This window comes from Ambystoma mexicanum, chromosome 8, assembly GCF_040938575.1.
Source record: "Ambystoma mexicanum isolate Mex_15411 chromosome 8, UKY_AmexF1_1, whole genome shotgun sequence".
Classification (NCBI taxonomy): domain Eukaryota; kingdom Metazoa; phylum Chordata; class Amphibia; order Caudata; family Ambystomatidae; genus Ambystoma; species Ambystoma mexicanum.
In genome coordinates, this window is record NC_090929.1 from 1,130,033,234 (window position 1) to 1,131,186,666 (window position 1,153,433).

Sequence of the window (1,153,433 nt, forward strand, 5' to 3'; positions counted from 1 at the left end):
AATATATTTTTGACAGCTTCAGTCCGGACATGTCTTCCTGTAACAACTCAACATAAAGACCCAGTCAGTTTTTATAAACAACGGTTTTTATTCGCATTTAAAAACAACAATTATATTCAAAATATAGTCACATTAAAACATTCACATTAAAAGAACACCTGCGAATACTGCACAGCCACATTTTATGCCGCCACTTCATTTAGTGCTCGTGTTACACTCCTTTTATATATATTTTATCCCCGCCCAGTTGAGAACTGTTTTTTCAATTATGTTTCTAGCACCCATCAGACACATGGAGCTAAATGGCTTCATTTTGAAAAGCAGGTAATTCGCCGATTCTATAGCCCATACGCATCGCGCAGTCCCACTCCGATCCTTTTCTGTGTCAGCGGTTGTGTCAGTCACAACAAGTCTACAATGCATTTTGGGCTCAACACAAAACATATTTTACACAGCGAATTATCCGCGTAAGCTTTTTCCAAACACTTGTGAGCATCCTCCTGTAGATCATTAATTTTATGTCCGTAGCACCACCTGTAAAAGTGTTGTTTTAAACACGCCCCCATTACCATGACCATAATCCCTTGGGTGGCACGAATATCAGCGCGAAGAGGGGTCTGCTTGTCCATGTCGATCTTCATTAGCACAATACAATCCTTGCACAGATTGATATCTGCCAGGTTTTCAATTTGTTTTGAACAACAAACGCATTGAATAGTGGCTTTGTCTTTAAGGCTTTCGGTCTCCAGCAGCGATAAACAGGCCTTACACAGGCTACTTTCAAAATGCCCTGGGGTTTCAAACCGGCTGGAACAGCAAGCGCAATAAATATAAATAGTCTGTGCCATAGTCCTGGCTTGCCCCAGCCCCGCACACTTGGCCCTGTTTTTCATCAGGGTTCTGGGGACTGGAAGCGGTCTCCGTCGTCATCACCATGTCCTCCGACATCGCCGTAGCTTCACAGTCCTCATCTTCAGGGTTTGCGCGACCGCAAATGATTGCTCCAAAACAGCCTTGTCATTGTCCCAAAACTCTTCGGGTACATAGCCGGCCTTTAGATCCTGAGCATCCTCCATCCCTTCATACACCAGCAATTCCACTGGACTTTGTGGGGGTGTTCGCGCCTCGCCATAGCTATAGCTGTTCATAATAGCTGCCTCCAGAATAGTTCGTGAAAAGCTCAAAAAGCACCTTGTTTTCCAGTCCCTCGCAGAGCGGTATATATCCGGGTTGTCCGACCCTCCGCCGTGTCACCATCACGTTCTTAAGACGGCCCTTTCAATCAGATTTTATATTAACATTATCTAAAGTTTATATAAAAGGCATTATTTTGATTTCCGGCAATTTTGATATAAAAATTAATTACGATATAATAATGACTGATAATAACTTGATATGTTAATGTTAAAGGATATTTGTACCGTGCACTATCACCACCGGAGGGGTCCCCTGGTGCTCTGGCAGCTCTGAAAAAGGGAGAGGTGGGGTGAGTTAGTGGGAATGAGCTGGAAAAGTGCAAGATAGCAGTGATGTGCTGTTGGCAGCCTCAGCCGGTGGGTCCGTTACTGGGCTTGGGGTGTTTTACGGTCGGTAGTCGACGTGTGCTGTTGTGCAAGTCTATGTACGGTTTGTTTTGTTGTTGCAGTGTAGTGAAGTTTGTGCAGTTTGCTACATTTAAGGCTTGTGGTTGTGTTTGGTTTGAGTTTGAGAGGTGTATGCAGAGGAGTGAAATTGTTAGTGGGTTGGTTATTGATTCATGATTGCACGTTTGGTCCAGGCTTGGCAGGAGAGTTGTGTATCAGTCATTGAATTACATTTCTATCTAGATGCGGCGCAGGGTACGTTGAGTACTCAATCCAAGTGCGGCACATGCTAACATTTACAACTCTATCCAGATGTGGCGCATGCTGAGTTTAGGAATTCCGTCTGTGTGTGCACATGCTAACATTTGCAATTTTGTCTAGATGTGACGCAGGCTAGGTTGAGCGTTCCATCTAAGTGTGGCATATGCCAACATTAACAATTCTATCTAGATGCGACGCAGCTGATGTTCACGATTCCATCTAAGTGTGGCACATGATAACATTCTCAATTTCGTCTAAGTGTGGCACATGCTAATATTCACAATTCTATCTAGATGCGACGTAGGCTAAAGTTCACAATATCATCTAATTGTGGCATATGCTAACATTCACAATTCTATCTAGATGCGACATAGGTTAAAGTTTATGATTCCGCCCAAGAGTGGCACATGCTGATATTCACAATTCTATCTGGATGCGACGGAGGCTAAAGTTCACGATTCCATCTAAGTGTGGCACATGCTAACATTCTCAATTCTGTCTAGATGCGATGCTAATATTCACGATTCTATCTAGATGCGACACAGGCTAGAGTTCACTATTCCATCTAAGTGTGGCATATGCTAACATTCTCAATTCTGTCTGGATGCAATGCTAATATTCACGATTCTATCTAGATGCGACATAGGCTAAAGTTCACGATTCCATCTAAGTGTGGCACATGCTAACATTCTCCATTCATCTAAGTGTGGCACATGCTAACATTCTCAATTCTGTCTAGATGCGATGCAGGCTAGTGTTCATGAATCCATCCAAGTGTGGTGCCTGCTAACATTCACAATTTCATCTAAGTATGGGACAGGCTAAAGTTCATAATTCTCTCTAGGTGTGGCATTTGTTAACATTGACAAGTATGTTGGTATGCAATGCAAGGCAACAGTTGGACCCCTGTCATGAATAGATTCAGGTTGGTGGTCACAGATCTTTCTGAGTATGCCTGGTGTAAGTCTATGGTAGGCTACATTATGGAAAGGTAAGGTAGAGTGACGGGGGCTTTCGGGAGTAGGGTGATTGCTCTACACCCCACCCAAATCACACTCACAGTTTTTGTTGGTGTCTGTTGGCTGCTGGCTTCATTGGCTTCCCCTACTGACACCTGCAGAAACTTCCTGGAGCCACATCTGTTGGAGCCGACCTTAGCCACAGGGGCTGCCGGGCAGAGGGCTGCCCTGGGAGGGTCAGTTATGACCGGTGAGCTGGCCATTCAGGGACAGGGAGAGGGATGGGAAGAGGACAAGATCGGGAAGTGGAGGGGACGGGGGGAGGATGGGGAGGGGGTTTACTGGGGGCTAACACAGGCCTGTGAGGACCTCAAAGCAGGTAAATGATGGCAAAATGGAGGGTCAGAGGAGGCCCGGGGGCTCAACACTCACCTGGCTCTGCTGATGGCGAATGCAAGCGGTGTGTGCAGCCCGGCCCGGTAGACCCAGCTGCTCGCTGGGAGTGCACCAACCAGGCACGGGGAACAGGTGGGAGGCGGGAGGAGGACGAGATCGGGAAGTGGAGCGGGCAGGGGGAGACTGGGGAGGGGGGTTACTGGGGGCTCACACGGGCCTGTGAGGACCTCAAAGCAGGTCAATGATGGCAAAATGGAGGGTCAGAGGATGCCGGGGTCTCAACACTCACCTGTCTCTGCTGATGGCGAATGCAGGTGGTGTGTGCAGCCCGGCGCGGTAGGCCCAGCTGCTCGCTGGGAGTGCACCAATCAGGCACGGGGAACGGATGGGAGGCAGGAGGAGGAGATCGGGAAGTGGAGCGGGCAGGGGGGAGGCTGGTGAGGGGGGTTACTGTGGGCTCACACAGGCCTGTGAAGACCTCAAGGCAGGTCAATGATGGCAAAATGGAGGGTCAGAGGAGGCCCGGGGCTCAACACTCACCTGGCTCTGCTGATGGCAAATGCAGGTGGTGTGTGCATGCTCGCTGTGAGTGCACCAATCAGGCACGGGGAACGGATGGGAGGCGGGAGGAGGACGAGATCGGGAAGTGGAGCAGGCAGGGGGGGCTGGGGAGGGGGGTTACTGGGGGCTCACAGAGGTTCGATCAAAAAGAAATCAAACCCATATCAAAAGGGGGCAGGAATAAGGACAACCAGGGGGCGTTCCCACCTGTCAAAAATGTTACATTGGAAAAAAGTGGCCCCCTATACCTAACATTTTAAGTTCTCTAAATATTACTACTATATAAGATGTTCTGCTTTGTTCTGTTATGTACAATGATGTACACGCATTGTTTCTGTTTTATGTCTTCAATAAAATATGTTAACAAAAATAAAATGCACCATTAGCAGGATATTTTAAATAAACCTTTATGGGAATAAAGCGCACTCCACCTTAATTTCACCTTTCATGTAATTGGTTTTTGGGGGTGGGAAGGCTATGCCTCCCGAAACATATACTGCTGGCTATGTGTATGAGAACATGTACCTGTTATGTTCTCTTGTTCATTCTCTCCCCCTCCCCATACTCTCCTTTTTTCTTATCAGCCGAGCACTGATAAAGTCCTCTACTGGTTTCTTTGAGAACTCTATTAAAAAATTCTCTTCAAAATGCTGACCAAACCACAAGCCCAGAGCGTTGACTTGAGGAGTCTATCAGCTGGAAAAGGGCGTGTGTGTGTGTGTGTGCCCGCGTGCGCTTGCTCGATTGGCACAATTAACAAAGCAGTGCTGACGCCTGTGGCCATCAAACACCAGATTCTTGATTCCTCCCTTTTATATATTGTCACTCATTGCCCTGAAGTGCGCACGTCTCTAAGTGTCTGCCTGGCCCTCGTTGCAAAGGATGAAAAGGCATTAATGTCAGAGAATAATTGGATTTCTCCTTTGCTCAATTCCCAGAAAGCTTGTGACCCACGGGCTTACCCTCTGCAGCAGGCTGACCTGCCACAAGGAATAACTTTTAATGCCGGTCAGTCAGTGACATGTCGCAGGCAAGCTGCGTTCGCCTTGCTTAAGGAGGAAAGCATAATGTTTTTTTTTTTAATATAAAGGCAGGTCTCAACTAATTAAAACATATTATGACAGCAGCCCAAGAGCAGTGTTCATCCTCATTGGCTGCCCAGAGCACATGGCTTGTTTCCGCAACGGGTTCGTTTATCAGCCTGTAATCTACACGACCTGGTTTATGTAACTACCATCAAGTATAGGGGTTCTTAGTGCCATAATTCAAGATTCATATACATACTGCATAGTGAAATCCCTTCACTAGATACTACGATGTTACATATGACATACTGAGATACATACATTTCATATTGAGATGCGTGTACGTCACACTGAGATGTATATATTGTATATCAAAATATATAAACCGTGCACTGAGTTACTATTCTAAGATGTACACACAGTATATTGAGGTCCATACATAGTATATCTTAATGAATACAATGTACACTGTTATGCATCCTTTGGATACTGTGATTGATTGCAATGGATAATATAATATATATGGTAGAATGTTGCCCTTAACATACTTTACAATGGTATTGCAAGTCACCAAGGAGCTCCGTGACGAAATACAGGAACGGGGCCAAAGGCTGACCTCTTTTACAAGGTCACCTCCGAGGTGGGGGATATTTTATTTAATACTGGACCTACTGCTTAATGTAATGTAAAGGATCTTCCAGTTGCAGATACATGTATTGAATGTAGTAGAGTCTGTATGGATTTTTGGGGAAAAAAGCTTCTAATATGTAACCGAAAAATGGTTTAAGCTGTTTAATACAACACATCAAAACACGTTTCCCTTTCGTTCCAATCGGCAGGCAGATTTTTGCTCTGCTGGTTTAAACTCTCGCTGTGCACAAAATTAGCATACTACCATAAACAGTTCCTTATCTACCAGGGCCTCCAATCTGAAAAGCTTGTCACGTCTTCAATAAAGTGCTACAGTGACAGCTGCTATTCTCCGCTGTGCTGGCTCAGGTAGCAGGCAAAACAGCGCCTCGATGCCCCTGGGCTGTGTGAGCGCTTTAAAAAAAAATGCAATTACATATCGAATAAATGCAAAATAAATATGCAGAACTGGATTTCCTCACAGGCACTATGGGCCTCATTACGACCCAGGCGGTAAATTACCGCCTGGGTCGTACCTTTACCACCATGGCGTAAACTATGTTTACGCCATGGTGGTTGGCGGACTTACCGCCCCATTCCGAGGTTGGCGGGGCGGTAAGTCCCCAATCCCCATTTACCCTTCCCCATTCCCATTTTTGCCCCATAGGCCATAATGGGAGTGGTGAAGGCGTTAATTACGCCACCGTAAATTACGGTGGCGTAATTAACATCAAGGTCCCTTAGCGCCAAGCAGGTGTTAAAACCTCCATGGCGCTAAGGGACCTCGGAATCAGGCGGTAAGGGTCGGCGCTGTTTACGCCGCCGTAAACCCCTTACCGTCTGAGTCGTAATGAGGCCCAATGAAAGGTGCTGGAGTCTCGGAGGTTGAACTTCCATGTGTCTTAACTGAAAAACATTAAGATAGGCTGATGACTTGGGGTCCTATTCATGGACTTTTGCGCAGATATCCCACAAAGGCTGCATGCCGAAGGACACTGCGCCAGCCTGCCCGCAGAAAGAAAAATCTGCGCAATGCATATTCATGGAATTGTTCATGCAAAGTAACCGTATTCGCAAGTCACGGCTGCAACGCCCCCGACATGCCCACACGTAAAGCAGGAAACTGCCAGATCAGCTACCTTTGCGCGCTTCCCCAGGTGCAAATACACGCACCCTTCAAACAGTGAATGGGGTCCCCCTAAGCAGGCTTGTGAATCGGGGAGCCTGCGGGGGATCCCCCGTAACTGTATCCGGCACCCTAACAACATGCATATGGAAATTCGTAACTTGGAAATAACTCAGGAAATGTGCGTGCAAATCTACGTAACACGTTCCTGCAACCCGCTACACAGCTTAGTTGCAACCCTATGTTACATAGTAACCCCGATTGAGTACATGCACCCCGAAACCCAACATGCGATCCCACCTGTGCGTTGGAAATCCTATGCTCAAGTGTACTTAAGCAAGCCTTCGTGTGGCGGATCGTATGAAGGACTTGCGTGGAGATTTCCAAGTCGAGACGTTGCACGATCCATTCCATGAATATGTCACTTGCCATGCAATAGTGGGATTGCGAGGGACTGCCTGTAGGCCATCCCTCAGGAAACACCCACTTCTTCGCAAGTTAGTCCCCATTTCTGGTGTTCCGCCCCCTTCCCAGCCCTCTGCGCATGCCACACCCACCCTCTGCACGTAGTCTTGTGCAGGGACCTCGACGGCTTGCACAGGCGCGCCAGGCCAGCATGATTTCCACGCAAGTCCAGAAAAATTGCTGTGCATTCGATTCCATGATTCGGCACTTGCATGCGCAGATTGGGTGCAAGTAGCCTATTTTCTGTGCAAAAAATTCCATGAATTGGCTCCTTAGTATCATAGATGCCTCTTCTCACAGATATTGAATATAGAGGAGGTAGCAGTGTAGACGATATCAGAATAAACTGGGGAAGTAGTTTTCGCTGAGTTACAGGAGTAGGCTGCTCAAGCCTGGCAGTTCTGTCCCTGCTCTAGCTACATTTGATCTCTACATCACTTCTCTCACTGAGTGTGTGTGTGCTGTGTCATTTGCTGAAGAGGAGCCGCAATGTGCCATAACAGCTGGGGGCATATGAGCTGTGCTCGTGAATGGCTAAGCTTACCAGTCTCCCTGCATCCAGTCAAGGTACATGGATTGAGCATGCAAATTAAAAACAAATGGAAGAATTAAAATAACCAACATTTCCACAAATGTGCACATGGACCTTTGTCCAGGGAGGAGGAAAGAAAGAAGAAGTGGTTAGTGCCATGTTCACCTCCACACAAAGCACTTGAAAAGATTGTGTACGATAAAACGTTTTCAAGAGACCTGAAGGGACTCACCAAATTCTGTCACACTGGAGATTTGGAGGTGTTCCATAATATGTGCCTGAAGTATAGGCCCAAAAGATTGCATTTCGTCATAGATGATATGGAGGCCAGAAAAAGACTAGCTGTACTTGCCCATAACGAGAACGTAGGGATGGATCAAGTGAAAACTTCAGGAACATTCGGGATGCTTTGTTACGTCACAGCGTTTACAAAATGAGGCAACCAATGGGTGGCCAAGCCAATATATGAGGAAATGGATTTTGAATTTGTCAAATATCTGACATTGACTGTGTTGGCCATGCATACTCATGAACTGGATGCTGTTTTTGTTCCCAGGACACATACAATGCCACAAAACATTGCAGACAAGCCTTGTCCACCAAAATCAGAACTTGTCAAAAGGTTGACTTCTAGATTCAAATGATTTCTAGCTCTCTTTAAAATGCACTCACAGTAACAATTGAACTCAAAATAAACTGCAATTGAATATTACACCTCAAGGTCCAACTCCCCTATAACAAATGTGTTATCCTGCATCAGAGTAATTGGTTTATACTGTGCCTAGTATCTGAGTTTCACTAAATCAGAGAAATATATTGTCAAGTCATCCTCCTCATCGGCACACCCTCAGCCTCCTTTCCGTTCACCCTCTGGCTGGCCTCCTTTTGCCCTCCCCCAGAGCCATCCCTGGTTCCAGAAGCACCTCAAGACCCTCATCTTTACTTCTGCCTTCGCTTCCCTTCCCCCCTGTTGATCTGTTCTGCTTCGGCACCGTGCACCTGGCTACCCTCTGATTTCGGGCCCAGGTAATTGCTCTCCCTGCCACACCCCTGCACTGCCCCCGGTAAACCTTGCACTTGGGACTGTATCTGTAACCCTACAGTCCCCCCTTTTTGTGCACTCATCAGACACCCCCTGTCTGCACCTTAAACGTAGCTCTTACCACTTGCTGGCTGCTCTACAACTTTGTTGTTGTTACTTTCCCCTGCTTAGCACTTTTCACTTGTCCCCCCTTCCCCTTGCACTTTCCCCCTTCCCTCTTCCCTGCACTTGCACATTCTCAATGTCACTGGGCCTAGTAAGATCGTTGTTTGTGTTCTCCCTTGTTCCCCACCCCTGCCTCGTCGCACTCTGAAACACTTGTGTATGAGTGTGATACAAATAAAATATCAATTCAATTCAAGTTAATTCTAGTATGTGATATCTTACTCAGCGTCCCAGTGCAATCGATACAGTCTACTACTACCCTTGTAGTAATTGTAATGTAAGTAGTAGTTTTGACTTCAAAAGAACTACTGTTAGGTGTTCTAAATAAGGTTATATGCTTTGGTCTGTGTACCTTAAAGTACACAGTGTTTTATCTACTGTTGTTATATACAATATGATATTACTTATGTGGCCCAAGAATTATTCAGGGCTAATCTTATTTAAATAAACCTTTTTTTTTCTCAATACCTTGTGTTTCAGTGTTTCCTTGGACCGTTTGTATTACAATTTCACTCATACTATTTCTACAGCCCTCTCTCCCTCCTAACACAATCCTGGCAGCTCTGTCTCAGTGCAGTATCACACAAGAAAGAAGCAAGTGAGAGGAAGATAGAAGGCAAAGGTAAAGATGAAGGTAGCTATTGAGTTGCTTCCGGAACCGGAGATGGTTCTCGCCAAGTTCCAGAGGGAGGCCCCAGCCGAAGAAAGAGATCTACCCCCAAATCGTTGAAGCAAGCAGATTTAGAAAGAGGCTGTTGCAATAGTCCAGCCTAGAGAAAAACAGAGCTCTAGACACAGTGAGCTTCTGCTGGTAGAAGGTCAGTCATTGGCGGCACACTCAGTCCTAGGTAGCAGACAGACAGTGGGAGACATTTGATGTTAGCTGGGTTATCCTGCGCTCCCCAGCTATTCTCACCATATGTAAACTGATCTGATGCCAAGGGCACACCCAACTCGAATAGTGGGAACCAATTCTTCATCGCTTGCTGCTCCTTCCTGACTTGACACAGACTTCCCAAGAAGAACCAATTTTTTGTTTCGGTGGGACAATCCTGCGCTTTCATCCGCTACTGCAATATTGAGATCAAGTTGACACACTACTTTGGGCTGGACTCAAAAGTTATGGGAAGACTCCAAAAAAATGGTCTAATTCGCATAGCGTCTTACATCAGGTAAGAGTTTAGAAATGCATCTTAACACCCTCCTGAATCACTTGTAGACCATTAGGGTACCCCTTGCTTACCCTATGCACTACCACGGACGATTGGCAAAAGGCCTAGTTGGATCATGAATGTAAACTGTTTAGTGCGGTGCACGCAATGTTAACAGTCTTGCATGAAGTTTACAGAGAGGTCTGACTCAGGTGCGCAAGGGAGAATGAACAGACATGCATGAATTATAGTAAGCGCAGCGCAATTGAAAGCTGTCCCCTGTTGCACTCACACCTCAATGAACAACCCTCAAGTGAAAGAAGGCAATAGATAGTTAGCAAGGATAACATTGTTTAAATGTACAGAATACCAAATAAATCGGGAAAGTTATCTGGATACAGAATGAATGTTGATGCCTTTCGAAAGGCTGCAGCACCAGCAATGACATCACACATAGCGCCTGATTCACAGAAGCCTTTTATAATGGCAAACCGCACGTTCACGTCGCGTAACATCTTCAACATGGCTGTATGAGACTGTCCTTGCTTTTCTGAAGTACTCGCATGCCTCATTGTTTTTTCTTTTTTTTTCGCATTCATTTACAAAATGGAAACCTACTCCTCTATCTTCAATCAGTGAAAACAACCTCCTTTAGTTATTTGACCTTGAGCGCTATCAGCAACTGTTAGGACACAAGTTGTCGAATAGCCACAAAAAATTATAACATTTACTATATTGAGAGTGGACATTCCAGAAGTTATTTTACACTTCTGTGATCCGTAGTTCAGAGCAGTGGTTCATCGACAGAGCGTGACAATGGAATTTCCCGAAATTATGTAAGTTCAAGTTTACATATTATTATTATTGGCATTACAAAAGACTATGGTGCTGTATGCATAATAACTCATTTAACAAAGTTTAAACTGGCCTTGTTATGGGTTGTTAGTTGGAGAATATTGTAACGATTTGTCATCGACTTCCCGCAAACACCACCGGTATTCAGGGTAGTGATATATAAACCCCTTTGTCCGATGCAACATACCGTTGTATCAGAGAGCCTCATAAAGTTTGTGTTCCAGGCAGGGGGCAGGGGCTAAGCATTATCCGTGGGCACTGGGTTCGCTTTTCGATCTGTAATCTTGCCAGTTTGCTTATAATGACATCTGTCTGTGGTTCAACCTAAAAGGTTGCTATCTTTGTCCTTGTTTTCTGCATGTATGTTCCCCATCCCATTGGGAGCTGTACCTAAATCACAGCGCTCAACTTTTTTACGCAACTCTTGTGTGAAGTGTGTACACTACATTCAGTCACCCTGATAGTTCTCTTTTTGAATTATTAACCCACCTGGGTAGATCTGGGTTTAGCCAGGAGCCCCAGTGTTCACTATGTGTGTTCAATATGTGTGGTTTGTGTTTATGATTAGGTTTCATCCGGTGATGAGTTATACAGTAACTTGTTATATTCGATTACAGAACGGAGACTGAAATGTATTTTTATTTTGTTATGTACACAGATATATTGTACCATTCTGCACGTGGCATAGTTTCCAGTTACCCTCGGATGGATTCTTTAATCAACATTGGCGGATAAACGATTTTTCGATTACTATTATGTGGGACGACCGACAGCAACCAATCTGCCCTTATTCTTATTTTTTTTTTATTTTACACGCTTATAGAGTGCTGAAAGCCCGCAGGCATCAGGGCGCATGACACAAAACATGTAATAAAGATAGGACTGAAACAATCTAAATGAGTTAGCGGGCTATCCTAAAATCTTAACTAAGTTATTTAAAGCGGTAGGTTTTGAGATGCTTTCTAAAAGTCAGGTAATTTGATTCAAGTCGGAGGGTTTGGGGCAGCTTATTCCAATGCTGGGCTGCCAGCACTGGAAAAGCTCTGCCCGAGCCTGTAGCTCGACTGAAAGAGGGCACTGAGATCCTACCTTGTGCTTCTGACCTCAGTGACCGATTCAGGGTGTATTTTAGGATGTTTTCCTTGAGGTATGCTGGCGCGTATCCATGCAGACACCTATGCACTAGGGTCAAAGGTTTTTAAGTGGATCCTGTCTTCAATCCTGAGCCAATGCAATGCTTTCCTTCCCTCAGAAATATGGTCCCTTTTCTTAATCCCTTTGATGATGCGTACAGCATTATTTTCCATAATCTGGCATCTCTCTAAATATTTCTTCATGACTCGAGCATAAGAGAATTACCATAATCCAGACGGGAAAAAAATGTTGCCCTGGCAATAGTGGCAGTATTTTTCTCGCTCAGGAACGGTTGAATGGCTCTCAATAAGCAGAGGTAGTAGTAGCTGTTCTTATGTAGGAAATTCACCTGGGCCTCTACACCCAGGGATGCCTCCATAGTCATCCCAAGGGTTTTCACCTGAGCGGACACTTGGATACATGTGTCTTTAATAAAGGAAGACTCATATTCTGCCCCTAATTTAGCTCTTGCTTGACGAGTGCCAAATATCAACATCTCCGTCTTTTTGCTGTTTAGGCACATCCAATTGCCCTCCATCCATTTTTCTATAATGCTATAAACTGTTGAAATGTTGGCACTGTCTGTACGATGATCACCATCCAACTCCATCACCGACTGGGTGTCGTCGGCATAGTTTTTGACCATTCTATGATATATTTGCACATTTGTTCTTGATAAGGCGGAAGAGTCTTACACAAGTGCTGAAGGGGCGTGTCTCCCCTGCAATTCCCGATATCCAGAATTTAGTACCTCTACCTGACCGCAAGTTGAGGGTTTTGATAGTCTGCTGTTATTGGAGGAAGGTAGAATGTAATGACAAGACTTTTCAGTTTCTACAAACTTCTCCTGCTCCACAACTTATCAGGTGTCCTCTGCACACTGCCCCTCCTTCACACTCGTTGCCTCCTCAGGCACACCCACCATTTTAAGCATGCGCCTTCCGCGCACTGCCACTGGTTCACCTCGTCTGTCAATCCCAAGTTTCCAATTCTAGCTCCTCACCATCTCGTCCTCTCCTGTCCCATGTGCAAACCTATGGGTAACATCACCAGTTCTAGAAAAGGTAATACACAAAGAAATACTGCTCACACACTGTAGTAGCCTGTTACTCCCAAACCACACACAAACCCCACAGCTGTCTTCCTGCCTCCAGGCAGAGTATACCGATATTCTCTTGTCATCGAACTGCACCAGCTGCGTCGTCTAGCGTGTGAAACATCTCACTCTGGGAGACTTAACCAGTTGACTCACCTTCTGCAATCTAGGCCAGCTCCCTTGCTAACCTTTATGGGGATACAGTCATTTATGACCTGAGCTAAAATGCCCACCCCACAGGAATACCAACATTTACATATCTTCTGTCATCCGTGACCTTGAGTAAATAGTCTAGGTTATTCACCAGAATCTTTTACCTCCAAGACCGAATGTGCCCTAAACATAAAAGAAGTACTTCTGCATCCGCTCTTGTCCCTACTTCTTGACAATGCTAAACAATACTTTGACAATGCTCGGCGATACTAAACAATACTCCACAATATTCAATGCCCTCCCACAGTTGCCGTCACACTGGGTCAATACTTACACTCTGTGGTCTGCTGGCACTGCTCAGCTGCCGACTCCTCCTCAAGGCGCTCACCTCCCCGTTTTGGTCTGCCTGGACAACTCGCTGACTTCAGGTTAGATAATTTCCAAGGGGCTCTGATGGCCTTTACACAGGCAGGTGTTTTCCTGTCTTCTCGAAAATATGCGAGGCTCCTGCAGCCTCTTAGGTTCGGCTGCATAGGAGATGACCTGGTGCCGGGCTGGCGCAGACAACCATCACCTCTGCTACCAACTTGTTGGGGAGGACCCTCAGGTATGCCAGAGGGACACTGGAAGTCTGCAGACTTGGAGGGCCCAACCCCCTCCTTCCCAAGATACACAAAGGACTTAGTCAACGGCAAGTTCAAACTGTGGTTTATTACAGGCAAAACCAACAGGGGTAAACACAGGAACAGGAAAAGTCCATGCACATCTCACCCTTCCACATCTCGCAGGCTGGTTTTAATGCCATCAGCATGACGTCACAACCTGGGCCCTTATCCAGAAAACCTCTTGGGCCACACAATTGGCTATTAAGTATTCTACTACCTATAGTGGATTATATAGATGACTCTAATGCACCTTGCATGTCAGGTGGCTGTCCTGGTCCATCCCCAAGTTACTATCTATAACAATGTTGCAGTGTGGTGGACTTACCATTGGTTCTTACCCGTTGCTACCCACCCCTAGGATACTAAACTGTGATTGGCTACAGCTGATGTTCCCCAGACCTGGGACCTGCAACGCTTCTCTGCTCTCTGTGTACCTCTTCAAAGTAACAAGAATGACTATGTGTCTGCATTGTTACTTGTGTACACCACCTTAGCTCATGAGAGTGCTCTCCTGATAGGCGCAACACTTGTTACATATTGTTGCATATTTGTTGCTGTCTGTGTCTGACGGCCTGGGACCAGTACTCCTTTCCCACTGCTGCTCGCTGCCCATTGTCTGCTTCGGCCACGTCACGTGTTCAGAGACCACAGATTTGAGCTGTGCAGCTCTGAATTATGAGGATTTATTAGTCCTTTCTGCAGCTTGTCCCTTTGTCATATGGGGATTGGGATGTTAACTGCATTTGTGGGACTTGGCTGCGAGTCCTGTTTCACACGTCTTGCTCTCTGTCCAGCCTGAATCAGCTCAGTTCGTCTCTTGCTCAGAGGCCCGAGGTCTGCTGTAATTTTCCTAAACCTTATAATGCGGTTTCTTCAGTGTCCATAGTATACTACATTACCATAGGTTAGTCACACTTGGTTCTGTCAAGTCACATAGGTGCTCCTACAGTTCCGTTGGTTTAATTGCATGTAAGCCTCTGCAAGCCTTTCTTAGGATCTCTTGTCTCTTGCGTTGTCTGCGTTGCTGCATTTGGCTAATGGCAAAAATAATAAAAGCAATGACAGTATGTATATGTATCTGTCCACTAACTACAGAAGTGTACGCTCGTGTTCTTCATGTATTCGAGTGTGTGTTTGTGTCCCGAAGTGCGAATGGTACGCGTGCTTCATGTGAAACGCTGCTATGTCATGGTGCCTCTACCGACATCAGCAACATGGCTTCTTGGTGTCTAGTTTAAGCTGACTATTAAGGGGTCCTTAATCACAACCTGTATCTCTTTGTCCACACATGGATAGGTCTGTATGTTCCTCGGGCGGTATGGCTGGCTGAGGGGATACCTCTCAACATTTTTGTCAATCATGTGTCCATTGGGAATTCGTCTGAAATAGAATGGGTGATTACGGTGCTTTCTGGCTTTCTTCTGTGTCATAATTTTACTAGGAGGGGGAGCGGGTGGTAGGCTTCCCCATCCCTCTTCACTTTAGAACATGTCACTCGAACTCTTAATTAGATCTGATTATCAACAGCATTTAACCATCTAACCAATATAGCAACCATCAGCAACAATGGAGAAAGTCCAACAACTGAACTCTATGCTATTATTTGTCAATTATTCATGTAGATCGTTTTTAACCCAACAGAGCCGAACCTATCTTCTCATTATAAAGGACATCAAATCTGATTATTCAGCAGAATCCAACACAGTGCCATATTCTGTTAAATTACAAAAAACATCACTTTATTCTTTTTGCAGAATCATTCATTTTATTTTAAACACACCGTTATTTAAATCCAGATTTAATTTATCAGCAATAATGAAGTCAAGTGAATATTAGCATGATATCTTCTGTATTTGTTTACTACGTGATTTGCAAATGATACACTACAAAGAAAAAAAGACTCGGATACAAGGACGCAACGGGATCATGGCATCATATATAAACATCCGGTCTTAAATTAAAAACAAAATGGCGATCGTAGGGCGGCCACACGGAACCTCATAGCCCTTCCAGGACTAAATTCCGGAGCATGTGAATTAGAAGACATATTAGTATGAATTTCACCATTGAGAAATATCAGGAATACTTATAATTAAACTACACCCAACTGTTTAGGACAGAGAGTTAACTAATCCAAAAACGTATTGATTATCTCTAGATGCTGATAACAATCACTTAATTGATTGAGAATATATAAGAACATACTTTTTTTATGGTGGTATTTGATATCACATTTTTATTGTTTTTCTCAATACACACTACAGATAAAACATTGACTCTAACGGAGTCGATCAACTTTAACATTCAAACAGTCCTTGGGTCCAGGGTTCCAGTACACACAGTAATAGCAGCATTACATATCCTCAACTTTGCAGCAGTTTGTATATGGTATATAGTATATAGTATACAGTCTACAGCAGTTCAACAGGCATTATCCCATTTCCCCCAGCTCTTACTAGCTTTCTCCGGGCAACCTCTGGCTGTATATACTCGCTTTTCCATTGCTATGCATAAGTCCACATCATTGAGCCATTGTGCATGTTCTGGAGTTATATTGGAACCCCACAGTTTGGCAATGTTGAATTTTATCGAGTTTTATGAGTTTGGTCGAAAAAAGCAATTTATCATAGCGAGACATTGATCCTTCATCTCCCACACCCAAGAGCATTAGTTTAGGATCCCTAGGCACAGTAAAACCCAGGACCCGCAATAGTGTATCACAGCATTGTTGCCAATATTGTGTTATGTGTGAGCAGTCCCACAATATGTGAAAGAAGGTGCCCTCCTCCTGGTGACAGCGTAGGCAATTAGGGTCTACAATTCTGATAGAGTGCCGCTCTTGGATAGTATATTCTATGTAATATTTTCAGCTGTATGAGGCGAAGTCTGGAAGATATGGCCGTCTCCCGTGGGTACATCAGGATTTCTATACAGTCTTCTGGGAGGATCATTCCCACATCTCTTTCCCATTTAGACTTCAAACTTGCTAATTCGGGTGTGGCGAAAGATGTAATGGCATTGTACATTACTGAGGTGATTTTGTCATCTATTCGGTCCAGCACTAGGTTTCTCTCTATGGGGGTGCATTCTGCATGTTATTCAGGTCCGGTAGGTGACACTGTAGTGCATGATTTAGCTGGGCATGTCGATATCGTTCTGTGTCGGGAGGTTAAATCTGACATCTAGGTCATTGAAGGGTGTGCATTTCCCTTCTGTGATCACGTCACCCACTTTTGTTATCCCCGGGTTCTGGGGGTGTTTATGTTTATTTTCTGATACAGGGACTCCAGTGGGGTTGTTCTCCCCTCTCTTCTGGTATCGGGTCTGATGTGAGGTAACGCTGTGTTTCCATGTAGCATATCATTTTTTACTGCCATTTGGCTTGCCCAATAGTATGTTTGCAGGCATGGTAGACCAATGCCCCCCTCCCAAATGGACCTCTGTAAGGTATGAAGTGCTAGTCTTGGGCGTGCATTGCTCCACAGGAGCTTCCTAAAGGTTCTGTCTATCTTACGGAATTCACTTGTGTGGATGTGTACTGGGGCGTTTTGAAGGACATGCAAGAATCGTGGCAAGGTCAGCATCTTGAATAGTGCAGCTCTCCCTAATAGGGTCAACAGCAAGGCAATCCAATGTTTAACATCTTCCGTAAACCTGTCTATGATTGGATGGAGATTTCTGGCCACATATTCATTTAGGTTTGTTGTGATCTGGACTCCCAGGTATCGAAAATGACTTCTTTCTATACGAAAAGGGCTGTTGCGCGGAATAGCGTCTTCCACTCCTTTGATTGGGTATAGTATAGATTTCAACCTATTTACCCTCAGACCACTAAAAAGATTCATATCCTTCCAGTAGGTGTGTTACTACTGGACAGGAGGTTACAGGATCATAGATATATAAGCAGGTCATCAGCGTATAGCGAGATCTTATCCTCCCAATCATCTGTCCATTGGAATCCATTCCATGTCTGTGTGTCCCTTAGTAATATAACCAGAGGCTCCATTGCCAGTGCAAAGAGCATTGCTGACAGGGGGCAGCCCTGTCTTGTCCCCTTGCCTAATTTAAAGGGTTTGGACGGCCACCCATTTACCCTGGTCTCAGCCTCAGGGGAGTTGTAAAGAAGTTGTACCCATCCTATAAGTTGTTCCCCAAAGCCCAATCGACGCAGTACTTCCCACAATGCTTCCCAATAGACTGAGTCGAAGGCTTTTTCAAAGTCTATCGCCAACAGTGCCAGGGGACCTTGTAAAGAAGGGATTTTCTCTAGTGCCGAGTGCAGTCTATGGATGCCCATGCGTGTGGATCTTTTAGGCATGAAGCCACATTGGTCTGGGGGTATCAGTGACATAATTACTTTCTTTTTTTTCTTACTTTCGCCAGTGCCTTTGCTAGGATTTTTGTTTCACTGTTTATTAGCGATATTGGTCTGTATGAACTGCATTTGGCTGGGGGTTTGTCAGCTTTCGGTATCACAATTATGGTGGTTTTCCTTAGGTCTATGGGTAAATGACCTAGTGTCTTCGAATGTGTGTATACACGCAGAAGGTGTGGCACTATCTCACTTGATTCTATTCTTTTCCATATCTCTACCAGGAAGCCATTTGGTCCTGGAGTTTTCCCAGACTGGAGTTGTGATATGGCTAGCACTAGTTCCTCTTCTGTGATGTTTGTGTCAAGCTGGTCTCTTTGTTCAACGGTCAGGTTCAGGAGGTTAATCTCGTGCAGCACGGCGGTGTTAGCGGGGGTGTTGGGAGATTTATAGAGTTCAGCATAGTAAGTTGCGAAACCCTCCGCGATGTCTTCATCGGTTAACAGAGGTTCTGCATTATCAGGTATGATCTTTCTCACTTGCCTATGTCCCTCATCTCTGCTCTCTAACCACGCCAACATTTTACCTGCCTTGTCTCCGGTCTCATAAACTCTGGCAAGCATCACTCTATGTGCCTGCCTAGCATTATCTAAGGCTATATTTTGCAGTTTTTTGGGGCTAGTACTAATGCACGGTTGGTCTCGGGCAGGTCCAGTGCTAGGTGGGATTGTTCTGCCTGTTCTACCTGCTCCTCTGCTTCCTTCACCTTTTCTAAGTGTGTTTTCTATTGTGCTGCTGTCCAGGAGAGTATCTCTCCTCTCAGCACCGGTTTGTACGCCTCCCACAATACCCCTGGGTCGTCAACTGACCCTATGTTTACTTCGAAATAGGTGTTCGTAGTAGTTTGGATGTGTTCTACAAACCCCGGGAAGCCTAGATAGTAATTGTTAAGACGCCAAGTGGGCGGAGGGAGTGGTTTTGTCATTGTCAATTCCATTTGCAGGGGAGAGTGGTCAGAGATTCCGCATGGAAGTAGGATCGCGTTGGTTTCTCTATGGATATCTGTTGTTGGCAGGAAGAAGTAGTCCAGCCTTGAGAGAGAAGCGTGAACTCCCGACGGAAGAACAGACATACTTGATAAGAAGCTTGAATATATGGTAAGGATGGTCAGTTGCAATAATTTCAACTTAAAAATAAGAGAGGATTACACATATCGATCTAATTCTCACATTATATGCATTTAGGACATACAAGATTAATTTTGCTAATCAAATCATATAAGGAAAAAACAGGAACACAAGAGCTGTGTTGAGTTTCCTATAGCCACAACCATTAATTAACTTAATAAGATTTAATGATTACTTATGTGGTGTGATACAAATGGCAACAAGACAACTATGTGATTTCACACTTACAAGAATTAAGTAATAGCACAAATGAAATCTGTTGATGTATATTTTGCATAGCGGACCAGCACTACTTAATTCACTATATTTATATAGAATACAGTGACATTTTGTCACACCTACATTACATAGGTGTGGTTGAGCCATTTATCTCAAAGTTCACTTATTTCCTCTATAAAGCATCTAGCAATAAGTCAATATTCAAATGATATATTAGATATGGTACTTAAGATTTCATGTCACAATCATGCAAATCAAACAATCAGTATATGTAAAGAATACGTATGAAGTTAAAATTGCTAAAGAATTCAGAAATATAGTCAACTAAATATGCTTCATGTACCTTTTCTGTTTATTATTTTATTTCAAAATATCTCTCTGCCTTCAATCCTCAATTTCCTCTGACCAAATGTGAAACAACCCAATTGGAAAATGGTAATGTTGATTAACACCTTAATTATCTATTAATTGTGATAGAATTGGATTCTGTATCATTATTATTTGTAATGAAACATTTGTTTCTGTTTGTTTATTGATATGATATGATTGGTTATTTATAACACATTAATACCCAGAGGTTTCTAAGTGCAGACCCGGGGAGCGAACCTGCTGTGCTCCGTGTCATGTTGTTTCCAAGGGTAGCACATTTCCCCTGAGCTATCCTCCCAAGACACACATAGCTGTGCATTGAAAAGGACCCATGGTCAAAACACGTGTCAGCAAATCTGAACAGTCAAGCAATCATCAAAAATTGTAAAAATTAAATAATACTCATTATTTGTATGCTGAAAAACATGTACTGAAACAAGCGCACAACCTGAAAATTGTGCCTTTTTTACTTTAGCCTGGAAAGATTTCAGGAGTTAATCTCTACTTTCTTATAGGTGTGCAGCTGTTTTATATTTTACCTTTATATTTAATATTTATCCTAGATCATATTGATAACCCAAGCACTTTCTATCTAATTTACCCAGCCACATCTTACGTTCTAAATACAAATAGTGTGGGAAACAATGTTATGCACAAGAAAAGTGTTCAAGAAATGATAGGTCAGGATATTCAAGCCATTGGCTTCCCTTTCCCACGTTTTCAGCACGGGACAAGGTGGGACACTCGAGTTTAGGACGGTCTCAGGCTTCTCTAGCACGAGGATGAAGTTCAGATCTCAGTATCAGGGCCTTCTGTACCAAAGTCTCTTTGCCATTGAAACTCTCTTACGTCAGAGGGCCTGATACGACAAACAAACATTCCAAAGTTATTTTCTCCTCAGGATTCTCATGTACAACTTCTTGGGTGATTTTGGATTCAACCCGGGTCCCCCTCCGCCGGGCGCAGACACCCTTTTATACAAAAAGCTTCTTAGGTGATTCACTGTTCACCCCAGATTCCCCTCTGCTGGGCTCAGACCCATTTTAACACAAAATCTTCAATTGGTCTCCCTCTGCCGGGCTCGGACCAGATTGGTGTATTTTTCCAAACTTTCTCTATTTCATCAAAATCGAAAACTTTCAACTGTGTGCAGAATTTTGCTTGACCCGTCGCAGGACTACTTCAATTCACAAGGATTCTTTCACTTTCAAATTCTCTCTCTCTGCCGTGCTCGGATCAAATGTATCTACATGTGTTGCTTCTCAGCTGGATACCTTACAGAGACCTTCGATTGAGGACCATGCGTTTCCAGACCACTCTGTCAAAGGTATTGCAGCTTGCTTTAAAGTTCAATCACTCTTCAGCAGTTTACCTTCACTCGCATCTCTTATCACACACGTTTTAACAATGTTTGTTCCAGTGCTCGCCATACAATGTTGCTGCTTGCCCCTTGGCTTCAACACAGATCAGTCTTGTATCGGTCTCCCCAACCCACCGGATTTGTTGTTTTCACTGAAGCAGCTTTGTTCTTGGAGCCAAGGACAGTACCACAGTGGCTGGTGATTCCCCGGCCTGGATTATTGACAGGGGTGGGCCCCGGGTATCTCCAACACACAATGCAGGATTCTTTAGCCTGTTTTTCTGGTCTCATGCTTTCCAATCTCGAGGACTCATGAAAGCAACGGTTCCTTGTTGAAAAGGTCATGGGTACTTCCCTACTCGTGATCCCTTTCTGTTTCCTCGTCTTTCTTCTCTCACTAAACTGCCATTTGGGACTGTTGTTTCCTCATGTGTTTTGCCTCGCTCAGTGTGCTCTCATGCTCTGCCTTTTAGCTGTGTGGAGAAGTGTAATGGAAGTCAGGTGTGAGTGATGGTCGATAATTGTCTGACCTCGCCTGACCATAGTATTGGTACATGTCAGGTTCATGGCTCGGGTGTTAGTTTGTTTTCCCTTAGAACGGGCTGTTAGTGTGAAAGTGTTCATGTTGTAGAAGGGGCGGGGAGTTAGAGTCCTTAAATATCCTACTGGGTTGGATGGGGTTAAAGGTGTTACAAGGAAGGGGACACTGCGTCTCACCATGCAGTGTCCCACTCCCACTCCCTGCAGACCCCTCACCCAGGTGATCCTCCCGCACTGGTCTATACCCAGGAACTGGATTCAAAAGCGATGGGTGTGTCCTGGCCACCTGGATGACAGATCCCCAGGGACTAGTGGGTGAGACACTTTCTGGTTTCTCACATCAGTGAGTGCATCTTTGATCAACTGGAAAGCTGTGAAAGGTCTGTCATTCGAGTCCCATGTGGATGATCATTTTGTGTGATCTCTCAGGGATTCCATCAGCATTGCAAGAGGGGATATGAAGTAACTTCAGTAACTGTTTTCAGGGCAAGTGCTGCCTCAAAGACTGAAACCTAATTCAGGGTCAGCAATGATGCTGCCTTTGCTGAAGACAAAAGCAAAATCGTTTAGCCTGTCTTTTAGGAATTCGGATTCCTCTGCGTGTAATAGCAGCTTGCAAACTTATATGTGCTGGAGTACTGCTCAAAGTTGTGGGATGTAGCTAGTCTTCAGTGCACAAGTACAGTAGAACGTAGAATGCCATTGCTCATGTTCATGACAACCTGCAGGGCAAGGTGGACATTTTGGATGATGTCTTGGGAAATGTATGCTGTGGTGGGCACATTGAAACTATGTTGGTTGGTTTGCTTTCTTTGTTGTTACTCTCAGGATATCATGAGAGGACATTGGCCCTGACACTTCCTCAATTATGCCTTCTTTCTCAAGGTTTACTAGTTGTTGTTCTACCTTACGCCACAGGTGGAATGGCATGTGCCACTGGCCGTTGGATATTGGTTAGAATAGATTGTCTAGGTAATGTGTAGTTTGACTGGTTTTCCTCTAGGGCATCCAGTGCTACTAAAAGTCAAGTGCCACAGTAGACACTTGATTTACCCAGGCTGTAATGATATGTGTCACATCCCATTGTCGTGAGAATGGTTGGAGGCAAAGGGAAAGTAATACTTTATATGTATTAAGCTAGTAATGGGAGTAGGGGAGAGAGGTGGCCGGCATCTAACTCCAGCTGTTAATCTCTGCTGTTCTCCCAACCATCCTCCCTGAACCTTCAACGCTCAAATGGGTCTCACGCGCTGGAGGACCTGTTTGAACGATGAATGCTACACCCATGTACGGTTCACAGTTTTTGTGTTAGAAGCAAGGTGCTCAATGGAAGTGTGGATGTTCCATAATCTCAACTCATAACAGTAGAGTGGTTCTTACGATTGCAGTCTCTAGACCACGCCCCCTAAGAACCGACATACAGAAGACCACATACAGAAGGTCGTGTGCCATACATCTGTCTTTAGGGTGGGGATGCATCTTGAAGGAGGACAGAAGAGTTTGAGGTAAGTTGGGGTTGCGAGGGAGACGTGTGGGGGAGACCCCCGAAAATTGACAGGGGGAAGATCCCGCACCGATTCATCAGTCTGTGAGCCAAGGTGTGTTTTGGAGTTAACATCAATCCTGGTAAATGGCAGCAGTAAGACCTCTTCATCAGCATCAACACAAAATGCAGGCTCGTTCCGAAGGACTTGGTCGAAGACCTGGGTAAAGTGGTTTGGCTAGGCAATTTCCCACTGCTGCATATTATATGATTTGCAGCATGCAGTGCCATTGCATCTATGCATATACAAGGGTGCACAAAACCTACATTTCGGGGGGGCTAAGTGGTGATGGGAGCGGCCACTTCAGAAAACAGGCAGGGCAAACTTGGAGGCTCCACCCCCACTGTTTAACCCCTCCACCCCCCATTGTCTGGTGTGGGGACCAACTATCCAATAGTACATTTTAAAGCACAATATGCAGAGTGGCGATGGAAGTCTTTCTTGAAAGTAGCAGCTTTAAGGTTTTACTGTGTTTGATCAAGTACGTTCTTCTGCACAACCACAGCAAAACTTTAACACCGCCAGTTTCCGGAAAGGCTTCCCTCACCTCTCTGCCTAACAAAATGCAAGTGCGCACATCCAGTCTAAAATTTAGGCAAGGGCTAACCTTCAAATGTTGGAAGAGGCGCTAACTTCAGAGACGGTGGGGGAGTGGCAAACTCCCTTGTTTGGGAGTATCTAACATCTTTACACATTATAGTGAGACTATTCTAGTCCAGCTTCAATGTTACAAGCAGTTAACTTTCTCCTTTAAGTCTGAAAACACTCAATTAAGCACTGCTGTGAGAATGAGCTGTCTCCTGTCCCCTCTACCATTCCAATCACTCTCCTGGCATGTAAGTACTAACCCCACATCACAATTTCAATTGCCTAAAAATGTATGCAAATGAATGCAGGTTCTAACAATTAAATGCTTTACGTAACTAAGGTTTCTACAAAGCACTTCAAGTGATCAGACCTCTGGCTCTCCACATTTCATAACATATCCCCAAACCAATTGAAGAAGATCATCAGTCAAGACTTGCGTGCTTCTGACCAGCACCTGCCTGTCAGCGCTGTCACTCCTGATGCACGTCACAATGCCCTTAAATTCCATACAAAGTTTACATTAGATTGCAAAACCACACCTTCTACGAATAAAAACAGTTTGCAAGTTAGGAGTGTAATGTTTATTGAGAGACCACCCTAAAAACGGGGAGTTCCTTCTCTCCCCACTCAAGGTGCCATGCAGCAGATTCTTTTTTTCAGCCCTACTTCAGATGCATATCATGCCCCTTGGATCCCTCCCCCTGAGCTACAAATGATCCAAGAACCCGGCCGGTGTACAGGAAATATATTTGTATTTATTTAAATTAAAAGTAACAGAAATCACACTGAACTACGCGTGCTACCTTCTTTGTGGCTCACCAGTAACTTCTTGTTATGCAAATCAATTAGACAAATTAGTTAAAAAACACAAATCACAATTCTTTACTGTCTACAAATTTCACTTCCAGAAATAACTAAACTGACCAATAACCAAAACATTTATAGCTGTAGTGTTGTGCAATTTTTATTTTTCTGCGGGCTTAAAAGGCTAGCAGTAGGGTTCCAGGTGTGGGGTGCATTCAAAGGCCCCAAACAGAAGTCCCTTTCACATGAACAGCAGAATTTGCACTGAAACAAAAACAGCCTGGCCTTTGTTTTTGTTTTTCAAGTAAAATTAAAGATCTATGTGGAAAGGGTCCTACCTGTCATTACCAAAGGAAATGCAGCATTTTAATTTACAAATATAAGCACAAATCAAAAATCGATTTCACATGGAAAACATGATTTTTAAACAGTGATGCCAAAAATGGCTGGCACATGTGTGTGAAAATAAAAGCAGTTTAAAGGTGAAAATGTATCACTGCTAACAGAAAAATGTCAGGGGGAAAAAACATGAGGTGCGGGTTGACAAAAAGCAATGTATATTAGGTTTCAGATTCAAAACTCCAGTGACATTTGAAAAGCCACTTTGGGTTCATGAACAAATGTCTGCTCAAGACAAACCCTTTTCCTATGGTGGGGAACTTCACAAGGAAATCTCCCACTCCCAGCCTGGATGTCACATATTCCATCTAATTACGAACTGCAATAAAGTGTCCTGCTAAAGGTGTCGAAATTCAGTGTTCTGCAGACCTGCTGGCTCAGAAAGGATTCCCCTTGGCTGGAGCATGACTAATATGTGTGAAAATTAGGGAAACAACTTCAAAGAGCAAGCTTCCAACATGAATGAGACTGATAAAAAAAACTCTGGGTACAGGTTGGCCCAGTGAAAACAAATGGCTGGAAGGCAGGAGGTAGGCCATTTGTCCCACACGAAGATTCACAATTAATTTAAAAGGACTATTCTCATTCAGACCTTTTTTCTCAGCAATCCTAAGGCGGGTGAATTTCATCTATGTATCATTTTTTTAAATGTAATTTTTAGCTGATTTTGGAGATATAAATATATCCACCCGCGGATCATGGAACTATAATGGCTATCTAAGATGAGTTTCTGGCTGATCTGAACATGTTCCAAATGTGAGAGTTGGTGAATGTTGGAGAATAAGATCAGGGATATGGGTATAACTTAAATATTCGTAACTGTTATGCTTTTTATGGAAACGGCAGAAATGTGCCACATGGCCGTGTTACATGTTACGGACTTGGTGGTTGGCTTATTTAATTCCCCATGATTAGCAAAATCAGAAAATATGTATATTATGGCAGTCGATAGTAAAATTATGAAGTTGTGATACATAACTAGAATTTGCAAAAGTTGAAAGGAGAACAAATGGAGATTACAAATAGTAATTGACCTATTTTATATAGCAGCGATGACCCCACCAATTTTACAATCTTGGGAGTGTACCTTGCAAGAGGTCACGCAACTAGGATTGGATAGTTACCCTTCTCTCTCCTCCCAAACACAGCCTCCCAGTCAGGATTGGTTTAGGGGTCTGGAGCAGAAATATGGCAGCTTAATTTACAAGACCCATTTGTTCTCATGTCACATTGTTGTGAAAATCAAGTTATGTGGCAAACCTTTATAATTTTACTCATAACTGCCATACAATTCATATTTTATGATTCCTCTAATCATGGGGAATTATATAAGACGACAGCCAGTTCTGCACCATTTTGCACGGCTGCGTGGCACTTTTCTGCCCTTTGCGCAAAAAGTATAACAGTTATGAATATGTATCTTATTACCCATATTCCCAATTTCACCCTCTACCCGTTCACCAACTCTCATATTTGGAACATTTTCAGATGAGCCAGAACCACATCTTAGATGGCCATTACAGTTCCCTCAGTCGCAGGTGGATGAATTTGATATAACCAAAATTACCTGGAAATGACCTAAAAAAATTTACATAAATGAAGAAAATCCACCTTATGGTTGCTTGGGGGAAAAATACTTACGTTATATTAGTCCTCTTAAATTAATTGTAAATCTTCATGTGGGACAAACGGCAATTCTCCTGCCTTCAGGACATATGGTCTCACTGGGTCAGCCTGTAAACAGAGTTTGTATTATTCTCTTTGTGTTTGCAGCTTGCTCTTTGAAGTTGGTTGCCTGTTTGAAGTTGTAGCCCCCAATCATCATACCTTTTAGTCATGCTCCAGCCAAGGGGAACTTCTCCTGCAGTAACTGCCCCCAGAGCCAGAAAGTTTGGGGAACACTGAGCTTTGTACACCTTAAGCAGGACACACTTTATTGCAGTTGTAATTAGATGGGAATATCACTTTCCAGTGGGGGAGTTTGTGGTGACATGTGTCCAACAGCCAGCAAAAGTGTTTGCCTAGAGACACTTTTTCATGAAAACAAAGAGGCTTTTCAAATGTCACTGGTATTTTGTATGTGAAACATAATCTACATTACTTTTTGTCAACAAACACCATGTCTTTTTCCCTGATATTTTTCCTGTTGGCAGTGGTATATTTTCACATTTAAACTGCAGATACACATATCAAGCCGTGTTTGGGGCCAGTGTTGAAAATTCCTGCTTTTTATGTTTGGGGCCTTTGAATGCACCCCACAGGAGGCACATTCAATTAGAGTCAGTGCTGCATCCTGTGCTAAGAAAGTTGTTTATTCATGTTAAAAGTGCTGTATTCAGAAGAGTGGTGGAAGTGGAAAAAATGAACTAGTGGTACACTGCATGCAAAAAGGGGGTAGTGTGATGGTGGGAGCTGGGGATGGGTAGGACTGTGCCGGATGGGGTTTTACCTTTGGCTTGCCATCTACAATGTCTCTTGTTGCTTTGTGGCTAGACTAGACATTGCCTGGAATAACAAACAAGCACTGGCAAAGCCAACAGTTTGGGCTTTTGTGCAAGTATGAGGTAGGCACTGATATATGGTTATGAACTTGTGATAATATGGCAATGGCTGAATAAATGAGTGATTACCTACGCATATGATGGCATTAACTGGCAAATGCCTTTCTAATACCTCAACCCAAAACTGTTGGCTTTGTGATTGCTTCTTTTTAAAAGGAGATCAGTGCATGGAACAGATCTGAATCAAGTGGCTGAAGGCACACTTGGTTGAGGCTTTTTTTTATTACACTAGAAGCAATTTACAACTGTAATTAAGTCATTAACTCTCAGCAGACTGCTTAGAAATAACCTTGGAAGGCCAATGGTTGATGTTAATGCTTGATAAAGCTAGCTCAAAGAGATCCCAAGAGGATGTGTTTTGGGAGGCGCAGAAAGTGGGTGGGATTGCCCATAGGAATTAACATGGCCATGGCCAGTCAGTGGGCTGGTAAATAACAAAACACCCTCAAGGTCTGCGTCCCTCCTCACAAGTCATCTCCCTCCTAATTGTACTCCAGTTCAATAGTTTCGGCTTACAGCCAAAATTAAAAATAGAATGAAGTAAAACTAAGGTATAAGTGATCATCTCTGGTCAGTTGCCCCTCTGGTCCTTGGCTGCTCTGGTGAACTCTCCTCTGGTCCTTGGCTCCCTTGCGAGTTGGACCTTTGATCCATCCCTCCTTTGGTCTTTGGCTCTCTGGTGAGTCAGTGGCAAAAACAAGAAGCAAACCATTTCAATTTTCTGTCAATCACACAAACAAGTAACGTAGCTACCTGAAACACACATAACCACCGCTCCACGCAGCTGACACAATATCTAAAAATGTCACCGTATAGAGTCATATCTTTTAAGATCTGCACACATCAATGTTGTAACTGTCACGATACGTAGACCTGTGCACTTCACTCCTGGCCAAACGTTCACTAAACGTCCTCTTTGGCCCCGTCCCTGGTAGTTGCCATGGTGCCTTTTGCAACACCAGGCACGCACATGGAAACCTTTCAGTGTCCCGTCACCTAGGACATGACGTAGAATGGCAGAAGCACGTGACCGTGCTTCTGAGCATATTTCTATCCTGCTCTCCTTTCTGCTGCGCTTCTGATTGAAACTGGTACGCCAACCTCCGCTCCCGTTCTTGTTGCCCCTTTCTTTTGTGAACCTTACGTTCTGACTACGGAACGCTTATGGACTGCCTCTGCCTGCTCCTTGTGTGCTTCAGCTATTTTCTACGTCCTGACCTCGGAATGCTCCACAGACTGTCACTGCCTGCTCCTTGTTTGCTTCAGCTATTTCATACGTCCTGACCTCGGAACGCTCCACGGACTGCCTCTGTCTGCTCCTTGTTTGCTTCAGCTATTTCCTCTGTCCTGACCTCGGAACTCTCCATGGACTACCTCTGCCTGCTCCTTGTTTGCTTCAGCTATTTCCTACGTCCTTACCTCGGGATGCTTCTACAGTCTGCCTCCGCCTGAATCTTTACATTTTTTGTCATTATTGAGGAACTTTTGGGAAATCCTCTATTCTCTATCCTCTATGAACCAGTTGATGAATTATATATTCGATCCCTCCTCGATCTTCTTAGCAAACTTGGAGTTCAATATACAAACTATGCAGACGACACTCAGGTTATCATACAACTAAGTGGCTTGTATAAGAATGATGTTGAAACTATCAACAGCATCTACAAAGCCATCCAGGACTGGATGGCCTGCAACTCGCTAACTCTGAACAACAAAAAAACTGAGCTCATGATAGTGTCCTCTAAGAACACCTGGAACAAACTTGATTCTGACTACGCCAACTTCTTTATTGCAGACAATACCATCAATGTCCAAAGGAAAGTTAAGACCTTGGAGTTGTTCTTGATGAGGAGCTATCTATGAAGTCTCATGTCTCCAGCATCAGGTCCAGTTGTGGATTGATTAACAAATGAATCAGCTATATTCGCCCTTTCATTACATCGGAAAACTGTGCTCTCCTGTCTACTGCATTGATAAATTCCCTACTTGACTATTGTAATAGTCTATTGTCTGGCACTATTTTCGCCAATATTCAATCTTTACAGGTGGCTCAGAACAACGCTGTGCGCACCATCTTCAATCAATCTCGACGCACTCATATCTCCACCTTCAGGAAGAAGCTACATTGGCTTTCTGTAAAACATTCCATAACACACAAAGTGCTAACGACAACACACAAGTGCTTGTCCTTCAGCAATCCCACCTATCTGTCTGAATGCATTAGCATCAAGTCCAATGGAAGAAACCTTTGCTCTTCCACTTTCACTCTTCTTGATCCCCCCAGATTTAAGACAGCTAAATTTGGGGGCACTACCCTCGATGTCCAGGGCCCCCTCGTCTGGAATGCCCTACCAGCAGGGATATGACAGATTCAAAACTATTACCTGTTTAAGCAAGCCATAAAGACTTGCCTTTTCAATCTGGAGTAACCCTCCATGGCCTCATCTCCCTTATACTGGTCAAGTTGTGTGTTTTGTCTTTATTTTGTGTGCGCCGGAAGGGCCCACGGGCATGTGGCGCGTAATAAGAATTAAAATAAATAAAAAATAAATAAAATATTCATATTGTTTTTCTACATACCAGATTGGATTGTGAGAGGGATATTCCTGGTTTCTGCCTTCCTGTTGGATCTGGACGCTATGCATTGTTTCACCTCATTTTGCTATGTTGATCAGTAGTGTGTCCTTGTTCTGTTCGGGATAGGTCTCACTAACCTACTAACTCCCATCTCCCACTCAATTCCTCTCTACCTGTACTGGTTCCTACGCTCCACCTTTTAAGGCTCTGGCTAGTTTGGTTTTCTGTACACGTCTGAATAGAAGTCATGCTTATAAAAGGTTAGTGTTACTTTAATTCTGATTACTGTGCCACTCTTCCAACATATTCTTTCTCTAATACTATTGTTTCTTTCTTCCTCAGCCTGGCGTGTACTGGTTGTATGTTGCTCTTTCATTTGAATCATTTTGGTATCTGTTCTATATTACGTGTAGCACAGTGTCTCAAAAGAAAGGTTGCCCTCTGTTGAGGAGACCCTCCTTGGGTTCAAGTAGTGATTTGGCAGTCAGTCCAGTCGGATTTCAGTCTGTTAGACTTAAAGGCGACCTGATCAATTGTACATGACAGTAACAAAGCAATCTTGGCTTAATCCCTCTGCTACCACATTAGCCCCCTACCCCATTTCTTTCAGATCCTGAAGCTCCTAGAAAGTGTGAAAATGGCAGATGGTGTGCGATGAAGACTCAGTATCATAGCATAACAGGACATAGCAGAGTTTGGGGCCATACTCTGGACGACCCAAGCAACTTCAGTGGCTGGGAGCAACAGGGAGAAAATGTAATGTTGGTTCAACCACAGTTAGTCTGCTATACTACAATTCTCCATCTGGGGTTTTCATTGTTTTGATGGTTCCTCTGCTCGACTTAAAATTTAGCTCCTCAATCAGTTGTATAGCTGGTCTGGGATGACAGGTTTTCAACTGATTGATGTGGACCTATTATTCTTCTGTCTATTCTCCTTTTGGGATGCAGATTTTGTAGGCAACAGGTAATATTTTAGCTACAATTTCAAAGGCACCACGCCAAGACAGGAGAAACTTCCACTCCTTGGTCTGATTCCTTTGAAAATTGTACCAGTACACTGTGTCCCCAACTTCATACTCTTTCTTGGTGGTCTTTAGATCATAATAGGTCTTTATTCCTTCAGCCGACCTTTCTAAATTGCACTGAGCATACACAAAAGCGTGCTGAAGGTGCTTCCTTAAATATTCAGTGTACTCATGACTAGTGGACACATTTATCAGGGCCTGCTCCTGACTTCTGCAGAGCAACTGCTGAGGTAACACCATTTTTCATCTGGTCATAAGCTCAAATGGAGAAATCTTTGTTGCAGAAGATGGGGTAGACCTAATAGCTATCAGGACAAGCGGTAATCGGATCTCCTAACTGGGTCCAGAATCTGCCATGAAGTTCTTTAAGATACTCACGATTGTCTTGTTGTATCTTAAGCCCCCCCACCCTTGAGGCCAGGTTGTAGGCAATGTGGAGTTTTCTTTTTAGCCCTAGAATCTCCCACATCTTCACCATCACCTCACATGTAAAATGGCCTCCTCGTTCCCACTCAATCCTTTACGGGAGACCAAAATGTGAGAAGATGTGGTTGATCATTCACACAGCAGCTGTCTCTGCCTTATAATTCAGGGCTGGAAGACATTCTACCCACTTTGTGAACAAACATGGCACAATCAACATGCACTTGTTTCCTCTCGAAGACTGATTACTGGGCCGATGAAGTCGACTTGCAAATCTGAGAGGCAGTGTCAATCCTCTTTTTTGTAGGGGGGCTCTGTGTGTGAGCGAACTGGGTTGAAATTGAGCACACAGAAGACAGCCCTTTAGGTAAGTGTCAAGGTCATGGCCCGTGTGGGGCCTGTAGACAACCTTGCGCAAGATTTCTCATGTTGTGTGAAACCTCCTATGACCGGCAGTGGCCACGTCATGAGGGTGGTTCAACATTAGGCTTCGGAATGAGGTAGGTCACAGCCAGTTAGGGCTCTCCTTACCAACAAACCGCCTTGGATCGGAGCATTTTGGAAAACTTTATTAACACCCAGAGATCCTCTTTACAGGTATAATAGGTATAGTCCAACTCAGTTAGAGGAAAATTCACTGGGTCTTCAATGTGTTGATAGAATTTTCAAATGATCGTGTCCTCTTTCTGTGCAGTGAGCAAATCTTTTTTTTTTATTGATACAGCTGATTACAATCAACTTTTCAATATAACTGTCATGTCTCGGCAGGGATGGGGGGTTTGGAACCGCTGGCATTATGGTCCGCCATAGCGTTTCCCATCACGTTCTTTCCTTTTTGCTGATTTACCGGTCTAGTTGTTGCACGCGCACGTAACCGGAAGTATTTATTGTACCACTTCCTGGTTGCGGACGCATTGCAACGTTTCCAGGTTTCCTCCTATGTTGCTGTCGCTCTCGTTGAGTGCTTTTGTTCCACTCTCGGACCTTCGTCCGTTCTTCTCATTTTTTCGCTCCGTTTTCCCTCTGGTTCCTCTCCTTTCTGCTTCGCCCGCTCGCTCCTCCTTCTTTTGCTCCCTCATATTCCCTCTCCCTCTCTCCCGTTTGCCCCCCTTTCGTTTTCCCTTATCCTTCTTCCCTTTTTTCCTCGCCTGTTACCAGTCCTCTGCCTGCCTTACGGATCCTCTGTTCCGCTCTTGCTCCATTCTGTCAGCCTTGTACCAGGCCTCAGCCTGCCTTACGGATTGCCTTTGCCAAGCCCTTTATACCTTTCTGTCAGCTGTGTACCAGACCTCAGCCTGTCTCACAGATTGCCTTTGCCAAGCCCTTTATACCTTTCTGTCAGCTGTGTACCAGACCTCAGCCTGTCTCACGGATTGCCTTTGCCAAGCTCTTTCTACCTTCTAGTCAGCTGTGTACCGGACCTCTGCCTGTTATATTCGGATTGTCGCCGCCACACGTCTGAAGCTCTACAGCCGCCATTGAATCTAACTTCAGCCTTCCTTTCGGATTTTCTCACTGCCTCGAGTCTTCCATCTGCTCCAAGTTCCAGCCCACTCGAGCCTGTTCTACATTCTCTGGGAGGAAGTCTCTCAAGGGGTTTTTTGTGCCTTTGGCTTTTTCCCCTAGCGTGACGTTCACAGAGGGTTTACCCCATCACACCTATCACGGTAGCACAGTGGCATCCTTCCGTGGACGTCCCTACCTCCATAAAAAAAAGGAGAGACCCACAAGTCACGAGAAAAGGAAAACCAAGAAGAAGGACAAAGGTGAGGAGTGGGGGAGGGTGGAGAAACAGAGTCTTCTTGTGAAGAAGAGGATATTACCGACCCTAGTGACAATAACATATAAACATATAAAAAGAGAGAGGAAGAAAAAAACCAAAATGAAGGTAAAATAGCAATCAACATTTTCGTCAAATCAAGGAGTGAAGTTAATATAATGATTTAGCTATTTCTCAGTCCTTAGTTAAGTCCATGTCATTTAAAAAGTTTATTATGGCATAACCCAGCTTTCTGTTGTCCACTTGTATCAATCTTCGCCATAAGTCTTCCTTATTAAAGATAAGCATGTCTTCAAATAAACATTTGAAACAATGTGCCCTGGTTCCAGATAGCAATTTACACTCAGTCATTAAATGTTTCATTGATTCATTAGGAGATTTACAATATCGACATACATTCTCTTTATGTTGAATAAACTTGCGTCTTGCTTTTATTTCATTGGTGTTACAAAGGTTCAGTCTGAATCTCATGATACTCGTTCTATAAATTAAGCTGGGAGATTTTATCAGATACAATGGAAGTTGGCCATATTTCTTTATATCAAAAAAATTGGAATCAAAATCTTTGTATCCAATACATTGATCACCAGTTTTTATCCAATCAGTTCGCCAAATTTTCAGCTTTAATTTTTCTGGATTTGCTGTTAAGAGTTCTACTGTGACATCAGCTTCTTTTAAAATCAGTTCCATCAATTTTCTCCATGATGTGATGAATTTCTGAGATGAAGTAATTAAATAACTAACTAAGTATGACAGTACGTTATTTGTGTTTTTAGCAGTGATACATTTGCTATATAACGCACATTTTCTCCACTTATACATGAGCAAATCTGCATCGGGTCTTTCTTTACTCCACTAGGCAGTAGAGAGTTCACCATTTGTATGAGTTTGCAACCTGGTGACAGCAGCAACTAAGATTTCCCCTAGCAGGGATTATGTTTCTATGAAATCCACCTGCAGGGCTATGGTTTTAGCCAGCTAGTCAGCCAGGTCCTTCCCAGTCTTATCCGGCCCCTTTATTTTGGAATTAGCTCTTATCTTCTTCCAATAGATGGTCATCTCATTGGAGGTGCCCAGATCATCAATTGACTGGATCCGTTTGGCATACTTTAATGGCTTGTTTTGGCACAAAGCATGCCTCAATTCTTCAAGTTAATCAAGAAGTGCTCCACGAACCCATTCCTGACATATGCAGAGTCAGTGATTATGACCAGTTCATTGAGTTGGTGGTGCACTGCAGTGAGGAGGGCTTGAGGAACGGCCATCAACACTGCAACCTAACTACTTTGGGGTCCAATTTTGTAACCAGCAGTGGATTCCGGGGTATCATTCACCCATGCATTCCCAATGCCAGCTACTAGTTCTTTTTCCCTGTTGTTATCAACATGGTAGGAGCACCCATCCACATAAACTATGGGTATCCCCTGACACGTGTTTTCTTCATAGACCGTTTGTGGGGAAGTTAAGTATGCCTCCATTTTGTTGTTGGTCATTAGACTTTTGTCTTTGAGACAGTTTTATTTAGCACAGTCATGCAAGTCCGCCAACCTTTGCTTTAGGGGACTCTTCTTGTTTTGGCCATATCTGACCTCCACAGGAAAGCCTTGCATGGACAGAATCTAGGAAGTAATTCTGGAATTACTGACTTTCCCCGCCCGGATTCTGTCACTTAGGTGATATTGCAAGGGTTGGTGAGGAGTCTCGACAGTGATGTGTTCCCCGTGGAGGAATGGGTGGTAATTTTCCAACACCCACACCATTGCCAAAAGTGTATTCTCACAGTCATTGAATCTTTCTTCCAAAGACGACAAAGTCTTGCTCACGTACAAGATGACTTTGTTGACCTTGTCATGCTTTTGATACAACACCACTGTTAGGTAAGTATCTGAGTGCCAGATCTCCAAGAAGAACTCCTTTGTTCTTTATAGGGTAAGCCAAACAAAGAGCCTCGGAAAGGCTTATTTTCAGTTGTTTAACTGCCTCAGTTTGTTCCTCCCCACTCCCACTTGACTCCGGCCTTTGAGCCTTTAATAAATGGACCCATGGTCGAGTGACCTCTGCATAGTCTTAAATGAACTTCCAACTATAATTAGTGAGTCCAAGAAGGCTTTTTAATTCTCTTAGAGTAGTAGGATCTTTTAATTTCAATAAAGCTTCCACCTTCTTTGCCTAGGGCTTCAAACCCTCAGGGAGGATCTCCTCCTCTAAGAAGTTCACTCAGTGCTTACGCCACTGTGCCTTCTGAAAGGACAGTTCGGCTTTCTGCAACTTTGTTAGAACATAGCAGATCTCTGCTATATGTTCCTCCATAGTTGATCTCTTGATCAGAACATCATCTACATAGGCCAGGTTTCCCCTTTCACCAAAGCTGGGCATGGCCTTATGTAGAAAGAGTTTGAACTCATTGCCAGAGTTTATGCATCCAAAGGGGTTTCAGTTCCACGTGTACTTCTGCCCCCGTAGGTAAAGGCACGCTTGTACTGGTTTTCCCCACTCAGAGCTACAGTCCACTAACTGTTGGTCAGGTCAATGGCGGGTTAGACCTACGACTCTTGGATCTGTGCCAGCCCCTGATCGATGTAGTGAAGTGGCTATCCTGACACGTGGACCTCTTTGTTCAACTCCCTGAGGTCTGCACATAGTCTCCATTGCCCGTTTGGTTTGAGTATCCCCAGTACCGGATTGTTGAAGGTACTGTGGATCAGACAAATTATCCCATGGGATTCTGAGTTCTTAATAATCTCTGTTAGTGATTCCATGGACATGAGAGGGAACCGGTATTGTTTCACAAATACTGGTGCCATCTCAGGGTTCGTGGGAATAGTGGTTGAATGAATGGATGTGCACCCACAGTCATATGAGTCCACTGAAAAGATTTATTGCAATTGTTGTGTAGTGGGGTGATCTTTCAACACACCTTATAGGGAGACAGGTGTAGGCGGGCACACAATATACAACTTAAACCTTGGCTTATAACTTGACCTGCCTCTTACTTGTCTCCAAACCCCGCCCTCCTGTGTTTGAGATCACCCATGTGGACTTTGATAGGAAGAAGGTATGGGTAAGGAAGATCAAGAGGTTAGGGTAAGTAGGTTCCCCAAATACCACTAAGGAGGAAACACAAGGTTAGAGGAATTGGAGCACAAAAGGAGAGGCGGTCAAAAAGAATGCCGGTGTACAGTTCTTTTTAGTTGTTTTAAGCTTTCTTATATACTTTTCCAGTACACCAGAAGGGTTTTGTGAGTTTTTTTTACAGAAGGGGTAAGATATTATATACAGATTACACTAAACCTAGCAGCTGCGTTACTAAACAACACACAAATATAAAGAGTCCTTTTAAAATATAAAATGTCTTTCAAAATATATACAAAGTCTATACAGTGCATTTCATTAAAACTATTTTTAAAGACCTTACTTGCAAGACAACCTGGCCAGGGTTGTCTCAAGGTCCTTGCTGCTGGTCTCAATGTTCCCCCTGGGCCTCTCTGCACTCTTCTGTGGCAGGTGACAGCAGCAGACAGCAGCAAGTGGCAGCAGACAGCAACCGGCAGGGATAGAGGCCCTAAAGTCTTAATTGGGCTGGGATAATTGGCAAGATGCAGCCCTGCACTCACTTGAAGCGTGGGGGGCCTCAAAGTCTTTATATGGGCTGGGCTGCGTATGTCAGATACAGCCCAGCACTTGGAGGCAGCGTGGGTAGCCCTCTACACCAATTCTCAACTTGGGCCATGTCTGGCAGGTGTGGCTCAGGGAGTCCAGGTGGACCACCTGACAGGGGGTGGCCCCTTTGCTTATATTAAGCACAGAAGGGCTAAACCCACATTGGGCGCACCCCTGCTATGGGGAGCTCCAGTAATTAGATGTGCCTGGGAATGTGGCAGTTTTTGAGGCCACCAGGGGGGCAGCAATTCTTAAAGGCACTCCCCTGCTAATCAAGGGAGTGCCAATATAAAGGCCCGGGCTGTTGCGGTCACCGGCGCTGAATGGAGCGCCTCTCACGCTGTTGAAGGGTTTCTCTAACTGTTACCTGCGCTCCTCTTGTGCCGGAGACTGTTTTTTTTTCTTTAGAGTAAAGGGACCTTTGCATGCCCATGTGCGAGGGTCCCTTACTAGTCTAGCTTTTCCCATACTTCTGGGTCCCCGGCGTGGCTTGCGTCAGGGACGTGAATCTCTTTTTTTTTATTCGGGATCCCCAGCTTGGCTTGCATCAGGGACTCGATTCTCTTTTATTTTTATTTCGGGATCCCTGGTGCGGCTTGCTTCGGGGATCCAATTCTCTTTTATTTTTATTTCAGGATCTCCGGCACGGCTTCACAAGCCGGGGGTTCCTTTCTTTTATCCCCCGACCGGGGGTTACACTAGGAAGACCGTTTCAGCTTTTGACTTTGCTCCTCGATTTCACAGGCATCAGCAAGATTGATCCTTTCCTCGACCTCGGGCTAGGCAATTTCAGCGGTATCCTCCAGTTGGGTAGAGATCTTTTCTGATGGTGTTGAACTGGACAGTAAGTCCCAGGGATTTGAGGATGTGGTCCTTGACTCAGAACACTACCTCCTCCTTCCTGATGTCATAGGTCACCTCTTCCACCCCGTAGTGGCAAGAAGGCTACACCATGAAATTCTCCCCATGCCTAGTAAATATCTTTTCTGGAGGAATACCGTTGCTGAAGTCAAAACTGTCGTTAGGAATTGGTCCCATGATTTCATTACCTAAATCAATTGAATAATGTTGGGCATCAACCGCCTTTCCAATATTGGTGTCTGCGCCCAAAGTGATACTTCGAGGGTCGCTGTTATCCACCAATATTCGAATGGTGTTGTGTTCTAGATCTACTAGAGGTGTCAGATTTAAATGGAAACCTTGTTGTTGGAGATGGGAATTAAAATGTGCATAGGCGTCTTGATGTTTGAGGTTCTGTCCTCGCTTAATTTTGAGGGGAATGGTAAATTCTCGCACCTGTACCGGATGGTAACCTCTTCTTGCACCTGAACTTCAAGGCAATAATTGAGCTAACTGGAATGCTTTTTCATTGTTGTCAAATCTCATGGGATTAACCCCCATTTGGGACCAGGCTTTATTATTAATTTGGCCCAAATTGATTGCCAATCAGTTGAGAATGTCACTTCCCAAATAAAAGGTCGTAGGGACATCTCTCATGACCCAGTAATCATGCTCTGTGCTTTCATTGCCAATGGCCATTTTTAGCATACACTTGCTAGGCAGAAAATGTTTGAAATTTGGGGTATCCAGACCTACTTCCCATTTGTCAATCAATTTAAATGTGGGAATGATCTGATCTTTGGGAGTTTCCTTCGCTGATGAAGCTCCTTCCATTATTCAGGCATACTCTGGTGAGAACCAGCTCCTCCCCCTCATTTAACTGAATGGCGAAAAACAACTGTTTGCCCTTTTTCTGAATGTCCCTCACACTTTGAGTGGGTTCTTCATTGTCTGTTTTCACAGGACTCATGGTTTTTCCAGATTTTGGACTGGTGTAAATTTCAATGTATCGCCTTCCAGTGTGGATTGCCACTTAAAACTGGGAGGAAGATTGATTGTCAAGAATGGAGAAGGGATCCCATCACCAGGTTGTTCTCCTACAGAGATGACAGTGATGTCTGGGACTTGGTTATTCTTGAAATGGACTTCTACTTTCTCAGAAAGTCAAGTCATTACATGACAGGTACCATTCATGCTTACATAATTGATACTCATCTTTTATATAGACCGGCTTGTCTATGTCTAGAGGACCTTGTTTACACAGTCGATCAGAGGTGATAACCTCTTCAGGAGATCGTTCTCCAGTAAACAAGGTGTGCCCTCTGGAGTCACGACTATCACTGGATGTTTCAGTCAATGTCGCCCAATTTTTATTTCCAGATCCACAGTCCCTTCGATGGAAATGTAATTCCTATCAAAATCTTGGAGATGTCCGGGAAGTGGTGTGTGGGGAATTTGGTGGCCCTACCCCCGTCCTTAATTGAGTTGACCAAAGGCCTTTTTGGACAGGAGGGTGGCTTGGGATCCAGTATCCACCAGAGTTTATAGTTCATACTGACTCTGTACCCTGATCATTACATAGTATCACCCTTCTTTCTCCTCCAGGGTGCAAAGAAAGTGCGAATTATTTGCCAGCCCGGTGGTCATTTTCTTATTGCTCCGACACCATGTGATCTTGGGCAATTTTGTGCGTTGGAGTTCGGTAATCTGTAAAGAACATTTTACAACTAACAATTGGCAGATATGGGGAATCCTCTTTTTCCTCTGATTCTTTGCTGTCCCCCTTTTCCCAGGGGCCGTTCTCAGAACCTGTTTGAAGGAAGGACACCTCTGTTTCTTCCTTGTCTGGCTCCCATTTTTTCGGGTTTGAATAGTTCCTGTTCTGGCTCAGTCTCCATAATAACCCCGTCCAATTCAGGGTCTTTTGGGACCCATTTTTCTTTGGGAGGGATCCCCCCATTCCTGAAAGAGAAGATTTCCTTACCTGAATCCTCCAAGGATTCTTCTCTGTCAAAGGGGATGATTCTGAGTTCCTCCGCAAAGTGGGTTCTTCTTTGGTCTCTCCTACTTACCCTTTGCTCTTTGGGTTCTTACATTTCGGGGTAGAAGAGTCACTTTCAGGCTGAGCGGTTTCTAGGGGTTCTGTCTGGGTGAGAACAGAAGCTTCCTCTAGGGTTTGGCAGCCCCCCTCTACCCAAGCCGCCTCCTCAGAAACCTGTGGTTTGTAGGATGGTTTCTCCCGTTATTTCCCCCGTATGGCATCAGCCCTGGATGACGGGGCGTTCTGGGAAGGCATTACGTTCACAGTTGGTCTGAGTCCTCAGCATGTGCCACAGATCGTCAGTCAGCTGCTGGACCTGTTGCTCCAGCTGCAAGACCTTTTCTGGTTTGTAGGGAGGTCTCGAGCCATACCTCTCCTGCTCCTGAAAAGGGAAACTGCCCCTTCTCAGAAGGTACATACTTTAAAACAACTGGTGAAGGAAAAAGACCTTGTGAACCAGGAGAATGGTATCCTTGCACAGGAGATGAATCCGTCAAAAATGGGTGCAGAAAAGAATAGGAGCGTGAGAGGCAAGCAGAAGCTGACCTGTTACAGGCAGTGCAGTGTAGAAACATGCAAGAGAAAGAGATTGGTATTTTGAAAGCAAACCGCTATGAATATGCACACACAATGCTGGACGCCCAAAACAAAAATGAGTCCAGTCGGAATGAAATCAGGGAATTGAAAGATTGATTAATGGCCCACAGAAAAGCGCTCAAGGCCAATGAGGCCCTGGTGTCAGAGTAAAAAAGTCAGCTCTCTGAACACAATCAGGCCATCAGGAAATAAGTCAGAGAGAAGCAGTGTGAGAGTTTGTCAAATGAAATTGAAAATTACAAACAGGCATTGGGAGGATCAGGCGTCTAGGGAGTTTGTGCAGGAGTTAAAGCGGGCCTTTTCTCAGACTTCCCGGCAGGTGAACACAAATAGTAGGGAGTTCATAACTACATATTTCTATGCGCTTATCAACTACATAATGACTCAGTTGGTGCTTGATTTTCACGGGCACAGGAATCTGTATTGGGTGATTGAACACGCCATCAGGATCTAAGAGGTCCAGAAGCCCACTGTGACTAAAAACATACCCCAAACCCCAAACCATCTAACACTAATGCTTCTGTGAAGGTGGCAGAGTTAAAAACTACCCCTCAATTGGTTCTGGCGATGGGGGGCCTAAAAATACTCCCTTTGCAAACAAGCAATATGAAAGGAAGAGGAGACTCTCGGACCCGGCCCAATCTAAGGATAGTCAGGCAGGTTCTCAGAACAATGACCCTGTCACCTATGTAAGCCCTAGGTACAAGGGTACCAAATTAATCCTGGGGTATGTATACACTCCCCCGGCCCAAGGGGGGACCCAATCAGGTAAGTACTGCCCAGGGAACCTCCCTTCAAACTTCCCTCAGGAGGTAAGTATCACACCACCTCCCAACCTGAACTTTTTGTATCCCCGATTCCAGGACAATAGATCCCTGAACCTGGAAGAAGTGAGATCCAGGATGAACATTATGGGGGGAATTTCCAGTATCCAGAATCGGAGCCCCTTCTCCCGGTTTCGTCCAGAGTGCGGCAGGGGGTCGGTGAGTAATTGCAACCCTTATCGGTGGCTCCAAGCGCATCCATCTACTTTTACGCACGAGCGTCCCCTGAGGGCCACTCACCTTTCCACAGGTAGCCTGTGCTACCGCCCGATTCCCAACTCCTGGAACCTTTCCTGCCCTTTTGGGGAGACCCTCCTGGAATAGTGGGTACTCATTCTTCATTGCCTCACCCACCTTTTTGAGCTGCTACAGCCCCTGCAAGAGAACCCATTTTCGCTCCTCTGTACCCTTGTGTGCACCTGCACCTGAAAGTATTTTGAGCGATAGGCTCCACTCTTCGTAGGGACTGGACTGCCTCTTAGTTAGGGATTGATTGATGAAGAACTGCCTAAAGTCTATTTGCACTGCTTGCCCCCTTTCCTTCCAGGTTGTGAATTCATTCTTGTGCATTAACCTTTTAGGCCACTTTGTTTTGTACATATGTGTAATAGCAGTGTTGTATTGGTTTGAGGTACTACTGTTGATAATTGCTTTGTGTTTGATTTCAAATGCCTTGAATAAATATTATGTATTTTTAATATGTACACCTGACTGGGAGTGATTTGTAGTGTCCTTTGCTGTGTGTACTCATTGTGGGCTTTCAGTCACCCTCACCTCTCCTAAGACCTAGTCTTGACTGCCGCCAATTCTAACTTGATTGGTCTGGGTTGTTCAGAAGGTTACCCTGTTCCGATAAACTAAGCTGGCCTTCTGAACCTCTGCCCACCAGGTCAGAGTTCAGAAATCCATCTTAACAAATTGGTGTACAGCAGTGGGATAGGACTGCAGGTACCCTGTGTTGCACACTGGTGAAGGCATTTCAGATTACCCCTACCCAGGACACATAGTGACCTTGGTAGTAAGTAACGGTAAAGGCCATAGACATATCTATAATTATGGAAACAATCACCAATATAACCTTGAATGCTTCAAAATCTGAAATATTGAGAATGATGTGTACTGAGAGGGGCTTGCCTGCTCAAGGTACAAAGATTGAAATGATCCAAAGGATCATGGATTGGCGAGAGTCCCAACTCGAAGCCATTGCATCAGATGACATTGCAAAAGGAGGTGGGGCTGCTCCCACTGACAGAACTGACAGTTCTGTCGCTGCACTTGTCCATGGTGCCCATGATGGCAGAGATGATGTGCTGTCCCAAGTTTCATCTGCCAGCTATGATGCTGATGCCATGTTCGAATTAAAGAAGCAAGAGCTGCTGTTTAAGCAGAAGGAGCTTGAATTCCACATGGCTAAGCTGAAGGTGAAGCAGGCAGAAAAACAAAAGGACAGGGATCACCAGTTGGAACTGGCCAAGCTTCAAGTTTCAAATGGATCCAAGGGATTTGGACATCGGTCTGGGTCCTCCTCTCATCCAAGATTTCCCAAAGATCTGTTCAGTGTGCATGATGAGAAGAATGACATTATGGACTGGTTCAATGCATTTGAGTATGCATGTGAAGTCCAAGAGGTTGTAAATGCTGACAAGATTGCATGGTTGCTCAGCAGACTACCCCATTCTGGCTGCAGTGCTATTATGGAGATGTCAAAAGCTGAAAGAGTATATTTTGCTAAATTGGAGCAGACTCTAATCTTAAAGTTTGGGAAGACTCCTGTCCAATACTTGAAGAGGTTTAGAGAGTACAAAAAGAAAGAAGGTAGCACATGGGTGTCTTATTTTACTGATTCCTTAAAGAACTTGGCTGGCTTGGGTTGAAGACTATAAGGTCTCCACCTTTGAGGGTATGATATGCCTTGTCATGCTTGAACATATTTTTGCATCTTGTTCCCCTGAGCTTAAGCAGCACTTGGCAGATTCAAAGGAGTTACATCCTAAGAAACTGGCCATAGCAGCAGACGTTTGGGTGTCACATAGAGAATCCCATAAGGACAAGACATGTCCCAAGACCCAGTGGATCTTGTGTGGCTTGTGGAGCAAGTGACCATGTGAATGGGGACCCCAGATGTAAGGTCAAAACCTTGGCGGTCCGCTCTGTGAGTCTGGCCTTCCCCTCTAATGAGGAGGAAGGGATCACAGGGGCATCCTTCTCCTCAGACTCCTTCCCCAGTGGGATAGAATCTGAGGTAGTCCTAGTTTCTCTGGGTTCCTGGGAGCATAAAGTCCCGGAGGCTTATGCTAGCATTCCAGATAACACCAAGCACTATTTCAAAGACAGTGTGCTGATCAATGGAGTTGACACTCCTGCCCTTATGGATTGTGGTGACAGCAGAATAGTAGTGGATTCTACCTTGGTAGACCCAGAGGAACTTGCCAGAGTGCCTATACTGCCCACTTGGTTAGCTGATGGTCCCCCTCTCAAGTTCCCAGTGACGCCTGCAAATCTTACTATCAATGGTACAGTGGTCAGGATTCCAATGAGCATTCAGAGGCAAGTCCCAGGAAATGTCCTGCTTGGGAATGATCTTAGAGACTTAGGTCTTGTGGGTGACACAGCAGAGAGACCATGCACAAGGTCACAAACAAGGCTACACTGGCCAAGTCCAATGCAAAGCCCAGCCCAAGGGGGAAACCCAAGGCTAAAGGAGTCAAAAAAGACCAAAGAGGGAAAGAAAAGATCCCCCCTACTCACCTACCACCGAGGTAGAGGTAGTTGGTAAAACACCTGAACCTGATGAGGAAGAGGTGTTGCCTGAAATCCTCAATCCCCATGACCATCCTGAACTCCAGAGTTTGTTGCTGGAAGGTGGTCCTGATAGGGTTGAGTTCAGTAAGGGCCAACGTGAGTAGCCATTGTTAGAAGGCCTAAGGAGACAGGCCTGTTCCCAGCTTGAGGGTGAACCAACTGGGAAGCAGAGGATTTATTGGGAAGGTGGGCTCCTCTACAGTGAGCCCACTTAGTCTACAGAAGGAGACCTTAGGAGGTTGGTGGTTCCCCTTGCTGTAAGACCCTTCCTCTTGCAGTTGGCACATGAAGTCCCCCTTGCTGGTCATCTTTGCTTCATGAGAACCAAGCAAAGGTTACCCATGCACTTCTACTGGCCCAAGATTGGGGTGCAAGTAGAACGGCATTGCAAGAGTTGTGCCACATGCCAGTTATCTAGGAAAAGTGGCACAGCAATCCAAGCTCCTTTGGTACCACTCCCAGTTGTGGGGGTATGATTTGAAAGGGTAGGGATTGACATTGTTGGTCCCCTTCACCCCCAAACATCCTCAGTCGATAGGTGTGTCCTGTTGCTGGTCGACCATGCCACCAGGTACCCTGAGGCCATCCCATTAAAAACTGTGACTGCAAGGTCAGTTGCAAAAGCTTTACTTAGCATATTTACTAGGGTTGGCTTCCCTAAAGACGTTGTGTCTAATAGGGGCAGCAACTTTATGTCAAAGTATATGCAGACCATTTGGAAGGAATGTGGGGGTCACCTATATGTTTTCCTCTGCATACCACCCACAAACCAATGGTATAGTTGAGCTATTTAACAGGACCCTTAAGAGCATGATTGGGGCTCTGGAAGAACCCCAGGGAAGAAAATGGGATTTCTTATTACCATGCTTACTGTTTGCCTACAGAGAGGCACCTCAAGAGGGTGTTGGCTTCAGCCCCTGTGAACTTCTTTTTGGTCACCCTGTAAGGGGACCCTTAGCAGTAGTCAAGGAGAGGTGGGAGATGCCCACTCCCCCTGTCACTACCAACATAGTAGACTATGTGCTAGCACTCAGAAAAAGAATGGTACTCCTGATGGGTCTGGCTACTGAGAAGTTGAAGGCTGGGCAAGCTCTGGTGAAACATTGGTATGACCAGAAGGCTTCCCTCATCAACTTCACCCCAGGTCAGCAAGTCCTGGTCATGAATTCTGTAAGGCCTAGAGCTTTGCAGGACAAATGGTCAGGCCCTTACACAGTGGTGGAGCCATTGGGTGAGGTTAATTATTTAGTGGACCTTGGAAGGGCTGGACAGGCTCCAAAGGTGTTCCACGTAAATAGGCTGAAGTCTTTCATCCCAAGAGTTGAAATAGCTGCACCGTTGTTGGCTTCAGATGTAAAGGAGGAAGAGTCAGAACCTCTTCCTGATCTGTTCCAGGTCAGTCCTTCAGATAGCTCCATTGAGGGTGTTAAAGTGGCCCCTCACCTGACTCCTGTTCAACAAGATGAGGTGAGAAGTTTGCTGAGGCAGTTCTCCCCTTGTTTTCACAAGCTCCTGGTTTGACACCTTGGTGCAAACATGACATTGACACAGGAGATAGTGTACCTACTAAAGGTAGGGGATACAGAATGCCAGACAAAGTAAGGTCTTACATCAAGACAGAGGTCAACAAGATGTTAGATCTTGGGGTGATTGAACCCTCCAGTTGTCCTTAGTCCAGAACTGTGTTTTTGGTTCCAAAAGCAGGTACCTCTGAGCTGAGGTTCTGTGTGGATTACAGGGCTCTGAATGCTGTCACCAAGACAGATACACACCCCTTGCCTAAAATAGATGAGCTGGTGGATACTTTGGGGGCCTCCAAATACCTCAGAACATTTGACCTCTTTGCAGGTTATTGGCAAACAGCTCTTGCAGAACATGCCACGGAGGCGACAGCTTTCTCAACACCAGAGGGTCTTTACCAGTTCAGGGTAATGCCCTTTGGGTTGAAGAATGCACCTACCACTTTTAGAGGCTTGTGAATCATGTCCTTAATGGGTTGGATGAATTCTGTCTAGCATATCTGGATGATATAGCAGTTTTCAGTGCCACCTGGGAGGATCATGTGAAGCACTTTTGAATTGTTTTGCAGGCTCTTCGGAAGGCCCACTTGACCATAAGTGCCGGATTGGTCAAGGTTCAGTGGTCTACCTTGGGCACGAAGTAGGTGGCGGGAGGATACAGCCTCAACCCAGTAAAGTACAAAAAGTACAAGACTGGCCTACCCCCACTACACTGACCAGGTGAGAGCCTTTTTAGGACTCACAGGGTACCACCGAAATTTCATGGCAGACTATGGCACCATAGCAGCCCCTCTGACTGCTCTCACAACTCCAAAGAAACCCAAGAAGGTATCTTGGTCTGAAGAGTGAGGGAAGTCCGACAATGGCTTAAAAGACTCCTTGTGCCAGTCCCCTGTTCTCAGGGCCACTGATTACCAAATACCTTTTATTGTGCACCCAGGTGCCTCTGATACTGGGATAGGGGCTGTACTATCACAAGTAGATGAGAAGGGTAAGTAACACCCTAATGGCTTGATCAGTCGCCAGCTTAAGGACAGAGAGCTCAGATGGTCCACAGTAGAGAAAGAATGTTTCTCTGTTGTGTGGACCCTAAAGAAGCTGAGGCCCTACCTCTATGGGACCCACTTCACTGTGCAAACTGACCATAAGCCCTTAAAGTGGCTGATGAACATGAAGGGAGAGAATCCAAAGTTGCTAAGGTGGTCCATAAGCCTGAACAGGTTTGACTTCACTATTGAGCATAGGCCAGGTGTCCAACATAGCAATGATGATGTGTTGTCCAGAATGTTTAACTGACCTGAATATGAGACCCACCCAGGGGTGGATTAATTCCATCTGTCCTTTGTCTGGGAGGGGCAAGTGTTAGGAAAAATGTCCAATTATGTGTAATTTTCCCTCCAGTTGTGTACCCCCAAACATTTATTTTTATATACACCTGACTGGCAATGATTTTTAGTGTCCTTTGCTGTGTGTGCTCATTGTGGGCTTTCAGTCACCCTCACCCCTCCTGAGTCCTATTCTTGACCGCCGCCAATGCTACCTTGATTGGTCTGGCTTGTCCAGAAGGTTACCCTGTTCCAAGAAACTAGGCTGGCCTTCTGAACCTCTACCCACCAGTCAGAATTCAGAAATCCATCTTAACAGCTATGAATATTTTAGAGGTTCCTAAAGCATAAGGTATTAGGCAACACCTGTAGCAACTCTCCTTAGATGTGCTCTCTCCCACCTTTTTAATGTGCTGATACCACATGTTATTACCCAAGTGACTGAATTGTCTAGATATATGTTTATCGCCATATTATCTTCCTCTGCACGTCTCCTATAGCTCCCATATGCAAGGTTTGTGTACTGACCTCGAAGCAAATTAAAAGTGGTTTTCATAGTAGGAAGAACCAAAGGAACATCTGCTTTATCTGGACCTATATGATAGAGAGTGTGAAACAAGAGAAACAGAAAGATGAAAAGAGTAATTGTACAGGCATATACTATGCATAAGACCATTGACATCCACCTCTCTCTCCATCCTGGTAATGGTCATGCTCCTTCATTCCCTAAAATCGTACTACTTTCAACATTCCTCATTTCTACTGTGATCCTTTAAGGAAAAAATGCATTTACTCCTGTAATTACAATATCTCCTCTATTATCGCTATGACCAATCTTCTAATCACAGGGCCATTTTTAGGATCCTGTAAAATAAAAGTGCAAACATCAACGTATCTTCTGACAAGAGCAGGATAAGCCTAATGGATGAATACAAAAACAGTGAACACAAGTCAGTGCACATCCCCGTCTGTGAGCACCATAAGGTTAACCAAACAGATACTCAGTTCGAAACGAGCCTGGATATTGCTCTCGCTTCCAAACTTCGAACTCAAAATCATGTTCAGGCATATTCGTAATGCCTCAATATTTTTCTAAAGTTTATTTTCAAAAGATTCCTAAGGCTTGCAGCAAGGGTTGCTCCTTCTATAATATCTATAAGGAGTGTCCGACTGAACCTTAGTCCAAATGCAAAATTTGCATCAATAGTTGGTTGCTTTATCATCCTTCTTCTTCGCCATCGATCGAGTCTGCACACGCTGAAATTCTTCTTCTTGTCTTGCTTCTGGATCAGCAATGGTGGGAGGTACGGTCTCGCCTTTGTACGGTTTTATATCATTTAAATGAAGCCAATCTTGCCTGCCTTGGACTTTTACTGCTGATGGGGTTATATTTTCAATGATAAAGGGGCCATGGAAACGTGGATCATGCCACTTTCGGGTGAAATTCCTGATTAGAACGGTGTCGCCAATAAACAGTTTAGGTGCTGATAAAAGTTAATGTGATCCGGTTGCTGGATTGTCTTAGTCTGTGTTCTGAGACCGACCCTCATGACGCTTGAGTTGATCTGAAATGAGAGAGATGCTAGAGGTCATACATGTCAAATAATTATGCAGCTCATCACCTAATAGTTTCACTGTAGTCACGGCATCACTTCTACTCCTCGATGGAGGTGTAAGAGGTATTCTCATTCACCTCCCTGTTACTAATTTATGAGGGGGGAGGTGATGGTCTGAACAAGCTGATTCTGTAGGGCATATAAAACTAAGGGCAGGCAATATAGCCATCCCTTTTTCAAAGTCAGCTTGAATTTTGTAATCCTTTCTTTAAGGGGCCATTGAGTCTCTCACATATTCTGTTCACCTGCAGGTTATAAGCAGAAGAAAACTTGTGGTTTTTAAAAAATACTTTTATTTATTGGCAAGGCTTGCAGCATACATGTTCAGGTATTTCTTACTACAGACAAGTTACACATGTTCAAGTTGTAAATACGAGGCGTGTTACAACTGAGCAGAAACACCACATGCATATATCACTAGGTAAATTAGCAAATAGAATAGATGCAGTTCAGATGACTAAGGTCCGTTATCAGATAGGTTGGACAGGTAGGTGCGGAATTCCGTCCAAATGTTTTTCAGACGAGAATGTGGAGCAAGTGATTTTACATATTCCTCCTCGCATGTTTGAGTCCAGGTATGTACATTCAACCAAATTGTGAAGGTCGGGGGAGAGGGTTGCTTCCAGTGCTGAAGAATACATTTTTTGGCCAAAACACAGCTTACATTCAGGAAGGTTAGCATTTTCTTATTTATTATAGCTTCCCATACCCCAAACATGACCCTGACTGGGTCCAGACTTATAATAGAACCCACAATCTCAGAGAGTGCCTTCAAGATCTCATTCCAGAAGTTTGGTACATGTTCAAATCATGTGCATATGGTTGGCCAGCTCAGCATGGGATCTCAAGCAAGTGTTAGATGAGTGTCGTGAAAACCTTGTGAGCCTACAAGGGGTGTAACCTGTTTAAACGTTTGTATTGCATGCAGCGGAATTGGAAATTAAGAGAGACCCTAGATGTGTGGGAGCACATATCTTTCCATGGGGCATCCGTGATTTCAAGGCTCAATTTTCTTCCCCAAGTATCACGCACTCTAGGTGGCTGGTCTGGGATTTTGTCTAGTAGCATTTTATAGAAGGAGGAAACAACCCCTCGAGCTCCACTGGAGTTGGCAATGTAGTGTATTTCTGGTGTGTCAGGGGGCTCATCTGGGTAGCAAGGCCACATGATACGGATGGAGGCGCGGAGCCAATAATATTGTAGCATTTCTAATGCCGACCCCGTGTGTTCGGCCTGCCAAGTCTGGGTGTGATGAACCGCCCCTCAGGGAATACATCGGTAAGAACTCTGTACCCCAGTTAATGCCAATCTTGCATCACTGCTGCATAGTGTGTGGGCTCGAGTCCAGGAAATCTCCAGATCGGGAGACACTTACAGTAGGGCCGTGACTCAGTCAGTGATTGTAACACCCTACCCCATGCCAATATCGTGGCAGCTGTGGGGTCCATTGGGGAGTTGTTCTTGTAGGTGTGATGTAGAATTAGCGTTCTTATATTTATTTAATTTTCAGCTAGCTGTTCCAATTTAACATGAGGTGGACTCCCAGAGTGAGCATACCAGTATGACGCATATTGGGCTTGTGCTGCTATCCAATATAATTTGAGATTACGGGCAGTGAAGCCACCTCTATCGTAGGGTAGAGTCATATGTGCCCACTTTTTGCATACTGCCCCAGCATGCCAGAGGAATTGTACACAGATGCTGTGTAGTCTATCAAAGTATTGCTTTCCAGGCCAGACAGGGACGTTTGCGAAGACATATAGGAGTTTCGGACCAGGATAATTTTCACTAGGGACAATGTACCCGCCATAGTGATTGGGAGTGTACGCCATCTTGCAATTTTGGCTTCAACCTACTTTTCTGCCGTGATATAGTTATCAGCTAACAGCGTCAGTCTAGATCTGGATAACCGGACCCCAGGATACCTGATTCCAACAGGTGACCAGCTGAGAGGATATTCATATGCAGGACACTTGGTTGCCATGGTGAGTGGGAACATTTCAGACTTACTGTAATTAATCGTAAAGCCAGAGAAGGTGTCTATCCGGACCACATCCCTCAATATTGGATCTAGATTCGTGGACGGATCTCTGATGTATAAAAGCATATCATCTGCATCAAACGATATCTCAGGGTGGTCCTTCATCCGTATTCGCTTTTGGGCATGCCGTGCTCTGATGTAATCAGCCATTGCTTCTATAACCAATGCAAAAAAGATGGGGGAGAAAGGACATCCCTGACGGGTACCACTGCTCAATGTGAAAGGAGCGGACCTCTGGGAGTTGGCCAATACACTTGCTGTGGGACATGTGTATAATAATTAATGTACATTATCGCTTCTGTCCCGATACCCATCTAGGACCTCCCACGTGTATTGCCATGAGACCATGTTGAAAGCCTTCTGAGCATCTCGCATAACTGCCACTGCTTCCGCCGACTGGTCGACTCTGGTTATTACATTAAAGAGTCTTCTAATATTAAGGGATGCTAATATTCCAGGGACAAACCCCCCTTGATCATCATGTACCAAGTGAGGCATGAGTGGCATAAACCTATTTTCCAGGGCGTTTGCAAACATTTTTGTATCTATATGCAAAAGTGACAAGGGTCTATATGATCCACACTCGGTACTCGGTTTGCCCGGTTTTAGGAGGATAGCGATGATTGCTTCGTGCAGGGAAGGAGGGAGAGTGGACTCACGGAGTGATTTGGTCCAGACCTCCAGTAGCCGCGGGGCAAGAAGCGCCATGTGCTCCTGGTAGAACTCTGGAGTGAGGCCGTGCGGTCCTGGGGCCTTACCCTTTGGGAGTTCGGTTATAGCTTCCACTATTTCTTCCAAGGTGATCGGGCTTCCGAAGTCATCCCTAGTTTGCGGGCTAATAGAGGTCATGGGGATCTGGTCAAGTAAGGCACGAAAAGCCTGTGTATCGTGTGGCGGGCTCAATGTATACAGGGTACTGTAAAATTTAGAAAAAATATCAAACATTCGATGATCCGCCCATTTCCGGTCACCATGTTCGTTGGGTCTCAAAGACCTCTAATTCGGCTCGTATCTGTGCTAATTTATCAGGGCTCGTTGCAGTTGTACATTCTTGCTACAGTCCCTTAAGTCTAGCTACCGAGCGCCTAAGGTAATTCCTAATCGCCTTTAATATGCCTGCTTCCCTGGATATAGACATGTCCCGTATGTACACCTTGAAGGCCTCACGTCTTACTCCTGCAGTTGTGTCGTGTTGAGTGTTGCAATCAAACAATGTCTCAATATCAGATCAGATCTCTGCGTTGAACACGGTATCCGACAGTGCCTATGACTCAAAGCGCCAGGCGGTATGGTTGGGCGGTACCGATCCTAGCACCACTGACAGTGTCACTGGGGAGTGGTCTAAAAACGTGTGGGCGAGTATTTCGGTGTTCTCGATCTTGCCCATCAGGGTACCAGAAGCAAGAAACATTTCAATTTGTGATGAGCTGTCATGCACAGATTAGTAAATGAGTAGTGCCTTTCCTGAGCATGCAATACCCTCCAGGCATCTTGAAGACCCAACGATGCCATGTATATGGTTAGTCTGTGGACCGCCAGAGATAGAGATCTAGGGGCTGTCCCCGTCCTCTCCCAGCTAGCATTAAGTATTAGATTCATGTCACCCACCCAGATGATCTGAATCCCAATGTATCCCATTAAAATAAAGACCACATTATCAAAGAATTTGGGGCTATCGACATTGGAGCAGTACGTGTTTACCACTAAGTACTCCCCACCAGCTATTGTACAATGCAGGATCACATATCTACGTTCGGGGCCTTTATAGCTTTTTTTAGGGTGAATCTGATCAATTTATGAATTAGCATCAGTACCCCCCTTGCATGTGATGAGAAGGAGGTGTAGAATCGATTAGATCCCCATGTTGGTGCTATGCCAGCCACCACACGTCCCATAGCGTGTGTCTCCTGCAGGAGGAGTATCTTCACCCCATGTCTCTGTACATATGCAATCATTTTGCATGCTTTGGTGAAATTATCCACTCCTCTGACATTCCATGACATTAACTTAGTTGCCATCTCATACCTCAAGGGACATCCCAGATTTCCCGCCCTCGTTCACCAGATAGTGCGCATGTAATACTCATATATATACGATTACAGACATGTGTTTTGCTGCATAGCTCTTGCCGGTTTTATTATTACCCGCCCCAACTTGAAAACCCCCCTCACTCACTGCCTTCCCCAACCAAGCAGTGTATGCGCCCCACCCCCCAATTCTGCCCTTGGTCAGCCTTCTCCAACATGGCCTCCCCTTCACCCCCACAATTAACATAACAATAGCAACTGCTACGGGGTATACTGTCGATCGTCAGATCCACCATGTAAGCATAATTGACTGTCATACTGCTTTAAGAGTCAATCACACAGCGGGGGATATTGCATTACCTATGTCTACAAAGGTTCAATAGGATTGGATGTGTTGCAAGTGGACATACTATTATCAAAACATGATCATCACTAGTCTGATAGGATAATCATGGCACAGGGTGAAAGGTTCGATGGAAGGCTTGATGTTAAATCCGTGGTGGATCTTCTGCAGCCCGCTCAGGGCCGTCCGGAATCGGGATCTGTGCCTCGATGAACTTAACCGCTTCAGCTGGAACCGTGAGGAAGTAGAGTTTTCCGATAAACTGGAATTTGAGCCTAGCCGGGAACAGCATGGCATACTGGATGTTGCGACTATGGAGCAGTTTTTTTACTCCAGTGAATTGCTGGTGTTCGTTTTGCACCGCCAGGGAAAAGTCTGGGAAGAGTCTGATTACATGGGATCCTGGCCGTAGTTCCTTTTTTTCCCGGGCCAGGCGAAGGAGATGATCCCTGTCCCAATAACTAAGCATTTTTGCTATGATGGACTGTGGGAAGTCACACAGTTTCGGTCAAGGACCCAGAGCGCAATGTGCACACTCAACCGCAAAAAAGGGGGACAGGGATGGCGATCCCAAAAGGTCCCAGAGTAGGGTCTCCACTGCTTGCTCCATGCTTCCCGCGAGGGTATCTTCCGGTACACCCCCACTATTCTTTTTTTTTTACTTTGTTTTTATTGAACATTATGCAGCTTACAAGAACCTCCAGGAGGACCTGGGCACAGCCATAGAAAACACAATATTATAACCCCCGTCCCCCATCAATCCCCCCAGCACGTAGCACTACCAGGCACAACCAACTGTTGGGTCTAGGTAACCATAAAAAACAACCCTGGAACAAGACCATCCGGTAACACTGAGATAAGGGGGCCGGCCAATGCGTCAAGGTTCAAGAGCGGGCCACATGTGTTACATAAAAATTAGGATTTTCAGTACGCCCTTCGGGATCACATAGCTACAGCTTGAAGGCGTTGCATTCTTCATTCATGAGAACCACGGACCAGTTCATTATGAAGAAGTCCATACTGTTGTTGGATAATGCCGTGAGTTTGTCGTAGGTGAAAATTCCCAATAACTTCGAGAGCCACTCGGATTTGGACGGGGTAGAGGGGCTCTTCCAATTTTGGGCGTGGGCCAGTCTCCCAGCTCTCAGCATCGCCTCCACTACTTTTGGAAAGGGACTAGTGTCAGGGTTGGGAGTTGGTGTGCCCAGGAGAATGTCCAGGGAAGTAGAGAAGGCCCATTACCCACAAACCCATTGATCCAGCTGAGAAGTTCGGTCCAGTAGATCTGAACCACTGGGCACTCCCACCACATGTGGTACCGAGTTCCCTGCCGCTTGCACTTCCTGGGGCACAAAGGGGATGAACCCTCGAACATCTTGGACAGAATAGCTGGTGGACGGTGGCAAGAATGAAACATTTTAAAGTTATGTTCTAACGCCGCGGTGTACAAGGGCCCCGAGAGTGTAGATCTAAATATCGCTCCCCATTTTTGCTCCTCGAGGGTCAATCCCAATCTCTCCTCCCAGACACGTTTAAAGTGTTGCCTACTCTCTAGATTTGCCACAATTAGAGTTTTATGAATCCTAGCAAGAGAGCCCCTCCTTGTGAGTGATCCCACCATAATTTTGTCAAAAGGCGTCAATGGACGGGTCAAGTCAGCAACCCATTTAGGATGGGTGATCATCCCCTTAAGGCACAGGTATTCAAATATTGTGGGCGGGTTATCCACTATCACAGCAGCCAGTTGGTCATACTCGATGAAGGCATTCTGGCCGAAGAGCTGGGCTGCCCTCTCCAAGCCCATGTCTGACCAGGATTGAGTGTCTCCGAAGCCTTTATTTCCCAGGTTAAAGGGGGGCCCCCACAGGTAGGTCAGAGGAGATGGCCAGGAGGAAAGCAATTTATTGTCTTTGTCTCTTTTCCAGGTTGCCCATAACACAGCCAGGGTTGGGTGCGATCTGAGTCGGGTGGGTAGATTTTTGGGATAGACCCATAGGAGATCCCTGACTTTTTTTGGGTGGGCGTGAATGTCCTCTTTATAGGTCCAATATGTGCCCATGTCATCCCTCATGTGCTCCAACATCACACGAAGCTGGGCTGCTTTGTAGTATAACCGAAAGTCTGAGAGTCCAAACCCCCCACTTGATTTTGGTAAGGTTAAGGTCAAATGTTTAACCCTTGGCTTTTTACCACCCCAGATGAAGTGTTGGACACAAGCCTGCAATGTTAGAAAGAAGGCATCTGGGATTATGATGGGGAGGGCCGAAAAGAGGTAGAGAAGGCGGGACAAGATATTCATTTTGATTGTAACCATGCGGCCAAACCATGAGAGCGTTAGAGGAGCCCATCGCAAGAGATCTTTAGTTATATTTGACAGGATCGGAGAAAAGTTGGATGCGAACAGTGTTCCTAGGTCCCTAGGGATGGACACTCCCAAGTACGGAATGGCCCCACATTCTATCCTCATACCTTTTAGTTCACTTTTACCTTCGACCCCGTGGTCTCTGGCCCCCATGGGCATGTTGCATAACTTGGATAGATTCATTTTTAGACCTGAGAAGACCCCGAAGCTTCGGATGAGGTCTAGGTGGCGCGGGAGGGAGTCATGGAGATTGTTCAAATAAGCTAGAATGTCGTCGGCAAATAGCGACAGTTTGAAGTCAAGATCACCGCACTGGACTCCGGTGATTCCGGGGTCCAACTTGATCGCAATAGCCAAGGGCTCCATCGCTAAGGCATATAGGAGGGGAGAGATAGGGCACCCCTCGCGGGTACCCCTAGGGAGCATAAGGGATGCTGAAATAGTGCCATTGACAGATATCCTTGCCGAAGGGCCGTTATACAGAGTTGCAATCCACTCACGGAACTTGTCTCCCAGACCCATTTTTTTGAAGGACCTTAGCCATATAGGGCCATTTAACGCGGTCAAGGGCCTTTTCCGAGTCCAATGAGAGGACATAGGCCTCTACGTCGCGATTTGAAACCTCATGCATGAGGTCAATAGTCTTCCTTATATTGTCTGAACCCTGCCTTCCAGGAATAAAACCATCTTGATCTCCATGCACCAAGGACGGGAGGAGCTTAGCTAGCCTGTTGGTGAAAAGCTTGGCCAGGATCTTAACATCTGTGTTCAGGAGAGAAATAGGACGGTATAACTGGCATTGGGAGTTTATTTTCCCTCTTTAGGGATCACCACTATAAGAGCCGACATCATTGATTTAGGGAGGGCTCCTGTATTCAACGTAGGGTTAAACATTTTGGACATGAATGGGGCGAGAGTGGAACGAAAAGCTTTATAAAAGCGGACTGTGAAACCATCATCCCCTGGACTGGTACCTCCCTTCAACTTGGAAATGGTGTCTATTACCTCTTGAGGAGTAATGGGAAGCTCGAGGGGACCCGCCAAATCGGGCGGGAGGCGGGGAATGGGCAGAGAATTTAAGAAGCGATCAATGTCTGAATCGTTTTCGCCGTACTCCGAAGTGTACAGGTGTTCATAATATTGGCAAAACTGTTCCACTATCGATGCATTGCTGATGTGTTTCTCCCCCGCTGAGGAACGAATGGAGTCCACCCTCCTGCTGTTTCTATGTTCTCATAACCTCCAGGCCAGAATCGTATCTGCCTTTTCCCCCTTCTCCATATATTTCTGTTTTAGGAAGACAAGTTTCCTCTCTGTCTGGCCTACCAACAGAGCTGCCAGTTTCGTCCTGAGCTGCTGGAGCTCCTCCCACTTGCCTGGAAACATTTGAGATTTTAACTCCCCCCATGGCTGGATAGCTCTTATTTTCTCTCTTAACTTTTTCTCCTCCCTCTTCCTTTCCCTCTTCTTCCTAGAATCCATTTTCATAAGAATAACCCTAACTGTGGCCTTAAACATGTCCCATACTCCCATTATGCCCACTTCCCTGTTATCGTTAAGTACAAAGTACTCCTTTATGGCAGCTAAGAGGGACTGGGACAGTTCCTTGTCTTGCAGGATGAGGTCATTACATGACCAGCGAGACCTGTTGGGGTGGGGGGGCGACGACAGACCATGGGATGGACTCGACATTGGAAAGGGTGATACCTTCACGAAGCAATGCATCGACCAAGATATAATCCATCCTCGAGAAAGTAGGGTCTAGAACGTGAAAAAAGGGTCATGCCCCTGTTTAGGTGTGTGGGAGTCAAACAAGCCCAGTTCATCGTTAACCCTTTGGAAGGAGGCAGCCAGTTTCTCCTGTAAGCGCAAATCCGTGTGCGGGTTAGCCGACTTTCTATCAGACTCCGGGTTGAGAACCATATTAAAATCCCTGCCCACCAGTAGGGTACCCTCAGTGAAGACTATCAGTTTTTCCATAATCCCCTCCCAGAAGAGATCCTGGGCCTCATTCGAGGCATATATAGAGACAGCCGTTATCATCTACGCTCTAACTTCCCCCTTAACCATAATGGGTCGACACGCTGGGCCTTCGGGGAGAAGTGAGCCTTGGGAGATACCAAGAGCGCAACCCCACGCTTTTTTGCTGTGTAAAATGAGTAGAAGGAATGCTGTATGGCGTGAGCACTAAGCTTCGGCTCTTTCCCCTTGACCCAGTGCATCTCCTGTATAAACAGGAAGTGCAGCTGCAGTCTATTGAATTCCCTTACCACCATTGACCTTTTGGCAGGAGAATTCAACCCACGCACGTTTAAGGACCCCAGAGTCAGTGCATGAAACGAGTCATCCATGAGGGTAGTAAGCAGCTCCTAAAGCTCCACTTAGGGAGCACATAAATCCAGACTCCTCGTCGTGCTTCCATGGGCATTGGTTGTTTTTAGAATGACCTAATCCATTAAGACCCAACTAGCGCTTGGTAGCAGACATCCACACCTAGTAAATACGAACCAGAACAAAACTCCCCACTCCCTCCCGCCCATCCCCGAGCACCTGGACGTCCGGCAACAAAGAAACTGCCGTAAGGCCAGGCCACCAGTGTCCCCCCCCCCCCGACCCGGGCTTCTGAACTCAAAATCATCTTCAATGAGAGCGCTCCGGCCCCCATAGCTCAATACAAGAGACATTATAAGCACCTGATGCCCATACCGGCCAAAGCCGGGAATGCGACAAAACACTGCAAGAAATAGAAATAGAAGCAACATTTCGTTAACCAGTTAAGTTAGAAGAGAAAGAATTCAAAAACTAAAACAATCCCCCCCAAAACAGCACGTTAACCAAGATCGGGCTGGCGTCTTCCAACCCAGCTGCTAAATTCAGGGCACAACACAGGCGTAAGCCAGGGTTAGAAGGTCTCGGGAGACCGGGGCAACTCTTCTGAACTTTCTGTGGCCTGAAACTTTGCGTCGCTCCGTGGAACACTAGACCCCATGGGGCCCGGTTAGCCCTCTCCCCCCGTTTTTTCTCGGTGGAGTCAGGATTAGGGTCACCCAGGAGCTCTCGGGAAACTCTATGTATGTCGTCTTCTGTGACCAAGGAATATTTGTAACCCTCCAGCTCGAAAGACAGCTAAAAGGGATAGCCCCACCAGTATCGAACCCCCTTGGATTGGAGGAATCTTGTCAGGGGGACACAGAGTCGGTGTCTTGCCAGGGTAAGGGCCGACAGGTTTTGGTAGATTGAAATTTGCACATTTTCCCAATTGACCGGGCCTTTTCTCCACGCTAAGTCCAAAATCTTGCTTTTCTCAGAAACGTAGTGAAACCTCACCAGAACAGATCTAGGGCCCCTGTTAGACGCACCCGCTCTGTGCGCTCTGTCAATCGTAGATTCGTTGGTATTGGCCTCATCGAAAATTAACCTGATGACAGCCTTGACAGCAGTAGTGATGTCCGACTGAGTCTCGCCTTCCCGCTCTGGAAAACCCAGGAATCATAGATTACAGCAGCGCTCCCTATTTTCCAAGTCATCGAGCTTCAGGGTACACTTCTCTTCTCTCCTTTCAAGCGCCGCAAGACGCATGTCAAACTGGGTCTCGAGCAGATCAATTGATGTTGTATTTGCCTGCAGAGCCTGAACCCGGTCGTCCAAGGTGTCAACCTTTTTGTCCAACGTGTCTAGCCTCTTACCAATGTCCGCTCTGAAACCACAAATCTCCTCTAGCAAAGCTGTCATGCCCTTGGCGACTGCGTTAGTGTCCAGTAGCACTGTCTGCGCGGGGGCTGCCATGTTAGGGGACAGCTTGGGGCAGGACGGCGTATGGCAAAACTTCTGTAGAGACTCAACCCAGTTCATGAAGCCCCCAGCAGCCCAATGCCAGAATCAGGCCGTAAGAGGAATACAGGCACTATGGAGTACAGGCGCCGGCAGGCGCAGTGCAGGAATCTGCCCTGGGCAGGAGGCTTCCCAGGAGGTGTGGGCAGGACCGTGGTTCAAGCAGCCAGAGATGATCAGCGGGTTTTGGCACCTGTGCCCTCCTCCACCGGTAGCTTACGCCCTTTAGAACACTCTAGATAGGGGGAGGTGTGCTGAAAGTGCCCTGTCCTCAGGCAGCAAAGTTCCTGCGGGAGCGTGCCTGAACTCCTAGTCTGTGCCAGGCGGCTTAAGCGCAAACAGGAAGGCAGAAGTGTTGGGGAGACCGACCCCGAGGGCCGAGATGCAGGAGAAGCAGATGCGGTGGTCAGAAGCAAGGATGGGGGGGAATCCACACGAGGGTAGTCCTCCAGATGTTATGGATCACCAGGGCTGGTCACAGGGTCCGTCCACAGCCCTGGAGGCAATTCCCTGTCCCGATTTTCCACTAGGGGAGGGGCTCCAGCTCCCACTGGGATCGCCCCCCACACCCCTCCAAGGGAACCACGGGACGAAAGGCAAGCCACCTCAAGAAGAACCAAAGCAGCTGCGGGTGTCCAGGACCGCTGGCAGCAGGCTGAGAAGAGGCTCCTCCTGGGCCGATGGAGGGCGAGGGAGGGGGTCCCAAGCCTGCACCGGCCGAGGTCTCCTGGCGCTCCTATGCAGGGGTTCCCCTCCTCCTGAAGACGGCCTCAATTGCAGATCAGGCCCACCGGGGGTGGGTGGCAGAACTCTCCCCTGTCGGCCACCGACTCCAACCAGGCTCCAGCGATGGTGGGCGGGCTATGCAGCAGGGCCGCGGGGTGGCAGCGCACAGGACACTGGGACCGCCTCAGCAAACCCCCCGCCCCCGGCACAGCCCGCCGGTAGAGTCTCTGCAGCTCTCCCCGCAGCCCCCACCTCCAGATGCACAACGCATGCAAGGGAGCAGGACGCGAATCACAACCGCGGCAGCTCCGCCTTGTACGGCCCCCTACACATCAGGGCCATCAGGCAGGAAGGAGAAGAGAATCTCGCCAGGGGTGGAGGCGGGACAGGCACAGGACCGCTCAGACCCCGGCAGTGGGAACGATGGGCCCGGCAGGCACCAGTAGATCGCAGGCAGCAGGCCCCTCCCCCACCTTGGGCTCAGTCTGATTGCCGCGGAGCCACGAGCGGGAGAGGAGGCCAGCACAGTCCCTCTGTGGAAAGCAGGCTCAGATCTCTGGCCTCGCAGCACCCCTGGGTGCCGGATCTCCCCTCACTCAGTGCCAGGGGGGTTTGCACGACTTTTGGGGGGTCGGTGCTTCTCTCCTGGTAGTTAGGGGGGGCTCAGATCCCTATTAGTATGCCCTATGGAGAAGACCGACATAGATGCTTCAGCACATCTCTGCGCCCCCTGGTGGCCAGCCCCACAATTCTAATGTTGTTTCTTCTTGAACGCGACTCTAAATCGTCACACTTGGATTTTACCGCTTTCATATCTTTCACCAGGATTGCAACGGTACTTTGGAGGTCTTCAACATTGTCTTCTGTGGTCCCGATTGGTCTCTCGGCCTCTGTTATACGCCTGGATTCTTTGGCGAGCTGGGTTCTTATGGAGGCAAGTATGAAAGGAACTTTTGGATTGATATCACAAAGTGCCTCACCGACTTGGTTAATTGCAAAAATTGCACTGTTGCATTGGTGTGTCATAGAATGGAGACTTTGAGTTCCTCGACTCCGTTTGTTAGACTCAAGAAGAAAAATGCTATGACCACACCTCATTACTGCGCCAGAAAAGATAGAGCTGGATCCAGAAAGGTTTGGTGATAAGTGAGTTTAATTATTTTGCCCTTTAAAATGACACGTGTTTCGGCAGGGTGCCTTTCTCAAATCAGGGCATATCCAATAATGTTTCTTTTGACCATTAGTTAAGGTGTGATAACTGGGATCAATCCCAACTGAAAATAGCGTTCCCGCGTCCCGCATCAAAGTGAAATGGTGCATCCATTATTGGACAAATAATTAAACTCACTTATCACTAAACCTTTCTGGATCCAGCTCTATCTTTTCTGGCGCAGTAATAAGGTGTGGTCATAGCATTTTTCTTCTTGGGTTCTTATGGAGGTACCATTGGCCGTAATGTCATCTAACTTCTCATGTACAGCTGCAAAGCTTTTGGCCATGGTTTCCATCATTTTTGCGAGATCTGGGTCAGGGGCTGCTACGTTCTGCGAGTCGTCCATGCCTTGAGTGGGTGAAGTCCCAGGCGTTCCCCTGGCATTGGCTGTGCTATATCTATCCATTGCTCCCGTTTTCTTCCCATTGCCCCCTCCTTTTGGCATAGTGTCATCGGTAGGGACCACAGGTAATGTTGCCGTCTCCACAGACGGTTGTTGCCAATGTATGTTGCACCCAGCCGTATCACCACTCCCCCGCAGCCGCCTCCCACATGCGATATTGAGGATTAGATTCTTAACTTATATAGAATTGCCCACTGTTGCAGATCCCCGGCTTCTCAGTTATCACACAGCTCAATATTGTTTTCTGTGTAGGTCAGTCCCGCCAGTATGCTCGGCAATGGTACGTCATGAGAATTTACAAGCAGGTCCTGTTATGTGGCGAGTGTTGTCTAAGTTGCTGTGGTTCAGGGGTTCCGCTCACACTATCACTTTGTTGCAGCAGCTCGAGAGAGCAGCTCGCACATGGCCAGCAGCGTTAGTTTGGCTGGGTGAGGTGCACACGGAGCACACCAGCCGCATTGGGTAGGCTGCCGGACCCACAGACACTGCCGTCCAGAGGAAGCAGGGGTCAGCACAGAAGCGACAGGCACCAGGCTCGTTCGTTGCACAGTTCTCAACTTTCCCAGGGCCTACTCAGGGCACTGACTCATCCCACAGTTTTCAGCCAAGCAGGCACACGTCAGGCATCCTGCACGAGGAGTAATCCCTCTAAGTTTGTTATCAAATGCTCACCACTGCTGGTCTTGTTGGGTAAACAAATTGAGCATTCATCCTAGAGATTGCCGGGTTATCACTGGATAATTGTCCGTTTCCAGCAAGTGTTGCTTTACGGCAGGCCGCTCCCCTCCCCCTATGGGGGCTCAATCACCTCAGCGCTAGTCGATGGTCCCCCTACCACCACGGTCTTGGCGCCGTTAGCTGTTGGTTTCAGGGACCGCAGTGCGTAGCCGCAAGAGCAGCCATGGATTTCTGGGCCCGGCGGATTGCTGCCTCCCACAGGCCAGCAGGCTAGCTGTCCAGCTGCCACTGTGTTCAATATGCAGCCATCAGCGAGTTCTATGGGGCAGGTCCTCCCCACTACGGTCCCACCTCACCTCAGTGTTCGGATCTCCTGGTGTCGTCAGGGAACCTGCTCTGGGCCGTCCTGCAGGTTCCTGGGTACGCCCAGACTGGCGGTCACAGCGCTGGCTCTCACATCAGCATTGCATCAGCCATCCAAGGCCGGATCGGGCACCCCCGGAGCCCAGCGAATCCCAGACAGCCAAGGCCCCCCTGCTATATTCCACTTGTAGACCTCCAACGAGCGAGGCAGGCTCGGTCAGTTCACTCATGCAGCTCCACCATTTCCCAGCTTGGCGCGCTTTCCCTCCAGCTATGGCGCTGTCTCCCAGTCGCGTCTCACTGCTAAACGCTGAAACAAGGCTCCCTGGGCTCCGTTTTCAGCCGGGAAGCTCAGGCTAGGCAGCCCACACCCTTCGGTCACTGGATCCGACACTTGATAGCAAGGAGGATGTATTAGTATGGCAATATATACATGAAATACATGGATCTGAGGGAAGCGTTGTTGGATCAGTCCTTCATCAGCTCGCTGCTCAACAGCGCCCCCAAAATGTGTGTTTAATACTCAATAATAGTCCTATCTGTTTGAACACTTCATTAACAAAATGTGGCCCTCTGTTGGATCTCAGCAAATTACACACACCCCACCTTGGAAAGACTTCATGTACTAAAATCTTCACTGCACAAGTGGCGTCAGAGTGTGTACACGGACCTGCCTCGATCCACCTAGACAAGGGACACACCACCACTATCAGATACCTATATCCATTACACAACTGCAGCATACCAACATAATCAATATGTAAATGCTGAAAAGGACCTTTCGGTAAAGGTATTACCCCTCTGATCATTATCAGTGTATGCCCAGTGGTAACCTTTTGACATACGATGCAGTTTACTACAAAAAATGCAATGTGTTCTAACAAATTTGGAATGAACCAGTCTTCTGCAATTGTTGCAGCAAGACATTCTCTAGTTATATGCGCGGGATAATGCAGCTGTTCGAGCGTTATCTTTAACAATGCTACTGGCATCACCGGCTTTCCAGTGCTATCCTGTAGCCACAGTGCTTCTGTGGGGGATAAAGAACACCCCCTTCCTTTCCATAATTCCTGCTCTTCCTGCGGTGCGCTTCCTTGAATTTCCATTAATTGGGTCATCAGTAATCTATTAAACCCTTTTGCATCACTGTGATTGTGACTACCCACTCTCTTACATTTGGAGTATCGAAACTTAAAATATCTGGGAAATATGCAACCCTTTTGGCTTCTACATCTGCGGCTTCATTACTGCAAGAAATAAAATCTGTTCACTTAGTGTGAGTGGTGCATTTAATGACCGCTATAGCCACTGGGAGCTGTAGCGTCTTAATAAGCTTGTCCAAAAAGGATGCATGCTTCACTGGAGTGCTGTCCGCATGGAGGTAGTCCCTCCTTTTCCAACGTGCTAGTCCTGCGTGTACGGTTGACGTCACATAGGCAGAGTCACTGTACACTGTCACTTCCTGCCCTTTGTGTTTGGCAAGCGCGACAGTGAGCACTACTAATTCTGCTGCTTGCCCTGAAAAGTGAGACGGTAGCCTGGTACTTGGTACAACTTCAAATTCCCTGTTCAGTCTATGCCTCACTACAGCTGTGCCAGAATGCCTTTCCCCACTTGTTTGATCAATTTTCGAAGAACCATCTATAAAAAGAATTAACCCTCCTGACAAAGCATTTTCTTTCACACGAGGTATATCATAGAATTCAACATAATTAGCACAGTCATGCACTTGATCACCCTCTGTTACTGGCTCAGCTGCAAATGTGGCAGGATTCACTATTTTAAATCTGACAATTTTAATTGCTGAGTTCAAAATCATTATTTCATAGGCTTGGGCTCTCTGAGATGTCCGTGTACCCTTGGGTTTCTCTAGAATGACAAACAGAGCATGTTCCACATAGAGAGTCATAGAGCAGCCTAGGAAAATACTCGTAGACTTCTCAATTGCGAACGAGGCAGCTGCCAATGACTGTTCGCAAGGAAAGTATTCTCTCATAACTGGGTCTAAAATCCCACTGTAATACGCTAGAGGCTTGTACCCCAATGTAGTCCTCTGTGTTAGCACTGCTGTCATAACTGTCCCATTCGTGTGCGAGAATAAATAAAACTCCTAACCATAATTGGGGATTCCCAAAATGGGAGATGTACAAATAGCTATTTTGAATTCTGCAAACCCTTCCTCCATTTTCTCAGTCCATTCTATTTTAATTTTGTTCACTTTAAGGCCTGCAAAAGGAATCTCGCATATGTACTGTAGTGCAATACCCAGGCTCTAACATAATTACACAGCCCCAAAATTGGTCGCATCTGTTTAACTGTATTTGGCTTTGCGTTTTTCATAATCGCCTCAGCTCTTTCAGGTGTCACCTTTTTTTCCCTCATGTCAAATCAATAGTCCTAGGTATAACACCTCTCCTTGACAATACTGTAGTTTCTCCTTGTCTACCTTGTATCCTTTGTCTGCTAAGATAGTCATCAACTGAATCAAGTCCTATCTGCACTCATCTTCTGTGGCACTACACATTAAAATGTCATCTATGTACTGTATCACCGCACTCTTGAGATCAATATTACCTAAGTCCATATGTAGGTCTCTGTTAAAGATCTGTTGAGACTTGAATGTCGTGTAGGCAGAAGAGTCCTCTGTCCCCAAATGCCACACAGAGAGAACTCAAAGTCACTCCCTGTGCGACCGTTGAGGCCACAGGTGGAGATGGTCAACTCCGGAACCGCGAACCTCTGGGCCCCCAATCCGCTGCAAGAAAATACTGATTAAGTACCAAGCAAATGACAGTAAATGACAGTGCCAAAATAACGTGAAAAAGGTCTTACCAGAGGGGTCAGGAGAAAGGCAATGAACCTATGAGGTAAGGGTCCGGGACTCATGTGGGCAGGTAGACTGTAGTCCCAATAATGACGTGAGAACCACCTGATGACAAGAACGTGGTTTGGTAGCTGTGGAGCTTGAAAGCAAGAAGTTCCAAAGAAAACCAGATGCAAAAGGGAAATCCGTGTTGCAATCCAAAGAGCAGTCCGAGTTCAAAGCACAGGCAAATCCAATGTAACAAAGCCAGTAAGGTAATCCAAGCGAAGCCCAAGTAAGCAAACCGAGGTCAAAAAAATCCAAAACGAGTCAAGAAATCCAAAGGAACACGTAGCGCCAAAAAGGTTGCAAAGAACAGCTGTGAAGCAGCGAGTACAGGGAGAGCCGTGTTTAAATACTCGCGCTTCTGGCACTACTTCCCATCACATGACATGCTGCCGCATCACGTGAGTGGATCCCCGGGTCACGTGAGCACACAGCACTGGTCACGCGACCCGGAAGCAAAGTAGCGTTCCGCTGATAACCTAGGCGCCAAGGAAGCTGCCAATGCAAAAAAGGACGCAACCTGGAGAGCGTTCTGTTGCGGGTGAAGCGTGCATGTGCACGCGAGTCATCAGGAGGCCCACGTGAGTGCCGGGGTGTGAAGGGGGAATAAGATGGGACAGAGGGAGCGGGGCGAGCTATAGTAATTCCAGAGTTCTGGGCAATGGCAGGAGTGGCAGTATTAACAGGTGTGTGTACAAGGGAGGGTGTGACAAGATCGATGGAGACTCACAGTAAGTACCCTTGAGGCAGCCTAGTGTGTTTCAGTCTACTTTGGCGGAACGTAAATGAAGTCAAGTCTTGTGAATCTTTGTGCAACTGAATTGAGAAAAACACATTTTTCTAATCGATCAAGAAAAATCGAGCTTCCACTGGGATACTACATAGTATGATAGGATACACTGCAGTGTTACACGATGATTCTGATGGCACCAGCCTACCTTGTTTCATCAGTGCTGAAATAGTCTTAAAGATACCTTCATTAGCCTCTCAAGACATTGGGTACTGTCTTGCTCGAGGTAAAATCGACCCTGGCTTCAGCTTTATTTTGACTTCCCCTATTCCCTTTAACAATCCTATATCATAAGGGCCTGTAGTCCATAGGAAACTGGGCACTTTCTCCAAGTATTCCTCAAAAAATGCTGGATGGCGACGCATTATTGCCATTCCCTGTGGGATTTCCCTTTTCTCTATTCTTATCCAGTATTTGATGTTCATAAAGAACACTACTTCATCATCTGGGTCTTCTCTAAACATGTCATAATCAGTAATGTTAGTCAACTTGTACCCTTCTTTGAGAGCTATCACTGTCCTCCATGGTCTACCCTCATCATCTGTTCTTTCGAGCATCGCCATTTCCCTTCCTACTATGGCTGCTTCTAGTTGTATAGGTATTGTCTGTCCCCATCTTAGTTCATAGGTATCTGCAGGCCAAACAAGAACTCATCAGGTATTCTCACAGTTTTCCACACTAAGCCTGGTAGCCATGTCAATAGAATGCTCACCTCATATAAGGAAACCTCTGGCTCTACTCGAATGCCTCACAGAGCCACTTGCCCTGTGTACGTCAGTATACATTCTCCCACATTTAAGTAGTGTACTCTTGGAGTGGAACACACTATCCCATCGTCAGTAAATTAAATCGTCATGTTAAGTTTTGTCATCAAATCTCTTCCTAATATGTTAACTGGTGTCTGTCATGAATACAACAAAGGAACAGACATGTCACACTCTCCTATCGAAACTGATCATTCATCAGTAAAGGGAACTCGACTCATAGCTCCAGAGAACCCTTGAGCATTCATGGCAATTCCCGACAATGGATATTTTCCCTCCCGTATACATGAACGAGTAGCCCCGGTGTCTACTAGAAAAGAAAAAGACTTGCCTCCTATCGTCACATCAACCCTTGGTTCCTCTTGGGGGTCTGGTGTCAATTATAGTACTGAACACATCAAGTCGCCCTGTGAGCTGCCCTATTGTCTGTACATGCATACCCCCGTACCTGTGAAAGTATTCCCTCCTACCACAGTGGCACCTCCTATTCTAGGTATCAGTAATTGTCCCATGTTTGCATAGGGTTGTGTCTTCATGGGGGCTTGTTGCGAATGTCCTTGCAGTGGATTCATTTGCACTTGCTCTGGATGCTGTGCCTGTTGCACTCGCGGCACTTGTGTCTGATACACTGTCTGATCTTGGGCAAATCCTTCCCTCGTTTGTGTGTTATATGGTGGAGGATAAGCTGTCCCCCTCTTGAAAATTGCCCATTCTGTACATTCCCTTGGCTCCCACATATATGTGCAATGTGCCTTATCATCCCACATGTCCAATACACAGGGGGAGGCCGCCTGACTAATCCTCCTTTGTTAAATCCTCCCTGTGCGTTTTGATTCTCATTCGGCACATGTTTAAATCCACCTTGATTATTCTGGAATCCATCTCTTCCTCCTCTATAGCCCATACCTCTGCCTCGTGGCATGAACCCATTCCCTCCTTGGTCCTTCAGGCACCGATTATTCGCCTGCGATGTATCCACTGCTTGGTGCAGTCCCAGTCCTTCTCCGCTTGTCAATACCACCCCTTCAATGGAATATTTTGATATTTTTTTCTGAAATAACTTGACTTCCTCAATTTTCCTGGCCTCATCTTTCTTCTTATTTTTCTCCTGTAATAGCCGACAGTGATACACTATCGTCCGCTGTATTTCAGCCCATGGTTTTGCTTCAATTCCCACTTGCTTCTTCATCTGCCTCTGTACTTCCTCGGGCAACTCCTGACATAAAATGTGGTAAAATAATGCCACCGTTTTTTCCCATGGCTCCTGCATTTCAAGTTGCCAATGCTCTTGAATATGCTGAATTTAAGCAATAGGGTCTTCATCTTCCTTCATTTTACGTGTCATAATAGCACCCATATCTGATGTATCGGGATACTGCAACCTAAGAGCCTTCCACACATCTACTCTACAGTTATTGAAATGCGCTTTGTTGTGCGCTGTGTTTTATGCTGTCACTCTTGAATAGCCTGCTCTTCTCCACATGTCATCAGCTCTCTCTCCAAGAATAGCTGCCAAGAGACCCTTAATGTCCCGTATGGCCAACGTGTACCCTCTTGTCATTTTTTCCAATTTGTATATCCATTTCCCAACGCCCAAAGTCAAACTAGGGAGCATGCACTTTCAATTATCCTTATCCATCTGCAGCCATGGAATGTACTGTGGTCTTGCTCCCCCTTTGTCCAATAAGGGAATCTGCGTGAACCCTAATCTGCAGTCGGCTACCATCGTCTGCCTATCCATGGCAGGGACAATTGTCTCTGACCATCTCCTTGCTGGTAGCGATCTTAACCTGCTAACGTATGGCGGTGATTCTCCCATCTCACTATACGATTGTCCTCGGGTATGTTCTGGATATGCTATGGGGTCTTGCGTCCTATCCTTAGGTTGCTCTATATTGGACCATCTTACATCCTTGTCTGCAGGCTTCCTTTGGGGGCACACACGCTCCCTCGCTCTTCCCCTAGGAAGGATTCCCTTTCCTCGTCTGACAAGTCTAGTCCCCAACTAGTGTGACTCTCATCCCCTTTACCCTTATCTAAGTTCAGTCTACTTAAAGACACGGCTGTGTGCTCGAGACTGAATAGAATTTCCTCTTCGTTTCATGATTGAAATGCTGGGGATTGCTCTCCCTTCCCTCGACTTGCCAATCTATTATCTTCCTTTAATTCTTGATGGGCCTTATCAGTCCTGTCTCCGACATTTCCTATGTCAATGTTTTCTTCTTCTAATACGGCTCTAGATGCCCCTGTCATTGCTCCCCTTAACGGAAGGAACTCTTCTATTGTGTCCCAACGTATTGTTGGGCTTGGCCCTACTGATTCCTTTTGAATGAGGCTAATATCAAGATCCTGCTGTCTCCTTTTTTGTTCTAATTCTTCCTCTAATTTGATTTGTTTTCTTGCCTCCTGTCTAATTCTCTCTTCCTCTTGTCTTCGTTCGTCTCTTCTCTCTTGCACTCCTTTCTTCCTCTTCTCTTCATCTCTGTATTCTTTTATCCCTTAATTTCTGCACTTCCTCCTCCTCTCTCTTCCATTTTTTCTCTTTTCTTCTATTGCTCTCTGCCTATTGTCATACTTTCTTTGCTCCTCTGCCTGTTCCTCTTTTTTCTCTTGCTCTGCCTGATACATCTGTTCTTGCCGCTCCCTGCTCTTTCGTCTTCCGTCAATCTCTTTTCTCGTTCTGTCTTTTCTATCCAGTCCATCCTCATTTTCTCTTTGCCTTACTTCCTCAATGCTTTTCCCATCTAGCTTGAGTAATATCTGTCCTCCCATCCATTAGTTCTGCACGAGCGTTACCTTGTCAACTTTATCCTTCTCCCCTTTCCTTCTCTTAATCTCCCTTTCTGTTTCTGTTGATGTATTTGATCGCTCACTCTTCTCTTCCTTGTCCTGCATGATCTTAAAGATCTCCTCTTTTCTTTCATTCTCTTCTGGACTATCGTTACTGCTATAAATGTGTGGTTCGTATATCGGGCTACTATACCCTGTCGCTGCTTTCATTTCCTTTAAAGAATACAACCCTACTTCTTCCTCACTTCAGGTGAGGTAAGGGGAACACAGGGCTCCACACCTTCCTCCTTATACTGACTAAGCATCCACTCCCCAGGTGGTGGCTCCTCTCTATCTTCTTGGTACATTTTCCAGCGCTCTAGAATCGCTAGCCTTTTCTCTAATTTCTTCCCCGTGTATGCAGCGTGCAAGTATGTGGTCATCTGTTGCAATACCGCTTTTGACAGTGATCCCCTTGTGGCCATGTCATGAACATCTTATCTGCCATTCCTTTCACCCATTACGCACAATACTGTTTGAGATTGGGCATGTGCTTTGGAAACATCTTACATAAATGCATCAGAGGAGTGTTTCCCATTGTGACGAGTCTCAAATGACTGTGAATACTTACCAGATTTTATATAATACTTTCACCACTTTTTCAATATGTTTAAAACAACAAATAGGAGCGCGCTCCAACAATCGCTGCTCAAGCCTCTATTTTTCCAATTATCGCTATCTATCTCTGGATTGGTACCAACCACTTCCCAAGATTGTCCCTTTTAGCTCCTTAACTTCGTTTCAATTCTTTCACAATTTGTGTCACTCTTCAACACCTTTACTCAACACATAACATGGACAGACACATTTCCTTTCCTCGTCGCGCCTTAAAACACTTGTGTATAGGCATGTTACAAATGCCATATCATATCATATCATTTCCTAAAAATACTCTGTGATCACCCTTTTTTCTCCTTGCCCCTATTCAAATATCCTCGGACAGGATTTGAATCGTCTCCTTATGTGAACCTGTTCACGCGTTGCCTATTGACCCCTGCTGGAGTGTGAAATGACTTCTTTTAGACACCCTAGGGTCAGGCTTCTGGCCGCTTCTATTTCTATCTCCACACAATATGTCACATTATTTTTAAATTACCACAACCCTGTCCCCCTTTATTTGCCATTTCCCTCAGTCTACTCACCATTCAGTCGTTCTTTGACTCAAGACCTTTGGTATCGTCTCCTCCTCCAACCAACAACTTTCACCTTCCATCCGCAGAGCGCCTGTGGAAACCAGGCAGGGATTTCATCAAAGAGGGACCCTGCCCACTGTCTTGGTTATTCTTGCAAGATTTCTATTTGGCCGCTCTCCACAGGAAACCCTGCGATCTATTGGCTAGATGGCGGAGGATGTCCACTCGTCCGAAACTCTGGAGCTAACTGATCGATGGGTCTGGAACCATCCGACACTGCTACCACGTGAACATAAGACCCTTGGCAGGTAGTGCATCATGCTGTGGATGGGATGCAGAGTAACTCTTTACACCAAATATTCAAACCAACTCAGGAAGATGGCAAAGTGTGTTTACTGTTTTATTATCATTGTCTAAAAGAGGGAGTTACAATGGACATCAACGGACGTCGCACAGCGTTCTCTCAAAGCATTTCATAAAGAAATTACACTTTTATAGGAAATATTCGTTATACGTGATATCATACTACGTGGCAAATAAGAGAAACCTACAGGGTATTGTGGTTGACTCAAGGGGAACATCTAGGTATACTTTCTCTACAGGGTTGGGTTGTAATTGGACGTCTACTGTCAGGTGGACAACTCATGCCCATCCCTAGAGCAAGTCATCTTCAACAGTTATTAGATACACTGTACATCATTTTCTCTCAAACTATAAGGCCCTTCATTATATGGCCCTCTACAATTGGTTGGCACGCTCGTGCCCTTCTGGACCATTCGTCTCACTAGCAGCACGTAAGCTCATACCCCAGGTGTCGGGAGGTGTAGTCGACTTTACCTCCCCACCCAATTAACCCAACGTCTCTCATCACTTATGCCTTCTGCCATGAAGATTGTCTTTGAACTTGGCTTTGCAATGTGTTCTCGTCTCTGAGAACATAAAGGGGTGCAAGCACACACTTATCATTGTTAAGGAACTGCATGGCCACCTCTTTTTCCATCCTTAGCTCACGTAGCAGAAGACCGCAATTCAGCCCATTTTCAGCATTTAATTGTCTTGAATTAATAGACTTGGAACTCATGGTGTTCTTTCTTTGCACCTTAACAAGCGATGATTCAGTGTCTCACGTTCACTGCCTTCAAGAATAGCTAACCAGTCTTGGCTGCCTTCAGCCTTGACACCAGGCCAGAGAGCCCTTCTCGATTCTTCCACGCTTTCAGCTAATTCTCTGCTGCGACACTGTGCTCGGATCTTCTCTTCATGGTTTTGATGTCCAGCTTCTATATAATGACGGCTCCGCCTGCAGTATATTCACTACGTATAGCTAGCTTCTAAGATCACATAGTCTATTTGTGTTTCAGCATCTGTACAGTTATTGAGTGATTTGCATTTTCTGCAGTGCTCTTCACACATGCAATCTTTATTTCGCATATGAAAGTTTACTCGATTCTTTACTTCATCATCAGTTTCTATAAGGTCCATACATTCTCTTCTTCAGCCAGTCTTCTCAGTGCGTCACGCTTGTTTCTGGTGATGTCACCAATTTCTCTTTCTCTCATTTTCATATTCCTTCGGGGATCTCATCAAAGAGACTGTCATCTCTTCGGGAATACACCTGATAGGGTTTTCTTAGCGGATACCTTTTCTCGATGTTTCTCTACGGAATAGTCACAACTGCCAGTGTCAAATATGTCACAATTTCAGGCTGCCAGCAGACAGGTAGCAGGGGAGCGAAACTTCCTGCAGAGGCATTTGGCTGCTCCTCTACTGCATCTGTTAAGGAAGCTGGATAGAAAGATTGGGATGATTTTTGGGAATTTTGGATTTCAGACCCTGTCCCATTAAAGGCCTGTTTTGGGTAAGATGGACAAATATGATTACCCAATTAAATTACTTTCTATATTTTTCAGCGCACACTGGGAATGAGCTTTGTTAATTTCACATTTTAACAAAAATCACTGTGTTGTTCTGCCAAGAGGAATTAATTAAATTAATGTGTTTAGTTAAATAGGCTAAGGATGTAGACAATTTTGCCCCTCTACCCCTGCCCACTATAAAGGGAAAAGATTTAAGGTAAGCAGATGCCCCCACCTTTTGATTTCAAATGGCTCAGCTCAATTCTACATTTAAAACCTCTGTTTAAAGTTCAGGAAAGCCAGCTGCCTTTCAGGACCCTCATGTAGGATAGGACAGGGGTCTGGTCACACCACTCTCAAAGGTGGTCCCCAGCTCTTCACCATAGGGCCCAGATAGCTTTTAGGCTTGCCAGCAATAGACAGCTCCACCCAGAGGCAATTATGGCAATCTCATATGGTGTTTCCTAGCAGCTGTCAGGTGGTAACTTTTAGCAGCTCTCCACCTTCTCTCATCGTGCACCCACATTATATACCAGTGAAAACACCATCAAGATTTCCATATTGGGTGGTGCCCTGCAAGAATGCTCACAACCAGGATTGGACAGTTACCCTTCTCTCTACCCCCAAGTCCAGCCTCTCTCCAAGGATGGGTTTAGGTGTCTAGAGCAGATATATAGCAATTCCCATTTGAAAACCCCTTTTTTATGTCAACCTTTTGGCAAAAAGTAGTTATGTGGCAAAATGTCATAATTTACTAGTAACTGCCATAATATATATATATCACCATTTTCTGCACCGTGAAACGGCGCAGTCTTGAGCCGCACTCCCGGAGTGTCATACAAAAAAGTCTCAGAGTTAGTCCCAACGTTCTCAAAGAGCCAGCTGTACCATAGTTCAATTTAAAATGTCTTCTTTATTGAATACAAAATTTAAAAATTCTATGTGGAAACCTCCTGCCCTCGCCCAGCAACACAGAGGTAAACCTCGACGATGACACGTTTCGCTACGACTTGTAGCTTGTTCACATGAATTCGATTTTGCAAGACACAGTATTTAAATCCTTCCCCTTTAGATAACAGTCACAATAGAGGTAGGACTATACCTTTTCTTTCAGTACCAGATGCCTGTTCACACCGCCCGCCATTTTGGAGTGGTTCACTTACTGCACATAACATTTAGATAAAGGAGTTACACAAATCATTAGTCAGTCATTTCAAATTGTGCACACATCATTAATGTATAAATACAAGTTTAGAAATGTATCCTCTAAGTGCTAAATTCTTGCACCTATTGGATCGGATTCTGACCACAATTATGTAACCACAGTTATAGTTTGTGTGTGTGTTCACATTGTGCAATGCGAACCTTTACGCATAACATCGGGTCTGTAACATGGGAAGCATAGTGCCTCACTTCAAAGTATATTCTTGCAAAAGTGCTATTAGATGGTGCAAGGTACATTAGATATCAGTTTTAACCGCGGCATTGTATTGCAATAAATAACCACAAACGTAAACCATCAACACATTCTTCTAAAGTGACTAGTGCTGGAAGGATAGATGGCAGCCCATAATCCACCCTGGACTTAATGCAAGTATTTAAAAAACGACTTGAAATGGGCAGGCATGAAAAATGACAAATAACTGTATATAGGGGTTGGATAACCTGTGTCTGTACATGATTAAAAACCAATCCCACCAGTGATCTCCATCTGGCTAGAAATAAAAAAAATAAGAATCTGGAATAAGAGAATACTAAGGGAAAGGTTGACAAATCTTCAGTGAATGATCATTATTCTGATTTAACAATGACAATTGGTAGGGGATGCAACAACCATGTGTATTATTCACCCAAAAAAGTATAAAGTTCCTCATCGATATTGTGTCCCAATGGAAACTTGCTCTCGAAATCGATAATGACTCTTGTTTCTCGTTGTCTCAGTAATTTCTCTCTGTCTCCTCCCCTGGGTCCAAACTTTACCTGCTGTAACCCAATGAACGAGAAGTCACATAATTTCCCATCATGTTTCTCCCAAAAATGTTTTGCAATGGGGTATGTGCAATCTTGATTTTTGATGGCTCTGATATGTTGCTGTATGCGTATCTTTAGTTTGCACTTGGTACTGCCTATATGCCATTTGTTACAGGTGCATTTGAGTGCATACACTATATACTTTGAGTTGCGGGTTATTCTGTCCATGATGGCAATTGTTCTCTTGAGTATGGGATGTAAGTATGTGCGGCACTCTTCCGCAAATTCACATATCTTGCATTTTCTGCATTTGTAGAAACCATCCTTCCTACAACTTAACCAAGTGGACTGATGGGAAATGGTGTCAGGTTGCATGAAGCTGCTCACTAGTTTGTCTTTAATTGATGGACATTTCCGAAAGGCAAAATTAGGATATTCACCCAATGATTGTCTCAGGTCCGGGTCCACTACCAATGTGTTCCAATGTTTGCGTATGATGTCTTTGATGTGTTTGGCAGATTGTCCATACGTCAAAATCAGACGAGTTGTGGTTTCTTTATCCATACTCAGTGTCCTATTAGTGCGGTCCAGTAGTAGTGTAGACCTCTCGCATTGATGTATCTTTAAGTAGGCTCTCTGGATCACTTGTTTTGGGTAACATTGTTTTTTAAAGCCCCAAGCTATAATTTTGCTCTCTTCGTCATAGGCACTGAGTTCCGAACAATTTCTTCGGAGATGGATAAACTCTCCATAAGGAATACTCCAAATTAAGTTTTGGCAGTGGGCACTATTAGCATGTAATGGGACATTTACTCCTGTTGGTTTCCGGAACATTTTGGTCTTTATTTTCCCCTCATCAATTTGGACCGTGACATCCAAAAATGCAACTTCCTTGGGACTGTGGGTTTCAGTGAATTTAAGATTGAATTCATTGATGTTGAGATGTTCCACAAAATCCATCCAGTCCTTTGGTGTGCCTTTCCAGATGATGAATAGATCATCAATGTAGCGTTGCCACATGATGACCTTGTTGGTGAACCTCTCGTTACTTTCCTTCCATACCTCATATTTCTCCCAATACCCCATTGTGAGGTTTGCATATGAAGGGGCAAAGATTGTTCCCATCGCGGTACCTTGCTTCTGTCTATAATACCTTTGGTTGAATAGGAAAACATTGTTGGTCAAGCACAGATGAATCATGGCCAAAATCATTTCCGAATGTTTGGAAAAGTTCAAGCACCTGGTATTCAGATAATGAGTGAAGGCCTTTATCCCTTGCTCATGAGTGATGGATGTTTATAAAGAAACCACATCCATCGTGGCCAGTAAAAAATCTGATTCACAGGGTAATTCATTGATCTTCAACAAGAAATCCTTCATGTCTCTCAAGTATGAGGGTAATGTCAGAACAAAGGGAAACAAAGATTCGTCAATGTACTTGGACATGTTTTCTAATAATGACCCTGTTAGTGTAACGATGGGTCTCCCCGGAGGCTTGGAAATTTTCTTATGTATTTAGGAAGGAAATACATTGTTGGAGTAGTGGAGTGGGATTTATAGAGAAATCTGATGTCATTATCTTCCAGCATTCCTTCTTCAGACCATTAGTTAAGGAAAATCTGTACTTTCAATTCCAAATCCCTCATTGGATTCTCGCTTAATTTTTCGTAGTAGGTTTTGTCATTAAGTTGCCTGTTGGCCTCTTGTATATATTGGTCTCTGGACATGAGTACGATGTTACGCCCCTTATCTGACGCCTTAATGATACAATTGGGCAAGAGGTTCAATTCTTTCAGGGCTTTGGTATATTCCTTCCCAATATTGGGTTTGTGATTTTTTGCCTCCTTATGTCTTATTTTCTTCAGGTCCTCAATTACCAGACTTTGAAATGTTTCTATAGTGCCACCTGGGATCACTGGAGGCATACATTTGGATTTACTTTTCAATTTGGTGCTTTTGTACCAGTCCATATTGATATCCAATTCGCCCAGGTCAAATTCAGCAGATTCAGAAGCTAGATCTCCACCATCTTGTAGGAACATGAGGGTGGATAAGGTGTCCAAATCTGATTTAGACAAGTCAGTCCGCCCGGTTTGGGCGATTAGTTTCTTTTCTTTGATGGGATTCATCATGAAGAATTTCCGTAATTTGATTTTTCGTACATATTGGTCAAAATCTATCCTGGTCTGCGGATAGTCATATTCAGATGCGGGACAGAAATTCAGGCCCAAACTTAACACTGAGCGTATATATATATATATATATATATATATATATATATATATATAAGTCCGCCAACTCTTAAATTCGGGACATGTTCAGATCAGCCAGGAACACATTTTAGCTTGCCATTACAATTTCCTAAGTCGCAGGTGGATTAATTTTATTTCAACTAAATCGCCTGTAATTTATCTAAGAAATGACACATGAATAAATGTAGTACGACTTGTGGTTGCTGAGAAAAATGCATAATTTATGATTGTCTTTTTAAACTAATGGGAAATCTTCATGTTTTGCAAATATGAGCTCCCCTTCCTCCAGGCCATTTGATATTCCTGGCCCGCATGTGACCAGAACTTCCTGGACTGTGTTTTTATTGGCCTGTTTGTTGTTTGAAGTTAGTGGGCTGCCGGTCGTAAACTTGGGAGGCATCAACTACGCAGAGATATCCCACTGCAGATAATGAGCTAGGCTGACCCTGTGATGTCACAACTCCCTGCTGCCATCTGGCATCCTTTCCTCTTATCTGACGAGGACCACCTGTTGATCTGCAAACCCTCATTTGGAGTTCAGCTTTGTTTGATGGTAGCTCGTCCCACATTCCAGTCATGCACTGGCTATGCACTATGCCATTCACAGAAATTAGCCTTCAGAGACAACCAGTCTGGGGAAAGTTTGTTTTCAACACCTCTTAGCAGGCCATACTTTATTGCAGTTGTAAACAGCTGGGGGAGGGAAGAGCAAAAGCCAGGCTTGCAGTGGTGGAAGCCTTTGTGAAGTCTGCCCCACAACAAGCAAATGGGTCAGCCTCTGGACTAAATCAGATTTTCATTTGACCCATGGAAACAAAGTGGTCTTTTCTTTTCAATTGCTGCCGGTATTTTGCATGTGAAGCATAATATACATTCCATCTTGTTAACACACACTAAGTCTATTCCCTGACATCTTTATCTTAGCAGAGGAACATTTTTCTCACGTCTTGCTTTCAAACTGCAAGCACACAAAATCATTTTAGCGTCAGTGTTTGCAAATCCTGCTTCTCATGTGAAAGGGGCCTTTGAATTTCTTCTACCAGTGTGAATTAAAAGGCTGCTTTTTCTTTTGTAATGATAGATAAGCCTTCTCATGTAGAACTTCCTTGTGTTACTTGCAGAAACCCCTCACAGTCTGTGGTCCAGTTCCAGTGTAAAAGTCTTTTTATGAAGGAGGCTGGCAGGTCATTTTTCCAGTGGGCCTTTCAGTAGGTCTGTTTGTTGAGGCCTTTGATTAATCCTCACACCATGATGATAGTCTCTGCCCAAGGCACATGCATGCCCAGTAAAAGCAAAAACATCACTAATGAAGGCATGCTTTACTGCCTGAGAACAGGCACAGGGACCATGTTGGCATTGGATGCCTGATCAAGTCTTGTTATGTGTGATGGAAAGATTTGTTCATGGAAGTGTTCTCGTCATGTGGGTAGGCTCAGTGGAATTGTGCAGGTCTTGCATGGTACTGTAAGACCACACCCCTTAACGCCAAAAGGATGTCTAGTTAGCAATTCATTTTTAATCTAACAAACTAAATTGTCATACTGATTTTTCTGCATGAGGCTCATTACGTAAAATCATATGAAAACCCAGAGGTTTGTAAAGTCAGGGCCCACAATTTTGATAAGGGGTTTCTTTGTCCATTTCTGCACAGTTGTTTGGAAATAAATCCTGTCTTTACCATTGCTGTCTGGATTGCTTATCGGATGACTTTGGGATGGGTTTGCCAATTGCTAAATTAGTTAAAGGCCTGAAAGTTTTATATGTTCAACCTGACATGAAGGTGAACAGAGCTGCTCAAACCACACCCCACACTCATCTCGGCCCCAACCACTCTCTGTCCATTTTCTTCCTGCTCAAACCCCAACGTTTTTCTTCCCAGTTAGGCACCAACAATCCATGTAATGGGGGAAACACTGGAACATATACATGAGTGATGGAATAGTCCATGGAAGTAATATTCCTTTCCAAAAAATATTAGCATACTAGTTCATGCATTTTTAAAATAGTTGTAGGTGCGCACTTCTTACATTTCTGTCATCAAACACTGCAGCAACTGAAAGATATTGACTTTACCCAGGGATTGGTAGGTCCACATATATATATATGCTGGTGAGATCTGCAGTTCACATGTTTTGAATCCCGGCAAAGTCGACTCACCCATTAATCATTCTTTGGTCGACAAAATGAGTACAATTTTTGATTGGGTAATAATAATTATATATAAAATGTTATATGTAAAGCACTTATTATTATGATATAGTAAAACTTCAACCTTGGTATCTGTTGACCATTGCATACTTTCAGTTATCCTCTGGAAGCACAACACATAGATCCAGGGCTGGATTATAGTTTTTATAGTAGTAATGTACAGGGATGTCTCATTTGAGTAAGTTTTCATTTATACCATTACAAGGGCACTGTGCCTAGTCTGGCCCAGTGTTTTCTGTGCTCTGTTATGTGAGTGTCAGAAGAATTGGCCGACCATGGTACAGGGTTTCTTTTTGTTCTGTTCTGTGCAGTTCCAGGGCACTTGACCTGCCCTTGCTCAGTGTTTTCTCTGTTATGTTGATGATGCTTTTGTTATTTTTATATTTTGTTATGTTATTGGATATGTACCACTTTCTGTTGCCCATTTGTGCTCTGGTTGGTCTGAATAAAGAGTGGGGATGGATTGGGTTAGTGTGGAGAGATTAGAGAACATGGAAGATAGCTTTGTTGTTGTGTTGATGTGTGTAGTTCAGAAATGCCATCTCTTTTTCTGGGCGTTTTGTGTCTAGAGCATTGAGGTATTTAGTTCCGAAAGGAGAGAATTGTGTGCCTGTAGTGCTTAAACGCGTTGACTTGGACTGTGCTATGGAAGTTGGTCAGAGAGGTGTGGCATTCTGATGTTTGATACCTGTTTAATAGGGGTATTTAACTGCTGCGCATGAGTGGCTTTGTTGATATACGTATATTGTGTTACACTGTAGGCGATCAGAATGTCAAGGTTAGGGAATGCCCCATAAGCTACATGGGAGCATTCACAGCTGTGACCGTGGCGCCATCTCATATGGGTGCTCCATGTCCCACATAGCAGTAGTGGCCACCCTTGTTTAAGGGTGGTGTGAGGATACGTCCAGAGGCACCCTACTTTGCACTGATATGGTGGTATCTAGTTCAGTGTACTGATTTTCTGTTGGCTGTAGTGTCAAGACATGGGGCCTAGTTTTGAGCACTGAATGTTATGTTACCTGCAGTGTAATGCCAGCGGAACTAGTTTATGTTACATAGTGTGTTCTGTGCTGTGGCATCTGCAGTGTCAGCACACTGGTCTTAGTTTTGCGCAGTGTGTAGTGAGTTGTATTGTGTGCACTGGCGAGGCATAGCCGGTACTGTAGTTCAGGGCTTTCTGTGTTATGTTATCTGCAGTGTCATGGGGACGGAATGACTTATCATATTGTGGTATGTGTCAGAGCATGGGGACGGGATGACTTTAGCATATTGTGTATGTGTCAGACCACTGGACCTATTTAAGCACAGTGTTTTCTGTGTTTGGCATTTGCAGTGCCAGGACACTGGATCTAGTTTGGCACAGTTTGTTGTGAGTTCTGTTATCTGCCGTGTCTTGCCACTGGGCCTCCTGTGCTTGGTGCACTGTTTTTCTACCTTCCCTAGGATTGTCAGTGCCGGAGCACCAAGTCTGGCCAGTTGTCCCATTAGTTGTCTCCACTCAGCTTCGCATTTATTTACATGGAAACCAACTCCCGCTCTATCAGCGTTCACTTTCTGAATCGTCCATAGATTTCGTGTTTTTCAAGTAAAACCGGACGCTGCACGTGTTTTACCGTCTTAATTGAGGGATATTGTAATCTGATCTGTCTGACTCATCAGATGAGAGGAAAAGCAATGGTTCTTTCTCAAAGTCACACGCACGTAGTTTAATTCGCGGATTAACCAAACAAAATTATTTTCCAAAACAGTATATACTGCATAAACTTTGAATGCTCAGACTTCCCCTCGCCTCCACCCATCACTCTCTGTCATTCGGAGCGCTTAGAAGCGATGATGTTCGTGGCTGGCACCTTACAAAACAGCAATGAATGAATAAATAAATAGCCGTGTTATTGCCAGGAGACAGATGTTGCCATGGAAACGGAAGGTATGCTGTAGGGAAGATCAAACGACAACTTTAGAACGCTACGGAATTGTATCTAAAAAGGTCCCGATTAAAGCATTATGCAGAAAAATCAGACTGGTTGGCACACTATGTGTGTTTTACCCTGGAGTGATTCGTGATAACTCTTTTTTTTATATAGTATCACTCATCTCAGAGGCACTCCCCCTTGTATATCCACCTCAGAAGGATAAACACTTTAAACCAATTCCATGTCACTGGTGATGAGTTCCTCCACTCCTCGGATAATAGTTTTGAGCAGTGTTCCTGAGTAAATATTCTTTAAAATGCACAATTTGCATCCCATGTTATATAAAAAAAAACTTCCTCTTGGTTACTATTCAACCAGGGTGATTTATGATCGCCATGATAAGCAACGTTTTCTTTTGCTTGAACCCCACCCAGCACAGCTCCTGCAGATCCCCTCTGAAAGCAGTTGGGTGGCTGCATCATGTGCATCATGTGTGTTATAGTTTCAATGTTAATAGGGATATTTAATCATGCAGTGTTTGTCGGATACCTGTATATTTATTTATGTGCGCAATGTTTGTGAATACAGGTATCCAACAAACAGTGCACAAATAAATAAATAATCCGGATCCATGAGGGGTATTCACGCAATGTTTGTCGGATACCTGTATATTTATTTATGTGCGCAATGTTTGTGAATACAGGTATCAACAAACATTTCATAAATAAACCGGGTCGTGGCTGAGGACTGTAACTTCCTCTGGTGACCCCTTGCACGGGTCACCAGAGGAAGTTACAGTTTGCTCGCAGGGCTTTCTTTCTTATTTTTTTGTCTCCCCCGCCCTCCCCCCCACTCACAGCGCTGACTCTGTCCAAGATCCCGCTACACATCTGGTGCCGGATCTCGGATCCGGAGAGAGTCGGCCCAATCGCCAGCGCTGTCCTTAGGCCTTTCCGTTCCATGGCCGAGGCACTGGTGAGCGTCGGCACCGTGCCCCTTCCCTCCCACCCCCGCTGTTAATCCCGTGTCAGCTTTGGGTCTCAGGGTATGTTCTGTGTCAGGTAATCCACTTGAGCTGCTGTCGCAAGGTGACGGCTGAGACGTGTGAGTTGGACAGCGGGCGCGGGCAGCATGGGGACGGGGCACCCGCGGGCAGTGGCACTCCAGGACCTCTTGCTTCTGCGGTTACCAGAGGAAGCCAAGAAGCTGAGTTTCCGCCGCATTCCTCGGCGCGGGCTGCTTGGTTACCGAGTACAAACAAAGCCAGCCGGCTCAACACTTACACGCTGCTGCGGGTCTGGGACTACGCTCCAGCAGGCTGAACGATTCCCAGGGCCACCGATTTAAGCACTATTCTAGGGGCCCCAAAACCAAGACGTATCCGGGCCTCCGAATCTGAAGGCAGCACTGCAATAGTCCTATGGCCCGCATTTGGAGGCCGCTCTAATCCCAGGACACAGACTCAGAAGACAACACGATTCCCAGAGTTACCCTCTGGTGGCAGCATCGGTCCCATTGCCTCGAATCTAAAGGCACGGCCATTTCCAGGACCGTGAACATGACGCCAGCGTTATCACCAGCACCCCGAATCTAGGCTCAGGACAACGAAATGAAAGGCAGCAGCATTCCATGGACAGCGAATCGTAAAGCATCGCAATCCCCTGAAACACGAATCTGAAGGCAGTGCCATTCCCGGGACCAGGATTCTGAAGGCAGTGCCATTCCCGGGACCAGGATTCTGAAGGCAGTGCCATTCCCGGGACCAGGATTCTGAAGGCAGTGCCATTCCCGGGACCAGGATTCTGAAGGCAGTGCCATTCCCGGGACCAGGATTCTGAAGGCAGGGCCATTCCCGGGACCAGGATTCTGAAGGAGCATCAATCCCAATCTTATGGGTGTGAAGGCAACACTATTCCCAGGCCCATGTTTATGAAGACGGCACCATTGACAGACCCAGGAGCATACAATATAAAGGTATCATTATAACGGCGAATCAGAAGGGACCACATTCTAAATCCCAGGACCCCTTATCTCAAAACAGCATATTCCAAATCTCAATCAAGACCCCGGACCCCAAAGCAGCATTCTCCCTGGGCCACACACTCGAAGGCAAAGAGATTGACATGGCTATCAGTCCGTAAACTACACCACACAGCGGGCCAGGATTAAAGATGCGGCTAGGAGCCTGAAGTTTCGGAGAGGCTCAGGCCGGACCCATCGACCCCAACACTCCGGGATTTGCACAATGAAGCCATAAACACCAGGAACGTCCGCTCTGGGGCAGGCGATCCAGCAGGTACGATTTGTAATATAGCCTTCCGCCAGCCACCAGAGTATGGGGTCGGGAGCTCTACCGGCAGCACCGTTCCGTGAATGTTTAGTTACTGATGTGTAAATGCACTTTTGAACGCCTTGTTTCTGGTAATCATTTCTTGTGAGCGCCCGCGCTTTGCATGCAAGTGGGGTTTCGTGCGCTTTAAGGGCATAATAAGGACAGTCGGTCAGGATTGTGCACCCATGACCCAGCTCTGCGAGCACCCCCCTTAGTTCTAAGGGAGGGAGACCTGGCTGTCCATGGCCGCTTACATTATTTCCCAAGATTCATTCTCACCACATAGAGCTCTGAACAAACCAGTGATGGTTTTAGCTGGCCCTGACAAGTCAAGAAGGCCATGATACTGCACTGGTCACCTGGTTACCCTCTGAACTTTGGGCCCAGACCCCTGCCCACCCAGTTGCACACCTGCACTGCCTCATGGCAACCCTTGCACTTGGGCCTGTACCTGCAACCCTACAGTCACTTTACCTGCATTTATCAGACACTTGTCTGCACTTGCCTTGCACTGCCACCTGCTGGCCGCACTACTTGTTTTTGATCCTGTGTCCTGCACTTGCTCTTCCTTCCCTTCCCCAGGCACTTTCACCCTTCCCTCTCACCTGCACTTGCGTGATCTCAATGTCACTAGGCCCAGTAAGATCATTGTCTTTTCCTCCCTCTGTTTCCCCTCCCTTTCCTCGTCGCGCCTTGAAACACGTGTGTATAGGCGCGTAATAAATGTCATAACATATCATGGTCGAGGGCCGTATGTTTGCATTGATTTTTACCACCACATCTCCGAGAAAGAAAATAAACGTTTTTAAACACAGTTAACATTTGCAATTGTACCCCACGCCCAGATGTATATGCAAAGGCAATTATATGAGGCAGAACCACGTCCCATGTAAATCGACGTTTCTTTATTTTGCTCAGCGGCTGTTATCTTAATTCCAAACATTTTTTTTGCCTAAAGACCCCTTATTTATTTTTTTCAATAAATGCGCGAGCTCTCTCGCAGCACGCCAGCATGAATGCTCTGATGAGAGACAATCCCTCGGGTGTTTGGGGGTGTGTCCCTACTGTGGCTGCTTATTAATTAATTACATACTTAACGCTATTTATAATAGAGCTCAGTGCCACGACCCAAACCATAGTTTCACTTTTCACACAATCGAGAGGTTCATTTAATTGACTATCCAGACAGGGCCGGACTGGGCACCAAAAGTGGCCCTGGAAAATGTTTCCAAAGTGGCCCATATTTCGTTGAACGAGCGAGCACAGCGCATGAGCCCAACCCTTCTATGAGGGAATTGGGAGTATTTCCGAAGAAAATGTTGAATACAATTAGTCTAAATGAGTGGTTTTAAATCATGTTTTAAACATGCAAGGATTAAAAAGTGAGGTTTTAAATAAGTTCATGATCTCTCAAAGTAGATCTTCAATGATAGAGGGGCCTGGGATGTTACACATTTTGCAGATTACAAAAGTGAATTCATCCAGTTTAAAGGTGCCAGACAACATGCATCCCTAATCCATTTCATCCTATTCCTGTGCTGGGAAGGGCACACAGATAAAAGGCATTCTTAAACAAGCATTGGCAATGCTAATAGTTTTGGCTTTTGTGTAGGTATGGGAAAGGCATTTGCCAGGCACTGCCATATTGGTATTAACTGGATTCTAGCAGCTGCAAAGTGGTGAGAGTAGCTGGGCATATAATAGCAATGCCTTTAAATGCTACACAAGTTTAAACAGTTGGCTTTGCCAATGCTTGATTTTAACATGACTTAATTGAAGGACAGGCGTAGGGCTTATAAATCGAGTGGCTGAAAGCAGACCTTGTTGACATTTCTATTACACCAGTAGCACTTTTATAGTTCCAATTAAGTCATTAACTCTCAGAAGATTGATCTGAGAAAACACTGGCAGGCACTTTGAACACAAAGTTTGATGGGAAGGCTTGAAAAAGCTAGCTCAAAGAGATCTCAGGAGGACGGGTTTTGGATGGAGATGGGCAGAAAGTGGATGGAAATGGCCATAGGGATTAGCATGGGCAGTCAATAGGTCAGTAAATAACCTGAGCGGAACACAAACAACCCTCACTCCTACTTACCTGCCCCTCTGAGCAGAATGCAAACAACCCTCACTCCTACTTACCTGCCCCTCTGAGCAGAACACAAACAACCCTCACTCCTAATGACCTACCCTTCCGAGCAGAACACAAACAACCATCACTCCTACTTACCTACCCTTCTGAGCAGAACACAAACTACCCTCACTCCTACTTACCTGCCCTTCTGAGCTGAACACAAACAACCCTCACTCCTACTTACCTACCCTTCTGAGCAGAACACAAACTACCCTCACTTCTACTTACCTGCCCTTCTGAGCTGAACACAAACAACCCTCACTCTTACGTACCTGCCCTTCTGAGCTGAACACAAACAACCCTCCCTCCTACTTACCCACTCTTCTAGGTCCTTTGGCACAGTCAGCAGCAGGGGAGTATCCAGCATTGCAAGAGTTGGAGGGAGGGGGCGAACCACGAAAAAAGTACTGTTATGCCCCCGACCCCAAAATGCAGCGCACACGTTTCCATACGGTATCATTCAACTTTTTTTGTAACATTAGTGGGAGGTGGCATTTTAACACATAATAAATAAAATAAAACTGCAAATCATTACAGATGCAGGAAACTCATCTGTTAGTGGTCTGTCCAGGCGCGCTGGGGAAAAATACATGCAAACCTCCTAATTTGCATCATCCGTCTTTGATACTTGGAGTCACCATGGGAGTGACTTTAGAATAAGCTGCCGAAACTAATTCAAGTGGCAAATAACGTTGTGGTGCAAAATACCTAAATTGCACTATTATATGTGCAGCAACTCTAGTGTCATTCAGCTTTTTTAGTAATACTATAATATATTCACATAAACTATGAAGTGAATCACTTATGGAGCTGCAGATAAGACGCAGTGCGATTAAATGATCTGCCCAGGATCACACACCTTGGGATAAAAGGTGAAACCGGGATGTGGACAGTTTAAGCAACTGAGCACATCTTCCCAGCTTTAGATGATATAGATATTTATTAAGGTTTTGCTTTGCATTACATGTGCTTAAATACTACTTTATTTATAGCATAGCCTTGGAAGCGAAGCACATTACATAAGAAACTAGACTTTCATAGTAAACTAACTCTGCACTATTTACATTGTCATAGAAATATGTGGAGCAATAAGAGTATGACTTTAATTGTATCCTCCCCATTCTGCATGCAAAGTCACAATAGCATCATGTAGATTAATAACCCCCCCCCCCCCTCACCCCTTGGGTTTTAAAGTCACAGTCATTAGTTCATGACGCCTGCAGCATTATTCACCCTCACACTTCTAATCCCTCCCTCCCATGCACATTTCTAAAGTGAGCAAAGTCCCTGCTAATGGCTCTGGTGGTGGTTAGCAGGTGCCCCTCTCCAACTCACCTCCACTTAGGACTATGTCCCCCCAACCCCCCAACCCAACCCCCCAACCCACAGCCGCGTCGTCTCGAGGTCCTTATTAACATGTTTGTTGTTCATTTATGGGGAACAAACCCAGATCATGTTAGTTCTACGTGCACAAATACACACCTGTGTTGCAGTTGCTTTGCCGACCGTGCAATACTTCAAACATATATTGTATCACATGTGCTGGTTTTGTGGTGGTATTTTTAATTCAAGCGACACAAAAGCGCCTCCTCATAGAACACACAAACTCCCTGGTCATTAATGGCGAGCCCACGGAGGGATCAAATGTGCAGGCGTTCTAGGTCCGAACATGCGAAGTAGGCGCAGGTCACTCGGTTATAGCTCCCAGACGCCCGCCTCTGTGCGCCTTCTCGCAGATGAGTAGGGCTGTGCAGGTAGCAGAGCCCTGCACTTCCAGGGCCTCCTCATTCTGGCCAGGGGTGCAGCAGGAAGGATGGCCCCCTGTGCGGGTCCCCCAGCCACACAATCTCGGCTGACAGGGCTGTGGGAACGTTCTAAAAGCACCTTCCCTCAAAAGTAAGGCACTGCCCGAAACACCTGTAAAATGCGGCATACTCACTGGATCCGGGGACCCGCTTCAGCGCTACAGGGCTTCAGGCAGCTGTGCTGGGGGTCGCCGTGACGTCAGAGAGGGACCCTGCACTTCCCCCCTTCACCTCCTTTCCCGTGGGCCCGAGCACTCACTCCAGCCTGTGCTCTCTCACTTTTTTGCCTCTCTCTCACCACCCCACCGACCCTTCACTCTGTGCCCACCCACAACCCACTCTGCATTCCCTCTCGCCCCTTTCTGTACCCACTCACGCAACCTCACTGCCTCTCCCTCTCACCTCTCGAGGGCTCCAGAATCCCTCCTTCCTCCTCCCTGTACCCGGGACAGGGGCTGGGGGAGGACTGCCAGCCATTGCAGGGCTGAGCCCCCCCCCCCCAAACCCCCTCACCCTGGCTGGTGAGTGCAGTGCCTGCATGGATGGATCATGTCATGAATTGATTATGTATCCTTCCCCCCAAGAAAATAGGCCCTATGTCTGCGAGGCCTACCGGGGAAAGTCCCGGTGTCCCGGTGGGCCAGTCCAGGCCTGTATCCAGACCGTTATGCATTTACACCACAACAATAATTTTATCCCAGGAATTAAAAAAAAGATATGTCCCTTTATTTCTCCAGATATTAATATGTGAAAGCCCCCAGATAACGCACTGATAACAGGGTTAGCTCAAAGGAGATTAACTGCTTAGTTCCCCGTCTAGGCTACCCGGTGCTTCTAGTCTACACAAGACGCCGTATCAGTGCCCTCTGGCCAAGCCCCGAGAGAAATCATTCTATTCGCTGCTTTGGCAAACATCTGGGGGGCCCGGGGTAGGCAGAACTAAGCGTCCTTGTCCTCAGTCAGGTGACTTTTTTGTGAGGGCGCACGCCTCTTGTGTGGCCCAGTCGATTTCCCGCGCTAGTCACACAGAGGAAGCGAGGTGCTGGGCCATCAGACTGAAAGCTGTGCTTGTGACTTAGTTAGAAGCTGCCCACCGCCCCAAAACGCAGTTTAAGATGCAAATGTTTATAAACGAGGCAACACATGGCATTTGAGAAATAAGCAGCTGGTAGCACCAGAGGACATGCCACGCTTATTCGTGCTGCGTGTGTAAATGCTGCTTTACTGACAAAACAAGGAATCCTCTACCCATACGCCTAAACAAAACATAATCATTTGTTTTTAAAACAATGCTCCTATCCTATCTCTGACCCTTAAAAACATCACACACCTCCGTCATCAGCAGCCCACCCCTTGTCCCCTGAATTTAAACCAACACTTTCTGAATATGGGGAGCAGGTGCAAGTGGATCTAGGTCACCTGACCTAAGTACCACCCACCTTTTAGCCCTGCCTCTTCCTTCCCGCTCTTAACTCTAAGATCAAGGGCGTCTCTCGCCCAGGCGTCTGAAGCGAAGGGCAGTCAAAGAAAATGGCAATTCCTGTACGGACTGGTTTGGAGCAGGAGGACCCATGGCCCGAACCCCTGCTCAGATAGCAGGTAAGCATGCACCAACATGTGCTTACTCCCTCTGTCCCCTTAGGCCATCCCCAACATCATCAGGCAACGCCAACGTCAACTTCTGGGGTGAGGACAGGTGTTCCGTGGCACAGTAAGTTGTGCAAGCTGTGTAACGCTGCTTGCCTCTTGTATTTCGCTGTTCCCCCTGTTGTATGCATGTTATGCCTGTATGCCTGCATCTTGTATTTCACTGTCCCCCCTGTTGTATGCAGGTGATGCCTTTATGCCTGCCTCTTGTATTTCACTGCCCCCCCTGTTGCATGCATGCAATGCCTGTATGCTTAAATCCTTCATCTTGTTGTCCCCCCCCCCCCCAAGGCAGCCCTCTCCTGGTATCCCCCCTGCATCAACAACTCCTACCTGCCCATTGTGGGAGTTTGTATTGACACATTAAGGTGACACCATCATCGCCTTGTTGCTGATGCTTTGATTTGGCTTTTGGACTCATGTGACTCATGTTGGTTCACCCATTTCGAATATGGTTGTACTCATGCTGATCCTTAAGCATCACATAATCATGATGACCATGAGTCATGTTGTGCCCATCTATGACTTTTTTTTTTTTTTCATTTATTTATAAAGTTTACATAAATAATCAATCAAACAATCAGAACAAAAAAAAAACTCAGCAAGAATACACAGAATAACAGAATATTATATATACATAACTTGCAATGAATCAGTAAATACTCAGAAAGTCATCACACACCTTCCCGTACAACCTCAACTGCCCTTGCCGCTTGTAAACCACCCTTTCCATGGATGCAAGGGCAGACATCCCCTCAACCCAATCATCAAGAGAAGGTGCATTCTGTGACTTCCAGCCCCTGAGGACCAACTTTTTGCCCAGACAAGCTCCACGTAGCAAAAACTTTTTCCGTGACACAGAGAGATCATCCAGCAATTCTCCACCTCCCAAAATCATTGTCATAAAATCCAATTCAACATCCAAATCCAAAACACGCAGACAGGCACCACAAATCTCGTGCCAAAATCCCCGTACACGCACACAATCCCACAACAGATGTTCTAGACTTCCCTGTCCATTCCCACAACACCAGCATTCATCCGAGTCCAACAGCCCCCTCTTAAACATTCGCTCCGGACTCCAAAACACTCTATTGAGGATCTTTATCTGTCTCGACCGTTCCACCAAATCAATTGCACAGAGTTTAACATTCGCACAGATATCCAGCCACATCTCAGACGAAATCTCACACCCCAACCTCCTTCCCCATTCATCTCTCAAATCAGAATTTTCCTTATAAGCAGACACAATACAATGATATATCCTGCTAGCAATGGAACAACCACCTGACTCCCTTTCCATAAGATAGAGATTCACCATCGAACTTCCTACCTCCGCCACATCACCGATACATCTTTTCAATTTCCTGAAGTCTTCAGTTCTGAAATTATCAATGTGAAACTTTGCTCGAAACTCACATTCTCCAATCCACCCTCCATCCACCAGAACATCATCAATCCAGAGCACACCGCCTAGAAACCAATCCGGCCAAAATAAAGACCTGCCCCCGATAGTAATCAATGGATTCAACCAGATGGATGAGTGAATGGTCCTTGAAGCAACCAAGCCTAACAATTCATGCACCTGTCTCCACGTCTCCCTCAGAAAAACCGTCAAAGGTGATTTATTACATGACTTGTTGGTCGCTGTGAGAATTGCCCTTGGAGGGAGTGGACCCAACATACTAGCCTCTGCAATTACCCATTGATCAGGCAAATCCACCAAAAAAGGCACAATAAAATGACTTGAAAAGGCTAAATGATATGCCCTGAAGTTCGGCACTCCCAGACCACCTTTTTCTACTGGCAACTGAAGTTTCCACAATTTAAGCCTAGGCGGCTTATTATCCCATAGGAATGACTGTAACAAACCATCAATTTCTTTCCAGTAGTGTTGACCAATTTTCATCGGAAGCATACCCAGAACATAATTAATCTTTGGGGCTGCATTCATTTTGATAGCGTTCACCTTGCCCCATAGAGACAAATGAAGCAAAGACCACCTCAAGATGTTCATTTTTAAATCAGTACAAACCTCGTTCATGTTTACCACAACCATCTCATCCACCAGTGGGGTTAGCCATATGCCCAGGTACTTTAGTTTCCTTTCACACCATTGAAATCCTATCCCAGTAATCAAATTCTTGTCACAATATCCTGAAATTGGCAACACCTCAGATTTAGACCAGTTAACCTTAAATCCAGACACTGCATGAAATCTATCCAAAACATCTAGCAAGGCCGGAAGGGAGACCGTTAAATTCCGTAACAACAAAAGTAGGTCATCCGCATAAAACCACAACTTTTGGTTAGCACCATGAAAACTCAGACCCTGTATCCCCGCTTCACTCCGTAAGGCAATCGCCAATGGTTCCATGGCCAAAACAAATATCAGGGGGGATAAAGGACATCCCTGTCTCGTACCCCTCCGTAGCACAAAAGTATCTGACAATTGCCCATTAGTTCTGACAGCGGCAGTCGGGCTAGCATAAAGCAAGGCGATCCAAGAAATAAATTCCTCTCCCAAATTCATGGCACGCAATACTGAAAAAAGATAGTCCCAATCAACACGATCAAACGCTTTCTCCGCATCCAAGAAAAGCACTGCAACATCATCATCCATATCCTGTGCATGTGTCATCAACAACAATAAGTTCCTAATATTGCTAGATGTCCTTCGGCCATGAACAAAGCCTGACTGATCAGTGTGCACCAACTTCACAAGAAGATTCTGCAAGCGAAGGGCCAACAGTTTTGCAAGGATCTTATTATCAGTATTAATCAAACTGATCGGACGGTAACTTGAAGTCAAACAACCATCTTTACCCTTCTTTAGAAAAACTGATATAATGGCCTGACTAGTAGAAGCAGGAAGTAAACCTCCCACCCTGGATTCCACAAACATATCCCGCATAAGTTCTACCACTGAATCAGGCAAGATTTTATAAAATTCAGCAGGCAGACCATCCGGGCCCGGAGACTTGCCTGAATTCAACTTCCCAATCGCAGTTTTCAAGTCATCCACAGTCAAAGCCTCACTCAGCATTGCATTCTCCAAATCATTCACTCTAGGTATCTCCAATCCATCAAAAAAGGAACCATTCAATCCATTGACACCCAACTCACGTTGGTAGAGTTTCATATAATATTCCTTAAAAGTCTCATTAATTAATTTCGGATCACAAGTCACCTGACCATTCTCTCTATTGATAGAAGTGATAGATCGTTCTGATTGCTGTTGTCTTAATTTATAGGCAAGCCAGCGATCACACTTTTCACCATAATCAAAATAAGAACATTTCAATCTAAACAAATCCTTTTCAGATCTAGCTTTCCAGGTCTCATTCAGCTTCCTCTGCAGTTCCCTAAGGTTTCTCCTTTTCTCCAGATTCATTGAGTCATTGATCAAATCCATTGAAAGCTGCTTAATATTTTGTTCCAAATCCAAACTTTCCCTCTCTTTACATTTCTTCTTGCTACTGGACAAACCCAGAATCAATCCCCGCATTGTACATTTAAATGCCTCCCAGACTGTCCCAACAGCGATTCCACCTGTCCTATTTTCTACAACAAAATGATCAGCCTCAGACTTGATTTTTTCCACTATCTTTTCATCCTGATGAATTGAGGTGTTCATTCTCCAACAAAAAGATCTGGAAGTATCGAACTGCAAACCCATACTCATAAACACAGGTGCATGGTCAGTGACGGCAATACAGCCAATCTCACAACTTGCCAGATTCAAGGTTGCTGAACCAGCCGTGAGAAACATATCTATACGAGAATGTGAGCCATGAGAGTTAGAATAAAACGTGTATTCTCTCAAATCAGCATGAAGCAATCTCCAACAGTCTTCCAAGGCAAACTCAGAAACAAGTGACTTGAAAGAACAGAATGTCGGATCCCGCCTGCATACAACATTAGATCCACTACGGTCCTTGATATTATCAATAACCAAATTAAAATCACCCCCCAGAATAATATTCCGGCAAGCAAAATCCTGTAAAATTTGAGCCACTTTTCCAAAAAATGAACCATCATCCACCGACGGAGCGTAAACATTGCAAAGAATTGTTTGAACACCCTGAACTTCCACCAAAAGTGCAACCACCCGGCCCTCCTTATCAGAACAAGAGTTTAAAACCTTAATTGGCAAGCCCTTCCGAATCAGAATAGCAACTCCTCTACTCCTGGACGAATAGCATGAGGTAAAAAGTTCCCCAATCCACCCTTTGCGCAATACATTAACTTCCTCCAGCAATAAGTGGGTCTCTTGAAGAAAATAAACATCACTGTGCATATCTTTCAAACAATTTAAAATCGTCTGCCTCTTGAGTGGATTATTTAGACCATTTATATTTCATGAGGAGACAGACAATCGGTCACCCCTCTCAGATGTCATTCTAAGAGCAAGAAAAAGACAACAAAAAACCAAATCAAAAATTCTGTACTTGTAAAACTCAAAATCCCTTCCCCACCCCCACCTACGGAAGTATGAATCCAACGTCAACAAGAACCAACAAACCCCAAGCCACCCCCAGTACCCCTCCCAATCATTTAGAAACATCCCAAACCAGAAAATACCGAAATTAAAAAGAGCCAATGCAGACTTCAAATAACATGTCAGCGTAATACAACCCGAATTACTTCAAAAGCGTCCCTAACTTTGATGTAACTAGTGAGGTAAAACGGAGTGCAACAGCAAATATATCTAGAACAAAATGAGTATACCCAACACCCATCAGACCACTCCAGCAACAATCAATAGATCACTAGAGAGAGGCCTCCCCCAAAATAAAATAAATAAATAATTACATGAAAACAGCAATAGAGTAAAACAAATGGCAGTAAATCTCCACCCCTGTCCATGTCCTGCTGTAACATCATATGCACGTTATGCATAACCATCATGAGAGTAAACATAGATCAAAAGTACAGTGAATATAAATTACCTCCTCCCATTTCGTACTGTCTCCTTCAATTCTACCATCATCTCGTGAGACCAAACCCCTTACAGTGCCTCCGTCACGTGCACATCTCTACTCCCCCACTCATACTTAAAAGCGAGCAGAGGAGTAGTGAAGACGACTACTCCATGGCGACTCCGGGATCAATCCAGTAAGGCAGCTGCACATGAAGCCCCCAGCAGCTGTGCAAAGTCGACTCCAAGATGTCGAAATTACAACACAGTATGCACATCGAGGTTCCGGATGCAGACATTGCTATCAACAAGGTGCACGTGTCTGGGAGCCATAATCCAATCAGCGCATAGTGTCAGACGAACTCCCATCAAAAGCCCGTAAGGCCATCACACAACCAACCGCTCCAGGTCTGCAAAACTTCCAGCCCTGCAGCACGCCTGTCTTTAGAAGCTTCAGAACGTACCTCCAAGCGGCGAAATTAGCTGGTCCCAAATCCCCGATCTATATGCGCTGAGCCGCATCACAACCGCCACGGAAGGAGGGAGCACTGCCGAAATCCGAACTGCATGTTCTTCCTCCTCCCCAATGCAGCGCCCCCTACTACAATCCGCCATCCGTAATAATGACACGTGATGCGGCGCGTGATGTAACGTAACGCCGTACATCACGTATTGAAAATTGAAGGTCCTTTCCTTCAGAAGTGCCGTCTCCAGAGAGGAATCAATCGAAAGAGCCGCGTTCCAGTAACGATCGTAGGCAAATTTTAAACTTGTAACTGAATCTAGGACCCGGCGCCATTTTCACATATGAAATCCAATGTAAAAAAAAAAATAAAAAAAAAAAAGGGGGGGGGGGGAAACATAACTGAACAAAAAAAAAGAAGGATGGGGGAAGGCCAATAATACAATGCTACTTCAATCAGCAATTGTACTAGTCTTATCCCGTAATGACTCCAGCCAAGAAAGAGCTTCCTTTGGATCAGAAGTAATTCTCTCCCCCTCTGGCATCATCAAAGTCATGGAATTATGTCTATTCAATAAGGACTTCACCTTCAGGGACTTTGCTAAGTCTTTAACACCCTTAAAGCTCTTCCTAACAGCAATGACTTCTTTAGGGTAGTCCGGGAACACAAAAATAGGTTTCCCCTTGTAGAAGGTAGATCCCTTAGACCTAGCGGCATGCAGCAAACCTTCCTTCTTTCTTGCCAGAACAAAGACCACCATGATGTGCCTGGGTCTAGGGCCCGGCTGCTTACCAATCCTATAAATATGGTCAATATCCTCCTCCTTAATAGACATCAAACCAAAGCAGTCATTAAAAATCCTAGTAACTGCTGAAATCAAGTTCTCAGTTCCAGGGTCTTCCTCCACTCCAACCAGTCTGATATTTCTCTCCCGCAGTTTGAAGTCCATTTCCAATCTCCGGTCCTTCTCATCATGGAGGTCCTTTTTCAAAATGTTGTAGGCCCTATAACTACCTGCCATCTCTGAGGTCATTGAATGTGATTTCCTTTCTAACTCCTCTACTCTGCCATCCAGATGGCACACCTTAGAATTCAGTTCTGCCAAGGTAGTTTTCACCTCCACCATATCCAGGGACACTTGCTTCAGAAGTTTATAGATGTCCTGACTGCTTGGATTTTCTTCCATCTCCAGCAATTGTTTCTGTTTCTTGGAATTAGGATTTTCTGGTTCTTGAATCTTCTTTTTTGAATTCATTATCAATTTGAAATAGCTTTAGGGAGGGGACCAGGAGCTGCAGGTTCAAGCTGCTGCCACCTTGGCCAACATTCCGGAATCACCCATCTATGACTTGAATCCTGGCTTGCACTTGCTGATCTCTTGCAACATTATTGGCCTCATCACAAGTCTGGCAGTAACCTTTAAAAGTGGCGGTAACGCTATTACCGCCGCATTTAGGGGTCCGCCAAATCATAGGCTTGGCTGCATTTACCCCCAGCACTAAGCTGGGGGTAAATGCGATGGTAATTATCTGATTTTTGGCGCACTTACCGCGCGGTAATACCGCTGATGGTAGTTGCGCTGAAAATTCCCCATTGCGCCCAATGGGGAATGGGAAACTCCCAAATGGGCCCAATGGGGAACGGGGAATTACCGTTCCGCCAAACCTGTGATCTGGCACTAAAAGCGTCAGGGGTTTGGCGATAACGCAAGTAGACCTGGCGATAATACCGCCAGGATACCGCCCAACTCGTGATGAGGCCCTATGTGTTCTGTACTGACCTCTGCACCTTGATGTGCTCTCTCCACTTGCTTATGTGCTCTATAACACTGTATTTTGCTGGCTTGGTTTCTTCCTCTCTTTCACCACACTCTCACTGTTCAGTTCCTCTCCCTGTCTTTTCCCTCTCTCCTCTTGCCCTCCCTATATTCTATGCACTTACCCTATCAGAATTGTCGTCAGACCTAGTATGATAATCGCTTGTTTGTTCCTCTCCCTCCACCTTCCTCACCTTTTGTCAATCTCCAGCACTACCAGAAATGTCGTCAGGCCTAGTATGAAAGTCGCTTGTTATGTTCCTCTCCCCCACTCACCTTTTGTCAATCTCCAGCACTACCAGAAATGTTGCCAGGCCTAGTACGATAGTCGCTTGTTTTGTCCCCCCTCTTCACCTTTTGTCTTTCCCCTGCACTACCAGAAATGTCATCAGGCCTAGTCGTTGTCTGTCTCATCTCCTATCTCCCCCTCCCTCCCTGCCCTTCCTATCATTGTCAAAGCTCTTGCACTATCTGAAATGTCGTCAGGCCTAGTACAATAGTTCATTTCACATTCTTAATGTCTCAAGGCCTTGTAAGAATGTCATTGTATTTTCCCTTGCTCCGTCTCTTGCCTTAAAGCACTTTGGAACACATGTGTGTATAGTCGCTATACAAAAAACTGCCCATATCAATAACATCCCGCTCCTCCTCTCAAGCATTTAACTCCTACTCATTAATCCCCGGCTTCCATGTCCTTCTCATCCCTTTATTTTGTTATGATACTCCCTCTCCAGGCCCCTCTCCTCACTGCACTTGTTTTAGAAACCATGCCATCTAGTCACTAATCCGGCATCCAAACACTGCAAACCCTATATTCCCAAGTGATACCATAATAAAGTAAACCGCTCTTAAATCAGATGCTTGCTGGCCAACAGAAGGAACCCTCCCCCAGGTATAGGCATCCCTAATCCCATTTGCTGCTTTGACCCCCCCAATTAGTGGCCTTCCCCCTAATTGGTGGCCTTCCCCTCGCTCTGGCAAATAACTCTTTCCAGGAGTCTTCAAGGTACTCCTTTGCCCCGCCAACATTCCCTCGTTTGCATGCTCTATCAGCTTATTCTGTGTTCTTTCTTCTGGTCTGAAAGGGACACCACTGGAATTAATGGGACATGAATACAGGGTCGGACTGGGACAAGAAATAGGCCCGGACACCCAAAAAAAAGTGGGCCACCCCTCGCCTTACGACCCTTGACCTCTAATTACATCACCAGAAGTGATGTCATTTGACCACACCCCAAAGTGACCTCCCGGGAAGTGATGGAACAGGACCTTTCACCCCTTGACAAAACAGGAAGTGGCATCAAATAGCATTGTTCCTAAGTACACTGCCAAAAATATGGTTATGATTTCACTAATGTGATTTACATTTCATACAAGAATGGATCACCAGATCCATATAGTCAAATTACTGTGAATGCAAGCAGACGTCCAAGGCCAAATGATGTTATTGTATAGCACTTACGCTTAGGCTCTTTTTCATAGAACAAATATGCATACAATATCACCCAGCCTGTGTTGGTACTCATTTATTGACCTAAGAAGATTGAAACGCTGAGAAGGCCTTGCTGGTGATTCTCACCTTCAGATCACACACACACATCGCAGCAGGGAGCGCTCAACCCACTAAGCTATCATATCGGCTATAGGAAAATGAGCAATTATTCTGTGGTGGATACCATTAAACTGGTAACTGAGATTTAACAGCAGACCAGTTAAGTTCATCTGCAGGTCTGGTGCAAAGTTGGCCGCATGTCAAGCCTGCATGCATCTACTTTCAGGCTTCAGAGGTTGGCAAAATAGGGAAATCAGCTCACTCACAGGACATCCCATACTCTGAGCACTCGTTACCTCATACATGCAAACAAATATCCTGAACAGCATGCCAGTGAGATGGGAAAGATAGACACATTATAACAAAGCATTCATTGTAGCACAATGAAGTCAATGGCCACTCGATGTGCTATTGTCAAATATCTCTACACTGTACAGAAGCTTTTAGGCACAAGGATTGATCGTAACAGAGACAACGGGAGAAAAAAAAACATGCTATTACTGCAACTTGCGAAAGGCAAAATACATAGTCCGAAATCGATGCTTATTCTACTCTACAATTGGTTGTGTATCACTAATACATATTTAGCAGTAATACAACAGCACAGCAACTCCAAAATTTCAAAAATCTTTTGTTTTAATTTTTTTTTGTCCAAACGGCACAGGCATAGCCAGAAACCGTCTCTCACTCGCCAGGGACGATTTCGGCCGAAAGGCTGAGGGGCCAATCCAGCCCTGCATGAATATCACTGGGGTGGGGCCATCACTGCTAAAAGCAGGCTTCCTACATGCTGGGCATACGGCACACTATTTTTTTCCAAATGTTCAGTTTACACTTGCATAGAAAAAACAAAAACGAAATTTCAAAATGAAACATGCTTCTGAAACCTACATTCACTAGTTTTCTTTAAAATGTGTTTATTTTTTTGTCGCATTACTACCCTATAATTTGTGTGCCCCTTCCTTTGTGTTTTATCACAAGATATATTTCTAAAGATGGTGTATGCTTGTCAAACTGCTTAATCATAAATAAATGCTTCTGGTGAGCTGACAGAAGTATTAGGAAATTAAACTGTGGGTTCATGTAGGCCAAATTTTCATTTTCACTATGGCGGAGAAATGTCCCTACCCCCATCCTGAATATAAGCAAGCAACCAGCCCAACACATCCCCTGGCCAAACACATTTTATAGCACTTGTTTTTTTATAATTGCAAAAAGTCATAAGTGTTACAGCTAGTTTTAAATATATAGCATCTCAGCAACAGTCACTCAACCTGCTGAGCTACCCTGGTAGCCTTCTACTGTAAGGCATGTAATATCATCCGCCCCTACATGCTGCAAGGGCGGACGTGACGTTAAGCCTTGAGTGAAAGGGCCCGACTCTTACAGAGGCAGGCAGTTACAACACCATCCTCTGTGTGTCTTGTGTGTGTGGTCCTGCGCCACACCGGATCTACAACAACTTGGCAACGAGGTGGTTGCTTGACACATGCGTCCAGAATGCCACAGCGTATGTCGTGGGTGCGCGTTGTCTGGAGGAAAGAGCCTGGACACCCGGTGAGGTGTTCCCGGGTTCTGGCAACACGCAGCACAGAGCTGCTAGCTACGCTTGCCTAAACAAAAAAAAGTATTTAAATAAATAATGGACTAAGATGCACATGCCCAGGCTGGCCAACCAAATAGGGGAGAGAAGTAGTAGCTCCCCATCTACAGACAAAGTGCTAGTGCAGAAGGTGGCATAATGACCCACCTACCCTGGAAGGACGTGTGCTGTGCTTTATTGACTGGCGCAAACTGAAAGGGTGGCCATAAGAAAATTGTCTGCAATACTCAAGAGTTCCTGTAAGCACCTGTGTTAACATCGCTACACAGTGGAAGTGCTCATGAGTCAACACGTATGAACATGTCCCAGCACAGAGAACTAGGGGCCGATGGAGGTTATGTGAAGATGAGGTGCCATCGTCCATGGATCAGTGGTGGCAAGAACTAAGTAATGGACCTAGATATAATTGAGGCTAGCGACACATTTTCACAATTACAAAACCATTCTTGCAATAGAAAAATATATTTTTTATTATTATTTTTACCTGTAATTTTCAGGTTCTGGAGTCAGAACATATTTACATAACATAAATTCTTTGACATCATATTCTCTTCTTTCATACTTTCATTCATACACAAAATAAACAATGTTTTTCTCTTTCACAGAAAAAGTGAGACCTAAGTCGTCACAAATGAACATAAAGCAATTCTGCCCCTATCAGTATTATTTCTTCTGTATCTTAATACACATTTAGATGTTCACAGAGTAGTTATGATTCCTCTCTCTTGGATTTACATATGTGTCGGTCGATCTTGGACCCCACTGGGTCTGCTATTTATCCGACCTTCTTCAGGATCTAGGAACCGGTCAGGGTTCCCCATATAACAGGAAAATGGATGTCTTCTGTGATATATCTCTATACATTAATGAATAAAACAACCTATTAGACTCTAGCCTCATCATTCTTTTCGACACAATTCACTGGTGTGTGTCTCTCTTTACTGATGATACTTATCCACACTCACCTCTAACCAAAATAGTGTCAGGGGTAGTGTTGATGCCGGAAATCAATCCTCCAGGTCACTGTATTGAATCACATGCACCTAGAAATGTACAACAGCTCCACTGTGGGAGACCATTCATGTGCCTGACACCAATTGAAGACACATGTAAGTGCAAAATGTTTTGGCAGAAAATTTGTTGGCAGACATATATGTAGATTCAAGATACGAGGACGGGATATTTATTTATCCTCGCTGTTGTACATTTCTAGGTGCATGTGATTCAATACAGTGACCTGGAGGATTGATTTCTGGCATCAACACTACCCCTGACACTATTTTGGTTAGAGGTGAGCGTGGATGAGTATCATCAGTAAAGAGTGATACACACCAGTGAATTGTGTCGAAAAGAATGATGAGGCTATAGTCCAATAGGTTGTTTTATTCATACATTTTTAGAGATATATCACAGAAGCCAACCTTTTTCCTGCTATATGGGGAACCTTGATGAGTGGTTCCTAGATCCTGAAGAAGGTCGGATAAATAGCGGACCCATTGGGGTCCAAGATCGACCGAAACATATGTAGATTCAAGAGAGAGGAATCATAACTACTCTGTGAACATCCAAATGTGTATTAAGATACAGAAGAAATAATACTGATACGGGCAGGATTGCTTTATGTTCGTTTGTGACGCCTTCGGTCTCACTTTTTCTGTGAAAGAGAAAAATTTTGTTTATTTTTTGTATGAATGAAAGTATGAAAGAAGAGAATATGATGTCAAAGAATGTATGTTATGCAACTATGTTCTGACTCCAGAACCTGAACATTACAGGTGAAAATAATAAAAAAATATGTATTTTTCTATTGCAAGAATGGTTTTGTAATTGTGAAAGTTTGTCGCTAGCCTTAATTATATCTAGTTCCATTACTTAGTTCTCAGATACCTTACCTCGAGGACCTATGATACTGGAAGGAGCAAAAAATGGACGGAACCCTCTTTTTTAGGGGACCTGACTCTAGAGGGTTAGGAGGATCAATAGAAGAAAAGAGTAGAGTCAAAGGCTACCCTGGCCAAAGGCGTGACAGGGGGCCACAAGAGACCTTGCAGGGAAGCTAGGTTGCTACTAGCTTGAAAAGAGATCACCGTAGGGTACAAAAAACAGGAAGGTTTATTTCAACAAGAAGACATATTTACAAAGTTTATGCGCCGTAGCACATGACATATGCATACTGAAGTACTGTAGTAGTTGGCATATTGGTGGGTTAGTACAGGTAGTGACAATCTATTCCATGTATTGTTTACAATTACAATACATTAGCATTGTCGACACATTAGTTGGTGTTTCTGGTTCGGTAGGTTGTTGGCAAAAGGCAGTGGCTGGATGGAATGGAGCAGCGCTGCAGACTTGTACCAAACTGTCTTCAGGACAAAAGGTCGTGGTCGGACTTGGTTAAATGACAAGGGCGTCATCCTAGAGTTTAAAAAGGTAGACGCATTTAGAATACAGTGATGCAAAGATTTGCCAGAATTTGAAAAAAGGGGAGCTGCAAGGGGATGACCTACCATGTGCAAGTAAGTTGACACCATGGCTGTAGTCTTGTTTTACCAGCTGCTGTTTTGCTGCGGCGGGGGGGGGGGGCGGTCTGCGGAAATCAGATGCCCGGATCTAGGTTGAAAGGAGTCACAAATGACTGTGGTGAAAACCAGATAGTGTGCAGATGTGCTTATAGATAACACAAAGGTTTTGCCGTGCCTATGCAGTTGGTGCAAGATGGGCACGGGGCTTTAAATGGTCGTGGGTCTGGGGATGGCCAAAACAGATTAGCTAGGCTAACTGGGAGTGCCTAGGTTGGTGCCCAGAAAAAAGCGGATGCTGTTCTGGGCGTAGTACATCAAAATCAAGAATGCACTCCGTCGGTGGAATCATTTAAGCCGTGCTTGCGCCCAATTATGCAAAAACGGAAAAATGCTGCGTGAGTATGGTGGCGACCAGAGCAAGTAGCTTGGTTGAGGAAGTACTTGCGGTGCTGTGGTGGATTGAGCAGAGACGAGAGAAGAAGGTTAAAGTGAACTACAAACGAAATTAATTAATTTGAAATGCCGCGTGAGTATGGTGGCGGCCAAAGCAAGTGGCTAGGTTGGGAAAGCCACGGAAGCTCTCATGGTGCTATGGTGAATTAAGCAGAGAGGAGCGGTTGAAGTGCGAATGAAGTACATTGAACAGAGTTGAAGTCAAAGTGGCATGGTTAGCTGGAGCTGATCAGGGCGAGTGAATGCGAAAACGAAAGCAAAAACAAAATGTTTGGACGGCAAGAGTCCTACCTGTGCCGAACCGCGGAGCAGGGAAAAAGGATTAGTCACTGCAGGCTGTTGTGCTCATGAGTGCCTGAGTGATCTTGTTTAAATCAGAACGAGGCTAACACCAGGCGCATAGAGTGCGCATGTGTCAAGGAGGTAGTGTCTGTGTTTGGGATGACGCTGTGAAGCGTTGCAAAAAAAGGGGGGTTTTGATCCGCGCCACAACCGTACCTGACCATGATGAAAACACACTTAATAAAGACATTTTAGCAATGTAAAAAATAGGCGTTGGCAATGTCATGCATTTGTTTGTAGAGCATAAATACGCATGGCAGGAGTGAGTGATCATAATACAAATACTTAGCATGATTTAGTGTTTTGACCGTCCATGTGTTGGATACTGTGGCATTTCAAAATAGATTGAGCAGACCAGTGTTGCTAGACATACAAGGCATCAACATAGGAGGTCTGAGTTCCGTGCTTGTATACATCCAAAAACTATGCAATAAAATACTCATGATTAACGCATGCACAGTCCTCACTGAAAAAGGGTTGACCGGTATGTAGTTAATAGTGTCATGCCTGCGCCATGGGCGCATACATTGGCGATCATTATGGACTAATGGTTATTCATTTTTCTACAGAAAACTCTTGGATCAACCGCTATTCACTTCTTGGACCTTATTTCCCATTTGCGAGACTTTGGTGCTTTTCTATTTTTACCACAATACACTTGGCTATAACTATCTATTCCTGGCTATTCCTATTTGTCATCATCAGAACTACAATCCCCAGAAGCCCTAGGGATCAGCTCTGCTTCCACCAGCTCAGCAATAGAGAGGGAGGAGGCAGATTGTATGCAGGTGTGCTGATCCAGGTGCGACCAATTAGCCTGCCTCTGTGCTGGGCAGGGCGGTATAAAAGCTGCTGCCTGCAGGAGCGATGTCTCTTGCATTAAGAGTCCTTCCAGCACCTTTTTGCTTTGAGCTACGGATCTGTGTATGCGGTTCCTCCTTACTCCTGCTTTGGATCCAGTGCCCTGCCGGGCTCTCTGCATTGCAGCCGATCACGCTCTGCTGCTTTCCAGCCTCCGTCTTTGCCCTTCCGGGCTCCTGCCTTGCAGCCGATCACGCTCAGCTGCTACCTTCCACCTTTGCCCTTCCGGGCTCCTGCCTTGCAGCCGATCATGCTCTGCTGCCACCTTCCACCTTTGTCTTCCAGGCTCCTGCCTTGCAGCCGATCACGCTCCGCTGCTACCTTCCGCCTTTGTCTTTCAGGCTCCTGCCTTGCAGCCGATCACGCTCCGCTGCCTTCAACCTACAGCCTTCGTCCTCTGGGCTTCCTGTCTTGCAGCTTGCTACACCTTGCTGCCTACAGCCCTAGCCTTTTGGGCTCCCTGCCTCACCGCCCTGCTTCTCTGGGCTTACTCCTTGCTGCCCGGCCCTTCTGGCTCCTTGCCGCGCAGCCTGCTTCACTCCGCTGCCCTAAGCCCTTTCCCTCTGGGCTCTCTTCCTTACAGCCCTGCTCCTTTGGGCTTGCTCATTGCTTTCCTGCTCCTCTGAGCTCTCAACCTTGTACCCCACCGTCCTCTGCTATCCACAACAGTTCACCTACATTATTTACTTTCAGTTATTGTAGTGCCCCTGTTTCTTGACTGCTGCTCCCTTTCTTTCTTCCTTGTTTTCTACCCTCTGTTCTTTATCCCTATCCAATCCTGTTATACGGCTTTCCCTTCATTTCCTTCTGCTAGTTTGCTTATCGACTTCCTTTTTCCTGGATTTGTCTGTTAGTGTCTTCTCTTGTACTGTTTATAGACCCCTTTGTACAGAGCTTGTCTGTTGGTTTCCGTCAGGCAACCTCTGCCCCTTCCCTTGTCTCGTTTCTGCATTACAGACACCCATAGCTGTTGTTCCAAGCCATGAGCAAACAGCGTGGGCCTCTGTTATAGCAAACTGTGCAGAAGGCTAGAGTTTTTCCTAAGGTCTGTGGAATACTCTTTTCCTATATCTGCATACACCCCAAGAGGGAATCCATTCTGTTGTAACTTATTTCCTTGCTACTCTTGCCTACTCTTCGTTCTCTTTACTTTCAGCTGTGTGTGTACTTATCTGTCCACCTTACTTCGGCACAACCACCCAAACCCTTCCTGGGTGTCTGTCCTGTGCCACTCTTAACAGAGTGCCATCCGTGACAAATAGTGTGGCCTGGTGGGACAATGAGTATAAGACCAATGGCACAAAGGGCTAGCCTGTCACATGGGTGTGACCAGAGGGGTGGATCCAGCTCTATTTGTTAAAGAAAAGATTCCATTCAATGGAAATGTTCAGGCCATGTCTGACAGAATCGAGGCGATAAATCCATTTTTGCTCGAGTTTGCGAAGGGCAAGGTCTCTGTCTCCTCCGCGGAAGGGATTTCTTGCTGTTTGCAGTATTGCCCAAAAAATGTTGTTATGGGTGTGATTCATCGCTTTGAAATGTGCCACTAGAGGTTTGTCTTCTATTTGATTACGTACACAAGAACGATGTTCGCAGATGCGTTGTCTGATTTCTCTACGTAGATCAGGTCGCAGTGGCATTTGATGATGTAGACGGACCATTTAGTTTTGCATTTGGTAAAGGAATTCATGGTCCACAGGTTTCCTTTCCAATTGATTGTCTTGAGGTTTGTCGTCAGATTACAGACGGAGCAGGTAACACATTTGAAATGGCCTTTTACTGGCGGAAGGTTCCATAGTGTGGTTTGTGTGCTGTTGGGAACATCTGCTTCTGTGTACGTGTGTACAGGGCGGTCTTTTAGGTTGCGGCTGCTTTTGAACGCAAATCTCAGTTTCTCTGGTTTGAAGGTATTGGTGTAGAGCTTGTCCCAGTGTTTTAGGACCAATTTTTTGATAGAATTGCTCAGTGGAGTAAAAGTCGTAACGCAGGTCATTTTAGTGTTTGACTGTTCTCTTGTCGCGGTGAGGCAGGAGTCTCCATTGCTGTGTTTCATCCGTTTCCTGGCTCGACGGACGATGTGGCCGCAGTACCCTCGTTCTTTGAGGCGGGTTGCGAGTTCTTTGCTTTCGGATTCATATTCGATCAGTGTGGAGCAGTTGCGTCTAATCCGTAGAAATTGGCCATAGGGAAGATTCATCTTAAGGCCTGACGGATGGAAGCTGGAGTGTTCAAGTAAGGTGTTTTTAGATGTTGGTTTTCGATATAGAGTGGTACTTAATGAGTTGTTTAGATTTTTGCAGATTTCCAGGTCCAGGAAAGGTATTTTGTTTTTGCTGAGGTCCATGGTGAATTTGATACAGTTCTTCTGTAAGTTCAGCATTGGAGAAACAGGTGAAGATTCTCCTCGGTCCCTTTCCAGACCACGAGCATGTCGTCAATGTATTGTAGCCAACAGCCGACCCAGTTTTTGAAGGTGATGTTTTCATTATAGATCGAATTCTTTTCAAAAGCGTCCATGAACAAGTTAGCTACATCTGGGGCAAAGGCTGCCCCCATGCTTGTCCCGTGACACTGCTGGTAGAAAGTTTGTTTAAAGATGAAGTAATTATCCATAAGAGCTATTCGAGTACATTGAAGTAAGAATGCTGTTGGTGGTTCCATTGATGTTCTGTTATCTAAGTAGGTTTTGAGTACCTGTAGACATTCAACTTGTGGGATGCTCGTATATAGTGCCTCTACATCTAGGGTCACTTATAGGTCTTCTTGTTCCACTTGTATGATGTCCAGTTTTTTTTATCATAGCCGTGGTGTCCTGGATGTTAGAAGGCATTTTGCAGATGAAGAACCTTAGGAAGTCGTCAATGTAGATGGATAGTGGCTCAAGGACTGATCCAATGCCTGCCATGATTGGTCTTCCAGATGGATTAAGTTGATCTTTGTGGATCTTTGGGGGCAGGCACAAAGCTGGGATGATTGGGAGTTGGTTAACCAGGAATGCTTTCTCATCTTCATCTATCCAACCTTCATCGTACGTATGACCCATAAGACTGGTGATTTCAGCCAGGATCCTGGACGTGGGGTTAGAAGGTATTTGCCTGTAAAACTTGGTATTGGACAATTGTTTAGTGACTTCCATGTCGTAAAGGGTGTTGCTCCAGAGAACGATGCCGCCGCCCTTGTCTGCTGGTTTGATGAAAAAGGTTTTGTTGATTTCTAGTGATTTTAGTGCCAGCCTCTGTGGGGCCGAAAGGTTGTTTTTAAAATTGGTTTGTTTGTCAAAAATGCTACGCATATCGAGAAGAATGCGATTTTCAAAAGATAGAATCTCTGGACATATCATCGAAGAGAATGGAGTGAAAGTTGAAGGAGGTTTTAGGCCTGTGGATTTAGGTGTTTCTTTATCTGGGCTGTCTCTGAAAAAATAGCGTAAGCGTATGGTACGGAAACATTTTCGTAATTCGACTTCTGTCTCAAAAAAATTAGCGCTGGTGCTCGGGACAAAGCTAAGACCTTTACTTAGGACATCAATTTCATGGGTGGACAGAATATGATCGCTGAGGTTAAAAATAGGGATCACCATGTTTGTTGCGCTCGTGGGGTCCAATTCCGTGTGCGCATCAGGTGTTGGTCTTGATAACGAGGTCTGCCGCATTGTCCCCTCCCTTGAAAACTTGAAGCCTGTTGTGGATTACCTTGTCCACCAGTTGTCGAATCTGAGTCGCTGCTGTTGCAGCTGTTCGAGAAAGTCACAAATTTCTTTCTCTGTTGTCTCTGTGGGTTTTGTCTATTGTTGGATGCCTGTAGGTTCAGCTGATTGTGAAAGCCCGGAACTAGGTACGGATGTGTTTTTTCCTCCTTGGAGTTCTTTATGTCATTTTGTAGTTTCCACAACTTTTTATCGATTGTGAATTTTTGAAATTTCTTTATTTCCTCTTCGATTTTGTCCAGATGTGTCTTGATTTCCGGTATCACAGAGTCATTTTTGAGTTTGTCTTCGAGGGTTTTGAGTTCTTCGTTTTGTGTCTTGGTTTCCTCCTCGGCTGTCTCGATTACTAAAATGACCCAGTCGCGGGAACACTTGTTGCCAACTCTGCTAAATTTGGTAATGAATCGTGGATTGTCAAGGAAGACCCGAGGTATGTTTTTCACTTGTGGGCCTTCCGGAATCACGCCTGCTTTCAAATATTCTAACATAAGCTGGCCATGCGACCCTGTGCGGGTGAGTTTCTTCTTTTTTTTGTAGTAGGATATCTAGATCATTTAGTGCCAGATCTTTCACCGGTGCTGCTAGTGTTGTGGTTACACCGAGGAGCGATGGGGTGTCTAAGAGTTTTTTGTATAGATCATCGGAGAAGCTAACAATGTTTACATTCTCCCTTGAGTATTTTCCAAATGAATGGTACCCACCAACCAAAGGGTTGTCCAAAGGGAAGAAGCAAAAAATGGGCAGAACCCTCTTTTTTAGGGGGCCTGACTCTAGAGGGTTTGGAGGATCAATAGAAGAAAAGAGTAGAGTCAAAGGCTACCCTGGCCAAAGGCGTGACAAGGGGTCACAAGAGACCTTGCAGGGAAGCTAGGTTTCTACTAGCTTGTAAAGAGATCACTGTAGGGTACAAAAAACAGGAAGGTTTATTTCAACAAGAAGACATATTTACAAAGTTTATGCGCCGTAGCACATGACATATGCATACTGAAGTACTGTAATAGTTGGCATATTGGTGGGTTAGTACAAGTAGTAACAATCTATTCCATGTATTGTTTACAATTACAATACGTTAACATTGTCGACACAATAGTGTTTCTGATTCGGTAGGTTGTTGCCAAAAGGCAGTGGCTGGATGGAATGGAGCAGCGCTGCAGACTTGTACCGAACTGTCTTCAGGACAAAAGGTTGTGGTCGGACTTGGTTAAATGAGAAGGGCATCATCCTAGAGTTTAAAAAGGTAGACACATTTAGAATACGGTGATGCAAAGATTTGCCAGAATTTTAAAAAAGGGGAGCTGCAAGAGGAGGTCCTACCATGTGCAAGTAAGTTGACGCCATGGCTGTAGTCTTGTTTTACCAGCTGCTGTTATGCTGCGGCTGGGGGGGTGGTCTGGGGAAGTCAGATGCCCAGATCTAGGTTGAAAGGAGTCACAAATGACTGTGGTGAAAACCAGATAGTGTGCAGATGTGCTTATAGATAACACAAAGGTTTTGCCGTGCCTATGCAGTTGGTGCAAGATGGGTGCGGTGCTTTAAATGGTTGTGGGTCTGGGGGTGGCCAAAACAGATTAGCTAGGCTCACTGGGAGTGCCTAGGTTGGTGCCCAGAAAAAGCGGATGCTGTGCTGGGCGTAGCACATCAAAATCAAGAATGCACTCCGTCGGTGGAATCATTTAAGCCGTGCTTGCGCCCAAGTATGCAAAAACGGAAAAATGCTGCGTGAGTATGGTGGCAACCAGAGCAAGTAGCTTGGTTGAGAAAGTACTTGCGGTGCTGTGGTGGATTGAGCAGAGAGGAGCGAAGAAGGTTAAAGTGAACTACAAACGGAATTAATTAATTTGAAATGCCGCGTGAGTATGGTGGCGGCCAAAGCAAGTGGCTAGGGTGGGAAAGCCACGGAAGCTCTCATGCTGCTATGGTGAACTAAACAGAGAGGAGCGGTTGAAGTGCGAATGAAGTACATTGAACAGAGTTGAAGTCAAAGTGGCATGGTTAGCTGGTGCTGATCAGGGCGAGTGAATGCGAAAACGAAGGCAAAAACAAAATGTTTGGACGGCAAGAGTCTTACCTGTGCCGAACCGCGGAGCAGGGAAAAAAGGATTAGTCACTGCAGGCTGTTGTGCGCATGAGTGCCTGAGTGATCTTGTTTAAATCAGAACGAGGCTAACACCAGGCGCGTAGAGCGCGCATGTGTCAAGAAGGTAGTGCCTGTGTTTGGGATGACGCTGTGAAGCGTTGCAAAAAAAGGGGGGGTTTTGACCAACCACTCAGACAGCATTTGAGAAGGCCAAAGCAGCCCTTGTGGAGGACACGACAATGACAATCTTTCACCCTCATTGCCAATCAGAAATTGTGGTTGATGCAAGTTCAGCAGGACTGGGGGTATTGCTGACGCAGATGAATGGTGAAAGTTTTTGAAGGCCCATCATGTTTGCCAGTAAGGCCCTCATGGCTATGGAGAGAAGATACTCACAAATTGAGCGTGAGGCTCTGGCTGTTCTGTGGGCTGCCCGGTGGCCCGAGTAACAGAGACGGAGCGAGAGAACAATGACCGAGAATCCAGACACAGGAATCTGGTGCCATCCCCGGTCCAAGTGGGGGATAATGCTTTGCTGTGGATAAGGAAGTTCACCCAGAAGTTGGATCTGCTTCACGAAATGGTCCCCGTGGACAATCACTAGGAAGAAAGGATCTATAGTCACCAACAGGAAGGTAGGTGAAACAGTGACCTGAAACTCCATTTGGGTCAAGAAGGTGATCCTGAGGATACTCACGACAGCAGAGGTGAGGAAATCCACTTCACGGAGGTTGTGGCCGAGGGCAACACAGGACAAGTAGATCAGGAGATGACATGTGAGGAAGAAGATAGTTGCCAGGTGGCAAGATATCCGAGAAGAGAACATAGTAGCAAGGTTGGATTACTTTATGGTAGAAAATGACTAATAATAAGGGTTTGAATGAAAGTAATCTTCTATCATACTGAAGTTCAGTAACTAATGTTTGTATTATGTTGTTTGTTATGAGGTAGGCAAGGGTTGTAATATCGTTTGACCGAACGTGCTGCAACATGGGGCGGATGTGACGTGAAGCCCTGAATAAAAGGGCTCACCTGTTCCGGAGGCAGGCAGTTACAACACCACCATTTGTGTGTTGTGTGTGTTTGGCATGGATTCTAACTCTCAGTTGTCTGATAGTGCTGCCAACATAGATTTTATTTACACAGACATATGATAGCATATACCACACATTTTGTACGGTAATTGATGATGTCTTTAATATGAATTGTCATCCCATTGTTGTGAACAAATATCTTACAGTTCTTTTGAGCATATTTGCACATCGTGCCGCTCCCATGTTTGAAAAATCCGGTGGTTGGTGGTTGAAGCCAAGTCATAGCAGTAATGGTATTAACCTTTGTAGTATACATACATGAGGGGCGCAATTCATTCTTAAGAGTTGTTGCCTTTGTATAGACAATATCAGGCCTTAGGTCAATACAGTTACTCAAGTCATGGTCTAGATGTTATATGTGCCAATGTTTCTTTAACACTGAATATAGCATGTTGGAATTCTTACAATACCTAGTTATCAGTTTGGTAGTATGTGCAACACGTTCTTTTGGTTGTAGAATGTAGAGTGGTCAGAGTTCAAGATAGTTATTGTGGGGCCATCATAAGATGTTGCACTTTCAAGCATTGATCATGAATTACTGCTAAGAGGCAGGGGTCAAGTCCTAAAAATAAAAGTGGGGGGACTCATCAACAAACGCTATGGGATGTGACGTCACCAGAAATTAGAATATCACGGTGAAATATACACATTTCATTAAATTGGCTTTGCATAACCACCCAAATTGCACAGGACGAATGGCATTTGCCTTTCATAAAATCAACACACCCACAACAAAAACCGAAAGAGGATATTTTCTTCTAATAGTGTTTTTGAAAACATTAAAAGGTGTGCATGTTTTAAGGAATACAAATGTTTTCCCTGGAACTTGCAGTAGTGAAATGGGACATTTCACCTTTAGTTGTTTCTTATTTATCATCAGGTGTCCAGCTTGCAAACCTGATGACTGTGATTTCGATTCGAGGTCGGCTTTAATTCATAAATTCAAGGAAGACTTCTCATTTAAGCTGGGGGGCTTAGTTCACCCTCTGAAAAAAGTGGGTGGACTCTGTCCACCCACGTGTACCCTCGACTTTAGCCCTGTTAATAGGTCTTGCCAAAAGACAATAAGGCTTAGGTAGACGCCACTGTAAGAATGAGACAGCTATCTAAGCAGCTTATTATTTCATATTATTTACAGTGTCCAAACCATAACGATTGGATCACTATCCCCAGCGAAATAAGAGGGTTAAAACATTCAGCATAAAAAGGTGAGTGGGTTAATACAGATAAGCATGTATTATCACATAATGTTGGAGTTATTATTGACAAGTTAAGTAAGCGATTATATTGTAGTATAAAGGATAACTTAGCATCTAGTGCAGTGGATATAATTTAAGATGGCTATTTCGGCAAGTTTTGCAACATGCACCAAAATCATTAACCTTGGGATGAGATGCATGGTAATCACAAGGACTAGCAGCATGAAAAGGTGGGACACATCACGTACCAATGGCGATGGATTTATACTGTGAATGGCATGGAAATTAGACATACTTCACCACTATGGGTGGGCACCAGCACTAACAAAATAAGTGTTAATGGAATAATTCCAATTTTTATTGACTTTGTTATCATCGTAGTCCGAATCCATATTTGACATTTCAAATTATATTTTCTTTCCTATCTGCAGGCACATATGCTCTTGACAATTGATACAGATCATACATACACTGTAACTAGGCAATATTGCTATTATGAGTTGTATAAAGAAAAGCCCAGCCTTGAGAAAGACCAAAAGGAAGGTCGAAACACGTGTTGGCACAAGGCTGATATTAGGATGTTAGGGTACAACAACTGTGATTACTAGATACTTTGTGATTAGAACAAGGAGTTACAAAGAATGTATATTATTGATGATGGGCAATATATGTGTTTGTGTACACTATTGACTCTGTGATGATTAACAGGGACTCAATTGAAATTGTGATTTTTATATAACCCTATACTGTCAGCTTTGTGATTAAAACAGAGTGTGATACCATTACCAACCACTTTTCTGGTCTTATTAGACTCATCTAAACGTGTTGATATAACTAAGACTGTGGGAGTAGTACAATATTGAGGATATTGCACATGGTGTTGGTGTAATATTGATGCATGTTCATGATTGCTACAGGCTGTAGTCTAGCCTTGGTACACCGTCCCAAGCAGCACTTACAACTGATTAATCCATGTGCAGTATATGCTGATTTTAGCCTGAAATGTGTTTTAACTGGATGAAAACACGCTTAACTGACACAACTCCCTTAACGTGCAGAAAGCATCAGCACCTCTTAATTCACCTTCCTTTGTGCGTGTATCATCTGAGATGGACACACCCCCCCTTCACTCTTTCCTGGGTGGTAGAAATGTCTGAACCAGCTCTGTCTCCTTATACCTTTCATCCGCTCTATCAAATCACTGTTTCAACTCTTATGGGAGCCAGCCATATATCCTGCACTTGATGGCATCTGAGTGTGGGTGTCGCCGATATAGTTTGGGTACCATCACATCCTCATTTTCCCGAATAACACCGCTCACATGCAGATGTCCTAAAACCCAGCTGCTTGCCATAGGAAGGCTTCACCTCCATGTCCACTTCCACATAACCTTTTATTGTCTCAAATGCCAGCTGCCATACCCATCAGTACACACTTGGAGATTCCCAATCTTGCCCCTGTTCATCCTGCCCCAAAGCAGAAGAAGTGGGTGGCAAGCAACTTCCCATCCATTGCCAGCCCTTTTCCTCTTGTCGAAGTGGCAACAGCAGGCAAGAGCTGTTTCTGTTGAAAGGATTTCCAGCTTCTTTGTTCCTGAAGTCCATGAAACCCTGCAGGTCCTTGTCAACTAACAGAGAAGTCATCACCCGATTAACCTTCAGTGGGATGAACAAGCAAAACTTGCATGTTTCAGACAGCGCAACATCCCACCCAGGCTACTCAGGCTAACCCAAACAGACCCTCCAACTCACCTCACCTTTAATCCCCTAAAAGCTTGACCTGTCACTACTTTGCGTAACTTCTGATTTGTGTCGCCTGCCGCAAAACAACAAACTCTTTCCTATTCAATTATTTTCCTTCAAGTACACATCCCAGGCCCTCTGATTGAGGTACGTCAAAGTCTGGCTTTTTCCCCTTTGATGTATTTTAGTTTTGTTAATGGACATCATCATTCCCTTCCCTATTTCCATAGACCTTGGACTCCTCTTCTTCCCATCCACTATGATGCCCCAAAGGCATAAAAAGACAAGCCACGAACAGGGCCTTCTCATAGCCCAGCCTGCTGGTGGTACGCAGATGTGCGATTAAACCCATAACTATATATATATATAATAATCGGTTTCCTTGTATTCCTTATTAACCCAATGACCTGACTTATTCTTGTAGTATGTGTTTCCCTATTTCCCCTGGATGTGGCAAATCCTAAATGCCATTATCCATGAAAGATGATGACCGCCAGCTTGGGTGATATTGTGGCCAGGTCCAACGAAGAATTCATTAGTGGCAGCATACATTGCTTTAATACCCTTAGCGACCATTTCAGCCAATCTGGATGCAAGAAAAAAAGTTGTTTTCTGGCATACCACCTACGTTCAATGCTTGGGTGGCCGCTTAGTTGCAACCTCCTAACTCCCCCAAATAGCTGCCATGGAAAAAATAAACCTTTTTTCTCGAGTGGAATTTCTTGTTGCCATCTTTCTTTAGACTAGATGTCCTCTCAAATGGATGTTTGAGGGAGATTCATTTCCTTCTTTTTACACTCTAAAGTAGTGTCCAGCAGATATTATAGACACAAACTCCCAGTGCCGGTACCAGACTTCCAACATGCCCGTCCAACTCCTAATACACCCACTCTCTCAAATTCTCTTCATGCCTGCCTGTACACGTCAACTGGGAAAAGGAAACTACTACGAGCTACAAGAGCAAGGGTGGTACACTCTCATTGATTCACAGATACATTATTTTTCAAAAAATGTGGCAATAATATCAAGTACATCATATGAGACAAAGGAGACAAATGAAAAAATACGACATTAGTATCATTCCAGTGTAATTACTTGTGTGACAAATCAACCTCCGGGGCACCAGTGGTCCAGGATGAATATCGGTTTCTAAACCATCACTCTGCCCCACACCTCTAGTACACCAGAAGGGATCCAAACAGATTGGAAACAGAAGCAAATTATAAACCTCCTTGTCCAAATTTGGTAACATGGACGAAAGGCAGGCTTGACTCCGAAAAGGTTGTGGATCGTTGGTTAGTTGCAACAAAGCAAAAATAAAATTATTACTCAATGATAAAAGGGACTTTCCATTCAAGGTTTTATAAAAATATCTACTTTATTATTATCACAACAGACAGTTCTAGCAACACTACGAAATACAACCCACCCTAAAAGGAATGCAGAGGAGAGATATTTTCAAAGAAGGAAAAGGGATGCACTCTGGATACCGACATGAGGGTAGTCAATATGGTAAAAAATCGCAACAGTTCAAGGTTACTTGGCTTCAGAACAAAGGGAGCAATGGGTCTTTAAATGTCTCTAGGGGCCTTCCAGGAAAGACCGGGGCACAGAACCTCAATGTACCTTGTGCTGTAGGTGTTCTTGGTGCTCATCAAGGTCGAGTCAGCTTCGGGGCGCTTTGCAAGCTTCTGTGACAGGGTTAGAGATGGGAGTCAGCTGTGAGTATTAGGCGGCAAGGCGGTCCGACAAGCAAAGCTGGACGAATCGGCTGCAGGCTGGCCTACACAGCAGCTGAGGGTCAGGAATCGTCTCAGTGCTGATCGGCCATTCTGAAGCATTGATCGAAACGTCTCGGATGGCTTTAAGCGGCGGCGGCTTGACAGCGATCAGCATTGCTGTCGGTTGTAGATCTAGGAACTGGCTGCAAAATTCTTTTAAGGCAGATGTCGGTAGATGCTCGTTGAGGCACTTCTCCCAGCTTCTTCAATGGGCTAGTGTTCTCAGCTTGTTCTTCAAAGTCAATTTTCTTGGAACTGTTTTGTCTAATCTGTCCAAATTGTCGTATAGCAAATTCTCTTTTAAAGCACGTGGATGAAAGCTGTCAAAATGTAAAAGACTGTTCTTATCAGTGTGAATTCAGGCAAGGGATGTGTTAATCTGCCTGATTACGAGCAAGAAGAACTGGGGTGAGGAAATCCCCTGCACCCAAAAAACAGAAGAGTCCAGCAATGTGACAAAGGTTTACTGTTAAGGTGGAATTGGATTGGTTAATAAGGAAGACTTTATATTTAAAATGTTGGGTATTAGTACATAGATTGGCTGAACTATATCTGGTGGCTCCTCCTGTGACCACCTCCTAAATGTTGCAACTACAAATATTTCATGTTAGTGTGCTGTGATTGGGTAATGCAACAAAATGTGATATTAACGTGGAAGGTGATAAAGGAATGGTCAAAGAGGGTCTCCTCAGCTTTGGAACTTTGGAAAGTTACCAGCCCAACTGCAAATATTCAAGGTGGTGAGAATGGCCCCAAGGTGCTGAATGTTCTCAACAAGTTACCATCTCCGATTCTGCAGGTCTTGAGACAGAACATTAGGCTTTGAACCTGATATTACATTTCTATCATCCTGCCTTCGGCTGCCTCGAATCCCAGGTTCAGATCATGTGTGCAGGTACCACAAACTTGATATCTTCTGCTTGCATTTATGAGGATTTTCAGCTTTTACACACGCAGGTTTCCTATCCCATCTGCTAATATGAAACTCCCCCCCCGTGTCCTTGGCAAGAATATGCATAGAGGCTGCACTGGAAGCCTGGTCTATGCGTCTCTGCGAAATCAGCATGTCAGCCTCTCTAAGTATTCTCAAGTCATTTTAACAACTTCAATTCACTTCAATGTGATCATGGCTTACATCTTGATTTACATGGCCACCCATTTAAGTTGCATTTAGCATCAGCAAGCAGTTCATATGCATTCTTGTGCAACTTGCGGGGTTAGTGCGTAGTAAGAGTGTGTCCATGCTCTACCTAAGTGGGTCATAAGCATATTCTTCATGTCTGCAAGCAATTTAATCTAAGTGTCTGCGTAGCTTCATGCAGGGATGCATATGTGATTCATGTCTGATGTCATCATCTTCTGCATGGTCTCAGTCAGTCTACCTGCTCCAAGCAAGCTTATATCTTCAGTGACGTCATCAGAATAGGGTCTAATGGCTTTCTGAGTGAATAGCATTTCTCACACATGTGATACATTGACAATGGAGATGAGGGACCCAGGAACAATATACACCTTTCATTTCATTTCTCTGACACCGAGATGAGACTGGGATAGTTGCAAAAAGGGCCACATTTAGGTTTCCCTCTTCAGTTCCCCCTCTGGTCGATAGATTGACCACACTTCCTTGACCGTTCTCCCTGTTCATGTGCGGCTGTGGGATCCATACTTTCACCACTCCTCTCAAGTCACTGTGATACTTCACTTGTTCATCGAAACTCCAGGTCATATAGCAGCAGTCCCCATCGGGCTTGCACTATACCCATCTTCCTATATAGTTGCATGGATCTGGGGGAAATAAGAACCTTGTGCCTGGAGGAAAGAGAAGACACTGCTTCAAGTGTGACTGTAACACGTTGAAAGTCTGTGTTTCTCTGTTTGCTTTTGTCTCTACGTCTAAACGTATTATCATCCCTATTGCCTTCTTGGTCGTGTTCTTGCACTGTGCTATAGCTACTCTAATAACACAGAATGCTAGCAGTACTAACACTAAGGCAGCTATGAGTACCTTCAGTCCATTTGCCATCCATGGTGGTATCCAGGAAAAGATATATGTCAGCCAATCTTCATCTTGTCCTACTGGGCTATTTATCACCTCCAGCTTGGCATGTAGATCTGATAATTGCATGATTGCTTCTGTGAGGGTTCCATTCTCTCCATCGTAGGAGGGCACGTGCATGCAGCAAAATGGTCCTATCTTTGTGCACACATTTCCTTCCATGGCTGTGAGTAGATCCAGAACTTATATGTTCCTTAGGATGATCAGCCGGACAGCTCTCAGTTCTCCTTTGATAGCATTGAACCCCTTGACTGTTGAATTTATTGTCTCCAACAGCTCCCATCTGGTAATCTGGCACCATTTGGCATTCAAGCTGGCCTGAATTCCAGGAATGACTGATGCAAAAAACATTTCAGTTCTGCTGAACAGTCTGTGCTCTGGTGGTATCACATCTAGTGCATCTTCCATCTTTGTTGAAATGTAGTTTCCTTTCTTCACTCTAGTCAGCTTTGTGGACTTTTTCTACCTTTGGTGAGCCTCCATTTTGGGGAACCCATCTACTTGTATGTCCTTTCGAGGCACCACTAATGCTGGTGTGTTCAGCTGTACTAGAGAGGATATCCCTTCCTATTTGGGTGGTAGTTTCATGTATGCCTTGGAACCACAGGCCCAATAGTGGTCCATTATCACTGCTGCGCCGACTTTCATACCCGGTATCTTCGATGTTCGTTTGCATCATTTGTTCACTCCAACTTATACTGGACCGTCATTCTGGAACCACAGGGAGGCATTCTTCAGTGGTATGATTGGCATTGGACATGCTTCATTCTCCATCCATGTGAGCAGCTTGGCGCTTGCCGTCCATTTCTTGAGACAGTAATTTTCCTTTTGTGCCACTTCTACTGGAATCGTCAAGAGTGCCTGTGCTTTGCACTCCACCATCCCTCCTATCCATCATACTCCTGTTAATACTTTCCCATACACTAGCAGTTGAGGTCTCTCCCACCATCCTGGCAGCCCTCCTGTCTCCTTTTTCCCTATCTTTGGACATTGAAACTCCCTTTGTGTCACTATCCTTGCTTCTCCTTTGTTTGGGCCATTCAAAATGTATTCTCTTGTTTTACCTGAACTCCAATAGTCTATCATTGCTTGAGTCTTGATGTAGCTGTCCTCATACGGGAACGTCTTCTGTGACATCCATCACAGTGTGGCCCATCTTCCTTGAAATCGTCCCCTTGTGGTGCAGAACACTATATGCATAAGGCATTGTGCTCTGGCTATTGGAATTTTTGTGGCTACGAATGTTCTGCAAGCGCTAATTGCATAGGGGAAGAGAGAGCACACATAGCAGCTCCTAATTGTGGCTTCTCTCCCCACCTTGATCATATGCTGATACCACACATTGTTAGAAAGGTGGGCTGAATCAGCTAAATAAGGATGTACATGCTCAAAATCAATGTCTGTACTTCGCCTGAGTCTTTTTACTTCTCGGGCAGCACTGGTGACCAGATCAGATATGCCTTCAGTGAAAACAGGAATTGGGGTTGTGTTAACATATACTTCAGTGTGTGTGAAACAATGCAACCTTTTTTAACGCAAAGAGGGTAGAGAGATAGAGATTGCGGAATGCCAAAAACGTCAACATCATGACTCTGGCTGCAGCTTCCATGTCATGTAGAGCTGTGCACTCCTGGCTCTATCCATACATTCGGCATAAACGCTTACCAAAACTTTTAATGTTCCACATTATCCTTTGTTGGGATAATTAGGCTCTTCAGTGAAAATACTATGCTAATGCAACGATAAATAGACGCTCAAAAATAAATGGGACCTTTGGGTTACCAAGCAAAGTAATAATGGGCACGTTACGTCTTGTTAGTATTAGATATGTGTGTGCAACATAGAGAAGAAAAGCATAGACAAAAACCTTTTCTGTTATAATTTGCTCCAAGGCTACTGTGAGTTCATAAAGTGCTTCTCAGTGTTCATGCATGTGTGAGATTACTTGTCGAAAGTCAGTTCGAGTATTTGCAGTAGCCACCTAGTGTGAAGAAAAGGCGGTGTGCCTGAACTAGCTTTCAATATGCTCCTGTCTAGCTCTGGTTCTTAACTGTGTCTGGATCTGTTGCTGTGCTTCTTCTTTTCTTGTTCTTGTGGTGTATTGTCTACGAGTTGGGCCTTGGGAGTCTGAAACATACAGATTGGCAATATCAAGCACAAATTTTGCCCCCAAACTGGTCCCTTTAATTTGTTTAAAACGTTGATTTTAAAACAAAAATACTTTTTCAGTGAGTGCCAATCTGGCACAGTCAACAATAAAACCTGTGGGTATAAAATTCTCCCCCACTGGTCTTTTGTCAAGAAAAGTTTCTCTCACTCTCAGACTCCCAGTCTGAGTGATGTTGGTGTAAAGTGGTCCGACATCTAATGTCATCAAAACATCTTCTTCTCTGATTTCCATACCATCCAGACATTTGATTATATCTGTGATATATTTCACATTAGAGTGCATCTCAACAACAAATGGTTTGAGAAAGAAATCCACATAGGTAGAGAGCAGTTCAAGTATGGACTTTATCGCAGAGACTATGGGTCTCCCAGGTGGGTGGATGAGCAGTGCTTTTATCCACCCTTGGCAAAATGTAGAAGACTGGTATTCTGGGATTTTGTCTGCATAGAAACTCCTTTTCATTAGCTTCTGCTTGATCACATATCTCATGCATTTGTCCTTTAAGCCCCTGTGTTAGGTTTTCATCTAACCTTCTGTAATTGTCAGTGTTATTCAACAGGCACAGGGCCTCTTTTCTATATAAGTTGATATCCCAGAGGACTATCCCTCCCCCTTTGTTTGCAGGCTTTATGACAATCTTGCCATTGCTCTGTAATGAGTGCAAAGCTGCCCTTTCTCTCAGTTTCAAATTGTCTCTATGGGAGTTACAGTTCCGACCATCTCCTGTGTATATCTAATCATCTTATTCTCAAAGGCAAGAATCTCCGGATTTATAGCAATCATGCAGGGATTGAAAGGTAGATGGTACTTTCAACCCAGTTGTATTTTCTCTTGGTTCATGTGCATTTCTCAAAAAAAAATACTTTAGTCTAACCAGACTAAAGAATTTCCGTAATTCAATGTCAGTCTCAAATACATCTGCTTTCTTCACTGGAACAAAGCTAAGAACTTTGGTCAAAACACTTATCTGCCATCAGGATGAGTTCTGACAAATAAAAAATGGGTGTCACCACATTTGCCTGTCCCATGGTCTTGTTCTCACTCCATAATCTGTTTGGCCAGCACTCCTTCTGTTCCTGCCTCTTCCCTCCACCCTACCCCCCTGCACAGATGGGGAGCCATCATTTTATGAGACTCTTGATAGAACTCAGGACGTAAGTACGGGTAGGTCCTATCTTCTTTATAACTCAACATTTTATTTTCAGAGTTTTTTTTTTATCAACAGTGATCTGTTTGAATTTCACTATTTCTTCATTTATTTTGTCCATTTCGGAATTGGCGTCATTTATCAAAGAGTTTGTTCAAATCTGACCTTCTAATACAGCCAGCTCATGTTTTTTAATCTATTCTTCTACCATGTAAGAAGAGTGTTTCAATTGTTGTTTTCTGTTAACTAAAGATGTTGAGAAAAATATCTCTGTAGTTGTTCACATACCCTGTCACTCAAAAAAAGAAAAATTATTTTTGTATCCTAGCTCTTCATGGGGTTTTAGCAAATTATAAATAAATACTCTTTGTAATTAATAAAAATAATTAAGGGAACATTTCAATTTGAGTTTGCAGATCTTGTCTTGCCTGATATGAGTAGCAACAGAATTATGAAATTGCTCTTCCAAGGTGCTTGGTATTACTGTTAATGTAGAAGCCATATTTCTATACAATAATATTAGTAAAACAATTTTACAAATCATCAATAGATGGTGCAGTGTCGGCATGAATGTTACTCTGGGCTTGTAGTATTCAACCTTCTATACAGCTGCTTACAAGGAACTTAATTTCCTGGCAGGTACATGCCTGCACTTAAGCACCCTCATGACTTTACACAAGACAAAATGCACAGCAATTGTAAACGTGAGCCTCTGTACTCAATGATCGTGTGTTCAGGCCCCCATGAAATTTTGAGGCCGATTCATGGAATTAATGTGCGCCGAAAATTCCCGCGCAGAGGTGCCAAAACGTGCGAATCGCAGGAAAAGTGCGAAAATCGCAGTGCAAGTGCGAAAATCGCAGGAAAACCAGCGCACAGCGATTCATGGAAGTCCGTGCGCGAGAAAAACATTGGATGTGCGCTAAAAATGTGCGCCGCGCACGCCGGCGCACAGGTCATCCAACAGCGTGCGCCACGGGGACTGCGAAATCGCACATAGCGCGGCGCACATCACAAAAGTAGGCGGAACACGGGGCGTAACACTCGGAATGGGGAACAACGCGTGAAAATATGGGTGTCACGGGGGAAGTACTGGAGGCAAGTGCGCGGAACGCCCACACGCTCGCCTACAACCCATATTCATGGAATCGAATAGGGCAAACCAGCGCACGGTCAAAGACGCGCACAGGGCCAAACAAGTACGCCACAAGAAAGCAGGCGGTAGCGCCCCTGCGACTGAAAAAAATGTGCGCCAAAATGTGCGCTAACAAAAAGCACCCATATACAGCCATGATGAATGGCCTATACAGTGGCCCTCTAGGACAAATGAGGTGCAAAGGGGCACCGACAAACACGGACACCCGCTGTGTTAAAAATAGTGTGTGCGCGTGTTCCTGGGTGCGCGGGAAGTTCCACACGCGATTAGCCTGGGTACGTGTACTTCGGGGTGCGCGGGAAGTTCCACACGCGATTAGCCTGGGTACGTGTACTAGGGGTGCGCGGGAAGTTCCACACGTGATTGGCCTGGGTAGGTGGGGGTGCGTGGGAAGTTCCACACGCGATTGGCCTGGGTACGTGTACTAGAGGGTGCGCGGGAAGTTCCACACGCGATTGGGCTGGGTAGGTGGGGGTGCGCGGGAAGTACCACACGCGATTGGCCTGGGTACGTGTACTTTGGGGTGCGCGGGAAGTTCCGCACGCGATTGGCCTGGGTACGTGTATTCCGCGGTGCGCGGAAGATTCACACGCGATTTCTGCAGGGTACGTGTATTTCGGTGGTGCCGGGGAATGCTACACGTGATCTGGCCATGTGGGTCCCCCCAGGTGTTCTCTCCACACCCTCCACAGCCCCTGCAGGCAGCCCACACCACATGGTACTACCCTGCACCCCTGCTCATGTCCCACAGGCAACCCATCCAACATGGCCATGCCCACCAGCCAACTCACATGTCACCTTGCACTACTGATCACCAACACATGTCTCCCACCACCCCCACTCACCAGCAGTGCAGGGGCAGCCTCCACCAGGCCCCCGCCCATGTCTACCACCACCTCCACCCCCCAGCCACCAGGGGCAGCCTCCACCAGGCCCCCACTCATGTCTCCCACCACCCCCACCCCCCAGCCACCAGGGGCAGCCTCCACCAGGCCCCCACTCATGTCTACCACCACCGCCACCCCCCAGCAGTGCAGGGGCAGCCTCCACCAGGCCCCCACCCATGTCTACCACCACCCCCACCCCCCAGCCACCAGTGGCAGCCTCCACCAGGCCCCCACTCATGTCCCCATGCACCCCCACCCCCCAGCAGTGCAGGGGCAGCCTCCACCAGGCCCCCACTCATGTCTCCCACCACCCCCTACCCCCCAGCAGTCAGGGGCACCCTCCACCAGGCCCCCACTCATGTCTCCCACCACCCCCTAACCCCCAGCCACCAGGGGCAGCCTCCACCAGGCCCCCACTCATGTCTCCCACCACCCCCACCCCCCAGCAGTCAGGGGCACCCTCCACCAGGCCCCCACTCATGTCTCCCTGCACCCCCTAACCCCCCAGCCGTGCAGGAGCAGCCTCCAGCAGGCCCCCACTCATGTCCAACTCATGTCTCCCACCACCCTCACCCCCCAGCCACCAGGGGCAGCCTCCACCAGGCCCCCACTCATGTCTCCCACCACCCCCTACCCCCCAGCCACCAGGGGCAGCCTCCACCAGGCCCCCACTCATGTCTCCCACCACCCCCACCCCCCAGCAGTGCAGGGGCAGCCTCCACCAGGCCCCCACTCATGTCTCCCTGCACCCCCACCCCCCAGCCACCAGGGGCAGCCTCCACCAGGCCCCCACTCATGTCTCCAACCATGCCCACCCCCCAGCAGTGCAGGGGCACCCTCCACCAGGCTCCCACTCCTGTCTCCCACCACCCTCACCCCCCAGCCACCAGGGGCAGCCTCCACCAGGCCCCCACTCATGTCTCCCACCACCCCCACCCCCCAGCCACCAGGGGCAGCCTCCACCAGGCCCCCACTCATGTCTCCCACCACCCCCACCCCCCAGCAGTGCAGGGGCAGCCTCCACCAGGCCCCCACTCATGTCTCCCTGCACCCCCACCCCCCAGCAACCAGGGACAGCCTCCACCAGGCCCCCACTCATGTCTCCCACCACCCCCACCCCCCAGCAGTGCAGGGGCACCCTCCACCAGGCTCCCTCTCCTGTCTCCCACCACCCTCACCCCCGAGCCACCAGGGGCAGCCTCCACCAGGCCCCCACTCATGTCTCCCACCACCCCCACCCCCCAGCCACCAGGGGCAGCCTCCACCAGGCCCCCACTCATGTCTCCCACCACCCCCACCCCCAGCAGTGCAGGGGCAGCCTCCACCAGGCTCCCACTCCTGTCTCCCAGCACCCCCACCCGCCAGCCACCAGGTGCAGCCTCCACCAGGCCCCCACCCATGTCTACCACCACCCCCACCCCCCATCCACCAGGGGCAGCCTCCACCACGCCCCCACTCATGTCTCCCACCACCCCCACCCCCCAGCCACCAGGGACAGCCTCCACCAGGCCCCCACTCATGTCTCCCACCACCCCCACCCCACAGCAGTGCAGGGGCAGCCTCCACCAGGCCCCACTCATGTCCCCTATTACCCCCACCCCCCAGCAGTGCAGGGGCAGCCTCCAACAGGCCCCCACTCATGTCCCCATGCACCCCCACCCCCCCAGCAGTGCAGGGGCAGCCTCCACCAGGCCCCCACTCATGTCTCCCACCACCCCCACCCCCCAGCAGTGCAGGGGCAGCCTCCACCAGGCCCCTACTCATGTCTCCCACCACCCCCACCCCCCAGCCACCAGGGGCAGCCTCCACCAGGCCCCCACTCATGTCTCCCACCACCCCCACCTCCCAGCAGTGCAGGGGCACTCTCCACCAGGCCCCCACTCATGTCTCCCACCACCCCCACCCCCCAGCAGTGCAGGGGCACCCTCCACCAGGCTCCCACTCCTGTCTCCCAGCACCCCCACCCCCCAGCCACCAGGGGCAGCCTCCACCAGGGCCCCACTCATGTCCCCATGCACCCCCACCCCCCAGCAGTGCAGGGGCAGCCTCCACCAGGCCCCCACTCATGTCTCCCACCACCCCCACCCCCCAGCAGTGCAGGGGCAGCCTCCACCAGGCCCCCACTCATGTCTCCCACCACCCCCACCCCCCAGAAGTCAGGGGCACCCTCCACCAGGCCCCCACTCATGTCTCCCTGCACCCCACCCCCCAGCAGTGCAGGGGCAGCCTCCACCAGGCCCCCACTCATGTCCAACTCATGTCTCCCACCACCCTCACCCCCCAGCCACCAGGGGCAGCCTCCACCAGGCCCCCACTCATGTCTCTCACCACCCCCTACCCCCAGCCACCAGGGGCAGCCTCCACCAGGCCCCCACTCATGTCTCCCACCACCCCCACCCACCAGCAGTGCAGGGGCAGCCTCCACCAGGCCCCCACCCATCTCTACCACCACCTCCACCCCCCAGCCACCAGGGGCAGCCTCCACCAGGCCCCCACTCATGTCTCCCACCACCCCCACCCCCCAGCCACCAGGGGCAGCCTCCACCAGGCCCCCACTCATGTCTACCACCACCCCCACCCCCCAGCAGTGCAGGGGCAGCCTCCACCAGGCCCCCACCCATGTCTACCACCACCCCCACCCCCCAGCCACCAGTGGCAGCCTCCACCAGGCCCCCACTCATATCCCCATGCACCCCCACCCCCCAGCAGTGCAGGGGCAGCCTCCACCAGGCCCCCACTCATGTCTCCCACCACCCCCTACCCCCCAGCAGTCAGGGGCACCCTCCAACAGGCCCCCACTCATGTCTCCCACCACCCCCTAACCCCCAGCCACCAGGGGCAGCCTCCACCAGGCCCCCACTCATGTCTCCCACCACCCCCACCCCCCAGCAGTCAGGGGCACCCTCCACCAGGCCCCCACTCATGTCTCCCTGCACCCCCACCCCCCAGCCGTGCAGGGGCAGCCTCCAGCAGGCCCCCACTCATGTCCAACTCATGTCTCCCACCACCCTCACCCCCCAGCCACCAGGGGCAGCCTCCACCAGGCCCCCACTCATGTCTCCCACCACCCCCTACCCCCCAGCCACCAGGGGCAGCCTCCACCAGGCCCCCACTCATGTCTCCCACCACCCCCACCTCCACCCCCCAGCAGTCAGGGGCACCCTCCACCAGGCCCCCACTCATGTCTCCCTGCACCCCCACCCCCCAGCAGTGCAGGGGCAGCCTCCACAAGCCCCCACCCATGTCTACCACCACCCCCACCCCCCAGCCACCAGGGGCAGCCTCCACCAGGCCCCCACTCATGTCTCCCACCACCCCCACCCCCCAGCCACCAGGGGCAGCCTCCACCAGGCCCCCACTCATGTCTCCCACCACCCCCACCCCCCAGCAGTGCAGGGGCAGCCTCCACCAGGCCCCCACTCATGTCCCCTATTACCCCCACCCCCCAGCAGTGCAGGGGCAGCCTGCACCAGGCCCCCACTCATGTCCCCATGCACCCCCACCCCCCAGCAGTGCAGGGGCAGCCTCCACCAGGCCCCCACTCATGTCTCCCACCACCTCCACCCCCCAGCAGTGCAGGAGCAGCCTCCACCAGGCCCCCACTCATGTCTCCCACCACCCCCACCCCCCAGCCACCAGGGGCAGCCTCCACCAGGCCCCCACTCATGTCTCCCACCACCTCCACCCCCCAGCAGTGCAGGGGCACCCTCCACCAAGCTCCCACTCCTGTCTCCCATCACCCTCACCCCCCAGCCTCTAGGGGCATCCTCCACCAGGCCCCCACTCATTTCTCCCACCACCCCCACTCCCCAGCCACCAGGGGCAGCCTCCACCAGGCCCGCACTTATGTCTCCCACCACCCCCACCCCCCAGCGGTGCAGGGGCACCCTCCACCAGGCTCCCACCCCTGTCTCCCAGCACCCCCACCCCCCAGCCACCAGGGGCAGCCTCCACCAGGCCCCCACTCATGTCCCCATGCACCCCCACCCCCCAGCAGTGCAGGGGCAGCCTCCACCAGGCCCCCACTCATGTCTCCCACCACCCCCACCCCCCAGCAGTGCAGGGGCAGCCTCCACCAGGCCCCCACTCATGTCTCCCTGCACCCCCACCCCCCAGCCACCAGGGGCAGCCTCCACCAGGCCCCCACTCATGTCTCCAACCACCCCCACCCCCCAGCAGTGCAGGGGCACCCTCCACCAGGCTCCCACTCCTGTCTCCCACCACCCTCACCCCCAGCCACCAGGGGCAGCCTCCACCAGGCCCCCACTCATGTCTCCCACCACCCCCACCCCCCAGCCACCAGGGGCAGCCTCCACCAGGCCCCCACTCATGTCTCCCACCACCCCCACCCCCCAGCAGTGCAGGGGCAGCCTCCACCAGGCTCCCACTCCTGTCTCCCAGCACCCCCACCCGCCAGCCACCAGGGGCAGCCTCCACCAGACCCCCACCCATGTCTACCACCACCCCCACCCCCCAGCCACCAGGGGCAGCCTCCACCAGGCCCCCACTCATGTCTCCCACCACCCCCACCCCCCAGCCACCAGGGGCAGCCTCCACCAGGCCCCCACTCATGTCTCCCACCACCCCACCCCCCAGCAGTGCAGGGGCAGCCTCCACCAGGCCCCCACTCATGTCCCCTATTACCCCACCCCCCAGCAGTGCAGGGGCAGCCTCCACCAGGCCCCCACTCATGTCCCCATGCACCCCCACCCCCCAGCAGTGCAGGGGCAGCCTCCACCAGGCCCCCACTCATGTCTCCCACCACCCCACCCCCCAGAAGTGCAGGGGCAGCCTCCACCAGGCCCCCACTCATGTCCCCTATTACCCCACCCCCCAGCAGTGCAGGGGCAGCCTCCACCAGGCCCCCACTCATGTCCCCATGCACCCCCACCCCCCAGCAGTGCAGGGGCAGCCTCCACCAGGCCCCCACTCATGTCTCCCACCACCCCACCCCCCAGCAGTGCAGGGGCAGCATCCACCGGGCCCCCACTCATGTCTCCCACCACCCCCACCCCCCAGCAGTGCAGGGGCACCCTCCACCAGGCTCCCACTCCTGTCTCCCACCACCCTCACCCCCCAGCCACCAGGGGCAGCCTCCACCAGGCCCCCACTCATGTCTCCCACCACTCCCACCCCCCAGCCACCAGGGGCAGCCTCCACCAGGCCCCCACTCATGTCTCCCACCACCCCCACCCCCCAGCAGTGCAGGGGCACCCTCCACCAGGCTCCCACTCCTGTCTCCCAGCACCCCCACCCCCAGCCACCAGGGGCAGCCTCCACCAGGCCCCCACTCATGTCTCCCACCACCCCCACCCCCCAGCAGTCAGGGGCAGCCTCCACCAGGCCCCCACTCATGTCTCCCACCACCCCCACCCCCCAGCCACCAGGGGCAGCCTCCACCAGGCCCCCACTCATGTCCCCCTGCACCCCCACCCCCCAGCCGTGCGATTTGCCTGGGTACGTATACTTCGGGGTGCGCGGGAAGTTCCACACGCGATTGTCCTGGGTACGTGTACCTCGGGGTGCGCGGGAAGTTCCACACGCGATTAGCCTGGGTACATGTACTTAGGGGTGCGCAGGAAGTCCCACACGCGATTGGCCTGGGTACGTGTACTTCGGGGTGCGCGTGAACTTCCACACACGATTTGCCTGGGTACGTGTACTTCGGGGTGCGTGGGAAGACCCACACGCGATTGGCCTGGGTACGTGTACTTCGGGGTGCGCGTGAACTTCCACACACGATTTGCCTGGGTACATGTACTTCGGGGTGCGCGGGAAGTCCCACACGCGATTGGCCTGGGTACGTGTACTTTGGGGTGCGCGGGAAGTCCCACACGCGATTGGCCTGGGTACGTGTACTTCGGGGTGCGCGTGAACATCCACACGCGATTTGCCTGAGTACGTGTACTTCGGGGTGCGCGGGAAGTCCCACACGTCAGGTGCGCATGAACTTCCACACGCGATTGGGCCTGTGAGAGTGGGGTACATGTATTCCAGGGGTGGGCGGGAATATTTACCCGCGACTGTGCCTGTGAGAGCGTGCTACGTGTATTCCTGGGGTGGGCGGGAAGATTCACACGTTCGCCTACGACGTGCCGAAAAATAAATGGTCCAATCCTGAGACACGTACGCCAGCATGAAGCAGGTGTACATCGACCCGCGCAGTATAAAAGTGCACGCAAACAACAAACAAGCTCATACGCCAGGATGAATATACCATTCCTAGCAGCAGTGGCCGTCGGTTACCAAAGGAGGAGGAGGAAGATAGTGAGGGCCCGAATTTTCACTCCCAGAACCAGCCTTTTTGGGATGCCTGATGACCAGGTGTATGGGAGGTACAGGTTTCCCCCACACATAATAATGGACCTGGTCAGTGAGTGGGAGGATGACCTCACATCACCCACCCTGTGCTCCCAAGCACTCAGCCCCCTGGAGAAGGTCCTCAATGTACTGCACTTCTTGGCCACAGGATCATTTCAGCGGACAAGTGCCATAGTGGGTGGGGTGTCACAGGCCACGCAGTCACGCTGCCTACACCAGGTCTTGAACATCATCACTGCACGCCCATCAGTCCGTAGGCACATATACCTGCCCAGGACACCTGCAGAAAGGCAGGCTGCCACCCTTGATTTCTACGGTGTAGCACAATTCCCAAAAGGGTTAGGTGCCATTGACTGCACCCATGTGGCACTACGTCCCCCCAGGGCATCTGAGCACATCTATAGGAACCGCAAGCACTGGCATTCCATCAACATGCAGGTAGTATGTAATGCTAAGGGAATCATCACCTCAGTATATGCCAACTATCCAGGGTCCACCTACGACAGCTTCATTTACCGAATGTCTACCCTAAACCGGGACCTAGAAGCTGGGCGGCATGGTGATACATGGCTGCTTGTTGAGTATGAATGCCACTGCACATGCATGCATGTCAGATGCAGAGTTATGTCACTACCCCACTAATGATACCCATCACCTCCTCACCAGAGGACAGTGCCTACCCTCTGAGCACCCACATGATGACGCCAATTCGGAACCCCATCACGCCTCCAGAGGTAAGATACAACACAGCCCATATTGCAACCCGGGGCATAGTGGAGCGCACATTCAGAGTGCTCAAGTCACGCTTTCGCTCCCTTGACCGTTCTGGCGGGCAGCTGTTATATGCGCCCCCAGTAGTGTGCAGGATCATAGTAGCAGCATGTGTCCTGCACAATGTTGCAACACGCCGGGGCCTGGCCGTGGACATGGTGGTGCCCCCACATCCCCAACCACATGCACGTCCGCTGCGCATGGGAGGGGAGAGGGCACGGGGTGAGGCAGCCCGTACGCAGCTGGTGGCTAATTACTTCACATAGAAATCACACCCCAGTGGAGTGCACACAGGCCTGGCACATACCATCTGATAAGCAATGATGACTCGACCTGACAATTAAGACGAACAAAGGGACTGTCAACTGTCAGAACCATAGCAGCCTGAGATTGTTCATGTGGAAGTGTCACAATGTGTGCATCCCTACCTACACAAACACCACCAATGCAGTGTCATGAAAAGACACTTCCATGCTGCAGAAATGAATACCCACTTGCAAAATACTACATGAAAACAGTGCCATGTCACCCACCCCCTCCCCGGCACGGCCACACAACACACCATGGCATGTCATGCAATGTGAGAGGAAAGAAATTAATCCCCACAACATGCCCCAAGTGTCACCAGCTACAGTGTCCCTAATGGAAACATGTCCACACATGAAATGCTCACAGTAATGCAGGAGCTACAACCCACATTACCAAATACTTACCAAGAATACCAATCACCTACACAACCTCCAACCTACCTTAAACATGACATTACAGACTTAAAAATTAGCTAGCCTCACCACCTGATGATGACAGCCCTCTGAACACTTCCAAGTATACAGTGTTAGCGCCACGCAAGAGTGTAGGTGCACTGCTTACAACATGGACTCCAGTTCCAAGGTGGACCGCATTGTGAAGACATGAGGAATGGACCTGCAAATATGGAGGATGAGATGGATGCAGAGGCACATATCAATACACCACGCAGTGTACAATACAACAACAATATGCACTATGAATGTATACACAGTATTGACTACAGACTGCCCACACAGCTCATGGGAGTCCAATGTCACCATGTACATCAATGTCACTTGCGCACACCCTTTGCAAGCCCATGGAAATGGGAAGCAGGAGGGGTGTGTGTGACAAAAACCCAATCATCTGAACCAAATCCATGACAAGGCTGCATGTGCCCAGCCACAATGCAGCGTATGCCCACGGGAGCCACACAAGGCAACGCACTGGCCCTCATTACGACCCTGGCGGAAATCGAAAAACGATGGCGGAAATGCAATACCGGCATCGAATAGCGCTCGGTGCGATTATGACCCGTCACCGTAAAGTACGATGCCATTAGCGACACCGTAGTGAACGCCAACGCTAACTGCACCAAGTACGCGCACGCGCGCCATGCCAAACCGTAACTACCACCATGGCGCAATGGTACGCGAATTCTGACCCTAGCGGACATGTACCTAACACCATCAAGCATGGCGGAAAGTACCATTCCGCCATGGTGAGAAGTACGGCATCGCGAATCAACCGTAAACGGCCCTACTGAGTGCCTGTACACCACTCCCTGGCCACATTGCACAACTCCCCGTAGGTGCAATGAAGTCACACAATGCAACCAGTGAAATGTACAAGTCACCCATGCATGCCAACGAACAAATTAATCTAGGGGCTCCAAGTGCCTTGTGAGTGGCCATCCATATTTGCCATGGCACCATTGCCGCACTGATGCAGCACAGGCATGTGAAGGTTCAAGTACAGCAACATGAACTGAAATATGAGACAAACAAAAACAGGCCCCCCATCGCTTGACACCAGTGTAAGGCAACATTCAAAGCAGTATCTTGAGTGAGACTGCACCAGCCCTGTACTCCTGCCAGTAAACAAACCAACCATCAGCATAAGCATGTACCACACAAGTTGGCAGAGTGACTGAGCAGCCAGGCTCATCTCAAGAGGGGACAATGGGAGCTGCAGGGCACAGATGGCACGAATACAGAAGCTATTCCAATGGACATGACCTCAGTCTCCCTCCAAGAAACGCACGCAAACACAGGCACCTGTGACCAGCCATATTCTGATAATCACATCATTCCACCAATCCACCTGGCTGACCGGCATCTGTTACACAAAAGCTAATCCCCCGCCCATGAGCATGACATCATTAAAACAGTCATAATGGTAGCCCCGATCCCTGACCACACTGGGCTTCGTAGGCAAATGCGGCCAGTACAGTACCACGCAACTATAACCAGAAGGCGGAACCCAATGCAGATCTCCTCACAAAACATCGCACCACAAATAGGAATATGCTACATTACTTGCAAAGAAGAACGTTACACGGTTAATATCAGAATAGAAATTTAATGCACCACAAAATCACCAAGCCCATACAGCCATTAGGTCATGAACCCCAAAATACATTTCATCATTGTGGGCTGCATCCGCAATAAATGACCAGCTTCTTCTTGTGTGACGCCCTGTTCCTCCATGGTACACAGGGGCTAAATTCACGTCCAAAAAGGCAACATGGAAGCGCCTAGAACCGCAGGGCCGTCCCATTAGGCAGGCACTAATCCAGCTGAAAGGTCGAAATGTTGCTCCTAGCCACTAGAACTGCGTAAGGGCATGTGGCCCATTGTCGATCGTCCCATAAGATCGTAATGGTGCTCCACTGATTAACTCGAAGCAGCAGGTGTCGGGAGTAAAAGCCATCTGCAGGAGTGGCATACAGATGGCAGCGGCAAAAGGGGAGGAGATACCTGTCACCCAAATGAAATGAAAAAGAATAGTATGGGCATCAGAACTTGATTTGTATTACTCACTTCAATCACCACACTAAATCCACAGCCATATGCATGCTAGCCCACTCCAAAGGATTATTCCCACCCAAAAATCACCTGCGAATCATAACTATGAAAATCGAGGTGAAGACACTATTACAAACGAGTGTTTGTGTGCATGCGTCTGTCAAAACCGAATCCATTCGATGGGATTAGTAACGTGCATAGACACAAGTGTCTGAAGGCGCGTCGAGACAGGGAGGCTTCAACAAGGGCAGATAGACGATGGTCCCACTATGGCAGCTCTGCATCACATAGCGCAGGGGAGGTGGATAGATCCCAAAAAGCCCTGTAAATGGCAAACTCTCCATCAGATCATCTGTCCATGCATCCATACATCATTCCCTCATCCCGGTATGATAACGCCTGATTACTTACTCACATAACATGTGAATTTTCCATTGAGTCCGTGCGTAATGCAGTCTGCAAAATCCACTGTGCTCCAGGCCGGAATTCCAGTGTTGTGAAGTAACATGTATTTGGGAACGTCCTGCCTTATCGTCCACTACGCTATTGCGCATCCCATACTATTCATATCAATCATTGCATTCTAGCCATGGCCCCTGTCCCAAGGACATTAAACAATAGAACGTTATATTTGCAGTCAGACCTGTGGGCGTCTCCTCGTCGCTAGCTGAAGACCGAAAGCGCCGTCCTTCGAATTCCTCATTTGCAACATCACGTCAAAAAGGCATCTGTGACCGCTTGAAATCACAAATCCATCCATGTAGTGCGGCAATGTGTGAAAATGCAAACTGGCTTCACTCACAAATGGGACGCCCCGCCCGTCGGTGAACCGCGGTACAGTGCTGCATGAGGGTCCACCGTTAATCGAGTACTACATTCCACTGACCCTTCACAAGTTTGTTCGCGACTGCAAAGATAGTATGTGAAACAATGGGACCATAGCAGAATGAACATATGAACCATTATTTCACTGCCATCGGGATCAAATACATGATTGTAATAGCAAGATGCCATGCGTCGAATTGCAGCGTTGTGTGCGGGACGTGCTCGCCCAAAGGGGATTGCAGCTTGCGCAGGTGGAATGAATCACCACAGGTGGAGGCAATACAGCTTGAAAACACATAAATTGCACACCCAACCCCCTCCCACAACCACACCCACTCCAAAATGCTACCGGCAGGACTAGCGATGTTGGGCCTGGGGGACCTGATAGCACTGCAAGTACTCCAACTTCAAGAAGAAGACGAACACCAACTACTACAACAACCGGCCGCACAGAGGAGACGCAGGAGGAGGAGGAGGAGGGCAAGGCAGGCCCAGCAAGGCCCGCCAGCACAGCCACTACCACCACGCAGGCAGCCCGCAATCCCACGCCTCCGAGCACATCCGTTCGCCCTCACGGATGAGCAGATGCACACCCTCTACCGTTTGGACCGGGACACCATAACCGCCATTGTGGACATGACACAGGCTGACCTTGTCAGCATGATAGATAGCCCAACCGCCATTCCACCCCTACTGAAGGTGGTGTCTGTACTCCACTTCCTGGCCACAGGCACCTACCAGCACACAGTCGGACAGTTGCATGGCATTTCACAGCCAGTGTTCTCACGGACACTATTGGAAGTGCTCGATGCCCTCCTGAAGCACGCAGACGACTATATCTCTCTACCACGCTCGGAGCAGGAAATTACGAACACAAAAGTGGGATTCCATGCACTTGGCGGCATACCGGGTTGCATTGGCGACTGCACCCATGTGGAATTGGTCGTCCCACATGCCATGGAGGCCCAGTACCGCAACCGAAAACAATTTCATTCTCTGAATGTACAAATGGTGTGTGACTCCAACAGGATCATTACACATTGTTGTGCACGATTTCCAGGATCAACCCATGATTATATGGTCTTGAGGAACTCTAAAATACCACGCTACATGGAGCGACACGCAGGGAACAGATCCTGGCTACTCGGTGAGTCTCATTTCATGCATGATAATGTGGGGTATGTGATGCGGCAATGACCTGGCAGGAAGGGGTGGGGGGGGCCTACGTAGCAATGTCATTCCACAAACATCCTTTATTGTCCACATACAGGTGATGCCGGGTATCCACTGAAGAGATGGCTCCTTACACCACTCCGGAACCCACAGAACCAGCCTGAGGAGGACTACAACCATGCCCACTCACGTACCCGTGTAGTCATTGAACAGGCATTCGGCCTACTGAAGACTCGTTTCCGCTGCCTCAGCAGGTCTGGCGGGGCACTCCTGTACCGCCATGTGAAGGTTGCAAAGATGGACATGGCATGTGTCATGCTACACAACATGTGCGTACGTAGAAATGTGCCCATGCCCCCTGACGCAGAACTGCAAGCACCTGAAGATGGTCATGATGAGGGTGGGGATGTGGCAGCACCTCAAGGAGTCTGCGAGGCACAGGAGGGCCGTGACATTCGTCAGATTCTCATTGATTCATGCTTCTAGCACTCACGCCTGGTGGCTGATACATGGACACGGGACTTGTGGCACTGTGTGTGTCTGGAACATGCACAATATGGACTGTACGCCTATAAAGGCCTCGTACACAAAGATCAATGTCCACACATCTCATTGGATGATCGTGCATTGTTTATAGCATATGTGAAATTATGTTACACACCCCATCGACCAGCCACCCAAGTGAGCCCAACACACCCCCTCCACCCTCCTACCTCCCCCCCGAACACCAGTGTCCGAAGATGCTCATAGTCAGTGGGCAGACGCTATTGCAAGCCCCCTCTCCGGGTATCAGAGGCACCCCTGCCTGTGGAGCGCAGGTTCCTCCCAGATCTACGTTGGGGGCTGCCCTGGACGGAACTTGCAACGGATGATGTCTCTGCCTGCTCACGTCCATGCATGTCCCTAAGGGTTTGTGAGAGCTCAGTGAGCACACGGCGCACAGCGGCAATTTCAGCACATACGTCTTTGGACGTCGCATGCAGTTCCCCCCTCAGGCTCTCGGTGCTTCTCTCCATTTGTACTCTCAGGCTCTCGGTGCTTCTCTCCATTTGTACTCTCAGGCTCTCGGTGCTTCTCTCCATTTCTGCCCTAAGTGTCTCAGTTGATGTTTCTATGGCTGCCTTAGTAGCCCCACATTCATCAGCATGGTCCTTGAGGAGCGTGGCCAGTTGCTGCTGTTGCACGATCACCTGGTCGAGGGACTGTTGCCTCTGCTGTGCCATGGCCATTTGCGGTGGTGTCACAGAGGGGCTGGTCACCTCATGTTGCCTTGCCACAGGGCTTGTGGGGGATGGCCAGTCGTCATCTTGTGGGTGCCCCTGCGTGGTATCCTCATTGTGTACGGGATGAAACAAACAGGGGGATTGAGACAGGTCACGGATGGATCTTACTTCGACATCCCCGTTTTCTGTGTCGGAGCATGCTGCCATTAATGCAGTGTCACCTATGGTGCTGCTGCCACCAGAAGCAGTGCCTTCTGTGGCATCCATTGGGGGGACCAGTGGTGGTGCTGTTGTGGGCATGCTGGCTGTTGGGGTGCCTGTTGAAGTTCCCTCCTGTGTGCTGCCACTTGATTTGTGCTGCTGCCGTGTCTTGATGCGTGCAGCTGAGGTGGAGGGTCTTTGGCCGTTGGTCTTGGCCCTCTTTGCAGGTGTGCTGGTAGGGGTGTCCTGGAGCTCGTCGTTTGAATCGGACCCTGTGGTGGAGTAAAGGAGGGCCAGCGTTATTAATGGGTCTGTTGAAATTGGAATGGCAATGTATCACATGCATTGGGGTGGTACCTGAGGGTGATTTGGGTCGGGGCCTTGGAGGTGGTTTCATTTTTGTGTGGATTGAGGATGCAGTTGTTTTGCAGCCTGCAGTTAGGGTGTGCCTGCTGCACGTGTAGAGGGTGTTTTTAGGATTTTTAATTATTTATGTATTTAATGTGGGTTTTAAAGTGCGCTATCAGGCCGATGTATGTGGACGTTCTCCTGGACATGTGTTACTGTTGGACTATGTGGACACATGGTACTTCACATGATTGGACATTGTGGATTTAGCATTGTTTAATACGGCCCACCTACCTGATTCTTCGGATGTCTGCACTCCTTTCTCCATCCCTCCGACTCCCTCTATACTCTCCATTCCAATGGTGGAGGCACAGATTTCTTCCCAGGGGTCAACTTGATGGGTGATTCCGATCCTCCCCCGGTAGCTGTGGCAATGTTTCGGTTGGCAGAAAGTATGCTACGGACGCGGATCCGCAGGTCGTCCCATCGCTTTCTGCATTGCTGTGGGTTGCGGGGTGCGGTCCCCACCGCACTTACCCGCTGTGCCACCAGGGCCCATATGGCCTTCTTGTTCGCAAGTGCCATCCTGGTCATTTGCGTCGAGAAGACGACGGCAGCATTCTCCTGGAGGGTCTCTGTGAGCACGGTGAGTTCCTCACGGGAGAAGTGGACCTGCCGCTTGCGGTCGCATGCTTTTTTCGCTACTTTTCCCATTTTTATTGCTTTCACTAGGGTGGATGACGGGTTGGGATGTGTCTCAGGGTAGTATTTTTAATGGTTGTGTGGGAATTCTGATTTTATAGGTGTACGGCGTGCTGTTTCCCGTTCCGGGACCATGTTTTTACTTCCGTTTCCGTATATTTACGGTCACCGTACTTTCCGATTGCCGCTCATTACGGTGACCGCTAAGATGGGTGGCGGAATTGCACCTAGGGCGCCGTACGACGGCGGTGAGGGGCGTTTTGGGGTCATTTCCGCCATCGCGGACTTTGCACTTCCACCATGGCGTAGTGCTCGTGCCCGATGGGTCGGAATTAGCCGCACTTTGCTCCGTCGTGCAATGGCGGAAACGCTATTTACGCTATGGCAGTCAGGTCAGTCACTTTCCGCCAGGGTCGTAATGAGGGCCACTGTCCCAAAAAAAAATTAAAAAAAATAAAAAATCTAAAATGGCCATTAATGGGCCCGGGGGGGTTGGGGAGGCCACCCAGGAGGTCCGAGGACAGGGTGCACACCAAAACCCACCTGTGTGGATCTTGCGAGAAAAAAAAACACCTCCATGGGCTCATGGCCTACACGGCTACCCTATTGTGGGAGTATCACTGCTGTCGCTATCCTCACCCTCTGCAGCTGCATCAGGAGGTGGTGGCACTATGGGAGGCAGCCCACGCAAAGCCCTAATCTGTTCCTCCATGGCTGCAAGCATGCGGGTGCGGTAGGTCTTGTTCTGGAGGATAAGTGTGCGGAGGTCCCCATGCAACAACTCACGGGATGCCCGGACCTCCGCCCTAGTTGCCTGCATCTCAGCTGAGAGCATACGGGTGAGACACTCCAGCTGCTGTTCTGTCCTTCGGTTTGTTGAAGCCTCAAGCTCAACAAGAGTCGTCCTGAGGTGAAGGAGTTCCAGCCTCAGGGCTTCCCTGTGGCCCTGGGACTCTATGGAGATGGCTTCGGGCAGAGTCGCCAGTGCCGCCCGCCTGTCCCTGTCGGACGCCAACACGTCCTCCCTGTGTGACTGGCAGATGGAGTCGGTTGCCTGCTGTAGTCGCTCCATCAGCCTTTCGGGGGGGGCAATGGAAGTGGCCACCCTATCCATGGCCTGAGCCATCATCTCTGATGATGCTGCCTGTTGGGTTGCCATACCGTGAATGGATTGCTCCCATGCGGTATTGCCAGGTGGCGTACGGCCACCACGTCGGCGGGCACCACACCTGTCTGGGGCAAGGCGAACTGCGCCTTGCTGTGCTGGCACTGCCTGAGGCTGCAGGACTGCATTCCCCCTCTGATCTGCTGGCCCAGGAACAGGATCAGATGTCGCGGAGTGTGACCCTGCATCCGTAACCACCAAAGGCGTACCTGCCAACACTGACATCCCCATTGAGGGTTCTAACCCTGGTGCAGGTGGGTCGGACAGAACAGAATCCCTCCCAGGAACACTCACCTGCGACGGCACGTAGGTCTCATCATCCGAATCAACACCTGAGTACAGCTCGGGGGAGGTGCAGCCAGAGACACCCCTTGAGAGCACGACCTGCAGCAGTTGTGGGTTCTCACCCACCACCACACCACGTCCCTGTAACGCTCACCTGATTCCCACGGAGGCGCAGGTCTGGCTTCGAGTGCTGATGCTTCTTCAATGGTGAAGCGCTGGACTCTGAAGATGGACAGGAAGGGTCCCTCTACTCTGACTTCTCTGGCTCGCAGGTATATTCCCCTGTGCGTGAAAAGGGAGTATTACCTACTGACTGAGTTATGCTCAAGCCTCCCACTCTCTTCCAACCCTCCACGATACCCTTCCACGATTCCCCGTGAAGTCTCACCTTAGGGTTAGGAAGGATGAGCTCTCCATCCTGCTTCTGATGCAGGGGCGCGTTGAAACCCAGTTACTTCACTGGATTGAGGATTGATGGGAGTTCAGGTAAGCTTGACTATTCAGGTAAGGCGCTGTAAAAGTTCTGCTGCAAGTTCAAAAGTCCAAGCTTAATAATAATGTTCATTGTCTTGTTGCAGCAAGCGCTAATGCTTATGTCTTTTCCCCTTAGGGGCCGGGGTTCGGAATGCCGGAGATATGGCGCCGACCCGAAGTGAAACGTGCAGTTCCAGTAAATGACAGGTAAGTTCTGGATGAGCGCTCGGGTAATGTCTTTGCATTCGCTCATTCAATGTCTTTGTCTTTTCCCCATAGGGGCCGGGGTCCGGAAAATGCCTGGACGCGGCAAGACCCGAAATGAAATGGGAATGACCCAACAGGTAAGTCTTAGAAGGAAACTGAGCTTTTCCTATTCCTTTCCTTCTCTCACCTTGTTCTTGTCTTTTTCTCTCTAGGCTCTGGGAAGTGGCTGTGGATCCGGATGATCGCTGCTGAAGATGGAGGCGTCCAGGATAGGTGAGTGAAATGCAGCGCTGCAGTGATCGTAGCGAAATGCTTTTAAAAATGATGTCTTCCTTTTCAGGATCCTGGTTGTGATGTCTCTGTGGTGCTGATTTAGCAGGTGTAAGGTCTTTTGTCTCCCTTTGCAGGTGACCCAGGATACTGACAGGCGTGGCTGAGGTCCAGATGCAGGAGCTGACACGGTGAGCGTCCAGCTGCGAGGAGCAGAACAATGCGAAGCGTGAGTTGCTGATTGGTTGTGGTTTAAATAGCTTTGGAAGAAGTTCCAAGTGTGTATCCTTCCACCGATCAGGTTTGTATCCTTCCCCGACCACACCCGGGTGGAAAGTAGCCCCACAGGTAAAGTTGTCCATTCAGGCCTCAAGAGGGCCTGGATGTAGCAGCATGGTCTGCATCAGGTAAGTGCACATTAAAACACTTGAACAAATGTCTAGCTTTATGAGCCTGGCGCCTAAAGCGCCAGGACAGGGGTCCAACATGGGCCTGGCGCCTAAGGCGCCAGGACTGCGTCCAAAGGGCCCCAGCTTGGGCCCGCTGGCACTCCCCTGGGGGAAATGATGCCTGCCTCTGGGGTTGCTGGGTCGGACCTGGCTCCTTGGAGGTAGGCATCATGACAGTCCCTCACTGGTGGTCGGTCGGCCCTCAGACCCCTCCTGGGTCTGCACCATCTCCACAACCCCAGCAGTTTCAAGTGCGTCTTCCCCTGCAAAGACATAAAAGAAAACAAATGGAAACAGGCATTAGCACAATGGCACACAATTAGGGCTGAGAGGCTACAGAAACAGTACTTGATTGACACATGTCCCACATGACTAAAACACCCCCATGCATGCACCGTCACTGCGTGAGATGGGGTGGCAGATGGCACACATAGATGACACCAAGATGGAAGCTGAACACATTTGCTGCATGCTGCCTAGCAGTGGCATCACACATTGGCCAGTGATTGGCAGGTCAAATACACATGTCATCACACAGATGGCATGTACCCTAGCCATGAAGTGAAGAGGGAGAGGAGGTCACCAAATGTTCATTCAGTCCAGTTTGTTCATATAATTGATTATTTTCATTGTAATGGTTCAAATGTTTAACCTGCAGCTGCCAGTCAAAAATGGTCCTATAGCACAGGGACATGTCCAAACTAATCATGTCCACGAAACTGAGCCAGTCCACTGTACAATAGCCATGTCAGACATGTGACAATAGGACTGAGAAATCCCGAGTAAAAGTGGTGGTATGCAAACAATCTGCCTGAATAAACAGAGGTAAATAAGCAACAGTGTTGTGGCAAGATGACACTCCAAGGGCAACTGGCGTGGTGTTGGGCTGGATGTCTAATGTTGGCCGAAGGGATGCTGCTATACCCAAATGCTGTTGCCAAGAATGTATAGGAAGAGGCACATGGGTGAGCCGAACCACTCAGGCACACACACCCTCCCCTGGCACCCAAACAGAAGCCCTCCCACACACACCATGCACATGGATGACGCACTCATGCATGTGCACTCACCGGACAATGCCTCGTAATCTGCCACCTCTCCCACGCCTTGGATCTGTTCCTCCGTGACGTAGGTCCCAGCAACCTGCTCATGTGGAGTGAGTTCTATGTCGTCTGCTGGAGACCCACCTCCAGTCACTAGAGTTGCGGCATGACTTGAGGCCAGCTTATTCTTTGCCCTGCGCTTCAGGTCATTCCAGCGCTTGTAGCATTCATTAGCTGTGCGCCTCACGATTCCAAGGGCACTTATGATGTCCGCAATGGTCTGCCAGTGTGCCTGACGTTGTGCAGGTGTGGTCTTGGATCCTGCAACAATCACCATTTCGCGGTCATGTGCGGACACATACTCTACAAGTGCATTCAGTTCGGCCTCATTGAAGCTGGGCTTCCTTGACGGGCCGGACTGTGTAGCCGTGTCTGGGGCATCAGCCTCTACTGGACGAGCACTTTTCCTCTTCCGCTTGGAAGGTGGTGGGGATCCGGAGTGTCCTGCGCCGCTCTGGACACTAGGGGCAGGAGCGTGGGATTACACACTCAGCATGGGAGTTGGTGCAGGCATTATCTCAAGTGTGATGGTGTCAGGGGGAATGTCAGCATGATGGACTTGGACCGACACTGTCCTGGATGGGTGTGTGAGAGGTGGGGTGGATGGAGCCGCAGCTGCCCCTGCAGCCTCCCAAGCCTGCCTACGCGGGGCAGCAGATGACCTAGCTGCCCCTGATCCATCGTGGCCTGATGACACCAACGTTCACCGGCGCACGTGGCCTAGACCTGCTGACCTGGAAGTCAGCCATGGAGTCACCCAGTGCCAGGTCTGGTTCCACAGTGGGCTGGTCCAACAAGGGCTGAGCATGGATGGTGTCAGCCACGGTAACCTCAACCAGGGGGGGGGGCATGGGTGTCCCTGACTGCTCCTCCACACATGGGGGGCTAGGGGCACCCTGCAAGTCACAGCCACGTCCCCTACCGGATCCACCACGGCCACCACTTGGGGCTCGGCCACCTTTGCCACCCTTACGGCTTGTTCACCTCCCAGCCATGGCACTGATGTTATTGTGCGTATGGGAGTCGATGTGAACTATTGTCCTGGGCAATTGGGGGTCAGAGGGGTTGGGTACCAGATGGTAATCGTACCCTAGTGCTCTAGCAAGGCTGTATGTCACCCCTGGGGAAAGATGACGGGTCACGCAACACACAGGCACCCCAAAAAAGCGAAGTAAGGTGCACGCAACCCCTCCTAGACCACGTCCGTGGAAAAATAAACCTGCACTACGCTGTGGCACCCAGGAACACAAGAATGAACGTATGCGTGTCACACGCAGCCTAGAATGACCTCTGAAGGGGTACGCGACACACGGGGCAAGCACAGATGTAAAATACGTGCGTGACTCACCGTCCGCCAGGAACAAAAGCGTGAAAAATATGCGCGTGTGCGCGTTGGCAACACCCCCGCCAAAAGAAGTATTGTACGCTGTCTGAGGAGACAGGACAACAGTAGTAGGGAACGCTGTTTGAGGAAACAGGCACAGGAAAAAGAGAAAAAGAGAAAAAGCTGTCAGAGGTAACAGGGAGTACGAACTGGAAACGCCGTGAAGTAAATCGCGTGTGAACCGACAAGAAGTACAGATTTCACCCACTCGCTCTCCACGAAAAGCACGTACAAGGAAATGGCATTCTACACGTACCTTTTATACACACGTCACAGACGCGATGAGGCCATTTCCACCAATTACGCGCTTTGACACTCGGACGTGTATCTCTTCATTTTTACACGCGCCATTCTCTACGGCCATGCGCGTGACGTCACAGCTGCGCATGGTGGCCTTTGGGCCAATGAAATCGCATATGCGAGCACACGTGGTAAAACTGCACGTCCGAGTGTCATCGCGTGTAATCGGAGGGAAGTGAGCGTACACGCGATTGGCCTGGGTACGTGTATTTCTGGGGTGCGCAGGAAGTTCCACACGCGATTGGTGGAAATCCACGTGTGCTCTGTCATCACGTGTAATGAGGGAAACACCCGTGCGCCTCACGTCACAGACGCGCTCACGCGCTAAGGGCCTTTGGTCCAATGAAATCGCATATGCGTGCTGACGTGCATACGCGCTAAGGGCCTTTCCTCGATTTACACGCAGACGTGCAGGATTTTCACGTGCCAAATCACTCTGTATCAAGCTGGCCACACGTAAGCACACGGAAGACCACGCTCCTGCCCAAAAGGCCGAATTACTGCCCCCCAGAGCCCTGAGCAGCCTCCGACAAGCCATCTGCTGCTGCCTGCCTGCCTGCCTGCTGCCACCGTGCCCTGCCATTTGGTGCCTGTACATCAGCCATCTGCAGGGGTCCATTTGCTGTGTCCACCCCTGCTGGAACAGAAGACTCCCGACTGGGATACCATCGCTCCAAAGCCCAGCCCCAGGACCCAGTTGCCCACCCACTCCTGCCTCTGGGGTTGCCATGTCGGGCACAGCAACATCTGGCACCACTGGCAACCCCCAGCCAGAGAGGCAGAGGGGCACCAGCTTCACTGCCACCGAAGTTGGTGTCCTGTTGGAGCAAGTCCTGGGGCAGTATGATGCCCTCTTCGGAAGTAAGCGCGCCAACAAGGAAGGACGGACTCGGATCTGGACGGACATTGTGACTGCCATCAACGCGGAGGGGGTGGCAGTCCGCGACTACCAACATGTCAAGAAGCGCTGGGATGACTGCAGGTCCAGGACCCTCTTGAAGGCCCGGCGCCTCGTGGAGGGGGGCCGGAGCCGCATGAGTACCATCCAGATGAGGGTTCTGGAACGCGTAGGCCCAGCGCTCCACGCCCAGATCCTTGAGAGGCAGACCCGTCTGGAGTTGAGCGGTAAGTGGCCAAGCATTGCTGTGTGAGACAGGGCATGTCGCAGTGTGCTGGTTGTCTGATACTTGCCTGTATGTGTGACATAGGCCATGTATGCATGTGTGTGTGCAGGGACGTCATGCATGTGAGACCAGTAATGTGTGAACCACACGGTTGGTGCATGTGTTCAAATGCAACATGGGTTGCCCTATGCGGAATGGCCACATGAAAGCATGCCAGTCTCTGTTCCTGGACATGGGTGAGGGATGGGTGCTGATGCCATGTACATGTATGCTGTCCATGTCTGTGTGTCTGACCTGCGTGTCTGTGACTTGTGAATGCCAGGGATGCATGACACATGTCTGTCGCAATGTTCAGGTTCACTGATGCAGCCTAGTCATCCTTGTATCCACTGTGTCTGTGGTGTACGAGGCCAGAAGGATGAAACTAGGGTGAAGTGTGCGCATGTGATAGGCATGGCACATGATGCATGTGAGTTCCAAAACAACAGTGTATGTTTCAAGAATCACTTGGACATGTATGCTAATGTCCATAGCATGCGCCATGCCTGTTACCGCATGTGTTTTACCTGCACTGAGCCATGTGTTGTGGAGGGACATGATGGAAGTGATCTTTGACAGTGCCACTCATCTGCTATTGCTTCCTGTCTAGGGGACCATTGTACAGTACCCTGATGCTTGTATTCTATGTCTCCCTCTACACAGCGCCACGTGAAGAAGAGGGCGGAGACGGCTCTGTGGAGCAAAGCGGTGGGGATGCCCCCACGGCTGCAGCGGAAGGGGTGGGTGAGCCCCCACAGGGGCTTGCAACGGCGGAAGACGGGGTGGAGCCATCCAGGTTGGTGGTTTCCACAGAGGAGGAGGAGGCCGCTACTGAGGCGCACATGGGGCCTGATGGGGGCATCCCTGCTGGTGCAAGTGTTGCAGTCCAGGGGCAGGAGGCAGCACAGGTCGCCGTAGAGGGGCCTGTTCATGTCACTGTCCCTGACACTGTGACTGCACCACCATGCACCAGCAGGGATGCCCCATCCCAGGCCCGTCCGCAGGTAGGGGGGATGTCCATGTCATCTGACTCCCCTCCACCTGCGGACGAGGGGACCCCTGGCCGTATGGAGAAGGTCCTGATTGGTGTCGCGTTGCGCACAGGTGCAATTCGTGATGAGGTGCGTGATTCCCGGGAGGAGCATGCACGTCATCACGGAGAGCACCGTGCCGACGTGGCCCAGTTGGGAACGGCCATGGTCGGGGGTTTCCTACATGTGTCGGCCAATCTGGCGACCCTCTCCTCCTCTGTGGAGACTATGCACCAGTCGTTCTCCATGCCGTCTTCCGGCCCAGATGCCACCAGGGCCCCCTGTGGACCTGCCCCGACCAATGCAGCCGGCTCGGTGGGGATCCCATCCCTGCCACAGTCGGAGGTCCAGGAGAGGTGGACACACCAGCAACTGGATCCCAGCAGATGGAGGATGTGACGGCATCATCGGGCAGGGCACGTGCACGACGGCGTCGGTGGATACCATCAGCCTGGATGCCGTTGTGCTGGCACAGGCAGTTGCGTCGGAGGCAGCGGCAGGCTCGACGTGGGAGGCATCATGGCTCGGGGCCATCAACATCAGGGGTGCAGGCATCGGCCAGAGGGCAGGAGAACCCTGGAATGGGAGTGGCTTCCGTGTGGGAGCGGTTGGGCCAGCAGATAGGTGCGGAGCGGCAGCGGGCAATGGTCAGGGTGGAGAACTCCATATGCGGAGGGCGCTGAGGCGGGCTGAGTGCCTCGAGGGTCTTCGCAGGGAGTTGGAGCTGGACACTGCTTTATCCCTGCGAGACCTCGGGGCCAGGGAACATGCCCGCCTCCAAGCCATTGAACAGGAGTTCGATGATGCCCTGGCCCATGACAACATCCGGTGAGCCGTTGGACTTGCCCGCTGCCCATGTAAATAGTTATGTAGTTAGTGTTAGGTTTCCTTTGTTTTTGCATTTTCTTTGGACCTTTTGGACAATGGGCCACATTTTTGTATATAGTTATTTTTTATTAGGTAGTGTTGTTAGATAGGTTTCATTTCTTTTGTTGGTATCATGGACCCTGGCTTGTTCACCTGTACATAGTTCACTGTTGGATTTTCTTTTCTTTTTGCAATTTGCCCATGGAGCAATGGCTTTCAATTATAATTTCCCATTGGATTTTCTTTTCTGGACTGTGACTTTGGACACCATTCCTTTGGATTCGGATTTTTGGTTTTGCATTTTTTCATGGACATGCTTCTTTTAGCTTTTTTTACATTCCCATTTCTGTTAGTTTATTTTTGATTCAATTCATGTTTTCTTTAATACATATTTTTTGATCAAACTTCAATGTGTAGTATCATCTCATTGGTTTCATGCATATCATGATATGGGTTTTGAGATTCACTGACACCCATTGGGTGTATGTGAGGGACACGTGTTCGTTTCCAAACTTGCAATTGCTGTTCTATCATGTTATTGCCATTTCTGAGTGGGTGGATGCAATACTCGGGTGGGTGTTGTGCATTTGGAGGCTGACCATAGGGACCGGGGATCTAGATTGTGATAACATGTTGGCTGGGGAACATGAGTTGGACATGAGTGGGGGCCTGCTGGCAGGTGCCCCACAGTGCTGGGGGGTGGGGGTGCAGGGGAACATGAGTTGGACATGAGTGGGGGCCTGCTGGCAGGTGCCCCACAGTGCTGGGGGGTGGGGGTGGGGGTGCAGCGGAACATGAGTTGGACATGAGTGGGGGCCTGGTGGAGGCTGCCCCTGCACTGCTGGGAGGTAGGGGGTGGTGGGAGACATGAGTGGGGGCCTGGTGGAGGGTGCCCCTGACTGCTGGGGGGTAGGGGGTGGTGGGAGACATGAGTGGGGGCCTGGTGGAGGCTGCCCCTGGTGGCTGGGGGGTGGGGGTGGTGGTAGACATGAGTGGGGGCCTGGTGGGGGCTGCCCCTGCACTGCTGGGGGGGTGGGGGTGATAGGGGACATGAGTGGGGGCCTGGTGGAGGCTGCCCCTGGTGGCTCGGGGGTGGGGGTGCTGGGAGACAGGAGTGGGAGCCTGGTGGAGGGTGCCCCTGACTGCTGGGGGGTAGGGGGTGCAGGGAGACATGAGTGGGGGCCTGGTGGAGGCTGCCCCTGCACTGCTGTGGGGTGGGGGTAATAGGGGACATGAGTGGGGGCCTGGTGGAGGGTGCCCCTGACTGCTGGGGGGTGGGGGCGGTGGGAGACATGAGTGGGGGCCTGGTGGAGGCTGCCCCTGCACTGCTGGGGGTGGGGGTAATAGGGGACATGAGTGGGGGCCTGGTGGAGGCTGCCCCTGGTGGCTGGGGGGTGGGGGTGCAGGGAGACAGGAGTGGGGGCCTGGTGGAGGCTGCCCCTGCACTGCTGGGGGGTGGGGGTGGTGGAAGATATGAGTGGGGGCCTGGTGGAGGCTGCCCCTTCACTGCTGGGGGGTGGGGGTAATAGGGGACATAAGTGGGGGCCTGGTGGAGGCTGCCCCTGGTGGCTGGGGGGTGGGGGTGCAGGGAGACAGGAGTGGGGGCCTGGTGGAGGCTGCCCCTGCACTGCTGGGGGGTGGGGGTGGTGGGAGACATGAGTGGGGGCCTGGTGGAGGCTGCCCCTGGTGGCTGGGGGTGGGGTTGGAGGTAGACATGAGTGGGGGCCTGGTGGAGGCTGACCCTGCACTGCTGGGGGGTGGGGGTAATAGGGGACATGAGTGGGGGCCTGGTGGAGGCTGCCCCTGGTGGCTGGGGGGTGGGGGTGCAGGGAGACAGGAGTGGGGGCCTGGTGGAGGCTGCCCCTGCACTGCTGGGGGGTGGGGGTGGTGGTAGACATGGGTGGGGCCCTGGTGGAGGGTGCCCCTGACTGCTGGGGGGTGGGGGTGGTGGTAGACATGGGTGGGGCCCTGGTGGAGGGTGCCCCTGACTGCTGGGGGTTGGGGGTGCTGGGCGACATGCATTGTTGATCAGTAGTGCAAGGTGACATGTGGGTTGGCTGGGGGGCATGCCCATGGTGGATGGGCTGCCTGCAGGACATGAGCAGGGGTGCAGGGTAGTCCCCCGTGGTGTGGGCTGCCTGCAGGGGCCGTGGAGGTTGTAGAGCGAACACCTGGGAGGACCCACACGGCCAATTCACGTGTAGTACTCCCCAGAACCCCTGAAATACACGTACCCTGCTGAAATCGCGTGTGGAACTTCCCGCGCACCCCTGAAATACACGTACCCTGCTGAAATCGCGTGTGGAACTTCCCGCGCACCCCTGGTATACACGTACCCTGCTCGCACGGGGCCAATCGCTTGTGGAACTTCCCACGCACCCCTGAAATACACGTACCCTGCTCGCACGGGGCCAATCGCGTGTGGAACTTCCCACGTACCCCTGAAATACACGTACCCTGCTGAAATCGCGTGTGGAACTTCCCGCGCACCCCTGAAATACACGTACCCTGCTAAAATCGTGTGTGGAACTTCCTGCGCACCCCTGAAATACATGTACCCTGCTGAAATCGTGTGTGGAACTTCCTGCGCACCCCTGAAATACACGTACCCTGCTGAAATCGCGTGTGGAACTTCCCGCGCACCCCTGGAATACACGTACCTTGCTTGCACGGGGCCAATCGCGTGTGGAACTTCCCGCGCACCCCTGGAATACACGTACCCTGATGGAATCGCGTGTGGAACTTCCCGCGCACCCCTGAAATACACGTACCCTGCTCGCACGTGGCCAATCGTGTGTGGAACTTCCCGCGCACCCCTGCAATACACGCACCATGCTGAAATCGCGTGTGGAACTTCCCGCGCATCCATGGAATACACGTACCCTGCTGGAATCGCGTGTGATACTTCCCGCGCACCCCTGAAATACACGTACCCTGCTGGAATCGCATGTGATACTTCCCGCGCACCCCTGAAATACACGTACCCTGCTGATTTTGCGTGTGATACTTCCCGCGCACCCCTGATGCACGCGTACACAGGACAATCGCGTGTGGAACTTCCCGCGAACCACTGAAATACACGTTCCCTGCTTGGCGTTTGCTCTTTGCCAGCCCTGTGAACTGGTCCAGGGTTAGAACAGCCCTTTGCGATTATTTGGGGATTTTGAAGGCTTTTCCTTGCGCAAGGGCGTTCTTGGGGGCGTAACTGGCGCTGCTGCAGGGTCGCTGCGCCACGCTGCGCCACGGCTGGTTTTGGATGCGAAAATCCATGAATACGCTGTGCGCCGAAATCGATTTTAGCGCACGTGGCTGGCGCAGACATTCGCACGGGCACGCTGTGCGCCAGTCGCGTGCGCCACTTTTGTGCGAATTTCTATGAATTACCCTGTTTGTGAGTTATGAATGGTCAAACAGTGCATGAAACCCATCTAGCTCAAGGGATAGAGCCATGGACTTTGACTTCCACCTCTACATTGTTTTTAAAAGAAATATATTTGTTTATTGGTGAAGTAGTGACAGCTTCATTTCACAATTACATTTTCACAAGCATGTGTAATTCTACAATTCGTCAAACATTACTTTTGGCACTGAACATTTCAAGGAAGAAAAAATGGGCGGAACCCTCTTTTTTTGGGGGCCTGACTCTAGAGGGTTGAGAGGTACAGAGATAAAGGGGATAGAGTCAACGGCTACCCAGGCCAAAGGCGTGACAGGGGGTCACAATACTCCTTGCAGGAGAGCTAGGAGAGTACTAGCTCAAAAAAGAGATCACTGTAAGGTACAAAAAACAGGAAGGTTTATTTTAACAAGAAGACATATTTACAAACTTGAGCAAAAATGGATTTACCGCCTTGATTCTGTCAGACAAGGCCTGAACATTTCCATTGAATGGAACCTCTTCTTCAACAAATAGATCAGGGTTTCTCACATCAATGTGATAGGCTAAGCCGAATGTAAAATGTTGTAATACTATTTTCCTACTATACCACACCACTAAGCACAATGGTCACCCATCCTCCAAGACCGGGCCACGCATGCATCAATGCATGCCAACTCTATGTTTCTAAAGTTCCTTTTGTGTTTTCGTATTTTTCTTGTAACCACAAAGTCTGCACCGATTGTTTCTAAAAATGCAATCGGTACTTTACACATAGACCATCTAACATTGCAACCGCACCAATCATGTGTATTGTTATATTGATGACTCTCTCTTACCCCGAGTATGCATTTCATGCTCGGATGCTTTACAACAAAGACATTGCAGCCGCACCAATCATGTTTTTTCATTATATGATTATATTGATGACTCTCTCTTACCTTGCATGTACATTTCATGTTTTGGATGCTTTACAACAAAGACATCACAGGGTCTATTTTGAAATACTAGAATTGTTTATCCTTGTTACTATGACTAACACGCATACAAAAAGGTCTCCAGGTGAGATTATGCTTTTGTTAATTATTATGACAAAATACTAGCTCGTGTTTTTTCAAACAGTGTACAGCCCTGGCATTACGCCCAGCTCACATACAAAATGTTCCATATATTATTATGCTTTTGTTTTCTACAACCAGTATTTATTGTGAAAAAATACCAGTTCATGCACTATTGACGTTGGTTTGCCTGAAGACTGACGCCCCAGAGCTATGCATGCACACCAGCACTCAGATACTGCCCTTTTGCACATGCGCGATCGCTGCGCCCTGCCTTAGCCTCGTTCTGGTTAAATAACGGTCCTCCAAGGCACTCATGCGCACAACAGCCTGCAGTGACACAGCTCTTTCTCAGTTCGGCACAGGTAAGACTCAGTCCGCTCACTTTCTTGATTTACTGCCGTTTTTATCAGTGCTAATTCATCACGCGTCTGGACTCTCACACTCTTTGATCCCTGTTTGATGAAATCCACTCTAACACATTGTGACCTAGTCACTTTCCTTTGGCCGCCATTAAAATGTACAGGGCATTTATAATAACAGCCCTCCTGAACTCCTGCACCAATCGCACAGTCACGGCTAATTATTCTTGCATTTTGATGCTTCTCCATTTTTAACACTTTGTGACCCAGTCACGTCTCTTTGGCTGCTTTTGACTCATGTTAAAAAACCCTCCTGCATCAATCGCATAGGCACGGTTATCCGCCATATTTATGCATTCAAAACTCACGAAGGTCATTCACTTTGATGGACCTTACTCGAAAACTAATCACCAACCCACGCACGACAAGAGCTTACCTGTACCTCAACCTTTTCTTGCACTAAGCGCTTCCCACCGTCATGTACCAAATTGTCATTTTTGACCCCCTTCCAATTAGATTCGGGCATCTGACTTCCGCAGACTGACCCCCCCAGCCGTAAAATCAACAGCTGGAAAACAAGACCACCGCCATGGTGTCAACTTACTTGCACATGGTAGGCCGACTCCTTGCAGCTCTACTTTCATTATCTGGCAATTCTTGCATCACGGTATCTAAATGCGTTCTCCATTCTTAAACTATAGGATGATGCCCATCTTACTTAACCAAGTCCGACCACGACTTTATGTCCTGAAGACAGTTCGATACAACTTTGCAACGCTGCTCCATTTCATCCAGCCACTGCCCTTTGCCATCAACCTACTGAACCAGAAACACCAATTAATGTGTCGACAATGTTAATGTATTGTGAATGTAAACAATACATGGAATAGTTTGTCACTATTTATTACTAACCCACCGATATGCAGACTATAAATGTACTTCAGTATGCATATATTATGTGCCACAGCACATAAAGAATTCTGTAAATATGTCTTCTTGTTAAAATAAACCTTCCTGTTTTTTGTACCTTACGGTGATCTCTTTTTCGAGCTAGTACTCTCCTAGCTCTCCTGCAAGGAGTATTGTAACCCCCTGTAACGCCTTTGGCCTGGGTAGCCGTTGACTCTACTCCCCTTTATCACTGAACATTTCACACCATAATGCATAAACTTACATTTTTCAATGTATTGCTTAAATTTACTAATCTAAGGTGTGGGGCTACTAGTTTTTTAAAAAAATTGTTTTATTATTAATTTATTTTTCAAATTATTTTTATTGCCATTTCTTATACAGTTCTCAACATCCCCCCTCTCTCCCATACTCTCTCTCCCCCTTCCTCAAAAAGAAACCGCTTCCCGCTTCTTGTTATCCATGGCAATCTTCTTTTCTCCACTGTCCTTCGGTATGTGCGCACTACTAGCAGTGCATGTCCAGTACCTGAATGTTCTGGGGGCATCACTGTTGTGCAAAGTCACTTTTCAGAAATTGTAGGGTCTCTCCCTATTCTTTCTGGAACCTGTCCGCATCCCCCTGGGCCCTATATGTCAGCCAATTCATCGCTACTATGTCCCAGAGCTTCCAAAACTAGCTAATCAGTGTGGGGACTCTGTTTCTAATCTTTAGCTATCACCATCCAGGCTGCAAGCAGGGCTGTTATCAAGGCTCTCTTCTGCGACTTGGATGCAATGTTTAGTTCTGGGTTTTGAGCTCCTGTCATGTTCTCGGCCTGCGTCAAGGGAAGGGCTTCCTGGGTAATTTGCTGAAGACTATTCCTCACCTCCTCCCAGAATTTCTTAATCTTGGGGCAGCCCCACTATATGGGCGTCCAATCTCCCCCTCCCATGCATCCCCTCCAGCATTCCTCAGACGTGAATCTGAACATCTTGCGTAATTTGGTGGGAGTGTAATGCCAATGAAGCATCATTTTGTACCACGTCTCGCGAAAGTTGTAGAGACCTGGTTAATTTTGTGATATTCTTCCACAACTCCTCCCAGTGTCTCATTAGTATTTCTTCCCCTAGAGTCTTTTCCCAGGCGAGTCTTTTCCCAGATGATTTGGTACGGCCAGGGGCACATTTGAGAGCTTTCTTGTAGTTGCTTACATATGTCCACCACAAGGTGTTTTTCCCTACGCATGTGAGGTAATAAATGTCTCAAATTTTGTTAGTGGCCTTGTGGCCGCTAATAAAGTCTCCTTTTGCTTTAGCAAGTGTCTAAATTGGGTATATTCAAAACGGTCTTCTTCTCCCACCCCTATTTGTATCTTTCACTCCACTTCCCCTTGTCTTATCATATCTCCAATCTTCACACCCCCTCTATCCTTCCACTTTTAAATGCACCTTTTGTCCTCCCCGCAGTGAAGTTGGGATTGTTAAAGATTGGGGTGAAAGGGGCGGGTATTGTTGACAAATGCCCTTTCTTAAGTCTCCTGTCCCAGATATCACAGGTTGTGCATAGTACGCTACTCCGGCGAGCATTCACAGGTCTCTCACTCCCCTGCAGCCATAGCAGACCTGACAGGGGCATCACTGCTACTGCCCTGTCCATGCGTGCCCATATTTTATCAGTGTTATCAGAAAACCATTCCTTAATTACTCTTAGTTGGGCCACGTCATAGTACTGGTATATGTTAGAGAGCCACATTCTCCCCCTATGTCTTGGGGGCCTAAGTATGTCCAGTGCCACTCTTGGACATTTGTTTCGCCATATATATCTAGATATTAATGTGTTCAAGCTTTTGAAGAATATGTGCGGGATGGCTATCGGCAGTGTCTGAAATCTATATAGTATCCTCGGGAGGGTCACCTTCTTAACTGTGTTCATTCATCCTATCCAGGAGATACTCATTGGGGACCACTTCGCAAAATCTGCCTGTGTCTGTGTGAGGAGCTCTGGTAAGTTTGTTCTATATAACGCGGCCACCCTGCTCGTCAGTTTAATGCCTAGGTGAGTAATGCTTCCTACTGCTGTTTTAAAAGGGCAGCACTTTTTCATCCTGCCAGCCACGTCTTCCGGGAGCCCCACTTCAAGCATCTTGGATTTCCCCATGTTTATTTTTAGGCCTGGTAGTCCTTCTTGTGCTTTGAGCATTGCCACTAAGGCGGGTATCGATTTTCCGGGCTCTATTAGCGTAAGTTGCATGTCATCGGCATATGCTGTTGTTTTGTGTGTTTCCCCCCAAAAGGGATCCCCTCAATAGTCTGATTCTGCATTATCGCCGCTAGCAGAGGTTGTAGGTAAATATCATATAGGTCCAGCGACAGAGAGCACCCCTGTCTCGTCCCTCTTTCTATTTTCACTGGGTCAGAGATTTGTTCGTTAATTGCTAGTCGTATCAGGGGGGCGCTATAACTAGCCCTGACCATTTGTATGTATTGGGGCCCAAATCCTAGCCATGTCATTTTCTGAAACAGATACGGCCACTCCACTGTATCAAAAGCTTTCTCAGCGTCGAGGGAGATGATCGTGGCCGGTATCCTTTTAATTTCTAATTTTTCCAAGAGATGTATCACCCTTCTGATGTTGTCTCAGGTCTGCCTTCCTTTTATGAATCCAGATTGGTCTTGCCATATCAACCCCGGCAGGACCTCCTTGATCCTTTCAGCAAGTATGCCGGTATACATTTTGGCATCTGTGTTTAATAATGCAATGGGTCTCTATGACCTACAGATTGTGGGGTCTTTATTTGGTTTCCCAAACAGAACAACTTTTGCCTCACTCATGGAGGCCGTTACCCCTTTAGTATCCCTGAAGGAGTTGAACAGTTTTGTGAAGAACCCCTTGACCTCTTCACAGTATACCTTATAAAACATCCCTGTGAAACCATCTGGCCTGGGAGTTTTGTTGCACAGCAAGTTCTTTATCAACCTTTTTGCCTCCCTTTCTTCAATTTCCCGTTCTAAGCTTTCCTGATCTTTCTGTGTCAGCTTAGGCAGTTTGATGTTTGTGAGGAATGCCCGTATCTTCTCGGCGTCGGGTTTCCCCGTAGTGTATAGCTCCCTGTAGTATGCTTCAAATGCCCTTGTTATCCCCTTTGACTCTGTGGCTAGCCCCCATCTTTTCTCTTTATTCCTTCTATATGTCTTTGACCCTTTTGTTGTTTCAGGAGTCTAGCAAGCATCTTGTCTGCTTTGTTTGCCCATACATAATACCTTTGTTTGAGCCGCAGCAGGGCGTTTTTAGCTTTAGTAGTGTTAAGAAGCCTTAGTTGTCTCTGCACCTCTTTAACCTCGTTATAGTTCTCCATGTATTTTTTGCCTGCTGGGGTCTTTTGTGCCTGTGCCAGTGCTTCCTCTAGTTCTTTCTCTAGTCTATTTCTTTCTTTTATTCTTATGGGTTTCAGGGAGATTAGTTCCCCCTTACTTTAAGGGCATCCCATACATTCCTTGTCTGCGCGGCCCCAGCTATGTAATTCAGGGTAAGGTATTCCAATATTTTCCCCCTCACCTTCTCTTGCATGACCGGATCACTCAGAATATCACTTCGGACCCGCCAAGACCATAACAGGCTGCTTGATTTCAGATCCCCTGAGGAGATTATTATCGGGCGTGGTCTGATATTTCTATTGGGCCCAGTTCAATGTTTCTAAGTATGCCTAACATTCCGGGGGTCCGCCAGGCGTAATCTATCCTGGAAAAGGTCTGGTGGACATGTGAGGAGTATGTATATCCTGTCTCCTGTCTTTTTTTCGCCCCCCAAAGTTCCTTTAGTGCCAATCCTTCCATTCTATCCTTTAGGGCCTCCGTGGGTTGTACCCCTTTATGCATCCTTTGCCTGCTCCTGTCCTTCTCTGGATCCCACGACATATTAAAGTTCCCTGTAACTACTAGTTCCTCCACCACAAATTGCTTCAGTTTTCCCACGGCTTGTTTAAGATATGAATTTTGACTCGTATTTGGGGCGTAAATGGTGCCTAATTTGGCGGTTTTCTGACCCATCTGTACCTGTATGAACACATATCTCCCAATCCGGTCCACTAATGTGTTAATTACTTGTGCCCAATGAGTTATTGAGGCCTATCATCACTCCCGCCGTTTTATTGCTAGCATTCGCCTGGTATAATTGTGTGTATTGTTGGAAATGTATTTTGTGACTGTCTTCTTTCTTTATGTGTCTTTCCTGTAGTAAGACTATGTCGGCGTTGTGCTTTTTAATCTGGTTGAGCACCTTCTTCCTTTTCACTGGCGTGTTTAAGCCCCTCACGTTATGTGATAAAATCAATAGTGGTTTCCCCATTGGTCTGTCGTGCCCCTCGTTCCTTTATCTTTGACTGCCTTGTGCAACTTTCCCCTTTGGTCTGTGTGGATATATAGTCGCAGATCCTTATCCCACCCCCATTCCCTTTACCCCCATCCTCACCACTTTCCCACGGGTCAGAATCGGTATCCGTAGATTCATCCCACCTAGTGGAAACCAACCCATGTGTCACTCGAGCTCTTAGGTTACTTAACCTATGCAGTTCCAAATGGTGCCCGTTCCCCTACCTGCCGGGTCCTTCTTTCTCTTGTTCGAATCCATTGTTCTTTAGAGTGTTTACACAGTGCCCTCTCCCTCTGTTCATCCTTTTCGTCTTGCCGTCTTCCTCTGGTGGGGGACGTTCCTGCCCTGGTTCTCCTCTCAGTTATTTCCAGAGTCGAGGGCCTCTCAATTTCTCTCTCCACTTCCCGTGTACAGTTGACCATTCTCAAGGTCTCGGGTCCTGCCTGTGTGTTTCCCCGTTCTTCTCTTCTATGGCTGACTCCTCCGTGTCCAGCCCCAACACTGCCATTCCTTCGTCGCAAGAAATCACCCTTTGTTGCTTCCCTCCCCATGGGAATGTCAGGCCAAAAGGGAATGTCCATTTATAGGGAACTTTCCTTTCCTGTAGCTTTTTGGTTACTGGTCCCATCGTTCTTCTTTTCTGTAGAGTGACTGTCGCCAAGTCTTGGAAGAGTCTGACTTCAGAGCCGTTTATAGTTATAGATTCTTGACCTCGTTCTGCTTTCAGTATTTTCTCCTTCTCTTTGTATGAGGCCAATTCTGCCAGGACGTCTCTAGGCCTGTTCCCTTCTGCGCTTGTCTTTGGTCCCACTCTGTGTACCTGATCTATCCTTATCTCTTCCTGGTTAGTGATGGTTTTCAGGGTGGCAAAGCAGTGTTGGATTGTGTTTTTTAAGTCGCCGTCTGAGGTTGCCTCTACCAAGTCCTTAATCCTGGAGAGCCTGGAGCGATTTTCTAAGTCTTCAGCCTGGATCTCAAGGTTGTGCGTGGCAAAATTCACTGCTGTAGCTATCTGTTCTAACAGCTCTGAGTTTTGCTGCAACTCCTTTTCCATTTCGGATAATCCTTGCTGCGTTAAGTCCACTCTTTGTCCTAAGGAGTTGATATCATCCTTTATTTCTTTAAGCGCATCCTTCAATTCTTCTTTCAGGCCTCCAAAGTGTTGCTGGAAGGAGGCAGTCATTCTTTCCCCCATCCCCTGCAGGCACTTTTGTAGATCCTCTTTGTTTAGAGCCATGCCTTGTGTCTCAAAAGTCTTTCCTTCCTCGTGCGTCTCCAGTCAAGGTTGTTCCCCCTGCGCTAGTTCCGTAGGTTCCTTGTGCCAGTATCTTTCGAGTTGTGTCTTCTTCTGGCTCTTCCTTGGTGGCTGCAGGCCCTGGGACTGTTTCCCCCTGCTGCCTGGCATCTGCAGGAGGGGAGTCAGTCTCCTTCAATTGTGTCGCCTCCTTCCTCCCTTGATATGTCTGTCTTCTGCTGTTGAGGCACTCCATATCTGACGTCTCACTTCTTGCTTCCCTTGAGATGACTCTGGCGTTTGCCTTGTGCTGGTTCCTATTCCTGTTTAGTTGGGATCTCCCCTGGGGAACCCTTCCACCATGTCCCTTGCTGGGTTTCAGTGCACTATTAATGTGGGAAGTGCTCCTGCCCCTTGTCTCTGCTGCTTGAATATCTATTTATTCAGTCTTTGTTATGGCAGAGTCGTACCTGCCTGCTCCCCACTTCAGGGGTTGTTGGGGCTCCGGTATTTGGTCTAGGTAGTCTGCTCGGGTCTGTGTGTGTGTGGGGGGCCATTTCGGATGTGGGGTCCGTTTCACTGTCTCTCTGATTGAACCTCCGGTACCCTTTCTTCAGGGTATCTGGAATTACTAAGTTTGCGGCGTCTCCCTATGGAGTGGAGGGGTCTCAGGTTTCTTCTCCTAGCCTGGGCTTGCACACCTCCTCCGCCACTCTATCCCCTCCTCACCTCCTATCTGCGTGTGACGTCTCCGTCCGTAGGGATCCTCCTCTCTGGATCTCCTCTCAGCTTCTGTGCTGCGCTGCTCTGGCGGGGGTGATCTCCTCCTCTGGGATTGCTTCTCCTTTTCCCGGGGGGGACACGTCGCAGATTCACCTCTTCTTCCTGGGCTGTTCCACATTCTGCTCCAGGTCCGCCTCCCTCCAACCTTGCTTCTGGGCCGCGGCGTCCACTGTCCCCCTGTCGCAAATCTCACCCCAGTGCCGGTGTCCCTTCTGCTGCCTCCACCGTAACGCCTGCGTGTCTATGTTGGGTTCTGTCTACCCACAGCAGAGTGCAGGTTGGCCGCTTCACACTTCGCCTGGTACTCCGGGGGGATGACTGTGCTCCTCTTGGTCCTCTTATACCCCCCGGGGTTCCGCTCAACGACCCCTTTCTTGCTGCTGCTTAATTGCGGGTCTGTGGATCTCATGCTTCCTGGGGCAGCTCTGCTCCTCCGCTGTGTTTTATTATTTTTATCAGATACAACCATCTGCATAATCAAAAGCCATCTCATAATTGCTTGTCATACACACCCCTCCCAACTTACCCACCCATGCCCACCCTTGCCACTCCCACACCCCAGCCTTGCCTGCTTCGCCCTCATATTGTGTGCGTACCACACTCGCAGCAATTAGGAGCCCCCTACCGTATGTTGGGGGTCAATCCACCTCTGCCTCTATTGTAATTGCTTCAGTAAACAAGAAATGTAACAAGGCTTCCCAATCCACAATGCCCACTGCAGTTTCCCCCTGGTCCTGCCCCACTGCCCCTTCCCATACCGCCGTCTCCGCTCTTCCCTACCTACACAGATCCCACCATCATTCCTCTATTCTAGGGCCCATGGGTGATTTTCATGCCATAGCGATTCTCCTTTTGGCCAGGATACACACCAGTCCTTCATTTTGGCAACATGTTTCCGGTTTTTGGAGCTTGGGAAACAGCCCAACAGGCATGCCCCCGGCGATCGCACATCCAGTTCCGCTCTCCCTTTTTGCAATCTAATTGCAACCTCCTCCCAGTTTAATCCCACTACTGGGCATGCCCAGAACATATGTAGCATCCCTGCATCTGTCGCATTGCACCTGGGACATCCCTGCGCTGCTGCCCCCCGAAATCTCTAGATCCACTGAGGGGTAATGTACGCTCTATGTGTCACTAACAGTTGTATGAGCTGTAATCATGCATTACGTGACACTGTCTTGTGGTATCCTAGTATGCTTGTGCCACTGTGATTCCGTGAAGGTTTCTCCTAAATCTACTTCCCATTTACCCTTTATCTCCCGGGGGAAGGCAGGCCCATTAGATAACAGGAGATCATAAACACGCAATATAATATGTCCCCCCTCGGTTATATCATACAGGACATCGACTATCGAATGATTCTCCATTATTTCACCATATGCTGGCCATCTGCGTGTGATATCCTTCGTGATAGCACTGTGCCTGATATATTGGCCTGTGTGCATGCCCGTCTGCCTCGCTAACTCTGAAAGGGCACAAAAACCGTGTCTTGCAAGATGTCTCCCAAAGTGGCCACCCTGCAAACTTCCCAGTACCGCCGTATATTTCTTCTCACTTGAGTCAAGGATGATATTATCAAGACTAAAGGTATCTGTGCCCATACTGGGTCTGATAGCCCTATCATTGCCAGGGCCCTGGCCCATACTTCCACCGCTAGGGACGCCAGGTGTGGCCGCTGGCTCCCACGAGGCTTCCTGAACCACAATAATTCCTTTAGATAATTAGGCAGCTCAGTAGTTTGCAACATTAATGTGTCCGGGGTGGGGGTCTTCCATGAGCCAATCTGCCACAAATTGTAACTGCCATGCTATATAATATAGTTCGAAATGTGGGATCCTGAAGCCACGTTCAGTATACGGCCTATATAGTGCTGATAACGATATTCTATTCCTCCCATTTTGCCACAAAAAGCTCCTGCTTATACCCTTCAGAGGCCTAAAAAAGGGTCTTGATATATAGAACGGCACATTCACAAAGAAATGTAATAGACTTGGCAGTACCACCATCTTTAGCAGGGCCGCCCTTCCCATCATTGAGAGAGGTAGTTTAGTCCAGAACTTCATAGAACCCTTAATCCCCTCCAGGGCATGCAACATGTTAGGCATGTATTCCTCTGCTGTGTCGTGATACATGTAAACCCCTACATACCAGAACATATGCGCTTTCCATTGCAAGGCCAGCACTGGTAGTGCACTGTGGTCTATTTTGCACAATCACGCTATCGGGAATAATGCAGATTTGTCCATACTAATTGTAATCCCAGACCATTCTGCAAAAAGAGCCATGGCTTCTAGTAGCAACTCCAAATTGTCCTCAGGGTTCTGTATGTATAATAATGTGTCATCAGCATATAGAGATAGCAAATGTCTGGTCCCATCTGTTACAATTTCTACCTCCCGGTATTCCGTTCTGAGGTACTGGACAATCGATTCCATAGCCAGAACATAGAGCAGCGGTGACAGCGGGCAGCCATGCCTCGTTCCTTTTCCCAGTTCCCATGCTTCAGAAATACATCTGCCTGTTTAAGACCCTTGACATCGGTCTGCTGCATAGCAGCTGCACCCACTTGATATATTTCTGCCCAAACTCCAATCCATGCAGTGTTGCATAGAGCCAGTCCCATCTCACTGAATCAAATGCTTTCACTGTGTCCAATGCGGCTATAGATTCTGTCCTATCCACCATGTGATGTCATCTCCTCAAGTTCCAGAACATGCTTTGACCCGGAACATAGCCCGTCTGGTCTGGCTGCACTAGCTTGTGTATCACCCTTTTGTATTCTGGTTGCTATTATGGATTTCATTATCTTATTATCCTGATTAAGCATTGAGAGGGGCCCGTAAGAGCTGCATTCCGTCTGGGTTGTTTGTGGTTTGAGGAGATCTATGATAACAGGTTCCCTAAGACTAAGTGGGAGAACCCCATCTTCATAAGTGCTATTGAAGGTCCTGAGCAAATGGGGGGGCCAATTTGTGTACGTATTCTTTATAGAATTCAATAGGTAGCCCATTCAAACCTGGCGTATTACCGGTCGGCAACCCCCTGATAGTGTGTTGTATATCTTCAAGGGTGATGGGCACTTCTAGGCCTGCCGTTCTTCCTGGCTCAGTTCTGGGAGTTCAATCTCATCCAGCACGACCCCCAAATATTTACTCGGTATCAGTGGTTCTTCCTGGTACAATTGTTGATAAAATTCCAAAATGCATTGTTTACCCCATTCTGAGTGTAGTATATCTTCCCTTGCCTTGTGTTTATCGAATGTATGGGTCCCTGTTGTGTCTCTCTCTTACATAACCATGCAAACAACTGGCCAGGTTTATCTCCTTGTATATGCTTCTGTGTATTTAGCAAAACTGTGCTTGGCCAGTCTTTCCCAACAATCCATGCATTTCTGTTTTAGTTCCTCAGCCGTTGTGTGTTTATCTGGGTTTTGCTCTCGAGATTGCTCTAAATTCTTCAGACATTCTTTGGCAGTGGCCAATTCCCTATTGATGTTTGCTTAGACACTGTGGCACCCTGCCATAGCGACCCCTCTGACCACCACCTTCAATGCCTCTGAGAAAGGTTACAGCCCCGGGTACGCTACCCAGATTATGGGAGACATATTCCGTGATACTGTCCCTAATACAATCTCGAAATTGGGGATCCCTTAGCGATTCACTCCTAAGCCTCCACGTGTGTATCAAAGCCCTGGAGTGTACATATTGCCACTGAAGGCTAAGCAGGGTGTGATCTGACAAGACCCTACCTTGATAATGTGCGTGTATAATGTGGTGTGCCAGTTATTTGCCCACAAAGAAATAATCTATTCTCGTATATACAGCATGTGGCGCAGAGAAATGTAAGTAGTGTCTGGCGTTTGGGTGGAGAACTCTCCAGATATCGTCCAACGTGAACGACTCTAGGAGCGTCCGTAGCGTCTTGGTTTAGGGAACTAATTTAATGTATTTTGTAACTGACCTATCCAGGAGTGGATTTAGTCCCCTCCCCATATCAAATTACTATCCCTATACGGGCCCAGACGGTGATATAGAGTCTGAAAAACTTAGCGGGATCATGATTGGGGGCATACGTGTTGACTAGGCATGTATCTACTTGTTCGAAGAGGCCTTGCACCAGCATCATTCTGCCCTCATTGTCTGTTTTGATGTGGGTATCCTTGAAGTATACCGAGGGCGCTATCCATATCAGGACCCCTCGAGTATAGGCAGAGTATGGGGAACCAATTAACTGTCCCTTCCAATTATTTGCTAACACTGCCTGCTTTTCAATTGTAAGGTGTGTTTCTTGGAACATGACAATGTCAACTTTACATCTCTTAAAGTACACCCTCTTCCTTTTTACATAAGTGTTCAAGCCCCTTACTTTCCATGTAAGAACGTTAACAGTTCCCGTCATTGACATCTGTCTCCTTTCGTTCGACCGATTGACTCTGGCGCCGCAGCTGGCTTCAACCTCCACTCTAGCAATGTCTCTGCTTGGAATGGAGTGCTACTATACTCATTCAACAAACATGCTGGCAAGCTTACCCTCCTCGAACTACCTCAACTTCCCCAACAATATTTAGGGTTTCCTGTTTTAGGGGTTTCTTTTTTTTTTTACTTCCGGGGGTGTTTTTCCAGTGTTTTCAAAAAAATTTCAGAATCTGTGTTTATCAGTGCTTTACCATTAGCCCCTTTCAAAAAATCGCGGACAACTGTTTTTCCAGGTGTAAACACAGAAATGTTATTTTCATTGCTTCATGCAAATGTAGGGTAATCTCTCAAATGTGAGATGTTCTAAGGTCCTGCCCCGTTCTGCTCCTCTGCCACGGCCTTGTTTTTTTATTTATTTGGAGAATGTTTTTCGGGTCAACATTGCGGAAATAAATAATTAATCGGGTCCACGGACCCGAAGAACATTGTCCAAATAAATAAAAAAAACAAGGCCGTGGCTGAGGCCTGTAACTGCCGCTGGGCACCAGTGGCAGTAACCGCCCTCCCCACATCCCGCTCCTCTGCTGGTGGGGGAGCTACTCGGGGGGCCAAGGGCATGACTTGCCTCTGGCCACGGCATGGTTTATTTATTAATTTGGACAATGTTTGTCGGGTCCACAGACCCGACAAACATTGTCCAAATAAATAAATAAACCAGGCCGTGGCGAAGGTCTGTAACTTAGGGTGACCAGTTTTCCAAAACGAAAACCGGGACAACCAACAACATAAAAGAGGGACTACCACCTCCCAGCCCACCAATGACCACCCCTCCCCCAACACGTCCCCACAACCACCACCCAATCATATTTCCAGCTTTTCTCCTTTTTATAAACTGTATATGATCTCATTTGTGCAGTTTTGTCTCTGAATCTTGGCATGTTAATTCAAAACAAGCGTTTGCTATAACTGATATTACATGGCCTGCTGGACAATTATTTCCAAGCCAGTCTCTGTAGCACAGTTAGTAACTGTTGTGACTTGCACCTGAAAGGTTGGGGGTTCGAGCCAATCCCCCATCTCCAACATTGTGAAAAATAATTACAATTTTAATTACCATAGTCACCCAACCATGCAAACCCCGGACGGGGTTTCTAAAATGAAAAAAAAACTCCCGGGTCGCGAGACGGAGGGCGATATCCCTGGGAAAACCGGGACGTCTGGTCACCCTCAGCCACGGCCGTGTTTATTTATTTGGACTATGTTTTTCGGGTCGTGGACCCGATTAATTTATTTATTTCTGCAATGTTGGTCCCACCAAAATTGCAGAAATAAATAAATTAATGGGGTCCACGGACCCGAAGAACATTGTCCAACTAAATAAAAAAACACGGCCGTGGCGAAGGCCTGTAATTGCCTCTGGTGCCCCCTTGTAGGGGGCACCAGAGGCAGTAACAGTCCTGCCCCGGTCCTGCTTCTCGGCCATGGCCGTGTTTATTTATTTATTTGGACAACGTTCTTCGGGTCCGTGGACCCGAATAATTTATTTATTTCTGCAATGTTGGTCCCCACCAACATTGCGGAAATAAATAAATTAATCGGGTCCACGGACCTGAAGAACATTGTCCAAATAAATAAAAAAAACACGGCCGTGGCGAAGGCCTGTAGCTGCTTCTGGCAGAGGCAGTAACCGCCGTCCCCACGTCAGGCTCCTCTGCTGGTGGGGGAGCTACTTGGGGGCCGAGGGCATGACTTACCTCAGATACTGAAGGCAGGTTGCAAAATGCATTCATTTCACCATTCAGCCACAAGGTGGCAATGGTGCATATTCTTTTAAGGCACTAAATCCAAGTTTTTCATAGAGCTGCCATGATAGCTCACTGGCAACTTCTGTCTTGAATACAAGACCTCCAAATCCCGCTCCCTGCATATGATTTACCGGGGTTTATCCGAGTCCACCTGAGTAATAAATAATAACGGGGTCTAGATATGGGCATAATCGGTAATCACCGAAAACCGGACTCCCTAACTATATTCAACTGCCCAACTTTGTTGCCGTTGCTCCCGTCTTCGACCTCAGCCATCCTGACAGTGGCCGGTAGACAGGGACAAGCAGCAAAAGTGCCCCAGAAAATAAAACTTGGAGGGTGTGGCAGGAGCAGCCGTGGGCACGGCCGCCTGTTGATTGTTGTATAGCATTACACATTAATGCACCCCGCCTTAAGAGGAATCAATTCCAAGCACCAAGGATTAATGTCACAGAAAAGCCCATACCTTATCAATAAGCTCTTTGGCCTCAGACTGTGTGCTTAGTAGCGATACCAATAGGGCTCCCAGCAGTGCAGTGCATGTAGTCCAAGGAACCTTAATCTTGCTTGGCCTCTGGTTGGGTAGGGCTTCCTTTGTGGCTTCTCTGGCTGTCATCACCTTCCTTTTCATAGGGGCCTATCCTCTCCCTGTCCATCCAGGCCTGGGCCTCCTCCGGAAGGTCAAAGAGCCAAGACTTGTTTTTGGATATAATCTTGAGTCGTGCCGGGTAGGTCAGCATGTATTTCAATCTTGTTACACGGAGCCTAGCCTTAGCCGCTGAAAACTGTGCTCTATTCTTCTGTACTTGGAACGTGTAATCCGGATAAACCGCCAGGTCCACAGAGGCTCCCATTAGTTCTCCCCCTTGCCTGGAATAAGCCAATATTTTCTCCCTGTCCTTGTAGTTCAGGACTTTGGCAATGATCAGCCTGGGGTGCGCGCCCGGGGGTGTGGGGATGGTTGCCTAATTAGAACCCTGTGCGCTCTCTCAATTGTAAAACCCTGTGGAAGTTTCCCTGGTCCAATTTGCTGATGCAGTATGTTCTGTATATACGTTGTCGGTCTGCTCCTTCTGCTCCTTCAGGCAGCCCTACTATGCGAATATTATTTCTCCGAGCCTGCCCTTCTGCCTCCTCCACCCTGTCCTTCAGCAGACTGACCTTCTGCTGTAGCACATGCATATCCGCATGCGTGGCACGCTGCTCGCCAGAGTTCTCCTTCACCTGCATTTCCACCGTAGTCTTATGCTCTGCCAAACTCTGCACATCCTGGTGCAACAGCCCCATGTCGATTTGCACCGCTGCAATCTGCGTCCCCAATGCAGCCTTCATGTCCGCTATGGCCAGCATCACTTGGTTGTGCAACTCCATGGTTCCCCCCACTTTTTCCTGAGGTGGTTCCATGTTCTCCCTGGGTGCCTGCTGTTTGATCTTGGCAAAGCCGTCCAATGTAGGCTGGCTAGATTTAGCTTTAACTGTCTTGGGAGGCATTCAGGCAGTCTATTTCCTTCTCAGGTGGTCCCCGATTACTTCCTGATTGGTTAACACCACCTGCCATAGCTCTTGGCCATATACTGCTGTAGTGGCACAGTTGGAAGCACCAGAAATATTGTAGAAGACCTGGTCTGAGTCATCTCTTTAGGCAAGCTCGCTGTGAGCAGTTCCTCCTCCAGGGAGCACTGCAGGCCGCCGGGCACCTGCCGTTTCCCCGTATTCAGTGCTTTGTACTTTTTCATAGCTTACTCCTCGCATCCATAATGAAGTATGTCACTCGGGTCTTTGCCAGATATGATATTGTGGTGCTGGTATGGTAGGTGATATCCCCTTGGATGGCTGACGTGACTCTTTAGAGGAGTCCTGAACATACTCACTGGGTCTTCTCTTACCCTGTTCCTCACAGTGAAATTGAACCTTTTACTCCTCCTGCCACTACTGCCTTTAGGTAGTTTATAGTTCCTTATCTGGCCCTCTCCAGGCCCAACCCAGCAGGGGCCACGCCCTCAGTGCCACCTCTTGGGCCAGGTATATGTAGGCACTCCCTCTGAAAATGATCTCAGCGGGCCACCGAGTAGCGTTTCTTTTTGCCACTGTTGGGCGCTACTGTTGCAGTACAATGGGATCCTTTGTGTCATCTCACCTCTCAGCCCGGGTTTGTGTCTACGCCCTCTTTGCAGCACTGCCTTGCTGTTGCTAAGTGTTCCTCCCCCAGGGAGCTGCCAACCCAGGCTGCCGGGGCCTTCATTCATGTACCTTCACCCTGGTTCAGCTGTTCTCTTCACTGAGTCCCTTCTCCTTCTGCCTACATCGGAAATTGGGATGTGATGCGGCCGTATACATCGGGGCCCTCGCGATTCTCTTGCTTGTCTCTAAATGTTAGGCAAGACGTCTGCAGAGCGCGCCTCACTGGTCCTGCAAACCGGCTCCCAGCAAGCTGTCCGCTCCCTCTTCCAGCTGGGCACCAGCGGTTTCAGGGAGACTCGCCATGCTCTGGCTATGTGGACCACTCGTATTTAGCAATCCGCTGCTGTCCCTCCACTTCTTCACCGTGCCTTAGAGCAGATGGTGTCCCTCCTTCCTTGTGCTTAGCCTCTTTGTCCGCCTCAGCCGACACTCCTTGCCTCCGCACACTGCTGCTTGTTGCTCTTCCACGGGCTGTCTGGAGCAATACAATCTCACTTCTGCATTACAGCCCTCTGCTCTTTGTGTATGCCATTTTGATTCCTGCTACTGCTGGCAGATCTTTCGTGTTGCGCTGCTGTGCCCTTCAATAATCCTGCCTCTGCACTTATTCTCTGCGCTAGGTGCTCGCTAAGCTTGCTGATTTACAGGATCATGTAGGATCCAGCAGGAGCCAAAATTGAAGCTGACCTACACCATCGGCTGAAAACCACGCCCCCCCTGGGGTTACTAGTTGTTGTTGTTAATTACCAATCAGGTGTGTGCAGTCCAGTCAGCAGCAGTGTTACAGATTAATGTCTTTGTGTCTGCTTCAGTTTCTTATGAAGACTAACGTAGGATTCTCATTAGGTCAGTCCTTTTATTTCTCCCGATCAGGGTGGGCGTAAGTCTGGGGTTTTCATTAGTTAATTCAACATTTTCCCCAATCCATCCCCCTGTCTTCCTCTGCTTCTATTGAGGTCTGGGTCTACAGTATCTCCATCTCTGCCATTCCACAGTGGTGTGCGTCTTTTATCCATAGTTGTATAGATGGGCCTCACTAGTTTTTCCATGAGATTTTTATCCTGTGTTTGGCCAGTATAGATAGAAAGGCCACTATCTTCCTTTTGGTCTTTGCCCTTTTGCCTCCAGGTAATATCCCCCATAAGCATATTTCTGGTGTGCGGGTGTACTCACTATGAGCCCAGGAGTTGACTTTCGTTACTACTTCCTCCCAGAATATTCTGATCTTTGGGCAGTCCCAAACCTTATGCCAAAATCCCGCCGAGGCCTCCACACATCCTGGACAAGTGTTTGAATGTTGTGGGTTAATCATATGGAGTCTAGATGGAGTCATATATACTCTGTGTATAAGGTTGGACGGTATGAGCCTGAATCTGGCGTTTCTCAACACCTTTCGAGTTTGTTTCCATATCCTGGCCCATTGCTCTTCAGGAATCTCTTTCCCTACATCCCTTTCCCATTTAGCCTTGACTCCTAATTCTGGGTTCTTCTTTTGTTCCCCCATCTGTTGATATAGAATTGAGATCAGTCCCTTACTGTTACCGGTATCTAATATCTGTTGCATTATGGAGTTATGTTCCAGTTCCTTTGGGGTCTCGTCTCACGGGGCAGCCAATCTTTTCACTATTCGGGCATAACTTAAGAAAGCCCCTTCGGGCATACCAGACCATTGGTGCCACTCTTGGAATGATAACAATTTTCCTTCTCCGTAAAGATCCCCTAGTCTTGTGCACCCTTTGTGTCGTAATTTAGAGCAATCAAGATTTGTCAGTATTTTCCGTAGTACTGGGTCAAAGCTCAATGGTAAGACCGGGCTGTACAGCTGGGGTCTCTGTAGATTCCCTGGTGTTAGTTTCCAAATCTCTCTTGATACTACATATATCTCACTCTTTCCTGTGTTTGCCATCGGATCCCACAACAATTCTATTCCTTTCCTATGTGGCAGGAAATTTCCCAACAATTATCTCAGATCTCCTTCCGGTTTATGCACCCAGTTGGAAACTGTTTGCAGCTGGGCCGCTGCAAAATAGGCATCGAAATTAAGTAAGGTAAGTCCCCCTTCTGTATATGACCTACATAGAGTGGTTAGTGCCACCCTTGATCGGTTCGATCCCCATAGTAGTTCCCCATTTACTTGTGGATACTAGTGGCGTTTGCATCCTGTGATCCTGCTGGAAGTGGAAGTGCCTTTAAACTCTCTCCACCCCCCGGCATCGACAAAACCACCTCCTAGACGTGCAGCGCTGGCGCAAGAGTTGTGCAGAGTTACCTGGCGGTGTTGGCAGGCCAGTCTTTGCATTTATTTGTGGATACTAGTAGCGTTTGTATCCTGTGATCCTGCTGGAAGTGGAGGTGCCTTTAAACTCTCTTCACCCGCTGCAAGTACAAAACCGCCTCCTAGGTGCAAAGCGCCAGCACGAGAGTTGCGCAGAGTTAACTGGAGTTACGGATTCACAACCAGATGAAAAAGATTGGAGTGCCTTCAATGGTCCTGTCAAATCTACCCGAGGTGACGCTGCAATGTGGTGATGAGCAAGCCCTGGGTCAAGATTCGAACGAAACAGTCAGCCGTCGTCCAATGTCAGACGTGGAGTCAGATGAGCTGTGAAAGAGAAAGTGATGTCGTCCCACAATTCAATGCTGTTCGAAAGAGGGATCAAAGAAGGGAAATGTCCCACTCTCTAACCACGCCCACCGTAACTCGAGCGAACATGAGTGGTTGGGAGTTACATCTAAATGTGTCGCAAGTTCATGGGTCACTACTAGAGAGCTTACCTACCTATCCTCATCGATTCACTCCCAATTCACTCCCGACTCAGAGAATTGATGTGGGTGTTGAATTTAACCAGACTCGTAAGGTCCTGCAATCAGCCCCTGAGTGGTTGCCAAATTCTACACCAGCGTATGCAATTGATTTAAGAAATATGATGCCTGTTGACACAGACAAATCCTTGTATAACAAGAACGATGAAACACTAAAGGATCAGTGGGCGAACAAAAAACTTCTCTCTGTGTCGAAGGTAGTGAAACTTTGACCAATGTGGTCAATGAAGCTCTGATGCATAAGGGAATTTATTCACCCTCAACACATAACCATGAGCTTGTAATGAGTAATGAAAGACTGTGCAAATTGTCAGAGACTACTACTTCGTCTAACCCACCCAGTAATACATCTGGGGAACAATGCTCTACCCCCGCCCGCAGAACAAAGATGGAAAATGATCTTCTGCAGACGGTACCAAGATCCCTGCCTAAAACGCTGAGTGGAAGAGCGACGATGCTATCCCTCGATATAGAGGAAATTGAGATGCTCATGCACAATCATGGAAAAAGAAACTAGGTATTTGGAGTTTGCCAACGCAAAAACCTCAACCAGAAAAACCTCCAAATTCAAAAAAATAATCCTATATGCACCCCAAACTCAAACGTGAGAAGATTTTAATAGGAAAGAAAGTATCAAAAGCACATAAGGAACGATTAGGAGACACTTTTCCCCCGAGCATACAGAACTCACAAACATCGAGAGCCAATGCTTATGAGGGGGACAAGATCCTATCAAGCCCTACTCTCACAGAGATGCCACTAGGCCAACGACCTAGTTCTGCGGTTTTAAACAACATCTCTGAGAAAGAATCTAGAGTTGCATGGAAAGACTCACCTATACAGCAATGAGAATCAGTTGTGATACCGCCATTGACACCATCAGCGATGATTAATCTACAAAATATGATGATGAGTGTGCTAACCATCTCATTGGCTCCATTCCTAAAATTATATGAGAACATTAGTCGATGCCTTGAAAGATCAGGCAACCTTAATGGCCATGGTCCACTCGAAACCGATATATGTAGAAACCTTTACAAATAAAATTCAAGCTCATCTAGATAAAGAGGTGGAACTGACCGCACAATGGCAAGCTAGACTCTTTAACCTGGCAAGGGGAGACCACACAGAAATAGACAAGATTACTGTCTTACGTCGTGAAAACGCAATACATCAATGCTATATCAAACAGTGAACCTGAATGTAGAAGACCCGTACGGGCCTCTACCTGATTCAGTAAGTATGAACAACTCAGAATGAATCATTAAATCGCCGAGTACGGGTATCCCCAGAAAAGCTCCTGCAAATAGTGTCGGTTCACCTGATCAGGCCCTCGCTACAGAGGACTCGCAAACAACAGACAGGGCGAACCAAGTACCGGATTGACATCCACTCTGACGGTACCAATAGTGATTCAACCTTTCACTCAAAAACCATGCTGAACCTAAAAATAAGAGTGCAACAGCGAAGAAGCTGAAAAACCAACTGTGTGCTACTAAGCCACGATCAAATGGCTCAAGGGCATTTCTGCGGAATCTTAGAGTACCAGGGGCTAAACAACAATCCCCCTTTAAACCAATGGAGAGGGATAAAGAAAAGAAAGCGAATAGTCAACTACGAGAAGAGAAACCTTCTTGTAATCAAATGAATGACGAAGAATTAGAGCAGAGAGACATCCTCTTGAATTTATCAACTGTTTCCCTTGAAGATGAGCGAGATAAAGAAGTGACATCAATTCAAAACTCTCAAATGTCTGTAGAGGAAATCTCAAATGACGAATTAGAAGCATCGATTTCATCCACCTATACTCTACCCAAGGAGACTGCAGATATGGATATACTAGCAGCCTCCAGAGAAAAATCATTCTGGATGCTCGACCAGAAGCGGCTGAAATCCTTAGGCAAAAGAGAGCTATTTGAGGTGCAACCCAAAGATTCAGTGCCAATATTACCACAGTTTGATATACGGAGACCTCTGCGCAGCCAAACACTGTAGTAATAGAGCGCATCCTTAGATGTGCAGACGGGTTGATTCTAAATCGCACCAATGTGATTAAACTGTTACAAGCCATACCTCAATTGAAACAGTTATACTCAAATGATATGAAAATTGTTCACTTCGTCAAAGAAAAAAAAGACATGATTTGGTGATCGTACATCTTTTTACCAAAGGAGTTCAAACAGCAATACTCAATCAGAGTGAAGCCTTCTTACCTCTAGATTTCGACATAAGGCACGAGCTGTCAAATAGTAAAATACCAAACTCTCCAACGAACATTAAGAATCAAATGAGGAATAAGAGGATAACAGCTAACCGACGAAATGTGATCTCCTATCAAATTGACGATCGTCTCGATAGAAACCAGAAAGATCTCAAAGAGGTGCCCAACATTCGAGTGAATTTTAACACCAAACAGGACAAGAACTTTAGATCAGTCAAGCTGCTAGATATGAATACCTCAGTTAGAGACATACATCGCACACCTCTTCAGATTGACCAAAGAAAGCCTCAAAGTCAGGATCACTAGCAAACAGGAATAAGAGTGGAACAGCCACTAAAAGTATGTAGTTGGAGTACACGGATGATCCTCCCACTTGTTCCCGGAGAGTAATAATCTATTGCAGAGTTATGGTATCATATGTCTACAAGAAACCTGCATCCAGTTGTTACCAGCATGTGATGGATACTCCTCTTATTTAAATCTAGCTCTTAAAGGGAAATCTGGGCATCCCTCTTCAGGCTTGTTGATTGTGGTAAAAGCAGCTTGGAATCTAGAAGTGCACGAAGAGATGAACCCTAACCCTTTTTGCTAAATTGTAGTGATCCTGAACACGCAGCCGAATCAGAAACTTAACACCTATTTAGAGATTTACACCCTATACTGGAATCCAGATAGAATAAATGGTGTGATATTCATTGAGACTATTCTATCAATGATAGATGACCTGCAATTACGTTATGCAGAGATTTGAACATTCCTCTCTTTGATAAAACAGGAACGATGATACCCGAACAAAAGTTACAGAAGAAAGCCCATTCAGTCATTAGGGAACTATAAGCACAATCAATCTTCCTGTAGAATGTTCAATTACCTGAAGCTATGCCCCCCACTACCACTTGGCATATCGGGAATATTCTAGCTTATCTACACTACATCTTTACCTCATTAAAAGTGATTCCGGAACTCAATACCTTGAAGATAGTGAGCACCTCTAGAAGCGACCAGCGTCTACTTGCATTAGAATGGAAACCGACCCAAAGCGGCCTGTGTTTAAAACAACTGCAGACTCTGCAACTGAACAATGGACAAAATAGACTTTGAATTGCCGCTGATGATGTCCCACAGTTGACAAGCATTCATCTAAATTTCTTGCAAAATGATACAGTGGGGCTAGAATATGAGTGGGTCCTGATACCCTATAAAGCCAAAGATTTGGGGAAACTATTAAATCCTAATGCTGGAGTGCACAGGTATAATGATGAATTGGTAGAACAAAGGAAAATATATCAAAGGGAGATAAAAACATAGAGATCCAGCTCCCAAAAAGATCGACTCAGCATGATTAACAAAAGAAAACTGAGATACAAAAAATGGCTTAATATGTTCAAACAACAACGATTACAATCACATGCAGAGAAGATTCTCAAAACTCTGGGCGATCGAAAAACACGTGAATTGTGGGCATTACTGAATGGTAATCAAAGAATAACTTCTGCCCTGGCCGCAGTAATTCCAGAAATAGAATGGGTGGCCAATTTTTCGGTACTATAAGCAAAGAGCGCTAATGAACCAGAACAGCAAAACCGTAATCATATAACAAGGTGGACAATAAACTGGCATAGAGATGACATCTTGGCAAGAATAAAGCATCTAATACGTCATGGGCACCTGGCCCTGACGGTCTTTCCAACAGTGTATTGAAATCTCACCCAGAAGCCTGGGCTGACTTCTGCGTAGTCCTATTCAAGTCAATAATGGAAACAATGCAGATTCCGCTGTCTTGGAAAAATGCAGTCTTGATTCTAATTTTCAAACAGGGAGATAGATCTTTACCCACACACTATCGCCCTATTGCATTACTAGACCCATTGGGAAAACTATTTGCCTCAATTTTCATGCATCAGCTATTACTATGGTCAAAAACGAATGGTAGAATTGATCCCCAACAGACCAGATTTGTAAAAGGAGTAGGAACTAACATCAACCTATTCCTACTTACCTTATTAAAACTAGAAGCCTTGAAAGCAAGGCAGAGATCTATGCAGTATTCATAGATCTTAAACAGGCCTTCGATAGTGTTGATTGTCAAAGGCTATGGTTCAAACTACGATCATGGAACTGTCCGCCAGACCTATTAGTTGCCATTCAGGCAGTATATACGGAAACATCGATTCAAGTCCGATTATCAAGCCGGGATGCACTATCAAAAATAATTGATACCTGGAATGGTCTTAAGCAAGGATGTCTGCTTGCGGCAATGCTGATGACCTTGTCTTGTTGTATAAAACACTGATCAGCCTTCAAAGGAGCGTGAAGGCTCCACTGATATACTTTAAAGAAAATGGTCTTGCAGTCAACTCAACCAAAACTCAAACTCTCTTTCTTGGCAATCAGCGATTTCAAAACAAAAGGAACCTCTCCCTGTTCCTAGGTGATACTAAGCTGACACAAGTGAAAACCATTTAATATCTAGTAGCTAGGATCAACTCCTCGTTAGCTTACCGTGAATGGGGAGAAACCATTTTTACAAAGGCCAGGTCACTAGCACATCAGACATTGAGCTTACACAGAAAGTTTGGGAAATTTTCAATAAGACTAGTGTTATAATTATACCGGCAGAAAGTAATCCTGATCTATCATGGAATTTATGGGATTTGGAAGGTATGTTCTAGAGGAAAGTTCTCTCTTTGCCCAAAGCATTTCCAATTCTGAGGATAAGATTCGAACTTGCAATCCAATCAATCCACTCGATCATTCTGTGGAAATCAAAAAATCTCTATCAGAAAATACTTACCAACGATGCCATTCTCCCGTGAGATGTCTTGAGAATAACATCTACAAAGCAACCAAATGGAATCCTGAGCCTCTGTAAAAACAGATGCTCCAAGTGGCTAGACGCTCTAGACTCTTCGGAAGAAGTCCTATTAGCAAATCCTTATAAAAAAAGTACATTGGAATGATTGGATAGAGACTCAACAGACTGAAGCTAAATATAAATTATCGATTAATTGTGCGGCTGACTCGTGAGCACTGAATCAACTACCGGCATATTTGTATAGATTTCCTTGCCCAAGATTCAGAGACTTGTTTCTATGAGTAAGATTGAATCTTTTGCCAATGATAGAAGTGTTGGCTCAACTGAAACAATTAAATGGGAAACCAGATTTCTGTTGATTTTGCTTGAATAGTCACCAACAGGAAACCCTACGGCACATACTGATGGAATGCAATACGTTATCACAGATCAAAGACAAATATCGTGATGATAGTCACTCAACCCAGATGACCGATGGACTTCCCTGATACTGGGTGAATAAAAAGCCTTTATTTTTAGAATCTTGCAATTTTGGTTAGAGATAACTACTCTAAAGACATTCTTGCTGTAATTGGGTGATAAATGGGAAATGTATACTTTTTTTGTGTCTACTGATATGTGAATAGAAACTAATGATGTGCGTAAAAGTAAAAGGTTTGCAATAAACCAAAGTACTAATACATTTTTTAAAAAAAATAGTAGTTCCCCTATTTTGGTGTCCAGCATTTTAAAGAACACTTTCTTAATCCTATAGGGTATGTTAATGAAATAGTAAAGTAGTCTGGGTAATATCACCATCTTGCACATGGCAATTGTCACCATCAAGGAGAGCGGTAAGGATTTCCAGAATTCTATTGAGTCTCTATTGAGTCTCCTATGTTGGACAGTGCCCTCCCGGTGTTGAACATAAAGGTCTCCTCTATTTCATGGAAAATTTAAACTCCTAATTAGTGGAAGGATTTAGGTTCCCAGCAAATCCCCCATTGCGGGAGTAGATCTACGGGTTGAGTGCGCATGGATCCTAACGGGAACACCAGGGATTTCTGTCTGTTCATATGGTAGCCCGACAGCTTTCTAAAGTTAGCTAGTATCTCTAGTATTACCAGAACATTCATTCTGGGGTTACTTAACATATATCAATGCATCGTCTGCATATAATGATAAATTAGGAATAATGCCTCGGACCTTAATCCCTGTCTCCTGTATATATTCCCTGAAGTATCTTGCCAGGGGTTCCAGTGCTAGGGCATACAGCATTGGTGATGCTGGGCATCCTTGTTGGGTGTCTCTTTCTAGTGTCCAATTTTTTGATATCCAGTTGACTGTTTTGACTCTTGCTTGGGGGCTTGAGTGTAGTAGCTGAATCCACCACAATATTTGAGGTCCCATCCCAATCTCCTTTAACACTCTAAATAGCCTTGGCCACGCCACTCAATCAAAGGCCTTAGTGGGATCTAATGCCATCAAGGGTAGTTCTTTCTCCGAATGTTAGACGTACACCTGATGTTCATGGCGGTATTCCGTCCCTCTACCAAACCACATTGATCTGGGTGCACTACATTGGGGACCCCTTTCTCCAGTCTGAGTGCTATTATTTTTCCTAATATTTTCATGTCGACGTTTAATAACGATATAGGCCTATATGAACCACAGTAATTGGGGTCTTTCTGGGGTATTAGAAGAACCATGATTAAAGCTTCCCCCATCGACTCAGGGAGGATACCCAAGGCCAGTGGTCTTCAAACGTTTTATGCCAAGGCCCTCCTGAGCAAACAATAAATTGTTCGGGACCCTCCTGCCCCGCCCCTCTGTGCTGATGTTCTTTCTTTTTATAGAGATAGCTGCGAAATGTGTGATGTGCATACACAAGCACACTAGATTGTTTTGTATATGAGACTCTGACAAGCTTGCCAATCAAAGAAGTTGCCTCACATTGTAAATCCACTAGGCCAGTAGTCTTCAAAACTGTTTAGCCTAGGCACCCCTGAGCAAAATTTGGGCACGCCAGGCCCCCCAAAAAATGCCAAATGGACAGTATGTATTGCGCACCATCACTGCACCCTACAGTATAGTCCCTGGGCTCCCCCACCTGCTCCCATCACAGTGGCTGGGCTCCCTCATCCCACTCCTACCCAGTGCCTGGGCTCTCCCCACACCATCACACAACCTGGGCTCTCCCCACCCTGCTCCCACCACTATCCCATGGTTCCCGCCCATCCTGCTCCCACCACAGTCCCTGGGCTCCCCTATCCCGTTCCCAACACAGTCCGAGAGCCAGTGGCGGCTAGTGAATTTTTTTAAGTGGAGGGGCATAACTATTTCCCCCGAAAATGCCATAGCAACCGAGCGCAGTGAGGGAGTCCGAACCAATCAAGGGTGGGTTCGGGGGGGTTTTCCCCGTGAATTTTTTAAATAAAATACTGGATTAAAAAGGTGGCTTGTAGAGCATTCTTTAAAAGAAAATGGGTAAATATCCAAACAGTTTGCAATTGCTGCTGGGGGGGCCTAGTGGGCAGGCATGACATGTTTTACTGGACATCTATGATAGATGTCCAGCAATAAATATGCCATCCCTGTCCCCTGGGCCCACTAGGCCATGATTCAATAAAATAAATGAACATAAACATACCTTCTGCATTGGCTTGCATGTGGGTGCTGAAACGCCCTGCTCCAGGCTGCTCTGTCCGTATGTGGGAGGAGGCGCAGGAGCTCCCTTGCACATACAGACATGCAGTGCCCCAGCCAGCATTTCCAATGAGCTTTGCAATGCTGGCGAAGAAAAACGCCCCAGCCTTGCATGGCTCAGTGAGCATGTGCGGCTGGGGCATTAACTGAACTGTCAAAGGGAAATAGGGTTTCCCCTGTGACAGGTCAGCAAGACCAGGAGCACTCCCTCAGCTGGAAAAAGCAGCTGAGGGAGTGCTCATTGTTTCACTGGGCTGGCTCCTTAGCTCCTCCATAATGGGTGAGGGGGCCACTGGCTGGGCACACCCTCGCCATTATGGATGAGCCGCCGGGCTCGGACTGGCCTACTGGCCTGTTCCCCTTCCCTTGGCCTGGTCGCGCTTTGAAACACCTGTGTACGGGCGCAATACAAATAAAATATCATATCATATCATACCATAGGGCAATGCCTGTACCAAAAATGCTAAATGCTAGTGTGGGCCAGTCAAGTCGAAATGGGCCAACTTTTTGGCCAAGATGGGCCAGTTTGATGAGTTACTTCCCTACGCAGTTAGTAATTTTGATCATTGTTGCTGAATAAATATTCTATAAATATCACAATGCACTTACATTTTAACACAAATCACCCCCTTGGGTACTATTCAAATAGTCTGTTAATGAATATCCATTTACAACTGTGGCCACTTTTTAATTGGTGCTTGAGACAGTGTCATCCTTCAGCCCGGCCCAACATTTTTTTTTCTTTTTTCTTATATTTCATGCTGGGCTCTTGCGGCCCCCCAGGGATGCAGCCGCGACCCCCCCACTGGGCCACACCCCGCTGCCCTAGGCAAAGGCCTCTTCATAAACTTCCTTTAGCACTGGGAGCAGGAGATCTGCATATTCTAAATAATATTCCACCGGGAGGCCATCCGTGCCTGGGGACTTGCCCTTCTGCATTGATCTTAATGTGCGCTCAATCTCCTAAACCTCTATCGGTGCTTCTAATGTTTCTCTTTGGGGTTCAGTCAATCTAGGCATGTGCGCTATTTCTAACAAGTCTGAGGCCTCCTCTTCCGAGTACATGCCTTCACTGGAGTATAATTTCTCATAATATTCTTAGAAGACCTTGTTAATCTGCTGTTGTGTGACTACTCTAGATCCATGTTTGTCATAGATTTGCATGATTGCCACCCTTGGATGTTCTTTTCAGATCAGCCACGCTAGTAGCCGACCTGCTTTATCACCTTAACCTGTATTTTCTTGGTGTATTGATTTCTGCCAAATTTGGATAGCGTTTCTTGGTGTGTGTTTTGAGCTGTGATTGCTCCTGCTAGGTATAGGCCCACCTCTTTTCCTACTCCCAAGTCGGTTTCTAAATCCCTGATCAACCTTTCGGAGTCCTTTAGTTTCTGGGATAGAGTTTTCCTTATTCCGACGATCTTGGATATGCATACCCCCCTTAGAGATATCTTAAGAATTTCCCAATTAGTGCCTACCTTGGCCACTGAGCCCTCATTGTTCCCCAAAAAAGAGATAATCTCATCTCTCAGTGTTGTGTTAAATGCCCTGCCCTGCAGTGACCCCACTCTTAATTTCCAGGTTGGTATTGCCGGGTGTCGGCGTCCCTTAATGTCGTAACCAGGGGGGCATGGTCTGATAGCACCTTCCCTAGATATTCCGTCTGGGAAAATCTGTGTGCATTCTCTGTGCCCGTGAATAGATAGTCTAGGCGAGAATATGTCCTGTGTACTGTTGAGTCAAATGAATATTCCCTGTTGTCCCCATTTGACCCCCTCCATAGTTCCTGCAAATCCATTTCTGACAACATTCTGTTAAGGGAGCGTGTTCAGTGCGGGAGCTGATAGACCCCTTTTCCCGTCTAGTTTAGCAAGTAAAGTCGCCACCCCAGATAGAAATGTACGCTCTGTCTCCGCCTATGAATTCCCCCATCCTTTGGAAGTATTCATCATTGTCTATGTTAGGTGTGTACGAGTTCAGTTTGCAAATATTTTTCCCCTCTAAGCTACCCCATATCATAAATGTGCGCCCTTCTGTGTCCCCTTTGGTAGCTTCCAACTGTAGTGGTATTTTGACATCCACCCAAATCAATACCCCTCTTGAATATGATGAATATGACGATCCTGCCACTATGCCTCCCCATCTTTTACGCAGATCTACAAGGTCAGACTTGATTAAGTGCATCTCCTGTAGCAACGCCACTTGAATGTCTGGTCGGCGTAGGAAATGTAAAATTCTGGAGTGTTTAGATCTAGTGCCCTGACCTTCTGTATTCCAAGTTCCTATTCTTATTGACATTTAGGTTTTCTTGACATATTTCATATTTCGTATTTCTTTATTTGTATAGTGCGCCTGGCCCAAAGGCATCTGGGCGCTTATGTTAGGTTACAGTTACAGGTGTTAACATAGTACATGAGAGGATACAAAGCACAGTAGAATAATAACAGGCAGGTGCATGCATACAAGGAAGCTACAAGGTTTTATGTACAAGATATTTACATAAGAATGCAGTATATACAGTTTTGGGTAAGAGTTACAGTCCCTTGGAAGGGGTGACTGAACACTATGTGGAGAAGTGAGGGCCATAAAAAGGATGGGTGTTTCAGACAGCAAGCCACTGTTTGGCTTTACACTTGAAGACCTGGAAGGATGGTTCCAATTTCAGAGGAACGTGCAAGGTGTTCCATAGTTTGGTGGCTAAAACCGGGAAACTAGTTCCACCCGCTTTCTGCAGCTTGAATCTGGGGATGGACAGACAATGGGATTGAGCAGATCTCAGAGGTCGGTTAGACTTGTGAGGTGTAAAGCGGCTGGCAAAGTAAGAGGGACCCTGATTAGCAAGAAACTTGTGGGTAAGTGCGAGCGTTTTCAATGAGATTCTTTAAGCTACTGAAAGCCAGCGTAAGTTGCTTCTCGTGTCTGAGATGTGCTGGTTCCTTGGTATGTTAAGGGCTGCCCTAATGGCATTGTTCTGTGTGATCTTAAGTTTGTTTAAATTGCATTGACTCGTCCCTAAATATAGTGCATTGCAGTAGTCAATTTCCGACATGATGAGTGTTCCGGCTAGGATGGTGCAATTTGGAGTGGTAAGGAAAGGGCGGCAGGCTGTGATGAGTTTGCATGTGTATGTGGAGGCTGAGATGACAGAGTTAGTTTGTCTAGAAAGTGATAGGGTACAGTCGAGATAGATACCAAGAGTTTTGGTGTCATTGGAGACCTTAGGGATGCCATCGATGGTGAATGACTTGACGTTGAGACGATGAGGTGAACCTAGAATGATGAGTTCCGCTTTGTCATCGTTGAGGCAGAGCTCATGTTGGCCCATCCAGGCCTGAATGACAAGGTAGACCTCGTTCAGGGATTTAGTGTCCGCTGTATGGTCTCCAGTGATAGGTATGATTATCTGGGTGTCATCTGCATAGTTGGAGTAGATGATGCCCAGATAGTCAATGATATCAAATAGAGGTTTAGTAAACACATTATATAGTGTTGGGGAGACACAAGATCCCTGTGGGACACCGCAGAGTACAGGGGAGGGCTCGGCAGAGGCCAAAGGGGAAAAAACCTGCATCTATCTATTATCGAGGAAGGATCTGATCCATGAGGTGGCGGAGTCTGAGAAATTGGCAGCAAATTTAAGATGTTGACATAAGATTTGGTGGTTGACCAAGTCAAAAGCTGCTGAAAGGTCTAATAACAGTAGGAGGGCAAGTTTGCCATTGTCTTTAAGATCCTCAATCTGAGTTTTCAAGTCGATAAGGGCAGTTTCGGTACCGTGTTTAGGTTGGGAACCAGATTGCCTGAGGCCAAGGAGTTTCTTAGATTCCAGATACTCCTGTATCTGTAAGTAAGCAGTGCGGTTCAACATTTTTAGTAAGAATGGTACCATGCTCATAGGCCTATAGTTTGAAGGTCTGTTAGGATCGAGGGTGGGTTTCTTAAGAAGGGGGATGACCCACACGTCTTTAAGATTGTCTGGGACGATACCAGAGCTGAAGGAGGTGTTTATGAATGTGGTGATGAAACAGGCAAGTTCATGTGTTGCCTCCTTAATGGTAGAGGCTGGGCAGGAGTCGCCTTGGCAGTTTGAGGGTTTGAGCTTGTTGATAATGTTTTCCACTTCCGTTATAGTTAAAGGTGAGAAGCTGAAAGGTTTGTGAGTGAAGGGGGGTGTGTAGTGGTGTGTGGAGGGGGATTGAGCTGGCAATCGGATTGAAGGCTGGTTTGTTTGGCGTTGATTTTGGCCTGGAGAGTAGCAGTTTTGCCAAAGAGCCTGTTTTGTATGTTTGTCCACCAAATGCTATCTTTGCTACAGGTGTCAAGTGGGGTTATAGGAGTTTCATGTTCTTTCAAGATTTTGAAGAGCTCTTTGGTGTTGGATTGCGCTTGCAGGATACACTGATTATAAGTGTCTTTTTTCACAAGGAAAATAGCCTCTTGTAGTTTAACCACGCTAGGGTGAGATTGTCTTTGTTGGCCTCAGAGGAATGACCTTTCCATCTGGCTTCTGCGGTTCGCTTCACTTTGCATAGCACTCTTAAGTGTGGAGTGAACCACGAGTTAAGGTGAGCGCGTGGTTCAGGTTTCCTCAGCTTGATAGGAGCAATGGCGTTCAAGGGTTGGAGCATGGTGTGGTTGAAAGTGTCAATTAATGCTGTAGGGTCAGTGCAGGAAGATGACGCATTGTTCAGGATGGGTAGAATGAGAGGGAGTAGCTTCTCGCGTGTTATATCCCTTTTGTTTCTAGTATGAATGGGAGGGGTGATGTCTTGCTTGAGGCATTGGTTGATAGCTTTGATATTGAAGGTAATGGTATGGTGATCTGACCATGCGCATGGGGAGTTATCTTGAAGGTTGATGTTGCTATTAGAGTCGACTAGCCAGTCGAGAGTTCTCCCTTTTGAGTGAGTGGGTTCCTGGATGTGGTGAGTGAAGCCCAAGTCAGTTAGGGTGCTGCCAAATCAATAGCTTTGGGATCGTTTGGGTCTTGGAAGCCAAGGTTGAAATCACCAAGTAATATGATCTGGGATTGGGTCTTGGTTTTGTCAGCTAAAATGGACGTAATGTCGTCAGCGAAGGTGGTGGCTGGTCCTGTAGGCCTATAGATAAGGTGTAGGGTAGCTGTTTGGTTGGGGGTGATAGGAGGTTTTATTGATAGTAGTTATGCTGATGGGATCTGTAGATTAGGGATGATTCTGAGACCAGTAGACATTTTATGATTGGTGCTGCAATCACATCTCATAATGGTGTATCCAGAGGGGATTTCAAGGGCTAGTAATGGTCCAGAGGCTGCGTGGAGCCACGTCTCTGTTATGGCAAGGAAATCAAGGTCATGTGTTGTGATAAAGTCAGCAATACCCAGAGCGTGCGCGGGGAGTGACCTGGTCTGCTTTGATCAAAGCTTCCTTCGGCATAAGGTGGTTGGGGTCAGTGTTGGTCAGAGGCGGGGTGTTTGGGACAGAAGGTGGTTGTGTGGGTGGTGTGGATTTCAGTGCGATGTGTGACCTCTTCTGTGAAAGGCTAGATGAATTCAAGAATCTTGATCTCAGTCTGGTATTTCTGATGTGGAGGGTGCATGGTTGATTAGGTGTCGGTTTGACGGCAAAGTGTTCCAGCCATAAGGCAGGGGAATTCAGGTAGGGGTTAGTGGGCAGGGGTGTGTGTGAAGGTGACGTATCACTGCTGAGGTGTATGCCAGTAGCAGATGTAGGGGCACCTTGGGTAATGTCGGGATGTTATGAGTAGGGGAGCTAGGAGGATGAAACAGATGTGTTTCAAGATCGTACAGGGAGTGTGCAGTGTGTGCGTAATACTGCGGTTGTTGGGGTGTACCCCCGTTAAGGAGGTTATGATGATGAAATGTAGATGGAAGTTATGTGCTAGGGGATAGATGTATATAGTGGGCAGCAGTGTGGCAGTGAATGTGGAGTGGAATGGGCGTGGTATAGTGTGTGGTGGGAGCAGGCAGTGCGTATGATAATGCAGAGGCAATGGAGTTGTACTCCGCTAACTCTGGTGGCGCACTCTGAGTAAGTAGGCCTAACTGGAGTAGTGGTTGTTCATACTAGTGAGATACGAGGCAGTAGGGGTATTACCAATGTATTTGTAGCAACCGCTGTGTGAACGAGGCAGGAATGTGAGCCATAATTCAGGTGTAGGAGGAGTATTAGCATTAAGTCTAAGGTAGTTCGGAGTAGCATAGAGCGGTCAGGTGCATGTAAACAGAATTGGGCGGTGACATTAGTAATGCATTATATGAAGGCTCAGCAGGATGGACTGAAGGATGTTTCAATACAGTGTAAATGATTAACAAGACTAAGCAATTGATGATGGTGTGCAAAGGGGTACAAGCATAAGTCCAGCAGTACATAGGCAGTTATAAATGATGAGGTCATGCAAACACAAGTTGTAATAGGCATGTAGTATAGGGTCTAAGCACTAGATAATGACTCCCCACCTGAATCTTCCCCCTTACAAAAATAAATATACATTGCCCTTTGTGTCCCCATCTATAACCACCTACTATCCATCTGGGTTTTCTTGAAACATAAACCAATGTCCAAACTATAGTTATGCCGATCATTCTTTGCATCGTTGACCTGTTGCCTAACTATTGTTTCCAGTTAATTTGTGCTGTCTTTCCGTTTTATTTTCCCCTTCTCCCTGCTCTCCCTTCCCCTCCCTGCCTCCTGGTTCCCACCCCCCTAATTCTTCAATTACCTTGCATTTGTTTCCCAGGAAGAGTTTCCTGCTTTAATCTGTGGGGGACATCCGTCATTGAACATCTTCAAAAAAGATACTGGTTAGACTGTTCGACCTTTTAACCTCACTTTTTGGTTGTGAGGCCTACGGGACTCCAGTCAGGGGCTTGGCCTTCAGTTTTGACCCCGGATTCTGGCTCTTCTCTGCTCCCATTTCTCGTTTCTGGTTTCTCATACCATGTTCTCGGAAAGTTCAACAGTGTCTATTGTTATCTTTTCTTTGGTTATCTTCCACTCCTTGGCTTCCTCATCGTTTTTGATTCTCACCGTTCTGTTGTGTTACCGGGTTATCAACTTGTCCGTATTTACCCTCTACCCAGGACTGTGCTCCTTTAGCTGACAGGAAGAAGTGTGACTTTGCTGGTAAGAACATTATGCATCTCAGACCATGTTCGCGGAGCTTTCGCTTTACTGAATCGAAGGATCGTCCCTGTCTCTGTACTTCCTGTGTGAAGTCGGGCAATATCAGGATCTGCACATTATCTTTTTGTATGCTCCCCAGTTTCCTTGCCACCTGTAGGTTTGCATCCCGGTCCCTGAAGTTGAGTAGTTTAGCTATTATTGCTCAGGGCGGTACTCCCAGAGCTGGTGGATTACCCGGAACCCTACGTGCTCTTTCAACTGTAAATATCTTGAAAAGATTCTGGGGCCTCAAAATGTCTGATATGAATTTTTCTGTGCTAACTTCCCTCTCAGGTACTCCTATCATCCGGATATTGCATCTTCTGGAGCGTCCTTCTGCGTCTTCCACTTTGTCTTTGAGGGTCTTCGGTGCCCCAACTAGGCCTTGGATTTGATTTCGCATGGATTCCATCACATCTTCCAGGTTGCTTATTCGTTGTCCCACTGACGTCAGTCTATTGTTCATCTTCCCCCAGTCCGCCCCCGTACCAAAGACACATTTGTTCCTACTTCTTGGATCTTGGTTTCAAGTGCCTTCCTTGTGTCTTGTATGGCTGTCATGAGGTTTTCCAGTGTCACTCCCCCCGTCTCTGTTGACGTACCTGGGTCTCCTTCCTGTTGGCCCTGGACCTGTTTGGCTGTTTTTGGTTTTGCACCAATGTATGCTTCCATCCTCTGTTGTCCTTTTACCATTGTGTAAAGAGGTTGTGGGTGTATCTTAGGAAGGTGCACTGTTGCTGTCTTTTGTTAATCTTTTGCTAATTTCCTTTTGGTGGTATATAGACTGTTCGTCGGGTGTGGCCTTTTCCTGTTGTATCTTCTAGTGTGAGATAATCTGGCTCCTGATGTGTGGCTCTTGGTCTGCTCCGTCCTCTATATCTCTAATTTGTCCTGTATGGCAGTAGGCTGTTGGTTGTTGCTTCTGTTGCTACGGCCAATTATTGTTGTCTCTTTCCCCCCGGTCTTTAGTGGTGCACTGTGGGATGCTACCTCGTTATTGCTCTCCCAGTGTAAACTAGTCCTTTGGCCCTCCTTGCCACCTGTGGACGTTCGCATGTTTCACTCTCTTGGTATCCCTTCCGAAACTGCCCCCTGTTCGGGCCATCTATGTTGGTTCCCCAGGTCCATGGCTGTTAGTGTTCCCAGTTGTTCCCTAGGATATTGCTCTTATATTGGGGCTTCCCTGCTGTTTCCACAACTCCTTCTCTCACCGGTCTCCTTCTCTATTGGGCTGAATTCCTAATCGCGTGGCAAATTATTTTTGCCTTCGTTCTGCAGTCTATATGTGCTGGCGGGGTGCTGCACTCGTTCTCCGTCAACTTGTCTTGTTTCAATGTATATTGGTGTTAAGGGGACATATCCTCTATGTATGTTCACACAGTGTAGTGGGAGTCCTTGAGCCTTACTGCCGTCCTTCTCTGTACCCGCATTCGTCTTTGTGATTTCCCTCCAGTGTTGTACCCTGCACGGGCGGTCCATGTGTTGAGCCCCTTAGAGTTCTAACCGTGGCTCTCTCGCGGTCCACTACTAGATGCGTTCTATTTTGTCCCCTGCCTTCTCTGCCGCCTCCCTTCTACCATGGTGCTCTCCCTTGTGGGTCTCCCTCTTCGAGGTCCTACCTTGGCCTCGGCTGATGGGGCGAGATAGCATTAATGAGGAAGAGGTTTCCCAGCCTTTGCTCCACTGCTGGTGTGCACTCCACAGTCTCTGGTGTGTTCACTCGCCTTTCACTGTTCCGGGCAATACCGGGTGGTCTCCGCTAAAGTGGCAAGACTGCGATCAATGAGGCAGAGGGTTCCAGCCTTCACTCCGCTGCATGTGTGCACTCCGAAGTCGCTGGTGTGATTACTTGCTTTTTAGTTGTACTGGGAAGTCCTGGGAAATCTCCTTTCCACGGCTCAACCAAGATGGGGCCCGGCGCCGGATTCACTCCGTTCGTTTGATTAGTAGTTAATATCCTTATTTCTGCGTTCTTCTAAATGGCTCATTATGTGGAGATGGTATTCCGATTGCAGATGCAAGAAGAATTTTGTCTGATTACAGGATATTTTCCTCCAGGATGTACATGGCCACCAGGAGTGTTGCTAGGTCTGGAAAAGACCCGGGGCTATGCTGATGTTGGAACTGTCAGGACTGGGGGCTAGCTAGCCTTTTGGTTGTAGCTCCTGAGATTCTATCTGGGGCTACAACCAAAAGATCAGGGGATACAGCCCCCTTAGCCCCCCCCTAGCGACGCCTTTGATGGCCACAGTGGAGCAACTGAGGTTTAGGTCCTCATTCTCATGTTGCTCAACAGCACCCCACCTCTGCATTGTTAATACAAGTCCCCAGTCGGGATGTTGAAATTAAATTGTGCATCAACATTTCTTTACTCAATCCACATGTTGGTGGTTAAGCATTTATACTGTTTGGAATTGTTGCTTTTCAAATAATTTCAGTTGCAAAACATTATTTGAATGGTTCTGCACTTAATAATAAGTTTGACGTATGCTTTAAATAGGCACCTCCATTTTTTAAAAGAGAGTGGATAGCACAGCCTCTGTTCTTCCTAAATACATGTTGCAATGAACTATTGTGGTATACTGGCTTCAGTAACCTCCATACCATTAGAATTCTAAAGGGTGTGATGAAGTCCCCTGCTTAGCTTTGAGGCTTTACACAATGATGGCCCTGGGGGCTGTGGACCTGCACAAGCTGAGCGATAGTGTTTCCAGATGAGCAATAAGGAGGATCCATTGGGGTACTGCACTACAGCCACTAGCAGAGAAAGGGCCTGTTACATGGACAACAGAGGTCCCATACTACCACTGAGAGAAAGGAAGAAAAAATCACCACTGCCTGCCTTAGCTATACTCACCATCCGGGCCACCAACTGTGAGGACAACTCTGGGCGAATAGGGAACCTGGGCTTACCACTGGCCATTTAAGGCCTAACCACAAGATAGAGTTGGCCCCTAATTAACCATGGAAGTAATTATAACCCCCTCCTGTGTCCCAGTAGAAATAATGGGACAAGTAGGTGGTTTCCTTGAAGGCATTCAAAGAGCTGTGGTCCTGCAGAGACGCAGCACCTGCATGCATTGTTCCCCTTGCTCAGAAGCAGAAGCCACTCTTAAATCTGAGAGGGGGTAATGACCTTGGCGGAAGAATCTGGAAGGCAGACAACAAGACCAAACCCCACCTCAAAACTGAAATCTATCATCATGTGAAGACCTACTAGCCAACAGCTGCACCAGTAAATTAAACTGCAAGAGGTAGATAGGAACTCCAAAATGGCAGATACAATTTCTGAAGTCTAGAGAGATACTAGACACCAGCCCAGGCTCAAACAACTACAACTCCCATGCACCTTGTATCAAGTCTGCACATTTGAGTCCCCTTTCTTCAAAGAGAGTCCGTAAGGCCGGGGCCAAGGCCATATAAGAATCCAAGGCCTCAGCCAGTCATTGTGGGAGATACACCGAAGCAGGGCATTGTTTGGATCAGGAGCTGGAAGAAGGTGTTTGGAGAGAGTTGGAGGAAGGAGTGTGAAAGGAGGGGGAAACAGCCCTTATGGAGACTGGTGAGAGTAAGGTGGTGGATGAAGTTACTATGGATAGTTTGGAAACTATGCAGTACCTTTATATCAAGAGAATTCCCCGTGGCACATAGAAGTGCAGTGTTAAACAATCAAGAAAAAAATGATCCATTCAGAGAGTGTTTCCCTTCTCCTTCAGATATTAGAACTATATTTTCACTAGGTTGCTTCTAGTGGAAGGGCTAGGATGGAAGCTAATTTCCTGGAGCTTAGCAAAGTTCGCTAAAAGGGTCCTGGAAATTATCGTTTGATCCTGCACATGTTTTGCGATCACATCTGTTCACCAGCTTGCAAAGGGGCTAGTTCTGATAAGCAAGGTGTATGTTTGTTGTTGTTTGTTTGTTTGTTTGTTTATTCATTTGTTAAGCGCACCAGACTCGTAAGTAGAAGGGCGCTGCAGTATGAAAATGTGAAGCTTACAAAGTTGCGAAATGTACACCAAATACAATGCTTACATGCTTAAACATATACAAAATATACACAAATATATCCAAGATATGCACAATACACAATATACCAGATAAAAGCCAAAGCTGGGAATGGCCTTGTCTGCGGTGTCTGGAATGTCTAGGCTGCTTCTAAGCTTACAAAATATGCAGAATATACACGAAATATATACAAAATATGCACAATACACAGTATACCAGATAAGAGCCAAGACTACGGATGGCCTATTATAAATAGTAAGCAATATGCAAGAAATATAGGTTGCAAGAGTGAAGCCCACCATGTATCGCTCAGGCTTGCACTATGTTGCACAAGTTCTTCAGATGTTGACACACTATTACACTATTAAAGCAGCGTGGGTAGGTCACTTCAGTAGCAGGCATAGCCAGATGGGGGACTAGGGGTCGGTGGCGATATGTGTTTTATTAAATTTCTTCTAAAGTGTAAGTAGGGTTGGTCGGCTCTCAGATCTGGTGGCAGTGAGTTCCAGGATTTAGCTGCCTTTACAGGGAAGCTATTACCACCGATAGTGGTGAGCTTATACTTCGGTATGGTAAGAGAGTTACCATTCCCGCTTCTGGTGGGTCTAAGGGAATCTCTTCTCTGGAGTTTGTCTGTAAGATAGCTAGGGGCTGCGTTGTTGAGGGCTTTGTGAGTCAAAGGGAGCGTTTTTAATTGTATTTTATTAGACGCGGATAACTAATTATGGTGGCGTCTAAGCGAGGAAATATGTTTTTTTTTATTTATGCCTAAGGATGCTCTTAGGGCATTATTCTGTAGTATTTGGAGCTTTTGAATAGTGGATTTATTAGCTCCAATGTATAAGGCATTGCAATAATCAATTCTAGAGAGTATTAAGGCTCTTACTGGAATCAAGCAACTATCATTGGATAGGAAAGGCTTACCAGCTCTGAGTAGTTTACAGGTGTAAGTCATGGAGGAGGTAAGGGATTTGGCCTGTTTGTCAAAAGACAATGTACAAGTAGAACCCAAGGGTTTTCACCTCCTTGGAAACTTTAATAATGTTTCCATCAATATTAAATGAGGAAAATTCTTGGCCAAGTTTTTTAATGTTGGCCTGTGATCCTAAAATTATCAACTCAGTCTTATCGTCGTTGAAGCAGAGTCCGTGAGTGGCCATCCATGCTTGAATGATAAAATAGACTTTGTTCACCAAGCCAGCCCGTATCCTTACTATGATCCCCAGAAAGCGGGAGGAGAATCTGAGTATCATCTGCATAGTTAGTGTAGGTGATACCCAGATGGTCCAGATCATCGAACAAAGGTTTGGTGAAGATATTGTAAAGGGTTGGTGAGACGCAGGAACCTTGAGGAACACCGCACAGGATAGGTGTCGGGTCTGCAGCTGCTGAGGGAGAGAAGACTCTCATGGTTCTCTCGCTCAAGAACGACTCAATCCATTTGATGTCTCCCGGGGAGAAGTGAATCAAGGTGTCGGCATAAGACCTTATGGTTGACCAGATCAAATGCGGTGGAGAGATCGAGTAGGAGCAGGAGTACTGTCTTACCTTTGTCTCTCTGCTCGTCTATTTGGGACTTGAGGTCGATTAATGCTGTCTCTGTTCCGTGTTGTGGACGGAAACCAGATTGTCTATTACCTAAAAGTTTGTGCAGTTCAAGGTGTTTCTGAATTTTGATATAGTCAGCTTTATCCAATATTTTAAGTAGAAATGGGACTGTGGTGATAGGTCGGTAATTAGTAGGGATAAGAGGATCAAGAGTCTGTTTCTTGAGCCGGGGGAGCACTAATGACTGTTTGAGGTTGGCAGAGATAGTGCCTGTGGCAAAGGAGGCGTTTATCAATTTGGTAATAAAAGGAGATGTTCTCTGGCAGCATCTTTTATTAATTGAGCAGGGTAGATATCGCTCGCCTTTGCAGTTCGATGGCTTTAGTGTCAGGATAATTTTTTCTACTTCCAAGGTAGACATTTTGGAGAAGTAGAAAGTAGTATTATGTGCCAGTGGTGAGGCACTGGGCAAGAGGGTATTGGGCGAATGCTGTAGGTTCAGTACATCTTTTTTTTGCTGAATTTTCTTTTGGAGCGTGTTAATTTTGTTTCCTAGAGCTTGTTGGATGTCTTTGCTCAAAGATTTGTCTTTGGTGCAAACATCGGGTATAGCTATTGGTGACTCTAGTTCTTTGAGTATGGAGAAAAGTTCTTTCATACCAGAGTTGGAATTAGCGATGCGCTCATCGTAGGAGTTTCGATTTGCCCGACAGATTTCCTTCTTGTAGTATGAGGAAAGTGAGGTTAGTTTAGCTTTATTCTCACTAGATGGGCAAGTCTCCAGTTGGTTTCACTTTTTCTTTTTAAGATACAAAGGTCTTTAAGTTGTGGTGTGAACCATTTGTTTAAGTGGGCTGTTGGTTTACTTGGTCTAAGTTTAACAGGGGCGATTTTGTCCAGGGTAGTGAGCATGATATTGTTGAATTCCTGAACTAGGATGCTAGGAACAAGATTTCCTGGCAGAGCATTCAAGGTAGGCAAGATCATGGGGATAACTTTCTCTACTGTGATGCTTTTTTTGCTTCTGGTAGCGCATGGTGGCGCTAATGACTGGGCCAATGGGGTTGGTCTTGTAGTAGCTAGGTGGAAGGACACCAAGGAGTGGTCTGTCCATGAAAGTGGCAGGATGGATAAGATAGTTACTGAACAGTTATAGTCCGCTATCCAATCTAGTATTCTCCCTTTTAGGTGGGTGGGTTTATTAACTTTTTGGGATAGACCTAGTGTGTTTAGTATATTTGCTATATCTGTGGCATTTTTATCCATTTGGTCATTAAAACCTAAGTTAAACTCTCCTAGTAGGAGTAGTTGCGAGGTGGATTTAAGGTTATTCGAGATTATGTTAAGCAGATCCTCCTCAAAGGTACCAAGGGGACCAGGCGGTCTGTATATTAAGTGAAAATATGTTTTCCTTCATTGTCCCATTCCACCTGGAATCCCTTCATTGGTGCTTCTGTTTTAAGGATGTCAGTCCATGTTTGCTCTCAGGACTATTATGTCTTGCTACAGTAGGGAGATGGTTGGCGAGCCATTGCTTCTTCAATAGAACATTGTAAGGATATCATTAAACATCTCATATTGCTGTTCAACATAAAGTAATTTAAGGCGACTGGCACATCATGTGACCTTGGCTAATTTGCTTATATTGCTAGGTTTCAGTCTAATAATTTGTAAATAATAATAATTAAGCACTGGTCATGCTGGTTTAAATATCTACATAGTAAGCACACAATTACTTTACTGATAGCTATGTACATCTGGTAGAAGTGTGGAGGAAGGAGTAGTAGTCTGGAGGAGGGAGTAGAAGCAGGAAGGAGGGAGTGGAATTGTGGAGGAGGGAGGAAGAAAGGAGGAGTAACATGAAAGGATGGAGGCGAGATCTAGGAGAAGTGCAATGTCGTAGGACCAGGTGATTGGTGGGAGGAGTCAGGAGGAGGGGTGCACTGGTGAGATAAGAAGGTGGGAAGTGAGAGTGGGTGTGTAAGAACTGACTTGAATACAACAATGTAATTGCATGGGACTATCCAAAGTCCCATTAGAAGCTTAACCTTTGGATGGAGTAGAGATAACTAGGAAGTTCCAGGGGGAGTTTAGATAGCCAACATTTAGATCACTTAGCACAAGCTAGCATTTCAGTCAGTAGGGGGTTAACATTTGATAGCACTAACACTCCAAAATCTTTTATCAGCATTAACAGCCTATGTCACTAAAAACAACTTGGTAGTGAACATAGAAAAATCACAGATTATGGTTTGTAAGAACTCGAAGAAACCACAGAGGCTTTCCCTGAAAAGATGGACCCTGTGTGACAAACCCTTGGAAATAGTAAAAGAATACAAGTATTTAGTAATAATACTCCCGAATACTACAACAAATACTGTATTTCTTATTAATGTAAATCAAAATTAGTTTCCTTGACTTCCCAAGCAAAAATCTTGATCCATAAATTTGGGAAATTTGCATACAAACATCTACTCCTATTCTATGAGCAGAAGGTAATACCCATACTAACCTATGGTATCGAATCAATGCTATACTTTTCTGATAATGTATGGAATAAACTTGAGACACGTTTTTGACGAAAAGTGTTATGCCTTCCTGATTGCACACCAATGCCGATTATAAGATATGAACTAGGTATAATCTCCCTAGCCACTCGAGTCAAGTGGCGAATGTGCATCTTTTTTAGTAAATGTCTTATGAATCTTGAAACTAATAATATGTTGAGTGTGGTAGCCCGCCAATTAACTATATCCAAGTCTCACTTTCCAAATAGATGGCGCAATTTGGTTTTAAATATGTTAACCGAGGCAGACATTACCATCAAGCTTCTGCTAGAAAATCAAATTCGTGCCAAGAGTAAATTCTATCACTGGGACTGGATAACAAATAGAGAAATCTGTTTAAATTACAAGGATTTTGGGACCCTCACCTTTGGCCATAAAAAATTACGTTGCATCTCTTCCTATTTGTTGAAATGTCCATCTCCAATAATAAGGAAGAAATACTTACGCTTCAGACTCAATCAGTGGCCCACTAGAGATATACTTGTGAGGAGAAAAATCCTACCACTGAATATGAATTTCTGTAGATTTTGTAAAAATCAAACAAAAAAGGAAACTTTACAACACGTTATAATATCTTGTCCGCAACTGAATGTACTTCGCGTAAAACATTTATCTAATAAGTTAAATCTTTTTCATGCAGCTGAGGATAATGAAATCTGGATCTTGCTTTTTCAAAGTCTTAAATTCTCTGTATGGAAATCAATAGTACAATTTTTAGATGAAGTATTTCCTGAAGAAAATGTTCTAACTTCTTAAACAGAAATATGTGTTTTATACTTTGTATTCTAGTCTGTATGTAATACTTAGACTAGTTATTGAGAATGAAAAACCATATAATTTCATGTTTTATATTTGTTTATGTGATTATATGGAAATTTAATAAGTGTATTTGAAAAGTTGATTCATCAGCTAAATCAAATAAAAAATATTTTTTTTTAAAAAAAGATAGCACTAACCAGGGGTTTTGAAACCTGAGCTAGGGAGGGCGGTCATATCACGACAAGAGAGGGGTGGGTCTGTACTCCACAAAGAGAAAAATATAAACCCTTTGACCATCTCTACAACTTTGAGTGATTCTTGTGCCATCTGTGACAAGTTCACTGATGGGCAGCCATTTCCTCCTATGTTCCCTTTCCCCTAAATTCAGAGGAGTCAACTGACTGTATAGTTGATTGAGGCAATAATGCTCAATGGGGTCTGGTGTCAGTGAATAGTCACGTTAATTGGACTAGACCAGACAGGGGATGGAAAGTCCACACACGACAGGGGTACTGCATGCAAGGAGGGTATTCATTGGGCAGTTAAGAGCTATCAAGCTCTTACTACAGGGAAATCCTGCTATTGTATATCACTACTGCCAGCCAACTATGTATGCCCACGGAAATGGTGATTGGTGAGTTTTTTTTTTTTATGAGAACACACAGTGTTATGTTCCTTTCTTGCAACTGTCCACCTGCCTGAGACATGCTAACCCCAGCATCTGCACTTTGTTGGTGGTGGTGGACACGTAGTCAAGCTTCCTGAACTTGTAATAGTAGGTGATGACTCCATATCAATGGGGAAATGTACAGCAGTCATGGTGAGTGGACTTAGTTACTTCCAGTGCATCTCCTTTTGCTGACTCTTTGAGATTCAACACTATAAATACCATAATGTACCAGGGCGAGGCATTCGGGCATAGGAGTGGGATCCGGATTCACCTTTGACATGTTTACAGACTTAGAAACATCATTTGCCCATATACCAAGGGAAAGCTGCACTAGGAGGGGAGAAGATAGTGGTGTCCTCATATTTCCTTTGGGGATGCCACATGTGTGTGTGGGGGTAATTCTTTTTAGTGCATGTGTGCATTTTTACCACAGAGAAATGGTCTTGCCCACTCGCAAAAGTGCAGACTGAAATAATTTTCCATTACCATGCAGGAATTTGTTGTATTCATCTTCCATCTCAGTCTTGTCTCTTCCAACTCCACCCCGGTCATCTCAGGTCAATGACTGCAATGGCCTGCACCTCCCATGTCTGGAGGTCCAGAGATGGAGGTGGTGAGCCACCACCCATACCTACGAATTCCTTGTGATGGTTGAGACCCAGGTTGAACACATGCATCTTCAGGTCCTGTCACAACGTCTGGATTTGGGCCACCCTTTTTGGTGTTCCCATTGGTTGGGATGGCCTACCAGAGTTTGGTGATGTTTGGTGCTGTAATCCTTGGGGCTATTGGCTATTGGCATATTCAGACCCATAAGGACCTTGAGCTTGTCGTAATAAAATGTGGGCCTTTTACTCTTCGATATAATCCTGGTCCTGATCCTGGTCCTGCACTGTTGGGTAGGGCAATAAAAGGGGCAAGCGGGTCAGGAGGAAGAACGCCATAGGTCCTGGCCACAGAAGCACAGGGTTGGTTGACTGGGTTTCTTGAGGCAAGACTGAGTAGTGGTAGGAGGGCACATGAGGGAAGCTGGGGGAGATTGCCATCAGCAGGGGCCAGAGGTTCGTTCCAGGAGCAGGGCGAATAGACGCAGGAGCGAGGAAGGCCCCGGCATCAGGAAGGGTGGCTCAGCAATCTGGGAGGGAGGGGATGCCACAGCAGTCTTGGGGGCAAAGTGGCAGGTACAGGTAAATGTAAAATTGAGATCAGCGTATTTAGAGGAAGAAGAAATTACATATGGGGTGGATTTTTAAGGGATGATACAGGGGCCTGTGTTAGTGTCCTTCCTTTGTTTAGGTGGGTCTAGTGGCTGATTGGAACTACTCTAGGCTTGTCTAGCTCATGGATGCTAAACAGAACATGATAACACTGCCCAGATTTTATTACGAGTGCCCAAAAACACTAACAACATTAAAAAGTAATTATGTGCAGATTCTACAGAGAGCAAGACTGCATGTGTCTGCAGTATTGTGAATGGTTATTTTAATGTCTTTTAGATGATCATCAAAATTAGCCTCTCTGTGTTGGTGAGAGATAACCCCTGTTTCAATATTTGAGTGCCCTGTTTTTGTTTAGATTCGATTGACATTGAAAGATGGCAGATAGACATCTGTTCTAAATAGAATTTCGATTTTTTATGTTTATAAGGTCGTAGGAAGCGAAGCATGTGATTAGAATACAACATTGACAATAAACACAAACTTTGCAATATGGCAGAAGTGGTGTTCAAAATAGATCAGTTCGCTTTTAATGTTAATGACTCTCCCTATGTAAGTTGTTTTCAAAATGGCACAGCGGGAAGATAAACACGCAGACGCTGCATAATACTTAAAGAAAATGCAGGCCTGACAAGACAAGTGAGGTAAGGAAGGCACACATAGAATATAGACATTACATGTACTATAACAGCTAAAATATGATTCCATTGTTTTAAAATAAGTCAAAAGACACATAATTTGTGTCATAATTTAATTGCAGATATCCATAACACAAAATGTCTATCAAGAAAGGGACAAAACTATAATCAAGAAAAGACAATTTTTGGAGAAATAAAGAAGAGAAATTTCAAGAGTCAGGAATGAAACTCGGACACAAGTTCACCATGTTTTTGGTTAAAGACTTTTATAAGGGATTATTGTGAATTACTATCTACACAGGCTGCGCTTGGTAACCAACGTAAAACCACTGATGTGCAAAATTTAAACATGAATGATGGGGAATTAATCACAGAAATATTCTACTGGTTTATTAGTAACAAAGAGCAAAGTTGTTCATTCACAGGTAAAGTGTAACACATTAATTGTGTTGAATGAATCTGAACTTGGATGAATTACACAAAGTATTTTTGTAAAAGGAAATGCCAAGCGAAAGTCATACAATGTGTTGAGTACTTCAACAACCAAAACTTGAATATATCACATTATTTGGAATAGGCTTAATCAATAAAACACCCACAATTTATATGCAATTGCGCAGCGTATTGGTTGAGTACTTCAAAAACCAAAACTTAAATGGATCACATTGTTTAATCTGAACTTGGATGAATTACACAAAGTTGTTGAGTACTTCAAAAACCAAAACTTAAATGGATCACATTGTTTGAAATAGGCTTATTCGCCAAAACACACACAATTTATATGCAATTGCGCAGCGTATTTCACATTAAAGAAAAGCCAAGAATTTGCCAAAACATGCCAACACGTGTGAACTCTATACTGCATGCAACTAGTAGCCATAGACAAAGTGTTATCCAAAATATTCCCAGAGGTGAAATGTTAAGAGCGAAAAGAAATTGCAGCCAGGATGAAATGTTTCAAATAGAATGTAAGTCAATTGGACACAGATTTCGGGAAAGAGGGTATCCAATTCAACTAATCAGGAAAACTACTGATGCGGTCAAGAAAATACCGAGACCACAATTGCTGATAAATAAGACAAAAGTGTCCAGCGAACAATATCCTAAGCATGTCAACTTCATCACAAAATATTCAAGTGACCACAAATTCATACAGTATATACTGAAAAAACATTGGCATATTTTACACCTAGATTCTGATTTGATATCGTATATTACTGATCGACCCAGTATTATCTTTACCAAGGCAAAGACTTTGAGGAAGATCCTCAGTCCCTCTTTCCTTAAACCTGACCCAATTGGACAGGCAAATTGGCTTACTACAAGCACAAAGCCAGCAGGCTTTTACAAGTGCGGGACATGCAATTTTTGCCATCATGCTTTAGCACCTACAAAAATCTTTAGCTGCCATAATGGACTTCAAACCAAAATATTTGACTTTATTAATTGTCGTACAAAATTTGTTATCTATGGTATCTTATGTGTATGTCAGAAAATGTATATTGGCAGCACGATCAGAGAAGTCCGTTTCAGGATTCGAGAACACCTCAACAATCTTAGTAGCCAGGATATTAGACTTCCTTTGGCTTCCCATTGGCAGAAGCATCATCAACTGGATAATATTAAAGACATCAAATTCATTGGACTCAAACACATCCAACAACATCCGAGAGGTGGTAACAGAGAATTGACCCTACGACAACAGGAAGCAAGAATGATTTGTAAATTACGTTGCCTGTCACTTGGTTTGAACCAAGACCATGAATTGAATGTGTTTCTATAATTTGTACGAATTTAATGCTAAAAAACAGACAATCAAACCCATGCAAAACGATACAGCTTACCGACTATGCCCGAGGCATTTATATTCAGCCTAGTGACCCCACTCTGTGAGAAGTCACTGTTTATTTTTGTCCCAACCGCCCAACCGGCAGTTATTTGCATGTCTGCACGCTGATTCGAGCGCACCACATTTATTTCGATTTCTTAATTGAGGTTGATATTTAGCACCAACTATCCAATATCCGCACCTAACATAGGATTAGAATTAGTACGGATTATTTCAGTTTTCTTTTTGTTGATGTCAAAGCTGCACACAGTATTAACATCAAAATATCTATATGTAATTAAGTCGCTGCAAAAATATTGCCGTAAATGAATGAGCTTCCGCATAGGAAGCTTTCCTCAAATGTCTGTTTTATGTATTTCCGGCTTGTAAGGAGTATCCAAGCAACCGGGTCAGATGACTACATCACCTGACCTAACCCGGGAAGGTTACTATAGTAACCCCCGGATTGTGCCGATGCCTTCAGTATTGAGAAACAACCGGCCATTGAGCACATCAACTTTTGGAGCGTATGCCGGTAAGCCAGTTCTACGCCCTAACTGTACCAAACAAAAAGCTTATGCAGCACGTTCCTTATATCAAGTGTTTAAATACGCTGTCATATCCATGTTACAGATTACGGCCGAATTTAAAGGCAAGGCACGCTAAAAACGTGCGTTACATTTCAATTATACTGCAACAGCGGCATATCAGTCGAACGACAACTACCACTTGATTGCAAGACTGGTAATTATAGTTTCCATACTTTTCACAAATTAGATGTTATTATTATACAACTTACTAGCAATGCAGACTTTTGAACTAAAATATGTGCCATATTATACCAAGTCTTTATAACTTACAGACCCTGTCCAGTCAAGCATGTAGAAATCACTAAATCTCTCAACTACTGAAAGTTGAATCAAGTATTAGGAAACCTCAATCATATTTAAGGTATGGATAGATTCATTTATCCCTATTTTAGGAAATAGAACAATCAATTGCATATATTATTTCTAACGGTATGTTTTTATTTCTTTTTATTTCTCTTTTCTCTCCTGTTTTTTCTTGTTTTTTGACCCACTACCTCTGACGTTGGTTGTTTCGATTTCAAGCCAAGGTTCAATAATTATAGATTAATGCAAATGGTAAACTACATTTGTATGCCCTGAGGACGACCTCTTTGGTTGAAACACGTGTTGGCATGTTTTGGCAAATTCTTGGCTTTTCTTTAATGTGAAATACGCTGCGCAATTGCATATAAATTGTGTGTGTTTTGGCGAATAAGCCTATTTCAAACAATGTGATCCATTTAAGTTTTGGTTTTTGAAGTACTCAACAACTTTGTGTAATTCATCCAAGTTCAGATTAAACAATGTGATCCATTTAAGTTTTGGTTTTTGAAGTACTCAACCAATACGCTGCGCAATTGCATATAAATTGTGGGTGTTTTATTGATTAAGCCTATTCCAAATAATGTGATATATTCAAGTTTTGGTTGTTGAAGTACTCAACACATTGTATGACTTTCGCTTGGCATTTCCTTTTACAAAAATACTTTGTGTAATTCATCCAAGTTCAGATTCATTCAACACAATTAATGTGTTACACTTTACCTGTGAATGAACAACTTTGCTCTTTGTTACTAATAAACCAGTAGAATATTTCTGTGATTAATTCCCCATCATTCATGTTTAAATTTTGCACATCAGTGGTTTTACGTTGGTTACCAAGCGCAGCCTGTGTAGATAGTAATTCACAATAATTTGATATACTTCAAGGTGATAGTGGCAGATCATCTCACTACCTACACGACAGCAGCTCAACCACAATTTTACTTTACTTCCTTTCATGAAAATCCAGTTGTGCGCATTCCTGACTAGGGCTTCACTTCCACATACCGTATTTTCAGTTTCACTTGCCCTGTGGACTGCTGCACTGTTTCCAAATCTAGGAAAATAACTTGTATTGTTTTTCATTATGACAGACTACCTTAAAAACAGAGAAGAGGACAGTGCTGCCCTCTTTGCACCTAGGGGCTCAGATACTAATCCCTTTAAGTCTAGACCTAATGTATCAGAAACGCTTATTCAGAAATTTATTAAATTAGAAAGATTATGCAAAAAAGAAATCAACAAGTATTGGGAACAAGTATCACTCAAAAACTATATACAGCAAGACATTATACCGAGAGGATTAAGAATTTTAATTTTCCCCGACTTCGTACATAAAGATGATCAGGATCTGGCAGCTGACTGGGAAAGTAATATCACAGCCAGCTCGGAGAATATGATGAAAATTTTGGTCATACATGCTGAACGCGAGCATACTCGAGTACTTAAAGAAATTGACAAACTAAAAATTGAAATCACAGAAATGAGTAACCCAGAAAGTTCAAAGGTTAAAAACTATGCCAAAATGAATGAGATTTTAGTCGAATATCAAGATGAAATCAAGTTACGTAAATTCAGGAAATTTTATAGAGATGAAAAGGACTATCTAAATGATAGAGTATACACCTATCAACCTAAATATGATGGGGACCAATCACAAATAGTCACGCCTACAGCGTCACCCGTCACATCTGACACAGACTCAGAAATTGAAACCACTACTAACCCTAACATTGAGGGAGAACAGATTAATGCAGAAGGGTCTCGTCATTTCAGACGAGGCTTTCTGGCAGAAATTAAAAGATATAAGAAAGGTAACCAATCTACCTATAACTCTCAAAATAAACAAGTCCGATTCCTTAAAAATGTCCCTTTAGGACGCAAAAATCTACCTACTCCAACAACCTCAGAGGAGGAAGAGGAAGAGGAGCAAGGAGGAGAGGACGAGAAAGATACAAACAAAAGACTCACCAGATCCAGTTTCAAGAAAACCAAACCGAAATCTATACTAAAAGTCTAGTCATCAATTTGTCTGATAAACACCTCTCATCACTACAACAATCTGTACTTAATCATGGGCTTTCATTTGCACCGTATGCTACATCTGATATGACTGAACTCCAAATTGACCTTTACAAATTTTCAAGAAAACTCAAACTTAAAAAATTCTTTCATAATAAAGCCGAAATGTATAGACCTTTAGAGCAACTCCCAGCCACCAGTTCTAAAAGTATTCAAGAAATAGAAAATATACACTTACTTTCCAACCTCATGGAAGAGGGATCTAAAACTGTCAGTGATATTCAAGTAGAACTCGGCATTCATCAACGAAATATGGATATTAAGGAACATAAGAAAAGATCGAAATTCATGCCACCTATTGCTGGAGACAATGTCATTGATATCTTTTACAAGGCAATCACCAAGGAAATTCATAAACACCTAGATGGATTTCAACAAAATTGTTGCAGTAGGAAACAGAATCTCACCAAGTTGGAACGACAGGCACTACAAGATTTATGTGAAGACAGCTCAATCATTATTAAAGAGGCTGACAAAGGAGGCAACATTGTCATTCTGAATAAATCAGATTACATTAAAATGTCAATGGAACATTTAACCACGCCTGGATGTTATGAGAAACTTATTACTAACCCCACATTACTAACTTCACAAGAATTACAAACTTTACTTCAGTTTTGGTATCACCAAGGACTACTTTCAGATGATGAAAAAGCGTTTTTATCGATTTCCAAACCACTTATGCCAACAATTTATTTTTTACCCAAGGTCCACAAGCCGTTTCTCACTCTCCCAACAGTTCGACCAATCATGAGTGGACAGGGAGGAGTTACCGAAGCACTCGCTGACTATATAGACAGTAGTATTAAACACTTGGTACCGGAAATCCCAGCATATATTAAAGACACAACACATACGTTGCAAATATTACAAGGGACTATCTGGAAACCCACATACTATTTAGTGACTTTAGATGTGGAAGCCCTCTATACTTCAATTCAACACCAACTGGCCCTGGAAACGATTGATTTTAGCTTCAGAACCTACTCTGCTTCACACTATACACATGTACAGATGATTAAAAGTTTTTTGGAATTTACACTTACACACAATCAGTTTCTTTTCAATGGTGACTATTACTCGCAAATTAAAGGGATTGCGATGGGGGCGAAATATGCGCCCTCTTTGGCCAACCTATTCATGGCCTACTTTGAGGAAAAATATATTTTTCAGAATAATCCGTTCAAGCACAACATTATCAGGTGGAAAAGGTATATTGATGATGTCCTGGCCATTTGGGAAGGCAGTAAAGAAGATTTTGCAGCATTTATGCTTTACCTTAATGATAACACCTTTGATATTAAGTTTACAGGACATATGGATGCAGCAGAAATTACTTTTCTAGATCTTAAGATTAACATTGTGTCAAACAACATCGAAACCTGCACCTTTAGGAAAGAAACTGCAGTGAACTCTATACTGCATGCAACTAGTAGCCATAGACAAAGTGTTATCCAAAATATTCCCAGAGGTGAAATGTTAAGAGCGAAAAGAAATTGCAGCCAGGATGAAATGTTTCAAATAGAATGTAAGTCAATTGGACACAGATTTCGGGAAAGAGGGTATCCAATTCAACTAATCAGGAAAACTACTGATGCGGTCAAGAAAATACCGAGACCACAATTGCTGATAAATAAGACAAAAGTGTCCAGCGAACAATATCCTAAGCATGTCAACTTCATCACAAAATATTCAAGTGACCACAAATTCATACAGTATATACTGAAAAAACATTGGCATATTTTACACCTAGATTCTGATTTGATATCGTATATTACTGATCGACCCAGTATTATCTTTACCAAGGCAAAGACTTTGAGGAAGATCCTCAGTCCCTCTTTCCTTAAACCTGACCCAATTGGACAGGCAAATTGGCTTACTACAAGCACAAAGCCAGCAGGCTTTTACAAGTGCGGGACATGCAATTTTTGCCATCATGCTTTAGCACCTACAAAAATCTTTAGCTGCCATAATGGACTTCAAACCAAAATATTTGACTTTATTAATTGTCGTACAAAATTTGTTATCTATGGTATCTTATGTGTATGTCAGAAAATGTATATTGGCAGCACGATCAGAGAAGTCCGTTTCAGGATTCGAGAACACCTCAACAATCTTAGTAGCCAGGATATTAGACTTCCTTTGGCTTCCCATTGGCAGAAGCATCATCAACTGGATAATATTAAAGACATCAAATTCATTGGACTCAAACACATCCAACAACATCCGAGAGGTGGTAACAGAGAATTGACCCTACGACAACAGGAAGCAAGAATGATTTGTAAATTACGTTGCCTGTCACTTGGTTTGAACCAAGACCATGAATTGAATGTGTTTCTATAATTTGTACGAATTTAATGCTAAAAAACAGACAATCAAACCCATGCAAAACGATACAGCTTACCGACTATGCCCGAGGCATTTATATTCAGCCTAGTGACCCCACTCTGTGAGAAGTCACTGTTTATTTTTGTCCCAACCGCCCAACCGGCAGTTATTTGCATGTCTGCACGCTGATTCGAGCGCACCACATTTATTTCGATTTCTTAATTGAGGTTGATATTTAGCACCAACTATCCAATATCCGCACCTAACATAGGATTAGAATTAGTACGGATTATTTCAGTTTTCTTTTTGTTGATGTCAAAGCTGCACACAGTATTAACATCAAAATATCTATATGTAATTAAGTCGCTGCAAAAATATTGCCGTAAATGAATGAGCTTCCGCATAGGAAGCTTTCCTCAAATGTCTGTTTTATGTATTTCCGGCTTGTAAGGAGTATCCAAGCAACCGGGTCAGATGACTACATCACCTGACCTAACCCGGGAAGGTTACTATAGTAACCCCCGGATTGTGCCGATGCCTTCAGTATTGAGAAACAACCGGCCATTGAGCACATCAACTTTTGGAGCGTATGCCGGTAAGCCAGTTCTACGCCCTAACTGTACCAAACGAAAAGCTTATGCAGCACGTTCCTTATATCAAGTGTTTAAATACGCTGTCATATCCATGTTACAGATTACGGCCGAATTTAAAGGCAAGGCACGCTAAAAACGTGCGTTACATTTCAATTATACTGCAACAGCGGCATATCAGTCGAACGACAACTACCACTTGATTGCAAGACTGGTAATTATAGTTTCCATACTTTTCACAAATTAGATGTTATTATTATACAACTTACTAGCAATGCAGACTTTTGAACTAAAATATGTGCCATATTATACCAAGTCTTTATAACTTACAGACCCTGTCCAGTCAAGCATGTAGAAATCACTAAATCTCTCAACTACTGAAAGTTGAATCAAGTATTAGGAAACCTCAATCATATTTAAGGTATGGATAGATTCATTTATCCCTATTTTAGGAAATAGAACAATCAATTGCATATATTATTTCTAACGGTATGTTTTTATTTCTTTTTATTTCTCTTTTCTCTCCTGTTTTTTCTTGTTTTTTGACCCACTACCTCTGACGTTGGTTGTTTCGATTTCAAGCCAAGGTTCAATAATTATAGATTAATGCAAATGGTAAACTACATTTGTATGCCCTGAGGACGACCTCTTTGGTTGAAACACGTGTTGGCATGTTTTGGCAAATTCTTGGCTTTTCTTTAATGTGAAATACGCTGCGCAATTGCATATAAATTGTGTGTGTTTTGGCGAATAAGCCTATTTCAAACAATGTGATCCATTTAAGTTTTGGTTTTTGAAGTACTCAACAACTTTGTGTAATTCATCCAAGTTCAGATTAAACAATGTGATCCATTTAAGTTTTGGTTTTTGAAGTACTCAACCAATACGCTGCGCAATTGCATATAAATTGTGGGTGTTTTATTGATTAAGCCTATTCCAAATAATGTGATATATTCAAGTTTTGGTTGTTGAAGTACTCAACACATTGTATGACTTTCGCTTGGCATTTCCTTTTACAAAAATACTTTGTGTAATTCATCCAAGTTCAGATTCATTCAACACAATTAATGTGTTACACTTTACCTGTGAATGAACAACTTTGCTCTTTGTTACTAATAAACCAGTAGAATATTTCTGTGATTAATTCCCCATCATTCATGTTTAAATTTTGCACATCAGTGGTTTTACGTTGGTTACCAAGCGCAGCCTGTGTAGATAGTAATTCACAATAATTTGATATACTTCAAGGTGATAGTGGCAGATCATCTCACTACCTACACGACAGCAGCTCAACCACAATTTTACTTTACTTCCTCTCATGATAATCCAGTTGTGCGCATTCCTGACTAGGGCTTCACTTCCACATACCGTATTTTCAGTTTGACTTTTATAAGGGGTTGGGAAAAAGCCTTGCTGACCTTGCTCTAAGAGGAATTTTCATACCAAAACCAAAACTAAGGATCTGTCTGTGTCAGGATGTCAAAATCAATACCGGACTGTGTACAAAGTCCTAATCTGACACTCACACTAAAACTAAACTCTAAGGTGAAAAGGAAATGTCTTTAACCTTGGAAGGCGCAGAAAAGTTTTCACAAAAAAAAGAATACATGGCTCCAACACAAATGTTCTTCTGGGATAGATGTCCTTGTTCCAGAGGGTAGTTCCCTTCCCCTGGATTCCTCTTTGCTCTCAGAAGTTTCACATATAACAGTTATTTGTGTCTTTCTAAGGTCACAGCAATTGATGTACAAATGGATTGACTTTGCAATTGTATTTTCAGTTGACCTGCTATGGTTTTCTGCCAGGGTTTTACTTCTCCTCTACTGGTTTACATAACCTCTTTTCTAGTCCTGATATTCCCTTTTAGGACCTCTTTGTTTCTTTAATCAACACAATCCTTTCTTCAGTCCTGATGTTTCTTCTTAGGACCACTTTATTGCATACAGGCCTGGTATATACACTCTTGCCAGGGATTCTTGTATTCACACATTGGTGATTGCATGGCATACTCTCCTGCCAGGACTTCTGTTTTCACACACTTGTGATTGCCTGGTATACACTCTGCCAGGGCTTCTGGGGGTCACACACTTGTGACTGCCTAGTACACTCTCCTTCCAGGGCCTGTGGGTTCCACACACTTACTTCCTTCTCATGACTGCTTCTTTTTGGTTCCTTCGTCTCCCATGACTTTCACTTGACACATCTGTTTCTTTCCGGGCTCCGGTAAGTAAAGCACTGCTCTCTGTCAACGGTGAACGATCAGAGGTCTCTCATTGGCTCCTGGCATTCCTACAGTGTGTCTTTATTGGAGAGCCTCTTCCTTCTTCGTTTGTGAGCCCCCTGGCCCCACCACGCCTAGTAATTACCTTTCGGTTCCTTCACTTTCACAGAGAGACACAGTTCTCTCCTACCGCCAGCAGACTTCAATTCCCTGCTTCACTTGCCTTTTAAATTTCCTGAAGTAAAACAAGGAATGATGGCTGGAAGCTTTAGAATGAATCTTAACCTATGACATTGTTCTGGCAACCCTCCATACCATTGTTATTCGCCTGCCAAGTCATTATAGAAGGAGACAGACCATATGCAAATCTGGCTTGGACCCACCCCAAAAGGGGCAGTCCAACTGAACTGCTAGGTCACATCCCTTCTGCACGAGACCACAAGCATCCTCACACATGTTTCGGCCTTGTTGGGCATCATCAGTGAGGAGTAGCTTGGGTCTCTAGGCCCAGCAGGCACGGGACCCACGTTTTGGCATACCCTTCCCAATCGGGGTGACAAAGCAAAAACAAGGAGTGATGGCTGGAAGGTTTAGTATGAATATTAATCCCTGCCATTGTTCTGGGCAACCCTCCAGACCATCATTCTTTGCCTACCAAGCCATTACAGAAGGAGAAAGACCCAAAAGGGGCCAAATCTTCTGGGCACAGGTGTATGTGAGCAACCACTAGAGCACTCACTGGGCTTGTGGTCTTTCTCGCTGTATACTGTTCGATTAATCTTTGGTCATTGTGGGAGATATAGATCAATTTTGAGAATTTATTTGGAACACTTGAATACACATTTCCAGTAGTCTTAAATGCAAGAAAGTGATTTCCATATTATTAATGGGATAAGGACTGGATAAGGACTGGATTTATCACAATAGGCCATTAGAGTGTTAGATATGGGAGGGATGTTTTCAAGAGAAAATGGGGGCTACCATGTCTCATCCGATGAAGTTATGACATCTCCCTGGAGGTTGTCTCCCTCCATGTGATCCTCCCTCTTATAGCCGCCCCCAGAGCCAAGATCAGGTAGCGGCTGCCGTTGCCTGGCCACATGGGAGGAGGTCACCGCTGGGGAATCATTGGTGACTCCATCAGATTCATCACAGAAGCTCCGAACAAACATTAAGGTAAATGAGATGTTGTAGTTAACAGCACAAGAGAGACTTAACATCTATATGTAGAATCATAACACATTTTTTGTATATATTTATAGTAAGTACATCGGGTTCTTCCATAGGTTATGATATTTTCAAATATGTATATATGTATTGATGTAATGGGGAGGCTACAGGAAATATTTCAGACATGGTACAATTAAAAGTAAATTGATGGTAATCTTCGAAAATATTGCTTTTTGGTATAAAGGTATCAGTGTTGCTATACAGCGCCAAAAACTAACTTAAACATATATATGTTTTCTTATTTTCCCAAATAATAATTGTGATCACTGATTTTTGTTATTTGTTAAGTTATGCATATTGAAAGAAAAGAAAACAAATATGGGACGACGGAGTAAAGACCCTTTGGCTATGAAGAAGCACATAATCAGTATACCCCAATCTGTAAATCTATGAAACACGTGTCAGCCAGTCTAATTGAAAGTATCTATTCAAAGTTAATTCCAATTGAATTAATTAATTATTGTCATTTTAATTTGTTGCACAATGAAAATATAGTATTTGAGTCACATGTATTGCAACTAATTTACTTAATATGTATAGTATTGAAGATGCAATTTAAGAAAGAAGCATTGTGATCCAAGGAACAAACTCATTCCCTGCAGTTAGTTCAACAGCAAAAAAAGTTTTGCAAAAATCTGTAATAATTGCTTTCAAATGATTCAGTGTATATACATTATTTCTATAACATTCATTATTAAGATTGAAATACAAGAAATTATTACTACAGTAAATTACGCACTGAACTGTTTTCCCCAAAAAGTATTTTTTCATTGTAAGTTTCCCTCATTAACAGGTGTGATCTTTATGGGGACACAGTAGCAGCTCTCTTAGCATACATGTCTGTGTATAAATTACAGGGCCTGCGGTAGCGGCCCTGTAGTTATGGTTAAGTTGCTCGACCCATAGGAAGAGCCCTTTTTGGGCGGCTTATAACTTCGCCCCTCCCGAATTAAACTTTGCAAAAAAAGTATATGGCCCCGTCAGATTGATCCTGCAATGTTTGATGAGGTTTCGTCAAGGGGGCAAAGTTATAGGGGGGTCCCAAAATGTTTGGTTTTCCCAATTGACACAATGGAAACACAATTTTGCTCGCGTCTGCAGCCCAAACCGCTAGATGGATTTTCACCAAATATGCGGCAGGAGTGGAAGCTTTATTCGGAAAGTGTCCTTTTGTAAATTTAATGTAAATCAGTCCATTCGTTTTTTAAAAAATGACCAAAAAGTAGGTAACAAACAATTAGTGATATCTGGATTCGGTACGCGGACTCACTTCACTCTTCTGTCCACGGACAGGCTGTTGATTGGTCCAGAGGACAATGTGAGGTCCCCGCACAATGGGCGCACGCACTGATAGATGGTGAAAAGCGTGAAGTGCGTGATATTTTTTAAAAACTCCTGCCAATTTGGATTCGCGGACAGTGCCCATTGTCTGCGAACATCGCAGTAAAAATATATTAAAAAACCCAACATTGCATTTGTCAAACTTATCAAACAATCTCTGGGTAGCTGAGGGGTGATGAGGATGGGATGGGATATGGCCTTAAAAAGCCCAGAAACTGGTGTGTTTCTTCTCAGATATTGTCACAATGTGCAAAAGTTCCTGCCCCCTGAGACTCCTCACCTGGTTCTTCAGCAGGGTTTGAAGACTTCGGTCTCCTTCTTCTCTCCGTTTGTAGACTTTCTCTTTCTTCACTTGACTGAATAGTCCTTCTTCCCTTCCTTCGTTCGAAGAGATAGGGGCGGTCTCCCCCCGAGGCCACCTTGCCCGCCTATAGATCTGGCAGTCAGGTGGACCCAGGGGAGTCCGCTCCTCAAACAGGGAAAAAGCCTGATAAGGCAGAAAAAACCCTGTGTTTCAATTGGGGCTCTTGATATGTCCGATGTGAAGACTGGAGAGGCTGGCGTAGTCCGGTATCAGTTGTAAATGCAAGCTCAAGGTTTGATCCTTATAGATGAGGGTTTGGCCACTCTCGGGAAGCGAAGAGAAAATCCAACCGGAGGCTAAGGAGTAGTTAGACGCAAAAGAATCCTGGACCAAGGTAAGAGAGGAAATAGAACGAGAGGCTACGAGCGTGAGAGAGTGAGAGTGTGTGAGCGCGAAAGAGAAAGAGAGGATGCGAGTGCGAGAGAGAAAGGGAAAGTGAGCGTGAGAGCGAAAGAGAGCAGTAGTGAAAGAGTAGGAGTGAAGGAGAGTGGAAAAGAGAGAGAGAGCGATAGCGAAAGAGAACGGAAGAGCGAGAGAAAGAAAGAATGAAAGAGGGATAGACAGAGAGGGAAAGCGAGCGTCAGAGAGAGAAAGAGTAATCGGCGCGGGAGTAGCACGGGTCAGCTGACACCGAACACACCGCGAAAGAAAGATAGAAAATCCAAGCAGGTACAACAGGGAGGAACGAGAGAAGAGGAATCAAGCGAGGGCTGACAGAAGTAGAGAAAAATCGGTCAAGACGCTAAGGATAGCGAAATAACAGATGAAGCAAAAGTAATAAGATTCGCTTGACGGGGCACTGCAAGCAGACGAAAGTCAGGAGACTAACAAAGCGAGTTGCAACGCAAGTTGCAGGGGGGCGTGGTCTCCTATTATACCTGCCGGTCCTAGACGACTAGACCGTCAGGCGGACCGCTGTAGAGACTCAACACCGCCTCCATCTTGCCCAGAGTTTCCACGGCCGCGGTGTGACAGTATGCCCTCTCTTCATCGACTCTCCCCCAGGTTTTCCCGGATGTAGGCGATGGAACTGTCTTAAAAGTTGTGGGGCGTGAATATGCCTTCTGGGCTCCCAAGACCGTTCTGCGATCGAATACCCCTTCCACTGCACCAGGTATTGTAGAGATCCATGTCGGTAACGTGAATCCACCAGCCTCTCCACTTCATATTCTTCCGGTTCTGGTTCTTGGAGTTTAGAAGAGGGTATATGACGGTTCATGGGATCAGGATGATAAGCCTTCAGAAGGGAAGTATGAAAAACGGGGTGAATCCTTTTCAGCCTGGATGGAAGACGTAATCGAAAAGCCACAGGGTTTACTTGAGACAAAATGGGAAAAGGGCCTATAAAGCGGGCTGAGAATTTCCCTGGATGAACCCAACGTGGGAGATATTTGGTTGACAACCAGACCTTGGTTCCCACTTCCCATTCGGGGTTTTGAGATCTCTTTTTATCCGCATATTTCTTGTATCGAGCTCTACTTGCCTCCAACTGCTGAGTAGCATCCTTCTGGATGGATCGGAGCTCAAACAGGCGTTGATCTACCGAAGGGACTGAAGTTGGAGGTATTCCAAAGAGAGGTATATGTCTCGGATGATATCCGTAGGTAAAGTAGAAAGGGCTGCAACCAGTTGCCGAATGTACAGTGTTGTTGTAGGTGAATTCTGCTAGAGTTAGAAAGGATTTCCACCTATCTTGTTCCTGATGGCAAAAACAACGGAGATATTGTTCAAGGGTGGAATTTAGGCGTTCTGTCTGTCCGTTGCTTTGGGGATGATAACCAGAGGATAAAGCTCTCTTTATTCCTAGAGTACTACATAAAGCCGACCAGAATCGGGATGTGAATTGGGAGCCCCTGTCGGACACTATGGTCCGAGGTAGACCATGCAGTCTTACTATTTCTTTGAGGAAAACTTCAGCCGTTTCGGATGCAGATGGCAGGCCAGGCAAGGGAGAAAAATGAGCCATCTTGCTCAAAGTATCCACCGTAACCATGATAGCCGTTGATCCCATTGAAAGAGGGAGATCCACGATGAAATCAGTGGAAATGTGTTCCCAGGGTTGTGATGGTAGAGGTTCTTGTTGGAGTAACCCCATGGGCCGATGAGTAATGGGTTTATTGGCCGCACAAACCGGACAAGCCTTCACGTATGTTCTGACGTCCTGGTCCATAGTCGGCCACCAGAAATATCTGGATATCAGATGGAGGGTTGCTTCTTGGCCCTTATGTCCTGCCGAAGGGAGATCATGGCACCAGAATAAGGCTTGTGTCTGAAGTTTCTCAGACGGTAAATACAGTGATCCTTGATGAAAGAATAGTTTCCCTCTCCTTTCCATACTGGTCCTATGGTCAGAAGAGACACCAGGGAAATTAGTCGAACGCTCAACTTCTTGTATGAAGGAATTGATAATTCCTAAGATTCTCTTACCAGGAAGTATCTCACCCAGGCTCTGTTCTTCCTTGGGCTCCAGACTGGGGGACAGAGCGTCAGCTAAGGTATTCTCCTTTCCTGGAAGGTAGGTTATTTCAAAGTCGAACTGGGAGAAAAAATACGCCCAGCGGGCGTGACGAGAATTACGGCATTCCATCTGTTGCAAAACCTTGAGATTCCGGTGGTCCGTGCGAACCAGAAAGGGATGGGCAGCCCCCTGCAGTAAATGTCTCCACTCTATACATGCCTGACGAATAGCCAGTAATTCTCGTTCCAGAACAGAGTAGTTCCTCTCACTCGGTGTAAGAGTTCTGGAATAGTAGGCCACCGGATGTTCTGCTCCATCCTTGCTTGCTTGTAGGAGAACAGCTCCTATGGCACCTCCGGAAGCATCCGTCTCCACCACAAAAGGAAGAGACTGATTTGGTTGCACTAGGATGGGAGCGGTGGTGAAAGTCTTCTTAAGTAAGAGAAAGGCTTGATCCGCCTCCTTATCCCAATCGAACTTCTGACCCTTCTTAAGCAAACGGGTTATTGGTAGTACAATATCCGAGAAGTTGGGAATAAACCTTCTGTAAAAGTTAGATAGTCCCAGAAATCTCTGAATATCCTTGGGATTCCTGGGAGTAGGCCATAGGAGAACTGCCTTAACCTTCTCCGAATCCATCTGTACTCCTTCCTTAGAAAGGATGAATCCTAAATAGGATACTGAAGAGGTTTCGAAAACACATTTCTCAGGTTTGACCAGTAGTTGATGTTCTCTCAGCCTTTGAAGGACCTGCGTGACGTGTCTTCGATGTTCAGAGAGGGAGGAAGAGAAAATCAAAATATCGTCTAAATAGACAACCACAGAGATGTATAACATGTCTGAGAAGATCTTGTCAACAAACCTTTGGAACACGGCAGGAGCATTCACTAGTCCGAAGGGCATTACCCGATACTCAAAGTGTCCCATGGGAGTCCTAAATGCCGTCTTCCATTCATCTCCTGCCCTTATTCTCAACAAATGATAGGCTCCTCGAAGGTCTAACTTTGTAAAGATAGAGGCTCCTTCCACAGCTTCAAGTACCTCCTTGATGAGAGGCATGGGGTACCTATCCCTGATGGTCATGCTATTCAGCCCACGGTAGTCTATACACGGCCTTAATTCAGTGGTTCCCTTCTTGGGAATGAAGAACATTGAGGCTCCTGCTGGGGAACGGGATTCTTGTATTAAACCGTTTTGCAGATTGGCATCCAAGTACTCCTTCAAGGCTCTTCTTTCCGGAAGGGACATAGGATACATACGACCAAAAGGAACAGATGACTCGGGCTTTAGGTCGATACCGCAGTCCTCTGCTCGATGTGGGGGTAAAGAACGAGGTAGCCTGTCTTCAAAGATTTCAGCATACTCCTGATAATGCGGTGGAATCGTTTGGACCACTGTAGTGCATGTCGATTGTGCTTTCCCCTTCTTCATCAAAGGAGAGGGTTGTGGTAGACATTCCTTTGAACAATACTGTGACAAAAAACAGACGGTATTTGCGGACCAATCAATCCTGGGATTATGTTTCCGTAGCCAGGGTATGCCTAGGATGATTGGGAAATGGGCTGCTCTTATAACATCAAAGACAATCCGTTCTTGGTGTTGAGACAAAGACATGTTAGCCGGAACTGTCTCCTTAATGATGGGACCGGATGAAAGGGGTACACCATCGACTCCTTCTACAGGCAAAGGGCAGGCCTTCTGACGTAGGGGTATGCCTTGTTCTTGAGCCCACTGGATGTCAATAAAGTTACCGGCCGCACCACAATCCAACATAGCTAGTACTTCAACAGATAGGGAGGATTCAAATGTTAGACGCACAGAAAACACCATAAGACTGTTGTTATCCGCAGAGGGATCCTGGTGAGTAGAATTGCAGGGATTCCTTGATCCTGCCCGGTTCCTTTCCCTGCTCAAGACCGGGGAGGCGCGTTTCCCGGACGTCTCGGGGGCACATCTGGACAGGTTCGGAGCAAATGTTTCGAAGATCCGCAGTACATGCAGAGACCCAGGTCTCTGCGTCTCTTGCGTTCCTCAGGGTTCAAAGGACCTCGGGTTGTTCCTATTTGCATAGGCTCTTCCTGTTGTGGTCTGTTAGGAGAACCTATCGAGGGATTCCCTCCTATGGGATGGAGTCTGAATCTCCTTCTTTCCAACCTTCGTTCATGCAATCTGTACTCCAGTTGCAGGGATAAAGTCACCAACTCTTGGAAGGAGGTAGGACGCGCCATTCTGGCCAGCTCATCCTTGAGTTCATCCTGTAAACCTCGGCGAAAAAGGGTCTGTTGAGCCGAATCTGGCCATCCGGAGTCTGTGGCCAGTTTGGTAAAGGTAGAGGCATAAGTCTGTACATCTTGATTGCCTTGACGGAGATCTAGGAGGGTTTCATAAGAAGAATATTGGACTTCTGGTCTCTCAAACCTGGCACACAACAGTTGAGTGAACTGAGCGTAATCCGCTAGCGCAGGGTCTGCGAGTGTTATCAGTGGGGTTGCCCAAGCCAGAGCGTTACCCGTAAGGTTGGAAACAAGAAACCCTACCTTAGTTCTATCCAATTCATATGCCCTGGGCCGAAAAGTGAAGTAAACCATACAGGCATTCAGGAATTCCTTTAGGTGTTTCGGATTACCATCGTACTTCCCAAAAGAAAAGGTCAGAGGAGGTAGATCGCCTCGGGATTCTTCTCGTGTCGCAACCTGTTGGCGTAAGTTAGCGTTCTCGGTCCGGAGATTCTGTACCTCGGCCTGAAGGCCCTGAATAGCTGTAACCATCTCCTGGAATTGTTCTAAGGAGGCCATGCCGGTAGTTGGGCGTTGCAATCTGTCACAATGTGCAAAAGTTCCTGCCCCCTGAGACTCCTCACCTGGTTCTTCAGCAGGGTTTGAAGACTTCGGTCTCCTTCTTCTCTCCGTTTGTAGACTTTCTCTTTCTTCACTTGACTGAATAGTCCTTCTTCCCTTCCTTCGTTCGAAGAGATAGGGGCGGTCTCCCCCCGAGGCCACCTTGCCCGCCTATAGATCTGGCAGTCAGGTGGACCCAGGGGAGTCCGCTCCTCAAACAGGGAAAAAGCCTGATAAGGCAGAAAAAACCCTGTGTTTCAATTGGGGCTCTTGATATGTCCGATGTGAAGACTGGAGAGGCTGGCGTAGTCCGGTATCAGTTGTAAATGCAAGCTCAAGGTTTGATCCTTATAGATGAGGGTTTGGCCACTCTCGGGAAGCGAAGAGAAAATCCAACCGGAGGCTAAGGAGTAGTTAGACGCAAAAGAATCCTGGACCAAGGTAAGAGAGGAAATAGAACGAGAGGCTACGAGCGTGAGAGAGTGAGAGTGTGTGAGCGCGAAAGAGAAAGAGAGGATGCGAGTGCGAGAGAGAAAGGGAAAGTGAGCGTGAGAGCGAAAGAGAGCAGTAGTGAAAGAGTAGGAGTGAAGGAGAGTGGAAAAGAGAGAGAGAGCGATAGCGAAAGAGAACGGAAGAGCGAGAGAAAGAAAGAATGAAAGAGGGATAGACAGAGAGGGAAAGCGAGCGTCAGAGAGAGAAAGAGTAATCGGCGCGGGAGTAGCACGGGTCAGCTGACACCGAACACACCGCGAAAGAAAGATAGAAAATCCAAGCAGGTACAACAGGGAGGAACGAGAGAAGAGGAATCAAGCGAGGGCTGACAGAAGTAGAGAAAAATCGGTCAAGACGCTAAGGATAGCGAAATAACAGATGAAGCAAAAGTAATAAGATTCGCTTGACGGGGCACTGCAAGCAGACGAAAGTCAGGAGACTAACAAAGCGAGTTGCAACGCAAGTTGCAGGGGGGCGTGGTCTCCTATTATACCTGCCGGTCCTAGACGACTAGACCGTCAGGCGGACCGCTGTAGAGACTCAACACCGCCTCCATCTTGCCCAGAGTTTCCACGGCCGCGGTGTGACAGATATCCACGAGTCCGGGACAGTCCTATGATGTCCGAGAACATCTTAGATGTTCGGGGGCACCTATGCTTATTTGTGCATTACAGGGTTGGTGAAAAGCAGTTTTTGGATGGCTTATAGCTTTGGCGCCACTCAATGAATGGTTTACAAAAGAATGGTGCTGTTATGTCAAGAGGGAACAAAATTAAAGGGGATCCCAAAATATTTTAAAGGTTTATTAATGTGGTGCCATTTGACGAATGTGCACACAAGTTTGCAAAAAGATTTATTTTAGATGTAAATGTTTTTACATAGTTTGGTGGGATTTTGTCAGGAGGGGGCAAAAATAGAGGGGGGAGTCAAAACATTTTAATGGCTTATAACTGTTGCCGTTTGATGAATGTAGACAAGACTTTTCAGACAGATTAGAGACCCAACCTTGAACCTTGAATGGGTTGTCAATTGGGGGCTTAGTTATATGACTATTATATGTGCACACATTTTGACACTTTTGAAAAAATAAAACGTGGGCGGATTTCCAGCAAATTCATGCAAGGAGCATTGTTAAGGACCTGAAAGCATGGTTTTGCAAATGTGTCTGTGTTTTCTTTTTTGACAAGTGTCATAATGAAGGTACAAAAAACTGTGATATACCTTTGGTGACTGAGGAATAGCCTGTGGCCCTGGACAGTGGCCAGATTGTCCAGGTCATGGCATAAGGTCATAACCTGGACAATCTTGCTACTGGCCATGAACACAAGGGATGACCAATGGGGATAAAGTGGCTATGTCCACCAGGGACCGGCTATGTGGTAAAAGTTTTTGAAATTGGGATATATTTGAAAGGGAAATAAAATGTGCTTGTGGTAATATGTTCATAGGGTTCTCACTTCACCTTCTGCAGGCCGCCATGGAAAGGGAAGAGGGGCTGTGTAGAGAGCCCCACCTTCCCTTTCCATGATGGCCATCTTGGGATAGCATTTTCCTTCCTGCAGTGGGATGCCGTGCACGTCCCGGTGTAGGAAGAAAAATCATTACCACTTTTGCAATCCGGGGTGGCAATGGCCTTCATCCCCCATTGCTGGGACTGGAACGGAGGATAACTTTGTTTGGGCCGATAACATGGGCTATCACTTCCAATCCAATATGAATTCATTATTGTTCCCTGGGCCACAAATGGTTGTCCTTATTAGTTTGGAAAATGGTTGTCCTTATTAGTTTGGACTATTAAGGTGCCTTTTGCAACACCTAAACACCAAAACTATTGAATTTGAGTACAGCTAGGGAGAAATTGCATATGAAGAGAGACACACAGCTTGTAGGTGTTGTTTGGTTATTTGCCTACCCATTGAATGCCCATGGCCATTCTAATCCCTATGGCCATTCCCACCCAAAACATGCCTGCCAGTGTTTTTTCAAAGCAGTCTTTTGACAGTTAGTGGCTTAATTGCAGTTGTAAACACGCTACTGATGTAATCAAAAATTCCTTAACCAGGTCTGCCTTCAGCCACTCAATTTATAAGCACTATGCAGGTCCTTCACTTCCTTGATACTAGCTACTGTGTGAATAGAATGAGCATTTAACCTGTAGTTAACAGCATAGCAATTGACTGCATTACTGGCAGGATCTTCCGTTTCACACAGGTGAGAGCGGGATCCGTCTGTGAAGACAACCCCATATATTTTTTAGATTGTAATAGGTGGAGGGAATGGACGACGTGATGCAATGCGCAGCTCACATGCAGTACATAGAAACACATTCTGGATGAGTGTTTAGAAGCTGGAGGCATCTGGCACGAAGCACTTCTTCTTCTTCTTCTTCTTCTTCTTCTTCTTCTTCTTCTTCTTCTTCTTCTTCTTCTTGTTCTTCCTCTTCCTCTTCTTCTTCTTTCTAAAATATGTTTGCTAGGACTACTATAAATAAGTCAGGCTGCTTTGCATACCACACTTTTTCTGTGCATTGGTGTGAGTGAGTGTGGGACCATTTATCTAGCACTCAAAATGGTCTGAAATGCATCCTGGCAATGTTGCTTGCAAAGCAAAGGGGTATCAAACCGCGGATGCTGAAAGTAGAGTGTTCAAAATCAGAGGTGATTTCATCCGGAGTGGGTGATCACAGTTTTTTTATATCTTATAATGGGACACAAATGGAAAAGACATATTTCTTTTTTAATTACGGGAAACTCACAAAGGACACGAACACACACAAAACAAACACGTATATTGTCTCGGAGGATATGCTCAGGGGCAACGCGCTCGCCTTGGAAGCAAGAGGACGTGGAACAGTACAGGTTAAATCCCCGGGTCCGTGCTTAGAATCCTCTGGGTAGTATGTGCTTTGTAAAGAGACGGCACAGGAGTATTGGCCATAGTCCACATGAGAGTTAATTAAAAGACCTACAACAATGAGACTTAGAGCTTGAAGAATGAAAGCCAGAAAAAAAGGTTTATGTTTTTAACTGAAAGAAGCAGGTCTTTTTGGTTTGGTTTGGGAATTTGAGGTATAAAGATAAGGCCACATTCACCTAGAAACCTAAGTCACACATTGTGTTGGTCGAATACTGGTGAAGAAATCACACACTGGATTGGTGAAGAAAATCAGGTAAGCGCAAGGAAGTAGGGAGATCCCAAAGTTGTTTGGGTGTGCCAAAAAAGCAACTTTGTGTTTTGTCCTGTTGGCGTTGGAGCCAGTTGTGAAACATCCAGTGTGATATTATGTTGAGGCAGTTGCCAGAAAAGATGGGCAGCATGCAAAGTTGAGAGTCATCTGCCTATGAGAGATAATGGCTACCAAGGATTCCAGAATGGAAACGATGGAACTTAGAGAATGGATATCAGAGGTGTAAGTGGGAGGCCTCCAGGCAAGTCACAAGTATGTTAGACGTGCTCGCAGGTGAAAGGGACCAATTCAATGTGTTGGAAGTGATCGAACAGAAAGGAGTGAAACCAGTTTCAAGCAATGCTTATGAAAGCTGCTGATTTGGCATCCTTCACATGGACTGACACTTTCTACAGGGGGCAACGTTTAATAGTCCACATATGAATACTGAACAGTTTCCTTTTGCAGCCACCTTCGAGGGAGACCATTGCCCTTCGAGGAAGGCCATGGCTGGAGCTAGGGTGAAAGCCTTAACAAGAACTATTTCAGCAAACGGACCCACTATGTAGCGGTGTCGCACTGGTTTATTAACTTGTTTATTTATGTATGTTAACTGCACTTTAGTAGTGGATGAGGCCTGCACTTTAGTAGTGGATGAGGCTGTACTTTGGTAGATTGGATGGGGTAACTGGCGGCTGTAAACGCCCGATTCATTTGGTCCAAATGTCACGTCACTTTAAGGGGCGGCTTTTCTATGTTGTGGTCTGTTAAATTCTGCTTAGTATGGAGGGGGCCGGGGGGTGGTTGTGCATGGGCGAATAAAGATTTTTTCTGCTGTGTTTTTATTGCCGCCTTGGCAGGATTTAAGCGCAGGTACTGTGGTGCATTAGGCGCTGGGTCGGGCATCGCTTTATTTAAGCTCTGATTTGTATTTGGTGTTGCTGCAGTGCTTACTAATGAGGGTTACTGGGTGTTTAGTGCTACTACTCCACATGTACTTGTAGTTGTTCGAGTTTAACGCATACTCAACAAAATGGTAGAAAATGCAGATGTACAAACTAATGAGACAGGCTGAAGTGTTATGTGTGTGCTGTTTTACTTCAGTGTGATGCATCATAATGTAGAGCCTCATATTGGCCTAGTTCTGGAACTTTGGATGTTCCAGAACTATCAATGTTGAAGAGCGGAGGCCAACTAGAGGGTGAACCCACCTGGGGGCTCTCAATAATAAAGGCTCATACGAATATAAAGAAAGCTGCATCGTCTCTTTATACATAACAAATTGGCAACGAGGCGACCAACGAGAGCCCCCAGCAAGAAGTGTGCTTGCTGCGAGAGCCACGTGTGTTCCTGTTGCTGCGGCCCGGTATACGATGGGAAAAGAGTAATGAGTGGCACCAACCAAAATAAAAAAGAAAACAGATAAGAAGTGGAAGTAAGAACCTCAGCTGATCGGTGCGTTGCCAAGAAGTTTATTTTTCTCAAGTTACTGTGCGGACTAAACATATATACTTAAACAGTCATTGCTAACCTTGCATCTTTGAAAAGGCACTAGCGCGCACGAGCAATGAAACCTGCCTAACATAAAGGACCTTCATTAAGGTCCTCTACGTAGCTGCCATATTTGTTTCTGTTGGAGTGTTGTCTAGGCAACCAACGCCACTGCCCACATCACATAGGAAAACACTCGGAGGAAGTCCAAAAGTATTTGGGAATCACAACGCGCGCTGCGTACTAGCACAAACAGAACCAGATTAATAAGAACTGTATATATATGTAATATATAAAATACAAACCAAGCAACAGAAGAGCACATGACACAGTATAGTGAACAAAAAGGAAGATTCCATCACAAATCCATTCCAATAACAAAGGGCAAAGCTGGTGCTCATATAAAAGAAGGAAAATACCAAACATTGTGCCAAGTTAGCCAGCTACACATGACAGATCATACATAAAAACATACAATAGTAATACAAGAGTGGGCAAGAAATTTAAAGACATATTTGAAGAAGTCTTATTGCTGCATTATTAGTTTTTTTTCTTTTTCTTCTCACCATGCAACACACCCAAGCTCCAGTCTAGTTCCTACCAAACCCAGGGAACCCCACTAGTCCGTGGGAACAATGGATTGATGGATTCCAAGTATACTTAAGGGCAATAGGTGACACCAATTTAGCGATGACTTAAAGGAGGCTACCTTGTTGAATTGCATTGGTGCAGAAGCACTCTTGATATTCCGCACACTGCCTGATCATAGTGATATTGAAGGATGTTCATATGACTCTTCTGGTTCAAGTGACAGCAGAAGGTATGAAAGTGCTTTAAACAAGCTATCCAAGCATTTGGGATCAAGACTAATATTGTACTCACTCTTCTTTGGCACCAGGCTCATATTGAGATGTGAGCAGGAACACTTTATTTCAGTGCAGGAGTGCTTTTACTTTACAAGAACTTTCCAGGAGCTGAAAGCCTTTATTCCAGAGAACATCCTCATGTGCTGACTTATCAGGTGTGGCTCCCTAGGCCTGGTCTTCGTGTGCTGACTCATCAGGTGTGGCAGGGTGTGGCAGGCAAACTGAACCTGGTAGGCGTGGCTTCAGAAGCTCTGCTATATAAGCTGCTCCATCCTTAAGGCCGATGCTTCGCGTTACTGTGCACTTGCATTCAACTTGACGCTCACCGCAGCTTGGACCAGTTTACTTACCTTTGAAATCAGGCGTTCTCCTGCATACTCACCTCCAGGAAACCGGTGCTTCCTCGCTTCATCTGCAGACTCATCTCCTGACATCCAGTGATCTTGCTTCCGACGCCACAGCACTGCGCTCTGCATCCATGAACTTGGACCCTGTGAAGAAAAAGAAAGACAAAGTTAGAACATCCGTCCTAGGGCCGCACCGCATTTGAACCCCACGCGCCCCCTAGTTAACAATTTACCAGCTACTGTACTGCGGCAGCTTTGCTCCTCGTTCCCTCCAGCTGCCGCTTCGAGCTCTGCAGCTTCTGCCGGGCCGGCAACATCACCTGCAAGGGAAGAAAGCAGAAGAGCAAACATCAAAAGTGGAACGGACAGCAATACAAGACAACGAACTTTACAATACAACAAAAACAGACGAAGAAAGACAAAGGCAAACAGGAACACTTACCTGAGGTATAGTGGCTTAGTCTCAGCAGGACTGGACAACCATGTGCAAGGGACCAGTGAAGGAATTCGGTCCAGATCATACAAGCACTCCTGCCAGAAGCAGCAGGATGGAGTGCTTGCCAAAACTAATCAACAGGAGGAGCCCCGATCATCATCACATATTACCACCAGTCACCACATAAACGCAGAGGGCGAAGTCGGACCCGAGCAATCTCACCCCCGGGAGGGCTGCAACCGAGCCCCAATGCCTCCGCAGAGACCAGGTGAGCGTAACAGAGAGCTGAGGCCAACTAGTGGGTGCACCCACCTGGGGGCTCTCAATAATAAAGGCTCATACTAATAAAAAGAAAGCTGTATCGTCTATTTATCATATATATAGCGCAATCAGTCACCATTTGTGTTTACAGGTATTATTAGTGGTGTTTAACAAATCATTTGGCACACACCTTATACAAAGATGGGGACTCTTGGGTGAAATATTTCCAATTGCCTGCTGATCGCACACCCTTTGCTTTTGCATAACCCCCACACCCACGTTTTGGTTGAATGACAAGAACATGATTTCTTTGCGCATCCAGTGACGGTTTCATATCACATTTCGTGATTATATTAGGGTGATAAGACTTGAAATGGGTCTTTTCTTTCCCATCCCTAGTGCAGTGGGTATGCCGAATTTAGCCACCCAAGCGTAGCACCGTGAAAATGGGTGGGCTTGTGCTTTGTGTGACCGTGCATTAGAGGGTCAGAAGTACACGATAAACGGAATGCATTGAAATGGGCGGGCTTAAGCTAAGTGGGAGAAAAGTTGCCATTGCAATGGAGGGCATCCTGATTTGGATTTTAGAGCAAGGTTATTTACAAGTTACTCAAAACTACAGGCTTCAGAAGTATGGAGCCTAGCTTTGAATTGCATGTTTGTTTGGCAAGGGATGGTTTACGGGAGCCGACGGGGTGTTGGGTGCAACGTCTTTTTAATGCATCAAGTTCTTTTCTGTATCCAGGAGAGGATGGCCCCTAATTACTATTGGAACACGTTCTTTGGTAATGTGCTTCTGTGCTGCATATGTGAATTGGGTGGGGGTCGCCCTATTGTTACGCCGCTTTCGTCTCCACACGCCCTCGAGTGGGGGCAGCAACCAAATGCTAGAGCAGCTCCTGTTTTCTATGAAAACATTAGCCTGCCTGCCTTGATGCTCACCCCATTTTTCTGGTCTGGCAGGGATCTACAGCCCCACAGTTTGATGAACACTGCAAAATAGCCCTGGGTAGAAGAAACCTAGCATTGTCAGCACACCAAACCCTATATTGCTTCAATTGCCACAGCAATGACCAGGCATGATTCCATTAGACATGTAAGCCTCAACAAGAAGGAGACTAGGTTAAAGACCACCATTACAATAACTTCACACCACAATGTTCCCTTGTGCCCCCCCCTTCTCTGACACATGTGTTGCCTGTTTTGCTTGATTCTTCTACCCTGCTCCCCCTATCCTCCTCCAGCCTACTTCTGCAGGAGTCTGTCCTGATACATTCTGGTTTCACCACCACCGTCTTGTGGCCAATGCTGGATTGGACTTTTACGGTGCATCACCCTTTGTCAACTCTCATGCTGGACTTTCTTTGCATCTTGTACTCATGGTGGCCCTGAATCATGCTGGTCCATCTTCATCTTGTATCTTGGCTTGCAACATTATGTGTTACTACTGACTTCTTCAATTGTATTTGCTCTCCCCTCTTGCTTCTCCACTCATTTTGACTCATTCTCCTCCTTTCCCTTTCTCCCTTTTCCTATCTCCTCCGCTTCTCCCCTTACTTTCTTCTATGCACTTACTCTAACAGAATTGTCCCTGGACCTAGTATGATAGCAACCTCGCCTGTCTCCTTCCTCCTCCCCTTACTTGTTCTCCCCCGCACCCACAACACTATCTGAAATGTCGTCATACCTAGTGCGATAGTCGCTTGTTTTGTTCCTCCCCACCTTTTCTGCACCCCTCTTGCTCACCTTTTGTTTTTCTCCGGCTCTACCAGAAATGTTGTCAGGCCTAGTACGGTAGTCGCCTGTTTGTTTCCATTTCCTCCCCACTCGCCCCCTCCCTTCCTTATCTATGTCTTAGCTCGTCAGGCCGAGTACGATAGTTAATTTCACATTCTTACTGTTCATGGTCTGTAAGAATGTCATTGTATTTTCCCTTGTTCGCTCACTTGCCTTGAAGCGCTTTGAAACACATGTGTGTAGGCGCTATATAAATTAACTATCATATCATATCATAGATGGACAGAGGAGTGTAGACGTTTGAGAAGGATTTCGTGTCCACAGTGTCAAATGCTGTGGATATGTTTAACAGAAACATAAGGGAGAGTTCTCACCAAAGTGTGCTTTCATTTGCGTGATCACAATGCTTATGTATTTTCTCAATCATTTGACCAATTTGCACATTTTCTGCATCTCAGGCCCCTTGTTTCTTGGCTTGATGCATTGATGTTCTGGTTGTGATCTCTGAATGCAGGGTGTGCTCAGTAAGGACTCTATGATTTTCCTATGTCAATGCTTTCATGTTTTTGGGACCCCAGCTTGCTATGTGAATGGAGAGTGGGCTATATAAAAAGATCTGTCTGTGTTTTCCTCTCACAGGTTTGGGAGATGAGCTGTGTGACCTTGGCTGATGTTTTGCAGAAACGCGGAGGACCTCTACATGAGGATGAGATTTGGGCCTTACTACTCCTGGTGTCGGAGCGAATCCTAGAGGACCTTAGCAGGGGTGAGTTAAATTTCTTTTTTTGTTTGTATTTGTATTTATTTGAAGAACACTTATGTCAATTTCGATCAGAAAATACTTAAAATAGCACATCTACAGATGCTGGAGGCATTACCACAAAGGGTGCCTGTTACAGTAGCACAAAGATGAGAACAAGTTGCAAGACAGTTTATGAGGGTGTAAAAAAGTGGTATATATATTACACGGCCTGCGGTAGCGGGCGTACAGTTATGGTTAAGTTGCTAAACTCACAGGAAGACCACTTTTCCGTGGCTTATAACTTCGCTCCCATGGAGGAATCCTCACCAAACTTCGCAAAACAAGTATATGTCCCGCTCTGAATTCTTTCAGCAAGTTTGGTGAGGTTTTGTGCAGGGGGGGGAGTTATAGTGGGGTCCCAAACATAATTTTTTTCCATAGACTGAATGGATTTGCACCAGATTTGCAGCAAGAGCGGGGGCTTGGTTCAAAAAACGTGCTTTTGTGTGTTTGGTGGAAATCCGACCAGTACTTTTGTTGCAAAGAACTGAAATGTATGTCTAAAAAACTGTGTGATATCTGGCTCTGCGGACCCATTTCCCTGTTCACTCTGCGGACAGAAGTCTCAGCTTGGAGTACAGCATGCTGTCGGCGAACTTTGGACGCAGACAGTGGTTGGCTGGAGGGAAGTGTGCTGTGCGTCAACGTTTTTGCGAAACGCTGCCATGGCGTATCGGAGGATAGTCTTGTGGTGTGTTTGCCAAGCCCGTAAGGCATTGTGTGCACGGCTCGGGCCCTTGTACGTAACAGTGTGGCCACTGAAATTACTCATACCTGGCTCCGCTCCGGTGTCCCATTTCCCTGTTCGTTGCACCGTGAAAAATTTTATTGCACTGCAGTGTGCTGTGATGTGATGTGCGTTATAAGTTTTCGAGAACGACGGCATGTTGTATACGAGGAAAATGCAGCGGCGAAAGGTCCTCGAAAACATACTTTACGGCATCTGGTGGTGGGAAGAAGGGATGGAAAGGGAGGGGGAGTGAGAAGTGCTTCCTTTGACATATCTCATCAGAAGAAGACGGTGGTGTGGCAGCTGTATCTGTCTCTAGTACGCCAATTTGTGATTACCTCAACAGACAACCACCTTGTGTGGTGATTGCAAGCAGCCTTCGTTATGGCATGACACCTCCAGCTGTGATTTCTTTCTGTGATGAGTGGTAGCAGGCTGAATTGCAAAAGGGGAGTGCATGCCACATGACCTGAACTTTTACACATAGCGTGTACTATGGTGCGTTGTGTGTGGTTAGTCCGTAGCCCCTTCGATTCATGGCTGCAGCCCTTGCGCAGTAAAGTATGTCCACTGGTTGAAAAGGTATGTGCACTGGTTGCAAGTAGGTGTCACACTGTTGCTTTGTGCGTGTGGTTTGGCAGCATTGAACACATTGTTGGTTGCATGGATGTGGTGATTGTTAGAACATCCTATAGTTGTCGGTGTATGGGTGGAGATGCTGCAGTGAGCAGTCCTGCAGTGTGTCCACTAGGTGCAGTGTTGCAATAGTGTCCGTACAGAAGAGGGTACAGTTAAACTGGGTATTATATGTGCTGGGTAGTCTGCATTGCGCAGATTAATAAGTGTTGTACTGCACTATGTAGTATTGGTTCTATGCACATACTACAGTGTTGGGAGCAGCACCAATGTTGTAAAGAATGTGTTGTCTGGTTGCCATTAATACAATGTTTTGTGAATGAAAATGGGTAGCGATGCCAAACACTGTGGTGTGTTTGTGCATTATGGTAAGTGGAACATGTGTGCTTGCATCCCTGCTTTATGGTGCAGCGATTGGGTAGAAGTGCTGGTCCCTATGTTGCCTTTGTGAATTCTGGCACATGGCTACATGTTCGTCTGCATGGCGCTGTTATGTTGTGGTGGGGGGTGTAGGCAAGGCCTAGACCGTTGGGTGCATGGGTGAAGGCCGTAGGCCGTAGTCCATGCACGCAACTGTCTAGGCCGAGGTCTTCACCACAGCCACCACAACATAATGCAGCAATGCAGTTGTAACTCTGCATGTCTTCAAAGTTGGGGACCTTTACACAATGGTTGTGGAGGACATTGTAGACTTGGTAAAACATCAGAAGTGAGCTGCTATGCGTACATTAGCATATGGTGTAGGTTATTGCATGTGTTGCACATTAGGGAGTCACGTGTGACCATTTCTGTTTGCTGGGGTTTGCCCTTTATAAGACCCTTCAAATGTTGTGTTGCATGCATGGCTGGAGCCCTTGCACCGACAAGTATGTCCACTGGTTGCAAGTAGGTTTGCCATTGTTGCTTTGTGTGTGTGGTTTGGCTGCATTGCATACATTGTTGGTTCCATGGGTGTGGTGATTGGAAGAGCATCTAACAGTTGTCGGTGGATGGCTGGAGATGCTGCGGTGAGCAGTGCTGCAGCGTGTCCAGTGGGTGCAGTGTTGGAATACTGTCCATATAGGAGAGGGTACGGTTGAAGTGAATGCAATATGTGCTTGGGTAGTTTGCATTGAGCAGATTAGTAAGTGTTGTACTGCACTGTGCACTTATGCTTGTATGCAGTTACTTCTTACAGTGTCGCTGCATGGGTGGAGATGCTGCAGTGAGCAGTGCTGCAGCATGTCTACTGGGTGCAGTGTTGGAATAGTGCCCATATAGAAGAGGGTACGGATGTACTGGTTCTTATATGTGCTTGGGTACTCTGCATTGTGCAGATTAGTAAGTGTTATCATGCACTATGCAGTACTGGTTCTATGCACTTACGAGAGTGTTGGGAGCAGGACCAATGTTTTCAAGATTTTGTTGTTTGGTTAGCAGTAATAGAATGCTATGTGAATGGAAGTGGGCAGGGGTGCGAACCAGCTATGTCAGTGGATTATGGTAACTGGAAAATGTTTGCATGCATCGCTGTATTATGGTGCAGCGATTGGGTAGAAGTGCTGGTCCCTATGTTGCCTTTGTGAATTCTGGCACATGGCTACATGTTCGTCTGCATGGCGCTGTTATGTTGTGGTGGGTGTGGGCAAGGCCTAGGCCGTTGGGTGCATGGGCGAAGGCCATAGGCCGTAGTCCATGCACCCAACTGTCTAGGCCTAGGTCTTCACCACAGCCACCACAACATAATGCAGCAATGCAGTTGTAACTCTGCATGTCTTCAAAGTTGGGGACCTTTACACAATGGTTGTGGAGGACATTGTAGACTTGGTAAAACATCAGAAGTGAGCTGCTATGCGTACATTAGCATATGGTGTAGGTTATTGCATGTGTTGCACATTAGGGAGTCACATGTGGCCATTCCTGTTTGCTGGGGTTTGCCCTTTATAAGACCCTTCAAATGTTGTGTTGCATGCATGGCTGGAGCCCTTGCACCGACAAGTATGTCCACTGGTTGCAAGTAGGTTTGCCATTGTTGCTTTGTGTGTGTGGTTTGGCTGCATTGCATACATTGTTGGTTCCATGGGTGTGGTGATTGTAAGATCATCTAACAGTTGTCAGTGGATGGCTGGAGATGCTGCAGTGAGCAGTGCTGCAGCGTGTCTACTGGGTGCAGTGTTGGAATAGTGCCCATATAGAAGAGGGTACAGATGTACTGGTACTTATATGTGCTTGGGTACTCTGCATTGTGCAGATTAGTAAGTGTTGTCATGCACTATGCAGTACTGGTTCTATGCACTTACGAGAGTGTTGGGAGCAGGACCAATGTTTTCAAGATTTTGTTGTTTGGTTAGCAGTAATAGAATGCTATGTGAATGGAAGTGGGCAGGGGTGCCAACCAGCTATGTTAGTGGATTATGGTAACTGGAACATGTTTGCATGCATCGCTGTATTATGGGGCGGCGGTTGGGTAGAAGTGCCGGTGCCCATGTTGCATTTGTGAATTCTGGAACCTGGCTACATGTTCGCCTGCATGGTTCTGTTATGTTGTGGTGGGTGTGGGAAAGGCCTAGATTGTTGGGTGCATGGCCAAAGGCCGTAGGACGTAGTCCATGCACCCAACAGCCTAGCACTTCTCCACAGCTACCACTACACAATGCAGGCATGCAGTTGTAACTCTGCATGTATTTGAAGTTGGTGACTTTTACACAATGGTTGTGGAGGACATTGTAGCCTTGGTAGAACAGCAGAAGTGAGCTGCTATGCGTACATTAGCATATGGTGTAGATCATTGCATCTGTTGCACAATAGGGAGCAACATGTGATCATTTGTGTTTGCTATGGTTAGTCCCTTGTACAACCCTTGCTTTAGGAAGTGCTTTAAGATATTATGGCATGAAAGGAAGTGCTCAGCAGCACACATGTAAAATATGGCCAATGTACACAGGAACCTACATACCGTTCAGCACACCCAATTCAATGTTATGCATCCATGCATGCAAATATGTGCCCAGGGTGAAAGCTGGCAGCCTCAATTGCAGATGGGGAGTGCATTACCCATGACATGAGCATTTAAACATAGGGTATACTATGGTGTGTTGTCTGTGGTGAGGGCCTAGCGCCTTGGATGCATGGCTGGAGTGGAAAGGGATGAAGGTCTGAAGAAGTGTTGTGGATTTTTCCCACTGCCAATGTGGTTTTCTCAAGCATACCACCAAAAGTAGCATGGGAACATGCCGGTGTAATTTGTCCCCACCAGAGGTCGGAAGGTGTTTTATTAACAAAAGCATGTGTAAATATATGTCCACTGCTGGGATGTTCTCCACTGACTATGACATCATTAATGAGCAACATTTGCAATAGTTCCATGCAAATGTCATTTTTTTTATACCAACATTGGAAATGCTGTTTTGTTTTACACTGTGCAAAAAGTGTTGAAGACAACCCTGTAACAATGTAAGGAGGCAAATGAAAGAGAAAGTCAGATAAAGAGCAAAACCAAAAAAAGTTATTTGTAAGCACGTACAAAAAAAAGAAACAAAAAAGACTGTCTTTTCCGAGGGACTAATATAGAACCAATCCCATTACCTGTTTCACACTTCTTCTCCCCAACCCACCCCCCACTTCCTAGTACCTCAGCGAATTCCGCGGTAGTTTCAGGATTAAAAGTGCCACATGCTGCCTTTTTCAGGATGGTAGTCATGGAAATGGGACTGTGCAGGCAAACAGAATGCTCAATAAGGTTTGTGGTTGTGGTGTTTACGGAAAAATTGTGGCAGAAGGTCTCTTTTTACAGAGAAATGCAGAAGACTATGATGGAAGTGTGCAAGCTAAGGGGCAGGCATCCTGTTTATATGCATGCACTGTATGTACTTGTTTGAAGTTGCACTTAGTTTTGCTTTTCTGCGATAATGTTTCATAAGTTAGCAGTAAGTGGGGTGCTGTGGAAAAAAAATTGTGAAGTGTACAAGGTAAGTGGCAGGCATCCTGTTGTCATGAATGCAATGTGTGTATAATATCATATGATGTGATATTGTATGATATGCCATTTATCCTGCACATATACACAGGTGTTTGAAGGTGCGCAGAGGCAGTGGAGACAGAGACAACAAACCTACTAGGCAGGTGTCACTGAGATCACCCAAGTGCATGGGGAGGAGAAAGTGCAGTACTCGGGAAGAAGAAACAATGACAATAAGTTTAAAAAAACGGGCTACTGGTGGCAAGTGCAAGGATGAGTGTTGCCATCAGGTGGTGGTGGAACTGTTAGCGATACAGAAAACAGTCCCCCAAGTGTGGGGTTTGCTAGAAAGGCAGTGCAGGGGTGCGACTGGCGGGAGGAGGTTGCCTGGGCCCGAGATCAGAGGGTGGCCAGGTAACCAGTGCTGAATCAGTTTCAGCCAGGAAGTCAGCAGGGGATAGGAGGAGATAAAGAAGACGCAAAGAGAAAGGGTTTGTGGTGCTTCCGGAACCGGCAATGGTTCTTCTCAAGCTTCAGGGAGGCAGGGAGGCTGTTGCAGAGGGAGCCCCCACCTGAAGAACACCAACTGATTGGTTGCTGAAGCAAGTTACCATGAGAGATTTGGAGGCGGATGAGGGAAGAGCTCGAGCACTGAGCTATTTAGGAAGTGAGAGTTGCCGGTATTGAGGCCTCAGGGCCCAGAAGGCCTTGTGCATAATGCAGAGGGTTTTGACCTTATTCTTTGCAGCTACTGAGAGCCAATGCATACATTTCAGTCCTGCAGACATACGTTCCCTGGACTTGGGCCAAGCACAAGGCACAGAGTCTTCTTCTGGATGAGTTGCAGAGGGCAGAGAGTATAAGCAGGTAGATTTACAACAAGACTGTTGCAATAGTCTAGCCTAGAGAGATCCACAGCTGTGTAGACAGTGAGCTTTTCGGACATTGCTTTAGGTTGGTAACATACATTAATTGCTGGTTTTGGTGCCATATTTTTACAATTTATGTAGGAGATGCATTAGTGGGGAAACAAATTCGTAGTATTGTCAGAAGGAAAGAAGAGACTTCCTGTTTCGATATTACAATTGGTGATATGGGTAAATGGAAACGTTGCAAGCATATACAATTGCAGTGGCACTTGACGGTAGTGGATGGGAGAAAAAAACAGTAACCTTTTTAATAACTTAATGGACGCTCACTGGCAGATACTGTGCGCACAGGCACTTATAATGGAGTTGTAAACATATTGCAGAAAAAGTTTTCATGCCTCCACTTTGTGCTTATGGGTGCTCATGTGGATGAACGTAGATGCACAATTCTTGCATTCTTTTACTGAACTTTCACTGGCTGTGCTTTCCAATGACATGACATGAGGTAGAAATGAAGTGTTGTACAGAAGTGACAGTGTTAGATGCTAACGTCGTGAATGCCATTGGTGTATGCGTGTGTGAGTATTTACCAGTAGCCAATGAGGTATTGATGGACAAAAAATAGTGGAAAGGGAAGAAGGACTGCCTCTGCTTTACTGGGGCGCAGTCCTCGCGGTCCTTGGGAAAGCGCACGTGCCACTTTCTGCGCTTTTCACCATGCTGGCCAATGGAAATTGGACTGTGGTGATTGTCCAATCAGATGCACTGTTTTGGTAGTCGGTGATGCGTTTGTGGAAGATCTGTTCCAGTATGCCGTCCAAAAAGGCTTTTATGGCGATTTCGATTTGGAGGGAGTAGAGGCTTTGTGGTGCTGTGGCGATGTGCGCAGTTTCGGCGGTCTGCTTGCAGAATGTTGACGAGTGGCCACTTTCGCAACATTACATGGTGTGGTTGTGCACTAGGGAGCATTGCATTTGGGTTCCATGGTTTATTGCCATGTGTACCGTCAACTGAAGAAGTTGACGAAAGCAGTGAAGCGCATTTTTCCCACTGCCAAGATGCTTTTTCTCATGTATACCACCACAAATAGTATGGGACTATTTCAATGATTGTTGTCGCCGGCAAGAGGTTGGAAGGGGTCTAATCAACAGAAGCATGTGTGACTTCTTGAGTGCTGCTGGGATGTTCTCCTTTAAGAATGATGACCTTGGTTCTCGATATATACCCTTTTTCAAAGCTAATGGCATTTCTTTGTCGACCAGTCGCAATGATATTTTGTTTTCCAATCTACAGGCTACACTGTAGACCCTATTGTAAGAATGTGAGCTGAACTACAAAACACAAAAATACTTATAAAAACAGCAAAAAAAGGTGTTTCTATGGAAGCATCTTAAAAAAATGTTTGAAAAAAAAAGGCTCTTTTCAGATCCGCCACTACTAACGAGGTCCCCTACCCTGGTTGAAATGTATTCCCCCACTGCCGCACGCGCACAGCACGAAAAGTCTGCGGACATCGCGATAGTTGCATGGTTGACCATGTCACATACGCCCCTTTTGCAAATGGCGGCCATAGAATTGGGCCTGTACAGGCTGCAGGATTGGTCAATAAGGTTTCTGGGTGTGGATTTTACGCACATACTGTGGTACATGGTGTATTTATTGAATGAAATGCAGAGGGTGCGGTTATGGCTCTGTGTTTCACGAGCCACAGCGTACGGTTTTTGGGGAAGTTCTAAATACATTGATTGAAAGTGAATGGAAAACAATGTGCAGTGGCTGAACATTTTGGATTCTATCATGTGGATTTGTACTCCTATGGAGTACCTACAGTGAAGTGACTGATTTTGGTTTGTCTGTGTGAGAGTTTGGTGACGCGCGATCATGACAATATTATTGTTCTTCATTGTGGAGGGAAAATTGCACAACATGTTACACAATTTTCAGGGCCGTTGAGAGGCACTTGCCCAGGTCATGCATCTGTTTCCGATCTCCTGCATAATTATTTTATTGCATTACGCAGACACCAATGTCGCTGCATTATTTTTCATTTGGTGCAGAAATGGAGAAAGCATGGTACATTGTGAACAAGTCTATGTGTGCCTTTTTACGACATGTGCCAGTGTCGTACTTTAAAAATGGGAATATGACGTTTGACAGCACGAACAGCTTTTCTCACAAATAGCGTTCATCTTCCTATTCCTGCCATTCTGATTTCTGCACGCCCTATCCAAATTGCCTTGCTGCCCTTCTTGGAAGGATAGGAAGAATTTTTGTAGTACGTGTTGCACACTTAAACTCTTCAAAATGCACTGCAATACGTAAAAAAACCTCTTTCTAAAGCGAGCCCTTTCTACTCGATTCCACTACAGTGTTTTCCACAGTACCACGCCTCCCTTTATTTAGTGCACAATCTGTGGAGCGTATCAGGTGCGCAGCGTTCTGCATCCGTTCATTGCTAATTCCATTGTTAAACTCTGAAAGGAGCTTTCTTTACTTAACTTTTTTCCTTTTCTACTTGATTTCTATTTATTTTTGTCTTGTAACACACACCACCGAAGGAACGAAAGTCAAGGGCCGGTACGGATGGGGCAAAACCTACAGGGTAACATAGGGGACGTGCACAGAGAGGGAAATGTTGGGTGGCCCTCACTTAAATAGCCGCCAGTCATTGTCATGCTCCCGGACAGACCCTTCCCAAGCACTTCAAAGTAGCTTAACTCTGTAGAGTAGCGCATCACAGTACACGCATAATACATTGCCCTTTGCCATGTAAGGGTGAGTAGCACAGCACATGGTCTGCATGGATGTTTTAAAGCTCTGGTGCCCTACAGGAGTGTCCCTGTTGTTGGCTGCAGCCTATGTGGAGAATGCTGTACATGAAATTACCCTACTGTATTGTTGGAAGGGTATTACAGTACCATGCCCACTGGTTCCTCATGCTTCGATTGCAGTTCTCGTCACATGCAGTACGGGCACTTCATGGTACGGCATCAGCCGTAGGACTAGCATTCACAGAGATTAATACATTCTACAATACAAGAATGCTTACAACAGTGAGAAACAGTGAGAAACGCAGCTTCATTAAGTGGAGCAGGAAGATAATTATTAAGCGAGACCCATGCGGCTACAGTAATTTTCTAACCACCACTGATATTCTTTGCGCTCAAAAGAATCTGCTGTTTGCTTACTTCTCTTTACATGCACTAGTATGTTAGTGACCAAGCCGCACCAGCTTTGCCATTTTGCAGACTCACTACAAACTGTCACACTTTGCAGTTAAATTCTTTATCCAACTCTATGACGTGCAGGTGAACCCTTGACACTTTCCGTCACAGTGTTCAGTGCAGAGACGGTGTGTTTGACGGGTCATGGAAAGGCAAGCAGCACATCAATCAAACTATTGCGACATTTAACATGCCCACGGTACACTGGAGGTTGCTGTTCCCTGTTTTCAGTGGGCCTCATACAGCCAGGCGTGCTGCAGCCATAAATTGGTAGGTTTGCACAGCAACCCACGTAGACGTCAGGACTACTTGAAATGCGGTAGCCTACCAAATCAATTCGTAGGACTGGCGACAGGGGCGCTGTTACCAGCACACAAAGGATGCCCTATGCATGTGCATAGCTGTACAACGGATAGACGTGCACTCCCACAACTAATTAAAAGTGCATTAGAAGATGCGGCCATGCGGCCAGTACTGCAGTCCTATGGATACTTGCATTGTGATTGCACATATGCCAGCCAGGTGCAGTCTCCCCAGGAAACCTCCATATTGCTTACCTGCAGCTATCTGCGGCACAGATTCACCATGCAATGTTAACACAAAAAGAAACACCACTCACACTCTCACCAACACTTAACATGTACACCTTAAATTTTTAAGATACACCGACACTATTAGGAAAGGGAAGGGGAAGCGCAAATGGATACATACACTGGGGAATTTGGGCTTCCCACAAGTCCGTCATGAGGGCAGCCAAGGAATCAGTGATAAAACGTTGTTAACGCAACGTTATGGTTCAGTTGCGGTACCAAAGACCTATCACCTTTACAGAAAACACTATGCTAAAGCAATGTTCCAGTTACAGTGCCCTACTAAAACCTATGAAATTCACTAACAAAAAACATTTTTAAAGGACGTTATGATTAGGTTGTACTATTAAAAAACTATCACCTTTACTGAAAACACTATGCTAAAGCAACGTTCCGGTTAAAGTGCCCTACTAAAAACCTATGAAATTCACTAACAAAAAACAGTGTTAAAGTGACGTTACGGTTAAGTTGTGCTACTAAAAACGTATCCCCTTTACTGAAAAAACGGTGCTAAAGGAAGGTTCTGGTTACAGTGCCCTACTAAAAACGTATCAAATTCACTGGAAAAACGTTGGTAAAGGGATGTTATGCTTCCGTTGCCCTTAGAACAACCTAGCAAATTCAGTGCAAAAACGTTTGTTACAGGAACGTTACAGTTACTTTCCACTAACAACAACCTATCCATACTATGGTTACAAGTAAAACCGAAAAACCCCAGAAATTCACCCGTTTTTTGTTTTTTTAAAAAGATTTTATTGAATTTTACAAACAACCAAACAATATAAACCAAACAAACAGTGCATGTTCCAACAGTTTCATTCCACTTTATAAACTTCTAACCACTACTCACTCTAACCCATCCCCTTTTACGAGTCTATTGCATTAAACCTTCATCTTCCGCATCCTGTGGTTCGGTCCCCTCCTCTACAGGCTCAGCCGGGTCAGCTAATGACCCAAACAGTTCAGCTATCAGTGATTTCCAGGCCATCAGGGACTCATTCTCCTCCTCCCCCCCTGTGAAATTCGCTTCTTGCCATGCCATGGTTTCGGCTTCCGCCCATTTTTCCAAGTCTTTCCACCACACCTCTATCTTTAGCACATGGCATGACTTCCATCCCATGGCAATCCTTCTTTTTGCGAGCACATAAGCCAGATCCCTCAGCTTACTTACATGCCTGAGCTTCTGTGGTCTGGGGAAACCCCCAGCAGACAGGCCCACACTGTATCCACTACTATCTTGACCCCTTTTCTTCCAGTTTCTCTTTCACTCCCCTCCAGAATCGCTCTATGATCGGGCATGACCAGAACATATGCACCATGCCCGCGTTCTCCTCATCACACTTGGGGCATGCTTGCCGCCCTGCATTTTCAAACCTCGATATCCTCCAAGGCGTCATATAGGCCCTGTGTGTTATGTACAGCTGAATCTGTTTCAGCCTCGCGTTTCTAGACACCTTCTTATGATACCCCTGCACCCGTTCCCACATCCCGTCTCCCATTGGGGCCCCGACCTCCATTTCCCAGTCGAGTCTGAACTGCGTGACCTCCTTCCCCACTTTAGACATCAACATTTCATACAGTCTGGAAATCTCGTGACCCCCCTCAGCTATGTCATAAATCACGTCTATGGTGGCGTCTAATTCTTCCTCCAACACAGTTTCAGGCCATGTTCTCTTAATCCTCTGTACCACTCTATGATACGTAATGTACTGGCCCTCGTGCAACCCAGTTTCTTCCCTCAGCCCCTCAAAAGTAATACTTGAGCCCTCCTGCCAAATATCACCCATTGTTGCCACCCCAGCCGGTTCCCAGTGGTTCCTGAGTATCACTCGTAGGTGAGCGTCTGCCCCCAGTCAATACAACCAATGGTATCTGCGGTGAGCATGGGGACGGGTCCTCCATCATTTGACATGCCCTGCGCCGCACCTTCCACCCCAGTAGCATCATTTTAGGGTGCCCCGCCATTTCCGCCCTGGGTACCCACATCATCTCTTTCAAATAAAAAGGTGCACAATCACGCCCAAACAGCCTAAGTTCAGAGGTCTCTTCATCAGAGAGCCATTTGGCAACATACTGCAACTGGCTTGCCACATAGTACGCCTCATAGTTGGGCAGCTTTATTCCTCCTTTGTCATGGAAGTTCTGAAGCTTCCATAACGCCACTCTGTTTTTCGCGTGCCATGCCACAAAAAGTCCCTACACATGCTATTCAATTTGGTGAAGAACTTCTTAGGAATCAGGTACAGTATGTCCCCGAAGTAGTGTATGAGCCTCGGCAGGACCACCATCTTTAGCATTGCTCCCCGCCCCATCATAGCCAAAGGCAGCTTTGCCCAAAACTGCATGCACTTCTCGATTTTCGTGATGGCTACTTCCGTATTGCACCTATGCTCTTCCTCCACGGTGTGATATATGTCTATCCCCAGGTACTGAAATGTGCTAACTGCCCACGGTACCTGCAATACAGGTAACCGCTCCGCTGGAAACCCCATGTACCCCCCTAATGGGAACAAGCTAGACTTCTGGGGGTTCACCACTATGCCGGACAGCACAGCGTATCTCCCAGGCACTTCCAGAATGTACTGGAGGTTTTCTTCTGGGAATCGCACGTACAACAGCATGGCATCTGCATATAGGGAGATCAAATGCCGCTCCCCTTTCACCTCGATGCCTATGGTGTCATATTGCTGCCTCAGATATATTGCTAGAGGTTCCAGGGCCAGTATGCAGAGCATTGGAGATCACGGGCATCCCTGTCTAGTACCCCTGCTGAGCTGCCACCTCTCCGATATCACAGATCCTGTTTTAACTCTAGCCAGCGGTTCGCTATATAAAATGTTCGCCCACCTTACATATCTAGGCCCTAACCCGTAGTGCTTCAGGGCCGCCAGCAGCCATGGCCATTTAACCGAGTCGAAGGCCTTGATCGCATCCAAGGACACAATTGCCATTTCCTCATCACTTTCTCTGCCAAACTCAATAATTCTCTGGAGTCGCCTATGATTATTGGTAATGTTCCTATGGGGGACGTAGCCCATTTGATCCGGATGTATTAATTTGCTAATAACCCTCTTCAGTCTATTTGCTAAGACAGCAGTTAATATCTTGCCGTCTTGATTCAGCATTGACAAGGGTCTAAAGGAACCACAGCTGTGCCCAGGTTTATTAGGTTTGGGGAGAGGTATTATGGCAGCCTCTCTCAGTGACTCCGGTAAGCGTCCCGTCTCGAACGCTTTGTTTATCATCTCTAGCAGTGGGGGGAGGACCTCTTCTATGTATACTTTGTAAAATTCAGTTGGGAGCCCATCTGTCCCTGGGGTTTTACTAGTAGGCAGCTGCCTCACCACCTCCCCCAATTCTTCCAAGGTGATCGGGGGGGCTAGTTCCTCTCTCTCCTCCTCGCTTATCTTGGGCAACCCCATATCCTCAAGCGTTTCTTCCATCATAGCGCGGCTACTTTCCCCATCATCTCTGTATAATACTTTATAATAATCCACAAACGCTTGATTAACTCCCTCCTGGGTGTCCTCTACGCTACCGTCTTCTCTCTCTATAGTTCTGATTGTGACTCTGGGGGTCTCACTCTTATATAACCACGCCAAAAGTCTCCCCAGTTTATCACCTCCTGCATGCTGTCTCTCTATGTATTTTTTATAATTAAGGTTACACAATCCCTCCCAATATTCCGCACATTTTTGCTGCAGCCTAAGTATTAATTCTAGCTTCTCCGCTGTATCGTCTCCGCCCTTTAAGTCCTCTTCTAATTTTTCTTCCGTCTCCTGCAGTTCAGCCAAAACCCCACCCTGTAGTCCCTTGGATTTCGCTATGGCCACACCCATCATGACAACTTTGAAGGCCTCCCATAGTGCTCCCGCAGAGTCCACGCTCCCAGTATTTGTTTCAAAATAATTTACAATCTCCTCCCTCAAGTCCTCTCTAAAAAAGGGGTCCCACAACGCCTCCGCTCGTAGGCGCCATGTCAGGATCCTCGCTCTCGGGGGGCAGTATTGCCATGCGAGAATCAGGGGCGAGTGGTCCGAGAGGACCCTGGCCTTATACTCTATATGTACAATCTCCGCTATCATTTCAGGTGATGCAAAGACATAATCCAGCCTCGTTGATAACTGCTGTGGGGCAGAATAATGTGAAAATTGCCTTTCTCGGGGGTGCCACACTCTCCATGCATCTTCCAACCCAAAGTCATCCAGCAATGTCTGTAACGCCCTAGTTGCAGGGGCCGGTCTATCCAACTTCCCATCCGATCTGTCCACCCTCGGGTTCAATACGCAGTTGAAGACCCCTCCCCAGATCACCGCGCTTCCTACACATGCGCTCAGGTTCGCACTCAATGTCCTAATGTACGCCGCTGTGTTCTTGTTCGGGGCATACGTGTTAACAATGCTTATCTCCCTGTTCTCCACCAGTCCCCTCAGCATAACCATCCTCCCGTCTGTCTCAGCCACCACTTGCAATCGCTTTAAAGGGAAATGTGGCGCCACCCATATAAGCACTCCTCTTGCATAGGCAGAGTACGATGAGCCAACCAGCACCCCTTTCCACTTCCCTGGGATCGTGTTAATCCTCTCTCGTGTAAGGTGGGTTTCCTGCAGCAATGCAATATCTATTTTCTGCCTGCGCAGGTACAACATAAGTTTGTTCCTTTTTAAGTAGCTATTGAGCCCCCGCACATTCCATGTAAGTATCTTAAGGTCCCCCATGGCCTGTTACAGTTCCGTTCCATCTCCCACAGGTGCAGTTTGACTTTGAATTCCAATCCAATCTGTATAGGCTCGCATCCCATTCTAAATACCCTTTAACCAAAAACACACCAAACTTCCCGCTCCCCCTCCCTCCCGCCTCCCGTCCCTTCCCCAACATCACACCCCCCAACTGTTGCCCAGCTCCATCCCTGGATCTCAGGCTCCCCCGCATCTAGCTATTTCTGGCTCTCGCCTGTACTAGAAGCTCCGCAGGGTGAGGCCGCCCTAGTGGCCAACCTACTACTACTACAACTATAATTCGGGGGGTAGGGTGCTTTCGCCCTGCCGCTCCTATGGCACATCGGATTGACTACACATTGCTATACAATTTGAATATATGTACACGCCACTATATTCCAGTCCTTCAAGTCCATCACAATCAGCAGTATTTTATCAAAATATCAGCCTCCTACAGCCGTGCCCATTGTTCTTAGCCATCGTCTAGGCACCCCTGGGATGCTCACACGCCGCCTTAATAGTATGCATACCGTATTCCAGTCACATAAGAAATTCACTGGTTATGGTAAGCTAAGCAACCATAACTCGTGCCACCACTGTGCACTGCTAAGACTAACACCCATGACATCAAAGATGACATCACAAATGTCATTGATGACATCACATGTCTGGCTCCCTCTTTTTTTGTTCACTGACATATGTAGGGCAGGTGGTTTTCTTCACTGAGAATCAGGAACTAAACCTTCAAAAGGTACTATGTTTGCAGATCTTACCCTTGTCCTATGTTCTTACACTACTTTCCTAAGGGTTCTGTCACAACATGTGATACATATACATAAGGGAAGAAGCAGGCCTGCAACACAGCAATCATGTGTCTGCATGAAGATAACAAGTTAGGTTATGAACACTTTCTGGTAATACTGCTGCTTTTTTGCCTACTTTACTTTCCCTGTATATGGGTGTATTTGTGTGCGTTGTGGTCTCTTTATGTTTTGCGTGTAGTAGCACAAATATGTAGTAAGTGAGGCGTTATTAGCTACTAATTACATGTTTCACAGTATGCAAAACTCTGACACTAAAGTATTCATCATTTTACTATACAACATGCCAAAAATGGGAATATTGATCCTCTATGGTGCAAGCTGCAGACAATGCCTACGTGTCTGCATAAATTAGCTCCTACACTGGAAAGAACTCTGTACTGCAATGGTGTTTATAGCAATGCATTGTGTAATGAATTATCTATCTCATGATAGTTTTCCCAATGACCTAATGGGGGAAGCAGAAAGGACTTGAGAACACAGAGAAAGCTGACAGACTGATCCTGCGAAAGCATGCAAACCAGGCCACTGTGCAAAGCCTTGCCAAGGACACTAAGAAGGAAGGTTCCAAATTAGCAGAGGAGATAGGGTACATGCAGGGCATACAAACCGAAATTCCTCATAATTGCAAGCAGGAGGAATACATTTTGTGGTCCTTACACATGCAATCTGAACCTGCAAGACAGAGCCTATTCATTTGAGCCAGATTTAGGTGGCTGTTCCCATCGAAGTGAAGGCAGGAGGATACAAAGGTAATACAGGTTCAAAGCCGAATGTTCTGTCTCAAGGCCTAGGAGATCAGAGATGGAAACTTGTTGGGAACCTGCAGAACCTCATTTTGGGATGTCATATATTATCATAACTGGATGACAGGCTCCAGGAGAGCGAGAAATTGTGGAGAATGTTGCATTGTTCATACCGCAAGCTCTGTCATTGAATTTTTAAGAAAGACAGTAAACTTTGTCCTGTGGCTGGGTCTTCTTTTTTTGCTGCAGGGGATTTCCAGGGCCCTGTTCCTCTTGCATGTAGACGGGGAGACTCATAATAGTTCCCCTGTCACTAATACAGGTGGTAGCAGAGGACGGTCGCAAAGACCCTCATCAATTAAGACTGTATTTGTCCTGCTGCATGCCCGAAGGGATGCGTCACGACCCACGAGGACCGGATTGAAAACCACACATGGACATTGAGATGTCATCAGGAGCCGCCTTGGAGAAATTCCTGTCCGCTGACTGTGGGACACCAAGCAGACCAGACGGCAGAGTGGCAGATTGTGGCAGAGGCAGTGCCCGAGTGCTGGATCCACAGAGTGCAAGTATAGACGCAGCCATACCACAAATATTGGGGAGGGAAAATTGTTGTTTGTCATCTGTTTTATGTCATTGTGAAGGATCCCTGTTTCCAGGTGTTTAGCTAGGTTACAGGTGAATTATTTATGAGTTCCTGTTTTCTAGGCCCTAGCTTTGTTTTACCGGTTAATTATTTATGAGCTCCTGTTTTCTAGCTAGTAGCTTAGTTAAGCGGACGATAAGGTTTCCCTGTTTTCTAGGCGTTTAGCTTAGTTTACGGATGAATTATTTATGAGTTCCTATTTCTGGGCGGTCAGTTTAGCTATGGATGATTTATGTATGGATACTTGTTTCTAGGTGGTCAGCTTAGCTACAGGTGACTTATTTATGGATAACTGTTTTCTACATGCTCAGCTTAGTTTACAGATGACTTATGTATGGATCCCTGTGTCTTAGGGCTAGTTGAGCTTGCTGAGGTCATGGAAGGTGGTTTCCTAGTTTATCTTTAAAGATGTATTCCTGTGCTCTGGTATAGAAGAACCATCACATATTTGTTGGGATCCCCTGTGATTTGAAAGCAAGAAGACGGCCGTATGTCATTTGTGTTGTTGTGTCTTGGGGTATTGTGGAACTTGAGAGTGCAATCAAAGTATTGGGATTTTCCCATTAGGTTTCTGATGTCACATACAAGGTTGTTAAATAGGACATTGCACGTTGATGTGGGAGTGTAGGCCCATAGTGGGGCACATGCAGGGTTTTAAAATAATTGAGAAAGAGAAGCAATGGTTTTTAACTTGAAGAGTTGATGTTCAAATTGTCAAAGAGTGTTATGCCATGTGGGCTTCGCTCGAAGAGCACGTGAAGGAATTATGGCTTGGCCTTTATGGGTGGAGAATACAGTGTGGGTGGTGCATGTAGAACGCTCCTGTTGGCAGTGCTGAGCCAAAGATGCTGGTGGAATATTTCGAGAGTTGTTATGGTTCTGGAGAATTTGGTCGAGAATTGACGATAATTGTGAAATATACAAATTGCTGAAATGTGTAAAAATCACAACTTGAGGTCAAGTAAGTATCAGCAATCAGAAAGTGACATGCCACCATCGGGGATACACCCTTAAGCATTTGTGCAAGTCCCTTCTGCATTATCAAGACGAAATATTCCAGCATAGCACAGAATGGATTTGCGATACAGGAAGCCATGACCCTGGTGGGGGGGTCTTTCCAGATATGTGCTGCAACACATGATCATGTATTTAAATGCTGCATATAAAGGGGAAAAATTGAGCAGCCGATTAGCTATATTGGAGCTATGGAAAATGTTTGAGGACACTCAAGAAGAAGTGGATGCTGAGCCCGCGTGATGTGGGGGTTGAAGAGTCCACAGCTCCTCCTCCCCCTCCTCAACCACAGACCCTATAACAGAAAGCTAAGGATTTTACCCCTTGAAGGAGTTAAAAGCAGCGGCAGGATATACCAATACCATTTATGCACCACCACTGTATAGCATCGAGGACACGCTTTGTGGAGAATAGATGCTATAAGTGATGAACGAAAAGAGCGCAGCGACCTGCAAGCGAAACTGGTGGGGAGTGACAAAGGGACATCAGGACATAGTGGGTATAATGAAGTGACAGTCCTGCCAAACGAGTGGGTAGGAGGACTGATACTGCTCAAATTGGACAGAAGGAATACAGTTAAGCATAGAAGCACGGAGGAGGAAGCTCAGAATCACACGGGGAAAGAGGAAGAGGGCAGAGAATGGACAGAGATAGTTGAGGGGAGGAAGTACAGAGAAGAGAGAGAAAGGAAAAAGAGCATTTGAGAAGGGAGAGAGAAAGCAGAAGAAAAGAAAAGGCCTTAAAGAGAGAGGAAAAGACACAAGGCAGTAGAGAAAAAAGCAATGAGAAAAGCAGAGGAAGGAAAGGAGAGGCAAGTGAAGAGAGAGAAGAGGAAATTGGAAATCAAAAGGCTTGTTAAAAAGCAGTGACATAGAGAAGTAGAAGAGAGGGACAGGAGACAGGAACGGGAAAGAGAGCGAAGTAGAGAGAGACGTCTCAAGAAGGTATAAGACATTATGACAGGACTAAAATGTTTAAATGACGATGAGGAAGAGGGAATACGAAGAAGAATAGGGTTACTCTATAGTAGCAGTATGGATAGTGCATCTGCCCCTAAAGCATGCAGGAGTATAGCAGGGTCCCCATTGATGACGGAGAGTGATTCACTGGACAGCGTAACAGAGAAACATCAGGGGAAATGTATGTTAAGGAGACTTCATTCTGAAGATGAAGAAGACAAGGACAGCGATGACAGAATGGGAACCATGGGGTCAGATGAGGATCTAGGGGAGAGTGATGATGACGAAGGGAGGAGGCCACGCCACCCCACCAGGGAAGTAAGCCCAGAGCGGGAGACACTGTGGGATGGAGAGGAAGATGTCGAGAAGAGCATGCTAGAACCCGAAGGATGCCTTGAGCATCCGAAAGGCATATCGCATAGCTCAGACAAATTTACTCCATATGCACACAGGCTGAGCGCTTTACCAAGACGGAAGAGAAAATATGATGAGAGCATTCACTACCACAAAAGACGCAGGGAAGCACGACAGAGGAGAAGAACTGACACAGTTTCTGTTGCTCGAAAAGGGTAGCAGACGACCGCATTATATACCGTGGCAACAGATGGACAAACATAATTTGAGTTGTAAGTTACCTTTGTTGAACACAGGAGTGGGGAAATTGATATATGAGTTAGAAAGACTGAGGGCAGGGACGACATTGGCAGTGGGCGATATGAAGAGCTTACTCTCAGCCATTCTTGGGGAGGTTATGTGACAATGTTTGGAAACGGGCAAGGCACCCTAGAGTCAGGGATGGACTGGCCCATAGGGAACTCTGGAGATTTCCTGGTAGGCCACTTCACCCTGGGTCTCTTTTGAGTAGTATTTCCACATTTTCCCATAGGAAAAGTGCTGGGTTTGCTGAAAACATATAATATGGGGCCACTTTGAAAATGATCTCCAGGGCCTCTTTTGTCTCCCAGTCCACCCTTGCTTGGAGTGACGGCACAGAACACGGTGCACGATGGTGCACCATTTCATAACGCAGAGCAAACATATGGCTGGCTCTGAGAGTGCAGTACGCAGACACATCTGACATAAGCGGGATTATGGCACTCAAAATGCGTGAGGACGCAGACCCACTTCAACACATTCAGGAGATACAAGAGCATTGCGTTAGCGTCTCTAAATGCGGGAAATGGGATACAATGGTGGGCTTATTTTATCATACATTTAAGTCAAGGGCTACCAGAACAAGTACAGAAACAACTAAAGAAGTTAGTGGTGATGTAGGCAAAACCATGGTCAGAAATTCAGTTGACTCTAGTACATTACTGTCAAAGAATGCATGAGAAAGAAACACAAGGAAAGAAAACAAGAAGAGGCAAAGTTAGTACAGTAGAAGCTATCGAAGTATGAAATGGAAGGGGCGAAGTTGATGAGTGGAGAGGGAGTAGTTACTCAAAACACACAAATTCAAGACAGTTGGCAGGGGGACATTTTGCGGGAAGAGGAGACGTTAACTATTGGCCACGAGAAAAAGGAGGGTGGCCTGTGGAAGAGGAGTTGGATATCCAATGCAGCAGGGTAGAGACGCGTGTAACGGAGGACAGATGAGACCCATAGGGGGGCCACCACAATGTTGGACGTGCGGTAGAATGGGTCACATATCATGACTGTGTAGGAGCAGGGGTGGAATAAAGCAAAATGGGGGATTGACATACCAGCCAACATATCAGTCTGAGTAGCCTGACTATTATGGCCAAGATCACATGCAGGCTCAGACACAAGTTCTGCAAATGGCGCCAAAACAACAGTCACTAGGACAGTCACAACAGCCCATTGTGTACACACAGCAGACACAAGAGTACGCAGAGCCACCACAAACAGCACAGCAAGCACCAGCACAGCAGAGCACTGTAGCTAAGGAACGCTGTAGAGAAAACCCTCAATGCTCACGCCAGAAAAAATACACCCCACTAGGGAAAAAGGCCCAACACACCTCTTGCAAGGAGAACAAAGTTTAATCTTACAAAAATACAAGTATGTGCCAACAAAGAACTCTGCTGCCATGGAGGGCTCTGACAGAAACAGCATAGCAGTAGCTTTTAAGGATACACTGTGTCACAAATAACGTACGTCACATAGGTTATAAATCCAGGTGGCTGGTTGGTTCAACCCTATACACATATAGCCTGCTCCATATGGGATGCCAGGTGATTGGTCCCAGCATCTTTCATCCATCTTCTCCCATGTGGGGATCTTCTTTCGTCAGCGAAATATAAACATTAATTGGAAAATGGGTTATACAAACAACTAATTATTTACAGTGCACCTTGTACCAAGGACATGAGCGAGGCAGCTACTTTAGAGGTTGCAGTAACTCTTCAGAACTACATGAATCCCCACTCCTTTCCCAGACATGCCAGTGCCTTCCCAACTTTCCCAACCGAGGCATACATTTGTTTCCCTCTCCCCTTGAACCTCGCAGCACAAATCACGTGACCTAATAGTGGGGGCAGCCAGTCCCTGTTCTCTGATCTTCCTGATCAATTGGTCACTACAGTGTTATGACCAGGGGTCTTGAGTTGGTCAGTGTACACAAATGCTTATGTCTTGTCTTGGGGGTCTTGGGCTGCTATAACGTAACAATCTGGGCTGGTGGAGGCCTAATGCCCATGTCCCCTTCTCATGGGATAGCTTCTTCAAAGATCCATTCCAAACTTTTCTCAGCCTTGGAGGGCACATTCCTTCTGGGTTACATGCACTACTGATGAATATGCAAAAAGAGAGAACCAAAAATACGTAAAAAACCAAGAAGAGAAGAAAAACACTTTTCTGAAAAACAACAAGAATGATATGTACATCGGGTGAGTTACTCCGCAAATATATGTTGTGAGAAACCTGAGGGTATTCTCCAAGGTAGACCTTGAGAGTCCCTTATTCAGGTGGCCAGGGAAAGGTTGGTGCTGTCAGATCCCAACCCTGGGGGTAGATGAGCAAGGGAGGATCATCTGGGTAGTGGAACCCGGGGGTATATTTGGGAAAATACCCCAAGAGAGGCACAGTATTATACCGGGGATGAGGGTAAGGAGGATGAAGTCTCTATATCGTTTATAGGTTGTTCTACATCTCCATAATCTGTAGGATACTCGAAAACTCTAACCCCCCCTTTCTGACACGAACACTTTTGCACAACACCAAGGAAAACAACCGACTAGTTCCAGAGCTATTCACCTGACATGTCTCAACGTAAGAGTCAGGCAAAGTCAGGCAATAGACCAGAATCACACACACCTGATGGCCCTTTCACTTCCCCACAGAGAGATAAAAGGTGGAGCACAAGAGCACAGGACGAGCAAGGCAGACCGCACGATGTAAGAGCTAACTCAACACGGTAGTTCAAGGATAGGAGAAAGACAGCACAGACTGAGAGGGAGACAAGGAGAGAGTCGACCTTGCCCTTTCCGACCAAGACCCGCAGACCCTCTGCAGAGGGAACAATAAGTCAGTGAACAATTGCAACAGATGTGCCCGGGACACAAGCCCTCCTCCGCTGATCACAAAGCCGGGGAGAGACGCTGGTCTCAGTGATACAAACCTTGACTCCAAGACATCAGAAAGCCAAGCAGTTCATCACAGCCGGTGAGTCGAGGGAAGTGTCGATAAGAAACCAAACTGTGTTGAATAAAAGTAGCCAAAGGATAAATTGAACTTTGAAAAGCAAAAGGATACTACTGAGAAAGTGGGGGAAAACCAGATACAGAGGAGTCCAGCACCACGTGGGTGTTCACGCAGGAAACTCTGGGTGATTACCCAACAGTAAAACAACTACTGTAACCAGAAGGCCTTGAGAAGAGGCAAAGAACGGTCAAAGTGGTCATACAGGCATCTCGTAAAATTCTCTGTACCAGTGAATGTCTTTGACCAACAGAGAACTGTGAAAGCTAAGGGAAAAATCCTGCATTTTGAAAATTAACACATGAACTGTGTTTCGTGGAAATTAGCACATCATATATTGCATTATGGACTGCAATTCCGGTGTATCGGGGTATGCCTGCCGCAGTGCATCTAACACCTGCGCTCTGATATTATTAAAAGGTGCCCCATCATATATATCATCATCTATTTTCACTCCGGGGTATTCAGCCTTTACCCAAACATCTCCTGTCTGATCTCTCATGATTTCTACAAGTAAACATTGTATGGCTCCCACTGCTAAAGGGATTCCGGCTGTTTGTTTTTTAAAAGCATATATCCATTTCCCAGCCCCCGCAGGGAGGGGTGGGAGCACTTTGTTCAAATTGTTTTTGTCCATTGGGGCCCAGGGTACATATTGTGCCCTCCCGGGGCTTTTGTGCAATAATTGCCACTCTGTGTCTCCTCCCTTTCTTGCCCTTTTCCCATCACTTGCCTTTTTCCTCGCCACTGCTGCCTGCCCAAATCTGTTTCTCAACTGCAGACCCCAAAAGTTCTCTACCTGTCAAGTCACTGCCGGTGACTTCTCCTCATCCTCCAATTCATCCATGGTGTCCCACTCACCCTCCCGCAGCTCCCTGTTTGTACCTCGATCCAGCCTCCCTGCCCCATAACCTATGCTCCCTGCCCCTTTTTCATCACTCTTTCCCTTCTCAATATGAACATCCTTGATTGCGCTGCTGTCTAATCTAAACAAGATGTTCTGGCCCTCCATTCTTCCAGGCCATACCCCGATTTGCTCTCTTCTTCTCTGAGGTCCCTCAAACCTGCAAATTCTGATTGCGCTTCCTCTGAAGCCTCCTTTAACTCTCTCTGTGGTTTACTATCTGGTGGTACTGCAGTGTTAGCATTTGTGTGGTATGGGGTTGGTGGCAGAGATGGGGTGGTGCTGTGGCGGGTGAAGGAACCTGTGTTGGATTAGTATATCCTGTAGTGGGAAGGGTTGGATAAAACCCTACTTTGGGCAGGGGTGCCTGTGTTCCTTCAGGAGCTACTGTTTTAACTACGGTTGTGGTCGAGCTACTGTTGCGTTGAGATTTGCCCTCATCGTTGTCCTCTATATCCTGTACCATTTTCCATAATTCTAAGATCTCTTTCCTTATTTGAAGCTTTTTACCTTTGGATGTAGCAGCTAACAAAGTGCACAGCTGTTCCAATATCCCCATATTATTTGTACACTTCTCTGGCGATTGGCGAAATATTCCCCTTGTGTCTGCGCCACCCACTGCTTATGGTATTTCTCAATCTTATCTTTATACAATGGCAGTGCACTACACTTGTACTCCAACCAAGTCATTACCCCCATGTTGACATCCTTTTCATTAAAAAAAGATCAAACCATGTACAAAATGCAATTTGTCATAAATATTCCACCAAGTCCTTCATTCCCATTCCCATGTCTCCCCCTTCCCACACTCCCGCCACACACTCTCACTCCTCACGCCCAAACTACTTCTTCTACAGGCCCTCCCTTGGCCCCCACTTGCTACACAATACAAATTAAAAACACTAAAATAACAAACCAAAACAATAAACTAAAACAACAGCCACTACTTGATTTTATTCCCCCAACCAGAATATATTGGGCACAGGAATCTGAATGCTCTAATTATGCAGAGCTTCTACTCTGTATTCTCCTTTTCACATTTTTAATATATGGCACTATCTTCCCTACCTCGGAAAGGATCCCACTTCTTTATTTCTTTTCTCAAATACTTATAATAATAATGATAATAACAGAAAAAACACCACATGGTATTTACACACTACCCAATTCAATAACCCATCAATTTACCATAAACTGTCTCTCCCTCCTCTTCAAGACACACAGAAACCCATACACTGCTATCCCTGTCTCTCAACTTCTCTCCAAACGTCAACCCACGTTGTTGTCACCCTCAAGAGGTGTACTTACATCTGCGTGTTCACCCGAGCTGCTCCATCACGAGATCCCAATAACGACCTGCACCTTCCTGGGAGTCGCACCCCGCTCCAAAGAGCAGATAGGAATCTGTGGAAATGGCTCTTGTACAGCACTATGGGTTGCACACTTGGGACTGGTCACTGCAGGTAGGCGTGGCCCCTCCACGATGTGCGGTCTGGAAACATTCATCTTTGCAGAAAACGTGGGATCATGTCGGGGTCACCAAAAATGTAGAGAAACCCTGCAATGTCCATGCCAAAAAAAATGCAACCCGCTAGGGAAAAAGGCCCAGCACACCTCTTGCAAGGAGAACAAAGTTTAATCTTACAAAAATACAAGTACGTGCCAACAAAGAACTCTGCTGCTATGGGGCGCTCTGACAAAAACATCATAAGCAGTATCTTTAAAGGATACACATTGTCACGAATGACGTACATCACATAGGTTACAAATCCAGGTGGCTGGTTGGTTCAACCCTATATACACATATCCTGCTCCATATGGGATGCCAGGCGATTGGTCCGAGCATCTTCTGTCTTCTTCTTCCACGTGCACGTTTTCCTCTGCAAAATGTAAAACATTATTGGCAATTGGGTTATACATACAACTCATTATTTCACTGTTCCACAGTGCACCTGGTACCAAGGACATGAGCGAGGTGGCTACTTTAGAGGTTGCGATATCTTTTCAGAACTACATGAACCCCTGCTCCTTTCACAGACACACCAGCGCCTCGCCAACTTTCCCACCCCAGGCACATATTTGTAACATTCTCCCCTGGCACATTGCAGCACAAATCACGTGACCTGATGGTGGGGGCAGCCAGTCTCTGTTCTCTGATCTTCCTGATCGATTAGTCACTTTATAGTTTTATGACCAGGGATCTTGGGTTGGTCAGCAACGGCTTATGTCTTGGCTTGAGGGTCTTGGGCTGCTATAACTTAACAATCTGGACTGGTGGAGGCCTAATGCCCTCGCCCCCCTTCTCATGGGATAGTTTCTTGAAAGATCCATTCCAGCCCTCTCTTAGCCTTGCAGGGCACATTCCTTCTGGGTTAGATGCACTATTGATAAAATACAATAAAGCACTGTATGTGTGTGTAATCTGGAAATTAACCTTATGCAAAGCTGTCAGGGCTGTGAGTGATAAATGTACGCACACCCTTCTAACCCTCTGAACTAACCGTGAGCATACTAGCATAGCCATGGCACTAGGCCTCAATTTCAAAATGGCATCTTGCTTCTAAAATGGGGTTTTGTTACGCACATGATTCTAAGTTTACAATTCGCTGTGTTTCCATTACAATCTAACTTCTATAAGTGAGTCGCATTCCCCCCATTGATCTTCTAACTCTCTCGTGCTCTTTCCTTCTCCAATCACATTGTCCTGAATCACCAAGGGGCCTGGGACTTTTGCCCTGCTTCCTAACAACACACAGATTCTACAATGCAAACTCCCAAATGGAAACGAATTGGAGCAATTGTGGTGGGGGCAACCCCTTCACAGGGATGGGGATGATTTTATACCCAAAACAAGACAGCCCACAGACAGACCTGATGTGTTCAGTCATATCCTTTACACCCCACCCGAACAAGCAACCATCTGTAGGTGTGACCATAGGTGGCAAGACATGCTCTTTTCTCGTGGATACGGGTGAAACAAGCTCCTGTATTAGGGAAGGGAGATACCCAATGTCAGGCATTGCTATGAACCAGGCTCCAGTGTCAGGGCTTATATTCCTCCCCAGCACCCATAATTGTTTAAAGTGTTTTTTTCAACCCTTTCATTACTGTTGGTTAAATAGCTGTGCTCCGATTGATGTTATTTTTTGTGCTTAGGCATTGCTATGAATGCACATGATTTTCTGGGGCTATAGATTTGGTTCCTTTCACTGACAAACTTCCAATCTCTATATGGGAACATGACTTTACCATGACACTGTTATACTCCCAACAGACACTGGTCAGCATAATGGGAAGGGATATGATGAGCCGACTTAACATGACCATTTTAGTATGCTCATCCCCAGGAATTCACTACATAGATGCATAAGAACTCATTCTGGCATTTTTCCATCAGACTGTACAGAGAGGGGTGCCTGTGAACCCTGAGTTATTCCAATATGGAGTGGAAGTCATATTATCATGGCTTCTAGGGATATAAGGCGAACTGATTTGTTTACCCTATATGTTTCTGTTCAGATCAGAGATCCCCTTAGATAAAAAGGAGGGGAAAGTGTTTCCACTAGAACTAGAGTCAGTTATAGTGAGGAATGAGAGGGTAGTATTGCACAGGACTGATGATACAGGATGGGCATGGAGAACAGTGATGCAGTAGGAGAAGGGAACAGACTGACTGCCTTGATGGACGAGGAGTTGTTCAGAGATGACTATTCAGATTTGGAGACAGTGTTCTTTATGAGCATTACCTACTGGGTGAGAATTCACTACAGCTCCCATCCGCCATAGCTGTAGTGAAATGCCAAACACACATGAGGAGGGATGCCACCATTTACTGTGGCAACATAGCCCCAGACACAGAACCAAAGCGAGCAGAAATAAAATGAGTTTGACACCCCACCTAATGCACGCATACGCGCTCTTAACATAATATTGCGAGAGGTGTATGGTTCATTACCCGTTACCCAAATAGTAGATTTTCAGGGAGAGCACCAACAGAAGAGAAGTAGTTGTGGAGGAGGAGAGGGTGTTCAATATCCCCAACAGATGCAGTGTGGTGACAGGAAAGCAAAGGAAAGCTGGTGGTTCCTGCAGCATTGTTGCAGATTGCACTCATGCAGCTGCACTACCCTACTCACATTAGCAAGGATGTTCTTGCGGCACATATTGGGGAAGATGGGTTCTGTCCTAACCTGGCAGAATATATCGGCACTTTTATGGACACTTGCATAGTATGTAAAAAATGGAACGTGGGTCACACGTTGCACGTAGTGGGAGGAGCAATACCGCACCTTAAAGGGCCCTTCTAGCATCTCCACAAAGATTATGTGGACATGATTCAAGTGTCAGGGGTATAGATATATGATCACAGTGGTATGCCATTTTTCTCGCTTGATTGACGCTGGTCCGTGCTCAAACCTGATACCCTTAGTGCAACGAAATTCCTCGTCAGAGAGGTGTTCCCACGATGGATGATATGCGAAGTCCTGCGTTCAGACAATGGCCTTCACTGCGTAAACTGCATTTTTGAACACATAAGAGCTCTGTTGGAGATTAAGCATACGTTTTCCTGTGTGTATCACCTGCAAGCGAATGGGATTTGTGAACACCTCAAGGGAAGTTCGCCAAAATAAAAGAAATGCCAGAATCTGACCAAGATTAACCCCTCAAGAGGCGGTGATAGGACGACGCATGGAACTCCTGCCTCCTCCTCCCACTAGAGCATTGACAGATGCCCAAAATACAGCCACTGTCGTAGGTGATTCAATGCGTGAATATCTCGCTTCAATGATGGCTAGTGTTTCTTTCATCTCTCAACAGCTTCAGTCTCATGGGGGAGGTCGAAGAAGGATGAGGAAGATGACACACCAGTAGAACACTCTGAACTGCTTAAACAACCACTTCTTTATCCGGGAGGCCGAGTGCACCTACAAAATGTTGTCAGGCTCGGGTACAGACCAAGGTTCGAGGGCCCCTATTACATAGAACAAGCAACTAACAAGGCTGTTAAGCTATTAGGGAAGAAAGCTTGGTACAACCTTGGAGATGTCAAGCCCTGCAGAGGTGAGACGCACTCGGCCCAACGCAAAGATGGTTTCAAGCAATAAGATGAACAAGAAGGATAAGAAACACTTTGAAAAATACAGACACAATCAAAGGCTAGAGCTAGGCAAAAACAAAATGAAAAGTTAAATTAGACACACTGGGCCTCATTATAACCTTTGTGGAATGGGTTAACAGGCGCCGCTATTGGTGGCGGACCCGTTAAATCCATTCCACAAGATTACGAGGTTCCCTCGCGGAACCCGATGTGGACGTCTGGTTTTACGTCCACATCGGGTCCCGCATCCATTCCCATTGAGCCCTGTGGGGGCTCAATGGGAATGGGGAAGGTCCAGGCCCAGGTTCCCTGTAGGAGGAATTACCGGGCCCTCCAATCTCAGAATGGCCCGGTAATTCCCCATTCAGGCAACCCGGACCCGGTTTTGGTGGCAGCCATGCCCTTGTTAAGGGCATGGCTACCGCCAAAGTCGCAATGAGGCCGACTGTCCTTTCCTTACACTAAGTAAGTTTCTCCAGTGTCCTCACTGTCTCCAGGTACCCAAATTCAGACTGGAAAGGGCAGGCGGCAGTAGCTTCCCAGTCATGGCTGCACAACATTGGAACGCTCTCCCGCTCAGCATCAGAACAGACCAATCCTACTATAGCTTCAGGCGAAACACTCTCTCCTGGCTACGATCCAATGATTCCCCTGACTGAACCACGCCAACCTGACCGTATTTATCTACATTCCTAACTGCCCCACTGCAATGTAATTAACTGTATATATATATATATTTCTGAGGCTTGTGGAATCTGCTTAGATCACATGCTGTGCATAGGCCGACATCTAGTGGAAGCTGCGGAGTATTACAGTTTGTTTTTCGAAACTTGAAAAGGGGCGTCGACACAGGGTGTGCCAGTAATACTATCCCCAGTGTGACGTCCACTGTACCCATGATCCCTCACACGTGTAGGACCCTCAGATTGTTTTTTTCCGCCATACTGGTCGGAAGCATTTCGTGGAGTTCCCTGGCCTTAGCCATACTTTTGCTAAATATTGTTATATTTACCCATTTCTCCACCCCAACGTCGAGTCACGGAACTTCTTATATATATATATATATATATATATATATATATATATATATATATATATATATATATATATATATATATATATATATATATATGTAACTATGTCCTCAGTGCAATGTAATTAACTGTATATATATATATATATATATATATATATATATATATATATATATATATATATACATATACATATATGTAGATATGACTTCCCTCCAGCCTTGACGTAATGCAATGCTATGCCTTATACTCACATGTGCCTTATCTTGCAACCAAGTTTTTATTTAATCTTATTCTCCTGTTCTTTGTTGCGCCTTGTTACCTCTGGGTTTTGTGCGCCATACTAAATAAATAAACAAACAAACAAACATCATCATGAATGTTTGGACGGATTTTGTCAAATAATTTTATACCTACATAATCATTGAGAAGCACTTTTCAAAACTTGCAGCCACATCCAGACCAATGATTCCACCTAAGGTGTCTCTTTTATGCTTTCCTTCTTTATGTGGCACATACCTATCCAATATTAATAGGAGGTGACACACTTGTCACTGCAATGCTTAGTAGTGCAAAAGTACAATTTGTTTGGGAGCAACTGTTTCTTGCTGCATTGGCTCAGTGCTACTGCAGAAGAGGCTGATTAACAAAACAAAGTAATAACAATGCACCTCAAAGACTTTTGCAAGCAGTCTTGTGAACACTACGGACAATACAGAAGGCATGCAGCATTACAGAAAATGGAAGTTGCAGCGAGATCCATTGTGTTGATATATTTTGCTTTCTGTTGTCGCTACCTCTTTACGCTCTTTGCGTTGCAAAAGGTTGGATTGTCTCCTGCACACGCTATGGTACATGCTAACACAACCCCTATTCCTGCTCTTACCAATGCCATATCTGGACAGGTAACAAGCACTGCCTGAGAAGTAAAAAGACATAGGCAAAGCACATATACATGTTTTGAACACGTAAACTCATACCTAGCTGATTCGGCCCACGTGTCCTATAACGTGTGGTATCAGCACATGACCAAGGTGGATGGAGAGACAACGAAGGAGAGCTGCTACGTGTGCTCTCTCTCATCCCCTATGCCATAAGTGCTTCCAGAGCATTCAGAGCCACAGAAATCCCAACAGCCAGAGCACAATGCCTTGTGCACCCATCGCTCTGCACAACAAGAGGCTGATTTCAAGGAAGACAGGCTACAATAAGATGGATGTCACAGAAGAGGAATCCCGTATGAAGATAGCTACATCAAGACGCAAAAAATGATGGATGACTATTGGAGCACTGGCAAGAAAATAGAGTACGTTCCTGGTGGCCCAAACAAAGGAGAAGACAGAATAGTGACACAAAAGGAGTTACAATGTCCAAAGACAGGACAATAGGAGATATGACGGATGTCACAATGCTAGGAAAGAGCTTAACGTCTAGTATACAAACATATATTCACAGGAGAAGGATGGAAGGAGGGGATGGTAGGTTGCAAAGAAAACACATTCTTGACAGTTGCAGTAGAAGTGGTGCAGAAGGAAAATAATGATTGCCTCAAGGAATGGCGGCAAGTGCAAAGCTGCTCACCTGGGTGGAGAATGAAGCCGGTCCTATACCAATCATACCATTCGAGAATGCTTCCTTGTGCTTTCAGAATCACGGTCGAGTGAGGATTGGAGAAAATAGAGGATGCAAATGAATAATGAAGATACCACGCATGAAGGTCAGTACAGCAGAGCTAATGGATCACTACTGGGCCTGCAGATCCAAGGCATACATGCAACTACCGCCAAACTGGGGAGGAATATGCTCTCTGCTGCAACTGAACACACACGCCTTTAGAAGACATTCAAGTAGACGGATTCCCAAAAATGAGCACACACCTAAGGTAGAAAGATCTATGCAGCTGACAAGAGTAAAGAGAGGAAACTATGGGTCAATCAGGATGGAAGACGCATTAGAAGCGATACCACCAGAACACAGATTGTTCTTTGCATCAGTTGTTCCAGGAGTTCAGGCCAATGTGGACGCTAAATTGATCCAGATCACCAGATGGGAATTGTTGCAGACAATAAACTCGACCGTTAGGGGGTTCAATGCTATCAAAGAAGAGCTGAGAGCTGACAGAATGATGAATTTACAGAACAGATACATTCTGGATCTCCTCACAGCTATGGAAGGAGGCGTATGTACCAAGACTGGGCCGTCTTGTTGCATGCACTTTCCTTCCCATGTTGGAGAGAATGGGACATTCACAGAGATAATCATGCAATTATCAGACCTGCATGCTAAAATGGAGCTTGTGACAAACCCATTAGAAGAAGATGAAGATTGACATCTTTTCCTGGATACCATCATGGATTGCTAGTGGACTGAAAGTGTTGATAGCAGCATTAGTGCTAGTATTATTTGCCTTCTGCGTTATCAGAGTAGCTATAGCACAATGCAAGAAGACTACCAAAAAGACAATAGGAATGCAAATATTGGTGGATGCAGAGACGAAAACAGACGAAGAAACACAGACTCTCGACTTATTAAAATCACACCTGAAGCACTGTCCTCTGTTCCTGCCAGACACAAGGTTTTCCTTTTCCCCAGACCCCTATAACTATTGGGGAAGATGGGTGTGGTGCAACCCTGATGGAGACTGCTGCTACATGACCTGGAGCTTAGAAGAGCAAGTGAAATATCATGGACATCTGGGAGGAGTGGCGAAGACATGGATCCCAAGGTTACATGTGAATAGAGAAGGTTGTCAAGGAAGTGTGGTCGCCTTATCAACCAGAGGGGGAATTGAAGAGGGAGATCTAAACATGGCCCTTGTTGCACCTGTCCTGCTCTCAGCTTGGCAACAGAGAAGCGAGAGGTGTGCATCGCTCCTGGGCCCTTCCTCCCCATCATCAATGTAACGCAGGTGTGAAATGCGCTACTCACTCAGACAACCATTCAGACCATAGCCGAATGACAGCATTGAAGAAATACAGCTGCAGTCAATTGAACAAGTTCACTGACTGCAACCTCGAAGAATACCAATGACATCACAACTGATACCATGACGTAAATGCACTAGACATGAAGCACATAGGCATCCCTGCATGAAGTTATGCAAACATTTAGATTTATTGCTGGTAGACACAAAGAATATGGTTATGACTCAGATAGTTTGAGGACTGTCACACGTATACCTTTTTTCATGCGGAAACATCAAGATGCACAAGATTACATATGAATTGCTTGCAGGCGCTTAAACACAACTAACATGGGTGGGCATACGAATAAAGATGGAAGCCACAGGTACAGTGGAGTGAATTGGAGAAGCAGAAAGGACTTGAGAACACAGAGAAAGCTGACAGGCTGATCCTGCTGAAGCATACAGAAGAGGCTTCCAGCGTGGCCAACATGCAAAGCCTTGCCAAGGACACAGAGAGAAGGAAAGTTCCAAATTAGCAGAAGAGATAGTACACCAGAAGGGAATATAAGCAGACAAATCCTCACAATTGCAAGCATTATAAATCCATTTTGTGGTCGCTACACACGTGATCTGGACCTGTAAGACAGAGCCTATTCATTTGAGCCAGACTGAGGTGGCTGCTCCCATCGAACTGAAGGCAGGAGGATGCAGAGGTAATACAGGTTCAAAGCCAAAGGTTCTGTCTCAAGGCCTAGGAGATCGGAGATGGTAACTTGTTGGGAACTTGCAGCACCTCCAGGGTTGTTCCCACTACAAAACATTCCACTTGGCCCCAGTAACTGTCCAAAGCTCCAAGGCTGAGAAGACCCCTTCTGTCCAACCCCAAACCACCTTCCATGTTAAGCTTATACTTTGTTGCACTAGCCAATCACCTTACACTAACCTGTAACTTTGTATTTGCAACATGTGGAGGTGGTCTCAGGAGGAGAGCCCAGATATGACTTATCCAATAATCGGCTATTAACAGTGAAAGTCAAAAGGGCTTCCACTACTTGTCTACGCCACAATATTTATAGCACAAAGCAGACAGCAGTTACTTCATTAAAAGTTAAGTTATTCCTGGGTCTGAGTCGCTATAGATAGCTCACTGGCCCTGTGTGTAAATATCTCATGTCCCCAAGTGTGAGGCACACCCATCCCTAGGATAGCGATGCTGTGCCGCCTACAAAGGGGTGTAGAGATACTGGCCCTCAGCTCTCTCACTACTTTCCTAAAACAAGCTAATTAGGTGCACATAAGTTGGTGGTCGGTTCTCTAAGATATCTAGGACAATAAGGATATCTGGATTGTCCAACCATAGATGTTCAAGGTATGTGAGGACTGATGTGGTGTCCTTAGTACACAACCGCATTTTGGGCACTTCATTTTGTAAAAAGAAATCGGCAAATTGTGACAGGGGTTCTAAAATAGACCCGATGCCAGACACTATTGGTCTACCTGGAGGTGGGGTAATCCCCTTATGTATTTTTGGAAGTGCATAAAAGGCTGGGCAAAGCGCACGAGAACACACAGAACGCTGCCGGCACTGAAACTACAATTTCCACTATGTTGTGGAACGTCGTTAGTCGGCAGACATCACGTGATTACGCAGGGCCGTGTGAACATATACATACGCAGCCTCAATCGGCAGCTGCGACCGCTGATCTACGGCAGACGGCTCTGCTTAGCACAACAGGAGAATAATTCTGTGACATTCAGGTGAGAGAGCATAGGGATCCCGATTTAAATTAAGCATGCAGATCTATGTGGTTAATAGACATGGTCACTAGTATATCGCACTCTAGCTGTGATGCGCAACACAATATGCGCACAACATTCTCTAACAACACATATTTAATGCTACGATGCACTCGAGCAAGATACATTTTGACCACCCATGGTCTCTTATCCACAGCACCCCCCACACTGAAGTAGGAAGAGTGCCTGACGCTAACTAAGATGCCAGTACACAACACCCAGAAAACCGGAGAGGAGGGGACACGAACCCTGCAGGTACTTGGACTTTATTGTAGCTGTGTTTATAGACTCTGCCTATCTGTGATCAGAATCTATGCACTAAGTACATTATAAGTAGTAAATATGACATATGAGGAGCCTTCTTTTTGTAGGCTATGTGAGCAGGAATTAATGAAGCACACAAGGAATATCTGCTAAGCCTTCACTAGCACTAATGAAAACCTAGTGATACTACAAGTAACACTTCCTGTTAAAGTGTAATTACACGGTAAATTGAGCTCTATATCCCGTAAACTGAATACTTCCCCCCTGTGTCCATTTTTATAACCCTACAGGGACCAGGAAACAAGCTCTACTGCCCGTGAGAAACCCAGAGAAAACTCTCCATTGATCCACGTAGTGGATACCTGTGAAGAAATCAAAGTGCCATTGAGAATGCAAGATTCTCCGTCCTGAAGAAGGCGACGAGTTATCCACTCCGCTGAAACCGGTTGACATTTTTAAGAGTTGAGAGGCCGATGACCACAACTCCGAGATCCCACATACATTTGAAGATAGGACTCGAGCAATTATACATCTTTTTAACTTTATCTAACAGTAATAGGATATTAACTGATAGATTTCACAATCATTTCTAATGTTGAAGTTGGCCAATATGACCATAACATTTTAATTTAGTTGATTTTCTATAAAACACATTGACGGTGGCGGTAAAAATAAAGAAGAGAACCGACCACCAACTTACGTGCACCTAATTAGCTTATCCAATAATCACACTTACCGCTTATAGAATTTGGATATAGTTCTCCTCACTAACCAATCCCAACCCCTGTTAGGTTTTCTGTTATGTAACCTCATTTTGTGAGTTTATATGTTAACAAAACTGGATGACAGGCTCAAGGATAGCAAGTAAGTTTGGAGAATGTTGCATTGTTCATACTGCAATACCTGTTATTGAATGTCCCATGGCTGGGTCTTCCATTTTTGGTGCAGGGGATTTCCAGGGCCCTGTTCCTCTTGCATGTAGACAGGGAGGCTGATAATAGTTCCCCTGACACTAATACAATACTCCACTGCTCATCCATCCAGTAACCCTGCATATATGTATTAGAAGACATATTCCATATGTAACACATCAATGCACAATACATGTAAATAGATGTTCTTGTTCAAATACTTCTGACAAATTTCTTAGTGATGAACACTCAATGAATTCTTCTTAGACTCCCTTAGACTCTCATGTATAAAGTAAATCTTTGAATTATGAGAAATAAGTAATAAAGAAACATTGCTACTGTTCTAGTCACTAAACATAACACACTTAATATGCAAAAAGACATTAATGAGTAGGCAGTGTGAGTAACCAGGAATGAGACACGGACACAAAGAGCTCATAGTGGTTACCATAGACTTTTATTTAAATAATAAAAGGGTTGGGAAAAGCCTCACGGTCCCCACTCTAGGAGGTGCATCAGTTGTCCTGTGTCTGAAATCCTAGCCCTCACATTCTAGAAACTAACACAAAGGATGAAGGATATGTCTTTGATCTTGAAGGTGCACACAAATGTTGAAGCTCATCAAAAAGGTATAACTACAACCATAGTAGATAATTTTCACAGTTCCAGGAAAAGGCTCTCTTACTCAGGTTTATTCACAATAACACAAAAGTCTAAAGAAATAACTTCTTAGTAGCCTGGATAACTTCCTCCTCTTGGCGTCACAATCCACTCTAGGAGAAACGACTCCATTTCACAGGCTTTTTATGGAATTCAGCATCACTCAAATCCTAGGTAGGTAGGGATTCTTCTTTGGGATTCTCTTTTCAAAAACAACACAACTTGAGTGCGGGTCCCAGACTCACAAGATACTTGGTATACTCTCCTGCCATGTTTCTGTCATGATGCCTACCCCCGGGCATCCAGATCAAGCCCATCAGCCCCGGGAGCAGGCATCCAGACATTTACAAAAACCCCAGCAGCCCCAGCTAGGGGCTGTCTGGGTTCAGTCCTGGTGGCGTAGGCACCATGCTCATAATAAAAATCAGTCCTGGTGCCATGGGCGCCAGGCTCATAGACATTACTTACCTCATGCAGACCATGCTGCAAATAAATCCAAGCCAACGTGAGGCCTGGATGGGACTATTTTACTACAGGGACTATTTTTTACTCGGGTGTGGTCCTGGGGAACTTCTTTCCTGGGACTACTTTGGAGGCTATTTAAACCACGCCCGAACAGCAGCACATGCTTCGTGTTATTCTGCATCCAGCAGCGTTACTCTCACCGTGCCTGCAGCCAGCATCCAGTCTTCTGCCACGCCCGCGTGCCTGCAGCCAGCATCCAGTCTTCTGCCACGCCCGCCTCGAATCCGGAGCTCCTAGATTAAAGAGGAAGAAAAGGACAAGGTTAGAAAATGAACTTATTTCAAATTCCTCACCTGATTCCGGATCCATTTCATCTCCCGACCTGGAAAGTACATCAGTCCTGCACGCTTCGCTTCGCCAGCTCCAGCACGGTGCCATACTCACCAGTTCTCACAGCATCTTTCGATCCGGCACTGTCTCCATCATTTCTTCGCGTACTCCGGCACCTAGGGGCACAAGAATAACAAGGTGAGCCAAGGGAATCAACAAATAACTCTTACCATCATAGCATAGACTTACCTGATTTACCACCGGCGGTACTATTCTCCATATCTTCATATGCCGCATCTGTAAATAGGGAGAAAAACAACACGTTAACGCATGCAATAGTTACCGGACAGCGTTGGGTAACACAGACTCTTACCTGATCGCCAGCAGCAGCTACGAGACCTTCTTCTCACGAACTCAGTTGCAACTTAAGGAAGGAAGGGGACAAGAGTGAACATCGGGCACATTGAACTCTTTGAACTTGATACTTACCAATCTCGCCTGGGACTTCAGAGTCAATGCTTACTGGAACTCTCCCAACGCCTTCAAACCAGTGAAGTAACTGGTATCTACGCGCCCCTGCAAGACACGCAGGATGGAGAGCTCATCTTTTACAAACATAAGGTGAGGTTACTAAGGGGATATCGGAGGTGATAAGTGGGGGAGAGCGAGAACAGTTGGGAGGCCATCACTAAAACCCACAGGTGGCTAATCCCTGTCTCCACTTGCAGGAAAATACTTCTTCGGGTCCAGCAGACAAGACTAGGCGGGCCAGTCCAGACAGTCATCTCTGCACTACGCATCACGTTGACGGAGACCGCAGCTGTCCGGGTCCATCGACACCCCTGTGGGGTCCAGGTGAGCGTAACAGTTTCTTTCCTCATTCAATGCTTTTCAAATATCCTAAGGGAATGGGTCTTTCTTTGGATTCCCTTTTTATAATATACAGTTCTTTTCACAAACTTGGCATTGCCTGGCATACTTTCCTGCCAGGACTTTCTTATGCAATTCACTTTACAATACATTTTACTTTAAACACTTGACTTTGCCTGGTATACTTTCATGCCAGGACTTTGTAATGCAGTTCGTGTTGCACACTTGAGTTGACCTGGTATACTCTCCTGCCAGGACTTTGTAATGCAGGTCACTTTATGTGTGGGTCACATACTCATATAACCCCCATGTTGGGTTCACAAGCCTCTGTTTGCAATTTGTGGTTTACTTTCACTCATTCTTACATTCTTAATCAATTCATTTATGGCTTCATATGCTGCGCGGTATGCTCTCTTAAGTTCCCCGGTGTCGCACCTCCTCCTATTCGGCTCACCAGCTTGTTGGGGTCGCTTCAGTGTCCTTTGTTTTACACTGCTGCTGTTGCTTGCTGACAGACTGGTGGAGTGCCTTGCTCCTGCTTTGCCGCTTGTCAGGTTGGTGTCCTCTGACAGACATGTGCTATCCCTGGCCTCATTTTGCCTGACCTCTGGTGTACCAGGTACAACGGTTCCTGCTGTCTTCTTCATTAAGGCAGCACTTCCCTGGCTTCGTGTTTGTCATCTTGTCTCGCCTGCAGCAGAGCCTTTCCCGGGTCTTCTGTCTGCTTGACAGGAGCCACCTGCTTCTGTCAAATTCTCCTTATCTCTCTTCAGCTGTCAGGGTTTTAAATGTCCTGGCAATGCATGCTTCCTTCCAACGACTAGTGTGAAGTGTTGGCTTCCATGCTCTTGTGATCCGTATCACTCCATTCATCTTCCTCTTCCCAGTATTTTCAAGGGCTTCATATACACTGGGTTGGAAATCAGTTCTTGTCAGTCATTTGATTACATGAGTTGGGCGGTAGCCCTTAAATGCAGCGCTAATGCTATTACCGCTGCATTTAAGGGCTGGCCCTATTATGAATTGGGCGTAAAGTTTGGAGTTTTACCTTCAGCTTTTTGCTTGAGGTACAAATCTAGATTTCCACCCATTTTTGGCTTTTTTCGGTGCTATAACCACCAGCGCTAATAGCGTCATGAAACCCCAACGGGAAATAACCATTAGCCCACTAATCATGATAGCGCTGGACCGAGTAGTGGTAACCAGACTTGTGATGAGGCCCAAAGGTGCCATCAGCAAGTCTTATGAGTTGTTGGAGTGGGTTATCACAATATGCCATCAAGACATGAGGAAAGGGGGAACATCCCTAGAAGGGAAAGGGGAGTACCATGTCTCCCCTGATGATGTATGCCCCCCAAGGATCCCCTCCCCTCACATGATCCTCCCTCATATAGCCACCCTCAGGGTCAGGATCAGGTAGGTGGCTGCCGTCCATGTGAGGAGAGGCCACCACTGGGAAAGCCGCAACCACACCTGTATTATATGTAAATTGTAGTATTATGTAAATCTTTCTTTGTAAATTGATGTACCTTGTAAATGTTAATGCATATCTCATGACTGTAACCGTATCCTTAAAGCGCCCTTCTACCCACGGGTCCGGAGCGCTCTACAAATAAATTAAACAAACAAACAAACACAACCAAAGGAGTGATGACACCATCAGATTCATCACAACCAATATTATTGTTCACTGTCTCTATATCTACTCAAGATCAATCAATCCTCTCAGTGGCTTTCTAGCCACTTCAAAAGTAACTGCCTGCCTAATCAGATCTCACCAGGCACTTCATAGAACTATCTGCCGTCTATACCTCTCTTCTTTCACAATTGATATTAAAAATTGATAAAACATTCATACTTACTACTCCTTAGAAGATAGAAAGTAGAGAGAGATGAAAGGAGGCGGAAGCTCAGAGGCCTGTAGTCTTCACAGTCCACAAAATGTAGTTCGTCACAAAAAGTAGTAGGTCAACTTAAAAAGCTAATAGAAGAATCATTCTGGGACTCAAAACACCTGATAATGTGATTTCAAACGCTTCAAATTCCACCCAGTAAAAAGGAGGTAGATTCCTCCCCTCCCCTGCATTGGTTTGCATGAAGGGAGCTTTCAGTATGCTTCAGTCCTCCATCCCTCTTCTGCAAGCTTCAGGTCTGCTCACAGGATCAGCGACCCAGTCCTTAAATAGTACTTGGGCATCTTCTCTACCAGTAAGAGCCAGCTGCAAAAGGCTGATGAGGTAACCTGTCATTGTCTACCAATCAGCATTAAAAGAAATACGCTGCTGAGTCTCCAGTCATTCTCTACCAATCACAGCATTAAAAGTAAAAAGCTGCCACTTCAATCATGCCATGCTGCACCAGAAGTGTTGCAGTTAATTAATTCATTGTAGTTTATTAAATAACTGCTACCTCACTTTTGTTTCGATTATGGGGACACCTGACATTCTTCCCAGAATGTTGTTGTGCGTCCTAGAGACATTGGGCCTCATTACGACCCTGGCGGTAGGGTGTTAATGGCGCCGAGAGCTGCCGACACCGTTAACCCCCTACCACCTCATTACGAGGTCTGCTTGCGGGACCCGCTAAGGACGCCTGATAAAACCAGGCGTCCTTAGCGGGTCCCGCGAGCAGACCAGGATGCTAACAACAGGCCCGTCATTAACTGGCCGTTGTTAGCATCCTCCCCATTCCCATTGAGCCCTATTGGGGCTCGAATGGGAATGGGGATATCCCGGGTGCGGGTTCCTTGAATGGGGAAATACCGGGCCCTTCAAGGTCGGAATGCCCGGTATTTCCCCATTCAGGGAACCCGGACCCGCTACCCAGTATGGGGGTCACCATGCCGCTAAAAGCAGCATGGCTACCTCCATACTCGGAATGAGGCCCATTGTTTACATTTTTGTTCTTGCAGTCACAGGGCTTGTTCATATTTAAGCAGCTACAGTGTTCTGCTGTCAAGGACAGTTTGTGCTCTTCCCAGAAAGTCCTAAAGAGCAGTGGATGGCTTTGTTTATAGAAAAAGACTATAGTGTTCCGGCCTCAAGGTCATTGGCGCTCATCCCAGTTTTTCGCACAGAACACTGCTTTAATATAATTTTACCTCTGCTAATGCAGATCTTGCATTCACTAAATAGGAAAGAATTAGCATCGAGGCTGGATCTATATGCTCAGAAATATGCTGCTTTAAACATGGCTGACCTGTTTAGACACAAAATTACATGTCAAAACAGTAGGGTTGAACAACAGTCCAGTTTGCTGAGGACAAGAGCAGTGATTAGAGGTTTTGTGGAGTGGTTAGTAAAATAATGACATATTTTCTGAATGTTGAGGAGGTTAATAAGAGCAGTAGAGGCAATGGTAGTGATACATTATTGCAGTTGTAGGTTGCTAACAAAGAGGACCCCAAGATCACAAGCCTTTGGTGAGGGGGCAAGACTGTCAGACGGGAAGTAGATAGGACAGGGGAGGGAATGGATGGCATTGGAAGCCGGGACAAAGATGACTTCCATTTTCAAGAGTTCAGCATGTAGCAGCCGAGAGCATTCCAGTGATGAATTGCAGTAAGATAGTTTGTAATCTGTTCCGAGATGGCTGGGGTAAAGGAGGGAAGGAGAAACATATTTGAGTTTCATCAGCAAAAAGGTGATAGTGAAAACCAAAGGATGAGATAAGTCTTCCTAGGACAGATGTATAGAGGGTGAAGAGCAGAGGATCATGAACTGACCCTTGGGGGAAGCCAACAAAGAGATGGGTGGGACTTGACAATGGAAATGTCACTATGAAGTAACTCAAGGAGAATGGTCACATCAGCAAAGGAGCTGAGAGGACCAGGCGGTTGATAGTGAGCCTGAACAATGAGAGGAGTAGGAAGGAGCAGTTTAATAGTGGCATATTCAAAGGAAGAAGATTTGATGTCAAAAGGGGATAGAGGGAGAGTTTTGAAGGCCTTATGGATAAGGAACCCCACATGCCTCCCTTCGCAACAGGTTTGAGAGAGTTGGAGAAGGTAGTAGGGTCAGTGTGGAGAGCTGCTAGTGTTGCAGAGGCATGAGGGGAGATCCAGGTTTCTGTGATAGCGAGAACAGAATGTTGCAGTGATAAGAGTTGAGGTGGTCAGTGATGTAGCAAGACTTGTTGCAAAGGGATTGTGCATCAAGAGGCCAAGTGAAAGAGTGATAGGAGGTGGGGAAGAGGAGCAAGTATTGTGCGATTGGCAAGGGGAATAGGTGACGTTGGATATCCCGGGAGCACAGGAGCAACTTATTTGAGGGGTGCGGGTGCAGCGAAGAAGGAGGTAGATGGGGAGGCCAGAGAGAGATACAGAAGTTACACCAAGAGGAGGCTGAAGGCTATGAGAGAAGGGAAGGAGTAGAATTAAGCCATGATGCTTGGCGAATGGTAGAAGAAATAGGCAAGTGAAGCGAATGAAGAAAGGGTGCCACCCGAGAGAGAAAGAGGGTAGGTGGGTTAATGGAAAAGGAAGGCGTGGATTGTTGGTTGAGAAGAAGGAGGGGTATGTCCTGAGTTGGGCTAGAATGGGGCTATAGTCAGCCAAAAGGCAGGTAAGTGGCCCAAAACAGCAATGTTCCTTATGTATTTATTTATTTATTAGTTTATTTGTATGGCGCCAGAAGCCCGCAGGCATCGGGGCACGACAAAAAGACACAGACTAACATTAGACCTACATGGAGACAAGACACTTGGCTTAGCCAAACAATGACGGCTGCCTAACTAACTGGGGAATAACTATGTTCATTTATACAGTTATGTTTTCATGTTTTTTCTGAACGTGAGGTGTTTGGCCTCTAGTCTCTGGTTCAATAGTAAGTTATTCCATTTGGAAGCCGCACAGGTAGGGAAAGCTTTGCCTAAATCGTTGGCTCTCTTATGTGGATTATCTTCGATTAGTCCCAGTGCTCCTGATCTCAATGCACGTGCAGGCACATATCGAGCAATCTTCGATTTAAGATAGGCTGGTGCTTTCCCAGATAGACATTTATGGATTAGTGTCATGGATTTGAAAAGAACTCTGTCTTCCACCATCAACCAATGTAGCTCCCTGCTGGCACTGCTTATGTGCTCTGTCTTGGATTTCTGTTTAACTATCCTTACCGCATTGTTTTGAATTAGCTGGTATTTGGCGTTGCATTGTTTGCTAGCGCCTAGCAAAAGTGCATTCCCATAATCCAGACGTGATAGGATAGTTGCTCTTGCTATAGTTGCACACTTCACTTAGTTTAGAAAAGGTTTGATCGTTCTAAGGAGACTGAGGTAATATGAGCAATTTTTGCTCACATACAGGGCCTGGGCCTCCAAACTCATAGAGGCTTTCACAGTCATGCCTAGTGTCTTAATCTTACCCACCACTTGGATATGGGTGTCTCTAATTATGAACGATTAATATTGGGACAATAATTTAGCACTGGCTTGATGGGATCCAAAAAAAACATCAGCTCGGTTTTATTACTGTTCAAACACATCCAATTATGATCCATCCATGTTTCTATAATGTTGTATAGAGCCTTTACTGTCTGGCTGTCCTTTGCATAATCACTGCTCAACTCCACCACGAGCTGGGTATCGTCATTATAGTTAGTGAAGTAGGCATTGATATTGTCCAGAACTTCACAGAGAATCCTCAGGTACAGATTAAAAAGTAGCAGTGATAGGCTTGCTCCTTGCGGAACCCCACAAAAGATATCAGATTCATGGGTGAATTTATCTCCTTAATGTATCTTGGACTTTTTATCTGTAAGGAAAGAGGCCAACCAGCTAATTGACTCCTGGGAGCAGTTAGCTACTTTCTCCAGTGCACGCTGGAGTAGTTGCTGGTCCAGGAGGTCAAAGTGGACACTGTCAATTATACCTAAGATGTGTGTCTGCAGGTCGAGAATAGCCGTCTCAGTGCTGTGTGCAGCACGTAAGACAGATTGTTGATGATGAAGGATCTTGTGTGCCTCTACAAATAACTGCAATTGAGCTGTGGCAATCTTATCCATTACTTTGAGAGTAAAGTTAAAGTTGGTAAAGGGCCTGAGATTTCCTGGGTCTCGTTGGTCAATGTTCGGCTTTTTCACTAATGGGGTGATGGTAACCTTTTTAAGGCTATTAGGCACCACTTTATCATAAAAGGAAACATTAACTATTTTCGTGAATAATGGTGCAAAGATGTCAGCGTTTTCCAGGGTTATTTTAGGAGGCAATTTATTCTCTGCACACAGCGAGGACTTCATTGAGGCCAGTGTTGTTACCATATCTTCTGTTGTAATCTCTTTAAAGCTAAAACTTTCCATGTGTTCTGTGGTCGTTCTTATTGATGGTTGATTAAATCTGGCCTTATTTATTTGGGCACTTGTTATCAATTCCCTTGCAATAGTGATCTTATTAGAGAATGCTGCCTGGGTTTTATCACATTCTCCTTGAGATGGTGCAAATATGTGAGCTAATGCTGCAGGTTTTTCAATGGATTTGAGTATGTCAAAAGGTTTGCTAGGCGCATTAGCAGCCGACCTGATTTGGCCATTGAAATAGTTGTTCTTTGCCTCAATGATGCTCTTTTTATAAGCTCTCTCCATCTCCTTCCAACTTTCTTTGTTGGCGGGTGAAGATTTCTTCTGCCATCTGGTTTCTCTTCTCCTTTTTTCCTTTTTTAGTGGTGATAAATCAGAGTTAAACCACTTTTGATGTTTACTGTTAGGTCTGGCCAGTGTGGGCAATGTGAGGTAACAGGAGTGCCACAGTGAATGGATAGTCAATGGGTGGAAGGATCCCTATGCGTGGAAGAAGAAGTCAGATAAAGGGTGAGCTTGGCAAAGTCCTGGCTTGAGCTGGGAGTCTGGCCCAAGGCCCTTTATTTCCCTAATAGGCACCGAGAGCTGCCCCTTCCTGCTTTTGGCACTTGGGTGCAGACACTAGGGCGGAGCATCCTCGGTAGACTGAATAAACTGTGTACACTGATTAAACTGTTTCAAATTGCCTAGTGAAGAACCCGTTATATTTCCTCAGAGTGGCAAACTCAATGAACACGCTCCCAAATTATTAATGTTGTAAGAAAGCTGTTCAGAGCTGAATTTAACACTTTTAAGTGGTTCTGTGTTTAATGTTCGTTCTAAATGTATTGCCATATACTTATCGTCCTTAAATGATTCTCGTATTTCTCTGCACGCACTGCATTATTTTTTATGTACAATTGGTGAATGATCGCCATCTGATGGTCGTCATGATGTTGCTCCCTTTCTCTTTTCTTTCTTGATTTCCTTAAATGTTCCATTGTCTTCCTTTCTTCCTTCTTTTCTAATTTCTTTTCTTTTCTTGCTTTGTTTTATCTATCTTCCCCTTCCTTCTGTTTTTGTTCTTTCATTTTCATTCCTTCCATCCTTCTTTCTTTATTTCCTTCCCCTTCAATTTTTTCTTCCAGTCTTCTTTTCACCCTTTCTTACCCTCTCATGCAAAGGGGGTTTTCCTGCACCCCCCTTTTCAGCTCTCTACCCACCTCTTACATCACTTGTATTGTAACCCCCTTCCCATTCACCCTTTTCCTCTTTCCCAGAATTGAGCGACTGCCTCTCACCTGTTCCACCCTCTATATGGCCCCTGTCCCTGCCCTTTCCTGCCCCTTCCGCTGCACCAAACTGCTCTGCTCCCCATGAACCCAGAATTGCAACACCTCTCTGTCCCACTCCCTCCCCCCTGTTCACCCTGAAATTACCCCCTCCCTCCATCATAACCTGTTCGACCAGGCTAACAGGTCAACCACCTTAATTAGTTGACCAGTCTAGACTGTCGATCAGTTTATGGTGAGCAGATTCACCCAACTTCCAGCACGGAGTCAATCAAGAGACCCAATACCCTTTAAATTACGTATTAATGATGGCGAAAAGGGACATACATTGTGCAGCATGACAGAGTGACTGCATCTAAGCACTGTTACATCATCATCATTGGAACTAATGGTGCAAAATACTTGTTCACTTCAAACCTTTTTAAATGGGATAACGTTGAAGCAAAGGTTTATGTGAAACAGAAAGGTGGACATTTATTGATGTAGAGGAGGTCCCAAATGCAGCCCGCACTCCAACCATCCATTTTAAAATACCAGGAACGTTCACGCCGAAATATGTGACGTATGATGAGCAAATAAACCAGCAGAGAGCTGCAGTGGGGCTCTGTCCAGTACCTATCAGAAGAACAGCACCTATTGAAATAACGATACCAAGGAAACCCTGGACAGTAAGGTACCCATTGAGAAAACCATATCAACAAATTAAACAAAATGAAGATCGTTTAAGTACAGTCCCAGAAGAAACCAAAAAGGTCTTAATGGAAGACGAATGGAGACGACACAAGATCCCAGACTGACTCATATATAGAAGCTATGACGACCAGAGAATGACGTAAAGAGACGAAACGCCATGGGCCAGGGATATCGTGAACCTAAAGTGAAAGGACAATGTTAAATGTAAGAAGCTTAACCCATGAGCATGATGAGTTTACCAGTTTACGCTATGCTTAGTAAAAAGAGAGTGCGGCAAGCACCACCTATACATATCTACCTCAAAGGAAGCACGTTATTACACAGCCACGTTAGTGGCTGTGTAGTTATGGTTAAGTTGCTGTTTCCATAGGGAGAGCACTTTTTAGGCGGCTCATAACTCCGCTGCACTTGGACGAATCCTCACCAACTTGCAAAGTCTGGTGATGTTTGGTCCGGCGGGGGCAAAGTTATAAACGTCTTTTTTTCCCATAGACTGAATGGGGGAAAACTTTGCGCACAACTACAGGCCAAACCGCTGGACGGATTTCAACCAAATTTGCGGCAGTGACAGGGGCTTGGTCGCGAAAGCGTGCTTTTGTAAATTTTGTGACAATCCATCCAGTAGTTCCCTAAAAAACGATCAAAAAGTATGTCTCTACAAATTAGTGATATGTATGTCTGCTCCGCGGTCACACTTCCCTGTTCGTTCCGTGGAAAAGATTGTAATTGGCTATTCCGTGGCATGCTGGCCGCGATCAAGTTGCACTTTCACCGATTGGTTGTGGCACAGCGTCAAGTGTGTCTTAATCTTTCGATACGTCCGCCATGTTTACTTCGTTTTCTGTTGAACGCGGACATCGTCGCTAATATACCCAAACAAAGAAGACACCAATGCACTTGTTACACTTATGGAACACCGTTCAAAAGGTGAGCGTTAATGAGTCTTGGTAGTAGAAAGTGAAACATTGAAGTATTCTTGTTAGCACTGTCGTACGGTACAGTGAAACTTGCTACTCATTGTACGAAATGAAATTACAGCGTCCATTTTACAATACATAAACAACATTACTGCGGTCAGACTGGCGGGAATCAGAGGCAGCCACCTGCTCTATTTCGTACACACAGCAGTTCCGCACGTGTACGGGAGTAGCGGTTCTCATGAATAGCCGCTGATATGTTGTTTCAAAATTAGAATGTATTTGCATTCGCAGTGAAGGCCACTTCATTTTCTGTTTGAAATACAAGCTTAGTACGGCTGCATATTTGTCGACAGCCATAAGGGTCAGTTGTTTTTTAACCTTGAGGTCCAGGGAAAGAGCAGAAAGAATGTAGGGAATAACAGTTCGAAAAATATATTGTTTGATACGGTTATGCTTCAAAAACGTTAGCACCAACCATGAAATATTAGTTGCACTACTGTCTGACTGCAGCCAATGCAATGGAGCCGGCCCACATCATGTAAGTGTATTTTTCCCGCCTATATACCGAATTGATATTACATTTTTACTTTGAGGGGGAAAAAATATTTTTTCCTAATGAATTACAAGGTTTATGTGCCGTTGAATTTTCTTCCCCATTATGGACGTTGCACATTGTCGCTGTTTGTAGGGTGCCAGTACATTTCCCAAAATTAAATTCATATTTAGTAATAAAAGTATGTGTTACAACTTTGTTTTGTGCAGAGGTTGCGTATTGATATACATTTTATTTACGCTTTTCCCCTCAGATACTTCCTTCCCTATTGTGACTGTCACGGATTACAGCTGCCGAGTGACGGCTTTTTTAACCGTCAAATGCAACTGTTGATTACCGGTTGTCTGTGCATCATAATTCAGTGGGATGACCGTGTCGGACCTCTATGTCCTTACGCTGCTGTCGCAATAAGAAGTAACATTCCATCCTTTCTGGTGGTGTAGATCACAGCGGTTGACGTCGTCTTGCACATCAATGTGGGAGGAAAACGACTACTGTGGCGGCAACGCTTACTTTCTGTGTGTGAAAGAAACCAACGTGCCCATTACCATTTTCATTGTCGGCCAAAGACAGAAACGTACTACTTGTATGGAAATGTGAATAGGGCAATCATTTCGCACAGTTCATTGTGAAATACAACTACTTTACTAATTGCTTAGGGTGATGATTTTGCTCAGTTTATTGTGAAATTAAACTACTGTACACATTTTTTAATGTTAGTTTTTTTTTACAAATGTACTCTCTGGGCCTCATTCCGAGTATGGCGGTAAGGGATAGCGGCCACCGCTAACGAGAGCGGTGGCGGTAATCCCTTACCGCCATACTCCGAGTTCCCTTAGCGCCATGGTGCTTTTAACACCTGCTTTTAGCAGGCATTAAATACCATGGCGCTAAGGGACCTTGATGTTAATTACGCCACCGTAATTTACGGTGGCGTAATTGACGCCTTCCCCACTCCCATTATGCCCTATGGGGCAAGAATGGGAATGGGGAAGGGTAAATGGGGATTGGGGAATTACCGCCCCGCCAACCTTGGAATGGGGCGGTAATTCCGCCAACCACCAAGGCGCTGCCGGTCCGGGTACGGCGTCAACCAAGGCGTTAATAGCGCCATTGGTTAGCGCCGTACTCGGAATGAGGCCCTCTGTTTTCACAATGTGGCATGCTACGTTGCAGGTTGTAATGTGTTCTTTTGTAGGTGCTACATCACGGCACGTACGTCAATATGGATGCATTTGTTTAAGCTGCCAAGGAACGTTATGGAGAAAGGTACTGCATACCACTTGCTTTGGCTACGGGAGGGTCAGGCCCATCTCATATGCTTTAGTGCCATCAGGCCAATTTCTGTCACCGTCAGACCAATTTCTGTCACCCAGATGCACCATTAACCAACATTAGTTCAGAGTAATTACTATCTTTTTAAAAGCGGGACAATGAGGTAAGGTTCACTGAAAGTATTTGGTGCACAGAAATGTTTGTAAAATAATACATGGTTACACCCTCCCAATACACATATCTTCACACCTTTTGACCTGTCCCACTTACGAAATTATGTGTCGAAAGGTGAGTGGTAATGGTGTTGCTTCCAGTATTTCTAACGTCATTGCGCTTCCCATCACATAGTTTGTTTGAGATTTTATGTAAACGTAAGTAGACTACTCCTTTGCATTTTTTAAGCACATTTTTACAGAAAAAAATTACTACATGTACAACACATGTATGTAAAGGTCATTGACAACACCCGAAAAGGTTTATGTTGTGCATTTGATAGTGTTTTGATATTTAACAAGTGTACTCATGTACATAACAAATCAACGGTACAGCTTCCGTCTCTGAGGGGTAGCCTCTATGTATGATTAGTGGCCACAATGTCGGGAATGTGGCTACTGGCCAATACTGGAAGGTACAAAACATTGCATTGAGGTCGCCATGTCCACCAGGGACTGCCTTTCTGGTAAAGGTCTTGCTCATAACCATACATTTCTCGAGGAACACAAATGTGGTGCTGCCTTTACGGTCACACAGTTTCATTTTTGCTTTCTGTAGCCTGCAATGGAAAGCAAAGAAGAGTTTCTATCCAACACCCGACTTCCCTTTCTATGGTGGCCATCTTGAAAAAGGATTTGTTTTCTTCAGCTGGGAACACCGGAGGCGTTCCGGTTGAAGACAAAAAATCCTTTTTCTTGGTTGCACGCGTTACTGCTGTAAAATCTCGATTGCTTATGGCATTCATCCCCCACTCTTTGGGGAGGAATAAGGGTTATTGATCCAGATATGTCGTTATGCACTCTTGCTTATATTGTGTTACACGCTTGCCTTGTGGAGTTCTGTGCCGGACATTTTCCAGTTACAAGTTCCTACAAGAATATACAATGTACTTCCCCACTATCACCCAGTTACACATGTCATTGTGAAGTTGGTATGACTTTTCGAACATGCCCCCATGCTGTGCGCCAGCATATGATAATGTGGAATTCTTCGGAAGGTGGGCAGTTACTTCAAATGTTCCTTTACAGTATTATGCTTATGTGTTACTATTAGAACCCTGATAAATGTAGTACAACATTTTTGTTAAAGTACTGTTATGATGTATTTACACTACTAAAAACCTATGGCATTCAGTTAAAAAAACTTTGTTAAAGGGACGTTATGGTTACGTTGCCCTCCCAAAAACCTGTAAAATTCACTACAAAAAAAACTTTGTTGAGGGGACGTTATGGTTAAGTTGCCCTACGAAAAACCTGTGCACTTCACTAAAAAAAAAATGTTCGCCCTCCCCATTATGGTTCAAATTAAAACCAAAAAACCCCTGAAATTCTCCAGTTATGGCAGACTGAGCCCCCATACTTGCCTTCAGCACTGTGCACTGCTAACAGTCACACCCAGAACATGAAAGATGTCATCTCAAATGTAACTGATGACTTCACTGATGACATCACATGTTTAGGCTCTTTGTTTTCGTTCCCTTCTCTATATATATATATGTATATATATATATGTACATTCAGTAAAAAAACTTTGTTAAAGGGATGTTATACTTCACAGTGAAACCAAAAAACACTGCACATTCCCCCATTATGGTAAGCTCAGCAACCATAACTCTCAGAATCTACGTGCATTGCTAAGACTAACACCCAGGACATCAAAGATGACATCACAAATATCGATTATCGATTAGAATAAGACACTCATTGACCGTCAACATGAAGTAACTCTAGGTCCTCGGCACTGTCACAAGAGCTTTGCCATCCAGCTGAGTAGACTGTGAAGCTCCCCGTAGACAGTGCTTAGAGTAAAAGTAGAATCTGCAGACAGAGGTCTGAAGGGACCTTCATTTCTCCACATATCCTCTTCCCACTCCTACGGGCAGCTGAGCGAGCGAACGGCAGGAGAGGCGGTGACGTAGGCAGTGATCCCGAGCACCCAGAGAGGAAACATGCGAACAGTGAGTGAAAAAGACTAAATGTTCTGGCAAAAGCGCTTATATATATATATATTTGGGGAAGGAAATAGTGACTTAAAGGGTGATTAAAAGTAGTAAAGAGGATACCGGGGAGGACACCCGAGAAGAGAGAGGATACGAGCGAGGACACCCGAGAAGAGAGAGGATACCGGGGGGGGCACCCGGGAAGAGAGAGGATTGCCTAATTCCTACGCTTTAATATAGCGGCTAGAAGAAACTTGCATCCATAGTCCTGAATAAAGAGGAACAAATATGTCACTATGGCGGTTAAAGGTGCTCGTGAAAGGATGAGTTTAAACTCCATGTCGGGGTAATATTAGAAGCAGAGGTCTGTGTAACCAGCTGGAGTTTGTCTAGTCTGTGAACGTCTGTCTTACGTGTTATTTGTTGTGACGTCATAGGACGAAACATTTTCCTTCGAGGAACTAGCATAAAAATGACATGATTGGATACTTGAAATATTGTAGAATACAACCTGATGTTTATTGAGTAAAATAGAAGATATAACATTTTGTGGAAAAACAGGATTGGAGCTTGCGACGATTGGTGCTCGCTCATATTGTTCGAATTGTTTAAATAACAAAAGATATAACAAGTGTTGTATAAAGAGAAAGTGAAAAAATTTAAATATGGAAGACGTGACTCCATTAGTACACCTGGGCAAACAGTTGCCAAAACATGCACCTAAGCTGAAAAAGTACAGTGCAGAATGGGTTAAAGGAACCGCAAACAAAATGTTTGTGCCTTGGCCCCAGGGTGGATCGTTATCTAAAACAGTCTTACAGCACATGATGACATATTTTCACACACATACACAGGCAAAAAGTTAGACAAACACCTAGCTAGTCTAGAGTTGTGGAAACTGTACCAACAGGATAAAGAGGAGGAGCCGCCATTAGATTGGATACTTAACATAGCCACAGAGGACGGTGGGACGCCCTCAGCGCCACCCGCCCCGTCTGAAACGAAATTTGAAGACAGTAAGGATGAAGGGTTATACCCGCTCAGAGAACTTAAAGCAGCCACAGGGTATAGAAACCCGGCATATGAGTCACCTACGCAAAGTAGTGATGAAAATCTAGACAAAGATAAAGATAGAGGTATCACCTCCAAAGTCCAGAGGGACAAGGTGAGACGCGAGAACGAGAGAAAAGACCAGACACAAGCAAGTGCATCTCTCGATACAGAGAGAGAAGGCAAAAGATGGAAAGGAAATGAGGATAGAACTGATGAGATAGCATTCGCACAAAATGAATGGCTGGGAGGTCAGATTTTATTGAAACTCGATGGTAAAGGTATAGATGACGTGAAACAAAAAGAGAAGCTAGACGATTAACAGAGAAAAGAGAAGGAAAAGGAAAAAGGATTGAGAGACGAAAGAATAAGGAAAAAAGATAGGCAGAGACAAGAACAGTTATATCGCGAACAGCAAGAAAGGCAACACAATCGTAAACAGAGAGCAGCCAATGATCAAGGCAGACAGGAGCAGCAAAGGATAGAGGAAGAACAAAGGATATGGGAGAAAAGAATAAAGAGATGAAGGGATGAGGAAATCCAAAGGGCAAATGAACGTAGAGACGCAAATAAAGAGAAAGAAGATAGGGTCGGAGAAGAAGCGAGAAAGTGCAGATAGTTCGATGACGATTTAGAACGTAAGCGAAGACAGAGAGCACGCGATCTTGAATATCTGGAAAGGGAGGTTAAAAAACCTGAGCCAGTAGTAGACTGGGAAGATATAGAAGAATTCTTTCCTGAGTATGATTCAGTACCAGGCACGTCTAGAACGAATATCGAGGATGACTTTGACACCAGAAGCATCGGAGAGACGATCGATAAAATATATGATGAAATGGGGCTAGAACAAGTGCCCCAAGGGGGGGGGAGATGAGCGCCTGGAGAGCACTCAGCTTTACGATACTGAGGATGTCTCCCGAAGGAGTGGAAATACAGAATTGTCCATAGATAGGTTGGAAATCAGTAGGAACAAAGAGGATGCATGATGTTGCACGAGTTGGGCACAGACAATGTCTGGAAACGAAAGAGAGGAGCATGAAGAAAAGGAGGAAGGGAGAAGACGTGAAAGACTCAGGAGGGAAGGGGATAAGATAGTTAGGTTCTAGGGGGTCTGAACCGTGGGCATCAGAATCAGCCGCACAGTCAGACCGACATGAAGAAGTATCTCATGGTCAGAGGGGGATGTCGCCACCACCCTTTGTGAGACGGCTAAGGACATTGCCCGGTAGGTGGCGATGCAGGAATATTACTCCTGCAATAGACAGGAGAACAATGAGAGAATAGCGAGAGGGCTATGCCTCCCAATTTCCGTTGCTCAAGAAAGGTGGAATAAGACCACAGTATATTCCATGGCCACACATGGATCGGGAAAATCTGAAAAATAAGCTTCCAATGTTGACATCGGGACCCGGAAAATGGATACACGAGCTCGAAAAAATGACGGGAGGGAACACATTACCTATAGGGGATATAAAAGGCCTCTTAATCACCATACTTGGTGATAGAGTAGATGATGTGTGGACACGGGCAGGGTACCCTGGTGTGACCACAGTTAATACCGCATGACAGAGCTCCATTTAACAATTGCAGAGCCGCGGTATGGAAAGCATTACGATTGCTATATCCAGATACTTCCGACACGGGAGCTATCATGACTCGTAAAATGAAGGAGTCGGACGACCCATTGCTTTACATACAGAATTTCCAACACACATGGGTACTCGAGACTCGGGAATCTTGGGGGAAATCTATACCTGTGTTCTACCATATATTGTGCCAAGGGCTGCCAGATCCGGTACAGAAACAGGTCAAGAAATTGGTAGGAATCGAGGCCAAACCGTTGTCGGAAATACAGCTGACCATCGCACACTATTGCAGGCTACTGCAAGAAAAGAATTGCAAAAAAGAAGCTGCACGAAAGGGTGAAGAGGCAAAATTAGTGCAGAAGAAATTGTCAAAATACACCCTTGAAGATGCAGTGATAACTAGCACAGACGGATCGAGCATGCAACAAGCCAATAATCCACAGCAGAATAATCAGGGCAATACAAGATTTTACCCCAGGGGAAGAGGATTCAGAGGAAGAGGATGGCAGAGTAATCAGGGAGGTTTTCAGAATAATCAAGGAGGCTTTCAAAACATGCAAAATGGCAATTGAGATATGTCAACTGGGCAAATAATCAGACCACCGTCAGTATGTTGGTTGTGTGGAATGACAGGGCATCTAGCACGCACATGCAGAAGTCAAGGCATGATGCAAAACGATCAAGGAACAAGAGCAAGTATGGTGAATCCACCTGTGTTTTTAAAGTAGGGAGGAAATGGAGTTGCACAGAATCACACGCTGCAACAACAAACGCCAGGAGCACAGCCAGGCTTGCAACCTCAGAATTCGATGAGTTTTCCACAAGGACAGTCTCAACAGTCGCTGATGCAACTGTCACAGACCGTAAGTGCAGGACTGGCTGCGAACCCTGAAATGAGGAGTAGCACTGGTGATGGGGGTAGTCCATTCGCACAGGGTGGGACAAAACTATATATGGACTAGGACAGCTTACTGGGAACCCTGATGTGTTCTATCCTATCAGTGACACCAGACCCTCACCAGGAACCAAGGGTGGATGTCGTTATAGGGGATAAAGAATATTCCTTCTTAGTTGACACGGGTGCAACACGTTTGTGTATAGATGAAGGCAAGTTTTCCTTGTCCGGCGATGCTATAAATACTCAGAGTTTCACAGGAACTACAAGTCGTGTTCATTTTACAGACGCACTTCCAGTCTCTACAGGAGAATGTGAGATGAGTGTACCTCTATTGTATTCACAACAAACCCCAGTAAACATCTTGGGTTGAGATCTAATGACGAAGTTAAACATGACAATCTCGTTCACGGAGGAGGGCATAGTATGTTCAACTCCAGGAATGCACTATGTGAACGTATGCAAAATGATTAGAGCATACGCAGGACACACAGCTATGAGGGCTGTACCATTAGAGGCCGAAATATTCACTTACGGAATACATGTGCTAATGGCAGGGCTGCCAGGCCTTGCTGAGAAAACCATGAGGACCCCAGATGAATTTCTATTTAGGCCAAGAATACCTACGCACGAGGAAAAGGTGATACACACAGCTGCAATAGGAGGGAAAATGGCTTTGATTGATTGGTGTGACGATGAAGGCCGACAATGGTGCACAGTGATCGCCATTGAAGAAGGGTACAGATTGGCTGACGTCACTGATGACGATCTGTTTGACGAGCAAGCAGATATGGGAGAAACAGCAGTTGAGGTAAACCTCACTTTTTGGGTGAAAATGATCAAAAGAGAAGTGCTGCAGAGAATGATGTTGGCCCAGAACCGTCCTGAATATTTCGAGGATGACATGGCCCAGGTGCCTATCTCAGTGTGGACCACAGGCCCCTATGACATAGCCTTATTGAAAGGAGTCGGAGAAGTGAAAATTAAACTGTAGTCAGGAGCAATTCTACCAAAAGCATGACAATACCCCATGTCCAGGGAGGCAGATGAAGGAATTTTTAAGACAATTTCTGCTATGATGGAGCAGGGCATCTTGGTGACGTCAGAGTCATCATGCAATACTGCAGTTTACCCTATCAAAAAATCAAAGGGAGGGTCTTCGAGGCTAATTCAAGATCTGAGGCCAATAAATTATATTGTGGAGGCCGAGTTCCCTTTAGTCCCTAACCCGGCTACAATTCTATGTAATATACCTGTTGAGGCAAAATATTTTACGGTGATTGACTTGAAAAATGCCCTTTTCTCAATCCCATTGCACTGAGACTCGCAAGATCTGACATCATTTACGTTCAGACAAATGCGTCTGAAAAGCACGAGTCTACCCCAGGGATACTGTGAGTCTCCTTTTATTTTCACCAGAGTCTTGCAGATGGACCTAAGCAATATTGCATTAGAAAGTGTTGTCTTACAATATGTGGATGACATCTTAATTTGCAGCAAGACAGGAGAGAGATGCAGACACAATTCTGTTCAGCTATTAACTATATTGGCTGAAAAGGATATAAGGTTGACAAAGAGAAGTTACAATATTGTCAACAAGAAGTGCTATACATAGGCCAGCTGATCTCACATGAGGGGAAAAGAGTTACCGCAGAAAGGGCTGAAGCCATACTGAACACGGCTAAGCCACACACGATAAAACAGATGCAGTGTTTTTTAGGTCTTTGCAATTATGTCAGGGCATGGGTCTTCGACTACAGCTCATATACCAAGCCTTTGCTACAGGCCATAAAGAAGGCACAAGTGACGAAAGGACAGATTGAATGGTCTGAGACCATGGAGGAAGGATTTGCTGAACTCAAAAGAGCCATTTGCACTGCACCAGTTTTAGGGATTCCCAATTATGCAGAGGAATCTTACGTGTTTTCACACACAAATGGCAACGTTATGACAGCAGTGCTCACACAGAGAACCACGTTGGGGTACAAGCCCCTAGAATATTATAGTGGAAATTTAGACCCAGTGATGAGAGGTAATTTCCCGTGCGAACAAGGTTTAGCTGCTGCAGCGTTCGCCATCGAGAAGGCTACAACCATTGTAATGGGATGCTCAATGACATTGTACGTCGAGCACTCGCTATTTGCTATTCTAGAAAAACCGAAAGACACATTGACATCTCAGAGAGCTTCTGCTTATGAGTGATCATATCTAATCCATCGATTAAGATAGTCCGATACAAGATTGTGAACCCAGCTATGTTCATAGCAGAACTGTTATGCTCACCTGGTCTCTGCGGGGACGTTGGGGCACGGTTGGAGCCCTCCCGGAAGTTGACTTCATTGGATCGCTTCTCTCCCCCAACAGCAGTGGTATCGAGGACCCGGGCTGCTGGTAATGGTTCTGAGAGCAAATGAGAGGCAGTGAGAATAGCGTGGTGGTGCTGTGATTCCCCTCAACCCTTTCATGCCAGAATGTAGTGCGCAAGAGTTTGCCCATGCAAACTCACCTGTTTTGATGTAATGATGGGCTCTCCGTCCTGCTTTCCTTCAGCAGGGGCGCTGTGGATGGACCTAGCTGCGTCACTGGTCCTGGGTATGGAGGTCCAGACCGGCTGCGACCATTCCATCTCGAAGGTAGGTTTATTACTATGATTATTGTCCGTATCCTTGTGTTAATTTTCCCCAATGATTATTGTCCATAACCATAAATTGTCCTTTCTCTCCCTAGGTATGAAGATGGCCCACGAGCGCGTGGTGATGAAAAAAGTCTAACCCGGAGGACCTACTGGTGGTAAGTAGACTGTTCCAGAAACTGCGCCAAGTTCATGAGTTGTAGTGTTATAGTCTATGCGACTTGCTCACCTTGTGTTTTCTATTCCCTTTGCAGGTGCAGCTGGTCGGTATTAGCTGGTGAGCGGTTTCCGAATTCCTCTAGGCTGCCAGAGAAAAAGATCCATGTGGATGCTGCGCCGGAAGATGGCCCTGTGTTGATTGAAGTTCGGAACAGGTAAGGATGCTAGGCGACACCCGCGGAGCACTCCAGAAGACTGGTAAAATGAGCACGGCTGCTGCAGAGTTGGAAGCAGTAGAAGTGTTTCTTCAAGCGATGGCAAGGCTGTCTCAGGTAAGGTGCGCGCGGCGGCTGCAGATGGGAAGCAGATGACACTGCTTCTTCAAGCAATGGCGAGGCTGACTTAGGTAAGATGCGCGCAGCGGCTGCAGATGGGAAGCAGATGGCAGTGCTTCTAGTGATGGTGTGGCAGATTCCAGGTAAGATGCTGGAGGGTTCCGGAGACTGAAGATGCACGTGCTGAACCAGGTAAGAGTCTTCTGAATGGCGGTAAGCATTACGCTGCTCTAGCAGACTAACGCGAAGCACCAACATGCGGATGGGGCTGGCTTATATAGCCTGGCCCCAGCCACTCCCCTTAGGCCCCGCCTTGTGGCCCCACCTTGTCACCCCTCCTGTTTTCTGCACGTGCCTTCCCTGTATTGGTAGGGCCTCGCCCGGCCTAGAGGCACATGCTTGCTGTATTCTGTGTGCAGAGCACACTTTGTAATGAGCTTGGTGCCATAGGCACCAAGACTGGGTCAATTGGGACCCTGCAGGTGGTGAACACTTGGCCCTTGACCAGTGGCCATTACAAGAACCAGTCACTGAAGGAGAGCCTATACATGACAGAATTCTATGATGAAATTCCCAGAGTAAAAGAAAATGCATTGGCAGAAGGAGAAACTGTCTTAGTTGAAGGTTCCTCGAGGATCGATCAAAGCGATGGACAAAGAAAGACAGGCGCTGCTTTAATGAAACACAGAGCAAATGGAGAATTTCGAGTGCTTCTTAGTGCATGATTACCATCTCATTATTCAGCACAAGCTGCAGAATTATTAGCGTTGATACTCGTGATTGAGAATCACGCAGACCAGGAAGTAACGGTGTACAGTGACTCCACCTATGTGACATCAACAGTACACGCAGGCTTAGCGCGCTGGAAAAGGAGGGGCTACCTCCGAGCGGATGGTACGCCAGTGCAGCACGCAGCCTTATTGGACAGGCTGATTAAGGCACTACAGCTCCCAGTGGGCATAGCGGTCGTGAAATGCGCCACCCACACGAAAGGGACAGGTTTGATCTCAATAGGAAATCAAGCAGCAGACACAGAAGCCAAGCATATTGCATCCAAAAGCGAGACGATCATGGATGTAGAAGTCACAAATGTAAATGAAAAAATTATTGTTGCACGGTGTGAACCTGAGAGCTACAATAATATGGGACAAACACAATTAATGGAACTCCAAGGGGAGGCACCACAGGAGGAGAAAACCCTCTGAAAGCGGCGAGGGTGTTCTTTAAACCCCTCCGAGAGCTTGTGGTGACAAGACAGCACTGGTAAACCAGTAATGCTTATAGCCCTGTTAAAAATAGTGCTGGAGCAGTTACACTATCCAGCACAAATTATAAAAGAGAATCTAGCAGCAACACTCGCTGAAGACTGGTTCATACCGAACTTAGCAGAGCATGTTGCATTTTTTATGGTGAACTATATAATTTGCCAACAGTTCACGGCTGGGCATACGCTAAGAGTAATTAGAGGAGTCATCCCAAGGCCCAATGGACCTTTTCAGCACTTGCATGTCGATTACTTCGATATGATTCAAGTATGTAACGGTACAGGTATTTAATTGTGGTGTGTCCATTCTCTAGATGGATAGAAGCAGGTCCATGTACACACCCAGACTCTACCTGTGCCGCCAAATTTCTAGTGAGAGAGGTATTTCCCAGGTGGGGGTATGTGAAGTCATGAGATCAGATAACGGGACTCATTTTGCAAATGAGGTTTTCAAACAGATTAGCTTTTTGCTTGGTGTAAAGTACAAGTTCTCGTCGGCGTATTACCCACAAGGTAATGGGATATGTGAGAAGCTCAACGGCTTATTAAAGGAGAGGATAGCCCAGTTGAAGCTTTCTCTAAGAAAGGGATGGTTACACTGCCTTCCTTTGGCACTGTATGTACTTAGGAACCAATCCGGTTCTGACCATCATCTTACGACGCACGAAATAGCCACAGGAAGAAGAATGCACACTCCCCTGACACCCCGAGACAGAGCTAGATATGATGCCCAGCCAACAAGAGAAATCTTAGAGTCTGAATGCAAAATGACTTGAATTGCATGACATCTTGTCTTACTGTAATTTCAGGCCAGCTGCAACGATGACGAAAAGGGTGCAGGGCAGCATGCAACACAGAAGGAGATACTACTGTAGACACAGCTCAAGGACTACGTCTTCCATCAATCTTCCCTGGAGACACCATCCTGGTGAAGAACCACATGAGGAAAAGGTGGGACGAGCCAAGGTTTAACAGTCCCTTTACAGTGGAAGACTGCACTCCCTCTGCAGTGAAACTACAAGGAAGAAGAGCTTGGATCTTTTTGGGTGACATCAAGCCATACATCGGAGAAGGCCCCCTGCCTGCACCCCACCACGAAGAGACTACGGATGATGGGGAAGAACCACATGACGTGCAGACACGATCCATGATGAGGAAGAAGGACACATGACCAGCAGCAAAGCAAAGACAAGGAACTTTGGTGCAAAAGTTGTGGCTTCATTTTGGACATTCCTCTGAGCAAAAAAGGGGATAAGGACATAAAAACTGACACTCTGTGCATCCTAGTTGCAAGGTAAAGATGAAAATTGCACTCATAACCCACAACATAGTCAGTTGACTTTGAACTTTGAACTGAGGCACACTGAAGCCTTGATTAGAAAAGAATATGCCACATTTTTATCGAGGACACATACATTGGAAGAAAATACAGTATCCAGATTCTTTCCACACAGAGACCTTGTTCGGAATCACTTATGGTGTGCCACAGTAGCGACATCACTAGAGATGTAGTAACATATTTCGACCTAGTGCTAAGATTGTACCTGTCGTTGGTGGGGAGGCTCACCAGTATCACTGACTTTCTTCAAGATCCTGAAAATGAAAAGACTATAAGGAGGCTGCTTACTGTAATTGCCGAACAGTTCCTCATAGTTCCGGAATACAGCGAGGTAAAACCAAATGTCCCAAGTGGAGGAAGAAGCGAATAGGCTTATTAATTTACTGTTCTTTCCTCTAATTGAAGACTGTCCATATTTTGTCAGAAGAACTACAGACGTATTGACATTTCTTTGAGATCCAGCAAATACAGAACGTCTAAGTATAATCTAAACGGAATTGTTATTGAAGTTGCTCTTCACACACACCGAAACTGCAGAAACTGTTCACAGTAAGTGAGAGCCAACAGTCCCAAACCTCAGTAAGGGTAGGACAAATGTCCCTGTCACCAGAAGACAGCAGATTGGCGAGTAATGTTTTCTTTCGCCTAATTGAGGATTTTCCAGAGCTCGTGGGGAGGCCTGTCGATGTTGACGTCCTCACATTCATCAGAGAGCCAGCTAATTCTACTCAGATGGGCATGCTCTTGCATGGTATCGTGATGCAAGTCAAACTTTCTAACCATCAACAAAACTATTTGAGAAGATTTTAAACTTTCTGCCGAGGGACAGATCGAGAGAGTAGTGCCAGAGCTTTCATTTGTTATTTTTATACTGACAAGGACACAGCATGTCTTCGGGAATGAAGTAGATCAGAGGCGTGGATTGGGAACTAATATATTTTGAACATGCACAGTAAAGAGACTTGCTGAATTATTGCCTGATTTGGACAATTCCCATAGCCCAGCAAGAGAACTGTGTCCAGAAATAATAGACAATCCAGTGTTCAGACAAAGGGGGACAATTGTTTCAGTACCTGCAGCTCACAAACAGAATACACAGAATCCAGAGATAATATTGTTTAGAAGTTGTATTAAAAGTTAGCATCTTTCAACAGATGAACGAGATGGGGATCCAGAGCAGCAATTTCGTCCTCCCATCTGTACTTTTCAGGAAGTAAATGCTGTAGATTTATTTACAGGGGTATTATGTATTTATGCATTATATTCATCATTGTTCTACTGTCACTGACGATCAGAACTGCATTTTCTATTGGTGCACAAAGCGTTCCAATCCCAATGCACCCACATAATATTGCACACATGAATCCCACGAAGGCACCCAGACCTTACATAGTCATTCCAGTTCCTAGGAGATCTGATAATGGAGTGAGTGAACTTGAGATGGATGTGATTATCAATGACACACACACACACTTGTGGTAACAAGCAAATCGAAAAGCCGGAAACAGGGTCGGCAGAGTGTGAATGTAAAAAGGTTACTGACAACCACACGCACGCAAACATTGAATGCACACATGCCAGGCCTAGTGTCAAATCTTGTAGAACTGCAATCCGAGGCATGGGAGAAGAAGAGACTGCCTACCATGAGAAGTTCCACTACAAGTGAGTTGAAAAGACACATGGAAAACACTGAACTCCTGAAGAGACAAGAGGAGTCGGGGAATAAACCCACAGAGACAACATTAACAAGCACACATTATCCAATGAAGGGGACGAGTACAAGTCCTACAACACAGCTATATACTAGACCAATGTGAGAGTGGATAATATGGGTATTTCTAACCAGAAGTAAAAAGATGGAAGTGGACAACGAAAGAACTGCCAGACTTTTGTCTACTCAAATGGTACAGATAAGAAAACCTACACCATGGACAAGGATGCCTGAGAATCCTCCTGCAAGAAGAAGCCATACAGATACATTCAGGGATATAGTTATAGCGAACTACATCAGATCCTTAAGGATCAAGAGAAGCATATAAGGAGACGACAGTGAACTAAACAATTATTTGGACAGCACAGATCATTTGGGAAACAACATCTGGTACCAGCATATGAAAGAAGTTGGAAGACGAAGTTCAGAAGGGGAATGTTTTGTTTATGCACTCCTACCGTACAGCATGGGGAAGTCCAAGATCTTCGTAGCTGTAGAAATTGATGTCCAGACAGCGCACTGTCTTTCACATGTAGCAATGTGCAAAACCAAAGGCCAGTTCATGGGCAGTGATGCCTCACTGAAATGGGCAACTGAAGCAACCGATCCAAATGAAGATGATTATGTCCAGGACATAAAGACAAGAAACAATGGAAAAACGAAACACATTGTGATCAGATATGAGAAGCCTGGAGTTAAAGGAGCGGAAATTAGAAGAGAAGCAAACCAAAAAATGAACGTCCAAGGAAAAACTCCAGAAGGCTTGAAGTTGGAAGAACAGAGGCCAAATGCTGATTTGGAGAACAGTGCTTTCACCAGACGAATGGGAAAAAGGAGTAGCGATTTGCAGGGCATGGATTATCCTTGGAGCCTGCAAAGAAGCAATTGAAAATGCCCAAAGGATATGCAAGCCATTGTGGCCAAAGCTTGCAAAACTGCTGACATGGGTCGAAGACAGAGGAGGACCCTTGCAGATAGTGCCACTGGAGCGCTCAAAATTGTGCTTCAGGAATAATGGCACTAGAAAGATGGGAGAAAATCAGAACTGTGGGCGAGTTTTTGATGCTCCAGGAATGGTGCATGGAACTGCAGTAATTATGGATCATTATTGGGCATGTGGATCCAAAGCATCCATCAGACTGGGGAGGTATATGCACAATTGTGAATGTCCACGTTCCAGCGTTGGTGATCCCGAAAAGTGACCTGAATATTGACAGTTTCCCGAAAGCAGATGCTCACCTAAGGAAGAAAAGATCTGTGGAACTGCTAAATTGAATGAAGAGAGAGAATTACTTTTCTGCCAAATCAGAAGAAGCTTTTCATGCAATCCCATTTGAACACAGGCTGTTCAGCCTCACCTCATCAGTGTTCACGACAATCTTCATGCCAAGATTTCAAGTTGGAGCAAATACTAAATGGTTGCAGATAACCAGATGGGAGTTACTGCAAACCATCAACACAACCATAAAGGGATTCAACGCAATCAAAGAAGAGTTAAGGGCAGTCCAACTGATGACTCTCCAGAACAGATATGTACTTGACATGATCCCAGCTATGGATGGAGGCGTTTGTGCAAACATTGGAGAATCATGTTGCACATTTATACCACCTCATGATGAAGAAAATGGAACTCTAACGGAGGCCATAGGTATGTTGACGAAACTACAGAATCAGTTGATTGATGAAACTGACAAACTAGATGACGACAGTTGGCTTGGATCACTATTCTCATGTGTTCCACAATGGATGGCAGATGCATTCAAGTTCCTAGGAGCCCTGCTAGTGATGATACTGCTAGGATTCTGTGTTATCAAGATAATAATCTCTCAGTGCTAGAAAACTACGAAAAAAGCCATAGGGATGAAGATCATGATTGATGCCGAGCCAGGATGGAAGGCCAACGACCTGACTGATGAAGAAATTAGAGACTTTGTGAAGGCCAGCATTCATGCACCAGAAGCAACAAAGTTTTGAAGCATAGAAATTATGTGGGAGGATGGGTTTACTGCAGCCCAAATGGACAGTGTCAATTGATGTCGTGGAACAAGGACGAACATGTGAGAACAGCAGGAAGCTTAAAGGAGTAGTAAAGATATGGACCCCAAAGAGACATTTCTTCATACCATCATGTATAGACCCAGAAGATGAAGAAAGAATGGACCCAGGCGATGAAGTGAACGTGAATACAGAGGAATCAAAGAATATGGAGCCAAAGAAAGAGGGGAAAGTTGTTGATGAATCGCCCAGAGGCGGGAGTGTAGAAGAGGTCCCAAATGCAGCCCGCACTCCAACCGTCCATTTTGAAGTACCAGGAACGTTCACACCAAAATATGTGACGTATGATGAGCAAATAAACCAGCAGAGAGCCGCAGTGGGGCTCTATCCAGTACCTATCAGAAGAACAGCGCCTATTGAAGTACCGATACCAAGGAAACCATGGACAGTAGGTACCCATTGAGAAAACCATATCAAAAAATGAAACGAAATGAAGATCGTTTAAGTACAGTCCCTGAAGAAACCAAAAAGGTATTAATGGAAGACGAACGGTGATGACAAGAGAACCCGGACTGACTCATATACAGAAGACATGATGACGAGAGAATGACGTAAACAGACGAAACGCCACGGGCCAGGGATATCGTGAACCTAAAGTGAAAGGACAATGTCCAATGTAAGAAGCTTAAGCCATGAGCATGATGAAGATATTCGACCAGTTTACGCATGTACATATGCTTGGAACCACTAGAAAGCTAAGAAAATCGTGCTGCTTGCTATGCTTAGTAGAAAGTAGGCATGCACCACCTATACATATCTACCTCAAAGGAAGCTCGTTATATAAGTATATTTCTACTTTGCACAAGAAGCAGAATTAACCAAAGGTTACTAAAGGCCACACAAGGAAAGCTTCATATTTAGAAAAATCGAGAATAAGTGGCAGAAACGAAACTCAGGAGAGGCAACCCGTGCCAGGAAAACCAAGGTCGTATCAGTAGAATAGACGAACAGTAGCTACAATTAATTGAAGCTAAGAACAGAATATCCTGTTTCAGAAAGGTCAAGATAAGAAACTGAAGGCAGATGGTGGGTGAAACCAAAATCAAATACACGAATTACATAAAATAGAGGTAAATTCACTGTGTCTGAATAACGTGACCAGCCGAGCAAGGAGAAGTTAGACCTTCACACCTACGCATGGCAACAGGCCAGGCTAAGATATCAGAACTTTTCCAGACAGGCGATGCAGTCTCAAGGCCAACCACAGTGAAATAATTGACACATGGCCACTAAAGTGATGATTGATTGTAACAATAATTGCGGGAAGGCCGGGGAAGCTAAGGGACACCCTGCACCTTGCCGACCATTCTGCGTGCTGCTAAGCAAAGTGGAAAAATACGAGTGGGGTGGGTGCCAACCCAATCACAAGGGACCAAGTAATCTAGGGTCCTATAGTTAGTAGAACCAATAGGACGTCATACTTTTAGTGACATCTACTGTAGCCATTTTGAAAGACGAGCTTAGATGCCCTACCTGACAGTGTTTACCCAATCCCCTTACTCCGTTACCATATACAGATATAGTACCTATATTAAAGTTACCTTTCCTGAACCAATAGAAATGCATGCCAACTTTTAAGTGTTACACGTCAATGATAACGAGTTTTCAGTATAAATGTTATGTCTTTTATGAAGTTCATTGGAGTTGTGAAGTGAGAAAGAAGATCACGCATCCGCTGATATTCATGAGACTCCCTCATTAAATGGACTCCCTTTGCCAAACCGTCGAGTTGTCATTATTGATTTGGTGTTGGAGTATTAATTTGCACCCCCATCCATCTCAAGGGTGCTGCTATCTTGTCTTAAAGTGCTTCTGGGCAAACCCCAGCTCTATGGGCCGGTTGGGGGTCCCAGAGCACATTGAGAAGAGCAGAGAAAATAGGGCCTTATACTTAACCCCAATGCACATGCTATGGTGGTGGTTGGGAATGAGGGTGAGAGCAACAACACAGTAGAAGTACACGTGTTTCTTTTACCAGTTGTTCTGCTGTTTGAAGAATTTCTACCAAAAAATCAAGAAATGTCTTGACACTATGGTGACTGTGGCAAAACTGAGGAATGTACTTGTTTGCATGATGGAAGAGGCATCAAACGAAATAAAGCAGTTTGTGTGTGATTTGAGTGGCTTTTGCCTCTGTTTGTGGCAAAGAAAGCTACAGAACAATTTTGACTACCTGTCGGTTTGTTGGGACACAAGTACGTGATTATTGATGCATTATGATATGATATGATATGGCATTTGTAACGCGGCTATACACAAGTGTTTCAAGGCGCGACGAGGCGGGGGGGACAAGGGGAGACAGACAACGATCCTACTAGGCCAGGTGTCATTCAGATCGCACAAGTGCAAGGGTAGAGGGGACTGGGAAAAAGTGCAAGGGGAAAGGAGAGGGGGAAGTGCTGTACATGGTTAGTAGAATACAAGACAAATAATAGGGCCAGCTGGTGGCAAGTGCAAGGAAAAGTGCAGGACATGGTTAGTAGAATACAAGATAAATAATAGGGCCAGCTGGTGGCAAGTGCAAGGTAAGTGCCGGGAGAAAGGGCTGTAGGATACAGAGACAGTCCCGTAGTGTAGGTAGGCAGTTGAGGGAAAAGTGGCTGGGCCAAGGACAGAGATCTGAGAGTGGCCCGGTAGCAGATTCAGTCCAGGTTCAGTGTTTTTAGCAGGGGAGAGAGGGAGAGAAAGCGGAGGCACAGAGGAAGGTTTTGAGGTGCTTCCTGAACCAGAGATGGTTCTCCTCAAGTTTCAGGGAGGCAGGAAGGCTGTTCCAGAGGGAGGCCCCTGCTGCGGAGAGAGATCTACCCCCAGCACGTTGCTTGGAGAAGCGGCTGACCCTGAGGTAGTTGGAGGTGGATGAGCGAAGAGCTCGAGAAGAAAGATATTTCGGAAGAGAGAGTTGAAGGTATTTTGGCCCAAGGCCCCAGAAGGCCTTTTGGACAATGCAGAGGGTTTTGAACTTAATCCTCGCAGCCACTGGGAGCCAGTGTAGTGATTTCAGTCCTGGAGAGATACGGTTCTTGGGCTTGAGGCCAAGGACAAGTCTCGCAGTCCTGTTCTGGATAAGTTGCAAAGGGCGGAGAGTAGAGGCAGGAAGATTTAGATAGAGGCTGTTACAGTAGTCTAGCCTCGAGAGAACCAGGGCTCTGGAGACAGTGAGCGTCTGGGGGAAGGAGAGGAAGGGAAGGATACCTCTGAGGAGGTCTAGCTGGTAGTGTGACTTCTTAGAGACATCAGATATGTGAGGAGAGAAAGAGAGTGTGGAGTCGAAGATGGGTAGGTAGGCGCAGGGAGAGGGCCAAGTGAGGCCGGCCAGAGAGCTGCAAGGAAGGAGGGAGTGGGAGTGCCAATAAGTAGAATCTCAGTCTTACTGGCATTAAGGCAGAGGTCATTTGCGGCACGCCATTCCTGGATAGCAGAGAGACAGTCAGAGATGAGGGAAGGGGAAGAGGAGGCTGAGGGTAGCCTGAAAATGAGCTGGGTATCATCCGCGTAGCACTGAAAGTTGGGACAGAGAGCAGCGATGCGGTGAGCAAGAAGTGCCAGATACTGGTTGAACAGCCAGGGGGAGAGGTTAGATCCCTTGGGGACACCACAGGTAGAGAAAAAGATGTCAGAGAGGAAGGAACCCAGTTGGACCTGGGAGGGTCGATTGGAGAGGAAGGCGGTCAGCCACGCCAGAGCCTGACCAGTGATACCCAAGTTATCACGGAGACGGTTAATCAGGGTGGTGTGGTTGACAGTGTCAAAGGCAGAAGAGAGGTTGAGCAGAATGAGAACACAAGGGGTGTTAGAGTCAAGGTTAGAGAGCAGGTCCTTACGGATGTTCAGGAGAGCAGTTTCCGTACTTCTGGCAGCTCTGAAGCCAGACTGATGGTCATGAAGACTACCAACAGATTCAGCATGGAGATTAAACTGGGAGATTGCCAGTTTCTCCAGGAGCTTGCCCAGGAAGGGGGTGATAGAGATTGGGCGATAGTTAGCTGGGCAGGAGGGGTCGGAAGAGGGTTTCTTAAGAAGGGGGTGCACATTCTGTTTCCACAACTGAGTTGAGTTGGTAAGTCTTACTGGTTAGGCTACCTATTTGATTACTATGGATCTGGCTTTCTCTTGCAACCAGATTAAGCTTCATACAACTTCAACGTCTCTTTTTTTATTAAAATATTTGTTATGAATATATATTTGTATAGCGTGAACATAGATCAAGAGCAGTAGAGTGCTATACAGGTAACAGAGCAAAATCAATGTTGGGCAAGAATTTAACAAGTCACCAAGTAAACAATAAGAATTATCACAGCACAATATACAGATTGGGGTGTGAACAAGGCAGCTAGAATCTAGGTTTCATCCAGGTGTATTTGGAAGGGCCAAGTCTTCACGTCTTTCCTAAACTAAAGGAGTCTTGGCACAGTTCAAATTACCACTTGGGTGGCCAGGGGTGTTGCTAGGTTTGTAAATGATCTGGGGCTACGCTAATGTCAGGACTGTCAGGACTCAGGGCTAGCTTGCCTTTCGGTTGTAGCCTCTGAGCTTCTATCCGGCTTTACAACCAAAAGACCCGGGGGTACAGGCCGCCCCAGGCCTCTCCTGGTGACACCTCTGGGGATGGCATTCCAGAGGACCGGAGCATAGCATGAAAAGTACAGTTCTCTAGTTTTCTTTTTGTAAACCAGTCTATATTCCAATCTGATGATGGGTGTATTGCCAAATTAACATTTGCTGCATGATATTTGTAGCTTGCCGTACAGGAAGGCCAGCGTACTAGAGGTGGTTGACTTATATGTGAGGCACGCGATTTGGAACCAGATCGTAGCCAGGATGGGGAGCCAGAGTAATTCCTGCAAGGTGTGTGTGGGGTGGGGTTTGTGGTACATTTTCAGAGAGCTGGCAAAGAGGTGCAAGTGGGCCTACACCACCATTCGGAAGTCCGGGGTTGGCAGAAATGGCTTGATCTTGCTGAGTAGCGACATCTGAAACCAACGCATTTAAGACTTCTTTTTTGTGACATGTTGTTGAAGGATTGATTGATATCCACAATGAACTCTGGGAATTTTGCTGAGTGGGTGAGGTGAGGGTTGAACTTGTCCAAGCAAATTATTTCCACCAACCTTTGAGTAGGTTCTGCTTAGAACGGTGGCTCAGTAGTATGAATTTATTCTTGATGGGGTCATGCTTTAAGAAGGCATGTTTGAATGGGTGCAAGGCATGTGTAAAGGCATGCGATATCGTGTGGGCCCTTGACCACGAGATACAACTGTGCCTAATTGCATATTTGTGTCTCGCGATATAGAATACTTCTAAGAGTCAGCTCAGCTGTTGCATATAGAGGTTAAAGATGGCTGTGGAATGCAGAGTTGTCTGCTGAGGTATCTGCCTTTTACTGTGCTAATGTCTGGATACTGGTGACCTGTTGCAAGTCTGTTTTTCCTGGCTATTGAAACAGAGGGGTTCTAATACTACAAACACTCCTGCTAGATGCAGAGCTCAGCGGAGCGTCCGCGAAGTTGTCTGCTGAGGTGTCTGCCTTTTACTGCCCTAATTGCTGGATACTGGTGACCTGTTGCAAGTCTGTTTTCTCTGGCTATTGAAACAGAGGAAAAGCTAATACTACAAACACTCCTGCTAGACACGGAGCGTCCGATGAGTTGTCTGATGAGGTGTATGCCTTTTAATGTCTTTTGCTGTGACGGCTTGACCGATCCTTACTCCATACATAAAGTAAACCTACTTAGATATCTATCACCATTGTGCCGGTGACTGCGGGGGGCTCCATACTCCCTTTGACTAGTGCACTGTTTACATGATTCTTGACACTATTAAAACACTGCCTATTCGCCGTCAAGAACAAATAGAACACTGAGTTTTTTGTGCCGGTGACTGCAGGGGGTTACCTTCTTTCTACTCCCTTTGAGTCTGCATTGTATCCTAAGACCTACCTGAAAACTAAGTTCCCTGTGCTGGTGACTGTGGGGGGGTTTCCCTTTTTTTTTACTTCCATTGAGCCCCGCATTGCTTTTTTTTTTTGTTTTTTTTACAGCTGGATATTATTACTGGTGGATATTGGTGGATATTGGGGCGGTACATATTTGTTTCAATCTTTTTGTATAAACTTCTATGGCTCTTCGCCCTGGTCTCCAAAGCCAACCCCATATTCATATTTTAGCCAAGAGCAAAATCGCAGATCTCCAATTATGCTCTATTCAAAATACTGATGGCTCTGACGACAAGCAAACCATACCGGACGGAACCATTCAGTGCTGCAACAAGGCGGATATTGTTTCCGCACTTAGACTCAATCTGGGCGTCCCTAAATCTTGTTCTCATTTGAATGAAACACCTACCTACTGCGCTGAGAAGCCCCAGCATAAGGGTCGTGGCAAGCGAGGCCCAAAAACTAATATTGAGGTGAAGGATGGTACCCCTCCAACGAGGTCTCCTATAGCAGGCCAATGTATAATGGACTATTTCCCTAAATTATCTGGCACGAGTACTGAGATTAAATCTATTTTGCCTGTCAGGAAAATTGCAACAATAGATTGTACCCAAATTAATATATTAAACGATCTAAGCATAATAGAATATGCAGATTCAATAGTACACACAAAAGCCTGCGAAAAACACTAGATAGGGTCACCCAACAAACTTGTGATGCCTCACGTGTCGGCTCTCATACTGAGCTGACCGACTTGTTAGCACAAGAAAAGCAAAGAGAAGAATCTTTTTCATCACCTGATTACTCTGCACAACCAAGTAAAGGAGTGATTCACCATACAATTAGGGAGGCTGATGAATTTGTTACACTGTCATAACCCAGCCTCTAAGCCCTCAACATGGTTTTAAGTTCTTTTGTAAAGTTTTATGATAACATTTGGGATGAAGTGAAGGTACATGCTATAATATTGTCATCAATTAACACAAAGATTGAAGACTTAGAAGCATGTGTGGGCCACCTAGCATCTCGTGGTATGGTCCATGTTATAGGTGAAAATAGTGGTAATAGACATGTACCCACACCCATTGATACTATCAGTATAGAATAATCTCTAATTGAAACAACATCTGGCTCTAATTCCACCCTTACACCTGAGCTCCCTTCTAAGGGGATCGAGATGTGTTCTGATATAGATATAGGCAACAAACCCGAACAGCAAACAATGGCCTTAATCTACACTCAACAAACAGGAACTATTGATCTTACTAATAATCAAGGGGAAAAAAGGATTATTGAAAAGGCGTACCACTTCCTCAATAAAATGGTTTCGCAAACATTCAATAATCGATTCCATGAAAAGGTCTGAGAAGTCGGCCAAAGGTGGAGAATTCTTACTGACCCCTGTATGCAAAGAGAGTGGTTCAGAGATTTACTCTGTCCGCCCAAAGGTTCCGCTGGGCCAGACTAGGCTGGTTGAGCAATCTGGGCTAAACGTTCCAGCTGCAATTTGTGGGACATCACTCTTTATTCTGACTGGTTCTTTATCTACCAATGTCTGCCATAGCTGTTCAGTTATCCCCAAGGCACCTGCCTATGTAGATGATAACACAGCGAAAGTGCTAAAAGTAGATGCTGGAATACAGACAACCTCTGAATCAGAACGCAAAACCGTATCTTTTGAAGATTCTAAGCAACTCAAAACCAAATCCCAAGTCACATCCTTGGTGTGCCTGGCCGAATCAACCATATTGACATCTTTCAACCTGACAACGCAGGCAGTGGATGCGGTCTCGTGTTATTGCAGATGTGAAGCCAGGCAAAAAGAGTGGTGCACCAAACACGGCTCAAAATTCCATGGAAGCTCCATGCTCTTTTGGTGATAAACCATGGGAGGATTCCGCTAGTAGCCGTGATCAGATGTGCTTATCCTCTATCCTCAAAAATAAACACTCAGATTATGGAGGTCATTACAACCTTGGTGCTAAGTGCACCAACTTTACCACCATGGTGTAAACTATGTTTACACCATGGTGGATGGCGGATTTACCGCCCCATTCCAAGGTGAGTGGGGCGGTAAATCCCCATTTCCCATTTTCCCTTCCCCATTCCCATTTTTGCCCCATAGGGCATAATGGGAGTGGGAAAGGCGCTAATTACGCCGCCGTAAATTACGGCGGCGTAATTAGCACCATGGCGGGTTAGCGCCATGGACTTTAACGCCTGCCAAAAGCAGGCGTTAAAGTGGGAATCCGGCGTTAAGGGTTAACGCCGTCGATAACCCTTAACGCCGGGGTTGTAATGACCTCCTATGTCTCCATTGAACAGACTAATAATAGGAATTTGGGTTGCTTGTTTGATAAGTTATATGTCCCGAGTGAATGCCATTCTTACCTCTGTTCTGGTACATCTAACCCTATACACCCTCGAACAACTTCTTCAAGTTTAGATCAGAATTTCACTGAACAAAGACACAATACAAATCTAGGTTGCCTACTCGATAGGCTATACACCCAAGTAAACGGCATTCAGAAGTTAGTTCAGGTTCAGTGAACTCTATACAGGTTTATAGAATGCCCTTAGATAATACAACTAATTGCTACACTTGTGAGGGGGTCACAAGCAATTTAAGGCCTGCAAATAATGTAACCCAGTGGGGAATTAACTTCCAAAACTTAACAAATCAATCATGTAATTCTGTTTTGCAGCACTCAAATTCCAATTTTTGGACACAATCTAAAATAAAACATGTGGCTAGAGTACATGCGTCCAGAGTGCACAGCAGCGGAAATATGTTTCCATATGAAGACAATAATGTTCTATTAATTTCTAGCCTCCTCAGTGACAATGTGCCCATATGCCTAAATTGCACTAATATTCTGTTAATTTTAGCAGAGATTCCGAGGCTATCAGGAATCTCCTCGGCAGACATTGAAAGGGTAGCATTCCCTGAGAAGAACAACATGTCACAAGCTCAACTTCATCTCCACTCCAAATTAGTGATGAACTTGATTCTATCCGAAAGATTGACTCTGAACAAGATTGGCTTTTCACTTGTTAGATGGGAGGAAGAATCCCATGGTGTATATGCCCCAAAGTCAAAAGATAATCCTCAATTCAATTATCTAAAGAGGTGTAATGGAGAAAAGGTGCATGCAGGTTTCACGAAGATAGATCGCAGAGATTGCAGGGGCCTGGTAATTCTGGCTCCTGGTCGAGACGATGATGAAGATGAACAATAGCCTTGCTGCTGGGGAATTAAAATTACTCTCATGGAATTCTCGAGGAAGCTCTAAGAACCTGCAATTGTATAATGATTCAGGAAACCTGGTTGACATCCATCCCTTCTTTAGATGGGCCCAATGTCTTCTTCCAAGCTGCAAAATCAAGTGGAGCGGGTAGACCCTACGGTGGCTTAGTTATAGCACTCCAATCAGATTTATTGGTGGGTAGCCACCAGATTGTGAATCTGCCGTATGGGATCTTAGCTGTTGAGATGTAATTACTTTCCAATCAATACCATGTCCTGTTGATTAACATATATTGGCATAAAGGGGTCGGAGTGCTGGACGGGTTCTTACAGACCATTGTTGATCTAGTATGTAAGTGGAAAACTAGAACTGGCCCACGATACGTCCTGTTAGCTGGCGATTTGAATGGTAAATTTGTACTGATGATGGTTGATGATCTACTATCCATTAACAACATTGACAACCCCCTTTATGATCTAAAATCTAGAGTGGGTCGGCAATGGAGTAGCGCAATGGCCGCTTTGAATTTGCATTCACTTAATGGTCAAATTGGGAAGTTAGATGGTAACAACCACACTTGGTTTCGAGGTAATAGTAAATCAACGATTGACTATATTTTAGCAGATTTGCATATGTTTGAAATTTGCTCACATTTTTACTATTGAATGAAGTGATCATTGCATCTTGAGGGCCTTTTTTAACATACCCTTTAAATTCATAGATAAGCAAATAACAAGCCCAGCAGACTTAAAAGTAACTCCACATGGTAATGCTATTCGTAGTTCTGCACTGGATATGGTCATGTTAATTGATGATTTCAGGCAACCGATGTCCAACACAACACTGGAATGGAAAATATAAGTCTTTAATGTAGTCCATTTTGATTGTACAATTGAGGCACTTACAACCGATGCAACATATAGCCCTAACCTCGTGAGGCATCCCGTACATAGGACACATCTGCACATTTATGATGTCCAGTTGGTCCATAAGAAAGCTGATATGAAATCAGCGTTGAGATCAATAAAGAGTCAAACTATTTCAAGGATGATTTTGCCAAATGCAAAGTTATAAAACAAAAGTACAACAATTATTAAAACATCGGCGTGCAGCTTTGGTACAGCAGGACAATTTATGCTAATAGCACTATCCAAAGAAGATGTGGGTATGTTCTGGTCCTTAATAAATGTCAAAATCTGTTAGCCTGTACTGCCTAGCTAAATGCAGTAGATGAGCCAACATGGGTGATGTTTTTCTTGAACCTTATAACTTTGGGAAGGCAAAATCCTTAACTCTTGTTGATGAATTTAACAATGAGATGAGCCAAGAAGTGTATATTAAGATCGACGCCAAGTTGGTGTATGATTTAATAATCCAGAGTAACTCATCTTGAGCAGCTTGGACCAATGGGCTTACGAATGATATTCTAAAAAAAGATCCAGAAAACTGGCAAATTCCCTGACTATTTTATTTGAAAGTGTTGTGTCAATGAAAACGTTCCCTAAAACGTGGCAAAATGCACACATTGTTCCAATCTTTAAGAAAGGTGTAAGGTCTGAACCAATGAACTACAGACCCATCTTGTTGTTAGATGTTGATAGCAAGATCTTTTCATCCATCTTACTCCAGCACTTGGAAACATGGGTCTCAGAATTGCATCTAAATTTCAAGCATGCTTTTGTAAGGCCCATTCTATGCCCTTAAATGGTCTGGTGCTAAGATCTATGCAAGACACAACTTGGTTTACCTCTGAAGATTGTATCTATATAGCATCTATTGACCTGTCTTCGGCCTTTGACCATGTTGATCAAGCAAGACTATGGGGAAAGTCGAAATGTTGGGGTATTCCAAGCGGCTTATTGGAGCTCATCATAGGACTTCTTGAAAATGCAACCATCCAGTTGAGGTTGAATAGAGAGGGGGCTATATCACGTTGTATTCTGACCCTGTCTTTCCTGCGACAGGGATGTATTCTGGCTGCCTGTTTATTCAACCTCTATGTGTCGGACGTGAAGGACTATTTGAGTTGTGCTGCATTGGTGGCACCCAGGTTGGGTGTATTGAAGGTATCTTGGCCCACATATGCGGATTATTTCTTACTCTTTGACAAATCACGAGTAGGGCTAAAAAGACTACTCACTGCCTTCTCTGCATATGCGAGCAATAATGGTCTCAAGATCAATTGAAAGAAAACAGAAATTCTAGTCATGTCTAGAAGCAAAAGAAGAAGGGCTCAGATGTGGTCTTCGGAGAATACAGTAATTACCTCAGCATCAAGTATGACATATCTCGGCTTCATCATATCAGCGTCACCAGGCGTCTGTAATTTGAGACACATGCTCAACCAAAAGGCACCTATGCTGCTCTTCCAAGTTTTGGTAATAAATCATAAATTTGGTTCCTTCTCTATTATTCCAGCTTTAACATTCTATGTGGGAAAATTGATCCCAAAGCTCATCAATGGACAAGAATTATTCTTTAATGTGTAAATTGTAATTCTCTCTTTAAGGGTAAAACCTAATCCTGATGCTCCTGAAAAGTTGTTAGCAGTTCGAAATCCTGTTTTAATTTCTATTGTATGATTAACATGCTTTTCCAAGAAGGAATAGATAGATATATTTTGTATTTTCCTTTTCTTAGTTCTCTTTTTTCTTTTCATTTTTTGGATGTTGTATTGAAATAATGTAATTATATCTGTCTAGTTCAAATGAATTTGTAAAGGTTATTTAAACCATATACAATAAAAAGGTGACAGGGCAGCATTGAGACACGAGGGAGACCATGTGGATCTCCTAGTGTCTGCCAGATTGGTATAATGTGATCCATTTCAGGACAGAGCCAGAAAAGCCTGTTTTGTATTCAAGTAACACTCGTGTATAGGCGCGTTGTAAATGCCATATCATATCATATCATATCAAATATGTGTGTAGTGTGTGATTGTCGACCATGTCAAACCCTGCTGACAGGTCAAGGAGGACTAGGAAACATGATTCCCCTTTGTCTATAATCTGAAGGGCATTGCCGACCACCTGGGTGCATTATGGGGTGGAACCCAGATTAGTAATACCGGAGCAGACCAAATTTCCTCTGTTTTTGTAAGTAGTTGTTTAGCAACTACCTTCTTGATGACTTTGCCAATGAAGGGGCGGCATTTGATAAGCCAGTAGTTTGTTAGGTCTTCCGCCCTTACTGATTGTATAACTCTCGATTAAAATATGCCATTCAGCTTGTTTGTGCTGCATTCATTTTTTAGAAAGTTGTTATTAAATAAATGACATCTTTTATATTGCGCTTAATGCTAGTGACCAGCATCTAAGTGTGGGGCCGGAACTCACACCTGTCTGCTCTGCGTTGTTTTGATTCCAAGACAAACATGATACCCCTGAGCTATCCTCCTGGTCCTATGCTGTGATACTGGTTTTGGGGGACGGGGGGGCAAAGGGTGTATTTGTATTCTAACATGATGTGCTGATATGTGGTATAGTTCATGAAGAACATGATATGAGATTGCATCAAGTGCTAAGAAGTTTAAAGTGCATTGGTTTCATTGTGAAAAAGAAGAATTGCCAGTTCAGATTTAGATTAATCAAATTCCTAGTTTATCTTCTTACCGGTGAGGGGTGAAACCCAAGGAAAATCTGTGAAGGGTATAGCTGAGTCTCAAAAACTCAGGAGTAAAGCATTTTCTTTTCTTGTATTAGTACAGTATTTTTCCAAGTTTGTTCCAGCTTTTGCTGATTAGGCCAGACACATAAGGTACTTCTGAAAGAAAATGTAGTTTTTTTTGTTGTAGTGACGGTTTCAAGAAAGAGTTTGAAGACATTAAGGAACCCATTAGCTGATCCCCTGTTCTTGAGATAAGTAACACCCGGTGTAAAATTATGGTTTATTCTGATGTCATTGAATATGGGTTGTGAGCGGGTCTCACCAAGGTGTAGGGGGAGTGTGGGGACAGTTGCCTATTGATCCGGGTTACTGAGAGGGGCTGAGCTTATGTATTCTTTTATTGAAAGGAAGAATTGGAACTAGTATAGGTGGGGAATACTTTTACAAAGTTTCTGTGGGCATCCAAGATGGTGAACAACGCCAATCACAAGCCCTTGAAGGATATTTCGATGACAAAGGCATTTATATGGTATCATGAAGGACTGATGTATGGGCCATGAACCTCTCGGGCCCCGATTTTGTAGTAGAGTATTCAGCAGTTGAAAACAGGGTGCAGTTACTTTTTGTTTTGTAAACCATGCCAGGAAGGAGGAATATAGTCATAGTGACAAGGTAACATAGAGTTTTAGCAGGACTGGTTTTCCACAGATTAAAGTAAGCTAGCAAATGTATAACTTCAATATTGGAAAGGTGTTGAACATGTTAGTGATTCTGTAAAGAAGTACAAAAGGGGAAAGCTGAGCTTAGTGTTAAAGGGGAAGGTGTATGATGTAATAAAAAACGATTCCTACTAAACAAGTGAGGCATGGGGTTGGTACATGAAGGACAAATGAGCTTGACTAAAGTGGAAGTCATCAGGAGTTGTGCCTTCCGGTGTCCATGACTAAATGATGACATTGTCGATCGCTAGAGGGCTGCAAAAAATGTTAGATGCTCACTAATTCACAGCATACCATAGGATTACCTAATTTACAGTAGGGGTGTCTTTCTTTGGGCTATACCTATATACTAGCCCAGAATAGTGGAGTACACTATTGTGTGTTATATACTCTAAAATTCAATGCCAGGCATATTAGGTCACCTTCCGAATGCTAATAAGGCAACAATCCACGAGGATGTAATTGTGGCAGCTAGTGAGCTCCATTTAGTTCTTATCAGCTGCTGCAATGAGGTCTACTCTATAAGTCTGTAAACCTAAGAAACGTCTTTAGATTCAAGCTTCTTTCGTGAAGACTGTTCCACTGTGCCAAACTCAGCAAGATCATTACAAAAAAAATGTGAGGCTTCTCACTTGTCTGCTGGAGATGTGAACTTGTATTCAAGCTCTGTATACCACTCGGAACAATCATGCTTCCCAGGGACAGACATTTATAGCAGTAGTATGCCTTAAGCTTCTGACCTTGCTTTAATTCTTTGCTGACAATTTTACCACTTTGAAGATTGTTTATTTGCATATTATCTTTGTGCATTCCAGTTGTTGGGAACACCAGCACGATTTGCGTCTTTTGGAACCATAGCTGAATTTGGCAGCTCAGTTTGGAAGACCTCCACTAGAGAAAGCGGGTGCACATCAACTGTGCCAGCATTTGTAGTTTGGACTATTAGGTGGCACTGACTTCATTTTTTTTTTAAACCTTTATTTTTGGTTTTTTACATAACATCAACTCAGAAAACGTAATGCGCAGGTTGCGTCCCCCTCTCCCCCTCGGCCACCCTCTCACCCCTTGGCAGTTCATTTTCCTCAGACCCAAATTGTGTTGGTTTGGCTTCTTTGAGGAGTATACTCTGGGGATTGGCTTCCCGATGAGTTGGAGTCAGCGGTAGATATCAGATATGCAATGTATGGGGCCCAGATGTCTGGTGGCCTGGCGTGGAGTGGCAGGATCTTTATGAAGTTTGTCTCCACGTCCTGACTGTAGGTCACGTCCCTCAGCCAGTCTTGCAGGTTAGGAGGTGGTCCTCGTCCCCAGTTCATTGCGACTCTTCTTCACGCTAGGACTAGTAGTAGGTCGGTCAGTTTATGACCGAGGGGCGGTAGATGTTTAGTTAGACCTAGCAGTGCCAGGGCCGGGTCTAACTCCAACCTGGATCCAAGGATTGCAGAGATTTTCTCCAGTACTTGTTCCCAGAAGCGCGTTATGCTTGGGCACGTCCATGCTAAGTGGAGGAAGTCTGCCACTGGAGCTCACATGTTGCTGGGGTCGCTGGTAATTGCGAGTGGAGTTTTGCCGGTGTGCAGTATATTTGGTGAATAAAGTTGAAGCGTATTTGTTTATACCTTGTGTTCAGCGAGACTTTTTGTGTTTGATGAGTGATGTACGACCAATCTTCATCTGTTATCGTGGTTTGTAGGGTTCTTTCCCATCTCTGTTTTGGTGTTTGGGGGGGTGGGCACTGTGTCATTTAGTAGTGTTCTGTAAATTTCCGATACCAACCGTCCATTACCTTGTGATTGGATAACTGCATGGAGCAGTTGCCACGTCGGTGGCTGTCGAGGGAAGGTGGGCAGGGTGCCTTGTAGTGTGTGGCGGAGTCTAAAGTATATGAATAAGTCCAGTGCGTTGTTGCCTCCCTTTTCTCTGGCTTGTTGTGGGGTGATGAATGTGCCCTCGCAAAGAGATCTTCGAGTGTTTTTATTTGCAATTTATCTGTCCAATTCAGGTAGGTTCTCTCTGTGGTTAAGGGGAGTCCTGTTATGAATCTCGCTAGAATTAAGGCAGACAACCTCGTCTGGATGTTGGTTTTCAGTGCGATCCTTTTCCAGATAGTGTATGTAACCCGGACAATGTTAAGCGTATTGTGGGGCACGTTGATGTCCCGCAGAATCAGCGTTCTGAGGAGAAAGGGTGTTGCCAGTGCCAGTTCAATTTGAACATGAGATCTGATGAGGTCAGTAGCGTACCAGTGCCCCAGGAATTGGGCTTGCGCGGCCCAATAGTATAGTTCCGGATCGGGTAACGCCAGGCCTCTCTTCCTCACAGGTTGTATAAGTGTAGAGTATGCTACTCTCGCCACTTTGCCTGCCCACACCAAGTCGAGTATTAGGCTCCAGATGCGATTTAAAAATTGCAGTGGTAGTAGGATAGGGATATTTGTGAAGAGGTATAAAAGTTTGGGAAGGTGACTTAATTGTTATTGACTTAATTGGAGCTGTAAACCTGTTGCTGGTGTAATAACAATGCCCTAACACGGTCTGCCTTCAGCCACTCGATTTATAAACACTGTGGGTGTCCTTCATTGAAGTCCTGTTAAAAACAAGCATTGGCAAAGCCAACAGTTTTGGCTTGTGTATAAGTATTAGGCATTTGCCAATCACTGCTATTAGATGGCCAGGTACTCAAACCATTTTGCACCTGCTCAATGGCCAGTAAATACCACTACGGAAGTGGCTGGCAAGTGCCTTTCCGATACCATAGCCAAAACAGTGAAACACTCAAACACCTGGTTCTCCTCTGAAATTAAAGAGCTCCACTCTCAGAAAAGAAAAAACACTGAACACCTGGCAGAAACTACCCTCCCCAGCCACCCTATCCTCCTACAAAAAAAATCACCTCTCAATACAAAAAAGCCATAATCACAGCCAAGTCAGCTTCCTACAATGAAAGAATTGTGAATGCAAGATCTGAATCCAAAGAACTATTCACCATTTTCAAAGAACTCACCACACCAGCTACCAAATCACAAGATATTGTTAAAGACCAAACCTGGTGTAACTCCATACAATCTGCCCTATTGAATAAAATCAAACTCCTACAAGCAAAAATCAAGGAGCACTACAAAACACGTATCACAGCACATCAAATCAACCACCACTACTGACCACCTGCCCACCTCCAGCCCAGTGCCCCCTTCCGCCAAAGCCCCCATATCCCTTTTCAAATTCAGGGAAGTAACAGAACAGGAAGTCATTGAGATAATGAACAAGATTAAACCATCCAACTGCAAAGGAGACCGACGTCCAGCCATTCTGATTAAAGACTGCACTGAAACACTCGCCCCCTTTCGCAAATCCTCCTTCAACCCCTCCTTCAACACCAACACAGTTCCAGACAGTCTAAAAGAAGCTTGGGTACGCCCCCTTCTAAAAAACCTACTCTCGACCCTGAAGTTGCTAATAACTATAGGCCCATCACCACCGTGCCTTTCCTGCTCAAGATGCTGTATAAAGTTGCCTACACGCAAATCCAGGAATATCTTGAAACCAACCATATCCTAGGTAAAAGACAGTCAGGCTTCCGACCAGGTCACGGGACAGAGTCAGCCCTACTCGACTTAAAAATACAACTTGGGGACATCATGGTCAAAGGTAAACCGGCACTCCTTCTCCTGTTGGATCTGTCCGCCGCCTTTGACCTTGTCAACCATGATATCCTAGGCATGCACCTAAAAAATGAAGCGCACTTCTGCCTAGAAGCTATCGCTTGGGTGGCCTTGTTTCTAAATGGTAGACTCATGAAGGTCTTTTCAGACACTGCCTCGGCATCCCCTACTATCATCCACTGCGGCGTCTCTCAGGGCTCCTGCACCGCCTCCACACTCTACAATATATTTACCCTTCCACTCCTCAATGATCTCGACTGTTGCAACATAGCGTACACCAACAACGCGGACGACACACAGGTAATACTCCCACTAACTGGGACCTATGAAGAATATGTGACAGCCCTAACCAAAATTTACACAGCCATCCAAACCTGGATGGCTGCCAACGGCCTTTGCTTAAACGGGGATAAAACTGAGATCCTCATAGTACGGACCAGCGAAACTCTCAACAAACTCCCCCCACAATTTAAATCCTTCAACATCGATAACTCCATCATCACAGTCTCCAAGACTGTCAAAACCCTAGGTGTTCACCTAGATCCCACCAGGCCAACCAGATCTATGTTCCTACGTTCAAAAGATCCAGAGCTGGAGGGTCTAGCTTCCAACACCTCGCACCCAAAAACTGGAATGCCCTGCCTACCTCACTAAGGAACGAAAAATCCCACACCACCTTTCGCAAAACCCTAAAAACCTTTCTATTCCGCTAATGTTTAAACCAACATGCATAGTTATGCTTGCACTGTAACCATAGCAAAGCATAACTTTTTGACCCACTTGGTCTCTTACCACCTGTCATTGTTATCACTGCACTTAAAGCATTTAATCTTGTTTTTACTATTGCAACCGACTGTTATATCATACCATGTTAAGCTCAAGCCCGCTGTAACAGCGCCACGATGCCTCAGGGCAGTTCTGTGCGCTTTATAAATGCAAATAAATAAATAAATAAATAAATAAATAAATAAATAAATAAGTAAAAATACCTAGGCACAAGACCAAACTGTTTGCCATTGCCAATGCTTGTTGGAATAGTATTTGAAGAGAATTTAAGACGTTTTTGCTTGCACATTAGTGAGCTCACTCATTGGCAATGTTATGCTCGCTACAAACCATGGATTAAGAAAATAACCCCAGACTAGCATGTTTTGGTTGCATTCGATTTCTGTTTTTTGTATTTTATTGTGTATTTTTATTTGTGTATGTTTTTCTATTTTATATTTATTTGGGCATTAGATTTTGCTGCTATAATGTTGTTTTGCTGTTTGATTTTCTTCTGACTTTAAATTGCTCGCTTAGTCGCCTGTTGTCAAGGTTTGCACTCTAGAAATTAGTAACATAAAATAACAATAAATACATATAGTGCCCTCCGTCAGAGGTCTCTGCACCTGAAAAATTACTTGCCACTGAGCAGCAAGGCCAGGGAACGTTTTTGGTTCTTCAGTGCAGGATCTGGGCAATGATAAAGATCCACTACAACCTGTTCTGGTCTGTTACTCAAATTGGTATAAGTGAAACCAAGACACCCAAGTTCTTGGAACAGTTTCCCTGTTTAACAAAACTGTGTGGCCCTGGGCAATATGCTCTGTCCCTGTGCCTCGGTCTTAATTTAGAAACAGATATATGTGGTGCTGTAAACATGTAACTTCTCTGAATCCACTACGTTTATTTTACTTGACAAAATTTCGTTCTACATCAAGAATGTTCATTGGCCGCCATGTACTTCTCGGTCAGCCTTCTTATCATATCATGATCTTACTGCTTGTTTTGGTCTGTCTTTTCTTCTGCCATTTGATGCCTCTCTGTTCCTCCTAACTGTATTTTCCCCTACGTGTGCCCCATTTTCCCTTTACTTCTATTGCGGCCTACCTGCCACCATGGCCACCGCCCACCACCTGCTCTATCATTCTCTTCCCTTGCCAACTTTATATCTTTTTAGAAATATTCCCTTTTATCTTTGAACACGGAAGCGAGAAGGGTGGTGTTACCTGGCCTTGGAGACACATTTTCCCCCTATCTCATCTTCCCCTTTTTTTTGCCACAGTCCCCCTACCCACTTCTCCCCTTGCTACCTGTCCATTGTGTTGGGACCAAGTGATTGCCCCCATAGCATACATTTTGTCCACGCCTCTGTCCGTCTTGCATCCTATAGCCCATCCTACACATTACCATTTTACTTAAATGTGTTTCTTCTGTCTTATTCTTTCCCCCCCTTATCTTTTTACTTTCCTTGTTCCACTGCTTTGATTTGTTGTGGCTGACTATGTCTACTATGCTCGTTTTGATCGCCTTGGCAGGCTCATGCAATCCTTTTACACTTCTTCAGTGTTGGTAATTTTGTTTGCAGTGAGCGGTGTTTCAGGGATTGGGATTTTAGACAATGTAGGTGATCCCCCTAGGAAAAGGTGAACTTTTGTAGTGAAGGCTAATTAATCATCTAAACTAAAGTGGACCCTTCCCGCTTGGCCTGCATTTCCCCAAAAGCTGTGTATTACTTTCCTGACCACTGATGCGTTAGCCCATTTTCCTATTTTATAAGAACCAGAACCCTGCTCACTAAAGTACTTGTGGCTTAACATGATGTTGTCGTGGTCATTCGGAGATTTACCTAAATATGTGAACTAGTTAGTTGCATGGCCTTTAAATTAAATAATCTTGCAAGAGGTCATTACGGCACATGATATATAATGTATGTAATGTATGCCTCGTTACTGGCGCCGCATTCTAACTGATCATATTACTATATATGATGTTTTACTTATTTAAACATGTCTACGCTTCCTCCATTTAAGCTATTTTGCACAAGGCCAGACTTGAACAGCGTCAGCTGCAAAACACACCGCATTCCCTAAAGTTGTATGCAACTATAAGCATCTCTTTCTCATGAATGTGAAATTCTCCTGCTTCTTGAATGACTTAGAGCCTGATTATACATTTGGCGGTAGGGGTAACACATCCTGTATTCTAGAATATCAGGGGCCTGATTACAGAAACCTTGCACCGGTGCACATGCAAAGTTGCATGGTATTATCATTAGGCTATTTCTAAAACCACTGGGACATATAAAAAAAAACATTGTGACCATGACAATGGCAGTTTGCCATGCTTAAGCACCATGGCAAAAAGTTGGCATAGTGCAAAAAAGATACATTTTCGATGCATTTTTTTCACCAGGGCAAGGTTTGTCATAGTGCTAATACTATTCCGTATTAGAACTAGGGCAAACCTTGGCCTGTTGCAATAATGCATTGAAAATGTATCTTTTTTGCCCAAGGGCAATATTTGCCCTGGGGCTTATACCATGCTAAACTGCACTTGTCATGGTGCAATAGTTTCCTACTATGTCTCAGTGTTTTTAAAAGTAGGGCACACTTTGCCCTAGTGCTAATACCATGCAAATTTGCACGTGCACCGGTGCAAAGTTTCTGTAATCTGGCCCCAGATATTTTACCACACGACCAAACTATGAGTTTCCTTAAAAAATATTTTTTGCGGCTACATTTTGTGTGGTGGTTATTACCACATTAAGTAAATACTACATGCTGTAATTCCCAATCCCCATAGTGGGGAACAACAAAAGGGTCCCGCATGACTTGGAATCATGAGGAGCCATCAAGTTACCAGAATATGTGTGGGGCAACGGAAACTATATTTCCTGGTATTATAATGAATCCCTTGACTTTGCCAGCATTAGCTCTAACGTTTGTTCTTCCTTGGATGCCCCGTAGATTCCTGCAAGTACGTCATCTGCCCCTGGTCCCTTGTTCTATCTGGTACCGGAAGTCTGTCCGTGCGAGATGTGTCTCACCCAGAGATCGCCCCCTTCAAGGCTCCAGAAATGGTCCAGACGCAGAGTAAAGATAAGCAGACTCTGCTGGCAAAGGTGAGACCCCCACAGGGATAGGGAAGTTATATGCTATAAAGTATGCTTTTGTTTGTAAATAATTGTCTTTTTCAGAGCTGTGTCTTGGCCATTGTTAACAAAACCTAAAATGCCACAGGGCGGAAAATGTGAATGCAATGTACATTTTACATCTCAGATTTTGGGATATAATGCATTTTTTATGTCGCTGTTTTTTATAGTGCTATTATGTGCAGTGGTTCTGGGTATATTGTGCTATTTTATAGGTTACACTCTGAAATGCTATGTTCTGTTATGGTGCATGGGTTAAAATATTGTGCATTATTTTATTGCTGCGCCGCTGAATAACTTAAGTATATGGAAGGAGTTTAACTCTTTGGTGGTTGTATAATGCTTGGACCTAGCTTATCTGTAGGTTGGTAATGTCGCTCATAACTCTGTGAGAAATCATTTTTATTCAGCGTTAGCCAATAACATTCTTAAAACATCAATATTCAACCAATAACATTGGTTAAAAACCATAAAATCCTTATTTTAAAAATAGTCTGCCATAGATTTTAAGTCCCTCCTTGACAAAATTACAAACATCAGATATAAAATTTAGATTGTTAAAATTCATAAATAAATTCATGGCACTCGTGATATCCCTAATTTCCAATTTAACAAAATGGTTTTTAAAACACATTCTTCTCGGGCAAAGCAAAATAGGGCATAGCGGCTAAACATGTAGAATGTTCTCATCATATCCGAATCCACAGAAGCTTTTTTTGTGACCGCCCACCAAAGTCATTTTCGCTAACAGCAGTAAAAAATGTAGGCGGGCCATTAATATCATTTTTCTATGCTCCAGTGATCTCAAGGAATTTACAGCAGCTATCTCGTGGCCGTTTTGAGATGAGGCCACATAAAATGCCATTGATGGTAGAGAAGCTGCACGGTTCATCATAGAAGCAAGTTCAAGTTTCATTGCCTTATCCTTAAGTGTAGTCTTCAGTTCAGACGGTCGATACCCCACTTATTTATCAAATTATTCCTGTAACTATACCATGAATATTTTTCTTTTACTGGCAACGAGAATATTTCCCGCATAGCATTTAATCTGATCGGATTAGGGATATTACATTTCTTAGTTTTGAGATAAAATCCCCAAAAATTGCACTCACCAAGGACTGCAATACTTTTTACACCAAGTTCTGCTCATAAAGCGTCCCCTGGTGCACTAGGGCCAATCCTTGCTATGTTTCATAGGAATTTATTCTGCACCACATAACCCTTAGACATTTGTTCATTCTCTTGCTACCATATTTATAATAAAAACGGCTCAGCCCCAAGTCCTGCTTGAGTTTGTGTTAGTGTCCTATTAATATGCTGAGACCAAGTACAAACTTCCTTTTTGAATTTCCAAATTGAACCATTTTTGTCTTTTCGGGTTCAGTTCTAGGCTGTGCTTGTTAAAAAACGTAAACATGCAATTTAGTGACTCTTGAAGGCCCCTGTGTGTTAAATCAACGAGAGCTGTATCATCAGCATACATTAACGTGCCATATTTTGCCCCATAAATAGCAGCAGGATTTGCCTGAGCTAGTGAATTATGCGAGTTAAAATCCGATAAGAATAGAATAAATAATAATGGGGCAAGTGGGCAACCTTGTCTGGCCCCTTTATTGGTGATAAACTCCCTTGAATATCTGCCTACGCCGAGACATCTTACAAAAGCTGAGGTCTCTGCATATATAAATTGGATTAACTGAAGTAGTCCCGCTGGTATTCACAATCTATTCTGTTTTTTCCACAAAATTGCCCTGTCTGAGGAGTCAAAAGCTTTTGTTCAATCCAGGAAAGAAACAAATATGGATCCCTTCCTAAACTTGGTATATTTTTCTATAATAGTATTCAGCAGAAAGCAATGATCCAACATTGTAAATCCTGTCCTAAACCCAGCTTGTGTTTCGGGAAGAATGTTGTTGATCTCGGCCCATTCCTCCAGCCTTCTCAGGATACAATTTGTGAAGATATTGCTCATGCTACTGAGTAGAGAAATGGGCCAGTAAAAATGTGGATCACTGGTTAATCTTTTGTTGAAAATAGGGAAGATTAGACTCCTTTTCCGTGATGCCGGGAGTCACTGTGAAATCTCTGTCGCACTGAAAACACTTTACAAAATGGGCACCCACCATGTTGGGAACCATTTAATGACCTCAATATTAATGCCATGTGGACCAGGCGCTCTACCCACCAGTACCCCTAGCAGCTGGCAGTGAAGCAATTAACTCTTCGTCTGAGAATTGTATACTGTCGGTTAAGGGGTGTTCAGGAGCTATCCTGGGAACCCCAGCCAGTGAGGCATTAAATAAAATACCTGAAAAATGGGAGCTCCACACTTCCGGCTTGATTACGCTAATTTAGTTATTGTCCCTGGATACTGTCTCTTTAGCTACCAGCCTCTAGAAACCCTGAGTATTATTGTTTTGCACATCTGGTCTAAAGTATCCTATTGTTTTTCTGTATGGGTGACCTTTTTCTTCTTACATAGACTTTTGTATCTCATTTGTCGGGCATATACTTGCCCCGCCTTCAAAGTCCTGGCCCTGGTTTCCATGCACAATCTTCGTTTTGCCTCCCTACACTTCAAGTAAAACCATGTAGCATCAACCCGTCTTTTATTCATGATGCTGGAGGCACTGGCGTGTCTCCTTTTTAGAGCCTCCACTAAAGTTTGCGTTAGGAGCTCAAACATACTGATGACCTTAAATTCCTCCTCGTTAGGATTAAGTATAGCTGCTTTTAAGGGACCAATATTAATACTGTTTAACATACTTTGTATTCAGCCCCTATTTCAAATAATGTTTGTGTTTGGCTGGTTCTCTTCCTTTTCAACCCCTGGGCCGTCAGCTACAATTTCCCACTTAATCACTAAAGGATTGTGGTCACTCTCAGACTGGTCAATGACCGTAAAATCCAAAGAATGTCTATATGCAAAATAGTTTACCAGTCTGTAGTCTATCACAGAGGACTGCACCCCCGATCTAAATGTTGGTTTCAGAGGAATACGACTGGGGCATCTCCCGTATTAAACTCAACCAGCCATAGATCTTTCATAAAGTCATTAATCAAATGCCTTCTAGTATCTTGCGCTGGTAGAGATAGACTGCAGCTTGCAATACCACAAACCTTTGGTACACTGACCTGGTCCTCGTCCAGATCTCCCCCCCCCTAGTTTTACGTAAAAATCTCCCAGTATCAGGCAACTTAGATTTTTATCATGAGACAATAAATTGCTGGATCCTACCAATTTTAAAGATGTTCCTAGATGACAATTGTGGATGAATATAGATGTTAATAATGCAAACTTTCTCCCCTTGGCTTCGCTGAATGTCTAGTGATATTATGATACATTCTTTGCTATCACACTCGTATCTTTCTACTTTATAGCCAAGGCTCTTGTGTATCAGAGTAGCAAGACCTGCAGTTGGTCTGCCTGGGCCTATTAAACGTGCAGTGGCTGAGAACACTTCATACGTATTAAAATATTTTGATAAACAGCTCTCGTTGATCAGCCAATTTTCCTTCTTACAAATAACATTGGGCCTCATTACGAGTTTGGACGTAGCCATTACGTTTTTAGCTGCATGGGGTACCGGATCCGGGTTCCAGAAATAGGGAATTACCGGGCCATGCTGACTTTGGCGGCATAGGGCTCAATGGGAATGAGGAGGATGCTAACAACGGGCCTGTTAATGACGTGCCCATTGTTAGCATCCTGTTCTGCTAGCGGGTCCCTCTAAAGATGTCTGGTCTGACCAGAAGTCCTTAGCGGCACCAGCAAGCAGCACTCGTTGTAATGAGGCCCATCGTGTTCTTTAAACCATGCTATCCAATCTTGATCCCCTAATTTATTTAAAACTCCAGCCATATTCCAACTAATTAAAGTAATGCACTGTAATACCAGGGAGCAGCTATTGTGTCTAGTAATAAAGGAGTTATTAGCGGCAATTCGGAGGTGTATGTGTGATAAACTATACACTGGGCCTCATTATAAGTGTTGCGGTAAGGCAACAATGGCGCTGGTAGTGCTACCGGCGCCATGTTGCCTCGCCGCAACATTAGGAGTTTGCTCACGGGTGCGCTTTGGACGCCTGGTCAGACCAGACGTGCAGAGCAGCACCCGTTAGCAGAACAGGATGGTAGCAACGGTCCCGTTATTAATGGGACCATTGCTACCATCCTCCACATTCCTATTGAGCCCTATGGGGGCTCAAATGGGAATGGGGACGTACCGGGTCCGGGTCCCGTGAATGGGAATTACCAGGCCCGCAAAGGTTGGAATGGCCCGGTAATTCCCATTTTTTGGGACCCCGACCCGAGTTTGAAGGTAGCCATGCCGGTAAAAACCGGCATGGCTACCGCCAAACTCGTAATGAGGCCCACTGGCTCACAAGCCTGGACTCAAATTCTATCTTGATCGATATAAAAGTATAGGCATGAGTTTGTCTCAAGTTAAGTTCTAATTCAGCCTTAGACTGGTCCATAATAAGGCCATTATTACAATAAGAAATAGGAAGATCCTTGGTCTTAGATTGCATAAGGTCAGCTTGGCCTTCAGCCTGACATATCCGCATAGGATCTGACTATGCATCATGCAAATGACATACTTTATGCTTTATGTCCATATAGACCTCGATACCCTTATGTGACAATGCTTCTCTGCAGTTGATTACACAAACCCTAAAAAGAAGATTGGCCACCCCAAATCTAACACTGCAGTCTCCACAAAACATGCAGTCAGACAAGATCCAGGCAACAGTGAAAATATTGGAAGAAAGACCCTTGACTCCTAGGGTTTCAGCTAAGACTTTCATTAATACTCTTATAGGAGTTCTTGTTTTCGTGCGTATTGGCTTTTAAATAACAATAATATTCTCTTCTCTCCAGCCTTCCAAGATATTATTTGTGCCTTTCAGTTTCTTTATATTTGACTTTCGATAGGACGAGTAGAAAATTTGACATCCTGTCCTCTGCTGGAGCCCCCTTTTGTTGTAGAGTCTGTTGATATCAATTGTTTGCACTCTATTAACTGCCCTGTTTCCATCTTTTGGCCCAAGTTTTTTTTCCGCCTACTTTCAGTCTGAGATCTTAATTTTTCCAAATGTCAAGTTCTTTAGCGGCCAGGTCAGGGTGATGTGTGTTTTCTACTATCAGGGAGAGTGGGCTTTTCTTTTTGTGGGCAACTGCAGCCACATTATTCACCCCAGTATTGAACTTAAAAAATGTTTTTGTGGACGACACTGCCCTCTTAGAAACACTGGCCCCTGTCACTCTTTCATAGTCATCCTTGGGTGTTTTCATATCGGCCAGTTTAGCAACAATGGCCAGACATTTGTCTAACCTTGAGATGTCTCCTGCTCGTTGCTCATGTATTAACTGCAGATCACTGCGCATGTCGACAACAGGCGAATTCAACTGCGCTAGCCACTCCACCAACTGACTTTGGGTCAATCCTGGGTGAACTATGTTTAAATTGGTATGGGCGATCCACTCAGCTCAATTAGGTTAAAAGAACATAGAAAAATGCTATCTGGATCTCACATCAGTGCAGCCGTTCCATTCCCATCACCCGCTAGACTGTTCTGCAGTCAAATTGACTAATTGACATATTGTGCCTTCCTCCGTACTTGACTGAATATGGATATAGCTGGTTTATTTTCAAAGGCAGTGCCAATCTCCTTTCTTGTACTCGCTGATTCTGATAGTTCAATTTGTCCAGAGTTTGGGTTGTCCATGCAATCCCTTATGATCCTATTGATATAAGGGATTTGGGCATAGTTTGGCAAATTTTGAATGAAGGCCACAGGGTCTTTTGAAAGAACAGCTGTAGTAGTTTCCAAAAGTTTGATAGAGGTCAGCGAGAAGTGAATATTCCTACAGCCATACTACCAATTCTAGTACGCTATGCATCCATTTTGACACTTAAGCCAGTAATGGTGGTATCAACTGAAGGTGCTACCAATGATCCAAATGAATATTCAAACAAATGGAAAACTTTTAAGATCTGACTTGTGGCAAAGTCCGCCTCTCGCCTGGGAAACCTTCTGCAGGGTGACCAAGTGGATGATGGGCTTTAGGATGGTAGTCCTCTTCCCAGGACAGGAGAAAGTCACAGAGCACCAACCAATGACAGAGTCCCTACAGGGGGCACAGCAGAAGCGTAGACCATATCTGAAAAGGGAAATCAGGGTACCATAGGAACTGGGTATTTTGTATCTACTACTCCTTTGAAGGCATTGAGGAACGGTGGTCCTGCAGACCCAGCAGCTCCTGCCCTGTCAGCTCTCCGTACTCACGTATAGGAATCTGATATGAATCTACTGACAGAAAGAGAGAAAATTGTCTAAGGGCACTACTCTCAATAGTTAGCCAGCCAACCATCACACAAGGCCACCACTCTCATAGTGCTCCAAGAGACTGCACACGTGGCAATAGTGCATGGTACAAAGGCCAGTAACATTAAGATTAACATTAAGAGTTAAGAAAAAATAGAGTAAGGGAGTCTAGCCTGGGTAAGGTCAAGGCATGAGCACCAGAGAGGACTGTTAAGTAGCTCAATCAGGCGATACACCCTGGTCTCAGCCTAGTATGCAGCATACAGCTGAAATGCCTATTTTATTATATATATAGGTTCATATCACACCCCTTCTCAAATACCCCAGGTCATGATGGACCAGGAATCGGGCTGGTTGGTAAAGGTAATATTTATTTATTTAAAATTCAAATCAAACATATACTTGTAATATATGGAGCAGCAATCACCAATGTGGTGACAATAACAGATAGGAAGGTATGTAATGCACTTAAATTCACTCTTTAGCAACACAAATATAAAACACCAGAGAAAAGAACACTTTTGGCTTGTTGGGAAAGATAGCACTTAAGTTAGAATTTCCCCCTGTAATATTGTTCAACCCACAAACAACCAATTCTAATTGGATATAAGGAAGCAGCAGGTAATCAGGAATAAGGAATAGAAAACAGAATTCGGATCCAGACTTCCCTCCCCAAACAAGAGGGAAAAACAGATTTGAAATCTTACACTTTAAAATGACATTGCGAAATGGCTGGGTGAAACAATGAATGTGTGCAAAAATGCTTAAATCAGTACAAATCTCTATGGGAGCAACAATTGAAAGATACTAACAATCATGAGCTATAGTTTGGTTTTTAGGAAAAATGGGTGAAATACACTGATTTGGACTGCGTTTTGGGTTGGGATGTAGCTATATGACTTAGGTATAATCCAGAGTTGAAATGAAGTATCTAGCTATTAAACTGAGGAAGATATGCAATGTTGAATGAGAGGCGTTTTTAGAAAAATCAGGTAGTGAAACACAAAAGAAACTCAGTTTGGACAAGAAAATGTTTACTATAATTTTACTCTAAACTAGAGCAAGCAGGCTAGAATATCAAAGAGGGACACAGTAAGCTCTGGAGTTGATTCATGACTTCAACCCCAGATCCCCAGCGCCCGCTCCGGCGGAACCAGTCGGATCACTCGAAGTAGGATTGATAGTTTAAGATTTACACAAGATGAAAATGACTAAAGAAATGGCGCTTAGCAAGATAAATCAAAGACAGGATTGCAATAAGGATTCTGACAATGTTACAAGTTATTAAGGTAAGGATAGGATGGTTTAGAGATGAGGATGAGACAAGGCAAGGCAAGGTATGCTATGGTTTTCTATGATTCCTATTAATACTTACTGTCCACTTTAATTTAGGATTTTGGACCATCAAGGGTTCTGGTCATCACACGGATCGGGTCTAACCAAGGACACCTGGGCAATTCTGGTGGGACCAGATCATCTAGGCCATTCTGGTCACCGGACTGCACCGGACTGGCCCTTCTGGTTACTGGAGACTGGAGATCAGTGGGATGGCGACTTTGCAGGCATGCATCTAGTAGTAGCAAGCCAGGTTGGATCAGGATGTTTCCCTTGGGTTTTTGGGATTTTTAGAATTTGAGGCCTAGCTGAAAAGGGGTTCAGCAATGCATAGGCCTTGGGTTTGCAATGAAAATCTGGAATCAGGATCAAACCGGATGAAGAAATCAGGAACAGGACGCCACGCAGGAAATCAGGAAGAAAGTCAGGAATCAGTGTGTCTTTTGTGCTGTCAGGTGCCCTTATTTATCATGCCAAATGATATCACTACAGTATATGATAGGGGCAGGCTTACTACCCACACCCAGAATGCTAGGATTGGGCAAGAGCATAGTTTCCGCCTTGCTCTTCACTGATTGGATAACAGAAAAGGATGTCATGTTTATGGGATGATGTTTTCAATGACTAGAAACGTCCCCTATCTACTGGAACCAAAATCTAATTTTCCCACAAATACATATTCATACAGTTATCATCTCTGAGAAAACCAGATGGACAGGTTACCTATTTTGTGGGTCACATTTCAATCCAAACGCCAAGTCTGTGGGACCTGGTTTTGCCTTTCTGCTACATTTTGGCAATTTAAACCATGAAAGATTTGGCCTAAAATTTCCCAACTTTGTACACATATGCGCATTTACCCCTGGAATGTGTGTACAAAATGTTATGTTCACAATATCAATACTTTCCCCACAATCTGTCATTCTTTACAACTTCTGTTCCTTATGAAGTTACGAGTTCTACTAAGTCTTCACAGAAAGAGCATAAAATTAGATTTAAAACCACAAGCTTGTCATATTTTTCCTCATTCTTGCTGCAAAGTTAAATGTCTTTAAAGTTAAGTTACAAAATAGGCTTTTAGAACCAACAGGAAGTCTATTGTCACTTCCTCAGTTTTTTTCTTTTCCCCAACTGCAAGCAAATGTCAATTCCTTTGAAGCAGGATGAGGGCTCTGCCTCTTGATTGAAGTGTACTGACCCTCACACTTGACAGGTGAGAGTCTCTGCCTGCTATTGTACTGTCCTGGATATTCAAAGCCTCCAAGCTAGCAATTAGCCTTTCCTGTTCCAGATGTTTATGAGATGTCACCCTTTCTCTGGGCTAGCAACTGGCAGAGCAAGTTTTTGAAAATGTTTATATAGTTTGCCAACTCAGCCTGGGTTTTAGCTTTCATTTTCTCCTTTCAAATCTTGACTTTAACCTATGGAATTAGAAGAAATTATAGGTGTTTTTCTACCAGCAACAATTACTTTTACATTTCTAAGTAATGAAGTCTTTACACAATAATGTACTTTTAAATAGGCGATTTTCCCCTTTCAGTCAGGAAAAAACACATTTGCTATTTCTTTAAATTCGGTTTTCATCTCCTGCAAATATACACTTTGTGCAGCTAGAGTTCTTTTCTTGAGTGCTGGAGTTGTTTTTCAGCATGGATACAGTCCATGCTACAGGCATCTATTTAGAGAATTCTCTGGACAGCTGATTCTTGATACTGTTGCAAAGAAAATATTCGCGTTTCCCGTGTAAAATGAAAACAAAGCCCATTGTTGATTTTTCAAGGATACCTTTGACAGGAGCTGTCATTCAAATGAGGCCTGGTTCCTTTGAGACACAATGAATGATCCTGGGCATTACAGTGGTTCATAAGAAATTGATGAATTTAGCACCAAACAGCACTTTTAAGGTTGAGAAAGTGTAATTTTGGGTTTTCCAGCAAAGTAATGCTGCCTCTTTCACTTCACTCCATGTTAAATGTTGCAGAGCACACTGGCACATTCATGCAGTGAGTACTCTGTTCCACCCCACCTGAAATGTGTGTGGCAGGGAGGTGCAGCCATTTTCTGGTTGTGACAAAAACGCAGTTTAGAGATCTTGGCCCGCACAGGAGTCAGCATGGCCATTTTGTGCTGTTTCTTACACCAATGCAGCAAAGTGATGTAGCATAGCACAGCTGAGTGGGTCAAAATATCCCAGAGGACCACCAATGAGGAGGGATTAGCCAACCCCAAGTGCTGCATCAGAACTAAAGGCCATCCTGAGGCGTGCGGCCCATCACGCACTCCCTACATGAGTTTCCAAAAGAGACACACCTGAGCGCTCTTAAATAAGAGTATGGGGAAGGAAGGGCCACGTTGGGGGAGGCACAGTGAACAAGCCAATCCAAAGTCCCTTACCAGGACTGTAAGAAATCCTGAAGAGTGGTGCCCAACAGCCAGCCCAGCTGACATTCCTACACCAGAGATCGGCTAGACAGCAGGGCAAAATGCAAAAAAAATGCTATTGCAAATGTTATTGATACTAATGTTATGTTGCCACTTTTTTCCACTGCCAGTTCTGCATGCACTCAACTGAATACCCCTGCCAATGATTCTTGCACCTCAAAAAATGCAGTTACAAATGTTACGGCTACTAATGTCATGCTGCCAGATACCACCACGAGCTCTGCCCCTGCTGAATTAACTGCCTCAGCCAGTGAAATACATACCACTGATGAGGACACTCTCCACGCCACAAAGGAGTATACCACCCTAGACACCTCGATCAACTGCCCCCACTCCAGCCTACCAAACCACCTCCGGCAGCACTGTCACCCTCCAGGGGCCCCACCTCAACTGTGTCCTGGTCAATGCCCGTTCCATCAACGCCCATGCATTAGATATCCATGACCTCATCTCTACCCACAACTTGGACCTCCGTATGGTAACAGAAACTTGGCTTCATGAAGCCTCAGGTCCTGCGCTACCCCTGGCCCTCGCCCCAGGCTACTCCATCACCAGACAAGACCGCCTATCCAAAGGTGGAGGTGTAGCTCTCATTGCTAAAGACTCCCTCGCCATCAGGAGGGTAGACAAAGATATGAATATCAACAGCGACTACCTCCAACTGAAACTCAAGCTACTACATCAGAGCACCATCGCCATACACCTCATCTACCGCCCACCAGGTCCCTTAGGGGATTTGCAAGCAGCTCTCTCCAACCTCCTATCAGACAAATAAAAAAAATCATACCAAAGCCATCTTACTTGGTGACCTCAATCCAGGCCTTAATGACGCCAAAGACCAAGCTGCCAAGTCAGTTAACCTAGCCCTGGAGACCTTAGGGTTCAACAACTCTGTCACTGACCACACCCATAGACATGGCCGCACACTTGATTGGTTAGCTCAACATAACTGTCCCCTCATCCTCTCTGGTAACACTCCCACTCTGTGGTCTGACCACCACATTATTACGTTCAACATCCCTACTACCCGAGCCAATTCATGCCCCTCTCCCCTTTATCCCGGCTCTTACCAGAAGCTCACGCCAGCTCACAAAGGAAAGGATCCTACCGTATCTTCAGGTACCAAGCTTCAGGCTCCCATTCTCCATGGACCTAGAGGCCCTTGAGTTATCCTACAACACTGCCATCACATCGGCGGTCAACTCCATTGCCCCACTTAAGCCCCGCAAAGCCAAACAGACCAGCCACACTAATGCCTGTTTCACCCCAGACCTTTCTCGAACTACGCTCCAAAAAACAGACAGCCTTATCCCGCTGGCAAGCCTCCCACTCTGTAGTTGACAAAGAGGACCTCCATACCCGCACAAAAGAGTACAAAAAAGCCATCATCCGTGCCAAAGCCAACTCCTTCAAGACTAGAATCTCTGAGGCTAAGTCAAACAGGAAAGAGTTATCCTACATCTTTAGGGAACTAGAGACCCCCCACGCCTCAGAATTTCTCTAAACATAAGGCATGGTGCGACAAAATGCAAACTGCCATGTGCAACAGACTGAACACTCTCCAATCTAAAATCCAAACTTCCCAACACTCACTAACCAACATGCCCATCCACATCACTGTTCCATCCTCAGACACCGCCAATCCCCAGCCGGCACAATTCAGGAGCAAGATATGATCAACCTTATGAAAACCATAAAGCCATCTAATTGCAAAGGCGACTTATGCCCAGCTGCTATCATTAAAGACTGTGCCAACACCCTTGCGCCATTCTTGACAGCATTTATCAACGCCTCCTTTGCCTCGGGTAAGGTTCCCGCATGCCTCAAGGAAGCCTGTATACGCCCGCTCCTAAAAACCCCCACTCCTGACCCCACATCTCCAAACAACTACCACCCATTATCACCGTACTGTTTTTACTAAAAATACTTGATGAAGCAGCTTACCTACAGGTGCAACAATACATCGAGGAGAACAAACTCCTAGGACTCGGCCAATCGGGTTTTCGCCCTGGGCATGGGACAGAAACCGCCCTACTGGACCTTAAAAACCAAATGGACGAAGCCAGAGCCTTAGGTAAACCAGTCCTGCTCCTACTCCTCGACCTCTCTGCAGCATTTGACCTCGTAGGCCATAGCGTCCTATGCCATCACCTCACTACCACAGCCAAATTCTCGTCCAATGCTACTGACTGGATCACATCCTTTTTACAAGGAACATCCATGCAAGTATTCTCTGACACAGCATCCGCTTCACCTCCCATCATGCTATGTGGAGTGCCCCAAGGCTCCTGCCCCTCGCCCACTCTATACAACATATTCACACGTCCCCTCTTCCTCATCCTTGACGCCATGGGTATATCCTACACCAACTACACGGATGATACCCAGATCCTACTCACACTCTCAGGTGACTACAACACTGACTCAAGAACCCTCACCTACATTTACAACACCATCCAAACATGGATGGCAGCCAATGGACTGTGCTTACATTCAGACAAGACCGAACATCTCTTGGTAGGACCCCCCGACACACTCAAGAATCTTGACCCTCTATTCATCCACTTTCCCATTGACTTCATCAGAATCCCAGTATCAGAGTCAGTGAAAACACTGGGAGTATACCTGGACTCCAACTTGTCTATGACTAGGCAAGTTAACGCAATCGCCTCCTCAGCATCTTACCATGCCAAGGTCCTGAATGCAGCCAGACCCTTCCTCTCAGCAGAGAACTGCACTAACATAGCAAGAGCCATTACGGGCTCAAGGCTAGTCTACTGCAAAGCACTCTTCCTGGGCACTTCCACTAAAAACCTAGACAAGTTGCAAGTCATCCAGAATAATGCACTACGCGCAGCCATGGGCATCCCCAAAAGGGAGCACATCACTGCTGCCAGGCAACAAGCCCACTGGCTTCCTATGAAAGAACGTGTAATATTCAAAGCACTGGCACTGACCCACAAGTGCATTCACCTCACAGCACCTCCCTACCTGTCACAAAGGATTCACCCATCCACTTCACCCACCAGAACACCCTACTCTAACTTGCTCACCGTGCCCCTGGTCAAAAGAGTTAGAGCAGGTGGCGCCAGCTTCCCATAACTTGATTCTTACAATGGAATGCTCGCCCCCATCCACTACGTGCCGAGGGATCACATATGGCATTCCGAAAGGCACTGAAAACCATGCTCTTCGCCTAAACCACCACTACACTCCTCACTGCCTGGCAACTGACCCAAATGTAAACCGCTATGTGTACTGATTATTTGTATAACGGTATAAATGCAAATCCTTGAAATGTATTATCCACATGTATCTAAGCTCCCCTCAAGTAACAGCGCCACGATGCCCAAGGGCTGTTTGTGCGCTATACAAATGTAATAAATAAATAAATAAAATCCCTATAAAAGTGAGCTTATGGCCCTTTCGAACATGCATACACAATGGATAGGATCACACATGAATAATTATGAGTCCAAATAACCGGACAAACTCAAGAAGATGGCAAGTTACTGTTTTATTAACAATTATCTAAAAAGGGGAGGTTACAACGAGCCTCATTATGGGTCCGGCGATAACCCTGCTGAATAAAATTACCTGGCTATTTCGAGTCTGGTGGCCGGAATGTCAGGCACCAGTAATTTTGTTAGTCCCCATTCCCATTGAGGTCCCATAGGACTCCATGGGAATGGGGGCACAGGAGCACTGACACCGTTAACAATGGTGCTGGTGCTTCCGTGAGAACTCTGAGAGCGGGTGCCATCCCACTCAGCAGGTCTGACCCAGGCGGGTGGGATGGCACCCACCTGCAGAGCTGTAGTGTGCCGGTCTGGAAAAAATGGTGCCAGTGGGATTACCAGCACCATTGTTTCCGGACCGGCACTATGGTGATGAGGCCCATTGTCTTTAGTCAGTCTCTCAGGACGTCGTGCACACTTTCTTATGACATCCTCAGTTCTTTTGCTTAGCTCCTTCTCATATTCCTTCAGGCAGTTCTTCCTGCGGTTGTCATCCCTACGGGGGTACATTCGATAGGGTTGTCTCAATGGGTATCTCCTTCCAAAGACTTGCTGCAGTATTGTACGATAGCTGGTGTCAGGCAAGGCATGTTCTAATGTCTGCAATACAGGGGAGGTAGGGGGGGCTGGATCTCCTGCAGATGTATACAGCTGCTCCTCTACAGAAGCTCACAAAGGCAGTTAGGCATTGAAGGTGTTTGCAGCAGATGCTGGAGACTGGAGACAGATGATCATTTGAAGAATGTAGGTGGAGGGAGCAGAAGATTGGGCAAGGCCCAGCAGACTGGAGGAGAAGTCCAGAATGCTGGGTAATACTAGAACCCAGGAGCTGGAGGGGAGGCCCAGGAGACCAGGAAATGGAGCGGAAAGAGGTACTGGGTAAGAGGCCAGAGCTCGGAAAGGGATGGCCAAAGAGGACGAAGATGGTATAGAGTAGGGTGATGCTCAGAAGAGCCAAAAAGGTGCCCAGAGAAGGCGTAAAGAATATGAGAGCGATATAATTGTAGAGGGGGAGTGCTCAGAGGAGTGACGAAGGGGGCAAAGGGGGTGAGTAGTTGGAGAGCAATAGGTGGTACTCATACAAAAGTGAGGCTAGTGACATCAGCGGTGTCTGAGGAGGACAGTATAGCAGCAAAAGGGAGTGTCCAAAGTAGCAAAGAAGGTGTGGACAGTAAAAGATGTGCCCAAAGAGATGCAAAATTCGAGGGTGATGGTGGTGCAGAGAAAGTAGATGGTCATAGGAGGAAAGGCAGTCAAGACTGTGACAGAAGTGCCAAAGTGATACAGAGTTTTATGGTGAGAGTGGCACAGTTGAGGGTGGAGCTCATAGGAGTGATGAAGGTGAGGATAGTGACAGAATGCCAAAAGAGGTCAGGAATTTGAGGACAGTGATAGAAGAGAAGAAGATGATGGACAAGAGAAGTGAGATGTGGTGTAAACAAATGATAGGTGGTGTCACAAGGAGGAATCCCCTGACAGGAGAGACAGGATGTTTGTAGAGTCCCTTGAGTGTAAGAGAGGAGGAACAAAGAGAAAAGAAATCTGAGAAAGAAAGGAAGAAAGAAAGAGTGGAAATTAGAGTGGTTCGTGGACATAGAAGTGAGAAAGGCAGAGGCCAGGGCAAAGTGGATACAGGCTAGCATCCCAAATAGAGGGAGCGATCATAGAGTAGTTGGCTGCCTGTTATCATGCATCACTCCCTTGTTCCACATCCTGGACACTGGGAATTGCCCCAATCACAAAACAAGTCCCTTCCTTTCTTGACAGAGTGCCCTGACATCTCTACTGAAGGTCTATGAACTGATGGTTGGAAAACCAATGAAGAACAGACCACAAAATAAGAACCAAGAGAGACAGAGAGAGAAAGCAGAGAAACCCATGTAAAACCAGCTCAGCGAATGACAGGCCAAGAACCCAGCTTAAGGCAAGTCCAAGGCCCTTGGGAGTCTCAATAGAATCGCAGCAAAAAGTGATGGTAAAGTGGTGAAAATTCTGTTACTGCCACAATATTGCTGCTTTACTACATTGACGTACTGCAGGTTTTGTAAGGTGGAGGATGTCCATACAGCAAAAAGCTGGAGGTAAATCATCCACTTTACCACCAAAAACCATCAGATTTACCATGTGAAATTCCTGCTCGCAGTAAATCTGTAAAAAATCCCCAAGTAGTCCTATGGAGTCCAAAAATTCAGACTAACGTCAGTGTACCACCACTCCTAATGCCACGTTAAACCCGTGGATCCGAGTGGCGATAACGGCAATTGATTTTGGCAGAAAATTGCTAATTATTTGTTTCAAGAGTCTTTACTGGCAGGAGACTTTGCTTTTCTGACATGAGCAGGGAACCTTGCAACGTCACAAGACTGAAGGAAAGCTACTTTGAATGATTTGTGTCCTGGATTTTCAGTTATGCACAGACCTCAGAACCATTCTGACATTAGAATTGGCTTTATGCCTTTGTCGATTGTCCTGTCCCTGCCTGTATTGAAAATAAATAACTTGAAGTATATTTATGTGAGCGTTTCTGGTCTATTAATGCCCCATCAGCTAAGTGACCCAGTATGTGTCAAGGAGTGTCTGAGTAACGGCCGATGCCTAGAGTGAATATGGGTAATCGTGAAACACAGACATAAATGAGAGGAGAGTAGGTGCATAATCAAGATTTTGGCACATTTGGTATTGCTGTTTATTTCATTGACAGGACATGCATCAGAATAGAGTTGGTGTAATTAATGCCCCTCCCACCCCCCAAAACAAAGCCTGTTAAACAGATTCATAAATTGCCATGAAAATAGGTACTTTCAATAGTCATCGACACTCCATAGTGTGATAAAAGCATCATGTTCTTCGGAAACGCCTGGGTGATGGAGCAGGAGAAGCCGCAACATTGTTATTTGCCACCTCTAAACGAGATTCTATGTTACATAAGAAATACCTCAGAAATCAGGTCACTTCTAAATAGAAGACAACAGTGGATGTATAATTATAAAGTTGCATCATAAAACAGCAGAGTTGTAAGGATTTGCATTGCAATAGAGAAAACCTTAAATACTTTATAACAGAAATAGAAGAGTGGGGGCATGATATGCTCAATTAGATGATAGGTTTAATGTAAGAGAGGAAAAAACACAGAAAAATAAAATAACATTAGTGCAAATAAATACGAACATTCTCTAGAAAACAAAAGAAGAAACATACATTTTATATGTTTGGGTACTCTAGAGGGTAAAGAAGAAGGAAGCTTAAAATACAATTAGACACGTGTTATGGGAAATATATTGCAAATTAAAAAAGATACAGTGCTACCTTAGTTAATCTGGTATTGCCCATAGATCAGTCAAGAGAAAGTCAGATAAATAAATTGAAGGAGATTATTGCTGGATATAAATATTGTGATGGCAAGTAAATTATTTCCATGATGTTTGAGTCAAGTAATGCAGAAAGATGCTGTAATGATAACGGGAAGAAAGAGGGAACAGAACAGCCGAGAAGTGGAAGAATGAGTATAAAATATTTGTATTTAGTTCAGTAATCAGTCTGTTGGACTGCTATTTGGCACCCATCTCTTTGATACATGTAATAAAGCCTTGACTTCCATATATATCCCTTGTTTTTTTCTTCATAGATGCTGGTGTATTCCTTGGGAATGACATTGTACTGGTCATCTGACTATAAGATTCCATCTGAACAGGTAAGTGGTGGCCATGAGCTGGAACAGTGAGTGGTTCTTGTTTCTATCCTTCCTGAAGAGTGCCGTTAGATCTTTGTTGGTATTTCAATGCTCAATTGGCGGTGGACATAAGAGAACTGTGTTGCCATTTCTCATGGAAGTAACATGTCAATTTGGGTGCCATATCTCTTGCGGCCTGACAGAGGCCTTTAAACTAGTGGTAAGATTCACAGTAGTGCCTACGCTCATACAAATTAAGGATATTGCTGAAAACCCTGCCAGACCAGTGTTATCTAGAGATGTTCAGTGAATTGTGTATAGGGAGTGGGATTCTTGGCTCCTTGTAACCAAGGATAGTTAATTTTCTGTCTCTGAAGTTATAATTCTACTCACTCTGCCTGTATGTATCCCAACAAAAATATGAAATATGCACATGATGAACTCATTCACCAGTAGCCTTATATCCCCCTAAAATTGCTGTACAATTATTGCCAGTGATACTGTGTTTAGGGGAAGAAATGTTGCATCTCCTTGCATTTAAGTCATTTCTGTTCTTAGATTGTCACAGTGTATGAGGTTACACATAGCTCCACTTCCTTGAACACATTGTGAATGCCTTCTCAGATATGGAAATTGTGTGTGAAAGTAGAAATATCCCATTTACCTTTTAGAATGCAGAAGTCATTAATTTGATGATGTATGGTGTGTGTATTGTCTGCTTCATTGAGTTTACTGGTTATTATCATTTGCATATTAATTTGAATGTTTGGGTCTAAAAATGTAATACAAGTTAGTAAACTAAAAATTCCTTCCTCCAATATTGGCCTAACGTAACGTCTGATGCTGACACTATACGACTATTTGTCAGTAGCATGTCCTGGAGCAAAAGAGTGATATCTGGAAGGTGTTGAATTAATCAAATACTTAGACATTCATCTGGCCAAATCCAATGGTATCCATTATTCCAAGGCCAGATCCATCACTCTTCAGTGTGGTGCCTGTCGCACAGCCCAAAAAAGAATGAAACTGGAGCAATAGAGGATGGTTCTGTAACACTGATACATAATTATAAAGGAGAGATGCAGGAACAGAGCGAGGCGAACAGCATCACAAAACAGACTCTATGGTGGCTGCAGACTTACACTACACAATGATTTTCTGGTGTAGGTATTTCAGTCTCCACAGCGCACTCAGGAGTGTAACATTAGGCTCTAAAGTTGCTGTCGAGTTGTAAAAACACCTAAAATGCTCCAGATCCAGCAGATGTTACTGCCACTGAACATTTGTAACAGGGCTTGTGGCAGTGCCATAGCAAGCCTTACAGTCCGTGCAGTTATTTGAGCATATGGAGCGGTTTGATCCTGAAAAGTTAAAATAACAAATTGTGAAATCCCAGAGCAGCCCCATGACCTTTGCACATATTACAACAGATAGGAACAGTGGTCTAACACAAAATGTGGGGGCAAGCCATGTTGAGGGTGCCCCCACCCAAGTTCAGCAACAAAGCACAGCCCACGTTTACACTCCCGGCCTGCCTGGACCACTAGGCATACACAATGCAGTTGATGATCATGCTCTGCGTGGGCATACCGTGCACTGAACTAGGTGAAAGATGCAAATATGTGTTTTAATCAAACTTTAAATCTTTCAACTAGCATGGAGACCTGGGGGGCTGTGCCTGGCTCCTGAGTCCTGACAACCAAATGTACCCGCCAACTCTGTGTGTGGCCAGTAATATAACACCAGTAATGATAACACAAGAAAGCATGTTCTTGTGGGTTCTGCCAGTATATGCCAGTATGCCCCTGGGAGACCATTCTATTGTTGGCTTTGCCCCTAATGCCATTAACAAACTCCTGCCACAGGAGGGGAACATGTTATTGGTGCTGTATAAATGCATGCCCAACCCTCCCCACCACCATGTAAAAATACTCTTCATGTTGACTTTGCCCTTAATGCCAGCAAAACATGCAATGCTACAGTAAGGAACCATTCCCTTGTTTAGCTGCACAAATGCCTCCACCCACCATGCAAGAACACTCATCATGTTGACTTTGCCCTTAACACCAGAAACACTTGCAGTGTGAGAGCAAGAAAACCGTTAATGGCTGACTGCACAAGTGCCCTTCCCCATCTCACGTAAGCACCCCCCTCATATTGGCCTTGCCACTGAAGTGAGTAAAATATGCCATGCATTAGAAAGAAAATGTGCATTCTGCCTGCCCCATTGTTGTATAAACCTCCACCCCACAACTTCATCCATGTAATAACATTAATTAAGTTGGCTTTGCCCATAATACAAATAATACATGTAATAAAATGTCCATGCTCCAATGCCTCTTGCCTGAGCCCCAGCCTTTCATGCCCACATGCATAACCATTCACCCACCAGCCACTCACCCAGTGGCGGCTAGTGAATTTTTTCTTTCGAGTGGTGTAAACATTTCCCACAAATATGCCAGATCAACCGAGCGCAGCTAAGGAGCCTGAACCAACCAAAGAATGTTTGTGGGTGTTCCCCCGCTGAGAACATTTTTTGCATAATGGTTTAAAATGGCGCATTATACGGCACACTTTCTGTGAAGAAATAGGGTAAAAAGCCAGGCAGTTTGCAATTGGTTTTTTAGGGTAAATCCAATCCAAAATCCAAAAATCCAATAGATTCAAATCACCAACAGTGCACAGGAGCATTTCTCAACACATTTTCATGATGCCTTTGCTCAACATGTATATGTCAGTATAAAAGCATTTTAAACCTGGCTGTGCCCATACATGCCAGAATTCCCATATAAGAGCATACTCATGTTTTCTTTGCGCATACTGCCAGTAATGATACACTAAGAAAACATGTTGAGGCTGGCCAATATGTAGAATTAGCCACGCGAAAGGACATACTTCTGCTGGCTTTGCCATTCAAAATGCCATGCCACAATAAGAAAACATGTCCAAACTGGCTGCACCAACATGTCAGCAAATGTCGCGATCTGGCAATGTCACCGGAGGTCCTGGTCTCCTACTGTGAGGGTGACTTTCCTCCCGAAACAATTGTTTAGGTGATACCAAGGACAAGATAGACAGACAAAAGGTTCAAGCAAAAAGGCGAGGGAACACTGCTTGGGGTTTCAAGGCTTGGGAAAGAAAGACAAATAATAGGTTATTGTCTGTTCTTGAGCACATCCATAAAATAATCCTGTTCCCACTACACCTTACCCTACCTGTGGTGTGATATGGCCCTGGAGATGAACCTAGGACGGCATCCACTGCTGTGGTTTGAAAGTCCATAGATCAGAGAACCACCCGTCGTCACGTTGACATCAGGACACAATGTTAAGGTTAGTGCAAAGTTTCAGTGGACCTAACCCGAACAGCACAATGACACACTTCTGATAGAAAGACAAAAAAGGAGTAGGCAGTTCTTTTTGTGTAATGCACAGAATCCCAAGAAGGTTCTTTTTAGGGGTTAAGGCAATCCAAAAGGAAGATGGGGTAATAGTCCAGAGGGGAAAGAAGCGGAAGCGTAGATAGGGAGGTGACCATGGGGTTGGTGCGCAAGTCATGGCAGGAGCGGCAATAAAACAGATAGCCAGTAACCTAATCCAATGAGAAGTATGCAGAAAACGTGGTCAAGAGGCAAAACAGCATTCAGTACACAGGTGAGACATATGTTCCACAGAGGATCAGGCAGAAGAGTAGTCAGAAGGTAGACCAGGGGTCGTTACAAGGGAGAGAACAAAACAGAACCATGGAAATCCAGATAGAACAGGGTGGCAAGGCACTTACTCCAGTTGTCAAGTGCCGGTTGGCTCTTTGCCTCCATAGATATGGAGCCTTTTGCAGAGTTTTCAGCGTTCGTTCTGGACATATGTGGTAACATCACATGCAATGTCCTTCAACCGTGTGAGGTTAATCGCGCCCCATTGGTGGATGAAGGGAGGGAGACGCTGTCTCAGTCTCCATGGGAAACTCCAGATGGTTATCCATGATCGGGTGCCTACCCTGCTCACAACAGCTAGCCACGTACTGACACTTGTCATGCTTACTTTATCATAGACCCAGAATAAAATAAAAGTACATTTTGTGCTCAGGGTGCCTTTAGAGTGCCATTCATGTTGGTGAGACCTTAATGTGTGGCAGCCTCTTTGTTGCTACCCCTCTCGCCATGAAGTGTAGCTTTGCAAGTCTGCATACCCGTACCTATTTGACTCATATGCTGTCTGATGTATCCCCCTGTAACATGAGGTGAGGCTTTGTCAGTCTGTGTAATCATACCCATTTAACTCATGTGCTGTCTGATGCAACCCCCTGTAACATGAGGTGATTTTTCGCCAGTCTGTGTAACTGTACCTATTTGACTCATATGCTGTCTGATGTAGCCCCCGTAACATGAGGTGAGGCTTTGCCAGTCTGTGTAATCGTACCTGTTTGTCTGTATCCTTATGCTTTCTCCTGCACTTCACCAATGTACCATGCACTTCTGTAACTAGTGCCTTGATGCCTAAGGCCTTTGTGGGCTCAAATGAATGCAAAAATAAATAAATATATAAAATATATAAAATATCACAATACTGTAATAGCTGGACAGGAGCACTGAAATACCAGTCTAGCTTTGTAGTAACACTTATCATGCTTACTTTACCACAGATACCCAGAAGAAAATGCCATGCCACAGTAAGAAATAACTAGACTGGCTGCATTAAAATGCCATTTTAGCCACGTAATAGCACACATCATGCTTGCATTATCATAGATGCCCAGCAAAAAGTGCCATGCCACAGTAAGAAATGACTAGACTGTGTGATAGGTCAGGCATAGGAGTTAGACAAGAGGACATGGTTGTACATGATATTTTATTGGTAAAATTAAAGACAGAACCTAGTCTAGTCACCTTTATCTAAAAAGTGTTCCCTAAACTAAAAAACAACAAACCTTTGCTTGTCAGGATGTCTTAAAAATTAAACTCTGTCCTCTGTCAAACACTATTCTAACCTATTACCAACCTGCCACTAAAAAGAAAGAAAGAAAACCTAAGACTCAACTTAGTTTAAGCCAAAGGGCTACTCCCCTTGGAAAATTTGTCTGTGGCTTGTTTTCTTACCCCCACTCCCAACAATGTTCTCAAAGTCTCTCTCTACTGGATATGCTTGTCCAAAAAGGAAATCCAGTATAACAAAAATAAATGTCCAGAACTAACCTAGCCTGACCTTACCAGCTATATTAAATAACAGAAAATACCAGGAGAATGATTAGCTTCTCCTGGGTGGTTGCTTTTTCAGAGCAGCTCTTATTGTTCTCTAAGTTCTCCTTAATAGGAAAGCTCCAGGTAGTCCCTTGCCACTTCTTGTAGCAAGTGTTCTAATTCTTGAAAGGGGCTCCTCCAGGCCGTTATATTCAGTTTACTTTTCTTCCTTTCAGTTTTCTATGAATGATTCTCTCTCCTTTCTATATTCTTCTTCTCACTAAACCATACAGGTTGAGTCCTTGTTAAACCTTCACTCCTCTTATCAGTCCTTGTAGGATTCTCACAAGTTTGCCCTTCACTGGGACAAGTATGATTTGTCCTGCTGTAATTCTCACTGTTTTTGCAAGTTTTTCACTGACTGGGACACGTACGATGTGTCCTGCTGTAATTCTCACTCTTCTTACAAGTTTGCCAGTCATTGGGACGTATATGATTAGTCCTGCTTTGTTTATAGGTTTGCCAGTCACTGGGACAAATATAATTAGTCCCACTCTGTTTATAGGTGTGCCACTGCCTGGGACAAGTATGAATACTCTTGCTATGATTCTCACTCTTCTTATAAAGTTTCCACTCACTGGGACGAGTAGGAATACTCTCACTGGGATTCTCACTATTCTTATAAAGGTTCCACTCACTGGGACAAGTAGGAGTACTCTTACTGTGATTCTCACTATGCTTATAAAGTTCCCATACACTGGAATGAGTATGAATACTCTCTCTGCTGTTCTCACTCTTCCTATAAAGAGCCCACTCACTGGGACGAGTATGATTAGTCCACTCTTTATTTTTGGTTTCACAACATCCATAGATATTACTCATGCCCGATTTCCCGGGTCTTCCGCTCTCCCCTTTACCTGGAATGTAATCGGACTGCCTCACTGGTTCGGCATTCTTCCTTGCTTCGGTTTCACTATTCTTCAGGATGACTCTTCCGCTTTGTTCTGATTTCTCTGGAGCCACACTCCGATCTCTGAACATGGTACCAGCTCCATCAGGGTTCTTCTTTCTCACTTCCTGTTCGCCACCACCTCTCGTACTTGTTTCCCTCCTGGGATATGCTTCAGTCTGGTAGACCTGTTGTGGTCTGCAGTCAATGTGATTTATCCATGGCATGTTAAACTTGGGGCTCTATGTCAGCCCTGGTCGAAAGTCCCTCCTGGTACTACCAGCCTCTGGAAATATCTTCTGTTGGTTGCTCACTCCGTAATGCTCCTCAGGCACTGCTAGTCTCATTCGGGTTGCCACTGTGCAAACCAGCATTCTCCCCGAGTCACCAGCTTCCCTCAAGCAGCTGGTTTGAATCTCCCGGGTTTCACTTCCTAGTTCGCTGGATCCTCTCCCACTTTTATCACGCAGCGCTGGGACTTCTCCAACCTCTCACCATAGTCCGTCCTTTGTATTTGGCTTGTGTTCTTTATAACTCTGTATGGTTTCTTCATCTCAGTGGTTGACAGTCATTCTTCATTACTCGTGCACTCTTACTCTTCACAGTACCATACTGATTTCCATCTTCAGTTATTACACTACAGTAGCATATGTATGAGGAGTCTTGGTGTCTGTCACTTGATAGAACTGGGTTTTTGAGGATAATACAAAGGGAGTTCCTTATCGGAATTTGTTATTGGAAAGGGAGTCCTTATCCCCAAGACGGGAGTCTCACTCCGTAAGGTCCTGCTTACCGCCACCCCCAGGGGGAATGTTGCATAGCAAGCTCACCTCCCTAGCCTCACAGGAAGGGGCTCCCCTCCTTGGGAAAGTGGCTGAATCTTCAATTCGTTACAGAAGCCACTGATCAAATCAGGGAAGTGATATTTTAACAATATGGGCATTATTGAGAGGGTCTGGGAAAAAGTGGTCTTGGACATCATTGTGCCATATGAGATGCTAAAGGGCTACAGTTTTATTTTTGCCATGGTCCTCCTGGGATTAAAGTAGCTGGCTCTGAAGGGGGGCTGGGTTTGTCAAGGTGGCTGCGGAATAGCCCTGTCTTGCGGGCCCTCTGGAAGGCCAGGTGGTCCGCAATGTCTCGAATGTTAAGCAGCATATAGTTGCAGATAGTGGGGGTTTGGATGGAGAAAGTGGTGCCTCCAATTCTTGTTGATTTGAAAGGTGGATCACCAGTAGGAGAGCAGTACATGATCACAGGGTTTCTATTGGGGTGGTAGTGGGTGATTTTTTGTTGCAGGTATTTTGGGCCTGTCTTGTGTAGGGCTCTGTGATTGACGCACATGACTTTGAAAGTGATACGCCGCCCACTGGAAGCCAGTGGGGGATATGAAGGGCAGAGGTGATGTGCTCTCTGAGGCCGAGGGTGAGGAGGAGCATGGCTGCGGAGTTCTGGACTCTATGGAGCTTTTTGAGCTGGTAGGCAGGGGCGCCCAGGTAGAGAGAGTCAGCATAGTCTAGTCGGGAGAGGACAATGAACATGATTGCCGTCAATCTGTGGGGCTAGGAGAGGTATGGGAGGATGTGTCTGAGAATGCAGAGTTATAGGTATCAGGATTTTGATGCAGTGTTAATGTGGTGTGATAAAATCAGGTTAGTGTCCCTTGCGCAGCCTAGGTTTTTGACTGTGACAGATGCAGCGGGGGAGCCTAGGGAGGAAGACCAGGGGGCGGGTTGTGGGAAGAGGTCTGTCTTTCCACAGTTCATGATCTCTGTTTTCCCTGGATTGAGCATGAGGTGGTTGACCATCATCCAACGATCAATGTCTGTGAGACAGAGTGCGAGGTCTGGGTGAGGGGTGGAGATGGTCTTAGGTATTCTAAAGATGATTTGTGTGTCAAGGGCGTAGTGGTAGCAGGTGATGTTGTGTGAACAGATAAGTGTGGGGAGAGGGCTCATATATAGGTTGAAGAGAAGAGGGGTAGGCAGGTGCCTTTGGGGACTCTGTCATTGTCGGGTTGAGCGGAGGAACTGAAAGGAGGGAGGAAGGTGATTTGGTGTCTATTCGCAAGGAATGAGGAGATCCATTTTAGTGCTGCGTCCCTAATGCCAAGGGAGTGGAGTCTGTCAATGAGGATGCTGTGGTTGATAGTGTCGAAGGCCGTTGAGAGCTCAAGTAGTATGAGTGCATCACAGCTCTCTATGTCTGCGTTGTTCTTGAGGTCATCCTATATGGAGACTAGGGATGATTCAGTCCCGTAAATGGGCCTGAAACCGGACTCGGAGGTGTGAAGGAGGTGGTTGGATTCTGTGAATGTACTGAGCTGGGAGTAGGCTGTGCGGTCAGTGTGTTTGGCTAGGAAGCAGGTGTTAGAGATTGGCCTGTAGTTTGCAGGCTGGAGGTGGTCAAGTCAAGGTTTTTTCAGGTGTGGTATGACATGGGATGTTTTGAACGCTGCTGGGAAAAGGCCTGATGTGAGGGAGTAATTAAGGATGGATCTAGCGATGCTGCCTGCGCAGGTTGATGTGAAGATTTCTTTGAGGAGGAAGGGTGGGGCATAGGTCACTCGGGGATCCGGATGGACGGCTGTCAGTCAGTAGTTTAAGGAATTCAGGTCGAGAGATGGGAGAGAAAGAGTAAAAGACAGGTGGCGGTGTGGGCTAGTTGGTGGGTTCATTTTGGGGAGTGAGTAGATGGGATGGGAGTACTGCCAGTTTCGTGTTGATGGTGTGAGTTCTTTCTAGTGCTGTATTGTAGAAGTGGTCGGAGAGGGCGTTGCAGAAAGATTGGGAGACGTGTGTGGGGGGAGAAGTGCAAGGGTGAGCCATGAATTCTGTGATGATCTTGTGAAGCTCCTATTGTTATGAGTATTGGAGATGCTGTTCTTGTAAACATATTTTTTGGCCTTATGGATTTCAGCTTTGTAGCTGTGATGTTGATGTGGATAGGCTGTTTTATTTTGGGGCATTGGGTTGGTCTATGTTAGGAAAGATTTCATGATTGTATGTAATTTTCCCTCCATGTGATAACCCCCAAACATTTTGCTGCTGTTTTACACCCTGATCTAGACTTTGCCAGAGAAGCGCAGCCTCCCGCCGCACTCATCTGGACTTTCGCTCAATTCGTATGGGGAAAATTACATGCCCTTAAGACAGTCAGTACTGGGAGACTTAGTTTCCCTTAGTCCTTTCCTCATGTTGCAGCTATTGTGCAACATGAAACAAGTGTGCACTGTAACTTACTTTACCGCGCTCTTGGGTCTCTAGTCATTCCAAAGGCCCTAGAAACTCTCGCTGGACATATTATGAACTGTGCAAATGTGTCACGGACAGGACTGGTGGCAGCTATCGTTTCTCTTGTGTTTTGAACCCTTTTTGCCAGGTTATCCGCGCTTACCGCGTTTGGCACGAATAAGGGGCCTGGCTCCAAAATGGCCATGCCACGAGGTTCTTTGTCCTGTCCTTTGGCCATCTTGCCCCTTCACCTTCCCCAGGTCAGTCCTTATCTGGTCATGCACTTTCCCGCAAAACCCAAAGCTTTCGCGGGCTTCTGCATGCCTTGTGTGTATACTTCCAGGATGTGGGCTGGGATGTCTGTTCCCAATACACATCCTGGGTGCCAGAGAGTCTGGAGTGTCCTGAATGCCTGGGACCACCGTGGTCCGTGATAGGTCCATGTATGGTGTGAGTGTTTGTGAGCAGATCTCCCATTGGGTCCTCTCCGTTTTGGCGCGAAGGGAACTTTGGATAAAAGGAGGCTGAAAACACCACTACCATGTCGATCTCCTGAGTTCACACCAAACGAGGGATAAGGAGCCAAGTATCCTGAACAAGAAGCTGAGTCGATGAACCGCTGGTGACCCGCTGAAGGTTTGGCACCCTGAACCGCTGTCATCCTGCGAGACCCCTCTGCATCTGATCATCCTAGAAGGTCTGCGAAGATGCTTTGACCCATTGGAATAGTGGGATCAACTATTCCCGGCACCTTCATCAAACCCTGCAAGTAAGCCTCTTCGGAAGTGTCCCTGGGCCAACCAGTGGGCTGACCACCTTACACAGGACGTTTGCTCTGTCACCGCCGCCGTTTTGGGGAAGCCCTTGAAACTTGGCCTACTGCTAGCTCTGTGTCCACCCTACTCTCACACTGACTATCGTACACTTGGCATTGCCAGGTCTGAAGTGAGACGAGTGCACCCGGACCAGAGTAAACGCGGTTGCCGTGTTGCCCTGCTGTGGTAACAACCTGCGCACGTTCGCTGCATTTGGGACACCCTCGCCCCTGCATCCTGCTACCGCGGAATCTACAGGGTGTCGAGACGCACTGATCATCGCATCTGAACCTGCCAGCAACGTGAACTGAACTGGTGAAGTCTGGGTCTGCCTGCGTCGGGGACCGGTGAGCAGTCCATACCGCAACTGGTGGCCCCTAGCGCAGGAACCCACTTCTCTAACACCGCTGTTGCGAAATAGCGGATCTGTCCCGCACTCTCACTCTGCCTCCGCCTGCAATTGGAGGTCTTGCTCGAGTAGTGGAGGACTTGTTCTTCATCGCTTCATCCACCTTCCAGAACAGTCAGCAACCCTTGAAGAGACCCTATTTTCGCCCATTGGCACAAGCGCGTGCATGTACTATTGAGCATAAGGCTCCTTTCTTCGTAGGGCTCGGACTTCCTCCTAGTTAGGTAAAATTCTGATGTCGAACTGGGATTAATGATTATTTGCACTGCCTGTTTTCCTCCCCATCTAGGTGGTCTACATATTAAGTGCTCATAACTCCTTAGGCCTTTCGGTTTTGTATATATATTGTATTGATTGTGATGTGTTGGTTTACTTTAGTATTATTGTGATTCTTTGCTATGGTCGATGTTACAAAGGCCTTGTAATAAATGTGTCTATATTTTTAATATAACACCTGTCTGGAGTAATTTGTAAGTGTCCTTGCTTTGTGTGCTCATTGAGGTCTTTCAGTCACCCTCACCCCTCTTGAGACTTAGTTTTGACCGCCGCCATCGCTATCCTGATTGGTCTGGCTTGTCCAGAGGTTACCCTGTTCCAAGAAACTAGGCTGGCCTTCTGAACCTCTGCCCCTCCAGGTCCGAGTTCAGAAATCCATCTTAACAGTCTGCCATCTACGTTCTAGTGAGATTTTCTTTGTTTTGAGAGATTTGAGGTGGCGGTTGAACCACCTGGGCAAGGGACCTTGTCTTGAGGGGTTAGATCTTGAGGGGGTGAGAGGTAGGATAGCATTGGAGAGCCATGAGTCGAAGTGGTTGATGGACGGTGGTCCTCCTTCAGTAGGGAAGGAAGACAGGAAGGAGTGCAGGGAGTCAAACAGGTCTGGGGTTATTATGGCCTTATTCCAAAGTGGGACAAAAGTTGGTGATCCAGTGTTAGCCCTTCGTAGAGGAGAGGTCGGTGCCAGGTAAATTATTCAGATTAAATGACCTGAAGAACATCCAAGTACATGCCAAAAAGACAAATGATGTGAGTGAGCCAATGAACTGTCACCATAGTGGATGGTGAGATGTGAAATAAAAGTATAGTACTTAAGGTGAGGGATTTCTCTGGTCAGGGGATGGTCACTGACAATAAGTGGCAGACTGCTCCTGACATGGGTGGGAAGCAAAATAATCTCTTCCCCTGCAGCAGAGTGAAGAAAATCCCTGTGAGACCCAAGAACTATGTATAGATAGTTCTAGTCACACTTCCTCCTCCCAGTTGCTCTCCCCATTCCCCATTATGTTGTTTGGTTGCTTTTATTTTGTATTAGTATGTGGGGTTTGTCATACCTTCTTATAGGCCATACTGTAGCTGGCATGGATACCACGGTCGGTTGCTAACAAACTAGTGTTTGTTCCACTGTTACATAGTATGTTCCAAAGTTCCAATCCTACCTCTAGGGGTCTGGCGTTCCAGGGGATGCAGTTGTTGATCCTGGAAGGAAAGGCTGTCTACATATGAACAACTTCTCTACTAATTCAATCTTTTGTCGTGATTTGCCACAGGGAGGTTGTCTTCGTTGATTTCAGCCGTGCCTCCCATCAAAGGTCGAGAATGCTGCAGGTTGGGAAGACAGCTATAACACCTTGCAGTTGCTCTTTTTTAATTTTTAGCTCCATTTCGTTTTTGTTAGGGAAATAGTAAGTTCCATTTAAACTCACCTATCTTTTACAACAGCTCTTACTGGACATGTATTTTACTGATTTGGCCTCTTACTCATTTCCACCAGTATGAAATGCTTAGTTCAATAAAGTGTCGCAACAAGGGGGATCCTGGACCGCTTCCAGTTTTAGATGAGCTCTATGGGTAGGTGTGATAAGGAACTTGAAAGGGAATTAAGGATTCTGGCCCAAATGTGGACATATAGTGGCAGCAACCTGTATGATGGTAGTGGGGCAGGAGTCTGATTGCACTGACTTTAGAACATTCTTGAGTTCTTTGACTATGCCGTGACCCAGAAGGCCAAATGTGTGTGGACCTCCAGAGACAATGTAAGGGCCCAATTATATAAAAGAGCAACTTGCTTGCGCCTCAAGTTGATGAAAGGAGTGACCTAAAGAAAGGTACGATAAATACACTGTAATACTGAACAGGGAGCAATGACAGTTTAAATCAGCCAATGAACATCCAACAAACTGGTGGTGGTTAAAGCCCCTTTTCTCTGGATATCTTTGTATTTTTAGGTTTTAGCAAAACTTTGACAAAACATAGTGTCCCCCTTGCCCCAATTGTGTACTCAATTATACCACAACAGGATTGTGAACAATGCACTTGACCTAGGTAAGACACTTTCTGCTAGCATACATACGTTTTAACAACAGTAAATCAGTAAATTCAGAATAATTAACTCTGTACTCAAATAAATAACCTTAAATACAGAATGGAACAATAAATAGTTAAGAGATTAAATAGGACAGGGCATCAAATTAGTAAACCCCATTCATAGTATCTTTCTCTTTACTGTGTCAACAGTCTCTCGAATGTCTCAGCCCCTTGAGTACCAGGCTTTGAAGTAGTTCAAAAAAGTTGAAATGCACAGGCCAATGTTCTTGTCTACAAAAATAAGTTTGCTCTAGGTCCCAAATTATAATACCCTAACACTAAAGTCTTTCCCCGCCTAAAAGACAGCTGCAGTCTGCCTACAAAGAATAAGAACTAAAACCACAATAAAACAATAGGGATCCTGACAAAAGGAAAAAGGAAAATGAAGTCGTTTAATTTGTGCCCTCCACAATATCTTCTTCCTGTTACTGGACTACAAAAGTCAGCATTATGCTTCTTAAGGCTGTTGACAGAAAAGTTTGTTGCGGTTGGAACAGCTTCCTTGCTTCTTCTCTTGACTCTTCCTCAGTGGTGAATGTGGCCTCTGAGGGTTCTGAGGGTGGGAAGAGACGCCAGAAAGGCTTCGTTTCCTGATCTATATGGAGGGCAGTGTAGCCCTACCTTGGGCTGTGGTTTTCCTTTAGGAAAACTCTGAAGCCTCCCAAAGGCCAGCAGGGCTGAGAGAGGGGGAGGTTCTCATCAGCTTGGGTTGCTTCTCTGTGACAAGCCTATTTCATTCTCAAGGGATAGGGCCTGTCTTTAGCTGAGGCTTTGCAGAGCAGAGGTGGGTTTCTTCCTCCGTTGTTTAAGGATGGAATGTATCTCTCCAGCATGTGCCTTCAATCATGGGGCCAAAAGGTACGGGCAGTTTCTGGAGACCATGGTTTGGTGAAGTGGCCAATCAGGTAATTCTGGTTGTTTTCTTTTTTATGATGGCCTTTTTTTTACATGTTTTTTTTTACATTGCCCAAAGGCTTACATTATAAAGTAGGAAGTATTTATTATTCAGAACACTGCAAGGATACATATACACTGTCAAGCATCTCAAAATGAATTACACCTTTACACAAGCTTATTGATTTTCTTATGTGGATCTTATCAGAATCTTATCAATCTTACATGAATCCTACTTTAAAATGAAAAGGTTTTACAAGAAGTATTTCAGGCTCATATAAATTCAGTTCCCAAAACCCCACTAGTTTCTCACAAAAGAATCATAGAAGTAATTTTTTTGGCACATTGCTGATATTGTATTTACCAAACCATGTGCATGAGTAGCCTACCAACCCCTAAATTGGATTTCCCTGAGAGATCATTTATGTTTTGTTTTTCAAGCTGTATGTTTCATCTGTCCTGTGTGTTTGCTGTGGGATTGTGAGTGAAGTGTTACACGGTCTCTTGCTCTTAGCCTTTGCAAGTTGCTATGAGGGTCATTTGACATTAAAATGTTAATCTAATTGAGCATAACTTTGAAATGCACTGGGCAGAATTAATATTCTGTAAAATGACATCATGGCACTGATCATTATTTGACTATAATGAGAATAAAAGCAGGATCAAATCAGAGAGTCATAGCGATGCTATACTCTCAATGGGTAACATGTCACTGGGGGAGTGACATTGATTGAGTGGTGTTGCAGAGTATTAATTTGTAGTCAATGTTATTGTTTTCACGTGTTTTCACCACAGCTATTTTAAATGTGGCCATTTGCCATTTCCAATTAGGTGTTTTCACTGCAGCGGTTTTTGCTGATTATTTATTTATGAGTGGGGTTCCACCCAACCCCCTATCTAACCCACCGCCTACGACCTCACCCTTCCAACCACCACCATCGCCTACTCAAAACACACAACACACACACATCCATATATATATATATATATATATATATATATATATATAAAAAAAAGAAGGAAAACAAACCGCACTCCAGGTGAGAAAAGTAGTCTCAACTTAATGAGGGTCAGAAAGAAAAACATCCAACTCAGCTTGTAATGAATAACGTGCTGCTTATTGTTAAAAACAAAGCATAATGTCAGGTAGTAGGTCTGTGACAGAGAATCAACAGAGGCAGGATGCTATGGGATCCATCCTGTTGGACAAGACACGTTTTGCGCACCACTTGGCGCTTGTTCACATGTGAGGCTTAAAGGACAGACAGCAGTAATAAAAGGACAAACAATAGTCCTACTGCTATGTCTACTAGTAACAGCTAAAGGGAGAGCTTAATGTGGGCTTTTCGGCAGACATCCTGGAACGTATAAACAAAGTGCAGTAAGAAAGCAAATTTGAGCTATAGACATAAAATATGTATATATATATATATCCAAAGCAAAAACCGAACTGTAAAACAGCAGTTCACAGCGGCACTCCTCCATCTCGCTTTTCAAGAAAGGTACTCCACGCAGTCATTCATTTGGAAAAACGTCCTTTATTCTTTTGGTGTGGACATTCAAGCACACCCGTGAAAAAACACAATAACACGTTTCACCCCAAACTGGGCTTCATCGGATTGTAACTGACACCATGTTTGCAATGTATTTTATTTCATTTCCTGTTTAGCTTCAACCTCTTTCCTGTGTTTTTTTAAAACACTAGACTTGTGCTTTAACCAATGTTGTTTGCCTTCTAATGGCGGCCATATTTGGTGAGTGTATACTCACTACCTATTTCCTAAACATGATGGGAGATTATATATTTTTTTTAAAACAAAAATGGATTTTTTTTAAATATATTTGTTTATTTGCAAAAAGTGCATGTGCTTAGGAAAGAGAGTGAAGAAAGGAGGCAACAGGGAAAGACAATTGATTTATTATGTGCAAAAATTGCTTAAATATAAAGTGCTAACATTTATCAATAAAACACACAATGGATGTGTATTCCCTTGCATACACATTGTTTTTAAAATATATATAATCTCCCATCATGTTTAGGAAATAGGTAGTGAGTATACACTCACCAAATATGGCCGCCATTAGAAGGCAAACAACATTGGTTAAAGCACAAGTCTAGTGTTCTAGTGTTTTAAAAAAACACAGGAAAGAGGTTGAAGCTAAACAGGAAATTAAATAAAATACATTGCAAACATGGTGTCAGTTACAATCCGACGAAGCCCAGTTTGGGGGTAAACGCCTTATTGTGTTTTTTCATGGGTGTGCTTGAATGTCCACACCAAAAGAATAAAGGACGTTTTTTCAAATGAATGACTGCGTGGCGTACCTTTCTTGAAAAGCGAGATGGAGGAGTGCCGCTGTAAACTGCTGTTTTACAGTTCACTTTTTGCTTTGGATATTTAACGTGTGCCCAACACGTACACAGCAAGGCACCCGTGCGGACTTAAATCGAAGTTAGTATTAAGGTTGAGCGCGATGCCAATAGTTTTGGGAAACAATCTTTTCGTGCGTCTATATATATATATATATATATATATATATATATATTCAATGAAAAAACTTTGTTAACGGGACGTTATGGTTAAGTTGCACTACTGAAAACCTATCAAATTCAGTGAAAAAAAATTGTTAAAGGGACGTTATGGTTACAAGTAAAACCGAACACCCCTGAAATTCGCCAGTTATGGTAAGCTAAGCAACCATAACTCATGCCACCAGCCACCACCGTGCACTGTTAAGAATAACACCCATGACATCAAAGATCATATCACAAATATGGTTGATGACATCACTGATGACATCACATGTGCATTTCATTTTCATAGGAAGTCCCTACAAGGGGTTGTGAATGTAATGTTGGCAAAAAAGTGTGAGGGGTCACCTGGAGATGTGTGATGAACTACATACTTGATTATGCAATGTATTGCTCCAAAGAACATTCCATTGCAGTGTTGTTTCTAGAACAGGAACCTACTCATACAGAAACATAGGCATTGGCTGAAGCATACACCATAGAGATGTAATATTTCTAATTTTCCCATGTTGGATAGTAAAACGGTGACTGCTTCTGTATCACACTTTTACATACTGTGAAACATATACTAAGTAGGTAATAATGCATCACTTACTACATACTTGTACTATTACACATAAAACATTAAGAGACCACAATGTACACAAATATGGGGTTTATACAGGGAGAGTAAAGTAAGTAAACAAGAGGCAGTATCATGAGCCACTGTGTATAACCAACATGATTATCTTAACGCATAGAAATGATTGCTGTGTTTCAGGCCTGCTTCTTCCCGTATGTATGTGTATCATAAGATGTGATTGAATTCTAAGGAAAGTACTGTAAGAACATTTGAGAATAGCAATATCTACAAATGTAATACCTTTTTGACTGTCAGTGAATAAACTCACCTGGCCTAGATATATCAGTGAACAAAAAAAGAAGGGGCTAGACATGTGATGCCATGAGTGATGTCATCAATCATATTTGTGATGTCATCTTTGATGTCATGGGTGTTATTCTTAGCAGTGCACGGTGGTGGCATGAGTTATGGTTGCTTAACTTACCATAACTGGCGAATTTCAGGGGGTTTTCGGTTTTACTTGTAACCATAATGTCCCTTTAACAAAGTTTTTTCATCGAATTTCATAGGTTTTTATTAGTGCAACTTAACCATAATGTCCCCTCAACAACGTTTTTTCATTGAATTTCATAGGTTTTTATTAGTGCAACTTAACCATAACGTCCCCATAACAAAGTTTTTTCATTGAATTTCATAGGTTTTTATGAGTCCAACTTAACCATAACGTCTACGAACATCTGACTTCATTGCGGACCTTCCGGACAGTGCCACATGACCATATGCTGGCGCGCGGCATGATGACGTGTCCGAGAACCCGTCCGCACTTCATGATAAGATCCGTGCTTCGCGGACAGTTCGGAACTGCATTTTCTACTGATCTAGGAACTTTCAACTTCAAAATTTCCCTTGCACAGCTCCAACACCTATTCCTGCTCATTCATTAACAATCTAGTACACAGTACATACTTTTAGCAAAACTGCTATTTATCTTAAAATGGAATCAGCTAATGCCATCCCTCCTTCCCAAGAGACACCACCACTGCTGTAATCAAGGAGCATGAGAAACATTGCCCCCTACCTTATAAATAACACAGGTGCAACATTTTCCCCTGCCCATCTGTCCCTCGATATTAGTGTTTGGTGCCTCGTCCCTCATTTCCCTCCCCACCTTTCATTCTAAGCTCTCCTGCCTAAAACAAAATGCATCCAAAAACAATAAAAGAAATGTTCTAGGAACCACCTTTCACAGTTAAAAAATAGAACTAAAAAAAAAACTTATAGACTCCATCTACTTTATATTTCTCAGTAAAGTACATAGACTCAATAAGATTTTCCAACATTTCCATTTGCATTTTGTGTTATGTTAATGGCGATATTGTGGCGTTTATTCCCCGTTCCAGGGAGTGAACGGTGGATATCGACCTGGCAGCCCAAGTTATCAGCCCAAGCAAAGCGAGGGTGGATAACGAGGTCTCCGGACCATTATCCCCCCATTCCAGCCCCTGTAATGGGGGATGAAGGCCATCAGCACACTAGGTTCCCAAAGTGGGAACCCGGGGTGCTAAAAAAGTATTTTTCTTCCTACACCAGGACGCCTGTGGCGTCCTGGTGTAGGAAGGAAAATCCTTTTCCAAGGTGGCCTCCATGGAAAGGGAAGGCGGGGTTCCGTACAGGGCCCCTCTTTGCTTTCCATGGCAACCTGCAGAAGGCGAAAAGAGAACCCTATGACCATATTACCATGAACACATTTTTCTTCCCTTTCAAACCTATCCCAATTTCAAATAACTTTACCACAAAGCCAGTCCCAGGTGGACATGGGAACCAAATCATCAAAATACCCCAGTGTTACGTTTGAAATAGCTGCTGTGAAAATACGGTAAGCAAATCATCTAATGTTTTATTCTTGCTTCCACAGCCGCTGGATCTCAGCCATACGCTGCACTCACTCCTGCTCCGAATGTGTGAAGAGCTACCTCAGAGGAGACCTGCCTTGGACAGCCTGCTAGCACAGTGCCAGTCACACCAGCAAGAGATGGCCTCTGCTCCAGCTGTGGTACACATTAAAGGGCTGGCCAGACTGGTGCTTGGTAGCTCCACTGAGGTTTGCCACAAGACTCCTTATGTTTTCAAAAATATGATGTATTGTTATTTTTTGACCATACATGTGTTGTAACCAGAAACATGCACAAAGTAATGATAGTCACTGGGGCAATCATGAGTCCAGTCTGAACAATATAGAGGGCGAGAGATGCTGGCAATGAAGGGAGAGAGTGTTGCCGAACCCGGGGGAACAGATAAACAAATAAAACAGAACTGGTTATGAACAGGTTACAATGTAAAGTTATGATAAGGAGCAGAAAGGCCAGGAAGGAGAAGCAGAGCAGTCGAAGGAAGAGGGGACCCCTTTATTAAGTAGGTACTGCTGAGGTGAAGACTTGAATGAGTGGATAGTATTAACTAATGTACATAATGGGGAAGAGAGTTCCAGTGAAGAAGGTCATTGAAGGAGAAGGAGCACAAGTGAAAAGGGAGTACAGGGGTGATGGGGGATTAGGGAGGGAAGGAGAGTTCTTGGTGCTTGGGGTGTGTAGCGATAGATAATATTTGTTAGTTAAGTGTTCCGCATCCCTGACACTGGAGCAAGAGTTAAGTGATACTTCTTATTTATTAAAGGATTCCAACGACCTTATGCTCCCTCGACATTCACTCAAAACCGACTTCCCACGCACTCAAATTCCATTCCATCCACGCACCATACATTTCAGACCTCACACACCCAACATTCCAACAGACACTTACAGGGGAGCACAAGTAACCAACACAGATACTACTGTTAGGTTAGGGGAGCAAGTCCATTCAGGGATTTAAAGACAAACAGTAGAAATTTAAAGAGAGATTGGTTTCTCATTGAGAGCCAAGCAGAATGAAGAGTGTTCTTGATGGTGGGAAAATGGCGGCATAGATGGTGTAGTTGAAAGTGAAAAGGGGCATATTTTCTTGATTTTCAGTTGATTAATCCCAGCTGCAGTTGTGATACAGGTACTAAAGTGATGGAGCTTAAGGTTGCTGTCAGAAAAGACTATACGGCTGCATGTCTTGTAAAAGGTGATTGAATGACGTGGATAAAAGATGGGTGAAGGAAGGAGCGGGACGGTAGAGACAGGAAGGTAAATTGATTTAATCTCCGAGGTGCTCAGCATAAGACAGCAAAGTGCCATCTAGTGGCAGATAGAATCAGAATAAGGGCAGAAACGACAGGAGTAAAAGTAGGGTAGGAAATTAAGAAGGGATGCTGCAAAAGCTTCCTTCCTTCATGGTCGGTGCTTCCTGTTTAGGATATACTACTTTACATATTGATAGCCTATGCAATAATATACTGTAGCTTCATGTTTTCCTTCATTTTGATACCAATGAACTTTTATATATAAACACATTTTCCCGTCATTCTCTTCATACTTCATTCATTATGCTCATATTTTTATATGGTCTCATAATCTCTGCATTGAGCATGTTAAAATCCCATTTTAGCATGCATGGGCTTTTGACAGACAGCAGACAACTGCTGAGCCACTTCGTTGCTTAAGGAGCTTAAGGTTGTTGTCAGAAAAGTCTATACGGCTGCATGCCTTGTAAGAGGTGATTGAATGACGTGGATAAGTGATGGGTGAAGGAAGGAGCGGGACAGTAGAGACAGGAAGGTAAATTGATTTAATCTCCAAGGTGCTCAGCATAACACAGCAAAGTGCCATCTAGTGGCAGATAGAATCAGATTAAGGGCAGAAAGGACAGGAGTAAAAGTAGGGTAGGAAAATAAGAATATTTGAGTTTAGTCTACAATGATTTGGTAGGGGAACCCAAAGAAGGGTGGAAGGTAGCCCAATTTAAGGGGTACACCTTTAATTATATGGGTACCCATAATCACGCTCACACCAGAATAAATGCACCCCTCTAGGGAAGTAAGGCCAAGAGTCTATCTTGCAAGGATAACAAATGTCATCTTTTCAGAAATGAGGATGGGGCAAAGAACTCTGCTCCCTGAATGGTCTCTTCTGTCCCTCAACGGTTCCAAACCCCTGCAAACTGGAGCCAAACAGGAGCTTATATACTCTTAACTTGCTGCAGTGGCATCTCTGGATGGGCATTGCTCCATCCCACACTGTCCTACTTCCATACAAGGGAGTCTGCAATGGCTTCCTTCCTTCATGGTCATCGCTTCCTGTTTAGGATATACTACTTTACATATTGATAGCCTATGCAATAATATACTGTAGCTTCATTTTTTCCTTCATTTTGCTACCTATGAACTTTTATATATAAACACATTTTCCCGTCATTCTCTATGCTCATATTTTTATATGGTCTGATAATCTCTGCATTGAGCATGTTAAAATCCCATTTTAGCATGCATGGGCTTTTGACAGACAGCAGACAACTGGTGAGTCACTTCGTGTGCTCTGCCAGAGCTGGCCTCAGTGACGGAACACTGCATGAGCTCTGCGATCCATTTTTAGCGCTGGCCACATTCCTTTTGAGATGCTTTGAGATTTTTAAAACTAAATAGGATTTTACAAATGTATTCAGCTAATAGTTATTTGCATCTTATATTTAAATAACTGCCTTCTTTTAGTGCCTGCCCATGTCTGTGTGTGTGATTATATTTGCCTGGAAAAAGCTTTCTTAGTGCTCCTCCTCCCCCCCTGGTCTCTTTGTAGTGCCTAGAAACAGTCAAAAGAAGTCTTGCCTAATTCTTAAGTGCTTGGGAAGGAAGGAAGGCGCTAGCTCCTTCCCAACAAGGGGATGAGTTGTTCGAGGGAGGAGGTTTGTAGGTTGAATAGTAGTGGGCCTGCCTTGTATATCTACACTAATTTCTGAAGACTTTGCTTCTTTCTTTACCTCCATAATTGAGGCTACAAGGAACTCAATTTCTAGGGAGAATGAACCCTCACCTCCACCTTATTCTCATTCATGTAATTATTATTTTTAATCTGTTGCTTTGATCTCTGAATCTGAAGGTGCTTCATTGATTGCTTGAGCTAACACTACTGCTGCTCCTTCCGGCCCTATACCCGCCTCTATGATTAAATCTGTCTTCCTTCTATTTTACCCAAGGTGGCTGTTCTCTATTTAATTCATCCTTACAATCAAGTTGTTTTCCTAGAAATGTAAACAGGCTGTAGTTATTCTTCGCAGGGAAGAGATAAGGCCTGTCCCCTCGGGCAGCCACGACTATCTCCAAGGTGGAGACAGAAACAGTGTGGCTCCACGAAGGGCTCAGGACCCAGAACAAAACCTCCAAAAGGGAGAAGAACATGACAATATGACAGAGCAGCAGCAGAGTATTCAGATCTGTGGTATTCAGAATACAACAAATGTCAATTCCAGTGGAACCAGGACGAAAAATAGGACTTGGTAGGAAAAGGATTCAGTAACACAGAGGTAACATAGAACAAAGGATCAGGGAAATAGAGAACAGAGTAAGGGACGGGTGAGGAGTAGCAAGGAAGGAGGGATCACAGAGATCAAAGAAAAATATAAACACATGATATGATATATGAAATGATAAGTTATTTATAACACACTTAATACCCAGAGGTTTTTAAGCGTGGACCCGGGGATCAAACCTGTGTTGTTCCGTGTCGATTTGCTTCCAAGGCGAACACGTTGCCCCTGAGCTATCCTTCCGACAAAGTTGCGATGCAAGTTCTAACCGGGGAGCAGCTTTTCTTATGGTGCCGCATCTCCTCCAGATGCAGCGGTCTCCTGGATGACATCATGCATCGTGCATGTGCATGCCCACCGATGTTCTTCTTGAAGCTGGAACATTGCATTAGGTTCCTTGTGCAATGCCCCGCTTACATCTCGTATACAAGATGGACGATGACCACCTCCATTGCGGCCAGATAGAAGCACAGTGAGTGCTGACATCTCCAGTCACTTCTAACCCTTCTAGTTTTTGTCAAATTTTTTTAACTTCCATATTTAATGAAAATTCTTAGAATATTCTTTTTTTTACCCAGTTGTCAATTCATCTTAATTTCATAATCTTCAGTCAGGAATCAGGCCGCCTATTCTACTTAATCTGCTCTTTTTCTCTTGTTTTTATTTTATTTTGCACCCAAAAAAATATTCTCTTTCGGTTTGGTTGGTTCTTTCTGCTGCTTGATTGATTTTATGAATACTTTTGGCCTCAAGGGCCTTTCGTTTCCAGCAAATGGAAAATACAAACTTGCTGATCACACAAAAAACAGCCATTTAAGTAAAATCATGTATCAAAGACAATTTGTTTAAAATACACCAATTATTAGGAAAAACAACAATTCAAATTAAATTGTACATCAAAAGACAATTCAATTACAATACACCAATCAATAATCAACGAAAGACGTTCAATAAATGCTTTCAAGCCCCCAGATCAGTTAAGAATTTATAAAACCTGGAAAAATAAGAGGTATGAATACCATTAAGTAAAAAAGAAGTGAATCTATAAAATGGGCCAATGGAACGCACAGCTATATAAAATCATGATCATGTGTCTGCACTTCAAATCTATTTCCTCCTAAACACCAGAGAGAGAAGAAGGTAAGATGGCAAGTGCTACGATGGGGCAGCCAGAGCCAAGTAACTTTGTTGTCTAAGTCTCCTAGGAGAAAGGCCATAACATCCCTGGTTGTCCTTATACCTTCAGCTCTAAGGATTGGACACAACATTTGTAAATATGGAGGGTATTCTCAATCACGCCTGGGTTACTACTACAATGGCTTATGTTAGTCATCTTCCAAGCATTTCTGATGTAATTAAGAGGCAATTTGTAACAGCGGGCCAGAGCTAACAAGTGTCTCTCTGGTAGCCTACTTATCATCTGTACATAGGGTTGCATACCAACTGAGCTTGGTTAAACACCTGCCCTGGGAAGAATATCCAATTTGCGCAAAGCATCCATGCGCATGCTTTCCATCTTTGCCCATTGTTTCTTTTTCAAGTCAGATCATGGCCTTTAAAAAACTGCAATTGGTGTCTAATCTGGGCAGACAAGACACATGTAAAGAGCATAAACTATCCTGCAGTGATTTTATACAAGGAAAGGTACAGCACACAACAATTGCTCTTTGCATGATCTGTCTAGTAGTGTATTTTTCTGATATTCCTCTTATTTACATAGGCCCTCATTACGACCGTGGCGGAAATCGAAAAACGATGGCGGAAATGCAATACCGCCATCGAATAGCGCTCGGTGCGACTATGACCCGTCACCGCAAAGTACGATGCCATTATCGACACCGCAGTGAACGCCAACGCTAATTGCACCAAGTACGCGCGCGCGCGCCATGCCAAACCGTAAATACCACCATGGCGCAAGGGTACGCGAATTCCGACCCTAGCGGACATGTACCTAACGCCATCAAGCACGGCGGAAAGTACCATTCCGCCATGGTGAGAAGTACGGCATCGCGAATCAACCGTAAACGGCCCCACTGAGTGCCTGTACACCGCTCCCTGGCCACATAGTGCAACTCCCCGTAGGTGCAATGAAGTCACAATGCAACCAGTGAAATGTACAAGTCACCCATGCATGCCAACGAACAAAAGAATCTCAAGAGGTGCCAATGGGAGCTGCAGGGCACAGATGGCACGAATACAGAAGCCATTCCAATGGACATGACCTCAGTCCCCCACCAAGAAACGCACGCAAACACAGGCACCTGTGACCAGCAATATTCCGAAAATCACATCATTCCACCAGTCCACCTGGCTGACCGGCATCTGTCACACAAAACCTAATCCCCCGCCCCTGAGCATGACATCATTCAAACAGTCATATTGGCAGCCCTCATCCCTGACCTCACTGGGCTTCGTAGGCAAACGCGCCCAGCACAGTACCACGCAACTATACTCCGAAGCTGGAACCCAATGCAGATCTCCTCACAATACATCGCTCCCCAAATAGGAATATGCCACATCACTTGCAAAGAAGAACGCTACACGGCCCATATCAGAATAGAAATTTAATGCACAACAAATTCACCAAGCCCATACAGCCATTAGGCCATTAACTCCAAAACACATTTCACCATTGTGGGCTGCATCCGCAAGAAATGACCAGCTACTTCTTGTGTGACGCCCTGTTCCTTCATGGTACACAGGGCCACATTCTCGTACGAAAAGGCAACATGGAAGCGCACAGAACCGCAGGGCCGTCCCAATGGGGAGGCACTAGTCCAGCTGAAAGGCCGAAATGTTGCTCCGAGCCACTAGTACTGCGTAAGGGCATGTGGCCCATTGGCGATCGTCCCATAAGATCGTAATGCTGCTCCACTGATTAACACGAAGCAGCAGGTGTCGGGAGTAAAAGCCATCTGCAGGAGTGGCATACAGATGGCAGTGGCAAAAGGGGAGGAGATACCTGTCAACCAAAAGAAAAGAAAAAGAATAGAATGGCCATCAGAACTACATCCGAACAACTCACTTCAATGATCACACTAAATCCACAGCCATATGCATGCTAGCCCACTCCAAAGGATCATCACCACCCCAAAACCACTTGCGACTCATAACTATCTATATCGAGGTGAAAACACCATCACAAACGAGTGTACCTGTGCATGCGTCTGTGAAAACAGAATCCATCAGATGGGATTGGTAACGTGCACGGACACAAGTGTCTGAAGGCGCGTCGAGACAGGGAGGGCTCAACAAGGCCAGATAGACGATGGTCCCACTATGGCAGCCCTGCATCACATAGCGCAGGGGAGGCGGACAGATTCCAAGAAGCCCTGTACATGGCAAACACTGTATCAAATCATCTGTCCATGCATCCATTCATCATTCCCTCATCCCGTAATGATAACGCCTGTTTCCATACTCACATAACATGTGAGAATTCCATTGAGTCTGTGCGTTATGCAGCCTGCAAAATCCACTGTGCCCCAGCCCGTAATTCCAGTGTTGTGAAGTAACATGTATTTGGGAACGTCCGGCCTCATCGTCCACTTCGCTATTGCGCATCCCAAACTATTCATATCAATCATTGTATCCTCGCCATGGCCCCTGTCCCAAGGACATTGAACAATAGAACGTTATATTTGCAGTCAGACCTGTGGGCATCTCCTCGCCGCTAGCTGATAACCGAAAGCGCCGCCCTTCGAATTTCTCATTTGCAACATCACGTCGAAAAGGCATCTGTGGCCGATTGAAATCACAAATTAATCCATCTAGTGCGGCTGTGTGTGAAAATGGCAACTGCCTTCACTCACAAATGGGACGCCCCACCCGTCGTTGCAACTCGGTACAGTGATGCATGAGGGTCCACCGTTACTCGAGTACTACGTTCCACTGACCCTTCACAAGTCTGTTTGCGACTGCAAAGATTGTATGTGAAACAATGGGACCATAGCCGAATGAACATATCAACCAATGTTACACGGCCATCGGGTACAAATACATGATTGTAATAGCAAGATGCCATTCCTCGAATTGCAGCGTTGTGTGCGGGACGTGCTCGGCCAAAGGGGAGAGCAGCTTGCACAGGTGGAATGAATCACCACAGGTGGAGGCCATACAGCCTGAAAACACATAAATTGCACACCCAGTCTCCTCCCACAACCACACCCACTCCGAAATGCTACCGGCAGGACTAGCGATGTTGGCCCTGGGGGACCTGATAGCACTGCAAGTACTCCAACTTCAAGAAGAAGACGAACACCAACTACAACCGGCCGCACGGAGGAGACGCAGGAGGAGGAGGAGGGCAAGGCAGGGCCAGCAAGGGCCGCCAGCACAGCCACTACCACCACGCAGGCAGCCCGCAATCCCACGCCTCCGAGCACATCCGTTCAACCTCACTGATGAGCAGATCCACACCCTCTACCGTTTGGACCGGGACACCATAGCCGCCATTGTGGACATGACACAGGCTGACCTTGTCAGCATGATAGATAGCCCAACCGCCATCCCACCCCTACTGAAGGTGGTGTCTGTACTCCACTTCCTGGCCACAGGCACCTACCAGCACACAGTCGGACAGTTGCATGGCATTTCTCAGCCACTGTTCTCACGGACACTATTGCAAGTGCTCGATGCCCTCCTGCAGCTTCGCAGACGACTACATCTCTCTACCACGCTCGGAGCAGGAAATTACCAACACAAAAGTGGGATTCCATGCACTTGGCGGCATACCGGGTTGCCTTGGTGCCATCGACTGCACCCATGTGGAATTGGTCGTCCCACATGCCATGGAGGCCCAGTACCGCAACCGAAAACAATTTCATTCTCTGAATGTACAAATGGTGTGTGACTCCAACAGGATCATTACACATTGTTGTGCCCGATTCCCTGGATCAACCCATGATTCTATGGTCTTGAGGAACTCAACAATACCACGCTACATGGAGCGACACGCAGGGTACAGATCCTGGCTACTCGGTGAGTCTCATTTCATGCATGATGATGTGGGGTATGTGATGCGGCAATGACCTGGCAGGAAGGGGGGGGGGGTGCGTACGTAGCAATGGCATTCCACATAATTCGTTTATCGTCCACATACAGGTGATGCCGGATATCCACTGAAGAGATGGCTCCTCACACCAGTCCGGAACCCACGGGACCAGCATGAGGAGGACTACAACCATGCCCACTCACGTACCCGTGTAGTCATAGAACAGGCATTCGGCCTACTGAAGACTCGTTTCCGGTGCCTCAGCAGGTCTGGCGGGGCACTCCTGTACCGCCATGAGAAGGTTGCAAAGATGGTGATGGCATGTGTCATGCTACACAACATGTGCGTACGTAGAAATGTGCCCATGCCCCCTGACGCAGAACTGCAAGCACCTGAAGATGGTCGTGATGAGGGTGGGGATGTGGCAGCACCTCAAGGAGTCCGCGAGGCACAGGAGGGCCGTGACATTCGTCAGCATCTCATTGATGCATGCTTCTAGCACTCACGCCTGGTGGCTGATACATGGACACGGGACTCGTGGCACTGTGTGTGTCTGGTACATGCACAATATGGACTGTACGCCTATGATGGCCTAGTACACAAAGATCATTGTCCACACATCTCATTGGTTGATCGTGCATTGTTTATGGCATATGTGATATCATGTTGAACACCCTATCGACCCGCCACCCAAGTGAGCCCAACACACCCCCTCCACCCTCCTACCTCCCCCCCGAACACCAGTGTCCAAAGATGCTCATTGTCAGTGGGCAGTCGCTATTGCAAGCCCCCTCTGCGGGTATCAGGGGCACCCCTGCCTGTGGAGCGCAGGTTCCTCCCAGATCTACGTTGGGGGCTGCCCTGGACGGAACTTGCAACGGATGATGTCTCTGCCTGCTCACGTCCATGCATGTCCCTAAGGGTTTGTGAGAGCTCAGTGAGCACACGGCGCACTGCGGCAAGTTCGGCACATACGTCTTTGGACGTCGCATGCAGTTCCCCCCTCAGGCTCTCGGTGCTTCTCTCCATTTGGACTCTCAGGCTCTCGGTGCTACTCTCCATTTGTACTCTAAGGCACTCGGTGCTACTCTCCATTTGTGCCCTTAGTGTCTCTGTACTTCTCTCCATTTCTGCCCTGAGTGTCTCAGTTGATGTTTCTATGTCTGCCTTAGTGCCCCCACATTCATCGGCATGGTCCTTGAGGAGCGTGGCCAGTTGCTGCTGTTGCACGATTAACTGGTCGAGGGACTGTTGCCTCTGCTGGGCCATGGCCATTTGCGGTGGTGTCACAGAGTGGCTGTTCGCCTCATGTTGCCCTGCCACAGGGCTTGTGGGGGATGGCCAGTCGTCGTCTTGTGGGTGCCCCTGCGTGGTATCCTCATGGTGTACGGGATGGAACAGACAGGGGGATTGGGACAGGTCATGGATGGATCTGACTTCGACATCCCCGTCTTCTGTGTCGGAGCATGCTGCCATTAATGGGGTGTCACCTACGGTGCTGCTGCCACCAGAGGCAGTGCCTTCTGTGGCATCCATTGGGGGGACCTGTGGTGGTGGTGTTGTGGGCATGCTGGCTGCTGGGGTGCCTGTTGATGTTCCCTCCTCTGTGCTGCCACTTGATTTGTGCTGCTGCCGTGTCTTGATGCGTGCAGCTGAGGTGGAGGGTCTTTGGCCGTTGGTCTTGGCCCTCTTTGCAGGTGTGCTGGTAGGGGTGTCCTGAAGCTCGTCGTTTGGATCGGACCCTGTGGTGGAGTAAAGGAGGGCGAGCGTTATTAATGGGTCTGTGGGAATTGGAATGGCAATGTATCACATGCATTGGGGTGGTACCTGAGGGTGATTTGGGTCGGGGCCTTGGAGGTGCTTTCATTTGTGTGTGGAGTGAGGGTGCAGTTGTTTGGCAGCCTGCAGTTAGGGTGTGCCTGCTGCACGTGTAGTGGGTGTGTTTGGGGTTTTTAATTATTTATGTATTTATTGTGAGTTTTAAAGTGCGCTATCAGGCCAATGTGTGTGGACGTTCTCCTGGCCATGTGTTGCTGTTGCGCTATGTGGACACATGTGATTCACATGATTGGACATTGTGGATTTGGCATGGTTTTATTTGGGCCACCTACCGGATTCTCCGGATGTCTGCACTCCTTTCTCCATCCCTCCGACTCCCTCTATGCTCTCCATTCCAATGGTGGAGGCACAGATTTCTTCCCAGGGGGTCAACTTGATGGGTGATTCCGATCCTCCCCCGGTGGCTGTGGCAATGTTGCGGTTGGCAGAAAGTATGCTACGGACGCGTATCCGCAGGTCGTCCCATCGCTTTCTGCATTGCTGTGGGTTGCGGGGTGCGGTCCCCACCGCACTTACCCGCTGTGCCACCAGGGCCCATATGGCCTTCTTGTTCGCAAGTGCCGTCCTGGTCATTTGCGTGGAGAAGACGGCGGCGGCATTCTCCTGGAGGGTCTCTGTAAGCACGGTGAGTTCCTCACGGGAGAAGTGGACCTGCCGCTTGCGGTCGCACGCTTTCTTCGCTACTTTTCCCATTTTTCTTGGTTTCACTAGGGTGGATGACGGGTTGGGATGTGTCTCAGGGTAGTGTTTTTAGTGGTTGTGTGGATTTTGTGGTTTTATAGGTGTACGGCGTGTTGTTTCCCGTTCCGGGCCCATGTTTTTACTTCCGTTTCCGTATATTTACGGTCACCGTACTTTCCGGTTGGCGCTCACTGCGGTGTCCGCTAAGATGGGTGGCGGTATTGCACCTAGGGCGCCGTACGGCGGCGGTGTGGGCCGTTTTGGGGTCATTTCCGCCATCGCGGACTTTGCACTTCCGCCATGCCGTGGTGCTCGTGCCCGATGGGTCGGAATGGGCCGCACTTTGCTCCATCGTGCAATGGCGGAAACGCTATTTACGCTGTGGCGGTCCGGTCAGTCACTTTCCGCCAGGGTCGTAATGAGGGCCATAGTATCTTATTGCAGGGTTTCTAGAAAGGTTATTTTCCCTCTTCTTACGCAACATTCTAATGTTCTTCCCCACGGTGTTGCTCTTAGTCCTCATCTCCTTACTCTATAAACTATATGCTGTACTTTAAACCTCTTTGTTCAATGTTTTGATTTTCGTGTGTAGTTTTATGCGTAAGTGTTTTTTTAGTGTCTTTTCTCTGTTAAGTCTTGGAAGGGGACTCCTTTTTTAACTTCTAAACACGACAAAAAACAAAGTTTTATTTTCCAAGAATCTACGCGTGTTTTTATTTCTTTAACACATTTGTTTTCTTCTGGTTAATTTACTGTTTCTGCTGCTGCTTGTAATTTTTGGTTTATTTTAGATTCTGACCTTTCTTTTCAGGAACACAATCTCTTACTCACTCTTGTCATAGTTAGTTGTTTAATAAAAGGAAAATAGATCACTTATGTTTGCAGCTACTGTATTATGTATTCAATGTTTAGTATTTTCTCATCGTAATTACTATTTTTCTCCTAATGTTGGGCTTCCCAAATATGCTTTATTACCTTTTCAATCTTTTCTACATTCTGCTGTTCTTAATCTGTTTAATCTTAACTACTCAACTTCTGTTTCTCCTTATCTTCCTCGTCTTCACTGGTTGCTTATTTCCTGTATGTTTCAGCTTTCACTGCTATGCATTATTTTTAACTTTATACATGCTTTATCCCCATTATATCTTTCTGATCTTATTTCATTTTACTGCCATCCTCATCAGCTACAGGCTTCTTCTCATCTGTTATTGATAGTAGCTCATACTCCCTGCACTCCAACACATTTTAGGTCTTTTCAGTTAATTGCTCCTAAATTCCAGAATGCTATAACCTTGGAGTTACACCATTGCTCTTCTGCTGTTATTTTTTTTTTATAAATGTGTACATTTATATTTATTTGCAGTTGCGTTTTCATCAGAACTGTGATTATCATTGATTGTTGTCATTTCTTGACATGTTAACAAAATTGTGTTTCATATCTGTAACTTTGTACTGTGCTTCTTTAGGTTTTGTAAAGCGCTTTGGATAAAGGCTGCATATAAATTAAATAAGTTAAACAAAATAGGCCCAGAACCTTGAGGGAGTCTACCAACGAGAGGGATTGTGTCAGAGGTATCAATGTTCCAAAAGATAGAGAAGTACCGAAGAAAAAGGTAAGTGGCAATCCAATGAAGAGCAGCTCCCTGGATGCTAAGGTTATTGAGGGTCTGAAGAAGAGAGGAGAAGTTCACTGTGTCCAAGGTGGCCAAGAGGTTGAGTAGGATTAGGCTGGAGGAAAGTTTGGAGTGATGAGAACAGTGGGTAGTGGCTGATTCAATGTTATTCCAGCTAAGAAAAACAAATTGGAGAGGGTCCATGAGATTATTAGAGTCCAGGTAGGTCGACATCCAGTTGAAATTAGATGTTTAAGGATGTCAGCGTTATGAGGGAGGTACCAGTGCATTTTTGGCAGCTAGTCAGAGTCAGTTGATGGTTTTTTAAGGATAGGGATAAAAGTTGTTATCTTGAAGCAAGCTGGAAAGATACCAATAGAAAGAAAGAAGTAGACTTTGGAGGTGAGATATGAGCTGGTGAGAGGAAAGTACTCCATGAAAATCTTGGTTGAAAACAGATGAACAGTGGTGCAGGAGTGGTACGCAGTTCTGGGGATGGGAGAATTTCAAGAGGAGAACTGAGGAGGCAGTAGAGTTGGGCAAAGGGGGGAGAAGGAAGCAGAGGGGTTGGGATAGGAGAGTGATAAATGTGTTCTGGATTTTTATTCGGTTTCAAAAAAGAAGTGATAGGCAATGTCTTTAGTGAGAGGGAAGAAGGGATAGTTCCGAGGGTGAGGAGGATTGTTGCGTTGGGGAGAGTTTGTTTGATGAGCACGTAGATTACTGATAGCATTGGAGAACTAGAAGGCTTTACCAGAATTTAAGGGCCATGATGAAGTCTAGAAGGGCAATATTGTAGGTGAAGAGACGAGATGGGTTGCAGACTTTGCACCACTTACAAAAGTGATCTTGCATTTCTATTTTGAGGAGGAGGCTTTGAAGAGTAATCCAGTGCTGGGGGTGTGGGATAGAAGGGGCAGAACAGGTCAGATGACAAGCAGTAGAGAGCATGGAGTACGTGACTTGATCTATTTGTATTTATTTAATTTATTGAACTCTTTCGCCAAAGCGCTTTACAAAGAATTTGAAATACAATGGTACAATAAAAATGAAGCATGATATCTAAATCAATGATCAAAGCTTATTAGAGGAAAGTGAAAGAAGAAGATGAGTTTTTATTTGGGAGCAAAAAATATGATAGGTAGAGGATGCACGGCTAGAAAGTGGAAGAGCATTCCAATGCTTAGATAAAAGGAGTGAAAAAGAACGGAATCCAGAAGAAGCACAGGGCGGCTGAAGAATGACAAAAAGAAATAGGGATTGAGAATGAAGGGAGCGAGAAGATGAATGCAAAGAAACAAGAGAACATAGATATGAGGGGGCAAGAGCATAGAGAGCTTTTTAGGCAACACAAAGAAAATGAAAAATAAGATAAATATCAAAGGAATGTAAAGAAGCAGAATGAAGAGATAGAGTATTAGAAGAGTGAAAAGGCAGCTGAAAGAGAAGCTAAATAACAGAATTAAAAACAGAACATAGAGGAGTAAGGTGGGACTTAGGAAGACCTAATAGGATTACTGAGCAATCGTTTAAGTGAAAATAAATAAGTGAAATTAGTAGCCTAAAATGATCTAAAAGGATGTGTGCGCCGTAGGTTATAAAAGTGGAAGCAATCAGAGCGAGCAGTATTAGAAATATATACAGAGAAAGAAAGAGAGTGGTCAAAAATGACACCGAGATTTCGAGCAGAGAGAGAGAAGGGAGAAGAGATGGAAGAAAAAGAAGACCAGAAAGAGGGGACGCAGGGGAGGGTGAAGAAGAAGAAAGAAAATAACCTCTGTTTTGGAGGGGTTAAGATGAAGAAAAAGTGAAGCCATTGAAGAATTAACAGCAAGCGGACAAGAAGAAACCATAGCATGAAAATAAGTAGAAAATGAACAGAAAGAAAAGAACATTTGTGAATTATCCGCATAAAAGTGACAAGAACGATTAAATGAAGAGATAAGATCAGAATAGTAATAGTATATAAAGACAGAGGAATAGTATATAAAGAAAAAATAAGAGGACCTAGAACAGAACCTTTAGGTACACCATGAAGAAGTGGCTAAGATGAGGAAGACTGACCAGCACAAGAGACAGAGTAGAATAAATCCATCTGAGCACAGACCCACATAAACCAAGAGTTGAAACAGAAGAACGTAATATAGTGGAGTGAGCAGGATGGAAACCAGATTGCGAAGGAGGTAGAAAATAATGAAGATGAAGAAAAGAAGAGACTTGAGTATATATGTGAAGGGTTAGAAATGTGAGGCGGACAACTTTGTGAAGATTTCTCAACAAATCCCACTGTATTGAAGCAATATGACCCGAGCAGCAGGGGCATTACTTGAGTCGGTAATGCCCCTGCCGCGAGGATCATATTTCTTTTAGTACCCTGGCCCGCCAGATCTGCGTGACCGGGGCACTAAAATCATTTTTTTCTGTCCCGAAACGTTTCGGGCCATAAAAAAATCCAAAATGAACGAGCAAGAAAATGGGCGCCGGGAAAGGGAAAATTGAGTGCGTTTTCCCTTTGCATGGCGGCCATTGGGAGTGGACGCACTGTGAACACTTCTGTTCCCAGCGCGTCCGCTCCTGAAAAAAAAGACAAGAAGGTAAGTGGGGTTGGGATAGAGGGGGAAGGGAGAAAAAAAAACACACGTACCTGGGTCCCCTGCGGGGGACGATGGAAGCCTCCAGCCGTGTGGAGGCTCGGAGCGGGGAAGGCCCCGCTCCGAGCCTCCACACGGCTGGAGGCTTCCATCGTCCCCCGCCGGGACAAAGCAGGCTGAAGGTAAGTGGGGAGGGAGGGAGTGAGGGGGGAAAAAAAACGTACATGAGTCCCCGGTGGGGGATGATGGCAGCCTCCAGCCGTGTGGAGACTCGGAGCAGGGATGGCCCCGCTCTGAGTCTCCACACGGCTTGATACTTCCATCGTCCCCCGCCAGGTCCAAAGCGGGCTATAGGTAAGTGGGGTGTGAGGGTGATAGGGAGAGAAACAACAATAAAAAAATACCTGAGTCCCTGACGGGAGCGAAGGCAGCTTCTCATCCGTGGAGGCTTGGCGCGGGGATGGCCCCGCTTCGAGCCTCAGCATTGGCTGAGGGCCTGCCACGCCACCCTCCGGGAACAGTGGCTGTGGAATCCCGGCCGAGGGATTCCCGGCCGGGTAATGTCTCGGCGAGGGCCAATCAGAATGGTTCTCTCATTCTGATTGCGCCCTCGCTGGGTACTAATATAAGATAAGGTTGGATGAACACCTCACTATCTCTATTCTGATGATGATTTCCCTGCCTAAATTAAACTAAAGGAAACACTCTAATAAAAGGATATCTGTCCCTCACATTTGTATATACAACACATTAACAAGGACATACATAGCAATTCTAAACAAACAATAATGATTGAATTTGTAATATCACCACAATCTCTATTTGAAACCTGGGTGAATTCTCCTTCCCCAAGTTCAAACGTGATTCAAGGAAATCCTGATTTTCAACAGCATTCAACGACAGTTCATTCCACTTCAACTCATCAATAGAAAGTTCCAACTCAGTTTGGAGTATCTTCAACTTGTAAACAAAAAGTTCCAACTCAATTAGGTATAACTTCAACTTGTCAAGAGAAAGCTCCAACTCAGTAAATAGAAGGCTCTTTCCCTTCCTTGAACAATTCTTCAGTTCAACCCGAGGGTGTTCAACCTACCAGGGCTTTGAGTTCATAACAATGATATGTAGAGCGCTATATAAATGCCAAATAACATAACATAACAATAGCAACAATAATTGTCTTGGTCAGGATGATTTGCCACAAATGTCTTTAGCATCACATTCAACATAATGTACATTTGTCAGTACCCTTTTTAAGCATTTCATTAACTTCCACCTGGTTTGCTCACATACCAGGCCCACTCCTCCAAGAGTTTGCAGTCTGGGTATACTTCACTGCCCGACCAGCATTTCACAACCGCAAGTGCTTTTGGGGTTAATATGACTTGATAAATGTTTCACCACAAACTTCACATTGTTCAACAGATTGCAGATTCAAAACTCCAAACAACTCTTCAGGGAAAACAAGATTTACATTAGTGCTCTTTGCCACTGTTCTAAAAATAATGCTACTCTTCTTTTGGATCTTTTCTCCAAGAAGGGCATTCTTTGTGTCACTCTTGTTTGACCACTACACAAGTAACCAATGACTGAAAGGAAAAGGGTCTTTTACTTCCCTTCCCTTGACGTGGGTAATGAGAGTGTATGTCAACTTTCACGACAGGTTGAGCAAACATATGAGCAACAAGTGTCACTGTTCATTAATCTTCTAATGATACTGTGCCACTGTTGGCAATGTCTACTAGATTGTAACTGCCTTGGTTTGGCTCTCTCTTGGCTTGGGCAATGCTTTTAGTGGTTCACTTTTAACAATGTTGCCTCTTTATATAGTTGGTGTGTCCATAGACTCACACTTGTAATATTACAGTCTTTTGGCTTTCTTATAATTTGATGTTGCTGCTTTTTATGACTTCGGTATTTGCAATTACTTTGAAAATCTCTCTCACTTGCAAGTGCTGTTTTGCTTCGTTTCAGCAGCATGGGATTCAAAAGTGCTTTTCAAGTCACTTTCATTCACATGTGAGTGTATCTCACTCGCCAAACTCCTGCCTTGCATATGCGAACGGGGAAGAAGCACTCTTGGGTGTCATGCTGAGAACCTGATGTCTGCAGAAGCTGCTGAACCCCCGACAATCCACCCAAAATGTGGCACTCTGAGCTGACATATATATAACTGCTCAGTTTACCTCACTTTCAGGGGAAAGGGGGAAGGGACAAAGAAACAAACACCAGGCTGGAAGCTATCAACTCGCTGGTTCTTCACCTGTAGTTAAAACATAAACATGCAATACACCTCATTACTCATGGGTTACTATACTAACCTTAAACTCTATAACCTTTACCAAAATAGTTTAAAAACTATACCTGGTACTTCTCTTCAGAATGCCCAGAGAAGTGATAAGCAGACAAGACTTCCTTACTTGTGGACCAGAATCTTATAGATCATTCAGCCTTCTCAGTAGGTGCATGAATGTAATTTAACTTTGTAGTTAGTCTGCTCAACCCTAAGATTCTTGAACAAGGTCTTCAAATAAGTTTAATTAAGTCCTTTTAAGTTCTTGTATTTGTTTTTAATATTTTCTTTGTAGAGTGTCTTTTACTCAGGAACGAATTTAACTTGCGATGGAATCTTCACGTGGAAAGCCAGCACACGCGCTAAAATCCAAAACCGCGGGAAAAAATCTCACGCGTTTTTCTCCAAGTCGCGGGAAATTCGCACACGTGCTGACAATCCAAATCGCGGGAAAAAACACACGCGCTTTTCTCCAAGTCGCGGGAAATACGCACACGCGCTGACAATCCAATTCGCGGGTAAAACGCACTAGCGCTAAAGTCCAAGACGCGATAAAAATTACATGCGCTAAAGTCCAACTCACAAATAAATATGCACACGCGCAAAAAACCAAATCGCGGGAAAAAGCACACGCGCTTTATTTTATCACGCAGAAAAAAAACCCTCGCGTAAAGTAACAGTAAACGCGAGTCCAAAGTTCACGCTCGCGCTTCACTCTCACGCGCAGAGACACACGCGCGGGCTCAAAGTAACGGGAAAAAACTCACGCGCTAGTTTGAATTGACACGTAGCGATAAAAGCAAACGTACGCGCTTCAATCTTTTTAGATACAGATTTGCGATTTCAATCCCTTAAATAAATATAACCTTTTTACAAAGTTTAACAAAACTGGAAAGTCACTTATCTTGTGATTGAGACTTGAAAACTTTTTTTCTCAGAAAATTGGAAGTTTCTGACTCCTGTCCTGTGTCTCCACCAAACTCCAAACACGACTCCTGTTATACTTTCAGATTTTCCGCTCAACTGCTAGAAACTTGTCACCCTTGACAAAGTTAACCAGGAGCTACAAGGCACTCAGCTGGGCAAGGACGATGAAAGGCAGTTTAGAATGTTCATTGTCCTCCCTATAAACAATCTCCAGCCAATTAGAATTTAGACTGAGAACCTCCATCTTGGCTTGGGGCAATTTCCATAGACTGCAATGAAGGTTAAGGGCAAAATTGGCTGTTTAAAAATATAACCCATAATAACTTCCTAAAACCTTTCTATACTAAATATGTGTCTCCCCTGACCCAATGTAAATGAGTATATGATACTGTATGTAAAGAATATGTCACTCCAACCTGACAGTACCTGACAGTAGTCACACACAGGCTGTGAACTCATTGGGTAAAGTGTGCTCTTCCCTGCCTCTCACCGCTTGCAGGATTTCTCTTGTGGCTTCTCACGATTCCGCAAACCTTTTCTTTAGTTGACTGTCACCCACACCACCTGATAAGGGAGTCCTTGTCACTCCTGAGGTTCTCTGGTGCACACCAGCCACCAGAGACCTCAAGGCCCGCAGGTGCATGCCAGCCACCTGAGACGGCCTCCGGGATGGCAACGCTTCCCTCGCCTTGCCTCCCCGCTGCGCAGCCACTGCAGATTAGGTCCCCAGAGGGCAAGCTTCCCTCTCTCCTTTTCTCTCACTCATCTTTTAAGCCTCTCAGGCTCCCTCGGGTGTGGGTCATTTACATTAATGATCTGACCACTCCTTTAATACTGCTCTTCGTCCTCGTCCCAGCACTTAGAGGATTATGGGACTTGAAGTCTCTAATGACAAAGCTACGTTTGTGAGTCTGAATTTCACTTCTACACTTAGACTTGTTCTTTACAACATTCTTCAAAGGAATATGATAAGGATTAGTAGCTAACCCTGATTGAAGAGGGAAAGGGAATTCTCCAGAGGAAGACAAATGCGTCTCATCCCACTGAGTCCTCTTATTACCCTGATGATCCTCCCACAGAACACCACCCCCGAGGTCAGGATCAGAAAGCATCTGCCGTTCCCTATCCACCTGGAAAGAGACTTTAGGCAGGGAATTAGTGAGGAGTCCCTAGGATTCATCACATATACAGCTCACTCGAGGAGTAGGTAGGTAAGGATCTGGGGAGCCAGGCTTGAATTTACAGTTGTAGACAGTAATGGGAGGGACAGCAAATTACAGGAAAATGTCAATACTAAAGTGGCAGATAGAGTGGTCTGAAAAAGAGGGGTCTATAGGTTGGAAGTAGGGAGAGGGGGGAGAATTGTCCTCCTCTGCTTTCTTCCTACTTCCAGCCCATTGACCCCATGCCCTGGGAGTGAATTGGTAGATTATGAAGGGTAAGTAACAGAGTGTTCAGAGCCGCAAAAAAGTAATTGGGTTGGAGAGATTTGGGAAATGTTGAATTCATGCATGTGTACTAGAGGAATTTCAGTGAGAGTTCAAGGTTCGAAAAAAAGAGGTTAGAAGGCCTGGTAGTCAATAGATAATGAGGATGGTGATGGGCTAGGTAGCAGGAGTGAGTGATGGCAAATTAAACATTATGTGGTAGAAAGTCAGAAATTGAAAAAAGGGCAGAGAGGTGAGCCCTGTTGACCTTAGGCCAAACCACCCCCACCTCGTTTTGAAGAGCGGGAGGAGTGCGAGAAGGTAGGAGTACGTGTGTAGGCCAGCAGGGGTCGCAGATTCAAGGTGAGTGGTCCAAGTCTCGGTGATACCAAAGGCTGCCAGTAGGGGGTGGGCTTAGGAATTAAAGTGAACTGTTACAAAACAATTTTTCTTTCAGATGGAGTGGGCATTCCTGAGCCCATGTGTGAAATTAATAAGAGGAGGAAGGTGCAGGGAGTGCTGAGCGGGATGCAGAGATGTAGGATGCCCAGTGTGCCTTCTGTGGGTTGCCTGAGGGGCAGAAAAGCAATTGGGTGCGGTGGGGAGGCTAGAGGATGAAAGTAATGGGATAGGCAATGCAGCAAGGAGACTGAAGCCCTAATTAAATGCGAGAATGGTAGTGAGAGAGTGTGGTAACAGTAAGGGTAATGGGGAAACGTATTGAGAAGGGTAAAGGGAGCAAGGAAGCGGATGACTATGAAGTAAAAGCAATCAAGATGTGGATTCGGGAGCACAGGGCCTTTGGCAACCAGAATTCACATTTATATTTCAAAAGAACCAGTCTGCAGTTTTAAAGTAGGCAACCAAAATGCAGGTTTAAAGTTCAAAGCAATCAAGATGCAGGTTTAAAGTTGTGGCACAGGTCCTTAGGCGACAAAATCCAGATTTAAAGTTCAACAGAATGAAGATGCAAGTAGACTAGGATTCTACGATGGCCGATAACTATTAGTACTGTTCACATTCTAGAGGGTAATAGTTAATCTAGTGTTCAATGCTGTGGACATTGTAGAATGTTAGTAATAAGGGAGTCCCTAAGATCTTTGAGCACCAAATAGGGTCAACCAGAACTTGCCCTTAAACAGCATGCTCCTAGACTGGTGCACAAAGCAGAAGGGCAGCTTAGGCAAAGGACTAATTGGCCCTCATTCCGAGCCATGCCGGTAAGTATCGGTACTTTCCGGCATGGCGTAAAGTACGACATCGTGCTGGTTGAAGACCGAAAATTTCAGCCCATTCCGAGCCCTCGGACACGCGCTTTCCGCCATGCCGGGAAAAAGCCGCGCGGCCTGCCGCAAAACCTCCCAGAAAACCCCTACCGGCATGCAGCGACATGTAAAGTACAACACTGCCCTGTAAGCATTAGTGTCAGTGCATAACGGTGACCGTAATTTACAGAGACCGTAAATTACGGTCACCGAAAAAAAAAGGAACCGGAAATTACGACATCGCACAGGAACGGGAAGGAGAGCGGCGGCCAACTTTAAAAACACAATCCATTGCCATCCTCAGCTGCCAGCAGCCCTGTGAGGAAACTAAAGTTGGGAACCGGACCACGCACCGCAGGACATGCCGAAAGCACCAAAAAGGGCGGCGGATCGCATCCGCAAGCAGAGATTCTGCCCCGATGAACTCCAGGCCATGGTGGACTACCTGGCAGAGCATGCCGATGTAGTCTTCAGTAGCGACATGCGGAGGGAGTCGACCCTCCGCAGAAGACCATCTGGGCGGAACTGGCACCCCCATGGACTGCCGCAAGCGGTGGGAAGACCTGCAGGTGCAGGTGCGGGGCCTCCTCTCCAGCAACCGCAGCCAGGCCCTGCAGACAGGAGGTGGCCCAAGTACCGCAGTCCAACTTGAGCCATGGGAGGAGACCTGTGCGGAGCTCATTGGCACTAAATCCATTGAGGGCGTGGGGACCATTGAGTGCGGGGGCACGACTTCTGGAGAAGGAGGTGAGTGTCGACAGTGTACACTGGCAATGTCCATTGCATGATGTAAACTGACCCAGGGGCCATCGAAGGCACCCTCTCGTGTTGCCCCCCCCATCCAACGCATCCCCCCATCCAACAAATGCTGAGGCAAATGCCGCCTAATGCTGGCCCAAGTGCGAGTACATAACACACATCAACCATAGTGCATTGACTTGCACAGCCCATCATGCACACTGTCCAGCGTGGTAGGCATAGTACTAGCCAAAATGTACATGACCAGGGCACGAGTCACTCCCAAACATGTGTATATGCCATCACCATGCACATGTACCACTGCCATAGCTACCCCCCAAACAGAACAAACCGCAAATGACCGAAATGTCCATGCAACCATGTATGCAAATAGGACATTGCACATACACTAATGTTGTCCCTCTCTTCTACCCCCACAGGCACAGGCCATGACAGCACATAGCCCCAGGGAAGCCGGCCAAGCACCTCCGCGGATACTGGCAGGGGCAGGCCGAAGCCAGCAGCAAAAAAAAACACCCCTCAGCCTACGGAAAGGTCACTTGAAGCTGGCAGACCAGCAACCCACACAGCATCTGCTGCAGCAACTGTGCAAACCCCTAGCTCGGCACAGTCGAGTGTCTCAGGGGAGGCTGCTGCCACCGCACCGGATGAGTGGGAGCCCAGCCCGCCACCCATCCAGGGGCCCATGTCGGAGGACGACCAAGACAGTATGCACAGGCCAGAGCCATGCCTCATGGCCCTGGTGTCATGCAGTGACTCCGGGGATGCACCGTCACCTGTGCACAGACTGGAACTGGACTTGCAGGGGTATGACACCGTTCCCCCCAGTCCACCCATACCACCCCCTGCAGAGCATGCTGGTGCAAGTGGATCCTCAGATGGTCTCCCTTCACTTGACCAGCACTGAGTGCACCAGTTGTCTCATCTAATTGAGAACTACAATGATGGACAATCGCCAGGCCAGGGCAGAACTGCATGAAGAACTTAACCAAATGCGACAGTCCCTCACCGACTGCACCACCAGATTGTGCGACTCTATGACGGACAGCACGACCCGCTATGCCATGTCCTCAATCGCATAGCAAATGCCCTTGAGGCAGGGCATCAAAATACCGAGCCACAGCAGGAGGACACGTCCGCGACCAGTGAGGCCACGCAATGCAGCCCGGAGAGACGCACTCGGCGTTCCTTGCGTCAACGGGATTTGCCTCCCCCAGACAAGGGGGGCAAGAGACATTAGGCGTTCCTGCCACATGTGGGCCCCACATCCTACATGGGACGACTGCTCTGGAGTTGGGGGGAGGAGGGAGGGGGTGATGGTGTGTTCTGGAGTTGGGGGGAGGGGGGAGGAGGGTGATGTTGTGTTCTGGAGTTGGGGGGAGGGGGAGGGTGGTGATGGTGTGTTCTGGAGTTTGGGGGGAGGGGGTATGGGGGTGATGTTGTGTTCTGGAGTTGGGGGGTGGGGGAGGGGGCATGGGCAGTTGCTGATGTAAGCACTATTTTGTTTTATTTATAACAATACACAATTGGTGTTGCAAACTTCAACCGTTGTGGACATTCATCATTGCACATTTGTTCATTGACTACTGCCAGTGCATGGTGTACAAGTATGCACGAGTCCGTTGCCCTGTGTGCCCATGTCATGACACCCTCTATTGACTTGTGTCCTGGAGACCTTGTCCACTGTAAGTACAGAGCATTACATGTCCCTCAAGTGCACAGCCTCAATGAACCTTTGTTGGCACTACACCCTCCGCCTTCACCGCATCGTCTTTTGGTTGTAGCAGTACCATGTCAGGGGTGATAGCCGCTCACGTAGGGATGCACTTTTTGTCCATCTGCACATATGGCATGGGCCCATTCGACACCAGATATCAGTGGAGGGGTCAGCCACCAGTCCTGGTTCGCCGGCACATATGTGCATCACGCAAGCCTGGTGACTGCTTCATCTACACGCTTGCACGGGTATGGCCATAGTCTGGTTGCCCCATGGGCCTGTTCAGGGGGTTCATGACAGGGGTCATGTGGCTTGCTGTCATGGGACAGCCAACAACAGCTGCATGTGTCGCCAAATGAGGTGGGTGTGTGGACTGTCATGGTGGAGAACAGTACTTGGCTGTCATGGCAGGGTTTCAATGATGGCCATCTGGACATGTCCATGGATGTATTAGGCACGATCTGGGACACAAATATGTGTCCGATGCAATGGAATGCAGTGGGGTGTTGTGTCTACATGATGGTCCGTGAAAAAGGTGTGGACATCTTGGGGTACATGTTTCTTTGTTGCATGCTGCTGTCCTGATGTCGGATCATTGTGGTGCTGTGCACTGTGTACATTCTTATTTGGGTGTGATGGCTGTAGTCTGTGGATCATGGTCATCATCCTGGTCTGATCCATTCTATGGTGATTCCCAACACTCCTATGGGGGTGCCATGCCGGTGACGTGATATCGTACCCCTGCTGCCCTCTGTGAATTCCACTCACAGGGATGGGTCTCCAATGTGGTGCCAGACTGGGGGATGCCACATTGTGCATGTGCAGTGTGTCCTCCGATATGCGCTTACGGTTGTGGTGTCCGCCAATGAGTGGTGCTGGTGTAGTGTGCTTAGCCCTTGTCAGTTGGTGGAGATGTAGTGTGATGTGGGTGCCTTATTCTGGCAAAGTGGGAATCTGTTCATATGTGCCGTTGCGCTGGTTCTGTGGTAGGTTTGTTGTCGGGGGGAACACCGTACAATGGCTTCATCGTTTCAACGCAGTTGGTTCATGCAGGCACCCACCCCGTGGCACCAGTGCACTTGCATGACATAGTCAGACGACTCAACAGCCAGCCAGACAGGTCATCCTGCAGGTTGGGCCATGTGGCGCGGTAGCGTGGTGATCAGCTGGCCCTTTGAGTTATGTGTAGTTGTTTGTTGTCGACCCATGTGTGCGGTTCTTGGTAGCGTTGGATTCCATCTGCACGTAGGGGGAGTGGTATTGTTTTCAGTTGCTGTCCGCAACGTGCATGCCAGGCTGGTCCACATACGACCAGTGGGTGCTGTCAGGGGCACCATTGTCATTTGGCATGCCTCCATTTACATGAGGTCCAGCTTTACTGTTGTGTATCTCATGGGTGGTCCATGTTGGGGATTGGTGGACCCTTGTGTGCTTGGGGAGGTGTAACGGCACCTGTATATGTGGCCGCATAATGGACGGTTGTGACATGCCACTGTGTGCTGGTGGGTGCCTTTGGCATGGGTGTGGGGCACAGGCAACACCATCACTTGTGCCGGGTTGGCACTGTACATTTGTATGGTGCTCGCTTTTCTTGTGTCCGTGGCGCAATGTGGTGGTGACGGTGTCACAGTCTAGGTGGTCAGGGGTGTCTATCTGGTAGGACTTCTCCTAAAGCGGCCGGACATGCTGCGTGTGCATGGGGGCTGCTGCGGTGGTAACGGAGGCTGCACTGGTGCTGCATGCAGGGCCTGTCTCCCCCCTCCTTCTACCCCTGTGTCTCCTCAGTGGGGGGGCGTGGTGTTGTTGCAGGGGTTTGTGTGGTTGTGGCCTTGCTTGTTCGATTGGTGTCATCTTGGTGTGGGAGGGGGGTGGTGTGTGGGTGTGTTCCTTTTCTGCTGTGGCAGACTCCTGGCCTCCGTCTGTGTTGCATGTGTGCACCTGTGGCTCTGGGTCCCACTGCTCAGGGTTCTTTACTCCTTCTCTGAGATGCCTGTATGTACTCCATGCCAGTAAGGTACTTTACGGCCTTGGGGAGGCCGTAATTTACGTGTGCTCCTTACTTGAGATCAGCTCCGGTTTACGCCATGCCGTTAATTTCGGCATGGTGGGGCGCGCGCGCGACCCAAGAACGTAAATTACGGCATTGTAGTTTACGGTGCCGTAATTTACGGTCTGAGGGGTCGGAATGGCATGGAGCGGAAAACCATGCCGGTAAATCATTACCGGCATGGTTTGTACCTTACCTCCATGCTCGGAATGACCCCCATTGAGTTTTTGTGTTGCCAATGGAAATTCTGTCTGTCCCTGAAATGGACGCCAGGGGGTACCAGAACAGCCACATTGAGGTCAAGGACGATGGGGCCTGCTGTTGTGAGTCCATCACTTGGGGTCTTGTTCAGGTCAGGGCCGGTGCTGTAATTAGTGTGTATACCCCGAAGAGCATTCTGTGATCTGGAGGTCATGTGACCACTTGCAGCCAATTCAAATCTACCAAGTCTATGAAGATTCCTCTATTTTCTCGATTACTCTTTGCCGGTTTTCAAAGTGGGGGGATACCCCGTACCTCTCTTATTCTTCTCCCCAAGCCTCTTCCTAATACACTTGATCCAATCCCTCTATCTATACATCTGCTGTAAAAGAAAAAAAATGGTAAAACGTGGCACCATTTTTTGGGTGAAATGCAATTCGGCAACAGTGTGTAATACCAATCTACCTGGCTCTCTAATGTCCATCACCCCAAACAAGGCTAAAATCAAATTATGGCAATCGGATTGGATAAAGACAAGAGCAGCATGTATGAACATACAGAAATTTAATCGAAATCTGTTTGTACATAAAGTTTATGGTCAGGTTGAAAAATACTTACAGCAATCTACCAATCCGAGTCATTGTCAGGATTTCATGAGGTTTAGACTAAACATATGGCCTACTAAGGAAATAATGTATAAATGGGGAAAAATCTCTGAAAATGATAATACATGTCGATTTTGTAATCAAATGTTTGAGACCTTGAAACATCTTATGGTGGAGTGTCAAATTTTGTTGCCTTTGCAAATTTTTTATTTTAAGCCTCTGTTTGAAGCTGATCAATGGTTATGTACTGAAAAGCTATGATCGAAAATGTTTAATGGGAATTTAAAGTCTATGAGATATGCAGTTGTGAATTATTTGAATCATTTAAAAATTAAGGTCCATGGCAATAATGTAGAAGTTGACAGTGATACTACGGTGATTCATATTGCTAGACTCAAATCTTTCTTTTAGATTAATATATGATTGAAATGGAGTTATTCTATAAATAATTCAACTTTTATGAGAATAATCTGTTTTCTATTCTTTTTCTACTTTTAATGCTTTTTTCTATAAATATGTTGAAAGGTCTGATTAATTTACGTGACCAAAACAACAATAAAAAAATAAAAAATAAATAATGTCCATCAGCGGGACTGAGACACTAGCACTGAGGGCAAGAGGGATAGGATCTGCTGCGGGGCTCAAGGTCCTTCATGGAGGGAGCTCACACCCCACTTGTTAGGCCATCACTGAAGGTCTTGCTTTGGTCCAGTGCTGCACTCAGTGTGTATACCCAAAAGAGTGCTCCATGATTTGGCAGCCATGTGACCACTGGTACCCAGTTGAAATCCTGCCTGGGCTACTAATGGCTGCCAAGCAGTATGGGGGTGACACATTGTGGGCCAGAATAACGTGGCCTACTGTGGGGTTCAAGTGCCCTCGTGGAACAAGCTCACACTGATGCTGTGGGGACAGTGCTGCATGTCTTGCTTTGGATAGGGCTGTTGCATATACCCAAAAGAACTATCTGTGACCTGCGGTCCTGTGTCATGTGTCCGCATGTAGCCAATGGAAATATTTCCCGGGATAGACATAATGATGGTGAGGACGATGCTGCTGCTTGGAGCTAATTTTATAATTGATGCTCCAACCCCTTTACTAGACGTCCTATCAAGTCCCTACCATTGCAAAAGCAAATCGGTGCACTGTAGTGCATCTGTGTTACATTTTGGTTTATGCAGTCACCAAAATGCTGGACTTTCCGAACAGTGAACCTCATTCTAACCTTGCTGATATCCTGGCAGATTCTGAGTGCCAGAGTGACAGTGTAAATCCCCATTCATGGAGTCCAATAGTACTCCATGAGGGGATTTGCTGTCATTATTGGTACCGGCAATGCCGGTGCCGTTAATGACGGCTTTTTTGCTGGTAGGGTGCCTTTAGCTGGAGGTAACTCAGGTCCCCCATTGGCAAACACATAGTTGGCCGTTCCAATAAAGTGCCTGTATACATGAATGTCAGCACTTTTTTTTTACCAGACCTGCCTACTTAGAATGAGGCTCAATGACCTCTCATCTGAGTTGGCTCCCTCCAGAGTGACCAAGTGCTCTCAGGGCAGGTGTGTCTGAGAGTTTACACATTTTACGGTTGCATGCCACATGTGGGTACATATCCAGGTCGTGCAGTCTCTCTCTCTCTCTCTCTCTTTCTCTCTCTCTCTCTCTCTCTCTCTCTCTCTCTCTCTCTCTCTCTCTCTCTCTCTCTCTTTCTCTCGCTCTCTCTCACACACACACGCAAGCACACACTCTCTGTCTTTCTCACTATGTACCTTATATTTGTATCCTATTCATGATCCAGTCACTTAATTTGCCATTTTTAAGGCATTTTAATTGTGCCCATTCTGAGGTCTTACTAGTACGTATGCCTCATTGCCAAAATCTGCTTTCTGTTTTTCTCCCTTCACATGCGGACGGGCTGTCCTGGTATGTTTGTGGATTTGGCTGGTACAGACTGTCCTTGCCGAACAACTGACCCACCCACTTCCTAGCTAATGTCACATTTCTACTGGAGGCTAGGACAGTCATGTGCTGCAGTGGGGGAATGATGCAACCAGCAGACTTCTTACCTCCTCCCCCCACTCTTTTTCTTGCCCTAGAAGGTGATGAGCTCCATCTTTTCATGTTTAGACCAAAAATTGATTAGAAAGGTCTGTTTCCACCTGCACGGGTGTTCATGATAGTGATGGAGAAGTGAGCAGGTGCATTGCTCAGTTAGAGTGGTGTGTTTGTAGGCGATTACCGCCATGTTCAGAGGTTGATTGTGTGCAGTAAGTTGGAGAGAGATCAGGATGAGAGTTGGTTGGGGAGATTGTTAAGTGAGAGGGAGCCTTTTGGTTCAAAACCCTATGTCTGGTGTTGTTGGAGTGTTGGGTTATTGTCTCCCTTTTCTTGCTGTTCCAGTTTGGTTTATATGGTGAGGAAGGAGTAACTCAAATGATTCCAGTATCCTGCACTTCATGTTCTGGCACCTAGTGTTCTGTCCCATTGGATGATAATGAGAACGTTGGTACAATTGTATTTAGCAGTTGTTGGAAGACCAAATTGATAACGCCTGAGATCCCCTAGTCCTTGACTGACAAGTTTGGTAATTTTGGCAAGAGAAAGCCAGGTGGTTTTCCTTTGTGTGTAAATATGTAGGCATCAAATTTCAAAGTTTGGCAGGGAGGAAGAAGATCCTATATGGTATTTCCTGTTGAAGCTTAGCATTGTTTCTAGGGCCACATTGCTGGATTGAAGTGTTTGTAGTGAATGAATCTCCTTGTGATGTATTCTAGGCCCCGGTGATGGAAGACTCATAGGGCAAGTATAGCTAAGCATGCTCCTTGTGTGCTGGGCAGGTAACATAAAGCACCTCTTGTTTATAAAATCTGCCTTATTATGATTGATGGTGTCTAATCGTGCTGTATTGAAGGACTATCACTTTAGTTAAGTACTGCATGATTTCGAGTGTGAATTCTGCATATTTTTACTTCCACCCAAAACGTGGTTCTAAAGATATTTTATCCACACAACATGTTAACATGTGTTTTGCTTTAAGTTAAGGGTTTGAGGGTCTCCAAAAAGGAATGACACTGTGGATACATAAGATGTCCCCATTGCTACCCCCTTAATCCATAATTCACAGAAGGCTCAGTGCATTTTCATTTGGGGAGCAGCAGAGTTGTGAATCGCTGCTCTGCCATATGCATGTCCATCCTCCAAACAGGGATATAAATGCATTTTTAAAAGGTTTAATAGACATTACATGCAGAATTTCGGAAACACTGCCTTCAGTATTTCTGAAATACAGTATGTTTTCTGTGTGTTTAGGACTTGCGAGGCTGTAAATCCATAATCCTACAGCAAACCTCAGATTTCTTCATGCACTAACAGTAATTACTGCATGTGGAAATCAATGGCAGTATACATAATCAAAGCCCAAATGAAGTCTGTTCCTAAATGAGTGGGTAAACTTTAAAAGGAACTTTTCTGCCTATGAGAAACCTAGGCGGAGTCAGAATACTTCTTATCCAGGTACAACAGTTTTTCGAGCAATGCACTAAAACGTTTCTATAGGTCGTCCGAGTGGAGGTGTACTCTAGTTCGAAGTTCTCTGCCTTTTAAAAAATACAGGGTCATATCCAACTTGAGAGAGGTTGTGGCAACAGATCTGCTAGCACTGAATGGGCTGCTAGATTTAGTAATTGTCAATGTTCATCTCCCACCTAAAAAAGGTGAAATCATTTATGATACCCTAAAGGTTCTGAATGAAGAAAAATTAAACCGTGACTGGGCTATTAACACCATATTTATTTGAGATTTTATTGCCAAATTGGGCCCCAGCTTAACTAAAAACTAGGATAGACGAACCCTGGAGGAGACGTCTGACATCCCATAGATGAATGGTTTAAATGGGTGCCAAGATGGGCAAAGCTGAGAGTTTTTGGAGGGGTTGGTTTTCTGGAGGGGTTCGCCCTAGTTGAACTGAATGGGAGGTCCAAGACGGATAGCTCTACTTGTACATTCAAAAATGGAATTAGCGTGTCTGTTATTGACTATTGCTTGGTGAACTGCTGTTTGGTTCAATGGGTAGAACATTTTAAAGTGTTGAGAAGACTAGATAGTGATCACTTCCCACTCAACCTGTCCATAAGTCACCCCTAACGGTTTAACAACACATGAGTCACTAGCCTTAAAAATCTATTAATCATATAAATGTGCAAAAGCCCTTTTTTGTCTGTAACTCCATGATCAGAAGTTAAGGCCATTATAAAACACATAGAGGAGAATCAACAAGGGATGATGGTGATTAAAAACAAACTTTGATCGATACACTAAGGACAATTTTCATCTCCTCATACATTGAGCAGAAACATCTATAGACAAACAGGCACAGGGATGCACCCTGGTTTGATTGGGAATGCAGATCAGTTACAAGATCTTTAAATAAAGCTAACAAGGAAGTTATTGTGCCCTCAGAGCAATTGTTTACTCTTAAGAGAGTTTATAAAAAAGAACTGCTGGCGGATAAAACAAAGGACTATCCATCCAAGCAATTGGATTTTATAGAGAAAGATTGTCCTCAGGAAAGATTGGAAATTATTCTGGGCATTAGTGGCTAAGGGCTTTGAAGCCCGAGGGAAGACTAAGGAAGGTACTATTACACCAGATAGCTGGATAAGTCACTTTCAGGAGCTCTTTTTAACCCAGGACGTGCTGAAGTTGATAAATGTAACCTCTTTTGAGGTAATGATATTGTTTTCTCTAAAGAATTTCTTTTGCTAAGCATCAAACATATGCTTTCCCTCTGCCATTTTTAAATGATATCCTAATTGATGGGCCCCCATCCTGTCCCTCCTTTTTTTATCAATCTGTTTATTGTTTTCATAACATGGCAAAACAAGACAGAACAAAGTACGACTTGTTCATGGTACAATATGATCCAAACAGTATATTAACATTAGCATGAGGGCAGAGCCGTCTAGGAACCCTGGCAAGGTAACTGGTAAAAGAAGCGTTCAATGTTTGGGCAGACGATGCGATGCAATCATTTAACCTTCTCCCTCCCACTTCCCCCAAATCTTCGTAAATTTCCCCGGACAGCCTCTATCTCTATACACTCTTTTTTCCAATGCCATGCATTGGTCCAGCTCCGCAGTCCGCTGGCTGAACCTTGGGCGCTCCGCTGAACCCCAGGACACTGCAATCAGTCTTTTAGCAATTTCCATAGCTACAGCCAGGAAAGTTTTCCCATATTTCGTGAAGTCATTATCATCCCATATTCCCAGCAATGCCAGTTTCGGCTCCAAAGGAACCGGAGCCCCCATCACAGTGGACAGTTTCTGTGTGCATTTCACCCAGCAGATTCTGATTTGTGCACACTCCCAGATTGTGTGATAGAAAGTGCCCCCTTGCATACCACATCTGAGGCATGCGTCACAGTCTACCCTTCCCCATCTGGTTAGTATTGTGTGGGAATAGTAGACTCTATGAAGGATTTTAAATTGTATTAACCAAAGCCGTGCCGCCATTCCTACCTCTCTCAGGGACATCAAGGCCTCCACCCATTCTTCCGGTTCCAGATTTCCCAACTGCTGCTCCCATTTCTCTGTCAGGTTGGTAAGCTCTGCGAACCCAAATGCATAAGCACCTGGTACAACGTGGACGTGACCTTAGCGGAGATGCCAGTTGCAAATAAGTTAGCTTCCAGCAGGGAACTACTTGGAACTTCTCCCAGGTAGGGGAACTGAGCTGTGATGGCATGAGACATCTGTATATACCTAAATCCTCCTCGGTTGATAGGCTGAATTGATCCTGCAGCTCCACAAATGGCCGGAGGTACCCACCTTGTATTACATCTGCCAGGATCTCTATACCACTCGCCACCCACTTCTCAAAGTACCCCATCTTTGACAGTTCTTTGAGGTGTGTGTTGTGCCATATGGGCTGGTCCAGAGTCGGTTTCCGGCCCCACCCCATTTCCTGGTGAGCCTCCACCCATACTTGGCATGTGTGTCTCATTGGCCCGGTAAGGGACTTTGCATATCCTTTCCCCCCCATACAGAGCCTGTTTGGGCGTCTGGCCTTTCATCCTTTTCCGTTCTGCAGAGATGTGTGGAAGTGACTGGTCCCTGTGTAACCAGTCATTTACCATCCCCGACTGGGCAGCCCAGTAATATCTGCGCAGGTTGGGCAAACCCATCCCGCCCTCCTGGAGTATTCCTGTCACGACTGGGCACAAGGCCCTTGGGTTGCTCATGCATATTAAGAGGTCGTCAGCGTAAAGCGAGACCCTATCTCCCCCCCAGGGCCATTTTAATCCCTCCCAATCCAGACTTTCCCTGAGCTATATTGCTAGGGGTTCTATTGCCAGAATAAATAGCAGCAGTGAGAAGGGGCATCCCTGTCACGGGCCTCTCCCTAGATCGGAGGCCTGGGAGGTGATCCCGTTTACTCTCACCACCACCTCCGGGGATGTGTATAATAAGCAGAGCCATGCAAGGAAGTTTTCGACAATTCCCATGTGGCCCATAATTCCCCAAAGAGATTCCCACAGCATGGAATCCAACCCCTTCTTGAAGTCTATGGCAAGGAGTGCCAACTTGTCTGGTATTTCGGAGGCAAGGCCAATAGCAAGCTGTGCACAGCATAAGTTCATTCGAGTGGATTTGGAGGGCATGAACTCGCACTCATCCGGGTGTATCAGCGAGCCATTCACTCCCATTAACCGATTGGCCAACACTCGGGCCAAGATCTTAGCCTCCCCATTTATTAGGGATATTGGCCTATAGGAGGCACATTTTTCCAGGGATTTACCAGGTTTCGGGAGGACCACTATGCTAGCTCTTCTGAGGTCAGGTGGCAGACTTCTATCTAATTTACTCCGTAGGAAGAGGCGGTGCAGATGGACGCTCCCCCGCCCCCCCAGCCGCTCCATATCTCAACTGGAAACTCGTTGGGCCCTAGTGCTTTCCCAGTCTGTAGCTATGCAACTGCTGCAGAGATTTCCTCATCCGAGACGTTTGCCTCCAGCTGTGGGAGGGGCACCTGATCCAGTGCATCTCTGTCCCATGTTTCTCGGTCTTCCGTTCCCACGCTATATAGCACCTCATAATATTGCGCAAAGGCTTCTGCTATTTCGATCTCACCAGTGATTACCTCCCCTTGGGCGTCCCACCGTCCCGTGAATCCCACTCTGACTGGCTAAGTGTGCTTCTTTAGCATTGTCCAGCACCACGTTGCGCAGTATTTCTTGCGCCGTGACTAGCGATCGCCTGGCCCGTTGTGCCCCAGAAGAGAGAAATACCTCTTCATCTTGCTGCACTTTTCTCTCTGCCTCCTCCACCTCTTGCACATGTTTCCCACGCTTGGCCGCCACCATTGAGAGAGCCTCCCCCGTACCATGGCCTTGTAACCCTCCCAAAGTGTGACAGGGCTATCGACCGTCCCCGTATTTATTTCAAATTATTCCTCGGTTTTTGCTGCTAGGCTATCCATGAATTCGGGGTCTCCCGGAATTGCAACCTGTTGCTACAGCGACGGTATGAAAGAGAAATCTGAAGACCCTGTAGTTCCGAGAACGAGGAAGAACTCTTTCTTTCCCTTTCGCTGTGAAGAACAAATACATACTGGGTTAAAAGGACCCCTATTCTAAGAAAAGTGTTCCCGCGGGGCACAGCGGACCGTGGCCTAACCAAAATGTATAACAAAAAGCTTTTCGGTTGGTGAAAAGAATGCAATACGGACCGTGAAGGACTTTCGCGAGCGCAAGTGAAGGAAGTTCGAGCGGTGTATGCCCACTTTTCCTCAATCGCGACACAAATGAGAAGAAGAATTCCTCTTCTAAACCACTGACTGTATTGAATGAATTATATAACCATCACCGATATACATGGGTGTCCTCTCTAAAGAAATGTGAATCCCTGGTCACGCAAGGCTGGAAGTAGATGTTCTCACGCCTATATCATATTGCAACTTTTGCCGAGCATCAACTAACGGGGTACACAGGAGTAAACCACTGAGTAGAAGAAATATTTTGTCCTGAAGAAGGCCCCTATATCTATTTTGAAAAGGACACTAGAGATAGTGTCTCATTTAAGCTGAGGCCGAAACATGTCGACAATCTGTAAGACCATAAATAATAGGAGTCTTTCTTTATACAAATTAATTTCTCATGTTATTTGATATTTACCCTATGTAACTTGGTTGCTGTTATCATTTTGTGTGGATGTGCAAATGGCAATTTTTTACCAATTGTTAACCATGACAAAAGTGAAATCATGGTCTCTAGGTTTTCAATTTTTTATCTATTGTGAACAATTAATAAAATAGTGTTTCATAAGTTATATGTGTGGTTCTGTGGTGGGAAATCCTACTTCTCTAAGGTCTTTAATAAAGAATTGATCATATTCTGATTTATGCAAATGTGATTTTCTTGTAAAAACATTACCTATCTATGTGATATTGGCATAGAGACGGGTAATCCATTTATCTTTTCTCTATGTATTCTTTCCCTTTACTAGCCATTATCAGGGAACCTCTGCTTCTGCCCAGGTAATGCCCCTCTTTCCATTTCCATCCTTGCTGCCCTCTAGCCATTCCCCCGTGCATCAGCCCCTATTCGGATGCCCGTGTGCACTGCATACATTGTGAAACAAACCAATGCCAAACCCAGGCTGACAACGGTCGATCAACTATCTCCTGTCACCAGTGATTACCTCCCCTTGGGCGTCCCACCGTCCCGTGAATCCCACTCTGACTGGCTAAGTGTGCTTCTTTAGCATTGTCCAGCACCACGTTGTGCAGTATTTCTTGCGCCGTGACTAGCGATCGCCTGGCCCGTTGTGCCCCAGAAGAGAGAAATACCTCTTCCGCTTGCTGCACTTTTCTCTGCCTCCTCCGCCTCTTGCACATGTTTCCCACGCTTGGCCGCCACCATTGAGAGAGCCTCCCCCGTAGCATGGCCTTGTAACCCTCCCAAAGTGTGACAGGGCTATCGACCGCCCCCGTATTTATTTGAAAGTATTCCTCAGTTTTTGCTGCTAGGCTATCCATGAATTCGGGGTCTCCCGGAATTGCAACTTGTTGCTACAGCGACGGTATGATAGAGAAATCTGAAGACCCTGTAGTTCCGAGAACGAGGAAGAACTCTTTCTTTCCCTTTCGCTGTGAAGAACAAATACATACTGGGTTAAAAGGACCCCTATTCTAAGAAAAGTGATCCCGCGGGGCACAGCGGACCGTGGCCTAACCAAAATGTATAACAAAAAGCTTTTCCGTTGGTGAAAAGAATGCAATACGGACCGTGAAGGACTTTCGCGAGCGCAAGTGAAGGAAGTTCGAGCGGTGTATGCCCACTTTTCCTCAATCGCGACACAAATGAGAAGAAGAATTCCTCTTCTAAACCACTGACTGTATTCAATGAATTATATAACCATCACCGATATACATGGGTGTCCTCTCTAAAGAAATGTGAATCCCCGGTCACGCAAGGCTGGAAGTAGATGTTCTCACGCCTATATCATATTGCAACTTTTGCCGAGCATCAACTAACGGGGTACACAGGAGTAAACCACTGAGTAGAAGAAATATTTTGTCCTGAAGAAGGCCCCTATATCTATTTTGAAAAGGACACTAGAGATAGTGTCTCATTTAAGCTAAGGCCAAAACATGTCGACAATCTGTAAGACCATAAATAATAGGAGTCTTTCTTTATACAAATTAATTTTCTCATGTTATTTGATATTTACCCTATGTAACTTGGTTGCTGTTATCATCATTTTGTGTGGATGTCCAAATGGCACTTTTTTTTACCAATTATTAACCATGACAAAAGTGAAATCATGGTCTCTAGGTTTTCAATTTTTTATCTATTGTGAACAATTAATAAAATAGTGTTTCATAAGATATATGTGTGGTTCTGTGGTGGGAAATCCTACTTCTCTAAGGTCTTTAATAAAGAATTGATCATATTCTGATTTATGCAAATGTGATTTTCTTGTAAAAACATTACCTATCTATGTGATATCGGAGTAGAGAGGGGTAATCCATTTATCTTTTCTCTATGTATGCTTTCCCTTCACTAGCCATCATCAGGGAACCTCTGCTTCTGCCCAGGTAATGCCGCTCTTTCCATTTCCCTCCTTGCTGCCCTCTAGCCATTCCCCCCGTGCATCAGCCCCTATTCGGATGCCCGTGTGCACTGCATACATTGTGAAACAAACCAATGCCAAACCCAGGCTGACAACGGTCGATCAACTATCTCCTGTCACCAGTGATTACCTCCCATTGGGCGTCCCACCGTCCCGTGAATCCCACTCTGACTGGCTAAGTGTGCTTCTTAAGCATTGTCCAGCACCACGTTGTGCAGTATTTCTTGCGCCGTGACTAGCGATCGCCTGGCCCGTTGTGCCCCAGAAGAGAGAAATACCTCTTCCGCTTGCTGCACTTTTCTCTCTGCCTCCTCCACCTCTTGCACATGTTTCCCACGCTTGGCCGCCACCATTGAGAGAGCCTCCCCCATAGCATGGCCTTGTAACCCTCCCAAAGTGTGACAGGGCTATCGACCGCCCCCGTATTTATTTGAAAGTATTCCTCAGTTTTTGCTGCTAGGCTATCCATGAATTCGGGGTCTCCCGGAATTGCAACTTGTTGCTACAGCGACGGTATGAAAGAGAAATCTGAAGACCCTGTAGTTCCGAGAACGAGGAAGAACTCTTTCTTTCCCTTTCGCTGTGAAGAACAAATACATACTGGGTTCAAAGGACCCCTATTCTAAGAAAAGTGATCCCGCGGGGCACAGCGGACATGGCCTAACCAAAATGTATAACAAAAAGCTTTTCCGTTGGTGAAAAGAATGCAATACGGACCTTGAAGGACTTTCGCGTGCGCAAGTGAAGGAAGTTCGAGCGGTGTATGCCCACTTTTCCTCAATCGCGACACAAATGAGAAGAAGAATTCCTCTTCTAAACCACTGACTGTATTGAAGGAATTATATGACCATCACTGATATACATGGGTGTCCTCTCTAAAGAAATGTGAATCCCCGGTCACGCAAGGCTGGAAGTAGATGTTCTCACGCCTATATCATATTGCAACTTTTGCCGAGCATCAACTAACGGGGTACACAGGAGTAAACCACTGAGTAGAAGAAATATTTTGTCCTGAAGAAGGCCCCTATATCTATTTTGAAAAGGACACTAGAGATAGTGTCTCATTTAAGCTGAGGCCAAAACATGTCGACAATCTGTAAAACCATAAATAATAGGAGTCTTTCTTTATGCAAATTAATTTTCTCATGTTATTTGATATTTACCCTATCTAACTTGGTTGCTGTTATCATCATTTTGTGTGGATGTCCAAATGGCACTTTTTTACCAATTGTTAACCATGACAAAAGTGAAATCATGGTCTCTAGGTTTTCAATTTTTTATCTATTGTGAACAATTAATAAAATAGTGTTTCATAAGATATATGTGTGGTTCTGTGGTGGGAAATCCTACTTCTCTAAGGTCTTTAATAAAGAATTGATCATATTCTGATTTATGCAAATGTGATTTTCTTGTAAAAACATTACCTATCTATGTGATATCGGAGTAGAGAGGGGTAATCCATTTATCTTTTCTCTATGTATGCTTTCCCTTCACTAGCCATCATCAGGGAACCTCTGCTTCTGCCCAGGAAATGCCCCTCTTTCCATTTCCATCCTTGCTGCCCTCTAGCCATTCCCCCCGTGCATCAGCCCCTATTCGGATGCCCGTGTGCACTGCATACATTGTGAAACAAACCAATGCCAAACCCAGGCTGACAACGGTCGATCAACTATCTCCTGTCACCAGTGATTACCTCCCATTGGGCGTCCCACCGTCCCGTGAATCCCACTCTGACTGGCTAAGTGTGCTTCTTTAGCATTGTCCAGCACCACGTTGTGCAGTATTTCTTGCGCCCTGACTAGCGATCGCCTGGCCCGTTGTGCCCCAGAAGAGAGAAATACCTCTTCCGCTTGCTGCACTTTTCTCTCTGCCTCCTTCACCTCTTGCACATGTTTCCCACGCTTGGCCGCCACCATTGAGAGAGCCGCCCCCATAGCATGGCCTTGTAACCCTCCCAAAGTGTGACAGGGCTATCGACCGTCTCCGTATTTATTTCAAAGTATTCCTCAGTTTTTGCTGCTAGGCTATCCATGAATTCGGGGTCTCCCGGAATTGCAACTTGTTGCTACAGCGACGGTATGAAAGAGAAATCTGAAGACCCTGTAGTTCCGAGAACGAGGAAGAACTCTTTCTTTCCCTTTCGCTGTGATGAACAAATACATACTGGGTTAAAAGGACCCCTATTCTAAGAAAAGTGATCCCGCGGGGCACAGCGGACATGGCCTAACCAAAATGTATAACAAAAAGCTTTTCCGTTGGTCAAAAGAATGCAATACGGACCGTGAAGGACTTTCGCGTGCGCAAGTGAAGGAAGTTCGAGCGGTGTATGCCCACTTTTCCTCAATCGCGACACAAATGAGAAGAAGAATTCCTCTTCTAAACCACTGACTGTATTGAAGGAATTATATGACCATCACTGATATACATGGGTGTCCTCTCTAAAGAAATGTGAATCCCCGGTCACGCAAGGCTGGAAGTAGATGTTCTCACGCCTATATCATATTGCAACTTTTGCCGAGCATCAACTAACGGGGTACACAGGAGTAAACCACTGAGTAGAAGAAATATTTTGTCCTGAAGAAGGCCCCTATATCTATTTTGAAAAGGACACTAGAGATAGTGTCTCATTTAAGCTGAGGCCGAAACATGTCGACAATCTGTAAGACCATAAATAATAGGAGTCTTTCTTTATATAAATTAATGTTCTCATGTTATTTGATATTTACCCTATGTAACTTGGTTGCTGTTATCATCATTTTGTGTGGATGTTCAAATGGCTATTTTTTACCAATTGTTAACCATGACAAAAGTGAAATCATGGTCTCTAGGTTTTCAATTTTTTATCTATTGTGAACAATTAATAAAATAGTGTTTCATAAGATATATGTGTGGTTCTGTGGTGGGAAATCCTACTTCTCTAAGGTCTTTAATAAAGAATTGATCATATTCTGATTTATGCAAATGTGATTTTCTTGTAAAAACATTACCTATCTATGTGATATCGGCGTAGAGAGGGGTAATCCATTTACCTTTTCTCTATGTATGCTTTCCCTTCACTAGCCATCATCAGGGAACCTCTGCTTCTGCCCAGGTAATGCCCCTCTTTCCATTTCCATCCTTGCTGCCCTCTAGCCATTCCCCCCGTGCATCAGCCCCTATTCGGATGCCCGTGTGCACTGCATACATTGTGAAACAAACCAATGCCAAACCCAGGCTGACAACGGTCGATCAACTATCTCCTGTCACCAGTGATTACCTCCCCTTGGGCGTCCCACCGTCCAGTGAATCCCACTCTGACTGGCTAAGTGTGCTTCTTTAGCATTGTCCAGCACCACGTTGTGCAGTATTTCTTGCGCCGTGACTAGCGATCGCCTGGCCCGTTGTGCCCCAGAAGAGAGAAATACCTCTTCCGCTTGCTGCACTTTTCTCTCTGCCTCCTCCACCTCTTGCACATGTTTCCCACGCTTGGCCGCCACCATTGAGAGAGCCTCCCCCATAGCATGGCCTTGTAACCCTCCCAAAGTGTGACAGGGCTATCGACCGTCTCCGTATTTATTTCAAAGTATTCCTCAGTTTTTGCTGCTAGGCTATCCATGAATTCGGGGTCTCCTGGAATTGCAACTTGTTGCTACAGCGACGGTATGAAAGAGAAATCTGAAGACCCTGTAGTTCCGAGAACGAGGAAGAACTCTTTCTTTCCCTTTCGCTGTGAAGAACAAATACATACTGGGTTCAAAGGACCCCTATTCTAAGAAAAGTGATCCCGCGGGGCACAGCGGACATGGCCTAACCAAAATGTATAACAAAAAGCTTTTCCGTTGGTGAAAAGAATGCAATACGGACCTTGAAGGACTTTCGCGTGCGCAAGTGAAGGAAGTTCGAGCGGTGTATGCCCACTTTTCCTCAATCGCGACACAAATGAGAAGAAGAATTCCTCTTCTAAACCACTGACTGTATTGAAGGAATTATATGACCATCACTGATATACATGGGTGTCCTCTCTAAAGAAATGTGAATCCCCGGTCACGCAAGGCTGGAAGTAGATGTTCTCACGCCTATATCATATTGCAACTTTTGCCGAGCATCAACTAACGGGGTACACAGGAGTAAACCACTGAGTAGAAGAAATATTTTGTCCTGAAGAAGGCCCCTATATCTATTTTGAAAAGGACACTAGAGATAGTGTCTCATTTAAGCTGAGGCCAAAACATGTCGACAATCTGTAAGACCATAAATAATAGGAGTCTTTCTTTATACAAATTAATTTTCTCATGTTATTTGATATTTACCCTATCTAACTTGGTTGCTGTTATCATCATTTTGTGTGGATGTCCAAATGGCACTTTTTTACCAATTGTTAACCATGACAAAAGTGAAATCATGGTCTCTAGGTTTTCAATTTTTTATCTATTGTGAACAATTAATAAAATAGTGTTTCATAAGATATATGTGTGGTTCTGTGGTGGGAAATCCTACTTCTCTAAGGTCTTTAATAAAGAATTGATCATATTCTGATTCATGCAAATGTGATTTTCTTGTAAAAACATTACCTATCTATGTGATATCGGAGTAGAGAGGGGTAATCCATTTATCTTTTCTCTATGTATGCTTTCCCTTCACTAGCCATCATCAGGGAACCTCTGCTTCTGCCCAGGAAATGCCCCTCTTTCCATTTCCATCCTTGCTGCCCTCTAGCCATTCCCCCCGTGCATCAGCCCCTATTCGGATGCCCGTGTGCACTGCATACATTGTGAAACAAACCAATGCCAAACCCAGGCTGACAACGGTCGATCGACTATCTCCTGTCACCAGTGATTACCTCCCATTGGGCGTCCCACCGTCCCGTGAATCCCACTCTGACTGGCTAAGTGTGCTTCTTTAGCATTGTCCAGCACCACGTTGTGCAGTATTTCTTGCGCCCTGACTAGCGATCGCCTGGCCCGTTGTGCCCCAGAAGAGAGAAATACCTCTTCCGCTTGCTGCACTTTTCTCTCTGCCTCCTCCACCTCTTGCACATGTTTCCCACGCTTGGCCGCCACCATTGAGAGAGCCTCCCCCATAGCATGGCCTTGTAACCCTCCCAAAGTGTGACAGGGCTATCGACCGTCTCCGTATTTATTTCAAAGTATTCCTCAGTTTTTGCTGCTAGGCTATCCATGAATTCGGGGTCTCCCGGAATTGCAACTTGTTGCTACAGCGACGGTATGAAAGAGAAATCTGAAGACCCTGTAGTTCCGAGAACGAGGAAGAACTCTTTCTTTCCCTTTCGCTGTGATGAACAAATACATACTGGGTTAAAAGGACCCCTATTCTAAGAAAAGTGATCCCGCGGGGCACAGCGGACATGGCCTAACCAAAATGTATAACAAAAAGCTTTTCCGTTGGTCAAAAGAATGCAATACGGAACGTGAAGGACTTTCGCGTGCGCAAGTGAAGGAAGTTCGAGCGGTGTATGCCCACTTTTCCTCAATCGCGACACAAATGAGAAGAAGAATTCCTCTTCTAAACCACTGACTGTATTGAAGGAATTATATGACCATCACTGATATACATGGGTGTCCTCTCTAAAGAAATGTGAATCCCCGGTCACGCAAGGCTGGAAGTAGATGTTCTCACGCCTATATCATATTGCAACTTTTGCCGAGCATCAACTAACGGGGTACACAGGAGTAAACCACTGAGTAGAAGAAATATTTTGTCCTGAAGAAGGCCCCTATATCTATTTTGAAAAGGACACTAGAGATAGTGTCTCATTTAAGCTGAGGCCGAAACATGTCGACAATCTGTAAGACCATAAATAATAGGAGTCTTTCTTTATATAAATTAATGTTCTCATGTTATTTGATATTTACCCTATGTAACTTGGTTGCTGTTATCATCATTTTGTGTGGATGTTCAAATGGCTATTTTATACCAATTGTTAACCATGACAAAAGTGAAATCATGGTCTCTAGGTTTTCAATTTTTTATCTATTGTGAACAATTAATAAAATAGTGTTTCATAAGATATATGTGTGGTTCTGTGGTGGGAAATCCTACTTCTCTAAGGTCTTTAATAAAGAATTGATCATATTCTGATTTATGCAAATGTGATTTTCTTGTAAAAACATTACCTATCTATGTGATATCGGCGTAGAGAGGGGTAATCCATTTACCTTTTCTCTATGTATGCTTTCCCTTCACTAGCCATCATCAGGGAACCTCTGCTTCTGCCCAGGTAATGCCCCTCTTTCCATTTCCATCCTTGCTGCCCTCTAGCCATTCCCCCCGTGCATCAGCCCCTATTCGGATGCCCGTGTGCACTGCATACATTGTGAAACAAACCAATGCCAAACCCAGGCTGACAACGGTCGATCAACTATCTCCTGTCACCAGTGATTACCTCCCCTTGGGCGTCCCACCGTCCAGTGAATCCCACTCTGACTGGCTAAGTGTGCTTCTTTAGCATTGTCCAGCACCACGTTGTGCAGTATTTCTTGCGCCGTGACTAGCGATCGCCTGGCCCGTTGTGCCCCAGAAGAGAGAAATACCTCTTCCGCTTGCTGCACTTTTCTCTCTGCCTCCTCCACCTCTTGCACATGTTTCCCACGCTTGGCCGCCACCATTGAGAGAGCCTCCCCCGTAGCATGGCCTTGTAACCCTCCCAAAGTGTGACAGGGCTATCGACCGTCCCCGTATTTATTTCAAAGTATTCCTCAGTTTTTGCTGCTAGGCTATCCATGAATTCGGGGTCTCCCGGAATTGCAACTTGTTGCTACAGCGACGGTATGAAAGAGAAATCTGAAGACCCTGTAGTTCCGAGAACGAGGAAGAACTCTTTCTTTCCCTTTCGCTGTGAAGAACAAATACATACTGGGTTAAAAGGACCCCTATTCTAAGAAAAGTGATCCCGCGGGGCCTCACCGGACCGTGGCCTAACCAAAATGTATAACAAAAAGCTTTTCCGTTGGTGAAAAGAATGCAATACGGACCGTGAAGGACTTTCGCGAGCGCAAGTGAAGAAAGTTCGAGCGGTGTATGCCCACTTTTCCTCAATCGCGACACAAATGAGAAGAAGAATTCCTCTTCCAAACCACTGACTGTATTGAATGAATTATATAACCATCACCGATATACATGGGTGTCCTCTCTAAAGAAATGTGAATCCCCGGTCACGCAAGGCTGGAAGTAGATGTTCTCACGCCTATATCATATTGCAACTTTTGCCGAGCATCAACTAACGGGGTACACAGGAGTAAACCACTGAGTAGAAGAAATATTTTGTCCTGAAGAAGGCCCCTATATCTATTTTGAAAAGGACACTAGAGATAGTGTCTCATTTAAACTGAGGCCAAAACATGTCCACAATCTGTAAGACCATAAATAATAGGAGTCTTTCTTTATACAAATTAATTTTCTCATGTTATTTTATATTTACCCTATGTAACTTGGTTCCTGTTATCATCATTTTGTGTGGATGTCCAAATGGCAATTTTTTACCAATTGTTAACCATGACAAAAGTGAAATCATGGTCTCTAGGTTTTCAATTTTTTATCTATTGTGAACAATTAATAAAATAGTGTTTCATAAGATATATGTGTGGTTCTGTGGTGGGAAATCCTACTTCTCTAAGGTCTTTAATAAAGAATTGATCATATTCTGATTTATGCAAATGTGATTTTCTTGTAAAAACATTACCTATCTATGTGATATCGGCGTAGAGAGGGGTAATCCATTTATCTTTTCTCTATGTATGCTTTCCCTTCACTAGCCATCATCAGGGAACCTCTGCTTCTGCCCAGGTAATGCCCCTCTTTCCATTTCCATCCTTGCTGCCCTCTAGCCATTCCCCCATGCATCAGCCCCTATTCGGATGCCCGTGTGCACTGCATACATTGTGAAACAAACCAATGCCAAACCCAGGCTGACAACGGTCGATCAACTATCTCCTGTCACCAGTGATTACCTCCCCTTGGGCGTCCCACCGTCCCGTGAATCCCACTCTGACTGGCTAAGTGTGCTTCTTTAGCATTGTCCAGCACCACGTTGTGCAGTATTTCTTGCGCCGTGACTAGCGATCGCCTGGCCCGTTGTGCCCCAGAAGAGAGAAATACCTCTTCCGCTTGCTGCACTTTTCTATCTGCCTCCTCTACCTCTTGCACATGTTTCCCACGCTTGGCCGCCACCATTGAGAGAGCCTCCCCCGTAGCATGGCCTTGTAACCCTCCCAAAGTGTGACAGGGCTATCGACCGTCCCCGTATTTATTTCAAAGTATTCTTCAGTTTTTGCTGCTAGGCTATCCATGAATTGGGGGTCTCCCGGAATTGCAACTTGTTGCTACAGCGACGGTATGAAAGAGAAATCTGAAGACCCTGTAGTTCCGAGAACGAGGAAGAACTCTTTCTTTCCCTTTCGCTGTGAAGAACAAATACATACTGGGTTAAAAGGACCCCTATTCTAAGAAAAGTGATCCCGCGGGGCACAGCGGACCGTGGCCTAACCAAAATGTATAACAAAAAGCTTTTCCTTGGTGAAAAGAATGCAATACGGACCGTGAAGGACTTTCGCGTGCGCAAGTGAAGGAAGTTCGAGCGGTGTATGCCCACTTTTCCTCAATCGCGACACAAATGAGAAGAAGAATTCCTCTTCTAAACCACTGACTGTATTGAAGGAATTATATAACCATCACTGATATACATGGGTGTCCTCTCTAAAGAAATGTGAATCCCCGGTCACGCAAGGCTGGAAGTAGATGTTCTCACGCCTATATCATATTGCAACTTTTGCCGAGCATCAACTAACGGGGTACACAGGAGTAAACCACTGAGTAGAAGAAATATTTTGTCCTAAAGAAGGCCCCTATATCTATTTTGAAAAGGACACTAGAGATAGTGTCTCATTTAAGCTGAGGCCGAAACATGTCGACAATCTGTAAGACCATAAATTATAGGAGTCTTTCTTTATATAAATTAATTTTCTCATGTTATTTGATATTTACCCTATGTAACTTGGTTGCTGTTATCATCATTTTGTGTGGATGTCCAAATGGCTATTTTTTACCAATTGTTAACCATGACAAAAGTGAAATCATGGTCTCTAGGTTTTCAATTTTTTATCTATTGTGAACAATTAATAAAATAGTGTTTCATAAGATATATGTGTGGTTCTTTGGTGGGAAATCCTACTTCTCTAAGGTCTTTAATAAAGAATTGATCATATTCTGATTTATGCAAATGTGATTTTCTTGTAAAAACATTACCTATCTATGTGATATCGGCGTAGAGAGGGGTAATCCATTTATCTTTTCTCTATGTATGCTTTCCCTTCACTAGCCATCATCAGGGAACCTCTGCTTCTGCCCAGGTAATGCCCCTCTTTCCATTTCCATCCTTGCTGCCCTCTAGCCATTCCCCCTGTGCATCAGCCCCTATTCGGATGCCCGTGTGCACTGCATACATTGTGAAACAAACCAATGCCAAACCCAGGCTGACAACGGTCGATCAACTATCTCCTGACCCTCCCCGTACTCCTCCCCAACCTGAAGCACTTGTCGCCCTAACACCGCACCAAACGGGTGTGAAAAAACAGTGTCATCCATTTGTCGGGTGCCCGCTGGACATGTCCATGCGAGCCTCCGGTTCCGTCCTGTAACCGCTGTAGTCGTTTATCCCTACACATCCTGCAAGAATGTTGTCTGGCGTCAGTGGGACACCCGATCATCCGTTGTCCTCTGCTCTGGGCGTGGATTCCAAGGGTGCTGTTTGTTCCATGGGCTGCGAGTCGAATAGTGTTGGAGAATGCCCCGGGTCTGGATCTTTTCTGGGTCGTCCTTTCGGGAGCTGATGGTCTGGCTGTGAGAGGTTGTTCGTTTCGAGCCATGACCATGCCTCCTTCAGATTATGGAAGAGGTGCACTGTTCCCTTGTGGTAAACTTTAAGTTGCGCCTGCAAGAAGAGCGTGTATTTCATGCCCAGAAAATGCATCTTCCTTTTAACTGATTCATAGGATTGGCGTGCTCTCTGGACCTCCCTGATATAGTTTGGAAAAAACCAATCCAGTAGCCATTATATTTTATGGGACTGGTAGCCCGTGCCATTTGCAGCAGGGCATCCCGGCCTCTGTAGTTCAGAAGGTGGGCAATTATAGTACGGGGACTGGGCGACCTGCGGGCATCCTGTGTGCTCTCCCCACCGAGAAGAATTTGGAGAGTTTCTTCAGGGCGAAGAGCTCTGTTAGCCACCGTTCTAAGAAGAGCTCCATGCTGGGACCCTTTTCCTTTTCTGACACTCCAAGTTGCGTGAGCTTCGGGGTGACTGCCGTCAATTGTCTTTCAATTTTCTTAATGGCGTCCTTCGAGTCCGAGATGCGTTGCTGTGCCTCCCTGACTCTTGAGGCCATGTTTTGCATGTCCTGCCTTGGGAAAGTCACTTCTGTTGAGAGGCCGTCTATTTTCTCCTCCGTAGATGTTCGGGATTCTCCTATGCGCCCATTATGTTGCAAAGCTTGATTTGGTAGTCTTGTGGCTCCCCTCTCATGCCAGCTATCTCGGCGCGCGTCGAGGGGGTCTTGGAGGCGCCCACTGTGTACTGGTCCATCCTTTATTGGAGTCTGGTCCTTTTAGTCGTGTCTTTGGCCATGGTGCTACACAGTCTTTCCCCCTGCTCGCTTCACGGTGTGATTGCTGGCGCCCCTATAGTGCAGGCCCAAGCGTTGTCCTTCTGTTCTGCCTGACCCTTGTGGTGTGTGAGTGGTCTTATCTCCTCCTCTTGCTTCTTCGTGTTGTGCCTTTACCGGGTGGGCAGGCTGAGGTTCGAGTGGGGGAGGATACCCTGTTACTGATTGCGGCACTGGGTCCACCTTCCTGTGCCCTCCTTACAGGGTTTTGCGTGCTTACTGCTTCCCACCCCGAGAGTCTGTGGGCCAGTGTGGCAGTGTGGTCCCTGACTGGTCCTGGGCTGTTTCTTGGCTAGTATTGCCAGGTTGTGCACTCTTCGCTGATCTCCTTAGCCCCTTGCGTTCTTTACCTGTTCTATGGGCCTGATATCTCCTTCCCAGCGCCTCTCCTTCATTTTCCCTCTCCACCGTTGGGCTCTCCGTGCTGGCCGGAGTCACTTCCTCCTTCCCCCCACCTGGAGGTGGGGGTGGGGGGCGCCTGCTATCCTGCTGCACGGTGGGTGAGACTGTGGGTGAGACGGCACTGGTGGCCGGCAGTTAGGATGGCTTTCAGCAGCTCAGCTCGTCCAGGCAATAATCTAGGTGGTAAGGAAGGCACCTGTTGGTCCGCCGTGTAATGGATGAGGCCAATTGCAATTGAATAACGGACAACAAGTGCTTCTGTGATTAAGATCAGCTTACAACAACTTAGCAATGTCTGTTGCTTTACAACACCAAGCTTTAAGAATTTCTTCAGGAAAACAAAATTCACATTGGTGCTCTTTGTTACACTTTTGTGATTTCCAAAACCTTTGCAAGTTATGCTCCACTACTTTTGAACGTCCTTTCTCAGAAGAGCAGTCTTCTTGCCTCTCTTGTTTCTCCACTTCTTTGTCAACCAAATACTGACAATAATATGGTCTCACTGTGACTCTTCTTTGGCTTTGTCAATGTGGGTTTACACCAGCACCTTTTATGCACTTCTAAAAACATGGGCAATAAGCTTTACCAACGTTTGGACTCTTGGCATTGTTTGTTAGTTTTAATTTGTTGTGTTTTAACTTTCTTTTGAATTTGGCAATGGTAGTTTGCATTGGGTCCTAGATGTATTCTCCCATCTGGTTGCTGGCTGTCAAACAAACCTGCATTCTTAAAATCACAGTTTCTCTGCTTTCCGTCATTTCAGTATTCGAAATTGCCTTCTTTTAGTGTTTTTCACTCTACACGTTTGGTTTCTGGTGTTAAAGTACCTTTTCTTAGCAAGCGAGTGATTACGGAGTGCTCCGGTGTCACAATAGCTTAGTGAACTCACCGGGTATGAAGTGCGTGTTCGTTTCCCTGGCTTCTTCCAGGTTCTCTGCCTCAGCTGCTCCATGCAGTGTGGCAATCTGCTACTTCCAGACTGCCGTGGCTCGTGCCACTTTCACACAGAGCTTCTCTGCTCCAAAGGCTCTCCAGTGCTCGACGGCCACCAGAGACAGACTTGTTGTGGGGGAAGCTTTTCAAACTTCACTTCCCACTGCCCAGCCTCTGCAATCCAGGTCCCCAGGGGGCAAGTTTCTCTCTCTGACACTACCCGTGCAACCTCTGCTATTAAGGCTTCTGGAGGTGAAGACCCTTTTAGGACAGGCTACTGCTTGACACTCGGCAGTGGTCCCGGCGTCTACCTTCTCCAGTTTCTGCTGCAATGTGGAGAGTTCACAACTCCTCCACCTATGACTACTACTCTTCTTCTTCTTCTTCTTACTAGGGGCCTGCACTTGAGGGGGCCTTTTGAGCCTCCCAGTCTCCCTCAGTTTGGGTCATTTGCATTAACAAGCTGCACTTTGCAGTTTTGTTCCTCTTCAGCCCTCTTCTGCGTCCCAGTACCTAGGGGATTATGGGACTTGGAGTTCTTAATGCAAACATCTGCTTTCTACATTATAGCTTTAATTACATGCTTATTTCCATTCCTAATTATATTCCCTGCAGGAATATCATAAGGATTAATCACAAGATTTGGTTTTCCAGAGAAATAAAGACTTTCAGAGTCTAAATAAATATTATTTACAGACTCATATTCACTGTTCCTTTGGGAGTTAAGGGAGCTTTCAGTTCTATTAATCTCCATGGTTTTAAAGGGAGTTTAAATCTTCCTAGTGCATAAGTGATGATGAATGTTTTCACCCACATTGAGATATTCAACTTGGGGAGCTAGCTAAAAGGTCTTTCTGACAACAAGCCATTACATACTTTGGCATTGCTGATATTTCTTCCTTAGGGGAAGACAAATACTGTGTCTCACCCAACAGAGTCCTCCTGCTCCCCTGGGGCCCTTCTCCTACCAGGTGATCCTCCCAGCCAATACCAACCCCAGGGTTAGGACCAGGAAGCCTCTGCCTTTCCCTGGCCACCTGGGAGGAGAATTTAGGTAGGGTATTTGCAAGGACTCTGCAGGATTTTTCACAGGCATCTCTAACAATTAAATAAACTCCCATGTTTGCAGGAGATTAGTCTTGATGACCAGCTTTAGCATGCTTCCTGTAAATGCCCATAAACGATGGGCCGGGGGAGCTATGTCTCAGAGGCGCCACTGTGAAATGGGAGTGCATGAAGATTTAACCACTTCCTACTAATTTGCCAGAGTTACATTGATTTAAGGAGGAAGTAGCTAAAGCTCTTTTTATGAAATTTAATATTACATTTGTTTTGCAAGCATTATTTTTTATAAAATATAACAATACAAACTTTATCTTTAGTCTGTTTCAGTATGTAAGAGATGCACTATCTCAGAGGGTCAAACTAACTTGAAAAATGCCCTTTTTTAGGGTATTAGGAAAGGCCGATAGCATGCACTACACATTCCTGCATGCATTTTAATTTTTCTTATTTCTTAATGATTGTTAGTGTATCTTTCTATCGGGAAGGTTTTATGTATTGATGCTATTTGGATAATGATGTTTGTATTTGGTGTTAATGGAGAAATCCAATTCTACTATTACTACCTGTTTGTTGCATGTAACAATAATGTAATAATAATAATGATGATAACAATAATAATACAATATTCACAATGATGATAATGACACAAACTGCTAATTGGCAGTACAAATAGAGCCCTTTAATCAGGAGTCTGACAGAATAGAAATGGGGGGCGTCATATGGGAAGCAAACCCAGTTTTGCATGTTAAGATGTGTTACTGTAGACTGGGGAGTTTACAGATGTGGCCAACTGGGTTTCAGGTGAAGGGGGCATGTTCGCAATCTTCTAAATTCGTGGCCAGAACACTGGTTCATTCTCGTCTAATCCAGATAAATGTAGAGAAATTACAGACAATTCATGGGACGTAATTAGAACATTTTTGCAGTGAATTTTCAGATTGTATTTAATGTGTGCGTGAACTTGTGGGTATATGAATATATCTATACGGTATAAGTCTGTAATACTTTGTGTTTGCTTTGATCAGTGTTTTCATTCTAAAATGTTCTCCCTGTCTGTTATTTGTTTTTGACATTTATTTCATTTTGTGTCGTTGTACTTAACAGAACGCTAGACAATATTTTGTAGAGGATTTTGACCAGGATTAAAAGGATTTTAATATTAAGAGTTGAATAGTGATGCAGATTATTGCAATTAATTAAAACCCTTAAAAGCCTAGGCATGCGTATATAGCAACATGCTACATTCCACTTAGGTGGTGGCCAGGTTTTTCTTTGCATTTTGGGTCTTATAGTCCTGGATCTCCCCATTATAAATTCAGGAAGCGAGCCCAGAATGCAACTAAACTAGATTAACTTCTCCCAATGGAAATCCGGCATGTTGGCAAGCATGCAAATCTTATTAGCGAGTAATGAAAGGCCTACGCTATCGTCTCGATTCTTCAATTCATTCAAGTTTGTCATCGGTGTTGTTACTATCCCTAACCTTGCCTCGCTTTTTCAGATGGATGATGCTGTCGTGAAAGATAGTGCAGTGTCCCAACTCAACAAGAGTCAGCTGATCAGGGACAGACTCCATCAGAGGCCTATGGGCGCAGCAGACTCCTCCTCGCAAGTTACCTTCCAGAAGGGTATGGCACCAAGCATACTTTCATGCTGGAGGAAAAGCGCTATTGTGGTGCTATATATGAAGGTGGTGTCTGCTTGCTATGAGTCTTTTGATATTTTGTTACATTAATTGGGTCATCAAGTTGACATGTTATTGTGATGTGTTACGTCAAGGTTTTTTTTAGATGCAAAATATGCCAGCAAAGAAATTTCAGGGCATTAGGGTCAGTTCAAGAATTAATTCAATGTTTCATGGTTGTCATTGACTGAAAAGCAGTTTTTTGGTCCTGCTTTAATAATGTTCAGTCTTGTGTAAAGAATCATTGAGAGAATTCCAAAGCAACATGTAATGACTAAGCATGCATGACATACTCCAATCATTTTGCAAAGAACTGAGAAAGAAATATAACTTGTTAGTGATGCCTGAGGGAATGAATCTTGAGGCACTGGTGGCCAGGAAATAATACTAAAAGGGCTCTGAAGCATCCCAGATAGTAGACTTGACCCACTAGTATGAACCCACATTTTGAGCAATCTGTTGGATGCTAGTGCCATCTCCCATAGCCCTTGTCTGCTGCCCACCCGTCTAACCCCTAACTTGTTGAAATAACTGCCATAAATGACCTATCTTTTTTGCGTGAATGCTGCTGCATGCCCCCTTTGCTCACATCTTCCGCTCCTCGTCATGCCTCACGGTCCCCATAGAAATGGAAGAGCAGCTGTGCGTGCAGCCCCAGCCACCATTTTCACAGTGGCCACCTTCTTTGGTAGTTTTTTTTATTGAGGACAAAAACAGGTTGGGAGTGCCTCACCCCTAGCTTCTGGCTCAAATACAGTTTCCCTTTGCACCCCAACTATTATCCGGGGCTGGTAGGCTGTTACCGTATGGCCAGCTACTTCGGACATTATCACCATAGTAGAATGCAGTTGGACCTTTAGACCTTTCATGTAAATGTGATATTTTCCGAATGAGACCAGTGAAGTGCAGAAGGCACGGGCATAAAAGAAATAGGGTTGTAGGTCAGTGAGGGATGAAGTCCCGGTATAGTGATGAAGCATGATTGGGATGAAACTGTTTGAATCTCTGCTAAGGAAGCACAGAGTCCAAGAAGCTCTTTGGCTGTTCTAAGTACAGTTCCCACACCAACAAAACAAAATGAAAGACTGTGGGGTTAATTTAATGGCCCCAAGATTCATCCCCATAGTTAAACTTGTGAGACACGTCTAAACTTAAGGAATCTCACGGCCTACGTGTTGTGATTTCCATTGGTGGACAAAATTGCTTCCTCACAGTCCACTAACAAATAAGGGACTGTGATATTACTCCAAAAAGCAACAAATTAAAATATTACAATTTTGTTAATCAAAGCAGACAAAATTATTTTCTTTTTCTAAAAACATTTTACATTTTGAAAGATAAAAAAAGCATCATTTCAGAATTTGTGTTCAGTGCAAGAGTGCCATATAAAGTGCAGAACAAACTTTTTTCACCAATTAAGGAAAGTAAACACACAATAAATCTTGCTAACAGAGTATGACCTTGTACATCATTTACCACTGCTGTCGGGAATGCAAAAGAGAACTTCTATTACTATAGGTTGTTCTCTTAACTTTTATATTGTACTTGCTGGGCAAATCCTATTGGCATTGCTATATAGGTTCTAAACTTTATCAATAACTTGTTACAATGCACAGTTTTACAATAGAGTGCTCAAAGAGACCCAACATGTTTCGTTCTATTTTTATAAATATAGCGTTTACAAGAACTTCATCAGGGGAATTTCGACAAACAGATCACAACGCTTGGATACACTCTTTTCTTTCCGAGCGGTTAAAAACCTGGTGATCTTCTCGACCACTAGAAAAAGATTCAAATCACATTCATATTACATTCACGTTAATCAATGTTTCAAACCTCTTCCAATGAAAGAAATGCCTGCAGGGGAAGTATGTTAATGAGGGGTGCCATAAGCTCCATGAAATAATGAATCTACATGTATACAACATCTCAAACCACAAAATAGACACACCAGTGAGTCACCACTTCACACAGGATTGGCACGCACTGCATATATGTAAGCGATGGAATTGAAGGGTGGCCCTCAAATACCACACACAGGTTTAAACATACATATAGGATTTATGACATACTATGACCAACTTTAAGCCCAGGGGCTATCAATGTAACCACATAATCAGTGTCAGATGGCACCAGTCAGTACCTCTTCTCACCAACAGCTGTGGGAGTCTACCATTCAGAAACCCTAATGGGGGTAGATACAAGACACTGATAATGGCAGTCTTGGGAGTCTAAGCTCAAATGGTTGGCACCCATTCCCGAGCATGTGGCACACTAAGGTAACAGTGGAATTTGCAACATTCAAACATGGGCAACATATTTTGTACTTGGCACAATCTGTGCAAGACAGTAAACCATTTTCAAGCATGAGGTACATTGAGGTAACATGTATTAGTCACATTGTATGTAGCCAGTAAGCTTAAGGAACTGTGTTAAAGTATCAGTGTGGTCTTGAAACTGCATAGTGGCTGCTGCACACATGCTTACCGCTGACTTTGCGCTTTTGCATGTGCTTTGTTGCCACGTGCCATTTTTAAATTTGATAGGGCATTGATGTTTTTGCAAATGACTGTGTGGGTGGGTTTGCCAGGGAAATGCTTTATTTTGAAAAACGGAATGTTGGCTGCAACAATTACATTTTAAGCATACCGGGTAAAATTGTTGGACTCCATGTGGGGTAGATGCAAAGCAACATACCTTGCTATCAAATTTTGTGTTTTTGAATCCTTAATTTTCATGTTTTTCTTGGATAATATGGTTACTTTTTTTACCTATTTTTTTGGTTGCAGGTGTCTAATTTTGTTAATTATGAGCATTGTGCAGCAGTTGTTTTTTCAATAATGCATACCATCTCAAAGTATTTTTATTAAGAAGTTTTCTCTCCCAGGACTGCATCCCATGCTTACGTTTGCTTCACTCAACAAAGTTTAAAGTGAACATTCTTTTTGTCTGTGGGAAAGAAATGTGAAGTGTGAGTTTTTGTTTTGCTTATTTGTAAGAGCCACCATTTTATGAAAGTCTATGGGACGTCCAAAGCTAATGCATTGTACCATCTCAGCATAATATTTTCAGTTACTCTAGTCTATCAATATTCTTTATTTCGGTGATCCTGCACCATAAAAGCAGCACATTATACATCGTTCATAATTTCAACCACATACAAAGTAAAGAAAATTAAAAGCCATCAAAATAAAACCTTTTTATTAAACAAATAATTACCTCAAAAAGGAACATCATATTCAAAACATGCATTATCAAATCAATGGGCCTCATTACAGGTCACCCGGTATGGAAATAACAGTGGCGGTAAACCCGCCGCCACCGTTGTTTCCATACCGGGTGATCTCGAGTCCTGCAGGCGGAGGTGTCATTCCCGCCAGGTCAGACCTGTTTAACACCACCCGCCTGCAGGCGGACGTGGAAACACCGGCACCATCACGAGATGGTGCCGGTGTTTCCACTTCCCCATTCCCATTGAGTCCTATGGGACTATGAGAATGGGGATTTACCGAATTCCACCTCCGGAATTCCCAGGTCACCGGGGTCGTAATGCCCCGGTAATTCTGGGAATCACGGAGGCGGAATGGTAATACGAGTCCAGAGGTAACCTGCCGGAATTTCAGGCACGGTTACTGCCAGACTCGTAATGAGGCCGCATATTTATTTATTAGAATTTATAGACCGCACAGCAGCCCTAAGGCAACGTGGCGCTGTTACAAAGTAGAAACTTGCTGGTTACAAAGAAAGGTGAGGAGCATAGTGGTTAAATGCCATGGCTTAGCTTAGTGGTTACAGGGTAGCTTCGCTGTGGTTACAAGACATAGTAAAAATGGTATTTACAATGGCACAGAGGATATTGGATGCAAGTTTAGTAACAACATAGGAAGCTGGGAGTGCAAGCAGAGTTAGATGAACAGCATAGTTTTGAGTGTTTTGCGAAAGATCATGAGAGAAGTTTCTGCTTTAAGCTCGCTGGAGAGACAGTCCAAAGTTTAGGAGCCATGTGGGGGAAGCCTAGACCTCTGGCGTTGGCTCTTTTGATATGTGGGACTTGTAGTTGGTTGGCATGTTGACTTCTTTTATGGCGGGTAGTGCTGACTCTGTTGATGGTGTCAGTTAGGTAGGCTGGAGCAGTGCTACTCATGCATTTTTGCGTGATGGTTAGGATTTTGAATTGGACTCGCTCTTTAACAGGTAGCCAGTGAGCAGCTCGCCTGACTTGAGTGATGTGTTCTCTTTTGGGAATGCTGATGGCTGCTTGCAGAGCATTGTTTTGCACTATTTAGAGCCTGTTGAGATTGTTGGCTCAGGTGCCTGCAAGGATGGCATTGCAGTAGTCCAGTTTAGCACCAATAGTGGCGCGGGCGATGGAGAGACAGATTTGGGGGGATAGAAAAGGTTTGATGATGGCATTAATGAGTTTGGTGGTGTGGGCTGATGCAGAAGCAATGGCGCTGACCTGTCGTGTCATGGAGAGGGTTGAGTCTAAGTAGACTCCAAGGGTTTCCACAGAGGTGGAGACATGGATGATGGTGTTATCAATAGTGAAGTTGTCATATTTTTTGTTGAGTTTGGGTAGGATTTCTTTGGGACCCAAGAGAATGATCTCTGTTTTATCTCCATTAAGGCAGAGACCATTTATTGCCATCCAAGTTTGTATGGTAGTGTAGATTTGGAGGAGGTCTGCTGCGTCTTGGTCGTAGTCCCCAGAGAGGGGGAGCAGTACTTGTGTGTCGTCGCATTGTTGGTGTAAGCTATGCCTAACGAGTCAAGTAGGTCAAACAGTGGCTTGGTAAACAAGTTGTAGAGGGTGGGGGCCGTGCAGGATCCTTGTGGAACACCGCATTGGATGGTGTTGGTGGCAGCACTGGCCTGGTCGGAGTAAACCTTCATGGCTCTACCTTCCAGGAAGGAGGTTATCCATGAGGTTGCTTCTGTAGAGAAAGGTGGGAGGTCAGAATGTTGTGATCTACAAGATCAAACGTGACTGAGAGATCTAAGAGAAGCAGTAGGGCTGGTTTGTCCTTGTACATGATGTTAGTGATTTGGGTTTTGAGATCTAGTAAGGCGGTTTCTGTGCCGTGACCTTTCCTGAAGCCAGATTGTCTATTACTCAGGATAGCGTTGGTTTCCAAGTAGTGTTGGATTTGGGTATGGTTAGCTTTGTCAAGGATTTTGAGGAGGAAGGGGACTGTGGTGATGGGACGGTAGTTGTTGGGGCATGAGGGATCAAGGGAGGGTTTCTTTATGAGAGGGCGAACCCATGCTTCTTTAAGGCTTTGAGGTACAATGCCTGAGGAAAAGGAAGTGTTAATGCAGCGATGATAGGTGTTAGGAGTGTCAGTGCACTATTTGATGATAGTGGGAGGGCATATGTCACCTTTGCAAGTGGAGTGTTTGATATGTTGGAGGATGTTGAGGACTTCCTTTTCTGAGACGTCCCTGAATGAGAAGAGTGTGGGGTTGGGAAGGGAGAGGGGGAGTTGGAGGGGTATTGGTTGTCCTGGTTGGGTAAGGCTTTGCGTTTTGAAAGGATTTTTTCTTGAAGAAGTTTGATTTTGTTGAGGAGCGCTGATTGGATGCTCGTGCACCAGGCTTCATCTTTTGATATTTCGTCAGATTTGGTGGGTGGGGTGATGAAATCTTTGAAGATAGAGAACATTTCTTTGGTTTTGGAGTTGGCATTGATTATTCTTAAGTTAAAGGATTCAGATTTACCTTTAAAGATTGCTTTTTTGTATGTGGTTGAGCAAGTTTTGAATTCTTCCAATGAGGCGGGGTGGGAGATGATTGCCATTTTGTTAGGGCAAGACGTCTGTTGTTTCAAAGGATTGCTAGTTCTTCTGTGAACCAAGAGTTTGTGTGCATGGATATTTTGGCTTTCTTATCTTCTAGCGGTGCTATGGTTTCAATGGCATTGGTAAGAGTAAGGGAATATATGTTGGCGAGAACCGAAGGGTTTTTGGAAAAAGGAGGTTTGAATACAGGAATGTCAAGGAAGGGGAGAAGATTGTCTTTGGTGAGTTTTTTGGAGCTTCTTACTTTGTCTGGAGGGGCGTATGAGAGTACTTTAGTAGCGGGTTTGGTAGGAATAGTAAATTGTACGCAGTGGTGGTCTGTCCATGGGAGGGCTGAGTTCTCGGTAATGGCTCCTGTGCAGTTATGGTCGGCCATCCAATCAATGGAGCAACCTTTGCAGTGGGTGGGTTCTGAGATTTTATGTGTGAATCCTAGGTCATTGAGGTCTTTAGCGAATGAGGCGGCTGATTTGTCCTTAGGGTCATGAAGGCCTAGATTGAGATCTTCGAGCAGGTGGTTTTTTGTGGATCTTTTTAGGTTTTTTCCAAGAATATATAGAAGGGGATTTTGGAAGTCAGGGGCTGTGCCAGGTGGTCTGTAGGTGCTAATGATATTTATAGTACAGTTGGGGGAGAGCGTGAGCTTAGCGTACATAAGGTCTGCATTGTTTTCCCATTGTTGGTTGGAGAGTCTAATGGAGAGGGCTTCTTTGGCGAGGAGAGCTACCGCACCACCTTTGGCGGTCTTGCGGTCCTGTCTGAGGATGGTGGAGCCGGCCGGTAGTGCGAGAGAGATGGCTGGACCTGAGGCTTCATGTAGCCAAGTTTCTGTGACAGGTAGTAAATCGAGATCTAGGGAGCTAATGAGGTCATTGATCTCTAGGGCATGTGCTGGGAGAGAATGGGCATTGATCAGTGCACATTTCAGGACGGAGGCGTGTGAAGATTTGTTGATGGTGTGGGAGGGTGATTTAGTGTCAGTGGCGAATGTGTGGTTCGGTGAGGTGGGCAGGGGGGTTGGGCTTAATGGGGGTGTGAGCTGGTAGGTGTGATAGTGGGAATCAGTAGAATGTGGGTTGATGTGACAGGGGTGCGGGAGGTGAGTCTGAGATTCCTGAGGTTGGTGGGGAGTAGGATGTGGGTGTGTGTGCTGGGATCCAAGTGAGCCCTGAGCCTGGTCAGTCTGTTAGTTAAGATGGGAGGAACAGATTTGGTTTGGAATCGGCTGTGAAGTGAGTCTAGCGAGTAGGTTGGCCAAGATTGGAGCAGTGGAGTTGGCGGAATAATGAGTGAGTGAGTATAGGGAATGGTGTGGATGAGCCACAGTGAGGCTAGGAGTAGTGTTTGCGTGAGGAGGAAGAACGGAAAGGTGGTGGGAGGTGGAGTTTGCAATGAGTGTGAGAGATCTGTGGTGTGGCTAGGGTGGTGATACATTTGTGAAAGGATGGCGTGCAGTTCATGTAATTGCATTTAGTGAAGTGTCTCTATGCGTTATGCAAGTAGGTACAGTATGTGTCTGATAGGAGCAGTAGGGATCAGTTGTGGGCAATACTGAGCAGCAATGATCAAATGTAGGCACAGGGGGCAGCAGTATTCGGAAATGTAATAGGCTGTAAAAAGAGCAATATTAAAATGAAATCCGTAAAATCCAGTTTAGTGGTTTCTATCGGGGATGGCTAGCCTAATACAAGTTATTACTCTATGCAAATTAGGTTTTTGTTTAAGGTTCATAAGATAAGTAAAGGCTATCTTGAAATTTCTTATGCCCTTATCCATAATGAATGGTAATACCCACCATCTCCTAAATCTTTGTGTAGCTGGCAGAATAGACGAAGGTGCAAAATGTCGTCCCTATGTCCTAATGTGCTCGAGCAAGGACCAGATTGATACTCAGTTGGTCTCCATTTCACCAAATTGGATCTTAAAAGGAGCATTCCCAACAATGCTGTTGTGCATATACATGTATCTGTTTCTCTAATAAGTAAACACAAGTACGTAATAGAGGGAGGATAGCTCTGTGGCAGTGCACAGGTCTTGGAAGCAAGACCAGGCTGAGTAACACAGGTTCGAATCCTGGATCCATGCTTGAAACCGATATCGGAATTAAGCACGTTATAAATATCCTGCACTTGCATGATCCGATGTACAAGGCCTAATACGATCGTGCCCAACTTCCCTTGTTGCGCCTTGAGACACATGTGTATAGGCGCATATTAAATGACCAATAAAAAAATAGAGTTCTCTACCTCTATATTTGACCAAACTTGGATTTTGTGGTTGTAACAATGGAGTAACACCGTGTTAAACCTTTTACTACACGTTCACTCTGAGCAACAGTTGTTGAAGCGGTAGGCAAAACCCAGACCTTGAGACAGAGTGTTTAATTAAATAATTGTACCAGTTAAGCATGTGCACATGGATGATACCTACCTAAGGCTCATGGGTAAATCTCACCTGTTGCTAAAGGCATGATCTTTAAAAGGAAGATGCCCCTTACAATGTTCTTGAGAAGGCTGTAAAAAAAAGTAATCTTCCTTAAACATAATTTCTTAACTGATGAATATTTACTTGGTTCTACACATTTGTATATAGAAGGGGCATGAACTGCAGTGATAGTTTTTAGAAAGTGCATCAGTAGATCAGGAGCAATTCAACAGAAATCAACTGACATTGTTTTCTACAACATGCAGTTGTCACTAGTCGAATAATTTCTTAACTAGCTGAGCTGCAATAAAACTCCCCCTGTTTCATGTGTAAAAAACAATCAGATAGGCTTTGTAAACTCTGGTCCTGCATATGATATTACGATGAGGACACCACAAATGTATGCACTCTGGTCCTGTGCATGGCTTACACATGCAGATATCATGACTTTGTGTTCGCTGGTCCTGTATGTTGCCAACAAATGTGGTTACCACATCTATGTGTATTTCTGCCCAGTCCTTGCAAAAGACATCCAGATCCTATCCATGGCATACTGTGACAAAGACCTGCACTAGACACTGGGTGATGGCGCTTGGATGTCTTTGGGGGCCAGTAGTCAACACTTGCTTCATGATGCAGGCCTTAGAGGCAGCATACGGAGGATCATCCATGCTCCCCAGCCCATCCTCAGACTTAGATCCAAAAACCTTGGCAACATCTGGCCATCCTGGCCTACCTGCCCTGGGAAGCTATTAAAGTAGAAGAACGATTCCCCACAAGATAGTTTGCCTAAAGGAAGATAGTCTTAGGAGGATAGCTCAGGGGCAACGTGCTCGCTTTGGAAGCAAGACGACGCGCAGCCATTCAAGTTCGATCCCTAGGTCCACGCTCAGAAACGTCTGGGTATTAAGCACTTTATAAATAACCAATTATACAAAAAAGATCATCAGACAGGGTCACAAGTCTACCTCAACAGTTAGCAGCAGGAACCTGTGTTGAACTACACCGCTACTCCAGAAGGGTTGAATGTATTTTACAGATCCCTGAATCAATTGTCTGCTTTAGTACGACAGTGAACCACCCCTAACTCAGTAGTTTGTAAGACTCATATATGTTGTGAACTGTTTAATGTTAGTCTTAACCATGAAGCTCACCAGACAAAGAGAACGCTCTGGCAGAAATGTAGAAGGAAATTGCTTTAAATACTGTCAAAAACAGTGCATGTGACAAGCATCAGAGATTTGGTGCCTTGGCCACAGCAGCACACACTCCCACTCGTGCAGTTGTCGGCAAAGTCTGGGATATGGAAATGGAGGACTGCTTTCGAAAGTGACTGTCAGCAGCTGCCATGCATTTTCTATGACTGCACAAACCCAGACTGCTGGTGTTTATGGGAATCTGTGTGAGGAAGGGAATCACCTCAAGACCCACTACCAGTGGCGTAACACAAAATGTGGGGCCCCCCCTGCGAGCCATGCTGAGGGGGCCCCCCCAACTCGGCAACAAATCACGGGTCGCGCCACACTCTGGACCGGCCTAGATTGTCACGCTTGCGCAATATACACAAACGTGCTGCTGAAGGGGTATGCCACACACTGCACTAGGAGAAAGACATAAATATGTATTTTAATGCAATATACAGCACACTTTCTGAGAAAATTCGACTATAAAGCCACAGTGTTTGCAATTGTTTTGTAGGGTAAGACTGTTCCAATACATGTAAGTCACCAACAGTGCACAGGAACATTAATGCTTTGCTATTAAAAATGCCATGCCACAATGAAAACATGTCCAACTGGCTGCACAATGTAGGCCAGTGTAGACAAGTAATATCATTACAGTAAAGCATGCCAGGCCACATTTAGACATACCTAGACTGGTTGCACCAAAATGCCAGTCAAAGCAATAACACTCATCAAGAAGAGAGCACACATTAAAGCCTGCCTCTCCGCGGCCTCTACCAACACGGCCAAACTCTTTAAAATCTGCAAAGAACTGCTCAATCCTGTTGTGGTCTCTTCCTCTCTTGTTCCCTCGAAGGCCCTCTGTACAGCTATCCGTTAAATCTCAGGACATCCTGTCCTCTATCTCCTCTTCCTCTCCCTCTTCCTCTCCCGGCCCCCTTCGGCCATCTCTACCTCTCCCCCTCCATTTTCTTCTTTGTCTCTGGCAACACCTGACAAGGTTTCTAGACAAGCCCGATCTATGAAAGCGTCGTCTAAACAGGTGCTCCCCTGCTCCACCAAAACCATCAAGGATGATATTGACACCCTTGCTGCAGCCTTGGCCGATTTCTGTAATCACTCTTTAGCCACTGGAAGGTTCACCTCTCCCCTTAAGCACTCCCTTGTGCACCCACTCCTCAAGAAGCTTACCTGCCCGGAAAACTATTGCCCAATCTCCATCATCCCTTTCTTGGGCAAACTCTTGGAAAAGCTTGCCATCTCCCAGCTTACTCTCTACACTGAACATGTTGGTTAGCTCCATGACAAGCAGTCTGGCTTCAGAGCTGCCAGAGGCATTGAAACTGCTCTCCTGAACACCGGTGAAGATCTGCTCTCTAACCTTGATTCCAGCATTCCTTCTATCCTCACCCTCCTTCTTTCCTCTGCTTTCAACACTGTCAACCAGTGCTTAAAGTGGGCCGGGGCCTGCCGGGGCCAGGCCCCGGCAGTCTCCAAAAAGTCTCCCCTGCCGGGGCCCCCCGATCCCACCAAGCCAGGGCGGGTGCATCTCCCGCCACAGAGGCGACGGGAGATGAGCCCGCCGGCCTCCCATCAAGAGGTCAGGCATGGCAGAGATGGCAGAGTCAGGCAAGCCTGTGACTGACAGACTTGCCAGCCAGTCACAGCTTGAGCGACGCTGTGACTGGCTGACACTTCTGCCAGTCACAGCTGCCTGCTGCAGTGCTGCCGGAAGAGCACCTTGGAAACTAACTTCCCCTGGCAACCCCTCGCGAGGGTTACCAGAGGAAGTTAGAGTCCCGGGAAGGAAAATAAATGAAAGAAAATGTGATGCGAGCCTCGCACGCATTTTCTTTCATTTATTTTCCTTGTTCCAAACATTCTGCTGTTTAGGGAACAAACAGCAGAAAGTTTGGAAGGGAGAAAATAAATGAAAGAAAATGCGTGCGAGGCTCGCACGCATTTTCTTTCATTTATTTTCCTTGTTCCAAACATTTTGCTGTTTGTTCCCTCGCATGCGAGGAGGATCCGATCACATGAATTTTCTTCCATTTATTTTCCCACTGCACCATTTGTTGCACCGAAGTCAGCAGTATCCTCATGGTGGCTCTGTGAACCAGCCTGGTGCGCCCTGATATTCAGTTGTCTTTGGTCCTCTGGACTATCTTGGTTGTGTGAAGCAACATGGGCATTATGTTGGGTAGTTTTCCTTTGCCTAGCACAAATATGAAGCATTCTCCTGACCCTTGATGATCATTTTCTTTCATTTATGTTCCCCTGATTTTTATTCCTGGTGCTAATTACTACATTTGGCATGCCATACCGGATTTGATACCGGATTTGTTTCACACAATGCTGGCCCTTAACACCCTGATCTTTATTCCTGGTGCTAATTACTGCATGTCCATGAGCCGACATTCCACTTTCACAATATCCATTCCAATGTACAATCTATTCCAATGTACAAAGCACCTTTCGTTTTTGACTCATGGTTGGGACTTTGCTGTATTCTAATTTCATAACAAAATGGGAGAGGGGCTTCAATCGGGTGTTGACAAATCCTACCCTTGTTACTTGAGTGTGGGCCAATACACCAGATAAGGTCTTGGCCCTGGGCTATAACATCCCACTATGGCATTAGAATACTGCCTTTGTCACTGCCTAACTTTTCAATATTCCTGAAAATTCTAATTGTCACAAGTGGTTTGCAGTGTATTTAACTGTTGCAAATGAGCATTTTAAAATGCCACCTGGCAAATAAACTTTTTTTTTCTTTTTCTTTTGCAATGTTTTCTTTTGCAATGTGACTCACTAGCAATGTGCCCTTATTGCCAATTTTTGTTCTATAAAAAATGCATGGGCACAGCATAAGTGGCAGGCATGGGTAGCATAAAATCTGGTTCACAAATAAGATAAGCTATGTTCAGTGCAGTAAACCACATAAATAAATAATCACCTTGAGCTTTGATTTGTTATACTTAAGCCATGTAGCAAGCAGTCTGCTACACAATATGTACTTAGTAATGTAGGCCCGAGCAGTTTTACCATGTCGCATTTAGGCCCCGCCCACCAATTAGGCCATGCCCATCACGTCTTAGGCCACGCCCCCAAATGAGGGCCCCCCCTCAGTTTCTTACCCCACTTAAAGCACTGCCGTCAACAACGCCATCCTGATCAATCGACTCTGTGAGAACCTGGGCATCACAGACCAGGCCCTGGAGTGACTGACTTCCTTCCTCTTGGATTGCCCCCGCCCTCCCAGGTCCAAACTGGTCCCAATCTCTCTGCCACCTCTCTCTACCTGTGACGTTCCCCAGGGCTCTATACTGTCACCCTGGTTTTTCAACCTCCACTTGGCCGCTTTGGCCCACCTGATCTCTACCTTCTCCTCAAACTTTCAGTGTTATGTGGATGACTCAGCTTTCCTTCAGGCTCCCCTCAGCCTCCTCTCTCGCTCATTCCTGACAGTCTATCCGCGATTCAGGATTGGTGCGCCTCCAACGATCTCTGCCTTTATGCCAGTAAAACGGAGATCCTTCTCATTGGGACCCTGGCACCAGCTTTCCCTCTCTCACTCTGGCCGTCCGCCTTGGGCCCTCTTCCTTCACCTTCCTGCGAGGCAAAAAACCTTGGTGTCATCTTCTTTGCCACTCTCTCTTTCTCTCCTCATATCTCGGATGTCACCAAGAAGTTCCACTACAATTTGCACCTCCTCAAAGGGACTCTTACCTTTCTCATTTTCCACCAGAAGCTCACTGTCTCCAGAGCCCTGGTTCTCTTTAGGCTGGACTGCTACAATAGCCTCTTTCTCATTCTGCCTTCCTCTACTCTCCGTCATCTGCAACTAATCCAGAACAAAACTGCAAGACTTATCATTGGCCTCAAGCCCAGGGATCATATCTCTCCAGCCCTGAAATCTCTCCACTGACTCCCGGTGGCTGCAAAGATCAAGTTCAAGACCCTTTGCATTGTCCACAAGTCTTTAGGGGGTAAGGGCCGGCACTACATCCAACGCTCTCTTCCAAAATACCTTCCTTCTCGAGCCCTTCGCTCAGCTACCTCCAACTCTCTAAGGGTTAGATGCTTCTCCAGGCAGATAGTGGGGGGTAGATCTCTCTCCTCTGCTGGTGCCTCCCTCTGGAATGGCCTCCCTGCCCCTTCAAACTTGAGCCAGACCATCTGAAGTTTCGGAAGCAGCTCAAAACTTTCCTTTTCTCCTCTGCTTTCTCTCTCTTCCTCCCCTGCTGACCTACCTGTCTGCTGCTTTTCTGACCAGTTGCTTGCATACCCTCAGAGTCTGTTTGAGTCCAGGCTCTTTCTTGATCGGTCCCCCTTACACTGTCTCCGTGCCTATCATGCAGTTAGGGGCTGTAACTGTAACCCTGCAGCCCCTTGTTCTCCTTGCACTACCCATAGCTGTGCTGCCCTGGCTGCACTTACTCAGAGCATCGCAGCCCTGTTTTCCCCTCCCCTCTCCCTTGCACTTCCCCCCTTCTTTTCTCTTGCACCTCTCTTTCTCACAATTCACAAGGCCTAGTGAGATCGTTTGTCTTGTCCTCCCTCTATCTTCCCTCCCTTGTCTTGTCACGCATAGAAACACTTGTGTACAGGCGCTTTATAAATTACTTTTATCATATAATTTTATCACAAAGGCCCAGAAAAATATACAATGCCGCAGTAAGAAATGGCTAGACTGGCAGGACCCAAATGCCAATCTAGCCAGGTAATTACACTTAGCAGGACTGATTTATCAGAAATTCCCAGTTAAAAGAAAGTCATACCAAACTGAGGAATGACTAGACTGGCTGCACCAAAATGCCTCTCTAGCCACTAATACCACATATCATGCCTGCTTAGCCTGGACATGGACAACCATTATGATTTATTGCACAATCCCGCCCCCCGCCACACATCCCCTCTCTCTCCCACCCCTCACCCCAACCTCCTAAATCAGCTCATTGGCCAAGAATTACCTCCACGTCCCTCTTCCTTGTCCCAGAGCTTACGTATGAGGCTCCTTGCCTCATAGGTAAGTACTGGGATGAGGAGGAGTGGGACTAGGGGTAATGAAGATCACAGGTAGCTAAGTCAGGCATTACCTCCATGTGCCTCTACCTCATCCCAGTACTTGTTTAGGAGGCAGCATATACAAGTACTGCCTTATACATAAGTACTGGGACAAGGAAGAATAGGGCTAGGAGTAATCAAGGCATTAAACACAAGTAGTGGCACAACACCATTGAGTTGACTGGGCTTCAGCACTCCCGACCCCCTGACATTTTGGGCTATGTTGACTCAACCTGGCTGATCTTTAGAGCAGTTGCCAGACAGAACGGGACACAGATGTTAAACAGTACCTGGGTTTTACTGTTAATAAGGGCCAAGCAATTACCAACCTAAAGCATTTCACTGTTTGTACCTGCATTCAAATGCCACATTTTTTAGTCAATTGAAATCGCGATGTGGGTCTAGTACTTGCGTGCAAGGGGAGTGATTGGAAGGGTAGAAAGGGAATAGGAGACTTAAAGGAGAGAGTTAACTGCTTGTAACATTGAAGCTGCACTAGAATAGTCTCATTAAAACGCGTAAAGAAGTTAGATGCCCCCACACAAATAAGTTTGCCCCTCCCCACCACCCGTAAAGTTAGCGTCTCTCCAAACATTTGAAGGGTTAGCCCCCCGAAATGCAGGTTTTGTTGTGCCCCTGTACACAAGCACACACACCATTCACCATATACACACCCAGCCATCCATACATTTAAGTGTGCACTCTTTCACCATACATGCACACCCAGGCAGCCATCCATACATTTAAGTGTGCACCCTTTCACTGTACACGCACACACGCACACCCAGCGACCCATACATTTGTGTGCACCCTTTCACCATACACTCACACAGGCAGCCACCTATACATTTAAGTGTGCACCCTTTCACCATACACTCACACACGCACACGTCATGGGGTTGAGGGGAGCCCTATTACTTCAAAAAGAAATTGGGGCTCATTACGGGTCTGGCAGTAACCGTGCCGGCGGGTTGCCACCAGCCCTGTAAAAAATTACCAGCGCCTGACTTCCCGGTGCCACCGGGCTCTTCCAAGTCCAGCGGCTGGGAATTCAGGCACCGGTAATTTCGGTAATCCCCATTCCCGTGGAGTCCCATGGGGACACGCAAGCACCGGCACCGTTGGTAACGGTGCCGGTGCTTCTGTGACGGGTCTGCCTACCATGGCCGCTGTGGCCGGCAGGGTCAGTCCTGTCGGGCACAGCGGTCCCAGCAGGAAGACCTGTAATATGCAGGTCTGGAAACAACGGTGCCGGTAAGCTTACCAGAACCGTTGTTTCCGGGCCGGTATGGTCACAATGAGCCCCATTGTTTCTTTTTGAAGTCACTGTAACTTCATTAAGAAATTATTCAGTTAAGGAGCTAACCATAACAGAAATAATTTCTTTATGAAGGCAGAGTGACTTCAAAAATAAACTATTTATTTTTGAAGTCATAGGGCTCCCCACCACCCCATGACATGCAGCCCTCCAGCCTAGGGTCTTCCTTGTCATGGGTTCGGGGAAGCCCTCAACCTTCAAAAAGAAAGTTTCTTTTTGTAGTCACTCTGCCTTCATAAAGAAATTATTTCTGTTGCAGAAATTATTTCTTTATTAATTCAGAGTGAATTCAAAACGAAACTTATTTTTTTTTGGAGAAAAAATAAATATTTTAAATTTTTTTTTTCAAGTGTGGCCTCCTCCCAGGACATGTGCTGGCGGGGCCCTGTTACGCTAGTGCCCACTACAAATAAAGAAGAATTTAATTTCAGAACCTGCAAAATGCCAGTAATGCAGATCGAAGATGGTGGTCCAAGTCGAAGTAGACACAGGTTGCTGAGCCACACATGGGCTGCCAAGTTGCTGCAGCTGGGAACTTGATATTTCTCTGGTGAGCAAGCTAATCACAGCAGTCACCCCTTGTGTATGGACAGGTGAAGTCATTCAGACAATCAGGACACCTGCAGGTAGTCACATTATTGTATAAACAGCAGGGTGAAACAGAGAAACATGTGGGAGTCAGGAGATGGAACCATGAAATTATGGACAGAGCGTTGAGAAGGCAAGGTTCAAAGAAGAGGTGGAGGTGGTGCAGAGGCGCAGAAAGGAGCAGGAGAAGGGTGCCTCAGAAAAGAAGAAAGGTAAGGATTTGAAAGATGCAGAGAAGCAGAAAGTAGGAGAGAAAATCAGAGAAGGAGGGGGGAGAGCTGGTTCGGGGGGCAAGAGGACCAGAAAGGAGTAAGAGCAAGGGGAACATCAAAGAAGGAGAAAGTAACAGATGTGAAAGTGCTGAAGAGGAGCAGTAAGGAGGTAGAAAGGATAACTTCAGAAAAAGATTCATGATTTGTAGGGAAGGAGGCGGAGGAGAATAATGAGGAGGAGGCAAAGGAGAATATGGATAAAAAGTGAGAAGGGAGGGAAGAAGAACAGTGGAATTGCAAAAGGGAGAATGAGGAGAAGATAAGAGAAGGAAAAGAGGGGTAGAATAGGAGCAAATTATAGTATGGAAATTCTTTGAGGAGGAGAAAGGAGCAGGAGGGTAGAAAGGTGGTGAAGGCCAGAGAAGAGGAATGTACAAGTGATAAGGAGGAGGGGGCAGCAAATAAGAGAGGCTTCGAGTTGTCTGGTCAAAACCCATGCTACTGGTGAGGCTCTTAGCTTGGTGGAGGAGCAACACCACCCAAAGAGGTGCCTCATAGCCTACCAAGAGTTAAGCCTGACAACCCCAGGGCCCAGTACAGTCCTTCAAATAATCTTAAAGTGTCTAATGCCTGGTCGGCACCTAGAAGACTCAAGGCACTAGGGGTGGTGGGTATAGTTTGACTGAGAATATGTGTGACATATTGACAAAATCTATAAAAGCTGAGCAAGTAACTTGAAATGCCAAGGAAGACATGTGTCGTAATTTAAAACAACAAAGATTGGGAGTGCCATTTGTATTCCACAAGGAAGCGGGCGTATTAGGTAGAAAGGTCAGACTGGAGGCTACTGTCCTCCTAGTGAAGCCTGATTTGTTTATGTTCTGATGATTTCCCACCAAGAGACCTCTGTGAAACCTAATCCTTTATTTTTCTGTTAGTACAAGAAACACCCTTGAAGCATAAAATTAGGCTTAAAGGGTGCCTGTCGATGTCTGGGCATGCCAATAAACATGCAGACACCATAGCTGTTTGTAGTTCTGGTCCTGTGCATAGCATACACATGTATCAACCACAGCTTTATGCATTTCTGCCTAGTCTACAGATGAGGGTACCACACCTGTTTGTACTCTGGTCCTGTAAGTGGGATACACAAATGGATAACATGACTGTGTATACTACCGTTTATGGCATTTCCATGCTGATATCTCTGGTGTGTGTACTTTGGTCCGGTCCTTTGCATACACATGAAGATAACAATGTTGTGTCCCCTCCGGTCCTGTTGATTGGTATGGCATACACATATAGATGCCAGAACTGGGTGGTCCTGTTCATGACATACACATGATACCATGACTATGTATTCTGTATTGTGTAGAATATACACTTGTGGATACCACAACTGTGTGTACTGGGAAGAATCCTACGGATCCCTCACTGAAACCCTACCTAAGGTCTCCTCATAGGTGGACTGGGAAAAGCAGATGCTGCCTGATCCGAACCTTGGGGGTGGTGTACTTTGGGAGGATCACCAGGTAGGAGACAGGGCTCAGGGTGGTTAGGAGATCCCATCGGATGAGACATGTTATTTGTCCTTTGAAAGGAAGCACCTTACTGGATTGCCAAAATTGACTTATTGTCATTATAATGTCCCTGACCCTCATATAAGATCTGTCACCTGGCGTACAAGCTCTGTTAAATCTGAGCAAGCCATAGTCACAGAACAATCTTTCAAGATATCTCAGGATAAACACCCTGCTACTCCCAAAGGTATCATGTAAAAGGGTCTAGAGAAAATGCCTTAAATCTAATGTCTTCCTATGCAACAACCAATCCCAACAGTCCATCTTTTAATGAGTTTAAGGGAAATAAATCTACCCTTAAACGTAACTCAATTGTTAAAAGAGACAACTTTGTTGAAAGGAACTCCAAGTCCCATAATCCCATAAGTACTGGGACGAGGTAAAGAGCTGAAGGGGCATGCAATTAGGCCTAACAGCCCATACCTGAAGGATCCTGGGAGGCATAAAAGGTCCCCTCAGTTGCAGGCAACTGGAAGGAGCTGTAACTGTGACTGGAATGCAAGCTGTAGCAATAGTAGCAGAAGGAAGAAGGCACAAGGCTGGCAAACCAAGCAGAAGTGGGAGAACAAGAGGGACGCCAGAACGTGGAGCAGCAGTTTCCACCTGCTTGTTCTGAGAGGGCCATGTTCCCCCAAACGCTGAAGTGCAGAGGATGCGCAGTGGAAGTTTTGCAGGAGAGTTGTCTTTCCCCATGTGAGCCTGATGGCTGTGGTTGCCGTGCAGTAATCATGCTGGAGACCGATGCGAGGAGCAGTTGTCCAGCTGTGGGTCTCAGGAGTGAGAGGGGCTCCATAAACGTGTGGCGGACTGGAGACACGTTCACAGAGAAAGCGTGTGGGTCCCCAAGAAGCCAGAAGCAGTAGAGGTTGTGGCAGAAGTCGGGGAAGCAGTACGACTCGCAGAACAAGTGTTAAAGAAGTCGGTGAGTGAAGTACGCTATTCTAATACCTTTCTCGAGCATTGCCAGCAACAATATCCATTTCCCTATTCTGTATGGTTTAAAGGGAGTGGAAGTTGCTCATTGAGCCTGAAGTACCTGAAAAATGGAAATGTAGCATTCACACATAATATGAAATTCTTTTCACTCACGTAGAAAGCAGATGCTATCTGCTGCTTAAATCCATTGTTCGACCTTTAAAAGACTGTTATTGTCTGAAGGAGTGGTCGCGTGTCACTAATTAAGAAGAGTGAACATTGTGAAGGCCATTACCGAATACCTAACCTTGATCACATAATTGTTGAAAGCTTTAACTTGTGAAAACTATATCAAGGAATGGTCGCCTGTGCCTTATTGTGATTCCTAAAGGAGGACTGAACTCTATCCTTCACTTTCACACAGGAATACAATTCAGTACCAACCTTTAAACTTTCAAAACTACATTAAGAAGTGGTCGCGTGTGCCAAATTATGATTCCTAAAGACAGACTGAACTCTATTCTGTACTATAACACTGTATAACTTTTGTATATAAGAAGTCAATGTGTAAATACTATTGAAGAACACAAGCATTGCCAAAGCCAAGAGTCTCCCAATATTAACAGTGAAATCAGCTTTTCTCAGAGTTAAAAGCAATTTAGCTGTTACTGTGAAGTTAATAACAGTTCAGTTGGCCTGAGATACAAGTGTGCAAGTTACCTGAAGCCAAGAGAGTGGCACCAAGGCTTCTGGGTAATTAATTGTGCTGATAACTGGCAGACAGGTGCAGGTAAAGTTGGGAAATGGAAACCGGCTGCTTGTGAAGACTATTTTGAAGTTGACACAACCTGTAGTGCCAGAGACTGTGGAAGACAGAGAGAAGTGAGTCTTAAAGGCAAACCTAGGTTGTTATTGTTGCAGACAGATAAGACAGGCAAATAAGCTGCACCTTTTGAAGAGAGTTATTCAGAGAAAGAGTGTCTTGCCTACTTGAAGGTGTTGACGTATTTTAAAGTATATCTTGTCAAAGCCTGTCTAGAGGTACAAATCACTAAAGCTGTGGTAGTAGTCCAAAGTACTGAAGCTATGGTGGTATATCTGTTTGTCAGTAGATGCAACATTGTAGTAGTCTAAACAAAGTGGAGTACTGTGAGACAAAGGTGACTTTTCTCATAGGGAATCAAGTAGAAGTGAAGTTGTTGAAGTGGAAGCAGCAGCACCGAGAAGTCATCCTGACAAATATACCATTGTGAATTCTAAGACTATAACTAAAGAAATACTAACTGTTAACCAAGAACTGTGTATCACTGACAGTTGTGGATATTGCATTTCTTTTGAACTGTGGCAAGTCTTCTTGAAGAGGTGACAATGCATTGTGGCTTGGATTACTATTGGTGCTATTTGGTGGAAGTGGAAAGTGAATATTTCACCCAGGAGAAGAGATTTGCTATCATTGGAACTGATTTGAGACATTTCTTTCGTCATTTCTTTCTTTGGTTGAACATTGGCAGAACTAACCTTGAATCCTCGGGATGGGAAATTATCCACGACATTAGAAGGTTAGTCAGAAACTGTGAATGTTGTTCATGGTGTGTTGTATTGCAATATATTTTCTGTGTGTATTTGTTGCTTAGTGTTAGGGCCAGTTGTTCTGTGTTAGTGTTCCCCTTAGCTTTGGTTAGGCATGGAAATCCTCAGCAGAGTATGGGTAGTGAAACATTTTTTGATCATATTTCTTTTGAGAATAAAATGGCATGTTTTGATAAATCATTAAACAGTGACCACCTCACATTACTGGCCCCTCACAGTACTCGTTTTTACCTATGTTGCATACATGCAGAGACCACAGCTGTTTAACTGTAGTCTTACACACATTCAAACGTTGTTCCACTCTTGGCAATTGACAACATTGTTTCTTTTATTGAAGCTGGGTCTGCACCACTGGAGCCATGGCAACCAGCCACTTTCAGCAGACCAAAGGGAACCCAGCTGCATCCCTGAGAGATAATCGCTGATACTTTCATGCGAGGGCACCAGCAGGGCACTGGGCTGGTTCTTTATTACCATCTCACGGCTGCCAATGCAGGCAAAACAGAACATGCACACATTCTAAAGGGGTTTAGTGGAGCATTGCAGTTTGAACCTGCAGGTGACATATGAAAAATGTAAGGGACCAGCACAAACTGTTCAACTAGAATAGTTTTTGGCTCATCCAAACAGGCCTTCATTCAATAGCATCTTGCTAAAAATGGCTTTGTTGACTCACTTAGAAGGAAAATATTCGATTAATGAAAAGATTAATGCTCCTTAAATTACACAGCGAGAAAGCTGTATCTGGGATTCATAACATACACACTCAGAGCTCATCCTAAATGCAGCTCCTTAGGCTAAGAAGGAGACTGAGAAGAAGTAGTGCACTCTTTAAAATCATCAGAAATGTCCTACCAGGGTCCATAATACATCTGTGCTCCTGGCCGTCTCTCGCACACCCCTCTCAAGCTTAGCAGACTGCATGTACACTGAGCTAACCGATCTTTATAGTACCGTTACAATGCATGCTCTCAGAGCACTCACTGAGAATATATTTCTTAACTCTGCATGGCACAAATAGCTATATTGTTCAAGAACATACTTTAAAACCTTTCAAAACATTGCACTCTGATCAATCCTTCCAAAGGTCCTAATAGCAGGACTAAGGGATCCACAATAAACATATTATATGCGACCCATCAGAATGTGTGCTTTCTGAGGACTCCACAGAAGCACAGCCGATAAGAGGCTCAACAGCTGCATGCACTCAGAACCCTGCTTAGGGAGGTCATAATAATCTTGGCAGAACAATAGAACATGTGCACAAGAACTGTTCCTCTAAAAAGGGCCTCCTAGTCACATTAGCACCCTGCGACGCTGCATCGACCAACCGGGATGTGGGGAACGCAGACATCACCCGACAGGAGGAGCATGCTCTCCCAGTGTTTGATTGCCACAGTGTACCACAGTGCATTGTTCTCTGCACCTCCAATTACCATGTCACTCTCCCCCACTGTGCTCCCAATTACCCCTTCCCTCCAACTACCACAACTCCCCTCTCTATCCCCCTGTGCCCTGGTCTAACATCCACCTCTCCCCATCCTCTTTCCTCACCCTGCCCATTTCACAGCTATTTCCTCTTCCCAGACGAGCGCACTAAGTGCGATGTCATACACCAACACATTCTCTTCAGCTTTTTAGTTTTGGCTATCAGTGCCACTTATTAGCTGAAACTATTGCATAGCTAGGGAGAAATGGCATATGAGGAAGCACACCAAGTTTGTAGGCATTGTTTGGTTATTTACCCACATATTGGGCTTCATCACGAGTTGGCAGGTAGCCCTTAAATGCGGCAGAAACGCCCAACTCGTGGTGAGGCCCATTGACTGCCCGTGGTCATGCTAATCCCTATGGACATTGCCACACACTTCCTGCCCCTCCCCGTCCAAAACACATCCTCTTGGGATCTCTTTGAGCTAGATTTATCATGCCTTACCATCAAACGTTTTGCTCGAAGTGCCTACCATTGTTTTTTTAAAGCAGTCCTCTGGGGGTTAATTATTTAATTGGAGCTGTACATGTGCTACTGGTGTAATAAAAATGTCTTAACTAGGTCTGCCTTCAGCCACCTGTTTTATAAGCAATATGTGTGTCCTTCACTGAAGTCCTGTTAAAAACAAGTATTGGCAAAGCCAACAACTTTGGCTGGTCTGTACATATTAGACATTTGCCAGGCGCTGCTATTATATGCCCAGGTACTCTCACCATTTTGCGGCTGCTACTATCAATGACCAGTTAATCTCACTATAGACCCCACTATAGCAGTGCCTGGTAAATGCCTTTCCTATGCCTAAACAAAAGCCAAAACTGTTGGCATTCTCAATGCTTGTTTTTAATACTATTGAGACAGTTACCCAGCACGGAGGAGCGCTAATGGTGATAATTCTGTTCCACGCAGGCTGTACTGTCATGATAATAGCATGCCGCCCATTGCTAATACCCTTGCTTCACTCAGGCCATTTCCTAGGGACAGTGGGCCATTACCAGATGGTACAGCCCACCTGGAATGCGATTATTGCCACAGTAGATCATGTACTTTCTCAGTATTACCTCAGATTGCGTTGAGAGCATTCCAACATGACTCGGCCAGACCTCTGCATTTTTGAGAGTCCGTAGCTAGAAAATGTCTACATGGTCATTTCCTTAGGTTTATGGCTTTTTAGGGCTTAGCAACCCAGGGGTCTCTGGCCTCAGAGGCATTGACATGCTTTGAGGTGGATTGCCCAAGGATATTTTGCATGTACTCAGAAGAATGTAGCAGTGCAGATATTGTCTCATTGAGTTAGGTGGCGGATGCTGAATGACCCCTTTGAACGAGGGCTCTTTATCCATGTCCCAGACTTAGCGGACACCTGCAAGAGCAGGATCATGTGCTGCTAGGGCCAAGGCCCCAGGTCTCTGCTGTTTGTAACATGCATTGTTTCCCACAGCAGGTTTCTTATGCATTGGATCAGGTGTATTTCTGCCAGAGAGTTCTCTTTGTTTGGTGAGGCTCATGATTAGGACATTAAACCCTTCATGACATACATGTGAGCCTGTATACTTTAAGGTGCACTGTGTTAGGCTGCTCTTTACGCTTGGATGAGAACATGAACACCCCACCCTTTCATTACCTAGTTTCTGCCATGGTTATAACTGCAATATAAACTTCATTCATTTTAGCAGAAGCACCTCTGCCTCGAACATCCTGGAAGTCACACGCCAGTGTTTCAGCACATAGCAGCTACGTCGGCTCAAACTCCACCGTATCAGCATCTTGTGAGTCCAAAGGCCACTCATCACCTGCCAACTCAGTCAGAAGTTTGCCACAGCGAAGAAAAAAGGTATTGATGTACACACATTCACACAGCTCGTAGAACATTATTGTTTTGTCTCCATATTGTCTCTATATCACACACTGTACTACTGCACACTGGCTAAGGCGCCTTTCTTCAATTTTTTCATGGACGATTTGATCACCTGGGGCTTCCCCATTTACTAGGTCTTAGAACTATGAAACACCCTAGGAATTCCCCAAAAAATATTAGGAAACTTTGTTCTGTCACCATTGGTAGCATATATCATCTCACTATCCCTCGCGATGAAAGGAAATGTTATAACACAGTGTGAGTCTTGTAGAGGATCACAGAGGGGTACGGCCAGCTGTGCATAAGAATGCAGATGTGTAGCAACATCCAAATGGAAACATTAAGAGTCTGTTGTGTGTCCAATCAAAAGGTTGCAGCAGCTACCACTAGTCGATCTAAGGAGAGCGCCTGAGGAACATGGCTACAAGTGTTCCCACATGGATAGGATACGTCCCTAATCCACATATAAATGACGTAGGGTCTCATTACGAGTTTGGTGTGTAAGCGATATTCAATCAACACTACAGCTAAGTCAATGCCTAGTCTGGGATGCTGAGGAAAACCCTTATTGATGTATTTTTATGTCCAGTTCAGTACTCTGGATGACAACCCTTGTATAACACCCCCCTCTTAGAATCCCCCTGACCCCACTGAGCCAAGAAGTAGGTTTGTTTTGCAAATTAAAAGGTTTATTTGAAAAATTAAACAATATATATGTATCACACTTTTATAACAAATTAATATCTGATAGTACACTTAGACATATGATGTGGATCCACAATGGGTAATGTTACAGTGGTACACTTGATTACTTAGGAGTAGTATAGAATATGAGGTAGCTGAAATGCTTTATGGTTTCAAGGAAATGCAAGGTGGAATAAATGCAGTACAGAAAATAAACTGATATGGTTTCACAAGAGATAATATGTTCACTTTTCCCCTGGTGGCAATTCATCCCCCCTATATGCAATGCAAGGAGATGGAAGTAACACACACAGTCTTCAGGAATACAATCAAGTACAATACAGAATTCAGTTCCCCCCCAGCAAGCTTAGAGGAAACAGGTAGAAGTTTGAAACACAGGCCCAAAATGCTTTTAAATGTGATGGCAATGGATGGGAAAATGTGCTAACTGATTTTAATTCCCTCTAGAGATTCAGGGTGAGTGAGAGATGCTTGTTGGTATTAGTTCAGGCTCACTTTAGCAATGCTCTATGAGTTATTACCAGGTTGCAAACGGATTTTTAACAAAGGAAAGAATGGAGCTGCTATTTTGGCAAGTGGAGATATTGAGCAAAATCGCAAATCGCGGTAAATTTCACAAGTGCGTAGATCGCGATTGCGGTAAAAGTATAAGGAAGTCGGTTCTAGGCTTGTTGGAAAGCCTAGAATCAAGGCTTTAAAATGAAAGTTAAATTTCGTTCCTAGCCCAAACGGTTCCAGAGATACGGACGATTTAATAAAGATAGATTTTCAGATTTTAAAGTAAAACTCAAAATGACAGGTGACAGCTTGCAGCTGCAGAATTGACAGGTGAGAGTTGTGCAGCTTTAAAAATGACAGATGACACGATTTCCAGGAGGCAGTTCTACCTAGGTTAAAATAGCGTGAATTAGATTATTTTAACTAAGAGATTGGTTCTGCACAGTTCTGCTAGGTACTCACAATATAAATTTGAACTAGGCCTTGTCACGGATCTGGTCAACACGTCCGGCGGCGGTTCTGTCTGCTCGGCGGGTCAATCAGGCACCGGTTCTGCTCACAGCGATCCGGATCTCTGGTTCTGCACACAGCGGTCTGGGTCAGCTCTGCTCTGCTGGTCTAGTCTCTCTGGATACAGCGGCCTCTGGTTCTGGATACTGCTCTGCTTTCCGGTCCGGATCAAGTGGATTCTGGATGTAACACTGCTTTCTGGGTACTGGCAAAAGTTCTTGGCAAAAGAATTCAGACAGCTCGCCCGGCTGTGGAATAGTTTGCAAATGATTTTAAGGATGCTGAGGCCTGCTGAGAAGAGTTCTCAGTTTGTGGGTTTAGGCCCTTGCTTTAAGTTCTGAAGTAAATTTCTGGTCTCTGAAGATTGATGGATGTGAAGTCTGGAGTCTCCCGGCAGAGCGTCCCGCACAAAATGGAATTGAATCTCTCTACCTGCCCCTCTCTACTTGTCATTGGCCCAATTCTCCCCTCTCCCATGATTGGGGGAAGGAAATGGATTGTCATCATGATGAGGTCTGTTTATGGGTCAGAGGATCCTCCCCTGGTCAATTTGCCCACAAATCTATATTTGATTCAAATACATATTTCCCAGATACACAATTTGTTGAAATGACATGTACACATTATATATTCCTTATGGTCCATGCTTGTCCGCCTCTGATCTTCCTGGGGGCTTGCATTCAAAAATTACAGCATTTTGCGCTTTTTGACTGGTTTACCAATATCAGACATTTACCAAAAATTACACACATGTGCGCAAGGAGTATGGACATTAATTGATGAAGTGTCAGATTTTTAACATGCAGACATTTGGAGTAAGACCCTATTTTCCGCTAGCAACCCCCCAGCATACACCACAGGGTCCTAACACCTCTTAAAACGTGCACAGAAAAATCACAAGAATAATGTTATTACTTATATAATTCTGACAAGTCCGTACTATGAATTATCCATCTTTTTTAAAATTATGCTCTGGCCCAGATGGGTGTGGTTTAGGTTCCAAAGCACATGGGGGAAGCTTCTGCCTGCCCCCGCCTCCAGCTTGGGTGGCTCCCCGAAGTACTTCTCCTCCCACTTCTCCCAAGAGGAAGCCACTTTACGGCCCCCCCAATATAACATTTGCCTGAGTCCATTGTTCAGTTTCCTGCAGTCCCCAGGTAATTCAATCAGAGAGGTGTCAACTCCTTTTGGTGGGGAAGCAGGATGCAGCTAGGCCTGGGAAGAGTGGCTGAGCAGGTTTCTCCTGTCGGGGGGAGTTGTCAGGCAGAATTCAGCTAAATGTCACTTTAGTTCCCAGTTTAAATCAAACTTACAATTTTTATATATACATTAAATAATTACTTCCTTCAAGTCATTTCAGAATATAGTTTTACATTGTGTCCACCTCTTAGCAAGTCTTTCCTTGGCCTGGTTTGAGTTCCTCTGTTCTGTTTTACACGAAAGTCTGGTGATTTTAAAACGCCAGCTTTCTGATAGTGGTGAGTACCGGTATTGCAACCATTTTTGGGATTAAGAAAATGAATTCCCCACAGTTCTGAGTTGCTTTTTGGCAATCAGCATTGCCATTCCCAATGGTTTCAGGCTACTTTGTGTGTAGCCCAATGGTGGTTTTAGGCAGTGCCCTCCTGTGCTCACAACATAGGCAAAAATGGGTAGCAGCCTATTCTTCATGTTTTCCCTGTGCACTCTCTGGGGAGTTCTGGCCATCATGTTGTTTTCCATGCCAGTACTGCACAGTTTTATGGTAGGGCTTGGATGCATGGGTAAAAACATCCCACAGGTGATATTGCTGGCATAGGCCGTATTTGCTAAATACCACCTGTTTTAGTAACCACCACATTACAGCTACTGATGTATTTGCATCAGGCAGTATTCAAGGGGAATACCACTGGCGCTAAAAATACCATCTCTTTATAAGGTGGTATTCTGCCTTCAAAGTCCTCCAATTTGTACCCCAACTAAATGGTTGGACTTTTGGGAAGGCTTTTTCCTGTACAGGAGGGAGGCTCAAGTGCTTCCAATCCATACAGGAAAAAACCTTTTGAGTGGGGACATTGCCAGGGGTGAAAAAGTGGACATCTACAATGCCCAAACTCACACCACCCTTCCCCTGAAATTCATCAAAGAGTCAGGTTTGACAGTTTTGCTTGTTAAATAAATGTACAATATTAGTATACACTATAGGTGTACACTATTAATTTCCACCATCAAATTTTCTTTTTTTTTTATAGATAGAAGAAAGATAAAGCAAGTGGAATTTCTGTAATAACATAATTTAGAGGTTTTTCAGGAATACCCCTGAGGAAGGCTCGGTTAGCCTATAGGGGAACAGGGCAATGCCTGAACCAAAAACGCAAAATGCTAGTGTGGATCCATTTTATTGGTCAAAGTGGGCCACTTTTTTTGCCAATGTGGGCCAGTCTGATACATTACTTCACTATGCGCCTAGTAGTTTTGACAATTAATGCTGAATTAATATTCTTTAATTTGCACAATTTGCATCACATTTTATCAAAAAAAACCCCCCTTGGGTACTATTCAAACAATCTGTCACAAAAGGAATGAATTGCCATTTTCAATTGTGGGCAACTTTTTCATTGGTGCCCGACACACTTTCATGCCCCAGTCTGACCCAGCCCTGAGGGTAGTGTTTACCTTCAAATAAAACCACCCAACTCATGGTAGTGCCATAATAAGGTGTATATCACATGTGTGTTGCCTGCATAACCAGTTAAACAATTTCCGTTGCAGTTGAAACTATCCTGCTGGCCACACAATTGAGTAGTGAATTGAAATAACAAATATATACAACATAAACTCTTACTAAGGTAATACTGGAAATATATCACTTTATTGTGGGCTATACACATCTAAGTTTAAAAAAGATCTATGTGGGTGAAAGCTGTGTAGCCCAGTTAAAGACTCCCCATAACCTAGTATTCTGAAACATGGTAGACAACGAACAAATTTGCTCTGAGATATTCAACGTAGTGCTCTGTTGTGTTTTAAGAACGGTACTTCGTTATATGTGATTAGCTCTAATCTCAGTATTCTTTATCACTCTCCAGATTTAATTTAATATTGTTTAAAATTACTTTGTCCTAATCCACAGGATTTTCCTCTTACAAATCCTTGTTGAGGTTTTCTGAATGTTATCCATCTTTTTTCTAGATCCTGTCTCAGTATTCCATGAAGTGAGTCTTATCATTATTCATTTATACGAGGGCTCAAATGTACTATGTTGATGCCTGTTGAGCCCACCTTCTTTTGCCACACACAGGGTCTAACTAATGGAAATCGTATCATTCATAAAACCTTAGCCCAAGAGGTCCTGAACCTATGGTTAGTTTTCTTCTCCATATATTCTTTGTGGACCCATTTTACTGAGAACTCAACATCTAAGACTTTCTTTTCCCAAATTATTTTCCTAAATGACTTCATTAAATGATATCATATCCTACTTGGCGATAAAGCACATATAATTCCCTGTCACATTTGTTAATTCCTTCCTCAGTTTTCACAGCCAGAGTTTGTCTTGATGTCTGGAGAGCCTGCAGTGACCTTGGAATTACCCAGATCTATTGTGGTAAATATTGATACAATGTCGTGATCACTACATGCACAAGTGATGGTTTACTGAATTTGATACAGTAGACGTTTTCTATTTTTCAGACTAAGAGGGGAAAGTCTTATTTATCTCAAAGAAGCCTCTATGTCATTTTACCCAGTGGGCAGTGCCTGGATGTAAATTGTGATGTCAAGTCCAAGGCCAGGGATGTCTTTGATATGGTAATGGCACACGCAAACCTAGAAGAAACTTTCTACTTTGGGCTGGCATCCATGAAAGGTGAGTGTGTCCTTCATGATATGAAACCACATTATGCGGTGTGTGGGTAGTGTGAGTAAACAGCTTACCTTCCATGTGGCTGCCAGCACTGCCTGATATAGAGTTTTGTAAAAAGGAAGCTCTCCCTTCTCCTTTTTAGAGAGTCCAAGGCAGATCCTTCAACTGCACTCATCAGACGCAGAGTATTTTGTCTTTGTGTTTGAGGCCCTTCTTCAGTGACCTCGTCATCCAGTGAGTCTAGCACATAGAGCACCCATTCTCTAAAGAATAGTCATGCTCGTACGGACAGTGGTTAATCTGTGACACACACTGCCTTTAAAGACGGTTTTTATCTACAATTGTGAACTCTATGGCACTGTGATTTACCTGTTGATTTTGGTGGGGTGGATTACACAGATGCATTAAATGAGTTTGTAGTAGTGCATGGGGTGAGTCAACGATGTTGCCCAGGTTTCCAAATGGATTGTGGAAACAGTGAGTGCTAGAATCTATTAGATGCATCCTCTCAGGATCACGTCAGTTCACTAGATGATACCCATAAGTGATCAGAGAAGAGGACAGAGCTACACTGTGTGAATTCCTGGTTGCACCAGGTTAGTGTGAGTATTGAGATACACTATGAGTTCTGAATGGATCCTGAGTACTTAAAGAACTACATTTCATGAGTTCCTGATTGAATGTGTCAGTTAGTGATAAGGCCGGCCAGTAGGACTATGTGTGAGCTCCCAGTTAATCCACAAATGAGTAAGAAGCCACATCTGGAGCATTAAACCTTTCATTACTCCCACGATCATCTGTTCAGCATTTAAGTCATTGTCTTCCCTTAAACTGATGGTGGCAAAAGCCTTGTCACAGGTGCCTAAACTTCACCCGTGCCCCTTATACAGCCATTTTATATGCCACAGTATGCCTGATCTCTAGTCAGCACTAACATGACTACATTACCGCCATACTCATGGTACTGTAATGTCTAGCTCTCCAGACTGTTATCCATTACACATCACTGTGCATCTAGGCTACTCGAATGAGAATTCACACACAATAGCCACAATGTGATTTGACTGGAGACCAAAGAAAGACAAAACGGTGAAGATTAAGAGTCAAACCCCCGTGATCTACATCCCTGATCACTGCATCACATTCCCTTAATAGTTACTGCCACACTACAGAATTTACTGTAAGGCTGTCTTATCACCCAACACTCATTGACTCACCTAATCCTTCTCCTCCTCCTCTCCCCCACTAATGTTACCAGAACTATTGTAAAGCCACTCAATCAGCTTTATGAATGCCCCAGTTTACATCTGTAACCATCCCCCATGTCTCTGTGCATAACCTATGCTTATGTAATGTAAAGTGCATTAATGCGAGGTTCCTCCGATACAAATACCCCCAAAGAAAAACATATGTGAAAGTAAGTAACATTAAACCTGGCAAGACTCGTGGGATCCCATGAAGGTTAAGTCTTATAGCTCTCAATCATGTGCTTTTATCAGCTGAAGCTCTACTCGCAATTTTCCAATTGCCTAGCCCATGCTATGTTTCTGATTTGCATACTTTATCTCCCAGAAGATAAGGCACACTCCACTTCCTATTAATTCATCATCACCACTGGTTTAACCAAGGCAATTACTCTTTTGTAAGTTGGATCCTCAGTTGAACTCCCTGTGGTGGAGACACCAGCTAACTTCTTCAAAATGGGTTTCTAGAAGATGAGTTGAGATGACTGGAGACTGTTAGACCCAATACCTTAAAATATGGTTTATTTTCTTGCATGACAAATGGAGGACTTGAGATAGCCGATTCTCCTGTTGCCTCTGTTGCTTGTTGGATAATGTTCACTCATATCTGTCCTCTCGGTATACTTGTAGCTGCTTGAGATGTGTGGCCTTTTTTGTGCCTTGCAATGCATTGGGATACTCCCCGTATAATGACTGCTTTTTTTTTGTTCAGTGTTTTCCAATAGGCGTACTTCCTACTGTGCACATAAAAGCATTTACTCAATTGCTACAACATCTAATTTCTGTTTATTCTGTATCGAGTGAAGCTTTCCATAACCCATCAGTCTGGAGGTTTCATCCGTGCTCCCCATTCGAGATGTTGTTTCTAGATGTTTATTCATGATAATAAATCATAAACTTTGTGCCATATTCTCCCGTTTTGCTTTGCTTTCCCTTCAGACAAAGAGTTCTTCTTCTTGGGTGAGGAAGATATTCTGTATAAAGTGGCTCCTGATGGCTGGGCTGACCAGGCCAAGAAGAAATCATCCATCATCAACTTCACTCTATTTCTAAGGATCAAGTTTTTTGTGCACAGTTTTAGTATCCTCCAGTAAGTGTTGTTCTGTGGGGGTTGTATGTCAATAATATGTCCAGGCATTTGGTGTCATCGTTGTGCACACAGCATCATTTCTCTCTGCTGAGTCCAGCAGTTCACATGTTCTTGCTGTAATGATCATACTCCATGGGTATTTTTCTATAAAAAAAAAAAATATATTTCATTACTTAGCCCAGGCAACATCCCTGTGTCACACGTCAAAAGAAAGAGACAATGGGCCTCATTATAAATTGTGTGGAATGGGTTTGACGGCGCTGGTAATGGTGCCGGCACGGTTAAACCCATTCCGCACAATTACGAGGTGCCCTTGCGGGACCCGCTCTGGACGTCTGGTTTTTCCAGACGTCCATAGCGCTTTCCGCGAGGGGACCAGGGAGCTAACAACGGGCCCATTCGTAATGGGCCCGTTGTTAGCTCCCTCCGGGAATGGGGAAGGACCAGGCCCGGGTTCCCTGAAGGAGGAAATACCGGGCCCTCCATACTCGGAATGGGCCGGTATTTCCCCATTCAGGGAACCCGGATCCGGACACGATTTTGGAGGCAGCCATGCCCTTACTAAGGGCATGGCTACCTATTAAGGGCATAGCTACCGCCAAAGTCGTAAGTCAATATGTTCAGTGCCCATTTATTTCAGGAACACTGAATATATCCCTACATTGTGTGAGACACCAGAAGGTGTCTCACCCACTAGTCTCCGGGATCTGTCACCCAGATGGCCAGGACACAGTCATCGCTTTTGGATCAGGTTCCTGAGGGTGGACCAGTGCGGGAGGATCACGTGGGTGAGGGATCTTCAGTGAGTGGGAGTGAACCGCTGCATTGTGAGACGCGGTGTCACCTTCGCTGTAACACCTTTACCCCATTCTACCAGGTAGGATACATAGGGACTCTACCCCGCCCTTTCCTACATGAACACTTTCACATGGACAGCCCGCTCTGGGAGAAAACAGACTAACACCTGTCATGAACTTCAGATCACGCCCCTTTTGGACCTCCTGGTCCTTGTCTCAACGGGGCTTACATTCTGTACTACTTCCAACATGACCGTCCTAGAGTTGAAGCCCTTGCTCGCTCCATGCGCTGAACGCGGCGTGATCTATTTATAGACCACACCTTCTGCGGCTCCGCGCGTCTCAATGCTATTGCAGAGTAGCCCCAGACGTGTGTTCGTAGCTCGCAGTATTGTTTCCTTTGTCCCAGTGCTATTACCCGCTCCTGACCCTTTCCCCCTTCCTGGTTGTGAGCATTTCTAGCCTTTCCCAGACTCCCGGATTCCTGGACTCCGCGCTCCCGGAACTAAACGCAACCTGGAACCAGACGAGACTCGAGCGGCGCTGTTCAAGATCAGGAACGTTCGTAAGAAGGCAGCGATCGAAGACATCGGCAAACTCCGGACCCAGGTGAGAAGGGGGGAACTCCTTGACAACACCTGAGCAGTATACCTGACATGTCCCAATCGAATGGTCCGATGAGGTCAGGCAATTACTGGCCATCCCACACACCTGACTTCCGCTAACCTTCCCCACAGGGATAAAAGGCAGGGCACGAAAACACACTCTGAGCGAGGCAAACACACGTGGAAATAGCAGCTTCAAGACGGCAGCTGAATGAGGGTCGAAAGACGGTGAAGTACAGGGGGTTTGCAAGGATGGAAATTCCTTTGACCTTTCCGGCAAGAAAATTTTACTTTCATGAGACCTCGAGATTGGACAGCTTAAGGCTACAAAACCAGTCCGAAGAATCCTGCATTGTGTTTCTTAGGTACACATGCTCCTCCTACATGAGTAATCGAGTCGGGGAGAAGCAGCAGCCGCCATGGTACCTTATTTGGCTCCAAGAACAGAGTAGCAACAAAGAAATCAACACGGCCGGTGAGTTGGAGAGACTGATACCAGACCGCCGGTCTGTGTTGAAGCCAGGGTTGCAAGCAGCAACATTGTATAACGTGTGCTGGAACGAACATTGTTAAAACACGTGTGATGAAAGATGCAAGTAAAGTTAAACTGCTAATGAATGCTTGAACTTTGAAAGGAAAGATGCAATAGCGTTCACAGAGGGTCTGGCACAGAGTGCGTGCTCAATCTAAGGTCTCTGTAAGGTATGCAGCAGAAAAGTGGCAGAAGTGAAAGTTAAAGAGTTGTATGGAGAAAGAATTTGTGAATCAAAGTGGTCCTGCAATGGGTCAAGCAAAACCCATCACACAGTCAAAAGTCTTTGATTTTTGATACAGAAAGGAATGATTGAGGGAGGCCAATTGAGAAGAAAGGAAAGATTGGAAAAGGAGATAAAGTAGTCCGAGCCCGATCGCGGGAGGCCAATTGAGAAGAAAGGAAGTGTTAAAGTGGGTCTGAGCCCGGTGGAGGGGGACCCCGGGTGAACAGTGAATCGCCCGAGAAATTGTTGTACATATGGAAATCCTGAAAAGTAAGGAACGTTACTGTTTGTTTGTCGCATCAGACCCTCTGTAATAGGAAACTTTTAATGGAAAAGAGACTTTGGCAGAGAAGGCCCTGATACTGAGGTTTTGAACTGCATCCTCGTGCTAGAGAAGCCAGAGTGTGTGCTAAGCTTGAGTGTGCCCCCTTGTCCCGTGCAGAAAACGTTGGAAAGGGAAGCCAACGGCTCAACTATCCTGAGATATAATTTCTTGAACACTTTTCTTTTGCATACGATTGTTTCCCACACCATGTGTATTTAGAAGTAAGGACTGGCAATAGGTTTATTAGTATAGGCCTTTTATTTTGATAAGACTCTACTTTGACTGCGTTATTATTATTTGATGGTCGAATCTTACTCCCATCTTTAGATTTAGGATTAGGCAGGTGTTTTTCCAACCCATTTTGAAAGTTCAATAAACACCCTTGAACTGTGATCACTTGTGTCTGTCTTAACTGTTTGATATCATACCTTCCTTACAATTGCCAATGGGTGATTTAACCATACAGTGCTTGCAGAGGATGTGTTCCCAGCACTTCATCTAGATAATGTGATCTGGAACATTGACGATGCATTCCTACAATGTCATTTGTTTATGTGCCACTGGTGATGTGTTCCTACAGTACCCATAGATGAAGTGACTCAATAGTGGCATAGATGATGTGAACCTACAGTGCTTATGTGCAATGTGACCCTCCATTAACTAGGGTTGATGTGTCCTACGGTGGCCTTGCATGATATGTCTCTTTAGTGCACATACATGGTGTGACGTTTTCTGGCCAATGGGCTATGTGACTCTACAGTTTCAATGGATGGGATGACTATACAATAATCATGGCTGGTGTGCCCTTACAATGACCATGGGTGATGATGTTGCTATCGTGTTTATAGGCAATATGACACTGCAGTGCATTTAAACGTTGACTCACAGCTGAGTCTATAGGCCATTTTTCTGGTAATCATTTTAATCAGTTCTGTGTTTTGTGTTAAATGTTCATAAATAATTTGTCATGGAACATCTACCGTTCATTTGCTTCATGGATGTTACTTGTATATGGGTTTTGTGTCTATGGATCACCCTAACACAAAGTCTTGTAGGGTCACCTTGACAAAGTAGCTTGTTCTAGGACCATCTTACCACTGGCCACATTTTGCAACAATCATTTTATCATGGGTTATGTCCCCAACTGACATCCTGTGATATGGGATACATATAAAGCAGTCTTCATATAGTGTGTCACTTTTCTGAGGGTCCACTCCACTCGATATTGGTTGTGTGTCCAATAGTCACCTTCCTGTGGGTCAGGTGACTGAGGACCACATGACCCATAGGCGGGTGGGCCACCTTTGGACATGTGTCCCAATGTCAGCTTACAATGGGCCGTGGGTCTGAGGATCACCTTACCATAAGTTATATGTTTAATGGTCATTGTACCATGGATAATTTTTTCAACAGTCATTTTACAAAACATTGGGCCTCATTTGACTGTGCCGGTCCGGAAACACCGGTGCAGGTAAGCCTACCGGCACCAGTGTTTCCGGACCGGCACAGTACGACTCTGTGGGCTGGTGCCGTCCCGTCCCGCCAGGTCAGACCTGACAAGGGGAACGGCACCCTCCCGCACAGTTTAACGGAAGCACCGGCACTGTTGTTAACGGTGCTGATGCTTCCGTGGTCCCCATTCCCAGAGAGTCGTATAAAACTCCATGGGAATGGGGACTTACAAAATTACCGGCGCCTGATTTCCCGGCCACCGGAGTCGGGATGCCCCGGTGTTACCGGGAAGTCAGGCTCCGGTAATACATTACGGGTCTGGCGGCAACCTTCGGCTTTACTGGCACAGTTACCGCCAGAACCGTAATGAGGCCCATTGCATATTCAGTAATTTCCCAATCATGGATCATGTTTTATAGGGTTACGCTTTAATTAGTTATGTCACCGATTGTTGGATTGCCAACGGGTCATGTGTCTAAAGGTAACTCTACCAATGGTCTTGGGTCTGAGGGTCACCTCACTTTTAATCATGTTTCTCCGGGCCAATTTACTGACGATTGTGTGGTTACTTTACTGTCTATCCTGTGTTTAAGAGATGCCTTTTCATGGGTCATTTTTAAAAGCGTTTAACTATGGCTTCCGATAAAAAATACAATTTGAAAGCTCATGAGTAAATTTGGTAGGCATTATTTTTTATAATATAACAAATACGTTAAATTGCCTGAACCCAAACTTGAAAATTTACAATAGCTATATGGTACCAGATCTTGAACTTTCTTTACAGTATTGATGCTTTGCAATGGACTATAACACTTTGGGAATCCTTTTATAGCAGGTGCTGCAGCATAGCAAGGTGTAAAAAAACAGCTGCATAGCCGTTTATGCCGTGCTATACTGCTACGGCCGGCCGATTTTACACAGATTTTGAAAGCCAAGTGGACGATAAGATATGTTTCTGCCTCGTGCTCCCCAAACCCACCCAACCCCTCCCAGACTGAAGATCCGCTTCATTTTACGTCTTCATGTGATGTTCATGCTGGCATAAACCTAAAGTGATCCTATGACATCCACCCGCAATTAATACCGGCATAGGAATCCATTGTAAATGCAGTCTGCAAAGAGAAATTTGCAGGTAGCATTTACTTTTTTCTTTTTTTTAAAGACAGAGGGCCTGATTTACTAAAATGTTTTAACATGGGAAAGTTTCGATGAAAACTATTTTGTAAATCAGGCCCAGAGAGTGAAAGTGAAGAGTAAAGATGATTTCGCCTGGTTTTACACTTCACCTTTAAACCCTGCCTTGTAAATGTTTAAACTTGAATGCAGCTGCCCAACAACATGTAAGTGCTAATGTTGACGAACCCCTGCAAGCAATTAGCATTTTTCATAAAATGGCCCCCTCCGTGTTTTATTACGTATTTTCATGGCAACTGAACTCTCAAAATCATGAGTAGAGCAATAACTGAGGAGCTTTAAAACATCTTTTCATATTGTGTTGTAGGAACCTCATTACCAATATAGCTTATTTCAAGAATTAGTGATATTTATATTTTTTAAAACATTCGTTTTTATTTGCATTTGGTCAAGAAACAAACTTCAAAATATATATCTTTACACATGACAACTCCCTTGGACCCCCACCCTACTCTCTGTCTCAGTGTGTTCTGCTTCCAACAAACTTCCAAACAGTACTTAGTCTCAGGAAAGCTAGCGAAAGTGACAAAGTAAAGAAACTTGGATTCACTCCCCCTTCTACATTCGGGTACGGCGGTTACAATCCCCTTGCTCCTCTCCCAATGGCTACGCACCACTACCCTCCATCTTATTTATCAGAAGGCCCCATTCCGCCTGAAGGGATGTTAAACGGTCACCCCCTTCAGTTTTGGGCTATCGCCAGTCATCCGGCCCTCAGCGTAGCCTCCCACAACCTAGGCCGTCTGTATTCCTCCCTGTCCTTAGCCGGTACACCCAAGAGCATCTTGAGTGGGTCCATGCTCAACTGGGCCCCTTAATGTCTTTGATCCAGCTTAGAGGTTCCTGCCAAAAAAACGTGAATCCTGGGATAGCGCCACCACATGTGAGATAGGGAGCCCACTTGTCCACAGCCCCTCAGGCAGAGCAGGAAAGCTCCCACAAACATTCTCGACATCTTCAGAGTATCCAGATGCCAGCCCTGTATTAGTGATACATTTTACATCAACATGTTTCTGCAAATATAGTTGAAGGCCTGCATCAGGTTCACAAATGTTTATCAAGTTGCCTTTCCCTGTTTGAAACATGTACCAGCCACCTGCCTTCTGTAGTCCATTTTCTAATAGTCGCTGTTTTTAATTGAAATATTTTGGTATTGAAATCAGGGTTACACAAGGTTTTGCCCTTGTTCAATACACAGGCCGATCGTATCAATAGTATTTTATTTCCCAGCCAGGGTTTGAAAAGAGAGCAGATAGGAAAAAAAGAGTATTTGTGCACTAACATACTAGGCAAGATGTAAAAGAAAACTCTGATGCTCAGCGTGTAGCTAAAGTACAGAAACATACCTTTAAATATGACTTTAGAGATTTGAGTTTATGAGGTTTTCCTAGTGGACTGCCTCATCGTTACATAGCTCCCCTTTGAAAGACTGGAGGAAACCAGTTATATCTCCCAGATTCCATATGTATTCTCAGACATATTTTAAGAGTAAACATCCTGCCCATTAGTAAATTCCAATTCCAGAGTTCATATCTCACTCTCAAGGCACTACTCAAATACCAGTTTTAACAATTTTAAAATCTATTTATATTTTTTGTTCAGCTCAGCAGTGCAGGCCGAGTCAGATTATGCAATTGTTAAATACGCGTTCCATTATTTTGTTGCTGACAAATAGTTGGTCTTATTCCTGGGAAAGAAAGTCCATGTTTACGGCATAGACAACATTTAAGTTACAAAGAAATTTGGAGTCATTGCTCTTCTTTTAACATCTTCCATTCTACTTCATAGAAAGATCTTCTCTGTAAATAATTAGCTCCAAAGATGGTCTCACAGTGCACCAGCTGTTTTCTTTTTATGAAGTGTCTTAGCTTTTTCATTGTTTTCAGTTTGATTCTTTCAGTGCACTCTTTTTTTCTGGTGTTATCCTTTTGTGTTATGTTCTTATTAAAACACCCAAAATATAGTTATATGATGAAAAACAGTTATTGTTTGTCTGTTTAGTGCCTGGTGTTGGTTGTTTCATCCACTCCAGGCATGAATGCAGTGCGACATGCAGTGCTTTGGGAGGAGGATACCTCCAATGCAGTGAGCAAGAGCACACCTCCCAATGGATGTTGTCATTAGTGAGTCAGATCCTAAGCAACCCCTTCACCCTTGACTCTGCACCCTCCACCTAGACAGAGACCGATACGTGTACCCTACTGGGGGCAATACTGGTAGGGCTGTGAGATAACTATATATTAGCAGAACTGGGTCCTCCCCCTTGAGACAAGTGCTTTAATATATGTGTTGTGATGTTTGGGAGGGGAGGCTCTCTACAGAATGATGCACCGCACATTCTGGGTGTGTAGTAGTGTGGAGAAATCTGTGGTGAGAGAGGTAGAGTTCATTATTTGAGCTGTAGTGCAGAATGTGTATTCTGGGATATGTAGTTATGTGGGGATTCTCTGCTGAAGGAGGCACAGTGCGTTCTCCGAAATACACTGAAGAGAGATCACATATGCTTGTGATGGCATATGTATTCAGTGAGATAGAGTGCATTCACAGACCCACTGTCCTATAGGGACTACTATGCTGAGTGAGGAAACAAAGTGACAAAAGATCTTGTTAGACCTCTGTATTAAGGGAGGCTGACAGCCTTCTGGGATGAGTAGTCATCTAGAGATTGTACAGAATCAGGCATAGTGCATTCTAGGACATGCTCCATGTGTGGTTGCACTGTTCTCTGTATAGTGTAATTTGTAGTTGCACATTCTGATGTACTGTAGATTGGCACTATTTTAACAACTGCAAGTGACTTTTGTTTATAATTGGTGTGTAAACTCTCATGTAACTGGGGGCACCACAGGGCCTGGCTTGCGCGGCTACATGCTTGTCCCCTGAGTTAACACCTAGAAATAAAGACGCATACACCAGGGTAATAAAGCCTTTATTTAAAAGTGTAGTGTGTGTTAATTTATGTATATGTCCTGTGTGTGTGTTTTGGAAGAAACCATCCAGCCCATAGATGGATGGAATGATAAAGGAAAAGAAAAAGAAGACAGTGTAAGGAACGCATGATGGCAATAGTAGACAGACACAAGTGACCACAGTTCAAGGGTGTTTATTGAACCTTTTCAGGGGTGTGATAAACACCTATCTAAACCTAAATCTGAAGATGGGAGCAAGCTACAACCATCAAATAATAAAGAAGGCAGTCCTAATGGAGTCATGTCACTATAAAAGGGGCCAATAATAAATAAACCTGTTGCCAATCCTTACTACTACTTACAAATAGTGTGGGGTGCAGTTTATGAAAAAGAAAGAAGTGTTCACAAAATGATAAGTCAAGATACTTGGGCCGTTGGTCTCCCTTTCCCACGTTTTTAGCACGGGGCAAGGCGGTTCACACGAGCGAAAACTCAAGACCTTCTGTGTTCAAGTCTCTTTACTTCTCACCAGTCTCTTGATGCAGAGGGCATGCTGTAACAGAAATGACACGCACATGTTCTCTTTAGCGATCACAGTATTCACTTTGGGTATTCACCCTGGATCCCCCTCAGCCGGGCTCAGATCATTTTCACAAACAAAAGGTTCAGCGCTGGACCCCCCTCTTCCGGGCTCAGATCCATTCAATGTTGGATCCCCCTCTTGTGGGCTCATATCCATTAAATGTTTGATTCCCCTTTTCTGGGCTCAATTCCGTTCACTGTTGGATCCCCCTCTTCTGGGCTCAGATCCCTTTACCAAAACAAGGTTCAATTAGTCTCCCACAGCCGGGCTCAGACCAATTGGATTTACTTTATACTTTCGAAGACTTTCGAATGTGCACAGGGTTTAGCAAGGACCGTTGCATGACCACTTTGATCTTAATATTTCTTTCACACTCAGCATTAGTTGGATACCTAACAAAGATTTTCGAAAGAGCACCTGCGTGGTGCCGGACCACTCTGTGTATGGTATCTTTTCTTCATTTCCACATAGTTCAATTCTGAAGTTCAAGTACTTTTTTCTGGCTTCCAATTACAGTTATGTCGCTCATTCCAAAACGCTTCATACAATGGTCCCTTTATACAATGTTGCTGCTTGCAACCTTGGTTCGAAGCAAGAGCTGGTTTGGTATCAGTCTCTCTGACTCACCAGCTGTGTTTCTTTTTCGGATGCCGCTTTATTGTAGGAGCCAATGATAGTACCCTGGCGGCAATCACTCCTCCCCGCCTTGGTTATCGATGTGGAAGAGCCTCGGATACCTTTTGACACAATGTGTAGGTTTGATCAGCCCTAGTTCCTTGTCTTTGGTTTCTTACTTTCCAAGGCTGGTAGAAGTAACCGTTTTCATAGGTCAAGGTTGCTTCTCTTCTTGCAACCCTCTCCGGTCTCGCCATCTTCCTCCTTGTATTAAACTGCCATCTCAGAACTGCTGTTTCCTTGTGTCTTTTGCCTCGCTCAGAGTGTGCTTTCGTGCTCTGCCTTTTATCTGTGTGGGAAAGTGTGATGAAGTCAGATGTGTGTAATGATCCGTAATTGCCTGACCTTGCCTGACCGTGGTGTTGGGACATGTCAGGTATACGGCTTTGGTGTTAGTCTGTTGTTGCTCACTGTGAAATGTCAGTGAGAAAGTGTTTGTGTCAGAAAAGGGGCAGAGGTTGAATTCCTAGGTACCCTACCTGGTAGGATGTGGAAAAGGTGTTACTGGGAAGGGGATTCTGCTTCTCACCCTCCAGTGTCCTACTTCCAATCCCTGATGACCACTCATCCAGGTGATCCTCCCCCACTGGTCCGCCCCCAGGAACTGGATCCAAAAGCGATGGCCGTGTCCTGGCCACCTGCATGACTGAACCCCGCGGACTAGCGGATGAGACACCTTCTGGTCTCCCACAACAGAAACAATAGAATAGAACTCCCCTGCCCAGGAATGAGCTGGGCAGGGGAGAGAAAAGAATCCAAAGAGGATTTAAAAAGAAAAAACAGTTGAAGAAAGGCATGTGGGGAAGTGAGAAGAGATAAGAAAGGGAGAAAGACTTACCAGCTGGGTCTCCGCCCCGAACAGCGCCCCAGGACCTAATTCCTGCTAATTGCTCCAGGCCGCGCATGGGGAGTCCCCCAGAGAGTGTTCCAAGGGGGCTGAGTGCTTAAGCAAGGGGCAGCTCGATCACCCTAGGGCAGTGCTGCCTTTTGGCCAATCTTTGGGCCAGACCGGTCGGGCCCAGTGGAATCCATGGCCCAGGCAGCTTGTTAGGTGCTCCCTGGGCCAACAAAGAACAGCCCGACCCAGATTGTGTGCAGGGCGTGGTCCAGACCAGACTGCCTGGCCGTGCCCCCTGATGGCCCACGTCATGGCCAGTGAGGTGGGCCCTTCATTGAAGTCCTCCCGCGCTGTGTATTTAAGGCACAGCCTGGGAGGTGAAGGAGGGAGTGATGAAGCCTGCTCAACCCATGAGGGTGGAGCAACGAATACTGAAGTCCCGGGTTAGCCTTGACGGCCAACCTGGGTGAAGTGGAAGGAAGGGGAAGTCCCAGGTTTCTCTGTTGAATGGGCCAGGGGAAGAAAAGCCCCAGGCCACCCAGTGGAGCAGCCAGGGTGAAGATCGCGGCCTGCCCCCTGTGTCTAATGACGCATTGCTGAGGAGGTGTACCAGAAGTAGGCTGTGTCACCCTTCTGTGAGCATAGCGGCATCCCCTGTTGCCATGGGAATGCCACCCAACCCAAGACGACCGCGGGGAGCATGGCGGTGAGCGTGGCAGCGTCCACATGACAACTGGGACACCGCCCAAAGCCAAAATGGCACAGCAGGTGCAGCAGTGATGTCGGTTGGGCCCCCCAGCCAACAGAGGCCACCTAGAATATATAAACAATGCCATTGGTGCGGTGGTGAGCGTTGGTGGGTCCTGAGCTAATGGGTATGATGGTGAGCATCGCGGACACCCACTCACATAGGGGGCTACCCAGGACTGTAAAAGAGCATGGGCATGTGTGGTGAGAGCGGGTGGCTCCATGTGGTGGACGGGCCACCCTGAAGAAAGAAGATGGGCAGGACCCCATCATGTGTCATCGGGGGACAGGTCCCATCATGCAACCAGTACCCAGCCAGTTTCTGCCAGCCCACCATCCAGCATTGACTGCAGCCGGCTAGCATCCAGCCTTGCTACCAGGAGCAGCCTTGTACCAGCTCGCCAAGAGCCAGCGCTACCAGAGACTTATGTCATATATGTTGTGAGTCAATGTATATATGTATGTCTAGTAGTATCTATATATTTCAGTAATGTTATGTAGGGTAATTGGTATGTAGGAGGAGTGTAGAGTTTTAGGGGAAAGCTAAATAGGGTTACGTGTTAAGTAGGGGTAGCACACTATATAAAAATGGGCATTATTTAAAATGTATTTATTTATTTTTGCATTCATATCAGTGCACAAAACCCTCAGGCATCTAGGCGCTAGTTACAGGAAGTGCACAGTACAGTTCGTAAAGTACTAGTGCAAGCATGTTGGTTACAGTCGAAATAGGTGTGTGTATACAGACTGACAAAGCCTCGCCTCATGGGTTAGGATGAAATTACCAAAGTAGAAAAGTCCTCCCACCACAAGTCTGACCCACATTTATTTGCATATTTAATCGTATATGTGGGGGGGGGTAAAGTTAATAAACATGTATAGTTATAAGGTGGGGGGGTCTCCCCCCCACATATATATATATATATGCAAAAAAATGGGGTGGTCAGACTTTTCAACTCTGTAATTTCACGCAAATCCTCGCCTCAGGTTACGGAGGGCTACTTAAGGCATGCAGACGAGCATATGAGACAATGTAGGACATATACACATGCAGCACAGGGCTGAGAGTCAAGATAGGTATGTTGCAGGACAGGAACATATGCAGCACAAGGCTGAGAGTCAAATAGGTATGTTGCTGGAGAAATACATATGCAGCACAAGGCTGAGAGTCAAAATAGGTACGTTGCCGGTCCGATACATATGCAGCACAAGGCTGAGAGTCAAAATAGGTACATTGCAGTTCAGATACATATGCAGCACAAGGCTGAGAGTCAAAATAGGTATGTTGATACATATGCCGCACAAGGCTGAGAGTCAAAATATGTACCTTGATACATAGGCAGCACAAGGCTGAGAGTCAAAATAGGTATGTTGATACATATGCCGCACAAGGCTGAGAGTCAAAATATGTACCTTGATACATAGGCAGCACAAGGCTGAGAGTCAAAATAGGTACGTAGAGTAGAGGTACTCTGGCGTGAGGTAGCAGTATAGTGTGGCGGCCTGCCTTTGGCCGCCTAGCGAGATGGGACCAACCACAGAGGCCATCCTCTGGCCTCACACTCCATGTGAGTGTGTTACCTGAGTTAGGTAAGGGTTCTGTTGCATCAGGCTCACCTTAAGCGTCCCTGCACCCCCTCCAAGAAAGGGTGACATGACTCAACAGGTCCCCATCTAGTTGAAGCTCACGCCAGGGGGAAATCTAGGGGAAAAAAGAGAATATAAGGTATAAAGGTATAAGTGGTTTCATTAAATAAAGAGTGGTCCGTGTTGTTATCCCTATCAAAGTTGCTCTGGTGTCTGTGTCCCTTAGTGATCAGAGAAATCAGGATGTAACCCATCTCCTGTTCTCAGCAATATTATTTAGCAGGTGCAGCGCTCCTCCCTACCCAGCCGGCCGGGGGCTTGGATGGTGGTTTCCATGGGAACTGTATCTGACCTAGGCCAGGATTGGATGCTTCACGGCTTGGGTTCGGGCTGGGAAACAGGGGCTACACCCAGTTGACACTGCTGTTTCACCAGTTTTGCTAGCTACCTCTGCACATGTTTTTTCCTGGTAACTGCTCTGGATTACAATAGGGCATTGCCAAGTACCTATAACATATGTACATAATTATATGTTTTATCATTTACACTAAAGCCCCAAGAGGTCCAGGGAATGGCAAAAGTGGCGCTGTATGATAATATAACAATTAAACCATTTACTCTACACACAGTGCATCGGTAGTGCATCCACAGCACAGATCAGTGCAAAACTAGTCATCGGTTATTGCAACTGCTCCTACTGATGTTTAGAAAGCTTTCTGCACCGTCCCTTTCCAAAGCAACAAGACGATAAACAAGCATTGGAAAAACAATAGTTTTGGTATTTGCTGTTCATTGCAGTTTGCATTTATGCGCACCAGTTTGCAAGGCCGAGAGTGCAAAGGTGTGAGGGAGGATGGCAAGGGGTGCAGGTGTACGAGAGGCCGAGAACAGCAAGTAAGAGAGCGAATGAGAGAAACGGTGCAAACAAAGCAGGATGCCCGCGAGTGGCAGTGATGGTGAGCAAGGGGAGGTGTGTGTGAAGGTAAGAAACAGAGCAAGAGTTCCAGAGAGGAAAGGTGAGAGAGAGAAGGTTAAGTTGCGAGCAAAGGTGAGAGCGAGAGAAGATATGATGAGGGTGCAAGGATCGATACATGCAATAGTTTCAGTGTGAGAGAAGATGAGCGAGGGAGAGACTTGTTACGGAGCAATATGCAGAGCTGTACGCATGCACGAGCCTCGTTCCGGTTCGCGCATGCACCATGAATAAATGGGAAGCCTGTGCGTGCCAGTTGCCGCCGGGACTCCGAAGCATCAAGACGTGTTCGTGAATGTTTGTGTGCAGGTGCGTGCTTGTGTTAAGGGGCAGCCTGGGGCCAGCTGATGTCTAACAAGACTGAGGGTGCAAGTGAGGGAGCTAGTGAAGGTGCATAGAGAGAGAGCGAAAGAGAGAGAGAGAGTGGACACGAGATTCAGTGTGGGCGCCCTCGGCCATATTATATAACATTTGCACTGGTGCTAGAAAATCAGCACATGCTTAAATAATATGGAATGGAGCACACAGGGTTTATCCCAATCCATATTATCTTAAACGTTTTGCAATAGGCCATACACATAATCAGACTGTTTTTTTAATACTTTGTTTGCTTCCTAGCGTAAAAAGAAATGTACTCATTATATTTCTTTTATGTTGCACAGCAAACATATTTTAAAAAAACAGAGACAGCTTCTTTTTTGCTCCAATGGAAACATTTGTTGATAATACGGGTGAAGGCTAAACTGGTTTGCTCCTCTCTATACTTTGTCAGCAACAGAATGATTGCACAGTTAATTTGCTACATTTTCTTGCACAAGGGCAAAAAAGTTATTTTGGTATGGGGTTAACTCAGGAGTGTGTGTAGTGTAAATAAACCAAGTAAACAGTGGCAAACGAAAAGCGGGTTCAAAAAGGTAAATATGGCTTACATTATGACTTTTTATGAGGATGGGGAAAAGAGAGCCAGGGGCCACATTATCTAACGTTTGCACCAGTGTTAAAGCTGAGCAAATGTTTAGATAATACAGAATGCAGCAAACATGCTTGGTCACAATCAGTACTAGCCAAGAACACGTGTGCTCTATAATTAACATTAATTGGGCTTTAGTGCAATGTTTGGAATGCAACATAAAACGAAATATGTTTACAACATTGGATTTTATGTTATGTGGCTAACAGTAAAAAAAAAAAACAGAGTGCTTCATTTTTGCCCTATGTCGATTGGTGCAAAACCTGTCTGCTCCACTCCTTATTATAGAAATTGCACAATTGGTGCTAAATTCATTTGCTCCCTTATTTGCACAAGATTCCATATTTATATAAACCTGTCTCTAGGGACTGGCTAGATTTTCTAAAAGAAGGTGATGTTATCATTTGTCTGTTGGAAACATGAGTTCATTTTACCTAGAGTTTACCAGAATTCATGGTCTTTTTTGTGCATAATATTCTTGGAATAAAAAGGACAGAAAGTCGGGTGGTTTCTTGAAACTAATAAAACATTACCTCTATATTAAAACTATATTAATTGACAATTAAGAACTTTTTTTTAACCCAAGGGTGGTTTATCAACTTGAACATCACAAACAAAGAAATTATCTTTTTATACTTTTATTTGCTCCATTAATTCCATGATGACTCATTCCTGCTCTTAGAATGCTATATCAAGCAAATTCTGGTAATATTTAATAACTCTTCTGTTATTTTGGTATGACTCTTTAAGGCCAAACGTATCCAGAATGTCTTCATAGAATATATAGGGCCCGATTCATGGAATTCTGTGGCACAGTTCGATGTGACTTTGTACTGCTGAAAAGTGACTTTGCACTGCCAACACAAACCCTGATTCATGGAACTGTCCAAAGTGTATTTTTGCAGTTTAAAGTCAGTACAAAGTCAACGGCAGTGCAAAGTCACTTTTGAGCAGCGCAATGTCCCATTGAACTGTGAAAATAATTCCATGAATCGGGCCCATAGTGTCAGGACTGAATGAGTTCCCGGGGGTCCATAAAACAGGTATATGAAATATGTGAAATATGAGGGATAAAGCATGGGGTAAGATCCTAGAAAAATGACTAGCAACAAAGGCTGTACGTACAGCAACTAAATTGGCATTTCAAATCTACCTTACCCAGCAAATATCCTTCAGAACCACATCTAGAAAGAACTACTCGATCATGTAGAAAACAACAGAATACTCAACCAATCCCAAGTCGGCTTCAGACCCATGAGGAACTGAATCATCACTTCCCTCCATATGGAATCACCTAAAAAGAAACACAGACAACAGCACCTTATCAGCCCTCATACTACAGGACATATCGGCCACCTTCAACACAATCAGACACAGAGTGCTAATGAAGAGACTGGAGAAATGCGGCATATAAAATGTACTACAATGGCTAAAATCTTTCGTCAGCCAAATGAACAGAAAGAACACACCTACCACCATTTACATCTAACCCTAAAAACATCACCTGCGGCATTCCACAAGGATCAAGCCTATTACGCTTCTCTTCAACATCTACATGTCCCCCTTAATGTAACTAATTCCAACCCATGGACTGACAGTCTACAACTACTCAGACGACACACACGTCATCTTCAAGATAACCTCCATCCAAGACCCGGACAACGCCCTCAACAAATACCTCACCAGGATACACACCTGGATGACAAACAACAATCTCAAGCGAAAGCCCACCAAAACAGAAATAATGATCTACCCACCAGAAGACAATGCAACACAGACATACTTGAACTGGTTACCATGCATGAGAACCCAACCGGAAACATTGTCATTGATTAAAAAAACCTGGGAATCCTCATGGACAATGGACTCTCCCTAAAACAACAAGTCAGTGCAATAACAAAAAATGTCCCTTACCTCAACTTGCCACACAGAACCCTCGCAATCATCTCCTTGGTACTATCAAGACTAGAGTATGCAACCAGCCCCTGCCTTAGAATGCCAGAACGCCTCCCAAAGGAACTGTCACGCATCCAAAATACTGCAGCAAGACTGCTCCTGGACTAAACAGAAGAGACAACATCACACCAGCACTGAGAGGTCTGCAGTAAAAAAACACATTAACTTTAAAGCTTTCTGCATCACACACAAATCACTACATGGACAAGGAGCTGAATCTTTCCAAGCTAAAATCACCGGTTACCAACCAGGAAGAAACTTACGATCGAGCAACGACGTCCAAATAGAAGCAAAACAGTTTGAGAAAAGGAAATACAGAGGAACTGCATTTTCATATTTGATAGCCAAATAAGAACGATGGAAGACCACCTAACATTCAGAAAAACCTTGCTATTTAATTCACTGAGACAAGCATAAAAACTTGCACCCACACAAACCATACTCTGGGACCAGAGCAAACATGGGGCAATACAGGTTGAAGAACCAACAATAAAACCACCCCACACCCAGAGCCAAACAGAAACCAAGTAACCACCTGCCTCCTCCTTTCCACACCCTCATCCTTACACATCCCATCCCATGTACTACACACGCCCAAAAAGAGCCTGCGAAACCACACCACCCACCCACTGATAATCACGCTACAAAACCAAATAGTTGCAAACAACAAACAACTCTGACACTGGACGCTACCCCTATGGACACAACAAGCCCAGTGCATATAACAAGCGCACCCAGAAAGCTCACAAGCACATATTTCAGTTTCTCCTGGTTCTGCAAGCATCAACAAAAGAGCACAACCTCTTTCCTATCCTTCTTCCCTCACTAACCAACCCCACCCATTTTTCTTACAGAGCAACGTGAGCACCTGGAGACGGCAGTGGTGCACAGTATAAATCATCATAACATCATGAGTGAGGTAATGGTGAAAATGGACCGGAGGGTATTTCCAAAACAGCAAGGGAAAATCTGAGGGTGGGAGCAGCTGAAAGAAAATAGGCTAGAAACAATTGCCTGCTCCCCTTCAAAAGACCTGCAGGAAGTATTACATTTGAAGGAAAATGAACATTGTTGCTGGTCTCAGGCGATCACATCCTAGTCGCTTGACTCAGAATGACATGGTCGAGAGAGGGTTCAAATCACATTATATCTATCATGAAGTATGCATATGAAATACGCCTAAGAATAGTGGGATGAACTGGCAGAAATTGTACAGGAAAACGACAGTAGAGCCTTCTAAGGTATTATGGCAAAGGATATTGTGCACTATAGACTGGCACTAGATAGACCTATTGCTGCCAACTAAATGTGTTAAACATTATGGTCTCTATATCCTAAAAGGGAAGAGATCAATTTTTTCCAGGACTGTGACCATCCAGATGAAATTAAAATGTATTGTTTTAATGTTACATGCCAATGTCGCAACTGCTATACTTCAATGTTGACTTGCCCAGACATGTGGCCTCATTACCAGTATTGCAGTGTGGTAACATGGTAGTAAAGGGCCAGTAATTCAGTTACTGCCACTTTTCGAATGCAGCACTGTTTCACAATATTACGAGTTTCGGCCATACTGCCAAAAATCAGCGTAATTACTACAAGGGAATTACTGTTCTATGTAATTCCGAAAAATTCATCATGGAGTCCAATGGACTCCAAAAGCGGGGACTAACACCAACCTACCACCACTAGTCATCGTGTGGCAGTACCACGTGACCAAGTGGCACTAACAGTAAATGCATTAGGCGGTAATTCTGCTACTTTACAGTCAGAGTACTGCCAAACTCATAATGAAGCCCATAGTCTTTGCTCTTTGTTTGTATTCGTAATATATTCCTTTATTATATGAAAAAATTGTCTGCACAGCTCTAAGTTCATTTTGCACGTAGTCGCTAATATTCTTTTTTACTCAGTTTAAAGTGAAATAGCATGTCCTAATATGTTTGCAATAAATCATAAGTGTATATTTCTGCACCTTGTCAACCTGGACAATAGTCTATAATGTGGTGTTTCTTGCCCTCACCAATTAAATTGTATCACCTGTTTATCCTTTATGTATGCAGGCAACGCCACCTCCCTGCCTCCTTTCTTCTATATCCTACTTCTTCTACTGATAACCCATTACAGTACTTTCTTTTTCATTTGCTAATGCAACCCAATTGCATTTTCCCAGAACCTAAAACCCTTGAAAAGCAATTCAGTAACATATAGGGGCTCATTTAGCTTTATAATGTAGTTTGTTATATGTAGACATACACGTAAGTGGCTCCACGCTGTCTAATTTTGGTCAATTGCACAGCAGAGTGCAAATGTGCTGGGCAAATGAGTAAACGCTGCGCCAGGGGCGGCACGTTCATAATGGGCGAGGGGGCGTCAGCCCCACCAGGTCTTGGCCCCTCTCACCCATTATGGAGGAGCCAGCCCAGTAAAATACGAGCACTCCCTCTGCTGTTTTTTTCAGCTGAGTGAGTGCTCTTAACCGTGAAAGGGAAACCTTGTTTCCCTTTCACAGTTACATTTCCCCAGCGGCACAAGCTCAATGAGCAATGCAAAGCTGCATGCGTTTGCTTCCCCAGCCTTGCATGGCCCATTTGAAATGCTGACTGGGGAACTGCACATCTGTATGTGCAAGCGGGCGCTCCTGCGTCTCCTTGCACATACTGACAGAGCAGGCTGGAGTGGGGCGTCTCGTCACCCACGCTCAGGCACCTCTACGCATGAGCAGAAACCAGGAAGCATAACCCGATTCCTGTTCATGCTAGCAGGGGCCCGAGTGCTGGTGAGGAAAGACCCACGGCAGAAGGTACGTTTGTTTATGTTCATTTTTTACATTTAAATTATGTGTATGGATGCGTGCATGCTTGTGTTGTTACGTGAATGTATGATGGATGCTAGTGTGAAGGAGAGAGTGCTTTCTGTGTGTATGTTGTGAAAATGCATGTGTTTGTACTTATCAACACTAGCAGATCCTTTCTGACTACAGACAAATGCATCACCCTTGCTAGAGCGCTCATATTGTCCAGGATTGACTTCTGTAACTCCCTCTTCACAGGTGTTTGTGCCCTCCCTAACCTATACGTGTAGAAATGAATAAACAGACACTCCCTGGGCAGGGAATAAGTCACAAAAGAGCAGGCTGCGAGAGTTCAAGGAAAAGTTTATCTAGATCTCTGAGAGCGCTCTGAACACATCAAAGTTACACCATATTATATAGCACATTGGCATATTTAACACATCGTGCTACGTTGGACCCGGATTGGTCAGCCAGGGTGGTGTCTTAGGTGTGGGCATCATCTCTTCCTCCGGGTTGGTTGCTCACTTGGCGGGAGGATTGACGTCAGACATCTGTACTCCGGGTGGGTGAAGGTCAGGTCGCTGTGAAACATGGTGGTCACTATCTAAGCTAAGAAAATACATTCTAAAAAATGCATGCACTAAATACTGGTTGATCAAAATACACTCAGTAGTTTATCATGTCACTATACAAATCACACAGGTATCTATAACATCTGTGACGTTTGGGTTATACGGATCACAGGTTTACGAGTCTTGACCACTATAATACTGTCATTGAACTGTAGGGTTAGTCTCACAAGAATCTCAGGTATGTGGCATTTGTTAGTATTTGGCACGATATACTGCAGCAGGGTTCTAATGTTAGTTGAGGGTCTGTTGGGTGGGCTTCATAGCATGGTCAGCAGTCTGGCACATGAAAGGAATGCCTTGCAAGGACGCAGGGTTAGAATGGCAATAAGTTTCAACTGGCGAGGGTAAGAGGGCAAGAACACTTTTGTGGAGATGGACGAGCTATATGCTTGGCTCATGTTGGTTCACATGCAGGACAGTGATCTCAGAGGAAAAGAGATGTGTTTCATTTATTATTTGTTGCAAGCATCTCCGGCTTCAGCGTGAGAAGAGCTGCAGAGTTTTCCAGTCGGAGTGGGAACGAGGGTGGGGGCCATGTGTGCCGAGCTGCTGCGGCGGGGAAAAGGGAGAGTGGCATTTTGTACTATCGCAGTGAGGCCTGGTCACCAAGATGGAGTCGAAAGGGGTACAAAAAATGGATGCCCCGTGTCCTGCTCGGTGGTCCCATCTACGCGAATGTAACCCAAGGTTAACATCGCGTAAGGGCAAGGGGCGTTCCAACCACTAGAGGCACTTGGTTTTTGTACTGAGAAGTGATGGCAGAGAGGGGCCCATTGGCCCCTCGATCCCACACATTCCCCCCTTTCGTTACATCTAAAGTAATGAATACTTCTATTTTTTATTCTTTTCATTCTCCCTTCGGTAGTACTCAGCCTCCCCCACAGCCTCGTCCCACGCAGGGGTGCCTTTTATTGGCATCCACGCTCTGCATACACTTCTTAAGATATTTCCTCTTCTGCCATATTCGTCTGGTGTACACATTAAGTAAATTCCTCCATCCCCATATAGATCCACCCATACTTCTTGGTACCACTGCAACTCCCTTGGTTCTTTTATCGTTGTATGATGTGAATTATCAACTATATCCCCATATTGCCTGTAAATTGCTGTCATCCTGTATTGTGGTGTAGTGTACTCCCCTGTTTGCATTTGTGCATCTATCATGGTAGCTACCGTTGTCGGTCGGCCCATTGTTACCATCATCATAGCTGAGGTTGGCATGCTTTTCTCACAACACCGTAGTCCCAGTTGGCACACACAAAAGAACAGGAGCACAAAGACGATGATGGGGACCAGTATTTTCATTGCCACATTTACCCATGATGCTATCCGACTGAACAAATAGTCGAACCACGTGCTTTCTTCTGCTCCTCCTTCTGTTCTCATCCTTTCCCCTAGATTGTGTACTGCTGTTATCACATGTGAAAGTGTCCCGTTATCAGCATCTTCAGTTGGCACAAATGTGCAACATGCCCACCCAATTTTTTGGCAAACACCACCGTCCATCGCCGTGAGGAGATCTAAGACATATCTGTTTTGCATTGTCATTAGGCGCAGTGCGTGGAGCTCTATTTTTATCACGTTGAACCCCTCTTCAGTGTCGTTAGCCAGTTGGATGAGCTCCCAGCGCACTATCTGCAACCATTTGGCGTTCGTTCGTGCTTGCAGTCCCGGGACAAGAAGTGAGGCGAAAAATGTCTCTGCTGATGAAAAGAGCTTGTATTTCTGCGGGATCTCAGCAAGGAATTTCGATGATTCGGATGAGATGTAATTGGAGGATCTTTTACTTCGTGTCAGTCTTTTCTTTAATTCATATTCTGACAATAGTTCATACGGTGGAGCTTCTGTTATTATTAGTTGGGGCGCTGTCGATGGTTCAGCCGATTGCCCTGCCGATATGCCAGCCGATAGCTCTGCTGCCGATATGCCAGCCGATTGCTCTGCTGCCGATCCTTGGATATGGCTCTCTGGTATTACCATTAGGGCTGTGTGGAGGGTGGCTCGAGCACAAGTTCCTTTCCACGATGCGGCGAGGTGCAGGTAAGCTTGTTTGCCGCAAACCCAATACATATCCATTAGTGCAGCTGTGCCTTTCTTCATGTCAGGTATGATTACCGTTTTGTTACATCTCTTTGTCTCCCCCATGTTCACTTTTCCTTCCCCATGGAAACACAGTTCATGTGGCACTTCTTTTTGTATTTTGATAGGTTTTTCTAACGCTGTGACCCACGTTAGCTTTATCCATTGGAAAGTGTAATTTGATAGGCCTCGAAGTGCTTCTGCTTTGCATTCAATTGTTTCTTCGTGCCACTTATTTTCTGCATATCGCATCCCCTTGATGACAAGAAATGGTTCCTTGAGGCAAATTACTCCTTGGCGTCTGCTTGTGCACGTTTTTTCATTCTCCAGTTTTTCCAGTGTGACGGTGTGCGCTTGGAACGTGCTCTTTATTCTGCACAAAACTAGATGAATTAAACATTGGGCCTCCGACAAGGGCACTTCCTGCGGTACTAACATTTTCAGTGTTCCTGATGCATGCGGGATGAGTGAACAGACGTAGCAGCTTTCATTTGTTGCTTGCTTCGCCGTGGCACTCATGTCGGAATACCATTTATTTGATTGATCAGGGTGGCGGGGATCTTCTATTTCATCTAACCCCAGGTCATGATAAATGTTGTCTCTTTTCCCTCAAGCCCCCCTTTTTCTCCTCCTCCCTTCCTTGTTATTGTTTTTCACCCGTTTGTAATGTATTGGAAACATTCCAGTCCAGGTTGTATCATTGCTATTCAATATGGTATGTGTATCGTCATCAGTAGCAGCAATATTGTGTGAGGTAGAGTATATGGTTGTCTGTGCATGTGTACTAGTGTTAGTTAAATCATTTGGCCAATAATAATCTCCATCGTATTTGTTAAATTTATAAGCATCACTCATATTTATGTTCAGACGTAACAATGATACTTTTGTTGGTCCTACAGTGGCGTGTCCTGAAGGTTGCATCATAGCTGTATTGTTCATGTTAATCTCATGTGATTCTTTCCACATAGTCTTCACCCCAGTCCATATCAAGTGCGACCCTTCTCGTATCATGTTAGCCCCGCTTCCTTCCCTGTGCATGTCATTAACAAAAGATAAAAGGGTATAATACCAAGCCGCGAAAAACAACATAACTGACATCAAAATTGCAGCACATTTCAAAACACATTCAACGATACTGAACCTTTTAGCCCTAATGGCGTCCCTATCACTATCTAGCATTAATTGGTTCTCCGCGATTGTAGTTCGTTGGGCCATTTGTCACCTGGAGGGGCGATATAAATTCGTTAAGTCACCACAATACATACATGTATTTACATTTTTTGTTCAACTTCATGTTTAATCATTGTTTTTAGTCATGTTTGTTCATTTGCTCTATTACACATTTACTTTTTCTATGGAGGGAAGGAGAGTAAAACAGTGATGGAGAAAAGCGTGGAACAAGAATCGAAACGAAGGTAGGAGATAGAGAGAGTTGAGGTGTATGGAGAGGATATCAATCAATCAAAAAGGAAAGAAGGACAAAATAGAAAAGAAGGAAGTAGGAGATAAGTCGTGCTGAACAAAATACATATCATAACTTTTATCTCTGCATGTTCTCTTTACTGACAATTTTGTTATCCTTTTTCAACCTCATTTGTGGTCCCAGTGGCACCATCTTGCTCCTCCTGGGGGATTGTACTATTGTGTGCCCTCCTCACGTCTGATAAGTGCACCCAATATTTCAATCCTTTCACCTTCACCGCAGTGGGTGTACTATAGATGACCTCGTAAGGGCCATGAAACCTGGGTGAATTCCACCTTCTCACAAAGCTGCGGACGTACACGTGTGCTCCTGGCATCAGTGGCCGCTTGAACAGTCTGTGGCCGGTGTGGTAGTATCAGTCGCCACATTTTCAGTAAAAGGCGGTGCTATTTGTCGCGCTATGCTGCGTACTGCGCATGTTAACTGGGTCAGGTATTCCTTGAACTCTTCCCCCAGCACTGTGGCAGCCCTGTGTGCATCTGATGATCTTCTAATCGGGGATACTGGCGTGTGTATTCACCTCCCAGTTACAATTTCGTGGGGGCTCAGATGGTGGTCTTTACATGGTTGCGTCCTGAGTTGGAACAGTGCTAGGGGCAAGCAATACACCCAGTTCTTCTTCAGTGTGTTACACAACTTTGATAACTTACTCTTCAGCAATCTGTTGATCTTTTCCACCACCCCAGTCGCCATTGGATGATAAATTGAGCATTGTTTGTGTTTTACCCCCAAGAGTGATGTCACTTCCTTAAAGAGGTCATTCACGAAGTGCGTACCGTTGTCTGCTCTTATCACATCGCATATTCCCCATCGGGAAAACACTTCCCGAACAAGGAATTTGGCCGCACACTTCGCGTCTGGGTGGGGACATGGGCCCGCTTCCACCCATCTTGAAAAGGGGCACACCGCCACAATCAAATATCTTGCTCCATTACACCGCTCTCCCATATCAGCATAGTCTATATGGAGCTCTCTAAATGGTCCTGTTGGTCGGGGCAGGGCACCGCGCAATGTTCTCAATGTCATTCCTGAATTATATGTTTGGCATGTTATGCATTCTACAATGAATTTTGACAGGTGCTCTTGCAAATTGGGGACGAACCAGTGTTCCTGGATGTCTGCGGCAATGTGTTGTTTTGCTACATGGCCGGGGAAATGCAGCTGTTGGAATGCTATTTCTAGTAACTCTACGGGCATTACAATCTTTCCTGTTGTCTCTTGTCTCCAAATGAGATCTGTGGCTGATTGTTTACATCCCCGTTTGCTCCACAGTTCTTGCTCCTCCTGTGGTGCTCTTCTTTGTAATTCTATTATCTGCACTATTGGGGTATTACTGTAGGCTTCTTCTAGTGGGTCTGTGGTGGTTGCTTTTACAATGCATTCGAATGTTGGTGTTACATTGAAATACGAGGCCTCCTTCGCTGCTGCGTCGGCTGCCGCGTTTCCCAATGAGATTGCATCTGTGTTATTGGTATGGGCTTGGCATTTCACCACTGCCACTACCGATGGTACTGCTAATGCATCTATTAACTCATTCAATAATGTTGCATGCAGTACCAGAGAACCGTCTGCTCTCCTGAATCCCCGTCTACGCCACCGTGACAGCCCTGAGTGCACTGTGGTAGTTGCATATGCTGAGGCTGAGTATATTGTCACCGCACAGCCCTTGGCTGTGTGCAGTGCTTCGATCAGGGCAGTTAGTTCGGCTGCCTGTGCTGTGTAATGGGATGGGAGGCGCTTTTGTACAATTGTCTCGTAGTCATCTTCCTCCATGCGCACTACTGCCATCCCTACGTGTTTTTCTCCTGTTTTGGGGTTTATTGATGCTGACCCATCTATGAAATATATTTCTCCCTCCCGTAGGGCATTTTCACTTGCTTTTGTGATGTCATCACCTTCCCCCTCATATGTGGCACAATCGTGTTCCTGTATGTCCTCTGTCGTGCATGGCTCTGTAATGAATGTTGCAGGGTTTACTGTTTTGCACCTTACAACGTGTACGTTTGAGCTTGAAATTATTATTTCATACGCTGTTGCTTTTTGTGTTGTTAGCGTTGATTTTGATTGCTCAAGGATGGCGAATAGGGAATGCTCCGCATATAGCGTTACTGAACATCCCATGACAATTGTGGCGCTCTTTTTAATCGCGAAGGCCGCAGCTGCGAGAGCCTGGTCGCACGCGAAATGGCCTTGCATTACTGGATCTAGTGTCCCGCTGTAATAAGCCAATGGCTTGTGACCTAGTGATGTTTTCTGTGTCAGTACTGCTGTCATCAGTGTACCATTACAGTGTGAAAACAAGAAAAATTCCCTCTCATAATCTGGGTTCGCGAGGACTGGGGCATCAGCAATGAGGTCTTTTAATTTCAAATCGTGTGTTATCATTTCCTGCGTCCATTTTATTGCGGCTCTATTTTTCTGTGCCTCTTTTAATGCTTGTAGTAAGGGGCGTGTGTATGCCGCGTAATCAAGGATCCATGCTCGGCAATAGTTACAAATGCCAAGAAACTTTTGCATGTCTTTCACAGTTTTTGGGATTATTATGTTGCGTATAGCAGCTGCTCTGTCTGAGAGTATTCGCTTCCCATCCTTTGATATCAGCTGTCCGAGGTATACAACCTCGGCGAGGCAGTATTGCGATTTTCCTTTGTCCACCTTGTACCCTTTGGTAGCTAGCACATTCAGTAGTGCTATCGAGTCTTCTCTGCACTTTTCTTCTGTATGGCTGCAGACGAGTAAATCGTCTACGTATTGGATGATGGTACTCTCTACATCTATGTTTCCAATGTCTTCCCGTAACACCCCGTTAAAAATGCTGGGGCTTTCACAATACCCTTGTGGGAGTCTGCGATGTTCATACCTTTTCTTCCCTAATGTGAACGCTGTCAAGTATTGGGATCCTGGGTCAAGTGGTATGGAGAAGAAAGCATTTTTCAAATCAATTACAGTAAAACATGTTGATTCTTTTGGTACGCTGCACAATATTGATGCTGTGTTAGGCACTAATGGGAACTCTTTTTGAATGATGTCATTGAGCGGGCGGAGAACCTGGATCATCCTCCACGCCCCTCCTTTTGCTTTTTTGATTGGGAAAATCGCCGTATTACATGGAGAGTTTGATGGCACTATGATGCCTTGTTTTAGGAGTGCCTTTATGGTTTCCCTAATTCCCTCCTCTGCTTCTCTCGAATATGGGATATTGCTTTACCCTTGGCGGTATTGCACCTGGCTTGAGTTTTATTTTTATTGGTGCCACCTCATGCAGTAACCCTACATCGTGGGGCCCTGTGGTCCAAATTTCAGGTGCTACCTTTGCCATGTCCTCCTCAAATATAGTCAGTGGGGCATTAACGCTAGCCATGAGTGGGTTGTGTACCTCTCTGTACTGGATCATAATATCACATGGTATACTTATTTCCATTATTATTTCTCTGTCATTTTCACCATCAGTGAACAATTCCTCGTCTGTTATGTCTCATAGCATTATGTTTGGGTCTATGCATAACGCAGTTCTCCACTCGCACCCCTGCACGTCCAGTTTTATGACCACAATACGTCTACTGGATACTTGAACTGCCTCGATGTCTATGGACATTATCGTGCCTGGCACGACGTCTGTGTGTGCAATTGGGCGGAATATGAAATCTGATGGTGTTCTCCATTCTTTTCTCGTTATCTCTGGCACCGCTCGTGCTAATACCTTGATGCCATAAATAAACATACTTATATCAATTGGTATTCCTCGCACCGCAACTTCGTTCATTACTGTGCTGATCATCAACATAGCTCGTACTGGGCACACTCCTGGGGTTGAACACACTATTCCTCGTTCTGTAAACGAGATGGTCATATTTAATTTGCTTAACAAATCTCTCCCCAACAGATTGATTGGCGTCTTCGTGGTACAGTAAGGGTGCGCGCACGGTTTTTCCCCCTCTGTTATATCAAGATCTTTAGTGTAAGGAACTTTTAAAATAGCCCCAGAGAACCCCTGCGTCTCTAAATTCCTGCCTGAGAGAGGAAACCACCCTTCCATAAGACATGATTTCTCCGCTCCTGAGTTTACCATAAAGATAAACTGCTTGTTTCCTATCTCTGCCCCCACTAGTGGTTCCTCTTCTGCACGTAGGGTGGTAGATAGGACTGGACATGCAAGTGTTGCCTGTGGGCTGTCCTAATCTGAATGTCTTTCTTGCCCTGGCACTGAAAAGACATTGTCTCCAACCACTGTTACGCCACGATATTGTGCGGGCGCACCGTTTGCAGCTGTCGCAAAACAATTGCTGTTTGCGTTTCCTACCGTGTTTTGTCTTGCCATAGGTTGTGGCGGTGGTTGCTGTCCTTGCTGCATCTGAGGTTCGTTATAGCATTGGTCCTGCTGTCTCCCTCCTCCCATCGGCACCCCCAACCTTGTTCGTTCTCCATGGGCTGTTGCCCCTGGAAATACCCTGAAGGCCGCATTCTACAATCTCTGGAATAGTGTCCCCATCTCCCACAATTCCAGCATGACCCTTGTGGTCCGCCTCTCATTCCCTGACCAGCAAATCCTCTATTCCCCATACCTCCAAACCCTCCTCTCTGGCCACGGTACCCACCTCTTCCTCTTGCTGGTCTTTCTTGACACTGTTGTCCACCGTACTGCTCTTCTCCGTTCCACGGTCCTTGTCCTCCGGTTGCCCGCAGCGCTGCTATTGTGACTGGTCTATTTCCCGCTCCTTCATCCCCCTCATTTTCTCTGTCTGTGTCTACGCTGGCGTTGATGGCGGCGACCTTCACTAATTTGTTCTGTACCAGCTTCGCCTTGTCTGCTAGCCTTTTTTGAGCTATCTCTTTTTCTCTCTCTTTGATCCTCCTGCAGTTGTGCACAATTATGCTCTGTATTTCAGGCCAGCCCTTGGCTTCTATCCCAGCTATTTTGTCCAAGGCCTTCTGCACCTCCTTCGGGAGCCCCTTTTTGATGATAAAATAGAACAAGGCGGTAGACAGGTTCCACGCCGTGCCAGTTTCGCTTCTCCATAAATCCTGCACCCGCAGTATGAATTGCATAGGATCCTCGTTCTCCTCCATTGTGCACTGCATCACTAAATGTAAATCTGGAATATCTGGAAACGTGCGCCTCAATGCATCCCATACTTGTGCTCGAACGTTGTTGAACACCGACCCATCGTGGCGGTCACAACTCATCGTTACCCCGGGAAATCCAGCCTTTTCCCACACTGCGTCTGCTTGGTCACCAATTGCTGACACTAATAAACTTTTCACAACCCCTATCACTAGCGGCACTCCTGCTGTGTTTTTCTCAAAGGTGTGTATCCATTTCCCAGCCCCTCCCGATAGTGGGGGGAGGACCTTCAGCAAGTTGTTTTTATCCATTTGAGCCCATGGAATGTAGTGTGGCATGCCTGCTCCTTTATGTATCAATGGCATTTGTAACTTGTGTTTCTTTCCTACCTTATTTACCGCGCCTTTCTTTATTTTACTTACCATCATATTTCCCCCTCGCTGTCTTAATTTACCCTGCCATAGTGGTGGCGATGGTGTATCTGGGTAACGGCGGATCGGCAGTGGGGACCCGGCCTCGGCAGCTGCCTCTTCATATTTGCCTAAGTCACTCCACACCTATTCTATTTCTGATTCTTGCTCTTTGTTTCCTTCACATCCTTCCCCTCTCACTTTCTGGGGTGGGTGGCCGTATAATCCTCACGGGTTTGTTATTTAGATGAAACAGGAACTCCCCTGACCGCCACGCTTTCTCTTGCCCTTGTGGTATGCATGTTCCTTGTGATGATACTGATCGCGCTTGCTCTGAGATTGCTTGCGCCACTTCCCCTGCTGTGCTTAATGTTGGCGTTAGATCTGCCATAGATAACGGTGGCACCTCTCGTCCTCCTGGCAGCGTTTGTCCTTTATCGCACAATGCCCTTAGCCGCGTTATTTCCATCTGTGCATGCGCTAGCTGGCGGTCTAATTCTCCAGTTAAGTGTGCCAAATTCACGGGGGGTGCGCTTGTTGGGCCATACAAAACTCCTTTATCATAGGGTGGTGGTGCCGTGGCAACTGCTCCGTTTGAGGGTACGGGGGTGGGACATGCTGGTATGTACAGGGGCTCACTTTATCCTACTGCTGGCCTTGACATTAAAGGATATATTTTTGTTGTATCGCCTTCAGCTGTAGTGGTTGTGCACTCGCCCTTTGGCATTCTGCTTACCTCTTCCTGCGTTTTCTGGGTTTCGTTCGTCCTTTCTTTATTTGCCTCTGCTGTAGGCGTAACTTCTTCAAACATTCGCCACAGGTCTAGTACCTCTCTTCTATTCTGTAGTTGTTTCCCCTTATACCTTGCTAACAAGCGTGTGGATACTAAATCTAACACCCTTTTATCGAATGACCCACCTTCTGGCCAAATTGGCGTCACACTGTCTCCTTTTATCTCCGTCAACCATTGATTGTGGTATTTTTGTATCTTCTCATGTATAACGGATGGTGCTGACAAATATGTGCTAGTGGTGTTATTCCCTCCATGATGATATTTTTTCTTCTTTCCCTTTGTCTGTACTTGCCCTTCAACCCCTCTTTCCCTCTAATCACTTCTCCACTTGCTTTTCTTTCCTTCTAGCTGAACAATATACCCTGAATCTTTTCAATTACTTATAGATTGTCTGCACACATATGTATCAAGATAGATATATGAATCACTTTTCAACGTTAACCTTATAGTTGTTGCATGTTCAAATTCAACAGTTCATTTTTGCATATTTTGCCACTTTAACCACAAATTAATCACAGTACTTGGATATCCTTGACAAAAATGGACAGAACCAAAAAGACATATAACACATATCATGCACATGCACAACCTGTGCGCTTTTTCTCCCCGTCCGTTCTTTTACCACCCCTTCCCCGTTTCGCCTACTCTTCTCATTCACTCCCCACCTCTTACACCCTTTTACTTTTTTCCAAGAATCCTTTCGTACCCAGAAAAAGAATGTTTTAAATAACTACTCCGAGTCTACTTAATATACGAGACTCCTAGTATTTTCTCTGTATCTTCACTTATTTATTCTGCACTGGACGAGACAATGCTACGTGGCGCCGCCTTCTACCCCGTTCGGGCTAGGATACCACTTCTCTTTTCCTCTTCACTTCTTACAAAAACCTAATGGCCATATAAAGGACAGACCAGAAAAGCCTCATCACTCACACAGGCCCTACTCTTCCCTACAACCCGTTACCACCTGTCCCCCCTATTTCCCCCTTACCTTTCCTTCGTAACCTTCGCAACCGGCACTCACATGTTCAGTCAGGTGACTCGAGGGTCACCGCTCACAGTCCGACCGCAGTCAGGCTTGCACCCCAACCAAGCCGTGGCCCGCCTTGGCGAGCAGCTTTTCAGTCGGGTATTCGTCAACCGGGAACCCTTGACCCTTCTTTGTAGTGCGCGCAGGCTGGTCGGCCGCGGAGGTGATGGTTTTGTTGGGGGGGCATCCCGGATCTCGTCGCACGGCGCCAGCCTTGAGGCACCTCTCCGATCACATCGCAGGGGGTCACCAAATGTTTGTGCCCTCCCTGACTTATATGTGTAGAAATTAATAAACAGACACTCCCTGGACAGGGAATAAGGCACAAAAGAGCAGGTTGCGAGAGTTCAAGGAAAAGTTTATCTAGATCTCTGAGAGCGCTCTGAAGACATCAAAGTTACACCATATTATATAGTACATTGGCATGCTACGTTGGACCCGGATTGGTCAGCCAGGGTGGTGTCTTAGGTGTGGGCATCATCTCTTCCTCCGGGTTGGTTGCTCACTTGGCGGGAGGATTGACGTCAGACATCTGTACTCCGGGTGGGTGAAGGTCAGGTCGCTGTGAAACATGGTGGTCACTATCTAAGCTAAGAAAAGGTATTACCCAAATTGGTCGTTTACAATTGTTCAAATGAACAATTGACCGAATTTAAAGGGTCACAATTGACCTTTTCACAATTGACCGAATATATATATATAATGGTTTGGTAATATATATATATATATATATACATGGGTTTTGGGGGGTTTGGCGTTGGATGGGGGTTGTGGGGGGTTTCCCCCCACAAATATGGTACAATTGACCTTCACAATTCGGTCAATTGTGAAAAGGTCAATTGTCATTCGAGTAGTTGTAAAACGATCAATTCGTATACAACCTAAGAAAATACATTATAAATAATGCATGCACTAAATACTGGTTGATCAAAAGACACTCAGTAGTTTATCATGTCACTATACAAATCACACAGGTATCTATAACATCTGTGACGTTTGGGTTATACGGATCACAGGTTTACGAGTCTTGACCACTATAATACTGTCATTGAACTGTAGGGTTAGTCTCACAAGAATCTCAGGTATGTGGCATTTGTTAGTATTGGGCACGATATACTGCAGCAGGGTTCTAATGTTAGTTGAGGGTCTGTTGGGTGGGCTTCATAGCATGGTCAGCAGTCTGGCACATGAAAGGAATGCCTTGCAAGGACGCAGAGTTAGAATGGCAATAAGTTTCAACTGGCGAGGGTAAGAGGGCAAGGACACTTTTGTGGAGATGGACGAGCTATGTGCTTGGCTCATGTTGGTTCACATGCAGGACAGTGATCGCAGAGGAAAAGAGATGTGTTACATTTATTATTTGTTGCAAGCATCTCCAGCTTCAGCGTGAGAATGGAGCTGCAGAGTTTTCCAGTCGGAGTGGGAACGAGGGTGGGGGCCATGTGCGCCGAGCTGCTGCCGCGGGGAAAAGGGAGAGTGGCATTTTGTACTATCGCAGTGAGGCCTGGTCACCAAGATGGAGTCGAAAGGGGGTACCAAAAATGGATGCCCCGTGTCCTGCTTGGTGGTCCCATCTACGCAAATGTAACCCAAGGTTAACGTCGCGTAAGAGCGAGAGGCGTACCCACCACTAGAGGCACTTGGTTTTTGTACTGAGAAGTGATGGCAGAGAGGGGCCCATTGGCCCCTCGCTCCCACACAAAGGCTCCAACTCCAGGAACTTTAACAAACTTCAAATTATTCAGAATAATGCTGTAAGAGCGGCACTTAACATTCATAAAAAAGTTCAAATCTCCACAGCAAGACATAAGATCCACTGGCTCCCGGTCCGGGAACGTATCACTTTTAAGACACTATCCCTTATACACAAATGTCTATCAAACAGTGCCCCAATCTATCTGGGCAATCAAATCTCAAAAGCAGAGTCTAATAGACCTACCCGGTCCGCTTATTCCGTCCGCCTCAATGTCCCCCATTGCAGACGCAAAAAAGCAGGAAGTTGTAGCTTCCCGGTGATCGTGGCCAAGCAATGGAACTAAATGCCATTATCACTGAGATCAGATCCTTCCCTTTGGTCATTCCGCAAAGGCTTCAAAATATGGCTCTTCAGCAAAGCAAATAGCTACCTGAAGGAACCTAATTGCAACTAATGTAACTTCAGTCACTATGTAACAACTGCAACTGTTCTACAAAACAACTTAATTTGCAACTACTGTACCTTAAAACAACTTGTAACTATTGTAACCTTATTTTAACATGCAACTATTGTACTTTTAAGTCAACGTGTAACTACTGTAACTAACCTATGTAACCTACAACCGCATATGTCAAGTGCCCAGATGCCTTCGGGCTTGGTGCGCTCTACAAATGCCAAAATAAAAAAAATATTAATAGTACTAGTAATGTTGCAGTCAGCATGGAAATGTACTGGCACAGCCAGTGTGAATATATTTCATACTGACACATATTGTGGGAAATGGCATCATGAAAATGTGTTGGAGAAATGCTCCTTGGCCCTGTTTTGTACTTGTATCTATTGGAATTTTTTCATGAGTTGCACTAAAAAAAACCAATCGTAAACTGTTTGGCTTTTTACCCAATTTTTCTAAAAAGTGTGCTCTAAAATGCACCATTTTCACCGATTATTGTTAAAATATTCTCGGGAGAGAACGCCCCCGAACCACCCTTGAGTGGTGTCGGCTCCCTCGCAACGCTCTGTCGCTCGGCCATATCAGGGACAAATATTTACATCCCGTCACTTAAAAAATTCACCAGCCACCACTGCGCTGCGCACCATACTCGCAAGGCAGGCAGCGTTTAATTGTAATTGTAAGTGCTGCCTGCATTGCGAGCATGGAGTCTGGCTGCTTTATGCTGGCACATAAAGCTGGCACATAAGGATCCCCAGCATTTGCATCAACATGAAAATGCATGCTGACCCAAATGCTGGAACATTAGTATGGCGGAAAGGAATGGAGGAGAGAAAAACACAAGTTGTGTTCCACCCCTCCTCTCTGCCATACAAATTAGTGAAAATGGGGCATGACGTAACAAACATGCGTAAACATCTCATGCAAGGCTTTTACACATATTTGCTACGTCTGCCCCAATGAACATGAGCCCAATAGTCAACATGTCACAGAATCCTAAATTAAGAGGAAAATTAGATGGGGAGCCGACCATGAGAGAATCCATCGAGGCTGGGCAGAAGGGTAATGTTTCAATTAATTTGAGCCCTATTTAAGCCAGTTTTTCACTTGGCCCATTGGGTTGGTAGCTGGGTCTTGCATTTGGCACATCTGTGTTAGGGAGCAATATCTCACATGGACGGACCACGGGGTACAGGGAACACGATGCACACCAGGATGTATGACAGGGGAAGGGATATGGGCCACAGCTAGTCAGAACAGCAGGGTCAGGAAAGGCTAATGCCACTAACTAACCCTACTAAAAACTCATCCTTCTGCATACACCTTCTCAAACTGTGAACTAAACACAACCATACATCTACATCACAACAAATTGCACATGCTTCGCAACACCATAACAACTAAACATACTACAAATAGCCTCGCCCAACAGCACATGACGGCTACCAACCAAAAAACACACCTAGGCACAGCGAATGGTGTCAACCGAACTGAAGCTGCCAACAGCAAATCACAGCGGTTCTATGTTCTTTCACCAACAGTTATGTTTATGACAGCCTTTTAAACAAGTACAAAATTACAAAATTCTTTGGGGGTTTTGCCCCCAAAAACCCCCTCCCCCACCAATGTTTAACTATTCCCAACCCCCACTACCCCTTATCTGCCCTTTCCCACCCCCACAATTTCGATAACCTTTTTTGTAAGTTTGTACTCGTTTAAAAGGCAGTGGTAAAAATGACTGTCGATGAAACAAGGTTATAGCATCACAGCTCTCTGCTCTTTTCTCCCACGCAGTCCTGGTAATTTACCCGCCTCCCCTCTTGATTTACAGATCCGCTAGAGTGGCCAGAAACCACGCAGGTGGCAACAGTGCGTGACATAAGAACCTTTAACATAACTTAAGTACATGCGTCTCCTCTAAAACATTTATGGCCCATACTGCAAGCCTGCTACCTGAACTCTCTAACAGACTAAACTTCTTCTAATCTTACCCTGTCTGTCTAACTAAATGTATGCTAACAATATATTAGGATACATGTTTATGTACAGTTAATTTTACATGCTTATGTACAGTCAATGTTGTACTTCCGAGGAATCAGTTCACTCCCCTAGACTTCTTTCCTTTGATTTGACAAGTTCTCAATTGCTACTTTTGAACTTCCAGGCTGTGAGATGGCAAACCCTCTAGTGTGTGCTTGATTAGATTATGAAAAGGTATCTTAGATCAGTGAGCCAAACAAAATGACACACCTCTCTGCCTCTTTGGGAGCTCTTACGTGTTTGCGCTATTTGCACAGTGCTTATATGATATGATTCTTGGTTTGTGCATTGGGACCACAGTGCTCAAGCTCACAACTGTTGACCTTTGGAGTTCATTGTCCTCTGAGCATGCCCAATGCTCAGCATATCCCTCTTGAGTATGCAGGGGTGTGCGCATGGGGAAGGTGATTTCCTCTTATTTGAGTTCACCAGGTTGTCACCTCAGCATATGCTCTCGCCCTCAAAGTCTGCCCTGTTTCCAGAACAGTGGAGGTTTGCTGTAGAATATCAATCCACACAGGACAGTGCACAGTTAACCTTATCCTGCACAGCACACATACCTAATGTAACTGAAAGCGCAATTCCTTCAAACACAAGCTCTGTAGATTCGTTTCAGGGATTTCTTGACAAGGCTTATAGCCCAAAAGAAACATGCAGGGCCCATTGCTTTGTCCGGAGCCTGTCCCACAAAACCTGCACACAGCTGATATCTACTCAGACGAGTCATGCAGAAAGAGCTATTTGTTTAGCTCTGTTGGAAAAAGGCATGCTTGGTGGACAACTTTAGATGGAAGGCAGTTATAAAACATTCAACAGTGTTCTGTATTGCCTGGCTGAAAGGACCCTTCATGACTGTAATTTCCATCTTCCCTGAAGTAAACATCCTTATACATAGCATGCTCCTAAGACTCAACGCTGACACTTATATGAATGTTGTGACCCCCCAGCTCTTGTACAACTTGTTTGGGAAACCCCCAACTACCTTATATACTACAACTACTCACTAACCGTATATTCTAGGTCTTGAGGACCTGACTATCCCTTCCATAAGGCTCTGTCCAATGTCCAGGATTGAGAGTGTTTACCTAATGGAATTTCCCCACTAACTGAGGGGTGTGCACATCACTAGTGAACTCCCATTACCTCTCTTTGGGCTACACACCTTCCAATCCAGTAGATATTGCCACTTGCCTACCCCCTGAGTACTGTAGCATCTACAATTGCTTGAACTTCATAATCACCATCATTCCCTTTCATAACCACCGGGAGATGAGCTATCTCCAATCTGGTTCTTTCCCAGTTGTCTTTCAGCAAACTTACATGAAAAGGTGGATGACTCTTTAGACTTGATGACAATCACTACTTCATTTTCACTGGGGTCCCAACTTCTTCAATCAAAAAAGACCTAATGTAGTGAGGTGTTGTTCTGCTCTTTTGATCTAATATGCTTGGTCAAAATCAAACCTCCCACCTCATAGTGTGGGGTTAGACTGTGAAATCAATTTGCAAACCTCTTGTAGTTAGCCTTTCCTTGCTGCAAGGCCAAAACTGCTTTCTGTAAATGTTCCCTCATTACTTGGAGTCTTCCCTAAACATCTGTATCAAAGGATTCCCTAACTATTGAATCTCGTAAGAAGTGTGGATGATATTATGTAAGGAATTTCTCCAGATACTTATTTACTCACTCTGCTTTACCACCAGATTGAGGTTGATAGCTTAAGGACAGATGACTCTCAATCCCCAACATTTTACGGAAGGCCTGACGAAACCTGGTGGCAAATTGTGACCGCCTAGCTAAAATTACTTGAATGAGAAGTGCCTGAATATGAACTACATTCTGCAAGAACTCTGCAGTAGAGAGGTGCCCATGATTGTCCCTTAATCAGAATTAAGTCTCCTTTAGTGAACACATCCACCACAACAGGATCTCCATGAATAAGGTATCCCAATCCCAGGACTCAGCAAAGGAATTAAGATAACCACACACTACCAGCTGCACCTCCTCAGAGGTATTCTTCCTTTCCTCTCCTTCCCCCAGAAGCTCACTGTTTCCTGACCCCTGGTTCTCTCGAAGCTGGACTACTGTAACAGCCTCTATCTAAATCTGCCTGCCTCTACTCTCCGTCCTCTGCAACTTATCCAGAACAGGACTGCGAGACTTGTCCTTGGCCTCAAGCCCAGGAACCGTATCTTTCCAGGTCTGAAATCTCTACACTGGCTCCCAGTAGCTGCGAGGATTAAGTTCAAAACCCTCTGCATTGTCCACAAGGCCTTCTGGGGCCTGTGCCTTAAATACCTTCAACTCTCTCTTCCTAAATATCTTCCTTCTCGAGCTCTTTGCTCAACCGTCTCCAACTCCCTCAGGGTCAGCCGCTTCTCCAAGCAACGAGTTGGGGCCTCCCTCTGGAACTTGAGGAGAACCATCTCCAGTTCCGAAAGCACCTCAAAACCTTCCTCTTTACTTCTGCTTTCTCTCCCCCTCTCCCTTGTTAAATTCTTTACTGAAACTGCACTGAATCTGCAACTGGGCCACTCTCACTGATCTCAGTCCTGGCCCAGCCACTCTCCACTTGCACTGCCTCCCTGGTAACCCCTGCAGTGCGGGACTGTCTCTGTATCCCTACATCCCACCTTCCCAGCATTTGTCTGCACTTACCTTGCACTTGCCACTAGCTGGCCCTATTATTTATTTGTTATACTACTTCCCTGTACTGCACTTTCCCCCCTCCCTGTCCCCTTACACTTTTCCCTTCCCTCCACCCATGCACTTGCGCGATCTGAATGACACTTGGCCTAGTAGGATCGTTGTCTGTCTTCCCTTTGTTCCCCCTCCTTGCCTCGTTGCGCCTTGAAACACTTGTGTATAGGCGCGTTACAAATGCCATATCATATCATATAATTTCTATGCTGACTTTGCACGGGTGTAGACTTCACAAGTCTTCACAAAATTCAAGATATCCACATATTTGGTCTCCCTTTTCATACATCTTTGCAAATATTCTAATATCATATGGTAACCCAGATTTCCTCCAGTACCGATTCATAGCATTCCTTCATAGTGTAAAAGCAAGCGAAAATATCGAGGCTGAGTACCACAAAAGGAAATACACCAAACACGGGCTTATAAAGATTCACAGATCTTTATTCTACTGCGCAGTTTACAAAGAACAATATCAGATAGCTATCTGGCCCTCAGTACATGACAGTGAGTACCAGCCCTTCAGTGTGAGGAGTGAGAGGTACTGGACATCTGGACATTCGTATTATACAATTTCAGTAATAATGTCCAGCCCCTCTGCAAGTTAATAATCTGTGGTCTAGAGTTTGTGCCAAGTTCACTTATGGCTTATACAACAATAGGCACACGGATTACATTTGGTTTACATTCAAACAAGTTACAATGGCAAAGTGTATTCCCAGATTTAAAAGTAAGCCTTAGCACATATCCCTTCACAATGCAGTTCAGCCAGTGTCCACACTCGATATTTACTTTATATATGTATGGGACAAGGTCTCTTTACCCGGTCTAAACATTCAGCCCGTGGACAGTCTAACCATTAACTTAATGTAAAGGTCGGGAAGGCTCGGTTACAAGTTGGAAACACAGTCCACCATTTTAGAACACAGAATTTCATATGAACAGAAATGAAAATGTCAGATGATCCTAAAATGGCAGCGAAGTCGATCCAAAATCGGAACTTTTGAAATGCGTTTTTCTCGCAGAGCGACTGGGCTTAGGCCAATATATATAAAAAAGGAAATTGAAGGAAAAGGGGGGGTTTTGCTCTCCAGCTGCGCACACACATAAAGTAAATAGGCAATTGCAAATGTATATGAATGGTTTTAATCAAAAACTAATGCAGCCTGACACGTGTTTCGAGCTGAACGCTCTTCTACTGAGGCTGTTTGTGCAAAGTTATAATCAATAAATGTATAGAAAAAAAGAAACATTTGTTGACCATGATTCAGTAGGAAAACAAACCAAACCCCAATCCCAGGGCAGAGAGGCAGTTGGGAAATGTCAAACCAACACATAAGATGTGTGATTAGAAGTAACAAGCAAATACACCAATTGCACATAATAACACAATTCAAAAGAAAAGAAAATCACAACGATTACCACGAGCATCCTTTCTCATAGAATAACCTTGTTGTTTTCTTTTCTCTCTCTCTCCTCTTTCTTACCATGGTTATTATGCGATGTGGTTTTCCTTATCTAATTATGCACTCGTTGTGATTTTCTTTTCTTTTGAATCCTTCAATTTCCTAATCCAGTGGGAACTTGGCAGGCTCCCACCCAAGCTCTTAGCCGCAGCCCTTTCACAGCCACATTATTTGCTGACCTATGCGCTGTATCCTGCTGGCTTTCTGCCACTTTTTTCCTTATATAAAAAAGGAGGCAAAATATGATTTCCATTTAATAAACCCTCGTTTTGGCCGAAGCCAAGCGCTAAACTACTTCTAGTCATTTTACGAGTAACTCCACGTCTCAACGACCATACACCCTGAATCACAATCATCAGAAATATCAATCACCATAAGGTCTGAAACAGAAATTTCTTTCAACACAAATTCATTTGTCATTCTCTCCGGGGCGTGTACCTTGTGTCCGATTGTTCCCATCGTCTGTGCACAACATCCTCCTAACACCGAACATATGCCAGGAAGATACTGTATACAGCAACAGAAAAAAAACAGAATACCCAAGATGATCAGCAAGACTGAAAGTAGCTTCCATCCCCAAGATCGTAAGAATCCCAGAACCAATCGCTAAGATCCTAGTTTCCCTCGGGAACATGCACTTCTTAACTAAGGACGTGCAGATTTTGAATAGCCTTAAAGATGGTTGGGGAGGAATCTGGCACGAAAACGCAACAAGCGGACCCCGCTAATTTGCAAACTCCACCACGCTCAGCCAGGATGACGTCTAATGCCATCTGGTTCTGAAGTGCCACTAACCTTATCGCTTTCTGTTCTAAAGTCATGTTATAGAGTATGTCAGTGGTCCGGTTGATGGTCCTCTCCAGTACTCTCGCTAGTCTTCTGATATCTTCAGAGTTTAATATTTGCCCCCAAAATAGTACAAAGATTTTGCTACGTCACCCAGAACTTGTGCTGAAGTATCGCCATTCTCGTCCCGCCTTGGACGAGCCTTAGAGATTTCTATGGTGCTTGCTGTGAATACCCCGGGTAACAGAATCCCTAAATAACAGGTTCCGTGCCAATCCCTAGGTAGCCATGGGAAAGCTTCATTACCGCAAACAAAGTAGACAGGTTCGCCTACATACAAAGGTCTGTTCTCACTGGTCAAGTTCGCAACATTGGTGCAACCCTTGATATCACCCATAGACTGAGTACCATTCGTCTGTATGCAGAAAGAAACTGAATCAGGGCTGTGGGTAACAGTATAGGAAGGTGGCATGGCATCCCTATTGCCTATAGGAGCCATTGTGAAAGAGATCAGAGATTGTAAAGAACGAGACAGTCTATCAGAAGGCCTAATAGAAGCTAAATTAAGCTTACTCTTATTCGCAAAAAGTAAGCCTGCCAGGGGCGTTAGAACTCGTTTCTCAAAATCGTTAAAATTTGATCCATCAAAGTTCCCCGAGATGCTATCGTTCCATCGGCCGAAGAATAGTGCCCTTAAAGAAGCATAACATGCAGTAGTCAAAGGTAAAGGATGAATATACCAGCCCAACCCCTTGTCTCCGTGTTGCGGTAAATGCGAGCAGACCCAACAATTAGACCTATTAAAAATGGCATCTGTTGCATTCATCATGAGTAGTAAAGTGCTATTGTGGTAACTCTGTCTGTGCTGAGAGTCTCTAGGAGATAGAGTGTGCAGATGCATGAAAGGTGTAGAAGTAGTAGATACATTTTCTGTAGGCAAAAGAATTTCAAGCGGATGTACTTCTTCCAAATATCAAAATCCTAAGGCAATTACTATTGTGAAGCCGGTTAACATAATCACAAGACAACAATACGTTTTTAGAGACCAAACATTTGATTGTTCATTGTTTCGATTAGGCACACAGTCACTTATTTGTTCCGTACGAGTGAGAGCGATTGCAGGCATTGTTTCTTCAAACAAAATACTCCAGAGTTTATTGCTGGCGATCTCCTGATCGCGCATTTTCTTAGTCCTTCCCTAACCCTAGCCAACAGAATTCCTTACGTGCAAAAGAACAGGGCCAAAAGACAAGCCCTACAATGATTTTTCCTGGTGGCACAGCCGAACCGTGCAGTAAGTCTAGCTCCGTGGACGCAGATCGTACCTTGTGACTCCTGGTACTGCGTGATCTGCGAACAACGTGTCGTTGCTTCCTGATGGAAGTGGTGAATTTGCGACAGAACCCAACAATGGTGAAAAATGATCTGTGGGAGAGTGTGGAGATAAAGCAACTGTTTCCACAGGCCCCACGGGCTCAGGGAGAGTCTCCGAAGCACTCTCGATGCTGCTCTATGTTGCGTGATCGCTGGGAGCAGTGCAGGTAGGAATTTCTGTATCTTCTGTATCGTGTGGCAAAGGGAAGGGAGTCCTCTTGACATGCAACGCGTGGATCCAGTGCTTACGTCCGGTCACTCGTATGGCTGTCTGTGTGGCCAATAGGACCTGATGAGGGCCCCTCCAACGCGGTGCGAGACAGGATGCTCTTTCAAATGATTTGATCAGCACCCAGCTACCAGGCCGTATGCTGTGACCCGGGCCCTCGTACTTGACTGGGAGGGCTTCTTGCACCTGTTGATAAATTAAATACAGATTTTTAGTTAACCGGTCACAGTAATCGGAAAGAAGTATATGTTCAATGTCCCGCAAGGATGTAAGCTTAGGCACGTTCCAAATGTTAGCTGGCCTACCCATAACCACCTCAAAAGGGGAGAGCCCAGTCCTAGACTGTGGGGTTGTTCTCATTGATAATAACACGATCTGTAAGGCGTCCGGCCATTTCAATTTGGTGCCGGCACACGTCTTAGCGAGTTTGTTTTTTATGATTCCGTTGTGTCTCTCTACCAAACCAGCACTTTGAGCATGTCCAGCCGAATGGAACCGTTTATCGATCTGTAATCCTGCGCATATCTGCAGAATTACAGCAGTGATAAAATGTGGACCATTGTCCAACCAGATGACCCTTGGCAAACCAAACCTAGGTAAATATTCCTTAAGCATGGTTTTCGCCGTTGTCATTGCTGTGGTATCTTTAACAGGAAAGGCTTCAACCCATTTATTAAAGGTGCATATAACAACCAAGACATACTTGTAATTATTGCAATGCTCCATTTCAATGGAATCAAAGTGGATGACCTCAAAGGGGACAGAAGGTGGACCAAAACTACCCCTTGGTGTCGAAGTGCCCTTTCCCTTATTATGCTGTAGACAGATCATACAACTCTGAACAAAACGTTCAGCTATTTTGGAGATTTTATCATTCACCCAGACATTTTGTAACATTCTGGAAACCTTCCTCGCACAAATGTGGGTGGGCCCGTGAGCCATTGCGACCATCATTGTAATGTACGCATCTGGCAACAACCATTTTCCTTCTAACTTGTCCACCCAACACCCGTCATCATCCAATCTTGCCAAACCCTCAGCCCATTGTTTAGATTCTTCTAATGTGGCATCAGCTTGAATACTCTTTACAGATTTGATACCCTCATCCATAGTACAAACATTTGTGGCTTCCCTTCAAGTATATATTTCTGAAAAGAATTCAATGGCAGTTTGTTTGGCTATCTGCGCTGTACATTTTATGATTGCTAACTGAGTGGGGAGTACAAGTGCTGAGAGTAACCGTACTATCAAGGAGCCATATTGGATCTTTGTTCCATGTGAGGTCAAGAAACCTCGTTCTGCCCAAAGTCTACCGAAGTTGTGAACCACCCCAAAAGCATACTGACTGTCAGTATATATATTTACTCTAAGCCCTTCGGAAAGTTCACAAGCTCGAGGCAATGCTATAATCTCTGCGGCCTGCGCAGAGTTATGCATGATTCTTTTGGTTTCCACAATGGTGCTCAATTTGGTGATTGCATAAGCAGCCGTGGATGTACCATCCGGAAGTTTGAAACGGAGCCATCACAAAACAGATCCCCTTGTGGATTATTATTTATTTATTTAGTTGATTCAATCAAATTAATGATTTTTACAAAACATAGTAGAAGAAGAACGATGGGAATGAAGAAAAACTTGTCGAAGAAACATAAAGTTGAAAGAAAAAAGAAAGAAGAAAGCAATTCATGAATTCATAAAGACAGAATAGACTTAAGAGTTTGAGTTTTAGCAATTGTCCAGGTGTCTCTTTCTCCACTCATTAAACGACTCCACCAAAATTCCTCTTCCCTAGTGTGAGATGTCAGGAGATGTTGTTGCAGGTATTTTTCACCGATTTCTTGTGTACCTGGACAGTTTAGGAGCAAATGACGTATGGTTTCAACTTTTGTGCCATCTTTGCAGAAATGACATGTGTCTGAATCACTCAGTCCTCTTCGTTTTAAGATCTCGTTGGTCTGCAATAAGTTTAGTCGTGCTTTCAAGAACATGTTTCTTGCCGCTTTGCTGGGAAACTTGCTCAGATAGTTAGGGACAGTATTCAATTTACTTTGGTAGGGCGGAAGATGGCTGGCTGATTTCGCTTTTTCTGCGTTGTCCAAGGTCTTAATCCAGTCGCATTCGCTCATTTTCCTTTTTATTTTCAAAGGGTTTCGCATGAGATCTTGTTCCGAGGAGTGAATTTCCAGTAGTGTTGCTTTCCGTGCTGTTTCCCAGGATTTTAGCACCGTACAACGCTCTGCTTGGACTTCACTGCAAATCGTGGCTAGGACGTAAGGGCAATCAGGGAGCAACATTTTCCTATAGAGCATCATAGATTTGATCTCCATAGTCCCTTGCAGGGAGAGTAAACCCAATTCTCTTCTGATGAGAGGCGCAGATGTTGACTTTGGCAGGCCTAAAACCATGCGCCAAAAATACCCCTCTAGCTTCAGCCACAAGTGAGCAGGCGTGTGTGGAAGTGCTTCTGCTGCGTAGGTGAGTGATGGAACCACCTTTGTCCGATAAAATTTGATCGCTGGTAGCAGAGAAAAACAACCATACTTTTTGTCCAGTGCGCGAGCCAGTGCCGCTAGCTTTTTTACTTTGTCCATCAAGCAAGTCTGGAAAGTTGCGTTTATGCTCGAGCAGTCCAAAGTTACTCCTAAGTATTTAATACTTGACACTTTTTCAAGTGCTGCACCTTCCAGGTACCAGGACAGTGTTTCTTGTGGCCGTTTGGATTTTTCCATCGTTAAAATTTTGGTCTTCGAAACATTGATGGTTAGATCGTTTTCTCGGACGTAAACCGCTAGATTATCAAGCTGGCGCTGAAGGCCAATTGGGGTCATGTCCATTAGGATTAGATCATCCGTGTAGAATAACCTTGTGGTTTTGCAATTTCCCATCGACGGCGGAAAGGAGCGGATAGATTGTTCAGAGTCCTTGAAATCACTTAGATAGGTGATGAAAAGTGCAGGCGCTAGTGGACATCCCTGCTTTACTCCTCTGCCGACTGAAATTTCTGTCGATAGCAAGCCTGCTTGGTTTAGCCTCACACGTAGCTTAGTATCTTGGTGGAGTGCTTGAATTGGTTGGAGGAGTTCTGCTGGACATTTCCACAGGGACAGTTTTCTCCATAAGTTTACTCTATTAACTTGGTCAAAAGCTTGCGCCAAATCAATAAAGGCCAGGAAAACTCTAGGGTCTCCTTCGAACACCTTGCTTTTTAGCGCACTGAGAAACATGATGTTGATAGTCGTACCGCTGTTCTTAGTGAAACCCGTTTGAAACGGGTCAGCACGTTCCGTGTTTCTAATCCATCGGTGGAATTGTTGGAGTAGCAGGGAACCGAACACCTTTCTGACCGTGTCCAGAAGGGCTATAGGACGGCAGTTCTTGGGATCTTCTTTACGTCCTTTTTTGAAAATAGGCACCACAATTGATGTTGTCCATGAGAGTGGAATTTGCCTGGCCAGTTCACAGCGTTTAAAGATGTCACTAATCAGCGCGGCCCATTCTCTTGGAAATTGCTTTAGGTCAAGATTTGTGATACCGTCCGGGCCAGGGCTCTCGATGGTTTAAGCCTATGAAGGATCTTAATAATCTCTGTTTCGTTGCTCAGGTCGACCCATAGTTCCAGTTTTATGCTCGTGGTCGGAGGCCCCGAAGGTATAGGTGTCTGAAAAAGATTGGAATAAAATTTTATCCAGTCAGCTTCACATATCGGGTTTGTTAGTGATTCGCCGAGAGGAGAGAGAGTAGATCTGATCAATGACCAGAACTCTCTGGGATGATGACCACAAACCAGTTTCAACATGGCTTCCGTGTCGTGTTGGTAAAGGTGGTTTCGATGTTGTCTGATCCATGATTTATAGGATCTCTGCGCCTGGGTAAAAGTCGCCTGATTTTCTGGCAAGGGAAATAGTCTCAGCTTTCTTCTTGCTTGTCTCATTTGACGCCTTTTCAGCACCACTTCTTTGCTGTACTCGTGTGAGACGACTTTATTGTACCGTCCAGAGCCATTGGGCTGGGTTCTAAATGGTAACAAAAGCGGTTGGTAGTCTGGTAAATGCAGGACCTTCTGTTGCTTCGGTTCTTTTCCTGTACTCGCATACTGAAGCTTTATCATGGAAATAGCGGCTGCCAATAATTTTAGGCGAGTTTGTTGATTATTCAACTCGACTTGAGCAGGCATAGTAGAATTATACGTCTGGCTCGTCTTCCATTTCAACACCAACAAATTATGGTCGCTTGCCACAGACTTTAATACTTCGAATGATGTAGTAAGCATGCCCAGGTACCTGCTGATGAAAATGTGGTCAATATCCGCGTGCGAGTTACCTCTTTCCCAGGTGGGTGGCCTCCTTTCTCTAGAGAAAAGATCCTCTGCACACAGCAGATCACAAGTTGACATTAAAGATAACCACTTTTCTCCCCGTTTGCTTCTGAGGGATGGAAAAAGAGGGGGATGCCCAGCTGATTCGAGCGGCATCCAGATGGCATTTAAATCGCCGTAGATAATCAGCAGTGCCTCTGGATTGTTCACCAGCGATTCACTGATGGTCTCTCTAGCCGGGCGATGAAAGAAGCGTCACTCAGGGCTGCCGGGTTCCAGTAGACGTTAATAATAATTAAGGGCTGTAGTTTGAAATTACCCCATTCCTCCTTGAAGGTCCTCCAGCTGACTTCTGTGGCCAGCAGGTAAGTAGTGGATTTCAGGGTTTTCTTTAGGTGTAGTCCTGAGCCACAACGGATAGTAAGTAATGTAGTAAGCATGCCCAGGTACCTGCTGATGAAAATGTGGTCAATATCCGCGTGCGAGTTACCTCTTTCCCAGGTGGGTGGCCTCCTTTCTCTAGAGAAAAGATCCTCTGCACACAGCAGATCACAGGTTGACATTAAAGATAACCACTTTTCTCCCCGTTTGCTTCTGAGGGATGGAAAAAGAGGGGGATGCCCAGCTGATTCGAGCGGCATCCAGGTGGCATTTAAATCGCCGCAGATAATCAGCAGTGCCTCTGGATTGTTCACCAGCGATTCATTGATGGTCTCTCTAGTCAGGGCGATGAAAGAAGCGTCACTCAGGGTAGCCCGGTTCCAGTAGACGTTAATAATAATTAAGGGCTGTAGTTTGAAATTACCCCACTCCTCCTTGAAGGTCCTCCAGCTGACTTCTGTGGCCAGCAGGTAAGTAGTGGATTTCAGGGTTTTCTTTAGGTGTAGTCCTGAGCCACAAAGGATAGCCGTTATAAGGCAAGATGAGGGGCGCCCAAAGATCCCTTTAATAGCTGGAGCACAAGTCGTAGCCATCAATGGTTGGACGTTCCATCGTCCAGGTCTCTTGTAAACAGATTTTGTCCAAGCACCCCAGATTTAAGTCCCCCTTTTTCATCAGGTGTTGGAAACCACGCGTGTTCCATGACCCCAGGGAAAGATCTTCTTTTCCCGGGGTTTGTTTTATGGAGAGGGGTGTGGAAAAATGACTGGCGTGTTACTATTTGTTCTTATTTTGCGTGAGGGCCTTCGGTAGCCATGCCCAAAGTTGTGACAGTGGGGCTTGTTTGAGGTTTTCCTTTGTACCGAGACCCTCTGCACCAGAAAGTTGGGTTATTGTCCATTGGATTTTATTCATTGGACCACAAGGATGTCTTCCTATTTCCAGCAAGTCTTTGTAGACAGCTTCTTTTCTTATGGCTTCCACCAAAGGTTGTTGGCTCGCAGTTTCACGGCCGACGGTCTGCGAAACTTGTAGTGTAGAATCCTCTGAAGTTGGTTCAGTAATGCGAGCCTGTCGTTCACAACCTCTCCCCTCCAAAGCTCTTCTGCTCAATTTCAAATTGCTGCTCAAATTTTCAGAGTGTGGGAGTATATTTGGTCCCAACTGCTCGTCTGATTCACAACATGAAGAGGGTGGTACCCTCTCTTCGAGTTCAAACAAGTCGAATCCCAGCTTTAGAAGATATTCTGCTGCCTCCGCTATTCTGATTTTTGCCCAGTTGGTGTGCACGTGCAGGTAGGCACTCGCCAGTTTTCCTTGATGAAATGGTTCGACTCTGGCTAGATCCTTTGTTTCAACATTCCGGAGCGACGGCACACATTTGAGGAGTTGTAACAAAAATCCTCTATTCAATATCACATATTTGTTATTGTCCGGTAGTTGTTTTATCAGAAAATTGCGTTTTGTTTTAGGGGCCTGTGCCCTAGTCCTTATCACTGTTTTTGGACTGCATCTCAGATTGTGCCGGTTTTACAAGTCCTTGAGTGTTACTTCTGCATAATTTCGTGATTCTGGGGCACGTTTGGCCCGCGTCGCATGCACCCATCTGCTCGTTGGAGGGGAGCTCTTTCTAGGAACAGAATCAGTTTTTTGAGACCTTTGTCTCTTGGAAGCATGGTGTGGACTAGACTCCTTTGGGTCATCGTCTTGGCGCGGTGTATGTTGTAATTCTTGTGGCACACACTTCAGCGAGCTCGGCCCCCAGCTAGATTATTTTTGCAGCTTCTTACAACGACTCTCTAAGGTTTGGAAGGGAGAAGTTTCCTCCATCGTGCAGTTCGAATTTCTAGTCTCCTCTTGGTCATCGGACAACGTGTAGACACTGAGATTTAGCAAGTCCTCGTCTTTTGCTGGATTTTCCTCCTTTGAAGCTGGTAAGCTACCAGATGCGATGTCGTCTTTTTTCTTAGTTAGATGTTTCCCTTCGTCTTCGGGTCTTAGAGATTCTATACCCGAAGGTTTATCAATCCATATCTGTGGCTCCCCATTCTCGTTAGAAGGCACCTCTTTACTGCTGTTCGTTTTTAAGGTAAAGAACTTGTTTGTCGTTTGCTTTTGCTTTGAAGAAGAGCCTTTTGTTGCCGGTGCACTTGCCTTTACGTTAGAGGCATGTGCGAGCTCACTGTCTAGTGAAATTGAGATTTGATCGTTGTAAATTGATCCATTAGCCTTTACGGCTACAGCCTTAACTTTTTTCAGCATCGGGCCCCTGAGAGGGGGTTCTTGAACTCCCTCAGGGGAATGCACCTCAAGATCGGTGTTTGGCAAGCCTTCTGAGGTCTGGGAGCTAGAATCTGAAAGGGGGACTCGCAATGCGGGTATAGTGTCCTGCGACTTCCCAGCACAGTCGTCTGTGTGCCCTTTTTTCATTTTGTTGTTCAAGGCGTTGATGTAACCTTCCAGGAAAATCAGACGACTGTTCATTTTATTTTTAAATTTGTTTATTGGCATTTGTTATTAAGTACAACCACAGGGCAGTTACCTCAACTGCCATTAGAAGATGAATTGCATTACATCTCAGAACAATAACAATAGCAACTTAACATTAGAACTTTAACTATCTCCAATTTTGTTTCCTGAGAAGCCGGTGCCAAATGGGGATGTAAAGGGGGGCTAAGCCCTTCGGGGGAGGGGGGGACTTCTGGACGGGACTACAAGCAGCCATGAGTGGACTGTTTCCGGGGCTCCAATTTAGTCTATGGATCTTCTTATAGTGGGTTCGTGCCGGCTCATGGGGGCTTATCGTCAGAGGGGTAGAACAGGGGGTCTGTGAGTCCTTTCCAAGCATCTAAGGTCATGCTCGAGGCATCTGCGGATCTGGCCACACTTTCCTCCCAGGCTTTTGTTTCTGCTAGCACCCAGCTTTTCAGTTCTTTGTGCCAGATTTTCTGTTGAGGCCCCGATGGTTTCTTCCAGGACATTGCGATTGTCCTCTTAGCCAGGATGCACATGATATCCATTAATTTGGCGAGGTGCTTTAGCTTTGCTGGTCTGGGATATGTGCCCAATAGGCATACCGCCGGAGACCATTCGTATCTGGTCAGCCCTAGTTTCTCACTAGTTTGTTGTATAAAGAACCACAGGGACTGTGTCTTGGCACACTGCCAGAATGCGTGAAGCAGATCTGCATTGTTCATTTCGCACCATGTGCATTTGGAACTCTGAGTTTTGTGAAGTTTGGCCAGCCTGGATGGGGTTAAGTATGTCCGGTGCAAGAGGTTCAGTTGTATTTGTCTAAATCTATGGTTCCTGGACACTGTTTTAGGAAATGTCAGGGCCCTCTCCCATTCGCCATCTGTTAATTCTCGGCCTATATCTGCTTCCCATCTGGATTTCAGACCAGCGCTGCGTGGATTGGGGGTGCCGCTTAGGTGGCTATAGATCTGAGACACCGGTCTCCCTCCCTCACCCAATTCGTATAGTAGTGTGATCAGGGGGTTTGTTTCTGGTTCCTCTGGCCATGTCGGCCAGTTGGTTCTTGCCGTGAATCTTAACTTTTGGTACCACAGAAACTGGCCTGTGTGAACATCGTTTTCTTCTTGGAGGGTTTCGAATTCTTTGAACTCCCCCTCTGTGTACAGGTCCCCCCATGAGTATATCCCTTTTTGTTCCCAGTGTCTGAGGTGCTGTAAGTCCTCGGGGGATTTGCATAGGTCCGAGATCAGCGGTATGTTCGGGGAGTATTGATGTTTGGCATGGGCAAGAGATTCAGTCCTACGCCAGACTCTGCGGCCAAGAGTGACCAACATGGGAGCATTTACTATCAGGTGGGTGGGGGCCCAGGGAAGTTCTTTCATATACAACGGGGAGATCAGTGGCTGCAAGAATGGCGTCTCCGATGTGGCATCGTCAGCTAGCCACTTGGTGATAAAGCCAAGCTGTGCTGCCAGGTAGTATTTTTCAAAGTTTGGAAGTTGGATTCCCCCCTGGGTGTACGGTAATGACAAAGTGGTAAGTGCTATCTTACGTCTTCCCTTCCCCCACAGAAAGTCTCTCAGCATCCTTTCCATTAGGCGAAAAAAGGGGGCTTTGATATAGAAGTGTACGTTTTGAAACCCATACAAGAATCTGGGGAGGACGATCATTTTGATTATGGAGGCCCTGCCCATCATGGATAGGTGGAGTTTCGCCCAGAAGGCCATAGATTTCCTCAAGGCAGGAAGAGCAGCCTTAGTGTTGTGTTCATGCATTTGTTCCGGGGAGTGCATTATGTGTATCCCTAAGTATTTGAACGAGGTGTGCTCCCATTTTATTCCCACCAGGGGAAGTTGCGAAGTTTCCTTTCCCTTAAGGTTTGCCAGGGGGAAAAGACAGGATTTTGCCCGGCTGAATTTTATACCAGAAAACTTCGCAAAGTTGTCTAGGACGACCAACATCGTGGGCACATTGTTGTATGGGTCCTTGACAAATAATAAAACATCGTCCGCATAGAGGGAGATAATGTGGTCCGAGTTGCCCAGCCGGATTCCAGCATCGAAAAATTGTTTTCGGAAGTAGATAGCAATGGGTTCTAGTCCCAGCACATAGAGCATAGGGGAGAGAGGACAACCCTGTCTGGTTCCCCTGCATATGTTCCAGACCTCTGATATATGTTTCCCGGTTTTTACCCTGGCTCTAGGCTTTGTGTATAATATCTTGATCCACCTAATGAACCCTGGGCCGAAGCCAAACCCTTCCAAAACTGCCATTAGCCATTCCCAAAAAATCGAATCGAACGCCTTGATGGCGTCAAGGGACAACAGGGCGTACGGTTCTGTGCAATCTTCAGTTTGGGCAATAACGTGTTGCACTCTGCGCAAATTCATGGTAGTATTTCGGGATGGTATGAAGCCGCACTGATCTTCATGTACCACATCCCCTATGATTCTGGCTAGTCTGTTTGCTAACACTGTCGTCAGGATTTTCACATCGCAGTTAAGGATTGCTATCGGACGGTAAGAGTCGCATCTATCAGGGGGCTTATTAGCCTTAATGATCGGGATCAGGAGGGTCTCCCTCATGCTGTCAGGTAGAATCCCCATTTCATGTGCTTCCCAAAAGACCTCATGTAGGAGGGGCGTTAGGGTGGACTCGTACGCCTTGTAAAACTCAGTGGGCAGGCCGTCGCTCCCAGGAGTCTTGCGGGTGGCTAGTGATCTAATTGCCTCAGAGATATCCTCAGATGTAATGTCTGCATCTAGGGTCTCAGATTGTTCCGGGGGTATCCTGGGGAGTCCTATCTCTTCCAGAGTGTCCATGATTTGCTCTAGGGGAACCTGATCCTTATGAGAATAAAGGTGTTCATAAAAGCCTTTAAAGGTTTCGTTTATAGCTTGCTGTGTCTGTGCTACCCCTCCGTCTTCAGTCTGTACCCCCGTGATTGTGTGCCTGAGGTGCTCTTTCTTGCAGAGCCAAGCTAACATTCTACCAGGTTTATCTGCCTTGGTGTGTATCCTGTCGGTTTTGGTGGCATAGTCGAATTTGGCGAGCCTATCCCATGCTAAAGCAGTGTTATTTCTAAGTTCTTTGAGGTTGACCTCTCTCTGCTCTGTGGCAACCGGGGCACTTTCCAGTTGTTCAATCTGCTGCTCCCAGTGATTTAGCTCGCCCCTAAGTTGTTTCCTAATGCCCCCTGCCCTTGCTATGATTTCCCCCCTTGTCACTACTTTTAGGGCGTCCCACATCATGCTTAATTGGTCCACACTTCCGGTGTTACTTTCAATGAAGCTCTCTATAAATTCGTGTAGGTCTCCCCTGAATACTGGATCATCAAGGGCATCTATCGGCATTCTCCACATTGGAATGGGAGGCTTGGGGCCCGTGTGGTTCCAATCTACCAGGAGTGGCGAGTGGTCGGAAATGGTTCTACCCAGGTATTGGGCCTCTACTATTTGTGGCAAATGTTCATTGCTTATGAAGACATAGTCTAGCCTCGTGTGGAGACCGTGTGGGGAGGAGAAATATGAGTAACCCCGGGCGCTAGGATGGCACTCTCTCCAGGTGTCTGCTAGGTGTAACCTGTGCGTTAATAGGGAGAGGGCTGTTGTAGCAGCTGAGGGCCCCTTTGGGTGCGGGAGGGACCTGTCAAGTTTTGCATCGTGGACACAGTTGAAGTCTCCCCCCCAGAAAAGAATTCCATGTCTGTATGGCGCAATCTTGGCGTACATGGAGTTTAGGTGGGTTGGGATGTTGGTATTAGGGAGGTAAGAGTTCACTATGCAAATCTCTATTTGTTCTAGTCTGCCCCATAGTATTACGAACCTTCCCTCTGGGTCTGCCTCCGACTTAATTAAATGGAAAGGGAGTTGTGGGTGAATCCAGGTATATACTCCTCTTGCATATTTGGAGTACGAGGTTCCAACCCCTTGACCTCCCTAGTGTTCTCTCAACCTCGCCAGGGATTCCGCCGTGCAGTATGTCTCTTGTAGTAGCGCTATCTGCACTTTCTTTCTGGTCAAATAGGATTTGATTCTATTCCGGCGGAGGTAAGAGCCCAGGCCCCTCACATTCCAGGTCAATATCTTTATGTTTGCATTAGACGTCATTTCGGGGCAGTTGAGTTACACTTACGGTTGTCTGGCCCCTGCCGACCTCCTTTTTTCACTTTTTCGCCATGTCCCGGCCTCCTCTCCGCCTGGCCCCTCGTCCCGGCTTCAATCTTTTCGCTGGTTGGAGATTTTTGAACTTGTGGAACTCCCATCATGTTAAATGGGGAAAAACTAGACAAAACTTTTCAAACTGTCCCTAGCAGTTGCTTTTAACTTGCAGCGCTCAGGGGTTCCTGAGCCTTCCAGGCCACTCCTGGCCTTCCGGATCAGGTTGTGTGTGAGCAAAGTGCTTACACCTTTTTTGGTGGGGTGGGTTGCTTGTCTGCCACTCGTGTGTTCTTCCGAGCTCTCGTCCGATGTTGCGTACTTTACAGCAGGACTTTCGTGATGATTCATTTGTCTGCAGTTCGTTTTCCGTTCATTTTATTGCCTGTATTTTTATTTTGGGGGGGACTGCCCTTTGCCTGCTTACGCCGGGGGGTGAACGGTCATCTCCGATCTGGGTTCAGTGGTGCTTCCTTGTCGTCCGCCAGATTATTATGCTCGAGCCACAGGTTGGCTGCGGCCGGGGTCTCCAGGAACGTCGCCTTTCCGTTATATAAAATCTTGAGACGTGACGGATATAGCAGCATGTATTTCAAGTTGAGCTTTCTTAGCCGGGCTTTTATTGGAATGTAGGAGTTTCTGGCCTGCTGCACTGCCGGGGTGTATTCCGGGTATATAACTATTGTTGAGTCTTTTCTTTTTATCTCCCCGCCTTCTCTGGAGAACCGTAGTATGGTTTCGCGGTCTCTGAAATTTAAGATCTTAGCTATGATTGGCTGGGGATGAGATCCGGGCGGGGGATGCTTCTGGAGAGACCTGTGGGCCCTTTTAACAGAGAACCCCTGGGAGAGGTTTCCCGCCCCTATCTCTTGTTGCAGGAGCGTCTCAATGAAGGTCGTCGGGTCTGAGCCTTCTAGATACTCGGGGACCCCGAGTATGCGGATGTTGTTACGGCGCGCACGACCTTCAGCATCCTCAGAGCGGGCCTCCAGTCTTGTCACCTTTTGTTCCAAATCTCTAACCGTCTTCTTTAGATCTCGGGTGTCTTCAACATTTTCATGCAGGGCGGTCTCTGCCACTGTGACTCGTTCCGTTAGGTTGCGGGCATCCTGGCGCATGAGTTGTATATCTGACTTCACCTCTTCCAGTCGTCCCTCGAGTGATGTGCAGAGGGCAGCTATTGCTTGGAGGACTTGCGTGTGTTTAAGGTCCTCTTCCTGTTGAGGCGGGTTTTCGGGGGACTCTCGGTCTTGTTGTGCTGACTGTCTTTGAGATCTGATTGTTGTAAAGGAGTCCATCGTGACTAGTTTCGGTTTGAGCTTGGGGGGAGACATTTCTTGCCTTGGAGGCTATGAATGCAGTCCCCTGCGGAGTGCAGGTCCGGCTCCGGCCCCTGTTTGCTGATTTTCCTAGGGACCCAACCCCACCTCTTCCGCTGTCTCGAGCAGCTCGCGTTTCCGAGACCAGTTTTCAGAAGCTTGTGGGCGCGGGTTTTTGGAAGGCCTCGATCTTGCAGACGTTGTAGTGCAGATCCGTCCAGGACCACAGTCTGTATTCGGGTGAGTTCTGATTCCTGGGTGTGCCCCCAGTGGGCTGTCGGCGGGGAGATGTCGTCCCACCGCCTATGGACAGGGCTTCTTGGGGACTCCAGTCTCTATAGTGTTCGCCCTTCCCCCCTGGGCTTTAGTGCTGTGGGTGGATTCCCACTTTTTGGGGGTCTACTTGCGTGGGCTTATTTTTGCACCATGGGTGGCCTGCAGGGGCGGCAGGGGCCCTACTGGGCCAGACCAGACCCCTTTACAGGAGTTAATGCAGGGCCCCATGGTCGGTCGTTCAGTGCACCCTCGAGGCGCTGGGAAATCGAGGCAAGTTCAGACGCTAGAGCGTGCTGCAAAGGGGGCCCAGTCCCGCTTTCGGCGTTGTTCAAGGGCCCTCCACCTGCGGCTGCGCTCCCCGCGCCGCCGCCCAGCCGGAAGCCCACCCGGTCTCACCTTCCTGCGGGTGGGTCAGCGTCTCAGGAGCGATTCCGAGTCCCACGATCCTGGGTCTTCGGTGGGTGATCTTTCTCCCGGGTCGCGCCCACGCACCAGCTCCTTCGACCTCTGTCCTCCGCGGCTGCGGCAGATCTCAGCGCCGGTTTTCCAGTCTCCAGTGCCCGCTGGCGGCGCAGGCAGCAAGCTCCACCGTCTTGGCGCCCTCAGCCGCAGCGGTCCACCGGATGGTCTGGGCGGACGAGGCCGGATCAGTTACACTCCGCAGTGGGCGCCGCCATCTTGAAGGCGCAAGGGGCTCCGGCTCAGGCTTCCCGTTTTCCGGCGTCTGCTCACCGATTCCGCCTGAACTTGCTGTCGAGTGCGGGCAATCGGTTCCCCTGCGGGAGTTTAGTGTTATAGTACGTTGCGGACGTGGGTTAAGCGAAAGCCATTTGTTTAACTAAGGATCACGGACGGAGCTCCGTGGAAGTCTGTCCTCACGGCATGCGTGCTGGCCACGCCCCATCAGACGACTGTTCATCATAGCTATGATAGACGTATGGTCTTTCAGCGAGTCATTTATCGACTCGTACAGTTTGCAGAAGGGCGCCATCGCCAAGGTTACTGTAGACATAATTAGTCTTAAGTCTGTCTTCTTAGGCGAGGAGTCCTTAGGTGGATTCCCTGTTATTTCACTAGAGCGTCGGTTTCTCGTTGGACTGGGTGCCGTTTGGGAACCAAACTTTTGGGTCCCCGTTCTAGAAGTCAAAGGGGTCTTTGGGACATCGAGAGTGGATCTCTCCCCTTGTCTGAAAAGGTTGCGAGGATCCAAGGCTAGAGTTTTCAGAGGTGTCTGCACAGGCTCAAAGTTGGACTGAGGTACCCCCACCAGTACTCCTAAACCCGGAGTCTTAGGCACAAGGTTGCAGGCTTCCAGATCTTTTGGGCGAACCTCAAGAACGGTCCGGGGCTGTTCACACTGGTGATCCTCAGCGTCAATAACTTCCACGATGGCATTTGTCAGGGGACACTGACGCCCCTCATTCCGCAAAGAGGCCTTGGATGTGTGGCACATGGACCCTGACTTCGGGGGCGAAATCACGGGTTCCCTAAAGTCAATTTCTGTAGTTGAAAGTGGCCTTGAATCAGGCGCCAGTGGCTTTGGGGATGGCAGGTTTTTCACTTCCTCCGAGTAGGTTGATGAAATTCGGGACTGGCTCGGAGGGGATAGCGGAACAGGTCGAGGGGAGCCAAAATGCCACCTAATGTTGGCATCGGGGACCGCGCTAGAAAAGGGAAAGCGCACCGGTTCAAGCGAGCATACTGGTCTTGCATCGGTAGTTTGCGCAGGAGCTGTAGCAGGAGTTTGGTCTGTGACAACTCTCAGGATCTAGGCGTCCGAGATTTCTTCAGAGGTCGGAGGTTTCTTTTTTAAGAAGTTAGCAAAAAACCTATTGTTTGCAGACAATTTAGGTAGGTCGTCCTTCAGAAGTTGATTAGGGGACCTGTCGGGTACCTTTGAAAGTTTTTGACGCTTTGGTATCTGGGCTTTCAGCCCAAACTTTTGCCACTGATGTGCACATCGCTTCCTGCTCGCCGGACCTCCCTTTTTCTTATGGTGCAGGGCGTTTGCAGAAGCATGAAGAAATTTAGTGTGACTGTCCTTGAGCGTCACTTCTCTTGGGTTAACTGGTGACACCGGCTCTGAATGATCTGATGTAGTGTGCCGGTCGCCCTCTGCCAGCTCAGACCGGGATGAGACAACTCCGGTCTGCGCGTCCCAGGGCTCCGAAAAAGAATGATGCAGAGTCGGGACCCGTATGAGGCCATTAGAAACAGAGATGTCGGTCTCCACCGTTGACAAGTTTTTCTGGGGCTCCGTCCCACCTAGCTCGTTACACCCATCCACACCAGAGGGGGCGGGGGCCGGTGGAGGGACTGCCGGTACTAGTCTGAGCCCCAGAAGCCGACAGACAAGGGGTCTGAACGGAGCACTCTTCCCCCCCGCCCACTGATTCCACCTCACCTGGAGCAAGCAGCGTTTCCTCTCCTCCGAGGGGCCGCGCTGCGCTCGCCGCACACGGCAGGGGACAGCAGGCTGAAGGAAGGAGCTCCGCAAGATCGAAGAGCTGCTGGAGGCGGGAGACTCCGGGACGTCCAACATGGGTACTTCGGGATCCAATTCAGGCACCAATCTGTGTTCCACGGTTACTTGCCTCAGCGCGAGGGGGTCCGCCTCTTTGTCCAGCTGAAAGAGGAGAGCCATGCTTGTTTTGGCGCTGCGTAGACGGGGACCGAGAGTCTCAGGCTTTTTGGCAGAAACAAGGGTATGCGCATCACAGTTTTTTCTGCTGGCAGATTGTGCTGCCCTAGCTGCCATAAACTGCAGAGACTGCCACTCTGCAGCCGCTCCGCGGCCGCTCCGCGGAAAAGAGGGGTTTTAATGCACAAGTTCCACCCTCACACAGTAGACACTGGAGAAAGACTTCCAAACACTGGAAGCTCAGGAAGCACATCTCGAATCTGCAGAGACTGCCACTCTGCAGCCACTTCGCAGCCGCTCCGCAGGAAAGAGGGGTTTTAATGCACAAGTTCCACCCTCACACAATAGACACTGGAGAAAGACTTCCAAACACTGGAAGCTCAGGAAGCACGTCTCGAATCTGCCACTCTGCAGCCACTGTGGATTATTCAAAGGAGTATCTTTCAGGTCAATTCTGACTTTAGTCTCTTGCTCTGTGGTGTAGAGGCAGTCATGTGACGCTTCGTCACTGCAAGCGGTATCTTGCGGGAAAGGTAAAAGTTCTGCCGGATTCAGGACGCAACATCTCTTAATTTTAATGTGCAGTGCGAACAAGATCAATTTGTATCTCATTAATCGTGCGGAGGTGAGGTGTTGCGTTTGTGTTCGGTTTAATAGAACATCTACAGAGTGAGGTACCATCAGGGTTAAAGCATGGCCTAGGACCATACCCTTGCTGACGCACCAGCAGCAGCGACAGCTCTCAAACATCTTGGCAAAGCGCATGCAACAGGTTCTAGGGCGGAAGAAAAGTAGCCGCACGGCCTATTCTTCCCTCCATGTTCCTGCGTTAATACAGCCAAAGCACATCCATCACGTTCATGCACATACAACACGAAGGCCTTTTCATAATTTGGTGTTCCCAAAACCGGTGCTGAACACAGTGCAGTCTTGAGCCGATCAAACGCTTGCTGGTGTTCCAAGTTCCACAGCAATGGCAAAGAAATGCCCTTCTTTGTCAAAGCCAACATTGGTTTAATCGTTAACGAGAAGTTCGGGATCCACTGCCTACAGTAAGAAGCCATTCCTATCAAGGCTTTGACTTCCTTCTGTGTATTTGGGACAGACATGCTAGAAATGATTTTTATCCATTCAGGCGTCAACCTTCTTCCCTCCTTTGACAGGAGATAGCCTAAATAGGCAACCTCCTGTCGACAATACTGAAACTTTTTGTGTGAAGCTTTGTGTCCATGTTTTGCTAGGTGAATAAGGAACAACACTGTGCCCTCCTTACAGGCACTTTCTGAGTCAGCAGCTAAAAGTAGATCGTCTACGTACTGAAGTAATGTACAAGTGGTAGGCAACTCGAGTGTATCAAGCTGCTCTTTCAAAGCCCTACTATAGATGCTCGGACATTCCGTGTAACCTTGCAGAGCACAGATGAATGTAAACGAGCGTCCCCCTAAGGTGCTCGCGAACAGGTATCTGATATCCTTGTGTATAGGAATGCTAAAGAAAGTATTCTTAAGATCTACAACACTAAAGTCAGTAGCAGAAGCCGGAATCATGGTTAGTATTGTTGTCACGTCAGGCACAATAGGAAATTGTGGAGCAACAATCTTATTGATGGCACGTAAATCAATGATGAAACGAAAAGGAATTGCATTATCGCCTTTCTTGTACAAAGGCAAAATTGGACTATTGCCCAAACTAACTGCAATTTCCTCAATTACCCCACGATGTACAGAATCAGAGACTACGCATTTCAAAGCTTGCTCACCATCAACCGAAATCTTATACTGGGGAATACGTGGCAACTTTACTCCATGTTTCAAAATGATCTTAACAGGCTCAATTTGTAGAACACCGACATCATTGTCATAAATTGCCCACAAACACTCCGGAACATCACTAAATTCCGGCGGCAAAGGTCTACTCAAGAACTGAGAGACAGAAAGTTGCTGTGGTGAAATCGTCAAACGCAATCCATCCGAAGAACAATGAATTACTGCATTTAATTCCTTCAAATGATTCAACCCCAACAAATTCTCTCCACAGTTCGTAGTCAAAAGAAATGGACAGTGGTAGTGAATGAACCCAATGTAATCGGTACCGGCGAAGAAATCGGACAGACTACTGGCGTACCAGAAAACCCTACAGAAACATTGGTTTGCCCTGACAGTGGAATGTTTGGAACCCGTGAATGGTCGATGGAACACTTCTGTGCCTCTGTATCTATCAAGAATAGACGTTTCCTATTTCCCACTATCATTTCAATGTAGGGACCTTTCTGATTAACGGGAATAGGCATCGGTTCCAAACCCTGCTTCGGGCAATCCTAGAGAAACAGAATGTCATCAAAAGGGGGTCTACAGAGAGATATGCAGCAGAAGGATGATCAAAAATGTTTCTATTATCCACACTCAGTGCCTGATTATCCTGTGAAAAATGTTGTGAATTTTGGGAAAATTGACTTCTACCAGGAAACCATACCCCAGGGCGGCCTCTGGATCGTCTACCCATGTTACCAAATGTGTTATTCGACCTCTGCTGGAGGATCGGGCATTGTGCTCGCCAATGACCCTCTTGTCTGCGATAAGCACATTGGTTCACGTTTACAGGACCCAAAGGCACATTTCCCTGTGGAGCGTAATGTCCCCTAAATTGTGAAGTACCCCCTCTAGGGCCTATAACAATGTTGCAATAGAACTTTAGTTTTCAGGTCTCCCTTTCTCTTTTCAATTCTCTCTTTTTCATTATTGACTCGGTTCTCATAGTACTGAGCCATATGCAACACTTCAGACTGAGACTTAGCTTGCCAAGCGCTCTCAGAAGACATAATTTGCGATTGGATGTCAGGCAACAATCCACGCACAAATGTATCTACAAATAGTCTTTTCCCAGACTCTGTGCTCAAATCTTGTCCACTGAAATCTGAAAACACTTGTTCGAACCGATTAAAGAATTCGGTAGCACCCTCAGACTTCCCTTGGACACAAGCAGTAAGTTTGTCCCAAATAATCCTTCTTTCAGGAATTATAACTTTTAGTTTTGTCACTATTCTATCTGGCAAAGTCAGTATTACCTGTGGCGGTCTCTCGCCAGCTGGCCTGTCTCTATCTTGTCGAACTATATTAACCCATGTGTCCCCTAACCCTGGTACATCGTCCACAGTCCTAAGTTGTTTCCACAAATCAACAGGTAGGGGTACATGAAATAACAAATCTATATCGCTCAGAGTAAATACTGATGACTGCAAGACAGATTTTATCTCTTTATAGAACCCTGTCAGATTCTTTCTGATATCGGGAATGGATTGTTTAATGGTGTTCACTTCCTGTCTTGAAAATGGGATGTGAACAAACTGCAACACATAATGTGCAGGAATGTCATAGGCAGCTGTACCTGCTGCGGCATTTGCTGGAACCTCGACTTTTGGGACAAATGTGGGCTGAACCTCTCTCATAGGCAACTGAGAGATAGCTTACTGAGCAACAGAGCTAAATGCTAAATCGAGTGCTAAAAGCAGCTAAAGGAGTGTCAGACTAAAAAGCTCTCTTGTAGATATTCAATAATTCTGCGGGACAACAAATCTTTCTTTTTATGCATTCTGCAGGTTTTCTACCATTACCTGTATCACTTTCCTCTGCATTTCTGGCGTACACTGACTATACGTGCCATATACTTCTATGGGAGATATACACATGACTGAAATCCATCTAATCGCATCCTTCGTGCAAATACGTGTTTCCTCATTTATCGACTTCCAACAAGGAAGGAACTGTTTCTGTACAAAAATAGTATTGAAACTACCACCATCAATTTCTTCATTCCATTCCAACTCCCTTCTATACTCAAAAACCCTCTCGACGTGCTCATATACTTTCTCCGCAGTATCTCTTGAATATGCTAAAACATTCAGATCCCTCAACCCTTGTGGGAGATCTATATCATCTAATCTGTTCCACATTACACATAAATGAATTCCCAACCCTTCAATAAAAACATTTTTCTCAGGAAAACTTTCTAGATTAGAGAGTGTGGCAAAAACATCAGATTGTTCACCCTTCTCCATGCATTGTCTAGCCCATGCAGTCAAATCGTGCTTTCTCTCTTTAGACACAGTATTACGAGTTAAAATCTTTGATTCCGCTCCCTTGTCAACTAGAAGTGGGACAGAACCACTTGGAAGAGAAAGAGTAGACAAATCTCGTGCATTCGGTAACAAAGGTGCTATCACTGGTGCAGAAGACAAATCTACCAAACCCGTAACAGTAGGCAAAGGTGGAGGAGCAGGTGGAGGAGCAACGATAAGAGGAGGAACAACAGCTGGAGGAAGAGGGACATTAGGAGGAACGATAGGAGGAGCAGGAATTACTACGGGAGGAGGAACGACAGCAGGAAGAGGCAAAACAGTAGGAATAGGTAGATAGAGAGGTGGCGCAGTGGCACCAGGCCTTCGTTCATTTAGAAGTTTATCAATCAACTCATCAGATACATGAAAGTCATTAGACGGATAGATTTTCTGAATACCAAGTGAAAAAGCCCTATCCATATTTCTAACTGACTCAGACTGTTTATTTTGATCGTACAACAACACTTTTTTGGCGTTGGACATGTGACGGCGCGCATGTTTCTCTCTACTTTTGAGTTGCTGCATAGCTTCTTTCTTCCAATTCTGTAACAAATCAAATGCTGCCGGTCTAACCTTTTTCTCTAATAATATAGACTCTAAATATTCTATATGAGGAATTTCAAAACTACCACTGGTTGGCCACTGAAGTTCGGAAGCATGTCTAGTTTGTCTGTGCCAAAAATCATTAAACACTATACTACTGATGCCGTGCTTACAGTACATAGTACACGCCGGAGACCCATCCTGTGGCGTCGGTCGGCTAAATTCCAAACATTGTCTGTCCTTGCGGAATAATGCCCTGAAGCAGGCAACAATTTCTCAGGCATATCAGATTCCTGGTGTTACCTGGTCAATAATTGTGCTCGCGAGTACAATACGCCAAAACAAATTATCAGGATACTTAAGAATCGGGTCACGACTCACCTGATCAAAGGACAAAGGAGGTCCAATCGGATTACAAAGGACTGCAAATGTCTCACGTGGTTGGTGATTTCGGCAAAACTGCCCGCCTCGATATATGGACCCTCTTCAAGATGCCGTCTCGGACCGCGGGCACACTGTCCAGGGATCGGGTTGTGCAGTAATGTTGAGGTATCGCTTCTCATCCAAGAAAGGGGCCCATTTTTCACCGTCCGATCCCAGTCCGATAGCCGCGTCAACCTTCAATGAGATGGCATCAATCTTGAGGTCCCTATTCGGGTGCCATCTGCAAAAGCAAGCGAAAATATCAAGGCTGAGTACCACAAAAGGAAATACACCAAACACGGGCTTATAAAGATTCACAGATCTTTATTCTACTGCGCAGTTTACAAAGAACAATATCAGATAGCTATCTGGCCCTCATTACATCACAGTGAGTACCAGCCCTTCAGTGTGAGGAGTGAGAGGTAATGGACATCTGGACATTCGTACATTTATACAATTTCAGTAATAATGTCCAGCCCCTCTGCAAGTTAATAATCTGTGGTCTAGAGTTCGTGCCGAGTTCACTTATGGCTTATACAACAATAGGCACACGGATTACATTTGGTTTACATTCAAACAAGTTACAATGGCAAAGTGTAACCCAGATTTAGCAGTAAGCCTTAGCACATATCCCTTTACAATGCATTTCAGCCAGTGTCCACGCTCGATATTTACTTTATATTGTCTTCGATGTATGTTCGTGGATGAGGCTTATTGGTGCAGACAATCCTCAAACCACAAGTCATGTTTGGGACAAGGTCTCTTTACCCGGTCTAAACATTCGGCCTGCGGACAGTCTAACCATTAACTTAGTGTAAAGGTCGGGAAGGCTTGGTTACAAGTTGGAAACACAGTCCACCATTTTAGAACATAGAATCTCATATGAACAGAAATCAAAATGGCGGATGATCCTAAAATGGGGGCGAAGTCGATCCAAAATCGGAACTTTTGAAACGCGGTTTTCTTTGCAGAGCGACTGGGCTTAGGCCAATATATATAAGAAAGGAGGCACAATATGATTTCCTGTTTCACAATAGCACATATCCCAAGTCCTGAGTGCACTGATGCAACGTTAAATCCACATAAGGAAGTCCTTCACCTGCTGAAAGGGATATGTACTGGCCACTGACCACATCTATACTAAGGACATGTTTTGTTGGATTTCTGATGAAAATCCTGAACCACTTTTCTTCTTCAAACGACATAGTTCCTCAACAATCAAGGGGCCTGCATTTACCAAACAGGGCTTTTCACTGGTAGGAAGTTGTCAGACTAAAGCATCCAACTTGCCATTCAAGTGTCCTGTTTGAAGGTTATGATGAATACATGCTACCAAAAAACAAACACCAAAAGAGCTATCAAGATGTTATTGTCTTTGGAGATCTTTACTTTACTTTATAGCATTTGTATCGGGCAACCAAGGGACCCGTAGGCTTAATCGCGCACAATCAGGAAACAAACAAATACATATGAACAGAAATTATAGCAAAAGCCTAGACCAACAAAGGGCCTGAGTGTTTAGATGGATTGAAGAGGAGAACTAATAGAATAACAATGTTTTACATGTTTTCCTGAAGACTTCTGTTGATTTAGTTTCTCTTAGGTCAAGCGAAAGGGCATTCCAAGCCCTTGGAGCAACTTTAACAAATGCCCCATCCATTCTTTTACTATAGTTACATGTGGGTATCTTCACTTGATGTGTGTTGTTAGTTCTAAGAGATCTGGCATTAGATTTCTCAGAGAGCAGCTCCTTCAAGTAAGCCCACATAGGTCGAACACAACATTTGTGAGTGAACAGAAGCAAACAATACTGTTCCCTGGATTCCACTGGTAACCAATGCAAACTAGCCTCCAAAACGTGATCTCTCCATTTAAGGCATTTGACCACTCTGACAGGACTGTTCTGGTACACCTGAAGACGGTTACATTCAAATTTCTTAATGCCAATCAGAAAACTACTACAATAATCAATCTTTGACCCTACAATGGCCCTTGCGATTATCTCAGCATTCTTCTGAGAAATAAATGGCCGGAGGTGGGCTAGCAATTTTATGCAGTAGGCTGAAGAGGAGACCAAACTACTAACCCGCGCCTTCATATTTAGATTCTGGTCGTGTACTATGGTGAGGGTTTTCACTTTCTTTTTAATGGCAATCTTGCAATCGGCAATCGAAAAGCATTCATAAGTTGCTCCTAACTTCTTTATCTTATTCTGTGTGCCAACTATCATAAGTTCCGTCTTTTCTTTATTTAATGCCAGGCCATTCTTCAGCATCCAAGTTTGTATAAGGTTGTATACCTTATTTATGGTGAGTTAATCCTCTCCATGTAATCCTGTTAAAGGGATGACACATTGAGTGTCATCCACATAATTTGTGAAAGCAACGCCATTCTGCTCCAAGCGATCAAAGAAGGGCACCTAAAAATATTATAGAGGGAGGGTGACATGCAAGCACCGTGGCGGACGCCTTAAGCCAAAATAGTTGGCATCGCCTCCTCCTCTCCACTATACACTCTGCACTGTCTATCACTCAGAAAGGAGGTGATCCACCGTCCGGCTCTATCTGAAAAATGTGCCACTTCCTTCAACCTAGATCTCAAAAGATACAGGCTCTGATAATTGGTTAACACAGTGACTGTATGTCTGGACTCCAGTAGATAACGACTTCACTCTTGAAAGTTGACTACATAGTCAAAAGGTCTGCTATGAGAAATGGTGTTATTAATCTCTGGTGGAAATGTTTGTGCCTGCTTTGAACCGTCTGCCTCCACAAGAAAAGGTTGGGCTTCATCTGGGTGCAAGAGAATAATGTAAAGAGACCCGGTGTAAAACTGCTCTAATGTTGAAATGTCTCGTCAACCTCAATAATTGAGATAAACTGATTTAGCAGTTTGGTGATGGGACTGACTTGCCTGGAAAAGTCTTGCTTGAACCTGGAGTAGAAATTTAAAAAACCTCTGAAAACTTTGTATATCCTTGACACAGGAAGGAGTTGGTCATTCCTGGACAGTTTGAACCCTTAGGGAGTCCATCTCAATACTCTACATTGAATTGGCACTTTTCCACCTTAGCGAAGGCATGATTTGCCCACAGCTTTTGCAAAACGTGTCTGTCATGGCCATGGTGCTGTGAGGGTTCTCTGGAGAAGATGAGGATGTCACCACTACAAAAACACCTAGATATTTCCTCAGAACCTTGTTGATTGAAAACTGAAAGATGCCCATTGATTTGCAGAATCCAGATGGCATCACCTGATATTCTTTGAGCCCAAATTTGTTTTCAAGCACAGTCTTCCACTCATCCCCCCTCATGCACTAATACAGGATGGTAATCTATGAATAGGTGTAGCTCAGTGAACATTGTAGGTGCCTGGATCTCGTCCAAAATCACAGGAATCAGGGGGAGTGGGTAACAATGTTGCATGGTGAGCTTTGTCATTGTTCTATAATCTATACAAATGCTCAAGGTCCATCATTCTGCGGCACAAGGATAAACGTGAAGCAGCAGTGATTGTGAGCCCAGAATAAATCCTTTAGCCAGGTTTCCTGTAGCTACTCCTTTAACTTCTAATTGTCTTTCCCAATTAAGGTGTAGATCCTGCTACATTCTAAGGATCCCCTGCCTCCAACTCAAACGTTCAGTGATTAAATTGATGAGGGGGAAGTTAACCAGCTTCTACTTTGTCCAAAATGTCACAAATGTCTTGATAACAGACAGGCAGTTTGCCTACTACAGCTCCATTGAAGTGCTGCCACTCCTTCTGTGAAGCAGACACAAGATTCTCCCCCAGAATGTCAAGATTCCTCTACTGGTTTTCCTCTGAATTTAGAGTTGAGTCAAGCCATTCTTTATTTCCAATCCATGTTGGGATAATGTTGAGTAGGTTTGGGCATGCCTAGCAGAATAGGGGCTTCAATTATTATAATTTTTCTTCCCCGCAAACCCCAAACCCCCCTCACCCAAGGGGACATCCAAAGTGTAACAAAATTCAAAGTGTCCTAGTCCGGAACGCCAGTGCCATGCCATATTTACATAATGCCCAGAATTCTCTGCTTGTGAGGATAGCATTGTATCATAACATTACTTAGAAGAAAGAAGAGTGGTGGCTCCAAATCCTTTTTGAATGCCTCATAATTTCCCTGTATGGTATAAATTACCCATTCAATGGCCGAAAAGTGCCATCATTTCTAAAGCCAATGAAATTCCATCAGTGGTTGTTTTTGTTTCCACCTGTGGGCTATGACTAACCAGGTCACTAGTAGTGTCATAAATGCTTTCCTATGTGGTTCGAGGATAAAGTATTTTTGGGATTTACTAGTCCCAACAGTCATTCCTTGATACCCATCTCCTTGGCCTGTGGAAATAATTTCTTCATTTTTGATGTGATGTTCATCCAAAATTCCACCATACATGTATCCAGTTCTCACTTTTCATGCAACCCCTCCAACATAGCGATTATAGCTTCAATTATTTTGAAGGCTATATCCTCTGAATGGACTCCTTGAATCTCTAAGCTCATGGGGTTATAATTCATGAGTAATGGGCAACGTAGATAACTGTGTTTCATTGACTGCCCTGAAATAATCCGCCTGCACCTTATGCAAGAAAGGGATTCCCACCACCTTAGCAAAACCCCCCAATGTTGTTTCATACTCTAACATTACAGGTCCACAACACAACTTTCTTTCTAGAAACAAGGACACATTCAAGGTTATGTATTGAATATTAGATGAAGAATGTTGGCCACCTGCTGAGTCTTAACAAGGGGGCAACTGACACTTCTTTTGATGATGTGGACAATCATTCAGGAAATGGCCCTTCTTGATTCAAGAGACATAGGAGCTCGATTTTCGACTCTCGTCAACGTCAATCCACAATTTGCCAGGGGCTTCACTCAGAGAAACCCTGTCAATGTTCAATCTTGTGTTCGGCAAGCCAAAATTCAAACTGCATGGGTAGTTTAATCAACCAGTTACAGAAGGTGTGTCTATCATCAACCCTCACCAAGGCATCCTAGGAGTTCATCTTTCAAAATTGGCCAGAAAAAGGACAACCTCTGTTCCTCAATTCAGATGCTCGCCAACAGCAATGAGTTGAAATGAATGCTGCAAGTAAGCAAATCTCAAACTCCCTATCATAGTTTAAGCAGTTCAGTATCCACCCCCTTGTGAGACCTGCTACTGGTCAACCAAATACATGTGATAGGTAAGGTCTACAAGAAATGCACTGGTTACATAGCTTACACAGACATTGCCAACTTTCTTGTGGAAGTGTCCAGCACCCAAGCAAAGGGGCCCTATACCGGTTTATCTCAGTAAGGGTCCAGGCTAGGAGTTGTAATTTACCTGGGTTCATGGCTGAATACCTAATTATAAGATGAGTAGCTGGTAAGGGGTCTATGACACTGACCCATCTAAACCAACCTGACCTCCCCCTTCCTGTACACCATTTTCACAACTGCAGGTTCCTTAATTCTTTCGGACCTTTCCTGCATAGCGGGATCCCACCATACTAACTGGTTTGCCCACTCCTTATTCTTTTACCCTGTAACCCCTTTACAACTTTCCCCTAGCAACCCGTATACAGATAGGATTTATCAATAACTATTGTTGGTCTTCTGTGGATCCTCTGGAACCTCCTGGAGTGTAAGGGAGGGGGACACTCAAGAATTACACCCTTCCCCTAGGAGTACACATGTTTAGGAGGAAATTGTAAAGACCACAGGATCCCCTGCAAAGAGTCTGATGAGTGATTCACATGATTGTGTAAGAAAAAAGGAAGATATATGCAAATATATTTCTCATAGGATGTTGATGGGAGATGTAATTGTAAGGGAATTCAAGTGAGAAAGACTGCGCCTTATTTAGTTTAGAGAAAATGCTCCATTATTAATTATATGCTTGCAGCCAAGAAGGAGAAATGAACTTGGCAAGTAATGCTATGTTTAATGAGCTGCTTTGTATTGTGGTGGCTTAGCAAACAATTTTATTTTAGAAATATGTTTAAGCCACCAAAAATATACTCATGTTTCACAAACAGAAGCAGCTTCTAACAAATGATGATAGAGCATGTTAGTCATAATTGTGCTAAGGATGATCCTCTGAACTTGTTATATGTTGAAGACTGTGGAGGAGACCTTGGAAATCTAGACCCTTCCTGTCTCCACTATGAAGACAGTTGTGCTAATTGGGAGGATGTAGTCAATGTACTGACAACCTGTAAACGTTGCTGGAAAAAGGTGGGCTAATACAGTTTTGGAATTGCTTGATGATCTTGTGCTGCCGTTGCCCGTCTTCACCCTATAGTGCTGCTATTAAAGATTTACTGGACTAACCTCACCTGAGATTCAAGTCCCCTGTCTGATTTCCATGAGAACAACAGAAAATATTCATACCGATCCCCTTTTTTAAAGAAGTTGGAATCTCCTTGTTTTGGGTGACGATGGAAACCAGCTCAGAAAATACAACAAAAGTAGTATGCGAGTCAGGACCTCCCTGATGATATGCGGATGCCCTAGTACTGAAAAGATAATCGAATTTTCAGAAAGAGACCAAGTTCAAAAGTTCCAGGTTCAAATGAAAACACTTCCTAGAGTCTTTACCCAGTTCAAAAAATCTTAAACACAATCCACAGTCCTACTCCTGCTTTCAATGCCTCATCTGCAGGCATGGTGTCTCTCCTATGCTCTCGCTGACTCTTGCCACCAACCATCTACAGGCCTCCTGCCCCGGTCTCCTTTTTCCTCTCAGAGTGTAATAAAGGCAAAGGGGCTTGAGAACATGTTATGATGTCACTGGGGGACATCATAACATATATATATATTCTTTTTCTCTCTGAAAAATAACCTCCCCACACTTCTCTTGATTTCTTTCACCCCAAACATTTATTTTATTTATTTATGAAACTACCATGGATTATGCAATGCCATCCATTTCTGAGCTCTAGTGGAGGGCATGCAGATGCTCCTATTTCCCTTTCCTGGATTTATGACTAACATCTACTATCAGAGTGCACAGGGATGAGATTAAAAACTGAATATTGAATCGTGGAATCCTAGAATTATGTTGATGAAAGGTTTGGATGTTAGGACAAGGTTGACTGTGTATCGCTGAAACCCCCAACCATGCCCAAAATGTGTCAGATCCCAGCTTTTGATCCTGCAGAGGCTGAAGATGAACCCCATTAACACCTTCGAGGTTGTAGACTCCATGAGTTTTAGTAACTACTGCTTAGTCCACAACCTTGGGGGGAAAAGTAAGTGGACAAAATAACAAATTACAGGACTTTGCTTATGACCTCCTTCAATTGTCTCAATCATGAGCCGCGGTCTTAAAAATCAAATACACAGCATTAACATTTTTCCTCACCTTCCGTTCTTTCTTCAGCTCTCCCTAACCTATTTTCTCTGGTTAGCTGTCTGCCTCCTCTCTGAGCTAGAAGGCACCTTCTGACTCCTCCTTCAACTTCTTTGACTGTGCTGTTTGTGATATTCCTTGTCTATTTCAGCCAGAAGGAATCTCTGATGTCTTGTGAACTCTTTTCTTTTAAGGACTGACTGTGCATATACTAGATTCCTTTTCTTCTTAGGAAATATAGTTTGGAATGCAGAATTATTCTGAGGTTTCTGCTGTTGGTCTCCTTCTTTAACTACCACTAGTTATTTAATTAATTTTTAGTACCCCTTTACTTTACTGCCACAGGTGCACACCATCAGCACAGGTAGAGGCAATGGAGCCTGGGCCTGACCAAAAAGAGCACACCCACAAACCACACCCCTTTCCACACCAAGATCAAATCAATAGTAGCATCAACACTTCAGCTGGAGGACATGCATGCATTGCAACACCAGCAACAACACCAACACCAACAGCAGGCACCACAGAGGAGACGCAGCAGGAGAAGGAGGGTGAGACAGGCCCAGCATGCCCCACCAGTGCAGCCAGCGTAACCACGCATGCAGTCCCCAATCCCAAACATCAGAGCCAGTCCCTCCAACCCAACCCCGCAGCACAATCACACCCTGTACCGTCTGGACCGGGACAACATCAACACCATCGTGGACATGATACACGATTGTCAGCCTCATTAAAATACGCACCGCCATCCCCCCTCTACTGAAGGTAGTGTTGGTGCTCCACTCCCTTTCCACAGCCACCTACCAGCACACAGTGGGGTACATGCATGGCATATCACCACCCTTATTCACTTGCATCCTGAAGCAAGTGCTGGATGCCCTCCTCAAGCACACAACGGAATACATCAATACATCATTATATCCCTACCACGGACTCCCCAGGAGATACTTGAAACAAAAGGTGGCCTCCATGCCATGGAGGTGGTTTACCGCAATCGCAAGCTATACCACTACAAACAGGTGCAGATGGAAGGCGACGCAAGCAAGATCATCACACATTGTTGTGCCTGATATCCCACATCAACCACAGGAATGCTGCATGTCACCATGGGAAAAATCAGCGCAGAATGCCTAACATTGCAGAGCCTACTGCCAACGCTCCCCATCAGAAAATCCTATAGAACACAACACCACTAAATTTACACAAACACAGCTGTATGCGTACACAATGCATGAGCTACAAGACAGCAGAGCACACCGTGTATCATCTTGAAGATGCAACCCACACCATCCTTCCATGGCACAGGACACATTGAGGGCCTAAAAATGGCGTGCATACTACCAGGGACATGTGCATGTGACCAACGATAATCTGCCAACATGTGTGACTAGCACAGCTGTCCATCATCAGTCGACTGACATATAGCTTTTTATGCCTCCCATGCAGGTGACAGTGGCTATCCCTTGATGCCGTGGCTCATCACCCCTGTCCGAAACACACAGAACAGGCATGAGGAGGACTACAATCGATCTCACACCCTTACCCGTGTGGTCTTTGACCAGACCTTTGGCCTGTTTAAGGCATGGTTTCGCTGCCTTAGCCCGTCAGGTGGGGCACTCCTCTACATGCATGAGAAGGTGACCAAGACCATCATGGCATGTGTTATGCTGAACAACATATCCGACGCAACATGCCCCTGACCCCTGACATTGAACTGCTACCACCTGGTGATGATGAAGGGGATGAAGAAGAAGTGACTGCACATCATTGTGCTGCCGATGCACAGGAGGGATGTGCTGTGCGTCAGTCAGTGATTGCACAATATTACTGACACACATGGCTGCAGAGGGTGACATGATATTCTGACAGAGGCCACTGGGTGTATGGGTACATGCACACTATGCACTGTATATGAATAAATGACACATGCGCAATGATGAATGTCCACTCAGGTCTTGCTTTTAACACAACAGGTGTATTCAATTTAACAAAGAAAATGATAGTGCAATAACCCTCCTGGGGATACCTGTGGACTGGGCGTGTGGGGCAGTTCTGAGGAATCGTCCTCAATGGGCACCCATACCTCATTCTGTGGCTCCTCCACAGCCTGGGGTGCTGTGGCGGCCACCACCCCAGCCAAACTTGACTCCTCCGAGTGTGGTGCCTCGGCTGATTCCTCAGGCTGGGCAATGGGTGTTGGTGCTTCCGCCTCTACGGCCCTTGGCAGCACCGGTGCACTGGCAACCTCGGGGGTCTTGACTGGTGGTGCACAGCGACCCCTGGGTTGTCCCTTCGAGGACGAAGGGTGGTTGGCGTCATCCCGGGACCTCTTCCGGGGTGTGGTCTTCACGCGGGTTGAGTCGTGGCCATCGCTGTCATGGTCAGAGCCTGTAGGGGTTGAAGAGAGGGACGGCAAGAGTGATGTTTTGATAGGCATCATACATACATTTGGACAATTGATCATCCACACAATTGAGGGCAATAGGCATTTGAGTTTGGATAATCATGTTGTTTGATACATGGGTGGGTTATGCAGGCATACGTCGGGGTCACTCATGTTGGTCAAGACCTATGCTATCTGACATGCATATTTGTTGGGGCCTGCATGCTGTGTGACTTATGGCATTTACATCTTTGTGTGGTATGTGTCAGGTATGTGTCAGGTACGGCATTGCCTTGCTGCAGGCATCTGTCTGCATGTGTCTGTGATGCGTCCGCCTAGTTTGCTGGGAGTGTGTGTGTGTTGGGCCATGGCTTGCCTCTTTGGACTGACATATTGGTTGACTTTCATCAGACTCTGCATTACAGTGTTTTCTTAGGACACTCCCTCCATCGGCCGATGTTGTGGCGCCACACTCCATGTCGCCGACACCTTCTATCCCCTCCATTCCAATCATGCTGGCGCAGATGTCCTCCCATGGGGTCAGCTTGATGGGTGAGCTGGCACCTCCTCCTGTTGCGATTGCCTGGCTTCTGTTGACGGAGAGTATGTTCTTTACTCTGAGCCGCAAGTCGTCCCAGCGCTTACGGCAGTCTTTTGTGGTGCGTGGGGTGTTTCCAACTGCACTAACTTTCTGTGCTACAAATGCCCAGATCTCTTTTTTCTTTAAGATGGCCTCCCTCTTCATGCTGTTGGCAAACACAATCCCAGCATGCTCCTGTAGTGTCCCGGCTAGCATCTCCAACTCATCCTTTTTCCCAGTATATATTTCTTGTATAAATGGCCTATTTATGTATATCTCACTCAAAATACCTCATTATACCATGCCTGCAATTACATGTTGTATAATTTGTATATATGTATAATCTACTATAATGCCTCTTTTTACCATGCCTGTAACTATACTATAAACTGTAACTAAATAATGCGCCCGGTTGCCCTTGGGCGTGGTGCGCTATACAAATAAATAAAATACAATATCCTCGTTGAAGCGCTCCTTGCGCTGGCGGGCAGCTCCCTTCTTAAGTCCCTTGGGCATTGTGGTGTGTTTGGAGAAGGTTTTCTAACAAACTGCAGAGTCCCACAGGTCCTGTGTGCTGAGGATGTCAATGGATTGTGTTTTTAAAGATGGCCGCCGTGCTCCTTCCCGTTCCTGTGTGATGACGCTACTTCCGGTTCCGCTTATTTACGGTGACCGCTAATAGCGGTCATAGCTAATGACGGTCACTGCTACTGCCGCATTGGTTCATGCCGGTAGTGCTATCTGCGCTATGCATGATGCCGCTAAGGGCATTTTTCGTGCCTTTAACGGCATGGCGGTAATGCCCTTCCCGGCATGGCGCAAAGCTCGTGCCCGCAAAGTCGTAATAGCCCTCTATTAGCGGGCTAATGACTACACGGACACGCTATTTGCGCCATACCGGTAAGGACCATTACTTACCTCCAACCTCGGAATGACCCCCTGTGTCTCTTAATGCTTTCTGTGCTGCTGCACCTCAGTACTGTTTTCAATTGCCTGAACTATTTATGGACTTTCGCTAGGTTTGCTCGCGCAACTGTGCTTCTGTTCGTTTCCCCGTGACCTAGCTATAGGGAGTTGGAAGCTTTAATCATGCCGCCACGCATCCATGCAGTATTCTTACATTTTTCATTTTACTTGCATTAGTAGAGTTTATCATGCTGCTGCGCCTCCATGCAGTGTTCAGCTGCTTAATTTGTTCGGGTCGATCGAGATCCACTCCTGAGTTACTTGTTTCTATGCAGTTTGGGCCTAAGTTACAGCACATACACATGCATTAAGGTCCTTTACTCTTATCACTCGGCCTTGCGCTGAATCACCGTTTACAGTCTGCAAACAGCTGAAAGCTGATCACGAGCCCATAATCTTCCAAAATCAGCTGATTGCCCTAAATACAACGCATGCTACAGTCAATTACCTTTTGGAAATATCTGCAAATGCCAAACTGAATTTTAACATAACTTTCTCACTGAGGTTTTTAACTTCTTCTGAAAACTTAAAGCAATAGTCCGAAACGAATTACACTTTGTATGGAAAGTAGGATATAACAGTGAAACAGCAGCAAAACTGTAAATGTTCATGTCCTGCAAGGGATTTAGGGAAGCAATAGTTGTGACGTTTTGTCCGCAGCCCAGTTCCCAGCCCAGGAAGGTGGCCTCACTGGGGACAGGGACCAGCGCTCTGCCTGCAGCAGACCAGGACTGCATGTGCGGTGACGGGTGAAGGTGCTCCGCACGGAGCAAAGAAGAACCGAGGAAGTGCTGCCTGCGTGTGATCAGCTGTGCCGGCGGTCCCCTGATGTTCTCTGCTGCTCAGTTGGCACCCGGCTGCAAGGAGGTGAAGAGGAAGGTGAGTGTACAGCCCACCACCTTCCCCCACCACGCAAGCGGCAGCACAATACCTAATCCCCCACACTAGCGTGAGATGGGGTTTTAGATTCTATTAAAGACAAGGAGGCGAATATTATGCATTACAATCTTTACTCTGACATCACAGCAGCAAAGAAGAAAAACTTTTGTAATAAAACATTTTGAACAAAGAACTCATCACAGTTCCAATAGTGCAATATAAAACACCCCAATCCAAAATGGAGGACAGGTCATGCCCTCAGTGTAACCAATGGGCATAGAGCCAGTCCCATAAATGTCCCTTTCTCTAACACCAACTCCTGTTTCTGATGCTGTTCTTCCTTGGACGTCCACTGTAGAAACCATCCGCGTAGCACGAGGAGTGATGATCCCATTGAAAACAGGCGAAACTTGAACTCTCCCGCAAACCGAACTTGAACCAATCTCCGTTCAACCAGGACCTCTCACCCGAAAGCCGAAATAACCAAAACAACAAGTAAGGGCGGGCGGGTGCTATAATATTCGCCTCCTTGTCTTTAATAGAATCTAAACCCCCATCTCACGCTAGTGTGGGGGATTAGGTATTCTATGGCAAGACAGGAGGCTCCTATTATGCAAGTTCAAAGCCCTTGCAGAACATCAACAGCTACGTGAGCAATGCGTTTATGATAAAACGTTTTGAAAGTTGACTCTCTTGACCAATAAGCTGCTTTAAGAATCTGTTCCAGACTGCCGCCCAAGAAAGCGGCTTTAGAGGCCATAGCACCCCTAACCGAATGGGGACCAAAAGAGGAAATGTCAACCCCCGCCTCCCGCATGACCCACTTAATCCATCTGGCTAAAGTGGAAAGGGATACTGGTTTATGGGGCTTTCTATAGGAAATCAGCAGCTGAGTGGTATTCGGAGGCTGTAGACTTTCAGTTTTTAATTCAAAACATTTCAAACATGCGATAACACACAATTTACTGTCTTCAGGGAAAGCTGGATAGGATATTGAAGAAGTCATACACTTAGTCCTCTGTGAAACAAAAAAGGTAACCCCCTGAGGGGTAAACATTCTTTGTCCACGTCTAAAGCTCTGATATCAGACACTCTCGTAATAGATACCAGGCATAACAACATTGCTAGCTTGGAAAATAACTGTTGAAAAGATAGATCCTCATTAGGGGGCCAGGATCGAAAGAGATCTAAAACCATATTAACATCCCAAAGAACCGAACACTTCGGTTTTGGAGGGACCTTAATACGAATAGATTTAAGGGCTCTACACACTAAAAAATGCCTACCTACAGGTTCCCCTTTTACCAAAAGGTGTCCCGCTGAAATAGCAGATCGGAAGCCATTAATGGTTCTATAGGCCTTCCCTTCTTTAAATAAATCCACCAGAAAATTAACCACCTCTACAGGAGGGGCAGAAATGGGATCGAGGTGTCTAACCACACACCAGCTAACCCAGCTGTTCCATGCTGAAGAGTATCCCAATTTGGTAGAAGGTGCCCAAGAGTCCCTGATGACTGACACAGAGTCCTGCGAAAGCCCTCGGAAGCACCAGGAAGAGCTGAAATCTTCCAAGCCATAAGGGAGAGGTGCCCCTGAAGGACTAGCTCCTGAGGGAGCCCTCCCGGGCTCAATAACTAGGGATGAAGGGGAAGAAGATGAGGAATGTCCACTGACAACTTTAGGAGAGCTGGGAACCAAACCTGAGAAGACCAAAAGGGGGTTAGTATCACTAGCGTGGCTCCCTGCCTGCGAACCTGAACCAATACCCTGGCTATCAGTGCGAAACTCTTGGTGTGGAGGGAACACAGGAACTACTAGGTAAGCATCCTTGAGATCCAACTTGACCATCCAGTCTGCGGAAGAAGAATGTCCCTGAGAAGATTGATTCCCTCCATCTTGAAGTGGTGGTATACTACAAAGGAATTGAGGGCTTTTAGGTTTATCACTGGGCGAAACCCCTGATCTGGTTTTGGAACAAGGAAAATGGTACTCAGAAACTGAGAGGCCATGAAAGAGGCCGGGACTACCGCTCCCTTGGAGATGAGGTCCTTGACCTCCACATCTATTAGAGACTGCTTTACCTCGTCCAAAACCAATGGGTGGGGAGCTGAGAATTGGCAAGGAGGGGAATAAAACTCTATGCGATAACCTTAGACTGCAATACCCAGGGGTCTGATGTGAGGGACTCCCACTGCGGGAGGAACCTGGCCAGTCTGCTCCCTAGATCTCTGTGGGAAAAAACTCTTAACACTTGAGAAAGTACCCGATGCTCCTCTTGACCTCCCGGCACCTCTTCCTCCACGTCCTCTCCAACCCGCATTTTGCTGAGGGAAAAACTGGTTATTCGCTCCACGAGCAGAGGAGTAATTATGTGCGCCTCGGGAGGCCAACTGACAGGGACGGGTATGGCCCTGGGAGAACCGGCCGGAAGAGCTGGCTCTACCTCACCCAGCCTTGGGGAAAACCTTATGCGCAAACACTTTTTTAATGTTGGCCTGAGCTTTATCCAAAGCTGTAAAAGTATGCACATACGCCGGAAGGTCTTTCAAAAAATTATCCCCAAACAAGTTTCCTTGAGCAGAAGGCCCTGCTTCTCTTTCTGACATATCCGCTAATTTGGGATTTAGTCTCATAAGCAAAGACTTGCACCTCTCTTTGGAGATTGAGGCATTCGCATTGCCGAGCAGGCAGACAGTCCTCTGGATCCAACCCCTTAAAACACTCACATCAACAGGGGAATTGGAGGATGTAGCCTCCTCAGCCAGTTCAAAGATTTGAGTTACTGGACCCAAAACATCCAACAGCTTATCCTGGCAGTTACGCCAGGCCTTGTCAACCCCCTTTTTGGGGTCTTTACCCTTCTGAGCAAGAAACACCGCCAAAGGGCTGATCAATCTCAGGAGTACAAGCCACCTTGTCCTGAAGGACTGGCCTAGGGCATTCAGACATCAACTTACTCTTGTCCCTCTTAGGTAACGGACGTCTGATCCAAAATTCTAGGAATGAAGAAATCTCCTGAGAGGGGTGCCACTCTGCCGATCTAGGGTGCAATATGAGGGCAGGGTCAAAAAATGGCACCCCATTAACATCTAGCACTGGACCCTTTTGTGTAGGGGATGGAACCACCTTCCTTTTGCGTCTCTTAGGGGGGTAATCTGAATCCTCAGAGGTATCAGAGGTGGAAATAGGAATAGGGGATACTGCCGCAGGCAGCTCCGAGTACGCTGGCCAAGGGGTCGAGGAGAGGGGTTGCTGAGACTCATCCCACTTGCGCTTCTGACCTCTCCTAGGGGAAGACTCAGGGGACGTGACTGCGGAAGGACTGAGTTGTCCTGAAACAAGCTTAGTTTTGCTGGTACATTTCTTAGGGGGCTGAGGTTTGACAGAGGGACCCGCATCCTGAGGGGGGTGAAAATAAGCAGTGCGATTGATCAATCTATCAAACTCTGAAGCTAGTGTATAATTGAGACCAGACAAAGCCGAATCCAGAGAAGACTGGATTGATTGGGCTGCAGATGGCTGTTGACTAGACTGGTCTACTACAGTATCAGTTTTCTTTGCAGGACGCACCTGAGTGCTGGCATCCACCGAAGCTGGGACCATATTTTTATCCATGACAGTCCTATGCATATTATGCCATCACAGAAGTGTCAACTTCCACACCAACCAAAGAAGCCGAGCAGGCTGTCCAACAGGTGCACTTTAACCAAATCATCTGAGCATGCTATTAAATATTTATATACAACCTATCAGGGTGACAGAAACTGGTGGCAGCCGAGCAGGCTATTTATTGAGGACTGGAGGTAGCCGAGCAGGCTATTCAATTTGATAAAGAAATATAATCATTCACCCTAGCAGGGTGAAACAGTTGATATTAGCCTTACAGGCGTATTCACCAAACACCCTAACAGGGTAACCACCTATAACTCAGAAACAGGCCTAGCCTGTGTGCACCAGACCGTATACGTGAACAGTGTATAAATAGAAAACACACGCAACGCGTGTGAATTAAACTGAAAGTAGAAAGGAATGCCACTCTCACTATAGTGACGCGCGTCGGTAAGAAGCTAAGCTTCTTTAACAAACTGCGTGCGTCACTACCTAATGTGAGGTAATGCGCGCTGGCTCCGGCAGCCTCAGAACTGTAAACAAACTTCCCCTGAGGGAAAATGAAATACACGCGTCACCGCCTGCGTTATTTGAGGCAGGCGACGCGACCTTAGGAAAACGAACACGGCGAGAGAGCTGCCCCACACCCGCTGCAAGGATGTGACTCCTGCGTGGTGCAGCCTCTCCAAACGCGGCGTACCATCATGCTGGCACTGACCATGGCACAGCCTCCATGGAGAGGGCGCTCGTGTGGCCGAGAAGAGGGTGTGAGTAAAATGCTGACACCGAATTTGTTGTCAACATTAAGAGGCATTCCCGCTTGGGGAGCCTGAACGTGGCGCAGCCTAGACACCCTGTTAGCAGTGTCTCACTGCCCGCCCCAACATTAAGGGACTAAGCTGATGTGGCCCACGGTGCCCCAGGTGCAGCTTTGCCGGCTGCTGAACTGATTGCCCATCCCAACATCAAGGAAATAAGCCGATATGGCCCCGGTGTTCCGGGTGCGGCTTTGCCGGCCGCTGACCTGTGCTATCAACTGTCCTGAACTGATACTAGTGCAAGTTTGAACTGGTCTCCTGCAGCCCCGCAGATGCTTAAAGAGGACTAAGTAAACATGTGCTGTGACCCTGCATGTTACTTATATGCTTAAAGTGGTCCCAGTTAAAATGGATGCGAAGCTGTGCTCTCGCAGTTTGTCGGCATGACAATGGTATCATTCGGTGGGTGAAGTTCTGTGTCTCCCATGTGTAATAAAGTGTTCAGAATGTGGTAGAGATGCCAAAAAACCATCAGCAGTCCATCAACCCTGACTGTCACGAATAAGTACAGCATGCTTGATATAGTATATGTTTGCAAATATGTGTGTCCCAATGTATGTGGTCATTGTTTGTTATGCAATTCCCGAGTGGTCTAAGTATTGTCATTTGGTAACGGGGGAAACAATTAATATTCAATCATTGCCCTTTTAAGACTATGTCATGACACCATGGTAATAAAAGGAGCTCTTGCACGCACGTGCCTCAGAACGGCTGCAGAACCCAATAATGGAAGACATGTGTCCGTCTCTCATTGATGGGCCTGCACGTCTCATCGTGTGACCACGGTCTTGAGGCCCTGGCCTGCAGGCCCACACCAAGTGATCACGCTGGCCTTTGAGTCCTGCTGACTTGGGACCCTCAATCCAGCATGGTGTCCTGGGTCCTCCCAGGCCACTCCACGATCAGGTTGCTTCTAGCATCCACGGTGCCCCGGCACCCCACGCCTGTGTCAGCACGGGCAATCAGGGTCCCCCTTGCAACACTGTAATACCTGGTAATCCCGGCAACCAATGAAGATTCTGGGCCTCCCGGCACTGGTGATGACGGCCTGTCTGCCCGCCGACTGCCACATAACAGAACAATACAATTGAAAACACAATCCAAGGAGATTTAGTTGAACAGTGCAGTTCAGTAACCACAGTTAATCCATGCAAGAACAACACAATCCGAACGTCGACCAGTTATAAGGTCCAATTCGTTAGCCAGGATTTCCGAAAACACAGAAAAGGGCCTACAATTTTCAAACAAGGTGTGGATCCTTACACAGGAGGAGGGTCCATGAAAGGCACACAGGAAGAGGAAAAAATGCTTCACTCTGCGACACAGCTCACACATGGGTCGCAACTTGATTATGGAGCAGTGAACCGTTGTGTCGCACATCCTGATTTGATGCCAGCAGTTTTCTCGCGCTCTGAACGACGGGGGCTGCTGGGAGTTGTAGTTCGCACCGGTCGTCTAGCCTGTAAAGGAAATTGACCCCAAATAACCTCAATTCTCTGTAGCTTCCAAAGGTGAAATGGATACCATATGAGATTTAACGCCTCAAATACGGGAATACGAGTTTTGATTGCATTTTTCAGGAAAGCACCCTTAAAACGCACTTCAATAACAAAAAGTCAGGAGAATGATAGCGCCCCAAGTTAAGAGGAAAATAATATGTGGAGCTGACAAGGGGGGGATCCAGCAGAACTGGAGGTGGGAGGATCATGCCGATTAACCTTGAGCCCTATTTAAATAACTTTAAGTCACAGTGTCTACAGAAACTGTTAACTAGTATATGGTAAAATTACTACTGGTGAGTTATAGAACCTGGGCGTGGAAATAGATTAAATGTTTTTTTTTATGCAACTGCATGGTTGGTTTAGTTGAAGACAGACCTCATTTTTTTACTGGACTGTGCAATATGTTCACCAACCAAGGAAAATTGCCTGAAGTAACAATCATCACACGCACCACAGACTTAAAAGTGAGACCTGTGCTAACACTGTAAGCCCCAGCCTCTCTTCTTCCCCATGTGTGTGCACACTTCAAGTATCTTCTGGGCCTGGTGGACCTGACAATTCTTGCTCCCTTTGTTTTTTTGGCAGCATTTGCATATTTTTAGGGAGTAAAGGTGGCTGATTCTCCACTTACTGTACAGCTTCTTCCACAGTCTTACCTGTCAATAGAACAGACAGCTTAGGCTTGTGCCATAGGTCCATGACTATGTGTTTCTGGAGTGGTATTATATGACCTTTGTGCGTGCACAAACTGTGCATTAACACTAGCACACGTGTATTTGTACTGGTCCTAATGTTATTGTGCATGCACAACCTGTATTTGCACATATTCCAACTGTGTCTCCACATGCGGAAAAACATACCACAATAGTGTTCCAGGGGTTCTGTGTATCAATTCCCTGTTGCACCCGCTCGACGAATATGTCTGTTGCATTCATGTTCAAATCTTTCTTGTCCTCTTTCTATATCCTTGAAGCAGCAGCATGGTCTGCCTGGCGATGTGTGTGTACTTTACTCACCTCATATATCTTTGCTTAATGCCCTCCATACATTCCCCGCTCTTCTCTCCTAGGCAGAGCCTCACGAGGCATCAGTATTATCTGCAGCTGCGCCGGGAGGTCCTGGAGGAGAGGCTGTACTGCAGTGGGGAGACGGCCCTGCAGTTGGGATCCATAGCCTTACAAGCAGAGTGTGGCCCTTACATCCCAGAGGTAAGCAGTGCGGCCCGGCCACCCCTCATGAGTTAATCATCATTCTGACATGTGAGGGGAAACTCTCAGAAAAGGGGGCCACCTTCTTCTCTCAAAGGACAGGACTGAACAGAAGCATACACTTGCTTCTCATTCCTTGAACCCTGCTCCTAGAATGTCAATGTTCACTTTTGTATTTAATGGCTCATGTGCTCGTATTACCGAGATTTCGCACCAATGCAATGCTATTGTTCATGGTATTTGCACTGGGGCAAAAACTGCATTGGTTCAAGTATGTATTCAAACCGTACTTAGTTGCACTAGGCCCATGTTTGCCCCAGTGCATTTACAGCGCAATATTGAACTTATAACAGTGCACAGTTTAAGTGATATAGCCATGAAGCCATATTAGAACATGCACTAATGCTATTAGCACATGCGAATACAAGACAAGTAATTTCACTGACACAAATGTGATTGCACATGGGTACACATGTTTAGTACTTTTGTGGAAATGTACTGTAATATGGCCCCTGATATCAGACAAGCAGGCAGGTGGAATGTACAGTTAGCTTGTGCAAACTCATGCTTGTTTTGTCCTCCAACGCTCTCAGTACATTATATCATGCGATAACTGATGTAATGTTTGATGTCATCAATCAGCTCCCTTTTAGCATCGTCGTTATAACTTTTGTGTTTTGTGCATTTAACTCAGTCTTGTGAGTTTGCAGACAGGCCTTGACAGTAAATGCTCACAGATTAGAAATGCTGATATGGCAGATGCAGAATATAGACAAAGTCCTCACAAGCAGTGGTCTCCACATTATCAGTGACCAATCAGCACAGGAAGGCACCTATCCCATGAGTTCCCTGTGAGGCAGGCATAGTACCCATAACGAAAATGATAACAAATCGATAATAGTTGATGCAAGAAGCGCTGTGACCACGGCCCCTGATGCAATTTTGCTCACTTCTTTTTGAAAATGTAACTTGTTTGGGAGTAAAAAAAGTTGTTTGCATTCTTAAATGGATGTCTACTTTAACATAATTTGATGTAAATTATACCCTCTTATGATCTCACTCAGTCAGGCCTGCAGGGATACAAGGCTTACAAGGCTGCGGTTTGCTGGATTGAGGTCATCAGAGGATAGGGTAAGTGTATGTGCGTGGATGGGCATTGGTCACCTGATCCACATTACACACACACACCGAAAGGCACCCACACTCTTAACACTCTCATGGTCATGGACGGCCTTTTGAGGTCAAAGTCTTTCTGTCCCGACTATCGCTGTCCCTTATGGGTAGAGTTACTATCGTGAAAATGTTCATCCTCCCTATATTTCTGTACTGTTTCACGCACGTTTCCTACTAGATTGGGGCCCAATTTTTTAACCTTCTAGATACGCGACTCAGGGATTTCCTCTGGGGCCCGAAGTATCACAGACTTTCCCTAAAGGCCCTGTCCCTACCAAATAATGCAGGTGGTGTACAACTACCTTGGTTGGAACTATATTATTTGGCCACCCAACTAAGCTCAGTCACGAAATGGTTGTCTGATAACCCCACCTCTGAGTCAATGCTGCTTCTGCGCTTGGCCTCACCCGATCGCCTCAAAGAAATGCTATGGTTCCCTCCCAGCTGTATGAACGCCCTACCACTCCTTGTGACTCTGGGCAGGAACATTTGGTCCTGAGCGATGTAGCTCCTCCATATCCATCACTCTTACCCATCCAACGCTCCTATTGCGGCAGCTGTATGTAAAACTAAAGCGGACCTGGCATTCATCAGGCACTGGAGAGTATACAGAATTTCTTCGTGGGGTGACATGTATGAGAACGGGACGTTCAGAAACTTAGATAACCTAATCCAACAGAGGGGGCTGCCAAGGGGACAAATCCTGTGATACATGAAAGTTAAAAGAGTTGCGGGTGTCAGTTGGCAGGGGTGGCCGGCCGAGCTGGAGGGGACAGAACTCCTGGCCTTAATGAATATGCTGGAAGATGGCTGGATGCTTGTTTCCAGACTGTACGGCTGCCTACTAGGTGGCTCAAACGTACAAAACCAGAACCTGAAGACACTATGGGAATCTAACATAAGTGCCGTGATTACTGATCATGAATGGGCACTTGTACTACACTTTCCTAAGAAAGTCTCCCGGAATGCCAGATTTAGGCTGCTCCAGATTAATGTGCTCCATTGCACGTACATGACGCCCATTAGAATGGCGAAATTTAGCAAAGATAAGTGCTCGTCCTGTCCGTGGTGTAAACTTGATGATGCAGACCTAATTCACATGTTCTGGAAATGCTCCAAAGTACAAACCTTCTGGTCCCGAGTTCAACACTTTCTTGGAGGGCCACCATCAAAGACAGGTGGACACAGGAGAGCAAGCCACGCCATGTACACAAACATAGCATTGTCTTAAGCTCCAACAGAACAAACCAAAAAGAAATTCCCAGACTTCCACCAGTCTCAGTAATCTGGGCTCCCTCCAGAAAACCCTTGGGAGGTTTTTAGTCACTGACAGCCTGAGGTTGTTAGGCGTCCCTTGCACTTCATTCTTGGTTGCCAAGGTCTCTGGTTCTCCGTCTTCTCTTTAGTGTTCTGTTCATGTTTCAGTGGTGGTCATCAGTGGTGCCACCATCCAGATCTAGGCGACTACTGGTAAGAGGCTGGGGGTCACCATGTTTAGCACCCAAGATCTTCTGCTGGGCTTAGAGGTTGGTTAGGTGGGCTGGTGGGAGGTTCTTATAGCCCCAGCCTAGAGGGTTTCTTTTGATGTACAACTCCTGCTGCTGACTACCCTCCTTGTACCTCCACCATATTTTCCTTCATTTCTCTATGTCCTTGGCAGTTAGGCTGAGACTCTCTCATACCTGGCGTAAAGTCACTTGCTGTTTCAGCCTTTGCAGGCTATTCCTCTTCTCCAAGTGTTCCACCAATCTCTCTATCACCTGCTGGTCTGTCACCACCTCCACCCGCTGAGGTCTCTCCCTTTCCTTCTTCTCTTTGTTTCACAGCAACTCCTCCTATGGGTGTCTCGCCACCATGTCCGGACGACTCTCAACCTCTTTTCCTCCTTACAATTAACTGCCTCCACTTGATGTTTCTCCTGCCGTCTCACCACCTCCTTCTGATACCTCTCCTCCTGGTGTCTTTCTTGTTCCCCATCTTCTTTTGATAACCTGTGTCCTTTTCCTGAAGTCTTCAATGGTGTCTCTCCATCTCCACCTTCACCCACTTTTCCCCACCTCCTCCTTACTCTCGCCAAGCCACTTTCTCATCTCAACTCTGTATCACCTTCTCTCCTCCAAGACACCTCTGCTCCACTCCTGCAGCTTCTTGTAAACCAGCATGCTTCTCTCACTCTCTTGCATCCATGGTGCTACTTTGCCAACTCTGCTCCCTCTGCTCACCATTTGCTCCTTTTTTTAGGGGCCTATCCCATTGTCCCCTCTCTAATCACCCTTATGTGTGTGGGAAAATTGTTCTACAAACGTGATTGATTTGTTTGAACTCCCATCCGGTCCTCTGACCGCTTCATTAGCTCTGCCCCTTTGACTCGCAAATCTGTTGGCTGAACCAATGTTTGGGGCCAGCACATCTTGAATTTGGTGTGTGTGCAAGGTCGGTGTCAGCAGGGCAGAGTGGAGCTCTGCACTTTGAGTTCTTCTGCCTCATGAGTCCCTGCACTAAAGGGTATGTTTTTCCTGACAAGGCACTGTAAAACTCAACATAATTTGCTTTTCCCTGCAGGATATCCTGCCCTGCTGTTTTATGGTTGCTCGTTATTTAGTATACCTTTCATGGAGTCACTTAAAAGAACCTTTTGATGACTAGAAATAAGACTCTGCTATGGGCATAGGGAAGAGTGGTAGACCAGGTGACCCTCTGCATACCTCCCATGGGAACTGCTTCATTTACAATTGGCAGTAAGGGCCACCATGGTCACCCCATCCCTGACCCTCAGAGCGAGGTAGGGATAAGGATGAGGAGAAAGTAAACAATAGTAGGCACAAGAAAATGACCAAAAAGGAAGAAGGGCGTTCTTGGAGGCAAGAGAAGAGACCATGGGGACCTCCTAATCCCCAAACAGATTAACCACGATATACGACTAGAAAGTCTCTAGTTTCCCTCATATCTTCCCGATTGATCCTCCATGATGGGTGATATTTTTTCCAAAGTCGGTAGCTTGTTCAGATCTGAGAGCCATGAGGATGTTTTCTTTTATCCTTCCACAGTCACAGAATCACTCTTTTCACACAGGTAATGGCTTGCAGAAGCCATTTCGTTTTACCAGCTGTGACAAGGCCTGTTGTCTGGCCTTGTCAGGAGGGTGGAGAAGCATGACCCTTACCATATTCTCCTGTGGCAGAGGGCATGTAGGCAGTCACTTGGTAGCCCCAGTCTTTCCCCTTCAGGAGGGAACTCACCGTAGCTCCATTTTGGCAGCTGAATTCCTTGAGAAGTGTTTGAGAACTACCAGAACTGCTGGCGCACAAGAATCTGACTCCCGCCCAGAGAATGAGAAGGGCCAGCAAGGAAAGGCTGGGGTGAGGATGGAAACAGAGGCAGCCACAAAGTGACTCACACTAGAGACCCGACGTTGCATAGGGCCGGCCAAGCCCACACACCAAGGAAAGACCACTGTAACAAGACCAGACCACCGAGATGGATCAGTGGGGGACCATGCATCATGCCCACGACCCGATTAAACCAGCGGGATGTATAATATTAAAACTAAAGCCGGCAAGGAGGCTGTGGAAATAGGGGAGAGCAACCCCCAATGGCTAGTTTGGTGCAGTTTACATGCGGCAGACCCACACAGAGAAAAGGGGGCGTCGCTTAAGCCCCCTTTGAACCTACCCTCTCACACACACCCTGGAAAATAGGTAAGTCGATTGGACAGGGAGAACCAATCATGGGAGGGGAAGGGAATTAAAGGAAGGAACTGACTAGGGGTTAGTGTGAGTTACAAGGGTAAAGTCAGGGGTGGAAGGAGGAGGGCCAAGAGACCAACAGGAGAATGGAATGAAGGAGTGTGATGCTGTTCGGGAGAAGGGTAATGCTGAGTAAATGGGTGCGAGTGGTAGTGAGAGGAGAGGATGGGTTAATGATGGCAGGAGGTAGTAGTAGTGAGTGGTAGTAGTGGAAGAGGGTGGTGGTAGTAGAGTGGGAGGAGTAGAAGGTACTATTAGCAGTGAGAGTAGTGTTAGTAGTAGAAATGGGAGTGGTGGTAGTCGTGAAGTGGTAGTAGTAGAAGTGGCGAGGAGGTAGTAGTAGAGGTGGATGTGAAGAGCCGCTGGTAGAGAGGTGGTGGTAGTAGAAAGGGGAAGTAGTAATAGTGGTAAACAGAGAAGTAGTAGTTATAGTAGCACAGAGGTGGTATAAGCAGAAATGAGAGAAGTGGTAGTTGGGGAGAGGTGGTAGCACTAGGAGAAGAGGTAGTAGAAGTGGTAAAAAGGGAGGTGGTAGTAGCAGGTAGAAGAGAAGATAACATCCAAGGGTGGAGGTAGGAAGGCAGAGTAAGACATCAGAGGGACAGAAGTGTGGTGGGAAGGAGAAGGGAGGAGGAAGAAATAAGAGACTAAGGCAAGGTGGGATGGAGCGTGGTTGTCTGGATTATTCCATTAGAGTGAATGCAATGCACTGTCCTCAACTCCCTGTAGAACAATAAGGGGGTGAGAGTAAGGACAGCTAGAAAGCCCCATGGGAGTCAGTGAGCCGATGCATCAGGGGAACCACTGCAGCATTAGCCCAAGAGAAGAGGCAGTAGGGTTACCAAGTTTTAGCACTAACCAGGTTTACGGTCAACTGGGTTTGAGAGGAGGTAACTGTTAGGGAGGCATGGTATCATAAGTATGACACTGACACAAGAATTACACATTTCAAAAATTGTATTCAATTCTTGGGGTTTGGAAAAACTCCTACTTTGCCCTATAGCTATAGCGGGAGTATTCTCTATCATCAAATAATAAAGAAAACACAGTCATAGTCAGTCTATGTCAAATAAATATGTCCTATAATAACAAAACCTAATGTGTGCCCTATCTCTTATACAATAAGTCTGTAAAGGGGAACGTGTATGCAAAGAAAAGTCAGTGTTATAACTTAAAGGATCAAGGTGGCTGAAAAAGCCCTCCTTCGCATGTTGGACAGCACAGAGTAAGGCGGCCCCTGTAAACAGGATGACACACTCTGGCTCAGGTTATCAAAAAAAGGCAGTTCAAAACGTGGGTCAAGGCCTGCTTAGCCTTCCACGTTAAAGTCACTTATTTTAAGTTTGCTAACAGTTCGTTCCCAGTTCCCCACAAGTTCACGTAGGTCTCCCTCTGTCGGGCTTGGACCTCTCCACACAAAAAGTACAGGATTCAACATCACGTAGGTCTCCCTCAGTCGGGCTTGTACCTCACAATCACAGCACTTGCAGGGATTCCCTTCCCCAAGCTTTATTCACATTCGTTAGGGTTTCCCTTCCCCTAACATATTTCATATTCCAGGTCTCCCTTGGTCAGGCTCAGACCTTTCACTGATGTCGAAAACTTTCAAATGTGCAAGACTTTTTCCATAGACATTCACAGGACCACTTCAAATTTCACTTTATGTCTTCCGTATGGTATTTTCACCATTGTCTCTTGGTCTTGGTAGTTCTGTAACCCAATCAACCAAGTTCAAAGAGATCTTTCTCTTAAAGCAATCACCTTTTAATTTCCCCTTTCACCAGGATTAATCTTGACCATTACACATTTCAGAGTTTGTTCACTTGTTGCTTTTTAACAAGACATCAAACATTTCACAGAGACTTTTGAGTGGGCTACTTCTCTTCTCCGGACCACTCTGCTACTCTGTATCACTGGCTTCACAGTTATCGAAATCTTTAAAGTTCATTACTGATTTGCTTTTATTTGTGTCTCATCAGCACGCACGCAACCTTCAATTGTAAGATACACTGTTGCGGCTTCAATCTGTCCTTGACACAAACCGGCCTTTCATGTCTTTTACTAACTCACCGGTTGTGGGCATTCTTTTCTTTTATCTGCGGCTTTGATTCACGAGTCAAGGTTGATACCACAGGCTTGGCCTCACCTCCCCAACTCTAACGTTCACCCGAGAGGTTCTCTGGCATCCTTGAAACACAGCGCAGGCTCCTTCTCATCTGGGATTTGGCTTTCTCCACGTATCCTTTACATTTTCCCGGAGGCAAAAACCTCCTGCAGGGATCTTCAGAGTCTCTCTATCCCTCGCTATAGTCCCTCGATCGGTCATCCTGTTCCAGTGGGTTCGCCTTCATCCCGGAAGATCTGCTCCTTCTCGTGTATCACCTTTCTCAGAGTGTGTCTCTATGTTCCGCCTTTTATCCATGTGGGGGGAGCTAATGGGTATCAGATGTATGTGATTACGGTCAATTACCTGTCTTTGCCCAACCTGATAAATGCGAAATGTCTCATGAGATATATAAGTGTTAGCCCCTTTACTCTCAGTCATCCTCTTCCTCAGCCCAGTGTTTGTGTAGAAAGGGGGGGGGGGAATTGGGACGTTGGAGAATCCTAAAAAATAGGATGGGGCATGGGCACGGGAAAGGGGGGAGTACCGCGTCTCACTATCGGCTGCCTCACCCGCACTCCCTGAAGATCTCTCACCCAGGTGATCCGCCCTCACTGGTCCACCCCCAGGGTCTGGATCCAAAGCCAATGGGTGTGCCCTAGCCAACTGAGAGAGAGATCCCCAGAGACTAGCAAGTGAGACACCCTTTGGTGTCTCACATAACCCAGTAGAGACAAGCAAGAGAGAGGGATGACCCTAGTGCCAATGAACAAAATGCTGTTATGCCCTGACTGTCGGTGATTCCATCCAAGCCCACCACTTTTATAGGATTAACAATAAGCAGCCTTGAATTATCTTTAGTTGTCAGTGTGATTTCTCTGATGATGCTCCGTCACACAGCATGCCAGGAGTTGTGGGCAAAGGTGCACCCCAGTGTCATAAGATTGGCTTTGACAGAGATTGGGCCCTCCAGGATAAGTCCAATTTTGTTTGAGACTTTGTCTCAGAACAATGACACATTATGGCATGCCCATAGCCTATGCAACATATTTGCGCCTGGCTCTGCACAGAACCAACATTCATCTGAGTCAGCAATACTGGCCCCAAATATCCAGCAGGGGTTGACAAGCTTACTAGGCTCCTTTGCTGTAAGAATCAGAGCCTTAAATCTCTAGAGTATGACTTCATATTTTGTAAGTCACTCACTTGGTCTCTGTCAGTTATCTCCATTCCAAGATCCTCCTGCTCTTTCACAAGGTCTTCCTCTGCTACTTCCATAATAGTCATGTGTGCTTACCACCACAAGATATTTCCATACTGCTGCCACTGTTGACACACACACACACACACACACACACACACACACACACACACACACACACACACACACACACACACACACACACACACACACACACACCAAATTGTGTATCCAATGAGTTACCTGATTCATTGTGCATTGGGCCAGTTATGTATTGGGAAACATGTTATACATTGCATAGCAGAATGCCAACATTCACCATACTATCACCCGCAGGTGAATTGAGGCATCAAAATCAACTGCTAACTTCAAAAATTGCAAGGAAATTGATCACCCTGCATGTGTGTGTAATCATACCCAAGTTCCCACAACGCTAGAAAGACACATACACACACACACATGCATGCAAGCACAGTTCTACTTTGTAAATGTATCCTTACTCCTTGCTCCCTGAGTTCTGCTCTGGTCCACGCTCAAACTAGAGTACTGCCTCTGAAACCAGTTCCTATAGGAGAATATAAGGCATCAGATTTGGTTGTGCATACTGGGTCTCCCAACTTGATGCCCTCATGGCCTCCTAAGTACTAGGTATTCTAAGTATCTAGTGCTTACTAGGATAGAGGAGCTGCTGGACTCCATCTGGGGAAGAAATCCATCACAAATAGGGACCTTCAAGGGCCTATATGCCTATGGGCACAAGGTGCCATGACATACATAGCAATCCCTTGTCAGGTTTAATATGGTCAGGAATATCCGGCATGATCCAGTGCATTTATTTATTTATATAAAGGATGAACAATGCATTTTTGATCACAAAAGAATGTACAATAGACAAGAAATCAGGTTTGATGGGAAGCAGTGAGCTTCTTTCGATGGGTGAGTTTGAGGAACATTCTGACCAGGTTGTGGAGGGGACTATATGGAACTGAAGAGGGAGTCGGGATCCTGGGACGACGCCTCCTCCTGTCAAGTACATCACAAGACGGAAGGCCAGAAAACGCTGCAACCACCCATTCTATGCAAATGCACCAATGATCGACAAATACACTGAGAGGTACTCTCTCAGCTAGCCATACAGACCAGGAGCGGTGCAAATCTATCCATGCGTGAATGAAGAGCCAAATACCATGGTCAGAGACACCTATATGGGCAGTCTGGACTAAGCCTCAAGCAGCCATGTGGCTGACGTCATTAGAGACACCACGGCATAGCAGCATTAGACATGAAGCTCACGTGCAGTCCGCACTGCACAACACTAACACACACCTGAATACACGAAGAAGATGAATGCACAGTTCCATAATTAGAGGACAGATACATATGCATACCATATACATACTGTCATTGCTTTTATTATTTTGCCATTAGCCAAATGCAGTAATGCTGAAACCGCAAGGCACAAGAGATCCTGAGCAAGCTTGCTGATGCTTGAAGCCAATAATCACATGGATCTACAGGAGTTTATACGGAACCTGATCAAACCACGTATAGCTAACCCATAGGGAATGTAACATGGACAATGTTGAAACCGTTTTATAAGCTTTAGGAAAATTACAGCAGGCCTCAAATCATTGAGCAGGAGACGAGCTGAGCCGATTCAGGCTGGACAGAGAGCATGACAAATGCGATGAGGCCTACAGCCAAGGGCAAGAGATATGGAGACATTCCAATCCTCAGATGACAAAGGGACTAGCTGCAGGGAAATGGAATAAATCCTCATAATGCAGAGCTCGATTTTGTGGTCTCTGGACACGTGATGCAGCTGAAGCAGACAATAGACAGCGATCGGTGGTGAGAAAGGGGAGCCGATTCCAGACAGCCAGACTCAGGCTGTAACATGTGTGCAACAAGTGTTGCGACGAGCGGGACATGGTCTCATAGGTGAAGGTGGTGCACACAAGTTACAATACAGAGGCATAATCGTTCCCATCACCTTGAAAAGGAGCACAGTGGTTTGAGAACCATTTCTGGTCCCAGGCCCGGGGACGGCATTTCTAGCCAATCACAGTTTAGCCCTCCAAGGGTGGGGAGCAACGGGAGAGAACCAATGGTAGGCCCACTACTCTGCAACAATGTATTAGTTAGTAAATTGGGGATGGGATAGGTCAACCACCTGACATGTGAGAACCAGTAGAATAACACACATAGGTACCCATATAGGTTATTAGACTCCTGACGGCCAATCCCACACAATGATATGTTTTTGGAGAGTGGCCCAAGTAATGACAGAGTAGTGATGCAATTTTGTACTAAAACTGGCCTGCGAGCCAGAGGAAACTGAAGACGTACTGGAATCCACCTGTGTTCTTGCATCAATCCCTGTTGGTTTTATCTGTAATAAACCGCAGTTTGAACTTGCCCTTGACTTGGTCTGCTGTGTATACTGGGGGGAGGGAGTTGGGCCCTCCAAATCCACGGGTTCAAGCATCGCTCTGGCATACCTGGGAGTCTGTCCCAACAGAACAGTGACCGGGGACAATACATAAGTAGACATACATAGATTAAGGACAATGAACATTTGACATTTTTAAGTGTAGGTAAGCGGTACGGCTAGCTGTGCTTGTGATGTGACCATGATTAGGTGAAGTGCTACAGTGGAGTCAGAGGAAGTGAGGGACAGAGGCAGGTTAGAGGCGAGGGAAAAATGTTAGCTAGCAGACAGATGCGAGGTAGGTGAAGAGGGTAACTTGGAAGCAAGGAGGTAGGCTTTCAGTATGGTTTTGAACAAATCTGTGTGGATTGTTTCTCGGATGTCCGGGCTAAGAGAATAGCGCGAAGAGAGAAAGAGCAGAAGCATAATGGAGGGGGTACACCTATGCAGGGGTCAACGGCCACAATTTGTTTTGTGATGTTTGCTTTATAAGCAAATAAACATAAAGAAACATAAATGTCTTATTGATGCCACTGTTCACAACACATCAATGGAGTAGTGCAGGTGGCATCGAGGCGGGACAACTCCCTATGTGTTTTTCTTGATCCTTTTTTGTTGGGGGTAGTTTCCTGATTTTACAGTGTAATACAGGTGGGCACGCAACATCTCTGTAGCCCTGATTGTGACAGTTGGATTGAAGAGGCAGAGGCTTTGTATATATAGTACAAAAGAGTTCTGGTTACCTTGCAGTAAGTTATGAAGTGTTTTGACCCTTATAAATATATTTATCATGCAGGTTGCTGTGTCTTCACATGTGGTTTTTATTGTCCAAAATGTGGACATATGGTAACAGAAAGGTGGTCAGCCGACACGTGTTTCAACCCAAACGGGTCTTTATCAAGGCTGAGATCTATACATTGTTGGTTATTGTTGTTGTTGGTCTCCAGAAGTCACATTAGTGTTTTCACAAGGTAGTGAGGTGACAGGAGTGGCCAACGTGATGTAGTGGTGAGGAAAGTGATACGGTGAGAGTAAGTTCAAAACACAGTTGCATTATGATTTAGGATTTAGATTCCGTTAGTGACATACTGGCAATAAATTCACATATGCAGCAAGGCATAACAGTTATTGCAGAACATAAATGCAGCAGTCAGAGAGGGAGAAAGAAAGTGGAGGGAGGGAAACAAGAAAAGGAAGCAATTAATTGTATGTCCTTCAAGGCAAGGGGTTTTGTTTTAGCAAAATACATAGTTGAGGAATATATTGCCCCATGGGGGAGCTTACCAATAGTAGTATATCTGGGGGAATTGTAACCCATCTCGTTTAACCTGCCAGTTGACACTGTTCCTTATCAAGCTTGTCGAGTCCCTAAGGCTAGAGGGAAAGAAATAGTGTGACTTATAGCACCTAGGGTGTAATTTATTTGTACTGACCGGGTATGGAGGTTCGAAAATAGGGTTGCGCCAAAAACAAAGGAGAACCGCCAGTGGATACAAACGGGCCTTCTTGGCAAGTGAGGGTGATCATGGCTGAGGCGTGTAGATAAATCCTAGCCTGGTAAGACAAGAAACACATATTCTCCAATAAGCGTGTGTTTGTCAATTAGTGGATCTGTTTGAAGTACATAATGTAATAGCAGGGGTGTAAACGGTGACGAATGGGTGCTTATAAGTAAAATCCAATTGTGGCACGAGGAAGGTGTCTATTGTGGCACTTACTAGATGTGTTTCATCATTATGTGGTTTAGCAGGGGCCGCTAAGTGCTCCAGGTAAGTCCTGCCTGTGAGTTTGCTGCCAAGGTGATTTCACGTGGAGCAATTATACATAGTAGTAGTTCCAAGTGGTCCACTTGCAGGTGGCTGTCCGGTCCTTATTGGCAATAATACCGGAAGTCCATTGCATGTGATAGTTTAAGTAAGCCTAATGCTTGTGAGTAAAATGGCTGTGGCATGCTGGCCGTTCGTTTAAGATTAAGGAATTGGATCTATCATTGTGCAGGAATGGAGAAAGCAGCAGTTGCAAGGGGGACCCATGGTCCGTGCAGTCCAGTCTCTTACCTGTAGCCTGATTTGTGCAGAAAGCTCTTCTGCAGGTCACAGAGCTCTTGGAGAGCTTTGCATTATGTAGCCGTGACTCTGCAGAACCGTTTGCGCATGTGCGTGCCGCGAATGCTGTCGCTGTGCGCATGTGCGCAAATGAGACACTATTGAAAGCATCAATGTGCTCGCCCATTGGATTAGTGTTCCCTTTCATTTTCCTGTGTTGTGGGTGACGGGAATTTGCTTTCTATTAAGTGGCATAGATATGTCCCTTTAACCATTTACTCTAATGTAGTATAAAAATAACGAGCAGCGTTGGTGTCATCTTACATGGAAGTCATGTTGAGGATTGGAAACCAGTATAATGAAGTGATAACAGTGACACGGATGCCATGAAGCAAGAGAATGGGCAGGGGCACCCCAGTTAACAAGGGATGAATGAATTGGTTGAGCCACAGTTGTGGTCTGGATTGTCCAAGGATGACAAACCTGGTTTGTCATGTTGGCAAGGTTACGCATGTGTGGTGAAGAGCAAGGTGGGGAAGGATGCGAAGGGACCTGAGAAATCTGAATCGCAATAGATGATAAGGTGGGGGTTAGGGAAAGGGAGAGGTATAAACAAAGGGGAGGAAAGAGATGTAGGAGGATGCTAAAGAGCATGCATGTTATAAGAAAACATTGAAATCATGGTCAGAGTTTAACCCAATTTTGGTACATCTGAAATGGCAAATGAGTTTTGCTTCCTCCTGGCGCAGTCTCTGTTATCTGTCTCCCCCTCTTGGTCAGGATTTGATAGTGCGTAGTCCAATAAATCGGATCTGTCGTTTGTCGTCCATCTGATGTTGTTTTTGCCATTGGCAGTTTGGGGTCTTGTGAGTTAATACTGTTCATGTGTTCTCTTATTCTCACACGTATCTCTCTGATTGTACTTCCAATGTAACTCTTTTTTCATATGCACAGGATGGCGTATATTGCATACTTGGATCTGCAGTTAATATGGTCTAATATTTTGTATTCCTGGCAGTTGCGAAATTTGGAAATCGTTGTTTTCTCTGCATAGTTGCACATCGAGCATGTGCCACATTTGGTGAAACCGATGGGGGTCCTTCTAGTGAGCCAATTAGTTTCAGATGTCTTATATTCTGGCATGTAGGAAGGGCTCAGTAACGTACGGACCGTAGGTGCTCGACTGAAAGAAATACTTGCATAGTTTTTCAGAATGGGGTTAATATCTTGGTACAATAGTTAGAGTGACCAGTGTTTCTGCAGGATTCTTTGTATCTTGTGGCTGTCTGAGTTGTATCTGGTTATGAATCTGATGGTATCTTCTTTGTTATTCCTGGTTCTCACTTTTGGAGTTAGTAGTGAGGTTCTTGGCATGGTTTGTGTGTTTGCTTTTGCATCAGTGACATTCAGTGCTTGGTAGCCTCGTTTTGCAAAGCGGTTGTATAGTAGTGTGCACTCTTCTTCAAAGGTTTCCATTGTGTCGCAATTCCTCTTGGCCCTTATGTATTCTCCTTTAGGATATATTTTTGATCACTGTTTTTGTGTGGCAACTCATTGCGTTTAGAATTGAGTTTGCCTCTGTTGGTTTGTGAAAGGTTCTAGTTGAAATTTCATTGTCCTTGATCATGATTGTAAGGTCCCAAAAATGTATTGTGTTGTTACTTATGTGGCTGGTTAATTCGATCCCGAATTGGTTGGAGTTCAACAGTCCTACATATTTTTCTAGGTGATCCTGGGTGCCATTCCATATCAGGAGTATATCGTCTATGTATCAGAACCATATGATGATATGTTCTTTGTATTCTGGCATGTTGAGGGCAAATTTGCTCTCATAGCTGTGCATGAAAAAGTTAGCCAATGCAGGTGCATAGCTTTCTCCCATCGCGATTCCACGTGTTTGCTGATAGTAGTCCCCATTAAAGAGAAAGATGTTGTTAGAGAGGGAGAAATATAGAAACTCTTTGATCATTTGGACCTGTTCGTAAAAGGATGCTGATTCATTGCTGAGTAAAAATTCAACACTCTCTATCGCGAGTTTGTGGTCTATCGATATGTACAATGCTTTGACATCTAGTGTGGCTAGCAAGAATTCCGGTTTCCATTCTATCTCTGACAGGATTTTGAGAGTGTTCATGGAGTCCTTGAGGTACATTGGTATAGATATCACCAGTGGCTGGATTAGTTGTTGCTATAATGTCCAAGTATTTCATTGATTCCGCCAATTCCACTGAGAATCGGTCTTCCTTCTGGTATTTTCACAAAGCTCTTGTGTATTTTCGGCAGCAGATAGAGGGTGGGTGTTACTGGGTGGCTGATGTGGAGATATCCCAGTTCGTCGTCCGTGAGTAGCCCTTGGCGATGGTATTTCTTTAGGAGTAATTTGTGCTTGGCTGGAATACTGGCCTGCGGATTGCTGTTCAATTTGTCGTAGCTCCCAGGGAGGTTTAGGTGTGTTTCTGCCATCTGGGTGTAGTCTTTGGTATTCATAATGACGATATTTCCACCTTTATCAGCTTCTTTTATGATGATGTTTGCACGAAGTTGCTGTAGTACTTGGCGTTTGTATGTGCTGAGATTAGGACTGCTTTCTATATATAAACTGGCCTGCTTCAGTCTCTTTTAAAACAAACTCATTTTCTTGTGTGGGTACCTTAAGATGATGGAAGGCCACATGGTAAGAGATGCATTCACTACAGTTTAAATCTCTAGTAGTCAGTCGTGGGGGAGATCCCTCTATTTGCCCTACTTACCACCTTTCCTTACCTATCAGAGCAGTGTGTTTGGACATTGAATTGCTGGGCTTCAGGCAGACACACCGTCAGGATTGAGCTGGGAGTGACCAGGCAACTACAGGGTACCTAGGATGTTGCGCATATTGGAGAAGGAATGCAGGCTCTTGCAAGACTGTTGCGGTGGGTGCATGTGTATGTCTGTCCCCGTCTACTCACCTTAAGGTTTTAGCAGTCCCACTGCCTAGATTTTTTATACAAGTTTTACTGTCTTTCCACCGTGTCTTGAAATTTGCAATTCTATGAATGGACAACTGTGTAATTTGGAAGGGGCTTGGATAGGTTTTCCTTTGCAGAAAACGACATCCTTTGTATGAGTTGGTTCGTTAAAACATAGGGTAGACTGAAGTCATGTTATAAAAAAAAATTGACCATTGGCACTTCTGCTCTATGACCCTCCTTTTTGGCACGGTGCGTGAAGTCTGTTTCCAGAAGGCACCTTAGTTGCCTCCCCAACAGTCCTTCTGTTCCGGTGCGCAATTTACCCCTGAAATGGGCTGTCCCTGACTGAATTAGGAATCCTCTGTTAAGATTATCTGTGAGATTGGCAGCCACACTTCTGGATCAATTGACTTAGTAACTTCAGTAGCAAGGGCCTAGAACAGACAGAAATCACCTGGGGCTAATAGTTAACACTTTTTTGGATTACCTCCAGCCTCTGTCCGATGAAGAGTTCTTTTTTTTTTATAAACTTTATTTTTCACTGAAGGTTCATATCAAGATCATATTATCGCAACTCCAGGCATTTTAACATGTAAAAAAGAGTCCTCAACACAATACAGAATTATGAATCTCAAAACAATACAAGATCAGATCAAATCGTCATCCCGCTCAACATCCTCTCCCTTCTCCAAGTATCTCCACAGAGGTGACCATTTGTCCTTCGGTCTGCAGGTCCGATGAAGAATTCTAATAACACTTTAGCTCTAGCAAATGGGCCAGCTCACCCCACAACACATACATTCCACATTGTTGTAACCCATTGCCAAGCATCCCGCAAATAGTCACCCACTGCAAAAATGTACGAGCCCCTAAGAGCTTAGGTAATGTACCACGTTAGCCTAATTTCCCCAACATTAAATGAACAGAACCCAACTAACTGAATAATGATATCTTATTTACTCCATCAGGCCAACCCTCTGGGATAAATATTCGTAGTCAAAGTTTTATTTATTTATATATCTTGCTGAAACTAATAACCTTTTCAAACTCGCTTTGGCGATCTCACGGTCTGAGCTTCTGCGGGATACCCTTCCAGTGCTCAAAAGCAATGGACACAGCTATCATTGCCTAGGAGCCAGCCTGAGACAAATCCACAACTACTGTTCAACTACTCACCCATAACATACACAACATGACATTATGTGACTTGACAAAATTACAGAGGAGCAGGTGTGTGAGCCTTCAGCGCTCTGGATTGATTGAACAATGTGCTATACACAGGCAAACTCCTGGGCAACTCTTAGGGTGGACAGATCCACTCTGTGAAGTATTGTCTCCTTTTATATCCGGGAGGTTTGGGTCTGCATCCCTGCACTTTTTATTCCAGTGTTGGGCTCTTTCCAATGTTTCCACTCTCCCAAGTATCGCAAAAATGCCAAAATGTGATTGTAACTTGAAAGAACCAGGCTCTATAACTTGCTACTGGGATTCCACTGTCCATGCAGAGATCTTGGCCTCTCTGCTGTTTGAACACACCTACTGCTTCACTTGGATGAATCTAAGTGCAATTCTTTCTCCAAGTGAAGTTTATGTCATGTCTTATATACTTATAAACGCCATATCTTGCACTGTCTTTTGTATTTAGGTTCATGGCAACAGCTATTTCCGCCCCGAGGACTACGTGCCTGCCACAATGCTAGAGAGGTTGAGTGCAGCAGAAGTGTGCGAAGAGCTGAACCGACTTCACCGAACCCACTTCCAGCTGCTGGAGGATGAAGCAGAGCTTGAGTTCTTACGGGTACAGAGGTTTATGGATCAATGTGTGCTTAATGAATGAACAGTCTGCACTATTGGTACCACCATCGCACACCATTCAGGGGTTCACAAACCAGTATGATTGGGTGAGAGAGAGATTACCAATTGACCGACTTATGTAATTAGGTATGGAGTTACGTAAAGGGTTAAGCGAGTGCTGGAGTGTGGAAGTGAGGTGGGAAGCCAGTAAATGTGCAAATGAGTGAGTGTTAGATATGGGTTGAGCAAGTGCAGGAATAAGAAAGTGAGGGGTAATGGATTGAGTGCATATCAGAGGAAGTGATCAAGTGGGTGTTTCATGGAATGAGGGCGTGTTTGAGTGACCGAAGGTTGCAGAGTAAGTGAGGTAATGAGATTGGGAGTAAGAGACACTGTGAGAAGTGTGTGTGAGAGTGAGTATGGCTGTGGACGGTAAGTAAAGTAACATTGAACTCACCTCTCAAAGGAACTCGCAATCGTTGTAGAAATTATGATTTAGGGAATTTAAGAACACAAAGTGTGTATAGAGAGGGTGCCTGAAGGTGGAGATGTCTCCAGAGTTTGGGAAACGGTTGCCAGGATATTCCGGAACTCGTAGGCCAGAACAATAAATGACGACTATGCTTTAGAATAGAGCACTTTAATTGCAATTTATAAATATTGTGCTGGCCTCCGTTTGGAAGAAATGTTGCATCCCCCAACATCTCAGGGTTGCATATTCCATCACGTGCATAGTAGATAAAACCGTATCTACAGCACCCCACATTCCTTATAACAACAAAATCCGTAATCACTGATTTTTGTATGTCTTGCCCTTTACAGTTTGCACATTGCTGAGCACCATTGTACGTGGGTGATTTAGTTACTGGTTCTCATTGATGCTGTTCTGGAAGGGAACCCTTTGAATCTGGGTTTTGCGCTATCAAACACCCTTATTCGATCCTGTTTTTATTGGGCATTTTCAATAATTTGTCCTCAAATGCATCCCCAGTCTGCATTTATGCATTTATTTGTTTGTAGGGTGCCGAAAGCCCACAGGCATCGGGGCCCCAGAACATTTACACAAAAAGAACGACCATCAAGTGACAGGACAGAGGAAGTGAGCGGAGGTAGAGGAGAGTGAAAAAGAGGAAGGTTTTTAGGGATTTTCTGAAAGTTCCCATGAAGGGTTCCATTCTCAGAGTAGTGGAAAGTGAATTCCAGAAGGTGGCTGCTTTAACTGGAAATGATCTTCCAAGTCCCTTTGCTCATTTGTGATCTGGGCAAGTGATCTGCCTTTTGTTAGTGGAGTGAAGAAATCTCGGTTGACGATGTTGTGGAATTGATGTTCTTAAATAAGCAGGGATTTGTCCAAAAATACATCCATGAACCATAGTTCCCGCTTTCAAATTGATTATTTCCTTAAAATATGTGCATCTATGAATTTGGTGGTCAATGTATCAAATACAGAGAAATGTAGTGATGCATTTTCATCAGCGAGAAAGATTTACTTACCAGGGAGGTGTCATTGAGTTCTAGGTAACCTGTGCTGTTGTGGAGTTCTGATACTGAAGTTTTCCAAACGCTGCAGTGTGGTGCTATGCTATAGTAATTTATAGTATGCTATAGTAATTTAGGTAAGAACTGTTTTATAGATTAAATATTTAAGTGACAAAGAATCGGTTTAAAAATATACAAGTACAGAGAGGCCTCAACTGTAATTGACTACACCTGGATGGATGTCACCTCCCTAAAATGACATGAATAGTTTAGATACAGACCAGTGGAGAACTTCTAGTCTGTTCAAGTTATTCTCGAGAAATCCTGTCTGGAGAGAGTCAGATTAAAATTGCCATAATCTGGCGAGAAATGGGAAAGGGGGCATTAGCTAGAGGCGGTATAACATTGAATGGCTATAAATATCGGCGAGGGCATGAGTCTATTCTGGGAAAGTAATGCTCCAGAGCCAATAGTCATCATGGGATTACATTTGCACAAGTGAGGCTGAAGCATAGACCTAAAGTCTGTGCTGAAGACTTGGCAGGACACTAATTTGTGTCCAGGGTGTTACTTCAGACAAGAAAATAGTCGCTTTTGGGTGTAATTTTAAATTTTTTAAAGAAAAATTTATTTAAACTATATAAAAAGGTGTACATTAAAAATAATGTATAATGCAAGAACAGCTGTATACTATTATTTCTAGACTCTTGAGGACAGCTTCATCTTTCTTTCAGGTTTTTTAAGAGTAATCTTTGATGAAATTCATGATCATTTCCATTCCAGTGTTCTTCTCACATGCAAAAGCATGATAAAGCAACATACGAAGAGGCTTGGTTTAAGGTTTCCTTGTGTTTGTAAGTGTATCTATGAAATGAATAATGAAAACACAATAGTAACTTTTGTTTCAGGGATTATGAGTCCACGTACATGCAGCATAATGATGTGCTTATCTATAGGGATGTCAGCAGCTCCCAGAGTATGGAGTTCTCTTCCATAGAGTGTCCCCGGAGAAGACAGCCGGCGCAGGACAAGTGGCCCTGGGGATCTGCTCTATGGGCATCATAGTGTATGAAGTGAAGAACAACTGTCGCATTGCGAGCCAGCGCTTCCAGTGGCGTGAAACCGAGCGGCTCTCATCACATGTGAGTCTGGTCAACATTGTCGATGTGGTAGTAGATGCTCTCCTTGTATTGTTTATCGTAATTCAATATTTACTTTCGAACAGATCAGACCACTTACCATTCCATACGCTCTACCAGTGTGGTCACTAAAGGCACTTCTTATGTAAGCCGAGAGACTGTGAAAGGGATTTATTTCAGATGTACGTGTCCAGTTGATATTTGAGTGAATTAATATAAACAAAGTTTGCAAAATAGAAATTGTATGGACTCAGCAAAGCCCTGTCATCGCCTGCATAGCGTCTGCTCACCACCCCCCTCCTCTATCCCCTTAAAGCAACCAAATCAGTCAGAATGTGGGGTGAAATTCAGGTCCAAAAACAGCCATTGATACAATTTAAAGGTGCACTGCTTTAAAATAAACACCCATTGATTGCACATTTATTTTAATGATAGATCAGTACTCTAGGAAATACTTCACTAGCTACCTCTCAGAACTAAGAGAATATTGAGAAAATAAATCTTTGTTGAGTAACTAGGTATTTTATTATCCCTAAAGGAGCTCATTACAAGTTTGGTGGTATCTCAGTGGTGGCACCACCGAGATACCACCAGATGGTAAAACGGTTACCACCACCTGGTCTGGCGCTATTACCACTGGAGGTATTATATCCTGTGGTAATACCACTGGATTACAAGTGGCGGTTTGGCAGTGTAAATACCAATTTTATGCAGTCCATCGAACTCCATTGGGGATTTTGGCCGATATTACCTGCGGCAGAATTACAGGATAGTAATACCACTGATTTCTGGATGTAAAGTGGAGGAGTTACCTCCAGCTTCAAGCGGGATTACCTCCACTTTTTTCCTGCACTGCCAAACTTGTATTGATGCCCAGTGTCTTAACTGTTCCTGCTGCAACATGGTGTGTCATACCCTTTTGCGATATTTAAAGCTCTCTGTAAATCTAATTCAGTTGCCCTGTCTTGTACTTAGCCATGTCCCTATTGAGTAGCCACTCGCTAATTTGCCTAGCTAGCACATCAAACCCACATGCATTAACTGTTTCATAGATATCATAGCAATATTTCCCAATGCATATGAATTGACTTGAGGTCTATTGATGGTCAATAAGGTCCATGTGACCCCAGGATACTGTGTAGTAACAAATGTACTACATCTCCAGTGATGGTCAATAAGACTCAGATGAGACTTGATTTGTAGGCCCACTCCCCGTTTTATATGCCCAAAATACAAAAAAATATAACACACCCCAGTGGGGAATGAGACCAGGAGGACAGGCTGCAAGAGTTAAGCTTTTTTATATAAGAGTTGGCATCCAGAGAACTGTGCTGCCCGAGAGCGCCCTGGAAAACATTACAAAGGTGGCAGCTTAAGTAAGAATATCGCGTCATACATGACATTATTGCATAGGGGACTACATAGACACAGGATTGGATAAAGCAGTTCGATACATATATAATGTATGATGTTGCTCCCGCTGGATTGGTTGTTCAGTTGGCGGGAGGGTTTGTACCACGAGGTTCAGCTGCCTGTGTCCTGGTGGGGTGAGGGTTAGGTCACGATGAAGCCGGGCGGGCCCTAGCTAATCTAATATAACATATTGTTTCAATCATGCACTAAATAACAGTTACTGAAGCTCCTTTGAGCAAATCATTATACTCTATAAATTCTAAGATTACAACAACATCATTATTTACTGGGGCCTTAGGGGGTTTATCACAACTCGGGAGGGCTCGGTCCAGGTGGGATCATTGATCATAGGGTAGGTCTAAACGCATCAAAGAGACTAGAGGGCATGCTGACACTTGTTAGTATTGAGGTGCGATATACTGTGATAGAGGTTGGCTTTCATTAGTCGTGGCACACTGGGGTGGACATCGCACTGGGGTTACGTGTCTGGCACATCAAGAGAATACCTAGCGGGGCCATGGGGTTGTACTGGCAGTAATTTTCCAGTATCAGGGGGGAAGGAGGCATAGGCATGTTTGTGGAGATGAATGGGCTACAAGGCCTGGTTCGAGCCGGTTCATGCACAGGACAGTGATCTCAGAGGAAGGGTGAGGTGTTACATTTATATTGTTGCAGTTACCTCCGGCTCAGGCATGAGAATGGACCTGCGCGGCTTTCAGACACAGGGCGAAAAAGGTGGGGGCCTTGGAGCGTGCTGTGCGCGGCACTGCAGAGGGGAGAGAAGCCTTTTCGTAGTATCGCGGTGAGGCCTAATCCAAAGATGGAGTCAGAGGTGTCCAAGATGGATGCTGAGTGTCTCTACAACAGCTCCTCCTGCGTCGCCATCAGCACAGGGACTGGTTATGTACACAGCAGCAAAAAGGAGGCGTCCCCCACTGTTGGTTGACCAAGTGGCATATACCTTAGACTGAATGAGTGAGGGGGGGCCCGATTGGCCCTGCCACTCCCACACATTCCCCCCTTTCATTACATCTAAAATAATGAATTACTTCTTGTTTTTATTCTCATTGCGATAATACTCTGCTTCGGCCACCACTTCATCCCATGCAGGGGTACCTTTTCTGGGCGTCCATGCTCTACATACACTTCCCAAGCTATGCCCATTTCTTGCATATACATCAGGTGTACAGGTCATGTAAATTCCTCCATCCCCATCCAGGACCACCCACACTTCCTTATACCATTGCAGCTCTGTTGGCTCTTTGATTGTGGAATGATATAAATTGTCTACCCTGTCCCCATTTTGACGGTAAACAGCAGTCATGCGGTATTTTGGGGGGTTTGGCTCTCCAGTTTGTATTTGTGCGCATCTATCATTGTTGCTACCATTGCCTGTTGGTCCATTGTTACCATCATCATTGCTGTACTAGGTATAGACTTTGCGCAACATCGGATCCCTAGTTGGCACACACAGAAAAATAGTAAAATAAAAACGATGACTGGAACAAAAATTTTCATCATGATGCTGAACCAGGATTGTAACCGATTGAACATGTTGTCGAACCAGCTGCTTGGCTCTACTCCTCCTTCTTTCTGCATTCGTTCCCCCAGGCTGTGTACCACTGAGATAACGTGAGAGAGGGTCCCATTATCTGCATCCTCAGAAGGTACGAATGTACAGCACGCGCTCCCGATTTTTCGGAAAACACCGCCGTCGATTGCTGTGAGAAGGTCTAGGACGTACCGGTTCTGCATTGTCATTAGCCGCAAGGCACGCAGTTCCACCTTGATGACATTGAACCCCTCTTCAGTGTCATTGGCCAGTTGGATCAGCTCCCAGCGGACGATTTGTAACCATTTGGCGTTGGTTTGTGCTTGGAGCCCTGGCACTAGAAGAGATGCAAAGAATGTTTCTGCTGAGTTGAAAAGCTTGTATTTTGCAGGAATCTCAGCTAGAAGGTTGGAGGATTCTGTGGATATGTATTTTGATGACTTCCTTCTGTGGAACAGTCTGTCTTTCAGGTCATTTTCAGATATTAGATCATATGGGTATGATTCTGTAGGTGCTGGTTTGGGTGCTGCGGACGTGCCAGCCGATTGCCCTGCTCCCGATATGCCAGCCGAATTTCCTGCTGCCGATTTGCCAGCCGAATCTGTCCCCCCTTGCAGAATGCAGAGTTGCCAGGGTGCAAGTACCTTTCCATGATGCCGGACAGTGCAGGTAAGCTTGTTTGCCACACACCCAATATGTGTCCATGAGCGCAGCTGAACCTCTTTTCATATCGGGGATGATGATTGTTTTGTTGCATTGTTTGTTGGTACCCATTGGCACTTTTCCTTCTCCGTGGAAGCAAAGTTCATGTGGAATTTCCTTTTGTGTTTTGATGGGTTTTTCAAGAGCAGTAACCCATGTGAGTTTTGCAATATGCTGGGACCAGATGGAGGTGCATGTTTCCTTGACCCATTGGAAGTTTTCTTCAGTGAGACCTCTTAGTCCTTCAGCTTTGCACTCAATCGTCTCATCCTGCCATTTGTTTTCAGCGAATCTTGTTCCCATTATGAGGAAAAATGGCTCTATGATGCATATTACTCCTTGGCATTTGCTTGTGCATGTTTTTTCGTTCTGCAGCATTTCTATTGTAACTGTGTGTGCCTGGAAGGTGCTCCAAATCCTACATAACACGAGATGAATTAAACATTGGGCGTCTTGCAAGGGCACTTCCTGAGGTATAAGTATTTTAGGTGTGCCTGATGTGTGCGGTATTAGAGAGCAAACGTAACAGCTTTCGGTAGTGGCTTGTTTTGCAGTTGCCCTCATGTGTGAGTACCATTTGTTAGACTGGTCAGGGTGGCAGGGGTCTTCTACTTCATCTAAACCTAGCCCATGGTAGGCATCATATGTCTTCCCTCCTGCCCCCCTTTTTCGTCTCCTCCTCCCCCATTTGTGATTTTGGGACATCTTCACTCTTCGATAGTGTATGGGAAATACCCCTGCCCATGCCGTGGTAGTATTGTTGTTAGCAGCTTCCCAGGCTTGTGCGTCTGGCGTTTCTGGTGTACTAGTAGCAGCAATATTAAAGTGCATTACAGTGCTTTGCGAGGTAGGTTCTATGGTTGTCTGTGCATTAGAATACATTACATCATGCTCACTTTCCCAAAGGTAATCCCCATCATATTGGTTGGTCTCATTTATAATACTTGGAAGTGGAAAAACAGGCATTGGTTCCGTTATATTCTTGTGCAATGTGGTGAGATTTACATTCGTATAGCGACTGTGTTTCCACATTGTTTTGACCCCGCCCAAATCAGTGCTGAGCCTTCTCTTATTAGGTTTACCCCACTCCCCCCTTCTTTTATATCTTCTACAATAAAAGAAATCGTGTAGTACCAGGCCATAAAAAACAACATTACAGAAAATAATATAATTGAATATTTGATCCCACATTTGTATTATACCACTTGTTATTTCTAGTAATTACCCTATCACTAACTAAAATTGTGTCGTCCTTGGTGAGTGCAGTCTTTTCTGCCATTGCGATACATGAAGGGGCGATATAAATTGGTTAAGTAACATGCATATAACACATTTTTATTTTTACACATTTCATTTCTACTCTATTTTTCTACCACACCTTTTTCTATTCTATGATGTGCACATCTTACTATTTTCTATTACCTTTTCAACTTTTGGTAATCTTTTTCATATTAAGTCAAGTCAAGTCAAACAACTTTATTCGGCCAAAGAGAAATGACCATCAAAGTACATCCTACAAAAACATTACTAAAAAAATAAAATAAAAAGTAAAAAATGCAGTTCTGGTACAGCGTTGCATAGAATCAGCCACAAAGAAAAAAAACAGGGCAGTACGAGCAATCCACCCCCTCCAATGGAGACCATAAGCAGATCTTTAGGGCCAAAATCGGGTCCCACCATCCCCATGCCTCCTCCAACACCCATGGCGCCTCGGGCCCAAGACAGTCAAATTAGCACCAGAAAGGAAGCTGTTACTAGGGAAGACCCCGGTCTTTACTATGGCAGATCTTACAGGGGTGACAGGGCTGAGGAAAGGGGGCATACTGATTGAAATCCCACTCTTCAATAACTTGCCAGCCCGACCACAACCTCCCCAAACCCTGTATGCTATACGATGGTCCCAAAAAGTCAATTTAATGCTGTCCAGGGAGTTTTTGCCCATGCTGGTAATTCTGCTGCACCCTGCCAAAGCCTCTCTTCGTACAAACGGGCAGCCTCCAGTGGTATTTAGCCAGAACAGGCATTTGTTAAGTAAAGCGTCCCTTGGCTCTGGCTTGTCTGCTGCCAGTTTGGGCACCCCCTGAAGAAAGACTATTGTATGATTGGAACTTCCTGATTCCAGCAACTTTAATTGAGCCCCCGATTTCCTTGGACCCTGGACTTTGGGTTCGATACATTCGGAGACCATGGGGGCAGAGCCCTGTGCCTGTATTCGGTCAATGGCAGTCCCGTTGGGGGTGGACAAAACCAAAGGGACCTCTACAGGAAGACAAACTGGGGGACATCCCAGGAGTGGGGGCGTGTGCCTTTCGTCAGCTGGGGTGTTAATCCTGGGCTCCTCCACTTGAACATTTCCATCTCCCTTCTTTTGAGCCTCTAGCAAAGTGTATAACAGGTCCTTAATGATGGCCAGTTCCACCAGTACTTGGGTACACCCACACCCCCTTTGCAAGGGCGCTTCCTCAGTAGGATGGTCAGAGGTCAATTTGGGCTCATGGTTACTCTCAGCAAATGTGTTGTTTTGGATGGGGACCTCGACCGACCGTGAAGGGGACACACCAAGGGCGGAGCTACCCCCTAAACTAGTAGATGAAAGTATATCGCTCCACGAACTATTATGGGAGCTATTGTGGGAGCTTGAGGAGGAATTGCCCCTTTGAACATTTTGGGCAGTTAGTGTCAGTCTGTCCCCCACAGCCAAAACAGATGAAATAGGAGAGTCCAGCCGGGGCCCAGAGGGTAAAACAACCCGATTCCGTGCAGGTAAGAGGGAGGACTCTACCCTTGGGCTATCCAGAAGATGACGGATCTCATTGAGCAGGAAGTGGGTATCCCCAAGGATTGCGGGTGCTGTGGCCTCATGGGTGGTTCCTGGTGCGCAATGTGTCATCGAGGCAGCTAAGGGACCCGCTATCCGAGACCTCTTTAGCTGTCTGAATTTCCTCTTGGCTCCGGTAGGGGGGCCCGGGCCGAGCTCAGGTCCAAAAAGCACAAGGGGTGCAAGGGTTGGGGTCCCCCCAGTGGGTTGGGCAAGATGATCCGGCATAAGGGCCCAGACAATTAAATCAAAAATGGGGCAAAAAAGGCGCCAGTAAGGAATTGACACCTAGGTTACCTCCTTTACAAACAGCAGACGGCAACAGCTTCCATACGATGAGCGGCGGTGAGCAGCGGCTTCAAACTCCAACCTCCCTCTGTACAGTGTTGGAGCAGTATCTCAGCAAGCAAACATGGAGTGCAACGCTCCCCCTCAGCGGTCCGCGAACACCCCTGCGGGACGCAAACACCCCGCGCCCTTTCCCCGCGGGCTTCACCCGGCGGGCTTGAGTGTCCGTGCCTTTAAGGTGGGGGGGGCGTGGCCAAAGAACGAAGGCCCTCCTTGGCCTGACAAAGTCCCCCTGCGGGACGCAAACACCCCGCGCCCTTTCCCCGCGGGCTTCACCCGGCGGGCTTGAGTGTCCGTGCCTTTAAGGTGGGGGGGGCGTGGCCAAAGAACGAAGGCCCTCCTGGGCCTGACAAAGTCCCCCTGCGGGACGCAAACACCCCGCGCCCTTTCCCCGCGGGCTTCACCCGGCGGGCTTGAGTGTCCGTGCCTTTAAGGTGGGGGGGGCGTGGCCAAAGAACGAAGGCCCTCCTGGGCCTGACAAAGTCCCCCTGCGGGACGCAAACACCCCGCGCCCTTTCCCCGCGGGCTTCACCCGGCGGGCTTGAGTGTCCGTGCCTTTAAGGTGGGGGGGGCGTGGCCAAAGAACGAAGGCCCTCCTGGGCCTGACAAAGTCCCCCTGCGGGACGCAAACACCCCGCGCCCTTTCCCCGCGGGCTTCACCCGGCGGGCTTGAGTGTCCGTGCCTTTAAGGTGGGGGGGGCGTGGCCAAAGAACGAAGGCCCTCCTGGGCCTGACAAAGTCCCCCTGCGGGACGCAAACACCCCGCGCCCTTTCCCCGCGGGCTTCACCCGGCGGGCTTGAGTGTCCGTGCCTTTAAGGTGGGGGGGGCGTGGCCAAAGAACAAAGGCCCTCCTGGGCCTGACAAAGTCCCCCTGCGGGACGCAAACACCCCGCGCCCTTTCCCCGCGGGCTTCACCCGGCGGGCTTGAGTGTCCGTGCCTTTAAGGTGGGGGGGGCGTGGCCAAAGAACGAAGGCCCTCCTGGGCCTGACAAAGTCCCCCTGTGGGACGCAAACACCCCGCGCCCTTTCCCCGCGGGCTTTTTCATATCATTCCACACACTGCATTTATTTTATATTTTACTCTTGTACCATGGCATCATTAAAATGTTTGTTCATATTTCGCAAATGTTTTGTCACACAATAGGTGTAAAGTTACTTTAGTGGTGGTAATGTTGAGCCAAGAGAGTGCAAGAAAGACATCTCCTATGTTTGTAACTATACATAAGAGATAGCTAAAGAACTCTTAGATAGAATTATATGTCAGAGTATTTGTAGTCTGTTAGTGAGAACCAGACAGAGAGGGAGAGGGAGAACGAAGAGAGATAAAGACAGATACAGTCTGAAGTCATATATTGTGAGACAGATAAAAGAGGCAAACACAATTATATGTCAGTCGATATATGCATCTTTTCAATTGAGTTCTGCTGCTCAGCTCATCATTTTCTTATAGTCATAATGTTGTGCCATGTAATTTCCGTTGCTCGTTCATTTTCTGGGATTGTACTATCGTGTGCCTTTCTCACATCAGACAAATGCTCCCAATATTTGAATCCCTTAACTTTAACAGTTATGGGTGTGCAATAAATAACTTCGTATGGGCCATGTAACCTTGGAGAATTCCATCTCCGCACAAAGCTCCGGATGTACACATTTTCCCCAGGCATTAGTTGACCCTTTGGGCTATCATGTGCTGGCATGGCAGTATCAGTCGCAGCATTCTCTGTAAATGGTGGTGCTATTTGTCTGGCTATGCTACGTACTGCACGAGTCAAGTTGGTCAGATATTCCTTAAACTTGTCCCCGAGTACTGTGGCTGTTCTGTGAGCATCCAAAGCTGCTCTTATGGGGGATAGTGGTGTATGAATGCGTCTGCCTGTCACTATTTCATGAGGGCTTAAATGGTGCTCCTTGTTTGGTTGGGTTCTGAGCTGAAACAGTTCTAGGGGCAGGCAGTAAACCCAATTTTACTTCAACGTGTTGCATAGTTTTGATAATTTGCTTTTCAGTAGGCCGTTTATCTTTTCCACTTTTCCGTTGCCCATCGGATGATAAATCGAACACAGTTTGTGCTTGACCCCCAGCAGTGTCGTCATTTTTTTGAAGAGGTCATTCAGGAAGTGTGTGCCATTATCTGATCGTATCACATCGCAGATGCCCCACCTTGAAAAGACCTCTCGCACTAAGAATTTTGCAGCGCATTTGGCATCGGGGTGAGCGCACGGTCCAGCTTCAACCCACCTTGAAAATGGGCACACAATCACAATTAAGTACATCGCTCCGTTGCACCTTTCTCCCATATCTGCATAGTCAATATGCAGTTCCCTGAATGGACCTATTGGTCTAGGCAGTGTTCCTCTTAGTGTTCCTGGTGTCATACCTGAGCTGTATGTTTGGCATGTTGTACATTGTATTGGGAATTTTGACAATTGCTCTTGTAAGTTGGGGATAAACCAGTGTTCCTGTATGTCTGCTGCAATGTGTTGTTTTGTTACATGTGTTGGAAAATGCAGCTGCTGGAATGCAATTTCTAGTAGCTCTAATGGCATCACTACTTTTTCCGGTTAACTCCTGTCTCCATATCAAATCAATAGCTGATTGTTTGCACCCTCTTTTGGTCCACAACTCTTTCTCTTCTGCCCGCCTTGGAGCTCTATTACTTGGGAGGTCGGCGTATCGTTATACCTAGGAAGAACCTTCACTGGCTGTCAGTCTCCCAAAGGATCTCACTGAAATCTCTTGCCCTGACCTATAAATGCATGAATAACCAGGTCCCTATCTATCTTTCCTCACGGTTCTCTCAATACATCCCACCCCGGTCACCTAGGTCCGCCCTTAGCCAGAACCTCCTGATCCCTTGAAACAAGCTTCAATCAGCCGGCGGGGCTAGTTTCCCAGTTCTGGCAGCCAAACTGTGGAACTCTGTGCCTCTCACTATCAGAAATTTGTCTTCCTTGAACTTATACAAACACAAAACTAAACTTTGGCTAGTCACCTCTGACGACCAATTGACACTCTGAAAAACCAGATTACCTATGTATTGCTTGTCTAACTTGTAATGTGTCCTTATGCTACTGTCATTTTATATGTTCCTTGTAATGCCATACAGCTCTGTAACCACTGCTCTAAGATATGCGCCTGGTAGCTTCCGGGCCTGGTTTGTGCTATATAAATAAATAAATACAAATACAATACCCTTCCCCTAGTGTCTCTGTAGTTGGTGTTTTAATGATGCACTCTATTGCTTGTGGTATATTGAAATATGTGGCATCTTTCGCTGCTGCGTCTGCTGCCGTATTTCCCAATGAGATGAAATCTGTATTGGCTGTTTGTGCCTGACATTTTACCAATGCTATTACTGACGGTTCTGCCAATGCATTGATCAATTCATTTAAAAGGGCTACATGTTGTACCGGTGAGCCATCTGCCCCCCGGAATCCTCTGCGTCTCCATCGTGATAGCCCTGAATGTACTGTTGTTGTGGCATATGCTGAATCAGAATATATTGTCACTGCGCACCCCTTAGCAGTGCGCAGTGCTTCAATTAATGCAATTAGTTCTGATGCTTGCGCAGCTTAATGGGACGGTAGTCGCTTTCGCTTCTGTACAATTATCTCATATTCTTCCTCTTCCAATCGTACCACTGCTGCTCTTACATGTTTTTCTCCTGTCAAACTGTCTATTGATGCAGACCCATCAACAAAGTATATCTCCTCCTCCTGTAATGTGTTTTCGCTGGCCTTTGGTATGTCATCCCCTTCCCCTTCATATGTTGCACAGTCGTGTGTTTTAATATCTTCCACTGTGCATGACTCTGTGATGAACGTGGCAGGGTTTACTGATTTGCACCTGACCACATGGACATTGTGACTGGAGATGATAATTTCATACGCTGTTGCTCTTTGAGTTGTCAATGTTGACTTGGATCTTTCTAGTATTGCAAACAGCGAGTGCTCAGCGTATAGTGTTACTGAGCATCCCATTACAATTGTGACGCTTTTTTCTATTGCAAAGGACGCTACAGCGAGACTTTGTTCACATGCAAAGTGACCCTGCATCACAGAATCTAGTGTTCTGCTGTAATATGCCAATGGCTTGTGGCCCAATGATGTTTTTTGTGTGAGCACTGCAGTCATTAGTACACCATTGCTGTGTGAAAAGAGATAACATTCCCAATCATAATCGGGGTTCGCTAATACTGGGGCATTGGCAATGAGCTCTTGTAATTTAAAGAATTGCGTCATCATCTCATGCGACCACTTTATTGGGACATTATTCTTTTGTGCGTCTTTCAGGGCCTGCAACAGTGGGCGTGTGTAGGCTGCCTAATCTAAAATCCATGCACAGCAGTTTGTCTTTTACAGTTTTGGGTATGATCATGTGACGTATTGCTGCCGCCCTATCTGGTAAAATTCTTTTTCCATCTTTTGAAATCAATTGTCCTAAGTGAAGGACCTCTGCTAGGCAATATTGCAATTTTCCTTTGTCTACTTTGTACCCTTTTGTGGCCAACAAATTTAACAGTGCTATCGAGTCGGCTAGGCACTGTTCCTCACTGTTACTGCAGACGAGTAAATCGTCTACGTATTGTATTATCGTGCTCTCAACGGCAATGTTACCAAGATCTTCATGTAGTATCCTATTGAAAATACTGGGACTTTCACAATACCCCTGTGGCAATCTACAGCGCTCATATCTGTTACCTCCCAGTGTAAATGCTGTGAGTTATCAAGCGTTCGTGTCGAGTGGTATTGAGAAAAAGGTATTTTTCAAGTCTACCACGGTGAAACATGTAGCGTCTTTTGGTATGCTGCACAATATTGATGCTGGATTGGGAACGAGTGGGAATTCTTTCTGTATGATGTCATTGAGTGGGCGTAGGTCTTGGATCATCCTCCAAGCCCCGCCCTTTGCTTTTATGATTGGGAAAATCGCAGTGTTGCATGGAGAGTTTGATGGCACTATAATTCCTTGTTCAAGTAATACATTTATAGTTTCTTTTATCCCCTCCTCAGCTTCTCGTGATAGAGGGTACTGTTTCACGCTTGGCGGGAGGGCACCTGGTTTCAATTTTATCCTGATTGGTGTCACCTTTTGTAGCAATCCTACATCTTGTGGGCCTGTTGTCCAAATTTCGGGTGATACCTTCTCCATGTCTTTCTCAAATATAGTGGGTGGTATATTGACACTGGCCATAAGGGGGTTGTGTACCTCTCATGTTGTATCATGATGTCACATGGCACACTAATTTCCATTATTATCTCCCCATCACATTCATTATCAGTAAACAGCTCCTCATCAGTTAAATTGCGCAGCAACATACTTGGAAATATGCTTAGCACTGTTCGCCACTCGCACCCATGTGTGTCCAATCCTATCACCGCAATACGTTTACTTGACACTTGTACTACTTCCAAATCAATGGACAAAATCATTGCAGGGACTATGTCTGTATTTACAATTGGGCGGAAAACAAAATCTGAAGGCACCTTCCATTCTTTTCTTGTTATCTCAGGCACCACCCGTGCCAGCACTCTGATACCATAAATAAACATGTCCATATCTATAGGTACCCCTCTGACCACAACTTCATTTATCATCGTGCTGATCATCAACATTGCCCGCATGGGACACACTCCCGGGGTGGAGTAAACTATTCCCCGCTCAGTGAAGGAAATGGTCATATTCAACTTACTCAGGAGGACCCTTCCCAGCTAATTTATTGGCGAGTCTTCATGATACAATAGGGGTGCTCGCACTGTCCCCCCCCACTGTTATGTCAAGATCTTTTGTGTAAGGAACTTTTGAAATAGCCCCAGAGAACCCCTGCGTTTCCAAATTTCTTCCCGAGAGCGGGAACCAGCCTTCCGTGAGGCACGATTTTTCAGCTCCCGAGTCCACCATAAAGATGAACTGTTTGTTGCCTATCTCCGCCCCCACTCGTGGTTCCTCTTCTGCACGTAGGGTGGTGGATAGGACTGGACACACAAGTGCTTTCTGTGGGCTGTCCTAATCTGCATATGTCTCTGTTCCTGGAACAGAGAATACATTTTCCCCTACGACAGCTACACCTCGAAAAGGTGCTGGTGCACCGTTTGCAGATGTTGCGAAAATATTGTTGTTTGCGTTCGCCATAGTGTTTTGTCTTGCCATCTGCTGTGGCATACCTTTCTGCTGCACATGCTGTTGTGGTGGCTGTCTCTGTTGCATTTGTTGCTCGTTGTACCCCTATTCTTGTTGTCCATTCCCACCCATGGGTAACCCGTACGGACTGCCTGGGTGGGGTGGCCATATTGCTGCTCATTTCCCATGGGGGGCTGCCCTTGGTAGTATCCTATAGGTCTCATCCTGCATTCTCGTGAGTAATGCCCCCACCTTCCACAGTTCCAACACGATCCTTGTGGCCCTCCCCTGGCCCCAGGCCCTCCCAATCCTCTATTTCCCATTGCTCCGAACCCCCCTCTCGGCCCTCTGTACCCACCTCATCCTCTTGGTGTCCTTCCTTGCCACTGTTGCCCTCTGTATTGCTCCTCTCCGTCCCATTGTTCCTGTCCGTTTCCTGTCCATGTTGCTTCCATTTTTATTGGGCCGCTTCCTCCCTCTTCTTCTCCTTCCTCCTGCCTAGCTGTTGATGTTGTAGCGTTCATAGCTGCGATCTTCACTAATTTGTACTGTACCAACTTTGCCTTGTCTGCCAACCTTTGCTGCACTATCTCCTTTTCTCTTTCTTTGATCCTCCTACAGTGGTGTACAATTATGCTTTGAATCTCTGGCCAACCCTTGGCTTCTATCCCAGCTATTTTATCCAAGGCCTTCTGAACCTCCTTCGGGAGCCCCTTCTTTATTATAAAATAAAACAATGCTGTTGATTGGTCCCAGGGCGTACCAGTTTCACTTCTCCACAAGTCTTGCACCCGAAGGATGAATTGAGTAGGCTCCTCCTCCTCTCCCATAGTGCATTGCATCACTAAGTGTAAATCTGGAGTTTCAGGAAACGTCCTTCGTAATACATCCCACACCATCGCCCTGACATTGTTAAATTCTGACCCGTCATGGCTGTCACTGCTCATAGTTACTCCTGGGAATCCCGCCTTTACCCACACTGCATCTGATTGATCACCTACCGCCGATACCAACAAACTCTTTACATCCCCTATTGCTAGCGGGACCCCTGCCGTGTGTTTTTCGAATGCATGTATCCACTTTTCCGCCCCACCTGAGAGTGGGGGGAGGAGCTTCAACAATTTGTTCTTGTCCATTTGCGCCCATGGTATGTAGTTGGGCCTCTCCGCCCCCTTATGTATTAAAGGCACTTGAAGTTTTGTCTTTCCCCCTCTTTTACTTACCGTTCCCTTCTTTGTTTTACTTACCAGCATGCTTCCTACTCTCTGTCTCAACCTTCCTTGCCACCTTGGTGGCGATCTAACCTCTCCTTGATCAAAGTGGAATGGCAGTGTTGTTCCCACTGCTGTTGCTCCTTCCTCGTATTCATCTAAATCACTCCATACTTCCTCTGCCTCTTCTTCTGACTCCCTTTCCCCCTGCCTTTCTCCGTGTTGGCTGTCTGGTGTTGCCGGTCGTATTATCCTCACCTGTTTGCCATTTAAATGAAACAGGAACTCTCCAGACTGCCACTCTTGCTCTCGTCCCTTTGGTATCTGTACAGGTGTTGGTGACGTTGGTGTCCCCCCTACAACACTTTCTCGAGCTTTACTTGAACCTGCAATACTCTACGGTGGTGTGAGTTCACCAGTGGTCAATGGTGGCATTTCTCCTCCCCCTTGCGTCCTTTGGTTCATGTCACACAATGCTCTTAACCTTGTTATCTCCATCTGTGCATGTGCTAGCTGTCTATCTAAGTCTCCCGTCTGTCGTGTTATGCTTACCGTTTGTGCGATAGTTGGTCCATACAGCCCTCCTGTTTCATAGGGGGGTGGGGCGGTGGGAGATACTGCTGCTCTTGGTGATGCGGTGGTGCATGCGGGAACATACAGGGGCTCACTGTACCACACTGCAACCCTTGCCAGCAACGGGTAAATTTTTGTCGACTCGCTCCCTTTTGGTGGTGTTGAACACTCTCCCCCTAAACCCCCATCTCCTCCCTCCTGTATCTCTTCCTTTTGTATTACCGTGTCTTCACTCACATTACTGCTAGGTGTCACCTCCTCGAATATGCGCCACAAATCTAGTACCTCCCTTCGGTTTTGCAACTGCTTTCCTTTATATTTTGCTAGCAGGTGTGTCGATACCAGATCCAATACCCTCTTATCGAAGGACCCTCCTTCTGGCCATATGGGCTGCACGCTATCTCCTTTTATTTCTGTCACCCATTGGTCATGATACTTCTGTATTTTCTCGCTATATAGAGGGAGATGCTGCCAAATATGTGCTAGTGGCGTGCTCCCCCCCATAGTGATGTTCGTGTTTACCTTGGCTCATGTTTAACACCTCTTTTTACTGTTCCCCTCCCTGGGTCAAATAAATGTTTCCAGTTTACTTTTTACCTCTGTTTACCAAAAGAAAATTCCACAAACTCTCTAATATTCAGAACATTTTTGATCATCAATCACAATTTTGTCAGTTTTACTTCTTGTTAAACATTATATTTGTCATACTACAAAATGCACGGTACTTACTGACAGACAAACATATAACAGAAAAGTCAAAGTACATGTAACATAAACTGCCTTTTTGTTATCCGCTGTTTTGGCTTATTTGACGCTATTGCCCATCACTCTTGCTGTCTCACACCCCCCCCCACCTGCAAGCCCGCTTAAGCTACCTGTCCGAGAGTTCTGTTCACACGGAAAAAGAATAATCTAAATTACTACTCCGAGCCTACTCGATATACGAGGCTCCTAGTTTTTCTCTTTATCTTCACTTGTTCCCTGCACTGGACGAGACAATGCTATGCGGCGCCGCCTTCTACCCCGTTCGTGCTAGGCTTCCTTAATTCTCTTTTACTTCTTTTTACCACAAAAACCTAATGGCCATATAAAGGATAGATGAGAAAAAGGCTCAGTAGCACTCACACAGATCCTATACCTTGTCCCCACTCTTCTGTATTTTTACCCACACCTTTATCTTAGCCCCCTTTCTACCCCAATCCTCTTCTTCCCCTTGCAAAGTCTCGCAGCCAGTACTCACGTGTTCAATTGGGTGGTCCGAGTGCCACCGTTCGCGGTCTATCCACAATCTGGTCCGCACCCCAACCAAGGCGTGGCCCGCCCTTGCGAGCAGTTTTTATTTGGGTATTTGGCAAGTGGGAACCCTTGGACCCGCTCTTTTGTACGCACAAACTGGTCGACCCTGGAGGCGATGGTTTTGATAGGGGGCATCCCGGATCTCGCCGCACGGCTCGGGGGCCTCGGGGCACCTTCCAATCACGTCGCAGGGGATCACCAAAATGTAGGCCTACTCCCCGTCTTATATGCCCAAAATACAAAAGAATATAACACACCCCAGTGGGGAATGAGACCAGGAGGACAGGCTGCAAGAGTAAGGGCCTCATTACAATGTAGGCGGTAAGGGTTTACCGGTACCGGTATTTTCTCGGTACCAGCAAATCCTTACCGCCTTACTACGAGGTCCCTTTGCGGGTTGGAGAATTTAACGCCTGCTTTTTGCAGGTGTTAAAAACCAACCCGCAAAGGGACCAGGGAGCTAATTACGGTACCGCAATTTGCGGTGCCGTAATTAGCACCTTCCCCATTCCCATTATGCCCTATGGGGCAAAAATGGGAATGGGGAAGGGCAATGGGGGAAGGGGGAATTACCGCCCCACCAACCTTGGAATAGGGCGGTAATTCCCCTTTCCACCAAGGTGGTGCCGGTATTTTACCGGCATGGACCAAGGTGCTAACAGCACCTTGGTCCACCGCCATCCGTGTAATGAGGCCCTTAGTCTTTTTTATATAAGAGTTGGCATCCAGAGAACTCTGCTGCCCAAGAGCGCTGTGGCAAACATTACAAAGGTGGCAGCTTAAGTAAGAATATCGCGTCATACATGACATCATTGTATAGGGGACTACATAGACACAGGATTGGATAAAGCAGTTCGATACATATACAATGTATGATGTTGCTCCCGCTGGATTGGTTGTTCAGTTGGTGGGAGGGTTTGTATCCTGAGGTTCAGCTGCCTGTGTCCAGGTGGGGTGAGGGTCAGGTCATGATGAAGCCGGGCGGGCTCTAGCTAATCTAACATAACATATTGTTTCATGCATGCACTAAATAACAGTTACTGAGGCTCCTTTGAGCAAATCATTATACTCTATAAATTCTAAGATTACAACAACATCATTATTTACTGGGGTCTTAGGGGGTTTATCACAACTCTGGAGTGCTCAGTGCAGGTGGGATCATTGATCATAGGGTTGGTCTAAACGCATCAAAGAGACTAGGGGGCATGCTGACACTTTTTAGTATTGAGGTGCGATATACTGTGACAGAGGTTGGCTTTTATTAGTTGTGGCACACTGGGGTGGGCATCACACTGCGGTTATGTGTCTGGCACATCAAGAGAATACCTAGCAGGGCCATGGGGTTGTACTGGCAGTAATTTTCCAGTATCAGAGGTGAAGGAGGCATAGGCATGTTTGTGGAGATGAATGGGCTACAAGGCCTGGTTCGAGCCGGTTCATGCACAGGACAGTGATCTCAGAGGAAGGGTGAGGTGTTACATTTATATTGTTACGGTTACCTCCGGCTCAGGCGTGAGAATGGAGCTGCGTGGCTTTCTGACACAGGGAGAAAAAGGTGGGGGCCTTGGAGCACGCTGTGCGCGGCGCTGCAGAGGGGAGAGAAGCCTTTTCGTAGTATCGCGGTGAGGCCTAATCCAAAGATGGAGTCAGAGGTGTCCAAGATGGATGCTGAGTGTCTCTACAACAGCCCCTCCTGCATCGTCATAAGCACAGGGACTGGTTATGTACACAGGGACAAAAAGGAGGCGTCCCCCACTGTTGGTCGAGCAAGTGGCAAATACCTTAGACTGAATGAGTGAGGGGGGCCCGATTGGCCCTGCCACTCCCACACAAGTGATACATAGGCAAGGTACAGTATATGACGCCAAGAAGGCCAGTGATGCTCAGTGTGCTTCGTTTGATACTCAGGTGATACTCAGTCATTGTTTAGTCGGCGGTCTGCAGAGGCCCAGTGATTCTCATTATTAACCATTTGATGCTCATGCCTCACACAGTACCATGCAATGTTGGAAAGAGAGCCCTCAGAGGCTCAATGTTGCTTAATTAAGTTCAGTGATACCCACCCAGGCTATATTCACTGTGGGACTTGCAGTGGTTCAGTTATGCTCAGAATCACTCAGTTGAGGTTCATGTGATACATTAGTAAAGTTCAGCAAAGGGCTTGCAGAGGCCAATCGATGCTCAGTGTGAATCTGTTCAGTTTGAGATGAAAATCAGTTAATGTTCATCAGATAATGTTCATCACAGTGTTCGAGGAGGATCAGCAATGCTTAGTATAGTTTATTGAGGCCAGAATCATATGCACAGTCCCATGGATGCTGAGAGTACTTTGATTTTCAAATTATTAAACTACCCATTCTCCTTGTGGCCAATTTGCGGACAGGCCGCTTTGTTCTTACTGTGGCCTGTCGGGATGGCAGCATACACGTTTCCCGCATTGGTGGAGAAAGCAGGAAGTTGTTGGTCGGGAATGGTGGGGCAGCAAGTGCTAAGGCCTGGACTAGGCTAACAAAAACAACATAAGGAAAAGCAAACTGCAAGAGAATGGAAGTCTTTATTCACTTCCGGGAGATTCGAACAGTTCCTGTGAACTGCTAACAAAGATCCCAGAGTGGTTTAGTTCCAACTCTGCTTTTATACAGTCACAAAAAGTTCAGTAAAGAAAACGTTCATCCCAGCATTGCATGATCCTATTTATACACAGTACAACACCATATATGTATGATTCCTTTAAGCACTTGTGCTTTACTCTGCACAGCACCACGTGCAAAGATTCCTTGTTACGAAAGCAAAACCCTGCCCGTGCTTTGTCCTCCTCCACAGGTCAAGTGACATCCGTTTCCTACATCCCTGCGACCAGCACCCTGGTTCTGACAACTGGTTTTGGCCCTGCCACGTATTGCCTAGAAATATCCCTTTCAGCTTTTCGCTAGCTCGGTGGTGTCTTTTGCAAAGGATTCTTGCAAACCCCAAAATACTATTTTTCGCTAGCAAAACATAATATGTTTCACAAATCCTGTTATTATAAATCCCAATTTGGATTCCCAAACATCAACTTTTCCCCTTGAGGAGTGTAGCGGGGGTGGGTGAAGGTGGGGTTTCCATTTGGGAAAGGGCCCGGTGTACAGGAAGGAGACGGGTAGGCCACTAAGGAGGGAATGAGCAGGGTTTTGAGAGAGATCGGCAACACTTGGCATGTCCCATGCATAAGAGAAGGTGGGCATAAAGGTGGGGAGGTGAGGGGCTGACCGCAGGGGCTGTTGGGATGTCCCCTGCACAAGAGGAGAGTGGGGGCAGTGGAAGAGCAGGACTTAACTCCTCAAAGCACAAAAACTAGACCCAGGAAAACATATGTGGTTACAATTGGCCTGCAGGGAACTTTCATGGAATCCAAATGATAGCCATGTAATGTTCAGCATGGAGCATCCCAGAGATGCTCATGATGGTTCGGTTGATCCAGAAAAGAGAGAACACTGTGCTTTTGCCTTGCTTCACTTGCAATAGTATAGTTAAGAATTTGCTCTGGCCTTTCTTTCATTATTTATTCCATAGGTACATGTTTTAGGGGAAGAGTTGCCATGTTTTTCACACTATCCAAGTGCATCCTTAGTACTATATATATCTAAAATGTTGGCAATCAACAACAGTATAGTGTTACACCGAGTAAATGGTCAGTTTTGAGCACCCATGTAATTGGGCTTTCCAATGGAGGAAATTGCTTGACAAGAGTGGGTTTCAGATGAGGTTTTGGCACAGATGCTGGTGTCATTACAGAAGCATTTAGTGCCAAAATAGGATCTACGATGTTTCCTCACACTTTTTTCAAGCACTGCAACTTTGCCAAATTCTTTTGGGCGATTTCCCCATTTTATTTACACAAAAAAGGTGTGCAGTGACCCACACTCCCCTCCTCTACCTCCCAACCCCCCCATCTATATACGAAACCCAAACTTACCATCTGTAGGTTTGTGGTAAGAAAAGTGTTAAAAAAGTGACCAATAAAGTATGGCAAAGTTGCACTCAGGAAAAATGAGGAATACCCCAAAATATAGCCCCACTACGAGCACATTATGCATCAATTCTTACCCCCTCCACTTCCGATCCCGCCTCGTCGTCTAATTTCCTCCCTCAACACAGCTCATTAACATGTGTTTTTGTAGCGGGGTGATCAATTTACGCACCTTATTGGGACACAGGTGTAGGTGGGCACAAAATACTCATTTTATACATTAACTTATAACTTCGACCTGGTGGATCACACAGTCCTGTGCGAACACCTGGCCTCAGCAGCCCACTTCTCGATAGAGGCCATAAACTGGATACAATCATTCCTAGACAACCGCACTATGAGAGTCTTCTCCTCAATAGCCTCAGCAGACCCCATCAGCATAACTTGCGGTGTGCCTCAGGAAACCTGCGTCTCCCCGACCCTCTACAACATCTTTACCAAGCCCCTATTTGACAAGTTGGACAGACTGGGTGTCTCATACACTAACTATGCAGACGACACCCAGATCCTCATACCCCTTTCGGGCAACTTTGACTCGGACACGGCCTTCGTAAACAAAATATATCTCATCATTCAGGCATGGATGGCCACAAAACTGAAGAAAACTGAAATCCTGCTCCTTGGCTCCAACGCTAACCTAAAAAAACTCTGCCCCAGCTACAAAGCGTTCAACATCGATGGTAATATTATACCAGCCGCCAAAACAGTGAAAACCCTAGGCTTTCACCTAGACTCAGCCTTATCACTAAATAAACAAGTAAACTCACTCGCTTCCTCCACCGCATACACCTGCAAGTTAATCGGAGCATGTAGAGCATTCCTGTCCCAAGCCAGCTGCAACCTCATAGCTAATGCCCTAATACTCTCCAAACTTGATTATTGTAACGCCATGTACCTAGGAGCCAACAAACACATAATTAACAAACTCCAAACACTGCAAAATAATGCACTCAGAACAGCCCTCAACCTACCTTCCAAAGAACACATCTCCAACAAAAGAAGAGGACACAAATGGCTCAACATTTGCGACCGCATCGCACTCAAAACAGCGTCACTTACTTTCAAATGCTTGAACAATGCAGCCCCCTCCTACCTCGCTGCCAGAATCATAAAAAAAGAGCTCCACCCGCCCCACCAGAACGATTAACTCCTTCCAACGCCAGGTTCCCAAATTCAGACAAAAGAAAACGGGCGGCAGTAGCTTCCCTGTCATGGCAGCCCTACACTGGAACGCCCTCCCCCTCAACAACAGAGCTGACCAATCCTACCACAGCATCAGGTGTAACATTCTTACCTGGTTACGATCCAATGATTCCCACGACTGATCATACCCACAGACTAAAGCCTATCTGAATGTTTATATGTATATGCTAATTGTAATTACTGTATGTTAATATGTAAATATGTGCCTACCCTGTAACCAAGTTTTTATGTAACCTTATCTTCCTGCCCTCTGTTGCGCCCTGTTACCTCTGGGTTTTGCGCGTCATACCAAATAAACAAACAAACAAACATAACTTGACCCGCCTCTTGCCTGTTTCAAAACTCCTCTTCCCTGGGTTCGAGATCACCCCAGTGAGCCCCGCTGTGAATGTGTCAAAGGTAGGAAAAATCTGAAGGTTAGGGCAGGATCCCCAAATACCCATAAGGAAAATTATACAAGTTTATAGTGATTGGCACACAATAGGAAATGGGGACAAAGGAATGAATTCTGGTGCACGGTTCCTTTACATGTTATATGCACACTTCGACTTTTTCTCTTCTGGTACACCAGCATGGGCTTGAGAGGTTTTTTTTTTTTACAGGAGGGAAATTCACAATACTAATCCTGCAGCTGCATATCTACACAAAAATATGAAGAGTCCTTTGAAATATACAACATTTATTAAAAAATCTTAACAAATGTAAACAAAGTTCATACAGTGCACTTTATTAAAAAACGATATCTAAAAACACCTTACTTCTGAGACAAACTGGGGAGCGCTGTCTCAAGGTCTTTGCTGCTGTTCTTCCACAATGTTCTTCTGTCTTCACACTCTCACGTGATGGTTCTGACAGGCAGACAGCGGGCAACAGCAGTGTGGGGGACCCAAAGTCTTGTATACAGCAAGGCTACTTATGCTACGAGCAGCCCATCAGGTACCAGCAGCATAGAGGAGCCACACAACTTTGTGACACCTGGCAGACGAGTCTTGGTGGGTCTCCTGTCAAGGGGGGCGGACCGCTGTACTTATAGATTGTCCAGGAGGGCTGGAAACATTGAGTGCTACCTTGCTGTGGGGAGCACTGTTAATTTAATTTGTGCCCGGCAGTGATTAGTGGCAACCTGGGAGGTGGCGGTGAGCGCTTACAGGCCCGAGCAGTGGCGGCAAAGTGGTTGTTGAGCAGAGCACCTGTCAATCCTCTTCTTGATGGAGGTTAGAGACCGTTGTCCCCGGCGCTCCGATCGTCCCGGCTCAAGGTTTTCTTTTTTTAGAGGATAGGGACCATCGCGTGACCATGCACAAGTGTCCCTTATTCTATCCCCGGTGCGTCTCTCACACAAGGGATCTGATTCCTTTTTTTTCTTCTTTACCACTCACAGGGGTTACATTTTCAACACTTATGTATGTATTCTGTGTACACTGGAGATTCAAGAAAGGGCGCCTGGTGGTGTCCTGATATGCCCAGGAGGGTATCTGTATGTAAAATGCTAGAAATCAGGATGTGAGATCTATAGACAGCTGTCTTATTTTGAAGCTATTTTATTTTGCCTGCATTTAAGAAGAATAGGAACCTCAAAGACACCCTGGTACATATGTTTCTGGAACCAGAGAAACAACAACCCACACTACGGGGCTTACCGCCCGTAGTAGGACACTACTCATGTGGAAAATGCGTCGCGTGTCGCTACACCGAGACCAGCAAGACCTCACTCACAAGAATTTCGTGTGGACGATGCGAAATCACACCAATTGCGAAAGCAAAAACATCTTATATGTGATCAGCTGTCCCTGTGACCTCATTTACATTGGGAAGACCATCAGACCCATAAAACAAAGGATAAGCGAACATTGTTCTTGCATCAGGAACTCAATACAAGACAAACCTCTGGTGGAACATTTCAGCAAAAAAGGCCACACCCACGATGAACTCACATGGACTATTCTGCAACAATTTCAACAACAAAAAAGAGGCGGCGATATCAATCTAGCCCTCACCAGGCTTGAGCAAAAATGGGTCCACAGACTGGACACAGTCAGAACTGGCCTTAATATCACCGTAGAGTGGAAACATTTCAGGGATTGATTGACCCCCACCGTGGTGTTTAGATCTCCATTTAGACATCAGATGCCACTGTCATGCCACGCGGTACTTGGCGCCTGTGGAACCGCTGGCGGCGCGGACATTATCCGGCCGTGCACGCTGGTAGCCTGTCACGCCCACTTTCAGTTCCGCCCGTGCGTATGCGCGCTTACGCGGCCCGGAGTATAAATACAGCTCCTTCCGGGTTGTGTACGCGTTGCAACGCTTCCGGTTTCCTCCGTTAGTGCTGTCTGCCTTTTCGCCTGCTCTCACTCACTGCTGGTTACCTGAATTCTATCGGGTCCTTTTTCCTAATCCCCTTGTCTTGCCTTCTGCCCTTCCTGTTTTTTCTCCTCCTGCCAGCCTCTTTGTGTACCAGACCTAGGCCTGTTTTCTTGGATTGCTGATTCTTCTGATTCGGATACCTTCCTCTGTGATCCCCCGTGTACCAGATCCCGGCCTGTTTAAGGACTGCCTACCTTCCTTCGGAGCTTCATCCTAATACCACGGAGTATCTGCTTCAGCCGACTGCATTCCAGCACATTCCAGCTCATTCCGAAGGAGAGTCACGCAGGTCGCTTCGGGGTTTTTTGTGCCTTTCGGCTTTTTCCCCTTACCGGCGTTCCCGGGAGGAAGCACCGGAAACCCTTTTTTGGGTACACGGTGGCTTCCTTCCGTGGGCACCCCTACCTACATAAAAAAAAGGAGCGACCAAGAAGTAAAGGGAAGAAGGGTACTGGAAGAAGAGACGAAGGTGAGGAGTTAGGGGAGGGTGGCGAATCGGATTATACGTTCTCTGACGAGGATATCACCAATCCTGGTGACAGTTTGCAACGCCCAATTGAAGTTGAGATGGCTACACCACAGCAAGTACAGGAACTTGTAGCAGCAGTCCAGAACTTAAATATGGAAATGCAGAATCTCAAGGCCGCCAATGCCACCCTTCAGCAACGAATAACAGAGAGAGAACGACCTTCTACCGATCTTCCACCGCTCCCCCTTGTGTCGGGCAAGTTTGATGGCACTCCAAAAAAAGTAAAAGAGTTTTTGGATGCGTGCCATTTGCACTTCTCATTCCGCCCTCAGACCTTTTCCTCGGACCATGCCAAGGTGGGGTTTATGATAACACACATGTCAGGTAATGCCCTGGCATGGGCTACTCCGTTGGTGAACCTGCCGGATCCAGTTTTACAGGATTATGATGCTTTCAAGGGCTTGATACAACAAACCTTTCTACGTACTGAAAGTACCTACCTGGCTTCGGAGGATCTGCTGGACATCCGTCAAGGAAATTCGGATCTGCTAACCTACATTACAACATTTAAACAGGTGGCAGCTGAAGCCGGGTGGCAGGAACAGGCTCAATATGCAATCTTTCGGCGAGGTCTGAGAGAAGACTTAAAGGATGAGCTAGCCAGGATAGAAAGACCTGTATCCTTTGCGGATCTACTTACGGCAACCCTCCGGATAGATTTCCGCCTGACCGAACGACGGATGGAAAGAAGAAAGACCAAGACAAATGCTCCCCCTCTTCTGGAAACACACCCGTCTCCTTCTGTACCCTTCTCACGCTCCTCCAAGGAGGAGCCCATGCAAATTGGGACAGCGCGTGCTCCGCTTACCCCTGAGGAACGCAAATGGCGCAGGGACGGCTGCCTGTGCATGTATTGCGGAGCTTCTACTCATATGTTACGAGACTGTCCGGAGGTTCCACCCAGAAGGTCGGGAAACGCTCGCCCTCGGTAAGTGTTGGGACTCACTACCGAGGGGCTGGTCCTAGTCCTTACGTTTCTCTATCTGTGTCATCTCCCGAAATCCCTGAAGACTCTCGTCTTATGGTGCTCACAGTTACCCTCAAACTAGAGTCTACAGATGTGACTACATTAGCTCTACTGGATTGTGGTGCTGCCGGCAACTTCATCGACATTCACTGGGCCAAACAAAAAGGTCTTAAAAGAATTGCCAAACAGGAAGACCAGAAGGTTGAAGGTGTGGATGGTGAACCTTTGAGCTCAGGCATGATCACCCACACCACCGAGGAACTCACCTTGTCGATACAACAGCACACGGAAAGAATTATTTTTGACATCATCAGAGCCGCGCACTTCCCCATCATTCTGGGAATCTGCTGGCTACGCAAGCACAACCCCAGCATTGACTGGTCAAAAAATCTATTGAGTTTTCAATCTTCCTTCTGTAGAGCTGAATGTTTACCCGAGCCAAGATTCGAAACTGTCAAGACATCTAATAGTTGTGAAACCAAGTCTGTCCATTGTTTGCCCCATTATCTAAGGGAGTTCACAGAGGTGGTGACAGAAAAGATACCTATTGAACTACCTCCACACCGGCCTGAGGACTGTTGCATCGAACTAACTCCAGGAGCTTTAGTACCATTCGGCAGGATGTTTCCTCTGTCACTGGAGGAAAAGCAATATCTCAGAGGTTATCTGGACGATAACATGGCTAATGGACTGATCCGACCTTCAAAGTCTCCTGCTGGAGCTTCCTTGTTTTTCGTTTCCAAAAAAGATTCGAAGGACCTAAGACCTTGCATTGATTATCGAGGCTTAAATAAAGTCACTGTTAAGGACCGTTATCCAATGCCTTTGATAACTGAGATCTTACAAGCCGTCCACGGTGCAACAACATTTACTAAGCTCGATTTAAGGAACGCCTACCACCTTCTCCGAGTACACAAAGGAGATGAATGGAAAACTGCCTTCCGGACTCCGTTTGGGCTCTTTGAGTACCAGGTCATGCCATTTGGGTTGGTTAATGCCCCTTCTATTTTTCAACGGTTTATGGACAGACTGTTCTCCGATTTGTTGTGCCAAACAACTCTAGTGTATCTTGACGATATTCTAATATTTTCCAACAATGCCAAAGAACACGAGGAACATGTCAAGGAAGTTTTCCTTAGGCTTAAGAACAATCACTTGTCAGTTAAACTTGCAAAATGTGTTTTCTCCGCTTCATCCATATCTTATCTGGGTTATATCTTGTCCAGTCAGGGTATCTCAATGGACCCCCACAAGGTGTCATCCATCCTAGACTGGCCTTCACCCTCTTCAGTTAAAGAAGTTCAAAGATTCCTGGGTCTGGCGAACTTCTATCGTAGGTTCATTCCCAATTTCTCCCAGAAGATCCTGCCCATCACTACTCTCCTCAAGAAATCTTCTGAGCCGTTCAGAGGGTCGGCTGAGGCCGAGGATAGCTTTGGGGATCTTAAGAACGCTTTTTGTGCCGCACCCATACTTCTACAGCCTGACCAGGAGCTGCCCTTCATTCTGGAGACCGACGCCTCTGCTGCTGCCATAGGAGCTGTCCTTCTCTAAGAGGTTCGGGGAGTAGAGCATCCTGTCGCCTACTTCTCCAAGACACTTAACGCCAGTCAAAGAAACTACTCGGTCATTGAACGAGAATTACTAGCAATGAAATCGGCTTGTGTGGAATGGCGGCATCTCCTTCAGGGAGGCAGGTATCCATTTACAATCCGGACTGATCACAAGAACCTGCAAGTTCTGAGGCAATTCGAGTGCTACAACACCCGACAGGCCCGATGGGCTCATTTCTTCGCCCAATTCGATTTTCACATCACTTATATCCCAGGAAAGATGAATGTGTTGGCTGACTCCCTTTCACGGCGTTGTGACTACCTACCCGATTCCGAGTCTCCTCGTGAACACATGTTTCCCCGACCCAGAAGCATCGGAATGGTTTCGACGTTCCTCAGTCGGGTAAAAGATGAATCGGGAGGGCGCTTTGAAGTAGAGAGACATCCCAAAGGCTTGACGTACGAAATCAGAGGTGGTCTTTACCTGGTCAAAGGTAGACTCTATCTACCCACGCCTGCCTTTCGCAAGATGGCCTTGAATTGGTGTCACGACACAAAACTTGCTGGGCATCGGGGGGGTACAGGCACCCTGGAATTCCTTCGTCGTCACTTCTACTGGCCTAGAATGAGGGAGGACGTGGATCGTTATGTACAATCCTGTATCATCTGCCTCCGAAGTAAATCCCCTCGTCAACGACCTATAGGATTACTCGAACCTTGTGCTGTGCCTGACGGCCCCTGGAGCTCAATCTCTACTGATTTCATTGTGGATCTTCCCATCTCACAGGGGTACACATGTATAATGGTGGTGGTTGATTCATTCACTAAAATGGCTCACTTTTCTGTCATGATGCCTTCCTCTAAGGAGCCAGGCCGGGCCCAGCAACCCCAGAGGCAGACATCATTTTCCCCAGGGAAGTCTCAGCGGGCCCAAGTCGGGGCCCTTTGGACTCAGTCCTGGCGCCTTAGGCGCCAGGCTCATAGCGGACCCCAGTCCTGGCGCCTTAGGCGCCAGGCTCATAGAAGAGGATATGTGTTTAAGTGCTTGGGTGCACACTTACCTGATGCAGACCTTGCTGCTTCATCCAGGCCCTCTTGAGGCCTGAATGGGACTACTTAACCTGTAGGACTACTTCACCACCCGGGTGTGGTCGGGGAAGGATACATACCTGATTGGTGGAAGGATACATACCAGGAACTTCTTCCAAGGCTATTTAAACCCCACCCGAACAGCCACACATGCTTCGCGTTGTTCTGCACCTAGCAGCTGGACGCTCACCGTGTCAGCTCCTGCATCCTGACTTCAGCCACGCCTGCCAGCACCCTGGAACACCTGCAAGGGGAGAAAGGAAGAGAATAGGAGAAGAAAAGCCCTTACCTGCTAAATCTGCATCCCGGAGTCATTTCGCCAACGGCCCTGAAAAGGAAGACATCATTTTAAAGGCATTTCGTTTCGATCGCTGCAGCGCTGCATTTTACTCACCTTTGCAAGGCGCTTCCATCTTCAGCAGCTATCTTCCGGATTCAGCTACGCCCCGGCGCCTAGAGGAAAAAAGACAAGAACAAAGGTGAGAGGGAGAAAAGGAATAAGGAAAGCTCAGTTTCCTTTTAAGTCTTACCTGTTGGATTATTCCCACTGCATTTCGGGTCCTGCCGCTTCCTGGCATCTCCGGACCCCGGCCCCTATGGGGAAAAAAGACAAAGACATTGAATGAGCGAATGCAAAGACATTACCTGAGCGCTCATCCAGAACTGTTTCACTTCGGGTCGGCGCCATATCTCCGGCACTCCGAACCCCGGCCCCTAAGGGGAAAAAGACATAAGCATTAGCGCTTGCTGCAATTAGACAACGAACATTATTATTAAGCTTGAACTTTTGAACAGAACTTTTACAGCGCCTTACCTGAACAGTCAAGCTTACCTGAACTCCCATCAATCCTCAATCCAGTGAAGTAACTGGGTTTCAACGCGCCCCTGCATCAGAAGCAGGATGGAGAGCTCATCCTTCCAAACCCTAAGGTGAGGCTTCACGGGGAATCGTGGAGGAGGTATCGTGGAGGGTTGGAAGGGAGTGGGAGGCTTGAGCATTGTTCCACAGTTGGTAATACTCCCTTTTCACGCACAGGAGGGTATCCAACGAGCCAGGGAAGCCAGAATAGAGGGGCCCGTCCTGTCCATCTTCAGAGTTCTGCGCCTTCGACGCCGCGCCTCCGTGGGAACCAGGTGAGCGTTACAGAACGCAAAGACTTACCACAATTTCCCACCTGGGCGCTATGGAGACTTCCGAGACAGATCAGCTGGCCCATCTTTTAGGGGAATTACGGGCAGAAGTGCACTCAGCCCGCCAGGAGACTAATGCTCTCAGAAGGGAACTAATCCTATCCAAGGAAAGAACTGATGATCTGGCCAAAAGGTTATTGCAGGGCCAGGCAGAGCACACTCCTTTACCTGTTTCCGGAGATATTTCTACAACAATGGGTTCGAATAACCCGGTACAAATCAATCTACCTGGACACATGCCTTTGGCCCCGCCGGAACGTTTTGCGGGAGATCCTAAGAAATATGCCGTTTTTATGAACCAATGCCGTTTACACTTTTTATGCAGGCCCGGGGCCTTCCCCAACGACCGGACCAAAGTAGCCTTTGTACTATCTTACCTCAGTGGCTGTGCTGCCGATTGGTCTATTCCATTGGTAAATCAGGATGATCCCATTCTCCGGGATTTCCAGGGCTTCCAGGCCAGCATGGAAAGATTGTTCGCTCGACACTCGCAGGGACAGGCCCTTGACAACGAACTGCTATCCTTACGACAAGGTAATCAGGATCTTTTGTCCTATATCGCCACCTTTAATAGACTAGTTGTGGAAACCGGATGGCCTGAAAATAAAAGGATCACATTGGTTCATCGAGGCCTACGCGGAGAGCTTAAAGATGTTATAGCTCAGATAGTAGATCCACCCCAGGCCTGCGCAGACTACATAGACTTAGTGGTTCAACTTGATCACAGACTTCAAAATAGAAAAGCAGATCGGCTCAAGTATGAAACCAGAGTACCTATCAAGACCCACGTTAACTCCAAGAGTACTGACGTTTCCGAACCTATGCAAATTGGCAGTGTTAAAGGACCATTAACGCAGAAGGAACGAGAGAGAAGGCGACAAATGCAACTTTGTCTGTATTGCGGAACTTCCGGTCACTTTCTTCAAAGTTGTCCAGTTAAACCACCCAAGAAGGTGGTTGGAGCCACTGATAACGAGTTATTGACACCTGGTTCGGGAAACGACCTAGCCCGACAAGCGTAGGGGTCCGCTTGCCGAGCTTGAAAACAAACTCTTTGACCTCGCATTTTGTCATGCCAATGGTGCTTGTGAACCCAAAACGGCCTCAGCAGTTGCATGCTATAAAAGCATACATAGACAGTGGAGCTATTGGAAATTACATAGACCGTGAATTGGCTTCCAGGATTAAGCTTCCTCTCCGCCCGAAAGTAACCCAAGATGTAATTACTACAGTTGATGGAACCGAAATAGCCTCAGGGCCTGTAACGCATTCCACAGTTGAAATCACTCTGGTGGGTCAGGACGGACATCGGGAAGCAATCGTGTTTGATGTGATCAAGGCCCCACAATTTCAAGTACTTCTTGGAATCCCTTGGTTAGAAACACATAATCCGAGAATAGACTGGCGAGCAAAGAAGATAACTTTTCCTGATTGTGAACCAACCTGTTACCCAAGGAATCCAGCTATGGGTCTAGCCTCTGTAACTTCCACCCCTGTACAGCTACCATCTGAATACCAAGAATTCCAAGACGTTTTTCAGAAAGAGCAGGCTAACACCTTACCTCCCCATCGATCTTACGATTGCCAAATCGACTTGGTACCCAATGCACAACTACCTTGTAGTAGGATTTATGCTCTTACTGAACCTGAGAACCTGCATTTGCGCCAGTATTTGGATCAATACCTGGCCAATGGTTTCATTCGCCCATCAAAGTCACCAGTCTCTTCCGCTTTGTTCTTCGTACCTAAAAAGGAAGGAGACCTAAGGGCCTGTATTGACTACCGCGCCCTAAATCAGATAACGATTAAGAATCGTTACCCTTTGCCCCTGATACCTGAGCTTATCGACCAAGTAAAAGATGCTTGTGTGTACACCAAGCTAGATCTCCGAGGAGCTTACCACCTGGTACGTATAAAAGAGGGCGACGAGTGGAAGACTGCATTCCGCACCAAATTTGGGCTCTTCGAATATCAAGTAATGCCCTTCGGTTTGTGCAACGCACCTGCCGCCTTTCAGTACTTCATGAATGATGTTCTTCGGGAACTTATCGATGTTTGTGTCATCGTTTATATTGACGACATCCTGGTGTATTCCTCCTCAGAATCTGATCACAGAAACCATGTTAGGGCAGTTCTTGAGAAATTGCGCCAGCACAAATTATTTGCCAAGCTCGAAAAATGCGTTTTTCATACCACAGAAGTGGAGTTTCTCGGATTCATCCTGACACCTCAAGGAATCCGAATGGACTCGCGGAAAGTGGACGCCATTCTCAAATGGCCATCTCCTAGCTCTGTGAAGGGAGTGCAAAGCATGCTTGGCTTTGCCAATTTCTATCGAAGGTTCATCCTGGAATTTTCTCAAACTGTTCAACCCATCACAGCTCTCCTAAAGAAAAACAAACGCTTTGAATGGACTCTTGAGGCTGAACAAGCCTTTCAGGACCTGAAAACCAAATTCACCTCTGCACCTGTATTGAAGCACCCGCGCCCAGATCTCCCTTACATCGTGGAAACCAATGCATCCAGTTCGGCCATGGGAGCTGTCCTGTCACAAAGAGACCCAGAAACTAACCAACTACACCCTGTAGCCTTTTGGTCCAGAAAATTCTCTCCACCTGAACTCAATTACGCAATTACCGACAAAGAACTACTGGCTATTAAATCAGCTTTCAAGGCTTGGCGTCACTATCTTCTCGGTGCAAGACACACCATCACCGTAATTACGGACCACAGAAATTTGCAGTATTTAAAGACGGCCAAAGCTCAATCTTCGCGACAACTCCGATGGGCTTTATTCTTTGCGGAATTTGATTTTGTAATTACCTATCGCCCTGGCTGCAAGAATGGTAAGGCAGATGCCTTATCCCGGATAGGCATGGAAGAACCCAATTCGAGTTTAGAACCTGTGCCAATCATACCGGAACAAAGAATTCTGGGCTTGACTTCATTGCAAACCATTGAGGACATCCAAGCTCAAGTAAAACAGCTTTTTGACTCTTCTGACTTACTGGAATGGAGTCAAAAGGGTCCTCACTACACCGTTAAGGATGATTTACCCTACTTCCAAGAGCGGTTATTTCTGCCAAATAAAGAATTGCAGAAACTTGTCATTACCCGTCATCATGAATCATTAATGGAAGGACACCCCGGTATCGCGAAAACAGAAGAAAAGATCAAACGCCACTTCTGGTGGCCTTCTTGGAGAAAAGACATAAAGTCATTTGTGTTGTCTTGCGGAATCTGTGCCCAAAATAAGAGTCAAAAGAAAAGGCTAGCCGGCCTACTTCAACCTTTGGACATTCCACCAGCACCTTGGCACACCTTGTCAATGGACTTTATAACTGACCTGCCTCCTTGTGGTGGTTACAACACGATTCTCGTAATAGTGGATCTATTCTCCAAAATGGCCCATTTTATCCCTTTAAAAGGATTGCCGTCAGCTTCCACCTTGGCCAAGGAATTTATGGAAAATATAGTGCGGTTACATGGTTTCCCTTCCATATTAGTCTCAGACCGTGGAAGTCAATTTATCTCCCACTTTTGGAAGAAATGTTGCCAACTAGCACAAATAGACGTGCGGTTATCCACCAGCCACCACCCCCAGACCGACGGACAAACCGAGAGAACCAATCAGACTCTCGAGCAATATCTGCGGTGCATGTTACACCAATCCGAGTTGAATTGGAAGGACATCCTTTGGATTGCAGAATATGCATACAACAATTCAGTGCATTCTGGAACCGGACAGACTCCTTTTTATACCCTGTATGGTCACCATCCTCGGACCTCTGACCTAGATCCACCTCTGACCCTGGAGATGCCTGCAGTAAATCACCTACATTCCACAATAACCCAAGCCTTCAAAGAAGCTACAACCCACTTACAGCAAGCCAAGAAAAAGTATAAAGAAAACGCTGATTTGCACCGAAGTAAAACTCCTCCTTACCAAGTAGGAGATCAGGTATGGCTAGCAACTAAACATCTACCCCTCAAGGGTCAGCGAACTTTTAATCCCAGATTCATTGGGCCTTACCCCATCAAAGCTATTATCAACCCAGTGGCCTTTAAACTCGATTTACCATCCAACATGCGGATTCATCCCGTTTTTCACGCATCTCTTCTAAAACCAGTACAACCTGGAACCAGACTGTCTGAGCCCCCAGGCCCTGTCCAAATTGATGGAGAATTAGAATTCGAAGTGAAAGACATTTTAGATTCCAAGATAGTTAAGTCGAAACTCTTCTATCTTGTTGATTGGAAAGCATATGGACCTCAGGAAAGATCTTGGGAACCCAGTAACTATGTTCACGCACCGCGATTGATTCAAAGATTCCATCGAAGATTCCCGCACAAACCAAGACCCCCGGAGGAAAAGACCTTGGGAGGGGCCTTGAGGGGGGGTACTGTCATGATGCCTTCCTCTAAGGAGCCAGGCCGGGCCCAGCAACCCCAGAGGCAGACATCATTTTCCCCAGGGAAGTCTCAGCGGGCCCAAGTCGGGGCCCTTTGGACTCAGTCCTGGCGCCTTAGGCGCCAGGCTCATAGCGGACCCCAGTCCTGGCGCCTTAGGCGCCAGGCTCATAGAAGAGGATATGTGTTTAAGTGCTTGGGTGCACACTTACCTGATGCAGACCTTGCTGCTTCATCCAGGCCCTCTTGAGGCCTGAATGGGACTACTTAACCTGTAGGACTACTTCACCACCTGGGTGTGGTCGGGGAAGGATACATACCTGATTGGTGGAAGGATACATACCAGGAACTTCTTCCAAGGCTATTTAAACCCCACCCGAACAGCCACACATGCTTCGCGTTGTTCTGCACCTAGCAGCTGGACGCTCACCGTGTCAGCTCCTGCATCCTGACTTCAGCCACGCCTGCCAGCACCCTGGAACACCTGCAAGGGGAGAAAGGAAGAGAATAGGAGAAGAAAAGCCCTTACCTGCTAAATCTGCATCCCGGAGTCATTTCTCCAACGGCCCTGAAAAGGAAGACATCATTTTAAAGGCATTTCGTTTCGATCGCTGCAGCGCTGCATTTTACTCACCTTTGCAAGGCGCTTCCATCTTCAGCAGCGATCTTCCGGATTCAGCTACGCCCCGGCGCCTAGAGGAAAAAAGACAAGAACAAAGGTGAGAGGGAGAAAAGGAATAAGGAAAGCTCAGTTTCCTTTTAAGTCTTACCTGTTGGATTATTCCCACTGCATTTCGGGTCCTGCCGCTTGCTGGCATCTCCGGACCCCGGCCCCTATGGGGAAAAAAGACAAAGACATTGAATGAGCGAATGCAAAGCCATTACCTGAGCGCTCATCCAGAACTGTTTCACTTCGGGTCGGCGCCATATCTCCGGCACTCCGAACCCCGGCCCCTAAGGGGAAAAAGACATAAGCATTAGCGCTTGCTGCAATTAGACAACGAACATTATTATTAAGCTTGAACTTTTGAACAGAACTTTTACAGCGCCTTACCTGAACAGTCAAGCTTACCTGAACTCCCATCAATCCTCAATCCAGTGAAGTAACTGGGTTTCAACGCGCCCCTGCATCAGAAGCAGGATGGAGAGCTCATCCTTCCAAACCCTAAGGTGAGGCTTCACGGGGAATCGTGGAGGAGGTATCGTGGAGGGTTGGAAGGGAGTGGGAGGCTTGAGCATTGTTCCACAGTTGGTAATACTCCCTTTTCACGCACAGGAGGGTATTCAACGAGCCAGGGAAGCCAGAATAGAGGGGCCCTTCCTGTCCATCTTCAGAGTTCTGCGCCTTCGACGCCGCGCCTCTGTGGGAACCAGGTGAGCGTTACATTTTCCCCTTTGCCCGGAGTTCCCACTGCAGCCAACATGGCCGAAGTATTTCTCCAAGACATCTTTAGACTGCACGGTATGCCCTCTAAGATCATCTCTGACAGGGGAAGTCAGTACACCTCTCATTTCTGGAAGGCTCTCTGTGAGCGTCTGGGGATTGAAAGAGCTCTCACGTCGGGGTTTCACCCCCAGTCTAATGGACAAACTGAACGGCTAAACGGAACTCTAGAACAATACTTAAGGTGTTTTACTAATTCCCAACAAGACAACTGGCACTCGTTATTGGCTCTGGCCGAATTCTCCTACAACAATTCCGTACACTCAGCTCTTGGGGTTAGTCCATTTTTCTGTAATTATGGCTACCATCCCCGGTCTATTCTTCCTATCTCCTGTCTTTCTACTAATATACCATCTGTAGATTCCTCACTCACCCGCCTTAAAGAGATACACAAGAAGGCTATGGAAAGCCTTAAGGCAGCGCAGGAACGCTATAGGTCCCAAGCCAACAGACATCGTCAACCCGTGCCAGGTTGGGAGGTTGGTTCCAGGGTAATGCTTTCTACGAGATACTTACCTCGTTGGGCCCATCCATCCAAACTATCCCCGAAGTTTTTAGGGCCTTATAAGATTGTACAAAGGATCAACCCTGTGGCCTTCCGTCTTAAACTTCCTGCCAGCTTGAACAGAGTTCATCCTGTCTTTCATGCGTCTCAGCTTAAGCCCTTTCATGTTGATACCTGGAGGCGTCAAGCTGAGGGAGTTAATGTTCCTCAGGATTCCACTCCGGAAGAATCCGAGGTAGCTCAAATTTGCGACTCCAGATATCATAGAGGCAGACTAGAATACCTTGTACGATGGAAGGGCTTCCCCTCCTCTGAGAATTCCTGGGAACCCCTCTCCCATATTTCTGCCCCTACACTGTTGCGCAAATTCCACTTTTACCATCCGGGCAAACCAGGGGGAGGGTCCCTTGGGAGGGGGCATACTGTCATGCCACGCGGTACTTGGCGCCTGTGGAACCGCTGGCGTCGCGGACATTATCCGGCCATGCACGCTGGTAGCCTGTCACGCCCACTTTCAGTTCCGCCCGTGCGTATGCGCGCTTACGCGGCCCGGAGTATAAATACAGCTCCTTCCGGGTTGTGTACGCGTTGCAACGCTTCCGGTTTCCTCCGTTAGTGCTGTCTGCCTTTTCGCCTGCTCTCACTCACTGCTGGTTGCCCGAATTCTATCGGGTCCTTTTTCCTAATCCCCTTTTCTTGCCTTCTGCCCTTCCTGTTTTTTCTCCTCCTGCCAGCCTCTTTGTGTACCAGACCTAGGCCTGTTTTCTTGGATTGCTGATTCTTCTGATTCGGATACCTTCCTCTGTGATCCCCCGTGTACCAGATCCCGGCCTGTTTAAGGACTGCCTACCTTCCTTCGGAGCTTCATCCTAATACCACGGAGTATCTGCTTCAGCCGACTGCATTGCAGCACATTCCAGCTCATTCCGAAGGAGAGTCACGCAGGTCGCTTCGGGGTTTTTTGTGCCTTTCGGCTTTTTCCCCTTACCGGCGTTCCCGGGAGGAAGCACCGGAAACCCTTTTTTGGGTACACGGTGGCTTCCTTCCGTGGGCGCCCCTACCTACATAAAAAAAAGGAGCGACCAAGAAGTAAAGGGAAGAAGGGTACTGGAAGAAGAGACGAAGGTGAGGAGTTAGGGGAGGGTGGCGAATCGGATTATACGTTCTCTGACGAGGATATCACCAATCCTGGTGACAGCCCTCAACTGGGCACACGCTACATATTCAGCAGTGCCCATGTTTTGTGCATCATGTACTCTATAGAACCAGCTGGTACAAGCACCACTAATGTTTACTAATGTTTATTTACAGTTGTGTGTTCATTCTGATTGCTGAGATACATTCACCATGTAAAGTGAAGTTGCAACATACATATGTGAGCCATTGAACTAATGCGTGGTGTGTTTTTCCCATTTGTCTGGCTTTTGGTTACTTACAATAGTCACTATACACACAGTGACTCCATGTTTTAGCCTTTACCTTTTAAGAAAACGGTGTGTTGAAAATGTCAACATTGTTTAAGCCACCAACCTAGGCTCACACAGCCATAGCAACAGCCGTCCCACCACCAATCAGGTAGAATGCTACCCCTCATATCATCCTCAGGGGTCCACCACCACCTGCATCCATCTACTTGCAATTGCCATCCATCATTAGGGGCCCTGCTGCCATTTCAATGGGCTACACTCATATAGTTGTGACACTGATGATGCATCTGCATCCCATTGGTCAATTACTCCCAACCTATAATTTCTGTTGTTAGCTTGCTCTGTAACTATTGGCCTACCCCTGCACCTAGCCAGCAGCCCATTGGCTGTATGTCGAACTGGCACATGCTTTTAACATTGACAGCAACACTCCTCTAGAATCCAGAGCCACAAGCAGTGCAGACGCCTTTTTTTGCATTCGGTAAGACAAGCTGCCATTTTATCTCATGTTTTCATTTTTTTCGTTTTTCTGCATGATACAGCACCTAGTCCAGGCACCCCCAGCGCTCCCCACAAAACCTCGCTGGTTTCACATTCCAAATTACTCTCCGTGCACTGTTAGACTTTATGATGCATTCTCACCACAGTCTGGAGCACGCTTAGCGCGGCTGTGTTTTCCTTCATTTTACTTTATTATCTTGAGGGTCACTGCCACTTCCTATAAATCACCCCATGGGCAGCTACACAACCTCGCACAGAGGTCAGACAGGCACTGTCACTAATTGACACACCGAGGCGAGATTAGACACCCTAGTTACTCCAAGAGATGTATTTGCAATCTCCACTCGCTTTTCCTGTGAACGTTTTTTGACACTTTTAAATAAAATCAACACTCCTGAGACCACTGCCAGCGCCCCCTAGCGCTTAGCTCACACAACAGTCGGCAGGGCTCTAATAGGCACTTTATTTGAGACCCCTTTATTATACAGTGACCTTACGAACCCACTGAGTGGGCACCTACACCACTGGTGTCTCCAGTCACTTACCGCACAATCCCATGCTGGATGTGCCTGGACCCTGCTGTTCACTGGCACGGCGCTCCTCGAGCGCATAGATAACGACCTGTTATCCTTTCTCTTACAGCTCCTAGAGGCCTAAGGCTGTATTTATTGGCTAAGGAGACCCGAACCATACAAGTCTTCCCATGCTCACTGCAGACATGGTTCCCAGAGTCCAGTACCCATAACCGGACTCCAAGCAAAGCGTCCCCGCTGCACCACTGCAGATAGTAAGCTGTTTTTAGATACACCACTGGTGTATCTGAGGCACCAATCGGCCATTATTCATTAATTTTTGAATCAATCATCAATCCCCTGAGATCCTGACAGCTTTCCCTTCCCCCACAGATTACCTATACGGACAGCACCGCTACCAGTGATCATCCTGATGAAGACCACCACCACCACGTGCCCTTACCCAGCCCTGTTTGGCCGAAACACCTATGTGTCGATGTTTTGTGGCACAACCTTTGTATATTTGTGTTGATGGATAGTGTTATGTACACTATTTTGTTGAATACCCCCGGACCTACTACAGTCCTGGGTCACACCCTGCACAAGTTCTATGTCACTACCTACCTGTATTGTATACTTGTGCACCACTGTGGAAATTGTCTCTCGATAATTGAAGAGGACTATACTCACCTGTATTTCCCTTAAGAAAAAACGTCTGTCCATACTTTCATGCTAGTCCTGTAAATGTTTAATTCGATTTATCTGTGCAAAATCGTTTTGAAGGCAAAATAAAATAGCTTCAAAACAAGACAGCTGTCTACGGATCTCCCATCCTGATTTCTAGCATTTTACATATTATGTGTACACTGTACATTTTTGTATTTCATTTATTGTGGATCGAATGTTTAAGAGTTCTGATGGTGTTTTACGACATCATGATGTACGTTTTGTCTTGTCATTCACAAAATGGAAAATGCAATAAACAATGTACGTTATGTAACAAATTGCTGATTCTGTTTTTGAACAGGAAAATCGGACAGTCATTTTCCTCTTTTTTTGGGTTGATTACCATATCCACATTATCATGACTTTTCAACTGATGCCAGCATTTTGTTCTCACCTGCATGGTTAGCGTGGCATCCTTTACTACTATTCCTCCACTCTGGTTCAGTTGATGCTTAGATGATACTCAGATTACACTCTGCACAACATTAAAAGGCTCATTGACCTCCAGAATTGTTCAGTTGTAGTTCTTGTGATAGCCAAGGAATATCCAATATAAGACTTGCCGATGCTCAGTGATCTTTTGCTATGGTTTGATTGAGGGTCAAGTGAGAACAAGATAATGGTCACTATAGGACTTGCAGAAGCCAGCAATGCTCAGCATGGTTCTTTAGAGGGTATGTTGACATTTTACTGCTGTAAAGTTTATCATGAGTATCTTCCATGAATACATGATATGACCTCTGATTCAGCTACAGATTGTTAAAAACTGAGAAATCAATTGTGTCACAAGAAACAACAGGTCAAACCAAAAGCCAACATTATTTCCCTTTGATTGTCTGTTTGTTACAGCGGAAAAAATTCACAGTTCAAAGCAGTTCAAGTGGCAAAAAGCAGACCTTCTTGACGGACAGTGTGAAGACTTGCAAATACTTGCTGGGTCTTTGCTCTGCCATGCACACCTTCCATGTGCAGTCCAGCTCCAGGGAGCGGTGCAGGCACCACCGCCATGACTCTACAGGTTAGTTAACGAACAAAATGAATGAATTAACTTGTTATACGTTGTTTTTCAACATTTATCATCTCAAGCTGCTACCTGATAGGAAATATGAGCATTGCGGCAATTAAAAAAATCACGAGTTGTGAGATTTCTTCAGAAGTCGAGATGTTTGGTTTGCTTTTAGATGATCAACACAATTGAGGGCTCATTTCACACTCCAACATGGGGTTCCTTGTTGCACAGGCATTTTGGGGGCCGTCTCATGAATTAATTTCTGGATGAAACCTAGGAAAAGGGGCACTTTATCAGTGTAATGCTTTGAGCAGCTCAAGGTTGAGTTGCTCCACACAAGTCTAGTCATAGTGGGCACCACTATTATACACACAATATTTCTTTATAATTATTTTGTTTATATGGAGCTGCTCCAGAATCCCCGTGAACCACAGGGGAAGAAAACCATATCCACTTGTTGATGAAGAAAACTCCTTTGTGATGGGTTCTCCCCTAGAGCGGTCAAACCACTGCCTTCACAACACATTTTTCTGTACAAAATTCAGCTAATTCTACTTCCAATTCTTCAAAAAAATGTTTTTAATTAGTGAATTTGATATATTTCAACATTTCATTGGTGAGGTAGATCTTTGCATGCAATGTATTTCGGAGAATCTGTAACACATAAACTTATATGCATAATAAAAGACATGAGCTGTAAAATAAATTTTGCAACTCTGTCCATTCTTTGCTTTCCAATCTAACGTAAACAATGAGAAATAAGGGCAGCTTGATCTAACAAATTCTATGCTGTAAACAACCAAATGCCAACTCCTTAATGCGAGTGAACATACATCTCTGTATTCATAATGAACAGTGATGCTGCCCATTCTGTGTTTTGCAAGTCTTCATCACTGGATTATGGCTCACAGAAACCAAACAAAGTGTATGGTTTGGTGAAACAAACATCTTCCCTATATCAAATCCCACACTTACTCTATTACTGTGTGTCGACTCTTGAAAGGGCGCAAAGTTACGTAGTTCCATCAGCACTCCAAAATTCATCAAAGTAGGGTTGCAGGCACATTCTGGTTGTTAGCTGATAGTAGTCCCCATCCCTATTTAGTGGTTTTCATGGGGGTGGTAAAAAGGTAGGGCAGGGGAACTAGGGGAATTTGGTGGGGTGATTTGCTGACAACCGAACCCATTGGAGTGCTTAGAAGTCGAAGCAGTAAGAAATGAACTACTACATACAAATATTAAATTAAGCAAACCTAAGCGTGATGGACAGATGTTACCAATCTACATTTATTATGTATTATTATTTATTTATTTATATTATGCTGAAAAACCTATAGCATCAGGATTCACACTGACACAGATATGCGAACAAGAATAACAGGACAGTGAAAGATCAAAGGGCTACATAAGGGTTTTTAACAATCGCCGAAACACTCTTGTGTTTACTTCTTGTCTGAGGTCCAGAGGAAGCGAGTTCCAGATCCTTGCTGAGCAGACAGGGAAGGACCTGCCCAGGAAATTGGCCCGTTTGAAGCTTGGTCGGCTAACCTGCACCAACTTTGATGAGCAGAGAGTTCCTGTTGGTTCGTCAGGGGTCACAAAGGTTTTCGGGTATGCTGTGGTTGTCCCATGAAGATATCTGTGGACAAGAGTGACTCCCTTGAATTGGACGCGGTCTAAAATGGGGAGCCAATGCAGCACTTGTCTGATAGTGGCGACATGTTCTCTTTTTGATATCCCTTTTATAATACGGATGGCATTGTTCTGTATGATTGGAGGTTTTTACAGGCATTTCTTACTTGCACCAATCAGAAGGGCACTGCAATAGTCAAGCCTCAATAGTATGATAGCCCATGCTATGGACACACAGTTAGCTCCTGAGAGAAAAGGACCAATGTTTTTTAGCAGACAAAGATAGTAAGTACAGTATCTGGTGTACATGTGCTTCAGCACTCAGGAAAGATTCAAGGTAGGTGCCAAGTTTTTAAACCTTTCCTAGTACCGGGATATTGCAGTCCTGGATTGAAAAAGACTGATTATCAGGCTTCAATTTCACCCTGGCCTGGGATGACCCGAATATTAGTAGTTCTACTTTCTCTTTGTTTAGACACCTCCAGTTGTTTGTCATACACGATTCAATCATACTGTAAGTGTGCTCGAGGTTTGCTGCATCAAGGTCATAGTCGCCAGTAATCTCCAGAACTAGATCAGGGTCATCAGCATAGTTGGTGAAAAAGACCCCCATCTCCTCCAGGAGGTTACAAAGGAGTCCAATATACAAGTTAAAGAGAATAGGGGACATACAAGCCCCGTTGAGGTACACCACAATCAGTGGGGGTAGGGACAGAGGATTCTGACCATCTGACATGTCAGGAATGACTGGACCTACTCAGTTGTTCCCTGCGCAGTGGCGTACATCTCTCAGGGTGTGGAGTAGGCGCTAATGATCCAGAAGGTTGTACGCTTCCGACAAGTATAATAGGATCAATAGTCCAATATTTCCTTTATCTACGAATTCCAGCATATGTATCTGGAGTCCAATGTGGGCCATTTCAGTACTGTGGGAAGGTCTGAAAGCAGACTGCCTATGATGTAGAATACTGATGGCTTCCACGAAGGCTTGCAGTTGTGATGTTGCTACCTTATGCAGAATTTTCAAAAGAAAATTACAGTTGGTAATAGTTCTTAGGTTATTTGTATCATTCTGGTCCAACCAAGGGGGTGACAGTGACAACCTTAATGGTCTCAGGGACATGGTTGTAATGGAATGAGGAGTTGACAAACCTGGCGAAGAAAGGGGCAAATACTTCTTTATTATCCAGGATAGTTTTGGGCAGTATTGTGTTACCTGGGCAAGATGAGGGGTGCATTGTAGCCAAGGTATTCACCATGTCCAGGGTAGTGATAGGCAGAAATGTACATTTCAACTGATCTTTATTTACTGGTGGTTTAGATGTTGAAAGTTTGAGGCCTCCTGTCAGCCAGATCTCTGAACAGTCCTGGTTCATTGGCGCAAGTGTGACTGACTGGTCTTTGGGCTTTTCTAAGAGCTTTAAAATCTCAAACAGTTTTTTAGAGTTGTTGTTAGCCTCATTGATCTATATTATGGAAATTCTTTTTTGTTTCCATGATAGAGGATTTGTAGGAATTTTCCAATTTTTTTCTAAATTGTTTTGTTGTCATCAGTGGGTCTTTTTAACCACAGTGCTTTCGCTTTCCTTTTATCTTTTTTCAGTAGCCTAAGCTCTTGGGTGAACCATTTTTGGTGTCCAACATTATCCCTAACTGTTTTATTCCTGAGGAGAGTCAATCTGTCCAGCATATAACGCAGGGTGGAATTGTAGATGTTAACAAGGGTATCTGGTGAGTCAAGTCCAGATGTAGCGGACATGATCTCACTGATGCATTTCTGAAGGTCCGCAGTCTGCACCTTTTTGAAGTTATGGGTGGTAACTTTTTTCAAAGGATTGTTGGCTTTCATAGATAAATATGAAAATCTATAACATAGTGGTCTGACCATATGCATTGTGTGGTATTATTGATTCCTACAGCTTGGTATCTTTCAGAAACCCAATCTAGGATATTGTCTTTTTGTGTAGTAGGGCCACTATTGAAAACATGGTAATCAATATTATTGAGAGCCATTTCTAGAGCAATAGCATCCTTGTCAATGGTATTACTGCACCATCAATTTCAATCACCTAGGAATACGGTGGCACTGTTTGGCCCATTAAGTCTACCTAGGAGCGAGATGATTTCCTCATTGAAATGAGGCATCTCTGAGGGGGGATGATGTATCAATATGAAATTGACACAAATACAGTGTGTTGGTGTCGTTTTCAGATGAAGAATTTCACAATCATGACATTTGATGGGAGTTTTAAAGAATTTGAGATCGCTTTTTGAAATAATTGCTACACCTCCCTAATGTCCCTGTTGCCGATTTTTGGCAGATGATAGTGTGTCCTTCAGGGGTTGCCAGGGCGGTCATTGGGCCACTGGTCCCAGTGATACAGGTCTCAGTCAGGTACATAACATCTAGGTCCATGTTAATGATGTAGTCATGGATGGTTTTGTCCAAAAAGGCCGAAAAGAAAAGACCTACCCAACCAAATGTTCTAAAAAAGGTACTACCAAATATTCTACCCTCCAAATGTCCCCCACAGCTGTCCCGAAAAAAAGGGAAAGGACCCTGCAGTGCCGGTTCCCGATCACGGAAGTGAAAAGGAACAGGCTTTGCAGGGACCAGCGAGTCGGAGGCAAGGTAAGTAGGGGCGTGGGGGTGTGGGTGTGGGTGGAGGTGTGGGTGGAGGCAGGGTCGGATTGGCTCGTCGGCCAATCGGCCCGTGGCCGATGCAAAATCATGACAAGAGACCTGGGGGCCGGTTCCTGAAGCCCACGTGGGCCTGTTTCGGCCCAGGAGTGGGCTTCACACTTAAGGAACCAGCCCCCAGGGCCTCTGCCTCGCCGGACGGATGCAAGTTGCAAAGGATCTGTAAGTAACTTACAGATCCTTTGTAATTGCAGCCCCGTGCCCGCCGCCGCTGGCCTGCCGCAGATGCAGAGAAAGGTAACACTGAAGTGTTACCTTTCTTTGATAAATGCGGGCGAGTCGGCGGCCAACTGCCGCGGCCCACGACACCCTGGCGCCAGCAGCAGTCAGTGTACAAAACACTGGGAGCGAGCGGCAGGGCTGAGCAGTGCTGCCTCAGCCCGGCCTGCTCCCTCCCAGTGTTTTGTATTACAAAGATTCTGCTCTCCGCGACCGCCTCCAGTGCCAGCCACAATTTGAAGCAGTGAGCTGGGTGGTGGACCAGGATCCAAGGCTTCTCAGCTGGGCCCCCTACATCTCGCCTGATCGAGCGCTGGTCGAGCCTTCAGCCCAGGGATCCTGGACCCAGGAGCCCAGGGTCTGGCCTCGGTCATTCCCATATGCAGAGAGTCAGCCTTCAGCTGATGCCTCAGCTGCTGTCCTGGGCCTGCTTCTTTCCTGGAAATGTAGGCTACCGGCCAGGAGAAGGTAAGGCCCTCAAATACCATTGCCCTCCCCCTTCCAAAGAATCGAGGAGACCGGAGCAGGAAAATTGTGTGTATGTTTGTTTATTATTTTTTAGAGGTGCTTTTTATTTTTGTAAGGAACTGACGCTTGGGTGAGTGCTAGTGTGGCTTGAGCTGAATTTACAGGCAGCTTCTGTGCATACTTTTGCCAGTACCATAGATTTATCTTAGCCTGGCATGCCAGCGTGTCAGAAACACAGGCCTGGCGTGCAATCTTGCCACTGTCCCATAGGCCAGGCTCTCTCGGATTCCCCTTCGGTTCCTGGCCTGTGGTCCTCAGGGGATGCGGCAGGCACTGGACCGGGGAGGCTGTTCCCATGAGGAGGGAGGGGGCGGCTCCCTTCTAGCGCAAATCACTGGTTATGAGAAATCGCTTTGGTTCCAAGGGAGAAAGCAGTAATTACATGCAGAGGAGAGTGGCCTGCTGATTGAGGGCTAGGCGTGTTACGACCTCTTAACTTGGTGATATTGCAAATGTTTATTACCTGCCGAAGCAAGGGCAGTGGCCTCTTACTTTCTGCCCAAATCGAAACTCTCACTTTAGCTGTGATTGACTCGCTGGCTGTTTCTACGTGACCAGAAACTGGGATGCTGAAGATGCACGTATGCTATTGATATGTAAATATAGGCCAATAGCTGCTCACCATGTCCATAGAATCAAGGTTGCAAGACTTTCGAGACTTTTCAATAGCAGTGTGGACTAATCGCATCATACATGTCAACACGACCCATTCCATTCAGGGGATGGTTTGTGGCACTGATTTGAAATTGGGTAACTTCAGGACCACAAATCAGGAAAATCGAAGGGGGAAAACAGAACTGGACTGCCATCTGAGTAGGATGGGGCATGTTGGCAGGACTTTTGGACAGGTCCATGCAGGCTGCATCAGAGAGGAGACTGCAGAGAAAAGGCCATGTGCGCTGAGGCCACAATCTGTACAGATGGTTTGCTCTGTGTGTGTATATCTCTATAGGATCAGCTATACCTGCAATTATTTTCTCTCACTGTATGTACCAATCTTGCTTGTTTAGCTATCACCATCCTGTATTCCTACAGCAAGCAAAGTAAGCATACTGTAACTAACTGTAAGTATGTAACCGTGACTGTTTCCAAAACAACTTGAAGCAGCACTGGGGTAGTAGTCAGCCTTCAGATGATGCCAGCTTTCAAGGTGGGGGTTTGGTTCCGCTGGTATATTCCTAGCTGCTGTAAATCACTGCAGAGTGTGGGAAGCTTTGAGTCCCCTCAGAATCACTGGGACGAGTGAGCGCAGCTATGAGGCGCTCTGGCACTACTGTGGGAGGTGAGGGAGTGGGCACTAGTGTGAGTATTTGTGGGTTACTTCTGTTTTAGTGGTTTGATCAGCTGTGACTTCAGTCAGCCAGTGAGTTTGCAGTTATTCGGACATCAGTGCAATTTACCCAGAGCTCTCAAGATCCCCCTGGCCATCCAGTCCCATTTTTTTCCCCATTGAGTTCTGGAACTTTTCGTTTTTTTATTTCTGATTTGAAAGATGGAAAACTACAACCCCCAGAATTCCAAGTAAAAACAGGTCTGGATTGCCTTCTCACGCATGACCACGGACAACCTGAGCGCTCTGAGTAAATGTGCCTGTGAATCACCCCTGTATTACGGTGTGGGTGCAGCTAGGAGTCACTCTGGTATAATTGTAGTGAGTGTGCCTGTGTGTTACTCGGGTACCACTGTGGTGAGTGCAGATCTGAGCAATTCAGGTATGACTGAAGTGAGTACAGCTGTGAGCAATTGAGTGAGTGCAGCTGTTTGTTACTTAGTTATTAATGGACTGAATGCAGCTGTGAGTCACTCTGGTATAATGGAGTGAGTGCAGCTGTGTGTCACTCGGGTGCCACTGTAGTGAGTGCAGTTGTGAGCCACTCACTATCAATAGAGGGAATGCAGCTAGTAGTCACCCTGGTATCACCGGAGTAAGTGCAGCTGTGCTTGCTGAAAATCCCACGCTGTATTTGTTTATTGTGGATTTATACGAGCGTGGGGTGACGTGCTTGTGTGGAGAACGTGCAGCGGGTGCAGCAGTTGTGGCAAACGGCAGGTGGCATGGATCTTTGTACAGTGGAGGTGATACGGGGGGGGGGGAAATGATGGGGCACCAAGTGGGTCATTGGGTGCCAGTGGTTGCTACCATTGGTGCCTTGGGACGTGCTAGCAGTGAAAAGATAAAATGAGAATAAATTGGTTGGATCGGACAAAAATACTTACTCAGACCCCCATTGACAAATACAGTCATTTTAAAGGCAAAGCTTTTGTCCTTGTGATATTCTGAAGGAGATGTGGTCGGATGTTGTGACCTAGGGGGCAGGAGGGCGCTCCCTTTCTTGTGGCCCACGGGGTGTTGCTTCTTTGAATTTGTAATGTTGTTTTATGCGGTTGCCAATCGCATTCATAAGGGTTTCAGCCAGTAAAGTAACAAGTCTTGGATTTGAGTGAAATGTTCAAAGGCCTTTTGAAGAATGAGAGTAGTCCTTGGCTGCATTCTGTATGCAAGTGTAAGACATTGGCAATACCAACAGTTTGGGCTTCTGTGTAGGCATGGCCAAGGCACTTGCCAGGCGAGGTTGTAGTGGTATTACCTGCCCATTGATGGTAGCAGGTGCAAAATGGTGTGAGCGAGTACATGGGCATATAATAGCAGTGCCTGAGAAATGCCACTTGTGCACAGGTCAGGGCTGTTGGCTTTGCCAGTGTTTGTTTTTGACAGGACTTCAGAGCAGGTCACACAGAATGCCTATGGGTTGAGTGGCTCTGGGATGACCTGGTTAAGACATTTTTATTGCACCAGTAGCGGTTTGCAACTCCAATTGAGCTATTGGCTCTCAGAGGACGGCTTTGAGGAACGCGCTGGCGGGGGCACTTTGCGTGCAAGGTTTGTTGATGGGCCTGATTGGGGTGAGCTCGAGGAGTTCCCATGAGCGGGGGCGTTGCTGGTGGGTGGGGATCTGGGGAGGCTGTAGCCTCGGGTCTTCTTTTCGTTATGGCCCTGGATGGAGGCTCAACGAGCTGTGGCCCTGTCACAGAACTGTATGCAAAGTTATGTTATTTTATGAGTTGTGTTGTAATGTAACAGACACATGAAACCTCCATAAGCAGCATTTTCTGTAAAGTTGCAAATTGACGCCATTCACGGATGATGGTTTGAGGGCCACTTTTTTTGGGGCGATGGGTAGGCCACTTTTTTGGAGCGAGAGGTGGAACACTTTTTTGAGGCGAGGGGTGGGCCACTTTTTTGAGGCGAGGTGTGGGCCACTTTTTTTTGGGTGTCCGGGCCTATTTCTTGTCCCAGTCCGACCCTGGGTGGAGGTGTGGACAGGGGTGTGGGTGGGGGTGTGGGCAGGGGATGGCCAAGTCAGAAATGTTCAGGGGAGAAAAGACCAAAGGTTATTTCGAAAAAATTATCTTCTGTCTTTTCTCCCTCGAACATTCCGACCTCAGTCATTCAACCCCAAACCGTCATGGATATCTATGGTGTGTTTGTTAAGGGATCTGCTGTTCAGTAGTGCTAATTTGAGTGTCACTGTTGCCCTGGGTCTTATGGATTAACCATGTTTGGTTTATTTTTGGGCTTTGGGTTAAGAACAGATGTTCTTTGACTTTGTATGCTGGTCTCCATGATTTCAGACTAGGAGGATGGGTGGACTACTATTTGATTGTTATGCCTTGTGGTAGTACCTTTATTTTATAAGCTCATTAGAGTTTAGGATCGGAGGGGCTGACATTTGATCATCATGACTCATGCAATCATGAATTTTGGAAGGTGTACAGCCCTTATCATAACCCAGAATGGTCATGGAGGGCACAGTTCCAAGTTGCAGATCTTGGTCTTGACGGACTTGCAGTGGGTGCAGTTACAATTCCCTCATTGAAAGGGACACCAGGAATAGACATTTTCGAGTTGCTTGTGTAGAGGAAGCTGAGGTTATCTGAACCGGAGGGAGAGCCAGACAGATTATTAAGTTTGAGCTGCAGGTGTTTGTTTATTTTTGCCAGACGGTTTTCCTTCTGGGCTGATAAAAGTTTTGAGTTGTTGGGGTGACCCATAGTGCTGGCAATAAGGGTTGGGAATTAAGTGGGGACCATCTGTTTATAAGGTAACTGTGCCACGCCAAGTTACTGCTCTTAGGAACAGTAAACAAGGACAGAGGAAGATTTCTGATAGCTCTAACTATCTGATTAAGGCATTAGGTTCGAGAAGAGCTGGGGTGAGGTATGCACTGACAAGCAACATAATAGGCTTACTTGCCACCGTGGTTCGGGACCATATTTTAACACTATAACGTTGTGTTCCGGCATGGATCAGTGAAAACTGACTAGTTGCTGGTGCTCTGGTGATGGTGCACCTGGTCACCAGTTAAATTTATTTATTTATTTATTTTAGTTTTTATCAGTAAAGCGCCACATGCCCAAAGGCTTCAGAGTGCTGCAAGTAAGAGGAGAGCAGACAGGGTAGATCAGATTGGCCAGATTATAGGTTAGTTGATCCTGTCAAAGAGAATAGTTTTTACACATTTCTTAAAGATGGTTATCGACTGTGAAGTTTTAATATCCGGTGGAAGAGAATTCCACTCCCGTGCAGCATGATAGTCAAAGGTAGTTTCACCGAATTGTTTCAGGCAGAAATGCGGTTGAGCTAGCTGCATGGTGTTCGAGGAGCGCAAATTCCTCAAAGAGGTTTTGAGAGATAACCTCTGGGATAAATAATGCTGCGCAGAGTTGTTCTGGTATTTATATACAAGAGAGACTGACTTGTGTCATATTCTCTACTTGATGGGCAGCTAGTGAAATTTCCTCCTGAGGTCAATGACATGGTCTCGTCTATAGAGTCCAAAGACCACCATCATGGCCCGTTCTGGGGGATCTGGAGGCAGTGAAGATTGCCCTGTGATGTGCCTAGTAATAGACTGTTACAGTAGTCTAACCTGGAGTTCTCGAGTGCTGATTCAAGTATCGCTCTATTCGTCACAGACAGGTAGGTCCTAATCTGTTGGAGCAGCTTGATAACATGTCCACAGGATGAGCGTATTTCTGAGACTTGTTTTTTCATGGACAGCTATGCATCAAAGAAAACTCCAAGGGTTTTGACAGCTTTACTAACAGCGATCCTCGTCCCTGCAATGTCAAAGTGCAAGTATTGGGTATTGAGTTTCTTCAGGCGAGGGCCAGAAGCCATAATGAGAAGCTCTCTCTTAGAGTCACTAAGGGCAAGGGAATTTTCAGCCATCCACGTCTGAATATGATAGTAAACCAGGTTCACAGAAGCTGCATCACTCAAATAATTAATTGAAAGAGGATCTGGGTGTGGTCTGTGTAATTTGCAAATTGGACACCCAGATCTTCTAAAAGGTTATTGAAGGGTTTTAGGTAAATATTAAATAACAAGGGCCACTGGCACGAACCTTGAGAGACACCACAGGAGAGAATTACAGGATTGGCTTGAGCTCCAGGCACGGCTACTCTGGATGTCCTGGGGCCAAGAAAGGATGCTAGCCAATTGGCAGAACCTTCTGAGCAGATTTCCACAGTTAGCAGTCTATTATGCAGTAGTTTGTGATGAATGATGTTGAAGGCCGAAGATAAATCAAGCAATAAAAGAAGTGCTGGGTGGCTTTTTTCTATGATTTTAATAATGTTAGATTTCAAATCTAATAAGAGGGTCTCTGTTCCATAATGAGGCCTAAAGCCCGATTGATGACAGTTCAATAAGTTATTTTCCACTATGAAAGTTTGGAACTGTAAGTAGGCGATCCTGTCCAATATCTTTAGCAAGTAGGGGACATTAGTAATATGCCTACAATTGTTGGTTACTGCAGGATCAAGGGTGGCCTTTTTCAGCAAGCGGGTAACCCATACGTCTTTCAAGATATCAGGTACGGTCCCAGCTTTGAAGGAGAGGTTAATCAGTTTACCTACACACAACCCCTACACACAAACAACTCCTTTTCCCTTGAAGAAGTTCCTCCCAATAATCTATAGGACTATAGGAACGAAACATGTTGGGCTTTAGACAGATACTAATGCGAAGTATTTGCTTCATAGATGCACTTTAGGTACCCTTTGACCAAGGCATCTAAATTAGAGACATCCAACAAAGAAGGTCTCTATCTATGTACTTTGTGTGGTTTCTTTGTTTGTTGTATTTTGATTGAAAATGTAAATCAGACCTATTTCAAAAAAGATAGAACAGCCTACAATTTTGTATGTACAATTGGAGCCATGTATGATGCTTGTACCTTGCTCTTTTGTAGCCAGATGGCCAATAGCACTTAGCACTTTGTGTTGTTAACACTAGTCATTTTGTCAGCACGTATACTAGATTTTACATGTTAGTTTTACAAAGTTGATTTTAATACTTGCATGTTTTTTTTTTAAATTTCTATGTGAATCGTATTCCCCAATGAGGTCAGGTTGTATTTTCCTTAGACTTCGATTTTTGTACTGTCTTTTAATTATCCTTGAGTGTGATTTCTTTAGTGATCCAGTAAAAACGCATGCTCACACCCACACTAGGCGCGGGAGCCCCAATTTTGTTTTTTGTTATAATATGTCAGGTTTGCTCCCTTGAAACCTGCAGTGATACCTGATTTCCCCTTATATTTTTGGATATAATCAGTTTAGTGATCCATGGGATCAGTACCCCTAGTGATTCTTTTAGAATGTTTGCATGGCAGGGATCACCCAGACATGACGTGAACTTCAGGTTCATACTAATATCCATAAACTCCTCCTCAGGTCATTCATGAAATGAAAACCTGGCCGTGTTTTGGAGGAGACCCGAGTGGTGTTTATTTTTTTGTGTGATCTTGTTGTTAGAACCAGACCTAATCAGTTGTTTTTCAATTGATTGACGATGCCCTGCGATTTTATTCGCAAACTCTTCCTGAATAGCTTTGCACCATAATGAGTCTTTGGTAACTGAGGGGAAAGGAGAAGAGTGACATTCAAAGTCCTTCAAGATTTTAAACAGTTATTTTGAGTTGGACTTTGCATTGTTGATGCGTAAATTATATGTCTCCTTTTTTGCATCAATAATAATTTGTTTATACAGTGAATGCTTTTTTAAATAATTCGTCAATGTTATCGGACATGGATTTTTTCTCCATTTCTGTTCCAGACCTCTTTTGGCTCTTCTAGCTTCCACAATTCCATCTTTAAGCCAAGTTTTCTTCATGGTTTCTGTTTTCAGGGTTTTTATTGTCTCAGGAGCCAGGGTATCAATAGCTTTCCTGATTACAGAGGACATATGAGTGGCTGGATTGCAGGGGTTGGCATTAGTATCTAAATACCCCCATTTAGAGGAGACAAGTGCAGAAAAAGCCTTTGCAGAGATGCTTTTTTTAAAAATCTCAACAGGAGATTTAAATGTGTGCATTAGTATCCAGTATAAGGCGTGGTGAAGGGAGTATAATAGAGGTATTGACCAAAAAGTGATCTGACCAAGGGCCTGGTAATCTGCTGATGGATGTAGTCTGAATATTGTGTGTCAGGATCCAGTCCAGCACATGGCCTCCCTGATGGGTGGGATTCTTGACTATCTGTTGAAATCCCATTGTATCCAGAGAGGAGAGCAACGATATGGCAGGGAGGTCAGTGGGCTCATCAGCCCATAAATTAAAATCACCCATTAAAAGCACCGGTGATTTGGCTTTTAAATGACTGCCCAGTAAATCTAGTAATTGTTCCTCAAATAACGTAATAGGGTAACAATATTAAGAGAGATATTGTGATTAACTTTCAGTTTAACAACCAGAAGCTAACAAATTGACAAGGGGGATCCTGGGAGTCTCTCTGCCAGACATTAGTCCTGGTTACGAGAGACTTACTCAGAGTCTTTAGCTCACTATCTTTCACAGAGAAGAAATATCCCAAACATATCAGTCTTTGTCCTGCCCTGGGGCAGTCCAGCACCGAAATGCTAGGCAATTCTCCTCTGGACAAGAGTACCAACAGCATCCCCAGACACGTGTTTCAGTCTGGTTGGACCTCATCAGTAGGGAGGAGCTGTGCCTCTCTAAGAATAGTGAGCAAGGGGTCCACGTCTGGATTCCCCTAGTAACTTAGGGTGAGACCCAAAGTTACTTGAATATGCAAATTGACAAGGGGGGGTCCTGGGAGTCTCTCTGCCAGACATTAGTCCTGGTTACGAGAGACTTACTCAGAGTCTTTAGCTCACTATCTTTCACAGAGAAGAAATATCCCAAACATATCAGTCTTTGTCCTGCCCTGGGGCAGTCCAGCACCGAAATGCTAGGCAATTCTCCTCTGGACAAGAGTACCAACAGCATCCCCAGACACGTGTTTCGGTCTGGTTGGACCTCATCAGTAGGGAGGAGCTGTGCATCTCTAAGAATAGTGAGCAAGGTGTCCACGTCTGGATTCCCCTAGTAACTTAGGGTGAGACCCAAAGTTACTTGAATATGCAAATTGACAAGGGGGGTCCTGGGAGTCTCTCTGCCAGACATTAGTCCTGGTTACGAGAGACTTACTCAGAGTCTTTAGCTCACTATCTTTCACAGAGAAGAAATATCCGAAACATATCAGTCTTTGTCCTGCCCTGGGGCAGTCCAGCACTGAAATGCTAGGCAATTCTCCTCTGGACAAGAGTACCAACAGACATCTAAAGTAATGTTGTGAGAAATATGACAGTCAAAGTGATCTCTCACAATGAGCGCAACTCCGCCGCCCCTTTGGATAGTACGGTTGACATGGAAGATCTTATAACCAGCTGGTACTGCATTATCAATGGCATTTTTGACATGCATCATGTATCCATGGCGAAAATATCAATATTATTAGAGGATATGAAGTCCTCAAAATGTAATTTCTAGCCTGGGCAACGTTCTGAAGCACAAAGAATACAATGGACACGAGCCACAGAGCTAAAATGGGGCTTGTTGTGTTCTGTGATGTTACAGAATGCAACAAGTGCAGATTTAGGTTTAACACATGTAATACAATGTTAGTAAAAGGAAAAACACTACAATTCTCTCTGCCTGCAAGAAATTCACATCAGATGAAACGTGCCTGAAATCCTAGCTGGCTACACACAGTGTCAACATATGGAGGCTCACTCCTTCAAAGTCAAAGCAAAGTGATTAGTATGCAGTAACAGCATTTTAAATAGACTAGAGAAGACCGGATAGTTGCTAGTCCACCGGCGCTGGCATGCCTTGTCACCAGTTAAATACTTTGAATCGACGCTCGAGCAATAGGGAAATGCAGTTTCCAGCCCGGACACCATTCTGAAGCACAAAGAATACAACAGACACAAGCCACATAGCTAAAAGGTGGCTCTTTCTGTTCTGTGATGTTGCAGAATGCACTCAAGTGCAGATTTAAGTCTAACACAGGTAATAAGATGTTATTCAAAGCCAAAGCAAAGTGACTTGAACTACCTTACCCCACACTGACATGGTACAAATGTGGAATGTCTGAGGCTCTGACTGATGCATTTTCTGTGGTGTCACCAGATGTGAATTTTGCATTCATTTTGTAATATGTGCAGCAGAAATGAAGCACTCTGATTTTTAACGCAATAAATGTCTGTTATTTGTCATCTTCCTTGATTACCAATTTTCTCATTAAGTCATAACCTTTATTCTGTTACCTTTTTTTCTTTATTGTTGACTACCACCATTCCCAAACTCCCTTTGGATACCAGTCTACACCCTAATTCTGTCCCAGATTTTTAGTACCGAAAATAATTTTTTGATCAATCAGGTGTCCGTCAAACCCAATTCTGCAGCTTGCAGGTCACAGTGGCTCGTTCCCCTGATATCTCTACTGAGTTATATACTCTTTGCCCCCTCTCCAGCTGCCCCATCTTTTAATCGGCTCCCTGTGTGACAGAAGTAAATTGTGCATGGTCCTTGCGTTTCTATGGATCTAAAACTTGACAAAGCGGACGAACAAAAGAAATCAGCCGCAGAAGACTATATAGTCCATGCTGATATAAAAGGGTGTTACTGCTGCCAAGCAAGAAGTATGACCAAACACTTTGTTAGTTTTAGCCAAGGTTCCAAGGCATCAACTTGAGACCATAATCAGACTCGGACATGTCTGGTTTACTGATCTTCTTTCCTATTTAGAGTAAATGCAGGGACTCATCGGAGAAACAAATACAGTATGTGCTCTGCGCCAAATCATGGGAATTCGGCCCTTCGCCCCTGCGTGAGGCTAGGGAGGTGAGCCCTCTCCACAACACTGTTGCTAAGGATAGAGGCAAGTGGGACCTCACCAGGAGCCACCCCCTTTGGGGACAAAGACTCCTGTTCCTGTGAGGAACACCCTAGAAAACCTCCCAACAGTACCTCTTTGAAAATATCCTATGAAGACTTGTATGAAGAAAAGCCAGTATGTGGTATTGTCAAATTGAAACTGTAAATGTTTCTTTAAATGAAACATCCCCTTTAACTGGGATATGGAGTATGATGTGTGGAGAAGGAGAGAAGCTGTCTGACATAGAGAGACTCATATGTACGCCGGGGAAGTCCCTCGACTATTTCACACGTGAGAGGGGAAGAAATTGGAGAAGAAAGTAAACTTGTGAGTTACAAACCAGCAGGGAAGCTGGTACAGAGATGAAGTTGGACGCAAAGCGTCCTGTGACCAGAAGAGAATGAGAAACAGAAGTAGACGCTCTGCGTCTTACCAAGAGGCAAAGAAGAGAAGTAAAGCTGGGCACGGGCATCCTGACAATCAGAGAAAGAGAGAGAAGAAAAGTGGTGGCATTACCTCAGAAATTCGTGGTGGATCAGGTGTGCCAAAAACAATGCATAAACCACTCTGTGACTGAAGACAAGGAACCTAACGGTAACAGAAATACTGAAAGACCATTTTAGAAGAAGGCACAAATGTAGAACCATTGAAGGAGCAACAGAGGTCAGTCAGACAGAAGAGAGAACCAATCCCAAGCAAGTAGAATCCACAGTGATGCTATCCTTAAGAGCAACAGGTAGATGGGGAAAATGGGAGACCTGGGAGGGGGACGGAAAATCATTATGGGACCAATCATACTCGTCGCAGTCAAAGTAAAGGGATTGTAATATTGAAACCTCAAGAAGTAAATGAGGATCATCATTGGAATGCTCATACTCACATCAGTCAAGACCAAGAAAGTTTAATCAAAGAAAGAGTAAAGCAATAAGTGAAAAGCAAAGGATAAGGCTGGATCTGAATATTTGTCCAAAGACAGATATCAAAAATGAATCCAATATTGTGTACCGTATCAAAAGGAAGAGAATACAAAAGAAGAGACTTATACATGTTGGATAACTTTACCATGGGAAGAGAGGAGAACAGTCTCGGGAGGATATCTTAGGGGAAACGTGCTCGCCTTGGAAGCAAGACGACATGGAGCAACACAGGTTCGATCCCCGGGTCCACGCTTAGAAACCTCTGGGTATTAAGTGCGTTATAAATAACCTATCATATCATAACTCTCTGTAGAGAGAATGAAGAGGAGAGTAATAAAGTAACAGAGAACACTAACTTAAGAGGAAAGAAACAAAAGCCCAATAGAGTATTGAACGAATTGTGTGAGCTGATGAAAACAGACACTAGAGACTATATGAGGATCAGCTTTTAAATAGAAGTTGGTGAAAACCAAAGTCCAGGAGAAGGGAGGCCTTCTCCTGTCTTGACTTGTTATCGTAGTGGTAGGGTCAGTTAATGTTGGTTTGGACGGTGGACAGATTCTGTTGAGACATTCACTGATAACTGACGGGCACCTTAGCTAGTTTTGTTCGGTAAGGACACCTTATAGCAAAGGGAGAGGTAGACATTTTCCTTTTCTTTAATAAAGACTAGAGTGAAATGGCTTATCAGAGCCTGCGTCCTTCTTCTGACCTGCCACAGCTCCTTGAGGAGGGATCCTAACGTCTTCATAGTTATAATACACAGTGCACCCCATTTTCCCCATGAGAGTTTACTCGCATCACTGGATTTGAGGGCTTCAAGGGTTGGTGGCAGCTTTTGTCGATAAAATGGTTACAGTTGTTGTGTACTCCATGGAACACCTGAGTGCTGCCGCCAGAAACCTTTCCTATGTTCATGTGAATGTGACATGAATGCATCCCTATGTGGCCATAACTCTGCCAAGATTAGAGATTCTGGCTCCAGTGGCCAAGACAAGGTAAGACCGATTTGACACTAGATGTCTGGGTCCAATCTTGAATCCACATATGTGGAGTTTGACTAGGAAGAATCAAGTACATTTTAAATGTGGTAGCCTCCATTGTTTAGGCAGCCACCAAAATATTTGACTGAATGCAACCCTTTGATTGGAGTTTGTCAACATTCACATTGCTCCAGCTTCCCAACTAAATGCAGGCTCTGCTTTGGTTGCTCATAGAAACTGAGGGTGAAACGGAAAGTGACCTTCATAATTTGAAGTGAGTTAGCCCTGCTGGAACTTTTCAAATCCTTCCCGATGGTGAAGATCTGCAGAGTGTGTACTGCGGGTTGCCTCAGAACTCACCAGTAAAAATTACAAAGGTAGTTGCGTTCATGCATGAGCACATGCACGTATCCTTCTTCAGAGATTCTCAAGTCTTCTCAACCCCGGAGTCTTCCTTTAAAGACCAGTACCCCTTTCTGAGAGCAGGAAACCTTCCGACAAGGCAGACCTTTGTGAACTCAGCATATGCACGGCCTCCTCGAGTTGAGCTCTTAGGACTGGTCTTCAAACGCTGTCCTGCACGCCTCCGGGAGCACGGCTGGAATCCCCACGTCTGGTCGGGAAAGCCGATTGCCCGTATTGGCCACCAAAAATGTACTGCAGGTTGCCTCAGAACTCACCAGTAAAAATTACAAAGGTAGTCTAAAAAAGGAGTGTACACCAAGCAAGAAGTAACACTATTTATTCTGGGCTCAGAGACAGTTGGGAAAGCGAAATTTACACAGAATGGCGAACAGAACTGCATGAAAAGCGCTGTTGAAAGTACCCCCCCAAAATGAAAACATTTATAATCATACATAACTAATTAGCATCAAGTAACATTGCAAAATTAGGTTAGTTTTCCAAGTGAGGCTAAATGGCAGCGCTATGTTATTCCCCTATAGTGGGACATACATTATCTAAAAATGATTGGGTCCTGCAAATCTTACCACACCACTCACAACCACCCTTGTGAAATCACATTTATTTTAATCCACAATTCCCACATCATAGTGCCAAAACATTGAGGCACTTGAGATGACCAGCAGATCTTTATTCATCTGCCGACGGACATCTTCATCCGTTTCTCATGAGAACAAAACCTATCATGACACTACAAGAGCCTTGAACCATTGACAAGCTACCAGTTTAATGTTGCATTTTTTGAACTTTTCAAACCACTTCCCAGGCTGCGATGTGCTAAGGGGCAATTTTAAACCACCATGGGACATTTTGAAACCGTCAGTTGACTAGTTTCATAAACTAATATGGCAAATTAGAAAATGATTGTGCATTCACTGCCTTCCCCAGCACCCAGTAGCTTTGCTTCCTGACCTCAAAAGTATCAAAAGCTGCTCATTTCTTTCCTCATGATCATGGGAACATTTAGTTTGCAATGTGCTATCAGCCTCTACGGTTGCCAGGCAATTTTAATAAAATGCTAATTCATTTCTAGTGAAAGCAAGCACTGAGGCCTGTTTACAGTGTCTAGGTCCAACATTAAGTCTCACATACGTACCTGTTATTCAGACCTGATTACCTATAGAGCATTGTTTAAAACACAATTAACTGAGGCATTCTCCAGCCTAATACATAGAACTGTGTGTCTATCAATGAAGCCCCGCTCCCTTTTTAGTGGGCTAGTACCCTAGCTGATACGTTTGTGCTTCTCTACTGCACTGGACTTGCATTTTTACTACATTAGTGCCCCCTTTTTTATCCATCAATAACTAATTATTCTCCCCCTCCAATCTCCAATCTGCTACTGTCTTTTCAGGGATCCACACTCTTTTTAGTCTAGTCATATTGCCTCCATTCTCCTCCCAATTTTCCAATGGGCCCTACACCCCAGCCCATCCTTATCAAATCCAGTAGGCCTCATAATTTTCCATATCAGTGGGTTGTGTTGTTACCCAGGCCACTTCATCATCACCTTTTTCATCCTGGGTTAGTTTGTTAGTGTACTCATGTTTACCATTTATCCAGTCAACATTCAGGGGCAGCGTGAAATGTCCTCTATTTATGTTAGTATAGAGTCTAAAAAGGGTTTTGCTAATGCAGAAGGTGACAAGCATGGGGACCAACACAGGGACAGTCACTCTAAATACTCCAGAAAGCCAGGGTGGCTCCCATGTAAAAATGCTGTCCAGCAAGTTGTTAGACTGCACCCCACTAACTTCATTAGTCATCCTTCTTTGGAGTGTCTGTATTTCACTGATTGTTGCTTTCAAAGTTCCATTTGAAGCTTCTCCATCGGGCACTACCGTGTAGCAACTGCTTCCAAACTTGCCGCAAACTCTTACCTCTATAGCAGTAAGAAGGTCCAGCACATATCTATTCTGAGGAGCCACTAAACGTAGTGCTCTCAACTATTCCTTTACTGTATTCAGGCCTTTTGCTGTTGAATTGGCCAGTGGCAGCAACTGTAGTTGGTAGTAACTGTTAGCCCTGCTTGGACGACTGAAACCTTTGATCTGTAGGCTACAGACAGGTCAGTGGGCAAATTCACACCATAGGGTTCTTGGCAGCTGGGACATGTGCCATTTCAGGCATAGGAGACTGAATATATGGCTTGCATCAATGACAATTTTAGGACCGCAATTTTATCTGAAAGATGCTTTGCTCGAGTGATTTATGAAAAAGCTGCCCCCAGGCCTGCAGATAAGATTTTGAAGTGGAAGTATTGTCCTTCCTATTTTTTTAAGTTGTGAGTCAAATTATTATTTTAGCAATTACAAATATATTTCAACTCTTAAACAGATATCTTTTTTTAATCAGTACGTATTCACAACTAGTAATTCCCACAATTTAGAAGGTGCACTTTACCCTAACGTTCCTTTTCAAATGAAACATTAATGATAGAGATAGTTCCTGTTGGCCAGGTTTTCTGGTACCACGCTTCTGAGCACATCCATAGAGCTGGTGAAAACAGGGGTCAAGAGCCTCATTGTCTGTTGCTTGCTAATTATTGTGGAGGGGTGCTTTTACTAAAGTATTTTTTGTTGGCTATATTTGCACGTGTTTAGGGAGTAAAAGTCGCTGGTACGCCACTTATATGTGTCGATGTATGTCCCTGTATCCTGTGGATCCTGTGGATTTTAAAACAATAGTCATCATGCCATTCCTATTAAAATCCTCAGTCTGTTAATAGCTTCAAGAATGTTTGGATAGTAGAGAGTTTCTGGATAATGTTCAATCGGGGTCCCACACCCTACATCAGACCATAAGGACATTGCAATTAGTCATTCTAGCTGGCAATGGAATGCTTGGATAATTGCCTGCTGACTATTGTTTTATACTTGTGTTTGACAATCCATACCTAGTAATGATGTTAGAATCAGTGGCTTTGCTGTACGATGTAGCCAGGACTTCATTTGAATCTTTCTTGGCTAACCACACCGTGAGTGTAATACTGAGAGTGTCCTGGCATTTGGAGTACCTCAAGGGTAAGTGTCATCATCAGATTGTTGAGGTAGATGATACAAATGTGGGTCATTCTTGAGTCTAATGTATGAGGTATGCTATACCTTCAAATACGATACCCAGCCATCCTGGGACTCTATGGGCATATTCAGAATTCTAAACAAGTGGTTAATTTGCCATCCCGCCAGATCTGGGAGTTCAGGAATGGAAACAAACCATGCCCAGATATAGAAACATTGATTTCCTCAAGTCTGACTCCTTACAGTTCATATATTATCTAAAATCAATCTGCTCAAATAGATTGAGGCTGGGTTCAGGAATGCTTCTCATGAGTGACCTGCACATTTTCCCAGACCGTAAAACCCTGAACTAGCATTCTCCTAGGCCTTTCAACACCCTCACCACCTCTGGCCCACAGTTCACTTTCTCTCTGCTTATCTACATCCTACCACATGCTTGTACCTATGGGCTGCCTTCTATTCCCTTCTTTTCCTTTTCTACGAACACTGGCTTCCCCTGCACCTCCTAAAAACACTGACATATGCTCTTTCCCCCACCCTTACCAGGGTCACCCCCTTTTAACTTAGGGTTCCCCCTCTAACCCTGCTTCAGGCTCAGCTTGCTCATTATTGGATGGCCCGTTCTCAGCTTCTCTGCTCTCGTTTTGCTTCCTCCATGCTCAGCTGTTCCTCCTCATTTACTTTGCCCTCTTTCTATTCTCCTCCTCTCTATTGTCCTGATCTGTATGTGTTTCACAGGCATTTTTTTACTGGGAACGTTTCGGAATGGTTATTTGTGTTCAAGATGGGACCTCTTCTTCTGGGACTGCGAACCATGGTTTCACGATCAGGGTTGGCATCTTGATTTTCCCAACTACCGGCACATGTGCAATTAGTGTACAAGCGCAATGTTCACAAACTGCCCTTCAGCCCCCGCTTCTCCACGTAGCTCTCTCCTCAACTGCCAGCCACTCTCTCTCCACCTAGGGGGGTCTGCGAGTTGCGCAAATGGCCGAGAGGCTGCTCCTGCTCATGTTTTGTGCTTCTGCTTTTTTACCACATTCCAGATTTAAAGCAAACTGCAATCTAATCTCTCTCAGTCTAAATATTGGTGCAAGGATTTTGTTAATATTGTAGGTGTCTCTTTTTTTCTTTGCTGCAAAGAATACTGTATCAAATCTCCACAGTAAAAGTTCCAATTTCTTAAAGGAACAGCTATGTCTTTGCACCTGTGGCATTCCCCTGCCTCTCATTTCTGTCATGATGGGGAAAGTGAGAGGTTCAGGTGATCCTCTAAACACCAATCTCGCACCCAGTATTACAAAGATGGTGGCAATACCAGACCATGTACTGGCAACCGCACCATCTACCTTCAGTGTCAGATAAGGGATTTTGTCACAGTGGGTGTTGGCATGCCACGTAATGTGCCAGCCCTCATGTTTTTCATCATCCACCTCTGGGGAAATGGGGCATCGGGCAGGCTGCTGCGCAGGAGCATGGTGGCCCAAGCTGTCAGGCAATTCCTTTCTATCCTTTATTCTTCTTCTGGCTGTGGGCCGCAAAGCTGGGCACTGAAGAACTTCTCCACATGTTTTTCCATCTGATGGCAGAGTGGCACTCCCCTGGAAATGGTGGCTTCTCTGCGCTTGACCAAATTTATTTTACTTCAAGTTTCTGCTTCCTGCTACCAAATCAAGCAGCAGAGACATTGCAGCTTCATGCTTTCTCACTCCCAGCAATGAAGCAGCAGGGAGTACTGGACAAGAGTGGCGCAAATGGGTGCCCTGGGTACTTGTGGCATCATCAAACAAGGACACAGGCAGACCTAAACAGCACCGACAGGGAAGCTAGACACATCAGTTCTTTTCAGATACGGTCCTCTGAGATTCACTCCTCAAAATGTTTGCAGACATCTCTTTTTATATGTTACCACTGGGGTGCACTATTATCAGGTGTGCCCTGAGAGGGAGCACGAAAATTGGAACAATACCCCAAGTAGATTGGGCAATTTCAACATAGATCACGTAAATGCGTAGGGTCTCTTCTGAGGAGAGTGTCTACTGAAGTGCCACAGGAGGTGCCCAGTTGTGCGAAGTGCATACAAACAGGACAGAAGAGGACAGAAGGATAGAAGGAGGTTCTATCTATCACTGCCTAAGTGCCCTCTAAAACTAGAAAGCGCTGATGTGCCGCTTATCTAAAAGTTGAAAGAATACGGAAAGGAATATCTATCAATTGCTACTATGCAACTGACAACAGGTCTCCTGTGTGCAAAATCAAAGTCATATACACTCAAGGGGGAAGTCTACCGGTTTCAGTGGTGTTTAAATTGATTTACCCACTTTCTTCAGCACAGTAGTCTTTAAATCAACGCGGCAGGTTAGCGGATGCCTAGTAATGCCATGCGAATCAGACGCGGCTTTCACCACACTCCGGGCTTCTGACGTGAACGGATGTCCTGTCAAGATTCGAATGACAGCTCGCCATTCAGACACATGGCATTACCAGGCATCTGCTCACCAGCTGCGTTGATTCGAACGGCCAGTCCTAGAAGCTAAGTGCCTAGTTGCACGCCAGGGCTGCCCCCGCATGAATGCATCTGCGAATTTGGACACTGCATGGCCACTGATCTACTCAAAGGCTTCCAAGCAGCAGTACTCACAAGGAGGGTTGAAGCTACCTACATTCCCTCAGCCACATTCCAGACTTACCTGGAATGATGCGAAGACTACTGTCTTGAAGAAAGTGGGTAAATCCATTTGAACAGCACTGACATTGGTAGACCTAGAACTCTAAGCAATTACTTGTTCTTGCTCCCACACTGCGTGGGTACCTCTCATAGGCACCCCCTTGAGTGTGTCAGCCTTGTTGTCTTCCACTGTTTCAACACTGTTACACCATATGTGAACAACTTGTAGGTCCACGTATAGATGCAGGGTAATTAGATAACCCAGGTTTTTACTAAATTGATAATTGTTAATTATCTTTTATTAACATCCACATCCCCTAGATCGTTACTACAGGTCATTAAATTCATAGTTTTACCACAAGTAGACTGATCTAGTGTGTGATTTTGCTAATTTTTGCTACCCTCACTTGTCTTGTGTTGTACTGTCAGTCACTCCACACGCCGCATGTTCTACGCAGTGTGTATGACTTGATTTTGCACAAAGGAGATCTGTTGTCAGGTGCATACTAGAAATTGATAGATATTCCTTTCCATATTCTTTCAACTTTTAGATAAGCGGCACATCAGCGCTTTCTAGTTTTAGAGGGAACTTAGGCAGTGATAGATATAACCTCCTTCTATCCTTCTGTCCTCTTTGTATGCACCTTGCACAACTGGGCACCTCCTGTGGCACTTCTGTAGACACTCTCCTCACAAGAGACCCTACAGATGTACGTTATATATGTTGCAATTGCCCAAACTACTTGGGGTATTGTTCCAATTTTCCTGTTACCTATTCGTCGCAGGGACGAACCCCACAGAATTACAGACACCCTATTGTGTGTTTTTTGTCCCCTGAAAGGTGACAGGGTGCATTTGGAAAATTCTCTGCAGGAAGGTCTAGTACCACCCTACAGGGGACGAGTCCAGTGGCTTTATGGAGAACCAGACACGGAAGTTGCAGGGTTTCCAAAATGGTATTAAACTAGTTTACATAGAGTATTTTGCACATCATAAAAGATTCAAAGTGGGATCTCTGCCCGTGGAGCACAAACATGTGCCAGTTCTATGGCAGAAGAGCTGGGCAAACTAAAGAGAAAAGCCATAATTGAGGCAGTTTAAGCCCTGAATGGATTTCGCGAACTGACATTTTGTTGAAACTAGATATGCCTTTTCTTCAACTTATGGAACCTTAAACGAAGTATCATTGTCACATTGCCAAACTTATCAGAGAAAGTTGCTGCACCAGATGGGACCTAACGTCTGAATACCGCCAGGCTAGGCTCCATGAAGAATCTGAAAAGATGGCTATGGTTTTTTACCCCTAATGGGTTATATCATTTTTGTAGAATTCCTTTTGGGTTAATATGGGCAGCTGCAGTTTTTCAAAGCATGCTGCAGAAACCTCTGGGCCACATTCAGGGAGTCAAAACTGTGAACTGTGATGCACTGGCAAAGGAGGCTTCAAAGGGGGAAAATCGTGCCAGGTTGAACAAAGTTCTAAACATATCTCAACAAAGTGGCTTACCATTGCATAAGGAGAAATGCAAATTCAGGCATGAATTTATTAAATATTTTCACCATTTTATAAATGAAATTGCAGTTAAACTGAATGCTTAATTATTTGATGCCAGCAGATCATGGTGGCGTGGACTAACGTCTTGTAAGTGGTTTCAACCCAGTACTCCACCTAAGTCAATGCCTAGCGTGAGATGCCCAGCTGGAACCCTTATTTATATATTTTTATGTCAAAAGTTCTTTTATTTCTTGATAATGTACCCTTATATCACGCCCCTCTCTTTGAATCCCCCCTGGTTTCACTGAACCAAGAAGTCGGTTTATTTTGCAAAGTTAAAAGATTTATTTGATGAATTAAACAATATATATATATATATATATATATATATATATATATATCTCACACTTTTATGAATATGAACAATATCTAAATATCACACTTATTAATATTTATACAATGATCAGCAATGGGTGATATGACAATGATCAACAATCTCTTTAATCAATAGGAGTATGGGTGAGAAGAATAATGTAGCAGAGAAAAACTTTGTGTGGGTTCAATGAAATGCAATGATATGAAATGAATGCAGCCCAGAAATGAAACTTGATATGAATTCAATCAAAGACAATCTAATCACTCTTTCCCCCTGTTACTACTCAATCCCCCCCTAATATGTAAGATGAAGAGATGGAATGAGGGCACACAGGTTTCAGGGATACAATCAACAAATGCAAGTTCAATCCCAATTCCCCTAGCAAGCTTAGAGAACAGGAATGATTTAAACAGGTCAAATGCTTTTGAATGTGATTTGAAATGAATGAAAAAAATGCTAAAAATGACTTTAATTCGCTAAATGGGATTCAGAACTAGTGGGAGTTGCTTTGGATAGGTCCAGGTAAACACTAGCAATGATTGTTGAATGATTAGCAGATTGAAAACGAAATTCAGAGGTTGAATGCAAGAAATATCCATTTTACAAGGAGTGAGATGGAGCCAAATGCAAAATTGCGGCAAACTTTTCAGCACGCAAGAAATACGATTACAGAAAAACTATAAGGAGTTGGAATGCATTCCTTAGTTTGTTTGAAAGCTGAGGATGTTAGCTTCAAATTTCGTTCCTAGCACGTACGGTTCAGAAGTTATGAAGGTTTTAGTAAAGGTCGATTTTTCTCAAAAAGAGTCAAGATTTCAAATGAAATTGCGCTTTTGAATTACAAACAGGTTCTTTATACTAGAGAGTCTATGAAGCCACAAGCTACACGATAGCGCACCCACCATCCCAGTGGCGCCACCGGTTGATTGGGCCTGCCAAGACGCTTGCCTTTCTTCAAAAATATATTAGCGCAAAGATGATTTATCACTACAATTATCACAGAATTATATGGATGAGAGAAGGATTCAGGATGGGCACAATAGATTCTACAATGCAGTTCTGGATATGTTGGAATGGGTTGGATAGGATTACTTAAAACTAAGAGTTTGGCTATGGACAATTCTTTGCTAAATACTGACAACTATGGGTTTGGAATGGGCCCGTCAAGATCTGGTCAAAGGTTTGGACTGGAATTCGCTCGCCACCGGACATGATTCAGGCGCTTGGTTCTGCACTCAGCAAGGCACTCTGGTCTCTGCGCGGTCTCTTGGACTGGATCTGGCGGGTTGGTTCTGGGTTACAGCTCTGCTCTACCGGGTTTGGATCTCTGGGTTCTAGCAAGGGTTCTTGCCAGAAGCAGCAAAACAGCCCAGCCAGGCTGTTAAATTTCTTGTGCCCCTTGGAAGTTTGGGGTTAAAATCAGGATGAAAGATTTTAAAGGCCAGCTGAGAAGCGTTCAGCTTTAGGATTGGGCCTTCTGCTTCAGAGTTCTGGAGTCTGGATCTGGGTTCTGGAGTCTGGATCGGGATTCTTACTGCAGGGCGCTTCACCAGTAGATCAGTTGATGAGTGAATGTCTGTGTGTCTCTGGGCCCTCAACAGTCCCTATTTATGTATTCCCCAAGGGGGTGGGTAGGCTGATTATACTATGCCCAACCCTCTAAGAATCCGATAGGTCAGAGAATTTCCTCTCCCCTGATTTGAGAAGGAAACAGTGTGTAATGAGGTGTCATGATGTGTCATAGTGACACTGTGTTTATGGTCCAGAGAAAAACCCTCCCCTTTGTTTCTGTACCAAAAATCAATTTTTCATATAAAACATATTTCCAATATCACCAACTTGTTAATAATACATAGTTACATTACAGATTAAATAAGGCACATATCTATCAAAGTCTCATCTTCCTAAGAGTTTTGGTTCGCAAATGACAGTTTTTCACACTTTCGGTTGGTTACCCATTGTCGTATCTGTACAAATTTTTCCACATACATGCACATATCATCTGGGCATACTCCTGTACATTTTCATATTCCTAGCATAATCACAATAGCTACAATATCAACATTTTTGTGGTTCAGTCTCTGAATATCGCACAGATTCCAGAGTAGTTTTAAACTGTGAGCGACATTTTCATTTGAATAACCTCTAAATTCCATATTTTTACCAGTTCGGCACAATTTTCTATAAGTCTTTTTCTCAAACATATAGTTTCTTCAGTTCCAAATCCACACTTCAGTCTGGCCCCGCCGCCAAGGCTTGGCCGAGCCAGAGAGTAACATGAGCTTGTTCCTGCCTGGGCTGGTTTCTGTTGACACCCCAAATTAGCATTCCCTTTCAGCTCAAGAAGCCCATTGTCTCTTTACCAGAGCAGCAGAGTCAAACCCCTCCTCCTCTCATTAGCATCCAAATGAGATTTCCTGTCCTTTTGGTGGGAGGGAGAAGGGTGGTGTGTTCCTCAGTGGGGGAAACCTCTTTGAAGTTTAGCTGAATCAGGTTACCTTACAGTAAATTGTGACATTGTTCTTTGTGAAAATTAAAGTTACAAATTTAAAAACAAGCAAACATATCTCCAATTCCAGTCTTTTTCAACATAGAAATTAAATAGTGGCAACCTATATTGCATTTGATAGCAAGTCTCTTATTTCCCCACACTTTGATTTTAATGTACCAGTTTAAAAGGCAGGTTAAGTAATCGCCAGCTTCTGACACAGGCGAGCGGCGCTACTGCACCAATTTTTAACATATTTTTCCAAGCAAGCATCTTTAAAGGTGGGTTTTCTTCTGATAAATGTACTTCTGCTGACATTGTACTTAGGGTACTTTAACACCCAACAAGGAGGTTGCATCTTTTGTGAGGTTTGGGAACCATGATTTTTGCAAATTTAACAGCCAAGAAAAAACGGATTTTCAAGCAGCTCTGTGTTTCTCTTGCAATGCAGCACTACTTTTTCAAGTAGTTTCATTTTCCTCTGTGGGCAGCCAAATGATAGGTTTTGGCAGTGGTCTCCTGTGTTACCACTGACATAGGTAAAAGTGGATTGGCAGCCTATTTTTCAGGTTTTCCTGCGCACTTCTGGGTGAATTTTAGCGTGCATAATGCTTCCCGGCGGCCATTCTGATGTTCCTGATGCACACAGCGCACAGTAAGTTTGCAGGGCATAGATTAGTGGGTTAAAACATCCCACAGTCTAACCTTTGTGGGTAGGGGTTCATTCATTCTAAATTCACAAAAAACTTCACAGAGAAAATGGTACATATGAGAAATGTGTTTTTTCTTGGTCCACTTCTCTTCACTTTCTTTACTTCAGCTCTTGGCACTGTGGTCCTCTCCTGCGGCTTCTCCTATCAACTCTTCACTCACAACAATCAGATGTTCTTCTCCTTTCAGTCCTTATCCGACAAACTTTTGTAAAAAATGTTGAACTGTCCCGCTGCCTGAATGGCATCTCACTCACTCATGCTCACCTCCACTAAAACTGAAGTTCTCCACTTCCCAGTCAAGCAGGCTATCTCTTCCTCTCCCCCTCTTCTTGTTTTCTCTCCTGACTACCTTCCTTACTCTGCTCGTAACCTTGGTGTCATCTGTGACCCATCACACAACGTCTCACTCTTCATCTCCAAATCTACCACTGCTTCCAGACTCAACCTCCTCAATATCAGACACAGCTGTCATCGTCTTCCTTTCAATACTGCTAAACAGCTAAACTCCTCCTTAGTCCTTTCTGGATGTGACTGCTGTGCCAGTATGCTCTATGGCCTTCCCAACTATGCTTTTTCACCTCTGGATGAGGTCTTCAACTTCACGGCCCGCACACTTTTCAACCCTTCATGCTTTACTTCTACCTCCTCTGCCTGTTGCCAGATTGGCTGGCTATCTATGAAACAAAGGGCTAAGTATAAACTTCTTCCCATCATCTTCAAAACTATCCATGTACTCACCCTACCCTATTTGCTGATCCCACTCCTTACGCTCCTCCTAGCTCATTAAGATCATCCTCAGCTCATTTCCTTACTACCACTCGAGCCCCCTGTGCTACCTGTCATTTCTGCTCTCTCGCTCCTCACTCCCCTCCTCTGGAATGCTCTCCCCCTCCTTACTACTCCAACTCTACCCCTATTTGAATCCAACCTCAAAGCTCTCCTTCATGCTGAAGAACCTGTTTCTTAGCACTCTATGCTTCCTCTCTCCCCTCCCTCCTTAGACAACCCTAGAGCACATTTTCATCAACGCTCCATCCTTAATTCAGCACTTCCTCCACCACCCTGTTCCTATGTCACTCTGTCCACACCTCATCTCTGGTTTATGCTTCCACCTTCCCCTGCCACATCTGGTCTTCAAGTCATAATCTCTCATCCCATTGTAAAGGACCCATGCCCTCTGCTCTGTTATCAATGGTAAATTTTGTAAGCTTTTCTTGTGGCAAAAATGTGTTGTTTCCCCTGTGATTTTTATTAATAAATAAAATTAAAAGTCACTTTTTCTTGAATAGAGGAGTGCAAGAAGGAATGTAAGACAGGTGTAAGTGAGGCTCAGGTGTTCACTTGATATAAGCAGTATCTAGTGTGCATTACAACAGCTAAGGCATCAAATATGGGAAATGTGGTTCATCGTCTCAAAGACAGGACAGAAAGGAATAAAATCATATGCCACAAGCCAGGTTCTGAAGGATGATGAAACAAAATGCTCTACGGTAGAAGAAAAGGCTCCAGCACTCCATCGGCTATTGATAAATGTAAGAGTTTCATATGGGGCTGCAGATTTACTGCTGAAGTGGCTGATAAACCTTTGAAGGAAGTAGTTCAAGCAGAAGCAGAAGATGGGTTACGGCCTTAGTCACAAGAACACACTTGTGAGGTGGTGTAGTTATCAGGATGCTGTTACCTGTGATCTTCATTTTAAATACAATATTTGGAACAAAACCATTAAAGAATTCACGAAGGAGAGCTGGCTCAAGAAACCCCATCTAACAAAAAACAGAAGTCATTTTGGATGGTAAAATAGGAATCAATTGTACTGAGTGGACCTATAATAAGGTTGTGCCACGGAAGTTCCAAGGCAAACAATTGTTAACATGTTTTATGAAGGTCATTTAGGGACTTTGAAGGCTAAAGAATTTGTGACACAAGACCGTTTGTGGAGTGGCCTAGATATACAGATTAAAAAGTGTGTACAAGTGTGTAAAGAGTGAGTGCATAGTGACAAGGTACACAAAACTAGGTACTGATGGTGGAACAATTGAGTGCACCTTTGGGGACAGTCACTACAGGTCAATTTCACGCGTTAGGTGAAAGACCAATCAATCTAACTGTATTGCTGCACATGTACAGAAGAAGTAGTCAGAGTAATATTTGAACCTGATGCTGAAACTTTAAATATATTTCTCAAAGAAATAACCAATAGAGGTAGGTTCCCAAGACAGTTACAAACAGGCAACGAGGTTCAGCTGACATCAGACAGAATGAAATATTCTTACCACCAAATGACAAAAAACCTATCAAGTATTCTTTATACAATCCAGAGACCAATTGTTTAGTGCATTTCGATGCATGACCAGGGCAGCAAAACAGTGTTTTCAAATGTTTTGATGTGTGCAAAGATTGGAGGAAAGAGTTGCAGGAAAGGATAGTGGCACATTGTGATGCTCCACATTGTACCACAGGAGTATCTCTTTTTATTGAATTAGGAGGGAAAACCCCAATAATAGAATGTGCACAGGTTGGCTCCAAAGGAGTGATGCTGTACATGTAGCCCGTGGCACCATGGGGCCCGGCTAGTTCGGCTACATGCTGGCCCTCTGAGGGAACACACACGAAAGAAACGACACAGACACCAGTGTAGTAATAAAGGTTTTATTAAATGTGTAGTGTGCGTGTGTGTTATCTGTGTTGGTGTAGTGGAAGAATCTATCCAGCCCACAATGGGGTAGGATGGAATGTTGAAATAAAGAACAATAGAAAAAGAACTCCCCTGCTGAAGAATGGGCTGGGCAGGGGAGAGAAAGGAATCCAGCAGGATTTAGAAATAAAAACAGTTGAAAAAGTACAGTTGAGAAAAGGAGAGAGGAATAAGAAAGAGAGAGATTTACCTGGGGGGTCGCTGCCTCGAGCGCCCCCCTGGGGCCTTAATCCTTTGAAAAGTGCTGGGCGGCGCATGGGGAGCCCTCGCAGAGACCATGAGCAGGGGAGCGGAGCTGCTATGTCGGGGCAAGACCGAACTGGCCCCAGAGACATTTATGGCCTGGCCGTGTGGCGGTGGCTGCCCGGGCCCACTAATAACAGCCCGGCCAGGACCGCGTGTGGGGTGGCCACGACCGGGCTGCCCTGCTATGCCCCCAAAGGCCCACTTCATGGCCAGTGAGGCGGGCCTGTCCTCAATGAAATCTTCCCGGGATGCATATGTCAGGAGCAGCCCGGGAGGGAATGCAGAGAAACGCAGCAGTACCGAAGTCCACTCCACCGTGATGGGTGGAGCAGTGTAGATTGTGGCAGTGGCGAAGTCCCGGGTCGCTCTGTTGAGCGGCCCGGGTGAAGGAAGCCCTGGCTGCCCAGCAGAGCGGTCCGGGTAAAGACGCGGCCAGTCCCCTGCGTAGCAACAATGCATTGCTGAGGAGGCGGGCATGGAGGAGGCCTCGGCGCAAGGTGACATCCAACGGGGATGCCGCCTGAGGTGAAAATGGTGCCCGGGATGCGTGGTAACTTCAGGTGGCATCAGCCAACGGGGCCCACCCCAAAATAATATGCAGATTGCGGGCCGCAGTAGTGATGTCGGGTGCCCGGGCCCACTAATAACAGCCCGGTCAGGACCACGTGTGGGGCGGCCACGACCGGGCTGCCCTGCTATGCCCCCAAAGGCCCGCTTCATGGCCAGTGAGGCGGGCCTGTCCTCAATGAAATCCTCCTGGGATGCATATATCAGGAGCAGCCCGGGACGGAATGCAGAGACACGCAGCAGTACCGAAGTCCACTCCATTTGGTGGGTGAAGCAGTGTAGATTGTGGCAGTGGCGAAGTCCCGAGTCGCTCTGTTGAGCGGCCCGGGTGAAGGAAGCCCTGGCTGCCCAGCAGAGCGGCCCGGGTAAAGACGCGGCCAGTCCCCTGCGTAGCAACAATGCATTGCTGAGGAGGCGGGCCTGGAGGAGGCCTCGGCGCAAGGTGACATCCAACTGGGATGCCGCCTGAGGTGAAAATGGTGCCCAGGCTGCGTGGTTACTTTGGGTGACCCCAGCCAACGGGGCCCACCCCAAAATAATATGCAGATTGCGGGCCGCAGTAGTGATGTCGGGTGAGCCCCCCAGCCTATTTTAAATAATATATATACCGCAGTCCATGGCGGTGATGGGTCCCAGTCAACAGGGCCCACCCTAAAATAATATTTATACCGCAGTGAGTGGTGGTGAAGGTGGGGGGGCTGCCCAGGACAGATTCAAGAACCCGCGCTGCTGGCGGTGAATGTGGTGGCCCCACGTGGTGAACAGGGCCACCTTTAAAACAGAAGAGAGGCCAGGCCTCAGACCAGATCTGTGGGGAATGGGCCCTCACCATCAACTGTCAACAGAACCAGCCTGTAACCAGCACTCTTCAGCCTTTCACCCAGTCAGTGCCAGCACCCCAGGACAGACCTCAAGGTACTGTGCAGGGGTGACTGACTGAAGCAGTTACCCCATTGTAATATAGTGTTTTATGTTGTATATATGTTGTGAGTCTATGTATATATGAGTACTTATGTGTATATGTGATTAATGTTATTTAGGGTAAATGTTAAGTAAGGGGAAGTAGAGATTTGGGGAATGTTATAGGGGGTAACTGTTAATCAGGGATGGATAGGATATTATGTAGATGGCCATTGATATTAAGTGGGGGCAGAGGAAAGGTAGACTGGCGTGGTTTAGAGGGATAGGTTGGCGGCCTGCCTGAGGCCGCTATGCAAGATGGGACCACCCACGGAGGCCATCCTCTGGCCTCACTCTCCATGTGGGTGGTACCTGAGTTTAGGAAGGGGATTGGTTGCAGCAAGCTCATCGTTAGGGTCCCTGAGACCCCTCCAAGGAAGGGGGAGCTGATGTAGCCAGTTTAAATGGAGCTCACGTCAGGGGAATCCTAGGGTCTAGGTTTCAAGGATAAGGGTGTGTTTAATAAAGAGGGGCCTGATTGGGTCTCTATAAAGCAAATTCACGCTGGTGTCTATGTCCTTAGTCATTTAAGAACTCAGGGTGTATCCCATCTCCTATTCTCAGCAATTATATTTTGGCAGGAGCAGTGCCCCTGCCTACCCAGCAGGGTGGGGGGTGGGGTGATATTCATGGGAACACTCTACTCCGGGGAAGGGAAGAGTACACCCTTGCACGGACCAGGGCTGGGAAACCAGGGTCTACATACAGCTAAGTGAAAAGGAGAGGTATTACAGAGTAAAAAAATGAAACATTCAGAATAATGTCAAATATGGCATTAAGCATAATATTAAAGATTGCAATGTACAAAAGCTATTGTCAAGATTAGATTACCAGGACTAGTGAACAAAGGTAAATCTAGATTCAATGAGCCACAAACAGTAAAAGAGTTCCTTTTGGAGGGGCGATAGTATGAACTGGAATCAAAATATAGTACTGATATTGAAGACAGGTTCAAAGGATGTATTGCAAAATAGCGATGCAATGTCAGCGAAAGAGAAAGATGTCTCGCCACAGTGAGGAAATATGAGAAACAAAAGAAAATCTAGGAAGCAAAAGCATTACAAAGATCATTAACAGTAGAATTATTAATTTTGCTAAATTGCAAAAAGGGAGCTATGTAGTATTCTTACACTAATGTATTGTATGATTGTAGGCTGGGAGAAGTTTTCCTGGGAGATCTGAACCTTCCATGGAAACAGAATGTTTGGTGTTTGTGAGTGTATGAATGGATAGAGTTCTGTGGTAGCAGTTGAGCCCACCTCCTGTCCTGTGTAGGGGCCTCCTGCACTATCTATCTCCATACAGAGTACATTTAAAATGCAGTACAGAAAGACTACTTGACCTTCCTATGGGTATCCTCCTCGACTCATTTTCCTTATGTTCTCATACCAGTATTCACATTGGGAAGACTACTTGAGAACACATCTCCTTTTAAAGACCCTGGATTTCTATGTCTTTCAGAGGACAGTAGTCTGCTGGACAGGGGGAGCCGAAGCTCTAGCTGCATGGTTGAACAGGAACGGCTGGCACGGACCGAGAGATTCTCACGCTCCGAAATCATGCTAAATGGGGTGCCCCTGAAGGGAGCCTCTGGTGGGGTGATCAGCAAATCCTGTGATGCCATCAGTATGGACATGAACAGTGGCAGTGAAGGGCGCAGGAATTTGTTGTACAGGTAGGAGATATTATTTTTTCAAAATCAGTACTTGTCTATTTCTGAAATTCTGCATGTGTTTATTTAGCATTATTGCATTTTAGGCATGACCCTAATGCTGTTGTGATAATATCATAACAGCTGTTTCTACTAAGAATAACATATGCACTTTTCTTAGGAGTTATACCTTTAAAATTGCAAATGAAACCTTTATTGAGGAACGTTCTTTACTGTTGGGTTTCTTTGCTAAGTAGAGTGTAGTTATGTATTTGATATGTATTTGATAGTTTTATCATGCACAACCTGGAACTGCTGAGGAGTGGATGGATGTTCTGGTGGATTGTTGCCTGAGGTCTCCTGGATGTTGCCCCCACGCACTTACCTGTAACTAGACTAACCTGGAAGGCTCAAACAAACATGTATCCTTGGTACATGGAACCTGTTACATGGAACCTGTGCCCTGAGTCTTTGTACATATCCTATTTATTACTAGCGAGCTATCCCTTACACCAAGGCATCATAATTGTCTTCTGAGGTATCCTTCCAATGATAGTTACTTAGCTCCCAAAACTCCCCACCCCTCAGGTTCTACGTGTATTTCAGACTTCTTAGCAGCCCTCTCATCTCTAGGCACTTTGACAGGCTTCGCAGTGCCATTTTGAGGCTTTGGGTGCTTTTTAGGGTTATCAGCTCTACTCTCAGGTTCTTCAGGGTTATCAAGAGGTTGCTCAAACATAAGCCTCTCCACGTGGCAACCTTATGCTGGAAGTCAGTGTCATGCCTGTGCCACTGGCGCACACATTGGCAACCATCATGGACTATTTGAAACTCATTTATCATCATTATACTCTTTGAACAACCCCTATTCACACTTTGGTCCTTAATTTCCATTTGCACGACTTTGGTACTTTCTTATTTAATCAGCTAACTACATGTACCATAATGCACCTTGCTACAGTTATCAATTCCTGGCTATTCCCATTCATCAGTATTGGAACCACAATCCCCAGAAGCCCTAGTGATCAGTGCTGCTTCCACCTTCTCAGGACCAGAGATGGAGGAGGCAGATTACCTTCAGGTGTGCTGCTCCAGGTGCTGCTAATTAGCCTGCCTCAGTACAGGGCAGGGCTATATTTATGCAGCTGCCTGCAGGAGCTCAGTCTCTTGCATCAAGAGTTCTCCCAGCCCTTTTTGCCTTGAGCCACGATTTGTATGCTGTTCCTGTTGCCATATTATCCTGCTTCTGATCCAGCGCTCCTGCAGCCCTGCTCCTCTGGGCTCCCTGCCTTGCAGCCAGCTACACTCCTCTGCCTGCAGCCCTGCTCCTCTGGGCTCCCTGCCTTGCAGCCTGCTACACTCCTCTGCCTGCAGCCCTGCTCCTCTGGGCTCCCTGCCTTGCAGGCTGCTACACTCCACTGCTTTCAGCCCTGGTTCTCTGGGCTACCTGCATTGCTGCCCTGCTCCTCTGGGCTCGCTCCTTGCTGCCCCGCTCCTCTGGGCTCTCTGTCTGCAGCCTACTACAGCTCTCTGTCCGGCTCCTCTGGACTCCCTGCCTTGCAGCCTACTACAGTCCTCTGCAGTCCATAACAGTTTGCCTGCACCCTGTGCCATCCGTTATTGCAGCCCTGCTTCCTTGTTTGCAGCCCGCTATTTCCTGGCTACTGCTCCCTTGCTCTCTTCCTTGTTTGCAAACCCCTGTTCTTGATCCCTGTCCTTCTCTTCCTTGAGTCTTCTGTCCTCCCCTTAGGTTATCCATTTCCGTTATACTGTTTCCTTCTTTTCCTTCTGCTAGCTTTCTCTTGTCTTTCCAGCCCTGAGTTACTGTTCTACTATTCCGTGTACAGTTTCCGATCACCATTACCTACAGTTAGATACTAGGTTCTGCCCTTCCTTTCTTCCGGATCTCTTCTAAACCTTGTTCTCTTTGACTTCCTTTTCCCTGGATATTTCTGTTCTTGTCTTCACTTGTGTTTTATGTAAATCCTTTGTACAGAGCTTGACTGTTGGTTTCCGGCAGGCAACCTATGCCCCTTTTTGTCACGTTTTCAGTGTCGTACTTCGTGTCATTGTTTGGTTCCTGCTGGACCCGTACAGGCTTCAGTCTTGTGAAGTACTGTTACCTTGTTCGTGTTCAGGTACAGACACCCACTGCTGTTGTTCCCAGCCATGAGCATACAGAGTGGGCCCCTGTTATAGCAATCTGTGCAGAAGGCTGGAGTTTCCAAAGGTCCGTGGACCACTCTTTTCCATTTCTGCATACACCCCAAGAGGGAATCCAGTTTGTTTGTACCTTTGTAATCCCTGCCCCTTTTTGTTTACAGCTACTGTTGCCTATTCTTCTTTCTTGTTGAGGTTCCTGCTGTGTGTGCTTATCTGTCACCTTACATCAGCAAAGCCACCCAAAACCTACCTGGGTGCCCTGTGCCACTCTTGACAGAGTGCCATTCCTGACAGAATGCAAGAGCCAATAAATTCTTGTTCCGTAGTCAGGAAAGGCACACACAGACCAAAGATGCTTTCCTTTCGGTTCAGGAAACCTCTGCAGAAATCTAAAGTTTTCCTAAGGACAGCAAACAAAAACCCTAGTTTAAAAGACAGACTTGGCTTAGTAAACAAAGGTTTGCAAGCACAGTACTACACTCACTGGCTCTCTGACCCTTCTATGTTAAACTACTATGACATTTGTAACTATGATCCGCAGTCCCTATCTGTAGAAGAACTACAGCAAGATAATGAATTCTTGCAGATTATGTTAGCCCAAACAGTGGAAAACACTCATTTGCTTTCTGGCATTTCTTCTGACACTGCATTTGACATTCAGCCTGTACACAAACCTTGTATTCCTTTATTCCAGGCTGCCCTGTCTCAGGACCAATGTCTTAACACTGCTACAAACAAAGATATTGCACTCATTGTGGCAGACTCTCAACCAGAGTACGCTGTTGCCAAAGTGATATGCTCAAGATCAGCCTGGCAAGCTACACAACCTCCCCAGACTGCTGATAACACTCATTTAACAGGACAAGGCATTCAGTATCCTGAGGTTCGTGCAGCTGGTCCTGGGTAAAAAAAGACCAATACTGAACATCGGTTGTCTTAATGCTCCCCCAGTAACTAATAACCACGATAACACCAAGGTCAGTCTTCACATTGCAACACCTGGCCTTTCTGCTACACCAGATTCTGAAGTTGTAGAATTGGCAAATGGAACATACCAGTTACAAGAACAGCTCTTGCGCCTTAAAAGACAAATCGAAGACCTCTATAATGAATTTGTCTATTTTCATTGTAAGAATCTAGCAAAGGGACACATTTTATCAGACCATCTGACACTATGCCAAACACCAGACATTCTGTCTTTAGAGATTAATATGATAAGGCCTGGAATGGTAACACAGAAAAAGATACAGACTTATACAGAGCGGTTGGAAGATCTGAACTTGGCATATGCATACCATCTAAAGCTTGACACAGCTCATTCACTTACTAGCCACAATAACTCAGGATGTTGTTCAGATAGTGAAGAATGAACTCCCCTGGTGGGCCGAATCACTCACACTGCCATTACACCACAAATCAAGTGTAATCACCTGACTGGAGATCCTGCCGAGTCAAAGGATTGTCCCGTTTTTACCCTTGATGGCGGTCCTTTACTCACACGTCCAGCCTCTACTGAAGTGACCAAGTGAGAGATGTACTCTTCTTCTATGGACTTTTGTGTACCAGACCATGAGTCAGATCCTGAACTAAACCCAGTACCTGTCTGGAATGCAGCTCTGCCAACAGTCAATACCCCAGACCCATCTATCAACTTGCGCACACAAGACTTTGAAGGCCAGCCATCAGAAAGCCTACTCTCAGCTGCTCCTCCTGATAGTACTCCTGATTCTGCTACTGATGCAGCATCTCAAATCACTCTTACTGCAGTAGAAGCACCCCCTTCCTCTCTGCCTGCAAGGACAGTACCTGTTGCAAAGCCAGTTAAAAGTTCTACTATTAAGGCTACAGCTCCGGTTGTTCCGGCTGGTGCCTCTGCAGCACCTAAACTACCAGACTCTAGTCCATCAGCCTCAGTTACGTCCCTACCCGCTGGTGCTCCTGTGGCGCCTATAATCCCAGCTGCTACAGCACCTGAACTTCCTACTGCTATTCCTGATCTCCCAGCTGCTGTGGCTTCTGAACTCCCTGCAACTCATGGTGTCCCTGCAACATTTGTGACTCCCGAAGTCCCTGCTCCAAATCCTGATGTTGCCATTGCTGCTTGAAGAACCTGCCACTGTGTTTCCTGAAGTTAAAGCTACTTCTGATGATCTTGATGCCCTGAATTCTGCTTCCTCCGCAGCTATGCTCGCTGCGGCTGAATCCTCTGCTTCTGCTACACAACCTGATCCCATAGCACCTTCTCTTCCTGATCTACATCGCTCAAACTATCCTGGAATGGTGATAGCTTCTATCATATCTAATGAGACAACCGAGTGGTTAGAGGATACCGTTCCTTTCAAGAACCAGTCCAGGTATCTGTATACCGCTGAAGATCCATTCGTGAACAAAGAGACACCCCTGTTTACACTTTGCAATGAAATTCCTGTCTTGCCTGAATTGTCTTCAAATATAAAGATCACGCCGACTACCAATACATCTGAAGATTTGGAAGACCTCCCTAGAGCAACCAATTCAGCTGTATCTCTGGTTCCACCTTTCAGCACTGTACCATTGCCAGCCCTAAGGAAGACCACTACTTTCAAAGCAATATATGCCATGGAGCCTGCAGCAGATCCTCACAGTTCCTCAGTTCATGAATGCAGTGTTGTGTTTTGTGCCCCTAAGACTTCATTACAACACCGGCGCTAAACCATGGCGCTATTAGCACCATGGTTGCTGCTGGTATTGTAACGAGTCCGCCATGCTGCAATGGGGAAGTACCACCCCATTCCAAGGTTGGCGGGGCGGTACTTCCCCATTTCACCATGGCCCTTCCCCATTCCCATTTTTGCCCCATAGGGCATAATGGGAATGGGGAAGGTGGTAATTACGGTACCGCAAATTGCGGTACCGTAATTAGCACCAGGGTCCCTTTGCGGGTCCATTCCTTAACGGCTGGTCAAGACCAGCCGTTTAGGTGGGAACCCGCAAAGGGCCCTCGTAATCAGGCGTAAGTGTACCGGTACTGGTAATCCCTTAGCGCCGGGGTTGTAATGAGGCCCTTTGTCTTTTCTGGATTCAATCCCAAAGGTTCTGAACAATGGTAAAGTTTCCTCCTTTAAAAACTCTCACCTTGCAGCCTTAAACAGTTTTTGGATCTTCATGATGTGCCTTTTTAGTATAAGACTCTCACGGTGTGACAGGCCTTGGACTTGCTCTTCTTGTTGGTCAGTCTTCTGGGGGCCTGGAGAGGGGCATGGAGAGGGGCATACTGTCATGCCTGTGCCACTGGCGCACACATTGGCAACCATCATGGACTATTTGGAACTCATTTATCATCATAATACTCTTTGAACAACCCCTATTCACACTTTGGTACTTAATTTCCATTTGCACAACTTTGGTACTTTCTTATTTAATTCACCTAACTACATGTACCATAATGCACCTTGCTACAGTTATCAATTCCTGGCTATTCCCATTCATCAGTATTGGAACCACAATCCCCAGAAACCCTAGCGATCAGTGCTGCTTCCACCTTCTCAGGACCAGAGAGGGAGGTGGCAGATTACCTTCAGGTGTACTGCTCCAGGTGCTGCCAATTAGCCTGCCTCAGTACAGGGCAGGGCTGTATTTAAGCAGCTGCCTGCAGGAGCTCAGTCTCTTGCATCAAGAGTTCTCCCAGCCCCTTTTTGCCTTGAGCCACGATTTGTATGCTGTTCCTATTGCCGTATTATCCTGCTTCTGATCCAGCGCTCCTCTGGGCTCCCTGCCTTGCAGCCTGCTACACTCCTCTGCCTGCAGCCCTGCTCCTCTGGGCTCCCTACCCTGCAGCCTGCTACACTCCTCTTCCTCCAGCCCTGCTCCTCTGGGCCCCCTGCCTTGCAGCCTGCTACACTCCACTGCCTTCAGTCCTGGTCCTCTGGGCTCCCTGCCTTGCTGCCCTGCTCCTCTGGGCTCGCTCCTTGCTGCCCTGCTCCTCTGGGCTCCCTGCCTTGTAGCCTACTACAGTCCTCTGCAGTCCACAACAGTTTGCCTACACACTGTGCCATCAGTTACTGCAGCCCTGCTTCCTTGTTTGCAGCCCCCTATTTCCTGGCTACTGCTCCCTTGCTCTCTTCCTTGTTTGCAACCCCCTGTTCTTGATCCCTGTCCTTCTCTTCTTTGAGTCTTCTGTCCTCCCCTTAGGTTATCCATTTCCGTTATACTGTTTCCTTCTTTTCCTTCTGCTAGCTTTCTCTTGTCTTTCCAGCCCTGAGTTACTGTTCTACTATTCCGTGTACAGTTTCCGGTCACCATTCCCTACAGTTAGATACTAGGTTCTGCCCTTCCTTTCTTCCGGCTCCAGTTCTGAACTTTGTTCTCTTTGACTTCCTTTTCCCTGGATATTTCTGTTCTTGTCTTCACTTGTGTCTTATGGAAATCCTTTGTACAGAGCTTGACTGTTGGTTTCCGGCAGGCAAACTCTGCCCCTTCCATTGTCGCGTTTTCAGTGTCGAGTGGACCCCTGTTATAGCAATCTGTGCAGAAGGCTGGAGTTTCCAAAGGTCCGTGGAACACTCTTTCCCATTTCTGCATACACCCCAAGAGGGAATCCAGCTTGTTTGTACCTTTGTAATCCCTGCCCCTTTTTGTTCACAGCTACTGTTGCCTATTCTTCTTTCTTGTTGAGCTTCCTGCTGTGTGTGTGCGTATCTGTCACCTTACATAAGCACAGCCACCCAAAACCTACCTGGGTGCCCTGTGCCACTCTTGACAGAGTGCCATTCCTGACAGTCAGATTCTGCTCTACATGACAGTTCTTACCATCAGTAGCCCTAGATGTGTTATACCCCTCCTCTTGAGTCCTGATTGGTAGGTAGCGTCCCTCCACTTTGTTTCACATTCCTTCGTCCCTCTATGTTATACCTTGTTAAGAGGGAAGACTAAAAAATGTTCACTCTTCTCTCTTGTGGAGAAGAATTAAGGTTAATTTTTTTATCCTTCCCCAATTCCTATTAAAATCAATAGGGGTAAACCTGGTGTATGAGACTTCCTGTGAACAATCAATCAAAGACTAGACTAGAAATTATTTGAAAAATAACACCCTAGAGAATTTCTTTCCCTATCCTGTGATAAATGTTATTGATTGCAAATTAACTAAAGAAAATATTTTGGAGAGAGAAGCTAAATCTCTTAATATACCAACATACTTGAAAGGGATTTCTCAAAGAACCATAAATCCTGAAATTAAAGAAACTGATGTCTCATATTTTGAGGAATCATTTCCTTCTTGCGAATATTCTGAGTCTGTTTGAAATTGCCATTCTTTAGATATTAGATGTTGTATCTGTGGTAGTTTAAGACTTCTTATACACCATTGTCCGTCTCATCACCCAAACATTTCTAATTTGCCGGAAGAGAAACACAAATTAGATGTTGGATTCTCCTGTGAAAGCACTATGGGGCCTTATTGCAACTATGATGGAGCTGGAAAAAATTGGCAGTAACAGAATTACTGCCAATATTCCCGCTACACCATACTACACGTATGGCCCTGGAGTGGAGGATTTACATCCATCATCATGCTGTAGGTAAATCCTCCAATTTTCTGCTGAGAAATCAGCAAAATCAGTGGAATCGCCACCTGTGGATTACCACAGCGTTAATTCCACTAAAAAAGCACCATAGAGTCCTATAGACTCTCAGAAAATGGGGATTTACACCACCACCGTCACTTGTAATCTGGTGGTAATTCCGCCAGACCAAGTGGCGGTAATGGTAATTCAGTTGGGGGGTACTCTGGTGGCTTTAGTGTAGTGTCTCTAGAGAAGTCCAGTACTATACTGTGTACTGGAGATAGAAATGCTTACAGAATCGCTGTTATATTACATGGAAAAACCATTTGGGCCCAATTAGAAACAGGAATTAACGGATGTGCCATAAAAAACAGATTTACTTCCCCAAGGGGTGTCGACCAACAGGATAAAATATCGTAGGGTCTATTCATGTCCATACAAAGGGACACCCACAAACCCAAATCTCTGTTACAATGTTGGGAAAAGAAGTACATTTGTTAGTGGCTGTAATACTAAATCTAGCAACACAACTGGTCTTGGGGGAGCAAAGTTCCACAGTTTGACCAGGGGCTTTCCCAGGTGGCACAAATAGGACTTAAAATAACCAAAAGCCCTGTCCTTACAAATATACTCAACGAGACCCAAGCTGATTATCAGTGAAATTCTAGTAAAACATCCCTTCCATATTCTCCAATTTGTTCATGGTAAAAGGAAGGATTCCCATCAACCACCATGTTTGTACTTGGGAAACCCAAACTAAAAAACCTCTTCCTTATATGGGGAGGCTATTGGTTCTCATCAAACCAATGACACTAGAGCGGGAGGCCAGATCTTTAGGGGAAGGATATGTGGCGTCATCACTGATCCTCAGCCTAAGTTCTCCTCCCATGTGGCCAGAGGACGGCAGCCCCTACCTGATCCTGACCCTGGTGGTGGTATTATGAGGGAGCATCACTTGGGAGGAGATGGCTGTCTGGGAGATGTGGTGACCCCATCAGGAGAGATGTAGTATTCCATGTGACGAGGGCCCTGGGATTCCTAAATTCCTGATGGCATGTTGTCATCATTCAAATTCTTCCAGTTAGAAAACCCTAAAACCCTTTCCAGCCAAACAGCCTAGACAGGATACCATTCACAGTTCATATGTACATAATACATGTATAACACCTCCAGTTTCTGATGGTTTTGATTTAAACAAAGATCCAAAGCAATACAACTTAATTCTATGGACTCCGACTCCCATAAAACCTCAAGTACTGAGACAAGGAAGATGGAAATCAGCTGTGTGTGACATTTAAAAATGGTGTGAACCAAAGGCAGACATCCGAGAACAGACTGTGCTGAAGGAGGCAGGCCCTTCCTAACGGATAGGCAAGAGACCGGGAGAAGAACAACGAGTACCACATGAGGACCGCTGGGAAGCCAGCATTAGCAGAGAGGCTCTTGGGAATGCGGGCGCATTGAAGAGCAGCAGTTCAACCGGCAGGTGAAGGAGAAGCAGACGGGACAACTGGAAAAGGGTCTACAGAGGGGGAAATGCTTTCCCGAAGCAAGGACTTCGCTGCAGCCATACGCAATGGGTCGGAAACGCCAGCAAACACTGGTGAGTCTGTCCAGAAGAATTGGGAGCCCCGGGGCATACCAACAGGTGTACAAACAATTAGAAACTTGTTTTGAATATCAACCGAGTAATTTAGAAAGACAGAATGTACACAAGTCTCCATATATGAAATGTCAAAGTTGTCATAAGCAATTTAACACTAATGAAGAGGTTGAGGGGCAAGAGCTATACAAGTCTCCATTATGAGATGTCAATATGGGGAAGATTGGAACAAGTATTGCCACAAGTCAATTAATACTAAGAAAAAAGTTAACAAACAAAACTTGAACAAATCTCCATATATGAAATGCCAATATGGGGGAAGTTGGAACAAGTAAGACCTGAAGCCAATAAACTATGAACAGTGAAGGAGTACACATGTGTTATACTTAAAGAGAAAGATAACTGAAAGATAGAGAGAAGGTTAAAGGAATACCTGGTGAAAGAAGTACACCAGGCAGTGAGCCTTTGGGGGAAAGATACCTGACAATAGAGTTTACCAGGGGATCGACAAAGCCCAGAGGGGATTCCTGCCAGGGAAGTACATCAGGTAATCCATCTAGAGTATGTGAAAGGTAAAGACATTATGAAAAGGTTCCTGGTAGGAGAGTATACTAGGAGATCATTTTTAAGAAAGTGTTGTATAAATTAGATATTTCTACTACTCTTAAGGAACCAGTGTTTGAACAGAACATTTTCAATATTCTACCTGCGATAGTTCAGGGGAAGGTAATCATCCCCTGGATGCAAGGATTGTTTTGTTGGATTTACATACTTCGTTTTTGCACATGTGTTGCTGAGTCTATGGCAGAGACATTTACCTGGCACCTTTTCTTGTTCATTTTTAGTGTGAGGGTCAGATACGTTTTGGACACCTGGACAGTTTGCCTAATTTTAATGACAAGACACAGACTGATCTCTAGTTGTGATTTCCTAGGCAGGGCAAATTCTCTTTAGGATAGTGACAGAAAGGCCTTTCTCCAAATCCTTATATCTTAATACAATGTCATTATAACTTTGTGTCTGCCTCTCATTTCTGACCCTCAAATAGAAGAGTATACCAGGCGAATGCAAATTGTAAGTGTTATCTTACCTTAAAACCCTGGGAGGAAAGCGTACCAGGCAGTGTTAAGTTAAACATTGTATATTATCCAAGCATCCAAGGAGGTCCTGAGAAGGATATATATCCGGACTGGCAAAAGACTGTGCAAGCATATTGAGAGGAAGATAAAACCTGTCAGGAGAGTATGTCAGGAATCCTGACAAGACAAAGAACAGCGGACAAAGCATCGTTTATACCAGTTGTGTTGTTGGGCAAACACAAAGCTATGGAACTGATATCCTTGAAAATAAAGTAGAGTGGAGAGAAATCCAGGGGAAGGGAATCACCCTCTTAAATAAAGAACTCTGACTTTGTGTAACTTTTTGTTTTGAAGTTACGCATTTTCTTTTGAATACTCATATCCATGTCAAGGTCAAAGGCATTACCCCTTTTCACCTTATAGTTAATTTATTAGAATGTGAGGGTCAGAATAGAACTTTGGACATAGGACAGTTTTGCTTTGTACATTATGACATCGACAGACCCTTAGTTTTGGTTTTAGGTAGGGAAACACCTCCAGAGCAGGGGCTTAGGGGCATTTCCCCACCCCCTTTTAGTTTAATAAAAAGTCTTTGACCAAAACCATGACCCACTTTTGTTCGAGTTTCATTCCTGACTCCTCACACTGGCCATTTACCATTGGATCTGAGAAATAATGATATAATAATAATAATAATAATAATAGTAATAATACTGAAATCACATTTTTAAATAGCTTGTCATGCCGGGTTTAGTCTGCTTTTCATTTCAATGATAGTCTGCATTATTATTATTACTAGATTTATTGGTAAATTGGTACTCCAGATATCGATGGTCAGAAGTATTAATGCCATTGTAGGCCATGGCGAGTGTAAAACCTGGGACTGCTGGTTGCACACAGTTTTCTGAAGCAAGCTCTTGCAATGAAGGCTATAATTCTAGCACAAAGAAAGGGCTTCAGCCTTCGAAATTTATCGTGCATCTGACCATGTGCAATCATACATTCTGATCGAGATAAAACAGGTATCATCTGTGCTGGACTGCCTCTGTAGTGACAAGTATATGTTTAATTCTGGGAGAGAAAGGGGACAGGGAGCGTTTCTACGCTTGTCCTGCCTGCCACAAACTATCCCTAGTCAGCGCTTATCTAAAAGTGGATAGAATAAGAAGAACAATAATGTTATTTGCTCAATGATGTTCTGCTGGTATATACAGGCAGGAAGCTACTAGTTACTTGTAGTCAGTACTATCTCATTAATTTCTTCTCTTTATTTAAACCTCAGGCATCCCATTCAACATGAAAAATCGATGTGGGGAGTACCGGGATGCTATCTGTGGGAAATTCTCTTTATTGGCCAATAGCTTGGGGGCCCACCTTTTGATTTAAAAACACAAAGTATTTCTAAAAGTGTTAATGAAAACCCATCTAATCTCTGTCGAGGGAAAACAAATTAATGAGTCCCTTGGAGGATCCGAGTAGTGCTGCAGTTGGTAAAAAGCAACTATATATTTACAGCTACCTACAGTTAGTAGACTGGTTTCAGTTGTATGTCATTTCTTACGCCCACCTTCTAGAGGATGGTCTTCTCGGTGACAACGTGGTATACTCATGGTTGTCTTGTATATGAGGCATGTGGTTTGGATTGCTACACCACATATCCGTGGTCACAGACATTTGATGGCTCTTAGCCCATGGCTTTTGTTGTTTTTTCTGCAGGGACGAATTCAACGGGATCTGCTTAAGTCGTACTTTCACCACGTCCATGCGCGACAAATCGTTTTCCGAGCCTGAAAATTACTCTGCCTGTGGCGTGCCCTCAGATGTGCAACCCACACATTGCTTCTTAGCCGCTGTAATTAAATGATCCCTCTGAATGTGTTAATTGAAATGTCATTTGCTGGAGTAGCGTTGAAAGACTTTGAAATGAAGAGTGAGAATAAACCATGGAATAAGTTTGAACGGATAGATGTCTCTCTCTCACACTCTTTCTCTCTCTGTCACTCTTTATTTCTCTCGCTCTCTCTCTCTCTCTCTCTCTCTCTCTCTTTGAGTTAGGGAGATCTTTTACTTCAGGCTTGACAGCACATTCATCTACATATGTTCTGCTCTGTTTAAGCACGTCAGCCGAGGAGTCTCAATGTGAAAGTCCTTCCAACCTCTGCGAAAAACATCGGAGTTCAGACTATCTCTCAATCCACTGCACACCAAATGTGGCTCACGGTGAGTTCATGGTCGCAAGTGACTATGCTATGCAACAGTACACAGATTTTAATTTAACAAGTTACCAGCACCTTCCATTCAGCGCTTGTGACATGGAACATAGACTTTGAGACATTTAATATAGTATGTAACTTTCATCACTGAAAATTCAGCATGTATGATTCAGGGCATGGAATTCATTTTGTACAATTTAGGGCATACATTGAGGATGTAGAATTCAACACTCAGAATTCAGCACACACAAATCAGGCAATGGATTTGAGGACATGGATTCAGCATATTCATCACATATAACTCCGAACACAGGACACATCACATGCAATCCAGCACGCACAATTTTAATGGCTAGAGCTCAGAACATCACACAGAATTCAGCACACAGGGTTCAGCAGTGAGAAGTCAGTACATTGAATTCAGCACTTTGAAACAGAAAATTGAATGCATCAATTATAAGTCAGCATCTAGAGCTTAACTGATATAGCACATACAAATCAACACCTAGATCTCAGTACAACAAATGTGAATAGTGATGTGACCATTTATTGACAAAGAATTGGCTTTGCAATGTAAAATCATCGGCTCATTTAGATGGGATTTGCAGTTTATTAGAATGAACATGATATCAGTGGTACGCTGATGATATGTTGACTGGGTTGCTAACAAAGTCTGTCTAAGGAGAGCAACTCTGACATATCATGATGGTGTTCGTGGAGTTAAAGAGCTTATGACTTGGGCTAAGAACATCACTAGCTGTTATTTTGTAGTGGCAACCTTTTTGTCCATGTCTTGGTAGCTTATAATAAAAAATGTGTGAGTATGGAACTTTGCAAGGCCATGATCCATGAAAGCTTTGTTATGTATTGTACACCGTCCTCCCGGTCCACCTTTAAGATTTTGATCCTGCATTGGACTCTATTTTATGATGATGTGTGATTTCCTTTATGTCTGCTTTTTTTTATTAACTTGCAGAATTAGATAAAGATAGATATAAATAAGATGTATTGAATGATTGATTGAGGCTTACTGAATGCCATATCTACTGATGAATTTACAATTTTAGGCTCACCGAGCAGCACCAGAGAGAAGCAAAGTGTGGGGCCAGAGCGAGAGATAATTTGTGTTACTCTGAAGAGAGATCCCAAGCATGGCTTTGGTAGGTAACAAGCATGAAGTGTTCACTAATCTTCACTGAAATGAACGTCTGTCAACAAGCTCTCAACATTGTATGTTTGCAGCTGTGCCCTTTGACAAGAGCTGCAGTTCAATTCGCTCAAAGTGTCTACAGTTGCCAACACACACACTCCAATGCACCAAGCACATTCTTCTTGCCCACTGTATAACTTGTGAACTGAAACATATCCCCTTCATGGTCCCTGCAGTTCTATTGAACTTACCAGAAGGTCCCCTGCAACTCTTGAGTGGCATGTGGCGACTCCACTTCTACCTTCAATCCCTGTGAAATAGAGACAGTCATGATGGAGTGATGTGTATGACTAATTTTAGTACACCACTCAAGGCAATGGAATGGGGCTCTATGAGAGTGGTTGGTTGACGTTTAGGGGAACACTAAATGTGGTACCAGATCCATATCCAGATATACATGCAAATCTACATTGAGGTCTGGCAGAAGGTCCTGCGGAACATTGTAAAACATAGTTCAGAGATTCTTTCTGTAACATCATTTCACAGGTTTTGTGATCATTGGAGGAGAGCATTTAGGAAAATTGGACCTTGGGATCTTCATTGCCTCTGTCATACCTGGAGGGCCTGCTGACAAAGATGGTCACATCAAACCTGGTGAGTGACACCTCTACAGGTATTGGGATCTGTACCGCAACAGACAAAATAACAGATGTAATCTCCAAGATATAAACTCAGGGCTTAAACTTTAGGGCAAATAATAAGGTATGTTGAACTCATATTTATAGATCAAGGTCTGCCTATAATGTAGATGCCAATATCAGACCCATAGTTCAGGTCTGTATATGAGGACATTAAGCCGTTGCCCACCAGTTCAGATTAGTTGCTCAGTAACTGAAGTTGACGACTGGCAGCCTACAATCTGAAGATTTCTGCCAGAGAGTTATCAAGGAAGACATGTTGAATGTCAGCATAAAACTGTTTGCTTTAATTATTAGTCTGTTTATTTAGTGTGGGGATGGAGAATTCTCTTTTTATAGTCCAAAGCTCTGAGATTGGATGTTTTCCTCATAAGCTTCATTCTTCAGATTTTAATTTCTTTTTTCTTTCATGATGACATACTCATGGGACTGGACCTTGGCATCAAAATCTGGTTTTACATCTTGTGTAATGTCCAGTCCAATCCTAAATCTTACAATCCAAGCTTGAACTCATGATCACTTTGAGAGCCATTTCCTGCTGCACTCTCTGATGACTGAAACTGCTTAATTAAATCAGGATTGGAGAATTGGTAATGCACAAATAAGGCTCTGATATTTAGGACTGGGCTTGCGTAATGTGTAGTCAGGGTTGTAGCCTTAGCTCCGAAGCTCAGGGCTGAAGCTCAGCATTACAGTTTAGGATTAACATTTCAGTAACGTTCCCTCCAAGATCACAACCCAGGGCTGAAACAGAAGTAAACGTGGAACCAAATCTCAGGACTAATGCTCGGGTAATAAGGAGCCCGAGACCAAAGGCCAGGAGTAAAACACCAGGGCCCTCTTTATAAGCTTGCCGGTTTGGAAACAACGGTGCCAGTAAGCTTACCAGCACCGTTGTTTCTGAAACAGCAAAGTACAAGTCTGAAGGGTAAGTCTCTCCCACCCGGCAGGTCTGACTTGCCGGGCGGACCGGCACCCGCCAACAGACTTTCATGGAAGCACCGGCACTGTTATTAACAGTGCCGGTGCTTCCGTGGTCCCCACTCCCATAGAATCCTATGCAACTATATGGGAATGGGGAACAACATAGTTACAGTTGCCTGACTTTCCGGCATCCGGGGTTGTAATACCTCGGTGTTACCGGCAAGCCAGGCACTGGTAACTGTTTACAGGTCCGGCGGCTACCTGCCGGTTTTACCGGAATGGTTACCCGCCAGACCCCTAATGAGGGCCCAGGACTTCATCTTGGCTAATATGCACTGCAAAAGCATCTCTTTAATGGTGGTGCGCTTTCTTTAGTTCGCTGGGAGTGTTAATTTAGTAAGCAATTGCTTTTTGGAGCAAGAGCAAAGAGTTGCTTGGAGTAAGCCTTGCTTTTAGACCAGCGTTCCTCCCACTGAGCAGGATATGTAGGAGGGGCTGGATGGTAAGTGGAGTGATGTGCCCCCTTTAACTGACAGACACTTTTTGTATTTCTTTTCAGGAGGACGGCTGATCTCACTAAACAGAATAAGCCTGGAGGGTGTTACTTTTAACACAGCTGTAAATATTGTCCAGAACTCTCCGGAAGAACTAGAGTTAATCGTTTCACAACCTAAAGGTGTGTAAACGTTTGACATTTGAACGATGCCTACAAATCACTTTCATCTAACCCATATCCTCCCCACCATGAAACCATTTCCCTTTTTATTGTCCCAAACCAGGAGTAAAGCCCATGCTAGTTACTGCTGTTCAATTTTTCCAGCACCCACTGTCATCTGGCCCATTCCTTGTCTCAATGCCTCTCAATAACCATCCCGCCCAAAAATCCTTCCCCAGTCTTGATGCCTCCTAGTTGTCCCCCAATTTGGTCCTTCTCTTCCCTTCAGTTTCAATCCTGCCTTCTACCCTCCAATTCAAGCCCGAAACACACATGCCCTATTACAAGTGAAATTATCTGCCCAAACAATTACCAGCAACCATTGCATGCTTCTTTTGAAAGATAATGAAGTTCCCACTTTTTTTTACAGGAACATATGAGGGAGTGATGACCAAAAGCAACAGCCTAAGCTCAGGGATATCGGCCACAGGTAGTGAAAGGAGCAGTCATGCCTCCTACTCTATGGAACCAGGGATCAGTCACGAGCTGCACACAAAAGAACAAGCAAGCAGGCGTGGTCTCCAAACAAGTCAAAATGCTAACATAAAGGAACAGTGGACTAGTCGTGATTCTCAAACGAGCCATGACTCTCACCCTGAAGAATGGGGTAGTAGCCCTATCTTAAGCTCTCAAGGTCCGGATTTGAATACCTCCATCCTGGAAGATGTCCTTTCAAGGGCGTTGGAGTCAGGAAGACGGTCTCTGGGCCCTGCTCTTTCACCTAGTGGCATCAGCAACAAGGTAAATGTCTATGTTTCTTGATATATATTGTAGTTTTTAAACCCTGATATAACCAAGCCTTAAACAGTGTCTTCTCTACTACTTGGATACAAAACTTTGAATTAAAGCTATCCATAAAGAAAGTGAGCACTGCAAGAGCTAATCTTTTCAGCTCTTTATTCTCTAAAATGGATTTCAGTACATTTGACATATGTCAAAATCCTCTTTGTGTGATAAAATATGTTCATCCTTTGTAGATGTTTCAGAAGTGAGTTCTTAGTGTCTTGGTTTCATGGCTCCTTTAATTGCATTTCCTTCTAATTGTTGGGTTGATGGATTTTGATTGTACGGCATACCCTTGGAGAGTTAAATCTGTTCTGAGTTAGTTGCTATAACATCACCATGAACAAACTTCATCCATTGACTGTTTCTTTGTTTCCTGATTTATCGATATTCTGCGCTCCCTAAAAGGTTCAGGTAGACCGCCTGAACAACGCCATGTGGTACATTTGATAATAGTCCACTGGGAGGCCCCCCTCTAGTGGAAAAGGAAAAATCCTTCTATAGCTATGACCTGCACGGGGGGCTAGAATAGGTTTAGATGGACCGCTTCGTCATTGCACAAACTTAATGCCTGTATTAGTAATACAGGTCTGAGTGGCGATCCGGGTAGGGACAAAGATGAAGTCCCCTCTGAGGCAACCTTAGCCCTATTTAAGAACACAAATAAAGGTGGTTGTAAACAAAGCTTTAAACATAAGCACGCCTTTGACCTTGTCTTCAAGAACTAGAAAACGCAGTTGAGAAAGAATCTAAGGGCTCTGAGGGGCATTGGCATCCCGGAGAGCATAACCCTAACAAAATAATACAAGCTCCAATATAAAAATTGGCTGAAACTTCGAAGAGCATATATGTACCAGAAAGATGGAGAAAGAATGTTAAGTATAATTGAGGTCAAGAATAGTGCGCAGATCTGGTCTATCTTGAATGCGGGTATTAATGACGACCTATCAGCATTACAGACTTATCTGATTCAAGAGAGTGTTTGGGTAGAGTATTATAAGAAGTTGTATGCGAAGTGCCCAAATTTAGGACTTAATAGCGGTAATATCTGGAAGGAATGCTCGAATTTACACTTTGACCAGGATGACATACTGTTTGAAATAAAAAGGTTGAATCCATGAAGAGCGCCGGGCCCAGACAGCCTTACTAACCTTATGCTGAAGGAACATCCAGAGGAGTGGTCAGCAGTTATTTTCTCCATATTTAAAAAGGTAGTAAAAACAAGGCAAATCCTGACCTCCTGAAAAAAGTTAATGATTGTCCCAGTATTCAAGAAGGGTGACGGAACCTCACATCAGAAGCAAAGGCCAATATCGCTTCTTGATGCCACAGGCAAGATCTTTGCTTGGCTGCTACTTAGAGACTTCAACGAATGGATGGAGCAGAGTTCACTGGTGGACTGGAGGCAGCCTGGCTTTGTCCCTGGTCTAGGTACCTCAGTGAATCTGCTGGCCCTGTCTCAAATCAAGGAGAGAGCCATTCAATCAGGCCAGTGTGTTTACTTGGCCTTTATTGATTTTAAAGAGGCGTTTGACTCAGTTTCTAGGAGCTATTGTTGTCAAAGTTGGAAAAGGCACGGTGCCCACAACATGCTCTGGCATTCATTAAACAGCTATATACAGATACCTCTTTGCAAATTAGATTGAATTGGGCGGGACTTTTGACACGACCAATACCAACTGCAAGGGGGTTAAAACAAGGCAGCATATTGGGCCCAGTGTTATTTAACTATTTTATTCCAGACATGGGGGATTTCTGGAGAAGATAGTTCCAAATCCTCCGAAATTGGGCGGTAAACGCCTGCAGTGGCTTCTCTATGCAGGCGATTTGATCATAATGGATGAAACAGCTATCGGACTGCAAAGGTCATTGATGGCCCTGGAGCAGTATGTGACAGCTAATTACTTGTCTATAAATGTGGAGAAAACTAATATTTTAGTTCTAACACCCAAAAACGCAAAGAGTTGTCTGTTAAAATGGCATGTATTTAAGAAGCCGCTAATGGTAGCAAATGAGTATAGGTATTTGGCTATGAGCACCAATAACAGTAACCAAGAGATTCCATATCTGGTGGATATTAGGAGGCTGCGCAGGCTTTCATTTTACATAGAAGGTATGGTCCATTTTCTTGTAAACCCCTAGTAATTTTTTATAAGCAAAAGGTGACGCCAACTGTGATCTATGGTACAGAGACAATGATAGACCATGTGCCGGACTGGAAGAAATTGCAGGGGTTATTTTGGAGAAAAGTGTTGTCCCTCCCCAATTGTGTTCCAGTGCAGATAATACGGTTCAAGCTAGGTCTATTGTCTCTTGATATAATGTATAAATTCCGTCTTATTAGCTTATACAGGAAATGTATGATGTGCAACCCAAATCATAGGTTCATGCTGCCGAGGTTAGCTGCTTTGCTGGAATCTACTAAGGATCGTGCACTTAGGGGTGGAAGCAAACTTGCCTGGAAGTCATTAGTGCTGCTGATAATGTTAATTGAGAATCCTGACAGAGCGAAAGCGAAGTTATGGCAGTATGATTGGAGGGTGACCTGGGACGAGTGCAATAAATATGACCTTTTTAAAAGGGGACATTTTTATATAAAGCCAATGAACCAGATCCAGAGATATTTAATGACATTTCCAGCACCTAAATTGAGGATGCTATTTTTGAAATTATGATTTAACTTATGTCCAACCAGAGAAATCCAAGGTACTAGGTAGAAGCTGACCCAACAAGAAAAGAGTTGTAGCTTTTGTGTTGAATGAACCGGAAACTCTGAAGCATTTAATGTTAATGTGCCAACAGTTACTCCCTCAGCAAAAACTGTTTGAACAATAGGTTTTTAAGGATTATAGAGACGTCACTCCAGAAACTTTGTGTGAAATGGTTTTTATTGGACAGCGACAGACAGTGATTTTAGCAGGAGTTAGATATTTGTTGTCCTTAGAAATTTTAGAAGATGGAAAACCAAATGAAATTTGAAATATGTATTTTAAATTTGAGAAATGTGATATACCATTTAGGAGCCATTCATTGTTAATCATAATTTTATTATAATGTATTTTGTTCTTTGATTTTCTATTTTATATCTTGTAAACTATTGAAAGGTTGAATGATTTAATATTCTACTGAAACAATCAAAAGAAATAATAAAAAAATAACATAACATAACAAAGAATTTGCATAGACTCGGCAGTGCCATCTTACTTCAAGTGACTCACGAATCCACCCTTTATCATACGTAAAAAAACAAGGTGGCTGTCAGATTACCACCCACTCTAGGATATTCCATCCTCAAACATAGCATCTCTATGATTCTTAAACCTTCTTTTGTCCACATTCCACAGAATTCAGCACCATTCCTATCACTTTATCACCAATCCTTCAAATCCAACACAAAGGTTTCTGTTGAACCCTTATTACCTGAGACCTGATCACAGCAGTTTGGAGCAAGGTCCTGGTGCTTTATCATTGTGGCACAAACCACTGAAAGATCCATGCAGCATGATAATGCCATTGCCACCAGTTGCAAATGTTGCTTTCAACCTAAATCCTGATGAGCAAGACAAAAGTACCTCCCAAGATACTGCTTCTTCAGGCCAGGACTATCTTTATTGCATCTCACCCACGGTAGCAGAATACCCATATGAAACTCTCTACCCCTTCATCTTGCTACACAAAGGTGCAGGGCTGGTCTTACACCAGATTGCACCCCAGGCAGGAAGCATCATTGGCGCCCCCACCCCTGACCGCTTAGTAAATGGACTGGCGAGTACCCCATCATTTCCCTCACCAGGAAGCATTAGTGGACCATCTTTAGATTTCTAATTTTGGGTCATGGTAAGTCCGGCAAAGACTTAAAAGATGGCGTCCAGTCTACACGCCTAGAATTTGCACCACTTGAGCTTTAAACATCTTTGGCAGTGATGTCCTCACTTACATCGGGTCACTGATTCCTTACCAAAACACTGGGGCTCGGGGCATGGCCAGTACACGCACACCTGCCACATGCCAACCAATCCCCACACCCAATCTCCTTTATTTTATTAACAATTTGGGCTTTTCCCTTTTACTCCCTCAAGGGGTGCAGCTGCTCATTGAATATTTCTTTAGGTAGACTTACCTTTCTCAATGTGTTTGAGAAAGCCCCCTTGATCCAATACATGCTGGCCCCCAACATCCCTGACTGCCCTCATCTTTTTCCTATTTCGCCACCTTTCCATGGTTACTGCCCACGATCGCCCCCTCCCTTCTGCTAAAGTGAGACTGATAGGCAGAGATTTCCACCAGGAATTGAGGGAAAACTCGGTATGGAGGCAGGGCTGGAATCATGCACCGGGCTCTCTGTGCTGGGTACACAGGAGTGGACTAAGAAGCAAAAGAAGCCCTGGATTCCTTTTTTTTTAAAGCAAAATTGCATCTTGATTGTGCTTCACACAGCAATGCAGCACATTCTGCATGCCCTCAGAAAAACGGCCCATGGTTCACAGACACCCCCCGACCCACTGTCCGCGGAAAATCGCCAGACTTACCTGCAGGCCAGTCCGCCACTCTTAGGGTACAGTGTGCAAGAACCCTACCCTTGGGGACAGGACGAGTGAGAGAGCACCCTGCACCCAAGACAGGAGTCACAGAACACCCTGCACCCAAGAAAGGAGACTCGAGGGGGCACCCTGCACCCAAGACAGAAGATGAGAGGGAGCACCCTGCACCCAAGACAGGACTCAGGCTGGGACCTCAAAGGTCAGCTGAGCTGGTGCAGAGTCAGTCAAACCTCTGGAACCTGAAATGCTAGTGTGAAGCCAGGTGCACGTCAGGCGGGTGCCTGTGACTGCAGGTTGCAAGCCATTTACTGAGCTGAGCTATTGATCCTACCACATACGCCATGACTCGTCTGGTCGAGTGTCATTCAGTGCCTCTGCAAATTCGACAGGGCTGGGGCAGACTGAGACGTGAGGGAACAGAACCCTGCACCAGTGGCAGATTTAAGGCAAAGGGCCCTATGGGCAAAAATGACAGAGGGCCCCAAGTGGGCAGGGCATGGAGGCAGAGCCTAGTGGGCAGAGTTGCACAATGTTTAACTCTGGGGATAGATGATTGATTCATTTTTTTTAAGTTGTTTTTTTTTTTTTACAGTTTTCTTTGTTTGGGGGGCTGACTCTAGCTAGAGACAGCTGGGCATCCTCAGCAGGTTTTGCTGTCAATTGTAGTAATATTGAATGATCAAGCCGAAGCTAAATTTGGAAATGATAGTGTTCAAGGCAATGGGCTATGGGAGAGGACATTACAGGATGTGATATCATGGGATAATTCCTAGAGCATGCAGATCCATTTTGTGCAACCCACACACTTGAAATATCATTAAACATCACAGATGCAATTAAGGGAGTATGCCCAAACTATCGAGGTGTTATAATTGGTTATTTATAATGCGCTTAATACTGAGAGGTTTCTAAGCGCAGACCCGGGATCGAACCTGTATTGCTCTGCGTCGTCTTGCTTCCAAGCCGAGCCTCCTGACACTACAATTATTAGATATTAATAATAGTGTCCATTCATATATTGCACACCACAAAATTATCTTGGTTTGCACAGAAAAACCTGGCGTCCAGGATGGGGAAAATAAATGTTTATTCACATTCTTTTGCTCAACCTGTTTTTATTGACCCATTTCTATAATGTGTATATATTGTCAGGTTCATTTATCATGTGATTTTTGTACTTGTCAAGGCATTGCTAGACAAATAATAATATACCCTTTCAACTACCAAACCTTTAAAATACTGATGTGAAGTTGCATACCTGGGAAGATTGTGGCTTTCATTTTCACTTCCTAAATGTTAAACTATAAGTCCCAGAATGCAAGTTAATGCCAACCTGGAAAATCTAGTTAACCCACTGTACTTTCAGTGATTTAAGACCTGTAATAAAAGAACTTGTATAATAAACTCAGATATTGTTTATAGTACATATGCTATTGGTTCCGAAACTGAATCTGCGATTTGTTGATGTTTAGTACACCACACCGGATTCCCAGGAAACGCCACTGGACACAACCAGCCCGATCCCCTGCATTTTCTGGGTGAAGGTCTGCCCTGAAGGCCAGGATCAAAGCTTGAGTGAGCACCACTTGCAATCAACTGCCTGCACTTAAGCAATATCTGGAAACGTTGAGCTGGTGGCATAACCCGGGCTTGTTATCTATGACTGACAGTTACCCGTCTCATTAGGTCTTAGCTCTGGGGTTTTCTGTCAGTGGGAGGTATATGCGCATACCTCTCCATAAGGCAGATGCAAAGAGTGTGGTGAAAGCAAACTTGGTGGGCTCATGCGCCCACTCCTCTACAGCACTCCCCACCTGGACAGTGTGGGAGAGGCATTGTCTTGGCAAAGATAAGGGAGTGGGGGACTGAGTGGACTGTAACCCATTGAGCGTTTTGGCATTACAATTAGCTAATTCCAGTGGTTGCTGAGGGTACGGCTGAGGGGGAGGGGTTGGGTGGGTGCTGCACAGGTTTTCAGGGAAAGAACAAGAAGTGCAGGACATTTGGAAGTAATTCAGTTGTTATGAATGGGGCGTGTGTGTTGTGGAAGGGGTTTGAATATTGTGCAAGGGACGCAGAGGCTGTCGGAGGTATCTCACAGGTGATGTCGTGGATATAACAAATGAGCCCCAGGCTGCCAACAAGGGTAGCATGGAATCGTCAAAGTCCAGCACAGTGGAGTGCCCCCCGCTGCAGCTAAAGGCATGCTCCTCCTCTGAAAGCACACAGGACTTGGGGCCCCTAGCCGTGCCTGTGGGGGCTGCAGGGCCCCCCATTATGCCAATGCTGATGGTCTGCCCTGCACCAGCCAAGCGAGCATGGCGAGATCCGATTCCAGGCCTGGCTGTCACAACCAAATAAAGGGAGGCTTTTTCGTTGGCCTTAGCAGAAAAGCATGTGCAATACTGTGTATTTTCAGCCTACAATTTTAATGTAATGATGTACTCAGCCTCTCAAATATAAGTGCACGGGCGCCCTGCTGAGACTGGGAAGGGGCAGAGCACTGAGCAGGGCACAGGGGGCAGGAGACATGAGGGAACAGCACCCTGCACCAAGGACAGGAGGCAACACACTTACCACTGCTGCACACCCACTTGCTTTCCGTAATGTCTGGGCAGACACAAAAACGACAACCCCCAATCAATCCTACTCAGTGCGCCAGCGCCACCCGGGGCCTGGGGTCAGGGGGGAAAGTAATAGAGCAACAAATGTTGCTAATTGCCCTGTCCTGCCTGAGGGCCGAGGCTGCAGCCTGCAGCAGTGTGCTAACGTATATTCTAGCACTGCTAGAATACACGTTTGTTTCGTTTCGCAATTTGTATTACAACATTATTAAAATGAATGTTGCAGGCTGCTGGTGCGGCGCCCCTAGAGGCTGACTGACGTCAGGCAGCCGCCTGAGCTGCCTGACACAAAGACCGGCCCTGCAAAGATGTATCCTGCATATTTCCCTCTTTAATGTCAGGGGCACAGGCATGCAGGGGTCGCATGCAGAGGAGTCCTGGATGGACACTGTCCTGGCACCTTTGGCGCCAGGCTTATGAAAAGTAAACAAGAACATCCATTTAACACCAACAAGCTTTTATTATGGACATAGCACTTCAGATGCATTAACCTTGAACATTCCATCCATTAAGCAGGATGCATTAACCTTGAACATTCCATCCTTTAAGCAGCCACAAGTGCGTTCTTGGGTGTGGCTGCTAATGGATTGCCTTCGGACATGCTCACTCTCTAAGAGTGGCAGGGTGTGGCTGGTAAGCCGGCCCTAATGGGCGTGCCCACGATCTCAGCTATATAAGCTGCCCCGATCCTCAAGACAGACGCTTCGCGTTAATCTGCACTTGCAAGCAGCGTAACGCTCACCGTCGCGTGAGGCCAGACTTACCTTTGAAGATCCTGCTTCCTGGACAGCCTGCTTCCTGCCAGCATACTTACCAACTGGGGGAAGCTGTTCTTACCTGTACATCTCTTCGGCGAACCAAGTATTTACCGTTACACTTTCCGGAATGCCAAAATCTTCACCTTGGCACCGCAGCATGACACGCTCCATTGTCAACAGCAGCGCCTGCAAGGAAAAACGGAAGACAAGGTTAGACATCGAAAAAACAGTGAGTTTAAGGTTGCGCTTCGTCCATACTTCACGCTTTTCCTTAAACCATCACTTACCTCCTGTCGAACATTGCGGTAGCATCCATCTTCCATCCGGCCGCGTCTTGCGTCTCACAGCTGCATTGAGGCCGCATTTCCATCTAAGGGAAGAAAACAGAAGAGAGACATTATTGCGGGCATAAATAGGAGCAACATATAAAGACATTAAACAGAACAAACAGCATCACAAGAGCTCAAGAAAGACTTACCAATCAAAAGGAGATGCATAGTCGCAGCTGGACTGGACTAATCCTTATCAGGTATCAGTGAAGGAACTAGATCCCATTTGACACGCCCCTGCCAGAAGTAGCAGGACAGAAAGCTTACCTTCCATAATTCACAGGAGCAGTATCACCACGTTAAACCGCTCACAGCTTTTCTACTGAGGGAGAGTCCTGAAGGGGGTGATTCTAGTTCAGGGAGGGCTGCAACCGTGTCCCAACGCCTCCGCAGAGACCAGGTGAGCATAACATTTAATCTTTAGTCTACCACCTTCCAAAAGTGGATACACTCCCTTACCGACAGACATTCTATACCTCAATGAACATATTATTTTCTTCTGAAAGATGTTTTTCAACTTGGGCAACATGAACATCTGGGCTGATTATCCATTACATATGTACGTCTATGGAACCATCAAGAACTTGGCAGCTTAAACTATGATAACCAACTAGCCAGCCAGTTCAGCTACCATCCCACTGTGGTTGTCACAGCCTGTTTTCTTTTTTTACTGGGTGCTATAATGGAAAGTTAATGGGTAATTTTTAGTAGGTATCCAAGGTACTCCTAGACATACCACGTCCTAGTGAATGCTGACATAAAAAATTTGCTTGCTTTCAAATCTGCTGTCCAAGTGCCACCGCAGCTGACAGCCTGAACAAAATGCAACAAGGAAACTTCTTCATGCAAGCCTTCTACACCAAATAGTACTCCCTCATTTTTGACACCTAGGGAGATGTTCAACCACATTGTAAGCACTGTCACCTGTTCCTTTGGTAAGGTGGCCTCTTTAAACAGTGCAAACAAAACACTATCAATAGAAACAGTTGAGAAGTGAGGGCAGCTCTTTGGTACACTGACATGTGCCAACTAGTTCGAAGTTCTGAGAGAGCTCTTGAGAGAGTGTGGCAAACATTGCAAATCCCCTCTGATTGTACCACATGCAGGACAATCCGAGATACACACTTAGTCTCTGGGAAAATATCCTACTTCAGGGCTTGAACGAGTGAAGCAGAAAATCCATCCAAAGACATTCTCATATCCTGTAGGAGAATGATGACCCCCTTAAAACTCTCAAGAAGCTGCTGTGCCTGTCTACAAATATGAGATAAATGTATACTTTTTTTGCAACAAACCTTCTGCCATATGGTGAGCCCCTCACACCAACACACCACTAGAAAAGTATTCTGCTATTCATAAACCAGAAATTACAAAGTTTTCAGAAAACTGCCTGCCACAAAAACATCTGTGATTGCAGAGTTGTAAATGTGGACCTGCCAATTGTAGTTGACTCTTTGCCCTTGATAGTCAAACTCATGATTGCTTCCTGAATAATGCATGCTTCTCCATTGTAGCTCGAACACAGTTAATTCCAACACACCTAAAAAACAAATGCTAATTCTTTATCTAATTGCAGGTCCGTGTCTAGCCTTTCCCAGCACCACAAACACTTGGACACTGTGTTGAATACACACGCTTTATCACTTTTTCTTATCATATCAAGAGACTTAAACAAACCCACTGGACATGGGTAAACAGCCAAGACTAAGTGAGGTCTGTGAGAATTGGTGGGATAGCCTAACTTGTTTCAAGTATGCCATCAGTGGAGTTCAAGGTATTTCCCAATTTGTTGGAATTAAATTGATCGCATGGTAAATCTGGCAGAATTCGGCCAGTACCATTTGATCGATTTAATCCGAACAAATGTCGCAATCAATACCGAACATGAGTTGCAAGGGTTGTGGGGTTGTCAACCCTTCCCCATGTTTGGTAGTGATTGCCTTGGGGGTAGCAGGGGTGTCCTCCACTTCCTGAGGACTGGAGGCTGGGAACAAGGGGAAACAATGAAATAAAAAAGAAAAGCGGGCCCTGTGGCGTCGGATCCAACCCGCGTAGGAGGGACCGAATTGACGCTGCAGGGTCAGAAACAAGCAGAGAAGCGAAAGGTAAGTGGGGCAGACGATGGGGGGATGTATTGGGGTGATGGGTGGTTTCAAAGTTTTAGCAGATTTGGCCACAGCAAAATTGTATTTGCCGTGAAATTGACCACGTCAATTCCACCGCGAACAATTCTGCCACGGTCAAATCACATATATCTGAGTTCAACATGTCCTCTGTCCTCATGTTCCTTGACCTCTCCTCTGCTTTCGATACGGTAAACCACAGCATCCTGATCTCCCGTCTCTGTGATACCCTGGGCATCACAGATCAGGCCATGACGTGGCTAGCGTCCTTTCTCTTTGACCGTCCTTCCCAGGTGGAACTTGGGTCTTTTCTCTCCGCTATCACTCTCTATACTTGTGGTGTCCCCCATGGATTTAATCTATCCCCCTGGGTTTTCAATGTCTACATGGCCCCTTTGGCCCACAAGATCTCTGCCTTCACATCCAACTTTCAGTGTTATGCGGATGACACACAGCTCTCTTTCAGGCTACCCCCGGCCTTTCCCTCATCCTCGCTCATTCCTGACTATCTGTCCGCAATTCAGTCCTGGTGGGTTGCTAATGATCTCTGCCTTAATGCCACAAAGACAGAGATCGTCCTAATTGGGACCACTGCTCCTGTTTTTCCACTCTCACTCTGGCCGGCCTCCCTTGGTCCTGCGCCCTCACCCACCAGTGAGGCAAAAAATCTGGTGGTCATCTTCGACTCTACTATCTCTTCTCACATCTCGAACATGTTGAAAAAGTCCCACTACCAGCTGCACCTGCTCAGAGGTATTCTACCTTTTCTCACCTTCCCCCTGAGGCTCACCGTCTGCAGAGCCCTGGTTCTCTCCAGACTGGACTACAGCAACAGTCTCTTTCTCAAGCTTCCTACCTCTACTCTCTCTGACCTCTTAAACGTATTCAGAACAGAACCACAAGACTTATCCTTGGCCTCAAGCCCAGGGACCACATCTCTCAGGTGCTGAAATCCTTCCACTGGCTCCCTGTGGCTGTAAGGATCAAGTTCAAGTCCCTATGCATAGTCCACAATGCTTTCTGGGGTTACTATCCTTACTATCTACAACGCTCTATTCCTAAATACTCTTCTTCTAGAGCCCTCCGCTCGGCCTCATCCAACTGTCTGCAGGTGAGTTATTTTTCCAAACAGAGAATTGGGGGTAGATCCTTATCCTCTGCATGTGCCTCGCTCTGGAACAGCCTCCTTGCCTCTCTCTGTATTGAACCGGACCTCCTTAAGTTCCGGACACTCCTCAAGACCTTCCTCTTCACTTGCTCTTTCCCTCTCCCTCTCCCCTGCTAACCTCCCTCTCTTTCTCTCCTGCTTCCCTCCTTCTTTCTCTTCGCTAACTTACTCAGTTCGCTAACTGGTCGCCTGGTGCAATTCCAGAATCTCACAGGTCCCAGGCTCCCTGACAGTCCTGCACTTGCCTCAGGGGCTCTGCACTCTGCTTGGCACTACTGCACTTGGAATATATTCCATGAGAGGGCCAACCACTCTGCACTTAACCCAGGCCCCTGCTGGACTGGGCGAACTTGTTACCCTCCCCATCCCTCGCACTTCCTGTCTGCGCACTTGCACGTCCTAGTACGGTAGTTTATTGTTCTGTATGTCCTTTTCCTTTCTCCCCCATCCCCGCACTACTTGTCACACACTTACACTAGTAGATATGCCTCTGGCCTAGTATGCTAGTTATTATTGTTTGATCATTCGGAATCTTCAAGGCATAAGAATGACGACTGTATTCCCTTGTTCCCTTCCCGCATTGAAGCGCTTTGAAGCACTTCACTTGTGTGTAAGCGCTTTAAAAATAAACAATTACAATTACAACGGGGATAGCCCTTCTCATTAACTCTACATCTATGCACCAAACCCATCCCTATATCTATATGTCTGCACTCGTCCACACAGCTGTTTAGAGTCTTCTCAGTGCTCAAGCAGGAACTGTGGGCTATAAAAACAGACTGAAACTTGTACAGTAGTGGATGCTGCAAATCTGGCTATGTCTTAATGGATTAATAAAAGAGACACTGTACATGGGATCAGGGGGCCCAGCACCTTTCCCTGTTACCTGGCCAAGTACTCTAGGGCCTTCCTCCACATGTTAACGGAGGAGTTGAGGTATATTTTCTTGGAGTGATCTTTTCTTTATGTAAGAGATAAATACCGAAAATGATTTCTTTAACTTTTTCCAGCTACTCAGTATCCTCCATCTGCTACCCTGTATCCTCTGTCTACTACATTTTTAATAATGAAGAAGTCTTCATCCTGGCTGTGATGTCTTAGGATCCAAATACTGCAATGCAATTTATATTTATCTTCATACATAGGTGATCTCCAAGCTAATGAGAGTCCACATGCTTTGGCTACATCACTCCATTACTGAAGACAGTGGCTACTGATCAAGAAACAACACTATGTGAAACTCTATGGAGACTCCATATGGACCTAAATGGCCAAACGACAGGCCGTCCATTCTTACCTACCAACAAGACATCTGAAATTGGTCTCCACTACTTGCTTGCAATCTACAAAGTTAAATACAAAGGATTTGGTGGCAATTATCTCCATTTACATAACTCTAGGCTCTGAGATCTGCACCTTCTATACTTAAAACCCAGGGAGACACCTGGCCAGTTTCCTCTTTTGCATTGTGCATAGCCTTGATGGGCAAATACTCCTCTAGGTTTCAATCCAATCACATCCCAATACTCTTAAGCACTTTGTCATTAACTGTCAGCTAGATTACCATATTTTACAGACCAATCCACCAACAGGTGCATCTTTGCAATGATAATGCTTTTTCATCTGGCAGTCCCACTGCAAGAAGGCATTTTCCCATTAAAACCTCCACCATATATTAAGCACTGTGTTGAAGGATCACCATGAAATTCCCAAGAAAAATATTATCTTTTGGTACCTCCACAACAAGGCTTTCAATACATAATCCCTATCATGCATAAATATGCATCATGCATCCAGATGAATCTTCATGAACCTTTGTCTCCTCTACATCAGACTCCACAGGCTAACCCTTATCTGCTGTTCTTTTATTCACCATGTTGGGTGATCTCTGAGGTATCCCTTTCCTTCTCAAGTACACTGAATCATTTGACTATGAATTGGTAGGTTTTTGGGTAGTGCTAATGGCCTGCTCACCTTAGTCTGAACCCCACTGTGTCTTTCTGAAATTGATAATAAAGGAGATATAGTTTTACTGCTTCGCTCAGCAAATGCAAGGGTATATAGTGCTCCTCACTCCCTTCAACACATTTGCTAGTATTGTCTGCCTGGTCCCTGCCAGTTGCTGTCCTTAGGTACTCAATGGTCTTACTCTGTTCTTTTTACCTGGGTAGTGGACCGCTGTGGTCCCCTGGATCTGGCCCTTCCATGACTGCAGGTGACCATGCAAGGACTCCGCCACCATCTACTGCAGCTTTTACCACCTCCATCCTACTCTCATTTGCACTCCAGCTCCTCCTCCTCTCCTTTCTTCTCTTCCAACTTCTCCCTTTCTCTCTTCCTTGTTCCCTCCTCTTCCTCCAATTTCTCTCCAGCACCTCTCTCTCTCTCACTAACACCAGCATTCAGACATTCTGTTCTCTCCCCCACCACGCTAGTGGAAAATTAGTGTCTATTATACTGTGGTTAATATGATGATAGGGCAATGAGAGCTCTGATTGGTTCCCCCCCCAGTCCATCATGGATTTCCCTGGCTGTGGTTGAACGTGGCCCTGTTTGCCAGCCTTCTTCCCATGTTGGTAACCCATGCCAATCCTTAACTGTAGTTGCAAGGAGTGTTCTACTCATTTAGTTAATGTGCCCACACAGTTAGGTTCAGGCAGGAGTATCATGGCTGTTTCTTGAACCAGTAGGGAGCTGGGCCTCTTATCTGGCACTATGAATGGCGGTTTTTGGGGATTTGGCTCTCTTCTGTGATTACCTGATTACAGTCTCTGTCATATGTTTTGCTTTAAAGTCTGGTCTGTGATCCAGGTCAGGTGTGTCCGTTGAGAGCATGCCACGCTTGGACTCCTGCATCATTTATGGTTCGTAGACCTCAGCAGTTTAAGTGACATATTTTTCTCAGCAGGGTGCGTCTATGTGTTTGTGAGCTTTCTAACTGAGCTATAGATTCTCCACCGATGATCTGTAGAAAAAACATGTGTCCTAATTGTCTTTTTTCAACCTGAGTTGGACTGGGGTAGCGTTGGGGTGATCTCCCATTTCCCTCTTCCAGAGGCTGGTTTCCCTGCCGTGGTCCATGCAGGGTGTTGTCTTCGCTTTCCCAGAGCAGTGGCAGTTCCCATGGATACCGCCACCCACCAGTTCACCTGAAAAGGGAGGGGCACTGCACCTGCCAAATAAAAACGCTGTTCACAGGAGATGGGCCACACCCTGAGTTCCTTGATCACTAATAGACACAGACACCAGAGTGCATTTGATAGGGATCCCGATGGGGATCCCTCTTTATTTAATAACAACACTAATTCCTTTTCCCTTTACACTAGGAGTCCCCTGGCATGAGCTCCCACTTACTGGGGACCCTCTGTGTCAGCTCATCCTGCCTTGGAGGGGTATCAGAGACCATTCGGGTGAGTCTGCCACAACCGATCCCCTTACTAACCTCAGGTACCACTCACATGGAGTGGGAGACCAGAGGATGGCCTCTGTCGCTGACCCCATCTTGCTATGCAGCCTGTCAGGGCAGCTACTGCCGTTTTCTTGTCTTCAGGAGGAGCTGTTGCTGAACCTCACAGACCCTCCCAGGATGGACTGCCCACAGCTTGAACCTTGTTCAGCTGATGACCTGCTCCCCTGAAAGGGAAAGGGGAAATGGATAAAATAATAAAGAAAACAGATTGCTGCATCTGAATCAACTGTGACCCAGAAAACCTGTAAAAGAAAAACAACAAGGTAAACCTCAGTCACAGCTGCTTACAGCTGCACTCAAACACAACTAGTATTCACATATACTTAATTTCAGGTATACCTGTTATCTAATGCCTAGAGGACAATGGAACACTCTTATTTACTCTGACTCCTTCACTGGCTTCAAAGGTAAAAGGTATTTCTTCTTTTAACATTAGACTCTTGATTTATCTGAAAGTTCTTTTCTCTCCAAAACTTGCTGCTTTTTCTTTTAATTCTTAACCTAACTAACTAACTACTATTTAACTAAAGGTAACAGTAAACATTCATGGAAAAAACAATTGTATACTGTGAGTGTGGCAGCCAAACATCAAGATTCTTCTCCAGTGTACATGCGTATGTATCCAGAGCTTTTTTGAAACCGCATTAGCAGTTGTGCATGCATGATGATTACCAATCATTGCATTGCTTTGAGAAAGAATAAGCTAATCTTGAATGCTTGCATATTGAAAATGATAGCGTTTGCAAAGAGTTCAGTTTCTGCGCATGCGTATTAAAAATAGTTGCGTCAAATTGAGAGTTCTGCTTACGCGCATGCGTATAGATTTTTGTAGCGTCTTGATGAGTTATGGTCTGACTCAAGTGTACTAATACTTTTGTTCAACGTTGCAAGCCAAAAATTAACAATGTGAACATCAAATGGTGACTTGCGCATATAGCGGCAGTGTTAAGTTAATCGCCTTACATTTATCACATGAACGGAAACTATTAACTTGTAGCTCTCGCCTAAATTGTCCTTCTGCCTCGCTCGTGAAGAGGCACATAATTAAAAATGAGTCTCCCACTACTCTGTGCTCCCACCATAATCTTCAGGCTGTCCAGCCTTCTCAAATCCAGGCTTCGGCAATACTTCAGAATCATATGCTGGTAGTTCTCCTGCACTGAAAATGGCTTTCTTTATTGGAGCTAAATTAAAAATGACTTGAAACCATGACTTCTCTGATGAAAGGCAGGTAAAACACACTGCCAGCATTCAACATCACCTGAGCCCACCCAGGTCCAATCAGTTCCCAGAAGGAACCCCTCCATCTTGGCTTGGTCTGCCCTCTATGTTATACCTAAGGAAAACAGAACGAAATGAAAAAAGAAATCACTCCACATATGTACAAACCCACACACACATTTTCTTTACTTGTGAACACCTCTGGACCTGACAGTACCCCCCTGCAAGGCCCTGTCTGAGGGTATGTACTAAGAGGACATTTCAGATGAAACTTAGCAGTTATTAAAGGAGCATGTACCTGCTATCCCAATTCCCAGAATCTCTCCTCAGGGCTGTACCCTTTCCAATCAATGAGATACTGCAGCCCCCTCCGACCCTTACGAGGATCTAATAATGCTCTTACTTCGTATTTGTCTGTATGCCCTTCAGTGACAACTGGAGGTGGAGTCTTCATTAAATGAGTACCTTCTAGGAAAGGTTTAGTAAACTCACATGAACTGTTGGATGAGTTTTCAACCCAGGTGGTAGTTTCAATCTAACCGCTACAGGATTTATTATCTTCTCTACCTCAAATGGACCAATGAACCTGGGGCTAAACGTATTCTTTCCCTGTAACTTAACATGCCGAGTCGATGGCCAAAATTTCTCCCCCACCTGATACTCAAGACTCAGGTAGTGTTTTTTATCTGCAAAACTTTTAAACCTCTTCTTATTTTCCTGTAAAGTATTTATGGCTCTGGACATGTTATCCTTCATCACCCTTAACCTCTCCTCCACATCAGGATTGGTACATTCATTTCCTATTTCAATACAAGGAAACCTAGGGTGGAAACCTTGGCTACAAAAGAAAGGGGTCATAGTTGGAGAGTCCTTAACAGAATTATTATAACTGAACTCTGCAACCCAAATCAAATTGGCCCAACTACTCCCTGCCTGCAAATAACACCTCAAATACGTCTACAGTTCCTGCTTCACTCGCTCCGTTTGACCATTAGTCTGGGGATCGTAACCGGAAGAGAGTTGAATCTCCATAGCTAGTTCATTTTTACCGATCTGCCAAACTCCTGATGTGGCCCATTATTTCACCAGTGGAGGATAGTGATTTATTTCATTGAAGGGTAGTAAATATTTCCCACGAATAACTGGTTAAAATGATTTTACAGTATACTTTTTGTGAAAAATATGGTTAAATGCCATACAGTTTACCATTGATTTTGGAGGGTAACGTGAGAAAGAAATCCAATAAATACCAGGTTTGATTGAGCGAAGCTCCCACATCATTAGCCCTGTATGAAGCATTCAACCCTTTGAACTAACATGACCGTCAACCATTCTGGTCTCTGAAATGCCCATTACTATGTTTTCTGCTTCATCAAATAGCCACAAGGAGGCCCGTTACCTACTTTTAAAGTCCCCGCCCCAAAATGATCAAGTCATCCGTATGGTGTTTTTTCAGTACATGTTCCTCCATAAAATCTGCAAAGCCTGATAAACATGAGGTGTAATTTAGTTTTTGTGGGCTATCATAGTACTAAACAATTACCATATTTCCTTCCCTTTCAAATTGTAAGTATAATGCTTGTACAAAATGTTGTGGATTGCCTAGGATGTGTACCTTGCAGACTAACAACGTTTTTATAACAATCGCTAGCCCGGCAAAACATCTCCCTTTACCTTTTTTTTTTTTAAGCCATAATTTGGTAGGTGCGGATATTAGTCATTGATGTGGACACAAACCATTTTTGTACTGTGGGTGAAAGACCTTCGTCTTGAAAAATAAGAACATGGGCCTAATTCTGATTTGAAAGATACTTAGCCGAGTAATGTCCCATTCTCATGGCGTTAAATCTCACTATATGAGAGTATGTTGCAAAAACGCTCTATAGAGATTGTATAATCTTGGAAAGGAAGATATTTGTTTCAACTTCTCAGGGCATTTAGGCGAATGCTAAAATGTGAACCATTAGCCCAGTAAACTTGGATACTAAACCTACATGCAATCCCATAGCACCGCCGATGGTCAACAGAGAGAATTGATCTTGCATTGAAAATGATGGGTATAGAAATGGATAAAAGAAGGGATCTCAAGTAGAAAGGTTTTTGGCCAGTCTTCTGTCAGCATGAGAGGTCTTTGGTCTTTTGTGGCTTAGTGGCTTAGTGGTTCTGCTGTGTTTTTCTGTGAGGTCTAAAGTCTACTGTCTGGTGGGGTTTACTGTACTAGGTTCATTGGGAAGGTATCAATGGATATCATTGGACATTCTGATATTAATCATAGATTTATCATTTTTACATTTCAAGCTGGGACTCTGCTGCTCTCGATCTAGGTTTCATTAAACAATGGAAATAAAGTGTTATTTACGTTATTTTAACGTAATAAAACGACCAGCTAATTAAGTATTTTCCAGTGAAAATATATGTCTTCAGCTCGTTCACCTACTGAAAATGTACTTAATATAACGTATCTATATCATAAAGCATTACTGATGCGAAATTGGGATTCAAGCTCCATCCCTTTTTTTGCAATCAGGCCTACAAATGTCAGTGCACAGAAGAGCATGTGCAACTCAATATACGCACGCGCCGTTCACGAGCATTGGCATCTTACACCCTTTTGCAAATCGACTGCAGTTTGAGTGGATATAAAGTGGTCTTTTTTTCTGGACCCAAATACATTTGCACTGGCCAGTTTGTTGTGGAAATCGGGATTAACCCTCTTCAAGATCTTGTGTGATCTGAGGCAGGGGGCATATTCATTGCTCTCTCCAGTGTGCACAGTGTTGTACCCACAACGTGCACTTGCAGCGTACAGAGTGGTGTATCCACTAGGAAATGGGCCCTTCCAGTATGAGCAGTGATGTGCCCACTGTATGCACTTGCAACATATATGGTGTAATCTGTACCCACTGCATGATCTGCCCATGCAATACACACGCTTCTATGCACTTTAATGTCCATATGTTATGTTATTTATGTTATTTGATTGTTTTATGGAACCTGACGTTTTCCTGACCTTGTAGAACTGAAGGTTGCTTGGGAACCCGGTAGAACGTAGTCTGAATGTTGCACGATAAACTATATTTTATGTTGCAGGTAATTGAATCTGAGTACCTGTACAGTAATTGCAGGTGAATAACATGATCCAATGTATGTAATGTGGCAAGAGAATAACATCGACTTTTCCAACTATGACTAGTACTTTAACATTATCTTCAAAAGTCATGATGTGTTTTTTTGTGGGGAGTACTCTGTATTAGACTATGTTAGTAAATGAGTGATTGCTTGCATGAGGACTGAATGAGGTTTTATGCTTAAAGGTGGAGCAAGGAAAGTAAGTTGTGATGCAACTATCTATCCCACAGCAACTGATCGCAGTCGAGGGCTCTGCGCTTATAAGGGAAACTACAAACTGTACAGTACATCATATCAAAACTAATTAGTCCTCTACTGTATTTGTAAGGTATATATTTTTCCTGTGAAATAGGAGGAATATTCGCGCTCTGAAGTAAAGCCGGGTGAGCGATATTCTGTGATGTTAGTGAAAGAGGATGGCAGTCTGGGAGTCAGCGTCACTGTGAGTATAACATGGATAAGGGAGCAGTAAGAAGCAGTTGGCAAACCCATATTCTTGTGCATCATTGTTCAGTCCATACTACCCCCTAATGGATGGTATTCCAGAATGTGGGGGTTTATTCATTGCTCTCCCCCGTGCCATTTTCAGTTCAGAAGTTCCTGTACTTAGAACTATGGTGGAGTCCCCCTTCCTCTTTCTAGTAATGTCCTCTGTTCTATGGTCGTCTTTAAGGCTGAGCACCTCTCCTAATCTCTGTCACTGCTGAGCACGTCTCTTCTGGCCTGTGATTGTCACGCTAAGAACCTCTCTACGGGCAACTGCAGAGCCCCTGCCCTCGAGCCTATGGCTTTCACTACTGAGCACCTCTCCAGCCTATGAAAGCCACTCTGAGAACTCTGCAGGCCATACCTGTCACCGCTCTGGTTGCAATCTCTGAGCACATCTTCTCCAATGTTGGTTGCCTATCTGTGCGCTTCTTGAGGAGCATACACGTGTTGCCTAGTCTGGCTGTTGCTATGGCTTTTGGGCAAACAATCTGTCACGTGCTGCCTGCTGGTGGCCTTCTCAGTTATTGACAGCTTTAGCTGGGCAGTGTTAGCTGCCCAGCAGACTGTCAAATATATCAGGATGGTTTAATTTCAGTTTAATTTATTTTCACAATTTTCTGTTAGTTGTTTGCATGCAGTGACATGTAATATTGCAAAATAATATGTCAAACGTGAATAACACTATTTTTCAGGGTGGAATTAATACAAGTGTGCGTCATGGCGGCATATACGTGAAAACAATTGTTCCTGGAGGATCAGCTGATATGGATGGACAAATTATGAGAGGTACTGAGATATAATAGGATGAGAGGGTGTGACGGTGTGGGAGGAGCTCCCTGCAAGCGTTCAGTAACACAATCAGTGTTGACTCAGGCGGGAGAGGGAGCTCCCTGCAGAGGTATCCAACTGGGCATGAAATAGAGTTCACTACAAAGCTTAATATAACATAGGTCGCGTAGGGCACATGATTGAGGGGAGCTATAGGTTGTATAGTGTGTGAGGGAGCTCTCTATAGAGCTTGTATCAGTGCAAGTCTAAGGCAGGAGGCGGCGAAAGGGAGCTCTCTGCTAAGCCACTTTAAGATCCACTGTAAGAGTGGGGTTCTGGCTTTCAAGGAGTGGTTGCTTGGTTCTTTTCTTAACAGACTTTGCAAGTCGTGGATGATTTCTGTGGTGGGAGTCCCGATGTACTCTAAATTGGTGTGTTTCTTTCCCTGCTTCATAGGGGACCGTCTCTTGGAGGCCAATGGGGTTAGTTTATGTGGCGTGACACACAGACAGGCCGTGGAGCATCTTCAGAACACAGCGAAGGTTTGTACTATGAAAAGCAAGACATTCAACTTTAGATAGAGTTCCATTAAATGGCGTAGGGATGAATACCTGCCATTGCAGTGCCTAGAAGCGTTAGGGACACAGCATGTTCCCCTCTAGAAGAACACCAATTATTATTCAGAGCATAGCCACCTGTCATGTCAGCTATCTCACTGTAGACATATAGACTTGAATGAAAGTAAATATGATCTGTATCTGTGTAGTAGCAATGTGAAGAGCTCATCATGGCCCTTACTAAATACACATACTGTCTGACAAGGTCTCAGTAGTCTCCACAGGATGCAACTCTGGCTAGTATATGTTCCATTTGTTGAGACTTGGTGATAGATGCAGGACCTTGCTGAAGAGTTGCACATGTGGAGCACCCTTCTCATTGCTGAAGCCCTCAGCAGGGTGTGAGATAGAGTCAATGCTCTATCATTGAGCAGAACCCACTCAGTCTTTAGTTGAGCTCTTAAGAAGGCAGCAGTTTGCTTCTTTTTAAAGATGACATTATTATTAGTACGATTCCTAAACTCCCGATTAAGCTGCATTTATTAATACATATGTTGATCTATAGTTTTAAAGAAATGAGAGCAGGACAGAAAAATAATTTACGTTTCAACAGAATATATCTCTTTATTAAAGTTCTTTACAATTTTTCAAGGTACTCAGGCATCCTCTGATAACACCATTTAAAAAAACTCATAGTCAAAAAGGAGCCTACAGGGGGCAAAAAGCAGCGCTGTTTATTACAGCCGGGCAAGCACAAATCAAACAGAACAGTGGACTGGAACTGATTGATGAGAGCTGACATCTGGGCTTACAGTGAACAATAGTTTTATACCATGATTACAATAGTCCAAACATTTGAAACTGTTACGGTTTGCATGTACATGTTTACAACTTTCCCAGGACAGTCATTGGCTACGTTACGTCATATCCTTAGTGCTATGCGTATTTTAGTGAAACGTGATTGGAGCAAACAAGTCAACAGTACCCCAACACATTCCTCCTGTGTGCCTCCCCAACAATTCACACCCCTCCCAGGAACAGTTTGCAATTAGTAATATAACATTTGAGCTGACTGCTGGGGGTTTATTATCCTGCTATTGGTCAGCACCATTGTGAGAAAGACACAAGACATCCTGCTTCTGGTGGCAAGAGAGACATTCACACGATACTTACCGAATAGTGGCCTTCGCAGAGCTTCTAGTGGATACTCTGAAGGCTGGCCACCTCCCAGGGACACAAAACTTACCACTTGATTGTTTCTTCCAGAAACGTCACTCAGCTCAGCTTCCTTTCACATAGCCACCTGCCGATAGGCATTTGTGGCCATGTGAACAGATCGCTCGTTCAGGTCGACCTCTCCTCCAGGTGCCGCAGGATTGGTTTGCTGCCTCGTGTTGACATCACCCAATGTGGTTGTACTTGGCTCAGTCTGCCTGTGCTGCACAGCATGATCTGTCTCCCGCCACCTTACCCCACGGGAGGTTAATTATGTGTTAGCAGCAGGATTTGCCAGGTGGGGCCCATGCATAGGGCTTTCCCTGTTGAATGTGTTCTATGTAGGATAGTGCTAATTATACTTGGGCCCCTTGGGTTGTTAATACACATAATGCATCCCCACTCCAGCAATCCCCCACAAGGCCTTCTCCCATGCTGTGACTATAGTTTGGTCCCCTGTGTGTTACCCCCACATGGCCTTCTCCCATGCTGTGACTATAGTTTGGTTCCCCCGTGTTTCCCCCCACCCTCCCAGAGGGTACCCTGTCCCCCCTTGCTTACTCTCGTAGGTGGTAGGTGGTAGGTCTGACCCCCTATGTGGCGCTGGTTCAGCACCTCCAATACAGTACTCTTTCGTCCCGTCCCCTTTCCACCATAATCTTGGGAAGTCCCACGGTCGAGCGTGCTGATCGGCAGCCTAATAGAATATTTATCTTACATGTGCAACCCTCACTGTGTCCGTACGGTACCTCCCCACATGCCCCACCCAACCAGCAGTCCCTTTCGATGCATCGGACGGGTACGGAGCATCAAGCGGCAGCTGTGTCTTGTTGCACACCTACATTCAAACAACTCTCACTGCAATGCGTTTTGCCTGTGCGTGCAGTTGCCTTCTGAGCTCTTCCTCCTCGGACCTGCATGCCTTTTGCTTGTTGTGTTTAAGGAGGTCACACGTGTGGTGCACTTGCCACACGCATGCCTCCTTTTAGGAGGCTACTTTCAGAGAATACCTCTCTGAAGAAGACCACCTTTTCCATCACGCCATGGAAAAAGGTAAGTAAATCAATTTTATTTTCAAGGGCACCCCATGCAGTTGAAACTCTAAAGGATCTCGTGCGGCAGCGGAGGGATCCGGGTGCCCCCCCCAACCATCACACGGCTTACCGGGCACTGGCCGAGGTGCCAATAGGGACTCTTACAACACCCCACTTTGCACTCATGGCGCTATGGACCGGGAGGGGGGAAGCCCCTTATAAAATGTAAGATATTGGATTACCCCAAATGCAGCCAAGTGCGGGCGCTAGCGGGATGGCTTGCACACCTAAAATGGATTCCTTCCCTGGGATACCCAATGTAGAATCACACAAGAGGGAGAATACTTCTATCCCCCATAATTGGGGTGAGAATACACTCTGCGCTGCCACTAAGACAGAGCCCCAGAAAGGAGCAGGAGGGAAGGCTTGTGCAAACACGCACACAGTGCCTAAGGTGAGAAAGAGAACCCAGAAGAAATGGGTCTTCACGTATGAGTGACTAAAATTGGAGAACCACGCAAGAGACATGTCTCAGAGGTGTTGGGAAAACCTCCAGAAGATCCTCGCAGGATGCCAACCACAAAATGCTCACAGGCACAGGTGGCTTCAAATTTGCAAGAGACATGGGCAAAGAAGTCGCGCCAACTCAAGAGGTTCAGTAAAAAGGCTATGTCACTAACAGGTTCTGGTTTCAAGTGTTCTGCAGGAACTGACACTGGACCCGCAGACCCCTGTGAGTGTCTAAGGTGCAACAGAACATCAGGGACCGAATTTCACAAAAAAGCAGGGGTAGCGGAAGTGACATCACATGGCCCTTGACCTCCGATGACATCACAGGAAGTGATGTAATTTGACCCCGCCTCAAGTGACATCACGGGACATGATGGGACACGACCTTCAGATGCATCTAACACCTGTGATATGATATGATGTGATATTATAAGTCATTTATAACGCGCCTGTACACAAGTGTTTCTAGGCGCGACAAGACAAGGAAGAGGAGCCAAAGGGAGGATAAAACAAGCAATCTTACTAGGCCTTGTGTCATTCAGATCGTGCATGGGGAAGGGAATGGAGAAGTGCCAGGGGGAGGGAAAAGAAGAGTGCAAGCAAAGCTCAAGTAAGTGCCGCCGGGGTGGCTGGTTCTAAGTAAGTGCAAGGAAGCATGGGACTGTAGGGTTGCAGATACAGTCCCTACTGCACGGTAGACCCGCAGGCAGTGCATGGGGCTACTAGTCATGAAGGAGCCTGATCCCTGTAAGGTTCAGGGGGAGGCCAGGTAACCAGTTAGTGCAGCAGACAAGGACATCAGCAGGGGAGAGAGAGAGAGAGAGAAAGCAGAAGCGAAAAGGAAGGTCTTGAGTTGCTTCCGGAACCTGAGGTGGTCCTGCTCAGGTTTGAGAGAGGCAGGGAGGCTGTTCCAGAGGGAGGCACCAGCCGTGGAGAGAGATCTACCCACCCACTCACAGCTTGGAGAAGCGTCTGAACCTATGAGAGTTGGAAGTGGATGAGCGGAGGACTCGAGAAGGAAAGTTCTTAGGAAGAGAGAGTTGGATGTAGTGTGGTCCCCGGCCCCAGAAAACTTTGTGGAAAATAGAGGGTCTTGAACTTGATCCTTGCAGCCACCAGGAGCCAGTGGAGTGATTTCAGGGCTGGATAGATATCGGCTTGAAGCCAAGGACAAGTCTCGCAGTCCTGTTCTGGATAAGTTGCAGAGGGTGGAGAGTAAAAGCAGGCAGATTTAGAAAGAGGCTGTTGCAGTAGTCCAGCCTAGAGAGAACCAGGGCTCTGGAGACAATGAGCTTTTGGGGGAAAATGAGAAAAGGAAGAATACCTCTGAGGAGGTGCAGCTGGTAGTGGTACTTCTTAGAGACATCCGTGATGTGAGGAGAGAAGGAGAGGGTGGAGTCGAAGATGACACCAAGGTTTTTTGCCTCGCAGAAAGGCGCAGGTAGAGGGTCCAATGAGGATATAAGAACTAAGGCACAGAGGTAGGCGAGATTTGTCCACGATCACACATTTGGGGAATGTCATTTTCCAGATCCGACATGGAGCCTATATGTAAAACATACATAATGCAGTACTTATAACAGGGCAACCAAAACCTCTAATGCAGGTTACAGCTTGTGTATGAAACATCTATAGATCAAAGGACACAGAAGTACTCGTTATCTGTGGCATTGATGTTAAACAAACCAAAAAAGCACTGACGTGGGGAGGCGTGCGCTGTCTTTTTACCCAGGAGAAAAATGCTACACAAGCAAGGCCTGAAAATGTAATAATTGACCAGGATTTAGTATCAACAAAATGCCCTGGTTATAAATGTATCAATGAGTCAGCTACCACTACGATAGAAGGAACCTATTGTGCGGGTGTAAGCTGAGGCCATCTGTCTCTGTGTGCATTTATCTTTAAGTTATTTGACAAGCAACCACATGTTGTCCCCCACAACCCAAAGCCGAACATAACACCTTAATGTCCTAGGCTTTGATACATGACTCTTATTCAGTCTTTTTTAACGGGGTGAGGTGTGTGGAGGGGTTTTTGCACTTCCGTCAAGAGTGGGGCTCAATGTGCAGGGTGTGCTATTCAATGACCCCCACTAGGACGTGCCCGTCAATGAAGCTTCCACAAAGCCCTTTCCAAGAAGGAGTTTGAGTGGTGAGTGATCACCCACTCTATAGCACTCCCACTTCTGAGACTCTGGCCCTCATTAGGACCCTGGCGGTAAGGGGTTTGCGCCAGCGTTAGCTGCGCCGACCCCTTACCGCCAACTACGAGTTCCCATAGCGCCATGGTCATTTTTCCGCCCGCTTTTTGCGGGCGTAAAAATCCATGGCGCTATGGGACCTTGGTGTTAATTACGCCACCGTAATTTACGGTGGCGTAATTAACGCCTTCCCCACTCCCATTGAGCCCTATGGGGCCGAAATGGGAATGGGGAAGGGTAAATGGGTCAATGGGGACTTACCGCCCCGCCGACCTCGGAATGGGGCGGTAAGTCCGCCATCCGCCATGGCGTAAAGGGACTTTGCGCCATGGCGGAAAAGTCCGCCGACGGCGGAAAAAATCCGCCAGGGTCCTAATGAGGGCCTCTGTGTCCAACGCTTATTTTCTTAAACAGTGTTGCACCAGAGCATGGTCTTGTTCGAATTTGCGGCCCCTCTCAACCATTCACATCACACTTGAATGCGTACAAGGTGACAGGGCCCAATCAGTGGCATAGCACAAAATGTGGGGGCCCCCCTGTGAGCCATGCTGAGGGCCCACCCCAAGCTTCTTAACAAAGCACAGGCCACGCCACACCGCATGCCGGCCGGACCACCATGTTTGGGCAATGTCCATGATGATTTTGCCGCTGCAGGGGCATGCACTACTCCAAGTGAAAGAAGAAACTATGTTTTTTAATCAAAGCTTAAATGTTTCACCTATCGTAGAAAGAAGGGGGCGGTGCCTGGTCCCAAAATAGTGAGTTGTTTTATTGGAAGGTGTAAATATTTGCCGCAAATATGCGATTGCGACCAGGCATAGCGAGGGGGCCCGAACTAATGAAAACGGATTTTGGGGGAGAATGGGGCAGGGGGATTCTTCCCCCTACCATGAGAAAATGTTTGAATAATGGGCTAAAATGTTGCATCACACAGCACACTTTCTGTGAAAATGTGGGTAGAAAGCCAGACAATTTGCAATCGGTTTTGTAGGGTAACTCTTGGGAAAAAAGTACAATAGATTCAAATCAACATAAGTGCACAAGCGCATTTCCTAATGCGTTGTCATGCCGGCCCCTTAAATATATGCTGGCCGGGCCCATACATTTCCATGCTGGCTCCACCAGCATATGCTATATTCTCATATAAGAACATACGCATGTTCACTTTGAGATGTTTTTTATAGTATCATTACTGGCCCTAGGCACAAAGCTGGCTCTGCCAATATGTGCCAGTACTCGTATATAAGAAAATAGTCCCGTTGGTTAGGCCATTAAAAGTGGCCTGTCACAATAAGAAAACATGTCCAAACTGGTTCCAATGTAGGCCAGTCTAGTCACATAAGAACACTTATCATTCTTGCTTCATTATAGATGTTCAGTTAATAAAAAGTCATGCTACAGTAAGAAATATACAGGGCACTACACCAAAACGTCAGTCTAGCGAGGTAGTACTACTTATCATGCTTGCTTTATCAAAGATGATGAGTGATACATGTCATGCCACAGTAAGCAATGGCTAGACTGACTGTAGCAAAATGCCAGTCTAGCCAGGTAATGACACAAATGAACTTGGCTTTGCCTGAAAATACCATTAAAACGTGCAAAGTCAATAAAGGATGTGTCAAAAAAAAATTCTCTATGATTCCCCAGTCTCCCAGGACCATACACACACACACACGCACACTCACATTCCTACTCACTCACCCACCATTGACTCATCCATAAACCTCTCCCGACCCACCAAGAACATTCAAAAACACACTATCACATTCCTACTCATTCACCCACCACTCACTGACCCATACATCTTCTCTCGTGTCCACTCACATTGAATTCTCTGCACAGACATGCACCCATCCAGAACATTGAAACACACTCTCACATGCAAACTCATTCACCCATCAGTCACTCACTCATACACCTTCTCTTGCATCCACCCTCACTGCATTATCTACACAGGCACCCACCCACCCAGAACATTTAAACACACACAGTATCATTTTTCATCTCATTCACTCACCCCTCACTGACCCATAGCACATACATACATCTGACACGCACTTCACACATGCAAAATACACATACATTTCTTTTTTAAAGTCTTCATATCTGTTTTTCCAGATTTGGTCCATCACTCCTGGCCATCCTCAGCTCGTCCGTGCTGCTCACAAACAGTAAACCAGGAAGCTGGGAGAGCTTCCTGGTTCCTGTATATGAGCCATGTGGAAGCAGGAGGAGAAGGGGTTGGAGCTGAACCTGGCATGTGACATGTGCCACATATCACAGTCAGCTCCAACCCCTACTGAGCGCTTCCTTCTCGCGCTGTAAGCCCTGGCCCAGCCTTCACCCTGATGGATGAACACTGTGCTGGGGCACCCTCAGACCTGGTGTGGTGGGGCCCCCGCTACTCCAGAAACTTCAGTTGAAAAAAACTGGGGTAACTAGGGAAATTGCAGGGGTAGCAAGGGAGCACTGGCGACTGCCAAATGATGTCCATGCAGAAGATTAGAACCTTGTTCACTGTAGACCTTCATGGGGGAAAAATGTGTGAAATATGGGTCTGGTCCGCGGGCTCACTTACTGATTCGGGTTGCACGGACACCTCTTGACCAATCAGAGAGCAGCGTTACGTTTGTGGACATCGTAAGCACCCGCTTATTGTTCGGTTAAAAACATGAGGTGCGTCAAAACGTTTGAAACGGAAGCCATGTTGGATTCTCGAACAGCGCCTGTAGACCGCGGACATCGCAGTAAAAACATTTTTTTTTTAAAACACAGTATTGCACTTGCCAAACAAATGATACTATCTCTGGGGAGGTGAGGGGTAATGAGGATAGGGTGGGATATGGCCATAAGAAGGCAAAAAAAATCACGTGTCTTGTTCTCTCCGATGTCCGTGAACATTTCAGATGCTCTGGGACATCCATGCATATTTCTGCATTACAGGGTCGGTGAAAAGCAGTTTTTGGATGGCTTATAACTTTGGCATCACTCAATGAAACTGCATGCAATTTTTCAATATCATTTTGGACCTGGGCCTGAATGGTTATGCAAACTCTGGTGCTGTTTGCAAGAGGGGGCAAAGGGTGGTCTCAACATTTTTAGATGACTTATAAAAATGCTGTTTGATGAATCTGCACAAAAGTTTGCAGAACATTTTAGACCCAGATTTGAATGGTTTTGCAAAGTTTAGTGTGATTTTGGCAACATTAGAGGGAAGTTTCAACATTTTTTAGATGACTTATAACTTTGTTGCCATTTGACAAATCTGCACAAAAGTTTTCAAAAATATTATGGATCCAGCTTTGAATGTTAGTGCAAAGTCTGAATGGATTTTGTCAAGTTATATGATTATTTTTTGTATATACATTTTGACACTTTTCAAAAAATAAAACATGGACGGATTTGCAGCAAACTCGTGCAAGGAGCATTGGCAAGAACCCGAGAGCATGGTTTTGCAGATGTGTCTGTGTTTTATTTTTTAAAAAGTGTTATAATGTACGTACAAAAAATAGAGATTTAGCTTTTGGTGACTAAGGTATACCCTGTGACCATGGACAGTGACCAGAATGTCTGGGTCATGGCCAAAGGCCATGATCCGGACAATCTGGCCACTGGCCATGACCACGAGGGACCGGCAATGAGGTTAAAGTGGGCATGGCCACCAGGGACCGGCTATTTGGTAAAGTTTTTCAAAATCAGGATAGGTTTCGATGGGAAAAAAATTCTTCTTGTGGCTACAGCCGAAGTGTTGAACGGGATTTCAGCAAACATTTGCGAGGAGCATTTGCAAGGACCTCAAAGCATGGTTTTGCAAATCTATCCTCTGTTTTATTTTGTCTAAAGTATGAAAATGTAAGTACAAAGAATTGTGATATATATTTGGTGTCTGGACAATGGGCCTGGTCCTGAGCAAGGACAAATGTATACTCTGATTTGCTTATTGGGGCATGCGCCATGGCCGAAGCCCTAGGTTTGAATGGGAAAAAATATTCTGCTCACGGCTATAGCCTAAAATGATGGACTGAATTACAACAAACCTACGCGAGGAGCATCAGCAAGGACCTGAAAGCATGCTTTTGCTAATGTGTCTTGTGTTTTATTTTTCCAAAGTGTCAAAAAAGTAAAAAACTAGTGATATAACTTTGGTGCATGGACAGAGGGCGTGGTTCCCGGCAAGGACGAATGCCTACTCTGATTTACTTATTGGGGCAAGCGGCATAGCCGAAGCCCTAGGCTTAAATGGGAAAATAAATTCTGCTTGCGGCTGCAGCTCGAAGTGCTGGACTGGATTGCAGTAAACCTGCGTGAGGAGCATGAGCAAGGACCTGAAAGCATGCTTTTGCAAACATGTCCTTTGTTTTACTTTTTTGAAAGTGTCAAAAAGTTAGTACAAAAAATAATGATATAACTTTGCTGCCTGGGCAGTGGGCCTGGCACTCAGCAAGGACAAATGTCTACTCTGATTTGTCTATTGTGGAATGCGGCACGGCCGAAGCCCATGCCCCATGGAGACTGGCCATGGCTGCAGGCAATGAGCACTGGCCAATGGTAACATTATGAGGGTATAGTGGGCACTGAACTAGGATGCAGGGTAGGTGAAGTGGATAACGGGATGGTTTGGTGGTGCTGGGGTTATGGTCGAGCCTCATGCCCTAGGCAATTGAACCATGACTTGCATCCCCAGCATGCGCTGCTGATAACGACACACATCAGTATGTGTTGAAAAGGAGGTTTACAGTTCTATGATATATGTTAAAAGAGGAATTATTAAAAACTTATATACAGTGACTTAACATTATGAAACATTTTCATTCAAAAAACCTATGAAATTCACAGAAAAAAACGTTGTTAAAGGGACGTTATGGTTAAATTGCACTTATAAAAACCTATGAAATTCAGTGAAAAACCTTTGTTAAAGGGATGTTATGGTTACAAGTGAGACCGAAAAAACCCAGAAATTCGCTAGTTTATGGTAAGCTAAGCAACCATAACTCGTGCCACCACTGTGCTCTGCTAAGACTAACATCCAGGACATCAAAGATGACATCACACATGTTATTGATGACATCACTGATAACATCACATCTGAAATTAATTTTGATGAAAAGAAGGGGTTGTGTTTATAATGTAGGTAACAAGATGTCAGGGGTGATCCGGAGACCTATCATGAACTACTTAATGTATTAAAGAATGTTTTCATCTAAACAAAACATTATATTGGAGTGTTGTTGTTAATAAAGGAGCCTAATCATCATACATACATACAGACAGGCAATGGCTATCGGGTCCCAGCGCCAAAAGGTCCTGCAGGAGCAGACATAAACCCACCCAATCCTCCAATTCAGTTTACCCAACAGTCAAATAAACAACTGCTCGATTGATCAAATCAGGGGAAAGGGGGAAGTGGAGAAAATAACAAACGATCTGGATTCCTCTGATCTCCTTACTTCTTGGAACACCGGATAACCTGCAAATAACACATCTCTGATTAACATCCAATAATTACATCTTCACAAAAATTATCAATTTCCCATTTTAAAAACCACCAATTACCTGACTACCTCTGCTTTTAGCGTAGAGGCTTAATTGGTACTTGTGAGTTCTTTAGTTGCTGCCACTAATAATTGTTCACACTGCTGTGTTGCTGTGCTTTAGCTTAGTGACTTTTTCTTCTCACCCTCAGAGAGATTATTCTAGTACCAATAAAAAGTTTTAACTCAATATTTAATGATACTTGGAATTCTTCCTCTGCTCTCTTAACTGAGTTCTATATGCAGTCTTAAGATTCCTTGGAGAAATGTTCAAAATATCACTTTACTTAAACACTACTAAATGTAATGACTTTGGTAACTTGCTTCTAAGCTAATAAATATAATATGACTTATTTTAAATTCAAAATAGAGTTCAGTATTCATTTGCTTGTCTTCATACTTCCTCTAGCTGCCTTGGCTGTTTCTTAATGTTTATTGAGTTGCCATATAATTCTAACAACCTTTGCTTTCGGAAATCAGTTATTTCCTTTTTCTTTTACTTTTTCTTCTGAATGACTGAATTAACAAACGTGCGCGTTCCTTTTCCAAAACTTGCCGCAAGGAAAAATATCTGTTGACTGCACTCGTGCACACGTACCTTCAGAGGACTCGCCGTAAGAATAATGTTTGAACCTCACCCGCGCTCACGTTCGTTCAGAAGAACCGCTGCAAGGAAAAAATGTCTCAGACTGCTTTTTCCTTCACCGCGCATTCGACATGCCCTGAGCGGCTTTACAACAGCTGATTTCTTGCTCGTTGCCACGTGCAAAATAAAAACTACGCCACTCCTTCAACTGGATACTTTCTATGCTACTTCCTCATACGTAAGACGGCACGCAAGACACGCTGCAGGGTGCTTTTCTCATACGCGAGGAAACACGCGACGCATTATGAAACCGCAACATTCTCAAGCATACATTCACGTGCTACTTCAGCATCTGATGTAGATACACGCACACGATATTATACTGAACACATTAACTTATACTAACAAGTACTAAACAACTCATATTCATCACAGTCAAGAATAATGTCTTTAAACTCTTATTGAGTTGCCAATATCTAACTGTACATGGAGATTGCAATCAGATTGCTTTTAAGTTTTAAAACATTTCCATTTTAGAACAAACTTTGATCTTTTTTTTTTCTTCTCTGTCACTTATCTGAAGTTCGTTTCTGACTCTTGTTGAAGATTGTCTTTAAAGATATGTGTTTTCTTTTCTCTGGTTCCTTGTTTTACTCTGGAGCTCTTGAGCGCTGTGACCATTCCTGAGCTGATCTTGATGAAAGGCAGTTTAGAACCTCTCCAGAGGTTCCAAACAACATCACAATAGTCACTGGCCAATCACTGCTGAACAGGAAGTCCTCCATCATGAGTTGGGACAATAGTTGCTGGCTGATGAGATGATTAGATTAAGGAAATGCCTTTTCAATGTAAATGACCCTCCTTAACCACTACTACACCTTTGGCAACTAATGATGCCTAACCTGACACCTCCTGTTGCCCAGGGACTTGACAATGGCTGCAGCATCCACCATAGAAGTACAACATGTATAATCTTTTAATTTTGGATAGTAAAATAATGAAAGGCAGGGTCCCGGATACCTCACACTTGTTTTTCAGAAAAGGATGAATATCTGCACAGTTTTAGTGAATCCAGTGGTTTCTATTTAGGACAAGACATATAGGGTCTCATTATGAGTATGAAGGTAGCCATGCCCTAAATAAGGGCATGGCTGCCTCCATACCGGGTTCCAGCTCCGGGTTCTGTGAATGAGGGATTACCGGGTCATTCCAACCTTGGAGGACCCGCTATTTACTCATTCACAAAATCAATCCCCATTCCCATTTGAACCCCCATAGGGCTCAATGGGAATGAGGATGGAGCTAATAACGGACCCATTGTTAGCGCCTTGGTCCCCTTGCGGGACCCGCTAAGGATGTCTGGTCGGACCAGACTGTCTGTGCGGGTCCCGCAAGGGAACCTCGTAATAGGGAGGAATGGGTTTCCTGGCACCGGCACCATTACCAGTGCCGGTAAACCCATTCCTCCAACCTCGTAATGAGGCCCGTAGTCTATTGTGGTCAGCCGACAAGTGTTTCGACCTCTAGGGTCCTTATCAAGGCTATTATGTAGTTAATGGTTGACTGAATGGTTCCTGGGTGGTGGTTCCTTTATAGGCAGTGGTAGAGATAGCTCGCCCTTTGTCTCCCCATAAATTGTTTCATTAGTTTTACAAGTGCAATGTTGTGTTTTTAAATATGTTTTCACTGCAGTGTTCGCGGACAATGGGTGCTTGCCGTGAATCCAACATGGCAGGCGTTTCCAAAAATCTGACGCTCCTCATGCTTTTCAACATCCAATCAGTGGGCATGTTCGATATCCGCGGACCTCACGCCACCCTCTGGGCCAATCGGAGGCCCGTCCACGGACCGAACAGAGAAGTGAGTCTGCGGGCCGAATCTGGACATCACTAATTTCTTTGGACCTTCTTTTTGGTAGTTTTAAGAAAAAACTACTGGACCGATATAAACCAAATTTACAAAAGCACGCTTTCGGGACCAAGCCACAGCTCCTGCCGCAAATTTTGTGAAAATCCATCCAGAGGTTTTGGCTGTAGGCGTGAGCAAAAATGTGTGTCTATTGGAAAACCACACATTTTGCAAACCCCCCCCCCCTGAAAACTTTGCTCTCCACAAAACAGCACCAATTTCGCAGGATCAATGTGACAGCGTCGTATACTTTTAGTGCTATGTGTGGTGCTCATTTATAGACCTCGGAAGGATGAAAGGCTGAGATTGTCCTGCCGGGATTCGAACCTGCATTAACAAGCTCTGCACAGATGTCAAAGTAAGCACTCTACTCGCTGTTCCACTTGACCAGGCAATGTTGTAAGCCTCCCAAAAAGTCCTCTTCCTATGGGTTGAGTAACTTAACCATAACTACATGGCCGTGACCACAGGCTGTGTAATACATATATTTATGTATTCATGTTAACTGAATTCTCTTTTAAATTGAAAAAATGACCTAGTTGATAGTTAAATTGTTTCGCTGCTTAGACCACTCTTTTCTTGAACTGAGAAAATCTAGGCGCAGCATTATTTTTGAACTCTAGATGGCAGCAGAGCGCTATATTCCTTAATCGTCTTCCATGAAGAAGACTACATGCGTGGAGTTGAAACACACGTGAACTTCAATGCCTCTCTTCCTCAACCAGCTACGGGATGTGCTCAGTGCGCATGAGTGAGCGAGCAGTGACTCACCCACTGGGCCTCATTACGAGTTTGGAGGTAGCCATGCCCTTAAGGGTATGGCTACCTAAAAACTCCGGTCTGGGTCCCGCGAAAACGGAATTACCAGGCCATTCCGACCTTGGCGGGCCTGGTAATTCACCTTTCACGGGACCTGGAGTCGGTACGTCCCCATTCCCATTTGAGCCCCCCTAGGGCTCAATGGGAATGGGGAGGATGGTAGCAGCGGTACTGTTCATAACGGTACCGTTGCTGCCATCCAGTTCTGCTTGCGCATGCCGCTCTGCATGCCTGGTCTGACCAGGCATGCAGAGCGGCACCCACGAGCAGAACTCGTAATGTGGCGGTACAGTGATAATGAGGCCCACTGTCTTTTTCCCTAAACTTCATACCAGGGGTGCTGAGTACGCAGGTGCTCCGGGGTCCGGGCACTCCCTGGGAAAGGCTATGTGAAAGTCCCTTTACTTACTCGTGCTTCAAACAGAGTTCAGCAAACACGACCAGACTCTGAATTACTTAGCCAAAAGGCAGTTTAGAACTCTGCTGAAGGTTCCAAGTCCTCTGCCTTCCCTGAGTCAATCAATTATCAGGAACTGCCCCACCATCTTGGAATGGGGCTGAATCTGGCCTCTGGACTTTAGTTAAGGAAAGAACCTAAGTGCACACAAAACACCTGCTATATTCACTCACACATTCACAGAACGTTCCCAATATTTGCCTGCAATTCCTAGGGAACCCGAGAGTCTCAGCGTCACCGGAGACACAGTGTAGGCATTTCGAAACACGTGTGATGTGGACGGTCCCCTCACGGGATACATATCTCGGCTAACAGCTCTGGTAGGCGGGCTCACATATGCCTTTTGGGAGTTATACCACCCAGGCCTTGCCCCAACAACTTTACCACTGTGGCAGGTCACAGGACCTTTTTGGGTGAAGCAGAGGAATCGTTGATGATACGGTTCAAAAACATTTTACAAGTGCCAGACATGAGGGGTTTCTTCAAGGCTCTGATAAAAGGAATAATTAAATCATGCCTCTGTAAGTGCTACCAACAACGTCCCCAACAGACTTGGGTATGCTGATACAGGCTACTCCATTACAGACCACGTCATGGCTGACCCCGGCGGCACAAACCACTACATCGACACACATATCATCAAGGTACGGAGGATAGCACAGGGGCGACGTGCTGATCTGGGAAGCAAGATACAGCCCGGATATGAACTTAGAAACCGAACTCAGGTATCCATTAAATACATTTAAAAAATAAGGTACACGCCACTGAAGCGCTGCACACAGTGTTAAAAAGGAATGACGCAGAAAAGGTGGAGGATCAGGAGGAAGCATCCTCGTCGATGGGATTGTTGAAGGTCTGTGTCTGGAACAAAGCACAGTTCTTACAGCTTCCCATACCAGATACCACTCTGGTGGAATCCAGAATATTCTCAGAGATACTTTGTTTGCAAGCTGAGAGAGTCAGTATCCCAATGCAACAAGATAACATTACAGAAGTCAGAAAGATGTGAGAGAAACTGCATAATGTGCCACATATAAACAAAAAGGTGGACTTCTGCTACAAGCAGGAACCGACAGAGCAACTATGCTTGTCTAGCAACCCGACTGCACACACCACAGCGGTATCCGCAGCAGTAGCACAGGCGAAGGCACCTATGGGATCTTCCCCAACATCGGTAATACTATCAGGGAAACAAGGAAGGGTGCAGGATGTGCTTGGAAAGAAGTTATAGTTATACAGCGCCCTTCACCTCAGACAGGCAAACACAGACACCATTCTCACAGCGTGCAACAACAAGCTGAGGCGAGAAATGGAAGAGTTTGCGGATGACTTCCAGCCAGAAAATAAATAGCAATTTCTAGACGAACTGCAAGATGCCAAAGTCATGCCCTGAGATATGCTAGAGGCAGCGGCCGCCCATCAGGATACTGCTGCAAGGGGCATGTGCCTGGGCATTGATTTACAGAGGGGAGCCTGGCTGGAGAGCACAAAACTGTAACCGACGTCCAAGAGACGGTCCAGGTTTTGCCCTGCCTTGGAATAAACCCTTTCCATACTACCTCTGATGAGGAGCCGGCAAAGGAGAAAGCACATAGCATAATGGCTAAGAGCCTGTCAGCAATATCTAGGCCTGCAGAAAAGATAGGAACATTCGCGTACCGGCAAAAAACACAATGCACTAGTAGCAGCTGTAGAGGCTTCCTCTGCCGCAACCAAGGCAGGGATCGAAGGGGCCAACCTCTGGGCAACCCGCCCCACCCCCCCAAGAAGAAAGTGCAAGAGCTGGGAAAACCTTTCAAGACACAACGCCGTCACAGGCAGATAAGCTCAATGTTTGACACACCAGTGGGCCAGCAGCATTTAACGCCTGTAGGTGGAAGGACAGCCCTTCATTTACCAGCTTGGAGGGTCAAAATATAGGACCCATGGATCTTGTCAGTGTTGTGTTCAGGCTATCATCTCCCAATTCCTACATGCCCTCCCGCCTCACCATATCGTTTTCATCAAACCTGACGGAGGGGTGGTTGAAGTTGAAGAAATGTGGATTCCATGGAGCTAACATGCCTGGAAAATCCAGTGCAGGGGTACTTTTTGCACTTCTTTGTGCTCTCCAAGAAGGACAAGCTGGGAGGGAGGTCCATTCTGGACTTGATGAAGTTCAACGATTACCTCCCAAGGGAGAAATTCAAAATGGTCACTCCTGGACAGATCCTGATAGCCTTGCTGGAGGGTGGCTGATTATGCGCCTTTGATCTTCAGGATGCCTACATGCACATAGAAATTTGGGGACCGCAATGGACATTCTTTTGCTTCACAGTTCAGGGGACCTACTATGAGTACAAGGTCTGAATTAGTCTGGACTCTGCACCACAGGTCTTCATGAAAGTGGTGGATGCCTATATGAGGCCCCTTCGTTTAAAAACAGTACACATTTACCCATATTAAATGTGACACCTTCTGAGATGATGACTTCCTTTTGACTTCCTTTTTGCTGGTCATGCAACAGGCATAGGCGTATGCTGTAAAACTGGAGAAATCAGTTCTGACTCCAACACACAGATAGCAGTTCATCAGAATAATATGGGATTGCTCAGACATGCTGGAAAGTGTCAAAAGAATATGCAGGTAGTTTCTCAAGAAGTGTGATGATGATGTTAATTCTCCCCAGGAGGGAGACCTTCCCAGTAATGCTAGGGTGATGCAAGAGCTAACTAATAATCCCCCTAGAGGTGGTAACATGTGGGAGGACCATCTAGGGAGGATTCCCCTCCTGGGAATGGAGACGTTCATTCTATGGTTCCCTTCCCTGACACCCTTCCATCTGGAACCCCAAGCTACCCACCATGGTTTTATAATACTTATTGTAACACGGGAGAGTCCTCAAGTACTGAGATGAGGAGGCCCGAGGAGGCATGAAGATCAATCCATTGAAATTGATAAAGGACTCCGATAGTCAGAGGAGAGGAACAGGCAACATTGTATAAAAAGAGACAATGGACTTAACAAAGTGTCAAGTCCAGCTGGGAACAGCAGCAGGAGTGGAGCAGACCGCAGGCAGGAGTTACAAACTCTGAGGACAGACTGCAAAACTGAGGACGCTGGCACCAAGCTTAGAGAGTCCTGCAGGAGTCTAGCAGGAGCAGATCCGACTTAAAGACCAGAGGAGAGAAGCAGTGGTGTGACCTCGACGAGGTGGACCATTTGGTCCAACAACTATGCCGACACCGTGCAGAGACGAGGACCGCAGAGCCATTGCGGAACAGCTGAAACAGAACAGAGAAACCAGAGCAGCCGCCAACACGGACCCTAGTCCCAGGAAGAACCAGTGATGTGCTGAAGCCCAGAGGAAGGTAAAGGGAGGGACAGGAGATCTGGTGGGAATACGGGGGTGGTGGAGCAAAAGGCTGCTAGTGAAAGAAACTGTGAACTGAGCATCTGGAGTAATCTTTCTCAGCCCAGTGGCAGAGATAAGGCTACTGGTGAAATAAACTGTACTCTGCATCAGGAGTAATCTCCCATGGCCCAGTGGAAGAGATAAGGCTACTGGTGAAAGAAACTGTAATCTGTACACCAGGAGTAATCTCTCTCGGCCCAGTGGTGGAGACAATGCTACTAGTGAAAGGGACTGTAATCTGTGCATTGAAAGTTATCTCCCTCGGCCCAGTGACAGAGACAAGGCTACTGTTGAAACAAACTGCAATCTTTGCATCAGGAGTAATCTCCCTCGGCCCACTGGCAGAGACAAGGCCCTTGTTGAAACAAACTGCAATCCATGCATCGGGAGTAACCTCCCTTGGCCCAGTGGCAGAGACAAGGCTACTGTTGAAAGAAACTGCAATCTGTGCATTGGGAGTAATCTCCCTCGGCCGAGTGGCAGAGACAAGGCTACTGTTGAAAGAAACTGCAATCTGTTCATTGGGAGTAATCTCCCTCGGCCGAGTGGCAGAGACAAGGCTACTGTTGAAAGAAACTGCAATCTGTGCTTTGGGAGTAATCTACCTCGGACCAGTGGCAGAGACAAGGCTACTGTTGAAAGAAACTGCAAGCTGTGCATCAGGAGTAATCTCCCTCGGCCAAGTGGGAGAAACAATGCGATCAGTGAAAGAGCCTGGAATCTGTGGATTGAAAGTGACCTCCTTTGGCCCATTGGTGGGGATAAAGCCACTGGTGGAAAGATCTCTAATCTTGGCATTGTGGTGGTCTCCCTCGTCACAATAGCAGTGAATAAACTGCCGGTCAAAAGTAAACTCCCTCCTACCAATCTCATCAAGAGAAGTACTGTTCAAAGTTGGGACTCATTTTTAAATCATCAGAGAGCCAAAGAGAAGATCTTTGCACCATTACCCAGGGTGCAAAGGAGGAAAGTACAACACCCACTGGGGCAACTGTGGCAGGAGTTACAAGTGTTTGTTGATCATACCAAGGAACTATTTATATCAGGAAAATTGAGACATTTCCCTGGTTGGCAAATCAGTCTCTAGAGTAATAGACAAACTAAAACTTTGGAAATCCTTGTTGGAACTGGGTAATGAGAAGAGAGTCATTCTCCTGGCATCCTGATTTGAATTCTAAGTGTTTAGTATTGGAAGGTTAAAACCTTTAGTTAATCGGGTGGAGGGAGTCATCCTCCTGAATAGTATTTAGTGCTTTTCTGTTAGTAGTGATAGGGCTGGATTAGGAGTTTGGACGGAGGACAGATTTATTAGTTGAACAGACATTCTGACTAGACTGACCCGAGATTGTTTATTAGATAGGGGAAGCCCTCTAGAGTTAGGGATAGTTAGGTTTTCTTTTCATATAAATAAATGTCACTTTGAATCTTGCCACCTCTGTGTCCGACTCCTGCTTCTGGCGCCTTGTCAGAGAAAACTTCCCTACCAGCCATAACATTTCAGAAACATTTAGGCCTTATGGCATCATGCATTCTCATGATCACTCTGGCTAGGTTACCCATGAGACTACAGCAACTTCACCTGAGATCGTCCTGGTGTCAAGACACCCAACCGCAAACACAGGAGATTGGTGTCCCAGTTTTCCTACATTCAGACCTGTATGGGTGGCTGATAGAAGAGAACCACATCGTTGTTTGGTTGGTACCTGAAGAATTAGTATATGGTCACCTTGGTCTATCTGACAAAAACGTGGCGATCATCATAGCAGCCACGACGGGAAGTACCAGGAAACAATACTCAAGTTTGTGGACACATAACTGCCACTGGTGTCTCTAGGCTCACATATATCCTTGTGAGAGATCGCAGAATGACGTGATGTGTTTCATCACAGACCTGGCAGAAACAGGTATATCAGGGGACTCCTCTAGGAGCTACTTAACTGCAGTAGGGGCTTACTTAAATAAGGATGCTAAGGTTTTCTCTTTAGCAGACCCTCTCACAAAGCGCCACTTCAGTGGGCTGATGAAACTGTACCCGCCTGCAAGGAAACCCCATAGCCCATGGGATCTTACTGTGATCCTTACAGCACTTGTGCATAAATCTTTTGAACCCATGGCCTCCACCGAGCTGAAATGTGGGACACTGAAAACTGCTTTTTTTGTAGCCATTACTCAGCACGGAGATGTCTGAATTGCAGATACGCTGCGTAGTGGATCCTTACATTCGTTTTTTCAAGGATAAACTGGTGCTCAAACCTAAACCAGCTTTGCTACCAAAGGTGGTCAGCGCTATTCACCTTAATGAAGTGCTCTCATTACCGGTGTTCTTCCCATTACCGAGCACGGAAGCTGAGAAGACACTAGATGCTCTTGATGTAGCAAGGCCACTGAAATTTTACTTGGACAGGACAAAGGACCTGCGTGAGGAGAGCCAACTTTTTGTTACCTTTGGAGGTGGTGTGCCATGGTCGGCAGCCCCTAAAGCTTCTATAGCGCATTGGATGTTCAGTACCATAGTTATGGCATACAAATTGCAGGGTAAAACTCCTAAGGACCGTCACGCACACCTATTATCGGGCAAAGTCACATTGGTAGCTTTTCAGAAGCATGTGCCATTACACATCATTTCTAAAGCGGCGACTTGGTAAGGCACACATTCAGGGAGCAAATATCTCAATTGAACTGCTTACCCTAACTACTAAAGCTAAAATCAAGTTGTTCCACGGAGATTGGATAGAAACGGTGGAAACATGCAAGAAGTATAATGAGTATGTATTACATCCATATGGTTTCAAAAAGTACAGCCAAGCAGAACTATATTTGTTAAAATCACCTTCTCGAGAACATAGATTGAACTTCATGAGAGTTAGATTTAACTTGTACCTTACCAGGGAAGTTATGGCTAAGCGCAAAATGATAACCAAAGAAGACAGTAAATGCAGATTCTGTGGGAATGAGAATGAAACAGAATCTTTCAAACATCTTCTGGTAACCTGTGTCGAATTAAGAATGTTAAGATCACAATTGTTAAAGCCTGCATTTAATGCATTTGAGACCATGTCATCAGAGTTACTTTGGGAACTCATTTTGAATCGGCAAGTAACTATAGAATAGGTGCGATTGCATTTCTGACGCCACTCCACTTGGAATCACCTAAAGCCTTGACTATTATGTAAAATATGTTATTAATTCATTAATATATCTGATGTTATTAATGATGCTCAACTCTTACATTGAATAAGAATATCTAAAGCTCTGACTATAAACATTGAAAATCAATATGCCTAGATTTTGTCATAAAATCATAATGCAAGTCACCTGGTAATCATTATGAAGGTAGCCACCAAGATGTAACTAGCTTAACAATCTCTGTGCTAATCCTTGAAATGCATGTATGAGTAATACTGGCAGTGTGATTTGAAATGGAGTGATATCCTTTTGTAATATCTGAGATTGGAAAGAGGAATAAGTACATAGTTGAAATGCTCTCACTTATATTCTCTTCCTTGGTGTAGCAAAACGATTGAAAACTGTATCATGAGGAAAGAAATTTGTAAATGCTGTTTTAAATTATTTATTTTAATATTGAAAAGTTGGCTTAAGTCAGCTGATACAACATAATAAAAAAATAAAAAATAAAGCACTCATTCTTTCTGTAAACACTACTCTCTGGATTGCAGTTCCAGGAATGATGCCGCCTTTGGAGAAGTGGTTTTGTGGCGTCTCTTTCCAAATTATTTCCAATTTCTTCTCAGCGTGTTTTAGAATCTCTCAAGAGTATGGAGGAAAGGGGACGGCACGTAATAGTATGGTAAAGTTACTCACCGCACTGACACTGGAACTCTTAGTTCATAGTCCCCTTTCCTCCATACTCCTTGCCTTCAATCCCGTTATTAATGAGCTTCCAAGTCCGATTTAAACAAAGGGACTGGTGGTTGGGCGAAGCGTGTGGGGGAGATACCGTACGGGCACACAGAGGCTTGCACGTGCAAAATAAATATCCTATTATGCTGCCTAGCAACACACTCCAGCCCATCCCCCACTCCGTGGGACATCCCAAGAGTATGAAGGAAAGGGGACTATGGATTAAGCGTACCAGTGTCATTACGGTGAATAATATTTCTGATGCATTTTATCATACATCTGTATGAACTTTATTCAGTCCATCTTTTCACGTTGTTTTCTACATTCTAGTGAGCTGTGTCTGATGTCTTTAGTTACTTAATTGTGGCAGTATCTAATGTTCTGCTATAAAGTACTCATTGATTTTTAATGGTGCACGGTCAACAGCATAGCAAGATAATGACACTTGCTATGAACTACAATGACAACTGAGAAGAAGCCACACCTTCCCTCTCAATGTTAACATTGTTCACCTATGTTTTTTAGCATCGTAAATCCATGCTTTTATTATACATTGTATAGGAAGGATCACTATTTGTGGTCCTCATGATGCTTTGCAATACAATTCCCACTAGCCTTCGTTACTGACTATGCTGTCTGAAGCTGATGGGAGTTGTAGTGCAAAACATCTGGAAAGCTGCAAAGTGAGTAACCATGGCTGTAAAGGGTCTGAATGTTTATTCCTTTACACCTTATGAGATCTGTGACATCATTACCTTATTTCATGCACAGGCTATCTGATCATTCTCCCAACGTGTCAGTTGGATAATTATGTTGTGCATAAGGGCCAATTATAAGCTTCCTGTAGTATATATGACCTTTAGGGTCATTCTGCTACAGGCTATGCAGAGGTCTGCCACGTGGTGCACAAAAGATATTTTGGACTGAATCACTCATTAGCACCCATTATTGACTATGCTGGCTAGGGTTGTTTTAATATATAGTTGAACACTCTGGAGATCCAAAGATTGCAGACCCCTTTTGTTTGTGTGCACACACATAGTGTATACAGTGAATAGGATGCTTAAATAAATCAGTGGAATCATTTTTCAGTAACGCTTAGGGGCTAAGGGATCATTCTCCTATAGCATATATTTTTTATTTAGATTGGTTTATTGAGTATCTGGTCTTGGAGGTAGTTCTTTTGCAGTGTCTGTAATATGTGGAATGATTTGTGAAATATGTATAGGGTCTGTAGTTTCACTCCCTTTCAGTATATATGTAACCCCCATCACATTTTGTAGGCCCAGCCTGCTGTTTTTCCCTTTTGCCTGGCTACTAATGGGGAAGATGCTGCCTGGGATCTAAGGGGTTAAGGTTTCAGCTCAGTAGTTTCTGGTGGGATGTGATGCTGATTGTTCATTGGCTGGGAGGCCTTCCACTGCAGTGGTAGTGGTCTAACTGGTGGCAAAATGGTATCTTTATGGAGGTTGGGAGGGAGTAACTCTATCTTAGTAACTGCATGACGGACAGACGACTGAACCAATGACTGTGAGAACCTGTGATAGAATAGGGTACCATTGGCTGTCTGTGAGGTGAAGGAGTGAGGGAGTTGCAGTGAATACTGTTTACAGGTGAATGATGCTGTGAACAGTCCTTAGCTGCCAATAGTCCAATTTAGTGTTTCTTCAGATTCTACCCTTCCCTAATGAGAAGGAGGGGATACTAAAACGTAATGACAGGATAAGTGACATTATGCAGATTAAGCCACAATGGCAGAGGTCCCTGGAGAGGGGGCTAGCTCATGTGCTTAGAAATGTGTGATGCACCCAGGAAAGTTATTAGACATCATTATGGATTGATGACAGGCAAACTGAAAAGACAGCGGGAAATATAGCAAATATAAATGTATAATTATTGGGCAGAAAGAAGAGCGTGATGGCAGTCACCCCCTACGTAGGGGTGTTTCAAAGCCCCCCAGAGTGTAACAACGGCAGGATTAGTTAAGGGGATGTGAAGAAAGCAAGAGACCAGTGCAGCTGGTGACTTGCTTTTAAAATGCATCCTTCCAGGTGCACTTGGGAATGTGTGTAGGCGAGGAAGTTTGTGGTCAGTGCCTGATCTCAGGAGAGGATGTGAGAGTTTTCCCTGGTGAGCTGTAGGTCACTGGAGAGTACGCCCTACATGTAACCCAAGATTCAAGAATCTTGTTAGAACTGAAATCCTGGACATTTTAACAGGTCTGAAGTAAAGATAATTGAGGTAGATGCGGTAGATAGGATACCCTAAAACATGAAGAATAACCCCCATAGGGAGGAATAGTCCTTTCTTTTACGGAACAACATATATTTAATAAACAATGTGAAGAGTGCACCTACTAGGGTACATCACCCTGTTTTTAGGACAGGATTGCTATGTCTTTAATCCAGTTTTATTGTAAATAAGTTTACGGCATTACAGACATCACACACACATTCTACTACTTCTTATTGGTTGGTGTGCAAAAGAGTTACTGCACGTATAAAGCAAAACGTTGGGATCCTATACATCTTTAACGAATAGGTGGAGGCACTTAATGAAAGTAAATGGGCCTGATTACGAGTATGGCGGTAGCCGTGCCTGTACTACAGGCACTACCGGCTGCCGCCGGTATTGATTTTTATCCGGTGTCCTGAAAAGGGCAATTACTGGGTCATTACGACCTTGGCGGACCCGATAATTGCCCTTTTCTGGGCACCGGTAAAAATGAATCCCCATTCCCATTGAGCCCCATAGGGCTCAATGGGAATGGGGAGGGTGGTAGCAATGGTACCGTTATTAACGGTACCGTTGCTACCATCAGGTTCTGCTTGCGGGTACCGGTACGGCCACCCGGTAAAACCTGGTGGCTCTAAGGGCACCCGCGAGCAGAACTTATAGGGCCTCATTACGACAATGGAGGTAGCCATGCCGCTATTTGAGGCATGGCTACCCCCTTACCGGGTACCGGGTCTGAGTTCCCTGAATGGGGAAATACCGGGCCATTCCGACCTTGGAGGGGCCTGTATTTCCCCATTCAGGGAACCCGGACCCGGTACATCCCCATTCCCATTTGAGCCCCCATAGGGCTCAATGGGAATGGGGAGGATGCAAACAACGACGGGCCCATTGTTTGCATCCTGGTCTGCTCGCGGGACCCGCTAAGGACGCCTAGTTTTACCAGGCGTCCTTAGCGGGTCCCGCGAGGAGACCTCATAATGAGGCGGTAGGGGTTTAACGGGGCCGGCAGCTCTACCGGCTCTGTTAGCCCCCTAACGCCAGGGTCGTAATGAGGTCCATAGTATGGTGGTACAGTGACAACGGTGCCGTTAGCGATAACGGCGCCGTTGTTGCCTTACCACCATACTGCCATACTCGTAATGAGGCCCAATAACTTTAAAGCTAAATGGAGACCTATCCAACCTGGGTCAGAACCACGCATAGGGGGGAATATCTACCCAAACTGAATTCAGCCCTAGATATCCTTTTCTAGTCAGTTAGCTGCAACCACCCGGGTGAGGGTAAGGGTTGCATATGTGATATAGGCATTATTATCCCATAGTGTAATGCTCTGTGGGATTATTCTCACATGGCGTGTAATATAAGTGAGCAAATGTACATCATATAGTATGTGTGGGATCATTACAAAGAATATAGGGTCTGTAGAATTATATTCCTGTAGTGTTTAGGTTCCCCTGTATCATAGGTGTAAGGGATCCATTGTTGTTTGGAGAGTATCTGCAATGCTGTATTTCCTGGTTTTGCAGGTGGTGAAGCTGGTCTTGGAACGGAGAGAAGACTCTGGGGTTTCTAACACAAGTCTGGCTGTGGACAGCAGGGTGGATAACTTTGCTGCCCTTCCTATGGGGTCTGCCTCACCTGGCACACCCGGACACCTTCCGTTTCTGACAAAGGGTAAGGCTGCTGTCTTCAGATAAGACTGTCATTGGCCGAACACCTCCAGCTGTCTCGGGTACTCTTCAAATCACTCTGTCATACCGTATGCACATATGTTGTATTATAGCATGTTTTCAGGCCATCCTACGTTGCTCTCCTTACCTAATTCTTATCCCCATTTTATTCCCTAAAGTTATCCTATTCATTTCATCACTTCAATCATATCTTCATCTCTTTTCTATCCTCAACCCATTAATTTGCTACCTTGCTACCTTCACCCACTTCCTATCGTAACCTTATTTGCATCATCATCACCCTATTTGTAGCCTAAACCAGAACTGTCTTCACTTCAGTCAATCATTTAACCCATTCCTATCCTCAGTTGTTGAAATGTTCTCCTAATTCATATAATCATACTGTTTGCATCTTCACCCCATTGCATCTCTCACATTCTTGCCATCACCATATTCACATTCCTGACCATAGCGTTCCAGCCTGCCATAATGTGTCAGTGATCCAGAGCCCCAACAATAGCCCTTCAAAAAATTGACAGGTTTCTCTGATACCGTTTCACCTCTGAGAGGGCACCCTCCCTTTAATACCAACTCTTCTGTGACAAGAACGATGAACTGGGAAAACTTTGCAGCACTCTTCCCAATGCACCCAATAGGCCTTTGACTGTTAATGTTAACTGGCATGGCTGCTGATATGCTTTCATACTTAGACTTTAAAACATAATTCTCCTTGGGCACTGACATAGAAAAAACAGATGTAAAACAATTATATCCAAACAACACTGGCCTGTATGATGGCTCACTGACCTTCAAGTGAAGGACGGCTAGATCACAGCCTACATAACATGCTTTCTGCCCAGGACAGGGGGTCATTATACTCTGGGTGCTGCAGGAGCTTCTCTAGGATATGACCAAGGCTTTCAATGGTCCTTGTGCATTGTGTGGTAAAATATCTCCTTTGTGATGTGGACAGATATACCCCTGGCCACCCTTGAATGTGTGGTGGACCATTTTCCTCATGGTCGCATGGAGCCAAGGGCTTCATAGACTGTGCAGTGACTCATGTCCTTTAGCTGATAGGTCTGGGAGCGATCTCGGGAGTTCACCTCCTAATGGTGGTGCATAGGCAGACATGGGAGTGCAGTCAATGTTTTTCTTTAGGTAGGCTCCTTTGTGAGCATCTTGCTAAAATTAATTGTGCTAGGGTTTAGTATGTGAATTGTACTACAGATCATGAATATCTTTAGTGTCTTAATAGGCCTTCGAGAATGCCCCAACAACCACAGAGATCATTTGATTGGCCAATTGTTGTATCAGAAGCATGGGGTAAGTGCAGTGGTGAGACTGACACTGTCATTGGATACACTGTAGAAACGTTTCACAAAGTTTTCTTAGTCATTGGCAGTGAGGGGGCGATTTGAGATTGGTTCTTCCATAAAAACATTGTTGGGCTCACACACAGGAGCTATGCTGCTCCTCAGGCCCTAATTTGCCCATATGGTAGGCTCCCTTGAAGGTTACCACAGAGGATGCAGCCTGTGCTAATGCTTGAAGGTGGATTTCAATCCCAGAGGTAATGCCGTGAGATGATTGGTCACACACTGGTGCATAGGAGCAGTAGTGTTGGTGATGGACCAATGGAAATGTGAGCAAGGCTGTTCCTTCATTTCTGGAATCTTGCAGATCATCCTGAGAAGAGGTGAATAGTGGAATCACCACACCTCAGTTCTTGTCCAAATTCATCTTTGGTTTCCAGCATGCAGCTGTTCCACATCAGCGTCCCTCAGATTAGGAACCTTGCAGGAAATGGGTACCAGGTAATATTATCCCCACCAATAATATCGCCATATATATGGTCGTGGGGTAAGGCCAGAGGCGATATTATTAGTGGGGATAATTTATGCGGTTAATGGGACTGGGGGTTGTGGGGGGGAACCTGCTCCATTAAAGGAAATTAAGGGGGTTGCAGGGGTGTCACCCGCAGGTTCAATGGCTTAAAATCGCCGCAAAAATATGGCAATATTCTTGTATGGCGATATTTTTGTGGGGATATTAATACATGGAACCAGCATAAATGTTTGGATTTATGGGATAGCGACCAACAGTATAGCCTCTCACTCTTTTTATTTGTTGGGCCCCAGGGAGCAAATGTTGCTACATGTTTGCAGCCTAACACATTTAAATGTCCAATGGTGCACATTAGCTGCACCATTGCCTTATCTGGGAAGCATGCCCTTAATAAAAAGGTGAATTTGTATGAACAGCGGTAATGGAGAGTTGGGTGGATTTGTAGTAGCCCATGCAGTGCAATGCAATTTTCTTGCAGTACAATGTCTCGTAATGTTTTGCCTGACTCTGCACATTTCCTTGGTCAGTGACTTGAATGATCATGCAAAAGTGTTACTTATTTTCAGATCTAGCATGGAGCCCTCTTATGCATGAACTACTAATTTGATTCTTCCTTTCTGTGGACAGCACTGTTGAGAGGTTGCCATACCACCCTTGTACATAGTGTCTCCCTTGGTGCGGTGGAGTTAAACATTTCATTGGTTTTCATCCACCAATTCACATAATAATGCTCAGGGAAACATGTCCAACCAGCAATAGCAGGAATGCAAAACCAGGAAATCAGGTCATCTGACCTATGCCCATACATGGTACAGACTAGAAAGTGGATCTCTTTTCTAAGAAGAGAGAAGCACAATCTTAATAAGATAATGCTTTGTTTATGTAAAGGCTGGGAGTAACCTAAACCGGTTGGGATGTGTTGTTCTATTGCCAAGATGAGCTGACTCATCATTACCTGAGAGCTGCAGTGCCAGGAGGGTCCATAGAACCTAGGCAGCAGGTCTTATAATAGGTCTGCTAAAAGATGACAGATATGCCAGAGGCTTTCCTGGCATTATTGGTATCTGGAGGATGGTTTCCTGCATGTGGTGTAGGGGCAGAGCAAGGTGATCACAGTCTGTAAAATACAACAATGTGTTATCCAAGAGCATGAGAAAGCTGGTCCTCACTGTTCCTTTCCGAGTCTATTAGCTATGGAGAATACAAGAGAGATTAGGAGTCACAAACTAATTTCTCCATGTCCAAAATGGTGCCATCCAGGGCCTGACCATACTGTGTTCTCACTGGGAGTGGTTGGGTAGGTGGAGCCCTCTTCCTTCTGGGATTATTTCCACTAGCTTGTTCCTGCACACTATACCTTTATGCATTGTGTACATATAAACAGACAAGCCAGCTACCCTTCTGTATTTGCACACCCTGTTAAACTATTTGCAGCCTCATTTCCCTCACTCACCACAAATGCCATACCTTGCCTTCCTATTCAGCCCAACTTGACCTGTTCTTCTTCATCCATTTCCTCTGGCCCTGTTTACCTCCCGTATTGCCTTTGCTCTACTGCTAATCCCTTACTCCTTCCTTTGGCTGGACCTACTTTCTATGCACTCACTCCCCCGCCCCCAATGGAGGGTTCCACAGAATATAGTCTTGGCCACATACACCACCTGAAGTCGGGACATATTGTATTATTCTCCTGTGTTTCTTGAGCAGATAACACATTTGATGTCACATTGAGAAAAAATTGCGGCGGGCTCGGTTTCAGCTTCATACAGACAGGAGTGGATTCCATGACTGCCCCTCCTGGAGGAGACATTGTAAGAATCAAGAGGCTCTTCCCAGGTCAGCCAGCAGAGGAGAGTGGTCGCATCATGACGGGTGATGTCCTCCTGGCAGTGAATGGAAAAACCCTCAAAGGACTGAAGTATCAGGTACAGTAGTAACACAACAAAAAACTTGCAGACACCTTCTGTGTGACATAGATATACACAGGATTGTAACCAAGCAGCAATGTTTCACTCAGCCTCTAGTCTTTGCTCTGATTGCTTGCTTGCATTTCTCACTCCTCTGACTGACCATGCCTAATATGAAAGCCCAAGTAATTAGCATCATTCAATCTTTTTGTTATTGTGTATTGTTCTTCTTCTTATTGTTGTCCTTATTCTTGTTCCTGTAATTCCTTACATACCTGCAGACCCATTCCCTTCACTTGGTAGGTTCCCTCTTCATGTTATTAGCAGTGTTGTTGTGTCTTGGCAGCAATGCCTTACATCTAATTAGCATTAAGGTGGCTTGCCACAGATGACTGTTGGTGGAACACCAACTGGAACCAATGTGTCCAGAGATCTAAGCTAATTTTGAATCACCAGAGCATACCTCCTACTTACAAACCCAACTGCCCAGCTCACCTTATCCTCAGCAAACCACCCCACCTCCATCAGACCCTTTCCAGACTGCATCCCTTCCTTCAAACTACATCTTCAACTAGACTAGTCTAGAACATCCCTCTAGATCACAACTAATTCTTCACATTGCATCTCCTCCTACTTTAGAGTACACCCCCTTCTTCAGATCACAGTTCATAATACAGACTACACACCCATCTGCCACACTGGACCACACATTCTTCGCTAAATTACAGTACCTTTTTTAGACTACCTTTTCGCCTCCTATACTGGAGCACCCACTCTCCTCTAGATCACACTTTCTCATGTACACTACAGCTCCTTTTCAACACATCCCTTCTTAATTTAGAACATGCTTTACCCTTCTGAAGATCATGCCTCCTCCTGAAAATCAAACCTCCTCCAGAGTACACATTCTCCTGCGTGCCACACATCCTTCAAAGGACCGCGCCTACCCTAAACTGCCTAGACCAGACCTCATTCTCCAGAGAAGAATTATTGCACACAGTAGTTCCTGCAACGCATCACCCCACCTCCTTCTTCAGACCACAAATCCTACCTACACTAGATCATGAATTCCTCACCAAACCCACCCCCCCCTCCAAATGACAAACCCTCTTCAATGTCTCCTTCTCAATTACAATAGGCCCCCTCATCCCCCAGACCAAACTACCTCCTCTCGACCACAACTCCTCCATGCAGGCATCAGTTGACAATATTGCACCTAGAACATGCCACCTCCTCACTAAGCCACGTCTCTTCCTCTTACACTTAGCTATACCTTCAGCTCACCACATCACACTTCCTTCTCTAGACAGCAGAAATCCTCTTACCTGAATACCCTCCTCATCAGACAAAACGTTGTCTGGCACTAGATCACAAGTTATGTTGTTCACATCTCCAGCTCAGAATGTCCTTGCCTCACTTGTCTAGACCAAGCCTTCTCAACAGATAGCATCTGCTTTTTAACTAGACCGTGCCTTTCACTGCATACAACTGCTCTGCGCTATATTGCGCCGCCTCCTCTTTTTCAACCTTGCATTCCCCTTTACACCACAATTGTTCAGCAGAATGTGCCTTTTATTACAGATGCTTGGAGGTGTTGTCTCCCGTAGATCTGGGGCAACATTGCAGAGATGCTATTAATTTTGAGACCAATGGAAATGGCATTCCAGTTGTGAATATATTGGAAGGCTGTTCCATAAGCAAATGGCATGATTGAAACATGGTAGTTATTTTGCTTACTGCAAGAACCTGTGTTCTGCCTGCAGTATTCCTGCTCCGTCCCACCCCATTTCCAGCCTTATGTGAATGCCTCTGCTGTCAAAAGATATGTAGATGATATGATAGTTCCCCCTCCAGGCAAAGGATCTGATCAAATGCTGTGTTTCTTCTTGGGCAGGAAATTCTGCACTTACTGAGGGGCTCGGCCATGGAAGTCACCCTACTCCTTTGCCGTCCTCCAGAGGGCACTCTTCCTGAGATTGACGTGAACTGCCTGGTAAGAGGACATGTTTTCAGGTGCTCTCAGGTTCATCACTAGCGAGTCATTCTAATGCTGAATTCCATGTGTACAATCATTTATATATATATATATATATATATATATATATATATCGAAATTGCCTATTGCCACATCAATGCTTGTAAATTACAATGTAGCCCTAATGATAAGAAGTGCTCTACGTGCAAATACATAGTAGCATCTTTTCAGTGATGGCCTCCAGTTGGCAGGGTGTTGGTGGCTGTAAGCACTTTGCCTTTCTAATGCCTCATGCAGCGTGGGCTGCCATATGCTCCTTCCGGCTTGTAGTTTTTGTTGTTTAGTTAAAGGAGGCATATGCCTTCTTGACTGTGGCATTGCTGTTCATGCAGGCTTCACTCTATACTAACTTGGGCGGTTTTTCATGTCGACTGTCTAACCTGTTGTGCCCAAACTACCCACATCTCTTACCCCACAGTGAGGTTTTTCCACACTGCTGACTTTGTGTGGGCTTACATAGTACGGAAGGGACGAACCCCTACTCACCAGGGACTGGGGGAAGTTCACGAAAATGCAAAAAGGGAGGTATCCCTAGTGGATATACATCCAAGCAAGGTCATTAAAGCACTTTCACCAGAATTAATCTACCGGAATGATCAGGTATCTCAAAAGATAAAGCGAGATCATTGTTTTCTCATCATACATTTATTTCCACACTATGTACGTGTTCATACTACATTTTTCTTACACTTATGCGAACATATTCAATTTACAATTCTACTCAAAATGATTCACATTAGGCATTTGGAGTTAATGTTGCTTTTCTTGATGTGATGTGTAATTGCAAATGCCTAATGTGAATCATTTTGCGTAAAATTGTAAATTGAGTATGTTCATTTAAAGTGTAAGAAAAGTTTAGTTTGAAAACGTACATAGTGTGGAAATAATTGTATGATGAGATACCTGATCATTGAGGGAGATTCATTTTGGTAAAAGTGTTTTGACTGTTTTGAGCCGGTCAGATAGCACAGCGATTAGAGCGCTCCCTTTGTGCAGAGCATCTCGGCAGCAGAGCGGGACATTTCGGCGCAGCCGGTTCGGTGCGGGCCGATTTGGCGCGGCCAGTTGGGCACAGGAGCCGGTTCGGCGCGGCAGCCCGCGCCGAACTGGCCGCACAGAAATGTCCTGCTCCGATAGGCTGAGTAGTGTGGGCTCCCCCCTGCTCTTATACCTGACACCTGTTACCTGTGATAATGAAATGAATAGTACAGACCATATTTTTGCTTTGTGGAAAAATTGTGGCCGTAGGCCCTTTTATTTTCTCCAAAAATTAATGCCACACAATAATCATGACACCCAAACATCATTAATAATCGCTTTTGGGCACATCGTGTCCAGGGGTTATGGATGCCGAGCCTTCCCTTAGGTTAGTTTTCGTTGTCCTGTGGCATCCCTTCCTGGACACGTGCCGCCCGCCGCCTACGACTTTCATCTACCATGTACCGATGACGAGTACTTGGCGTTCTTGATCTTGTTCCTTTTTTTTTTTTTTTATTATTTTTTTTTTTGCCGGGTGGGATGGGTGGTGAACGTTTCTTTTATCCCCCTTTCTCAGGTCCGGGGAGCTTACCCGAGTGAGGTGAGCTCCGGACCTGTTTGTGTTTACCTTGGTTTTTACCGGGGTATTTATCCTCCCAGTCCCCTTTGTTGTGTTGTTGGGGGCCGGGCTTCCTGCCCTCCCCTGCTGTTTTCCTTTCGCACCTTTTGGTGCGCTCCTCCGGCAACGCTGAGGGTGGGGGCGCCGCTTTGGCTGCCCCTCCCTCTGTGTTTCCCGCCGTTTGGCTCCCCCACCCTGCGCCTAACCCCCCAGGCCCTCCATCGTGTCACACTTTGTATGGCACGGGGCCTGGGGCATAGGCTGAGTAGTGTGGGCTCCCCCCTGCTCTTATACCTGACACCTGTTACCTGTGATAATGAAATGAATAGTACAGACCATATTTTTGCTTTGTGGAAAAATTGTGGCCGTAGGCCCTTTTATTCTCTCCAAAAACTAATGCCACACAATAATCATGACAGCCAAACATCATTAATAATCGCTTTTGGGCACCTCGTGTCCAGGGGTTATGGATGCCGAGCCTTCCCTTAGGCTAGTTTTCGTTGTCCTGTGGCATCCCTTCCTGGACACGTGCCGCCACGCCTGAGGGGGTGTTGCCTAACCCGCTCAGGACTCCCCCAAACAGCGAACATATTTGCAACCACGAGCTGCCAATGCTTGAAAGATGTTGTCCGTAAATCTGCCCATCCCTTTATTGGATAGGTGCACCCCATCCCGATGAAACCACTCTGGGTCATTATGTGATAGCCCATGCCTTATGAAATGGAGACCCGTGCTCCTACAGTATTTTTCTACAGATTTGTTTAGCTTTTTCCGCGCTGTCTCAATGGCCTGCCTTCTGCGTGCCCCATACCAAATTCTGCGGGTAATTATCTCTGACATTAAAATTTCCGTTTTCCACCAACAGTGTGCTATTGCCCTTAAGGACTCGCACATGTTGCGCATCAGCTCGCCCCTATTTGTTTTAACCAAGTCATTGCCCCCGAGGTGGATGACCAGGTATTCAGGGGGATCCCTGAACCCGATCAAATCCGATAGCCGGTCGTGGATGTCCTCCCAATGCATTCCTGGGAGGCCACACCAGGAAGTTATTGTCCGTTTAAAATGCAAACCTTCTCTGAAATCCTCGATCCACCTGCCTGCACGCGTCACGAATGAATGGCCAACTATCCATGCCGACTTGTAGGGGGTCTCATCTGCGTGGGTGGATGGGAGATGAATTATATCAAATATTCTCGCACATACCTTTTGAAACATTGTGACTTCCACCCCCCAATTTTCTTTACTCCTTTTGCCCCTAGCCCTCCTACCCATGCAGAGGTGGCCGCCCCTATCCTGAAGGAGTGGGTTCCAAACTCGGATGCGTCCCACCCTGCTTTCGCTATGGTTTTCTTTAGTACGGCTTGGAATTGATATCTGCTGAGGGCTCTGCCGTCTCTATGTATCAATAGCTGCCCCCCAACTTCAGGACGCACTTTGAGAAATTGCTCGGTAATGCACCTGGGGCAGTGGTCCCTTTCTTTAATACAATTTAGCTCAATTGTTCGCCCCTTCCCTCCTTGGTCCGTTTTTGATCTCCTTAGTATTATGGACATACCCTTAGAACATATGCTGATGTCGCTCCTTGCTAGCCCGTCTCCCGCCAACGTGTTACTTGCTACAAGCTCCCCGACTCTGAATGCCCCATAGTATGCCAATGCGAACGCTGCCCTGAACAGCATACTCTCATAGCTGTTGCTACATGTGCTATGCAATAGCTGCAACAATTTTACTACTTTCAAAAAATTCAGGGGCCTCCTGCTGTCTGGTTTCTTTCCTTCTAGCCTAGACCACCCCTTCATTGCATATTTTAGACGAGGGCTCGATGTCGGGTCTGCAAACCCAGCCACCTTTGCCGTATAAGCGACTGCAGCCAAATGTGCTGCCGCCCAGCTTTTCCTCTTCCCCTGTGAAAATGCACTCCCCAAGAAGTCACACAAATTGAAAACAGTGATATCTCCCACATCTTTCACTTTTGATTCTCTCAACACATTATTTACATATTTTTTATATTGCTCACCAGTTTTGTATGTTATGGCGTTTCTGGCCAATCTTTCCACAACTTGCTCCCTTGGGCCTTCTTCCTCTTCTGAGTCAGCCTCGTGGCTAACCGACCCTTTTCCCATGCCTCCAGCGGTACCCATGCCTTTTTTGGCGTGGGCGTTTTCATCCTTCTTGCATCTGGCCGTAGTTCCCTGAACCTGCTCCACTGAAAACGAGACAAGGCATCAGCGACCATATTTGCTTCACCGGCGATGTGTCTCGCCCTTATGTTAACATTATTATTCAGACAAGCCAGAGTTATTGCCCTCATTAACTCCAAGACCAGCGGACAAGAAGCGTTTCCGTTATTTATCACATGCACTACCGCCATGTTATCTGACCATACGTTTAACTCCTTGCTGCTTAGTTTTGCTTCCCATGCACACAGTGCCACCCAGATCGGAAATAGCTCTAAAAGTGTAATGTTACTTGTCCATGTAGCCTCATGCCACGCCTCTGGCCATCTTTCTGCGCACCATTCTGTTTCCAATATTGCACCAAAGCCAAAACCACCCGCTGCATCCGTGAACAACACCCTTTTGCTTTCCTCGTTTACAGGTGTGCGCCAGATCACTGAACCATTGAATGCTTTTAAGAATTCTGCCCAAACCCCCAAGTCTTTCTTTATTGCTCCACCGATCCGCACCTTGTGGTGCCCCACCTTAGCACCCTTTGTTCTTTGCTCGACCCTTCTCTGGAATATCCTGCCTTGCGGTATGACCCTCCCTGCAAAGTTCAATTTCCCTGCCAGTGATTGCAACTCCCTTACTGTGGCCTTGTTCCTCCCTTTCAGATCTGTGATTGTACCTAGCAAGTCCGCCACCTTCTCCTCCGGGATCCTGCACACCCCGACCCGTGAGTCAATTTCGATGCCTAAAAATTGTATCACTTGAGTTGGCCCCATTGTTTTTTCTTCTGCAAGCGGAAAACCCCACTCTTTTGTTAGTGCCGTGAACTTCTTCAGGGTATTTTTACACAGCTCGGAACCTTGTGGACCCACGAATAGAAAATCGTCCAGGTAATGGACTACCTGTGCTCCCTTCATTTCTTTTGTAAGAGCCCATTGCAGGAAAGAGCTCACTTTTTCAAAGTATGCACAAGAAATGGCGCAGCCCATAGGGAGACATTTGTCCACAAAGTATTTGCCCTCCCAGTGCATGCACAACCATCTCTGTGATTCGCTACTCACTGGCAATATGCGAAAGGCTGACTTAATGTCTGCTTTCGCCATCCAAGCTCCCTGTCCTGCTTTCCTGACTAACTGCACTGCTTCCAGGAAATCTGAGTAGTTTACTGACGACGCCTCTTGTGTGATGCCGTCGTTAACCGAGGCCCCTGGTGGATATGAAAGGTGGTGAATCAGCCTAAACTCGCCTGCCTCTTTTTTTGGGACCAATCCCAAAGGCGAGCATATAAATTCTTTAAAAGGAGGAGAACTATACGGGCCTCCCATCCTCCCTAGCTCAATTTCTTTTCTGATTTTTTTGCCCACCAATTCCTTATTTTCTAAAGCAGACTTCAGGTTTTTTGGAGTGTTCTAGGAGCCCTGACCGTTAAACGGTATTATGAAACCTTCTTGGAAACCTCGCCTTATTGTTTCTGCTCCATCCTGGTCTGGGAACACCCTTAGCCACTTTTCCATATTCTCGATTTTCACTGGTGAGGCCCCTTTCTCTCCTTTGCTCCTAGCTCCGTTTTTCTGGTACCCTGTACTTACTGGTCGCTGCTCTGGTGCATTTGGTAGTAATATGTTCTCCTCCGCAATTCTCGCATCTGTGATTGAATTTGCATTTCTTCCCCCAGCTGCATGGTATTCCCTTCTCAAAGTTACGGCATTGTGCTGGCTCTGATTTTTCCGTCCCGCTACTCCCTCTACCACCCCCTTGTGCTGTCGGAGGTATGTTGCTCTGCCACCCTCTCTGTGCCTCGTACTGTCTACTCCGAAAATTCTGCTCCCTTGCTCTGTCATAATAGTTATCGTATCTCCTGTTGTTGTATCTGTACTCGCCTCTATAATCGTTCTGGCCATACTGTTTCCTATAATAGCTCCCTGCATTATACTGTTCCCTGGTATCCCATTTCTCTTTTAGTACGTTAAATATGTATAGATTGTAATTTTCTTCATCCCACCCTATATCCGGGAAGCAATCCATTTCTTTCCTGAATTCATGGTCGTATTCCTTCCATGCATCACCCCCAAATGCTTTGTACACCCTCAAGACTCTCTGTTGATATGTCACTAGTGATGGGCCGTCCTCGGGAAATTTCTGCAAGATGATTGAGGACATTATCTGGAATGCTGCTGTCCAATTATCAAAATTCCTTGACACAGCTGTTCTTTTCAATAAGCCCTTCTCATCCTCTTTTATGTCTTCCTTTGATACATCATGACCCCTTTTCTGTACGTCTAACAAGGAGAAGATATCTATCAACTCTTTTCTCCATATCTTCTCCTTCACTTTGTCGCTAATGTACCAGGCTTGTACTCTTAAGGACCGCCCTTGTGCATCCTTGCCCATCGTGGGCCTGCCATATTTGGTCATAATTGTGTTAGGTTCTGTTGTTTTTACTATGGCGGGCCCTACCATAGCTACTGGAGTGTCGGTAGGTGACCCCTGGGGACCAGGAATTTGAGGAAGCCCCTGTGAGATAGGAACCCCGCTGTCTGTTAGCCCTTGCTCACCTGTCCCCAGATCTATACCTGCCTTATCCTTTTTTTGTTTTTCCTTACTTATAACCCCCTTCTTTTTTACCCATGCTTGAAGGTGATCCCTCTCCTCATCTTCGCTACTTTCTGTATCAGATGCCACCCTTCTGTGCTCTTTTATTCCTCTTTTACTGGCTCTGGGCGACTTACCCTGAGCCGTGATACATGCATTTAAGACTTTCACCATTTTGTCAATATTGTTATTCAATTTTACGATACCTTTCTTGGTTCCTTTCTTCCGTTTTATTTTTGGCATCTCCGGCTGTTGTGATTCTCCTGTTATCTCTCATAACCTCTTTTGGCCTTGAGGTATTGCAGTTTCTTCCTCGCTGCCACCAGACTCCTCGAGCAGCAAGGGCGACATTGCCCTAGCCCTTTCTTCCGTCTGCACCACATCCGGCACCCATTGTGCCCCATACTCTTTTTCTGCCTTTTTAGCCCATGCGCTGAATTCCTGTGCTCTTTTTGCTCTTTCTTCTGCCATTTTTGCCTTTTTCGACATTTCCTTCCAAGTTGCTGACCCACTGGGATTGAACCCCAACCTTTGTCCTTTTTATTTTGCCTAAAATCTATTCCCTGCTTCCAGGATTCAATTCAGTGTTGCTGGCGTGATTTTTTCAAACGTCATTTAAATATCTATTCAAGAAATCCCAATGCCAAAATTCGACTCTAGTGGGATCCGAACCCACCACCTTTGAAAAACTTAATTCGCAAATACCGACGTGCCAACCATTGCGCCACCGCGCCTGATACTTATTTTTTGACTACCGAGCTCTTGCAGGCTCATTCGCTTCACAGCTGCCCTCTGCGGGCGTTGCCAGCCGTGCGCGCCGTGTTGTAGCCCCACCCCTTTCTTGTCATGTGACCTTTGCCGGCTCGTGTTTTGTTCCGAATGAAAATACCCGATCAGGGTTTAATACGCGGGCCTCGAATTCTTTGCCCTGCCTCCTGTAGCCCACGCCGCGTCCCGAAGATCCACCGATCGGGGGATTAGAGCGCAAGCCTCCTGTAGTGCACGCCCCAGCACTTGTTGCTTGCTCAACTGGTCCCCTCCCTCGTGAACTCCGACGCCGAACTGCCTTTGAAGCCCGAGCCGCTTCCCTGCTCCTCTGGCGTCCTTCCTCCTGAAGCCGAGCTGCCTCCTCCGATGCCTCCGACGATCCTGCTCGTCCTCCGGCTTCCTTGCAGCAACTCGAATGAAGGATGACTGAAAGGGAAGAAGACGCAGAAAACGGTAAGCCCGCCGAGGCGAACGTTTCTTTTATCCCCCTTTCTCAGGTCCGGGGAGCTTACCCGAGTGAGGTGAGCTCCGGACCTGTTTGTGTTTACCTTGGTTTTTACCGGGGTATTTATCCTCCCAGTCCCCTTTGTTGTGTTGTTGGGGGCCGGGCTTCCTGCCCTCCCCTGCTGTTTTCCTTTCGCACCTTTTGGTGCGCTCCTCCGGCAACGCTGAGGGTGGGGGCGCCGCTTTGGCTGCCCCTCCCTCTGTGTTTCCCGCCGTTTGGCTCCCCCACCCTGCGCCTAACCCCCCAGGCCCTCCATCGTGTCACACTTTGTATGGCACGGGGCCTGGGGCATATGGAGACCTCAGGGAGAGCGGCTATCAAGTTTTCCAGGACTCAAAGGCGGAGCGAGTCTGCAAGCATCGCACCTGTAGCGAGCCTAGTCCACGTTGCAGCATTATTGCAGGGCTATGTGTTCGCTCTGTCCCTGAAGCTGTTCCACCTTACCGCTCATATGACCTACACATGTGCTGCATAAGATAATGACACGAGGCTTCTCTCCACAAAATACAGAGAAACCACCCCCAAACAATCGACCATCCCAGAACAGTCCTCTGAACGCACACGTGTTTCAGTGCACACATACGGGTGTGTCTATATTATGCCCAAAGTTGCCCAGCATTTATTGTTCGTTGGCTCAATGATGCCTTCTAGTATGTGGTGCCGGTTGCCTTAGCCCACTCGGCTGTCTGTGTCAGACCCTGGCACTGGACCTGCAGTGACCCGCCACCTGAGCTAGATGGGGAAAGAGAGCCCCCGAGTGCGCACTGGAGCACTGGAGAGAATTCCACGGTGCGCCAAAACATCCCAGCGCCAAAACATCCTGTCGCCGAACTGGCTGCGGCGAATCAGCCCGCGCCGAACCGGCGCCGCCGAAACGGGGTGTACCGTCCAGGCAGGGCCAGTCTCAGATTTTCATCATTCTGATGTCAATAAATGAACACCACACACCGTGGGTATGCCTAAGGGTTCGTAGAGCTATATAAATGCAAATTATTATTATTATTAATGACCCTGTTTAGATGTATATCCACTAGGGACCCCTCCCTTTATCTTTTTGTGACTTTGTGTGGGCTAACAGCTTAGCTTGTGCCCTGCAGTCAGCGTGTGCGCTTCCGTATGGTACCGGTGGGGTGCTTGTATTTGTGGCATATTTCTGCTAAACAGTAAGTGTTGCAGTAGTGCTACTGGCTGCTGGCTGTGAGCCGCTCGTCGTGTGGTGGTGCGAAGAACGGCACGATCAGTGTTATCTTCAAGTCATCCTTATGTCCTGAATCCTCGGTATTGCAAGACGACATGGAGCAACACAGGTTCGATCCCTGGGTCCGCGCTTAGAAATCTCTGGGTATTAAGCCCGTTATAAATAACCTATCATATCATAATCCTCACTCACAGAATAGTCCAGAAGAGAGGCACTGTGGTTGCATAAGTCGCCTTCTGGGGATACATTAAGCCATGATGATCTTATCAGGCACCCTTTACTGGAATATTTTCCCTGGTGGGTGCTCTGTGTTTTTCACGAAGAGCCACACTCATGAGCCTGGATTGTTTGCCCCTGGGTTGACAATGCTGGAAAAAGCAAGGGCGATAGAAAGCCGGCATCTGGAGGACATGACACATGCTGATGCTCTGGGAAAAGCAATACATTAAGAACATATTAGCAAAGCACCCAAAAACTGTACCAAAGTTAAACACACTACTTTTAGCATTAGCACTGATTCAATGCGTTTAATGGAAAGGCACACAACAATCTTACTTTACTCTGTATTTTTTGGAGGTCCTTTTTAAATCTCAAAGCCCATATAATAAAATTGTTGCTGCCGTCTCAACTTTGGTATTGGATCTGGAAGCTTGAAGTGGGCCACCTTCATCTCCACACACCAACAGGTATATGGGCAAAAGGGGAAAGGGAACACAAAAAAGTGTGTTCATTTTTTAAGCTTCAATATGTAAGACAAAAAGTAAGATAAACAATCATAAGGTAGTAAGTCAAATATTAATAGGCAAGCACAAAATGATAAGCACTTAATGTTTAAGAGCACAAAAAATCAACTTAGGGGAACCCTTCTGCGATTGTGATTGTGTCTTGTCTTTCCTCCTGCATCCAGGGCCACCTCAGTGTCTGTGGGAGTAATAGTCATCCAGCTCATTGCCACGCACTGCACAGCCCCCACCCCCGTTTATTTTTTTATATATGTATATAGCGCCAAAGCCTGCAGGCATCAATGCGCACAAAAACAGAGGGACCTCAAGAGAACAGGAGAAAAACTCATAAAATAACTGATCCAATGTCAATGTAGGGAATTTCCAGGAGAGTCAAAATAGGTAAGGACGACTATTCAAACGGGAATGTTTGTAATCGTTTTCTAAAAAGATGACAACGTTCTTCCAACCGTAACTTGATCTGAAGAACATTCCAGGCTTGAGCCGCAAGAATAGGGAAAGAACATCTTTAACCTCAAGTTTGTTTGTATTTAGGAGTATTCAGAAGACCACTCGAAATGGTGCAGAGCAGTCTAGAGAGAATGTATAGTTTCAAAGGCTTTATGAGGTAATTAGGTGCATCCCTATACAGGCATTTATGAGCCAGAGAGAGAGCCTTAAATCTTACTCTAGCTGGTACTGCTAACCAAAGAAGCTTCCTTCTTGCATCCAAATTATGCTGTGATTTAGGAAGGTCACAGATGATGCGAACAGCCTCAGTTTGCAATACCTGAAGTCTATCTAGCCACTCTTATTTGCTTCAATCATCAGGGCGTTGCAATAATCAATGAGTGCCATTATAATGGACCTGACTAAAGTCTCTGTTTTTTAATGACAGAAGGGGTGTGATGTTTCTTAATACTCTTAGATGGTAATACGAGTTATAAATGCTCCTGTCTACCTGTGCCTCTGAGCTCATTGATGCCTCCAGATAGACACCTAGAGTCTATCTAACACCTTGTTTATGACTCCTATGCAATTGCCTTCAATATTCAGGAGCTGAGTGTCATCCGCATAGTTTGTGAAATGAATTCCCATATATGTTAGTAGGTCACACCTGAGTCTAATGTACAAATTAACCAAGGTCGGCGACAGGCAAGCTCCTTGCAGGACTCTGCAGTGTATTAGCTCAGCTGCCGAGTCGGCGTCTCCCCAGCCGAACCTAGAGGACCTATTGCTCAGAAAAGAGCAAACCCAATTTATGACTTCCTGAGAGCAGTTACTTGTGGTCTCAGAAATGTCCAGTAAGCACCTGTGGTCCGGCAAATCGAAAGCGGACAATAAGTCCAAGAGAATCAGCAGCCCTGACCCACTTCTCTCCATAACCACCGACATATGAGTCTGGAGGCCCAGGAGGGTGCTTTCGGTACCATCACGTACTCTGAAACCTGATTGTTTCTGGTGAAAAATACCTGCAGTTTCTAGATCTTGCTGGAGTTGAACAGTTGCTGCCTTGTCTACGATCTTCAGGAGGAATACTGTATTGGTAATTTGGCACAAGTTGTTTAAATACCCTGCAAGGGATTTCCACTTTATACTGAATCACTGCAAGTGCCCCAGGACTCGTCCCAAGGGAGCAGAGCAAGCAAAGTGGGATTTGGCAAGGCCTCAGTGTTTCTTAAGGGATGGGCCATTGGGGATCAATAATTGCTGCAAACATATTTGCCTGTGAGCGGGTCTTGGCTCGCGTAAGTGGTTTCCTGGCGGGCAGTTTACAAACGTTTGTAGATTCATCACAGCATTTTGTTGGTGAGTTCTTTCCATGAAAAAACAGAAGTGAAATTGACGAATTTCACCGATTTCACTGCATCATCTGTAATTGTACCTACTCCTAATTAAATGTAGATTCAAATAATGCTTTTTCATGAAAGCTTCTTTTGACAAACCTAACTCTGGAAACCTTTTTGACAGTTTATATTTTTCAAGGTTCATTATTTTTTTAAGAGAAAAGAAACTAGCCATTGCTACCGAATTTCTGTAGATTTATTTTTGTGTGTCCCTTGTTTAAAAATGTTTTTTCATTTATATATTTTATTTATAACTTTTATTTTAAATGCATTTTTTGTTTTGATGGCAATCACCCCGGATCTCCCCTTCTTTACACGGCGTGGAGGATTCGCCTTTATTGGCCGTTTGTTGTGCATTTTATTTGTTTATTTATTTTTATTTATTTATTTATTTATTTATTTATTTATTTATTGTGCATTTGTAAGACACTTATACAACAAGAAATTGTGTTTCGAAGCGCCAACAGGGCAAAGGGGATGGAATAGGGGGAACAAAAGGCAAATAAAATAACAATGATGAAAAAGACAGAGGCGGTCCTACTAGGCTTTGTGAACATTCGGAACGTGCAGGTGCAGAGAGAGAGAAGGGACGAGGGAATGGGGGTAAGTGCTACAGGTTCCACAGAGGGGGAAGTGCCAGAGAGTCAGTTGCAAGGCAACAGGTAAGTGCCTGCAGACACCACTAGGCAAAGAGTGGTCACCTGCCAATACAATAAATGCAGGCCTGTGCGACAGCACAGGACAGTGGGAGCCAAAAGGCAAGTGCATGGGGAGGGCGGAGGCTGAAGGCGATTGGATGGAAGGCCAGGACACATAAGTACCAAGGCCACCAATCTCAGCAACTGTGGGGTTTAGCATGGGAGGGAGAGGGGGAAGGAGGAGGAGAAGAGAAGTCTTGAGGAGTTTGCCAAATTTGAGGTGATCGGCTCAAGATGGAGAGGAAGGGGGAGGCTGTTCCAGAGGAGGGAGCCAGCCGAGGAAAGAGATCGACCACCCGCTCACTGCTTAGAGAAGTGCTTGACATGCAGAGAGTGGAGCTAGAAGATCAGAGAGATCTCGGGGGAGAGTATTTGGTGTGGGAGCAAGTTGTAGATAGTGTGGTCCCCGGCCCCAGACAGCCTTATGGATGATGCAGAGGGATTTGAATTGGATCCTTGCAGCAACCGGGAGCCAGTGGAGAGATTTTAGGGCTGGAGTGATACGGATCATGTTCCAAGTGAAAAGATCTTTTCAATAAAACGTCACTTTAGAACGACCGTTCTGTGACCGCTGTTGGGGACAAGGTGCTCCTATCCCACCCCCCCTCACCATTTCCCACTGTGTCTAAAACCAGATGTAAGCTAAGAGGGGAGAGACCTCCACCCCTACGGTACCCGATCGCATGATATAACATAGAAATGTACCTGTAACACCTGAGCCACAGGCAACTAATGAACGCCATTTTGTATTAGAGCAGGTGCCATCTTCTAACTAGGCCCAGAAAATCATCCCTCTGCAAAACGTAGCTCTTCCCATCCCCAACAACTCACACAGCGCAGAAAGCCCAATCCCCACCATCTCCCTGCCTTGCCTGAGACGTACGAAGCTTGTTCCCACAAATGTCCAATCATTTATTGTTGCAATTATCCTGCATCACTTCCTCAGATTATGATCACTGCAGAACGTAAGATCATAGCCAGCCCCTAACACAAGTGCCCATCCATCTCCACGAAACTGGCCATGCCCTTTCAACTCCATCCCCGACAGGTCAAGCCCCACCAGTCCTCGACCCCTGACCCTCTTTCATGCTGAGACCCAACAGACCACCTCACGTTGGCCATTCAAAAACACCCACCTCAGGCCTAATCGTAAAACCGCAGTATATCCTCCTAACAGTAACACACGCCTACCTATATCAGGAGATTTCAAACAAAGTTGCTGGCAGGTCAATCCCCTGAGGTGGGCATCTGGGTGCTGGGATAAACGTATCAAAGAGAACCTCGAGTGAAAAGGTTGGAATGCCAACATATTAGCCCATTCGACCTAACTACCTGTATTCATGCAAGATTTTATGTGGATCATTATTTTGGGATTATCAGTTTCTGTTGTCTAGTTTAGTCAGATAGTTGTACTGCACACCTGAACTGACGTTCACACTGTGGAGATGAGCCCAGCAAACCCATGTGTGCCAGGAGCGACTGGGAGCAACAACCAATTATTTATACGTTACGTCATCAATGGGTGAGATCGAGTGGAATGGGAACAGCGGGTGAGTTAGAGTCAAGAGATGCAAGCAGTTCTTCACAGGTGTTCAGGCGAGCAGTTTCCGTGCCTCTGGATGCTCGAAAGCTTGATAGATGGTTGTGTAGGCAACCAACTAGCTGAATATGCTGGGTTAGTTGGGGGAAGACCAACTTCTCCAGAGGTTTCCCAAGGAGGGGTGTGATAGAGATGGGGTGGTAGTTAGCCTGACACAAGGGGTCGTGGAAGGCTTTTTCAGCAGGAGGTGCTCAAGGGAGTGCTTGAGGGAAGAGGGGAAAGACCCAGTGGCAACAGAGTGATTGCAGAAATCAGCAAGTGCAGGGGCAAGTGATCTGGTGTTGTCCTTTATAGTTCTGGAAGAACAGGGAGAGACCTGTTTGGAGGAGACCTTCATAGAGCAGACAACTCTAGTGACCTCATCCAATGTCATAGGCGAGAAGAAGGAGAGAGTGGATGAGGGAGGATTAGAGGCCCCGGGGCGGCAGGGGGGATGATAGGAGGGGAGGGGAAAGAGGAGGAAGAAAGAGTGCTCAGGATGTCCTGAGTTTTTGCATTGAAATTGGTGGCCAGTGCAGTGCAGAGGGCCTGGGATGGAAGAGGCGAGGTGGAGACTGCAGAAGGATTTGCTAGTTCCTTGCAGATTTTAAAGAGTTCAGCCATGTTGTTGGCTGAACTCTTCAGAGACGCAGGCTGGATGTGAGCCCTCTTCTTGGATCAAATGGAGAGACGATATTGCATTTGGTGAAGGCGTCAAGCCAGTTTGTCAGAGGATGAACTTGAGGTCTGCAACTGCTAGATCAGAATTGTATCAAGTGTTACGCTTGGTGGCATGTTTCAGGCGGATCCTCATGATTGGGGCAAGAATGTCGAGAGTGTTGGTGATGGAGAGATGGAGATTGTTGAGAGCGGAGTCAGAGGTAGAATCTGCAGTGGGAGGAGAGGTGGGATGAAGGTGGAACCCAAGGCAGCAACTGGCACTAGTTTCATTGGGCAGATGTCTACAAACAAGGTTGGCAGAGCTGCGGGGGATGGAAGGGGTCGGAGGGCTGAGAGGACCCAGGTGAGAGGGGAAGAGGGAGTGGTCTGTCCAGGAGAGCGGCATGGAGAGTGGGGGTGGAGAGCAAAAGATCAGTATGGATGAAGGCAGCTGAGTGGGTAGGACTAGAGGGCAGAATGCAGCGGGTGAGAGAGGTGCAGAGGTCACGGAAGAGAGTGGAAGCCCTGATTGAGGAGTCAAGGTAGATGTTTAAGTCACCCAAGAGTTTAGAGGTAGATATTAGGAGAGAGGAGGAGAACTCAGCCCATTAAGAAAGGAACAGGGAGATTGAGCCAGACAGCCTGTAGATAGTGGCAATGGTCAGGGAAGAAGTAGGAGAGATGCCCATCTTGCAGAGCAGCCTCTCAAACGAGTAGGGCTGTGTGGGTATGAGGGAAGAAGGGACCCACTCAGGGACGATCAAGGCAACCCCAGCACCAGCACGGTTAGGGTGAGGCTTAGAAATTATCTAGGGAGAAAGGAGTCAAAAGCAGTGACTAAGCTGGCATTGAACCACGTCTTGGTAAGAGCGAGGACATCGAGGTCAAGGAATTTGAGAAGGAGGCAGATGTCGGCAGAGTGTTTGATAGCGAGCATTAAGCATGGCTAGATGAAGCAGGTCTTCACCTTTAAAGGTATTCCAGGGATGGGTACAGGGGCGTGGAGGAGGAGGGGCAGAGAGAGAGGAAGGAGGAGCAGCAAGTGTAGGAAAGAAGTTGAAGAGGGACTGTAGGCAGCGATCATAGAGGCGGAAATTGGGTTGAGGACTGTGAGCCATGATAGTTCCTTTGCGATAGACATTAATTATACACTAGAATGATGAGAAGCCCACCAAGAGTACTTCCCATCTAGTGCCACCATTAATGGGTGAGGAAGCAAAAGGAAAGAGAGTGGAGATCAGACGAGGAGTCCAATGATCTAGAAAGGGGACAGAAAAGAGGATATCAGTAACACTCTATCTAGAAGTTGCGCTGACGTAGGGGTCTGCGATGGGTAGACCAGGATTAGTGGCCAGGAGGTATTTTTTAAACTTTTTTCTTCCAGGCTTCTGGAGAGAGGGAGGATATGTGATAGCTAGCAGTTTGAATGGATTGGGTTGATGGCGAGTGCATTATAGGTGGAGAAAGAGGTGAGGATGGAGGATAGAAGGAGAAGACTGCAAGACAGAAATAAAAACTCATGAGGTGGCCTAACAGCCGAAAAATGTTTAAGGCACCCAGATGTAAGGCACACCAAAATAAGAAATTTTCAGGGAGTGCATAGATGCAGTACAGAATGGGGTGCAGTGATGTCAAAACACACTTAAGGTCGAAATGTCCAGAGAGCGGACAGATGCAGTACAGAATGGGAGTGCAGTGATGTAAAAACACACCTAAGTTCGAAATTCCAAAAAGCACACAAATGCAGTCCAGAATGTGAGTGCAGGGATGTGAAAAACACACGTAAATTCGAAATTCCAGAAAGCAAAAAGGGGGTGCAGTAAGGCACGGTGAACAGCAGAAGATGCTTTAACAGCTAGGTCCAACATTTATACTAGCCCACGAGTGTGCAGGTTGTAAAGCATATCTAGGTTGATGCAATGTCAAGGCATAGAATGTATGAATTACATAGAAATATAAACCATGCTATGTCTTCCGATAGGGGCCGGCCTTTTGGTATTACGCCATTCCCTATTTCAAAACAATGGGCCTCATTACGACCCTGGTGGCAAGGCAACAACGGCGCTGGTAGTGCTACCGCTGCCGTCGTTGCATCATCGCCTCATTACGAGTTCTGCTCGCAGGGCTGCCCTGTATGCATGGTCAGACCAGACGTGCAGAGCGGCACCTGCTAGCAGAACAGGATGCTAACAACGGTCCCATCATTAACTGAACCGTTGTTGGCATCCTCCCCATTCCCATTGAGCCCTATGAGGGCTCAAATGGGAATGGGGACGTACCGGGTCACGCAAATGGGAATTACCGGGCACGCAAAGGTCGGAATGGCCCAGTAATTCCCATTTTTTCAGGACCCAGACCCGTGTTTGGGGGTAGCCATGCCTCTAAAAACGGCATGGCTACCTCCAAACTCGTAATGAGGCCCAATGTTGTTTTAGGCACTATTTTCACAAATTACGTTTTTGCTCAGCTTTGAATGTGTTAAGCTTTTTTCTATATATTTTTAGGGGGCTTTGGTTTCAGGGTTTTATCTTTCAGTTGTCGCACCACAATGAGATTATGTTCAGGGTTTTATCTTTCAGTTGTCGCACCACAATGAGATAATGCATTTGTTGAAGAAAACATTGGAAGAAACATTTTGTAGGAGACCGCACTTGATGAAAAATTACAACAACAAACAGATTTTTCCGATTATTTAACGAATGAATAAAGGATTAAATAAACAATCAAATATTTGCAAAGATCAGTGTTTCAGAGACCATGTCATCGTGAGCTTGACCTGAGACACTACGGTGGTTGTGTGTGTGCCTATAATCCATTAGTATTTGCAATCAGCATGAATTCTGGGAATGAGAGTTGCGAACAGCTTGTGGTGTAACTTAAATTCGGAACGGACGTCTGTCGGAAGCGGCTGTTGGACGCAGCTGTGCGTTTAGTGAGCATACATCCCACAGTGCGGCTTGACGGGCCTTTTTCGTAAGCGCGATACGCGTTACGTGCAACGCACCTAAGTTATTTCCTCTGCTGCGAGATTACGAGGAACGCTCGTAGGAGGTGCAGTGGCGCGGAGGATCGAGGCAAATCAGCAGCCTCGGCAGCCTCAGCAAACACAGTGACCTGACTCGTTGTCTGGGCCGAACCCGCTGGTCCAGCTGTTTGTTTCCCACCGGCTGGACCTGCTGTGCCTGTTTCTGCCTGAATTGATTTAAACGCGGGTGGCATCTAACTCCGAACGGGGGTGAGTGATTCCATTATCTTTATATATCCGCCCACTTATTTCATTTGTTTCTCCTTGCCTCTGGCACCTTTGGCGTTTTACCTCCTCTGCCTCAAGCAAGGGGAAAGCGGTGCAGGACTTGTACAGTTAACTGTTTATAGTTAACATTCTTCTTTTACCAGTTGGAATCTGCAGGTGGTGTCTGCAGTTAATAGTATTGGCCCAACTGAAATTTAACATTGAGCGCCTGATATTTTGCTGTCAGTCGGCTGTCTGAAACAAATTTAGAAATTTCACTTACCTGCTCATTTAATTTATATTGCGTTGGAGAGTGACTGGGGGGGTATTGCCTTTGAACTCTCCACCAGCCTTCGCATTTGAACACTGTGTGCGAATTCCTCAGTGGTGTCGGAAGTGCTGCTACATCACCAGGAACCTGTGCTTATTTTACCCTTATGCCGGGGAAAGTGGCAAATCGTGGTTAAGGGGTGACCCATGGAAAGAAACCATATGGGCTTCGATCAGCAAATTTGCCCTCTACCCCGAGGTGACATCCCTAAACAAGGATGCTGGTTCCAGAATCGGGGTGAGCTCTATGGGAGTGCAAACCCTTCCCACAGGCCCCTTGATGCATTTTTGAGAGCCAAATCTCTGCGCCAAGATACAGGCATACAACCTGTGGAATTGCCTGTGCAAAATCTGGAGGTAAATATTAGCTACCGTCCATTGGATCTTGATAATGATTCCTTTCTACAATTGTGTTACGCCTTACAGGATCATTCATCAGCTCTTGTGGATAGAGGAGGGAATGAAGCATCTTCTGACAAAGATTTCCCTGCACCATCAACTGTTGGGGAACAAGAGGCAAATGTGGTGTTGGAGTCATCTACTATTGCGTGCCTCGCCAACCAGGGGCCTCAAATTAAAACGGTGCCGTCAGTGGCTCTAGATGCTTCAAAAATTGAACTATGGGGTCCAGCTATGACTGCTTCACTGGGGGACAGCAGACTTTCGGCAAGTCCTAACCCCGTGCCGGACTCGGCAAGCCCCATCAGTGAGTAGCTCCAGGTAGACTCCAGTTCACATGAGACATCCAGTATCGCTCAAAATAACGGAATATTGACCTTTGCAGTAAAGATCTTGTTAAAGCTATGCGGTACTATTCATGAAGATCTGAAATTGCAAGTATCCGCTATTGCAGCATTACATAGCCATTTGATTTTCGTTGAAAAGCCAATACTGAAGTTAAAATTGGATTCTTTGCCAGGAAATGCCAGCAAACGGGGTGGGGGGGCGCTGTTGAGCAGCCCAGAAAATGGCTGCTTAGCGTCTGAGCTCCGTATCTGCACGCCCGGATCCGACTGATATCGGCACTTCTCCTTCACATCCATTCACTGGACTCCCACGAACCGTTAACCAGCAATCTCCTCTACATTTGCCCGAAGTTTGGAGGAAAATCGGAGCCCAGAATCCTTACTACGGCTGCCGGTGTCTACCGCGGCTGGCGGCCTCCACTCCGGCCCTCCCTGGCGCCGTCGCGCGGCTGCCTTCTGTTTCCCTTGATTGGGACCACCGCCTGGCCTGCCCACCGTGCGCTGCTACCTACAAGCATCCTGTGCGCTTCCTGGTCTTGGGATTCCGCCCGCCTTCGGTGCCTGTGAAGTGGGACCTCGAGCCCTCCATCGCCCGGGCTGTGAGCGGACTTCCGGCCGACCAACGCAGCTGTGCCCAGGGCTGCTGGCGTTACAGCGGGGCTCCTTGACTTTTGGTGCCCACCTCACCCGCCCACCCGCATCGACACGCAAGCGTGGCCCCCCGGGCCTGAAGACGTGTGAACCGGGGTGCCGCGCTGTGTAGTCCTGCGGCGTCGCACAGGACCTGGAGCCGCTGCTCGGTGGGGGGCGATCTCCCCCCCACCCTTGGCTCTTGTTTTGGTTGCCCCAGACACTGGAGTGGCGACATCCGGAGCCGCGGGCCGCGAACTGGGCCCCCCCGCGCATATAATCCTACGAGCACAGGCCCATCAGCGCGCCCCCCTGCCTGGGGCCTGCGGCGCTACCGGTGACCAGTCTCCGCCTCCACACCTCATTGACGCTCCATCTGGATCTCCCTCAGTGGAGGGGAGCTGCCCTCCTGGGCGTGCTGCTTAGCGGGCGGACATACGGGTCTAGCCACCCCTAAGGCTGCAAGGTGGGTGACGCAGGCTCTTCTGCATCTCCCTGCTGTATCCTGCTGTGGTCCCCGGCCCACCCCGCCACTTGCACTCTACCCAGAGAGTCTGGACAAATTCAAGCGTTAATACCTGCATGGGACTCCTCACCGCTCCCCCCCTGCACTCGCTGCTCAGGTGCCCTGCGGCCTCCTCTGACCATCCTTTGGAACCCACTGGTGCATAATTCCCTTTACAATCTCAGAGGCGACCGTCCGCGTGCCCCACTGGGGGCCCCATGCAATGAAGCACTGAGAACTCCTGCCATAGTTCCCTGGCTCTGGGGGTGCCATATAGGAGGAATAGCCTCACCTAATCAAAGTATACAGCTGCGAACAGTACCGCCCCTTCATCCTGTTTGCGACCCAGTACCCAGCGTACCCACGCATACTCTGAGGCGACCCTGGTCTAGCGGGGCACGCTTAACTCCCCCCAGCCTCCTCCATCCACGGGACCTGAGACCACCACGAGACACCCGCAGAGCCCGGTAATATACAGCCCCCCCCGGCTACACCTGCTCATTGCTTCTCTGATACTGGGATCTAGCGGCGAACTGACCTTCTCGGCCCTGGCGAGCACTACCGCTGCCACCAATCCAAGTTAACTACACGTCAAAACCGCTGGCCCACCTCCACCCTCCTTCGGGGGCCCTAACCTGCACCCGCCACCTACCCCGCCGGGTTGGACACGGTTCCCCACTATGGAAATGTCTAACAGGTCGCGCTGCACCAACAAGGTAGGCACCATGGATAAGTTCGCCAAAGCGACCCCCAGGGCGGATCAGCTGCCCTCCTTGGCAGCACAGGAGGAGAGCGAAGTCTTGCCAGACCCCCCGCAACCAGACCTAACTCCAATGATGGAGTCCATGGCCAAAAAAAACTTTGCAGCCTTTCATGAAAAGCTGGACGATATTAACGCTAATGTTGCCTCATTAAAGGCTAAACTTGACCAGCATGGGGCCAGGATCACAGAAACGGAGCAAAGGATCGGAACCTATGAAGACAACGTCCATACCTTGCAAAACACAGTCACTGAGCTGGTCCGCGACATGAAACAGGTCAAAGCTAAATGTGACGACCTCGAATCGAGATCGCGGAGAAATAATATACGCATAGTGGGGGTTCCTGAGTCTGCGCTAAAAGGTCGTATGGAACACGCGGTTGAACAACTCCTCAAAGATCCCAGTCCTCAACAGTCCTGTGCTCTCACCATTCTTCACAGTTGAAAGAGCACATCGCTCGCTGGCACCCCGACCCAAGCCGGGAGACTTCCCAAGGCCAATAATCGCAAAACTGTTGAGTTACAAGGACAGAGACCACATACTCCGCCTGGCCAGAGAGAAAGGGGAACTAAGGCTGGACTCTCAAATCATCAGGATTTTCCCTGACTTTTCTTTGGGGGTACAGATGGAAAGACGCCAGTTTGGAGGGGTGAAGAAAATGCTAAGAGACAGAAAAATCGAGTATGCGATGCTCTTTCCTGCTCGCCTAAAAATCACCCACCGCAACAAATTCTATTTTTTCACGGTCCCTGACGAGGCGGTCAAGTTCATCGAGGCACAAATCCCACTACTGGACCCCCCTGAGGACCCCATGGTCAATGACTAACTCCTGGGCTCCCGGGCCCTTACGCTGGACCTTGCTAGATTTGGCTATCCGGTGAACGGCCACCTGGTGGGCTGATGTATCCCCCTCACCACCCGCCTCGGGCCGGCATAGGCCAACATTGACACATCAAGAGCACGGCCCCTTGTAGGGGATGCAACCTCGGCTCACCGGATGATATCTCCACACACTGGGCCCGTCCTCTGACAGCCAAGCCGCACTGTCATTTACCACCCCAAGGCAGCAGCAGCTTAGATCTTGCCATTCTATAACACGTGTATCCTCTCTTCGTAACCTTACTCCCATCTGCCGATTCAAAATTTAATGATGTTTCATCATACCAATTGCAACAAATGTGGATCAGACGGCAGCAGCAGCCCCCACTGCAACTGCAATGCCTCCTAAAACGGAGTGTTTGTGTTTAAGCCCCAGTTGCGCTACTGTTCAAACGTCGGCGAGTTGGGGTTGGCGTGCAGTTGATCGCTCCAGGGGTGGGAACTATCACACTGCTAGTTGGTACCGGGCGGTGAGGGTGGGGGGTGGCAAAGTTGGGGAATGTTGCATTAAAAATGGTGGAAAGGTTGTGACCGGGTTTAAAGCGAGGCGTCCTTACGCCATTGCAGCGCACATGGCGGCACTCAGAGAAGGATTCTACACTAGGGATGTCCCATAAAATGCCTACATGACAATAAAGATATTATCGTGGAATGTTCGGGGATTGACGAATTTCACAAAGTCCCGTAGGATCACGACATACGCAAAGAGGCACGGTATCAAGGTACTCCTACTGCAAGAGACACACGCACTGAGACTTCTCTCATCAAATCTGGCACAAACCTGGGGCCCCAATAGATACTATACTCAATATTCCAGTCAAGTCAGGGGAGTTCCTACTCTCATCCACAAATCTATAAAATTCACACTTCATACATCCCATATTGACACAGATGGCAGATATGTGATTCTCCACTGCAATCTAGCTAACGAAGAATGTTTGCTCGTTAACACATATGCCCCCAACACAGATTCCCCCGAATTTATAGACACAATAATCGCCATCCTCATGAGATATGTGGAAATCCCCATTATATGGGGAGGTGACATGAATCTCATACTTGACAACGTCCTGGATAGAACGACCACCACCCGCAGAGCCGCATCCCGCGCTGCCAAGCGACTCCATTCACATATGGGCTCCCAGAATCTACACGATGTGTGGAGAACGCTCCACCCTCAAGCCAGAGAGTATGGGCCTCATTACACGGACGGCGGTAAGGAAATAAAGTTACTGGTAAGTGAATACCGGTAACGCTAAATTTCCTATCCAATTACGACCCAGACTTGCCTCTATTAGCGCCATCGTTAAGTACGATGGCGCTAATAGCGGCAAGTCCGTGGGCGCGCGACCCCCAGGTCGGAAATAGCGGCATGTTGATAATAGCATCCCATCACAAGGTAGGCGGACATGGTAATAGCGGCATGGTAAAGACCCCAAAACACCCTACCGCCATGGCGATAATACCGGCATCGCGAACCACCCGTTAAGAGACCTGAGCAGTCCACCTGCCACAGGTGGACACATCCAGCACAGGTGTAGGGGATGGAGACTGTGGCAGCACAAAAAGGCACACCACACCCCTTCCCACACAAAAATGCTTCCAATACTGCCCGCATTACATGGGCTGGAGGATGTGATTGTAGTGCAGCACCATCAACAACACGAAGCACAGAGGAGACGCAGGAGGAGTAGGAGTAGGAGTAGGGCAAGAAAGGCGCAGCAAGCACCAGCAGGGCACCCAGAAATACCACAGAACCAGCAGGAAGAGGACAAGAAAATTGCACATAGCCGTACCTGCGCTGTGATGGAGCAGGCATCCGGCCTCTACAACACACAGCACCGGTCCCTAAGCCTGCTGGGTGAAGCCCTCCTGTACGGCCATGACAAAGTGCAGAAGAAAACCATGGCATGTGTGTTGCGGGACTAAAATTACATCAGGCGGAATGTGACTATGCCACCTGACATGCAAGCACAAGATGAGGATGATGTGGATGGTGATGAGGATGGCTCAAAAGGCCCGCAGGGACATGCAAGTGGCAATGTCCAGGCAGGACACGATGTGCGTCAGCATCTGATGCATCAGATTGCATGTCATACAAGGTATGACTGTAATGGATAAAGATGGGTATTACTGCCCTAATGCATGTGGTCAGTCCCACAAAGAACCATCTCCCCAATACAGTACACACACACAATGATGAATACCAAGCCAGTGTAAACTTTCAAACAGTGTATTGTGAACAAAAGACAACAATAAGTGCAGGGCCCCAACTGTGAAAACACCCTTACCCCCGTACCCCCACAACATTCCCAAAATCACCCTTACCCCCCTGCCCCCACAACACTCCCAAAATCACCCTTACCCCCCTCCCCCCACAACACCCCCATGTGAGCCTCATGGCGTGAATGTGACCTTCTCCACATGTGGCACCCAGTCCTTGCTGGCCCTAATTGCCAGTGCCTGCTCCGTCATCTGGTGGTTGTGAAGTGGTGCGCCGCAGGTTGCGCAGGGACCGGCGTAGGGGGCTAGTTTGGCGTGAACTCCCAGAGGAGGTGGGGCCCGGTTCATCCTGGGTTGTGAGTGGGCATCGGCGCTCAATTGCATCTGCTATGCGGTTCATGGCCTGCCTGAGTTGGGCCATTTCATTGCAGATTCTGTTGGTGCATGCCTCCATGCCCTCCCTCGTCTGCTGTGCAAATGTACCGATGTCCTCCCTCAGGCTGCCTGTCTCAGCCACATGCTGCCCTACTAGCCCAGTCATCTCGGTCTGCCTCTGAAAGATGGATGAGAGGTCATGTCGCATGGTGGGTGCTGGTGGGATGGCTGATGCGCCTGGATCCATGGCACTTGCATCAGGTGAGAATACCTGGGGGCTCCATGGCCCTTCAAGGGTGGGGGTGGGTGATTCTCCTTGGCTACCCGGACCTGGTGACAACCTCAGGCTTGCCAATAAGGGGCGTGTTGGTCTGGGGCTCTGGCTTAGATCCTCAATGCCAGGTGCTTCCTCCTCATCCGAAAGTGGGGCAGTGGCTGCTGCCTCACCCGTTGAGCTGGTGGCAGCAGAGTGCATTCCCTCAATGCTGGCTTCACTTGCTGGGAGACACACTCCCGTGGGTGCCACGACGGCAGCAGGCATGGCCTGTGGCTGCGTGCAACTGGTGCTCCCGCTGCCTTTGTCCCTGTGGTCATGGTCACTCCTCCTGGCTGCCCTTGAGGATGTGGCGGTGTCCCCTGTGGCATCCCTCCTGGGTTTTTTGCTGGATGTGGGAGCAGGTGTGGAAGTGCGTGCCTCCTCAGTTTCTGTGTGTGATCCTGTACGGGCGAGAAATGGGGAAAATCATCTGCCTTATGCTGAATGAATACGTCATGCCGTTCTATGCATTTAGGGCTCTTTAGTGTGGATGCATGTAATGGGGATGTTGGGTGGGTCATGCATGAATGGCTCTGTGTTGAACGGGTATGTGGTGATGCATGCATGTTTGTTTGTGGCTGGATCCACGGCATTCATATGGACACATGATTGGGGGGACCATCACACTTCACTGTGCATTGTTTGATGCATACACTCACCTCCATCAGACGAAATGGCCACGCCATGCTCCATTTGTCCAACTCCCTCAATGGATTCCACTCCGATTGACGATGCACAGGTCTCCTCCCACTCACTGAGCTTAATCGGCGATTCGCTGCCTCCTCCTGTGCCCGTAGCCAGGTTGCGGTTTACGGATAGGATGTTCCTCACACGGAGCCGGAGGTCGTCCCACCTCTGACCTTGTGGGCTACCTCTTCCCAGATGGCCTTCTTCTTCAGGATGGTCTCCCGCCGCATGTTGTTGCAGAAGACCACCTGTGCATTTTCTGCTAGTGTCTGAGTGAGCATTATGAGCTCCTCCTTGCTGAATTTCTCCTTGTGTTGCCGCTCTGACGATTTTTTCACGGCCTTGGGCATCTTTACAGAGTCCTGGAAGGATTTTCGAACGTGTTTCCTGGTAAGGTGTCCTGGATAAGGAGGATGGCAATGGATTGTGTTTTTAAAGATGGCTGCCGTGCTGTTTCCCGTTCCTGTGCGATGACGCTATTTCCGGTCTGCAAAATAACAATGCCGTTAAGGGACTTTTTGGGGACTTTTGCGGCATGGCGCTAGGATCATTACCGGCATGGCGCTATGCTCGTACCCGCGAACTCGTAATGGCATGCAATTGGCGGCCTCTTGCGAGGGCGGACACGCTTATTACGCCATGCCGGTAAATTCCTATTTTTACCGCACAACGTGTAATGAGGCCCTATACCTTTTACTCTACGGTCCATGACAGCTCCTCAAGAATAGATATGTTCCTCCTGTCCGGCAACCGGGTGGGCAGGGTTTCTGATGTCAGTATCCTTCCGCGCATGCTCTCTGACCACTCCCCTGTGCTACTACAAATTCATATGGGTAATACACTGATGGCCCGACCCGCCTGGCGCTTTAAATCGTGCGCTCTGTTGGATATCGTCTTCAAGGCCGAGATACTGGCAGACATAAACACGTTCTTTGAGAATAACAATACGTCCGACACCCCCGAAGGGACCCGATGGGAAGCATTTAAAGTATACATTAGAGGGATGTGCATCTCGAGAGAGGCGGGGGTCCTTAAAGCTATAAGGCAGGCCCTTAACAACTCCAAAACCAAGCTCAAAACCTTTGAACAAGAGTACGTTTCCACACCAGCCCCGGCAACCCTAGCAAAGATCAGAACAGAGCTGGAGCTGTTTGAATCTCATGCCCTAAACGAGGTTCGATACTGTGCCCGCCCCGTGGCTGCCCGAAGGTATGGGGAGGGAGACAGACCGGGGAGAACCCTGGCTAAAGTGGTGCGGGCGGAGGGTGGCAGGTCCCGTATAGATAGCATCACGGATGACCAGGGCTTAAGACATGAAAGGAAGCGCCCCCAATTTCAGCACGATCCTCCCCGCAATGAGAGACAATAAGGGACTCTCCCGTAGTGGGAATAAGACCAAGACAGAGTGCGGGTCAGCGTAAGTAGGAGTTTATCCAAAGATTAGGGCATGCAAAGAACTCTGCAACCTCCGAGAGCGCTCTGTCTGACAATAGCAAAGACAGGCGTATTTCTAATACAAAAAACGTCATCAGAACCTACATACTATAGGGGGCACAAGTTAATTGGGATTGGGTGGCGTCGACTAACTATAGGTGTTGCTGCAGCGTGGTTGGTCTTGGCGTGAAGACGTCACTGGTCAGCCTCGTGGGTTGGGTTGGGCCTGGCAGGCCAGCTTGAGGTCATCCGAGCGGTGTTGGTATGCTGGGGCAGCCTGTGACAAAGATGAATACCTTTCCTGACTCGTTTGCCCTAGGCCATGCACACTGCAGTTGTTCAAGAAACGACATCTAAGTTCATCAATAAATCGCTCAGCAGTTTGTCTTATAAAATAAACGCAACACATGAGGAATGCACCTCGTGAGAGGTCTGGTGGTTGTCGGTTGGGGTGAGATTTACCTGTGTCCTATTGACCGGTATTTTAGGTCGAGGGGCTGGGCTCTGGGGCCTGAGCCGAATGATACATGTCTGTCTGCCGCGTTAGAAGTTATTATATAAATGGGTCTCTGTGTCTTGTCCCAGTGATGGGGGTTGTCTTTGCACGGGGTCATGATTCTTGGGGTGGTCTAGGGGGAGGGTTGTGGAATTTACGAGAGGGTGCTGGTAGATCAGTGGATTCAAACGTGGGTTTATTACCGTGCTGTAAATAACACAGGTGGCGGGCTGTGGCCTTGGGTGCGGTACCGGGGCCTCTGACTCTCTGAGGCGGCTCCAGCTTGGTTGAGGGAGGTGAGGGAGCGCGGCACAGGCCTTAGCTTCCTTATCTGGCAGGCTTGGTAGGGTGGGAGGGAGAATGGCCTTGCATATATTCACAAAGGTTTTTTCCTCGTGCGTTGCTAACTTTTGAATGCAGAACTTTTATAATGTTCCGCCTTATTTTGATGTTATTTAAACACACATATATATATATATTTCAATTTCGTTACACATTTCTTTAATACAGTCGGTCCGAGTACCTTTTCGTTACCTAACATTATATTTACTACATGGTGTGATTATTTTATGTACATTAAACGTTACACGAGGTAGTTCTAGGTTATGGCCTACAGAAATTGATGCTCGCTGCTTTAGGTGATTAAGAAAACATATATGAGTTCAGGTTTCTACATAAAATTGTAAGAACACTTATACAGATAAAGGCTATACATTTGGTCTACATCTTTCTCTGTGGTTATAGCAGCACTAGTCCAGACCTGGGGTGGTATCATGTAACGTTGCATCTTTATAGTTCATTCACAGTTTGCAGGATCTGTTTAAACAGAGGTAGTTCATTAATACCAATACTTGAATTATTTTCTACTTTCTTCAGCTAACAATGCAGCTTGTTTTTTCATCACCCTGGCCTCGCGGACCAGGTCGTGCGGGGTGCAATATTACATGGTGAACGATGAAATGTTACAGTGTTAACATCTCGGGTTAGCTCATACCCGGCTTTCTCATGGGAACGCGCTCGCAGCGGATCTACCAGGGCTACTGCGGCGGCGGAGATGCATGAAAGGCCCTCCAAAGGTGGGGGCCTCGTTACAGTGTGCTGAACTCACGCCATGTTTGCTAAACAAGATGGCTTCTAGGCCTAACTGAATTTTGGTATATGCAGGGAACGGATATGTGTGGGCAATGTCGTCGGCGGGTGACCCCTCCTCCACCTGGGCCCGGGTGGCATGAGGGGACAGCCACCGAGTCATGGTCCTCACCTGGGGAGAAGGCTGCAGGTGAGGAGGGCCTCGCGGCCAGTCCTCCCCTACAGACACTGGTCAGACCAGGCCATCATCGACACCTTTGCTAGCTTTTACGCCAACCTTTATGGCCCCCAGCCTGAACATACAGCCCACGACCTGGATGACCTGCTAGAAAACATTCCTATGACCCTCCTCTCTCACAATACCAAGGAACAACTTGATGCCCCGTTCACCTTAGAAGAGATCGTTCAGGTAATCTCAGACCTCCCTAAGAACAAGGCCCCTGGCCCTGATGGGCTTACATCCGAGTTCTACCAGGAACATGTTGCTATTCTAGCACCCATATTGTATGGGTTCTGGACCGAATCACTCCGTTTACACACCCTCCCGCCCTCCCTAAGCGAAGCCCTAATAACGGTCCTCCCCAAGCCAGGGAAGCCCTCCGATTAATGTGGGTCCTATAGGCCCCTGTCGCTCATTAATACGGACACAAACATTTTTGCTAAAATAATTGCGACTAGATTCCTCCTATTCATGCCCCACCTAGTCTATTCTGACCAAAGTGGATTCGTTCCTGGCCGCCCTACAGCGCTCAACATCCGCCGCCTATTCAACTTGATGGCTAGAATTGATCCGAGTGCTGATGCAGTGGCGATCACACTGGATGCACAAAAGGCATTTGACATGGTCTCATGGCAATACTTATGGGCTGTGCTAGAAAAAAGGGGAGTGGGACCAAACATGCTCTCCTATATAAAACTACTATATACAGGACCATTGGCCAGGGTGCTAGTCATTTCTGTCACCTCCTCCCCCTTTGCGCTACAAGGAGGCACCCGCCAAGGATGCCCGTTCTCCCCCATCCTATTTGCGCTCGCCATCGAACCCATGGCACTCCGGTGCGGTCCGCAAGAAGTGGCAGCACATGACCTTGCCATAAGAGAAAGGGGGTTTCACAGCCCCGGACCTAACTCTCTACTGGTACGCGGCACAGGCCCAACACGCCACTCACTGGTACACACACCTGAATCCGCCCCCTCACGTCAAATTAGAGAAACTTGCAGGGGGTGGTACTAACATCATGACCTTGCTATTACACCGTACACTCCAGACAGACGCCCCGTTTGACCCTGTGGCCGCCACCATTAGAGCATGGAAGAATATTTTGCACTCTGACCAAGCCCACTGCCCATACTATAAATGGCTCCCCATATGGCAGTTTCCTGGACTTGCCCCCTCACACGATCAGCATTTCTCCCGACACTGGGATGACCTAGGTTACCAAGCCCTAACTGACCTGTACCCCGATGGCACATTCATCACCCCCCAAACGTGGCGACCCACACACTCCCAAACGCTTGAGCTACTGCAATATTTCAGGCTTAGAGCGGCAGTCCGGGCAATGTGACCATCGTACCCGGACGAACCTCCAGACTCACCAGAACTACAATACATAGCAAACTCCACAGGGTGCAGGGGCATAATATCTTCCCTGTACAGAATGCAGCTGGCAAAAGTGGAGGGCATATCCCCCAAACCACGTGAGGCATGGGCCAGGGAGCTGGGTACCGAAATTACCGATGGGATGTGGAGCAAGATGTGTGCACACACGCGCAAGGTCTCCCTCAGTGCCAGATTCGGCTGCATACAGTATAAACTCCTCAATAGACCCTACTACACACCGCAAAGAGTTGCGAAATTCACAGGTACTTCGTCCCATACATGCCCGAAATGTAATTTTGAGGAGGCAGATCACGTACATATGTTTTGGTCCTGTGCTGGGTTGAACACGTTCTGGACTGAGGTAACAGCGGCGCTTTCCGAGATAATTGGGTCTCCTGTAGGCCTGGACCCACTAGCCCTACTGTTCGGAATTTGGGTGGGGGAAAATGACAGGGCAATGTCACAATTTCTAAATGTAAGTGCCATTGTAGCCAAGAGATGTATATTACAATGCTGGAAACGCCGTACCCCCCCCCACCTCTGAAATGTGGTTGAAAGCTCTCACTTGGGTACAAATGTGTGAAGAAGAATATATCGGATCCCTGCCTATGCCTTTCCGTCCCAAAAATGTGTGGACAGAATTCTGAAGCTACCTGAACAATAGAGACCAGGTGGAGTGGAGCTCCAACCCCCCCCCGTTAGTCCCGCCCAACTAACTGAGAACTGTACACTCAAGCCCCCCCAGGTGCCGATCGCCCCCCCCCTCTCCTTCAGACTGAGATGTTTGTAATACTTGTGATGCAATGCCTGTGTGTATTACAATGGTGGATGTTTCCTTTTTTTTTCTCTGCGCAACCTGTGCTGTACCTGTCTTAACCTTCTGTCAATAAATAAAAGTTTTAAAAAAAAAGAAAATGCCAGCAAACTAACATTGCCTAGGCAAGAAGTTACTGTCCTTGTAATTCCTGATACTTTGGAAGACCTGAAAACAGCGACGACTGTTATACCAGTTAAGACAAATTCAAGAAACGGGAAGGCAACACTTCCCAATCAGCAGGAGACAAAGAGGAAGGCTGTGCATTTTCCCTCCGACTTACCTACTTTGGGGGATATACCACTGGGATCAGATCAACCTTTGAACTCCACACTGCGGCCTAATAGTGCTAATCTGTCAAAAACACAAAGAAAAGGGGCTGCACAGAGAAAAAAGCGATCTGCTCAGACAATAGGTACTCTTACAAGTTGGCTGATTGAGGAGGGTCCCCAATTCTCCGCTCCTTCGGTACCAGCTATAAATAGTTCCACTTCGGAAACAGAGATGAGGGTGGGGTGCCGCCTACCACTTTTGTTACCCATCCAACTCCAAGTGTTGTTACTGGCGCAACTACTCCTCAGTCACTGAGTCTAGTGATTGTAAGTCTGGATCCAAAGTTTTTTTAACTATTTTGCCAATACAGGGATCAAAAGGCACTTGTCGACTAAATCGACCTCTTTTGCTGGCTTTACTTAACAAAATACCCTCTCTCAGAATCTTAAATTCCAATGACTTTGACTTTGTAGAACCCTTTCGCATTGTTGGGTCTTATACTACTAAGTTGCACTGCAGTCTACCTGAAACTATATCTCTAATCAGACTACATAAAGGCTCAATAGAACATCTGGGCTAAGTGCTGGACACACCAATCACGGAAGAAGAGGTAAAAGATGGCTGCGCCAAACGTAACTGTGGTCAGGTAGCACAACAAAAAGTTGCTACCCCAGAAATGCTGCTTGCAAAATCCAAGATGAACTGTACTGTTGCACAGGGGTGGGAATGGTTGAAGGCCATGATTGCGTTGAAAACTGGCTCGGATTAAAATTGGTCTGTTGCCAGTTGGAATACCAGAGGCTTTATCCATTGGCTAAATGGAGGTACTTTTTCAAAATTCCTGGTGATTCAGGATGTGTTCATGTTACAGGAGACGTGTTGTACTTTGATGTTGAGTTTGATGGATTTACCACCTTTCAGGTTTCAGCTATCAAACAGAATCGGGGTCGCCCGAGTGGTGGCTTATTGATTGGTGCTAGAACCTCACTAAACCCAAGATTGGTATATCAAGCATCACCTGGAGGTAGTATTCTGGCAGTACAAGTTTCTCCCCCTGGAGGATTCAATAGCTATCAGGATATTTTAATAATTTGTGTCTATGTTCCCCCCAGGGAAGACTGCACAGAGCAAATCATTGACCATCTGGATACCATCTATTCTACTTGGCAAGGTTGTTCTTATGATCAAGCAGTTATTGTTGGTGGTGATTGGAATGCAAACGTGGTCGATGAGGGTGGTTGTGGGGGTTATCAACACGTCTCAGATTATTGTAGTATCCCAAATAAAAAATCGAATAGAAAGGGGAAGGTGTGGCTAGATTTGCTTAAGGAGTGCTCCTGTACGGTTTTAAATGGGAGCACAGAGGGTGATTACCTTGGACAGAAAACCTGGGTCTCTGGATCTAAGACGGCCATCTCTGACTCCCTATTGGAGCACGTCCTACGATTGCAGATGGTATCGAACTCTTATAGTGACCACTTCTTGGCTGTATTAGTTATGACTGGTCCCACTGAACAGGAGGAGTTGTGTCCCTGTAGTGATGTGGCTGTCAACCGGACAGGGAACAAGATCCGCTGGTCTGAAAAGAATATTGAGAGGTTGAATACATTTGCTTTTCCAAAGAACTGCTGTATAAAGCAGCTTCTTTGGGGCAAAAACCCTGAGGCCATTGAAGAATGGATATGGGGACTGATCCGGATGATTTCCGGGGGAAAACAGCTCCTAAGATAAATTGGGGGAGTAAGAGTAGAATGATATTTGATATAAACATCCGGGACCGCAAATGTCAATTGAGATGTGAACTTAGGGCTTGTAGAGGGGCAGGTTATCCCATGGGAATCTCTCACGAGATAGCTGTTCGTATAAAGTTTTTTAAACAACAGTACCATACCTGGCTCTATCACTACCGAAAACTACAACAAAGAGGGTGATGGGAAAAATGTATCTAGATCCTTGGCAGTAGAGATTCCCATAACATTTGGCAAACATTGACTGGGACTGGAGGTGATCTGTCAAAGAAAATAATAAATCCAATCTCCTCTGACAGTGGGTACAATATGTTAAGAGTAAGTTTTATAATTCTAACATCTACTCTCATCGCAACACTGGGTATGCAGAACCTTGGCCACTCCCCTTGAACTTTAAAAGCATAAAACAAGTTATCTAAGAGATCTAATGCACCTGGTTCTGTCTTGAAAAAAGATCCAGAAAATTGGGCTCAGATTCTCCTAACTCTTTTTTCCCGGGTTTGTCGCTCTTGCACCGTGCCGACGACATGGCAAAAGTCGGTGTTGATCCCGGTTCACAAGAAAGGTGACCGTAGAGAGGTACCCAATTACCGACTGTTGTCCATGTTGGATGCTACGGGCAAGGTTTTTGCGACACTGGTGCTTAGAGAGCTGGAGACCTGGATAGTTGCTGAACAAGTTCTCCATCTTGCCCAGGCAGAATTTAGACCAGGAGCCAGCAGCACTCATAACATCAGAGTGCTAGATTCATTAACACATGAGTAACAAAGAAGCTACTTTATATATGCTATTTGTTCAATTTACTACCGCGTTTGACCATGTCATAAGAGAGAAACTTTGGTCCAAGTTGATTAGCCTTAATTGTCCCCACTGGTTAGTTCAGATCTTAAAAGCTTTACATAGTGAAAACAGTGCCAAGGTCAGACTCAACAATGAAGGTGCAGTGACTTGAACCCATTAGTATTAATATGGGAGTAAAGCAGGGATGTGTAGCTGCGCCTGCGCTGTATAATCTTTACATCTCTTACTTACTCCTACGTATGGGATTAAAGTCAAACTACCCCCCTATGTTGGGGTCAATTCCAGTGGTAGGTATGCTCTATGCAGATGACCTGATACTGTTCGACAGAACATTATCGGGCATCAAGAGCATGCTAGAGGAACTCGCACAGTACTCCTCTGAGCTGGTCTTGGCCATCAATTTAAGGAAGACTAGGGTAATGCGGATCATCAGTAAGGGCTCCATCAGGCTGGGTATTGAATCTAGCTTGGGCCTGATCGAGTTTACTGACTCCGATCCTTATTTGGGCTTGGAGTTTGATACAACCCCTAATTACAATAGGATAATAGCCTGTAAAAAAAGACGTGCCAAACTATTGACACTACAGGCTTGCAAATTCTCAAGAGGGATTGTGGGTTTTAGCTTGGCAGGTACTATAAAGTTATATCAGCAGTGCTTTGTTCCAGCTATACTCTATGGCCTAGAAGCGTTAGCTATGCAGGACTTAAACTGGCTTAATATCCTAGAAGGTCAATATTGGCGAGCAGTGTTAGGTCTGGGGCCATCATGCTCCATGCAATACCTGAGACTTGAGCTAGGTCTAACTTCTTTGAGGGGTATATGGCCTTGCGTGCTCGGGGAGTTTTTTATTTAAAATCTGTTTCTGCACCGAAATGTAACTGCTTGCGATAGTGGGAAACAACTATGATGCCGAGAAGGTTATGCGGTGTGATAACTTCAAATTACTGAATTAATCACTTTTCCTAGAGATTGGTTGGATTCACGCAGAAAAGAAAATGCGACCTTTTATCCATTTGAAAAAATCTTTCATGTGTAAACTAAATCACTGGGACTGGTGTGAAAACTACTCTTACCTTGAAAGATTGAAAGGGTATGATGCACTGTTTAATGTAATACACAGATACAGGAGAACGCAGCCCTATCTATTACTATGCCCTCATCCGGCAGTGAGAGATTTCCTGCTAAGGCTCCGAACAAACCAACTACATGTCCTCGCTATTACGGGTGTCCAACAGGGCCTAGTTTTAAGTGATAGGACCTGTCGTATTTGTAAGAACCCAAGCACCCTGGAAACTGCCAGACATCTTCTTACCTCTTGCCCCAAATTGGGACCACTATATATGAATTTGTTGGGAAGACTGGTCCATAGCTATGAGAGTATCGTTGGAGATTCCTTTTGGGTCTACTGTCTCAACTCATATACAATATCTTCCCAACTTGCCCTGTTCAGAGTGTGGATTCAGGTTAGAAAATGATTGCCACTAATTTAACTTAGTTTCGCTGAATCGATTATACCGCTATGGTCCCTGCTTTACTGTTGTCGAAATTGATTTACTCGGGATGCACTGACAATGCTCTGAGATATGTGTACACCTGTGTAATTGTATTAGAGGTATTAGAGATTTCCATTTTTATATATGCAATTTTATATATGTACTCTTACAGTGTGAAGAACCATGCAGTTTTGTACTTTTGTAATCTTGTATAATTATGAAAGATGTGTTTTACTGTTTTACTGTTTTATTATCTTTTTCTGGAATATTGTAATGTTTTTGTGTAAAGTTCTAATATTTGGACTAAATCACAATAAATTATTATTATTATTAAATTCTCAGTGACCCTTAGAAGGGGTAGCTGGTGTCAGAAATGCAAACAAATGGTATAGTTTAGTAGACGTCAGAAGATAAGTAGAAATTAGATAATGTGCATATGAATTCATATGAGAAGTGTGCTTAGAAAACATATTCTTCGAACTATTAGGGGAAAGAACAAGTTGAAACATATTATAGGAAATGCAGATACCAGAAGAGGCACAGGTTACTAAAGGGCAGGGAGAGGCACCAGAGACACAGCAAAATGGGAGAGAAAAGAGGACTAACCACTGTCCTTGTTTCCTCTTCCCCCACAAGTATTTTTCATGTCGCAAAGCTGGGTAAAGAATAATATTTTGTGTTTTTCTTTGTTGTTCCATTCCCTCCCACCACGTGGTCTTTTGGATGTAGTTGTAATCAGAGAGCTGTACATTAAATACAAGTGGGTATCGGTGTGGAGAGCGGGGTAAGCAGGGGGGAGGGGTTGAGCAGCTCCTACAGAGCTCCGTCTACTCGGGACCTGATAATGATCAATAAAGAATGTATCCAAGTTTAATTTGGAACATTAAATGGCACAGAATGGCCGGAATCACAAAAATGCCTCATTGAAGTGGGCTCATATTTCACAATACTTTGACTGACTATGTAACTTCAGGCACCAAGTAATACCATGCTTAGTCCTTTACAAACTGGTCATCCTTGTATTACATCATCATCACAACCATGTAGTAGGGTATGCCTTTTTCTGATAGCTTGGTTCATAAAAAGAGTTTCCTTTGGTTCATCATGAATCATCCAAGGTCATTGAAAAACATGGTCCTTGCTGTGTTCTCCTTTGAGGTGACAGACCAAGAGCATTTGTTTTAAAGGAAAGAGAAGCAGTCTTATGAGAAAGGGTGTACGGCTTGCACCTCTGCATATTTGAGGTTGATGGGTTAGTGAATTTCTCAAACTCTTAGAGCTTCTCAGGTGGAAGGTTTAAGGTTTTTGGAAATGTTTTTTGGAGGAAGTCAATGGGGTGTTTCACCTCCACACTTTTTCTGAAAACCTGACGCCCTAAGGGTTTGGCACCAAAAATGAGTCACCTGATCAGAGACTTTGTTTGCAGCAAGACGCACATTCTAGGGGTTTGCGAGCGTACCTTTCTCTCAAGTGCAATGCTCCCATCATCAACACCAGAAACTCTGTTTTCAAGAGCCAAGCATACGCCTGGCACCTCCTTTTGAGGAGCGTTCATCTATGTGATAATGTCTTTGAATCTTCTATTGGAGTGTTGGACCTCATCCATGAGGGCCAACCTTCAACGCAAGGGGGCGGGGGTGGGGGGTGGCTTCAATGAGGATCTAGTTTCAAATCTTTCGGCTCCACTTTCTACCCTTTGGTTCTTTTAGCAGGAAGGGGCTGGGCATCTTCGGGTTCAGATTGCGCATCTGCCTCGCCCAGGTCTAGAATTGTAGCTCGGTTACAAACAATTGTCCATCCTTCTGATTTCAGATACAAGCCTTGGTGAGGTCGTGCTTGGGAGGCAGCGTGATAGTTGTGAGGGACCTTCTTATAGCCATCCTTGCTCCACTCAGTCATTTTGTGTTCAGCCCCTCAATTGATGCACTGATGTGCATACATGTGACCACATCACTGCTTTTCATTTTCACTTACATTGGGTTCGTACTCTTTTGCCGCAGGATTTTTGCGGCGACAATATAACATAGAAACTATAGGGTTTCCTTGGACAATAGAATCCAGTTAAAAATAATGCTGAATCTTCTACAAAGAACAGGCCTCACCCCAGGGCCCCTAATTGACGCAAAACTTAATATTGCTGAGCAGAGATACTTGTAGAGTGAAGGGGCCTAGATTCAGGCAAGCGCAACTCAACATATAAACCTCTACATCCACTTCACCTGTGTAGATCCACTGCATGTCCAATCTATTAACCATTAAAAAAGCAATGCTAACTCACTTTTTTAGTCTGGCTTTCCCCGAAATGCAAAGTAATTGCCATGCTGCCTATTACATTGACAAACGGTTAGAAAGTAGTTTGATGTCCAGATCGTTGTTTTCACCTTTTGATTGCTAGTTATGTTTTAATTTTTTATTCTAATAGTTTTTTTTTATAACACGCTTAATACCTGAGTTAGGTTTATAAGCACAGATCTGGGATTCGAACCTCTGTTGCTTCCAAGTGCCCCTGTGCTATCCTCCGTTCACACCATTTTTTTATTGTTTTTTGACGCTCTTGATCATGTATATACCCCTGCTTCGACTCAGGGTAAAGGTGCATATAAAGATGTTAAAATTAAAATTAAAAGGAAAATAAAAAGCTATAAAAACATGACACATCTTGTTTTTAAATCCATGCAGACCCCTGCCCCGTCCCCAGTCAAAGAACTGATGCGAGCCAAGTCTCCCGATGTCGAGCCACGGAGACCCATGGCGCGCACTGCAGAGGATGTACGCAACTGTGCTATGGTGAGAGGAGACCGGCCCAATCAGATGCTCAGGTGGAAACCAAACGTAAATTCAGTACAGAGCAGTGGTATTGTACCCATGGCAGGTGGTGGGGGAGAGGGTTCATCGCAATCCGACTCACTCATGGACTATAAGCACCTACATACATGGAACCATACTGCAGACAAAGGAGTGTTGGGCCCTCTCTCATCACTGGCGGAGGACCTACGGCTCAACTGCTATTCGGTGTGCGATGTGGAAATACACGAAAGGTGAGGAAACTAGCCCTCCTTTAGAATACAGAATTTTTTTTGTGAATTGCATTTGTGTGTCTCTTCATGGTATCCAGTGAAAATGCGGCCAGAAAAAAATTTAGTTCGTGGAAAGGTCATGGTGAAAATACCTCTGCAGTGAAAAAGTTGCCAGGCAAAAAGTAGTCTTAAAATGCAGCTGAAAAGTAGTAAAAAAAGTAGTGCTGCTAGGGTAATTGTTAGGATTAAGATTGTGATGGCCCGGTTTAGTGTTAGGATAGGGGTTAGGGTAAGGATAGGGGTTAGGGTTAGAGTATAGATTTTGGTTAGAATTAGGGTAAGGTTGGTTGTTGCAGGGCTGGTGATGTTAGGGTTTGCTAAATTTTTAGAGTAGATTACGTGTCAGGGTAAGTGTTAGGGTAGGAGTTAGAACTAATAGAGTAACAGATTGAGTACGTTTTAAAGAAAGGTATAGGGAAGTTGGGGAGGGCTAGTGATTTTAGTGTAGGATAGGGGTTGGATAAACCTGTTTAGAGCAAAGTAAGTGTTATGGTAAGTGTCAGAGTTGCAGTCAGGGTAAGGCTAGGGGTAAGATCAGAGCAAGGTTTGGGTTAGGGAAAGTGCTATGTCATTTGTGGTGAGCTGGTGATGAGGTTGGAGTTAGGTTCACTGTTCATTTTCCATGGATTTTGTATTGAGTAACATGCAAATAAGATGCTTTAGCGAGCTGAAGTTTTTGATTTCTCTAAGACTTCAGGGTAGTTATTGTTGTTAGGGGAAGGTTTAGGAACGGAGTTAGGTTGATTGTGGAGTTTTTATTAAAGGTTTGTTTCATTTTTAAGTGTTACAGCCTTGTATTTTTGTGTATTTAAAAATAGCTTTTTTGGCGATCCTATTACTAGCAACATTTGTACACTTTGCATTGATTTTATTCAATGACTACATTTTTTAAATGACTTTTTGCTGGCTATATTTTCATATGACTACATTTTCCTGGGGGCATTGTCACATAGAACCTTCTCCATCAGCCTGTATTAAATGCCAACCAACTGTCCAGGAACCAGTGTTGCACAGACATCAGTTCCATGCTGTTTTCCACTGAGTATCGATCAATTTTTCTGATTTATTTCTGTCGGCCATGTCTCACAATTCTTTCTTGCAGCCCTTCAATATGTGGTGTGTTTTGTCTGGTATCTCATTCTTTCAATACTTCAGCATATAGTATTTCTTTCTCTCACTCCTTTTCCAACATTGAGTCATCATTCCTTCCGACTATTGCAATTTGCAAAACAATAAGTGAAGTGACTGGAGGACAGTATATGCTGCATGGCCGTGAAAGCAATTTGTAAGCCTGGTGAATGTTCCTCCTCTCATACCCAAGCCCCTCCTCCAATGTACCAATTTTTCCTTTATCCCGCATTCCCATTTTTCTGGTCAAAGCAGTGATGCAAATGGAAAAAATGTAATCTGGGAACCCACCTTCCGGAGGAGACAGGGAGCATCCTGAGTGATGGGGGCAGGCGTAGGTTTGGAGACATAGCAGAAAGGTGGTAGGCTTGTAAAACGCATAAAAAGACACAGGAATAAAGTAATAATCTGTTTTATCGAGATGACTTGAAATGTGCACAAGTCACACAATAAACCAACATGACAATATATACATTTATAGGTTTTTGCTGGGTTCCTACCTACATGGCGCTTACAAACATGATCATAGTTTGTTGTTTGTTTTTGTCATTCATTGTTCCACATAATACGGTTAGTGATTCACACTTTTGTTTTTGATACCATTGTTGTTTTTTATTTTCAGTTTGTTGATTTGATCACCATAGGTGCCGACACGTGTTTCGACCAACAGACGGTCTTTATCAAGGCTTGAATTAAGGTGTCTGGTGCGTGGTAATTCGGGTGGAGCAGAAGGCCCAAGAAAAATATTGATCAACAATATTGGTACATCTTGCTAGTACGGTGCCTGGATGCACATCATTGAATTCTGCCGGTAATTCGTGCATCCAGGCACCGTACTAGCAAGATGTACGAATGACAAAAACAAACAACAAACTATGATCATGTTTGTAAGTGCCACTTAGGTAGGAACCCAGCAAAACCCTACCCATTCCAGACTTGGGGCACTAGAGCACGTGCCCTTTGGTTCCTACAAACCGGCTGCTTATGCAAACTAATCTGGTATCTCACTCAGAAGTTAGGCGCAGTAACCAACTGTTCCAAGTACTCTGACCACTCCCCTATACATTGTTATAGTAACACATTGAACAGAAAGCATTTGATTGCAGCTTTATTCCTTCATTTTGAATGTAAGACTACAATTATCAGCCTGCAAAGTAATGTGAGTCTAAAATTATCTCTGCCATGTTTTCCAACTATACTAGCAAGACTGAAAGAAACACAGTGAAGGGAAGTGCATGCTACAATCACCTGCTTGTAGTCATTAATTCACATTGCATTAGGATTTATGCATTCTTCCAGTGTCTAATCACCAACCATTGGCATCTTTTACAGGACAAACCACCTCTGCTCCCCATCTCAACTCGCTGTTGCATCTACAGAAATCTAACACTAACCTGCTTAATTAGCACATTTATATGCTTAAACGCAAAACCAATGCATAGGAAATGATGGAGCAGAGCTCATTTGAGCACAAATGTTTTTCGCTGAGCACTAGGAACAATTGATCACTGCGGGTGCAGGGTTAAATGCATGGGATTTTGGTATCCCTGAATTCCAGATTTGTGCAGACAATTTCTTCCAGATTCCGGATCCAGAGAAATCCATCCCCATGCACACACTGGGTTGAAGCCATTGGACACAAAATCAGCAGAGCTAGTGCCAAATCATCAGTATCGGAGTACTTGATTGTAGAATACGCATCTAGTCAAGAAGTCATCATAGAAATACAGTAACCATCTTCCAAGAAAGTCTCATGAACTACTCTAGTAAATGTCTTTCTTCTTTATTTGAGAAGGTAAACGAATTAGCCAAATGCAACTTTTATGACCATGGTGTCCCAACACCACCTGTGAGATTTATTTTTTGGCTCTTTGGCCCCTTTTTGTGCCTATATTTGTGCCCAGCATGTGATCTTCTCACCTCATTTATTGGGTGTCTACTTATGCCAGAGTTTGCTAGCCTAAAGATATGACAGTGGTGTGGTTCACTGTTTCATAAGTGGGCCCACAAGATTATTTTTGCAGTTTCAAGGACCTAACCATCCCAGTAACTCGTAAAATAATGTTAGTTTCTTTAAATCATGGCTAAATACCTGTTATTCCTGTACAGGACCTCTGCAGGAGTGTAGGACTTTTACAGTTGATGGGCTGACGACTCTTTCCTCTTAGTTTGACCCTAAGGAGATCTTTAGGCCTAGCACTGTAGTCTTCTGTTCCGTAGGGCCTTGAAGGCCTAACGCAGGGACCTACCGTGAAATCCCTGAGTGGCTCAATGTAAGAAAATGGCACACTGTGTCCCCTCTGTTTTAAATTGAACATTAAACATGTAGCTCAAAAAGCGTAACCAAGTCACTAATGACCATCTTCAGGCCTCCTAAATTACCTTGCTCTTACATCTGTGACATTCTCCCTCCTCCCCAACCTGTTGGGAAGCCTTCACCCGCAGCAGGCCAGGAAAGAAAACTGCCCTAAAGATGCTGAACAATGAATTTAGAAACCTTGGTACGAAGCCCCCACTTTGCATGCCCATATCACTCCTTCCGCTTTCGGGTAGCAGGTCTTCTCATTCTGCAGCATTTTAAAAGTTACCTCATGTGCCTGGAAGGTGTTCTTAATTCTGCACAACGTGAGATGAAGGAGACATTGGGCATCCACAATAGGCAACTCTTTTGGCAGCAATACTTTGGGTGTACCTGAAGCATGGGGGATGAGGGAGCAGACATAACAACTCTCATTTGTTGTTTGCTTTGCAGTTGCACTCATGTCTGCATACCATTTATTTGTCTGGTGGGGGTGTCGTGGGTCTTCCATTTTGTCGAGTCCCAACCCGTAATACTCGTCATATTTTCTCCTTCCCACCTCCCTTTTCCTCCTACTATTTCTAAGATATCTCCCAGCTTCATGGGCGAGGAACAATGTAGGCCCCCCTTTCTCCCCTCCGCCCCCCTTTTCCCATTCATCATATAACGCTGTGTATCTCACCGCCATCTCTTCATTCTCATTCTTTATTCTATCAGGTAGTGTGTTCTCTATTGTGGGGGTGGTTACATGTGTGGGCACGCTAGTGGGGGTGTTGTACATCCATGATATAACAGAGGGGTTGCGATCATTTAAACTGCGGGCATTGTAATTGGAGACATTTGGCGGGGAAGTTGTGCTATTTTGCATTTTATCCTGCATTCTTTCATTTGGCGGGGTAACAACATTGGGCGGTTTTGTGTAATATCCCCATACAAGTTTAGATCCGTCCCACCTCAAAAAATCACCTTCTTTAGTATCCGCAGCTGTAGTTTGATTTGTTACATTAATCTCGTTATTTCCTCCCCCCTCGTTCATCTCGATAGCGATGAACGCTATAAACCAATAAGTAACCAAGCCAAACAGCATTGTAAAAAATAATGTAATGCATACAGACAATCCACACTCATACGAATATCTACATCTTTTAGCTAAAACGTCTCTATATCTAATCAATCTATTCGTTGCAGGCTGCCCGTTTGTTGCCATGATAGTTCCTGTTTGAGATATAAAAGTGCATTAAGTACGTGCATGTAAACATTTTTGTTGGCACTGTATGTACCAGAAGGTTATAAAAGGGAGATGGTTGGGGGGAAGGGGGTATTTGCACAGAGAAGGGAGCAGACAATACATATATTTTACACCGTTATTTTCACTTAAACACATTATTTTTTTCATTTATCTCGATCAATAACCTGTAATAGAATTCTTTCGTTAACAGTTTTATCTATCAGTTACACTCCTCCATTCATCTGTTCATGTTCACTCATCATTTTCATTATTTTTGTTTGCTGTTGTCTGTGCCTCCCCGTCCACCTCTTCCTGTACACTATTATATGCCTTTCGCACATCTGTCAAATGTATCCAATACCTGAGCCCTTTTACCTTTACAGCTGTGGGTGTACAAAATACTACTTTGTACGGCCCATGGAACCTTGGGGCATTCCACCGGCGCACAAAGCTCCGGACATAAATGAACTCTCCTGGCATTAATTGTACTTGTGTTTCAGGTTCCTCAAAGGACACAGTTGTGTTCCCTTCTTCCCTTGTGAATGGTGGTGAGAGCTGCCTTGAGATTGCACGCGCTGCCCTAGTTAACTTCTTCAGGTACTCCGTGAATTCATCTCCTAATATTGTGGCGCTTCTGTGTGCATCTGAGTGTTGGCGCAGTGGAGAATGTGCTGTGTGCATCCGTCTCCCTGTCACAATTTCGTGCGGGGACAGATGGTGATCCTTGCTCGGCTGGTTCCGCAGCTCAAACAGTGCAAGGGGTAAGCAGTAGATCCAGTTTTTCTTCAACGAAAAACACATGTAGACAATCTCCCTTTTACAGGCCGTTCATCTTTTCGACAACGCCGTTACTTTGAGGATGATAAATTGAGCAGAGTTTATGCTTTATTCCCAATAACGCAGTCACTTCTTTGAAGAGCTCGTTCACAAAATGTGTGCCGTTGTCTGAGCGAATTACGTCGCAAATTCCCCAGCGCTCTTAGCATCAGGTCGCGCGCATGGGCCCGCTTCCACCCACCTGGAAAATGGACATACAACCACTATCATGTAGCGTGCCCCATTACACCTCTCCCCCATGTCTGCATAATCAATGTGCAGTTCTCTGAAGGGCCCTGTCGGTTTTGGAATTGTCCCCCTAAGTGTCCGTAGGGTCATCCCAGAGTCATATATTTGGCACGTTGTGCACTCCATTGTCAATCTAGATATGTGTTCCTGGAGGCATGGCACGAACCAATCTTCCTGTATCTCTGCTGCAATGTGCTGTTTAGTATTATGCGCCGGAAAGTGTAATTGCTGGAATGCTATCTCTAACAGTTTGATGGGCATTACAACTTTTCCTGAGTTATTTTGGCGCCACAATAAGTCTGTTGCCGATTGGCTGCACCCCCTTTTTTCCCACACCATCTTTTCGTCACAACTGGCACCCTCCTGTAGCTCTAGTATTTGTGATATGGGCATGGCATTGTATCCTTCTGGAAGCTCTTCGTTCGTCTGGTGCTGCAATAGGTACTCACCTGTTCCATGTCTTTCAAAGTACGAAGTCTCCTTGGCAGCAGCGTCTGCTGCCGCGTTCCCCAAAGATACAACGTCGGTGTTGGACATATGTGCTTGGCACTTCACTATTGCTACCACTGTTGGATCTTTCAGGGCCTCAATCAATTCCTTCAACAGTTCAGCATGTTGCACTGGGGTCCCATCCGCCCTTCGAAACCCTCTCCTCCCCCACCGTGCTAGACCTCCGTGTACGGTGGTCGTCATGTAGGCTGAATCTGTGTATATCGTTACTGCACATCCTTTAGCTGCATGTAATGCTTCTATTAGGGCGATAAGTTCTGCTGCTTGGGCTGAGAAATGGGACTGGAGGCGATATTGTACTAATACTTCATACTCGCCTTCTTCTAGCCTCACTACTGCTAGTCCCACATATTTTTCTCCTGTGTCCATGTCAATTGACGCTGACCCATCTACAAAGTACACCTCTCCCTCGCTCAGGGCATTTTCACACACCACCGTGCCCTCCCCCGTTTCCCCTGTGTACATTGCACAATTGTGTTCTTGCATGTCCTCTAGTGTGCACGGTTCTGTGATGAATGTTGCTGGGTTTACTGTCCTGCACCTCACTACATGGATGTTGGCGCTGGACAATATTATCTCATAGGCAGTTGCTCGCTGTGTAGTCAGTGTACTTTTTGATCTTTCAAGTATTGCAAATAAAGAGTGTTCCACAAACAACGTGACAGGGCACCCCATTACTATTGTGGCACTTTTCTCAATGGCGAATGCGGCGGCGGCGAGAGACTGCTCGCACGCGAAGTGTCCTTGCATCACTGCATCTAACGTGCCACTATAGTAGGCCAATGGTTTGTGTCCTAGGGAAGTCTTTTGTGTCAGTACAGCCGTCATAAGAGTCCCCTTGCAATGTGAGAACAGGTAAAATTTGCGCTCATAATCAGGATTGGCGAGTACTGGAGCACTCGAGATCAGTTCTTTTAGCGACCCAAACGAGTCACTCATTTCTTTTGACCACTCTATTTTCCTGTTCTCTTGCTGGGCCTCTTTGAGTGCTTGCAGTAATGGTCTGGTGTAGGCTGCATAATCTAGTATCCATGCTCTACAATAGTTACACATTCCCAAGAATTTCTGCATCTCCTTCACTGTGGTTGGTTCTCTCACTGACCTTATTGCTTCCACTCTGTCAGGTATTATTCTTTTCCCGTCCTTTGATATCAGCTGTCCCAGGTACAGCACTTCTGACTGGCAGTATTGTAGCTTCCCTTTGTCCACTTTGTACCCTTTATTCGCCAGCAGCGTCAAGAGGGTAACTGTGTCTCTTCTGCACATCTCTTCACTCTGTGCGCAGACGAGCAAATCGTCTACGTACTGAATGATCGTGCTTTCAACTGATAAATTACCCAGGTCTTCGTGTAGTATGCGGTTGAATATGCTTGGACTTTCACAGTACCCCTGAGGTAGCCTGCAATGCTTGTATCTCTTCCCCCCTAGCGTGAATGCTGTCAAGTATCTGCTTTCTTCCGCCAAGGGGAAGAATGCATTTTTCTAATCAACCACTGTGAAATGTGATGCCATTTTTGGGATACTGCACAGTATGGATGCAGGGTTCGGGACCAAAGGAAATTCTTTTTGTATGACGTCATTTAGGGGGCGTAAATCTTGGATCATCCTCCAAGCCCCTCCCTTTTCTTTTTTGATCGGATAGATACAGGTGTTACATGGGGAGCTTGAGGGCACTATTATCCCCTGTGCTAGCAATGCATTTATTGTCTCTTTTATCCCTTCCTCAGCTTCGCGGGACAATGGGTATTGCTTCACTCGGGGCACAATTGCCCCTGGTTTGAGTTTTATTACCACTGGTGTCACTCCATGCAACAAGCCTACATCATGGGGGCCCATTGTCCACAAATTGTTTGGCAACAGTCGCATGTCATCATCAAAAAAGGACAGTGGGGTTCCCACCACAGCCATCAGCTGGACGGGCACTTGTCTTGTTTGAATCAAAATGTCACAGGGCATTGCTATTTCCATTATTATCTCGCCATCACTCTCCAAATCAGAAAAGAGGTCCTCATCAGATAAGTCTCGTAGGGCAATATCAGCATTGATGCACAGTACAGTGCGCCATTCACACCCGTCTATGTCCATCCCAATTACTGCAATCCTTTTCGCTGACACCTGTACAGCATGCAGGTCTAAGGATACCACTGAACCTGGTGCTATGTCTGGGCGTACTATTGGGCGGAAGATAAATTCTGCTGGTATCCTCCACTCTACCTTTTTTAGCTCAGGAACTACTTGGGCCAGTGTTTTTAATCCTTCGATAAACATTCTTTCGTCCACGGGCACACCGCGTATTTCTGGTGCTGTTGCCCGAGCATGTACCACCAGCATTACGCGTAATGGGCATATTCCTGGGGTTGAGCACACTATCCCTCTTTCTGTAAATGATATTGTCATGTTAAGCTTGCTAAGAAGGTCCCTTCCGAGCAGGTTTATTGGCGATTGTTCATAATATAGTAAGGGTGTCTTTACCGTTTTACCCCCCACTGTCACATCCAAATCTTCTGTGTAAGGAACTTCAATTACAGCCCCAGAGAACCCCTACGTCTCTAACTTCCGGTTAGATAGCAGAAACCGGCCCTCACGGATACATGATTTCTCGGCTCCCGAATCTACCATAAATATGAACTGCTTGTCTCCTATCTGCGCCCCTACCAATGGTTCCTCCGCTGCATCGTAGGTGGTAGATAGAACAGGACGCGCAAGTGTTCTCTGTGGGCTGTCCCATGCGGGTTGTCTCATTGTCCCCCCTTGACTAAAGACGCTTCCTGAAACTACTGACACAGCACTATAGGGGGCCGGGGCTGGTGATCCATTGACATTTGTTGCGAAAGGGTTGCCTGGAGTGTAGTGCATATTGTCATTGTTTTGTGGGTGATTCTGTGTTCTGTAATGATGCGCTTGCCTTTGCTCTGGGTACCCCTGTTCTTGTTCCCTCTGTTGTCGTCCCATTGGAAGACCGTATGGGCTTCCCGGGTGAGGGTTACCATAGTGTTCCATCTCTTGAAATCCATTGTTCGATCTACTCCTGCACTCTCTGGAAAAGTGCCCCCACCTCCCGCAGTTCCAACAACTTCCCTGCGCACCTCTGGGACCTTGCCATCCATTTCCTCCGTTTCCCCCGTACCCTTGTCCACCCCCTCTGCGACCCCTGTACCCACCTCGTCCCCCTCGAGGGGCCCAATCTTGCCACTGCGCACCTCCGTTCTTCTCCTGCTCGTTCCACTGTAGTTGCCCTGCTCCTGCCCAATTCGTTGCCATCCTCCCATGTATTGCTACCAGCCCCTCCTCCTCCTCTTCTCCCTCCCTGCCGTGTGGGAGCGCGGCTACTGCTGCAGCGACCTTCACCAGCTTTGTTTGTACTAACTTTGCCTCGTCTGCCAATCTTTTTTGCGCTATCTCCTTTTCCCTCTCCTTTATTCGTTTACAGTGGTGAACTATTATGCTCTGTATTTCGGGCCACCCTTTTGCTTCAATACCTGCAATTTTGTCAAGTGCCTTTTGTACCTCTTTAGGGAGCCCTGTCTTTATTATAAAGTAAAATAATGAGGTTGACTGATACCAGGGCGTGCCAGTTTCCGCTCTCCACATCTCCTGGACCCGAAAAATGTAATCCATAGCATCTTCCCCATCATTCATCGTACATTGCATGACTGACTGCAAATCTGGGGTGTCTGGGAATTTCTCTCTTAATGCGTCCCACACCCTTGCACGTACTGTGTTAAAAGAGGCCCCATCATGGCGATCGCAGTCTAACGTTACTCCCGGGAAGCCAGCCTTTACCCATACTCTGTCAGCTTGATCCCCGACTGCTGATACTAGCAGACTTTTCACATCACCTATTGCTAGAGGTACTCCGGCTGTGTGTTTCTCAAATGCATATATCCACTTGCTTGCCCCTCCTGATAGCGGTGGTAATAGCTTTAACAGATTGGCCTTATCCATCTGAGCCCAGGGTATGTAATTCGGTCTCCCTCCTCCCCTGTGTATTAGTGGGAGTTGTAACTTCCCCTTTGTTGTCTTATCTGTACTCACCTTCATTCCGTTCTTTCCTAGTGGCGCCATTTTCCCCAACCTATTCCTTCGTCGTCCTGTCCATTCTTCTTCCATGGTTCTTCCTGAACATGCACCATCCAACCCCTCACTTCTTCCTCCCATTGCCATGCTTAATCTTTCACTTTCCTCTAAGTCCTCTTCTATATCACACAATAGCTCCTCTCTACCTCCTGTGGTCCTTATCTCATTGTCAGTACGCTCCTCCCTCTCCTCCAGTTCAATTACTCGAGCTGGTTCTTCTTGTATCCTGAACAATATCTCCCCCTTCTTCCACCCTTCCTCAATGGTTTTATCAAGACTCTGTGCTCTTGATGTCGGCTCTGACCGAGCAGCATTAGCCCCAGTCTGTTCACATATGCTTCTTATCCTCGAGAGCTCGTCTTTTGCTACAGAGAGCCTAGACTCTAGGTCTTCTGTTAGTTTCTCTATGTTCACTATTGGTGTACTTACCTGGTCACGCTCTCTATGACTCTCATACGGTGGGGGTGCTGTTGGCCCTCGAGTCGTAGTGACTGTTGTTGGGGGTACATATGTTGGGTCACTGTATCCTTCTGCGGGCACTTGCTTATTTAGTATTGGGTACAATCTAGTTACCTCTACTGGTGATTCCCCTTCTGGCAACAGCTTGTCGTCTTTTGGTATCAGTAATGGATTGTCAGTGGTAGATGGCAGATCAGTACCTAACTCTCTTTTTTTGGGAGGGGGTACTTCTTCAACCAATCTCCATAGATCCAATATTTCTCTCCTATTATGTAACTGCTTCCCCTTGTATTTTAAACAAATGCATGTAGCTACCATATCTAGGACACTCTTGTCAAACGATCCCCCTTCTGGCCATATTTGGGGTAACCCTTCCCCCTTTAGTTCCGTAATCCACTGATCATGATATTTCTTAATACGCTCAGCGTACCCAGGCAGATTCTTACAAATATGGGCCAACGGTGTCTCTGCCCCCATGGTTTGTAGTTGCTCGAATATACATATATCACCAGATATTGTCATGGCTGATGCTGAAGAATCCTGCAGGAGTGCAACTGGTCCTCTAAACCCCCTAAGCCTGTCTGCCCAACAATTCTGTAATTATAAAACTACCGAACAGACAAACCCAAGGGGAAAGGGGAAGTGGATTGAGAGAAAAGAGACAACAAGTCTGGAACTCTCTGGAACTCCTACTGCTGGCACTTCTGTCTGTCTTCGCAGGAAAGATCTGGTATTAGTTTTTTCAGTAGTGTTCCTAAAATAAAATGCAGTTTTAGAACACCTTCTTCTAGTTCAAAACTCAAAAGTAATCATGTGATTAATAGATTTAAAATACCTGTAGCCTAAGCTCTGATTGCTGTTAGGCTATTTACTTTCTTTCGTGATAGATGATTAATTGTATGTAATCTGCTGTGACTTGACTCTGGTCATTGCTTCTTAATATATATATATTTTCTTCTTATTCACTCTCGAAAATGTCCTTAAGGATAAATATAAAAAAATAACAAAATATCTATACCTATATATATATATATATATATATATATATATATATATATATATATATATATATATATATATATAATTCTTTAGAACTTAACTTAAGAAATAAAAAAAACTATACCTTGTACTATCTTTGTTAAAGATGAGATTATGTGCAAATGATGAATTTAATCAGATGAAATAAACTTCTTAACTTCTTTAAGTCTGTAATACACCTTCGAAGTTCTCTCGTGTCGATACGCGCTTGTGTTGAAGAAAAAATATTTTCTAAAATGGCCGTGACGCAAAAAGATGTCTTTGGGTCCTTTTTTCTAATCGCGCGCTTCCAAATGTTCACTGTACGCGCTCGCGAGTACTACGGACTTGAGAATGCTCTCGTAGAAAAATAACCGAAAAGGTACGCAAGCAAAACCACGCGACTAGCGCTTCAAAAATAAACGAAGAAAAAATTTAATTTGTATTTTAGTTGTTTAATGTTAGTAACGCAACGCTAAAACCGCGCGCATAATCAAAAATTACACAACCAACAGTTTTCACAAAAGTATTGTTCAATCTTGGTTAAAAAACAAACATTAAATTTCATTTGCATTCCAGTAATGAAACTTAAAAAAAAAAATAAAGTCCAAAGGTCACTTAGCTTAGTCTTTTACTGGATAACTGAATACAGCTGCTCAGCATCAATTCAGTGGCAACTGGTTCTCTGGATACAATGCTTCAGCTTCAGAGTTCTTTGAATATTAGATACTTTCTTCAACTGCAGACTTACATTAACTTGAATACTAAGTTCTATGTAAAACTCAATGTTTTTCAGTAAACTATCACTAAAGATTTTAAAATATATTATATCTATGGGAGCTAACAAAACATGACCTACTCTAATAAAGACTTCAATGAAAGGCAGTTTAGATTTGTAAGCAACATTCTAAATGACATCACAATACTGCCTGCTTTTAACTAAACCAATCACTGTTGAGAAAGTGTTCCACCATCTTGGCTTGGGGACATTTCATCTTTCTAATGAAAGTTAGTTAAGGAAAGAAAATGAAATGAACTAAAACAGAAAATGCTCTACTTTCTAAACAGAATGTATTTAATATTTTAACCCCTGAAATAGTATTTGCAACATCCTCTTCTCCTAGGAATCTTGCTAATGTGAGATATAGAATGTGAAAACCTGACAGATATATCTATGTATTTGTGTATCTCTGCGTGTAGGGACCTGTGTGTGTGTTTCCGCCACCTGGGCAATATAAGAATGGCCGTGCACAGCCTCTATTCCGTATAATTTAGTGGGCACATACAAAAGCAAACCACCCTTTGTACACCACCAATATCTTCAGCACATTTATTCAAAGAACAGTCACTTTATCGCATCGGGCTCTTCCCCGTACAATATCTTCTGTTCACACTTACCATGACCACACCATAATTATGCACTTTTTACCACTTTTACACATTCATCTTGACAAATATGTTCTGACACATGTGATGCGTACACACCAATATGCAACACTCTATTCACAGCTCAATTAGTAATCCCTTTCCTCCCTTGCTAGCTGTCCCTTTCTTTCTTAATCTGATATGAATTTGTCTTGTAGTTTTGATATAAACTCGTCTTTTTACTTAGGTTATTTTTTTTTGTTTTTTCTTTTTTTTTGGTACTAACCCTGTTTTTTCCCCATAAACCCAGCGAGAACGCTAGAAAGAATAGCAGTTACTAATGGATTCACTGTGTCTTCCTTTACCAGACACCTTTATTTCATTTTCCACTTCTTCAGATATTCCCAGTATTAGTCAAGATAGCACTATGCGGCGCCACCTTCTACCCCCTCGCGGAGCTAGCATCCCGTCTCTTTATCTCTTTTCACCTCTTGATCCTAATGGCCATATGCAAAGAAAAAGTAAAGAAAGCCTAGAGTGGTTTTTAGTAATCCCAAAGTGTCCCTTTTCAAACAACCTCGTTCCCTGTCCTGTTTTCCTCCCCCGCTCCCTTTATGGTCGCTCGAACTTAATACTCACGTGCCCGTCTTGAACCGAGATTCTCCGAACTGGGTCCGTCCAGGCAGTGTTGCCGTACGCTCAACGGTCAGCCCCGGCTCCGGCGAGCGGTACTCAAAGGGGAATTTTCAACCGGGATCCCGTACCGTCTCTCTGTTGAGTGCGCACTTCTAGGCGTACCGGTTGCCGTTGGCGGGCAGCCTTCTGGAGCCGGCGCACCGTGCGTATCCCTTTTTGACCAGAGATTTTCGTGCCAAAGGGGACGGTAGGGATATATTTAAGGAAAAATAATCACGCTGTCGGGGACACCACTGAAGGCGAGCGTCCCCCTGTTAGCACGATCCTCCCCACAATGAGAGACAATAATGGACTCTCCCACGATGGGAATAAGGCTAAAACAAGTGCGGGTGAGCTTAATGGGAGTTTATAGTCGAAATAGGGCATGCAAAGGACTCTGCAAACTCCGAGAGCGCTCTGTCTGACATTAGCAAAGACAGGCGTATATATTTACAAGATACGTCATAAGAACCTACACACTATAGGGGGCACATGTTCATGGGGATTGGGTGGCGATGACTAACTATAGGTACATCTGTGATGTGGTGCGCCGTGGATGGCGGACGTCACTGGTTACCAACGTGGGCCGGGCAGGTCAGCTGGGCTCATCCGGGCGGTGCTGTTGTGCCAGGCGTAGCCAGTGTCATTGATGAACGTCTTTCTTGGCTTTCTGCCCTAAGGCCACGCACACCGCATTCATTCAATATTGCAATATTATCTTCCCCGGTAAATCTTCCAATAGGTTATTCTACAGGTTAATGCAACAAAGGAGGAATGCACCTAGAGTGGGGTCCTTTGGTAATACATCAATACATGGTTACCATCGTCCTGTTGACCGGATATCATGGGTCGCGAGGTTGGGTCTCAGGGCAAGGGGCGAGCTGTCCAAGTTATCGTGTCTCGTTAGAAGTCATTATGAATGTGTTCCTACAGTGTTGCTATAATATTGGGTGTCCTAATTTTACAGGGGCCATTAACCTGGGGTGAGCTGGTGGATCGTGGAGCCTAAGAAAGGGCACCCTCTAGCCTGCGTTTATGGCCCGGGTTTACTGCTGGGTTGTAAATAATTCGGGTGGCTGGCCGTGGCCCTGGGAGCTGCGGGGGAACGTGAAATGCTTGAAGCGGCTCCAGCCGAATTGGGGGAGGTGAGGCAGAGCAGCACAGGCCTCTGCTTTCCGTCTGGCAGGCTTCAATGGGGATGAAAGGGGAATTGCCTTGGATATGCCCACACTGGTATTTTCCTCGTGTGTTGCAGATTATGTGGAAGAGGCATAAACATTCAAATAATGTACAATACTCATTGAGTCTTTTCAAAGCTTATGTTTTCTACATTGTTAGTGCCTTTACATGGCCATTTCAAATGCGTTACCTATACCCATTTTGCAATTGATAACTATATGTTAAGTATTTAACAACCACAACATTTTGTTACATTTCTATGCATGCACGGTAAGCGAGGTAGTAGTAAGGTTGGTGGAGCACGCAGGAACAAGTGGCCAATGCCAATGAGACTGATGGCAGTGACACATGGTGAGCTTGGACATTCAAATACATTTTGTGCATTTTCGTGCACAATTTACATGAGCTCCCAATGTGGTTGACTTTGTCTTCCTTTGCACTATAGCAGCATTAATTCAGTTATGGCACAGGACCTTGGGGTGCATTCTTTTCGGTGAAACATATAACATAAAAACCCCGGGACACTTTTACCATTTGCGCATCGCTGCGGGGATGTGGGTACTTCAACCAGAATGCCATATAAACACACATTCATCCATCTTCATGGAGGTTACATGCTTTAATTAAAAAGGTCATGGAGAGAAGAGTTTCATCACAGGCAGTTTGCTCATTAGTATTTGGGGGCTCTACTTTTGTCGGGGGACTATTTTACAGTTCTTTTCCACCCCGGCCCTGCTGGCCGGGTCATACTGAGGACAGTGATACACTGCGGAAGGTGAATGTTACAGTGTTTGCACCTAGCACTAGCTCATGTCCGTCTGTTCGTGGGAACGGGCTCTCAGCGGATCTGCCAGGGAGCTGCGGCCGCAGGGACAAGTGAGAACTCTCCAAGGGTGGGGGCCGCGCTGCGGCACACAGGGTTCATGCCACTTTGATTTCACAAAATGGTTTCCAGGGCCTAGCTTAATACAGCATGTTTGGTCAATGTTTTCAGCCAGTGGTTCACCCGCCACCTGGGCCCTGGTGGCAGGGGGGACCCCTGACGAGCCATGGACTCCACAAGGGGGGGGGCGTAGGGGAGAGGGGGTCCCTTGGACCTATCCTCCCATACACACTGTAGTCTTCTGTTCCGTAGGGCCTTGAAGGCCTAACGCAGGGACCTACCGTGAAGTCCCTGAGTGGCTCAATGTAAGAAAATGGCACACTGTGTCCCCTCTGTTTTAAATTGAACATTAAACATGTAGCTCAAAAAGCGTAACCAAGTCACTAATGACCATCTTCAGGCCTCCTAAATTACCTTGCTCTTACATCTGTGACATTCTCCCTCCTCCCCAACCTGTTGGGAAGCCTTCACCTGCAGCAGGCCAGGAAAGAAAACTGCCCTAAAGATGCTGAACAATGAATTTAGAAACCTTGGTACGAAGCCCCCACTTTGCATGCCCAGGCATCTCGCTGCCCTACATAACCACCCAACGTCCAATTCCTATTTTAACGCCTGAAGTCGGGTCAGAGAACCACTCCTCGCATCCTTCTCTTTGGGCGTGGTTTTCTTACAGCCTCAGCTATTTAGTTAAAAAATAAATAAGGAATTTGATTGTTTTTTTGACACAAATCGTGTACTTTATTTTTACAATATACCCTTCAAACTGCCAGTGTGGAATGTTGCATGTCACTGGCTTCAAACCCTGTATTAGGTGTGCATACCCATTCTCGGCTGGCTACCGCACTTCACACACTTTGGGCAACGTACATCCAGTGCAGACATGCACCTTGTGTGCAGGAATTGTGCCACAGACCCAGAGGAGTCATCATCGGCCTATGCAGGTGAAAGAAAGCAGTCCAATACCGGAGACAATGGTTGAATTTATCCTCAACGACCATTTGTCAGAGGCAGGTAGACAGGCATCAGTTACTGGTTGTTGTGCATGTGGTTGGGGGTTCTCTAGGTACCTAGCAAAAAAGGCATCCATAGTTCTTGAGCTTTCTGAGGGCCATTCAGTGAATGTTGTTCTGGATCTTCTGGCACATTTGTACCTGCTAAGTCCTACCGATGTGCACAGTGTGACAACTACCAAATGGTTTTGATGCCATATCCCCCTCTTCTTGCCAGATGTGATCACTACAGTACTGATAAGGGTCCAATAGGCTCCAGCCCAACTCTGTAAAGAGCTCACCTGCCCTGGGGGTTAATGAAGCTCTGGCTGAATCCCCCCAAAAGGCTGGGGTTGTGCCAAAGACTCATCCTTTGGAGTTCCATCACTGCTACCTTGTGAAGAATCAGAGACGATTCTCCCCAGAAACCTGGTCTGCGACCCCCCTCATGGGGTCAGGGAAAGGCAGACGTTTCCTGATACCGAACCTGGGGGTGGTGTACTGCAGGAGGATCACAGGGGGGGGAACAGACTAGGAAGACTGGGATGAACCCCTATTTAACTTTCCCCATAATCCCACCCTTTTGATGGCTCTTTGCCAAACTGAAGAAGTTGAATAACCTAACTTTGTTAAAAGAAACTACAAGTCCCAGAATCCTAGCAGTACTGAGACGAAGAAGAGGGCTGTAGAGGCATGCAAAAGTAGTAACTCAGGCGATTAAGCCTAGTAGCCATTGCAGTAGTCAGGCAATCAAGGCTAATAGCCCACACCTGAAGAGAGTATTTGAACCTGTGAGGCATAAAAGGCCCATCAGGAAAGGAGGAGTAGAAGGAGCCGGAACACAAACTGGAAGGCTGGCGGCGCAGTAGTAGCGGATGAGAAGCATGAGGCTGGCAAATCACAAGAAAGTGGAAGAACAGAAGGGACACCGGAATGTGGAGACAGCAGATTTCATCTTCTAGCTCTAAGAGAGTGCTGTTCTCCCATAATCTTAAGTGCAGAGGCTGTGCAACTGAAGACGTGCAAGAGACAAAGGAGGTCATTACAACCTTGGTGCTAAGTGCACCAACTTTACCATCATGGTGTAAACTGATGGCGGATTTACCGCCCCATTCCAAGGTGAGTGGGGGGGTAAATCCCCATTTCCCATTTTCCCTTCCCCATTCCCATTTTTGCCCCATAGGGCATAATGGGAGTGGGGAAGGCGCTAATTACGCCGCCGTAATTTACGGCGGCGTAATTAGCACCATGGTGGGTTAGCGCCATGGATTTTAACGCCTGCTCAAAGCAGGCGTTAAAATCAGAATCAGGCGTTAAGGGTTAACGGTGGCGTTAACCCTTAACGCCTGAGTTGTAATGAGGGCCAAAGTTTTCCAAATGTGAGCCTGATTGCCGTAATTGCATAGCCAGGGAAGTGCAGGACAGTAAGGCTAGAAGCAGAAGGCAAGCTGAGGGCCTCGGGAGAAAAGGGAAATCCCAAATCAAGTGGCCGAAGCAGAGACACCCGTGCTGGAAGGGTGTGTGGGTACCCAGCGAGCCAGAAGTGGTAGAAGTAGTAGCAGAGGTCAGGGAAGCAGTGAACCCCACAAAACCAGTGTCAATGAAGCCAGTGGGTGAAGCACAGCATTCAAATACACTGCACAGGCCTTGCTGGTAACTGTAGCCAGCTCCTAAGTGACTCACGTATTGTTTAAAGTGAGTGAAAGCTGTCTGTTATATCTGAATTCGTATCAACAATGGAATTGTAGCACTTGCATATAACGTTAAAGATCAGCACTCACGTGAGCAGTTAAATCGTTGAAAACCCATTGTTAAACCATTTAAAGATTGTTCATGCCTAATGGAGTGGTCGTGTGTCCCTAATTAAAAAGAGGCACCATTCCTTGAACCATTACTGAATACCTCTCACACTTTCCACCACCTGACATCCCGGGCTGCCGGGAACTTGTAATATCCTGGTGGTACCGGATATTAGGCAGCAGAACAGTGTTACGAGTTCGGCGGCAACGCACTGGCAGTATCAGCGGGTTACCGCCAAACTCTTAATGAGGCCCATTGTGTTAATATTGTTTATTATATTGTATGTTTATATCATTTTCTTTGTATATGCATTGTTTAGTGTGAGGGACCGTTTCCATGCTAGAAAATGTTCCCATATCCTTTACACTAGGTAGGGAATTCCTCTGTAAAGTAGGACACGCAAGGTATTTTCTTTAAATAATTTCTTAAACAAAATTGCATATTTTGAGACATCTACAAGCAGTTGTCCGCCTCGCATTACTGACCCTTCACAAAACCGGTGCTTTAGTACTTGTGAATCTGGTGTCAGACAAGATTCCTCATTTATTTCTTGAAAGGTCTTCTGCTGTTCGGGGCCCAGATTTGCAACAGAAGAAGAGAACGTGTAATGCAAAGTATGGTAGGGGAGCTGATTTGCTGGTACTAGAGTCTATAGGTGGTTATTACGAGTTTGCCGGTATCCTGGCATAATTACTGCCAGGATACCGGCAAATGGTAATAACGTTATTGGCACCTTAATGCCGGTAATGCTGGCATATTAAGACGTCAGGCGCTGGCGGTAAATAATAGGACTCCATGAAGGGATTTTGCTGGTATTAGCGGCAACAGTATTACTGTGCCGGTAATACCAGCCATTTTTGTTGGTAGGGGTTGGAATTTCCTCCAGCTCTCAGCCGGAGGTAAAGCCTCCATCCCTACCGGCAGACGTATAGTTTGCTAGTCTGGTAAAAGTTATTACCAGCAATTTATTACCGGACCCCCTATGTCTTTTGAAAGCAGCCATCACAGAGACAAGTGAGAGCCCAAAAAGACATCTCCCCATAATCTTGACTGAGTCTGCTTCTACCACATTACCGGTCCCATGCTGAAGGAAGTGGGCTTTTTGGCCGGAAAGGAGTGCTCTAAATATTCAAAAATTGTGATTCCTGAGGTTGAGTGAAATCCTTTATGGAGACTACTCAAGCTCTCCAGTTTCTGGAAAGCTTGTCTCTGGTTCCTACAGTACCAAGTGTTTTTTTGTGCACTGTTCTGCAACCACGGCCTGTCATTTCCAATGTACAGCAGTTGCCTGGCTCGTTGGTACTGACAAAGTCACACCCAACCTCAGAGAATGTCCTTTCTGTTTGTGCTTTGGTGGTCTTGACATGTTCTTCCATTACTTTATATTGTTCCTCTAAGCAGACCTTCCAGGATATTGCAGCATGAATTGGCAAATTTTGCATCATGAAATGGCAAATTTTGCGGCACAAACCTTTATTTATTACAGCATTTTTGCGGGACATTTTGTATTATCTGGAGGGTGTAAGATTGCCACATTGTAGAAAAGAGGCAGAACGCAAGGCTACAAGAGAGCCAGGATGTCATTATTATGCATCTTTTGTATTAATTCAATAGGAAGAATCCCAGATGTCTCTGGCTTGGCAGAACAGTTTTTGTTTTGGCTACATTTTTGTTTTAATGCACATGCCTATTTAATAGTATTAACTAAATTGATCATTATCAGTTGTAATGCTGGAACTTTTCCCCTTCTATGTTCTCCAAACCCCCAAACACCCACACACCTCTCTCATCAACACACATCACACAGCTCACCAATTCCCCATTACAACTTGCATTCCTGAACCTCTCACTCTGTCATACAAATACTAACGTTCTATGTCACACTGTCAAGTCACAATTTGCACTCCCCGCCCCTGCCAAACTCCAAATCATACTCACACCTTACACTCTACAATTCCTCCCGCAATATACAGTCCTTCATTCTTTTGGGCTGCTTCTGCATCTTGCATCCTTTCTCCCATTCTATGGAACTCTTCATTCATCTGTTTTCCCAATCTACAGCTCACTGCCTCTTTCCGGCCAACTGCTTCCTCTCTGCTTTCTGGCTCACTGCTCCCCCTGACCACACCCTCCCTCTACTTTCTGTACCTCCGCTCGCTCTCAGATTTCTGGCCCACCGCATCACTGCTTCCTCTGCTCTCTTGTGCACCGCTTCCTCCTCTGACCCACTGCTCTCCCTCTGCTTTCTTGCCTATCACGTCACATCTCACCCATCACTCTTCCGCTCTCTCCTTTCCCTTTCATAGTGTGACCATTTTGAAAAAATGTAGATTTTGAACATGATCCTCAAAAAATGGCACATTTAAGCCGAGGATATGCTATTTTTAGATAACCCATTTTTGGAAATTAGCAGGTCACCTTACTCTCAAAGGTGACCTGTGCATTTCCATGGGGCTGAGCTGTAGTGCAAATTGTGCACTGGCCAGCTGCCTTGAATAGGGTTCTGGGTTGTTTTACCGAAGTGTAATTATTTGTGGCAGAATTGACCGTAGTCAATTTTGCCATGAATAGTTTGCACTTCAGCCAAACAACCCAAAATTTACCTTTCACCACCAACCAACCCCCTCCCCTACTTAACTGCTTGGTAGCTGCTGCTTTCCCTCCAACCCTGTCAGATCAGTCCCTCTAACGCAGGACGGATCCGACGCCGCAGGGTCCCTTTTTAGTTTTTGTTTTCAGACCCCCACCTCCAATTTTGAGGAAGCGGGGGACACCCCTGCAACCCACAAGGCCTAGATACTGAACATAGGGAGCGGGTGACAACCCGCAACCCCCGCTCCACATGTTCGGTATTTACAAAAATCGATCGAATGGTACTGGCAAAATAGGTCAAATTGTACCATTCGATTGATTTTTGGTGGTCAAAATGGGTAGTACCTTGAATAGAAGCGCTCTCCCGACAGTGTTCTGCAAGCTCCCAGCGCGTCCACTGTAAAATGCGACCCAAAAACGCATTTCTATCCTGTTTGAGGAACAGAAATGCAAGCGATATAGCAGTGGTTCATATCTTAATAAATATGCATGACAGGGTCAAGAAAGACCCTGGGGGTCATTATGAGGTTGCCGGTCCGGAAATAACGGTACCGGTAAGCTTGCCGCCACTGTTGTTTCTGGACCGGCAAACTATGAGTTCTGCGAGCGGGTGCCTTTCAGCCTGCCAGGTCTGACCTGGCCGGCAGAACGGCACACGCTCGCAGACATTGACGGATGCACCAGCACTGTTGCACACAGTGCGGGTGCATCCGTCCTCCCCATTCCCATTAACTCCAATGGGACTCGATGGGAATGGGGATTTTTTTTTCCAGCGCCTGGCCGGAGGGACCACCAGAAAAAAAATTACTCTGGTGGCAGCTGTGCCGTTTTTACCGGCACGGCTACCGCCGGACTTGCAATGAGCCCCCTATCATGCAGTGGCACCCCCACCTCCCGTGTGCATAGGGTTGCCTACAATTTATGCACATTTAAAAGTGCGTCTTGCGTGGAAATGTAGGGTGCGCTTTTAAATTGGCAGAAACGCCCCCTGATTTATTCAAGGAGGTGAAAAAGGCCATCTGAATGGGAGCGCATATACAATCCACAAGGGACACCTGAATGGGCAAATTTTGTTAAAATGTGCCCATTCAAGTGTCCCTTGTGGATTGAACTGCTCTTTTTTTGGGCGCAAGTGATGAGATGTGTTTGCGCATTTCATTTCTTGCATTGATAGATTTTGAGAATCTGGCCCCTGAGGATTTTTTTTTTATTGTAGTTTTTGCAGGTTTTGTTTTGCAAAAACAGCTGTTTTTGCACAAAACAGCCGTTTTTGCTGCATTTTGCGGGATCGCAAAATCGCTATAAACTGGAGGGTCTGTCTAAGGAAAAGAAGAGAAGACTCACAACTTTTTGTGATGAATCCGGTGGAGTCATCACTAAACTCCAGCCTAAAGTCACCACCCGTGTGGTCGGTTCTATGTCTTATTTTCGCTTTTTGTAGGCCGTCTAATAAAAAGACCGATGTTTTTGGCCCGATTTTATGCGGCCTACAAAAAAGCGAAAATACTATGTTTCCCCCCACCCAACGACCTCCCACAATCCTCACCGCCACCCTCGCTTGCAGGATTTGTGCGAAATCTGGGGGTTTCACTCCCGGACCACCCTCCCTCAACCCCCGCTCCCCCTCCCCACCCAAGACTCCCCCAAAACAAAACTCGTCAACCTGTCAGCCCCTGAGCACTCTTTCTAAATCGATCTTTGATATAATTGTTTAAAAAAACAATTATATCACTTAGGGCCATGTAGTTAGGAGAATGCAGTCACTGGCTGATCCTAACCTTTGGGGTGGTAACATGAGGGAGGATCACATGGCAGGAGATGGCTGTCAGGGGGAAGTGCTGACTCCGCTAGGAGAGACACAGTATTCCTCTTCTTTCTAGGATGACATTCCCCTAATATCCAAATACATAGTGGCATGCAGCCAATGTACCAACCCTTCTCCTAAAATTACCCAAAGCACAGACTATGACAAATCTGCTAAACAACATAAAACTGTCAGGTTGGGAGTTCAGGAAGTGAATATCACAACCTCTATTTGTTATGATTCCACCCGATGTTAAGGGTCCAAACCCAAGGGAAAAATCACAGACTTTATCTTTTCATTGCCCACCTCTGCTCCTTCAAAGGTTTTAGGCTGTCACCACCTCAGCCTCGACTGGTTGTGATTTGGCCACGGGAGTGACTAATAAGACCACTCCCTGCTAGACTACAGCTGGCTGATGTTAAGTGTGGACTAGGCAAGCCTTCATCTTTATTGCACCATGCCTCAGCCACACTCTCCTACCCAGGTGTGTCCAGTGGCTTCAGGTTCCATTACCAATGGAACCAACATTACCAACCGCCAGCGCCAGTGGATCCATTGCATCTCAAGCCATTGGGTCCTAAGAAGCCAGCGCCCAGTCAGTACACTATTCTCCGCTTAGAGCGGAAGTGCTGTTGTGTACTTCTTTTGCAAGGTTCCTAAAATCAAAATATGTGAAAGAAATTTTCCAAATGCTTGTCCAAGAGCTAAAACGTGTCCCTCCATTCTTATCAGCCCCCCCTTCGTCTGCTGGCCACAGCTTTGTGCTCAGACTTTTGCAATGCCTACAGCATTTTCACCATCCTTAATTGTTGTGAGATCTTGCACTAAAATGTGATTAATTGGAAGTGTGAAGTTATTTTAAGAATATTTTGCTAAACTTAGATTTTCCCATGTATCATGGATGATGCGATGGTATGGATTGGTTTGAGATCAGTGGATCCTTCTCTTTCTAAGACATGGTTCTGACTCCAAAACATTCCACTAGGGATAAACAGACGGTCCTGATCGCTATCCAATTTGATGTCTTAAAGGGAACATAATTTCTTTTTTACAAAAACAATATAACTTGTTCCAACCTGTTAGTACGTTATTGTCTCCCATCTGTATTTTTCAGTAAGAAAGTATTGCTATCTGTCTTATTTTAAAAAAATGCGTACGTACTTTTCTTGCTATTATCGCCCTCCATTTTGTGAGTTCCTTTTCAATTCCTGAAACAGGAAGTGACATCAAAAGAGCAGCGGAAGAGTCGTCTACAGATCAATTATATCCACATAGGGGGAAAGTAAAATGCTGTGTTATCTTTTGCTTTACTCCAATAAGCTTACCTACCCACTAAACCTGCCCCAATAGTGGCAGCAAAATTAATAGCACTACTATTCATAGTACAGTATTAATACCAACAATAGTATCACTATTACCAGCAGTGGTATTCACAATGCTACCCGTAATATCAATTGCCATTACTAGTTGAGATACTACTACTACTACTACTACTACTACTACTACAAATATAATTATCAGTAGAGGTAGAAGTAGCAGAATTGTTAGTACTACCAACAGCACCAGAAGTAGCACTACTAATACATCTGAAACTTCTACCATTGGCTTGGCAGGATTGGAAGTTAACAAAAGCTTTGGTGTAAAATCAAATAAAATGCAACCTCCTTTGCTCCTTTGCTGCTACAATGTATTTGCAGGATGCACTTCCTAGTCTCCTCTGATATCACTTCCTCTTCAAGGCCTTTAAAGCAGCTCACAAAATGGTACTTTAGCAAGGTAAATCCTCACAAAGTTATTGAGAATAAAATAGATATGAAGCTTTGCACTTCTGACAAATGGACTGAAGACAAAACATTAACAGTGAGGAATAACATATTTATCTTTGGAGCACCTTAATATTCCCTTCGAAAAAAGGGTTTACATGTAAGCGCAGCAACTTTTGTTTAAAAATGAATTGGTGAAAATGACCCAGCGCTTAGAGAAGATTCCATGTGCTTGCTTTCTTATGTGCAAGTACCGTTTTATCTGTTGGTGGTGGCCTGAACAGAGCAAGGGCCACGTGTCTTGATCCTGCTGCCTACCTAAAGAATTGAAATGTGTCAACATGAGTAACACGCGATTTACATAATGCTGCTATATAGGAGTAGTTGCAAAAGTAGCAATACTACTTTTAGTTGTAGTAATTGTTCTACTAGGAACTTTTTTTACCACATTTACCAGCAGTATAAGTCACACTGCTACCAGTAATATTGCTGACACTTTCGGAGTAGTAACAATAGTATTACTACAAGTAGGAGTGCTACTATTTGTAGAACCTTTAGTAGTAGAGCTACTACCAGCAGTAGCAACAACATCATTATTACCAGTACTAGCAGCAGTATTAGTAGCTCTACTATTACTACCAGTAGCAGTACTACTAATTCTACTCACACTATTGACAGCATTAGCACCACTCATATTTGAAGTATCATGATTACAACTTATACTAGCACTTATACTAGCAATACGTACAGTGGCATAAATAGCACTTATACAAGCACTACCATGATTACTACTGTACTAATGTACATTGTACTACCATTAATAGTAGTAGTACTGTTTTAATTTATTTATTTCTACTGCGCCATAGCCCACAGGCATCAGGGCGCAAAACAGATGACATAAAACTATTAGAAGGCCCAATGGGCTGATTTATTCGAACGGGGTGGTTTTCAGATTCTTTTCTGAAAGTAGTGTAGCTTCCCTCTGCTCGCATAAATAGAGGAAGTTCATTCAAATTACTTGCCCTTTTTAAGGGGAAAGATCTTCCTGATCCTCAAGCTCTTTTGGCATGTGGAATAGTCAGAAGATGTGTGGCAATTGAGAGCAAAATCCTGTTTGGAGAGTATTTTCTTTATGTTTGCTTCAGGTATTGTGAAGCCTCTCCTTATAGACATTTATGAGTAAGAGCCAGCGTCTTAAATTGGGTTTGTTTTTCTACAGGCAGCCAATTAAGCTCCCTTCTGTAATGTGAAATGTGTTCCTTCCTAGTTTCCTTGTAAATTATTCTCACAGCGTAATTCTGAATTGTCTGCAGCTTTTGGATTTTCTTTTTACTTGCTCCACTTAGTAAGGCGTTACAATAGTCCAGCTGGGGCATGATTATGGCTCGAACTAATGTTTTGCAATTTTTGTGTGATACCAAAGGATTAATCTGCCTTATGATTTTAAGATGGTATTGTGTATTTTTTGTCACATAGTTGACATGTGCATCCGCGTTGAGGGAGGCCTCAAATATTGTGCCTAAGGTTTTTACTTTTTAAACCACCTTGATGGCACAGATGTCAATCGTAAAGCTTGTATAGGTTTGATCCAGCCTTTTTTCTGGCCTGACTGGATCCAAATACCATGAGCTCTGTCTTAGAGCTATTTAGGCACATCCAGTTTTCAATCATCCACTCCTGGATGACCGAATAAATGTGTCTTTTCTTTTACTCTTTATTTATTATTATCAATAAAGAAAAAACAAAAATGCATCAAATATAACAAAAGGTTACACCTTAGGTCACAATGGAATAAACCTTACCATAACAATATCAAAACTAACAATGTACAATTAACATCAGTCTTATTATTGTGTCTTTTACATGGTCACCACTGAGCTCCATGACGAGTTGGAAATCATTGGTGTAATTAGTGAAATGGAAGCCCATCCTTTCCAATTTATCACACAGGAGTCTTATGTACATGTTAAAAAGAATGGGTTAGATACAAGCCCCTTGTGGTACGCCATATTTGATTGCAATAGGACACGAATATACAGTATCCCAGCATATCTTGGATGTTCTTTCACACAAGAAAAAACAAATCCATTCCACGGCTTGGCTTGAGCATTTTCCAGTATCAGCCAATGTTTCCAGTAGTTTGGTGTGATCAAGAAGATCAAACCCCGTCAAAAGATCCAATGTCCTCGTCCATACATTTTAGCATTTACGTCTGCAGATCTAATAATGCACTTTCTGTTCAATGATTTCTACGGAAACCGGATTGTTTGTGATGAAATACGGAGGCAGATTCAAAGTGTCTGTAATTGAATAGTAGCTGCCTTATCCAGTATTTAAAATGGGTATTTGTTATTGTCGTAAGTTAGAAGGGTCCTTAGCACTGTGCCCTGGTTTTTTTTTAGCAATGGGAGTAACTGCCACGTCCTTTATAGAGATGGTTACATTTTTATGAAAAAAGGAGGCGTTTATGAAACGTTTGAGAAAAGGTGCAAAGATGCTGATGTGCATAAGTATAATCTTAGATGGAAGGGGGTCCCCAATGCAGGTGGTAGGTCTGATATTTGCAAGCATAAGCAAGATGTCATTTGTGGTTATCGCTTGAAAGCTAAAGTTTGGCATAGTATTAGAATTCTCCTTATGGGATTCCCTCTCTTGTTCTAATGGTATCTTTGTGATATTTTGTGAATTCTACATTTTTTCCCGGACTAGTAGAACCTTATTTTGGAAAGCTTTTTGTACCTTTTCACAGTCTTCCTTATTAGGATTAATGCATTGAGTAGGGTTTTCCCAAGATCTGTATAGCTGAAATAGCTTTTTAGTGTTGTGTCCTGCCGGTTCAATTTGTGCATCACAGTGAAAAATGTTAGCCTCAAGAATTCTTTTCTTGTATTCTCTTTCTATAATTATCCATTTGTTTCTGTTGTAAATGGTTGGATCTTTTGCCCATACGCGTCCTGCTTGTCTTTTTCCCTGTTTTATGATTTTTAAGTCTTGAGTGAACCAGTTTTGCTGGTTAGGTCGATCCCTGATGATTTTTGTCTTTAGTGGTGCAGTATCTTCTAACAATTGAGAAATTCAAGAGTTGTACATTTCTGCAAGTCTGTCTGGGGGGTCTGAGTCTGAGTGCTATTAATACTATCATCCATCCAGTGCCAGTAGTAGTGTTAGTACTACTACTACTACTACTACTACTAGTAGTACTATCACTACTTCTGAGAGTAGTAGTGGTACGTCTGGTGATTTTAATAGTACTAATCTTGTTGCTGCTACTACTTGTACTCCCTGGAAGTGACCCTACTACTAATAGCAATAGTAGTGGGAGTGGTAAAACCATTAGCAGTAGTTATATTACTACAGCTATTGGCCGAATTGCTGTTGATAAAAATGGTGGCATGGTCAGTGTTGGCATTAAAGCTACTACAACCGATAACATTTTTAATATGTGAAGTAGTAGCATCACTATAAGTACTACTAACAGCATCACAGGTAGCACTCATATTCTCGCTGGTACCTCCACTAGTGGTTTGGCGGAATCAGTAGTTCTGTAATGGTGTTGGTGTAAAGTAAAAGAACGCCCAACCTTCTCCTTTGCCACTATTATGGATTTGCAGACTGCACTTCCTCTCTTCCTCTGATGTCACTTCCTCTTTAAGGTCTTCAGAGCAGCTCACAAAATGGAGATCAACAGCAGCAAGACAAATGCTAACTTTGTTGTGCATATAAAGTTGATAAAATATGAAGAGTGAGGATAATACATTTTATTTTGTTGGAAACTATGTCCCTTTTAAAAGGAGCTTCCATATCTAAGCTCAGCAACTTTTGATTAAAAAGGAATTGGTACACGTTACGGAACGCTTTTAGACACATCTGTGTACTTGCTTTCTTATATGCAAGCACAGTCTTATCTGTTAGTGGTGACTATGAACGGAACAATGGGCCCACCCACAGTGCACCGGATAAGGACTAACATATGTAAACATGATCAAAAAGATATTTACAGAATGTTGCCTTATACCTGAGCAAAGCCAGTTTGGCTCAGTCTTTTGAAGGTACACACTTAGAAATACAATGATTCCAGGAACCACAATGCTGCACTTTTTGGAGGTAAGCAATTGTCAGTTTTTAATTATGGCTGATGGGCGGTGTTCAGGCACAACCCATAAACTAAAACTATATCCCTGAAGTAAAGCTAGACGGCAGATGAGATGTGAGATGAGACGAGGCACACAGCTTGTGGGTGCTCTTTGTTTATTTACCCATCCATTGAGTGCCCATGGCCACACTAATCCCACCTTCTGCCCTTCACTGCCAAAACACATCCTACTGGAGCTTCTTTGCGATAGCTCTATCAAGCAGTAACATCCAAGGTTGACCTACCGGTATGATTCCTAAGCAGTCTGCTCAGACCTTAATTGAACCTGTAAATGTACTACTGGTGTAATACAATGCCTTAACCTAGTGTACCCTAAGACACTTGATTTGTATCTATTCCTTACACTGGCATCCTGTTAAATACAAGCATGGTAAAACCCAACAGTGTTGGCATGTGCATATGTATTAGATGGACATTAGCCAGGTGCTGCTATCACATGCCCAGGCAATTAACCAATTTTTCAGCTGTCACTATTTTATGGCCAGATAGTACCATTATTTCAGTGCCTGACAAATGCTTATAATATGCCTCCACAGAAGCCAAAACTGTTGTCATTACCAATGCTTGTTATACTTACATTTGCCCTTTTACCATGCTGCTATGGCAGCTGGATGGGTTGGTTTTTGGGGTACCTGTTTGTATTTGTATTTATGAGAAGAACAGGGATGGGAATTTCAAACTGAAATGACTTACACTAACACATTTACAGATGATGGAGGCATTTGCACAAAGGGTGCCTGCACAATAGCACAAAGATAAGCAGAACTAGTGAGCCAGTTTATGAAGGTGTAACAAAGGACAAAACAAAATAAACAGAACAAATATGTATACATAGGAACACAGGTGATTTACAAAGGTAACACTCTAAGGGGGCAAGTGCTTCAAACTAAAGAGGAGTACTATTTAAATATACAAAATTACAATTGTAAATGTCACTAGAGGCAGTGGTGGCGTCAGGTAGGGAGGATGGGGAGAAGGCAGAGCGAGCTCACTCTTTAGCAAGGAAGTGATGTTTAAGCTGGGCTTTGAATATAACCACTGTTCGTCTGCCTTTGGTTGTTATGTGTTCCAGTGGAGCTGGGCAAGTCGGGGGAAAGAATAGAAGCAATATGCGGCACAAGGACGGTATGTGAAGGTGAGGTTGTGTGCAGAAGAGGATTGGACGGAAGCAGATGGTGAATAAACTACATGGAGACAGGTTCTGAGGAGCAAGACCATTGATAGCTTTGTAGACAAGGAGAAGGAACTTGAATAGAGAGGGGCTCTGCATGGAGAGACAACCAGCATGTTGTCAGTAGGTAGACGTGGGGGGGGACCTGGGTAGGTTTTAGAGATTGCGGGCAGTAAAGTTGAGGACTTTGTCAAGAGGGAGGAAGGAGAAGATAAGAAGGCCAAGGAATAGGCTTTAACAGTAGTCAAGTTTGAAATTACCGAAAGTGAAGATTAACATTTTATGTGGTGGTTAGTAAGAAAATACACATTTTCTGAATCCCAAGGATGTTAATAGGAGCAGCAGAGGCAGTGGAAGTGATGAATTGTAGGTCACTATCAAAAAGGTCCCCAGGATTGCAAACCTTGAGTGAGGGAGCATGAAGGTCAGGAGGGAAGGAGATAGGGGAGTAGACGGATTGCATTTGCATTGGAAGCCAGGAAAAAGTATACTTCTGTTTTTGAACAGTTCAGCATGAGTCAGCGGAGAGCCATCCAGTGACTAATTGAAGTGAGACCATTTTTTATCTGTTCAGAGATGGCTGGGGTGAAGAAGGGAAAGGAGAAAAATATTTGGGTGTCATCAGCAATAAAGGTGATAGTGAAATCCAAAGGATGAGATAAGTCTTCATAGGACAGAGGCAAATAGTGTGAAGAGCAGAGGTCCAAGGAAAGGACTGCAGACAGGGAGAGGGGTGTGGTCTGAGGTTTGTGAGTTTCAAGAGATTTTACAGGAGTGAAACTCCAGGTAGAAGGCAACCCATGCAAGAGCTGATTTGTGAAACACAAGGGCCTCGAGACTGAGGAGGAGAGAGGAGGGGTCGACAGTGGCAGAAAGTTGGAGACATGCTTGAGTGCAGTCTCATTGTAGTGTTTTCTATGAAAGCCAGATTGAAGTTATGTATGTTCGCCGAGAGACCTATACATTTTTTGACAGCAGAAGCCGATTAATGGCTTCAATGAATGATACCCTCACATATTGCAAGGATGGAGGTGTGACAGTCAAATATTCTACGTTCATATTCACAAAGCATCGGCCAAGTCAGAACAGTACTATGTTTCCACCAATAAGATAACTAAGAATTTTCCAGTGCTTTTGTGGTTTCATGAACTATAGGGAAAGGTAACATACGCCAGACAGTAGGTATGGTTTTAAATTCCCACTTCCAACTGCTCCTCTGTTCATACTCCTTTCTGCTCATCCAGTTGTCCTGGGATGTCTAAATAGGCCACATAAGCTACTGCAATTGAATACTGTAGAATTGGTAGTACAAGAGACAATTGGTCTTACTTTTAATACAACTTCTTGAGTTGAACAAAAGGCTCAGTGATCTGGGTATCAATTTCCTTCGAATGGAAGTCATGCTCCCTCAAATCCTTTCAGTGCTGCAACTGGGAGACTCATCTGTCTGGGCTTGTTGGTCAATGAGACCAAGACCACCTTTAACTTCCAGATGAGTCTCTTCCCTTTTAAGGCTTCTCAGCACTGCAGACAGAAAGACTTTCACCTAAAGCAGGAGACGGTTTTGGTGCTTAGTTGGCCTCTCTATCTTCTGTTTATATCCCTCCACCACTGTCTGGTGGTGGGGAAAGATGACATGGGGCTTCCTGTAGGAAAGTGGTCCCTTTTGCCTGCTCAGAATGAGTACTGCCAGCTCCTTCTGGCCTAACAAATCTACAATCCAGCCAAATCTCCCCAAACATCCCGACAACATTCAGCCAGGAATCAGTACAGGAGTGATATGCCATTTAATATGGGAGAACCATTTTAGCCCCTTTTTGTGCTTTACGGAGCATGTGTTTTTTGTTTCAAATTGAGCAGTTCTGGTCTTTAGGTGTTTTTTTACATGCCCTATTTTGGTCTCATTGGAAACTATGGGGGCGTGGATTAAGATAAGGAATTCGTTTTTTTGGTCCCAAAACACAGTTGTTAAGAGACATTTGGAATGGCTCCTCTACCATCTGGTGTGATGCCAAAGTATGTTTCTTGTTTTATCCTTTCACTTGTTTCATCGCGTCCTGGAGTTTGTGGTGTGTTACTTTTTTTCTCTGTAGTGCAGTGTGTTATGTATTCTTTCTTGCATTTTTGTTTCCGTCATGCAGCATGTGGTGTTTTGAACACCTACCTGTTTTTCTCAGTTGTGACGTGGTTGGTATTTAGTGATCTCGCAACATTTTCTCCCGGTCCTGCAGGAAATTACATTTTTGTGTGACTAACTCTTCTTTCTCTCAGCCCCACAGGTATCCTTGGAGTCTATGATGTGTCCGATACATATTACTCACCAGAGATTCCCTCTCCAACTCCTGTGGATGAGGAGTACCTCACTATCAGTTCTGCGTCTGTGAGCCCTGTCTCTGCAGCAGGCAGTTCCAGATCCACCTCAACTATCATCCCCACACCTCAGCCTCGTGTTCTCATCCCTTACCCCCAGACTCACATGTCCAGGGAGTCATGTGACAGTGACAGCGAGTGGGAAGATGTGGAGGAAGAAGAGGATGTGGAGGAAGAGGAGCCTCGAGAGGTGTGTATGGGGCAACAATGTCATGCACTGCTAAATTGGCCTCTTTTATCACTTAAGTAATTGGAATACGAGGACACTAGTACTAAGACTGCAACTTTCCAATTGGTGGTTGATCTAGAGCACATGTTCCATGGCAGCAATGCTTGTCTGCTCTGAATTCTAAATCTCTCATGGTTATACAAATGAGTGTTCCTGCTGGTCTCGGTTCATTTTTATTTTTCTATCCAATATTTTGTGCTACACAGTGATATTCTAGTTGAAAACATAGCTTGCTTAAGCATCTTCCATTGGACTTGCTGCATCCTGCCTAGTTTAATTTATAAAAACCAGCACCCACTAGCCTCTCTTTGGAGTTTGTACACTATGACTTGATGATGCTATCACCAGTCTGTGCTCATGTGACCCCCTTCACTCCCCATCCTCCTATTTAAGCAATAATGCCTGGCAAGCACCAGCCAGTATTAGCCTGTCACCCAATTTGATAGCCCAAGGGAAGCGAGGGACTTTAAAATCAGCTTATGATGCTGTTACCGCCTAGTGCCAGCCACCATGCTGCTGAATATTGCTATTTGTTCCTGTGGTCAGCCACAGGATGTCAGTCACGTGTCTTTTCATTTAGAAAAATATGTTTGAGAGTGAGCATAAAATAAATATTGCCCCATTCAAACATGGCCGCTGAGGGGAAAAGAAAGGGACCACTAAACATTGAGCTGTTTTTCCATGGCTATCTTGGGTCACTAGAATAGGATCGACCCAGGAGATGCCATCAAGAATGTCCTGGAACACCAAAGAGGACAATATTTTATTTCTAGTTCTTTTTTGGCCCAGGAAAAGGGGCCAAACATCCATTCTGGACTTGTCATTTCCACACCCTTTCATCCTGTTGGGAACTTTGTTGTCTCTTCAAGAAGGGGACAGGTTGGTGTCTCTTATTCTTTAGGACACCTATTTCCACATCCTCATCAAGAAAAGAACATCAGTGGTTCCTGAGGTGCACAATGGTAGGTTACTTTAGCAGAACAAATCTCTTGTCTGTAGGTCCTCATAGTTGTGGCAACACACCTCAGGATTTAGGGGCTCACTTGCAACTCTACTTGCATGACTGCCTGATCAGAGCCCCTTCCAGGCCCCTCCTTTTGAATCACATTCACAATATGTGTTGTACTCAGTTTGGTCTCTGTGTGTCAGAGAACCAGTAGAAGTCACATTTGTACTAAGGGATTGTTGCCACCAGAAAACTGCAGAAGCTGCTGACCTCTGAACAAGAGTACCAACAGCAACCCCAGATACGTGTTTTTGTCTAGTTGGACCTCATCAATAGGGTGGAGCTGTGCCTCTCTTAGAATAGTGAGCAAGGGGTCCACATCTGGATTCCCCAAGTAACTTAGGATGAGACCCAAAGTTACTTACATTATGCAAATTAACAAGGGGGTCCTGGGAGTCCCTCTGCCAAACATTGGTCCTGGTTTCGAGAGCCTTACCCAGATTCTTTAGCTCACTCTCTTTCACAGAGGAGACAAATCCCAAACATATCAGTCTTTGTCCTGCCCTGGGGCATTCCAGCACCAAAGTGCTAGGCAATTCTCCTCTGAACAAGAGTACCAACAGCAACCCCAGATATGTGTTTTTGTCTAGTTGGACCTCATCAGTAGGGTGGAGCTGTGCCTCTCTAAGAATAGTGAGCAAGGGGTCCACGTCTGGATTCCCCTAGTAACTTAGGATGAGACCCAAAGTTACTTACATTATGCACATTAACAAGGGGGGTCCTTGGAGTCCCTCTGCCAGACATTGGTCCTGGTTTCGAGAGCCTTACCCAGATTCTTTAGCTCACTATCTTTAACAGAGGAGAAATATTCCAAACATATCAGTGTTTGCCCTGTCCTGGGGCAGTCTAGCACCGAAATGCTAGGCAATTCTTCTCTGAACAAGAGTACCAACAGCAACCCCAGATATGTGTTTCAGTCTGGTTTGACCTCATCAGTAGGGAGGAGCTGTGCCTCTCTAAGAATAGTGAGCAAGGGGTCCACGTCTGGATTCCCCTAGTGACTTAGGATGAGACCCAAAGATACTTACATTATGCAAAAGAACAAGGGGGATTCTGGGAGTCCCTCTGCCAGACATTGGTCCTGGTTTCGAGAGCCTTACCCAGATTCTTTAGCTCACTCTCTTTCACAGAGGAGAAATATCCCAAACATATCAGTCTTTGTCCTGCCCTGGGGCAGTCCAGCACCAAAATGCTAGGCAATTCTCCTCTGAACAAGAGTACCAACAGCAACCCCAGATACGTGTTTTTGTCTAGTTGGACCTCATCAGTAGGGTGGAACTGTGCCTCTCTAAGAATAGTGAGCAAGGGGTCCACGTCTGGATTCCCCTAGTAACTTAGGATGAGACCCAAAGTTACTTACATTATGCAAATTAACAACGGGGGTCCTGGGAGTCCCTCTGACAGACATTGGTCCTGGTTTCGAGAGCCTTACCCAGATTCTTTAGCTCACTATCTTTCACAGAGGAGAAATATCCCAAACATATCAGTGTTTGCCCTGTCCTGGGGCAGTCCAGCACCGAAATGCTAGGCAATTCTCCTCTGAACAAGAGTACCAACAGCAACCCCAGATATGTGTTTCAGTATGGTTGGACCTCATCAGTAGGGAGGAGCTGTGCCTCTCTAAGAATAGTAAGCAAGGGGTCCACGTTTGAATTCCCCTAGTAACTTAGGGTGAGACCCAAAGTTACTTACATTATGCAAATTAACAAGTTCCTGGCCTTTGGCGCCTGTCTCCCATGTTGGGCGACCAACCCCAAGTACAGCGGTGGTCCCAGTGAGCCCCGGCAGGGTAAACCTGTAACCCAGGCCAGCAAGAGCTCCTGGGTGGTCGGGGTGATGTCCTAAGCCTTTGGCGCCTGTCTGCCATGTTGGGCGTCCATCCCCAAGCCCAGCGGCAGTCCCAGTCGGCACCGGCAGGGTGCCCACCCCACCTCGGTGGGAAAACTTATAATGCAGGGCAGCCATAACACCAAGATGGTCGGGGGTGATGTACTCGGCCTTTGGCGCCTGTCTCCCATGTTAGACAACCATTCCCAAGTCCTGCGGCAGTCCCAGTGAGCCCTGGCAAGGTGCCCACCCCATCCCAGAGGGAAATGCTGGAACACAGGCCAGCCAGAACACCAAGATGGTTGGGGGTGATGTACTCAGACTTTGGTGCTTCATGTAAGGCGGCCATCCCCAATCCAGCGGCGGTCCCAGTGAGCCCTGGCAGGGTGCCCAGCTATAGCACAGACCAGCCAGAGGTCCAGGATGGTCGGGTGTGATGTGCCTGGCCTTGGGCACCTGTTTTCCATGTGGGTTGACTATCCCCAATTCCAGCTGTGGTCCCTGGGAGCCCCGGCAGGGTCCCATCCCTCCCTGGGGTCAAAACCTGTAATGCAGCCCAGGCAGAGTTCCAGGCTGGGCTTGGGGACAGTTAACCCACATGGAAGACAGGCCCAAAAGGGACCCGACCATCCTCAAGCTCTGGCTGTCCAGCTTTACAGCTTCTCACTCCGGGAAAGGACAGGGACCCTGCCAGGCCTTCCTGGAACCTCCGCTGGGCTTGGGGACGTTCAACCCACATGGGAGACAGTGGCCCAAGGCCAGGGACATGACCCCCAACCAGCTCTGGCTGGGTTGCCGTACAGAATTTCCCTTTGGGAAGGGATGAGGACACTGCTGGGGCTCCATGGGACTGCTGATGTGCTTGGGGACGGTAGACCCACATGGGAAACGAATTCCCAAGGTCAAGGACATCACCCTTAACCGTGTTAGAGTTCTGGCTGGGCTGCGTTACAGCTTTTCCCCACCAGGAAGCCCTGGCAGTGTGTCCTGGCAGTGTGTGTTACAGCTTTTCCCCACTAGGAAGCCCCGGCAGTGTGCCAATCCCTCCCCGGAGGGAAAAGCTGTAACGCAGCTAAGCCAGAACTCCAGGATGGTTAGGGGTGATGTCCCCGGCCTTGGGCATTCATTTCCCAGGGGGGTCTGTGTGAGGTTGCCTCCACTTGTCCCCGGTTCCAGCCCGCCCTACAAGTCCCAGAGTGCATCATTGCCCGCAAGGTCCCACCTCCCATTTTTCTGGCCAACCCCGAAAACCAAGATCCACGAAACACTACTGTGAGATAACTGGCCCGTACTCACGCATGAAGGAGGAGTGCCACTGGCCCCACGCATACACCCATGTCACGGTTGCAGCAGTCCACAAATCCGTAGTAACCTGAGGTCACAGCGGGTCGGAGCCGCGTTGGGACGGGGTATTGCAGCCTGGACACTGGTACTTCCCGTGGGGGTTTGAGGGGGATGGCAGGAACACCATTCACTACGCGGCATCTAGGAAGCGCTAAGACTTTTTCTTTCTCTGCGGTACACAGACTGAGAGAGACGCCGACAACTGGAGAGAGGACCAAGAGGGATTCCACTGCGCATATTGAGGAGCAGATGGCATCCGTACACCTGACCCTCACTACCCTCGCTACAAACCTTTCTTTGATTTTCATAACTATTAAGTTCTCACAAAAGCATTTCCACATCCTGAATAAAGGACCTTTTTGTGTTAAGGCAACCCATCTCCTACCTGATATTTTCGCAGTCTACCATCCCCCAAGCCCAACGGCAGTCCCACGGAGCCCTGGCAGGGTCCCCATCCCTTCCCGGAGGGAAATCCCAGCCAAAGCTCCTGGATGGTCGGAGTGATATCCCTGGCCTTGGGTGGCTGTCTCCCATGTGGGTTGACCGTCCACAGCCTAGCAGTGGTTCCAGGGAGCCCCGGCAGTGTCCCCATCCTTTCCCAGAGAGAAAAGCTGTAACGCAGGCCAGCCCGAATTCCAGGATGGTCGGAGGTGATCCAAGAGAGGGGTATTGTAAGTACCAGGAAGGTATGGCTACCACGCTGGAGTTTACTTCTTTGAGGTTGATTGTGTACTTGCAGCCCGTTGTAAGAACCCACTGGGGCCGAGCTTGAAGCCTGTGACGAGACATTGCAGAGGGGTTGGGATTCTTACGGAAATGGCGCTGTACACAAGATTCACATATTACAGAAAACTTGGATTACGCTTGTCATGTTTCCATTTGAAAAAGTCATGACAACTTGTATCTTGCATTGTGCCATTGTTTTTTAATGTTACTGAGGTGCTGACACGTGTTTCCACCACTTGGGGGTCTTTATCAAGGGTATGATTTGTCAATCATGGTCAACAGTTCAAACATTTGGAACAGAAGTTAAGTTCAACAAGAGTGTTGTATAACATTACACCACATGTGTGTCCATCGTGATATGATAGTAAGGTGTTATGTGGTGAGTTTGGTGACCTAGGTGTGGAATTGATATTGGTGAGTAAGCGCAATATATACATTGTAAGACAAGACATTAATTGAAGTTTAGTGCATGTCGTTTATTACAATTCATGTGGGTATAGGTCACATGGCAGAAGGAAAAGCAAACAGCAAGGAAGGAAGGGAGAACAAAAGGGGGGGAGGAAGAAGAGAAAATCAGTTGGATGTGGGTTTAATGTAATCCCTGAAATACTGGTTTGAAGCGATAGTGATGGATTACCGGCTAGGATAATTTTCATGAACACTGGTCTGGGGTAGCTGTAATACTTGGCAATTCGGGGTACTGGATAGTGCTTCTGTAGGTGTAACATTGATGTTCAGTCTCAGAAGAATCATACCTGTAGATTCTGTATGCATTAAGATTGGCCCTCGAGAGTGTGAGGTGAAATGACGGTCAGAGGCGCATGCACTGGTCCGTGTATTGAATAGAAATGCGCTAATCTGAAGCGTGAGTCCTTAACCAAGTGGGGTGTACAGGATATTAGAAGAACAGCAGCCATTAAAAGTGTATCTACTTAAGTGCTGTTGTCCCGTATCCAATTGAGGTTAAAGTTAATAAGGAGTGCTATCAATCCATGACATAAGAATCATGTCCCCGAGTATCAGTCGTCGCAGAGTGCGTGCTGTGTCTGGAAGTTACATGTGCCAGTAGCCTAACCTGATTGGTTCATTGTGTGCCTTGCTATATGTCAGTAATTCCCTATCATAAGTATTAAGTGCGATCGCGTTTAAGTGTGGAATACTAGCAATAGTGTTCGGTATAGTGCAGTTGTGCAAGAATGATAAGGACTCGTAGTAATTGTCATGATGTGTCCGTGCCCGGGTGTGGGAAGCTATGTGAATGGACGCAAGGTTTATTAAGGCTGCATATGAACATCAAGGAGTAAATGCAGAGAAAACAGTTTGGTAAACTACAATTATAACTGAGCTTGTTGCCCATACCCAAATAAGGGAAAGTATAAGTCAGGGCGCCCGGGCGCGCTTAGTGCAACCAGGAGCCGGATTGTTCCGTGCAGTCTGGTTAGCGCGGTTGCAGAAATAATTTTTAGTATTACTTTCTTATTATTGATTCTCATGGCCCGTCGCCCGTGAATTGGCGCAATGGCCGTGGTGCAGTCTAATGGTTACGTCCCGTGAACAGGATGGTTTCGCACATTTAAATAACTTACTCAGTCTAACTCGGTGCCTATTTGGGGCCCGCCCCGTCTATTGAACGCATACAATTTCAACCAGTTGTATACTGGTATATTTTTTAAAGACGGCCTGTGATTAAGGTGAGAAAGTAACTCTATCATTACGAGTGGTCATGTTGGCTCGAGTGAGCCCCATACATCCTCTTACCTATATTCATGCGGATGCAGGCTTAGCTTCTGCTTCAGTGGCCAGCCTGTCAATAAGCCGGCAGCGAACTGCCTAATAATTATTTAGTACCGACTCTTCCCATTGGTTGAGTGGGAAGAGTCAGGATTGGCCCTATTTCTCAAGGACGATGGTAGGCCACAGTTCCAGGATAGTCGAGGGTAATGTCCCTGGCCTTGGGTGTCTGTCTCCCATATAAATTCTACTACATGGAATAGCAGCTTTAGGTTCTAATTCTATTTTGCAATTGTAGGATCTGTGTAGAGGTAACTCTCCCACTTCTTTCCTATCAAAAATGTCTTTGAATTCCAAGTGACAACTCGGCAGATCACAAATAGCGGCTCAAACGAATGACACTCTCCAATCCCAGGTGGAAGGCTAACTCCAATTCCTTCAGAGTACTTGATATCTGCTTGAGTTAAATCCCCTAAACAGTTTTGTATGCAGAATGTTGAACTGAATGCCACAGTCCTTTTTTCCAAATTTGTTTTTAGATTATGCTGAGATAACCATGGCATACCTAAAATTATCTTCAACTGAGGAGCGTCAATTAGCTTGAAAACTATCTCTTTCCAATGTTCTCTTCCCATCTTTAACCCCAGAGGAACTGTTTCATGAGTAATTGGCCCTGAAGACAACTGTGCACCATCCACTGCCCTTACCTACTAATTGGTTCCTTTGGTCTGACTGAAATGTCTAAAGCCTTCGCCAACCTCCAATCCAAAAATTACCTGTAGCTCCTGAATCCGGCATATCTAGTCCCTCGCTAATGAACACTGAAGGATAGTCACACACAAGGGCAAGTGTGTAAAGCAAAGGTTTAATCCAGATAACAAAGATCAGACCCCCAGCACAACCTCTCACCAGGCGGTCACCCAAACAGTTAAGAACATATAGTTAACACTAGCATTCTATGGAGCTAGGCAACACATAATGTTCTAAAAGGAACTATGTTGCATCAGATACATTTAGCATTCTATGTTCTCCCCATAGCATGCCCAGCAGGTTTATTTACATGCAAGTTAAATAAAATCATAACCTATCTCCCTCTCTTATTACACACCAGACCTTCTCACAACTGCTATTCAGTTTGTAATCCAAACCTGCCCTCCACTCACTCTCACAGCTCCCTTGAGAACTGCAACCACCCGCACAGGATCAGAATATAAAGAATCTCCCTTCCTCTTGATCACAGCCTTCCTAATTCTCACAAAATCTCCCCACTCCACTCTGAGCTCCTTATTTCCTCTCCTCACATTTTCCCTCATAACATACAATTGCTTCTTTCTCTGTAGCGTCTTTTGCAATTTTGCTACTTCACAATCTGACTCTCCGGACCTATCCAACCATAGAGGACATAATATCGTATACCCCTTTCATCCCTTCATCAATTCAAATGGAGATATTCCGGTGGCAGAATGAGGTGCCATTCGTAGATCTCACATTCTTTCCTCAACCGCCGTTCTCCGACTCATACCACAAACGCTCGCCAACCGTACTCCCTCCATCACATATCTATTCACTCTTTTGACCAAACCATTCCCCTCAGGGTGATATAACGCCGTTCTTTTATGTGTAATTCCGAAACTTTTTAAAAACTCTTGAAAACTCCCTCCTGTAAACTGGAGAGCATTATCTATCAAAATGAATTTTGGGAACCGTTCTCTGTGAAATACTTCTCACAAGAATTCCACTATTCTCTCACCACTTATATCTCTCACAATTTGTACTTGGCCCATCTAGAATAAATGTCAACCATCACCAAAATAAACATACCTTGCCCATAACACATCTCTACGGGTCCTAAAATGTCCAAGGCAACCTCTTCCCATACTTTTTTCGGCACATCTTTACGCATGATAGGCTGTCTTTTCGCCATAAGACCCTTGCCACTTTCAAAACAACCAGTACAATCGTTTAACCTCCTTTCAACCTCTCTGTCCAATCCAGGCCACCAATAATCAGCCCTCAGAACAGCTTTAGTTTTACTAACCCCTATGTGGCCTTTGTGAGCTATGTCAATCATCTTTGTCCTGATACCCTCGGGAACTACTGCCTTCTCCCACCGAAATATAATGCCATCCTCAACACTTAGTTCCTCCCGAAGCTGCCAAAATGGTTTCTCTTTCTAAGATAACTCATTTTTCCTCGTCCAAAAACGTTCAACATATGATTTCACCTTAGTCAATATATCATGAGCTCCTACAGACCTTATCCACTCTTCCTTGCTTACTATATCATCTCTTGTGTTATGTTATGTTATGTTATTTTGCATTTGTATAGCGCCTTATGTACCATTGGTATGATCTTGTCAGGCTGGTAATATCCACATCCAACGCAGGAGCTGCTGAGTCCCACGATCCCACTAAGATGTCTAGCTCACAACTAAACTGAACAGCTGAGTACTAGACACCCCTGGGGGAAGGGGGAAAAGTGGATAAAATAACAAATCAGACACTGGATCTTCTATCTTCATCCGGTCTCTGCATGAATGAAAATTGTTAAGCATTAAATAATATTACAAAACTAAACAACTATTATTTTATGAATATCAACAATCCTACCTGAATACCCTCTGCAAAAAGCCCAGAGGATGATAATTATTTCTATATATTTTTTTTAGTTTTGAAATAACTCCAACTCTTTTACCCTAAAAGCAAACTTTCTTGGTCATGTTTCATAACTGTGCTGCTGAAAACCAATGAACTGAATGTCATTACAAGTGACTAAACTGATGGAGGTTCCTTGTGGAAATAAATTAACTTGAAGAAAAGAAAATGTGTTTCCAAACAATGTCAATAAAACTGTGAACACAAACTCCAGAATGTCTCAAGAAGATGAGTCTTTTGAATGAAGCACACTTGAAAAAATAGTTGAAAACACAGAAATAATCTTTCGTTTTCCTTAAAATGATACTATTTCCTTAATCAGTTCATTCCATTACATTTACCTCTCTTTATGGAAATAGTTCAACAACCAAAGGAAATACCATTTAATGTTGAGTGCAGTTTTAAAGTAAAGTTATTCCTCAAAAACGTCTTTGCATGTAATGAGATGCATTTGGAAGATTCCTCATATAATATGGTAAACAAGTCTTATATATTTTCCTCTTTGTTAAAAATACCTTGGCTCAAAAATAAATATCCTTCTTGGTGCTGCTTTTAAAAAACAAGGTTGCCTGTGCAGTCATTAACTTTAATAGCCTTTAAATATCATGTTTTCATGACTTAATCTCTGATGAATGAGTTTGCCATGTAAAAACACTGGCTTCACAACACGACGTCTTTTAATCCTTGCACTTCAGAGGAGAAAATAACAGAAGATAAGGCTAACTTTGGCAGTTCATTTAGATTAATTACATAAAAAGTACTTAGCTTATTTTTTGCTTTAGAAGACCTCTCAGCATTTTCTTCCACAGGGAAAATTAATTTCTTTAGAGTAGATGTAACTTGAATGAATTGTTTATTTTTCTTTTAGTGTTGAAGATATTTTTCTTAAGAGTTTTCCAAGGCCCAAAACATAGGAGATAAACAGAAACATGACCAGCTCAGGAAACTAAACTAATGAAAGGCAGTTTAGTTTAGAATATTGGGAGTCACACCATTGTCAACCTGCCACCCAATCAGAACTCCTGCCTCTGCCCTCCATCTTGGCTTGGGGTATCTGCAGTACTCTGAATATGGAAGTTAAGGCCCAACCATTTTAACAGTGAAAGGACTATATTTAGTTTTTAAACCTAACAATGAAATAAACAAAGAACATAAGGATAATAATTCTTTAATTACCACCTATTTACTATGGAACCTGACAGTACCCCCTCTCCAAGCCCTCCCTCCCGGACCAGGCTTGAAAGGATACTTCCTATGAAATTTGGCGACAAAAATTGGAGCATGGACATCACTAGCAAATTCCCAAGAGCGTTCCTCAGGCCCAAAACCTTTCCAGTCTATTAAATACTGAAGTTTTCCACAACTTCTTCTAGAGTCCAAAATTGCTCTGACCTCAAATTCTTCAGATTGATTCTCCACTAAAACTGGACTAGGAGGAACTCCTAATCTAGTTCCATCAACAAATGGTTTTAACTGACTAATGTGAAATGTTGGATGTACTTTTAAATTTCAGGAAATTTCAATCTAACTGCAACTGGATTTATCACAATCTCAATCTCAAAAGGACCTATAAATCTTGGACTAAATTTAGTTCGACCCTTGATTTTCAAATTCTTGGTAGACAACCAGACTTTATTCCCAACACAAAATTCTGGCCCAGGCTTGCGTTTAACATCAGCAAATCTCTTATAACTAGCCTTACTCAATTGAAGTGCCTTGACTGCTCGTACCAAATTTTCCTTCATAGTCTGTAATCTAATCTCAACTGCTGGACTACCAATGTCTTTCTCTATCTGTTCTCTAAGGAAATGAGGATGGAAACCACGACTACAGAAAAAAGGTGACATAGAAGTAGAATCCTTCATAGAATTATTATATGCAAATTCTGCTATCCAAATTAGATCTACCCAACTGTCTCCTGCTTGCAAGTAACATCTTAAGTACTTTTCCAACTCTTGATTAACACGTTCCACTTGAACATTAGTCTCGGGATGATATCCAGATGTTAATTTAACTTCCACACCAAGACTTCTACAAAAGGCCCTCCAAAATTTTGAAATAAACTGAGAACCTCTATCGGAAATCACCTGACTAGGTAAACCATGCAGCCGAACAATGCCTTGAGAAAAATGCTGTGCCAAACTTTCTGCAGTAACTTCCCCTTTAATTGGAATAAAATGACTTTCTTTAGTAAGTAAATCAACAACAACCAAAATTGTAGAACAACCCTGATCCTTAGGGAGATCAACTATAAAATCCATAGAAATAGTATGCCACGGATGTGGCGGAATTGGAAGAGGTTCTAATAAACCCATTGGTTTACCCACATGTGACTTGGCTCTAATACAAGTCTCACAAGTCTTAACAAAGTTTAAAATGTCACTTCTCATTGTATCCCACCTAAATTCCCTCCTGACCAACTCTAAAGTTTTTCTAAACCCTGGATGACCTGAGAGTTTTGATTCATGACAATCAATCAAAATATTTTCACGGAGCTTCCCTGAAGGAAGATATAATCTAGTGTCGAAATATGGTAAACCATTTTTAATTTTTCTCACTGGGTCCTGTCTCACCCATTCATCCATTTGTTCAGAAGTCATACAGTCTTGAATTTCTTTAGAAAAACTTCCTTCATCAAAAACTCCCGCCACAATAAAATGTTCAGAGGAAATCACAGGTTGTTGATCAATCTCCTTCAATTGTTCACTACCAGGAAACTGACGAGACAAAGCATCTGCCTTTCCATTTTGACTTCCAGGTTTAAAAGTAATTACAAAATCATAATCTGAAAAGAATAATGACCATCTTAATTGTCTGGGTGTTAAAGTTTTAGCTGATTTTAAAAATAAAAGATTTCGGTGATCAGTCAAAACTGTCACAGTGTGTCTAGCTCCATTTAAATAATGGCGCCATTCCTCAAAGGCTGCCTTGATCGCTAAAAGCTCACGATCCATGATGGTATAATTGATTTCAGCTGAAGAAAATTTTTTGGAAAAATAAGCAACTGGATGCAATTGTCCAGTGTTTTCATGCCTTTGAGATAAAACCGCTCCCATAGCTAGAATGGAGGCGTCTGCCTCAACAAAAAAAGGCTTAGAAGGATCAGGATGTAAAAGCACAGGTCCTGTAATGAAACGATCTTTCAAAACCTGAAAAGCCTCTTCAGCTTCTTCACTCCAAATGAATTTTACTCCTTTCTTAAGAAGTTTAGTAATAGGAGTAATGATTTGAGAGAATCCTTCGATAAATCTCCTATAAAAATTGGCAAAGCCCAAAAAACTCTGCACCTCCTTAACTTTAGTCGGAGATGGCCAGTCTTTGACAGCCTTAATCTTCTTTAAATCCATCTCCAACCCACCAGGAGTAATCACAAAACCAAGGAATTCAACTGAAGAAGTTTGAAATTGGCTTTTTTCCAATTTTGCAAATAAATGGTTTTCTCTCAATTTTTGTAGGACCAATTTTACATGACTTTGATGTTGTTTCAAATCTTGTGAATAAATCAAAATATCATCGATGTAGACTACAACAAAAATGTCCAGAAACTCACGTAGAACTTCATTAATAAAAAACTGAAATGAAGCTGGGGCATTACATAATCCGAAAGGCATCACTAAATATTCAAATAATCCATACTTAGTCTTGAAAGCTGTCTTCCATTCATCTCCCTCTTTTACTCTAACAAGATGATAAGCACCTCTCAAATCCAATTTAGAAAATATTTCAGCTCCTTGTATCTGATCTAACATAACTGAAATTAAAGGAAGTGGATATCTGTTTTTGATGGTTACCTTATTTAGAGCTCTATAATCAATACAAGTCCTCAATGTTCCCTCTTTTTTAGGCACAAAAAATAAAGGAGATGCCACCGGGGACTTGGAATGTCTAATGAAACCCTTTGCTAAATTTTCAGTTAAATACTCCTTAAGGTAATCGTTTTCCTTTTCAGTAAGTGCATAAACCCTGCTACAAGGTAAAGTGGCTCCTGGTTCAAGTTCTATCTTACAATCAAATGGTCTATGAGGAGGAAGACCACCTGCCACTACCTCATTAAAGACATCACTGAATTCTTTGTAGCAATCAGGTAACTCTCCCATAACAGCTCCAATAGTATGAGCGTGAAAAAGAGCTCCAACCTCTCCTAAGAACCTTGCACCCTTAACATCATCAATCTGAGTATCTTCAAGGGATTTACCTTCAAAACAATGTTCCTTACAAAAATTGGAATTTAATTCAATCACCCTTCTGCCCCAATCAATCAAAGGATTATGATGTGTAAGCCAGGGCATGCCTAAAATAATCTTCAATTGTGGAGCATCGATAATCTCAAAAATCAACTCCTCTCCATGGTTCCCTGCCATAATCATTAGTAAGGGAGAAGTTTCATGTGTGATTGGTCCTGAAGTTAATTCTGATCCATCCACTGAACTAACCTGCTCAGATAAAACCTTCTTCACTAAGGGAATACCTAAACTCTTTGCTACTCCCCAATCCATAAAATTCCCAGTTGCTCCTGAATCAATAATCACAGGACCACTACCCACCAATTTCTTTTCAAAAATCAAGGATACATTAATTGTTATGTGAGGAACTGCCGCCTGAAGAGTATTGGCTACTTGATGATTCTTGCCGTCAGGATTTTGTACTTTCTTTGGAGTGTAAGGGCAGTTCCCAAGAAAATGTCCACTCCTTCCGCAATAAAGACAGAGATTATTATTTCTTCGCCTATCTCTTTCCTCCTTAGAAAGAGGTCCTCTAATTCTTCCTGAACTTTCTGAATTTTTTGACATAAAATCTCTATTTACAAACTCCAGCCTAGGTCTATCAAATCTAGGATTAGATTTATTCTCTTGTTTATTGTCTCCCCTCCTACGCTCTAATCTTCTTTCATAGAGGCGAAAATCTAACTGTACAACTAAATCCATCAAGGCGTCACAAGAAGTTGGTCTATTTACCACCCCAGACAAGGCGTCTTTCAATTCATCCCTTAAACCTCTGTAAAAAAGGGATGCTCTCTTCTCTTCTGGCCAGTTACTTTCAACAACTAGAGTCTTAAATTGGGTAATAGAACTTACTAACTCTCGATTCCCCTGTTTTAACTCAAGCAGTTCACCATCAACTTGTAAGGATTCCTGACGTTTATCAAATAACTTACTGAACTCCTCCTTAAATAATTTAAAATCATACAAAGCTAAATCTTTTTGTTTAACCAACACTCCTGCCCAACTAGCAGCCTCCCCTGAAAGATAAGATATCATAAATGTTATCTTTGACATATCAGAAGAAAACACTTCCGGCCTACTTAAAAAATGTAATTCACATTGAGTGAAAAATGTTTGAAATCTTTTAGCCTCACCAGAAAAACGTTCAGGTGGTGCCAGAGGCACCGGTAAAATTAAAGACTTTAAACCTCCAATTGCTCCTAACCCAGAATCTCCTCTCTGTCTAGAACCTTCCCTTTCCAGAACTGGAGGTTCCAAAATCTGTTCTTCTCTCCTACCTACCAACCTTTCTTCTGACATTTCCTGAATATGTGTTACCTTAATATTTAACTCAATCTTTTTATTTAAAAGGACATTCTCATTTATAGAAACCCTTAATTCTTCCCTCAACTCCTTAATCATATCCCCCAAGGCTTCAATAATTATTCTGGGAAGTGGTCTCAGCAGCTCAGGCGAAGTTAACTACTTGGGCCTTTCATTCTGTCAGGCTGGTAATATCCACATCCAACGCAGGAGCTGCTGAGTCCCACGATCCCACTAAGATGTCTAGCTCACAACTAAACTGAACAGCTGAGTACTAGACACCCCTGGGGGGAAGGGGGAAAAGTGGATAAAATAACAAATCAGACACTGGATCTTCCATCTTCATCCGGTCTCTGCATGAATGAAAATTGTTAAGCATTAAATAATATTACAAAACTAAACAACTATTATTTTATGAATATCAACAATCCTACCTGAATACCCTCTGCAAAAAGCCCAGAGGATGATAATTATTTCTATATATTTTTTTTAGTTTTGAAATAACTCCAACTCTTTTACCCTAAAAGCAAACTTTGGTGGTCATGTTTCATAACTGTGCTGCTGAAAACCAATGAACTGAATGTCATTACAAGTGACTAAACTGATGGAGGTTCCCTGTGGAAATAAATGAACTTGAAGAAAAGAAAATGTGTTTCCAAACAATGTCAATAAAACTGTGAACACAAACTCCAGAATGTCTCAAGAAGATGAGTCTTTTGAATGAAGCACACTTGAAAAAATAGTTGAAAACACAGAAATAATCTTTTGTTTTCCTTAAAATGATACTATTTCCTTAATCAGTTCATTCCATTTCATTTACCTCTCTTTATGGAAATAGTTCAACAACCAAAGGAAATACCATTTAATGTTGAGTGCAGTTTTAAAGTAAAGTTATTCCTCAAAAACGTCTTTGCATGTAATGAGATGCATTTGGAAGATTCCTCATATAATATGGTAAACAAGTCTTATATATTTTCCTCTTTGTTAAAAATACCTTGGCTCAAAAATAAATATCCTTCTTGGTGCTGCTTTTAAAAAACAAGGTTGCCTGTGCAGTCATTAACTTTAATAGCCTTTAAATATCATGTTTTCATGACTTAATCTCTGATGAATGAGTTTGCCATGTAAAAACACTGGCTTCACAACACGACGTCTTTTAATCCTTGCACTTCAGAGGAGAAAATAACAGAAGATAAGGCTAACTTTGGCAATTACATAAAAGGTACTTAGCTTATTTTTTGCTTTAGAAGACCTCTCAGCATTTTCTTCCACAGGGAAAATTAATTTCTTTTGAGTAGATGTAACTTGAATGAATTGTTTCTTTTTCTTTTAGTGTTGAAGATATTTTTCTTAAGAGTTTTCCAAGGCCCAAAACATAGGAGATAAACAGAAACATGACCAGCTCAGGAAACTAAACTAATGAAAGGCAGTTTAGAATGTTGGGAGTCACACCATTGTCAACCTGCCACCCAATCAGAACTCCTGCCTCTGCCCTCCATCTTGGCTTGGGGTATCTGCAGTACTCTGAATATGGAAGTTAAGGCCCAACCATTTTAACAGTGAAAGGACTATATTTATTTTTTAAACCTAACAATGAAATAAACAAAGAACATAAGGATAATAATTCTTTAATTACCACCTATTTACTATGGAACCTGACAGATCTCAAGGCGCTGGTAGGTTGAGCGCCTTGGGAACTGCAGTTCAAGTCAGTTGAGAGAGAAAGAGAGTCGTAAAGTGCGTGGGCGCACCAGGTATGCGTGCAGCTGGTGTGGTTGTTGCATGATAGCTGCTTCTTAGCGGTAAGTGTGGTGCTGAGGAGATCAGTTGAATGTGTTCAGTCTGGGGGGTGGACATCCAGACTGAGTTCTGGCTGCGTTAGGCCTGAGGAGACGCCTAATCTAGCCGGTATGTGCTAGCTAGCAGTGTTTTATTAGGATGATGAGTCGTGTTAGTATGAGAACAGCTTTACCAAATGTGGCATAGTACTGCTGTGTTCTAGTTGATTGGTGGTGTATAGGAGAGAGTAAGCATAGTAGTGTGATATTCTGGTAATCAGTAAAGTGTATACGACAGGTACACTCAATGATGTTGGGAATACCTTCAAAATTCAACTTTTAACACAGTGACGCTATTAGTGCACACTTTCTAAGTTCAACTCTAACATAGTGACGCTATTAAGGCACACTCAGTGATGTTGGAATACCTTCTATAGTTGCGCTATTAGGGGCACACCTTCTAAGTTCAACTTTAACACAGTGATGCTATTAGGGCGCACTTTCTAAGTTCGACTTTAACACAGTGACGCTATTAGGGCACACTCAATGATGTTGGATTACCTTCCACAGTGACGCTATTAGGGCACACTTTCTAAGTTCAACTTTAACACAGCAACGCTATTAGGGCACACACAATGATGTTGGATTACCTTCTACAGTGACGCTATTAGGGCACACTTTCTAAGTTCAACTCTAACACAGTGACGCTAATAGGGCACACTTTCTAAGTTCAACTTTAACACACTGATGCCATTAGGGCACATTTTCTAAGTTCAACTTTAGCACACTGATGCTATTAGGGCGCACTTTCTAAGTTCAACTTTAACACAGTGACCCTATCAGGGCACACTCAATGATGTTGGATTACCTTCTACAGTTACGCTATTAGGGCACACTTTCTAAGTTCAATTCTAACATAGTGACGCTATTAGGGCACACTTTCTAAGTTCAACTTTAACACAGTGACGCTATTAGGGCACACTCAATGATGTTGGATTACCTTCTACAGTTACGCTATTAGGGCACACTTTCTAAGTTCAATTCTAACATAGTGACGCTATTAGGGCACACTTTCTAAGTTAAACTTTAACACAGTGACGCTATTAGGTCACACTCAATGATGTTGGATTACCTTCCACAGTTACGCTATTAGGGAACACTTTCTAAGTTCAACTTTAACACTGTGATGCTATTAGGGCACACTTTCTAAGTTCAACTTTACCACAGTGACGCTATTAGGGCACACTCAATGATGTTGGATTACCTTCTACAGTTACGCTATTAGGGCACACTTTCTAAGTTCAATTATAACATAGTGACGCTACTAGGGCACACTTTCTAAGTTCAACTTTAACACAGTGACGCTATTAGGTCACACTCAATGATGTTGGCTTACCTTCTACAGTTACGCTATTAGGGCACACTTTCTAAGTTCAACTTTACCACAGTGGCGCTATTAGGGCACACTCAATGATGTTGGATTACCTTCTACAGTTACGCTATTAGGGCACACTTTCTAAGTTCAATTCTAACACAGTGACGCTATTAGGGCACACTTTCTAAAGTCAATTCTAACATAGTGACGCTATTAGGGCACACTTTCTAAGTTCAACTTTAACACAGTGACGCTATTAGGGCACACTCAATGATGTTGGATTACCTTCTACAGTGATGCTATTAGGGCACAATTTCTAAGTTCAACTCTAACACAGTGACACTATTAAGGCATACTTTCTAAGTTCAACTTTAACACAGTAATGCTATTAGGGCACACTCAATGATGTTGGATTACCTTCTACAGTTACGCTATTATGGCACACTCTCTAAGTTCAACTCTAACATAGTGACGCTATTAGGGCACACCTTCTAAGTTCAAACTTTACACAGTGATGGTATTAGGGCACACTTTCTAAGTTCAATTCTAACACAGTGACGCTATTAGGGCACACTTTCTAAGTTCGCCTTTAATACAGTGACGCTATTAGGGCACACTCAATGATGTTGGATTACCTTCTACAGTGACGCTATTAGGGCACACTTTGTAAGGTCAATTCTAACATAGTGATGCTATTAGGGCACACTTTCTAACTGTAAATATTACACAGTGATGCTATTAGGGCACACTTTCTAAGTTGAACTTTAATACATTGGTGGTATTAGGGCACACTCAATGATGTTGGAATACCTTCTACAGTTACGCTATTAGGGCACACTTTCTAAGTTCAACTCTAACAGAGTGACGCTATTAGGGCACACTTTATAAGTTCAATTCTAACACAGTGACGCTATTAGGGCACACTTTCTAAGTTCAACTTTAACACAGTGACGCTATTAGGGCACACTAAATGATGTTGGAATACCTTCTACAGTTACGCTATTAGGGCACACTTTCTAAGTTCAATTCTAACATAGTGACGCTATTAGGGCACACTTTCTAAGTTCAATTCTAACACAGTGACGCTATTAGGGCACAGTCAATCTTAATGTTAACGTTATGGAGAGGTAAGGTAGAGTGGCAAGGGCTTTCTGGAGTAGAGTAATTGCTCTACACCCCACCCATGGCACAGATCAACTCCATATTTTCATCTTGGATCACTCTATCTTCAATCTTTGTTAACCTAGATAGACAATCCACAAATACGTTATCTTTTCCCGGTACCACACACACTTCAAAACTATGGCACTGTATTCTGGTAACCCATCCCGCAACTTTCCTAGAAATTTTATCTAGACCCTTGTTTTCAAAAATCGCCTTCAACGGCTTATGGTCAGTCTTAATAACAGAATATGTACCCCAAACAAAACACTTGAACTTTTCCACAGCCCAAAAGCAACCTAGGGCTTCCTTCTCCAGAGCCGAGTACCTTAATTCAGCACATCTCAATTCTCTGGAGGTATGTGCTATGATCTCTTCTTCCTCGTGGTCTTTCACTTGCGATAATATGGCTCCCAAACCAATATAACTAGCATCAACGGTAAGTATGCTCCACCTACTTGTGTCAAATTTTTTCAAAGGTGCCGCTAGATCTATCTCCTCCTTGATCATTTTAAATTCCTCCTGACATGACTCACTCCAAATAAATTCTTCTCCCTTCCTTAGAAGCCTTCTCATCTCAGTTACCCTCTCTGCATAATTTTGTACAATTTTTTGATAAAATTGGAGCATACCAAGAAAGGAATGCAACTCTCCCTTATTCTTTGGTTCCTTTGCATTCTTGATCTCACTCACCATAGAACTTTTAGGTTTTATTCCTTGAGCCGATATTTCATGTCCCAGGTATTCTACTTTGTTTAACCGGATTACACAATTTTCTCTTCTTAACGTGATCCCTCTTTCACCCAAAATGTTCAAGACATTGCTAAGCCTTTCATCATGAATTTGCTCACTCTCACCCGATACTAGAATGATGTCTTGAAAATAGAATACACCACACATATTTCCGAACAATTTATCCATAATCTTCTGAAAAACAGACGATGCAGACACAAGCCCAAATGGCATTCTCCGATATTGAAACACACCCTCATACGTAATAAAGGCTGTTAATTTTCTGCATTTTTCCTCAAGTTCTACCTGATGGTACGCAGATGCCATATCTAGTTTTGAAAAGACCTTACCATGTCTCACCATTGATAGCATTAAACTCATATTGGGAAGTGGATGCCTATCCACAACAATTGTTTGATTTACTTCTCTCAAATCCACACATAATCTTAGATCACCTGATTGTTTCTTCACAATCCTAGAGGTGATATCAACTCCACACCACCAGCTCTTTCGATCACACCCATACTCAGTCATTTTTCCAATTCCTTTTTTACTTCTTCCCTTAAAGTAAATGGAACAGTCCTCAATTTCACTCTCACAGGCACACTACCTTTTCTTAATATAATCTGTTGTTGCATCCCTTTCAATTTTCGTATACATTTCCTTAACACTCTCTCATACTTATCGTCAACACAACGCAAATCATTCACTTGCAACACCTGATCATTAAGATTGGGATCCAACCTCACCACCAGTTTCTTTTGGTCTCTCCAGCCAAACAATGTCATCCCCTTTTTAGTGATATACACTTTGCCTTTTTCACATCTTCCCTTGAATTCAAAGTCTGCCACAAAATATCCAAGTAATTCAATCCAGTCCTGGTTATATCCCCCTGGATTTATATCTGGCTTAATCAAGTCAATAACACATACAACCATCTGTGCCTCAAATACCTTTCTAAATATCAAATTAAATCTTTGACCCTGAATCGGCCATCATTCTCACACTCCTACCATTCAATTTCACCAAGACATATGGATGCTCACACTCTGTCTCGTCATCATCATGTATCACGTTTACAGTGATATTTTACACATTGGTACACTCTTCCTCTTCTGGGAACCCGGTACCCTCATCGTCATTCACCACTATCACTTTTCTCTGATAGGATTGGTAGTTTCCACATTAATTGGCAAAATTACCCCTTCTTTTACATTTATTACATATTGCCCTCCTTCCTGGACAAGCAAGAGATGCTGTGAAATGTGTGCTACTGGCACACCTAAAACATAAATGTTCTTTTACAACATTTCTCTCATTTTTCCAAGTGTTCCTCTTGATATCACCCTTTTCTTTTCCACCTGGCTTTTCTTTCGCCTTCCTCCTCTAGCTCGACTCGCCAACGTTTAGCACTTCCATTTTGCTTTCATTATCATCTTTCCTTGTTATCTTGGCCACACAGGCCATGGAGTGTTCCACTCTTTTCGCTATGGACAATACCTCCTCCAATGACGGTTTGTCCCTTAGCCACAACTCTTCCGGAATTTTGTTGGTATTACAATTTATCATAAATTCCCTAATCCGTTCATCAAAGGACTTTTTAAATTTGCACGATAATGCTAGATGTCCCAAGGCAGTCACAAATTCCTCAACTGTCTCCCCAGATTCTTGATTCCTCACTCCAAAATTATATTGCTCAAGAATTGTACTTGTTTTGGGTTCAAAGATTTCTAAAAAAAAGCCACCTTTTTGTCCATGGAGTAGGAATTACTGCATGCCGCCCTAATATAATGTTGAAACCCTTTCTTTCACTGAGGCCATTTCACTTTAGGGTTTCCTGGAAATGCTATGAATATTGGAGGTCCTGGTAAACCTGTCATTGCCATGTTACTGTAGTTATCTGTACATGTTTCAGGTGTGCCCTGGATACAAATGTCTATGTGGTTCACTGGGTTCCTTTATGCAATTCTATTGCCGCTACAACACGGTGAGCATGTCATATGAAGTGGCCCCTTTTTATTGTTTGTTTCTTTGATCTCTCTCACTTCTCCTTTTTGCCATTTGAAACTGTTTCTCACAGTTTTTTTGTTTACTCTTTATTCTTGTTTTCCGTGGTGTGTTGTAACTTTCACATTATAACGCGTACAATCTTTCGGAGGCCAGGCTCTTCTTGATGCGTTGCAGTTAACGCCCCTGCGCACACCTCTTTTGTCCTTAAGAGGTCAGGCAACGGTTGATGCTCGCGTGTGTCTTTCGCAAGCGTTACGAATTTCCTTTCATGTATCAACGAAGTACTTCTTGCTCATGCACACGCGTGCGACACTGCTATAGAATGGAGACGCGAGTATGTGCGTGCGTCTCGACTTGAAAAGGTACCGAGTTTATTTTTTTTAATTAAACTTTGCCTGAATATTTCTTACTCACTGTGCACAGTATTACGGGAACGTCAGATTCTGTAATCCTGAGTTATGGTCATAGACTTCTACCTATTCTCACATCGTCCAATGCGATACCTTGTATTAGGGCGGTGTGGCCGAAAACAACGAAATGCCGACCCCTGTACGTTCCTCTGTATTTGAGAAACTGGGTCTTTACTCCCTCGTAGGCCGCTGCGAACGCCGGATGGCAGAGCGGCAGTGAGATGGTTGCTGCCAATGGGTGTGGGTTGCTAATCCACATTTGCAGTGCCGGGGGTCTGCTATCCTTGTCGTCAATGAAGGATAGTCACACACGAGGGCAAGTGTGTAAAACAAAGGTTTAATCCAGATAACAAAGCTCAGACCCCCAGCACAACCTCTCACCAGGCGGTCACCCAAACAGTTATGAACATAAAGTTAAACACTAACATTCTATGGAGCTAGACAACACATAATGTTCTAAAAGAAACTATGCTACATCAGATACATTTAGCCTTCTATGTTCTCCCCATAGCATGCCCAGCAGGTTTATTTACATGCAAGTTAAATAACATCATAACAAACACCTTTTCAGAAAATAAGGATATATTCAATGTTATATGCGATACTACAGTTTGAAGTGTATTCGCAACCTGCTGACTCCTATTCTGCGATGTGTGGAGAACCAGAAGAAGGAGTCGGATGAGTTAATGCCATGTTCAACGGTTTTGATAGAAAAAAAGGCCTAACTGACCCTATATCTATGAGGGAGGTTCCCTGCCTTTTAAAACAAAAATAAGAGTGCTCCTCAAAAGTCCAAAATCCAACAATTCTCTGTATCCCACCTTTGTGGCACTGGGACTCAGAGAAGTCCTGTGGCTCTTTGGTAGGTATATTGGTTCTCAGTCCAACTAATAACCATAGGGCGTTTGCCCTCTTGGGTTTTCAAGTTTCTGTTCTGTAGGCCACTTTCCCAGCCTTTATATACATTGTTCGTATCTGTTTCACCCGCCTTAACTCTTTGTCGACTTTCACAGCCTTGCTATAAAGCACAACAATTTCTTTCACTCCTTTTTACATAGGGCATGTACCTGTTTGATTCTCCTTGATTATTGTATTGTTGACAGCTTCCCCAGCCCTCATGTACAATGTTTGTATCTCTTTAACTCTGTACATGTGTCGGGTTCCTGTCCCGTTGCCCCAGGCTCTTGTACTGTTGTTGGCTCTGGCCTCCTTGAAAACTGAAGGTCGTCACGCTCTCCTGGTGTTGTCACACTGGTACAATCCCCTTCCCTCTTGATTCTCGTCTCGTTGGCAAAGGCACTTGCTGTTTGGAGCTCGGGGACCCGGGTTCCGTTCCTCTTCCTGTTCTCGGCGTTGGTTGACAAGTGCCAGGCCCGCAACTGTTCTCTAGTGGTTGCGCCACCATGGAAGACGGTTCTCCTTCTGTCTCCGTAAATCTCGGTGCCTCTTGATTGGTCAGATTGCCCACCTCTCAGGCTCCAACTAGCGGATCTCACTTCCTCTTCACTACCGCTTGCTCCACAGCTCTACGTGGCTCCACCTGTCCATGACATTGTCTAAACAGAGGCTTGCCTATGCGTAGTTATGACTCTCCTCCGGCCGTAAGAGTTTCCCCGTTTACATTTCTTCCTATGTTTAAGTACGTCATCAGAATTGAAAAGGGTGTGTCATCCTTCCGTGACAATGACGTTCTGATGAAACCCAGCATTACCTGAAGCCAACAGGGTGGAAGGAGAATCATTGGTAGTTGTAGTCAAAACATGAGAACAAACCCTTTTTTCAAGTCCCAGGTAGGCAGACAATGTAGTCCGGTCCGGGAGGTCCTCATAGGACTGTGAGTCCTGGTCCCCGAGAGGGGAGTCACTCTCAGTGAGGTCCCAATTGCCCAGACCTGTATGCAAGGGTCTTGTGGAGCGGGCTCACCTCCCTAGCCTCTGGGGAGAAGGGACCAATTGACCTGATTCGTCACATACCCCTGTCTTTAACTGAGATGTCCCCCTTGGTTAGGAAGTGGGAAACAACTTAAAAAGTCTCCATTGCCTTGTTCCTTCCCCTTTTGATGTTCTACCGAGATAAAAAAAAATGGTTGTAGATCTAAAAACCATTGCATGACTCAGACATTCAAATCTTTTCTCAGACGCATTCAGGTTAGGGGGGAGCATTCGGTCACAAGTCGGAATTTCCTTCCCGTGAGATAATAACGTAGGTTTAGGCTTGTCCGCTTGATGACCAGGCCTTCAAGTTCCACTGTGGCATATGATTCTTCCCTAGGGAACACATTTTAGCCTGTGTATAAGACAAGTTCTTCCAAGCCATCATGTTCTTGTGACAGTACAGCTCCCAGTTCAACTTTAGAAGCATCTGTCTGAAGAATAAACTCTCGGTTGAAGTCGGGCATTTTTATGACTGGTTCCTGACATAGGATTTGTTTGAGGCCTTCAAAACTTCGATGGTTTTTACTTTTCCAGAGAAACGTTTGAGGATGGGAGTTCTTAAGCTTGTTGGTAAGTATGGTGGCAAGGGTGGAATAATAGGCTCCAGAGAAGCTCTGGAGAAGCTAGAGTACGGTCGTAGGATTTTATCCATCAATCCCTGGAATGTGGCAGGAGCACTGTGTAACCCACAAGACAGTACCTTAAATTGAAAGGGCCCTTGTGGGGTGAAACAGGTGTTTTTTCCCTAAAGGTGAGGTTTCCTGGCACCTGCCAGTAACCTTTGGTTAGGTTTAAAGTGGATATTTATTTAGACAACCCGGAAATCTCAATGACTTTGTCAATTCTGGGCATGGGGTAATTATCAAAAGTGGAGATCAAATATAATTTTCTAAAATCTATGTAAAATCTTCACAGCTTGTCTGGTTTGGCTACCAACACAATGGGGATGACCACAAACTCAGCTCAATTATGTTGGCCTTAAGAATGTAATGGAGTTTCGGTCTCAAAAATGTTCCTCCTTGCTTCCGGGTACAGGCAAGGTTTTAGATTCACTGTTTGCCTGGCTGGGGTGCGTATGAAGTGAAAGAGGTTTTGCACTGCACCCGGTTGCTCAGAAAAGACCTCTGGTGGGTCATGACTACTGCCTGCCCTTCTTAAGAAGATCCCAGGATTGTCCTCCGGGGGGCCAAGCCTTGAGCAATCAGGATCCACTCCTCTTACAGGATCTGTTGGAGAAAGGTGCAATGGAGTTGGTGCCTGCAGCAGAGAGCAATCAAGGTTGGTACTCTCCCAATTTTCTAATCACCAAGAAGGATGGAGGACTGCAACCCATCTTGGACTTGAGACGCTTAAACAATTCTTCAGGAAGGAAAAGTTCAAGATGATAATTCTTTTGCAGATCCTTCAGGCCCTTTGACTTCAGGACTGGTTGGTGTCATTGGATATTCAAGATGCTTACTTTCATGTGTAAATTCATCAAAAATACAGACCTGAGGATCACAGTTGGCAGTTCCCACTATCAGTTTAGGGTCCTACCATTTGGGTCACCTCTGTCTCAATGATCTTCACCAAGCTCATAGAGGTGGTAGCAGCAAGTCTAAGGAGGGATGGGATTCACATCTACCCCTACCTGGACGATTGCCTGATCAGAGCGTGTTCTCCTGAACAGACTTTGGATCATTTCAGTCATACTTAACACTTCCTCTATGACTGGGCTTCTCCCTAAATTTCAAGAAGTCACACTTGACACCATATCAGAAGTTTCAGTATATTGGAGCGATCCTGGATTAATCCTCGGGGAAAGCCTCAACATCTTTCGTAGATGGTCCAAAGGTTTCTAAGTGACCAGTCTATTCCGGCCTTTGACTTTCTAAGGTTGCTCGGCCTCATGGCACCCTGCATTTTTCCTGGTGCCAGAAGCCCACTTGAGAATGAGGTGCCTTCAGTGGGCCCTCAGATACCAGTGGTCACAGTTCTCCAGCAGAAGGACAGACCTTCTTCAGGTCCAGAATAAGGTCGCACCAGATCTCCTGTGGTGGGCCTGTTGGGAGAATGTGATGAAAAGAGAACCTTTTTGGCAACCTTTCTCGGAGATAACACTTGTGGCAGATGCCTCCACCACATGGTGGGGAGCCCACATGAACGAACTTTCAATCAGTGTTCATGTCATGACCGCTGCCTCCAAAGAGTCAGACCCAGCCCAACATCCTTGGAAGCAGGGTCACAACTTCCATTCCAGGCACCAGTCGGTCCCCACAGGGGCCTTTTGGACCTTGTCCTGGCGCCAGTGGCGCCAGGCTCATAAGGGAACCCAGTCCCGGCACAGGAAGCGCCGGGCTCATATTGAGAGGAATGGTGCTTGGGTGGACTTACCTGCTGCAGACCATGCTGCTCACTTACCTGTAGGATGATATCCTCATCCATTCCTGGCTGGAACTACTTTACCTTCTGGGTGTGGCCAGCACCACTCCCTGGGACTGGATACTGGAACTGTTCTGGAAGCTGGAACTTCTTTCTTGCCTGGGCGAGGCTGTGGAAGGAGACACCTAAGCACTCCAGTAGCCTATTTAAACCACACCCGATTCGTGCAACGTGCTTCGCGTTATTCTGCACTAGCAGCAGGACGCTCACCGTGTCAGCTCCAGAGAATCTTCAGCTTCTGCATCTGTGAACAAGAAATCTTCAGTCTTACCTCCCGGAAACCAGTCTTCAGTCTTCAGCAGCGTCTGAAAGAGAACAAGGACACCAGGTTAGGACAAGGCAAAACCAGCGCTGCACTTGCCTCGTCCATCGGAGCATTCCGAGGCTGCGTACCGCACTCTTCATACTCCGGCAACCCTGTGGAAACAAAGAACAGTGGTTAGTGAACCTCTGTGATAATTTTGCTTACCTGTGCCACGTACGCCTCGATCTCCGCCAAGCGCTGTTTAACCGCACCTGCAAAAACAAGAAGGACATCATTAAGGGCACTGTACGCCATCACTACTCACGTGCCTTCTAGCTGTAATCTGCTTGCCCATACTCCGGCACGTACCTCGGCGTCCATCTCCAACGTCGGCTGCTACGGCTACCTGAAAAAGGGAAAAGAGACATTAAGAAGTGCATTTAACTTCGAATAACATTCTTTTGCTTACGTGCCTTCACGAGCCCCGGCATTCTTCTCGCTTACCTTATCTGCATACCGGACCTGCAAAGGCAAGAGACATTTAAGGGGACATATAAATAAAACTCCATATTCAAGAAATTACTGTTCGTGCGGCTAACGACGGCCTTGCTCCCCGACTTCATCCTCTGCAATCAAGAGGCTGGGCTATTAACCAGTGAAGCAACTGGCATTAGCGCCCCTGCACAGACGCAGGATGGAGAGCTCCGCTTTCACCTATCTAAGGTGAGCACATTCAGTCTACGAGTAACGTGGGGAGTCCAGAAAGGGGAAGGTCAGATTGGCCAACCAGACATACATTAACCCCTTGTTCTCCGACTTGCAGACACCTCACCCTCCAGGTCAAAATTACGGTGAGGAGAGGGCCCATCCAGGGTGTTACCAGAGGCCTGCGCGTGACCCTAGAAGACTGAAATCTCCCAGCCCGGACCTGCGCCTCCGAGGGATTCAGGTGAGCGTTACAGAACGCGAAGCCTACCGCAAATTTCCCACCCAGGCGCAATGGAAACCTCGGACACAGATCAATTGGCCCAATTGCTTGGGGCACTGCGAGCTGAAGTACAGGCATCCCGCCAAGAGACAAATGCTTTACGAAGGGAGTTGATCGTTTCCAAAGAGCGAACGGATGATCTGGCCAGACAGTTGTTACAAACACAAGCGGGACAGACGCCTCTGCCTGCCTCGGGAGGGAGCTACACTTCTACAACCTCAAATAATCCGGTGCAAATTAATCTGCCAGGGAATGTGCCTTTGGCCCCGCCCAAATGTTTTTCAGGTGATCCAAAACGGTTTGCAGTATTCATCAACCAATGCCGCTTGCACTTTCTATGTAGACCCGCCGCATTCCCAACTGACCAAACCAAAGTAGCGTTCGTACTTTCCTATCTTAGCGGTAGTGCTGCAGATTGGTCCATTCCTCTTGTGACACAGGATAATCCGATCCTCCATAACTTTCAAGATTTCCAGACCAGTATGGAAAAGTTGTTGGCAAGACACTCACAGGGGCAGGCCTTGGACAATGAACTCCTATCACTAAGACAAGGGAATCAGGATCTCCTGGCATACATAGCATCTTTTAACAGACTGGTGGTTGAGACTAGGTGGCCTGAGGATAAGAGAATCACGCTTTTCTACAGAGGGCTGCGTGGAGAACTTAAAGATGTCTTAGCACAGGTGGTGAATCCTCCGCAAGATTGTTCCGATTATATCGACCTAGTAGTCCAATTAGATCACCGGCTACAGAACAGGAAGACCGATCGTTCCAGATTTGAAACCCAAATATTTTCAAGACCTCAGAGCTCCGCTAAAGGAAAAGATTCCTTGGAGCCCATGCAGATAGGGGTTGTTAAAGGACCGTTAACCCAAAAGGAACGGGAAAGGAGAAGACAATTACAGCTGTGCCTCTACTGTGGGAATTCCAGACATTTCCTTTGTGATTGTTCAGTGAAACCGGTCAAGAAGGCTGTAGGAGCTTCCGATAAGAATGCTGAAAAACTAGAATCGGGAAACGACCTCGCCCGACAATTGTAGAGGTCCGCTTGCCGAGCGTTAAAACCAGTTCCTTGACCTCGCATTTGGTAATGCCTATGGTCCTCATAAATCCAGATCGACCAGATCGCATGCATGCTATTAAAGCATACATTGATAGCGGAGCAATCGGTAACTATGTAGATCAAGATATGGCAACCAGGATGAATCTTCCTCTATGTTCTAAGATGGTTAAAGACGTAATCACTACAGTGGATGGTACAGAAATAGCTTCCGGACCGGTTTCTCACACCACCAGGGAAGTGACGTTGCTATGCCAAGATGGACATCGGGAGAAGATCGTGTTTGATGTAATCAAGGCCCCGCAGTTTCAAGTAATCCTGGGAATTCCTTGGTTGGAAAAGCACAATCCTCAGATAGACTGGCGAGCCAAGGTAATCCGGTTTCCAGAATGCGCCCCAACTTGCTATCCTCGAACCGATAACAGGCTAGCAGCCATCGCTTCCGAGAGCCCCCAATTGCCTCCAGAATACCAAGAGTTCCGCGACGTCTTCCAGAAAGATCAGGCCAACACCTTGCCCCCGCATCGGTCATACGACTGCCAGATAGACCTAGTACCTGGATCTACTCCTCCGTGCAGTAGAATATATGCTCTCACTGAGCCAGAAAATCTCCATCTCAGGCAATACTTGGACCAGTATCTGGCTAACGGATTCATTCGTCCCTCGAAATCTCCAGTTTCTTCAGCTTTGTTCTTCGTTCCGAAAAAAGAAGGTGACCTGAGAACATGTATCGACTATCGCGCCCTGAACCAGATTACAGTCAAAAACAGATATCCTTTGCCTCTGATTCCCGAATTATTGGACCAAGTTAAAGGAGCCTGCATATACAGAAAGCTAGATCTCAGAGGAGCTTACCACTTGGTACGCATTAAGGAGGGTGACGAATGGAAGACGGCCTTTCGCACTAAATACGGATTGTTTGAGTATCAAGTAATGCCCTTTGGACTATGTAACGCTCCGGCCGCCTTCCAGTTCTTTATGAATGACGTTTTCCGAGAACTTATTGATGTATGCGTAATTGTTTATATCGATGACATCCTGGTATACTCATCCTCAGAAGCTGATCACCGAAGACATGTCACGGCGGTTCTACAGAGACTTCGCCAACACCGTTTGTTTGCTAAATTGGAAAAGTGTACTTTTCATGTAAAGGAAGTCGAATTCTTGGGGTTCATCTTGTCACCCAATGGAGTTCACATGGACTCACGAAAGGTGGACGCTATCACCAAATGGCCGTCCCCAACTTCTGTGAAAGGAGTACAGAGCATGTTGGGCTTCGCTAATTTTTACCGGAGATTCATTCCAGAATTCTCTCGAGTAGTTCAACCCATCACGGCCCTTCTGAAAAAGAATAAAAAATTCGAGTGGACTCCAGAGGCCGAACAAGCTTTCCAAGAATTGAAAGCCAAATTTATCTCCGCTCCAGTCTTAAAGCATCCTCGTCCAGAACTTCCTTATATCGTCGAGACAGACGCATCCAGCCTTGCAATGGGGGCTGTGCTATCACAAAGAAATCCCGAAACACACCAATTACACCCTGTGGCATTTTGGTCCCGCAAATATTCGGCCCCTGAAATAAACTACACAATTACAGACAAAGAACTTCTGGCAATTAAGTCCGCCTTTAAGGCCTGGCGGCATTATCTCCTGGGAGCCCGGCACACTGTTACTGTAATCACTGACCATCGTAACCTCCAGTATCTGAAGTCAGCCAAGGCCCAATCTTCGAGACAACTCCGCTGGGCATTATTCTTCGCGGAATTTGATTTTGTGATCACGTATCGGCCAGGCAATAAGAACGGAAAAGCAGATGCCCTTTCCCGAATAGGGATAGACGAACACACAGCTAATCCAGAGCCGGTACCAATAATCCCCGAACAAAAGATACTGGGAGTAATCAACACGCTATCCCTTGAAGATTTCGAAGCGAAAGTCAGTCAACTAATAACTCCTGAAGATTCATTGAATTGGCGACTGAAAGGAAAAGATTTTACGAAAGATCAGAATCTATTGTATTTCCAAGGAAGACTATATTTGCCATGTGTTGACTTACAGAAGCAGGTCATCACCTGCTACCATGATTCTCTAATAGAAGGACATCCGGGAGTTGCCAAAACCTTAGAGAAAATCAAAAGACATTATTGGTGGCCATCTTGGAGGAAAGATATTAAAGATTTTGTGGCTTCTTGCGGCATCTGCGCACAAAACAAGAGTCAGAAGGAAAGACCAGCAGGTCTGCTACATCCAATAGACATTCCACCATGCCCTTGGCATACTCTCTCAATGGATTTTATCACGGATTTACCCCCCTGCTCCGGATACAACACAATTCTAGTAATCGTGGACCTTTTTTCAAAAATGGCTCATTTTATTCCACTGAAAGGTTTACCCTCAGCTCCCGTTTTGGCCCGAGAATTCCTTGAAAACATCGTCCGGTTGCACGGTTTCCCTTCAGTGTTAATCTCCGATCGAGGGAGCCAATTTATTTCCCATTTTTGGCGAAGTTGTTGTCTTTTAGCGCAAATTGATGTACGACTTTCCACCAGCCATCACCCCCAAACTGACGGGCAGACTGAGAGGACTAACCAAACTCTGGAACAATATCTACGCTGCATGTTGCAACAATCGGAGGGCACTTGGAAGGATGTCCTTTGGATTGCTGAATACGCCTACAACAATTCAATCCATTCAGGAACTGGAAAAACCGCTTTTTTTCTGCTGTATGGGATTCATCCTCGAACCTCTAATTTGGATCCACCTCAAGTTCTCGGAACGCCCGCTGTAGACCATCTGCATGTGACAATAACTCAAGCATTTAAGGAAGCCACAGCCCACCTTCAACGAGCCAAGGAAATGTATAAGAAAGGAGCGGATCAACATCGAAAAGAGGCCCCTCAATACCAAGTAGGAGATCAAGTCTGGCTGTCCACTAAGCATTTATCCCTAAAAGGACCACGCACCTTCAACCCAAGGTATTTAGGACCCTACACGATCACGGCTGTGATAAATCCGGTGGCTGTGAAATTGGAACTACCTACTCGGATGAAGATACATCCCGTTTTCCATGTTTCTCTCCTAAAACCTATGCAACCCGGAACCCGTTTGACTAAACCTCCAGAGCCAATCCAGGTTGATGGAGAACTCGAATTTGAAATTCGAAACATCTTGGATTCCAAAATTTCCAAATCGAAACTGTACTACCTGATTGATTGGAAGGGATTTGGCCCCCAGGAGAGATCTTGGGAGCCTTCAGAATATGTCCATGCACCTCGTCTAGTCAGGAAGTTTCATCTGACTTTTCCCAACAAGCCAAAGCCTCCGGAGAAGACAAGCTTGGGAGGGGCCTTGAGGGGGGGTGCTGTCATGACCGCTGCCTCCAAAGAGTCAGACCCAGCCCAACATCCTTGGAAGCAGGGTCACAACTTCCATTCCAGGCACCAGTCGGTCCCCACAGGGGCCTTTTGGACCTTGTCCTGGCGCCACTGGCGCCAGGCTCATAAGGGAACCCAGTCCCGGCACAGGAAGCGCCGGGCTCATATTGAGAGGAATGGTGCTTGGGTGGACTTACCTGCTGCAGACCATGCTGCTCACTTACCTGTAGGATGATATCCTCATCCATTCCTGGCTGGAACTACTTTACCTTCTGGGTGTGGCCAGCACCACTCCCTGGGACTGGATACTGGAACTGTTCTGGAAGCTGGAACTTCTTTCTTGCCTGGGCGAGGCTGTGGAAGGAGACACCTAAGCACTCCAGTAGCCTATTTAAACCACACCCGATCAGTGCAACGTGCTTCGCGTTATTCTGCACTAGCAGCAGGACGCTCACCGTGTCAGCTCCAGAGAATCTTCAGCTTCTGCATCTGTGAACAAGAAATCTTCAGTCTTACCTCCCGGAAACCAGTCTTCAGTCTTCAGCAGCGCCTGAAAGAGAACAAGGACACCAGGTTAGGACAAGGCAAAACCAGCGCTGCACTTGCCTCGTCCATCGGAGCATTCCGAGGCCGCGTACCGCACTCTTCATACTCCGGCAACCCTGTGGAAACAAAGAACAGTGGTTAGTGAACCTCCGTGATAATTTTGCTTACCTGTGCCACGTACGCCTCGATCTCCGCCAAGCGCTGTTTAACCGCACCTGCAAAAACAAGAAGGACATCATTAAGGGCACTGTACGCCATCACTACTCACGTGCCTTCTAGCTGTAATCTGCTTGCCCATACTCCGGCACGTACCTCGGCACGTACCATCTCCAACGCCGGCTGCTACGGCTACCTGAAAAAGGGAAAAGAGACATTAAGAAGTGCATTTAACTTCGAATAACATTCTTTTGCTTACGTGCCTTCACGAGCCCCGGCATTCTTCTCGCTTACCTTATCTGCATACCGGACCTGCAAAGGCAAGAGACATTTAAGGGGACATATAAATAAAACTCCATATTCAAGCAATTACCGTTCGTGCGGCTTACGACGGCCTTGCTCCCCGACTTCATCCTCTGCAATCAAGAGGCTGGGCTATTAACCAGTGAAGCACCTGGCATTAGCGCCCCTGCACAGACGCAGGATGGAGAGCTCCGCTTTCACCTATCTAAGGTGAGCACATTCAGTCTACGAGTAACGTGGGGAGTCCAGAAAGGGGAAGGTCAGATTGGCCAACCAGACATACATTAACCCCTTGTTCTCCGACTTGCAGACACCTCACCCTCCAGGTCAAAATTACGGTGAGGAGAGGGCCCATCCAGGGTGTTACCAGAGGCCTGCGCGTGACCCTAGAAGACTGAAATCTCCCAGCCCGGACCTGCGCCTCCGAGGGATTCAGGTGAGCGTTACAGTTCATTGGTCTCCATCGGAGTCCAAACTTCACATCGACCTTTTAGAGCTGGGAGCAATCAGACTAGTGCTGATGGCTTTTCTTACTTCTGTGCAGGAGAAGACTGTCCTGATAATGATGGACAATAGAGTGGCCATTTACTTCCTCAAAAGAGAGGGGTGTAGGGTTACTACCTCTGTGCAGAGAAGCAATGGAGCTCTGGTTTTGGGCACTTAGAGAAGAAATCCCTCTACTGGCAGTTCATCTAGCCAGAGAAGAAAACATAGTGAGGGATGATCTGAGCAGGCAGAACACTGTCTCCCACGAATGGGAGTTGGCTCAGGAAGGCCTTCTGGAGACCTTCGCCCTTTGCAAAACCCCCCAGGCGGATCTTTTTGCACCCACTGTCAACAGGAAGTGTGACCTATTCTGCTCCATGGATTTTCTTCAGAGGGGTGCTACTTGAGACCTGTTCATAGTGGACTGGGAATTTCCACTTCTGTATGTGTTTCCACCAGTCCCTGTCATTCCTCATGTCATACGGAGGTTGAGGAAGTTCGGGAAATCCATGATTCCTTATTGCTCGAATTGTGCCAGGAGAACATGGTCCTGGACCTTCTATAGATGGCCATCTGCCCTCCAATTCATCTTCCCCAAAGAGGGGACTTACTCTCACAAGAGGGGGTTCTTCTTCTTCATCCAGAAGTGAGTACTCTGAACTTTCACACCTGGTTTCTGAGAGGATAAGATTTAAAGATTGGGACTTTCCGGAAGATGTAATGGAGGTGTTGCTTTCGGTCAGAAGGCCAACAACAAAATCTTTGTACTGCTGCCGTTAGAATACATTTTGCAGTTGCTGCAGAGATAAAAGTATTGATCCTTTTACATTCAAACCTTCTACTGTATTATCATGTTTGATACATCTGGCCCATCAGGGGCTTTAGGTTTACACAGAAAGGGGTTATTTGGTGGCGCTTTCCATTTTCAAGTGTTTGCCGGATGAAAGTTCCTATTTCAAAGTCCCTATAGTAATTCAGTTCTTAAAGGGATTAACAAACATATTTCCCCTGGATGCATTTATTGTACTGATTTCGGACTTGAATTTGGTATTGAACTACCTAATGGGGGCACCTTTTGAACCCTTACATTCTTGTCCAATCAGAATTTTAACACTTAAGACTATTTTTCTGACAGCGATTACATCAGCCCACAGAGTCAGTGAGCTTCAAGCTCTTTCAAACCGTCCTTTCTACCTTTTTTAATGATAAGGTGGCTTTGCGGGTACATGCTTCTTTCTTACTGAAGGCGGTATCAGAATTCCATTTAGCTCAAAAGATTGTGTTGTCTGCTTTTTATCCACCCTCTCATCTCTCTATGGAGGAGGAAAGATTACATTGCTTTGACTCTAAGAAGGCCTTAATCCTCTATATTTCCAGAATGTCCAAAATCAGGCAAGAGGACCAGCTCTTTGTGGGCTATTTAAGTCACAAAATGGGATAAGCTGTCACCAAATAAACCATCTCTCGGTGGATAATTTGATGCATTTTGCAATACTTTACATTGGCTGTCAAGGACCTGCCCGATGGTTTAAGAGCACATTCCACCGCAGGAGTGGCTACTTATTTGGCTCTTCAGAGAGGGGTGCCGGTACAAGACATTTGTAGTGCAGCAACTTGCTCCTCTTTGCACACTTTCAGCAAATACTATTACCTGGATTCTGTTTCCGGTCAGGAGGCAAGATTTGGCAAGGCAGGAGTTCACATCATTAATCAGCAATACCTTCTATGTTCCCACCTCCTTCTACATACTGTTTTGGGAGACTATCAAAGATGAGGAATACGTGGGAGGACACAATCCAATTGTAAAACAAATTACTTATCACTGGATGTATCTCCCATATATTCCTCTTCGCCCTCCCATCCTGCCCCTCTATCTTGTTGAGAATGTCTGTATTTTTAGACATTCCTCTCTTTCTGCGTCTGAGTCATTAATTCCTTTAAGACAGCTGAGCATAAGGAGGAACAAAATGGAACTGGACCAGCAGAAGCCGCGCGAGCATGAATACCAGTGTCGACGTCGGGGCCAAGGACAGGATGCAAGCAGTATAGGGCCGCGACTTGACGCACGGTGCCCGATACTATGGAAAAAGTTTCCAATGCTGTAAGAACACTTAAGAATATATCAAAGATGAGCAAAATGTGGGAGGAACATCCAGTCGAAAGAACAATTCCAGGGGTAGGTAATGTGTTCTTGTAAGTGCTACCATGTTTATGTATGTAAATAAAGTACAGTACTACTTCTGCAGGTCTCTACAAAAATTATTTTCTTTAGAAATATGGTGTAGTGTTTCACGGTAGCTACTGATGGGTTTCTCTTGCAAAATCTCTGCATTCAGGATCTACAATGTGTGTAACTTGAAAGATACTGTCTCCTGTGTAGATGCCTTCTCTTTGAAATGTCCATCCTCCAGACTGGGACTTTGGAAACGTTTAAGTGATGCTTGCACCCATACCCTCTTAGATGCTATTTACAGTGTATTGCATAAGGTGCTGAGTGCAGAACATTTTTATTATAGGGAAGGGGGAAATAAAACAAGACCAGGTGGTATAGGGATTCATGGTCATAAAATGATGTTGGGTGGAAAGAAACATATTAATCAGATCGAATTGTTTTCTTGTAGGTGAATGAACACAGTGCCACACTGGATGACCCTGGAACATTTCTGGACCATGCTGACCTTTCAAGACTGACTCCCGACCCTGTTTTTCATGAGGAATCCACAGGGGCATCTACCCCTTATCCTAATTACCCCTGTCCAGCGGACAACATGATGCTGCCCTCCTACCCTATTGATCTCTCCCAGGACGACAATATGATGGAACTGCCTCCTTATCCTATTGACCTCTCCGGTGGGATGAGTGAACTGCCGGCTTATCCTGTAGACCTTTCAGGTGAGGCTGAAATAATGGACCTGCCTCCATATCCCATAGACATCTCAAGTGAAAATACTTTGATGAGCCTTCGTCAGTCTTCCATTGACAATGCACATGAGGATGCGACAACAGACCTGCCTCCCTATCCTACCGACCTCCCTCATGAGGATGCTATGATGGACCTGCCTCCCTGTCACACTAACAGCTCACATTCAGATGCCATGGTGGACCTGTCTCCCTATCCCATTTATGTCTCACATACGGATGCCATGATGGATCTGCCTTGCTCTGCAGCAGACATCAAGCCTGTGCTGAATGGAGAAAGTGACTTGGGGGCAATTCCTGAAATCATCCTTGTCAAAGACAGAAACCGACAGTTAGGTGAGTTGTCCTCTTTGGAATTAATCTTTTTGTAAAATAATTCCCCAGCTTGTTCCAGTTGCCAGTGAAGTTAATTATTTTGTTAGATTATCTTCTACTTTGCACACTTGTAGAAGCTCTCTTTTATTGATGCAACTATCATGAAGCCAACAGTTTAATGTTCCTTTCATGAATGGGAAAGGAGTGGTGTTACTTTGCAGGAGTTGTGAATGGGGTTGCCAGCAGTAAAAAATGAATGAGGTGGGACTCAGCAGTGAGGCTAATGGAGGTGTGGGTCTAAGGGCACAGTGTGACTCACGGGCCACCAGTTTACTCCAGTGACCTTTCTCTGACTCCCCAAGCAGCTGTTTGTAACTGAATGCTCCATCCACGCTGCATTTTGAACACTGGTGTCCATTTGCACAGTTGACCACCCAGACATTCAGAAGCCACTCAGGGCTATTTTTTATTAGAGCATTCTGTCCTCAGTAGGTGGAATAGTCTAATATTATTAAAGCTGTTGGACTGAAGACCATTCTCTTCAACATACACTCTCACCTAGAATTAATTCATAACACCTTAGGATCAAGCATCGTATAGGTTCAGAGGACTATAGCACTATATTCTTGGTTGGCTGCCCTCTCTTTAGTTCATCACAATCAGGATTGACTTCTCTTTTGGACAATCAACACAATGTTCTTGTCCCAAATGTCTCTCCCGCCGAATGAGTGCAGCCAGGCTTTCTGACGTCTCAAGGCAATGTCCAAGTCTTTAAAGTTTATGGGAGGTTTCCTCACCTGCCCATTCTCTGGTGTTGCAAGGTCATGGGGTTCCCGAACCGTCTTCCTTTGACTGATCTAGATACAGGCTTTCCAGGGTACCATAAACCTCCAATAACTATAGCATGAGGGCTTGTGGGCAGAGAGGTTATCAGTCATAGCCAACAGGGAGAGCAAGAGAGAGGTTGCTAGGGTAGGGTGTCCAAACCTTCGACTTCTTTCCCTTCACCTCTCTGAACTGATCATAATCTCCTTGATACCGCCTCGTTCCTCCTCCTACCCTCGTGTGGCCCCTGATACCCAGCCTGGTCCATGCAAGAATGTACTCTTCCGTTCCCCGGAGCAGGGACAGCTCCCATGGATACTACACCCCAAACCCCCAGCCCGCTGGGTAGGGAGGGGCACTGCACCTCCTAGTTTGGGGAGGGTGTTTGGTGGGTTCCTGTTGACTGGGCCATGCCAAGCAACAAGATTCACAGGACAGGGACTGGAGTTCCTCACTTATCGTCCCAGGGATCATCATTCATTGGTTTGTAGAGGTAACTGGCACACTGAGTCGTTAACCATATGGTCGGCAAAGCCAGGCAAATGACTTTGTCACACTGTACAGTGGCTGGAATACGGATCCTCAACATAGACATTGCTGCACCTAGAAGACACAAAGGACTTTAAACTTAATCAAATAGTGAATACGCACCGAAAATCAAAGATATCACTATCGAGAGTATCTATACGGCAGCCGGAGATTGAATGGTGCCTAGATTGCTTTAGGTACACATGGAGCCGCACACAAGCTATGTACTAGCAGCTGCCAGTTCACTGAAGTTTCTTTAACATTCAAGGCTGCATTCTAAATATAATGGTAAACAATGAAAATCCCAACAACATTACAGATGAACTTGGCCACCACCAGGAGCTCATAGTCACAAGAGGAACGACAAGCAAAATAAGGTCAAATCATATAGTAATGCAGTGCATTATAGAAATGTTCTGTTTTATTTGTGTTTTGATCCACGCATGCTCAGATTGTATGGGTTGTATTGGCATGCCATAGACACTAGCAACTACTTAATGGGGAATGCAAACTACGCCTATTTCAGATCCAAAAACCTTCACACTGTGATCCTCCAATGGAGCAGCACATAATATGACTGAGAACACTGCCATAATTCTCATAAAACATCAATTACAGAAAAGTACTTTCTCCTGGGATACCCTTTCTCAGGGGTTACTAATCCTCTATCATGCCACATCTTCCAGCCTCTTCTACAGGCACCACCATACTCCTGCACCTTCTTGCTATTGAATATGTAGACAACCATTTAAGATCTATGAACATCATATCTGAGATAACACACTAGGCAGCATGTTGAGTGGTATTGTGAAGGGGCTTGTAATCTATGCCTGTGCGTTCTCTTGATCAGCTTGATAACACCTTACAGGTAGGTTCTTTCCCTTGGTCTGTGGCCAACTGAAAACTCACTTTCGAACTTCCGGAAAGCCTGAGAAATTGTTAGTATTAGTATCGGGAGGCCTCCCAGCTGATTAGGGAGCTTGCAAGGTTGGCATTACCTCCTGGTGTTGCCTACCTTCCAAGCATCCTGAGCTGCGGGACACCACCATCTTGCCTACCAGGGCTCCAGCCTCCACTCGCCCCATGAAATGTGTTTTGGTGCATCTTGAAAAGGATCTGGATAGTGTAGATCAACGAGAAGTAACAGAAGTCAGTACCATTCTTCCTGTTCTACACATTCTTAGTGACATATGGCAATGGTAGATGTGGGAAATTGCTTATTGGTATGCCCTTGCTACTGGTGTTAGTCATGAATATAGAAAGAGGGATGGGGAGGAGCAGAGGGGAACATTTTCCTCTTTCATCCTTGTTATTCCTTAAACACTCACTTGAGGCACAGTTCAGTTAATGTTCTGATGGGCCATTTTTGTTGCAGTGGAATTGTTACCGGGGTCTATTATTGAAGACAATAATGGACCGTAATAGATATAGGACACTCTGCGGGGATCAAATTCAGACCACCAAACACATTTCTCATAGTACTTTGGACAATCACCTTCCAATCTGTGTTAGGCCACAGTAGACTTCATTCCTTGCAAATGACTGGACACTTTTTGCCCATTGCTCTCAGACACAGCAACACATCTTTAGAAACTCTTTGTTTACTTCCTTGCAATCCATTCCTGTTTATGTAGATTCTCAAATCAGGACTGGTTGTGGCCCTTGCAAAACACAGCTAAATGCAAATGCATTGTGAGCTTAGATGCTTCAACCTCTATGTACAACAAATCAACAAATGTGAATTGAAGACAGAAGCCATTCCAGCCATGATACTTTTCTTTCATCATCCTTCTCAAGAAGGGACTTAATGATCCCCACAGTCATCTAAAGGTACAGTAAAGCAGAGTGAAGGAGCTTGCTAGTGTTCAGACCCACTCAATACATTTGATGTCAAGTATACATTAAAGTACATAGTACCCTCCCAGTACAGAATACCATAAAGTACCTTCTCATCTGGGTGCTTAATCATCCTCCTCTTTGGGTGTGCTTCCCCTCAGTGGGCTAAGAGATAGCAGACACATGAGGGGAATTTCCAAGAACCATTGCTGGATTTCTTTAATGTATACTTACTGGCATTTAGCCCCTTCAGCTCCACTAGGCACCTATCTCTGGTCCATTCAATGTTGAAATAATGATCTGTGGTACACTCTTCCCTGTACAGAGAGATTGGTGTGTTTGGGTGTACTGTGACAAAATGACTACTGCTCTTTAGGAGTCCAGGAATGAGTAGTGGATAGCATTTGTACTTGTCCCCTCACTACTTTTAAACCAGCAGTGATTCCAATTATAAAGGTGAAATGGGCATGGCCCTACAGGTTTGCCTCATTTGCTTCTAATGGTAACATGGGCAGAAGGCAGGCCATACACTTCAGTTGGGAAGTTATGTAGCACGGAAACAGACCATCCAACAATAGTACTGTGGTACCACAATATAGTAATACCAACTAAAATTATTTACACATAGGAGACTTTATTAAAACTAAAATTATCCACAAGAAAATCAATAACACCAAAACCCACCCTGTAAAACAAGATAAATCAGTGAAGCACTGGCACCGTTAATAACGATTCTGGTGCTTCAGTGTTCCCATTTCCATGGAGTCTTCCAGCACTTTGCACCCTGGCCTCTTTGGCGCTCAACCCCACGTAAGGGGCTTACATCACTCACCCCACCCTGGGCGACTGCTGCGCGTTGAACTAGGCGGCTTGGTCAAAGGTTGGACCGTATACCAGCAAAGTTGGAGGAATGGGGGATGGAATGACATCAGACCCATATCTTTAGGGCATACAGTGACCCCAAGTCAAAGTGTGACAGTACCATTACTTACACAAGTTCATCACACAACTTAATCAGTTGATATCAGTTAAGACACTTCAAACTCCTTTGGACTTGTAGATTTGGACTGGATAACATCAAAGCTGGGTGCATGTGGGACAGAATGACACCAGACTCAAACGCCTCACTTATACACAACTTCATCATGGAATGAACTCCAGTGAATGGACTTCAAACGCCTCAGGAATTGCAGTTTGGACAGTATACCATTAGAGTGGGCTAAATGTGGGACAGAATGACACCATACCCATATCTGTAGGACATACGTTGACTACATTTTAAAGTGTTACAAAAAACATTACCTAATAAAAGTTACACAAAATCATCACTTATGATTTTATATTATTGGGTAGATAAAAAGGTCAGGTTCTTCCATCGTCAAAGATGGCATGCTGCCACATATACTGCCCCCTTACCTTAGTATGGTTGAGTAAGGCATACCCTTTTCCCAGTCTCATGTGATGCATGTCTTGGCGCTAGCCGTTTTCCTGTCCCCTGGTATTGAAATATTGAAGGTACTCTTTTTTCTTCGCCATGACCTTAAGCATTTTTTCTTCGCCATGACCTTAAGCATTTGGGGGAACAGTGGTCCCTGTTGCATGGTACTGAATTGTTAGGGGTCCGTGCTTCACTTCTCACTGGTTCTCTATTATATTTATTTTTTTGCTTCATGCCCTTGTGTGATGCTGGAAATGCATTGGAGGGACAGGGCCTCCATGTCCTTGTCCTGTACTCCTTTTATCATGTTTGTTCTGTGTTATTTTCTGCACAGGAGTCCATGTGGGACTCCTGGCAGTGCAGCTCTTCCTCTTTTTTGGTTTGGTGAACAGACCCTTTGGATACCCTTATGGCACACGTGGGTGGGGGTACAACCCAGTACACATAGTGGCCCTCATTACAACACCAGCGGTAACCAATGGCGCTATTAGCACCATGGTTGCTGCCGGTATTGTAACGAGTCCGCCAATGGTAAATGGGGAAATACTTCCCCATTCCAAGGTTGGCGGGGCGGTAATTCCCCATTGAACATTAGCCCTTTCCCTTTCCCATTATTGCCCCATAGGGCTCAATGGGACTCGAGAGTCCCTTTGCGGGTCCGTACTTTAACGGCTGGTCCAGACCAGCCGTTAAGGTCGGGTCCCGCAAAAGGACCTCGTAATAAGGCGCTAAGGGGTTAACGGCGCCGCAGCCTTAAAGCCTTAATGCCAGGGTCGTAATGACCCCCAGTGTATGTTTTTGGGCACCTGTGTGTGGCCCACAGAGCAGGGTATGGGCTGGTGGCAGCTCCATTCTGATTTTGACAGGTGCTCTGAGTATCCTCCATTTTTTGGATACCCAGGCCCTGCCATTGGAATCAGTTGATTCCTGATAGGAGACAAGATGGCCCCTGTGGCCTCTTGCTTTCTATTGCCTGTTACCTTGCATTCCCAAAGTCCTGGGAAACCCTGACTCTGTCCCTTCCCCTTACTGGCTGTTGGGTGGAAGTTTCATAAATGGTATTTTGGGGAAGTCCAGGCCAGACTGGCTGGAGCCTTCCCAATGACTGTATGTTGTCGGTACCCCCTTGGGGTGGGACCTGGTTGAACGGAGTGTGTGACCAACATACATTTCATGTTATGGGTGTCTGGTTTCTGGTGTGTGACACAATGACTGAGACAGCCCTACCCGAAACTGGAATGAATGCAGTGTGGAGTGCTGAATGGCTGGGTGCTTGTCCCAATCCACATTCCTTGTTGTGAGTGTCTGGATGGAGAAGAATGGCCTGAATGCCCTGTGCTTCTGATTGTCTGCCTGCCTGATGAATGCCCTTCTGAATGATTGGCTGCCTGAGCCTGGCTCAGTAGTGTGAATGAGAGACATAATAGTATATCTAGTGACCTCTCACTTACTGGAATTGTTTAGAAGGTGAAGTTGAAACTTGATGCTTAACCCTAAAGCCCAACTGGAAGAAGAAGGCTTTGCTGCTGCTTTCCTTTGATGCAATTCGAAAGCTGCCATGTCTCCAAGAACTGATCCAATAAAGGACCTGGCTAGGAGACCTCTTCCCGAGCTACGAGGGAACATCGTGCACCAGCTAACCTTCATCAAAGCTCCCTGGAAGTCAGTCCTTGAAAGGATGCCGACCGGAGACAGGGACTGCCGAGGAATCTGAAGCAAAGCACCGGGACATTGAAGTCCATCGTAATCGGCGACTGTCGTCATTGACCGGAGCCGCAGCACTCCATTGCCTGAGACATTCAAATCGAGGACTCCCTTGCTCATCACCTTCAACAGTTTTGTCCCGCCGGAGAAAGTCAAGGTCGCTGCCGAACCGAGGAGAATCCGCCTGTGGTTTTCCCGCCACCCAAAGTCCACAAAGGCGTAGATGAATATCCGAAAGCCAGCTGTGTTCGAGTCCAATCACCGACGCCTACTGCCGATGACGCAACGCCCTTTCTGGGCCTACGTTCTTCATTGACTCTTCGCGGCAACTAACTATCATCGTCGAGGTGCACCACACGCCTAATCTTCGCAGGACGTCCACGACCGATCATCGATGAGCACCACAAGGACCGAAGCTGCCGCCTCGACAACATTGTTCATCCCTTTCTTCGAGGTATCTCGACGATCCGTGGCTCCTGCCTTACAGGGGGTTCACTCAAGAAGGATCCGTTGACGACCCATTGTCGAACTCTGCTAAACCAGGTACATTGGGGTAGTAGAACATTTGTAGAAGGAAATAAGACTCTGCTAAACAATATATGGACTGGGCTTGTCAATACTTTATTTACAGGTTGCCCAGGTGGGGGGATGCTCATACAGAGTGGTCCTAGTGGTATGGGCCCAGTATTCTGCCAATTGTTTAACCAATTTATTTTCCTCCCAAGTCTATTGTTGATACGTTTTGCTATTGATTTGTATGCATTTGAAACTGTCAGCAGTTGGTGCATTTTAATGGAATCAAGAGTAATTTTGGTACCACATAGAGACTGTATAGATTTATCATGTGCATATAACTTGAACCTTATTTATATAAAGAACTGTGTTATCACTAACATAATGTGTCGACATTTTTTTGTGGGGTGTTAGGGACTGCACTGTACTTAAGAACCAGCCCGCATCACCTCCTGAGAGCTAAGCCTTGATTGCTCATCCATTGCTACCATCAATAGAGAATCTTGGCTGGGGTGCTCTGAGCTTCTACTCTGCCATATAGAGGGCAGGAGTACATGTAACCCCCATCCAGTCTTTACACTTCCAGCAACTATTGGCAGGAATGCACATGTCACTTGCCTATGTTGCCTATGTTTGCAGCTGCTGGGAAGTGTCAGTAAACAGACTCAGCAGAGCTACATGTTTGCACTCAACCTTATAACATGGAGCATTATGAAAGGGGGGGTCTGATGAACAGACCTCACTTTCAGAGACAGGTTTACCTGCATCATTTTATATTATAAACTAGGGGGACAGTACCATTACTTACACAAGTTCATCACACAACTTAACCAGGTAATATCAGTTAAGACACTTCAAACTCCTTTGGACTTGTAGATTTGGACTGGATGCCATCAAAGTTGGATGGATGTGTGCCAGAATGACACCAGACTCAAACGTCTCACTTATACACACCTTCATCAGGGAATGAACTCCAGTGAATGGACTTCAAACGCCTCAGGAATTGCAGTTTGGACAGTATACCATTAAAGTGGGCTACATGTGGGACAGAATGACACCATGCCCATGTCTGTAGGACATACATTGACCCCAATTTAAAGTGTTACAAAAAATGTTACATAAAAACGTTACGCAAAATTGTCACTTAAGATTTTATACTATAGGGTAGATAAAAAACTGAGGTTCTTCCATTCTCGCAGATGGCATACTGCCACATATACTGCCCCCTTACCTTAGTATGGTTGAGTAGGCATACCCCTTTCCCAGTCTCATGTTATGCATGTCTTGGTGCTAGCCATTTTCCTGTCCCCTGGTATTGAAATATTGAAGGTACTTTTTTTTCTTCGCCATTACCTTAAGCATTTGGGGGCACAGTGGTCCCTGTTGCATGGTACTGAATTGTTAGGGGTCCGTGCTTCACTTCTCACTGGTTCTCTATTATATTTATTTTTTTGCTTCATGCCCTTGCTCCACTCTATTGGAGAGCTGTGGTTACTCTTCTTCCTTCCCGATGGTACTGAACGTTTTATGGTACATCCTTCCCGGCTCTACGTTATTGAGGGGTTGGTGGTACACGTTTCCCCCTCCTCGGTATTGAAGGTTTTCGGGTACTTCCTTCCTTGCTCCATTGTATTTTTGTGTTGCGGTGCTCTGTATTCTGCCTTAAGGTATCAATATATTGGGAGTGCACTCTTGCATGCCCATTCATGCACATGTAACATAGTTGTGTTGGGGTGAATACACGTCCCTTGGTGGGGAAGGGAATATCTCCAAACCAATACCATGGTTTGGAGATACCACAATCATCAATACCGCTGAGTAGTGGAGAGAGTACACTAATGTCTATAATACTATGAAGCAGGGAAGCATGTACCCCAAATGGTCCATAGCATGGTTAAGGGGAATGTGTATTCTCAACACAACCATACCATAGAACAGGGGTCAGCATCCTTTGGCTCTCCAGATCTTTTGGACAAATCCCATCAGCCCTAACCAGCAAAGTCAATGGTGATGGAGAGACCCCTGCTATAGATCATGGAAGCATGCACTCCCAAAACCTCAACACAATGAATATGGGAAATGCACTCTGTAGACCTAAATATAATGGGGGAGTGCACCCACAAACCCTCAATACAGTGGAATAGGAAAGATCACACCTATAACATATCAATGTAATTGTGTAGAACATAGTACAACCACACCCTTTCAATACTACAGAGACAGAAAGAGCTCTATATCTACAACACGAAGGAGCAGGCTAGCGTGTAACCCTGAACCGTCAATACCATAGGTACAGGTGAAGTGTATCCCCAACGCAACCATGCCATTTACTAAGGGAGAGTGCACCACAATACCATGATAGCGTGAATAAGTATAGAGTGCAAATCCAATCCTTTAGTAATATGGACCAAGGAAGAGCACACTACCAACACGTCAGTACAATGGATCAGGAAAGAGTGCATACCCAAAACCTCAACTCAATGGAGCAAGGAAAGAAATACCATAACATGTCCATACCATGGAGAAGGGTATGGGGCACCCCAGCATATCAATTGCACCTACCAGGGCATCCCCAGCAAATCAATACAATGGAGCAGGAAATAGAGTGTCCCACCCTAACACTTCAATACCTTTGAACAGAAAAGAGTGATCCTTGAAAACAACAAAACCAGGGAATCGGTGAGGATTACCTGCTCCTGCTATTAACCCACTTGGCTAAGAGGATGTACATAACTGCACTCTCCCTGTTTTATTTTTTATTTTGACATTTATAGAGCGCACTGAACCCAAAGGCAACTGGGCGCTGGATACAGCACAAGCATGTTTACAAAAGACAATAATAGCACAGAGTACATGATAGATGAAAAGACATGGGGAGTATGGTAGCTGTAGTGACTTAGCGATCTTGCTTGAAGAGACAGGTTTTGAGGCCTTTGTGGAAGGAACCGAAGGAGGATTCAGATATTAGGGCAAGTGGAAGGGCATGCCAATGTTTTGCAGCCACGACTGTTAAGCTGTTACCCCATGCTTTTGGGGCTTGAATCTTGGGACAGATATGAGGTCTGAGTGGGCCACCCATGGTGGGTCTGTTAGATTGTAATTTGGAGATTTTACTGGACAAATATCCAGAGGCCATATTTGACAGGCATGTGTGTGTTAATGAGAGTGTTTTGAACAAAATGCGTTCGTGAACAGGTAGCCAGTGGGCTTTCCCTCTTGCCAGGGAAATATGTTCTTTTTGTGCAATGTTTAAGGCTGCTTTTAGTGCCTTATTTTGTATGGTCTGAAGTGTTTTGATGTTCTTAGTGGAAGAGTCCAGGAAAGAGGGCATTACAGTAGTTTATGCTGGAAAGAATAATGGTTCTGGCGATTGTGATACAACTTTCAGGTGTCAGGAAGGGTCTGCATGCGTTGATGAGCTTTGACGTATGCTGAAGGTGATGGCATTTACATGTCTTGTGAGGGAGAGCGAGGAATCCAGGTAAACTCCCAGCATTTTAACTTCTTAAGAGATTGGGATTATGTTACCATAGATAATGAAGGATTTATATTCTTCGTTGAGTTTATTCAGACACGATTGTGATCCTATGAGGAGCATCTGTGTTTCCTCGTCATTTAGGCAAAGAGCATGTTGGGGGCATCCATGCCTGGATGGTTTGATATATTTTGATTACAGCGTTGGAATCAGTATTGCAATTGCCTGAGATGGGAAGGAGGATCTGGGTATCATCTGCGTAGTTAGTGTAGGTGACACCCAGATTGTCCAAGAGGTCAAATAATGGCTTGGTAAATATATTGTAAAGTGTGAGACGCAGGAGCCTTGGGGCACTCCACATGAGACTGGGGCTGGTGGCGTAGCTGCCGAGGTGGAGAAAGCCCTCATTGTTCTGTTAGATAGGAACAGTTTTATCCAGGCTATCGCTTTGATAGAGAAGTAGGCAGCTGAGGATAAGTGTAGATGTAGGATGTTACAGTCTACCAAGCCAACGGATGCAGAGAGATCAAGCAGGAGGAGGATGGCAAGCTTACCCTTGTCTTTAAGCTCATCCATCTGGATTTTTAAGTCCAAAAGTGCTGATTCTGTTCCATGACCTGGGCAGAAGCCAGATTGGTTGAGGCCAAGAAGGTTGTTAGTTTCAAGTTATGTCTGAATTTGCAGGTATGCGACTCTGTCTGGTATTTTGAGTTGGAAGGGGACAGTTGTGATTGGACGGTAGTTGGTGGGGATATTAGGGTCTAATGTGGGCATCTTGAGGAGAGGAAGGACACAGGCATGTTTGAGATTTGTTGGTATATAGCCGAGGAGAAGGAGTTGTTGATAAGTGAGGTGATGAAGGGGACAACTCTACTGTACAGTCTTTAATGAGTGATGCTGGACAGATACCTCCTTGACATCTGGATGGCTTCAACCCTTTGATGATTTTTGTGACTTCGGGGACCGTGACCGGTGGTTAATTTTGTGTTCTTTATTGCCAGGATTAAAGTTAACAAAAAGCTCTGGGAGTCCATCGCAAGAATGTATCTATGTGGGAGAAGTGGTGCCTACATCGCCGGCGTGCATGGAAGGGAGCCTGCGGCCTGGAGATCAGATCCTGACCATCTGCGGGCTCCCTGCACAGGACATGAGCATTGAGGAGGCAGTGCAGGTGTGCGAAGCTCCGAACCACCTCGTCCAAGTCCAAACCACAAGGTAATTTCATATTTCATCCATATTTCCTGAATGAATGTTGGGAGTTCTTCAAAATTATATGCAGTGGTTTCAGGTTATTTAGATGCAATCATTTCTAATATGACAGAAATTGAGGTGGTCTGCAAGTCACATAGGAGGGGTTCTGAGCTGTCAGTCAAAGATGCTAACCACAGGTAATTTTTGTGGAAAGGAAGTCATAAAATGACATGCCTAAAGAATTGGAATTCATATGTTTTTGTAAATGAAAATATTTTCATGATGAAATATTTGGGGCTGAAGGAATTCTGTAACCTAAAATGGAAGTCATTCGTTAGATAAGAAGACAGGCGGAATTCTCCAGACTCTCTTATTCGAGTGATGCTATGTGTTAAACTCTTGATTAGGCCACACAGAGTGGACGGAGTGACCATGTGAGACGTGTAAAGAAAATCAAATTCCATCTGCACATTTAACAATACTTCTGTTGCTCCCCAATGGGAAATCATATTTTAAACTTTAACTTCCAGATCACTATTTCTTGGAGGGTTAATGGGTATTTTATGGATTTAAACACATCCAAAAAGGGCTTCAGTGAACTACTGCTTGCCACTCTACTTCACCTTGCGTTCGCACACTAAGAACATCTTACATTCATAGACTGAGTGATGTGAATGATGTGAGTGAGGTGAGTGAATGGGGTAAGTACGTGATGTGAATGAGAGAGGTGAATGAGTGAGGTGAATGAGTGAGGTAATTCAGTGAGTCTAGGGAGTGAGTTGAAGTGGTGAGGTATGCGTTTGAGATGAGTGAGTGCGGTAAGGTTGTTAGGTTAGTGGGGTGAGGTATTTAGGTGAGTGAGGTGAGGTAGATAGGTGAGTGAAGTGAGGTGAGGTAGTAAAGTGAGTAAGGCGAGTGCAAACATGTATAGATCCTACTTTAGTGTAAGCATCCTCTTTGAGAACCCTACTCCCTTTTTCTGGAGGCTAGAGGAGGAACTGCTTATTTTGGGCCTGGTCACAGAGATATGGACGCTTACACAAGTATCTTCCCTCCAGTTCACCGACATCCGGCAGGCAGGGATCCCCCCAGAGTGGGAGATGTGCACGGGAAGCTGATGAGTGAAATCCCATCTGTCCTCTCTCCAGCTGACAACTCTTTGATGGTCTCCAGCCATCCTGCGGTGAATAATGCATAGTTCCCCTGCTTACTATTGCTGCAATGATTAACCTGCTTTAATTATCAAACGAAATGGAAGTGAATCTTTAACCGAATGCGAGTCCAAGCTGCAGGCTCCGCTTCTTCACACCTGGGAAGTCTGAGCTCTCTCATTCATGGCGGGCGCCCAGGATGCTACTCCTTCCCCATGTCCAGGTCATCTTTAACAAGCACAGGCATGTCCTCATGCCAGGTCCCAGCCCACCCATGATCTCAGCGATGAGTCGGCTGGACTCGACAGTGACCTCGAACTTGGTCAGCTAGGCTGAAAACAGACGTTCACTAGAAGTTAACTACACTGAACCAAGAGGCAGACAGACCCACTGGTTGAAGTAAGCGAGAACAGTTGGGAGCGGTATTCCACTACTATTATTTTTTACTGTTAACAGCTCCACTACTTTTTGCAACCATTTTCACCATTCCGGAACTGTTCTTTATGAAGTTAAAGCACGCTTATTCACTTTACCACCGGATATCAGTTACAGCTAAACTGAAATGTATTTCAGCTCAATTGGCTGACTGCAACCCTTGAAAAATGTGCTGCAAGTTGCTCCTTTCGTTCCTACTCTGTCCCCTGCCGGAGTCACAGTTCCACTACTTTTTTGGTACATACTTTTATCACTGGACAGACCCATTCAATTGTGAGCTTGTCCTTATTTCTGCCGTTCTCAATACTAACATCAACATCTGACCTGCTACACTCATCATTTTTTTTGTACTTAAATATTTATTGAATTTTCAATCATAAATACATAACAATAACTTTCCAACTTAAACATATATACAGAAACGTACATTACATTTCTTCATAGTAAGGCCTAGTAACAATTGCCAATCGTCAGAATAGAACTAGCGGGTCATTACCTTCAAACTACTAGTTCATAATTCTAGAAATCTTTCCCATATTTGTTCATACAGACTTATTTTTTTGTCTCTGCAAAAAATTATTTTCTCCATCCTCGACACTTGCTGCAAGTCCAACATCCAATCTGACACATCTGCTATTTCTTCACTTTTCTTTTTCCGTTTCCTAAGAATACTTTTTTTGCATAATTTGAGGCTCTGAAGAACCAACACTACACTACACTCATCATTGACCACTGCTGAGAGTGATCTGTAATCAATAGTGTCCTTAACCATGAGTTAGCTGGTCTCAATATTAACCTCAACAGTGAATCTGCCACAATGGGTTCTGACTACAACCATGAATTAGCTGTATTCAAAAGTGACTTTATCCATGTGTTTGCTATTCTCAATACTCACCTCGGCAATTAGCTTCATTCAACATTGACCTCTGCTATGAGTCACCTGTACTCCATAGTGCCTTCAACCATGACTCAGCTATTCTCAATATTAACCTCAACGTTCGATCATTCTCAGTTCTGAGTCCAACCATGAATCAGATATACTGAACATTGAACGCCTCTGTGCGTTTGCCATTCTCAACACTGGCAATGCTGTTCTCAATAGTGATCGCACTCATCACCCATCGCACTTCTGTACTGCTACTGATGTCAATCCTAGATCAGTTCAGCACAATACCGACCTCAGCCACGAGTATGCATGACGTATTTCTGACCTCAAGCGTAAGTCTGATTTACCCAATGATGGCCCCAGCCACAAATCTGGTGTACTAAATACTGACCTCGTCAATGGGTCTGCTTTACTTAGTATTCTCCTTGCATACTTTTCTCTTGCTTAGAATAGCCTTCTCTGTGTTACTACAGAAATAGGCATGTAGCTGCCTTTCCTATGCCTTCCTCTCCATTCCCATATGCTTAAGTCTTTGGCATTACCTCTGATTCCCTCTTCTCTTTCCTTCCCTCACTTTGAGGAATCTTGCAGCCTATTCCAGGGCAGTTTATGCCAGCTGCAGCCAGACTCTCGTCTTTGACTGTGATAGTGTCATTCAAATGCTTTTAATACGATTCACCAATGTGCGTCAAGCAGCTCTCCTCTAAGGGTAGCACGGGCCGAGTTTTTAAGACAGTTGCTTAGAAATGTGAGTGGCAAAGACACTTTATAGCACAATGCAAACAACAGTGCACAAATATGAATGGATCAGCATTCAATGAGCAAAGACTAGATTTATTTAAAACCAGAAGCAGGAAGTACTTTTTACTTTCAATGGGCCTCATTCCGAGTACGGCGCTAACCAATGGCGCTATTAACGCCTTGGTTGACGCCGTACCAGGACCGGCAGCGCCTTGGTGGATGGCGGAATTACCGCCCCATTCCAAGGTTGGCGGGGCGGTAATTCCCCAATCCCCATTTACCCTTCCCCATTCCCATTCTTGCCCCATAGGGCATAATGGGAGTGGGGAAGGCGTCAATTACGCCACCGTAAATTACGGTGGCGTAATTTACATCAAGGTCCCTTAGCGCCATGGTTTTTAACACCTGCTAAAAGCAGGTGTTAAAACCACCATGGCGCAAAGGGAACTCGGAGTATGGCGGTAAGGGATTACCGCCACCGCTCTCGTTAGCGGTGGCCGCTATCCCTTACCGCCATGCTCGGAATGAGGCCCAATGAGCTGTCAGTCTTAAGGGAAAATGTGAGGGAGAAATTAATTTAGAAAAAGTCTTGCACAAAACTCTTTACGCTAGTGAAGTAAGCATCCACATGTACATTTTCCATGCTGCCAGCAGGAGTAGGTAAGAAAGCACCAGGAAGTGATGGCAATCCAAGCTTAAATGTTGTACAGTGAGTCCTGATTGGCTAAGGACTCTGGCACCAGCAGATGAGACCCTCCATGGATAAGAAATGGGGCAGCCTTGTTTCCAGAAACCATATCTAATAGTTCGCCTGATGCTGGGATGGGGTGCAGTGATTTGTTGCGCTCTGGTATTGAGAAGCGCGACTGGTGTGCCTTTAGCTGCCACAGCGCTCTGGATATTGTGGAAATTCAGAGAGAGTTCAAAAGCAATAAACATGCCTTTTTTCTGGATTCCTTGATTGCAATGTGGTCATTCATTAGGGTATGTTGTGTTCCGGACATTAAAGAGTCTTCTATCTCTGTGCACAACTCTACCCGTTGAATTTAAGGGAATACATCAATGGCGGCTGTCTTCACTGACAAACTTCTCCTTCAACGGGCTTAAGTCCAGTCCTGGCTGTTCTGCTCACCAGCTCCTTTTCCCAAACACGAAGCCTGTTTTTTGCTGACTCCATGAAAAAGGGGCAGCCTTTCCAGGCTGCTTCACTCCTCCTCCACTGTACAGATAAGAGTGGCTATCGCAAGCTAGCTACACGTCTGAAAGAGAAGAGGATTTACTTATCCTTTGTCTAGGTATATATTGGGAATTTGGGGAAGTCACTAATCACCCAAGCTTTGAAACCAGACTGCTCAGGTGTCCCATTGGGCATCTTCCTGGGAGGGAATATAGTATCTATCCCAAAACTGTACAGTGTTCTAGGAATGGCCAGGGTGGAATTTCCTATCTAGATGGGAGCAGAATTTTGGGTCTGTAACTAGATTGCCTATTTAATGTTACAAGATGATTCCGTGCCACCAGCAATGGTGTTGCTAGGTCTGGAAAAGATCTGGGGCTACGCTAATTTTAACTCTGTCAGGACTCGGGGCTAGCTAGCCTTTTTGGTTGTAACCCCTGAGCTTCTATACGGGGCTACAACCAAATGACCTGGGGCTATAGCCACCTCAGCACCCCCTAGCAATGCCTCTGGCCACCGGGAACACCGTTCTCCTGTCCTGGGTTCTATTTTACTTTAGCTTAACTTGAGTCCATGTTACTGAGTTGAGGTGACCAAGGCTACAACTCTCTGAATGCAGCTGACAAGACAAGAGTCCGGTGATATGTAATCCTCCGGCCAATTACCTGCCACCACTGCCACACTTCTAGCCATTTTGCATTGGACCGGTCAGAGAGTGCCAATATAGGAGAAAACATTAATACAAAAACCCTCTTTGTACAATAGTGAAAAGGGAGCTGAGTGCTCCAGCCCTGAACGCGTAATGCACCCGCTACTTATCAGTTGTCAGGCACCCCCAGCATCGTTCCACGCACTCAAATCGAGTCACAAGCTGTACAATCACTCTATAATTTGACATTTGTCCCACGCAGCTCTGAAAAAATTGCTTCTAGCCGCTCTCTGAAAAGAAGAGCGATGCAAGAAGAAAAAACGGATTATCAGTTGATTTTCAGTGGCTGCACACTGCAAAGGCGTGGTTACATTCTGGGGAATGTCCTCTATGTTTAAAATAGAGTTTATTTTAGTAAGAGTTTGTTGTCTTGATTGGAGATCCCCTAGTAGGGTCATGCACATGTATCTTGTCCACTGAGTAATTGGGGATGGACCATGCAAGCGCCTTAGGAAATACAGCCTTAAAATCAGTCTGAGCCCACACAGTAGCGAACCTGAAGAACACTGTAGCTACCTGTACCTCTCTTTTGCTCCACAAATCAAAAAGGTTTGCATTTTTTAACCGACTGGAGCAGTTGCACCTGAAAGGCCATTTAGCCAATAAACACTGCACTGCCATAATCCAACATGGACTTTTAAGAGCATATCCATAAACTCCATAAACTTAAGTTGGGCATGGGGGGAGCATTGCAACCAATTTGAAGATGTCGAAGCCTGGAAAAGGTTCCCTAACCACTACTCAAATTAGGGCATTGAATCCAAGACTTGCCAAGTCACTGACTGTGATTACAATAAATTGGCCTAGCTTTGTTCCTCAGAGCATTTTTCGAGGAAAGTGACTTGGCGTCTAGAAGGAGTACCTCAGTCTTTGCTGCTGTCGGTTTTATATTATTATTTTTTCCGCACATGTTCTTTCATCGTCCAGTCCGGCCAGCACTTCGCCGCTTTCACCAGAAACGTTCACTAACTCTCATCAGCATAGAGTGGGTACAAAAGTTCCCGAACCCTGAGCTGGTGCACGAGAGATTGACAGCAATTGGGAAAAAGTATTATTTTTAGGGGGATGCGCCATTCAACTCCAATAGGAGCAGAGATACACACCAAGGCCATTTTAAGCACTTTTGGGGCCCTGGGCACGGACATCTTTGAGGCCCCCCTCCACCAAACCAAAGGAATTAAGTGATTAAGAATATCTGCCCCGCCCCCTGCCGCAATCACAACCCATAGGTTGATATGCTGCCTCACATCATTAAAAATAAGGATAATTCTTGCACTAATCAGACTGGTAAACAAGTGCCATTTGAAGACCAGCATTATCAGTCTACAAAGAGGTTACTTCTGTTCTAACATAGATACAGGAGACTTTTTCTCAATAGAATCCAGGCAGGTATGCAGCCTGTAGTATTAATGCATGACTGTATGTAAAAGGTACATGTAACCCAGAATAGACAGAGAACTCACATTTGCTGCCTCACAGAATGCAAACGTGCTCAAGCATGGATAGAGCAGACCAATCGGTAGGAAGGAGAAAGCTACACATACCATAGCATGGATAGTGGATGCAGATTAGAAGCTACCAGGATGGTGTCTGTATCCAGACAGACTGAGATTATAAGTGGGACATGGTTTTCAAATAGTGTTGCCGTTAGAGATCAAAAGAATGAAGTGCCTTTGGTGTGCAATATATCAATGCTCACTATTATAGTGGAGGCAACACTACAGCCAGTGAAACCACGAATGAAGCTGTTTTGAAGATCTTACCCTGAGAAGGAAATCTCTCTAAAAGGCTACAATTTCTACATTTGAACATTTTCATGACCATTTCTTACCATGAGCTGAAATAATCTCATTTTATAAAACTGACTTGGAAAGTACACACAGCACATTACCAAAATGACAATTTTTTAAAACAAAATATTATAAAAGGGTGTAACACAGAATGATTGTAGCTTCATTCTCTCCATCATCAAGAGACGTATATAAGTACCAGCATACCAATCAGCGTGACTTAAAAGATTTAATCTGCATTGGTCTTTGGTATTTTAAAGCTTTCCATACTTCCAAAACAACGGCTTGTCAAATTGTCATTTATAAACGTGCAGAAAAACCTTAGACTTTTAGAAAAATACAAAGTTTTTTTGTGTCAAACGAGCAGACTTTAAATTATGCTTGCCGAGTCCTTCACCATCTGGTCCGCTCCCTTCTCTCTACCACCCCTTCCACTCAAATGGCCTAGATAAGAAGAAAGATCAAGTAATGGGCAAAACGATGCCACCAGCATGCGAGGAGGCAAACTGCACAGAAGACAGTACAATAATGTACGAGGTATAAGATGATTGATCAGGATCAGTGTATTGTCTGCTGGCAAAGCCAGGATACAAGCATGAATGATTTGGTTCCAAATTCTGATACTTATTCATCTCTTGGACTAACACTTTATTCTAATCATTGCAGGTGATTGCCTAGGTTTTACAACACCCTATCTGACCAACCCAACTTTTAGACCTTCACCATAAGTATGACATGTTCGTTTTATAGCAACCGCTATCTGGTGCAGGTATATTGCTGATAATAGCACCTGCTGTGTTGCAAGACCAAGTACATATGCAGGCAGGTTTATAAACTTCAGACATAGGAAAGGCTCAGCCAGCCTTACAGGAATGTGCTATTCTAATCTTGCATAGGAACACATATCAATGCGTATCACACACTGAGCTAACTTCTGAACCATTGTGGCACTCAATTTACCAGTATGCATTTCAGAATTGGCTATTGCACATGATCAACATAATTCCCACAGGAAGGAAAGAATGCTACAGGAGTTGTGCCACAAGGAACACATGAACTATATATACCACCGTGAACACAGAAAGCATAACATGATTAATTGATCGAGCTAGAATGTACATGCCAAAACAGACAGGCAATAGGTTTAGAGCCTCAGCATCATGCACTATAATATATTCTGATGTGTGCTATTTAAGTCTGGTGAACAAAGGAATCTTACTTCTTTAGTTCAGGCAGCCTTGTGGGGGCCCCTCCAAGGTGGGGGACCTGGCCAAGCGCCCCTTTTGCCCTCCCATAAAAACGTCTCTGATACACACCCCTAAACGTATCTCTCTCTTCAAGCAGGGATCTAAACCTTTTCACCGTCGGCTCAGGCACCCAGGAGCCTTCTAGAGGCTGGTTCAGCAAGGGGTAAAATGCTGCAGACAGATCCAGCATAATGAAGAAAGGCAGATTGCCTTCATCCATACTTGTCAGGATATGTTCCCCGTCACCACATGTGCCACCTTCTCTCCTTGGTTGAGGTGGAAACTGTGCTGGCTCACATCAAGGCACACCCTCTTCCTCAGAAGCCTGCAGGTGGGCCACAGTCATATTCAGGGTAGATGATACTACAGTCTCAGAAGAACCAGTTGAGACAAACCTTAAAAGCATAAACAAATCACTGCAATTGACCACAATGTATCTCACTGCCCCTCCCCCTGTACCCACCCCTGTCTCTATTACTCTGTGTTGTTCTCTGGCTTTCTGAGATTCTCTGTCCCATCTTTCCCACTCTATACTTCTCACATTTCTCTACTGTCCTCTCCCTGGATACCCTTATGTCAGTCTACCTCGGAGTCATAAATTCTCTACATTCTCATCTTCTCCCTGATCGCTCTTCTCACATGATGTGTTTTACTTTTCGCAGGGATGGCCTTCCAGTTGTTCCCGCTGGAGCAGAACAGGGTAAGAATGGTCTATGTTCTTGAGCAGAGGGTCAGAGTGTGTATAAAGTTTACTACATGCAATGTGTGATATTCCGAGACCAGGCGAAGAGTGAACATGGAGCCAACCGTGGAACAGCGGAAGTTGATGGCAGGGTCTGCTGCTCACGGAGACGTGTGTTTCTGGCATTTAGGCTCTGAGCCCGGATTCAGTCTTCCGTCCACAGCCCTTGCTGGTTAGACAGTTTTAATCTAGACTGGAGCACATTCAGGGTGGATTTCCAGAGAAATGTGTATTTCACCAACAGCTAGTGTGGGGCACAATCAAACAGATAATAAAATCCAGTCAGGTATTAACGAATTACTATGAGAAAGCATAATTTACAGCACGTCAGTGATGTTTTCTGGACATTTCTTTGGTTGATTTCTTTAACCCTGACTGCATTTTACTGTTTGTTCATAATGCTTACTGGTTTCAGCACCCACAGTGGACATTGTTCTGGGAAAGGCAGGTCACATGTTCAAATCCCAGAAGGACCAACTCAGCCTTTCATCCCTCCAACGTCGGTAATAGGAGTTGGCTAAAATTAAGACCTGCTATTTACAGTATTGCCGGCAGTGGTGACTCACTGTCCCCATCTGGGGGAAGTGGATGTAGACCTTGGAGCGGATGCCTGCAGAGAGCAGGGTTACTCCCAGGCACTGACACTTGGTGCAGGACTGCTAGACTCAGGTCCCCACAGGTTGCAACGAGCATGTTCCTCTCTCAGGGTAGTAGTCCCTGTATCACTGGGCCAGGCGGGTTGGTTTCAGGATCTTCCCGGCTACCACAAGTGAAAGTATATAACTTCTTCAGGGGTTATACAGCAGTGATGTATGTATAGCGCCTCTTTTGCTATTGCTCAGACGACAATTTCTGAGCAAGCAGGCAAGGGGCGCCTGCTTCCTTATCTATTTCTGCAACCTCTGCTACCCCCACCCAACCTGTGACTCCTTGGCTGTTTCCCCTATGTGCAGTGCTCCGTCGATTCCCAGCTAGGTTTGCACTTTATAAATCCCATGCATACATGCGTTCATAATCCTTGGGGGAATTCCGGTTGACCATGCCAAAAAAAAAGTGTTGTCTACTGGATCCACTTGGCAGCATATGGGTTTTCGACATCTACTATTCTGCACTGGAGACATTTCCAGGGTATCTAATCATTTTACCGAAAACAATTCAGCAGAGTGTAAGTTTTACCAAAGTAAAAAATCCGAAAAAATACAAGCATAGGAAAACGGAGGGGGGAGGGGGAAGGCAGGGGGGTAGTTGCCTTGGGGAGGAGGACCCCCCCACCAATTAAAAAAAATATATTTTCCCTTGGTAAAATATACCATTCTGAATTTTACTTGGGTAAATTCACAAATAGCCCATTTCCATTTGATTCCACTTGCATCTTGGAACTGGCCCGTTACATCTTGGTTTCGTTTGGTGTTTTTAATTGAACCAGTAGAATTTCGCCAGTATTTTCCAGTACTAGAGCACGAACACGCCTTGTACTTTCTGGGCCAGAGTCTGTCTGCCTAAGATTTTTTGCTGCCCAACTAAACATTGCTACATACGCCCTCGGAGGCCCCAGCCAGCCTAGTTAGGGCAGATACTGAAGCCAGCCCCCTAGCTCCCTGGCCGGCACTCTCCGGCTGAGCAGCACGGACACTTATTGCACCTTCTCTGCGTATTTTGATCCCGTGGGCCAGGCCTGCTGCTCCCAGGCTGCTGCTGTTCCAAGCTGTTAAGTGATGGGATTAATAATTAGCAGAGGAAGGGCCCCCACTGGCGTATCACTGAACATGTCTGTGAGTTATCTGTCCAGCGACGGACGTTTCTTTTCCTGTGACTCCGAGTTGCTTGGAGACTACTATCTGGGGGGTACATGGTCCGTCCACGGTATGTAGAGGTGACGGAGAGGGCAGTTTCGTCAGGGTCCAGTCACAGCACGTTTTGTGGCGTAAAAAAAAAGATGAAACCACACGCTGTTCATCCTGGGACTTCATATCCGGTAAGGGTATGTTTATATGGTCTGTCATATTGGAAGTCTTCCATATAAAAGGTCTCTGGCGGGTCAGTGACGCAGACTTTAGGGTGCCAGGTCTGGAGAGCGGGAGCAGCGTGTATACACAGAGGTGCTGACGCACTGTGTGGCGCAGCGTAAAAAGACACACTCGCCCTGGCCGATGTCTGTCGATTTATGGAGGCCGGCGATTGGACGAGGCTGCCCAGGTGCGGAGCGAGTGCTGTGAAGACCTATCTATGTCTAGATTGGCCTGCCCGAGTCTGGGGCGCAGTCAATAATGAGTGCATGCTGATGGAAGCGACAGTGCTGAGAAGACTTAGGGCTGTACCATTCTCTTTCGGCAGGAACGACTTTCGCAGAACAAACTGAGGAGACAAACCCGCCGTCCACAGAGTCTGAGGCAGATGAGGTAATTTTTTTTAACTTAATTGTACATTTAGCACTAGAAATAGAAATGCCGTGCCGCCATTAAATCAGATGGTGCAAAAGAAGTTCGCTGTTGATAGTAACAAGAAGCAGTTTTGGGGCAGAGGAATGAAAAACGCAATTCTGCAGAAGGGCTTGTGCTGTCCTGATTGGCACAGAGGTGCGGATGATGCAGCTGGTGATGTTGTCTGTGGCAGGTGTTTATGGGCATGAAACTCTTGGCAATGCCCTTGGTAAGACCTAAGCCTTGTTATCATGGTGGTTATTGTTCATGGTGGGGCACTGGCGTGGTAGGCCCTGAAGGGGATCTCCCTATTGGTGAATATGCGAGAATTGCCATTCTTGGCAGGGCTCTGAGTTTTCCATGACTGCTGCTATATTTGATGGAGTCGAGGTTGATCTTTTCCATTTGCTCTTGTCTTTGGTGGGAAACAATGTTTGATATTTTGAATAATGGTTTTCATTTCAGTTCTCAATAGTGTGGTGGGTGCGTTTCTCTTTCAAATTTCTATATTTTGGCTGCTCCATATTTTGGACTTAATTGTGTCTTTTTATTGTACATTTCTAAAACGGATCAACAAAAACCTTTGAAATGGAATGGAGTATGCATCTAATGTATTGTCAAACTACACCCTAGTTTGTAAATTCATGAAATGGTAATTCATATAATGGCTGAGAATTAAGATCATGATGGGTTTACAAGTTGTGAGTTGAAAATGTACTTCATGTGTTTAACATTTATACAATGAGCATCGCCTTATGAGAGGAGTACATATAACACGAGGGAAGTATTTATGTAATGTAATGCACTGATTATTTACCAGTAAATCTTCATTACACTGAGGGTCTGATTCTGAGCTTGGGATAAAATTAGTGTAGAAAGGCATCATTCTCCCCTCCAGTTTTCAGCACCACCATTCTGAGGAGGATGGGCAGATTGGAGAGGAGTTGTTGTGCTTACCGGCTGTAAAAGCGGATAAAATCTGTCTTTATGGCGGAGTGTGTGCACCAATTTCATTTCGAGCGTTTCCAAAAGGTCTGCCACAGGCCGAATTCAGAGGTCTGTGTAAAAATAGAAATGTGTTGTTCCAAACAGTAAGAACACATTTCTTAAATGCATCATATTCTGACAAAGCAAGGATGTGGCGTGGAGGCATGAAAGCCTCGGCTTTTGCATGTGCCTGATTTACGGCCTGACAGTGGCCCTGGTAACCACCAGGAATGCAAGGCAGGTATGGAAGGAGATTCTCCTGCAGTGCCCTGCTTTTGCAAATCCTAAAACACGAGTTTACAACGACTGCACACATTTCCCATTGTTAATTAAGACATTTCTCAGACTGCAGCTCCGTTTTTCTAGTTTACTGAAATCTGGAACACACTTCCGTAAATTAGAAAAGTTACAGTATTTCTTTAGAAATGCTTACAGTGATAGACACGGCTACACATTGCGACCCCACAGCAAGTGTTTTTTGTAGCAGCTCCCCTCCAGTCTTTCCACCCTCCTCAGAATAGTGGTGCTGAAAACCGGAGGGGAGAATGTTGTTTTTATACCCAAGCTCAGAATCGGGCCTCACTTTTCTTATTAACAAAAATGTCATTGACACTTCAGTAAATAAGAAAAGTGGTGCTGCACATTGAGAAATGCTTTCATTATAAGGGAAAAAGTTTGCAATAAATGTTAACGACACCTCAGAAGTGCCATATTGTAACACCTTTTTTTACATGCGTTACCTGGGCTTTTGGAAGGAGAATCCCCTTTCCGGGCCCTGCATTCGTGATAGTTGCTAGGGCTGTTGTCAAGCCGTAAATCAGGCACATGCAAAAGTCAAGGCTTTTATACCAGACTGCCACATTCCAGGTTGACAGCATATGATGCTTTTAAGAAAACATGTGCATCCTTCATGGAAGAACAATTTTCTATTTTTGGATGCACCTCATCATTGGGCCCTGGGTCATACTTTTCCTCTTGTGACAGTCCTTATGGTATTTAATTTGGTTCTTTTGTAATGAGGGTGAAAAGAGTGTGAGCCATGCCCAGGAAAATGGCAACCAAACTACCCCTTTAAATTTAATTAACAAATGTCGCACCTCGTTCTGAACAGGTTATAAAACATCCAACCAGTCACTGATTATCCTGTTAGACTACCCAACTAGAATCACAGTGGTAAAAGGCACAGGTCATATACAAGGGTGGGAGCAAAGTAATCCAGGACTGTATTGTGGAAGAGTAGGACTTAGTATGACGACGCTTACCCATAAGTAATAAGAACTTACATCATCACCCCCTCTTCCTCATCGATGCTACAGCAGGCAGAGCACAGTATTTGACCAACAGCACCCAATAGCTGAGCAAGGGATATGCAACAACATAACCCTTTAGTAAATAACAATTATAAAAGAGATCAGGTAGGAAAGTGACTCGAAGAACATCCTCCAATCAGTCAAATCAAGGGTTACATGGACGCCCTCAATGCAACTCTGTAAATCATGATGTACTTCCAAACTAAAGGCCACCCAACTAAATCTTGAAGGCGGTGAACAAGTACACACAGACAGACAAAGCATACATGCTGCCACCAGGCCCCTTAGTGATGAAGGGAGCAAGGCCACAGGAAGCAACACCAGAACCGGGAGAGCAGTCTACTAAACAAAACTACATCTATTCAGATAACTGCAAACCTCATGAACAACTTCAGCATGTGCACGAGGAGACATTAGAAGCAACACTAAAGAATGCAACTGGTAAGTCTATAATGGATCTCAACCACTGCCCTTGCTCTGGACAACCTTCCAGCAGAGCGTTGTTTAGCCTGCCATGCCAGTACAGAAAGGGGAAGGCCATATTCAAATAAGGCTTGAGCCCACCCCAAAAGGAACAGTCGCATCACTTCTGCACAAGATCACAAGCGAGCCCAGGCATGTTTCAGCCGCATTGGGCATCGTCAGTGAGGTGTAGCTTGGGTCTCTATGAACAGCAGGTTCGTCGATGTCGAGGTCCAGATCAAAGTCAGATTTAAATGTGCAGCTTTGCGAAATGAGCAATCAGAGAGGCAAGAGAATTCAAGTGTGGGGTGCATGGGCTGCGGAGGGGAGGTGATGCAGGCCACCAAGAGGCAAAAGACAAAAAGTGTGTGCCACCTCCAACACCTGTAGTAATAAAGTACAAACGCACACATAGTTTTAATTTTGAAGTCAATACCAGCTTTATACTGTATTTGTACTATCAAAGCATACATCATACACATAAAAAGAGCATTACAAAATGGTACCAGATAAACACCAGATAAATACACATTAGGTAAAAACAGGTTAAAACAGCAAAAAACACCTCAATATCTCAAGAGGTCGCTTTATCAATAGCATTAGAAACTCAGTCCTCTCAGCCATGCCCTATGTAGGTATTTGGCCTCTAAGTGGACCACAGCTAGCTGACCATTAGTTATACAAAAATGTAATGCATCCACAGTCCTCCCAATACCACTTGATCTAAACATGGGGGATACGTGTTTAGCACTTAGACCCTGATACCCGTGGCACAGCAACATAAAATGGGAGACTGTTTCAGCGGGTGCACCGCAGATCAAAGCTCTGAGCTATTTTGCAAGGACCATTTCTTTGTATAAGCAGCAATTCGCAAAGTACCTGCTCTTAGATCTAGATAAAGTGATTGTGCGTGGGAGGGTTTAATCAAATCTAGATATGGTTCGAACCCAAAGTCTTCCTTGATGCTCAAGTACTGACACCTGCAGGAAAGTTTGAGGCAGGCCGCCTCCATGGATTATCTACACGCCATCAAGCCTGCCTACCTTACCTGATCCAATGGTCCATTTGCCATAGTGGACGGTCGATCCCACATAGAAGGGAGATGACATTTGCACAACCAAAATGTACCATGATTCAACCAAGGAGTAGCGTGGCTACCTTCCAAAGTCATGAAATCCATCAACATAGCTCTTTAGATATATAGAGCTGGAAGGGTCCACAGACGTGTCCAATTTTGTGTCGTATGTGTTGCCAACATGGGGCTTTGGTGGGTACACTGTAATATGGAGCTCAGAAAAACAGTGCTGCTATTATAACCCAGATTACAGGTACAGTACTACTGTGTACTGTACTTGATGTGACGTTGTCAGTGTACACGGCGCATGCGCGAGCCTCGTTTTGGGTGGCGCATAAGCGTTCTGAATAAAGAACGTCCGTGCGGCAGTTGCCGCCGGGACCTTGGAAAGCATGGTCGCATGTGTCATGTCTCAGTGCTTGTATACATGCGTGTGTTAGTACGGGGCGGCCCGAAGCACCGGCTCGCCCACCACATTGGCGACGAAGATGGGATACAACGAAGTGAGCAGCTTGACACGCACCAACGTGTCAACCACGAGCATTTTCTTCGTTGTGTATCCTGAATCCGACGCGAGCAATGGCGATATCGTTAGCCTCAGGCCGAAAGGCAGTAGCGGCCCGCGAGGGTGCTCGTGCGCTGCCTACTTGCTAACGGAAGACAAAACGCCAAAGCGTCCGCAGTGCTTTGTTCCAAGAGGACTGCAGGACCGAACGTCGTTGTAGCACCGAGTCACTTCTGCGCACGGGACCAGGTGCGTCAGCGATCTGTCTGAGTCACGTGTGCCGCCTCTAATATTGCAGTGAGGTGCCTGTGCGACCGGCGAAGATGACGGACAGCGATGGAGAAGCGTCGGTGACGCAAACGGTAGTGCGTAGACAACAGGGTTCATTACTACCCATGCAGGAATTTGACACTTCAGGTCCACCCTCAAAATTGGGCCCAAAATGGTTGCTGTGGATAAAAAAACTGGACATGTATTTTGCAGCGACCGGAGAGACCGATGACGACGCCAAGAGGGCGACATTGCTCTATTCGGCAGGGATGGACGTTCTCCGCATATATGAGTCTCTAAACCTACAAGTGGCAACGTATGATGCCGTTAAAACTGACCTCAAGAACTATTTCATTCCCCTATCCAATGTGGACTTCGGCAGATTTTTATTCTGTGGTGAGAAACAGCGGGAGGAGGAATCTCTTGGTCAGTTCTGCGCACGCCTGCGGCAGATGGCTACCACCTGTAGGTGGGACAATGAAGAGGGTATGATCCGCAATCAAGTGATTCAGGGGTGCAGTTCGGGCAAACTACGCAGACAGATACTGCGAGAGCCGGGACTGTCTCTTGTCCAAATATTAGACAGTGGCAGGGTGTATGAATTGGCTGAGACGAGGGGAGCTAATATGGACGCTGCTGTGCGCCCCGGAAGGTCTGAAGAGGCATTTGCAGTGGGAAGGCAAGCTTCATGGAAGGCGCGATGGAGCCAGAAACGCCAGGATATAGCCCCAGCACACGGATCAGCGACCATTTGCCAATACTGCGGATATGATCTGCCCCACTCTGATGACTGTCCAGCCAAATCAAGAACATGCGGCAGGTGCAATGGTCCGGGCCATTATGCCAGGATGTGTCGTGCCCCCGCACTGGTTGCCACGCAAAGAGGACCGGCGAGGCCTAATGGCGGCGGGCTCAGGAGACAATGCAGTGTTGCGACACTGGAGGAAGATGTCCAGAGACTAGATATCGCAGAGGAAGAGGAAGAGGAAGAAGACTTTTTTTCATTTCGAAACCTGCGACATGAGCACGAAAAAAGAGACAGCCTAAGTGTGTGGTTGACATTCAAGGTGTCCCGACGCAGGTACTGACAGATACGGGCGCCTCTGTCTGTGTGCTTGCCACCGACCATTACAGGGCAATCCCGGGACCACCACCATTGGATGTGTCAACGTCAAAGATCTTCACCTTTGGAGGCGACACTCCACTACCCATTCAAGGGGTGTTTGTGGCACCTGTCACCAGAGGGACCAAGACCATCAAAGCCCAGTCTTTTGTCACGGACGTCAGCCAGCACTCGCTTCTCAGTTGTGCTGCGTCAGAGGCGTTGGACCTGGTGCATTTTGCCCTTGAGGTGTACCAGGTGGACATTGACCAACTGCTGACCAGATTCGCCGGTATCTTTCAGGGAGTGGGCAAGCTGAAGGGTCCCCCAGTGCGTCTACGTATCGATGATACCATCTGGCCCACCGCCCTCAAACATAGAAGGATCCCGGTCCACCTCAGGGAGCAAGTGGAGAAGGAGCTTCCACTTCTGGTCGAAATGGACATCATTGAGAGGGTGGAGGGGAGACATCCGCGAAGCGGCGGCGCCCCAGTCTCCCACGGAAGTATATAGCTTCCTGGGGATGGTCAACTACTGCGGGCGCTTCATCAAGGGGTTGGCATCCCTGTCCGAGCCTCTCAGGGCTTTGACCAGGAATGAGGCCGTCTGGGTGTGGGACAGGAGAGAGCTGGAGGCGTTTCTGGAGATCAAGAAAGCTCTGTCTGGTCGGGACACAATGGCGTATTTTGACCCCACAGCAGAATCAGAGATTGTCGTGGACGCCAGCCCGGTGGGTCTAGGGGCTGTCCTTATGCAGGCCGATAATAGAGGAGACATGCACCCCATTGCCTATGCGAGTAAAGCTCTAACGGACACGGAAAAGCGCTACTTGCAGATTGAGAGAGAGGCGTTGGCCATTCTGTGGGGTTGCCGCTATTTTCGTCTGTACATTCTGGGCAAGCCAGTTGCGGTTGTGACTGACCACAAGCTGCTCCTGCCCATCCTGGCGGGCGTGTCGTCGAAACCCCCCCCCCCCCAAGGATAGAGCGCTGGATGCTAGCACTCATCGAGTAAAGGGTTAAGCTTGTCTACAGACCGGGGACTAATAATCTGGCAGACTACCTCTCCCGCCACCCGAGTCTCGAGCGGGCGGAAGGCCCCAGTGAAGTATTGGATTGCAAAGAGTTGGTGTGCCACGTGGTGGAGAGCGCGATGCCCATGGCACTATCCAGGGTAGCAGTGGCCGAGGAGTCGTCGATGGATGAAATGTTTCAGATGGTCAAGGCGACGGTGAGAAGTGGTGACTGGAAGGTGATGCTCCAAAACAACTCCAGACGGGAACAGAGGGCTCAGAAGGACCTTCAGGCACTCTGGAAGGTGAGGGACGAACTTTCAATATCGGAAGATGGACTACTGCTGCGGGGAAGGCAAATAGTCATTCCACAAGCCCTAAGGAACCGCATCCTGGAACTGGCCCATACAGGACACCAGGGTATCGTAAAGAGGCGCAGCTCAGACCCAAGGTATGGTTCCCCGATCTGGAAAGTCTGGTGGAGTCGTTTGTGAAGAAGTGTTTGCCGTGCCAAGCAGCGAGTCCGGTTGAGAGGGCTCCACCCATCAGTTCCATGGAGCAGAGCGAGAAGCCGTGGGGCACGGTCCATGCCGACTTTGGATCAACGGGAAGGGGCATGTACTTTCTGGCGGTGGTCGACCAATGGTCGAGGTACCTGGAGGTGGAAGTGGTCAAATCAACAGCGACTGAACACACCACATTGGACAGAATGTTTGCCACGCATGGTTTCCCCAAACTGTTGTGCTCGGACAATGAACCCCCGTTCACGGGAAACCAGTTCGCGCAGTACTTAAAGAAAAAGACATCCAACATCGGAAGGCCTCACCCCTCTGGCCTCGGGCCAATGGTGGAGCTGAGAGAATGATGCGGACCCTTAACAAAGTGTTCAGAATATCGGCCATCGGAGGGAATGACCTACGGCAGAAATTGGTAGAGTTCCTAAGGGAATACAGAGCCACGCCACACCAGTCCACGGGTGTCGCCCCAGCCGAGGTGCTTTTTGGAAGCTGCCCGAGAGGGTTGATCCCTGAGATGGAGGGCCGAGAACCCAGGGTTATTGACAACGAGAAAGTCCGGGAGGAGCGAGTGGCACGCAAAATGAAGGAAAGTGCGAGGAGAGGTTTGCAAGATAAGGAGATGGCCGTAGGCGATTCCGTGTTAGTGCGGAACCGTCGACCGGAAGGGAAGCTGGCACTACCATATGAACCCCGGCCGTTGACCATCACCCACGTGAAGGGGACCATGGTCACCGCGGCCAATGAGCGAGGGACCATCACCCGCAACCAATCTTTTTTTAAGAAAGTGGAAGTACCCGGTGAGGAGACAGGCCCCGACGAGGGATCCACATCGGACGCGGGGACGGAGAGCCCCGGAAAGGATAACCCACCGGAAGGGCTGCCGCGGGTGGAGTGCCCAGGAGCGATCCCCCAGAACAGTCCCCGATATCCGGTGCGACATAATCGCCGGCTGCCGGCTCGGTTTAAGGACTACGTCCTGGACTGAGGAGACTGAGCTGGCGTCTTAATCAGGTTAGCGATCCCCTACGGGGACATTCATCGTTGTTCCATGTTGGACTGTTGTGTTATTGATATTAGTTTGTTTTAATCAAAGAAAAAGAGGGATGTGACGTTGTCAGTGTACATGGCGCATGCGCGAGCCTCGTTTTGGGTGGCGCATGCGCGTTTTGAATAAAGAACGTCCGTGCGGCAGTTGCCGCTGGGACCTTGGAAAGCATGGTCGCATGTGTCATGTCTCAGTGCTTGTATGCATGCGTGTGTTAGTATGGGGCGGCCCGAAGCACCGGCTCGCCCACCACACTTGACATCAGTATTTTAAGTCTCAGCCACACAAAATGCACCCTTTGCCCCGATACAAGACCCTGTGTCTCTCCAAATGTGCATAGTCTAAAAAGTAGTACTAAGAAAACTGCCCCTGCACGAGTTTGTACAGTAGCTCATGAAAACATGATAAAATTAACACACTATCAGCACTAAGTATCAAAACATCAGCAGATTAGCAACACCTTAATAGTAAACAAGTAAAAAGCAGCAGCCAAATTAAAACAAAACCAATTATAAATTAATAACACCAGTGTAAAATGTACTATTTACTGAATGAAAGGTAACAATGGTGGGGGGATTAAATCCTGGGACCCAGTTGATTTAGGGGGTCACCTTATTGATAAGGCATTCTCCCAGTTAATGAGACTCACACCAGGTTCGAACCCAGGTCCCCAACATATCCGAGTGACCCCAGTTAGAGTTTCAAACCTGCATCCACTGCTGCCACAGGAATCGACAGGCACCTGCATGTCTACATGGTTAGGAGGACGCCTACGTCACACCCCCCCCCCCTCTTTGCAGCAGATTTATTGCCCGTCCCATCACACGGGGGTGAGGCCGCTTCCACCCACATTGAACGGCAAGCAGCCATCAGCAGTTAAATGATAAACAGTGTCACCAAAGGTTGTATCAAAAATACACTTGGACCGTAATGGTCTCGGGATGCGTGGACGGTCTGGCAGATTCCCCCCCCCCCATGAAGAAATTGACATGTACCAAAGTTTCTCTCAGGTTCGGCATCTCATGGACTAGGCTCAGGGCCATCCACACCGGCAAGCACTACTTCGATGAAAAGGATGTGGTGTCTGCATGCTGACAGCTTCTTCCATGTAGCTCCACTCAGGGTCTGGAAAAGATCTGGGGCTGAGCTGATCTCCGGACTCTGGGGGCTTGGCTAGCCTTTTGTTTGTAGCCCCTGAGCTTCTACCCGGGGCTACAACCAAAGGACCCAGGTTATAGCCAAAAGCCCTTCTAGCGACGCCTCTGGCTCCAGTGCTTAAAGGGAAATCCAAAAAGTGACGCTCATTTGTAGGGTGACTGGCGTGAAACAGCTGATCGCACTTGGAGGGTGACTGATGCGGAATTTAAGTACCAACTTTTAATCTGTTTTATGTGCAGCGCTACACCCACATGACAGGTGACTGACGGGGTAAAGCTGCACTTACTTTGCAGGGCACATAGGAGCCAGGAGAGAATATGGACCTGACCAACCTGGCCTTTCATGGGAGTCCGTGATTTTCCAAATCTTGAGTTTACAATAGTTAGCCCGCTTCTCCTGGAGCGGGAAAACGCTTCTGTGAAACTGTGTAGAAAGAGGAGGCTGGGTCGACTATTATTAGTCGCAACTCAAAGCCCCCTCACCCACAGCACCCACATCTACCAAGCCAAAGGATTTGACAGAAGGTACGGGGGATGCAGGGACATGAACTGCACAGGAAGGTCAGAGAGTTGGAACATGGGTGATCCCAGGCAGGAGTAGGAGAGGAGCTAGGATTGTAAACTGGAACAGCAAGGCCACCAGCTCCAGAATTAAAAAAACAACCCTGTGGGCTAATTCATATAGAGGAAAACAAAAGGGGTTTTTGTCTACATCTTCCCATAAATTTCACCCCTTTGACCGTTAAAACACCACATTTGAGGATTACCCCAAGGCTCTGTCTCTCAGAACATTCCGAGGTGTGCTATTCCTCTAAAATATCAGCCGGCATGGTTAGGCTCACCCTGAAAAGTAAATGCACCATACATAAACTAAAAGGGCTTCTGGAGGTACCCATGCGAGGACTGCATAAGCTGGCCTTCTCAAAGAGCATCAATAAAAAATTAAACACAAAAACTAAAGAAATAGATACAGAGCGGCAGCCAGTCTTTGGCTTGGCGTCTAAATCAGAGGCAACATATGGGATGATAGAGGATTGGGCGGGTGCTTTATACACTTGAGAGGGGAAGGAGCTATATATTGTTGTTACATTTAAAGGGCAAATGTTTTTTTTTTACTGTTTCCTGGCCATGCTTCACCCTCGTATAATAAAGATGGAGACAAGGGAGAGGACACGGTGGTCATGATGATTGGAGTGGGATTGCAGATGGTTGCAGACATGTAGCGAATCACAGAAGTGCACTATATTTATACTTCACGTGGGATGAGGCTGAGGGGGCAGAGAGGCCGCTGTTGATTTTTATTTACAAAATGTGCCACGATTATTTCTTGACTATTTCACCACCCACCCCTTTCTCTTTCTCCCTCGCTGTTTTTAAAGATATGCTGTATCCATTTTAAACCCATCACTAGTCTTTTGTGGAAAGCCGTAGTCTTGTTTTGCTATTACTTACTCAATGTAACCCTTTATTCATCAAAGGGCCAAACAATCAGGATTGACTTGGACAAACCAGTGAATGGAAGTCTGGGATTTGCCTTAACCTGCAGCAGAAGTGGGGGGGATTTCCTGATTAAAGCCATCAGCCCTGAAAGTGTTGCTGACCTAGATGGAAGACTTCAAATAGGTGACATTTTACTCCAGGTAAAGAGTTTCAATACCTTTCTGCTTTTGCTTGTAGCCCACTGTGGTCCTAACAAAGATCTAGTCTACCTTTTTACTACGTACAAGTGCACCCAATACCCTACTCAGGGGCCGATTCTGACCTCATGATAAAAAGAGTGTGGAAATCTGACATTCTCCCCTCCGGTTTCCAGCACCACCATTCTGAAGTGGGTGGAAGTATTGGAGGAGAGGTGCAGAAAAAGCTGCTAAAATCTCTCATTGTGGGGGAAACGTGTGCCCCAGTGGCATTGTGAGCATTTCTTTAAAGACTGCCACTTTTCTAATTTAAGAAAGTTTTCTTAAAATTTCATCAATCTAGAAAAGTGGTGCTGCAGTCTAAGAAATGCTATATTTATATAGGGGAAAAAGCGTGAAGTGGATTTTAACAGCACCTCAGAGGCGTCCTATTTTAACTCCTTTTATTCATGTGCTAAACCAGTGCTGCTGGGAGGAGTATCCTCTCCATGTGGACGCCCAGCATTCCTGATGGTTGCTAGGGCTGTTGTCAAGCCATACATCAGGTTCATGAAAAAGCTGAGGCTGTCATTTCCCTGCATCACATTATTTGCCTGTCAGAATATGGTGCATTTGAGAAATGTGTTGTTCTGGCTTGGAAAAACACATTTCTATTTTGACACAGACCTCTGAATCAGGGACTCATTGTCTCTGTTGTCTCTTTTTGATCATTCAGATGTCCACTTTGTACATTGCCCCTCGTTAGGTTGGGGATACATGGACCATAAATAATTCAGCAGATGAAAACCTAAGAACATTAGTGCATAAACGTCAATATTGACCTTTTCTAACCAATCTGAATGCAGTCAGTAATCTCTGTAATTGACCTCATTGCAAACAATCTGACTTCAGATACAGCCTTTCAGCAGGCACTGCATACACTATTAATTTAATGTAATCTAGAGTGCTAATAGCCTTAGAGGTGGGTGGCCATTATCACTTGGGATAGTACAATTTTCCAGCTTGGTGCTGTGTTTTGCTTCACCTTAGGTCAATACATTGGGGGCAAGCCTTACCCTGTCATAATGCCCTCTTCCCCAATCTAAAATGCTTAATTACAAAGCAGCATCTCCACATCATCCATTCCCTTTTTGTTACATCCCCGACGGGATGGAACCTCAGTCCAACCCCTGGAGGCCGTCTTCCGGTTCTTTAACTGCCCATTGAGAGCGTCCTTGAAGATCTCTGGTCTATGTTACCTTTTCTGTCTAAAGAATAGTCAGGTTTTGGTTGCAATATGCACCACAGGGGTCATTATTGGGGACTCTTTTGCTGATAGGGCACGGTTGGATTGCCTGTTGCACTTTTGAGGAAGCCATCTCATTATCTGATTGTGGACTTTTGTTTGGATGTTATATTGATCTAATTAAAGTAGCTCAAAATGAATGCCAAATGACTGAAGAATATTTTTTGAAAATGATCTTCGTGAAAATTGCATATTTTTACTTTAAGCAGACCATCATTTGATTCCTCTGCCATCTGCCACAGACATCTGCAGGGTCCATGAAATCCAGAGCCAGGAGGCGTTTGTGCTTATTAAATGAAGGCTCTTGCACATTACATGGTAAAGAGGCAGCTTGAGTGCAGCTTCTCCTTTTGTGTTCAGAGGGAGGTCCCGCCCAAGATCTACAGCTGGTTTAAAGGTGCCAGTGGAATGTAGAACACACATGGAACCCAGAGTTCTCTGAGGTTCTATGAGTGACGGTTGGGGACATTCAGGATGAGAGCCATACCAGAAGGATGTCTGTCACCTGCTCTCCCACCTACCTTCTATTCACCTGAAAAAAAAATCACATTTCTTTTTATACTCAGTTGTTACCATGCTCTTCCTTCATCTTACCTGCATCACTTGATGACCCAGACACTGCACAGCTCCATATCCGGGGAGAAGGAAAAGGACACATGAACTGATAAACCCCCCCCCTTATTGACCTGACATGACCTTTTTGTAGCAGGTTGATTGCACCTTATTGGGAGACAGGTGTAGGGGGGCACACAATATATATCTTGTGCTTTAACTTATAACATGACCCACCTCTTACCTGTCTTCAAACCCTGCTTCCCTGGGTTCGAGATCACCCCACTGAGCTCCGCTGTGAATGTGGAGAAGGTAGGAAAAGTCAGAAGTTTCCCCAAATACCCCTAAGGAGAAAGACACAAGGTTAAAGTAACTGGCACACAAAAGGAAAGACGGACAAAGGAATTCGGGTGTATGGTTCTTTTAGTTATTATCTGCTCACTTTTGGTACACCAGCAGGGTTTTGAGAGTTTTTTTACAAAAAGGGAAAACCACAAGACATTATACACAAATCTCTACTCATGCTCTATCCTTACGTTTTCTGGGTCTTGACACATTATCTTGATGGCTCTGGATTTCCACCAGTAGGCGTCGGGTAGCAGCACCTGTAACCCTTGGGGTTTTTTCAAACGTTTTCAACCATTGTCCGGTGCTCCACTTGCGCCAGGAACTATTTTTGTCCTCTTTTTAGAGTAAACGGACCCTTGTGTGGAGGCCATTTACCCTTTTTTTCTTTTCTGGAATCCGGGCACGGCTCTTGCACCGGGGATCTGTTTCTTTTTTTTTTGTTGACTTTTTATGGGGCTTTATATGAAGCAGACCTCTTCCATTTACATGACCGTGTGTTGTTGAGGACCATCTCCAGTGATTACCGATGTAAATGCACTGTGGTAAGACTATCAGAGTATAGGTCTGTATGATAAGTGATGTTCGGGACCCTGAAAGGGGAATTGGTATGACCCTCCCCTTGTTCTGCTTATCTGAGTTTGTATTGTATTATGCAATATCTGATTGGCGCTATAGGCAGCAACATAGGTCCCACAAAGGTCTGTACCAGGGCTATCTGCCCGAGTTTGTGGAGTTGAGTATGAACACTTGTGAGTTTTAAGAGCAGTGCTGTCAAGGGAGAATGCTGACACACTGGCCAATTGGAGGCCTGGCATGGTGTACATTTGTGAAGTTTGTGAGCTTTGAAGTCATTGCAGTGGAGGTAGGTATGCTTGCCCTCCACATATCGCCCGCAGAAGGGTATATAGACCCTGGGCTCAAACCTCCATTTTCTCTAGCGGCAACTCCAATGGTTGTGAGACGGACACAGGCAACGCCTCCATTAGCTATGATTCCTAACAGATGGAATATTGAGGAAAGTGGATGGGTAACTCCTTCAATGGTTAGGGACGCAGAAAATTTGAGAAAGGAGAGCGGAAGGGGAATATCACACCTGACTGCTAGATTATCAGAGATATTAAGTGTGGTGGAGTGAGAGAGAGTGAGGCCGGCAACCAGAAGACTAGATGAAGGGTTGAGAATGAGCAAGAAAGGGAAGACTGTGCCTTCTACCGCTAGGATAGAGGATAGGCGCTGAAAGTGAGAGGCCCCCAAGCCTGCTGGTGAAGCGACCAACAGAGTCAAATAAAGGTACATCCCAGGAGGAAATAAGACCGAGACCAAGTGAGAGTACGATTAAAGGCTTTTAATCTAAAAAGTAGGGCAAACAGAATCTACTCTGCTCACGCCGAGAGCACTCTGCAGAAACCATGTTACAAGTTACATTTATACATGAGATTTGTCATCAGCACGGGAATGGCCTATGGGGCACATGGTGGATAGGGATTGGTCGCTAAGGGGAGGCACTGATAGGTGCTATATGGTCGGTGATGGCTGATTGGTCCACTGGCGCGTGACGAGATGATGTAGTTGAGTCAAGGGTTCAGCTTGGCTCATCTGTCGTACATCCGCTGGATGGACACATTGACACCTTATCTATGCAACACTTTTGCCCTTGTGGCCACATATTCACATCCATTCATACGTTTGACCGGCTCGTCCGGTGGTGAGACTAGCAGGCTGCACGTGTAACAAGGCATGCTTATTTATTGCTGAACATTTATTATATATGTTTTGCCACAGATATCACTTTTTTATTCAAAACAGGCTCGAATATTGAGTTGGGGTGAGGGTTGCAAGGTCGCTGCATGGGTGTGGGGAAGGTTGGAATACAAGGTTGCTGGGACTGGATTACAAATAAACATATTTCATTATGATGGTACATTTCCTTAGAAGGGATTTGGTGACCAGGTGTTTGGACAACATAACTCTTTATAGGGTCAAGGCGGTCAGTGGTGGGCTGTTTCAGGGCTGTTAGGCTTATTTTGTGCGAAGAGGCTTTTCATGCTTACACATGGCAGATTGTTGCCTTAAACCCTTTTGGTTGGTTTGTGGTTTGAGTGAAATTCACTTATGACATCTTATAACTCCATACTAGTCATATAATGTCGCAACATAATAACAAGGGATGATGAGAGAGAGAGAGAGATTGTCAACACGTAGCTGTTCATAATGGCATTCGTCTGTAAATAATAGTTCACATGAGGGTTTCTCCTAGCGCGTTATACACTTACATTCTACGTTATCAGCTGTGAGGTAACATTGTGTGAGCTTGCACAAATCTAAGAGTTGATTACACGTCGATACATTACAGTTAGTCGTTGTGCACACTTCAATGTTATAAACCAACATGCATTCTGCTTTCGATAAAACAGGTTCGTAAATGAGCTTTCACTTGCACGTGTATATGTATTTACATTGTTTACTCATTAGCTTATTTCGGACGTCAGAAGGTTTGTGTGAGTTTTACACATGAGGATGGGCCATCTCTTTGCCCATGCCTCTCAGAAGGAAAGAACACGTTCACTTATTTAAAGGTCTCCCCTCATTGTTGATTTTGCTCTGGGGTACACAGGGATTAGGTTTTTATGACCGGTGCCTTGTGGGGTGCAGGGCAGGTTTAAAGAGACAGATAGCCCTGGTTCTAACCTTCTCCCCCCCGGGGCTGCATCTAAATTACTGAAGGGAGTTAGGCGGCAAGCAATACAGTGTGGATTTTGTTGCATTCCTGCTGCCGGCCTTCTCTTGGGAACCAAGCTTTTATGTGGACGGCAGTGGGGAGGCGGTTGGGGTAGAGTCGCGCTGGCTGTGCGCTTGGCAGAGATGACTGAGGCCTGGGGTGAAACCCTGACTGCTCATGTTATTTTGCAAATAGAGTAAGTACATTACAAAGATGTAGTCCCAATCTTGCTGTCCAGGAGTGGCCACAGGACCATGGTCGCAGGTCCAATTTTTCAGATATTTGCCAGCACAGATGTGTATTTATGGAGGGGGTGATGGTTCCCTGAGGTGTCCTCACATGAGTGCTTTGGGGCCGGGGTCCTGGACCCGAGGCAGCCATGATTGGGCCTGTCCAGGGAGCATGGAAATAAGGTGGGGGGTCTGGAGGTCCCCTCCTTCCACTCAGCGCGAATAGCAGTAGAGAGAAACAGGAGCGGGAACAATTGGAAGACGCATTGAAGCTAGTGGAGGAAGAGGTAGTGCTGATACGACGGAAGAGGAGTGAAGAGCGGGAAGAAGTAAATAGGAAGGTAAAGGAACTAGAAGAAGGAAGATGGGGGCACGGGCAAGTTCTTGTTAGACTGGATAAGTCATTTATCAAGGACTTCAACGTGGACCTTGAGGACGGAAGCGTTGCTATGGGTACAGGATTTGAGCAAGGTGAACGGGAACCGGCACCCTAAGGTAGTGCCGAGTATGCTTCTGTGTCCATAGAAGTATTAGGGGACGTGGTAACAGGAGTAGGTGAATGGGAGTTAGATGTTGAGCAGGAAGAACAGGGTGTAGTAGCCACACCTCCTGCTCCAATAGCAGCGACAGAGAGTACACCATGGGATCTTAGGAAACCCTGTGGTACTCATATGGCTGTAGTCAGCAGCAGGGGAAAGATGGGTAAGGCCCCAGCAAAGGCAGGGTTGATTCAATTTCCATTGCTCCAGAAGGATCCGGGAAGAGCGTATTATGTCCTATGGTCACACATGGACTGGAATAATTTAATGAAGACACTCCCTTTGCTCACTCCAGGGACGGGGAAGTGGGTGTATGCATTGGAGAAGCACACTGCCAGTGTCATGTTGGCCATAGGGAACATGAAAAGCCTATTTATGGCTCTAATGGGGGAACAGTCAAATGGGCTTTGAAGGTGAGAAATAACTACAGGGCACAGATATGGGGGAGTTTTGTGGATTATGCATCCCAATACACTGGGTATAAATTCTATTTTGGCCAAGACAATGAAGTTAGACGATAATCCTGCCGCACATATCCAGTCAATTCAGGATATGTGGACAGCAGGGACGGGAGAAGCATGGGATAAGAATGTGGCAATTTATTTACATGTTAAAAATGGACTTCGCAAAGTAGTCCAGCATAATTTAGATAAAATAGTATGGATGGAGGCCAAGAATCAGCCGGAAACTCAAGCACATATCGTGCATTTTTGTAAAAGGAGAGAAGAAAAGGAAAAGGAGAGAATAGAGCAGGCACAAAAGGCAGAGGCCAAGCTTGTTCAGAAAAAGTTAGCAAACATTTGTTTGGAAGGAGCAGCGATTACCAGCTCCATGGAGGGACAGCAGGGACAACCAGGACAACAGGGACAGATTGAATCAGGTATGGCACAAGGTTGGATGGACTGGTAAGCGGTTCCCGAGGGGTAGCAGAGGATTTTCACAAGGAGGTTGGTAATTTTGCCGGTTTGGAGGAGTGGGGCCCCGGTTTGAGGGGCCGATATGAAATAATTATGGAGGGTTGTATGGGGTCCAGTGTTGGTCATATGGAAGGATGGGACACGTGGCACCAGATTGTCAGGGCAGGCCACAGTATTTTAATGTAGGGGCCCAGCAAATGCAACCCCGACCATGCCATATGCCCCAGGTTCTGTGCAGTCACATCAGGTACGGGTTGAACAGAAACCAGCATCTGGGGCTCCACAGAACTGTGCATTTCAACCGACCATGCCAGCACAGGCACCAGTACATGTGTGGGAGGCATGGGAGAAAAATCATTTACCCCATGGAATGGTCACTCACTACACTGGAGCAATTGTTTTTGGAGGGAATCCTTTCCCACTCCTCTGTGCTAATATGTACCTGGATTAGGACTGCCCACAGGGATCTCTGATTTGTTCAGTCCTGCTGATCTGGAAAAGAAACACCGAATAGGTGTACAGGTAGGTAACTGAAGGATTTCATTTATGGTCGATACAGGGTCTATAAAATCTTGCATCAAGCAAGGTGTGTTCCCCTTGTACAGATATACAGATTCAACTTTAGTGAGGCTTCCAACCCGTCTTGCACCACCCCAACAAATACCCTCTGTATCACCAATGAGCTAGGAACCATGCCGGTGTATAGTAAGAATATATATTTATTTAAGGTTTGACAAAGAAGCCTCGCAACCAAAGCATCAACCACCAATGCTGTGGCACTACACAATATCACAAAAGCACATTTCTTGCACCAATTGACTAACTTATATGTTTAATGAATTTACAGATACTACAACACACAGGTAAAATTTAGAGATGGACAGTTATCACTTTACATCAGATTTCTTGCAAATTAACCAGTAGGAAACATACAAAACACACAGTGATTGCTTAGTTTGGCACAATATTCCTTTCTCCCAGAAACTCCCACCCTCCAGGCCTTCATTAGTTATGACCCCTCTGAAATGAAGGCAAGTTACAGGGAGTGGGAATACAGTAGCAAAATTGTTTTGGATTTTTTATTTGAAAGGCAAAGTCAAGAAAGGAATTCAGTGGGGAAATCGTTTTGGGGTGCAGGTAAGTAAATGGGAAATTTACATTCACTTGAATAGCAGCTTTTTAAGGTTACTTATTTGGGGATTATGGATACCCCCCTTCGGTACAGAAGACAGGGGTTTCAGAAAGGTAGAGTCACCCAAGTACTTTATTGCCTATACCGGCTCTAACACACTCGGTATGAACTTTGTTATTTTTTAAATCTAACAACACTCATACCGGGATTTTCTATATGGGAATAAATGTATTTAAGTTTAATTAAATGCGCTAAGAATCTACACAGCCTCCCCCGTCTCCACAATTTAATGGAAAGGATTAAGGCAGGCAGTTCCCAAGACAATTCAATCTAAATGATTAGGGTGATTTTCTATAGTGGAATGAATTTTAATTGGATTTAATAAAATGGGCCACGGGTCTCCCCCGTACCAACACTCATACTGCTATGCGAGATGGAGATTAAGGCTGGCAATTTCCCCACTCACTTTTGATAGCTTTGGGATATATCTACTTATATGGGAGGCCTTAGTTATGGGGCATCCAGGGAAACAGCAGGGCGCCTCTGAGAACAGCACAGATCTGGTCAAAGGCTTCGGACAAGGGTAGTCCCCAGGCCCCAGACTTCCTCTGGCTCCACAAATGGTAGGCCCAGCTAGCTTCTAGATTTCCCAGTCTCTGTCTCCCACGCAATGTTTAATGCCCAGCAATAGAGTGGGAAAGTCAAGGGAAAAATCAAAAGTCCAAAGAAAGGTCCCAAGAGTTGAAAAGTCAAAGAAAGATCAGCAAGTTTGTCTCCGATAGATGTCAGGGCTGGCTGGATTAGTAATCAGAAAGAGTATGTACATAGAATTGGCTGAGTAGTAGTCAGAAAGAGTTTGTACACAGAATTAACATTGTGCTTGCCCAAGTCAAGATGGAAAGAAAGAAACCTAATCTGATTGGTTAAAGGAACAATGATATGTTTGGTTTGCCTGATTGGTGGAAAGGACAATGGGTTTGATTCTTGTGAGGTGAGCAAGATTCTAAACTGTCTTTCATCCAAAGAAATTCAGTGGCTGGTTGTACATTTGTTAAGCTCCTTAAGTAAGGCCTTTCAGAGTTCAGAAGATTTACCAGAGAAGTAAGAGAATCGTTTGCTGAGCCAGAGTGAACAAGAAGACCTCAGGTGGGATCGTTCTTTTTAAAGCTTAAAGATTTTCACAGAGAATTTCCACTTTTCTAATAAGAAGTTTAAGTGTTAAGAACTTTAAAATGAACTGAGAGAAGTTTACAGTTTAAATACAGTAAGCAGACAATTGTAAAGCCTGTGCGCGCAAGTTTAAGTTTATAAATTACATGGAAAGTGTTTCAAGACTGTTTAGCGTGCGCGTGAGGCCTCGTGACTTCAGCAACGTCGTTATGGGAGCGCGCGGGTATGCAGAGCGATAGAGCGCAAGCCCATTTTTACAGAGCGCAAGTTGTTTTTAGCGCGTGTACAATTTTCGCGTGAGTGACGTTGCGTACGACAGCTGGTGTTTGGTTGCGATCGAGTCCATTTTTACGTCGCTTGTGATTTTTAATCGCGTGCATGTTTTACACGCGTACGTGAATTAGCTAAGGTGCGCGTGTGCTTTTAGCACGTGTACGTGTTTTCTCTTTATTATGGTGCATGTGTAATTTTTAATCGCGTGCACGTTTTACTTGCGTATGTGAATTATTTAAGGTGCGCGTATGCTTTCAGCGCGTGTACGTGTTTTCTCTTAAATACGGTGCACGTGTGATTTTTTTAGCGCAAGGACAATTTTCACGCTTTGTGAATTCGCGTGTTCATCCCAAAACATTCGCACTTGAAAAAAGGAAAGATTCACACGCAGACGCAGGAGCAGCAGCATTGAAGAAAGTTAACGAGTTCCATTTAAGTAACCTTCACGCAAAAGGAATTCAATACTTCATTAGAAAAGACTGCATTGTTTTTAAAAGCATTTAAAACTCAAATCTCATAGAGTTTAATGTTCTTAAGGAGCAAACAAGAATATCTAAGTCAGTGAACTGCTTGCAAGAGTCATTACTTAGGATTCTAAAGAGACTTATGGCTAGTGACAATATGCTCTAAAGTACTACAATTGTTCTATACTCCATGCAGATAATTAACCTCTAAGTCTTAAACAGAGGTTTAAGAGGTAAAGAAGTTAGAGTTGTTTCCAAAATAATTTAAGATAAGAAGTCTACACTAATGTATAAGTAACTAAGTGTATTTGTTTACTACAGATACCAGAGCCTACCAGACGGTTGCAGGGCTGCAGTGTCTCCATTGTTATTTTATCCAAATTCCCCTTTCCCTTTCTTGGAGTTCTCAGCTCAGCTTTACTTTAGGGTTGAGAGGTGAACTCCTAGTGAGGGTCTGTGGGGCCAGCATCAGCTCCTGTGGAATTCGTTCAAGCCGGACCCTGACAATAGAAAACTGATCTCTTATAGTGCTCGTGACACTCTATTATTATCATATTTCCCAGCTGCGGATTGGCCAGCTCTCTCCCTCTCCCTCTCCCTCCCCCGAATACACCCACTGCCTGCTAATAGGATAAGGAGTTAGAGGGTGTGAATGATGGGGGCTTAGGGAGGAGAAAGATTTATCATCCCAAAATGACAAGTGAGTTTAACTTCTTCAGTGTCCTAAAATCTAACAACATGGCAGCTACCCCAATTTTTCAGATATTTTCCAGCACATATTTTTCTTTAGTTCTATATTTTATGGCACGTAAGAAAATACTAATTTTACTTCAGCATGCCCTTCCTGAGCATAGCTATCATTTTTCGCGATTTTCTCCTGAGACAAAATAGTCACAAAACAGCCCCTTCCTGATTCAAACCTTACTTCCACAACCTATCATAACAAGAACTTTCTATTCCCTCGGAATTACGAGAAGGCCGGAATCATAATTTCTCTCACAACTCAAGTTGTATCCATCACACAAAATCCATTTTTACATTGCCCCGACTGGCACCTGATCCCCTTTAATATGAATCCAGGATGGGCTCACTGGGACGTTCGATGCCCTTTTTATTCAAGAAAATGTATTCAATGTTAGTCAATGGCAATGCACCACACGTTCCTCAGTTTCACATAGCCTCTACCAATTCCTAGGTTGCATTTCCCCTCTATGACCTGATCAGGACATCTGGCTTGCCCATGACACCATGCCCTCCCTTCCTGAGCTTTAAAGGTTTTTGTTCGAAGCTAATGCACACTTAATTGGTAGACCTGACCTTAAAGGTAATTTCTGCTGGCTGTGTTATTGGCAAATACCATAATTTTGATCTACTTCTCTCTATATCTTAGCATTTAAACTGAAAACTAGACCTTCGAATGGATTGTGTCTTCCCACGTAATCCTCATCTTATGATATTTGTATCTCGCCAGCTTCGCTGTTTCGGAAAAACCTTTTTCTTGGCAGAGGGCACTGTGCACGAGGTCGTGGCGGCGATGTCCCTCGACGGGCTCCGTACCGTGTCAATGTCACCATCAGTATAAGTAGCTCGGCCCCGCCCGTTGGCTTCAGTTCCGTTTTTCCGATTGCTACGCTCTCGAATTTAACGGCACGCTTCGAAATTTTCTTTGAGAAAATGTCTTCTTCTACCCCTTGTACTCCCAAGACGGGGTTCAAAAAATGTATCCACTGTGAATCGAAAATGTCGATTACAGACCCTCACTGCGTTTGTCTTTGGTGCCTGGGTTCGGACCATAGAACCAGCGACTTTGGCTCCTGTCAGTAGACTACGGAGAAGGTTCTTTGTGAGAGAAAAGGTACACTGGCAGTGGGGAGGGAAGCTTCCAAGGCCTCTTTGAAGGCCCTGTCATAAAAACATAGAAAGACAGGCAAATTGAAGGATTCGGATCGACGTAAACATTCCAAGAGATCTCGATCACATAGTAGGTCGAGACGTTCTTCATCTTCTTCAGAGAAGATGAAGAGGAGACATAGATCTCCCTCCTCTTCCTCTGATACGTCTAACAAATTGGTAAGATGTCCGACTAAATCGGATTTCCCAAGGAAATGGGATGAATTTAGAAGGAAGATGATGAAGGTCTTTGAAAATGCGGCCTCAACCCCCTCAAAGAAACCTCAAAAGAGCCAGACCCCGGTCGCTCCGTTGGACGATGCAGGAGAGTCAGAAACTACTGTGGAATGATCCAGTAGTAAGGGTGAACCTCGAAAATCTCGACCCAACGTCAAATCGTCGAAGGTTCTTCGAGAATCGAGTGATTCCCCAACACCAATGAAGAAACGTAAGTCATTGAAGCCCTCGACGACTTCGTCAACGCCAACGGCTTCGACATCAAAGCCGAAGGAGTTTGTGACACCTTCTTCGAAGATATTATCGACAACTTCGAAGACTCCTTCAATTCCTTCGAGGCAAATTCAAACACAGGAAAGGAGATTTACTCCTTTACCTAAATCAGACTTTTTTAAGTCTATGTCGTCTATCTTTGAAAAGAAAAGGGCCTCAGAAGAAGAAGTTTCTCCTTTTGGAGTACAGTTTGGTACTAGAGAGGTGCCAGAGGAATGAATCGATCCAGAATCGAAAATGAGAGACCTCTGTGACACCCTTCACTCTGCTAGTGGCATTGATATGTCACCAGAGCTAGAATTTACAAAACCTGACCCTGCAGAACATGCAGATTCAGGGTACAGGAGTTTGATGAATAGGGTTGTTGAATACATGGGCTGGGGTAGAACCTCACCCACATTTGATCAGGATATGACATGACTGATATCCTGGACCAGGGCCCCCAGAAGGACCCTTCTGGGGGCCCTGACCCCAGAAGGGTCCTGGGCCCTGGCCCTGTGCCCTGGGCCCTGTCCCTGTTCTCCCTTTCCATAGGGCACTTCAGAGGACAGTGGAAAAAAACTGGGAGGCTACTGAGACTGCTTCTGCAGTAAATAGTAATTTTCCTAAAAATTACAGAGTTTCTAGTAGTGACCCTGATTACTTAAAGAGGAATCCCACGCCTGAAAGTCTGGTTATTCAGGCAGCACCTTCATCAAGACAAACAGCCTATCCATCTATCCCCCGGATAGAGAGGATAAGAAGGTGGATGCTTGGGCCCGTAAGGTCTTTACCTCGGGTAGCATGGCTCTCAAGTCAGCAAATGTCACCTGTACCCTGGTCAGGTTTACCCATACCCTACAGGACTGCATCACAGGGGTGGCGGATCATATTCCGGAAGCCGAGGAAAGGGAAGGCTCCCTGAATATTATAAAAGATGGCAAGGAGGCAATGGGGGAATGTCTCCAATCTGGACTGGATACTGCTGATAGCATCAGCAGATCCATGGCTGCAAGCACAGTGCTATGCAGATTTGCGTGGTTGAGGAAGTCGGGATTGCACCTGATGTGCAGGCCAGGCTACTCAACATGCTTTTTGATGGCTTGAGGCTGTTTGGCAGTAAAGCTGATGAAAGCATAGAAAAACTGCAGACCTCAAAAGCGGCAGCTGAATCTCTTATCGCCTTTATGTGACAGCCTCAGAAACCTTATTCGGGCTCATCTTCCTGGTGAGGTCGTTCTTTTCGATACTACTCCTCTTTTGGTAGAGGAAGAGGACAGGCTATTCAAAGAGGTAAAAGAAATGTCACTGTTGGTGGACGAGGAAAAGGTGTGAAACCAGCGTCAGGAACGGCATCTTTGCCCTCAGCCGCTCATGCAGCTGTCTCCAAGTCACTTTGAGGCCTAATCAGACAAGACCCCGATGGGAGGCAGAATCTCACAGCATCTGAAAGAATAGTGGGGCATTACTTTAGATGCTTGGGCACTGGAGACAGTAGCTAAGGGTTACTGCCTTCCCTTCCTAAAAAGGCCTCAGGACCATCCACCGGGAACAAACTCTGTCAAAATTCCAGATCCGCTCCTTGTGCAGGAAATTTTAACCCTTCTAGATAAAGGTGCAATAGAACAGGTACCTGTATCGGAGAGGAGCAAGGGTTGGTACCCCCCATACTTTCTTATCCCAAAGAAGGACGGAGGATTGAGACCCATCTTGGACTTAAGAAACTTGAACAAGTTCCTTAGGAAGGACAAGTTTAAGATGGTAACCCTTTCTAAGATCCTTCAGGCTCTCCAACTCCAAGACTGGTTGGTATCATTGGACCTTCAGGATGCTTACTTTCATGTGCCAATCCATCTCAAGCACAGAAAGTACCTGAGGTTCGCGGTTGGTGGTTCTCACTATCAGTTTTGAGTTCTGCCATTCGGGCTGACTTCCGCCCGAGGGTTTTCACCAAACAGATGGCGGTTGTGGCAGCGAGTCTCAGGAGAGGGGGGATTCACGTCTCCTCCTACCTGGACGATTGGTTGATCAGAGCGCGTTCTCCCGAACAAGCTCAGGAACATCTGTCAATCACCTGTCACTCCCTTCACAGACTGGGCTTCTCCCTCAATTTCAAGAAGTCCCACATGATACCATCCCAAAAGCTCCAGTTTATCGAAGCAGTCCTCGATACATCCTCGGACAAAGCCTCACCTCCTGAGGTGAGAGCTCGCCACATTCTGCAGATGGTAACAAAGTTCCAAGATGCCCAACATCTTCCGGCCTTCGATTTTCTGAGGTTGCTCGGTATGATGGCATCCTGCATCTTTCTAGTCCCAGAGACCTGATTGAGGATGAGATCCCTTCAATGGGCTCTCAGGACTCAGTGGTCCCAATTCTCTGGGAATATGTCGGATTTTCTGCAAGTTACAAGCACAGTTGCTCAAGACCTTCTTTGGTGGGCTTGCAACTACAACATTCTCAAGGGAGAATCTTTTTGGCAACCATGGTCGGAGATAACTGTAGTGACGGATGCCATGGTCGGAGATAACTGTAGTGACGGATGCCTCACTCACAGGGTGGGGAGCCCACACCAACGATCTAACTATAAGCGGTCGTTGGTCTCCATCAAAGTCCAAATTACACATCAACCTGTTGGAGCTGAGGGCAATCAGACTAGCGCTGAAGGCCTTCCTGCCCTCTGTAAAGGGAAGGAATGTCTTGATAATGACGGACAACACGGTAGCCATGTACTATCTCAACAAGAGAGGAGGAGTAGGGTCACTACCACTGTGCAGAGAGGCAATGCAGCTCTGGTTCTGGGCAATACGAGAAGGAATCTCTCTATCGGCAGTTCACCTGGCCGGAGAGCAGAACACGGCGGTAGACGCTCTGAGCAGGCAGAACACAGTGTCCCACGAGTGGGAACTAGCTCAGGAAGTCCTTTGAGAGATATTCACCCTTTGGGGAACCACTCAAGTGGATCTGTTCGCGACCAGGGTCAATCGGAAGTGCGAACAGTACTGTTCAAGGGAATTACCTCCGAGAGTAGCTCTAGGAGACGTGTTTGTGGTGGACTGGGAGTTTCCACTTCTGTACGCATTTCCGCCAGTCCCTGTGATTCCTCATGTAATTAGGAGGTTGAGAAAGTTCAGGAGAACCATGAACCTAATTGCCCCAGATTGGGCCCGGAGAATGTGGTACACGGACCTTCTGGACATGTCCATCTGCCCTCCAATACGTCTTCCGCAAAGAGAGGATCTTCTCTCGCAAGAGGAAGGTCGGGTTCTCCATCCAGAGGTCAAGACACTCAACCTTCACGCATGGTTTCTGAGAGGTTGAGATACAAGGATTGGGATCTTCCGGATGACGTAATGGAAATGTTGCTTTCGGCCAGAAGGCCAGCTACTAAATCCTTGTACCGGTATCGTTGGAATAAATTCAGTATCTGGTGCAGGGATAAGGATGTGGACCCTTTTCAATGTGGCACCCCAATGGTGCTTTCTTTCCTATTGCATCTAGCCAATCTGGGGCTCCAGATTGGAACAATTAAAGGATATCTGGCTGTGCTGTCCATTTTCAAGCGCTCCTCGGTAGATGTTTCCTACTTTAAAATTCCATTAATCATTCAATTCCTGAAAGGGCTCACTAATGTGTACCCTCCAGTCCCTTTTCATGTCCCGATTTGGGATTTAAATCTTGTACTTACGTTTCTAACTTGTATACCTTTTGAGCCTCTGCATTCCTGTCCCTTGAGGCTTCTAACACTAACAACTGTCCTTCTTGTGGCCTCAACATCAGCCCGGAGGGTTAGTGAGTTGCAGACTCTCTCATGCAAACCTCCGTACACTACTTTTCACAAGGACAAGGTGCTTAAGGTTAAACCTTCTTTCTTACCAAAAGTAGTACATCATACTACCAACGTTCTACTCTCCTCCTCATTTGGGCAAAGAAGAGGAGAGGTTTCATAGACTGGACCCAAAAAGGGCTCTCAGTTTTTATAATTCAAGAATGTCAAAATTACGTCAGGATGACCAACTTTTTGTATGTTATAGTGCTCATAAATTGGGATTAGCGGTGACGAAACTGACCAAATCCCGCTGGATCATTTTGGTCATAGTTGACTGCTACAGATTGGCAGGAAAGGACCCGCCGGATGGGCTTCAAGCCCATTCCACTAGGGGTATGGCTACTTCTGTGGCTCTGAAGAAGGGAGTCCCTGCAGCGGATATTTGTTCAGCTGCAACATGGGCATCAATGCATACCTTCATCAAGCATACTGCTTAGATGCTTCTTCTTCCAATGAAGGATTATTTGCTAAGGCGGTACTCCGTTCCGTCCATGAGAAGAATAATTAGTACTCCCACCTCCAAAATTACCACTGCTACGGGACCCTATCATAAGATGAGGAATACATGGAAGGACACAATCCATTCGAAGAACAAGTTACTTACCAACTGTAACGTTCTTTCGACTGGATGTTCCTCCCACGTATTCCTCATCGCCCCTCCCATCCTACCCCGCAGTACAGTTTACGTTAGTTACACTTCTCTCTCACAAAGAGTTTTTCAGTCATGAGGCACGCCTAGGTGTTCCTCGAATATTTCCTCAAAAAAACAGAACTGAAGCCAATGGGCGCGGCACAACGTACTTATACTGATGGTGACGTTGACACGGTATGGAGCCCGTCGAGGGACATTGATGTCACGATCTCGTGCACAGCTCCCTCTGCCGAGAATAATATTTTTCCGAAGCTGGCGAGATACGAATATCATAAGATGAGGAATACGTGGGAGGAACATCCAGTCGAAAGAACGTTACAGTGGGTATGTAACTTGTTCCTCTTCTCCTAGAGGTCCTCAGCCAAAGGTCTTGCAGTAAAATTTTGAAAGACACAGTCCTTTGAGTTCAGTGGGGAAAACACCAGCTGCATCCATACTTCAAAAAATACAGTTTGAAATCGAAAAGATGTGCTTACATGTAACATTTTAGCATTATTGCTAGTCCTGCTGTTCATGAATACAATCTTTCTTTTCTACTATATTAGAACAGAGGTAAATACATTATTAATCTTATGCACACAGATAGGCCACAGTTAACCTAAGAAACCAGTGTTCACTTTTACAAGAACAAACTAGACCTTTTTCTTTATAGGCTGTCAATTTATACGATGGAATTTAAGTCTCTTTATTCCTGATAAACGCAATCTGTCCCTTGACTTTATTTCTTAAATGTCAGGCATCGTTCCTCCTTTTTATCTTCCAAATGTGCAATATTTCAAATGTGTCTGTTCTTTCCACGTGCACTGCTGCAGTTTTACATAATTTCTTTCCATTTCACTGGGCCTTATGTCTGTTTTGTACTGGTTTTTATATTTCAATGGAACTCCATATTAGCAAGCTTCACACTCACAATAGGGGCCTAGCATTGCCCCTCCATCTCTTCCCTCTGGGGCTGTCTTTTTGCCCCAAAAGTCGCCCCACTGGGTCTTTGACTCGTTTGACCCATAGAAAAGAGCAAGGGAGACTGGGGGTTTTGTTTTATCTTTTTGCTTTGGCTCATTCCATGAATTTCCTCGTTGGAGCACGTTGGCTCTTTTCCTGTCCTGCGGGTAGTGGCGATCTGGTCTGCACTCTACTCTTTTTGGATTTTGGGGTCTGGTCCTGGAACCCTTCTTTTTTGGAGCCTCCTACCCCCAGGCTGTGAAGGTAAGGAGTTATTGAGTCTGCAGAGAGTAAAAGAGAGGCTAAGTATATTATACAGTACTTCTTTCCCCGGTAAATAGGCATACAACTTGAACAACATAACAACATCACATAACACATTGATATTTATTACCCTTACATGAACATTTTCACACATATTATTTATTTATTTATTTATTTATTTTCCCTGATTTGTATACATTCTGTGTGAGTATAAATGACGTTACTCCCTGTATATACGTGCAATATTCTCCATCCGGGTTTCCATCCTTTCCTTTCATTCTTCAGATGGTTCTTGATCTCTACCCTCACTGGTCTCTTTAATCAGTCGTAGCGCCTGTCTCGGGTGACAGCTCTTCAGCTGATTAATATGGACCCATTTCTATTCCGAATGTTCTCCTTTAGGGATGCAGATCCTATAGCGACAGGTGAGATTTTATCGACAATTTCAAAGGCACTGAGTCAAGAGCTGAGTAAAGCTCCTTGGTCTGCTTCCTCTGGAAATTGTACAGGTAGACCCTGTCTCCTACTTTGTACTCTTTCCTGGTAGTTTTAAGTGGTAGTAGGCTTTCATTCCTTCTGCCGACTTTTCAAAATTTCGCTGAGCATAAGCAAAATCATGCTGAAGGTGTTTCTGTAAATTCTCAATGTACTCCTGGGTAGTGGTCGCATTGAACAGGGTCTGCTCTTGCGTTCTGTAGAGCAGATGCTGGGGTAGCACCATTTTTCATCCAGTCATGAGCTCAAATGGAGACATTGTGGTTGCAGAAAATGGCGCGGGTCTAATGTAATCGGATGTCCCAACTTGGTGCAGAGTCTGCCACAAACTTTTTCAAGATGCTAACAATTGTTTTTTTGTACCTCTCAACTCTCCTGCTCCAGGCTGGGTGATAGGCAATGTGGAGTTTTCTCTTTACCCCCAGTATCTCCCACATCTTGGTCATCACCTCGCCGGTAAAAAGACTTCCCCGGTCCAACTCAAACCTTTGGGGAAGGCCGAAATGAGAGAAGATGTGGTCGATCATTAGTGCCGTAGCTGTCTCCACCTTGCAATTCAGGCCGGAAAACATTCTACCCACTTGGTAAATAAGCATGTCACGGTCAACATGTACTTGTTTCCTCTAGTGAAATCACTGGCCTGATGAAATTGACTTGAAAATCTGGGAGGGAGTGTCATTTCCCATTTCTGTAGGGGACTCTGTGTGTGAGAGAACTTGGCTGAAAGTGAGCACACACAAGCCACCCCTTTAAGTAGATGTCGAGGTCCTGGCTCATGGGTGGCCAATATGCGAACCTTGCGCAAGATTTCTAATGTTGTATAAAACCCCCTATGACAGGCTGTGGCTGTGTCATGGGCATGACTTCACATCAGGCTTTAGAATGAGATATGGATCTCCGTACCAAAAACGTCTTGGATTCAGAACATTTTTGAAAACTTTATCAACACCCAGAGATCTTTCCCATTATAATCAGATTCTGTCAGAGGAAAATTCACAGGGTCTTCAATATGTTGATAACATTTCCCAATAATTGGGTCCTCTTTTTGTGCAGTAATGAAATCTGCATCTGGGGTTTCTTTACTCCACTGGGCAGTTGAGAGTTCATTATTGGCATGGGTTTGGGACAGGGTGACAGCAGCAACCTGGATTTCCCCCAACAGGGATTCAGTTTCTATGAGATCCCTGTGAATGGCTCTGTTTTTGGCCAACTGGTCAGCCAAGCCAAGTCATTTCCACTTTTGTCTGGTCCCTCTATTTTGGGGTAGACCATTGATCTTTTTCCAATAGATGGTCATCTCATTAGACTTTACCAGATCTTCAATTGATTTAATTAATTTCCCATGCTTTAGCAGTTTATTGTTTGCACACAGCATGCCTACATTTTTCCAGTTAATCAGGTGTTCCAAAATCCCATTCCTGAAGTAATCAGAGTCAGTAATTATGACCAGTTGTTTGAGTTTGTGGTGCGCTGCAGTGAGTGTGGCTTGATGTGCCACCATCAACTCTGCCACCTGACCACTTCGGGGACCTATTTTGTACCCAGCAGAGAGTCTGGGGCATCATTCACCCAGGCATTCCCAATGCCAGCCACTAGTTCTTTTTTCCTGTGATTGTCAACATGGTAGGAGCACCCATCCACATAAACTGTGGATATCCCCCAACACTAGTCTTCCACATAGACTTTGTGCGGAGAAGTAAGGTACGCCTCCATATTGTCGTTGGTCCTTAGACTTTAATCCTTGAGACGGTTTTCTTGAGCACCATCATGCAAGTCAGACAATACTTGTGCTAGAGGGCTCTTCTTGTTTTAGCCATATCTGACCTCCACAGGAAAACCTTACATGACAGAATCCAGAAAGTAATTCTGTAATTACTTGCGTTCCCTGTTCGGATGATTCAGTCACCCTGGAGATATTTCAAGGGTTGGTAAGGAGTCTCCACTATGATGTGCTCCCTCTGGATGAATGGGCGGTAATTGGGCAGGAGTGCCTTTTCGCATACGTTGAATTATTCATTGGCAGAGGACAAAGCCTTGCTTGCGTACTCTTAAGCAAGTATCTGAGAACTCTGTCTCCAAGAAGACTCCATGATCTTTATGGAGTAAGCCGAACAAGGGGCTTGCGAAAGGCTTCTCTTTAGTTGTTTTGCTGCCTGGGATTGTTCCGGACCCCACTCCCTCCTGACCCCGGCCATTAATAAATGGAACAAGGGTTGTGTGACCTCTGTGTAGTCTTCAATTAACTTTCTACTATAATTAGTGAGTCCAAGAAGGCTTCCTAGTTCTTGCAGATTAGAAGGGTCTTTCCATTTTCAATAATGCATCCACCTTTTTAACCTGGGGACGAAATCCATCAGGGGTGATTTCGTGCCCCAAGAAGTTCACACAGGTCTTACACCACTGTGCCTTCTGAAAGGACAGTTTTGCTCCAGCTTTCTGCAACTGGGTCAGAAATTTTTGCCCAAATCAGGCATGGCCTTATGTAGGAAGATGTTAAATTTGTTGCTGGAGTTTATGTATCCAAAGGGGGGTTGGGCATTGCCCCGCCCCCCCGAAGGTAAAGGCAAGCTTGTACTGGTCTTCGCTACTCACGGGTACTGTTCAGTAACTGTCCAATAACCATTGGTCAGGTCAATGGCGGTATACACCTTTGACCGTTGGATGTCGGCCAGTCCCTGATCGATGTAGGGAAGGGGCCATCTTGACATGTGGACCTGTTTATTTAAATTCCTTAGGTCTGTGAAAGGCTCCATTGGCCATTGTGTTCGAGTATCTCCAGTACCGGGTTGTTAAAGGTACTGTGGATTGGACGAATTGCCCCACGGAATTTTACATTTTTAATAATCTTTCTGAGTGACTCCATAGACGTGAGAGGTAACTGATATTGCTTCACAAATACTGGAACCATCTCGGGGTCCATGGGTATGATGGTTGAATATATTTCTGTGCGTCCACAATCGTATGATTCCACTGCAAAGATATCCTGAAAATCCAGAAACACCTTTTCAGCTTCTATTTTTGCTCCTCGGTCTCACAGGCATCAGCGAGATTGATTCGTTCTTCGACCATCTGCTTAAAGCCTGGCAAGACCTCAGGCTTGGCAATTTCAGTGGTATTCTCCAGTTGGGTGTAGAGATCTCTTGTTATGGTGTTGGCCTGGACGTGATGTTCCAAGGATGGGAGGTAGTCACTGTTGACTCAGAATACCAACTCATCTTTCCTGATGTCACAGGTCACCTCTTCCACACCATAAGGGCAGGAAGAGTACACCAAGAAATTCCCCCCTTGCCTGGTAAATCTTTTCCGGAGGGATACCGTTGTCCATATGTTCACAGTCATTTGGAGTTAGTCCAATGATCTCATTACCTAAATCAATAGAATAATGTTGGGCATCAACCGCCATTCCAATAAATGTGTCTGTGCCCAAAGTGATACTTCGAGGGTCACTGTTATCCACCAATATTCAAAAGGTGTCGTGTTCTAGGTCAACTAGGGATGTCGGATGTAAATACAAACTTTTTTGTTGGAGATGATAATTCAAATTTATATAGGTGTCCTGTTTTTTGAGTTTCTCGCCTCGCTTAATTTTGAGGGGAATTGTAAATTGTTGCACCTATCCTGCGATGGTAACCTCTTCTCTTGCTTGAATTTCAACCACATAAAGCAGCAATTGAGCTGACCGAAATGCTTTCTCATTGTTGCCAAAGCCCATGGGGTTACCCCCCCAGTCGGGACCAGGCGTTGTTAATAATTAGGTCCAAATTAATTGCAAATCGATTGAGAATGTCACTGCCTAAGTAAAAGGTGGATGGGACATCACTCACAACCCAACAATTATGTTCTATGCTTTTGTCACCAGTGGACAATTTTAGCATACACCTGCTAGGCAGGAGATGTTTGGAAGTTGGAGTTTCCAGGCCCATTTCCCACTTATCAATCAATTTAAATGTGGGAATGGTCTGATTTTTTGGGAGTCTCCTGAATAATGCTTCGCTGATGAAGCTTCTTTCGTTATTCAGGCATACTCTGGTGAGAATGGGCTCCTCGCCCTCATTTATCTGAATGGTGAAAAACAGCTGTTCACCCAGTATCTGGATGTCAGTCAAACTTTGAAATGGTTTTTCATCATCTTTTGTTGTGGAATTTGGGTTTTCCATTGATTGTGGATTTGTATAAATGTTTTTCCCTCCAGTGTGGAATGCCACTTGAAACTGGGAGGGAGGTTGATTTTCAAGAATGTAGAAGGGTTCCTATCACCAGTTTGTTCTCCTACAGAGATGACGGTGATGTCTGGCACTTAATTGTTTCTAAAATGGAATTCTGTTTTGTCGGACAGTTGTACAATCATGTGGCATGTGCCATTCAAACTCACATAATTTGTACTCTGTTTTAATTTGATAGGCCAGTTAGTCTGAGTCCAGAGGACGGTGTTCACATAGTCAATCAGGGGTAGTAACCTCCGGATGAGGTAATTCCCCAAAAGACAAATTGTGCCCTCTGGAGTCACAACTATCACCGGGTGCTGAACCCTATGTCGTCCAATTTTTATCTGCAGATCCACAGTTCCTTCGACGGAAATATCATTCCCATTGAGGTTTTGGAGTTGTCCAGGAAGAGGTTTGTGGGGAATCTGGTGACTCTCCCCCTTCCTGAATTTAGTTGGTCGAAGGCCTTTTTGGACAGGAGGGTGGCTTGGGATCCAGTATTCACCAGCTCTGATAAAGCACAATGACCTTATAACTTGACAGACCAGTAAAATCTCCCTTCTCAAGGGAGCAAAGAAAGTGTGCATTCTGTGCCAACTTGGTTGTTACATTTTTTATATTGAACTCTGATACTGTGTGATCTTGGACAGTTTTCTGTGTCAGAGTCCGTGAATCTGTAAGAAATGATTTTGCACACAGAAACAGGTGGGAAGGGGAAGTCCTCTTTTCCCCCTGATTCTTTGCTGTCCTCCTTTTCCTGGAGACAGTTACCTGAACCTGTTTGGGGGAGGACCCTTCTGTGATTTCTGGGTCCTCTGGGTGACATTGTTTGGGTTGAAGAGCCTCTTGCTCTGGGTAGGTTTCCATACCTACCCCATCAAAATCAGGGTCTCTTGAGACCCACTTTCCCTTGGGAGGGATCCCTCCATCTCTGAAAGAGAAGATTTTCTTCCCTGAATCCTCCAGGGATTCTTCTCCTTCAAAAGGGATGATGCAGACTTCCTCCACAAATTGGGTTGTCTTTGGCTTTCAATTTCTCCTACTTACCCTCTGTTCTTTAGGTTCCAGCTTTTCGGGGGTAGAAGATTCATGTTCAGGTTCAGAGGTTTCCAGGGGTTTTGTTCTGGTGGGAAAGGAAGCTTCTCCGAGGGCCTCACATCTCCCTTCCACCCGCACCCCCTTCTCTGGAACCTGTTGGTTGTCAGAGTTTTCTTCCCATCATTGCCTCGGGGCACCAGACTCAGATGTTGAGTTATTCTGGGCAGCAGATTCCAGTTGAGAGTTCTGCTGAGCCCTCAACATGCGACCCAGGTCTTGAGTTAGTTGTTGGACTTGTTGCTCCAGTTGTGACATTTTTTCTGGTTGGTAGAGAGGTCTTAATTCATACCCTTTCTGTTCCCGGAAAGGGTAGCTGTCCCTTCTCCCAGAGCAGCTCTATATTGGGAGTTTTCCTGATAACCTTCCATCCTAGGTCTCCCTTCTCCCGGATTCAGGAATCCATTGTCCTGAAAGCGGGGAGAGAGAGGAGGATTATTCTAGAAATTAGGGGTTTGAGGGTATATGGGAAAGAAGCTTAGGTTGGGGGGTGGAGTATTTCTTCCCTCCTGAGGGACGTTTTGAGGGAAGTTTCCTGGGGCGGTACCTTTCTGGTCGAGCCCCTTTTTCTGTGCTGGGGGATGGGTCTGTTAAACTTATCTCGGACTGATGTAGGTGGCAGGGTCAGATGGAGTGCTGGTCTGGTATCTTGCCTGGCTACCATTGAGTTGGATCACAGGGTCTCCTCTGTCTCTCGTTCTGCTGATTGATTGGAGAAGCATTTTTAGGCCCCGCCATTTCCAAGTCCAATGGGGGATTATTTTTCACCTCCTTTGCAGCATCAGGTGTGTTTGATGGTTTTTTTTTGGCTTGTTTCTGTTTTCAGAGGGCTTTTGGACTTCATAAATCCGGGTGGCCTGTTCTATCACCCAATCCAGTGCCCTAGGCTCATGGAAATCCCTTACTAATTGGGTCATTATGTATGTTGGGAGTGCAGGAAAATAGGTGTTGATGAAATCTCGGCTATTGGTGTTTACCCGCCTAGAAGTCTGTGCAAATGCTCATTTCAGATCCTGCAAAAACTCTCTAGGCACTTGGTCTTCCCCACAATGCAGGTTGTTTGCCACCTTGCGGGCCTCCTGCGTGTTCCTATGACTGGAGAAGTGTTTTAGAATGGCTGCCTTGTAGGTGGACCGTTTCTGGTGATCTTGGTGCTCCAGCCCTGCAAAGAAGCTTTATTCAAGGGAGAATGTCCGTTTGACAAACTACATGGAATTTCTATCATTCTTAATATCAAATGAAGTCATCATTTGTTCATAAAGCTCTGGATGCTCCCACACCAGATATCTGATGTTCTTATGGTAGGGTGCCATAAAGCTCTGTATGGCTTTTATCTGCTGAATTGGGTCTTTCACAAGACCTCTCTTCTGTTTGGCAGACTTTCTTTTCTGCTGCACCTGATTCTACTCACCCTCTGACTCAGAGCTGCTGCTGTTGGTGGTTCATTCCATGTCCTCTGGGCACTCCCTACTGCAGTGAGACTGGGAATACCTCCCAGAATTACAGGGTCTGGACTCTTCTCTCCTGTGGTGCTGTGTGCTCTCATGGTAATTTCCCTTGCACTCCCCTTTTCACACCAGCGAGTGCTCATCCCTCCTTCCAGGGACGGTGACGAATTCTCCCCACCTCCCTGAATGTGTGGAGGTTTTTAAGATGCTCTTTTGAGGCCTAAACTCTGCTTCTTCTCTTTCTGCAAAGCGGACCAGGTGGCCCCTTTGTAACTTCATTTTCTGCCAGTCCAACTCCCTGATCTTTTCATCATAGGAGCTCTCCTGGTCAGAAGTACATGCCAGGATATTTTTAAATTCGCAGAGCCCACTGGTCCGACCACCTTCCCTTCCACTTGTTAACCCTGAACCCTGATCAATGTCGGATAAGGACTGGCCTTCTGGATCAGTTAGACTAGGCCTGGTTGTCTCTAGCTGCCTCAAGTTTCCATGTTCTTGGGAATTGGTTTGGATGAAGTCAGCTGAACTTTGTACCAGTGGTCGAAGTGTACGAAAAGAAGTAGTGGAACTATGTTCTCTACTGGCTTGCCCCCGCTCCCCACAACCCCCATCGTCATGCCCCCTCTCCACACACAATACAAACCCCAAAACACAAGCACCTGCTGTTCAAGGGAAAGTTCAGTGCAGTGCACCGAAAGTGCAAGTTGCAACTTCGTCCTAAATATTTATTTTAAAACAAAACCATTCTGGAACTGTTTCTTTTTCAAATAAAAGTGTAGGAACAGTAAAACTTAATTTAAAAAAGTAGAGGAGCACTGCTCCCAACCGTTCCCCCCCCGCTTCGACCACTGCTCTGTACATATGAGGTGGTGAGTTGGCTTTAGATCCCTGGTAAGGAGGTCATCACACTGTAATCGGAGGGCGCTTTTCCATGCCCTGAGTGGTCAGGGTGCATCAAAGCCTGTTTATAATTGGCTATTTCACTTTCCAATCTCTCACATTTGTTTATCTCAGTCCCTATCTCCTGGTGGTATGCAGAGGTCTGAGTTTTCAATTCTGACACCAGTGCTTGAGGGGCGTCTAGCACTTTATTTTGTGTCATTAATCGGTCTCTTAGTCTCTTGTTCTCTTCACAATGGGAATTTCGGCCTGTTTTGCCTGCTCTAGGTCAATCTCTGCTTGCCTCACACGTTCCTTTAATTGTGCATTTTGTAACCTACTGTCAGTCAGTTCCTGAGAACATAACTCACTTTTCTGCACACCCATCCTTAACTGACACACTTCCTGAAACAGGGCACTATTCTCTTGACTTAATTTGTTATTTTCTTTCTTTTTTTTTTTTAAACAATTTTTATTAATTTTATTACAACAACCAACACAAACCAAACTTAGTGTTCATAACAATATTAATTCACATCGTCCATCTTGTCCAATGTATTTCCCCCTTTCCCGCCCACCCCTCAAGCTTGCTCTACTTCCTATGCCGTTTCTTCGTCATGCGATAGGATATCTGTATCGATTGTTCCCGATGGGTCCTGGTCTCTATCCTTGTCATTTGTGGGCCCAAATAATTCTGCAATTAATAATTTCCAAGCCATAAAGGTTCCTGCTTCCCCATCCCCCCCAACATTACTCGCCTCTTGCCACACTGTTGTTTCCACATCTGTCAATTTTTGCAAATCCTTCCACCACGTTTCCATTCTTGGTCTGTGACATGCTTTCCATCTCATTGCAATTTTCCTCTTCGCTAGTAAATACACCAGGTCTTTCAATTTTTACACATGCTTTAGCTTATGTGGTCTAGGGAACCCTCCCAGTAAGCAAGCCCATGCTGTATCTATCTCTAATCTGATCCCTTTTCCCCCATCATGTGTGCCACTTCACCCCAAAAGCATTCTATTTCTGGGCATGACCAAAACATGTGTACCATTCCAGCATTCTCTTCATTACATTTGGGGCATGCTTGTCGTCCTGAAGTCTTCCATTTAGCTATCCTTTGTGGTGTCATATATGCCCTGTGGGTGATATATAGCTGTATCTGCTGTAGCCTAGCATTCCTCAACACTTTTCTATGATACAGTTGGACACGCTCCCACATCCCATCACTCATTGGGGTCCCCACTTCTTCCCAATCTTGTCTTAGTTGTACCACTTCCCTTCCCACCTTAGTCATCATGAGCTCATATAGCCTTGATATTTCGTGGCCCCCCTTTGCTATGCCATATATTGTGTCCATGGTGGTTTCAGGTTCACTAGATCATTTTCCTTCTGACCACGTCTCTTTGATCCGCTGCACCACCCTGTGATACGTAATATACTGTCCTACCTGTACCCCTGTTTCTTCCACCAACCCCTCGAAATCCCTTATATCCCCTTCTTGCCATATGTCTCCCAAGGTCGCTATCCCCACAGGCTCCCAATACCTCCTAATCATTAACCTTAGTTGTGCTTCTTTACCCGCCAGAGCTACTAACAGCGCCTGCTGGGAGCATGGATAGGGATCCTCCATCAGTTTACAGGCTCTCCGCCATATCTCCCACCCACGTACCATCATCCTCGGGCGTCCCTCCATGTTTGCTTTGGATAACCACACCATCTCCTTAAGGAAGAATGGGGCACAATCTTGTTGTAACAACCTGGTCCCGCGCTCCTCAGAAAGCCATTTAGCTATGTACTGGAGTTGGCTTGCTATGTAATAGATCTCATAATTTGGAAGTTTTATGCCTCCCTTCTCATGCGAATTTTGTAGTTTCCAAAGGGCCATCCTGTTCCTTGTCCCTTGCCAGAGGAATTCTCTGCATATACTGCTCAGCCTAGTAAAGAATTGCTTGGGTATCAAGTGTGGGATATTCACAAAATAATGTAACAGTCTTGGCAAAACTACCATTTTAAGCATTGCCTCTCTACCCATCATCGCCAAGGGAAGTTTCACCCAAAATTTCATGCTATTTTCAATATGCCGTACAGCCTTCTCAGTATTGTGCCGATGTTCTGCTTCCACTGCGTGATATATGTCTAACCCCAGGTATCGAAACGTGTTGACCGCCCATGGTATCTGGAGGATCGGTAATTGCTCCAATGGGATCCCTCTATACCTCCCCAATGGAAACACGCAAGACTTTTTGGGGTTCACTGCTATACCTGAGAGCCCTGTAAATCGATCCAGCACTTCCAGGACATACTATAGATTTTCTTCGGGGTAGCACAGATACAACAACATGTCATCCGCATATATAGAGATTAAATGTGATTCCCCTTTGATGATTATGCCTATTGTGTCATATTGCTGCCTCAAATATATCGCTAGAGGCCCCAAGGCCAGGATGTACAACATGGGGGACCACGGCATCCCTGTCTGGTGCCTTTACCGAGCCGCCACCTCTCTGATATAACTGATCCTGTCTTCACTCTGGCCAGCGGTTCTCTGTATAACAGTTTGGCCCATCTCAGATACCCCGGCCCTATTTCATAATTTGTTAGTGCAGCAATCAGCCATGGCCATTTGACCGAGTCAAAGGCCTTTATTGCGTCCAGCGACACAACTGCCATTTCATTTGTCTCTTCGTTTGCATATTCAATGACTCGATGAAGTCGCCCAAGATTGTTGGATATGTACCTGTTAGGGACATAGCCAGTTTGATCAGGGTGTATCATTGCAGTAATGACTCTCTTCATTCTGTTAGCCAAGACCGCCGTCAGTATCTTGCTGTCCTGGTTCAGCATCGACGAGGGTCTATAAGCTGCACACTCGCTTCCAGGCTCATTGGGTTTGGCGAGCGGTATGATAATCGCTTCTCTCAGGGATTCTGGTAACTTCCCGACTTCGTACGCTTCATTAAGCATTTCCAAGAGTGGTGGGAGCACCTCATTTATAAAATTCACTGGGGAGTCCATCCACCCCCGGAGCTTTGCACGTGGGTAGCTGCCTCACCACTTCTTCTAATTCCTCTAGGGTAATTGGTGCATCTAGCTCCTCTCGTTCTGCAGCACTAATCTGCGGCAATCCTATGTCCTCTAATATTTGCTTTATGCCTTAATGTCACACTCCTCCACGTCTTCATATAGGGCATGATAATATTTTGCAAATTCTTGATTCACTTTCTCCTGAGTATCTGCTATGCTTCCATCTTCTTTTACTATCGTCCTGATTACTGGTCTGGGGGTCTCGCTTTTGTATAACCATGCCAGAACTCTCCCTGGTTTATCACCCCCCCGCATGCTGTCTCTCTATATATTTTTTGTAGTTTAGATTGCACAGTCTTTCCCAATATCCCGCGCATTTCTGTTTTAACTGAATTATCACTTCATTATCACATTCGGTGCTACCTCCCCCTTTCACTGCCTTTTCCAGCTCCTTCTCTGCCTCTTGTAGGTCCGCTACAATCCCCCCTTGCAGCCCTTTGGACTTGGCTATTGCTATCCCCCTCACCACTACCTTAAAGGCTTCCCAGAAAACTCCCACCGAATCCACACTACCCGTGTTGGTCTCAAAATAGCGTACTATTTCCTCTCTCATGTGTTCTCTAAAGATGCTGTCCTTGAGCGCTTCCATTCTGAGACACCATGTCGGTATTTTCACTCTCGGGGATCGATACTGCCACGTCAATATAAGCGGTGAATGGTCCGACAGGACCCTCGCCTTGTATTTTATCTGTGTTATTTCTGTCATGAGCGCACTTGTGACAAACACATAATCTAATCTGGTGTGTAGATTCTGTGGGGCTGAATAATGCGAATACTGTCGATCTTTCGGGTGATGTAATCTCCATGCATCCTCTAACCCGAAGTCTGTTAGCAAGGACTGCAGTACCCTAGCTGCTGGGGTCGGTCTATCTATTTTAGAGTCTGATCTGTCTATCTTCGGGTCTATTACATAATTAAAACCCCCCCCCAAATTACCACCCCTCCTAGACCTGCGCTAAGTTTACTATATAGGGTTCTAAAGTATGCTGCCGTATCTTGATTCGGGGCATAGGTGTTTACTACACATCTCCCTGTTTTCCACCAATCCCTTTAGTATTACCATCCTTCCCTCCGCCTCTACTGTGGATTGCAATATCTGAAACGGTACATGCGGTGCCACTCAAGTGATGACCCCTCTAACATATGCTGAATATGTTGCCCCCACCACAGTGCCTCTCCACTTGTTCCGTACCACCTACAGTTTTTCGTTTGCCAGGTGAGTCTCTTGCAACAGGGCTATATCTACTTTCTGCCGTCGCAAATACATCATAATCTTATTTCTTTTTAAATAGCTGTTGAGCCCTCTCACGTTCCAGGTGACTACTTTAAGGTCTCCCATGGTACATCCTGGTCTTTCCCCTTCATCCCCGGATACCCACCGGCTCTGTCCGGTCTCAAATCCTTCCTTTTATTGCATAGGCTTGTTCCCCAATATAAACATCTCCCAACTACTCCCAAACTTCCCCTAACTCCCAACACATCAAACACCCAAACCTCCCGCCCCCCCACCTCCCTACCCCATCCCAACAATACCCTCCCTAACTGTTGCCCAGCTCCATCCCTGGATCTCAGGCACCCCCGCATCTAGCCATTTCTGGCAATGGCCTGTACTTGCGGCTCCGCCGGATGAACCGCCCTAATGGCTGTTCTACTACTACTTCTGGGGGATAGGCTGTCTACATCCTGTTGCTCCTATCTGCTTCAGATTCGCCGCGCTGAGTGCAGCCTTGTTTGCTTATACATTATATACACTATATTCCAGTCCATCAAATTCAACAGGGCCTGGCGACCTCTATTGCAGTTCTTCACCGATCCACTTCGTTACAGTCAATTCCAGATCTCCCCCCTCCCCCTATTCCCTCATGCATGCTGTGTCCCCATCACTTATCGTGCTTCTCGCGGTCTTGTTCCTGTTCCTGGTACGAGCAACCCTGCATGTCCAGCCACACCGTCACATCCTCTGGGGTATCAAAGAAAAAAGCCCTACTTTTATGCACGACCTTCAGCTTTGCAGGATACAGTAGCATATACTTGATCCTAGCTGTGCGTAGCCTCCTCTTCACGGCCACATAGGTGTAACACTGTTTTTGCACCTGCATGGTATAATCCGGGTACGCTGTGATCGTGGCAGCCACCCTTTTAATCGTTCCCCCTTTTCGAAAGTACTCCAGGATCCTCTCCCGGTCTTTGTAATTCAAGATCTTTGCTATTATTGCGCATTGGGGGGCCCCAGGTCGTGGTTTCCTCGTAAAGGCCCTGTGCGCTTGCTCAACTGTAAAACCCTGTGAAAGCTGCTCGGCCCCTATCTCCTGCAGGATCATATTTTCCGCATAGTCCGTTGGGTCCTGGCCCTCTTCTTCTTCCGGCAGGCCGACCACGCGTATATTGTTCTTTCTCGCTCTCCCCTCGGCCTCCTCTGCTCGGCCCTCTAGGTTGGCCACTTGTTGCTTTAGTATATGTACCTCTTTTGCGTTGCTCCACTGGTTTCTATGTTTGTTTTCACCGCGCTCTCCAGCCCACTCGTTCTTTCAGCTAGCGATCGAACATCCTGTCGCAGCAGAGCGACTTCTATTCCCACAGCGTCTATTTTGGCTTCTAGGGCCGTTCTTAAATCCGCCATCGTTGTCCCCCATGAGGCACTCAGCTCCGAAATGGCTGCAAGGACCAAGTGGTCCTCCTTTGCTAGTGTACCTTCCTCGGACGCTACTCTCGCGCCTTGTGCCGGGGTGGTAGGGGTCTGCTGCGTCTTGGCGAAGGCGTCAATTGTGGGTTTTTTGCTCTTAGCTTTGGCCCCTCTTGCCAACATTGTGCCACTCTGCCAGTGCCCCACACTCCAGTTGCTCAGTAGCACCCAAGTTCAATTTCCAAGGTGCCCCTTGGCGTCAACGGGGTGGGTGATGTTTAAAGGCATCGTTTCTGTGGGGTACAGGAGGCGTTAGTCTGTGCTGTGCCACACACCGAATGGGTTGTGCCCCCCCCCACATTTTTCAGAAGTCTGCTGGTATGCACTCACTAGTACTCAGCTGGGCCCCTGGACGCCCAAGTGTTCTATGGTACGTGGGCGTCTTTGGCACTCTCCTCCCACCCTTCTCCCCACCTGATCCGGGTGCCCTGGGGTGTGTAGACTTTGCAGGCCTCTTAATTGCACTCTCCTGCGTGATGGTTATGGGTCATTGTCCTGCAATTCGTATGTTGCACCATGTAATTTGCACCTGATGCTCTTACTTCCCATGGTTATTTGCTTGTGTGACCTGCATGTGTCTGTGGTGCTTTAGTGGCGCAGTTCGCCCTCCCACGTTGTGATGCAGGGAGTTATAACCGTCCGATCCTATGACGCGGCTTCTGCTGACAGCAGCTTCTCAGCTTGTGGTTCCTTTCCGCCTTTGCCCGCTTTTCATTCGCGCTGTCCCACGGGGATCTCAGCACATCCGCTTCCTTCTGAGCGGCCACTTGGAGTGGAACGCTCGCTCACTCGTTCCGACTTCGGGCCTGTTCATGCAAACCTGCCCGTTCCCAGCCGCTGCGGTCCCGCGGACCGGTCCTCAGTTTTTCTGCACTCCTGCGCCCCCCGCTCTTCACCACGGCCGGGCTCACTGCTTCCTCCGAGCCCCGGTGCTGCCAGTTTCTGAATGGTCAAGTCCGCAGCAGGGCCGCCCGCTCTTTATTTATCCTTGGGGCTCCTCGATCAGCTGTATTCAGGCCGCAGCCGGGCCGCCAGACGATTGCAGCTCGGGCAGTGGCACCCGTTTGCTCCTCGTCTCTGATGCAGCCGAAGAGCCCTTTGTTCTAACACGCCGCCATTTTGCTGGTCATTGCAACATGCCGGCACCAGATACAAAGTAACGCTGCTCCTGCCACTTTGTCTCCCGCAGTCCACCGCTCCGCTCACTCTGTGCACGGGCTGCTCACACGCTTGTCGATGTAGTTTAAAGTCAAAATACTGCAACTCGCGCCTTGCTCCGGATCAGTCCATCGGATTATAGAGCTCTCAGGTAGTGCAGCCTATTGCATGGCTGCTTGGCCACGCCCCTAATTTGTTATTTTCTTCCCTCAATTGCTCTCTCTGCTGCTTCAAGGTGTTCGGATCTTGGTGCATCTGATCAAACTCACCCTGAGAATCAACCCCCTTAATAATTAACTGGCTGTTTTCAGCTTTCATTTTTTTTTTTTACCTGCGATTGAAATGTGAAAATGTCTTCTAAGCAGGCTCTATTATGAACAACCTGCTCATTTAATTTGTGTTGACTTGCGCTCAGATTTTCAACACATTCTTTATACTCCTCTTGGAGTGCAGAAAATGTAGCCTCTTGCTCTCCAATTTCTTAGCTGTTCAATAATATTTCCTAATTTTAACTGAAAATGTTGGCTCTGTTGCGCTTTCGCTTCTAATTGTTTCAGCTCTTTCTGGGCTGGATTCAAAATCTCAGCTTGGTTTTGCACAGAGGCCACACTATTCTGTTGTCTTTCTTCCATGATCAGCATATGGCAATAAATGTATGCTGTTAGCTGAGCCATTTTAATTTGCTCATCTTTGCTGATCTCTGTCATGTAAAAGTTTGTCAGGGTCTGATATAACCACCCATTATCCTGCCACATGTGAACATTTGCAGAGGTAACCTCCTTCATCATTCTGGCTTGCCACATTATATGTTCATGTTCTACCCATTCACTTTTAATAAACAATTTGGATAGGAGGTGCTTCCTGGCCATATTGATTTCTACTGTGCTAATTCTGAAATGTGTTCTGTACCATATATACTCTCTATGCAAAGGCAAAAATCTCAACCCTGTTCCTGCTTAGTTTCCACTTACAATGAAAACTCAAAATCAACACTGCTTTATCTATACACCACCCTGGAAGCCGGCGTACACGTCTGAATGGCACCTTGACAATGCAACACAACTTTCCATCCTCTGCAATGCAATTACACCCAAATGAATAGTCTGCTGCTACTGCACTGTCACAAGTGAAGACTCTCAGCCAAACCCCGGCCACAAGTCCCCAGCTTTGTGATGATATATTAGGCAGTCACTCTCAACTCAGGGAGTTCCTTTCCCCCCAAGCAAGGTGGCGCACACCTAAAGCGCTTATACAGATTCAGCTTCAGTGAGGCCTCCAACCTGTCTCACACCACCCCAACAAATACCCTCTGTACCACCAATGAGCTAAGGAACCAGGTCGGTGTATATAGTAAGAATATATTTATTTAAGGTTTGACAAAGAAGATTAGCAACCAATACATCAACCAACAATGCTGCGGTACTACACAATATCACAAATTCATATTTCTTGCACCAATTTACTAACCTATATTTCTAATGAACTTACAGATACGACAACACACAGGAAAAATTTAGAGATAGACATTTGTCACTTTACATCAGATTTCTTGCAAATTAACCAACAGGAAACATACAAAACACACAGTGATTGCTTAGTTTGGCACAATACTCCTTTCTCCCAGCAACCCCCACCCCCAGGCATCAATTAGATATGACCCCTCTGATCTGAAGGCAAGGTACAGGGAGTGGGAATACAGTAGCAACATTGTTTTGGGTTTTTTATTTGAAAGGCAAAGTCAAGAAAGAAACTCAATGGGAAAATCATTTTGGGCTTTTCATTTGCATGAAATGAAGGGCTTTGGTGAAATCGTTTTGGGATGCAAGTAAATAAATGGGATATTTCCTTTTGGACCCTCTACATTCACTTGAATATCAGCGTTTTAGGGTTACTTATTTTGGGATTCTGCACACCCCCCTTCGGTACAGAAGACAGGGATTTCCGAAAGGTAGAGTCACCCAAGTACTTTATTGTCTATACCGGCTCTAACACGCTGGGGATGCACTTTGTTAGTTTTGAACTCTAACAAAACTCATCCTGTGATTTTCTATATGGGAATTAATTGATCTAACTTTAATTCTATGTGGTAAGGATCTACACAGTGCCCTCACACATTTTAAAGAGTTTGGCTGAGTTGTTAGATGCCGCAGAGATGCGGGCTTGGATGTGAGCTCTCTTCTTGGTGAGGACAGAGAGTCGGTATTGCCTTTGGAGCAGGCAGCAGCCCAGTTTGTCAGAGGATGCACAAGATGCCAGCCATTTCGTTTCAGCCACCCTACACTTGAGTTTAAGGGTGACGGCGTCTGAGTCGTACCAAGAATTGCACTTGGCTTCGGGCTTCAAGCGGATCCTCATGACATGGGCAAGTACATCAAGAGTATCAGAGATAGGAGAGTGGAGCTTGGAAAGGGCTGTGTCAGGATGTGAGTAAGCCAGAGGTGCAGGAGGGGGAGAGAGAGTGGCAGTGAAAGCCTCAACTAACACACGCTCCATGGGTCGGATGACCGAGAAGGTGGGGGTAGGCTCGACTTGATGGGTAGGGAGAGAGAGATGAGAGGAGAGGAGAAAGTGGTCAATCCAGGAGAGAGGAGTGGTAAGAGGGTTAGAGAGGGGGAGATCTGAGGAGATCAGAACATCCAAAGTGTGCCCTCCAGAGTGAGTCTGGCCAGAGGGAAGAATAAAGAGAGAGAGAAAGTCGCACAGGTCGCGAAAGAGTCCAGAGGAGGGACAGGGAGCATCCATGTGGATGTTGAGGTCTCCAAGAAGGAGGAGTTCAGTGGTCGAGGCAAAGAGGGAGGAGGAAAGGGTTAGCCCACTCAGAGAGGAAGGAGGATGTCTGACCAGGTTGCCAGTAGATAGTAGCCACAGTGAGAGAGCTGCCTGGAGAGGGAAAAAGCCTGCAGACAAGAAAGGGATGAGTAGGCCTGAATAGGAATGATAGAGGCAGGAATCCACTCCTGGAAGATCAAGGCTGCAACCCCACCAGAAGGGTTGGATCTGGTCACAGAGAGGATCTTATAGCAATCAGGGAGGAGAGTGTCAAAACGCGTGACAGAACTGGCTGTGAACCATATTTCGGTGACACCGAGAACATCAAGGTTGAGTTATTCCAGGAGATGGCAGATGCCAGAGGAGTGTTTGACAGCTTAGCGAGAGTTGAGAGTGGCGATGTGGAGAAGGTTACGACCCTTGAAAGACTTCCAGGGAGGGCTACTCATCAGAGGCACTCCCTGTGGAAGTGTAAAAGGAGCCAGAGGGAGGGCAGAAGAGGAAGGAGGAGAAGGCAAGGTAGCCAAGGAGGAGGATGAGGGCGCCAAAGAGGTGGCAAAGGAGGAAGGAGGAGAAGGCAAGTTAGCCAAGGAGGAGGATGAGGGCATCAAAGAGGTGACAGAGGAAGGAGGCAAGGAAGCCAAAGAAGGGAGGGAAGGGACAGCAGTAGAGGAAAGGAAATTGATAAGGCACAGGAAGCGTTAATCAAAGAGGAGGAGGTTGGGCTGAGGGCCTTGGACAAGACAATGCCATTCAGGTAGACATTAATGATGACCTTAGAGGAGTGGACATCAGGCGCCACCATTAAAGGGAAAGGAAGAGAAAGGAGAGAGCACAGAGACCATATGAGGAGTCCATAGGTCTGGCGAAGGAACGACAAATGTCAGTGAGGGTATGTCTGGAAGAAGCGCTGGTATAGGTGTCAGCGATAGGGAGGCTTGGGTCTGAGACCAGGATATCCTTTTTGAGCTTCTTCCTACCAGACGTATTGAGAAGGGCAGGATAGTCAATAGAGAAGCATTTAGAGAAGATAGGAGAAACAGGGAGCACCATAGAGGATGTGGAGGTCGGGGAAAGAGGAGTGAGGAGTGAGGAAGATGGGGGAGGTGAGAACACAGGGTGCGAACACAAGCGGGGTGGGGCAAGCAGAAGAGACAAGAACAAGTTAGTCAATAAATAAGCTAATTAACAAAGGGCTTGAACGGCAAGAGAAGAGTAATCCAGTAGAAGTGAACAAAACCAGTCAACAGAGTAAGAACGAGGGGACCTGAAAGGAAAATGGACACAGCATGGGAACAACCAGGCAAGCAGGGGCTTGAAAGAATGAAGGTCAAGGGAACCCAATGAGAAGCGGAAAAAGCATACAGAAGTAGGCAGTACTGTATATGTAAAAAACAGAGGAACCTTAAAGAAAAGGTCACAATAGGGAAACAACACAGAAGAGCTAGGACTAGATAAATGAGCAGTGATAAAGGGGAACCTACGGAGAAGACGGAGAAAGCAAATGGAGATAGGTAGTACACATACCAATAGTCAAGAAGCACAAAAAAAGGAACAGTGAAATAAGTGAAGGGGCCCAGAATAGAAAACACAGATCAACACAGCTGGGAGAGAAAAGGGATGGGGGGAGGAAGGGGCCTGCAGGTGGGCAAGGATGCGCAGAGGGTGCGCAGGTGCTACCGAGCCAAAAAGGAGGGCACAAAGCGCATGCGAGGGCTGATAAGGCGTTAGCATAGCCACGAATGGAAGGGGCGTGTAAGCACACGCCATCAAGGATTGCAAGGCAGCACGCGAGCTGGGGACCAGCGGGCACGAGCTGGCCATGGATGGAAGGGGTGCGGAAGCACACGCAATCACAGATTGCGAGGGACCACGTGGGTTGAGAATGCACGGGTGCGAGCTAGCCAGGGATGAAAGGTGCGCGGAAGCACAGGCGATCAAGGATCGCAAGGGACCGCACGGGCTGAGGATGCACGGGCGTGAGTGTTGCCAAGGATGAAGGGGCAGAGAGGCACATGTGATCAAGGAATGCAAGGACCCTATGGGCCAACGGCACGAACCGTGATCAGGCAAGGATGGAAGTGGCGCACCGCACACAGTCAGGGATTGCGAGGGACCACGCAGGCTGAGGAGTGCAGGCTCGAGCGTAGCCAAGGTTGGATGGGCACGGAAGCAAACACGATCAAGGATTGCAAGGGACCACGCATGCTAGGGAGCGCAGGCGAGAGCGTAGCCAACATGCATGGAAGCACACGCAATCTAGGATTGGGCGGGACAATGCAAGCCAAGGAGCGCAGGCGCGAGCGTAGCCAAGGTTGGAAGGGCGCAGAAACACACATGTTGAAGAATTGCGAGGGATCATGCTGGCTGAGGTGAGCTCAAGGAGGGGTGGGAGAGGGCAAAGCATGTAGGAAACAAAGGGAAGGGGCGCACCAAGCAAGGGCAGGGGCAGAGGGGCAGGGAAGGGAAGCAGTGTTCCCCCCTCCTTTATGTCTGTGTTTTCTTATAATATGCTGAATGGCCACATACAAACTTACCACATACGTTTTCGCAATTATGGGATGGATTCATCCATGTGAATGATGCGCTTTTGACACATTTTAACATTTGAACACCATTTGTATCACTGCAGTCACTTTTGGTTTAATTTCATGTTCATGTACTATTGATTGGTTGAAATCACAATAGCCCTGATTTGAAAAAGGCGGTGGCATCCGCCGAAACACGTGTAATCATAAAGGGCAACTGTACAAAAATACTAACACTATTTATCAACACAAGGAATTGTGTGGCGTCCACTTTATTTATGGCGCATGAATTCATCAAATAGTAACATCAATAAGTGCAATTTATGTTGAAAACAGAGTAGAGGAACCGCATTTCTCTGTTCAGTTACCAAATTTGTGCGACAAAAACCTGTTCACAACGGAAAGGAGGGCTCTGAGGTCCACCTTTTAGTATCCACAGTGAAGGGTTCCTCAGTAAGCATTCAGTCTGTTGAGAGGGCACAGTCGAAGGGCTAAGAAGCACAGAGCAAGCAACTCCCTGCAATTTCTTACCTGGTGGCTGCAGACAGGAGAGTGAGTCGTCCGCACCCACTGTCTGCGCTGCAGACCCCTTTGCTGTCAAACACCTGCATCGTTCAACACTGCAGCCTTCTCCTGCAAGGGCTTTGCCGTAGAGGGTCCCAACCTCAGATTTTATCGGCTCAGAAGCATGGACATAGCAAACGTGCTACATGTAGACAGGCTGCATCTTCTGTGAACCTGTGTCGTTCAACACCACAGCCTTGTACTGCGAGGGCTTTGCTGCGGAGGGTACGGACCTCAGATTTTATAGGCTCAGAAGCATGGATGTAGCAAACGTGCCACGTGTTGTCGGGCAACGTCTCTTGCAAAGATGCGTCATTCAACACTGCATTCTTGTCCTGCGAGGGCTTTTCTGCAGAGAGTCCGAACCTCGGTTTTATAGGCTCGGAAGCGTGGATGTAGCAAACGTGCTACTTGTCATCGGGCAGCATCTCCTGCAAACCTGCGTCGTTCAACACAGCAGCCTTGTCCTACGAGGGCTTTGAGGAATTAATATACTCTTTTAGTAATAAACTAGCAAAAAGTACCCGTTCTATGAATGCGTTCTGTGGACGACATGACAACTGTCTATTCTGATTTGCTTATTGCTTGATGTGCCTTGCAATCTGAAGTAAACTGCACTGAGAATGGTGTGTGTGGCTGGATGACATACCCCAGAGCAGACTTTGGGGGAGGCGAGAGTTGGTGTACTGCTGCATACAGGGACCTACTGTGCTCTCTCCCCACCTGTTGCTTCACCCTGGCGTGGTGCAGTTCATTGCAGTGCATTGCAGTGCAAATATCCCAGAAACTGTGCATTCTAGGGTTGAGGGCTAGTCCTTCTACGACCACATTGATGATTGATGATCTCTTGTGTGACAATGCTGAAATCCAGGGAAAGGAGTGTCCAGATTTTATGTAGCCAATCATGTCCGGTGGGTCCTAACAGGTAAGCATGCAAGATTGGGTGCAGATTGGTGAAACAGTGTGGACTTGTACAAGGAACAGTGATTCACCAAGCCACAAACCCACAGACACATTTTGACTTGTGCTGAAATCCGGGGAAAGGAGTGGGCTTTCCACATGTCATGTAGTGTGAGAAACCAAATGGTGTCTCACCGACCAGTCCCTTGGGATCTGTCATCAGGGGGCCGGGGCACAGTCATCGCTATTGGATCCAGACCCCAGGGGTGGACCAGTGCGGTAGGATCACCTGGATGAGGGGTCCCTGGGGAGTGGTTGTGGGGCACCTAGAGGGAAGACATGGTATCCCTGTTCCCATTTTCCTGTAGAACACCCTCATTCCATGTACTATATAGGAACTTTACCCCACGCCCCCTTTCCTACACACACACTGCTGCATGAACAAAGCACTTCAGAGAAATACGGACTCACACACAGCCAGTCCGTTTGACCTGTCCCAACATCAGGGTCAGGCAGAGTCGGCACTTAACCTTAATGACTCGCACCTGAATCCTGTTACCTTTCCCCACTGGGATAAAAGGCGGAGCATGAGAGCACCAGGACAGCAAGGCGAGAAGGGCAACCAAAGCGAACAAGACCAGCAGAACGGAAGGGCAGGAAATCCAGGAAAGGCGATGCGACCATGGAAGCAGAGCAGACTGGACCAGTAGGCGAATTAAAGGCTGTGGTCCTACACGCTACAGGGTGATGGTCGCTTCAGAATCCCAAAGAGGCAACTCCCTGCTACTCCAGAAGGTCACGGCGGTACCTCCTTCATTTGCAGTCTGAGGACTTGGAAGGAGGTGAGCCGCACTGGGCCAAAAGCCTTGTTTAAGACGGAAGGTCTTGATAAACTGTATCAGCCGCTGCGTGAAATGGGAGACCGACTTGTGTTGATAAATGAAAAGGACATTAATGTGTGAAGTGCTTGTTGAGTTGTCGAGAGACAGCGAGCAAAAGCACATTGTAGCAAGAATGAAGGAATAGTCAAAGTGGTCATACAAATGTAAAATCAAGGCTACAAGCCCACCCTTTTGCAGTCAAAGGTCTTTGACAGAAGGTGAAACAAAGTATAAAGCTAACCTAAGGAATTGTTAGCTCTCTGATGCTAACTATGAACTGCAGATACCAGTAGGCCTGGGGTGGGGGTGAGGAGGCCGGTATTAACCTTTGAACTGTGTCCAATATTGTGGGTTGCGCGTAGGAGGCCAGCCATGAGAAAGAGACGCCTGATAAGTTAAAGTAAACACACTTGCTACAATATAGCAGAGTGACCCAGTGAGACGCGATCGCCTATCGGACGTCTGTGTATTGAACTGGCAAGTACTTTGAAGTGAAAGTGTGAAAGATTGCAAAGTAACAAGTGTGATGCTAGCGGTTTGAAGGCTCACACCTGATCAAGGGAAACCAGAACTGCCTACAGAGGAAGGTCTGAACCCGGAGAAGGGGGACCTGAGTGAATCAGTGAAAGTGTTTAAAAAGACATTAAGAGCTCCTGAGTGTTATAAGCTAGTAGAACTGGTAAAGTTAACTGAACTGTGATTTGAAGGCTACAGTGAACCCGACAGAGGGATAGTTAGTGAAAGCAAGGGAAAGTGAATCCAGCATTTTGATAAAGTGACTGAACAGTCGTGTAAGACGAAAGTGAACCCAGCGAAGGGGTATCATGAGAAAGTCGGGGACGAGGGGAGTCCCACATGGTGAGAGCTTTGGGAAAGGTCTTGTGATGTCAAGCAAAAGACATTGATTTGAGGGATCCTACCTTTTCTGAAGAAACTGCTTCCTGATGCCTATAAACTGAAGGGGTGCTCACAGTCATGCCACTGTTCCGCCCTGTCCCGTGATGTAACGTGGGGAAGGGAGTGCACTAGTTCACCAGTCCTGAACTACTAAAACCCTTTTTGGACATTTCAGTTTGCGCTTCACTCCTTTGTTATACATGTCACTGTCCCACACCCTTTTGTTATATAGAGTAAGGATTTGGCAATAGGTTTATTAGTGTAGGCCATTGTTTGTTTTGACACAACACCACTAGGATAGCGTTTTCTTTATTTTGATGGTCATAGCTTGCTCCCATCTTAGATTTAGGTTTAGATTAGGTGTTATTACTGTTCAATAAACACCCTTGGATTTACTCCTTGTGTCTGTCGTACTTCTGATAACCATGCCTTCCTTGCAGTAGCCAGTAATGTCCAGGGGGTCCTAACAGGTACCTATGCAAAATTTGGTGCAGATTGGTGAAACAGTGTGTAATTGTATAATGAACAAACCTTTGCCAAGCCACAAACCCACAAACAATTGTTGACTTGTGCTGAAATGCAAGGAACACAGGGGAGAGGGGTCCAAATGTCATGTAGCCAGTATTGTCTGTTGGGTCCTAACAGGTAACTATGCAGAATTTGGTGCAGATTGTTGAAACGGTGTGGAATTGTATAGGGAACAAGCTTTGCCACAAACCCAGCCACCCACACATTTTATAAATATAGATGTCTAAATAGTTAGGGTAAGTTTATGTGATGCCTTACCGTAAATACGCACATTGTAAAATATTGTCAAATAGCACTTCCATGTATTGTGTATTTTCGCATTGGTATTGCCTCAAAGTGCTGTAGGTGAACACCTTTGGGGGACCGAAGCCCAGGGTATTGGTACATTTGTTAGAGTAGTCTAGAATGGGTTTGTGCATTTTAGCAAATACGAGGTAGGTAGGGTGGCCAAGTCCCAGTTCGCTACTCATGTGATAGCTTGCAATCTGTGCCTGGCATCTAATCTTTCAAGGTGCTTTATGTCTGTGACAAATCAACTTCCGGGGCACCAATGGTCCAGGGATGAATATCAGTTTCTAAACCATCAATCAGTCCCCAAGCCACTAGTACACCAGAAGGGATTTGAACAGCTTGGAAACACAAGCAAATTATAAAACTGCGGGCTTATCTCCACGAGGTTGTGGATCGTTGGTTAGTCGCAACACAGCGAAAATACAATGATTACCCAATGGTAAAAGGGACTGTCCAGTCAAGTTTGTATACAAATATCTACTTTATTATTATTCAACAGACAGTTCTAGCACACTACAAAATACAACACACCCTGTAAAGGTGTAGAGGACAGACAGTTTCAAGAATGAAACGGGATGCACTCTGGATACTGACCGGAGAGTAGTCTGCATAGTAATTAATCACAATAGTTAAAGGATACTAAGCCTACCTTAATGAACCAATCCTGGTTCCCCACCAACAATCTCCTGTATGCGTGAGGTCATAACGAGAGTGCTTTGCACCATAAAAGGTAAAGGGGTGAAAACATGTAATAATAAGTCCCACCCATCTTCCTTTCTGTTGGGCATCAAAGCGTCTCTCTGGTTAATTGTGCCCTATGTGCTTCTTGATTAAAGCGGCAGGTTTCCCTTGAAGCTGTGGCGAGACCAGACTTTTGGTTGTGCCACATCACATATCCGTAACTTCTGAATGAGGTCCCCCAGCAGGGATGACTGCTGTAAACACCTGTTCCAGACATGACAGGTCACTGCCCTTGATACTGAGAGGCAGCAGCTGGCTTCAGGTTGACACAGTGCATATCAAAGGGGTGTTGTGGTTTTCCTCTCCTTTGTTATTCCTGCGACCAGGACCCTGTGGGCCTGTTTGAATTAACTCTGATTAGTATGCAAGGCTGCCAACTGCAGCTAACAAAGGAAAGGGCGGACCAATGGAGCCTTTGTTAGTAAATTAGCTGGCCATGGCAGGAGGAAGGTTTTGCCTTCCCCCTTCTGAGATGCCTTGGTTTACTTTTGGCTGTCATATTCGAAACGAATATGACAAGGGGAACGGCACCTGTAGGCTGTGTACACTAAGAGTATACAGGTCCATGTGCATGTCGTGCGGTGAGCATAGGAAAATGTGTGCGGATTAGCCCCACACATTTTCTGGAGGTTGATTTACCATCATTCAATTTCATTTAAAATGTATAAAAAGCACAGGTGAGCGCACACCCAGCGTGCAGATGATCGAACTCCTTACAATGCCTCTAGAAAATAAATGTAAGCAAGCATGTCTTAATTTAAACTCACAGTGCTTCTAGCATAAAAATAAAAAAGTGGGGACATTAAATTAATTCTAGATAATTGACCTCATTATGAGTGTGCCGGCGCAGTAGTAACGTGTACAGTATTACTGCATACCGGAAAATTACTGCACCAGCACACTCCAAGCTCCAAGCTGCTGGTAATTCCGGCAACAACCCTCAAAAAATGTCAGCACTACTGGGAGCTTGTAGTTATAAATGTTTCCATGGGGGAGGATGAGACCCATGGGAATGGGGTTCCATGTCATTTCATCGCGGGATGTTTTTTTGCAGGGTTTTTTACTGCGACTTTTTTTCAAAAAAACCCATCGCATTTTTTTGTGGGTGAGGGGTGGTTTCCCTCCCGACCCCCCCCATTTTAAAAAAAATGTTGATGTTTTTTGTCGAAAAAAATGTGCGGCAAAAAACCCAGCGAAAAAACATCCCGCGACGAAAGGACGTCGTACCGGAAACGGGAGGTATGGCAGTATAGTGATGGGGCAGTCATTTTCAGGGAGTGTGGGGCGGGAGATGATTTTTTGATGCAGGGTGAGATTTGTCCAGTTTTGAGAGCAGAGAGGAGAATACCATGAAAGAGACATGAGTTGATGATATTGAGCCAGTGTGGAGCGAGGGTGGTGTAGCAGTTGGATGCTGCTTGAGGTGGCTATGCATCATCTAGGATGTGGGTAAGCTTTGCTTTGGTAGTAAGGGTGATGAGGGTGTCTTTTCCGATGCGGTGGGAGGTGTCCTATGTGTTGGAATGTTTGGGAGTGGGTGTGAGTGTGGGAGAGCAGAGCAGACGGCTTGCCTGGTGTGAATTTTGGAGGTAAAGTTATCCATGTATCCATGAGGGAATTGAATACTGCAGTGTAAGAGGGTGTGGATGGTGGTTTGGAGAGGGATTTGACAATGTTGAATAGTATCTGTGTACGACTGGTACTGGATTGGAGTTCTTGGAGGTAAAGGTTGGCTTTGGCATTGTGTATGGCTGTTTTGTATTTGTTGCAGCAGAGTTTGAGTGGTTTTCCGGTGGCAGGGCATGGGTTATCTTGCCAGGCTCTTTCTAGGTGTTTGATAGCCAGATATCTATTGTAATGTCACATGTATTGTAAAAAACGTTTAATGTACTACTATTAAGCACTTCAAGTATACATTTGTCATTATTTCACAAATAATGTTCAGCTAAAGTGACATTTATTATACATGAACAGTGAAACATTATAATCTATCTGTGTAAAGCAATGAATTGGTTTAAAGAAATGCAGGCATCTCATTATCCACTTCTTCCAGGCACTGTTCTGGTGTGGTTTATTGATATATCCATTTTGCTTCTGCTTTTCTCAACGTTTGGCCACTATCCACACCCTCTCCTGCACCGCGGTGTGTCTAGACCAATAAGATTGTTGTTCTTCTATTAAGTGACTTTCTAGTGGAGATCGAACATTTTTAATTCTGTCGTCCCTCGTTTCTTCTTGGATCCTGACAGCCCAAATATTGTGTCTCGTATAATTTTGATTACAGATACAGAAAATGATGTAGGCCCACTATGTGGCATTACAGCTAACACATGACTTAAAATCATACTGACTACTATTAGTGATGGAGATTTCCTCTGTTTTAGTAGTAGTGTGGGGGCACATATTGCAATGACTACATTTGTAAAAGCCTGCTGGTTTGTTCTTTCACCACGTTGTTTCTGCAGTTTTAGGTGTTATCAAGTGGCTCAGACTTACTTTGTGTTTCATGTTGAGTGCTTTAGAATGAAGGGCCTTGTCAATGCGAGTAGAACATTGTGCCCCAGATCTATGCTCTGCTTTTTGGCTGCTTGTGCAAGTACTGTTGGGTAGTGACCTCGTAGGAGAAATGTTTGTCGTGTGCTGGGAATCACTGATGCACATGTATCTTGTCTAAACATTTTCTCCTGATTTTTCGTAATTTCCCATTTTTGGATGTTGGTTATAGTGATCATTAGACGTGCATTAGTCAGATGTAGAATAGAATTAACTTCTGTTGGTTTTTGATGCATTTGTGTCTTTAGTTGATTTTCTTGTATGTTCTTTTTACAATCCAAAAATGGTATTGCAATTTTACTAGACTTAATTATGAACATGATCCCAAACTCGTTTTCTTTAAAATGGTTTAGAAAGTCATTAAATTCTGAGCTGGAGCCATCCCAGATCATTAATATATCATCAATATATATGAATAAACTTGAGAAAGCGCTTTCTACATGCAAAACGCCAACTAAAAATTACATGTTTAAATTGCAACCTAATTTTGTTAATGATTGTTTATAATCATAAATGGGATCATTGCACCTTAATTTTGAACACAGACACTATCGTGTAATTAGATTAGTATCTCTCATAAAAATTGGCATCCCTAAAACAATGTTATGGCTAACAAAAATGTCTTGGAAGCAGACATGATTCTGCTAAATGAAGTGTCTGTAAAGAACTAGGAGGACGTAAAATAGTTATTTTACTGGAGCTGCTTTTTTTCATCCACAAATCCTATAATTTTCTTTACACACCCTGCTGCCTACACAGACCAAGACTCAATTTAACCTACAGCCTGCTCCAAGATATTTGGACTGTTGTTACCTAAACAACTATATGGACAGACTATAAACAGGAAAGGTGAACATGTTATTTTCGCCATGAATAGTTATGCTTTGTCATAGTGGACACATGTCTCAAACTTTGAGCAAATATCAAATATGTATCGGAAATGTTCGGTTGAGTTATGCCAGGCTCAGTCTTTGTCTGACCCTCATCTTCTCTCCATTTCAGTAGTTTTGAGCGGTCCAGAATTTGGCTGCATGGACTGTTCACTCCACCTCATTTGCTTTGTAATATTGTGATCTTTCAGAATGAATTGCATAGACATCCAGAGTTTCTCATGACCTCAGTGCAAAGCGTTCTGATGTCTTGCTGGGGAAGTTCACACCCTAGAAGACATTATAGACAAATAAACTAAATACATAAGTCATTGGCCTGAGACCGCACTATCGTAAAAATGGGAAAGGTTTGTGAAATGTATGTAATATGACAGGTTTTAATGACGTTGATTTATTTTTCCCCTAGACACCATAAACCATTGCAGATTTTGCTTATGTTTAACTGCATTAACTTGTTTTGGATTAGGTCATGTTCTGTAATTAACACCCTTGGGGGGGGGGGGGGGCAGCCAATCAGGCGGCTAGCAACACAGGCTTGAATTGGTGAAAACCTGCTTTCCATCCTGCCTGACGGACAGCTCCCCCGCTGCCATCTACCCCCCACACCCACCCCTATTTGAATTTTTTTTCCCCCCTTCCCACCATCCGCTTACCTTATTTCTCCTGCGGCGGCGGCACTCCCTGCCGCCACCGCTCCTTCCTCTGAGCTCCTGCAGGCCACCATGGAAAGGGAAGAGGGGCTCCATGCAGAGCCCTGCTTCCCTTTCCATGGTGGCCATTTCGGAAAACACTTTTTTTAGCACCCCGGGTTACCGCTTTGGCAACCCCGGGTACTTATAGCCTTGAAGCCCCGTTCCAAGAGTTGGAGCGGGGTTAATGGCCCAGTGCCTGATTATCCGCCCTAACGGCCGTTACCCACCATTCCAGCCCGTGGAATGGGTGATTAATGCCATATTTAGATGCGTTCCTTGCAAATTAACTGAATTTATTTTTGTGCGTGTGCATATGCAATAAAATAATATACCAAAAGAAATCCAAATGTCATCAGTTTGAGCAGACCTTTGAGCAGTGGTGCGTGATTTCATGATCTGCTTAGTCCCTCGTGTGACTTGTGTTCTGGCTTTTTCAGGTGAATGGTCATCACATGTCTGGCCTCACACACAGTTCTGTTGTTGATGTTCTGCGCAGAGCTAAGGGCACGGTCCATCTTACCATCTGCCGACCTGCAATGTCTGACACCATATGCCGTGAAAGCCAAAGCTACATGATGTCTTCCTTGGAAAATGGGTCACCGGCATCTGGTAAAATAGTAAAGATATTGTTATTTTCTTACTGGTGATGCATGGGTTGGTACCTGAGAAGACGTGCATTCTCAGTGTGCCTGTAACCGATGGGAGCTGTGAGTAGGTTGCATGCTTTTTGCAGGAAAGGAGTTCTAAGGCAATGTGCACTGAGTGGGAGGGCTCAGAGTGTGTGGTTATTTACTGCTGATGAACCGCAGAGACACCTTCTCACCACAGAGTACATGGAGGTGACAGATTGTGACATGAGTGTGAGCCAAGGGGCCCTCACCTGTACATGTGAGAGGGTGTCTCTGCTTAGAGCTGTAAGAACAGCAGTGTACCACAAAATAAGCCCCGCCCTGTAAAATATGCAGCAGGGCCACTGAAAGTGCGGCCACCCAGAGACACCCATGTCTTTGGACATCTCTCTAAACCTCTGGGGTCGTCTGCACCACAGATGCTGCATTGGTGTCTGTTATGCCCAGTGCAAGAATGATTGTGCTGATTGGTTAGCATCCTCTTTGGAGCAGAGGTGTGGCACCTAGAAGATTACAGCACCCTAAAAGCCAGCGTGTTGGCAGATAATATAGGCCACGGTGAGGGTGCTTCTGATCTGTTGCCAGTTGTGTGATACAACGTGTTGGGTCTCGCCTGCAAAATTTAGTGAGGGGCCTTTGATATTCCCCGCACCCAAAGAGGTAGGCAGGTTTTAAGACAAGCCAATATGGGGGCCCTTAGAACGTGTGCGGGAGGTTTGGGATTTTATTTACACCCCTGTTTCTTGCCTGGCTATAATTGTAGTTCAACGGACACACGGAGTCCCATTTCTGAAACTTTCCTTTTCGATGGACTGGTTATGGTTTAAATTTATTGGGTTTCTCTGATAAAGCCATGAGCTAAAATGAAGCTTGTGGGTAGTGCCCTGGTCAGTCGTTAATTTAAGAACAAATATGACACTTCACGTGAATGCCACTCTCATAGCTACTCTTCACACCTAACGAGTTTGAGCAAAAGGGATCAAGTCTGTGCAGTGTGGAACAAAAAAGGACCAGCATGCATATTAAATGTGGACCATACCTGGTGGCATCACGAATGCAGTCCTCGCCTTTAATTAACAACTGCTTAGGAAAGGGCTTTTGGGATACACAAGAAGGTGAAGAAGACTTTAATAAAACAGCAGTTTCTTCCTATCTGCCCGCTACTCAGTCCTGAACTGAGTTCACTTTCCTGGGAGGAATTAGCCGGTTGTCGGAGGAGGCTCTATCTAATATGGCATTCATCCTTTAAAGAAAGAATCTGCCCTTCCAGCAACCAAGAGGGGCAGGAAATGGGTCCCTGGAACTTCCACTTTCGCCACCCCCAACTCTGCAGTGATTGTGTGCTGAATCATTGAAAACTCATTTATAGACAATGATTCCACCTGCATCACATGGTGGAGCTCCTTACTCTTAGAGCACACACTGACTGCACAGATTGTGTTTGTTTTTGTGTTATATGAATATCATTGTAAACGTGCATTTCTCTTGGAAGTGAGGGCACATTCCCGATCCAGAATGACAGAGCACAAAAGTGAGTGTTTCCGTGTGCCTCAACCTTTCAGCCAAGAACTAGGGTGCATTGAGCTCCGAAGTAGGCTATTGAGGTCAGACAAACACTTGCACTTCAATTTGTTTCTGAAGTTTTTGTTGTTTGGAAATATGGTGAGTAAATATATGAGCACTGGTGGGTAATGTCGGTCTTTGGCATATATGATCACTGGAGAGCGGCATCTCCTTTATGTCCTGAGTTGTCATGCTGACACTTTAGCCTTGGTTTCTTCTACCTGCAATCTCAGTGACATCCTGAGCTGGAGATCACTGAAACAAGAACTGTGTACATGGTGACACCCAAGCATCCCCGCCGCTAACAGCTGCTTTCTTCTTCCTGTGTTTTGCAGCCAATGGCAGGCATGGACAGAGCTGTACCACTCCTGCCTGGAAAGGAGACGCATCCACTTTGAAGATCCATCAGGTAATTATGCAAGGTCAAAGAAATCCACGGCACATACTTTACAAAACTATGTTTTCCTTTTACACCAACGTAACATTAACTAAATATGCGCATGCCTTGAAAACCTGTATTAAATATGCGTGTGTTTTCATTTGCTTGTATTTCCCTAGGGTGCAGACAGTAAGCGTAACTCCAAAGTGAAATCAATGGATCAGTGCGGTTCGACTCTTCCCCAGTATTACCAAAGCCTTGGGGTGATTAGTGCCAGGTAAGTCTACCAATTGTAGCTCTTCAGAGATTGGAGAGGCTGCTGGAGGGGAGGTCCCTCCAGGTCCAGGGGGCTAATGGAGCCAGTGGGATTCAGATACATGTTACAGATGGATGCTACAAAGCACTCCAAATGAAAGGATCACCTGAGAGGGAAGGATTACCATCATCCATTAAAGTCAATGTTGAGGGATCATGGGAACAATCCAACAACCAAAAATCCCTCTAGTCTATATATAACCTATGCTAGAGGCACATTTGGTTGCTAGGTTGTGTACAGAATCCTCAGCATCTCCCTGGTCTCGTACACATACCCCTGGCCCTCTCTCTATTGTATTGCAGTATATGGATTATGGGAGTCACAGTTCGAAACATCTGGCGAGCCGCTTGCAGGCCTTTGCTATGTAGAGTTAGAATACGCTGAATTGCCCATGAAAAGGAACTCTGGGATTGACCTTTAAGTGTGCTAAGGAAAGTACTTGTTAGCAGTACTTGTTGCAGTTAGGTCGATTGGTGTCCTTGACATCCCTGGAGTATAACAGTGATCTTGGTATGACTCAAAGCAAACACAGGAATTAACATTTTATCTCAAAAACGAAACATAGAGCCTTTCCCATACCTGCATAAAAGTCAAAACTGTTGGCTATGTCAATGCTTGATTCAACTTTTGTACTGTGTTCTCTTAAACTGCAAGAAGCACGTCATATCAAGAGGACTTTGTCATTTGCATTGAGGATAATGGTGCTTCTGGGTGGCTCGACCATGCGATCCAATCGCAATTTATAGACAGGACCGTAGGTAGATTTAATTTGAGAAGAAGCTCCCATGCTAGCATTTTTTGTTGCAAAGGGCATCTTCTGGAAGGATACATGGGGTAACCTCACATAGAGGCACATTTAAGTCCCTGTTGTGAAATCCATACTGGGACATTTTTATCAACCATCCAATGTTTGCAAAACTAAATTGATAATATTATGATAACAATTACGGATCATACATTTAACAGTTTACAATTGTCTTGCATCCAGTCCCATTTCCTCCATATATTTGAGATAATGTACACAAGAAGAGGAATGGAAAGGACCCTGTTGCAAATCAGCATTTAACATATTGCTAGATCACATTTTCTGATGCTGACCCCCACACACCTTGGAGCTCATTTTGCTCTATTGTGGAATTGTGCGATGTGCACCGTTACGTGTAGACATACATGTAGGCGACTCATTGCCATCAATTTTTGCTCATTTTCACGGCGGAGGGCAAATGTGCAGTGCAAAAGGCGACATATATGTGTGTGCGCCGCCTTTTGCCTTTCACATTTGCCGTCGGCCCTGCAAATGAGTAAACTCTGCCTACCAAGCTCGCATGGCAATCAGCATTTACAATTACAATTAAAAACTGCATGCCAAGCGTGCGCATGGTAGGTAGAGTTTAATTGCCATTGTAAATACTTCCTGCCAACGTGATTATGGTAGGTAGCATTTCATTGTAAACGCTGCATGCAATGCAAGCATGGTAATCAGTGTTTACAATGAAATGCTGGCGCATAAAGCTGTTAGGCTCTATGGGGATCCCCAGCATTTTCACCAGCACGAAAATGCAAAGCCAGCATAAATGCTGGGGCATTTGTATGGCGCAGAGGAAGGGAGGCGGTGGAGATGCCCCTCCTGTCCACCATAAAAATTAATGAAAATGGGGCATGGCATTAATGGAAGACGTGAAAACCTTAAAGGCTTTTACGCCTTTCATGAACATTACACCCCCAAAATGAGCTCCCTTTTGTCTCCAATGTTTCAGGACCAATCACTTGCAGTTCCTGTGCATGCTGTCTGATGCACTTTCTCTAAGGCTTCTCAAAACTTGTCTACAGTGAGGAGGGGGAGGGGGCATTTTGTAACACCAGCTTCCAGAACAACTATAGAGATTTGTTTCACAAAGGTGAGAAACCCTTCGCCTTTGTCTTTGCAGTCAACTCGCTGAGAAGGTTCGTTCCCAGCCAGTCACTGTACTGTGAGGGCTCACTGAGCCCTTAACTGTTTTGAAAATCATGTACAAGCGGAATGTTCTGAGTCGCCTATAAGGTCCAACAGAGGCCCTAGCGCTGACGGTCCATCTAGACTTACCACCGTGAGCAAACCTGAGGTGCCGGTGCTGCAGTCTAACATTGACCCTCGGTGGACGTCTTGACCGGTCTGGGCATATACCAGGAAAATCCCTAGCAGGCTCCACAGGGCTCATATATAAGGCTTTTTATTCCATTTTCTGGTGTAAGCCTGAGTCTACTTGGATGATTCGTATGAGACACAACAGACCTCCTGGTGACACCGCCCTTCTGTCACTGTTACATTAAGCAAGACCTCCCCCTGGTGTCAAAACCTGTGCACCATACATGCCCTCCACTCATCACGGTAGTCCAAATAAAAGCAGAGTGAACAGGAAAACAGTGGCCTTCTGACCCACGGCTTAGGAAAGGACTATCCAAATGTTCTGCGTCGGTGTGCCAAGTGTTAAGCTCCATAACTTGGAGCAAAACTCCACTTCTTCTGGGGTTTTACCCTTTTGGAGCATTGGAGGAGTGTCCAACGGAGCCTACAACAAAAAGCTCGAAGTAGCAGACTGCTGCGGGCATTATCCCAGGCAGCAAAAGATCAAAATTAGATTTTCACTGAAATTCAGGCTTGCAACCCTTGTTGGATGATCTCCAACTTCTTCAGTCAGACATTTTTCAAAAGAGCTGTTTAAGTCTCTAGCTAAGTGGTCTGCATCCATTTGCTCACCAGATGTTTTAGACTACAACTTCCAACAGACATAGCAAGCAAAGTCTGGCATAGAATGTGGGAGTTGTATCCCAAAACATCTTGAGAACCACAGGTTGTAGACTCTAGCTGAAGTCACTGAGACACTGCACACTGCTGGTGGGAAAGTATATCGGGTTCCTGAGTCACTGCACAGTGCGCAGTGGCGTGAGGTGCCCATAAGGTGGTTCTTTGCTTCAGATTGTAGGTAGGTGCATGTCTCGCTTGAATTCTTTTATGTAGTCAAAACTGAAAATCAGAGATCTGTCTGTAGAACTCTTTTTGATGGATTTTTTTATTGTTTTAATGCATCTCAAAACACAAAGCATAGCAGACTTTTAGCAACGTGCGCAGCGAAGCAATGTCCACTTTTGAAGGATCGTTTAAGGGGATAAGGCTATAGAAAGTGTGTCGATATCCAGTTGTGCATCCCCAGTAGCAGTCACAGAGACCAAGGACATTTCCATTAGAAATTATCAGCAGGTATAACTGAGTGTAATTTGCATAATGGTGCATCAAAACACCCCGACACCCAAGGCAGCAAACTGAACCCCCCCACAGCTGCATGTGTTCATTTAACAACATGGGAGGCCGGTCCAACTCATTGGGCACCCCAACTGGCATTGGGAGCGGATATCAACAGGCCTGGCCCACAGTGGCCAACCTTGGGTCAATGTAAGTGTTCTTACAAGGGGTTACTGGCACATATGGGTACAGCCATCGTGGACATTCTTTCTTTTAGTGGAATGTCATTATTACTGGCATTAAGGGCAAAACCAACATCAGTAGTTCTTAGTTGGGAATGTTCATATAGGAATAGGGGCATATATGGGAACGCTGGAATATATTGGCACAGCAACATGGGCATGGACTCTTACAATGGTTCACATTGTTAATGGCATGATAGGGAAAATCAACATGAGTGTTCTTACTTGGGGATATAGGAACCTATTCGCAGGGACTGTTTCCTTGAAATTGCAATACTGGAATTATGTATAAGGCCAACTTCAGTGGGTTTTTATGTTGAAATACTGGCATATATTGGAACAACCAGCATGGACATGCTTCCTTAAAGTGGTATGACATTATTACTTGCATTACGGATGAAGCTGATGTGCGTGTTATTAAATGAAGAGTCTGGCACATGTGAGCATAGCCAGCCGGGAAATGTTTCCCTACAGTTGCATTTCTGTTATTATTAGCAACGCCAACATGAATATGTCCTTATGTGCGAACACTGGAATATATGGAATATATGGGAATGTTATCATATGTTGCCAAAGCCAACATGGGCATGTTTTATTTTTAGAGTGGCATTAGTGAAATTATGGGCAAAGCCAAAATCAGTGTGTTGTTATGTGGGAATACTGGCATAGTTGGGCACAGCGTGCATGTACATGTTTTCCTACAGTTGCATTATTGGCATTTTTGGCATTATGGGAAAAACCAACAGGAGTGTGTTCTAGTTACAAGGGAGTGCTGGCCTATATTGGCACAGTCACAATGGACTGGAATTTCTGGTAAAGTCACCATTAGTGTGCTGTTACAAGGGAATTCTAGAATCTCTTGGCACTGACAGCATGAGTGTGTCTTCTCACAGTGGCAATATATGCATTATTGATCGGAGCCAGCAAAAACATGTCCTATTCCACTAGTAGAATTCTTGCATACAGTATATTGTGTACAAAGGCATCATGAACATGTGCTGAAAAAGCTCCTATGTATTCTTGGACTAATGAGCCACGGGATGTAATTGCCCAGTCTCTGGATGTCTCTGAGAAAGTACTGGTCCAATTGCCAAATTGGAAGCATCTGCCTCAACAAACATTATTTGAAGCGGATGAGGGTGTAACAATATAGGTCCCCAAGTAAAACTTGTCTTTAATTTCTGAAAAGCTTGTTCTGCCTCCTCCGTCCAATCAAATGTAACCCCTTTCTTAATAAGTTTGTTAATGGGAGAAACAGTCTGTCAGAAGTTCTTGATGAACCTCCTATAAAATGTTAGAAAGCCCAGGAAACTTTGAATATTCATCACACAAGCTGGTGATGGCCACTCATTTACAGCTTTAACTTTCCTCATGTTCATTTCCAAACCCTTGGGAGAGATGAGAAATCCCAAAAACTCCACTTCTTTTGTATGGAATTGGCCCTTTTCCAACTTTGCAAATAATTTGTTTTCCCTTAATCGTTGTAGCACACTTCTAACATGTTCTTCATGCTGCTGTAGATCTTTGGAGAAAATGAGGATACCATCAATGTACACCACTACGAATATGTCTAAAAAATCTCGTAATACTTAATTAATAAAAAATTGGAATGCTGCTGAGGCATTACACAACCCAAATGGCATAACTTGGTACTCATATAGACCAAATCTAGTTCGGAATGCTGTCTTCCATGCATCATCCTGACGCACGCTCACCAACTGATAAGCTCCAAGAAGAACAAGCTTTGTAAACACTGACGTGCCCTAAATTTGGTCCAACATTACAGAAATTAAAGGCAATGGATATCTATTATTGATTGTGATCTTATTTAGTGCCCTTTAATCAAAACATGTCAGTAGAGTGCCTTCTTTCTTTGACACGAAAAATAATGGAGAGGCCGCCGGACGCTGAGAATGCTTGATAAAACCTTTTGCCAAATTCTCCTGAATATAGTCCTTCAAGTGTTCGTTCTCCTTTTCTGTCAAGACATAAATGCGACTACAAGGAATGTGAGCCCTTGGTTCCAAGTCTATCTTACAATCGTAGTCCTGATGAGGTTGTTCCTTGGCTTTCTTTTCACTGAAAACATAATTGAAATCCTGATAACATCCTGGTAACTCCCCAAATGCTGCCCCCATCATATTTACTATTGCACCCATTTCCACCAACCCTTCTACAACCTCAGAACACCTAACTAAACTACTTTCTTGGAACCTTCCCTGAAAAAGAATTCTGAACAAAATGTTGAATCTAATTTCACTTCTCTCCTTCCCCAACCTATCCGAGGGTTATTATATGTCAACCAGGGCATACCAAAAATCACTTTCAACTGAGGAGTGTCTATTAATTAAAAAACAATTTCCTCCGAATGTCCACCAGGAATTTCCATCTCCAATAAAATAGTTTCATGTGTATTCAGGCCTGACGTTAGCTGAGACCCATCCACCGCTCTCACCTGCTCAGCCCTGTCCTTCAAAACATAAGGTAGATGCATTGCTTTAACTACATTCCAGTCCATAAAATTGCCAGTGGCACTGGAGTCTATTACCACTAGACCACTCCCTTTCAATTCCCATTTTACGAATAAGGATACGTTTAATGTGATATGTGGCACAGCTGCTTGGATTGTGTTGGCTACTTGCTGATTTCTGGAACTGTTGACTGTAGAAGGGGTCTTAAGGCACCATGGACAATTTCCCACAAAATGTCCGACCTTACGGAGTACATGTATACATTATTCAACCTTTGACTATCCTTCTCATCCTTGGTTAAAGTACCTCTCGGCTTAATGACTCTTTCTAAATTTCCAGTTCTCAACTTTCTATTCACTGATTCTCCTCTTCCTCTCGAGAAAAAACTCTGGGTTTAACACCTTCCCTTCTACGCTCTGCTTTGCGCTCTCACAACCGATAATCAATTTGGATCACTAAATCCATCAAGGCTGTATGTACTACAGTAGCTAGAGCATCCTTTAACTCCTCCCTCAAACCTCGGTAAAACCGTGACGCTTGTTTCTCTTCCAGCCAACTGCTTTCCAATACAAGAGATTTGAACTGATTAATGTAAGTCACTAACTCTTTAGTTCCCTACTTCAACTCAAATAATTCCCCATCAACTTCTTGGGACAACTGACTCCTATCAAACATTTTATAAAATTCTAGCTTGATGCTGACAAATCCTTTAAAATTGAACTTCCTTCACCTACCAATAGCACTGACAAGGCTGCCGCCTCACCAGTAAAATAAGACAACCTAAAAGCTATCTTAGTTACATCTGTACTAAAAGCCTCTGTCCTACAGAGAAAATGAAGTTTGCATTGAGTCAGAAAAATGTGGCACTTCTTTGCATCCCCTCCAAAACGTTCCGGTGGTGCTAAAGGAACTGGACCTAACTGCTATTTCATACTTCCCTTATTTACTTCCTGAATCCCAGCTCCTTCTACCAAATCTTCTTTGACTAATACAGGAATCTCCCTGCTCGAACTCTCCATCTCCCCATTCTCCTGGGATGTACCCTCACCCATAATAGTGGTTACTTTAGTATTCAACTCCTCAAAACGTGACTGCAAATCTTGATTCTCTCTCCTCGCTGCCCTCATCTCCTCTCTTAAGTCAGAAAACATTTCCCTGACGGAACTTGCTAAAGCTTCTGTGGGATCCATCTCAGCTCAGGCAGACTTTTTAGCGTTGGCCTTTTATGCTGTCAGGACTGACTTGCATAAATCTGCAGGAGATGATGCTGATCCCACAGACCTTCACCGGGAGTTCGCTGCTAAAGCCTATGTTAACAGCTGAGTCGAGAACCCCAAGAAAGGGAAAGTGGTAGTGGATGAAATAATAAACGAGATACAGCAGACTCTCAGCCTTCTAGCCCGTCTCAGGTATCTGTAGTAAAAACAAATTCACCTGGTTACATATTCACATTGTAGGACCTAAAACTCTTGGGAATACAACTGTAGTGCAAAATCTATTACCTGCTCAACCTCTGCTAATTGCTTAGAGTCATGATATAGTCACATGGAATATTTTCTGAAATGACTGACTCTTGAGTACTGATTAAGTAAGTTCGATTTCTAGACTCTCCCTGCAACAATTATTAAGTGATCAGCTTCTGCACTGTCAACTTTCTCAAGAAGAAATTCTTGCATTTTTTAAAACAACAAGAGTGGAAATACTTTCTGACACTAGCAATGATGGGTAAAACATTGTCTTTTCCATTCACAGGCAACTGGTAGTCGAATTAAATGCCTTTTATCATCTTGCACTAGTTGACTGGAAACAATGTCTTTCTCTTTAATTGTCTTTGCTATCTGAAGATAGTCTCTTCCACCTCACTTGCAAAATAATATCTAGCTTGTGCTCTTAACTATAAACTGTCGAACCAAGCAAAGAACACTTCATCCTGTGTCTCCCCTATGACAAGTATTCCTCTTTCTACTCCTATGAAATTCTCTTGATTACTTTTTCACTTATGAACGTCAGTATTGTGATTTTACAGTTTGCAGTGAACTTCAGAGCACATATCATGTTAATACCGCAATTTTGCGGTACCATGCGCGTTTGAATGTAGTTGGTACAGAGTTACATGCGCTTGTTAGTACTCTGCACGTAGTCTTGCTGTGGCACGCACATAGCTTGTTCTCCGCGCTACGGTACCATTTCGTTGACACGCGTGTAATTAATTCTCCGTTCTCCACACTCAATGTTTTTATATTTTGACGCCACCTTACCGCGCCGAGATCTTATAACAGACTTGCACATGTGACGGACATCATTTACCAATACGCCTTAAACACGACCCACTTTTAAACAAAATGAGCTTGCGCTCGACTGCGTGTGGTTCACTGTGTGCCTTTAAACACGATGCACAATTACATGATAAGAGCTCACACTCGCGCTGCTTGTGATTCCGCGCACACCGTACCTTCAGCCCGACGCTGAGGTGCCTTGAAACAAATGTTGCTGCACCCACAGGAGCTAACTCACTTGCGCACCACGTCTAAAAGCTTTCATTGGCTACTTCTTCAGCATATATGCTGAGCTAATGAACAACTGTAAACTCACACACTGCACAAACAAACGCTGTTTACATTACAGTAACCTGTGCAGAAAGTCTTGGGTACTACGCGCTTATGGGAATTCCTTTTCTACAAATTATTTACATGACAATATAGAGTTTAACAGTTCTGCAGTTCTGTCGCTTGCAAAAACTTTCTTCTCTGCTCGTCTTCTTAAATTAAAAATACTGTTCTTCCTTTCTTACACTTCTGAATGTACAGTTACTTAGTTTTGATGCTTTCTCTAGCTTTTGAGATGTAAATTGAAATGCTCCCACCTGTGGTCTTCAAAGAAAAGGATCACTGCTACTGATGTCTTCTTACTTCTTAGTTGAGTTTTCAGGACTCTGGATAGGGCCTAAATTAAGGAACTTGAAAACACACAACCTGTCTCTGAATTTCTCTGGATGAAAGGCAGTTATAGAACCCTGTGCACCAGCCAAGTACCCAGGCCATTGTTCTCCCAACCAAACAGATAAGCCCAGCATTACACTATCTTAGCTTGGGAAGCCTGCAATGTTTAGTCTTAAGGAAACACTCTCCGATTTTATGAATCACCACAGGCCTACTCCACCTACCAGCCCACCTACCCGTGCCAGCCCTGACTGCCTGACTGAAGTCCATCTGTCACAATTTGCATCGCCCTGTCCTTTTCTGCTTCTTCTACAAATTTTTGCAAGTCCATTCCCCGTGGCACTGCTTGGTGCACTATGTATCTAATGTATCTGTCTGCCACTGATGGTTCCGCCATCTCCGCCTTTCACAGATGTCGTGACAAGAAGTCTGCAGGGTTTTCTTCTTTACCAGGTTTATGTATAATATCAAACGCATAATCCTGAAGACGCAGACCCCATCTGGCTATGCGTGGAGGCATTCTAGCTTGAGGGTTTCCATACAGGGATAGTAGGGCCTGATGATCTTTCACAACCGTAAACAGTTTTCCGTATATAAATAAATGAAAAAGCTCACAGGCCCATACTACCACAGGCTTTCTTTCTCAGCATGGGACTAAGCCTCTTCCGTTTTGGATAAAATTCTGCTGGCATATCATATGTTGTGTCTTTAATGTGTCTTGTTCTCCCCCTTTTGAGCCAGTAGGGTCCTTGCCCTACAGGACTTGCATCTACAGTGAGTTCTGTGCTTCTTGTGGCATCAAAGTACGTCATTTTGTCTGCTTCTGAAATTCTTTTGCTTCTTGAGATTACCACTGGAACGGAGTGTGCTGCTTTTTTAAGACCCTCAGTGGTTCGCTGATGGTTGCAAAGTCTTTAATGTATCTTGTGCAGAAACTTGCAAGTCCTAAGAAAGATCTGAGCTCTGTTGTTCAGAGGCAGCGTCTCGTTCAAGGCAGCTACTTTCTCCGGGTCAGGTGTCATCCCCTTTTCTGAAAAGATATGTATAAAGAACTGCAGCTCCTGAACTCACATTTGTCCTTATTGAGAGTGAGATTTGCATCCTCCAATGCCATACAGACCCTGGATAGCATGTCATCATGATTTCCAATAGTGGTACCAAATACTAAAATGTCCTCGCTACAATTGATGCAGTTCGGAATGTGCTTTATGACATTGTATATTTTCAAATGGAAAATCTCCACAGCTGAGGACAAGCCAAAACTCAGCCTCTTGTACATGAAAAGACCCATGTGCATCACAAAGGTGGTAATGTGGTGACACTCTGGGCTAAGCACCAGCTGATGATTGCCTTTATTGAGGTCAGGCTTTGAAAATACTTTGGCTCCATTTAACAAATGTTTCATATCAGTGATACGCAGTGCTTGATGACGCTCTCGTTTGATTGTTTGGTTGGGTCTCCTCATATCTACACAGAGTCTTATTGCCTCCAACCCTTCTTTGGCACTGGTACAATGGGGGATACCCACGACGTGGGTCCTGATGCCGGTTCTTTCATGTCTTGCTGTATCGATTTGTGAAATTCCTCTTCCACTTGTCTCTGTATGTTTATGGGATGTCTCTTTAGTGTTGGGCCACAGACGGAACAGTTTCATCTATGTGGAGTTGTATCTGTTTGTTTTTTAGCTTCCCTATACCTTTGAACAGCTTTGAGAACCATTGGTCTACTTTGTCCATGGTATCAATGTACTTGTTGACCATGAGCTTATAAAGTATGTGTATCAGACCCATGTTGATGGCAGTCCTGAAACTTAGTATGACTCCGCTGTCAGTCGCTGTTGTGAGTACATGTACCCGGATTTTCTTCTCTTGAGTTTTGTATCGGCATGTTGCCTTAAAGTATCCTTTACATAGCAAGGGAGTCTTTGATCCATATGGGTAAATGTCAACATCTGATGGCTGCAGCCTGGGTGCTTGTGGTATGGTATGATATACCTGCTCACTTATCACATTGACAGTGGCTCCTGTATCCACCAGAAATTCTGTCTATAGGTGGTGTGCCTGAGCAATATTGGTCTGTGCTTGGTGACCTGGTCATTCCCTATGGGGTACAGGTACCCATTCCGTCTTTGGTCACCTTCCAAAGAACTCAACTCACTCTCCGACGGCGACTGTTGCACTAAGCGTGGGGCGCTCTGGCTGATGTGTGGGGTCTGTCCCTGAGGCTGCTTTGACCACTACCATTGCTTTCTCCCTTCGATGGGTTTCTAGACATCCTGCAGACTGGCTTGAAGTGGTTTTCACCCCCACATGCGGAGCACAGCTGACCAAGCGCTGGGCATGTACCTTTGTGGGGGAACTCATACCCAGACCTATAGGAGAATGGTTCCATCTGAGGCTTGTGTCTCATCCCTGTGGACATTTTGTGAATAGTGTCTGGTGGTGCCGTGGTTATTTTCGTCTTGCTCATGGCCTCTGCTTGTTGTTGTATGGCCAGGTCTCAGGGACGTTGTTTAGGGGTCGCCAGAGGTCTCCCTTGCGACCTCTAAAAAACAAAAAACAAAAAAGAAGTGTTTTTTTTTGTAATGCAAGCTCCTGGGCTGTGGCCAGCACCATGTGGCTCTTTACTTCTGGAGTGGCTGGCTTTCCTGTTCAGGCCCCTTACAAAAAATAAGAAAAATAAGAACACGAGTACCACTAGTCTAACACTTTCAGCACTGACCCTAAATAAGAAAGAATAGGAATACCAAATAATGTGTCTTTCTGGAATTCTATACAATAATTGCTAGACTCATTAAAGGTTTATTTCAGGCACACTCAGGGGGTGAGTAACTGATTTAGTCTGTTCTTAAACGCCTCAACTCAGCCTTTCATCCTTCTGAGGTCGATAAAGGAGTACCAACACAGGTTGGGTGATATTGGGTGTATATTGTTTCTATATAGAGTGCTTAAGCGTAAGTGCTATATAATAACACATCATTATCATTTGGTCATGGACGTCTGCTTGCATTCACAGTAATTTGGTAATATGGGCTTATACACACTGATCTTAACGATACATATGGCGATTCATTCTTGTATGAAATGTACATCACATTATAGTGATATCGTAACCATATTTTTCGTAGTGTATGAAGGGAAGCGCCCCCAATTCAGCACGATCCTCCCCGCAATGAGAGACAATAAGGGACTCTCCCGTAGTGGGAATAAGGCCAAGACAAAGTGCGGGTGAGCGTAAGTGGGAATTTATCCAAAAATAAGGCATGCAAAGAACTCTGCAACCTACGAGAGCGCTCTGCCTGACAATAGCAAAGACAGGCGTATTTCTAATACAAAAAACGTCATCAACACCTAAACACTATAGGGGGCACAAGTCAATTGGGATTGGGTGGCGTCGACTAACTATAGGTGTTGCTGCAGCGGGGTTGGTCTTGGCGGGACGACGTCACTGGTCAGCCTCGTGGGTTGGGTTGGGCCTGGCAGGCCGGCTTGAGGTCATCCGTGCGGTGTTGATGTGCTGGGGCAGCCTGTGACAATGACGAATACCTTTCCTGTCTCATTTGCCCTTGGTCATGCACACTGCAGTTATTCAGAAAATGACATTTAAGTTCATTAATAAATCGCTTCAGCAGCTTATCTTATAAAATAAACACAACACATAAGGAATGCACCTCGTGAGAGGTCTGGTGGTTGTCGGTTGGGGTGAGATTTACCTGTGTCCTATTGACCGGTATTTTAGGTCGCGGGACGGGGGCTCTGGGGCCTGGGCCGAATGATACATGTCTGTCTGCCGCGTTAGAAGTTATTATATGGATGGGTCTCTGTGTCTTGTCCCAATGATGGGGGTCGTCCTTACACGGGGTCAGGATTCTTGGGGGGGGGGTTCGTGGGATTTATGAGAGGGTGCTGGTAGATCAGTGGGTTCATCCGTGGGTTTATTACCGTGCTGTAAATAACACAGGTGGCGGGCTGTGGCCTTGGTTGCGGCGCCGGGGCCTCTGACTCTCTGAAGTAACGCCAGCTTGGTTGGGGGGAGGTGAGGGAGCGCGGCACAAGTCTTAGCTTTTTTATCTGGCAGGCTTGGTGGGGTGGGAGAGGGAATGGCCTTGCATATATCCACAAAGGTATTTTCCTCGTGCGTTGCTGATCAGTGGATGCAGAAGTTCTATACTGTTCTGCCTTATTTTGACGTTATTTAGACACATATATATATATACTTCAATTTCGTTACACATTTCTTTAATACAGTCGGTTCCAGTACCTTTTCATTACCTAACATTATATTCACTACATTGTGTGCGTATTGTATGTACATTAGACGTTATACGAGGGATATCTAGGTTATGGCCTACAGAGATTGATGCTCGCCGCTTTGGTTTAATTAAAAAACATATATGAGTTCAAGTTTCTACATACTATTGAAAAACACTTTTACAGATAGAGGTTACACGTTTGGTCAACATCTTTCTCCGTGGTTATAGCAGCATTAGTCCAGACCTGGAGGGATATCATATAACGTTACATTTTTATGGCTTATTCACATTTTAAACAGAGGTAGTTCATTAATACCAGTACTTGAATTGTTTTCTACCTTCTTCAGATAGTGATGCTTCAGCTTTTTTCCTCGCTACCCCGGCCTTGCGGTCCGGGTCATACGGGGTGCAATATCACATTGTTACTAATATAATGTTGCCGTGTTGGCATCTCGGGTTTAGCTCATCTCCGACTTTCTCATGGGAACACACTCGCAGCGGATTTGTCAGGGCTGCTGAGGCGACAGAGATGCATGAAAGGCCCTCCAAAGGTGGGGGCCTCGTTACAGTGTGCTGAACGCACACCATGTTTGCTAGGCAAGATGGCGTCTAGGCCTAACTTAATTTTTGGTAAATGCAAGGACAGGGTGCGTGTGGGCGATGTCGTCGGCGGGTGAATCCTCCTCCACCTGGGCCCGGGTGGCATGAGGGGGCGCCCACCGAGTCATGGTCCCCGTCTGGGGAGGAAGCTGTAGGTGAGGAGGGCCTCGTGGCCATTGCTCCCCTACATTTCCCCCCTTTCGTTACTTAAAGTAACGAATTTCTTTAGCTCTTCCAATCGTCTACATTCTTGTTCCTCTATCACTGCGTCATCCCATGCAGGGGTTCCTTTTATAGGCATCCATGCTCTGCACACCCCCCTTAAACTCTCACCTCTCCTAGCATACTCGTCTGGTGTACATGTTAAATATATACAGTCGCCAGTTTCTTCCAGATCTACCCAGACCTCCTCATACCATTCCAGTTCTACGTCTCGTGGTTCTTTGATAGTGGTGTGCCATAGTTTATCTACTATGTACTTATCACGGCACATAGGCACTAACTGATACCTGGGGGTGTTATCTGCTCCTGTCTGCACATGTACTTCTTGTGTTGCTTTAATTGTACCACCGGAGTTGCCCATTGTCACCATCATCATTGCACCGTTAGGAACTGCGTTAGCACAACATCGGAGGCCCACCTGGCACAGGCAGAACATCACAAGGATGATTACCACTATTGGTATCAGGAACTTCATTGTCACTCCAAGCCATGAGGGAACCCAAGAGAAGATATTGTCGAACCACGAGCTATCCTCAGCTCCACCTTCCATTTTCATCTTCTCGCCCAGGTTATGTACTGCTTCAATAACGTGGGACAGGGACCCATTTTCTGCGTCTTCGGAAGGTACGAACGTGCAGCACGCACTTCCTATTTTTCGGCAAACACCTCCATCGATTGCTGTTAACAGGTCTAGAACATACCTGTTCTGCATGGTCATTAATCGCAGAGCTCGTAGTTCCACCTTTATTATGTTAAACCCTTCTTCAGTGTCATTGGCCAACTGGATCAGTTCCCACCGTGTGATCTGGAGCCATTTTGCATTTGCTCTTGCTTGGACACTTGATACTAGCGAAGCAAAGAATGTTTCCACGGAGCTGAACAGGCGATACCTGTCTGGAATCTGTGCCAATAAATCAGATGATGCTTGTGATATGTAGTTCGAGGCTCGCTTGTTCCTTGAGAGCTCTTCTCCTTTCCCTCCGGAGGACAGGACATAAAGGTGCGCTTGTGTAGTTGGAGAAGCTGCATTCTGGTTCAAGCCTCCTTTCATCATGTTACTTCTGTCAATATGGCTTTCTGGAATCACCATTAGTGTTGAATGCAAAGTGGCCATTGAGCAGCTACCACTCCATGATTGGGGAAGGTGCAGGTACGCCTTGTTTCCGCATACCCAGTAGGTGTCCATTAGTGCTGCTGTTCCTTTTTTCATATCTGGGATGGTGAGAGTTTTGTTACAGTTCTTGTTCGTTCCCATTGCCATTTTTCCTTCTCCCTTGAAACATAGTTCGTTTTGTATTTCACTTTGTAGCTTGAAGGGTTTCTCCATCGCTGTTACCCATGTTAGTTTAGGGATGTGTTCTTTCCATATTGGCAAGCATGTTCTTTCCATCCACCGCAGCTTGTCCGGTTGGACACCTTTCAGTGCTTCTGCCTTGCACAGCACTTCTTCGTCTTTCCATTTGTTTTCGGAAAACAGTGTCCCTTGTATTGCAAAGAAAGGTTCTTTAAGACAGATCACTCCAGACGCTTGCGAATAGCACGTTTTGTTGTTCTGTAGCATTCTGAAAGAGACATCGTGTGCTTGGAAAGTGTTCTTTATTCTACACAGCGTGAGATGAAGGAGACATTGGGCATCCACAATGGGCAATTCTCGTGGCAACAATACTTTAGGTGTGCCTGATGCATGGGGGATAAGTGAGCAGACATAACAGCTCTCATTGGTTGTCTGTTTGGCTGTTGTGCTCATATCTGCATACCATTTATTTGCTTGGTGGGGGTGTCGTGGGTCTTCCATTTTGTCTAACCCTAGCCCATAATACTCATCATACCCTTTTCCACCAGTCTCTCTTCTCCGCCTACTTTTCTCCCTTCTTCTGTACCTTCTCGTTATAGTAGGTGAAGAACCAGGCCCCCCTTCCTCCCTCCCACCCCCCTTTTCTAATTCTTCATATAGGGACTTGTGTTCTGTCATCATAATCACTTTTCCATCCTCCTTAATAAACAAGAGATCGTTGTTTGAAATTGGGGCGGGAGGGATCGTGTGGTTGTTGTATGTTCCAGGTTGGGACATTGTGTCATTATTTACATTTTTGGTTCTCGATTGTGACAGGACAGCAGTGGGTGGTGTAGTATAGTATCCCCACACAAAGTGTGATCCATCCCAGATCAAGAAATCACCTTCTTTGATACCTACAGTCGGAATTGTTTTCGTTCCAGGGGCAAGGGTGGTGTTGTTCCCCCCTCCCCCCTCGTTCATCTCGGTAGAGATGAACGCTATAACCCAGTGTAATACTAGACAAAACATTGAGATGAAGAACACGATAGCACACATTGATAAACCACATTCAAATGAATATGTTAATCTAGCCACTAACATTTCTCTAAATCTAACATATCTATTAGTTGCAGGCTGCCCATTCGATGCCATGATAAATCCTGTTTGAGACACAAGAGTGCATTAAATACAAACATGTAAACATTTCCACGTTGTAACGTTTCGGTGATAAAATATAGGGTTGGGTGAGGGAGGGGGTGTGTTGACAGACAAGGTAGCCTTTCAAGCATCATTATTCGTACCTTACTATATATATATAAATAATAAAAAACGTGACAGTTTAAAAACAACAATAATAAAAAAAAAAAAAAAGACATCTTAAAGAGCACAGGAGAGGAAAAAAAAGAACCCCACGCAAAACTTTCAAAAATTGTAATAAAAAGAAAATTTGCATACACATATGTACATGTTTTAGTCCAGGACATTTGTTGCGCGTTAATTGTGTTCACTGTTCATCTTATAATGCACACAAAATTCCAATCATTCATTCTGCACAATTTCATCGTCCGCTGTTGCCTGTGACTCGTCCTGCACCTCACTCTCCGCAGCGCTGTAAGCTTTACGTACGTCTGTCAAATGCACCCAATATCGCAGGCCCTTAACCTTTACTGCTGTAGGCGTGCAAAACACTACCTCATAGGGGCCATGGAAACGTGGTGCGTTCCACCTCCGCACAAAACTTCTAACATATATAAGGTCGCCAGGCATTAGCTGTAGTGGTTTTTCTGGCAACCTGTTTGGTTCAGTCGCGTTCCCCTCCTCTCTTGTCAAGGGGGGGGCGAGTTGCTTTGCAATTACGCGCGCTGCCCGTGTCAGTTTTCGCAGATATTCTGTGAACTCCTCCCCCAATATAGCTGAGCTTCTGTGTGCATCAGAACGCTCACGGAGAGGCGAATGCGCTGTATGCATTCTTCTTCCCGTGACGATCTCGTGCGGGGACAAATGGTGATCCTTACTTGGCTGGTTTCGTAGTTCAAACAAGGCCAAAGGCAGGCAGTACATCCAAGTCTTTTTAAGGGAAAAACAAAGTTTTGATAATCTGCTTTTTAACAGGCCATTTATCTTTTCCACGACGCCATTACTTTGAGGATGATAAATCGAACATAATTTGTGCTTTATCCCCAATAATGTAGTCACTTCTTTAAATAATTCATTGACGAAATGCGTCCCGTTATCTGAGCGAATAACGTCGCAAATTCCCCAGCGCGGAAACACTTCCCGCACTAGGAACTTCGCGGCGCCCCTCGCGTCAGGGCGGGCACATGGACCTGCCTCCACCCACCTCGAAAATGGACATACAACCACAATCATGTATCGAGCCCCGTTACACCTTTCTCCCATGTCTACATAATCAATGTGGAGCTCTCTGAATGGGCCACTTGGTTTTGGTATCGTACCCCTTAGTGTACGCAATGTCATACCTGAGTTGTAAATTTGACATGTCGTGCATTCTAGCGCTAACCTTGTGACGTGTTCCTGGAGGCAAGGTGCAAACCAATCTTCTTGTATCTCTGCCATTATGTGTTTCTTTGTGTTGTGCGCGGGAAAGTGTAGTTGTTGAAATGCTATTTCTAACAGCGGAATTGGCATTACCACTTTTCCTGAACTCTCTTGTCGCCACAATAAATCAGTCGGTGATTTGCTGCATCCTCTTTTAGTCCACAGCAATTTTTCCTCTGCACTAGCTCCCTCTTGCAGCTCTATTATCTCCTGTGTGGACATCATGTTGTATCCTGTGGGGACCTCTTGGCTTACTGTGTGGTGCAACATGTACTCTCCTATTTCACCTTTTTGTAGATATGAAGCTGCTTTGGCAGCGGCGTCTGCTGCCGCGTTCCCCAAAGATACAAAATCTGTATTGGTGGTATGAGCTTGACATTTTACGATGGCCACTGCCGTGGGGTCTTGCAGGGCCTCAATCAGTTCTTTCAATAATTCTGCATGCTGGACTGGCGTTCCGTCTGCTCGTCGGAACCCTCTCCGCCCCCACCGGGCCAACCCACCGTGAACTGTTGTTGTCATGTATGCTGAGTCTGTATATATGGTCACTGCGCACCCCTTGGCGGCATGCAATGCTTCTATTAGCGCTATTAGTTCTGCTGCTTGCGCTGAATAGTGTGATGGGAGGCGGTGTTGTACTAGTATCTCATATTCATCTTCCTCTAATCGTACCACTGCCATACCCACATGCTTTTCTCCTGTCTCCATGTCTATTGATGCTGACCCGTCAACAAAATACACCTCACCCTCGGTCAGGGCATTTTCAAAAATCACTTGATCCTTACTTTCGTCACCTGTGTACGTGGCGCAGTTGTGGTTTTGCATGTCCTCTACGGTGCATGCCTCTGTGATGAATGTGGCTGGGTTCACTGTTTTACATCTTACTATATGGATGTTAGCGCTGGACAGTATTATCTCATATGCTGTGGCGCGTTGTGTTGTCAATGTGCTCTTTGTTCGCTCTAATATTGCAAAAAGTGAGTGTTCCACAAACAGTGTCACCGGGCAGCCCATCACTATCGTGGCACTTTTTTCAATTGCGAACGCGGCGGCAGCTAGGGATTGCTCGCACGCGAAATGACCTTGCATTACTGCGTCTAGGGTGCCGCTATAGTAAGCGAGTGGTTTGTGCCCTAAAGATGTTTTCTGTGTCAGTACTGCTGTCATCAGTGTTCCTTTGCAGTGTGAAAATAAGAAGAATTCGCGCCCATAATCTGGGTTTGCTAGTACTGGAGCGCTTGATATCAGCTCTTTTAGTGAGTTAAATGCTGTGTTCATCACCTCTGTCCATTCTATGTGTTTGTGTTCTTGTTGTGCTTCTTTCAGTGCCTGTAGCAAGGGCCTTGTGTACGCCGCATAGTCCAATATCCATGCTCGGCAATAGTTACACATACCCAGAAATTTCTGCATCTCTTTTACTGTTTTGGGCTCCCCAATTGTTCTAATCGCCTGTGCCCTGTCTGGTATAATTCGCTTGCCATCCTTTGATATCAACTGACCCAAGTATAAGACCTCTGTCAGACAGTATTGTAACTTCCCCTTGTCCACCTTGTACCCCTTATTTGCCAATAATGTCAAGAGTGTTATCGAGTCCTGTCTGCACTCTTCCTCAGCCTGTGCACAAACCAATAAATCATCAACGTACTGAATCACTGTGCTTTCTACAGACAAATTCCCTAGATCTTCATGTAGTACCCTGTTAAATATGCTTGGGCTCTCGCAATATCCTTGTGGTAGTCTGCAGTGTTCGAACCTCCTTCCTCCCAATGTAAATGCTGTCAAGTACCTGCTCTCTTCTGCTAAGGGAATTGAAAAAAATGCATTTTTTAAGTCAATTACTGTGAAGTGTGATGCTACTTTTGGAATGTTGCACAGTATTGTCGCCGGGTTCGGGACTAAAGGGAACTCCTTCATTACCACATCGTTCAGTGGGCGTAAATCTTGTATCATCCTCCATGAACCCCCCTTCGCTTTCTTGATTGGGTAAATGCATGTGTTGCATGGGGAGTTTGAGGGCACAATTATACCCTGTGCTAGCAGTGCTTCTATTGTCTCTCTGATCCCTTCTTCTGCTTCTCGCGACAGTGGATATTGTTTCACCCGGGGTAGTATTGCTCCCTGTTTTACTTTTATCACCACAGGCTGAACTTCATGCAGCAACCCTACATCGTGGGGGCCATTAGTCCATAAGTTAGTGGGTACTGAACTCATGTCTTCATCAAAAAATGTGTGCGGTGCTCCTACTACCGCCATTAGTTCAACCTTAGTTTGTCTGGCTGTAACTACAATGTCACAGGGCATTGCCAGTTCCATCACTACTTCACCATCTCCCTCAGTGTCAGAAAATAGCTCCTCGTCCGAGAGCTCTCTCAGCGGGATATTTGCATTTGTACACAATACTGTCCGCCACTCACACCCTTCCATGTCAATACCAATCACACATATTCTGTTTGCTGATACATGTATTGCATGCAAATCCAACGATAGTACTGCCCCAAGAGCAGTGTCAGGGCTTGCTATGGGACGGAAAAGGAATTCTGCTGGGATCCTCCACTCCACCCTTTTTAGTTCTGGTACTATGAGAGCCAATGTTCTCATACCTTCAACAAACATCTCCTCATTTCTTGGTACCCCTCTGATCTCTTTCATGATTGTGTGGCCGTGTATTACTGCTAATATACGGAGGGGGCATATGCCTGGCGTTGAACATACGATGCCGCTCCCTGTGAATGATATTGTCATGTTTAGTTTGCTCAAGAGATCTCTCCCCAGTAAGTTGATGGGAGAGTTTTCATAGTACAGTAAGGGTGCTTTCACTGTTTTCCCCCCCACTGTCACATCCAATACCTCCGTGTAAGGAACTTCAATTACAGCCCCAGAGAACCCCTGCGTCTCTAACGTTCTATTAGATAACGGGAACCGGCCCTCTCTAATGCATGATTTCTCCGCTCCCGAATCCACCATGAATATGAATTGCTTGTCTCCTATCTGCGCTCCTATCAATGGTTCCTCTGATGCATTGTGGGTCGTAGACAGTACTGGACACGCAAGTGCTCTCTGTGGGCTGTCCTATGCGGGGTGTCTCATTGCCCCCCCTTGATCGAAAATGTTCCCCGAAACTACTGACACTCCACTGTAAGGTGCGGGGGCGGGTGCCCCATTAGCTACTGTGGCGAAAGTGTTACCAGGCGTGTAGTGCACATTGTCATTATTCTGTGGGCTGGTTTGTGTTCGGTACTGATGTCCGTGTAGTTGTGCGTTACTCCTTTGTACTACATTGTCTGGTTGCTGGTATTGTCCCATGGGGAGGCCGTAGGGGCTTCCTGGATGGGGGTGTCCGTACTGTTCTATCTCTTGGAAACCGTTGTTTTGTCTGCTCCTACATTCTCTTGAGTAATGCCCCCATCTCCCACAATTCCAACAGCTCCCCTGTGGACCTCTGGGACCCTGCCACCCATTTCCTCCCATTCCTCCATACCCTTGTCCTCCTCTTCGACCCCTGTACCCACCTCTTCCTCCTCTTGGGGCCCACTCTTGCCACGTTGGACCTCCGTTCTGCTCCTGCTCTGTCCACTGTCGTTGCCCTTGTCCTGGCCAATTCGCTGCTATTCTTCCTTGTATTGCTATTTGCCCCTCCTCTCCTTCCTCTCCCTCCCGTATGAGTGGGAGTCCCGCTACCGCTGCTGCGACCTTCACCAATTTTGATTGCACCAACTTCGCCTCATCCGCCAACCTTTTCTGTGCTACTTCCCTCTCTCTTTCTTTGATCCGTTTACAATGGTGTACTATTATGCTTTGGATCTCCGGCCAGCCTTTTGCCTCAACACCTGCTATTTTATCTAGTGCCTTTTGCACTTCCTTTGGGAGCCCTCTCTTAATGATGAAGTAAAATAGAGACGTGGATTGGTGCCAGGGCGTACCCGTTTCCGCTCTCCACATCTCCTGCACCCGGAGAATGTAATCCATAGCGTCCTCCCCGTCATTCATGGTACATTGCATTACTGACTGCAAATCAGGGGTATCTGGGAAGGTTTCCCGCAGTGCGTCCCACACCCTTGCTCGCACGGTGTTAAAAGAAGCCCCATCATGGCGATCACACTCTAAAGTTACAGCTGGAAAACCCGCTTTAGCCCATACTCTGTCTGCCTGATCCCCTACTGCGGACACTAGTAGGCTTTTCACATCGCCTACTGCCAGCGGTATACCAGCGGTATGTTTCTCAAATGCATATATCCACTTGCTTGCCCCTCCTGACAGCTGTGGTAGTAATTTCATTAAATTAGCCTTGTCCATCTGAGCCCACGGTATATAGTTTGGCCTCCCGCCCCCCCTGTGGAGTAATGGGAGTTGTAATTTCCCTTTTGCCGTTGCAGCTTCCTTTTCCTTAGTCACTGCTGACTCTAATGACGCCATCTTCCCCACCCTATTTCTTAGTCGTCCCATCCATTCATCTTCTATAGTCCCCAGTGAACATGCACCATCTAGCTCCTCGCCGTCTCCTCCTACTGCCATGCTCAATCTATCACTCTCATCCCCCCCTCCTCTGACATCACATAACAGATCCTCTCTGATCCCTCTCTCTCGCGAGACGTCACCAATGCTTCCTTCTGCTGTCCCTACTTCTATTATCCTGGTCGGTTCTTCCTCAATTCTGAACAGTATTTCCCCCTTTTTCCATCCCTCCTCAATTTGTCTACTTTCGCTCGACGCTCTAGACGTGCGTCCAGATTGTGTGGGGGCGCATGCTGTGCGTTCACATATGTCTTTTATTCTTGAGAGTTCATCTCTTGCCACTGTAAGCCTCGACTCTAAGTCACTCGTTAACTTCTCTATGTCCACCCTCTGTGTGCCTCCCTGGGCGCGCTCTCTGGTGTTTTCGTATGGTGGGGGTGCAGTTGGTCTTTGTGGCGTGCTGGTCGAAGGGGGAGGCACATAAATAGGGTCGCTATATCCTGCTGCAGGGGCTGGTTTAGGTAATATTGGGTACAACATAACCACTTCCGCAGGCTGTTCTGTACTTAACTGTTCCTTTTCCTCTCGCGGGATCATTAGTGGATTGTCTGTGGTGGAAGGTAAATCAATATTTGGAGCTGGAGCTTTGGGTGGGGGTACTTCCTCAAACAATCTCCAAAGATCTAATATCTCCTTCCTATTCTGCCATTGTTTTCCCTTATACTTGAGGCGAATACATGTACATACCATATCAAGAACGCTTTTGTCAAAAGACCCTCCTTCTGGCCAAATCTGGGGCAACCCCTCCCCTTTCAATTCTGTTAACCATTGATCATGATATTTATTTATGCGTTCAGCATATCCCGGCAAGCTCTTACAAATGTGTGACAAGGGAGTTTCAGCCCCCATCCTCTAAATCGCTAGCGCTACCGCGTTCGCCTTCGTTACTTTTTATTAGGTGTAAATATGCGTATGTATACCTTTATGGCACAGACAAGAGCGGACCTCTCAAAGTTATCACCCACTGTTATTCACTGCACAAATCTCTTCTCACTCACCATATCTCATCTCCTTCCCATTCCCAGGCACTCTTATGTGATCTCACTTGTAATTGATCAAGTACTGGTTATGGCCACACTCTCTGACACCACCTCGCGGCCACCCGTTCGTCTCTAACACTCGTACGGTGCGCGCACCCTTCACAATGCTTTCCACTCACACTTTTGTCTTTCTCCTCCCTTTCCTCCCTAGCCAGCTGTCCCTGTTTTCCTGCTAAGGTTACTATGTTCACGTCTGTACGTGCCACTACTGAGTCCCCACTTTTTAAGATGTTCTAACTTCTTTATACCCTTCTCATTTTCGCCCCCTACCCCGTGGAAATGGAAAAAGAAGAAACAGAGAGAGAGAGCACAATCACTAAAAAATATTCCCGGTGTCTCCTTTTGCTAGACACCAATAACTTATTTCTCACTTCTTCATATATTCCCAGTACTAGTCTAGATAGCACTATGCGGCGCCGCCTTCCACCCCCTCTCGGAGCTAGGTTTCCGTCACTTCTACCACGTCACTTATTTCTTACTCCTAATGGCCATATGCAAAAGAAAGAATAAAGAAAGTTTCAAGACCCGTCTGTAGTAGACCCCCGATATTCTTCTCCTCTACTTGTCCCCGTTCTTTTATTCCCAATTCCCCTTCTTTTCCCCTTGACGATCACTCGCACTCGGTACTCACGTGCCCGTCTTGAACCGATACTCTCCGAAACTGGGTCCGTCCAGGCGGCGTCACCGGTAACTCAACGGTCAGCCCCTGGCTCCGGCGAGCGGCACTCAAAGGGGATTTTTTTCCAATCGGGATCCCGTACCCTTTCTCATTGAGTGCGCACTTCTTATTGTGCCGGTCGCCGTTGGCGGGCGGCCTCCCGGAGACGGCTCACCGTGCGTATCCCTTCTCGACCGGAGATTCTCGTGCCACAAGGGGGTCGTTAAGAAGGAGTTAGGAAAAATAGTTTGGAGATATCACGCTATCGGGGTCACCACTGAAGGGAAGCGCCCCCAATTCAGCACGATCCTCCCCGCAATGAGAGACAATAAGGGACTCTCCCGTAGTGGGAATAAGGCCAAGACAAAGTGCGGGTGAGCGTAAGTGGGAATTTATCCAAAAATAAGGCATGCAAAGAACTCTGCAACCTACGAGAGCGCTCTGCCTGACAATAGCAAAGACAGGCGTATTTCTAATACAAAAAACGTCATCAACACCTAAACACTATAGGGGGCACAAGTCAATTGGGATTGGGTGGCGTCGACTAACTATAGGTGTTGCTGCAGCGGGGTTGGTCTTGGCGGGACGACGTCACTGGTCAGCCTCGTGGGTTGGGTTGGGCCTGGCAGGCCGGCTTGAGGTCATCCGTGCGGTGTTGATGTGCTGGGGCAGCCTGTGACAATGACGAATACCTTTCCTGTCTCATTTGCCCTTGGTCATGCACACTGCAGTTATTCAGAAAATGACATTTAAGTTCATTAATAAATCGCTTCAGCAGCTTATCTTATAAAATAAACACAACACATGAGGAATGCACCTCGTGAGAGGTCTGGTGGTTGTCGGTTGGGGTGAGATTTACCTGTGTCCTATTGACCGGTATTTTAGGTCGCGGGACGGGGGCTCTGGGGCCTGGGCCGAATGATACATGTCTGTCTGCCGCGTTAGAAGTTATTATATGGATGGGTCTCTGTGTCTTGTCCCAATGATGGGGGTCGTCCTTACACGGGGTCAGGATTCTTGGGGGGGGGGTTCGTGGGATTTATGAGAGGGTGCTGGTAGATCAGTGGGTTCATCCGTGGGTTTATTACCGTGCTGTAAATAACACAGGTGGCGGGCTGTGGCCTTGGTTGCGGCGCCGGGGCCTCTGACTCTCTGAAGTAACGCCAGCTTGGTTGGGGGGAGGTGAGGGAGCGCGGCACAAGTCTTAGCTTTTTTATCTGGCAGGCTTGGTGGGGTGGGAGAGGGAATGGCCTTGCATATATCCACAAAGGTATTTTCCTCGTGCGTTGCTGATCAGTGGATGCAGAAGTTCTATACTGTTCTGCCTTATTTTGACGTTATTTAGACACATATATATATATACTTCAATTTCGTTACACATTTCTTTAATACAGTCGGTTCCAGTACCTTTTCATTACCTAACATTATATTCACTACATTGTGTGCGTATTGTATGTACATTAGACGTTATACGAGGGATATCTAGGTTATGGCCTACAGAGATTGATGCTCGCCGCTTTGGTTTAATTAAAAAACATATATGAGTTCAAGTTTCTACATACTATTGAAAAACACTTTTACAGATAGAGGTTACACGTTTGGTCAACATCTTTCTCCGTGGTTATAGCAGCATTAGTCCAGACCTGGAGGGATATCATATAACGTTACATTTTTATGGCTTATTCACATTTTAAACAGAGGTAGTTCATTAATACCAGTACTTGAATTGTTTTCTACCTTCTTCAGATAGTGATGCTTCAGCTTTTTTCCTCGCTACCCCGGCCTTGCGGTCCGGGTCATACGGGGTGCAATATCACATTGTTACTAATATAATGTTGCCGTGTTGGCATCTCGGGTTTAGCTCATCTCCGACTTTCTCATGGGAACACACTCGCAGCGGATTTGTCAGGGCTGCTGAGGCGACAGAGATGCATGAAAGGCCCTCCAAAGGTGGGGGCCTCGTTACAGTGTGCTGAACGCACACCATGTTTGCTAGGCAAGATGGCGTCTAGGCCTAACTTAATTTTTGGTAAATGCAAGGACAGGGTGCGTGTGGGCGATGTCGTCGGCGGGTGAATCCTCCTCCACCTGGGCCCGGGTGGCATGAGGGGGCGCCCACCGAGTCATGGTCCCCGTCTGGGGAGGAAGCTGTAGGTGAGGAGGGCCTCGTGGCCATTGCTCCCCTACATGTACAATGCTATGTGAGGCCACTTCCTGTTTTGTCAACAGGTGAAAGGTCGTGTTCTGTCGCTTCCCGTGATATCACTTTGGGGTGGGGTCAAATAGCATCACTTCCTGTGATGTAATCAGGGGTCAAGGATCGTGTGATGTCACTTCCGCTACCCCTGGCATTTTGGTGAAATGACGTCCCTGCTAGGTCTGCCTGTGCTAGCAGCAGTTTCTTGTGAACATTTTGTGACTCGCACACCGCGATGATCTGTGATCTGAGTGCTTCATTATTGAAGTAGTTGTTAAGGTCACAGTGTTTTAGCTTGATGTGCAGACGCATGACAAATGCGTCCATGGTTTCCCCTTGTTCCTGCTTTGTGGAGTGAAAGACGTGTCTCTCATAATCCACATTGAAGTGTGGGGTGAAGTAAGCTGTGATCGCTGCTTTTAACCCTAAGAAAAGTGTCAATTGAGTCCTCTGGCAACTCATCAATGATGCCCGTCCTGTTAGGACCCACCTCCAGCTTCAGGAAACGTGGTTAACTCTGCTTGCATGTGCAAAGCATCACTGCCAATATTTAAAAGAATAAAGGGAGACATTGTTTGGCAGGGCTGTAGTGCAGTACATATTTGGTTGAACGCTTTGTCGTTTGTTTTGGAACCTCTGAGGCCCCTCCTTTATTCAAGATTTTTTTATCGTCATTGCTTGGGAAAACTTTCAAAGATAATGCGGAGGGGATTGTATCCATTGAATGAAAAAGTAACGTACCTTCCGTGTAACGTTGGTTCTGATGGGATACAATGTCCCTTCAGCCGATACCTTATATGAACGACCTCCTCACTGCATTTGCACTGGAAAAATCCCAGTCTCCATGTGGCAGGGTGTATCTCAGGAAAGTGTTGTACCAGGCCACCAGCACTTTGGTGGAGGCCACAAGCAGCACCCTTGCAGCCGACATGCATGGGTGGTGCCACCATGCGCCATGTACTAGGCATGATTCAAAATGTCTGAGGTCCCAGTCTGGAGGCTGGACATTTCAAATATAAGGAATCTGCAGAGCAGACATATCCATCAAAACCAATGTTACCCGTACGTTACCCGTAAATTACATAACTTGTTATTTTAATCCATTATTCGAAAAAAGTGCTCCGGAGGAGAATCCCACTCACCCCCACCTGATGCGCCATTTGGTTGGGGCTCTCTCACTATGCTTGGTCACTTGCACATATTTGTGGACATTTTTTACACCCCTCCAAACAGTCTCCTCTGTTCCTTAGGTCTGAAGTATATCTGAAGGTCCTGTCGATGGAAAAGTCAGACCCAATCCAGATTGTATTTTGCAAATTACAGTCAATGCACAATCAAAATAGATGACCACTGTTTTCACTTGCTATTCCCTTCAGTACCATCTTTGAAACGATTCTGTGGAAATGAGCTGATGCTGGTCAGTGAAAGCTTTCTTACTTTTGTGCAGCCTTCACAATGGCAGAGAATCCCCATCTGGGTCTGTATGCGGTGCACCTGCAAAGAGAACAGGATCTTTACGGGAGCCTGACAGCTGGAGCAGTGAAGAGGAGGAAGACGCAAGCTCTTCAGGAAACTCAGTTACAGAGACAGGTACAATGTAAACACGTAACTAAAATGATGCACTTCAATCAGAAGCATGCTTTCCATGGAGCAACCGGACAGCAAAGCGCTCCCTAATCGCTCCCTATTTCATGTGTTGGTGCTTGCTTAACCACAGGCGTAGATATAATCTGTTAAGGGTTCCCTTGCAATGCAATAGAAAATATAGTGGTTGTGTAGAGTGCACATTACCCAGTTTGTTGGCATCACGGTACATGTTTATACAAAGAAGGTGGGCTACTGGAGGAGAGAAAGTGTAAAACCTGAACTGTTGAGGACAGTCCACGAGTGCACAATTATGCACAGTGTAATGGCACAGTAATGTAATGGCGCAGTGGTGGTGGCAGGTTTTGGTGCAAGGAGTTGCAAGGGACTCCTCAAGGCATACCGTTCACCAACAATCACAGAATCACTGGCTATGAGGGATGGAGGTTGGGGGCATAAAGGTAGATCCAAGACGTAGAAGATGCTCTACAGACCAGTGTCTAGTGGTTTTAGGAAGAGCTTCATACATTCACTCACTCACCCACTCTGCTAATTATATACAGAGCAACACTATACTATGGTCAATTAAGCTATTTATGAATTATTTTCTTTGTAGTAAAGTGCATGCCTCACAATGTTACCTGACTCACTTAGGCACAGACATTTTTTCCATGCAAGGCAAATGAGGCACAGTGCGATAAAATGATTTATCCATGGGGGTCAAGTGTTGAAATGGGCAGTTGTGCCCCTAGGAGGTTGCTTACTGAAATGTAAGGGCCTCTGCTGTGACCATGCGATGTGAGGAGACCATTATTAAAATGTACTCAGGGTGCCTCTCATTTGTGCATCAGAGCTTAGAATGCACCTTACAAGTGTCTTCAGAGGGTATACATGTGAGAGCACATAAAACCCAATGTACTGTACAGAGAGGCGTGCGGATATGCTCAGGAGACAGACCAGTATAAAGAGGTGCCGGTAACGCTCTCTTTACCGGCACCTCCATCAAGAACATCACCAGACTAGAACTGATCCAAAACAATGCCCTTCGCACTGTATGGGGTATGAAGCACACCAATCATGTCTCACAAGCCAGACATGAAGCCCAGTGGCTACTAAGAAAATCCTGGATTGAATTCAAAATCCTAACTATTGCCCATCGAGGCACCGAAAATACTGTACCATCCTTTCTTAACCGGTGCATCCCCAAAAAGACAAGTTCACGCTGCTTACGCTCATCCTCTACTGTGGATCTGCTTACCTCTAGATACAACAGGAAGCGAGCAGGGGGATCCTGTTTTCTGGGTACTGCCCCCACTATGTGGAATGCTCTACCTGCCTGCATCAAAGAAGAGTCTTCCCACCTAACCTCCAGAAAACGCCTCAAAACCAGGATTTCAACAAATATGACTGATGCATTTAGAGCCTGCTTGACATGACAGAGGCCTTTGGGTCAGCCTGATTCCTATTCTTCTACTCCTTTTTTACTATGTACTAAACCTGATAATGTTCTAGAGCTGTGATACCTCCGGGTCTGGATGCTGTTAACAAATACTCAAAATAAATATAATAAAGAACGAGGTGGTCCAGTTAAATGTGCAAATCAGAAGTGGCCCTTACACAGATGTGCTGAGACTGCACTATTTTCTTTGTTCATGGGTGTCATGTCACGCGGGAGACTGGGGTCTGCCGCTCCCATTTCCTCCTGGCGAGTCTACCCGCGCGTCCGCGTCTGGGGACTCGCCGGGAGGGGAGCGACGGGTTACGGGGCCGGCGGTCTTCGGCGCATGCGCGGAGGACCTCTCTCTCGGTTCCGCGCATGCGCCGTGGACTGGGCTCGCCTCCCTGGAGGGGCTTGCCTACCAAGCCTCGTTGTGGGTTCGCCGGCGCCCGGAAACGGAACGGCTTGCGTTCCAGGCCTCTCGGGCGCCGGCGGCCCATAAAAGAGGCCGCGAGTCAAAGCGGGTCGCGTCTCAACGCGGTTCGCTTCGCTCGCCTCGTTGTTCCTGCCTCTATACTTACCTGTGGCCTGTCCTGGGCCTGCCTGCCTCCAGTCCTTACCTGGGTCCTGTCCTGGGCATGCCTGCCTCCAGTCCTTACCTGTGGCCTGTCCTGGGCCTGCCTGCCTCCAGTCCTTACCTGGGTCCTGCCTTGGGCCAGCCTGCCTCCAGCTCTTACCTGGGTCCTGTCCTGGGCCTGTCTGCCTCCAGTCCTTACCTGGGTCCTGTCCTGGGCCTGCCTGCCTCCAGTCCTTTCCTGTAGCCTGTCCTGGGCCTGCCTGCCTCCAGTCCTTACCTGGGTCCTGTCCTGGGCCTGCCTGCCTCCAGTCCTTACCTGTAGCCTGTCCTGGGCCTGCCTGCCTCCAGTCCTTACCTGGGTCCTGTCCTGGGCCTGCCTGCCTCCAGTCCTTACCTGTGGCCTGTCCTGGGCCAGCCTGCCTCCAGTCCTTACCTGGGTCCTGCCTTGGGCCAGCCTGCCTCCAGCTCTTACCTGGGTCCTGTCCTGGGCCTGTCTGCCTCCAGTCCTTACCTGGGTCCTGTCCTGGGCCTGCCTGCCTCCAGTCCTTACCTGTAGCCTGTCCTGGGCCTGCCTGCCTCCAGTCCTTACCTGGGTCCTGTCCTGGGCCTGCCTGCCTCCAGTCCTTACCTGTGGCCTGTCCTGGGCCAGCCTGCCTCCAGTCCTTACCTGGGTCCTGCCTTGGGCCAGCCTGCCTCCAGCTCTTACCTGGGTCCTGTCCTGGGCCTGTCTGCCTCCAGTCCTTACCTGGGTCCTGTCCTGGGCCTGCCTGCCTCCAGTCCTTACCTGTGGCCTGTCCTGGGCCTGCCTGCCTCCAGTCCTTACCTGGGTCCTGTCCTGGGCCTGCCTGCCTCCAGTCCTTACCTGTGGCCTGTCCTGGGCCTGCCTGCCTCCAGTCCTTACCTGGGTCCTGCCTTGGGCCAGCCTGCCTCCAGCTCTTACCTGGGTCCTGTCCTGGGCCTGTCTGCCTCCAGTCCTTACCTGGGTCCTGTCCTGGGCCTGCCTGACTCCGAACTTTATCCTGTGTACCATTGGAACCATCAGCACCAGCCAAGCTCCTTTTGCCTACTGCGAATACCTTTTCTGCTACACTGGTCTATCTACCGGTCTTGACAACAAGCTCCACCTGGACTATGGTTCCATCCATCTGAGCCTACAATCCTCTTGTCACGCATATCTGGAGAGTGCCTTTCGTGACATTGGGAGCTGGTCCATCCTTCACCCAGTTTCTCTTTTGGGTGGTGGAGAGGCTGATTCCTCGTGCCGCTATTTCATCAGTTCCCGGACTCCAGACTGGCTACCTCTGCGAGACCAACCACTAAGACTACAGGTACGCGGTCCTCTCGGGCCAATCAGCTTGACAATGAGTGGGAAATAATGTGTTAATGAAAGACCACACAGTGTTTAAAAGTATAAACAGGCATACAACAATTGAAACCACTCAAACCCAGTTACCCATCAAGTGAATGTGTGTGCGCTATTAGTTTTGTTTACATAAAGAATTGATCCGGTGGAAGGGATTCCCATTTCTGTAGTCCTTGAATGGCATAACAGGACAGGACGCAGGGCCCATGGGAATGAAGAAACAGATACTATTATTTTGTTTAGCACCAGAGGATTCCTGCTCTAGTGCTAGTGCAGAGTCTCTTTTATTTGACGACTTGGGACGTAACCTGCTGTTGAGGTTTGTGTGGTGGGTGGCTTTGTCAGGAGCCAGGAGCACTCAGTACGCACTTTACATGATATCCCACCAAAAGGTAAGATCAGTTGCAAATGTCATGTAGTAAACAGTGAGTGTGTGTTGTAGTCACTGGTACTCACGTCAATGGCTGACTGCATAGTCCTTCAACTTCACTGAAGGACGTTGGACCATGCATAGGTTGTAGCAAGGTTCTGGGTTACCCTGCTTATTTTTCCGGGGGATGGAGTAAAGCAGTCTGTCTTGTCAGGTCCAAGCAAACAGATTTCTACAGGGCTACCTAATCCCTCAAACTCCTATAATCATTATTTATTTAACCCACTCCCACAAAACATCCAAATATTTCTTAAGGACCTCATTGATAAATATCTGAAAGGCTGCAAGAGTTCTACAAAACCCAAAGGCATACTCAAAAAGGCTAAATTTGGTTTGGAAAGCAGTTTTTCATTTGCCCCCCCCCAAACACTTATCGGATGAAAAGCTCCTTGAAGATCTACTTTGGTGAAGATAGTTTCCCTTTGGATCGGATCCAGCATTGCATAGATTAACTTGATGGGGTAACAATTCCTGATTATAATCTTGTTCAAAGCTCTATAGTCAATGCTCTTGCTTTTGTTTTTTATCATTTTTGGACACTAAGAACAGAGCACATATGTCTATTAAGACCTCACAGAAAGTGGGGTGATCCACCATGATGACTAATGCATATTTCAACTCCTCGTATGAACCTCAGAAAAACAGAGAGGCTCTTTACTACCCCAACCACCCACTCTCCAACACCAGTGGCTAAAATAAGTGATTTAAGTGGCCAATTCCAACCTCCCTGTCTTAATTCTAATAATTCTCCATCTACGCACTGGCAGACCTACCTCCGTTTGTACATTTTACTAAATAATGTCCTGAACAGAGACCAATCATTCAGGGAGTGACTCCTTGAAACACCATCGAAAACGACCAAGCAGCTACAACCCTGGTACAACCCCAGTAAGGTAGGACAAGATAAAAGCCACCTTGGAAGTTGCCGTGGGAAAAGCCTCAGGGCGACAAAGGTATTGCAACTCTCATTGAGTCCAAAAGATCTCATACTTTTATGCACGTAGCTGTCCCATGAAATGGTTGTGATTGTCCCCGGTCAATTTAGCTGTGAGTTAGGTAGTGAACGAGGAAAAGTTTTGAATTAACTTTCTGAAGGAATCCCACTAAACCCATAAAGTCTTAAATATCATTGTTCGTTTTTGGCTTATGGACCTTTTGTGCTCCCTGGATATTTTTTCTTTTTGCAAGCCTCAACCATTCCTGAATTGGAATCCAAAATACTAAATTGTGCTAAGTGGCATTTTGCTGTAGTGCTGCTAGTCCAAGTTCTCTTAGATGCTTCAAGACCAAGTGCAGATGCCTCATGTGTTTCTTCCATGTTTTCCTGAGGATGACAATGTTTTCCAGATAATATCCAGAAAAGGCCTGGCATGGTTCTATGGCGATATGCACCAGAACTTGAAATCTAGCCGGGTGCCATTTAACCCAAAGGGGAGGACCTTGAACTGAAAAAAGACTTGAACTGAAAAGACAGTCTTCTCTTTGAATTGGGGTGTAACAGCACCTGCCAATATCCCTTCATCAATCAAGGAGATGAACTTGGTAGTTCCAAGGGTTTCTACCACCTCATCAATGCGTGGGATTGAATTCGGATATGGCGTTTCCCCAACAAAAATCGATACAAAACTGCACAATATTATTGTGCTTGGGCCCCAGGACAATTTGGGGTGACCATTCATTGTATGATATCTTGATTAGCCCCAGTTTAGCATCTTTCGCAACTCCTCCATGAAATTATTTCAGTGATCCTCTGGGAGTCGGTATGATTTCATTCTCACCACTTGGCCAGGGGGTGTGCAGATATGATGAAAGACCCCTTTTACCTTCCGGAGCTTTGTGAAAAATACTTGGGGAAAGGATTTCACAAAGTCCACCAGATCCTTATGATGTCTTGAGCTCAATCTGGGTGGCATTTTACCCCATGATCTTCTAAGGGGAGCAGAATCTAGCTGATGCCATTCTGACGTAAGGCCAGCCGCAGAGAGTTGCTGTTCTCCTTCCACCATATGGTGAGTAGAACAGCGGATAGAGCTAATGATATATATATATTTTTTTCCCCCAACACCATCGATTGGTATGAAGTAATTGTCCCGCATGAGCCGTTCTACAATATGTGGAAGGCAGCATTGCTAATGCCATGTACATAAGTAAACCTAGTATTGTTTAAATCGTGGGCATTCACTGCTCTAAAATGGCTGCCACACGTACGGTTTTGAGTGAGGCATGTAAACGTCATTATAGGTTGGATCGTATTCGATCATTTGACTAACTAAGCATGGGTATTCTCCTGTGGATGCACGAATAAGAAAATCTAGTATTGGTGACATTGTGAGTATTCACTGCACTAAAATGGCGGCCACATGTACTATTTGCAGTGAGGCACGTATACGTCACTATAGGCTGGATCGCATCCGACCAACTGAATGTGGGTACTTTCCTGTGGATGCACGAATGCATAGAGGACGTGCGGACGTACATGTCATCACATAAAGTGTATTTAACTTGATCATGTGACCGACTTTATGTCAGAATGATTGTATGGATTTAAGAACACACACAGAAGGAGAAAGAAGGAGGACCAATCACATTCAATAAAAGGTAAGATACACCAGATAGCATGAATGAATGGTACTTTGGGATAAGTAATAAGCGGAATGGTGATAACCGGAGACGCTTTTCATCCCGTTAGGAACAGGGAGACTGCTGCATTGTAGTTGAAAACCGCGACCAGCGTTTTTCATCGTTGAACAGGGCAGCTGTTTAGTGACAAGACATCGAGGTAGCTCTGCGACTAATAGCAGCCGGCATGTCAATCCGGTAAGTAATATAGAGTATAGGGAACTAACGTGTAGGTACATGGGGAATATCAATATTAAAACCCAGTCTTCCTCTCTTTTCCCATCCTCCTCACTGCCGCAGCTCGAACAGGTGACGGAGTCCGCAGAGGGCCTTGTGGAGAGTCCCGTGGGCTGGATGTTTTTGTCTGGTAGAAGAAACAAGATCATCCCCTACCTTCTGAAATACCAATCAGAGGTGAATGAACTCCTGAATATGTAGAGGTTTCACATTTTTGCAAAGAGTGGAACATGAACTGTGGGGTGGTGGTCAGTGACGCAATCCCTGGCTGCATTGGTAGTTGGGTATGCTGAAGTTGAAATCTGTATATCATATATATGCATGAATTGAATAAGTAGAAGAATAGAAGCAGAATTAGATATTGGGTGACAAGAAGCAACCAATGAAAACATAAGGTTTTTGTCCAGTGGACTACAAATTTGGGGCACTGTTTATTTAGAATGAATATTTCCCTCACGCTAGAAAGAAATGTTAGGTTAGTTTCTTATACATCCACATTGTCTGACATGATATGAAGAAAGTGACACCTGACACTAATAAGGCGTTTTATGTACGTTTAGGTTTTAGATTGGCTTGGAATGTGACACATCTTTTCTATACAACGCGTTAAATGTCATCACGTTATAAAAACAAGAAGTGTCCTGAATACAGTACCAATGGGAGATGCAAATAAGATTAATTTTATTGCATTTTTCAAAATCAGAAATTGGTTCTAGAAACACATGTTTAGTGTTGACACATTGTTTCATAGGCCCTAATTACGAGTTTGGCGGTAACCATGCCGCTATTGGCGGCATGGCTGCCGCCGAAATCGCGTTGGGGTCCCGGTCCTCGGAATGAGGACTTACCGGGCCATTCCGAGGTCGGAAGGCCCGGTAATTCCTCCCTCCGAGGACCTGGACCCGGTCCTTCCCCATTCCCATTTCAGCCCCCATAGGGCTGAATGGGAATGGGAGCGGGAGCAAACAACGGGCCATTACGAGTTGGCCCGTTGTTTGCTCCCTCTTCCCCTCGCGGGACCCGCTCTGCACGTCTGGTGAGACCAGACGTGCAGAGCGGGTCCCGCGAGGGGAACTCGGAATCGGGCGGTACGGGGTTGACGGCACTGGCACCTTTACCGGTGCTGTTAACCCTGTACCGCCCGACTCGTAATGAGGCCCATAAAATTGTAACAATTTTCTTCCGAAAAAGGATACTGTAAAAAAGAATTGATCAAATAATTGATGGACTTGTTTTTGTCGATTGACAATATAGAAGTTTTTGTCATTCGAGTAGACTACAACAAATTGAATATGTTTTTAGCACCCCTCAATGCAAGGGGATGAGCTAGTGCTGGCTACAGCATCTGGTCTGTTGATCGCTTGGTCTGTTGATCGCTTGCAAGAACGGATGCAGCATTCAACTGGAGCAGACACTGATTAGCAACCAAGCTATTCTGATGGTCAAAGCAACATGGACAAACCAAGGCAAGAAGAAGGCAACGTACGAAAAAACAAGACTAATAATAGCAAACACGTACTGGAATCCGGCCTCTATGGACGCAAAAGCCTATTCGGGAATGGTAGAAGAAGCAATAGATGAGGCCCTCGCAGTCCACTTGGCACAGCACTTTTTGATATGCGGCGACCTCAACGCACTCTGTCGATCAAGAACAGGAGTCGATCCCGGTCATGAGAAAAAAACTGCTGCAGGGCAGCGTGGGAAACTGTGGATGCGGCTGATGGACTCAAGAAACCTACAGAACTTGGACAAGGTCTTCCCGGACTCTAATCGCCCACCATCGTGGGAGAGAAACAACGCTAAGGCTACGATTGGCTATATATTTGTCACAGAATCAATACTGTCAGTGACTAAATCTTTTGAAGTCACAAGAGTTAATGCCAGCGACCATAATCCACTCTCAACCACATGGTGGGCAACGTCTCCACCTACGGACTGCATGCAAGCGCAGATCGACAGCAACGCACAGGGGAATAGAGTAAAACTGTCAGCAACATCAATTAAAGAGCTGGAAAACAGATTTAACACCTTGACCCATATGCACTGCCTAAAATAAACAGACTACTTACCTTTATTAACAATGTACAAGAAAGTATCGACCTCGAAGCAGACCTTTGGTGAACAACCGAGACATGTGTTCGATAAAGTCTTAGTAAACAAACGACGAGAACTGAGGAGAATTCAACGCAGGGCAAAAGCTATTGCAACTCTGTCAGCATTTAAAGAGGCAGAAGCAGCCTCCAAACAATATATATCCTGGGCTAAAAGCCATTGGTTATACCTTTACCAACAGGAGTCCGAAAACATCTTAAACACCATAAGTGGCAACAAAGCAAGAGAATTGTGGAACCTATTGAGAACAACATCTAAGGGCCTAGAAAACTCCATAACAAATGACATCGGCGAACACACTTGGACAATGAATTTTAAGACCTTGTACCAAACTCTGACAACTACAAAAAATCCCTACACCAGGGTGGATGCTTCATCATGGGTAAGAGTGGACGACCAAGGTGAGATATTAGACCGGATCAAGTCCTTAAAGAACTCCAGGGCTCCGGGACCAGACGGGATCACCAATGTGGACCTAAAGACGCGACCAAACGAGTGGGCGAGTCTCATTAGTAAAATCTTTGGGAGATGTGCGGATCTGAAAACCATTCCGCCATCGTGGAGGTCAGCAACAGTGGTCCCTATATTTAAGAACGGCATAAAAAAGATCCGGCGAACTACCGACCAATTGCATTATTAGACGTAATGTGGAAAGTATTTGGCTCCCTACTACTAGACTGATTCAAGATCTGGGCCCAAAATGCGCCCTGAGAAGACCCCTTTCAAATGGGATTCAAGAAGAACATAGGTACAGCGTCAAATATCTTACTCCTGAAAGTCCTAAAGAACAACGTCTTGGAAGGGGGGCCTCGAATCTTCATTTACTTCATCGACCTTACCCCGGCTTTCGATTGAGTAGAGAGATCGAGACTATGGTCAAAGCTTGAGGCCTGGGATTGTCCTACTGTTCTTTTGGACCCAATTAAGGCACTACATACCGATACCATCATGGGATTTTCCTCGACCAAGGGTGCTTTACGCCAGGGTGCCGGCCCTCTTCCTGGCATTTATGGGTGATATCAAGGACTCAGATACAGAAATAACAGCATTTCCGCCAAAGCTATGCAAAACAGCGATCACGAGGCTACTCTATGCAGATGATCTAGTCTTGCTAGACCACACACCGATTGGGCTACAAAGCCAACTAACCAACTTACAAAGCTACATCCAGGAAACCAACTTGGAAATTAATTAAAGGAAAACAAAGTTTTTGACTCTTGAAGCAACTACCAGAAAGAGAGAAAAAACGTGCCTAACCCTCGAAGGCATTCCTATTGAAAAAGTACTAGATTTCAAATATCTGGGGGTTATACTAGATAGCACAAAGGAAGATTGTGCAATGGAAATAAAAACAACCCACAGAATTATTTTCTCAATTGTCTTAAATAGTTCCGAATTATTCTTTCTTCACTCCTCCCATGTCTCCTACTTTACCTGTTTGTCTCTGCTTGAGGCTGAGAGACTTAAACTGAATAAAAACAGAGACTTTCACTCTAGAGCTCCTTTAAATTGCCTCAACTATATTCCTATCCCTAACTAAACTAACCAAGAAATTAGTCTCTTGGATGTTTGCACTAGATCTTGTTCCTGCATCTTCTTACCTGATAATTCTCAATTTGGTCTTCCTTACTCCTTCCTTTGCAGTACTTTTAATTCCTGACTTGGTCTGACCCAAAGAATACAAAAAAAACACTTAGACACAAAATTGCAGTTCAGGAGCCTTTCAATGATTTAAAATGATGCACATTGTGACGAGGGAGATTGCAGTTCAAGAGCTCCACTCTCATTCAGAGTCATTCTTCCCTTTCAATGCATGCGAAAAAATGAAGACGTTTGTTTGCGCACTTCAGAAGACTAAGAGTTAAGTTTCTTCCTCTGAGTGTGTATGCGCGATGATGCTGCCAATGTTCACTTTGTTTGCTGAGAAGCGAGGAACTTGCTTCAGGGTAACGAGCAGGCGCAAGCAGTTGCCACTTATGTGTGCGTCCTGTGCCCCACACGTCTCAAGCGTTTTATTAAACAAAACACAGCGCAGCACAAATGGGTCTAGCTGCTCTATTTACGTAGATTCCTTATGATATGATATAATATGGCATTTATAACGCGTCGATATACAAGTGTTCCTTGTTCTTCTGAGCGCACACAAGTCATGCGCATCAACGTCGCAGGATTCGGTGAAGCACTGCTGTACACCCAGGTTTTCAGCATTAAAAATAAAGCCTATTCTCACACTGCAGTAGCCGCTCGGCAAGTAAATAATAACAATATTTATATTTCCTCCAACAAACACTGCAGCTTGCTGAATTGCGTTTTACAGGTTTCTATGTCCATTTTTTCAGTCTGTCTTTTTAAACTTATGCGCTCCCACCTTAGGACTTATGGTCTCCCAAAAATCTGCTAACTAGCCTTGGAATAATTATCCAGAGAGGATACCTACAAATGATCTTTTTCAGAAAAAAGTGGCAAACTCTTTCTTTCACAGAAAAGAAGAATCAGCAGAAGGGACGCCTGAAGGAGGGGCTAATAACTTATTAGTAGTGGAACATAAACTCTGTTGAAAAGAGCTTTCACTTGAGATAAGAGAGTGATAATACTCAGCTTTGGCATACTTGAGAGAAGAAGGATATACAGGATGTAGATTAGAAAAGGACACAAAGTTAATAGTTAATCATTTTTCTTCCACCAAAGTTGGGCTCTGAGATACCTAAGAGTCTTTAGGAATGAAAGCCGAATTTGGATAAGGCCACCATATGAATAAACCGGGGACAAAACAAAACACTGTTATAAAAATACACTGCAATCTAATCAATGCAAGATCAATGTCCAATCATGCTACAGACATCTACGATCTACTCTACGACTGGGAAATAGACATCTTATTCGTCACAGAAACATGGTTAGACGACAACTACAAAGTCTCACTACACAGCTGCCTACCCGACAACTTCAAATGCACACAAGTAAACAGATAAGGACAAAGAGGAGGAGGACTTGCAATAGCCTACAAAGAACACCCGAAAATTAAAACAGACAACCTGATGAACATCAGAAACTGCAAATCCCTCGTCCTTCACCTGACTGCTAACTCAAAAACAAATCTCACATTCATACTCATCTGTAGACCACCGACCTACAACGCAACCTTTGTAGCCACCTTCATAGAAGCCATCACGAACGTAGTACCACCTGGTAATCCTCAGGGACTTCAACAAATGCAAACTCTCAAAATTCATTAACCAAGCAACTCGAGACAATTAAACTATGCCAGATGGTAAAAGGAGCAACACACACAGCAGGACACATTCTCGACACAATCTTCGCCAACAAAAACCTGATCTCTGCTGTGCCAACAATACAAATATTATGGAGTGATCATCTCATAATACCATTTGTGATCCAACTACCAGCTAAAGCATCCAAGCAGCCCCAAAAGCTCCCAGCGATCTGGAAAAGAAACTGGTATGCCTTCAAAAGTCGTAAGAATCCTCCAAGACATTAACAGCAAGCCTGGATGGAATTGACTGAGACGAAAGAACAGACCTAAACCAGAAATGGATCGCCGAAACAATAGACTGCATCTCCCCGGACAAACCCTTCATCTCTTCACAAAGGAAAGCAGTGGCAAGATGGTTCACACCCCACCTCAGTACAATGAAAAAAGCAAACCAGAAACTTGAACTAGAATGGAGGAAAAAGTACGACCAGGCAAAAAAGTATGAACTATCAAAAACAAATCTTAGCTTACAAGAAGGAAATTCTCAAAGCTAAAAAGAAATACTACAACAACCGAATCACAATACCCACTAACACCCAAAAAGAACTATTAAACATCATAAATGAGATGAGTAACCCACCTTTATGCAACAACACGCCAGTACCTTCACAAAAACTATGCAACGACCTTGCAGACCACTTAAAAAATAAAATCACTGACATACATTGGATCATACAAAGACCAATCAACCAGACTGTGCACCATGCCTCACCGACCTTGGAATCAGAGAATAACCTGCAAAGCTTCACACAAATATCAGCAGAGAGATTCATCAAGCTGTTGAAACTTAGCAATAAGGCAGGATCACCAACGGACCCCTGCCCACCAGACATATATAAATCAATCCTCACACAAAGCACGCCATTGGAATGCCACAGAAACCTCTTCAACCAGTCGCTCTCAATGGGGAGAGCACTCCAGTCTTTCAAATCTGCGTACATCAAACCACTCCTCAAGGATACTACGAGCGATGTGGAAGACCTCCCTAACTACAGACTGATGTCAGACATCCCCTATCCAGCAAAACTGCTAGAAACCTATGTCTACAAATAAACACTGCAACACACCAACTATTGGACCAGGCACAAGTCGGCTTCAGACTTATGAGAGGGACGGAGATAGAATTCTCTCTATCTGGGATGACCTAAAGACCAACACAGACTCTGAAATGATACTGACCTCTCTACGAAGCATTGAACACAGTCAACCACAACATCCTAATCATGAGACTGGAAGCAGTAGGGACCACTGATACGGCACTGCTCTGGATTACATTTTTCGTATCTGAAAGAACAGAAACAGTATGGATAAAACCTTTCAAATCTGTGCGGCTGGACACCACCTGTGGATTACCACAAGGATCTTCCCTATTCCCACTCCTCTTCAACATCTACTTGACCCCACTAATCAACCTCATTAAAAGGCACAGCCTCACCTGCTACAACTATGCAGATGATACCCAAATCATCTACAAAATTGAAGATGTACAAGAGGAGAACACAACGCTAGTAGACTATCTGAAAGAACTCTACAATGGGATGAACACAAACAGCCTCAAACTCAACCCAGGCAAGACAGAAGTCATGATCATATCCAACAACAGGAAAGCAACCAATACATCTCATGGCTCACAGAACTTGGAACAGTGCCCACGCCATTAAGAATAGTCAAAAACCTTGGAATCCTAATGGACAATGAGCTAACACTAGAACCGCAAGTAAACGCAATAATCAAGAAATGCTTCTTCCACCTACACACGATCAGAAAGATCCTTCCTACTATTCCTCTCCTTTACACACAAAACACTAGCCATCATCTCCCTCATCGTGTCCAGGATAGACTATGCCAGCACCCTATACCTTGGAAATGCCAGATTATCTACTGAAGAAACTGCAACGCAGCGGTCAGATTCCTCCTCAAACTCTCACAAAGAGACCACATCACTCCTGCACTAAAGATGCTACACTGGCTGCCAGTCAAAAAACAAATCACTTTCAAAACAATGTGCATAACACAGAGCAATCCACGGCCAAGGAGCAGAATTCCTACAAAAATAAATCACCATCAGGGCAGAGAGAAAAATTGGAGGAAGTATTTACCAGTGACTGCATTTCAAGTGAATATTGCAGCAGGCATGTACTCTCCGAGGACTGTAATATGGTGAGTGTAAAATCAGCAGCATTTGTGTTACAACAGCACTTGTGATAAGACCCAATGTGTAAGGGTTTGGTGGGGGTCCCTCAAAAGATTTTTAGGTTGCAATTACTGCCAAATTCTGCATTTTCAATCGGATTGAGCAAGAGGTGTTAGTATGATATGAAAGGCTGAACAGAGCAGCTTACAGGCTGGTTTAGGAGCGCTCCTCCATATAACAAATTTGAAAAACAGAAACTGTGCCAAATCATGCATTTTAATTACCTAAATCAGTAACACTGACCAAAAATGTTTACAAAAATAAGAATTCACATTAGTTGGTGGACTTTGCAACGACATTTTTAGAAATTATTTTAATATTGTGTATTTTAAAGGAAATGGTGGCAGTAATGTTAACTGCTATTGGGTGACATTAGTTGCACTTATATTCTAAGTGAAGCCGTAAACACATATTCTTGCATCTTGTTACGATGCCTGTACCTTTGTCTCTCACTCATTGGATTCAGGGGTGCCACCAGCAATAGCTCGAAGGGGCCTCTTGAGCTGATAGATTGCTTCGCAGTACGTAGCATATAATAAGAAGCCTATGTGCTGTGCCATAGAACAGGATACTCATTATATTTTATTTTGATTTTGAGGCATTTATAACATGCAACTGGGTGGAATTAACCAGATCTAAGTCCAGATGATAACCAATAGCTGAGGGTATGCTTGAAAACAGAAACACATTCACAAAGATTACAGTATCATCATGTAGGAATCATCTAACAAACAAAGGTTTTCAATGCTATGCGAAACTGCATAAGGGAGTCCTTTGTTTTTAGCTCTCATGGAAGACTATTCCAAAGCTTGGGACTGTGGACTTTTTGGATCATGGGGGGCCTGTTTCAAAGGGGGAAAGAACTGTCTAAGAAACACAACACAAGGAAACAGGCTACCCCACAAACCTGTTTCCTAGAGTTGTGTTTCTTAGACAACTTATTTTCTGACATGATATGATATGCATTTATAAGGCGCCTTTACACAAGTGTTTCAAGGCGCAACGAGGCAAGGGAGGGGGAACAGAGGGAAGACAGGGACAATGATCTAACTAGGCCAGGAGACATTGATATCATGCAAGGGAGGCGGAGTGAGAAAAGTGCGGGGCGGGGGAGGGGGCAGTGCAGTACATAGGATAACAGTAAAAATAAATAAAACAATAAATAATAAATAAATAGTGCTGCCAGCTGGTGGCAAGTGCAAGGGTAAGTGCAGACATCAGGTGTCACGTGCTGGTAGGGGGCTGTAGGGATACCAAAACAGTAATTGAGCGCAAGGGTTGCCAGGGGGGCAGTGCAGGTGTGCAATTGGCGGGGAGGGGTCCTGGGCCCAAGATCAGAGGGTAGCCAGCTAACCAGTGCAGTTTCAGACAGGTGATCAGCAGGGGAGAGGAGGAGAGAAAGCAGAAGCAACGAGGAAGGTGTTGAGGTGCTTCCAGAACCGAAAATGGTTCTCCTCAAGTTTTGGAGAGGCAGGGAGGCCATTCCAGAGGGGGCCCCCAGCCGAAGAAAGAGATCTACCCCCAACTCGTTGCTTGGAGAAGCGACTGACCCTGACGGATATGTTTCCTTTTATACTGCCAGGTGTTCATTTGACAGGAAGGAAGAATGCACTAAGCCTGATGGCTTTGGAACCGTCACAGCCATCTCAATGCCAACAAGCAGATACCATAATCTTTGGCAGCCTTCTCCTAACACTATGCTCACCTGCTAAGTCATGAGGAGAATTTTATCTGCCACTTCAAATGCCACTCAGTGTGAACCATGTGCTTGCGAACCCAAACACAGTGATGAGCAGGAACTTGGCCAAACAAGCATGGATGCCTTTTAAAACCTGAAACACGCGAATCCCTGCACATACTACTTGCATGCAAGCCCGGTTCAGCAGGGTGCCCTGTGGAGCACAACAGTGAGGCTGCTTCATACTACCCTACTCACCTCTGTTAGTTCTCTTCTTGCCCAGTGTTTTAGTGAAGCAGGAGGAAGACATTACATCACAGCGGGTTGGAAAAAGGGCCTGAAAGGCTCCTGGAGTGACATTCCTTTTGTAATCAGGCTCTGACCACCTACTTGTGTTGGTTGTAGGAATTATTCAATCTTCCCAAACAGATACATTATTCGTCAATATGAACCTAATTGTTCTCTTACGCATTTCATTCATTTATTTTGCATGAAACATCCCTATTGGGTTATGAAATCAATAGTGCAAAGTACATATTTCCAAGGACACAATTCCACTGAATTTTTAGATGTGCCCAAATACTTTAAACATGTAGGACTGTACAGACCATCAAATATACCAATAATGTTTATTTCAAAGTTGAATACACCCCCAGGATATTTACAAGTGGATATAATGTGATGGGAACTTTCAAATATTTCACATTTAGGTTGAGTAAGTTTCTTCAAAGATAACAGCGTTCCTTGCCAGATATTCCTATATAATTTCCTGTTGTCTTTACTTGATGTTGTCCCTATACTTTTTCCATGACTTGTGAGTGTTCGAATGGAGGCTTTTATGAATTTGTGAGTGTTTTTTTTTGTATGAAAACGCTGGTATGTCGTACATGAAATCTTACTGTATTAGAACTTGTTTAACGCTCCAACTGTGAAGAATTAATGCACTTTATGCGGCCATGTGGGGGGTCTCTCAGAGCAGAAATCTTGGAGTGTTGCATACTAGTGTGCCAGTTGGGCGTGTTTTAAACAACTTATGATGAATAGATTTTTATGCATTTAATGGTTATGAAGTACTTGTTGTTTGTTTCTATTATATTTTATGTATAATTTTTGCTTTTTTAATTGTTTTTGTTAAAGGCTTAATTGTCAACACGAATATAAAATAAATAAACGATAGGGCTTTTATTGCATTACTTTCTAAAATATGTCTCTAATCCCTCCTCCTTTTGTGTGGCAATATCTTAATTCTTATTGAGAGATGTCTCTTGTCATTGTAGTCTGACTCTAACAGGTCACTATTAGCTCCTTTCCTCACCTGGAAGAGTTTGCATGTTGTTTCTTCATGGGAGAGTCATTCAGCAAAACGACTCCAACCCTCGACTTCTGACGCAAAGATGCCTCAATTCCCTTTTACTCCAGAGATTGGTTCCTCTCACCTCTTCAAAAATATTTCCTCTCACCTCACCAAAATATGCATACAAGCCCTATGCTTCTGATGAGCGCATCCCTCCAATCTGACCACTGGGTTATTTTTTCTTTGCCAGGTGCCTCAATTGTGTCAGAGAAGGAGCTGGTTGGTTTGTCCTGCATAGTGCCATCCATTAAAGGCGGATATGCTCCGGCTGGTATGCGAAGGCTGGCCATTGCCCTTCAGCAGTGTGTTGACCAGCAAGAGGCCTATAGAGAATTTATGGTATGTAAGACACTCATATTACTATCATTACATTTCACGATTACTTGTACACAGTGTAAAGGATTCCCAAGAGAGCACAGACATCATTATCTTCTCCCATTTTACTTTCCACGGAAATAGGACAAATCCCCTTGTCTCAACTCATTGGCCTTCATTGCAAGTTTGCCAGTGCTACCGGCGGGGTTACCATCAAACTCGCCTTATCGTTACCGGCACCTGATATCCCAGTGTTACTGGGATATTGCGGGTGCCGGCAACAGTGGTAGGTTCCCATTCCATGGAGTCCTAAAGGACTCCATGGAATGGGCTTCCTCCTATCACTGGCATTGGTAGTAACGGTGCAGGTGATAGGGGCATTTCTGTGCCGGTAGGGGCCTGAACTCCGGAAAGCCTGACAAGCTGGTTCACTGCCCCTACTGGCAGACTCAGAGTAAGCCGGTCCGGGAACAATGCCGAATCCGGTTGTACCGGACGTTTACCAACATTTTTCCCTGGCTGGCTTACTTGTAATGAGGGCCATTGCCACCTGAAAGTTGAATAACAAAACACATACTGCTTCATGGTGACAGGGAATTGATAGATCAGGCATCCATCGGACTAAGTACACATGATAGAACAGACAGAGATGACCAAATGTGGACTAGAAGTGCTGATAGAAGAGAAACACTTCTCACCAAGTTGATTTGAAAAAGATAGAAGACACCAATCATGCCAATGTGACCTGACAGTGATGTGGCAGACATACACCCCATCCCAGGAGAATTCAAAGTGGTTGATTAAATATGCATATTTCACTCAAGACAATGCTGCGTATTAAAACAAACAAATACTATTTTGCATGGAAATGATAGAACAGCCAAACATCACCTCAAAGTGACCTTAACATGATAGAAGATACTGGTGAATTGGAAGGGATAAAGCCAACACACACCACTGTAAAGTGAAGTCAGTGTGATGTAGCATATTACTACAGAATAATCAGGAAGTGGGGAGCACGAGCACAACACCTCATGGTGACCTGGACAATAAACAATCAAAACACATCAACCTAACATAACATGCCAAAGCAGACACTCATAAACTCAGCTAATATCACCTGGAAGTGATGTGTAGGTAATGTATGCATTGATAAGATATGCAAGTCATAAAGCTGATACAAATGAGTGCAAAGAAATTAAGCAGGCATAGATAAACTGGACATCTTCTCAAAGTGACCGAGAAGTGATAGAGTAGACAAACACTACCTCAGAGTGTCAGATCAGTCATGAGACACAGATTCCCTCACACGTTACAACCGTTCATAGCTGTTGAGATAGCTCAACAAGTTAAATGTTTATCTTGCATATATGAGTGTGAGCTGCAGTCACGGTCCAAATCCCAGTAGGGGTTCGATGCATGATGTACTATTCCATTGGATATTGATAACAGCAATTACTACAGTGCTTGGATGCAAGAGGCAACTGGTTTGCTGTACTGTATACAAGTCTGATGTTACGAGTTCTCCTTTCTATGTCAAAACTAATAATGCACGCATAGTGAAATGACAGTCAAAATATTGGTAATATTGGTGCCAATCAAAGCCTTTATATGGAGGTCTTTTTTTTCAGACTTTGGAGCATTTGAAGCCCTTGGATGATTGCCGGGTTGGGAAATCTCCAGAGAATCGTGAGAAAAACAGATATCGTGATATTCTTCCATGTGAGTGATGACCCACTGGGTCTTTTCTTTCATATGCACTTCTGTTCACCTTTTCCATATTCTACATCTCACACATGACAGTCCTTTCCCTGTCTCCACACAGGACGGATTGGAGCCCCAATTATAGAGCTCCTGTCACTTGTTTTTCTCTCCTTTCCCCAACTCTTTTTTTGTTCCCTCCTCCTCGGCTGCGTGGTCGCCCCCTCTCCATCTAGGTCAGTAAAGCCGGTTTTGCATCCTGTGCCAGCTGCGGCAACCATTGCAGACCTTCATTATCTGTGCCTCAGGTGTTTGGAGTAGGAGCACTGGCGGGTCTGCTGCCGGTGCTGCAGGCCTTTTTCTTTTTCCATGCTACTTAGGAGGCTTCAACATTGGGAGAAGATGTTCGAGAAGCTGCTTCCTCTACACATTGATGATTTTGTACATGAAATTCCATCCTACAGAGAACCCCAACCTGGGGACACCTTTTAGTAGCCTCGCAGTTTGGGGGAGGGGTCCATTTCAGCTGAGGTTCTTCTTTCCAGGGCTAAGTCTGGGACACACCCATAGTTTCCCTGTTCTGGGGCAAACACCATGTGCATGATCAAGGATCCCCAGAAAGCAGATTCGGTCAAATGCTCCCCAACTAGGAGCTAAAGCCAGGTGGATGTCTTCTGTTACCCTAAAAGGGGCTACATCTGGGGCTAATGGGACCAGCTCCACAAAGTGGGCCAGGGCACTGTTGCCTAACAATGTGGACACTGAGTTCCCTGTTGGCCACCTGAAGTAGTCTTCCCATAATTGCCAAGGCCCAGGTGGCACATCTGGGACCACTTGAGGGCCATAAGGAAAATGGATGACAGCATGCTAAAAGGTCACCAAATGGCACCCTTGATTTCAAGTGTAGATCCTGTGACTCATGGATTGTTAACATTTAGAGAGACCTATGGAGAGAAGGAATCCCTTTGCACCCATGTGCAATAGACAGCACCAACATAACAGTACCAGCTGACTTCCCCCATTTGTATTTGCCATGGTCCGATCTATGGTTGTCAGGTGGGAGAGGGCTCTCATTGCAGCCCCCTTAAACAGCCTCGTAGACAAGGCATGCACCACAGGCCCCAGAGCCTTAAACTCTGTCAGAAGACTTGTTCTCTATTAAATTGCAGGCTCTGATGAAGCCTCTATAAATGAGGAACACTTTAAGGCTATCATTCATGAATTGTATTCCTCTGGGTCCTCCTGGGGCCTCAGCCCTTGAACACTGCATCAATGCGACCAACCTCTACTCATGAGGGTCCCATGTTGGCACCTTTGGACCAGGTTCCATCTTCGCTTCTGATCCCCATACAGCCTCTGCTTCTTCCTGTGAACTCTCCAGCTCTACCTGATGTTCTAACCATTGACTCAGGTGTCCCAGACTAAGTTGATGAGGTAACAGGATTGAGGAGGAACTCCCCCTCTTCGGCTCTGGCATTTCATGACTGTGTGTCTGTTCTGTTGGAATTCCTTGATATTCTGATTCCGGCGACACCTCTGCCAAAGCCAGAATCCTCTTTGATATTAGCAGGCAAGGGTGCAATTTATGTCGGGAATGACCATGCAGACAAATGTCTTAGCTGAGGCTACACATGCTGTGCCAAAAGCCCTGCTCAGCTTCCATCATCAAGAGGAGAATAAACATGCAACATAGACTGGTTCCTTCTGAGAAACTGTGCCTGACTTCTCATCCTCAGTCATTCTTCTCAGAGGTGGAGGCTGTGATCCTGCATTACTAGGCAGCATGAGGGTCCTCTGCTTCAGTCCTCAGCAAGGTGGATACACCTCTTGAGGGCTTGGAGTGCAAAGTCTACCAGAAATAATTGCTGCATTTACAATAGGTGAATTCAGGTGCCTTATTTGAAGCAGACAATCTCAAATTATGGAGGGGGCTGTTTGAGTCTAAATGGCTGCAGACAAACAGGACCACTTCAGCACTGGGCTTGACATGTTGCACAAGACCTCTCTAATCAGCTTAACACTGCAGCCAGAGATATGCTGGTGGAAGTAGATATCCTCCGCCAAGCATACTCCAAAGCCCGTACGTTTAACTCAGATGATGTGCAAGAGAAGATTCTTGACCTGCCGTTCAAAGAGGCAGACCTATTTCAATGGTCCACTGATGAGGTACTCCTCAGGAAGAAAGTCAGCATGTAAACAGCAAAGTCTCTTTCCGTTTTGGCCAAATTTGGGCAAGAGTCATTGCAGGGAGGACAGAGAGATGCTGATCAAAAGCAAAGGTACTTTTGAAGTTTTAGAGGCTTCAAAGAGCACCAGGTCAGACAGGTAGATTTGATGCGTTCACAGCACCAAAAGTAGTGTACCAGTGAAGGGTGCCCTACCAGGCCGTCTCTTCAGCTCTTTCCATGCAATAGTCTAAACAATGACAGGCTAGTCCACCTCTATTCTTCACCTGTGTTATCCCTTCCTCTGAACAGTTGGGGGGGGAGCAGTTCCAAAAGTTTCCAGGGTCCTCTCTGTGTCCAGGTGGGGTTTGTGCTGTCGTCCTCCTCCTTCACTAGGTTGCATCCACATCTCCCACAATTCCAGCCTCTTGGGTATAACGCAGCCCCAGTGTTTTCACCAGGATGAAGTCTGTAGCCACAGTGTGCCTAAGGCTGATGGACATTCACGCTCGGGAGGATAGCTCAGGGGCAACGTGCTTGCTTTAGAAGCAAGACAACATGGAGCAACACAGGTTCGATCCCCGGGTCTTTGCTTAGAAGCCTCTGGGTATTACGTGCGTTATAAATAACCAATCATATCATATGTACCATTACCTGGATGATTGCTTTGTCCAAGCCCCAGCCCCTAGGAAGCAGCACCCTCTCTCTCTCCTTCTGCTGCTGGAAGAACTCTTCCAGCTGAGCCTCTTGGTGGATTCAGAGGCATCCTGTTTTATGGATGCAGAGAGCCTGATCTTCTTTGGGTTTTGCTGGGACACCTAAGTCCCACGCAAGAGAGAGTACAGGACTTGAGAAGAACTTGCTGAACAGTAATTGCACCACATCTCCTTGCTACCAGAGGCTGCTGGGGTTCCTGGTTCCCTGTGACGTCTAGGTGCCTCACACGAAAATCAGGGTGAAACAAACTCAACTATACCTTACATCAGTCTAAAACCAGATAGATCATACCCAGTTGGCCGTCATTCCCTTTGCTGACTTCCTATGGCCAAATCTAAGGTGGTGGTCAAACCCGGCAAACCTGCTGGGGGAAGGGAGTTCAGGATTGTCCCCCTCCAATAACAGTTACAACCGACTTTTTATTTTTTGGTTTGGGAAGCCACCTTGGAGATATTCAGAATCATGACCTCTGTGGACCCCAGGATCATCTCCTTCATATGAATGTGCTTCAGCAGCAATATATCTTCAACACGCTGAAATCTTTTCTGCCCAGGATCTAGGGTGAGTTCAGTGTTGGATTTCACCGGCAACACCATGACCATGCTTTAAATAAACAAATAGGGCAGGACAACGTTTCCTCAGCCCACTGTGTTAGCAGTAGCGCTTTGGGAATGGACAATTTCTTAAGAGTTTAATTTTCAAGCCCTCCACATTCTGGGAGAATCAAAAGTGGAGGCAGATTCCACAAGCAGGCTGAAGCCCTCAAACCACAAGTGAGAACTTCACCTAGGGGTGCAGGATCTTTTTTCCAGGTGAGACTCTGTGGATGTTGTTGCATCCACTGGGTTGCCAAGTATTGTCAGTTTGAATCTTGTCTCGGCAGGACCCCGGGCTGTCTAGGCGATGTCTTTGATTCCCTCTTCATGTCACATTTTTACCTTTCCCTCCCATACACAACGCAGTCAGGTACTTATTGACTTCAAGTCCCTGTAGGATGATCCTGGTAGTGCCATGGTGTCTGGCCAGGGTCTAGTATTTAACTCTCAGGGTGATGAAGGATACACAATTTCTTCTTCTTCCGAAGTGGTAGGCCTGGTGCCTGAGTGGGTGACCATTGGCAACGTCGGCTTATCGAAGCTGAACATTCAGATGATCATGGCAGCAAGGAAGGAGTCTGCTTGCTTAAAGTATAGGAGTAAGTGTTTCATTGGTGTCAAGACAAACAGGTTGATCACATGTCATCCCCTCTGTATTCTATCCTTTTATTTACCTAAACCTCACCAAATCTGGCATTTCCATTGACTACTTTCACACTTACCTTGTGGCCCTGGCCACCTACTGTACTCGGAGACAGCTTTTTTCCTGCACTCCAATCTGGTGGTAAATCTTAGTTTCATACCAGCCCCTCATCTTTCCTGGAATTTTAACTTGATTCTAAATACTGTAGCGGACAAACCATTCGAAACTATGGCCTCTGCAGACATTAGCCTAGTCTCATGGAAGTAAGTGTTTCTTGTAGCCATGCCTTTGACTGAGAGGATCAGTGAGTTGTACACTTGCTGTTCTGAAATCTTCACCATCTTCCATGGTCCTCCATAATCTGGATGTTGATAGGGTCTTCAAGTTTTTTCTGGACAGGACTAGTCAATTTTGTTCCACAGGCAGATATTTTGTTCTCTAAGGAGGTTCCTCCAGGAAATCTGGCTTCCAGAAGCATGATAGCTCGGTGGATAATTCGCTGCATTTCGAAGAGCTTCCAATGTTTTAACTTGAAGGTCCAAAGGTGTCTTAATTCCCACTGTGAAAGGGCCAACATGGCTTCTGTGGCTTTTCAGTGCCGCGTTCCTTAGGTGGTCATAGCAAGATCCCCCACATGGGCCTCACCTCCTGCTTTCTGGAAGCATTCGTATCTAGAAGCCAGCTGTCAGGCTGTCCCACGATTTGGCCAAGTAGTACTGCAGAATCTCTTTTGCTTGATCAGCTAGAAACACCCTCCCCTCTGCGCTTGCTTACTTTAGGGTCTGCTATGAGTATGAGAAAGGGGGAGTAAGTTAAGGTTACTCACATTAGTGACTACTGTACTCCAAGTCCATTGTCCCTCTTCATCCACATACCCTCCGACGTTCCCAGCTAAAATTAGCCGTCAGTCAGATATTGTCAGGCGGATGGAAAAGGATTGGTGGGTCAAGGCTGGGGGCGGCTCCTGTGGGGGTTAAGGGTCCACAGCCATGTGCTCTTGCACCAAACAAATCAATGATATTGAGCGACTATTTTGTTTTGCTGAACAAATGCCTCTGGCCCTGTCCCTATGAGCAGGCTCTCCCATAAGTATAGCATGAAGGGAACTGTGGACTAGGACTACAGTTGTTACTACATTGCAGGATGTTTACTATTGCCCTTTTGTAATTGCTTGCATGTTGGTACGAGACCATCGGATGTCCTTATCATCTGCTAACAGTCTCCCTGTGCCCATTTGCAATCCTCTACTTATTTTGAACACCTCGTTTGACAACACATTTTCAGGGTAGGGAATACTCAGTGAGCAAAGTACAATATGTCTTCTTTTTTGTTAGGGGCTCTTTGGGAGAGGACTGTCAAACGTATACATAGAAGGGGTTCCACAACAAGCTACCTATCGATGTAGCACTAAAGGTTGGAGACTGCCCCACGCTGTGGGTGGATTTAGATAGACATATTTTTCAGCATATATAAAAAGATGGAAGGGTCGGAATTACAAAAATATATCAAAATTTTATTACGTAACATCTCATAAGTTTTGACACATTGGTCACATTTGAAAATCATAACAACATAAAATGCAGTTTATCAAAAAATACAGTGATATGCCAGTAATTTCTTTTTTACTAAGCACGTATAACACAGGGATGTATAAAGAACAGCTAATGCGGTGTTAGTAGCCTATGGGTGACATTAATCAATGCAATTCATGTTTCATTTTGAACAACTCCCCATAATTATTGTGTCGACAGGAGTTTGTCTGTTTCCACCATTATTATTGAACACACATTTAGACAGACAGTTATTTGAAAAAAAAAGTTTGGTCATCCGTGTAAGGCTTCCTTCAGGACACAATAGCCCAAAGGTGTAACGGTTTAAGATGATGTTTTGGAGGTACTGTTGCCTTTTCTCCCAACGTATCTATAATAAAACCAAAACATATATGTTTAGCCGACCCAACAACTCTATGTGTATCTTTCATTTCATCACCCACAGAATGATGCAGTTCTACCCTCCTAGAAACAAATATCGGTGCTCACCATTTTATTTTATTGTGATTTTTCATTATTTTATCCATAAATGATTTTTGGGCCAAATTAGTTGCCTCTGCAATTCTGCCATATGGTTGAATAACTTCATTCAGTCATTTCATCATAACACGTTGGCCCAACAAACCGGGACCATTATAATTTATTCTTACCAAAGGAGAGAAGGAGGGGGAAGGGGGACGGGAGACGATGAACACCGCGGGGTCGTGTGATGTAGCTCAAACGACAGCTGCGGAATGACGCTTTAGTCAAAAACAGTTTATTTACGGGCCGCAAGGTGCGGGCGTGAAGCGCGGCCATATTGGAGCCATATTAACTTTTATGAGATGTTACGTAATAAAATTCGATATATTTTTGTAATTCCGACCTTTCCATCTTTTTATATATGCTGTAAAAGATGTCTATCTAAATCCACCCACAGAGTGCCGCAGTCTCCAACCTTTAGTGCTACATCGATAGGTAGCTCATTGTGGAACCCCTTCTATGTATACATTTTCAGGGCAGACATGCGAACATTAGCTATCTGTCTGAGACATCCGAATGGACTCTCTAGCTTTACATTACAAAGTAAAGAAGTCTCTCAAATGATGTAGGTCCTTTGTAATCTTAGTAATTATGAATTAACCCGGCAGGACAGAAACATAGAATAAATACCCATCAGTAGCACTTCGCTGTTAAGACGCAGAGCTGTCAATATTTAGTCAGACTTTTCTAATTCCTCCCTACCCTTGTTTTCTACCAGCATTCACCTGGTACACAGTCTTTTTTGACCAGGCTACATTCATCCCAGGTTTTTCAGTCCCAGAATATCCAGGGGTTCACCCTGCTCTAAAGTGAATATTTACACACTGGCAAATAATTGTTCGGTCGAACGTAGCTTGAGCCACTTATGCATCCAACCCTTACATGTTGTACTCATTAAATGCATGCATTCCAAACCTGCCTCGAAACAGTCTAATGCATCCCATACACCTTCACGCACAGTCCTTTCTGCATTACCGATACATGATACACCCAAAAGTGCCGACATACCCCCACACTACCACACAATCCGTATCCCTGCTGCATCTCTCCCTTCCTTTTGTCAATGACACCAATTCCCTCTCTCCAATCTTCGTATCATTCCCCACTCTTTTCCCCCTCCAGAGACTAAGGCTTGGCTGGGCAAAATATGCCAAGTTTTCAGACAAGTCTAGATGCACCTAGACTACTATGGTGGTGACTTGGTGGCGTACAAACATCACATAACATAGCATGGCAGTGTTTTCTCCTATGTTACACAAGGTCGCTGTTCTTCTCTATCACATAACACATGTAGGGGAATGCCTCCCATGTTTGGTATAGGAACCTCAATAAGCCTTCCTTCTTCTCTCATATATCACGCTCATACAGTAATTCATCCTCTGCCTAGCAACATATCCTGTCCTTTATAACCTATAAATATGACAGGTGGAAGGTAATCAATGCATTTTTTCCACTGGCACACCGTCGGACAGTCTTAACTCAACACCATTGTTTCTCAGCCTGTCTGCGCACAGCAGAAGGGAACCAACCCTATGCAAATCAATCTTGGTCCAGCCATCAATGGTGGCAGTCCAGCCCAAAGTGCAAGGCCATGTCCCAAGCAACATCTGTTAGGTTGACATATCCTTACATACTCTGGGTCAGGTGTTACATACATACATTGGTCAGGTGTTACGCTGACATATCCTTACATACTCTGGGTCAGGTGTTACATACATATATTAGTCAGGGGCTTCTTTGAGAAAATAACAGGAATTGAGTTTGGAGTTTATTGGGACACAGGACAGGAGTGCGAAAATTCAATTTTTCTGAGAGAATAACTTATTCAAGACTCTTTCAAGAGATAAGTGCCTTTAAATTATTTCAAAGTGGAAGATTACTTTAGTTCTGAACTGTCTTTCTACTAATTTTTTTGTAAAAAGGTTAAATTGTTTTTAAAGGTTCAAGAGCGCGAACACAATCTTCTTATGAACGCATAAACTGAAGTGCGAGCGCATGTTTTCATAAGCTACGTGACTTTTCAAAGCTAGCGCATGTTCAAGCCGTTAATAAGCTTCAGCGCGTGTGTGTGTTAGCGCGAGCGTGAACTTTGAGTTACGTGGATTCAACCGCGCGTGCGCGAAAATATATCTACGTGGATTCTTCCGCGCGTGTGCGAGAACATTGCTACGTGAATTAACCGCGTGTGCGCGAGTATATTGCTACGTGGATTCTACTGCGCGAGTGCAAGAACATTGCTTCGTGAACTAACCGCGTGTGCGCAAGTATATTGCTACGTGGATTCTACTGCGCGTGGGCGAGAACATTGCTACGTGAAACTGAAGCGTGTGGGCGTGTTTTTTCTACGTGGGACTTTAGCACATGTGCGTGTTTTCCGCGTCTTGGATTAATAGCGCGTGTGTGTGTTTTTTCGCAACTTGAATTTTAGCGCTTGTGCGTGAATTTCGCCACATGAATTTTTCATCGCAAGTTTCAAGCTCTTCATTTTTTTCAAAGACTATCTTAACACTAAACAAAAAAAGAAGAAACTACAAAATTGGTTTTCATTGGAACTTCCTTTACTTCATAGATAACTTTAAGACTTTGTATAAGTCAATTGAAGATTAAGAAGTTACTGGAAAATACTTCTAATGCATTCAAGGACCTAACAAAGAAGGCAGAATGATCATTGAGTTTCTTGGCAACTAGTAAGGAAGTATATTCTACTAAATCACTTCTCTGGGCATTTTGAAGAGAAGTACCAGATATGGTGTTTACAACTTTTTAGTAAAGGATATAGTATTTTAAGGTCAGTGACTCAATGAGAAATTGAGGTGTTTTTATATGCTTATGTTTCAACTACCGGTGATGAACCAGCTAGTCGATAGCTTCCAGCCTGGTGTTTATTAATTTGTCCCTTTCCCCCTTTCCCCTTGAAGTGTGGCAGACTGAGCAGTAATTTGTCCAGAGCTCTGAGTGCTACATTTTAGGTGGATTGTCGGGGGTTCAGCAGCTTCCGCAGACGCAAGACCAGAATCTCAGCCTGACAACATCAACCCCAGACGTGCTTAGCTTTTTTGGGCCTCATCAGTGGGGCGTAGCTTGGTTCCTTAGGGCGCAGCACGTCTGGGCATATCCTCTCTCACTAAGGGAGACCATTTATAACATTTAAATGTGATGAAGGGAAGGTTATGAATCATTCTTAACTGGTGCAATAACTTTGGGCAGCCTTCCACATCATCGTTTTTAGCCCATCTGTGCCATTGACGAAGAGGGCCAACCATATACAAGCCCTCTGGGGCCCGCCCCAAAGTGAAGCATTGCAGCCTGAACTGCTATGCCACGTCTCATTCCATTTCTTGGTACATTAGGAATCACGGTTAGCTACTTAAATTATGGAATGTCTGTAAATGTTCCTGAATTATACAGAAAAGCATCATCAGCCACTATTTGCAACGTGACTTTGAAATTACATTGCAGATCTTGGCTGCGTGGGTGCTTTATTAGTTGTGAGACTGCTCAGCGTTCAATAGTCTTGGCCAGGTTTGAAAAGCTGGCAAGAGAATTGTAGTTGCTTAGATAGGTAAGGTCCAGTGAAGTTTTTTTAGGGTGTGTACAACCTACTGTTTGGGAATTATCATTGTTACCTTAGTCAATGCTTTAAAAGCAGAATGGACACAGGTTGTCAACTTTACAATGGGTGCTGAAATGTGGTCATTGACTTTGTAAAAGTCTATTCTTGGCCAGGCTACATTCAGCCCCAGGCCTTACAGTCCCAGAATATCAAGTAGTCAGGCGTGTGGTAAAATGTAAATGTAAACCTGGGCAAATAAGCCACCAAATATCAATGGTTCGACCGAATCCTGAGCCCCTCATGCATCCAAACCTTATGTCATGTATCCATGCCCTGTTCTCCAGAACTGCTTCTAAACATAGTCTAAGTTATCCCAAATACTTTAAACCACAACCTTTTCTGCAAAACATGCGTATGGTCCACCACAAGAAAATCTACCCTTGCAGCGCCTCGCCCCTCCTTTTAGTCTGTGGCACCTAATCCATTGCTCCAGTCCTCTTATCTTCCTCTCTCATTTTCCCCTCCGGAAGCTAAGTCCTCGTAGAAGCACAATATGCAAACTTTTCAGACAAGCCTAGGCAATCTGAGTCGATGATTGTGGTAACTTGGTGCTGTTTATACGCCACTAAACATAACATAACATGCGTATCATAACATAAAATGGCAGTGTTCTCTTCTATGCCACATAACACACAGTGTTGTTATTCTCCTCTATTATATACAAGAAATGGGAATCCCTCTCCGGTGCTATATAACAGCCTCAACAGCCTTTCCTTTTTCTCTTATATGCTATTGTACAGTAATTAATTCTCTGCATAGCAGCATTCCTCTCCTCTGTCATCTCGTGTCCCTTATAGCCCATAAATGCGATGGGTTTAAGGTTATGAACTAATTTTACCCAGTGGCTTAGTTCTGGGCATCCTTCCACGCCAATGTTTCTCAGCCTGTCTGTGCCATAGCAGAAGGGGATGAATCACATGCAAATCAATCATGGTCCAGCCACCAATGGGAACAGCTCAGCCCGAACTGCTAGACAATCTCTCCTCTGCACAGAACCACAAACACCCCCAGACATGTGTAGCCTTTGTTGGGCCTCATCTGTGAGTTGCAGCTTGGTTCTCTATGGCACAGCGTGCAAGGGACCCACGCCTGGGGCTTTCCTCTCTCATTTAGGGAGACAAACTAAAACATTAAAATGTGATAAGCGGAAGGCTCTGAATTAAGCAATATGCCCGAGCGGCGGGGCCATTACCGACTCAGGTAATGCCCCGGGGCCCATAGTTAGAGGCTTCGAGCGAAGCGAGGGCCTTAACGAGGGAGGGAAGGAAAAAAAGAAAGCCTTACCTCTGTCCCTTGGGGAGGCCCAGAGCGGGGATGGCCCTGCTTCAAGCCTCCTCATTGGCTGAGGGGCTGCCATGCCCCGCACAGGGGACAAAGGCCATGGAATCCCGACGGAGGGATTCCCGGCCTGGTAATGACTCGGCGAGGGCCAATCAGAATGGCTCTTTCATTCTGATTGCGCCCTCGCCGGGTACTAATTAATCTTAATCACTGGCATAGCCCTGGAAGCTTTCCAAACCGTTGATTTTAGACCATCTGTGCCATTGAAGAAAAGGACCAACCATATGGAAATCACTGGAATGGGGTCTTTGAAATACAAAGATAGTCTTAGTATAGATATTATAGTGAGAGATAGGGGTACTAGCACATTGTTGTTTTTAGCAGGGTTAAAATGTGGTCTCTTTTGATTCATTGCTTTGGGATAGTAAATTCCTTGTCCATGGGCTCTCCTCCTGCTCCTTCTTATGAAGCCAGTGACTGCCTATCTGCCATTCAGTCCTGGTGCACCTCCAACAATCTCTGCCTCAATGCCTGTAAAACTGAGATCCTGCCCATCGGTACCCCTGCACCCTCTTTCTTCCCTTCAATCTGGCCTTCCTCCATGGGCTCTCCCCCTTCACCTTCTTCTGAAGCCAGAAACCTTGGAGTCATCTTCGACTCCTCTCTCTCCTTCCTCCCTCACACTCAGGACATTGCCAAAAAGTCCCTCTTTCAGCTATTCCTTCTCAAAGGATTTCTCCCTTTTTTCACATTCCACCAGAGGCTCAACGTTAACTGATCCCTGATTCTCTCTAGGCTTGACTATTGCAATAGCTTCCTCCTGAATCTACCTTTTTCTACTCTGCGACCTCTCCAGCTAATCTAGAATAGGGCGGCAAGGCTTATCCTCTCCTGCCCTAGCAAGTCTTCACTGGGTCCCGGTTGGTGCACAGATTAAATTCAAATCCCTCTGCATCATCCACAAGGCTGTCTGGGGGTGAGGACCTCACTATCTTCAACTTTATCTCACTAAATACTCTCCCTCCAGAACTCTATGTTCCTCCTGCATCAACTCTTTGTGTGCAAACATAGGGCATGAGGTTGTTGATCGCTTTCCTCAGCTGGCTCCCTAATATAGAACATCCTCCCTCCCTCTTCGCCTTGAGCAGGACTTCCTTAAATTCTGTAAGCTCCTCAAGACTTTACACTTTACCTCCTCCTTCCCATCTTCTCTCCTCTGCTAATCTCACAGTTGCTGTGATTGGTGTCCTGGGCCCTTATGCATCCTAGGGGCCCCTGACCTCCCACACCCAATCGACCAGCTTCTGTCTACTCTCAGCACTTGCCTTGGCACTCCCTCTGCCTTGGAGGCTTGCACTTACATCCAACACGGCGCCAGGCCGTGTAGCACTTACCACAACATGCACTTCATCTGTTGCTCACTCACAAGCACGGACACTCCAGCACCTACCCCCATCTGCCCTCTTCCGTGCTGCACTTGCACGTACTGAATACTCACAAGGCATAGTAGGTTCGTCCTTTTTTTCCCTTTCCCCTCCTCTCTTGTGTATTCAATATGTATCACTGCTTTGTTCCCTCCCTTTGCCCGGTGGGCGCTTTGAAACACTATGTACCTGCTGTATAAGCGCCTAACAAGCGAACAATAAATAAATAAGATAAATAAATTATTATAGTGTCCGAAATTTTGAGAAAACTGTAAGTATTTCTCATTGAAAAAGGGAATTGACCAGATTTGAGGTGCATCTCACAATCATGTATAGATTATTAATGCAGTTGTTTGCTTCACTCAGGTGATCCATAGGGAATGCAACGTTGGCCTGGCCGATTTAATTTTTCTTAATGAATGGAAAGATTTAAAATGTGCCTCGAGGTGCCATTTGTTAACAATTTGTTCTTGAGTATCAGGGCATTTTCTTTCCAAGTTTGTCTTTGGAGGATGAGTGGGCAGATTGTTTTGCATTTTCTTTCCTCTTCAGAGTAGCAGCTCAATTATCAGTAACTATGATGCTGTGTAAGTTGAAAGTTAGAACATTTTCATTGTTATCATACTCGGTGAGTGCCTTTTATATGTAACTTCTGGCTTGAGCATTGGTCCTGTTGGGTGTCCTGACCCACGTTTGAGCTATCATGCTGCAACATTTGGTGCTGTGGGCTTAGAAAATCCAAGATGGCCAAAAAGCCCACATGTGCGCCAAAATCCAGGAGAACCGCACAGTTTGTGCACACTAAAATGGTTGCCTAACTTGCCACCCACCAGTGCGAGCAGGATGGGCCGGGGTGCCATGAGTGAAATGTGTGCCAAAGGAAAAACCGCACTTTAAAATTACCTTTGGTTTCTCTGAATGCCAGCTCAAAATGCCTATTTTCAAACATTGCAACACATCCAAAAATCTCACTGAACACCAGCGGACATCTGGCAGAATGAAGTATGTGTGCATACTAAATCTGGGAAGTTGAAGAGCCCCAAAACAATGTTCATAACAAGACTGGCTGAGCTCTGCAGGTCTGCAGCAGCCTAACTGAAACTGGATTTAAAACTACCAAAAATCGAAAATGTTTAAATTAACTGAGTGACCTACTTTTGAGTGTCACATAGTTTGTAACTGTTAAAATGTCATAGTTGTGAACTTAGAATCAGCATTCTAGCTGCATATGTAAAAATTGTCTTGACTTAAACTGGGGAACAAAAAGTGACATTTTACCTGAAACCTGGCTTAAGGAAACTGGAATTCTGGCAGACAGCTACCCCCGACAGGAGTGGGGGCTTGCCCAACAAATGCATTCCCAGGCCTGGCTGCATTCTGTTGCTCCTGCCAAAAGGAGGTCACACACTCTCTGATTGAATTACCAGGGGATTGCAAGAAACTAAAGAAAGGGCCCAGGCAGATGGTTTATTAGGGTGGTCGTAAATGGCTTCCTTTTGAACAAAGCCCTGCCTTGACTCAGGCAGATGGTTTATTGGGGGGACAGTAAAACAGCTTCCTCTTGGCAGAAGCTGGGAGGGGCAGGGTCTCTGAGCTTGGCAGAAACTGGATAAACTGGCTTCTATACCATGTGACCTGAAAAGACACACCCCTGTTGGCCAGAATATGATTCTAAGAAAGATGTATAACTCACAGTGCGGACTTGTCAAAATTATTTAAATGATACCATAATTGTTGTGATTTTTCGGTGCACGTTTTAAGACGTGTTGAGAATTTGTGTGATGTTCTGGGGCAAAACCCCGCTATTTATTGACACCACAGACTCTGTGTTTAAGCTAGAGACATGGGAATTTACTGGAGTATGTATGGACAGGCCGTGTATATGTGTATAATTTTTAATGAAAAACCAATGTTGCAAAACCAGTTAAAAAACGCAAAATGTTGCCAGTTCTGAATGCGAGCTCTTAGAAACATCAGAGTTTGAACAGAGTATACCTCATGTGATCCGTGATGGGTGCATGTAATTTCAAACCACTGTGTATCTATGAAATATGTCTTTAGGTCAAATATAGATTTGTGTGTAATTTGACAGGGGAGTGTCCTTTCTGCAAGCCATTAAATGACATCATTCTGACACACAATCCTGTTCTCCAGTGAGAACGCAAAGAATTCTCCAACCTATCACAACTCTGAAGGGGTTGGGCCTAGAAAGCTAGCCTCTCCACCCACTTTCAAAACACATAAAAAGAGACTGCTGGGACAGGTAGGGACATTCAATTCCATTTGCTGCGGAGCATGCTGACCGACGACTTCACATCCAGAGTTCCTACACTTAGACTTCCAAGCTAAACAGAGACTACAGAACTTTGAACCAAGAAGGCCCACTACAAGCAAAAGTATTTGTCAGCAGGCCCAAAAATCATTTGCAGACTATCAACAGCCGGGCGAGCTGTTTGAATTCCCTGCCTAGAACATTGCCGGGACCAGTAGCAGTGTCCAGGAGCCGTGCAGATCATGGCTGTGTCCGGAGAAAGCAGGACCAGGAGCCGTGCAGACCGGTGCTAGACCAGACCAGCAGAACCCAAGATCCAGGAGCAGTGCCGGTGACCCAGAAAGCAGAGCTGTACTCGGAACCGGAGACCAGATCGCTGTGAAGTGCTGTGCGCAGTGACGGGATCCGTGACAAAGTCGCCTTCCTGTCCAAAATCTCTTGTGAGTACTCAGCAATACTCAGAACATATCCCTTAGTTTAATATAATATAATTCAATCTATTTAACCTAAGTAGAACTGTCACCTGTCATTTTCTAGCTGCAAGCTGTTACCTGTCGCTTTGAACTTTTAAAATTTCAAATCCGTAAAACTACCTTTATTTAATCGTCCGTATCTCTGGAACCGTTTGGGCTAGGAACTTGGTTTAACTTTCCTCTGAAAGCTTAGAATCCCAGCTTTTCAACAAGCTTACTACTCCTTATACTTTTGCCGTAATCGTGATTCACGCATTCGCGAATTTTGCCGCGATTCGCGATTTAGTTAAAAATCCAGCCACGTGTGAAAACAGCAGCTTCCTTGCTTCCCTTTGCCAAAAATTCATTTAACCTGATAGTTACTCCTAGATCCTTGCTAAAGTGAGCCTGAACTCATCCCAAGTATATTTCACTCACACTGAACCTCCTAAAGGGAATTAAAACCATTGTCAGCATATTCCTCACTTCATTGCCAGCACATATAAAAGCATTTTGGGCCTGTGTTTCAAACTTCTGTAGTCTAAGCTTGCTGGGGTGAACTGAATTACATTTGATTGCATTTCTAAGAACTGTGTGCTCTCCTCTTCATTTCCTTACATTGCATAAGGGGGGAGTGGATTGCCAGAGAAAAGTGATTACATTGTTTTGTTGAAATCATATTGAGTATTTTCTGTATTGCATTTTCATCCAACATTGCATCCATCTGAAACTAGATAAAGCATTCTCTACCACCTTATTCTTCTGTTCCTATTCCCAAGCGTGCTACCTCATCCTTTATACTACTCCTGGGTAATCAAATCAGTTTATTAGTAGAACATTACCCATTGTTGTTAACTGCTCATGTTCTGAAGTGTGATATTAATTATTAATTTATTATAAAGTGTGATATATATATATTGTTTACATTCTCAAATAAACCGTTTAAACTTGCAAAACAGAACTACCTCTTGGCTCAGTGGGGTCAGGGGGGTTCCAAGAGAGGGGTGTTATATAGGGGTAGTCATCCAGAACTCATGAACTGGACATAAAGATATATCAATAAGGGTTTTCATTCAGTATCCCAGACTAGGCATTGACTTAGCTGTAGTGCTGGATTGAATCCTCTTACAAAGTGGGGGCTCGAGACAGACGTTTGGGTTAGATCTATCACTTGTGCAGATTAATACAGTGTGCCAGCTGACCAGATACACATATCCGGTCGGATCACCACGCTGTGTTACGCTGTAAAGCACTCCTCAAAGGAACGCTCTAAGGAAAAGGTCTGTTTTGCAAAAATAAAATACAAACTTCTGTAAGTCAGGAAGGAACTCAAATTCCAGAATGACGACCTTGGTAGATATGAAAATAAACAGAGAGCACTTCTTACATAAGCTATTTGTGAGAGGTGAGTGGACTCATCAGGACCAGACGGTCTGGTTGCAGGCAATCGCACCCCAGATCACTGAAACAGGGTCAGATATATGGAGAGACCAGGGTCCCTTACATGTGGCCCTGAGTGAACTATATATGTCCCCTAAGGCCAAGGATGAGCACAACAAGATTGCCAGGGTAGCGGCATATTTATATTTACATATGGGAACCATGCAGGACAAGTGTGCTGAAGGCCAAGATCTGGCGAGTAGGCAACTGCTGGCATTACAGAAGGCCCAATCTGATCTGGACTCTTCTGAGCAGAGGCTGCAGAGGAGCCAGGAGTCTGAAAATGATAGTAGGCAGTATATCATTAAAATAAAAGAGGACATGGATATACTGCAACAGGAAAAGGCTGACCAGGATACCAGAATTCTGGCCTTGCAGAAGGAACGCCAAGACAGTTTGGACTCCCTACTGCAGAGCCAGAAAAAGCTGGAGCAACAGATCAATTTCAACAGGGCATGCACAGAGCAGGTAGCCACCCTGCAAATCCAACTAGACAGAGAGAAAGAGGAGAGCAATAAACTGATCCTGAAAGACCTGGATACCCAGGCAGAGTTTGATCAGGAGCGCCAGAAAGCTGGTGCCTTCCAAAGGCAAAGGGACGACCTGACGGTACAGATGCAGACTCTTAGTCAGGAAATGGAAACCTTAGGCCAGGAAGTCTGCCACTTAAAATGGAAGAAAATCACCTGGCCCACCAGGGACTGGGTGACCTCCAAAAAGAACACCAGGACTTGCTAGAGCACACCAGGAGGGTGGAGGAGGCTCTGGCAAGACAGGAGCAGGCCAGTAGCGATGGGACTCAGGAGGTAACACTCCTGCAGCAAAGACTGGCCCAGTGCTCCAGGACCAATCAGGAAACGCAGAGAGAGAATGAGGCTCTCTGCCAGCACAATGATAGGCTCCAACAACAGGTAGCAATGCAGGAGAGACTGATAGAGTCTAGTAAGGCCTTAACTGAGGAACTGAAGGCGCAGGCTCTTGCATTGCAACAGGGAGCAGGGGCGGATAGAGACCAGGTTCGCTGGGAAAGGGAAACTCCTGAGCATAACCTCAGGAGCCCTAGTACCAGAGGCCTTTATCTCTCTCAGTCCCTGGACTCTGCCACCCCCATGTCCCCTGGCGCACATGAGCACCGGGCCACAGGGATGGCAGATTACTATCCAGCCAGAAGCATGGGGCTCATAGGCCAGTACCTCTCAGGAATGGATGGGCGGGCATCCGGGTATGGGCACCTAAGCACAGTGCAATTTAGTGGGGAACCCCAGGAGAATAGGCCCATTAAGGGCATCCTGAAAACTTCTGCCCAGTTAGGTCAGTGGGGGGGGTACCCATCAAATCCTGGCAGCAAGGAGGAATCTGAAGACTCCTCTGAACGGCGCAGGACACAGGAGACCAGGTCCCCACATTCTGCCAGCCAATCCCAGGCTCGCAGAATCCAGGAAAACCTGGAAGATCAGACAGGAACCTCTGGGAGCAGTGCCTCTGAGTCAGAGGATGAATGGACCAGGGTTACCCGAACCAAAAAGGCCAATAAGGCAAAAAGGGCCTTGCTTAAGGACCCATTGAAGCAAATAAAGGCAATAAGGAGTGTCATCACGCCTTATCACAAGAACGCCAAGTATTCTGTTTGGGAACACTTGGAGCTTTACGAGCAAATGATGGAGACTTTCCATTTGAAGGACAGCCAAAGCTGTATTCAATATGTAAAGTGGACCTTCTCACCAGAATACTCCAGTTTCTTTGCGGGGCTGGAGGACCAAAATCATTTAAGATGGTCCACCTATAAGGCGGCCATCTTGAAACATTTTTCTGTTCACAGAAATCCTCAAGAGGCTCGCAAGGCAGCCTACAATTTGCAATGTAGGGAGGATCAGGCCCCACAAGAATTTGTGCAAGAACTGAAATGTGCCTTTGCGCAAACCACCAGAAGGGTGCGCACAGACAGCAGAGAATTTGTCAATACATTTTTCCATGCCTTGCCCAAATATATAATGACCCAGCTCGTGAGAGATTTTCATGAGAAAAGATCTTTAGACTGGGTCATTGAACAGGCTACCCGGATCTATGAGGTGCAGAAGCCCATAGAAAATAAAAGCAATACCCAGAAAAATCCCAAAACCAACAGCACCCCTGCTGCTGCCAAGGTGGCAGAGGTAAAGGTCACTCCCGTTTTGGATTTGGAGATGGGGGGGCCTAAAAACCTACCTGCACCTAATAATTCACAGCCCAGAAGGCCCTCGGGCCAGTCACAGACAGGGAGTCGAGGAGGTAATTCCACAAATGGGGTCCCCCGCTCCCCTGACTATGTAAGTCCCCGCTATAAGGGAAACCGACCAATCCTGGGTTATGTGTGGACTCCTCCAGCCCAAGGGGGGGATCCGGCAAAGCACCTAACCCAGGGAACTTCCCTCCCAACTTCCCACAGGAGGGCAGAAATTCTCCAAATCCTGGGCAGAACTTTTTCCCCAGGTATCCGCCCAATTTCCAGCCCCAAAATCATCCATCCTTCTTTCCCCAATTCCCTGAGCCCAGACAACCTAATCCGGAAGAGGGGAGGCCAAGGGTGGAGGGGTACCAAAATCTTCCCAACCAGGGGTACTACCAGAGAACGGATAGCTACCCTTCCCGGGATCAGCCCAGGGGAGAAAATAGAGCCCTGTATCAGCCTGAGCGGGTTTTCCAGTTAGAGCGCCAGGTCCAAAATATGGCACGGGATCTGGGTCACATACTGAGGGCTCAACAGAACCCTCAGATGAGCATGCCACCGCAGAATGCCCCAAACTCTGAACCTGGTGCTCCAGCCAATGACGGGGGCAGCACCCCGATAACACACCGGTTCCCTTCCCAGGGAGGAGGCACAAGGGGAAGGGGGGTGTAAAGCCTTGGAGGAAGCTTCCTTCCCAACTTGTAAACAGCTCCTAGAAAACCAGGAACCGGAAACAAAATCTCCTATCCCTGAAAGCCGGCCTCCCAAGGAGCAGAGGGGGGGTAGGAGAAACAAAGGACCCAAACAGACCCACTTTGTGGAGGAGGTACAGGTCTTCCAATTTGAGGGAGAGGGATCCTGAGAGGATCCTGGGGAAAGGACCTTCTCCTTCAGAGATGGGGGAACTCCTCCCAAGGAAAAATGGGTCCCAAGGGATTCCAATCCAGACTGGGGAGATATGGAGACTGAGCGACCGCCGCCCTTAATCTCATCCCAGAACCCACAATACCGAAATCCCCTGGTTCAAACCCATCCTGGTGACTGCCTCCAAGAAGGGGGGGGGGGCAGCCCAGAACCGGAACCAGGGGAACCCACAATGGCTCTGATCTCCAGTTGCCAACTTTTTCTTTCAGATTCCCAAGGCTCTCCACAGAATTCTGCCCAAATCTCTTCTCTAGCAATGTCCAAAACCAGAAAGTTAGCCCACCAGTTGTCCAAAAATGTGCATTATCTGTGCCCCCTTGAGGAGAAGGAGGGAAGATACTATGCCCCGGTGCAAGTACAGGGGCAGGGTACAATTTTGGCACTGGTGGACACTGGATCCCAAGCCACCCTTCTGTCCAAAAGGGCCTTTGAGGAACTAAATGCAGGAAGGGGGGAGAATTACTGTATTCCTCTCACCTCTCTTCCTGGACAACTGCAGAACTTTGACGGGAAGGAAATTCCTGTTGAGGGGACTGCAGATTTGGACATCAAAATTGGGCGACACAAGGTGAAACACCCGGTCATAGTAGTGACTCCAGAGGGCACCCCTTGTTTACTAGGGAATGACCTCCTGAGAAGGTTGTCACCCCTAATAGATTGTGTAAACAAGGTCCTCTGGACCCAGACTAGCCGACCAATAAAATTAAAACAGAGTGTCAACCATGTTAGTTTAAACGGCACCTGCCACATGGTTGAACAAAAATCTGACCAAGTAGAATTTCACTTCCAGAACAACCAAATTCCAGACGTGACAGTAATAGCAGTAGGCCAACAGACTGGTGATGGGGGGTCCTCTCTATTTCTGAAAATCAAGCTTCCTTCCCGTTTAAAGTGGTACTCCACGCTGGAAGGAAACACTTTGAAATTCTTTACTAATCCACAATCAGAAACTCCCACTCCTATAGTCCAGAAAGATGTGAAATCAGCTCAGAGCCTGGCTGATATTCAGCAAATTGGAGAGCAGTTGTTCATCCCTGTTCAGTTAAATGATGGGAAGGACCCTGTTCTCGCTCGAGTGTGTGTGAACAACGGTAAGAGCTTCATCAGCGAAGCCATGTTCTGCCAACTCCCAAAAGATCCAGCCATTCCCACATTCAAACTGATAGACAAATGGGAAATGGACCTGGAAGCACCCAATTCCAAACATCTCCTGCCAAGCAGGTGTATGCTCAAAATCTCCATTGGCAACAAGAGCATAGTCCACAATTGTTGGGTCGTGCGAGACGTCACTGACGCTTTTTACTTAGGCAGTGACATTCTCAATCGCTTTGCCATTAGTTTGGACCTAATAAACTGCAAAGCTTGGTCCCGATTAGCGGATAATCCCATGGGCTTTGATGATCTAGAAAAAGCATTTAGGTCAGCTCAATTGCTACCTTATGCAGTTGAAATTCAGATCAAAGAGGAAGTCACCATCCCAGAAAGGACCCGACAATTCTCCCTGGAAGTGAAAGTTAAAAGAGGACAATATTTGCAAAACCCTGATGCTTATATACATTTAAATGCTTCTCTCCAACAGCAAGGGTTGGGGGTAAACCCAACTCCATTAGTCAACATAGAACATGACACCATTCCAATAGAGGTGGATAACAGCGACTTAAAGAGTATTACTCTAGCCGCAGGCACCATTATTGGAATGGCGGTTGATGACCGACATTTTTCCATTGATTTAGGAAATGAACTGTTAGGACCAATCCCCAAGGACTGCTTTGACAGTGACAGTGATGACAATACAACACCAGACAGGATTTTTACCCGGCATGGGGGGAACTTCCTGGTGTACACTTCTTGCCCTTATGGTAAGGAAGATGTGACTTGTGACTTCAGGAGGGATGAGGTGATTTTCCAGGTCCATGAGGGCTGCCTTTCCCACCTGAAGCCTCCAGTCCAAATAAGCACTCTGACCAGGGACTTCTCCACCCAGCTGGAGGAGGCCGCTGAAATAGCCAAACCAGAGGTCTTTCCAGGCTTCAGGCAGATGGTGGAAGAGAGAGTCAACCTAGCTGATGCCTGTGTGACTCTGGAACAAAAGCAAAAGTTGAAACAAGTTTTCTTGGATTTCCAAGATCTCTTTGCGGTAGACTCATATGACTGTGGTCGCACCGACATCCACACAACAACAATCCCCACGGACCCTGGCATGACTCCAGTGTTTGTGAAGCAATATCGTTTGCCTCTCGCATCCATTGAGTCCCTTACTGAAATAATTAAGAACCTTGTGTCCCGGGGAATAATTCGTCCAATACACAGCACCTTCAATAATCCGGTGCTGGGAATACTGAAGCCAAACGGCCAGTGGAGACTCTGCGCCGACCTCAGGGAGCTCAACAAACGGGTCCATACTTCCCGATGGCCTCTGCCCTACATTGACCAAGGGCTGGCCCAGATCCAGGGGTCACAGGTATTCAATGCAATAGACCTGACCAATGGATACTGGACTGTGCCTGTCAGTAGGGAGGACCAATACAAGCTGGCTTTTACCTTTGGGGGCCAGCAGTACACATGGACCCGGACTCCCTTCGGATACCTCAACTCCGGCAATGAATTCAACATTTTCCTACACAAGGCCATGCCCGACCTGGGTGCAAGGGGTAACCTGGCTTATGTAGATGATGTCCTCATCAAAAGTTCATCTGTGGAGGAACACATAGCGGATATCCATTATGTTCTGACCCAGTTGAGGGCCGCCGGAGCAAAACTTTCCTTTCAGAAAGCACAGTGGTGTAGAACCCGTGTTAATTTCTTGGGGCATGAGATTACTCCTCAGGGTCTCTGTCCCCAGGAAAAGAAAGTGGAAGCACTTCAGAAACTGAAAGACCCCACAACTCTGCGGGAACTAAGGAGCCTCCTTGGACTGACTAATTACAGCAGGAAGTTCATTGAGGGCTACGCAGAGATCACCAGACCCCTGATTCATCTCTTGAAGGGGGGGGTCAAGTGGGAATGGGGTCCAGAACAGGCTGAGGCAGTAAGACAACTCAAAAGAAGCCTCTCACAAGCACCCTGCCTAGCTTACCCTGTCAGAAACAAGGAGTTCTTCCTTGAGACAGGGTTCTCTAATACGTGCTTGACGGCAGTATTATACCAAAAGCATGACAAGGTCAATAAAGTAATCTCCTATGCGAGCAAAACCTTATCCTCTGTGGAGGAAAAATTCAACGATTGTGAGAAGGCTCTCCTGGCGAAGGTGTGGGCATTGAAGAATTACCGCCCGTTTATCCAGGGGGAACACATCATCGTGGAGACTCCACACCAGCCTCTTCAATATCTCCAAAGTGACAGAATCCGGGCCGGAAATGTAAGTAATTCCCGAATTACTTCCTGGATTCTGTCAATGCAAGGCTTTCCTGTGGAGGTCAGATATGGCCAAAAGAAGAAGAGTCCCCTCGCGCAAGGTCTGGCTGACTTGCATCATTGTGCCAGAGAAAACTGTCTCGAGGACGAAAGTCTAAAAATCAAGGACAACATGGAGGCATACCTTAATTCCCCACACAAAGTCTTTGAAGAGGACAAGTGTGAGGGAATGCCCACTGTCTATGTGGATGGATGCTCTTACCATGTTGACAACAACGGGGAGAAAGAACTGGTGGCTGGCATAGGGAATGCATGGGTGAAGGAGTTCCCAGAACCCTCCGCCGGATACAAAATTGGTCCCCGAAGTAGTCAGGTGGCAGAATTGATGGCTGTGCATTAGGCCATCTTCACTGCTGTCCAACATCAACTCCACGAACTGGTCATAATCACCGATTCGGATTATGTACGGAACGGGTTCGTGGAGCACCTGGTTAATTGGAAAACCAGAGGCATGTTATGTGCTAATAACAAACCCCTGAAACATGGGAAGTTAATCCAAAACATTGATGATCTGGTCACCTCGAAGGGGATGACCATCTACTGGAAAAAGATCAAGGGTCATTCCAAAGTAGAGGGACCAGACAAAACTGGAAATGACTTAGCTGATCATCTGGCCAAAACCGGGGCCATCCAAGGGGATCTAATCGAAATAGAGTCCCTGTTGGGGGAAATCCAGGTCACTGCTATCACTAGGTCCCAGACAAATGCTCACAATGATATCTTTCAACTGCCCAATGGAGCAAGGAGACCCCTGATGCTGATTTGATTACAGCTCAGAAGGGGGATCCAATTATTGGTAAGTTTTACCAACACCTTGAGGACCCTGAGAACTTTCTCCTGACGGATACCAATTACATTGGGAAAGAGGACCTAAGAGTGTTGATGAAATGTCCAAAAATGTTCCGAATCCAAGACGGTTTGCTGGTAAGGAAATCCAAAGCTGGCCACGATCAGTGGGTGGTTCCTACCTCATTCCGAAGCCTGATGTTAAGTCACGCCCATGATGCGGCCACCGCCGGTCATAGAGGGTTTCACACAACACTGGAAATATTAAGAGAGGTTGCATACTGGCCACACATGGGGCAGGACCTCGACCAATACTTGAAGGGGTGTCTTGTGTGTGCACAATTTCAGCCATCATCTCCCACACACCGGGCACCTCTACAAAAGAGGGGAATGACACTGCCATGGTCAGATTTGCAAATCGACTTTGTAGGCCCTGTGTTTCGCTCGTCTAGAGGAAACAAGTACATGTTGACCGTCACATGCTTGTTTACCAAGTGGGTGGAATGTCTCCCAGCCCCAAACTGCAAGGCAGAAACTGCAGCTGCCCTGATGATTAACCACATCTTTTCCCGTTTTGGTCTACCTCAAAGGATTGAGTCAGACAGGGGTAGCCACTTCACCAGTGAAGTAATGACAAAGATGTGGGAGATACTGGGGGTCAAGAGGAAGTTACACATTGCTTACAGGCCAGCTTCTTCTGGAGCAGTGGAGAGATACAACCGAACCATTGTGAGCATATTAAAGAAGTTTGTGGCAGATTCTGGGCCAAGTTGGGATATCTGATTACCTCTGGTCCTAATGGCCATCAGATCTACCCCTTCATCTGCAACCAAAATGTCACCATTCGAGTTGATGACTGGGCGCAAGATGGTGCTTCCTCAGCATTTGCTCTACAGGACCCAAGAGCAGACACTGATAAATGCCTCCACAACTCATGAGTATGTGGAGAATTTAAGGAAACACCTCCAACATGCGTTTGCTTATGCTCAGCGGAATCTAGAAAGATCAGCTGATTGCATGAAAACCCACTATGACCTGAAAACTTTCCGGAAGGAATATAAGGTGGGTGATCGGGCCTATCTATACAATTTCCAAAGGAACCAGGCCAAACAGCGAAAATTTTTGCCTACATGGAAGGGACCCTTTGAGATTATAGACAAGATCTCCCCTGTGGCCTACAAGATCCGCATCCCCAAAGGCGGTTTGGCAGAGGGGGAAGACAAGTGGGTCCACATACACCAGTTGAAGTGTTGCCATCCCAGGCACACTTTGCAGCAACTGGAGGAGTCCTCTGCAATCCCAGAGGGTACCGCTCCAGAGTAATTCAATTCCAACCCTAAAAGATCCTACATATAGCCTATCAAATTCTGTGTTTCTCAAGTTTATGTGTTCCTGTCTCTTAATTTAAAAAAAATGTGCATGTTCATATCTGTTGAGTTCTAAAATATATATGCCACCCCAATATATCAATGGTGGGGGAGAAATGTCCATGAATAGGTATTGCCGCTTTTCCTTTGTCGTCCTAGGAGAAAGAAAACCTGGAGACTGGCCTAGGAGGACGATCCGGAGACCGGGAGCAGAGACCCAAGGGACCCGGGGTACCGCCCAATATTCCCATCAGGACCGGCGAGGAGAACCGATCGATCAATACCGGATGGAGGAAAAGATGCTGAACTGTGCCATTTGCAGAATTGGAAGAAGATTATGCGGACATACCAGTGCGTGGGTCATCACCTTTTGGGCACCCGACTCCCCATCGACTCAAATTCAAAGTGCAGTCACGTGGGGGGGCCTTGTTGGGTGTCCTGACCCACGTTTGAGCTATCATGCTGCAACATTTGGTGCTGTGGGCTTAGAAAATCCAAGATGGCCAAAAAGCCCACATGTGCGCCAAAATCCAGGAGAACCACACAGTTTGTGCACACTAAAATGGTTGCCTAACTTGCCACCCACCAGTGCGAGCAGGATGGGCCGGGGTGCCATGAGTGAAATGTGTGCCAAAGGAAAAACCGCACTTTAAAATTACCTTTGGTTTCTCTGAATGCCAGCTCAAAATGCCTATTTTCAAACATTGCAACACATCCAAGAATCTCACTGAACACCAGCGGACATCTGGCAGAATGAAGTATGTGTGCATACTAAATCTGGGAAGTTGAAGAGCCCCAAAACAATGTTCATAACAAGACTGGCTGAGCTCTGCAGGTCTGCAGCAGCCTAACTGAAACTGGATTTAAAACTACCAAAAATCGAAAATGTTTAAATTAACTGAGTGACCTACTTTTGAGTATCACATAGTTTGTAACTGTTAAAATGTCATAGTTTTGAACTTAGAATCAGCATTCTAGCTGCATATGTAAAAATTGTCTTGACTTAAACTGGGGAACAAAAAGTGACATTTTACCTGAAACCTGGCTTAAGGAAACTGGAATTCTGCCAGACAGCTACCCCGACAGGAGTGGGGGCTTGCCCAACAAATGCATTCCCAGGCCTGGCTGCATTCTGTTGCTCCTGCCAAAAGGAGGTCACACACTCTCTGATTGAATTACCAGGGGATTGCAAGAAACTAAAGAAAGGGCCCAGGCAGATGGTTTATTAGGGTGGTCGTAAATGGCTTCCTTTTGAACAAAGCCCTGCCTTGACTCAGGCAGATGGTTTATTGGGGGGACCGTAAAACAGCTTCCTCTTGGCAGAAGCTGGGAGGGGCAGGGTCTCTGAGCTTGGCAGAAACTGGATAAACTGGTTTCTATACCATGTGACCTGAAAAGACACACCCCTGTTGGCCAGAATATGATTCTAAGAAAGATGTATAACTCACAGTGCGGACTTGTCAAAATTATTTAAATGATACCATAATTCTTGTGATTTTTCGGTGCACGTTTTAAGACGCGTTGGGAATTTGTGTGATGTTCTGGGGCAAAACCCCGCTATTTATTGACACCACAGACTCTGTGTTTAAGCTAGAGACATGGGAATTTACTGGAGTATGTATGGACAGGCCGTGTATATGTGTATAATTTTTAATGAAAAACCAATGTTGCAAAACCAGTTAAAAAACGCAAAATGTTGCCAGTTCTGAATGCGAGCTCTTAGAAACATCAGAGTTTGAACAGAGTATACCTCATATGATCCGTGATGGGTGCATGTATTTTCAAACCACTGTGTATCTATGAAATATGTCTTTAGGTCAAATATAGATTTGTGTGTAATTTGACAGGGGAGTGTCCTTTCTGCAAGCCATTAAATGACATCATTCTGACACACAATCCTGTTCTCCAGTGAGAACGCAAAGAATTCTCCAACCTATCAGAACTCTGAAGGGGTTGGGCCTAGAAAGCTAGCCACTCCACCCACTTTCAAAACACATAAAAAGAGACTGCTGGGACAGGTAGGGACATTCAATTCCATTTGCTGCGGAGCATGCTGACCGACGACTTCACATCCAGAGATCCTACACTTAGACTTCCAAGCTAAACAGAGACTACAGAACTTTGAACCAAGAAGGCCCACTGCAAGCAAAAGTATTTGTCAGCAGGCCCAAAAATCATTTGCAGACTATCAACAGCCGGGCGAGCTGTTTGAATTCCCTGACTAGAACATTGCCGGGACCGGTAGCAGTGTCCAGGAGCCGTGCAGATCAGCGCTGTGTCCGGAGAAAGCGGGACCAGGAGCCGTGCAGACCGGTGCTAGACCAGACCAGCAGAACCCAAGATCCAGGAGCAGTGCCGGTGACCCAGAAAGCAGAGCTGTACTCGGAACCGGAGACCAGATCGCTGTGAAGTGCTGTGCGCAGTGACGGGATCCGTGACAAAGTCGCCTTCCTGTCCAAAATCTCTTGTGAGTACTCAGCAAAACTCAGAACATATCCCTTAGTTTAATATAATATAATTCAATCTATTTAACCTAAGTAGAACTGTCACCTGTCATTTTCTAGCTGCAAGCTGTAACCTGTCGCTTTGAACTTTTAAAATTTGAAATCCGAAAAACTACCTTTATTTAATCGTCTGTATCTCTGGAACCGTTTGGGCTAGGAACTCGGTTTAACTTTCCCCTGAAAGCCTAGAATTCCAGCTTTTCAACAAGCTTAGAAACGACTTGCTTCTCCTTATACTTTTGCCGTAATCGTGATTCACGCATTCGCGAATTTTGCCGCGATTCACAATTTGGTTAAAAATCCAGCCACGTGTGAAAACAGCAGCTTCCTTGATTTCCTTTGCCAAAAATTCGTTCAACCTGCTAGTTACTCCTAGATCCTTGCTAAAGTGAGCCTGAACTCATCCCAAGTATATTTCACTCACCCTGAACCTCCTAAAGGGAATTAAAACCATTTTCAGCATATTCCTCACTTCATTGCCAGCACATATAAAAGCATTTTGGGCCTGTGTTTCAAACTTCTGTAGTCTAAGCTTGCTGGGGTGAACTGAATTACATTTGATTGCATTTCTAAGAACTGTGTGCTCTCCTCTTCATTTCCTTACATTGCATAAGGGGGGGAGTGGATTGCCAGAGAAATGTGATTACATTGTTTTGTTGAAATCATATTGAGTATTTTCTGTATTGCATTTTCATTCAACATTGCATCCATCTGAAACTAGATAAAGCATTCTCTACCACCTTATTCTTCTGTTCCTATTCCCAAGCGTGCTACCTCATCCTTTATACTACTCCTGGGTAATCAAATCAGTTTATTAGTTGAACATTACCCATTGTTGTTAACTGCTCATGTTCTGAAGTGTGATATTAATTATTAATTTATTATAAAGTGTGATATATATATATATATATATTGTTTACATTCTCAAATAAACCGTTTAAACTTGCAAAACAGAACTACTTCTTGGCTCAGTGGGGTCAGAGGGGTTCCAAGAGAGGGGTGTTATGTAGGGGTAGTCATCCAGAACTCATGAACTGGACATAAAGATATATCAATAAGGGTTTCCATTCAGTATCCCAGACTAGGCATTGACTTAGCTGTAGTGCTGGATTGAATCCTCTTACAGTCCTTATTATTTTTATGGCTAGTGTAAATTGAAAGTGATGTTGATCATACAAGGAAACAGCATTTGGCCTTAAAAACTACAAAGAGGTGGTTTGCAGACTTTACAATGGGCTAGATGATACATTGTTATACAAATGCCTTGTAATCTCTTAGGGCTAGACACATGAGACTTTGAATAGGCAGTTTAAACACATACTCCTTGGCATTTAAGGCTTTAGTGTGGTTTGGTGCACATTTCAGTAAAAAGGAGGGTGTTTTTATATCAAGGCGAGCACCTCCTTTTTGCCCTCTATCCTCTGAGCATTCTATGTATGATATGATATGATACAATAGGTTATTTATAACGTGCTTAATACCCAGAGGTTTCTAAGAGTGGACCCGGGGATCGAACCTCTGTTGCTCTGTGTCGTCTTGATTCCAAGGCTAGCACGCTGCCCCTGAGCTATCCTCCTGTTTCCCCCAAAATATAGCTATAGCTCCAATGCATCCAGGAGTCCAATGATAGTTGGGTGGTATGCTAAACAAGGTTTCTTCTGAAAGTAGGAGGTCAAGACTGTGCCCGCGGATTGTCTCTGACAGTTTTATGTGTTGTGTTCTAGCTGGCCTGCGCTTATGGAAGAGGCACCAAAGTGTAGATATCTCAGATATAATTATTTAATTTATTTATTGAACATTTGTAAGGCGCCTATACACAAGTGTTTCAAGGCGCCACAAGACAAAAAAGGCGGGAGGGAGGACAGAGGAACAACAACAACAATAAAATGGTCCTACTAATCCTTGTGACATTCGGACCATGCAAGTGCAGTGACAATAACTGCAGGGGGAAGGGGGAAGGACAGGGCAGAAGGGATGGGATAAGGGAAAGAGAGGATAGAAGTGCAGGAAGGCTGGGCGCCTAGGGGCTGGGCAAGTACTGAGGGGATCCCAGGAGGGCAAGTGCCAGGGGAGGAAGTGATAGGGATTAGCAGTAGGAGGACGGGGTGGACCAGATTCAGGCTGGCCAGGGAGGAGTGCCCGATGGGAGAATAGGGGAGGAGGACCCGACCCCTGCAAAGCACATAAGGGAGCAGGCACCAGTCGCAGCAGCAGGGGGACATTAACAGGGGAGGTGGAGAGAGAAGGAGGAGGAGAAAAGGAAAGTCTTGAGGCGTTTCTGGAACTTAAGGTGATCCAGCTCAAGTCTGAGAGGGGCAGGAAACCTGTTCCAGAGGGAGGATCCTGCCGAAGAGAGAGATCTACTCCCCACTCTCTGCTTGGAGAAACGTCTGATCTGCAGAGAGTTGGAGCCAGAGCACCTAAGGACTCTGGCAGGGAGGTATTTAGGGAGAGAGAGTTGGATGTAGCAGGGTCCCAGGCCCCAGAAAGCCTTGTGGATGATGCAGAGGGTCTTGAATTTGATCCTTGCAGCTACCTGGAGCCAGTGGAGAGGTTTAAGGGAAGGAGAGATGCGGTTCCTGGGCTTGAGGCCAAGGATAAATCTCACAGCCCTATTCTGGATTAGTTGAAGAGGGCGAAGGGAGGAAAGAGGTAAATTGAGGAAGAGGCTGTTGCCATAGTCCAGCCTAGAGAGAACTAAGGCTCTGGAGACCTTGAGCTTCTGGAGGAAGGTGAGGAAAGGGAGAATGCCTCTGAAAGTTGTGCTTCTTGGCATGGTCCGTGATGTGAGGGGAGAAGGAGAGAGATGAGTTGAAGATGACCCCAAGGATTTTTTGCCACGCAGGAGGGTCAGTGAGTAGAGGGGGCACATTCAAATTTGAATGTGAATTAGGTTACTTTCCTGATCTGTACCTATAACTGTTAAAGAGGTCTGTAACCTTTGGCTCTCCTGAAGGTGTGAACTACAACTCCCATTGGCCCTAACAAGGATAGTCAGTGGTGAGGGATCATGGGAGATGAAGTCCAAAACATCTGGAGAGCTGCAGGTTGCAAGACCTCCTCGGCACGCTCTTCTACACATATAAGTAGTCCCCTCCATTGCCAAATATCACCCATAGCAGGAATCCTGGCCTCTGTTATCAACTATCCATTGCAATGTTACTACTCGACCTGTCCACTGCATTTGAATTGGTAGACCAGGACAAACTATGCAATGCGCTTTAATGAACTTTAACTTCTCCTCTGATCCCACCCTCTCGGTTAAGTCCTTTCTCTCAGAACGCACCTCTAGAGTTTCCATTGGTGATGAGGCTGCTGATCCAATCCCAGTACCCCTGGGGTACCCCAAGGTTCCTGCCTCTCACCCACCCTATACAACACATATACTAATCTCCTGTTTGCAGCCCTTGATGCCATGGGCGTCATTTACACCAACTTCGCAGACAACACACAGATCCTCATCCCCATTACGGGAAACCATGATCTAGACACCAGTAATATCAACAAGATTTATGCCATCATACAAAATTGGATGGGCTCTAATAACCTTTGTCTGAACGACAAAAAAACTAAGATTTTCATGGTAGGCACCCACTCCCGACTAAAAAGTCTTCATGCCGACTACTCAGCCATTACCATCAATGGAACGTCCATCCCAGTACTCAAATTGGTACTCTATCTCGATACCAATCTTACCATGACTAAACATACCAGTGCCCTTTCCTCTGCTACAGCCTACACAGCCAAACACATTGCACTCAGCCGCCAATTTCTCACCCCACAAAACTGCCTTACCCTAGCTCGAGCCCTCATACTCTCCAAATTCGACTACTGTAATATTCTCCTACTAGGAACTACAAGCACCAACTTGGCCAAACTGTAACTGCTACAAAACAAAGCCCTTCAGGCAGCCGTAGGATTAAAAAGATACAGCCATAGCCCCCATATTAGGAGAGGAGTACCCTGGCAACCCATCCAAGCTAGAATCCTATTTAAGTCACTGGTCATCACACACAAATGTATTACCAATGACGCCCCTGCCTGCCTTTGTCACCCAGAAAAGCTCAATTAAATCCCTCAGATCAGGTTCAAGCACTCATCTATTTGTCCCGAGATTCAAGAGCTCCAGGGCTGGGGGAGCCAGCTTCCCAGTAGCCGCACCTAAGATCTGAAACTCTCTTCCCATGCACATTAGAAATGAGCCCTCTCACCAGCGCTTCAAGAGACGTATCAAAACATGTCTCTTCAACAAATGCCAACCCCTAGTCACCTCATTCGGTCACGCTGAGCACAATGCCTCCCCAGTGCCTCTTCAAACTACAGTAAATAACCTGTTGTATAATAACTTTTACTGTTTCTTAATATGTACTGTCTATACTGTAACTACTTTTGTATCACTATCTGCCTGTATGTTTTGAACTTTGTAACCAGATAAGCACTCCATGTAACCTACGCCGTGATACCTCTGGGTTTGGGTGTGCAACAAATACTATAAATAAAAAAATAAAATGTTGCTCTCTTTTGAAATGTACATCAGTAGTGGTGTGACCCCATGTCTTTCTTTCTTAGTTTTGACCTATATCTGTTATGCCAGGGGTCTGCAACCTTTGGCTCTCCTTTTGTGCTTGGACTACAATTCCCGTCTGCCCTAGCCAGTAAAGTCAATGGTAAGTGATCATGGGAGTTGTAGTGTAACACATCTGCAGAGCCACAGGTTGCAGATGCTTGTTTAAGCTGCCCCTAAAGTTAGTTGTATACTTTTCTTTGTCGTTTTGCTCCTCTATGCCTTTTTGCCCTTCTTTTCTCTATTGTTTTTTTTGTGTATTTATATGAGCCTTTTTGCTTCCGTCTCAACCCTTTCTGCCCCCTAAGTGATCATTCTTGTGAACTACCATAAACAAGGGTAATCCACCTAGGCTGTCTTTCCTGAACAGCTGAGCCCTGACTAGACATTGATGCTGAGTGTTCACATTTTTCTTCTTCTTAAGGGGTTTGTGGTTCTTAGCAGATTTTGGAGTAAGACGGGGGAGGGGTCATTGTTTGGACCTTACCCAGAAGGAAAGTGTATATGAATGTTTAAAAAGAAATTGGGAACATAGATTCATATGTCCTGTTTCACTCTATATTTTTACGCAAATCAGATCTAGATAGAGCCTCCATAGTTTACCTGTATTAATATGATGCCTCAACTTGATGTTTTGCCCAGTGCCCTGCCTCCTGGTTAGTGCATTAAATCTTAAGGCGACAGAGTATACCCTGCATAGTAACAGGGCATTGCTACAATAAGGGAATTCAGGAAGATGCATAGAGCTTAACCAGCAATTCAAACTCCTTTTTTTCTCAGATCAGGCAGGTTATTTATATTGAGTTAATTGCTTTTAGTTGCCCTCAAATTCCCGCAATTGTGACATTTTTGCAGAAAATGAACCTGCTTGGTGGTGCATGGATATGTGCTGGACATATTTGCACACACGCATAGCTGTGCTCTTGTTGCACATGCATGCCAGATGGTACTACATAAATGTATAACTCCAGTGTTTGCAGCCATTCCCATTAAATACATAAACCACTGATAAGACTTTTCACCCACAGATGATGACACCCGGGTTCCCATTGGCAAGGAACGAGCCTACATCAATGCCAGCTACATTTGCATCCCAGTGGCAACAGAAGAATTCCAGTACATCTCCACACAAGGGCCCCTGCCATGTACCATGGACGTCTTTTGGCAAATGGTCTGGGAAAACCAATCAGATGTAATCGCCATGATCACCAGAGAGCGGGAACGCGGGAAAGTCAAATGCCATCGTTACTGGCCATCAATTCTTCAAGAGCCACTGGAGCTGAGCAGATATTTCCTGACATTGGAGAACTACCAGATTCTGGAGTATTTCACTATACGAATTATCAGGATCATGGAAAAGCAGGTAGAAAGAAACACTAACTGTGGCATTTGGAGCATGCTACCATCTTGTCCTTCATCATAGTACTTCTAGTCCCTAACAATCCCGCATTATAGTCCTTCTCATTCATCACTTCTTCGTCAGTGCTTTTCCTTTATCAGTGTCCTTCTCCTTCATCGTAGTCCATATCCATCATCACAGTCCTTCTATGTCACAGCTATTTGTCACAGTCCTTCATCACTGTCCTTTTTCATTATAGTCCTTCTTTTTACATCATATCCCTCCATCACAGGCCTTCTTTTTTATCACAGTCCTTTTTGTACATCACTGTCTTCGTCTCAATCCTTTTCTTTCATTAAAACCTTTCTCTTTTGACATAGTCCTTCACCACAGTCCTTCTCCTTCATTGTCCTTCTCCTCTGTCCCAATTACCCTCCTTCATCATGGTCCCTTTCCTTCATCAAAGTCCTTCATTCTAGTCCTTCTTTGGCACATGCGTTCTGGTTCATCACAGTCCTTATTCATCATAGTCCCCTTTCTCCCCAGTCTTACATTACATTCCTTCTCCTTCGTCCTAGTTTTTGTCTTTCCTTATAGTCTTTTGGCCCAATCATTCTCCTTTGTCACAGTATTTCTCCTTTGTTACAGTTCCACTCTTCTTTTCACAATCCTTCTCCTTTGTCACTATCGTCCTTTTTCATCATGTTCCTTCTTCTACATCATAGTCCTTTGTCACAGCTCAGCCCCTTCACAATAGTCCTTTTCACAGACCTTCCCTTTGTGACAGTCCTTCTTTATCACAGTGCTTTCATCAGTCTTTCTCCTTCGCCCTAGTCATTCATCTTCATCATAGCTCTTCACTTTCATCACAGTCCTGCTTCTTTTGTCAAAGTTCTTTGTCACTGTGTCTCTATATCTCTTGCTTACAGCCAGCAGACCTCACCTTGGCCCTGCTGCCTTCTTGTTCTATTTTGAAATGCTGGGTGATAAAGGGATGTACAGCATATGTGTGTTATTCCAAGGGGTGTTAGTTGCTTGCTTGTTGCTAATTCCTAAATGGAGCAGTGTGTTTCACATCTGTGTCTTTGTTTTCTTTCAGACCGGGGAGGCACGTATGATCAAACACCTGCAGTTCACCACTTGGCCTGATCATGGCACACCAAGCTCTTCAGAGCACCTGGTCACCTTTGTCCGCTACATGAGGAAGATTCACCATTCCGGGCCTCTGATTGCACACTGCAGTGCTGGGATCGGCCGCACTGGAGTGCTCTTGTGTGTTGATGTACTCCTGCAGTGCATAGAGAAGCAGATCAATGTAAGTTCCAGAAAAGAGTGGTGTCAAGCATAGCTGACTGATAATGCTCTGCCAAAAACAGTAGATACTCTGGGAGATGGTTCTTCTGGACCATAGATGTAGATCCCAGATTATCCACATTACATATTGAGCAGTCACATCACATTTTGCAATATGCTGCTCCATTACATGGCACTCCTCCTAAATTAATTCAGAAAAGGGTTCCACAGAAAGTTGATATTATATACTCTGCTGCTGAATGGTATTTAAGTAATAAAACATGAGAACCATGGGTATAATATGCACCCAATCATCATTAAAATGGGTCCTGCAAAGGAAGAGGGACCTTACAATCCTGCTCAAATATGTTGATAACCTTCTGATTTGTCAGTCATCAGCCAATGCTAGACCACATAGACTACTTTCTGGATGCTGTTCCTCCTGATGTCACCGCAACACTTAACAAATGTAATCCAAAGGCCATGTAGCCTTAGATAAGAGCATTATTGCCATATACTGCAGCAGTTGTGGATTGCACACCCCACAATTCCATTGAACAGGATAGATAGTCCCTTTTGGTATTAGAGTGGGAGATTGTGTAGCTAGTTTCAATGCTCAAGAGTTTAACCACCTGCTTATGGGCCAGGTCCACTCAGCCTTTTATCCACCCGATGTAAAGAAAATGAGTAAAGTGGGATAGGATACTATTATCACCTTAAATTTCCAGCAAGGTGGAGCAGCAACTCCCTTGCAGTTATTTGATTTATTCATTGTTTTTTGAAGTGTGGGCCTGGACATGTCGAACAAGAATTCAGTACATAGCAAAGAGGTGTGTGGCCAAATTACACACATGCATTTAAAGATTCAGGAAGGTGTGGTGGTGTGGTGGGGCAGAAGGGGGAGACAGACTAGTAGTTCTCATTTTGCAATGCTTTTATTTAAAATAATAAGAAAAAGGCCTCACTTTCCCTCTGCTGTGCGTTTTTCTGCCTAACAAACCTATCTAAGGTGCTTATTGTCAGTCTGTAAAGTCCAAAAGTAAAGTCTGTCTTTGGACCAAAACTAAACTATGCCAACCTTACCACTAAGACAAAACAACTAAAGACCAGGAGAATGACTCCCTTCTCCTGGGGCGGCTTTCCCAGCCTTGTGATTGAGAAATTAACTAAATTACCAGAGAATGACTCCCTTATCATGGGGTGGCTTTCTCAGCTCAGTTTCTTATAGTAAAGAATCCTCAGATAGCTCCTTTTCGCACAAGTTCGTTGAGTTCCTAAATCGGTCTTTTCCAACCTTCTGGCTTCCCTCTGATGTTGAAAGATTCCTTTTATCAAATGTGAGACTGTGGAAGGAGGAGACTGACACACAGGAGGCATGCGTTTGTGCAAAGACCTTTATTTCATACCAAAAGAAAGAAAGACATCTATCTAACCCTAACTCTAAGAAGGGTTTCCCTGCCTCACAATAAACTAAGGAAGTGTAAGAATGTCTGTAACAAAAAAGTCCACTGTCTTGCATCAAAATCCTACTTCTAACCCTCACACGTATAATAACACTAAACTGGATTAATCTCTTCAGGTCCTAGAAAAATGACTCCCTTTTTCTGAACGGTATGGTTTGCAAAGTAGGGGGAATGTCTGTTTTCTAGGCCATTCTCAGGCTTCTCTTGACAGTCTATTGTGGTTGGGGAATGTCTCTTTTCCCCAGGCCTTTCTCATGCATACTTGGATAGTTCACTGTGTTTGGGGGATTTCTCCCTTCCCCAGGTAGTTCTCCTTAGGCTTCTCTTGGCAGTTCACTGGACAGCCATGGTATGCAAGCGCTGTCTTTTTTCATGTGCGGGTTCCAGACCCCTTCTTGTGCTTCCTATTGATTATTCACTAGGCAGCTGTGGTGTACTCTCCTACCAGGGGCTGGCTTTCTCAAATGTTGGTCCCACACCCCTTCTTTCGCTTCTTATATGTAGGTCCCAGATCCCCTGTATTGACTTCTTATCTCTATGTCCCAGCCACTTTTATTCAGGCTTCTTAAATGCAGGCTCCAGACCCATTCGTACAGGTTTCTTAAGTGTGTTTCGCAGACCCCTTTGTGTTGACTTCTTAAGTGTGGCTCCCAGACCCCTTCATATTGACTTCTTAGGTTACCCTTTTACAATGGTTTCTCAAGTGTCCCAGAGGTCCCGGGGCAGCCCACTTACCTTCTCTCGGGGCTCCCGATCCTCCTGAAGCTCCTCTCAGCTGTTTTCTGTTTTAGCACTGGTTTACACAGCTCTGCCACTCTCCTGTGAAGCCAACAAGCGTGAACCTGCTTGCAGGCAGTGTGCAGTGCTATTCTGTGCCCAGGCCTTCGGTCTTGCTTGTTCTTGGCACGCCGCACTTCGGCCAAGCAGGTAGGGACTCTGGAACTCTCCCTGTTTTGTCCTGGTCACCAGCTTGTATCTCAGCTCTTCCTGGTGCAGACAAGGACCTTTGCTTGCAGTGCCTCTGAGGTGGGACTGACAGCAACGTTATTCCCTCTTCCATCTTTAAGCTACTTGTGGCTGAATGACTAGACCATTCACTGTGGTTTTTTGAGAGGTTGGTTAGAAATCGGTGTATTATCTTCATCTATAACAGAGAGGTATGGTGGAACGTATAGTATCAGGGGGAAGGCAAAGACAAAGTGGAATGAAAGGTGGGTGAATGTGTGTTTGCATTGGCTGCCAATGTATTCCCTGTTTTCCACAGGGTGAATCCCTCCCCATGAAATCCACCTGCTGAGTACCACCCCCAGGGAAACTATTGAGTAGTGGCCTCACCTCCCTGGCCTCATGGAAAGGTTCTCCCCGTGGAGGAGCAGGGACGACATCATGAGATTCACATTAATGATCACCTTGCTCACTGCTTATTTCACTAGAACGTATGTGATGCCCAGAGTAATGATTTGTCGGGTACTGCCTTGGTTCTTCTGTGGGAGCTACTGAACCCCACAGACCCACAAAGGAAGTAACATTATCAACTAACTGAAATAGTTGAGCCCAGAACACCCCTGAGGGAAAGGGGAATTGGATAAAATAAAAAAATCTGATTCTGGAGCTTCAACTTACACTGAAATCTGCATGGAATGAGAAAAAGACCAAACATAAGTGTCATGAACTGTCGCCTGCGTCCATTCTGGACTTCGTGGTCCCTGACCCATAGAGGACTGAATGCCCTGATCCTCCCAACATGGCCGCCTGACACAGAACCCAGCTTGCTAGTCTTTACCCGCCATGCTCAACGTTCTACTAAACAGACACCCCCCCTGCGGCTCTGCGCGTCTCAACGCTACCGCTCGCTGTAGTTGGACCTGTGTTGCCGGAGTTCGCTCGGGGCTATCTTCAGTATCCTGTTCCCCGATTCCTTGAATCTTCCTCTTTTCCTTCCCTTTCATCAAACTTACCTTTGAGCCTCCTTCCTGGATTTTTGCCTGAACTCGGGCCACAGCGTTCTGTGCCTCCGAGCCCGCACATTGTTCCTCCCTGGTTCCCGTCCTGGACATCTGAACGTCTCCTGGAGTTGGATTACTATCCTCACGCTGGACCCCGGAGACCTGTACACGGGTTTATACAAATCCCGGAGCGTGTGAAAGAAATCATCAAAGAAGGTCGCAAGCAAACAGGAAAAACAGGTTAGAAGGGGAGAGACTTGTGACAGATTGAGACGCCTAAAAAACGATACAGATACAGAAATGGAAGCCGCGGTTCAAGACCTCATTCGAGGTATGCAGGAACTAACCACAGAAGTCCAGAAACTTAAGGCAGAGAATGCTGCTTTAAAGCAGTTAGTCTTGTCTCGTGACTCTGCAACTAAAGAAAGTGTGTTATTGGGAGGAGTAGTGGACAAATATGATGGCTCTTCAAAGAACCTTTGTGCCTTCCTTGATTCATGTTTGGTGCACTCCACCTTTAAACCCTACTACTTTTCCACCCCAAGAGCAAAGGTGGGGTTTATGATCTCACACCTCACTGGTAACGCCTTGACCTGGGCAACCCCCCTAGTTAATTCAGGCGACGCCCTCCTGGATGATTATGATGGGTTCGTGGAAGCCCTAAAAGCCATGTTTGATCGTCCAGAGCAGGTTTACAGTGCTCAAGAATGATTACTTGAATTTCAACAAGGATTCCAGGATATACTTACCTATGTGACCCGCTTCAAACAACTTGTGAAGGAGGCTGATTGGTCCCAAGAAGCCAGTTTCACCCACTTTAAAAAGAGGCCTGAATGAAGAAATAAAGGACGAGTTAGCCCGAGTAGCTCACCCAAGCTCCTTCCAGACCCTCATGGACCTTTCCCTACAAATCGGCTTTCGAATCCAGGAAAGAAAGGCGGAGAAAAAGAAGTCTAAGTCAACATTCCAAAAGGCTGCCACAGATCATCCTTACAGACCAGAGCCCGCAGCTTCTCCAACCTTGGATCCAGACCCATGCAACTGGGGGCCTTCCGGGGACCCATTACCCCACAAGAAAGGATGCGCCGTATTCACACTGGTCTGTGCATGTACTGTGCCTCCGATAAACACCTCATGAGAGAGTGCCCTATCGCTCCTCCACGGCGTTCGGGAAAAGCCAGTTCCCGATCCTAGATGGGGCACAGTTTCGGGAGAAAGGTGTCTGCTCCCCATCAATTCCTTCCTTGAACTCTCCTGGACAAAATAATCTTGTGATTCTATAGACATTCCTATCGCCTTCCAAGAAAGAATCTTAGCCCATCCTGGTATTAGTGGATTGCGGAGCCATGGGCATATTCATAGATCATGATTGGGTTACTACTGGCAACATTCCACACGAAACAAGAGAGACTATGCAACCTGTTGAAGCTATTGATGGAAGACCCCTGTCTTCAGGACCCATAACCCTTCAAACCAAAGAGATTCTTCTTTCTATAAATCACCACCAAGAGAGGATTAAATTTGATATTATAAGATCTGCCCACTATCCAATGGTTCTGGCATCCCCTGGTTACAGAAGCATAACCACTACATCAATTGGGCAGCAGGCTCTTTGTTTCTTGGTTCAGAATATTGTATGTCCCACTGTTTGTCCCTAGACACCTCACCAAGGTCCTCTGAAGACTCTCAAGAAACTCAGCAAATTCCATTCACCCTGTCACATCATCCGGATTCCCAGGGCCTACCAGGCTTACACCGATGTATTCTCAACAGCCATTGTGCAAGCTCTACGACCCCACAGACCTGAGGATTGTGCCATTGACACTGAACCTTCAGCCGCAATACCTTTCGGAAGAATGTTTATTTTGTCAGAACCTGAAAAAATGGCCCTCCGGGAATACCTGGATACCAACCTAGAAAATGGAACTATTCGACCATCCAAGTCCCCGGCTGGCGCTTCCCTTTTCTTCGTTCCCAAAAAGGATTCCAAGGAGCTTAGGCCATGTCTGGATTACCGTGGCCTTAACCAATGCACTCTGAAGGACCGTTACCCATTGCCTCTCATCTCAGCCATCCTGGAAGCAGTCGGAGGTGCAGTCATCTTCACAAAACTAGATCTTGTGGTGCCTACCATCTTATTCGTATAAAAGAAGGTGATGAATGGAAAACAGTCTTTAGAACACCCTTCGGCCATTTTGAATACTTGGTCATGCCCTTTGGACTAGCTAATGCCCCAGCAATTTTCCAACGTTTTATGGATCGGGTGTTTTCTGATATGCTGTTCCTCTTCGTCGTATATCTAGACGACATACTGATCTACTCCAAGGACCATTTGAAACACGAACAGCACGTAAGAGCAGTCTTACAACATCTACGTGAACATAAGCTCCTGGCCAAACCCGAGAAGTGTCTTTTCCATGTATCTACTGTTCACTATCTCAGATTCGTCCTTAGCCCAAAGGGGATTGGAATGGACTCTTCCAAGGTTGACTCCATTCTATCTTGGCCTGTTCCAAACACTGTAAAGCAAATTCAATCCTTCCTGAGGATTGCTAATTTCTACAGGAAATTTATACCAACATTTTCTGAGATTGTGCACCCTATTGTCATATTACTAAAAAAAGACACCCCCTTTCAGTGGACCTCAGCCCAAGATTCGGCGTTTCAACGGTTGAAGTCGGTGTTCACACAAGCTCCCATCCTGGCTCAACCCGAAATTGATCGACCTTTTCTTGTTGAAACTGATGCCTCCAACTATGCCATTGGGGCCGTCCTGAAACAGGAACTTGGCTACAAGTTAGAACACCCCATCGCCTATCTCTCCCGTACCTTGACTCCCAGTGAAACTCATTATTCCATCCTGGAGAAGGAATTGTTAGCCATTCGTCAAGCCTTCACTGATTGGCATCATCTCCTTCTGGGAGCCAAACACCTGGTACAAGTCTGCACAGACCATCGGAATATTCAAGTCCTACAATCCCTAGAGTGTAGAAACAGTCGCCAAGCCGGTGGGCCGCCTTTTTTGACCAATACCAATTTCAAATCCATCATTTCCCTGGAACACATAACATTATAGCCGATGCCTTATCCAGACGTCCTGATTACGAAACCCTTGAGGATCAAACCTTCCCTAAGATGTTTCCTAACACAATATTTGTTGCTGAAGCAATTACTCTCCTGGAGGATATTTGAATCCAAACTCAGTCCTCTGAACCTTGGAAGGAGTTTAGGGGAAACAACCGATGGAATCTCAAAACAAAAGCGGGATATCTATTCAAGGATAATCGGTTGGTCATCCCTACTCCTCGACTGAGACAAAAGATCACAAGTCTATGTCATGATACTTTCTATTCAGGACACCGTGGCATAACCAACACCCTACATCTAATACAAAGACAGTTTTGGTGGCCAAGGATGAAGGATGATATCAAGATCCATTTCCAGACTTGTGCAGTCTGCAATCATAACAACAATGACAATAAAAGACCAGCAGGTCTCCTGCTCCAACCAGCACTACCAACAAGACCCTGGGAAATCATTGCCACAGATTTTATCGTAGAACTACCTTCTTCCAGGGGCTACACAACTATAATGGTTACCATTGATTTCTTCACACATATGGCTCATTTTACGCCTCTATACAAATTAACATCCTCATCTGAACTTGCTGGCATTTTCCGAGAACACATTTTCCGGCTTCATGGGCTACCTTCCAAAATCATTTCTGACCGAGGACCCCAGTACATATTCCAGTTCTAGAAACAGCTATGTCGTATACTGGGAATCCAACGTGCATTGTCTTTGGGTTATCATCCTCAGACCAATGGAGTTACCGAACCAGTAAACCAAACCCTGGAACAATATCTTCGTTGCTTCGCCACCGAAGTCCAGGATGATTGGTCACTTTTAATACATGTGGCCAAATTTGCATACAACAATTCGGATCACTCTGCTATCAAGACCAGTCCCTTCTTCTGTAGTCAAGGATTTCATCCTTTAGTCCTACCGTCCATTCTTCCACATCCTACCCCAGTTCCTGCGGTCGATTCCTAGATAGAAACACTAATCAATGTGCACAAAGAAGCAAAGGAACTCCTAGAAAAGGCCCGAATAGACGTTAAACATTATGCTGAGTCCAAAAGAAGGCCTGGGCCTTCCTATTCAATAGGCGATAAGGTCCTTCCTCGTCACCTACGACCAAACAAATTGGCTCCCAGATATTATGGCCCCTTTTCTATAAAAGAAATCATCAATCCAGTGTCCTTTCGACTCTGACTACCAGAGTCATGTTAAGGATTCATCCAGTCTTCCACACTTCTCTGTTAAAACCATATCTTCAGCCCTCTCGAACTGCTCCAAGATCTACCCCAGTGATTTTCAATTACCAACTCGAATAAGAGGTCTCCAGAATTTGTGACTCTAGGTACCGACGTGGTCAACTACAGTATTAGGTCGAATGGAAAGGGTATCCTCCCACTGAGCGCACCTGGGAACCCATGTCAAACATGAATGCTCCCCGGCTGATACGAAGATACCATCTCATCCATCCAGGCAAACCCAGAGGAGCTGGGCTTCTGGGGAGGCATACTGTCAAGAACCGTCGCCTGCGTCCATTCTGGACTTCGTGGTCCCTGACCCATAGAGGACTGAATGCCCTGATCCTCCCAACATGGCCGCCTGATACAGAACGCAGCTTGCCAGTCTTTACGTGCCACGCTCAACATTCTACTAAACAGACACGCCCCCGCGGCTCTGCACGTCTCAACGTTTCCACTCGCTGTAGTTAGACCTGTGTTGCCAGAGTTCGCTCGGGGCTTTCTTCAGTATCCTGTTTCCCGATTCCTTGAATCTTCCTCCTTTCCTTCCCTTTCCTCGAACTTACCTTTGAGTTTCCTTCCTGGATTTTTGCCTGCACTCGGGTCACGGCGTTCCGTGCCTATGAGCCCGGACATTGTTTCTTCTTGGTTCCCGTCCTGGACATCTGAACATCTCCTGGAGTTGGATTACTATCCTCACACTGGACCCCGAACACCTGCACACGGGGTTGTACAAATCCCGGAGCGTGCGAAAGAAATCATCAAAGAAGGTTGCAAGCAAACAGGAAAAACAGGTGAGAAGGGGAGAGACTTGTGACAATAAGTGTGTGTACCCTCCCACCTCAAATCACCAACTGTGCCCTTGCTCAAATAGAATAACTTTACCTGGGTTTACTCAGCTAGATGCCCAGAGGGATTGTCCAAAATTCGAATTGAAATTCTCAGCTACAAAGAGTGTACTCTCTCTTCCAAAACACGACTTTTATGCCTGCAGCTGAGGAGTCTTGAAACCTTCTTGAAGAAATGTTCATGAGCTCACTTAAGGCTTGTTTGTTTTGAGTTTCATTGGTTCAACTTGACTCTGTATAAAGGATTCTTAAATTAAATCTACAATCTTCTGAACCTTATAGTCATATCTTCCTGTAACCTATTTTTTTCAAAATGCTGTAGATTCCGGTGACCTATTTTTAGTTGTGTTTCCTCCATGATAAAATTTTTTCAGCTTATTGCCTTGATAGAATTAAACATCCAGACTTAGAGGTTCGAGTTTAACTGTGATTTAGAAGTCTTCCTAAAAACAACTGTCTCTGTGCACCTGCACAACAGTAAACTATTTACTTATTTTTTTGTTCATTTCCTTGAGTCGCTGCGCACTCTTCTGAAGCGCTCTGTGCTCCCACGCAGACGCGCAGTAGGGAAAACCTCTACATGCCGCCACCCACCTGCAGCGCTCCTCTATTCTGCAGCATGGATCACGTCACCCTCACTATTCCCTTGCCATCGCTCATCGCACCTGGTCACGTCAGGAAATGAAACAGACACAACGCTTTTGGAGCTGCTAACCACAGCAATCCTCCTCCAGCAACTGCGCTTACATGCACGCTCACAATTCCTTCCTCGAATTCCGTTGCATGCAGGCAAAGCTCAAAATTCAGTCTCCTGATTCCTTTCTTCCTACGTTTTGCTAGCAACTGAAAAGTATCACATAAACTAGCTTAAAAAAAAATATTTACACTCTTTAGTAAGCTTTTTCTATTCTTGTCATGCAACACACTGCACAGTACTTAGCTGAAGGTACGCGCCGAGTTGCTTAAGTCTCCTGCAGGATTCTTGTAGTCAAAATTGGTCTCTTTACCCCTCCTGTTGCTTCTTGGACTTCTTTCCTGGATCTCTCTGGCCTAAAAAACTGGAGCTTACTAAAACAGAACCCACTCAAAGGACATGTACTAATGAAAGGCAGTTTATAAAGTCCAGATAAACCCCTTTGTTCTTCCAACACCCAATCAGGAATACAGTTCTCATTCTTCATTTTGGCTAGGGGCCATCCCAACACTCTGAATGTAATCAGTTCAGGCCCAAACCAACACCGTAGACACCACAGTGAAAAGAAAACAGAATGAGAAAAGACTAAACAGTGATAACAGTGTAATGCACCTTGTGTCTACATGACACCTGAAGACTATGACCTTGAATAAAACATGGGACCTGACATGATTCGCTTGGTTACTGATCTCCTCACTGGGATGTGTACGATGTCCACAGTAATGATTCTCTTGTTTATTACTTCTCTCTCTGGGATGGGCATACGCGTTAGGCAAATCTTTATCTTTCTTCTTCTTAGTTAAAGAGTTATATGTCTGCCATTCCTTATACTAGCTCCCCTGCTGGGACTAAGATGATTCCTGCAATCGTTATGTTTGTTTCTCTGAGTATACAGCATACAATTATGGCAATCGTAATTAGCGCCTTGCTCAGCAGCTATCCCGCTCTCGCCTTTACCTTGTGTGTAATAAGGCTGTGTCATCAGGTAGCGTTCTCCTTCTGGGTTCTCAGTGTCGTGTCAGGATGGCTCTAGCGTTCGCTTCTTCCCTTCTCTCAGATATGCTTCAGCATCTTCCTTGTCAACTGATATTGGGACTAAAAGGGGTTCCTTTCTCTCCCCTTTTTGTCTACCAATTCCGTCTCACGGTTCCTTCCTCGGACTTCTCTCGTGTTAAGACTCTCACTAGTTGGTCTGGTAAGCAGTGCAGTTCGGGCACTTCAGCGTTATGGTTTCTCTCTTCCAGCCTTTGTTCAACGTCCCTCCTGGGACTACCTGGTTGGCAGACTCTGGTTAGTCTGCCCTTTCAGCAGTGCAGCTCAGGCACTTCGTCCTTCCAGCTGCTTTCTGGTGTGGAAAGCAGTGTTCTCTCTGGGTTTCCAGGTTCCGTGAACCAGCTGGTTCGTAACTCCCGGGTCTCTCTCTCATGTTCTCTGTCTCCTCCCACTTTTGTGATGCTGCTCTGGGGCTTACCCAGTGTAGCACTGCCGTCCTTCTTCTGTTTTTGAGTTGTATTCATTATAAATCTGTGGGTTTTCTTTGTCTCAGTACCAGGCATGTACTGGTTCTTTGTCAAAGTAACACAATATCAAATAAACATGGATTCTTCCTGTTTTCTCCCAACAGGATTGACATTGTTATTATAGAGTTGCTGAATGGGTTGGAAAGGGAGATGCTGATCGGAACGTGAGTCCTTAGCTCCTTGGGGGGAGTCTCTCCCGGTGAGGTCCCGCTTTCCTCTACCCGTAGGGATGATATTGCGTAGTGGGCTCACCTCCTTAGCCTCACAAGGAAAGGCTCACCACAGGGAGAAGTGACTGAATCACTCGATTTGTCACAAACGGTAGACAATTTGAAAACTGCACACGTAATGTCATAGAAGGGAAAGGGGATAGACATGGAGTTGTAATAGTTTTAGGCCTCGCTATCATTGTAACGATTTCAGCTTGGGTCGGGTATTTGGAACCAAGTGTGGTGTGGTTATTCCATGAAAACCTGTCTGCAGAAGAGGCTGTGCAGTTTTTCCCTGAATGCAGTTAGTTTGAGTGTAGGCCTGATTTCACAGGTCAGAGAGTTCCAGGTGCTGTGGATGTAGTTAGGCAAAACCATTTTGTGGGGGTTTGCAATTTGTTTGTTGCAACCTAGTAAGAGCTTTCCTTTGTGTTTCTCAAGCTCCACCAGCTTCTGTGAGGTTGTCATCCAGGTTAATGGGTTTGCAGGTGATAGGGGAATAAAAAAGATAGATGCACCTGGACTTGAAGAGGATCTGCGGGGTGTGGAGGGCACTGAGAAAACGGAGAGAGTTGGTGTGGGAATGATGTTGTTCTCCAGGCTAGAAAGTTGGTGGAAATAGGTCCTTGGGGGGCAAATGAGGTTGAGTCTTGCTTAGTTGATACTGATCCAAATGTTTATTTTGCTAATGAAGACGGAGCTTAGGGTTTGCTATCCTTTAATAGAATGTGGGATACAGTGCTCAGGAGTGGGGTTGACAGTCATTAGCAGAGACTTGTTATGGACAGCGTTAGGGATACAAGGTAATGTCAGCCTTGGCAATGTCTTTTTCTCATACCTGCTGTTTAAAATAGATTGTATTATTGTTTATTACCCCTTTGGATTTTGAGCTGCAGTAGAGTTTCTGCAACTGCCTACAGGATTGAAGTAGTGTTTTCAGCTGAGGTGGCGAGCAATGGCCCGAGAGCTCAGTGTCCTCATAGCAACCACATGCACAACCACACACACGCAGCCACACTCACAACCACATACGCAAACACACACACAGTGTGAAAGCGTGCAGGCTTGTCCTAACCAGCATCTTTCTCTCCTTTCAGTTCAACATCAAGGAAGTTGTGAGGCAGATGAGAGCGCAACGCTTCGGAATGATCCAGACTAAGGTGAGCTGCGCAGAGCGAAACAGAGCTGAGCAAAAGGGGCCTGCAGTCAGGCAGCACGCATCACAGTGGGGGTATTGCCAACACAGAAAGCCCTAGTGTGCTCCATAGGACACTTGGCAAAAATGGACTTGCAACTAGGCAGCAACATATATTACATCTATTAGAATAATACGTATTGGAAAATGAAGAAGAAAAGGACAATTAATGAGAAGCCCAACTAGTACAAGTAGTATATTGATAATTGGGTGTGGGGCCTTATTATCTGATTACTGGCATTCACAAAGCTTGGTTCCAATTTCCCACCTGGCCCCCAGAATGTCCAACATATGTGTTATTTTAAAATGCCTACTATTTTTAATGTACAGCTGAATTATGAGTTGTGATGGGCTATTTATTGCAAGGGATACATACAAAGTACTGCATGCAGTCAATAGCCTATGCAATCTCAACTCGTAATTAAGTGTTATTTTTAAAACCAGTGGTTTTTAAAATGACCCTTTTTTGTTTACTACCATACTCAGAATGGGGGCTCTTGGTTTTGTTTTTCTCTCTCTCCAGCTACTCCATGAAGCATTGTACTGCTTACGTGGATCATCTGACCTGGCTCTCTTGGAGCCTCTTAACTTGCTGATGGCTCTTCATCACATTTACAGTCGAAACCCTACCTTAGTTGATCATAAATAAAATATTCTTTGACCAACACCATTACTTTGCACACCCTGCAGTACTTTCCACAGGTTTTGTCCTACCTTCATTTTAGTCTAGCTGCTTCACCTTCTCTGGGCATTTCTGACCACTTTTCACCACCGCCTCCTACATCCAGCCAATCGTATCTACCCTCTGAGTTTCTCTCAGTGCATTGATCCATCTACCTTCCCACGTGTTCTTAGGTTGCACAGCACTTTATAAATGCGACCTACCCTGATTTGGACTCCATATGTTTTTTATGCAGTGCTACTTTATTTTGGTGTGCACTGTTTGCACTGACGACATATGCAGCATTTCTAAGTACAAATAGGCTGCGTTTATGGTGTTTTTGGATCTGTGTTTCAATCACTTTTGCTTCTGATTGCAGGACCAGTATGAGTTTTGCTATAAGGCCGTGCTGGAAGTCCTTCGGAACATACCACGGTCAGAGACCAAGCTCCAGCAAGACAGAGGAATGGACTTGGGCAGCAGATCGTGACCTCATTGTTGGGACTTCTTGATGGTAGCCAAGGTTCTCAAAGAGTTGGATGTGTACTACTATCCTCTTGCCCTACTGAGCGATACGATACGCTTCTGATGCACTTCTCAACACACTGGATTGCAGTGTGGCATGTACAGATCTGCCAGACATGTCCCTGCAAATTAATTGAAACCACAAACACTTCAGGAATGCACCAGGCTATGCAGGACCAGTGTGACAATCGGATCAAATTGCACTCCAATTCTAGGCTGGCTAGAATGATATGAGTCTGGGTCAGCTTGCAGCTGACATCCTGAAGACTTTGGGATGCCCGTGGATCCACAGGACCAGCATATGCATTCGGATCAGAAAACAATTGGACACAGGTGAGATTTTGAGTGAAGCCCATGCACCCCTGGGGACCAACATATGATTCTGGAATCGGTTAGCGAGCTGACAAAGATGAGACTTGGATAAAGCCGCTGCATCTGCTGATCAGCATATGATTCTGGATCAGTATGCAATTCTGGATCAGCATATCTATCTGGATCAGATTTGGAGCCGCAAAGGTTGAGACTTGGATAAAGCCACTGCATCGGCTGATCAGTGTGCGATTTTGGATCAGCATATGTATCTGGATCAGCTTAAGAGTGGCAAAGGTGAGACTTTGGATAAAGCCCCTGCACCCGCTGATCAGCATATTGTTCAGCACCAGCATTGAGACTAGAAAATGGGCTCCTGGAAAATGACATTTGTCTGCAGGCCCATATAGATTATTACCAACATCTTTGCTATTTTTATATCAAGGTCGCAAAAAGAAGGTCATACAAAAAAATAGGAAAACCAGCAAAGTAGCAGCATTTTTCCTTTTAAAAATGACTTTGGTGTACACAGGTAGAAACCTCTCTTCAAGTGTTATAAAGTTGGCTGACTCGTTGCTAAATCTTTACCAAAGCCGATGTACTGTGCTTCTATATAGTGAAGTTTGCGCCCTTTTCTTTAAAATCCCTGAAATATGAATACATGGTGACTATTTGTTTCTTGACACAGTGGCAGATGGAATCCAGCACAAGCTGATGGATCTCTTTGAGGAATTATCAACTCTGTTTGGAACAGGCTTTGAAATTGTTGTTACACAAGGACCGTACAATGTAATTTTCATGATAAATGCATTTCTTTAATAGGCCAAGTGCTTTATGCAAGGGTTGACAGTATTTATTGATGGGGTCTGATGCAGTATTGGGATGGGGGTGCTTTCTGGTCACATAGGATGTGCGGCCAGGAGCCATATTTGTTTCTGGTTATGCAGGCTGTTCTTCACTAAGTACTTGCCCAGTCACTCCCTGAACGCACAGTGTCTGCTGCGCCAGCTACATGCTAATAAATAAACATATTTCCTAGATAAGAGTCCTGTCATTATCCTTCTTTCACTATCCCCGCGGAGTTAATGTGTGCTATATCCTGTCTTTAACTATCTGTATCACTTAGCTTCTGGGATGCCAAGAAGATGGCCAGCCAATGTCTAGGAGTAACAATTCAGGACTACACTGGGCATGGTCTGAGTACCATTTTTTTCCATGGTCACTCTCTTTGTGCAGGGCAGGGAGTGGGTCAAGTTGACACTGCATTAAAGTTGCATATTAATATCTGAGAGTAACCCTTACAGGGAAGGAACAGTTTTCGTGAAAATCGCTCCTCGACTGGATTTAGTGGGGTAAACCCACATGAAATAGTGTGTGCGCACACAAACACACACGCGCACACACAGACACAGACACACACACACACAGACACACACACAATGCATGCATGCAAGCACACACACATACACTCACATACGCACAGATACTAAGACACTTGCATGCATGTACACCCATGCAAACACACACATAAATGTACACAATCACAGATAGACCAATATGCAAACACATACACACACACACACACACACACACACCAGTACACAAATATAATTAAACACTCAGATACAACACAGGCTCATATGATACACGATCTTATGACAAACTCTGTTATGACAAACACTCTTGTGACACACTCTTACAACACATGCTGTTATAACAGATGCACTTATACTACATATGTTTGTTGGTGTGTGTCTGTGTTGTATGTGGACGCATGTATTTGTGGATAATTATGTATGTATATGCGTATGTATGTGCGAGTATGTGTTTTCGCGTATGTGTGCTTAACATAAGTGACAAATGCACATGAATTGATGAATTGTACAATGTTAATGTGCATGCGTGAAATAAACATACATTTTAAAATGCAAATATTTTTAAACTGGCAACCTCCATTTTCACTGTATATTTTCAGTGCACCAATCCATGATGGAATCTAGGTGCAGGCTAATAACAATGAAAACGGAGGAGGCACATTTTGAGATATTTGGGGCGAATGCTTTTTCCTATGGGAAAACTTTTCAAAATGCATTTAAAGCAAAACATTTTAAAATATGAAGGCGTCTAAGAACATTTCTGAAATTCTGGCTGCGTCAAAAAGTTACTGTGGAATTTTTCAGAATTGTTCATGTAAGAGTTTAAAGTTATTAGTACCCGGTGAGGGCTCAATCAGAATGAAACCCACCCACATACTGTTCGCAACATTGGCCCTACTCCAACCAATCTGCACACACCACGCTATGCACACACACCCCTCTGCAGGATGCAGAGTCAGACAAGCATTGCTGCGGTGGGTGAGCTGAAGCACTAGGCTCTTGAGTGCATGGCCTATGACCTTCACTGCACCCAGTGCCCGCACTGCATGACTTTTCACTGCACCATCTCCAACCACACATGAAAAACATTGCCATGTTCTAACAGTCACCTGACCTGCGAAACCAAACATACACGCATGGCAGCTCACTTCTGCTCCTCTATTGCGTCTAAAATATGCTCCACACCCATTCTGTATAAGTCACCACCCTCTAACTAATGCAGAGTCAAAAATGCATTACTGCTGTGGGTCTGCTCAAGCAATAAACTCTTGAGTGCATGTCCTACGGCCTTCGGCCATGCACCTAAAAGTCTAGGCCTTGCACGCACCCACTGCAAAGTAATGCCACCATACGTGTCACCATGTCACCAACTACGACAATCCACATACACAGCACTGCCACCAGCTTTTCTATCCAACCTGTGCACCGCCATGGAGTTATGCAGGAAGAAATTGCAACAGTTACCATAATATGCAAATAAAATACTGTCTCCTGCAACCCTGTGCACTTTCATTCACATACTACGGCCGTACCCACTTCCATTCACAAATTATTGTGTCACTGCCAACCTACCCACATACTGTTCGCAACATTGGTCCTACTCCAACCAATGTGTATACACCACACTATGCAAGCACCACACTCTACCGGATGCAGAGTCAGACATGCATTGCTGCGGTGGGTGTGCTGAAGCCCTAGACTCTGGAGTGCATGGCCTATGGCCTTCATTGCAACCAGTGCCCACACTGCGTGACTTTTCACTGCACCATCTACAACCACACAGGAAACACTTTACCATGTTCTAACAGTCACCTGACCTGCGAAACCAAACATTCACGCATGGCAACTCATTTCTGCTCCTCTATTGCGTCTAAAATATGCTCAAGTCACCACCCTCTAACTAATGCAGAGTCAAAAATGCATTACTGCTGCGGGTCTGCTCAAGCCCTAGACTCTTGAGTGCATGGCCTACGGCCTTCGGCCATGCACCTAAAAGTCTAGGCCTTGCACACACACACTGCAACGTAATGCCCCCATGCATGTCACCATGTCACCAACTACAACAATTCACATACACAGCACTGCCACCAGCTTTCCTACCCAACCTGCGCACCGCCATGGAGTTATGCAGGAAGAAATTGCAACAGTTACCATAATGTACAAATAAAACACTGTCTCCTGCAACCCTGTGCACTTTCATTCACATACTACGGCCGTATCCACTTCCATTCTCAAAGTATTGTGTCAGTGCCAACCTACCCTACCCACATACTGTTCGCAACATTGGTCCTACTCCAACCAATGTGTATACACCACACTATGCAAGCACCACACTCTACCGGATGCAGAGTCAGACATGCATTGCTGCGGTGGATGTGCTGAAGCCCTAGACTCTTGAGTGCGGCCTTCTGCTATGCACCCAATATTCTAATCCTTCAACAGAACCACCGCAACTTCATGCACCCATGCATGTCACCATGTGCCCAACTACCGCTATCCATCCGCAGAGCACAGCCACCAGCACTCCCACCCAACCTATGTCACGTGCAATTCACTCCCCTTCTGAAAATCACCTGCCACCACTCCCACAGAAAAAAAGGTTGCCGCAAACAGGTTGCGGCAGAAGCTATCGGGCCGTTACGACAACTGCCTCCAATCACCACACAAAGTAGTTGCCTGTCTAGGTACCCACAAATTGGCACAATACGCACAAATACTGTAGCCACTCCTCTGTTTTCTTCCACCTATTTATATATGTCACATGAACCACTTCTCACTCACCCGCCCTTCCCCTCCCTTCTTGCCACCAACACATGGCGTACAGTATATTGTGCAGACCCTTCCACTGGCGCAATGTCCTCCGATACACCATGGCAGCGTTTGGCAAAAAATGTTGACGCAGAGCGCGCTTCCCTCCAGCCAACCACCGGCTGTGTCCAAAGACTCCGACAGCACGTTGTACCGCAAGCCAATGACACTTCTGTCCGCGGAGCGAACAGGGAAATGGGTCCGCGAAGTGGACCCAGATATCACTAACTTTTAGAGACGTTTATTTCAGTTGTTTGCAACAAAGGTACTGCTCTGATTCCCACCAAACACACAAAAGCATGCTTTCTGACCCAAGCCCCCAATCCTAGCGCAAATTTGGTGCAAATCCGTCCAGCCGTTCGGCCTTTAGCCATGTGCAAAGATTTTTCCCATTCAGTCTATGGAAAAAAAAAAAATTGGGACCCTCCCTATAACTTTCCCCCCTCCACAAAACCTCACCAAAGTTCAAAGGCCATATACTATTTCTGCAAAGTTTGGTGAGGATTTGTTCAGGGGGAGCGAAGTTATAAGCTGCAGAAAAAGTGCTCTTCCTATGATTTTAGCAAATTAACCATAACTACTATACACGATATTTGTCCACAAGATCCTTAAGCTACAGATATAATTCCCAAATGATCCTAGATATGTTACTGTTTTGCCTAATGCATAATTCTTTCATGTTTGATGGTCAATTTTACAATCAAATATGTGGCACAGCAATGGGTACCTTGGTAGCCCCCAACTATGCCGATCTATTTATAGTGGCATGGGAAGAAAACACATTCGCTTCAGATTAAATGGCTGTATGAACCAATAAGGTGATACTATGGCGAAGATACATAGATGACCTTTTCATCCTATGGGATGGAATGGAAGCAGACCTGATGGAATTTTTTTAAACTCCTCAATACCAATGATAACAACTTGAGATTCACAGAACTCCATAACAGAGAGCAGGTGGTGTATCTCAATATCAAAATCAAGATATTAGGAGGTATAATCACCACTGAACCATATTGTAAAGAAACCAGTACCAATACAGTATTGCATGCCACAAGTGCGCATCTGACCAGCCTGAAAAACACAGCGAATTTCTATGTATTCAGCGTGATTGCAGCGAAGAAGTTATTTGGGACAAAAACGCCAAAGCAGCAGCTGCAAGATCTCAAGCCAGAGGATACCCTAAAACCATTATAAGTAAGGCATATGACAAATGTGCCAGACAGACCAGAATTGAAGTTCTCATTACAGGGAGAAGGAAAATTTCAAAGCCAGAGGATTAACCAACGGCATCATGTTTATCACAAACTTCAATGACGGAGCCAAAGAAGTAAGGAAAATATTGGGAAAACACTGGCATCTCTTAACTAGAGACTATGATGTTAGACTGCACATTCAATCGAATACAAGCGTAACCTTTAGAAAAACTGTATCGATATAATCAAAAGTTTCACCAAGTCTATTTCACTCAGTCACACCCTCTGAACCAACAGGATGGTTATCGGACAAACCGCTTGGCTTCTATAAATGTACCAAGTGCAAGGCCTGTCAATTTGGGACCAAGGTCAAGAATTATATCTATCCACGCACAGGAAAAGAAGTAAAAAAAAAGCAACTAATTACATCCATGACCAAGTTTGTGATGTATGTAATTTCATGCAAGCGTAAACTATGGTACATTGGCAGCACTAAGCTTGAGGTAAAAGACAGAATATTGCAACATTTAAGGGTAATTAAAAATGGAGATATGGCATACCCTTTAGCTAAACATTTCAAAGAGGCACACCAAGGAGACATAACATCTTTTAAATATTTTGCCATTGACAACATTTCAGACCATCCTAGGGCAGAAAACGGAGAAAGAAAGCTCAGGCAAGCCGTGTGCAGATACATCCTTGATTATAACACCAAAATACCCACAGGACATAACAAAGATGAAGAAATATATTTCGAAGGGATTGTGTCCTCCGACGTATTCCTCATCTTAGATATATCCTTCCAGCTCTGCTGGCCTCGGAAAATTTTTTCTCCAGAGGGCGCTGCGCGTCGACGTCCCTCGAGTCGATGACCCTCGACAGCCGCCGTATCGACGCTCGACGTCATCCTGCCTATAAAGGCCACGCGCAGCGTCCGTTGCTCAGTTCCGTTTTTCCGCGCTACTCGGTGCCTCGGAATACCGTTGCTCAGTTCTTAGTAATATTTACTTCAAGTTATTCGAATCGTACTCGATGGCTTCCTCGTCGGAACCGACAACCCCTCGATCCGGCTTCAAAAAATGTCGAGATTGTGGGAAAAAGATGTCGTTGACCGATCCTCACAGAAATTGTCTGTGGTGCTTGGGAGCCGAACACCATTGTTCGGAGTGCGAGGACTGTATGTCCATGACAGCTAAGGCCCTGAAGGAGCGTAGGGGGAAGCTGGAGAAAGGTAAGACTTTTAAAGCTTCTTCTTCTTCAACGAAGTCGAGACATTCGTCTCCTCGTCACCATTCACGCTCTAGATCTCGGAGTGGGTCTCATCACTCCTCGAGATCGAAACACTCGAAGAGGAAACGTCGAAGATCCCCTTCTCCGTCTTCCTCTTCCTCTGTTTCGCCAAAAAGAATCCCTTGCCCCACGAAACTTAGTTCCCGGGCTGAATGGGAGGAATTCAGAAAAAACATGATGAGCGTCTTCGAGAAAGCGGCCTCGACCCCCTCGAAGACTGCCGAGAGCGATGCTCTGGTCGAAAGACCCAAAGGTCAAAAACGCCGCGAGTCGCAGTACCCGGCGAAAGAAACCTCTCGAGCGCGTCTCGAACCCTCGAGTAGGACTATGACCTCCAAACCTTCCTCGAAGGTTCCGTCGACGCCGTCGACGAAGGTTCCGTCGACGTCGAGGTCTTCGACGCCGTTGTCGAAGGGACCTTCGACACACAGGTCTGTCGACTCGACGCCGGCCTCGACACCGGCGTCGACGCCGAGAAAAGTCACGATGACCACACATCCAGTGACGATTCCAAGGCCCTCGACGTCGATGGCGTCGATGGCGTCGATATTGTCGAGTAAAATTCCAATTCTGTCGAGGTCCTCGAGGCCTCCACCTCTGTTTTCGAGGCCAATAATGACAAGTTCAGCACCCTCTGCCTTGGAAATGGGATTTACTCCCTTTATTAATTCAGAACAATTGAGAACTATATCCTCAATTTTAGAAGAGGGTGATTTGTCAGAACAAGATGAGTTACAGGGACCTGTAACCCCAGTTAGAGAGGAATTTTCCTCTGAAGAGCGCAGATTAAAGGATCTTCATGATTCTTTACATGAGGCAAGTGGTTTAGACACTTCCCCTGAGGTGGATTTTGCTAAACCAGACCCGGGGGAGCATGCTGAAACCCCCTACAGAGCCTTAATGGCCAGAATTACAGAGTTCATGGGGTGGTCTACACCTTCACAATCTTTCCAGCAAGATGACCTCACGGATATTCTTGACAAAGGCCCACAAGAGGATCCAGTGGTGCCCTTTCATAAAGCTCTTCAGAGAAAGATCATGACAAACTGGGAAACCCCAGATGTCGTACCAGCAGTAAATAAAAAACTGTCTGCAAAGTACAGAGTATCTTCCACAGACCCAGAGTTCTTGTCTAAACATCCATCCCCAGAAAGTCTGGTGGTACAAGCAGCATCCTCTACCGACGTCAAGACGGCTTATCCTACTGTCCCACAGGACAGGGACGATAAAAAATATGATGCTATGGCTAAGAAAGTCTTTTCAGCATGTACCATGGCCTTAAAGTCTGTTAATGCTACTTGCACCCTTGCTAGGTTCAGCCATACACTTTGGGAGTGTGCTTCTACAGCGGCTGACTGCATCCCGGAGGGAGAAGAAAGGGATGCGTTCCTGAATATTATACAGGACGGTAAAGACGCCATGTGCGAATCCCTCCAGACGGGCATTGATTCGGCTGACAGTATCAGCAGAGCAATGGCGGCAAGTACATCAACCAGGCGGTTCGCTTGGTTGAGAAAGTCGGATTTTGCCCCAGATGTGCAAGCCAGGCTCTTGAACATGCCATTTGATGGCTCTTCTTTGTTCGGGAAAAAGGCGGATGACAGTTTAGAGAAACTGCAAACTTCAAAAGCAGCAGCAAAATCCCTAGGAGCTGCAATCCGTCAGACTCCTTTTCGTCCCACAGGAACCTCTGCGAGGGGCAAGTCCTTTCGCTTCTACTCCTCATTCGGAAGAGGTAGAGGACGACCGGCTCAAAGGGGTCAAAGAAGAACTACCCGAGGTGGACGGGGTAGATATTCTAAAGCCGCAGCAACAGCAGGTGCCTCTTTACCATCGGCATCTGCATCAGCCGCCCCAAAACCACTCTGAGGACTTCCCTCACAGGACACCTGTAGGAGGCAGGTTGACTCAACATCTGGCGGAATGGCAGGCTATCACGTCAGATGCTTGGGCATTGGAAACAGTTGCCCAAGGTTACTGCCTACCTTTCCTACGTATACCTCAGAGTCATCCACCGGGGATCAGCTCTCAGAAAGCTCCATATCCGCTCCTCTTGCAGGAAATTATAGACCTGCTAGAGAAAGGTGCCATAGAACCGGTACCTGTAGCGGAGAGGAACAAGGGCTGGTACTCCCCTTACTTTCTCGTTCCGAAGAAAGACGGAGGACTGAGACCCATCTTGGACTTGCGAGAATTGAACAAATTCCTCAGGAAAGACAAATTCAAGATGGTCACTCTTTCTCAGATCCTCCAGGCCCTTCAGTTTCAGGACTGGTTGGTATCTCTGGACCTTCAGGACGCTTATTTCCATGTGCCTATCCATCTCAAACACAGGAAATACCTGAGGTTCGCAATTGGCAACTCTCACTATCAATTTCGAGTACTGCCTTTTGGGCTGACCTCCGCCCCGAGGGTCTTCACCAAGTTAATGTCGGTAGTGGCGGCAAGTCTAAGGAGGGAAGGGATTCACGTCTACCCCTACCTGGACGATTGGCTGATCAGGGCTGTTTCTCCGGAGCAAGCTCAGATCCAGCTAAATCACGTATGCTACTCCCTTCACAAGCTGGGCTTCTCCCTCAATTTAAAGAAGTCTCAAATGATACCATCGCAGAGACTCCAGTTCATAGGAGCGATCCTGGATACTTCCCTGGGAAAAGCCTCGCCACCAGAGGTGAGGGCTCAAGATATTCTACAGATGGTTACCAAGTTCCAACTTGCCCAACGTCTCCCAGCTTTCGACTTTTTGAGGTTGCTAGGCCTCATGGCATCCTGCATTTTCCTTGTGCCAGAGGCTCGCCTGAGAATGAGATCCCTCCAGTGGGCACTGAGGACTCAGTGGTCACAATTCTCAGGGAGAATGACAGATCTTCTTCAGGTTCCCGGCAGGGTGGCACGAGACCTTCAGTGGTGGGCCTGTCAGGAGAACATTCTGAAAGGAGAACAGTTTTGGCAACCCTGGCCGGAGATAACAGTAGTCACGGATGCCTCACTCACGGGGTGGGAAGCCCACGCCAACGACTTGACCATCAGCGGTCGTTGGTCTCCATCGGAGTCCAGACTACATATCAACCTGTTAGAGCTGAGAGCCATCAAACTTGCGTTGAAGGCTTTCCTGCCAGTTGTACAAGGGAAGAACGTCCTGATAATGACGGACAACACGGTGGCCATGCATTACCTCAACAAAAGAGGAGGCGTAGGATCACTACCCCTGTGCAGAGAGGCGATGCAGCTCTGGTTTTGGGCAATCCAAGAAGGAATCTCTCTATCGGCAGTTCACCTAGCCGGAGAGAAGAACTTGACAGCGGACGCTCTGAGCAGGCAGAACACAGTCTCTCACGAGTGGGAGCTAGCTCAGGAAGTCCTTCAAGAGATCTTCGCCCTTTGGGGAACCCCTCAGGTAGATCTGTTCGCCACCAGCCTAAACAGGAAATGCGACCTGTTCTGCTCAAGGGAATTTCCTCCGAGAGGAGCTCTGGGAGACGCGTTCATAGTGGACTGGGAGTTTCCGCTTCTGTACGCGTTCCCACCGGTCCCTGTCATTCCTCAAATGATCAGGAGGTTGAGAAGATTCCGGCGAACCATGATCCTAATTGCCCCGGATTGGGCCAGGAGAACGTGGTACCCGGACCTTCTAGACTTGTCCATCTGCCCTCCATTTCGACTTCCTCTCAGAGAGAACCTACTCTCACAGAAGGGAGGTCAGGTTCTCCATCCAGACATCAAAACCCTCAACCTTCACGCTTGGCTTCTGAACGGCTGAGGTACAAGGATTGGGACCTCCCTGATGATGTTATGGAGGTGTTGCTTTCGGCAAGGAGGCCAGCAACAAAGTCTTTATACCGCTGCCGTTGGAACAGATTTTGCAGCTGGTGTACAGAACAGAATATCGACCCATTTTCATGTGGTACACCAATGGTTTTGTCCTTCCTACTATATTTGGCAAATTCAGGCCTTCAAGTTGGCACCATTAAGGGCTATCTCGCAGCGCTATCTATCTTTAAGCGTACTGCGGAGGAACCATCCTATTTCAAATTACCCTTGGTAATACAGTTTCTAAAGGGGTTAACCAATGTTTATCCCCCAAGACCATTCCAAGTTCCCCTATGGGATTTAAACTTAGTATTAACTTTCCTGATGGGGACACCTTTCGAACCTCTCCATTCTTGTTCGTTAAGATTCCTTACCCTTAAGACTGTTTTATTAATAGCACTTACATCTGCTAGAAGGGTGAGCGAATTACAAGCTCTTTCTTGTAAACCCCCTCATACAATCTTTCACAAAGACAAAGTTGTCCTGCAAGTGAAGCCTAATTTCCTCCCAAAAGTAGTCTCTGAATTCCATATCTCTCAGAAGATTATCCTACCATCTTTCTATCCTCCTCCTCACCCGGGGAAAGAGGAAGAGAGGTTACACAGACTAGACCCTAGGAGGGTTTTAAGTTTTTACATTAGTAGACTAGCCAGGATAAGACAGGCAGACCAGCTGTTTGTAGGCTACGCAGGTCACAAGCTGGGGTTACCAATAACTAAGCAGACCATTTCCAGATGGATCATTCTAGCCATTCTGGAATGTTATAAATTGGCAGGGAAAGAGCCCCCTCAAAACCTTAGGGCTCATTCGACCAGAGGTATTGCAGCTTCATCGGCCCTCAAAAGAGGCGTGCCGATTAAAGACATATGTGCGGCCGCTACATGGTCGTCTGTCCATACCTTTACACGTTTTTACAATCTGGATTCCTCCTCTAGTCAAGAGACTAGGTTTGGAAGGGCTGTACTGCATTCTATTCACCAATAGAAGACAGCGTGAAGTCAGTACTCCCTCCTCCGAATATAGAATACTGCTATGGGAGCCTATCTAAGATGAGGAATACGTCGGAGGACACAATCCCTTCGAAGAACAAGTTACTTCTTACCTTGTAACGTTCTTTCGACGGGATGTTCCTCCGACGTATTCCTCATCGACCCTCCCATCCATCCCCGCAGTTTTACTTCCCTTGTTGTTGCAGCTTAGGCTCCTTCAGGGTGATTAGTCTAGTCCAAACAGTAATACTGTGGGCTACAAAACGGAACTGAGCAACGGACGCTGCGCGCGGCCTTTATAGGCAGGATGACGTCGAGCGTCGATACGGCGGCTGTCGAGGGTCATCGACTCGAGGGACGTCGACGCGCAGCGCCCTCTGGAGAAAAAATTTTCCGAGGCCAGCAGAGCTGGAAGGATATATCTAAGATGAGGAATACGTCGGAGGAACATCCCGTCGAAAGAACGTTACAAGGTAAGAAGTAACTTGTTCATCTTTGTGAGGGATTAACCTATGAGCACCAACTTCAAACTTTACCGCCTTTGTGTTTCACCTATGTTACTTGAATCATTGTACATTATGTGCAATTCAACAGATCCAATAATGATTAACAGGTTGATTTTAAATTAAAATTTTAGTACAATGTAATTTTTTCATGTAGAGGTTTTAGGTACAAATCCATGTTTTACGTGGGACATATATCATTAGTGGTTTCATTTTACCCTCTCAGACAGCAATTGATTTAAGTGGGAAAAACACCTTGTTTAACAACTGACTGATTTGAACACTTTTGCAAGAGCTTTAACAATGCTTTCAGTCTTTCAATAGATTCTTAACCAGAATGCTATTTATCTCCTACAGGGAATTCAGAGGCGGGGTTCATGTAGGTAATAGTACAAGAAATAATGTCACAAGCATTATGTACTTTATGATACCATTGTTCAATTGAACAATTGAGCATTTAATTGAAAAGATTTCACTAAGAATTTTACGAACCCTCACCCAGTCGCAGTAGAACATTCTCAGAACCAATATCGTGGTTCCACTAACCCATTGCTGTTTCGATTTACCAGTTCAGATCAACAATTAAGTATTATGAATCAGAATCTTAAGCAATTTCCTATTACATCGTTCAGATTTAGTTTGAGGCATTTTGCCTTTCAAGCATTGTGACACGGCCTTAGGACAATATTGGACTTCAGCAGCTTATTTTCCAAGGGCGATTGCAGAGATCCAAGTGAACATAACACCATAGTGATTCTGAAATGGTGGTTTTGAAGTTAACAAAGTATGCTTTTTTACCAACTTTAGAAATCACCATAATGCCGCAACTTACTACTATGTTAGAGCCGAGGCTCAGAACGTTTGCACTAAGCACTTTACTTCTAGCTACCCTGAAATTGATGCTTAGTACTATCTGTAACGCCCAGACCTTATGGTCAAGACTGCTAACTGTTTTGCACTGAATAGCAAGCACCTTACTATGCAGATTTCTTAATTGCTGTTAAGCACTAAGTACTTTATGCATCTACATCCAGTTGTAAGATTCCAAAAAATGGATGTTATTAAGTAACGCTGCTAGATATTTTGCACTAGGAACTAAGCACTTTATTTGAGATCTCCAAATTACTGTTAGGCACAAAGCACTTTATATATCTATATTCTGTTTTTAAACCTTAAAAGCTATTGTCACCAAATGTGTTGTTCAATAAACGATGACAGGAATTGATACCATTTTAAATCCATTCAGACCAGACAAGATTAAAAAACACTCACCCATGGGGGTAAAAAACACCACGCTGTAAATACAAATCATTCGATTCTCATTTCCTTCCTTATGTAAGTATGTAGCCTCGCGATCATACAGCAGCTGACTTCCTCACCTATTGACCATAGAGTATGGTGAGCTAAAACTAAGCGCCATCTTGGAATAGTTGAAATGTTTATATTAAACATACTTTTTAACATGATGAATATAAATGTCCATAATAACACATTTTGACTTAAACCTGCGTATTAAATGACATTTAGTGCATGAACATAACTCAACAAGTTAAATTTTCACGGGAACCATTTATATGTGGATTACATTCGATTTGGGAAACGTCTTTGTGCTAGTGCATTTGTTAAGAGTAGTTCTATTCCACGTGGGGTGATACCTTGTCATACCCTGTGAAATTCACACCCCATGGGCAAGTGTTAAGCAGTGATAGCAACCAGCATTAAGTACATGAATGCAACTCACAAAATTGTAATTCTCGCATTCATGTCTCTCTACTAGAGATAAACACGTATCGCCATCCGTCGCTCCCAACCATCCACATAGCCTAAGCGCCTGCCCCACACCGGTCAACCCACAGCAGGGACCCCAACCTAGGCCCAAATCTCCACCACCGGGCAGCCTATTAAGAAGCGGCACCCAACCCACGTGGACAGCCGACCGCGACAGGTGGCTCCCAGAACCCAGCACATCTAGCACGTTCTCCATCTAAAGTGCAAATGCTTGTGTACACTTTTATCCTCTCATATTTTTGGTTAGCAGGATGCTGCCTCCAGGTGCAACTGTTCACAGTTATACAGTGCAAGTGCATTCGTAAATCTTTTATACATGTCATCAGACATTGACAGTACTGAGCTCCATCGAAATGAGAGTATATTGGTAACCAAACCAAAGTGCACCTGTGCAGAGTTATAGAGTGCAACTGTTCAATGTTATAAAGCGCAAATGCATTTGTAAACATTTCATTTAGACATTAACAGTATTAAGCTTCCTCTGTAATGCTGGTACTTCAGAATTAAAGTTCAACACGATCAACTGTAAACATTGTTCTAAAGATGGGTTATATTAATAACATACCCAATGTGCTGTTGTTCCAGGATCTAAAGTGCAAGTGCATTTGTAAACCTTTCAAAAGTGTAATTATGACATTAGCAGTACAAAGCCTCCTGTGTGATGCATGTACTAATGTATTGCAATTCTACAAGCCATCGTGGAAACATAGAGAGTTGATGTGGTCAATACATTGCGATCAATTAAGGAATATGTCAAAAGATGGTGTCTGGATTATAGCCGCCTCAATAATAGTTCACAGTTTCAATTCAACAAGACATACACTTCTGAATCTGCATTCAGGGCCATAGGTTGCAACATGTTGAGTTTACAGATCAGCCTAGCTTCTAGCTGTCTTGATGCTAGTTCTCTGTTACCCTTTCTTTTGTGTTCGAGCACATATGCCAATCCCAGAAACTTCATGTCTTTGACATCACTCTTGTGTCTGTCTACAAAGTGCTGTGTCAATGGGTAGGTGAGGTCAAGATTTGTGATGGCCCTGTAATGTTGTAGTACCCTGAGGTTTAGGGGCCCTATCGTTGAGCCCACATATTGTAATCCACAAGCACAAATAATCACATACTCCACATATTTAGTTAAGCATGTTATTTTGTGCTTGTGTCACATTTTACATTTGCTACATTTGTAAAAGCCACTTGTGTCGACTGTTTCTGAAAGCCATTTTTTTTAAAACTTTTGAGCAGCATGTATATTACTAGTAGGTAAGATGTTCCTAAGAGTGGGTTCTTCAGAGAAAGTAACTTGAGGATGTACATCAAGGACTTTCGCTAGATCTCTATCAGACATTATTGACTTGATGTGTGTATTGGGTAACAAATCGTATGCTACTCTCTTGTTTTAGCTTTTGTTTTGTTAAAACTCATGTTTAGAGTAGAGCGTTGATAACCTCTGTGAACAAAGCGTGTTCCCATCTCTTTCACTTCTCTAAGATAATCGCCTTTTTGGCTACATATTCTTTTGGCCCTGAGAAATTCCCCATGTGGGATAGAGTCTTTTAGGGCTTTGGGGTGATGGCTTTACACATGTAGAGTAGAGTTGAAGTTGGTTTCCTTCCTATACAATTTTGAGACCAATACTCCTTCTACTACTTCAAAGTTAACATCCAAAAATACAAATTTGTTAGAGCTGACTGATATTGTTAGTATCAGATTCATACAATTATTGTTCAAAATATTCACATATTCTGTGAGATTCTCTTGTGTTCCCTCACAAATTATGAACAAATCGTCTATGACACGATACCATACCACACTTTTCAGAGTGTATACTTTTAGTTCTTCTGTTCATGCTTTTCCTGTTCCCACCAGCCCATGTACAAGTTCAAATAGGTTGGTGCCATGCATGAGCCCATACACATACCCTGATTTGTTGATACTTGCTAACATTGTATACTAAATCATTGTTTTCTAGGCAGTATTTCAGCATTTTGATTAGCATTTGGCTGGGTTGTCTGTGATTGATAGATCTAGACTTCAGAACTTAGGCACATGCTTGTAATCCATACTCGTACTGTACAAATGTATATAATGAGACCCCATCTAGGGACACCATTTAATAGTGTGGTTCTCAGTTAATGTTTTTCAGTTTCATGAGAAGATCCGATTTGTCTCTGATATATGAGCTAAGGCTCTTTACAAACGACTGAAAAAAATAGTCCAGGAATTTGGACATATTTTCCAAGAGGCTACCCATGGAGGACACAATAGGCCTACCCGGTGGTCTTTGCAGATCATTGTGTATTTTAGGATTCAAATATATCAAAGGTGTCACAGGATGCTGTTTTTGTATTGATCAGGTCTGCCTCTAGCCATTCACTAATGAGAGAGAAAAAGGGTGTCTCTGGTTTCTGTAAGGACATCTTCGTTAGTGATGCAGTAATATAGTTCATCATTGAGTTGTCTTGTTGCCTCATCAGTATATGTCTTCTTGTCCATGACAACAACACCCCCTCCTTTGTCTGCAGGGCGTATCACAATATCGTTGTCTGTTTGTAAAGTGCATAGTGCTTTGTGCTGAGCATAGGAAAGATTCTTCTGTTGAGATAGCATGTTGGAGTTCAGATTCTTTAGATCGTTAAGTAGCAGTTCTTCAAATGTCTCTATTTGACAGTTAATGATGTTAGGACAGAAGACAGATTTAGGTTTGAACTTCGAATACGTACTGCCATCTGTGCTTATTCTATACTTGTTCATTAGCATGTGGTTGTCCACAGTTTCTAGTCCCATAGAACACTTCTCCAGTACTCTTTTTATTCACGCAAAAGTGGAAAACCATGTCTTATGGATATGGGCTTCATTAGGAGGTAGGCAGTGCCATTAAAATATGACAGTATTACCATATTTCCCTGCATTACCCACCACACAACTATGAATTTGGCTTAAAGTTGGTGGATTCACCTCCAGCTCTGAGCTGGAGGTAAATCCGCCAGCTTTGTGCCACATTTCGGCAGAATTACCTCAACGGAATTACCTTATGTCTTATGTGCTGTACTTTAAGGACTAGCTCCACCTTTTAATACGAGTTTGATTCTTAATCTTTACAATGCCTCCAGTGGTCTTTTTACTTCAACCATTCAAAAAAAAAATCTATTGATAGGCACGCTCACAGCAATATAATCGTTGTGGGTGATTTTAACGCCTGCTGTACCCTCTCTCCTGAAGACATTACTGATGAGCTATGCAGTGCGCCTGCATTGTCTTTGCCTGATGTAAAAGAGACTTCTGCAGGACATGAGTGGGTTACGTTTTTGAATGTGTACGATTTGAGCATTTTAATATTAAGGATCTTGGTGGAAAGGCTGTAAAACATACTTGGACTAATGGCAAGGTCTCCTCAAGTCTTGATGACGTGACTAGCCCTTTACAAATCAACTTTACAGATCTTAGCAATCATGCTTTTCTTTCATGGAATCTGAATCTTTCACATATAAATGCAAATTGCTCATCTTTGTGATGTCATTGTCGTGAACCATCAGGGTAATTGTATGATCTGGTCTGATTGTAATGTCAAGAAACTAAACCAGATACTCACACTTGATCATCTTGTCCCCGGTTTGCTGCTATCGTAGAATGACTGGAGCATATGAGTTCTGATGGCTAATTTCTGGACTTGACATTTTCGGACTGAGTCTTCCATAATAATAAAAATTTACTATTTGGATTGTTCGATGTTCATAAAAAGTTAATCGCAGGGCGATTGCAGCCATTAAAAGATCCCGATTATTGTCCCGAGTTGACAAGGAAAAGCATCTTATTTCCCTTTGTACTAAGCACAAGAATTGGCCAAATAATCATAAGCATTATGTGAATAACGCAAAATGGAAATGTCTCTTTGGCTTGCTTAAGGGGAATGATAGTAAAATGTTCTGCTACAGCTATAGAACATACTACGCAGGGAACACATTGCAGGAGCTTAATCCCATATCTGAAACAGTTTGGTGTAGTTATATTACAGAACTTTATTTTTATCATAGTTTGGCTGGTGCTGTGATCTTCTCTTATAAATAGGTTGGCCCTTTTTTAGAAGGTTTTGAAGAGGCAGACATACTTCAGGTCATTAAGAAAATAAAGGCATCCTGCGCCCCATGTGACGGCATGGCGAGCATCGTAATAAAAGAAAACCCACATATTCAATGAATCAAAATGTATCATAATGAAGGTCACAAGTTGGTAGGCACCGAACAATGAGCAGTGAAGAGTACGCCTGGCAAGACCGAATGATCAAGGAGCAACACTGCCCTCTGTAGGAAGAATTTCACTGAAAGAGGTCCAATTGCTAACGAAGAAGTCATACAAAACACCATCGTACATATTACAGAATTAATCGGGTAGCAATGATTTTTATGGAAATCTATGAACAACCCGTATTAGTGAAGAGCATCTTAATAATATTGCAAGCTACATACATATTTTTGTATCATTGTAAGAGAATGAAGTTTGTAAGCAACTAAGCCCGCAGCTCATAAGGTCAGAGGCAGGGCAAATGGAATCATGAAAAAGGACGGAGAAGCAAGTAATGTTTCCAACAAGGATTTGCAAAGTTGAACTGGTGATGAACAGTTCATAGTGATGGGAACGGTAAGACGGTGCCAACCGATGAGGTTGTTAGGAAGGGTATGTAAAGTTATGATTTTGTTGTCATATTGTCACATCTCATGCAGGGTTTGGTTGAAACTTACACAATCACTCACTCCACACATGCGCCTCCTGGAACAATCAATGAAATAACAAGTCTAGTTGATACAAAATAAAAAGTGGCATCCAATCAGCACCATGCAAAGAAGATGATCTCAATGCTAATTAATCAATAAACTGACATCTTGCTCCGATCACAAGGGTAGAATAAGCCAATAGGGCTAGGTAGTGTATAGATTCACCTTTAGTGTAAATGACAATGTCCAATCAGAGGCTCGGAAAGTGTGAATAATCTGTAACATTTGTTGTCCTTTTTCCTCTGTTATTTGCTATAAAAACAACCATATTACATCACCACTTTGAATGTCTTTTAGATAATTTCTCAACTGGGCTGTGCTGTAATAAACTTTTATGTTTTTCTCATATCGCGCGCATTATTTTTTGGCTCTTTGGATTGATTTTTTATTATCATCTTGGGACTCGCATTACATCTCTTTAATCGTATGTAAATTAAATAAATGGGTTGAAGAGAAACTTTTATTCAAATAATATCATACTGGTTTCAGGTGAGCCCATAGTACTACCAATAACATTTGGGTTCTTCATTATTTAATGGCAGATGCTTTATGTCGCCCAGATAGAACATTGTTTATTTGTTTTGTAGACTACACTAGTGCTTCCGATTGTGTTTCGCACCCTTTATTATGGAGTAAGCTTGAACACTGGTGAATAGACCCTTTCTTGCTTCATTTTTTAAGGCTAATGTATTCTGATACCACTTCTGTCATCCGCGTCAGTCACGATGGAGTTATCACATGCTCTATTCCCACTAATTGAAGCTTGAAACAGGGGTGCGTACTCACCCTCTTGTTGTTTAATCTCTATATCCGATAGGGATAGGGCAATTAGGTCTAGCCGTAATTATCCCCACACACATTGCGAAGGAAGCCATCCCATGACTGGCTTATGCCGATGGCACAGTGTTACTTGATTTCACCCTAAATGGCCTTCAACACTCCCTGGATACCTTGTTTGCCTTTGCCACCAAGAATAATATGAAAATTAATTCTCGGAAAACTAAAATCATGGTCATTGACAGCAGGTCTTGTATTGTGAGACTTATCTTTGGCCTGAAGCCAAGGGGCTGTATCTCTCCAGCCCCAAAATCTCTCCACTGGCTCCTGGTTGCTGCAAGGATCAAATTTAAATCCCTCTGCATCATCCACAAGGCTGTCTAGGGCTGGGGACCACACTATCTGCAACTCGCCCTCACCAAGTACTCTCCATCCAGATCCCTCCGATCCTCTGGTTCCAACTCTCTTGTCACGCGCTTCTCTAAGTAGAGAGCGGGCGGCCATTCCCTCTCCTCAGCTTGCTCCCTCCTCTGGAACAACCTCCCCTTTTCTCTCCGTCTTTAGTCGTATCTCCTCAGGTTCTGGAAACACCTCAAGACTTTCCTCTTTTCCTCCTCCTTCCCTCTCTCCCTGCCATGCTAAACCCCACAATAGCTGTTGTTTGGTGTCCTGGGCCCTTATGTGTCCCTTGGGGTCCTTGCCTTTGGTCCGATCGCCTGCAGCACCCCCTGCACTTGCCTTCGGGTACCACATGGCCTGTTGCTTCACAGGTCTGCACTTATTGATGGGCTTGTGTCCCCTCTTCCATCTTGTGGTTACAGCCAAGCACTTACTTGTTGCCTTTGCAACCGACTCCTGCACTTAGCTGTTGCCTTGCAACCATCCAACTGGCACTTCACCCCCTCACCCCCTATGGATCCCCCGGAACAAACCCCCTTGCCCTGTCCCCTCTCTCTACCTGCATTTGCATGATCCAAATGTTCCCAAGGCCTAGTAGGAACCCCTTCTGTATTTTCCATTGTCTTGCTGTTTCCCTTGTTCCCTTCCGTTTGCCCTGTGGGCACTTTGAAACAACCTATTGATGTATAAGCAGCTTACAAATGCCCAATAAATAAACAAATAAATAAAGTTCCCATATAATTGGACTTAAGAGCACACCATATTGGAAATAGTTGATAGTTATGTTTACTTGGACTTTCCCATCAAGTCTTGTCCAGATGTTTAATTTTATGAAGATGTTATCTTGCTTAAAGTGTTAAAAGAATGGTTGGTCATCAAGAGGGCTATTGCTAGGAAAGGAGGATTTAATATGGAAGCCCTGCTCACTATTTATTTAAAAAGTGTAATTACCGGCTTGTTATATGGACCTGAATTGCCATCAACGCGATCCGCTGCATGGCTTGATAAAACAGAAAGGAAACTTCTTCATTCTTTATTGGGTGTTCCAAGTGCAGTCCCGGTAGAGGCTGTGAGCTTGGTTTCACATCTATCCGGTCTCTCTGATTGATACTGCGCTGTACATTTTATATCAAGCTATGTTCTATTCATCCTAATAACAACACCATATTAGGCTTGTTTGCCACTTACACTCATGATAATTCTTCAAATCAATATTTTCATGATTTCAAAGCTTCAGTATCGGCTCATATTACTTGTATTGGCATGCCTTTATATCATCTGCCCTTTCTTTGCCTAATTTTACTTATGTATTGAAAAACAAAATATGGATTGGGACAGATCTGAAAATACTGCCAGACTGAGCACCAAAAAGATATATGCTGAATATAACACTCAAAGTTGTTGCCTTGGTGGGTGGGGCGCACGAGAGCAGCGCCAAGATGGCCACTCCGATGTGAGCTCCCATGAACCTGCCGTAAATCCTGATTAAATCTGGCTAATCCACAGCAGAAGAGCAAGGAAATCCTTGGCGGTGCTGTGCAGTTGAAGGTGCAGGGAGACAGAATCCTGGACGCTTCAGAAGAGAGAGAAGACGGCTGCCGGCGGTGTGTGTACGGAACCGCTGGGGCCTGCTGAGGCAGGGACAGAGACCATGGGCATCATGGCGAGTTTGCAGGTTCAGAAACAGAGGCATAGCCAGGATTGTCTAACAAGTGGGGCCTGAAGATAATGTAGTTGGGCCCACCGCAGTGACATTAACAACTGTAAATACCCACACAGCGTTGTTGAGTGGGCACCTACAGATTTTGGGTGGGCTTGCCCACTCAGGCCCTACCCTGTCTACGCCTCTGTTCGGAAATAAGGGTGGCAGTAAGATCACTGGCAACCTTGTTTCCGGACCGGCAAACTATGGGTTTACCTGCCGGAGACGCTGTGCCCTACAGGTCTGACCCTGTTGGGCACAGCGGTCACAGTAGGCAAAGCCATCACTGAAGCACCAGCACCGTTAAGAACGGTGCCAGTGCTTCTGTGTCCCCACTCCCATAGAGTCCTATAGGGCTCTACGAGAAAGGGGATTAGCAAAATTACTGGCGCATGACTTTCCGGCCGCCGGACTTGTAATAGCCCGGTGACCACGGGAAGTCAGGTGCCATTAATTTTTTTTTTTACGGGTCCGGTGGCAACCCACCGGTAGCAGCGGCAGGATTACCGCAGACCCTTAATGAGGCCCCATGCATTGGGGCGACCAAGGAAATTGAGCTCCCTCAACTACCAGGGGTCTGAAATACGTCTCTCCCCCTCCAACAAGGTGCGGGTGTCCTGAAAAAATTTCCTGAATGTCAAGAAAAGGTTGAGGGACAAAGGATTTAAATACGCTATGCTGTTCCCGGCACACCTGTGGGTCGAGCACAATGGAAAAGTGCAGTTTTTCCCAGGCCTCAGAAGAGGCGAGTGACTTCCTCGACAATGTTGGAAATGGACGCGATCTGGCTGGAGGCAGGAATTCCCGTGGAAGGGGGTCGCCCAGGGCCCCGGAGTGACGCTGTGTCTCCACCCATCTGTTTTGTTTTACAATTTTGTGCTATTTTTCACCGTGGGATGATCAGCTGTTGGAGTCTTTTACAGTGATATGGCTGAGCCTCGAGTGGCTCCAATGCTTCGGCTCAATGGTTTATTTCGGGATGGGGTGGGATCAATACTGGCAAATTGGGCTTTTTGTGGGGGGACAGATGTTCGGCGGGAGGGATGAAGGGGCGGTGGAGGTTGGTATGTTGGGGGGGCTTGGTTTGTTTTTTTGGCAAAAATCTTCATGGATTTGTGTTCCTCTGTGGTCTGGCTTAATAAGGGGAACGGTTTGTTGGCTTCCCTCAGGAGCCCCCGGTAACCCTGTTCCTGCCCAAAATGATTGGCACGGACACTATGACCAAGCTGGTCTCTAAAATATACTCTGCGAAAACTGACAGATCCATGGGGTGGAGAGTGGAGTCTCGGGTCAAGTGGGAGGGGTCTCTGGGGAATCCATTGTCTGATGAGGTCTGGAAATACTGCTGCAGGCGAACTCGAAAGGTAGCGATTAATAGTAATTTTAAGCTGATAAACTTCAAGTACCTACATCACCCAGCAGATATTAATAGGTTCTCTCGAGGTAGTTCCGGACTCTTGTCGGAGATGTGGTGCAACTCCAGCAGATTTCTTCATCTGGCATGGAGGTGCCCCGGGTTCAATCCTTCTGGGAGGAGGTGTGTTAATTGATCTGCGGCAATGTAGGAGAGCAGGTAGCTTTATCCCCTATGGTGGTACTGTTGGGTTACACACTGGAGCTGCCAAAACATTTGAGTCCCTCTTGGGTTTGTTGTTGCTACTGGCCAAAAGGAGGGTGGCCTTGGTGTGGGGGAGAGGCCGCCCCCCGGATAATGGCAAATGGAAAGTGGACATTGTGCATTGCCACAAACTGGAAAGGGACTATGGTGCTATAGTACACCCGGCAGCGAAACCAAAATATATATGGGGGCCATACATTTCTTATTTGTTATCAACTCGTGATGAAGATGTTGAATACCTCGAAATATAACTTGACTCTTTTGATCAATGCTGCCCGCCCACAGTGCATCGGTGGATGTAATTGATTTTATGCTTATGCTGAACTGGGAGGGCTGGATAGGAGGAGGGTGGATGTGTGCTGAACTTTTTTCTAGTTTTAAGTTGTACATGAAAAATTAATAAAAACAGTTGCCTTGATGCCCCACGTACATACCTCACTAAAATGTGCGCACTTGAATTCAGGAGATTTATCATTTACATCCTTTTTAATATTTTGCCCACCCTAGCGTATATTGTTGCTTGGCAAGGTATTCTTTATGAGGAAAGACACACTGTCGCCTTTGTCGCCAAGCGATAGAAACTAGTCGCCATGTCCTCACCTCTTGTATTGTATTAAATGAAAAATATTCGCAGTGTTACTGCAATTCTATTAGCCATGTGCATAATTTGCTTGCTGACAATTTTGGAATGGTATTTGTGTGGTTGAGTCGCTGGTGATCGTGGCAGCCGCATGTTGTATTTGGAAAGAGGCACTTGCACTTTTCGGTACTATATTTTAGGATTATACGGTTGGTATTTGTTCCTATTTAGATGTCATTATTAACTTGTTTTATTCGTACGATATATGTGCACTTAGTCTCAATAATATATGAGGTACATGGATTTTTAATTGTTGAATGCAATATACTGGGTTTGATATATATTGGGATTGTGCAAATTAAGAATATACTGGGATTGTGCAAAATGGGAAAATATTGCAGGATAATGACCTGACCCCAAGCTTTAAATTGGAAAAGGGTAATTTCCACAGAGATAAGGACTCCTCCCGTGATCTACGGCGTTATTAGCACATGGAGTTGTGCAACTAAAAAGGGTTTTATTGTGGACCGTATTGCTCGGGGAATGTTTGCAGAAGCTAACGATGACTTGATCATCATCAGGGGCAAAGGCACGCAATGGGTAGTAAGGTATCGGGGACCAGTGGTCTTCTTCCATAGAACCATAATGTGAGGTACCATCCTACCACCAAGAGCAACCAGGACAAGTGTTGCAAGAATAAATGGGAGTTACAGGGGTGCTGATGTCTAGTGGACAGCACTATGGTGCTTCCGGTGAAGCGTCAATGGATGATGCTGACAAGAGCAAGGGTGTCATAAGGGGAGCAACATAACTGGCAAGTTGGGAGCACAGAGTGTCAAGGAGAGGGTAAGGAGCATTGGGATTATTTGTAAAGCTTTGGAGGGGTAGCAGTTCAAAGAGTGGTGGAAATGCCAATTGACGATGTTGAGGTGCAAGTTATGAAATGGTGGGATACATGCACATCACGGTCATAGGCTCTTCATGCTTCCCATGTACCTTGATGATAAACGCAAATCGATCCTGGATAGTGCCCCTTTTGCAGTTATAGCTATTCTTACGGTCTCCCGTTATTTCTTGATACCATCTACCTTAACAGGTGCACATTTTACTTGATTGCTGTAAAAACCCCTTCTGGATGAACATTTATGAGAAAATCCACTACATCCAGGAGCAGAACTTGTGTGGGCAGCTCTGCAGGTGATGGGCTTTCTTGTGGGAAACTGAAAGTCCTTCTTCACATGAATGGCATTCCAGAAAACATCAGCCTCATCATCAAGATCATATGCTTGTTCACTCCCACAATGGTGTCATGTTTTTTTCTTGTACACTCCTTGCAGACCTGTCCAGAGTCTGTGATAGTTACATCTCCAACAGACCCAATAACCAGCTCTTGAGATTTCAGGTGTTTTCTCTGGTAGGGTTGTTGGCATGACCAGTGAACTCTAGGATGTTTTAATTGGATGACATCTAATTCAGAGGAACTTTTCCCCCACCCCAAGCCAGGGATGCACACTTTTTCTTTATAAAGTTATTTTTTATAAATCTGGGACACCCAATTTTACAGAATTGAATCCCTGCAAACTCCCTCTTCTTTGGAACAAGAAACACACACGGTTGCACAGAAGGTATATTTATTAACCAAATTGAAATAATTTAAACAGTTTAAAGATAAACAACTTTTGCCTCCATGAAATTTCAAGGCCAATGAAGAAATGACAGATACTCCTAGAGTGGCATCAACACTGTTATCGTATTTGAGGTGTGCTTTGCATAAACAGAACATTTTAATGAATCCCTGAATGTTAATTTGTATGCCAATGTACGCATATGCTCATTGCCATGTTGTTTTATATGCATCTGTGTTTTTATGGCAATATTTATCAATCAACTCACTATTGGCATCAGTTTTCAGTGCTACAGTTATAGAACTAGTGATGTTTGTATCACAAACATCAGCACTTATATGTTATTTTTTTACCCTGAGCTCACATGCACCATTCATTTAAAATACATGAGGATCCAGAATAAGACTTTCATGTATTAAAAATGTATTAATTCAAAACATCCCTTCCTATACAACTCTTTCTACTTGCCCTTACTCAGTAGACATGTTTGAATTTCAGCCGCATTCTAAAAACACACAAGACAACATAAAAACAAGACAAGACAAGGTCATGAATAGAAAGATTCAGAAAAAAGAAAACTGGACAAGACTGATTACCTAAAAAGAAACGTTTTTAGCTCCTTACGAAAGGAAACCAAGTTCTCAACCAATCTTAAGTTTGGAGGAAGGGAGTTCCACAGCTGGGAGTCCCGGATGGGAAAAGACCTACCCAGACCTCTGGCTTTTTTTAAAGCGGGGCATGTAATCTGTGCAAGGTTGGAGGAGCGCAACGGTCTAGCTGGTGTATAGCGAGTGATGGCAGATTTTAGATAGGATGGCGCATTGCCATAAAGACAGCGGTGGACAAGGGTACATACTATGAAATCAATGCAAGCTTGTACCAGCAGCCAGTCGAGGCCTCTCTGATGTTTCGAGATGTGTACTTTCCATGGAATGTTCTTAGTAATCCGTATAGCATAATTCTGAGCATGATGACATTTCTTTATACAAGAGATATTAGACCCAAGCAAAAGGGAGTTACAATAATCCAGCCGTGACACGATAGTGGCTCGGGCAATGGTGGTGCAATTCTCCTCTGTTAGGAAAGGTCGAATGTTCCTTAAAAGCCGAAGATAATGGTTACAATTTCTGTTAATCTGGTTGGTATATTTTTCGGTGTTAAGAGAGGATTCCAAGATAACACCCAGCATTTATATTTTGCTCTGGACTGAGATGATTTCGTAATTTATGAGGCCATTTTCATATTCTTCATCCAGGCAGCCTAGCATTGGATGAGCTGAAGATCAAAAGTTCGGTCTTTCCTCCATTAAGACACATCCGATTTTAGGATATCCAGGACTCAATCATGTTATATGCGGAAAGGAGCTTTGATGAGTCCTGGAAATCACCACTTACGTCTAGAATTAACAGTGTGTGTTGTTCGCACAGTTGGTAAAGAATAGGCCAGAATCTTTGCAAAGAGTTCACAGTAGCCTAACGCTAAACAACTCTGGTGATAAACAGGCTCCTTGTGGCACACCACATATGATGGGAGCTGATGGGGAGAAAGCATCACCCCAGTGTATTCCTAACACACGGTGTGTGAGGAAAGATTGAAACCATTCAATTGCTTCTTTGGAGCAGTTTCCTATGGAGTCAAGTGTGCCCAAAAGACATTGATGCGCAATGGTTCAGGGCTTAGGGGATGCTTCTCTAAAAAATCTGAGAAAGCGGAGCCATTGAGCATCAATGTGCGTGTGGGATTCCATGAGCAACGCAGTGAGACTTTCCATTTCATAAATCTTGTAATGATCAGACCAGATACATGGGGCAGTTTGATCGATATGAACTGTGAGGTTTTTAGTCACCACCCAATCTACTATGTTATTCTTGTCATTCATGGGGTCACTATTCATGACATGGCAGTTGATGTTAAGTAGGGCTTGTTCCGGATCAATGGCATCTTTGTCCAAGTTGCTTCCTCGCCAACAATTTAAATAACCTTTAGTGAAGCTATTTGTATAATTTTTTCATTGAATTCCAGCATTGAGTGAGGAGGTTGATAAATGAGTATGAAATTAATGCAAGATTGATTGGTTGGAGTCATTTTAATTGCTTACAACCTGAGCAATGTGCAGCGAAAATGTTTAATTCAGATTTTCCGATATTGCAACATGTATGTAAATGGCTTGTAGAAAGGAAAATGTACGTTCAACATGTATGTAGGCTGGATTCCCTTCAGGGATGTTTCTACCATGCAAAATGACCATGTAAAAGCATACTGTTCTCACTTTCAATGGGCAACTAAAAAATATGAAAATGGGTAGCGATGAATCACCCTTTCCCTTTTGTCTGGAAAAACCCAGCATTAACAATATTCTGCTTGATGATATACCCAGGATTCACTTCAATTGTATTTGTTTACACACCATGGGACTTAGTCTATACCATATATATTTTTCCAGAAGCAGATGCACTTCTGAAATGTTCCCCAACTTATTGGTATGCACAATCATTTTCTACATTCACCCCAATAGTACTGACAAATAACAGAAATCAGGATTTGATCTAATTCCCTTTATAGTATCACTCCCCTGAGCATTATTTCCCCTATATATTGTACTCACATGTGCATTATGTTTGGCTGCCTCATAGACAGTTGGGCACCCTGCTATGGACTAGTTCATTTATCCCCTTTGAGGAACACTGGGCATCTGTCAGCAGGATGGGATTAGCTTTCTTCCAGAGCCTTTCTGCTGTCTCTTCATCTGTAGAAGGCCTGTGACTTTAACTCCTAGTAGGCCTCACTTACAGGGCTCTGTTGATAACTCAAAATGGGTCCAAAAGGAGTGCAGTCTATTACTCCTCCTTCCTGTTGTTATCAATGCTCCTTCTTCTGTTCCCTAGTGAATGTGTGTTTGACCTTTTATAGAACAAAACCCACTCCTTTTTGAGGTGTGTATTATTTTTTTAATCTAATTTGTCAATGTGTGTGATGGGACAGTGTTCCAAAAGTGACATCAGAGTAAACTTGCAGCTCCCCGGTCATAGGGCATATTAATGAAGAGGGCAGTCTGATGGGAGTAACTTCTCAGCCCAGTTTCTCTCCCATTTGAAGAAATGTCATCTCAGAGATTTCTTGTATTAAACATTGTAACATTTTGAAAAAGTAAATTTCACACATGTGACCACTTTACTAATCAGCTCACCATATTTCTCTCTCTGACCCGAAGTAAACAATGCAACTTGTATTATGATAGGACAAACGGTTCATGACTTCCAGATTTTTTCTTATAACTTACTTATGCTTTCATACATACATTATTTTTCCATCCCAAAGTAACGGGTTCACCCATCCGGATGCTACCACATATATATCACTAGCGTGCGCTGTACCTTTACGATGAAATGCAAATTCACCTAATTTGTACAATGAAAATTACCTAAATTGTTTTTCGTTTTTTTACCACCTAAGAGGGCATTTAAAGGTGAACATTTTAAGGCAGAAATGAACTCTGCGATGTTCTATTCAAGAATTATGAGCAAAATAGTGAATCCCACTGTAACATTCCGAAGGTATTTTCTTTTTCTTTATTTGAATTTATTGAAGTTTTCAAGTTACACAAAGGGGTATTACTAAACAGTTTACAATAGGCAGATCCAGTGGATCATATTCTTATGAAACATTTTCATCCCCAAAATAGAGAAACCTGTACTTTATACAAACTAACTTTTTCATCCTCCCTCCTCCCCCTCCCTAAAACCTTCCCCCCCTCTCCCTTTCTCATTTTATACATTTTCTTTTTCTAATACAAAATAATACATGGCACCTGCAGTTGGGTCTATCAATAACGAACATCTGGTGTCGTTTGCATTTAGTTCAGGGTTAAAGGTATTTATGACTTCAGCCTGGCAGTGGTAAAGTTGTTTCAAGTTCCTTGAGGTTTCCAGGGCCTGGCAGATCATAAAGAAAATATTCTGTCTCAGCTTCACACAAAATCCAACTCATTGATAGGTTAAGGCATATCAGTTCTGTTGTTGTTTTTTCTGGGGGGTTTGGTGGATTGAACATAATACCAGATGTCATAGTTCTGTTATGACTACATTTAATTTGGTCCCATTCACAGTTGCAGCTTTTAAATATACATTTTCCTGTTCCCCTAGATGTCACCTTTTCCGAAAACAGCAGTTTATCTATTGTATTGGCTTATGAAACTCCTATCAAAGGTCCACATTTGTCAACATCTGTAGGATTCCTAATCCTAAAGCTTCATTTCTGTAATGGAAAATCGAACCAACAGCAACAGAAAATGCAAATTCATTTTTCTCTGTCACTTTAAAATGCTATGATTTTCTCTTCAGATTCATCAGTTCTCCAATTTAACCAAAGTTGAAGAATGTTTCTCTTGGGCCTTGTCAATTATCTTTGGATTTTAAGGGCTGCAAGAAAATTGCACATTTTGCATGCATGTGTGTTTTTCAAATGCTGTTCCCAGGCTGCAATTTACATGTTTGTTTTTAAAAGAACGCCTTGCTCAGCATCTTTCCTTTGAATTAGATTTCCCTAAGGAACGGTGTAAGTAATTGCATAGGTAGCTCAGCCATCTCCTTGAATAATTGAGCAAATTCACCTAACATTCTTTGAATTGGTATGAAGCACCAGAGGAGGATTATGGTCCTGGGTTTTGTAGGGCAGACAAGTGCAAGAGTGAAGATGTTCTGTCTAACCCTGACCACTTCTAAGCACCTGTCTTTTGACTTGGATGTACCCCAAGTACTTGTAGGTGAAATCTGCCACGCTGGGGAGGCTAAGCCCTTCCAGAGGCTTCAGAGTCAAGTGCGTAAGGTAGGTGTGGTAGTACAGCTCAAACATGATGGTGATCTGAGATTGACTGCCTAGCAGGGCCTTTGCATTTCTGCCTTCCATGGCCACTGTAATTTGCACTTTTGGTCCCAGAAGGCCTCCTGGAATTTAGTTGGTTTGACTTAGATTGCGTTCCCAACTATAGCGGTTCCCTTCTTGGGAACTCCACTGGTGTCAGGTGATCTTGCATTTAATTTAATTTTGGATATGGCTGGTTCTGGTTTGATGAAGAGCTCACTGTGTTCAAGGGGTTGGGTGCATCACTAGGTCTGCATTTCTGTGCTTAAGGCTACAAATCTCTCTATGACTTTCTTGTAGTTCTCATTCTGGCACACAGCACCAGTATGTCCTCCTTCTCCCCACCAATTAAAGAACCTCCAAGGGGGTGATGATCCTGGGCTCTGTGGTATTGCTGGCTTTCTCTTTCTCTCTCTCCCTGGATGGTGAATGAGCTTATCCTTGCCCATGCTCCTGCTAAGGTAGGTGGTTCCCTTAATCTGGATCTTTTGTCGTAATATTCCCAGATCTTGCTGTAGATTGTTCAATTCACATTTCAAAGTTTCTTGAGAATCTTTGTCTTTCTCCCAAGTGGCACAACAGAAGTAACCTGCACTCTGACTTTCAACTGTTCTTCCAAAGCACAAATATCAGTTCCTTAAAGCCAGACGAATTTGCAGTGAGGTCCTTCAATTTCAATTGTAGTATCATCATAGGAAATTTCCTGGCCCCACAAAGAATCCATTGCTGGCGGTAGGAGTCAATTCCCTTGGCCTCAACTGAGGGGGTTACCTCCTCTTCAATGCAAAAACTCTCAGAGAATCTGAGTTTTTGCGCTGAGGAGGAGGTACCCCCCGCAGTTATATGCTTTTGATAAGGTGGTTTGGGGTTCACCACAGTTCATCCTTCACCACAGCATCACAACACATACTTATCACGTTTCAAGGTACCAACTTTTTGGTGAGTATGCGCACTCCGCAATAGGTACCCCATTTTTCAATCCCTTGGCCACAATCCTCTCCAGCTGGTGGGTTAAATGAAAAATCTGAGCATTTCGGCTCAAATAGGTTGATAACTTCCCCCCTGGTTCTAGGTGAATAGAGTTGATTATTTTCTTTAATCTCTGACACAGTGTCAGTGCTACCGAAAACACCCTTCAATGTGTCCTTGATATCCCCGCTGTCAGATCAGGTTGTACGAAACATAGGGAGTGTATCACTATTAAAGCATCTCCTCAGAGACTCTCCACAATTTCTTTTTCTTCTCACTGTCATTCACGTTCCATTCTCACAACATCTGGCAGATCTGTTCCAACGAGACTTGATGCTCCTCATCTCCTTCATTCACTGGGATATCCTCTGAGAAAGCCTCCGCTGAACATAGATGCTATATCATGTGAAGGTGATGACTGCCTTCATGGCTCTCTTGAAAACATCAACCTCTGTGGTAAAGGACAGAGTTCTGTCATCTGACAAGGCATCTAAAGAGAGAAGGGATAAGACTGTTCTGGTGTTCACCCTCTCAATGTACTGGTTAGTTTGCACTCATCAAAAGTATCAGTGCAATAACACTGTTCTTGCCAGGTTCTGGTGCTACTGTCGTCAAGGTGAGCAAATGTTTTAATTCTCCCTCAGATCTTTTCTGTGCTGGTAAGAATTTGGAGAAGTACTGCTTCAGGAATTTCCACAGGTACCCGAGCACTAAGATGTAGTGTGAAAGGTCATTCCCCTCTGCTTTGGATCATTGGACTGTACTCAAGATTTCCATGTTGCTGTGATTATTTTCTGTAAAGAAAAAGTTAGCTTCAACAAGAACACTTTTTAAAAACACTTTGATAATCAACAGCTCTTTAAGGCTTCAACTTTCTCTAACATACAAATTATTAAATATTTAAAACACTCTATGTTCCTATATCAGCAGTTGCCACAGAGTGTATGACAGCCTCATCACTCTCTTCAAAATTATGTGGTCCCAGATGATAAGGGAGATGCAAAATTGCCCTACTCCAACACAGGAGACGGACCATTCATACCCATTATGGTATACCACCTGAATTCTTTGATGTTTCAGAAATGTTAGGCTGTATACACATATATATTGTGTGACACTGCTTGGAGTAAAAAGGAAGGTCTCTTTAAGTAAGGCTTGTGAATGGAACAGTCACTTTGTGATTTACAAAAACTCTCATGGTGGTGTTAAAACATTTTCAAATTTTGTATTTCATCCAAACTATGCACAATAAACAAAATAAAGCATAACTCTAAACATTTATATTAAAACTCCCCTTAAGATTGCAGTAAAATTGAATAAGTCAAACCCCTCCCTCTTTTTATAACAGACAGGCTCCCTTTCCTCTGTGAGGTCTCTGGGTTGCTTTCTGAGTCTTAGTTCCCATAAGGGGTTTGAAAACTGGTGCTTCCGTGCCACAGGGGAAATGGCCTTAATTCAACTTGTAACGGGAAACCACAATTGAAATGAGGAGGGAATGCTGTACTAACTACTATGCCCAAAAATAAAACAGGCTTGAAGCTGCAGCCTGCGGGAGTACAGTTAGCCAGACAACCGGTTGTGCACACTTATGTCTAATTCCTGATAGCTTTGTGCAAAGCTAGTTCACCTCACTGAAATGTGTGGTCACTGCAACTTAAACTAGACTGTCAAGCCCACAGATCTCCTCAGCATTGAGTGCTGTGAAGTGACTGTGCCTCCATACCCCATGGCGGGCACAAGATTTGCTGTCTCCAGATGTACCACTGCTCTGGAATACACAAAGGTGCAAGCCTACCAGTCCGATATCTTCTTGTTTTGTTTATGATCGATTGTTGTCTTATTTCACCACATACCAGTAATCCCAGTAGTGGGACTGTGGAGGCAGCCAGTGGGGCCACCTTGAGGGGACAGCTAAGTGGATGGCTAGGACTCTGGTCCGCAGGTGAAGGAGAGGAATCTAGTCCTGAAAGGGTTTTCCGAGGCCAAACTCTTCCTGTCGGTCATATTCACTTCAGCCACCAACTGACAACTCATTTTCTATTCAGCTAAGAATGTTTCTTCAGCAACAATGTCAGAGCGGGGATCATGACCTAAGTCCTTTCCCATACACATTGGAACAACCCATTCCCAAACTGTCCAAACTTCAACGTCTTTCACCTTTAAATACAGTAACCAGCTCTCTTCATAATTCTGGGAGAATAAGATGATCAGCTCCCATTCTCCTAATCCTTTTTACACATTTTGATAATTTACTAAAGGTGCTAACTCATCACCAGATAGGTGGCACACCTACAGCCTGCGAGAGTAAACAAGGGGGGACGGGGCACTTTCAAAGGGGGCAAACACGGGTACCCAAATAAACTGCAGCCACGTCATTTAAGAAGGCCTCACAGGGAAATGCAGGGGTAGGGATGCACTGGGTGCACCATCGGCCCGGGGAACCTTTGCACGTCAGAGCAAATATAGAAATATCCCAGATGAACACATTTAGCAGGGCTGCCTCCTTGCTATGACAACACTGGGTGATGTAATAACAGGGCTGCAAGACAATCCTGCAGGCATATGGGGGTAGAGGGGAAGTGGACCAAAGACAGGGAACCTGTTCACATGGACATGAGTGCCTATCAGCAGGTGGCTATGGGAATGGCGAGCTGAACAGGTAGGACCAATCAAATGGTAAGTTTCTATGCCCCTGGAAGGTGGCCAGTCTTCAGAGTATCCAACACAAGATTTGTGAATTCCGATATCCGGCAGGCACCGTGTGGATGTTTCCCTTCCCACCAGAAGCAGGGCGTCTCCTGTTCTATCGGCAATGGTGCTGACCAATGGCAGTTGAATAAAGATCCGGTGTTCAGCACAAATGTTATTTTACTAATTGCAAATTGTTTCTGGGAGGGGTGAGATTCTATATGGCGCCACTTGGGGAGTTGATGATTTGGGACACTGTTGATCTCTTAGCTCCAATCACGCTCTACTAACATATGTCAGCCCTAAGGATATGACGTAGCTCGACCAATGAGGTTCTTGGGAACCAATGCAATGGCAGGTGGCATTTACTCATTTTGCAGTGCGGAGTGCAAAAGGGAGGTGTTTACCCTCACTTTACTCTTCTCTTTCTCACTCCACAGTGCAAATGACAAACATTGCCCAGTGGGGACCTGTTTGCACATAAGTGCAAACATAAGCTTTCCTCTCTGGCAATTTACGCTGATTATTGAAATGAGCTCCATCGTTTCCATCCATAGCCCTAACAGATATCCCACTTAGATATTTTAGCACCAACATGACATTATTTATGTCTGTGCAGTGGTGACTCTTCTGCTGCAGTGGTCACATGCAGGCGCGCTAAAGGTTTTTGGTGACCACATGTTTACATGGGGATGACAACTGCATTCAGCATTCTGTGATTTTGAGGGTATACACTGAGGATTACTTGACACATTTTGTAGATCTGACCACTCTTCAATTCTTCTTGGATGCTAAATCCTTCAAGGTGATGAAGGTACCTTCCTAACATTTTAAGATCTTATTTCCATATTCTTTCCTCTCTGTTTTAGTTTTCATACTTTGTTGCATTATATGTTACTCTGAGTTCATGTTACTGAAACCCAAAGTTCATATCAGGAAAGATGATCAATGATATATGTACCTGCCGTTGACTTCATAGTGTGTGATCACATGATGTTACCTGCTCCCTATGCTCCACATTATTTACACATGTGACTCCTTGCAAGAGGAGTTTGTTTCTCGTCTTTATGTTTTTTTGGTTATTCTACCTCATTCCTTTTACTGTAGGTCACTTGCCTCCCGCGCACACGTGCTCTAGACTTCACTATCGCCTTGTAATTCAAACATGCAAATGACCTCTCATTGATTAGTCCTATTTATACATCAGGCTATGATGCAATTTCCTTTCTGACACACACTCTGCTTCCCCATGAAGAATCTATAAGGAGGGCACTGAATTCGCAGGTTACACTTGCACACAAAAATAGAGAAAAGAATGCAGAGGGAATTCAGGATTTCTTTCTGTTAGATGACCCTAAAAATAAGCATGCCTATTAATATTCGAGAGGCCATAAAGGCCTTGCTTAAACGCTTGGTTATTTCTGTTATGGGTCGTGCACAGATGCACACTAACACGAGGATATCTTCCCTGCAATGGAATATAGCTAGTGTTGAAAGGATAGTCATGTCTTGTAGACCCAACATTCACCAAGCAGATATGAACCAATTCGATCAAAGCAAGTAAGCAGGTAATTGTATAAGCATTTACAAGGTAAAGAGAATGATGGGGTCTAAACAGAGTAGGAAACATTTTGGCGGTTCTGAGAAATAATATGTTAAGGGGGGAAATTACTGTTGAATTTTTGCAATTTTGTCAAGGCCCATATTCCGAAAACATCTCCCCTTTCCAATCACAAATAGAGGGATTCCTTTCTCTCAGTTGGTTAACTAATATTTAGCTGACTTACAAACTCTCGCTAGAGTAATATATCCCTCTCATTTGTATGAGAGATTGTATAGGCTGCTCACTCTATCCAAGTCGACGAAGTGCCTGTGCTGGATGACCTCTCAACAGACTTTTATAAGTTACTTGAGGATACCTGGACCCCAATACAAACCTGGTATGGATTCATCTCAAGTCGTCAATTGTAGACCAATTCCCCTCAATAATCAGGATTGTAAAATATATTCCAGCATCTTGACATGATGCCGTCACTTCAAAGATATTCATACTTTCATTCGTCCTGACCAATCACACTTTTCAAAAGGTTGCATTTCTGCAGGTAATATGATACTGCTCTGTCAATGACCAGGCCTCACAAATATCATATGCCCTTGTGGTGTTAGCTGCAGAGAAGGCCTTTAGCTGTGGGTCATTGGCCTTATTGATCCAAACTCTTACCTGCTTTCATTTTGGTCCCCTTTCTTCCTGATTAGAAAAGGTTCTCTATGTTAATCTGAGTAGTGATTTTTGTCAACAATTGGTAGTCCACCTCCTTTTACTTACCAGAGGAACATGATAAGGTATGTGCCTGCTAACTTCCGTCCCATTTCCGGTCTGCCTCTGTCCATGAAACTTCTGGAATATTTGGTTTCTCCTCTTCTGTTCTCTTTCTTGGAAAAGACTGGGTTCTTTGACCCCTTTCAGCCGGGGTTTCGTCCTGGACGAGGCACGGAAGGGAGTGTCCTGGTTTCAGTCGTCGATGACATGGCTTGACTGGTGGATGGCGGTCTGTGACCCTAACTCTGTTGCTGTTAGCAAAAAGAGCAAGGTTGATCCATTGTTTGAGGCCGGAAGGACAAAGACTGTTTAATAGACTACCAGATGTCAGGAATGCTAATGGGAAAACAGATGAATCCAACGTATTCACAAAAAAGTAGAAGAAGTCGGATGCCCAAGACAATGCAAACATAAATATAGTGCTAGAAATGTGCAGCTTTCATAGCTGGAAGAAAGGGAAGATGACTCTATGGAAGATGATGTCACTGGTCAGAGAGGGCTGACAGGGAGTGGCGACTTTGGTGAAAGTTAGGAAGAACATATAAGAGACCAATTTATGATAAGTAGTAATAATGCGAGGAGGCAAAAGGAGGAATTTAGAGGAATTTAGGGACGTAGAACTGACCAAGCACATTGAACATATGTGTAAAAGTGAAGGATTGGAGCAAAGGAGAATCAATACTTGTGTTATTTATCCTTATGTCATCTCAGCCAGCCTCTATGCGTTATAATATCTAGTCATTCATGAATCCATTTTTTGTCAAATGATTCTGTCATAATACTATTTAACCAGCCCAGGACTCTTCAGCATTTATTAGTAATTCATCAAATAGTTCCATTTTTTTATGGATGAATTAGGTTTTCCCTAATCCAGTTGTTTAATCATTGATAAATCCTTTCATCCATATTTTCACTCGATCATCATTTCACTCATCTATTTATCTTTACATTGTATGCATCTATCAGTACCATTACTTATTACCAACAACCCATGAATTGCTTCATGATTGCAGCTATTAATGTATTCACATATTCAATTGCTTGTGCATTAACCTTTCTTCAAAATAATTCATGCTTCCTTATTTAAATTATTCAAATATTCATCCTCCATTGATATCTCTATCAATGCTCCGAGTGATCCAACAATTTACTTCCTAGATATTCAGTTATATCTACAGAGGTAGTCTCCCTCAATTTTGGTTATCGGGGGGCCAGTATCTCAGAACCGGAGACACACAAACAGAAAAATACAATTTTGAGAACCGGCTACCCCTCTCTCTGTACTACCAGGTCAGGCGAGGTGATCTACAGAGTCGTGGTGAACAGAGCTTTCACTTACCAATTAGTGAGCCACATCCATGCACAAGGCAAAGAGCAGAAGAGAACAGAACCACCTCATTCAAAAACTAACAAACAGGGTTGGAGGTGATCCACGAACGCCAGGAAATAGCAATTCAGCCCTACTACAGTTAGGTTTAACCTAGCAAAAAGCTCAAGTTCTACCATGATATTGTGCTTATCCTGCAACGGGGGATTGGAAAAGAGGCTTACCATCTGAAAAGAAATGTGTCTGTCCTGAAGAAGGCCAAATAATATATTGTTTGTAGAGACACTAGAGATGGTGTTTCATATGTATAAATGGCCAAAACATGTCGACACATGACAATAGACTAGCTAAAGTACATAGTCTTGTATCTGCAAAATAGATAGTGTTTTCTAACAAGATGACGAACCCCATATGAAATATATTGTGTTTTTTAATAAGTAAGCGAGAAGTTGGTGATGCACCATATTTATGCCTGCATTGTTGTTGTTCTCTCGGTTCTTCTCTTTTAACAAATTTTGAAATTGGTCTTTATACTGACTAAATTAATATAGAAGATGTCATGTTGTGATTGTTTGTTAGTTTTTGAATGAGATGGTTCTGTTCTCTTCTGCTCTTTGCCTTGTGCATGGATGTGGTAAGTGAAAGCTCTGTTCACCACGACTCTGTAGATACAGAAAGAGGGGTAGCCGGTTCTCAATTTTGTATTTTTCTAGATATTCATCCATCTGTCAAATCATTATTTCTTCCAGTCAAAATTAATGCATTTTATTTTTAATTTAGTCCCTGTCACAATTTCTCTGCAGAGACAAGCAATACACCATGCTTCAAAGATGTAGATATTCTGTTGCAGAGAATATCAATATCACAGAGAGTAATTTGCAGCACATTCTCTGTTCCTACACTGCTTCTGGAACAAGGTTTAACCAGCTCTAGGTTGGCAGATATTTATCAAATATTAGCACCTGTGGCAGATGCAGAGCCAATCAGGTTGCTCAAAACACTGGTTGAATCTCATGATCCAAGCCTGTTTTTCTGAGCAGGCTTTCCGCTGTTCAGACCCACTCGCCATCTTCCATTACTCAACCCGCTACTTCCTCTGTCTGCTCCCCCCTCCCCTTTCCACCCTCACTGTCTCCAGTAAACACTCACCTCTCTGTTTCCATGCACCACCGTACCACACTGCACCTCACTACCTCCCCTAGCTGCCATCAAACTGGAATAGATGAAAAGCACAGCACAGAGCTCTTCCCTTCATATTCATGGTGTCCAGGTTGGGTGAGGATATTGCTGTTTGTCTGAAACAAGTCGCACGCGCACCGCAACCTTTTTTCCAGACACATTCTTCGATCTCAGCACCCAGTTTAGAATCCACTGGTGCTAATAGCAATAATTTGCCATTCCATAGGCTTCCTCTGCAGCAAATGGTGCAGCGCCTGGCTGTAAGGCCCACACGTTTCTCAGCCCTTTAACTTGTACGCCCAGCCTTTTCCAGCCAGTGAGGTTCACAGAACAGACTATTGCTTAATCATAACATTAGAATTTTTGTGAGCCATTTAATAAATGGGCCAGCAGAGGCCCTAAACCTCTTTTACCAAACTTGATGTTTTCGCTCCCAGAGTTCCATGCCAGTGACCACTGTCTCCCTTAGCCAGCGTTCCACTAGGACAATGCTCACTGCCAGGTTCTGTGCACCTCTCCAACAGTTTTGTTTTGTTTCTACCCTGTATTTGTGATTTTGCCATTTTATAATGGCATTACAGGGCACTTGGTGGGAAGGGGTGTGACAGATATAATTGTGCCTCACCCTTAATATGTGACCTTGGTTTAACCCGGTGCATAACTCGGGCACGGGCCAATACCACTTGTTACAGCCCTCTCTCCCCGGCTTGTAATGCCGCAATATTACACAATGAGAAATTAAGCCGGTTATGTATTCAGGCTATGGCACAGCACCCCCTGCTTTGTATTTCAAAAGGATTGATTTATTTTGGGCAACATTATAAGTGACTGGACATTGCATTTATTGTGATATTTTAAGCTTACCTGTGTAATTAAAGTGATTTAGTGCAGAAACTTGATTCGATTACTTCCAGGGACGTAATTTCACCAAAATGCCATGGGTAGCGGAAGTGGCATCACATGACCCTTGACTTCTGATGACATCACAGGAAGGGGTCATTTGACCCCACCCTGAAGTGATATTGTGGGAAGCGATGGAACACAACCTTTCACCCCTTGACAAAACAGGACGTGGCATCACATAGCATTGTTCCTAAGTACACTACGAAAAATATGGTTACGATATCACTATAATGTGATGTACATTTCATACAAGAATGTATCGCCATATATATCGTTCAGATCAGTGTGTATAGGCCCATATTACCAAATGACTGTTAATGCAAGCAGACGTCCATGACCAAATGATAATGATGTGTCATTATATAGCACTTACGCTTAAGCGCTTTATATAGAAAAAAATATGCATCCAATATCACCCAACCCGTGTTGGTACTCATTTATTGACCTCAAAAGGATGAAAGGCTGAGTTGAGGTGTTTAAGAACAGACTAAATCAGTGACTCACTTCTGAAGTGTGCCTGAAATAAACCTTTAATGAGTCTAGCAATTATTGCATAGAATTCCAGAAAGACACATTATTTGGTATTCCTATTCTTTCTTATTTAGGGTCATGTGGAACCCCTGTTCTTTTTTTGTGTTTTTTTTAAGATGCCTGAACAGAAAAGCCAGCCACAGCCCAGGAGCCTGAACTAAAAAAAATAAAAAATAAAAATAAAAAAAGACACTTTTTTTTCTTCATTTTCTTTTTTCAGGGGTAGCAAGGGAGTCCACAGGGGTAGCAACGGAGACCACAGGGGTCGCAGTTGCGACCCCTGGCAACCCCTAAATGACGTCCCTGATTACTTCTGAATATATTGAATTAACCCAAGACTGTTCTGCGTGAAGCGGGTGAGCTCTGTGCAGTGCCCCCTTGTCATTAAGATAAGACTTCTGTGTGGGTGATCACATGTATCACAGCAATATAGCCCTATACACTGGGGGAGAGGAATCATCGCCTGAAAATGACCCACCCCCAAGTGAGGACCGGAGGCAGAGCCAAGGGCTAATATTTATTGAAGGGTCACCATCCCAAGCAATAAAGGCCCTCTTCCCCGGTCTATAAGGCTTTTAGCTAAAAACTAGCTAACTCTAACAACAATATGGTTTTTGGAATAGTGGTGCTCAGGTAAAACCTTAATTTAATAGTAAATATAGAGACACAACGTGTTATTGAATTAAATGTTGTTTTATATGGGAGCATTTCCATAACAAATGTGTCGTTATATTTTAACCACTTTAATTGTAGTGGGTTGAAATCGAATAGTTTTTCAAATGAGCATGCAAGAGGTGTGATATAAAAGTTGTCATGAGGATCTAATGCCTCTTGTCTCAATTGGTGAAAGAGAGGAGTGAGAAATCGAAAGGTTGAAAGAGAAAGTGTGTGTGTGAGAGAGAGAGAGAGAGAGAGAGAGAGAGAGAAAAAGAGGGCCTGTATGAGAGAGAGAAAATGTGAAAGAGAATGTTCAGTATCCGCCCCACTCACTGTTGCCTCTTCTGTGATACCTACCCATTTTCGTTATAGTTACCTCTGAGTTGGCATTCATTATGTACCTCTTTAAAACCCTCCATCGAAAGGTTAAGGGCTGCACTGCTTTGGGAAGACATATCCTACTGCTATTTGACAATGGCAACCATGTTACAGCCGCAGGCTCTACTAAGAGGCAGCCCCCAACTGCCATCTAGAGATGCCACTAACTTGGTTCTATGTAAAAATGATGGTATGAAAATGTCACCTGCCAATAATACCTCTAGCAGTATTCCCTTTTTTTCTGGAAACCCTTCTACCCGACCTGACATAATACTCACCATCATCTTAACCCTGCCACAGGACATCCCATTGTATAGGTGAATGGAGGGGAGCGCTGCTGTAACTGATGCTTTTATGAGTGGCATTCACACTCTAGTAGAATGGCCATTGGGTACACTTATTGTGTGTCTATCATCCTTTGAAAATGACATTCATTGTCCTGCTATTCATGCAGAAGGTATATGTTTGTCCACCTCAGGCCAATCTACTCATAATACCGCTATGTGTACAGAGAGAGAGTAGCCACTATCTTCCCTGGACAGTTATAGGTGTGATGGTTTCTTCTTTGTTAATTTATGAGCACATATCTTTCGCTTTTGCCATTGGATGGTTTCTTCCTTACGGGACCATGGGCACAGAGGCACTACCTTGCTACCATCTTTGAAAGCGGTCCTTTCTCGAGGAGTTATGGACACAGAGAGACCAGCCTTCCTCTATCGTTTGGATGGTTTTATCTTTGAAGGGATTAATGTAGAGAGATAGAACACTTCTGCCACCGTTGAAATTGTGCCATTAGTATGAAGAAATGGACAAAGTGACAGATGTCTTCTGCTGTCCACTGCAACAGATCTTCCTCCACTGTGAAGCTATGCCACCCTTCTTCCCTCCTTGGAACAGGACCTTGCCTATAGCGATAGGGGCAGTAGAATTCCATGACCCTATGGCTGTGTCCTTCATCGTAAAGCTAGGCACACAGAAACACCACTCCTCTGCTAGCCCTGCAATCGATCAATCTTCAACAAGGTTCAGGTATGTTTCTGGGAAGCTGTGCAGGCTGCCCTGAACATTATAAAAGACTATACTGTATTTGAATTCTCAGGGAGATAAATATAGGGGAAGAACAGAAGGTTTCACTTTCTATGGGGGATACACACTTTGAAAAGACATTGGCCCTCATTACGAGTAGGTGGTGGTACTGACGGCCATACTCTGAGAATGCTGAAGGGCCAAACATTCCCCGGCAGGCCTGACCTGCCTGAAAATCAGGCCTCTACCAGCATGTCTCTCACTGAAGCACTGGCACCGTTAGCTACGGTGCCGATGGGAATGGGGATTTACTGTTGCGCCGCCACTTGTGATATCCCGGTGGCACCAGGACATCAGGTGGTGGAATCAGTGTTACAGGGTTGGCAGCAACCTCCCCGTAGCACTGGCGGGTTACCGCCAACATTGTGTCTGTACAGAGCACCCTATTTCTGAATGACCCAAGTCACATAAGACATCAACAAACTATAACATTGGCCAGACGTATTCACTGAGTGATGCCATTCTTGTAAGGTATGCCCAGTAAAGGGGCATCAGAGGCAATCATCAAGACCCTGTTAATGCATGCTGCTCCATTTGGGTTCTCTCCGTCATCTTGGCAATGCGTGCACGCTCCTGCAAGAGATGAATGAGGATAGGTTTTCAACAACACTGTAGTAACAAATACTTTGAGAACTTGAAAGCAAATTGAGTGACAATGAGGCCTATAAGGACCCACACAACAACCCATCCTTCAAGACCAAAGCTCTCAAACCCATACTGAAGAAAGCAACATACAACCCAACATACAACCCAAACGCAGAAAAAGCTGCTGGCATACGCGAATACGACACTCAGTCCACCCAAGAGAAATACAATACACCTTCTTGCAAAAGAATAGTGACAGAGCTACATATCCCATTGGGGAAGCCCAGACTGAGACTCAAAACCATACTAAACACTACCAGATGCTAAACATAAGATGCAGCCCAGCAGAGTGTCTTGTCACAATAAACAAACAAAAGCACTGGCTTTAATGACCAAGTATAGAGTCAGTGACCATGGCCTAGCAGCAATTGAGAGGGTCTGGCACTCGCGCTTAGCCCAAAATGGTGGCCTGGCTTCCAAAATGTTCAGACCACGAGGCTCTTTGTCCTGTCTGCTGACCGTCTTGCCCCCTTCACCTTCCCCATGTCGAGCTGACCCGGGGCCTTCCTTATTTGGGCATGTACTTTCCTCCGAAACACAGATGCTTTCGTGGGCTTCTACAGGCCTTGTGTGTGCCTCCAGGATGTGGGCTGGGATGTCTCGTCCCAATACACATCCTGGGTGCCAGAGTGTCTAGTGTGTCGTGAATGCCTGGGACCACCGTGGTCCGTGATAGGTCCACGTATGGTGTGAGTGTTTTGTGAGCAGATCTCCTACTGGGTCCCCTGCATTTTAGCGCGAAGGGAACCGTGGATAAGAGGGGGCTGGAAACACCACTACCATGTCGATCTCCTGAGTTCTCACGAATGAAGGAATATAGGAGCCAAGTATCCTGCAACTACAAGGCTGAACCGAGGAATCACTGGTGACCCGCTGAAGGACTGCTCCTCTGCACTACTGTCGCTTGGTGAAGCCCTTTCTACCTCTGATCGAACGCGAAGGCCTGTACTGGTACTTCGACCCCTTGGAATAGTGGGAACAACTATTCTCGGCATCTTCACCATCTCCTGCACGTAAGCCTTCGGAAGTGTCTCTGGGCCATCCAGCAGACTGACCAGCCTACCCAGGAGTCTTGCTCTGTAACCGCCGTCAGGTTGTGTTGTATTACGAGTCCTGCCACTCTCACACGATTTGTATACTTGGCATTCCCAGGTCTGAAGTGAGCAGTGTACATTGGGCTGAAATACACACGGCCGCTCGGTTGCCCTGCTGTTGTGGCAAACTGTGCGGGTTCACTGCGTTTGGGACATCCTCAACTCTACTTCTGCTGCTGCAGAATCTACACAACGCCGAGACGTCCCCTGCTCATATCGGAACCTGCCAGCACTGAAACTGACGTGGAGAAGCCTGGGTCTGCCTGCATCGGGGACCGGTGAGTAGCATCGCTAGAAACTGGTTGCCCTCCTGCATTGGTCTGGTTTGTCCAGAGGTTACCCTGTTCCAAGAAACTAGGCTGGCCTTCTGAACCTCTGCCCCTCCAGGACAGAGTTCAGAAATCCATCTTAACAAGAATCATTTCCAATCACTATGCAAAAATGTCAAATGTCTTCAGAGGACCACCAATCACATAGAAACAGGTCGATAGAGGGAAAGTTCTCACCACAGACAATGGAGGTCTCCTACCAACAGACGTAACCGCTCATCAAGCAGACAGCGAGGATCCCCACATAGAACCAGACAACAGCGGGACAGAAGGGATGATACCCGACGAGCGCTCGCTCTGGAAGACTCAAAAAGGTCAACACGCCATAAGGTGAGAAATGTAGAAGTCTCACCAAGACATTGCAACAAATCTGAATCATCATCTTCCATTGGTGACTGCAAGCGAGGACACGTACATGCGATAGGCAACAAAACGGCTACAGAATACAGCATGGCATTACTATTACAAGTGAATTGAAATGCACGAGAATTCCTAATCGACACAGGAGCCACCGTCAATGTAGTCAACGAGGACACCTATCAAGGACTAGAAAAAAAGAGGGCATTAAAACCAGCTGACATTGACGTTCATCCCTATGGAGCAAACACACCACTAGAATGCAAGGGCATGTTCAAAACTATATGCACCTATAAAGACAAAAAAGCAAAACTGAACAAATACGTAGTAAAAGGTAAAGTACCAGGTGGCAGCATTCTCAGTATTAAATATTCTATACAAATGGGCCTGATGCACATAATGTATCAGATCATGACGGCGTACACAACAAGCCCAAAGGACATGATAGTCAAAATGTTCCTGGCACTACTCAACGGGCTAGGAAGACTCAAAGGAAAGCAGATTATATTGCACCTCAACCCAGGCATCAAGCATGTTGCACTGCACTACTGAGAGAACTCACTAAATATTCGAAAGCAAGTAGAAGATGAGCTTCAATCACTCCTCAGCCAAGATATCATTGAACACGTTACAGGACCCACATCCTTGGTCTAACCCACCATCCCAGTCCCAAAGAAAGAAAACAGAGGAAGTATCTGTATCTGTGTGGACAAGAGAGCACCAAATGTGGCGATTGAGAGAGAAAGACACTTATCACCTAGAATGACTGACCTGATGCACTTAGTTCACGGGTGAAAATCTGCTCCAAATTAGACCTAAACAAAGGCTATCACCAACTTGAGCTACACCCTGAATCCCGATGTATTACTATGTTTCCTATACATCTGGGACACTTTTGCTACAAACGAATTCGCTTCGAAGTGTCCTCCGCAGCTCAGATCTTCCAGAATGAGATTTATCAAATAATTAAGCACATCCCACAATGTCTAAATTACAGAAACGATATATTAGTATTTGGAGTAACACAAGAAGCACATGATGATGCACTACGTCGAGTTTGCATGGCACTAGAGGAGGCAAATCTAACACTAAATGCCGCAAAATGTGAACTTTGTAAGACTACACTGAAGTTCTTTAGACACATATTTTCACAGGATGGACTCAAACCTGACCCTGACAAGGTACAAGCCCTCAATGACACCCCAACGCCCACGTCAACATCCGCCATAAGATAATTTCTGAGCATGGCCAGCTATTGTACGAGGTACATACAAGACTTTGCCTCCATAAGCACGCCATTACATCTTCTTACAGGGAAAGGGCAAGACTGCATGTGGTCAAAGCACTGCAAAGAAGCATTCCAAGAAATCAAAATGCGCATTCCCTCCGCGTCATGCGTGGCATATTATGACCCGACATGGAAACAAAATTAACCGTGGACACAATCCCTGTCGGCCTAGGTGCTATCCTAGCCCAGTTCAGACCGGACTCTTCCTCCTCCTATTCCCGCTGCATTGTAGCATATGCAAGTCGTAGCCTGTCACCTGCAGAGTGCGCATCCTCCCAACCAGAAAAAGAACGCCTGGCAGTCGTATGGGCCTCCAAGCACTATCATCTATTTCTATATGGTCGCAAGTTCACCATTATCACAGACCACCAGGCACTCACAACCATCTATCGCAAATCAAATGCTAAGATGCCTCCTCGTATTGCACGCTGGGGACTCCGGCTGCAGGAATACTCTTTCACAATAATCCATCGGCCAGGGAAAGACAACAAACCAGCTGACTTTTTGTCCAGGTACCGCTGCCCGCGAAAGAGGATACGCAATCCACTAAAGCAGATCAATATGTCAACTATATTATACTACTTTGTGGCCACAAGCGAATGGCACTGTTGAAAGGCTTATGGCCAACTTGAAAAGTACTCTTCAAGTATGCTCCATCACTAAAGGGTCATTCATGCAAGTCATTTGCACCCTCCTCAAGGACTATTGTAATACTCCACACAGTTCCACTGGATTGTGACTCTCAGAACTGATGTTCGGCAGAATCATCAAAACTACTCTGTCACAGCCTCCCAACACAGCGGTGGCTGCGGACAAGGAATCAAGGGCTCGGGATCAAGATGAGGAAAGCGATACAAAAATGAGAAACTATGCTGAAACTAGTAGGAAGGCCAGAGAACCAGAGATGCAAATAGGAGACCGGGTACTAGTGCGGCAATCGCAGGCTCCCAAGATAAACACCTGCTTTCAACCCGAACCCCTGACAGTGTCACACATCAAGGAATCCATGATAACGGTGGCGAGCCCTGGTGGCCACATCACCAGAAACTCTTCCTTCTTCAAAACGATGGAGAGGGAAATATGAGAAAGCAAGGAACCTTTCCTCTCAGAGAGTTCATCAGACAACTGCTCTGATTTCATGGATGGGGAAATAGATACCAATGACAGTGACAGTGAAAGAGGAGACTGTACCCCAAGGGCTTGTAGCCCAACAAAAAGAACAATTTGCAAACCAACAAGATGATGGAGGAAATGGGCTAGATGAGGACATTTTCTTCAAAGTTGGGGAGATGTAACGTCCCATGTTTATGTTTATGGACGACAAGGCGTCCCATTATCCCCTTTCCATGTTGTAAGCCAACAGCAGTTGATCACGTGTGTGGGTGGGGTTACTTCCAGTATTCAGCAGTCTAGATTGGAATAAAGAAACAACCACACTGTTATCCTTATGTCTCTGTGCTTTATTGTGTAGCCTTATTTACTTGCCCTGTTTCCTACATAACATTCAGTATCTCCGAAAAGGGTTACTGTTGCTTAGCTTCAGGCATGAAGTGGAAGTGATAATATCATGGCAATATCACACATGGACTTTTGTAATATCATAAATATATGTCAGTGTAAAAATTGATAAAAGAAGTCTAAAATCGAGCACAACAGCTTGTTCCATGCCAAGAAAGACTACAGCAGGTTACACCAGTTGGTAAAGGAATCAAGGAATTATTTCTGACTGTTGGGATACACCCACTGAGTGGTCCTTCACCTTCCTTCCTTTAGCCTTGCCCTTCTTGCTGCCCACATCTTCAGTTGGAGGTGCAATGCTGATTCAATTACTGCTATGTGAAATTGAGTAAACAAATACATGTATTGCAAGGCTCTCGTTGCTTAGCTTCTCAGTGCCCTGCACTAATCATAGTGCACATCTCATCTTTTCTGTGCACTCTGTTCCACTAGTGCAAATTATAGATCAGGGCACTGCACTCCAATCCACAAACTGCATGGCTCAGGTCTTCTCAGCACACCTCCCACCACCTCCTAGTTTCCCTGAAGCCTCACCTGCTCTGCTTGCTGCAGTTGGAGCTGCTCTTCTTTCATCAATGATCTGTGCCGCAGGAGCTTTCCGAAGTTATCTTCTTTTTGACTCTGGTACTGAAATGAGGTCAGATACATGTACAATGTTTAGCTTCTACGATGACTTCTATGAGGACTGAGTATAACATCTGCACTTAGCAACATTATATTGCTCTTCCTCAACCCCATGCCTTACACAATGATGATATCCCTAGCATTCAAACTAATACATAGAACATCTCCACATCCACTGAATAAACCAACCTGAAGGTATGCACCGTACCAGCATTCCTGAACTCCTGGACTATTAGATATCCCTATGCAAATAGTACCCCACTTCAAGGAGGGGAAAAACACCAAAGCAGCTATCCTAAGGTGTCCAGTAATAAGAAAAAGGGGTGGGTAAGGACCGTAAAGACATTCAACTGGTTTAGAAGTCAAACAATAAGGTATTCTGTTTTTTTTTCTTTTGTCTTCTGCCGCGATCTCATTGTGAATGAGGCGTCTATTGATAAGCAGGGATTGCTGCTGGTTGCACAGCAAATTAAATATACTCCATAACACTTGCCTCTATCTTGAAAGATGACATAACATCATATTCTGAACAGTTTTGTAACATTTTTCTTAGTGTTAAGGCATCATGAAGCAAGACACAGCCAACAGATTCAAATTCGTACTCAAAAGCTTTATTTAACTTAAAGGTCAGGGTGGAGTAAGGCCTATCTTGCCCTGAGCTAAGGTGGGATTTCTCTACCTAAAGAAAACTAAGCATAGTGTGCGTCAGGATGTCCAAATTAAGTAACTGTCTGTGTCCAAAACCTCTACTTGCCCTCACAACTAACTATATACAATGTGTAATGTGTAGGGGTGTCAGCTTCAAAATTATTAGTGTTCAAAAGTTCAAAAGAAAGTGTAGAGCTTCTTCCGGCTCTCCGCTTGTGATCAGCTCCCCCTACCCCAAGTTTAAGACAGTTCACAAAAGACTGGGGTTCCCTTACCCAATAGTTAAAATCTTCCAGCTTTTCTAAACAAGACAGATCTGTTTCTTGATAGGCAGCCATTGATAAAGAGCCCTCGGTCTATGCGCAGTTGTCGGACCACACAGTCCTCCCATTACAGATTAAGCAACCGATACCCCTTCTTATCTGCTTTCCATCAACAATTATCCATTGCTTTCCTTGAACTGTTAAACTTGTTCCTTTCATCAATGTTACTATTCCAGCACTTTACTGTGGCCTGGTTTGCCATTATGAACTTTGTTACACCCTATGTATTCCTCTGCTCTTGTCAATACAGGTTTTCCCTTAACCTCTAGTTGCTTGAACTAGTTTAACTTTGCCCAATACTTGGCTTCTCCTCTCATACCCTTCTTGGGTTTTCCTTGGCTTGCCAACACTTGTGTCTTAAACAACTCACTCCATGCTATCTCTCCCTTGCACCACCTTATTTCCATTCCATTCATAAGGATTCACAACTTTCTTTGGCTTTATGTATCATTCAAAATTGTTTACAATGGGCTTCATTGTAAGTTTGCCAGTCTGGGAACTACGGTACCGGTAAGCATGCCGGTACCGTAGTTCCCGGACCGGCAAACTATGAGTTCTGCTCGCAGGTGCCATTGCGGCTGCCAGGACTGGCCTGGCGGCCGTAGTGGCACTCGCGAGCAGAACATTTCGAAGCACAGGCATCGCTGATAACGGTGCCTGTGCATTCGGCTTCCCCATTGCCATTGAGCGATGTGAGGCTCAATGGGAATGGGAAAGAATTTTTTCCGGCACCCAGGAATGGGCAAATACCGGGTCCGGCAACGCCATAATGACCCAGTAATTGCCCATTTCTGGGCGCCAGAAAAAAATGAATACCGGCGGCAGCCGTACCTGTTTTACAGGCACGGCTACCGCCAGGGTTGTAGTGACCACCAATGTCTTTCAATTCATTCATTTTGTGTTCAAAATAACTTGCTTCTGCTTTATGCAGCATTCAAAATTGCTTATTATCATTTTCAGTTTGTTTGTTTTTCCATTCCTAAATGTGCTTATAACACTTTTTAATTCATTTGGTAGCAAAGAATTAGTGTTTCGAGCTGCTGGAGAATCACAATATGAGTGTTTCCCTTGTATCTCCCACCACCTCTGTACGGCTGCTCCCTTTGGCTTCTTGTGTGCTTCTGTACTGCGGTCTGGCTTCCTGTCTCTCCACTCTTCCTCTGCAGAGACCGGAGAGAGCGCCGCCTGCACTCTTGGCGTTCTGCAGTGCTGGAGTGGCTCGGCACCAACATCTCCTGCTGCGTGCACCCAACAGGGAAGGTTGGCAGGCCTTTCAGACCCTCTTGTGGCATATCTCTGCTGTTACGTCCCTCGACACTGCTCTCGGCTCCCACTCCTCTCGCTCTCCAGTCAGCTTCTCTCCCGCTCATGTCGAGGACCCGCTTCTGGGTTCCTTTCCGTGCTCTTCCTCTAGCTGTGCAGCCAGGCTTCTTATACATTTGGGGACTGTCAAAGGCCCACAGGTGTGGGTCATTTAGTTCCATTGCCTGATCTTCATGAAACCTATTAGCTAGATATGCATGGCTATTCCCACTTTATACTTCCATAGCCCTCTTCTTCGTCTCAGTACCAAAGTGGTGTTTGGGGAGGTTTGAAAAGGAAGTGTGCATTACTCTGTGCTGTCTCCTACCTGTCTTGGTACTTGATTGATGTATGTCTGTATTAACAAGATAAGGTGACTATGGGTTTCTTTCACCAAAATGAGGATGTGTCCTCCTAGTTGGTCTCTTCCTCGTCTTTGTGTTGAGGTGATAATTTTGGGGGACATTTTAGATGGAAGAAAAGGGAAAGGGCTGACAGCCTACAAAGGCCTGAGGGATAGAAGGTTTGTTTTGGAAAGGGAATAGGCGATACCATGGGCCTCATTACAAGTATGGCAGTCCCGAAATACTGTTCTGGTGGCTCTGTACCGCCACCTTTTTCCAGACCAGCACACTCCGAGTCGCGATGCCGCAAACTCTGTCACTTCAGGTGACCTACCGTATCCGGCAGCACCGTGAACGACATCAGTGGAATGACGCATCGGCCATGCCTGAAACACCGGCACAGCGGTAGTATGGGCACATTCTGAGTACCAACTTCATGGAAACACTGGCATAAAAGTGGCATTGGCACCGTGATGATGGCACCAGGAACATCAGCATCGCGGACCAGGCATTAAAGGCATTAAACAGTGTTAGGTGTGCAGTAACAGGCCACAGGTGGCCAAAATCACCCCAGGTGCACACCATGAGCACTGGAAAAGCACAAAAGGACCACTCCCACGCCCCACACCTGTTCCATTACAACCATGCTTGCAGTAATGGAGCTGGAGATCCTGCATGCAGGGATACAACTGGAAGAGGCAGAGAGGCAGAGGAGGCAGCAGAGGCACAGGAGGGGAAGGAAGGTCATCATGGCCATGCAAAACAACAATGGCCAGCAGGCAGCACCCCGCAGGCAGCCACCCATACCCCGCAGAAGGGCCACACCCCTTAACCTCAGCCAAACACAGATCCACGCCCTCTACCGGCTAGACATTGACACCATCACCTCCATAGTGGACCTGATCCACAATGACCTTGTCAGCCTCAACCAGATCCATACTGCCACTCCCCCCCCCCCTTGCTCAAGGTAGTGTCTGTGCTACATTTCCACCAGCACCTACCAACACACTGTGTGTGAACTGCATGGGCTATCCCAACCCTGTTTTTCGAGGGTCATCTTCCAGGTTCTGGATGCCCTCCTGCGGCATGTGTCTAATCACATAGCCCTACCCAGAACACTTGACCAGGTCAATGCCACCAGCATCGTATTCCATGTCCTGGCTGTTATGCCCAATGTGATTGGTGCATTGGACTACACACTTGTGGAGTTAGTGGCCAGGCACGCCATTGAGCCAGTCTCCAGGAACCGTAAACTTTACCACTCCCTCAATGTACAGATGGTGTGTGATGCACACCACCTCATCACCCATTGCTGTGAAAGATTTCCAGGATCAAGACACGATTCTATGGTGCTGAGGAACTCCACGCTGCCCGGGTACATGGCACGTCACAGTGGAGAGCGGACCTGGCTGTTGAGTGAGTGTAATTACCAAAGCAAAAAACAGGGATTGTGGACTCGCAACAAGATACCTGTGTGCTAATTATCACTGTTTGGATTTAAAAGAAAATAAATCCATGGAAAGATGTGAGCAGCAGTCCAGTTCCCGCCAACCTATCCACACAGGTTGGTATTGTATTAATAATTATATAATAAAGGGGGTGGAATTGCGCTTGACACCATTAAGATAAGAAACTACAATCAAAATACAGTATTTTAATGAAATTAAATGAAGAACAGCCGACACGTGTTTCGACACTCGGGTCGTCTTCAAGGCATAAGGAATGATGAGTGGCAAATAAGTATAAGAATCCAAATGGAGATTGGTTGGGTCGTACCCGTTGAAGAACGTCTTGAAATCTTCCAACATTGAAACATTGAACCCCCTTCAACAAGGAAGAGACCTGTTGATTCTCAGAGAACACTGCCTACTGGGCCTCAGTGGGAGAATACAGGTACACAATGGGCCTCATTACACGGACGGCGGTAAGGGTTAACGGTCACCGTTAATGGCAACGGTGACCGTTAACCCTTACCGCCGTACTACGAGGTCCCTTTGCGGGTTGGAGGAATTAACGCCTGCTTCTTGCAGGCGTTAAGTACCAACCCGCTAAGGGACCTCGGAGCTAATTACGGCACCGCAAAATTGCGGTGCCGTAATTAGCGCCTTCCCCATTCCCATAGAGCCCTATGGGGCAGAAATGGGAATGGGGAAGGGCAATGGCGGAAAGGGGATTTACCGCCCCTCCAACCTTGGAATGGGGCGGTAAATCCCCTTTCCGCCAAGGCGGTGCCGGTAATTTACCGGCATGGTCCAGGGTGCTAATAGCACCCTGGATTACCGCCTTCCGTGTAATGAGGCCCAATGACTAGACAACACAGCAGGCATATTATGCAAGGGCTTGCCCTCATGTCCCAAATGTGCCTCCTGGAATGCTTTGACTTCTAGACCAATGGTCGGAAGTACTCAGAAGTACAGCGATGTAAACCAGGGGTTCCACAAGATACTCCTGGGAGAGCAAAGCTGTTACCATTCATTATATGTGATATTTGTATTGTGTTCATCTTGCTTGTGTAGTTTGGTGTTAAGTGCATCTTTAGTGTGTGTTCGTAGCGCTACCCTTCCTTCTTGATTTGTACTGAAATCGCCTTTGGAGGTAGGGTTTGTGCAGGACTGGAGACTGCAAAAACCTGAGATGTCCAAACAGAGACTATTTCAAAGAGTGATTACATCGGGGGAAGCCCTGGACTGATCCCCCACTTACAACTGTAGAGGCAGCCATCTTGCATCATTTATCAGTGTTTTTGTATTTATTTGCCTCTAAGGTGGCTTTGCATTTGGCAAAGTAGAAAATCCCAGATAATATATATATTTCATATATTGCAACAGAGAGCTTCCTAACTTGGATCACCGAATGGAGAGAAAATGGCTGATCCAATTTCGGTCTGATATCCTAAAAATGTATAACAATTTGGCTGGATGGCAAGGGTTGACCAAATTTGTTAAGCTACGCCCATAATTCTCTAATTTCGAAGAGATAATTCCACAATTTATCTTCTTTTGTCCAAAGTACACAAATGTATGCCAGTCCACCCTGGATCCATTGCTAAAAGACAGAGGTTTCACCCATTGGCAGCCAGCACTTTTACATTGGAAAACATTTACGGACAGAGCTGGTACACTGGCCTTTGAGCTTTTTTAAAAACAGCTCTAAGACTTGGAGAACCAGAGGGCTATTGGAAGTAGTGAACCTGCACTCTGCACCTTACACCTAGCATATATTTTGCAACCAGTAGTCCTCGTTATGATTTTGGCTGTGTGGTAATTGTTTGGCGTTCACTCCGTTATCACCACTATTTTGCGCAGTAATGGAATTACCTCCAGTTCTACCACACTGCTGAATTCTGAATTTGGAGATGAAGGAGAGCAGTACCTCCAGCATAACAAATGGAGGATTGACCGCAGCCGAATTACATCTCATGATAAATCCTCCAAAATCCCCATAAAGTATTATGGGCTGAGTGGCAGCAACATTTACCACCAAACTCGTAATGAAGTCTAATGTCTTATGATGCAATACTCGTTAACAGTGTTTAAAACTTTTTAGCAACAATATTTGGATTATCTGTGTTTTGTGCATTATTAGTTTTTCTGTTTTTAACATTATTTTAGAACTCATTACAAGGTTGGCAGTATTCTGGAATTAAATCCGAAGGGTACCCCAGCGTCTCTTTAATATGTGATTTAAGAGGTTAAAGTGTATGCAAATGCTGGCCAGGGTTTAGAAATTCTTATGACGCCGGTTCTCGAGGTTTTTGAATTTGTATTAGTACATACAGGTGCGGGTGATGGTTATGCTTATTGAACCAGCCTATGTGAGGAGAAAGGTATAGACAGCGCTAGTAAAAAACATATCAATAGGGCAGGAGGTTCCTGGGATCCCAATGGATTCAGTGTTCTGGGATGCAATCATGAATATATTATTATCTTAGAGTCGTTTATCCAGTTCTTAAAGACATTCTGATTCTTGAACCAATTAAGGAGTATTCTTATGTCCTTATTCTTGAGCTGAGACCAGAATGCTGCTTGATTCACCATAGTGCCACAGACATGAACAGGGCTTCAACTTACCATCCTTGCAGAACCTACTAGTCCCTCGATACCAGCAATGCTGCTGTCACCACATGCAAAGTGAACCAAACAGAAAAACTTTCAAAGACGTAATGAATGCACGTCAAAATGCATGCCCTCTAATAAAATGTTTTAAAGATGTCCTTTGACCTTGCTGCTCCACCTGTCCAAGTGTCTCAATGAACAATGGTCGACTTTGGGGAGTATTGGATTATAGACATAATATTATAACTCAAGTCGACTATAAAATCCAATAGTGACCCCTTTCACTTCAGCTTCATATACCTTTTGCAGCAGCTCGATTAAAAGCCCTTGCACTAGGTATCATTTTGGAACTCTAGAAGGACAGGTGTCACAGCTTAGTCACTGAGAAAATTGAATGCTGACCACCTCTATATGCACAAGAGCGAACATGGTGTTTCTGCACCCTGCCCTGAAGAAGCAACGTCTAGCAAACACTGTGACACATAGACTGGTCATCAACCAGTGCCGTAGAGAAGGATGTCTCTCTTAGGCCTGGGTTGGGCATTGGTCAGTAGCATACATTTGGGTGACAGTTTCTCTAAGCCTTGAGTTGGAACTAGTGACCTAGAGATAACTGATTACTGGAGCATGGCTTGACAGCAAATAGTTTTCTACAGCTGGAAGTATTCTTACCTCATGGGTAGGCTGTTGATATCTAACTTAGAAGTAAAAGGTTCTACGATTCGGGATAGACTGATGTATGTGATCTAAAGATGGAATGCTCTATAAAGCATGAAATCATGAACTGGAACCAGTGACCTCAATATGTCTAGCTCATTAAGGCAGGAGTTGGAACAAGTTATTTGGAAATGGAAGGCTCTTTAAGTGATGGGCTGGACATCATCAAATGTTTTAGAGGACGAAGAATGTACAGCTTGGACATGCATTTGACCAATAGCCCTGAAGATATGGACAGCCTCCACTTGAAATAGTGACTGAGTGCTGCCACAAGGCTATCTGAGGCATGTGCTGGACTTGCGCCTGCGACTTGGCATTGGAAGTCTCCTAAGCGCTGAACTGGGCATTGACTTGTATTTTAGGTGTGGAAAAGTTCTACAAGTGTCCTGCAGGTGGGTCTATAGGGAGTCCACTCTGCATGGGAATAAATAAAAAATAGACCTCAGGTTCTCTCAGGCCTTGAATGGACTTGGACCGAAATTATGAGGCCCCATAACCTATGCTACACTTCTATCACATTCATGAAGACCCTCATCTCGAATGACGTTTCCTGGAAGTTTGGAATCTTTTCTACAATGGAATTATGGGATTGAAAGTGTCAGTATCATAAGATGCTCACCTTGCGCAGCTGCGCCTGCTCCCTCAGGAGCTGCCATATCAGCTGCTGCTCCTTCTTGTTTGCATCTGAGAGCGATTTCTGTACCTGAAGAAAAAGACAAGAACTGCATTTATCGTGATGAAGGATAAGAACTCTTATCACAGGGATTTCAATTCGCCTTCCCTTTATTTTTTGTCTCTGCACTCCACCATCGCTCAAAACATAACATGCATGGTTTGCTTCATCATGCCCTTGCTCCTCATTCTTGCACACTAATCCTCTATCCCTCCACTCTTTTTCATCTGTGCCTTTTTGTTTACTCTCCCTCCCTCGTTCATCCACTTATTCGGATAGTCAAAGTTTGGGAAAGTGTTGTAGGCTTTTATATTTGAGGAGGATTACTGATTAACTATTTTTCATAATGTTTTCATGTTGTATTATAAAATTATTTTACCGCGCAACTGTCTCTGCCACGGCAGCATCCTGGAACTGAAAATGTTCACTACACAACAAGGGCATCAGGGAATCATATCTTAATTAGTGGATTGGAATGTCAATCTTTTTCATAAAGTAATTAGGCTAAGAGATAGACTTCTAGAAAAAGGGAGCTTGTTCCAAAGCGTCCCAGCAGAGTCAGAGAGCGCCCAATCACCCAGTCTGCATTTCTTCGTTCTGCGAATACTCACATTCTGTATACGTTTTGTATGTAGATTGTACTTGGCGTGTTACAGAAGGAATCAGTTTGATAGGAAACAGGGGTCCATGTTAATGGGTGGTTCAATTGACCATACATTCTGAATGTGCTGCATTTGATAAACTGCCAGGTCCATAAAGATGCTGTTGACAGTCAAGATGCGCCAAAACCAAAGTGATTATGGATGAACCCTAAGAGGGAAATGTGAAAAAGGAAAGATCCTTTTTATATTATTTAGGTTGAAAAACTCCTCCATTAGAACTGATTTCTGGCAGTCCTGGCAGAGGCCTAGTATATTAGTATTCCCATATTCTTTACAGTTGTTTGCGCCTCCGGAGGAGATCCTAGCTGCTGAGGTCAGATTCCTCGAGCCCAGCTGCAATTTGAACTTCGACAACCACCATTTCCGTTTAATCAGCATTCATGTTGACAGTCCATTGACATTTGTGTGTGCAATGGGATATGACTTTATTGAACAGTACAGATCATACATTTCTTCTTAGGTTAGTATATACGTTTGGTAATGGTCCTCGAAGGGTGCCTGGTCAGGACAGGCTTTAGTAACTCTACATTTATCGAATGAGGGGCACACTCCTGATGTTCAGGACCAAATGGTGCAAGAAAATAAGTATCAAAGAAAGAGATGCTCTCACACAATTTACATTTTCTTCAATAAGACCCTCTCAGGATTTAGTGTGCCTGTTTTAAAATGTCCCAAGTAAAAGCAAATATTACAGCACAAATCTGGAACCTTTGTGGTCTTTGTGCTTTTTCAAATAATAGGTAGCTACTAAACTTACAAAAAACGATTAATGATGTCATTGGGCCTCATTACGAGTTGGGTGCAAAGGGATACCGGGCACTGGTAAGGACACCTTTAGCTGGTAATCGCTTTGCGCCCTATTCCGAGGTCCCTTTGCGGATCCCTCTAAGGCCACCTGGTTTTACCAGGTGCTTTAGCGGGAGCCGCAAAGGGTCCAGGGAGCAAATAACGGTACCGCAAATTGCAGTACCGTTATTTGCACCTTCCCCATTCCCATTGAGCCCTAAGGGGGCTCAAATGGGAATGGGGAATGGTATTTTCAATGGGGACTTACCGGTCCCGCAAAGGTTCGACTAGACCGGTAAGTCCCCATTGAATGAGGGCGGACTCGGTACTGTTATTAGCGCCATGGCTACCTCCAATCTCGGAATGAGGCCAATTGCGTTTTACGAATGGAAACAAGCTTTGACTATGGTATTCCTGGATTTAAACTATGTGTATGGCTTGGGAATACTGGTGCTGCGGCCATCCGATACCAGAAATTGACATAGAAACCTCTGCACAGATCTGGACCTATCCAGAGATTTGGATCTCTGCCGAAAATACGTTAACCTCAGTATCCACTTCAATTCTCATCTATGAAGCAAGAGGGACAAGTTCTTTAATAGACTATGGACCTCATTACGAGGTAGGTGGTAAGGGATTACCGGCACTGGTAAGGACACCGGTGCCGGTAATCCCTTACCACCGTATTCCAAGGTCCCTTAGCGGGTCCCTTCCTTAACGCCGGGTTTTACCAGGCATTATGGAAGGGACCCGTTAAGGGACTTCAGAGCTAATAACGGTACCACAAATTGCAGTACCGTTATTAGCTCCATCCCCATTCCCATTGAGCCCTATGGGGCTCGAATGGGAATGGGGAATGGTTCCCGGAATGGGGACTTACTGGGTCCTCCAAGGTTGGAATGACCCGGTAAGTCCCTATTTCAGATACCCGGACCCGGAATGCGGTAAGGGGGTAGCCATGGTGCTAGTAGCACCATGGCTACCTCCTACCTCGTAATGAGGCCCTATATCCTGTTACCGATGGACACATGAGCATCTTATGGTAGATTTGTGATTTGTCTTAGGGTGGAAAGTGACCATAATGCACTCTTTATGACCAAATATGTAGATGGTAGTTGGGTTTGGTAAGCTATAGTGAAGAAATGGCCACCCTGGATGTGTCCAATAAAGTGAGGGTTAGGTGTGGACCCAGACTAGAGGAATTCACATATGGGTGGGTAAAGCAGATCGAAGTAAATGGGGATCTACAAGAAATCCATGAAGTGTGTGGGATGGGACCAGGACTTGGACCCTCAACCGGGGAGAACATTGGTCGGTTATATGAGGATTTGAATGCCTCTCTTTTACCATTGGTATCTAAGGATATGAAAGGAAACCGCGTTAAGAGATATCCCAAATTTGGAACTTTGGGATGGTTTGATAAAGAACGTGCTAATTTGAAAGGTGTGTTACAATCTGCGGTCCGATAAGGGTGAGGGGGGGGGGTCTGATGAGGTTAGCAAGATCAGAATGAACTATGAATTCCTCATTTCCCAAAAGAAAAAGGAGTTTTGGAATCACAGTTGGCTAAATCTGGTAGGAGCAGCCAACAATAGAGATTCAAAAACCTTCTGGAGGGCTGTGATGCAGGGTCTGTGGAACCACAAACCCAGAGTCTAAACCAATATCTCAGAGGAAGAGTGGTTACTCCACTTGACTCAAATTTTTGGGGTAATGAAAGTTAAGTCATCAAGCGTTACATTGGAACAACAAGTTGATACTCTTTTCGACAGATGGATGCCTGGAAGAGGAGTCAATTCTCTTATTCCTTGAGATGGAAATCTCCTCTGTTGAGCAAAATGGTCAACCAGAAACATCATATTTCACAGAAAATACAATCCATAAGGGTCCAACATAATCCTCAGAAAACTGAAGAGGTGGATAGGTCAAAATGCAATAATACATTGGGCACAAGGAGATTTTAGATCAGAGCTCTCCACTGCAGACCAGGTATTCATTCCATGGCAGTTGTCAAATAAATATTCATTGGCCAAGAAAATGTCCCTATATGCAGCTTTTCTAGATTTTTCCTCAGCCTTTGACATGGTAGTCAGAGAGAGGCTATGGATGAAGCTGCCATGTATGGGAATAGACAAATGCCTGCCTGAAATCATCAGAGTTCTATACTCAAGGACTTCAGTACAGGTGAGGTTTGGCCCTCATGGTCAACTCACTTGGAACATTCAGACAGGGAAAGGGGTCAAGCAGGGTCGCCTGCTAGCCCTGGTTCCCTTCTGCCTGTACATTAATGACATGCCCAAGTTTATTCGACGATGCATCAAAAGATATTCCTAGCATTAAAGGGCAGGCTGTGTCAATACAAATACAAATGTTGCTTCATGCAGCTGACTTTGCTCTTTTTGCCAGGACACCCAACGCTTTGAGAGCCCAACTACAGGCAGTATCACGTTAGTGTATCCTAGACAATCTAACAATGAATTAATCCAAGTCCAAAGTTATGATCTTCAATAATTCTCATAATGGGAAAATAAAGCCATCTTTCAAGTTGTACAGTGAATCTATTTAGGTAGTGGAAATGATCTCTTACCTGTGTATAGTCATTACCCCACATCTCTCCAGGAAAACACATGTAGAGTCAGCAACCAGAAAAGCATCAATAGCAAGCAGAGCCATCATTTCACATTTTGTGCAAACACAGGGATAACTTTGCTTCTGAAATAGAGACAGTCCATAGAGGGAAGTTGGGAGGCATTGTAGCCTGTGGTACAGAATTATGGGGCCTAGATAAGGCTGCCATCCGAGTTGGTATACGCGAAGGTCACTTCTAGAAACAACTTCTATATTTACCAAAAGGTTTCCATCTGCTGTTCTACATGCAGACGTTCATTTCCAGAAACAACAGAGAAGGCTGGCGGATTCCCGGGCCAGGTATACAGTCAAAAGGGCAGTCTCACAGTCAAAAGAGCTGGTAGATTTGGCATGGCAAGAACATTTTTCCCAATCTTCTATCTTCTCCTATACAAAACAGCTGACAAGAAGAGCAAAATCAGCTGGGTCTAGGCTGCGTCTTGGACCCTTTGCATCAATCCTCTGATTCGTATAGGCCCCTGTTGTCTAAACTTAAAGCAGCCCAAAAGGCAAGATCAAGGAGAGTTGACATTTTTGGGAAATGTAGGTTGGGCTGATGCATTTGGGGTGAGTGAAGTCCACCAACCATATCTGTCCAGTCTTACAAACCTGCAGATTAGACGCCTCTTTGCCCTCACTCGAGCCGATATTCTATCTCCAGCTGTTACTGTCAAAAAATGGAATGGCACAAAATGCCCAGCCTATGAATGCATAAGTTCATATTGTATCACCCCCTGAAAAACTGAAGTAATTTCTCCTGGGGATTTTGATCATGACATCACAAAATTAACTGCATGCTTTATTTATTTCACCTCGTGACAGGGAACAAACGGGATTAGCAGTCTCTGAGCATAGAGGGCCTGGGTTTTATGGTTTCTGTGGCTGCGAGCAAGGAGGTAAATTATTAGTGTCCCCTTTTTCCTTCCTGCTCTCCCAGACGTCAATTAGTTACCTTGAGAGAAGTCTGTGACCATGTTATATTGTTTTAAGAGTTTTATTATTCTTTCATGTATTATGTATTTTATCCATTGTTTCTTTTGGCTGTTGGTACTAATTATGAAATCATATATATTTTTTTAAGTTTGTGGTTGTGTTTTAATTGTACCAGGTTTTAAAAATGATGCACATTTATTTATTGTGTATAGTTTGCTTTTATGAAAACCCTAAACAGCCAAAAAGTGTAAATAAAATAAAGTCATAATTAAAATGACTGGCAGATGGTTAAAGTCCTATATATGTGCCATTTCTTAAATTATGTCCAACATAAAACCAATATCAGTTGGATGCAGAGTCAATGGGCCTCATTATAAGTCAGGCAGGCGGTAAGGGGTTAACAGCGCCGGTAAAGGTGCCGGCGTCGTCAACCCCGTACCGCCTGATTACGAGGCCACCTCACGGGACCCGGTCTGCACGTCTGGTGAAACCAGACGTGCAGACCGGGTCCCGCGAGGGGAAGAGGGAGCAAACAACGGGCCGCTCGTAATCGGCCCTTTGTTTGCTCCCTCTCCCATTCCCATTCAGCCCTATGGGGGCTGAAATGGGAAGGGGGGAAGGCCCGGGTCCGAGTTCCCAGAGGGAGGAATTACCGGGCCCTCCGAACTCGGAATGGCCCGGTAATTCCCCATTTTGGGAACCCGGACCCGATTTTGGCGGCAGCCCTGCCGTCAATAGCGGCATGGCTACTGCCAAAATCGTAATGAGGCCCAATGTCCTGTATAGTTCAAATGTGATTTTAAACGATATTTACAGCAACCAATCATTTTTAACTAAGAAATATGTTGAAGGCATTCTTCAATAAGTACAATCTTTATTATTATTTTGAAAGATCCCCGGCCCGGTCTCCTCCAATGCCACCAAGTTAAAGTGGAAGGGTTGAGGGGCTTCAGTACTATAATTAGTTCAGAGTGGGGCATACAGGTACACTCCATCCCCTATTGGGCAAAAGAAGCACGTTTCCATTTCTAGCCTGAAAAATGTTCACCTGGAAAGATGTTGGTGAAAGGGAACAGCAGATGGCTAACTAAGTCTCAAAGAGCAATCTTACCCTAACCCTAAGCAAACAGGTAGGTTTGGTAACTGTATTTACGTCATAAACTTAAAAACTGTACTTACTCAACTCCTCCATCCTCTCGCTACTCCCCCATCCCGTATCTCTGGCCTGTCTTGATCTTATTTTTATTTTGTCCTTTTTGGCTTCTCCTGTGTATTCTCTCTCGGTCTGCCTCTCTGATCACTATCTCCTTTCTGTATCACTGTCTCAAGTCCCTGTGCCTTCCTCTGCTTTTTTGCCATGTCATACTTTTCTCGGTGTGATCTATGCAATTTTGAACCTTCATTCTTTATTTCCACTTGTATCTCTGCCCTTCCTCCTCTTTCCTCTCTCTCATCTCTAACACCTGACGAGGCTGCCTCCTCCATTTCCTCGTCTCTTTCTTCCTCTCTTGACTTGCATTACCCTTTATCACCCTTCCGCCCTACTCGCAAACCTTCCCAGCCTTGGCTCTCCCCTCATCTCTCTATGTGACATTTCCTCCGTCGCCTTGAAAGACATTGGCTTAAGACCAAATTGACAGCTAATGACTCATCATATTTTTCTTACCATACTCTCTATGATGACGATCTATTCTCTGCTAAATGTCTCTACTTCTCTGATCTTTAACACACTCAGTCAGCCTACCCTAGGCGTCTTTTTCAAATTCTCTCTCAGCTTCTGTCTCCTCCTACTCTACACTATTCTGTTAATTCTACCCTATCCACCTCTGACTTTGCCCAATGTATCTCCTCTAAGGTAACCACTCTCCATAATGACATTGAAGCTTCTATTTCATCTGAAGTTGTGACTCCCTCTACCTCTGCTCCCCTCACTTCTATTTCTTGCTTTCAACCAAATATAACTTTGATGTTTCTCTTTTATTAGCTAAAGTACACCCAACTGCCTCTCCTACTAACCCAGTCCCTTCTGCACTTATTCTTAAGGTTTACCCTTCATTAGTGTCTTACCTTAACTCCTTTTTTAACGTGTGTCTCTCTACTTCTACTTTTGCCACGTCCTTCAAATATGCTTCTATTATCCCAATTTTAAAGAAACCCACAGCTGATCCACTGATTGTCTCAGATTTTCGCCCTATTTCCTTATCACCCTATCTTTCTAAATTATTGGAATGGCTGGTCTATTCTCAAGTCTCTACTTCTGTCTCCAATTCCAATCGAGCTTTCACCCTCTCCACTCCACAGAAACTGCTCTACTCTCTGTTTTGGACTTACTTCTTTCTGTGCCTTATGCCAAACACTCATCTTTTCTCATCCTTTTTGGCCTATCTGCTGTATTCAACACTGTTTACCACTCTCTTCTAGTGGCGTCACTCTCTTCCTTCGGTCTCACGTGTTCTGTCCTTTCCTGGTTTCAATTTTATCTCTCTCAAAGACCTTTTTCTGTTTCTTGGGCTGGGAAGTCATCTAAATCTTTCCTGCTTGCCCATGGTGTTCCCCAAGTGTCTCTCTTGGGCTCTTTTCTGTTTCTCTCTTTACACTTCCCCTCTTGCGGCTGTTATTTCTTCTTTCACTTTTATGCTGATGACTCAACTCTTTCTCTCTTTCTCTTCCTTTTCTTCTGAAATTCCCCACATGCTTTTGGCCTGTCGAGTGGCTATCAACTCTTGGATGTCCTCTCACTATCTTACGCTCAATGCTGGGAAAACCAAAGTCTTCTTTCCCCCGCTTATACCCTCTACCCTCCCACTCCCCCATCCTTTATATCTTTTCCTCCATCCCAGCTTCCAATCACACCCAAGGCTCGAAATCTTCGCTTCTACTTTGACTCTAGTCTTCCCTTCTCCCATCACATTTCTTTAACCTCATGCGCATGTCGCTTTCACCTACACAATATTCGTAAAGCACAGCCATTTCTCACTTTTCAAGCTTCTAAACTCCTTATTTCCTCCTTGATTTTTATCCAACTATTTTAGTGGTTTCTGCCCTCTATAGTCTTCCTAATTCCTGTCTTGTCCCTCTCAAATCTGTATTCAACTCTTCTATCTATCTTGTCTGTCTCCTTTCTTTCTGAGATTACATCTCCTCTTCTCTTACCATTCTTGGCTGGTTAACCTTTCACACTCAAATTAAATGTAATTGTCTATGCCTTCTCTTTTAATCCCTCCATGGTCTGGCTCCCAACTATCTCTCTGCTCTGATATCTTTCTATACTCCTTCTCGTTCTCTCTGCTCTTCTTCCCAGTTTCTATTGGTGGCACCTCGTCCCCCTGTGCTCAATCCCATTTTTGTACTTTCATGCTTTTAGCCCCTGTTCACTGGAATGATCTTCCTTACTCTCTTCATTCTATCTCTGTCTATTCTTTATATCGTAGGTTACTGAAGTCTCACTTGCTGCAACATCTTTGATTGATTGTTATTCTGAATTTTTGTTTACTCATTTTATTGTACAGTTCCTCGTTCTCTGTACAGAGCCTTAGCTAAGGCACTTTATAGAACACAAATAAAATACAGAAACTACATATAAATGTAGCATGGGTGATAAAAAAAAAAGACTAGTGCAGTCTTATAAATTGACCATATCTATGAGGCTGCCACCAGAAGCCTGGAGTAGCAGATTTATATATCCCATGGGACTGGCAATGGCTGAATCAGCAGGATGTTGGCCATAAGTACAATGCAGCAATGCCGGAACTTGTGTAACAGTTGACTGGCTTCGAACAAATTGGGAAAAGGGCAATTCAATATTTTGCCTCAGCAAGTGGGTGGGTCCATCGAGGAAAAGAATTGCTTTGCAGCATATTCACTGGCACTTAGTCACATGCTTGCCTGTGAGAGATCTTAAGAATAATCTCCAAACGTTGGTGGTCCTAGTTTGTGGGAACATCAAGGAAGTTCATAGCTTGTCATGTCATCATGTTTCATTATGGTCACTGTTTGAACTTAATGCCCTAGATAAAAATTCATGAGACACCCTAAACCAGCAAAGTCAATGATGAGGGATCATGAGGATAGTATTCCAAAACATCTGGAGAGCCACAGCTTACAGACACCTGCCCTACGGAATTGATGTATCATTGGTCTCCGTGCTCTTTTGAAGATGAATATGTAGAATGTAAATGAAGGACATGTACATATTACTTTATATCACATTACTTTAGATGTGGCCACCAGAATCATCACTTGCAATAATTTCCTGGTCTGAAGAAAGATACCACTATCTTTATACAGTCTCTGAAACTTTTGAGGAGCGCAAGGCCAGAAAGCATCCATTATCTAATTTGGATGTAGAGAATGCCTGCACCTCCCATCGGAACGGAATTGGTGTAAGAAGAGGTGCATGCATTGCAACATCTCTTGGGATAACTAATGGGTCTATAGGTTGCATCACTTTACTAAATCATTGAGCGATCAACCAATACCCGGCACTTCTTGCCCACCGCATTGCCGCTCTCTGCCCTAACTTTCAGTGCTATGCGGATGACCCCCAGCTCATTTTCAGGCTACCTTCGGCCACCTCTTCTCCGACTCTTATCTCTGACTGTCTGTTTGCCATCCAGGAGTGGTGTGCCGCCAATGATCTCTGCCTTAATGCCTGTAAGACTGAGATTCTCCTCATCGGCACACCCTCTCCCTCCTTTCCTGTCACTCTCTGGCTGGCCTCTCTTGGCTCTCTTCCTGCTCCCACCTGCGAGGCTAAAAACCTCAGAATCATCTTCAACTCCACACTCTACTTCTCTCCTCACATCTCTGACGTCTCCAAGAAGTCACACTACCATCTGCACCTCCTCAGAGATATTCTTCCTTTTCTCTCCTTCCCCCAGAAGCTCTCTGTCTCCAGAGCTCTGGCTCTCTCTAAGGTGGACTATTGCAACAGCCTCTTCCTAAATCTGCCTGCTTCTACTCTCCGCCCTCTGCAGCTCATCCAGAACTGGACTGCAAGACTTGTCCCTGGCCTCAAACCCAGGGATCGTATCGTATCTCTCCAGGACTGAAATCTCTGCACTGGCTCCCAGTGGCTGTGAGGATTAAGTTCAAAACCATCTGAATTTTCCACAAGGCCTTCTGGTGCCTGGGGCCTCAATACCTTCAACTCTCTCTTCCTAAATATCTTCCTTCTCGCGCTCTCCGCTCACCCGCCTCCAACTCCCTCAAGGTCAGTTGCTTCTCCAAGCAACGAGTTGGTGGTCGATCTCTTTCTTTGGATGGGGCCTCCCTCTGGAACAGCCTCCCTGCCTCCCTGAAACTTGAGGAGGACCATCTCTGGTTCCGGAAGCACCTCAAAACCTTCCTCTTTGCTTCTGCTTTCTCTCCTCCTCTCCCGTGCTGAACTCCTGGCTGAAACTGTACTGGTTACCTGGCCACCCTCTGATCTCGGGCCCAGGTTCCCTGCCGCGCCAGTTACCCGTCTCCCTGGCAACCTCTGCACTTGGGGACTGTTCTCTGTATCCCTACAGTCCCCCACCTGCACTTCACACCTGATATCTGCACTTACCCTTGCACTTGCCACCAGCTGGCCCTACTTCCTATTGTTTTATTTATTCTATTACACCATGTACTGCACTGACCCCACCCCTCCTCCCTTTCCGTACTTTTCTCTTCCCCCTTCCCCTGCACTTGCACGATCTGAATGACACTTGGCCTAGTAGGATCGTTGTCCCTGTCTTCCCTCTGTTCCCCCTCGCTTGCCACGTCGCACCTTGAAACACTTGTGTATAGGCGCGTTATAAATGCCATATCATATCATATGCATGCACTTTGCCTGCTAATATGAGTCAAGCCTTGTGTTTTTTATTTTTGGATGAAATGTGGTAGTCTTGCGGCTGTACATTTTATCCTCCCCAGGGCTGAAGTTTGCTCTTTTTCACACAGGCTAAGCTTCACCCCGTTTTCTCCAAAGTCTTTGCAAATGAGCAGCACTATTCGTTGATGATACCCTACTTACAGCTGGTTACTATAGACATTAATTAGATGAAACACAACAGTCAAGTGCGTCAAAGTGGAATGGGCCTCCTTATGACCTTGCTGGTATCCCAGTGGCAAACTCTCCAGCATACTGGCAAAGGCAATTACCGCTTCCAGCACTCGGTCCGGCTGCATTACTGCCGATTACGAGTGCCAGAGTGATGGTGTAATTCGCCCCTTGATGGAGACCATAAGATTCCATGGAGGGATTTGCCATCAAGACACCTGCCTTACCTCCAGCTGGAGGTAACTCAGGTGCCCCACCGGCAAACCTGTAGTCGGCCGGTCCAATAAAGTGCCGGTATACATGAATACCGGCACTTTAATACCGTACCAGCTGACTTGGAAAGGCCCAAATGTGTGTATTGGGGGGGGCAAGAGCGCAGGCTTCTGTTGTGTTTAAATGCCAAGATTCCATTTTCTTTTTTGCCAAAAAGGCTAAGACTGGTGCTGCTCTTTATTTCTGAATACATTATGCTTCTCAGTGTATTTCCCCTCCCTTTCTTTATACTGCTCTCAGTCCTTCTATCACTTTCTCCCTTTCAGATTCTCTTCAGTCTAGCCCTGTATCCACTGAGTTTCAAAGATCTCACGCTTCTTGCCTCTTATTATATTTAACTCTGCCATTTTTCACTTGTCAGTTTTAATTGACCGCTCTCCTTTCATGCTGTCATTGTCTGTGTCTGTGTTTTGCCACTTTCTGTGTCTTCGCTATAGCCCATCTCTGTGCACTCTCCAAGTCATGTTTGAGGCTTGCGGTTTTATTCGATTTATTTTTTCTATATAGTGGTGAAATGTATCCATTGATTCAGTTAATGAAGTTCTTAGCACTTCTACCGAATTTTGAAAGCCCCCACGTCTTCCCCCTTTTTGCTTGCCCCTGAGGAGCTTCCTGTATTTATTTTACATCATTAGGACAGAAAAATGTCACTGTTTTTTTTAATACAGATTTTGTTATTAATATTTATCTGTGTTGCACCCTAAGACTGTTTAGGTTTGATTACTGTTTAGGGTTTTATATGGTCTTGGCGCCATACGTGAGTGCCTTTGTGATTTTTATATTCTATGTATGTTTATTATGCATTACATTTTTAATATTGCCTTTTTCTCTACCTATCACGTGAAAGTATTGGACATATTTTTGTAACATGTGGATTTTATCTTTGTGTGTATTTAGGAGAACGTGGTATGGTTAATGTTTCATGATTAGTTAGAGCGAGAGCTATAATGCTTGGGTGACTTTTTTTTCTTTTCCTTTTCCTTTTGTATATCATCAGTCTCTTTCATGCTATACGCTCAATGGTCAGTCAAATGGCATGCACAGTAGCTTCCCTCCTGAACATCCTGCGTATGTTTTTCTGCTACTCCACTCACTTGAGAAGAATTTTCTTTCCTCACTGCTGTTAAACTGTCTCGGAGACGGGCAACAACCTTCTCCTGTTTCTCCCACGAGGTCTCCGCCGCGCGCATGTTCTTGAAGAGGAGCTTTTCACTGTCTGTTGCATTGGAGACTGATTTCTGATGGAAATAAGGAGACATGTGATTAAAAGTATGTGCTTCCATGAAATGGAAGAGGGGGTGCGTGAGAACAAAGGGATCTACTTTTGACATGCATGACATACATTACCCACCACCGAAGAGCGATACTTTTATTTAGCATTATCACTATTTTTACTATTATTTTTATTTAGAGTATTTCTATTTTGTTGGCCAAGTTCCAGGGAGCAACAGAGCACTTTACAGGAAATCAACAAAAAACGGCCAACAACAATAACATAGACGCCACCCTCACTAATTACCTTGCTCAAGTAAACCCATTGATGACTAACAATAATTTTAAAGTAAACCCTGATAAAATAGAAATCTCGATCTCTCCTCACCATGTTGCACCACAAGCAGCTATATCGTGGCCTACTGAAATGAGTATCTGCCCAGAGAACTTAAACGTTATCAAGAACTTTGGGCTTCTTACGTGCAATGGATTTGCCTTAGAAGCACAAATGACTGCATTGGTAAAAGACATGCTTCTATGGTTGATCAGGCGGCTGATGCCCCTCCTGACCTTCCTGCCCATTACACTTGCCATCCTATTGTTGACATTACCCATAATCAACTATCAAAACAGCGAATGCCTCAGCATGATGGCTTGCCTATGAAATGTCAACATATCCAGAACACAGCAGGAAGACTTCTACTTAGACACAATATCGGCAAACATATAACACCAGCTCCAAGATCACTCCAATGGCTGCGGGTCAAGAAAGGGATCCATTTCTATCCAGTCTCTATTGCACATTGAGCACTTCAGGGACATGGATCAGAACTAATTCAAAGAAAGATAATTCTGTATCAACCAAGGAGAACAGCAAAATGTGGAGAACACTGAGATCCAGAAATGACTGACTCTTAGGAAACAGACGCTATGCCAAAAAGAGATACAGAGAATCAGCTTTCTCTAGCATGCAGGGATCACCTGACTTTAAGCAACATTTTGAACACCTGTCTTTTTAGGTCACCTATTTATCCATGCTACCATACCACCAATCTGCCACAGATCACACATGCAGCAAATAAACACCCTAGACCACTGTCACAACATTGTGCTTACCTGCCAGGGAAAGTCCACTGGCAGCTCCGTGATCTCCTCTACCCGGGCCCGTCAAGGCACAGTGTCAGTCCTCGGTGTTCCCCCATGGAGCAGCCATGTTGAATGCGGTGCACATGCACGGTAGACCCGTGGCGAGGTTTCACGAATGCGCAATCTGCCTGTATACAAGGGATTGCCATGGTGACGTTTTGAGGGATAGCCTTCCTCACCACTATAAATTGCAACGCTATGCCACACTCTGTGCATCATACTCTCTTCCTTGTGCAGATGCTTCTGCCCAGAACCAGTTATTGGAACTGAGACAAAGGACCCAGGACCTGATCCTATACATCAGACGATTCAAGCAACTGGCTTATGATTCTTGGTGGCTGGAAATCACACAACTCACGTTGTTCTGTAAAGGATTACGGGACGAATATAAGGATGAATTGGTCCATAACCCTGAAGAAACCTCCTTGCAAGGGCTTCTTGATCAGGTCATCCAGATCGACCACTGCTTGGGAGATCAACGGGCTGCAGGCGAACAGAATGGACAACGGTCCTTGTGCCTATTCCAGCTGTTGGTCCATGTCTCACAGCTGCATCGGGGGAAACAACTGAACCTATGCACATAGGCTCATTGAGGGGTCCGTTGACCGAAGCAGAAGGTCAGCGCTGAAGAGTCACTCGTCTGTGTCTATGTTGCAGGGCTCCCGGACACTTTTTGGATACCTATCCAGTGTGCCCTTCCTGGTCGAAGGAAAACTAGCAGCCCGCCAGCTGGTAGCGAGCAATCGGTGGGCTCCATCTTACCTCAGTTTCGATCTCTCAAGGACCCAGGGGCTCTTATGCCTCCAGCTCCGTTGTTTGTGATCAAAGCCCTGCAGACCCGAGGCATCAGGCCAGAAGAATCCAGTACCGTAACCGCTTTAGTGGATTGTGGTACCACTGGCAATTATATTGACAGCATGTTTGTCCAGAAGCACCAGATACACACACAGAACAAGGATCACAGTCCTGAGGTCCAAGTGATCGACGGAACATCTTTGTCTTCAGGACCTATTGAGCGAAACACAGCAGCCCTTGGTCTAGTGCTTGGACAACACAACAAATGCTTCTCGTTTGATGTAATCAAATCCCTGGTGTACACCTTGGTGTTGGGAATCCCCTGATTTATGGCCCATAATCCTGTGATCAATTGGAGAACCCGAGTCGTCATCTTCTCATCCGACTACTGCACCACACAATGTTGCGTACCACCTTGTTGTTCTCCGGAAGCCATCCCAGGCCTTTTTAAGCAAGAGAGTTCTACTGTACAATGCATCACTGGCCTAGCATTGCCCATGGAACATCAGCGGTTCCAGGAGCTCTTCCAGGAACCTGATCAGTCTTACTTGCCACCTAAACAGAGCTTTGACTGTGAGATCAACCTGAGACCAGATCAGCGCTGCCCAACAGCCGGATATATTCCCTTACAGGGGTCAAAACAATGGAACTCAAGAGATACCCCAAGGAGTGTTTGGAACACAGCTACATCACACCCTCTAAATTCCCCCTGGGATCTCCTCTGTTTTTCGTACCCAAGAAGGAGGGGACCCTTCAGCCCTATGTGGATTACTGCTTGCTAAATGACATCACACCGAAGGATCGGTATCCATTTCCCCTGATTTCTGACATACTAGAAACTCTGCTTGATGCCAAGGTCTATACCAAACTCGACCTGCGGGTAGCTTATCACTTGGTCCGTATTCGCCCGGGCCACGAGTGGAAGACTGTTTTCAAAATACCATTTGGGCAAATTGAATACAGGCTGATGCCCTTCAGACTGTGCAATGCCCCCACAGTCTTCCAGAGATTCATGAACTTTGTCTTCTCATATCTGGTTGGCTGTTCCATATGGGTGTACCTGGATGATATCCATGTTTTTTCACCAGATCTGGAATCACATGTTAAACACGTCAGTGAAGTGGTGCACTGTCTACAGGAACATCATCTTTACATTAAGTTTGAGAAGTGCCAATTTCACGTATCTAGTATGGAATTACTAGGGTATGTAATCAGCCCAGAAGGTGCATATGGGTCCAAAGAAGGTCAAGGCCATAACGGACTGGATCATACCACATGACCTCAAGTCCCTGCAGTGGTTTATTGGGTTTGCAAACTACTATCAGAGATTCATTACAAACTTCTCTGAGCTGACCTGGGAATTGACCTGTCTGACGTCCACCGAATGCAAGTTTCAATGGACTAAGGGAGCAGCCGTGACTTTTTGTGCTCTGAAAAACGCCTTCACTTCAGCGCCGGTTTTACACCATCCTAATAACATTACGCCCCATATCGTGGAGACCGATGCGTCTGTCCAAGCACTTTGTGCTGTCCTGCTGCAATCTGATCCTAAAACCTGTGCCGAGATGCCTGTGGCTTACTATTCCTACAAGTTGACCACCAGTGAACGCAACTACTCTATAATTGAAAAAGAACTCTTGGCTATAATGGCAACCTTTCAGGAATGGCATCAACATCTCCTGGGAGAGCCCTATGCATTGGAGGTAGGGCCTTTTTCTTCTTGCAGTATGACCTCTTTGTTACGTAATTACCAGGCTCCCAGAAAGAGAAAGCAGATGCCTTGTTTTGCACGTTACAGCGTGACGAGGCCCTTGAACCGTCTGGGTATGTTTTGTCTCCTGCAAAACACTTTCTGGCAGCCATACAACCGCTGTTGGAACAAGTCAGGACTGCCATTACAACAATCCTTGTGTCGCTACCTTTCTGCATTCCCAGGACAATGTCTTGAGGGACGGATTGTTCTCCCATCTGGGTCGCTTGTTTATCCCGACTGAAGATCTTCAACGGCAGGTGCTGACACAGATACATGACCCTAGGCTGGCGGGACACCGTGGACGGCGGGCCACCCTGGAACTTTTCAGTGACAATTCTGGTGGCCCTCTCTGTGCTCTAATGTCGAGGAGTATGTGCGAGCTTGTTCCATTTGTTCCCAGTCCAAGTCCATACATACCCATCCTTTGGGACTATTGCAGCCTCTGGTAGTTCCTCCCCATCCCTGGTATACCATCCTATTTAATTGTGGATCTCCCTTTATCCAATTGGTGTACTTGCATCTTGGTCATAGTAAATTGTTTCTCCAAGATGGCTAATTTCCTTCCGCTGTCAGGCCTACCAACCTCTGTAACCACGGCTAGTGCCTTCTTTCAGCATGTATTCCGTTTGGATGGACTTCCACGCAAGATCATCACTGATTGTGGCTCCTAGTTCATGTCTTGTTTCTGGACTTCCCTGTGCAAGCTTGTAGGTATAACTGCTGCTTTCATACCATCCTCGGACTAATATGCAAACAGAACAGACTAACCAAACCTTAGAGCAGTACTTAAGTTGCTACACCGGTGATAACCGATTGGAAGGACTACATCGATATGGCTGACACCGCTTACTACAACTCGGTTCATTCTGCCACAAGGATGAGTCCATTTTACTGTTGCATGGGTTATCATCCAGAGGTCCTTGCTGTTTCCTCGCTGAGTCCTGGTCTGGTACAGTCGGGTACAGTCTAGCAATTATCTGGTGCTGGGGGTGCAGGAAGTCTACTGCAATGTCATTGGCCATCTCTGATTGATCTTCCAAACAGTCTATGAAGGACTCCCCCAGCCGGGAGATACAATTTGGCTTTCCACTAAGAACCTTCCTTTCCAGAATGTTCCCTGGAAATAGGCTTCTCATTATTTGGGACCCTTCCGCATCAAGCATCGGATTTCTGCAGTCGCCTTCTACCTTGCTGTGCCTGCTTCCTGGAGACTGCATCCTCTTTTCTATGTTTCCTTGTTTAAATCATATCGACCTGACCAGTTTGGGTGCACGCTACCTTGTCCTCGCCCTATGATGCAGTCTGCTTCTCCTGAATATGAGGTGGCGGATATCTGCGATTCATGTGTACGTCGTGGGAAACTCTTTTACCTGGTGTCCTGGAAGGGCTACGCGGTGTGTGACAACTCCTGCGAACCTGCATCTGGTGTCCATGCCCCCGTGGGTCCATTGTTTTCATCTGCGATATCCCTGGAAGAAGTTGGGTGGGTCATCTGGCCCTTGGTAGGGGCACCGTCTCACGACGCTGCTAGCTTTGTGACGTCTTGCTCACCTGACATGGAGAGCCCGCTGGCGGCTCTGTGATCCCCTCTCCCCAGGCCCGTCACAGTGCAGTGTCTGTCCCTGGCTTCCCCAATGGGTGCTGCCATGTTGAATGCAGTGCACAGGCACGGTAGACCCGCGGCTGGGTTTCACGCATGCGCAATCCACCTATATACGGGGGATTGCCATGGTGACTGTTTTGAGGGATAGCCTTCCTCGCTGCTATAAATTACGACACTACACAGCACTCTTTGCGTTGTACTCTCCTCCTTGTGCAGAGAGAGACACTCTTGATACCACTCTGTTCTTGCCCTGTTCTTGCTGTCTTGGTCTTGCCTCTTGGAGGCCTGCCTTCCTCTGATTCCTGCTTGCACTCTGGCACTCCTGCCTTCATTAATTGCTCTACCTTTTGGAACCATACCATATCTGTTCCTCTGGTTGCTTGTTATTTCTGGACATCTACGCCATCACTCCATGCTGTCCCAGTCACAAATTAACCCTGTGGATTTTCCTCTTCTTTCTGTGGTGCTGGAAGAGGGTTCCCAGTTCCCAGCTGTGTTTCGCTATGCAGACTGGAGGCCAGGGGAGCTTTCCCTAACCATACTACACTGTGACCTAGATGGGCAACGGGACGTCATGGAACCAAGACCCTAAAAGAATTAAGAGTTCAGGTACAAGGGATTCCCGGGGGCCACTACTCAACAACAACCTACTCCGCCATCTGCAAATGTTCTGCATTCCTAATTTCAACTTGTAAACAGACTACTCCTCCCACACATGGCAAACTAAAGACCCCTCCCACCAGACTTTAAAAGATACAATACCACCCCTCTACAACGAACTCACATCCCAGCCCAGCCAATGCATCAGAGCACCACAGACACACTGAGCTCCCCTCTAGAGACAAACATATCTGTGCCTAGAACAGATAACACATAGAAACAGACTGTCCGACATAGATACTTACAGTTTGTGTGTGTTAACATGAAAGCAAAGCTATGTTGCATCTCCCCTCTCAACTCTAAAATAACACCTCACCCTCTGCTTCAGATTCACCAGAGTGCTTGGAGACCATGTAAAGGAAATCATTGTGCAGCATACATCTTAGTAACATAAAACAACATAAGTGAATGTGTTTGCACACATTTAGAATACCTCAGATAATAGAACATGTCAGTACAAGTTGTGGGGGTCATTTGGGAGTTGCTTACAATGAAATGTGGTGATGGGTTTGAGAATTAGTAAGTCCAGAGGGCGTGGGAAGCCGGGGCAGTTGAAGAATCGTAGTTGTGAGTTCAAGGGATGAGGGTATGCTAGGGACAGAATCTGTAAGTCTTTCATTCCTTTCATAGGCTCATAGGTTGTAGCCTAAAGGGGATGGACATTTCAATGACTGATTTGTGGTAATCGGAGACAAATCATTGCCTGTGAATCTTCAATTTATGGCAGTATTAGATTTCCAACCTAGTAAATCATTGCCTCTGAGTGGTGTGGGGATCATACAGGTATTGCCAGTTTCTGAGCTAGGTTGTCCATTTTATGATAGTGGTGCCATTGTAAGTAAAACAGTTTGTTTTGAATAGTATAGAATACTGCCTGGTAAAGGGAATGAGCCATTGTAGTGTTGGCATGGTGGGAGGAATGTGATCATGGTTTTTGTTTCTCTGATTCGGTAGGCAGCAGCATGGAATACCATTTTCAATAGGACTGTGATGCTGTCTAAGTGGCCATTATTATTATTAAGGTATTTGCTACTGTCATTGCATTATGAAACAAGGCTGTGCTCAATTATTTGGAGCATGGATGGGGTTGCAATATGCAAGGGTGTAGAGGAGCAGGTGGACATGTTATCCCTAGCTCCCGCCCCCTTACCTCCCTCATATTGGAACAGCTGGAGAAGAGCCCTATGTGGCACACCATGTATTATCCCAATACTGCATTGAGTGTATGAGAGATGATATGCACTCAGACAACCATATCAAATGTGCCCCCGTACTGAAAGGATGGAAGAATGTCTGCACACACCATCGGACATCGAAGAGCTATAAGTGAAATCTGACGAGGGCAATGACGTCATGAAGGAAAGACATGAAAATGCACTGAAACAATATGCAAATACTTAAAGAATGAAGATGAAACTGGAGTGATAAGAGAAACATGTAATTGAAGCCAAATAATTCATAGGTACCAAAGAAATAAGTGAGGAGAGATGAAGTGAATGTATACACGCAGAAATGCAAAGTAGTTGAGACGTATATAAGCTTGCTGCAGAAGACAACATAACGTGGCTGAGGCGGCCATGATACAAAGATGGATGTCAGACTCGTGTTGAAACCATTCAAGCTATCTCAGAGACAGACCAGGGCTGCAGAGTCCGGAGAAGCTAAAAAACAGCTTTGTGTGAGGAATAAAGAGGGGTCAATTGGCCTGGGATCAAGGATGCTACTTCAAGGGATAATTGCAAGGCACAAAGGGAGTCAAGAGGATAGGCCATGTACATAAGACATATTTCTCTTTGATTAAGCAAATAATAAAACATCTGCAAGAGCCAAGTATTGGACAAATCAAAGATGCAGAAAGCCTATGCAAGTGAGCAAGTATTCAGAAGCTAAGAGGAGTAATGACACCCAGCTTAATTAAATCAAATAGCAGTAAATAAAAGGTTGAAATGGACAAAATCGTGGTCTCCTCACACGCGATTCAGAAGTCGAAAACAAGGGCTATTCATTAAGCTCCGGATGAAGATAATGGCATACCTATCCTCCCTTAAAAGTCCCAGAACAGAGAAAAGGCTGCAAGGTCAACTATAAAGAAGAAGCCTTGGCTTGGGGCCTGACAGATGAGAGATGATGGACTAGTTTGTTGTTGTTCTCTGCATCTGAGTTTCATTTTGCTTACGTGCTGCTAACGAGCTAAAAGTCCAAGGTTGGGAGAGAATCCCAACCAATCACAGGGCCTATGTAGCAACACGCTATACAATGTTGCACAGGCCTACCTGCTGCTGTTATTCTGCTATAATTTGTATTATATGTATTTAGAGGCGGTTCAAGGCATGCCTATTAGATAAGGGGCATCCAGTAATACTACTAATAATTATATGATATATAGGCACATATGTTCCCTTAACCAATCCCTCCCTTCAATAGGTTTTACAGTTTGCCACAAAATTGAAGTGTGAGTGCGTAGACTACACTTTGTTGTTCGCCAGATTGCCCTACTTTATTCTAGAGCTGATAATAAAGTAGTACTTTCACATATTCTTTGAGTCTGTCCGGTTATTTGGGTCTGAGATCATTATTGGTAAATCCATTTAGCACATGAGACTCTTTAAGGTGGTAGAGCACAAGGGTATGATTTCTTGTGGTGGCCAAGTTGATGACGGGCTGCTCAGAATTTGTATTAATATAGGTTAATTTGTATTAATATAGTTTTCTAACGACAGGTATAAGATGATATGGAAACCTGCATATTTTGCATAGCGAGTGAGGCAAAGACTCTTCCTTGGAATCGGTGGTTTATATGTGCTGCTATGTTTGATGAGCTAAATTTTAGTAGCGCACACTTAACGTTAACTGCAAAGAACAACTGTACTTAAGAATGACATTTGAATATATTGCTCTTTTTAAGTGGTGGAAGTGCTTTTCTCCATGAGGTAAAATTGGGAGAGAAATCTGTAAGGAACATGGTGACCTTAACCCAGGGCCATCTTAAGCACTTTTGGGGCCGTGGGCATGGACATCTTTGGGGCCTCCCTCCAACAAACCAAAGGAATTAAGTGCTCAAGAATATCTGCCCCGCCCCCCTGCCGCAATCACAATCCGTAGGTTGATATGCTGCCTCACAGCATTAAAAATAAGGATGTTTACTCCCTTTAAGTCCCCTTACACTTTTAATTCTTGCGCTAATCAGACTGATAAACAAGTGCCATTTGAAGACCAACATTATCAGTCTACGAAGAGGTTACTTCTGTTCTAGCATAGATACAGGAGACTATTTCTCAATAGAATCCAGGCAGGTATGCAGCCTGTAGTATTAACGCAGGACTGTATGTAAAAGGTACATGTAACCCAGAATAGACAGATAGCTCACATTTGCTGCCTCACAGAATGCAAACGTGCTCAAGCATGGATAGAGCAGACCAATTGGTAGAAAGGAGAAAGCTACACATACCATAGCATGGATAGTGGATGCAGATTAGAAGCTACCAGAAAGGTGTCTGTATCCAGACAGACTGAGATTATAAGTGGGACATGGTTTTCAAATAGTGTTGCCGTTAGAGATCAAAAGAATGAAGTGCCTATGGTGTGCAATATATCAATGCTCACTATTATAGTGGAGGCAACACTACAGCCAGTGAAACCATGAATGAAGCTGTTTTGAAGATCTTACCCTGAGAAGGAAATCTCTCTAAAAGGCTACAATTTCTGCATTTGAACATTTTCATTACCATTTCTTACCATGAGCTAAAATAATCTCATTTTATAAAACTGACTTGGAAAGTACACACAGCACATTACCAAACATGACCATTTTTTAAAACAAAATATTATAAAAGGGTGTAACACAGAATGATTGTAGCTTCATTCTCTCCATCATCAAGAGACGTATATAAGTACCAGCATACCAATCAGCGTGATTTAACAGATTTAATCTGCGTTGGTCTTTTGTATTTTAAAGCTTTACATACTTCCAAAACAACGTCTTGTCAAATTGTCAGAAAAACCTTAGACTTTTAGAAAAATGCAAAGTTTTTTTGTTTCAAACGAGCAGACTTTAAAATATGCTTGCCCGAGTCCTTCACCATCTGGTGCGCTCCCTTCTCTCTACCACCCCTTCCACTCAAATGGCCTACATAAGAAGAAAGATCAAGTAATAGGCAGAACGATGCCACCAGCATGTGAGGAGGCAAACTGCACAGAAAACAGTACAATAATGCACAAGATATAAGATGATTGATCAGGATCAGTGTATTGTCTGCTGGCAAAGCCAGGATACAAGCATGAATGATTTGGTTCCAAATTCTGATATTTATTCATCTCTTTGACTAACACTTTTTTCTAATCATTGCAGGTGATTGCCTAGGTTTTACAACACCCCATCTGAACAACCCAACTTCTAGACCTTCACCATAAGTATGACATGTTCGTTTTATAGCAACCGCTATCTGGTGCAGGTATATTGCTGATAATAGCACCTGCTGTGCTGCAAGACCAAGTACATATGCAGGCAGGTTTATAAACTTCAGACATAGGAAAGGCTCAGCCAGCCTTACAGGAATGTGCTATTCTAATCTTGCACAGGAACACCTATCACTGCGTATCACACACTGAGCTAACTTCTGAACCATTGTGGCACTCAATTTACCAGTATGCATTTCAGATTTGGCTATTGCACATGATCAACATAATTCCCACAGGAAGGAAAGAATGCTACAGGAGTTGTACCACAAGGAACACATGAACTATATATACCACCGTGAACACAGAAAGCATTACATGATTAATTGATCGAGCTAGAATGTACTTGCCCAAACAGACAGGCAATAGGTTTAGCGCCTCAGCACCATGCAATATAATATATTCTGATGTGTGCTATTTAAGTCTAGTGAACAAAGGAATCTTACTTCTTTAGATCAGGCAGCCTTGTGGGGCATCCTCCAAGGTGGGGGCCCAGGTCAAGGGCCCCTTTTGCCCTCCCATAAAAACGTCTCGGCCTTAACCTAGTTTTAAACTTCAAATATGCTATGCCACTCATCAAGACAGTAGCCATCGAAATGATATGCCAGAGCAAGCAGATACTCTCACTACCTCAATGTTTCAGGGTCCAGTCTCGTATGTCATTCATTCCTTTCTTGTCTACGTTCTTGAGGAGTTGCAATGCTCTCATGACTAAGGGGATCCCTCCTGCACATCCTGTCTCCTTCGCTGCACTGTGTCCGTCCTTCTTTCCTGGGTTTCCTCAATGCCTCACCACATGCTTTTACATCTACACTTTCTTAACTGCTTTAAGGCTCCAGCTCTGCTTGGTCCCTCTACTCAACTCCTTGTCCTTTCAAATCCTCTTGGACTCCTCCTATAATATCTTCTCTGTTATTCCTCAGCTGCACATCCTCAATGATCTCTCCATTTACCTCCATACTATTTTTTCTAATTACATCTTCTTTCCCTTTGAAAATTCCTCCAGCCTACTATGTAATACTTTCATCTTTCACTCCTTTGATCTTTTGTAACTTCCTCCTCCTTAATACTTTCTTCCTTCCCTCCTTTGATGTTTCATCTAATCGCTCCCTAATACTATGCTCCTAATCTGCATTAGCATCTCTTCCAAACTTTTCCCTACTGCTCTCCTTCATCCAGAATCCATTACAACACTTGCCTTCCTTCCAAAATCATCCTTAATGTTACCTTCACCCACCTCCTCAAACCTTCTCTCTCACTCTCCACCTCTCACTTCCCCTCAAGCTACCTACCCCCTCTCTCTCTTCACTTCCTCCTTCCACTCTGTCTCAATCATATTCGGCCTCGGTCTCCAACAACTGGGCTCTGTACCCCAACTCAAACCCCTACGCCCTTGCAAAGTAATTGTTCTTTTTTTGGGAAGTAGCCCCTTCCATTGGACCACCCTCCTTCCTATTGGGATCAGATGTGGGAACTCATTGGGCTTCAAATGGAATTGGATCAATGATACTGGTTTACTGAAGAATCCTGCAGATAACAGGTTACTGCCACAATGCATGGTTTTGAAGACAGTGCCTCTTTAAGGCTTGTCCAACGTTTTGGTTTGAAAGCATTCTGCTTGTATGGCATGACGCCGACCACCCTTGCATAATCTCTCCTTGACCTCTGGGCTTCACTGTTGGCAGTGGCCAAGACCTCTGTGAGACTCCAACCTCTGAACAATAAGACTTTTCCATGTTTCTATATGGCGACACTCAAGAAACCTGCACCAAGTAGGTTCTTCAGTGCTTAGGGTAGTTCTTACAACCTGCTAATCCCTTAAAGGAAGAACAGCCAACTCCGGGTGCATGTGATAGTCTCATGCCAATGACCTGGGGACTGCTGTGGTAGTCCATGGGCTACCCGTGAAACATCTCTGGGTCCAGCATCACACCATGGGTAGTGGCACCTGGACCCCGTGGCCACTCCATTTATCACCCTGTAGGGGGCTTTGGCACATGCACAAAGCACGAAAGGGGAGTGGAGGTAATGATCTTCACTGCCTTATAACATTCTTATCAGGTAAGAGCAAGGAAAAGAGCAAATGATAAGTGCAGCAGAGCACAAGCACGCTCAGTAACAGTTCAAAACAGTGAACTGTAAGAAACAGTGAAAGAATTACCAGGGGAGGGTCAAGCAGCGTATGAAGGTCACTAAAAGTGAGAAAAGCTGTGAATATGGTCCAATCAATGGCCTGACTCTGAGACAGGGGTGGAAAAGGTGGCCTGAACCAAGGTTCACAGATAAAGACACAAAGTTGGAGAGCTGCATCAAGCAAGACCAGACTTAAGGGAAAGCACATTCAGGATGCCAGAAGTAAGAGTTCTTGAGGGCCTTGCTGAAGTGAAGATGGAGGATTGTTCCAATGTGTATGGTCCTACCACTTTTCATTTTTGGCCACTCAATTTGAACAAGCAGATTTTGTCTGCCTGGAACAGTGGCACTTAGTTACCTTGTTCTAATGACACCATGGTCTCATACCCCAATAGCTGCGATGCATAATGTCCAAAACCTTGAAGGAGATTTGAAGCTCCACAGGGACAGTAGATGGACTTCAAGGCAAGTGTAATATGGTCTCTCAGTCTTTGTATGACCTGCAGCTGATGGATTAAGCATTGCGGGAGGCCAAACTAGAGACCATTCCAGAGGTCTAACTTGGAAGCAAGGCTCTTGTCCCCAGGTTCCAGGTGCAAAGTTGCAGATGAAAGTGGGATTTTTGGATGGCTTGATGGCTGCGCCTAGGAAAATGATTTTGTGGGAAATGTACTATCTAACCTGCTGTGACCTGCTGCATGTGCGTGAGTGTAATAGGTTGTTCTCAAAACCTTATCTATGGTAATGTATAAAAGTAAACATGCTATGACCCCACATGCATATCATTATTGAATACCATGAACCTCGTGTTTGTTGAGAACATTTTTATTTCTTTATTGTTTCTACAAATACACTTCATATAAGCCCTCATTACAAGGTGGGCGCAAAGGGATACCGGGCACCGGTAATGACACTGGTGCCGGTAATCCCTTTGCGCCCTATTCCGAGGTCCCTTTGCGGGACCTTCCCTTAACACCTGGTCTTACCAGGCGTTAAGGACGGGACCCGCAAAGGGATACCGGGGTCAAAAATGGTACCGCAATTTGCGGTACCGTTATTGACGCCTTCCCCCTTCCCATTGAGCCCTATGGGGGCTCAAATGGGAATGGGGAATGGCTTTACAAATGGGGACTTACCGGTCCCGCCAAGGTCGAACTGGCCCGGTAAGTCCCCATACCACCAAGTCGGTGGCGGTACCGGTATTGGTGCTATTCATGGCGCTACTAGCGCCATGACTAGCACCAACCTCAGAATGAGGGCCATAGTCTCCCTATCATATTTACAGGTTGTCAACAATATATCCAAATCATTCCCCTAGCCACATCTTTGCCCTAGCCACATCATTGCCCTAGCCAACACGTGTTTCGATCCATTCTGGTCCTTTTCAAGGCTGTGCATTGGCAATTGTAATCTTTACAAGTATTTTAAATGCATACAAATAAGAAATCCTCTTTAGATTAAGGGAGTTGTTCTCAACATTAATCCACTTTGCATTGCTAGTCATTTAGTGCTCTATATATCTGGCTGATTTCTGAAAGGTGTTTTATGCTTGTTGCCTCCTGAGTTAATTCATATCATTCAGTTCCTTAAGCCCCAATGCTTTATATGTAGTCACTATCTTCCTTATCTTCCATTTAATACATGTCCATCAAAGGTCCCACCACGTTATTCTCGCACCATATGTATTTTAGGATCACAATATTGGGGTGGCCTGTTAGGAAACCCCCCGCTGTGTTTGGAGTGTCGTGTGCGTTGACCTTTCAGGTTTGGCCCGGTGAGTAGGGAGCAGGCAGTGGCCAGTAGAAGGTAGAGGTGGAGATGTTCATGAGCAACAGGTAAGGAGAAATAAAGGTGTCGAGTGTGGCCCGCACATGTTTGGAGGCATCCCAGGTGACGAACAAAGGCCGTGGCATTACAAATGTTAAACAAGAGGTCAGTGGCTTTGTGTTCGACGGAGACCAGTCAGATGTTGATATCCCTCACAAGGACATTCATGTTGGAGACAGATTGGATGAAAGGAATAAAGTTAGGTCATTCCCTGGCAAAAAGGGTGGTATTGCCAGTGGGCCTGTAGATAGTTATGATTGTGAAGCGTCCAACAGACATCTACAGGCTAAGCTTTTAAAGGACATAGTGTAATGCAGCAAACATTCTTGTAGGGATGTAAGCAGGGAATAGAGGGTAAGACTCTAGCTTAATTTATTCAGTTTGTTAGTCACATTGATTATGAAGCTATCTGGGAGAAAAGTCTTGCCAGGGGTCTTGTAGTTGCTAGAGAACCAAGTCTCTATTAGGTCTGGAAAGTCAATTTCATGTTCCTTGAGCAAGTCATGGGCGATGAAAGAATGCTTGTTTGTGGATTTAGCATCCAAGCATTGACTTTGAAGTAAATCTGGGCCATCAAAATCTTTCTAGGAGGTGGACAGGATAATGCTGGTGGTGAGTGTGACGAATCAACTTCCAAGTCACCAGTGGTCCAGGGATGAATATCGGTTTCTCAGCCCCACACCTCTAGTACACCAGAAGGGATCTGAACAGATTGGAAACACAAGTAAATTATAATCCTCCTTGTCCAATTTTGGTATGGTGGACGGAACGGCAGGCTTATCTCTGCAGGGTCATGGATCATTGGTTAGTTGTAATACAGAGAAAATACAATTATTACCCAATGATAAAAGGGAATGTCCAGTCAAGGTTTTATAAAAATATCTACGTTATTATTATTACAACAGACAGTTCTAACACACTACAAAATACGAACCACCCTGTAAAGGAACACAGAGGACAGACAGATTCACGAAGGAAAGAGATGCACTCTGGATACTGACAGAAGGGTAGTTGGTAAAGCAATCACTCTTAACTGTTGAAGGTTAATTGGTTTCAGCACCAACGGAACAAGGGGTTGTAAATGTCACTACGGCCTTCGGAGAAGGACCAGGGGGTCAGAACCACAATGTACCCGTTGCTTGAGATGATCTTGATGCTCGACAGCGTCAAGTCGGTTCCAGGATGCTTTGCAGCTCCTGCAACAGAGTTCAAGATGGGAGACAGCTGCGTGTAACAAGCGGTAGGCAGCTTGGCAAGTGAGGCTGGACGAACGGCTGCAGGCTGGCCTACACGGCGGCTCAGGCTCAAGAATTGTTGTCTCTGTGCTGGTAGGTGGATCTGGAACGCTGGTCGAGGCGTCTCGGATGGCTTTAGTGACTGCAGCGTGACTACAGTCAGTGGTGCAGCCGGTCACAGTTTGAGGTCTCGACTGTCTCAAAAATGTCCTTAAAAGATGGATGCTGGGAGACGACCAGAGGGCGCAGAAGGCAATGGCTCCCTGAAGCTTGGCTCCGCGCTCTGAGGGGATGTAAGAGTTGATAAAGAGATAATCATAAATGTAATTTGGTGAAAAAAGCAGAGGAACGACGTGGGGAAACACACGAGAAGGTAGTAGTGTTTCGAAAACACGGTCTACGGAAAAGATAACCGAGAAAAAAGGAAGGCACCCCTCCGCCCACAGTGCTTCGAATATGGGGGCCACGCGATGAGAAACACCAAAGGGAAAGCGTTAAGGTAAAAGAGTGGGGAGCCCTTATAAACAGGAAACGACCCCCAGCCAAGACTCCATAAACACACATACAACCCACCCGATTGAAGCAGAGCTGCCGGAAGGTCTGAGCGGTTGAGACCCAAACCGCGTAGACTGAGACCCGGAGCAGGAAAGAATGCGGTCAGTGAGCACAGGCCGGCTCGCAGCTTAGTGCGGGTCACTCAGCCGAATGCCCACCTCAAGAGGCGGAGGAGAATCAGTGGTCAGAGGCGGGACACCAATGCTGGCATACCAACGGACGAGCGGAGCCGCAAACGGAATTGTAAATTAAGGAATGGAGGTGGAGGACTAGCGTCACAGATGAGACAACATGGTAATAAGAGGAGAGACCCCCACCATCAGCTGAAACCCAAGCAGCGAAGGAACAAGGAGATTGGCCGCGAACCAACGGTGCAAAGGCGCTACACCGCCGAGGGCAGCAATAGACCTCCGCCAACGGGAAAATAGCCTTGAGCAGTGGCGAAGCCCAACACATAATCTTCCAGTTCCCTCTACTACGCCGGGAGAATCACCAAAGGGAAAAGCGCTAAGAAGGTGAACCGTGTGTGCCCGGACCCAGAGCGGAGAGACCTCTTGCAAGAGGTCCAACCTCGAGCTGCAACCACACCAGGAGTGCCCGGTCGGGGCCTCAACCTGAGATAGGATTAGGCCTGCAAGCCCGACGCGGCAGCCCAACACCGAAAGACCTGGAAAAGACAGACCCCCCGGCCGCAGAGGAGGAAATGCCAAGAAAGACTATGTGACAAGAGTTCCAGGTGAGAGGAGCCCTTTTCCCCAACCCCCCCTGCAACATAAAGGGGGGTGAAATCTGAGACAGAGGGAGGTCTACTATAGACTTGGGCACAACACGGAGCGAGTCAACAGGACCTATAAGTAACACATAACGGGACTAAAGGGCATCTCCCAGTGACAAAGGGAGCACAAAGACAGGCATATGGGGGGAGTGAGTGGCGGCGATTTGGGGAGGATGAGTATCGGCAAACAGAGACTTAATAGCCGGTCCCATGAAACTAGGTGCCTATTGAAGGGAGGTCGGAAGTGGAACCAGGAAAATAAAAGGGAGGGAGGGGGCCACCTCCAGCCCGCATTAGGGCAACCCACCCCAACACTCAATAACCAAAAAAGAAATCCATGGGAGCCTCCTGGTCGGTGATCACCCAGTGAGACACCGCACCCCGAAGCCCAACCTGTCATAACAAAACGAAAGCCCAGCAAGGAACAATCTTGGAAAGTAGAATAAAGATTTTGGGGGACCCTCCTCACGCCATCACCACAATAGTGCCAGGAGGGGAAAGATATACAACAGGAACCCCCTGGAAAGGAGCCTCGACAGGCTACAACAATACAGAAGAATAGACCCTCATGAACCAGAGACCCCCACCAGAGGCACCGTCACAATGAGCACTGCATCCACGAAGGAAGACATCGACAGGATTATGGCAGAAATCAGGGTGCTGCAATCCGATATTCAAACCTATATCTCGGAAATAACAGGGAAGGTGGAACATATTGAAGGAAATGTAGAGAACCTGGAACATAATCAGATCAATATGGACTTTGTAGAAATTAAGTTAAACATCAGGATGACGGATATAGAACTAAGAGAACAAGAACTAATGCTCAAAATGGACGATATGGAAATTAGGGAAAGAAGGTCAAACCTACGAATACTCGGACTGGAGGAAAAGGAAGGAGAGCCCCCACAACTAGTTGAAAGAAAGGTGCAGGACATAATCAACTAACTTTTTGAAGATGAGGGTGGCAAAAAAGTACAAATTGAGAGAGCCCATAGGGGAGGAAGAGCATTTGGAGGAGGGCCGCGCACAGTCGTTGTGAAATTCCTTAGCCACAAGGAAAAATCAGACATTATCGTCAAAGCAAAGCAGAGACAATACATTGAGTTCCAAGGCTCAAAAATAAAAATATTTCAGGACCTGTCAGGCTTCACGCTGGAAAGGAGAAGGGCATGCAGACCACTCACCCTGTGGCTCACAGAGCAGGCAGATAACCAAACCTAAGGAGGCAAAACAAGTCCTTACACTCTTGGTAGAGCAAAACGGCAACAGAGGCCCCACCGGCCCCCAAGGAGCCCAATATCCCCGATCACAAAGTATGGAGGATCTGCCTCATAGGCGAAAAACAAGCAAGATGGGGAGAAAATATGTTAAGCTAAACCTGACATCGCCAACAAAGCCTCCATGAAAAGGTACGGGGGAGGTGGATACCACGGATACAAGACACATGCGCTAACATACACAAGGAAAGGTAACATACTATACACACAAAATAACAAAAATAAGAGATGAGATCATTAGAAGAAATCCCCAACGAGGGACGAGTTCCAACCCTAGTGGGCCTCCGTTCTAAGAGAGTGTCTCAACCCAAAAGACTTGGGACATTCATAATGACCATGGTTCAGTTAGTAGGTTCAGTTACGTTAACAGTTAACGGGGGGGGCAAAGGAGGAGACAAACAGACGGGTGAAACTAACCAGTTGATTAAGGGGATAATGTGTCAATTAAAGCAAAGGGGAGAGAGGAGAATGAACAGGAAAAACAGATGGGACATAGCATAGGGATGGAAGAATCCTCCAAAACAGGGCCACTGAGAACAACATTAAATGTGGGCATACTCAACATCAAGGGACTCAACTCCGACGATCCTCAGAGGAAATAGCCAACCAATTCGCCAAATACTATAAAAACCTCGACACCACAGAGGGAAACTAGCTGAAAAGGAGATGGTAAAATACACATTGAGAGGGCGGGACTAATAACACTTAAAGGGCTCAGAACAGACTCTTCTGGACTCTGTCTTGGCTCCAGTGGAAGTGAAAGCAGCAATAAAGAGACTCCCTCCAGGAGGGGCCCCCAGTGAGGATGGTTATGGCATAGGATTCTACAAACACTTTACTGAAACCCTGTCCCCCCACCTATCTGACCTATTCAACTACATATGAGAATCGCGCCATGCACCCCTGTCATTCTCCGCAGCGCACATAGTAGTAATCCCCAAGGCAGGAAAAGACCCCACATGCTGTAAGTCATACCGACCGATTTCATTGTTGAACACATACGCCAAAGTGTAAACGAGAGTCCTAGCCACACGAATGGAAGAAATACTGCCCTGCCTGATCCACGCCAATCAGGTAGGCTTCATAAAAGGCAGACAAGGGGCCGATGCCATGCGTAAAACCCTGGACATCATGGAGCACTCCAGGGGACTAGACGGGGGCAATGCGTTTCTCGGCATGGTCTCAGAGAACGCGTTCTATACAGTGAATTGGGGCTTCCTCTGGGTCATACTAAGGAACATTGGCTTTGGAGAACGATTCATATGCGGGATTCAGGCTCTTTATAAAACCCCAAAGGGAAAAGTGGCGGTGAAAAACAAGCTCTCAGGAGAATTTGAGATGTCCGGGGAAGAATCTGAGATGCCCCCTCAACCCGCTCCTCTATGCCCTATCCATTGAACCGCTGGGTAATGTAATCAGGAAAGAAAACACAATTAAGGGGATTATGATGGGCAGAATGGAATACAAACTGGCTATGTTAGCTGACAACATACTCCTGTACCTATCAGACCCACAGGCTGCTATGCCAAAAGTTCTGCAGACAATAAAAGAATTTGGCAAATGGGCCGGGCTAAAAGCGAACACGGAAAAATCAACGCTATTCCCATAAAAGACACCAAACCACCCAGACACTAGAAATGCCACCACATGGGGAATACCAATGGCATATCAAAGCCTGAGGTACCTGGGAACCAATGTCACGAAAGTGACGGAGGAGCTATACGAGGTAAATCTCCCACTGCTACTATCAGAAATAGCCAAAACCTGGAAAGATGGGCCAAGCTAACAATAACCTGGCTGGGCCGCTGAATGCCATAAAAATGGTAGTACTGCCCAAAATTCTCTACCAATACCAAATGCTCCCAATCAGTATCCCACAAGCCCACTTCACAGACATGAAAGCCATGATCCTCAAATTTCTATGGCAGGGGAAAAAGCAGCGGATAGCCTATAATGCTCTAATCCAGCCAAAGGAGCAAGGAGGAACAGGGCTTCCAGACCTACATGCATATTATTGAGCAGTCCAGTTTAGGGCCATAGTGCCGCACCTAAGAGGAGATAAACAAAAACAATGGGTTGCTATCGAAAACCATCTGCTGCTGCCTGTAACGCTTGGAGAATGGCTCTTGGCACCAAAGAATACTCCCCCCCAACAGCGTAATCAATCACTTCGCTATGGGAGTTGTCCTAACGCTATGGTGGAACAAGGGAGAAATTAAGGGACTCACGACATGGCCATCCCCCATGAGTTGTATATGGGCTGCCCTTATCAGAAATCCAAGACCCACAGCGATATCAGAAAGGGTACGAGGCAGGACTGGAAAGAGCGGTACAAGTCATTAAACCTAACAGATGTATAACTATCCAAGACCTGGAATCAGGCTGGCAAGCCGGCACATTGGGAGTGTTTATGTTCTTACAACTAAAAGGAGAGCTGCTGGCCTCAAAGTGGAAAGAGAAACTTCAGAAAGACCTCACATCAATGGAGAAAATACTAAGCAAATCCATCCAAACCAAGGGCCTCATCTCACAGCTGTATCCATCCATGATAAATGCGAGAGGAAGCAGAATTGATGGCCTAAAAAAAAGATGGAAGAAGGACATGGACGCAATGATGTCGGACTATCTATGGTCCCAAATGTGTAGATCAGCACACAAGACCTCAATTTCAGCCCAATATAAACTGCACCGAATAAAGTTGCTGCACAGGTAGCAATAGGACCCCAAAACACTTTCCAAAATGTTTGAGCGAACAAGCCCCCAATGTTCGAGAGGATGCGGTGCCCAGGCCGACTACTGACATATGTGGTGGTCAGGCCCAAAAACCCAAGCATACTGGAAAGATGTGCTAGCCTGAATAAGAAAGATAGAGGGAATCCCCGAGAGTGTGACCCCAGACTGGTACTATTTAGCTTGGATCAGCAGGAAGTTCGGTGGAAACGGGTCCCCCATATGATGCACTTCTTACTACTAGCAGCATGGGCCTGTATCACCATAAGCTGGAAACCGGAGACTCTCCCATCGGAATCAACCTGGGCCTGGAAAGCTAGAGATCTCTACAAGATGGAGAACATCACAGGCACCCTCCATAAGATCACCCCGAGCACGGAAATGGAGTGGGCCCCTTTTCTCGAGGCCTACAAATAACTGGAGATGAACTCAGCGAGGGGACGCCCCAAAGAAACAAATGGAATCACCCTGACAACTAACACCCAAGACTAGTTTCGTCTCAAGGAGGGGAAGCGCGAAGAGGGGAGTTCTAGTTTAACCAAAAAAAGCATTTGAAAAACTGTTTTCTTTTTAATGACAGTGCAAAGCAAATACATGTGCAAGACAATCAATATTTGTATGTTACTAAAATGCTCAATAAAATAAATTAAAAAAATTAAATAAAGATGGACGCTGGTTGATGCTTGTTGTTGCACTGCTCCTAGCTTCTTCGCAGGGCTTGTGTTGTCCTTTAAGGCAGACGGCCCAAAGCTGAGGAGAATGTTTGCAGGCAACAGCCTTGTCCTTTGTTCAGGGCACTCTCTAGCACTTCCCACCTAGGAAGTTTGCTGGCAGAACCTAGCAGGGCACGCTGTGTGCTGGCTGGGTACCGGTTCTGGAGCTGCTGGACGGGCCTTCTGAGTCCGGTATCTCCCTCTGTTCCCTGGGAGATGTTTAGGGGAGGGATCTTGCTTTCCTCTTGAAAATCCTGGCCTTCCTTCACTGGCGGAAGCTCTAAGGCAGATTGTACCTTCAACCAGGGTCCAAATGAGTCCTTCTTACTCCTTTCAAAATCGTTGGATGATCTGCTAAGTGAGGACCACAACTCTCTTTTTAAAGCCACATGGGCCCTGGTAATTGGTGCAGGCTATGCCTACCTAAATTAACCAATTCTGGGTCCCCACCAGCAATCTTCTGTTATGTATGAGGTCATAACCAGAGTGCTTTGCAACAGGAAAGGTAAGGGGTGACAACATGTACTACTTAGTCCCACCCATCTTCCTGTCTGTTGTGGATCAAAGTGTCTCTCTGTTATACGAGAGGCATAGTATCACATGTATGACACTGACACAAGAGTTACAAGTTTCAAAACCTTTATTCAATGTTCAGGGTTTGAAAACCTCCTACTTTGCCATATCGCTATGATGGGAGTGGTCTCTACCATCAAATAACAGTCCTAGTCAGTCTATGTCAAATCAAAATGGCCTATAATAACAAAACCTAATGCCTGCCCTATCTCTTATACAAAAAGTGTGTAAAGGGGAATGTGTATGTAAAGTGAAGTCAGTGTTGTAACATAAATTATCAAGGTGGCTGAGTCAGCTCTCCTCTCCATGTTGGACAGCATGCAGTAAGGCAGTCCCCGTAGACAGGATGACACACTCTGGCTCAGGTTATCAAAAAGCATTTCAAAATGTGGGTTGAGGCCCGCTTGGCCTTCCACATGAAAGCCACTGGTTTTCCAGTGCGCCAAAGTTCTTTTCCCAGTTCAATAAAAAGTTCACATAGGTCTTACTCTGTTTTGCTCGGACCTCTCAAAGCATAAAGTTCACTTAGGTCTCCCTATGTCGGGCTTGGACCTCTCAATAACTCATACTTCAACAAAAAGTTCAGATAGGTCTCCCTCTGTCGGGCTCAGACCTCGCAAAGCAAAACCTACTGGATTCAACGTAGCTGGGCTCAGAACTCACAATCACAACACTTGCAGCGGTTCCTTTCCCCAAGGCAGCTCAAACCATGGGTTGAGGCCCGCTTGGCCTTCCACGTTAAAGTCACGTATTCCAGTTTTCCAAAAATTCTTTCACAATTCAACAAAGGTTCACGTAGGTCTCCCTCAGTCGGGCTCGGACCTCGCGATCACAGCACTTGCAGTGGCTCCTCAAGCTTTATTCACAGTCGTTAAGGGTTCCCTTCCCCTAACTTATTTCACATTCCAGGTCTCCCTCGGTTGGGCTCGGACCTTTCACTGATGTCAAAGACTTTCAAATGTGCGAGGCTTTTTCCTTAGACCTCCGCAAGACCACTTCGATTTACTCTTTTATAGCTTCCTTTTGATATTTGTCCCAGTGTTTCCTGGTCTTGGTAGTTCCATAATACAATCAGAAAAGTTCAAAGAAATATTTCTCTCAAATCATTCACCTTTTAACTTCCCCTCTTAACGGGGCTAATCTTGACCATGGTGCATTTCAGAGTTTGTTCACTTTGTCGCTTTATTTAGAAGACATCAAAACCTTTAGCAGAGACTTTCGAGTGGTTACTTCCTTTTGCCGGACCACTCTGCTACTGGCTTCACAGTTATCAGAATCTTTAAAGTTCTTGACTGATTTGCTTTCTTTCGCGTCTCATCAGCACACACGCAACCTTCAGTTGTAAGATACACTGTTGCGGCTTCAATCTTTCCTTGACACAAACAGGCCTTTCATGTCTTTCACTTACTCACCGGTTGTGTGCATTCCTTTCTTTTCTCTGCAGCTTTGATTCACGAGTCAAGGTTGATACCACAGGCTTGGCCTCGCCTCCCCAACTCTGCCGTTCACCTGGGAGGGTCGCTGGCATCCTTGAATCACAAGGCAGTCTTCTTCTCATCTGGAATTTGTCTTTCTCACGTATCCTTCATGGTTTCCTGGAGGCAACAACCTCCTGCAGGGATCTTCAAGGTCTCTCTATCCCTCGCTCTAGTCCTTCGATCGGTCATCCTGCTCCAATGGGATTTACCTTTACCCTGGAACATATGCTCCTTTTTGTGTCTCACCTTGCTCAGTGTGTCTCTATGTTCCTCCTTTTATCCATGTGGGGGGACTTAATTGGTGTCAGGTGTAGGTGATTAAGGTCAAGTTCCTGACTTTGCCTGACCTGATTAACGGGACATGTGCAATGAGATATGTAAGGGTTAACCTCTTTACTCTCAGTCGTCCTCCTCCTCAGCCCAGTGTTTGTGTAGAAACGAGGGGAGTTGGGATGTTGGAGAATCCTATATAATAGGATGGGTTATGGGCACGGGAAAGGGGGCAATACCATGTCTCACCCCACTCACCGAAGACCCCTCACTGAGGTGATCCTCCCACACTGGGCCCCCCACAGGGTCTGGATCCAAAGGCGATGGTCGTGCACTGACCATGTGAGGGAGAGATCCCCTTTGGTTTCTCACACTGGTTAATTGAGTTCTCTGTGACTCCTGCACGGGTCACCCTTGAGGTATGTGGTGAGAAAAGACTTTTTGTCTCCATCAAATCACATTCTTCTTCCCTCTGAAAGGGGGTTTCCTGCAGGGGTTGCCTACTGTAAACAGGTGTCCCAGACATGACATTCACTGCCCTTCAGAGGGTGGGAGCTAGCTTCAAGCTGACACATTGCATGTCAAAGTGGTGTTGATATTTCTTGCCCCTTGTGTTAGTTCTGTGACCAGGCTTCTTCGCAGGCCTGTTTTCATTTAACTCTCATCAGTATGCGCTGCCACTACACAGAACTTTGACAATAGAACAGGAGGGATCCATGGAGCCTTTGATATTTTAATTAGACTGGCCATAGCCGGAGGACGGTGTTGCCTTCCCCCTTCAGAGATGCTGTGATATACCTGTGGCTGTCAGATTCCAGATAAATGTGACAGGGAGGACTGCGCCGATAGGCTGTGTCGCCCCTTCACCCCCGGAGTACACTTGACTATGTGTTTGTTGTGCGGCGAGCATAGGAAAATGTGTGCAGATTAGCCACACACATTTTCTGAGGTTGAACTCCCATCATTCATTTTAATTACAAAACTTTAAAAAAGCCCAGGCGGGCACACATTCGCATGTAGATGGTGGAATTTCTCACAGTGAGGAGTCAGCCAGCAAAGGCACTGGGTAAGAGGGGCCGCGATGCCAAGCCCCCAGATGTTGCAGAGGAGCATTATAGGTCCCATTCTGGGAGGCTGTGTATTTAGGGCAACTTCCCAGTGAGGGAGGAGAAAATAATCTGGGAAGAGGGTTGGGAGCAGAAGAAGAGCAGGTTATTGCTGTTGCTGTGAGCCGTAATCATATAATTCTTGTAGACAATTAGGTTCAGTTTCATGCTAGAGGAGGATCCCAATCGTATGTTCTATCTGATGATACTGTTTATATCAGCACCCCTGAAAATGTATACTTTAGACAACATAAAGATCTGCCAGGTACACGCCTCATATGAGGAAATATGAATGATGATCAAGTTCTCTCTAGAGGCAAGGTTTCCATAGGTATCCGCAATAGGCAGCCACGGGTTACATTTGAGAGCAGCCTTTTTCCATTTCCCCATGGTCAATTTCATCTTGCAATAAGAGGTAAATAATAAGTCTAGCAGTTAGTAAAGATGGGCAAAATGGAGGTTGAATGGTGGACCTTGTTGAAGCACAGGAACCACCGTCAATAGGAACAGCTCCCCAAGGTCAAAAGAGGTGACATGAATGCAGTAAGCACAACCAACAGAAAGACTAAGGGCCTCATTACGAGGTTGGCGGAATGGGTTTACCAGCACCGGTAATGGTGCCGGTAAACCCATTCTGCCCTATTACGAGGTTCCCTTGCGGGACCCGCTCAGAACGTCTGGTCAGACCAGACGTCCTTTGCGGGTCCCGCAAGGGGACCGGGGAGTTAATAACGGGCCTGTTATTAACAGGCCCGTTATTAGCTCCATCCCCATTCCCATTGAGCCCTATGGGGGCTCATATGGGAATGGGGATTGGTTTTTTGAATGAGGAATTACCGGGTCCTCCAAGGTTGGAATGACCCGATAATTCCTCATTCAAGGAACCCGGACACGATTTTGTAGGCAGCCATGGCGCTAATAGAACCATGGCTACCTCCAAACTCGTAATGAGGCCAGAAGTGTTCTACACGAGTCCAACAGGGGCCAGGTCGACACAGGAAATACAATCAGTAGACAGCAGCATACATATAACCATTGCAAGAGGCGTTGATCTAAAGGATGCAGAGTGTGCCAGGGAGAACGCCAACATACAAGCATTAAAGGCATGGTCTAGTAAAAAATTGTATTTAAAAAATAGATAGGCAACATAAAAGCAACATAAAACAAAATACTATCATTGGCCCTCATTACGACCCTGGCGGAAAGCGACTGACCGGAGCGCCACAGCGTAAATAGCGTTTCCGCCATTGCACGAAGGAGCAAAGTGCGGCCCATTCCGACCCATCGGGCACGAGCACCACGCCACGGCGGAAGTGCAAAGTCCGCGATGGCGGAAATGACCCCAAAACGGCCCACACCGCCGCCGTACGGCGCCCTAGGTGCAATACCGCCACCCCTCTTAGCGGTCACCGCAGTGTGCGCCTACCGGAAAGTACGGTGACCGGAAATATACGGAAACGGAAGTTAAAACATGGGCCCGGAACGGGAAACATCACGCCGTACACCTATAAAAACACTAAAACCACACAACCACTAAAATCACTACCCTGAAACACACCCCAACCCGTCAACCACCCTAGCGAAACCAAGAAAAATGGGAAAAGTAGCGAAGAAAGCGTGCGACCGCAAGCGGCAGGTCCACTTCTCCCGTGAGGAACTCACCGTGCTAACAGAGACCCTCCAGGAGAATGCTGCCGTCGTCTTCTGCACGCAAATGACCAGGACGGCACTTGCAAACAAGAAGGCCATATGGGCTCTGGTGGCACAGCGGGTAAGTGCGGTGGGGACCGCACCCCGCACCCCACAGCAATGCCGCAAGCGATGGGACGACCTGCGGATACGCGTCCGCAGCATACTCTCTGCCAACCACAACATTGCCACAGCCACCGGGGAAGGTCCTGAATCACCCATCAAGTTGACCCCCTGGGAAGAAATCTGTGCCTCCACCATCGGAATGGAGAGCATAGAGGGAGTCGGAGGGATGGAGAAAGGAGTGCAGACATCCGAAGATTCAGGTAGGTGGGCCAGATAAAACAATGCCAAATCCACACAGTCCATCCATGTGAAGTACCATGCGTCCACATAGTGCAACAGAAACACATGTCCAGGAGAACGTCCACACACATCGGCCTGATAGCGCACGTTAAAACCCACAATAAATACATAAATAATTAAAAACCCCTAATACACGCACTACACGTGCAGCAGGCACACCCTAACTGCAGGCTGCCAAACAACTGCACCCTCACTCCACACACAAATCAAAGCACCTCCAAGGCCCCGACCCAAATCACCCTCAGGTACCACCCCAAAGCATGTGATACAATGCCATTCCAATTCCCACAGACCCATCAATAACCCTCGCCCTCCTTTACTCCACCACAGGGTCCGATCCAAACGACGAGCTACAGGACACCCCTACCAGCACACCTGCAAAGAGGGCCAAGACCAACGGCCAGAGACCCTCCACCTCAGCTGCACGCATCAAGACACGGCAGCAGCACAAATCAGGTGGCAGCACAGAGGAGGGAACATCAACAGGCACCCCAGCAGCCAGCATGCCCACAACACCACCACCACAGGTCCCCCCAATGGATGCCACAGAAGGCACTGCCTCCGGTGGCAGCAGCACCATAGGTGACACCCCATTGATGGCAGCATGCTCCGACACAGAAAACGGGGATGCCGAAGTCAGATCCATCCATGACCTGTCCCAATCCCCCTGTCTGTCCCATCCCGTACAACATGAGGATACCACGCAGGGGCACCCACAAGACGACGACTGGCCATCCCCCACAAGCCCTGTGGCAAGGCAACATGAGGACAACAGCCCCTCTGTGACACCCCCGCAAATGGCCATGGCCCAGCAGAGGCAACAGTCCCTCGACCAGTTGATCGAACAACAGCAGCAACTGGCCACACTCCTCAAGGACCATGCCGATGAATGTGGGGGCACTAAGGCAGACATAGAAACATCAACTGAGACACTTAGGGCAGAAATGGAGAGAGGTACAGAGACGCTAAGGGCACAAATTGAGAGAAGCACCGAGAGCCTGAGGGGGGAACTGCATGCGACGTCCAAAGACGTATGTGCCGAACTTGCCGCAGTGCGCCGTGTGCTCACTGAGCTCTCGCAAACCCTTAGGGACATGCATGGACGTGAGCAGGCAGACACATCATCCGTTGCAAGTTCCGTCCAGGGCAGCCCCCAACGTAGATCTGGAAGGAACCTGCGCTCCACAGGCAGGGGTGCCCCTGATACCCGCAGAGGGGGCTTGCAATAGCGACAGCCCACTGACAATGAGCATCTTTGGACACTGGTGTTCGGGGGGGAGGTAGGAGGGTGGAGGGGGTGTGTTGGGCTCACTTGGGTGGCGGGTCGATAGGGTGTTCAACATGACATCACATATGCCATAAAAAGTGCACGATAAACCAATGAGATGTGTGGACATTGATCTTTGTGTACTAGGCCATCATAGGCGTAGAGTCCATATTGTGCATGTCCCAGACACACGCAGTGCCACGAGTCCCGTGTCCATGTATCAGCCACCAGGCGTGAGTGCTAGAAGCATACATCAATGAGATGCTGATGAATGTCACGGGCCTCCGGTGCCTCGCAGACTCCATGAGGTGCTGCCACAGCCCCACCCTCATCATGACCATCATCAGGTGCTTGCAGTTCTGCGTCAGGGGGCATGGGCACATTTCTACGTACGCACATGTTGTGGAGCATGACACATGCCATGACCATCTTTGCAACCTTCTCATGGCGGTACAGGAGTGCCCCGCCAGACCTGCTGAGGCAGCGGAAACGGCCCTTCAGTAGGCCGAATGCCTGTTCTATGACTACACGGGTACGTGAGTGGGCATGGTTGTAGTCCTCCTCATGCTGGTCCCGTGGGTTCCGGACTGGTGTGAGGAGCCATCTCTTCAGTGGATATCCAGCATCACCTGTATGTGGACGAGAAACGTATGATGTGGAATGCCATTGATACGTACGCACCCCACCCCTTCCTGCCAGGTCATTGCGAATTCACATACCCCACATCATCATGCATGTAATGAGACTCACCGAGTAGCCAGGATCTGTTCCCTGCGTGTCGCTCCATGTAGCGTGGTATTGTAGAGTTCCTCAAGACCATAGAATCATGGGTTGATCCAGGGAATCGGGCACAACAATGTGTAATGATCCTGTTGGAGTCACACACCATTTGTACATTCAGGGAATGAAATTGTTTTCGGTTGCGGTACTGGGCCTCCATGGCATGTGGGACGACCAATTCAACATGGGTGCAGTCGATGGCACCAATGCAACCCGGTATGCATGGAATCGCACTTTTGTGTTGGTAATTTCCTGCTCCGAGCGTGGTAGAGAGATGTAGTCGTCTGCGTGCTGCAGGAGGGCATCGAGCACTTGCAATAGTGTCCGTGAGAACAGTGGCTGAGAAATGCCATGCAACTGCCCGACTGTGTGCTGGTAGGTGCCTGTGGCCAGGAAGTGTAGTACAGACACCACCTTCAGTAGGGGTGGGATGGCGGTTGGGCTATCTATCATGCTGACAAGGTCAGCCTGTGTCATGTCCACAATGGCGGCTATGGTGTCCCGGTCCAGACGGTAGAGGGTGTGGATCTGCTCATCAGTGAGGTTGAACGGATGTGCTCGGAGGCGTGGTATTGCGGGCTGCCTGCGTGGTGGTAGTGGCTGTGCTGGTGGGCCTTGCTGGCCCTGCCTTGGCCTCCTCCTCCTCCTGCGTCTCCTCCGTGCGGCTGGTTGTAGTTGGTGTTCGTCTTCTTCTTGGAGTCGGAGCACTTGCAGTGCTATCAGGTCCCCCAGGGCCAACATCGCGAGTCCTGCCGGTAGCATTTCGGTGTGGTTGTGGGAGGAGACTGGCTGTGCAATTTATGTGTTTCCAGGCTGTATGGCCTCCACCTGTGGTGATTAATTCCACCTGTGCAAACTGCTCTCCCCTTTGGCCGAGCACGTCCCGCGCACAACGCTGCAATTCGGGGAATGGTATCTTGCTATTGCAATCATGTATTTGTACCCGATGGCCGTGTAAGATTGGTTGATATGTTCATTCTGCTGTGGTCCCATTGTTTCCCATACTATCTGTGCAGTCGCGAACAGACTTGTGAAGGGTCAGTGGAACGTAGTACTCGAGTAACGGTGGGCCCTCATGCATCACTGTACCGAGTTGCAACGACGGGCGGGGCGTCCCATTTGTGGGTGAAGGCAGTTGCCATTTTCACACACAGCCGCACTCGATGGAATAATTAGTGATTTCAAACGGCCACAGATGCCTTTTCGACGTGATGTTGCAAATGAGGAATTCGAAGGGCGGCGCTTTCGGTTTCCAGCTAGCGGCGAGGAGATGCCCACAGGTCTGACTGCAAATGTAACGTTCTATTGTTCAATGTCCTTGAGACAGGGCCCATGGCGAGGGAGCAATGATTGATATGAATAGTTTGGGATGCGCAATAGCTACGTGGGCGATGAGGCCGACCGTTCCCAAATACATGTTACTTCACAACACTGGAATTACGGGCTGGGGCACTGTGGATTTAGCAGGCTGCATAACGCACAGACTCAATGGATGTTTCTAATGTTATGTGAGTAATTATTCAGGCGTTTTGATCCCGGGATGAGGGAATGATGAATGGATGCATGGGCAGGTGATTTGATGCATAGTTTGCCATGTACAGGGCTTCTTGGGATCTATCCGCCTCCCCTACGCTATGTGATGCAGGGCTGCCATAGTGGGACCATCGTCTATCTGGCCTTGTTGAGCCCTCCCTGTCTCGACGCGCCCTCAGACACTTGTGTCCATGCACGTTAACATTCCCATCTGATGGATTCTGTTTTGGCAGACGCATGCACAGGTACACTCGTTCGTGATGGTGTTTACACCTAGGTATAGATGGTTATGAGTCGCAAGTGGCTTTGGGGTGGTGATGATCCTTTGGAGTGGGCTAGCATGCATATGGCTGTGGATTTCGTGTGCTCATTGAAGTGAGTTGTTCGAATGTAGTTCTGATGGCCATTCTGTTCTTGTTCTTTTCTTTTGGTTGACAGGTATCTCCTCCCCTTTTGCCACTGCCATCTGTATGCCACTCCTGCAGATGTATTTTACTCCCGACACCTGCTGCTTCGTGTTAATCAGTGGAGCAGCATTACGATCTTATGGGACGATCGCCAATGGCCCACATGCCCTTACGCAGTACTGGTGGCTCGGAGCAACATTTCGGCCTTTCAGCTGGACTAGTGCCTCCCCATTGGGTCGGCCCTGCGGTTCTGTGCGCTTCCATGTTGCCTTTTCGTACGTGAATGTGGCTCTGTGTACCATGGGGGAACAGGGCGACACACAGGTAGTGGCTGGTCATTTCTTGCGGATGCAGCCCACAATGGTGATTAGTGTTTTGGAGTTCATGGCCTGATGGCTGTATGGGCTTGGTGACTTTGATGTGCATAAAATTTCTATTCTGATTTGGCCCGTGTAGCGTTTTTCTTTGCAAGTGATGTGGCATATGCCTATTTGGGGGGCGATGTATTGTGAGGAGATCTGCATTGGGTTCCAGCTTCGGGGTTTAGTTGCGTGGTACTGTGCTGGGCGCGTTTGCCTACGAAGCCCAGTGAGGTCAGGGATGGGGGCTGCCAATATGACAGTTTGAATGTTGTCATGCTCAGGGGCGGGGGATTGGGTTTTGTGTAACAGATGGCGGTCAGCCAGGTGGACTGGTGGAATGATGTGATTTTCGGAATATTGCTGGTCCAAGGTGCCTGTGTTTGCGTGCGTTTCTTGGTGGGGGACTGTGGTCATGTCCATTGGGATGGCTTCTGTATTCGTGCCATCTGTGCCCTGCAGCTCCCATTGGCCCCTCTTGTGTTTCTTTTGTTCGTTGCCATGCATGGGTGACTTGTACATTTCAATGGTTGCATTGTGACTTCATTGCACCTACGGGGAGTTGTACTTTGTGGGCAGGGAGCGGTGTACAGGCACTCAGTGGGGCCGTTTACGGTTGATTCGCGATGCCGTACTTCTCACCATGGCGGTATGGTGCTTTCCGCCGTGCTTGATGGCGTTAGGTACATGTCCGCTAGGGTCGGAATTCGCGTACCCTTGCGCCATGGTGGTATTTACGGTTTGGCATGGCGCGCGCGCGCGTACTTGGTGCAGTTAGCGTTGGCGTTCACTACGGTGTCGCTAATGGCTTCGTACTTTGCGGTGACGGGTCATAGTCGCACCGAGCGCTATTCGATGGCGGTATTGCATTTCCGCCATCGTTTTTGGATTTCCGCCAGGGTCGTAATGAGGCCCATTCTCTTTTTTAAAACTTCCTATGTAAAATTTTGAGCTATTCAAGCTCAAAATTCGCAAAAGCAAGCACATGGGCGCATCCATTTTGTGAAATGGATGCCCTCCTGTGCTGGCTTTTGCTTTTGCGGCACTAATGAAGGAAAAGCCAGCCAGCTGTAGTAATGGGAAATGCTAAATGCTCCGTTGTTTCTGCCTGAATCTGCTTTCCCATTTGGGGCTCTCGGGTTCCCCGTGGCTCCTCCAGCCCGGAAAACTTAGAAAAAACTTACCGAGATTCAGCTGCAGCTTTCCTGCTCTGGTCTCCGGTCCCCGTCCTCCGCGTACAGCACTAATGAAGGGAAAGCCACCCAGCGGTAGCTTTTGTTTACTACAGCTGGCTGGCTTTTCCTTCATTAGTGCCGCAAAAGCAAAAGCCAGCACAGGAGGGCACCCATTTCACAAAATGGATGCGCCCATGTGCTTGCTTTTGCGAATTTTGAGCTTGAATAGCTCAAAATTTTACATAGGAGGTTTTAAAAAAGAGAATGCTAGTATTTTTTTTTTTATGTTGCCTTTCTATTTTTTAAATAACATTTTTTACTAGACCATGCCTTTAAGAGCAGCTAGTACTGAAGTTAAATTGTTAGCTTGATGGAAGTTACACTTCAAAAACAGCATGAGTCACAGAATATGTGAAGCTCAAAACAACCTAACTCACAGCACAATTAATTCTAACAGACTGTAGAGCAGAGGAGAGTTGCAGTGCAGTTGACTTAAAGAGGAGGTGGGTCACTTTCACACATATGCAGAGAACCCTGCAGTATTAAAGTACAATGACGTCCATAAAGAGTATGGCCACTCTATGCCAACACAATCAGTGCAGTGTCAAACAGTGTGGGAGAACGTAGATCACAGACAGTACGAGGCAGAGTACAAAGGACAAAGTAGCATGGCAATGGCCACTAGTAAAATATGAGGGCCCAGGACAAGCCGGCACACTTCCACATTGGTAGCAAAATCACAGTAGTACTGGTCCAGTGAATCTTAACCATTGGTGAGATAAGGGATGTGCACCGAACATAACAATCATAGCTGAGAGACTCGATGAGCACCTGTCAGATAAGGATGATCCGTGCAAGAAACCAGGAATGAGTGAGGATCTGAGCAGAAAAGCCAGAGAGAGATACCTATGGATAGGAAAGGAAGGTGTTGCTAGGAAAGGAAGGTGTTACGCTGGTAGGAAGTGGTAGGTGGTTAAGGTACAAAAATGAACGAGGGACAGGAAGTCAAGATTAGAGGATAAGGACATACAGCATTCATTCATATTAGTGCAAGGAATAGTATAAATGGCAGACACCCAGAGGCTGATGGTATAGTGCTTGAACTACAGAGAGGAAGCAAGTTACATGTGGCATTGAGCGTCCTGCACAAGAGCATGTAACATAGTACGGGCTGCAAGCACCGATTTAGACTGGACATCGGCCATAGGGAGCATGGGAGGGGTGACGGAGGACCTAGGAAAGGAGCAGTTCTACTCACAGAAGCAGAAGATAGATGCAGAGGACGAGATGGACTGGAGTGGAGGGTCACAGTTGAACAACTAGCAGAGGAGACCTCAGGGGACAGTGGAAGCAATGGTCAACTGGTGTGCAAAGGCAGTTCCAGCTAAAGAGCAAAGAACATAATAAAAACAGGGTAGACGGGTGGATGGGAGAGGAGTTCTGGTGAAGAGGAGAGTGACAGAGCGAGGAAGTGAAGGTGCACCTGACAAAACAAGAGTAGTCCGAAAGGGCGTCAGGACAAGGGTCGTACTATTGGAAGAACCAGGAAAAATGGGGAAGATGAGGGAGGCAAGCCTAGAAAACAGTGTCGAGAGAGTTGTAAGAGAGGACAGAGAGCTGAATAGTGGTATCTAGAGGTGCATGAGTTTCAGATGTGGCCAGAGTAACAGGTTGGAGCCTTGCAGAGTGGACGGCAAGGCAAGCCTGGTAAAGAGGCTAAGTGGCTTAACTCTTTCCCAAGCCACCCGTCCTGGGGTGGTTGAATAAAGGGGGGGTTGAGGACCAAATTCACATTGTGTTACACTTCAGGCTTCCCCGCGGGCCTCCTTACAGAATACGACTTCTTTACAAGCTCCTCTATCGACCAGATACAGGCTGCCATGGCGCCTGTACAAACTACAACGGACTCCGGGTCAGCTGACACGTCTTGTACGTGGAAGACGTACGGCAAGACACGCCCCCTTATGACTATAAAACCACTGTCTTCCAAGGGGCTCGTTGCTGCTAATTAGCGTTACAAGCTACACGCGGTTACGTCCGTTACTTCTTCGTGTCTCCCAAAGGATTCCTCATCTGAACTCCTGGCTTTGACCCTTGCCTGACTATTGGATTGCCTTGTCTCCACCTTTATTCCTGTTGTGCTCGTCTGGTTTTCTGACTCGGAACGTTACTGGATCCGGCTCCCTTCTGTCTCCTGCGGTACTTCATTCCAGGTTGCCGCCTCTGCATACGGAACCAAAGCAGAGAACTTGCTGTCAACTATCCGGAAGTTTTCTACACCTACTCTGGATACAGATGTGCTCAGGTACATACTTAATTGGCAAATCCCATCTCTGCTATTATTTCTCCCCACAACTTGTTTGGATATTTTGTCTCCTGTTGGATTCTGGGACATTGAGTGACTATCTTGTGAACTTGTCTTCAAGTGCATATAAACGCTCTGCTGAAACTGCACCAACCCGGCACTAGTGCGACCCTCGTGCCGTCCGGGGCTACTTCCCTATACTAACATTCCTGTTTGTTATTTTCTCCTTTCCTTGCCTTCTGTTTCCTGGATTTCTTTCCTCAAAATATCCTTATTCAGGTTAGTCGTTACCAATCGATATATAAGTTGGGACTGATACTTTAAAAGGCTCTTTTAGACCATTTCCACTCATTTTGTGTTATATTCCTTGTAGATCCACCCCGGGGAAGCTCCACTCCAATACCTATCTAGGTAGTTTTCCCATTAATTCAACTGTTCTGATTACTTGCCTTAACTTCAACACTGTCTAATATCTTTGTATTCCTTTGCAGCATTGGTATTGGCGGTGTGTGTTCTCCCCGCTCTTTTATTCAATTGACATCTCTGTCTGTCCCAACTGAAACAGCAGAGAGATACATTGTAGAAAAGAGCCCCTCTTTTGAGGAAGCCTGAGTCTTGTACTCAGGGGAGCTGGGATGGAAGGCTGATTATCGATTCTTGTACCACCATCATCTCCAAGGTCACTCCTCTGCATCTTCGGCCTATTTCGGAGTGGTGAGTAACAGAATTAGCAGCCACGTAAAATGTCCACAGAGGCCAGTGATGCTTTGACTCAAATCGTGCAAATGGTTACGGATCTATGAACCGACTTGACCAATGCACAAGAGGCACTGCGCCAATGTATGGACGCCATTCAGGCCTTGGTTACCACACCAGCGCCACAGATGGCTTGTGCTGGTGCTACAGCATCAGGTTCAGGGTTTCCACCACCACAGCAGGAATCAAACCCAATCATGCTTACAACCCAGTTCCCTCTAGCTCCTCCTGAACGCTTCCTAGGCGATCCTAAACAATACCGAACATTCATTAACCAATGCAAACTGCATTTTTTGTGCCGTCCCGCTTCATTTCCAACCTCTACAACTAAAGCGGCTTTTGTCTTGTCACATTTAGGAGGCACGGCAGCCGCATGGGCTAACCCATTGTTAGAATCCAACAGTCATGTTCTCTACAATTGTGATGCCCTTCTTGCTATGATGACTAAAGTATTTGATACACGTTATACTACTCAAGCTACTGACCTGGAACTCTTAAAGCATTGACAAGGGAACAATTCTTTATTGGTCTATTTGGCCCGGTTCAATCAGTTGGCTGCAGAAACTGACTGGCCTGAAGAAAAGAAGACAGCCGTCTTCTATCAAGGCCTCTCAGATGAACTAAAGGACATCCTCTCCACTGTTCCTGTAGTCCCCACGGCATTCAGGGAACTGCTAGATTTAGTCCTTCAGATTGATGCCCGTAAATTCGAAAGACGTGGCGAAAAGAAACCCGCATTGTTCAGCACGGTTTCAGCAGAGGCCTCGTCTTCTTCACTTCCTGCGCCAGAACCTATGCAGATTGGTGTGGTTAGGGGACCACTTACCCCTGCTCAACGAGAAGATCGTAAATCACACAACCTCTGCATGTACTGTGGGGCCTCTGACAACTTATTGCCTGAATGTCCCAAAAAACCCAAAAGAAAGGCGGGAAACGCCAAATCCTACAGTAGACAGAGTCCTTATGTCGGGAAACTCACCTTTGGACTCTACATTACAGAATCCGAGTCATCTAGTCCGCCTACCTGTTACATTTTCCCTAAATCACGGTGTTACATTCCAGACAACAGCATGATTGATTCAGGTGCAACAGGTAATTACGTTGATCAATGCTTTACCTCTATGTCAAGAATACCACTGGTTCGCAAAGCTATACCTGAAACAGTGAATGCAGTGGACGGTTCAATTCTTGTATCAGGAATGGTAACTCACCAAACGGTTCCACTACATATGAGTACCGATGAAGGCCATACTGAAGAGATATCATTCGATATCATCAAAGCACAAGCCTACAAAGTCATTCTGGGTATTCCATGGTTGAAGCTTCATAACCCTGCCATCGACTGGTTGACATCTCAGATGCAGTTCCCTTCCAATATATGCAATACCCGATGTACTACATTACTTGGTATTACCCAGGATAGTCCGGTCAGGGCACTGGTTTCTCCTACTATGCATATTGGAGCTGTTTCTAAAAATGTTGTCTCTGTGGTACTTTCTCAATATGCAGACTACACAGATGTTTTTGACAAAGGGATGGCGGAGACTCTACCTCCACATAGAGCCTATGATTGCCCAATAGACCTAATACCGGGAGTAAAGATACCATGCGGCAGAGTGTATTCCCTCACTCTCAAAGAAGATGAAGTCCTTAAAGATTACATAGACAAGGCCTTGTCCATGGGATTCATTCATCCATCCAAATCACCAATTGCATCACCACTTTTCTTTGTTCATAAGAAGGAAAGGGATTTACGTCCCTGTATTGATTATCGTGCTTTGAATGCAGCAACCATAAAAAACCAGTACCCTCTTCCTCTGATCTCTGTCCTCCTTGATCAATTGGGATCTTCCAAAGTATATACTAAGCTCGATCTCAGAGGAGCTTATAATCTCGTCTGTATGAGAGAGGGGGACGAATGGAAGACCGCTTTCAAAACACATTACGGTCTATTTGAATACCTTGTCATGCCCTTTGGGTTATGTAATGCCCCGGCCACCTTTCAGGCATTCATGAACGATTTGTTTTATGACATCCTTGATCAGTTTGTTGTTGTCTACCTGGATGATATTTTGATTCATTCACAAAACCAGGAAGACCACGAAAAACATGTCAAAACAGTACTCCAACGCCTGAGAGATCACAAATTGTTTGTAAAAGCCGAAAAGTGGATATTTCATGCCTCAGAGGTGGAATTCTTGGGATATGATCTTACTAACAATGGGGTGCGCATGAGTCAGTCCAAAATTAGTGCTATCCTGGAATGGCCTGTGCCCAAATAAGTCAAATCTTTACAATCATTCCTGGGATTTACAAACTTCTATAGACGCTTCATCAATGGTTTTTCTGAAATCTCTGTACCTCTTACCTCTCTGACAAGTGCCAAGGTGTCATTTGTATGGTCTTCAGAAGCTCAGAAAGCTTTTGATCAATTAAAATCAGCCTTCACTTCTACCCCTGTCCTCAAACATCCTGATCCCGAGCTTCCTTTTTTTGTTGAAGCTGATGCTTCGGGTTATGCTCTTGGGGCGGTGTTGTCACAAACCTGTCCTCATTCGGGCAAGATTCATCCTGTTGCCTACTTCTCTCGTAAATTGACAGCTTACGAAAGAAATTATTCCATCACGGAACGCCAACTCTTAGCCATCAGAGACGCATTCTTGGAATGGAGACATCACCTTCTGGGGGCCAAACACCTTGTAACAGTATACTCGGATCACCACAGTCTGTTAGCCTTCAAATTTATGAAATGTCTTACAGCTAGACAGGCGCGGTGGCATTTATTCTTTTCACAGTATCAATTTGTTATCACTTACCGTCCTGCTAAAGCTCAAGTTTCGGCTGATACTCTCTCAAGTTACATGCGGATGGCCAGTCCCAACAGATCGAAGCACTTCCTCTTCTACTGAACAAAGTTGTTTGTGGTTGTTCGGTTCAGCCCTCGTTGCGTTCAATCATCCTTGATTGGGTCTCAACCCATCCAAAAGAGATCACTGACTTCAACCTGGAAGTAATTCAGGGTATGCCATTCATTCAAGGGCGCTTCTATATACCCTCATTTCAAGCTAGAGTTTTAGCGCTCCAGTGGTCTCACGTTTCTTTGATTGCTGCACATCCAGGAAGTCAAAAGACTCTTGAAGCCTTACGGCGTTGGGCTTGGTGGCCTTCCATGGTTCGTGATGTAAAGGACTACATTTTTACTTGTTCCATATGCACTCAGTGTAAAACCTCTAGAGCCAAACCAGTAGGCTTGTTGCAACCTCTTCCAGTTCCGTACAAACCTTGGCAGATGCTGTCAATGGATTTCATTGTGGAACTTCCTGACGTTCAGGGTCATGACACCATTTGGGTGATTGTTGATTATTTCACAAAATATGCATTGTTCATACCTTGCTCTGGTTTGCCTGCGGCTCCGGAATTGGCGAGAGTGTTCTTGACGAATGTGTTTCGTTTCTTTGGATTACCCTCGTTTATTGTTTCCGACCGTGGTACACAATTTACGTCACGATTCTGGAAGGATCTTACAGCTTCTCTGGGTATTGAGGACAGGTACTCCTCGGCTTATCATCCTCAGACGGATTGGCAGACTGAGAGAACTAACGCTACTATTGAACAATACCTACGCTGTTCATGCCTTCAGTTCCAACAGTCTTGGTTTACTTCTCTGCCTTATGCAGAGTTTGCATATAACAACTCTATGCATACATCAACTGGGGTTTCCCCCTTTTATGCCCTTATGGTGGTCATCCTAGGGCACTCCCACTTGATCCGGTATTACCGGCCGTTAATCCAGCAGCAAGAGATTGTATAAGAGATCTCGATAAGATTCATCGGGGTGTATGCTGTCATTTACTCCAAGCTTAAGATCGTGCCAAGAAGTATGCCGGTGTGCATCGATCACCTGCACCAGTCTATCGAAGTGGCATGAAGGTGTGGTTGTCGTCCCGTAATTTGCGAATTGCGGGCAAACACTCCTTTCTGCCCAAATACGTGGGACCCTATGCCATTACTGATGTTATCAATCCCGTGGCGGTCAAGCTCTCCCTGCCGCGATCATGGCGGATACATCCAGTCTTTCACGTCTCCCTGATCAAGCCTTTCATCCAGGGGACCCGTCTGCCTACACGTCCTTCGCCAATCTTGGTGGATGGAGAGGAGGAGTATGAGGTTTCGCGTATCTTGGACTGCAGGGTGTCTAGGGGTACGTTGTTTTACCTTGTGGATTGGAAGAGGTATGGGCCTGAGGACTGTACATGGGAGCCTCTCTCCAATTTACATTGTGCAGATCTTCTGAGGAGTTTCCATTCCACCAGGGGGTTGCCAGAGTCTTTGGGGGAGGATGCTGTTACACTTCATGCTTCCCCGCGGGCCTCCTTGCAGAATACGACTTCTTTACAAGCTCCTCTATGGACCAGATACAGGCTGCCATGGCACCTGTACAAACTACAATGGACTCCGGGTCAGCTGACACGTCTTGTATGTGGAATACGTACGGCAAGACATGCCCCCTTACGACTATAAAACCACCGTCTTCCAAGGGGCTTGTTGCTGCTAATTAGTGTTACAAGCTACACGCGGTTACGTCCGTTACTTCTTTGTGTCTCCCACACGATTCCTCATCTGAACTCCTGGTTTTGACCCTTGCTTGACTATTGGATTGGCTTGTCTCCTCCTTTATTCCTGTCGTGCTCGTCTGGTTTTCTGACTCGGAACGTTACTGGATCCGGCTCCCTTCTGTCTCCTGCGGTACTTCATTCCAGGTTGCCGCCTCTGCATACGGAACCAAAGCAGAGAACTTGCTGTCAACTATCCAGAACTTTTCTACACCTACTCTGGATACAGGTGTGCTCAGGTACATACTTAATTGGCAAATCCCATCTCTGCTATTATTTCTCTCCACGACTTGTTTGGATATTTTGTCTCCTGTTGGATTCTGGGACATTGAGTCACTATCTCGTGAACTTCTCTTCAAGTGCATATAAACGCTCTGCTGAAACTGCACCAACCCGGCACTAGTGCGACCCTCATGCCGTCCGGGGCTACTTCCCTATACTAACATTCCTGTTTGTTATTTTCTACTTTCGTTGCCTTCTGTTTCCTGGATTCCTTTCCTCAAAATATCCTTATTCAGGTTAGTTGTTACCAATTTGATATATAAGTTGGGACTGATACTTTAAAAGGCTTTTTTAGACCATTCCCACTCATTTTGTGTTATATTCCTTGTAGATCCACCCCGGGGAAGCTCCACTCCAATACCTATCTAGGTAGTTTTCCCATTAATTCAACTGTTCTGATTACTTACCTTAACTTCAACACTGTCTAATATCTTTGTATTCCTTTGCAGCATTGGTATTGGCGTTGTGTGTTCTCCCCGCTCTTTTATTCAATTGACATCTCTGTCTGTCCCAACTGAAACAGCAGAGAGGAACATTGTAGAAAAGAGCCCCTCTTTTGAGGAAGCCTGAGTCTTGTACTCAGGGGAGCTGGGATGGAAGGCTGAATATCGATTCTTGTACCACCATCATCTCCAATGTCACTCCTCTGCATCCTCGGCCTATTTCGGAGTGGTTAGTAACACATTGGTGGCAGGAGCCAATCTGCATCTGTGATGGAAGTAGTCGGAGGTGAAAGGCTCTGTACGCAGCCTTTCTCCGGGCTATCCAGCAGTGGTGGCGATGATGAAAGGAGTGACACACAGCATAAAATGGAGGCTATAGTAAACCAAAATGGCTCAGATTGACCATCACAGCAAGCAGGGGAGCAGCCCAAGGATGGCTGTTGAAGAGTCAAGGGGGTCAGCAGGGTGCTGATACTTCACTGTGGTTTCCTGTAATCAGCCGTAGCTCTCAGAAGATCACCTGCAGTAACAGTAATTAATACCAGTGATAATCAGGGGAAAGAAATCCTGTGAAGCTCTAATGAGGCCCACAGATATGCAGTACCATGTGATATTGGGCAACAGTATATTCTATATACTGTATAAAAACGAATTAAAAAAACTATTTAGAAAGACCGTTCTGTGACCGCACAGAGCAGTCTTTCTAAATCGGACTGTCAGCCCCTGCGACGCACACGTGTGTGCGCAGGAGCTGACAGGCACGCCAGGAAGCGGCTCTGACAGAGAACGAGTAAGTGCGTCTGTTACATGTTTGGGTGTGTGTTCGTTTATTTTTGGGGAGTGTTTGGGTGCTGAGGGAGGGGGGTTCAGCGAGTGAAACCCAACGATTTTGAGCAGATCATGTCGGGGAAGGGGGGCAGGGTGCGGGTAGGAGTTGGGGGAGGGGGTCAGGGAAATTGGGTTTTCGCTTTTTGTAAGAAGCCCAAAATCGGCAGCAAAAATGCAGTCTTTTTGTTGGGTGACCTACAAAAAGCAATATATCACATAGAACCCTGAGAACATATGTTTGGTTATGATACATTAGGTATGATATTGTCCAGGAGCTTCTCTTCTTGTGTATGGGATTCAGAAAGGACTATGGCGAATGGTGAATGGCAGCATGTAGCAAGGTGGAAGTGGGAGGGCTGTCAGAGCTATGTTGATGAACAGCCCTATATGGAGCTGAATGCCTCACATAGCCAGATAGGAAGGTCTTGGAATAGACATTGCTGGATTAAGTACCGGGTGCTTTCTTATCCTTCAGGCCTTTAATGGCAAACTGTGTGCAGCAGCACTGAGCATGAAGTACTGCTGACATCAATGTGCCTTCAGGTATATTTAGATAGTTCAACACAATTCAGATTTGACTTTGATCCAACACATTTTGCACAAGTGCTAGAACTCATGGTGGCTGAGTTGGACCAAAAACAACATGAATGCATGAAAATCTTAAGACTCATACTGTAATTTCAGAAGAGATGGGGAGAAGAGTAAAGATGAGAATATTAGAACAAAGATTTTGTGAAACAAAGCCCTCTGCAGCATCCATTCGAGCCACCCAGAAGCAAGAACTCACACCAAACCCTCACAGTAGATGTATAGCTCTGTACCCAAAGAAACTGATAATTCACAGTTTGTACAACCATCCTGAAATCAACCAATACTTCACCCCTACTTTCTTCTCCCTCATTTTTCATTCACAGATGTTTACAGGAGCCTTAATAACCCACATGTTACCTGCAAGTGTTTGATCGACTCTGTGAGTGTCTTTCTTCTCTCTTCTTGCCCAATGGAAAACGGTGTTCCTAGGCCTGATAGTATAGGCTGCAGTTCCACCACGTCCTGCTGAAGATGTTCCACTGCAGAGACCTAAATAAAACAATGCTTGAGTTACTATAACACAGTTTATAATCTTTCAGAAATTGAGATTTCAGAGACTGGAGGACTTTGAAAATGCTCTTTTTATCAGCCTACTGCATAGACCGAAGCACATTCCATAGGAAGGATGACACAATTAACACATTTAAAAATGAATGGTAAGAATAGAATCAATTCAATAGATACAACACAATTAACACTACATTTACTAAATCCATAAAGGTAGAAATGACCATCTGCAATGCTTTGCACAAAAACATGGTGCCTGTGTGCAGTGCATTTTGGGTGTTCCCTGAGCCACGATGGACATTTGCTCCAGGCCTCAGTGGAAGCTGCACTTGATGCAAACTCTTCTCGTAAACATGTTTACAGCGCTGCCTATTACTTATGTTATTTTGCATTGCTCGAAGGACACGTTAGAGAGAAGATGCACACATAGGCTAGAGTGAGCCGATGCCAGCTGGTACCTGAGAACGTTGTTATGGGATTTGATAAAGCGGAATAGAAGTTATGTAGTTGTTTTTTGCTGCTTCCTTGAGAAAGGGAAGAGTTTTGCCTCTTGGGGTTGCCATAGGTCCCTCCGGCCAGGGTCCCATGCGAACTGTCGACAGGTAGAGGCTTAGAAAGCAAGAAAGTTCTGGAAAAAGCTATCACGAATTTCCAGATGGCTTAAAATGAGGGGCAGCAGAGCAGTCAGAATGCTTCACTGGAGAATAGACGCATCGCTCCAGGCCCGTTGATGCCAGGATCTCTCTGCCTGCCTGTTTGGGAGCTTTTCAAGGACTGCTGAAGGGATGAGGGTGTGCCTTGCAGCTGTGTCAATGGTGATGAATTTTATTTAGACTTCTTTAACTCATGTATTCATTTATTATTCTTGTGGTATTTCAAAATTTATGTATGCTTTTGGTGAATAAAGAGGCCTTATAAGAGCCATTTTACAACCTAGCTGAGTGTGTGTGTGTGGTGTGTGTGTGCGTGCATGCATGCGTGCGTGTGTGCATGCGTGTGTGTAGATTCTTGCTCTTCAGCATCCAAAGTTTTTCATTCAGTGTTCTGGGGAGAAAAAAAGAAACATATCCGTGCACTCTGTGAAAAGCAAAACACCATCATACCAGGGACATATGGTAGTTAATATGATCTATTTAAATGGATTGATGGGAATTATTTTGAGTGCCCTTTATTGATTCCATGTCTGTTTGTTCCCTTCATTCATACCTGGAGTAAATGTATTTGGCAAGAACCAATCTAAATTCTAGGTTTGCTGAGGGGGATGCCTTTCCTGGGGCATCTTCTCCCAAATATTTTACTAATCTAACAAGGTCAACTGTCCTCCTCAAACATACTGACAGGCAATATGCAAATGTTGCACGTACAATTTCCAAACCACATGGTTGAGGAGAACATGGTTCACCCAGATTATGGAGTGGTCTGCCAAAGGGAGACCCATAAGGGGAGCAGGTGTCTTTTACCCGCAGCCATCGTCCACTGGAAGCCTATAGATAGAATGTGAGCTTGTATGCTGTTGCTGGATGGAGAAATAAAATTCAAAATGGTAGACAGGGTTGTTATCCCTTCTTCTTCCTTTGCCATCACTCCTAGAACTCCTAGGGCAAGACATGGCTGGCCTAAACTCAAAAGAGCATATGCGCAAATGGGAAAAAAGACAAACTTGCAAGGAGCCTATCACAGGAGAATAGGTGAAAGTGGAGGGGAAAGTTTCTGGCTATAAATGACCCGACTCGGAGTCAGCAACACAGATCAAGTTTTGAAGGAAACTGGAGAGGATGCTGAAACTGCTGCCCCTTCCTGAGAGCTTGGAGAGAAACTTCAGAGTGCCAAGGAGACTGCTGAGCGTTATCCCTGTAAAGGAGCTTGCAAAGAAGCTGGAGGGACCCCTGTAGCCTGCAGTCTAACCTATATAAAAGTGTGCGTGCAGAATCCATTGAGACTGTTGGAGTCTGACATCTCCCTTACGTCTTGAGAGGGCTGAAGAAGCGCTTGAGAATGCTAAAGTTTTTCACCTACTTTAGGGGTCATGATAAATTGGGCGGTATCCCAGCAGTAAATCCACCGACATACTCCCCAATGCAAATAGCATTACCACAACTCGGTCCGGCGCTATTAGCAGTGGATCTCGAGTTGCGGCAAGGCTGTAAATCTCCATTTCATTCAGAGTCCATAGGACTCTAAGGGGCATTTTCGCTGCATTTACCTCAGTGCATATTGCAGCTCCTAATGTGTAGCAGAAAAATAGTTCTAGCAGTTTAATGAAATGCACTTTGTGCTTCAAAAATAAGTAATAACATGCAGATTCTTGCTGTTGAGTTAAAGTCCAGCAATGCAGAAATTAAACATTGTACCATTAACAGTTCCTTGTCAATTACCGGTTGCAAGCAAGGAATTTGAAAAGCTTTTCACAGCTTTTATTAAGTGCTGAAGTAACAACTGAAGTTCTCTCTGCTGGCTCAAGCACGAGGCATTGTGACGTTACAACTGAAGCATAATAACTGATTAAGCTTCAGTTGTGAAGTAATTTTTCTTATAAGCACCCAGGGTGGGTGGAGCAGCCAATCAGGTTCCCCGGGTCGTCGGCCCACCCCGGATGGCCAGCTTGCCCCCACCCTCCTTTTCCTTCTTCCTTTTGGATCTTTTACACCCCCCCTCCACGACCCGACTTACCTGAATGTTGCGGTGGCAGCGTATACCACCTCAACAGCTTCCCTTCATTTAGCTTTTACAGCAGACATGCAAATGGAAGAGGTCCCAGTGCCCTCGTAACTCAGGCTGCCGGGCCGTTTACCCCAGGTATAGCCCATAGAATGTGATACTAACGCATTATTGCAGTTCAGTTGTGATGCCACAACTAGCATGTAATAAGAACATTATTTCCAGGCCTTTATATTGCAGGCTGCCATGTATTATAAGTCATTGAAGTGGGACATATAGAATGTTTGAATCACAACATGCATTTTTGAAGTACCTTTGGTGTTCTGTTCAACTTCTTGCTTCTGAGGATGGAATATTCCTCAGCGCTTCTTCTCTGAGATGACAGATTTTGTTCAAGTTGATGTCCTAGCTCCAAAATATTTCTTGACTCTGCTCAAGAGAAGATGATGTTTATAGATGGTCTGAATGCTGTGAAACAATTACATACTGGGCAACTACTCGGTGAGGAAGAAAAGTTTATGGAGGTCATATCAATGAAATGCATACATTGCACAGAGGTGAACTGTAAATACAAACACATCCCCTCCCTGCAATTTTATGTATCTGCACTACGAAGTGCAAAAGAAAGGTGTATTTGCAGGCATAATCACCTGTATGGCTTTACTTTTGCAATTCGTAGTGCAAGTTAAGTAAATGTCACCTGCTATTTACCTTCTATTTACCTGCTATTTACATCTTGGCAATCAGCATTTACAATGGTTACCTATGGAATTCGCTGGTTTGAATTGGTGTAAAAAGCAGACGGATGACATAGAAACCCATTCACTTTACACCAACATGAATAATCCTCGCCTCCACTATTTCTTTAATCTCAGCAACAACGCATGACCCATTCACTAATTTACACCTTGGAAGGTCTCAGCTTGACTCACCTAATTTCCCTCCTAACTCACACCACAGGGCACACCCTCAACACTCTTCCCAGCACATCAGACAAACTGTCCATCCTGCCACCTCGCCTACTAATCTGGATGAATACCTATGCTATCTTCTTCTTCGTGCACCTTTCTCTCACCCCCCCGCCCGCCAACCCCACCTCTGTCCCTCGCCCTACAGTACCCCTCTGGAATAAAGTCACCATAAATTCTGATTTGGCCAATTTCCTTCTAAACAGCCTTCCAGTTCTCCCACAGCAGGGTGGAAACCAAATCCGTCAACCATTTTGAGCCTTTGGTCACCAGCCCTCTGATCCCCCTCACGCTGACCAGAAACACCTTTCAGAGATCAAGCCCCATCCTGAAGGGGTACACCCCCCCTCAAACCCCTTAAAACCATTAAGCATCACTTAGAGCAAACTTGGAGGGCAAACCCCACCACTTACAACAAAATCGCTTGTGCATGAATAAGTAGCTCCTACCTGACTGAAATAAGAAAAGGGAACTTCACAGAATCATCAATGAATTCCAGACCCGAGCTGCTTGACCCCTCACTCACCACACTCCCAAGCTTTCTGCAACACACTATCCAACTACTTTCACAACATCACTATGGAAAGACACCACCTCATCTTCTGCAAACTAGATTTGGTCATCCCCCCTTCCTTCTGTGCTATCCCTCCCTGGCCCACTCAGCCAGTCCTCCCCTCGTTCACAACTATCCCGCACTCTGAGTTCCTCATACTCCTAGCACTAAGCTGACCCTTGGGCTCCCCTGGAGATCCCTGTCCTTAAAACAATCCTAGCTACAACATGTGCTGGCAACGTTGCTTGGGACATTATTAACAACTCTCTCTCATCTGGTATCTTCCTGGAAGCCTTCAAAACCTCATATATCAAATCCCTTCTCAAAAAACCCTCTCTCAACCCCTCCTTCCTTCAAACTACATCTCCACCACCTGCTTCATTGCTAAACTCCTTTACCACACAGCTTACAAGCAACTCAGCCTATTCACAGAAGCAAACACGCTCCTTGACCCAGCCCAATCTGGCTTCAGAACCCTTCGAGGAACCTAATCTGCTCTTGTGTCCATGTGGGACAATCTAAAAAGAACATCTGACTTGGAAGGATGTGCTGCACTCATCCTGCTCGATCTACCTGCCTCTTTTGACACCATTAACCATGCAATTCTCATGGACAGGCTTTACACACTAGGCATCAGAGACTCTACCTTTAAATGAATATCACCATTCGTCTCTAATCAATCGCAAATCATGCTCTTTCTGCCTTTCACTTCCACCCTTCGCCCTGTCCCTATAGGGGTCTCTCATGGAGCCTCCCTGTCACCCCTTCTCTTCAATCTCTACCTCAGCCCACTGCCGGCACTCATCCGCTCTTAAACCTTTCATGCTATTACTATGCAGATGACACCACGATAATTTTCAAGATCTCCAAAACACCAACATCCTCCCAACCCGACCTCTCCTCCTGTCTCTCTGCAATCAATCACTGGATGACAGCCAACTACCTTCTCAACCCTGGCAAAACTGAAATAATACTATGCGGCAATACCACCCGCATCCCAACCAATACCATGGCCCCAGCCCCACCAGCAGTTTCCGCTTCTGTAAAAATCTGGGATACACAATGGAGTCAGAACTATCTCTCTCCCAACACATCAACTCTGTGTCCAGAACATGCAACTTCTACTTATGCATCCTAAGGCGAATCTTCCCTTACCTACCCTACCCTCATAGACTCTCTGCAATACTTGCATTATTCTCTCCCGCATAGACTATGCTAATTCCCTCTATATATGCGTCTCAGCATATCAGCTCAGGAAACTCCAACAAATCCAAAGCTCTGGGGCCAGACTCCTCCTTGCCCTCTCACCCAAAGAACCTATCACACCTGCCCTCCAAGCACTATACTGGCTCCCTATCATTCAAGAGGCCACCTTTAAAGCCATGTGCATCACTCACGTGCCCTCCACCATACTGGGCCAGAGGTCCTCCAGGATAAGATCACTTGTAACCATTTTACCAGATCTCCCCGATCAGGCATGGCACTCCTTGATGTAATCCCGCCCCACAACTGCACCAGAATGGGAGGATCTGCCTTCTCTATCCAATCCCGCTCCATCTGGAACTCCCTTCCACTACACATCTGCTGCACCAGACACTACTTCTCCTTCAGAAAGGAACTCCAATCGTGGCTATTTCCAGTGGCATCCTCAAACCTGTAGTGGAAGGGAGTCCCTCACCCATCTCCAATGCAACATCATCCCTCTTGCAGCCACAGCCACATTCCTGTCCAAATTAGTTGCTCTTCAAGGTGTAACATAACATGGATCTGCCAGGCCACCTCCATTCCCCTCCCAACAACAGTGCAAAACTCCTCAGGGACGCAACCTGACACGCCAGGCAGTGCCACCCATTATCGTGGCGGCCCGCCTTGCAAACAGGCAGCCCCCAGGCTACGGCTGTTATTGCAGTGGCCTGCCTTGCAAACTGGCAACCACAAACCACTATCTACCCAACTCAAACATTCACTCACTATGGACATGCCAAGCTGTTGTTAATGTTGGTAATACTTCAATTGCTAGGGGTATGAAATGTGTCACACTCAGTTGGATTGTTGGGGGTAGGAAATGTATTGCACTTAGATGGTTTGTGAGGGATAGGAAATGTGTAACACTTAGATGGACTGTTGGGGTAGGAAATGTCTTACACTTAGATGGGTTATTGGGGGTAGGAAACGTCTCATCCTTAGCTGTATTTGGGGGTAGGAAATGTGTTACACTTAGATGGATTGCTGGAGGTAGGAAATGTATCACACTTAGATGGTTTTGTGAAGGGTAGGAAATGTTTTACACCGAGATAGATTGTTGGGGTTAGGAAATGTATTGCACTTAGATGGTTTGTGAGGGATAGGAAATGTGTTATACCTAGATGGACTGTTGGGGTAGGAAATGTCTTACACTTAGATGGGTTATTTGGGGTAGGAAACATCTCATCCTTAGCTGTACTTGGGGGTATGAAATGTGCTGCACTTAGATTGATTGCTGGGGGTAGGAAATATCTCAGCCTCAGCAGTATTTGGGTGGTAGAAAATGTGTTACACTTCTATGGATTGTTAGGGTTAGGAAAGGTGTTGCACTCAGATGGATTGTGGGGGGTAGGAAATGTGCTACACTTAGATGGACTGTTGGGGTAGGAAATGCGTCACACTTTAGATGGATTGTTGGGGGTAGGAAAGGTGTACACTCAGATGAATCGTTGGTGGTAGGAAATGTAAAACACTTAGGTGGTTTGTGAGGGTTAGGAAATGTGTTACACTTAGATGGATGGTTGGGGGTAGGCAATGTGACATTAAATGCGTGTGGCTGTATAATTGTTCAATCTCAGAAGCCACTTTGTTGAAACTAGAGATTGCTTATATTTTCTTTTTAATAATGTCCACTAGACATCTGAGGTACACAATTTGAATTTTTTGGACTTGAGCTGCAAACAGTTAAAAAGCAGCCTCTGGCTGTTGGAACTGTGGGATTCCACATTTTACCTTTAAACTGACCCTGCTGATACTGCTGGCCACCTGTTGAGCATGTCAGGAGATGTTCAAAGCAAGGTACCGTTGTGCATTATGCTTTTTTGCATGGAGCAATATGAACGTGAGGTCTGATTAGTGAATCTCACTTTCAAAAACAGAATTACATGCATCAAGTTATTATAAAAAATTTAAAAAGCTTACGCTATTTCATCCATAGAGATGGCATTCCAAAATAGATGGCCCAATACTCTTGCAGTTTAGGAAGGACCTCAAGTCCCTGCTCTTCACACCGTGGACCCTGGGCTTCTCCTCCGCTGCGAAAACCACCACTGTGAGGCAGTATCTCCCAAATCTCCCACTGGAACTATCAATGCTGTACAGCCATTGCTGATCCCTAGGTAGGTTCATGATATGATAGGTTATTTATAACGCGCTTAATACCCAGAGGGGTCTAAGAGCTGACCCGGGAATTGAACCTGTGTTGCTCCGTGTCGTCTTCCTTCCAAGGCGAGCACGTTGCCCCTGAGCTATCCTACCAAGAGGCTATGTAGACATATCAATGTAAGGCCACATACAAATACAAATGCATAGATACTATGCACATATTAGAAAAAAAGTTAATTTGGGGAGGCAATACTGACAACAGAAGATGAATGCATGCCATCTTCTGAGAAACAGCTACCCCAGTGTATGTATTTAATCTTCAGCGAAATGCTACCTCTACATCAGATTATCAAAAAGCTTTCTTTAAGAATGTAACTGGTCTACAACTATATAGTTTAAAAAGCACCTCAGCCTTGTGGATCGTTTCCATTGTTTAACTCTAAGGCTATTCAAGCATTGTGAATAGTGTCCATTGTTTAAGTCTATGGCTCCTGCAACATTGTGAACAGTTTCCATTGTTTAACTCTAAGGCTCTTCCAGCATTGTGAAAAGTTTCCATTGTTTAACTCTAAGGCTCTTCCAGCATTGTGAAAAGTTTCCATTGCTTAACTCTAAGGCTCTTCTAGCATTGTGAATAGTTTCCATTGTTTAACTCTAAGGCTCCTCCAGCTTTGTGAATAGGTTCCATTGTTTAACTCTAAGGCTCCTCCAGCTTTGTGAAAAGGTTCCATTGTTTAACTCTAAGGCTCTTACAGCATTGTAAAAAGTTTCCATTGCTTAACTCTAAGGCTCTTCTAGCATTGTGAATAGTTTCCATTGTTTAACTCTAAGGCTCCTCCAGCTTTGTGAAAAGGTTCCATTGTTTAACTCTAAGGCTCTTCAAGCATTGTGAATAGTTTCCATTGTTTAATTCTAAGGCTCTTCCAGCATTGTGAAAAGATTCCATTGCTTAACTCTAAGGCTCTTCAAGCATTGTGAATAGTTTTCACTGTTCAACTCTAAGGCTCTTCCAGCATTGTGAAAAAATTCCATTGCTTAACTCTAATGCTCTTCAAGCATTGTGAATGGTTTTCATTGTTAAACTCTCGTTGAAAACATTGACTCTGAAATCAAACCTATTCTGAAAAAATCTGCTCCCCGCCCTATGGGCCTGATTTACAAACAACATTGTAAAATAGCGCAATCCCATTGAAAAACTGTTTGTAAATCAATCCCTATATGTTTGTCAGCTAGAGGAATCATCATTTTGAACAATCACACATGTATGTGGAAGATGATTACAATATACATGACACCTAAGCAAAGACTTTCAAAAAGAAGCTGGTTGCGAGGGGCATAGTAGTCTGTTCAGTATCAGCCAATCCAGGTGCCCCGAATACTCGCAGCCGAGTCAACCTTCCTCATAGAGCAGCAATTGTACCTTCTCTTGCCAAGATACACAAGCAACATGTTCCAGACTGACTGATACTGCACCCCCCCATTTGAAAAATAACTCCATGAATCTTTGTTGTGAACAAACAGGACGGCATAGGACACTCTCGTCCAACTAGAATGCGTATAATAACCTCATCATGCTACACCGTCTGCAAGCAATCTATGTATGGTCCAACATGGCCGCCATTCACAATGCGACTAATGACCTTTCACTGATAGTGCATATTAAGTGGAAGCGGCTTGTGAATTGACTAATCACCACTAAACTCTCAGTTCATTGTGACACTCTGGGTGGCGGACCGGGCCCAATATGTTTGCAGAAACTAATAAAACGAGTTCCTTGGTATAATGACCATCCAATAAGAAAGGTATATTCATTCTAATCCTTGCTAAAGACTGATAACACAGGCATGCATGTTACACTAACTGCACAACCTTCTGTCCAGTGATCCAATTAGCCTCCATTGGGCACATTTCTCCATTCTGCATCAGCTCCATCCCACTGCTGCACCCGCCCCTGCAAAGGGAAACATCACCTTTTGCGCTCTTCTCATTGAGAAAGCTCTTTGCCACAGGCAGGTCTCTGTTCAGGGCTCCTCTCTCAGCTTCAAGGTCTCTCATCTGCTTCTCGATCTGTAGTTGTTCATTCACAAATTCTGTTGCTTGAAGATTGCTTTCCAGGATGCGCTCTCCTTGCTTTGAATTCTGGGATCTTTAATACAAAGAGAATGTAATCAGAGAAAATAACTTTCCATTCTAATAAAAGCCATATCTAAATCCTGGACCTATTTCAGACTTAGATTCACATGATCTGATTTTGGAATGAGACAGAGGGGGCAGAGCACAGTTTTTAGGTACCCCCAGATATGTAACTGCTGTTGTCTCTAGAAATTCTTATAGTAAACGACACGGTGCATTCCACATTTGCTTGAGGAGACATCTGTTCTGCTTTTGATTGCCTAAACATGGTGCTGAATACCCGGAACCTGCTTCCTATCCTCACTGGTACTAGGTTCCAGGCTTCCATCTATCATGACTTGATGGTACCTACGTACATATGGAAGATATTGGACAGCAGTACTGTAGCATCCTGTGATGCTACTGGAAATGTTGTATATGTAATATGTGGAATGTGGAACTTACACGGGTGGATTGAGAATGTTAGTGTTTATCTGGTCAGTTGGAAGGAGCTGTGAACAAGGCCGGTGGGGCATATTGCAGATCTTAAGTTTATGTAAATAAATAATCTTCATTGCCCTCCTGTGTGAGATGCATTTTAGGTTGTTGCATTTAATAATGCTCAGGCATCTGTTCATTTCATTTTCTGATTTTCTTTATTATTATTATTGTATTTGCTGTTATGGAAAAAAAGGGAGATGTGCAGCAATGTAATCAGAGGAAATTACTTTCCATCCTAAAAAAGCCATATCTGAATTCTGGATATATTTCAAACTTAGATTGACATTACCTGATTTTGGAATGAGACAGAGTGGGTAGAGCACGGTTTCTAGGTACCCCCAAATATGTAACTGCTGTTCGGTCTAGAAATTCTTATAGTACAAGACACGGTGCGTTCCACATTTGCTTGAGGAGACATCTGTTCTGCTCTTTTAGTTACACTTTTGATTGTTTAAAGATGGTGCTAAATACCTGGAACCTGCTTTCTATCCTCACTGATACCAGGTTCCAGGCTTCCATCTATCATGACTTGATGGTACCTAGATACATATAGAAGATATTGAATAGCATTACAAATTGACACAGTGTTTCTTTGAAGTAGTGAGTCCGAGCACGCTACCAGGATGGTACAGCTGCCATGGAAAGAAGCCTCCATTAACATACCCAAGCCATCTGGCCCTTCACATACTTTGATGCATAATGAGATGCATGCTCATCCAGCAGGTGAGCCGTGCCCCTATGGTCAAAGTGATTAGCAAACAGTACAGGTGTTTGTTGAAGACTGCACCAAATCCTTGAAGGGCAGGTTCAGCAGATGTTCATGACGAAATCTCTGCATCCTGGCCATTCGCTCTTCTTCTGAGGCCTAGATTGGAAGAGGAAGCGATGAGGACTCGCAACCATAGCTCCCATTGGAGAGCGGGCCCCAGCGAAAGCAGGAAATGGCAACTGAATATCTAGGTGTCCTCCTGATTTCCCTACAATGTTCTGCCCAATTTGGCTGAATGCTCACTGAAAGGTAGGCACATACCCATACAAGTTTGGTTTGCACAACAGCTTCCCATATGTCCCATTTAACAGTGGGCTCTTCATGTTGATCCTTTGATATTGTTTTTGTCTTAACATGAAGTCCTAAATCTCTGGAGGATAGCTCAGCGGCAACGTGCTTGCCTTGGAGTCAGGATGACATGGAGCAACACAGGTTCGATCCCCGGGTCAGCGCTTAAAAACCTCCGGGTATTAAGTGCGTTAAAAAAAACCTATCATATCATACGTAGGACTCCAGCGCCTGCATATACCCTATCCTCAACTGGGAGGATTCTCGAAGCAGCACCTTCTGGCAGAGTCACACATTCCATTCACTTCCTTGGGGCCCTGGACACCAGGCATGCATTTTACCCCTAGTCTAGACTGAGCGTTGATGCATCTGGGTGGATGCCCTTGACAACAGCGAGGGTGATCCCTGTGATGCTGCTTCTCTCTGCTATAAACGTACTGCCTTCATCCTCACTGGAGGTGGGACACACTGCTCTGCGCAAAGAAATCTTTGTAGACGTGCATGACGCAGAATTGCTGTACCCTTACGCCAACGCTATTCTAAGCAAATGTCTTCTAAAAAATAATGAATCCCTGATGCTGAGCTCAGAATGTCGATACCAAACCAATGTGGTGCTAAAATTCGATAGAAATTTAATGTGCAGCCCATTCTCCCAGCGTATACTTTACCACCGTATACCACCCAGAGTGAAAGTCCGAAAGCTCCAGACTGTCGAGCAGGGTAAGACCACAGTAAATTAACCGTGGCTGCATGGATCCAGACGAACGAGTCAATGGGGAACCCACGAACAGCTGGCACTCAGAGCATCTGAGAAGGTGCCTAGAACCTCACGATTAGTCCTTGTACCTTCTTGAATCCTAAGCAAAACCAAAAGGTGATGGCTGGATAGTTACAAATCAATCAGAACCACTGGCACAGCTTGTTCACCCTGCCAAGCCATTACAGAAGGGGAAGGACCATATGCAAATCAGGCTTGTTCCAACCCCAAAAGGGGCAGTCCACCCCGAACTGCCAGGTCACGCCTCTTTTGCAATAGACCACAAGCATCCCTTGGCATCTTTTTGGCCTCATTGAACATCATCATCAACATTTGCTCTGACACTATCCATTGGAAAGCCAGGCTTATGGTTTACTTTTACGCTCTACCTTCACCAATCTTTTAAACAGGCGCTTGAGGTCGAGAGTGAAGACTTTAGTGGAGTGGAGACTTTTCTGGAGATATATATTTATTTTAAGTTGAGATCGTTCCTGAGTATTCCAGTATTGAACGGATGAAGGCATAGAACAGATGAGTGTAGAGATGAATACATGGAACAGGATACTGCTGTTGAATGTGTGTAAAGCACAAGTCCTTAAAGCGGATGAGTGCAGGGAGCAAATGAGTGCGTAGAGGGATGAATACGTAGAGGGGTCGAGTACATAGAGGGGATGAGTACGTAGAAGGGAATTTAGAAGTGTGCCCAATAACCTCTCTATGAATTAAGAAGTATGCCCAATAGCCTTGCTGTGAAAAGTTGAAACTAGAAGTTAGCCAATAGCATCTCTTTGAATTTTAGAATTGTGCCCAACTACCTCTCTTTGAATGTTGAACTTAGAAGTGTGCCCAATAGCCTCCCAGCGAATTCAGAAATGTGTCTAATAGCTTCCATGTGGAAACGGATCTTGGAAATGCGCCCAATAGCCTCTCTGTGATTCTAGAAGTGTGCATTTAGAAGCTGAACTTAGAAGTGTACCAATAGCCTCGTTGTGATTCTAGAAGTGTGCCCAACGGCCGCACTGCAAATTTAGAAGTGTGCCCAATAGCCTCTCTGTGAATTAAGAAGTATGCCCAATAGCCTCTCTGTGAAAAGTTGAATATAGAAGTGTACCCAATAGCCTATCTGTGAATTTTTAGAAGCGTGCCCAATAGCGCCTCTGTGAATTTAGAAGTGTCTGAAAGGGCATGTAACCCATCATATCTCACCAACATGCTTACTCTCTCCTTACATCACCACTCAACTCGAACACAGAGATACTATGACACCATTCGGTATAACTGTTCTCATATCAACATTCGCCGCTCACTCCACATCATTCTAAGTAATCACTGCTGGTTATACACCCCCCAGCCAGGCGTTCTCCTCAGGCCTAACACAACCACATCCGATCTGGATCAATCCCGCCAGAACGAACACATACTCCTGACCTCAACCACCACACCTACCGCTAGAAAGCAGCTATCACACAGATACCGCACGAGCTGTACACATACCCGGTGCTCACACGCACCTTTTGACTCTCTCTACTCTCTCTACTGATATGAACTTCGGTTCCCAAGGACGTTCAACCTACCAGCGCCTTCAGACCATACCAATGGTACATAAGGCGCTATATAAATGCAAAATAACAATAACAATAACAATATTATATTTTCTGCGCTCTTAAGGTCTTGATTTATTTATTTTATTTTTGCATTTATATAGCACTATGAACCCTCAGGCACCTGAGCGAAGTAATTTCAGGCATGACTAATGCTCTGTGTGCCTTTCTGATGTAACCCTTACACTGCCAGGCCATAAGTGCTTTTCTCTAGAAATTAGGAAATTACTGGGCATTTCATATGCCATATAGGACACCTTCTTTCTCTCTGCCACTGTCTGTTGGTGCTCTCTTTCTCTCTCTCTTTGCACACTTGCCACAGTTCCATTAATCAGGGTTTGTGTCGATAGTGCAAAGTCAATTTTCAGCAGTGCAAAGTCACTTTGAACCAAGTAAAAAATTCCATGAATCGGGCTCTTATTGTCTTGTTTTACACAAGGCCTCTAAAATACGCTGGTATACGGCATCCACCCAGGCGTGCCCTCAACTTGAGCCCTGATAAAGACCTACAAAATGAACGTTGGTTCTGGTGCTGAATATGTGTCAGTGCTATCAGGCTTCACATGCTACCTTTTCAATTCACTTTTCAGGCCTCTGTTGCTCTGGGCTTCGGTGCTCACTGCCGTCGCCAGCTCAGCGAGCGCCTTCTTGAGCTGGAACTCCTCGTGCTCCTTACGCTTCAGCTTCTCCTCGTACTCCCGGTGCAGAGTTTCAATCTCAGCGTGGCGTTTCTTCATTTCCAGGAACATCTGTGCATAACGCAGCTCCAGGCGGGTCCTGCGCAATGGAAGAGAATACGGAATCAGTGTCATCACGGAGCCATGATCCTCCCAACCCCAGCCCTTCTCCACCCACCACCTCGCACCACATGCAATATACAGGAGAAGGACACTCACATTGTCCTGCTGGACTTCTGATCCTGCTCTCTAGCAGACTGGATTTCCAGTCTACTCTGCAAAAGATTAGATCTGCTCACCTAAAAATACAGGCGACATTCAAAAACATGATTAGAAATAGAACTAGATAATGCTTTCAAGAGAAGATAATATTCGACCCAAAAAGTACGATCAAAGACCATACATAGGGCCTCATTACACGGATGGCGGTAAGGGTTTACCGGTACCGGTATTTTACCGGTACCGGTAAATCCTTACCGCCTTACTACGAGGTCCCTTTGCGGGTTGGGGAATTTAACGGCTGCTTTTTGCAGGCATTAAAAATCCAACCCGCAAAGGGACCAGGGAGCTAATTACGGTACCGCAGTTTGCGGTACCGTAATTAGCGCCTTCCCCATTCCCATAGAGCCCTATGGGGCAAAATTGGGAATGGGGAAGGGCAATGGTGGAAGGGGGAATTACCGCCCCGCCAACCTTGGAATAGTGCGGTAATTCCCCTTTCCACCAAGGCGGTGCCGGTATTTTACCGGCATGAACCATGGCGCTAATATTGCCATGGTTCACCGCCATCTGTGTAATGAGGCCCTTAATGCATTAATATATTGCACTAAACACGAGCGTATGGTATTTGAACTCTTTGTAATTCTCTACTCAAAATGCCCGCAAAGGTACACAGAAAATTAGGCACTGAGAGTGTAATACATAGGGATAAAGATTTCAATTGGAAGTCACTAGGAAACTCATTTCAAGCTCCAGACACTTTTACTAGAAACCATTTACCAAAGAAAAAAGAGCAATACCGGACTTTAATGGTGTAAATAAACTATTTAGGATGCCAATTAAAGCTGATTGGCTCTTTAAAAATGTCTTTTTCTTCAAGCCTGGAAGTGTTTTAGTGTGGGGGGAGCCATGCAGGGTGTGACAGTTGACAGTAATGACAGTAATGACAGTGCCATAATGAAGAGGCCAACCAAAAGGTAAGGTGGAAAAACTTTGCCCACAAGCTTTATTGTACATGAGCTTTGGTGCGAAAGAAAACCAACCAACCATAATAACATAATGAAAAAACATAACACAAATATTTTGGGGAACAGGGGATCAGGTGAGCGAGGACCCTACTCCCACGTAGGGCCAACTCATGGCTGATCCCTGCCGCCCTTCACACAAAAAGCTTTTGACGTTGGGTGGACCCAGCGTGTGAGCTGTTTCTGGTGTACCTGGTGGACCCAGCGTGTGAGCTGTGTTTGGTGAATCTGGTGGCCCCCGATGTGAGCTGTGCTGGTGTATCTGGTGGACCCAGCGTGTGAGCTGTATCTGGTGGCCCCAGATGTGAGCTGTGCCTGTTGTATCTGGTGGACCCAGCGTGTGAGCTGTGTCTGGTGTATCTTCTTTTAGTTTGCAGTTGATCTTCCTCTGCATTCTTCTTGTTTTTTCCATGCAAACTGGAGAGGTCTATGCCTTTTATCCACTGTTGTGTGCCTTTCCATGCTTTGAGGCATGTGCAACCTTCTTATCGCTCTTATGACCCACTTGCATTGTTGCCACCTGAGGCGCGTTATTCATTTTTTATCCTTAGAGATGGATTCTGGAGCTTGGCTTGCCTTCCACCTGTTTTCAGTTTTTGGGGGTTGTCTTTTCCTTGTACCCTTTGTGGGGAGGTGTTTTGCCTTTTCCCACGGTGTGTAGGCATCCTTTTTGCTCACTTATCCACTTGTGATATGGCCCCTAGTGAGGCGCTATTAATTTTCATCCTCAGAGGTGGGTTCTTGAGCTTCCACTTGCATTCAACATAATCCAGTTTTGTGCATTGCCCCTTACTATGTCCTTCGGGGAGGCATTTTCCCTTCCCCACTGTTGTGGTCCTTTTCCCTCGCTTTGAGGCATATGTCGGCATTCCTTTAGCTCTTCTGACCCACTTGTGATATGGCCCCTTGAGAGGCGCTATTACTTTTTTATCCTCAGAGGTGGGTTCTGGAGCTTTGGCCTGCCTTCAACAGGCTTTTAGCTTTGGGGATTGTCCTTTCCTTGCACCCCTTGTGGGCGGCGTTTTGCCCTGCCCACTGCATGTAGGCATTCCTTTTGCTCTCTAATCCACTTGGGATATGACCCCTTGTGGGATGCTATTCATTTTTCATCCTCAGAGGTGGGCTCTCGAGCTTCGGCTTGCATCAAACTTGCTTTGGGTTTTTTGGGATTGCCCTTCCCATGCCCCCTGGAAAGGCATTTTGCCTTTCACGCTTTTGTGCACCTTTTACATCATTCTGAAGCATGTGTCGGCATTCCTTATGTTCTGTGATCCACTTGGGGTTATTTTGGCCTGTGTGAGGCGTTATTAGTTCTTATCCTTAGTGGTGGATTCTTGAGCTCTGCCTTTCATCAACTTACTTCGAGTTTGGCAACCTGTCCTTTGTTTTTCGGTTATTCACTTGATTTGCTTCATGAGGCGTTTGCCTTTTAGGTTATCTGATGCCTTTTCTTCCTTGGTGGGTGAAGCCCGGGCTTCGGCATTCATCAAAATTCACCAATTTTGGCAACCTGCCCTTGTGCTTTAGATATTTATTTCGATTATTGAGTTCTAAGATACCTTCTGTAATTTGCGTGTTCCTGTGACCCTGTGTCTTTTAATTTAGTATTTGTTCTATCTTGAGGCTTTTTCCATTTTACAATTATTACCTGTCCTGTTTGATCCCCGTTTAGAAGTCAATTTTACAACTATTTAGCGGAAGGGAGGGAGGGGTTTTTTCATTGTTGTCTTGCAGCTCCGGTCACAGCCAAGACAGGGGAATGGATGGCTAGGGGTTACCTTGCCAGCCTTAGTTATAGGCCAGAACTGGCCTGAGGGCACGGTAGCCCCCTTTGATACATTAAAGGCCCCTTGTCTCTGCGTCCTTCCGGATGGGAGGGGGGCCTTTGATGTGTGGTGTCAGGGGCAGGGACTACCGGTTGTCACCTGCCCCGTCACCTCCTCGCCGTTTTTGGCGCCCACAGGTCTGGGTCCTTTTTGTGCTGTGACCTGGTGGCAACCCCCAACACCGCATGGTAAGTGGGGCAGCACCTGAAAGGTGCTGCCCACGACCGAGCCCACCTCCCAGCTTATGCCTGTGGGCCTTCCAGTTCCGGAGGTCCCATTTCTATTATTAGTTGCCAGGGTGGGGGAAGCAACCAATCAGGTTGCTTGGATCATGGGCTGAATCCCACGATACAAAACCACAGTCCAAACAACCTGACAGCTGCTTTCCCACCCAGCCATCTTCCCCCATCTTCCCTTCAATACTAATTTAGCCCCAATCCCCCTCCCAGCCCCACTTGCCATGCTTATTGCGGCTTCGCCGCTGCCGCTCCCTGCTGCTGGCGGCCATAGAAATGGAAGAGGGGCTCTGCATGGATCCCCGCCTTCCAGATCCTTGGTGGCCATATTGTAAAGTATTTTCTTTCAATTAACAGTACGCCACGAGGAGTTCCGTTCAATGAAAGAAAATATTTAGTTCTTAGCACCCTGGGTTTCTGAAACCCAGGGTGCTAATTGCAATAATCACCCATTTCATGGGCTGGAACGGGTGCTAACGGCACGGGGAACCCTCATTAAAGGCCCTTGCTATGATCGTGCATTTAACTCTGGCCCCAGCCCGTTAACACCCGTACCAGTCATTGGAACAGGTTATTATTGCTTAATTAGTGCCCAGAACTGCCTTCTAAACAGTTCTAGCTTCAAATGACCTATCCGAAAAGGGTTTAGTAATTAAACCAACTTCCTCTTGGTAATTGCCTTCCGAACTTCAGTTTCTTTCTTTTCTGTAATTAGGTATGAGAATATAAATGAACTGATCACATAAAATAGGGGTTGTAATAGCACATTGCATTTTTTCAGGATTTTTCAATATAATTTTATAAGCAATAAATCAAGCGTAATGCATCCTAAATAGCAATAGTTCCCTAGGTATATATGACTGCAAATCTTTTTTTGAAGCACATGAAAGACTGTTTCACCTGATGAGTACGACATTCTCTTAAGTCTTGACACACGTGATGGCTTCTCTGATGAAGAGTCTCTCTCAATTCCTCTCATTTCCCAATACCACCACTGACCTGGTCTGTGTGAAGAGTGTTTTTTATGGGATAGCTGGTTTCCCGAACATGGCAGCAGCCATCGATTGCACTCACATCAGCTTGGTGCCAGCCTAAGCATGCAAACAGAGGTTTCATAACAGTAATCTGCAGTACTCAATCAATGTGCTTATGATCTGTCGTTCTGGACTGTTGATCACACACAGCAATTCAATATTTCCAGGGTAAGAACATGAGTCTTTCATAGTAGGGAGCAGTGCCTTGCCTGAAGTCATAATGTCCCTTCCACATAAAAAGGAATGGCTTCTAGTAAGGAAACCCTACTGTCAATGTAGCTGAATGTGTTTTTCTTGTTTTGAATTGCTTAAACTGCAAATAGCACTCCCTGCTTTACTAGCTCCACTTTTGACATGCTGATGAGTGCAGTTTGAGTTATTGTTAGGCCAGTGGGCTAGAGATGTATCTGTAGGTTGTTGGGCTTAGCAAGAGCTAGGCTCAGTACATGTGTCGTCATGCACATTGCAGTTTCCAAGCACATATTGCACAGCTTTAAGAGGGGGCCGGATGGATGTGGCAATTGCAAATGTCTCTCCAGGCCATGGCTTACCTTGTCTCTAACACATTTGAATTTCTTTTGACTACAGGCGAATGCACTTACCCTCAAAGGACATGACTAATGACACTTATACTGCAGCCGCGGAGTACTGCCCAGGGGATATATAATGTGGCACACATCAGAACACGAAACATCATTGAACGCACCAGGCAAGGTGTGCCAGATTGCTATTATGTGTTGCGCATCCTACACAATATAACAACTCATCGCAGCATCCCACCCGCCCCGGCCGCAGATCTCATTGCAAATTGCGAGGATGGTACCTCCCCCGCCACCCCCAGCGAAATACATTTGCCAAACAGTGGTGCTGACCATGGCAGTGAGAGCAAGCAAGTATGTGATATTGTGGTGGGAAAGTGCTTCACTTAATACCATCATGTCAACCAACGTCCTCTTAAAAAGAACTATAGGCTAAGCCAGCAGTCACTACCAAACAGAACACATTTGAACAAACTCATAAAAGTGGCATTCTTGGATGAAACTGCAAACATATGTCAACACAACATAAAAGACAGAAGGCAGAACAAGTCATTTGGAATTCCTTGTTTGTGGGCCAACACTTTACACACACCCCTACATCTATGCGTTACACGGGGTGCTGCATTGGAAGAAGTAGAACCTTCCTCTTCGAACAGCAGTACTAGAGTTGGACTAGATGACGAGCTTCCATTGTAGTGGATGTCTTTGCCAAGTGGAGTACAATCAGTTTATTAACAGGGCCATTTGCATGCTGTCAGATGGTGGTCAGTAAGGCCTGGGTGCACTTAGAATGAGTATTGACACGTTTCTTTAGGGCAATGGTACACCAGCCATTGCCAGCCAATCAACACTTTGGCCTAGCTGCAGTTGCTCATGCATACATGAAAGGATGCCGACGTGTCTACATGGTATTTTTGTCAGGAGCCAGTGTGGGGAGGTGTTCCAGATGGTTTAAGAGTTTCATGAGGTCACACCGTTTGATGGTGCACTATAGTAGTTGCTCCTGGCCCTTCACATCATCTTGAATACTGCCTTCAACCTTGCCAGTATGAAGCTGTTCTCCTATGGCTCGCTGCACATTGCCATTATGGGTAGGTGTGTCCTGGGCAGGAGCATTGTCGACGGCAAGGTTAACCGCATGGTCAAGATCATGAAATTGCTGTTTTTTTGACTGCTGGTGGGGTCTACTATTTTTTCCAACACCTCATTTTGGGCTTAATTGCTGGCATTCGTGCCTTTGCTCACAGATGCATTGCCTTCATCAACCACATTCTTGATGTCTCCTGAATTGTCATCTTTGTCACTGAACCCTGCGTTCAAAGAAATGGAAGGCTTCAGGAATGTACTGCCATGCAATGGGTACACAGAACCAAAAACCCACAGCATACTGGCCTTTCCGGAATAAACTAAAAAACGGGCTATTCCTCAAGAACTACTTCCAGCCCAGAGCTAGTAACAACCTGCAACTGTAAATGATCTGCAACCTGCTGTATAATGTGTACTGAACTGAATGGTATTTGTTAACTACATGCTCATCCTCTGTTAATTGTATAACTGCAAAATTTCAACCGCAACCTTCTGAACATCAATGTAAACCTGTATATACTTGCATATAGCTGTAATTTTTTATTTATAACTTGTAATTTTTTTACCTAATTACAATTTACCAAACATTGCACTCTTTATGTAATATGTAAACTTGCGCCCGGATACCTTTGGGTTTGGAGTGCCATACAAATAAATAAACACACAAACAAACAAACAGCATTCTTCTACAACATCCGCAGGTCTTGGACCCACCTTAAAGTACATTGCACCCTCTACATAGAATTGTGCTCTTCCTCCTTCCTCCACCAATCCGGGCAGCATGTAAGCACACCAGTTAGTTCAGAAGGCCATGAACACAACTTTACCCCAAGGAATGTTCACAAACCACTACCTACAATGACATTAACACCACCTTGCTCCTTGATCCATTGCATCCAAGATTCCTGGTATCCACACCATGCACCTCTTCCACACTGCCAGAATCCATAGTCTTGAGCATGCTCATCTCTGAGGGCTTGAAGTGCAATTTGCACGGAGCCTCCTTGCCCCAGTCTTATTTGTGCACCGATTCTCATATGCTATTCATCTGCAGGGTAGTTTGTCCCAAGCAGCATTTCTATTCTGATGGGAGTCTACTGGGATCTGGCCAAAAAACAATATGTAATTCTGGGTAATTGTGGGCTATGGACATTCAGCAGGCCCCTGTGGTGCTATGGACATCAGCACTCTGGAGGCCCAGTGCCTCTGGGGGTTTGGGCCTGCTCTGGACATCCAGCAGGCCCCATGGTGCTATGGGACACCAGCACCATCTGGAGTGGGGGCAGGGCGAGCCATGCCCACGACCATGCAGACCTACGCTACCGTACTGTCGCGAGGGTCCCACTACATCATGACCTGCAGGCCTCTGCTTCCACGGTGTGGGCTGCAGATTACATGAATGAGACACAGACTCAGTTGTTCCTCTTTGGGAGTCTGCAGCCGTTCTGCTGCACATGTCTGCAGAGGCTCCTTTTATTAGCTTAGGCCATGACACAGTCATCGCCCATGTTAAAAGGGCAATACACAGGGGAGGGACACATTTCGTTAAAGGGGCAACACACTTTGGGAGGGTCACACACCACAGGAATCGCCACCTCCACCACAATATTCACTGCCTCCTCTGAAAATGGTTCCTTCCACTTTCTTGCCACCTTGGGGCCTTGTGATGACATGTTTGCAGTAAAACACTGCAGACTAATTTTGAAGGCTGCAGTGACACTTAACAGAGCACTCTGACGCGTGCATGGCTTCTGGTCTCACCAATCACATGATATCAGCGACCTTCATGAATTGCATCCACATACTAGGCGCACCAGGGACGAAGTGGGGAAAAAAAGTAGGGGAACAATGTTCTCTCTGCCCTATCCCCTTCCTCCCCACCCCAAACACAGACCCCATACTCACCACCACTCCTCTCCCCCCAATTAAAATCCTGTACTTGCCTCCTTCTTTGCCTACACTCCACCTCACAACGTTTTAGAACAGTAGTATCACGGCTGAAGAAAACAAAAAATGCATTTAAATGACCACCATTACCCACACAACATGCAGTTTTATACAGCTTCCTTTTCCATTTACCCACCCGTTCGCACCTCTTAAAGGACATGGACATGACTGCAACCGTACACCCATGCACACCCCTCCCATTACCTGCAAAGACCGCTGGGATTAGCAATTCAAAGGCAGATCGCTGCCCAACTGGGTTTTTTGGCCTCTTGGGAAGTGGCGTTAGTTATGTCCCAAGCAGTTTGTTTAAATAAACGGAGGGTTCCCAGCACCTGCAAGATAGCCCAGTGCGATGGCACAGTGAATTGTAGCGGCAGGTTTATGGTTCGAATCCCCAGCAGGTGAAAAATAAAAAAAATAAAAAATGCATAGGTTTCCCTGACACAAAAAGTAAGGGAACGATGACCATATACTGCCAAAAAGAAAGGGAATGTACTCCTTAGCTCCCACCCACTTGACTTGTGTATGCAGACTGCACTCTGTTTCTTGGTAGTCCAGAGTCTGCGGCAGGATCAGATTGTGGCATAAAAGTGTCTCAGGCACCAATGAAAAAGATTACCCCCTGCCAACTTTGCAAGAAGTATCATGCCATTGGCTAGGAGAAGCACCAGAGGTTTCACCTCTGTATAGTCGAGTGACTTCCGGAGCAGCCCATTTATGTTGGTGATTTATCAGTGCCATTCTGTGAACTTTTGGGGTGGGTATCCAGAAAGGAAGAAGCAAAAGAAGTCTGTGCAATCATTCCTCTTGAAGGTTGGCACAATAATACCCTCACTCCAGCTCCCATTTCTACAAAAAATAGAGGTCCGGAAGTTAGGGTTGAAATTAAACAGGCCCACCTCAAACACATCAGCAACCAGGGAGTTACAAGCTTTCTGTTGAGCCAGGGGACCATTAATTTCCATCTGGGTAGTCGATACTGGTAGTACTATTCCTGAACTTAGATTCTGTCTGGGATTCTGGTGTAAATTATGAAATAAAAGTTGGTAAGTAGAATAAACCATTTAAGTCAAGTCATAGAGAGCACAGCGAAACCTAAAAGACACTACTGAAAGGTCACCTCCAAAAACCTCCAGTATGAATGATGAAAGTTTGATGAAAACTGTCTGAATATAAAAAAGGTTGAACACCACAAGTGAGAAAACGTTTTTAAAACATGAAGCAACCAATACAAATAAGCTGGAGGAAGAGGTATGGTTGTTGCTGGGGAGGGGGAGGAGGGTTGGCTCGGGAGATGGCAACGTAAGGGTGTCATCTAGTGACACTAGCTGTCTCTTGTAAAATATTGGGATATCCTTCCCTCCTGAACACTTCAATGAGGAAGTTAATGACATCCTGTTGGGGAGAATCTTCATGTCTGTGCTAATTCCCTTCCACCTTAGACACACCCAGTTCTTTTGCTGACCTTAGGGCTTGTGATATTGTCTTCCTGAGTGAGTGGGACCTTTTTCTCACTTCCTCATGTATTTTTCCTGACTAGGATTGTTGTGTTTTACTGTTTTATGGAGTCTCACAAACTCCATAGGCATCTGCTTTTTGCATAGTGACACACAGCACCTTAGGTTCAGTGTCACTTAGAAGTCCCTTGGACTTCTCTTAATGTTTAATTACATTTTCTTGTGTTAGCTACCGTTCCCAAGAATAGTAATATGATCCCTGTCTTACCTTATTCTTTGTGGGAGCAGCACACACCACCATATGTGGAGTGCTGGGGGGTTACTTAGTAATTCCCTATCCCACTTCTCATGTAACTTTTTTTTGTTACGCTAACATACTTTAAATGACTGGTGGCAGTGGTTTACTTTTACTACCAGTGTGCATTTCCACCGCAGGCTGAACCCTCAGTGGCAGTACAGCACCATGGGTGACGATTTCTTCCAAAACGGCCATTTCCTGTTTGTTAGTTCTTTCTTGGCTTTCACTCTGTTAGTTGAAACTGGTTTGTGCCCTTTGTGGCTGTGGCCTTTGGCGAGCTTCAGCCCGGAAGCCCGCCCAAGCTCCAGTGTGTCTGGAAAGGCAGGAAGTGAGGGAGGGTCCCGAAACCTCCCTGTCCTTTGTCTCTAGGTGTGCCTGAGTGAAACCAGTCTTGACTGGCCGGTTGGCTATACAGCCACCCTGCTGTGTGATTGACAGCCTAGGCTGTGAATGAATGGGGAATTGCACAGAGAGTGAGGTTGTTGGGACTAGAGGCAGAGTTGATCACTGGAGAGGAATATCTGAAGAAGAAGATATGAAGAGATGCCAGCAGCACCCTCCTGGACCGCAAAGTGCCCGGTGAAGCCCTGCAGCTGTGCTGACCCTGTTTTCATATCAACTGGGGAGACCCGCATGGGACGACTTCCTCCCTTGGGCTGGTGGGGCCAACTAGCCTCAAGACAAGCTTCCATTTGGCGTAACCCCTGACTTGCTGTGCCTCACCAGAGCTGCAGAAGCCCAATGCCAGGGGTCCTGTGAGAATTGATGAGTGCATCGTCTTGAGAAGTCCGAATCCATCCAAATCTTTGTGGGTATCCAGAGAACCCTATAGAAGCAGCAAATCCTGACCCAGATTCCCTTCACAAGAGTCCAGGGCCAAGAGAGCAAGCTTCTTCCAACTAGAGTTTTCGTTCTTCATTGACGCCGAGGAAAAAGTGTCTCTGAAACAAAGGAAATCCATTGCTGGGGAGTCCTTCTCCCGAGTACTGCTGCAGGAGCCCGCCAGACATCCTCCCTTTTGTCACCACGACCAAGGTCCATCACTCCTGTCTGTGAGCTCCAATTACGCTGGTGAGTGCTGTGCAGGAGAACACAGCGGGGTCTAGGATGAGAGACGCTACAGGCTGCCTGCTGTATGTCCTGCTTAGCCTGCTGATTGGAGGTATGGGAAGCTGGATGCACATTGGACATGCTGCATAGCACTCAGTAGTTGCTTGCCTCCTCGGGGCAGCCCAATACAACTGCTGAAATATAGATAGGTGATCTTCAGCTGCTATGCCCTTCCATTGGGATCGCTACATGATGACCGCTCGATTCTCGATTTGGGATCGATTCTCTTCCAAAAATGTGGCCTCAAGCAAATTTTCAGTAAATGCACATGGCGAGAATACCTGCCTTCAATGCAATGAGGGAACAAGTTAAGATGTATTACAACTGAGGACTGGTCTAGATTAACCTTATCTAAGTTGCTGAGGAAGGTCGCTGTGTTGCCTTTTGCGTTATTAACCGTGACCTGATGGCTACGGCGCGTTAGAAATAGCCAAATAAATAAATAAAATAAATTAACATTTTATAACATGATGGCAAACTAACTTAACACCACCAATGGTAGATTTACTTTGCAGTGGACCATGAGACAATACATTCATATGCATCCTTCTGGGCGTAAGGCCATGTCAAAGGGAATCCTTCATGCATAGGTTTCTAAATGCTAAATGATAAAACCCCCAAATATTGCCCGACGTCTTGATTCCAGTACCCATCATATACTGCGAAGACCAGCATTTCAATGCAATGGGAGAGGGTGATGCAGGTTTTAGTCCAAAAGCTCAGAGCCTTTGTAACTTCCAGAGGAGAGAGAGCATTTGTTCTCTAGCCCACCGGCGGCTCTCTGCTGCCTCTAGACACACTTCCGGGTGGCTTGTATTGCAGGCCAGTATTGCAATTCGTTTGACTGTCTGACCAGGCAGGTGGTCCTGTTCACTCAGGCACTCGCTCACACTAATACAACCAAAGCGCTCCAGATTCACGTGAAAATGCCTTACTTGTTCTCTTGTTTGGAGGAACTGTTGCTTGGCAGATTCTTGTTGAAGTTTTAATTCCTTCATTTTTCTTTTATCATCCAAAATCTTCCTCTCAACAGCTAGAACATATAAAACACAGCAGAGACATGTCGGTGATATAGAAACAATGGAGAGAAAAACTGAGGTGTAGAAGTGGGCCAACAAGGTAACAGGACAGGTACACATAGGCCCAAGGAGGAAGTGGGTATGAGAGGGCCATGGTATAAGGTGTTGAAATGTTGTCAGCAGGGAAAGATCATGAAAGGGCTTCTATGGCATTCCATGACATTGAGGACCTAGAGGCTACTAGAACTTGAGAAGATGCACACTATACAAGACCCAGTCATATTACATTACCTGTCTTCCAGTACCCTAACTTCCCCTCAGTGTCACCCACCCCCTATGATCATCTTCCTTTTGTGCACGGCTGATTTACTCCCATCCCCCAAATGGGAAATTTATATAGCTCATAACTACTAGTGCATGGGGATCCCACATCTATTCTCTGTTCTCCAAAAACGACATGTCCCTCTTCCCTGGAGAGTCTGCACTTGTCTTTCCGTTCCCAAGTACCTTATTCCTGTACATTGCCACATGAAGCATGATTGTTCGTCACGCGTCCCTTAACGCCACATACTGTATCAATCAACCAGACAGTGTGTCCGAACCTGTCCCCAGTGTATAATGTATTTCCCCACCATTGCACATTAAGCATGCTTGCATTTCTCCCAAACAAAGCACACATTGCTGTGGAAACATCACTCTACACTTCCATGCCACCTCTTCTCTCTATGTTCAAAGGCAAGATCCCCCTTCGACCAATCACCATGTGCGCCAATTGCTTCCAGTCTCCTCCAAAACGTTCTCCCCCAAATCAGCACATCACCAACCCTGCAGCGTGTGCCCAAAGGTTTCCATTGCACCTATTGTCATGCCGCCGCAAAATGATTGTTTTATGGCTGTTTGTAGGAACATCAGATTGTACGTAGATGATCTGAGATCACTTTTCGGTTTGCAGCAACGGATGTATTTTTGGAGGTAGGTCAGGTTTTCTTGCCTCATGGCCCGTTGGATGGGACGTATCTGTTGCAGTGTAATGCACAAGTCCCACGTGATTCCAGTGATAGCCACAACTGATAACATGCAGTCTTAACTTTTAATGTAGCGGCTAAGCCTCTCCACCGTCTCAGAAACATGGAGGCGTGCAGTCAGAGCATTAGTATAATGAATGCTGGACAGGAACACTTACATAATATCGGTGACTGTGTAGGAACAGGTTGCAGTAGGTTGACAAAACAGATTTTGTGTCATTAAAGGACCCACAGGTTCTGCAATGCCCCTATCGGTACATTGGTAGTGGCAACTGATTCTGAATTACAAAAGGGGAGTTGTGAACAAGGACGAAGTTTTGCAAACAGGTGCTCTGAATTCTCTCATTAACCGTACACTAGTTCTACTCCATCTATACCTCCATTTCCCCCTGCTAGTGTGTATTATCTGCACTTGGCTGTCTGGAACTCTTGCAACTGTTCTCGATGTTCCACCCAGTCAATCACCCCCTGGATTGGACCAGCATACACCTGGACACCAAAGCCAAACAGCCTTACAACACCAGTCAGTGTGGAAATATAAGCAACTTGGATTCTGTTCCACTGAGAACTGAAATCATAATCACAGCTGAAAACATGAATGTCATAGCTGTAAAATGTAATCCCCAACCAAATCATACCTATGCATTAATGTATTGGATTTGATGAGATGAAGCCCACTGCATTCACTTGTCCTTTTGTGCTTAAACCAGTTTGGGTATCCCCACACAGTGTTACCAGGAGAACACTGCACGCTGTTTCACTTCAAGATGGTGTCTATGCATATGTTCCTCATGCAGACACAGTTTGAGTGCTTCCTAACACTGAATAGCTTTGCTCTCTTCCTTTATCTGTGATCTAGGCCGTATCAGATTTGTGACTCTTGCACTTTAAGTAATCTACCTTCGAGGGTGGGTCTGCTTACTCTGTGTATAGCCAGTTGTTGAAATTGAATGAATAGAAAGATTCATCCAAGTAACACTTTTGTTTATGCAGAGCAGAGATTTCAGGCAGATATTTTTTTAATGTTATTAACAGTCTTAAAAATGATCAAAGAGAGAGAGAGAGAGAGAGAGAATGAGAGAGAGAGAGAGAGAGAGAGAAAGAAAGAGAGAGATACAGAAAGGGAGAGAGAGAGAGCGAGAGAAAGAGAGAAAGAGAGAGAGAGAGGGGCTGTCTTATAAGGAACTAGGCTACTTTTAGTTTCCATAAAACCACCCAAACACTTTTGTGAATCCTAATGTGACTCTATGGTGAATGCTTTGACTGATTTGGGAGGTCTGGCTACGTAGCATTTCTATCTCCCCATTGTCCCTGTGGTTTATGTGCATCTACCTGACATTCGGCAAGGTCGTCTTTCTACCAATGCGTGGGTAAAACATTAGGCAACAAAACATGCCCCTTGGTGTTGCTATAGTTATTCTTGCATTTCATTGGTTGCTCCATTTTCCAAAATCTTGGAATCAAAAGTACATAAGTTTGAGGTTCAATAATTATTTGTTTTGGCCTAGTAGAGGGATTTGAACTACACGGATTACCCACAACTGTTTGGGACATTAGATGGGGCACTTTTACTGGGGTGCAGCAATGGAAGAAGAGATGAAATTAGACCATGCTGAATGAATTTAGACATCACGGCTCTTCAGGATTGAGAGCAATTGTGTGGCCTCACAGTCTCAACAATACAAAGATGGAGTGAGAAAGTGGACAAGTGAAACTGGTTGAACAGAAAGACACCAGGAACCATCCACTAGAGATGCAACAGATAACCTCACAGTTAGAGCTCTGCACCAGGGCCATCTTAAGCACTTTTGGGGCCCTGGGCACAGACATCTTTGGGGGCCCCCTCCACCAAACCAAAGGAATTAATGGATCGAGAATACAGTCCGCGCCGCCACCTGTTCCGCTCACAACCTGTAGGTTGATATGCTGTCTCACAGCATAATAAGCATGCTTACTCCCTTTAAGTCCTCTTACCCTCTTCATTCTTGCTCTAATCAGAATGATAAACAAGGAGCATTTGAAGATCAACATTAACAGTCTATGAAGCAGTTACTGTTCTAGTAGATACAGGATACTTTTTATCAATAACATCCAGGAAGGTATGCAGCCTGTAGTATGAATGCAGGACCGTATGTAAAAGGTACATGTAAGCCATAATAGACAAAGAACTCACATTAGCTGCCTCACAGAATGCAAAAGTGCCCATGCATGGATAAAGAACACCAATTGGAAGGAAGGAGAACACTACTCTCCGCCCTCTGCAACTAATCCAGAACAGGATTGTGAGACTTGTCCTTGGCCTCAAGCCCTGGGATCATATCTCTCCAGCTCTGAAATCTTTCCATTGGCTCCCAGTGGATGCAAGGATTAAATTAAAAACACTTTGCATTGTCCACAAGGCTTTCTGGGGCCTGGGTCCAAAATACCTTCAGCTATCCCTCTGCAAATACCACCCCTCTCGAGCTCTTCTCTCCTCTACCACCAACTCCCTCACTGTCAGTCGTTTTTCAAAGAAACAAGTTGGGGGTAGATCTCTGTCTTCGGCCGGGGCTTCCCTCTGGAAGAGCCTCCCTGCCACTCTAAAACTTGAGGAGAACCATCTCCAGTTCCGGAAGCACCTCAAGACCTTCCAATTTGCTCCTGCCTTCGCTCCCCCTCTCCCCTGCTGATCTGTTCTCTCTTGCCACCGTGCACCTGGCCACCTTCTGTCCTCCGGGCCTAGGTATCTGCTCACCCTGCCACCCGTCCGCATTGCCTCTGGGACACCCCTTGCACTGGGGTCTGTATCTGTACCCACACAGTCTCCCCCTTCCCCTTTTTCTGCCTGCACTTATCAGACCTACCCTGTCTGCTGCCTTAAACCCAGCACTTGCCACTTGCTGCCTCCACTACCACGGTTTGTTGCATTTATTATTTATTTATTATTATCAATCTGTTTCTCCTTTGCTCCACACTTTCCACTTCTCCCCCTTCCATGCACTTTTCCCCTCTCCCATGCACTTGCGGGTTCTCAGTTTCACTGAGACTTGTAAGATCGTAGTTTTGTTCTCCCGTCCCCCCCAGCCTTGTCGCGCTCTGAAACACTTGTGTACGAGCGCGATAAAAATATAATTTCAATATCAATACACATACCGTAGCATGGATAGTGGAGGAAGATTAGAAGCTACCTGGAAGGTGTGTTTATCCAGACAGACTGAGATTAGAAGTGGGGTATTGTTTTCAAATAGTGTTGCCATAGATATCAAAGGAACAAATACCTCTAGTGTGCGATATAAATATGCTCACTATTAACACAGTGAAACCATGAATAAGGCTTTTATGAAGATCATACCATGAGAAGGAAATCACTCTGAAGGGCTGACAATTTTGAAAGGTTTAGGGAGTGGCAATATTGAGAGGTTGGCAATACAAGATTAAATGAGATGCCCAGGATCACACATTGGTTGCAGGGTACAGGGGGTTAAAATGGGATTTGTGCCAACTCTGCAATTTTTTGCATTTGAACACTTTATTTTCCAGTTCTTACCATTAACTAAAACAATCTCATTTTATAAAAACGGACTTGGAAAGTACACAAATCACATTACCAAACATGACCATTTTTAAACAAAATATTATCGAAGGATGTTATGCAAAATGGGAAATGGGAATGATTCTAGCTTCATCCCCTCCATCATCAAGGGAAGTATATAAGAACCAGCATACCAATCAATGTGATTTAACAAATTGAATCTGGGGTTGTCTTTTGTATTTTAAAGCTGCGAGAGGACGTGATTCTACAGCAGTGCTCCACTTTTCACTGCGCTTCACCTTTTAGAAAAAAAGCCCAACTGCCCTTCAAAAAGCTCGTGGCCGCGCGGAGCGCGCGCGGAGTTCCGAGCTGAGTTCCAGTCTGCCCCAGAACTCTGCTGCGAGAGGACGTGATTCTACAGCAGTGCTCCACTTTTCACTGCGCTTCACCTTTTAGAAAAAAAGCCCAACTGCCCTTCAAAATGCTCGTGGCTGCGGGGAGCGCGCGCGGAGTTCCGAGCTGAGTTCCAGTCTGCCCCAGAACTCTGCTGCGAGAGGACGTGATTCTACAGCAGTGCTCCACTTTTCACTGCGCTTCACCTTTTAGAAAAAAAGCCCAACTGCCCTTCAAAAAGCTCGTGGCCGCGCGGAGCACGCGCGGAGTTCCGAGCTGAGTTCCAGTCTGCCCCAGAACTCTGCTGCGAGAGGACGTGATTCTACAGCAGTGCTCCACTTTTCACTGCGCTTCACCTTTTAGAAAAAAAGCCCAACTGCCCTTCAAAAAGCTCGTGGCCGCGCGGAGCGCGCGCGGAGTTCCGAGCTGAGTTCCAGTCTGCCCCAGTCCGCTCCGGGAGCAGAGGGCTGGGGGCTGGGGGCTGGCGGCTCCACCAAGGACTAGCGGTCTGAGGGACTGAAGTGCTACAAAGACCAAGAGGTAGGATCCCTCCTGTTTACCTGTGTCTGCTGGCGCTGGCTGTGACCCTACGAACTACAGGCAGAGTTTCTTTTTCTCAGCGCTCTGTGCTCCCTGCTGCCCCTTCTGCCCCCGGGGCTCAAGCCTCCAGGATTTCCCACTACCGTCGGTTCATAGTCGAGGTCTGTGGGACTGAAGTGCTACAAAAACCGACTACCGACTTGGTTCCCCCCTCCCCCCCATCACTTCCATCCCATTTCCTTCTTTCCATTTCCCACTTTCCCTTCTTTCCCCTGGTCTCGTCTCTTGCTCTTTCCCTTGTCCTTATCCCTCTCCTATTTTCTGCAAGCTTCCTCCTCCCCTTCCCCCTTCGCTCCTTCTCTCCCTTCTCTTCCCTCTCTTCCCCCTCTTCTCCCTCTTCCCCCCCCCCCTCTTCCTTCCTGTTCCTACCTGCGATGGAGGAAGACTTGGACCAGCGTCTCCTAAGGAGCCGCACAAAGAAAATTTTAATGACGGCGCCTCTGTTGGTGCCCAGCAGCGCCGCGGGTTCTGTCCTGTTTCGGCATCCGGTGAGAGCGTCAGCGGCCAGCAATCTGCCTTCTCAAGAAAATCTGAGTCAACCTGACACAAACCTGGGTCACGCTCACCATGGGTGCTCCAAAGAAACTTCTCTGCCTGGTAGTGATAACGACCACGGACAGAATCCATCTTTCGACCTGATGGGCCAAAGCAATGTACCTGTACTACCTACTTTTGGCCCGCCCATGGAACCACGGACCTCTCTGACTTTACAGGCTTTTAAAGACAGAGCTCTTGGAGGCCGACTGGGCCGGTGGCAATCTTTGGATACTGAACCTACCACGGCCCACCCCCGCACCGCCTCGGCGAGTGACCAGCCCTGTGCGGGGACCGGAGGGCCCCTGTCAGGGGTCTGGGGGCGGGCCCAGCTGCAAGTGAAGTGTTATGCGACCCTCAACTTCTTCCAAATCTGCCGGCTCGGCCGGCAACCAACTTCCAAAAAAGTTCAAGTGTCTCCGACCTGTCTCAGCAGCAACAAGTCGCCCAACGGTCACTCCACCTGTCCACCAACCTTCCAGCTCAGGCCCCGCTCCCCATTTTACAGGCCATCCCGGATGTTCAGACCATTACGGCCTTGATTCACCCGGCTGCGCCGGGTAGCTGGGGCCCTTTCTACCGCGGCGGTGATGGGCTTTTGGAGAACCCAACGGCCTCTGCCACCCCGGTCAAGACAATCCAGCAACCCGCACCGGACGCTTTCACGCCACCAGGGATGGGTGTGGCGCCAGCCCCTCCCGACAACATCCCAGACACCGGGGAATCAAGGTCGTCTGACATTCTGTCCCCAGACGTGCATAATCATCCAACTTCCTCGAATCCCCTCCTGGAGGAGCTTAGCGAGACAGATTCTGACCCTTGCTCTGCAACCTCAGATAAGGGCAGCCGTAAATTGATAACCCACCCAAAGAAAAAAAGACCTATTTTCAAAAAAAATGGCAACTCTGCATCCAAGTCCATAGAATCACTGTTTATAGTCAAACCTATAGCCGCCTCTAGACAGCCTAAAAAGGCTGTGCCGCAACAAGGCCAGAAGAAGAAGACCCACACTAAAGCTACTTTACCTATTCCACTTCTGTCGAACGCTTTGCTGAATTTCTTTCAGACGCAAGGCAAAAGGAAACTCTCCAATGACTCAGAACTTTCGGATGTGGAAATCCTTGAAGCCCTGGATGAGACGCTTCAGGCGTCTAAGTCTAAGAAAATCTCCACTCTCGGCAACCCCCAGGGCACGCTACCCGGGCAAGTCCCGGCTCCAACTACACCGCCCCTTGGTCCACCATCAAATTTCCCCCCGCGGTCTGATTTAGAACTCGTCCATCCGGACACCTTGACCCCAACGGTACCTGAAGCCGTCCTACCGAATGCATCGGCGCTAGCCACGCCAAGACGGCAGGTCTCAGCTTCAAGTCCACCAGAGCTTGGTCAGGTGAAGGTTCCATCGCCACCGCTTCCAAGGCCAGCGGTCACTACAACGATCGACCCATTAACCAACAAAAGGGCCTCATACCAGCCTCTTTCAGACATCTTTGACTTGCTGCACCCCAAAGTGGGTCCACAAAGAGAAAGGTCGCCTCAACCCTGGACAAAGAACCATCTGACGACCTCGTTGACTGTTGCGAGGCACCAAGACGCCCTGACGCAGCTATCTCAAACAAGGGACCTAAATCTGAAGTCCTTTAGTACGTCTGACCCTGGAGAGTGCAATAACAGGCGCAGACACTCACTGGCGAACCCGGTGGCTCCAGGACCAAGGGACTCGACAGCAAGTGGAAGATCTGATCTCTCCACAGCATCTCAGAAAGACTTACCTAACACCAGAAAAGATCTGACAACAATAATGTCGGCAATTACCATCTCTATGGCCCCCTTCTGCAAGCTGTATGAAACGCTAAGTGATGTTTCCAAAGACAACATGGCCATCTTAGCAAGCATACAGTCGAAGTTAACCTTCTTAGAAGGCTATATAACAGCTATCGACTTAAAGTACGAATCCCTACCCTTAACAAAAGAGACGGTAGCCTCGGCTCGGGAGCGGTCTGCGGCTTCGTCATCAACACAAGGCTCTCTACCACCACTGACAAAGCACAAATCTACACAGACGACTCAGGCAAAATATCTAAACGAAATTGCTCCAGTGTTCCTACACAAAGCAAAAGTGTCGCAAACATCCAACCTGTCGACTCCGATTTTAAATCTGGCCATGGGAAGTTGCCCGGGTTCGATCCATCCCCTGTCTAAAGGAAAGAAAATCCTGAAATTAACCGGGATCGATCAACCAATCCCATCAGTCGACAAACTAAATGAACGTAGCCCCTCACGGGAGGACTTGCCTTTCAACCCCAGAGTTCCAGGATGCACGGCTGAAAAAGTCACATGCTCGGGCTCCGTGATGGACCTCACCCAGTCTCCTACACCGATAGCATACTGTTTGACCTCAGGCATACAATCATCCACGTCGCCTGGCAAGGGGCATCCCGCTCCTGCGAATGACCCTATTTCCTGTGAGACTAACTTGAATTCCAGAGCGGCTCCTCTCTCTAGTCGGAGGGAGGCTCCTGAGCCGATCAAAACGACGCAGATCCGACACACTGAAGCTCCATCAAGACACTCGACGGATTCTCAAAGCAGACCCAGGACGAGAACTCACTCAGCCAGGTTGTCACCGCAGGAGACGCGGACATCCAGAAGCGCAACAGACAAACATACTATCTGCACAAGGGGTAACTCTACCCGTCTCTTCAAAATAGAGCAACTTTCCAGCAAAGATAAGTACATCATCTTGAATAGAAAAACTGTGTTAAAAATTACATCAACTACACCCTCGCTATGCAAACTAAATTCGGATGATTTTAAGAGGGTGGAGCCTTATCACAGAGATAATAAAGCCAAAGCATACCTACACATTTATTCTTCCGCAACTCAAGATATAGGCCCACTAGCTAGCGATGAACTTAAAGCGCAAGGCCTCCTACTGTCTGAATTAAAGACTCCGGCCCTTAAGAATAATACCCAGGACCGACAATCTACAAAAGGAAGACCGGGTGTCCACAGTCCATCCCAACGGCATACCGATCGAAGAGATATATTGAAGGCACACTTTTTCTATCCATCACGAACCCGGAAGTCGAGGCAAGATTCACCTGAACGCCCCACAAGACCCGCCGGGGGCTCTCCGGACCCACCTCGAGGGCCATCACAATTCTCCAAACGGTCGAACGACACTCACGGCCAAGCCAGACAGCGTCTACGGCATTCCTCAAACCAGCGACTCCGCACGGCGCAAAGAAAGCTAAGCTGGCGAGATCAATCTCCACGAAGAGATCATGCACCTCACAGATCGGGTGAGCAACCTAAACTACCACCGTCGCCAGTTCCGAGAAAATCTGCTCCTCACACTGGCCCTTGGGACTGGATAAAAGGGGCTCTTTCATCACACCGCCTCAGATAGCAATTACCCAAAGAAGCCGACGTCCAACTATGTGATAAACTCTTGTCATTGGCCTCCTGGAATACCAGAGGTCATGCCCATCTGACTGACCCTAATACCTTCGACCTGGGACACTTTGACATCTTCTGTTTGCAAGAAACTTGGCTCCAGGATACACCCTCTATGGATGGGTATGACATTGTGATCTCGCCGGCGACAAAAGGGCTGTTAGGCCGTCCCTCAGCAGGTCTGCTCGTTGGTGTACGGTCAGATCAAAATCTAAAAATGCTCAGAACCACAGCTAGATCATATGGGGTATTGCCAGTCCTAATTGAATGGAACCCTGCTTCGGAACCTTTAAATCGTCGGTCAAAGAAGCTCTCATCTCCGCCACTCGCTTTGATCACTACATACTGGAACCCGCAAAGAACCACAACGCAACTCTTCTGCCAAACGATGGCGGAGGTCATTGATGAGATCCTTATTGAATGGAATACTCCCTTCATACTGGTATGCGGTGACCTTAATGCGAAGTGCAGCCAGCAGAAGACAGCCCCTAAAAGATCAACCGAGGCAACAGAAGCAGAGCATAGAGGACAAGCATGGATGACCCTCATGGCATCCCGGAACTTACACAACGTTGCCTGGATCCGTGAAAGGCAGACCCATCTCCCGACCTGGGAGAGGGGCCGGTCGACAGCCACTTTGGACTATATTTTTGCATCACAAGCCCTGTGTGCTGCAATTCAAGACTTCAAGGTGGTTAAAACGGCCGCCAGCGATCATAACATGCTCACCACTTCTTGGAGCTCTTCAGCGAGGAATTCAACCTATTATTCACCATCGGTTGAAACAAATCCCCAACAATCACGCCTGCGACTGAGTCTGGCCAATATTAGAGCTATCACCGATCAATACGTGGCTGAATTTGGGACTGATCAACCTTCCATGCCATCGACCAGGCCGGACTACCTTCCCATGCTCCTAAAGTACAGGCATCATCCGGCAGCGGGCCTAGCTATCCCCAAATCTGGCATCCACCAGTATGACATGGAAACTGCGAGGAGGAAAAACGGCTTGAGAACTCTCAGAAGACATGCAAAGGCCACCAATACTGTAGAGGCATGGGATCGCTGGAGAATTGAAAAAAAAGCCTACAAATCATGGATCAGGGCACGTCGTGCCGTTTTATACCAACAGGACGCAGAATCAATGATGAAAGTCCTAAATGCAAAAAAAACGGCAGACGTTTGGGACTTGGTAAATGCTTCGCAAGGATCCACAACCTACAACATGAGCAACTCTGTTCCGGAACAAGTTTGGGTCTCGTTTTTCACTGATCTATTTGCCAGTCCAACCCAGGATATGATCCCGCCGTTTGACACCACCGGAGCACCCTGGATCGATCTTTCTCCAATATCAGGCATAAGTACAGCCATCCAAAAGTTAAAATCATCCAGAGCCCCAGGCCCGGACGGCCTGTCCAACATAGATCTAAAAAAGCACCATGTGGAATGGGCTGCCTTTATGTGCATTCTGTTTGACCACTGCAGATCTACCAGACAGATCCCATCATCATGGTGTAAAGCAACCATCATACCTATCTTCAAACGTGGAAGCAGAGAAGCACCGGAAAACTATCGCCCGATTGCCTTATTGGACATAATGGGAAAATTATTTGCCACTCTCCTTTTAGACCACTTCCACCGCTGGGAGAAAGTAGCTCCCTGCAGCGATCCCTACCAACTAGGCTTCAAGAAAAATGGTAGCACCACATTGAACATCTTCATACTTACAATTCTAAAAGCCAAAATAAAGCAAGGAGCCCCTGCGGTGTATGCGGCTTTTATCGACCTTTCTCAGGCTTTCGACAAAGTGGATCGACCTAGATTATGGAGAAAGCTGGAAACCTGGAAGTGTCCTCCGGCGATATTACACCCTATAATAGCCTTGCATACCAACACCTCCCTCAACGTTCGTCTAAACAAACAGGGGGCCTTGTCCAGAAATATTCAGGTGTATAGAGGTGTTAAACAAGGCTGTCCTCTGGCCCCGGCACTTTTCGTGGCCTTTTTGGGGGACTACAAAGATTCGGAAGTGCTGGTTCGATGTTTCCCCCCGAAGTTTGGCAATCTTCCCCTGTCCCGCCTCCTATACGCCGATGATATGATCCTGTTTGATCAAACTCCGATCGGCCTCCAAAGGCAGCTGGACAATTTGGCAACCTATATGACCACCAACAATCTCCAAATAAACCAGACCAAAACCAAAATTATGATCCTGTCCTCTTCACGCCACCAGCCGAAAACCACTTGGTCTTGGTCAGTGTGCGAAACCAGAATTGAAGTGGTCCAACAATTTAAATATCTAGGTGTGCTCTTAGACGGGTCGGCATATGAAATCAAAATGCAGCAACATCTCTGGACCAAAACAAAACAACTGACCTCCCAATTACGAGCACTTGACAGGAAATTTGGCAAATTTTCACTAATGCCGGCCATCAATTTCTATAAGGGCAAAATGGTGCCCTCTCTGACCTACGGCATGGATGCCATGTTCACTGTACCTCCCCAACTATGGCGGAAACTCGAGGCCTACATATGGAAGTCCCTTTTAGGTCTGCCGAATGCGATTCCCATAGAAGCGATCAGACGAGAGTTGGGCCTTTTGTCTCTAAGCGCCACCGTCAGCGGGGCTGCACTTGCCCTATTCAGGAAAACCCTAATTAAAGACAGCCTGCCAATCTTCAAAATAATTGGGCAGGAACTTGAATCAACCACTACTAAGTCGGTCCAAAAGTGGGTTTCTCTGCAAAAAACCAAACTGGAAGCCCTGCAATGCTCACTCAATGATTTAATAACGAACCCGCAAAGAGTAAGTGAAAAACTAAAATTGGAGGACTGGATCACCACCATGGACAAAGCAGCTTCCACCAAGTGCTTAAACCATTTACCTCCAACCTATAATAAATTGAATCTTCCCATGATGTACTGTCTGCGATTTCCAGATAAAAAACTGCGCTCAACTTTCTTAAGGGCTCGCTTAAATCTGCTCCACACCCGTGAAATCTTAGGAAGAAGACTGCAGGCCAGTTCAATTACATGCAGATTGTGTGAAGACCCTGGCTCGGTGGAGAACATCCGCCACCTGCTCTTAAACTGCCCGGCTTTGAACGACATTCGCGCCCCATTTTTGACTCCGCTTTGGCATGATTCGGTCTTGATCGAGGAGCACACGTGGTGGTGCCGTTTAATATCTGGCGAGAAGCCTCGATGGGCGGTAGCCACGGCCAAAATATTGGAAGCAGCCTTCATTAAAATCGGCGGCTTAGCTAGTGATCTGCCGACCATGGCTGTCTAACTGTTTTTTCTTTTTTTTTTGTGCAACTCTGAAAACTTCTGTGAAGTTTAGTCGCTGAGTTTTACCTTGGCGAACTTTTCTCTTGATTTTCTTTTTGATTTACATCTACTGTATTCATCAACTTCTTGTAAAAATCAATTTTTCCTTTGATTGCACACAAGTAAATAAATAAATAAATTTTAAAGCTTAAATACTTCCAAAAGTAATGGCTTGCGACATTTTCATTTATAAAGGTGAATAAAAACTTTGACTTTTACCAAAAAGCAAACAATTTTTTTTGTCAAACAAGCAGACCTTAAAATATGCTTGCCTGAGGCCTGCAACATATGGTCCGCTCTCTTCTGTCTACCAACTTTCCACCCAAATAGCCTACATACGAAGAAAGATCAAGTAATGGGCTAAACGATACAAGCAGCATGCAAGAAGGCACACCTCACAGAAGAAAGCATAGAAATGTAAGATATATTAGATGATTTGACCAGGATCACTGTATCGTCTGCTGGAAAATCCAGGATACAAGCATGAACGATTTAGTTCCATAGTCTTGAATTTGGATACTTAGTCACCTCTTGGACCAACAGTTTATCCCATCGTTGGAGGCAATTGCCTTCGTTTTGCAACACCCCATCTGTACAAACCAATTTCTAGACCTTCACCATACGGATGATATGTTAGTTTTTATAGCGACCCTTATCTGGTGCAGGTGCATTGCTGATAATAGCAGATGATGTTCTGCAATACCAAGTACAAGTGCAGGCAGGTTTATAAACTTCAGACATAGGAATGGCTCAGCCAGCCTTGCTGGAATGTGATATTCTAATTTTGCATATGAACACATATCTCTGCAATGGGTACTTCACACACTGAGCTAACTTCTGAACCATTGTGGCACTTTATCAATATGCATTTTACCGTTGCTTATTGCACATGATCAACAAAATTCCCACAGGAAGGAAAGATGCTACAGAGTTGTGCCGTCAGGAACACACAACCTATGTTTACCACAGGGAACACAGAAAGCAATACATGATGAATTGATAAGGCAGAATGTACTTATCAAAATAGGCAATGGGTTTAGAGCCTCAGCAGCACCCCATAAAATATCCGGACGTGTGCTATTTAAGACTGGTGAACAATGCAATCTTACTTCTTCAGATCAGCTAGTCTTGTGGGGCTCCCAGGGTGGGGGCCCTGGGCAAGTGCCCCTTTTGCCCTCCCATAAAGACGTCTCCGCTCTGCACCAAATAAATGGAGAGGGAACAGGTGCGCCAAGCATACAAGACTTTGTGTTAGAGCATCCCCTCTCTGTTACCAGTAGGGACCCTGCACACTTCCCTCCTCAATGCTCAATAGGAACAGGTACAATCCGGAACAATACTTCATATAGTACATGGAAACATAATCACAATCCTCCAAGAATCTTGACTACTTCATTAGACTACCACTCGTTGGGCACCTGCTGATCTGTGGATCCACATGCACAACATGGAGTCAGTTCAGAATGTCTCCAAGAAATCTACCAATAAGAGCAAGAAGTTAAAAATATGCCAAACCCCCTTCTCATTATCCGTCTTTTCCTTCGACCTACCCATTTCTATTGACTAAATATCTTGCAACCATACACTTCACTCACCCACCCAACGACCCAGCAGATCTAGTGCAATCAGTTGACTGAAACCCTACTCTTCCTCTATCAACAGCCACTCTCACACTCTCTCATTCGATGTCCCTCGATACAGGACCTGCTCTTACAGTACAGCTAACGGGCACCTGTCTATACCCATCACAAGGAACAGAATGTTCATATCAGTATACAGGTAACAGGCACTTCCGACCTGCACCCACCAAGACTACAGGTTTATTTCCTCATCTGCCTTTCCCACTATCCTACTAACACCCCTCATCCGATGTTTTTTACAGAGCCATGCGCAGCAAGGCCAATATTATTGGCTGATGGGGGCAGTGGTGTAACTTTGCTGAATATGTTGGGGGGGGCATGACATCTGAAGAAAAGGTGCCCCAGCCAAATGAATGGGGCAAAATGGTGTGCCATGAAAGTTGGGGGGGGGGACAAAAACCCAGTCCCCCCCTTAAATTACGCCCATGGATGGGGGCTACATATGACCACTTTACTCAACTTTATGAATCAAATCAACTCTCGGCCGTCCCTCACCGAACCTAGCTTTTTAAACTGCAGCTATTAGGAAGGATATGTGTGGCAGCGTTATGAGCCGCTTGAATGTTACTGGAAAGCTAAGAGTAGACCAATAGCCGCCCAGGAATGCAGAAATATGCAGAACACTCATTGGACATTGAAGACCAATGCGCTTGATGCAGGAAAAGAAAACGTTCTTAGACTTCTCTCTCACAAAGTGCAGGCTGCTTCAGACCCTCTCTGAGATGAAAACGGAAGAGGACCTCTGTACCTGTCTCACAGTCTCTCACCATCCTCTTCAGTGCCCGCTGCTTCTTCCAGACATCCCCTTGGGCGCGGCTTAAGACCCTCTCTTCCTGTTTATGCTGCCACATTGCATTCTGGGGATGAAAAATGAACAGCTTTTGTATGTCATTTCCAAATATTTTTTCAACAAACAAAATCAATGTTCTGGGAGTGAGACAACTTGTTTGTCATTCTATTTCTAAACTGTCCTGGTAATGACATTGCACGAACAGTGGTGGGCACCTTTTAGTCATTCTGAAATGTACCTGAATGATGAGGCACTAAAATAGAATAACATTATCATGTGGGTATAGTGGTAAAAGGACCGATGCAAACGATTAAGTGAATTCTTATCTTCAAATCTGTATTAAATATACATGTCAATAATGTAAGAATCTGTGGTTCTAATTCTACGTCACTTTTTCCTTTAATATGATTGGCCGTGCAGGTTCATGGAGCGCCCTATGGGGCAGGCTGGGTAATGGGCCTGAGCTTGCGTCGCTTCCCCGCTGCCACCCTTATCAGGTAGGAGACAACCAGGAATTCGGGGCATCTTTAGGCCAGTGAGGAGAGAAACTAAATGCACAATCGCACAAGGTTGCAACTTGCATTCTTTGTTATTTTTTTGCCAACATGTGCCCACTGGCTTGGGCTATTGTTGATAGTGGAATAGCACCCCTAACCTGCGAGATCTCTACAGGATGTGTGTCATATGTGCTTTATATGTGCTTTAAAAAATATCCAGGGCTCTCCATGGAAGCAACACTTAACACTGCTCGTGGTCACGTGATCTTCACAGACATCTCCCACTTTAAAATGCACCAACTCGCTATAATCAGAAACAGAGAAATGACAGAAGTGAATTTCCAGAGGAGAAAACAATAAAGACTTGGGTGCTGTCCAGTGTGTCGGTATGTGTGGAAAAACACACGCTGAACAATAGTCCCCTTCGGTGCCGCTTCCTTACAGTCCCAGTCTGTAACTAGTACATGGTGTCGCCATCCACTGTTGCTAAGGTGCCAGTGGGTGCCAAAATGTAAAGTAGCCCAATTGTGTGAATGGCTGCAAAGAGTAATGACACGAGCCCACGTGAAATTTGGAGAAAGAAATACTTCAAGAACTTTTGCAAGTTGTCAGGCTAGAAATGAAAAAAATACACGTCACTTGAAAATGAGGATGCAGAAATGATTTTTAAGAATGCATTCACACCGCACCGTTTTAGTTACAACACGTAACAAGCATTGGCAATGCCAACAGTTTGGGTTTTGAAAGGCACTTGCCAGGCACTGCTTTAGCGGTAATGGTAGCAGGTGCAAAATGGTACGAGTACTTGGGTATCGAACAACAGTGCCAGGCAAACGCCTACCACTTATACACAAGCCAAAACTGTGGGCTTTGCTAATGCTCGTTTTTAACAGGACTTCAGTGAAGGACACGTATAGTGCTTATAAATCTAGTGGCTGAAGGCAGACCTGGTTTAGACATTTTTATTACACCAGCAGTGCAGTGGCGTGTCCAGGGAGTGGCCTTGCTGGCACGTACTACGCCTGGAATCTGATTGGCCACCCCATTATTCTAAACTATGATCATTATGCGTGTGCGCTCGTACTTCATGCCAGCCCTGCATAAATCAGTGCCCCACTTGGGCCACCCCAGTCAAAAGATTCTGGATACGCCACTGCGAGTAGCGTGTTTACTAATTCAATTAAGTAATTAACAGAAGACTGCTTTGAGAGAACACTGGCAGCCACTTCAAGTGCAAAGTTTGATGATAAGGCTTGATTAAAACGAGCTGAAAGAGTTCCCATGAGGTGTTTTGGCGAGGAGGGGCAGGAACTGGGGTGGAGTATCCATAGGGATTAGCGTGGCCATGGGCAGTCAATGCGTGGCCAAATAACCCAAAACACCTTCAAGCTTTGTCTCCCGCCTCATGTGCAATTTCTCCCTATCTGGACTCTAATGCAATAGTTTCGCTTATAGGTGCCCCAAGCAACACCTACTAGCCTAAACTAACAACAAGACTTTCCAAAGAAATTGGAATATGCATGCCAATGTTAAAGTCCAAGTGGTATTAGGCCTCTATATCTTACCGCAGAACCTTGTAACATTTGTAATGCAGTGACATTATTTTTGCAAAAAGAAATGTAGTTTGTGATTCACTTTTGGAAGCAATGTACATCCAAGCACAAGCGACACTCCATTGGATAAAAGACAGAATCATGGCCAAGAAGTGGAACAGTTTTCAGAACAGCAGAGAAAACCCCAAAGCTCCAGCCTCCAAGAAAACTATGGAGACAATTACAAACGTCCAAATAGTTGCGAGCAATGCTAACAAACTGTCTTATTAAAGCAATAATACCCGGTTCCAAGGGTTGCACTGGGCAGTAACAGACCTAGGGAACATGCCCATCAAGTGCCTTTACTGAGGCTCTCCAGGGAATTACCAAACACTACAGATCTTGGAGCCGCATTGAATTACTATTTTCTTACCTGGGGTACTAGTAACGTTTAATTATTTAAGTTGCGAAATGTCATTGTGGCTCTTTCCACGTCACACAAATATTAGGAAATAGGCCAACGAGGAAAAAACAAGAAGGGATCTCTTCCGGTTGTCTTTTCTCTCTTTCCTTGGTGGTCATGTTCCAGAAATGGAAGTGATAAGGTAAGGGAAGCAGGGGTGAGTTATGTGGGACTGTTCTGCTAGTTGGGGTAGGTTTGTGGTGGGCGGGGGGGGGAGCAGGTGGAGCTGTGAGACAGGATGGCAGGCAGGAGTGGAGCACACAGCTCACTCTAAACGTGGGCTGTGATCAGTAGTTACAGCCCATATTTAGAGCTGACTGGTAGGACCACGCCCCTGCCTCAGGAGCGAATTAGTGCATTTACCTGAATATTAAGTTAAATGCTATAAAAACAGATTGCTTTGTAAAAGGACATTGAGTAAAAAGCAAGTGGTATAGATTGTTGTTTGAGGGCAGCGTAACCAGTGTACTGTAATGCCAATCACCACCATTAGGGGGAACTAACTTTCTATTGGGCAACATTGCCGCAGGAAACCTAACCTCGAGACCCTGCATCAGACAAAGGCCCTCATTACAAGATGGCCGGTAAGCCGCTGGTACAACTGGCAATCTCGGCTTACCGTTTCCGCCACCCGATATCTTGGTAATACTGGAATATTGCGAGTGGCAGAGGAACGGTAAGTTCCCATAGGATTCCACGGGAATGGCAACACTGAAGCACCAGCACCATTAGTAACGGTGCTTCAGTGAATTTTAACATACCGGCAAATCAGGCCTGCCGGTAGTTCACTGCCCCTAACTGCAGACTCACTTTTTTCCAGACCGGCATGGCCGTACTGAGGCCCAAAGACTCTTTGAGGTCCCCTTTTTTGGGGGTTGAGGCAGTCCCAATGTTCCATTTAAAATGGCCTTGATGGATTCTTTTAGTGCCTCCCATGGCAAGCACTTTGTAAATTCTGTCGACAGAGAATCAAAAACACTGAGTGAAATTTACCATATTTTGCCAAATTAGGTTTAGGTTTCACAAAGGATCATTCAGGGTGCATCAGACCCCTCTTATAAGGGTCAAAGTGAAGAAAAGATTAAAAAGATGGGCCTGATACTAGGGTCCAGATAAATGTGGTACCGTAAAGCTGCTTTAGTGGTACTCACCTTTCCCATGGAACTGGTTGGCTGTAGAGCACAGACCGGACAGCGTGAATGTGAAGACAGATAATCTGTATCTTATGGTGATTGGAAAGTAATAGTTGTTCCTGCAATTATGTGAAGTATATGTGACACAGCGAATCCGAGGGACTGCAGTTATGGTGCGCGGAGAGTGCAGCACTGCAATCCATGCAGGCCCAGGGAAGAGAATGAATCTTATCCTATCACTTACTCATATAAGAGGCTATGCTTCCAAGCTTTTAATTTGATATGTTATGATATGGCATTTAAAACCTATACACAAGTGTTTTCTGCTTTTGTAATGTACTGATCATATCCATCTTACGTCCAGGATCTTCTTCTATAGGATCAAAAGATGGCTGCTGATCAGGAGTGTGGGAGTGTGGAGTATCCCAGGTCTGGTCAGAGGGATGACATTCATCTGAACCAGGAGCTGCTAGTCCTGCCAGTGTGCTCACGGGCGGTCGGAGTATCACTAGCCAGTTGATGTCACCACTGGGCATTACCAGACTCTCTAGATGGATGAACATGTCAGTTGTGCATATAAACAGTGAGAAAGCATCACACAGACACATGCAAATGTCTTGGTCCCTGGTAAGAACCTCCTCCAGTCCCCTGCATTGTCTCGAAATGCACCAGTTTAATGCTAGAAAATGAGTGATAATTTCCATGTAGGCAAAAAGGCCTCCATTGACTACCAAATCTAACAGGCTAATCACTTTAGCTGACACAAATCAGAAGGTCATTTGTAAACTAATCATGGATTTAAAAGTTTCCGGCCTAAAAAAAGCTTGTGATTCTGTTTGGCCATTTTCTTCACACAACTAACATTTGTGGACTCATGGATGTTCTGTTAAGACAGGGTAAAGAGGCCTAATTTATAGTCAGGAAGCTGTCAAGCAACCCAGATCTTCTTGAAATACTCATTATCTTGTACTCAAAGACATAATAGAAAGCATGAACAGAGATACAAGGCCAACATAGAAGACCCATTTTCACAACTGGAGGAGCCAATCAGGGATCTTCCCTTGCACCACAGTTGAATGATCTCTATGTAAACAACCCATGCAACAGTGTATGAGAATCTTCAAGCAATGTGAAAGCCAGTAGGAGGAACAAAATGCTGCAACAATATACTGTGAATAAACATTCCACAATCAATGAACTGAATATCAATCATGGGAAATCGAAGATTATGGTGTCAGAATGTTCCAAGAAATAGCAAATGTCGGGAAGCCATTCTTCTAGGATGCAGCTTGACTTAAAGGAGTTGAGGGTGATACATATTTATGTCCGTCCATAAATGACAAACTCAACTGGAACAGCCATATAGAACAAGCACTATCCAAGGCAAGACCTGCTTCCAGAGACAGGATCAGGCATTTGAGAGAATGGGAAACAACATCTACCAAAACATAAAACATACCATCTAAGCAAAAGGTAGAATGATGCTCTTGAACGGATCAGAAATATGGATCATGACCACAACTATGGGTTCATATCATATATTGGAAATGTTATCATTGGAGGAAATGTTATAGTGTTGCCTAATGTATGGCTTTGTGCACTACATTGCTGTGACCCAGGTCTGCCTGAAAAGTCTTTCTACCTCTCCTTTCCCCACTCTAGGAAAAAGATATTCGTGGGGAAGGTGCTGAACATTACCAAGCCTTTATAACCTCCCCATTACATTGAGGCCCCTGGACAACCATCTCTTGTTTAGAAAACTACTAGAGACATTTCTCGTAATGCTCTCCTCTAGCTCTTAGATGATGAGGGCTACGTTTTGAGATTTCCAACAATGAAACGACCTATGTACACTTGTATCACACTGTTGATCTCTACACTACCTGCACTTACTGCTGTGTATGTGACCACTGGGACTTTTTTGTACTTGCAGTTATGTGCTATGTATTGTTCCATGTGTTTAAGCTCACTTGTTTGTATTGCACTTTCCAATTTACCACCTTGCAGAACTTAATATATTCCAAAATTTTGAAAACGTTTGAGGTTGTGACCACCTCATTCCTTCCCTCCCCTTCCCTCTGTTATTCCCCTGTTCGTGTTGGCACCTTACAAAATCACGATAACAAATAAATACCCAAATACAAAAATTACAAATAAAGTTGTACAAATGTGAAAGCTTCATGTTCTTCTCCCTAGGGATTGGGGGCTTTATCAGCTGGGTCACTCTGATGGCTAAACTCCTGATGACTGCAGTGGGGCCTTCATAACATCTCAATTGACGAGTCTGTACCCTCTACTGTGAACCCATCTGGCCCTTCTAAATTCCCAACCTGTGATGTGACCATGTGGAAGCCTCCATTGAGGAAGAGCATTTGTGAAGCCCTAGTGCAGAGCTCAAGTCTCACTGGTTCATTGAGGACATGTCTGTGTCTCCTATTTAGGAAAACATGGGCACCGTCTTCTAGGTTTCTACAAGAGCATGTGGGAATGCTCTATAGGAAACATGTCTGGCTGTTCTAGGAGACCCTGTCAGAACATTTATTGAAGATGGGATGTCCGAATCCTCTTTTAAAAAGTAAGGAGAAACTATCTGGACACAAGTACACTAAATGCCAGCAAAGAAGAGGGCCTGGCACTGAGGAAATGCCCAGTCAAATTGTGCATTCTTAGGTAAAGCACCCTCAAACAGCTATTAACTACCCTTGAAATATCCCCCAACAGATGCCTTAAACATAACCTATTGAGCCTTCTATTGCCCCCAGAAAGAACTTCAATCAATCTGGATACTTTCAAGAGAACCCACATTCTTTGATGTCTAGTGCACCTCATTTGCTTAAGATTACAGGGCCCTTGCCTATTTTTTGGGACATTTGAAAAAATAAGGGATTCCACATACATGATTGAAAGAAATAATAATCTTAGATGAGTAACGTGGTTGCAGGTCCAGGTGGCAAAGAAGAGTCAGCAATTAAGAGTAGGAGTAATAATGGCATTAGCTCACGTTTGCTCACTTTTGCTCACGTTTGCTCATTATTTTCTATGGGGGTCTCACTTAACATTCTTCTCAAATGTATGTTTTCTTTCTACCTAAACCACTTTCCTTTCAATATTCTGCTCAACACAGATCAAATTCTCTTTTTTTGTTAGACACCAAAATGTCCACGGAGGCAACAGGATTCTCTTGCTGAGTACTTAAAGGTTTTTGTGACGCATTGTACAAGGAAGTCTCATTGTGTTAACTATCTTTTTTTATTTGGCGAAAACAATCATTTTGCCATGAGCAAATGTATGATCTATAACCTTCACAATAATGATTCAATAATGATATAAATGTATTCTAACAATCATCCCACCACTCTGCACTGGATCCACCAAGACTGGTGCAATACTCCTTCTGCCTCTTTAAAACAGCTGCTTTGCAACTCCCTGTGGCAGTGTGTGGGATTCATGGGCTCGCAACATGGAGCTCCCTTCTGTCTAGATCAGCGATCTGTGAACTAAAGCTCTCTGGATGAGTTGGTCTATGACTTCAATAATTTCTCACTATTGACTATGCTGGCTCGGGCTGATGGGAGTTATAGTCCAAGACATCTGGAGAGCCAAAGGTTGCAGACCCCTGGCCAGGTGCTCCACTGATCAGTGCACACACCCACTCAATTATAACACAAGAGACGACCCGTCACAGAGGAGATGCCCAGACTCATGCAGGCTGGTGTTGAAATAGTGAGTGGCAGGACCACTCATGGTCTTGTGGCTATATGTGTGAGCTCGGTGGGTATGGCTGTGAAGGGAGATTGGGCATTTATTGTGCATGAGGTTTATGAGTCACTGCTACCTGAATGCAGTAGTCCTGCTGCCTCCACCTCCAATTACACCCAACAGATTCCTGCCCTGAGCCCCACGTATTTGGCAGCTTGATGCCTGTGCCACCTGCTTCCAGACCAGGAGGGCCTATATACTTATCAACAAAATATGTACTCCGTATAGTTGCACACCATATTGTGAAAAGATTAACAAACGTTACATAAACATTTCTTTGTCCAATTCTTCTTTTATGTTTCAAAGTGCAAAGCACAACGCGTTTCGGAATAAACAATTCCCTTCATCAGGTGCAGATCAATTAATCACACATTTCAAAATGAATACTCATACAATTGTGTTGTAAGCATGTTAGACATGACAATTAGTCTTTTATTAGCCTTGTTCGATTAATACATGGGTAAGCCTTTGGCAACTATTGGTTTAATGAGAGTGTGATTGGATATTGAAGATATATTGTCCCACACAGTACGCCAATTAGTATAAAAATCACGGCATATTGTTGAATAAATCATCCAGAGTAGTGAAAGTATAGCGTGTGAGGATTTCTTTGGGCATAGCGTGCAAGTAAAAATCTGAAGGCACCATTAAAAAGATCACCCATCCATATGAGTGTGTAAGGAACGAGGTACCTAAGGTAAATACCCATATTCTGTTATGTGAACTGAGAAGCAGTAGAGGAAATGTGGCACTGAACGATTCCTGTAATGAGCCATATAATAGAACATTTCAGAAAGGCTTCTGGTAAAAACGCTGATAAAAAAGCTGAGAACAGGATATTACCATGTGAAAGTATAGTAGGAAAAGCAAAAGCCACCTATTCGGATGGCAGTAGAAAAGCAAATTGTTAGTTCAGGAGGGAGCCTGCGTCTAGTTGTAACGCTGTAAAGTGGCGATATCAGATAATCACTGTCGCTTCAAGCAGGAGCAAAGTGGCAATACAGAAACATCGATGTAGTTGGCACTAAGTAATGTTAGTGTAATGTTAGTGCAAGCCTCAAAATGGACCGAAGCTGGAGAAAACAGTAAAGGATAAATGACTTACTTGCACCTTTAAGGAGCCAGCAATGATTGTACTGCCGACGAAGCCGCGATCGGGACACGGTCGAGGCAGTTGTTAGAAAAGTAACTATGGAAAAAGGGTGAAGGACTGGAGAAAGGACTGGCGAGTGTCGCGTGAGAAATATAAAGAAGACTTGTCAGTGTATTATTGTGAAGGCCAAAGATGAAGTAGAATCATAATTAACGATCAATGTGAGGCCTAAAAAGAGATGAATTAACAATATGAGTATTGATTCGACCAATATGACTTATATTCAGGTTACATTTAAACTGGACATTTACTGTGAAGCACCAAAAACGTATTCTATACGCAGACAACGGAAAAATAAATCATTTTTAAATTCCTAAATTACAAATGGCTTTTTGCAAAGAAATCCATATTATGAGTTTCATAAAACACAATATTCTATAAAGTAACGAAATGGGAAGAGAATCCCTAAGTATATATACAATATGACCATGTCATTCATGATACATAGGTACGAAAATGAAGAAATCGATAGCAATGCACATTATATGTCTTAATCCACATATTAAACTTAATGAATGACTAATATAGGATATCCTTCGAACATGATCTAAACAGATCAAAGGAGCTAAATTAAAACAAACAATAAGGTGTATACTGCTGACCTCTTTCCTCTCTGATCGACCCACCCAGGTAACACTTGGGTCCTTCCGATCTGCTATCTCCCGCTCTACCTGTGGTGTCCCCCAGTGGTTTAACCTCTCACCCTGGCTTTTCAACCAATATCTGGCAACTCTCGCCTACTGCATTTCCATTTTCTGCTCAAACTTCCAGTGCTATGTGGACGACACCCAACTCATTTACAGGCTTTTCAGGCTTCCTTCAGCCACCTCCTGGCCTTCCCTCATTTATGATTGCCTTTCTGCCATTCAAAATTGGTGTGCTGCCAATGATCTTTGTCTAAATGCCAACAAAACTGAGATCCTCCTCATCAGTTCACCTTTGCCATCCTTTCCCCTCACTCTCTGGCCGGCTTCCCTTGGCCCTCCTCCCATCCCTACTTGCGAGGCTAAGAACCTCGTGGTCATATTTGACTCCACACTTTCCTTCTCCGCACACATCTCTGACGTCTCTAAAAAGTCGAACTCCGTACTGCACCTCCTTAGAGGTACTCTGCCTTTCCTCTCCTTCCCACAGAAGCTCACAGTCTCCCAAGCCCTGGTTCTCTACAGACTGGATTATTGTAACAGATTCTTTCTAAATCTACCTGCCTCCAGTCTCCGCCCTTTACAACTAATCCAGAACAGGACTGCGAGACTTGTCCTTGGCCTCAAGCCCTGGATCGTATCTCTCCTGCTCTGAAATCCCTTCATTGGCTCCCAGAGGATGCAAGGATTAAATTTAAAACCCGCTCCATTGTCCACAAGGCTTTCTGGAGCCTGGGACCGAAATACATTCAACTATCCCTCCGTAAATACCTCCCTTCTAGAGCCCTTCGCTCCTCTACGTCTAATTCCGTCAGGGTTGGGTGTTTTTCAAAGAAACGTGCTGGGGGCAGATCTCTGTCCTCGGCTGGGGCCTCCCTTTGGAGCAGCCTCCCGGCCACCCTGAAACTTGAGGAGAACTATCTATGGTTCCTGAAGCACCTCAAGACCTTCCTCTTCGCTTCTGCCTTTGCACCCCCTCTCCCCTGCTGATCTGTTTCTCTCTGCACCGTGCACCTGGCCTGAGCCATCCAGCGGAATCCTTCCCTCTCGACCCTCCTGGGCACTACCTGGCACTTTGCAGTGCCTCCCTTGCTTGTTTGCCTGCCCTTCGGCCCACAACCCGCACGCGCCGACATTACCCAAAACAAAATGTTGGGCGCGATGCTGGATGAAAGCGAGGTTCTGCCTCGGGCTCGTTGCTAGGCAACGCGTCTTTGTTGTATTTCAACAAGGACATCCGCCGGCAGGCGGAATAGCCGGCGGCCACCCCAAGGCCACTATAAGGCCAGCTGCCCTGTTTGCCCCTGTTCGCCGCTGACCGGCGCATGGCGCGGTCATTGTGATTGATCATCTTTAATCTTTATCCGGCGCCCAACAAGACAGCCCTGTCAGGAGTCGTCCGGATCCAGGGCTAGGAACTCTGCCCCTCTATTGAAAGTACCACCATGGACCCAGTGACGCCCTCCTTTATTACAGATGGTAAGCCCTCACTCCGCTACCCTCTCTAAATGACTCCCATCTAATGCAAACGCGTTTATGCTCACGCACGTGACTTTTTAGTTTATCTTCATTTTACCATCTAGCAATGTCGGTTACACTATGGTTGCTTGAGACCACAATACCATTTTACTGTTCCTTATAGTCACATTCAGACTACACTGTTATCTTGCTGTGCCTTATGGTCGCAGACAGATCACAGTGCTATTTTATTGTGTCTCATGGTCGTTTACAGACCACACTGCTACCTGTAACTTGCCATTGTGTGCCTGGCCTCGTTAGATTGATAGCAGCACTTGTCTCTGCGCCCCGCCTTACTAATAGCAGCAGCCACATGTGCCCTACCTTGTAATAGCTGCACCTAGACCATGTGTGCCCTCTAACCTGTTACTGTGCACCTTGCCCTTGATAAGAGCATTAGCCTACGTACCCCGCCTGTGATAGCTGCATTTAGACTATCTGACTATCGCACCTAACATTCGTGTACCTCGACTATGGCTTTTAACCTATTTGTATGCTGTGTTGTACCCCATGGTCACTTCCTGACCACATTTGAATTGTGCTGTATCCTATAGTCGCTCCCTAACCACATTTGAATTTCGTTGTACCCTATGGTCACTTCCTGACCACATTTGAGGCGTGTTGTACCCTATGCCTAGGCCTTTCTGCATTTCATTGCTAAATCGAACCTAGGTGACCCTCATTTTGCATATGATTGTTGTGCCTTTCTGCACTTCATTGCTAAATCGAATCTAGGTGACCCTTATTATGCATTTGATTGTTGTGCCTTTCTGCCTTTCATTGCTAAATCGAATCCAGGTGACCCTTATTTGGCATATGATTGTTGTGCTTTTCTGCCTCTCACTGCTAAATCGAATCCAGGTGACCCTTATTTGGCATATGATTGTTGTGCCTTTCTGCCTCTCACTGCTAAATCGAATCCAGGTGACCCCTATTTATGCATGTGATTGCAGTGCCCTCCTGGCATTCTCCCTCCTACTCAGGTAACTAGGACCACCATCATGGACATCAGCGCTCTCCTTGCACTTTATTACACTCTAGCCCTACGACTTGCCCAAGTCTCTCAGCTACATATGGTAAGCACCCTACCATTCCGTCCTAAACCTGATCAGCCTCCTCTCAGTCTTGCTTCCCCACGACTTATGGTGTCTCCCAGAATGAGCCTGGCAGCCCTTGCTGGCGGACAGATCAACCAATACCTTAATGACCCTGCACCATGGCTGGAACATTTCGCTAAGAAACCCACACCTAACCAACCTTGCCCCTTCCTTCTCAGAAATAAGAGACTAGGCACCAGATTCCGCCTACGTCACTCCCGTACCAACGCCTTGAAGCAAACCTTACTACCTCCACTTGGTTCACCGCCAACCACTACTACTTGCAAATCCACAACCACAGAGGTTCAACTGCCCATGTTTAAGGGTGCCCTTATTAATGCCAGATCCCTCACCGCACATGCACTAGACATTGCTGACCTCATCAACACGTCTGACCTTGACTTCCTAGCTATATCCGAAACCTGGCTTCATGCTGCTTCTGGCCCCTTACTAGCGTTGGCTCTACCGCCTGACTACGGCATCACACGATGTGACCGCCCCACTGCCCACTCTAGAGGTGGGGGTGTAGCCTTCATCCACAAAAATGCGCTTGACCTAAGAGTGATACCTGATGCCAAACTTGCATCAGCTGAGCTGCTGTCAGTCAAATTAGCACTCAACCCCAATCAAACGGCCACCTTGCACCTTATTTACAGGCCTCCGGGACCGGCACCGTCCTTTGCCAGTGAAATCTCCAACCTCCTCCTGGACAATACTAAAAATAAATCACAAACAATCACAAACAATCATCCTAGGCGACCTGAACTTAGGTCTCATTATTCAAGCTGACTCGAACACTAAGGAACTCTTCAAAATCCTAAAAGAGCCTGAAACTCCAGTCGCCCCCCCTGACACCTGCTTGAAAGATAGTAAATGGTGTGCTAACATCCAAGCAGCCTTACTAAATAAAATCTCCACACTACAAGCGAAAATTAAAGATAAGCAGGACAGCCTGAAGCGCGATAACCGCGCTCTTTCCCCTGCCAAGGCCCTCTCTCCAGATACTGCTAGCACCACTCCATTTACATTCTCACCGCTCACCGTCGTTGAGGTAGAAAATATAATTCTCAGAATTAAACCCTCCAACTGCCAAGGTGATCCATGCCCAGCCCCTATTATCAAGGACTTGGCGCATGAGCTGGCCCCATTCATCACGGCCTTCATTAACTTGTCCTTCAAAACCGGTATTGTCCCGGATAACCTGAAGGACGCTTGGGTGATCCCTCTGCTCAAAAAACCATCCCTCGACCCAAGCATTCCTACCAATTTCCGACCTATCACAACAGTACCATTTCTGCTTAAGATGCTAGGTCTACGACAATCTGGATTCCGCCCCAGACATGGGACGGAGACTGCGTTAATCTTCAAAACCCAAATCGAGGTCCTAAAGGATCAGGGCAAGCTAGCAATGCTATTACTTCTCGACCTTTCGGCCGCTTTTGATTTGGTCAATCACCAAATCCTTTGCAAGCACCTCCACTCCGCTGCTAACTTCTCATCCTCGGCTGCAGCCTGGATCAAATCCTTTTTGAGCAACAGATCCATGAGAGTCTTTGCCCCATCCGCAGCCGCCGACCCTTCCCCAATTCACTGTGGCGTACCTCAGGGGTCTTGTGTGTCACCTACACTTTATAACATCTTCACAAAACCACTCTTTGATGTGCTTGACTATCTGGGTGTCTCCTACACTAATTATGCAGATGACACCTAGATACTCATTCCCATCACTGGTGATTATCTAGCTGACACTAAGGCCCTCAATGACGTCTACTTGATCATCCAAGCTTGGATGGCCCAACACCAGCTGTGCCTAAACGACGACAAGACGGAGCTTCTGATCTTGGGCACTGCACAACGCCTGAGCAGACTAGAACCGACATATCAGTCATTCACCATAGACGGCAATAACATTCGAGTCTCAAAAGACACTAAAACATTAGGGTTCTACCTTGACGCTACATTATCATTAACCCGACAAACGAATGCTGTTAGATCTGCGTCTGCATACTCATGCAAACTCATTGCAGCCTGCAGACCTTTCCTTATTACCTCCAACAGTGTCACACTAGCGAGAACCCTCATCATGGCTAAAATCGACTACTGCAGTGCCCTCTACCTAGGCACCAGCCAAGAGAACTTGAATAAACTCAAAACTACCCAAAACAATGCCATTCGTGCCGCCTTAAACATCCCTCGTAACCACCATATCACAGAAACGAGAACAAAGTTAAAGTGGCTACCTGTCAAGCAAAGAATCTCACTCAAAGCAGTCGCCATCACGCACAAATGCTTGCCTAACAAAGTCCCCATCTACCTCGGCAGTCGACTGTCGCGACGCTCGACCTCCCGTCCACTAAGAACTGCCCAGTCCCACTGTCTAGCCATCCCTAGATTTAAACTGCAAAAAGCAGGGGGTTCAGGCTTCCCGGTCCTAGCGTCCAAGCTCTGGAACTCCCTTCCTGCTACAATCAGAGCTGAAGAGTATTTTTACACTTTTAAAGCCAATACTAGATCCTGGCTTTTCGACCAGCTTTAAGTCCCGCACAGTGTATTATTTGCACCGTATGTCCTGTTCATATCATGCAATGTTATTCCTTTGTAAATTCATGCTTTGCTATTCCTGTATATATGCATTTCTGTAACCTTGTAGAAATTGCGCCCTGATGCCTCCGGGCCTGTGGGTTTGCGCGTTATAAATAAAATACAAATACAAATACAAATACCCTCTGTCCTTTGGGCCCAGGTACCTGCGCACCCTGCCTCCCTCCTGTACTGCCTCTGGCCACCCTTGGCACTGGGATCTGTATCTGTACCTATACAGTCCCCCACTCTTCCTCTGCACTTATCAGATATACCCTATCTGACTAATCATGCCTTTGCCACGTGTCTGGCTGCACTACCTTTTTGTCTGCACTTATTTATCCCACTTATTATTTATTCTGTTTTCTCCTCTGTCCGCACTTTCCAATTCTCCCCCTCCACGCACTTTCCCCCTCTTCCCTTTTCCATGCACTTGCACGTTCTTAATGTCAATGGGCCTAGTAAGATCGTATTTTGTTTTCCCCTGTACCCTCCCTTTGCTTGGTCGCGCTCTGAAACACATTTGTATGAGCGCAATATAAATAAAATATCATATCATATCATATCATACACTAGACAAATGCAGAAGTAAATAAAAACATATCAAATGGGAAAGTTGTTTGAAAATGGGTCAAAGGGTACAGTCCCTTGGTAACAATGAGTATGAATAAATATGTGACTAAATCTATAGTTTCCTATGATCTAGAGCTGTATAATAGTATGGACTGCATGAAGTATCAAGTCAGTGTTTTATTGATCACAGAAAGCAGTGTATTTTGAACACTTCATTCATGCCTCTCGGTTGAACCGTGTCTAGGAGGTGGATGCAGTGCATTTATCCTTGGGCTAGTTTCTTCACATTGTTGCCACCTCTATGGGGGGGGGTATGTACTACTTCCACTATGATACATTTATTCTGGGCTAGGTTATGTCTGTGATGATTAAAATGTCTAGCAACTGGTGACTTGGGATTCTGAATGTTAGATTTATGTCCCAGCCATCTTTCTCGGGCTGACCTGTTGGTTTGTCCTGTGTAAAGTAGACCACATGGGCACTTTATGGAGTAAATTGCACCTGTGCTGTTATGGGTACCAACATCTCTAAGTGCTATCTTCTGTCCAGTGTGGGGGTGTTGGATAGTGTTCCCTTTAATATACTTATCAACACTCAGTCACTCTGGAGCTAATCGAACAGTGGGTTGTGGCGGGCACCACCTGACACGCTGTATCATCCTTGATGGACCTCAGACCTGCATGGCTAAAACTGGGTTAAGGTGAAGCAAGAGGATGCTGGAAAACTGGTCTCAGTAGCCCTGGCAAAAGTGAGTGCTCATATTCAACACCTAGTGGAGCACCTCCCAAAAACACAACATTGTCACTGCTTCCAACTCTCCCAAAACCTTTCTGGGTAATTAATAGCTAGATGACAGTTCCCTTTAGCGTTTACTCCACCCTTCATTCCCACATGAATTTCTTGCCCTGGGAATATTCTATGCTTTAGAGAGAGCGAGAGAGATAGAGATAGACAGAGTGCGGGAGAGAAAGTTGTTGCTATTCTACAGATTTCTTACTTCTTACTCTTCCCAGTATAATCCTCACTCCTTATTCCTCACCTTCCCAACTGGGACATTTCTTTCACTGTCACCTTAACCCCAAAGGTTCTTCTGGTGATAACCACACTAGCTGATCATTCTGTAATCATTCACTTCATAATGATTCTCTTCACAGGTTTCATGCAAGACGTACACAACATAACCTTCCATGGAGGAACCTATGGCTGAACCCTTTATGGAAAATAACATTTCTGTAAAGTCCATTGAAGAAATTATTCCTAAATGCTCTATTGAGGTGAACATCTCTGAATCCTTTAATGAGAACATGTCAGAACCCACCTGTTAATGTGACCATTTATAAATGCTGTTTTGGGGTGATAATGTCACAACCCTTTATTGGGGTGAACATGTCTGAACCGAACTTTGATAAGACAATATTTGAAAACTCTGTTTAGAAGAATAATATCTGAACATTTCATTGAATGTTGAATGATCATTGATGGGAATATGTGTTCTCATCACTCCAAATCGATATGGACTGCATTGGATATGAACTGGAGCCTATTTGAACCTTTTACTATGAACACCATAACATGGTCCAGCAGAAAGTGTTCTGACATTATTATCCCAGCATACAACAATTGGTCATCCATGCCTACATGATTGCCACATCTCTTCTCAATCCGGCCAAGAAGATACTTCTACAAATGAGGCACCTTCTTAAGAACCTGCGCTAGTAACTTTATGGGTTAAGTGGATGTCGCAGCAACCTATAGAGGAGGATGCTTCTCTGTACGTCCTCAATAATAGTGCAAACCATTAGAAAACAAATCTCTTTGGTTCAGGTTGTGCCAAACCTAGGTACAATAATTTCACTATCTGTGTTTTCTCAGATCAATAAATACATAGTTACTCAAATCAGAGGTTTGTACAAATAATGGTGGTCTAATTTATTGTTAAGAACACGTTGTGCTAAACTACTTGTACGGTGGTGCCTACAAGTGTTTCAAGCTCTTGTTCTTCCTTAGGGATCCAAATTACAACGTTTATTGTGGTAGTTTTAAATTGATAATTTGTCATGTAGGGACACTCCATTACATATTCTTTCTCCAAAGCAAAGAAATGTTGTGTCCTTGCCAGTTATCACCTTCTCATTACTTAAATGGTGTATTCCTTTTAAATTGCTAAATGAGATCTTGTTGCAGAGACATACGATGTGGATCATTAGTCCAATTCACGTTATCGATTTTAATCAAAGTTGCCGTGCATGATAACACATGTTTGGAGGGTTCCCCCAGGAGTATCCTTGCGTGCCGTCTGCACCAGCCACGTAGGGATATGGGCTGTAGCATATTTGAACATTTTACTATGAGCACCATAAAATGGTCCAGCAGAAAGTGTTCTGACATTATTATCCCATCATACAACAATTGGTCATACATGCCTACATGGGTGGCACATCTCTGATCAATCCGGCCATGAGGATACTTCTGCAAAGGGGGAACGTTCTTGAAAACCTATCTCTGTTGCTTTTGCAGGGGTCCTTTCAGCCTGGAAAGTGCAATTCTTACACTCCAAGTGCCATCTTCCAAACGAGTACAAATTCACACAAAGTCGTTTCCACAACAATCAATGTACATTTTCAGCTGTTATTGTGCCTTGAGAAGGATGCAACCAAACACTAATGAAAGCATTGTACCCATGGGCATGCACCTTCCAGAAGATTCACTTAAAGTCCAGCAGTCAAAGAAGACAACTATTGGCTGCTTAGTTTCCTTTCCTAGGTGCCTGCTCACTAGCATGGGTCAGAGTATATAGAACTAGGCCTACCAAATGGGAAAGAGCACTTTATTGCCAACCAATAGAAATTACATGGATAGAGACAAAATGTTTTTAAACATTATTGCCCTTTCCCATGGTCAATACAAGACGTCATTCTGCCCTTATTACACCCGACAGACTGGGCAATGATGGTATTCGCACATGGCCACGGGGGCCTGTGAAAAGGTTTGTGCCAATACTGAGGAAATATACCTTCAGGAATGGGCACTGGGCAACGTAAATGGATGGCAAGGGGCAGGCTGCCGACATAGAAGATGACGGGGGAGTACCCAGAGACATGGACTGCAGCACAAAGTCAGGTGATCAGGTGAGAATGATGCAGTCGCGGGAGAGGTGGAATGAGTGGAGTGGCAAAGGGAGGTTGGTCAGGCAGGCACCAATAGAGGCATTTGGAATCTTGAGAGCTGTCAGAATCCATGGCCACATCAGCAAATATTGCATAGAAAGGCTGGATCCTTATTGGCTCTCAGAGTTATGATGTCACACTCAAATGCTAATAAATTGTATGGGCCATTGGATTTTTTATTGATTCATAAGTTGATTGTTACCAGGTGCATTTGAGGAATCTGTGAGGCGCAAGCACTTCCTTATCTCAAACGGAAGAATATCCTTGATTCTGGAAGCCTTTGATACCCTCCAGGATCTAGTGAAATATGCCTTTTCAATGCTGCTTCAGTAAATTGATGGACTGGGCACATTTTCAATGAGTGTTCAAGTGTCAGTTAACGAGCATTTGAGGACAAAAGCAAGAGCATCAATCTTTGTGTGTCCCATACTTTAATTAAGTGGATCATTTTGTTTGGAAAGGAGTGCATTTCTGTGTACCTACTCACACTGCCTGCAGCACTTAGCGTTTTACCAGCACTGCGAACAGAGCTCTTGCTGGGTTTCATCTCGCTTACTGGAGGAGGCGGACTTCGTCGCGGTCACGTGATGAATCACGTGACTCTCAGCCCGCATTTTGTGCCGGCCCAACCGCCCGAGCGGCGTGGATCATTTTGTTTGGAAAGGAGTGCATTTCTGTGTACCTACTCACACTTCCTGCAGCACGTAGCGTTTTACCAGCACTGCGAGCGGAGCTCTTGCTGGGTTTCATCTCGCTTTCTGGAGGAGGCGGACTTCGTCACGTGACGAATCACGTGACTCTCAGCCCGCATTTTGTGCCGGCCCAACCACCCTTGCGGCGTTAATCCCTGGAGGCAGTAAGGGCTGGAGCTGCTGTTTTGCTGTTTGGTTGTGACTTGTCCTTGTCCAACGACCCCGTGAGTACTCTAGACTAAGATCCTGTGCACCTTCAGCTGCATAATATTCAATAGTAATTAGGGTAAGGGGGGAGAGTCGGGCTCTGGCCGCTCCTTGAGCTGTCGGGCGTTCCTTACCCTATTACTGGGAGCTCCCTAAGATCTTCGCTGCCTATTGGTTCTCTTCTATTGACTGACCCTTCAAACAGATCTATCAATTTATATACTTGCTGCTATACTCAGTTTGGATTATTATCCCTATTTTTTAAAGGAGATCCATATCTATTGTATTTTATTACAGCGTTTTAAACTGTTTTTGTTGTGCTATTTCATGTATTTTTACTAATTATTGTATTCAGTGCATTTTATATATTGTTTACTATTGTATCAGCCAAAGATTGTATCTTTAGTAGCCCCTCTACTCTATTATTAATAGATTTCTCTTAACCGTTCATCCTACAATGGTTTGAATGTCACGTAAGGGATTAAGGAGCCAGGTAGTTTTGGAGGCCTCTCTGGTCTCTACTCTCCCCGTAGTGTTTGGCTCGCTCTCCTTCCCCAATGGATGCCACTCCATCAGGAAAACCCATTTCTTTGTGTAAGTCACAACATACAATAGTAGACTCTTTGGAAGATTCTGTTCCCAAAAAATCTATGACTCATGCCCAAATTCATTCGCAGGAAAAGATAGATTCGCTTAACCTTATGGGTATTACTCCACGCACCCCAGCCAATAATAGCTGCATCTTTACTGGTAACCAAGCTTTCTCAATAGAGGCACAGGAGGATCATTTGGCGGCTACTATAGCTTCAAATTTGGAGGAAGGGGGCAGCCTTTTTAAGGCAAAGATGCACACTGATCACCTGAATGTTAGCAAGGGGAACTCTGTGCACCCTACCCCCGTTCCATTGCAATCTAGGCTGCCCTTACCTGCATTATTGTCGGATGATTCTGTTATGAATGCCAATGAATCTTCTGCTCTGTCCAAAGAGTCTTTATGTGCAATTGCCACCACCAGAGGTTGATAGGAATTTTGGTACTTCTGGTATTAATTTATCAACTGAGACATTTACCAAAGGGAAATCCCTTTGGTAAGGCGGTTAACCATACTTCCTCTATTCATGTTACTCTCTCTGCTACACCTGTGGGCATTGCCGACATTCCCATAGTGAAACCTATAGTCTTTAAAACTCCACTTACAAGACCTTTGATTAATTCCCCTAAAAGGATATCTCACACAGGTTCTCAGAGCAAACCTATCCAAGGGAAACAAAATTCTATTTTTTTTGGAAAAAGGACAGCCACTAGTACCCTTATCAAACCTCCGCTTTCAGTCCTATCAGTGGCCACTTTGGATCATACACATTAGGTGGATGTAGTTAAGAAGTTGGACACTGAATACCCCGGTGATAACGATATTGATGATATTAGTATCATAGAGTGTGCAGATAAGGCAATAGCTGTGAGTCATTTGGATCTTCAATCCATTAATAGAAATAATGTCACTCAGCAAACCTGTGATGCCTCTTATGTGGGCTCTCCTTCGGAACTCACTGATTTTATTGATGAGTATACTGAGAAGCAAAATTGGCTTCGAGAAAGGGGTTTACCTCTAGACTTACAAAAAGATCATGCTAGCCAGTCTCTTAAAGAGGCAGATGATAGAATAAAATTAACTCAACCTACCTTATCTGCATTGAATATGGTGCTTAGTTCTTTTGTGAGTCTTTATGACAACATATGGTCCGAGGTCAGATCACATTCTCTCTTACTTTCTGAAATCTATAACCGGTTGGAAGGTCTGGTTAGATTTGAAGAATTGGTTAAAATTATTAAGGAAGAATATCCCTTGATAACAAAACAGTCCGCAGATTCTGTTTTATCCACCCATCCGACCACGGAAGTACCTTTGTCCAATATAGCCTTAAGTGTCCATACGGGTACTCTTCTAGGGGACCCGAACAATAGGGTCATAGGGACTTCTTCCCAAGATTTGGACGGAGGAATCTCTTATCATCCCCCCCTGAATTCCTCTATGAAAAATGAGGCTATTCAAGCGGGTCTTATCCCTGATGTAGATCCCGTTACTACCTCCACAAAAGTAACTACTAAATTACTAGTAGAGAAAGTCTTAGAGGAGTCGACCCCTACATTTTTAAGCCCACTTGCTAAGGGTATATCGTCTGGACTTATTATTCAAGTAAAGGCTGAGTCACTTAAGGGAAATAATACTGTCCCATTATTGGATTCTAACCCTGACTCTAATGTGGAAAAACAGGCTGATATTATTGACCTCACTAAGGCTTCGGTTCAGTCAAAGGGCTTTGCTCATACAGTTAAAAAAAAAAGCATAACCAACAAACAAAGAAAACAAAAAATCAGAATAATATGAAACAAATAAATTCATATACTAATCAATTCTTTAAAAACCTTTTTTTGACAAGTGCCCCTGTGTGTGCAACTATCCCAGCCCCTTCTAAAGGGCTTACGAACCAGGTGGAATTAGCAGTACCTGTGACTGCTACTTCTATTGTAGCTACTGTTCCTGCGGGACTAACTCCATTACCGTCTGTTTCGGTTATACCTAGTCAACCTGATCCATTGGTACTTAGTCCTATATTAGGGGATAATATTCCTGGGGTGGAGGCCCCCTCGTCTGGGCGGTGCTAGGAAACTTTTGTTACCTGTCTTCCAAAAATAGTTCTATCTCAATCGGAGCCTATAAATAATACCGCTCCAGTCATATTGGATCCCCAAATTGTATGTAAGCAGACAGAAATTGTCCCTGATGCCATTCCCCTAACCACTCCTTGCAATGCTTCATCTACATCAATTCCTTTGGATCCTGAGCCTATTGTTACTCTGTTATCAGTGAATTTAGTCAATCCTAATATGGTAAAACAACTATTTCATGAGTTATTTACCACAAACCCACTTAGTGGGGGGTTCCCATTCCAGTTACGTGCTTGCCCAAGGATGGGGCACCGAATATCGTCTCTGCTCTAATAGATAGCCTTCCTTCCAGTCATTCCGACAGGCATCTGACCAATGGAGAGCCTATAATGGGGGCGAGTGTTACTGGATTTAGACCAGTGGAGGGCCTCTATGTCCCTAACTCTCTTAACTTAACTCAGTTTAAGGTGTCAAATGGAGGTTTAATTAATGGTCATCAAATCTCTGCCACCAGCCCCGAACTCTCTCAAAATGAGAACTTTTCTCATTTGTCTCAAAGATTTCCGTTGGGACCATATGCCTCTCAAAATGGGTCTATATTAAGGGGTGCTAGGGGCACTGATCTGGAAGCTGATTCGCTAAGTCAGTTTACTAAACTATAACTGACTCTTTACCTCATACAGTGGAGGCTAAAGATCCCCTTGATATTTTGCAGCTTACTAGCCTTTGGGGTCAAGATACGCCTATCTGTCTCAATCGTGGAAATATATTAAAAATATTCCATCAACTTCCCTCTCTTTCACTCATTTCTTGTTGTGACTTGGAGAGAATTTTCTTTCCCATTAAGGGTCGCGTAGATTTGAGCAATATTGTTCTGAAATCTAGATTGGTTTTAGAACTAATAATGGCCCAAAGGGATGGTTTAAGGCAGCTTGGTTTTGAAGTAAATTTATTGCAAACTAATCATCCACCTGGTAAATATGGAGGGGGTGAAGAGTTTAGGGGAAATCTTACAATGGTGTACCATCCAGAAAGAGTTCCACAATATCAGCGGAAGCAATTTACGCCCAGATTCAATGGAAAAGCTAGAAGCTGAGCTCATGTTACCTCAGGTCTGTGGAAATGATCTTTCCCCTAAGTGCCCTGTTACATCTATACCTGCTCCGGCCCTGAATACATTTATTTTTCTCTCCTGGAATTCTAGGGGAAGTATTCATCTTTTTACTAATACTGATACAGTACGTATGATTACGGCTTCACACTGTTTCTTCCTACAGGAAACTTGGCTGCTCTCTCCACCTGTTGTTGATGGATTTGTTATCCATTCCCAAAGTGCTAAATCGAGTTCCGGCGGGAGGGCCTCTGGGGCCTTCTTATTGGAACTAGAGCCTCTTTTGGCTTTAGGAGTAAGGTTGTAGCGGATACCCCTTTTGGTATGTTGGCTTTGGATGTCACTTCCCTTGATGGACTGGTTAATATTCTTCTCATTAATGTATATTGGCATAAGGGCATTGTTGTACTTGAGTCTTTTCTGGAAAGTCTAACGGATATAGTACTTACATGGAGATCTTTATATCCAATGGGGAAGTTGATCTTGGCCGGAGATTTTAACTCTGACTGTTCTATTTCATCCAAGGCCAGATATGAGGATCTGGCCTTGATTTGGGAGGACGATAACCGGGGAGGACAGAAATTTGATTGGGGCAAACTTTGGAATTTAGCCTTGGATTTGGTTGGGCTAACTTGCCTTAATGGTTTCTATGATGCCACTCTTCCGTCACGTCCCACTTGGCACAGAGGTCTCTCGTCTCTACTACAGACTATGTCTTTGTAGATCATTCTTTGTCTTCTCTTCTGCCCAAGGTTGAGGTTTCTTTTAACCCATGGAGTGACCATGGGTCTTTGATAGTTACTTTTCCATCTCCCTTTCCCATGAAGTTATTGCCCATTGGGGGCCCTTGTCATCTGAGATCAGTGGGACAGGGGACAGGGATACGTTGGTCCCCTGCCAATATTAATCTCCTTAATTGTAAATTGATCTCCTCGTTTAATCATACTTCTCTCTCGTGGAAATTGGCAGTGTTTAACACTTTAAACTTTGACAGTTTTCTTGGTGCTCTGCATGGTAGTATTTCGGGTTCTCTTAGGAAGAGTTTCCCTAAAAAATCCCATTCTCATAGGTATGATCAGGAGTTGTCCAATGTAAAGGCATATATTCGGAAACTAATTAGAGAGGTTCAAGTTCTCAACATTGACTGGGATAATAAAAAAGCCAAAATTAAAACAATCCGCCAAAAATACAAAAATTACTGTAAATCTAGGAAATCTAGTCTGTTACAAAATGATGCAGAGTCTATGCTTAGAGTACTTGTTAAGAGAGATTTTAGGGCTTTTTGGGCCATTTTCTCTAGCCAAGATGATGTGATGGTGGCTAACCAGTTGAACGCTATCCCTGAGGATCAATGGGTCGACCATTACACTGAACTCTATGGCACAGGGGGAGATGGGCATAAACCATGTACAATGGGGCAGAACGATTTAACTGTCCCTTGGGTCCCTCTCATTGACTGTGAGATAATACTTGGTCTGATTGCCAGAGCCAAGAATTCAAGGGCCCCAGGGCCCAATGGTCTAACAAATAATACTTTCAAAGCGGAACCGGAAATTTGGGCAAAACTTTTATGTTTGTTATTCCAATATATTGTTGTCTCTGGCAATGTTCCAACCAGTTGGCAGTCAGCACATATTGTTCCCATCTTTAAGAGAGGCCAACAATCTTTGGTCAAAAATTATAGACCAATCTCTCTTATTGATGCGGACTGTAAACTCTTCGCCTCTATGCTCCTCTCCCATCTGACTGTTTGGATTAATGAAAACCATATTCTCCCGAAGCAACAAACAGGGTTCAGGGCAGGCCATTCTACCAATCTTAATGGTTTTATTCTGTCTGCCCTCCAAAGCTCAACCTGGGGAAAATATGGTGCTTCTCTATATGTTGCCTCAATCGACCTGTCAAATGCTTTTGACTTAGTAATTAGGTCAAGGCTTTGGGGAAAGTTGTCTAAGTGGGGGATTCCCCCAGGACTTTTATCCCTAATAATGGCAATGTCTGAGAACTCAGGGGTCCAGATAAGGATTGATCTTGAAGGAACTCTTTCCAGAAGGATTAGGACTCGTATCGGGGTTAGACAGGGCTGTTCTTTAGCCGCATGCCTTTTTATTCTTTATCTTGCAGATGTTGAGGAATTTCTTGGAAATTCAGGCATGGTTAATGCTAAATTGGGGGATCTTAGGCTCTCATGGTTGGCATATGCCGATGATTTTCTTCTTTTCGATCATACTAAGGTCGGCCTTCAGAGGCTTATTTGCAAATTTGAAGAATATACCACCCTTAACGGTTTAAAAATCAACCAGTGTAAAACTCCTACAATGGTCTTCTCAAGGGGGAGAGAGGGGAATAAAAAAATCTAGAAAATTGGCGGGGAAAAAATTATTAGAGCACACAAAATTGTGTATTTGGGATTCCTTATTCTGGCTCAGCCATCAGTCATTGAACTAAGGCGTTCCCTTAGCATAAAATGCTCCCGCTTATTTCCCAATCGATTAAGCTTGACAACAAGTATGGTATGTTTTCATTTAAGCCTATTGTCGACTTATTTAAGGGTAAGGTGACCCCTAAATGAATCTATGGTATGTAACTGCACTATCTAGCCATTTTGACTTTCTGGGATACTCTTGAGGGTATCTACTGGAAGAAAATTCTGAAATTACCTAATAGTGTCCCAATAGTGGCTATAAGATACGAATTGTGTTTGGTCTCTCTGCGAGTTATAATCCTCTGGAGAGTCTTAACCCTTTTTTCCGCTCTGCTCTCTCCAAAACAGGACACCCTTTATGCTGACTTGGGAAATGCCCTCTTTGTAAAGATATCCTCAGACCATAATCTATACCTTTCTAGTTTTTGTGATCTCTGTCATAGGACGTTATCAGACCTTTCCACAGATAGGGATACCCTGTTAACAAATCCCAATAAAGTCAAGGAATCTCTTTTTAGTGCTGATTGGAGTCACACGCTTGAAAAATTGCATGCTTATCCTTCTCTTAATGACTTACAATTTGACCATAAGAAGAGAGGTAGCCTGTCTTTCATATTGACCCAATTCCCTAACCGTCATTATCGTTCACTTCTTCTCACGCTGAGATGGAATCTCCTCCCTACCAGGGAAGTTCTTCGTAGAAGGAAGGAGATTAGTGATTCAGATCTTTTATGTCGGTTTTGTCATATTCCTGGGGTAATTGAATCTACTCGACATCTCTTTCTAGATTGTACAGCTTTGAAAGGTCCTAGGGAACTTTACCTAGGAAGAGTCAATACCCTGGGTATTTTAGGGGCAGAAAATCTCATATGGTCTAGGTGTCTTGCCATCTCTAATATTAAAGATGGTCTTGCTGTGGCTGGATTTATTAAATTTTTAGACTTGTATGCACCTGCCCTTTGATTAAACTCTTTGATAATCTGTATCATGAAATTGTTGTAATTCTACTGCCATTTCTTTAAGAGTGTTGTTATGTAAAAGGAAACTGCAAATCATTTCGCATTTTAACTTGCACTGAATTCTTTTATTTAAATGATTTGTTATGTGTTTCCTAATCTTAAAAGCGATAATTGGGTCCTTAAGATTTTTTTTTTTTTGTAATATATATGAATTGTTTGTTACTCAATGTACTTGTAAAGGTTTCTTTTTGTAAACCATATACAATAATAAAAATAAAAAATAAATAAAAAAGTTGATTGTAATGTGGTACATTGTTCGTAAATATCGCTTAGACGTGTGGGGGGAGGGAGGGTGAAAAGGGAGAAAAGATCAGAGGATGTTAGCAGCTAAAATGGATCCTGACTTAGGGAGTAGGATAACTGAGAACAAAAGAGTGGACAGAGAGGGTAGGGGAAGGTCAAGAGACACTCTCTGATAAGCCCTGGTACAGTATTATAGACCCATATTCAGTGGAGAAGGCAGTTGTGAGAGAAAAGGTGGACAGATCATTAAAGTGATAGTAAGGGGAGATTCATAGAAAAGTCCAAAATTAGCAAACTAAATCCTAACAAGGCATTAAAGAATGAAGGAATTGTGCTAGAGGAGACAGGGAAAGTAAGTGAAGCAGGAGAGAGAGAGAGAGATAATAGATGACCGAAGAGGATTGGTCGGCATACCAGACTTTAATGGTAGAGTAGAAGGGGGTAGGGGTAGGTGATTGAATCTAGGTGATCAACTAAGGTTACACAAACACACGCGCGCACACGCACGCATGCGCGCACACACACACACACACACACACTTGCAAGAAGCCAATACACACAACGTTCAGTCCCAGGTATGCAATACTGGCATTCATTTAATCTTCTCTAATGTTCTAGTGGGCTCTCAATGAGTACAACTTGGAGCAGGTTTTGAGTTGAGATGTGCTACCCAGGATAAGGTGTGGTGAAATGGTGTAACATGTGGCTGTCATTAAAGTGGAAATGCCAAGGGCTCAGCTGATGGACACATGTCAAGGCAGTACAAATTATAAGGTTCCGGGTATTGCAGTACTCACTCCTTCTAATGACCCTTTAGAGGTGCATGACTTAGTGTAAGGGAGGGTGAGCCGGTGAACAGGAAACAAGGTGGCACACTTTCACATATGCCACCTGAGGGCTGGAAGAGAGAAGCAGTCCTGTGTTACTTGTACTAAATGATAGCCAATTATGTGACATTTGAAGAGGAACTGTGCAGGATATGATGGCACTAGAAACATCCAGATGCTCTGGAAGCTGAAGGTGTTATGAGCATTACCTGGTTCTTTATTTTAGAATCATGCTTAGGGCTCCAGAATTTACTAAGGGAACACGAGGGAGACACGGGGCATGAGCTGAGCAGGGGGTGGGGGGCAACAGGAGACACACGGGACATGAGCGGGGGGTGGGAGGGTACACGAGTGAGACACGGGGCATGAGCGGGGGGCACACGAGGGAGACACGGGGCACGGGCAGGGGGTGGGGGAACAAGAGGGAGACACGGGGCATGAGCGGGGAGCAGGGGGTACATGAGGAAGACACGGGGCATGAACGGGGGTGGGGAGAACACGAGGGAGGCACGGGGCATGAGCGGGTGGTGGGGGGAACACGAGGGAGACACAGGGCATGCGCAGGGGTGTGTGGGGTAACACGAGGGCATGGGGGCAACAGGGGAGACACGGGGCATGAGCGGGGGTGGAGGGGAAAAGGAGGGAGAGACGGGACATGAGCAGGGGGTGGGGTGGAACAGGGGAGACACGGGGCATGAGCGGGGGGTGGGGGGAACAGGGGAGACACGGAGCATGAGCAGGGGGTGGGGGGAAAAGGAGAGAGACACGGGGCATGAGGGTACACGAGGAAGACACGGGGCATGAGCGGGGGGTGGGGAGAATACGAGGGAGAAACGGGGCATGAGCGGGGGGTGGGGGGAACACGAGGGAGACACGAGGCATGAGCGGGGGTGTGGGGGGTAACACGAGGGAACATGGGGCATGAGCAGGGGGTGGGGGAACACGAGGGAGACACGGGCATGAGCGGGGGTTGGGGCAACATGAGGGAGACACGGGGCATGAGCGGGGGGTGGGGGCAACACAAGGGAGACACGGGTCATGAGCGGGCGGTTGGGAGGAACACGAGGGAAACACGGGGCATGAGCAGGGGGTAGGGGCAACAGGAGGGAGACACGGGGCATGAGCGGGGGTGGGGTGGAACAGGGGAGACACGGGGCATGAGCGGGGGGTGGGGGGGAACATGGGAGACACGAGCATGAGCGGGGGATGGGGGGAAAAGGAGAAAGACACGGGGCATGAGCGGGGGGTGGGGGGAACACGAGGGAGACACGGGGCATGAGCAGGGGGTGGGGGGCAACAGGAGACACACGGGACATGAGCGGGGGGTGGGAGGGTACACGAGTGAGACACGGGGCATGAGCGGGGGGTGGGGGGAACACGAGGGAGACAGGGGGCATGAGCAGGGTTGGGGGGGAAAAGGAGGGAGAGACGGGACATGAGCGGGGGGTGGGGGTAACAGGAGGGAGACACGGGGCATGAGCGGGGGGTGGGAGGGAACAGGAGAGAGACACGGGGCATGAGCAGGGGGTGGGGCCAACAGGAGAGAGACAAGGGGCATGAGCGGGGGGTGGGGGAACAGGGGAGACACGGGGCATGAGCGGGGGGTGGGGGGGAACAGTGGAGACAAGGGGCATGAGCAAGGGGTGGGGTGAAAAGGAGGGAGACACAGGGTATGAGCTGGGGGTGGGGGGGAACAGGGGAGACATGGGGCGTGAGTGGGGGTGGGGGGAACATGGGAGACAAGGGGCATGAGCAGGGGGTGGGGTGAAAAGGAGGGAGACACGGGGCATGAGCAGTGGGTGCGGGGGAACAAGAGAGACAATGAGCAGGGGGTGGGGGGAACAGGAGACAAGGGGCATGAGCGGGGGGTGGGGGGGAACAGGGGAGACACGGGGCATGAGCGGGGGGTGGGGGGAACAGGGGAGACAAGGGGCATGAGCGGGGGGTGGGGGGGAAAAGGAGGGAGACACGGGGCATGACCGGGGGGTGGAGGGGAACAGGGGAGACACGGGGCATGAGTGGGGGATGGGGGGAACAGGGGAGACACGGGGCATGAGTGGGGGGTGGGGGGGAAGGGAGGGAGACACGGGGCATGAGCGGGCGGTGGGGGCAACACGAGGGAGACACAGGGCATGAGAAGGGGGTGGGGGGAACAGGGCAGACATGCGGCATGAGCAGGGGATGGGGGAACAGGGCAGACATGGGGCATGAGCGGGCAGTGGGGAGCAACAGGAGAGAGACACGGGGCATGAGCGGGGGTGGGGTACAGGAGGGAGACACGAAGCATGAGCAGGGGGTGGGGTGCACAGGAAGGAGACACGGGGCATGAGCGGGGGGTGGGGGGAACAGGAGGGAGACACGGGGCATGAGCGGGGGGTGGGGGGAACAAGAGAGAGACGAGGGGCATGAGCGGAGGGTGGGGGGCGAACATGGGAGACACGAGGCATGAGCGGGGGGTGGGGGCGGAACAGGAGAGAGACATGGGGCATGAGCGGGGGGTGGGGGGAACAGGAGAGAGACACAGGGCATGAGCGGGGGTGGGGGCAACAGGAGAGAGGCACAGGGCATGAGCGGGGGGTGGGGGGAACAGGAGAGAGACAGAGGGCATGAGCACGGGGTGGGGGCAACAGGAGAGAGACACAGGGCATGAGCGGGGGGTGGGGGAGAACAGGGGAGACATGGGGCATGAGCGGGGGGTGGGGTGAAACAGTGGAGACAAGGGACATGAGCAGGGGGTGGGGTGAAAAGGAGGGAGACACAGGGTATGAGCTGGGGGTGGGGGGAACAGGGGAGACATGGGGCATGAGCGGGGGGTGGGGGGAAACAGGGGAGACAAGGGGCATGAGCAGGGGGTGGGGTGAAAAGGAGGGAGACACAGGGCATGAGCGGGGGGTGCGGGGGAACAAGAGAGACAATGAGCAGGGGGTGGGGGGGAACGGGAGACAAGGAGCATGAGCGGGGGGGGGAACAGGGGAGACACGGGGCATGAGCGGGGGTGGGGGGAACAGGGGAGACAAGGGGCATGAGAGGGGGGTGGGGGGGGAAAAGGGGGGAGACACGGGCCATGACCGGGGAGTGGGGGGGAACAGGGGAGACACGGGGCATGAGCAGGGGATGGGGAAAACAGGGGAGACACGGGGCATGAGCAGGGGGTGGGGGGTATAAGGAGGGAGACACGGGGCATGAGCGGGTTTTGGCGGAGTACAGGAGGGAGACACGGGACATGAGCGGGGGGTGGGGGGTACAGGATGGAGACACGGGGCATGAGTGTGGGGTGGGGGGCAACACGAGGGAGACAAGGGGCATGAGCAGGGGGTGGGGGCAACACGAGGGAGACACGGGTCATGAGCGGGGGGTGGGGGGCAACACGAGGGAGACACGGGTCATGAGCAGGGGGTGGAGGGAACACGAGGGAGACACGCGGCATGAGCGGCGAGTGGGGGGAACAGGGGAGACACAGTGAATGAGCAGGGAGTGGGAGGGAACAGGGGAGACACAGGGCATGAGCAGGGGGTGGGGGGAACAGGGCAGACACGGGTCATGAGTGGGGTTTGGGGTGTACAGGAGGGAGACACGGGGCAAGAGCAGGGGGTGGGGAGTAACACGAGGGAGACACGGGGCATGAGCGGGGGGTGGGAGGCAACACGAGGGAGACACGGGGCATGAGCGGGGAGTGGGGTGAACAGGAGGGAGACACGGGGCATGAGCGGGGGGTGGGGGGGAACAGGAGAGAGACACGGGGCATGAGCAGGGGGTGGGGGCAACAGGAGAGAGACATGGGGCATGAGCGGGGGGAACAGGGGAGACATGGGGCATGAGCGGGGGGTGGGGGGAAACAGTGGAGACAAGGGACATGAGCAGGGGGTGGGGTGAAAAGGAGGGAGACACAGGGTATGAGCTGGGGGTGGGGGGTAACAGGGGAGACATGGGGCATGAGTGGGGGGAGACAAGGGGCATGAGCAGGGGGTGGGGTGAAAAGGAGGGAGACACGGGGCATGAGCGGGGGGTGCAGGGGAACAAGATAGACAATGAGCAGGGGGTGGGGGGAACGGGAGACAAGGGGCATGAGCAGGGGTGGGGGGGAACAGGGGAGACAAGGGGCATGAGCGGGGGGTGGGGGGAAAAGGGGAAGATACGGGGCATGACTGGGGAGTGGGGGGAACAGGGGAGACACGGGGCATGAGCGGGAGGTGGGGGTAAAAGGAGGGAGACATGGGGCATGAGCGGGTTTTGGGGGAGCACAGGAGGGAGACACGGGACATGAGCAGGGGGTGGGAGGAACACGAGGGAAACACGGGGCATGAGCCGGGGGGTGGGGGTACAGGATGGAGACACAGGGCTTGAGTGGGGGGTGGGGGGCAACACGAGGGAGACAAGGGGCATGAGCAGGGGGTGGGGGGCAACACGAGGGAGACACGGGTCATGAGCTGGGGGTGGGGGGCAACACGAGGGAGACACGGGTCATGAGCAGGGGGTGGGAGGAACACGAGGGAAACACGGGGCATGAGCCGGGGGGTGGGGGAACAGGAGGGAGACACGTGGCATGAGCGGCAAGTGGGGGGAACAGGGGAGACACAGTGAATGAGCAGGGAGTGGGAGGGAACAGGGGAGACACGGGGCAAGAGCGGGGGTGGGGGGAACAGGGCAGACACGGGGCATGAGCGGGGGTTGGGGTGTACAGGAGGGAGACACGGGGCAAGAGCAGGGGGTGGGGAGTAACACGAGGGAGACACGGGGCATGAGCGGGGGGTGGGGGGCAACACTAGGGAGACACGGGGCATGAGCGGGGGGTGGGGGCAACATGAGGGAGACACGGGGAATGAGCGGGGGGTGGTGGAAACACGAGGTAGACAAGGGGCATGAGCGAGGGGTGGGGGGAGCAGGGCAGACATGGGGCATGAGCGGGGGGTGGGGGGCAACACGAGGGATACACCGGGCATGAGCGCGGGGTGGGGGGCAACACGAGGGAGACATGGGGCATGATCAGGGGGTGGGGGGCAACATGAGGGAGACACGGGGCATGAGCGGGCGGTGGGGGCAACACGAGGGAGACACAGGGCATGAGCAGAGCAGGGGGTGGGGGGAACAGGGTAGACACGGGGCATGAGCAGGGGGTGGGGGGAACAGGGCAGACTCAGGGCATGAGCGGGGGGTGGGGAGCAACAGGAGAGAGACACGGGGCATGAGTGGGGGTGGGGGAACAGGAGGGAGACACGAAGCATGAGCAGGGGGTGGGGTGCACAGGAGGGAGACACGAGGCAGGAGCGGGGGGTGGGGGGAACAGGAGGGAGACACGGGGCATGAGCGGGGGGTGGGGGGAACAAGAGAGAGACGAGGGGCATGAGCGGGGGTGGGGAGGAACAGGAGAGAGACACGGGGCATGAGCGGGGGTGGGGGGAACAGGAGAGAGACACAGGGCATGAGCGGGGGTGGGGGCAACAGGAGAGAGGCACAGGGCATGAGCGGGGGTGGGGCGTAACAGGAGGGAGACACAGGGCATGAGCGGGGGGTGGGAGGCAACACGAGGGAGACATGGGGCATGAGCAGGGGGTGGGGGGCAACATGAGCGAGACACAGGGCATGAGCGTGCGGTGGGGGCAACACGAGGGAGACACAGGGCATGAGCAGGGGGTGGGGGGAACAGGCATGAGCGGGGGGTGGGGGGCAACAGGAGAGAGACACGGGGCATGAGCGGGGGTGGGGGAACAGGAGGGAGACACGAAGCATGAGCAGGGGGTGGGGTGCACAGGAGGGAGACACAGGGCATGAGCGGGGGGTGGGGGGAACAGGAGGGAGACACGGGGCATGAGCGGGGTGTGGGGGGAACAAGAGAGAGACGAGGGGCATGAGCGGGGGGTGGGGGGAACAGGAGAGAGACACCGGGAATGAGCGGGCGGTGGGGGGAACAGGAGAGAGACAAGGGGCATGAGCGGGGTGGGGGCTACAGGAGAGAGGCACAGGGCATGAGCGGGGGGTGGGGGGGAACAGGAGAGAGACACAGGGCATGAGCGGGGGTGGGCCAACAGGAGAGAGACACGAGGCATGAGCGGGGGGTGGGAGAACAGGGGAGACACGGGGCATGAGCGGGGGGTGGGGGGACAGTGGGGACAAGGGGCATGAGCAAGGGGTGGGGTGAAAAGGAGGGAGACACAGGGTATGAGCTGAGGGTGGGGGGGAACAGGGGAGACATGGGGCATGAGCGGGGGTTGGGGGAACAGGGGAGACAAGGGGCATGAGCAGGGGGTGGGGTGAAAAGGAGGGAGACACGGGGCATGAGCAGGGGGTGCGGGGGAACAAGAGAGACAATGAGCAGGGGTGGGGGGAACAGGAGAGAAGGGGCATGAGCGGGGGGTGGGGGGGAACACGGGAGGCAAGGGGCATGAGCGGGGGTGGGGGGAACAGGGGAGACACGGGGCATGAGCGGGGGGTGGGGGGGAACACGGGAGGCAAGGGGCATGAGCGGGGGTGGGGGGGAACAGGGGAGACAAGGGGCATGAGCGGGGGGTGGGGGGAAAGGGGGAGATACGGGGCATGACTGGGGAGTGGGGGGGAACAGGGGAGACACGGGGCATGAGCGGGAGGTGGGGGTAAAAGGAGGGAGACATGGGGCATGAGCGGGTTTTGGGGGAGTACAGGAGGGAGGCACGGGATATGAGCAGGGGGTGGGGGGTACAGGATGGAGACACAGGGCATGAGTGGGGGGTGGGGGGCAACACGAGGGAGACAAGGGGCATGAGCAGGGGGTGGGGGGCAACACGAGGGAGACACGGGTCATGAGCTGGGGGTGGGGGGCAACACGAGGGAGACACGGGTCATGAGCAGGGGGTGGGAGGAACACGAGGGAAACACGGGGCATGAGCCGGGGGGTGGGGGAACAGGAGGGAGACACGTGGCATGAGCGGCGAGTGGGGGGAACAGGGGAGACACAGTGAAAGAGCAGGGAGTGGGAGGGAACAGGGGTGACACAGGGCATGAGCGGGGGTGGGGGAACAGGGCAGACATGGGGCATGAGCGGGGGTTGGGGTGTACAGGAGGGAGACACGGGGCAAGAGCAGGGGGTGGGGAGTAACACGAGGGAGACACGGGGCAAGAGCGGGGGGTGGGGGGCAACACTAGGGAGACACGGGGCATGAGCGGGGGGTGGGGGCAACATGAGGGAGACACGGGGAATGAGCGGGGGTGGGGGAAACACGAGGTAGACAAGGGGCATGAGCGAGGGGTGGGGGGAGCAGGGCAGACACGGGGCATGAGCTGGGGGTGGGGGGCAACACTAGGGAGACACGGGGCATGAGCGGGGGGTGGGGGCAACATGAGGGAGACACGGGGAATGAGCGGGGGTGGGGGAAACACGAGGTAGACAAGGGGCATGAGCGAGGGGTGGGGGGAGCAGGGCAGACACGGGGCATGAGCTGGGGGTGGGGGGCAACACAAGGGATACACCGGGCATGAGCGCGGGGTGGGGGGCAACACGAGAGAGACATGGGGCATGATCAGGGGGTGGGGGGCAACATGAGGGAGACACGGCGCATGAGCGGGCGGTGGGGGCAACACGAGGGAGACACAGGGCATGAGCAGGGGGTGGGGGGAACAGGGTAGACACGGGGCATGAGCAGGGGGTGGGGGGAACAGGGCAGACACGGGGCATGAGCGGGGGGTGGGGAGCAACAGGAGAGAGACACGGGGCATGAGCGGGGGTGGGGGAACAGGAGGGAAACACGAAGTATGAGCAGGGGGTGGGGTGCACAGGAGGGAGACACGAGGCATGAGCAGGGGGTGGGGGGAACAGGAGGGAGACACGGGGCATGAGCGGGGAGTGGGGGGAACAAGAGAGACGAGGGGCATGAGCGGGGGTGGGGAGTGTAGGGTGTCCTGACCCACGTTTAAGCTACCCTGCTACAACATTTGGTGCTGTGGGCTTAGGAAATTCAAGATGGCGGAAAACCCACATGTGCGCCGAAATCCAGGAAAGCTGCGCAGTTGTGCTCACATTAAAATGGTTGCCTCACTTGCCACCCACCAGTGCGAGAATGAAAGGCCGGGTTGCCATGAGGGAAATGGGTTGCCAAAGGAAAAACAGTAGCGCCGGTTAGCTTCAAAGCGCTTTAAAACCACCATTGGACTACCCGCACAGTAGTCTGAAACCATTGGGAATGGCAATGCTGATTGCCAAATGCAACCTAGAAGTGTGGGGAATTCATTTCTTAAATCCCAAAAATGGGTGCAGTACCAGTACTCACCACTATCCAAAAGCCGGCGTTTTAAAACCCACTGTGTGTTTTTCTGAAGGCAAGCAAAATGCCTATTTCAAACCTTGCAACATGTGCAAAATATTCACTGAACACCAGCAGACATTTGGCAGAATGGAGTTTTGTGTGCCTACAAAATCTGGGAAATGAAGAGCCCAAAAACAATGCTTATAACAAAAATGCTATGGAGTCAGCAGCTTAAGCCTAACTGCAACTGGATTTAAAACCACCAAAATCGAAAATGTTAAATTAAATGAGTGACCTATGTTTGGTGTCACATGCCTTTGTAACTGTTGAAATGTCATAGTTTTGCACTTAGAATCAGCATTCTAGCTGCATGTGTAAAATTACAAGTTATTTTAAAAGCAACAAAAAGTTAGCTGAAGGTCTGGCTTAAGGAACTTGATTTTGCCTAGCAACGGATCCCATCAGGAGTGAAACTTGAGTCACAACTATGTTCCCAGGCCAATGTTCCTTTTGCTGCCCACACTAAGGATATGCCATCTATCTGATAATTGAATTTTCTGTGCTCTGCCAGAGAGTGAACAAAGCCCTCTCCACTCAGGCAAAGGTTTTTATTACAGACGTCGTAAAAAGTGGCTTCCTCCTGGAGAAGCTGGGAGGGGCACTGCCTGTGAGAAGCAAGCTGGCTTGGCAGAAACTGGAAAGACTGGTTTCTGTACCATGTGACCTGAAAAGACACACCCCTGCAGCAAGGATATGGTTTTATAAAAAGGGGGATAATTCATAGTGCGGACATGTGAAAATTTTATAAATGATACCATAATTCTTGTGATTTTTCTGCCCACAGTTTAAGACGTGGTAGGAACCGGTGGTATGTTCAGGGGGGTTTTAGCGGAAAAGTGGATATTACTCTAAATGTGTGCATGTTAAAAATCTGAAACTTCATCAGTTAATGTCCCTACCCCCTGCACACATGTATGTAAAGTTGGGTCCATGTCGGAAATTGAAAAAGCAGTTAAAAAGTCAATTATGTACACTCTTTGAATGCAAGCTCCGAGAATGAGCAGATTTGGACATAGACATGGCTAAATTCAGCCACACCATGTATATGTAATTTCAAACAACTGTGTAACTCTGAAGTATGGATTTTGATCATATATATATTTGGGTGCACAGATGATAAGGGAGGTTGTTTCAAGAGATCATAAAATGACATCAATCTGACTCACAGTTCAGTTTGCCAATCAAGCGGAGGAATGGAAGCCTGACCAATGACGAATGAGAGGGGCAAGTCTAGTGATGCAACACACACACCCATTCTCAAGAAACAGATAAAAGCAGAGAGTCAGGACACATAGAGACATTCAATTTCATCTGCCGCTGGAAGCCCTGCCGGAAAAATCCATACTTACCTCCATCAAACTCCAGAAAGCCAAACTAGAGACTTCAATCTATCCAGAGCAGAGACCAGACCAGAGAGAAAGCAGTGCTGTGCCTAGCAGAGACCAGACCAGAGAGAAAGCAGGGCTGTGCCTAGCCGAGACCAGACCAGGCGCTGTGAGCAGAATCCGGAAAGACCTGACCAGACTGAAGATCGTGACCAAGTCGCTTTCCTGTTCAAAATCTCTTGTGAGTACTTAGCAAAACTCAGAACACATCTCTTAGTTTAAATTCATCTAATTCAATCTATTTAACCTAAGTAGAACTGCCTCCTATCTGTCACCTGTCCTTTCTAGTAAAATTTGTCATTTTGAAAAAGTGTGCGTTTAAAATTTACAAAACCAAAAACGACCTTTACTAAATTACTCATATCTCCGCAACCGTTTGGGCTAGAGACTTGCAATAACTTTCATTTGGAAGCTGAGATCCCAGGTTTTCCTAGGACCCCAAAACGGTAGAGATAGTCCTTGCGGTTCCTTTGTAATAGCGCTCGGCGCATCCGCGAATTTTGCCGCGATTTGCAATTTCTTCACATGTAAAAAAACTGCTGCTGCCTGATTTCATTTGCCAGAAATTCGTTTAACCTGCTAACTATCCCTGCATCATTGCTAGTGTGAGCCTGGACTAATATTAACTAGATACCACTCATCCTGAACCTCTAAAAGGGAATTAAGAGCGTTTCCAGCATATTTCTCATTCATTGCTAGCACCTATCAAAGCATTTGCCTGTGTTTTCAAACTTCTGTTTAAGCTTGCTGGATTGAACTGAATTACAGTTGATTGCATTTCTGAGAACTGTGTGTTTTCCTTCCATTTCCTTGCCTTGCATCAAGGGGGGGAGGGGAGTAGCCAGAGAAAAGTGATTACATTGTTTGGTTGAAATCATATTGCGTATTTTCTGTACTGCATTCATTGAATATTGCATCCACCTGAGCCTACATAAAGCATCCTCTACCACATTATACTTTTGTTCCTATTTACCAGTGTGCTACCTTATCCATTTCATGTCAACTCATTAGTGATTAAAGAAGTGTGCTAGTGCCAGATTCTCCGTTGTTAATATTTACCATATCAGATTAAGTGTGATATTCAATTATTAATTTATTAAAAAGTGTGATATATATTTTAATTTATCAAATAAACCTTTTAAACTTGCAAAACAGAATTACTTCTTGGCTCAGTGGGGTCAGGGGGATTCCAAGAGAGGGGTGTTATACAAGGGTAGTCATCCAGAACGCATGAACTGGACCTAAAGATATATCAATAAGGGTTTTCATTCAGTATTCTAGACTAGGCGTTAACTTGGCTGTAGTGCTGAATTGAATCCTCTTACAAAGTGGGGGCTCGAGCCGAGACGTTGGGTTAGATTTACCAGTTGTGCAGCTTAATACAGTGTACTAACTGACGGGATACATACACCCGGTCGGATCACCACGCTGCATTACGCTGTGAAGCATTCCTCAAAAGGGACACTCCAAGAAAAGTTCTGTTCTGCAAAAATAAAATACTAACTTCTGTAAGTCAGGACAGAGACCAATCTCTAGAATGACGACCTTAGTAGACATGAAAATAGCCAGAGAGCACCTCTTGCATAAGCTATTTGTGAGAGGTGAATGGACCGAACAGGGCCAGGATGTGTGGTTGCAGGCCATCACACAACAGGTCACTGAAACAGGGTCAGATATATATAGAGATCAGGGTCCCTTACATGTGGCCCTGAGTGAACTATATATGGCTCCTAAAGCCAAAGAGGAACACAATAAGATCGCCAGGATAGCAGCATACCTGTACCTATATATGGGAGACATGCAGGATAGATGTGCTGAAAGCCAAAATCTGGCAAATAGGCAACAGATGGCATTACAGAAGGTCCAATCTGATCTGGACTCTTCTGAGCAGAGGCTGCAGAGGAGCCAGGAGTCAGAAAATGACAGCAGACTGTACATTACTAAAATAAAGGAGGATATGGATGTGCTGCAAAAGGAAAAGTCAGAACAGGATACTAGATTTCTGGCCCTGCAGAAGGAGCACCAAGACAGTTTGGACTCCTTACTGCAGAGCCAGAAAAAGCTGGAGCAACAGATCAATTTCAACAGGGCATGCACAGAGCAGGTAGCCACCCTGCAAATCCAACTAGACAGAGAGAAAGAGGAGAGCAATAAACTGATCCTGAAAGACCTGGATACCCAGGCAGAGTTTGATCAGGAGCGCCAGAAAGCTGGTGCCTTCCAAAGGCAAAGGGACGACCTGGCGGCACAAATGCAGGCTCTTAGTCAGGAAAGAGACGCCTTAGGCCAGGAAGTCTGCCATTTAAAAAGGAAAATGGAAGAAAATCACCTGGCCCACCAGGGACTGGGTGACCTCCAAAAAGAAAACCAGAACTTGCTAGAGCACACCAGGAGGGTGGAGGATGCTCTAGCAAGAAAGGAGCAGGCCAATAGGGACACAGCTCAGGAGGTAACCCTCCTGCAGCAAAGACTGGCCCAGTTCTCCAGGACCAACCAGGAAGCACAGAGGGAAAATGAGGCCCTCTGTCAACACAATGATAGGCTCCAACAGCAGGTAGCGATGCAGGAGAGACTGATAGAGTCGAGTAAGGCCTTAACTGAGGAACTGAAGGCACAAATGCAGGCTCTTGCATTGCAACAGGGAGCAGGGGCGGATAGAGATGAGGTTTGCTGGGAAATGGAAACTCCGGAGCATAACCTCAGGAGCCCTAGTACCAGAGGCCCTCATACCTCTCAGTCCCTGGACTCGGCCACCCCCATGTCCCCTGGCGCACATGAGCACAGGGCCACAGGGATGGCAGATTACTATCCAGCCAGAAGCATGGGGCTCATAGGCCAGTACCATCCAGGAATGTGGGCATCCGGGTATGGGCACCCAAGTACAGTAAAGTTCAATGGGGAACCCCAGGAGAGTAGGCCCATTAAGGGCATCCTGAAAACCTCTGCCCAGTTAGGTCAGTGGAGGGGGTACCCATCAAATCCTGGCAGCAAGGAGGAATCTGAAGACTCCTCTGAACTGCGCAGGACACAGGAGACCAGGTCCCCACATTCTGCCAGCCATTCCCAGGCTCGCAGAATCCGGGAAAACCTGGAAGAACAGACGGGAACCTCTGGGAGCAGTGCCTCTGAGTCCGAGGAAGAATGGACAAGGGTTACCCGAACCAAAAAGGCCAATAAGGCAAAAAGGGCCTTGCTTAAGGACCCCTTAAAGCAGATTAAGGCGATCAGGAGCGTCATCACGCCTTACCATAAGAACGCTAAGTATTCTGTTTGGGAGCACTTAGAGTTGTTTGAACAAATGATGGAGACTTTCCATTTGAAGGACAGCCAAAGCTGCATTCAATATGTAAAGTGGACCTTCTCCCCGGAATACTCCAGTTTCTTTGCGGGGCTGGAGGACCAAAATCATTTAAGATGGTCCACCTATAAGGCGGCCATCCTGAAACATTTTTCTGTTCACAGAAATCCTCAAGAGGCTCGCAAGGCAGCCTACAATTTGCAATGTGGGGAGGATCAGGCCCCACAAGAATTTGTGCAGGAGTTAAAGCGGGCTTTTGCACAGACCACAAGAAGGGTGCGCACGGATAGCCGTGAATTTATAAACACGTTTTTCCATGCCTTGCCCAAATATATCATGACCCAGCTCGTGAGGGATTTTCACGAGAAAAGATCTTTAGACTGGGTCATTGAACAGGCTACCCGCATCTATGAGGTGCAGAAGCCCATAGAAAATAAAAGCAATGCCCAGAAAAACCCCAAAGCCAACAGCACCCCTGCTGCTGCCAAGGTGGCAGAGGTAAAGGTCACCCCCGTTTTGGATTTGGAGATGGGGGGGCCTAAAAACCTACCTGCACCTAATAATGCTAGGCCCAGAAGGTCCTCGGGCCAGTCGCAGACAGGGAGCCAGGGAGGCAGCCCCACAAATGGGGTCCCTCGCTCTCCTGACTATGTAAGTCCTCGCTACAAAGGTAACAGACCCATCCTGGGTTATGTGTGGACTCCTCCAGCCCAAGGGGGGGGATCCAGCCAAGCACCTAACCCAGGGAACTTCCCTCCAAACTTCCCACAGGAGGGCAGA

General features: G+C 45.6%; 2 protein-coding genes across 4 annotated transcripts in view; one reads left to right on the forward strand and one right to left on the reverse strand.

Moving 5' to 3' along the window:
* The first annotated feature begins 82,378 nt into the window (after nucleotides 1–82,378).
* Nucleotides 82,379–960,565, forward strand: FRMPD2 (FERM and PDZ domain containing 2). 3 transcript variants are annotated; one of them, XM_069611181.1, is made up of 44 exons: nucleotides 82,379–83,585; nucleotides 223,020–223,146; nucleotides 308,051–308,205; nucleotides 325,485–325,550; nucleotides 344,380–344,565; nucleotides 395,544–395,670; nucleotides 416,324–416,371; nucleotides 419,565–419,725; nucleotides 424,977–425,048; nucleotides 425,135–425,309; nucleotides 427,490–427,640; nucleotides 508,842–508,980; nucleotides 526,277–526,429; nucleotides 528,861–529,046; nucleotides 568,360–568,528; nucleotides 602,878–603,091; nucleotides 615,569–615,672; nucleotides 616,733–616,825; nucleotides 617,362–617,469; nucleotides 618,997–619,113; nucleotides 619,523–619,893; nucleotides 639,650–639,739; nucleotides 640,479–640,572; nucleotides 641,011–641,096; nucleotides 666,394–666,541; nucleotides 670,093–670,310; nucleotides 672,187–672,285; nucleotides 709,774–710,132; nucleotides 742,600–742,888; nucleotides 779,337–779,970; nucleotides 791,270–791,483; nucleotides 800,258–800,295; nucleotides 802,672–802,736; nucleotides 813,679–813,840; nucleotides 861,251–861,422; nucleotides 863,341–863,414; nucleotides 863,564–863,661; nucleotides 891,336–891,478; nucleotides 908,939–909,087; nucleotides 910,695–910,785; nucleotides 944,233–944,567; nucleotides 945,643–945,858; nucleotides 957,930–957,992; nucleotides 959,068–960,565. In XM_069611181.1, exons 2-44 carry the CDS (start codon nucleotides 223,029–223,031, stop codon nucleotides 959,176–959,178), a joined length of 6,861 nt encoding a protein of 2,286 aa, XP_069467282.1. In that variant the 5' UTR covers nucleotides 82,379–83,585; nucleotides 223,020–223,028; the 3' UTR covers nucleotides 959,179–960,565. The 3 variants fall into 3 exon arrangements, with proteins under 3 accessions (XP_069467282.1, XP_069467283.1, XP_069467284.1); XM_069611182.1 differs by lacking the exon at nucleotides 416,324–416,371; XM_069611183.1 differs by lacking the exon at nucleotides 416,324–416,371 and having other exon boundaries at nucleotides 419,568–419,725.
* A 37,105-nt stretch (nucleotides 960,566–997,670) lies between these two features.
* The window catches only part of LOC138472817 (myosin heavy chain, embryonic smooth muscle isoform-like), a 374,216-nt gene continuing 218,453 nt past the window's right edge, over nucleotides 997,671–1,153,433 (reverse strand). Inside the window, exons 4-14 of the mRNA XM_069611184.1 lie at nucleotides 1,112,346–1,112,454; nucleotides 1,097,022–1,097,119; nucleotides 1,085,529–1,085,608; nucleotides 1,085,203–1,085,409; nucleotides 1,080,575–1,080,750; nucleotides 1,074,049–1,074,164; nucleotides 1,070,928–1,071,059; nucleotides 1,027,972–1,028,115; nucleotides 1,015,514–1,015,597; nucleotides 1,007,416–1,007,508; nucleotides 997,671–1,002,223 (exon numbers count right to left, since the gene is read on the reverse strand). Of these exons, the coding sequence (XP_069467285.1) occupies nucleotides 1,002,155–1,002,223; nucleotides 1,007,416–1,007,508; nucleotides 1,015,514–1,015,597; nucleotides 1,027,972–1,028,115; nucleotides 1,070,928–1,071,059; nucleotides 1,074,049–1,074,164; nucleotides 1,080,575–1,080,750; nucleotides 1,085,203–1,085,409; nucleotides 1,085,529–1,085,608; nucleotides 1,097,022–1,097,119; nucleotides 1,112,346–1,112,454 (1,308 nt within the window). The 3' untranslated portion in view covers nucleotides 997,671–1,002,154. The remainder of the gene's footprint in view (nucleotides 1,002,224–1,007,415; nucleotides 1,007,509–1,015,513; nucleotides 1,015,598–1,027,971; nucleotides 1,028,116–1,070,927; nucleotides 1,071,060–1,074,048; nucleotides 1,074,165–1,080,574; nucleotides 1,080,751–1,085,202; nucleotides 1,085,410–1,085,528; nucleotides 1,085,609–1,097,021; nucleotides 1,097,120–1,112,345; nucleotides 1,112,455–1,153,433) is intronic.

Excerpts from the sequence above, each read along its gene's own strand:
- FRMPD2 (XM_069611181.1), top strand. The coding sequence starts at position 223,029 with ATGAGCTGTGTGACCTTGGCTGATGTTTTGCAGAAACGCGGAGGACCT. Across the intron at positions 223,147-308,050 it reads CCTAGAGGACCTTAGCAGGG|ATTCCTGCAAGTACGTCATC; the intron begins GTGAGTTAAATT and ends GATGCCCCGTAG. Across the intron at positions 526,430-528,860 it reads CAGAGCTTGAGTTCTTACGG|GGATGTCAGCAGCTCCCAGA; the intron begins GTACAGAGGTTT and ends GCTTATCTATAG.